This window comes from Trachypithecus francoisi, unplaced genomic scaffold (assembly GCF_009764315.1).
Source record: "Trachypithecus francoisi isolate TF-2019V2 unplaced genomic scaffold, Tfra_2.0 Lachesis_group10, whole genome shotgun sequence".
NCBI classification, from domain to species: Eukaryota; Metazoa; Chordata; class Mammalia; order Primates; family Cercopithecidae; genus Trachypithecus; species Trachypithecus francoisi.
This window is the reverse complement of record NW_022681455.1, coordinates 113,848,252-114,973,461: the sequence shown is the minus strand read 5'-3', so window position 1 is coordinate 114,973,461 and position 1,125,210 is coordinate 113,848,252. Positions and strand designations below refer to the sequence as shown.

Below are 1,125,210 nucleotides of genomic sequence, written 5' to 3'. Positions count from 1 at the left end.
GCGCGCTGCAGGACCAGAGCGACACTCGTCTTCCCTGAAGGGTGTTCAGTACAAGGCGTGTCAGTTTGTGGATCAGTTGATCCAAGTTACTCCTTGTCTAATCTGACTGACATATATTTGAATACTGTGGTTTTCTTTCTTTTTTTCTATTTTGCTGCCCTTCCTGGAGGCAGTGGGTTCCAGAAGCCAACTGATTGTCCCCCTGCCAAGTCACCAAGGGAAGCTGCTAAGCTGCTTAGTCCCTTCGGTCCTGCTCGTAGGGTCTTCCTGATTGTCCACAGCTGTCTGGGATGCTTCAGTCTCCTAAAACTGGAAACTCAGGGTGCGAGCAGCACACACTGCCTTCCGCCACTGCCAGCCAGACTGAGTGGCCCGAGAGTCTCTGCAGGTCCCCTGGGGGCTGGGGACCACTGAGGCTTAATATCAAGAACCAGGAATGTCATGTACATGCAGGTGCCTACGGACGTGTCTGGTGTGGTTTGCAGGTAGGATGGATGTTCACTATTTGACCGGGTGGGGTATCCTTCCTCTCTGCAGTTGCCTTCCCAGTATGCAGAAACACCCTTAAAGTTCTAATTGTCTTGATATTTCTGTTCTTTCTGAATTGAGAGAAAATCCCATTTGTTGTCTGCAGATTTGGAAGTTTGATGAGGAATTTTGTTCTTGAAACATCTGTCATCTTTTTTTTTTGAGGTGGAGTATTGCTCTGTTGCCCATGCTGCAGTGCAGTGGCGCGATCTCAGGTCACTGCAGTCTCCACCTCCTGGGTTCAAGCAATTCTCTGCCTCAGCCTCCTGAGTAGCTGGTTTTCCAGGCACTCGCCGCCATGCCTGGCTAATTTTTGTATTTTTAGTAGAGACAGGGTTTCACCATCTTGGCCAGGCTGGTCTTGAACTCCTGACCTCAGGTGATCTGCCTGCCTCGGCCTCCCAAAGTGCTGGGATTGCAGGTGTGAGCCACCATGCCCAGCCGAAACATTTGTCATCATTATAAATGGTCAGAATAGAAAAGATAGCTCTGCCAGTATCTTCAATTGCTTATTACAAGAATTTCTTTCATCATCCTACTTGGAGCATTTTCCTATGACTGGCTCTTGAGAGCCCCAGGCAGGATCCTGAGCAAGTTTTTCTAAGTTCTACGGCCAGCAAAGTCGGCACTGGCCGTACTCATTAAGTCCCTCATTTGACAAAACAAAACAGGGCCTGGGGCATCCCGGGTTCCGGGCCTCATAGGTCCATCAGCTGGCTGAGAAATGGTTAAGAAGAGTAACAGTGACCCTTCTGTGGATGCGAGCGGATGATGGACTCTGGCCTGTGTCTATTCTGATGTGTAGCCCACCAACAGTAATAGAAGTAGAGAGTAGGGGGTTTTGCCAAGGCTAAGGCTTCAGGTACTTGCTAACAGTTACAGCAACTGGATCACTGTCATCTGGACTTACCAGTTCATGCCAGTGTCTCTGTGACTTTTTTTTTTTTTTTTTTTTTTGAGGCGGAGTCTCGCTCTATTGCCCGGACTGGAGTGCAGTGGCCGGATCTCAGCTCACTGCAAGCTCCTCCTCCCGGGTTACGCCATTCTCCAGCCTCAGCCTCCCGAGTAGCTGGGACTACAGGCGCCCGCCATCTCGCCCGGCTAGTTTTTGTATTTTTAGTAGAGACGGGGTTTCACCGTGTTAGCCAGGATGGTCTCGATCTCCTGACCTCGCGATCCGCCCGTCTCGGCCTCCCAAAGTGCTGGGATTACAGGCTTGAGCCACCGCGCCCGGCCATCTCTGTGACTCTTACGCATAGTGTACCCCACAGCCCTCTAGAGGCACCTGGAGCCCAGGCTGCCAGGCTGGAGGCTCTGGGGTACTGAAGGTGAGCTGTCTGGGCAAACTATTAAGAACAAGACAAACTATTCCCAAAGGAGCTTCTCCCACAGACGGGAGCTCTGTGAGGCCTTCACCTGGGTACATGCTGGACTTCTGCTGCTGTTGCTGCTGTCCCTAGACAAGCCTGTTAGCAAGAAGTGCCGGCAGGGGAGCCATGCACTCCATAGGCTTGGGATCACCCCCGGGAAAGCGATCTTCCCCGGGCTCCCACCCCCAGCCCCAGTTCTGAGCCAGTGCATCCTTGGAAGCTAGGTGAATTCTAGGGTGGCCGGTGAGCTAGTACTGAGTGAGCAGGTATTGACTTGAACACACTGCAGGCCTTTGGCTGTCTCATGCTGTCCTTACTCTTCTTGGGAACAGTGAGTCACTCAGCTGGCTGGGGTGGGGATGCATCCTGGTGAAGAGACAGCTTTCCCTGAAGATGCTGCAGAAAGTTACTGTCAAATTTCATTTGTTTCTGTTACCTGAGATCAACTAACAGAAGAATCCAGTGGTGAGGGTGTCTACATTCATGTTTTATGTTTTATCAAGGCAGATTGGAAAGGGAATTATGTGGCTGACTTCCCTTGGCCTTCCCAAGAGAAGATTCTCTTCTTATGTCAGTGTGGCTTCTGGAAGTGTCTCCTATCCTTCCAACCTCCAGGCCTGTGGTGCGACTTCTGCCCCGAAGTTCCTACTACAGTGAGTCACCTGGGGAGAGGAGGTTGCTTCACTGAAAAGAGGCCTTCCCTTCCCATTTCCTCCCCTGCCACAGAACATACTCCAAGTCAGAACTTAGTCTAAGGAGAAGGAAGCTGGACCAGGAACCTTGGAAGTCAACCAGCCCGGCCTGGCACAGTCAGCCTAAATTTTGGCCATAATGGCTTTTTTTTTTTTTTTTTTTTTGAGACGGAGTCTCGCTCTGTCACCAGGCTGGAGTGCTGTGGCCGGATCTCAGCTCACTGCAGCCTCCTACTTCCTGGTTTAAGCAATTCTCCTGCCTCAGACTCCCCAGTAGCTGGGATTACAGGCATGCACCACCACACCCAGCTAATTTTTGTATTTTTAGTAGAGACGGAGTTTCACCATGTTGGCCAGGATGGTCATGATCTCCTGACCTCGTGATCCACTCACCTCGGCCTCCCAAAGTGCTGGGATTACAGGCGTGAGCCACCACACCCAGCCTGGCTTTTTTTTTTTTTGAGACAGTTTCACTCTTATTGCCCAGGCTGAAGTGCAGTGGCACAATCTCAGCTCACTGCAACTTCTGCCTCCTAGGTTCAGGTGATTCTCCTGCCTCAGCCTCCCAAGTAGCTGGGAGTACAGGCACGCACCCCCGTGCCTGGCTAATTTTTTTTCCTTTTTAGTGGAGACAGGGTTTCACCATGTTGGCCACGCTGGTTTCGAACTCCTGACCACATGTGGTCACCCACCTTGGCCTCAGTTATGTGCATTTTGGTATATTTACTTGTATTTCAACGTCTTGCGAGTTTGAAAAACCTGAAAAATCAGAATCCTTCCTTTTATTTCTCACCATTTGGGCAGCACCTAAGTGGTTTTGTAAAATGCAGCATCTGGTGCTGTGGGTCTCTCTCAGGCCTTGAGGGGTGCTTCCTTCCTCCACACTCACCTCCTCTCCACTAGGCTTCGTTTCCCAGAGGGCCTGGGGCCAGGTCTGAGGTTCTTCCCTCCCACTGGTCTTTGGTTGCTCATCTCTCTGTCTGCACCCCTTCTTGGCCCTTCCTCCGCAGACTTCAGATGATAGACAAGTCATTGGCAAACCAGACTGAATCTTCAGGGTGAAGAACTCCCCAAAGCCATCTGGTAAGATCATTGTGGGGACCCAGGGACTATTTGTCACCTGGATCACAAAGATGGGACTGTCTGCTCAGGCTGATGGTGACAGGATCCTGACCGGTGGTCCTCTCCCATTCCTTCTGCTGTACCATGACACATGTATAGGACGCTGTGCTGTGTGCAGTGGAGAAATCTCCCTGAGCCAGGAGAAAGTTCAGACAGTGCCTCTAGATTGTGTTTGGCTTCCCCATTGTAGAGTTGACATCTGGACCCCAGAGCCCAGCAGGGCTTTCTGTTAGACATGCTAGGGTGGTGGGAACGGGCCCTCCAGGTCCCCCTGCAGTGTGCTGGCTGGAGGCCCCCGAAAGCCAGCAGCAGGAGAGCTTCCTGGGCGGCTTCCCCCAGGACAGTGTTCCCAAGCCAGTCCAGCTGGAAAACAGACTGTACAGCAAATGCTGTGTAAGATCTTAGGCCTTTCACCTTTTTTGTTTTGTTTTGTTTTTGAAAGAAAGAAAGAAAAAAAGTATAATTAACAAGCCTCTTTTGTAAATGGGTTTCCTTTCTGTGTATAAAATCCTGGTGGTCCCTTGTTTTTACATGTTCATGCTGTGTAATTTTGAGATGTTACTGAGATATGTTCTGAACATAATGTGCATTTTTTTCTGTACAGATGAAATGGGAGAATTTAATAAAGAGTTTGCAGGTTTATACTTGTTAAATCTTCTCTGTGGTGACTGGGAGGAACCTCAACCACCTCTCTGCTAGTGAGAGCAGTGGCCTTGAACTTGCCAACCGAGGCTCACAAACCTTGCTGATCAGGTCTTTAGTTATTGACCAGTTAGGTCCAGCAGAGTAGGACTCAAGGAATTTTAGAGGACTGGGGACCTTGATGCCCTTGGTTTCTGTATGCTAGTGGCAGAGCTGGAAGTCACATCTGGGGTTTTCTGACTCTTGAGCCATTGTGTCCAGAATTATTCATTCTACTGATGTGTTTAAGCCCACATCACGAGGCTCTGTCCTGGGGAGAGCAGAACCTGGCAGCTCTGTGTACAGATCTGACACGTGGGTGGCTGGTCCTGAGAGGCGCCTGGTCTTCAGTAGCCACCCTTCCCCATCACCCCCTTGTCAGTCCTCTCCCTCACATTCCAGCAGCCCAGTCCCTGGGTGAATAGCCTTTACCAGACCTCCTCCCTGAGCCTTCTGCTGCTTCCGCTCTTGGCAAAGTGAATTTGCGTCTGCGTGTTAAAAATGAATGGCTTCAGGAATTTGCATGGTAGCAGGGGTTTCTTTAAGTAGTAATATCCATACTACGATTTGAGGAATGAGATGTGCTGTGAGAGGAGGCAGTTACTTGGGACCCAGGGTTTGTTCTGAGAACTCACGCCCATCGTAGGCAGCTGTCACCTAGGAGACTGTGGGCCCGGACATAGAGGAGAGGCTGGGAGAAGGTGAAGAGTAGAGGAGGAAGGAGGAAGGACTTGGGGTCCTTATGAGTCATCTCTGCAGATCTTGCTCTGTCTAGGGAGCCCAAGGCAGCCATCAGTCTCTGCATGTGGGGAGCCTGTCCGTGAGTGTCGTGAGAGGCTGCCTGCTTTGATCTAAGCTTAGGAAGGTGGGGTCCATGGTTCAGGCTCCTTGTCACCAGTGCACCCTACAAGGGAGATTTTGGTTCACCTACCCCGGCACCACTCTGCCCTGTAAGTGGACACCACAGCCCCAAAGGCCCTAAGGCCCTGGTGGTGATGGAGACAGCTGCCCAGCTGAAGCCTTAGTAGTCTGAATGTATCGCCCTCACCCTCACATTTTATGTGTGAAAATATTTCTGGTAAAATGTCCTTGGCCAGCGTAATCTTCAGAGGCATTTGGCATTTGTCGTCAAAAGGGTCTAGGAATTAGAGTTTTAGCCAAAATGCGGAGAACCTTAGACGTCCAACTCTCACTTGATGAAAAAGTGAGGTGCAGAGAGGGGAGGCCCTTCTCAGCTGGTCAGCAGTGCCCAGGAACGCCTACCCCACCGGCACTGTCCCTCTCACTGGCCAGATTAGCCTGGGGACCTGAATGGCCAAACTAAAACCTCAGCTTCCATCAGGTTGCAGGAGAAGATAGGAACGTCCCCAACACAAGATGCTGCTGACTCCTCAGACAGGCCTTCCCTGGGAGCTCTTGGCCTCGGCCCTAAATCCCCACCTCACTTGCCCACAGCAAGCCACAGCACAACAGTGTCTTGTCAAACACCCTGTGCTTGGGGAGACACCTGGCCAACGTGGAAGAGAAAAGCTGGGAGGAGAGGGGCAACAGAGGCAGCAGACTAGGAGGAACCTGGCTCAAACAAGGAGGTAGAGGCTGGAGCACAGGCAGCTCTTCTGAGGACTAGGCAGTTGCTAGGGCTTGGCTTTCATACTCCAGGCCCCTGGCAGGAGTATGCTTTCTCCTGCCCAGGTCTTGGAACCGGGGACTGCTCCCTGATCCATTTGGCTGGGAGACCCCTTAGGGTGGGCTGAATAGCAGCGATTTCTCCAGAGAGTGATCAGATCAGGCCACAGAACTGAGCGGTATCCAACAGCCCCAGGTAGCAGTAGGTGAGAGCAGTGAAGGTCTGTTCAGGTTTCACTGCAGGGCACACAGGCCCAGGTGAAAGGTTGGGCTGACCTCTGACATTGTGTTTCCATGAGCTTTTCCTGTCTGCCACTGCCACCTCCCAAAGAGCGAGCTCTCTGGCTCACTTATTCTCCAGGAGGTTCTAGTATCCCCATTTTATAGATGGAAAAGTTAGGCTTAAGTTCTGTAAGGACAGCAGTGGTTTTCTTTCTGTTCACTCTGTAGCCTCAGAACTGGGTGTAATAGGTAGGCGGGTGGCTCTGAGGCCCAGAGAAGGTAAAGGACTCACCCGAGGGGCCCCAGAGAGTTGGAGACAGAACCACAGACTGGGTCTAATACTTTCCCAGATTTTTTTGTTTGTTTTTTGAGACAGAGTCTCACTTTGTCGCCCAGGTTGGAATACGGTGGTGCAATCTCAGCTCATTGCAACCTCCACCTCCCAGGCTCAAGTGATTCTCCCGGCTCAGCCTCCCGAGCTGGGATTACAGGCATATGCCACCATGCCCTGCTAATTTTTATATTTTTGGTAGAGATGGGGTTTCTCCATGTTGGCCAGTTTGGTCTTGAACTCCTAACCTCAAGTGATCCACCTGCCTTGGCCTCCCAAAGTGCTGGAATTACTGGTTTCTTTCTCTTTCTCTTTCTTTTCTTTTCTTTTCTTTTCTTTTCTTTTTTTTCTTTTTTTTTTTTTTTGAGACAGGGTTTCACTCTGTCGCCCAGGCTGGAGTGCAATAATGTGATCTCAGCTCACTGCAACCTCCGCCTTCCGGGTTCTAGCAATTCTCGTGCCTGAGCCTCTCAAGTAGCTGGGATTACAGGCACCCACCACCATTCCTGGGTAATTTTTATATTTTTAGCAGAGATGGGGTTTTGCCATGTTGGCCAGGCTGGTCTTGAACTCCTGACCTCAGGTGATCTTCCTTCCTCAGCCTCCCAAAATGCTGAGATTACAGGTGTGAGCCACCTCACCCTGCCTGTGAATTTCTTAAGATGGAGATTTACAAAGGAAAATGGAAGCCAGAGGCGAGGTTTTTGTTTAAGTGAGTTGCAGATGCAACAGTAACTCAAGGGTCAGGATTGTAGACAGGAGTGCTGACAGCCTGCAGCCACTTGAATTTGCCAACTCTGGCCAGAGGCTGAGGATCCAGGTTTTTTATGTTTTTATAGTCTCACCAGCTGCAATGACAAAATTTGGAGGCTTGAATGGCCTCAAATAGATGGCTAGGTCTCAAGCCATCTGGTGAAATCTGAATGTACAAGATGCGAACCCAAAACACTAAGCCTAGACCTCTCTAAAGCAGAGCAGAATTTTGCAGAGTCACAGTGCTGAGTAGATAGTTTTCAAGATCTCTCAAAAGGAGGGAACCTGGGGAATACTACGGGATTTCAGTTGAAAGACTTGGAGAGCTAGGCCCTTGGAACAGAGGCAAGTGAAGTAGACAGAACCCTATCAACACTACATCCCATAGACCTCGAACTAATGAACACAGAAGGAATTACAGAATTAGAAAGTCACAATTTGATAACCACCATAGTAAAATTGTCTCAAGCAAGTCGCATCAGTGGATAATAAAACTAGTGAGGCTGGGCGTGGTGGCTTATGCCTGTAATCCCAGCACTTTGGGAGGCCAAGGCAGGCGGATCACTTTAGGTCAGGAGTTCAAGACCAGCCTGGCCAACATGGTGAAACCCCATCTCTACTAAAAATACAAAAATTAGCCAGGTGTCATGGTGCACGCCTATAATCCCAGCTACTCAGGAGACTGAGGCAGGAGAGTCACTTGAACGCAGGAGGCGGAGGTTGCAGTGAGCCAAAATCATGCCACTGCACTCCAGCCTGGGCGACAGAGTGAGACGCCGTTTCAATTAAAAAAATAAAAATAAAGATATCAGTTGATGTAGCTATACTATATCAGACAAAGTAGACTTTAAGACCACAAAACATTATTAGAAATAAAGATGTATACTTAATAATATAAAGGAGTCAGTCCATCAGAAAGACATAGACCAAACCATGTCAACAATTGTATTGTAAATGATCTAAACGCCTTTATATGGTTTGGCTCTGTATCTCCACCCAAATCTCAGGTCTAATTGTATTCCCCATTATTGGAGGAGGGGTCAGCGGGGAGGTGATTGGATCATGAGGGCGGACTTCCCCTTGCTGTCCTCGTGATGGTGACTTCTCACAAAATGTGGTTGTTTAAAAGCATCTCACTCTTCTCCCTTCTCTGTCTCCTGCTCTGGCGTGGAAGATTTCCCTGCTTCCCCTTCACCTTCCCCCCTGATTGTAAGTTTCCTGAGGCTTCTCCAGCCACGCTTCCTGTATAGCCTGCGGAACTGTGAGTCAATTGAACCTCTTTTCTTCATAAATTACCCAGTCTCAGGTAGTTCCTATAGCAATGCAAGGACAGACTAATACCTCAAATAAAAGATTGGATTTTTTAAAATAAAACACCAGCCTGGGCAACATAGCAAGACCCCCCCCCCCCATCTCTACCAAAAAAAAAATTTTTTTTTAATTGGGCGTGGTGGTTTGTGCCTGTAGTCCCAGCTACTCAGGAAGCTGAAGCAGAGGATCGCTGGAGCCCTGGAGGTTGAGGCTACAGTGTTCCTTGGTCACACTGACCTCCAGCCTGGGTGACAGTGAAAGCTTGTCTTAGTCAATCAATAATTAAGAAAAGAACTCCACAACCTGGGCAATATGGAGAAACCTCATCTCTATGAAAAATACAAAAATTAGCCAGGTGTGGTGGTGCATACCTATAGTCCAAGCTACTTGGAAGACAGAGGTGGGAGGATCACCTGAGCCTGGGGTGATCTGTGATCATGCTACTGCACTCCAGCCTGGGTAACAGAGTGAGACCCTGTCTAAAACAACAACAACAACCAAAATCACTTGAGAAAAGCTTTTTAAAAAAATTTCTTTTTTTGGCTGGCCATGGCGGCTCATTCCTGTAATCCTTGCACTTCGGGAGGCCTATGCAGTCAGATTGCTTGAGCCCAGGAGTTCAACATCAGCCTGGGCAACATGGTGAAACTCTGTGTGTACCAAAGGAGATACAAAAATTAGCCTGGTTTGGTAGCATACACCTGTAGTCCCAGCTACTCAGGAGGCTGAGGCGGGAGGATTGCTTGAGCCCAGGAGGTGGAGGTTGTGGTGAGCGGAGATCTGACACTGCACTCCAGCCTGGGCAACAAAATGAGACCTGTCTCAAAAAACAAAGCATAAGGATTGGAAAGGAAGAAATAAAACTTATTATTTCCAGACAACTTGACGGAATATACAGTAAATTTTTAAATGTATAAACCATTAGAATTAATAAATTAGTTTAGCAAGGTCACTGAGTATCAGGTGAACACAGAAAAATAAACTGTATTTATACCTAACAGCTACAAATAGAAAATGAAATTGCCAAAACAGTGTAATTTATGATAGCATCAAAAAGCATCAAATTCTAACAAAATGTAACTAAATGGAGGCATATACTGTGTATATGCATAAAGTTGTCGGTTCTTCCCAAACTGATGTGTGGTGTCAAAGTCATCTCAACCAAATCCCAGCATGGTTTTTGTGGGTGGAAAAATGGCAAGCTGTTTCTAAAATGTTACATGGAAATGTAAAGGACCTCCAAGGTGATCTTGAAGAACAACAGACCTCCGACATATACTACCAGGAACCAAGACCAAAAAGTTACTGTAATGTGAAGACAGTGGAGTACTGGTACAAGGATGGACAGATGGACTAGTGGAACAGAATCCAGAATACAGACAACAACAAAAACAAAAACACTGCCTTCTGGCCCTTATGAATGTCACTGTCGAGAAGATGGAGCAAGGCGCGGAGCATTAGATTCATGTCAAAAAATCAGGGAACCAAAGGTTATCCCATACAAAGTCCTCCAGGTCTCAACGTGTCCAGCAGCGTTCCTTCGATTTCACTCCACCTTGGAGAAGAAGGAAAACTGTGAAACAGTTAGTAGGCGGATCCCAACTTCGGTTTGAACTTCAGAGAGCTTCCATCAGTAACAGGTATGAAGGCTCCGCACAAAAATCCTGGGTACCTGCCAAACAAAAGATCCTGGATGCCCACAGAACAGGGTCGTTGCCTGCCACCATGGGGTCAGAAACCTGTAACTTTTTAAAAAAACAGCTTTATCGGCCGGGCGCGGTGGCTCAAGCCTGTAATCCCAGCACTTTGGGAGGCCGAGGCGGGCGGATCACGAGGTCAGGAGATCGAGACCATCCTGGCGAACACTGTGAAACCCCGTCTCTACTAAAAAATACAAAAAACTAGCCGGGCGAGGTGGCGGGCGTCTGTAGTCCCAGCTACTCGGGAGGCTGAGGCAGGAGAATGGCGTGAACCCGGGAGGCGGAGCTTGCAGTGAGCTGAGATCCGGCCACTGCACTCCAGCCCCGGCGACAGAGCAAGACTCCGTCTCAAAAAAAAAAAAAAAAGCTTTATCGAGATGTAACACATCTCATTCAATTCAGCCATTTAAAGTGTACCCCCGGCCGGGTGTGGTGGCTCACGCCTGTAATCCCAGCATTTTGGGAGGCCGAGGCAGGCTGATCACTTGAGGTTAGGAGTTTGAGATCACACTGGCCAATATAGCAAAACCCTGTCTCTAATAAAAATACAAAAACTAGCTGGGTGTGGTGGTGCACACCTATAATCGCAGCTCCTTAGGAGTCTGAGGCAGGAGAATCATTTGACCCAGGAGGTGAAAGTTGCAGTGAGCCAAGATAGCACCACTGCGCCCCAGGCTGGACAACAGAGTGAGACTCCAGCTGAAAAAATTAATTAAAGTGTACCCCCCATTCACCTCCACTCCTTTTGTACCCATGAACCTTTCTGTCCTTATGGATTTGTCTATTCTGGACACTTTGAATAAATGGAACCACACAATATGTCACCTTTTATGGCTGGATGCTTTCACAGAATGTTTTCAAGGTTCGTTCAGGTTGTAGCATGTATCAGAAATGTATTCCTTTTCATTGTAGAGTAATAGTCCATTGTGTGGATGTACTGTTTTTTTTATCCATTCATTATTTGATAGATGTTTGCACTGTTTCAGGCCAGATGCACTGGCTCACACCTGTAGTCCCAGCACTTTGGGAGGCTGAGGTGGGTGGATCACCTGAGGTCAGGAGTTCGAGACCAGCCTGGCCAACATGGTGAAACTTGTCTCTACTAAAAATACAAAAATTAGCTGGGCGTGGTGGCGGGCGCCTGTAGTCCCAGCTACTCGGGAGGCTGAGGCAGGAGAATCGTTTGAACCCGGGAGGCAGAGGTTGCAGTGAGCTGAGATCGCGTCACTGAACTCCAGCCTGGGCAACAGAGCAAGACCCTGTCTCAAAAAAAAAAAGATGTTTGCATTGTTTCCACCTTGGCTCTTAAGAGTAATGCTGCTGTGAACATTCTTGTACACGTTCTTGGCACCTAATTTTTAAAACACAGCATCCCAGTCCCCTAACAGGGGCCACTGATGTAATTGCTGTTCTTGTAAAGGAAAGTGGGAAGTCCTGGACAGCACTGAAGTGAAGCGCTTCCTTAGGAGGCCAACATGGTGCAGCACTCACTGGACACAGGTGTAGGGGTCACTCCTCCGAGTGGCAGAGAACACTGAGAGGGTTCCCCTGATAGCTAACAGTGGAGAGTTTTCTGTTGCTTTCACTCTGCCGCAGAGAAGAAGGAAAACTGTAAAATAATTTGTAGGTGGATCACAGCCTTTTTTTTTTCTTTTTCTTTTTTTTTTTGAGACAGAGTCACCCAGGATGGAGTGCAGTGATGCAATCTCAGCTCACTGCAACCTCCGCCTCCCAGATTCAAGCGATTCTCCTGCCTCAGCCTCCCAAGCAGCTAGAATTACAGTCATGTGCCACCACACCCGGCTAATTTTTGTGTTTTTAGTGGAGACAGAGTTTGACCATGTTGGCCAGGCTGGTCTCAAACTCCTAACCTCAAGTGAGCCACCATGCCCAGCCAAGTTGATCCCAACTTTTGTTGAACTTCAAAGAGCCTCCATCAGTAACTTTCCAGAAGTTGCTGGTTATAGGTTGCCAAGATGTCTGTCTATTTGGTCCTCTCTAATCAGCTGCTTCCTGGGGAGTCACTGCTTTCTGTTGTCACTGCTTTCATTTGGTTACAGTTTGTTTCACTCAGTTATAATTGCAACTCGCCAGGGAAAAAAAGAGGCTGAGGTGGGAGGATGACTTGAGGCCAGGAGTTTGAGACCAGCCTGGGCAACATAGTGAGATGCCATCTCTTAAAAAAATTTATCGGCCGGGCGCGGTGGCTCAAGCCTGTAATCCCAGCACTGTGGGAGGCCAAGACGGGCGAATCACGAGGTCAGGAGATCGAGACCATCCTGGCTAACACGGTGAAACCCCGTCTCTACTAAAAAATACAAAAAACTAGCCAGGCGAGGTGGCGGGCGCCTGTAGTCCCAGCTACTCGGGAGGCTGAGGCAGGAGAATGGCGGAGAAGCTCGGGAGGCGGAGCTTGCAGTGAGCTGAGATCCGGCCACTGCACTCCAGCCCGGGCGACAGAGCAAGACTCTGTCTCAAAAAAAAAAAAAAAAAAATTATCTAGATGTCATGGTGCACGCCTGTAGTCCCAGCTACTTAGGAGGCTGAGGTGGGAAGATCACTTGAGCCAGCAGGTCAAGACTGCTGTGACCGTGATTGCACCACTGCACTCAGCTTGGGTGACTGAGTGAGAGTGTCTCAAAAAAACAAACAAGCATACATAAGTCTCCTAACAGAAGAACAAGTCACTAAGCATAAATTGACCAGTGGGCAGACTGTTGTGAGAGTCAGTAGTGTGAAAGGTCAACTCGAGAATCTGCTATGCCTTAATGAGGGGTGGGGTAAAAGAGGGGAAAGCATTCGAGTCTTCCTGAGAAGGTTAAGTCTAGTCACTTGGCAATGCCTGGTAAGAAACGCAGGAAACAATTAAAAACACTCCCACAACCCTGAGGTCAGAGCTTCTCGATGTGGAGTATCAGATCGTCTGGTGAGCACAGGCAACTTCAAAATAAAGGCAAAGCAAAGTTTGCTCAGTTACATATCAGTGTAACTGTCAGTGTCCAAAAGTGTTCACAGGAGCAGCAGTAAAAGGATTTAATTACATGTTGATAGGAAAAGAAGATTCTGAGAAGTGACCACTGTCAAATGTGAAACAGGAAACCCACAGCCTATAGGGCTGTTAGAACTGATCGATCAGCAGATAAAGCCAGAGTGGTTTTACATCAACATTGTGATCACAGGCTATCATCAGAGAGCCTAAAACCAAACCCCAAGGGGAAGGAGAGAAAGAAAAGCAAGAATTTTCTTTATTTTTTTTTTGAGACGAAATCTAGCTCTGTCGCCCAGGCTGGAGTGCAGTGGCACAATTTTGGCTCACTGCAACCTCCACTTCCCGGGTTCAAGTGATTCTTCTGTCTCAGCCTCCTGAGTAGTTGGTACTACAGGCATGCGCCACCATGCCCGGCTAATTTTTGTATTTTTTTTTATTAGAGATGGGGGTTTCACTATGTTGACCAGGCTGGTCTTGAACTCCTGACCTCGTGATCCACCCCGGACCTCCCCGGCCTCCCAAAGTTCTGGGATTACAGGCATGAGCCACTGCGCGCAGCCAAGAATTTTCATTTTTTAATTAGGCAGACTTTAAGAGAAGTATTGCTTTATGGAAAAAAACACACATGCATCACTATATTCCCAAAAAATCACATAAAAAGAGAAATGGTTCACTTGTGCTTTTCATTATAAGTAAATTTTAGCAAAAAACAAAGCTATCCACAAGATTGATCTCTAGGCCGGGTGTAGTGGCTCATGCCTGTAATCCCAGCACTTTGGGAGGCCAAGGCCAGAGGATCACTTGCAGCCAAGAGTTTGAGACCAGCCTGGCCAACATGGTGAAACCCCATCTCTACTAAAAATACAAAAATTAGCTGGACTTGGTGATGCGTACCTGTAATCCCAGCTACTTGGGAGGCTGAGGCAGGAGAATCACTTGAACCCAGGAGGCAGAGGTTGAGGTGAGCCTAGACCGCACAACTGCACTCCAGCCTGTCAATAGAGTGAGACTCCATCTCAAAACAAAAAAAAAAAATAGTGAAACTCACCATGTTTCTGGAAACAAGGGAAGTTGCATCAGTAATCTGGGCTGAGAGTGAGCCAGGAGAGAGCCAAAGAGTGGGGAACTCCCAATTCCATGTGTAAACTCACGCAAGCCTCTGGAAAATATGTGTATGTGGGACAAACTAGAAACAGTTTAGAAACAAGTCAGAAACATTAACTACTATTTTATTTTATTTTAATTTTATTTTTTTTTTTTGAGAAAGAGTCTCGTTCTATTGTCGCCCAGGCTGGAGTGCAGTGGCGCAGTGTTGCGATCTCCGCCTCCCCAGTTCAAGCAGTTCTCCTGCCTCAGCCTCACCATGCCTGGCTAATTTTTGCATTTTTAGTAGAGATGGGGTTTCACCATATTGGCCAGGATAGTCTGAACTCCTGACTTCATGATCCGCCCGCCTCTGCCTCCCAAAGTGCTGGGATTACAGGTGTGAGCTGTCGCACCAGGCCAACAGTAACTACTATTTAAAGAACCGAATTGTGATCAGGCATGGCAGCTCATGCCTGTAATCTTAGCACTTTGGGAGGCCGAGGCGGGCGGATCACTTGAGGTCATGAATTCGAGACCAGACTGGCCAATATGGTGAACTCCTGTCTCTACGAAAAATACAAAAATTAGCCGGGCATGGTGGTGGGCACCTGTAGTCCCAGCTACTCTGTAGGCTGAGGCAAGAGAATCGCTTAAACCCAGAAGTCAGAAGTTACAGTGAGCTGAGATTGCGCCACTACACTCCAGCCTGGACGACAGAGCCAGACTCTGTCCTCAAAAAAAAAAAAGGCGGGGGGGAAAGAACCGAATTGTAATCAGTCACTGCAGATGCAAGCGTGATTACATTCTGCAACTTGAATGTAACAGAGTTCATTGCCAACTGAAACCAAAACATCAACATTCTTCAGAGCGGTATTACAGAATTTAGAATTTACACATATAGCATTCACAATGTCCAGGATACAATCTGTAATGCTTCAACAGATGAACAGCCAGGACAATATTACCCACTCTCAAGGGAGAAGCCAGTAGCAGATGCTACCCCTAAGATGACCAAATACTGGAATTATCAAAGACTTTAGAGTAGCTCTTCTATGTTTCGTGATATAAAGGGAAATATGCTTTTAATGAATAAAAAAGGCTAGGAAATTTCAGCAGAGAAGTAGAAAGGAAGACTAACAAGATAATATCTGGGCCCGGTGTGGTGGCTTACGCCTTTAATCCCAGCACTTTGGGAGGCCAAGGCGGGTGGATCATCTTAGGTCAGGAGTTCAAGACCAGCCTGACCAACACGATGAAACCCCATCTCAACTAAAAATATTTAAAAAATTAGCTGGGTGCCTGTACTCCCAGCTACTTCAGGAGGCTGAGCCAGGAGAATCACTTGAACCTGGGAGGCAGAGGTTGCAGTGAGCTGAGATAGCACCATTGCACTCCAGCCTGGGCAACAAGAGAGAAACTCTGTCTTCACAAAAAAAAAAAAAAAAAAAAAAAAAAACAGGCTGGGCACAGTAGCTTATGCCTGTAATCCTAGCATTCTGGGAGGACAAGGCAGGTGGATCACGAGGTCAAGAGATCAAGACCATCCTGGCCAACATGCTGAAACCCCATCTCTAGTAAAAACAATTAGCCAGGTGTGGTGGCACGCACCTGTAGTACCAGCTACTTGGGAGGCTGAGGCAGGAGAATCACTTGAACCCAAGAGGAGGAGGTTGCAGTGAGCCAAGATCATGCCACTGCACCCTAGCCTGGGCAACAAGAGTGAGACTCTGTCTCAAAATAAGAGTAATCACTAGATGAGTGTCTTATTCTCTTTGAGCTGCTATAACAAAATAACTGAAATTGGGTAATGCATAAATAATAGAAATTTATTTCTCACACTTCTGAAGACTGGGAAGTCTAAGATCAAGGCAGATTTGGTGTCTGCTAGGGGCTGCTCTCTGTTTCTGAGACGGTGTCTTTTTGCTGTATCCTCCAGAAGGAATGAATGCTATGTCCTCACATGGTGGAAGAGTAGAAGAGAATGAGCCCACTCCTGCAAGATCTTTTCTTTTTTTTTTTTTTTTGAGACAGAGTCTCGCTCTGTTGTCCAGGCTGGAGTGCAGTGGCACAATCTTGGCTCACTGCAAGCTCCACCTCCCGAGTTCACGCCATTCTCCTGCCTCAGCCTCCTGAGTAGCTGGGACTACAGGCGCCCGCCACTATGCCTGGCTAATTTTTTGTATTTTTAGTAGAGATGGGGTTTCACCATGTTAACCAGGATGGTCTCGATCTCCTGACCTTGTGATCCACCACCTCAGCCTCCCAAAGTTCTGGGATTACAGGCGTGAGCCACGGTGCCCAGCCCCTGAAAGATCTTTTATTAAGGACCCTAACCCCATCCATGAGGGCTCCAACCTTATGACTTAATTGCCTACTAAAGGCCCCAATTCTTAACACCATCACATTGGCCATTAGGTATCAATGCACGAATTTTGGGGGACACATTAAAACCAGAGCAGTGAGCTTACTAGCAAAATAGAATTGAAAAGGAGTCAGTGAAAAAAGAAAAAAAAATAGAAAAAAAAAAATTTTAAAAAACCGACGAAAGAATCAGTGAAGAAAGGCCGGGCGCGGTGGCTCAAGCCTGTAATCCCAGCACTTTGGGAGGCCGAGACGGGCGGATCACGAGGTCAGGAGATCGAGACCATCCTGGCTAACACGGTGAAACCCCGTCTCTACTAAAAAATACAAAAAACTAGCCGGGCGAGGTGGCGGGCACCTGTAGTCCCAGCTACTCGGGAGGCTGAGGCAGGAGAATGGCGTAAACTCGGGAGGCGGAGCTTGCAGTGAGCTGAGATCCGGCCACTGCACTCCAGCCCGGGCGACAGAGCGAGACTCCGTCTCAATAAAAAAAAAAAAAAAAAAAGAATCAGTGAAGATGAAGTTGGATAACAGAAACAATCAAATCTGAAGGAGAGAAAAAAATTGATAGGGAAACATGGAAGAAAAATATTTAAAGAAATAATAACTGAAAACATCCCAACTTTAGTAAATAAGTTTACAGATTAAAGCTCAGTAAGGTCAGGGGCAGTGACTCATGCCTGTAATCCTAGCACTTTGAGAGGCCGAGGCAGGCAGGTCACTTGAAGTCAGAAGTTCAAGACCAGCCTGGTCAACATGGTGAAACCCCATCTCTACTAAGAATACAAAAATTAGCCACAAAAAAATGGTGGTGCACGCCTGTAGTCCCAGCTACTCTGGAGTCCAAGGCATGAGAATCTCTTGAACCCAGGAGGTGGAGGTTGCAGTGAGCCAAGATCACACCACTGCACTCCAGCCTGAGGGATAGAGTGAGACTCCATCTCATAAATAAATAAATACACTCAATACGCCCCAAACAAAATAAATTTGAAGAGAACTATGCCTAAGCACCTCATGAGCAAACTATTGAAAATGCAAAATAGTCTAGGCGCAGTGGCTCACGCCTGTAACCCCAGCACTTTGGGAGACTGAGGTGGGTGGATCACCTGAGGTCAGGAGTTCAAGACCATCCTGGCCAAGATGGTGATACCCCCGTCTCTACTAAAAATAAAAAAATTAGCCAGGTGTGTGTCAGGTGCCTGTAATCCTAGCTACTAGGAAGGCTGAGGCCAGAGAATTGCTTGAACCTGGGAGGCAGAGGTTACAGTGAGCCAAGACCATGCCACTGCAATGCAGCCTGGGTGGCAGAGTGGAACTCTATCTCAAAAGGAAAAAAAAAAAATGAGAAAATCTTGAAAACAGAGAAGACAAATTTCAGACAAACAAAGATTTGAATGACTTAGACTTATCATCAGAAATCATAGAAACCAGAAGAACTTCATTAGGGGTTGAAAGAAAATAACTGTCAACCCAAAATTCTATATCCACCAAATACATCATTCAAGAATGAAGGTGAAATTAAGACATTTTCAGTTAAAGGAAAACTAACAGAAATGTAATTATAGTATGTGGTATGCCTCATAGTGATATTTGCATAATTGAAACAGTGTAAACAATGAATATTGATTTAACCCCAGAAGGGTTTAGAGTCAAATTTAAAGGATGAGTGGCAAGAGGGGCGATGAGTGTATGTGTGGTCTGAAAGCAAAATCATCTTCCTAGTCATTAGAGAATATCTGAAACCTGAAAACCAGTAAAATAACAGTATGAGCATGAATTAATAGTTAATTACCATAAGAGCTCTAAGAGTTGAGAGTTATTACTCCTGGGGATTGAGAATTGCAAGGGTGTGGTGAGTCAGGGAGCTGCTGTTCATCATTATAAGCTTTATAGTATTACTTCAAACTAGTGTCTATATATGTGATAAAAATTAAATTCTAGTGACCGGGCGCAGTGGCTCAGGCCTGTAATCCCAGCACTTTGGGAGGCTGAGGCGGGTGGGTCCCGAGGTCAGGAGATTGAGACCATTCTGGCTAACACAGTGAAACCCCATCTCTACTAAAACTACAAAAAATTAGCCAGGCGTGGTGGCATGCACCTGTAGTCCCAGCTACTCAGGAAACTGAGGCACAAGAATTGCTTGAACCCGGAAGGCGGAGGTTGTGAGCCGAGATTACGCCACTGCACTCCAGCCTGGGTGACAGAGACTCTGTCGCAAAAAAAATAATAAAAATAAATTCTAAAAATTAGTCACGGAAAGGTAGTGCCTTTAAGAAAAATACTAAGCTGGTCCTATATGAGTCAGCAGCCTTGTTGGGTTGGATGGTCAGATGGGAGAACTGAGTTGCCCAAGGCTGGGCTGCTTCTCTGGAGAACCCGTGTCATGGTTTCTCTCTGTGTCCGCATCCAAATCTCATCTCTAATTGTAATCCCCAGGTGTCGAGGGAGGGACCTGTAAGGAAGGGAAAGGAAATCATTGGATCATTTCCCCCATGCTTTTCTTGTGATGTGAGTTCTCACAAGATCTGATGGTTTCATAAAGCACTTTTCCCTGCTCTTGCTCTTGCCGTCTTTTGCCTGCCACCATGTAAGACATGCCTGCTTCCCCTTCCATCATGATTGTAAGTTTCCTGAGGCCTCCCCAGCCATGCGGAACGGTGAGTCAACTAAACCTCTTTCATTTATAAACTGGTGCTAAGGGATTCTGGGGCTGGAGGTTGCAGAAGGCTGCAGGCGGCACCCTGTCTGCCTCTCGTGTTCTCTTGGCTCCTGACTGGATGAGTAGTTGCAGCTGGAGATCTGGAAGCCTGCCTGGAGGAGGAAAGCATGGCCTGGCTAGGCAAACAGGATTTCACATCTGGGATGAGGTTGTTGTACCAGGTCATATGAAGAGAGTCTGTGCCTTATTTTATGCCCTGAAGAATACCGTTAACCCTTACTCCAAAGAGGATGGGGATCAGGCATTTATAAAGCATTTTGAGAAGAAAAAGTGGAGCCTGGAACAAGCAGTGTGTTGTGAGGCCCAGAGCTCTGGCACTAAGTGGACCTGGAGAGGAGAGCCAGGTCTGTTTTTCCTCGCTTGCTGACACTAGAATTTCTCCCTCCCATGATTCCACTAAGCTTTGGCTTAAAAGCTGCCAGGTAGTGGCTGGGTGCAGTGGCTCATGCCTATAATCCTAGCACTTTGGGAGGATGGCTTGAAGCCAGGAGCTCAAGACCAGCCTGAGCGACATAGTGAGACCTTGTCTCTACAAAAAATGAAAAGGGGCCAGGCACGGTGGCTCATGCCTGTAATTCCAGCACTTTGGGAGGCCGAGGCCAGTGGATCACCTGAGGTCAGGAGTTCGAGACCAGCCTGGCCAGTATGGTGAAACCCTGTCTCTACTAAAAATACAAAAATTAGCCAGGTGTGGCGGTGCATGACTGTAATCCCAGCTACTCGGAGGGGTTAAGGCAGGAGAAACACATGAACCTGGGAGGCAGAGGTTGCAATGAGTCGAGATTGCGCCAGTGCACTCCAGCCTGGGCGAAAGAATGAGACGTCTAAAAAAAAGAAAAGAAATCAGTTCGGGCGCGGTGGCTCAAGCCTGTAATCCCAGCACTTTGGGAGGCTGAGACGGGCGGATCACGAGGTCAGGAGATCGAGACCATCCTGGCTAACACGGTGAAACCCCGTCTCTACTAAAAACAAAAAACTAGCCGGGCGAGGTGGCGGGCGCCTGTAGTCCCAGCTACTCGGGAGGCTGAGGCAGGAGAATGGCGTAAACCCAGGAGGCGGAGCTTGCAGTGAGCTGAGATCCGGCCACTGTACTCCAGCCTGGGCGACAGAGCGAGACTCCGTCTCAAAAAAAAAAAAAAAAAAAAAAATCATGAAAGACTCCCAGAAAGGGAGCCTCCCTAGCACCAGTCTTTGCTGTCTCATCTTTACGAATGCTCTCTCTCAGGGCACTGTCTATTCTGTACTTAACTTTTTTTTTTTTTTTTTTTTGAGATGGAGTCTGGCTTTGTTGGCCAGGCTGGAGTGCAGTGGTGCGATCTCAGCTCACTGCAACCTCCGCCTCCTGGGTTCAAGCGATACTCCCGCCTCAGCCTCCCAAGTAGCTGGGACTACAGGCACTCGCCACCACGCCCGGCTAATTTTTACATTTTTAGTAGAGATGGGGTTTCACCATATTGGCCAGGCGAGTCTCCCACTCCTGACCTTGTGATCCGCCCGCCTCGGCCTCCCAAAGTGCTGGGATTACAGGCATGAGCCACCGTGCCTGGCCTATACTTTTCAAAATAGTATTTTTTCTTTACAATAAATGACTCTGCTGCACTTCCTTTGCTGTGTGTCTCTTGTTTAAATTCTTTTTTTTTTTTTTTTTTTTTTTTGAGACGGAGTCTCGCTCTGTCGTCCGGGCTGGAGTGCAGTGGCCGGATCTCAGCTCACTGCAAGCTCCGCCTCCCAGGTTTACGCCATTCTCCTGCCTCAGCCTCCGCAGTAGCTGGGACTACAGGCGCCCGCCACCTCGCCCGGCTAGATTTTTGTATTTTTTTAGTAGAGACGGGGTTTCACAGTGTTAGCCAGGATGGTCTCGATCTCCTGACCTCATGATCCGCCCGTCTCTGCCTCCCAAAGTGCTGGGATTACAGGCTTGAGCCACCGCGCCCGGCCCATTTAAATTCTTTTAAACCAAGAAGACGAGAACCAAATCTTCACAATAGCTGTCAACAGGAGGGTCGCTCTAGCCCAGGAGTCGAGGCTACAGTGAGCTGTGATTGTGTCACCGCACTCCAGCCTGGGAGATAGAGTGAGACCCTGTTTAAAAAAAAAAAAAAAAAAGCTGCCAGGTAAAGGAGAATGTGGAATGCGCCACAAGTATGGGCTCTCCTCTCTGTTTGGATGAGACTCTAAGCAGCCTTCCCCATGTCTGCACCCTTTTCTGTGGCCAACCATCCTGACCACCTTTGCTCTGCAAGGCTGGCAGCAGTTGGTCCCCGTGCAGGTGGGCTGGGGAAGACTGGGCACAAAGCTTTCCTGCGAGGCTGCTGAAAGGTTCTAAGCCAGAGGATAGGTGCAGAGGTTGGGTGTTCAAACTGGTCAGCCATTGGAGACGTTCTGGAGCACAGCAGCAGAGTGGGCCAGCCGGTCTGAGGAGGAAATGAAACACAAACTTCCAGCTACATGCAGAGCCCAGAAGATGCTGGAAAGCATAGGGCCCATGCTAGCCAAGATCTCCAGGGGCCAGGAGGAGAGCTACTCACATAAGATATGCACACAGGGACATGTCCTGGGCATGCAAAGATAGCTCCCTGCAATCAGACCATTGCACCAACTCCCAGGCTGCATCCTAGAGGAAGTCTACACTAAGCCCACATAGTTAGTAAACAGACAAAAGGAGCTTGGTTAGAAGACGTCGGTGCGAGTGGCACTTGTGGACTCCAGCACAGCTTTCTTCACAAGCAGCTGACCAACACACCTGAACCTGGGTTATCTGCTTCTCGAGCTGAATGTCTCTGGGCCTTCTAGGGTCATTTCATTTTGCTCATCTCCAGTCATCTGCCACAACCTAGAAACCCAAGGCGCTAGGCCATGCAGTTCGTCTTGCGAGAGTAATAAGAAAAATAGGCTGGGCGCAGTGGCTCACACCTGTAATCCCAGCACTTTGGGAGACCAATATGGGTGGATCACCTGAGGTTGGAAGTTCGAGATCAGCCTGGCCAACATAGTGAAACTCCGTCTCTACTAAAAATAAAAAAAAATCAGCCGAGTGTGGTGGCAGGCACCCATAATCCCAGCTACTCGGGAGGCTGAGGCAGGAGTACCACTTGAACCCGGGAGGCATAGGTTGCAGTAAACCGAGACTGCACCATTGCACTCCAGCCTGGGTGACAAGAGGGAGACTTCATCTCAAAAAAACAAAAAAACAAAAAAACAGCTGTCATGTATGGGAAGATTTTTACAACTGGCCACGTATTTTATGTGCATAGTTGAGTCTCCAAAAAAGGTGTGTTGGCCGGGCACGGTGGCTCACGCCTGTAATCCCAGTACTTTGGAAGGCCAAGGTGGGCAGATCATGAGGTCAGGAGATCGAGACCATCCTGGCTAACACGGTGAAACCCCGTCTCTACTGAAAATACAAAAAATTAGCCGGGTGTGGTGGCGGGTGCCTCTAGCCCCAGCTACTCAGGAGGCTGAGGCAGGAGAATGGCGTGAACCCGGGAGGTGGAGCTTGCAGTGAGCCAAGATCACACCACTACACTCCAGCCTGGGCGACAGAGTGAGACTCCATTTCAAAAAAAAAGGTTTTCATCACTGCCCATTTTACAAGCAAGTAAGTGGATGCTGTGCTGGCTAATTTTATGTGTCAACTTCGGTAGGCTTTGGTGCTGAGATGTTTGGCAAACATCAGCCTAGATATTGTTGTGAAGATACTTTTTGGATGTGATTAACATTTAAGTCAGTAGACTTTGAGTAAAGCAGTAAAGCCCTCCATAATATGGGTGGGCCTCACCCAATCAGTTGAACACCTTAAGAGAAAAGACTTAAGTTTCTCCAGGAAGAAGGATTTTGGCTTCCAGACTGCCGTCAACTCAAGACGGACAGCAACATCAATTCTTCCCGGAGTTTCCAGCCTGCCCTGCAAATTTCAGACTTGCCGGTCTCCACAATCATGTGAGTCAATTCCTTAAGATTAGTCTCTCTCGGCCGGGCGCGGTGGCTCAAGCCTGTAATCCCAGCACTTTGGGAGGCCGAGACGGGCGGATCACGAGGTCAGGAGATCGAGACCATCCTGGCTAACATGGTGAAACCCCGCCTCTACTAAAAAAAAATACAAAAAACTAGCCGGGCGACATGGCGGGCACCTGTAGTCCCAGCTGCTTGGGAGGCTGAGGCAGGAGAATGGCGTAAACCCAGGAGGCGGAGCTTGCAGTGAGCTGAGACCCGGCCACTGCACTCCAGCCTGGGCAGCAGAGCAAGACTCCGTCTCAAAAAAAAAAAAAAAAAAAAAAAGATTAGTCTCTCTCTATAGAGAGAGACTAATTACATCTACTAATTATATCCACATATTACATCTCCTATTGGTTCTGTTTCTCAGGAGGATCTAATAGGCCTAGGAAAGGTAACCTCCCAAGGTCATACACCAAGAGGAGAGAATGGAGGAAAAGGGCACGTTGCTGTTCTTGAGGCTGCACCAAAGGAGCCTCAGTCTCAGTCCCCCTGTGCCACTGAGGCCACGCTAGGTGATCAGCCTTGGGAGGGAAACTTGCGTAGCCTTACTTGGTTGCTAATGCGTCTCCGCAGGAGAGCCTGTGTGAACCCAGGACGCTCAAATCATGCGCTACAGCGTCACCTACTGGCCCGGGAATGTGGACCAAGGCAGTAAACGAATCGTATCTGATAGGTGAGCAACTACATCGTCCCATTGTAAAGTTGGCAAACAATCAATTAAATTTTTTATTTTTTGGGGGGGGGGATTGAGTCTCACTCTGTTGCCCAGGCTGGAGTGCAGTAGCACGATCTTGGCTCACTGCAACCTCCGCCTCCCAGGTTCAAACGATTCTCCTGCCTCAGTCTCCTGAGCAGCTGAGATTACAGGCGCAGGCTACCATGCCTGACTGATTTTTGTATTTTTAGTAGAGACGGGGTTTCACCATATTGGCCAGGCTGGTCTCGAACTTCTGATCTCAGATGATCTACCCGCCTTGGCATCCCAATGTGCTGGGCTTACAGGTGTGAGCCACCACACCTGGCCTAAACATTTCAAAACATTAAAAATTCTTCCATCTTTTTTTTTTTTTTTTTTGAGACGGAATCTAACTCTGTCGCCCAGGCTGGAGTGCAGTGGCGCGATCTTGGCTCACTGCAACCTCTGCCTCCTGGGCTTAAGCGATTCTCCTGCCTTAACCTCCCCAGTAGCTGGGCCTGCAGGCATGTACCACCATACCTGGCATTTTTAGTAGAGACGGGGTTTTGTCATGCAGGCCAGGCTGGTCTCGAACTCCTGACCTCAGGTGATCCACCGGCCTCGATCTCCCAAAGGGTTGGGATTACAGGTGTGAGCCACAGTGCCTGGCCCAAAATCTTTAAATTTTAAAGCACATTTTAAAGATTTTGCTCTCCACTTTTCCACATTCATTTAATCATCTGTTAAACACCAGGCATGATGTGAGGTGTTGGAGTTTCGAGTCCTCAGCGGGATTTATAGACCCAGCAGGGCAGAGGACCAAATAAAGACATATCAGAAACAGGCATGTGGGGACCCCAGAAGGGGCCATTCTCTTGGAAAGAAAGGCTCCACTGTGGTATGTTGGTGGTCTTGGGCTGGGCTTTTGAAAGACAGGAGGGCTCTGTCAGGACCACTTGGGGGAGTGGGGGTTCATGTGATCCTCAATCCTTGTGACTTTCCACAAGCCCAGGGGACGGCTGCCAGGAGGCATTTTAGTAAGCAAAAGATGGGAGTGGGAAACCTCTCAGTGTGACTGGAGAACAGGATGTGAGGTGAGATCCAGCTGTGGACAGGGAGCACGCACCGAGCTGCAGGCCCCGCATCACACGCAGCGTGGCCCAGCACACCCTGGAGACCCAGGCTGGCCAGGCTAAGGACTTGGAGCTTTGACTCTTGAGTCAAAGGGGAGTCCCTCAAGGGTTTCAAGGCAGTGAGTAAAGTAACCTCCCATATTTTACAAAGACAGCTCTGCAGAGGGAGGACAGGAGGACATGAGAAGCAGGAAAATCAGTGAGAGATTGTTCTCAGGCCGGGTGCGGTGGGTCACGCCTGTAATCCCAACACTTTGGGAAGCCGAGGAGAGCCGATCACAAGGTTAGGAGTTCGAGACCAGCCTGACCAATATGGTGAAACTCAGTCTCTACTAAACATACAAAAATTAGCCAGGCGTGGTGGTGCATCCCAGCTACTCAGGAGGCTGAGGCAGGAGAATCACTTGAACCCAGGAGGTGGAGGTTGCAGTGAGCCAAGATCGCACCACTGCACTCCAGCCTGGGCGACAGACTGAGACTCTGTCTCACACAAAAAAAGATTGTTCTCGAAGTTGGGGCTGACAGCTCTCTCAGCCACAGCAGCGGTGGTGGGGACACAGAGGTCCGAACAGAGAGGCACTGAGGAGACAGACCCTTTGAGGCTGGGTGATAAGCAGGAGGCAGAGGGAGAGGCGAGTGGGGAGACCAGGTGAGTCCCAGGTTTCTGGTGTGGATGACCATTCCTGAACTGGAGTAGAAGGGGCTGATTTAGAAGACAGGATGAAGAGATTGTTGTAGATGTGAGTCTACAGGATTCCCAAATGTAGCTGCTCCAGAATTAGTTGGATACGCAGAATAAGACCACTGACTTGCAAGACGGCAGTGAGTGAATTTCTTAAGAAGGCAGAGGCCCTGATTTCACCATTCTTATATAATTGCATTATCAGAGAGCCTTTATTTGAGCTGCAAAAAAGGCTACCTAGTAAACCAGCCCAAAATTCAGTGCCTTACAACAAAGCATTCAGTGCCATGCTCATGAGACTGCAGGTGACTATGGTCTGGCTGGACAGCTGTGTTTCAAACTGAGGGCAGCGGGCTTGGACAGCTGTGTGTCAGGCTGAGGGGCAGCGGGCTTGGACAGCTGTGTGTCAGGCTGAGGGGCAGCGGGCTTGGACAGCTGTGTGTCAGGCTGAGGGGCAGCGGGCTTGGACAGCTGTGTGTCAGGCTGAGGGGCAGCGGGCTTGGACAGCTGTGTGTCAGGCTGAGGGGCAGCGGCTTGGACAGCTGTGTGTCAGGCTGAGGGGCAGCGGGCTTGGACAGCTGTGTGTCAGGCTGAGGGGCAGCGGGCTTGGACAGCTGTGTGTCAGGCTGAGGGGCAGCGGGCTTGGACAGCTGTGTGTCAGGCTGAGGGGCAGCGGGCTTGGACAGCTGTGTGTCAGGCTGAGGGGCAGCGGGCTTGGACAGCTGTGTGTCAGGCTGAGGGCAGCAGGGCTTGGCTTCAGGTTGAGTTCAGGTCTGTTTCAAGTGTCTTTCACCTTCCATGATCCAACAGCTACTCAGGTCATAAGCTTGTGACAAGGGCTGATGACATGCTCAACACCTCTTAAGGCCAGTCTCCAGATCTGCACACTATGGCTTCTACCACCTTAAAAAATAAGTTTGGTTGGCCGGGCGCGGTGGCTCACGCCTGTAAACCCAGCACGTTGGGAGGCTGAGGCAGGCAGAACACGAGGTCAAGAGATCGAGACCATACTGGCCAACATAGTGAAACCCCGACCCAACTAAAAAAAAATATATATATACACACACACACACACACACACACACACACACACACACATACATTAGCTGGGTGTGGTGCCATGCTCCTGTAGTACCAGCTACATGGGAGGCTGAAGCAGAAGAATTGCTTGAACCCAGGAGGCATAGGTTGCAGTGAGCCGAGATCGTGCCACTGCGCTCTAGCCTAGTGACAGAGCAAGACTCTGTCTCAAAGTAATAATAATAATAATAATAATAATAATAATGTTTGAAGCCAACCAACATCAGTGGGACAGGAATCCTACTCCCCGTTTCATGCACTGCAAGGTCATATGGCAATAGGGAATGAGAAATTGAAAACAACATCCAATCTACCATAGCTAGTTGCATTCCTTCCTGTTACACTGCCTGCTCTTTTCTGTCTGTGTGTCCAGCCGTTATATCACCCAGTCTCAGATGCCCTCCTGGCCACCTGTCCTATGGCATAGTGCAAAGATCATTGGATTCAGATATTCAACATGGGAAGAGCTACATTTCTGGTCCTTCCTCCTAGGTGTGTGATCTTGTAAAAGTCATGTTACATGTGTGTCTATTCCATCTGCTAAAATTTACCTCATGAGATTGCCAGAAAGATTACGTGAGCTGATATAGAAGGAAAAATTTTGTCCTCTGTATTTTCTTTTTTTCTTTTTTTTTTTTTTTTTTTGAGACGGAGTCTCGCTCTGCCGCCCGGGCTGGAGTGCAGTGGCCGGATCTCAGCTCACTGCAAGCTCCGCCTCCCGGGTTCATGCCATTCTCCTGCCTCAGCTTCCCGAGTAGCTGGGACTACAGGCGCCCGCCACCTCGCCCAGCTAGTTTTTTGTATTTTTTAGTAGAGACGGGGTTTCACAGTGTTAGCCAGGATGGTCTCGATCTCCTGACCTCATGATCCGCCCGTCTCGGCCTCCCAAAGTGCTGGGATTACAGGCTTGAGCCACCACGCCCGGCCCCTGTATTTTCATTAAGACCCAGTGCAAGCCTTCCCTCTGAAAAAAAGCTTTAAATAAATACCGTTTCTCCCCAGGACTCTTAGTTGACATCCAGTGGCTTCTAGATATAAGAGAAGTTCCTGGGTGCGGCGGCTCACACCTACAAACCCAGCACTTTGGGAGGCCGATGTGGAAAGATCATGAGGTCAGGAGTTCGAGACCATCCTGGCCAACATGGTGAAACCCCTTCTCTACTAAAAATACAAAAATTAGCTGGGCGTGGTGGCATGCGCCTGTAGTCCCAGCTACTCAGGAGGCTGAGGCAAGAGAATCGCTTGAACCCGGGAGGCGGAGGTTGCAGAGAGCCAATATCACACCACTGCACTCTGGCTTGGGCAACAGAGTGAGACTTCCTCTCAAAAAAAAAAAAAAGAGAGAGAGAGAGAGAGAAATTCCTGGAGAATTCTTTTTTGAAAACTTAAATTTGGCCGGGTGCGGTGGCTCAAGCCTGTAATCCCAGCACTTTGGGAGGCCGAGACGGGCGGATCACGAGGTCAGGAGATCGAGACCATCCTGGCTAACATGGTGAAACCCCGTCTCTACTAAAAAAATACAAAAAACTAGCCGGGTGAGGTGGCGGGCACCTGTAGTCCCAGCTACTTGGGAGGCTGAGGCAGGAGAATGGCGTGAACCCGGGAGGCGGAGCTTGCAGTGAGCTGAGATCCAGCCACTGCGCTCCAGCCTGGGTGACGGAGCGAGACTCCGTCTCAAAAAAAAAACAAACTTAAATTTGGCCAGGTACAGTGGCTCACACCTGCAATCCCAGTACTTTGGGAGGCTGAAGTAGGTGGATCACATGAGGCCAGGAGTTTGAAACCAGCCTTACCAACATGGTGAAAACCCATCTCTACTAAAATACAAAAATTACCTGGGCTAGGTGGTGCACACCTGTACTCCTCACTATTTGGGAGGCTAAGATATGAGAATTGCTTGAGCCTGGGAGGTGGAAGTTGCAGTGGGCAAAGATTGTGCCACTGCACTCCAGACTGGGTGACAGAGCAAGACTCTGTCTCAAAAAAAAAAAAAAAAAAAAAGAAACTTTTATTTTTAGAGACAGGGTCTTGCTCTGTTACCCAGGCTGGAGCACAGTGGTGTAATCATAGCTTACTGTAACTTCTAATTCCCAGGTTCAAGTAATCCTCCTGCCTCAGCCTCCTGAGTAGCACCTGCACCACTATACCGACTTATTCTTTTTTTTTTTTTTTGACATGGAGTCTCACTCTGTCGCCTGGGCTGGAGTGCAGTGGCGCAATCTTGGCTCACTGCAAGCTCCACCTCCCGGGTTCACGCCATTCTCCTGCCTCAGCCTCCCAAGTAGCTGGGAATACAGGCGCCCGCCACCGCACCTGGCTAATTTTTTGTATTTTTAGTAGAGAAGGAGTTTCACTGTGTTAGCCAGGATGGTCTCGATCTCCTGACATGATCCTCCCACCTCGGCCTCCCAAAGTGTTGGGATTACAGGCATGAGCCACCACGCCCAGCCCTATTCTTTTTTTATTTTGTAGACATGGGGTCTCACTTTGTTGCCCAGTCTGGTCTCAAACTCTTGGCTTCCAGTTATCCTCCGACGTCATCCTCCCAAAGTGCTGGGAATACAGGTATGAGTCACCACACCCGGCCCTGGGGAAAATTCTTTAGAAATACTGAGTCTATCCTCCAGCCCTGCTGCTCTCAATTTACTCAGTGGGTATTGCTTCAGATTTCCCCCATGATCCTGATGTACCGGTCTCTATATTACTTTGCTCTTACTTGAATAGGTCACTGTTTCATGCATTAAAGACTTGGATGGGAGTCCTAATTTTTATTTTCTGCAACTTGAGAATGTACTTTTCTAAGCCTCACTTTCCTCATTGGTGAAGCAGCAATTTTCTCATGTCCACAGTTTCAGGGACGTTTCAATGAGATAACACAGTTAGGGCATTTGTCACAGTGCCTGGCAAGGCAGCTGGTTTTACTATTACTCTGTCTTACATGGACTCTGTGAAATAGCTCCAGCACAGGACTGAGTCCATCACAGCTGATTTACTGCAGAAATGCACTTTGACTTGTGGATGGAAGATGGTGTACTGATTGTGCTGGGCGCGGTGGCTCACTCCTGTAATCTCAGCACTTTGGGAGGCCGAGGCGGGCGGATCACGAAGTCAGGAGATTGAGACCATCCTGGCTAACACAGTGAAACCCCATCTGTATTAAAAATACAAAAAATTAGCCAGGCGTGGTGGCGGGCGCCTGTAGTCCCAGCTACTCCGGAGGCTGAGGCAGGAGAATGGTGTGAACCCGGGAGGCGGAGCTTGCAGTGAGCCGAGCTCGCGCCACTACAGCCTGGGCAACAAAGCGAGACTCTGTCTCAAAAAAAAAAAAAAAAAAAAAAGTACTGATTGCTACTCACAACATTCTTCTCTTCCCATGGCATGAATGAGAACATATGCACATCCCTGCTTTCCACACAAACACAGGCTCTCAAGCACACGAGAAGCACGCCAGGTGTCAGGACCTTTCTATGAAGTCGGTTGTAGGCAGATGTCCAGTCTAGTGACGGCAACAAGAACTTCAGAGGGAGGAGGGAGGCCTTCCCCACAGCCATGCGGGTGCTGCAGGGAGGTAAGATAAATGCCTGCATCTTAATGACCTCAGATCCAAATTCATTCTTACACTGTGGTAACACAGGTATGTCAAATGTTTGTCTGTACACTGTTTATCCTGTGTGGCAGCAAATACATTTACCAAGTCACTGCAGATGAAGATTTCACAAGAGGAGTTGACAAGCATAGTTTAAAACGTCTGTTTAGGGCAGGACATGGTGGCTCATGCCTCTAATCCCAGCACATTGGGAGGCCAAGGCAGGTGGATCTCTTGAGCTCAGGAGTTCAATGTCAGCCTGAGAAACATAGCGAAATCCCATCTCTACCAAAAAATACAAAAGTTAGTTGGGGGTGGTGGCACACACCTGAGGTCTCAGCTACTCAGGAGGCTGAGGTGAGAGAATCGCTAGAGCCCAGGAAGTTGAGGCTGTAGTGAGCTGTGACTGCACCACTGCACTCCAGCCTGGATGAGAGTGAGACCCAATCTCAAAAAATAAAAATAGTCTGGACGCGGTGGCTCATGCCTGTAATCCCAGCACTTTGGGAGGCCGAGGCAGGCGGATCACAAGGTCAGGAGTTTGAGACCAGCCTGGCCAACGTAGTGAAACTCTGTCTCTACTAAAAATACAAAAATTAGCCGGGCGTGGTGGCACGTGCCTGTAGTCCCAGCTACTCAGGAGGTTGAGGTAGGAGAATTGCTTGAACCTGGGAGGCGGAGGCTGCAGTGAACCGAGACCGTACCATCGCACTCCAGCCTGGGTGACAGAGTGAGACTCCATCTAAAAAAATAATGATAAAATAAAAATACTCAACCCCCTTGCATCAGTCGTTGTAAGAACCTACTAAGGATAAGACCCATCACTGACAATGAAAGGGGACTTAGGACTTATTTACTTTTTTTTTTTGAGACAGTCGCGCGCTGTCACCCAGGCTAGAGTGCAGTGGCACAATCTTGGCTAACTGCAACCTTCGCCTCCTGGGTTCAAGCAATTCTCCTGTCTCAGCCTCCCAAGTAGCTGGGATTATAGGCATGTGCCACCACGCCCAGCTAATTTTTGTATTTTTAGTAGAGATGGGGTTTCACCATATTGATCAGTCTGGTCTCAAACTTCTGACCTCAGGTGATCCACCTGCCTTGGCTTCCCAAAGTGCTGGGATTACAGGCGTGAGCCACGGCACCCAGCCAGACTTAGCATTTTGAAGTGGAGGCCGATCATGGTGATGGAGAAGGAAATCAAGGACAGATCTATACCATTTGTTTGCTACTTACTGCATGTAAACAGAATTAAATCAACACATTAAGTATTTAACTTCATTTCATCCACCATCTCCTGCAGACAACCAGGTTTCTCCCAAATTCATGTGCCTGGAAATGGCTTGAACCAAATGGTTCATGAGGAAAACCTATGATATTTTTCATGAAATTGTCACATCTGGGCATCAGGAAAGGCTTCCCAGAGAATGTCTCAAATCGGTCAGGATTTTCTCCTTTTTTAGACAGGTAGGTGTCCCCAAGCATTCAATCCTAGCTAAAATATGGACGTATTTATCTAGCACAGGAGCCTATGGCATAGTTTCAGTCTGCTGTCTGGCAGACCTCATCTGGGGTGTCTTTGTATGAGTTGAGTGGCCAGTAAATGGGGTTTAAACTATGTAGGCTGTGGCCTGGCCTTGTGACAGAGGGGTCCCTGGAACTCGACTGCCACTCCCTAAGAGCAGAAACCCCGTCTTTCTTGTACACTGCTGGATCCTATCATCCTGCACAGTGCCGAGCTATACTGGTGGCCAGCAATAAAACACAAGATTGGGGCAGGCACAGTGGCTCATGCCTGTAATCCCAGGACTTTGGGAGGCTGAGATGGAAGGATCACTTGAGGCCAGGAGTTCAGGACCAGCCTGGGCAACATAGTGAGTCTATCTCTACAAAAAAAAAAAAAAAGATTTAGAAAATTAATAAAACACAAGATGATTGGTTTGTGTGGTGAGACAGTATTGAATCCAACAAACGGAAACCGGATAGTGTGGTCCAAGATGCAATGGTAACTGCACCATGAACCCCTTATCCATATCATATTTAGTGGATGAGGTGCCAGGCACTGTTCTGGATGCTGAGAATAAAGCTGTGCATAAGACTAAGGTTCTGTCGACAGAGACCCTGTTACACCAATGGAAAAGACAGTCATCAAACTATGTCCTTGAGACAGTGATGAGTTCTAGAAGGAAAGAAAAGACTGATGTGACGGTGAGGAAGGGGTGAGTGGAGACTTCTCTGAGGCTTGAGTGATTCCTCTTCCTCTGAGCTGAGACAGCTGAGAAGCTGCGAGGAGTAAGATAGGGCCGGGAACTCAGGTCCGTTAGTCCGTCCTCCGAGGTGGGGCGGGACAGCAGAATGGATTTCCGATCTGCTCAGGGAGAGCCTCGCCCAAGAAAGCCCGGAGCCACTTCCAAGAGCCGCGCTCCCACGGGGGTGAGAAGCGTTTTCCCCCGAGACTGCTTGTGGCTTAGGACTGGGGACCCACTGGATTTGGAGTAAGCCCTGGCACAGGCCTCGAGGGAAGAAAGAACTCCCGCGCTCCCCACCCTCCACAGGGCCTGCGATCATCTCAGACTTTCCGGTTCCACGTGCAGAAACCCCGCCGGTCCAAGGCCCGGGTTCCAAAACGGCCCTAAGAGTCAAAGTTTCCACAGCTCGCCTCTGAGGCTGGCAAAGAGGCCCTGGAGGCGGTGCCTCCCGAGACCCAAACAAGCTCACGTGGCAGGGGCGGGGCTCCGCGAGGGCGTCACGGCGCGCTCGTGCGCGGCTGAGGTCACGCGCCAGCCGTACCCTTGCCCAGGGGCCGTAAAGCGCGGAAGGTCGCGGTCTCGGTTTCCCCGGAACTTTTTGCTCGGTTCGCCCCGCCCCCTTTCCATCCCTGAACCCCGCTTTCCGGCCCGCGGCGATCCCCGGCAACCGTTGTGGCTGCCGCATTGCTCCCGTCGGGCTGTAGCTGAGCGCGGAGCCCGTGGGGGCCCGTGAGGTAAGGAGATAGCTGCGGAGCCACTCTGGCCTCCCCGTCCGCGTGGGCCTGAGCGCCCCAGGACTCCTGGGTTCCCCTCTTTCTCCTTTGGTTTCGCCCGGGGGTGGTCCCCGCAAGCCCCCGCTTCCAGTCGGTTCCGCCTGGCCTCGCGAAGGCGCGTCCAGGCGCCAGTACTCGGTCCCCGGAAGGTTGTCTGCTCGTGCCCTGGCTTGTGTCCTCGGCTACCTCTGGGCCTGCGCACCGCTCCTCCAGGCGCCTGCACCTCAGCCCCGATGCCAGGGCGGGCGGGGTGACCTCGGGCTCCCCACTCTCGGGCTTGCACACTCCTGCGGCTCAGAGGCAACTCCAGCTCGCCTAGCCCGGTCGCATCCCTGCAGGTGGAACTGTTTTCCCGCGTTGAGACGTGCGGTCCGCTTGTGCTTTATAAGTAGTAAGACTGCTGCAGAGTCCGGAGGAAGAAGTCACCTAGAAAAGCCTGGGCCAGGGCAGTGAGCTTCCTTCTTAATGTTTGACCTTTGGGGGCCGATGTATGATACCTCGGATTTGAAACAAGAGTCTCCAAGCCCGTTTCTCGCATGCATATAAACATGATGTACGGGGTTGGGGACTGGTGGTGGAGGAGGAGCCAGCCCGACGGGTATGCTTTTCCAGTGGCAGGGACTTGTGTTCATTTCTTTTTTCTTTTTTTGTGAGACGGAGTCTCTGTCGCCCAGGCTGGAGTGCAGTGGCGCGATCTCGGCTCACTGCAACCTCCGCCTCCTGGGTTCAAGCAATTCTCCTGCCTCAGCCTCCCAAGTAGCTGGAATTACAAGTGCACGCCACTTCATCCGGCTAATGTTTGTATTTTTAGTACAGACGGGGTTTCACTATGTTGGCCAGGCTGGTCTCGAACTCCTGACCTCGTGATTCACCCGCCTCGGCCTCCCAAAGTGCTGGGATTACAAGCATGAGCCACCGCACCCGGCCAACTTGTGTTCATTTCTTAAACTCGCGTGATCACCTGGTGTACTTGTTGAAAAATACAGCTCCCTGGAGTGGCAGGATCAGAATCTGCAGAGGTGGACACTGGGAATCTGTCGTTTTTAAACAAGTGTCCCAGGTGGTTCTTTTGCTGAGGCAAGTGTGGAAAATGTTGTGTGAACCCACCCATGCTCATCCAGTCTTCCTTGTGACCGGCGGTCCACTGTGCAACTGTGTGCAACACTGAAGCCATACAGAGGGACAACTTGAAGTTAGAACTAGCACCTTGGTCTTGTTGGAATAAGCAGATCTCAGTAGAGCCAGCCGCAGTCTTACGGTTGTTGAGCAGAAGTTATTCTTCTTAGCAGAGAATATTATACGGTCATTTTCCAGAACCTTAAAAAATATATGATTTGTTTTAAACCAGATGATGTGCTTCATTTCTGTCTTTGACGTCTTCAGTTTCTTCTCCCCTGGCTTTACCTCCTTTGCTATCAAGCTTTGCTTTGGTTTTGCTGCCAACCCTATAGGCTTAGGTTTGGCAGCAAAGGCGCTAGACTTTGGTGCCTTCCCTTCCTTCGTTGTCTTAAACCCTTCTTTTCCTCTGCCCTCATGCCCTCACCACTTCACTCTTTTGAAGGTCATAATGAACACAAGGTCAGAAATCCCTTTTTTGGCGCCAAACACCCTGGGCTTTTATTGAGAAGGAGTCTCACTGTGTTGCCCAGGCTGGAGTGCAGGGGCGCGACTGTGCCCACTGCAGCCTCCGCATCCCTGGTTGAAGCAATTCTCCTGTCTCAGCCTCCTGAGTAGCTGGGACTACAGGTGCAAGCCACGACACCCGGCTAATTTTTGTGTTTTTAGTAGAGATGGGGTTTCACCATGCTGATCAGGCTGGTCTCGAACTCCTAACCTCAAGTGATCCACCTGCCTTGGCCTCCCAAAGTGGTGGGATTACAGGCATGAGCCACTGCGCCTGGCCTTTTTTTGTTTTAAGACAGAGTCTCACTCTGTCACCCAGGCAGGAGTGCAGTAGCATAATCTCGGCTCACTGCAACCTCTGTCTCCCAGGCTCAGGCGATCCTCCTACCTCAGGAGTTCAGGACCAGCCTGGGCAACATTGTGAACCTATCTCCACAAAACAAAAATATTTTAAAAATTAATAAAACACAGGATTGGCTTATGTGGTGAGACAGTATTGAATCCAACAAACGGGAGCTGGATAGTCTGGCCCAAGATGCAGTGGTAGCCGCACCATGAGTACCTGGGACCACAGGCACCCACCACCACACTCAGCTATTTTTTTGTATTTTTGGTAGAGACGGCGTTTCACCATGTTTGCCAGGCTGGTCTCCAACTTCCGACCTCAAATGATCCACCCGCCTCGGCCTCCCAAAGTGCTGGGATTACAGGTGTGAGACACCATGCCCAGCCTGAAGTTTTTTTAAATTCCACCTTAAAACTCATCTGTTGGCCGGGCGCGGTGGCTCAAGCCTGTAATCCCGGCACTTTGGGAGGCCGAGACAGGCGGATCACAAGGTCAGGAGATCGAGACCATCCTGGCTAACCCGGCGAAACCCCGTCTCTACTAAAAAATACAAAAAGCTAGCCGGGCGAGGTGGCGGGCGCCTGTAGTCCCAGCTACTCGGGAGGCTGAGGCAGGAGAATGGCGTGAACCTGAAAGGCGGAGCTTGCAGTGAGCTGAGATCCGGCCACTGCAGTCCTTGGGCAACAGAGCGAGACTCCGTCTCAAAAAAAAAAAAAAAAACTCATCTGTTAACTGTGTTTGTTCTGCCACCTTTGCAGTTCCCTTTTTCCTTTTACGGAAATGTGCCTAATAGTTCAATCCTCACAGCTGTCCTTTCATTTGAAAGGTAGGGTGGAGTCGTGATTAAATAGCAGGCCACTAGTGCCAAATTGACAGGGTTCTGCTGCTCAACAAATTGGTAGGACCTTGGGTGAGCCACTTTTACTTACCTGTACCCGTTTCCTCAAGTGTAGAGTAGAAATGCTAATATCTACCTCATAAGGTTGTCAGGATTAAATTAGTTATATACATAGGCAGTATCTGGTGCATTGTAACTACTTATAAAAATATTAGCTTTAAAAATAATTCTTGGCCAGTCACAGTGGCTCACAGCTGTAATCCCAGCACTTTGGGTGGCCAAGGTGGGTGGATTACCTGAGGTCAGGAGTTCAAGACCAGCCTGGCCGACATGGTGAAACTCCATCTCTACTAAAAATACAAAAAATTAGTTGGGCACAGTGGTGTGCACCTGTAATCCCAGTTACTCGGGAGGCTGAGGCAGGAGAAACACTTGAACCTGGGAGGCAGAGGTTGCAGTGAGCCAAGATCATACCACTGTACTTCAGCCTGGGTGACAGAGTTGAGACTCTGTCTCACAATAAATAAAAATAAAAATAAATTTCTTAGGTATTTAGATATCTCCTCAACTCTGGGGACCTATCCTTGATTTTTCCCCCATCTTCTTTGTTCTCTGTTCTCATTCATGCATCAACATGTATTTCCTAGATGCCTATGCTGAATGCTAAGAAAATTGAGCAATTTATAAGATTTCTGCTCTTAGTTCCATTATAATAGGGAAATAATAGGCCAGGTTTGGTGGCTCAGCCTGTAATTCCAACCTGTAAATCCCGCTTTGGGAGACCAAGGCGGGCAGATCACTTGAGGTCGGGAGCTCAAGACCATCCTGTGCAACATAGTGAGACCTCTCCTCTACAAATATTCATAATTTTAAAATTAGCTGAGCGTGATGGTGCACACCTGTGGTCCCAGCTATTCTGGAGGCTGAGGTGGGAGGATGGCTTGAGTCTGGGTGGTTGAGACTGCAGTGAGCCATGATCATGCCGCTGTACTCCAGCATGGGTGACAGACCTCGTCTCAAAAAATAATAAAAAATAACCACTACTTACTGAATGCTTCTTAGGTGCTTGTACTATGTTCTTGCTGCCTTGTCTGATTTAGTCTTTGCAGTGACCACGTGAGGTAGGTGTTACTAGCCCGTATTACAGATGAGGAGCTCAAAGCATAGAGATCTGGTAACTTGCTGAAAGTCATACAGCTAGTGAGAGGTGGGGATATTTTCAAACCGAGAGCTGTCCATCCCCAAAGCCTGGATTCCCTGCTGTGCTGGCGTGTTGCTTCTCTGATTGGCAAACAGACCATTGTGCGGCGTGGTAAGTTCTGTGCTGGGAGAAGTGCAGTGTGCTATGGGAGAACATAGAAGAGCCACCTAACCAAGTTTTGGAGAAGGAGGGGGAGAGTGTCAGATAAGATGTCAAAGAGGGGGCTGGGCGCGGTGGCTGATGCCTGTAATCCCAGCACTTTGGGAGGCCGAGGCGGGCAGATCACAAGGTCAGGAGAGCAAAACCATCCTGGCTAACACGGTGAAACCCCACCTCTACTAAAAAATAGAAAAAAATAGCCGGGCGTGGTGGTGGGCACCTATAGTCCCAGCTACTTGGGAAGCTGAGGCAGGAGAATTACTTGAACCCAGGAGGCGGAGCTTGCGGTGAGCTGAGATCACACCTCTGCACTCCAGCCTGGGTGAGAGAGCGAGACTCCATCTCAAGAAAAAAAAAAAAAAGATGTCAAAGAGGCTGTGACTTGAGGAGATTACCTGTATTTGTGGAAGAGGTGGCAGGAACCGTGCCAGGAGGGAACAGCATGCACAGAACCTGAAGCTGAATAGAACATTCACGCCTCACCTGATAGGTTTGAGGAATTACAGGTTGTTCAGTCTGACTTGGTCAGAGTGTGGGGAGAGAAGTGAGACCACAGATAAGAACCAGACTGTGAAGGATCTTGCACTTGATATGAAAAGAGTTTTGCCTTTTTCCTGAGAGCATCAGAAAGTCATTAAGGCTAGGTGTGGTGGCTCACGCTTGTAATCCCAGCACTTTGGGAGGTGGAGGTGGGTGGATCATCTGAGGTCATGAGTTCGAGACCAGCCTGATCAACATGGTGAAACCCCGTCTCTACTAAAAATACAAAAATTAGCTGGGCGTGGTGGCGTGCACCTGTAGTCCCAGCTGCTCAGGAGGCTGAGGCAGGAGAATTGCTTGAACCTGGAACATGGAGGTTGCAGTGAGCCAAGATCACACCACTGCACTCCCAACTGGGCGACAGAGGGAGAGTGTCTCAAAAAAAAAAAAATGCTGAGGAAAAGGAGCAAAAAGGGAGGGAAACATTGCAGGTAGATGAAAGAGACAGAGCAGTTGATGGAGCTAGGGTCAGGAGAAGAGAGGAGGAAGTGGGATCCAGGGCACTTGGGGGAGATTAACTTTCCAGTGGATAAAAGAAGGAAGGAAGAGATTGTTGCAGATGCAAGTGGGTCTATAGGAAGGGTTTCAGGGAATGAGATGAGACAGGTTATCTCCTTAGAATGAGGGAAGAAAGGAGGTGAAGTTGAAGGTTGAGAGAGGAGCAGCTGGGCTCTGAACCTGAATAGACAGAGGTCTGCCTGTGGCTTAACATGTGCTAGCCTAAGCCACCAAGGAGCAGGACAGTTTTCAAGTCTTACCAAGTGGTCACGGGTCAGAAGCCAGGAGGTTGACATTGAGGTCAGTGGGACGGGGCTGGCCATTAGGCAGTGGCAGTTCCCCAGGAGAGCTATGTTGCCACTGGGACAGGGTAGAGAGAATGTCAGCAAAGGGGTGGGTGCTTGCCACTCTAGACGGTGCAGTAGAGTGGCCAGAAGGGGAGGAAAGCGAAGAGAGCTTGGGTCATGGGAAATACAGTGGTCACATGGAGATGAGATTATGGAAAGACTAGCTGGGTAGAGAAGCTTCTGTCTTGAGATGGGGCTTAATAGGGACCAGAGATGAGAGGCATGGTGGCATTGACAAGCTGGCCAAGACAATTTGTCTCCAGTTGGATGGGATGTCCGGCCTGGACACAGTCTGTGCTTGCATTGGTTGCAATTGTGAGAGTCCTCTGTGATGGATGGACATAGATACCTTGGGCTTGGACAATTTGGGCTGACTGTGGCGTGTCTGTGGGTCCTGTGGCTGGCAGTGGAGGCGGTAAGGAGGTGACTAGCAGTGAGCTGCCCTGAGGCCCCCGTGGCTACTGCCTCTCATCTCAAAGTCCTCATCTCCTGTACACAGGACTGCATAGACAGCCAGTAGGTCTTGCTTTCTTCAGTTTCTTGAAACTTGAACAGTCATCTGTTTTGCTGATAGATTAAGTTTATTAAAACCCTGCCTTGGCCAAGGGCGGTGGTTCACACCTGTAATCTCAACACTTTGGGAGACCAAGGTGGGAGGATCACTTGAGCCCAGGAAGTGGACTCTGTTCTTCTTAATTCTACCATGTGCTCTCCACAATGGAGCCAGACCTACCTTTGAAAAACAGCCCTCCGCCCCCGTGCCAAAAAAAGCAAAGCAAAGAAAAACATCCCAGATCATTTCCTTCCCCTGCTAGGGATTTCCCTGCGTTAGTGATTTTCCTTTGTACTTTGAATAAAATTCCAACTCCTGCTGATGGCACCCAAGGCTGTGTGTCACTGGCTTCCGCCTGCCTCTGCAGCATTGTCATAGATCTTCTCCCCACACTCCCTGTATTGTGTGCGTAGGGGCCTCCATTTTGTTCTTGGTCTGTCTTACCTCAGGGCTTTTGCATGTGCTCATCTCAGTGTCTGTCAAATGTGTAGCTCGTTCCTTATCCTTCAGGTCTGTTTCCAGGTGTCACTTCCTTGGAGGCTATTTCTGACCATACTATTTTAAATATGCCCCTAGTTACTCTATCACATTAGCTTTGTCTACTTGTTTTATTTATATATTTATTTGTATATTGATTGGCGCTCTCCTCATTCACACACACAAACTCTCAAATGTAAATTTCATAAAGATGGACTTCCCTGTTCTTGTTCACTGCTAGCAGAATGTCTGAAACTCACTATGCCCTCAAAATTTTTTTTTTTTTTTTTTTGAGATGGAGTCTTGCTCTGTGGCCCAGGCTAGAGTGCGGTAGAACAGTCTCGGCTCACTGCAAGCTGCACCTCCCGGGTTCACACCATTCTCCTGCCTCAGCCTCCCAACTAGCTGGAACTACAGGCGCCTGCCACCACACCCAGCTAATTTTGTATTTTTAGTAGAGACGGGGCTTCACTGTGTTAGCCAGGATGGTCTCCATCTCCTGACCTCGTGATCCGCCCACCTTGGCCTCCCAGAGTGCTGGGATTATAGGCGTGAGCTACCACGCCTGGCTGCCCTCAAATATTTGCTGAATGAATATTGTTCTTTGTCAAATCCCTTTCTCATTAATCCCATGCACTGAGTTGAATGGCATGAAATATGTTTGGTTTCTCTGTCTAGTTTAAATTCCTGAGATCTAGTTGGTGAGAGACGTGATGTTCTACCGGTTGCTGTCAATTGTTGGAAGACAAAGAGCCAGCCCAGGATGGCAGAACTGGTCCTCTGCAAGAAACAGCGCGTCAGCTGCGGAGGCACATTCCATGGCCCTGCCCACCCAGGCACAGGTGGTCATCTGTGGAGGTGGAATCATGGGCACGTCTGTGGCCTATCACCTCTCCAAAATGGGGTGGAAGGATATTGTCCTTTTGGAGCAGGGCAGGTAAGGATCAGACTGCATTTGGCTCATGGCTGTGCTGCTCTAATCTAAGATTCCCTCTCCTTTCAGAGATACTGCCCCACCAGTATCTAAATGTTGCTAAGTAGCATGAGAAGAAGCAAGGTGGAATCTCCTGAGTTTTGTTGATGATGACTAGTAATGCTCATGTTCTCTGATTTTTAGAGAGTTGGCAAATTTCCTTTTCCGTTCTTTCTTTTTTTTTGTTTTTGTTTTGGTAGACAGGATCTCACTTTCTTACCCAGGCTGAGCTTGAATTGCTGGCCTCAAGCAGTCCTCCCACCTTGGCCTCCCAAAGTGCTGGGACTACAGGTGTGACCCACTGTCCCCAGCCACATTTTATACTTTGACAGAAGTTTGTGTTTGTAAATAATGTGGATTGCATTTAAGCAAAGTAGACAACTGCTTGTGTTCGCTTAATTGCTAGGCTCTTAACACTGTTTTTATTCCCCAAAAGAAATATGCTCTGTAGGCTTAGTTTCTCTGTGCTTGCCTTCTTTTAGGTCAAGTATTTTCTGCTCTATTGGCTTGTAAGCTAAATCCCTTTATATTAATTTGTAATAGTTACAGAGATTACAGAATGGATTTTTATAATCCATCATTACTATTATACCACTACACAAGTAATGTTAGATTCATACAACAGTATTGGCCGGGTGTGGTGGCTCATGCCTATAATCCCAGCACTCTGGGAGGCTGAGGTGGGCAGATCACCTGAGGTCAGGAGTTTGAGACCAGCCTGACCAACATGGTGAAACCCTGTCTCTACTAAAAATACAAAAATTAGCTGGGCATGGTGGTGTACAATTATAATCCCAGCTACTCGGCAGGCTGAGGCAGGAGAATCGCTTGAATCCGTGAGGTGGAGGTGGCAGTGAGTGGAGATCATGCCACTACACTCCAGCCTGGGTGACAGAGCGAGAGTATGTCTCAAAAAAAATAAAAATAAAAAAAAGACCTTTCACTCTGATAATTCTCAACCTGTGTTTAGCTAATGTTTTCTTTTTTCTTCCTTTTTTTTTTTTTTTTTAAGAAGGGGTCTTGCTGTATCACCCAAGCTGGAGTGCAGTCACACTGTCATGGCTGACTGTAGCCTTGACCTCGTGGATTCAAGCAATTCTTCTGTCATAGCTTCCCAAGTAGCTGGGACTGCTGACATGCACCACCATGTCTGGTTGATTTTTGTATTTTTCGATAGAGATGGGATCTCCCTGTGTTGCCTAGGCTGTTTTCTTTTTCTTTTTCTTTCTTTTTTTTTTTTTTTTTGAGCCAGAGTCTTACTATGTCACCCAGGCTAGGGTGCAGTGGTGCAATTTCCACTCACTGCAACTTCTGTCTCCTGGGTTCAAGCGATTCTCCTGCCTCAGCCTCCCGAGTAGCTGGGATTATAGGGGCCCACCACCACACCTGGCTAATTTCTATTTTTTTAGTAGAAACAGGATTTCACTGTGTTAGCCTGGCTGGTCTTGAACTCCTAACCTCAGGTGATCCACCCATCTTGGCCTCTCAGAGTGCTGGGATTACAGGTGTGAGCCACCACACCTAGCCTAGGCTGTTGTCTTATGATCAGACTCAGATTAGAGACTTTTGTAAACATGCCGTATTGAGATACAATTTGCATACCATGCCACTCATCCTTGTTAAGTGCCGAATTCTGTTCACAGAGTTGTGCATCCATCCTCACAACCAGGTCATATATTTTTGGCAGTAAGACCACAGAAATTAGGCTGGACTCTCAGCAGTGCACCACATCAGAAGATGTATAGCTGTCCTGTCTCACTTCTGGTAGTGATAACCCTGGTCACCCAGTTATATTTGTGTCCTCCAAGCATCTCCAGCACAGAGACCCTGTTTTCTCCCTTTATAACGGGCCAGTGCCCTATGAGGAGAGATGGATTCTGAGATTATGCCAATATCCTGTTCATATCAGTTCGTATCAGACCTCCACCTACCGGGCTTAGCATCCGTTGACAACTGTTGCCTGAGTCAGCCACCACCATGATGATTGACAAATGGTGATTTTTTGATCATCCTTCTACATTTATTATAGTTGGCATATTGCTGTCAGGAAGAGATTTCCTTCTCCCCCATTTATTTACTCAGTTCTATGTCTGTATACACACACACAGACACACACACAGTCACACACATTAGTTTAGACTCATGGATTTCTATTTTATGCAGTGGATACTTTTTTTTTTTTTTTTTTTTGAGACAGAGTCTTGCTCTATCACCCAGGCTGGAGTACAAGTGACATGATCTCGGCTCACTGCAACCTCTACCTCCCGGATTCCAGCGATTCTCCTGCCCCAGGCTCCCAAGTAGCTGGGACTATAGGTGCGTGCCACCACACCTGGCTAATTTTTGTATTTTCAGTAGGGATGGGGTTTCACCATGTTGGCCAGGCAGGTCTTCAACTCCTGACCTCAGCTGATCCACCTGCCTTGGCGTCCCAAATGCTGGGATTACAGGCATGAGCCACTGCACCTGTCCTGCAGTGGATACTTTTAAGAGCAAAAGTGAGTTTTGTTTTTGTTAATGTTTTTGAGACAGGATCTCACGCTGTCACTCAGGCTGGAGTGCTGTGGTTCAATCTTGACTCACTACAACCTCTGCCTCCTGGGCTCAAGTGATCCTCCCACCGTAGCCTTGTGAGTAGCTGGGACCACAGGTATGCGCTACCACACCCGGCTAATTTTTTGTATTTTTGGTAGAGATGTGATTTCACCATGTTGTTTAGGCTGGCTTCAAACTCCTGGGCTCAAGTGATCCATCCACCTCAACCTCCCAAAGTACTGGGGTTACAGGTGTGGGCCACCACACGTGGCCTCATAATGCTTCCTTGATGTCAAAGTCTGTCTCCTATTTTTTGAAATCCTTTTAAATTTAATTATCAGGTATTTCCACAAAAAATGATAAACTAATTTCAGTGTAAATGTTTGTAAGTGGAAGACCCTAGGGAGGTTCATTTTTGGGAGGCCAACGCGAGTGGATCACCTGAGGTCAGGAGTTCAATACCAGCTTGGCCAACACGGTGAAATGCTGTCTCTACTAAAAATACAGAAATTAATTGGGAGTGGTTGTGTGCATCTGTAATCCCAGCTCCTCGGGAGGCTGAGGCAGGAGAATTGCTTGAACCCAGGAGATGGAGAATGCAGTGGGCCAAGATCACGCCATTGCACCCCAGCCTGGGCAACAGAGCAAGACTCGGTCTCAAAAAAAAAAAAAAAATTATGCCTCAGCTGAGTGCAGTGGCTCATGCCTATTATCCCAGGACTTTGGGAGGCCAAGGTGGGTGGATCACCTGAGGTCAGGAGTTCAAGACCAGCCTGCCCAACATGACAAAACCCTGTCTCTACTAAAAGTGCAAAGATTAGCTGGGCATGGTGGCATGCGCCTGTAATCCCAGCTACTCAGGAGTCTGAGGCAGGAGAATTGCTTGAACCTGGAAAGCAGAGATTGCAGTGAGCCGAGTTTGTGCCACTGCCCTCCAGCCTGGGCAACAGAGTGAGACTATCTCAAAAAATTATTATTATTATTATGCCTTATCAGTGACTTGTGAAATGGTTTTATACTCCCCTTTATCTATAATTGTTCCTCTTCTCCATCTTCACTGTTGTTCTCATAGAGCAATGACTCTTAAATCTGTCTGCACAGTAGAATCAGCTGGGGAGCTTTTAACAATTACCAATGCCCAGACCTCTCCCCAGAACAAACCAGAATCTCTAAGGGTGAGCCAGGCATCAGTATTTTTAAAAGCTTCCTGGGGAACTCTAATGTACCCCCAAGGGCAAGAGCCACTGTCAGAGCTGCTTGAGGAGTGCTATCCCAACAGAGACGTCACCAGAGCTGTAGGTGCTGACCACCAGCCAGATAATGGAACTCCCACCTGGGGTGGAGCTCCACACAGTTACAAAGGTGATAGAAAAATCTCTTCAGGGAGCTGAGAATCTTACGTGGAAAATATAATTATTAGAGTAAATACAGTAAACTCAAGTGACAGGCGTGCTGATATAGATGGTAGTTTATTTACTGAGTAATAAATAATTTGGGGAAAATGACCTTCTTAGAACCCCCACCTGTTTTCTTGACATATGGGTCCCTTGCAAAACTGGGTCTTTGGGCCCTAGCATTACTGGAGCTCTTTATATTCTGTTGCTACCACAAATTAGATAACTTTTTTTTTTTTTTTTTTTTTTTTTTTTTTTTTTTGAGGCGGAGTCTCGCTCTGTCGCCCAGGCTGGAGTGCAGTGGCCAGATCTCAGCTCACTGCAAGCTCCGCCTCCCGGGTTTACGCCATTCTCCTGCCTCAGCCTCCCGAGTAGCTGGGACTACAGGCGCCCGCCACCTCGCCCGGCTAGTTTTGTATTTTTAGTAGAGACGGGGTTTCACTGTATTAGCCAGGAGGGTCTCGATCTCCTGACCTCATGATCCGCCCGTCTCGGCCTCCCAAGTGCTGGGATTACAGGCTTGAGCCACCGCGCCCGGCCACTTTTTTTTCAATGTAAAGTTTATGTACTTTTGAGTGGGCAATGTATTTATATGATTCAAAATTGAAAATATGTAAAAGAGGCTGGGTGTGGTGGCTCATGCCTATAATCCCAGCACTTTGGGAGGCTGAGGCACGTGGATCATCTGAGGTCAGGAATTCAAAACCAGCCTGGCCAACATGGCAAAATCCCATCTCTACTAAAAATACACATTTAGCCAGGCATGGTGGTGCATGCCTGTAATCCTAGCTAGTTGGGGGACTGAGGCAGGAGAATTGCTTGAACCTGGAAGGTGGGGTTGTGGTGAGCCAAGATCATGCCATTGCACTCCAACCTGGGCGACAAAAGCGAAACTCCGTCTCTTAAAAAAAAAAAAAAAAATTAGCTGGGCATGATGGCGGGTACCTGTAATCCCAGCTACTCGGGAGGCTGAGGCAGGAGAATAGCTTGAACCCAGGAGGCAGAGGTTGCAGTAAGCCAAGATTGTGCCACTGCACTCCAGCCTGGGTGACAATAGCGAAACTCAAAAGCGTCTCAAAAAATAAAAAGAAAGAAAGAAAGAAAATATGTGAAAGAGTGTACAGGAAAAAGACTCCTTTTCAATCTTCTTTTTTTTTTTTGAGATGGAATCTTGCTCTGTCACCCAGGCTGTAGTGCAGTGGTGCAGCCTCAGCTCACTAAAACCTCCGCCTCCTGTGTTCAGGCGATCCTACTGCACCCTCCGCCTTCTGGGTTCAGGCGATCCTCCTGCCTCAGCCTTCTGAATAGCTGGGATTAGAGGTGCCCGCCACCATGCCCGGCTAATTTTTGTATTTTTAGTAGAGATGGGGTTTCGCCATGTTGACCAGGCTGGTCTCGAACTCCTGACCTCAAGTGATCTGCCCACCTCGGCCTCCCAAAGTGCTGGGATTACAGGCGTGAGCCATTGCACCCAGCTCTCAATCTTCACTTTTAACAAAAAGCTTTCCTCTCTGGAGTGAAGTTAAGTTCTAGTTACATTCTCTACTTCTATAAGCAATTATATGTTGGTAGGTTTGTGTATGTGTGTATGGATATTCATTTATTATATTTTTTCCCTTTTTTATATGAGTGGGAGCATACCTTACACACTTGTTCTTCACCTTGCTTTTTCATTATGATTGTTCATGTTGGTACATAAAGACCTTTTCATTCTTTTTTTTATGGCTGCATAGTATTCCATTGTATAGATGAATTCCAAAATTTTATTTTATTTTAGAGATGGAGTCTTGCTCTATTGCTTAGTCTGAAGTGCAGTGGCACAATCTTAGCTCACTGCAGGCGCAAACTTTTGGGATCAAAGGATCTTCCTGCCACAGCCTCCCAGGTAGCCTGGCTAACTTTTATTTATTTTTTTTTTTTGAGATGGAATCTTGCTCTGTCACCCAGGCTGTAGTGCAGTGGTGCAGCCTCAGCTCACTAAAACCTCCGCCTCCTGTGTTCAGGCGATCCTACTGCACCCTCCGCCTTCTGGGTTCAGGCGATCCTCCTGCCTCAGCCTTCTGAATAGCTGGGATTAGAGGTGCCCGCCACCATGCCCGGCTAATTTTTGTATTTTTAGTAGAGATGGGGTTTCGCCATGTTGACCAGGCTGGTCTCGAACTCCTGACCTCAAGTGATCTGCCACCTCGGCCTCCCAAAGTGCTGGGATTACAGGCGTGAGCCATTGCACCCAGCTCTCAATCTTCACTTTTAACAAAAAGCTTTCCTCTCTGGAGTGAAGTTAAGTTCTAGTTACATTCTCTACTTCTATAAGCATTATATGTTGGTAGGTTTGTGTATGTGTGTATGGATATTCATTTATTATATTTTTTCCCTTTTTTATATGAGTGGGAGCATACCTTACACACTTGTTCTTCACCTTGCTTTTTCATTATGATTGTTCCATGTTGGTACATAAAGACCTTTTCATTCTTTTTTTTATGGCTGCATAGTATTCCATTGTATAGATGAATTCCAAAATTTTATTTTATTTTAGAGATGGAGTCTTGCTCTATTGCTTAGTCTGAAGTGCAGTGGCACAATCTTAGCTCACTGCAGGCGCAAACTTTTGGGATCAAAGGATCTTCCTGCCACAGCCTCCCAGGTAGCCTGGCTAACTTTTATTTATTTTTTTTTTTTGAGGCAAAGTCTCGCTCTGTCGCCCAGGCTGGAGTGCAGTGGCGCAGTCTTGACTCACTGCAAGCCCCGCCTCCCGGGTTCACGCCATTCTTCTGCCTCAGCCTCCCTAGTAGCTGGGACTACAGGCGCCCGCCACCATGCCCAGCTAGTTTTTTGTATTTTTCGTAGAGACGGTTTTACCGTGTTAGCCAAGATGATCTCAATCTCCTGACCTTGTGATCCACCCACCTCGGCCTCCCAAAGTGCTAGAATTACAGGCTTGAGCCACCGCACCTGGCCTTTATTTTTATTTATTTATTTTTTATTTTTTTGGTAGAGACACGGTCTGGTTATGTTGCCCAGGCCAGTCTTCAACTCCTGGCCTCAAGTGATCCTCCTACCTCAGCCCCTCAAAGTGCTGGGATTACAGGCATGAGCCACTGTGCCTGGCCTAAACTATCCAAAATTTTAAATCTGTCTCATATCAGTGAACATTTTTCTCACCTTGTTGTCCACGCTGGAGTGCAGTGGTGCGATCATAGCTCACTGCAGCCTCTACCTTCGGAACTCAAGGGCTCCTCTGGCCTTAGCCTTCCAAGTAGCTGGGACTGCAGGCATGTGCTACCATGCCTGGCTAATTTTGTTGTTGTTGTTGGTAGAGAGGGGGTCTCCCTGTGTTGACCAGGCTGGTCTTAAACCCTTGTCCTCAAGCAGTCCTCAGTCCTCGTACTTTGGCCTCCCAAAGTGCTGGGATTGTAAGTGTGAGCCACTGTGCCCAGCTTGTTTCCATCTTTTGGTATTAGAAACAGTGCTATAATAAGAAACCTTGACATTGTATTCACAGATACGTCAATCTACCTAATAGCATTTTGCATCCATCCTGCAGGCTGGCTGCTGGCTCTACCAGGTTCTGTGCTGGCATCCTGAGCACTGCCAGGCACTTGACCATTGAGCAGAAGATGGCAGACTACTCAAACAAACTCTACCATCAGTTAGAGCAAGAAACAGGGATCCAAACAGGTAAACAAGTGTCTTCCGTTTGCTGTTTTGCCTGTCTCTGAGACTGTTATATTCAGTTCTGTATCTGGTCCTCTGCCAGGTTTGCCTGCTGCTTTGGTAATTAAGACTTGGGTTGGCCAGGCACGGTGGCTCACGCCTGTGATCCCAACACTTTGGGAGGCCGAGGCAGGCGGATCACGAGGTCAGGAGATCGAGACCATCCTGGCTCACATGGTGAAACCCCATCTCTACTAATAAATTAAGAAAATATGTAAATTATCCTGACAGTACTTCTTTTGAAAATAAGATACCAAATTGCTTCAACTTTTTCTTCATAAGAATTAAGAGTCATTGCATTTTAGGAGGATTGTCATTGGCCCAAGTGTAATTATGGTTCTATATCAGGTGTGTTGATTACAAACAACAGGAATTGACTCTGGCCAACTTAGAGCTTGTTGGGAGGAGCTTGGGGCCTGTAGAGTTGGTAGGAGGCTGCCAGCTGGAGGCAACCTGGAAGCCAGGATGTGGGGACTGCACCGCAGGCAGTCCCTCAGCCAGAACAGGAGCAGCCTGGTCTGGATGATGCTGCCCTTGAGATGGTGACCTCCAGCCATTCACCTGTGTGCTGAAGACGGACTATTTTAGGAGGGTCTGATTGGATAAGCTTAGGTCATGTGCCCACTGTTTGGCTATACTGGGGAAGGAGAAGGGAGAATCTGACCCTTGGTAGCTGATGTAATTGTGAGTGGCCTTTGCCAAGGATTACACTCCCCCAAGACTAGGAGGAGAAAGGGTGAAATTGCCTAAAAGGGGGGAAGAATAGGGATGGGTTCAAGGTTGAATTCCTGCCCAAAAGCATCTTTTTTTTTTTCTTTTTTTTTTTCAAGACAGAGTCTTGCTGTGTCGCCCAGGCTAGAATGCAGTGGTGCAATTCTGACCCACTGCATCCTCCACCTCTTGGGTTCAAACAGTTCTCCTGCCTCAGCCTCCCAAGTAGCTGGGATTACAGGCATGCACCACCACACCCAGCTAATTTTTATATTTTTAGTAGAGACAGGGTTTCAACATGCTGGCCAGGCTGGTCTCAAACTACTGACCTCAGGTGATCTGCCCCCCCCCAACATCCCAAAGTGCTGGCATTACAAGCGTGAGCCACTGCGCCTGGCCTAGAATCTCATTTGATTCTCACAACTTCACAAAACTGTTAGCTGAGAATGTTTGGTTAGGGCGTGGCGCCTTAGCACGTCTGAAGTTCTTAAAATTTTGCGAAGAAGCTCAGAGAAGCTGATTTACCTGCCCAAGGATATTGAGCGGCAGTCCCAGGATTCATCACAGGTCTTCTAAGCTATAATCTAGTGCTTTTCTACTCTTCCATCCTACATTTGCTGTGATCTGTCTCATTTGGGCTCATTTTTCTTACAGGTTACACAAGGACAGGCTCAATCTTTCTGGCCCAAACTCAGGACCGACTGATCTCCCTGAAGCGCATCAACGCAAGGCTGAAGTACGTAAGAGTCTAGAAGCGTGGCCTGACTTTACCACATTGGCCTCTGCCAAAGAGCCTGTGAATGTCATTGTCCCTTGTGTTCTGTGGCAGTGTCATAGGTATCCCTTCTGAGATCATCTCCCCCAAGAAAGTGGCCGAACTTCACCATCTCCTCAACGTGCACGACCTGGTGGGGGCCATGCATGTTCCTGAGGATGCAGTGGTGTCCTCTGCTGACGTGGCTCTTGCCCTGGCAAGTGCTGCCTCCCAAAATGGTGAGCAGGTTTTTGCATTTTCTTAAGATGGGCTAGCAGGGAAGACGTTACCTAAGGAAGTGTCTCACAGTAGGCGGTTACACCAACTCAAGTTTGGAAAGGTTATCCTCTTTGGGGTACTCAGCTTCCATTTTTTGAACACTGTGTCTTTTAATTTTGCTTATCTGTTAATAAATGTTTTCCCTCAGGGCCACATGTTTTAAGTTCCAAAGAACTGCTTTTAGTGCTAATTAGTGCCCCTTTTTTGGAGACAGAGCTTCACTCTTTTCTCCCAGGCTGGAGTGCAATGGCACAATCTTGGCTCACTGCAACCTCCACCTCCTGGGTTCATGTGATCCTCCTGCTTCAGCCTCCCGAGTAGGTGGGACTACAGGTGTGCACCACTACACCCGGCTAATTTTTGTGTGTATTTTTAGTAGAGACGGGGTTTCGCCATGTTGGCCAGGCTAGTCTTGAACTCCTGACCTCAGATGATCCACCCACCTCGGCCTCCCTAAGTGCTGGGATTACAGGCATGAGCCACTGTATCTGGGTGATTAATGCCTTTTGGACTTAAGGTAATATTTTTCCCCTACAGGACTTGACAAGTTCAAGGTGAAAACACACCTTGGAAGTTTAATCCACACCTGAAATCAGGAGCCCGTGTCGCACTGAATGAGGGAAAAACTTACTAGTGTCCAGGGTATCATATCCATGGTATGAGCAGGTTACCACTTAAGGCGCCTTTTTTACATCCTCTCCTCTCTTTTCCATAGTCTGTGATTCCTGGAATTTAATTATTGCATTTCAAAGTCTGTTTTAAACTGACTTGCTATTTTCGATCTTAAGCAAGGCCCATTTACATAGTCTCAGGATGTGATTCTAGGGTTGCTTTTTTTAATTAAAGCATTGAGCCGGGTATGGTGTCTCATGCCTGTAATCCCAGCACTTTGGGAGGCCAAGGCAGGCGGATCACCTGAGGCCAGGAGTTAAAGACCAGCCTGACCAACATGGTAAAACCCTATCTCTATTAAACATAGAAAAATTAGCCGGGCATGGTGGTGCACGCCTGTATTCCCAGCTACTTGAAAGGCTGAGGCAGGAGAATCACTTGAACCCCGGAGGCAGAGAGCAAGCCAAGATTGCACCACTACATTCCACCCGTGGCGACAGAGCAAGATTCTGTCTCAACAATAAAATAAAGTAATAAATTAAAGCATTGACTTGACTCTGTCAGTGTTTCTTTTGGGTGGAGAACCTGCTGCAGATGTCTACATTCTGCTACATCAGATGAAGCACCAACTCTTTCTTTACCTTGGAACAGGTGTTCAGATCTATGACCGGACATCTGTCCTTCATGTAATGGTCAAAAAAGGTCAAGTTACTGGAGTGGAAACAGATAAAGGACAGATTGAATGCCAGTATTTTGTCAACTGTGCCGGCCAGGTAGGTCAGCACCAACACTGGGCTCTAATTTTCTTATTTAACGTTTGTCTCCAAGATTTTTTTGGTGTAGAGAAGTAAGATTAGTATTGTGATTGATTATACAGATATCAGTAACTACACTGTTTCTTGTAGGGTATTCTAAATCAGAAACCTATACTTAGTCCAAAATAGAAGCATGTGTGACCTTGTCCTTCCTCCATACTGGGCTGACAGGTGCTATCCTGGTCAGGGAGGCCAGCAAATGGTCAGGCATTGACGTGAATCCTTGGTGCTGGGTCTTGGTGTTACATTTCATTCTACAACCTAGCAAATAACTTATTAGGCTATTTTATTGTGTCAGGAATGTGGACACTAATTTCCAGGACACTGCTTCTTTCAGAGCAGGTTGGCTCTTGCCTTCCATGCTATGATCCTGAAGTGAACTAAGAAATACTTTCGCCGTGGGAAGTTCATTTAGTGATTGCTCTTTGGGGTTTGTAGTTGAACCCAGGCATTTTATCGAAAGGACCTCCTTTGGTTCCCATAAGCTCCTTTGACTAGCTGGTAAATATCTCTTCCTTTGATCTCAGAGTAATTTCTACGGCTGAAAAAATGTAGTATTGCTCCCCATCCAAATAATTGAACTAAAGCAGGCTGACTTCCCACACTTGACACTGTAGCAAGAGCACACATAAGCCACTTGGAATTAGTCTCAAGAGGCTGAACTTGCTCATTTGTATTTCTGTTCCTCTTCCCACCTACAAATCAACCTGTCCATTTGTAGTGGGCATACGAGCTGGGTCTGTCCAACGAGGAGCCGGTTAGTATCCCGCTACATGCCTGCGAACACTTCTACCTCCTGACTCGCCCCTTGGAGACCCCTCTGCAGAGCAGCACACCAAGTGAGGACTTACACTTTTTAAAAAATCTTGTTTCTTTGCCAGTATCCTGTCCTTTGAAAAGGAAAACTTTCTGCTAAGGACAGACTGTGTCTGAAAGAGTCTTTCATTTCTAGAGCATGTTACAGGGAGGTGGACCCAATTCTGACTTTTCTTTATTAACTCTTTATGAAAGGATGGCCAAAATTTCCATTAATAAATTTTTTTTGTTTTTTTATTTTCATTTTGCAAGCTAATTTTAGTCCTAAACAGAGGTCATTGAGAGTATTTGGACTGTTATGTTGGCTTTTTGACTTGAATGCTATAGATTGTAGAAATGTCATAGGTAAACAATAGAGTTAGGTGAGTTAGTGGTTCCAAGCACTGTAGGAGAGGATTCTCACATCCTTTTGGTGGTCTTCATGCCTAGAATGGGCTCTGCAATCCCCCTTTCTGTTAAACTTTCGCATGGCACAGTGGGAGTTATGTGGTTTGCTTGTGGGGTCTAGTCAAAGCTTCTAGGAAAGGGATAATCAGAGAAACAGTCTCCACTGAAAGTCTAAATGGGAGGATCTTCCCCCGTGACCTCAAAAGGTATTTTAAAGCTAATGAATGCTTGTGTTCATTGAATGTTCTTTCATTAATAAAGCCATTAATGGGATGGGTGTTTTTGTTTGGTTTTTCTGTCCATTTAGAAAGCTAACTTGCCTCTAAACCCTTGTTTTTTCTTCCACTCCCCACTCCATGTCATTTCTCCTCCTCAGCTATTGTGGATGCTGATGGAAGAATTTATATTCGGAACTGGCAGGGTGGCATCTTGTCTGGGGGCTTTGAGAAGAACCCGAAACCAATTTTCACTGAGGGCAAGAACCAGCTGGAGATTCAGAATCTACAGGAAGACTGGGATCACTTTGGTATGTGAGCTGTGTTATAACAATACTGCCTTATATTTGTCTAAGATGTAATTTTTATCAAAGTATTTTCAAGAATAGTTGCTTGTTTAATTATTATAACAACACCATGGGGTACAACAGTGGTTATAGACAGTGAGTTTGCCTGGTCTAAGGATGAAGTTACTAGGTAGCAGATTCAGGGGGCTAAAATCTTGTTTACTGGACATTTGGCTTATTCTTTTTAAATTTTATTTGATTCTTAGTTTTACTTTTTTTTTTTTTTTTTTTTCTTGAGACAGAGCCTTGCTCTGTGGCTGAGACTGGAGTGCAGGAGTGCAGTTGCACAATTATAGCTCACTGTAGCCCCAAACTCCTGGTCTCAGCTTATATTTTTTTCTTTTTGGTAGAGACATGGTCTTGCCATGTTGCCCAGGTTGATCTCGAACTCCAAGGCTCAAGTAATCCTTTCACTTTGGCCTCCCAAAGTGCTAAGATTACAGACATGAGCCACTGTGCCTAGCCCTTTGTGTGTGTGTAGTCATCTCTACCATTTTGTGTGTGTGTGAGATGGGGTCTTGCCCTGTCACCTAGGCTGGAGTGCCATGTCATGATCATAGCTCACTGTAGCCTCAAATTTGTGAACTCAAGCGATGCTGCCATATCAGCCTCCCAAGTAGCTGGGACTACAGGTGCTTGCCACCACGCCCAGCTAATTTTTAAATTTTTTGTTGAGATGGGGTCTTGCTGTGTTACCCAGGCTGGTCTTGAACTCTTGGGCTCAGTCAATCCTCCTGCCTCACCTTCCCAAAGTGCTGGGATTACGGGCATGAGCCATCATATCCAGCTGCTTTTTTTTTTTTTTTTTTTTTTTTGAGATGGAGTCTTGCTCTGTTGCCCAGGTTGGAGTGCAGTGACGCAATCTTGGCCTACTGCAACCTCTGCCTTCCCGGTTCAAGTGATTCTCCTGCCTCAGTCTTCAGAGTAGGTGGGACTACAAGCACCTGCCACCATGCCCAACTAATTTTTGTATTTTTCGTGGAGACGGGTTTTGCCATGTCGATCAGGCTGGTCTTGAACTCCTGACCTCAGGTGATCCGCCTGCCTCAGCCTCACAAAGTGCTGGATTACAGGCTTGACCCACTGCCCCGGCCTTTTTTTTTTTTTTTTTTTTTGAGATAAGAGTCTTGCTCTGTCGCCCAGCCTGGAGTGCAGTGGCACAATCTTGACTCCAACCTCCGCCTCCTAGGTTCAAGTGATTCTCATGCCTCAGCTTCCTTGGTAGCTGGGATTACAGGCGTGCACCAACATGTCCAGCTAATTTATGTATTTTTAGTAAAGACAGGGTTTTACCGTGTTGGCCAGGCTGGTCTTGAAATCCTGGCCTCAAGTGATCTGCCTGCCTTGGTTTCCCACAGTGCTGGGATTACAGGCATGAGCCACTGTGCCCAGCTCTTCTTTTTTATTTTATTTTTTTGAGACGGAGTTTCACTCTTGTTGCCCAGGCTGGAGTGCAATGGTGTGATCTCGGCTCACCACAACCTCTGCCTCCCGGGTTCAAGTGATACTCCTGCCTCAGCCTCCTGATTAGCTGGGATTATAGGCATGCACCACCATGCCTGACTAATTTTGTATTTTTTTTTTTTTTTTGAGATGGAGTCTTGCTCTGCCGCCCAGGCTGGAGTGCAGTGGCCGGCTCTCAGCTCACTGCAAGCTCCGCCTCCCGGGTTCAGGCCATTCTCCTGTCTCAGCCTCCCAAGTAGCTGGGACTACAGGCGCCCGCCTCGTCGCCTGGCTAGTTTTTTGTATTTTTTAGTAGAGACGGGGTTTCACCGTATTAGCCAGGATGGTCTCGATCTCCTGACCTCGTGATCCGCCCGTCTCGGCCTCCCAAAGTGCTGGGATTACAGGCTTGAGCCACCGCGCCCGACTAATTTTGTATTTTTAATAGAGATGGGGTTTCTCCATGTTGGTCAGGCTGGTCTCGAACTCCTGACCTCAGGAGATCTGCCCACCTCGGCCTCCTAAAGTGCTGAGATTACAGGCGTGAGCCACCGTGCCCGACCCCTGCTTATTCTTTTTTTTTTTTTTTTTTTTTGAGATGGAGTCTGGCGCTCTGTCGCCCAGGCTGGAGTGCAGTGGCCGGATCTCAGCTCACTGCAAGCTCCGCCTCCTGGGTTTACGCCATTCTCCTGCCTCAGCCTCCTGAGTAGCTGGGACTACAGGCGCCCACCACCTCGCCCGGCTAGTGTTTTTGTATTTTTTAGTAGATACAGGGTTTCACCATGTTAGCCAGGATGGTCTCGATCTCCTGACCTCGTGATCCACCCATCTCGGCCTCCCAAAGTGCTGAGATTACAGGCTTGAGCCACTGCGCCCGGCCCCTGCTTATTCTTTATTCATCTAAAATCATTGCTGAGATTTTAGGTTTTAGGAGGAGACTGCTTTCAGTAGGACTTCATATAAAATTGAAGTGCTCTTTAGAAAACAGAAATGTTGGCCGGGTGCGGTGGCTCACGCCTGTAATCCCAGCACTTTGGGAGGCTGAGACGGGCGGATCACAAGGTCAGGAGATCGAGACCATCCTGGCTAACATGGTGAAACCCCGTCTCTACTAAAAATACAAAAAATTAGCTGGGCGTGGTGGCGGGCGCCTGTAGCCCCAGCTACTCGGGAGGCTGAGGCAGGAGAATAGCGTGAACCCAGGAGGTAGAGCTTGCAGTGAGCCTAGGTCGCGCCACTGCACTCCAGCCTGGGCGAAGACTCCTTCTCAAAAAGAAAAACAAACAAACAAACGAAAACCAGAATTATTTTTGGTTTGTTTTGTTTTTCAGAATTGTTTTGTTAGTGTAGTGTTTTATTGAATTTTAAAATAATTTTATTTATTTATTTATTATTCATTCATTCATTCTGAGAAGGAGTCTCGCTCTGTTGCCCTGGCTGTAGTACAGTGGTGCAATCACAGCTCACTGCATCCTCCGCCTCCTGGGTTCAAGCAATTCTCCTGCCTCAGCCTCCTGGATAGCTGGAATTACAGGCTCACACCATAATGTAGAGCCAATTTTTGTGTTTTTAGTAGAGATGGGATTTCACTATTTGGCCAGGGTAGTCTTGAACTCCTGACCTCAAGTGATCCGCCTGTCTCAGCCTCTCAAAGTGCTGGGATTACAGGCATGAGCCACTGCACCTGGCCTTTAAGGCCTATAATCCCAGCACTTTGGGAGGCTGAGGCGAGTAAATCGCCTGAGGTCAGGAGTTTGAGACCAGCCTGGCCAACATGGCGAAACCCCATCTCTACTAAAAATATAAAAATTAGCTGGGCATGATGGTGTGCACCTGTAACCCCAGCTACCTGGGAGGCTGAAGCAGGAGAATCACTGGAACCCAGGAGGCAAAGGCTGCAGTGAGCTGAGGTCACACCACGGCACTCCAGCCTGGGTGACAGAGCAAGGCTCCGTCTGAAAAAAAAAAAATTGGCCGGGCACGGTGGCTCACGCCTGTAATCCCAGCACTTTGGGAGGCCAAGGTGGGTGGATCACGAGGTCAGGAGATCGAGACCATCCTGGTTAACACAGTGAAACCCTGTCTCTACTAAAAAATAGAAAAAGTTAGCTGGGCGTGGTGGTGGGCACCTGTAGTCCCAGCTACTTGGGAGGCTGAGGCAGGAGAATGACATGAACCTGGGAGGCGGAGCTTGCAGTGAACCAAGATTATGCCACTGCACTCCAGCCTGAGCGACAGAGCGAGACTGTCTCAAAAAAAAAAAAGAAAAAGAATAATAATACAGTTACCTGGTTCCAAATTAAAAAGGTATGAAAGAGTCTCTAATGAAGAATTTCCCTCTGACCCTTGATGGGCTTTCTTTTTTTAATAAATTCTTATGGGAAATTTCAAACTTTTAAAAGTGGGTAGAAGTTGGGCACAGTGGCTTACACCTGTAATTCCATCACTTTGGGAGGCCGAGATGAGAGGATCACTGGAGCCCAGTAAGTCAAGACCAGCCTGGGCACCGTGGTGAGACTAGAGACTGTGTCTCTACTAAATAAACCTGGAGAGAGTAGTGTTATGAGCCCCCATGTACCCATTATCCAGTTCTGGTCTTGTTTCATCTTTTTCCTGCTATCCCACTGGATTTGCCCTAATGGTAGATTTCCTTTAAAGCAGGGTGAAAGTCTGTCTTTTGCAGCTATTCCAATGCAGAACATTGCCTTTTTTTTTTTTCTTTTTGAGATGGAGTTTCACTCTGTTGCCCAGGCTGGAGTGCAGTGTCACGATCTCGGCTCACTTCAACCTCCGCCTCTCATATTCAAGCGATTCTCCTGCCTCAGCCTCCCGAGTAGCTGGGATCACAGGCTTCCACCATCACATCTGGCTAATTTTTGTATTTTTAGTAGAAACGGGGCTTCGCCATTTTGGCCAGACTGCTCTTGAACTCCTGACCTCAAGTGATCCGCCCACCTTGGCCCCAAAGTACTGCGGTTACAGATGTGAGCCACTGTGCCCAGCTCAGAACATTACCTTTTATTAAAATCTCTGTGGCTGCCATTTAAGAGCGTTTCCACTCACACTGATCCCTTCGAGATTATTATCTGTAGCTACATTTTATTTGCTATTCTATGCTACTTTTCTTTCTAACCAGTATCTTTTTTCCTCAGTCTTTATACCAAGTATTTTGCAGCTGTATCCTGTAATTCTACCAAGGTTTCTTCTGTGTGATAAATGGCCAGTTGGTTCATCTTTAAAAAAATCTCTTTCAGCTGGGCACAGTGGCTCACACCTATAATCCCAGCACTTTGGGAGGCTGAGGCGGGCAGATCACTTGAGGTCGGGAGTTCGAAACCAGCTTGGCCATCATGGTGAAACCCCATCTCTACCAAAAATACCAAAAATTAGTTAGTCACGGTGGTGCATGCCCGTAATCCGAGCTACTTGGCAGGCTGAGGCAGGAGAATTGCTTGAACCTGGGAGGCAGAGGTTGCAGTGAGCTGAGATCGTGCCACCGCACTCCAACCTGGGCGACAGAGTGAGACTCCATCTCAAAAAAAAAAAAAATTTTTTTTTCAAGAGATTTTCTGAAAGGAGAGGGAGTGAAAAAGCAGAGGGGTTGAAAGTGGTTTAATTCCTTAAAGGTGAGAACTCTATTTGGGTTTGTTGTTATTGCTCAGAGCCTCTGTTGAGTTCCCTTCTGAGGAGGATGCCAGAATTAGAGACTCTGGAGATCATGAAGTTGGTGAATTGCCCAGAGACCTTCACACCAGACATGAGATGCATCATGGGCGAGTCTCCTACAGTGCAGGGCTACTTTGTCCTGGCAGGAATGAACTCTGCTGGCCTTTCATTTGGTGGAGGAGCCGGAAAGTAAGTCTTTCTCCCTCAGAGTCAGCTGTGAACATAAGTCAGCTTGCTGGGTCTCTTCCCTTCTAGAATTACTTGTTGTTAATATGGTGTGTAGCATATTTAAACTAGCATGTTAAGACTAATAAGATACTGAGGCCGGGCGCGGTGGCTCAAGCCTGTAATCCCAGCACTTTGGGAGGCCGAGACGGGCGGATCACGAGGTCAGGAGATCGAGACCATCCTGGCTAACACGGTGAAACCCCGTCTCTACTAAAAAAAATACAACAAATTAGCCGGGCGAGATGGCGGGCGCCTGTAGTCCCAGCTACTCGGGAGGCTGAGGCGAGAGAATGGCGTAAACCCGGGAGGCGGAGCTTGCAGTGAGCTGAGATCCGGCCACTGCACTCCAGCCTGGGCGACAGAGCGAGACTCCGTCTCAAAAAAAAAAAAAAAAAAAAGACTAATAAGATACATGTAATTTTGGAGTTGTCCCCTTCTGAGTATGGGAGACTCCCCATGTTCCAGAAATGTCATCTGGCAAAATGTTTTTGCAACTCATCTTTTGGAGTTAGCCACAGATCCTGTGGGACATTCTTTTATACTTTCTCAGTTGTAGCAAATATTGGTCATTTGAGTGTGTATTTGAGTTTGGTAGCCAAGTTTGTTGATTGAGGTAGGTATCTGAACTAGATAATACACGGTTTGTTTTTTAGACAGAGTCTTCCTGTGTCGCCCAGGCTGGAATGCAGTGACATGATCTTGGCTCACTGCAACCTCCACTTCCTGGGTTCAGGCTATTCTCCTGCCTTAGCCTTCCGAGTAGCTGGGATTACAGGTGTGTGCCAGCACACCTGGCTAATTTTTGTATTTTTAGTAGAGACAGAGTTTCACCATATTAGCCAGGCTGGTCTCGAACTCCTGACCTCAAGTGATCCACCTGCCTTGGGCTCCCAAAGTGCTGGGATTACAGGCGTGAGCCACCGTGCCTGGCCACAAATTTTTATTTAAAAATTAGACACTAGGCCGGGCGTGGTGGCTCACGCCTGTAATCCCAGCACTTTGGGAGGCCAAGGCGGAGGAATCACAAGGTGAGGAGATCGAGACCATCCTAGCTAGCACAGTGAAACCCCGACTTTACTAAAAATACAAAAACAAAATTAGCTGGGCATGGTGGCAGGCACCTGTAGTCCCAGCAACTCGGGAGGCTGAGGCAGGAGAATGGCATGAACCCGGGAGGCAGAGCTTGCAGTCAGCCGAGATCATGCCACTGCACTCCAGCGTGGGCAACAGAGTGAGACACCATCTCAAAAAAATAATAAAATAAGACACTAATGAACATTAAATAAGCCAGTCACAAAAGGACAAATACTGTATAGTTCCATTTATATGAAGTTCCTAGAGTTGTCAGATTATAGAGACAGAAAGTACAATGGTGGTTACCAGAGGCAGGGGGAGGGGAGCTATTCTTTAATGAGTGCAGAGTTCCAGAAATGCAAGAGGAAAAGAGTTCTGGGATGGGTGGTGGTGAGGCGTGAATGTACTCAATGCCACTGAACTGAACACTTACAAATGGGTAAGATGGTAGCCATGATGAAAAGTTTATTTTAAATTTACGAGACCAATTATCTTGAGTGATTTGTAGAATGGCTCTGAAAACAATTACAGAAGAGGGTTACAAAAACATTTGGAGCAAAGGAGATGTGGTCACGCAACTGTATAATCTCCTTGAGGTGACAGAAAAAAACCCTTTGGATATTTAGATTATATTTGTTTGTGTTTTAGTCTTATTTCTTCACAGATGAGGCTTATAACTTTTTTGGAAACAAGATCTTACTCTCACCCAGGCTGGAGTGCAGTGGCACCTTCATAGCACACTGCAGCCTCCAATTCTTGGGCTCAAGGGGTCATCCTGCGTCAGACTCCAGAACAGCTAGAACTACAGGCATGTGCCTCCATACCCAGCTCTTTTTTTTTTTTTTTTGAGATGGAGTTTCACTCTTGTTGCCCAGGCTGGAGTGCAGTGGCACAATCTCAGCTCACTGCAACGCCTCCCGGGTTCAAGCGATTCTCCTGCCTCAGCCTCCTGAGTAGCTGGGGTTACAGGCATGCGCCACCACGCCCGACTAATTTTGGTTTTTTGGTTTTTTTGAGATGGAGTTTTGCTCTTGTTGCCCAGGCTGAAGTGCAATGGCGCGATCTTGGCTTACCACAACCTCCGCCTCCCAGGTTCAAGCGATTCTCCTGCCTCAGCCTCCCTAGTAGCTGGGATTACAGGCATACGCCACCACGCCAGCTAATTTTGTATTTTTAGTAGAGACAGGGTTTCTCCACGTTGGTCAGGCTGGTCTCGAACTCCTGACCTCAGGTGATCCATCTGCCTTGGCCTCCCAGAGTGCTGGGATTACAGGCATGAGCCACTCGACTCACTTTGAAACTTTTTTTTTTTTTTTTTTGTAGAGACGGGGTCTTACTATGTTGCCCAGGTTGGTCTCAAACTCCTGACTTCAAGCAATCCCCTGCTTTAGCCTCCCAAAGATGTGGGATTACAGGCATCAGCCAATGTGTCTGGCCAGCTTATATGTTAAATACCTCCTAGGGAATCTTACCATCTGGGGTAAAATCCTCATAGTAGTCTTTTCAGAGCAGTACACAGACCCGTGTTCGTTTCTTCCAGAAAAGTTAAGGAAATTGCCCAAAACCATTCAGCTGGTCTGTGGCAATTTAGGATCTTTTGATTCTATTAGTTCTCAATTTGTAGAAATTAGTTTTATCTTCTCAAATCTCACACCTGAGCCCCAACAAGTGCCCTCTGTCTATATAGGTACCTTGCCGAATGGATGGTACATGGCTATCCCTCAGAAAACGTTTGGGAATTGGACCTGAAACGTTTTGGAGCCCTCCAGAGCAGCCGCACCTTTCTGCGCCACCGGGTCATGGAAGTCATGCGTAAGTGAAGCATTATTGCAGTTGCTCCTAGTTGCAGGTATCTTCCCGGTGGTCCGTGTTGTCATTCAGAAGGAACAAAGTTTTCCTCAGTTCTTTAACAAGTGCTTTGAGTTGGGCGTCTGATTTGACTGTTCCAGGCCTTGAGTAAGGGGCATTAAGCTCCTCATGATATATACATAACATATTCTTTAGTGCATCGGACCTTGTTTCCTTCTGGGAACAAGAAAGTAAAATAGGATTTACAGATGGTACATAGCAGCTTCCTAAATATTTTAAGCAATGCCTTCTTCCCAGTTTGCCTTGAGAGACCCTATGTCGAAGTGAATGCTTTCTCACTCCCACTTTTTTTTTTTTGAGAAAGTGCTTTCTTGTTCCCCACTTAGTTTTTTCTTTCCAAGTCAGGGAATTTTTCCAGGTTATTCTCGGAGCTTCACGCTTCCGTGAGTGACTTTCATCGTTAATCCACCCTACAGCAGCAAGATTGGGAACCACTTCTCAGATAAATACAAAACATACATTCCTGCTGTCACTCCCTTGTTCTCACCCTGCTGCAACTTTGAAGGATTGGCCACTTCATCTTAATTTGTTATTCTACCTTGATCTCTGATTTGTTTTCTAGGAAATCCTTAGAAAGCTTTTGTATCAGGAATTGAACCAAACCATGTAGGTTCAAGTTGTAATTTCATTTTCCTGTACTGAGGAGCTGTTCTCAGACTTTGCCAAATGATATCTAAATATTTTGGGTATACTTATGCTCAGCACTAAATTTCTGTGTTGGTTATGACCACCATTCTTGGTTACAAGTAAACTGTTAGTTTGGTAGTTGAACAACATTGATGGTGAGGACTCTGGATGGCCTTTAATGCCTAAGTGCTCACTTTTGGCCTGGGAAGAGGATGTATATCCATGGAGATGAAGGACCTAACAGCGATATGTTTAACTGCTAAGGTTCTTTAATTTTAGCAAATAGTTTGGTTAAAATGTTGAACTTGGCTGGGCATGGTGGCTCATGCCTGTAATCCCAGCACTGTGGGTTGCTGAGGGAGGCAGATTACTTGAGGTCAGGAGTTTGAGACCAGCCAAGACAATGTAGCAAAACTCTGTCTGGACTAAAACCAAAACCAAAAAATTAGTCATGTGTAGTGGCACACACCTAAAATCCCAGTACTTGGGAGGCTGAGGTAGGTGAACCACCTGGGGAAGTTGAGGCTGCAGTGAGCCATGACGGTGCCACTATGTACCCCAGCCTGGGCAGTGGTACTGAGAGCCTGTCTCAAAAACATAAAAAATAAATGTTTTGTTTTGTTTTTTTAAGAGGTGAACTATTATAAGCCTAGATTTCCCCACCCATCGTTACTTTGGAACCTGTGCAAATCGTAATTGAGCTTGAGCTTCTCCTTGGTGATATGACACTTTTGGTAACCTTCTCCAATTCTCATGAAATAGAAATGGCAGGCACATAGAAAATGGGGAAGGTGCCGGGCGCAGTGGCTTATGCCTGTAATCCCAGTACTTTGGGAGGCCGAGTTGGGCGGATCACTTGAGGTCAGGAGGTCTGGCCTGAGCAACATGGCGAAACCCTGTCTCTACTAAAAATATAAAAATGTAGCCAGTTGTGGTGGTACGTGCCTGTGATGCCAGCTACTTGGCAGGCTGAGGCAGGACAATCACTTGAACCTGGGAGGTGGAGGTTGCAGTGAGCCAATATCGCACCACTGCACTCTAGCCTGGGTGCTAGAGTGAGACTCCGTGTCAACAAAAAAAAAAAAAAAAGAAAAGAAAATGGGGAAGGTAGAACCTAAAGTACCAGGATATGGACAGATTGTCACCATGCAGAGAAACCTACCTGGCTTCCTTCTGTCTCCCAACCTCCCCCAGCCTTGATGTACCTTTTGTTTGGAATGATGTGAGATCAGGTCTTCTCTTTGCAAGGGACCACAGATCACACTTTTCTGGCTTTTTTTACTTATTGTTGTTGAAAATTGGACATTAAGGAAAATGAATTTTTTCCCCACCCCGAGACAGTCTTACTGTATTGCCCAGGCTGGAGTGCAGTGGCACAATTTCAGCTCACTGCAACCTCTGCCTCCTGGGTTCAAGCAAGTCTCCTGCTTCAGCCTCCCGAGTGGCTGGTATTACGGGTGCCTGCCACCATGGTTGGCTAATTTTTGTATTTTTAGTAGAGACAGGGTTTCACCATGTTGGCCAGGCTGATCTCAAACTCCTGACCTCATGATCTGCCCTCCTTGAGCTCCCAAAGTGCTGGGTTTACAGACATGAGCCATCGCACCCGGCCTAAGAGAAACGAATACTGACCCTAGCTTTGTTGTGTGAATAATGTCATTGGTACAATAGAATGTAACTTCTCAGATTTCAGAGCCACCTAATCAAGCTACAATACATAACCTTTCACTTCAGAAGTGAGTTATCAGGGAGGAAATGTCAGTAATAGGTCTGAGATCCTAACACAGGCACAATGAAGAATTGAGTGCCGTTTTTTCGTACTTTGTTACCACCTATGTCCCACTTAGTAACCTTCATCTCTACTATGAAGCTTAGCAAGGTTTAGGACCCTGACCTTTCTCCCATCATTTCTCCCTACTAACGTGGAATGCTGAATGTGAATACAGGCCGAGTCATGCCGTGACACGTAGCTCTACCTCCAGGGAGGGATGACAGCAGCTTGGCAGGATTGTCTTTCCTTCTGGAGCATGCCTGATACACTTGGTAATTTTGAAAATTAGACTACATTAGCCTGGAAATTGGGTTGGGCACAGTGGCTCACACCTGTAATCCCAGCACTCGGGAGGCCGGGGCAGGCGTATCACCTGAGGTCAGGAGTTTGAGACCAGCCTGACCAACATGGAGAAACCCCGTCTCCACTAGAAATACAAAAAATTAGCCTGACACGGTGTCGCGTGCCTGTAATCCCATCTACTTGGAAGGCTGAGGTGGGAGAATCGCTTAAACCCAGGAGGCGGAGGTTGCGGTGAGCCAAGATTGTGCCACTGCACTCCAGCCTGGGCAACAAGAGCAAAACTCTATCTCAAAAAAAAAAAAAAAAAAAAGACTTCATTAGCCTGGAAAGCTCTTTTGAATAGAAACAACTCCAGAGTCTAGTGGATATTGGCTACTCAGGTCAAGAATCTGTGTCTTGGGCTTTCATAGACTACTCTTGTCTGTCTAGCTTTGATGTATGATCTGAAGGTTCCCCGCTGGGACTTCCAGACTGGTAGGCAGTTACGCACCTCTCCTCTCTACGACCGGCTGGATGCACAGGGAGCCAGGTGGATGGAGAAACATGGATTTGAGAGGCCAAAGTACTTTGTTCCCCCTGACAAGGGTAAGAAGTCACATTCTCATTTTTGCTTCTTTTTTTTTTTTTTTTTGTCCTGGGAATTAATAAAATACATTTTCAAGTGCATAAGCTAGAATGTGTTACAGAAGAATAAGAACCACCTGGACTACACTAAACTCTACAGGGAGACTCCCCAGTGTAAGTTCCCTCATTTTCTTTCCACTTTATGATTTTTCCATTCCATAGACCTCCTGGCATTGGAGCAGAGCAAGACTTTCTATAAGCCAGATTGGTTTGACATTGTGGAGTCTGAAGTCAAGTGCTGTAAGGAAGCTGTGTGTGTCATTGACATGTCCTCTTTCACAAAGTTTGAGATAACAGTAAGTATTTGGGAACCAAAATAATGGGTTAGGAAACTGCATATTTATTGAATGCTTTTTGTTTTTCTTCTTCAAAACTGCACTGACTGGGTGCAGTGGCTCATGCTTGTATTCCCAGCACTTTGGGAGGCCAAGTGCTGGGCATGGATCATCTGAGGTCAGGAGTTCGAGACCAGCCTGGCCAAGATGGTGAAAGCCCGTTTCTACTAAAAATACAAAAATTAAGGCCAGGAGTGGTGGCTCACACCTGTAATCCCAGCAGTTTGGGAGGCCGAGACGGGCAGGTCACCTGAGATCAGGAGTTCAAGACCAGCCTGGCCAACGTGGTGAAACCATCTCTACCAAAAATACAAAAAATTAGCCAGGCGTGGTGGCGGGCACTTGTAATCCCAGCTACTTGGGAGGCTGAGGCAGGAGAATTGCTTGAACCCAGGAGATGGAGGCTGCAGTGAGCTGAGATTGCACCATGGCACTCCAGCCTGGGTGACAAGAACGAATATCTCAAAAAACAAAAAAAAAAAAGAAAAAGAAAAAGCCGGGCGTGGTGGCGGGCGCTTGTAGTCCCAGCTAGTAGGGAGGCTGAGGCAGGGGAATCACATGAACTCAGGAGGTGGTGGTTGCAGTGAGCTGAGATTGTGCCACTGCACTCAGCCTGGGCAACAGAGTGAGACTCCATCTAAAAAGTAACACAAAAACAAAAAACTGATTTCTTAAGAATTCTGGTATATTTTTGTGTTTCATCTGTATTGTAACATTTTTCTGAAATTTTAGCTCCTTGTTTCGGGTTTTTGATTTGCTAGAGAGGCCTGTTTATCATAAGAATCAATAGCTAGCATTGCCTGGAGCTTCTTGCAGTGGAGTATGTCTGCAAATGTTGTCACGTGGGAATTGGCTGATTGAATTTTCTCAGTGAGGTTCATTGCTGGTGGGGCCATGTGGCCCAGCCAGGTACTCTCACGCTCACTCTTATTCTTGTTTCATTCCCTAACCCTGCAGTCCACTGGGGATCAGGCATTAGAAGTTCTACAGTACCTCTTTTCCAATGACCTGGATGTGCCTGTGGGCCACATTGTACATACCGGTATGCTCAACGAGGGTGGAGGGTATGAAAATGACTGCAGCATAGCACGACTGAACAAGCGCAGGTGAGATGAGCTGCCGTCCTCTCTGCTCCCTCCAACACGTTGATTCCTTAGGGGTACTGTAGCAGAAGCTTAGGCGCTTCTCCAGGAACCGTAAATCCCAGGGACTAAGAATCATTACATGAAATCAAAACCAGTTTATTAGCAGTCCTAAACAAAAAGAAATCACCAGGAGGAGAATTTTAAAAAGCCCACTAGATTATGTACCCTAGTGGGAGAAGATGCCTTGTCTTTTTTTTTTTTTTTTTTGGAGACAGGGTCTCACTTTGTCACCCAGGCTGGAGTGCAGTGATGCGATCATGGATCCCTGCAGCCTCCACCTCCTGGGCTCAAGTGATCCTCCCACCTCAGCTTTACAAGTAGCTGGGACCGCAGGTACCGCCACCGCACCCAGCCAATTTTTGTGTATTTCGTAGAGATAGGATTTTGCCACATTGCCCAGGCTAGTCTTGAACACCTGAGCTCAAGCAATCCACCCACCTTGGCCTCCCAAAGTGCTGGGATCACAGGCCTGAGCCACTGTGCCTAGTCGATGTCTTACATTAGTAAATCTGTATAATTTCTTGGCACTAACAGGAGGTCAGAATTTTGTTTTGTTGTTAGGTGGTACATCCTAGAATGGTGCTACTGGCCTTCTGTGAAAGCTAAGAAATCTTTCCCTAGTGTTTGCCTCATTGCTTTGAAACTAAATAAGATTTGATTGTTTCCTGATCCTTTTTCTGCTACCTGGTTTTGATTCTTTTGGGGTCTCACTTTTCAGTTTCTTCATGATCTCTCCAACCGACCAGCAGGTCCACTGTTGGGCTTGGCTTAAGAAATACATGCCGGAAGACAGCAACCTGCTCCTGGAGGACGTCACCTGGAAGTACACAGGTACGGGGGCCTCAGGCTCTGCCATGTGGAAAAGGCCAGCAGATGCAGATGTGTCTTCCACGTTTGCCTTCTTTACATTTGACCCTCAAAAATGAACATTAGAGTTAGCATAGAAGAGGCTCTCTGGTCATAGGAAATTGATCTCTAGCGGGTGCAGTGGCTCACACCTGTAATCCCAGCACTTTTGGAGGCCGAGGTGGGCAGATCACTAGGTCAGGAGTTCAAGACCAGCCTGGCCTGTATGGTGAAACCCCATCTCTACTAAAAATACAAAAATTAGCTGGGCATGGTGGCATATGCCTGTTGTCCCAGCTACTTGGGAGGCTGAAGCAGAAGAATCACTTGAACCTGGGAGGCAGAGGTTGCAGTGAGCCCAGATCGCACCACTGCACTCCATCCTAGGCAAGTGAGACTCCGTCTCAAAAAAAAAAAAAAAAGAAAAGAAAATTGAAGTCTGGACACAGTGGCTTACACCTGTAATCCCAGCACTTTGGGAGGCCAAGGTGGGCAGATCATGAGATTGGGAGTTCAAGACCAGCCTGGCCAACATGGTGAAATCCCATCTCTACTAAAAATACAAAAATTAGCTGGACATGGTGCACGCCTATAGTCCCAGCTACTTGGGAGGCTGAGGCAGGAGAATCGCTTGAGTCTGGAAGGCGGCGGTTACAGTGAGCCGAGATCATGCCATTGTACTGTAGCCCAGGCAACAGAGCGAGACTTCGTCTCAAAAAAAAAAAAAAAAAAAAGTAGATTTCTAAGACTTTTTTTTTTTGAGACAGGATATTGCTCTGTTGCCCAAGCTGGAGTGCAGTTGCACCATCGTAACTCACTGCAGCCTCAACCTCCTGGGCTCAAGCAGTCCTCCCACCTCAGCCTCCAGAGTAGCTGGAACCACAGGCACATGCCACTGCACCCAACTAATTTTTAATTTATTTATTTATGTATTTGTTTGTTTATTTTGAGATGGAGTCTTACTCTGGTGCCCAGGCTAGAATGCAGTGGTGCGATCTCCCCTCACTGCAACCTCTACCTCCTGGGTTCAAGCGATTCTCCTACCTCAGCCTCCTGAGTAGCTGAGATTACAGGCACACGTCACTATGCCAATTTTTTTTTTTTTTTTTTGTGACGGAGTGTTGCTCTGTCACCCACCCTGGAGTGCAGTGGTGTGATCTCTGCTCACTGAAAGCTCCGCCTTCCGGTTTCACGCCATTCTCCTGCCTCAGCCTCCCAAGTAGCTGGGACTACAGGCACCCGCCACCACGCCCAGCTAATTTTTTGTATTTTTAGTAGAGACAGGATTTCACCATGTTAGCCAGGATGGTCTCGATCTCCTGACCTTGTGATCTGCCCACCTCGGCCTCCCAAAGTGCTGGGATTACAGGCGTGAGTAATTTTTTATATTTTTGATAGAGATGGGGTTTCACCATGTTGGTCAGTCTGGTCTCAAACTTCTGACCTCAGATGATGCACCTGCCTTGGTCTCCCAAAGTGCTCAGATTACGGGCATGAGCCACCATGCCCAGCCCCTTCCTCTTTTTGTAGATGAAGTGTGAAATGAGTTAGTGTTTTGGTTTCTATTTGTTTTGTTCACTGCTATATCCCCTACAGCTTGCATGTAGGAGGTCATTTTTTTTTTTTTTTTTTTTTTTTTTTTTTTGAGACGGAGTCTTGCTCTGCCGCCCAGGCTGGAGTGCAGTGGCCGGCTCTCAGCTCACTGCAAGCTCCGCCTCCCGGGTTCACGCCATTCTCCTGTCTCAGCCTCCCGAGTAGCCGTCGCCCGGCTAGTTTTTTGTATTTTTTTAGTAGAAACGGGGTTTCACCGTATTAGCCAGGATGGTCTCGATCTCCTGACCTCGTGATCCGCCCGTCTCGGCCTCCCAAAGTGCTGGGATTACAGGCTTGAGCCACCGCGCCCGGCCGAGGTCATTTATTTTTTGAATGAATGAGTAAATTTTAAAGTTTTTTTTTTTTTTTTAATGAGTACCTAATTTTTTTTTTTTTTTTTTTTTTTGAGACAGAGTCTTGCTCTGTCGCCCAGGCTGGAGTGCAGTGGTGCAGTCTCGGCTCACTGCAAGCTCCACCTCCCAGGTTCATGCCATTCTCCTGCCTCAGCCTCCCAAGTAGCTGGGACTACAGGCGCCCACCACCTCGCCCGGCTAGTTTTTTTTTTTTTTTTTTTTTGTATTTTTAGTAGAGACGGGGTTTCACCGTGTTAGCCAGGATGGTGTCAATCTCCTGACCTCGTGATCCGCCCCGTCTTGGCCTCCCAAAGTGCTGGGATTACAGGCATGAGCCACCGCGCCCAGCCATGAGTACCTAATTTTTAAGGATGACTTGGTTCCCTGATTTTCTCACCCTCAGCCGTCTCAACTTAACCCCTCCTGCCCTCCCACCTAACTGATCTTACCCCTTGGCCCCAGCAGCGTTTCCTCTCCCAGGCCCTCATTCTCAATTCCTTGTAGTAGCGAATATGATTTACGTCCTGCTCCTGGATTGGCAAACTACAGAATGTTACTGAACAAAAGTCATGTCTTAGGATGGATGACGTGTAATTAGCACAAGCTGATGTCCCAAACACCGGTGTCCGGAATAATGCTTTCCTTATGTAGTAAGCATTAGGATATCTTTGAAGTGGATTTAGCTTCTCCGAATTTAAAGTCCGTATACTTTTTGGCTGGGCAGATCTACTCCGGGTACTGATTTGGGGTTGGGGCTTCTTCCATCACTTAGCCATGCTGGGAAAAGGAGGAGAATGGAAGTTGTGTGGGCAGTTATGGCCAGCCCTGCTGTGTTCACAGGCCCTGTTGGCAGAGGTGTATTCACCAGAATCGGGGTGCTTAGCATCCATCCTTGGAGTGCCTAAGCAAAGGGACATATTCCTGGTCTCAGCACCCAGGCCTGGCTATAGCTGAGCAAGTCTACAGTAGACCTTTCCGATTGGCTCACCTGTTCAGCAGGAGAGCTGGACATCTCTTGTTCTTTTCCATTTAGCCCTCAATCTGATTGGCCCTCGAGCTGTGGATGTGCTGTCCGAGTTGTCCTATGCCCCTATGACTCCAGACCACTTCCCAAGCCTCTTTTGCAAGGTGAGTGCTGATAAAGTTCTGTTTTTAAATGGGTAGAGAATGTGTCTTTCATAGCGGTGGCAGTTCCATGTTCTTACTATGGTGTTAACACCCACAAACAGTGTCTTGGCTGGGTGAGGTGGCTTATGTCCCAGCACTTTAGGTGGCCAAGGCAGGTGGATCACCCAAGGTCAGGAGTTTGAGACCAGCCTGGCCAACATGGTGAGACCCTGTCTCTGTTAAAAATACAAAAATTAGCCAGGTGTGGTCGCACACGCCTATAATCCCGGCTACTTGTGAGGCTGAGGCACGGGAATCACTTGAACCCAGGAGGCAGAGGTTGCAGTGAGCCGAGAACACGCCACTGCACTCCACCTGGGTGACAGAGTGAGACTGTCTCAAAGAGTGCGCTGGCCAGGCGCAGTGGCTCACGCCTGTAATCCCAGCACTTTAGGAGGCCGAGCTGGGCAGATCATGAAGTCAAGAGTTCAAGACCAGCCTGGCCAACATGGCGAAACCCCATCTCTACTAAAAATACAAAAATTAGTCAGATGTGGCGGTACATGCCTGTAATCCTAGCTACTCGGGATGCTAAGGCAGGAGAATCACTTGAACCTGGGAGGCGGAGGTTGTAGTGAGCCGAGATCGTGCCATTGCACTCCAGCCGGGGCAATATATTGAGTGAGATTCTACCTCAAAAATAAATAAATAAATAAATACAAAAATACAAAAATTAGCGAGGCATGGTGGTGCATGCCTGTGGTCCCAGCTACTCGGGAGGCTGAGGCAGGAGAATGGCTTGAACCTGGGAGGCAGATGTTACAGCCATTGCACTCCAGGTTATTGCACGAGATTGCACCATTGCGCTCTAGGTTAAGTGACAGAGCAAGACTCTGTCTCAAAAAAAAAAATGCGCTGCCCTTTTTTAGCGAAGAAGTGACTGAGTATATTTATTTGTTGTTGTTGTGTTTTTTTTGTTTTTTTGTTTTTTTTTTTTGAGACGGAGTCTTGCTCTATGGCCCAGGCTGGAGTGCAGTGGCCGGATCTCAGCTCACTGCAAGCCCCGCCTCCTGGGTTTACACCATTCTCCTGCCTCAGCCTCCCGAGTAGCTGGGACTACAGGCGCCCGCCACCTCGCCCGGCTAGTTTTTATTTTGAGGCAGAGTTTCACTCTTGTTGTGCAGGCTGGCATGCAATGGTGCGATCTTGGCTCACTGCAACTTCCACTTCCTGGGTTCAGGCGATTCTCCTATTTCAGCCTCCCGAGTAGCTGGGATTATAAGCGCCCATCACCATGCCCTGCTAATTTTTTTTATTTTTAGTAGAGACAAGGTTTCACCATGTTGGCCAGCCTGGTCTCGAACTCCTGACCTCAGGTGATCCACCCACCAAGGCCTCCCAAAGTGCTGGGATTACAGGTGTTAGCCACTGTGCCTGGTCTTATTTGTTTATTTTTTACACTCCAAGCTTTCCTTATTTGATAAGCATTAGGATATCTTTGAAGTGGATTTAGGTTCTCTAAATGTAAAGTCTGTATGCTTTTTGGTTTCTGTAGCACTGGATTAAAATTTGAAGTTCCAGGATTATGACTCACACAAAAATGCCTGTCTAAGTTAGGTCCCTTCTCTCCATGCAGTGTGGTCTCTTTTCTGTACACAGAGTAACTTCTGTGTCTGTGGCATCTTCAGAGAAGAAATGGCATAGGTGAATCTCTGAACTTCTTACATAATTTTCTTTCCTGTAAGTGGCTACCACAGCTGAGTGAAACAAACTGTAATCGAATGAAAGCAATGACAACGGAATCCTCCCCAGGAAGCAGCTGATTAGAGACATCCAAACGGACAGACATCTTGGCAACCTGTAACCAACAACTTCCAGGCAGTTACTGATGGAGACTCTTGGAAGTTCACCCAAAGTTGGTAACACCTACAAATTGTTTCACAGTTTTCCTTCTCCAAGGCAAAGTGAAGCAACAGAAAACTCTCCACTGTTAGCCGTCAGTGGACCCCTCCCAGTGTTCGCTCTCCTGCTTGGAGGAGTGACCCGTATGCTCAACACCCGGCGAGTGCCGCATCCTGTCAGCCTCCTATGGAAGCGCTTCACTTCAGTGCTGTCCGGGACTTTCCACTTTCCTTTATAGGAACAGTGATTGCATCAGTGGCCGTTGTTAGGGAATTGAGCATTTATGTAACATGTCCTGAGAATCAGAAGCCCGTCTTTGACCCCAGGATAGCAGATGAATCATGTCTGTGGGCAACGGGCATCATCTTTTGTATGGCAGGTGGCCAGGGTTTGTCTGTTGAGTCCCCCAGAGAAGACACTCGCCTTGTCCTCATTGTGCCTGCAACCCCTGACTAACACAAGGACCTGGCAAAGAGGAATATTTTGTGCTTGTCAAAGACTTCGCTCCACTCTCCACCATCATCTTGGCTAAAACTCCTGAGATGGTAACAGTAACAGGTAGAGGTGTCACAGAGGCAGTGCTCCATTCTCAGTGCCTCAGGACCTGGAAATTCACCGCTTTCAGGATGAAATTCTTACCTTGGCATCTGTTTCACTCAACAGTAAGCAGAGGGTGCAGCACTAATGAAAGGTTTCCCCAGGCGTCCCGCCTTAACAAGCAATGTGAGTGCCCAGGCTGACTGCTATCTTTGTCCCTGCAGGAGATGAGCGTGGGCTATGCAAATGGGATCCGCGTGATGAGCATGACGCACACAGGAGAGCCGGGATTCATGCTCTACATCCCCATAGAGGTGAGAGGGCACCCTTCCCTTCTTCCTACAACCACTGTGGCGTGCCGGTTCTCCCGGCATTCACCAGCACTGGCAGGTTTGGAGAGCTGTATCTGATTGGGCCTTGGGAACTGAGGTAGGCTGCATTGAAGAGATTTGACCATTTTTAACTAAGTTATATAAGTTTTTTTGAATAGGTAATACATTTAAGAAGTATTTGGCGCCGTCTGATCAGTTCTCACCAACTGTCACCAATAATGTTAGTATTTTATATGGCACTTGAGATTTGTATGCATATTGCAAGCAAATTTATAATTAATTTTTTTTTTTTTTGAGACATAGTCTCACTCTGTTGCCCAGGTTGGAGTGCAATGGCATGACCGTGGCTCACTGCAGCCTCGACCTCCTAGGCTCAAGCCACCCTCCCACCTCAGCCTCCCGAGTAGCTGGGACTGTAGGCATGTGTCACCATACCTGGCTAATTTTTGTAATTTTTTGTAGAGACGAATTTTGCCATGTCACTTAGGCTGGTCTCAAACTCCTGACCTCAGGTGATACACCCACTTTGTCCTCCCAAAGTGCTGGGATTATAGGTGTGAGCCACCATACCCAGCCAAGCCCCCTTTTTAAAAACAGAAATGGAAGCATACTGCTATTCTTCATCCTGTTTTTTTTTTTCACTTCACAATTTTTTTTTTTAATTGAGACAAAGTCTCACTCTGTTACCTAGGCTAGAGTGTAGTGGCATAATTTCAGTTCACTGCAACCTTTGCCTCCCAGGTTCAAGTAATTCTCCCACCTCAGCCTCCCAAGTAGTTGAGATTACAGGTACACACCACCATGCCTGGCTGAATTTTGTATTTTTAGTAGAGACGGGGCTTCACGATGTTGCCCAGGCTTATCTCCAACTCCTGACCGCAAGTGGTCCGCACGCCTCAGCCTTCCAAAGTGCTGGGATTACAGGCGTGAGCCACTGCACCGGGCGTCACTTCACAATTTCTCTTAGAGCTCTTTCTTTGTTGGTACCTAAAGAAAAAGAGCTTCCTTGTTCTTTTTTTCTTTATTTTTTAACAGTGGCATAGCATTGCATTCATCCATTCATTCATTCATTCCATTCATTCTAATTCATTCCGATACTAATAGACATTTATGATATTTCTAGTCTTTTGCTGTTATAAAAAGGTCTGCAGGCTGAGTTCAGTCTAATCATACGCAAATAGTAATAGTTTCTTCTTTTTCCACAATCTTTTCTTTCTTTTTTTTTTTTTTTTTTTTGAGACGAAGTCTCACTCTTATGCCCCAGGCTGGAGTGCCATGGCGCAATCTAGCCTCACCGCAACCTCTGCCTCCCGGGTTCAAGCGATTCTCCTGCCTCAGCCTCCCGAGTAGCTGGGATTACAGGGCGTGCCACCACACCCAGCTAATTTTTGTATTTTTAGTAGAGATGGGGTTTCACCATGTTGGCCAGGCTGGTCTTGAACTCCTAACCTTAGGTGATCTGCCCACCTCGGTCTCCCAAAGTGCTGGGATTACAGGCGTGAGCTGCCACGCCCGGCCCACAGTCTTTCTTCCTATAATTTCCTTCCTTTGTCCTATTGTGACAGGTAGCAATGATTGTAGGCATGCTTGTTTTCTTCTTGATGTTAGTCATATTACTTTTAGTGATAGGTTTTCTCTTAAATTTTTTTTTTTTTTTTTGGTGAGATAGGGCATTGCTCTGTCACCCAGACTGGCTTACTACAGCTTGACCTCCCAGGCTGAAGTGATCCTCCTGCCTCAGCCTCCTGAATAGCTGGGACTACAGGCATGTACCAACATCCCCAGCTAATTGTTTGATTTTATTTTTAGAGGTAGAGTAGTTTAAGTTTATTTTTAGAGGTAATTGTATTTTAGAGGTAGAGGTAGGGTCTTGCTATGTTGCCTAGGCTGGTCTCAGATTCCTGGACTCTAGTGATCCTCTCGCCTCAGCCTCCCAAAGTGTTGGGATTACACGTGTAAGCCACTGCCCCGACCTTATTTACTACTATTTTTTAGTGCAGTGGCATGATCATAGCTCACTGGAGCCTTGAACCTCTGGGCTCAAGCAGTCCTCCCACCTCAGCTTCCTGAGTAGGTAGGACCATAGGTGCCCAGCTATTTTTTTTTTTTAATTTATTGTTTAGACAGAGTCTCCCATTGTCGCCCAAGCTGGAGTGCAGTGGCACTATCTCGGCTCACTGCAAGCTCTGCCTCCCAGGTTCAAATGATTCTCCTGCCTCAGCCTCCTGAGTAGCTGGGACTACAGGCGCATGCCACCACACCCGGCTAATTTTTTATATTTTTAGTAGAGACAGGGTTTCACCGTGCTGGCCAGGATGGTCTCGCTCTCCTGACCTCGTGATCTGCCTGCCTTGGCCTCCCAAAGTGCTAGGATTACAGGCATGAGCCACCGTGCCCAGCCTATTTTTTATTTTTTTATAGCAATGAGAGTCTGCATATGTTGCCCACGCTGGACTCTAACTCTAGCCTCAAATGATCCTCTCGTCTCAGCCTCCCAAAGTGTTGGGATTACCGGCATGAGCCACTGTGTCCAGCCCTCTTTTAACTATTTGAGCCACTGTGCCCAACCTTTTTTAAATTATTAAAGCACAGATATATCAGCGCATGAAATTTCATCTGCTTTTCCACACTCAGAAGCATTATAACAATATGAAGATGAAGGCTGGGCGCCGTGGCTCAAGCCTGTAATGCCAGCACTTTGGGAGGCCGAGACGGGCGGATCACGAGGTCAGGAGATCGAGACCATCCTGGCAAAGACAGTGAAACCCCATCTCTACTAAAAAATACAAAAAACTAGCCGGGCGAGGTGGCGGGCGCCTGTAGTCCCAGCTACTCGGGAGGCTGAGGCGGGAGAATGGCGTAAACCGGGAGGCGGAGCTTGCGTGAGCTGAGATCCGGCCACTGCACTCCAGCCTGGGCGACAGAGCAAGACTCCGTCTCAAAAAAAAAAAAAAAAAAAAAAACAATATGAAGATGAAGAGATTGTTCAAGACTTGGGAAGAGTTTAAACAGATGCAGCTGCCATGGTTGGCCTGTGCAGACATGTTGATTCTGAAGTGCCACCCAGTGGTTCAGCTATTGTCACCTAGATGCTTGTGGTCAAACCTCATCAGGAAGAGGAGGCTCTGTGGCTCTGGCAGCTTTATCCTTGCTTGGAGGCCTTGGTTTCAGCTTTCTGATTTCCCTGAGCTGTTCCCTTTCTTATGATTTTTCATGAGTCAAAGAGATTATTTGTGCCACGCTTGAGCTCTCTATAAGCTGGCTTTTGTCCAGGAAGCTTATGTTTGTCTCTTTGAGAAGAAGTCTTCCAAAACGTGGGGGCACATGGCAGATTCTCGTTTTGTTCACACTAAATCTCTGGTATTTTGTGAGAAAAATGAGGAAATGGTGGAGACCCACTCTTCTCTTTGATTTTGCCAACATTAGTCATGTAGTTGGATCTGGGCAACACTTGTCACCTGGTTACCTCTTTCTTCCTTGGTCGTCCTCTTAGCTAAAGAACCGGGGATTGAGCTTGAGGTGGGAGAGTACCACGCTCCCTGGAGACGCCAGCTCTGTCTTCTCCTCATCCTGCCGTGTTCTGTGGGTCTCCTGCACCCACCTTGGCTGATTCGGGTGTTTCCCTTATACACATACCACAGGCGAGTGTTGCATGCAATAGCTTGGATTCCTTTTTTCCACATTTAAAGTTGTCTTCCCGGCACAGTGGTTCATGCCTGTAATCCCAGCACTTTGGGAAGCAAAGGTGGGCGAATCACCTGAGGTCAGGAGTGCTAGAGCAGCCTGGTCAACATAGCGAAACCTCGTCTCTACTAAAAATACAAAAATTAGCCAGGTGTGGTGGCGGGCGCCTATAATCTCAGCTACTCGGAGGCTGAGGCAGGAAAATCTCTTGAACCCAGGAGGTGGAAGTTGCATTGAGCCAAGATAGCACCACTTCACTCCAGCCTGGGCGGAAGAGCAAAACTCTGTCTCAAAAATAAAATTAAAAAAAAAAAAATGAAATGAAGTGAAATAGAATGAAATAAAGTAATTGATCTTAGTGGTCTGTTTGGTAGATGCCTGTTCAGCTACAGTGGTGCAGTTTATAGAAACATACTGCGCGAGGATAAAGAACTGCAGTATTACTGAGGCTGGTTCTTTGCTGTGTCTTGCTTTCGATTTCATTTTATAGTTTTTAAAGCAGTGTAGTCTCATTTTTGTTGGACTTTAAACTTAACGGTGTATGTTCAGACAAGGATTGAATATTTGCCTTCAGTTTGGAAAACCTTCTGTTCACTGATCTGATAATGTACATGTTTCTGAAACCAAGAAAAGAGCAGCTTGAGAGCCTGAATGCTATAGGACGTGAGCAGGCGAGCCCTGCCTTACTGGCTCCCCTACCATCATCCAGTGTGTGCACACATCTCGAGTTACGTGTGAGAGCTGGGCCTCACAGCTTGGGCCAGCACATGAGGGCATGACAGTGGTTGGGAAACTGGAGCAAAAGAACAAAGCCAGAATCAGATGAAGACCGTGGAGCGTTAGTGGGCTGTTTTAAAATGATGATGAGACTGGCCATTTACCAAATGGTGAGAGTGCTTCTACAAATTATTATTTAAAAATTGCTCTGGGCTAGAATTACCACACAAGATATTTTAGAGAGGTAAAAAGACATGGATACTGCTGTCATGGAGCTTAAGTCCAGGCTGGGCTGACCCCAGCTCATCACCCTTGGGCTATGCCCTAAGTGTGTCAAGGATGAGACATCCTGGGAGTTTTATACGCCTCCTCTTTTGTCCATGTTAATAGTGTGAGCCATCAGCTCTTCCAGACATGCTTCATGCTTAATTCTGAAGGTCTACTGCTTACTAATTTTCCATCTCCTCCTATAGTACGCCCTGCATGTGTACAATGAAGTGATGAGTGTTGGCCAGAAATACGGAATCCGGAATGCTGGGTATTACGCTCTTCGCAGTCTCCGAATTGAGAAGTTTTTTGCCTTCTGGGGGCAGGATATAAATAACCTCACCACGCCCCTGGAATGTGGACGAGAGTCTCGGGTGAAATTAGAAAAGGTACTGTGTTTATCCAGACTCCACTTTCACTCAGCTTCCTGAGTAGTGAATCTGCACTAGACTAGGAAGAAGAACTGATATGACAGGAAAAAGGAAAAAGATTGAGGCCTTGATGTTAGCATCAGGTAAATGAGAACGAAAACTTTATAGGGTAAAATATCTTCAAATGAAAACATAATAATGGTGGCTCATGCCTGAATCCCAGAACTTTGGGAGGCTGAGGCAGGTGGATCACCTGAGGTCAGGAGTTCGAGACCAGCCTGGCCAACATGGTGAAACCCGTCTCTACTAAAAATACAAAAAGTAGGCTGGGTGCAGTGGCTCATGCCTGTAATCCCAACACTTTGGGAAGCTGAGGCAGGAGGGCAGATCATAAGGTCAGGAGATTGAGATCATCCTGGCTAACATGATGAAACCCTGTCTCTACTAAAAATACAAAAAATTAGCTGGGCGTGGTGGTGCGTGCCTGTAGTCCCAAGTTACTGGGGAGGCTGAGGCAGGAGAATGGTGTGAACCTGGGAGGCAAAAAAAAAAAAAAAGACAAAAAAAACGAAAAGTAGCTGGCGTGGTGGTTGGCCCCTGTAGTTCCAGCTACTCTGGAGGCTGAGGCTGGAGAATCACCTGAACCTAGCAGGTGGAGGTTGCAGTGAGCCAAGATTGCACCACTGCACTCCAGCCTGGGTGATAGAGCAAGACTCCATCTCAAAAAAAAAGAAAACATAATAAATAGACAACACTTGGTCAGGTGCAGTGGCTCACAACTGTAATCCTAGCTCTTGGGGGAGGCCAAGGCATGAGGATCACTTGAGCTCAGCCTGGGCAATACAGCAAGACCTCGTCTCTGTATTAAAATTAAGAAACAACAAACAGAAAAACCCACTTATTTCTAGTCCTTTCTGGAAGGCTATTCCAAGTTAATTATGGTGATGCATTAATATGCCACGAATATTTGTACAAACTAGTCATCTTTTGGTCAGCTGCCTAATTTTTGTGGGCTTTTTCTTTTGTTTTTGATTTTGAGGTGGGGTCTCTTTCTGTCACCCAGGTTGGAGTGCAGGGGCGCAATGTTGGCTCACTGCAATGCCCTCTCATGTTCAGGTGATTCTCCCACTTCAGCCTCCCAAGTAGCTGGGACCACAGACGTGTCACCACACCCAGCTAATTTTTTGTATTTTGGTAAAGACAGAGTTTTGCCACATTGGCCAAGGTGGTCTCGAACTCCTGAGCTCAGGTGATCTGCCCTCCTTGGCCTCCCAAAGTGCTGGGATTACAGATGTGGGACACCACACCTGGCCTAATTTTTTTGGTTTTTTTGTTTTGGGCAGATGACCTGAGGTCACGAGTTCGAGACCAGCCTGGCCAACATGGTGAAACCCCATATCTAGTAAAAATATAAAAATTAGCTGGGCGTGGTGGTAGGCACCTGTAATCCCAGCTACTCGGGAGGCTGAGACGTGAGAATTGCCTGAACCTGGGAGGAAGGGGGTCCAGTGAGCTGAGATCATGCCACTACTCTCCTACCTGAGTGACAGAGCAAGGCTCCATCTCCCACAAAAAAAAAAAAAAAAAAAAAAAAAGGTAATAACTCATTTTGGGAGATATAAAAAAGGAAACTAAAATCACCCACGTTTTGTCTATTTAAAGATAATCACTATTTTTTTTTCTTCTTTTTTTGAGATGGAGCTTCGTTCTTGTTGCCCAGGCTGGAGTGCAATGGCACAATCTTGGCTCACTGCAACCTCTGCCTCCTGGCTTCAAGTGATTCTCCTGCCTCAGCCTCCCACGTAGCTGGGATTTCAGGCATGTGCCACCACGCCCAGCTAATTTTGTATTTTTTTTTTTTTTCAATAGAGATGGGGTTTCTCCAAGTTGGTCTGGCTGGTCTTGAACTCCCGACCTCAGGAGATCCGCCCGCCTCGGCCTCCCAAAGTGCTGGCATTACAGGCGTGAGCCACCGCGACTGACCAATATAAAAAACATTCTTCTAGCCGGGCATAGTGGCTCAGGCCTGTAATCCCAGCACTTTGGGAGGCCGAGACGGGCGGATCACGAGGTCACGAGATCGAGACCATCCTGGCTAACACGATGAAACCCCGTCTCTACTAAAAAATACAAAAAACTAGCCAGGCGAGGTGGCGGCACCTGTAGTCCCAGCTACCCGGGAGGCTGAGGCAGGAGAATGGTGTGAACCCAGGAGGCGGAGCTTGCAGTGAGCTGTGATCCGGCCACTGCACTCCAGCCTGGGTGACAGAGCGAGACTCCATCTCAAAAAAAAAAAAAAAATTCTTCTAAAGTACTATACTGATAGGGTATTTTATTAAGTGAGTGAGTCTTTTTCCTAAATGTTTTTGTTCTATATGGTTTTGTGACTATGTTTATAAAATAGGCAACAAAATGTGTACCTCTGTTGTTACAGAAATTACCAAGGGGTCTTTTATATTTCACATGCAGTTTTTCACATGGTGGAAATCACACCATTTCCCAAAAGCTGGCAGGGTTGTGGTTGGAGGCGGCTGTGCCCCTCTCTGTGTCATTGCGGTGACACCAGGGGACCCTTCCCACGGTGCTGCTTTCTCTGCCGAGGGTCTGAGTGTCACTGGATGACTTGGCAGTTCCTTTCTTTCTTAGGGCATGGATTTCATTGGTCGTGATGCCCTCCTGCTGCAGAAGCAGAATGGAGTGTATAAACGCCTCACCATGTTCATCCTGGACGACCATGACACAGACCTAGACCTTTGGCCTTGGTGGGGAGAGCCCATTTACCGGAATGGGCAGTATGTTGGCAAGACCACCAGCAGTGCCTATAGCTACAGCCTGGAGCGCCACGTTTGCCTGGGCTTTGTGCACAGTTTTTCCGAGGACACAGGGGAAGAGCAGGTGGTGACAGCGGATTTCATCAACCGGGGAGAGTATGAGATTGACATCGCGGGACACCGCTTCCAGGCCAGGGCCAAGCTCTACCCCGTCGCCTCCCTCTTCACCCAGAAGCGCCGAAAGGATGACATGGAGCTGAGTGACTTACATGGGAAGTGATGCCAGGGCAGCCTCACCTTCTCCCCATCATCTTGTCCTGGAGCGAGCGTCACCTTGGAGCTTTTCTTCCTTCTGCCTCCGTTCCTCTTATGGAGCTTTTGCCTCCCGTCTCTCATCTCCTTGATCTAATTTTGAACTTGACCTACTTTAAAGATTTTTGCTCTGCAACCTTCCTTGTCCTTCCATCTCCTCCTCCTAATATTCACTCGGGACTCTTTTTCCCTTCCCACCCCCACTCAGCTTTCATGGTGGCAGGAGGTGTGTCTGACAGGCAGGACAGAAACAAGCTCCACTGTGGACATGAGTGACAGTGACAGCTGCTTTCAAATTCTGCATCTCAAAGCAGAGCAAGCTGGGGTGGTGCAGGCCTCGGGGCACGAGTCCCTCTCCCTTGGGTTCCATTTTCTTGGAGCAGCCTATTAATTCTGCTGGGGTTGCCGTGTGTCGGATGCAGCTCGTTCTCCTGTTCCGCTGTGCTGTGAGCTGGCACTCGATACCTCTGGCAAGAGGATGATCATCTACCTCACTGATGAGAGGCATCGCACGGACGTTCTCTGGTCTGCAGTGGAGATAAGCAGTTAACCGGGCACCACCCTCATCCTCCCTGCAGAAACCGTTAGCAGAGCTTTGGGCCAGGGCAGCCTCCCTATAATTTTCTTCATCTCTTGCTGATCTCTATAATAAGGTTGCTTTTTCTTTCTTAGTTGAGTAAGCAAGTACGCCACAGTGGTTGAAAGGGAAAAACCATGTTGCCTTGTGTGTTGCTTTTCCTAGTCAAAAGGGTCTGACCTCAGAATGTCCCCGCCGCAGTGACGTTGAGTGGTCTGCTGTGGAAATGATGCTGCTTTTCTCTCAGCTGTCCAAAGTTCAGCCGTCCCTCCCTCCTCTTCTCCCAGTGTGCCTGACTTTGTCAGGTCAGCCTCACCTGTCCGCTTCACAGATGGCCCATAAAGTCATGTTTCTCTCCTTTTAGAACAGGGAGAGAAAGGGATCAGGTGTGTTGTCCTGAGCCCTTCAACCTTGCGGGCCGTGCTGAGTTCCAGAGAGCTGCCAGAATTCTGGGTTTGACTCTCCAGCACAGAGCAGAGCTCCGCAGAGGTGACCCACATTAGTCCACTGAGAGTTCTGAGTCCGAGGGGTGTGCGTTGCATAAGGATAGAGACTGCTTTTCCTCCTTTCACCGCAGGCTCTTTGTTTCCCTCCACCCACCCTTCCATATCCTCTGGAAGACGACGTGCGTGCCCAAGAGTGCCCTGCACTTTCAGGCAGTGTCTCTGTTTTCCCAAGGTGAAACTTAGATACCAGCAGTCCAGCCTCAACACTTCATTTTCCTCTTGCATATCAACCGCCCTAATCTGACTTTTTTTATTTTTTTATTTTTTTATTTTATTTTTTTTTTATTTTTTTGAGACGGAGTCTCGCTCTGTCGCCCAGGCTGGAGTGCAGTGGCCGGATCTCAGCTCACTGCAAGCTCCGCCTCCCGGTTCCCGCCATTCTCCTGCCTCAGCCTCCAAGTAGCTGGGACTACAGGCGCCCGCCACCTCGCCCGGCTAGTTTTTTTGTATTTTTTTAGTAGAGACAGGGTTTCACCGTGTTAGCCAGAATGGTCTCGATCTCCTGACCTCGTGATCCGCCCGTCTCGGCCTCCCAAAGTGCTGGGATTACAGGCTTGAGCCACCGCGCCCGGCCGACTTTTTTTAAGTGCAAACAAACTGCTATAAAACATTTTGGTTAGCTAAACTCTAACCTTTGGTGTATTGGTATTTTGGAAGCATTAGCTCTGTTAGGTCTATAAGTGTATTAAGGGAGATCCTTCCATTTCATTAGAGCAGCTTAAAATGCTCAGGTGTCTGCCTTCTCTGGTGTTTCTGTGGGATCTCTGTTGACCCACTTAGGCTGGCTCCTTCTAGACATTTCTTGCCATTTCCCCAACTAGAGCACTCCTAGTGATTACTGACTTTAGTGTCCACCTTTTTGGATGGTTCTAGTTGGCGTATTAAAGGAGCATATGATGAGAATTCTGTTTGGGGGTCTAGTTGTCTCAGGGCAAGTGTGTACTTACCTAGCCCAGAGATGCTGCCTCTAGACAGCGAAGAGGAGAGGAGGAAAGGTGTTGCCGGCTGGAGGGTCGACCAGTGAACAGCAGCTGTGAATGCCTTGGGAGAGGAGGAACAGGCCCTTGGGCAGATGCAGGCGTTACCAGCAGGGAGCAGACTTACCTCCGAAGATGGAGAGAGGTGACTGGGAGCTGCAGGCCTCCCCTGCTCTTCCAGACACGTAGCATTTGCACCCCTCCAAAGCCATCTTTGTAAAGGAAAATGTATTTGTAATTGAATCCAGAATTTAGTTACACATAGACATAACTCTTTAACCTTAACTTTGGCAATACATTTGTGCTTTAAGTGTTACATAGCAGTATCACCACTTACCAGGATCCAAATCGAAAGAATAAAAGCTGTCTCCATAGTTTAAAATTGAACAGTGCCATCATCACAGTATATTAGTCAAATAGAAGCTTCATCAGAAGTGTATCCCACATAGAGTTTTAAGACTTGGATTCTCGGCCGGGCACGGTGGCTCACGCTTGTAATCCCAGCACTTTGGGAGGCCAAGGCGGGTGGATCATGAGGTCAGGAGATCAAGACCACGGTGAAACCCCGTCTCTTACTAAAAATGCAAAAAATTAGCCGGGCAAGGTGGCGGGTGCCTGTAGTCCCAGCTACTCAAGAGGCTGAGGCAGGAGAATGATGTGAACCCAGGAGGCGGAGCTTGCAGTGAGCCGAGATCGCGCCACTGCACTCCAGCCTGGGCTAAGAGCAAGACTCTCTCAAAAAAAAAAAAAAAAAAAGACTTGGATTCTCTTCTGCCCTTGTTAATCTGCAACTAATTACTAAAGATTGACATGTTTTTAATTAGCTGTCCTTTCTAAGAAGTCAGGAAATTTGATGCTGTGTCCAAAACTATGCACTGTTTGTTGAACTAGAACCAGAAGTCCTGGCCTTCTGTTAAGTGACGTCCGTTTCCCTCTCCGAGCAACAGAGTGCTTGTCTTGCCAGGAGGGGAGGATGGAGGGGTGAGCACTCAGGCTGTCAGTTGAAACACCTTGTCCGTGAATAGGGTCATACTCCTAAGACTGACGGGGTGTTGATCTTCTAGGACATTACTTGTTTATTGAGTGCCCCAAACATACAGATTTGTAGCGCTTTAGAGTTCATCCTTGAAGTCTCTCCTGGTTCATTCAAATATAGGCTGTGTGAGTCTGGTGGTTTTCTGTAATTGGTCTAATGTGAGCTCTTTGAACAGACAGATCTGACAGTGAATGACTCTCCCCTGCTTCTGGCATAATTGCTTTGCCTCTGTCTAGTGTCCAAGCCTCTTAGCTGGTCAAGAGGAGAGGGCAGCATAACTTCCTGACCATCGGTGTTGGACGTCGGAGCATTCTGGACTCCTGAGAGGCAGTGGCCTCTTGAGTGAACGGGGGAGCCAGTAGACGCCCCGATCCAGAGCTGTGGCTGCAAATCCAGCAGGAATAAGGAGGGACAACCACAGCGTCGTCATCTGTGTGTCATTCCCAAGGGTTTGCCTTGTGTCTCAGCTCATTCTGGGGAGCCTGTTTGTCTTCTCTCCCTAGAGATTTTCAGGATTCTGGACTCTTGTGAATGGGTGACTGGACTTGGCTTTATGGAGTTGGGTGCTTCTTTCTCTCTGCAATTACCTGTCATAGCATTTTGTGCTCACCATGGAGGACGGTCTCTGCCTTCTCTTGTCGGTGTATGCCATCTGAACCTAGGAACACAACGTGTATTGGCATAAACAGATGGAGACCCAGGGTTGAGGGTTGCCAGTTTTCCGTGGGCCTTCCCCTCCGCTGAAATGCCCTTAGTTACCTCCCCTTCATTGTCACACCACGTGTGACTTCTTTTCTTAGCACTGCCAGGGTCATTGACTTCCATCTAAGCTTGCATCAGGAAGATATTCCTCCTGTGATCGTTGGTACTGAAGCCAGAAAATCTCTCATTCAGGAACTCTGAGGAGCAAAAAGGGACAAACACTAACTGCTGAGCGGGGCCATGTGATCTCCCTTCACCTTGCATTGCTGTCACAGCACCTCGTATGAGGGCAGGACAGGCTCCAGCAGAGAGAACTGCACGATGACCACTGTATTTTTCACGCTCTTCCAGGGATCCCTGTCCCCCCACATTCGAGAGATCTCATTCAGGCTAGAGACACAGAGACCACATTGCCCGGTGATTAAACCCCGGTTTTACTCTGGCCCCAGGAGTAGAGGCTGGCCACTCCTGTTTGGTTCTCACTGGGAGGCACGCTGGCCCTGGATCGTCTCCTCATGCACAGCCGGAGTTTTACCTGTTTGCTTGCTTTCCTGGACTGCTGTTTCCAAGAAAGTAACTAAAGCGTATGAAAAGGAAACCTCCAGCTTCCACAGTATATTACCTGCCTTTGCATGTATTTGAAAGTTAGCCTCCTCCCTCGCCACCGTCTTGGTGGCAGTAGCGGTGCAAGAATGATGGGAGATTTCCAAGAGCGTTGAGTGCTTCGCTGAAGACAGGAAGCACTCAACCTGTAGCCTTCATTTCTGGCTCTGCTCCTGTGGTGTAGGGACACATTTCCTGGCATTTGGCTTGAGTCTGCACCACTTTTTGAGAACCTGAAATAGAAGGGAATCTTCTGTGACCCACAGTCTCCATTTTGGCCCTAGAATACTGGCCTGGTGGAGGAATTTGCGTTGGCTTGCTTTCAGGGGTTAGTTACAAGGGTCAGTTTTATGTCTCTTTTGCTTCACCAGTGTGGTCAATCAGGGTCTTCTTTAACATCTAAGATAGGGGTTTGGTTGGCCGGGCGTGTTCGCTCACTCCTGTAATCCCAGCACTTTGGGAGGCCCAGCAAGGTGGGAGAATCGCTTGAACCCAGGAGGCAGAGATTGCAGTGAGCCAAGATTACACCACTGCACTCCAGCCTGGGTAACAGAGTGAGACTCTGTCTCAAAAAAAAAAAAAAAAAAAAAAAATTCTAAGATAGAGGTTTGGTCAACAGTGGTTAATAATAAATAAGAACCTCCTGCCATTCTAATTTTCCTGCTGCACCCCATCCCCCAAACACCCATGACAAACATTGATATAAGCAGTATTAGCACAGTATAAAGAATGTTCACCTTGCACATGTCATTTCAGGCACATGGATTCAGGAGAAGCACAGTTGAGTGGAAGAAATGGTAGATGTGTGAGGCTTGCCCCAGGCCCTGTGTACACACAGTAAGTGGTGCCCATGGGTCTCTCCGTCAGCACCTCCTCCCCGCCACCACTTCAGGCCAACACTTCAAGGTGCTGAGTTGTAAGGCTCCCCCATTGTCAATACCGGGCTAGCCTTTGTAGCCCCGATCACTACCAGTACACTCTTTTCCAAGATAACTGAGTATTTTTGTATGCCTTTGCCTGCCTTTGTCCATAAAACATCAAGAGTTGTTTGTGATTCTTGACTTCTCCGAGCAGAGTGTCTGCATCTTTTGGAGAGTTACACATTTCTTCATGGGCCATTTTTCTCATTCTTAGATGCACCTGTTTTTATCCTTTGCAAAACATCTTCTGCCTTCTTGTTTTCCTGTCAAAGACAGAAATTACAGGAGATAGGGAGGATTTTTTAGCATCTCTATCAAAAGATCTATGTCAGAATTTCCTTTGCACACCAAGAACTGGAGCTTAGAGCCCCGCTATTCTCTAAGCCAGGTTCTAGTGCCTTACACTCCAGAATGTCAGATGGTGGGTGCAGATTGGAAGAAAGAGAAAAGTTCATCTCAGCGTGTGGGTTCCCATCCGCCCCACATAGCCTCTCCTTCCTCAGAACAATGGGCGTGGGCTAGAAAGCTCTTTCAGTGAAGGGTTTTCGAGCAGCTCAGTTAACACTTTACTCTCTGGTCAACACTTGGGATGTATAAAAATGCCATTGTAATTACTGTAGAGTCCTGTGACTCATCGTTTGTGTTTGTCATTGTGCAGTTCAGCTTAGCTCTTCTCTGTTCCTGTGTAGTTACAAGGTGGCCCTGAAGACATCCGAGGCACTTCAGTAAGTGGGATCTTTTCTAGAGATCCTTGGTGACTTTGGGTGCACAGGGTGACCGAGCATTTCTGCCTCTGTGAATGTGGCACTAACACTGTGCACTGTCTCCGCCAAGCAAGGTTTCCACTGAGTTTCTTCTGAAGTTACTAGGTTTGTAAATGAATAAACAGACATTTTAACTACTCTTGCACGGCTGCTTGTGAAATGTTCTTCATCTGTAGCGACTTAAATGTGTTTGCTACCAGAAAGCATAAACAATGTGCAGAGGAGTGTGTGTGCCTCCCTGTGTTACCACAGTGTAAGGAAAGATTTGTGAATGGGGGTAGGGAAGATGCAGGTGTTTATCTTACCCTCCCTGCAGCGCTGGAGTGACTGGGGAGAAAAGCTTCCCGCCGCCTCCTGAAGTTCCGACCGGCCATCTGCCTACAACTGACCTCATAGGAGGAACTTGCCACCTGACGTTCCAGGCGGGCATGTGTGTGCTCAGGTTTGTGTGGAAAGCAAGGGGGGTCGTGTTCTCACACTGTGGAAACAACACTGAGAGAAATAGCCAGTGCTCTCTTTCTACACCAGCTTCCATCCACACGTTAGTCGCTGGACTTGACCTGTTCAACTAATTTTTTTTTTTTTTTTTTTGAAACGGAGTCTTGCTTTGTTGCCCAGGCTGGAGTGCAGTGGTGCAATCTCGGCTCACTGCAACCCTCACTCCCAGGTTCAAGTGATTCTCCTGCCTCAGCCTCCAGAGTAGCTGGGATTACAGGCACGCGCCACCATGCCCAGCTAATTTTTATATTTTTGTAGAGACGGGGTGTCGCCATATTGGCCAGGCTGGTCTCGAACTCCTGCCTCAAGTGATCCACCTGCCTTGGCCTCCCAAAGTGCTGGGATTACAGGCGTGAGCCACTGTGCCTGGCCCCAACTAATTTTTGAGTAGTGTGTTTTTTTTTTTTTTTTTAAGTATTTGTACTTTGAGAATCTCATAGGTTCACATGTTTACAACAATCTCTTCATCTTGTCTTCTAAATCAGCCCCTTCTATTCCAGTTCAGGAATGGTCAACCACACCAGAAACCTGGGACTCACCTGGTCTCCCCACTTGCCTCTCCCTCTGCCTCCTGCTTATCACCCAGCCTTACAGGGTCTGTCTCCTGAGTGCCTCTCCTCTGTTCGGACCTCTCTGTCCCACCACTGCTGCTGTGGCAGAGAGGGTTGTCAGCCCTGACTTCAGGAAAAATCTCTTACTGATTTTCCTGCTTCTCATGTCATCCCCCTCCCACTGCAGGGTTGTCTTTATAAAACACGGCAGGTCACTTTACTCACTGCCTTGAAACCGTTGAGGGACTCCCCTTTGTCATGAGACAAAGCTCTCAGTCCTTAGCCTGACCAACCAGGGTCTCCAGGGTGTGCCGGGCCACGCTGCCCCAGGGCTCCAGCCCATGCTGCGTGTAATGTGGGGCCTGCAGCTGGGTGCGTGCTCCCTGTCCACAGCTGGATCTCACCTCGAATCCTGCTCTCCAGTCACACTGAGAGGTTTCCCACTCCCATATTTGCTCACTAAAATGCATCCTGGCAGCCGTCCCCTGTGCTTGTGGAAAGTCCCGAATTGAGGGTCACATGAACCCCCACTCTCCCAAGTTGTCCTCACAGAGCCCTCCTGTCTTTCACTTGATTGATTGATTGGTTGAGATGGAGTTTCGTTCTTGTTGCCCAGGCTGCTGGAATGCAGTGGCGGGATGTCAGCTCACCACAACCTCCGCCTCCCAGGTTCCAACAATTCTGCCTCAGCCTCCGGAGTAGCTGGGATTACAGGCATGTGCCACCACGCCTGGCTAATTTTGTATTTTTAGTAGAGATGAGGTTTCACCATATTGGTCATTGGTCAGGCTGGTCTCGAACTCCTGACCTCAGGTGATCCACCTGCCTCAGCCTCCCAAAGTGCTGGGATTACAGGTGTGAGCCACTGCGCCTGGCCCCTCCTGTCTTTCAAAAGCTCAGCCCAAGACCACCATCATCCCACAGTGGAGCCTTTGCTTCCCCAAGAGAATGGCCCCCTTTGGGGTCCTCACACACCTGTTTCTGATGTCTTTATTTGGTTCTCTGCCCTGCTGGTTCTGTAAGTCTCAAATTCTCTGAGAAGAACTCAAATTATCCCAAACTCCAACACCTCACGTTGTGTTTGGTGTTTAACAGATAATTAAATGAATGGGCAAAAAGTGGAGGGCAAAATCATTAAAATGTCTTTTAAGATTTAAGGATTTTAGGCCGAGCGCAGTGGCTCACGCCTGTAATCCCAGCACTTTGGGAGGCTGAGGCAGGTGGATCACCTGAGATTGGGAATTCAAGACCATCCTGGCCAACATGGTGAAACCCCGTCTCTACTAAAAATGCAAAATTAGCCGGGCATGGTGGTGCATACCTGTAATCCCAGCTGTGCGAGAGGCTGAGGCAGGAGAATCGCTTGAACCAGGGAGTCACAACTTGCAGTGAGCCGAGATCACACCATTGCACTCCAGCCTGGGCAACAAGAGTAAAGCTCTGTCTCAAAAAAAAGGCGGGGGGGGGGGGGGATGTAAGGATTTTAAATGTTTGATTTTTTTTTTTCTTTTTGAGACAGAATCTTGCTGTGTCACCAGGCTGGAGTGCAATGGCACGATCTTGGCTCACTGCAACCTCTGACTCCCTGGTTCAAGGGATTCTCCCGCCTCAGCCTCCCAAGTAGCTGGGATTACAGGTACATGCCACCACGCCCAGCTAATTTTTTGTATTTTTAGTAGACATGGGGTTTCACCATGTTGGCCAGGATAGTCTCGATCTCCTGACCTCATGATCTGCCCACCTCAGCCTCCCAAAGTGCTGGGATTACAGGCTTGACCCACCGCGCCTGGCTTTAGAAATTTTTTTTTTTTTTTTTTTTTTTTTTTGAGACAGAGTCTTGCTGTGTTGCCCGGGCTGGAGTGCAGTGGCCGGATCTCAGCTCACTGCAAGCTCCGTCTCCCGGATTCACGCCATTCTCCTGCCTCAGCCTCCCGAGTAGCTGGGACTACAGGCGCCCACTACCTCGCCCGGCTAGTTTTTTGTATTTTTTAGTAGAGACGGGGTTTCACCGTGTTAGCCAGGATGGTCTCGATCTCCTGACCTTGTGATCCGCCCGTCTCGGCCTCCCAAAGTGCTGGGATTACAGGCTTGAGCCACCGCGCCCGGCCAGAAATTTTTTAAATGATTGTTTGCCAACTTTACAACAGGACGATGTTGTTGTTCGCTGGCCAGTAGGTGGCGCTGTGGCACGTGATTTGAGCCTCCTGGATTCACACAGCTGTTTACGTGGAGAGCCCAGTGCCGGGACCATTAGCACCCCAGTCAGGCCATGCATCCCCCTCCCAAGGGTGCTCACCCAGTGTGGCCTCCATGGTACAGGGGGACTGAGATGAGGCTCCTTTAGTTCACCCTCCCTTGAGAAGAGCAATGTGTGCTTACCCTCCAGTGGCTTGTTCTCATGAAATGCTCTGCAGTTAGGGACCTTCAGATGCTTAGATCTGAGGTGTCACCTGATTCAAGCCCCTCAGAATCCCAGACTGTTGTGGTGGGTCAAGGGCATGGGGTTTTGGGTTTACTGGCCTGGGCCTGAATGCCAGCATTGCCTCTTCCTTGGTGTGTGACCTTGGGTGGTTGCCTTTCCTAGGCCTCTGTTTACTTGTTTTAAAATGGACAGTGATGCCTACTTCATAGGGTTGTTATGAAACTCAACTAATGAATATAAAATACTTGACCCAGACTGTTATGGTGGTTCACGCCTGTAATCCCAACACTTTGGGAGGCCGAGGCAGAGGAATTGCTTGAGTGCAGGAGTTCAAGACCAGCCTGGGCAACTTAGGGGGACCCCATCTTTACCAAAAATCAAAAAATTAGCCAGGTAGAGTGGTGTGTGCCTGTACCCCAATTACCCAGGAGGCTGAGGGGAAGCGATTGCTTCAGCCCAGAAGTGCAAGACTGCAATGAGCCGTGATCATGCCACTGCACTCCAGCCTGGATGACAGATCAAGGCCGTGTCTCAAAAAATATAATACTTGACCCATTGCAAGATCTTTCCATGCACGACAGCTGTTCTTCTATTACTCTTCCAGGATGAATTGCACGGCCTGCTCCCTTGGGTTTCCAGGTTGCAGGAGATGAGCAAAACTGAATGACCTCAGTAGGCCAAGAGCAAAGGACATGGGTCCAGACCTGGTGGCCAGTTGCTTGTGATAGGAGCTGGGCTGGAGTCCCCAAGTGCCACTAGTACTGACATCTTTTAACTATGTTCATTGTGACTTGTTTATTTATAAAAGTAACCACTGCGCCTTGGTGTGGACTGAACTCTGAACTCCAGATGCATGCGGTGAGTTAACCATGGTCTGGGAAGCTCTGTTTCCGTGCCCAGGACATGCATCTGTGAGCATCATATGTGAGCAGATAGAGCCATGCCTCTGGTGATTTGAACGCCTGCGCTTTCCAGCTGCTTCAGGGCCCTGAACATCAATGGATGTTTTTTTTTTTTTTTTTTTTTTTTTTGAGACGGAGTCTCGCTGTGTCGCCCAGGCTGGAGTGCAGTGGCACGATCTCGGCTCACTGCAAGCTCCGCCTCCCAAGTTCCCACCATTCTCCCGCCTCAGCCTCCGAGTAGCTGGGACTACAGGCACCCGCCACCGCGCCCGGCTAGTTTTTTGTATTTTTAGTAGAGACGGGGTTTCACCGTGTTAGCCAGGAGGGTCTCGATCTCCTGACCTCGTGATCCGCCCACCTCGGCCTCCCAAAGTGCTGGGATTACAGGCTTGAGCCACCGCGCCCGGCGATCATCAATGGATGTTTGTACTTCATTCCCTCCTCAGCCCAGCTGGTCCCACTCCGCGACTGTGCTCTAGGCATTTCATCTCAATTGGGTGACATACTTGAATACAGCAGTTATGAGAACAGCAACCTCAGAAGAACATCTGGCATCCAGACCTCCCCAGCCTATTTACACAAGGTACCAACTTCTGTAAGCCTTGAAAAGCTAAGTCATCCGGGCTGGGCACAGTGGCACACTCCTGTAATCCCAGCATTTTTTGGAAGGCCGAGGCAGGCAGATCACTTGAGGTCAGGAGTTCAAGACCAGTCTGGCCAACATGGGGAAACCCCATCTGTACTAAAAATACAAAAATTAGCCGGGTATGGTAGTGCATGTCTATAATCCCAGCTACTTGAGAGGCTAAAGCAGGAGAATCGCTTGAACCCGGGAGGCGGAGGTTGCAGTGAGCCAAGACCGCACCACTGCACTCCAGCCTGGGCAACAGATCCCTTGGTATAGATACAGGGAGCTTGGGTGGTCTCATCACAGCAGAACCTCAGCTCTTGGCATGTTCTTTTTTTTTTTTTTTTTTTTTTTTTGAGACGGAGTCTTGCTGTGTTGCCCAGGCTGGAGTGCAGTGGCCGGATCTCAGCTCACTGCAAGCTCTGCCTCCCGGGTTCACGCCATTCTCCTGCCTCAGCCTCCAGAGTAGCTGGGACTACAGGTGCCCGCCACCTCGCCCGGCTAGTTTTTTTTTGTATTTTTAGTAGAGACGGGGTTTCACCGTGTTAGCCAGGATGGTCTCGATCTCCTGACCTCGTGATCCACCCGTCTCGGCCTCCCAAAGTGCTGGGATTACAGGCTTGAGCCACCGCGCCCGGCCTGCTTGAGCCACCACGCCCGGCCAATGTTCTTTCCTTTGTTACCAGCTTTTGAAACTGAAGTGTAGTAGAGTCATGAACCAGACTCTGAAACAGGAACCAGACAGAGAAACATTTTAAGAAGTAGCGGCTGACCAGGAGTTGGAGGTTGCAGTGAACTATGGTTGCACCTGTGAATAGCCACTGCACTCCAGCCTGGGCAACATAGTGAGACCCCTATCTTAAAAAAAAAAAAGGGGGGCCAGGCACGGTGGCTCAAGCCTGTAATACCAGCACTTTGGGAGGCCAAGGCAGGTGGATCACAAGGTCAGGAGATCAAGACCATCCTGGCTAACACAGGGAAACCCCATCTCTACCAAAAATACAAAAAATTAGCCGGGCATGCTATTGCATGCCCATAGTCCCAACTACCTGGGAGGCTGAGGTGGGAGGATTACCTGAACCCCAGCTGGGTGACAGAGTGAGACCCTGTCTGGAAAAAAAAAAAAAAAGCAGCTGGGTATGGTGGCACGTGCCTGTAGTCCTACCTGCTCAGGAGGCTGAGGCGTGAGGATGGCTTGAGCCCAGGAGTTCGAGGTTACTCTGAGCAATGAGGGTGCCCTGCACTCCAGCCTGGGTGACAAAGCAAGACCCTCAAATAAAACAAAATAAATTGGCCATAGGCTGGGCGCGGTGGCTCAAGCCTGTAATCCCAGCACTTTGGGAGGCCGAGACGGGCGGATCACGAGGTCAGGAGATCGAGACCATCCTGGCTAACACGGTGAAACCCCGTCTCTACTAAAAAAAAATACAAAAAACTAGCTGGGCGAGGTGGCGGCGCCTGTAGTCCCAGCTACTCGGGAGGCTGAGGCAGGAGAATGGCGTAAACCCGGGAGGCGGAGCTTGCAGTGAGCTGAGATCCGGCCACAGCACTCCAGCCTGGGTGACAGAGCGAGACTCCGTCTCAAAAAAAAAAAAAAAAAAAAAAAAAAAAAAATAAATAAATTGGCCATAAATATAAGAGTTTTTTTGTGTATTGTTCTTTCTGTTCCCTTGATCTGTATCTATCCTTTTTCCATATCTTATAGATGTGATTACTAGAAGTTTCATAGCAAGTTTTGAAATCAGGTAGTATACATTCTCCAGTTTTATTCTTTTTCAGATGTGCTTTGGTTATTCTAATTCCTTTGCGTTTCCATGCAAATTTTAAGATCCAATTTTAAGATCCAATTTGAGATGGATCTTGCTATATTGTCCAGGCTGGTCTGAAACTCCTGGGCTCAAGGGATCCTCCTGCCTCAGCCTCCCAAATAGCTGGGATTACAGGCACATGCCACCACACCTGGCCTCTCAATTGCTTTAAAATAAACACAACAACAAAAATCTTTTGGAAGTTTGATGGGCATTGCATTGAATTAATAGACAAATTTGGGGAGAATTACCATTCATCTATACGGTGAAATCTAACTCTACTAAAAACACAAAAATTGGCCAGGTGTGGTGACTCATGCCTATAATTTCAGCACTTTGGGAGGTCAAGGTGTGCGGCTCACTTGAGGTCAGGAGTTCAAGACCTGCCTGGCCAACATGGTGAAACCCTGCCTCTACTAAAAATATAAAAATTAGCCGGGTGTGGTGGCAGGCGCCTGTGATCCAAGCTAGTTGGGAGGCTGAGGCAGGATAATCACTTAAACCCGGGAGACGGAGGTTGCAGTAGGAAGAGATCACGCTACTGCGCTCCAGCCTGGATGACAGAGCAAGACTCAGTCTCAAAAAACAAACAACGAAACATATTGAGTCTTCTATTCCATGAATGTGAAATGTCTGTGCATTTTTTTAGATCTTTAGTTTCTCTCAGCAATGTTGTTCTAAAGTTTTATATATATGGATTTTTTTTTTTTTTTTTTGAGATTGAGTCTCACTCTGTTGCCTAGTCTGCAGTGCAGTGGCGCATTCTTGGCTCACTGTAACCTCCACCTCCCAGGTTCAAGCAATTCTCCTGCCTCAGCCTCCTGAGTAGAGTAGCTGGGATTACAGTTACCCACCACCACGCCTGGCTAATTTTTTGTATTTTTAGTAGAGATGAGGTTTCACCATGTTGACCAGGCTGGTCTTGAACTCCTGACCTCAAGCAATCCATCCACCTCGGTCTCCCAAAGTGCTGGGATTACAGATGTCACCCTTTATTCTAGTAGGGTTTTTTTTTTTTTAAACATTCCTTCAGATTTTCCACAGTAGAATTATGTCATCTACAAATGAAGATAGTTTTATTTCTTTTCAGTATGGTTGCCTTTAATGTCTTTTTGTTAACTTAATGCACACATTGCACATTCAATAGTACAATGTTTAGTGGGACCGGTGAGGAAAGACATCCTTGCCTTGTTTTGATCTTAGGGAGGAAAGTCTTTGGTCTCACTGTTAAATGTGATATTAGCTGTACGGTTTTCATAAGGGCTGTATTTATTTGCTAGGGCTGCCATACAAGGTACCACAGACTGGGTGGCTTAAAAAACAGAATGTATTTTCTCAGGAGGCATAAAGGCCAAGATCAAGGTGCCAGTGGGTTGGTTTCCTCTGAGGATCTCTCTCCTTGGCTTGTCTACAGCTGCCTTCTCCCTGTGTCTTCACGGGACCTTCCCTCTGTGTGTCTCTTCTTATAACGGGACCGGTCAGGTTCGATCAGGACCCACCCCAGTGACCTCATTTAACTTTAATTACGTCTTTAAAGACCCTATCTCTAAATACAGTGACAAGGAGGTAATGGAGTTAGAACTTCAACATACTAATTTGGGGCTGGGTGTGGTGGCTCACGCCTGTAATCCCAGCAGATGGCTTGAACTTTGAGAGCAGCCTGGGCAAGATGGTGAAGCCCCATCTCTACTGAAAATACAAAAATTACCTGGGTATGGTGGCGCACACCCACAGTCCAGCTACTCAGGAGGCTGAGGTAGGAAGATGGCTTGAGCCTGGGATGTGGAGGTCAAAGCCCCAGAAGCAGAGGTCACAGTGAACCGAAATTGTGCCACTGCACTCCCTCTTCTTCTTTTCTTGGGCAACAGAACCAGACTTCATCTCGAGAAAAATTAAAAAATTAAATAGACATGATTTTTTTTTTTTTTTTTTTTTTAGAATCTCATTCTGTTGCCCAGGCTGGGATGCAGTGGTGTGATCTCAGCTCACTGCAACCTCTGTCTCCTGGGCTCAAGGGATTCTCATACCTGAGCCTCCCAAGTAGCTGGGATTACAGGTGTGTGCCACTATACCCAGCTAAATTTTGTATTTTTAGTAGAGACAGGATTTCGCCATGTTGGCCAGGCTGGCCTCAAACTCCTGACCTCAGGTGATCCGCCCACCTCGGCCTTCCAAAGTGCTGGGACTACAGTCATGAGCCACTGCACCTGGCCTAATTTTTTTTTTTTTTTTGAGACAGAATCTTGGTCTGTTACCCAGGCTGGTGTGTAGTGTCATGATCACAGTTCACTGCAGCCTTGACCTCCCCGGCTCAGGCTATCCTCCCACCTCAGCCTCCCAGGTAGGTGGGACTATGGACACATGCTACCACGCCCAGCTAATTTTTTGTATTTTTTTTAGAGACAGGATTTCACCATGCTGCCCAGGCTGGTCTCAAACTCCTGAGCTCAAGCAGTCCACCCACCTTGGCCTCCCAAAGTGCTGGGATTATAGGTGTGAGCTACTATGCCTGGCCTGGACATGTAATTTTTAGAAGAAAATGTGGCCACAACTCTCCTAGAGTTGAATGGGTTTTTTTGTTGTTGTTTTTTGTTGTTGTTTTGTTTTGTTTTGTTTTTGGAGACCATCAACAAGATTTCAACGCTTTAAAGAAAGGAGCTGCTTCAGGAAGAGACAAAATGACTTGACCACTATAAGCTTCAAGTGCAGACTGGGCAAAGAGGTATCAGCTATGCATGAGCTGGAGAGGGGTGCGATAGATAGAGACACAGGTGATAAAGAAAATATAGCAAAATGTGAATCCTATAGTCTGGGTGGTGGATATAAACCCTGTAATAGCCTCACCTAGGAAAAGTTACCTTGCAAGAACGAGGCTGCCCATTCTCCAAACCCACCCCAGCCACCAAGCAGGCTGCAGTAAAAAGTCTGGGCCCGGGAGGAAGTAGCATGGAAACCAAGTTGCGATGCCCTGGTTAGGGGCCCAGCAGAGGGGTCGTCCTAGCTCTACACCATTGGATACTGAGTTTCAGGAGTGGGAGTGCCATCCTCAGGGTCACACAGCGTGTCGGGTCCAGCCTAGGCCTTCCAGTGTCTCATTAATCTTTTATCCACTCAGCTTCTCTTCTGGCTCATGAACCTTGCTCTCCTGGGACTTTTTTTTTTAGGGGTTGGGGGTGGGACAGAGTCTCGCTCTGTCGCCCAGGATGGAGTACAGTGGTGCCATCTTGGTTCACTGCAACCTCCGCCTCCCAGATTCAAGCAATTCTCCTGCCTCAGTCCCGAGTAGCTGGGACTACAGCTACACCACCCCGTCTGGCTAATTTTTGTATTTTTAGTAGAGACAGGGTTTCACCGTGTTGGCCAGGCTGGTCTCAAGCTCCTGACCTCAAGTGATCTGCTTGCCTTGGCCTCCCAAAGTTCTGGGATTACAGGCGTGAGCCACCGCGCCCGGCCTGGGACTCTTCTTGCAGTGAGCCAGGGTCATGGGGTCCTTAAAAAGTTGCTCCCCCAATCCCCAAAATATATTTTTCTCCCACCTGTCCCAAGTGCCTGGCATCATACCATATGGGTCAACTGGCCATGTTTGCCGTGGAAGCCCAAGAGGAGGAAGTGGGTCTTTTACTACCCGGCACAGCAGAGCTGTGGAAAGTGCACTGAGAAAGGTCAGGATGTGAACTAAAGCATTGGGAATGGGAAGGCAGAGACCTTGGATTAGCTGGGATGCTCCATGCCCTGGCTGAGTGACCTTGGACAAGCCCCTTAGACACACTGAGCCCATTTCCTTATCTCCACGACGGGCATCCCACCTGCTACTGCACCGGGTTGTTGTGGCAATAATTGAACTCACACATGCAAACAGGCTTTAGTTCAATAATTGAACTCACACATGCAAACAGGCTTTGTGAGCTCGATAAACACAGGTGGCTTGGCCAGGTGTGGTGGCTCATGCCTGTAACCCCAGCACTTTGGGAGGCCAAGGTGGGAAGATCGCTTGAGCCCAGGAGGTCAAGGCTGCAGTGAGCTGAGATTATAACACTCCAACCTGAGTGACAGAGTGAGACCGTCTAAAAAATAAAAATACACCAAAAAACAGGTAACTATTAAGCATTGCTAGGACCTGCATGCAGTGACCCTGAGGTGCTGGGTTTCTGTTTGAGGGAGAAGAAACTCCTGAGCCCTTAGGTATTGTGGGGGACACGCAGTTCCAGACTGCCTGCACGTCCTGTATCCCTGGCCTCGTCCGCTTCCCTGGCACCCATGACGATAGCCGCATTCCACTGGTGTTTCCCCAGGAAAGCCAACCCTACCTGCATCTCAGCGGAGCTTCCACGGAGTTGGAACCCCGCTCCGAGAGGGTGCGGGCTCGGGCCAGGGATCACACAAACTCCAGGAGGATGTAGTTGGTTTGCAAGGCTGTGACCTGGTTGAATAACCTTTGATCTGCCCCAAGAGGAATGTGGGCATTAGGCTGCGGCCCGCAGGACAGCCCTGTATTTTCTGAGAAACGTGGCCCACGGTGCAGATCTGCTCCAGCTCACTCTGGTGGGATCATGCCAACCACGGCCGGGCCACGGAACATCGTGGCAAGGTGCTGCCCTCCTGCTACGCCGCCTGTCTAGAAGCAGACTTGATCCGAGCAGGACTGGAGTCAGCCAAGGACATCACATGCTCTGGTCCCCGCCTGCCTTGACTCCTCCTGCCTCACTCCCCCGTGGCCCATAGTCAACGTGGGTGAAGGTCGTGGGCACCGGGGCTGGGCCCAGCCCCCAACACTGCCCAGACAGACTTTCCTAAGGCACCCTTTTCCTAGCGCAGGTGCGGCCTCAGCCCACCCCTCTTCAGGCCCACAGATTGCACCTCTCTGGTGTGCGGTTACCTCTTGCCTATGTTTAATTCATGGCTAGGGGGTTGGGACGAGCTTCCTAAGAAAGGAAAGAACTCCCCTGGGGTCTTGCCCAGTTCCTGCTCACCAGAAGGACCATAGCTGAGGTTACAGCCTCCTCCCAGGGCCCAGGTCTGGGGAGTGGAAGCCATCAGTGGGCTCGGAGGACACTGTCCCAGCCAGGACACAGCCGTTGGTCCCTAATCCGCAGCCCTGGAATGTCCGTGGGCCAATCAGCGGGGTCTCTGGGGGCTCCCCAAGGGCGCTAATAATCCTACAATGATTAGCAGGGGCCGCGGGGTCAGTGCACACCACTCTGCCTGCTGTCGGGGGCGGGCTGGCCAGGCTGAGGCCAGAGCAGGCAGGCATCCCCCGGAGTCGTCTCTTTTCATGCCAGCGCCAACAGGAGACTGTTTGGACACACTGATTACTCACTCACCAGCCTCCCTCTTTTGTCCAGCAGCCCAGCCTGACTCCTGGAGATTGTGAATAGCTCCATCCAGCCTGAGAAATAAGCCGGGTGGCTGAGCCAGGCTGTGCTCGGAGCGCCTGACAGGCCCAACAGACCCATGCTGCATTCAGAGACCTCCCCTGCCCGGGGGTACTTCCTGGCTGTGCTCCTGGCCCTCCTTGGCACCACCTGGGCAGAGGTGTGGCCACCCCAGCTACAGGAGCAGGCTCCGATGGCCGGAGGTAAGGGACACCTGGTGAGGAGGTAGGTGGAGGCACCATTACGAGCTCTGTGGAGTGGGTGCTAGGAGACTTCTGGAAGTCTGAGCCCCAGGCCAGTCCTGCAGGTGGTTTAATGAGGAAGTCCTGGGACAGCCTGGGGGCAGTGAGGGGTGGATGCTGGACTGGGGAGGAAGGAGGAGGAAGGGGGGCCAGGGCTGGGGTCAAGAAGGAATGCCGGAGGGAGTCTGTGGGTGGGGCCTGGAGAAACTCAGTGGCCCAGAGGAGCCCCAGACAGGGGCCTACTGGGAGCCAGGGCTGGGCCCCCTACACCCAGCCCCCACCCCTGTTCCCTCCCGCCACCCCTACCCCAGCACTCAGCCCACGCCTGCTGTACCTGGTCTCCCAGCCTGGCTGCATCGCTGTGCCCCCCGTCCCCTGCACCCACCACACTCCTCTCCTATCTTGTTTTCTGAGGGTGGGGGCACGTGCTTATTTTGCTCTGTTGGGTCCAGGTGCCCCCATCCTCGGGCTGCCTAAGAACGGAAAGAACTCCCTTCTCTCCCCACCCCAGCCCTGAACAGGAAGGAGAGTTTCTTGCTCCTTTCCCTGCACAACCGCCTGCGCAGCTGGGTCCAGCCCCCTGCGGCTGACATGCGGAGGCTGGTGAGTACCAGACCCAGCTGGGCTCTGCCAGGGGGGTGGCTGGAGGCACAGACCCCAGAGGGCAGCTCAGGAGGCCATCCCTGTCCAGGCACTCTTCCACTTGACCAGGGTGGGCAGGCACAGCCAGGCACCTTGGCCCTGAGGGACCAAGGCCCTGGTTGCTGGGGGTCTCTGCAACTTCTTAACCCCCCCACCCTCAGTTCAGGAGGTCGGGCCCCTTGGCTTCCACTTGCCTGAAGGGCAGGACCTTGGGCCTTCCCTGGCATCTTGTTGCCACGGAGACCAGGAGCCGCTGGAGGAGCTGGATCTCCTCCTCCAGGGAAGGAGCCCTGCAGGATGGGCGGGCGGGCCAGGGAGGGAGAGGGTCCTGCTGGGCTGGGGAGGGGCTTCTGTGCAAGGACCCAGCGCCTCCTCCTGAGCTTATCTGAGCCACTAGGACGGGCCTTGCCCATGTTCTCTGCTCACTCAGTCGTCCGCATTTTCAGCAGGGGCCGGGGATCGGGGGTATAGTGTTCTCCACCAGCCCGGCTGGGGCTGCTGGGTTGGGGCTGTCATCTGGGGGCTCAGAAACGCTGCCCCCCATTGTCTGGGACCCCAGCAGCCCCAGCCCATGTTAGCAGGCAAGGGAGCCAGGGCAGGGTGGTGGGGGCGGGAGGGTTCCCCATGGCTGCTTCCCATGAACTCCTCCGAGGCAGGCAGCCCTGGTGGCGTCCTTGAGCACTCTAGGGTCAGTTTCCCAGGAGGTGGGGGTGGGGTGGCTAAATGGGGGAGGTCGCTTCGCTCCCTTTCCCCGCCCTGAGTGGCTCTGCCCCTCCTCAGGCTCAGACCCGGGTGCCGCCAGGGCTGCTCCCAGCTGTGACCTCCGTGGTGGGTACTCCTGCCTGGGACCCCAGGAGGGCCTGCGGCGGTCGATGACTGGCAGTTGGCACCCTTCCCAGGGCCCTTTTGTCAAAGTCCTAGAAAACTTCATTTCCATAAAGGTGCAAATGGAGCTCCATGTCTCAGCCTCCCTCATGGCCCGGCCCCGAGCACCCTCCGGGCCTCTAGGGCTCTGGGGCACCCCTTCTTTGGACACAGTGGAGACGGAAGGTCTTGTGGAGGTGTGGGGTTGCTGAGGGACCCTGGGGAGCCCCCAACTCCTGGCCCCAGCCTTCATCAGAGGTAAAACCCTGATGGACATTAGTGCAGGGTAAAGTTGGCTTGGGGTGCAGCCCTGAGGGCCCCTCACCCTGCACCCACTCAGTGCTTGTGAGTTCTAGCCTACAGGCACCTCCCTGTTCCAATTACAGATGAGCTCAGAGAGTCTCGGGAGATCAGGCGGCTGCAGCAGGTCACCCAGGGGTAGCGATTGCCAGGCCCCTTGTTTAAGAAGAGGGAGGGGGCTGGGCGCGGTGGCTCAGGCCTGTAATCCCAGCACTTTGGGGGACTGACGCAAGCAGATCACCTAAGGTTAGCAGTTTGAGACCAGCATGGCCAACGTGGTGAAACCCCGTCTCTACTAAAAATACAAAAATTAGCCAGATGTGGTGTCACATGGCTCTAATCCCAGTTAATTGGGAGGCTGAGGCAGGAGAATCGCTTGAACCTGGGAGGCGGAGGTTGCAGTAAGCCGAGACTGCTCCACTGCACTCCAGACTGGGCAACAGGGTGAGACTCTGTCTTAAAAAAAAAAGAAGAAGAGGGAGGGGGCGGGGTCAGCTATGCGTGGTAGGGAGCCGATGAGGCGGTACCGGGGGCAGGAGACTAGGGCAGAGAGGCATGGCTGTAGGGCGTTTTGCATCACAGGAGGGCAGCATGGCCGGGTGGGAGTAGGGGAGCCTTTCTGACAATGGCCAGGGCCCAAACACAGAACCAGTCTGTAAGGCGTGAGCACTGCTCACATGACCAGAAGGGAGAAAGACAGCAGGAGCCCATCCCACTGCCTGGGCAGGGCTGAAGGATGCCCACAACAGGATTCAGAGATGGAGGCTCAGACCTGAGAGGCCGGGCTCCTCCTGGACGAGCATCAGACAACACCAGTGCTTCCTCCAGCAGGACTCCTCATCCAGTGCTCTCTTTGCCTCCTGACCTGGCACCTGGTGGATGCTCAGAGATAGTAGGGGAGGCCTGGACCAGCAGTCAAAGGCCTCCCACAGATGTCTCTGTTTGTGCTCCCCGCAGGACTGGAGTGAAAGCCTGGCCCAACTGGCTCAAGCCAGGGCAGCCCTCTGTGGAACCCCAACCCCGAGCCTGGTATCTGCCCCGTGGCGCACCTTTCAAGTAGGCTGGAACGTGCAGCTGCTGCCCGCGGGCTCAGCGTCCTTTGTCGAAGTGGTCAGCCTGTGGTTTGCAGAGGGGCAGCGGTACAGCCACGTGGCAGGGGAGTGTGCCCGCAATGCCACCTGCACCCACTACACGCAGGTGAGTGTGTTACAGTGAGGCCGGCGTGCCAGCTCCCAGATACAGGCTCCTGCTGGGCCATCTCAGAAGAGGCTAGTTTGTCCTAAATGTTGGGATTCCTTTTCCTCCAATTTGTTTAGTTTTACTTTTTTTTTTTTTTCTTTTGAGACAGAGTCTTGCTCTGTTGCCCAGGCTACAGTGCAGTGGCGCAATCTCGGCTCACTGCAACTTCCGCCTCCTGGGTTCAAGTGATTCTTGTGCTTCAGCCTCCTGAGTAGCTGGGACTACAGGCATGTGCCACCAGGCCTGGCTAATGGTTTTGTACTTTTAGTAGAGATGGAGTTTCACCATGTTGGCCAGGTTGGTCTTGAACTCCTGGCCTCAAGTGATCTGCCCGCCTCAGCCTCCCAAAGTGCTGGGATTACAGGCGTGAGTCACTGTGCCCGGCCATATTTTTGCTTTTTTGGAGACACGGTCTCACTCTGTCACCCCAGGCTGGAGTGCAGTGGCATGATCTCAGCTCACTGCAACCTCTGCCTCCTAGATTCAAGCGATTCTTGTGCCTCAGCCTCCCGAGTAGCTGGAATTACAGGTACACACCACTACACCCAGCTCATTTTTTTTGTATTTTTAGTAGAGATGGGGTTTCACCATGTTGGCCAGGCTGGTCTTGAACTCCTGAACTCAAATGATCTGCCCGCCTCAGCCTCCCAAAGTGCTGGAATTATAGGCGTGAGCCACTACGCCTGGCCTAAGCCACTTTTTTTCAATCTGAAATATGAATAATTTCAAACATAAACTTATTTATTTATTTATTTATTTATTTATTTGAGACGAAGTCTTGTTCTGTCACCCAGAATGGAGTGGAATGGTGTGATCGCAGCTCACTAGAACCTACACCTCCCAGATTCAAGTGATTCTTCTGCCTCAGCCTCCCAAGTAGCTGGGACTACAGGCATGAGCCACCACACCCGGCTAATTTTTGTATTTTTAATAGAGATGGGGTTTCACCATGTTGGCCAGGCTGGGTCTCAAACCCCTGACCTCAAGTGATCCACCTGCCTGGGCCTCCCAAAGTGCTGGCATTACACATGTGAGCCACCGTGCCTGGCCTCAAACATAAATTTAAAATGGCCCCACTCTTACCCACTACCTAGGTTTAGAAGATGCTACTAAACTAAAGCCCCGCTCCTCCCCTTTCCCTGCTGTCCCTCCCTGGAGGGAATCTTCTTGAAGTTCAGGAGCATCACTGCCAAGCAAGTTTCCATTTTTTCTCTTCATTCAACAGATATTTGTCGAGGGTCTTCTATACACATCAGGCACTGTTCAGGTGCTAAGGTATGGCACTGAAAAACACAAGCGAAATCCCAGGAAATACTGAATACCTCCATGCAAGTGTGTTGTGCATGGTTAAGTATTACACAAGGCTGGGCGTGGTGGCTCACGCCTGTAATCCCAGCACTTTGGGAGGCCAAGGTGGGAGGATTGCCTGAGCCCAGGAGTTTGAGACCAGCCTGGGCCACATGGCAAAAACCTGCCTCTACAAAAAATACAAAAATTACCCGGGTGTGATGGTGTGTGCCTGTAGTTCCAGTTACTTGGGAGGCTGAGGTAGGAGAATTGCTTGAGCCTGGGAGGTGAAGATTGCACTGAGCTGAGATTGCACCATTGCACTCCAGCCTGGCCAGCAGGAGTAAAACCCTGTCTCAGAAAAAAAAGAACATGTGCCTACAACTAGGTGTTGCCAAAGTGATTACACCAACTGGGCAGACCAGCAAACCAGTTCCCACTTCCCAAAGATCTTGTGGCTCTTTAATTTTTTTTTTTTTTTTTTTTTTTTTTTTGAGACGGAGTCTTGCTCTGTCACCCAGACTGGAGTGCAGTGGCACGATCTCGGCTCACTGCAAGCTCCACCTCCCGTGTTCACACCATTCTCCTGCCTCAGCCTCCCAAGTAACTGGGACTACAGGCACCCACCACCACACCCGGCTAATTTTTAGTATTTTTTAGTAGAGACGTGGTTTCACCATGTTAGCCAGGATGATCTCAATCTCTTGACCTCATGATCTGCCTGCCTCGGCCTCCCAGAGTGTTGGGATTACAGGTGTGAGCCACTGTGCCCAGCCCTGGCTCCTTAAGTTTTGTCAGACTCAAAGGTGTGAAAAACCTACCCCTGTTTTCTTGTTGTTGGTTTTTGTTTGTTTTGTTTTTGTTGGGTTTTTTTGAGTCAGAGTCTCGCTCTGTCACCCAGGCTGGAGTGCAGTGGTGCGATCTCGGCTCACTACAACCTCCTCCTCCCGGGTTCAAGAGATTCTCCCGTGTCAGCCTCCTGAGTAGCTGGGATTACAGATGCCCACCACCACACCCGGCTAATTTTTGTATTTTTAGTAGAGACAGGGTTTTGCCATGTTGGCCAGGCTGGTCTCGAACTCCTGACCTCAGGTAATCCACCCACCTCGGCCTCCCAAACTGTTGGGATTACAGGCATGAGCCACCGTACCTGGCCTCTACTATTGTTTCTAATTTTCTTGATATGAATGTTTAGATCATTAATTTAAAATCTTTTTTTGTTTCTACTATATACATTTAAAGCTATAAATTTCCCTTTAAACGATTTCAGCTACATCCAATAAGTTTTGATATTTAATGTTTTCATTGTTATTTAGGGATGTTTTTTCTATTTCCAATCATGATGTTGTCTTTGTTTGTTTTGAGACAGAGTCTGGCTCTGTCGCCCAGGCTGGAGTGCAGTGGTGCAATCTCAGCTCACTGCAGCCTCAACTTCCTGGGCTCAGGTGATCTTCCCACCTCAGGTCCAAAGTAGATGGGACTACAGGTGTATGCCACCATGCCTGGCTAATTTCTTGAATTTGCATTAGAGAAGGGGTTTTGCCATGTTGACCAGGCTGATCTTGAACTTCTGAACTCGCATGATCCACCCCACTCAGCCTCCCAAAGTGCTGGGATTACAGATGTGAACCATCACACCTAGCCGTGATGTTGTTTTAGCTTTTGAAGTGTATCTTTAAGTTTCTGAACTATGTTATCTTCTTAATTTACTTGTAAATTACTCACTTTAAATTTCATTGCACTGAATTCATAGAATGTGGCCTGTAGGATGTGCTGATTCTTTGGTATTTGTTGAAACTTGCATAGTGGTCTAATGTGTGGTCTTGCTTTGTGGTTTGCAGAAGTTCCATGCATTCTGAAAAACAATACATGTTCTCTAAGTGTTGGATACATGTCTATGATCACATGTTCACACCTGCCTGCTGTAAGCCAGTCTTGTACATGTAATTTTTAGTCTCTACTAGAGACTTTGTTTCACTTTTCTTACATATTGGCCATTTGTGCTATTTCCAAGTTGTCGCTCTTTCTAAAGGTCAGCCACTTGGGTTGGGCTCAGCAGGGAGGTTTTTTTTTTTTTTGAGATGGAGTCTTGCTCTGTCGCCCAGGCTGGAGTGCAGTGGCTGGATCTCAGCTCACTGCAAGCTCCGCCTCCCAGGTTTACGCCATTCTCCTGCCTCAGCCTCCCGAGTAGCTGGGACTACAGGCGCCCGCCACCTCGCCTGGCTTGTTTTTTGTATTTTTTAGTAGAGACGGGGTTTCACCATGTTAGCCAGGATGGTGTCGATCTCGTGACCTCATGATCCACCCGTCTCGGCCTCCCAAAGTGCTGGGATTACAGGCTTGAGCCACCACGTCCAGCCAACAGGGAGGTTTTCTGGTCTTGGTTGGGCTCACTCATATGCCTGCAATCAACTAGGGGGCTGGCTGGGAACTGGCTGTGCAAAAAGGCCTCTAGTGGTTCATCTGTGTTCCATGAGGCCTTCCAACCTCCACCAGGCTTTACTGAGCTTCTTCATGTGGTGGGTGAGCATGGTTCTGTGAGAATGAGTAGAAATGGCAAGGTCTCTAAAGGCCAAGTTCAAAATCGGCTCAGTATCACTTCTACTGCATTCTGGGGGCCAACACCAGTTACAGGGCCAGCCAGATTCAAGGAGCAAGGAAAGAGACACCTCTGCTTGCTGCAAAAAGCTGCAGAGTCACATTTAAAAGAGTGGGCTAGTGCAAGAAGTGAAGGGTTGTGGTCATAATGCAGTCACAAGGCCCTTGATGTCCCAGTCTTTTTTTTGGCTAGTCCCCTCCACCCATCAACGATCTCCCCTCCCTTCAGGTATCTGCTAGCCCTCCCCTCTCCATTCCCCTCTCAACTAAGAAAGCCTTCCTAGTCCGGGCATGGTGGCTCACACCTATAATCCCAGCATTTTGGGAGGCTGAGGCAGGCGGATCACCTGAGGTTGGGAGTTCGAGACCAGTCCAACATGGAGAAACCCCATCTCTACTAAAAATACAAAAAAAATTAGCCAGGCGTGGTGGCAGTCACCTGTAATCCCAGCTACTCGGGAGATTGAGACAAGAGAATCGCATGAACCCAGGAGGTGGAGGTTGTGGTGAGCAGAGATCGTGCCATTGCACTGCAGCCTGGGCAACAAGAGCGAAACTCCATCTCAAAAATAAAAAAATAAAAAATAAATAAATAAGCCTTCCTGGACTATTCCCACCCATGCTTCTACCCCTGCCCAGGACAGCTGCTGCTCCTGACCCCCCAAGGAGATGAGGGAACCTCTGTCTGCCTGGATGATAGTGAAAGCTGTGTTCCCCTCGCCAAGAGTTCACAATAGGGTTTCTGATCCCCTGTGTCTCCTGTAGCTCGTGTGGGCCACCTCAAGCCAGCTGGGCTGTGGGCGGCACCTGTGCTCTGCAGGCCAGGCAGCGATAGAAGCCTTTGTCTGTGCCTACTCCCCCGGGTAAGCCCTGCTACACCCTCTGCTGGGATGTCTGGGAGGCAGGGAGGGGCGCTTTCACTGAGGGTGAGATGCCGCCCCATCCACCTGAAAGTAAAGTCCCTGACACCTTCCTCTGCACCCTTGGTGGGAGAGGGGAGGAGAGGAAAGGCAGAGGGTGCTGAAGATTGTGGCCATGCAGAAGGTTCTGCTCTGTGGATGCCCCTTCCTGGGTACTGGTCCTGGTATCAGGGAGTTTGTCCAGGATTCGTTTGCAGGTCATCTCTTCTCTCCCAGGGAATCTCTCTCTCTCACCCAGCTCCCTGACTCTCTGGCCAGGCCGCAGGAACTGTAGGGGCCAGGGGGCAGGCAGCAGGGACCCACCACTGCCTTGCCCAAGGCCAGGCCCTCCCACACCCTGTGGTGCCTGTTTGTCCTCACAGAGGCAACTGGGAGGTCAACGGGAAGACAATCGTCCCCTATAAGAAGGGCGCCTGGTGTTCGCTCTGCACAGCCAGCGTCTCGGGCTGCTTCAAAGCCTGGGACCACGCAGGGGGGCTCTGTGGTGAGTGCATGAGGGCTCGGTCTGGTGACCCTGGGGTAGGGATGGCAGCATCCTACTGGGCTGTCCCGGAAGCCCTGACCCTCAGCACCCAGGGAGGCTCCTGCCCGGCCTGCTGGGAGGAGACCCTTCTCTCGGAGTCCCCTCCTCCTCTGACCAGAGGTCCCCAGGAACCCTTGTCGCATGAGCTGCCAGAACCATGGACGTCTCAACATCAGCACCTGCCACTGCCACTGTCCCCCTGGCTACACGGGCAGGTACTGCCAAGGTGAGGGCACCGGAGCCTGGGTGTGCCCAGCTCTGCTCTCGCGGCAGGTCCTGGGGCTGCTATACTTCCTGAGTCTCAAGGGTGTTAGGGTGCTGACCGTGTACTCCCTGAGTCTGCCCACTGCATAGCACTAGCTGTTTGCCAGACCCTGAGCTGTGCAGGAGATTCACGGTGAAATCAGGTTCAGCCCCTTAGGCTTTGGGAGGAGGACAGAATTAGGATCCAGAAGTGGATTCCTGCCCCACTGCCCCTCAACCCTAACCCACTCTGTGACCATGGGCAGGTCACCTCCAAACTCCAATATGTCTCTTTCTACAATGGGAACCAATCCAAAGACACCAGGCATGCCAGCAATCAGAAGCCTTTGTGGTTCTGTCTGGGAGGGGTATTTTTGCTGTGGTTGGCATTCTCTGGATGTTCGAGGCCTTTGGGGGGCAGCCTGGGGTCCAGAAGGCTGGGGGCTGAGCCTCTGCCCCACTGCCCTGCCCTGGCAGTGCGGTGCAGCCTGCAGTGTGTGCATGGCCGGTTTCGGGAGGAGGAGTGCTCGTGCGTCTGTGACGTCGGCTACGGGGGAGCCCAGTGTGCCAGTGAGTCCTGTCCCAGGGCCCCCAAAGAGCCAGCCCCTCCCAAGACCCCCTTCAATGGGGCATCAGCTCCCAGGAGCCCACTGTGTACCTCCCTTTCCAACTAATTAAGTGACAAGTTGAGAGCTTGAAACTGGCCACAGCATGGATATTTACACCAAAGAAATTGGCAAATGCTACAAACCATGGATTTTTTTTTTCTTTTGAGAGAGAGCAAGCTCAATGTTCCACACTTACCAGCACACTCCTGACCCTCACCACCCACTCTTTTGGAGCAGGTGGCCAGAGGAAGGGGCACCCTGAGCTTAGCTCCCTGGCAGGGCAGGAAAGGGCAGCGATTCTGAAGTCCACACACAAACTCAGGCTCCCCTACCGCAGCCAAGGTGCATTTTCCCTTCCACGCCTGTGACCTGAGGATCGACGGAGACTGCTTCATGGTGTCTTCAGAGGCAGACACGTATTACAGAGCCAGGATGAAATGCCAGGTGACGGTCACCCCTACCTTCCCAGGGACCCCCCCGGGCCTCAAGTGAGGGTCTTAATGGAGGAACCCTGCAGTGAGAGATGGTTTCTTCAGTGTCTCTGACCTCACCCTGTTCATCAGCATAAAGCAGAGGTCATGGACTCCGAGGCTTATAGAAGCCAGGAGGTCACTTATTGACCTGAGGGGCCAAGGTCAAGGCCAACCTCCATCTAAGGGAGTTCCAGCCACTGGTTGCCTTGCAGGAGGGAATGCAAGATCAGAGTGGCCAGAGCTCGGGGCTGCTCAATAAAACCAGCAGCTCAGACTTCCACTGGCAGCTCTCGAAACCACCGTTAATTTCTGGGGTTGGCAGTCAACTCAGATATATTGAAGACACTGTGCAGGTGAAACTAGAACATCCTCAGGGGCCAGACCTTGCCCGGGCCTGTGGGCTGCCAGTCAGGCCCCTGTGCACAGGGAGAAGAGAACTCGCACATGTGAACAGAAGGGACTCCTGCTCTTGGAAGGGAGACTGTGCGGGCTGGGGGTGATGACACCCTGGCCAGCACACACACGTGACATCCTCGGCCATGGCCAGGGGTGGCAGGAAGGGGCAGCCTTCCTCGAAGCCCTGCCTATGTGACCTGGGGTGGGGTTACAGAGGAAAGGTGGGGTGCTGGCCCAGATCAAGAGCCAGAAAGTGCAGGATATCCTCGCCTTCTACCTGGGCCGCCTGGAAACCACCAACGAGGTGACTGACAGTGACTTCGAGACCAGGAACTTCTGGATCGGTGAGTGCCCGGCTGATTGGGGGTGTGGCGAGTAAGGGATTGTGATGCCCTACCCTGCTGCAGGAACCCTGGGCTGTGGCAGCTGCCAGCAGATGGCGAGGGTGTGGTAAGGGCCTGGAGCCCAGAGCGGGGCCAGCTGCTCACCCCCTTTCCCGGGGAGGGCCCAGGTAGGGAGCACATGGGGGCTGCCAGCACTGGCAGGAGGGGCCAGCAAAGCAGCTGGCAGCAGACTCCAGGGTCTGAGTGGGCCGGGGGACCTCTGGCCGTGGGCCAGCCTCAACTATCCCGGCCCAGGGCTCACCTATAAGACTGCCAAGGACTCCTTCCGCTGGGCCACAGGGGAGCACCAGGCCTTCACCAGTTTTGCCTTTGGGCAGCCTGACAACCAGGGGTGAGTGTGGGGTGCCTCCCTCCCCTGGGCCTCCTTCTCACTCGGGCCTGCCTGGCAGGGCCCCCAGGCTACACTGAAGAGCCCCTCTGCCCCATCCTGCTGCCTGACTGGGTCCTTTGAAGATCTGAGCCTTCCCTGGTGCCTGCTCAGATGCCAGAGAGTTGTGGGCACAGCTGGTGTGGGCCAGTGCTGTGGTGAGGGAGATGTAAGCTGGAAGGCATGTCACGTGGGAGAGAGGGGCCCAGGAAGCCTCCATCCATCTGTCCATCCCCAGTGTCCCCTGGCTGTGACTCCATCCCTCCAACTCTCATCCACTCACCCCTCCCTCTGCGTGCCCTCTGACTGCATCAGTTACACTGACGCCAGCATTCCTTAGCTGTCACGCCCCCTGCAGTCATTCACAATACAACCCCACACCTGCGGACCCACCAGCCATCCTGTACCAAGAACCCTCTGGTCATGTGGCCCCACCCTGCTCTTCAAAGCCCAGGAATGCCCAGGGCCGGGGTGGAGGTGGTCCTGCTGCCAGGCTACCAAGGGCTCCAGTGATTTTACCCAGCCCTCCTTGCCGGCAGCCGGCCTGTGCCCCTGTCCTATTGCCTGGAGGTAGTCGGCCTTGTTGGGTTCCCAGGTATACCTCTCAAGTGGGGCTGTCTATTCCAGTCCACACCGTCCCCACAGGCTGGCGTGGCTGCCATGGGGTAGGCAGAGCTGCCATCCCAGGAAGGGGCTTCCCTGAGAAGTGGTCTGGGAAGCAGGGATGGGGGCTCGGGGATGGGCCTGGTTCCCAGCAGCCCCATCTGCAGGTGGGGGCCCTGGAGCCCCTGAGATGCAGGGTCCTGATGGCTGGAGAGTTTAGGCCTCTCCCAGACCCCTGACTCCACTCTTCCCTCCTGAGCACCACACCCTGGCCTGCAGGTTTGGCAACTGCGTGGAGCTGCAGGCATCAGCTGCCTTCAACTGGAACGACCAGCGCTGCAAAACCCGAAACCGTTACATCTGCCAGTTTGGTGAGGGCCTTCCTGAGGCTCCCCTTCTCTGATCCCTGTCCCTGGGGGTGCTGCTGACCCGGTCCAGCCTGCAAGGGTATCTAGGTGGCAGGTTCAGGGTGGGTCTGGGCACACAGGGCCATGGAGGATGCCCTGCTCAGGGCCTTGTACCTGTGGGCTCCTGAGCCCAGAGGGGCAGCGACAGGCCCAGCATCACACAGCAAGGCCACACAGGCAGGACTAGAGCTGCAGCTCTGCAGGGAATTTCTCCAAGGACCCTCTCCTCCTGTCATGAAAGCTACTGCCTGGGAACCTGTTGGGTTCCTCGGTGTTCCTGGGAGCCCCATGAACTATGGTGGAGGCAGAGGTGAAAGCTGGCATGGCACCAGCTCCCAGCAGCCCCTGCTAGGAAGGTCGGGAGCATCACAGGAACCACGGCCATGGGCAATTCCAGGCTGAGCGCAGCAGGGCCCCCATTTTGGGACTGCCTGGGCTGCCATCGGGCCCTGCTCTCTTCTGCTTCCTTCCAGCCCGGGAGCACATCTCCCGGTGGGGTCCAGGGTCCTGAGGCCTGGCCACACGGCTCCCTCGCCTGCCCTGGGTGCACCGGCTCTGCTTACCTGTCTGCCCACCTGTCTGGAACAAGGGCCAGGTTAAGACCACATGCCTCACGTCCAAAGAGGTCTTAGACCTTGCACAATGCTGGAAGTTGGGCAGAGAGAGGCATGGAGGCCAGTGGGGGCCAGGGAGTGAGTATTAGATGCTGAAGGAGAAGACTCCGCCAGTGGTCCAAAGAGGCTGCTCTCTTCTAACTGGCCCAGGCCCTGTGGGGCAGCGGAGCTTCCCTGTGGCATGAACCCCACTCGGTATTAAACTAAGTTGTGAATCAGCTGAACCTGTGCGTGCTCATTTCAAAGGGAAATTCAGATGATCCAGGACCACCCTGGAGAGACCAGAGGGGGCCTGAGGCTTCACTGCAGAGGCCTCCACCCACCTATTCCCTTTCCTGGTCGCCTTCATGGTCCAGGACACTCTCTGGAAGTTCTGGGGCTCCCCAAGAAGAGGAAGACCAGACTCTGCCTCAGCGAGGGGCAGTTCTCATGGCTGGGCCCAGGCAGGCAGGGTATTAATGGAAGCTGCCCTGGATGTCTGGGAGACCACGCGTGTGTCTTGCCCCCACTGGCGGAGTGTCATCACACCTGGACCGATGGTGGTCAGAATCTGTGCAGTCCCGCTCCCTCACTCAGCTCCTCAAACGTCACCGCACAAGAAGTTATCACTATCCCAGTTTACAGCTGAAGAACTGAAGGCACAGAAAGATTGACTTGCACAAGATCACACAGCTGGGAGTCAAATCCAGTGAGTCTGGCTGTCGTTTATTTATTTATTTTTCTTTTTGAGACAGAGTCTCGCTCTGTCGCCCAGGCTGGAGTGCAGGGATGCAATCAGGGTTCACTGCAGCCTCGAACTCCCAGGCTCAAGCGATCCTCTTGCCTCAGCCTCCCAAGTAGCTGGGACCACAGGTCCACACTGCCGCGCCACACTAATTTTTGTGTTTTTTGTAGAGACGGGGTGGCACCATGTTGCTCAGGCTGGTCCCGAACTCCTGGGCTCAAGCGATCCGCCATCGTGGGCCTCCCAAAGCGCTGGGGTTCCAGGCGCACGGCCCCGCGCCGGCCCAGTCTTTCCCTCTCCCACTGCTTCCCAGGGCTTCGCCTGACTAAGCGGGCGCGGGCAGCTGTGCTGCGTCCCGACTCAGCGCGGACCTAAGCGGGGCGATCACACAGATGCCTCCAGCTCTCTCTACCGCCCCCGAAGGCGCTCAGCCCTCCCAGGCCGCGGCCGCAGCGTCCGGAGAGGCTGCCCTACGCATGCCCGCGGGAGGCGGGTGGCCCGGGCGCGCGCTGCCCGAGGCCTGGGGGCGGTGGGGGCAGCACGGGCTGGGCGGCCGAACCGCGACCTTCGCACCCCGCCCTACGCCTGGTTGGGGACCGGACGCGCCGTCGTGAGTGGGGCGGGTGCAGGTGTCCCTGGGGACCGGGGGCAGACACCGGTGCGGGACGACCTGCTCCCGAGGGGGTCCGCAGGCCACACCCAGAGAAACGGGGGTGCCTACAGTCACCGCCGCGGTGCGCCCCATTCCGAAGCTTTGACCCCCTGAATCAGCGTCGGGGCAGGGATCCGCGTGGGGTGCGAGAGGCTGGGAAACTGGGGAGTCCCGGGCCTCTTCTGGAGCCGCCCGCCCTTGGCTGGCTGGTCCTCCTCTTCCGCGGCTCCCGCCGGGCTGGGCCCTGGGCCGCCCTCGCTCCCTCCCCGCTGCAGCCTCCCTTGCGTGTGTCGCTCACTCTGCTAGGCTCTGCTTCTGCCTCCGCATGCCCAAGGATCCGGAGGAAAACACGGACCATGACATCAAAAGGCCTTGGCAAAGGAATCATGATTATTGTGATACAGGAAGATGCTGCACCCCAAAGGGGCCCCCTGTAGTGAGTTTTGGAAAACGTACAAAGCCTGACTTACAATACGTTTGTATCTGTGGTGTTTCATCTGGGAACTTACTTCTCCTTGATAGGGTAAGCTCTTCTCACCCAGAGTATGTCCCTCAGGCTGTACAATTCCGTGGTGCCCTACATCTGTTAGGGGAGTGAGGAAGGGCAGTCGGCATTGGATCTGCTTCTTAGAAAGCCCCTACCTGTGTTCAGCTTCTGTCAGAGGCCTTGGCACCAGAGCAACTCCATCTTGAGTAGGCGCTGAGTAAAATGAGACTGAGACCTACTGGGCTGCGTTCCCAGACGGTTGAGGCATTTCTAAGTCACGGGATGAGATGGGAGGTTGGAAGTAAAGCAGTAAAGAAGCCGGCCAAAACCAACCAAAACCAAGATGCCGATGAGAATGACCTCTGGACATCCTCACTGCTGCACTCCCACCAGCGCCATGACCGCTTACAATGCCGTGGCGACGCCAGAATGTTACCCTACATGGTCAAAAAGAGGAGGCATGCATAATCCACCCCTTGTTTAGCATATCATCAAGAAATAACCATAAAAATGAGCAACCAGCAGCCCTGGAGGCTGCATTATGGAGTAGCCATTGTTTTATTTCTTAGGCTGGAGTGCAGGGGCCGGATCTCAGCTCACTGCAAGCTCCGCCTCGCCGGTTCACCCCATTCTCCTGCCTCAGCCTCCCCAGTAGCTGGGACTACAGGCGCCCGCCACCGCGCCCGGCTAATTTTTTGTATTTTTAGTGGAGATGGGGTTTCACTGTGTTAGCCAGGACAGTCTCTATCTCCTGACCTTGTGATCCGCCCGCCTCGGCCTCCCAAAGTGCTGGGATTATAGGCATGAGTCACCCCACCCAGCCCTATTCCTTTACTTTTTTTTTTTTTTTTTGAGGTGGAGTCTCACACCTGGCCTCCAATATGTTTATTTGTATTGCTGAGGCAGGGGATTGCTTGAGCCCAAGAGTTTGAGGTTGCAGTGAACCATGATCATAAGCTGTATTTCAGCCTGAGAGAGAGATTGAGACCTTGTCTCACAAAATAAAAGTTAAAAAATCTTTATCTGGAGGTGAAAAAGATGAGTACAAAGATCTTCTAAGTTGGTTCCTAGTCCAGCAGTGTCAGCATCACCAGAGAGCTTGTTAGGCAAATTCTAGGCTGCCCCAACCTACTGAATTGTAGACCCTGAAGAGGGGGCTATCTGAATTTTAACACGGCCTCCAGGTTTGCATGCTCAAGATTGAGAACCACTGGCAAAAGCAAACAATTTTGAGTCTGAAGTCAGCCCACCTGGATTTGAATACAGGCCCTGCTGCTTAATAACTGATTTAGAGCAAGTTAGTTACTTAACAGCTAGGTTGACCAGTTGTCCGAGTTTGCCTGGCACTGTCGTGATTTCAGCATTGAAAGTACTACATTAGACCGGGCGCGGTGGCTCACACCTGTAATCCCAACACTTTGGGAGGCCGAGGCAGATGGATCACGAAGTCAGGAGATCGAGACTATCCCAGCTAACACGGTGAAACCCCGTCTCTACTAAAAAAATACAAAAAAATTAGCCAGGCATGGTGGTGGGCGCCTGTAGTCCCAGCTGCTGGGGAGGCTGAGGCAGGAGAATGGCGTGAATCCGGGAGGCAGAGCTTGCAGTGAGCCAAGATTGTGCCAGTGCACTCCAGCCTGGGAGACACAGTGAGACTCCGTCTCAAAAAAAAAAAAAAAAAAAAAAAAAGAAAGAAAGTACTACATTAATGCAGTGGCTCACGCCTGTAATCCCAGCTTCTCAAGCTGTCCCTGTGGAATCCTCAGTATCAGTACATTCATCCCTATCTAACATCCCCTTCCTCCTCGCCCGTCCTGCACCCTCAGAATTCATTCTCAGATCAGCTTCCCAGATTTTTGCCAATATCAAGTAAAAAAAAATTTTAGCCAACCATATACTGTAAGCCAATATCAATTAGCAAAATCTTTTGTTTCTTTTGGTGATTCAGTATCTTCTCCCTGGAGTTTTTTGATGATTCAGTACCCTCCTAGATTTGCAAGGATCTGACTTGTTATTTAATTCTGGAGAAAATGAGGGGTGGGGCTTATAAGGAGACTCCTTTGCTCTTTTGCGGCAGGGTCATTATAGGGAAATTCTAGCTGCCGGCTAGCTCTTGGTCATGAAAGTCTCTTCCTCCCTCAAGTGAAATGGAGAAGGGGGAACCCAGGCCGACTGAGGTCCTGACATCTTTAGCACCTGGCTTCTCAGGTCACCCAGGGCATCCAGGTGACCAGCTTGGGAAGCAGGAGATGTAGGCTGGAGGAAGAGGATACAGCCCATCCTGGAAATAACTGCCATCCCTCCCACCAATATGGTTAGGCTTTGTGTCCCCAACCAGATCTCATCTCAAATTATAATCCCCACGTGTCGAGGGATGGACCAGGTGGAGGTACTTGCATCATGGGGCAGTTTCCCTCATGCTGTTCTCGTGACAGTGAGTGAGTTCTCACGAGATCTGTTGGTTTTAAAGCATGGCAGTTACACATTCTCAAGCTCACGCCCTTCTGACTGTCCAGTGGAGGAGGTTTCTGCTTCCCCTTCATCTATGGTTGTACGTTTCCTGAAGCTCTCCCCAGCCGTGCGGAACTGTGAGTCAATTAAACCTCTTTATTTTATAAATTGCCTAGTCTCGGGTTTGTTTTTTTGTTTTTTTTGAGATGGAGATTTGCTCTTGTTGCCCAGGTTGGAGTGCAGTGGCGGAATCTCAGCTCATTGCAACCTCCGCCTCCCGGGTTCAAGCGGTTCTCCTGCCTCAGCCTCCCGAGTAGCTGGGATTGCAGGCGTGCACCACCACACCCAGCTAATCTTGTATTTTCAGTAGAGAGGAGGGGTTTCACTATGTTGGTCAGGCTGGTCTTGAACTCCTGACCTCAGGTGATCCGCCCACCTCGGCCTCCCAAAGTGCTGGGATTACAAGCAGAAGCCACCATGCCCAACCTTGGATGTTTCTTTATAGCTGTGTGGAAACAGACCCACTCATCGCTGCAGGCCACACCTCAGCCACATAGAACACCTAACTTCCCACCAGGGAGTTTCTGCCACTAGGATCTTCAGAGTGACAAAGAGGGAGGATGCTTTGGCTGGCAAGGGTGGCTGAGGAGGGGACAGGGAGTGCTAGGTACCTACGGCTCCCCTATCTTTCCATACAGCCTAATTTTAATGGCCTCTGGTCTCCACACTTCACTGTTTACCAGATAAAGACCTTTCAAGGTGTAGGTCTCCTTGGTCATTCTGTAACCATTGGATCAAGTTTTCAGTTCATTTTTTCTGCTCTCTCAGCCTCTTTTGCTTTCTCAGCTGCAAAATATTGGCACAATCAAGTTTTCTTTCTTTTTTTTTTTTTTTTTTTTTTTGTGGAGACAAATTCTCCCTCTGTCGCCCAGGCCGGAGTGCAGTGGTGCGATCTCGGCTCACTGCAACCTCCGCCTCCCGGGGTACGAGCCTGAGTATCCTCCTGAGTACCTGGGATTACAGGCACCCGCCACCACACCAAGCTAATTTTTGTATTTGTAGTGGAGACAGGGGTTCGCCATTTTGGCCAGGCACACTCCGGTTTTCTAACCATGCCTTGAGCCAAGAATTTGATTCTGAGCTTGTCTGTCTTTTCATTTAAGCTGTGTGGCGCTGTTAACATGACCGCCCTGCCCAGGAGATAGTGACTTCAGTGTAGTCTTTATCCTCTTGTATAGCAGGAGGCATTAGGTCCCCACAGCCGTGCCTTTGATGGGTACTTTGTTCCAGGGGACAGTGGGATTAGCTGTCCTGCCAGGGTGCGCCATGGGGCTGCTGGTGTCCTGTGCCTTAATACCGGCTGGATTTTCACTGTTCTCTGGCCACTTTCCAGCCTTCAATTTCTCCTGTTTCCTTCGGGGCTTCTGGCTTTGCCCAGTCCTGGTCCTATTTTTCTGAGAATATAGGTTCTTAGTTTTAAGCAACAGAAAATTCTGGCAACTCTAAGCAGAAAAGGAGTTTGTCAGAGGCACTGGCTAGTTCCCAGGAGCTCTGAAAGGGTCAGAAAATCAAATCTGGAAGAGGCCATTGGCCAAAGCTGGCCGGATGAAGACCCCTGTGCTGGCACAGAAGCTACAATTGGCACCCCCGAAGGGGGACAGAAGCTGCCACCTGTGAAAGCTGGATGTAGTCGCTGCCGCTGTCACCATCAATTGTTGAGATGATGCTTCTTCCTGTCTGCCACTTTAATTCAAAGTGAAGGCCAGGTGCGGTGGCTCATGCCTATAATCCCAGCACTTTGGGAGGCCAAGGCAAGAGGATCACTTGAGAACAGGAGTTTGAGACCAGCCTGGGCAACAGGGTGAGACCCCATCTAGCCAAAAAATAAGAAGAAAAAAAAATAATAGCTGGGCATGGTGGCGTGTGCCTGTGGTCCTAGCGTGTTGAGAGGCTGAAGTGGGAGAATCACTTGAACCCAGGAGTTCAAGCCTAAAGTGAGCTATGATCACACCACTACACTCCAGCCTGGGTGACAGAGTAAGACCTCTGTCTCTTAAAAACAAAACAGGCTGGACATGGTGGCTCATGCCTGTAATCCTAGCACTTTGGGAGGCTGAGGCAGTAGGATCACTTGAGCCTAGCCTGGCAACATAGTGAAGCGCCATCTATACAAAAAATACAAAAATTAGTGGGCATGGTGGCACGCCTGTAGTCCCAGCTACTCAGGAGCCTGAGGTGGGATATTGTGCCACTATACTCCAGCCTGGGTGACAGAGTGAGATCTTGTCTCAAAAAACAAAAAAAACAAAGTTGGGTGTATGTGTCTGATTGGAAGAGCTAAGTCAGTACCCAGGCCTAAGCCGCAAGGGAGGCCAGGGAAGGGAGGCAGAAAAAAGGTCATTTTCAGCTTCTTTCAGGTAAGGCAAGCTCTGTCTCAAAGTCTGGGGACACCTGTAACACGGGAAGGGCGTTCAGATGTGGGGTACTAGAATAATGGCTCACACCCACTGCAATAAGCCACCTTGGGCTGGGCGTGGTGGCTCACGCTTGTAATCCCAGCACTTTGGGAGGCCGAGGTGGGCAAATCACCTGAGGTCAGGAGTTCAAGACCAGCCTGCACTCCAAGACCACCATTGCACTCCTGCTTGGATGACAGAGTGAGACTCCTCAAAAAACAAAAACAAAAAACAACGGCCGGGTGCGGTGAATCACGCCTGTAAATCCCAGCACTTTGGGAGGCCGAGGTGGGCGGATCACCTGAGGTCAGGAGGTGGAAACCAGCCTGACCAATGTGATGAAACCCCATCTCTACTAAAAATACAAAAACTAGCCAGGTGTGGTGGCAGGCGCCTGTAATCCCAGCTACTCAGGAAGGCTGAGACAGGAGAATTCCTTGAACAAGGAGGCAGAGGTTGCAGTGAGCTGAGAGGGCACCATTGCACTCCAGCCTGGATAAGACTGAAACTCCGTCTCAGGGAAGAAAAAAAAAAAAGCCACCTGATCTGGGACTCAGCCTACAGTGCTGGCTTTGTCAGCCCCATGTTGTGACCAGGGCCTCACCATTGCATTCCGTGCAGGGTGAAGTGAGTAGAGAGCGGCCTGGTATGAAGGCAGCAAGGCCTGGAGCTGGCAGGACTAGGCCCTGCCTGCATCTGGGTGCCCTGAGTATCTGTGATGTCATCTAACTTCTTGGAACAGGGTATTGGTCACGGGGCAGGGGAGTGAGATCTCATTGCTTTCTCAAGTTCTCCATGCAGCCCTGGACACATCTGTTAACTGTTCTGTAAGACGCGGGTATTAATAGCACCTGCTTTGTGAGATGATTGTGAGGATTAAATGAGAAGATGAGGTTGGGCACCGTGGCTCATGCCTGTAATCCCAATGCTTTGGGAGGCCGAGGTGGGTGGATCACCTGAGGTCAGGAGTTCAAGATCAGCCTGGCCAATATGATGAAAGCCAGTCTTGACTAAAAATAACTTCTGGCCAGGCGCGGTGGCTCAAGCCTGTAATCCCAGCACTTTGGGAGGCCGAGACGGGCGGATCACTAGGTCAGGAGATCGAGACCATCCTGGCTAACACGGTGAAACCCCGTCTCTACTAAAAAATACAAAAAACTAGCCGGGCGAGGTGGCAGCGCCTGTAGTCCCAGCTACTCGGGAGGCTGAGGCAGGAGAATGGCGTGAACCCGGGAGGCGGAGCTTGCAGTGAGCTGAGATCTGGCCACTGCACTCCAGCCTGGGTGACAGAGCGAGACTCCGTCTCAAAAAAAAAAAAAAACAAAACAAAAAAACTTCTTTGCCCAATTACCTTCTCTTTTTGGGGGATGGGGGTGGGGAGACAGCTCTTCACTCTGTCACCCAGGCTGGAGTTTAATGGCGTGATCACTGCACCCTCAGACTCCTGGGCTCAAGCATCCTCCTACCTCATTCTTCCAAAGAGCTGGGATTACAGGCACGAGCCACTGTGCCTGGCCTAATTTCTTTATTCTTTCTTTTTCTTTTTTTGTTTTTCTTTCTTTCTTTCTTTTTTTTTTTTTTGAGACGGAGTCTTGCTCTGCCACCCAGGCTGGAGTGCAGTGGCCAGATCTCAGCTCACTGCAAGCTCCGCCTCCCGGGTTCACGCCATTCTCCTGCCTCAGCCTCCCGAGTAGCTGGGACTACAGGCGCCCGCCTCGTCGCCCGGCTAGTTTTTTGTATTTTTAGTAGAGACGGGGTTTCACCGTATTAGCTAGGATGGTCTCGATCTCCTGACCTCGTGATCCGCCCGTCTCGGCCTCCCAAAGTGCTGGGATTACAGACTTGAGCCACCGCGCCCGGCCCTTTCTTTCTTTCTTTTTTTTTTTTTTTTTTTTTTTTTTTGAGAGAGTTTCACTCTTACCCAGGCTAGAGTGCAATGGCGTGATTTCAGCTCACCACAACCTCCGCCTCCCAGGTTCAAGTGATTCTCCTGCCTCAGCCTCCCGAGTAGCTGGGATTACAGGCATATGCCACCACGCCCAGCTAATTTTTGTATTTTTAGTAGAGACAGGGTTTCTCCATGTTGGTCAGGTTGGTCTCGAACTCCTGACCTCAGGTGATCCACCTACCTCAGCCTCCCAAAGTGCTGGGATTACAGATGTGAGCCACTGCGCCTGGACTCAATTTCTTTATTGTCCTTCCATCGATGTGGCCCCTTTTTTTTTTTTTTTTTGAGACTAGTCTTGCTCTGTTGCCCAGGCGGGAGTGCAGTGGTGCGATCTCGGCTCACTGCAACCTCCACCTCCCGGGTCCAAGCGATTCTACTACCTTAGCCTCCTGAGTAGCTGGGATTACAGGTGTGTGCCACCACGCCCGACTAATTTTGTGTATTTTTAATAGAGATGGGGTTTCACCGTGTTGGCTAGACTAATCTCAAACTTCTGACCTCAGGTGATCCACCTGCTTCTGCCTCCTAAAGTGCTGGGATTACAGGCTTGAGCCACTGCACCCGGCCGACCGCTGTTTCATTCTGCTTTCTTCCCATCTGGCTACTGACCTCCCCTGTCCTGGTGTCATCTGTCATTCATGATGACCCTGCTCATTAGCTGCCCTACCCGTGCTCCACGCACTCAGCTGTGGCAATGCAGGAGGAACTCCACCTGGGGAGCTGTCTGAGCCAGGAGTCCCGAGCAAGCATCTCCAGCCCGCTTCCAGGTGCTTGGCCTTGTGATGGTTCATTCATTTATTCCCCAGACCCCTATTGAGCACCTGCCTCATGCCCAGCCTTGAGCAGACAGCAGTGAGCAGGTTCCCACCCTCACTCTCTGGTGTAGAGCTGTCTTCTCCGGTGGAGAAGGCTGAGAGAGGGGCCCAAAACCAATGGTACCTCCACAAGGTGATCTGGCTGCGGGAAGCACAGGGGTGGCCCACCTGACTTCCCAGCACGCCTTGAATCAGTTTCAGTTGACTCTTGTCTTCAAACCCATGCAGCATTTTTTCTTTTTCTTTTTCTTTTCTTTTTCTTTTTCTTTTCTTTTTTTTTTTCTTTTTTTTTTTCTTTTTTTTTTTCTTTTTTTCTTTTTCTTTTTCTTTTTCTTTTCTCTTTTTTCTTTTTCTTTTCTTTTTTCTTTCTCTTTTTTCTTTTTCTTTCTTTTTCTTTTCTACTTCTGACTTCCTCTCTCTCCCCCCCTTCTCCCCCCCTTCTCCCCCCCTTCTCCCCCCCTTTCCCCCCTTCTCCCCCCCCTCTCCCCCCCTTCTCCCCCCCTTCTCCCCCCCCTCTCCCCCCCCTTCTCCCCCCCCTTCTCCCCCCCTTCTCCCCCCCTTCTCCCCCCCTTCTCCCCCCCCCTTCCCCCCCCCTTCTCCTCCCCCTTCTCCCCCTGAGGTTCTCTCACTCAGGCCAGAGTGCAGTGAAGTGACCTCAGCTCACTTCAGCCTCAACCACTGGAGCTCAAGTGATTCTCCTGCTTCAGCCTCATGAGTAGCTGGGACTACAGAGGCACATCACCACACCCGGCTATTTTTTATATTTTTAGTAGGGATGGGATTTTGCCATATTGCTCAGGTTGTTCTCAAACTCCTGGGCTCAAGCATTCTGCCTGTCTCAGCCTCCCACTGTGCTGGGATTACAGGCATGAGCCACTGTGCCCGGCCCTATACATCTTTGATGTAGGTGAAAAAAGTGCAGGAAATAAAAATTGCCTGGTAAGTGGGAACAGCCCAAGGCTGCCCCTGAAGCAGGCTGTTGTGGTCCTGGCTGGGCCTCTCCACACACCATTCATCCTTTCTTCTTTTTTGAGACAGAGTCTCATTCTGTTTAGGCTGGAGTACAGTGGCGTGATCTTGGCTTGCTGCAACCTCTGCCTCCTGGGTTCAAGCGATTCTCCTGCCTCAGCCTCCCAACTATCTGGGATTACAGGCACGTGCCACCACACCTAGCTAATTTTTTTTACTTTAGTAGAGATGGGGTTTTACCACGTTGGCCAGGCTGGTCTCGAACTCCTGACCTCAAATGATCCGCCTACTTTGGCCTCCCAAAGTGCTGGGATTACAGGTGTGAGCCACCATTCCTGGCTCACACACCATTGCTATATGCTTTGAACCTGAACACAGTGCCTGCTGTGTGGCTTCTGTTTCCAGCACAGTTGCAGATGTTTGTTTCAGGCTACACGAAGGTTTGGGTTTCGCTGCTGGCTAGACATTGACAGACTTAAAGAAACAGTGCTGGGGGAGAGTGTGGGTGAGCACTAGGGTATTGGAAAGATTCCATGCCTAGGAATCAAGCGTGGATTGATTACATCCCCACTTCTGGCCTTGTGCAAGGTAACTGTGTCTCCCTGGGCCTCTGTTTACTCATCTGAGAAATGGGGTGAAGATATTCGCTCTTCTTAGGTCACAGGGTTCCTCTACAAAATGTGAAAGGACTTTGGAAAGTATCCTCCAGTGTGCAGATTTCTCCGAGAAGTGCTGCTGTTGTTTATCCTGAGACTGGAGAAGGGGGGAGATGTGACTTTCAGGGTGGGCCAGGTGTTGTAGGAGACGGAAAGGACAAGCTCGGGCCGGGTGCGGTGGCTCATGCCTGTAATCCCAGCACTTTGGGAGGCTGAGGTGGGTGGATCACTTGAGGTCAGGAGTTTGAGACCAACCTGGATAACATAGTTAAACTATGTTAAACCCCGTCTACTAAAAATACAAAAATTAGCCAGGTGTGGTGGTGGGTGCCTGTACTCCCAGCTACTCAGGAGGCTGAGGCAGGAGAATCCTTGAACCCGGGAGGTGGAGGCTGCCGTGAGCTAAGATTGCGCCACTGCACCCTAGCCTCAGCAACAGAGTGAAACTCTGTCTCAAAAAAACAGGCCGGGTGCGGTGGCTCATGCCTGTAATCCCAGCAATTTGGGAGGCTGAGGTGGGCGGATCACGAGGTCAGGAGATTGAGACCATCCTGGCTAACACGGTGAAACCCCGTCTCTACTAAAAAATAGAAAAAATTAGCTGGGCGTGGTGGCGGGTGCCTGTAGTGCTGGGGTCGATGTCCCTGAGAAGCAGAGCAGCTGAGAGGCGGAGCTTCCTCCAGGAAGTACTCACTTGCTCCTTGTTAATTTCATGGGGTTCCAGGTTTCAGGAGGAAAGTAAAGATGAAAAGCCCTCGTTCTGGCATCTTAGAGGACTTCTGGGTGAGAGCTAGGAGGGGGAGGGCATTTGGACTCATTGCCCTCCCAGTCCTGGAGTCCGATGTTCCTGTTCTGTCTGGTTTTGAAGGTGCAGGCTGCCGAGCCGAAGCGGTGCTGCTCCTGCCAGCTCCTCCCTTGCCCTCTGCTTCCCTGGCCTTGCACAGGGACAGGGAGATCCAAAGAGCAGCTCTGTCCATTCCATCTCAGCTTGGGAGGGAAGACGGAGATGGCCTGGTGGCACAGATGGTTCCGTAAACAGTTCAGTATGTGCCAAAGGAGGGTCTGGGAGGCCCCAGGTCAGGAGAGGGGGCCTGCCCTTCCAGTGAAGGCCGGGACTGAGCTGCTTCCTGCCAGCGTCCAGTTTGCTCACCTTTGGGGAGTCACCTTTTCCTTTGCACAGTGGGAACACCAGGAACAGTGGACACGTTCAGCGAAGAGCTCTCCAGCCCGCCCCGAGGTTTCCTTCCTCCTGACTTGGTCACCTCACTGGGAGAATATACCCCTTTGTCTGAAACAAGCTTGCTGGAGGGGAGCCCAACCTACCAGGTGGAAGGGAAAGACAGAGCCTGTGAGGTTCCTCTGGACCTGTCCCCAGCCTCTTCCACCTGGCTGCCCTTTGTTCAGAGTGAAGACTGCAGTTCCCAAGACATAAGCACCGCAGGCTTCAGAGCCTGAAGGATCCTTCCAGGTCAGTCACTTTGGGCAACTGGTGAGCAAGGCGGTTGTGCAGGGCCAGCTACATCATTTGCGGGGCCTGGTACAGAATGAAAATGTGAGGCCCTTATTCAAATATTCAAAAGTTACTAAGAATTTTTTTTTTTTTTTTTTTTTTTTGAGGCGGAATCTCTGTCACCCAGGCTGGAGTGCAGTGGCATGATCTCTGCTCACTGCAACCTCTGCCTCCCAGGTTCAAGTGATTCTCCTGCCTCAGCCTCCCATGTAGCTGGGATTCCAGGTGCCTGCCACCACATCTGGCTAATTTTTGTATTTTTAGTAGAGACAGGGTTTCTCCAGCAGGCTGATCTCGAACTCCTGACCTTAGGTGATCCACCTGCCTCGGCCTTCCAAAGTGGTAGGATTACAGGCGTGTGCTTACAATTTCAAGATGAGGACAGCAGAGCGTAAATGAAGTGCAGGGTCCTTCCAAGTGGGCCCGTCTGAGTGTGACTGCATGTGGGAATAAGGGGATGGGGTCCTGCCTGTTCCCGCAGTCACAGCATACCTCGGGTCCTGGGGCAGAGGAGCCTGGATTCCGGCCCTTGGTGCCCAGCGGTCCTGGCTCACGGACACCCCTGGTTCAGCAGCCAGGGGGTTCCTCACTCTGCCGCAGATGTGATTCTAAACATTGCCGCAGAGACTCCTTCCCCAAATCGTTCAAGGGACTCTGCCAGCTCCAATGGCCAGCCATCTGCCTTCAGGTCACAGAAGAATCCGGGGCTGGTCTGAGACCAGGTGTACCCCCAGACTCCATCTCTGTCTAGATCATGAGAGGGAGTCCAGAGTCCCCTGCCTCCCCCAGTTTGGCTTCACTGCACAGCTGGAACTCAGCCAGGCCTGTTCCCGGAAGCAGGGCTGTGAGTGTGAGCTGTCCAGGTCCTCGGCATTTTGAACAAAGAATTGAGCAAAACCCACAAAGTAACATAGGAAAGAAACACGGGAAGGAGGCAGTGAAAGCAGAAATGCGTGAGACACATAAAGCGCTCTGCAGGGTGCGAGTAGGCCTGAGCAAGCGGCTCCAGAGCCTGGTTACAAAGTTTCCTGAGTTTTATTTTATTTTATTTATTTTATTTTATTATTTTTTATTTATTTTATTTATTTATTTATTTTTTCGAGACGGAGTCTCACTCTGTTGCCCAGGCTGGAGTGCAGTGGCGAGATCTCAGCTCACTGCAAGCTCCGCCTCCCGGGTTACGCCATTCTCCTGCCTCAGCCTCCCGAGTAGCTGGGACTACAGGCGCCCGCCACCTCGCCCGGCTAGTTTTTTGTATTTTTTAGTAGAGGTGGGATTTCACCGTGTTAGCCAGGATAGTCCCGATCTCCTGACCTCATGATCCGCCCGTCTCGCCCTCCCAAAGTGCTGGGATTACAGGCTTGAGCCATCGTGTCCAGCCTTGTTTTATTTTATTTTTTTAATTTATGTATTTTATTATTTTATTTTTTATTTTTATTTTATTTTTTAATTTTTATTTATTTTATTTTATTTTTATTTTATTTTTTTGAGAAGTCTCTCTGTCCCCAGGCTGGAGGGCAGTGGCATGATCTTGGCTCACTGCAACCTCCTCCTCTTGAGTTCAAGTGATTCTCCTGCCTCAGCCCAAGTAGCTGGATTACACAAACCACCACCACGCCCAGCTAATTTGTATTTTTTTTTTTTTTTTTTTTTTTTTTTTTTTTTTTTTTGAGACGGAGTCTCGCGCTTCACCCAGGCTGGAGTGCTGTGGCCGGATCTCAGCTCACTGCAAGCTCCGCCTCCCGGGTTCACGCCATTCTCCTGCCTCGCCTCCCGAGTAGCTGGGACTACAGGCGCCGCCACCTCGCCCGGCTAGTTTTTTGTTGTTTTAGTAGAGACGGGGTTTCACCGTGTTAGTCAGGATGGTCTCGATCTCCTGACCTCGTGATCCGCCGTCTCGGCCTCCCAAAGTGCTAGGATTACAGGCTTGAGCCACCGCGCCCGGCCTGTATTTTTTTGTAGAGATGTGGTTTCACCATGTTGGACAGGCTGGTCTTGAACTCCTGACCTTGTTATCAGCCCACCTCAGCCTCCCAAAGTGCTGGGATTACAGGTGTGAGCCATGGCACCCGGCCACCTGGGTTTGAAGTACTCCTTTTGAGGTTCTATTGGCTACCCCTTATCTGGATGAAGGATTTGGTCTGGGGCTCACAGAAAGGCCTTGTGAACTGGCGCCCTCTGCAGATGAAGGGATGGCGCATGCTTGGCCTGCAGCTAATCCAGGACGCTCTGCCTTCCCATCTGAGATGCAGTGGAGGTAGGAGGGTGATAGGGAGGGAAGCCTTTGATTCTTTGCTACTTGGGCATGCGGAGATGGGGTTTTCCCTTTTGATTTAGCTTTTGAAAGTTGGTGTTAATTGGCCTCAGGTTCCCTGCCCCCAGGCCCAGGAGTTTTCCCTTTGATTGAACTTCAGGAAATGGATTGGATTTAAATTCCCTGCCCCCAGACCTTGCTGTTTTCCCTTGATTCAGCTTTAGGAAGTCAGCATGGATTGGCCTTAAATTCCCTGCCTCCAGACCCTATTCTCCTGCTTCGGCCCCGCACATGTGACTGGAAGCCTCCATCTGCCCTTCTAGATGCAGATGGCGCCTTTCAGGCAGTGACGGAGGATTTTTTTTGGTCACTTGTCAGCCGGAGACCTCCGACCAGTGACGCCCTTGCCCCAGGCCTTGTGTGGGCCTGGGGATGTTGTAGGAGATATCCTGTCCATTTGGCCCACTGGGCCATGCCTGGTCTGCTGTCTGGAGAGGATCTCCTGGCCACCGTAACTGTCCAGTCCCTGGTGGGAGGGGGTGTGTGAGTGAGCGAGTGCGGGGTCCAGTTGGGCATTCCAAGTGCTGGCACAGAAGCGGGCTTTGTGTGGTGCTTGTGGCTGGAGCCACAGGAGTGTCACAAGCCACTTCCACAGTGGACTCTGGCATCCAGACGAGGGGAACGTGATGGTGTCCAGGCAGGGGTGTCCATGACCCCATAGCCCCAGAGGGTGTTACAACTAATTAGCATTTTTTTTTTTTTTTTTGAGAGTTTCACTCTTGTTGGCCAGGCTGGGGTGCAATGGCCTGCGATCTTGGCTCACTGTAGCCTCCGCCTCCCAGGTTTAAGTGATTCTTGTGCCTCAGCCTCCCAAGTAGCTGGGATTACAGGTGCCTGCTACTATGCCCAGCTAATTTTTGTATTTTTAGTAGAGACAGGTTTCACCACGTTGGCCAGGCTGATCTCAAACTCCTGACCTCAGGTGATCTGCCCTCCTCGGCCTCCCAAAGTGCTGGGATTACAGGCATGAGCCACTGGGGCTGGCCAGCTAATTAGCTCCTTTAGTCCCACTGTCCACAGCCTGACAGACAGCAGCATGTTAACAGCTCTGCCAGCCCCTTGTCCTGCTCTGGCCCATGACTCTGGAGCTGGTTCTGCCCTGCTGCTGCTTCTGTCATGTGGGTGGCTGCCCTCAGCTGGTGGAGGACAGGGCCATGATGTTACAGCCTTCCCTCTACCCACATTTGGTGGGTGCTGATTTCTTGTGCCATGTCCAAGAAGAACAAGGTCACACTGACAAAGAGTGAGGAAGGCAGAGAAGAATATTACTGAGCAACAAAACAGCTCTCAGCAGAGAGGTGATGCGAGGGTGGTCAACCACCTGAAGTCTGGTGGTTACTATCATTGTGGCTAGGTCTGGAGTTTTTATGGGCACAGAATGAGGGGGGCAGGCCATAGGTAGCATTGGAAAAGGTAACCTTTGATTAGTTAAAAAGCATTATTCAGAAAGAACCAATCAGGAAAGAGGGGACAAACAGGAATAGAAGTTCTCACTCTGGATGCTGGGTTTCAGGCTTCTTGTGGCTTCATGGTGAGGTTTCATGGGGGACTCACCCCTATCTGCCTCGGATCTGTCTGCCTCAGATCTGTCTATCTCCTGTCACTATCAGCAGCAGCACATAGAGCCAGTGTCATCAAAACAGCAACTGTGTGAAGATGGCCCTTGAGCCCTGCTTTGTGTTTCCTGTGGCCCAACGCCACAGGATGGATGCAGGGTGTAGGACTCCTTTGTTTTTATTATTTATTTATTTATTTTATTTTTATTTTTTTGAGACGGAGTCTCAGTCTGTCGCCCAGGCTGGGGTACAGTGGCCAGATCTCAGCTCACTGCAAGCTGCACCTCCTGGGTTCACACCATTCTCCTGCCTCAGCCTCCCGAGTAGCTGGGACTACAGACGCCCGCCACCTCGCCTGGCTAGTTTTTTTGTATTTTTTAATAGAGACGGGGTTTCACCATGTTAGCCAGGATGGTCTCGATCTCCTGACTTCGTGATCCACCTGTCTCGGCCTCCCAAAGTGCTGGGATTACAGGCTTGAGCCACAGCACCCGGCCTAGTTTTTATTTTTATTTTATCTACCCATGTACACACTGATAGGACTCCTTTGTATTCTTTAAAATGCCTCCTGGCCAGACGCGGTTGTTCATGCCTGTAATCCAAGCACTTTGGGAGGTCGAGGCGGGCAGATCACAAGGTCAGGAAATTGAGACCATCCTGGCTAACACGGTGAAACCCCATCTCTACTAAAAATGCAGAAAATTAGCTGGGCGTGGTGGCGGGCACCTGTAGTCCCAGCTACTTGGGAGGCTGAGGCAGGAGAATGGCATGAACCCGGGAGGTGGAGCTTGCAGTGAGCCAAGATCGCGCCACTGCACTCCAGCCTGGGCAACAGAGCTAGACTGCATCTCAAAAAAATAAAATAAAATAAAATGCCTCCTGCTGGCCAGGCGCGGTGGCTCACGCCTGTAATCCCAGCACTTTGGGAGGCCGAGGCAGGCGGATCACAAGGTCAGGAAATCGAGACCACCCTGGTTAACACCGTGAAACCCCGTCTGTACTAAAAAATACAAAAAATGGGCCGGGCGCGGTGGCTCAAGCCTGTGTAATCCCAGCACTTTGGGAGGCCGAGACGGGCGGATCACGAGGTCAGGAGATCGAGACCATCCTGGCTAACACGGTGAAACCCCGTCTCTACTAAAAATACAAAAACTAGCCGGGCGAGGTGGCGGGCGCCTGTAGTCCCAGCTACTCGGGAGGCTGAGGCAGGAGAATGGCGTAAACCCGGGAGGCGGAGCTTGCAGTGAGCTGAGATCTGGCCACTGCACTCCAGTCCGGCGACAGAGCGAGACTCCGCCTCAAAAAAAAAAAAAAAAACAAAAATGAGCTGGGTGTGGTGGCGGGCGCCTGTAGTCCCAGCTACTCGGGAGGCTGAGGCAGGAGAATGGCGTAAACCCGGAGGCAGAGCTTGCAGTGAGCTGAGATCTGGCCACTGCACTCCAGTCCGGGCGACAGAGCGAGACTCTGCCTCAAAAAAAAAAAAAAAAAAAAAAAATGAGCTGGGTGTGGTGGCGGGTGCCTGTAGTCCCAGATACTCGGGAGGCTGAGGCAGGAGAATGGCATAAACCCGGGAAGTAGAGCTTGCAGTGAGCCGAGATTGTGCCACTGTACTCCAGCCTGGGCAACACAGCAAGACTCCGTCTCAAAAAAAAAAAAATTTCCTGCTAACACTTAGCTGGCATGTTTTGTTGGCAACTATAATATTCCACCATAATTTTTTTTTTTTTTGAGGCAGAGTCTCGCTCTGTCGCCTGGACTGGAGTGCAGTGGCCAGATCTCAGCTCACTGCAAGCTCCGCCTCCCGGGTTTACGCCATTCTCCTGCCTCAGCCTCCCGAGTAGCTGGGACTACAGGCGCCCGCCACCTCGCCCGGCTAGTTTTTGTATTTTTAGTAGAGACGGGGTTTCACCGTGTTAGCCAGGATGGTCTTGATCTCCTGACCTCATGATCCGCCCGTCTCGGCCTCTTAAAGTGCTGGGATTACAGGCTTGAGCCACCGCGCCTGGCCTTTTTTTTTTTTTTTTTTAAGATGAAATTTTGCTCTTGTTTGCCCAGGCTAGAGTGCAATGGTGCAATCTTGGTTTGCTGCAGCCTCTGCCTCCCAGGTTCAAGTGGTTCTCCTGCCCCAGCCTCCTGAGCAGCTGGGATTACATGCCCAGCTAATTTTGTATTTTTAGTAGAGACAGGATTTCTCCATGTTAGGCTGGTCTCAAACTCCCGACCTCAAATGACCCACCTGCCTCGGCATCCCAAAGTGCTGGGATTACAGATGTGAGCCACCACGCCTGGCCCATATACCACTATAAATTTTTAAAGTGAATCTGGGTGTGCTGCCTAATGCCTATAATGCCAGCACTTTGAGAAGCCGAGGCAGGAAGACTGCTTGAAGCCAGGAGTTCAAGACTAGTCTGGACAATATAGTGAGATCCCATCTCTACAGAGAAAAAAATAGCTGGGCATGATGGTGCGCGCTTGTAGTCCCAGTTACAGGTGTGAAGCAGAGGCTGATGTTAGAGAATTATGTGAGCCTGGAAGGTCAAGGTTGCAAGAAGCCATGATTGTGCCACTGCCGTCCAGCCTTGGTAACAGAGGGAGATTCTATCTTCAAAAAAAAAAAAAAAAAAGTGGGTGAGTTTTTTTTTTTTTTTTCTTTGAGACAGAGTAGAGTGCGGACTACTAGACTAGACTAGAGTGCAGTGGCATGATCTCAGCTCATTGGAATTTCTGCTTCTTGGTTTCAAGCAATTCTCCTGCCTCAGTCACCCAAGTAACTGGGACTACAGGCACACATCATTGTGCCTGGCTAATTTTTGTGTTTTTGTAGAGACAGGGTTTCACCATGTTGGCCAGCCTGGTCTCAAGCTCCTGACCTCAAGTTATTCACCTGCCTTGGGTTCCCAAAGTGCTGGGCTTACAGGTGGGAGCCACCGCGCCTGGCCGCAGGGTCATTTAATTTGTATTCCAAACCTGCCAAATTTACTTTAATAGGATTTCATAGCCAGGCGTGGTGGCTCAAGCCTGTAATCCCAGCACTTTGGGAGGCCGAGATGGGCGGATCACAAGGTCAGGAGATCGAGACCATCCTGGCTAACACGGCGAAACCCCGTCTCTACTAAAAAATACAAAAAACTAGCCGGGCGAGGTGGCAGCGCCTGTGGCCCCAGCTACTCGGGAGGCTGAGGCAGGAGAATGGCAGGAACCCGGGAGGCGGAGCTTGCAGTGAGCTGAGATCCGGCCACTGCACTCCAGCCTGGGCGGCAGAGCGAGACTCCGTCTCAAAAAAAAAAAAAAAAAAAAAAAAAAAGGATTTCATAAAGCGTTACTGACCTTTTTTTAAGCTGGGGTCTCACTGTTGCACAGACTGGAGTGCGGTGGTACAATTGCTGCTCATTGCAGCCTTGAGCTCCTGGGCTCACGTGGTCCTCCCACACCAGCCTCTCAGATACCTACATGCATGATACCTACCACGCCTGGCTAATTTTTGTCTTTTTTTTTTTTTTTTTAGTAGAAATGGGCATCTATGTTGCCCAGACTTGTCTTGAACTTCTGGGCTTAAGTGATCCTCATGCTTCGGCCTCCCAAAGTGCTGGGATTACAGGCATGAGCCACCATGACTGGCCTTACTGGCCTCTCAAACTGCCAACATTCGGGGCCGCCTCTGCCAGGGGCATTTTCATCTGAGTTCAGTCAAGAAGGAATGCCCAGTGTGGCTGCTGCATCTTGTTGTGGGCACCTTGACTTTCTGTGATGCTTCCCTTTTGACTTCAAGGTAAATAATCTGGGTCTTGGGTCTGGGAGGTTACCTGTCTGAGGGCAATAATTTGATGAACTTTAAATTCTTTTTAAAAAATTTTATGGGTGGGCGCAGTGGCTCATGCCTGTAATCCCAGCACTTTGGGAGGCCTAGGCAGGTGGATCACCTGAGGTCAGGAGTTTGAGGCCAACATGGTGAAACTCCATCTCTACTAAAAGTACAAAAATTAGCCAGGTGTGGTGGCACACCTACTAGCTACTTGGGAGGCTGAGGCAGGAGAATCACTTGAACTTAGGAGGTCGAGGTTGCAGTGAGCCAAGATCAGGCCATTGTGCTCCAGCCTAGACAACAAGAGTGAAACTTCATCTCGGGGAGAAAAAAAAAAAAAAACCTATATCTATATATATATATAGATATAGGTTTTTTTTTTTTTGAGACAGAGTCTTGCTCTGTCACCCAGGCTGGAGTGCAGTGGCGCGATTTCGGCTCACTGCAAGCTCTGCCTTCCAGGTTCACGCCATTCTCCTGCCTCAGCCTCCTGAGTAGCTGGGACTACAGGTGCCCACCACCGCACCTGGCTAATTTTTTGTATTTTTAGTAGAGACGGGGTTTCACCGTGGTCTTGATCTCCTGACCTTGTGATCCGCCCGCCTCGGCCTCCCAAAGTGCTGAGATTACAGGCATGAGCCACCGCACCTGGCAATTTTTTTTTCTTTTTGTACAGAGATGGGGATCTCACTGTGTTGGCCAGGTTGGTCTTGAACTCCTGGCCTGAAGCAGTCCTCTCACCTTGGCCTCCCAAAGTGCTGGGATTACAGGCATGACCCACTGCACCCAGCTTAACATTCAACTATTTTGTGAAAAGTAGGCTGTGCGCAGTGGCTCATGCCTGTACTCCCAACACTTTGGGAGACTGAAGCAGAAGGACCACTTGAGGCCAGGAATGCTAGACTAGCTTTGGCAATATAATGAGACGTCTCCTCCATCTCTATTTAAATAATATAAAAAAGAAAAATGAAGAAGTGCTGCTTTGCTTCTTCCTTGGAGCCTCGCTGGCCATGGTGGCAGGAGCCAGAGCCGGAGCTTAGCTTGGGCAGGTGTGGGACGGGGGCTGGCAGCGGGCTAGCAGTGGGCGGGCTGCAGGGCAGCGGCTTTCTGCCCTGGGCGGGCAGCAGAGGACATTTGAGAATTAGCCCGGACGAGGGCTGGGTATCTCCTCAGAGGACCCGAGGATCCCAGGCTTCCCCCTCCTGCCTTTGGACGGTAGCGCCCTAAATTCCAGGGCCTGGGTGTGGGGTTGAGCAGACAGTTAGTTCAGGTCTGAAGGAAACAGTAAGGCACCCTTCCCTATCCTTGGGGTGGTTTTGTGTTGAAGCCATTTGTCTCTTTGTCTTGGGGAACCTCTAGGATGACCCCTAAGGTCTGACCCCAGCTCTGGGCGGGGGGCCTGGGGCTGTGAGAGGCCAGGCTGCCTGTGGCCCTTGTGGGGAGGTGGCAGGGGGCGTATGCTTTGCTGCTTTGGAGGGAAGACCCAGGCAGAAGCAAGAGGGGAGCCCTGTGTGCTTTTGTAGCCCAGTCCCCCTGCACCCCGACCCCCATGCCCCTTCCCTTGCCTCTCACACCTGCCCCGCTCTCTTGCTGTCAGATCTAGACATGGCTCAAGATCCCAAGGCCGGCCCTGCCCTGCCAGGCCAGAAGATGCAGCAGGGCACAGGCGTTTTCTGGTGAGTCTGTCAGGATGGGCTCCTGGGGAGCGGGCTGATGGCTGTCGAGCTTGTATGGGGCTCTGGGTTCCCCTGGGACAGAACAAGGACCCCAGAAGCCCCCCAAGTGTGCTACACACCCAGCGGCTCAGGGTGCTCAGGGCTTCCTCCCTGGGCCTTAGGTTTTCTCTGTCAACTGAGGAAGTTGACCCAGTGCATTGCAAAGCCCCTTCTAGCTGGTGCCACCAACTCCCCCATCCTGACCGAGGCAGGGCCCCTCCTTCTGCCTGGAGGAGCCTGGATCCCCCCAGGTGAGGGTCCTTAGGAGGTAGTGTCTGGGGGGGATTTCTGTGTCTAGACCTTTGGGAAGTAGCAAATGGGAACCTTTCTGGTTGATATTGTTCCCCTAACTTGGGAAACTTAAAGCAATTTTAAGGAAATCTTTTTTTTTTTTTTTTTTTTTTTTTTGAGACAGGTTCTCGCTCTGTCACCCAGGCTGGGGTATGGTGGTGCAGTCTCAGCTCACTGCAACCACCTGCTGGGCTCAAGCAATCTTCCCACCCTAGCCTCCCAAGTAACTGGGATCACAGGCGCGTGCCACCATGCCCGGCTAATTTTTGTTTTGTTTTGAGATGGAGTCTTGCTCCATTGCCACTCAGCTCCAGGTGCACTCTCGACTCATTGCAACCTCCGCCTCCCCAGTTCAAGTGATTCTCCTGTCTCAGCCTCCCGAGTAGCTGGGATTACAGAGGCACACCACCACAACCGGCGGATTTTTGTATTTTAGTAGAGACGGGGTTTCACCATATTGGCCGGGCTGGTCTCAAACTCTTGGCCTCAAGGGAGCCTCTCACCTTGGCCCCCCAAAGTGCTGAGATTAGGCTGGGTGTGGTGGCTCACACCTGTAATCCTAGCACTTTGGGAGGCCCAGGTGGGCGGATCTCTTGAGGTCAGGAGTTTGAGACCAGCCTGGTCAACATGGTAAAACCCCATTTCTACTAAAAATACAAAAATTAGCCGGGCGTGGTGGTGGGTGCCTATGATCCCAGCTACTTAGGAGACTGAGACAGGAGAATCGCTTGAACCCAGAGGCAAAGGTTGCAGTGAACCTTGATTGTGCCACTGCACTCCAGCCTTGGCAACCGAGTGAGACTCCATCTTAATAATAATAATAATGAAGTGCTGGGAATTAGAAGTGTGAGCCACCACATTCAGCCAGATAATGTGTGAACATGTTTGGAAAGGAGGTCACCAACTTTTGTGAGCAAACAAGTCCTCTTCAGAGGCGTGGGTGTGGGCCGTGTTGGCCTGTGTCCGCTCAGTTGGGCGTGTGTAATGGCCGCATTAGCTGATGTGTAACGGTTCGTGTGCATCCAGGTGGTGGCGGGGAGGGGCTGCTGTTAGGGGCAATGCTGGTGTCAATGCCCTGGCACCCACAGCTCCAGTTCCTTTTGGTTTTCCCCTCATCTCCTCTCCCCGGAAGTGGGATGGCAGAGCTTGGGTGTGGGCTGCTCCGAGATGTCTCTGTGCCTCCACACTGACCTCCGGAGAGATTAGGCCAAGCTGCTCCCTGCCAGCAGCAGCCGAGGTTGGTGCCACCCCGCAGTGTGCCAGTGTGGGCAGCTTCTGCCCCGCTTTGGTTTTGGACTGTTGAGCAGATGTGTGCTCATGGGTAACGTGTCATGTTGTTTGTTTGGTTTTAGAGACAGGACCTCAGTGTCACCCAGGCTGGAGTGCAGTGGTGCCATCATCGCTCACTGCAGCCCTGAACTAATGGGCTCAAGTGACCCTCTGACCTCAGCCTCCCAGGTAACTGGGACTACAGGCACATGCCACCATGCCTGGCTAATTTTTTTTTTTTTTTTTTTTTTTTTTTTTTTTTTTGTTGAGACGGAGTCTCGCTCTGTCGCCCAGGCTGGAGTGCAGTGGCCGGATCTCAGCTCACTGCAAGCTCCGCCTCCCGGGTTTACGCCATTCTCTCGCCTCAGCCTCCCCAGTAGCTGGGATTACAGGCGCCCGCCATCTCGCCCGGCTAATTTTTTGTATTTTTTTAGTAGAGACGGGGTTCACCGTGTTAGCCAGGATGGTCTCGATCTCCTGACCTCGTGATCCGCCCGTCTCGGCCTCCAAAGTGCTGGGATTACAGGGTTGAGCCACCGCGCCCGGCCTAATTTTTTTTTTTTTTTTAAAGAGATTGGGGAGAGGGGGTCTCACTGTGTTGCCCAGGCTGGTCTCGAACTCCTGGGCTCAAGTGATCCTCTTGCCTTGGCCTCCCAAAGGGCTGGAAGCCATTTCACCCGACCCACATGCTTTTTTTAACGTGGCTGTTTTTGAGGCTGTTCAATCCTTCATTGGATTTCGTATTTTCCATCCACCTCCTTACCCAGCAGGCTTGGATCCAGTCATCCAGCCCCCGCTGGGGAGCTCAGGGGAGGGTTGATGTAGGGCAACCCAGAGGCAATGTGAAGTGATGCCGCCTGCCCCACAGGGACTGAGAGAACATTCAGAGGGGCCTGGCATTGGAGACCTGGGGCAGAGTTGGGCATAGATGGCCTCCTTGAGACCTGACTGTCCCTAGGAGGCTCCAGAGAGGAGGGCCAAATGTTTCCCCAGCAGTGCGGGCAGCAGTGGGTAGGGGGCTATGGTGGTGGTTCTTGCTCCCTTGGGATGGTCCCCAGAGGAGGAACCACTCACGGCTGGGGCCGTGGTGGGCAGTGAGCTGCTGAATGATCTCTCCCTGAGGGCTGCTCAAGTCCAGCCATGTGATTTGGGTCTCAAAATGGAATGTGTGGACCACCAAGGTGGCTCATGACTGTTGTCCCAGCACTCCGGGAGGCTGAGGCGGCGGATTGCTTGAGCCCAGGGTTTAAGGAAATCCTGGGCAAGATAGTGACACTGCCGTCTCTACAAGACATAAAATAAAAATTTGCCAGGCGCGGTGGCTCACGCCTGTAATCCCAGCACTTTGGGGGCTCAGGCGGGTGGATCATCTGAGGTTAGGAGTTCAAGACCAGCATGGCCAACATAGTGAAACCCCATCTCTACTAAAAATACAAGAATTAGCCGGGTGTGGTGGCGGGTGCCTGTAATTCCAGCTGAGGGAGGCTGAGGCATAATAATCGGTTGAACCCGGGAGGCAGAGGTTGCAGTGAGCCGAGATTGTGCCACTGTACTCCAGCTTGGACGACAGAGCAAGACTCCCTCAAAAAAGAAAGAAAAGAAAAAGCAAAAGAAAAGATTAGCTGGGTGTGGTGATGCATGCCTGTAGTCCCAGCTACTCAAGAGGCCGACGTGGGAGGATCACTTAAATCCAGGAGGTCAAGGTTGCAGTGAGCCAAGATCGTGCCACTGCCTGGGTGACAGAGCGAGACTCTGATACACACACACACACACAAGGAATTTGGCAACATGGAGGGGAAGGCATAGTGGAAGGACTGCCCACCCAGGTCCCCGCCTCTTGCCTCACAGCCAAGCCCTGAGGACACCTGAGGAGGTGGCTTGGCCTCTGCGCACAGAGCCATTCCGAAGGTGTGTTTAGTTTGTTGCTGTGGGAATTTCCCAGATTGCAGGCTGTAGCCATTACGGGGAGCAGTTGCAGCCACTGCCCTGGTGCAACCAGGCCCTTCCCCTTGGGGAGAGAAGCGCAAGGCTGCCCACCCACCTGGACACAGGCCCTGGCCTCAGTACTGGCAAAGGCAGGCCAGGGCAAGGGAGGACCCGTGAGGAAGGACCCCCTACCTGCAACAGGTGGCTGCAGATGGGCAGGTACCCAAACGCAGTCTCTCCCTGTTTATATCAGCTTGGGCGGCAGTCAGCAGAATCCCCTTCCAGTGCATGGTTCATCTCTGGCTACTCACAAAAATACAGTTAGGCCGGGCACAGTGGTGCATGCCTGTAATCCCAGCACTTTGGGAGGCTGAGGCTTGGAGGATCATGTGAGCCCAGGTTTGAGACCAGCCTGGATAAGATAGAGACCCTGTCTCTACAAAAAATAATTAGCTAGGCACTAATTATTTTATTTTTGGCCTGTGGTCCCAGCTACTCGGGAGGGTGAGGCAGGAGGATCTCTTGAGCCTTGGGAGGTCGAGGCTGCGGTGAGGTAGGATCATACCACGATACTCCAGCCTGGGCAACAGTGCAAGATCCTGCCTTATATTTTTTTAAGACAGAGTATCACTCTTGTTGCCCAGGCTGGAGTGCAGTGACGTGATCTCCGCTCACTGTAACTTCTACCTCCCAGGTTCAAGTGATTCTCCTGCTTTAGCCTCCTGAGTAGCTGGGATTATGAGCATCCGCCACCAAGCCCGGCTAATTTTTTGCATTTTTAGTAGAGATAGGGTTTCACCATTTTGGCCAGGCTGGTCCTGAACTCCTGACCTCAGGTGATTCACCCTCCTTGGCCTCCCAAAGTGCTGGAGTACAGATGCGAGCCACGGCACCCGGCCAAGATCCCTTTTTTTTTTTTTTTTTTTTTTTAAAGAGTCTTACTCTGTTGCCCAGTGGTTGGAATGTAATGGCATGATCTTGGCTCACTGCAGCCTCCAGCTCCTAGGTTCAGGCAGTTCTCCTGCCTCAGCCTCCCAAGTAGCTGGGATTATAGGCGTGAGCCACTACACTTGGCTAATTTTTGTATTTTTAGTAGAGACAGGGTTTCATCATGTTGGCCAGGCTGGTCTCAAACTCCTGACCTCAGGTGATCCACCCGCCTAGGCCTCCCAAAGTGCTGGGATTACAGGCGTGAGCCACCATGCGCAGAAATCCTGTCATATTTTATTTATTTTTTATTTTTTGTATTTTTGAGACGGAGTTTTGCTCTTGCTGCCCAGGGTGGAATACAGTTGCCCGATCTCAGCCCACTGCAACCTCAGCCTTTTGGTTTTAAGAGATTCTCTGCCTCAGCCTCCCAAGTAGCTGGGACAACAAGCTAACAAGCGCCTGCCACCATGTCTGGCTAATTTTTGTATTTTCAGTAGAGACAGGGTTTCACCATGTTGGCCAGGCTGGTCTCAAACTCCTGATATCGTGATCTGCCCACCTAAGCCTTCCAAAGTGTTGGTATTACAGGCGAGAGCCACCGCACCTGGTCCCAAGATCCTGTCTTTAAAAAGCAACAACAGGCTGGGCGCGGTGGCTCACGCCTGTAATCCCAGCACTTTGGGAGGCCAAGGTGGGCGGATCACGAGGTCAGGAGATCGAGACCATCCTGGCTAACACGGTGAAACCCTGTCTCTACTAAAAATACAAAAAATCAGCCGGGTGTGGTGGCGGACGCCTCTAGTCCCAGCTACTCGGGAGGCTGAGACAGGAGAATGGCGTGAACCCGGGAGGCGGAGCTTGCAGTGAGCCGAGATCGTGCCACTGCACTCCAGTCTGGGCGATGAGTAAGACTCCATCTCAAAAAAAAAAAAAAAAAGCCGGGCGCGGTGGCTCAAGCTTGTAATCCCAGCACTTTGGGAGGCCAAGACGGGCGGATCACGAGGTCAGGAGATCGAGACCATCCTGGCTAACACAGTGAAACCCCGTCTCTACTAAAAAATACAAAAAAAAAAAAAAAAAAAAGCCGGACAAGGTGGCGGGCCCCATAGTCCTAGCTACTTGGGAGGCTGAGGCAGGAGAATGGCGTGAACCTGGGAAGCAGAGTTTGCAGTGAGCTGAGATCCAGCCACTGCATTCCAGCCTGGGTGACAGAGCGAGACTCCGTCTCAAAAAAAAAAAAAAAAAAAAAAAAAGAGTTCCCCCATGCATTGACCGGCAATTGAACCCGGGCCTCCCGCGTGGCAGGCGAGAATTCTACCACTGAACCACCAATGCCTCAATAAACATGAACTTGTCACCACGGCCCAGGTGGTCACAGGCCTGGCCCTGCCTGCCCAGTCTGGTCTGTTTAGCCGTGGGGAGGGGGCTGCCAGGCTTGGTCAAGGACACTTTCCAGGGTGGTCCTGCTCCTCGGAGGCCTTCACCTCCAATGCCGTCTTGGCCCCAGCTCTCGCCGCTCGGTCCTTCCTGGCCCTCAGGGGTCCTTGTCCATCTACCCTGCGGCCAGACCTGCCTATCCTCCCTCTCCTCTCTCTCCTCCTACCGGAATTGGAAGCTTCCCAGGCCGCCTACCCAGACCTCCTGAGCCAGAAAGCAGGGGTGGGAGTAGGGGGTGGCCGGAGATGGAGGGGATGGGACAGGTGCCCAGGATGTCCTCCATTCCGCCCCTTGTGTGCTGGCCCTGAGCTTGGGGGCAAGGGCGACAGGACTGGAAAGTTGTTTGAGAACTTTTTACCACCCCCACGCATCACCACGCGTCCCTTCCCTTTCCCCCAGCTCAGAGCCCTCCCCAGGCACAGGAAGGACCTGAAGCTCCTTCTGCAGGGTCCCCAGAGCTTCCTGCCCAGGCTGGGACCCAGCTGTCTCTTTGCATGCTCCCTGACCCCCTCCTGGCACAGGTTTCCTGGGGTGCTTGGTGTGTGATAGGTGGGGAGCCCCAGTTTTGTGAGCGAGCCTGGGCCGTTGGGACCCATCCTGTCTCCCAGGGCCTGGAGCAAAGGCCCAGGTGACCTGGCCACTGCCCTGCCCCTAGCCCTGCCTGCTGGTCCCTGGTGATTCTCAGGCAAGGATTGAAAGCTCTCCCATGCCCTGCCAGGGCTTTGGCTCTGACACACCTCTTCCCTCTCATCTTTTGCCAAAGTCTCGGGCATCCACAGATCAACAGTGCCGAGTTTCACAGAGCAGCCTTGGGGAGGCGGGGGGAGGCTCTGGCTGCCAGAAGCCTGTGGGTGATTGTGTCCCCACTGCCACCTGGAGGCACCCCTTATCAGAGCAGCTGGTTTGCTGTGGTCTCCCAAAGTGACCCTGGGCAAGTCTCTAGGGGCTCTTCCACGGAGGAAGGCTGGCATTCCTAGCAAGAGCTGTGACCTTCAGTTTTCCAAGTTCAACCGGGCACTAGGCAGAGCCCCTGGTCGTGTACCGTGACCCCTTCCATTTGTGTCCTTCACAGCAGCAGTAGTAGCTGCAAACTGTAGAGACCATGTTTCCTACAGGTGGGCAGGTGGGGCTGGCTGGCCTGACTCCCTCTCTGTCCTGTCCCCCTCTCTGTCCTGTCCCCAGGGTCTATGAATACCAGAGGATCCGGATGCCCCCACTTATCAACCACAGGCCTGTCAAGATCCGGAGGGCCCACATGGGCATGGGGGTCAGAAGCAGCTTCAGTCCCCAACGGGTCTCTGGGAACAGCCACCTGCCCTCTGGGCAGAAAAAGTGTGAGTAGGGGCCACAGTCACACCTGCAGTGCTAGGGAGCAGTTGGGTGGCCGCACCAGCTGTCACGGCAGGCCCCGGAGCCCAGCCTGAGCACCAATCCTGCCCCTCTCCCCGCAGTCCGCACCGAGGAACTGCATGACATCCAGGGGGAGCTGTGGCAGATCAAAGACCAGGTGGACAGTCTGCTGCAGACCCTGGAACGCATGGACCGCCAGCAGGTCCCACCCGCAGGTCTGATCCCCACACTCTGGGGGAGCCCAGCTTTCCGCACTCCTGAAGATGCCCGGTGCCTGGGGCCCTGCCTATGCCTTTGCCTGTTTTCAGGTCTCCCTCCCTGGAGTACACTCCCCATTCCTGGGCTGTTCTTGAGGCTCAAGTACTCCTGTGGCTTCTGGGTCACCCCCACCCACTCAGCAACCACCTGGAGACAGAGCCACACGTCCCTGCCCATCTGTTTCTTGCTCTCTTGAGTCTTAGAGGCCCTAGGTCATTGCTGGGCATTAAGTGGCCTCTCTGGGGTCAGCTGGGGCCTCCAAACCCAGCCATTGACTGATGACTTTCTCTGCACAGCCCCAAAGGACAGTGGAAAAAACGGGAGTCCTGGTAGCAAGGGCTCCTCATGCAGCTCTGAGCCCCCGCAGAAGCCCCGGAGCAAGGGGGCTGGTCCAGAAGCAGATGGCTACGAGGGTGGCACAGACACGGAGTGGACAGTGAGTGACCTGGCCCTGCTTCCCCATCTCACCCTACTTGTGTTGGGTTCCTTGTGGCATCCCTGGTCAGTACAGGAGGCCGAGGTGGTACGGAAGGGGAGGTGTATTCCCCGTCACAGAGTCATGCCCAGTAGGCTGGGCCCTGTCCTGTTTTCTGCCTCCCAACCCTGGGATTGGAGGGCTCAGCTGTGCCAGGGTAGGTTCTGGGCTGAAGCACTGTAAAGGGAATGTCACAGGTGTGCCCCATGGCCCCAGACCCCTGTCTGGCAAGCTTGTCTCAGGTTTCGGCCGGGTGCAGTGGCTCATGCCTGTAATCCCAGCACTTTGGGAGGCCAAGGCAGGTGGATCACCTGAGCCTGGGAATTTGAGACTACCCTGACCAACATGGAGAAACCGTCTCTACTTAACATACAAAAAATTGGCTGGGCGCGGTGGCTCACGCCTTTAATCCCAGCACTTTGGGAGGCTGAGGTGGGTGGATCTCGAGGTCAGGAGTTTGAGACCAGCCTGGCCAAGATGGTGAAACCCCATCTCTACTAAAAACACAAAAATTAGCTGGGCACAGTGGTGGGCGCCTGTAATCCCAGCCACTTGGGAGGCTGAGGCAGGAGAATCACTTGAACCCATGAGGCAGAGGCTGCAGTGAGCCGAGATCATGCCACTGCGCTCTAGCCTGGGTGACAAAGTGAGACTTCATCTCAAAAAATAATAAACTAGCCTGGTGTGGTGGCACATGCCTGTGATCCCAGCTACGCTGGAGGCTGAGACAGAATTGCTTGAACCCGGGAGTTGCTGAGCTGAGATGGCGCCACTGCACGCCAGCCTGGGCAACAAGAGCAAAACTCCCTCAGAAAAAAAAAAAAAAACCCAGGTTCCTGCGCTCTTCCTGCTGCTGCAGGTCTCTGGCTGCCGCGTGGACCATGCCCCCCGGGGAAGCTGTGGCACACTAACCTTCCTGGAACTGGTAACAGCCCTGTGTGGCATAAGAGACCTGAATATTCCCTGCCCTACCACCACCACCACCTCTTGCTGGTCTGAGGCAGGCCATGCCCAGCCCACAATGGGGCTGGAGCCCTCCCCCATCTACTCACCCAGCTCTGTGTTCGGTCTGCTGGGCTCAGGAGGGCTTTCACTGCTGCCCAGGGCCTGAGTCACACCTGTAATATCTGGGAAAAGCTTTCTTTAACCTGGTGGTTCTGGGTTTCTAGGTCTTAGGTAGAATATAGAGAAGCCCTGAGCCGTCAAAGCTCTGGGGAGGAAATGGAAAGCGGGTGTGGGGGAGACTAGATGTTGAGTAGGCGGCCCCCCTTTCCTAGCCTCCCATGCCTCCGGCCCCTCTGCCACTGCCCTGCTTCTATTTTCCCTACAGGTGAAGAACCACGCTGAAGACCAGGCCAGCCAGGAGGCAGCAGGAACCCCTCCAGGCCCTCCAGGCCCTCCAGGCTCATCAGCTCCTGGCATTCTGGGATAGATAGCTCCTTGCCTTGCGTAGGTTTTGAAAGCCACCTTAGTGACCTGAGATGCCTGATCTGGAGCTGGGGCAATGGAAGTGGACACAGGGCTTGGCCAGACAAGCAGAAGACCAACCTGCAGCGGTGGGTTTAGCTCCTTTAGAGGTTGCATTTCGAGATGATGGTCCTGGGACTGACAGGGTTAGGAGGGAGGTGGCCTGGGACTGCACCAGGTCACCATCCTCATGAAGCTGAGGCTCTCTTGCAAGGGGCAGATGACAGCCCATCCCCACCCCACCCCACCCCACCCCAGCGCTCAGAGGGCACCCTCAGCCTTGTGTGAATGCAGACACGGCTGATCTTCACTCCCCTCCTGATGCACCGCCAGTCAACAGATAGCCAACAGATCTCCCTGAGTTCCCAATCTCCCTGAAACGGCTAGAATGTTCTGTGTACCCCACATAGCCCTCTTTGGGCTCCAGACTCCACATCTACTCTAGGAAGTCACCCTTCAGAATTACACCATGTCCTATCCCCGCTGGCGTGATACTATTTCAGACCTGCTCTAGAAAGGCGTATGTCAGAAGGGAAAAAATAAAATGTGTATTTTTCCTGGTCAGGGGTTCTCGGTGTGGCCCCAGAAACTCATTCTGGTCCTTGGGCTGACCCAGGCCAGCCCTTCCTAGAGAAGCTGAGTCCACCCTTGAAAACACCAAGCCAAGTGCAGAGGGGACCAGGCTGCCTTTCAAATAAATGGCAGTCACCTGGCTTCCTCCCACGCAGTCTTGAGCCCAAACCAGCAGGGCTGGTAGCTACACAGGAAAGACCCCACCCTCGTGGTGACTCAGTCAGGTTGTACCTGGCTTTCCTAGCAGTGCAGCTGCCCTCTGCGGTGCTGCTCAGGGTCTTCCTTGTAGAACCAGGGCGCCACTTCTCACCCATAGTGGAGGCTTGGGTTGTGCCGTTCTGCACATGGCCAAGGACAGATCCGGCTTCTACCCAGAGCAAAACCCTTTTCAGCTACCCAGCACCAAGCCAGGTTGGGGCATGAGGTGCACTCAGTGCACTTCTGGGGCCATACTTTTTTTTTTTTTCCTGAGACGGAGTCTTGCTCTTGTTGCCCAGGCTGGAGTGCAATGGTGCGATCTCCGCTCACTGCAACCTCCACCTCCCGGGTTCAAGCGATTCTCCTGCCTCAGCCTCCCGAGTAGCTAAGATGACAGGCATACGCCACCATTAGTGCTGGCTAATATTGTATTTTTAGTAGAGACGGGGTTTCTCCATGTTGGTCAGGCTGGTCTCGAACTTCCGACCTCAGGTGATCTCCCCGCCTTGGCCTCCCAAAGTGCTGGGATTACAGGCGTGAGCCGCCGCGCCCGGCCAACTCTCCCTACTCTTGTCGCATCTCAGCAGTTCCCCTGACTCTGGTTCGTGTGGGGGCAGCTGCTTCTCCAGATCACAGCGCTCCCATCAGCTCTGCAGTTCTTTTCAGCCCGTCTCTCCTGTTCACGTTGGCCTAAGGAACAGAACCCGTTTAAGGCAATGCCGTCGCGACCCTTGACACCTAGGAAGCAAGAACAAAGGAGCCTTGCTCTTTTAAATCCTGGACCGAGAAGAACCACACCAGAAGACGTTTTTCAAATATAAAAGGGTCTTTCTTTTGGCTGAGACACAGAAGGCAGAGTCTTCTTGTCCATCCTCTGAAAAGTCGCCCAGTTATATCGGAGGGAGTCACTGGCTGGCCTGAATGACAGCAGCTCCGAGGTACCAGCTTCCAGGTAAGTTCAGCTAAAGTTTCCAACTTGGGAGTCAGGATGCGCTCACAGGTTTCCTCAACTGGGTCGCAGCTGAGAGTCGGCTCAAGTAAAGTTCCTTTAACGAGGTTTGTAAAAAGCCTTTCCAACACCACAGCTGTCCGGCGCCTTGGCTCTGCTAGGGCCTACCCAGGTGCTCTCCAGGGCTCCGGCTGCTTATCTCGACGCAGGCTGGAGGCCGAGGCGAGGGTCTTTTCAGAGACGGCGGCAGCACTGTCCTTGGCTTGCGTCCGTCGTTGCTCAGGCTTCTAGTTCAGGGCTGGGCGGCGGCGCCCCTGCGGCGGGCGGCCCGTACCAGGCTCTGCTGCAGCACGGGGTAGAGGCGCTGACAGCCCTCGAGGCCCAGGCGTACGGCCTCCGCCCAGCTCTCGATCAGGCCGCCCTCGCCGCTGCCCAGCAGCCCGGCCACCTGATTCAACACAGGCATGAGCGCCACGGTGAGGCCGGCGGCGGCGCGCTCTTCCTCTAGCCGCGTGGGGTCCAGCAGCCAGGTGGGCGCGGGCTCCGGCGCGAGGCTCAGGCCACAGCCCACCACCAGATCGTACATCTCCACGCCCGCGTCGGCCAGGGCGAGCGCGGCGGCGGTGAGCGCGGCGGCCAGGGCCGAGCCGCCGTCCTCCAGCAGCAACGCCGACACCTCGAGTTGAGCGCGCGGGTAGCGGCCCAGGCGCACGGCCGGCTCCAGAGCCTCCTGCAGCGCCAGCGCCAGCTCACGCTCCTCGCCGCCGCCCGGGGGAGCGCGGCGCCGGCGGCCCGCGAAGGGCGCGCGGCGGAAGTCGCAGACCAGGCGACCGCGCAGCGCGGCCGGGGCCTCGCCGCCAGATCCGGCCGGGCCGCCGCCGCGCTCGCCGCCCTCGGCCTGTCGCGGGCCCGACACTGCACACAGCACCTTGGTGCCTCCCGCCTCCAGGTAGGCCGAGCCTTTGGCCTGGCTCAGCAGCCCCGCGCGCGCGTACACGGGCCGCAGTCGCGTTGGGTCGCGGGCGGCGAGCGCCGCCGCCTCCTCCTCCGCCGCGTACAGCTGCGGCGGCTGCGACTCTTCAGGGCCGCGGATGCGGCGGTGGTCCCCGGGCATGGCGGCTCCTGGCGTGCGAGCCGCTTCCTTCCAACTTACTGCCGCACCTACTGGTTCTTCCGTTGCTTAAAGACGGGCGCCTGCGTGAGGGCTGTCGGGAGAGTGACGGGCGGCGCTACAGCGCCCGCTGGAGGCTCGGAGGGAGAACGGCCGGCGTCCGCGGAGCCCTGCTCCCACTCATGCAGGGCTGCCTGATCCATCCATCCCGCTGGAAGGGAGCGGGAGAGTAGCTTCAAGGCTTCTCTGCTTCCACTAACCCCCCCCCCAATCTACTGAATTATGAACGCTTTGCTCTATGTCACCCTACCTATTTGGCCTCCACCTCCACAAACGTTTGAGGCAACCCCAGGGGCTTTTTCCAAAATTTAGGGTTCTGGGGCTGGACTAGGTGAACACTACAGCAGCCAGTAGAAGCCACAGCATTTATTCTACAGACGCCAGGGGCCAAGGGCTGTCAAAACAGCGAGCCCCACCTGGGAAGAGGGATAGAGATCATGCGGCATTAAGTATTGCACGTGGTCCTTTTATTCTCTGCAGCAAAAAACGATTCGTCCTTGCTGACGCGGAAAGCTCAGGCTGGAGAGCCGTTATTTACAGATGCGAGCATGACGATCAACAGCAATGCGGGGGTAGTGGTTCTCGACAGATGGTACTGATGTGGAGGGCTCAGGGCAGAAGCGTAAGGGGCGCTGAGTCACAGGACTGCTCGTGAGGGTGTTCCAGGTACTTCCAGGGTAGGAGGGGCTCTCAAAAGGTCCCAGGATTCAAATGTTCTTGTAGCAGATGAAGAGCTCCCGGCTGGACGGATGGAGCCAGTGGGAGCCACCTCCTCCCCCGCTCAGTTCTTTACATCCCCGAGGCGCAGCTGGGCGAAAGAAGTGGCCAGCTGCAGCGCCTCCTGCAGGCAGCCAATGTTTTTGCCTGTGGCCTGTGCAGACACATCCTTGCCACCACCTTTACCGTCCATCAGGCCTGACACCTGCTGCACCCACTCGCTGGCTTTTAAGCCCCGATTGGCTGCATTCTAGAAGAAAGGAAGGGAAGGGGCAAGTCATGACAGAAAATGGGATTGAGGGAGGAACGAAGGAAAAAAGGATGGAGGAGCCATCACCCACTCCTTGCCCTGGGTGATACTGCTGGAGACCAAGACAGACTTTATGGCTAGTACAGGGGCCAGTCATGGCCACTGCCAGGACAGGACAGAGTGGCAAAACCAAGTATCAACCAGACAGATGCAACCAATGAGGAGGCCTGGGTAAGGGGTACTGGCAAAGGTGACAGGCATGCAGGAGATGGGCTGTTTTAAATGCAGGTTGTACACACACAGGCCTCAGCAAACAAGCTTAAGACCCAACATTTCCCCCTGGTGCGAGGTGGTTCTGACCTGAGGGACCTGACACAGGCACGTGATCTTGCCAGCCTCGTTGTCCACCGTGAAGAGCATGGCAGACGTCTGAGGGGAGTGCGTCTTGAAGAGCTTCAAGGCTTCATTCAGGGCCTGTGGGGAGGACTTGGCTCAGGCCATGGTGCTGGAGCAGGGACCCTCACTAGTGTGAGCATTTGCAGCCCTCAGAAGGACTGCCACCCACCCCCACCCCTTCCCAGAGCAGGTGCCTTCCTCAGGGCCTGGGTGGAGGACCCCCAGGGCCGGGCCCTGCCCATGACCTGGCCCAGATGTGCCTCCCACATGCCTGGAGCTGCTGCTCCTCCCAACCTTAATCCCAGACAGTGGGCCCTTAGGCAACCACTTGGCTCAGAACCACAGAGGTCACATATCAGCCACCAGAGGGCTGATGAGCCCCAGGGGAGGGGGCCCCTGCCCCTGGGTTGCCTTGGCTGAGGCACCGCTCTCCATCTCCAGGATGACGAGGGGCTGGTTGGGGTTGCTGTCGATGAGCTGCTTTGTCTTTTCTAACACCTGCAAGAAAAAAGTCCAGAAGAGCAGCTCAGACCAAAAGCCCAGGCCCCAAACCCCTGGCTGGATCCTGCCGGCCTTTGCCTAGGAAACACACTGGCCACCGGTGCTGCCAGGACTCACTCGTTTCTGGACATCGGCTTTGCTGGCTCGGTCTAGGTCATCCATGACCTTCTTTAGGGATTTGAGAGTCTCCCGAAATTCGTCCTTCTGCCACTGGGGGATGACTGCAGTGGCCAGGGCCTGGAACCAGAAGCAGAAGACCATCTGAATCTGGGCCACAACTTGCTAGGATGTCAGGATCCAGCCCACCCCACCTGAACCCAAGTCCTCCCTGACTAGTGTCCTGGCAAAGGAAAGCAAAAACACAAAGCTGTCTTCTGGCTTTGAGACCAGTCCCTTCTGGAGCAGCTGCGGCAGGTGAAACAAGCAGGGCTAGAGAGAAAGGAAAGGCAGAAACCAGGGTCCAAGTCAGGCCCAGTCCTTACCAGGCTGGGAATAGCCTGTGATGAGCTTCCTGGCAGCTTGAAATGCAAATAAATGACAGGCAGCCTTGGAAGCAGGGGGCAGCCTTTTCCCCTTGTCCCCTCCACCCCAGTGCCCACACATGCTTGGGAAGAGCTCTCCTGCTAGCAGCAAGGGGGGCAGCAGGGAACCTCCAGGGTCCAAGGCCAGGATCCATGGGGTCCCTGCTACAAGGCTGCAGGACAACAGAAGTCAGCCCAAAGGCCCATTTTACCAAGAACCAGGGCCTGACGGACTACAGTAGATTTACTGAAGACAGGGCATGTCTCATGCGTCAGGCCCTGAGGAGGGAGGGAAGCCACCCCTACCTCTCCAAGGTCAGCGATCTCCCTCTGCACGTCCTTGTTTGGAGCAGTCTGGGCCTTCACTTTGGCTTCCATGACAGAGAGAGATTTCTTCAAGCTCTCTGCTTTCCTGAGGGCCTGGGAGGGGACACCGGGTCAACCCCAGGCAGGAGGCCTGAGTCAGCCTCACTATCCTGGGTCTGAGCCGCTGCAGCAACCCCAGTGGCAGGCCCTGCAGCAACATAACCCAAAAGTGTCTGGGGAGCAGGTACTGGCAGCACCAGGCCCCAGCAAGGAGCACAGTGCTCACAGGCCCACTGGCAAAGGTTGTACCCAACTCAGACTTGGGGATGATCAAGCTCAAGAATCAGGAACCCCATCACCTAGGAAGTGGCTAACCCTGGGGCTTTAGCACAAGTCAGACACACCAGTTCCGATGACAGAGCACCCACCCATCCTCTACTGCACGGCCTCAGACTAAGCACGCCCCTAGGGGTACATGGATCAGTGCCGGGGGCCATGAAGCCACAGCGAATCTATGTCTTACACCCTCTTCCACATGGAGATAAGAGGGGATAGATAGCCAGATTTACATATATTTTAAGACTAAACACAGGAAAGCTAGGAAATCTTGTATGGTGGCAGGTTTCTTCTGCGAAGCAGGGGTAGGTTACTGGGGCAGGAGAAGTGGCCCAGTCTCTACTTTCACTCTGACTGCAGCAGCCACGCGGAGCACTGTTTGCTCTATGGATTCGCAGACTGGGCTCCTCTTGCCCTCTTCAGATAAGCCACAAACCAGCCTGACCTGCTCACCTTCTGGGCTTCAGCACCCGTGACAGCCACAATCCTCCGGATACCTTTGGCGATGGCTTCTTCCGTCACAATCACAAAAGCTCCTGCGTGACTTGAGTTCCGCAGGTGCCTGAATAGCAGAAAACAAAGGCCATGGTGAAAGAGGTCCTGATAGCTTTGGCTGGGGGTCCCACTAGCGGATAAGAGAAGCAGGAATGGGTTCAGAGTCAGGGATAGCCTGGGCTTGAGAGTGTTCTGACACCGAGCGACACACCAGCTCACCAAACCTGAGTGTTCTCAGCTCTCAGATGGGGATGATGCTCCCCACGTAGCTGCTATGCAAATTAAATGAGGCAAACAGGAAAGTGCTTTGTGGTCCTTAATATCCAATACAGTCTTACCATTAGGCTCTATGTGACAGTTTTGGTCCTGTGGTGGAACTTAATGCTCTATTTTTGTATTCTGCTCGTTAGGGGACAATGTGAGGATTGCTGTTAAAATCTTACCACAACCCCTTGAACAAATAGGCTTTATTTCTCAGTTGTTCAGAGAACCTCAAATGCTCATTAATTCATCCTCATTCTTTGAGAGTGGTATAAAGGTTTTTTTTTTTTTTTTGGAGATAGAATCCTGTTCTGTTGCCCAGGCCAGAGTGCAGTGGTGCGGTCTTGGCTCACCACAACCTCTACCTCCCAGGTTCAAGTGATTCTCCTGCCTCAGCCTCCCAAGTAGCTGGGAGACAGGCACCTAACACCCCTCCTAGTTAATTTTTGTATTTTTAATAGAGACAGGTTTTCACCATGTTGCACAGGCTGGTCTTGAACTCCTGACCTTAAGTGATCCGCCTGCCTCAGCCTCCCTAAGTGCTGGGCATGAGGCACCGCACCCAGCTCTTGTACAAAGTTTTTGAAAGCTGTTTCCTGCCCAATTCAGCTGGGCAGAAAAGCCTGTAACTCAATCCCCCAGACCCCTACCCTATTCTGCACATCCCACTTGCTCCCTGCCTGCCAGAGGCCTGCAGGGGACCCTGGACGGTCTCAACCATGACATTAAGAATGTTCTTTTTGGCCAGGCGTGGTGGCTCACACCTGTAATCTCAGCACTCTGGGAGGCTGAGATGGGTGGGTCACCTGAGATCAAGAGTTCATGACCAGCCTCAACTCGTGGAGAAACCCTGTCTCTACTAAAAATTCAAAATTAGGCCAGGCACGGTGGCTCACACCTGTAATCCCATCACTTTTGGAGGCCGAGGTGTGTGGATCACGAGGTCAGGAGATCGAGACCACCCTGGCTAACATGGTGAAACCCTATCTCTACTAAAAATACAAAAAATTAGCCGAACATGGTGGCACACACCTGTAGTCCCAGCTACTCGGGAGGCTAAAGCAGAAGAATGCCGTGAACCGGGGAGGCAGAGTTTGCAGTGAATTGTGATCAAGCCATGTGCACTCCAGCCTGGCAACAGAGCAAGGCTCCGTCTTAAACAAAATTTGCTGGGCGTAGTGGTGGGTGCCTATAATCCCAGCTACTCGGGAGGCTGAGGCAGAAGACTCGCCTGAACCCTGGAGGCGGAGGTTGCAGTGAGCCAAGATGGCACCATTGCACTCCAGCCTGGGCAACAAGAGCGAAACTCTGTCTCAAAAAAGAATGTTCTCTTCCTGGCTGGGCATGGGGGCGCATGCCTGTAGTCCCAGCTACTTGGGAGGCTGAGGCATGAAAATCGTTTGGCAGGGAGCCGAGACTGTGCCACTGCACTCTACCCTGTGGGACATAGCAAGACTCCACCCCCCCCCAAAAAAATTCTTTAGATAAGGCTTCATTTGGAAGCAGGAACTTTCCAGGCCCCCATGACCTTCCCAGAAAGGCCCAGAGAGCTACAGAGAAATCCAAATTGGCAGAAGTGGCTATCCCATGCCACACTGAGCTGGGTCAAGCACGTAGCCTGCTCAGGGGCTCTGAGACAATGGAGCTACATTCCCTAGATGCCGCCCAAGCTGTCAAAGGAAATTAAGTGACATACCAGGAATGGAAAGCGCTAGGACTACGTCAGGAGCTCAGTGAGCACTCCAGGCCTTGCTGAATCCCAGATTCACACTAGCCTTCTTGTTAGTTTCAGCCCAGCAAACAGCAGCAAGCAACTGCATGGTAAGTGTGAATACCATGTTTTCCACCTTATCCTCCTGGGAATGTTTCATCAGGAAATGTTAACATCAGATACGGGAGGTCTAATGGGAACACTATTTAGCAACTGTATTTCTGAGGACTTCACTGCAACCTTAGAAAGACGAGAGTTGTTCTAGCCTAAGACCTACATCCTCAGAAGGTGATGGCAGATGATCCGTCTACTCTGCCCCTCCATGGTACTCACGTTCCCCCACAGAACTCAACAGAAGTCAGGGAGCCGGCAGGCCCAGAGGGGTCACCCAGCAGCTCAGACACCGGGACTCCAATGGAGACGACTCGCACAGGGTCAGGATAGGTCTCATCAAACACAGCCCGTAGGCCCTGGATGGCTTTTGCTGCTGCCAGGGGGCAATCCTGAGTGTAGACGGGCTGCCAGACAAAAAAGACAGAAAAGAGCTGGAAGAGATCCCTGGAGGTACGGTACGACAAGGCAGGAGAGCATGGTCCTGCAGGCAGGACTTGCATTCCGACCTGACTCTGCCTGGCATGTGCCATGAGCTTCCTGAATCACACACCACATGCAAAGTCAAGGGCATCAATATGGGAATTCCAACAACTATTTTGTTAAACTGTGGACCAAATCTTTTATGTGAACAGACTTAACTAGAACAGCTCTGGTTCTCCTAAGGTGGGGGTCAGACAAAGGCCTCTCCCTCTCCCCTTCAGCAACCACCACTGCCCCCTACAAAAGCACAGGTGAAGAATCACTGCTTTAAGCAAATCTACATGCAGGACGAATCTGGTAAAAACGGAGTGAGAGCACCGCACTGCTGAGACTGTGGACAGACAGTGATGGTGCGGGGAGGGGAGGCATTCAGCCGTCGCCCATCCTACCTTGGCTGCCTCAATCATCTCATTAGCAATCTCTTCAGCCTTCTTGATCTGTTGGGTGGACATGGCTCCCTTGGCAGTGAAGTCAAATCTAAGACGGTCAGGAGCAACCAGTGAGCCTTTCTGGTCAGCTTCCCCAAGCACTGAGCGCAGGGCGAAGTTCAGAATATGCGTAGCTGTGTGGTTGCTCATGATGGGTCTTCGTCGGGGCTGGAAAGGGCAGAAGGGCTCATGGAGAGGTCTGTAATAGACTGCTAGTTATCTCCCGGTACCTGCACCCCGAAGTGCTACAATTTTTATTGGAAATATGACTGTGCAGAATAAAGGTTACACTTCCCAGCTTCCCTGCGGCTAAGTGTGGCCATGTGACTAAGTTCTTGTCAACAGGTTTTGAGCAGAAGTGCTGCCTACCATTAAAAGGATGGGACAGGTCCTCCCATTTCTTTTCCACCACCTAGAACAGGAATTGCCAAACGATGGCCTATGGCTAAATCTAGCCTGTCATCTGTCTTTTCATTTTTAGAGACAGTCTTGCTCTGTTACCCAGGATGGAGTGCAGTGGTGCAATCATGGCTCAGTGCCACCTCAAACTCCTGGGCTCAAGCGATCCTCTTGCCTCAGCCTCCCAAGTAGCTGGGACTACAGGTATACACCACCACCCCCAACTAATATTTTGTATTTTTTGTAGAGATGGGGTCTCATGTTGTTGCCTAAGCTGGTCTCAAACTCTTGGCCTCAAGCAATCCTCCCACCTCAGCTTCCCCAAATGTGTGTTTATAAATTTTTATAAAGTTTTTTTTTTTTCTAATATGGAGTTTTGCTTTTGTTGCCCAGTCTGGAGTGCTATGGCGCAATCTCGGCTCACTACAACCTCCACCTGCTGGGTTCAAGCGATTCTCCTGCCTCAGCCTCCCGAGTAGGTGGGATTACAGGCATGCACCACCACACCCGGCTACTTTTGTATTTTTTTTTTTTTTTTTGAGACGGAGTCTCGCTCTATCACCCAGGCTGGAGTGCTATGGCCGGATCTCAGCTCACTGCAAGCTCCGCCTCCCGGGTTTACGCCATTCTCCTGCCTCAGCCTCCCGAGTAGCTGGGACTACAAGCGCCGGCCACTTCGCCCGGCTAGTTTTTTATATATTTTTTAGTAGAGACGGGGTTTCACCGGGTTAGCCAGGATGGTCTCGATCTCCTGACCTTGTGATCCGCCCATCTCAGCCTCCCAAAGTGCTGGGATTACAGGCTTGAGCCACCACGCCCGGCCTACTTTTGTATTTTTAGTAGAGACAGAGTTTCTCCATGTTGGTCAGGCTGGTCTCAAACTCCAGACCTCAGGTGATCCGCTCACCTTGGCCTCCCAAAATGCTGGGATTACAGGCATGAGCCACTGCATCGTTTACGTATGGTCAATGGCTGCTTGTACACTCCAACCACAGAGCTGAGTAGTCATAACCAAGAGCATGTGGTCCACAAAGCCAAAAATATTTAGTATCCAGTTATTTACACAAAGTTTGCCAACCCCTGGCTTAGACGATGGATCTGATAGCTATCCTCTGAACCAGGAAATCAAAGGCAACGCCCCAGGAAAGAAGTTGGAGTGACAGGTGAGGAGAAGCCAGGCCCTCTGACTCTGTGGGGCCGAGCCTCCATATCAGCTTGAGCTTTTCAGAACATACACTGCTATTCTGTTTTAAGCTACTCTTACTCTAGAGCTCTGTCACATGCCACAGAGCCTACCTCTTCATGCTTCAGCATCCTTGGCTCCTGAAGAAGTAGGTAAGGTTAGAAAAGCAATCCATGAAAGCAAGTCCACAGGATCTTAACTGAAATCACTGACTTGGGAACATACAGATTAACTCTTAGTTGCATCCCTCACAATCCACCAAATGCACTGAAATTAACCCCTGCGGCCTACTTACAATGTCACTAGGGAGTGATAACAGTGACAGGACAATTTAAAGCCAGAGGAGAAGGTGATTACTAACCAAATCCAATGGGGGCCACAGTAACCCAACTCACCTCATCAATAAACAACCGGACCTGATCCCCCACTTTCAGGTCACCGTAGATCGTTCCGATGTGTAGCACATACCCTCCTCGGACCTGAGCATTCTTCACCGTAAACTCTGTTTTCTAAGAGGGGTCAAGGAGGAGACCAATAAATAAATCCTTAAAAATATATAAATTTTCTTCTATTTTCAATATAAATTCATGTATATAAAAAATTCTCTTTACATATGTAAATTGTACACACACATATATTCCATTAATATTATTAAATATAATTAAATAGGCCGGTTGCAGTGGCTTATGCCTCTAATCCCAGCACTTTGGGAGGCTAAGACAAGTAGATCACCTGAGGCCAGGAGTTCGAGACCAGCCTGGCCAACATGGTAAAATGCCATTTCTACTAAAAAAATACAAAAATGAGCCAGGTGTGATGGCAAGTGCCTGTAATTCCAGCTACTTAGGAGGCTGAGGCAGGAGAATCGCTTGAACCCAGGAGGCAGAGGTTGCAGTGAGCCAAGATCATGACACTGCACTCCAGCCTGGGCTACAGAGCAAGACTCCATCCAAAAAAAAAAAAAAAAATTTATTTGTGCACACACACAGACACACACAACATTAAGAAGCATCTTAGATTTTTTTTTTTTTTTTTTGAGACAGTCTCGCTCCGTCGCCCAGGCTGGAGTGCAGTGGCGCAATCTCAGCTCACTGCAACCACCGTCTCCTGGGTTCAAGCGATACTCCCCTATCAGCCTCCCGAGCAGCTGGGATTACAGGCATCCACCATTATGCCCAGCTAATTTTTGTATTTTAGTAGAGACAGGGTTTCACCATGTTGGCCACGGTGGTCTCACACTCCTGACCTCAGGTGATCCACCCACCTCGGTCTCCCCAAGTGCTAGGATTATAGGCGTGAGCCACCGCGCCCAGCCGCATCTTAGAATATTTAAAAGCTTCCGTAAGGAACCTGAAGCCTAGGGAGACAAAGTAACTCATTCAGCAGCAGCAGAGCTCTAGGCTGAGTTTTCTACAGGGACACCTCCCCTTCAGAGAGCTGCCTCTCCTTTTTAATATGCAAAGCTTGTAGGAAACTTGCACCCTGGCTGCAAAAATATTTCTATGAGGGTACCCAATGGCCAGGAAAGCAACAGGTACAAGCAGCAGCTCCCTCAGCTTCAGAAATACTGACCATGGAACCCAACCCAAAGGGGTGTCAGGACTGCTCCCAAGGCCTGGAGCACAGTGGGGCAAGAGCAACTCCCCAGCTCCATGCCTGGCCCTCCTCGGCTAACAAGGAAGAAGAACTGTTGGCTCACATCCTCGCTGCTGTCATCCACCTTCACCAGGTAGCCTTCGTCATAGATCTGCCCTCCTTGCTCAGCATAGAAACAGGTCTTGTCCAGCACCACTCCACACTCCTGGCCTGTGGACACCTCTTCCACGAACATCTTCTCCCTGCGCAGAGCCATCACTGTAGCCACTGTGTTCTCAAATACTGCTCGAGGGAATGCACAGAAAGGGGACAGTGGGTCAATGACCTTTTCATGCCTTCTTAGCAGACTTTTGCTGGATTCTCTTTCTCAAACTCTTCTTAGCTCCAAATTGTCCAACTGTATTTTGGAAGCAAACCCATTAGACTATGAAAGGGCTTCGTGGCCGGGCGCGGTGGCTCAAGCCTGTAATCCCAGCACTTTGGGAGGCTAAGACGTGCGGATCACGAGGTCAGGAGAGCGAGACCATCCTGGCTAACACGGTGAAACCCCGTCTCTACTAAAAAATACAAAAAATACTAGCCGGGCGAGGTGGCGGGCGCCTGTAGTCCCAGCTACTCGGGAGGCTGAGGCAGGAGAATGGTGTAAACCCGGGAGGCAGAGCTTGCAGTGAGCTAAGATCCGGCCACTGCACTCCAGCCTGGGCCACAGAGTGAGACTCCGTCTCAAAAAAAAAAAAAAAATAAATAAATAAATAAATAAAAATAAATGAAAGGGCTTCGTGGCCGGCGCAGTGGCTTGCCCTGTAATCCCAGCACTTTGGGAGGCTCAGGCGGGCGGATCACAAGGTCAGGAGATCGAGACCATCCTGGCTAACACAGTGAAACCTCGTCTCTACTAAAAATACAAAACATTAGCCTGCCATGGTGGTGGGTGCCTGTAGTCCCAGCTACTTGGGAGGCTGAGGCAGGAGAATGACGTAAACCCGGAAGGCGAAGCTTGCAGTCAGCCTAGATCGCGCCACTGCACTCCAACCTGGGCGATAAAGCAGCAAGACTCCATCTCAAAAAACAAAACAAACAACAACAAAAAAAAGGGCTTCCCATCAAAGAATACAACACTCTGTCAGGTGACCAACTGTCCCAATTTTTAGGGCTGAGGGGTTTCCTGGGATGCAGACTTTCAGTGTTAAAACTGGGACAATGGGTTACCCTAACTCTGAGCTACTGAGCAGAAACTTGGTGCATGAGATTATTAGATCTTTTTTTTTTTTTTTCTTTTGAGACAGAGTCTCGCTCTGTCGCCCAGGCTGGAGTGCAGTGGCCTGATCTCAGTTCACTGCAAGCTCCGCCTCCCGGGTTTATGCCATTCTCCTGCCTCAGCCTCCTGAGTAGCTGGGACTACAGGCGCCCGCCACCTCGCCTGGCTAGTTTTTTGTATTTTTTAGTAGAGATGGGGTTTCACCGTGTTCGCCAGGGTAGTCTCGATCTCCTGACCTTGTGATCCGCCCGTCTCGATCTCCCAAAGTGCTGGGATTACAGGCTTGAGCCACCATGCCCGGCCAGATTAGTAGGTCTTTAAGAGTAGTAACAGGCCAGGCGCAGTGGCTCAGGCCTGTAATCCCAGCACTTTGGGAGGCCAAGGCAGGTGGATCACAAGGTCAGGAGATGGAGACCATCCTGGCGAACATGGTGAAACCCCGTCTCTACTAAAAATACAAAAAATTAGCTGGCCGTGGTGGCACAGGCCTGTAGTCCCAGCTACTCGGGAGGCTGAAGCAAGAGAATCGCTTGAACCCGGGAGGCAGAGGTTGCAGTGAGCCGAGATCACGCCACTGCACGCCAGCCTGGGTGACAGAGTGAGACTCCATCTCAAAAAAAAAAGAGTGGCAATAAATTCCCCTAGTCCAAGGTCAACTCATAAAGAATATACTCATTTTGTAGGCTTGCCTGAATAGATTCAGGTATAATATTGTTCTCGGCTGGGCACGGTGGCTCACACCTGTCATCCTGGCACTTTGGGAGGCCAAGACGGGTGGATAACCTGAGCTCAGGATTTCGAGACCAGCCAGGCCAACATGGTGAAACCCCGTGTCTACTAACATACAAAAATTAGACAGGCATGGTGGCACATGCCTGTAATCCCAGCTACTTGGGAAGCTCAGGCAGGAGAATTGCTTGAAGCTGGGAGGCAGAAGTTGCAGTGAGCCAAGATTGCGCTACTGCACTCCAGCCAGGGTGACAGAGCGAGACTCCATCTCAATAAAAAAAACAGATTGTTCTCTACCAGGGCAAAAAAGCAGCAGAAACATGTATTGCCAATTTATTTTTTTGAGGCAGGGTCTTACTCTGTAGCCCAGGCTGGAGTGCAGTGGCACAAATATGGCTGACTGCGCCTCAATCTCCCAGGCTCAAGTGATCCTCCTGCCTCAGGCCCACAAGTAGCTGGAACTACAGGCATGTGTCACCACACCCAGCTAATTTTTGTATTTTTGGTAGAGACATGGTTTTGCCATGTTGCCCAGACTGGTCTCACATTCCGGAGCTCAAGTGAGCCACCCCCGCTCACATCCCAAAGTGCTGGGATTGCAGGCATGAGCCACTGCACCAGCTTTGTTTCTTAACGTTAGAATACTATTATCCAGCCGGGTGAGGTGGCTCCCCCCCTGTAATCCCAGCACTTTGGGAGGCCAAGGCAGGCAGATCAAGAGGTCAGGAGTTCAAGACCAGCCTGGCAAACATGGTGAAAATTAGCTGGGCATGGTGGCATGTGCCTGTAATCCCAGCTACTCAGGAGGCTGACGCAGGAGAATCGCTTGAATCCAGGAGGCGGAGGTTGCAGTGAGCCAAGATCATGCCATTGTACTCCAGCCTGGGCAACAGAGCTAGATTCCATCTCAGGGAAAAAAAAAAAAAAAATGCTATTCGGATAATAGCATTCTAGTAGCATTAGGATAATAGAATCCTAATAGCATTCTTTTTTTTTTTTTCTGAGATGGAGTTTCACTCTTGTTGTCTGGGCTGGAGTGCAATGGCATGATCTCGCCTCACTGCAACCTATGCCTCCCAGGTTCAGGTGATTCTCCTGCCTCAGCCTCCCGCGTAGCTGGGATGACAGGCACGCACCACCACACCCAGCTAATTTCCGTATTTTCAGTAGAGACAGGGTTTCACCATGTTGGTCAGGATGGTTTCAAACTCCTGCCTTAGGTGATCCACTTGCCCTGGCCTCAAAAAATGTTGGGATCACAGGTGTGAGCCACAGCACCAGGCCCCTAATAGCATTCTAATAGTTACTGTGCATTGTATCAATGTCAATTGCCCAGTTTCCTGCATGATGTTACAATTAGAGGAAATTGGACAAAGGGTGTGAGACCCTTCCTACAATTTTTTTTTTTTTTTACAACTTCCTGTGATAATTTTTCAAAACAGAGCTAAGAAAACTTCCAGCCAAGGGTGCCCTATGTGTACAGAAGTGCATAGCGTGACTGTATGGCACTCCAGGAGAGGCTGTCAGCAGTTTGCTGGATAGCTAATCTTGATAAACAATCTTTCAAATACCCTCCAGATACGGGGCAGAAAGCCCAGAAGTGGGAGGAGCAGAGCACCGTACCGTAGCTACCACTGGAGTCCAAATGGTAATTGTACTTTGGGGAATCATCTGTAACCTCCAGACCCCGTGCCCGGAGCTCTTCAATAGCGTAAATGTCCAGCATAATGAGGTCTTCCCCACCGGCTCCCTTGCCCTGTGATTTCAGCTGTCAGCAAGAGAAACAAGCATAAGTTACACTACAGTAGGAGAAAAGGGATTCCAAAGGACTGGAACTTGCTAAACTATGCCCAGCGTAAACTGCCAGAACAGAGTTTTTCAATCCTGGCATTAATGACATTTGGGGCCAGATCATTCTCTGTTGTGGAGGATCCTTTTGCAGTGTGGGATGCTGAGCGGCACCCTGGCCTCTACCAAGTACATGACAGCAGGATCTGCCCCTGGTTGTGAAAACCAAAAATGTCTTCAGACATTATTTCCAATTGTCCCCTGGAAGGCAGACTCACCCCCACTTATGAACCACTGGTCTAGGGGAAAAAGCACTTCAAACACTTTAATGGAAGGAAACTCATGTTTGGTCTGTAGCCAAGTGGTGTTGAGTTGGAAGGTGTTGGGTTCCTGCTCACTCTCCAAGTTCTTTACCTGGGCCAGTTTCCTCTCCTCTTCAAAGCCATCCATGTCTACCACCAGGCCCTTCTCTTCAGCAATCAGTCCAGTCAGATCCACTGGAAACCCATAGGTGTCATAGAGGAGCCAAGCAGTGTCTCCTACACAGCACAAAGGAGGTGTGTCAAAAAATACAGACGGCCCCTTTTCCATGCCAAGTCCTCCAAGAGGATGCTGGGATTGGCAGAAGGAATTAAAGAGATAAGGCCAGTCAGTATCGGCCCTGTGTGCCCATCAGAAAATCCAACACATGTTTTCCAGTTAACCTGGGGGAAACACAATGGATGTCCTGATACAATTCCGGATTTTGGTTTTTTTTTTAACGTTTTTTTCTTTTTAAACCTCACCTGGGCCAGGCACAGTGGCTCACGCCTGTAATCCCAGCACTTTGAGAGGCTGAGGCGGGTGGATCACAAGGTCAGGAGATCGAGACCATCCTGACTAACACGGTGAAACCCCGTCTCTACTACAAATACAAAAAATTTGCTGGGCTTGGTGGCGGGCGCCTGTAGTCCTAGCTACTTGGGAGGCTGAGGCAGGAGAATGGCGTGAACCCAGGAGGCAGAGTTTGCAGCGAGCCAAGATCGCACCACCGCACTCCCACCTGGGCAACAGAGCGAGATTCCATCTCAAAAATAAATAAATAAATAAATAAATAAAAATAATAATAAAAACCTCACCTGGACAATTTTCTATTTCTTTTTTCTTGTTGCCCAGGCTGGAGTGCAATGGCATGATTTTGGCTCACTGCAACCCACCTCCCGGGTTCAAGCGACTCTCCTCTCTCAGCCTCCTGAGTAGCTGGGATTACAGGTGCATGCCACCACACCCAGCTAATTTTTTGTATTTTTAGTAGAGACAGGGTTTTGTCCTGTTGGGCAGGCTGGTCTTGAACTCATGAACTCGTGATCCGCCTGCCTCGGCCTCCCAAAGTGCTAGGATTACAGGTGTGAGCCACCACTCCCAGCCAACAAATCTCTCTCTTGATCTGAACGTGTGTTCAATTTGTGAAAATTCATCAAGCTTTTCCCTTGTTATACTTCAATAAAAAGGGGAAAAAAATCTTTGGAATTTATTTTCCCCAAATTGCAAAACAGTATATACCAAATATTCCCACAAATACCTACATGTATTTATTTGCATGCAAACAGAGAAGAATCCTGAAGAGTTATACACCAAACCGTTAAGAGTTGTTCCCTCTGAGAAAAAAATCTACCCCCACCCTGCCCCTGGAAAAAGGATTTTCTTTTTCTGAGCACTTTTGTATTCTGTATCGTTTGAATACTTTGCCACAATGATGCATTACTTTTACCATTTTACTATAAATTCCAGTTTGCACCAAAAGCAGTTCAATCAAGCTATGTTCAGCCTCAGAGACAAGGGAGCCCACGGTCAGTCTGTGAGAAAGGGCTTGTCTTTCCCAGAAAGATCAAACGGCCAGGATGGAGAAGGGCAAAAACTGGTCCCTACCGGGAATGGTCTTGCTGTCTCCCAGGCTCTGAATTTTCCTGTCCAGGATGCGACGCCCTCTGCTGAGAGTCTTGAGAAACTGCACCTCTTCTTCATTAATGATGTCCTTCACCATGTCTGGGTCCTTCTTCAGCTCAGGAAATGCATCTCCCTGACAAAGGGGAAGCAAGATGAGGGGCTGGATGAAACCAAAGACTACTCCCTGCCCCCTCTTAAAAAACCTCTTTAGCAGGGTGCAGTGGCTCACGCCTGTAATCCTACCACTTTGGGAAGCCGAGGCTGAGCTCAGGAGTTCAAGACCAGCCTGGGCAACACGGTGAAACCCCGTCTCTACTAAAACAGAAAAAATCAGCTGGGCGTGGCGGTGTGTGCCTGTAATCCCAGTTACACAGGAGGCTGAGACAGGAGAATTGCTTGAACCCAGGAGGCGAAGGTTGCAGTGAGCCGAGATCACGCCATTGCACTCCAGCCTGGGCGACACAGCAAGACTCTGTCTCAAAAAACAACAACAAAAAGCTCCTTAACAGTATGCCCTCTCCCACCCCATCCCTCTTAAAGGATTGCTTTAGCACAGAAGGGTAAGCAGAGAAATGAACCTACCAGGGACTGTACAACAACATCCACTAACGTAGCAAAGAAGCCCCTGCTGGCATTGAGCTTTTCATGGGCGTACCGGACAGCTCGGCGGAGAATCCGTCTCAACACATACCTGTAAGAGGCAGAAACTAGTCCCTAACATTCCCAGCTGAGGGTTTTGTCGTGAATCTGTTGGAATCCTACCCAAAGCAACACCACTTTCAGGAACTTTCTTTTATCCTAAGCATGCACTTTTGCATTCCCCAAGGTCATTAATTTTAGCGTAAGACTCAGTAACATACCCACAAATACCCATCAAGGCTTGCCTAAGGTAAACACTGGTTTGTTTTCCTTTTACATTCAGTTACCCATATAGGAAGGCAAGACAGACAAGATGTGTACTTGATGCCGGTGATCCCAGGTCCTGCCTGTCAGTAACAGAGCTTCCCAGGGCTGGTCAATACCCTGGCCCTGCCAATCTCCTATCAGGCAACTTTAAATACAATCCTTATCATCTGTACTCAGCAGCAAAGATTTAGTATAGTGGCAACTATGTGACAGTAGCTGAAACTCCCTTCATCCCTTAAAAAAGCGGTGGAGGGATTCTTCCAACTGCCCAAAAGACAAGGAAACAATAACGAAGGATGGCTTTAAGTTTCATAAAAAGGCCGGGCGTGGTGGCTGACACCTGTAATCCCAGCACTTTGGGAGGCTAAGACAAATAGATCACCTGAGGCCAGGAGTTCGAGACCAGCCTGGCCAACATGGCAAAACCCCATCTCTGGCTGGGCACAGTGGCGCACACCTGTAATCCCAGCACTTTGGAAGGCCAAGGCGGGCGGATCACCTGAGGTTGGGAGTTTGAGACCATCCTGACCAACATGGAGAAACCCCATCTTTCCTAAAAATACAAAGTTAGGCATGGTTGCGCATGCCTGTAATCCCATATACTCGGGAGGCTGAGGCAGATGAATTGCTTGAACCCGAGAAGTGGAGGTTGCAGTGAGCCAAGATCGCGAAATTGCACTCAGCCCGGGCAACAAAAGTGAAACTCTGTCTCAAAAACAACAACAAAAAAAAGGCCAGGCGCAGTGGCTCATGCCTGTAATCCCAGCACTTTGGGAGGTCGAGGTGGGTGGATCACGAGGTCAGGAGATCGAGACCATCCTGGCTAACACGGTGAAACCCTGTCTCTACTAAAAATACAAAAAATTAGTCTGGCGCAGTGGTGGGCACCTGCAGTCCCAGCTACTCGGGAGGCTGAGGCAGGAGAATGGCGTGAACCTGGGAGGCGGAGCTTGCAGTGAGCCGAGATTGCGCCACTGCACTCCAGCCTGGGCGACAGAGTGACACTCTGTCTCAAAAAAAAAAAAAAAAAAAAAAATCTCTACTAAAAATAGAAAAATAAGCCAGGCATGGTGGTGTGCACCTGGAATCCCAGCTCCTTGGGAGGCTGAGGCAGAATCACTTGAACCCAGGAGGCAGAAGTTGCAGTGAGGCGAGATCACGCCATTGTACTCCAGCCTGGGCGACAGAGCAACACTCCATCTCACAAAAAAAAAGTTTCATAAAGAGTCATACATAGCACATGTGGTGCCAGTCCAAACACCACCCAGTGTGCAGCATACTTACCCGCGCCCTGTGTTGTCAGGCCGGCCACCATCAGCCAGTGCCACAGTGATGGTCCGAGCGTGGTCAGCCAGCACCCGGTAGGCCATGTCAATCCCATCAGCATCCTCAGCACCAACCTTCCCAGTGTACGGTCGGGCACCTGTGCCCTACAGGTAAGAATCAGGAGGCAGCCCTTTAGGAAGCAGCCATTCTGGCGCTACCTCACCCAAGGAGGTTCCTAGAGGATTGAGGAGCATTAGGAGAAAGGATGCCCGTCTTGCTAGATCCTATAACCCCAAGAATGTGACACTGGGGAAGTGGAGAGACTCCAGCCAGTTCCTACACTCAAAAATTACACTGTCTCAGGTCTAGAGCCTCACATTATTAACAATGAAGTAGGCAGATGGAAATGGGTATCCTTAGCTGGCAAAGCATGTGGTCATTTTTTGACAGCACTGTTAAGAACCCAGCCTGGAAAACTCCACAGAAGTTTGCAGGGTTTGCAATAGGACCAGTACCTTCTGAATGGCTTCAAAGTAAGGGACAAAAAGGTCAGTGTCATAGTTGGACATCTTATTCTGCAGCACAGATACCAGTCGCTCCAGGCCCATCCCTGTGTCAATGCTTTTCTTGGGAAGAGGTTTCAGAATGCCATCAGCTTCCCTGTATGATCCAGAAGAAGAGGGGGTTGAAGCAGAGACTCAAGCTGCCATCTCTCCAGTCCCTGCTGGTTAAAATTCATTTACAGAGCAGTTTGCAGGCTGTGACCATCTGCCATTTGCCCGGTTTGGTGGGAAGAGGGAAGTGGAGGGATAAAGGAAGGAGAATTACTCTGGGGTTCGTTTAAGAGTGAGGCAAGGCCAGGTGCAGTGGCTCAAGTCTGTAATCCCAGCACTTTGGAGGCTGAGGTGGGGTGGACCACCTGAGGTCAGAAGCTCGAGACCAGCCTGACCGACATGGAGAAACTCCGTCTCTACTAAAAATACAAAATTAGCCAGGCGTGGTGGCACATGCCTGTAATCTCAGTTACTCAGGAGGCTGAGGCAGGAGAGTCACTTGAACCCGGGAGGTGGAGGTTGTGGTGAGCTGAGATCACGCCATTGCACTCCAGCCTGGGCAACAAGAGTGAAACTCCATCTCAAAAAAAAAAAAAAAAAAAAAAAGGCTGGGCATGGTGGCTCACGCCTGTAATACCAGGATTTTGGGAGGCCGAGGCGGGCGGATCACTTGAGGTCAGGAGTTCGAGACCAGCCGGGCCAACATGATGAAACGCCACCCCTGCCAAAAATATTTTAAAAATTAGCTTGGCATGGTGGCACATACCTGTAATCCCAGCTACTCAGGAGGCTGAGGCAGAAGAATTGCTTGAACCCAGCAGGCAGAGACTGCAGTGGGCTGAGATCGTGCCACTGCACTTCAGCCTGGGTGACAGAGCAAGACTCCGTCTCAAAAAAAAAAAAAAAAAAACACAAAACCCCAAAACTGAGGCATGCTTCAAGGAAATGCGCTTTAAAACAGCAGTCCAGCTGCCGGGCATGGTAATTCACACCTGTAATCCCAGCACTTTGGGAGGCTGAGGCGGGCAGATCACGAGGTTGGGAATTCAAGACCAGCCTGACCAACATGGAAACCCCATCTCTACTAAAAATACAAAATTAGCTGGGCGTGGTGGCACATGCCTGTAATCCCAGCTACTCGGGAGGCTGAGGCAGGAGAATTGCCTGAACCCGGGACACAGAGGTTGCAGTGAGCCGAGATCGCACCATTGCACTCCAGCCTAGGCAGTAAGAGCAAAACTCCATCAAAAAAACAAAAAAACAAAAACAGCAGCCCAAAGTACAGCAGGTATGACATTATGGGAATAGCTCTCAAGAAGCTATTAGGTGCGACAAGGCTTAGTTCTTGAAAGAACAGGCCCATCCTTGTTCCAGAGATCAGAGGGGTAATCTGAGAAATAAAGAAATGAGCATTTAGCTGAGAAGACAGCCACACAGCTCCGAGTTCCTCTTCCCCTGCTCAGCTCAAGGAAAGGAATGGAGTAGGATCCCAAGGCTACCTGTTATACTGGATGAACACAAGGTTCCAGATCTCCAACACATTAGGGTCGTCCTGGTTGACAAGGTGTGCGGCATCCCGACCACCAATCCGGTCGTAGTGTATCTCACTGCAAGGACCGCAGGGGCCTGTGTCACCCATCTCCCAGAAGTTATCCTTCATGTTGCCTGGGAGGATTTTGGTGTCATCCAGCCTGACAAAGGAGTAAAGATAAGCCCAGTTACAGCCCCGACAAAGAGCTCTGTCCAGACTTACAACCACCACAAAAGAAATTCTTAGGATTGGCCGCACACAGTGGCTCATGTCACTGCACTCCAACCTAGGCGACAGAGAGACTCTGTCTCAAAAAAGAAAAAAAAAAAAAGAAATTCTTAGAATCTTTAATAAAGAAGTTCCAACCTTCAGAATTACTAATGCTAAGCCTGCACATAAAACCTGCTAAAGAAACAGAACATGACTCTTCTCAAGAGTGCCTACAATAGAAGAGAATACAAAATATACACATGCTATGACCGAAACTCAATGAAAATACACAAGGACATGAGTAAGGCCTAGAAAGGAACACATAATAATGAAAACGGCCATGTGCATTGCTTGAGCTCAGGAGTTTGAGACCAGCCTGGGCAACATGGAGAAACCCAGTCTCTCCAAAAAATTATTTAAAAAATTAGCTGGGTGGGGTGATGCACACCTGTAGTCCCAGCTACTTGGGAGAGGATCACTTGAGCCCAGGAAGTTGAGGCTGCAGTGAGCTGTGATCATGCCACTGCACTCCAGCCTGGGTGACAGAGTAAGAGCTGTCTCACACACGCACACACACAAGATTGTGCTTGCTTAATAAAGTGTAGATACACAGTACATGAAGTCAAGTAAAAGAGGATTTTAAAAACCAGGGTCAAGATTAATATTTAATTTTTACACGTTACTACCCAAAATTCCAACTACACTTAGACTACAGAGTCAACCAAGTAGGAGTTTTAGATCAAGTAAAAGGGAAGTTGGGTTGGAATAATATATCTAGAGTAAAAGTAATTAAAAAAACAGAGAAGCAGCCCTGTTTCCAAGTACAGTAAAAAGCTATGCACTAAAGGACAAAATAAGTAAAAAGAACAAGAAAATGAGGCAAACACATCATGGGCAGCCCAGCTATCTACAGAGGGCACACACCCCATGTTCAGATTCTCCTCGATGCAGCACTTGACAAATTTTACTAAATTCACAGCACAGAACACATATAGCTCACCTGCTGTCTTAGCTTGTATAGTATTGATTATACTTTAGAATTATGTTATGTTTAAAAAAACTGGTTAGCCACAGTGGCTGATGTCTGTAATTCCAGCAATTTGAAAGGCCAAGGCAGGCAGATCACTTGAGCTCAGGAGTTCAAGATCAGCCTGGGCAACATGGCAAAACCCTGTCCCTACAAAAAATACAAAAACTAGCCAGGCAGGTGGTGCATGCTTCTAGTCCTAGTTACTTGGGAGGCTTGAGATGGGAAGATCACCTGAGCTCAGGCAGTAAACTATGATTATACCACTGCACTCCAGCCTGGGTGAGAGTGAGACCCTGTCTCAAAAAACAAAACAAAAAAATTCCTTTTTCCAGCCGGGTGCAGTGGTTCACGCTTGTAATCCCAGCACTTTGGGAGGCCGAGGTGGGCGAATCACCTGAGGTCAGGAGTTCGAGACTAGCCTGACCAACATAGTGAGACCCTTATCTTAAAAAAAAAAAAAAAAAAGGAAGGGATAGGTGCGGTGGCTCATGCTTGTAATCCCAGCACTTTGGGAGGCCAAGGTGGGCAGATCACAAGGTCAGGAGATCAAGACCATCCTGGCTAACACAGTGAAATCCCGTCTATACTAAAAATATGAAAAAATTAGCTGCGCGTGGTGGCGGAAGCCTGTAGTACCAGCTACTTGGGAGGCTGAGGCAGGAGAATGGCGTGAACCTGGGAGGCAGAGCTTGCAGTGAGCCGAGACTGCACCACTGCACTCCACCCTAGCTGACAGAGCAAGACTCTGTCTCAAAAAATAAATAAATAAAATAAAAATTAAAAAAAGATATGAATGCATCTAAAAATACTCGGTCACCCAGGCTGGAGTGTAGTAGAGCGATCTCAGGTCCCTGCAACCTCCACCTCCTGGGTTCAAGTGATTCTCTTGCCTCACTCCTCCCATGGGCATCTCAAAATGAACCCAGAGATGGGCAATGACCACGTATTCCAGGTCATAAAACCCCACTCTGGCACTGAGTGTCTTTTCACTCCTCCATACTCTCAAGAAGTGATCTGCATTCTTACCCCAAATTTTGCCAGATCTGTTTGCATTCCAGATCTGGTTCTAAGCCAGCTGCTTCATCCCCGCCAAAGTAAGTAACATAAAGTCTTTCAATGGGAATGCCAAACTCTTGGGTGAGGAGTTCCAGAGCCATCTTACATGCCAATTCCTACAAAAAGAACAGAGAGAAAGATATGGAACATCACCAAACCAAAATCTATTTAGTATGAGCCCAGATCCTAGGAATAAAGACACAAAATCACAACACGTTCACTCTAAACTCAATCAAATTCAAGATCAGTTTATAGAAGAAATCCAAATATATACTGAAATCATCAAATTACAGGTACTACTTCCAGGAAATCTTAGAATTAATAAATCCCATTCATTCCTGAATCAGCTAGATGATATTTCACATTTTAAAACATGCAAAATTAGCACTCAGTTCCCACTGTGGAAAAGACCATTGTCCTCAAAACCCTAGTGGTTCTCCTGCTCTGAACTTACCTTAAAGTAATCTCCAAAAGACCAAGAGCCCAACATCTCGAAGAAGGTGTGATGATAGACATCCTTGCCCACATCGTCCAGGTCATTGTGTTTGCCCCCAGCCCGGATGCATTTCTGGGTATTGGCGGCTCTGCTCAGCTTTGCCATGGGGTGAGATGGGTCAATTGTGTTCAGGAAGATGGGTTTAAACTAAAAAAGGAGAGCAGTTCAACTTTTAAAGGGTGCAGGTGATGTCAGGTGCCCACACATTGGCAGGAAGAGACCACCACACTCTAACTGTGCAGTTCATGATTAACATGCCTGGAATATAGACATCTGTCAGAACAGGTGGCCTGGTGGAGCCAAAGCAGAGGGTAGCCTCTCGTGGAGCAGTCTGTCCTTGAACCTAGCTCCCTAACAGCCCCTAACACCACCAGTGACACCACCTGCAGAGGGGAAAGGCTTGCCAGATCTAACAGCCAAAGGCTGATGTGCTGAAACCTGGGCTTCTTCACAAGTCTCTGATGTTCAGGGCTTATAACATCTTTCTGGAAGAACTTATTCTGAAAATTGATATGTTCACTTGGCAGTAAACGTAAGGAAGAAGAAAAAAGACCTGACACATATTAAGGGAATAAAATCGGCACGTTGATGAATGATTGGATGTATCAGTCATCTAGCTGGGACGGACTTGCTCTGAGGATGTACCAGTCATGCTTTGATGTCTTATTGTTATTTGTTAACTTTGCTTTATATTTCCCACTAGACCTGTTCAATTCACTGCTATTCAATTTGGTAACTACTCGACAGGTTTTTTTTTTTTTTTTTTTTTTTGAGACGGAGTCTCGCTCTGTCTCCCAGGCTGGAGTGCAGTGGCCAGATCTCAGCTCACTGCAAGCTCTGCCTCCCGGGTTTACGCCATTCTCCTGCCTCAGCCTCCCAAGTAGCTGGGACTACAGGTGCCCGCCACCTCGCCCAGCTCTAGTTTTTTTCTTTTCTGTATTTTTTAGTAGAGATGGGATTTCGCCGTGTTAGCCAGGATGGTCTCGATCTCCTGACCTCATGATCCGCCCGTCTCGGCCTCCCAAAGTGCTGGGATTACAGGCTTGAGCCACTGCGCCCGGCCAGGTTTTCTTTTTTTTTTTGAGATGCAGTCTGTGTCGCCCAGGCTGGAGTGCAGTGGCGCAATCTCAGGTCACTGAGATTCTTTTGCCTCAGCCCCCCAAGTAGCTGAGATTACAGGCACGCACAGGTACACCTGGCTAATTTTTTTTTTTTTTTTTTTTTTTTAGTAGAGACGGGGTTTCGTCATGTTGACCACGCTGGTCTCAACCACCTTACCCCAAGTGATCCGAAGTGATCCACCCGCCTCAGCCTCCTAAAGTGCTGGGATTACAGGCGTGAATCACTGCGCCCAGTCTTACCATTAGACACTTGTGACTGTGTAAAACTGAATTAAAATTAGGCTAGGCAAGGTGGCTCATGCCGGTAATCCCAGCACTTTGGGAGGCCAAGAAGGGAGGATTCCTTCGAGCCCAGGAGTTCAAGACCAGCCTGGGAAACATAGGGAGACCCTGTCTCTACTTTTATAAAAATCAAAAAGTAAAATTAATTAGTAATTAATATTTTTAAAAATTAGAAATTCTCAGCCAGGCACAGTGGCTCATGCCTGTAATCCCCAGCACTTCAAGAGGCTGAGGTGGGCGGATCACCTGAGGTTGGGAGTTCGAGACCAGCCTGACCAACATGGAGAAACACTATTTCTACTAGCAATGCAAAATTAGCCAGGCGTGGTGGTGCATGCCTATAATCCCAGCTACTCAGGAGGCTGAGGCAGGAGAATCACTTGAACCCAGGAGGCAGAGGTTGCAGTGAGCCGAGATCGTGCCACTCCACTCCAGCCTGGGCTATACAGTGAGACTCCATCTCAAAAAAAAATTACAGTCTTGTGCTACATCACGAACTCCTTGAAAGCACACACTCTCTAACTCATCTCTGTATTTCCGGCACCTAGCTGGGTGCCTAATATCATTTCGAATTGGGGGTAAAAAAAGGTATTTGTTGATCAAGAGGCAATATGGCACAAAGGTTAAGGAAATGACTGTCTGGGTTCAAGTCCACACTGGCACTTACCAACTATGTGAGCATGAGCAACTGACTTGAGCTCTCAGTGCCTCGGTAGGGATGGCAACAGAGTTGGGCGTAAATGAGTTTAATGTGGCCGGGCGCGGTGGCTCAAGCCTGTAATCCCAGCACTTTGGAGGCCGAGACGGGCGGATCACGAGGTCAGGAGATCGAGACCATCCTGGCTAACACGGTGAAACCCCGTCTCTACTAAAAATACAAAAACTAGCGGGCGAGGTGGCGGGCACCTGTAGTCCCAGCTACTCGGGAGGCTGAGGCAGGAGAATGGCGTAAACCCGGGAGGCGGAGCTTGCAGTGAGCTGAGATCTGGCCACTGCACTCCAGTCCGGGCGACAGAGCGAGACTCCTCCTCAAAAAAAAAAAAAAAAAAAGAGTTTAATGTATGCGAAAGACAAAGAGCAGCGCCTGGCACACAGTAAGTGCTGCATGCAGGCTGACAGCTATTGTCAATAAGAAAATGTTTACAAGGTCAGGCACAGTGGCTCACGTCTGTAATTCCAGCAATTTGGGAGGCTGAAGCAGGCGGATCACGAGGTCAGGAGTTCGAGACCAGCCTGGCCAAGATGGTGAAACTCTATCTCTACTAAAAATATAAAAATTAGCCAGGCGTGGTGGTGGGTGCCTGTAGTCTCAGCTACTTGGGAGGCTGAGGGAGGAGAACTGCTTGAACCTGGGAGGCGGAGGTTGCAGTGAGCTGAGATTGCATCATTGAATTTCAGCTTGAGCGACAAGGCCAGGTGCGGTGGCTCATGCCTATAATCCCAGCACTTTGGGAGGCCAAGACGTGCAGATCACCTGAGGCCAGGAGTTCGAGACCAGCCTGGCCAACATGGCGAAACCCCGTCTCTACTAAAAATATAAAAATTAGGCTGCGTGCAGTGGCTGACGCCTGTAATCCCAGCACTTTGGGAGGCTGAGGCAGGCAGATCACGAGGTCAGATCAAGACCATCCTGGCCAACATGGTGAAACCCCGTCTCTACTAAAAAAAAAAAATACAAAAAATTATGGGTGTGGTGGCGGGCGCCTGTAGTCCCAGCTACTCGGGAGGCTGAGGCAGGAGAATGGCATGAACCCGGGAGGCAGAGCTTGCAGTGAGCCGAGGTTGCGCCACTGCACTCTAGCCTGAGCAACAGAGCAAGACTCTGTCTCAAAAAAAAAAAAAAACAATTAGCCAAGTGTGGCGACAACACCCATAATCCCGGCCACTGAAGCAGAAGAATCACTTGAGCCCGGGAGATAGAGGCTGCAGTGAGCTGAGATTTTACCATTGCACTCCAGCCTGGGCAACAAGAGCAAAATTCTGTCTCAAAAAAAAAAAAAAAAAAGTTTACAAACATTGGACTCCCTGATTCTTGTTGAGGTGGTTCATGTGGGAGGTGACAAAGCTTGCACCCAGGTATGCCTGAATAGAAACAGAAGCTTTCCAGTGTTCCAAAAGCCTATCTCATTGAGTAAGACCACCTAAAACTAGTGCCTCCAATTCTAGGCATATGCATAGGACTCACACATAACTGAAAATATTTTTCTTTTTTTTCCATTTTGAGACAGGGTCTTGCTCTGTCACCCCGGCTGGAGTCCAGTGGCACGATCACGGCTCACCTCAACCTCCTGGTCTCAAGCAATCCTCCCACCTCAGCCTCCCAAGAGACTGGAACTACAGGTGTGAGCCACCACCAGCTAATTTTTCCATTTTTCTTTAATTTTTTTCTTTTCCTTTCAGACAGGGTCTTCCTATGTTGCCCAGGCTCCTCTCCAACTCCTGGGCTCAAGCAATCCTCTTACTTTGGCCTCCCAAAATGCTGGAACTACAGGCATGAACCACTGTGCCTGGCCCATTAATTTTTTTTTTTTTTTTTTGAGACGGAGACGAAGTCTCACTCTGTCACCCGAGCTGGAGTGCAGTGACGTGATCTCGGCTCACTGCAACCTCTGCCTCCCAGGTTCCAGCGATTCTCCCGCCTCAGTCTCCCAAGTAGCATAATTTTTTTTGTGAGACCAGTCTCACTGTGTTGCCCAAGCTGGTTTGGAATTCCCAGGCTCAAGTGATCCTCCCATCTCAGCCTCCTCAGTAGATGTAATTACAGGGGCACTGTGCCCCATTTTTCATAATTTTATAGTTATTATTATAAGAGGCAGAATATGTTCCCACTGTTTCTAACTTTCCATGCCAGAAAAGACACCTAAGAGAAAAGAAAATGTCAACTCATCCCAGAGTGAGGAGCATCCTAAGGGCTGCAGATGCACTGGGTAAGCAGGGCTCCAAGAGAACCATCACAGGAAAGCCCTGAGAGCACCATCTAACCTGACCAGCCACGACCAGCCTGGGAAGTATTTAGTGTCACAGACAGGCTGACAAACTCCTCTTAAACTCCTTTATAAACTTCTCATGCTTTCATCATTTCAAGAGTTAACCCTTTTCTCTCACAATAAACCTTTCAAATGTCTTTTTCTTTTCTTTCCTTTTTTTTTTTTTTTTTTTTTTTTGAGACGGAGTCTCGCTCTGTCGCCCAGGCTGGAGTGCAGTGGCCGGATCTCAGCTCACTGCAAGCTCCGCCTCCCGGGTTTACGCCATTCTCTCGCCTCAGCCTCCCGAGGAGCTGGGACTACAGGCGCCCGCCATCTCACCCGGCTAATTTTTTGTATTTTTTTTTTTTAGTAGAGACGGGGTTTCACCGTGTTAGCCAGGATGGTCTCGATCTCCTGACCTCGTGATCCGCCCGTCTCGGCCTCCCAAAGTGCTGGGATTACAGGCTTGAGCCACCGCGCCCGGCCTCTTTTCTTTCCTTTTTTGAGACAGGGTCTCACTATGTTGCACAGGCTGAAGTGCAGTGGTATGATCAGGGCTCACTGTAGTTTTGAACTCCCAGGCTCAAGTGATCATCCTGTCTCAGCCTCCCCAGAAGCTGGGACTACAGGCACACACCAGTACACCTGGCTAATTTTTGTATTTTTAGTAGGGACAGGGTTTCACCATGTTGCCCTAGGCTGGTCTCAAACTTCTGGATTCAAGTGATCTGTCTACCTTGGCCTCCCAAAGTGTTGGGATTACAGGCATCAGCCGCTGCATCCAGGCTCACGTATATTTTTCATTCAACCTCCCCAAACAAACTGTACTAATAAATTTTCTTCAGCAATGGATCCAGAGTGGCACTGGTGGCAACAGTTTCAAGAAAGGGGTTAGGTGGGCGGGGTGTGGTACCTTAGCCTAGCCCTGTAATCACAGCATTTAGGGCAGCTAAGGCAGGAGGATTACTTGAAGCCATGGGTTCGAGACTAGCCTGAACGCCTTGGTGAGACCCCATCTCTGCATATAAATAAATAAAATAATTTAGGCCAGGCAAGGTGGCTCACATCTATAATCCCAGCACTTTGGGAGGCTGAGGCGGGTGGATGACCTGAGGTCAGGAGTTCGAGAACAGTCTGGTCAACACAGTGAAACCCCGTCTCTACTAAAAATACAATAATTAGCCAGGCGTGGTGGCGCACACCTGTAGTTCCAGCGACCTGGGAGGCTGAGGCAGGAGAATCGCTTGAACTCGGGAGGCGGAGATTGCAGTGAGCCAAGATCGCACCACTGCACTCCAGTCTGGGCAACAGAGCGAGACTGTCTCAAAACAACAAATAAATTTAAAAATAAATAAATAAAATAATTTTAAAAGCTGACATGCTAGAGCATGCTTGTAGTTCTGGCTACCTGGGAGGCTTACGTAAGAGGATCACTTAAGCCCAGGACTCTGAGGCTACAGCATGCTAGGATCATGCCACTGCACTTCAGCCAGGATGACAGAGTGAGACCCTCTCTCTGAAGAATAATAGCTGGCCGGGCACGGTGGCTCAAGCCTGTAATCCCAGCACTTTGGGAGGCCGAGGCGGGTGGATCACAAGGTCAGGAGATCGAGACCATCCTGGCTACCACAGTGAAACCCCGTCTCTACTAAAAATACAAAAAACTAGCCAGGCGTGGTTGTGGGCGCCTGTAGTCCCAGCTACTTGGGAGGCTGGGGCAGGAGAATGGCAAGAACCTGGGAGGCAGAGCTTGCAGTGGGCGGACACGGTGCCACTGCACTCCAGCCTGAGCCACAGAGCAAGCCTCTGTCTCAAAAAAAGAGACCAGGCGCGATATCGGGCTGATGCCTGTAATCTCAACACTTTGGGAGGCCAAGGTGGGTGGATCACAAGGTCAGGAGATAGAGACCATCCTGGGTAACATGGTGAAACCCCGTCTCTACTAAAAATACAAAAAATTAGCCAGGCGTGGTGGCAGGCGCCTACAGTCCCAGCTACTGGGGAGGCTGAGGCAGGAGAATGGCATGAACCTGGGAGGCGGAGCTTGCAGTGAGCTGAGATGGCGCCACTGCACTACAGCCTGGGCAACAGAGCAAGACTCCGTCTCCAAAAAAAAAAAACAAAACAAAAACAAAAACAAACAAACAAAAAAAAAACCACTAATGTTTGAGTACCTACTATGTGCGAAATACTGTGATACTGTGCTAAACATTTTGTATGCCTTACCTTATTTGCTTCTCACTAAAACCTACAGGCAGGCAATATTATTCCTCATTTTGCAAAGAAACTGAGTTCCACCACATAAAGTTCCACAAGATCACACAGGGAGTGACAGAATCGGAATTGGTTTGACCCCAGGGCTGTGCTGTTTTCTCGGCTCTGCTGCCTCTTTTTTTTTTTTTTTTTTTTAGACGGAGTCTCGCTCTGTCGCCCAGGCTGGAGTGAAGTGGCGCGATCTTGGCTCACTACAAGCTCCGCCTCCCGGGTTTACGCCATTCTCCTGTCTCAGCCTCCCGGAGTAGCTGGGACTACAGGCGCCCGCCACCTCGCCCGGCTAGTTTTTTTGTATTTTTTTAGTAGAGACGGGGTTTCACCGTGTTAGCCAGGATGGTCTTGATCTCCTGACCTCGTGATCCGCCCGTCTCGGCCTCCCAAAGTGCTGGGATTACAGGCTTGAGCCACCGCTCCCAGCCTCTGCTGCCTCTTATGTGAACAAACAGCCAAGAAAAAAGGAAAAACCCTTACCTGGTTCATGCCCGCATTGGCAAACAGCAAAGTGGGGTCATCCAATGGGATGGTGGCAGACGAGTGAATGTAGGTATGCTCGTTCCTCTTGAAGAAATCTATAAATCGCTGCCGGATTTCACTTGCTGTTAGAGTAGAGTCCATCTTAAAAGTCACCCCAAAGAACTAATCAAAGAAAAAACAATGAAGGAAAATTAGGGGAATTGAAAGTCAAAGTAGGGATTACACAAGACTTCTGGCTTCTCAAGCCAAGTCAAAGCAGGACTCAGGTGAGCTGTTTGATCCTAAAACCTCTATGTTGTAATGCCCAAGGCTAAAATCATCATCAAAGCAACACCACAGCACCAACAGACAGCAGCCCCATCTGTTCTTCCTTCCCATGCCAATCTCGAGAGGTTCAACCCCCAGCACAACAAGCACAGCACTGCTGAATGTTTGTTCATTAAACAAATATGTATTGAGCATCTGCTCTGTGCCAGGCCCCAGACCAGGAATTAGAAACAAGAGGGACAGCCAGGCGCAGTGGCTCATGCCTGTAATCCCAGCACTTTAGAAGGCCGAGGCGGGCGGATCACAAGGTCAGGAGTTCAAGACCAGCCTGGCCAACATGGTGAAACCCCATCTCTACTAAAAATACAAAATTAGCTGGGCATGGTGGCACGTGTCTGTAATCCCAGCTACTTGGGAGGCTGAGGCAGGAGAATCGCTTGAACCCAGGGGGCAGAGGTTGCAGTGAGCCAAGACCGCGCCACTGCATCCCAGCCTGGCGACAGAGTAAGACTCCATTTCAAAAAAAAAAAAAAAGAAAGAAAAAAAGAAAAAAGGGGAGACAAAGACCCTCAGTTTAGTCCAACTGGGGAAGAGGGAGAGTGGTTCAGGAGACCAGGGTTTGAGTTCTAGCTCCAAGTACTGAGGGAGTCACTTCAATAAAAGAAGGGGTCCATATGAGATTATCTCTAAAGATCCCTTCAGCTCTGTGTTGATACACAAGCCTAGAACTGCAAAGTTCCATTATCCCCAAAGCCAGGGTCTCTAGGTTTGGCCTGATGTCTTGGTGAGCAGCAATAGTCCTGGGGATGGGCCTATCTGTACAAGGGACCACCTGTATGTAGCAGGAATGTACCTACCTCTATGTAGCCTACATGCCCCAAGAACCCTAACATCAAACGGCTGCCTTCCAGCCATTAGATTACTAGGGAGTGGGGATGTTATAGCCCCACTTTGGAGGCACAGCTTACTGAAAGTGAAACAACAAGGGAATTGGTGGAGATGGAAACAACTTTATGACTTCAAAGTCCTTTCACGAGTTGGGCGCGGTGGCTCACACCTGTAATCCCAGCACTTTGGGAGGCTGAGGTGAGAGGATTGCCTGAGCCCAGGAGTTAGAGACCACCCTGGGCAACATAGCAAGACCTCGTCAGTACAAATAGTAAAAAAATTAGCCGGGCATGGTGGTGCGTACCTGTGGTCCCAGATACTTGGGAGGCTGAGGTGGGAAGATTGAGCCCAGAAGAGTGAGGCTGTAGTGAGCTGTGATTATGCCACTACACTCCAGCCCAGGCGACAGAGCGAGACCTTGTGTCAAAAAACAAAAACAAAAACAGGCCGGGCATGGTGGCTCAAGCCTGTAATCCCAGCACTTTGGGAGGCTGAGACGGGCGGATCACGAGGTCAGGAGATCGAGACCATCCTAGCTAACCCGGTGAAACCCCATCTCTACTGAAAAATACAAAAAAACTAGCCGGGCGAGGTGGCGGGCGCCTGTAGTCCCAGCTACTCAGGAGGCTGAGGCAGGAAAATGGCGTAAACCCAGGAGGCAGAGCTTGCAGTGAGCCGAGATCTGGCCACTGCACTCCAGCCTGGGCGACAGAGCGAGACTTTGTCTCCAAAAACAAAAACAAAAACAAAAACAGCTCTTTCACAGATACTACAATTTCCCTGAGAGGCAGGCTGGGGAGAAGTGACAGGCTTTGGTGAGAGTGCTGAACACTGGTATGGTGTTGTAGTGCCACACAGTGCTGTGTCTAGAAAAATGAGAACCATCTCATTCACAGTATTAACATTATTATCAAAGTGTCTCTGGAATTCCAGACCCAAATGTAACCTTAATTCACTTTTGCCTGAGTTTAGTTCCTTTTCTGTACAAAGCAGTATCTACCCTGCCTATTCAACTGAGGTGTCCTGAGGATCAAAAGCTATACTGTATTTGGAAGCAATCTGTAAAACGGAAAACCTTACGCAGGGTGCGGTGGCTCACGCCTATAATCCCAGCACTTTGGGAGGCCCAGGCGGGTGGATTACCTGGGATCAGGAGCTGAAGACCAGCCTGGCCAACATGGTGAAAACCCGTCTCTACCAAAATACAAAAATTAGTCAGGCATGATGGCGAGTGCCTGTAATCCCAGCTACTCAGGAGGTTGAGATGGGAGGACTGCTTGAACCCGGGAGAGGGTGGTTGCAGTGAGCCGAGATTGCGCCACTGCACTCAAGCCTGGGTGGCTAAGGGAGACTCCATCTTAAAAAAAAAAAAAAGGAGGCTGGGCACAGTGGCTCAAGCCTATAATCCCAGCACTTTGGGAGGCTGAGACGGGCGGATCATGAGGTCAGGAGATCGAGACCATCCTGGCTAACACGGTGAAACCCCGTCTCTACTAAAAATACAAAAACTAGCCGGGCGAGGTGGCAGGCGCCTGTAGTCCCAGCTACTCGGGAGGCTGAGGCAGGAGAATGGCGTAAACCCGGGAGGCGGAGCTTGCAGTGAGCTGAGATCCGGCCACTGCACTCCAGTCCGGGCGACAGAGCGAGACTCCGCCTCAAAAAAAAAAAAAAAAAAAAAAAAGGAAAACCTTGACAGAACAGAGTGGATATTACTTTTAAGTTGTTTAGCTGAAAGTTTTCTTTTTTTCTGGTTCTGTCCAGACTGGAGTGCAGTGGGACAATCACTTAAGCAGCCTTAAACTCCTACGCTCAAGTGATTCTCCTGCCTCAGCCTCCCAAGTAACTGGGACTACAGTTGAAAACCACCATGCCCAGTTAATTTTTTTTTTTTTTTTTTTTTGAGACAGAGTCTCACTCTGTCACCCAGGCTGGAGTGCTGTGGCACAATCTCAGCTCACTGCAGCCTCCACCTCCCAAGTTGCTGCAATCCTCCTGCCTCAGCCTCCCAGGTAACTTGGATTACAGGCACGTGCCACCACACCCAGCTAATGTTTGTATTTTTAACAGAGTCAGGGTTTCACCACGTTGCTCAGGCTGGTCTCGAACTCCTGACCTCAGGTTATCTGCCAGCCTCAGCCTCCCAAAGTGCTAGGATTACAGGCATAAGCCACCACACCCAGCTAATTTCTGTTTTTGTTATAGATGGTGCACTGCTATGCTGCCCATGCTCGTCTCGAACTCCTGGCCTCAACCTCCCAGTTGGGATGGCATGAGCCACCATGCCCAGCCAAAGTTTTCTTCTTATGAGGAAGATACAATACAGATGTACAAAGTGAACAGGAGATCCTGACGCCAGCTACTTTTCAAAAGACACATGAGTTTCCCATTTTTGCTTACTCATTCACCATAATGAATGCATACTATGCGCCAAGAATCAAACTGAATGAGAGCCTATGTCCTTCCTGGGGAGACGATCATATACAGAATTAACTGCAGTATTGTGTAAAAGGACTGAATATATTAACTATGAGCCTACGAAGGCTGGAACTATTAAAAGCTGTATCTCCACATTCATTTATTTACCCCATTTATTCAATATAAATTCAATATATTTATTCAACATAAACTCATTCATTTATTCACTGGAAGGCTGTATGGGATACAGAGGTAGCACAAAGGCAGAATCTCAGGTTTCACTTAATAACAGGAGCTGTAAACGGCTTGGGTGCCTTAAATCACACTGTGGCTCCAGCCACTCCACAGGAATTTTTTTTGAGGCAGGGTCTCCCTCTCTGTCACCCAGGCTGGAGCGCAGGCAGTGGTGCAATCATTTGGCCTTCCAGGCTCAGGTATTTCTCCCACCTCAGCCTCCAGAGCAGCTGGGACTACAGGCATGTGCGACCACACCCGGCTAATTTTTTGTATTTAAAAAAAATTTTTGAGGCCGGGTACGGTGGCTCACGCCTATAATCCCAGTACTTTGGGAGGTCGAAGGCAGGTGGATCACAAGGTCAGGAAATCGAGACCATCCTGGCTAACATGGTGAAACCCTGTCTCTACTAAAAATACAAAAAAAAAAAAAATTAGCGGGGCGTGGTGGCACATACCTGTAATCCCAGCTACTTGGGAAGCTGAGGCAGGAGAATTACTCAAACTTGGGAGGCAGAGGATACAGTGAGCCGAGATGATGCCACTGCACTCCAGCCTGAGCGATAGAAGATTTTCGCCCAGGTGCAGTGCCTCGTGCCTGTAATCCCAGCACTTTGGGAGGCCAAGGCAGGTAGATCACCTGAGGTCAGGAGTTCGAGAATAGCCTGGCCAACATGGTGAAACATGGTGAAACCAAAAATACAAAAAAATTAGCCGGGCATGGTGGTGGGCGCTTATAATCCCAGCTATTTGGGAGGCTGAGGAAAGAGAATTGCTTGAACCTGGGAGGCGGAGGCTGCAGCGAGTTGAGACCTGTCTCAACTTTTTTTTTTTTTTTTGAGACAGGTCTCTGTCACCCAGGCTGGAGGGCAGTGGCACAACCACCACTCACTGCCACCTCCGCCTCCTGGGCTCAGGTGATCCTCCTACCTCCGACCGTCAAGGAGCTGGGACGACAGGTGCTCACCATCACAACTGGCTAATTTTTTTGTAGAGACAGGCTACTCTCAAATTCATGAGCTCAACCGATGGGCCCACCTCAGCCTCCCAAAGTGCTGGCACTACAGGCATGAACCACTGCACTGGGGTGCCACAGGACCTTTTAACATGCTCTTCATGTGCCAGGTAAGCTGTCTGCCCCACTCCTTTCCCTAGTAAACTTCTCATTTTTGATGTATCAATTCCAAAGAAACTTATTTCCCCGGACACAGTGGCTCATGCCTATAATCCCAGCAGGGGCATTTGGGAGGCTGAGGCAGGAGGATTGCTTGAGGCCAGGAATTCAAGACCAGCCTGGGCAACATGGGAACACCTGAACCTGGGAGGTCAAAAAAATTTTTTGTTTTTTTAATTAGCCAGGTGTGGTGATGTGCACCTGCAGACCCAGCTACTTGGGAGGCTGAGTGCAAAGAGTCGCTTGAGCACTTGAGCACAGAAGTTTGAAGCTGCAGTGAGCTATGGTCACACCAAAACACTCCAGCCTAGGTAACAGGTTGAGACTCTGCCTCAAACAACAACAAATGTAAAGACTTTTTTTTTTTTTTTTTTTGAGACGGAGTTTCACTCTTGTTGCCCAGGCTGGAGTGCAATAGCGCTGGCAATCTCGGCTCACTGCAAGCTCCGCCTCCCGGCTTCAAGCGATTTGCCTCAGCCTCCGGAGTAGCTGGGAATACAGGCATGTGCCACCACACCTGGCTAATTCTGTATTTTTAGTAGAGACGGGGTGTCTCCACGTTGGTCAGGCTGGTCTCGAACTTCTGACCTCAGGTGATCTGCCTGCCTTGGCTTCCCAAAGTGCTGGGATTACAGGGGTAAGCCACCGCGCCCGGCCAAGACACTTATTTAAGAAAGCTTTCCCCTTCTTGCTAAAGCTCCCCCTTTTACTGTCTCACAGCCTCAAGTGTTTCCCTTCATAACTTCCACATGCGCTTAATGACTTGTTTAATGTGTGCCTCCCCCATCGGGCTGTCAGTTCCATCCCAGCAGCTACGACTGTTTTGGGCTACTTTTTGAAACGGAGTCTCCTTCTGTCACCCAGGCTGGGGTGCAATGATGTGATATCAGCTCACTGCAACTTCCGCCTGTCAGGTTCAAGCGATTCTCATGCCTCAGCCTCCCGAGTGGCTGAGATTACAGGCATGCGCCGACACGCTCGGCTAATTTTTGTATTTTTAGTAGAGACGGGGTTTCACCATGTTGGCCAGGCTAGTCTCGAACTCCTGACCTCAGGTGATCCACCCGCCTCGATCACCCAAAGCGCTCGGATTAAAGGCGTGAGCCTCCGCGCCCGGCCCTGGGCTCACTATTACAGCACATCCTCAGCATCTAGTACAGCGGCTGCTAAATACCTATTTCGTGATCAGGTATACTAATCCTTTAACAGCAAGTTCGGAATTAACTCACATGCTTCAACGCACACCGAGAAATACAAACTGTTTTACAGAACAGCTGAAGATGACGGTCTAGGTGGGCCTGGACCGGCATCAGCTGTTTCATTTTAAGAAATCAGGGAATGGCTGGCTCACAGCAGGACTCCCCCCAGCTGGCCCATCCTTCCTCCTGTGCCCCCACCCGCCCCAGGGGATTAAAACCAAGGGAGATGAAACCTCAGGTAGGCAACCGTGAGGTCTTGGTGCTCAGCAAATCCACCCGAGGCCGCGACACTCGCAGCGCTCCCGGGGGCGAACGCAAGGCCACACTGTCCAGCTCCCGCTCCCGCCCAGACTGGGCTTCTCCAGGCCACGCGGGGCTTGACCCTGGGGCCCACTGCGGCTGCCGAGCTTTCCCCCCAGGCTGCGGGCCCAGCCGCTCTCCTAGCACCGCAGAGCTCTCCGAGGGCCGCCTACCTCTCCTAGGGTCGCAGTCCACAGCTCCTCCCTCCGAGTCCCTGGCCACGGGCTCGCTGTACCTATTACCGCAGGCGCGCAGCTGTTCTGGCCCCAGGACACCGCCGGCCACAACCCGCCGCGCCCCGTCCAATCAGAGCGCGCTGTCGGAAAGCACCCCGCCGCGCCTTACCTCATGAGATTTTATTGGTCAATCAACATGCTAGTCAAACTGAGGACGAATCCGCTCATTAGCGGATTCCTGGGAAGGCGGCTCTAAATTGGCTGATGCAACTGCGAGAAAAGATGGGATGGGGTGCGTCACGTGATCGAGTTAGACGCCGACTCCCGGAGGTCGACATTTTGGTTTCCATAGGCAAATTCCTAATACCACAATTGACATAGTTAATAAGGGGAGACGGTAACGTGTCTCGGTAGACACGTTAGAGGTCACAGGTCTTGGTATAATTCTGTTTATTTTAGTTGCTGAGTGATATGCAGCCCTCAAAGATTCTGACATTGTGCCCATGGTTACACTTGTCCTGGGGAGACCTTGAATTTGGTGTGGAAGAAATTGGATCGGCATCTGGTCCTCGATTTGCCTTTGAAAAAAAAAAAAAGTTAGTATTTATACGCCTGGGGGAGGAGGGTATACACACACACACACACACACGCACGCACATATGTATATGCCAGGCGCGGTGGCTCACGCCTATAATTGCAACACTTTGGGAGACCAAAGTGGGAAGATCACCTGAACCCAGGAGTTGGAGACCAGCCTGGTCAACATAACTAGATCCTGTCTCTACAAAAAAAATTTTTAAAGGCCGGGCGCGATGGCCCGCACCTGTAATCCCAGCAGTTTGGGAGGCTGAGGCCGGCGGATGACGAGGTCAGGAGATCCAGAGCATCCTGGCCAACATGGTGAAACTTCGACTCTACTAAAAATACAAAATTAGCCGAGCTCGCGCCGGTAGTCCCAGCCACTCGGGAGGCTGAGGCAGGGGAATCGCTTGAACTCGGGAGGTGGAGTTTGCAGTGAGCCTAGGTAGCGTCACTGCACTCCAGCCTGGCGACAGAGCAAGACTCCATCTCAAAAAAAAAAAAAAAAAAAAAAATTAGCCAGGCATGGTGGCGCATGCTTGTAGTCCAGCTGCTTGAGAGGTTGAAATAGGAGGATCACTTGAGCCTAGGAAGTTGAAGCTGCAGTGAACCCTGATCGTGACACTGCATTCCTTGGGCGACAGAGCGAGACCCTGTCTCAAAAAATATATGTATTTATATGTGAGGCATTGTATCAAACATTTCACATGTTTGTTTCATTTGATTTTTAAAACGTGTATGAGGTCAGCTGGAGTCCCCTTTTTACAAATGAGGAAATTACCTTGCACAAGTTCACACCCAATAGTATGTTGCAGAGACAGGATCCAAACCTGTGTCTATTTAACACCAAAGCCCATGCTCTTAACCACTGCACTATTACCTACATCATCTGATATATCCAAATACACGGGTAATAAATTGTGCTGCTGGCCGGGCACGGTGGCTCAAGCCTGTAATCCCAGTACTTTGGGAGGCTGAGACGGGCGGATCACGAGGTCAGGAGATTGCGGCCATCCTGGCTAATATGGTGAAACCCCGTCTCTACTAAAAAAATACAAAAAACTAGCCGGGCGAGGTGGCGGGTGCCTGTAGTCCCAGCTACTCGGGAGGCTGAGGCAGGAGAATGGCGTAAACCCGGGAGGCGGAGCTTGCAGTGAGCTGAGATCCAGCCACTACACTCCAGCCTGGGCCACAGAGTGAGACTCTGTCTCAAAAAAAATAAAAATAAAAATAAATAAATAAATTGTGCTGCTGATCATAACGCAATTACAGACATTACAGAAAAATACTACTTTTTATGTAAAAGAGCATCCTACACAAAAAGGTCAAGCCCAAAAGCCAGTAAAAAACATAAATCATTTGATTTACCTTCCCAGTTCATAGCAGCTCACGAATAGTAATCATCAAACCTAACATTCGTTGAGCATTTAGTATACAGCAGGCACCAATCTAAGCTTTTAATCCTCACAACCCTATAATGAGTAACTATTACTATCTACTTTTATTAGAGTAAAATAAGGCAGAGAGAGAGGTTAAGTAACACAGAGAAGGGCAAAATCAGGAGACACAGGTGTTTATTCTGATCCACAGTGCCCTAAATAGCATATATTTAGCCTAAACAATCTGGGAAATGAATCAGACTTCTGTGCCACCACACTTAGAAAGCTAAAAGGTATGTGTGAATCATACTTTCAAAATAAAATAATACAGGTTGTAATGTCAATAATTTAGTTCTGCTGCCAGAGTTGTTACTAGGATAGTACCTTCACTAATAAAATAATTATAAACAGATTAAAATAATTTTTTGGCGGAGAGTGGTGGCTCACACCTGTAATCCCAGCACTTTTGAGAGGCCGAGGCAGGTGGATCACAAGGTCAGGAGATCGAGACCATTCTGGCTAACACGATGAAACCCCACCTCTATTAAAAAATACAAAAAAATTAGCTGGGCATGGTGGCAGGCACCTGTAGTCCCAGCTACTCGGGAGGCTGAGGCAGGAGCATGGCGTGAACCCGGGAGGCAGAGCTAGCAGTGAGCTGAGATCAGGTCACTGCACTCCAGCCTGGGCCACAGAGTGATACTCTGTCTCAGAAAATAAATAAATAAATAAATAAGAACTTTTTATTCATCCATTAAGAGAGATTGTAGGCCAGCACAGAGGCTCACCCCTGTAATCCCAACACTTTGGGAGGCCAAGGCAGGATGATCAATGGAGCCCAAGAGTTTGAAACCAGCCTAGGCAACAGAGTGAGACTCTGTACAAAAAAAAAAAAAAAAAAAATTATTTTTAATTAGCTAGGTGTGGTGGCATTCACCTGTAGTCCCAGCTACTGAAGAGGCTGAGGCACGAGGATCATTTGGAGCCCAGAAACTGAAGGCTGCAGTGAGCTAAGATCTCACGACTGCACTCCAGCCTAGGCAACAAAGCAAGACCCTTGTCTCTCTCTCTCTCTTTTTTTTTTTTTGAGACGGAGTTTCACTCTCGTTGCCCAGGTTGGAGTGCAATGGCATGATCTTGGCTCATGGCAACATCTGCCTCCTGCCTCAGCCTCCCAAGTAGCTGAGATTATAGGCGCCCACCACCACGTCCAGCTATTTTTTTTTTTTCTATTTCTGGTAGAGATGGGGGTTTCACCATGTTGGCCAGGCGGGTCTTGAACTCCTGACTTTGTGATTCACCTGCCTCGGCCTACCAAAGTGTTGGGATTACAGGCATGAGCCATCGTGCCTGGCCGCCTTGTCTCTTAAAACAAAAAAAAAAGAGAAATTGTAATTAAGGCCCAATAGTCTCATTCCTGTATAACTAATGATATTTTTCTCTTGTAGATAATGTCAACTACATGCCAGAAAGAAAGCTGTCTTAATGCAATGCGCAAATTATATATTTTAGGAAACTACTGGCAAGTTCTTGATTTATTCTAGACTAAGCAAATAGGCCTGTAGGTATGAGTGAGCGCTATGCACATGTCTTGCTCTCCAGTAGAACATTTGTTGAACTTCATCTTGGGGCATGAGAAAGATAACCAAAGGCCTCAAGATAGTACAACAGCTGTGATTGAGCCACTACACTCTAGCCTGTGCGGCAGAGTGAAACCCCGTCTTAAAAACAACAGGCCGGGCGCGGTGGCTCATGCCTGTAATCCCAACACTTTGTGAGGCCGAGGTAGGCAGATCACCTGAAGTTGGGAGTTCAAGATCAGCCTGGCCAACCTGGTGAAACCCCATCTCTACTAAAAATACAAACATTAGCTGGGTGTGGTGGCGAGCACTTGTAATCCCAGCTACTCGGAAGGCTGAGGCAGGAGAATCGCTTGAACCCGGGAGGCAGAGGTTACAGTGAGCCGAGATTGTGCCACTGCACTCCAGCCTGGGTGACAAGAGCGAAACTCTGTCTCAATAAATAAAGTTTAAAAAATTATAAAAACAACAGCAAACAGAAACAAGCTAGCATGATGGCAAATGCCTTTAATCACCACACTTTGGAATTCTCAGGTGGGTGGATGGCTTGAGCTCAGGAGTTTGAGACTAGCCTGAGCAACATGGCAAAACTCAATCTCTACAAAAAAATACAAAAATTAGCTGGGCGTGGTGGCATGCATCTGTAGTCCCAGCTATTCAGGAGGCTGAGGTGGGAGGATCGCTTGAGCCAGGGAAGCAGAGAATGCAGTAAGCCATGATCGTGTCACTGCACTCCAGCCTGGTTGACAAAATGAGATGGTGTCTCAATTTTAAAAAAGAAACAAATGGGCCGGGCGCGGTGGCTCAAGCCTGTAATCCCAGCACTTTGGGAGGCTGAGACGGGCGGATCACGAGGTCAGGAGATCAAGACCATCCTGGCTAACACGGTGAAATCCCGTCTCTACTAAAAAATACAAAAAACTAGCCGGGCGTGGTGGCGGGCACCTGTAGTCCCAGCTACTCGGGAGGCTGAGGCAGGAGAATGGCGTAAACCCAGGAGGCGGAGCTTGCAGTGAGCTGAGATCTGGCCACTGTACTCCAGCCTGGGCGACAGAGCAAGACTCCGTCTCAAAAAAAAAAAAGAAAGAAAGAAATGGAAATAAGTGGAAAAAAAAAAAACTAACATAGCTTTGGAAGGATGTAGCTCTAGACTCTTAACTCTCCCAAGGCATCTTAGCTACTTTTAGCATCTATAAAATGAGTTTACAATGCTCACTAACTCGGTACTAAGTCAAATGGGGATGGCTGAATTTTTAAGAGCCTCTAAAGGAATATTTCAATTGAGCATATTATCATTTTTTTTGCCTCGTGTATTTTTCAGACCATAAAACGCTAAAGGAATCACCTAGGATCTCAAAATGCTGCTAAATTGAATAGGCCTGGGATAGGGCCTGAGCGCCTGCATTTTTAACAGGCTTCAGGTGATATTTATGCTGCTAAGAGATTATACTTGGAATACCAAGGGTCTAGTTTAGAGGATGTGCGTCTGCACCTATTTGTTCAGATGCAAAATTTTGAAAAGTTTGACCCACGGGGGAGATGCTAATGGCTCGTCATTCACCAAATGAGTGACCACTACGTGTTAGTCACTGAGGATCAAGATTAAAGACGGCAGACACTGCCCTGCCCTCATGGAGTTCCCAGCCTCACCAGGAAGCCAGGCATTTAGCAGGAAACAAAGCCCTCAGCGGGAGGCTTGCGCTGGTCTTTGGCCCCCCGAGTTCCTGGGCACATCCCGTGGCGCTGTATCGTCCCCTCAGCTGATTGGCTGACAGGATTTCCAGGTCTCAGCCAATGAGGCTCCGGCTTGGCCAGTGCCAAAAGCGGCGGTTGTTGGAGTGCAACTGCCATGATCAGCTGCGATGGCCGGGGCTGCCGGCCGGGTCCGAGGTCACGCCCTGCGGCGGTTTCCCATCACCCTGCCTGTGGGCGACGTGAGTATCTGCGAGGGTATAAGCCAGACCCTTTTCCCCACATTTAGATGCCTTCCTTGTCCCTACTCCTGGGGAGAGGAATAACAGTATTTCTCGAGGCTTCGGCCCAAGGTCTTAGCCTTGTGATCTAGAATCCTCCAGCTGTGAAGTGGGTACTTCCTGTGATTTCAGGGTAAACTGAGACTGGCTAGGCTCACGTGGGAGTAAATGCAGGAGACTGAATTCCAATCCAGATGCTCTTATTCCCCGAATCCTCTTCTCTCCACGCCCACTTTGGAAACCAGGTTCCTTCTTAGTTGGAGTCTCACAATGCGCAGGTGTGTTGGGGGTGAACTTAGGAGAGTCTGGAACCCCGATGCTATTTTTAAGTTTTTTGTTTTGTTTTGAGACAGGCTGGAGTGCAGTGGCACGATCACAACTCACTGCAGCCTTGAACTCCTGGGCTCAAGTGATCCTCCCACCTCAGTCTCAGGAGTAGCTGGGACTACAGGCTCGCGCCACCACACCCAGCCACTTAAATTTTATTTATTTATTTATTTTTTTTTTGTAGAAACGGGGTCTCTCTATGTTGCCTAGGCTTGCATATTTATTTAGTAGAAGAAAAAACACATGCAAAAATCGTGTACGGGAAGGATAAACGCCAAATTTAGGATAGCTGCTGTCTTCCTGGGATGCGTATACGGAGATTATCAGCTGGACCTTAGTAATTTTATGTCTTAAATTTTGAGGTGGGAATCTAAGTATTTGTTACATTATACTCTTTCTTGTTTGTCTGAAATACATTTTTAAAAGGAAAACATGGAGCCAAGCACAGCTGCACACACCTATAGTCCCAGCTACTTGGGAAGCAGAGGCAGGAGGATGTCTTGAGCTCAGGAGTTCAAGGATATAGTGTATGCTGTAATTGTGCCTGTGAATAGCCACTGCACTCCAGCCTGGGCAACATAGCAAGATCCTGTCTCTAATTAAAAAAAAAAAAAGAAAGAAACATGCATATGGAAAATAATATCAGAGGATAAAGCATACTCAGTCCACCTCCACCCTTCTAGAGACCCTCACCAGGAGCAGCCACTGTTATCAGTTTTGTGTGTATCTTAAGCTTTTTTTTTTTTTTTTTTTTTTTTTGAGACAGAGTCTCGCTCTGTTGCCCAGGCTGGAGTGTAGTGGCATGATCTCAGCTCACTGCAAACTCTGCCTCCCGGGTTCAAGCAGTTCTCTGCCTCAGACTCCCGAGTAGCTGGGATTACAAGCACCCACCACCACGCTCAGCTGATTTTTGTATTTTTAGTAGAGATGGGGTTTCACCATCTTGACCAGGCTGGCCTTGAACTCCTGACCTCGTGATCCACTGCCTTGGCCTCCCAAAGTGCTGGGATTACAGGCGTGAGCCACCGCACCTGGCCACATTTCTTTTTTTTTTTTTTTTTTTTAAAGAGGAGATGGTATCACTATATTGCCCAGGCTGGCTTCGAACTTCTGAGCTCAGGTGATCCTCCTACCTCAGCTTCGGGGGTAGCTGGGACTGCAGACACAGGCCACTGCTCTTGTCTTAGGCATTTTCTATAGTGTATACAAGCATATATGGGAGCTTGGGGACTTTTGGGGTGGGGGGGGGGTTCCTGTTCATTTTGCACAGGTGAACCTACTATATATGATCCTGCACCTTGGGCGATGTAATTTTTAACCTCATTAAACTGTTTTGCAAACTTCATTAACCTCTGGCCCTGTGAAACAATAAAATTTATCTGGGAAAATATCCCCAGGGTTGCTTCTGAATTGGTGAGATGTAGGTCATGGCTACCTAGGCAGTGTTTGCCTTTTTCTTTTTAGCACACCCTCATGTGTAAGTCAAAAACAAAAAACAAAAACGTCTTCTCCAGTTAACCCTGTGAGCATGCAGGAAAAAAGAATCATAGCAAGTAGAGTGTTCGCTGGAAATGCTTCACCCTTTCTCAAAACGTTTTTACTCCTACAGTACAGGTTAAATTCCACAGAGAACCCACCATGGCTTGATTTTTGTTTTTGTTGTTGTTGTTATTTATTTCTTTATTTGAGATGGAGTCTTGCTCTGTCGCCCAGGCTGGAGTGCAGTGGCATGATCTTGGCTCACTGCAACCTCCGCCTCCTGGGTTCAAGCGATTCTCCTGCCTCAGCCTCCTGAGTATCTAGGACTACAGGTGCCTGCCACCATGCCTGGCTAATTTTTTTTTTTGTATTTTTAGTAGAGACGGGGTTTCACCATGTTAGCCAGGATGTTCTCGATTTCCTGACCTTGTGATCCGTCCACCTCAGCTTCCCAAAGTGTTGGGTTTACAGGCGTGAACCACCGCGCCCTGCCTTTTTATTAATTAATTAATTTATTTATTTATTTTTGAAATGGAGTTTCACTCTGTCACCAGGCTGGAGTGCAGTGGCACGATCTCGGCTCACTGCAACCTTCACCTCCCAGGTTCAAGCGATTCTCTTGCCTCAGCCTCCCAAGTAGCTGGGACTACAGGTGCATACCACCACACCCAGCTAATTTTTGTATTTTCAGTAGAGACAGGGTTTTACCATGTTGGCCAGGATGGTCTCAATCTCCTGACCTCTCATGATCCACCAGCCTCAGCCTCTCAAAGTGCTGGGATTACAGACGTGAGCCACCATGCCCAGTCTATTTTTTTATTTTTCTGAGACTCTTGTCGCCCAGCCTGTAGTGTGATACATCATCTCAGCTCACTGCAACCTTTGCCTCCTGGATTCAAGCGATTCTCCTGCCTCAGCCTTCCAAGTAGCTGGGCTTACAGGTGTGCACCACCATGCTTGGCTAATTTTTGTATTTTTAGTAGAGATGGGGTTTCACCATGTTGGCCAAGCTGGTCTTGAACTCCCGACCTCAGGTGACCCACCCACCTCGGCCTCCCAAAGTGCTGGGATTATAGGTGTGAGCCATCGTGCCCAGCTTTATGGCTTGAAATTAACTTATTGTTGTATAATATTGGCAAAATGAAAGAGGTTGGGATTCATTTTTTCAGATTGTAGGAAAATGCCTAGTTTCTTTCTAGGGAAGTAACAAGGAAAGAGAAGCTTCTTTGATTCTAGTTAGGAGAAACCAGTTCTTTCATTTAATCCTTATTTTACAACTACTAAAAGCCCAAGATATTTCTTCCTATTTATTTATTTGTTTATGAGGTAGAGTCTTACTCTGTTGCTCAGACTAGAGTGCAGTGACACAAACACTGCTAACTGCAGCCTCAACCTCCTGGACTCAAATGATCCTCCCACCTCAGCGTCCCAAGTAGCTGGAAATACAGGAATGCATGTGCGACAACATCTGGCTAATTTTTAAATTTTTCTTGTGTAGGGATGTTGACCAGGTTGTTTTCAGACTCCTGACCTCAAGGAGTCCTCCCACCTCCACCTCCCAAAATGCTGGGATTACACATCTGAGCTACTGTGCCTGGCCAATCCTGGCATTTTGGGAGGTGGAGGTGGGAGGATCACTTGAGCCCAGGAGTTCGAGACCAGCCTCGACAACACAGCAAGACCTGTTTCTATCTTTTTTTTTTTTTTTGAGATAGAGTCTCGCTCTGTCGCCCAGGCTGGAGTGCAGTGGCCGGATCTCAGCTCACTGCAAGCTCCGCCTCCCGGATTTACGTCATTCTCCTGCCTCAGCCTCCCGAGTAGCTGGGACTACAGGCGCCCGCCACCTCGCCTGGCTAGTTTTTTTTTTTTTTTTTTGAGACGGAGTCTCGCTCTGTCGCCCAGGCTGGAGTGCAGTGGCCGGATCTCGGCTCACTGCAAGCTCCGCCTCCCAGGTTCACGCCATTCTCCTGCCTCAGCCTCCCGAGCAGCTGGGACTACAGGCGCCCGCCACCTCGCCTGGCTAGTTTTTTTTTTTTTTTTTTTGAGACGGAGTCTCGCTCTGTCGCCCAGGCTGGAGTGCAGTGGCCGGATCTCGGCTCACTGCAAGCTCCGCCTCCCAGGTTCACGCCATTCTCCTGCCTCAGCCTCCCGAGCAGCTGGGACTACAGGCGCCCACCACCACGCCCGGCTAGTTTTTTGTATTTTTTAGTAGAGACGGGGTTTCACTGTGTTAGCCAGGATGGTCTCGATCTCCTGCCCTCATGATCCGCCCGTCTCGGCCTCCCAAAGTGCTGGGATTACAGGCTTGAGTCACCGCGCCCCGCCTCTATCTTAAAAAAAAAAAAAAAACAAAAAAAAAAAACAAGGCCGGGTGCAGTGGCCCACACCTGTAATCCAAGCACTTTGGGAGGCCAAGGCAGGTGGATCACGAGGTCAGGAGATCGAGACCATCCTGGCTAACACGGTGAAACCCTGTCTCTACTAAAAATACAAAAATTAGCAGGGCATGGTGGCATGTGCTTGTAATCCCAGCTACTTGGGAGGCTGAGGCAAGAGAATTTCTTGAACCCAGGAGGCGGAAGTTGCAGTGAGCCGAGATTGCGCCACTGCACTCCAGCATGGGCGACAGAGTGAGACTCCATCTCAAAAAACTAAACTAAAGCCCAAGTACTGAGATTACAGGCATGAGCCACCACACCTAGCTCTATTTAATTATTTTACTATTTTAATTTTATTTAATATTTTTTTCTAGACAGGGTTTTGCTCTGTCACCCAGGCTGGAGTGCAGTGGCACTATCATGACTCACTGCAGCCTAGACCTCCTGGGCCCAAGTGATCCTTCCACCTCGGCCTCCAGAACTGCTGGGATTACATGCATGAGCCACCACACCTGTCTGTTTTCTTCCTTTTTAACATTGTCCTGGGTATATAACCCTTACATAGGAGAGATGCAATTCCTCTTCTTGGGGTACAAATTTATGAGTGCAGGTGCCCTTTTGTTACATGCATAAGATTGCATAGTGGTCAAGTGGACTTTTAACCAAATGGGTTGTTTGACAGGGCTGATTGCCAACACCTGGACATTTTAAATTACCAACCTGAAAAGGGAAACAGCTCTCTGCTTGTTTTGCATTTTGGTGACTATTGTTAATGGTTTTCTGTTTTGATATATTCAATCTGTTCAATCTGTATTAGTGCCTTCTCTGCCACTGTGTTGGGCGGAAATCTGATTTTGTTCTTTGGTTGGAGAGCCAAGTTGACCAAAGCTTAGGCATTTTAAGATAACTACCTCAGCTTGATGGGAAAGCCTGCTCTGCCCGGGGTTGAGGGGTACGGGCCTGAGGGTGACAGAATCGACAGCCCCAAGTGAGTAAAGGGTGGCTAAACAGGAGCGGCCTCCGACGTCACTGTGGCGCGCCGCTTCCGGTCTGCAGCCTTGTAGTGGGGCTGGAGCAGAGCCTGCTGCGAACCCCTGGAGCCCACGGTTAGTGTACCGTGCCATCCCTCGAATCCGAATCCGCCAGCACGAGCCTCCCACCCGCGCCTGGGACCATGGCCACAGACTCATGGGCCCTGGCGGTGGACGAGCAGGAAGCGGCAGCCGAGTCGGTGAGTTGGCTTAAGCCCTAAAAGGGTTAGGGGACTAGTTCTGGCCGGAGACTTGGTCCCTGGGAAAGGATGGTTCCTAGGTTGATTAGAGACTGGATAGGGTGGCGGGGAGGATGGGGATGGAGCCTGGCCCCTGAGCTGGCTTTGTTTACGCAGCCGCCCCCGCATTACGTAAGCGCAGGTGAGTGCTCCTGTCGGTAAAGCGCTCAGCCGCCTGTCCGTCTTCCTGGAACCAGTAATGATCATAGATTGCACTCATCACCCTAGATTGTGTTTTGTCTGTTTTTAATTGAAATAGAGACATGGTCTTGTTAGGTTGCCTAGGCTGGTCTGGAACTCTTGGCCTCCAGCAGTCCTCCTGCCTCCGCCTTTCAAAGCACCAGGATTACAGGCTGAGCCATGGCTCCTGGCCGCCCCGGTTTGTAATAGCTATTTTAGGTGTCATTCTCCACCTCTACATTCAGAGCTTCTTTGGCTCAGGGACCATGTCTCTGCTCATATTTGTGTGCTTGCTCAGTGATAAATGATGGACCCAGTAGGTTTGGCAGTCAGCAAATCCTTTCCTCATCGGCTTCACTTTGTTCTTTTTTTTCTGGGCCTGACACATGGTAAGTAACATATGTGTTAAACACTACTGCGTAGAATTAATTTCTCCCACCGAAACACTTTAAATTCTAGTAGGCTTTAAACCTACTTCTGTTAGTACTTATTTCTATGACTTCCTCAAGAATAAGAACCTTGTCTTTTGTATTTTATAGCTGATAAAAAATAAGTTGTATATACACATTGTTTAGAGGCAAGTGAGGCCGGGCGCGGTGGCTCAAGCCTGTAATCCCAGCACTTTGGGAGGCCGAGACGGGCGGATCACAAGGTCAGGAGATCGAGACCATCCTGGCGAACACAGTGAAACCCCGTCTCTACTAAAAATACAAAAAACTAGCTGGGCGAGGTGGCGGGCGCCTGTAGTCCCAGGTACTTGGGAGGCTGAGGCAGGAGAATGGCGGGAACCTGGGAGGCGGAGCTTGCAGTGAGCTGAGATCCGGCCACTGCACTCCAGCCTGGGCGACAGAGCAAGACTCTGCCTCAAAATAAATAAATAAATAAATAAATAGGCAAGTGATTTTAAAAATAATGGTTCCTGCCAATTTTTTTTCCTCCCCAGAGGCAACTCCTTTTTTTTTTTTTTTTGGAGACAGGGTCACACTCTGTTGCCCAGGCTGGGGTATAGTGGAGTGATCTTGGCTCACTGCAGTCTCTGCCTCCTGGGCTCAAGCCATGCTCCCATCTCAGCCTCCTGAGTAACTGGGACTACAGGCATGTGCCACTATGCCCAACTAATTTTTGTATTTTTTTTGTAGAGATGGGGACTTGCCATGTTGTCCAGGCTGGTCTTGAACTCCTGGGTGCAAGTGATCCACCTGCCTCAGCCTCCCAAAGTGCTGGGATTACAGGTGTGAGCCACCGCATCCAGCCTCTTTTTTCTCTTTCTTTCTTTACATATATTTTTTGAGAGAGGGTTTTGCCCTGTCACCCAGGCTGGAGTGCATTGACACCATCTCTTGCTAACTACAACCTCTGCCTCCCAGACTCAAGTGATCCTCCCACCTCAGCCTCTTGAGTAGCTGGGACTACAAGCATGAGCCAGCCTGTGCAGCTAACTTTTTAATTTTCTGTGAAGACGAGGTCTCACTATATTATCTGAGTTGATCTCCACCTCCTGGGCTTAAGCCATCCTCCCACCTTGGCCTCCCAAAGTGTTGGGATTATAGGCCTGAGCCACTTCGCCTGGCCCTTTTCTTTAAAATTTATCTTACTTGTAATTCTTAATTGCCTTATGTTTTTGCTTCATTTTTTTCTTAATTATCAATTCAACCCCAAACTCTCTTCCAGTTGTCTAAGTTTATCTCAGAATGCTTAGACTCATCAAATATTCTATCAATTCCATTTCTCCCAGCCTTTTAAGTCTGCTTCAAATTGGACTAGTTACTCCTGTCTTTAGAGCACAGTTCATATTGGGGGATAAAGGGAACAGGGCAAATTCTGCAGCCTAATTCTGCAAATTCCTTCCTCCTTTCTTTTTATCTTTTGGATCTCTTGGATCCCTTCCTTTCTGTCCTTCCACTCTTCTGTCTTTCTTGATTTATTCCTTATTTTTGTGCAGCCATCTGTCAGCTTTCTAGAGGTGTACGGGAAGTAAATTACTTTAAGAATATTCGGCCGGGCGCGGTGGCTCAAGCCTGTAATCCCAGCACTTTGGGAGGCCGAGACGGGCGGATCACGAGGTCAGAGATCGAGACCATCCTGGCTAACACGGTGAAACCCCGTCTCTACTAAAATATACAAAAAATTAGCCGGGCGAGATGGGGGCGCCTGTAGTCCCAGCTACTCGGGAGGCTGAGGCGAGAGAATGGCGTAAACCCGGGAGGCGGAGCTTGCAGTGAGCTGAGATCCGGCCACTGCACTCCAGCCTGGGCGACAGAGCGAGACTCCGTCTCAAAAAAAAAAAAAAAAAAAAAAAAATTTTCCATGTTGGGGTGGGGGGAGGAGGGGGAGGGGGATAGCATTAGGAGGTATACCTAATGTAAATGATGAGTTAATGGGTGCAGCACACCAACATGGCACATGTATACATATGTAACAAACCTGCATGTTGTGCACATGTGCCCTAGAACTTAAAGTATAATAAAAAAGAAAAAAAAAAAGAATATTCCATGTCTTAAAAAATCTAATTTTGCCCTGTAATTTGGATACAAGTTTGGCTGGGTATAGAATTATAGGTTGAAAATTACTTTCCTGCCAAATTTTAAAGTTATTGTTCCATTGCCTTCTAGATTTCTGTATTTGTTGTTGAAATGTTTGAGACCATCCTGATTCTTGATGTGACTTGTTTTCCCCTTTCTAGGCTTGGAGAATCTTCTGTTCTCAATATTCAGAAGATGTATGGTAATAGGTCTTGTATGGGTGTATTTCCATCCATGTTACTGGCCCTTGGGTGTGGGTACTTTCCATCGGAAAAACTCTTGTTCTTCAGTTATGAGAACTTTTCTTGAATAATTTCATTGTTGATTTCTTCTCCTTTGTTTTTTCTTAATTCCCTCTTTTCTGGAACTCACTCACTTTCTTTCTCTCTCTCTCTCTCTTTTTTTTCTTTTTAAGACAGGGTCTGTCTATGTTGCCTAGTCTGGAGTGCAGTAGCTATTCACAGGCAGAATCATAGTGCACTACAGCCTTGAACTCCTGGGCTCAAGGGATCCTCCTGCCTCAGCCTCCCTCGTAGCTGGGACTACAGGTGCGCACCACTACACAGCTTTTCCCAGAACTCTTATTAGATGAATGTTGTATCTGTTGGACTGGCCCTTTAGTGTGTTTTTTTTGTTTTTTTGAGATGAAATTTCACTCTTGTCCCCCAGGCTGGAGTGCAATAGCGTGATCTTGGCTCACTGCAGCCTCTGCTTCTTGAGTTTAAGTGATTCTCCTGCCTCAGCCTCCTGAGTAGCTGGGATTACAGGCATGTGCCACCACGCCTGGCTACTTTTTGTATTTTTAGGAGAGGTGGGGTTTCACCATGTTGGCCAGGCTGGTCTTGAACTCCCGACCTCAAGTGACCCACACGCCTCAGCCTCCCAAAGTCCTAGGATTACAGGCGTGAGCCACCGCACCTGGCCAGCCCTTTAAGTTTTTAAAGTCAGGTTTATGGAGGTATAATTTACATAGAGTAAAATTAAACTTTGTTAGTGTACAGTTCTATGAATTTTGACAAAAGCATACAGTTCTGTAACTACCACCACAGTCGACATATAAACCATCTCTACAGAGAACTACAACTTCTTGTAGTTCACTCCCTCTCCTCACCCTTCTCTGGCAACTGCTGATATGTTTTCTGTCATTATAGTTTTGCCTTTTCCAAGATGTTATAAAATGGAATCATGTAATATGTAACCTTTTGAAAAGTCTGGCTTCTTCCACTTAGTATTATGCATTTGGAATTCAACCAAGTTGCATGTATCAGTAGTTCGTTCCTTTTTATTGTTGAGTAGAATTCCATTGTGGATATATACAGTTTGCTTATTCTTCTATTGATGGACACTTGTGTAATTTTCAGTCTGAGACAATATGAAGAAAGCTACTCTATACATTAAGGTACAGATTTTTGTATGGATATATGTTTGCATTTCTCTTGGGTAAAGTCAGTACTAAAGAGTAGGATTTACTGTGTTATGTGGTATGTGTTTAACTTTATAAGTTATATGCCAAACTGTTTTCCAAAGTGTATCATTGTGCTTTCCCAACAGCAATGGATGAGAGCTTCAACTGCCCCACATCCTTCCCTGCACAGTATTGTCGGTTTCCTTCATTCTGATAGGTACATGGTGGTGGTGTCTCATTGTGGTTTTAACTTATATATCTCCCTAATGACTAATGATGTTGAAAATCTTTTCATGTGCTTATTTGCCATCTATGTAACTTCTTTGAAGTGGCTTTTCAAACCTTTTGCCCATTTTTAAAGTAGGATTGTTTTTGTTTTTAGTTGGGAAGTTTATTTATATATTCTGGATAGAAGTTCTGTTTTTTTGTTTGTCTGTTTGTTTGTTTGTTTTAAACAGGGTCTCGCTCTGTCACCCAGCTAGAGTGCAGTGGCGCTATCTTGGCTCACTGAAACTTTCACCTCCTGGGCTCAAGGGATCCTCCCACCCGGCCTCCAGAGTAGCTGGGACCACAGGCATGCGCCACCACATCTGGCTGATGTTTGTATTTTTTGTAGAGACAGGGTTTTGCCATGTTGCCCAGGCTGGTCTTGGAACTCCTGGGTTCAAGGAATCCACCCACCTGGGCCTCCCAGAGTGCTGGGATGGATAACAGGCGTGATAAGTCCTTTATCAGATATGTTTTGCATATATTCTCCCAAACTACAATTTGTCTTTTTTCAACAGTACTTTTCAAATAATAGACATTTTCAACTTTGATTAACCTAATTTATCAATTTTTAAGTGATTAGTTCTTTTTATGTTCCAAGATATACACCTTATCCAAGGCCACAAGGATTTTCTACTGTGTTCTCTAGAAGTCTTAACAGTTTTAAATTTTACATTTATGTCTGTGATCCATTTTACATTTTGAGTTAAATTTTTTCTAATAGGAGGTATGGATTGAGGTTCATCTTTTTTTTTTTTTTTTTTTTTGAGGGGGAGTCTTGCTCTGTCTCCAGGCTGGAGTGCAGTGGCGCGATCTCGGCTCACTGCAACCTCCGCCTCCTAGGTTCAAGCAATTCTCCTGCCTCAGCCTCCTGAGAAGCTGGGATTACAGGTGTCCACCACCACACCCAGCTAATTTTTGTATTTTTAGTAGAGACAGGGTTTCACCATATTGGCCAGGCTGGTCTCAAACTCCTGACCTCGTGATCTGCCTGCCTCAGCCTCCCAAAGTGCTGGGATTACAGGCGTGAGCCGCTGCGCCCGCTGAGGTTCATGTGTTCATCTTTTTCACATAGAGATGTCTTTTTTTTTTGAGACGAAGTCTCACTCTTGTACCCAGGCTGGAGTGCAGTGGCACGATCTTGACTCACTGCAACCTCCGCCTCCCGGGTTCAAGCGATTCTCCTGTCTCAGTCTCCCGAGTAGCTGGGATTACAGGTGCCTGCCACCAAGCCCGGCTAGTTTTGGTATTTTTAGTAGAGACAGGGTTTCACCATGTTGGCCAGGCTGGTCTCGAACCCCTGACCTCACCCGCCTTGGCCTCTCAAAGTGCTGGGATTACAGGCGTGAGCCACCGCGCCTGGCCAGAGATGTCTTAATTGTTCTAGCACCATTTGTTGAAAAGTCCTTTGGTTTTATTTTTTCTTCTGTTTTTCATCTTTGTCTCTTTTTTTTTTTCCCCTTTTTTTCTATATTTTGTGGGAGATTTTCTCAAGTACTGTCTAGTGTATTTCATTTTCACTTCTACTTTCATGTTTTTAATTTAAGGAACTTTTTTCTTCTTCCTTTACTGTTCCTTTTTTACAGACAATACCCTGTACTGCTTTCATGGTCATAATATCTGCATAATTTGAAGGATATTTTTCTTCATCTCTCTGCTCAGTCTCTGTTTTGTGTGAGGCGTGTTTTATCTATACATTTCAGTATCTACTTTTTCATGATGACTATTTCTCAGATGTCTGTAATCCTTGCTTGGCCACTCATATTTAAGAGTGAGTGACTAAAAAGTTGAGTGGAAGCTGTAAACACATGAGTGGGGCTTGTCTATTCTGACCTTAACTATATATCTTTAGTGGTCTGTGTCAGTATCCTAAGAACTTTCCTCCCGGTCTGGCCAGATTTTGCAGAGAGGGATCCTTTAATTTCCTGCCTAGATGGTAGAGGTCTGATTCAGTGTTCTGGAATCTAGGTGGAGGAAAGGGTGAGGGAGGTCTCAGCACTCAGAATACCTGCTTCCACTTAATGCTCCTATTTTCATTATGGCATCCCCTCCCTTAACTGTGGCCCTTATCCATTTGAGCATTTCTCATGCCTAACCTGGCAGGCATTGTTAATTGAGTAAATGAACTGTGTAGTTTGTTATTCTGTTACATGGCTCTGTTGCAAAGAAACTTTTGAGCATTCACTCTCAATATGTACATATCTATTTAGAAATTGCATACTTTACTGTTTTACTAAATATATTATGTACATTATAAAGCAAATACAAAATTAATAAAGGCTGAGATAAAAATGAAATAATGCTTTCCTGTGCTTCTCTGTGCTGGCTTCATATTTTTATTAGCCAATATCTCAAGGCACAATATACACTTAGAAAAAAACCACATCATTAATCAATGTAGAGATAAATATGTATTTCAAGTAGTTCTGAGAGGTTTTTAATTTTTTTAAATTTTCATTATTATTTTTAATTTTTATTTATTTATTTTTTGAGACAGAGTCTCACTCTGTCGCCCAGGCTGTAGTGCAGGGGCGCGATCTCAGCTCACTGCAAGCTCTGCCTCCCAAGTTCACAACATTCTCCTGCCTCAGCCTCCCGAGTAGCTGGGACTACAGGCGCCCACCACCATGCCTGGCTAATTTTTTTGTATTTTTTTAGTAGAGACGGGGTTTCACTGTGTTAGCCGGGATGGTCTCAATCTCCCGACCTCGTGATCCACCCGCCTCGGCCTCTCAAAGTGCTGAGATTACAGGCGTGAGCTACTGTGCCTGGCCTGTTTTTTTTTTTATTTTTTAGTTCTGAGAGTTTTGACTATTTTAACTAACTTCTTGTTAGGTCAGTTTTGTTGTTGTTGTTGTCATTTTTGTTTTTTGTTTTTTGTTTTTTGTTTTTTGTTTTTTAAAATAGGATCTCACTTTGTCACCCAGGCTGGAGTGCAGTGGTGTATACATGGCTCACTGCACCCTTGACCTCCCAGGCTCATGCAGTCCTCCCACCTCAGCCCTGCAAGTAGCTGGGACTGCAGGTGTGCACCGCCACACCTGGCAAATTTTTGTATTTTTTGTAGACATATGGTTTCACCATGTTGCTCAGGGCAGTCTCAAGTTCCTGAGCTCAAGCAATCACCTGCCTTGGCCTCCCAAAGTGCTGGGATTACAGGCATGAGCCACTGTACCCAGCCATTCAGGTCAGGTTAAATTGTCATTGTTTTAACCTATTAATGTGCCTAAGAGGGTTTGTTAGGAGTAGGTAGCTTTGACATTTTCTATTTGGCTTGAGTTTGTGTTATAGAATTATCTTTCAGATAGAACAGAAACTCATAATAATGAACCCAGTAATAATAAAAACTCAGGTATAAAACGATTAACTCTTGCTGTTTTTAGCAGGCCCAAACTAGCCATTTTATTAACCTTACAACAACAAATTCCTGCATTTTATGAAACAGAATCTTGAGACCCTATTATTACAACATTACGGTAAGATTAAAGTGTACAGTTCACTGATGGTTGGTGTATTCAGAAGTGTGTAGCTTATATCAGTCAGTTTTAGAACATTTTCATCACCCCAAAAGGTAACTCTGTACACATTAGCAGTCACTCCCTGTTTCCCCACAAACTCCCCAGCTCTAGGCAACCACTAATCTACTTTCTGTCTCTTTAGATTTGCCTCTTTTAAACATTTCATATAGATGGAAACATACGGTATGTGATCCTTTGTGACTGGCTTCTTTTTCTTAGTATAATGAACTAAGGTTCATTAGTTGTAGCATGTATCAGTACTGTATTCCTTATTGTTGCCAAATAATATTCCATTGTGTGGATATACCACATTTTATTTATCTATTCATCAATTTCTGGACATTTGGATTATTTCTACTTTTTAGCTACTATGAATAATATTGCTTTTGATTGATTAATGTACAAGTTTTTGTGTGGACATATAGTTTCAATACTCGGGTATATATCTAGAAATGGAACTGCTGGATTATATAGTAATTCTCTGTTTAACTTTTGAGGAAGTGCCAAGATGTTTTCCAAAGCAGCTGCATCATTAATCTTTAAGATTAGTATTGTCTATGAATGGCACTATTTTTTTTTTTTTGAGACAAGAGTCATGCACTGTCGCCGAGGCTGGAGTGCCATGGCAGCATCTCAGCTCACTGCAACCTCTGCCTCCCGGGTTCAAGCGATTCTCATGCCTCAGCTTCCTAAGTAGGTGAGACTACAAGCACGTGCCACCGTGCCCAGCTAATTTTTCGTATTTCAGCGGAGATAGGGTTTCATCGTCTTGCCCACACTGGTCTCAAACTCCTGAGCTCAAGCAATCCACCCATATCAGCCTCCCAAAGTACTAGGATTACAGGTGGGAGCCACCACATCTGGCCATATGTGTGTGTGTGTGTGTGTATTTTTTTTTTTTGAGACGGAGTCTCGCTCTGTCGCCCAGGCTGGAGTGCAGTGGTGTGATCTCAACTCACTGCAAGCTCCACCTCCTGGGTTCACACCATTCTCCTGCCTCAGCCTCCTGAGTATCTTGGCCTGCCGCCACACTCGGCTAATTTTTTGTATTTTTTAGTAGAGACGGGGTTTCACCGTGTTAGCCAGGATGGTCTTGATCTCCTGACCTCGTGATCTGCCCGCCTTGGCCTCCCAAACTGCTGGGATTACGGGCGTGAGCCACCGCACCCTGCCATGTGTGTATTTTTTTTAAATAGAGATGGGGTCTCACTCTGTCACCCAGGCTGGAATGCAGTGGCAAGATCATAGCACATTGTAACCTGGAACTCCTGGGCTCAAGCTGTCCTCCCACCTCAGCCTCCCTGGTAGCTGCCCAGCTAATGTTTTTATTTATTTTATTTTAAAATTCATTTAAATTTATTATTTATTTTATTTATTTTTATGTATTTATTTTTTTGAGATGGAGTCTCACTGTGTCACCAAGGCTGGAGTGCAGTGGCACCATGTTGGCTCACTGCAACCTCTGTCTCCTGGGTTCAAGCGATTCTCCTGCCTCAGCCTCCCGAGTAGCTGGGATTACAGGCACCCACCACCCTGCCCAGCTAGTTTTTATATTTTTAGTAGAGATGGGGTTTCACCATGTTGGCCAGTCTGGTCTCAAACTCCTGACCTTCAGGTGATCCACTCACCTTGGCCTCCCAAAGTGCTGGGAATTACAGGTGTGAGCCACTGCACCGGGCCTATTTATTTTTTTAAGACAGAGTCTCACTCTGTTGGCCAGGCTGGAGTGCAATGGCGGGATCTCGGCTCACTGTAACCTCCGCCTCCTGGGTTCAAGTGATTCTCCCACCTCAGCCTCCTGAGTAGCTGGGATTACAGGCATGTGCCACCATACCTGGCTAATTTTTTTTTGTATTTTTTTAGTAGAGACGGGGTTTTACCATGTTGGTCAGGCTGGTCTCGAACTCCTGACCTCAGGTGATCAGCCTGCCTCGGCCTCCCAAAGAACTGGGATTACAGGAATGAGCCACCATGCCCAGCCTATTTATTTATTTATTTTTTAGGAGATGGGGTCTTGCTATGTTGCCCAGGCTTGTCTCAAACTTCCTGAGTTCAAGGGATCCTCCCTCCTTAGCCTCCAAAAGTGCTGGGATTGAAGGCACAAGCCACCATGCCCTGCCAATATTTTTATTTTTTTATTTTTATTTTTATTTTTATTTATTTATTTATTTTTTTTTTTTGAGGCGGAGTCTCGCTCTGTCACCCGGACTGGAGTGCAGTGGCCAGATCTCAGCTCACTGCAAGCTCCGCCTCCCGGGTTTACGCCATTCTCCTGCCTCAGCCTCCCGAGTAGCTGGGACTACAGGCGCCCGCCACCTTGCCCGGCTAGTTTTTGTATTTTTAGTAGAGACGGGGTTTCACCGTGTTAGCCAGGATGGTCTTGATCTCCTGACCTCGTGATCCGCCCGTCTCGGCCTCCCAAAGTGCTGGGATTACAGGCTTGAGCCACCGCGCCCGGCCAATATTTTTATTTTTAAACTTTGTAGAGGTGAAGTCTCACTATGTTGCCCAGGCTTGTCTCAGACTCCTGGCCTCAAGGGATCCTCCCACTTCAGCCTCCCAAAGTGTTGGCATTATAGGCATGAGCCACTGCCCCGGCTCTCTTTTTCAATTTAGAGGGCAAAGGGATTGAAAAACTGATGAGAGGCTGGGCGCGGTGGCTCACGCCTGTGGCTCACTCCCAGCCTGGGCAACAGAGTGAGACTCCATCTCAAAACCTCACAATTTTGCCAGAGACAGTTCCTATTCAGGATAGTTCATTACCATTAAATCTTCCTTCTTATGTTTCAAGAATCCTTTCTCAAGTAGCTTTGGAATAAAATGAAGTATAACTGAATTATTCTCAATTATTTTGACATCTTAAAAGCTATTAAAACACTGAAAATTCTGGATATTATAAAAGTAGAGCTTTGGGCAATTTGGAAATGGGAGTTTTTAAAAGTTTGTCTTGCCTTTTCATTAGTTTTCTAGATTTCAAAATAGTTTCCAATCAAGTTGCAAGAAAAATCGGTTTTTCCTTTTGATTCAAATAAATAGAGCACAGGTATCTGAACTAACTGCTTTCAACATAAGTTTTAGCATTCAGTTCACTGATACTAAGGTGGGTAATGTAAACTTTAATGCTGCTTTTGTGTTGTAGGCTTTGAGATCCTTACAGCAAAGTAAAGGCTGTGTCTTCTAGATTCTACAGGAACCTCTTCAGAATTCAGATATGCTGTAATCAAAACAACATATATTGGCCCGGCGCAGTGGCTCACGCCTGTAATCCCAGCACTTTAGGAGTAATCCCAGCACTTTGAGAGTAATCCCAGCACTTTGGGAGGCCAAGGTGGGCGGATTGCGAGGTCAGGAGATGGAGACCATCCTGGCTAACATGGTGAAACCCCGTCTCTACTAAAAATACAAAAAAAAAAAATTAGCTGGACGTTGTGGCCGGCGCCGGTAGTCCCAGCTACTCAGGAGGCTGAGGCAAGAGAATGGCATGAACACGGGAAGCGGAGCTTGCAGTGAGCCGAGATCGCGCCACTGCAGGCCAGCCTGGGCGACACAGGGAGACTCTGTCTCAAAAAAAAAAAAAAAAAATCTATTACTTTTATTTACAATGTTGCTACCACCTTTTCCTACACATTTCATTTTACCCTGTTAACTTTTCAGTTGAACAATGTATCAACAAAAGAATGTTAGCCCAGCCTGGTGGCAGGCACCTGTAGTCCCATCTGCTTGGGAGGGTGAGACAGGAGGATCCTTGATTCTGGTAAGCTGAGGTTGCATGAGCCATGATCATACCAATGCACTCCAGCCTGGGCGACAGAGTGAGACTCGTTCTCAAATAAATGAATAAATAAAAATATAAAAACAAAAGAATGATCCCTATTGTCGTGTGTCCTTTTATCGTTGAATATTAAAAAAACTTTTTGGGCCGGGTGTGGTAGCTCATACCTATAATCTTTGGGAGGCTGAGGTGGGCAGATCACCTGAAATCAGGAGTTCAAGACCAGCCTGACCAACATGGTGAAACCCCATCTCTACTAAAAATACAAAATTGGCCGGGTGTGGTAGCTCACGCCTGTAATCCTACCACTTTGGGAGGCTGAGGTGGGTGAATCATTTGAGGTCAGGGGTTCAAGACCAGCCTGGCCAACACGGTGAAACCACATCTCTACTAAAAAGTCAAAAAAAGCGGGGTGTGGTGGTGGGCACCTGTAAACCCTGTAAGCCTGGATGACTGAGCGAGACTCCGTCTCAAAAAAATAAAGTAAAATAAATTAGCCAGGTGTGATGGCACATGCCTGTAATCCCAGCTACTTGGGAGGCAGAATTGCTTAAACTTGGGAGGCGGAGGTTGCAGTGAGGTGAGATCACGCCATTGCACTCCAGCCTGAGCAACAAGAGCAAAACTCCATTTCAGAACAAACAAACAAAAAACTTTATGGCAATGGCTATTTCTAGTTCATTCATACCTCATTAACTCATTTAAACTTAAGGTCTGTCATTTATTTTAGGTAGTAATTATCACCATAGGAATAAGTACTGTTAACTTTACTACTGTAAACTTGCTATTTATTTATTTATTTTGAGATGGAGTCTCGCTCTGTCGCCTAGGCTGGAGTGCAGTGGTGTGATCTCGGCTCACTGCAAGCTCTGCCTCCCAGGTTCATGCCATTCTCCTGCCTCAGCCTCCCCAGTAGCTGGTACTACAGGCGCCCACCACCATGCCCAGCTAATTTTTTATATTTTTAGTAGAGACGGGGTTTCACCGTGTTAGCCAGGATGGTCTCGATCTCCTGACCTAGTGATCTGCCTGCCTGCGCCTCCCAAAGTGCTGGGATTACAGGCGTGAGCTGCCGCACCTGACCAAACTTGCTATTTAAAAAAAAAAAAAAAATTATTGAATGCAGTGGCATCTTCATGGCTCACTTCAGCCTTGACTTCCTGGGCTCCAGCAATTCTCCCACCTAAGCCGCCTTAGTAGCTGGGACCACAGACATGTGCCATCACGCCCAGCTAATTTTTGTATTTTTGTAGAGATGGGGTTTCGCCATGTTGCCCAGGCTGGTCTCAAACTCCTGAGCTCAAGCAGTCCATCCACCTCAGCTCGCAGAGTGCTGAGATTACACACATGAACCACAGCACCCAGCCTCTCTTTCTCATTTTAACAGCCCTGAGTACTAGACCAGGTTAATTGGCAGGATGTGGGGAGTGCTTTTATTTATTTATTTAGAGATGGAATTTCACTCTTGTTGCCCAGGCTGGAGTGCAATGGCACAATCTCAGCTCACTGCAACCTCCTCCTCCCAGGTTCAAGCGATTCTCCTGCCTTAGCCTCCTGAGAAGCTGGGATTACAGGCGCATGCCACCACACCTGGCTAATTTTTGTATTTTTAGTAGATATGGTGTTCACCGTATCAGCCAGGCTGGTCTTGAACTTCTGGCCTCAAGTGATCTGCCCACCTCAGCCTCCCAAAGTGCTAGAATTACAGGCGTCAGCCACTGTGCCCAGCTGTTTTGTTTTGTTTTGTTTAAGTTCTGGAGTACATGTGCAGGATGTGCAGTTTTGTTACATAGGTCAACATGTGCCATGGTGGTTTGCTGCACCTATCACCCGATCACCTAGGTATTAAGCCGCACATGCATTAGCTCTTTTTCCTAATGCTCTCCCCCACTGCCCTCCTCAATTAGTGTGTTCTTTATCCTTCAGAATTAGTGAAGGATTTTTACTGCTTTATAATGATTTCTTTTTTTGTTGTTTTTCAGTTGGCTTTCTCCAGTTGAATGGTTTCCTTTTTGTTAATTTCCTTTTTTCTAATCTCTTTAATGTGTTCCCTTTCTGCTTCTTCTTTCCCAATACCAAAGCAGAAAGACACCAGAAACTTCCTGTCCATTTCCATGAATAGAAATGGGGCTCCTCCATTCTCAACAAACCACTCATTAAAACATTTTTTTGTTCTCTCCTCCCTACCCTCCTTCCCCTTTCTCCTGTTCTTGGACTTAGACGGACAACAGAAATGCGGCCTAATGCAGTGGTTCATGCTTATAATCCCAGCACTTTGGGAGGCTGAGGCGGGAGGATCGCTTGAGCCCAGGAGCTCAAGACCAGCCTGAGCAACACAGTAAGATCCCAACTCACAATAAAAGATTATCCGGGCAGGCCGGGGGCAGTGGCTCATGCCTGTAATCCCTGCACTTTGGGAGGCCAAGGTGGGCAGATCATGAGGTTAAGAGATCAAGACCATCCTGGCCAATGTGATGAAACCCAATCTCTACTAAAAATACAAAAATTAGCTGGGCATGGTGGTGTGCGCCTGTAGTCCCAACTACTTGGGAAGCTGAAGCAGGAGAATCACTTGAAACGGGGAGGCGGAGGTTGCAGTGAGCCGAGATAGCACCACTGCACTCCAGCCTGGCAACAGAGCGAGACTCTGTCTCAAAAAAAAAAAAAAAAAAAAAAAAAAATTAGCCGGACATGGTGGTGAGCACCTGTCGTCTCAGCTACTTGGGAGGCTGAGGCAGGAAGACTGCCTGAGCCTTAGGAGGTTGAGGCTTCAGTGAGCTATGATCATGCCACTGCACCACTCTAGCCTGGGCAACAGAGTAAGACCCTGTCTGCAGAAAAAAAAGAAAGAACCATTAGGTTGTGATTTTCATTTTGTTTTTACTAGATGATGTATTAGGCCCTGCTTGATATTTTATGATTAGGGTTGGCTTTAGCTTGAAACGTTACTTACTCACTTCAGACTTTCCATCTATCTAATCCCTGTGCTGGGGTCCAAGACTTACGGATGCTTTCTGACCTTTAAAAAAGTCTTTTTTTGGCCAGGTGCAGTGGCTCATGCCTGTAATCCCAGCACTTTGGGAGGGCGAGGCAGGCAGATCATGAGGTTAGGAGATCAAGACCATCCTGGCTAACACGGTGAAACCCTGTCTCTACTAAAAATACAAAACAATGAGCTGGGGGTGGTAGCGGGTGCCTGTAGTCCCAGCTACTCAGGAGGCTGAGGCAGCAGAATGGCGTGAACTTGGGAGGCAGAGTTTGCAGTGAGCCGAGATCGTGCCACTGCACTCCAGCCTGGGCAACAAAGCGAGACTCCGTCTCAAAAAAAAAAGTCTTTTTTGTTTTGTTTTTTTTTTTTTACGAAAAATTTACGACTAGAGCACTTACTTTACTCTGTGCTACATCCAAAGACCAAAAATAGAAATATCGGCTACTCTGGGCACATTTCCTATGGGGTAGCCCTGCTACTCAAGGAGCAGTAGAAAACGAAATAGGCCCTGTCAGGAAGGTGTTTGCATTCTAATAGAGAAGATAAAACCTGCTAGGATATCCCTAATATATAGTATTTGATCAAAGTCATAGTAATTCATTCTTTGAAATGTCTCTTTGCTCTGTCTCTTCCTTTCTATTTCCACTTCAGCCCAGTGGGTATTTTAATTACACAGTATGCCACAATGCGCCAGGCTGTTCCCAACTACAGTATCAGACACCAGCAAAAGGTGACTTGAATGTGAGGCTGCACATAAGCATACTGTGGTCTTACGACTCTAATGCATCCTGCAGCATGACTAATTCCTACCCACAGATGCTTTTCTTATTTATTTATTTATTTTTGAGACAGAGTCTTGCTCTGTCGCCCAGGCTGGAGTGCAGTGGTGCGATCTCGGCTCACTGCGAGCTCTGTCTCCCAGGTTCACGCCATTCTCCTGCCTCAGTCTCCCGAGTAGCTGGGACTACAGGAGCCCGCCACCACGCCTGGCTAATTTTTGTATTTTTAGTAGAGACAGGGTTTCATCATGTCGGCCAGGATGATCTGGATCTCTTGAACTCGTGATCTGCCTGCCTCAGCCTCCCAAAGTGCTGGGATTACAGGTGCAAGCCACCACACCCAGCTTTACCGATGCTTTTCATGGCAGTCCTCCCTTCTCAGTGTTCTCCGAAGTATGACTGCATTTTTTCAACATCTCTTTAAATTTGCTCGTTTGAAATATGATTTGAAATGGAGCAATTCCCACACACACAAAAGAAATATGAGAGAATGACAAGTCTAATGATATTCTACAAAGAGAGAGAGTTTATAATCAGGGCATTAAGCAAACTCACAAATTACAATTCTCTCACAGAATTGTAAGTAGAAGGTACCGATGTGGAGCATTTTTTTCCACTGATGTATTTATGGGAAATTTTGTTTATTCTCATCAGACATTTAGTAAACAGAACAACTCAGTGAATTGGTCCTAATGAATATACCTTGAGAATGGCTGTTTTATCCCCAGCTTCGTTAGGGAGGCTCTGTTGATTCCAAATCTTTTTAAGTGGTTTTCCTGACACTTTCCCCCTCCCCCATATTCTCCATTTAGTTGAGCAACTTGCATCTTAAGGAAGAGAAAATCAAACCAGATGCCAATGGTAAGTAACTAATAGCTAGTTTGAAAACAAATGTGATTTCCTTCAGTATTTTTGTTTTGGTGTAACAACTGTCTGGAAAAAAAAAATTATATTTGTACCAGGCAGGGCGTTGGCCAATACTGGTATCATTTGATTTGTAAATCAACAAACTGGTTTGTATGACCAAAGTGTTTTTATTTATTTATTTTTATTTGTTTACTTTCTAAGAGACAGGTTCTTGCTCTGTTGCCCAGGCTGGAGTGCAGTGGTTCAATCATGCTTCACTGGAGCCTCAACCTCCCAGACTCAAGTGATCCTCCGCCTCAGCCTCCTGAGTAACTGGGACTACAGGCACAACGCACTACGCCCAGCTAATTTTTTATTTTTATTTTTTATAGAGATGAGGTCTCCGGCCGGGCGCGGTGGCTCAAGCCTGTAATCCCAGCACTTTGGGAGGCCGAGATGGGCGGATCACAAGGTCAGGAGATCGAGACCATCCTGGCTAACACGGTGAAACCCCGTATCTACTAAAAAAAAAAAAAAATACAAAAAACTAGCTGGGCGAGGTGGCGGGTGCCTGTAGTCCCAGCTACTCGGGAGACTGAGGCAGGAGAATGGCGTAAACCCGGGAGGCGGAGCTTGCAGTGAGCTGAGATCTGGCTACTGCACTCCAGCCTGGGCGACAGAGCAAGACTCCGTCTCAAAAAAAAAAAAAAAAGAGATGAGGTCTCCATGTGTTGCCCAGGTTGGTTTCTAACTCCTGGGCTCAAGCAGTCCTCCCGTCTCAGCCTCCCAAAGTGCTGGGATTACAGGAGTGAGATACCGCACCTGGCTTCAAAGTGTTTTTAATACAAGAATGAGGATTGCACACTGATAGCAAGGGTGTGGGAGTGAAAAACGAATTAGGCTACTTAAGTGGGACTAATTACTAACCATGGGACTATATTGACAAAGACTATTTTTTTTTTTTTTTTTTTTGAGATGAAGTCTCGCTCTGTCGCCCAGGCTGGAGTGCAGTGGCCGGATCTCAGCTCACTGCAAGCTCCGCCCCCCGGGTTTATGCCATTCTCCGGCCTCAGCCTCCCGAGTAGCTGGGACTACAGGTGCCCGCCACCTCGCCCGGCTCGTTTTTTGTATTTTTTAGTAGAGACGGGGTTTCACCGTGTTAGCCAGGATGGTCTCAATCTCCTGACCTCGTGATCCGCCCGTCTCGGCCTCCCAAAGTGCTGGGATTACAGGCTTCAGCCACGGCACCCGGCCGACAAAGACTAATTTTTTAATGTTCTCAATTTGGGATGAGATAGACAAAGTGCAAGCAATCTGACAGTTTACCTATCCTAATTATTCTGAAATCATATTTATCCAAATTTAAGATTTCCATTATTGTTGATGTACTTAATATTACAGGAAGGAAATGTAACATTTGCCTTTCTCAAAATTCACTTACAATCTTTTTTGTATGATTTTATATAACCACAGTATCATTTGACTATAAATTTATATTAATCAACAATTTATAGGCCGGGTGTGGTGGCTCACACCTGTAGTCCCAGCACTTTGGGAAGCTGAGGTGGGCAGATAACCTGAGGTCAGGAGTTCAAAACCAGCCTGACCAACATGGTGAAACCCCATCTCTACTAAAACTACAAAAATTTACCAGGTGTGGTGGTGCACACCTATAATCCCAGCTACTCAGGATGCTGAGACAACGGAATCTCTAGAACCTGGGAGGCAGAGGTTGCAGTGAGCCGAGATCACACCACTGCACTCCAGCCTGGGCAAGAGTGAGACTCCGTCTCAAAAAAAGAAAAAAAAAATTTATTTGCATGAATTTTTTTTGTTGGTCTTACTGCTCATTTGTTATATACATGAATTTTAATGGCATTATTGTGTTCACATATTAATAAAATTCGAGTTGCATAGATATTCTTCTGTTGAGCATCAAGGTGATTTCTGATCACTAATCGCTCTAATCTTTCTATAATATTTCAGAAGTATTGATTCAATGAGGGAAATAATAGTTTTTGAGGTACGAGGAGGAGACCTAGAATAGGAAAGAATATGAGCAACAGAGGTCGGGCGCGGTGGCTCACGCCTGTAATCCCAGCACTTTGGGAGGCCGAGGCAGGTGGATCACGAGGTCAGGAGATCAAGACCATCCTGTCTAACATGGTGAAATCCCGTCTCTACTAAAAAATACAAAAAAAATTAGCCGGGCATGGTGGCGGGTGCCTGTAATCCCAGCTATTCGGGAGGCTGAGGCCAGAGAATGGTGTGAACCCAGGAGGCAGAGCTTGCAGTGAACTGAGATTGCACCACTGCACTCCAGCCTGGGCAAAATAAATAAATAAATAAAATATCTATCTCTCTATATATATATGAGCAACAGTGTTTTACATCTTTATTTAGGGACAATAAAATGTTTTTATCAGCGGCTCAGTTTCCTCATTTATTTTTTGCACCCTAGGCCTTTACAAAAACTTCTAGTGTCATAGAATTTGAATTGTCCCAGCTATTGGGTATGGGATGTGATTTTGAATGATGGCCACTTTGTGTCTGATAAAGGTGCTGTTGTCAAGACCAATACCAATGCAGAGAAGACAGATGAAGAAGAGAAAGGTAACACAGCCGTGGAGCTTTATATAATGATAAGCTTCTACATTCTAAGAAAGTGGATTGTTATGAGGCTTCATTTTTATACCCAGTTTGGCTCGACTTTAATAGGCGATACAGTGCTAGCATTAAAGTTATATATAGTTGCCGGGCGCAGTGGTTCACGCCTGTAATCCCAGCACTTTGGGAGGCCAAGGCGGGTGGATCATGAGCTCCGGAGATCAAGACCAACCTGGCTAACACGGTGAAACCCCATCTCCACTAAAAATACAAAAACAAAATTATCCAGGCATAGTGGCAGGCATCTGTAGTCCCAGCTACTTGGGAGGCTGAGGCAGGAGAATGGCGTGAACCCAGCAGGCAGAGCTTGCAGTGAGCCAAGATTGAACCACTGCACTCCAGACTGGGCGACAGAGCGAGACTCTGTCTCAAATAAAAAAAAAAAAGTTCAGTATAAATAGTCAATAGGTGAAGGAGTTCTAATGGTTTACATTTAGAGAAAGTTTACACTGAACAACTGAACAGTTGCAGGCCATTATTAAAAAATTTTAAGTTTATTGGACAATCTATTGTCCAATAAAATTAAGCTTAATGTTATTTTGACACATTTGACATGCATGACAAGATGAGACCAACTTGTCCAATATTAAGATACAGACTTTGTTAATTCCTGTTTTTTTCCCCATTGTTGTGATTGTTAATTACTTTAGGTTTATATATAGTGCAAATGGGGGAGTAAATATGTGTGTCTGGATAAGAGGAATAGATAACTGCAGGAAAAGAGGGCTGTTAGATAGAGTCTGGAGAAGAGTATGAGGCCTAAATGGGTGATATATCATAACTTTTTTCTTTAATAAAACTATTTTAATGTATAAGTCAAAACTATGAGGTACCTTGAAGTTGAATGTTCAGTACATTATTATTCAAAATATAAATGGCAGTTGAATTAGAGTAAATGCTTGGTAGGTTTCAAGGACTTTTAAAAATTCTTTGCTTTCTTTTTCCTGACAGAGGACAGAGCTGCCCAGTCCTTACTCAACAAGCTGATCAGAAGCAACCTTGTTGATAACACAAACCAAGTAGAAGTCCTGCAGCGGGATCCAAACTCCCCTCTGTACTCAGTGAAGTCTTTTGAAGAGCTTCGGCTGTGAGTATTTATTCACTTTCTGACTCTCCCCTTTGCACTGAAATAGAGATCCTAGGTCTGTAATAGATATCTTTTTATTACAACAGAACAATTGTAGCTAACCAAGGTTTTTTTTTTTTTTTTTTGAGACGGTGTCTCACTCTTTCGCCCAGGCTAGAGTGTAGTGGTGCGATCTCGGCTCACTGCAACCTCTGCCTCCCAGGTTCAATTGATTCTTCTGCCCCAGCCTCCCAAGTAGCTGGGATTACAGGTGTGCACCACCACACCCGGCTACTTTTTGTATTTTTAGTAGAGACAGGTTTCACTGTGTTGGCCAGGCTGATCTTGATCTCCTGACCTCGTGATCCACTTGCCTCAGCCTCCTAAAGTGCTGTGATTACAGGCATGAGCCAAAGCGCCCAGCCACTAACCAAGTTGTATAAAAGAATTTAGCTGCGTGCAGTGGTGCACACCTGCAATCACAGCACTTTTGGAGGCCAAGGTGAGAGGATCACTTGAGGCCAGGAGTTGCAGACCAGCCTCGGCAACAGAACAAGACCAGACTCCATATAAAAAATACAAACAAATACTTCAGATGTTTGGGGATATTTAGTAAAATTTCCAGATAATGGGTGAAAGCTTTAGCTGTACTAACATGTATTCAGTTCAGCACAGCTCAATTATTGTTGATTACAAACTATGTGTAGGCCAGGCATAGTGGCTCACGCCTGTAATCCCAGCACTTTGAGAGGCTGAGGCAGGCAGACCACTTGAGGTCAGGAGTTGCGTGGCCAACATGGTGAAACCCTGTCTCTACTGAAAACAAAAAAATTAGGCCAGGCGCAGTGGCTCACGCCTATAATCTCAGGACTTTGGGAGGCCAAGGCAGGTGGATCACGAGATCCGGAGATCGAGACTATCCTGGCCAACATGGTGAAACCCCATCTCTACTAAAAATACAAAAAAATTGGCCGGGCGTGGTGGCAGGTGCCTGTAGTGCCAGCCACTCGGGAGGCTGAGGCAGGAGAATAGCGTGAACCCGGTAGGTGGAGCTTGCAGTGAGCCAAGATCGCACTACTGCACTCCAGCCGGGGCGACAAAGCAAGACTCTGTCTCAAAAAAAAAAAAAAAAAATTAGTGGGGCATGGTGCCATGCACCTGTAATCCCAGCTATTCGGGAGGCTGAGGCACGAGAACTGCTTGAACCTGGAAAGTGGATGTTGCAGTGAGCCGAGACTGCACCACTGCACTGCAGCCTGGGCAACAGATTGAGACTCTGTCTCACAAACAAATAAACAAAAAAATATGTGTTAACAGTAAAAGAGAAAAATGAAAAATCCTCCAGGTATTTTGCTGCTTTCCTCAACCAAAGAGACTATGACTTTCATCTTTAACTGTTTTTCTAGGAAACCACAGCTTCTCCAAGGAGTCTATGCCATGGGTTTCAATCGTCCATCCAAGATACAAGAGAACGCATTGCCACTGATGCTTGCTGAGCCGTATGTGTCCTATTACAACTCTGTTTCATTGTAGATTTTCCATTTTTGAAAACTTTTATTATTTTCACAGGCCAGCAATGTGGCTTGTGCCTGTAATCCGAGCAACTTGACAGGCAAGGCAGGAGGATCGTTTGAGGCCAGGAGCTCAAGACTAGCCTGGGCAATGTAGCAAGACCCTGTCTCAACAAACAACAACAACAACAACAAAAACGTTATAAACTTGGCCAGGCGTGGTGGCATGCAGTTATAGTCCCAGCTACTCGGGAGGCTGAGGCAGGAGGATCACTTGAGCCCAGGAGTTTGAGGCTGCAGTGAACCGTGATCACACCATTGTACTCCATTCTGGGCAACAAAGCAACCCTGTCTCAAAAGAGAAAAAGAGGAGGCTGAGGCACAAGATTTGTTTGAACCCGGGAGGCAGAGGTTGCAGTGAGCCGAGATCATGTCACTGCACTCCAGCCTGGACAACACAGCGAGAGTTTGTCTCAAAAAAACAAACAAACAAACAAAAAGGGGGCGTGGGGGGCGGGTGCAGTGGCTCACGCCTGTAATCCCAACACTGTGGGAGGCCAAGGCAGGAGGATCTCTTGAAGTCAAGAGTTCGAGACCAGCCTGGCCAACATGATGAAACCCAACTCTACTAAAAAAATACAAAAATTAGCCAGGGGTTGTGGTGTGCTCCTGTAGTCCCAGCTACTCAGGAAGCTAAGCCATGAGAATGGCTCGAACCCAGGAGGCGGAGGTTGCAGTGAGCCGAGATCACACCAGTTTACTCCAGCCTGGGCAACAGAGTGAGACTCCATCTCAAAAAAACAAAAAACAAAAAAATCATTTGTAATATCCCTCTCCCCACATTATTAACATTTTGGAGTGAAGACTTCTAGACTTTTCTCTATGTAAATATATACGTATAACTTTTTTTTTTTTGAAACGGAGTCTCACTCTGTCGCCCAGGCTGGAGTGCAGTGGCAAGATTTCGGCTCACTGCAAGCTCTGCCTCCTGGGTTCACACCATTCTCCTGCCTTAGCCTCCCGAGTAGCTGGGACTACAGGTGCCTGCTAACTAATTTTTTGTATTTTTTTTAGTAGAGATGTGGTTTCACTGTGTTAGCCAGGATAGTCTCTATCTCCTGACCTCAAGAGATCCGCCTGCCTCGGCCTCCCAAAGTGCTGGGATTACAGGTGTGAGCCACCGTGCCCGGCCATATATATAACTTTATGGCCGGGAGCAGTGGCTTATGTCTGTAATCCCAGCACTTTGGGAGGCCAAGACCGGTGGGTCACGAGCTCCAGAGATCGAGACCATCCTGGCTAACACAGTGAAACCCCGTCTCTACTGCGAATACAAAAAATTAGCCGGGCGTGGTGGCGGGCGCCTGTAGTCCCAGCTACTTGGGAGGCTGAGGCAGGAGAATGGTGTGAACCTGGGAGGCAGAGCTTGCAGTGAGTCAAGATTGTGCCACTGCACTCTACCCTGGGCGACAGAGCGAGACTCCATCTCAAAAAAAAAAAAAAAAAGTTGACATATAAATAATGTTTTATATGCTGTGTTTTTTTTTTTTTTTTTTTTTTTTTTTGAGACGGAGTCTCGCTCTGTCGCCGGGCTGAAGTGCAGTGGCCGGATCTCAGCTTACTGCAAGCTCCACCTCCCGGGTTCACGCCATTCTCCTGCCTCAGCCTCCCGAGTAGCTGGGATTACAGGCGCCCGCCACCTCGCCCGGCTAGTTTTTTTTTTGTATTTTTTAGTAGAGACGGGGTTTCACCATGTTAGCCAGGATGGTCTTGATCTCCTGACCTCGTGATCCAATATGCTGTGTTTTTAAATTATATGATCATCTTCCTATGTTGGTAAATACACATTTATATCGTATATGCACCATGATTTCATTGTACTGATATATAAAAGTCATTGTGTCAAATATAATAGAAGCCAAACAGCTCTAGGAGACCTGAATAATACAGTAACTAAGGTGGTTTCCTGGTGCAGGGCATCTCCCACTTTCACAGGCATACAAATCTCATAGACATTTATTAAAATGCAGGGTCTGAATTTAGTAGGTCTAAGTGGGGACTGAGGGTCAACATTTCTAATAAGCTTGCAGGTGATGCTGATGCTGATGTTTCAGATCACATTCTGAGTAACAAGATTCTAGAGCATAATGGAAATTTAATACAGATTGATCCTATATTTTATATGATTATATACAATTCTGCATATAATCCTAAATTCTGAATCTTTTTTTTTGTCTAAAAATAGATATTTTAGGCCAAGTGTGGTGGTTCATGCCTGTAATCCCAATACTTTGAGAGGCCGAGGTAGGTGGATCGCTTGAGCCCAGGAGTTCGAGAGCAGCCTGGGCAACATGGTGAGACCCTGTCTCTACTAAAAATACAAAAACTTAGCCAAATATGGTGGCATGTGCCTGTAGTCCCAGCTACCCGGGAGGCTGAAGTAGGAGGTAACCTGAGCCCAGGAGATTGAGGCTACAGTGAGCAAAGATTGTGCCACTGCACTCTAGCCTGAGCAACAGAGTGAGACCCTGTCTCAAAAAATCATAAATAAATAAAAATAAAAATAGATATTTTGGGTCTGTATTTTCTCAAGTTTTCTTTGTTCTGTGTCATAACAGTGACATTTTCTCCAGATGGATAGGGTCTTTTTTTTTAGCTTGGGACTTTGAGCATGCTTAGGGTGAATAAATGGAGTATTTATTACATGGTTTCATATTGATCATTTATATTTGTGGATCTAATATTTTTGTAGATGCTAACTTTTTTTTTTTTTCTGTGAGATAAGGTCTCACTCTGTCACCTAGGCAGGAGTACAGCAGTGCAGTCATAGCTTACTGCACCCTGAGCACCTGGGCTTAAGCAATCCTCCTGCCTCAGCCTCCCAGGTAGCTAGGACTACAGGCCCGTGCTGCCATGCCTAGCTAATTTTCTTTATTTAATAGAGATGGGGGTCTTGCTATGTTGCCCAGACTGGTCTTGATCTTGTGGCCTCAAGCAATCCTCCCACCTTGGCCTCCCCTAATTTTTTTTTTTTTTTTTTTGAGACAGTTTCTCACTCTGTTATCCAGGCTAGGTGCACTGGCACCATCTTGGCTCACTGCAGTTTCTGCCTCCTTGGCGCAAGCAATCCTCCCACCTCGGCCTCCCAAGTAGCTGGGGCCACAGGTGCAAGCCACCATGCCTGGCTAATTTTTATACAATTTTTTTTTTTTTTTGAGACTCGGCTCACTGTAACCACCGCTTCCCAGGTCCCAGTTCAAGTAATTCTCCTGCCTCAGCCTCCCAAGTAGCTGGGATTACAGGCACACTCCACCATGCCCAGCTAGTTTTTTTGTATTTTTAGTAGAGATGGGGTTTCACCATGTTGGCCAGGCTGATCTCCAACGCCTGACCTCAGGTCATCCGCCCGCCTCGGCCTCCCGAAGTGCTGATATTACAGGTGTGAGCCACCACACCCGGCCTAATTTTTATATCTCTATCAGAGACAGAGTTGTGCTATGTTGCCCAGGTTGGTCTCAAACCCCCAAAGTGTTGGGATTACAGGTATGAGGCATCACACCAGGCTTTTTTTGTTTTGTTTTTCGGGGGGGCTTTGGTGGAGATAGGGTCTTACTTTGTTGCCCAGACTTGTCTTGAACTCCTAGGCTCAAGCACACTTCCCACCTTGCCTTCCCAAAGTGCTAGGGTTACAGGCATGAGCCATTGGGCCTGGCCAAGAAGCTCATTTTTAGATTGACAATATTAGAAGAGACCAGCATTATTACTAGAATTATCTAGTGGCTTTCATCATTAACAAATATTTATTGAGTGCCTGTTATATAACAGATACTATGCTAGGCACTTGGATACATTAGTTAACAATGCAGAACAAAATTCCTGCCCACAAGGAGCTTACATTCTAGTTTGAAATATAGCTAATTCATTTTTATTAAAATATAACAGGTGGGCCGGGCGCGGTGGCTCAAGCCTGTAATCCCAGCACTTTGGGAGGCCGAGACGGGCGGATCACGAGGTCAGGAGATCGAGACCATCCTGGCTAACATGGTGAAACCCCATCTCTACTAAAAAATACCAAAAACTAGCCGGGTGAGGTGGCGGGCGCCTGTAGTCCCAGCTACTCGGGAGGCGGAGGCAGGAGAATGGCGTGAACCCGGGAGGCGGAGCTTGTAGTGAGCTGAGATCCGGCCACTGCACTCCAACCTGGGCGACAAAGTGAGACTCCGTCTCAAAAAAAAATATATATATATATATATATATATATATATATAAACAGGTGATAAATTACAAATGTTAATGCCGCTGAACAGCACACTTAAAAGTGGGTAAAAGGGCAAATCTTATGACATTTATTTTTTACTTCAAATAAAAATAATAAATTTTGGCCAGGTGCAGTGGCTCATGCCTGTAATCCAAGCATTTTGGGAGGCTGAGGCAGGCAGATCATTTGAGGTCAGGAGTTCGAGACCAGCCTGGCCAACATGGTGAAACCCCGTCTCTACTAAAAATACAAAAAATTAGCTGGACGTGGTGGCACGTGCCTGTAGTCCCAGCTACTCGGGAGGCTGAGGCAAGAGAATCGCTTGAACCCAGGAGGTGGAGCTTGCAGTGAGCTGAGATCCAGCCACTGTACTCCAGCCTGGGCGACAGAGTGAGACACTGTCTCAAAAAAAAAAAAAAAAAAATTTAATAAATTTTGGCCAGGCACAGTGGCTCATGCCCATTATCCCAGCAATTTGGGAGGTCAAGGCAGGCAGACGGCTTGAGCCCAGGAGTTTGAGACCAGCCTGGGCAGCACAGTAAGACCTCATCAGTATTAAAAGGTAAAAATAAAAAAGAAATTAAATGTACAACACTTTATTCTAAGTACAAGGGGTAACATGTTTTGACAGGGAATCTAGATGTTTAAATAGAAATAGAATAAAGAGTTACCACTGTGGTGGCCGGGTGCAGTGGCTCACACCTATAATCCCAGGACTCTGGGAGGCTGAAGTGGGCAGATCACTTGAGGTCAGGAGTTCGAGACCAGCCTGGCCAACATGGCGAAACCCATCTCTACAAAAAAAATACAAAAATAGCCAGGCATGGTGGTTCATACCATCCCCAGCTACTCAGGAGGCTGAGGCACCAGAATTGCTTGGAACCCGGCTACAGTGAACTGAGATTGTGCCACTGCACTCCAGCTTGGGTGACAAAGTGAGACCTTGTTTCAAAAAAAAATAATAAGACCAGGTGTGGTGGCTCACATCTGCATTCTCAACACTTTGGAAGGCCCGAGGCGAGTGTATCACCTGAGGTCAGCAGTTCGAGACCAGCCTGGCCAACATGGTGAAACCCCATCTCTACTAAAAATACAAAAATTAGCTGGGCGTGGTGGCAGGCACCTGTAATCCTAGCTACTCGGGAGGCTGGGGCAGAAGAATTGCTTGAACCCAGGCGGTGGAGGTTGCAGTGAGCTGAGATCCCGCCTTTGCACTCCAGCTGGGTGACAAGAGCGAAACTCCGTCTCAACAACAACAAAAAAGAAGTCCCCACAAGGAACAGCTTACTTTTGCCAGATTTTAAAATTCCACCTGTGGCCGGGGGCCCTCCCCACGGCCTCACTTTTAGTTCATGTTTCTTCTGTTCTTTTTTTTTTTTCCTGCTGGAAGACCTCATTTTCCTTGTCCATCTCTTTGGCCTGCCACGGCTGCTCCATTTTTTTGTTTTTTGTTTTTTGTTTTTTGAGACAGGGTCTTGCTCTGTCACCAGGGCTGGAGTACAGTGGCGCAGTCTCAGCTCACTGCAGCCTGCAACCTCTACCCTCCACCTCCTGGGCTCAAGAGATCCTCATACCTCAGCCTCCCGAGTAGCTGTGACTACGGGTATGTACCACCATGTCCAGCTAATGTTTGTATCGTTTGTAGAGAAAGGGTTTCGGTATTTTGCCCAGGCTGGTCTCGAACTCCTAGGCTCAAGAAATCATCCACCTCAACCTCCCAAAGTGCTGAGATTGCAGGCATGAGCCACCGCACCTGATCTTGACTGCTTTTTTTTTTGAGACTGAGTCTCACTCTGTCACCCAGGCTGGAGTACAGTGACACGATCTTGGTTCACTGCAACCTCTGCCTTGTGGGTTCAAGTGATTCTCCTGCTTCAGCCTCCCAAGTAGCTGGGACTACAGGCACTCACCACCATGCCTGGTTAATTTTTGTAATTTTAGTAGAGGCAGGGTTTTACCGTGTTGGCCAAACTGGTCTCAAATTCCTGACCTCGAATGATCCACCCACCTCGGCCTCCCAAAGTTCTGGGATTGCAGGCGTGAGCTACTGCGCCTGGCCTTGCCTGCTTCTTGAGCTGCTTCAGAGGCTGCTTCTTGCCACCTTCAAGGCAAGACTTGGTTCTTGCCACTCTTACCCCTACCCTGCTACAAAACCTACATCTTGTATTTTTTAGGCATTTCAAAGTAGATTACACTTTTAAATCAAGTGGTTAAGGTAGGATCTCCTGAAGTAGGTGATATCTGGGCAAAGACTTGAAGGAGAAGGGAGTTAGCATGTTATCTGGGGACAGTAGTCCCAAGCACAGCACAGCCAATGCAGAAGCCCTAAGACAAGAGCATGACTGGCATGTTCTCGGAGCAGCACTGGGGCCCTGTGGGGGAGCGAAGTAAGGGAGAGAGAGAGAGTAGTAGGAAATGAGAGCTGAGGTGTAATGGGGAGCAGATCATGCAGGACCCTGTATGCCATTATGAGGGTTTCAACTTGTATTTTGAATGAAACGAGGAATTATTGGAAGGTTTTTGGGCAGAGAAGTAACGTGAGCTGACTCACATTTGAAAAGAATCAGTAGGCCCATTGCAGTGACTCACACCTATAATCCCAGCGCTTTGGGAGGCTGAGGCAGGAGGATCACTTGAGCCCAGGAGGCTGAGGCTGCAGTGAGCGAAGATTGTGCCACTGTACTCCAGCGTGGTCAACAGAGACTTAATCTCAAAAAAAAAAAAAAATGGAGTGCTTGTAAAGCTAACATGTAACTCTGCTACACAATCCAAGGTCTCCTATAAATGAATTTTTAATACTCATTTTTTAAAACTTTGTTAACTAGAAAGGTTACTTGAGATTTAAGCTCCTAACCAGTTTGTTTCTGTGCAGCCCACAGAACTTAATTGCCCAATCTCAGTCTGGTACTGGTAAAACAGCTGCCTTCGTGCTGGCCATGCTTAGCCAAGTAGAACCTGCAAACAAATACCCCCAGGTAAGGATTTATGAATTTAGGTTTCTACTAATGCATAGATAGAGGGGATTTCCATTTGATGGATTAAAAGCCAAGCTGTGGGCCGAGTGCGGTGGCTCAGGCCTGTAATCCCAGCACTTTGGGAGGCTGAGGTGGGCAGATCACCTGAGGTCAGTAGTTCTAGACCTGCCTGGCCAACATGGTGAAACGCTGTCTACACTAAAAATAAAAAATTAGCCAGGCCTGGTGGTGTGTGCCTGTAATCCCAGCTACTTGGAGGCTGAGGCAAGAGAATCATTTGAACCTAGGAGGCGGAGGTTGCAGTGAGCTGAGATCGCACCGCTGCACTCCAGCCTGGACAAAAAGAATGAAACTCTGTCTCAAAAAAATAAAACAAAAGCCAAGCTATACATTTATGCATTACTTTTTACACAAACTAAAACTCCTTAAATTGAGCACAAATAATATGGAATATCCTCCAATAGCAATAAAAATCCTGTTTCCTTTTTTATGGTGTGCCAGTTCTGGGATGCTTCTTATACGCCTGGCTCCTTTACTTGCAGGAAAACCTGTTTCATCAGCAACTGTCATCCATTAGAAAGTTCTGAGAGCTTTCTGAGTAAATGAAAAGAAAGCTAATGCCAACTGGAACTTTAGATCCATGCTCATGGGTAGGTTTTGTATTGCAATGGCCAGTGTCTGTTTCCAAGTGTCTTTACCTACCCAGAGTTCTGACACCTAAGAATTCTAGCTTATGACGCTGTAGCTTAAAGAATCAAATGGTGTACACTTTAATGTACATATTCTTTCCTTCACCTTCAGCTGGAGGAGTGGCTAAGTCCTAATGGTAATTCCCCTTTGCAAAAGAGCTATTGTCTTGAATTTGCACTCTGCACTCTTTCCCTAACAGTGTCTATGCCTCTCCCCAACATATGAGCTCGCCCTCCAAACAGGAAAAGTGATTGAACAAATGGGCAAATTTTACCCTGAACTGAAGCTAGCTTATGCTGTTCGAGGCAATAAATGTGAGTATGTGAATGTGGTCCTAAATCATCAACCTAATTCTTTTTATTTTGAAACATTTCAAAACATACCCAATAGTTGAAATACTACAATAAACACATGTATTTTTCCACCTAGATTCAAAAACTTAACATTTTGCCATATTTGCTTTACATAAATGTATACATTTTTGTCAAACCATTTGAAAGTAAACTGCAGACATGCACCTCATCAGGACATTCTTTGGCATCCCAGCACTTTGGGAGGCCGAGGTGGGCAGATCACCTGAGGACAGGAGATAGAGACCATCCTGGCCAACATGGTGAAACCCCATCTCTACTAAAAATAGAAAAATCAGCCAGGCATGGTGGTGTGTGCCTGTAGTCCCAGCTACTCAGGAGGCTGAGGCAGGAGAATCACTTGAATCCGGGAGGTGGAGGTTGCAGTGAGCCAAGATCATGCCACTACACTTCAGCCTGGGCGACAGAGCAAAACTCTGTCTCAAAAAAAAAAAAAAAATTTTTTTTTGTAAAGACTTCTTTTTTTTTTTTATTTTTTTATTTTTTTATTTTTTTTATTTATTTATTTATTTATTTTTTTTTTTTTGAGACGGAGTCTCGCTCTGCCACCCAGCTGGAGTGCAGTGGCCGGATCTCAGCTCACTGCAAGCTCCGCCTCCCGGGTTTACGCCATTCTCCTGCCTCAGCCTCCCGAGTAGCTGGGACTACAGGCGCCCGCCTCGTCGCCCGGCTAGTTTTTTGTATTTTTTTTAAGTAGAGATGGGGTTTCACCGTGTTAGCCAGGATGGTCTCGATCTCCTGACCTCGTGATCCGCCCGTCTCGGCCTCCCAAAGTGCTGGATTACAGGCTTGAGCCACCGCGCCCGGCCCTTCTTTTTTTTTTGTAAAGACAGTATCTTGCTATGTTGCCCAAGTTGGTCTAGAACTCCAAGTCTCAAGCAATCCTCCTGCCTCAGCCCCTCAAAGTGATGGGATTATAGGTGTGAGCCACTAGGCCAGGACTGAATTTGTTTAATTACCTAATTTACTTCTCTTCATCAGCAGAATAAAAACCCAGAATGTTTATGGCTATTGACTCTGGGGATTATTCTGTTAATTCTTTTTTGTTACTAATTTTTTCTATACCAGTTTGTTTTACAACTAATATTACTTAAGTAATCTTAGAAGTGTTGTTGGCCAGGCGTGGTGGCTCATGCCAGTAATCTCAGCACTTTGGGAGCCCGAGGTGGATGTATCATTTTAAGGTTAGGAGTTTGAGACCAGCCTGACCAACATGATGAAACCCTGTCTCTACTAAAAATACAAAAAAATTAGCCGGGCATGGTGGTGCGCACCTGTAATCCCAGCTACTCGGGAAGCTACGGCTGGAGAATTGCCTGAACCCAGGCAGGGGGGAGGTTGCAGTGAGCCGAGACAGCACCACTGTACTCCAGCCTGGGCGACAGAATGAGATTCTATCTCCAAAAAAAAAAAAAAAATGTTAGAGGTTTGGTTGAGTTTTATGGATCTCTGAAACAAATATGACTTTATGAAAATCAAGTCTGCATACAATGTCCGAATGCCAACCTGAGGCCAGTTCTGAAAAGTAAATAATATAATGAAACTTATTGGGAGATAATCACTTAAAATTTTGCAATTTGTATTCAAAATAGAAGGGTAGAAAATTCTGATTTTTTTTTTTGAGACAGAGTCTCACTCTGTCGCCCAGGCTGGAGTGCAGTGGCACGATCTCGGCTCACTGCAAGCTCCGCCTCACGGGTTCACGCCATTCTCTTGCCTCAGCCTCCTGAGTAGCTGGCACTACAGGCGCCCGTCACCACGCCTGGCCAATTTTTGTATTTTTAGTAGAGATGGGGTTTCACCATGTTGGCCAAGATGATCTCCAACTCTTGACCTCGTGATCTGCCCGCCTCAGCCTCCCAAAGTGCTGGGATTACAGGCATGAGCCACAGCACCTGGCCTTTTTTTTTTTTTGAGACAGAGTCTCCCTCTGTCACCCAGGCTGGAGTGCAGCGATGCAATCCTGGCCTACTGCAACCTCCACCTCCTGGGCTCAAGTGATTCTCGTGCCTCAGCTTCCTGAGGAGCTGGGATTACAGGCATGCGCCACCACGCCCAGCTAACATAAAAGCAACTGACATATTTGAAATAGATGCCAGGATACAGCTGAAGGGGCAGAGTGCATTAGAAAGATAAGAACTGTGAAAAAGTCTGCCTAAGAGGAAGTGTCCCAGTCTGTTGTTGACAGAAATGTTGACAGAAAAAAAATAAAGATCAGATACTTCAGAGAGAATTGGATGATTACAGAGATGAGAAGAATGCTACTGAAGAGGATTCATCTTCTAATTGTTTATATCCTTACTATGTCTTTTCAACATTTTTTAAAATTTTTGAATTTTTGTGGGTACATAGTAGGTGTATATGTTTATGGGGTACATGAGATGTTTTGATACAGGCATGCAATGCATAATAATCACATCAGGGTAACTGGGGTATCCATTGCCTCAAGCATGTATCCTTTCTTTGTATTATAAACAATTTTAGTTTGTGGGGTTTTTTTTTAGTTCTTGTTTTTGTTTTTTAAGACAGATTCTCACTCTATTGCCCAGCCTGGAGTGCAGTGGTGCAATCTCAGCTCACTGCAACCTCCGCCTCCCGGGTTCAAGAGCTTCTCCCGCCTCAGCCTCCTGAGTAGGTGGGACAACAGGTGCCCACCACACCTGGCTAATTTTTTTTATTTTTAGTAGAGATGGGGTTTCACCATGTTGGCCAGGCTGGTCTTGAACTCCTGACCTCAGGTGATCCACTTGCCTTGGCCTCCCAAAGTGCTGGGATTACAGGTGTGAGCCACTGCTCCCTGCCTGTTTTTTTTTTTTTTCAGACAGAGTTTTGCTCTTGTTGCCCAGGCTGGAGTGCAATGGCACAATCTTGGCTCACTGCAACCTCTGCCTCCTGGGTTCAAGCGATTCTCCTGCCCCAGCCTCCCAAGTAGCTGAGATTATATGAGCCCACCATCACACCCAGCTAATTTTTGTATTTTTAGTAGAGATGGGGTTTCGCCATGTTGACCAAGCTGCTCTCGAACTCCTAACCTCAGGTGATCTGCCTCCCAAAATGCTGGGATTAGAGTCATGAGCCAGCGCGCCCAGCCCTTTTAGTTATTTTTTTTTTTTAATTTTTTTTAATTTTTAATTATTTATTTATTTATTATTATTTTTTTTTTGAGACGGAGTCTCGCTCTGTCACCCGGGCTGGAGTGCAGTGGCCGGATCTCAGCTCACTGCAAGCTCCGCCTCTCGGGTTTACGCCATTCTCCTGCCTCAGCCTCCCGAGCAGCTGGGACTACAGCCGCCAGCCACCTCGCCCGGCTAGCTTTTTGTATTTTTTAGTAGAGACGGGGTTTCACTATATTAGCCAGGATGGTCTCGATCTCCTGACCTCGTGATCCGCCCATCTCGGCCTCCCAAAGTGCTGGGATTACAGGCTTGAGCCACCGCGCCCGGCCCCTTTTAGTTATTTTTAAATGTACATTAAATTGTTGACTGTAGTCACTCAGTTGTGCTATCAAATACTAGATCTTACTTATTTTAATTGTATTTTTATACCCATTACCTTTTCAGCATTTTGTCTGGTTTTATGTCGATTAAATACTATAGTGCTATCCTAACGTTTCCTTAATATATTAATGCAAACAGCAAAACATTTGCATTAAAATATATAATAGGTTTAGAATTTCTCAGAAAGAAGAGCTGGCTTTGCCTTTGAAATACCCATGGAGGCCGGGCACGGTGGCTCACTCCTGTAATCCCAGCACTTTGGGAAGCCGAGGCAGGTGGATCACCAAGTCGGGAGTTCAAGACCAGCCTGGCCAAGATGGTGAAACCCATCTCTACTAAAAATACAAAAAAAATTAGCCAGGTGTAGTGGCAGGTGCCTGTAATCCCAGCTATTTTGGAGGGTGAAGCAGGAGAATTGCTTAAACCCGGGCGGCAGAGGTTGCAGTGAGCCAAGATCTTGTCACTGCACTCCAGCTTGGGCAACAGAGTGAGACTCCGTCTCAAAAACAAAACAAAACAAAACAAAAAAACAAAAAGAAAAAACGCAAACAAACAAAAAAACAAAAGAAATACCCATGCATGGAAAACATCTTGGGTCTCCACAGTGGAAAGAGGCCAGAAGATCAGCGAGCAGATTGTCATTGGCACCCCTGGGACCGTGCTGGACTGGTGCTCCAAGCTCAAGTTCATTGATCCCAAGAAAATCAAGGTGTTTGTTCTGGATGAAGCTGACGTCATGATAGCCACTCAGGGCCACCAGGATCAGAGCATCCGCATCCAGAGGTAGGGATCTCGAGGGCAGAGGACTCTTCAGCCTCCCCATCTGCAGTGTCTTCTCCCTTCACTTCAGACGCCTCCTCTGGCCTCTGCCAGGGTCTTGGCTCTCGTACTCTCAGCAGCATTTGTTTGACAGGCCATTTCCATGTCAGCACTGACCACAGTCCCTCCCAGCCTGGGCTGAGAAAGGAGACCTAGGGACTCTCCCCCAACCCCTGTCCCCCACCCAGGCCTGCTGCTCCTCCTCCCCCTTCAGCCTTCCTGGGCATCTAGACCCTCCCAGCTGGGGAGGCTGTGCTTCCGCTGCTTCCCGGGGCCACCTGGGGCCACATGCCAGGGCCTTCCCTTGCAGGATGCTGCCCAGGAACTGCCAGATGCTGCTTTTCTCTGCCACCTTTGAGGACTCTGTGTGGAAGTTTGCCCAGAAAGTGGTCCCAGACCCAAACATTATCAAACTGAAGCGGGAGGAAGAGACCTTGGACACCATCAAGCAGTACTATGTCCTGTGCAGCAGCAGAGACGAGAAGTTCCAGGCCTTGTGTAACCTCTATGGGGCCATCACCATTGCTCAAGCCATGATCTTCTGCCATGTGAGTAGTAGCAGCAGTGGCAGGCCTGGCCCTTCCCTCTCAGCCAGCTCCCCACAGGGCTCAGGAGGACTGGATGCCCCTGGGCGCCACAGGAAGAAAGGAAGTGGTTTGTTCTCCTAAGGTTTTAATGAGTTGTAAGAGGGAGACTTTGATTCCACTTCTTACTGATTACTGGGGAAAAAAACCCCAAGTAACAGCCAATGAAATAATCTTTAGATTTTTAAGAATATAAGCTGGGCAGCCAGCACGGTGGCTCATGCCTGTAATCCCAGCAATTTTGGAGGCCAAGGCGGGTGGATCACCTGAGGTCAGGAGATCAAGACCAGCCTGGCCAACATGGTGAAACCCTGTCTCTATTAAAAATACAAAAAATTAGCCCTGTGTGGTGGTATGCACCTATAACCCCAGCTACTCAGGAGGCTGAAGCAGGAGAATCGCTTGAACCCAGGAGGTGGAAGTTGCAGTGAGCCAAGATTGCGCCATTGTACTCCAGCCTGGGTAACAAAAGCGAAACTCCGTCTCAATACAAAAACAAACAAACAAACAAAAAAACCAACAACAAAAAAAGAATATAAGCTAGGCAAGTACATGTAGTCCCAGCTACTCAAGAGGCTGAGGTGGGAGGATCACTTAAGCCCAGGAGTTCAGGCCAGCATGGGCAACATAGTGAGACCTCATCATTAAAAAAATATATATGGCTGGGCACGGTGGCTGACGCCTGTAATCCCAGCCCTTTGGGAGGCTGAGGTGGGGGGATCTTCTTGAGCCCAGGAGTTCAAGACCAGCTTGCACAACATAGCAAGATCCCATCTCTACAAAAATTTTAAAAATTAGCCAGGCGTGGTGGTGCGTGCCTATGGTCCTAGCTGCTTGGGAGGCTCAGATGGGAGGATTGATTGAGCCCAGGAGGTTGAGACTGCAGTGAGCTGTGATTGTGCCACTGCACTCCAGAGTGGGCAACAAAATGAGATCCTGTCTCAAAAAATATATACAATTTTAATATATATATATTTTTTGTTTGTTTGTTTGTTTGTTTTTGAGATAGGGTCTTGCTCTATCATTCAGGCCAGAATACAGTGGCATAATCATAGCTCACTGCAGCCTTGGCTCTTGCTACTAGGGCTACAGGTGTGTGCCCCATGCATGTCAGGCTAATTATTTTTATTTTTGTAGAGATGGGGTCTTGCTCTGTTGTCCAGGCTGCTCTCAAACTCCTGGCCTCGAGCGATCTACCAGCCTCAGCCTCCCAAAGTGCTGAGATTACAGGCACGAGCCACCATATCTGGCAAGAACATAGACTATTTAGGAATGAAGATCTTTAGCTAAAACCACACTCTTCCTAGATAAAAAACTAACAGCAGTTACGTATCTAAAAAAAAAGAAATCATATGACGAAAATCCTATTTGAAAAAAAATTTTTTTTGAGATGGGTTCTTGCCATGTTGCCCAAGCCAGCCTTGAACTCCTGGGCTCAAGTGTGTAGCTTGGACTGTAGGTATGTACCACCATACTTCATTGAGAAATTTTAAGCCTAACCTCCTAACTGGATTTAGCAGCGCCTTCATGTATTTTAATTGTGGCAAGCCATTTTTTTGCAGTTGTCTTCCTTTTGTTTTTAACAGGTCTCTTCATATAAAACAATTCTTTTCACTACAGACTCGCAAAACAGCTAGTTGGCTGGCAGCAGAGCTCTCAAAAGAAGGCCACCAGGTGGCTCTGCTGAGTGGGGAGATGATGGTGGAGCAGAGGGCTGCAGTGATTGAGCGCTTCCGAGAGGGCAAAGAGAAGGTTCTGGTGACCACCAACGTGTGTGCCCGCGGTGAGCAGAGGACGTGTCCCACCTGGTCTGCCAGGCTCGGGGTCCCAGGCCCAGTTAGAGCCAGAAATCCTGGTACACAGGGAAGTCAGGTGGTCTCAGGGAGATCGGTAGGGTTGGTGACAATATTCCTTTCTAGGAGAGACTGTTTGCATTTCCCTCAGGTGAAAAACTCCCACAGAAACCAGGAGTCCTGACGTGGTGGAAGGAAATGTACAGGCATCTGACTGGTAGAGAGTAGAGCCTGCTCTTCCAAGGGCGCCCATCTCCAGAACATTGTGTCTCCCGGAGGCTTACTGACTGATTTCATAATTTTGTTGGCACCTGCCAGTTTTGTTATTTTTCTCCAGGTTCTGCTGTATGCCTGTATGTGCCCTCTCTTGTACCCAATTCCCAGAGTTGGCCTGTCCCCCCATTGTGTTTTTTTTTTTTTTTTTTTTTTTTAGACAGTCTCGCTCAGTGGCCCAGGCTCGAGTGCAGTGGCACAATCTCAGCTCACTGTAACCTCCGCCTCCTGGGTTTAAGTGATTTTCCTGCCTCACCCTCCTGAGTAGATGGGATTACAGGCGCCCACCACCAAGCCCAGCTAATTTATGTTTTGTTTTTTTTTTTTTTTTGAGACGGAGTCTCGCTCTGCCGCCGAGGCTGGAGTGCAGTGGCCGGATTTCAGCTCACTGCAAGCTCCGCCTCCCAGGTTTACACCATTCTCCTGCCTCAGCCTCCCGAGTAGCTGGGACTACAAGCGCCTGCCACCTCGCCTGGCTGATTTTTTGTATTTTTTTTTTAGTAGAGACGAGGTTTCACTGTGTTCGCCAGGATGGTCTCGATCTCCTGACCTCGTGATCCACCCGTCTCGGCCTCCCAAAGTGCTGGGATTACAGGCTTGAGCCACCGCACCCGGCCTAATTTTTGTATTTTTAGTACAGATGGGGTTTTGCAGTATTGGCCAGGCTGGTCTTGAACTCTTGACCTCAGGTGATCTGCTTGCCTCAGCCTCCCAAAGTGCTGGGATTACAGGTATGAGCCACCATGCTCGGCCCCCCAAATTCTTTCCCTCAACCCAAAGTTGGTATGCATTGACTTACCTTTGGACAACAGTGATTTTTGTCTCCTGTCCCTACTTCTGTCTCCAGCTCTCAGGGACTCATTCATCACCTCTCCCTGCACCCCACCCCGTGGCCCCTGCTAGTTTGGTTTCTGTGCCTGTAGTTTTGCTTTTGGGCATCATCTAAATCTCGTGCTGCATGGCCTTTCAGATCTGGCTTCCTACACTTGACGTCATACACATCTCTTAGTGCCACGTTCCCTTAATGCTGAGTCATGCTCCATTGTATGGATGGACCACATGACTGATTTGTCTCCTGTCCTTGGTCTTCTCAGCTTCCATCTCTCCTTCCCGCAGGCATCGATGTTGAACAAGTGTCTGTCGTCATCAACTTTGATCTTCCCGTGGACAAGGACGGGAACCCTGACAACGAGACCTACCTGCACCGGATCGGGCGCACAGGCCGCTTTGGCAAGAGGGGCCTGGCAGTGAACATGGTGGACAGCAAGCACAGCATGAACATCCTGAACAGAATCCAGGAGCATTTTAGTGAGTCCCGGGGAGGGTCCTGTGCCTGGCGCCCTTTACTAAGGGGGGCGGGGTGGGGAAAGGGGTCGGATCTTCTGTAGCCCTGAGAGAGGCTCTGTCCCTGGCACACTCCCCTCCTTTCTGACCATATGGCAGTTCTCAGGGCCACACCTGGAGACTTCAGGACCCAGGGACTCCAAGGACAGCTCCCCCATGACCGGGCTTCGGGGCGTGGGGCTCTGACTGTTGCTGTCAGTGACTAGGGGCCCTGCTGCCCCCTGCTCAGGCACCCGGAGCCTTTGGGGATAAATGAATGATTGCTGTGGCCCGGGGTGGGGCACATTCCTGGGCACGGTAGAGACCTGTGTATTTTTCCCCCAGATAAGAAGATAGAAAGATTGGACACGGATGATTTGGATGAGATTGAGAAAATAGCCAACTGAGAAGCTCCACCAGCCACTGGTGCCAGCCCTGGCACTGTCCCTGCATGGGAGACAAGTGCATTCAGGGCACAGCCCCCGACATCACCCCAAGGACAATGGCACGAGTAGAGAGAAACTACCTACCTCACTTCAAATTATGTTTGGATTTGACAAAAATGTGTGCAAATGATGGGGGATGGTAGGAAAAAATTATTTACACAACCTTGGAAGATTAGGCATGAATACACAGAGATTTACCTTTTGGAAGTTTCATCTTTTAATTTGGCCAGCGTTTCCTTCATGTTAATCTAGATGCCGTGGCTGATTGCTAGCCTAGGATCTCCTGTGGCAGCCTCTGCTTGTTCTCTGGCTTAGAGTGGGTGGGCCAGCCTCCAGCTCCTGTGGAAGTAATGGAATAGCAGTGAAAAGGGAACACAGAGAGGGAGGCCTCCAGTAAGATAGGTGTGTAAGCCCAGCCATCATGTTTGGAATGGCATGAAGCAGCAGAGGAGGCCTGAGAGCTGCTGCTTTGGACTTGGGGGTGGGACAGCTCACCTGATTATTGCCAGCCCCCTGTCCTAATGCCCACAGCAGAAGGGGATTTGTAAATAAGCACGGACCAAAATGCCAGCCTCTCGGACCTGTGTATATGGGTTTGTGTCACAGGACTGTGACCTGTTCTCGGTGGGTGCAGTCTGTGTAGAGTGCACATCTGATTACTGGTGGGTCCTGTGCCTGTGCTTAAGCAAGTCCTGTAGAGAAGTCATCATGGAGAATTAGTGGTGGCCCTAGCTTGCCACAAAACCTGGTCTCATGAGCATCTGCAACATCCTTTTTACATCCTTTATATCACCTTACCCCATAGTAGCCTCAAGCAAATGTGATCTGAGGTTTAGATCCTCAGTGAAAATTGTGGTTTCAAGTCTCTCATGGCCAGCCTCAAGGCAGTTCTAGACGTGGTCAGCAGTAATCACAAACTCTTGTTTTGTTTCCATACCCAGAAGGCAAGTTTTGTCAGAGCTGGGGAATAATTTCAGATATTTGACATACTGATTATAAAGGGCTTCTGAATGTCTGTGTTTACTGCCTTTGGAATACAAACAGGTGCAACTGAGGGACTAGCTGCACTACTGCCATTTGTCTGTCCAAGGCAAGAGTATCACCAAGGCCTTTGCTCCAGCCTTACTTGGCATCTTTGTGCAAGATAGAGCAAACAACAGTAATGGACACTTCTCATACCTGGCCAAGGCTGTTGTACCTCGGCCAGGTACAACATGTTGTGTGTTGGCACCCACAAAATGACGGCAAAGATGAGAGGAACCTGAATTGCCAGAGCAATATGAAACCCGAGCCAAGAGGAGTACTCTGCAGTTCTTTGGCTTTGGTACAGAGTGGCCACTTTCTCTAGGACCTGGAAGAAGAGTTTTATGTGCTAAGAACGATTGTGATTCTAGGTCTTCCTTGTAGGCATCTCTGTATTTAGGCCATATCTGTCTCCTGGGAAGGGAAGGAGCCAATGTCAGCCTCCAGGTGATTTATTTAGTCTGACATTACAAAGAGACCAATAGACTGCCAATTCTACCACATTCTCCTGGCGGGTACCTGCCTATGTAGTCTTCTCTATGCTTCTGGTCACCTCTGACACATCTTGGAATTCTTGTAAGAAAAGAAATTTTTATACTTTTTTCTCCTTCCCTGAGTCCTGTGGACCAACCCTGAAATACTAAAAACAAGGGCAGGCCGGGCGCGGTGGCTCAAGCCTGTAATCCCAGCACTTTGGGAGGCCGAGATGGGCGGATCACGAGGTCAGGAGATCGAGACCATCCTGGCTAACACGGTGAAACCCCGTCTCTACTAAAAAATACAAAAAACTAGCCGGGCGAGGTGGCGGGCGCCTGTAGTCCCAGCTACACGGGAGGCTGAGGCAGGAGAATGGCGTAAACCCGGGAGGCGGAGCTTGCAGTGAGCTGAGATCCGGCCACTGCACTCCAGCCTGGGCGATAGAGCGAGACTCCGTCTCAAAAAAAAAAAAAAAAACAAGGGCAATTATTAAAGAAGTATAGACTCTTTAGTAGGCCACAGGCAGAGCAGACCCCCATGTTCTCACAGCACATACAGCCTCTCTACTAGTGTAGCCCCAAGTCCGAGAAGGAAAGTGGGAAGCAGGGTGCTGCAGACTGTTTGAAAGCAGGAGGAATGGGAATCTGGTAGAAGTATAGGTCAACAGTTCTTGTTTTTTTGGAGACGGAATCTCACTCTGTCACCCAGGCTGGAGTGCCATGGCACGACCTCGGCTCACTACAACCTCCACCTCCCAGGTTCAAGCGATTCTCCTGCTTCAGCCTCCTGAGTAGCTAGGACTACAGGTGCATGCCACCAAGCCTGGCTAATTTTTGTATTTTTGGTAGAGACGGAGTTTCATCATGTTGGCCAGGCTGGTCTTGAACTACTGATCTCAAGTGATCCACCCACCTTGGCCCCCCAAAGTGCTAGGATTACAGGCGTGAGCCACCGTGGCCAGCCAACAGTTCTTAATCAGGGGCCTTGGACCTCTAAGAATTCACTGGATGGGTTTCACGGAGTCTATGAAAAATATATGTATCGGGGGAAATTCACCTCCAATATTCAACATGGGTTCTTTTCTATTTCCGTAAGTGTCAGCTGGTCTGAGAAATAAAGGGAAAGAGTACAAAAGAGAGAAATTTTAAACCTGGGTGTCCAGAGGAGACATCACATGTTGGCAGGTTCTGTGATGCCCCCTGAGCCATAAAACCAGCAAGTTTTTATTAGCGATTTTCAAAAGGGGAGGAAATGTATGAATAGGGTGTGGGTCACAGAGTTCACATGCTTCACAAGGTAATAAAATATCACAAAGCAAATGGAGGCAGGGCGAAATCAGGACCACAGGATGGGGCGAAATTAAAATTGCTAATGAAGTTTCGGGCACGCATTGTAATTGATAACATCTTATCTCCTCACAGGGTTTGAGAGCAGACATCCCTTCTGACCAAAATTTATTAGGTGGGAATTTCCTTGTCCTAATAAGCCTGAGAGCGATATGGGAGACTGGGGCTTATTTCATCCCTTTGTCTACAACCATAAAAGACAGCCATCCCCAAAGCGGCCATTTTAGAGGCCTCCCCTCAGGGACGCATTCTCTTTCTCAGGGATGTTCCTTGCTGAGAAAAATAATTCAGTGATATTTCTCCTATTTGCTTTCGAAAGAAGAGAAATATGGCTCTGTTCTGCCCGGCTCACAGCAAGTCAGAGTTTAAAGTTATCTCCCTTGTTCCCCGAACATTGCTGTCATCCTGTTCTTTTTTCAAGGTGCCCAGATTTCATATTGTTCAAACACACATGCTTTACAAACAATTTGTGCAATTAACGCAATCATCACAGGGTCCTGAGGCAACATACATCCTCCTCAGCTTACGAAGATGATGGGATTAAGTAAAGACAGGCATAGGAAATCACAAGGGTATTGATTGGGGAAGTGATTAAGTGTCCATGAAGTCTTCACAATTTATGTTCAGAGACTGCAGTAAAGACAGGCATAAGAAATTATAAAAGTACTAATTTGGGGAACTAATAAATGTCCATGAAATCTTCACAATTTATGTTTTTTTGCCATGGCTTCAGCCGGACCCTCCGTTCGGGATCCCTGACTTCCTGCAACATATGTGCAGTAGTTTGAGTTTAAATGTATTTTCCTGGCTGGGCACAGTGGCTCACGCCTGTAATCCCAGCACTTTGGGATGCCAAGGTGGCGGATCACCTGAGGTCGGAAGTTTGAGACCAGCCTGACCCACATGGCAAAACCCCATCTCTACTAAAAATACAAACTTGGCCGGGCACGGTGGCTCAAGCCTGTAATCCCAGCACTTTGGGAGGCCGAGACGGGCGGATCACGAGGTCAGGAGATCGAGACCATCCTGGCTAACACGGTGAAACCCCGCCTCTACTAAAAAATACAAAAAAATTAGCCAGGCGAGGTGGCGGGCGCCTGTAGTCCCAGCTACTCGGGAGGCTGAGGCAGGAGAATGGTGTGAACCCGGGAGGCAGAGCTTGCAGTGAGCTGAGATCCGGCCACAGCACTCCAGCCTGGGCGGTAGAGCGAAACTCCGTCTCAAAAAAAAAAAAAAATACAAACTTATCCAGGGTTTCTGGCACATACCTATAATCCAAGCTACTTGGTAAGGCTGAGGCAGGAGAATCGCTTGAACCTAGGAGGCAGAGGTTGCAGTGAGCTGAGATCGCGCCGTTGCACTCCAGCCTGGGAAACAAGCAAACTCCATCTCAAAAACAAAAACAACAACAACAAAAATAATAATTGTATTTTCCTGGGAGACTCCCAAAATAGTACATGTCTTTTAAAAAGGTAAGTCCCACTGTTGCGGATGGTTCTGGAATGTCACCCCAGCATTACTATAGGTCGTATTTCTTCCTTATTCCTTCCATATTCATTCCTGACAGTGCCTAGCTCCCAGGGCCATAGCTGCCTCTGTGACCTTGTGTAGCCTAGAGCCAAAAGTGATGTAAATCTGCATTGAGCTTGGTGAGCTTTGGTCCCCAGGGATTCTTTTACTGATTTTAGTAAGTACCTATATATGAAATGATAGCTGGGTGGGTTGACTCATGCCTGTAATCCCAGCACTTTGGGAGGCTGAGGCAGGAGTACTGCTTGAGCCCTAGAGTTCAAGACCAGCCTGGGTAACAAAGTGAGACCCTGTCTCCACAAAGTACTTTTAAAAATTAGCCAGACATGGTAGTTCATGCCTGGAGTCCCAGCTACTGGGGAGGCTGAGGCAGGCAGATTGCCTGAGCTCAGGAATTCAAGGCTTGAGTAAGTTATGATTGTGCCGTTGCACTCCAGCCTGGATGGCAGAGCAAGATTCTGACTCAAGAGAAAAAAACACCAGGAGCAGTGGCTCACGCCTGTAATCCCAGCACTTTGGGATGCCAAGGCAGGCAAATCACCTGAGGTCAGGAGTTTGAGACCAGCCTGGCCAACATGGTGAAACTCCACCTCTACTAAAAATACCAAAATTAGCTGGGTTTGGTGGTACATGCCTGTAATACCCAGCTACTTGGGAGGCTGAAGCAGGAGAATCACTTGAACCCAGAGGCGCAGGTTGCAGTGAGCTGAGATCTCAACACTGTACTCCAGCCTGGGCAACAGAGTGAGACTCCGTCTCAAAAAAAAAAGAAAAGAAAAAAGAAATGATAAACTGTTCTAGAACAGAGAAACTTCGGAAAAGGAATTTTTGGCCCAATGGAAAATTCTGGATATATTCATTATAAATAATTCATGTTATTATTTTTCTTGAGTGTCATTCATTGGCTGTATGCCTAAGAACTAATTGTTGATGTATTCTTGTTAATTGATGATTAACCTGAATTGAGGATTAACATGAAGATTAATAATAATTCATGTTAATTGAACTTAATTATGAAGTTTTCATATTACCAAGAAATCATTAATGAGTATGAGAAGGAAACAGCCGGGTGCAGAGTGTCACACCTATAATCCGAGCTACTTGGGAGGCTGAGGCAGGAGGATCACTGGAAGCCAGGAGTTCGAGACCATTCTGGGCAAAGAGCAAGATCTTGTTTCTTAAAAAGTTTAAAAAAGAAAATTAAGACAGGCACAGTGGCTCACTCCTGTAATCCCAGCACTCTGAGAGGCCAAGGCAGATGGACTGCTTGAGGCCAAGGGTTTGAGACCAGCCTGGACAACATAGTGAGACCCCATCTATAAAAAATAAAAAATTACAAAAGATTTAGCCAAGTGTGGTGGCGCATGCCTTTAGTCCCAGCTATCCAGGAGGCTGAGGTGGGAGGATCACCTGAGCCAGGGGAGTTGAGGCTGCAGTGAGACATGATCCATGCCACTGCACTCCAGCCTGGGCAACAGAGCAAGACCCTATCTGCTGAAAAAGTAGGAGAAACAGCAGTATGTTTTTGGTTGCTGGTATTTGGGTATTTTTGTTTTAACAAGGCTAATGTCGTAAAGTTTAGCATTCCGTGCACTGGGATTGCCCATGGCTGAGCTCTATAGTCATTCTGAACTGGCGTGGTGGAGGTGCTCATGGTCACATTGGTTAAAGTTTTCTGAAATCTGTAATGTGTAAACATATTTGAGTCTGTAAGTTATCTTTGAGCTTAGACGAAATTCACTGTGAATGCTCTGTAAAGCAAAGCAAGTTTTCCATTGATATGTAGATCACTGTCCCAGTGTTGGACTGAAATGCTTAGTTCAGCAGTTTTCACAGTAATGCTGTAAATCACAGCTTTCCAGTGAATATTGTAAATGCAAGGAATTCACCATGAAGTGGGTTTTGTGCAATTTTTCACACATAGAACTTATCAGTATTAATGCTATAATATCACAGTCACCAGTGAGTCACTCCATCCTTGTTCAGGTCAGAAGAAATACAAGCAGGAGAAGCTGAAGCCACAGTAACAGCTGGTGGTAGATTGGAAGCATCAGGAGCCCAAGCAAGATGTATCTTCCCAATAAGCAGGACATCCTACATGGATCTAGAATGCATACATTAGGGATCCATTTGCAATATGTCAAATTTGGTGTCAAGCACTTTGTATTTTTGTTGTTGTTGAGATGGAGTCTTGCTATGTTGCCCAGGCTGTAGTGCAGTGGCGCCATCTCAGCTCTCTGCAACCTCTGCCTCCAGGGCTCAAGCAATTCTTGTGCCTCAGCCTCCTGAATTACTGGGACCACAGGTGCCACCATGTCTGGGTAACTGTATTTTTAGTAGAGACGGATTTCACCCTGTTGGCCAAGCTGTTGATCTTCTGACCTCAAGGGGTACACCTGCCTCAGCCTCCCAAAGCAATGGGATTATAGGCGTGAGCCACCATACACGGCTAATTTTTGTATTTTTAGTAGAGACAGGGTTTCACCATGTTAGCCAGGCTGGTCTCAAACTCCTGGCCTCAAGCGAGCAACTCACCTCAGCCTCCCAAAGTGCTGGGATTACAGGTGTGAGCCACCATGCCCGGCCAGGTTCGTTAATTTCTTTTTTTTTTTGAGACGGAGTCTCGCTCTGTCACCAGGCTGGAGTGCAGTGGCCGGATCTCCGCTCACTGCAAGCTCCGCCTCCCGGGTTCCCCCCATTCTCCTGCCTCAGCCTCCCGATAGCTGGGACTACAGGCGCCCGCTACCTCGCCTGGCTAGTTTTTTGTATTTTTTAGTAGAGACGGGGTTTCACCGTGTTAGCCAGGATAGTCTCGATCTCCTGACCTCATGATCCGCCCGTCTCGGCCTCCCAAAGTGCTGGGATTACAGGCTTGAGCCACCGCGCCCGGCCGGTTCGTTAATTTCTATAGCAAGTAGGATTATGCCAGAAGAACAAATTAAATATTTTACTTCATCTGACTTTTTTTTTTTTTAACTTTCCCTGCCTTTGAAAAACTCTGACTTTGTATTTAACATCAATGGAAGGGATAACTTCAGAAAAAGCTGTAGTACTTCTAGTCTCATGGACCGTTCTTCACTGTCTCATAGACCCACACTTCACTGACCATTTCAAGACTTTCACTCACCTCATAATTCCAACCCTATCATTCCTCTCAGGTGTCAGCAAATAAGCTCCTTACTCTAAGAAAATGGCTAACATACAGAAACTCCCTCAACTTTCCACCACCAGAACTTCCTCCATGAGCACCGGTCCTTCCCTCTCCCTCCTGTTCCAATGAGAGATATATCCCTGTTATCTAAATTTCTCAGCTGGGTGAGATTACTCACACCTAATCTCAGCAACTTCGGGAGGCCAAGGCAGGAAGATCCCTTGAGCCCAGGAGTTTGACACCAGCCTGGGTGACAAAAGGAGACCTCATCTCTACAAAAAATAATTAAAAATTAGCCAGGCGTGGGTGGCTCATGCCTGTAGTCTCAGCTACTTGGGAGGCTGAGGCAGGAGAATCACTTGACCCCAGGAGTCTGAGGCTGCAGTAAGCCGTGACTGCACCATTGCACTCCAGCTTGGGTAACAAAATGAGACCCTGCCTTTAAAAAAAAAAAAAAAAAAATATATATATATATATATATATATATATATATGTACATTTTTCTGCCAATCCACCACATTCCCTCTCCTGGCTTTTAAGAACTTGCTCTGTCAACTCTCCCCTCATATTTGCTACCTCTCTCACCCCAACAGCTCTTTCTCATTGATATTTTAACATGGTCATACTTGACAGCTCTTTACAATTCAACCCTCTATTCCTCATCTTTCAGCCTAACATGTCTCCTAATGGCACAAAGTATTGTAAGGTTGTACGCGGAGTCCCATTCCTCATCCCTCTGCAATCTTGACTTCTGCTCCACCACTCCCCTGAAATAGCCTTCATGAAAGACACTGATGACCTACACGTCCCAAATCCGAAAACCACTTTTTTTTGAGATGGGAGTCTCACTTTGTTGCCCAGGCTGGAGTGCAGTGGCATAGTCACAGCTTACTGCAGCCTTGAACTCCAAGCTCAAGTGATCCTCCTGCCTCAGCCTCCCTAGTGGCTGTGGCTACAGATGCATGCAACCACACTCAGCTTAAAAGCTACATTTTAATCCCTGTTGTATTTACCTTCTCAGCAGCATTTAACTCTATCAACTGTCTCTTCCTCTGGCCACTCTTCTGGGGAGGAAAGTGACACACACTTTGTTTCCTGGTCTTCTCTCTACCACTTCAGTCTCCTTGGCAGACCCCTCCTTTATTCACCTCCTAAATGGGCCTGTTCCTCATGGCTCTATTCTGGGTTAGTTCTCTTTACATGCCAGAGGCAACGCTGTTTATTCCTATGGCTTTGTCTGCTGGTGACACCCAAATCTATACCAAGACCTGATCCTTGAGCTCCAGGGTCATGGAAACAAAAGCACACATGGCACTTGAACTTGGGGTGTCTTCTATGAGTCCTGTCCTCGTGTCCAACATTGAACATATGCCACTACCAAGCACCGCCACTCAAAAAACCCAAATTCTGCTCTCAGCTCTTCCTCTAATTTCCCCTCACAAAATGGTACTGCAATTGCCTGTTACTCAAGCCAGAAGCCTGGGGTTCATCATGAATCTTCCTGCCCTGCCCTGCTGTCCTTTTATATCAGTTATCCATTGCTGTGTTGCAAATTGCCCCAAAACAATGGCTTAAGACAACAGCCTTTCTCACAATTCTGAGTTGTCTGGAAAGCTCTGCTGGTCTTTCCCAGCCTGGCTGAAGCAGCTGTCTTATCCCAGCTAGTGTATGGACTCAGTTAGGGCTGCTAGGCCTCTCCATGTGGCCTTTCATCTTCACAGTATGGTGGATGGTCTCTGGGCTCCTCCTTTTTTTTTTTTTTCTAGACAGAGTCTCACTCTGTTGCCTAGGCTGCAGTGTAGTGGTGTGATCTTGGCTCACTGCAACTTCTGCTTCCCCATTTCAAGTGTTTCTCCTGCCTCAGTCTGCCCAGTAGCTGGGATTACAAATGCCCAACACCACGCCCAGCTTTTTTTTTTTTTTTTGTATTTTTACTAGAGACAGGGTTTCATCATGTTGGTCAGGCTGGTTTCGAACTCCTGACCTTGTGATCTGGTTTCTGGGCTCCTTCTAAGAGGAAAGAGCAGAAGCTGCAAGATCTGTTGAGGCCAGGGCTCAGAACTCTCCCAGTGCCACTTCTGTCACATTTTTTGGTGAAAGCTAACTACAGGGCCAGCCCAGATCCCACAGGTGGGGAAATAAACCTCATATCCTGGTGGGGGAAGCTATGAAGTATCTGTGGCCATCCTTCATAACTATAATTCTACCATCTATTTGGTAAAACCAAATGAAATTGCTACTCTTTGGCCATTTTTGGCCTAAGCAGCAGCACTTTTATATGGCTCAATCTAATACTTTTGGCTGGGCATGATGGCTCACGCCTGTAATCCCAGCACTTTGGAAGGCCAAGGTGGGTGGATCACCTGAAGTCCGGTTCAAGACCAGCCTGGACAACATGGTGAAACCCCGTCTCTACTAAAAATACAAAAATTAGCTGGGCATGATGGTGCATGCCTGTAATCCCAGCTACTCGGGGGGCTGAGGCACAAACATTGCTTGAACCCGGGAGGTGGAGGTTGCAGTGAGCCGAGATCGCACCACTGCACTCCAGCCTGGGTGACAGAGCAAGACTCTGTCTGAAAAAAAAAATTTTTAATAGTTTGGAGTTTGTTTTTTATAGAGACAGGGGTCTCACTATGTTGCCCAGGGTGGTCTCAAACTCCTGGCCTCAAGTGATCTTTCTGCCTTGGCCTCCCAAAGTGCTGGGATTACACGTCACCCTCCCTGTGTAGCCTCAATCTAATACTTCCTGAATTCACCCTGGTCTGGATCACTGTGGTCATCTGGTCTACTACATTAGCTTCCTAGCAGTTGCCTATGCCTCCACTGAGGTTTTCCTGCAGTTCCTTTGTCTCACAGCAGCCAGTAAGATATTTGCCACCTTTGAGTGTGATTTCCCCACGCCTGCTGAAGACTCCCAACTCATTTACATTTTTCCTAAGTGGCATGTGAGGCCCTCCAGATCAGGCACCTACTTAACTCACCCATTCCATTTGCTTCCCAGCTCATACCCTCTGCTCCCCAGCTCATACCCTCTGCTCCACCTCCACTATTGCTGGACTTTCCTCAAGTTCCCTCGTACCCCTTTCCAGTCAATCCTACTCATCCTATCTCATCCTTAGGCAGCCACTGTACTGATTTCTATCTCTATAGATTAGATATACCTGTTTTGGGCTTATACGAATGGAATCATGCAATATGTACTCTTTTTGTACCTGGGTTCTTTCACGCAATATAATGTCTATGAGATGTTAAATCTCTCCACTTGATCTTGGCCAAGAGGGCGAGAAGCGATAAGATGTCAAATCTCTCATCCATGTTACTGCAGGTATTTCATTCCTTTTTATTATTATTATTATTTTTTGAGACAGAGTCCTGCTCTGTCACCCAGGCTGGAGTGCAGTGGCGCAATCTTGGCTCCCACAACCTCCGCCTACCGGGTTTAAGTGATTCTCCTGCCTCAGCCATTCCTGAGTAGCTGGGATTACAGGTGCACCCCACCACGCCCGGCTAATTTTCTTTTTTTTTTGAGACAGTGTCGCCTAGGCTGGAGTGCAGTGGCGCGATCTCAGCTCACTGCAAACTCTGCCTCCTGGGTTCACGCCATTCTCCTGCTTCAGCCTCCCGAGTAGCTGGGACCACAGGCAACTGCCACCACACCCGGCTAATTTTGTTTTTGTATTTTTAGTAGAGACAGGGTTTCACCTTGTTAGCCAGGCTGGTCTCAATCTCCTGACCTCAGGTGATCCACCCGCCTTGGCCTCCCAAAGTGCTGGGATTATAGGCATGAGCCACTGCGCCCGGCCCTAATTTTTGTATTTTTAGTAGAGACAAGGTTTCACCATGTTGGCCAGGCTGGTCTCGAACTCCTGACCTCAGGTGATTCACCCGCCTTGGCCTCCCAAAGTGCTGGGGTTATAGGCGTGAGCCACTGCCCCCTTGCCCATTTTTTGATTTTTAATCAACATTATTGAGAGGTATAATTTATATACAATATTTTAAATACACAAGTTCTCATACAAAAATTAGCCAGGGGTGGTGGCGTACTGCTATAGTCCCAAGCTACCGGGGAGGTGAGGTGGGAGGATCACTTGAGTCTGGGAGATCAAGGCTGCAGTGAGCTGTGAACGTGCCACTGCATTCCAGCCTAGGTGACACAGTGAGACCCTGTCTCAAAAAACAAAAACAGTTATTCTTCCTTGGGAACTGCTTATAAAAAAGAAAAAGCAGGCCAGGCACTGCGGCTCACACCTATAATCCCAGCACTTTGGGAGGCCCAGGCAGGCAAGGCCTCCTGGCCTTGAGCTCAGGAGTTCAAGGCCAGCCTAGTCAATGTGGTGAAACCCCATCTCTACTAAAAATACAAACATTATCCGGGTGTGGTGGTGTGTGCCTGTAATCACAGCTACTTGGGAGGCTGAGGCAGGAGAATCGCTTGAACCCAGGAGGCAGAAGTTGTAGTCAGCCAAGATCCCGCCCAGCCTGGGTAACATCTATAAATAATAGTTCCATGAGTTTAGAAATACAAAGTACCATGACTTAACAAACTTACACATTTGCGTAACCAGGCACCAATCAAGATATAGAATAATTCTATCACTGAGGAAGTCCCTTGTGTCTGGCCCAAACAAACATCCTTCTCCACAAGTAAGCTCTGTTTTTATCACCATAGATTTCATTTGTCCTATTCTTGATTCTCATACAGATTATACAGTATGTATTTGGTGGTCCTTCAACATAATGGCCAGGTGTGGTGGCTCATGCCTGTAATCCCAACATTTTGAGAGGCCAAGGAAGAAGGATCTCTGGAATTCAGGAGTTCGAGAGCAGCCTGAGCAATATAATGAAGACCCCCGTCTCTGCAAAAAGTTTAAAAGTTAACTGGGCGTGGTGGTGCGGGCCTGTAGGCCCAGCTACCTGGGAGGCTGAGGTGGGAGGTCAAGGCTGCAGTGAGTGGAGATCACACCACTGCATTCCAGCCTGGGTGACACAATGAGACCCTGTCTCAAAAAAATTTTAAAAAAAAAGAAAGAAAAGAGAAAACGCATTGTGTGTTGTATTTATTGGATAATGGAATTATGGGGTTTATGGGCCTTCTGTTGCATTTTCATTTTTGTTTTCTTACCTGTTATCGCGTTCTTAACAGTAGGCATCAGAGTATTCTCATGGAATTTTCCCTTGTTTAAAGCCCTACAGTTCGGAGGCTTACACATTTGTACAGTTCAGAGACTTACACATTTAAGGTGAGATGTGGACAGGCTTAAAAATAAACTTTGGGGGCCGGGCGTGGTGGCTACCGCCTTTAATCCCAGCACTTTGGGAGGCTGAGGCGGGAGGATCACGAGGTCAGCAGTTCAGGACCAGCCTGGTCATCATGGTAAAACCCCATCTCTACAAAAAATACAAAAATTAGCCGGGCGTGGTGGTGGGCGCCTGTAATCCCAGCCAGTCGGGAGGGAGACTGAGGTAGGAAAATAGCTTGAACTTGGGCGGCGGAGGTTGCAGTCAGCCGAGATCGCGCCACTGCACTCCAGCCTGGGATAGAGCGAGACTCCGTCTCAAAAAAATAAATAAATAAAAAATAAAATAAAATAAACGTTGGGTTATCTCAGTGTGAAGTAAGGCAACAAACGGAGGGCTAGCAGTTCCACTTCGTAGAGCTCAGGAGTTTTGAAAAGCGGGGAGGCCGCGTCCTGGAACGGTGAGCAAAAAGCGCGAGGTTTGCGCACAAAGTGAGAGGCCAGTCCATAGGAGAGATCCAGCGCCGCGCAGAATGATGATGTCGCACGCCGGGTGGGAACTGACGTCACCTGTGCTCACCGCCGCTTCCGGTCCGCGTGAGGTGCATTCTCGCGCCGGTGGCGGGCTTAGGGCCTGTGTTGCGACGTGGTGCGGCGCATATTTTCACAAGTGGGTCGCCCTTGGTCGGAACTATGGCCACCGACTCTTGGGCCCTGGCGGTGGACGAGCAGGAAGCGGCTGTCAAGTCGGTCAGTGGCTTCATCTCCAGGCGGGGAGGACGTAGCAGGGGCCCAGGCGAAACCTGCCTAAAGCATAGGGAGCTCCCCGAGTTGGGGAGGCTCCTGGGCAACGCGCTGTTCGAGTTTGCTGGGGCAGTCACTTGCCCTTGATTTGCTCTTAGAGCTGAAGAGACCAGTGTCGAGCTTTTTATCTCCATGTGGGCTGGTTAAGGACTTCATCCTTTGGTATATCCGCCCCACTATGCATGCTGTCATTCCTCTGTTGACCTCCTCGGTGACGATTATAAGGAAAGCCAAGTTTAGATGCTGATTCTCATTTTCATTACGCGACTGTTCTTCGCATGTTTCTGTGCTACTCTGTATTTAACATTTCTTAGATCCATGCTTAACGTGGTTGGCAGTTTGTAGCTCTTTGCAGAATAACAGATTCACTTTTAGATTTAATACCTCAATCTACTGCAGATGTTGGAAGGAGGCACTACAAATTGTTTCATTGATGTTTAAAGTGACACTTAGTTTCATATACTTGTTCTTTAAGTAATGAATATTCATTCAACTGGAATGTAATTACAGCATACACCGTGGCTTTCTGTTCTTTTTTTTTTTTTTTTTTTTGAGGCGGAGTCTCGCTTTGTCGCCCGGACTGGAGTGCGGTGGCCGGATCTCAGCTCACTGCAAGCTCCGCCTCCCGGGTTTACGCCATTCTCCTGCCTCAGCCTCCCAAGTAGCTGGGACTACAGGCGCCTGCCACCTCGCCCGGCTAGTTTTTGTATTTTTAGTAGAGACGGGGTTTCACCGTGTTAGCCAGGATGACTTTCTGTTCTTATATCTAAGACCTAAGCTTTAGGTTTGTTTAGTGATAATGGACTGTTTTTTGTTGTTGTTGTTGTTGTTTTTGTTTTGAGGCTGAGTTTTGCTCTTGTTGCCCAGGCTGGAGTGCAGTGGCGTCATCTCGGCTCACCACAACCTCCACCTCCCGGGTTCAAGCGATTCTCCTGCCCCAGCCTCCTGAGTAGCTGGGATTACAGGCATGCGCCACCACGACTGGCAAATTTTGTATTTTTAGTAGAGACGGGGTTTCTCCATATTGGTCAGGCTGGTCTTGAACTCCTTACCTCTGGTGATCCGCCCACCTCGGCCTCCCAAAGTGCTGGGATTACAGCTGTGAGCCACAACGCCTAGGCCGTAAGGGGATTTTTGAGAGGGCTATTGACAGAATTAGACAAGGCTGGCAAGGATTTACTGAACTACAGAGAACAGAATATGTTACAAGTGATGGCTAATAGAAATATCGGTGTAAAAGTTATTCTGGGCTGGGCGCGGTGGCTCACGCCTGTAATCCCAGCACTTTGGGAGGCCGAGACGGGCAGATCACGAGGTCAGGAGATCAAGACCATCCTGGCTAATGCGGTGAAACCCCGTCTCTACTAAAAAATACAAAAAACCAGCTGGGCGAGGTGGCGGGCGCCTGTAGTCCCAGCTACTTGGGAGGCTGAGGCAGAATAGCGTGAACTTGGGGGGCGGAGCTTGCAGTGAGCTGAGATCCGGCCACTGCACTCCAGCCTGGGCGACACAGCGAGACTCCGAGTCAAAAAAATAAAATAAAATAAAATAAGGAGACATCTTGGTAAGTACCTGTTGTGGGAGTCCCCAGGAGATGCCAGGTTTGACGATTTGTGAGGAGAGCTCACAGGCTCAGTATGTAGTTGTACTCACAGCTATGATTTATTATAGTGAAAAGATATAAAGCAAAATTAGTGGAAGAAAAAGGCTCATGGGCTAAGTCCAGAGGAAACCAGGCAAACTTCCAAGTTATCTCCCAATGGAGTCCACAGAGTGTGCTTAATTCTTCCAGTAGCAAATTGTAACAGCTACTGTTACTGTATGAAGTGGTGTCAGGGAAGCTTGTTAGAGACTACTTGAGGCTTTTATTGGGGGCCTGTCATATAGTCACCCTGTGCCTAGCGTGTACCAGAATTCCAGACTTCCAGAAGGAATACAGGTGGTTAGCATAAATTACATGTTTTTACAAACAATTGAGGCAGACTGACCCCCTCATATCAGTTCTAGGGATGATGAGAACCTTCCCAAAGTCCAAGTTCTCAGGAGCCAGCCAACGGCCAGCCTTGCAAATAGGCTTTCCTAAGGAGAGTGGTCAGGCCTGCTATGTTCTTTTCTGCACAGTAGCCATCAGGCATTTGGAAATACAGCACTGGAGTTCAGGGGAAGGAGCAGGTCAGAGGTATAAAACCAGCAGTTTCCACAAAGAAATTACAAAGCATTATCAAGGGCGTGGGCCTTGTACTCTGGAGTTTAAAATCTAGCGTTTAGCATCAGATCTACTCTGAAAGACAGTTACTGATAATTGGTTTCAAACCTTGTGAAATCTGTGACCGTAACCTAGCTGTGATATGAATATCACAAATACAGGCCTAAACATACTTGGTGTCTGCTTCTAAACATTCAGCTTATCAGAAGGCTGGTGTAAATAAATGCTTCCTAATAGTTGGAGAATACCTGTTTTTTCACCACTTAGACTTGTGTACCTTCACTTAATAAATGATTCATGGTCTTAGGTTATCATGTGGCTCTGCTCTCTAGAGTAGAGAAAACCAATGAAAGTGACAGAAGAAGGCTGGGTGCAGTGACTCACACTTCTGATCCCAGTGCTTTGGAGGCCAAGATGGGAGGATTGCTTGAGCCCAGGAGTTCAAGTTTGAGTTCGAGTAGGCTTGGTGGTCTACACCTGTGGTCTCAGCTACTAGGGAGGCTGAGGTGGGAGGATCGCTAGAACCCAGGAGGTTGAGGCCACAGTGAGCCATGATTGTGCTGCTGCACTCGAGCCTAGGTTACAGAGTGAGACCTTGTTTCAGAAAATAAATAAATAGAAAGAACTTGAGATGGGAGATAAGCAGAATTTGAGGTTTTCTGAAACTTTCCCCCCAACCATTATATTTAGCCCACCCCTTGCCTTGTTTGAAGGCTGTTGAAGATGTTTGAAATGATGGTTTCACACAGACTTTCAGCAGTTCTACTTTGAGGGAACAAACCAATTCCCTGAATACTGGTGCTGAAAATTTCAGACTAGACTTTTACTAGAAAGTTTCTCTTTTCTTAGGGACCTTCCTTTTATTGGATCCTTTGCTTAACCCTGTTTTCTTTTATTCCTATTCAGATGACCAATTTGCAGATCAAGGAAGAGAAAGTCAAAGCAGATACCAATGGTGAGTGACTAGTAACTACAAGCTAGAAAAGAGTTCCATGTGGGCCGCTGCTTTGCACTCATAGCTGCATTGTACAAAGAGCTGTTATTTAGTGTAAACGTTAGCTGTTTACAAGCCAGTAAATTAGATTTTGTTACTGAAGGGATATGTCAATTTTCCAAAGTTTATCCTTTGACTTCTTAAAATTAAGAGTCTCTCTATTGGACTGTACTGCTACTGTTCATTTGATAATATCTTGGCAAATTATTTATTTATTTATTTATTTATTTTGTTTGAGACGAAGTCTTGCTTTGTTGCCCAGGCTGGAGTGCAGTGGCGCGATCTCGGCTCACTGCAAGCTCTGCCTCCCGGGTTCATGCCATTCTTTTCCCTCAGCCTCCCGAGTAGCTGGGACTACAGGCGCCTGCCACCATGCCCGGCTAGGTTTTTTGTTTTTGTATTTTTAGTAGAGATAGGGTTTCATCATGTTAGCCAAGATGGTCTTGATCTCCTGTACTTGTGATCTGCCCGTCTCGGCCTCCCAAAGTGCTGGGATTACAGTCGTGAGCCACTGCGCCTGGCCTAAATTTTTTATTTTTTATATTAGCTTTTTAAAACTTTATTTGAGACAGGGTCTCACTCTGTCATGCAGGCTAGAGTGGAGTGGCATGGCGTGATCTTGGCTCACTGCAACCTCTGCCACCCAGGCTCAAGAGATCCTTCCACCTCACCTCCCAGGTAGTTGAGACTACTGGCGTCCACCACCACACCTGGCTAATTTTTTATATTTTTAGTAGAGGCGGGGTTTTGTCATGTTGCCCAGGCTGGTCTTGACCTCCTGAGCTCAAGAGATCTGCCTGCCTCGGCCTCCCACAGTACTGGGATTATAGGCATGAGTCACTGCACTTGGCCTAATTTTATTTATTTATTTATTTATTTATTTATTTATTTATTTATTTATTTATTTATTGAGATGAAGTCTCGCTCTGCCACCCAGGCTGGAGTGCAGTGGCGCGATCTTGGCTTACTGCAAGCTCTGCCTCCCGGGTTCACGCCATTCTTCTGCCTCAACCTCCCGAGTAGCTGGGACTACAGGTGCCCGCCACCACGCCTGGCTAATTTTATTTTGTATTTTTAGTAGAGATGGGGTTTCACCGTGTTAGCCAGGATGGTCTCTATCTCCTGACCTCATGATCCGCGCGCCTCGGCCTCCCAAAGTGTTGGGATTACAGGCGTGAGCCACCACACCTGACCCATTTTATTTTATTTTATTTTATTTATTTATTTTTTTGTGAGACAGAGTCTCGCTCTGTCACCCAGGCTGCAGTGCAGTGGCGTGATTCGGCTCACTGCAAGCTCCGCCTCCCGGGTTCACGCCATTCTCCTGCCTCAGCCTCCCGAGTAGGTGGGACTACAGGCACCTGCCACCTCGCCCGGCTAATTTTTTGTATTTTTAGTAGAGACGGGGTTTCACCGTGTTAGCCAGGATGATCTCGATCTCCTGACCTCGTGATCCGCCCGCCTCGGCCTCCCAAAGTGCTGGGATTACAGGTGTGAGCCACCGTGCCTGACTATTTTTTTTAAATAACATCCAGATCTTGCATGAGGTAAATTTTTTAACTTTTTGAAAAGTGAATCTGGGTTCAAAACTCAGAAAGTATGATAAAGTACAAGGATTAGGGCCCACCCTAGTGACCTCATCTTAACTACAGCTGTAGCAACCTTATTTCAAAATCAGGTCACATTCTGAGGTACTGGTTAGGACTTGAATATATGAGTTTGGGGTCAGGGGGCCACACACAATTCAGCTCATAACACCATCCTATTCCATAAGTAGCCACTGTTGATGGATTTTTAATACTCTTCCAAAGACTTTATGTAAAGCAAATGTAAGTATAGATTATCATATTCTCTCAACCAAAATGCAGCGTGATATATACAGTACACTTACTTTTTCACTCAACAGTATCCCTTGGCAAACTTTCTGTATCAATACATGCAGTTTCATCCCTGCCTTTTTTTTTTTTTTTTGAGGCAGAGTCTTGCTCTGTCACCCAGGCTGGAGTGCAGTGGTGCAGTCTTGGCTCACTCCAACCTCTGCTTCCTGGGTTCAAGCAGTTCTCCTGCCTTGGCTTCCCGAATAGCTGGGATTATAGGTATCTGCCATGATGCCTGGCTACTTTTGTATTTTTAGTGGAGACAGGGTTTCACCATGTTGGCCAGGTTGGTCGTCAACTCCTGACTTCAGGTGATCTGCCCGCCTCGGCCCCCAAAGTGTTGGAATTATAGGCGTGAGCCACTGTGCCTGACCCCTCCTTGTGTTTTATAATTATGTGATACTGCATTGTGTCAATATACTTTTTTTTTTTTTTTTTGAGATGAAGTTTCTCTCGTTGCCCAGGCTGGAGTGCAATGGTGTGATCTCGGCTCACCACAACCTCCAACTTCCAGGTTCAAGCGATTATCCTGCCTCAGCCTCCTAAGTAGCTGGAATTACAGGCATGTGCCATGACACCTGGCTAATTTTGTGTTTTTTAAGTAGAGACAGGGTTTCTCCATCTTGGTCAGACTGGTCTCGAACTCCCGACCTCAGGTGATCTGCCCGCCTCAGCCTCCCAAAGTGCTGGGATTACAGGCTTGAGCCACCGCGCCTGGCCTTTTTTTTTTTTTTTTTTAAAGACAGGATCTTGTAGGCTGGACATGGTGGCTCATGCCTGTAATCCCAGCACTTTGGGAGGCCAAGGCGGGCAGATCATGAGGTCAGGAGTTTGAGACCAGCCTGGCCAATATGGTGAAACCCCGTCTCTACTAAAAATACAAAAATTGCCCAGGCATGGTGGTGCGCGCCAGTAGTCCCAGCTACTTGGGAGGCTGAGGCAGAAGGATCACTTGAACCTGGGAGGCAGAGGTTGCAGTGAGCCGAGATCGTGCCACTATACTCCATCCTGGGTAACAGAGTGAGACTCTTTCTCAAAAAAATAAAGACAGGCTCTCGCTCTGTCACCCAGGCTGCAGTGCAGTGGCTCAAACTCCTGGGCTCAAGCTGTTCTCCTGCCCCAGCCTCCTGAATAGCTGGGATTACAGGCTAATTTTTTAAATTGTTAGTAGAGACTAGGTCTTGCTATGTTGCCCAGGCTGACATTTGCAATTTTTCTCAGTATTTTCAGTCCTTTCCTTAGGTGTTATACCAATTAATATTTCTGGGGTTTTTTTTTTTGAGACAAGAGTTTTGCTGTTGTTGCCCAGGCTGGAGTGCTGTGGAATGATCTCGGCTCACCACAACCTCCGCCTCCTGGGTTCAAGCGATTTTCCTGCTTCAGCCTTCCCGAGTAGCTGGGATTACAGGCATATGCCACCACACCCAGCTAATTTTGTATTTTTTAATAGAGACAGGGTTTCTCCATGTTGGTCAGACTGGTCTGAAACTCCTGACCTCAGGTGATCCACCCGCCTCAGCCTCCCAAAGTTCTGGGATTACAGGATGAGCCACTGTGCCTGGCCACCAGTTAATATTTCCATCAGCAAGAATGAGAGTGTTTCTCTACAATCTCATCACAGAATTAATAGTCAAACTTTCAGAATTTGCCAATCTGAAAGGTAAAAAATGGTAGACTATGTTTGCTAATAAGGCTGTATTTTAAAGTAGGACTATTAAGAGGTAACATATTCTGATCTGTCTGAAATTAGTCAAAATTTCTAGAAATTTAAAATTTTTCACCAGGTACAGTAGTTCATGCCAGTAATCCTAGTGCTTTGGAAGACCAAGGCAGGAGGATTACTTGAGGCCAGGAATTTGAGAACAAGCTGGGCAACACGGCAAGACTCCATCTCTACAAAAATGTTTTTGTTTTAAATTAGCTGAGAATAGTGGCACATGCCTGTAGTGCTAGCTACTCAGGAGGCTAAGGCAGGAGGATGTGGTAGTATGCACCTGTAGTCCCAGCTAAGTAGGAGCCTGGGGTGGGAGGATCACTTCGGCTCAGGAGATTGAGGTTGTAGTGAGCTATGATTGTACCACTGCACTTTAGCCTGGGCAACAGAGGGAGACCCTGTCTCAAAAAAAAAAAAAAAAAAAAAAATTCTAGAAATAAAAATTCACTAAACATAAAGAAATGCCAACTATTTATATTTTGATTACTTAAAATAAATTTCAGACTGGGCACTGTGACTCATGCTTGTAATCCCAGCACTTTGGGAGGCCAAGGTGGGCAGATCACTTGATTGAGGTCTGGAGTTTAAGACCATCCTGGCCAACATGGCAAAACCCCGTCTCTACTAAAAATACCTAAATTAGCCAGGTGTGGTGGCACACGCCTAATCCCAGCTACTCAGGAGGCTGAGGCAGGAGAACCGCTTGAACCCAGGAGGCGGAGGTTGCAGTGAGCCAAGGTTGTGCCATTGCACTCCAACTTTGGGCTACAAGAGGAAAACTCCGTCTAAAAAATAAATAAAATAAATTTCAGTGTATTTATTTATATTGTCCCACATTTTTGGTGGTTCTCATGTTTGCCTTTCTAATTATGACAACTGTTTTCTTGTGTAGGTATTATCAAAACCAGTACCACTGCTGAGAAAACAGATGAAGAGGAGAAAGGTAACTACTCTTGGATGCCCTTGGCAAGAGACAGTATGACCCAGGGCTTGCCTTCCTGGAGCCAGAGGCACTCCAAGCTACAAGATCCAGGAGATGAGAGGAATCAGAGAAGGAATAGTCAGTGAGAGGAGGAGAACCAAACAAGTCCTGAAGCAGTGGCTCATGCCTGTAATTTCAGCACTTTGGGAGGCCGAGGTGGGAGGATTGCTTTGGGCCAGGAGTTCAAGCCCAGCCTGGGCAACATAGGGAGAGCCCCCCCCATCTCTACAAAAGATTTCAAAATGAGCTGGGTGTGGTAGCACACACCTGGACTCCCAGCTACTTGGGAGGCTGAGGTGGGAGGATCACCTGAGCCCAGGAATTCTAGGCTACAGTGAGCTGTGATTGTGCCACTGCACTCCAACCTGGGTGACAGCAAGACCCCATCTCTAAAATAAATAAATAGAGACCTATCAGTGTGATGGTTTTTCTCCAGCCATGCGTGACTGCCCAGCTGCTAGTGTGGAGAGGGAGAAAGAGTGGCTTCATAAGCGTGGGGTTTGCCAGATGAGTATGAAGATCTACTGGTTTCTTCCTGACAGAGGACAGAGCTGCCCAGTCCTTACTCAACAAGCTGATCAGAAGCAACCTTGTCGATAACACAAACCAAGTAGAAGTCCTGCAGCGGGATCCAAACTCCCCTCTGTATTCAGTGAAGTCGTTTGAAGAGCTTCGGCTGTGAGTATTCGCTCCTTTCAACAGCTCTTCCTTGCCAGTCTCTCCCCACATAAAACTTAGCATCTCAGAGATTCTTGTGAGAATTTTTACTTTTAAAAAGTTAGCGTATTTTTTTCTTTTTTTTTTTTGAGACAGAGTTTCACTCCTGTTGTCCAGGCTGGAGTGCAATGGTGCGACCTTGGTTCACTGCAACCTCCGCCTCCCGGGTTCAAGCGATTGTCCTGCCTCAGCCTCCCGGGTAGCTGGGATTACAGGTGTGCGGCACCACACCCGGCTAATTTTTTGTATTTTTATTAGAGACGAGGTGTCACCATTTTGACCAGGCTGGTCCTGAACTCTTGACCTCAGGTGATCCGCCCGCCTCGGCCTCTCAAAGTGCTGAGATTACAGGCATGAGCCATCGTGCCTGGCTATTGTTTTCTTTGCAAAGATGTCACATGAAAATACACATGATTCAAAAGTCAAAAAGTATGAAAAAATTTGCAGTATTAATTTCCCCCCCTTGTGTCTTGGCTACCCTATTCTCTCGGTAGGAATTTTTTAATGCTTCAAATTTATTAATCATAGCTAAAAGTCTTATTTCTCTTATACTCTTAGAACTTTCAATAAAATATTGGCTGACAGGTGATTTCTGGATGTCAGGAACATTTCTGATTAGGTAAGCCCTTAAGTGAGAACATGTGCTATTTGTTTTTTTTTTTTTTTAAAGAAAAGGCCAGGCACATTACAGTGGCTCCCGCCTGTAATCCCAGCACTTTGGGAGGCCGAGGTGGGCAGATCACAAGGTCAGGAGTTTGAGACCAGCCTGACCAACATGGTGAAACCCTGTCTCCACTAAAAATACAAAACTTAGCCGAGCGTGATGGCGCAGGCCTGTAGTCCCAGCTACTCAAGAGGCTGGGGCAGGAGAATCACTTGAACCTGTGAGGCGGACGTTGCAGTGAGCCAAGTTCGTGCCACTGCACTCCATCCTGGACAACAGAGTGAGACTCTGTCTCAAAAAAATATACATATATGTATATTTATAGGGTTTACAGTCTTACAGTTTATCTGCTTTTTAAAAAAATCTGTCAAATCTGTTTTTGGTTTTCTTTTTTTCTTTTTTTTTTGAGATGGAGTCTTTTTTTTTTTCTTTTTTGACGGAGTCTGGCTCTGTCGCCCAGGCTGGAGTGCGGTGGCCGGATCTCAGCTCACTGCAAGCTCCGCCTCCCAGGTTTACGCCATTCTCCTGCCTCCGCTTCCCAAGTAGCTGGGACTACAGGCGCCCGCCTCGTCGCCCGGCTAGTTTTTTGTATTCTTTAGTAGAGATGGGGTTTCACCGTATTAGCCAGGATGGTCTCGATCTCCTGACCTTGTGATCGGCCCGTCTCGGCCTCCCAAAGTGCTGGGATTACAGGCTTGAGCCACCGCACCCGGCCTAGATGGAGTCTTATTCGGTTGCCCAGGCTGGAGTGCAGTGGCGTGATTTCAGCTCACCACAACCTCCACCTCCCAGGTTCAAGTGATTCTCCTGCCTCAGCCTCCTGAGTTAGCTGGGACTACAGGTGCACACCACCATGCCCGGCTTATTTTTGTATTTTTAGAAGAGACAGGGTTTCACTATGTTGGCCAGGCTGGTCTCAAATTCTTGATCTCGTGATCCGCCTGCCTCGGCCTCGCAAAGTGCTGGGATTACAGGCATTAGCCACGGTGCCTGGGCTTATGTTTTAGGTTTACTTCAGTAAATTAATAGAGGATTAAGTGTGGATTATTGTGTTATATACATGCCACTGTGCTGGGTGTTACAAGGAACACAAGACCTACTTACTATTCTTGCTGCCTGCCAGGATCACAATCATAGAAAGTAGCTGATGAATAAGAATGTGGTGGAATCAATGGATTATTTGCTTAATTCAGCAAAATCTATAGTATGGCCACTGTGGACAAATTGAAGCCACATTCCTTTCAGCTATTACCACTGAGTAAGAGACACGTAAAACAAAGCTAACAAATTGTTAAGTAATCTTGAAGAACAATTTTTTATTTTTATTTCTTTTTATTTATTTATTTTTTTGAGACAGTCTCGCTCTGTTGCCTGGGCTGGAGTGCAGTGGCCGGATCTCAGCTCACTGCAAGCTCCGCCTCCCGGGTTTACGCCATTGTCCTGTCTCAGCCTCCCGAGTAGCTGGGACTACAGGCGCCCGCCACTTCGCCTGGCTAGTTTTTTGTATTTTTTTTAGTGGAGATGGGGGTTTCACCGTGTTAGCCAGGATGGTCTCGATCTCCTGACCTCGTGATCCGCCCGTCTCGGCCTCCCAAAGTGCTGGGATGACAGGCTTGAGCCACCGCGCCCGGCCTTTTATTTTTATTTCTATTCATTTATTTATTTACTTTTGAGACTGAGTCTCATTCTGTTGCCCAGGCTGGAGCGCAGTGGCACAATCTTGACTCACTGCAACCTCTACTTCTTGGGTTCAAGCGATTCTCGTGCCTCAGCCTCTCACATAGCTAGGATTACAGGCCTGAGCCACCACACCTGGCTAATTTGGGTATTTTTAGTAGAGACAGGGTTTCATCATGTTGGCCAGGCTGGTCTCAAACTCCTGGCCTCAAGCGATCTGCCCACCTCAGCCTCCCAGGCTGCTGGATTACAGGCATGAGCCACTGCGCCCAGCCTTATTTTTTTATTTTTAAAAATAGAGGCATGGTGTTGCTGTGTTGGCCAGGTTGCTCCTGAACTCCTGTCCTCAAAGATTCCTCCTGCCTCACCCTCCAAAATTGCTAGGATTACATACAGGTGTGAGCCACTGCACCTGGCCCAAGAACTTTTTTTTTTTTTTTTAATGGCGATGAGGTTTCACCATGTTGCCCAGGCTGGACGAAAAATGTAATTTTAAACAGTTACACTTTTGTTTGGGCACAGTGGCTCACGCCTGTAATCCCAGCACTTTGGGAGGCCGATGCAGGTGGATCGCCTGAGGTCAGGAGTTTGAGACCAGACTGGTCAAAATGATGAAACCCCATCTCTACCAAAAATACAAAAAAATTAGCCAGCCATAATGGCACATGGCCTGTAGTCCCAGCGACTCAGGAGGCTGAGGCAGGAGAATTGCTTGAACCCTGGAGACGGAGGTTGCAGTGAGCCGAGATCATGCCATTGCACTCCAGCCTGGGAGATAAAAGCAAAACCCCTTCTCAAAAAAAAAAAAAAAGTTTTCAGGAAATTATGCTTTTATATGTGTTTTCTCTATCAGGAGTTTATTCGCCAAATCTGTTATCTCCACTTCTATTTTTAAGCTGTATCAGGACACCTAGACATGTGGTATTATTTCCTTAGAGTGACAGTTTGCTCCTCCAAGTATCAACTGGCTTTTTAATTTCTTCCATTTAGAAGACGTGAGCTCTCAGTTTAACCACTGATGAATTGTCCTCTGTAAAAGGCAGGTTCTCTCTGATTTAGTTGTTGGTAGGAAAAGGAAACAGAGTGAAACCAAGGTCACCTTTTGAGTCTCAATTAAGTAGTGACTTTGTTTCCTTGGCAACCAAGTTAGAAGCTGCCGAGTGTCACAGCGTTTTCTCTCAAATGGAAGATACTAAAGATTAAGTTTTTAAAGTTCTTTGTGTCTGAGAACCAATATACGCCAGAGAATTTGCCTTTTAGAGAGCCTGCTAAACTCCAAGGAAGGCTTAGGGAACAGTTGGGTGGCCTTTTCTTTAGAAACAATCTGGTATGATTTTTCTTAAACATCTTGTCAATTTAGAGGTAGCAGAGAGCTTATTGTAAATGCAGTGTAAGAGCAACTGAAGTGATAATTCTTGTATAGCTGCTTACATAAGAAGTTGGTGTCCAGGTGCGGTGGCTCACGCCTGTAATCCCAGCACTTCGGGAGGCCAAGGCAAGTGGATCTCTTGAGCTCAGAAGTTCAAGACTTGCCTGGGCAACATGGTGAAACCCCATCTCTACAAAAAATTTAAAAAATAATTAGCTGGGTGTGGTGCCACGTGCCTGCAGCCCCAGCTACTCAAGGGGCCGAGGTGGGAGGATCTCTTGAGGCCCGGGACGTGTCGGTTGCAGTGACCCCACTTCACGCAACTGCACTCCAGCCTGGGCGACAGAGTGAGAATGTCTCTCAAAAAGAAGTTAGTGTGTGTCTCTTTACTTTGATTAGACCTAAGTGAATCTGAGCATTTGTAAAGTTTAGTAGGTTAATCGAACAACCTTTAACTATTTACTGTATATCAGCTACTAGAAACTGGCTTCATCAGTTTTCTTTTTTTCTCGCTGGGTGCAGTGGCTCACGCCTGTAATCCTAGCACTTTGGGAGGCCGAGGCAGGTGGATCACCTGAGATTAGGAGTTCGAGACCAGCCTGGCCAACATGGCGAAATCCCGCCTCTCCCAAAAATACAAAAATTAGCCAGGTGTGGCAGTATGTGCCTGTAATCCTAGCTACTCAGGAGGCTGAGGTAGGAGACTCGCTTGAACCCAGGAGGCAGAGACTGCAGTGATCCAAAATCACGCCATTGCACTCTAGCCTGAGTGACAGAGCAAGATTCCATCTCAAAAAAAAAAAAAATTCTTTTTTTTTTTTTTTTTTTTTTTAAGAGATGACCTGGCCCTGTTGGCCCGCCCAGAGTGCAGTGGGGCAATCATAGCTCACTATAGTGTCGAACTCTTAGCCTCAGGCAATCCTCCTGCCTCAGTCTCCCAAGTAGCTAGGACTACAGGTGCATGCCACCATGTCTAGCTCATTTTTGTTTTTTTTTTTGTTTTTTTTTTTAGAGACAGGGTCTCACTGTGTTGCCAAGGCCAGTCTTGAACGCCTGGACTCCTCAAGCAATCATCCCACCTAGGCCTCCCAAACTGCTGGGATTACAGGTGTGAGCTACCATGCCCAGCCCATCAATTTCCTTACCTGTTGACAGTCTTAAGTATTTGCACAGCTGGCTTTGGAAGGAACATGGAAAAAAAGGACTTCTAAATCTTAGCAGTATAGTAAATAGTGTTTATTTTCATTTATTATTTACTTATTTAGAGTCCCACTCTGTCACCCTGGCTGGAGTGCAGTGGCTCAATCACAGATCACTGCAGCCTTGACCTGCGAAGCGCAAGTGAGCCTCCCACCTCAGCCTTTTGAGTAGCTGGGACTACAGGTGTACCCAGCTAATTTTTGTATTTTTTTTTTTTTGTAGAGACGAGGTATCACCGTTTTGCCCAGGCTGGTCTCAAATTCCTGGCCTCAAAACAGTTGGCCTGCCTTGACCTCCCAAAGTGCTGAGATTACAGGCATGAGTCACTGCACCTGGCCTATTTTTGGATATATATTTTGTAATTTATTTAATGCTATGAATTAATAACCACCACCCTTGCTGTGTCCAGGGAACACTTGTCCTCCAAGGCCAGCCAGATTTGTGGGTCTGCTGAAAGCATTAATTTCTCTAAGAAAATAAAGCAGTCTGTATTTTATGAATTATAGAAATAGTTGCAGATTAAGATTCCTTAGGGAGAGGCAGTAGCTTGGTTTGCTTTGCTTTGGTTATTGACAGTGTTTTTTTAAGGCATAGGAAAATGCGTCTGACAGAGGTAGGAAGCATCATTCCTAACTGTAGAAAAAGATAAGATTCTAGACCTCTAAACAATTCCAACTTCTAGGTATCCATCCTCTGTCTTCCTGGCTTCCTAGGAAACCACAGCTTCTCCAGGGAGTCTATGCCATGGGCTTCAATCGACCCTCCAAGATACAAGAGAACGCATTACCTATGATGCTTGCTGAACCGTGAGTATGCAGACCAAGTGCATCTCTCCCAGTGTGATTAAATCAGTCTTCCACAAACTGCCTTTTTGTGCCTGAGAACAGAAGGGGCTGTTTGGGGCCACGTGTTTCCTCAGGAAAACAGCTTAGGCAAGTGCAGAGAGAACTGGATGGAGTTAGATCCAGTTTCTGCCTTTTCCACTTAACAATAGAAACTTATAGAGAAAAATAGTGCTTTATTCTATGCTATCTTAAAAATTGGGCTTAAGGCCGGGCACGGTGGCTCACTCCTGTAATCCTAGCACTTTGGGAGGCCAAGGCGGGTGGATCACCTGAGGTCACGAGTTTGAGTCCAGCCAGGCCAACATGGCAAAACCCTGTCTCTACTAAAAGTACAAAAATTAGCTGGGCACAGTGGCCTACACCTGTTATCCTAGCACTTTGGGAGGCCAAGGTGGGTGGATTGTCTGAGCTCAGGAATTCGAGAGCAGCCTGGGCAACATGGAGAAACCCCGTCTTACTAAAATAAAAAAATTTAAAAAATGAATTATCTGGGCCTGGTGGCATGTGCCTGTAGTCCCAGCTACTCGGGAGGCTGAGGCAGGAGAATTGCTTGAACCTGGGAGGCAGAGGTTGGAGTGAGCTGAGATGGTGCCACTGCACTCTAGCCTGGGCAACAGAGCAAGACCCTGTCTCCATTAAAAAAAAAAAAACGAATTAAAAATACAAAAATTAGCCTGTCGTGGTGGCACGTGCCTGTGGTCTCAGCTACATGGGAGGCTGAGGCAGGAGAATTGCTTGAACCCCAGGGGCAGAGGTTGCAGTGAGCCGAGATCGTGCCACTACACTCTAGCCTGGGAAACAGAGTGAGACTCCGTTTCAAGAAAAAAAAAATTGGGTTTGAAAAATATTATTTTGATGTGAATGGTGTTGCAATGAATTAAAAAACAAACAAAATATTATTTGGAAATTTTTGAGACCTACACAGAGGTGTAAAAGTACAATACCAAGAATAGCTCTGTAGCCCTATCCTGCCAAGAAAGGAAGCAGGTCCAGTTGATAGTTGAAGCCCCTGAATTCCCCTCCTTCCACATCCTTCTCCCACCCTGACCAGAGTGAGCTCCTTTTGAGACAAGGTCTCACCGTTTCCCTGGCTAGAGTGCAGTGGTACAATTACAGCCCACTGCAGCCTCGACCTCCTGACTTTAAACAAATTTTTTTGTAGTTTGAGAAGCTGAGGCACGTGGATCACCTGAGGTCAGGAGTTTGAGACCAGCCTGGCCAACATGGTGAAACCCTGTGTCTACAAAAAATAAAAAAAATTAGCCGGGTGTGGCAGTGCACACCTGTAATCCCAGCTGCTAGGGAGGCTGAGGTAGGAGGATCGCTTGAACCCAGGAAGCAGAGGTTGCAATGAGCCAAGATTACACCACTGCACTCCAGCCTGGGCGACAGAGTAAGACTCTGTCTCAAAAAAAACAAAAAAAAAATTTTGTAGAGACAGGATATCACCATGTTGCCAGGGCTGGTCTCAAACACCTGGCCTCAAGTGAGTCTCCAGCCTCAGCCTCCCAAAGTGTTGGGATTACAGGCATGTGTTACTGCACCTGGCATATTTATCTTTTTTTCTTTTTTGAAATGGAGTCTCCTCTGTCGCACAGGCTGGAGTGCAGTGGTGCGATTTCGGCTCACTGCAGCCTCTGCCTTCCGGGTTCAAGTGATTCTCCTGCCTCAGCCTCCTGAGTAGCTGGGATTACAGGTGCCTGCCACCACACCCAGCTACTTTTTGTATTTTTTGTTTGTTTGTTTGTTTGTTTTTGAGATGAAGTCTCGCTCTGTTGCCCAGGCTAGAGTGCAGTGGTGCAGTCTCGGCTCACTGCAACCTCCTCCTCCCGGGTTCAAGCGATTCTCCTGGCCCAGCTTCCCGAGTAGCTGGGATTACAGGTGCCCGCCACCATGCCTGGCTAATTTTTGTATTTTTAGTAGAGATGGGATTTCACCATGTTGGCCAGGCTGGTCTTGAACTGCTGACCTCGTGATCTGCGCGCCTCGGCCTCCCAAAGTGCTGGGATTACAGGCGTGAGCCATATTTATCTTTTTTAAAAATGACGAACATGCCACCTATTCCCATGATGCTGGATCCCATAAAGTGGAATGTAAAAGTTCCCTCTAAAACATCCACCTGACTTAGCATCTTGTCCATAAAGCTGGGGAAAGGCACACACAGAAGGAGCCAAATTTTGGAATGCATCACGCCTCAGCCAAAAATATTGATGGGAACTTGTCTGGGTACAGATCTTACTCTGCACACTTCATTTCCCTGTGACCCTTGGGGTACAAAGCTGGAGTCCTCTAGCTGTGCTAGAGGCTAGAATGAGAATTTCTTGGTGTAAGCCCGTTTAAAATAATCATTTATTTTACAATTTAAGCAGCTTTTCAACAGCGTATTAAAAAATGTATGAAAGTAATTTGTGCCCAGTGGAGAAAACCTGGGTAATACAGAGAAGCATCGGGGGAAATATGCCTTTCATTCAGAAAGAACGTTGACATGTTACTGAGTTTCTCCAATATGTTTCATTTCTGTTCTTCCTTGATCTAGCCCACAGAACCTGATTGCACAGTCTCAGTCTGGCACTGGTAAAACAGCTGCCTTCGTCCTAGCCATGCTCAGTCGAGTGGAGCCAGCAGAGAGATATCCCCAGGTGAGGGCTTGGGGGGCTGGGTATCCTGGGTTGCCTGCCCTGGGGAGCGCAGTGCCATCTGGTGGGGATTAATGAGAGATCTGAAGCTTCTGACGCCTTAGGCTGTGGCTCAGGCAGAGCAAGTTCCTACACCAGGCCCTGACCTGGGAGGATGTGCTTGGAAGCAGCAGCCTTAGACCATGGCTTCCAAAGCCCTCTGCCAAGCCAGGGCTACCTGCTGCAGGCTTCAATCTATAGCTGAAAGGTGGGCCTGGATGGAACGACATGCTTCCCTGTGCTATTCAAGTGCTAATAACATCAGCATACTGGGTGCCTTCAGGTCTGTTACCAAATGGTTCTCCTAAACTCATCCTTTATGATTTTTCTGTCAGTGTCTATGCCTCTCCCCAACATATGAGCTGGCGCTTCAAACAGGAAAAGTGATTGAGCAGATGGGCAAATTTTACCCAGAACTGAAGCTTGCCTATGCTGTTCGAGGCAATAAATGTGAGTACAGCAGGTGACACCTGAACAGTGAGCAGAGTAGGGAGTTGGGTGTTTGAATTTTGAAGATGCGATGACCATATTCAACTTTCTAATTCAGTCTGACCCTGGAGCCTGACTGTGTTGCTCTCTTTGAATCTATTTGAATACCTGCTAATTTGTTAACAGTCTTTTTCAGTCTTAAAATAAGATTTTTGGTTGATAAAAAAAAATCCATGCGTGGCTCACAGAGTTCTTAATATTTAGAGTTCTTCGCTAAGAAGGTAGAGTTTTGAATTTAGCATCCAGAGTTCTGGGATCTGCTTACCAAAGAGGGATTAACAGGACTGAGGATGGAAGGTTGGGGTCAGCTCCCTTTCTTTAAAAGTAAGCAAAACCAGGGGCAGTGGCTCACACCTGCTATCCCAGCCCTTTGGGAGGCCAGGGTGGGAGGATTGCTTCAGCACATGGTTCGAGACCAGCCTAGGCAACACAGACCGGAAAAAAAAAAAAAAGTAGCCAAGCGGCCGGGCGTGGTGGCTCACACCTGTAATCCCAGCATGCTGGGAGGCCGAGGCGGGCAGATCATGAGGTCAGGAGATCGAGACCATCCTGGTTAACATGGTGAAACCCCGTCTCTACTAAAAAATACAAAAAATTAGCCGGTTGTGGTGGCAGGCATCTGTAGTCCCAGCTACTCGAGAGGCTAAGGCAGGAGACTGGCGTGAACCCGGGAGGCAGAGCTTCTAGTGAGCCGAGATCACGCCACTGTACTTCAGCCTGGACAACAGAGCAAGACTCCATCTCAAAAAAAAAAAAAAATTAACCAGCGTGGAAGTACCAGCTTGTAGTCCCAGCCTCTTGGGAGGCTGAGGCAGGAGGATCACTTGACCCTGTGTGGTCAGTGCTGCAGTGAGCCATGACTGTGTCACTGCACTCTAGTCTGGGCAACAGAATGAGACCCTGTCTCAAAATAAATAAATAAATAAATAAACAAACATAAAAAGAGTTGGATGATGTTGGATTATAGGAGGAAGAAGAAAGGAACTGATGCTTATTGAAGGATTGCTGTGTGGGATTTGATCCTGACCACAGGCACTGAGATAGGTATCATTCTGCCCACTTCACAGCAGAAGAAACCAAGACTGAGGGGAACACTCATGTGTATTTTGAAATCTGGAAATAACTTGTTCTCCTAGTCCTAGAAGGATGGGCAGGGCTTTGATTTCCAGAGCTGGCTTTGCCTTTGAAATACCCATGAAAATCACCTGGGTCTCCACAGTGGAAAGAGGCCAGAAGATCAGCGAGCAGATTGTCATTGGCACCCCTGGGACCGTGCTGGACTGGTGCTCCAAGCTCAAGTTCATTGATCCCAAGAAAATCAAGGTGTTTGTTCTGGATGAAGCTGACGTCATGATAGCCACTCAGGGCCACCAGGATCAGAGCATCCGCATCCAGAGGTAGGGATCTCGAGGGCAGAGGACTCCTCAGCCTCCCCATCTGCAGTGTCTTCTCCCTTCACTTCAGACGCCTCCTCTGGCCTCTGCCAGGGTCTTGGCTCTCGTACTCTCAGCAGCATTTGTTTGACAGGCCATTTCCATGTCAGCACTGACCACAGTCCCTCCCAGCCTGGGCTGAGAAAGGAGACCTAGGGACTCTCCCCCAACCCCTGTCCCCCACCCAGGCCTGCTGCTCCTCCTCCCCCTTCAGCCTTCCTGGGCATCTAGACCCTCCCAGCTGGGGAGGCTGTGCTTCCGCTGCTTCCCGGGGCCACCTGGGGCCACATGCCAGGCCTTCCCTTGCAGGATGCTGCCCAGGAACTGTCAGATGCTGCTTTTCTCTGCCACCTTTGAGGACTCTGTGTGGAAGTTTGCCCAGAAAGTGGTCCCAGACCCAAACATTATCAAACTGAAGCGGGAGGAAGAGACCCTGGACACCATCAAGCAGTACTATGTCCTGTGCAGCAGCAGAGACGAGAAGTTCCAGGCCTTGTGTAACCTCTATGGGGCCATCACCATTGCTCAAGCCATGATCTTCTGCCATGTGAGTAGTAGCAGCAGTGGCAGGCCTGGCCCTTCCCTCTCAGCCAGCTCCCCACAGGGCTTAGGAGGACTGGATGCCCCTGGGCGCCAGGGGAAGAAAGGAAGTGCTTTCTGAAGATATAAGAGACAGGCTCTCCTTTAGTGGGGGTAATGGTAGTATCCCAAGGGATACATAGCCTAAACATAGAGCCCCTGTACTTTATGTCTTATTTGTGGATGATGTTTTATTGCGTAACTCAAGAGAATCAACTCATATTTGTAAGAAAAATTAAAAATTCAACAAGTTGGCCAGGCATGGTGGCTCAAACCTGTAATCCCAGCACTTTGGGAGGCTGAGGCGGGCGGATCACGAGGTCAGGAGACTGAGACCATCCTGGCTAACATGGTGAAATCCCATTTCTACTAAAAGTACAAAAAATTAGGTGGGCATGGTGGCAGGCGCCTGTAATCCCAGCCACTCGGGAGGCTGAGGCAGGAGAATGGTGTGAACCTGGGAGGCAGAGCTTGCAGTGACCTGAGATCACACCACTGCACTCCAGCCTGGCAACAGAGTGAGACTCTGTCTCAAAAAAAAAAAAAGTTCAGCAAGATGGTTAGTCATAACATTCACACGCATAGTTTTCCAGTCTGAAACAGCAAATACTTAGAAAATAGGATAGTTCTCATTGATAATAGAAAAAATAAATATTTAAGATTTCTGAAGAAAATGTCAAAATGATTTTAGAATAAAAGAGACAGCTAAGCGTGGTGGCTCATGCCTGTAATCCCAGCACTTTGGGAGGCCGAGGCAGGCGGATCACGTGAGGTCAGGAGTTGGAGATCAGCCTGACCAACATGGAGAAACCCTGTCTCTACTAAAAATACAAAATTAACCAGGCGTGGTGGCGCATGCCTGTAATCCCAGCTACTCGGGAGGCTGAGGCAGCGGAATCACTTGAACCCGGGAGGCGGAGGTTGCGGTGAGCTGATATTGCGCCACTGCACTCCAGCCTGGGTGACAGAGCAAGACTCCATCTCAAAAAAAAAAAAAAAAAAAAGGCCAGGCTCAGTGGCTCATGCCTGTAATCCCAACACTTTTGGAGGCCAAGTCAGATCGCTTCAGCCCAGGAGTTTGAGACCAGCATGGGCAACATCGGGAGACCCCATCTCTAAAACTCTTAAAAAAACAATTAGCTGGATGTGGTGGCACACACCTGTGGTCTCAGCTACTCGGAAGACAGGTGGGAGGATCCTTTGAGCCCAGGAGTTAGAGGCTGCAGTCAGCTATGATCATGCCACTGCACTTAGCATAGCTCACAAAGCAACACTCTGTCTCGAAACAAAGAAACATACAAGGGCCGGGCGCAGTGGCTCAAGCCTGTAATCCCAGCACTTTGGGAGGCTGAGACCATCCTGGCTAACACGGTGAAACCCCGTCTCTACTAAAAAAAAAATACAAAAAACTAGCCGGGCAAGGTGGCGGGCACCTGTAGTCCCAGCTACTCAGGAGGCTGAGGCAGGAGAATGGCGTAAACCCAGGAGGTGGAGCTTGCAGTGAGCTGAGATCCGGCCACTGCACTCCAGCCTGGGCAACAGAGTGAGACTCCATCTCAAAAAAAAAAAAAAAAAGAAACATACAAGGTAATGATACAGTGATAACAGTAAAATCTCAAATATAATCTACATTCTCCTTCCTCCACTTATGCCAAAAGTATTCTTTTTTCTTTTTCTGAGACAGAGTCTAGCTCTGTCACCCAGGCTGGAGTGCAATGGCTTCATCTCGGCTCACTGCAACTTCTGTCTCCCGGGTTTAAGTGATTCTGCTGCCTCAGCCTCCAAAGTGGCTCGGATTACAGGCACCTGCCATCATGCCCAGCTAATTTTTATATTTTTGGTAGAGAGGTTTTCACCATGTTGCCCGGTCTTGAACTGCTGACCACAGGTGATCCACCTGACGTGGCCTCCCAAAGTACTGGGATTACAGGCGTGAGCCACTGTGCCTGGAGCAAAAAAATATTCCTTTTTTTTTTCTTTTGAGATGGTCTCACTACCTTGCCCAAGCTGGACTCAAACTCCTGGGCTCAAGTGATTCTCCCACCTCAAGCTCCCAGGTAGCTGGGACTCCGGGCATATGGCACTGTGCCCAGCTCATCTTTATTGCTTTTTGTTTTGAAAAACAAAAGCCAAGAGCGAGTCAAGGTTTGCTTGTTGCATTTAATTGTCATGTCTCTTAAGACTCCTAAATCTAGAAGAATTTCCTCACCTGCATTGTATTGCCTCCCATTACAATGACATCTTGAAGCATCCAGGGTAGTCTTGTTTTTTTTTGAGACGGAGTTTCGCTTTTGTTGCCAAGGCTGGAGTGCAGTGGCGCAATCTCTGTTCACCACAACCTCTGCTTCCTGGGTTCAAGCGATTCTCCTGCCTCAGCCTCCTGAGTAGCAGGGATTATATGCACGTGCCACCACGCCTGGCTAACTTTTGTATTTTTAGTAGAGACAGGGTTTCACTATGTTGGTCAGGCTTTTGTTGAACTCCTGATCTCGTGATCCGCCCGCCTTGGCCTCCCAAAGTGCTGGGATTACAGGCGTGAGCCACTGTGCCTGGCCCCCAGGGTAGTCTTTTACCCCTCGGCTCAAGTGATCCTTCACCTTGGTCTCCCAAAGTGCTGTGATTATAGGCGTGAGCTACTATATCTTGCCCCAGGTTAAATATTTTTGTGGTATAAATTTTCTTTTTTTTTTTTTTTTGGAGACAGGGTCTTGCTCTGTCGCCCAGGCTAGAGTGCAATGGTGCAGTCTTGGCTCACCAGCCTCAGCCTCCCAGGTTCAAGCGATTCTCCTGCCTCAGCTCCTGCAAGTAGCTGGGACTTACAGGCCCACGCCACCATGCCTAGCTAAATTTTTTTGTAGAAACAGGGTTTGGCCATGTTGCTCAGGCTGCTCTCAAACGCCTGAGTTCAAGCGATCCACGTGCCTCTGCCTCCCAAAGTGCTAGGATTACAGGTGTGAGCCACCATGTCAAGCCAGGTACAAATATTTTTATAAGATTACAACCCAGGTGACATTGTTACTTCCTGTTGCACTATATCAGGTTTATAATTGTAAGAAATTTAGCCTTTAGCTGCTACGTTTCAGGAACAGTCTTCCAAATCAAAAATATCTTCAGCTGAGTGCGATGCCTCACACCTTTACTCCCAGCACTTTGGGAAGCCAAGGCAGGATAATGGCTTGAGCCTAGGACTTTTGAGATCACCCTGAGTGACAGCAAGACCCTGTCTCGAAAAGAAAAAATATATACTCAAATACTTTTCATTTCTCAATTGTTTTTTTTTCTTCCAGACTCGTAAAACAGCTAGTTGGCTGGCAGCAGAGCTCTCAAAAGAAGGCCACCAGGTGGCTCTGCTGAGTGGGGAGATGATGGTGGAGCAGAGGGCTGCAGTGATTGAGCGCTTCCGAGAGGGCAAAGAGAAGGTTCTGGTGACCACCAACGTGTGTGCCCGTGGTGAGCAGAGGACGTGTCCCACCTGGTCTGCCAGGCTCGGGGTCCCAGGCCCAGTTAGAGCCAGAAATCCTGGTATACAGGAAAGTTGGATGGTCTCAGGGAGATCGGTGTGGCTGGTGACAATATTCCTTTCTAGGAGAGACTGTTTGGATTTCCCTCATGATAAGAACTCACACATGCCGGGCATGGTGGCTCACACCTGCAATCTCAAGGCAGGAGAATTACTTGAACCCTGGAGATGGAAGTTGCAGTGAGCTGAGATTGCGCCATTGCACTCCATCCTGGGTGACAGAGTGAGAATCTGTCTCCAAAAAAAAAAAAGAAGAGGCCAGGCGCAGTGGCTCACGCCTATAATCCCAGCACTTTGGGAGGCCGTGGTGGGCAAATCACCTGAGGTCAGGAATTCGAGACCAGCCTGACCAATATGGTGAAACTCCATCTCTACTAAAAATACAAAAATTAGCCAGACGTGGTGGCATGCGCCTGTAATCCCAGGTACTCGGGAGGCTGAGACAGGAGAATTGCTTGAACCTGGGAGATGGAGGTTGCGGTGAGCAAGATCACGCCATTGCACTCCAGCCTGGGCAACAAGAGCGAAACTCCATCTCAAAAATTAAAAAAGAAAGAAAAAGAACTCTCACAGAAGTCAGGAGTCCTGACTTGGTGGAAGGAAATGTACAGGCATGTGAGTGGTAGAGAATGGAGGCTGCTCTTCCAGGGGCGCCCATCTCCAGCATATTGTGTCTCCCAGAGACACAATCTCCCTGATTGATTTCATGATTTTGTTGGCACCTGCCAAAGCTCTCTTCTTTTCCTCCGGGTTCTGCTGCCTGCCTGTATGTGCCCTCTCTTGTACCCAATTCCCAGAGTTGGCCTGTCCCAAATTCCTTCCCTCTATCCAAAGTTGGTATGCATTGACCTACCTGTGGACAACAGTCATTTCTGTCTCCTGTCCTTAGTCCTCTCAGCCTCCAACTCTCCTTCCCGCAGGCATCGATGTTGAACAAGTGTCTGTCGTCATCAACTTTGATCTTCCCGTGGACAAGGACGGGAACCCTGACAACGAGACCTACCTGCACCGGATCGGGCGCACAGGCCGCTTTGGCAAGAGGGGCCTGGCAGTGAACATGGTGGACAGCAAGCACAGCATGAACATCCTGAACAGAATCCAGGAGCATTTTAGTGAGTCCCGGGGAGGGTCCTGTGCCTGGCGCCCTTTACTAAGGGGGGCGGGGTGGGGAAAGGGGTCGGATCTTCTGTAGCCCTGAGAGAGGCTCTGTCCCTGGCACACTCCCCTCCTTTCTGACCATATGGCAGTTCTCAGGGCCACACCTGGAGACTTCAGGACCCAGGGACTCCAAGGACAGCTCCCCCATGACCGGGCTTCGGGGCGTGGGGCTCTGACTGTTGCTGTCAGTGACTAGGGGCCCTGCTGCCCCCTGCTCAGGCACCCGGAGCCTTTGGGGATAAATGAATGATTGCTGTGGCCCGGGGTGGGGCACATTCCTGGGCACGGTAGAGACCTGTGTATTTTTCCCCCAGATAAGAAGATAGAAAGATTGGACACGGATGATTTGGATGAGATTGAGAAAATAGCCAACTGAGAAGCTCCACCAGCCACTGGTGCCAGCCCTGGCACTGTCCCTGCATGGGAGACAAGTGCATTCAGGGCACAGCCCCCGACATCACCCCAAGGACAACGGCACGAGTAGAGAGAAACTACCTACCTCACTTCAAATTATGTTTGGATTTGACAAAAATGTGTGCAAATGATGGGGGCAGTAGAAGGAAAAATTTGCATTTTGGAAAATTGGGTCCTTTCCCCACTTTTTTAAAAGCCACATTTCCTCCATCTTTATAATAATCTGGTCACATTGGCAGTCACTGGCCCCAAGACCCCCTTCAGATTTTGGCTAGGCATCGTGGAACCAGCTCCAGCCCCTGAAGAAATGGTAGACATGCAGGTTGTGCGGAGGAGGCTGAGTGGAAAATGGTGTGAGCCTCACCGCCATGGATTGAACGAGGGAAGCGGCAGCAGAGGAGGCCAGAGCTGCCCCTCCCTGTCTCTTCACTGGACCCTTCACGTGTGTTTCTCTTGCCCTTGGCCCGTCTTCCTTCTCCTGAAATCCAGAGACTTTCTTGCTCATCCCTTCTCCCTTTCACTTCTGTTCTTTGCTGCAGAAAGTAGCCTTGCACATCCCTGATAAGCAGCTCAGCTACTTTGTAAACTTCAGATTTGGAGAGAAACATGGAAGTCAGTGAATCCTGACGTCTTGAGAGAGAGTGACCTGGCAAGGGCCGATGAAGGGGCTGGGCCTGGGCTTGGCTTCTCTTCCCTCTCTCAGTGGCTCCCTCTGCTTAGGCCCCTGGTACTCAGTTGCGGCAGCCAGGAGACCCCAGGTGAGTTTGTGAGCACACACGTAGGTGGTTCTTACCCCCGGGTGTCACACTGGGCCGGGAGCTGAGCAAGAGTTTATGGAATGGAAGTTATGACCAAGGGAATACTCTTGAGTATGCTGTTCATTTATAATAGTGGACATTATGGAGAGCTCTGATTCCTACATAATATGAATAAGGATGAATAGGCCGGGCGTGGTGGCTCATGCCTGTAATCCCAGCACTTTGGGAGGCTGAGGCGGGTGGATTGGTTGAGCTCAGGAGTTCGGGACCAGCCTGGCCAACATGATGAAACCCCGTCTCTACCAAAGATAGAAAAAATGTAGCCGGGCGTGGTGGCAAACGCCTGTAGTCCCAGCTACTCGGGAGGCTGAGGTAGGAGGATCGCTGAAGCCTGGGTAGAGGCTGCTGTGAGCTGAAATGGCGCCACTGCATTCCAGCCTGGGTAACAGAGTGAGACCCTGACTCAGTAAATAAATAAGAATGGATAAATTATAGCTGTATTCATCATTCATTATGCTAAGACATTTTAAAGTAATTATGAGAAATGCTCTACTAATCATGATTTGTTTGTATTTTTCTGCTTATTAGACAAATATATACTCATTTTAAAAAGGCGTGTGTGTATATAAAGTGAGAGTGCTCTCTATCCCTACTCCACTGGGATCCTGATTCCTGGCAGCTTGGTGAATATTCTACCATATTGCCTTTTATTTGCATAAACCCATTTTTCTTTTACAAAAATGGGAACATTCTATTCACACTATTATGCAACCTGCTTTCACTGATCAGCATGTGTTAGACATGTTGAAGGTCCAGTACACACACTTCCTTGCCCTGGAAACACCATCCACCATCCTTTCAGCATGTAGCTGTCCCAGCATTTATCTCCTGGTTCCTCTAGTGACAGGCATGGGGGATTTCCAGTACATGGCTGTTACCCACATTACTACAATGAACTATTTTTTTTTTTTTTGAGACAGAGTGTCACTCTGGCCTGGAGTATAGTTGTGTGATCTTGGCCCACTGCAACCTCTGCTCCCAGCTTCAAGCAATTCTCTTGCCTCAGCCTCCCAAGTAGCTGGGATTACAGGCGCATGCCACCATGCCCAGCTAATTTTTATATTTTCGGTAGAGACGGGGTTTTGCTATGTTGGCCAGGCTGGTCTCGAACTGACCTCAAATGATCTGCCTGCCTCTCTTGGCCTCCCAAAGTGCTAGGATTATAGGTGTGTGCCATCACGCCTGGCTGAACATCTTTTTTTTGTTTTTTTTTTTTGAGACGGAGTCTCACTCTAGACTAGCCCAGGCTGGAATGCCGTGGTGTGATCTTGGCTCACTACAACCTCCACCTCCCAGGTTCAAGCGATTCTCCTGCGTTAGCCTCCTGAGTAGCTGGGATTGCAGGTGCACGCCACCACGCCCGGGTAATTTTTGTATTTTTAGTAGGGACGGGGTTTCACCATGTTGGTCAGACTGGTCTCAAACTCCTGACCTCGTGATCTGCCCACCTCAGTCTCCAAAAGTGCTGGGATTACAGGTGTGAGCTACTGTGCCTGGGCTGAACATGTTTTTTATTTTTTTTTTTTTATTTTTTTTTTTTGAGACGGAGTCTCACTGTGTCGCCCAGGCTGGAGTGCAGTGGTGCGATCTCGGCTCACTGCAAGCTCCGCCTCCCGGGTTCCAGCCATTCTCCCGCCTCAGCCTCCGAGTAGCTGGGACTACAGGCGCCCACCACCGCGCCCGGCTAGTTTTTTGTATTTTTAGTAGAGACGGGGTTTCACCGTGTTAGCCAGGAGGGTCTCGATCTCCTGACCTCGTGATCCGCCCGCCTCGGCCTCCCAAAGTGCTGGGATTACAGGCTTGAGCCACCGCGCCCGGCCTGAACATGTTTTTTAAAAAGATTTATTTTTGTAGAGATGGAGCCTCACTATGTTGCCCAGTCCGGTCTCAAACTACTGGGCTCAAGCGATCCTCCTACCTCAACCTCCCAAGTAGTTGGGATTGTAGGCATGAGCCCTTAACCCAGCCTGAACATCTTTGTTCTTTTTTTTTTTTTTTTTTTTTGAGACCAGCTCTCAGTTTTGTCACCCAGGCTGGAACACAGTTACATGATCTCAGTTCACTGCAACCTCGACCCAGTCTCAAGTGACCCTCCTGCCTCACCCCTCCAAGTAGATGGGACTTTAGGCCTGCACCACCACACCCGGCTAATTTTCGTAGAGATGGGGTCTCACCATGCTGTCCAGGCTGGTTTTGAATTCCTGAGCTTAAGCAGTCCGCCCACATGGGCCTCCCAAAGTGCTAGGATTACAGGCGTGAGCCACCGTGCCCAACCTCTTATTTTTGAGCGTTGGTGAAAATCACTTCAGGCCATTATTCCTGGAAGTAGAATTGCTGGGTCAAAGAGTAGGGACATTTAAAATTTTAATTCATTGCCATTTACACTTGCCAAAAGGTTTTTAGCAATTTATGTTACTGTGATACAAAAATACATATTATCTTACATGCTTGCCAACACTATAATCAATGTTTAAAGCTTTGCCAACAGATTATGTCATTGTTTTTTCGATTTTGACTTAGTGAGGCTTGGCAGACATTCAGTTTCTTGGAAAATCTTTTCTGTTGGGGAGCTGCCCATTCTTGTCTCACTACTTTATTATTACTATTATTATTATGAGATGGAGTTTCGCTCTCGTTGCCCGGGCTGGAGTGCAGTGGTGCGATTTTGGCTCACTACAACCTCTGTCTCTCAGGCTCAAGCGATTCTCCTGCCTCAGTCTCCCAAGTAACTGGGATTACAGGCATTTGCCACCACGCTGGGCTAATTTTGTATTTTTAGTAGAGATGGAGTTTCACCATGTTGACCAGGCTGGTCTCAAACTGCTGACCTCATAACCCACCCACCTCAGCCTCCCAGAGTGCTGGGGTTACAGGCGTGAGCCACCGTGTCCGGCCTAAGTGTACTGAAGCCTTAGTTAAGGTTTATTTATTTCTATTTATAGCAAAGATAGCCGAGATGTCAAACTCTTCCCTTTCATGGTCTCCAGTGCGGTGCCTGTGGTAACAGCGTTTCACAGGAAGCACTGCGGAGACGCAGCCCAGGGGACTGCCGTGGCCCCACGAGGGGGCAGCGTCTCTTCCCTCTGTGGTCCCCTTTACCCATTCCATGACAAATGGTGGGCACAAAAAAGATATTGCAGGAAGGTCCTCCGTGATTCACTTCATATGTTTATGTATTGGTTAAATTATTTTTGTAATTTTAAAAAAGGAAAGGCAAAGTCATTTGATAGGGAGGCCGGATGGAACTGGGCGCCCGGAGTGCAGATGCCATATGTTTCTTCTGCTTCACAGGCTTCCCCCTGCAGAGAACCAGGCTGCCAGAGAGTCTGTGCTGTTCTCAGCAGCACAAACAGTTGCTAGAGGAAAGACGTTAATTCCACACTCCGAGGGCCAGGCTGGCCCAGATACATACTGCTCCGCAAGCCTCACAGAGGCGGGAGAGGGGGACCTCCTCTTGGATTTTGTGGGTTTGTTGTTACCCAGGCATAGACTTGCTGCAGGAGCTGTAATTTTTTTCACAAGAGTAGTGAGAAGGCGCATTGATTCTTAATTCACACTCAAAAAGGAATACTTTTATTTTTAAAAGTATAGTTTCAGTATTTTACCTTCCCTTTGCCTAGCAAGGAATGATGCATCTGACCTTGCCAGTCACAGAAGGTACTTCCTTGTCTGCTGCCTGTGAATAGGTAAAATACTTTTTTTTTTTTTTTTTTTTTTTTTTTTTTGAGATGGAGTCTTACTCTTGCTCAGGCTGGAGTACAGTGACTCGATCTCGGCTCACTACAACCTATGCCTCCCAGGTTCAAACAATTCTCTGCTTCAGTCTCCTGAGTAGCTGGGATCACAGCCGCCCACCACCACGCCCCGCTAATTTTTTTTGTATTTTCAGTAGAGATGGGGTTTCACCATCTTGGCCAGGCTGATCTTGAACTCCTGACCTCGTGATCCACCCACCTCAGCCTCCCAAAATGCTGGGATTACAGGCATAAGCCACCATGCCTGGCCATAAAATATTTTTAAAAATTTTTTTTAGCCAGGCTCCAGCTGCTCTGGAGGCTGAGGTGGGAGGATCACTTGAATCCAGGAGTTTTTGAAGCTGCAGTGAGCTCTGTACCAGTCTGGGTGACAGGAGACCCTGTCTCTTTGGAAAAAAAAAAAAAAACGGCCCGGGCGCAGTGGCTCACGCCTGTAATCCCAACACTTTGGGAGGCTGACACGGGCAGATGACGAGGTCAGAAGATCAAGACCATCCTGGCGAACATGGTCTCTACTAAAAATACAAAAAATTAGCCGGGGGTCATGGCGGGCACCTGTAGTCCCAGCTACTTGGGAGGCTGAGGCAGGAGAATGGTGTGAACCCGGGAGGCGGAGCTTACAATCAGCGAGATTCCCGCCACTGCACTTCAGCCTGGGCGACAGTGAGAATCAGTCTCAAAAAAAAAAAAAAGTGGCCAGGCACAGTGGCTCACGCCTGTAATCCCAGCACTTTGGGAGGCCGAGGCGGGCAGATCACCAGAGGTCTGGAGTTCAAGACCAGCCTCACCAACATGGAGAAAATCCATGTATAAAATTGTATAAAAATATACAATTAGCTGGGCATGGTGGTGCATGCCTGTAATCCCAGCTACTCGGGAGGCTGAAGCAGGAGAATCGCTTGAACCCGGGAGGTGGAGGTTGGGATGAACTGAGATCAGGCCATTGCACTCCAGCTTGGGCGACTAGAGTGAAACCCCGTCTCAAATTTAAAAAAAGAAAAAAAAATTACAAACATACATGCATTCATGAGAGGGCACTGGCATCTCTGAAAAGCTCAGTGGTGGTTATCCTCAGAGAGAGGTGACAGTGGGGTACGCTGCACTAGAACCACTTCCTTGGTATCCTTGTTGGGTCAAAACGACACAGTGCTTGGCCAACAGGAAATTTTAAAAAGATGAGATTATGTGGGACTCTGTATTCTGGAGGTCTGGCACTTGGTGTGCTCGCCAACCAATTGCAGCATAAGGCAGTCCGTTTTGAGGGATATGCAGGACAAGAAACAGATCTTGGCAGGTTCACAGACAGGCCGTGGTACACACTGTCTTCCACTGGGCCTTAAGACTCAGCTGGGGCCAGGCACAGTGGCTCATACCTGTAATCCCAGCACTTTAGGAGGCTGAGGCGAGTGGATCACCTGAGGTCAGGAGTCTGAGACTAGCTTGGCCAGCATGGTGAAACCCTGTCTCTACTACACTTGATCTTAGCCAAAAGGCCGAGAAGTGATCCCTGTCTCTACTAAAAAGTATAAAAATTAGCCAGGCGTGTTGGCAGGCGCCTGTAATCCCAGCTACTCAGGAGGCTGAGGAGAATCACTTGAACCTGGGAGATGGAAGTTGCAGTGAGCCGAGATAGCACCACTGGACTCCAGCCTGGGCAACAGAGCAAGACTCTGTCTCAATAAATAAATAAATAAATAAAAATGCAGGTTGCCTGTGGCATGGTGGAAATTGGGCTGTGGAGGCAGGGCTGTGCCAGAGGGGCAAACCTGACTTAGATGCACTTCCCTGAGAGGTGGGGACAGCCCAGCCTGTGGCCACCCAAATGCATCGGGGCCTGATGGAGACCTGGAGACATCATGTTGATAGAGGCCAAAGTGGTTACAGGACAGCCACTGCAAGGAGATGCTACCCAGAATTCTTTCCAATGAGTTCCTCTCTTGGAGGGAACTCAAGAGGCGACAATGAGCTGATTTTTAACCAAAATGCTTGTACCCGCTCAGACTTCAGTGTCTTGGAGAGCAGAGTCCAGGAATGAGGTGCCTGTTGTATGAGGGGGCGGGGAGGGTGTCTGGAAGTCATCTTACTCCTCCCATATGCCCCAGCGTTCTCAGCCATTACCAGTCACAGCTACCCTATGAGAGCTGCCTTCTTCCCACCATCATGCCCATTTCAGAACAATGAAGGACTAGACAGTTTTTTGCTCCTTTTAATTCAGAATGAGAAAGGGAAGGAAATGTGAAACAAGTTTGTTTAAATTACTATTGCAGAAAAGATCTGGCTGGATGCTGGGACCTACCTCTTCCAGGATGGGGATTCATGATTTATTTAATTTTATTTGAGACAGGGTCTCGCTCTGTCACCCAGGCTGGAGTGCAGTGGCACAATCTCGGCTCACTGCAACCTTTGCCTCCCGGGTTCAAGGGATTCTCCTGCCTCAGCCTTCCAAGTAGCTGGGATTACAGGAGCGCACCACCGTGCCCGGCTAGTGTGTGTGTGTGTGTGTGTACTTTTTTTTTTTTTTTTTTGGTAGAGACGGGGTTTCACCATGTTGGCCAGGCTGGTCTAGAACTCCTGACCTTAGTATTAAGTACTCCGCCCGCCTCGGCATCCCAAAGTGCTGGCATGACAGGTGTGAGCCACCATGCCTGGCGGGATTCATGATTTAAAGCAAAAGAAAAAGAAAAAAGAAATAAATTATTCTGCTCAATACTGTTTGGCATAATTGCATTTTCATCTTTTCAACACTCAAAACAGCCTCTTCAGGAAGCATTGAGATGGGAGTGACAGGACTGGCTGGCGCCTAGCTCTCTAAAACGGTAGGGGAGGGGGCGCCCTGAGAGAGGCATTCTAGCCTCACCCCAATCACCCCTATTTTTACTCTTCCTACTTTCGGAATTGGAAAGAACGACACTCGAGCTAGGTTCGAATATATTAACTTTCAGGGCCCACTGCCCATCCCAACCCTCCCCTAACAAAGTCCCCTGCCGGTCCCTGTTCCCCCAGCCAGCTGCAGGAACCTACCAACAACCAGGAGGCTGCCTGGTGGTGTCAACTAAAAAGAGGGAGCATCTGAGCCGTCACTGTTGGGGAGGGGGCTCTATTCGTGGTTTGAGAGCTTCACAGAAGCCTTCCCCCTCCTAAACCTCCCCAGCCTCCAAGGGGGAGAATTCCACCAGCACCCCCGCTAGGGACCTAAGCTGGGTTCAGCCATGCAAGCAGCTTCCAGGTGGAACCCCGGCCGCGAGCTTCCCAGCCCTTCTAAGTAGGAGATGGAGGCGCCCTGCAGCATGTAAGTCTCCTCTTCGCCGGCTCCGGGCTGCGGGCTCTGCCAGCTCAGAATTTGCAAAGAATCTGCGAGTCGGCCACCCTCGGCAGCTTCAGCTTAACCAAAGTATCAGCCCCAGGCTAACTCTCCTCAGGCAAGAGGCTATGGGTGGAGGAGGAGGTGCATGCAACAGGCAGCTGGGCCCATCGCCAGCCTCCTTCCGCCGTGCAGCCCCCTCCCCAGAGCCCGCGGAAAACGGGAGGAGGGGGGTGTAGGGATGGAATCGGGGACAGTGGACTTTTTTTCCAGAGCAACAGGCTGGTGAGGCGGCCCCAGGCCCAGGGAGAGGCGCTGAGAAGGCTGCGGGTGAACGGGAGGGCAGAGGGTACACGTGAGAGCACCTTGCACTGGAGGGGACAGGGCTTCCTCGAGCCCTGCCCTGTCCCCTCCACCTGTCCGGAGTTCGGCCTGGGAGCACCCCACCCCGCAGGGGACGCCACTCCCGGCTTCCTGGAGACGCAGGTGGCCCTGGGGGCGCGGCCGTCCCACAGCGCGGCCGAGGTGGGACTGGGGGTCCCGAGCCCCGGGCCCCGCAGCGACCGCTTTTCTTTGGTGGGTCTGCACGCACCCATCCGGGCAGGCGGGGAAAGGGGCCGGGCAGCCACCTCTCCTGAGGCCCGCAGCGACCGCCCGTTCTCCTCCGGGTCTGGCCAGCGACGGAGACGCTCCTCCGGCCGAGCGTCAGGGAAGTGCTTCGCCGAGGCCTGCGCCATGCTCTCCTCCTCAGAAAGCGTGAAAGAAAACCCTAACCCAAAGCATGAGGGAGTGGGGATTGAGCGGCCGCCGGCCCGCCCCCGAAGGCCATTGATTGGAGGAGACTGGACACAGCGCCAGAAGTTCTCCTTGAGTCGCATGATTGGCTGGGAGAAACAGAAGCTCCGCCCGACCGCGGCGCAGATTAGTGCCAGGCCCGGCCGGTCCCGACTCTCGTGATTGGCGGGGCGCGGCGCACGCCCCCTGGGCTGCAGCATGATTGGTCCTGGGTTGCGGGTCCCAGATCCCGGATCCCGGGTCCCGGGTCCGAGCGCCGGCGCCTAACAGATGGGCCGGGAGGGTCGCGGTGAGGCCCCGCTCAGTTGCCCCGGTAGACTTCGATTTTGCTGGCCTTGGCCAGCATATCGATGATATGGGCCTCGAAGTCCGCGTCGTGCACGCCAGTCTTCCGGAACTCGCCCGCGTACCGGTTGTTCTCCCAGTAGTGGTGCCAGTTGCCCCGGCTGTCGGCCCCGAACCCGTACACGTTCACCTGCGGGGAAGCGCAGCGCAGCGTCACCCCAGGCGGTGACCCAGAGGACGGCGCGGGGCGGGCTCGGGATGACAGGGAGGAGATGGGAGCGGTAAGCTCCAGGGAGATGCAGGAGCCCCCAGGCCTGGCCTAAGGACATGGACTCACATGGGGACACCACCTTCCCTTTGCAGTTGTCCTTCCTCTGCAGCCCTTGCTAATTCCTTTTTTTTTTTTTTTTTTTTTTCCTTTTTAAATGAAGTACTTTGATCAGCACCACTCAATGAAGCACTTGCCGGCAACGTGGACGTGCTGGGCCTCAGCTCTTGCTCTTCATGGCAGGGCAGCCCTGGTCACTGGTGGAACGGGTTCTCTGAACGACTAAGCTCCATTTTTACACGAAGTAGGCCTGGGGCTCAGAGCTGGTGGGGGCAGCCGTCCAAATGGAATTCAACTACATACACTCTCCATTCTATTTATGTTTTGTTGTTGTTGTTTTCTTTTTCAAGACGGCGTCTCATTCTGTCACCCAGGCTAGAGTAAAATGCTGCTATCTCGGCTCACTGCAACCTACACCTCCTGGGTTCAAGTGATTCTCCTGCCTCAGCCTCCCGAGAAGCTGAGATTACAGGCGTGCCCCACCACGCCTGGCTAATTTTTTGTATTTTTACTAGAGATGGGGCTTCACCATGTTGGCCAGTTTGGTCTCGAACTCTTGACCTCAAGTAATCCACCCACCTCAGCCTCCCAAAGTGCTGGGATTATAGGCGTCAGCCACCGTAGGGTCAATAACTTAACTCTTTAATGAAGAGATTTTGGATTTAGTAGAATCATGAAAGCAGAAACATTTGGGAAAGGCATAGCTATACTTTATAGCCTAGAGATGGAGAAAACCAAGGCCACATGAATTCTGCCTACAGAAGCACATTCCTCAGCCTACTAAGACCCGAGAAGGCCTGCACTCCTCTGTTCCATGGGTTCCCACCACCCACACCACGGGCCTACCCACCTCATCACACACATGCAGGGCAAAGAAGAGCACCAGCATCCCCGTGGAAGGGTACCGCCCATGATGCTCTGTCCACCGGTCATGGATATACTTGAAGAAGGCTGGGTTGTAGATCTGGACCTGGGAGAAGAGATGACAGGTATATGAGGGGTTTAGGGGCAGAGATTCAGGCTAGACTGAGCGGCTTCTACTTGTCTATGCCTGTCAGCAGACCTGTGCGTTGTGTCTCCTGAATCGTGTGGCACCTGCTGGGGTCCGGCATCTGGGCAGATGGGGACCCTGAGGTTCTGGAGGGGAAATGGAACGCTTGAGCTACAGGACCAGGCGCACAGGCTGGACCAGCACTGTTTCCACTGAGGTGGGGAGGAAGTGGGGAGCTTACCTTTTCTTTATCCACTCGAAGGAAGGACTTCACTGGGGCATAGGTGCTGTAAGCAAATAATAGAAAGAAATGTAACATATCAGGCCGGGCGTGGTGGCTCATGCCTTATAATCCCAGCACTTTGGGAGGCTGAGGCAGGTGGATCACCTGAGGCCAGGAGTTCGAGGCCAGCCTGACAAACATGGTGAAACTCCATCTCTACTAAAAAAAAAAAAAAAAAATTAGCTGGGCTTGGTGGAGCATGGCTGTTATCCCAGCTACTTGGGAGGCTGAGGTTTCAGTGAGCCGAGATCACACCACTGCACTCCAGCCTGGGTGACAGAGTGAGACTCTGTCCAAAAAAAAAAAGGGGAGAAAGGAGAAAGGAAAGGAGAAGGGAAAGGAAGAAAAGATAACATTTCAGGTGGCCCCATGGGTCCTAGGGATGCCCCCCATGCCAGGCCTGAGCAATGTCAGCCCCACAACTTCCAGACTGCTCTGCTTCTGGACTGCTCTCCCATGGCTTGTTCACTGCCATGCCTTGCTCCAAAGCCTTCAGTGCTCCCCATGGCATCCAAGATAAAATGGGGATGTTTTAGGCAAGCAATGGGGCCATCCCTAGTCCAGCCCCAACCTTCTTCCCCTAGCTCTGTGCTCCATTAGAGCTGGCAATCATCTCAAATCCACCATGTCTCTGCTCTCACCCCTGCTCTTGATCCACTCCCCTCAGGCTTCCCAGACCACAGCTCCCTGTAGCCAGCCATGGCCCCCGTAACCTACATGCCCTTCTCTGAGTGTCTATGGTACTTCAACCCTCCTGCACCCATTTTAGCCCTCAGGTCTCCCAGACATGAGATAATGAACATCCTAAAGTCAGGAAACTGTAACTCATTACTTCTGTTTATAAAATACATGGTGACGATACCCAAAAGGTAGAACACAAATCAAGTGTCCTCGAAGGATAAACAGATAAACAAAATGGGTATAGCCCTACATTGGCATAGTATTCAGCCTTCAAAAAACAGGAAATTCTGACACATGCTACAACATGGATGAACTATGAGGACATTATGCTAAGTAAAGTAAGTCGGACAAAAGGACAAATACTGTTATGATCCCACTTACATGAGGCATAAAGAACAGTCAAATCAGGCCGGGTGTGGTGGCTGACGCCTGTAATCCCAGCACTTTGGGAGGCCAAGTTGGGTGGATCACCTGAGGTCAGGAGTTCGAGACCAGCCTGGACAATGTGGTGAAACCCCATCTCTAGTAAAAACACAAAAATTGGCCGGGCGCAGTGGCTCACGCCTGTAATCCCAGCACTTTGAGAGGCTGAGGTGGGCGGATCATGAGGTCAGGAGATCGAGACCATCCTGGTTAACACGGTGAAACCCCGTCTCTACTAAAAATACAAAAAATTAGCCGGGCGTGGTGGCAGGCGCCTGTAGTCCCAGCTACTCAGGAGGCTGAGGAGGGAGAATGGCGGGAACCCGGGAGGCGGAGCTTGCAGTGAGCCGAGATCGCGCTACTGTACTCCAGCTTGGGCGACAGAGCGAGACGCCATCTCAAAAAAAAAAAACAAAAATTAGCTGGGCGTGGTGGCCCATGCCTGTAGTCCCAGCTACTGGTGAGGCTGAGGCATGACAATTGCTTGAATCTGGGAGGCAGAGGTTGCAGTGAGCCGAGATCATGCCATTGCACTATAGCCTGGGCAACAGAGCAAGGCTCAGGCTCAAAAACAAACAAACAGGCCGGGCGCGGTGGCTCATGCCTGTAATCCCAACACTTTGGGAGGCTGAGGTGGGCGGATCACGAGGTCAGGAGATACAGACCATCCTAGCTAACATGGTGAAACCCTGTCTCTACTAAAAATACAAAAAATCAGCTGGGCGTGGTGGCGCTTGCCTGTACTCTCAGCTACTTGGGAGGCTGAGACAGGAGAATCGCTTGAACCCAGGAAGCGGAGGTTGCAGTGAGCCGAGATGGCACCACTGCACTCCAGACTGCGCGACAGAGTGAGACTCCATCTCCAAAAACAAACAAACAAAGAAACAAACAAGAATAATTAAATCATAGAGACACAAAGTAGAAGAAGGTTACCTGGGGTTGAGAGGAAAATGGAGAGTTAGTGTTTAGTGTGTACAGTTTCCATTTGGGATAATGAAAACGTTCTAGAAATGGAGAGTGGTGATGGCTATACAATAATGTGAATATACTTAACGTTACTGAGCTTTACACTTAAAAATAGTTAAAATGGTAAATGTTATATTGTGTATATTTTACCACAAAACAAAAATATATGGTGAGACAGAGTGGATTAATGGTTGCCTAGGGCTGGGGTGGGAGGAGTGGGGAGTGATGGCTTAGGGACCCAGGGGTATCTTCAGATTTTTATCTTTAGATTAAAGACCCTTAGAACATGAAAACTTTTTTGTTTTTTGTTTTTTTTTTCAGGCAGAGCCTCGCTTTGTTGCCCAGGCTGGAGTACAGTGGCACAATCTGAGCACACTGCAACCTCTGCCTCCCAGGTTCAAGCGATCCGATCCTCCCACCTCATTCTCAAGTGGCTAGGACTACACGAGCGTGCCACCATGTCTGGCTAATTTTTGTATTTTGTAGAGACAGTTTCACCATGTTGCCCAAGGTGGTCTCAAACTCGGGCTCAAACAATCCCCCATCCTTGGCCTCCTAGAGTGCTGGGATTACAGGCGTGAGCCACTGCATCCAGCAGAACATGAAAATGTTTTTGTCTGGTTTTTTTTTTTTTTTTTTTTTTTTTTTTGATAGGGAGTCTCTGTTGTCAGGCTGGAGTGCAGTGGCACAATCTCATCTCACTGTAACCTCTGCCTCCCAGGTTCAAGCGATTCTCCTGCCTCAGCCTCCTGAGTAGCTGGGACTACAGGCGCCCGCCACCACTCCCAGCTATTTTTTATATTTTTAGTAGAGACGGGGTTTCACCATGTTGGCCAGGATGGTCTCAATCTCTTGACCTCGTGATCTGCCTGCATCAGCCTCCCAAAGTGCTGGGATTACAGGTGTGAGCCACTGCACCCGGCCAAAACATTTATTTTATTTTTTTTGAGACAGAGTTTTGCTCTTGTTGCCCAGGCTGGAGTGCAGTGGCGTGATCTCGGCTCACTGCAACCTCCACCTCCCGAGCTCAAGCGATTCTCCTTTCTCAGCCTCCTGAGTAGCTGGGATTACAAGTGCATGCCATCACGCCTAGCTAATTTTTGAATTTTTAGTAGAGACGAGGTTTCATCATGTGGGCCAGGCTGGTCTCGAACTCCTGACCTCCTAATCCACCTGCCTCAGTATTTTTAGTAGAGACGGGGTTTCACCATGTTGGCCAGGATGGTCTCGATCTCTTGACCTCGTGATCTGCCTGCATCAGTCTCCCAAGGTGCTGGGATTACAGGTGTGAGCCACAGTGCCCAGCCATGAAAATGTTTTAAAATTAATTGCGGGGCTGGGTGTGGTGGCTCATGCCCTGTAATCCCAGCACTTCGGGAGGCTGAGGTGAGCAGATCATCTGAGATCAGGAGTTCGAGACCAGCCTGGCCAACATGACGAAACCCCATCTCTACTAAAAATACAAAAATTAACCAGGTCCGTGGTGACATATGCCTATAATCCCAGCGACTCGGGAGGCCGAAGCAGGAGAATCGCTTGAACCTGGGAGACGGATGTTACAGTGAGCTGAGATTGTGCCACTGCACTCCAGTCTGGGCAACAGAGTGAGACTCTGTTTAAAAAAAAAAAAAAAAAAAGTAATTGTGGGCCAGATGTGGTGGCTCATGCCTGTAATCTCAACACATTGGGAGCCTGAGATAGGTGGATCACTTGATGTCAGGAGTTTGAGACCAACCTGGCCAACATGGCAAAACACCATATCTACTAAAAATACAAAAATTAGCCAGGCATGCTGGCATGTAATTCCAGCTACTCAGGAAGCTGAGGCACAAGAATGCCTTAAACCCAGGAGGTAGAGGTTGCAGTGAGCCAAGATTGAGCCACTGCACTCCAGCCTGGGTGATAGAGTGAGACTCCATCTCAAAAAAATAATTAAAATTCAAAAAAATTAAAATTAACTGTAGTTGTGGTTATACAACTCTGAATATATAAGAAGTTACCGGATTGTACACATTAAATAGGTGAGATGTATGGGATGTGAATCTTATCTTGATAAAGCTGCTAAAAAATATACTTTGTGAACTAGATTTCCCATGGTTCCCAGCTATGATGGGATGACTGCCCCCAAAGAAAGTCCTCAGAAGGCAGAGCTTCCTCAGTCAGGAGCTATCACCCAGAAAGGAGACCAAAATCAGACGGTCTGGTCAGGCGTGGTGGCTTACTCCTCTAATCCCAGTACTGTGGGAGCCCGAGGTAGGAAGACCACCTGAGGTCAGGAGTTGGAGACCAGCCTGACCAACATGAAGAAACCTGTCTCTACCAAAAATACAAAATTAGCCGGGCATGGTGGTGCATCCCTGTAATCCCAGCTACTCAGGAGGCTGAGGCAGGAGAATTGCTTGAACCCGGGAGGCGGATATTGCAGTGAGCCAAGATGGCGCCATTGCACTCCGGCCTGGGCAACAAGAGTGAAATTCTGTCTCAAAAAAAAAAAACAAAAAAACAAAAAACAGATGGTCCTTCCTCATCTTTCCACCATCAGTATGCTGCTACATGTCACCGTGCAGAAGGTGACACAGAGCAAGCTGTGCCTTCAGCTCACCCACCATCTTAGGCCCTCCCTTCTCATCAGCTCTTCTTGGCCAAAATATTCAATGAAAGGAATTCTACAATCTGACCCCTAGGAAGACTCTGCCCAAGGTGGTCCTGTCACCCATATTCTACCCAGGCCAGCAAGAGGCTCACAATCGGATCTGCCCCGTGGACAGGGCGCTGGCGATCCACAGAAGGTCCAGGGCCTTGAAGGGCACCAGCACGAAGCTGACGTTGGCGGGCAGGTTCTTGGCACTCTCAGGGTACATGAAATGGTGAGTGGTTCGGCTGCCAACATCCTGCTCAAAGCCCACAGTTGGTGCCTGATTCATCCTGCAGGGACAAGAGGGTGACATGACAATCAACTGCCGTGGAAACTGGTACAAGATTCTTAAAGGACAGTTCAAAGCCATCCATCAAAAATGCAAACGGGTGTATACTCCAACCAAGCAATTCCATTGCTAGAAATCTAACCTACAAAAATGGTTATGGCCAGGCATGGTGGCTCACGCCTGTAATCCCAGCAGTTTGGGAGGCCAAGGTGGGCGGATCACAAGGTCAGGAGATCGAGACCATCCTGGCTAACACGGTGAAACCTCGTCTCTACTAAAAATACAAAAAATTAGCCGGGCGTGCTGGCAGACGCCTGTAGTCCCAGCTACTCGGGAGGCTGAAGCTACGCGGGAGGCTGAAGCAGAAGAATGGTGCGAACCCAGGAGGCGGAGCTTGCAGTGAGCCGAGATTGGGCCACTGCACTCCAGCCTGGGTGACAGAGCGAGACTCCATCTCAAAAAAAAATGGTTACATAAGTGTGCAAAGATGTGTATGAGAATATTCACTGCAGAATTATTTACAATAGTAACACTAGAATCAATCAAACAGGCTGAGTGTCATGGTTCACACCTGTAATCCCAGCACTTTGGGAGGCCAAGGTAGATGGACTGCTTTGAGGCCTGGAATTCGAGACCAGCCTTAGCCAACATGGTGAAACCCCATCTTTACTAGGAAAAAAAAATACAAAATTAGCCTGGCATGGTGGCATGTACCTTTAATCCCAGCAATCTGGGAAGCTGAGGTAGGAGATGTGCTTGAACCCTGAGGCAGAGACTGCAGTGAGCCGAGATCGCACCACCGCACTCCAGCCTGGGTGAAAGAACTAAGACTCTGTCTCCAAAAAAAAGGTTACTCTCAGAGTAACTTTGGGGGCTTAACTCATTTTTTTTACTGTATACATTTTTATGTATTTACTTTAATTATTATTTTTGAGACAGGGTCTCACTCTGTTGCCCAGGCTGGAGTGCAGTGGTGCTATCTTGGCTCACTGCAACCTCCGCCTCTGTCTCCCAGGTTCAAGCAATTCTGCTTCCTCAGCGTCCTGAGTAGATGGGACTACAAGCATGTGCCAGCGCTCCCAGCTAATTTTTTGGTTTTTTTTTTTTGAGACGGAGTCTCGCCCCGTCACCCAGGCTGGAGTCCAATGGTGTGATCTCAGCTTACTGCAACCTCCACCTCCCAGGTTCAAGGGATTCTCCTGCCTCAGCCTCCCAAGACCTCAAGTGATCTGCCTGCCTCAGCCTCCCAGACTGCTGGGATTACAAACGTGACCCACCACACCCAGCCACTTTTGTATTTTTAGTAGAAAAGTGGTTTTGCCATGTTGGCCAGGCTGGTCTCAAACTCGTGGCCTCAGGCAATCTGCCTGCCTCGGCTTCCCAAAGTGCTGGGATTATAGCCCTGAGACACCACGCCCAGCCCTGTTTGTTTTTTAAGTCTCACTCTGTCACTCAGGCTGGAGTGCAGTGCCATCATCATGGCTCACTGCAGTCTCGACCCCCTGGGTTCGATCAATCCTCCAGCTTCAGCCTCCCGAGCAGCTGGGACCACAGGCGTGCATCACCATGCCCGTTTTGTTTTCTGTTTTGTACAGATAGGGGTCTCACTATGTTGCCCAGGCTGGTCTCAATCTCCTGAACTCAAGCAACCCTCCTGCCTCAGCCTCCTCAGTAGCCAGGACGACAGGCAGATGACACCAGGCCTGGCCTTTTATAATTTTTAAAAGAAAGAACTTTTAAAGAACAGCCTTCCACAGCTTCCACCTTACTTGGCTGTTCTGCCCTCTTTCCTGTAAGATGGTGAAAGAAAGATAGGAAGTTCAAGCCTTCCCTCAGGCCCTCGGCCCCTGTCCTGCCACCTACTACCACCCTATTCCTGTCTGCCGCCTTAAGACCTCGCCTGCCCTTCCACTCCAAGGCCAAGAGAAATGTTCCAAGTTCTCACGGTCTGCCCTTGCTATGTCTCTGGTGATGTGCAATGTCCCCTCTCTTCTGCTGCTGTCTGGACAGAGGGGACATTGCTGTGGCTCCTGTCTAGAAACCCTCTCTGTGGGTATAATAAGCCAAAAAGGAGTCTCGCTCTGTCACCCCAGCTGGAGTGCAGTGGTGCGATCTCGGCTCACTGCAAGCTCCACCTCCTGGATTCACGCCATTCTCCTGCCTCAGCCTCCCAAGTAGCTGGGACTACAGGTGCCCGCCACCGCGCCTGGCTAATTTTTTATATCTTTAGTAGAGACAGGGTTTCACCATGGTCTCGATCTCGTGATCTGCCTGCCTCAGCCATCCAAAGTGCTGGGATTACAGGCGTGAGCCACTGCGCCCGGCCCCACTTCCTTTCAATTTGTGCAAAATACAAGACAAGTAAAAACCAAAGCTCCCCTTTTTAGTATGCATCTTACGTAACAGGTGAACCAGGTTTAAACACAAACCTGTTGGTCTTTTTTTTCTGTTATGACTGTTTACCTTGTGGAATCATGACTACCAAGGCAGGGTGACCGTAACCTGGCCCTCCACTAGGAGCACAGGGACCCAGGGAGGGAGGGAGCGCAGTCTCTAGGTGGCTCTCCTGGCTTTTTATGCCAGTTCTGTAAAATCAGCACAAACATTCCCTGTCCTTACAGTGGCTGGCAGCAGCTAGCTGGGCTGGGTGAGGACTTGCTGTGTTGCATGGGCTGCCACGCTATCTTCATCAAGGACGGGACTGGGGAGGACCATGGGCTGTGCTGTCCCCTTGCCCTGCCAGTCACATCGCTGTGCCCCCTACCTCTCATTTTCCCTTGAGGGTCTGGAGGGTGCTTTGGGGTTGGAGGTCTCAAAACCTAGAGAACATCTGTGTTCCTAACCACTTCATTCTAGCTGGCTTCAAGCAGATACCTAGAATTTCCTCCAGAGAAACTAACATGCTCTGTCTCCAGAACAGGGATCTAGTTCCCGCCTCTCCCCCAAATTCATGTCTTTCAGTGAACTGCCCCTTTGAGCCCAGTCTTTAGGGTTTAGAGATCCTGTCTCCTAGAAGAGCCGAGAAGTATCTTTCCCACCCATGAATAACTCTTAACAGCTTGTGGGCTGCTGAACTCCCCACACAGGCATTGGGGTCCTACGGTCACACTGACGCAGTCTGGATCTGCCTCCTGCCAAGCACCCTGGGGCCTGTGAGGAACAGAGCAGCTGGAGAGGAAGCCTTAACAGGGTATGTCAGAGCCAGAAGTGTGTCTCAGCTGCCCAGGGTATGGCAGGGGTAAGCAGGAGGTGGAGGAATTGGGCTGGTGACACAGGCTGGCCGGGGCCTGGGTGGGGCAGGAGCTAGGATCAAGGTATGCTCTTTTTCTTCTCCCTTTTTTTTTAAAATAGAGATGGGGTTTCGCCATGTTGCCCAAGCTGGCTTCGAACTCCTGGGCTCAATCATTCCTCTCACCTCAGCCTCCCAAAGTAGTGGGATTACAGGCGTGAGCCACTGCGCCCAGCCAAGGTGTACACTTGAGAGGACCTAAGAAACAAACTTCATCTCACCAGAGATGGTGAGGCCAAGAGACCCTGCAGAGCACAGGGCTGCGTCCCACCCAGGCTGGCTTCTGAAGACCCACCTTCTACAGCGACCTGGCAGCCCGAGCTGTCATTAAGTCCCCATGGGACCTGTCAGCCAGGGTCACCCTGCCTCCAGTGCCTGTGGCTGGCTGTGCTACAGAGCCTGGCCCTCCCTCATTTCCCCCGTGGCTGGCCAGTCACCAGCTTCCAAATATCTGGGAATGAAGGGAGCAAGAGGTCCCAAAAGATGTTTCCCAGCCTCCACAGGAAAGGGAAGGCACATGGCACTCTAACAGGGACGAGGTTTTGTTTCAAGGCTCTGATTCATCCTGGAGAAGCCACGCCCTGGAAAGGGGCCAGAGCAGGACGAGGAGAATGAGCTGCATCTCTGGGACTCGGGAACACGGCATTCTAGAAATCTATCTATCCCTGGCTGCCTCCAGCAGCTAAAGAAGTATTCAGACAGGCCGGGCGCGGTGGCTGAAGCCTGTAATCCCAGCACTTTGGGAGGCCGAGACGGGCAGATCACGAGGTCAGGAGATCGAGACCATCCTGGCTAACACAGTGAAACCCCATCTCTACTAAAAAATACAAAAAACTAGCTGGGCGAGGTGGCGGGCGCCTGTAGTCCCAGCTACTCGGGAGGCTGAGGCAGGAGAATGGCGTGAACCTGGGAGGCGGAGCTTGCAGTGAGCTGAGATCCGGCCACTGCACTCCAGCCTAGACGACAGAGCGAGACCCCGTCTCAAAAAAAAAAAAAAGAAGTATTCAGACCAGGGCGCAAGTGGGGTGTGTACTCCCTGGTTAGGACCTGGTGTTAGCTGCCTAGTTCCCTTCACTCCTGCATGTATCTGTGGCACGCCTCCTGTCTAGAGGGCACTGTTCTCAGAGTTCTGGATGGATATGCAGGCCAACTGAGGCAAGACCAGCTTAACTGGACTTGAAGCGGTCCACAGGGCTCAGAGGACAAAGAGGAGGAGGGAATGGCAGCGAGGTGGCCGGGGCACAGGTGGATCAGGCCATCATCTTGGTGTAACCCAGCTCAGCCCTCCAGTGGGTCTTGCTTCCAGGACCATTGGTTCCAAACCTGGATATGCCTACAATTGGAGTCACCCCCACTGCCATCTGTTGTTTTTGTTTTTGAGATAGGGTCTTGCTCTGTTGCCCAGGCTAGAGTACAGTGGTGTCATCACAGCTCACCACAGCCTCAAACTCTTGGGCTCAAATGATCCTCCTGCCTTAGCCTCCCGAGTAGCTAGGACTACAGGCTCACACCAGCAAGCCCAGCTTATTCACTGCCGGCCAGTTCCTTAGACCAGCAGATGGCCAATTACTACCGAGGTCACCCCTTCCAGAAAGTGATTCTGGGGTCCACTCTATACCACCCCACTTCCTTACCTGGCCCCAGGGAGGAAGCATCTATAAATCTTTTTTTTTTTTTTTTTTCTTTTGAGACAGAGTTTCTCTCTTGTTGCCCAGGCTGGAGCGCAATGGCGTGATCTTGGCTCACTACAACCTCCGCCTCCTGGGTTCAGACGATTCTCCTGCCTCAGCCTCCTGAGTAGCTGGGATTATAGTTATGCACCACCATGCCCAGCTAATTTTTGTATTTTTAGTAGAGACGGGATTTCACCATGTTGGCCAGGCTGGTCTTGAACTCCTGACCTCAGGTAATCTGTCTGCCTCGGCCTCCCAAAGTGCTGGAATTACAGGCGTGAGCCACTGCACCCAGCCTTATACATTTCTTTCTGCAGCCCTGCCTGACAGTACCGGCCAGGAAACTTAGAGCCAGTCCTTTTGGGCCTGCAGGGCTTCCACCCAGGAGCTTCCTGACCATCACGTAGGTGCCTGCCCAGTGAAAGCTCCAACTTGATGCAGGTGCTTCAGGCAGCTGAGAGCACTGTCCTGGGCTTTCCGAGTGCCCAGAGCTGCATGGAAGTGACAGATGCCTCAATTCCCAACCTGGCCATGGTGTCTGGGGAGAGGAGAGAGCCCCCTAAGACCAGTTCCCATCCCATCTCTCTCCCACTGGGGTATCAGCAGTTGGAGGATATGGATACCCTCAGGTGGTTCCAGGGTCCTGGACAGGGTCCAGTCCATCCTGTTCACCCTCCCACTTGCACCATTTCCCAACATGAGGAAGGTCTTACATGGAATGCTGAATGCCTCCGAGACATATTGCTGCCTTTGTGTTGCTATGGAGACAGTAACAGTTTCTAAGGCAAAGCCCTTCCTTCTGCCTCCTGGGAAACCTGGTTTTTCTGCAATGCTCATCCTAAGAGGTGAGTGAAAGCTGGGCATTGGCAGGATCTCGGTTCTTCAGGCTCTTCCTCTATCAAGGAGTTGGGTAGAAGGATCCCCACTGTGGCATTTCTGTCCCCAGCCAAGTCAAGGGAGGACGTCAGAAAACACAGGCTCTGCAGCAGAGCAAGCAGCCCATGTTCAGGTCGTGAGCTGCCCCCGTTCCCTGTTCATGCCCAGGCCTTCACTGCAGAGTCTCGGTCAGGACTGAACGCCCTCCCAACTCTTCTCCCCTCCTCACGGCGCGGAATAGACATCTTGGGAATGAATGAGCCCCAGAGTAAATACCAAACAGCTCCTTTTAGCACCCACAACATCTGCCTTCCGTGCGTCTGCCAGAGAAAATCACCTGCTGCTGAGAAGCAGGATGCTAGCTGGGCTTGGGGCCCTCACTCCTTGCTCAGCTGCTGAGGGGATGAGGAGGACAGGGCCGGCTTCTGATGGGAATTTTTGTTTTTGAGACAGTGTCTCAGTCTATTGCCCAGGCTGGAGTGAACTGGTACAATCATAGCTCACTGTAGCCTCGAATTCCTGGGTTCAAGCAATCCTCCTGCCTCAGCCACCCTAGTAGATGGGAATACAGACACACGCCACAATGCCCAGCTAATCTTTAAAAATTTTTTGCAGACACAGGGTTTCGCCCTGTTACCTAGGCTGGTCTCTAACTCCTGGGGCTCAAGTGATCTTCCCACCTCAGCCTCTCAAAGCACTGGAATTATAGGCAAGAGCCACCGTGCCTGGCCTCTGGTAGGATTTTTCACCAAATGTCAGCCAGGAATCTAATGTCAGCTGTTTCCAGAGGAATTCAGAGCATTGGAAACAGAGTGCAGGCCTCAAGCAAAGCTTAGATTTGGGATTCTGGCTCTCCATCCACCCCAAACAGGCAAAGGAGAGAGCTCCAAGCCTGCTATGAAAGACGCTGGGAGGCAGGGCCCTACAGCACACTGGTAACTGGCAGCATGCACTCTGCCAGACAAGGCAGAGGACAGCAGTCACCCTCCTGGAGGCCCATCCTGGGCCCACCCTTGGGCTCTGCAGGGGCTCACCTCATGATGAAGTTGTGTCCGTCCACCTCCCGCCCATAGCCAGAGCCCCGCAGGTTGCCGGAGTTCCCCACCACAGCACAGCGCCGGCACTGGCGGGGGTCCCGGAAGCGGTAGGGGTTCTCGCCGGGAACGATTTGGAACAGCTTCTCCAGCACCTCGTTGGTGTTGTGTGATTTGAACTGGGGCTGCAGCATCTATGGAAGGGAGGGGAAGACGGGAAATGAGGAAGGGGAGAGGTGTGTGAAGGAGGGGTCCCATCCTCCCCTCCTCTGCTCTCACTCTCCAGTGCCTGGGCACAGGCCTCTTTCTCCAGGGCTCTGCCAGGGAACAGGGGTTCTTTCCTCTGGGCAGTGAGGGTGTCTCCCTCTCTCAACGACAGCGAAGTCCCCAGTTGTGAGTGAGTCTCAACGTCCGGAGATTGGGTGCCCTGCTAGTCACGGGTGGCTCTGATGCACTAGAAGGGGCTCTGGATCAAGGTGCTTTTCACACATTCTCTGGGAACCTGCAGGCCTGGGCCACGGAACAGAGCAGCCTCCTTCAGGGGCTCCTTCCTGGTCAGCCTACAGGGGGCGCCCTCAGCACTGAGGCTGAGGACTGGGGTTGCCGAAGCCGCGTCTAGGGCCAAGTCCAGCCACTCCCTGAGACCCCACCCAGGGAAGGGCAGAGAGGCTGATAATTCTTTCAGAGCCAGAATGGCTGGAATAGAACTGGTGTCCTGGTGTCCCCTCCTACCAGCGAGACCTGTACCACCAGCTGGTGGTCAAAGACCATGAAACGAGGCAGCACCAATCAGATGCTTACGGGCCCAGCAGGTACCACACAGGAGTAACATGGTAGGTAAGGTCCACACCCAACAGATCTGAGCCCTGGCAAAGAAGGGCAACTTCAGCCAATTGTTGCCACGTGGGATCATGAGCCCAGAAGGGCCAAAGTTTCCCATTTTTCAAGAGACAATGAAAGTAAAGATTTCATATGAAATAAGAAAAATGAAATCCTCATTTTTCTTTTTTTTTTTTTTTGAGATAGAGTTTCACTCTTGTTGCCCAGGCTGGAGTGCAATGGCACGATCTTGGCTCACTGCAACCTCCGCATCCCAGATTCAAGAGATTCTCCTGCCTCAGCCTCCCGAGTAGCTGGAATTTACAGGCATGCGCCACCACACCCAGCTAATTTTGTATTTTTAGTAGACACGGGGTTTCTTCATGTTGGTCAGGCTGGGCTCGAACTCCCGAACTCAGGTGATCCACCTGCCTTGGCCTCCCAAGGTGTGGGATTACTTTTACTCAAAAGTGTTGGAATTATTTTTACTCAAAAAAAAAAAAACCCCACATAAAAATAAAATAAAACATTCTGTGGATGGAGCCATAACTCAATGGGTTTGTGGGTGAGCAGGGCCTGTTCACGAGGGATGGGAGATTGATCTGTAGGGAGAGATTGACTCTGAGATGAGAATTCCTATATAAAAATTAGCCAGGTGTGGTGGTGTGTGCCTGTAGTCCCAGCTACTCTGAAGCTGAGGTAGGAGGATCGCTTGAGCCTGGTGGGGGTGAAGGATGCAGTGAACCAAGACTATGCCACTGCAAAGACAGTGATAACCTGTATCAAAAAAAAGCTGTCACAGTAAGAGTCCACGGGGCTCCTAGTGGCCCCAGCTCTGCAGACCCCGGTCCTCGGGCACTCTGATAGTCTGGGCTGGAAGGCATGTTCTGTGGCATCGTTCTGATAAGCCTGATCACATGAGCTCATCCCTCACAGCTTGGGAGCCTGCAGGGGCTCAGTGCTGACATGGTTCCACCCATGACATGTGTGGCAACCAGATGGCCTGCAGAGCCTGGGGAGTGACACTCCAGAGCCTTGGGGCAAGGCAGAAGGAATTACAAGTAGCAGAAAAGTGATGACTGGAAAGACAGGGAGAACCCCCCAGCCCCACCCCTTCAACTCCCATAGCCCCTGACGGTTCTTTACATTGCTTGTTTTTCTTTAACTCTAGAATCAGGCAATACTTTATTTCATAAAATAGATTAAGTCTTCCCTACACGGCTTTCTTTTCTTTTTTTTGAGACAGAGTCTCACGTTGTTGCCCAGGCTGGAGTGTAGTGGCGTGATCTTGGCTCACTGCAACCTCTGCCTCCCAGGTTCAAGCGATTCTCCTGCCTCAGCCTCCTGAGTCGCTGGGATTACAGGCGCCTGCCACCATGTCTGGCTATTTTTTTTTTTTAATTTTTAGTAGACGGGGTTTCAACATGTTGGTCAGGCTGGTCTCAAACTCCTGACCTCGTAATCCGCCCAGCTTGGGCTCCCAAAGTGCTGGGATTACAGGCACGAGCCACCGCGCCCAGCCTTCCCTACAAGGCTTTCTTATCCCAGCCCAGTAAAAAGTCTTCCAGAAATTGTAAAGAACCAAGCAAGAAGCTCTGTTATAATGGTACTTACAATTATTTCGGCTAGGCATAGTGGCTCACACCTGTAATCCCAGCACTTTGGGAGGCTGAGGCGGGAGGATCATCTGAGGTCAGGAGTTTGAGACCAGCCTGGCCAACATGGTGAAACCCCGTCTCTACTAAAAATACAAAAAAATTAGCTGAGGGTGGTGGCGCATGCCTGTAATTCCAGCTACTAGGGAGGCTGAGGCAGGAGAATCACTTGAACCTGCAGGCAGAAGTTACAGTGAGCCGTCATGGCGCCACTGCACTCCAGCCTGGGCAACAGAATGAGACTCCATCTCAAAAAACAAACAAACAAATAAAAAACAATTATTGTGAGTCAATGTTCATAAATTAGGATACTTAGTTTTAAAATCTGGATTTCTGGGTTTGCTTTAAAAAAAAACCCAGATCCAGCCTTGTGCAGCAACGACTGCTGGGGCCGAGGGGTGGCTGCCTTCTTCCTCTGGGGCAGGCCCCCCATGGCTGTACTCCTCACTCCCACCTGCTCCCTGTGTCCGTGCTGCCTGCCTGGTCCAGGAGGCATTTCTGGCCTATGCTCGGGTGCTACAGGCACTGGAAAATACTAGTCCACTCCATCAGGTCAATGCTCGCTCTGCCCTTCAGTCATCTGTGATCCTATCAATGGCTTGGTCAAACGGGCATTACACTTTGTCAAGGCTCTGGGGGCCAGAAATCCAAGAGGGGGCCCTGAGTGGCTTTAAAACCGAGGGACAGATCCCTGGAAGGGGGCAGCAGCTCTTACCATCCACCACCTCTGGACATCCGGTGGAAGATCCATGTTCTCTCGGGTCCAGACGGGGGAAATGTTGCCATCAAAGTGGCTGTCAAACCAGTCGGAGGCGCCGGTGTCACCCATGCAGCGGCGACAGGCGCAGCTCTTGCCCGAGAGCCCCTCCTTGCTGAGGCGCTGCAGGCCGGCATAGCCGGGCACCAGCTTCACCCGGTGCGTCCCACCCAGGGCCCCCGAGTCCAGGTAGGGCAGTGTGGCCATGCTGTGGTGCGAGTAGGTGAAGAGCAGGGACATGATGAACACCAGCAAGAAGGCCACGGAGAGGAACCACACCCGCAGGGAGCACTTCATGGTGCCGGCAGGCGGGTGGTGGTCACCGTGGCCACTCCTTTCCCAGCCCACTGAGGGGCCAGCCACAGCGTAGCCTGTCTATTCTGGCACCACATGCAAAGGGCATAGGGGCACGTGCTGCAGCAGGGGACAGTGGCAGGGGTCCCTTGCCACGCCCTCCCTCAATGTGGGGAGAACGCACATTGGCAGGAGTGGCTGTCCTGTCCCTGAGTCAGGTGGGGCCCTTGCTTAGGGCTTCATCGGGTCTGTCACTAGCTGGGCCACAGAGGCTCTGCCTCTCCCGCCACCCTGGTGAGGGGGAGGTCAGTCCATCGCAGTCCTCTAGTCCCTTGGGATTGCTGGCTGCCAGCTCTAGGGGTCCCCCTCTTTGGCGGCTTGAAATAATCCAGTCTGGAGCAGTCGGGGTCCTTGTGGTTCATGAGCAGACAATGAGGCAGCCCCTCGTCCCCGGCAGTGGGGAAGCCCTAGAACTCCAATCACAACAGAGAGCACATGGGCTTCAGGAGACCTGGGTTCCATGCAAGTGTCCCACCTCGGCTGGTCCTCCTGGCCCAAAACCTCTGCCAGAGGAGGGAAGCCAGACCCCAGCCCTGAGAGGAGAAAAACAGGAAGGCTGTGAATGTTGGAAAACTTCGCTGCAGAGATTGAGATCCTTTTCGTGGTAGGTCCTGCCCTACTGCTTCCCATAGGAGGTGCTGGTCCCTTCTCCTCGTGGCCCCAGCCCCAGGTGCAGTTGCATAGGGGTCGCAAAGCTCCTACTGTGGCTGTGGGGTCCTCTGGCGTTGGGAACAGCTGCCGTTCAGCGGTGCACTGTGTCCAATACCATCTGGCTCAGGCGAGCGTGTGCTGAGCTCCCCACCAGGGCCCAGGTCTCCTTCCTGGTACTGCTGGCCCAGGTTCAGCAGCTGCTCTGCCCATCCCCGCTCCCTGGGGCCAGCTTGTCCTGCTGTTAGCTCGCAGTAATCCTGACAGGTTCCCTTTCACATGTTGGGTGACAGGCTACCGCAGCGCGACCCTAGAATGGCAGAGAGGAGAAATAATGTGCAGATGAATCGCACGGGCACCAGGCTTTGTCCCAAGCCCAACCCAAGTCCCAGAGAGGACAAAGCTAGCAGCAGAGGAGATGCCCACTTAATCAGAGGGTGGACATGACCAAGGGCTCTGCCCTCTAGTTGTACAGATAGCATCACTCTGTGGGACTCCAGGGCCTGGAGGACTAGATTATCCCAGAGTTTTCACTTCTTAGCCAGAAGGTAAACAAGGAGTCAAGTGATTTTCCCTAAGCCACACGCGGGAAGTATCAGATTTAGAAGGTTCCTAGCCCAGCTATGTACAGTTAGTTTCAGGTGACATGTCAGAGAAAACAGCCCAGAGAAGATCCCAGGGGACTATGGATGCTGACTGCCCCCACAGGAGCCTGTTAGTGCCTGCAGAGGCCTCTCCCAGTCAGAAGGGAGGGCTGGCTGGTCTCTGACCGCCCCTCTTCTCTTGACTGTGGATTATCGATGACGCATTGCTGGGTCCACTCAGTGAACCATGAACAGTCCTGTCAGCTCCGACCTTGGGGGAGAACCTGGCTGTGTCAGGAGGTGTGGTTGCTGGGCTTGGTCCTGCCCCCAGACAGCCCTGAGGGCAGTTGCTTACATCCATATGTACATTATGGACAAAGTGAATGCCAGGGTCCCGGGTAGCGCTGACAGCCTAAGGCCCCATGCTGCCCTGGCAGGCAAGAACAGGGAGAAGAGGCCACTTGTAGGCAGTTTGGGTCTCAGCCATAAGGAAAGAAGCTCGGATCCATGCCAGGTACAAGGGAATCACAGCAGGTGAGAGGAACGCTGAGAAGGGAACCCCTGAGCACTGGCTCTGTGCTGTGGGAATCCTGCAAAGCTGGCTGCCTCGCCTCTCCCCAACTCCCCTGCAAATCCGCCTAGCGGCTCTGCTGACCTAGCCCCTGGGTCTCTCAGCGCAGCCCTGTTCCCAGTCCTTGTTGAAGTCTCCAGCCCACTTTTGGGGTTTCCTGGCTGATTCCAGCAGTTGCAGACAAGGCCTCTCAGGCTCTGTGTTCAAGAAACCTAGCTGCCCCTCCATTTGTGGCCACAAAGCCAGCAGGGAATGGAACAAGCATATTGCAATAAGGACATTATTCTGGGTGGGAAAATGATGTTCACAAAAGTAGAGGAATCTACCTAAGGTCACAACCTTATGAGTGCAGGTGACTTTGGGATAGGTCAGGGCACAGAAAGGCTGTGGCCTCCCCAAACCACCCAGGGCTCAAGGGTGAGAGGGAAGGAGATGTGGAGTTGGCTTCTCAGGGTCACAAGTGAAGCCCCGCCCACAGGCCTCACCAGGGCTCCTGGCTCTAATCCACTGAGACCCCAGCAGCACTGGCTCAAAGGTGCTTCTTCCAATGTTCTGCTGTACCCATTTAGCAGATCCCACTCTAGTCATGGCCTTGACTGAACAGACTGTAGACAGGAAGCCAGGTCCTTGTCTCCTCTCAGTCTCCCTCTGCCTGCTGCATGCCCAGCATCTAAGGAAAGAACTCGAGTTCTTTCAGGGTTCCGCTCCCAGCTTCCTGTGACCTGAGGAGAGCCAGTCATGAGGCAGGTGGCCCTGGAAGGCAGTGACTTTGCAGTTGATGGGAGCAAGAGGTCCTGCCTGGGGAGACCTGGTTTCTGGCTAGGCAGTCCTGCAGTGGCCACTGAAAGCGGGGGCTGGGCAAAGCTGGCACAAGAGACTTCCAAAGGAAGCAACTCAATCAGGGGTCATTAACTCCTTGGGAGGCTAGATCAACGCAGGGGGCACCTGACGGAATTGCACTGCCTGTTGGGGAGAGGAAAATCCCTGGTTTTGACAATGTCTGGAAAGAGCAGAGAAGTAGAGCATCTGGCAAAGGCCCTTGCTTTGGGAACCCCAGGTCCAAGTGTTACTGCAAACTTAGGCTGCTCAGCTTGCTGTGGTGAGGGCAAATGGAGCCATTGGGAGGAACTAAAAAAAAAAATTCAGAGGCCCCCTGACACGCACTAAAAATCCCAAAAGTGACCTGGCACTGACTCTCTCACAGTTCATTTCTACCGGTGCCTCTCAGCTGCCCACTGCGTCATGGGCTCGCTCCCCTTCACAGCTACTCAGATCATTCATGATAAGCCCATGCATACCTCGATATAAAGAGCTCGGAGAAGGCACGCCCGGTGGCTCATGCCTGTAATCCCACCACTTTGGGAGACTGAGGCAGGTGAATCACCTGAGGTCAGGAGTTCAAGACCAGCCTAGCTAACATGGTGAAACCCCATCTCTACTAAAAATACAAAAACTCAGCCTGGCATTGTGGTGGCCAACTATAATCTCAGCTACGCGGGAGGCTGAGGCAGGAGAACCACTTAAACCCAGGAGGCGGAGGTTGCAGTGAGTCGAGATCACACTATTGTACTCCAGCCTGGGTGACAAGAGCAAAACCCTGTCTCAAAAAAAAAAAGGCCAGGCGTAGTGGCTTACGCCTGTAATTCTAGCACTTTTGGAGGCCGAGGCGGGTGGATCACCTGAGGTCGGGAGTTTGAGACCAGCCTGACCAACACGAAGAAATTCCATATCTACTAAAAATACAAAATTAGCTGGGCATGATGGCACATGCCTGTAATCCCAGCTACTCGGGAGGCTGAGGCAGGAGAATCGCTTGAACCCCAGAGGCAGAGATCGCGCCAATGCACTCCAGCCTGGGCAACAAGAGCGAAACTCTGTCTCAAAAAAAAGAAGGCATAAATTGTGGTGCATTTTGTGCCATATAGTAAAACGAATGAACTCCAGTTTCAGACATTAACAGGGATGAATATGGCCAAAAAACTATTATATCGAGCAAAAAGAGTAGTCATGAATAAATGACCACAGCATGAATCCATGAAAAGCTAAAAAATATGCAAAGTTAAGCAAGACATTGTCTACGCCTCTCTATAAAGATAATAATAGAGAAAATCAAGGAAACACCACAAAATTCAGGGAATTCCTCTGGAGCGGGAAGAGAGGTAGATGAAATAAGGAGGGCTGAAGAGGCTTCAGGAGTACTGCACACCTCGTAATGCAGGTGGTGCGTACAGAAGTTACTTCTTTTTCTTTTGAGACGGAGTCTTGCTCTGTCACCAGGCTGGAGTGCAGTGGCATGATCTTGGCTCACTGCAGCCTCCACTTCCTGGGTTCAAACAATTCTCCTATCTCAGCCTCCTGAGTAGCTGGGATTACAGGCGTGGGCCACCACACCCAGCTAATTTTTTGTATTTTTAGTAGAGACGGGGTTTCACTATGTTGGCTAGGCTGGTCTCCAACTCCTGACCTCAGGTGATCCACTCGCCTTGGCCTCCCAAAGTGCTGGGATTACAGGCATGAGCCACTGCACCTGGCCATGGAGTATTTCTTATGTTTATTCTTTAAAGAGCACAAACACGATATATACTACTCTGAGTCTATGATGCATTTCATAGTAAAAATCTAAAATGCGGCCGGGCGCGGTGGCTCAAGCCTGTAATCCCAGCACTTTGGGAGGCCGAGACGGGCGGATCACAAGGTCAGGAGATCGAGACCACCCTGGCTAATACGGTGAAACCCCGTCTCTACTAAAGAATACAAAAAACTAGCCGGGCGATGAGGCGGGCGCCTGTAGTCCCAGCTACTTGGGAGGCGGAGGCAGGAGAATGGCGTAAACTCGGGAGGTGGAGCTTGCAGTGAGCTGAGATCCGGCCACCGCACTCCAGCCTGGGCGACAGAGCGAGACTCCGCCTCAAAAAAAAAAAAACAAAAAAACAAATAAAATGTCTTTTAGGCCGGATGTGGTGGCTCATGTCTGTAATCCCAACATTTTGAGAAGCCAAGGCAGGAAGATCACTTGAGGTCAGGAGTTTGAGACCAGCCTGGGCAATACAGCAAGACTCCATCTCTACAAAAAAGTAAAAACACTGGGCATGGTGGCTCACACCTGTAATCACAGCACTTTGGGAGGCCGAGGCGGCTGGATCACGAGGTCTGGAGATTGAGACTTTCCTGGTCAGCATGGCAAAACCCTGTCTCTACTAAAAATACAAAAAATTGGCTGGGCGTGGTGGCGGGTGCCTGTAATCCCAGCTACTCGGGAGGCCGAGGCGGGAGAATTGCTTGAACCAGGGAGTCAGAGATTGTATGAGCTGAGATCACACCACTGCACTACGGCCTGGCAACAGAGTGACACTGCGTCTCAAACAAACAAGTAAAAACATTAGCTGGGCATGGTAGCACATGCCTGTAGTCCTAGCTACTCAGGAGGCTGAAGTGTAAGGATCACTTGAGCTCAGGAGTTCAAGGTTGCAATGAGCCGTGATTATGCCATGGCACTTCAGGATGGGTGACAGAGTGATACCCCAACTCGAAAAAAAAAAAAAAAAGTTTTTTAGATATTCACATGCAGATGGAACAGGCAGTTGGACACACCTGTCTGAAGCTCATGGGTGAGGTCAGAGTTAGAGAGATATATTGAGAGTCATCAGAGTACATACAGTTAATTCTTAAAACTATAGGACCAGAAGAAATCATCTAGGGAGGGTCTGCCACAAACAAGAGTAAGCGGCTGAGGACAGAGCCTGGGGCACTCTCCTGGCTAAAAGAGAAGCCAGGAAAGAAAAAGCCAGTGAGGTAGGAGGAGAAAACAGCCCTGCCTCTGGGAAGCCAAGAGAAGAAAGTTTCGAGAATGAAGGAGGAATTAACAGTGTCAAGTGTTTGAAAAAGTAAGGTGAGGACTGAGAATGGACCACTGGATGGAGGGCAGTGGTGACCTTCACAATGACTGATCCAGGGGTATTGCAAGACTCAAGCACAGGAAAAGATGCTCAACGTCGGCCAGGCGCAGTGGCTCAAGCCTGTAATCCCAGCACTTTGGGAGGCCGAGACGGGCGGATCACGAGGTCAGGAGATTGAGACCATCCTGGCTAACACGGTGAAACCCCATCTCTACTAAAAATAAAAAATAAAAAAAAACTAGCCGGGCAAGGTGGCGGGCGCCTGTAGTCCCATCTACTCGGGAGGCTGAGGCAGAAGAATAGCTTAAACCAGGGAGGCGGAGCTTGCAGTGAGCTGAGATCTGGCCACTGCACTCCAGCCTAGGAGACAGAGTGAGACTCTGTCTCAAAAAAAAAAAAAAAAAAGATGCTCAACATGATTAATCATTAGGGAAATGCAAATCAAAACCATAATCAGATACCACTTCCTGCCCATCAGGGTGGCTATAATTAACAAGACAGATAATAACCAGTGTTAGTGAGGACGCAGAGACATTGGAACCCTCCGACTTTGCTGGTGGGAATGTGAAATGGTGCAGTCAGTTTGGGAAACAGTCTGGCAGTTCCTCAAAAGATTAAATGTCCAGTCACCATAACATATGACTCAGCAATTCCACTTCTAGGTATAAACTCAAGAGAAATAAAAACTTAGGTTCACATAAAAACTTGTACACATGGCTGGGCACAGTGGCTCACGCCTGTAATCCTAGCACTGTGGGAGGCCAAGGTGGCTGGGTCACTAGTTCAAGAGAATCAAGACCATCTGGCCAACTTGGTGAAACCCCATCTCCATTAAAAATACAAAAATTAGGCCGGGCACGGTGGCTCACGCCTGTAATCTCAGCACTTTGGGAGGCCGAGGCAAGTGGATCACAAGGTCAGGAGATCAAGACCATCCTGGCTAACATGGTGAAACCCTGTCTCTACTAAAAATAGAAAAAATAAACCGGGCGTGGTGGCGGGCGCCTGTAGTCCCAGCTACTTGGGAGGCTGGGGCAGGAGAATAGTGTGAACCCAGGAGGCGGAGCTTGCAGTGAGCCGAGATTGCGCCACTGCACTCCAGCCTGGGCGACAGAGCGAGACTCCGTCTCAAAAAAAAAAAAAAAAAAAATACAAAAAACTAGCCAGGCGAGGTGGTGGGCACCTGTAGTCCCAGCTACTCTGGAGGCTGAGGCAGGAGAATGGCGTAAAACCTGGGAGGCGGAGCTTGCAGTGAGCTGAGATCCGGCCACTGCACTCCAGCCCGGGCGAAAGAGCAAGACTCCGTCTCAAAATCAAACAAACAAACAAACAAAAAGAAATTAACTGGGCGTGGTGGCAGTGCCTGTAGTCCCAGCTACTCAGGAGGCTGAGGCCGGAGAATCGCTTGAACTTCGGAGGCAGAGGTTGCAGTGAGCCGAGATCGCGCCACTGCACTCTAGCCTGGCGACAGAGCGAGACTCCATCTCAAAACAAACAAACAAACTTGTACGCAGCATTATTCATAAGAGTGCCAACATGGAAACAACTCAAAGTTCCATCAACCAATACATAAATAAACAAAATGTGGTATATACATACAAGGGAGTATTATTCAGATATAAAAAGGAATCAAATTCTAGTACCTGTTACAGCATGGATGAACCTGAAAACCCCCTGCTAAGTCAAAGAAGCCAGGCACAGCCAGGTGCGGTGGCTCAAGCCTGTAATCTCAGCACTTTGGGAGGCCAAGGCAGGTGGATCACGAGGTCAGGAGATTGAGACCATCCTGGTTAACACGGTGAAACCCCGTCTATACTAAAAACACAAAAAATTAGCCAGGCGTGGTGGCAGGTGCCTGTAGTCCCAGCTACTCAGGAGGCTGAGGCAGGAGAATGGCTAGAACCCAGGAAGGCGGAGCTTGCAGTGAGCCAAGATCGCGCCACTGCACTCCAGCCTGGGCGACAGAGCAAGACTACGTCTTAAAAGAAAAAAAAAAAAGAAGGAGCCAGGCACAAAAGGCCCCATGCTGGATGATTTATATAAAATGTACAGAATAGGCAAATCCATAGAGAAAGACAGTAGACTACCAGTTGCCAGGGGCTGGGGGACAGAGGAGAATGGGGAATGACTGCCAGTGGGCTGCAGTTTCCTTCTGGGGTGATGTTCTAAAATTGTTTGTGGTCAATAGGTTAAAAGCCACTGACAGCCAGGTGCGGTGGCTCACGCCTATAATCCTGCCACTTGGGAGGCTGAGGCAGGAGACTCGCATGAACCTGGGAGGTAGAGGTTGTGGTGAGCCAAGATCACGCCACTGCACTGCTGCCTGGGTGACAGAGTAAGACTTTGTCTCAAAAAAAAAAAAAAGGAATGGGATGTAAGAGTGTGGAATGAGGTTCAGCTGAGAGATGGTCCAGAATGTGTGTACACTGATGGGAATGAATTATTAGAGGAGAAATTTATGATGCAGGAAAAAGAGGCAAACAAAGGAAAAAAGGCCAGGAGCAGCAAGAGATGACAGCATCGAGTCTGTTCCTGGAGGGGCTTCATGTGGGACAGGTGGCAAAGCCGAGCAAGCGGCACAGACAGTAAGGGTCCCTTTATTGTTGGGGTTGGAGATTTACAGAGAGACCAGGTGTGAAATAGTCTTCTAAAAGAGAAAGGAAGTAACTAGGGAAATTTAGGAGGTGGCTAGGCAACACTATGGCCTATTTTTTTTTTTTTAACGGAGTCTCACTCGGTTGCCCAGGCTGGAGTACAGTGGCGCAATCTTGGCTCACTGCAACCTCTGCCTCCTGGGTTCAAGCAATTCTCCTACCCCTGCCTCCCAAGTAGCTGGGACTACAGGCCTACACCACCAAGCCCAGCTAATTTTTGTATTTTCAGCAGAGATGGGGTTTCGTTATGTTGACTAGGTTGGTCTCAAACTCCTGACCTCAAGTGATCCACTCGCCTTGGCCTCCCAAGGTGCTGGGATTACAGGCGTGAGCCACTGTGCCAATACTACAGTTTGTGGTCACAAATTTGGCAAATTTGGGGAGACCATTTATCAATAAATGTCCCCTGAATGGCTGGTCCATGTCCAGGTAGCTGAGGCTGTCCAGAGCAACTGGCAGCCAGGATCCAGTAGTCAGGGGCAGCAAGGGCTTTGAAGACCCCATCTTCCATCCCCAGGAGATGCAGCCTTGAGCTACTTCCACCTCCCAGTACAAGGAACCTCAAAGGAGACCCTCACCAGCTCGCAGGTAAATGGAAGGAAAAAAACAAAAGCACCGGAATGAGAAGCAAAGCCAAGAGTGCCCCAAAAGGAGAACAGCAGGGACTGTTTTGGAGGCTGTAGCAGCTTTAGAGCCAATTCTCGGTCAGATCCCAGGAGACAACCATCAACGAATTAACCTAATGAAGCACAGGAGAGCACCACCTCAGACCAGCACAGTTGAATACAACCTTCTTGGTATGCAGAGAAAAGAAACGTCAAAATAAGGCACTGAGGCTGGGGGGATGGGTGCTGCTTGCCTCTGGGATGGAGGGGAGAAGGACAAAAGATAAAGCCCCTCTCCACCCACTTACACACAGCCTGAGGACGTGTCCCAAAGCTCATTCTAAAGGCATTAAGCCACAGCCTACTGCTCCAAGGGCCCGATGCTTTATGAACCTCTGAGCATTTTCGGGGGATGGCCTCTCATTTAGTATGCACAGGAGTCCCAGGACCAGCTGAACAAGGTCAGCCAGGCGGAAGTGAAGATGCTTTAACACCATGCCAGGTCTGATGACTTCAAGCCCAGAGCTCCTTCCACAGCCCCCACTGCCTTCCCAAAGCATTTTTCCACTAACTGGGGTATAACCATCAAAAGATTCGCTGTGTCCCAGATCCCTGCCAGCCTAGCAATCCAGAACACTCCCTGCCTCCTGGGTGGGGGGCAGCACCCAAATCAGGCAGGAGTTGAGGGGGGGCAGGTGGTCAGTTACCAAAAGCCCCTCCCTCCCCGACAACTCAAAAGCAGCAAGGCCTATCCTTGACCTGGCTGAGAATGGGCCACTTCACCACCCTGCTTGGTTAACTGAAGTCACTCGCATTGCAACACCCTGGCATCAGCCTCTGGCACAGACCCCTCAGTGCTACCCTTGGGACTCAGGCCCTTTCCACTCACCACCACCAAACCCTCGGGCAGTCACTCCCTTCCTGCAGGACATCCAACCTTGACTTGATATCTAGCTGAAATCTCAGCTCTGGTACCTCCGATGCTGCCCAGAATTTGTAGTCAGAAACCCAGAAGGCAAGAGCTAACACCCTTCTTCAAACCAAGAACGTTAACTTTGGCTTTCAATGAAGTCCTAGAGAAATAAACTGTCAGTCTTCACTGGACGAGGATCGCCGCTGCACCCTAACAGCCTCTTCCTGTAGGAGATAGCTCAAAGAAACAAAAGAAAAGAAAGAAAAAATAGGCCGGGCGTGGTGGCTCAAGCCTGTAATCCCAGCACTTTGGGAGGCCAAGACGGGCGGATCACGAGGTCAGGAGATCGAGACCATCCTGGCTAACGCGGTGAAACCCCGTCTCTACTAAAAAATACCAATAAAACTAGCTGGGCGAGGTGGCGGGCGCCTGTAGTCCCAGCTACTTGGGAGGCTGAGGCAGGAGAATGGCGTAAACCCGGGAGGCGGAGCTTGTAGTGAGCTGAGATCCGGCCACTGCACTCCAGCCTGGGTGACAGAGCGAGACTCTGTCTCAAAAAAAAAAAAAAAGAAAGAAAGAAAGAAAAAATAAAGAAACAGCTTCTAAGAGGAAGAAGCTGGGCCCTGAGGCACGGGGAGGGGTGCGGCAGAGGAGTTGGGAGGAACAGTGCCTTCAGATCCACCACGTGCTGCCTCAGGAGGGAGCCCCACTGTATTTTGAGTCGGGGTGGGCAGGGGGAAATCCAGTATCTTGCTGTACCTATCTATACTAAGGCATAAGTAACGTGTAGAAAAACAGTTCTCGGCCAGGTGTGGTGGCTCACACCTATAATTCCAGCACTTTGGAGGACTGAGGCTGGAGGATCGCTTCAGTCCAGCGGTTGCAGCCTGGGCAATAGCGAGACCTCATCTCTATTTTATGAAAAAAGTTCAGGCCGGGCGCGGTGGCTCAAGCCTGTAATCCCAGCACTTTGGGAGGCCGAGACGGGCGGATCACGAGGTCAGGAGAGCGAGACCATCCTAGCTAACACAGTGAAACCCCGTCTCTACTAAAAAATACGAAAAACTAGCCGGGCGAGGTGGCGGGCGCCTGTAGTCCCAGCTACTCCGGAGGATGAGGCAGGAGAATGGCGTAAACCGGGAGGCGGAGCTTGTAGTGAGCTGAGATCCGGCCACTGCACTCCAGCCTGGGTGACAGAGCGAGACTCTGTCTCAAAAAAAAAAAAAAAAAGAAAGAAAGAAAGAAAAAATAAAGAAACAGCTTCTAAGAGGAAGAGCTGGCCCTGAGGCACGGGGAGGGGTGCGGCAGAGGAGTTGGGAGGAACAGTGCCTTCAGATCCACCACGTGCTGCCTCAGGAGGGAGCCCCACTGTATTTTGAGTCGGGGTGGGCAGGGGGAAATCCAGTATCTTGCTGTACCTATCTATACTAAGGCATAAAGTACGTGTAGAAAAACAGTTCTCGGCCAGGTGTGGTGGCTCACACCTATAATTCCAGCACTTTGGAGGACTGAGGCTGGAGGATCGCTTCAGTCCAGCGGTTGCAGCCTGGGCAATAGCGAGACCTCATCTCTATTTTATGAAAAAAGTTCAGGCCGGGCGCGGTGGCTCAAGCCTGTAATCCCAGCACTTTGGGAGGCCGAGACGGGCGGATCACGAGGTCAGGAGAGCGAGACCATCCTAGCTACACAGTGAAACCCCGTCTCTACTAAAAAATACGAAAAACTAGCCGGGCGAGGTGGCGGGCGCCTGTAGTCCCAGCTACTCCGGGGATGAGGCAGGAGAATGGCGTAAACCCGGGAGGCGGAGCTTGTAGTGAGCTGAGATCCGGCCACTGCACTCCAGCCTGGTGACAGAGCGAGACTCTGTCTCAAAAAAAAAAAAAAAAGAAAGAAAGAAAGAAAAAATAAAGAAACAGCTTCTAAGAGGAAGAAGCTGGGCCTGAGGCACGGGGAGGGGTGCGGCAGAGGAGTTGGGAGGAACAGTGCCTTCAGATCCACCACGTGCTGCCTCAGGAGGGAGCCCCACTGTATTTTGAGTCGGGGTGGGCAGGGGGAAATCCAGTATCTTGCTGTACCTATCTATACTAAGGCATAAAGTAACGTGTAGAAAAACAGTTCTCGGCCAGGTGTGGTGGCTCACACCTATAATTCCAGCACTTTGGAGGACTGAGGCTGGAGGATCGCTTCAGTCAGCGGTTGCAGCCTGGGCAATAGCGAGACCTCATCTCTATTTTATGAAAAAAGTTCAGGCCGGGCGCGGTGGCTCAAGCCTGTAATCCCAGCACTTTGGGAGGCCGAGAACGGGCGGATCACGAGGTCAGGAGAGCGAGACCATCCTAGCTAACACAGTGAAACCCCGTCTACTAAAAAATACGAAAAACTAGCCGGGCGAGGTGGCGGGCGCCTGTAGTCCCAGCTACTCCGGAGGCTGAGGCCGGAGAATGGCGTAAACCCGGAGGTCGGAGCTTGCAGTGAGCGGTGATGCGGCCACTGCACTCCAGCCTGGGCGACAGAGCAAGACTCCGTCTCAAAAAAAAAAAAAAAAAAAAGTTCAAACCACCTGTGTGGGGAAGACCGGGCTCTCCACATTCTAGACAGCTTTCCACCTCCAGCATCCTTTTTTTTTTGAGACGGAGTTTTGCTCTTATTGCCCAGACTGGAGTGCAATGGCACGATCTCAGCTCACTGCAACCTCCACTTCCCAGGTTCAAGCGAATCTCCTGCCTCAGCCTCCTGAGTAGCTGGGATTAGAGGCATGTGCCACCACACCTGGCTACTTTTGTATTTTTAGTCGAGATGGCGTTTAACTGTGTTGGCCAGGCTGGTCTGGAACTCCCAACCTCAGGTGATCCATCCACCTGGGCCTCCCAAGGTGCTGGGATTACAGGTGTGAGCCACCACGCTCAGGCTTTTTCCCCTGTTTTGAGACAGGATCTCACTCTGCTACCCAGACTGGAATGTCGGTGACGCAATCACAGCTGACTGTAGCCTCGACCTCCTGGGCTCAAATGATCCTCCTACCTCAGGTCCCGAGTAGCTAGGACCGTAGGCACACACCATCAGACCTGGCTAATTTTTTTTTTTTTTTTTTGAGACGGAGGCTCACTCTGCCGCCCAGGCTGGAGTGCAGTGGCCAGATCTCAGCTCACTGCAAGCTCCGCCTCCCAGGTTGATGCCATTCTCCTGCCTCAGCCTCCCGAGTAGCTGGGGCTACAGGCGCCCGCCACCTCGCCCGGCTAGTTTTTTGTATTTTTTAGTAGAGACGGGGTTTCACCGCGTTAGCCAGGATGGTCTCGATCTCCTGACCTCGTGATCCGCCCGTCTCGGCCTCCCAAAGTGCTGGGATTACAGGCTTGAGCCACCGCGCCTGGCCTTTTTTTTTTTTTTTTTTTTTGTAAAGACAGTCTTGCTATGTTCCCCAGACTGGACTTGAACTCTCAGATTCCTGCCTCAGCCTCCTGCCTCAGCCTCCTATGTAGCTGGACTATAGGTGTGCGCTACTGTGCCCAGCCCAGGCTACTTTTGTTGGTTTGTTTTTTTGTTGTTGTAGAGATGATGTCTTGCTATGTTGCCCAGGCTGATCTCAAACTCCTGTTCTCAAATGATCCTCCCAACCTGGCCTCCCAAAGAGCTGAGATTACAAGTATGAGCCACCTTGCTCAGCCCTCAGACTTCTTTGCTTTTTATTTCACCTGATACTCTTGTTGTTTTCAAATAGATGAGTTTAATCCATTTCACTTTGGACTTATGTTACTATCTTATTTAGTGTTTTGTCTACTATTTTTTCTTTAGTTTTTTCTTTTCCTGACTTGGGTTGACATATTATCTCCACCCTCACCACCCTTTTTTTTTTTTTTTGAGACAGAGTCTCACTCTGTCGCCCAGGCTGGAGTGCACTGGCTTGATTTTGGCTCACTGCAAGCTCCGCCTCCCGGGTTCATGTCATTCTCCTGCCTCAGCCTCCCAAGTAGCTGGGACTACAGGTGCCCACCACCATGCCCCACTAATTTTTTTTTTTTTTTTGTATTTTTAGTAGAGACGGGTTTCACCATGTTAGACAGGATGGTCTCAATCTCCTGACCTCGTGATTCCCCTGCCTCAGCCTCCCAAAGTGCTGGGATTACAGGTGTGAGCCACCACACCCACCAAACCCTCACCACTCTTTCCCCCCTCCTGGTTTGGAAATTATACTCCTTTAGTTTTCTTAGAGATTAATCTTATATGTACATTTTCTTGATGAAGTCTTCAGTTTTTCAGTAATGCCATTCTCTTAATAAGGCAGAAATTTGGTGTGGCTTAACAATAAAATTCTCTATTCTTATTCTTCCTTGGTAATGTGGTCAACAATTCTAGTTTTCCCTTAAAAAAAAAAAAATTTGGCCAAGTGCAGTGGCTCAAGCCTGTAATCCCAGCACTTTGGGAGGCTGAGACGGGCGGATCACAAGGTCAGGAGATCGAGACCATCCTGGCTAACACGGTGAAACCCCGTGTCTACTAAAAAATACAAAAAACTAGCCAGGAGTGGTGGTGGACGTCTGTAGTCCCAGCTACTTGGGAGGCTGAGGCAGGAGAATGGCGTAAACCTGGGAGGTGGAGCTTGCAGTGAGCTGAGATCCGGCCACTGCACTCCAGCCTGGGTGACAGAGCGAGACTCTGTCTCAAAAAAAAAAAAAAAAAATTAAAAGCCCATTTAGATTTTTTTTTTTTTTTTTATCTCTATGTTTTGCCGTCTGTAGCAGACACTGTTGGCTGCCTACCAGTGGCCACTCTCTTTTTCACTTGCCAACAGAATCCTGATTTGTTTGGGCAGCTAAGGACCCAGTGCTGGCAGATGATGCAAGACTGGCTAAAGCCAACCAGAGCCAACCACAGCAAGCCTGTCCCTTTTTCACCAGGAATTGGTTTGAGGATGGACTGGCTCAGGTCAATGAGACCCAAGGGAGTATCTGCTAGGGCCATCTTGGAAAGATTTTCCTTTCCAAATAAACAGCCAGGCACAGTGGCTCACGACTGTAATCCCAGCGCTTTGGGAGGCTGAGGCAGGCATATCACCTGAGGTCAGGAGTTTGAGACCAGCCTGGGCAACGTGGTGAAACCTCATCTCTACTAAAAATACAAAAATTAGCTGGGCTTGGGGGCAAGTGCTTGCAATCCCAGCTACTCAGGAGGCTAAGGCACAAGAGTCACTTTACCCGGGAGGTGGAAGTTGAAGTGGGCGGAGCGGAGATCACACCTTCCAGCCTGGATGACAGTGACTGCAACAACAACAACAACAACAAAGCAGCAGCAGCACATGAAAAGAAAGCTTCCTTTCTCCTAGGATCTCTGTGCCTTCCTGCGTGGGATGTCGCAGGTTGATGATATAATGACTGGACCTATGGCAGCCATCTCACGATCATGAGAGACACCTTGCTCACACCTGTAATCCCGGCACTTTGGGAGGCTGAGGCAGGCGGATCACCTGAGGTTGGGAGTTCGAGACCAGCCTGACCAACATGGAGAAACCCTATCACTAATAAAAATGCAAAATTAGCCAGGCGTGGTGGCACACGCCTGTAATCCCAGCTGCTCGGGAGGGTGAGGTGGGAGAATCGCTTGAACCTGAGAGGCACAGGTTGCGGGAAGCTGAGATCGCACCATTGCACTCCAGCCTGGGCAACAAGAGCAAAACTCCATCTCAAAAAATAAAAAAAAAGTTAATTCAATTGACCAACATGTATCCATTTCTGTGCTTACTGTTGGCACCAACAACCTGATCTTTCTTCAGGGGTTTACTTTTCTTTTTACTGAAGTACATCTGTAACCATTCTTTCAGCAAAGGTCTGTAGGTGATAAAACTGTCTTAGCCTGTCCAAAAATACCTTTATTTTACCTCATTCTTGAATGATAGCTGGCTATGAAATTCTAGGTTAACAAGGAGCTTTTCTAAGACATTCTGCTATTGTTTTCTGGCACCCAATGTTGATAAGATGTTATTTGTGATCTAACTGTCAATTCTTGGAATTCTTTCTTAACTCCAGTAGTTTTTAACTCTCTTAGTCTCGTGGGGTATGGCAGCTCATGCCTGTAATCCCAGCACTTTGGGAGACCACGGTGGGCGGATTGCCTGAGACCAAGAGTTTGAGATCAACCTGGGCAACACAACACCCTGTCTCTACAAAAAATACAAAAATTAGCCGGGCATGGTGGCATGTTTCTGTAGGCCCAGCTACTCAGGAGGCTGGGGTGGGAGGATTACCTGAGCCTCGCAGGTCAAGGCCACAGTGAGCCGTGATTGCGCCACTGCCCTCCAACGTGGCCTCAGAAAGCAAAATAAAATCCTACTATTGTCTGTAGTTTCACTGTATTATATCTAGTGACATATTATTTATCCTGTTTGATGTTCATGCTGTTTTTTCAAATCAGAAATTTCAAGTCATTATTTCAAGCCATTATCTCTTTAAATATTATTTCTAGGCTGGGCACAGTGGCTCATACCTGTAATCCCAGCATTTTCGGAGGCCTAGGCAGGCAGATCACTTGAGCTCAGGAGTTCAAAACCAGCTTAGACAACATGGCAAAACCCCATCTCTATAATAAAAAATAAAAAAAGTAGGTCGGGCGCGGTGGCTCAAGCCTGTAATCCCAGCACTTTGGGAGGCCGAGGCGGGCGGATCACAAGGTCAGGAGATCGAGACCATCCTGGCTAACACTGTGAAACCCCGTCTCTACTAAAAAATACAAAAAACTAGCCGGGCGAGGTGGCGGGCACCTGTAGTCCCAGCTACTCGGGAGGCTGAGGCAGGAGAATGGCGGTAAACCTGGGAGGCGGAGCTTGCAGTAAGCTGAGATCCGGCCACTGCACTCCAGCCCGGGGGACAGAGCGAGACTCCGTCTCAAAAAATAAATAAATAAATAAAAATAAAAATAAAAATAAAAAAATTAGGTGTGGTAGCGCACGCCTGTGGTCCCACAAAGTCAAGAGGCAAAGGTGAAAGGATGGCTTGAGGCTGGGCATGGTGGCTCACACCTGTAATCCCAGTACTTTGGGAAGCCAAGGCAGGTGGATCACCTGAGATCAGGAGTTCACAACCAGCCTGGCCAACATGATGAAACCCTATCTCTATTAATCACACAAAAAATAAGCCGGGCATGGTGGCAGATGCCTCTATTCCTAGCTACTCAGGAGGCTGAAGCAGAAGACTCACTTGAACCCGGGAGGAGGAGGTTGCAGTGAGCTAGGATCGAGCCACTACACTCCAGCCTGGGCAACAAGAGTGAAACTCTGTCTCAAAAAAAGGTTAGCTGGGCGTGGTGGTAAGTGCCCACAGCCCTAGTTACTCGGGAAGCTGAGGTGGCAAGATCGTTTGAACCAGGGAAGTCAAGGCTGAACTGAGCCATGATCTTGCCACTGCACGCCACCCTGGGCAACAGAGTGAGAATCTGTCTCTATAAAAAATAAAAAGCTGACCAGGTGTGGTGACTCACGCCTATAATCCCAGCACTTTGGGAGGCCGAACTGGGCAGTTCACCTGAGATCAGGAGTTCAAGACCAGCCTGACCAACATGGAGAAATCCTGTCTCAACTAAAAATACACACACACACAAAAATTAGCCGGGTGTGGTGGCACATGCCTGTGATCCCAGCTACTCCAGAGGCTAAGGCAGGAGAATCGCTTGAGCCCAGGAGGCGGAGGTTGAGGTGAGCCAAGATCATGCCATTGCACTCCAGCCTGGGCAACAAGAGCGAAACTCCATCTCAGAAAATAACAACATAACATAACATAACATAACATAACATAACATAAGCTATAGCCCCAGGAAATGGTCAGTAGCAACTTTTCTCAGGCTACTGTCCAGCCTGTGCATTCAAGCAACTTCCTAGCTCTAATTCCATGCTCCAAGTGTAACACTTTATAGCTCTGTTATCCCAAATTTCTGCTTCCAGATTCAGAGACCAGCAGGTCCGCTCTGAGCCCAGCTTTCTTCCTTGAGTTCCTGTCTATTTCTCATCCACAGGGATATTTATCATGCTGAGTGCGGTGGGGGGTAGAAAAGCGGGGGCGTGCATGAATATGTTTTTAGAATTTTATCTTTTTATGTATTACTGCTATGTGTTTAGAGTATAAATTTACAGTGCCATCTTGACTGGATGAATTGGATTTAACTATTCGTACCAGGAAACTGGGCATCCCTGCCAATACTAATCTCTTGGGAACAGGTATCAAACCATCTCTAACAAGATTCATAGAACTCTAGCCAACACAGTGAGGGAAGGAGACTGAGATACCCTGGGGTCAACTGATTGAAAGGCCCAGTTGAAACTGCTCTCCCATTCCCACTGCTACCTTCATTACAGTCCACAGAGGGATGGGGTAAGTCGTGCAGACACGCAAACGGGATCTTTCAGATGCGGTCTGGGCAGGCCTTCCCTGACCCAGGTAACACGGGACTTCAGTCTCTTCCACGCCATTTGCTCATTTCAGTCTTTCACCTGACTAGTGAAAACTGCACACTGGCCATATAAACACCCCAGTGAAAGGCCCATCTGACTCTTTAAGTCCCCAGTTTGCCAAAACAGGCCCAGCCTGAAGTTCCACTGAAAATCAGAACAATTAATTCAGGAGCCAAATTCCAGTCTAAACTGTTACCAAGAAGCCAAGCAGGTTATTTTTAATTTCCAGGTCAAGTTTCTGTTTGTTTATTTTTGAGATGGAGTCTCACTCTGTCATCCAGGCAGTAGTGTGATCTCGGCTCACTGCAAGCTCCGCCTCCCGGGTTCACGCCATTCTCCTGCCTCAGCCTCCCAAGTAGCTGGGACTGCAGGTGCCGGCTACCATGCCTGGCTAATTTTTTTGTATTTTTTAGAAGAGACAGGGTTTCACTGTGTTAGCCAGGAAAGTCTCGATCTCCTGACCTCATGATCCGCCTACCTTTGCCTCCCAAAGTGCTGGGATTACAGGCGTGAGCCATCGCGCCCGGCCAATTTTTCTATTTTTAGCAGAGATGGGATTTCGCCATGTTGGCCAGGCTGGTTTCAAACTCCTGACTGTTAGGGACAAGCTGCCCCAAGCCCCCTCTGCCACAATGCAGTTGACAGTTATCCTGAATACTCTGCAGCTGCATTCCTGAACCCTTATCTAGGCGCCACAGCAAGGTCACCAAACTTACTAGATTACAGCCCTCCAGGCGGCACGGGGGAAGTCAGGAGAAACGTGGATAAACCTAAGTTATGCCCTCTTGTAAATTCCTGTTTTCACAATATATTGTAAGCCAGTCACGAGATAATATATGGTAAAGTTAACTGACAAACAACCCGAGGGTCTCTCTCCCCCATATAAACCCCTCATTTTGTAAGCTCAGGGCTGTCTCCTCTGACTGTGGTGGAGCAGCAGCCCGGCAGGTTAAGGGTCGGTCTCTCTCTCTCTCTCTCTCTCTGTCACACGTCCTCTCTCTCGACACCCTGCTTTCTCGTCCTGTCTCTCGGCTAACCTTACACTGACCTCAGGTGATCCACCTGCCTAGGCCTCCCAAAGTGCTGAGATTACAGGCATGAGCCACCTTGCCTGGCCAAGAAGAAAGGCTATTTTGTTTCTTTTAATTAGAGACAGGGTCTCCCTCTCTCCCCCAGACTGAAGTGCAGTGATGTGATGACGGCTCACTGCAACCTCAAACTCCATGGCTCGAGTGATCCTCCTGCTGCAGCCCCCCAAGTAGCTGGGAGGCACATGTCACCACACCTAGCTGATTATTTTATATTTGTAGAGATGGGGTCTTGCTTTATTGCCCAGGCTCCAAGGTTCTTTCTTTCTCTTTCTCCTCCTCTCCTCTCCCCTTCCCTCTTTCTTTCTTTCTTTTTTTTTTTTTTTGAGATGGAGTCTCGCTCTGTCACCCAGGCTGGAGTGCTGTGGCCGGATCTCAGCTCACTGCAAGCTCCGCCTCCCGGGTTCACGCCATTCTCCTGTCTCAGCCTCCCGGGTAGCTGGGACTACAGGCGCCGCCACGTCGCCCGGCTAGTTTTTTGTATTTTTTAGTAGAGACGGGGTTTCACCGTGTTAGCCAGGATGGTCTCGATCTCCTGACCTCGTGATCCGCCCGTCTCGGCCTCCCAAAGTGCTGGGATTACAGGCTTGAGCCACCGCGCCCGGCTTCTTTCTCTCTTTCTTTCTCTCCTTTCTTTCTCTCCTTCCTTCCTTCCTTCCTTCCTTCCTTCCTTCCTTCCTTCCCTCCCTCCCTCCCTCCTTTTTTCTCCCCTCCCCTCCCCTCCCTTTCCTTCCCTTCCTTTCTTTCTTTCGGGCTCTCGCTGTATCGAGACTGGACTGCAGTGGTGTGACCTCAACCCACTGTAACCTCTGTCTCCCAGGTTCAAACGATTCTCCTGCCTCAGCCTCCTGAGTACCTGGGACTACAGGCGCGCACCACCACGCCCGGCTAATTTTTGTATTTTTAGTAGAGATGGGGTTTCACCATGTTGCCTCGGCTGGTGTCAAATTCCTGACCTCAAGTGATCCACCCACCTCGGCCTGCCAAAGTGCTGTGATTACAGGAGTGAGCCAACGTGCCCAGCTTCCAAGATTCTTTAACGATCAAAAGGAAGCAATCCTACCTCCACTCTTCCTCCTCGGTGATCTCGGCGTTGGTTACTGCTGACCACCACTGTGATTTCCAGTTTTACCGATTTCTTTCAGCTGCGAATGTATTTCAAAAGCATGAGATGGGGTGCCCTTATTCATGCAGCCGAGGTCAAGATCCTTAACATAAATAGCATTCAGAGATGCCCAAACCTGGTTCTCCCCCAGCCTCATCTCTTATCAGACCCTACTCTCTAAGGCTTACAAACTAATTTGGATCCCAAGCCAAATCTGGCCCACATTTATTAAGATTCTACACTGAAACTAAAAAGACATGTATGTGTCTCTCACTTATAAACCCTAAGAACTCTCAGGGTACAGAGACAATGCTATTTAATTCCTCACCTCCGTACCACTGCAGCGCCTGGCACTGTCCTGCATATAGGAGGCATCGATAAATGCTTGCCCAACTGAGTGTATCATCTCTCTACATAAGCCCTGGACTATAAAAATCAAAAGAAATGATGGTTATAAAAAATGCTTTGAAACTATTATTATGAATTACATAAGTATGCATATTAAAGTGATAATTATATTCTGCCCCCACTTTTCCATTTCTGACATTCTACAAGTGAGAGCTTTCCCTCACTTCTCTTGGACCACCCAGAAACATGAGGCCTCAGGTACAAACCAGATTGAGCAAATCCAAGCTTGTGGGAAAGGGGTGTGCGTGTAAAGCTGAAGCAGCTGCCTGACCACAGCAGGGACAGTGGAAGCGTGCTGCTCTTAAGGGCCCGGCAACAGACATTCGCCACAGCTGCTGACCTGGAACTCCTGCCGCTCACTCCCCTAAGCACCGCAGGCTGCAGTTCTCCCAGCTGGGGCTTTCCAGATCGCTCACCCGTTCACCTCGGCTCAAAGCATCTCGAGATGAAGAAAGTGCCTAGCAGAACTTGGATTCACATTGTGGGTTTGCCACTTGTCAGCTATTGACCATGTAACTTCTCTCATCGTCCTGATCTATGCAATGGGAATAGCGCCCATCTAGAAGGGGTTCCATGAGGATTACATAAAGGCACACATAAAGCTCTACCTCCATGGCTATGGTCCTGGGTTGGGCAGACTGAGGGCCATAGCTCTGCAGGAGCCCCATGGCATCACAAGGCACAAACCCCTCCCACACAGCCCTCACTCTGGCTCCACAGCACCCTAGCCCTGCTCCACCTTCTCAGCCCCCGCTTCCCACAGGAACTCGCCTCCCTGGGGCCCCACTCCCAGCAGGCACCAGCCTCCAGGAAGGTTGCGGTTTCAGGGCCAGCTCTACCTTGGTTGATCCTCGCCCCTAGACCCAGCAGAGGAGGGTGTGTGTCCATCCTATGGAACATGGCCGTGACCCCTTCCCCAGCGCCCACTTTAGCACACCCTGCAGAGCAGAGGCCTGACCTGAGCTGGTTCTAAACAGCTCCCTGAGTCTTGAGGCCAGAGAGCCACAAGGCAGGAACAAGATTCTAGAATATAAAGTTATTATAATAAGGAGTTTCTCTGCAGAGCCAAAAGCCTCAGACATTAACAGAGACAGAAGAAGAGTGGAAGACCCTGAAGGTAGGAGACAGGGGGAGGAACCCAAGTCTCCAGGGGAGACTTCTGGAGGAAGTAGGAAGTGGGATGAATAAACGGTAGCCCAGGGGAAGCCAGAGAGGGTCTGGAGAATGTGGGGTGGCATGGCATGGCTGGGGGGCGGGGCGAGTGTTAGAAGTTCATCTCCCAACCCTGCCCTCTGATGGCCTCCAAGGGGCCATTAAACTGGACCACATATCTCCCAGGGTGAAGGGACTAAGGTGCTGACAGTCTGCTCTGATTTCCTTTGAAGACAGGATTCAGAACGCCAGGTAGCTTGGCTGCTCATCACTGCTTATGATTCTGATCTTGGTCACACCGCGGATGTATAATAAGGAGCCACTGAGGAGCTGTCAGGGTCCTCTGTTTCCTTCTGCGCTCATCTGCATGTCTGGAGTATGCTTTGAATCACAAGAGAAAAACACAAGATTTGCGTGTTCTGCCAACAGTTATTGATCGACATCAGGCAGTGGCAGCCAGACTGGGAACAATCCTCATTGACCCCTTAGCCAAGCCCTTTTTCCTACGGTCTGGTGGGTCCTCTCAGGAAACAATCAGGCCAGCTTCCTCCTCTGTCAAGGAGCACAGCAGTGGAGCTCCTGTTTTGAGGACTTCCTGCAAGCCCTCCAGCCTACCACAAAGTCAGGGCTCCTTGGCTGTGACAGCTATCCTTCCTCCAGGAGGGCTGCCAAGGTATCAGGGGCAGCTGACCTCAGAGACTGGCATCCCAGGGTCCCAACTGGAGACTTTCCCCTCTCTAAGGAGGCAGAGCTAGTGATAGGAATACTAAGCGCCAGCAGGGCACTACTGCTGAGGGCAGAGCTGGGGCTTCAAGGAGGAAAAGGCAGACGCAGTCCTCTACTTAAAGCCCCCCTCGGCGAGCAGGACCATGCTCCCTGCCAAACTCGCCCTCATCAAAGTGGGCCTTCCTTGACCTTCACAAAACATGGATCAGTCCACTCCTTCCCAAGCCCTGGCTTCCCCAGATACACAGACACGCTCTAGCCTGGTTGTGGAGGACCAGGTGAGAGGGTTAGAAGAGAATGTCTGTGCACTCTGCTGTCCTCTCCAGGAGAGGGGTGAAAGGGAAGCAAAGTGAGCGATTTCTCCAGGTAACCTTCAACCCTCTCCTTCCCCTACCCACGCACCTGGGGCAGGAAATCAGCTGGTGGCAACACAGCCCCCCACACCAGAGGCTTCCTGGAACAACCCCGAGCAAGGACACACAGCAGGAAGAGGAGACTCCAGGGCAGGGACACAAATGCTCTCCTAAGGAGCCCAGCCAGGGCGACTCACACAAAGTGGCAGGGAGGGCAGGGCATTCCCTCCCCCTCTCCCAACTCTTGGATGTCAACGTCAAGGCTGGACCACCATGGCAAGGGACTCTGGTCTGGTTCCTACCCTCCCTCCACTGTAAGCTCCGGCAGGCTGGCCACCCTGGAAAAGGCTCAGGCCTGCCAGACCCCCAGCAGGGGCTGATGGCAAGGGGCTAAGCTAGGGTACCTCCAAGTGCCGCCCATGCATACCAAGGAAAAGACGAGATATGCTCTGGAACCTCCAGGCCACAGTCTTTGTGGCCCAGAGTTGAAGGACTGGACTTAAAAATCCACCATTGGCCGGGAGCGGTGACTCAAGCCTGTAATCCCAGCACTTTGGGAAGCCAAGACGGGCGGATCACAAGGTCAGGAGATCGAGACCATCCTGGCTAACACGGTGAAACCCCGTCTCTACTAAAAAATACAAAAAACTAGCCGGGCGAGGTGGCAGGCGCTTGTAGTCCCAGCTACTTGGGAGGCTGAGGCAGGAGAATGGCGTAAACCCGGGAGGCAGAGCTTGCAGTGAGCTGAGATCCGGCCACTGCACTCCAGCCTGGGCGACACAGCGAGACTCCATCTCAAAAAAAAAAAAAAAAAAAAAAAAAAAATCCACCATCTATCCCCAGATCCTGTGAGGGATGTGAGAATAGGGGAGAAAATACCAGGAGAGAGGTCACAATCCAACCACCAGCACTACAAACCCGCAAGACAGGCACCCAGGCAGCAGAGGAAGTGACTGCTTCAGTGGAAAGGAAAGCTGCAAGACGGGGTCTGTGGAGTCACTGCATAGGCACAGAGGCCCTCTGCAAACCAGAGGGCAGTGGCACAGTGACCCGGCTGGCATACTGAAACAGGCTCAGCCCAAAGCTCCAACACACAGGACAAGCTAAGCCCCTGAGAATGCTGAGAGACTGTGGGACATGAGGCCCTGGGGATGCAGCAGCCTCGGGTCTCAGAGGCTTTCCTGTCCCAGCCTGGCGGCCAGAGGTCGGAGCAGCTCGCTCGCCTGGCTAGTGCTGGCATCACACTCAAAGGTACAGGTGAACACAAAGTTCTTTCTCATCATCAGCCCCAGTCACAGACCTCGCCTCCTCCACTGGGCTGGTATGGCCTCTGCCTATAACCTTTCATCCTCCTGCCTAGCCAAGCTACCAAGGTGGGGTGTCTGCCAGAGCCACTGGGGCCAGGCAATATGGTGACAGCAACAGTCCAGGCTGCAGGTATGGAGGCCTACTTTGTACCAGGCAAATCCCTCCAAAGGGCTCCTAAGTTATCAGTGGGGTAGAGACACCACAACTGACAATTTGACCCCCCCTTCCTGTTTTTTTTTTTAGACCAAGTTTTGCTCTTTCACCCAAGCTAGAGTGAAATGGCATGATCTTGGCAACCTCCGCCCCCGGGTTCAAGTGATTCTCCTGCCCCAGCCTCCTAAGTAGCTAGGATTATAGTCGCCCACCACTATGCCTGGCTAATTTTTGTATTTTAGTAGAGACAGGGTTTCGCCATGCTGGCCAGGCTGGTCTCAAACTCTTGAACTATGGTCATCTGCCGGCCTCAGCCTCCCAAAGTGCTAGGATTATAGCCGTGAGTCACCACTCCTGGCCTTGACCCCCTTCTTAATCTACCCTGCCCCCACATTTCCCTGTGAGGCAGTGGTTCTTTTGATTTCTTGGGACTGCAAGTGAACACCTGGAATGAAATGGGCATACTGCACACGCCCAGCAAGCAGCAGCCTGGAGTCACATCTGGCTCCTGGGCCCCGCCCAGATGCTAAGCAGGACGCAGAGCTGACACCATAGGCTAGAAACTGAACTTTTTGGCCAGGATCTTATCTACTTCCTTCATTGACATGTGGTGGGGCTTTTTTTGTGCCCCGCTCTAAACCTAGAACAATCTTTTCCCCAGCCTACCCAAAAAACTTCCATCAACCAGGCCAACTTCTTATCAGTTTCTATTCTTGTGGCCCAGTGGGAGGAAGGAACCAGGTGGGGAGACTTGTATAGTTTCTGCCAAGATCAGATGTTGGAGAAAGCCTTTTGCATGGCAGCTCGTGGGCTAAACTGGCCTGAGCAGTATGGCAAGAGGTAGGTCATATTCCAAGGCCTACTTGGAACAATACTACACTCCTAAAAGGTCCAGTCACATAGGTTCCAATCACCTGGGAGACCTAGGGAAACAGGCATCCCTCCCTCCACCACCACAACCAGCAGCCCTGGGTAGAGAAGAGGGCAGAACAGAGATCTGACCACAGGGTGGTCAAGTAGTCTGGAGAGGATTCCTGGTGGCACGGGTCCTAGAACACAACCTAGACAGTGGACAAGCCAGCACTCGGAGGCCAAAGAGCCTGGCAAAAGGATGTGCAGAGGTCTGCTGGCCTTGGAGGTGGTTATCTCCTGGAAGGGGAATTAACAGGGCCGGGTCCGAAAGCCCTGGAAACAAACCAGTAACTTGTTCTTTGTGAGCCAGGCTGTTTTTATTCTTCACACACCCTATCTTTAGCTTTCTTTTGCTCTCCTTTTATATTTAGTAATGTCTTTTGGAAAGGTCAGCCTGTGGCAGCTATGCTCATGGAAACTCAAGGAAGGTGTTTACATCCATGCTTGGACCACAAGACTAAAAGGAAGTCATGTCCCCCCGCCTAGCCCTCCAGAGTGAAGGTACAGAAACACAAAGGAAAAGACGGAGGGAACCAGAGGTGGGCCCCTTGCTCAGCTGCTGTGTCCCCTGGACACTTCCTGTCCAACAGGGACCCTGGAAGTTCCAGCTAGGAGGAGAGGTCACTGCGAGCCCATGGCCAGCTTAGTGCCATCGGATAACTTCCAGCACCAACCCTGCAGGTGGCTTTGGGAAGCATCACTGCCCCACACCCTGCTTTTCCCTGTCACTAAGGTTCAGCCCTGGGAGATGGGCTGGGGAGGACAGTGCCCTGAGAGCCCAGCACACACCTGCCTTCATGTGTCCCGAGCTCCAGCTGAGCAGTCTTCCTCTTTCCTGAGGAGCTGACTACTGCTGTGACCTACTCAGGCAGGGCCCCTGGTTGCTAGGGAATCAGTTCACCACCTCTGGAAAGTGGCACTATCGCTGCTGTGAGTAGGCCCAAAGTGGGCCTTTCCCTGGCACCGCCTCTGAGCCTCATTCCTGGTGAGAAAAATCAGGGCGGGGGAGGCCAGGGGCCCTCCTCGGTCCCTGCTGCCCTTCCTCAAGGACTGACCTGTCCTCCTGGATCTGGCCTAAGCTGAGTTATAAGCTCCCTGCCAAGACAACATCCATTGTGCCATGCACTGCTGTTGTCAAGTTTGGGGGGATGTGGAAAGGAGGGATACACAGACCTTGGTCCATTACAGTGGCCCCCAGGGAGCTGTCTTCGTTGTCTGGCTTTATTACATAGCTTGGGGTTACACAGGCATCGCCCACATGATGGTGCTATCAGGGACTGGGGCTGTGAGGAGGTGGGGCCCAGGGCCCGCTTTCAAATCCCACCAGTCTTTGAGACAAGGTCTTACTCCAGCCCAGGCTGGAGTGCAGTGGTGGGTTCACGGCTCATTGCAGTCTTGACCTCCTGCCTGAGCCTCAGCCTCCTGAGCAGCTGGGACGACAGGTGCACACAACACCATGCCTGACTCTGCTTTCAAGCCCCTTGTCTCCCCATTGTGAGGCTAGGGCATCCCCACCCCACATGTGGTTAACTCATGCCTATGAGTTACCATTTTGTTTGTTGTTATTGCTTGTTTTTGTAAAGCCAGGGTCTCGCTATGTTGCCCAGGCTGGTCTTTTTTTTTTTTTTTTTTTGAGACGGAGTCTCACTCTGTCGCTGGGGCTGGAGTGCAGTGGCCGGATCTCAGCTCACTGCAAGCTCCGCCTCCCGGGTTCACGCCATTCTCCTGCCTCAGCCTCCCGAGTAGCTGGAACTACAGGCGCCCGCCACCTCGCCCGGCTAGTTTTTTGTATTTTTTAGTAGAGACGGGGTTTCACCGTGTTAGCCAGGATGGTCTCGATCTCCTGACCTCGTGATCCGCCCGTCTCGGCCTCCCAAAGTGCTGGGATTACAGGCTTGAGCCACCGCGCCCGGCCAGCCCAGGCTGGTCTTGAACTCCTGACCCCAACCCTCCTGTCTCAGCCTCTGAAAGTGCTGGATGGGCCTGAGCCACCATGCCCAGCCTGCACTAACATTTCACAGTGAATGATGGACCAATGCCAGAAGACTTTGATTCCAGGACTGGCTGTGCTCAACAGCAAAGCAGCTGTGTGTTTTTGGGCAAAGCATATCTTTCTGGGCCTCAGGTCCTCCATTTGTAAAATGAGCATGCTAATGCCTACCTACTAACCTCACACACTCCCTGCAAAGATTAAATAAGCAATGACTGTAGGCTGTGGAGTGCTATATCCCCAAGTAACATTGAGTTTCAGCCTCACAGAGAGGAAGGAAACAGGGACGAGAGGCGACACTACGGTTAAGCCAAAGGGAACAGGTGTGTGAGAGACAGGACTAAGGGACCAGTTAGAACCGGCCTCAGGCATAAACAGGCAGGGTGCTCCGAGCACCGAGCAGGAGAGGCAGACAGGTCAGTCTGGGCTGGCAGACAGTTTGGGAGAGAACTGGCTGTCAGCAAACATCTGAAGGGCAAAAGGAAAGACACAGGAGGGAGAGGCTCAGAATGAAAGAGGCATCCAGTCCCAAACTTCACTCCCGAGAACTCAGGAGCTGGTGAGCACTGCCCCAAAGTTCCCAGGCGCACCGGCATTTTGTTAATATACACATAATGCCATGCCCTCAAAGAGCCCAAAGCCCTCATAGGGGCAGCCTTGACCTCTGGCACAGAGACTGCAGCAAAGTAACTCACCTGAGGTAAGAAGCCTGTGTAAGACCGAACTGAGGTCTCCTCTTAAGTCAGAGACTCAGAGCCCAGAGCACACTGCTGAGCTCTTACTACAACACCCCACTCCTGGCTTTGTCAAGCTGAGTCAAATACCTGTCCCCTCACAAATTGGAGGTGACAGAGAACTGAGTCCAAAAGAGCACTATTTTTGTTTTTCTGTACCTGAAACTGGCACCACTGTCCTGGGTATTCTCTTCCAAAGAAGGAGACAGAGAGGTAGCACGACTTGCCCCAAATCTCTCAACAGAATCCAGAAAGCACAGCCACACCAGAGCCACGTCCTCATCCCAGTGCCAGCAAGAAACAGCACAGGAGGGTGGGCATTCAGGAAGCTGATGTCACTGAATGTCTCCATCTCAGACAGGACCTAGCCACACATAGATCTCCCCTGGGCCATTAGGAGGAAGGGACCATTTGCCATAAAAATCAACACTTTAGGCTGGGTGCGGTGGCTCATGCCTGTAATCCCAGCACTTTGGGAGGCTGTGTCGGGCAGATCACCTGAGGTCAGGAGTTTGAATCCAGCTTGGCCAATGTGGTGAAATCCCATTTCTACTAAAAATACAAAAAACTAGCCGGGAATGGTGGCACACACCTGTTGTCCCTGCTACTGGGGAGGCTGAGGCAGGAGAATCGCTTGAACCTGGGAGGCGGAGGCTGCAATGAGCCAAGACTGAGCTACTGCACTCCAACCTGGGTGACAGAGAAAGACTCCATCTAAAAACAAACAAAAAAGTCAGTACTCCATACTGGAAAGAGCCTCTTGCCTGCACTTCAGACAACCTGGGTTCTTGCCTCAGTTCTTCTACCTCCTGGTTTGGGGACCTTGGGCAAATTTCTCAACTTCCACTTCCTGATCTGCAAATGGAATGACTCAATGATTTTTTTTTTTTTTTTTTTTTGAGATGAAGTTTCGCTCTTGTTGCCCAAGCTGGAGTGTAATGGCGCAATCTCGGCTCACCACAACCTCCACCTCCTGGGTTCGAGCGATTCTCCTGCCTCAGCCTTCTGAGTAGCTGAGATCACAGGCATGTGCCATGATGCCCAGCTAATTTTTTTTTGTATTTTTAGTAGAAACAGAGTTTCTCCATGTTGGTCAGGCTGGTCTCGAACTCCCAATCTCAGATGATCTGCTTGCCTCAGCCTTCCAAAGTGCTGGGATTACAGGCGTGAACCACCATGCCCGGCTATGACTTAACGATTTTAAGTTCCATTTTACATTCTAACATTCAATTTTTAACAAGGTAAATTAATAAATGGCAATAGAACTACAGCAAAGCATGGTCTCCACGGGTGAAAATGGTACCTACCACTACCACTACCAGAGACAAGGTTTCACCATGGTGACCAGGCTGATCTTGAACTCCTGACCTCAGGTGATCCGTCCACCTCGGCCTCCTAAAGTGCTGGAATTACAGACGTGAGCTGCTGCGCCTGGCCTATCACATCTTTTTTTATGTTGACCAGGCTGTATTTGAACTTTGGGCTCAAGCAATTCTTCCACCTCAGCTTCCCAAGCAGTGGGGACTACAGGCATGCATCACCATGCCCAGCTCAATACAAGACATCTTTATCATGAACAACAGGTCTTTGGGGAACCATCTCTCCCCAGCTGCCATCTCTGTGCCCTGTAACCCAGGCTTGGCCAATCAGGGCACCAATGCACCCAGCCACAGTGCCTGGTTCAGGTTTGGACACAGGCTCCATATCAGAGTGAACTCAGGACTCCAGAAGGCACCTTGAGAAGAGATGCCGAGAGGAAAGAGGCCTGTGCTACGAGCAGGCACCTTCCATCACGTGGGAACCAAGAGCGGCATTATTTTCCCTGCGTGTGGCCAGTCATACCCACAGGCACCTGAGTCAAAGGTTTCCCTTACATCAAAGGGCACTTCAAATTGGATTTTTGGCCAGTGTAATTAAAGAAGTCCAAATGATACAATCTTACACCATGTGCAACCATTTTCCATTTCATTTGCAAGAACTTTATTTTATTTTCTATCTTTTTTCTTATTTGCTTATTTTTGAGACAGAGTTTTGCTCTTGTTGCCCAGGCTGGAATGTAGTGGCGCAATCTCGGCTCACTGCAACCTCCACCTCCCGGGTTCAAGCAATTCTCTTGCCTCAGCTTCCTGAGCAGCTGGGATTACAGGCATGCACCACCATGACTGGTTAATTTTGTATTTTTAGTAGAGACGGGGTTTCTCCATGTTGGTCAGGCTGGTCTCGAACTCCTGACCTCAGGTGATCTGCCTGCCTCAGCCTCCCAGAGTGCTGGGATTACAGGTGTGAGCCACCATGCCTGGCCAAGAACTTTATAAAGCTACTTACTTGGCAGGGCACGGTGGCTCACACCTGTAATCCCAGCACTTTGGGAGGCGGAGGCGGGTGGATCACCTGAGGTCGGGAGTTTGAAACCAGCCTAACTAACATGGAGAAACCCAGTCCTCTATTAAAAATACAATACTAGCCAGGCATGGTGGTGCATGCCTGTAATCCAGCTACTCAGGAAGCTGAGACAGGAGACTCACTTGAACCCTCGATATGGAGGTTGCAGTGAGCTGAGACCGCACCATTCACTCAAGCCTGGGTAACAAGCGCGAAACTCCGTCTCAAAAACAAAAACAAGGCCGGGCGCGGTGGCTCAAGCCTGTAATCCCAGCACTTTGGGAGGCCGAGACGGGCGGATCACGAGGTCAGGAGATCGAGACCATCCTGGCTAACACGTGAAACCCCGTCTCTACTAAAAATACAAAAACTAGCCGGGCGAGGTGGCGGGCGCCTGTAGTCCCAGCTACTCGGGAGGCTGAGGCAGGAGAATGGCGTAAACCCGGGAGGCGGAGCTTGCAGTGAGCTGAGATCCGGCCACTGCACTCCAGTCCGGGCGACAGAGCGAGACTCCGCCTCAAAAAAAAAAAAAAAAAAAAAAAAAAAAAAACAAAAACAAAACACTACTTACTTGACATCTAATGCAGAAGGGCTGCCCTGAACCTGCCTCTAAAATCCCTACCCTTGATAAATCGACCTAGCTCAGAGGCCCACAAGGGCAGAAGTGATCTGGGTACTGATGTTCAGGGATTCCTGGCAGTGGCTCAGTTCTGGCCAGGACTGAAGTCCTTCTCCAGCCAGAGAACTGCCCAGACATGCGGATGGTGAGGGAGACCGTGACTGCATGGCCTTCCGGGGTGGTCTGGAGTAAAAACTGCCCACCATCAGAGTTCGCCAACCACAGGGAAGCCTCAGCAGGGGAGGGTGCCATGCCTTTTGCTGTCTAGGAGTACCTTGAACCAGCTGAAGTCATCAGGAAAAAGGAACATGACCGTGAATACAGAACGTAACAGGAAGTTAGGATCCCACATTTCATTTCTCATCTTGTAATGCACTATGGGGGTCAAAGCCTTTTTTTTTTTTTTTGAGACTGAATCTCACTCTGTCACCCAGGCTGGAGTGCAATGGCACAATCTCTGCTCACTGCAACCTCCGCCTCCTGGGTTCAAGCGATTCTCCTGCCTCAGCCTTCCAAGTAGCTGGGACTACAGGTGTGTGCCATCACACCTGGCTAATTCTTTATATTTTTAGTAGACATGGGGTTTCACCAGGTTGGCCAGGCTGGTCTTGAATTCTTGACCTCAGTCAATCCACCTGCCTCAGCCTCCAAAGTGAGGGGATTACAGGTGTGAGCCACCACACCCAGCCCTCAAACGTGTTTTTTCTTTCTTTTTTTTGAGACGGAGTTTCACTCTTGTTGCCTAGACTGGAGTGCAATGGTGCAATCTTGGCTCACCACAACCTCTGCCTCCTGGGTTCAAGCGATTCTCCTGCCTGAGCCTCCTGAGTAGCTGGGATTACAGGCATGCACCACCACTCCAACTAATTTTGTGTTTTTAGTAGAGACGGGGTTTCTCCATGTTGGTCAGGCTGGTCTTGAACTCCTGACCTCAGGTGATCCACCCACTTCAGCCTCCCAAAGTGCTGGGATTACAGGCATGAGTCACCACGCCTGGCCCAAAAGTGTTTTTCAACCTTTAAGAATTATCTCTGGATTTTCTTTTTCTGTTTTGTTTTATTATATTTTACTTATTTATTTTATTTTATTTTATTATTATTTATTTTGCGAAAAGGTCTCGCTCTGCTGCCCAGGCTGGAGTGCAGTGGCGCAAAAATGTTTCACTGCAGGATTGACCGCCCAAGCTCCAGTAATCCTCCCACCTCAGCCTCCTGAGTAGGGGGACCACAGGTATGTACACCATTCCCAGCTACTTTATAAAATATTTTGTACTGACATGGTCTCCCTATGTTTCCCAGGCTGGTCTCGAACGCCTGGGCTTAGGCAATCCTCTTACCTCAGCATCCCAAAGTGCTGAGATTACAGATGCAAGCCACCATACCTGACCATCTCTGGCTTTTCAAATGGTGCCAGTCACGCCCCTAAACACCAGACCCATCTGTCCCACTAATTTCTGGACGCTATCCTTTAGACGATATACCTTAGAGGTATCCCAAAAGTATCTCAAACTCAACCTGCTCCAAACGAAACTCATGCATAATACAAGCCCCTCAAACCCAGTCTTTTTTTTTTTTTTTTTTTTTGAGACGGAATCTCGCTCTGTCGCCCAGGCTGGAGTGCAGTGGCGTGATCTTGGCTCACTGCAAGCTCCACCTCCCAGGTTCAAGCAATTCTCCTGCCTCAGCCTCCTGAGTAGCTGGGACTACAGGCACCCGCCACCACGCCCGGCTAATTTTTGTATTTTTAGTAGAGACAGGGTTTCACCATGTTAGCCAGGCTGGTCTCAATCTCCTGACCTCGTGATCCGTCCACCTCGGGCTTCCAAAGTGCTGGGATTACATGTGTGAGCCACCGCGCCCAGCCAAACCCAGTCTTCTTTCTGTATTGCCAATTTCTGGGAAAGGAACCCCCTTCCATCTAACTCTGAATCATAGGAGTCATATGTGAGCCCTCCTTCCTCAATCTCTCACAGCCAATCTATTACAAATCTCAACTAATTTTTACCACTGAAATGTCTCTCAGATCTTTCAATTTCTTGCTCTGTCTACAATCATCACTCCATCCAAGGAAATGTCATTCTTCAACTCTAGCAGCCTCCTAACCACTTAAGCCCCAGATCTACTAAACAGACCCCCTTCAACTCCTTCTTCATAGGGAAGCCAAAGTGGTCTTCACATAAGCAAATCTCATCAGATCCCCATCTCTAATTCCTCTCAGCACAAAAGCCAGACCTCCCAATGTTCTGGGGTAAAGGCGGAACTCCCCAAAGGCCCCAGGTCTGGCTGGCTGGGCTGCAGGATAACCCTGAGACCAAAATGGAAAGGGTCTGGAAGTCACTGCTCCATCCACAGCCCTGGCACCACTCCTGGGGAGGCTTCAAACTCCTGAGTCAGGCTCAGAATGAGCTCAGTCTTGCCAGGTTTGTCCCCTCCCCCAGTGCACAGCTGACCGCAGATGGGAAAGGGAGCTGGTGGCCAGGCAGGGGAAACCCAGCTGGGCCAAAGCCAGGGGCTGTGTATTTCAGCAGGAGGTGACAGAGCGGCAGCAGCACCAAAATCAACTCAGTATCTGTGGGGCCAGCTAAGAGAAGGCAGCTATCTGGCATTACAAAACTCAAGGAGTCTATCTCTTGCCTCTTATCAGACTGACCTTTGGCAGCTTTGCAGCCTGTGAACAAACTGCCATTAACAACCCCTCCCACACTTCCTGTAAGCACAATTCTTTGTGACCAGCCCAGGACAGCCAGAGGCTGCCGGAAAGCCTGCCCCTTCCTCCCTGCTAGGGTGGGGCTTGGGGCCCATCTCTCCCCAGACCCCTCTATCCTACCCCTCCCTCTTGGACACTATCCAGGAAACCTTATGCTCTGCTCAAACTGGCCTCCTCAAGGTCCCCAAATGTCCCCTGCCTTCTCAGTTCAGGCCTTTGTATCTTGGTATGTGTGGCCTTTTCCTCACTACCTTCCTCCTCTTCTCTATAATGAGATCCAACCCCGCCCCTTCCAAGCGGGTTCTCAACTCCTCACAGATCTGCCACGTGGCTATGAGGCTGACCCAGCGCCTCCCAGGATGTCTGTGATTCCACCTCCCACCCTGGCTTTGGGAAAAACCTGGCTAGAGCAGAGCACAGGACATAAAAGGGTGGGGGAGAACTTGGCAAATAAAAAACTGGGAATCCTATTAACAGTCACCCCAGGACCTAAATGGTGGCCAGAGTAAGAAGGGAGGAAAGGCTGGGCGCGGTGGCTCAAGCCTGTAATCCCAGCACTTTGGGAGGCCGAGACGGGCGGATCACGAGGTCAGGAGATTGAGACCATCCTGGCTAACATGGTGAAACCCCGTCTCTACTAAAAAATACAAAAATCTAGCCAGGCGAGGTGGCGGGCGCCTGTAGTCCCAGCTACTCGGAAGGCTGAGGCGGGAGAATGGCGTAAACCCGGGAGGCAGAGCTTGCAGTGAGCTGAGATCCGGCCACTGCACTCCAGCCTGGGCGACAGAGCGAGACTCCGTCTCAAAAAAAAAAAAAAAAAAGAAAGAAAGGAGGAAAGAGACCAGATGGAGTTTTCTGCCTGAATCCAGGACAGAGCAGGAGTTGGAAGTGGGGGTGAGGAACTACTGGACGCAGGGGAACCAAGCACAGTTCCCTCAGCTGCAGGAGCCTGAGTTCTCCAGGCAGATGCCAGAGCAGGCTGGTTGCTGTTTAACGCATCCAAACAGGTTAGCAGAAAGTTCAAGCCAATTCCCACAGACATCTGGCGCTCACGATGACCTCCTGGGTCCCCAGTACTACCTCCCCACTCAGGCTGTGGCGGGCTTCTGTCAGGTTGACCAGATGGCTTAAGAGTGAATCCCTGAGCAGGGCTTTACTTTTTTTTTTTTCTTTTCTTTTTGAGGCAGAGTTTCGCTCTTGTTGCCCAGGCTCGAGTGACATGGTGTGATCTCACTGCAACCTCCACCTCCCAGGTTCAAGTGATTCTCCGGCCTCAGCCTCCCCAGTAGCTGGGATTACAGGAGCCCTCCACCACACCCGGCTAATTTTTTGTCTTGTTAGCAGAGATTGGATTTTGCCATATTGGCCAGGCTAGGCTTGAACTCCTGCCCTCAGGTGATTCGCCCGCCTCGGCCTCCCAGGCTTAGAGAAGGGCAATGACTTGCCCTGGGTCACACAGCACCAAAACCCTGTGGGTGGCTAAGGCAGCAAGAATCCTGTATACTTCCAACCAGACCAAGCCCTGGACTGTGAAAATCAGCTGCTCCCTCATGCCCCCTGAGAATAACAAGCTGCTTTCCCTTGAGGACAGCCAAACAGACCTGCCCTGAGGCTCTTGGGCCCTCGGCCAGCCCAGGCCTCCACCTGGGCCTCTGCGCTGCCAACAGAGGGCCAGCAGGCCTCACTCTGTCCGCACAGCATGAGCAGGAGGGTGTGGCCAGGGATGCAGGTTGGGCAGGAACTGCCAGGACTGGCAGCATGGGTGGAAGACCATGCCCTCCAAAATACCTGAGCCAGGTCTGAAGGGACTGAGGAATGCAGACAGCGGGGCACTGCCACTTGAGATTAAAACTCACACTCATTCTAAAAGTCTGCCCACTGCTGCTTTAAGGACAAGAGTAAATCGCTTTTCGCACTGAGGAAAATCCTTCATCAAACAGCCACCACTGTGATCTTGGGCTGCACCTCCTTGACACAAACCACTGACCTGCTTCCCATGCCACAGCCTCTTCCAGTGTAAGCAAGTGCCAATGTTGGTCCCCTTCACGAGGGGAGCATGAACAGGGTGCCCATTCCTCTCCTCACCATCTCCTCCTACCCATGGACCTGGGATCTCCTCTGAGCCATGCTGGAGGCCCCAGGAAACAGCCAAACACTAAACAGGCCTGAATCCAGGGAAATACTAAGCCCTCTGAGACAGGAAGGAACAGAGAGAGGGCCAGGCCCCAGAAACTCCCTTGTGGTCTGGCAACCCGAACCCGGGACTCACATTGCTCCCTAGAGCACCCAAGAGAGATGGGAACCGAGAAGGCCAGGGTTCTCTCCTCCCCCTTTACTTTCCCACACAGCCTCATTCCCTTTGGTTGCTGCCATCTTTTCTTGTGTAGCATACAGACTCCACACAGGCCCACAGAAACTTTCACTTCCCCCTGAAATTCAGGTACCAATTCACTGCCTGCATCAAATCGCTGGTGCTTTGTGTTTAACTGAACTTGGGTAGGAACAAAGATTGGGGAAACCCGACTTACAGGGCAGGGGAGATTCCACATTCTACTAATGTCCCTTGCAAACTCAAAGGAAGCCTGTGAAGACGACAGGAAGGAGGTGGCTTGAAGGAGGCAGCAGGGGGTGGAGAGAAGGGGGTGACGGGGCGGGGCAATCCCCAACCTGTGCCTCTCCTAACCTTCCCCTCTTCACTGTCAGTCCTAGTCCCTCTAAGTTCCCTTTAGCCACGCAAATAAATAACTTGTTGATTTTTCCACACCAAAGTAGTTCCCTGTAGACCAATTAGCTATTAACATTTATTGCCAATTTTCTCCCTCCAAAGGCTGCTGACCTGCTGAGGCTGGGGGTTGCTGCCTGCCCGCAGGGCTAGGACTGCTCAGTCAAGAGAGAAAGCAGAGCAGGTACTTGGGTCATGCCTTAACACCTCAGGGTCCCCTCTCTGCCCCTGAGCCCCACAATGCCACCTCCCAGGAGGATGGGCCCATTCACCTGGAAACTAATAGCATCCGAAAGAAAAAGCTGGGTTGTTTTCAAAATCTGATACCAGAACTATGTGTGTTGTGTTAATTATCACCATCATGCAAATACAATTTAGCCAGGTGGGAAGATGACTTGAAGCCAGGAGTTCAAGACCAGCCTGGGAAACACAGCAAAACTTCCATCTCTTAAAAAAAAAAAAAAAAAAAAAACTGGCCAGGCGCGGTGGTTCACACCTGTAATCCCAGCACTTTGGGAGGTTGAGGCGGGCAGATCACGAGGTCAGGAGATCAAAACCATCCTGGCTAATATAGCAAAACCCCGTCTCTACTAAAAATACAAGAAAATTAGCTGGGCGTAGTGGCGGGCGCCTGTAGTCCCAGCTACTCAGGAGGCTGAGGCAGGAGAATGGTGTGAACCCGGGAGGTGGAGCTTGCAGTGAGCCGAGATGGTGCCACTGCACTCCAGCCTGGGCAACACAGCAAGACTCTGTCTTAAAGAAAAAAAATGAAAAAAACTTAGCTGGGCACAAAATAGTGTACACTTGCAGTTGCAGCTACTCAGAAAGCTGAGGTGGAAGGACCACTTGAGCCCCAAGAATTCAAGGCTGCAGTGAGCTATGACAGCACTACTACATTCCAGCCCGGGTGACAGAGCCCCATTTAGCATGATTGGCAAAATTTTAAAAGATTACATTTTTTCCTCTAGATTTACCTTGGCCCTTATTCACCCTATTGTACACGGTAGTATCTGCTGCATTAATAGATGGTAAAACAGCACATATATTTGAATTGAAGGAAAGTCCTCTTCACTCCAGGAAGATGACCTGCTCTAAGAATTCACAGGGATAAGGCACCCTTCAGCATAGCTCCTCCTGCCTCCACCCAAGACAACTCTGTTCCCTCCCTCCCACCCATTTCTGCAGCAGGAAACCGCCAGGGCTCAGCTGGAAAGCTAGGATTGCCCAAAGCCCAGCCTGTGCCCTGGAACCCCACAAGGTCCGCAATGGCAACATGCAAGCTTGACAATGTGTTGTAACTACAACAATAATGTATAAATAGCAACAAGAAGTACTCTAAAATGGCTAGTTAGGGACATAGGCAGGTGTCCCTGATGAGCATGGCATCACTGGAAGAAAAAGCCTGATTTCCCCCAGATAGCAGGTAAAGTTCAGATCCCCTCCTTGCGACATGTCACTTGGAGATGTCTACCCTAATAGCTGATGAGGACTTACCATTAACAAGCATTCTGAGCAGAGGAAGAAAAACGCGGTTTCAGAAAGCAGGGCCTGGCCCTTTAGTTGGTAAGGGCTCAGGTGTGTGGGAGGGAAGCTGGGACGTGGGAACGGAAAGGACAGAAGGGGAAGGAGGAGAAGCCCATCCCGGGCTGCATGTGGAAACACAACAGATGCAAAAGCACCCAGCTGGCAGACAGCCCCAGCTGCCTCCAGCACCTAGAGAGTCTCTGGGGCTCAGTGGCCCCACGGCCTCAGGGCAAGGCCCCCAACCTCAGGCAGCTCACCAGGATTCCAGTTGTGTGGTCAGCATAAGCACACAGCTCCTCCAAAGCAAGTCCACATCACCTTCTCCTAAACTCTTCCTCCTCCTGACTGCCCCATTTCAGTAAAGGAACCAGCTCTCATCATCAGGCACTGAAACTACAAGCCCCAGCCCATCAAGTGTCTGCTCCGAAAACAGCTACTTTTGCAAGCTCTCTACACTCTGTTCCCTCTTTTCCACTTCTATCGCCAAGTGCCAGCCTGCATGATATCTCACCTGGACTCTATCTACTTCTCCATCTCCTCCCTCCCTCCTCTCCCTGTCCCCTTATGACCCAGCCATATTGTGCTGTCAGTTTGCCCTCAGTCTGCTCAGAAACTAGTCAGACTAAAGCCCCCTGTGTCACCACCCATCAGTTCAAGTCCTTATCCAGCACCTGTCTGGACTGATTTTTTGCAGTGTCTATTTTCTCTCCTTCTGGAGACTTTTGCTTTTGGATGCAGGGTTGCGAGGGAACTGCCCAACATGCCACCGGCCCTTCACTGGCCAAGGAAGGGAACAAGGGAACACGGCCCAGGTTGGGCCAACCACACATTTCCTCCCTCAGATATGAATCCCAAGTGGTGACAAAATGACTGAGCACAGCTGGAGCAGATGCATCCTGGCAACAGTGGTTCCCTGGAGAGACTAGTCTTTGGTCCCTGCTGTACCCACTCCAAGACCCTGGAGGGGACCTGGGTCCTGAGTCATCACTCTGATTTTATAGTTCCCACAGCTTTCCAAGGAAGTGCTTTCCTCCCAAAGACAGCCAAGTTTCTGCTTGCCACCAAACAGGATTCCTTAATACTTTCTAAATAAATCCCCTATGTCCCCAGACAAAAGGGACAACTCCCTAAACGTGCCTTGTGATAGCCTGTCTTTGTACCTGTTGGCCTGCACACCCCTCCAGCCCACAGGCCCTGCCTGGAAACCTACCCTTAGAGACCCATCCCAAATGCCTTTTCTGAGCCCCCTGTGGGGATGACTCAGACCTCCTTTAACTGTCCGCTTCCCTGTAGATCTACTGGTGGACTTGTCTTATCCCCTTCCCAGGGGACAGCAACTTGGACATTACTGTCTCCTCCACAACACTCAGCAAAGTTCTCGGCTCAAAAAAACTCAGACTTGGCCAGGCATAGTGGCTCACACCTGTAATCCCAGCAGTTTGGGAGGCTGAGGTGGGCAGATCACGAGGTCAGGAGTTCGAGACCAGCCTGGCCAACATGGCAAAACCCTGTCTCTAGTAACAATACAAAAATTAGCTGGGCGTGGTGGAGTGTGCCTGTAATCCCAGTTACTTGGGAGTTTGAGGCACGAGAGTCGCTTGAACCCAGGAGTCGGAAGTTGCAGTGAGCCGAGATCACACCACTGCATTCCAGCCTAACGACAGAATGAGACTTTGTCTCAAAAACAAACAAACAAACAAAATTCAGACTTTTGGGGGCAGACGACCCCAAAGGACAATTAAGGTTTGTTGAGCACAACAAGGAGCAGGAACTAAGAGCAGGGGCTGTGCGGCAGAAAGACATGAGTTTCAATCCCAGATCCTCCTGCTGTCTGTTTGGGCATGACTGATAAGTTCTGTGAGTCTCAGTTCATCATCTACAAAGCAGCGGCAACAACACCAGCCTTGCAGTGTTGCTGTGAGGATTCACTAACACCAGAGAGCACCTAGCACTGTGCCTTGTTGGCAGCAAGCACTCAATGAACAGCAGCCATGATTCAAGCTATTAGCAGCAACTGGTTCAGCAGTCACTCCGTTGGCGTTGGAATCCGGAGTCCCAGGGCCGCTGTGTGACCCACAGTGTATCTCTCTGTTCCTCAGTAACCCTACCTAAGTCTGTATCTGCCTTATAAGTGTTCCACTGACCTATAAAACAACAGCTGGAAAATGCTCTGCAAAGCACAATGTAAGTGATGCCTCCTGCTTTTCTAAATTTCAAAGACTCCCAGGCATCCTGTCTAGTGTGCAGCCATGGTAGGACTTTACTTGGCAGGCACCCCAACCCATTTGGTTGGGGAAACAGGCACAGGCCAGACGAGGGCCCAGTTCAGCAATTTGCTTCACTATGTCCACACAGTCACCCTCTTCCAAAGCCACAGCTCCTAAATTTCCTCCTTGGTTGTGGGGCCTTCCTTCAAATAACCGTGGGGCAGTGTCCTTCCAATCATTACCAATCCTGGGCAGCATCAGAATGAAAGAAAAGCCAAACCAGTACAGCTGCCAGAATAGCCTGGTGGGGAAGTAAGGTGGAAGAAAGTCCCTCTTAAGACTTTACATCTAGCTGGCCAGGCACTGTGGCTCATGCCTGTAATCTCAGCAGTTTGGAGGCCACAGCAGGCAGATCACCTGAGGTCAGGAGTTTGGGACCAGCCTGACCAACATGGAGAAACTCCATCTCTACTAAAAATACAAAAAAATTAGATGGGCATGGTGGTACATGCCAGTAATCCCAGCTACTTGGGAGGCTGAGGCAGGAGAATCACTTGAAGCCGGGAGGTGGAGGTTGCGGTGACCTGACATCATGCCATTGCATTCCAGCCTGGGCAACAAGAACAAAATTCTATCTCAAAAAATTTAAAAAATTTCTTTAAATACAAAAATTAGCCGGGCATGGTGGCGGGTGCCTGTAGCCCCAGCTACTCCAGAGGCTGAGACAGGAGAATAGCTTCAACCTGGGAGCCAGAGATTGCAGTGAGCTGAGATCATGCCATTGCACTCCAGCCTGGGCAACAAGAGGGAAACTCCGTTTCAAAAAAAAAAAAAAAAGGACTGTAGGCCGGGCGCGGTGGCTCAAGCCTGTAATCCCAGCACTTTGGGAGGCCGAGACGGGTGGATCACGAGGTCAGGAGATCGAGACCATCCTGGCTAACACGGTGAAACCCCGTCTCTACTAAAAAATACAAAAAACTAGCCGGGCGCGGTGGCGGGCGCCTGTAGTCCCAGCTACTCCGGAGGCTGAGGCAGGAGAATGGCGTGAACCCGGGAGGCGGAGCTTGCAGTGAGCTGAGATCCGGCCACTGCACTCCAGCCTGGGCGACAGAGCGAGACTCCGTCTCCAAAAAAAAAAAAAAAAAAAAAAAAAGGACTGTATCTAGCTGGGTGCAGCAGCTCACACCTCTAATCCCAACACTTTGGGAAGCTGAGGCGGGTGGGGCACCTGAGGTCAGGAGTTCGAGACCAGCCTGGCCAACATGGAGAAACAGGAGAATCGCTTGAACCTGGGAGGCAGAGGTTGCAGTGAGAGACTCTGTCTCAAAAAAAAAAAAAAAAAAAAAAAAAAAAACAGACTTTACCTCTGGCCAGGAGCAGTGGCTCACGCCTGTAATCCCAGCACTTTGGGAGGCCAAGGCGGGGGAATCACCTATCACCTGAGGTCAAGAGTTCAAAACCAGCCTAGCAAACATGGTGAAACCCTGTCTCTACTAAAAATACAAAAAGTAGGTGGGTGTCCTGGCATATGCCTGTAATCCTAGGTTCCTGTCACCCCAGGAAGGGGTGGCCAACCAGCCTGAGACAAGAGAATCTCTTGAACCCTGGAGGCAGAAGGTGCAGTGGGCCGAGATCGTGTCATTGCACTCCAGCCTGGGCAACAGAGTGAGACTCCATCTCAAAACAAAGAACGACTTTACATCTGCTTGGATTAATCTCTCAAGCAATTGTGATGGCCCCAAACCAGTGGTTCTCAAAGTGTTAGCCCTAGGGAGCTGGAGAGAGATGCAAAATATAGGCTTCACCCAGATTAAACCATAAAACTCTGGAGTCCCCCCCCCACACACAATCTGTGCCTTAACCAGCTCTCCAGGGGACTCTGACTCTCAGTCAAGGGTGAAGAATCTTTCCCTAAACCTGTAACCATGAGACCTTCTGCTGTAATTCACTTACTGAACACCCACTATGGGCTGAGGACCAAGCCAGGTGGTGGTATTTCAGAAAATGAGGACACATTTGAAGAGCATCCACAGTCTAATGAGAGCCAAAATGAAGTACACAAAAACCGCCAAAATAAGGCAGGATGTGGTATAGAACAACGCAAAAGAATCCATTTCCCATCCCTCTCCCTAGACCCTACCCCTCAGGTCTTCTTTTGCCAAGAATAGACATGGAAAAATCAAGCCTCCCCAAATCCCCAGTCCTGGTATTGCAGACTCCTTAATCTCAGGTGCCTTCTCAGGAAGAGTGGTCCTTACCCTGAGGCTTGGCTGCAGTAGAAATGCTCCCCTGAGACCATAGCCAATTGCTCTTAGAAGCTTGGCTTTATCTGGGATTTGCACTCCCAAAGTTCCCAGGAGCCATCAGCGTGCCACAGCACATCACAACAATGCACTCCCAGGCATGGTCACTCCCACAGTCCCCTGCCAGGCTTGCAAGCAAGGGTGCAGAGGCAGACATAAACACCCACACAGACAGTTGGCCCCCTGGCCTCCCTTCCTCCATTCTCAAGTTACAAGGTTAAAAGCATCCAAATTCACAGCCAAGGGGGAGGGCTGGGAAGGGGGTTGCTGAAGCAGTGAACCATCTGGTTCAGATCAAAATTGCTCCTTCAGGACCCCACAGAACTCCTGGAGCCTCCGGTCCCTCCCTTCCTCCACCCATCCCACTGGGAAAATGGGGACTGGGGTAGAATGGATGACCATCCTCCTCCGCCCCCCCCACCCCCGCCAAAAAAAAAAAAAAAAATCTGAAGAAGACAAAACAAAAAACTGAATAATACAGGCAAATCTGTGCCACCCTTCTGAGCCCTTGTTCCCTCTAAATCCTGAGCACCACGACAAAACTTGAGATCACCGCCCACATACTCTGTGCCTTCCTCCACAGAGAGATCAGGGCAGCCAGCAGGCATCCCTCCCTGAAAGGGCAACCCCTCCAAAGTTAGCAGCAGAAGCAAGATGAAGCTTAGGGGTGTGGTCTCCCAGACTCCTCTTATGCCACCATCTCTCTAAAACCCAGGGATACCTTCCACCTCAGAGAGGCTTCAGAGCCCACCGGGCAAGGAAGGGGTGGCCAACCAGCTTCCAAACATCCGTCCCAAAGACGAGGCAGGAGTGTGAGTTACTGGCCAGAGGCCCCAGAGTGCGTGTACCCCCTTGGAGGCTTTGACTGAAAAGAGGCCCCAGGTCCCTGCCTGCCCCAGCACCTCTCTAGCCCCTTTCTCCAACACCACTTTTAACTCAGTCCTCCGCTCCTTTACGCAGCTGTAAAGCAAGAGGCAAGATGGGAGACGTGAGGTGGATGCAGTTGGCAAAAGATAACTCGAAAGGCTAACTTGAGCAAGCAAGCAATGGGTGGTGAGCTCAGCCCAGAGCTGTAGCGGGGGGTGAAGTTTGGTCCAGTCACAGGGTAATGACTGGGGGGAAGAAATGACTTCCATTCCAAGGCAGAGAAGGAACAGGGGAGAGGAGAGACGGGGTTCAGGCCAGCCTCCACGGGACTGGAGCACTGGCCAAGTTTCTGGCTTACGCGGTGCTTCAGTTTCCCTAAAGTAGGAAGGTCGAGCCGTGAGAACTGGGCCACTGAGGGTGGTTAGGGGGCAGTGCCAGGTAGGGGAAAGATCACAGGGGAGAGAGGAGAGAGGTGCTGATGGGGCAGACAGGCTCCGGCCAAGAGTGGGGCCGGGATCTCCCAGGTGGAGCAGAGGCCGGGAGAGCCAGGGTTTAGGGGTACGAACTAGAGAGTGGAATGGAAGTCGGGACCAGGGCAGGGAGCTCTTCCGAGGGCTGGGGCTGGGGCTGGAGGCTACCGGCAAAGGAGCGGAGCGGGAGCCTTGGGAGGCTGGGAGCGGCTGGACGTGCAGAGCAGAAGGCGGGGATCCGGAATGAGGCCAACGAGCGCGGACCCCCGCCTACACTAGGGAGCCCGGCGCCCCGGCCCGGGGGAAGTTGCCGGGCTGGACCGGGCCGGTCTGGGCCGCTGGGCCGCGCCAGCTGCCCGCGCCTGGGAGGTCTGGGCAGCCGGGGGCCCGGGGCGCTACGCATTCCGCCCGCGCTCATCCCGCCCGCGCACCTCAGTCAGCGCCCGGCGCTGCGCGGGCCATACTCGCCGCTCCTGCCGCCGCCTCCGCCCGCGCAGAAAGCCGTCGCCGCTGCTGCTGCCGCCGGCGTCCGGACCCGTTAGCTCGCGGCTCTCTTGTCCGCCCGCCGTGGGCTAGTCCCGCCCTTGCCTGGCCCAGCCCTACCCGAGCGCCGCCGCCGCCGCCGCCGCCTCAGCCCGGCCCCTCCCCCCACCCCTGCCCGGCTTGAAGGGAAGGGTGGGGGACGGGGGCGACTGCCCCCACCCCATTCACATCCTCTCCGTTTCTCCCTCCCTCCGCCCCCCGCACGCGCGCCGGCATGCTGGGATATGGAGTCCAGGCGGCGCTGGGCTGCTGGGGGCGCCCCGCGTCCAGGACTACATCTCCCAGAAGACAGCGCGCGCACCCCAGGGATTGTGGGCTTTGTAGTTTCGCTGGGGCTCGGGGGTCCGCCCCGCAGGAGGGGAGAAGGAGGGGGATGGGAAGTCTTCATTCTCAGAAGGCCAGGCTCGGGCGGCTGGAGCAGACGGCCCCGAGCCGGGTCGGATACATGGGTTTCCAGGGAGGTGCACACTAGCCGAGGACGCCTCTCAGATGCTGCTGTGGCCAGCTGAGGACGAGCCCGGCCGGAGGGCACTGTTCCCACTCGCGCTTTCAAAGAGCCGCGACCTGAGGCCAGCTTGGCTTCACGCCCGGGCTCTGAAAGCCCGAGCTGCGGTGGGGACGCTGCGCCCTGGCCCCAGGGGAGAGAGACCCCATCAGCGGTGCAGGTGGGGGTTTGGCCTCGCTGGACTTTGTATTCCCCACCCGGGACAAGAGGAAAAGGGGGCAGAGTGTCTGTTGTTTCCTCATCCACGGGGGCATCTCCCATCGCAGGCTCTCTCAGATGCCCGTAGCTTCCTACTGTTGAGGGCAAAGTGAATGCATTTTAAATATTTGGCATGTCTTTTCTTAGCTCATCCTTTCCCTAACTTCCGCACCTAGTTCAAAACCTTTATGAAACTCCAGGTGGACCGCAGTTTCGCCCTCCAACAGGCTGACGTGAGGCTAAAGTGGTTCTAAATTTTTGGTGTGTATGGGATCCTCTTGGTGAGCTTGTTTAAACGCAGATTTCTGCCCTCACTCTCAGCTTCTGGTTCTTTTAGCTCTAGGGGAGGCCCCAGAATTGGCATTGCTACCCCGTTTCCAGGTGTTACTCATGCTGCCGGTTACTACTTTGATAACCTGATAACCTCTGCTGTTGGTGTTTGCTGCTAGCACACCGGTATCCTCTTTCAAGGATGGCCCTTCTGTGGGATAATTAATAATGGCCCTGAAGAGCCAAACCCGGGAAGGCAGGGTCCCAGTCTAGTCCAGTTTAGCACAGGAATGCTCTTTGTTTTTGCTCAAGGTCTCACTGTCGCCCAGGCTGGAGTGCAATGACTTGATCACGGCTCACTGCAGCCTCCACCTCCCAGACTCAACAGATCCTCCCACCTCAGCCTCCTGAGTAGCTGGGACTACAGGCATGTGCCACCATACCCGGTTAAATTTTGTGTTTTTTGTAGAGATAGGGTTTTCCCATGTTGCCCAGGCTGGGCTCAAGCGAACCTCCTGCCTCAGCCTCCCAAAGTGCTGGGATTACGCATGTGAGCCACTGTGCTCTGCCAGGAATGCTGTCTTTAATAGCAGTAAATCAGTACACTCCCTAAAGGAAGATACTACTTGGGCCATCTGCCTGCAGGTGTTCCAGGCCTTACCCCTTGAAATTCCCCCTAAAGCTGGGAAGGTTTTTCTCGTGCAAGGTGGGCAGCAGGGGCATGCCTGGTGCTACCTTCCAAGCCATGGATACAAGCCAGGATTTGTAATATCAAACCCCTAGGACAAGGTCAGTTTAGTAGTGTCTGCTACCTCTGGGTGGGCTATGGCCTAAGGCAGGCTGGGGAAGTGGGAGGTGGGGCAGTAGATTCCTGGCTTGTCAGGTACTGAGAAAGGTTCTCATTCTTTTTGTTTATTTGTTTTGAGACAGAGTCCTGCTACATCGCCCAGGCTGGAATGTAGTGGCATGATCTCGGCTCACTGCAATCTGTGCCTCCAGGGTTCAGGTGATTCTTGTGCGTCAGCCTCCAGAGCAGCGGGGATTACAGGCATGCACCACCACACCTGGCTAATTTTTGTATTTTTAATAGAGACAGGGTTTCACTATGTTGGCCAGGCTGGTCTGGAATTCCTAACCTCAAGTGATACGCCCACCTTGGCCACCCAAAGTGCCAGCACCACACCCAGCCAAGAATGGTTCTCATTTTGACCCAGGTGGGCCCTTCTTACTACCTATTATTCTGCTGTTCTTGCAGCTACAAACTGCTGAAAAGAAAGCTTAGCAAGCATCACCCTCAAGCAGGAGGAACCCAGACTCTTCCACCTGTCAGCTGACCAAACTCCTTGACCAAACTCTAGACAAGCTTCGCCAAGCCCCCTTCTCAACTAGGCCTCAATCTTGGCCCATAAAAACTACAGACTCTTGGCTGGGCTCAGTGGCTCAAGCTTATAATCCCAGTATCAGAGGCATTTGAACCAGAGCAACTCCATCTTGAATAGGGAGTAGGTAAAATAAGGCCAAGACCTCCTGGGCTGTGTTCCCTAAAGGTTAAGGCATTCTAAGTCGCAGGATGAGATAGGAGGTCTGCACAAGATACAGGTCACAAAGATCTTGCTGATAAAACAGGTGGCAGTAAAGAAGCTGGCCAAATCCCACCAAAACCAAGATGGTGACGAAAGTGACCTCTGGTCATCCTCGCTGCTCATTATATGCTAATTAGAATGCATTAACATGCTAAGAGACACTCCCACCAGTGCCATGACAGTTCACAAATGCCATGGCAACACCTGGCAGTTAACCTATATGGTCTAAAAAGTGGAGGAACCCTTACTTTGGGGAATTGCCCACCCCTTTCCCAGCAAACTCATGAATAATCCACCCCTTGTTTAGCGTATACTAAAAAAATAGGCTGGGCACTGTGGCTTATGCCTGTAATCCCAGCACTTTGGGAGGCTGAGGCAGGTGGATCACGTGAGGCCAGGAGTTCAAGACCAGCCTGACCAACATGATGAAACCCTGTCTCTACCAAAAATGCAAAACTTTGCTGGGTGTGGTAGTACCTGCCTGTAATCCCAGTTACTTGGGAGGCTGAGGCATGAGAACTGCTTGAACCTGGGAGGTGGAGGTTACAGTGAGCTGAGATCCTGTCACTGCACTCCAGCCTGGGCAACAGAGTGAGACTCTGTCTTAAACAAAAAAGGGCCAGGCATGGTGGCTTACGCCTGTAATCCCAGCACTTTGGGAGGCTAAGGCAGATGGATCATGAGGTCAGGAGTTCAAGACCAGTATGGCCAAGATGGTGAAACCCTGTTTCTACTAAAAGTACAAAAATTAGCCGGGCCTGGTGGCAGGCGCCTGTAATCCCAGCTACTCAGGAGGCTGAAGCAGGAGAACAGCTTGAACCTGGAGGGGAGCGGAGGTTGCAGTGAGTCGACATCGTGCCACTGCACACCAGCCTGACCGGCAGAGCGAGACTCCGTCTCAAAAACAAAACAAAACAAAAACCAACCAAACAAAAAAACACGTACAGACTCTCAACTCAAGTGATTTTACCCACCCTTCTCCCTCCACATTAAAAGACTTCTACAAAGGCCGGTCATGGTGGTTCACGCCTGTAATCCCAGCACTTTAGGAGGCCTAGGCACATAGATTGTCTGAGCTTAGGAGTTTGAGACCAGCCTAGGCAACATGGAAAAACCCTATCTCTATTTATAAAAAAGAAAAGAAAGCTGGGTGCAGTGGCTCACGCCTGTAATCCCAGCATTTTGGGAGGCCAAGGTGGGTGGATCACGAGGTCAGGAGTTCAGGGGTGGCCTGAACTCTTCCAGCCTGGCCAAGATGGTGAAACTCTGTCTCTACTGAAAATACAAAAAATTAGTGGGGCATGGTGGCGGGCACCCGTAATCCCAGCTACTGGGGAGGCTGAGGCAGAGAATTGCCTGAACCCAGGAGGTGTAGGTTGCAGTGAGCAGAGACTGCACCACAGCACTCCAGCCTGGGCAACAGAGTGAGACTCCGTCTCAGGAAAAAAAAAAAAAAAAAAAGACTTAAACACTAATATAGTTTCTAACAGTTCAAGGTCACATCTTAGCATGACCCAATCCCACCTAAAAGTGCCTGCCTGAGAAAGCCCGCCACTGCCGAAAGAATTGACTGTTCCAGGCAACACCCAACCATAGGCTCCGGCTACACTTTCTCAGAGCATTTACTAAAAAGGGCTCACAATTGTGAATTCCTTCTCTGATCCTTTGAGATGTATAAGTATCTTCTACAACTCAAGAGTGTCTTTCTCAAGGACCTGAAAGCCATTCCTTGAATGTCATCATCCTGAAGGATGATGTGGGAGGATAGAATCCTAACTTCAATAATTGCCAGCTAGTGGACAGAGCTGTACATTGCCCGATCCTTTGCAATTTTTCATGTCCTTGACTCTACCGAACCCCTGCTTGCCACCTTCCCTACTCCTTCATCCACTCTGAAAGACAAGTTTTAAAGTGTTTCGGCTGACAGCAGTGGCTCACACCTGTAATCCCAGCACTTTGGAAGGCTGAGGTAGGCGGAGCACTTAAGGTCAGGAGTTCGAGACCAGCCTGGCCAACATGGCGAAAGCCCATCTCTACTAAAAATATATAAATTAACCAGGCATGGTGGTGGGTGCCTGTAGTTCCAGCTGCTTGGGAGGCTGACGCAGGAGAATCACTTGAACCTGGGAGGCAGAGGCTGCAACAAGCTGAGATCGTACCACTGCACTCCAGCCTGGGCAACAGAGCAAGACTCTGTCATAAAACAAACAAAAAACACAAGTTATCTTGCCAGACTCACTGACTTGTGCCTATAATCCCAGCTACTCTGGGGGCCGAAGTGGCAGGATCACTTGAGGACAGGAGTGTGAGACCAGCCTGGGCAACATAGCAAGACCCTATCTCTAAAAAATAAATTTAAATTCCCAGTCACTTCTGTACAAATCAAAGTTGGGCCAAGTTCACACTGGACCCTCTTCCCTATTGCAATAGTGTATTACAAATTAAAATCTGTTCTTACCAACTTTTTTTTTCATTTTAGAGACGAGGTTTTGCTGTCTCACCCAGGCTGAAGTGCAGTGGTGTGATCATGGCTCACTGTATCCTCGAACTCCTGGGCTCGAGGGATCCTTCCATCTCAGCCTCCTGAACTGGAAGTACAGGCACGCACCACCATGCCCAGCTAATTTTCTTTTGTTTTTAAAATAGAGACAGGTCGGCCCGGCGCCGTGGCTCAAGCCTGTAATCCCAGCACTTTGGGTGGCCAAGACGGGCGGATCACCAGGTCAGGAGATCGAGACCATCCTGGCTAACCCAGTGAAACTCGGGTGGATCACGAGGTCAGGAGTTTGAGACCAGCCAGGCCAACATAGTGAAACTGCATCTCTACTGGAAAAAAACACAAAAATTAGCCGCGCATGGTGGCGGGTGCCTGTAGCCCTAGCTACTTGGGAGGCTGAGGGAGAATCGCTTGAACCCAGGAGGCAGAGGTTGCAGTGAGCTGAGATTGTGCCACTGCACTCCCGCCTGGGTGACAGAACAAGACTCTATCTCAAAAAAAAAAAAAAAGACATAAAAAGAGTCAAGAGGGGCTGGGCATGGTGGCTCATGCCTGTAATCCCAGCACTTTGGGAGGCTCAAGTGGGCAGATCATCTGAGGTCAGCAGTTCGAGGCCGTCCTGGCCAACATGGCGAAACCCTGTCTTTTTTTCTTTGAGACAGAATCTTGCTCTGTCACCCAGGCTGGAGTGCAGTGGCATGATCTCAGCTCACTGCAGGCTCCGCCTCCCGGGTTCACGCCATTCTCCTGCCTCAGCCTCCCCAGCAGCTGGGACTACAGGCACACACTGCCACACCCAGCTAATTTTTTTTTTGTATTTTTAGTAGAGATGGGGTTTCACCGTGTTAACCAGGATGGTCTTGTCCTCCTGACCTTGTGATCCGCCCACCTCGGCCTCCCAAAGTGCTGGGATTACAGGCGTGAGCCACCGCACCCGGCGCGAAACCCTACCTTTACTAAAAATACAAAAATTACACAAGTGTGGTGACACATGCCTGTAATCCCAGCTACTGGAGAGGCTGAGGCAGGAGAATCACTTGAACTGGGTGGTGGAGGTTGCAGTGAGCTGACATCACGCCAGTGCACTGTAGCCTAGGCAACAGAGCGAGACTGTAATAAAAAAAAGAAAAAGAAAAATTGAAGAGTCGAAAGGGTGAGTTAACCCTAGGTCCTTGGACAAGTTGCCAAATCGCTGCCAGAGGCAATGGACTCTGACTAACATGGACTCAGAGGTACTTTTCTGTTTCCTTTTTTCTTTGAGACAGAGTTTTGCTTTTGTCACCCATGCTGGAGTGCAGTGGCACGATCTTGGCTCACTGCAACCTCTGCCTTCCAGGTTCAAGTGATTGTCCCGCCTCAGCCTCCCAAGCAGCTGGGACTACAGACGCGCACCACCATGCCTTGCTAATTTTTGTATTTTTAGTAGAGACAAGGTTTCAATGTATTGGCCAGGCTGCTCTTGAACTCCTGACCTCCGGTGATCCACCCACCTCAGCCTCCCAAAGTGCTAGGATTATATGCGTGAGGCACCACGCCCGGCCAAGTCTCCCTCTTTTGCCCAGGCTGGAGTGAAGTGGTGTAAGCTCACTGCAACCTCTGCCCCCCAGTTGGAGCAATTCTTCTGCCTTAGCCTTCCAAGTAGCTGGGATTACAGGCATCTGCCACCATTTCCAGCTAATTTTCTTTTTTTTTTTTGTATTTTTAGTAGAAACAGGGTTTTGCCGCATTGGCCAGGGCTGGGCATCTATAGATGTGTCTATAGACGTATACCAACATGCTGGACTAATTTTTGTATTTTTAGTAGAGATGGGTTTTCACCATGTTGGCGAGGCTGGTCTCAAACTCCTGACCTCAGGTGATCCACCTGCTTCAGCCTACTAAAGTGCTAGGATTACAGGCATGAGCCACCGTGTCTGGCCTTCCTTTTTTTTTTTTTTTAATTTTTATTTTTTTGATGCAGGGTCTTGCTTTGTCATATATGCTGGAAAGCAGTGATACAATCATGGCTCACCAGCCTTGACTTCCCAGACTCAAGCAATCCTCCCACCTCAGCCACCTACTGAGTAGCTGGGAATACAGGCATGTGCCACCACCACACCTAGCTAGTTTTTGTGTTTTTTTGTAGAGACAGGGTCTCACCATGTTGCCCAGGCTGGTCTGGAACTCCTAGGCTCGACTGATCCACCCACCTCGACCTTCCAAAATGCTGTGGTTATAGATGTGAGCCATCGCACCTGGCCTCGAGTTTCCTTTTCATTTGTTCCCATCACAGCCCATAGGGGACTCAGTAATCCATATGCAGTCCCGAGTCTGCCCATTCAATCACCCGACATGCCCTGCTTACAAGGACTTTGCCTCTGTGCCCAAGTCACATGCAGTGACAACATTCCCTCACAGGCAGAAGTTAAATGAGCCTTTCTGAGTTTACATCCATCTCTCAAATATCTTTTAGCAGATTATTCAGGAAGAATTAAAAGGTCTTTGCCTGGGTGGGACCTCAGTTCCAACAGGACCCACCAGCATATCACCTGCACTACCTCCCAATTACCTGTCCAATTGGGCCACCCATTTACCCTGTGCTTTCCTGTCCTATCCATTCATCTAAATTCTGCCTGACTGTCCAAAGTCCACTTTGAGTTTTCTTTCCTCTAGAAAGTTCTCAGGCCGGGCGCGGTGGCTCAAGCCTGTAATCCCAGCACTTTGGGAGGCCGAGACAGGCGGATCACGAGGTCAGGAGATCGAGACCATCCTGGCTAACACGGTGAAACCCCGTCTCTACTAAAAATACAAAAAAACTAGCCGGGCGAGGTGGCGGGCGCCTGCAGTCCCAGCTACTCGGAGGCTGAGGCAGGAGAATGGCGTAAACCCGGGAGGCGGAGCTTGCAGTGAGCTGAGATCCGGCCACTGCACTCCAGCCTGGGCGACAGAGCGAGACTCCGTCTCAAAAAAAAAAAAGAAAAAAAAAAAAAAGAAAGTTCTCCCCAGATGCCTCAGCCCCATGTCAACATCACCCTCACCCCCACTCTTTTTTTTTTTTAAAGACAAAGTCTCACTCTGTTGCCCAGGTTGGAGTGCAGTGGTGCAATCTCGGCTCACCACAACTTCCGCCTCCCAGGTTCAAGAAATTCTCCTGCCTCAGCCCCCCATTTGGTTGGGATTACAGGCGCCCACCACCATGCCTGGCTAATTTTTTGTATTTTTAGTAGAGACAGGGTTTCACCATGTTAGCCAGCCTGGTCTCAAACTCGTGACCTCAGGTGATCCCCCAACCTGGGCCTCCCAAAGTACTGGGATTACAGGCATGAGATGAGCCACCGCGCCCGGCCCTTTTTTTTTTTTGAGACGCAATCTTGCTCTGTCGCCAGGCTGGAGCACAGTGGCACAATCTCAGCTCACTGCAACTTCTGCCTCCTGGGTTCAAGTGATTCTCCTACCATAGCCTCCCCAGTAGCTGAGACTGCAGGCATGTGCCACCACGACCAGCTAATTTTTGTATTTTTAGTAGAGACAGGGTTTCACCACTTTGACCAGGATGGTCTTTATCTCTTGACCTTATGATCCACCAGCCTCGACCTCCCAAAGTGCTGGGATTACAGACGTGAGCCACGCTCCCGGCCTTTTTTTTTTTTTTTTTAATGTCTTTTTTGGCTGGGCAAGGAGGCTCATGCCTGTAATCCCAGCACTTTGGAAGGCTGAGGTGGGCAGATCACTTAAGGATCATTAGCCAGACGTGGTGGCAGGTGTCTGTAATCTCAGCTACTCGGGAGGCTGAGGCAGGAGAATAGCTTGAACCCTGGGGGCAGAGGTTGCCATGAGCCAAGGTCGCGCCACTGCACCCCAGCTTGTGTGACAGCCTGCCTCAGCCTCCCGAGTAGCTGGATCTATAGACATATACCAACATGCTGGACTAAGTTTTGTATTTTTAGTAGAGATGGGTTTTCACCATGTTGGCGAGGCTGGTCTCAAACTCCTGGCCTGAAGCAATCCACCCACCTTGGCCTCCCAAAGTGCTGGGATTACAGGCTTGACCCAACGTGCCCAGCCATAATACAAAATAATTCTGCAAATCTGTAATAAAGTGACCAAATAGACAACTTGGTAGGGTGACATGTGAGGATCCCTTGAGCATAGGAGGTGCCAGTCCAGGCTGCAGTGAACCAAGATTGTGCCACTGCACTCCAGCCTGCGTGACAGAGCAAGACCTTGTCTCTCAAAAAAAAAAAAAAAAGTAAAAGAAAATGACCAAGTAGCTAATAGGAAATGTGCAATCACACAGTACTTGTCCTCTTGTGACCAGCATATTCTACTTAGCATAATGTCCACAAGGTTCATCCATGTTGTAGCATATGTCAGAATTTCCTTCCTTTGTAAAGCTGAATAATACTCTATTATATGTACATGCCACGTTTTCTTTATTCATTCATCTGTCAATGATGGGTTGTTTGCAGCTCTTGGCTATTTTAAATACTACTGCTATGAACATGAGTGTACAAACATCTCTTTGAGCTCCTGCTTTCAATTGTGTTATTTGTCTTATTTTCTTTTTTTCTTCCTTTTTTTTTTTTTGAGACAGGGTCTTTTTCTCAATTTTTGCTTCAAAATAATCCAGGGTTGAGGTATAGGGATAGATACAATAAGGTTGGTTAAATTGGTAATTATAGAAGAGATGAGGCCAGGCACGGTGGCTCACACTCATAATCCCAGCACTTTGGGAGGCTGAGGCGGGCAGATCATTGAGGTCAGGAGTTTGAGACCAGCCTGGCCAACATGGTGAAACCTCATCTCTACTAAAAATACAAAATCTAGCCAGGCATAGTGGCAAATGCCTGTAATCCCAGCTACTTGGGAGGCTGAGGCAGGAGAATGGCTTGAACCCAGGAGGCAGAGGTTGCAGTGAGCAGAGATGGTACCACTGTACTCCAGCCTGGGCAACAAAACGAGACTCTATATCAAAAAAAAAAAAAAAAAAAAAAAGGGGATGAGTGGTTACTCTGGGTTAATTAATTATAACATTTTTTCCACCTTTGGATAGATTTGAAGTTTCCATAATAAAATGATTTTTTGACTGGGCAAAAACTAACCAGGCATGGTGATGCACGCCTGTAGTCCCAGCTATTTGTGAGGCTGAAGCAGGAGGATCAATTGAGCCTGGGAGGTCCAGGCTGCAGTGAACCATGACTGGGCCACTGCATGCCAGCCTGGGTGACAGAGCAAGTGAAATTGCTGGATCATATAGTAATTTTTTTTTTTTTGCCCATAATCAAAACTTTTTTGGAAAACGGACACCAAAATAGATCACTGTTGTATACTTTGTAAAATCAAACGTAATTATGAATACATTATCTTGGTAGATGAATTAGAATTGCTAGACTTATGATAAGGCTTTCTGTGAGAGAACACGGATTCAGGAAGTGGTGTGGATCACTCCATTCGTGATGCTTTCCTCTCAGTGAACACGCTCTGTGAGTCTGGCCTTTCCTTCTGTCGGCTGATACTGTTGAACAACCCACACAAAGAACCACTGTCTGAGCATGGCTGAAAACTATGGTAATCTTGGGACAATCTCAACATTTTACATCCATAAAATAAGAATCTGGACTTTGAACTAGCCGTTTGTTTTATGATTTTTCTTTTCTTCTTCCAAAGACGGATGTAATAAATCTGTAGACAAAGACTTGTTGATCCTTTTGCAAACCCTGCCTGTCCCATCCAGACCTAGTAATTCTAGTGTTAATTTTATGAGAAGCGCCATACTGTTTCCCATAACTGCTGCTCCATTCTCCACTCTCATCAGCAGTGGACAGGCTTCCAATTTCTCCACATCTTCACTAACTTTTGCTATTTATTTATTTATTTATTTATTGAGACACAGTTTCGCTCTTGTTGCCCAGGCTGGAGTGCAATGGCACGATCTCAGCTTATCACAACCTCCACCTCCTGGGTTCAAGCGATTATCCTGCCTCAGTAGCTGGGATTACAGGCATGCGCCACCATGCCCTGCTAATTTTTGTGTTTTTAGTAGAGATGTGGTTTCTCCATGTTGGTCAAGCTTGTCTTGAACTCCTACCCTCAGGTGATCCCCCCACCTCGGCCTCCCAAAGTGCTGGGATTACAGGCGTGAGCTACCGCGCCCGGCCCCACATCACTCTCAAAAGAAATGCAGGCCGGGTGCAGTGGCTCACGCCTGTAATCCCAGCACTTTGGGAGGCCGAGGTGGGCAGATCACGAGGTCAGGAGTTCGAGACCAGCATGGCCAAGATGGTGAAACCCTGTCTCTACTGAAAATACAAAAATTAGCCTGGCATGGTGGCACACATCTGTAGTCCCAGCTACTTGGTAGGCTGAGGTAGGAGAATTTCTTGAACGTGGGAGGCGGAGGTTGCAGTGAGCCGAGATCATGCCATTGCACTCCAGCCTGGACGACAAGAGAAAAACTCCATCTTAAAAAAAAAAGAAGGCCGGGCGCGGTGGCTCAAGCCTGTAATCCCAGCACTTTGGGAGGCCGAGACGGGCGGATCACAAGGTCAGGAGATCGAGACCATCCTGGCTAACACGGTGAAACCCCGTCTCTACTAAAAAAAAAAAATACAAAAAACTAGCCGGGCGAGGTGGCGGGCGCCTGTAGTCCCAGCTACTCGGGAGGCTGAGGCAGGAGAATGGCGTGAACCCGGGAGGCGGAGCTTGCAGTGAGCTGAGATCTGGCCACTGCACTCCAGCTTGGGTGACAGAGCGAGACTCCGTCTCAAAAAAAAAAAAAAAAAAAAAAAAAAAAAAAAAGAAATGCAGATGAAAATCACCATACTGAGATATCATTTTTCACATACCAGATTGGCAACGATCAAAAAGCTTGATAACTATCTTGGCAAGAGTGTGGGGCATCCATATCCACTGCTAGTGTAACTGGAAATCTGTGCCACCTGTATGATGGTAATATCTTAACAATTACAAATGCACAAACCATTTGACCTAGCAATTTCTTTTTTTTAATTTTTATTATTATTATTATCATTTTTTTTTTTTTGAGGCGGAGTCTCGCTCTGTCGCTTGGACTGGAGTGCAGTGGCCGGATCTCAGCTCACTGCAAGCTCTGCCTCCTGGGTTACGCCATTCTCCTGCCTCAGCCTCCCGAGTAGCTGGGACTACAGGCGCCCGCCACCTCGCCCGGCTAGTTTTTGTATTTTTAGTAGATACGGGGTTTCACCGTGTTAGCCAGGATGGTCTCGAACTCCTGACCTCGTGATCCGCCCGTCTCGGCCTCCCAAAGTGCTGGGATTACAGGCTTGAGCCACCGCGTCCGGCCTTTTATTTTTATCATTATTATTATTTTGAGATAGAGTCTTACTCTGTCACCCAGGCTGGAGTCCAGTGGCGCAATCATGGTTCACTGCAAGCTCCGCCTCCTGCTTATAAGCAATTCTGTGTTTCAGTCTCCCGAGTACCTGAGATTACAGGCAGGCACCACCACGCCCAGCTAATTGTTTTGTGTTTTTAGTGGAGACGGGGTTTCACCATCTTGGTCAGGCTGGTCTTGAACTCCTGATCTGGTGATCCACCCACCTGGGGCTCCCAAAGTACTGGGATTACAGGTGTGAGCCACTGTGCCCCACTAGCAATTTACTTTCTAACAAAGTATCCTATTTGTATATGTTCAAAGTTACATATAGAGAAGGATATTTGTTGCAGCATGGTAAGAGCAAGAGCACAGTGGCTCACTCCTATAATCCCAGCACTTTGAGAGGCTGAGGTAGGAGGCTCACTTGAGCCCAGGAGCTGGAGAACTGCCTGGGCAATATAGGGAAACTTTGTTTTCACAAAGCGTTTAAAATTTGGCCTGGTGCGGTGGCTCACGCCTGTAATTCCAGCACTTTGGGAGGCTGAGGTGGGTTGATCATGACGTCAAGAGTTTGAGAGCAGCCTGCCCAACATGGTGAAACCCCGTCTCTACTGAAAATTTAAAAATTAGCTGGGCATGGTGGTTCACGCCTGTAATCCCAGCTACTCGGGAAGCTGGGGCAGGAGAATCACTTGAACCCGGGAGGCGGAGGTTGCAGTGAGCCGAGATTGCACCACTGCCCTCCAGCCTGGGCAACAGAGCAAGACGCCATCTCAAAAAAGAAAAAAAAAAAAGATAATTAGAGAAGAGATGAGGCCAGGTATGGTGGCTCACACCCATAATCCCAGGACTTTGGGAGGCCGAGGCGGGCATATCACTTGAGGTCAGGAGTTTGAGACCAGCCTGGCCAACATGGTAAAACTCTGTCTCTACTAAAAATACAAAAATTAGCCAGGCACGGTGGCACATGCCTGTAGTCCCAGCTATTTGTGAGGCTGAAGCAGGAGGATCAATTGAGCCCAGGAGGTCCGGGCTGCAGTGAACCATGACTGAGCCACTGCACGCCAGCCTGGGTGACAGAGCAAGTGAAATTGCTGGATCATATAGTAATTTTTATTTTGCCCATAATCAGGACTTTATTGGAAAATGGACACCGAAATAGATCACTGTTGTATACTCTGCAAAATCAAACATAATTATGAATACATTATCTTGGTAGATGAATTAGAATTGCTAGACTTAATGATAAGGCTTTCTGTGAGAGAACACAGATTCAGGAAGTGGTGTGGATCACTCCATTCGTGATGCTTTCCTCTCAGTGAACACGCTCTGTGAGTCTGGCCTTTCCTTCTGTCGGCTGATACTGTTGAACAACCCACACAAAGAACCACTGTCTGAGCATGGCTGAAAACTATGGTAATCTTGGGACAATCTCAACATTTTACATCCATAAAATAAGAATCTGGACTTTGAACTAGCCGTTTGTCTTATGATTTTTCTTTTCTTCTTCCAAAGACGGATGTAATAAATCTGTAGACAAAGACTTGTTGATCCTTTTGCAAACTCTGCCTGTCCCATCCAGACCTAGTAATTCTAGTGTTAATTTTATGAGAAGCGCCATACTGTTTCCCATAACTGCTGCTCCATTCTCCACTCTCATCAGCAGTGGACAGGCTTCCAATTTCTCCACATCTTCACTAATACTTGTTATTTATTTATTTTTATTTATTTATTTGTTTGTTTGTTTGAGCCGGAGTCTCTCACTGTTGCCCAGGCTGGAGTGCAGTGGCACGATCTCGGTTCACTGCAAGCTCCACCTCCTGGGTTCACACCATTCTCCTGCCTCAGCCTCCCGAGTAGCTGGGACTACAGGTGCCCGCCACCACACCCAGCTAATTTTTGTATTTTTAGTAGAGACGGGATTTCACTGTGTTAGCCAGGATAGTGTCGATCTCCTGACCTCGTGATCCACCTGCCTCGGCCTCCCAAAGTGCTGGGATTACATGCGTGAGCCACTGCGCCCAGCCTATATATTTATTTTTTTGAGACAGAGTTTCACTCTTGTTGCCCAGGCTGGAGTGCAATGGCACAATCTCGGCTTACCACAACCTCCGCCTCCTGAGTTCAAGCAACTATCTTGCCTTAGCCTCCCGAGTAGCTGGGATTACAGGCATGTGCCACCATGTCCCACTAATTTTTGTATTTTTAGTAGAGATGGGATTTCTCCATATTGGTCAGGCTGGTCTTGAACTCCTGACCTCAGGTGATTCCCCTGCCTCAGCCTCCCAAAGTGCTGGGATTACAGGCATGAGCCACTGCGCCTGGCCTAACACTCGGTGTTTTCTCAGAGCATCACTCTTCTTTTTTTTCCCTGTGTACCTCAATGGGCTGCAAAGGGAGCATCACTTTTCCCCTTCCCCTATGCCTTCCCTTTCCGATCCTTCTCTTTCTCCTTCCGCCTTCTTTTTTTTTTGACATAATCTTGCTCTGTTGCCCAGGCTGGAGTGCAGTGGTGTGATCTCAGCTCACTGCAATCTCCACCTCCCAGGTTCAAGCAATTCTCCTGCCTCAGCCTCCCTAGTAGCTGGGATCACAGGCTCCTGCCACTACACCTGGCTAATTTTTGTAGTTTTAGTAGAGACGGGGTTTCACCATGTTGACCAGGTTGGTCTCAAACTCCTGACCACGTGATCTACCTGCCTTGGCTTCCCAAAGTGTTTGGATTACAGGTGTGAGCCACTGCGCCTAGCTGCATCACTCTTTTTTTTTTTTGAGAGGGAATCTCTCTCTGTCACTTGGGCTGGCATACAGTGGCGCTATCTCAGCTCACTGCAAACTCTGCCACCTGGGTTCATGCCATTCTCCTGCCTCAGCCTCCCGAGTAGCTGGGACTACAGGTGCCCGCCACCATGACCAAGCCTGGCTAATTTTTTTTTTTTTTTTTAAGTAGAGACGGTGTTTCACCGTGTTAGCCAGGATGGTCTCGATATCCTGACCTCGTGATCTGCCCACCTCGGCCTCTCAGAGTGCTGGGATTATAGGCGTGAGCCACTGCGCCCGGCCCCGCATCACTCTTTTTTTTTTTTTTTTTTTTTTTTGACAGAATCTTGATCTGTCACCAAGCTGGAGGGCAGTGGCGAGATCTCAGCTCACTGTAACCTCTGCCTCCCAGGTTCAAGCAATTCCCCTGCCTCAGCCTCCCAAGTAGCTGGGATTATAGGCACGGGCCACCATGCCCAGGTAACTTTTTGTATTTTTAGTATAGGTGGGGTTTCACCATGTTGGCCAAAATGGTCTCAATCTCGTGACCTCGTGATCCGCCGCCTCAGCCTCCCAAAGTCCTGGGATTACAGGCATGAGCTACCACGCCTAGCCTTCTTTTTTTTTTTTTTTTTTTTTTGAGACGGAGTCTCGCTCTGTCACCCAGGCTGGAGTACAGTGGTGCGATCTCAGCTCACTGCAAGCTCCGCCTCCCGGGTTCACGCCATTCTCCTGCCTCAGCCTCCCGAGTAGCTGGCACTACAGGCGCCCGCCACGTCGCCCGGCTAGTTTTTTGTATTTTTTAGTAGAGACGGGGTTTCACCGTGTTAGTCAGGATGGTCTCGATCTCCTGACCTAGTGATCCCTCCGTCTCGGCCTCCCAAAGTGCTGGGATTACAGGCTTGAGCCACCACGCCCGGCCTTTTTTTTTTTTTTTTTTTTGAGACAGAGTTTCGCTCTATCCCCCAGGGTGGAAGATAGTGGCACAATCTTTACTCATTGCAACCTCCGCCTCCCAGGTTCAAGTAATTCTCCTGCCTTAGCCTCACAAGTAGCTGGGATTACAGGTGACCACTACCACACCCGGCTAATTTTTGTATTTTTAGTAGAGATGGGGTTTCTCCATGTTGGTCAGCTGGTCTCGAACTTCTGACCTCAGGTGATCTGCCCTCCTTGACCTCCAAAATGCTAGGATTGCAGGCATGAGCCACTGTGCCGGGCCTTTTTTTTTTTTTTTTTTTTTTTACTTTTTTAGTTTTCTTCCTCCAGTGCCAAGGAACTGGCTTTTATTTGAGGGTGAGGGGATACAGAGTCTGGCTCTGTCATCCAGGTTGGAGTGCAGTGGCGCTGTCTCAGCTCACTGCAGCCTACGCCACCTGGTTTCAAGCTATTCTTTTGCCTCAGCCTCCTGCGTGGCTGGGATTACAGGCACATGTCACCATGCTGGGTTACTTTTTGTATTTTTAGTAGAGACAGGGTTTCTCCATATTGGCCAGACTGATCTGGAACTCCTGCACTCAGGTGACCCGCCCGCCTCAGCCTCCCAAAGTGCTGGGTTTACAGATGTGAGCCATCGCACCCGGCCTGGATTGCATTTTATACTCCAGAGCTCTCTGTTCAATCAGATTGAGGCAAAACTTAGGTGAACTCACATCTTTACTTGGCTTCTTTCCCTGCCCTATTCTGTTTTCCCCACTCCCCTAGGAAATCGCTTACACAAGAATTCGTGTCTCAGGCTCTGCATCTAGGGACCCAAACTAAGATATCCCTATGGGCAGTCCTGGCACCCAGAGGGAATTTCTGCTACCAGTAACAGCCACACATCTCATTAGGGGCCTGAAGATTTCACCTTCTCCAAGAAGTCCTCCCTCCCAGACCTGGACCCTCACATTCTGGCAGTAGATTGTTTGTTTAACAATAAGGAGTTTGGATGCCTACACTGTACTAGGCACTGCACTAAACCCTTTATGTGCATTAGCTCATTAAACCCTCCCAACAACCTGATTTGGTAAATTCTATTTTAATCTCACAGATAAGGAAGCTGGGCTCAAAGAGGTTGAGTGGCTTGCCCACAGGGTTAGAAAGTGATGAGAGGCCAGGTGTGGTGGCTCACACCAGTAATCCCAGCACTTTTGGATCCCGAGGTGGGAGGATCGCTTGAGCCAAGGAGTTCAAGACCAGGCTGGAGGCCAAGAGTGGTGGCTCATGTCTGTAATCCTAGAAGTTTGGGAGGCTGAAGTAGGCAAATCACCTGAGGTCAGGAGTTCGAGCAGCCTGGCTAGCATGGTGAAACCCCATCTCTACTAAAAATACAAAAATTAGCCAGGCATGGTGGTGCGTGCCTGTAATCCTCTGGAGGCTGAGGCAGGAGAATCACTTGAACTCGGGAGGCAGAGGTTGCAGTCAGCCGAGATTCTGCCACTGCACTGCAGCCTGGGAGACACAGCGAGACTCCATCTCAAAAAAGAAAAAAAGGACCAGCCTGAGCAACGTAGTGAGACCCAGTCTCTATGGTATAAGAAAAAAAAATTGTTTTTAAAGGGCTAAGTGTGGTGGCTCATGCCTGTAATCTCAGCACTTTGGGAGGCCAAGGCAGGAGGATTGCTTGAACCCAGCTGTTCGAGACCAGCTTCAGCAACATAGCAAGACCCTGTGTGGTGGCACACATCTATAGTCCCAGCTACTTGGGAGGCTGAGGCGGGAGGATCACTTGAGCCCAGGCGCTGGAGGCTGCTGTGAGCTGTGATTGCACCACTGCACTCCAAACTGGGCAACAGAGTGAGACCCTCAAAAGAGAGAAGAAAGAAAAAGAAAAAAAAAAGAAAGTGGTGGGAGCTGGGCGGGTTTGTCTAAGTTTAATCCTTGGATTTATTCACTAAATTCTGCTCTATTTTATTTTTATTTTATTTATTTTTGGAAATGGAATCTCTCCGTGTCACCCAGGCAGGAGTATAGTGGCATGATCTTGGCTCACTGTATTTTCTGCCTCCTGGGTTCAAGCGATTCTCCTGCCTCAGCCTCCTGAGGGGCTGGAATTACAGGCATGCGCCAGCACGCCCAGGTAATTTTTATATTTTTAGTAGAGACAGAGTTTCACCATGTTGGCCAGGCTGGTCTCGAACTCCTGACCTCAAATGATATGCCCGCCTAGGCCTCCTAAAGTGCTGGGATTATAGGCATGAGCCACCATGCCCAACCAACTCTGCTCTATTTTGTTTATTGTATTATTATTATTTTTTTGAGACGGAGTTTCACTCTTGTTGCTCAGGCTGGAGTGCAATGGCATGATCTCTGCTCACTGCAACCTCTGCCTCCTGGTTTCAAGCGATTCTTCTGCCTTAGCCTCCTGAGTAGCTGGGATTACAGGCGCCTGCCACCATCCCCACTCATTTTTTGCATTTTTAGTAGAGACAGGTTTCACTGTGTCGGCCAGGCTGGTCTCGAACTCCTGACCTCATGATCCTCCCGCCTCAGCCTCCCATAGTGCTGGGTTTACAGGCGTGAACCACCATGCCCGGCTGACTGTGCTGTATTTTGTAACAGAGAGTGTGTGAGCATGTGTGTGTGTGTATGTCTAATGGCTCTGCGTACCCCAGATGGTGAAACCATGTACAGATTTTTGTGTCTGCTGCTGCACTGAGGGTTTCATTTTACTAAAAACGTTCCTGGAGTTTCTTTGCTTCTCAGGCAAGGAGGTGCCAGAGCAGCCTGGAAAAAGCTACCTCTCCTCTGCCAACCATACTGCCCTAGAAGGCAGGGTGGAGCCCTTTGCCTCTGAGCTCCTTGGGGGCACATTCTGTTTTCTTGAGCCCCCGCCAAAGCTGCAGTTGCAGGCATCCCTGCCTCCCGCTTCACTGCGGAGCCTGGGACCTGCATTGCTGAGAACAGCAGCAGTGGGAGGCAGCTCATCACCTCCCTGGAGGCCTCCTGGGTTCACAGAAGAAACAGCAGGCACTGAAGTGGGAGAAGGAGGATGAGACCTGGGGCAAGTGTAGACAGGGGATGACTCTAGTGGGAGAAGACTGAGGGAAGCAGAGAGTGTGAATAGGAGGCGGGTGGTGGGAGCTGAGCAGGAGGTTGCTCTTCATTGATTCAACCAGTTGTTTTTTTTTTGAGACGAAGTCTTGCTCTGTTGCCAGGCTGGAGTGCAGTGGTGCGATCCCAGCTCACTGCAACCTCTGCCTCCCAGGTTCAAGAGATTCTCCTGCTTCAGCCTCCTGAGTAGCTGGGATTACAGGTGCCCACCACCATGCCAGGCTAATTTTTGTATTTTTAGTAGAGAAGGGATTTCACCATGTTGGCCAGGCTGGTCTCAAACTCCTGACCTCAGGTGATCTTCCTGCCTCCGCCTCCCAAAGTGCTGGGATTACAGGTGTGAGCCACTGCACCCGGCCAATCAGTTGTTTTTAACCACCTACTATGTCCTCAGCACTGTTCTAGGGCCTGAGGATACAATGGTGAACAAACCAAACATCCTACTTTAATGGAGCAAGATGGGAATAATGACAGTAATTATAACGGTTAGTACTTTTTGAGCATTTACTATAGAGTCAAGCATTTATCCTACTCTCACGACAATTTCAGACATTTGATACTATTATTCACCTACTTTATAGACGGTTACACAGAGTTAGAGCCGGGTCCATCTCCATTATGACTGACCTCAGGGCCTCTCAGCTTCCTTATTTCGTAAATTTATATACATTTTATTTTATTTTTTGAGACAGAATCTCACTCTGTCACCCAGGCTGGAGTGCAGTGGCACAATCTCAGCTCACTGCAATCTCTGCCTCCTGGCTTCGAAGGACTCTCCTGACTCAGCTTGCTGAATAACTGGATTACAGGCACCCGTCACCACACCTGACTAATTTTCATGTTTAAAAATTGGCCACTGGCTGGGCACAATGGCTCACGCTTGTAATCCCAGCACTTTGGGAGGCTGAGGCGGGTGGATCACCTGAGGTCAGGAGTTCAAGACCAGCCTGAACATGGCGAAACCCTGTCTCTACTAAAAATACAAAAATTAGCTAGGCATGGTGGCACACACCTGTAATCCCAGTTACTCAGGAGGCTGAGGCAAGAGAATCACTTGAACCTGGGAGGCGGAGGTTGCAGTGAGCTGAGATTGCACCACTGTGCTCCAGCCTGGACAACAGAGTGAGACTCTGTGTCAAAACAACAATAACAAAAAAATTGGCCAGGCTGATCTTGAACTCCTGACCCAGAGTTTTCTGCCTGCCTTGGCCTCCCAAAGTGCGGGGATTACAGGCATGAGACACCTTACTCAGCTCTAACTTATGTATATTTTAGAGATGGGGTCTTGCTATGTTTCCCAGGCTGGTCTTGAACTCCCAAGCTCAAGCCATGCTCCGACCTTGGCCTCCCAAAGTGTCGGGATTACAGGTGTGAGCCCCTGTGCCTAGCCTTAGGCTCCTTATTAACAACAGATTTGGAAAGTACATTCTTGTAAGAAAAATTCAAACAATACAGATAAAGCTCAAATTCTCCCTACTTGTTCCCACCCTTAGCAGTCTCTCCCTAACATGCATTCCTTTCCAGTCCTGTTCCTGTGTATCCACACACTGTCTATCCATAAACACTATTTTTGATTCGAGGGGCTTCCCATACATGTTACTGTACAACTTGCTGCTTTTCCCTTAACATGAGGTCCTGAACATCACTCCCTACTGAACATATAGATCTGTCTTGCATGGATATGCCTAGTTTTCCAGCTGTAAACCGAAAGGCACCTGAGACTGGTCTCAATCAATTTACAAGTTTATTTTGCCAAAGAATGTGTGTACCTGGGAGACAGGTCTGTACCTTTCTCCAAAGATGATTTTGAGGCCTTCAATATGAGAAAGGTCAGATATTGGGGAAAGAGGAAATTTTTTTTTTTGAGATGGAGCCTTGCTGTGTTGCTCAGGCTGGAGTGCAGTGGCTTGATCTCAGCTCACTGCCACCTCTGTCTCCCGGGTTCAAGCGATTCTCCTGCCTCAGCCTCCCAAGCAGCTGGGACTACAGGCACGCAACACCACGCTCAGCTAATTTTTGTATTTTTAGTAGGCAGGGTTTCACCATATTGGCCAGGCTGGTCTCGAACTCCTGACCTTGTGATCTACCCACCTTGGCCTCCCAAAGGTCTGGGACTACAGGCGTGAGCCACCGCGCCTGGCCTGAAAGAGGAAATTTTTTAAAGGCATGGGTAGGTAAGAGGCAAATGCATTCTTCTGAGCCTTTGATCAGCCTTTCACATGTGAGAGGGGGATAGAGGACTAGTCACTTATGCTTTCATCTAGCTTAGTGATTTTGCATCTTTACGTAAGAAAAATAAACATAGGGCAGAGGAAGCAATGAGATATGCATTTATCTCACGTGAGCAGATAAATGAGTTTGAGTTCTGTCAAAGTCCAGCACCTGTGAAGGTAAGTGATCCATTCACATTGTCAGAGTGAAATTTCACAGAACTGTTTGAGGGTACAGATTTTGGGGCACACAAGGAATTTCCTAGTGGGCAAATTGTGAGAGCCAGGCCATATCTAGCTTTTTTATCTTTGTAGTTATCTTGTTTAGGAATAAAATGGGAGGTAGGTTTGCCTGATGCAGTTCCCGGCTTGACTTTTCCCTTTGGCTTAGTGACTTTGGGGTCCTGACATTTATTTTCCTTTCACATAGTAACCTAGAGAGAGACACTCAGGAGTATTTCCAGTTTTCATCTATGACAATCAGTACTACCATTCACAACTTGCCCGAAAGCTCCGCAGATCCTCTCCCCACTACAGAGTTGGAAAGTTTCTTCGCAAAGGACCCACGTGACGAAACCAGCGCAAACCCTTCTAACTGCAAATCCAATGGCAGCTGCTTCCGCTTGGGCAAATTGTGATTTTTTTTTTCCCTTCATCAGTGGATTTCTCTCCCGAGGAAAGCGACAGCTCTTGGTGCCGTCCAGAAGGGGTTAAAAAAACAAATAAACAAACCCAGACCAGAAAACAAACAAACAAAAAAGCAACACATTAACCTGGATCCGCGAGTCCCAGAAAAAGGGCCTGTGTCTTTAAGGCGTATCGGTCCTCTGGGAGTTGTAGTTTCGTGGGTCCTGGAGCGGCCCTCTTCCCACCTCCCTTCTGGATCGCAGCCCCGCTGCACTTCAGGAAAGCGCTGCCCCGGCCACCCACGCTGGCCCGTGCGGTGGCTCCGAGAGTGTCTTATGCCAGGCGGGGGCCTGGCCAGGCAGGGCGCGGAGGTGAAACTACATTTCCCAGCGTGCGCCGCGAGGGCCGCGCAGCCCCGCGTTAAAGAACCCGCTCCGCCGAGCGCCGGGCGGCTGCAGGTACGTCAGTCCGCGAGGGTCCCCGCAGGGCTTCTGAGCCCCAGCAGCTTCCCTGTGCACCCTCACTGAGTGGCAGCACCGAGTCGTGCCGCGGGCCGCCCGAGTCCTGACAGGGAAGAGTCCCCGGGAGCTTTGCGGTGTCCCCGGGAGCCCACAAGGGTTTCTGCGCTCCCGCGTCCCCTTGGCCTGGGTCTTCCAAGAGGAGCCCCGGGACCCGGCTGGTGCGGCGGGACCTGCGGGCGGCTGGGACCAGGAGGGATGCGGACCTCAGAGGATCCTCACCCTGAGGCAGGTGGGACCCTGGATGCCGGCGCTGCTCTGATTTTACTTTGAGGCCGCTTCTTCTGCCTTAGTTTACCCGGCCAGGGCTCAGTATTATGCACGAATCTCAATGATAACGCTGTTGGGTAATTTACAACACGATTTTACTCCCAATTAACTTCTTTCGGTCTGTTATTTCAGAAGGCAGCAAATCAGAGTCCTCCGTGAGCTTTTTTTTCCTCTTTAAAGTTATAAAATGTGCAGTCCCTGACCCACCTGTCTTCAAAAGGTTCATTTGAAGAGTTCTTAGTACTTTATTCTCTCTCTGGCTCCTCAACCCTATCCCAGTCTTGGACAGCGTGGAGGTGAGGACACTAAAAATATTTCAACTTGATCTCAGCAGATGAGGCTCTATTGAAAGTGGGTAGAGGCCGGGCGCCAAGGCTCATGCCTGTAATCCCAGCTACTTGGGAGGCTGAGGCAGGAGAATCTCTTGACCTCAGTAGGTGGAGGTTGCAGTGAGCCGAGATCACGCCATTGCACTCCAACCTGGGCGACAAGCGAGACTATGACTCAGACAAACAAACAGACAAAAAACGAACCTTAGAGCCTTAGGGCACACTTTCTCAGTACCTCTTGAGATTGTGTAACTCCAGCAAACTATTAATTAAAAAAAAAAAAAACCGGGTGAGGTGGCTCACGCCTGTAATCCCAGCACTTTGGGAGGCCGAAGCTGGTGGATCACCTGTGGTCAGGAGTTTGAGACCATCCTGGCCAACATGGTAAAACCCCATCTCTACTAATAATACAAAAATTACCTGGGCGTGTTGGTGCACGTCTGTAATCCCAGCTACTTGGGAGGCTGAGGCAGGAGAATCGCTTGAACCTAGGAGGTGGAGATTGCAGTGAGCTGAGATCACGCCATTGCACTCCAGCCTGGCGACAGAGTGAGAGTCTCTCAAAAAAAAAAAAGCAAAAAATGAAAAACAAAAAAGCCAGGCATGGTGGCTCACACCTATAATCCCAACACTTTGGAAGGTCAAGGCGGGAGGATTACTTGAGTCTGGGAGTTGTAGGTCAGCCTGGGCAACAAAGCGAGACCTTATCTCAACAAAAAATAAAAACTAGCAGGGCTCATGCATAGTCCCAGCTACTTGGGAGGCTGGGATTGGAGGATCGTTGGAACCTAGGAGTTTGAGGCTGCAGTGAGCTGTGATCACACCACTGCATTCCACCCTCTGGTGACAGAGCTGGACCCTGTTTCTCCAAAACAAAACAAAACAAAACAAAAACGTAGCCTGCCTGTACTATTAAAGGAATGGCAAAAGGCAAAATTACTTTTGCGCCAACCTAATGACTATGTTTCTGCTTTTTTTTTTTTTTTTTTTTGAGACGAGTCTCACTCAGTCGCCCAGGCTGGAGTGCAGGGGCACGATCTCGGCTCACTGCAAGCTCTGCCTCCGGGGTTCACGCCATTCTCCTGCCTCAGCCTCCCAAGTAGCTGGGACTACAGGTGCCCGCCACCATGCCTGGCTAATTTTTTTTACAATTTTAGTAGAGAAGGAGTTTCACCGTGTTAGCCAGGATGGTCTCGATCTCCTGACCTCGTGATCCACCCACCTTGACCTCCCAAAGTGCTGGGATTACAGATGTGAGCCACGGCGCCCGGTGTTTCTGCTTTTTAAACTACAGTTTTCTTGTCTAGAGCTTCAGTGAGATAAGAGCCAATTCTTAGGACTGATGGGTAGGTCGTATGAAGTGACACTGATGTGCCTTTGCCATAGTGCCTGAAAAAAGCACTCCATATGTATTAGCTACCTGTATCATTTTACCTTTTGTGTTAATCTCTCAGGGGATGCCCCTTAGCCTTGCTTGATTCCCCAGCCTTCCCTGATTTTTTTCTTCTTCAGGCAATCTTTTTTTTTTTTGAGACGGAGTCTTTTTTTTTTTTTTTTTTTTTTGAGACGGAGTCTCGCTGTGTCGCCCAGGCTGGAGTGCAGTGGCGCGATCTCGGCTCACTGCAAGCTCTGCCTCCCGGGTTCCCGCCATTTTCCCGCCTCAGCCTCCGAGTAGCTGGACTACAGGCGCCCGCCACCCGCGCGCCCGGCTAGTTTTTTTTTTTTTTGTATTTTTAGTAGAGACGGGGTTTCACCGTGTTAGCCAGGAGGGTCTCGATCTCCTGACCTCGTGATCCGCCCGCCTCGGCCTCCCAAAGTGCTGGGATTACGGCTTGAGCCACCGCGCCCGGCCTGAGACGGAGTCTTGCTCTTTCGCCCGGCTGGAGTGCAGTGCCGGATCTCACTCACTGCAGCTCCGCCTCCGGGTTTTACGCCATTCTCCTGCCTCAGCCTCCGGAGTAGCTGGACTACAGGCGCCCGCCACCTCGCCCGGCTAGTTTTTTGTATTTTTAGTAGAGACGGGGTTTCACCGTGTTAGCCAGGATGGTCTCGATCTTCTGACCTCGTGATCCGCCCGTCTCGGCCTCCCAAAGTGCTGGGATTACAGGCTTGAGCCACCGCGCCCGGCCCAGGGCAATCTTTAACTCAGAGAATGTTTGAGAGCTTCCAGTCCTTCCTCCTTCAGGGACAGGTTAAACTCTCCTGCTTCCTTGCCTGGCTGGAAAGATCTATCATTCATTGAGTCACTGGTGTGTGCCACATACTTTACATTGTAGTTCATGTTGAAAACAGTCCTGGGAAGTTGATGTCTTTGGCCTTAAATTTCAGATTAGGAAACTAAGGCTTAGAGAGGTTAAGTAACTGCTGGGTGCAGTGGCTCATGCCTGTAATCCTAGCACTTTGGGAGGCCGAGGCGGGCGGATCCCAAGGTCAGGAGTTCGAGACCAGCCTGGCCAGCATGGTGAAACCCCGTCTCTACTAAAAATACAAAAAATTCTCCAGGCGTGGTGGTGGGCGCCTGTAGTTCCAGTTACTCGGGAGGCTGAGGCAGGAGAATCGCTTGAACCTGGGAGGTGGAGGTTGCAGTGAGCCAAGATTGCGCCACTGCACTCTAGCCTGGGTGACAGAGCGAGATCCCATCTAAAAAAAAAAAAGAGGGCCGGGCGCGGTGGCTCAAGCCTGTAATCCCAGCACTTTGGAAGGCCGAGACGGGTGGATCACGAGGTCAGGAGATCGAGACCATCCTGGCTAACCCGGTGAAACCCCGTCTCTACTAAAAAATACAAAAAACTAGCTGGGCGGGGTGGCGGGCGCCTGTAGTCCCAGCTACTCGGGAGGCTGAGGCAGGAGAATGGCGTAAACCCGGGAGGCAGAGCTTGCAGTGAGCTGAGATCCGGCCACTGCACTCCAGCCTGGGGGACAGAGCGAGACTCCGTCTCAAAAGATAAAAAATAAAAAATAAAAAAATTAATAAAAAAAAGAAAAAAAGGTTAAGTAACTTGACTAGGATCCTACAGGAAGAGGTAGAGATGGGGCAGAGACTTTTGGGCTGATACTCAACCCAGGACTGTTTCTCTGCCCCTGTCATTAGTAAGGGATAGCCTCCCCACTCTGGCCATGACCTGTCACCTGCCCATGTCTCTCCAGTACTATGCTGAGATGAAGACTAGGCTCAGACCTTCTGGGCCATTGGACTCTCTTTGGGGCATTTCTTTCTTTTTTTTTCTTGAGACAGAGTCACTGTGTTGCCCAGGCTAGAGTGCAGTGGCACGATCTTGGCTAACTGCAGCCTCCGCCTCCTGGGTTCAAGTGATTCTCCTGCCTCAGCCTCCTGGGTAGCTGGGACTACAAGCGCACATCACTACACCCAGCTAATTTTTGTACTTTTAACAGAGATGGGGTTTTGCCATGTTGGCCAGGCTGGCCTTGAACCCCTGACCTCAGGTGATCTGTCTACTTTGGCCTCCTAAAGTGCTGGGATTCCGGACGTGAACCACCACATCCTGCCATTTCAAGGATTTCTTTCTTGCTGTCTTTTTTTTTTTTTTTTTTTCCAGACAGGGTCTGGCTTTGTTACCCAGGGTGGAATGCAGTGGTGCCAGCTTACTGCAATCTCTGCCCCCAGGGCTGAAGCAACGCTCCCACCTCAGCCTCCTGAGTAGCTGGGACTATAGGCACAGTCATTGTGCCTGGCTAATTTGTGTGTGTGTGTGTGTGTGTTGTGTGTGTTTGGTAGGGATGGGGTTTTGCCATGTTGCTCAGGCTGGTCTCAAACTCCTGGGCTCAAGCGATCCAGCTGCCTTCGCCTTCCAAAGTGCTGGAATTACAGGTGTGAGCCACCGTGCCTGGCCTCTTGCTGTCTTTCAGTGCCTTTGCTTGGAACCAGATAACATTATCACCATCAGCTGAATAAGAATCTAAAAGACCCAGGTATGTTGCAACTTTGACTATTCCTGGCCTCTGTGAAGTGGAGATAATAGGAGATAATATTTATCTTGCAGGCTCTAAGGGGGTTGTCAGGATACAAAAAATCACAGCACGTTAACTGTGGTCCAGAGTGCTCAGTCCTAGTGGCTTTTCCTTCCTTCCTCCCTCCCTCCCTCCCTCCCTCCCTCCCTCCCTTCCTTCCTCCCTTCCCTCCCTTCCCTCCCTCCTTCCTCCCTCCCTTCCTTCCTTCCCCCTCCCTCCCTTCCTTCCTTCCTCCCTTCCCTCCCTTCCCTCCGTCCCTTCCTTCCTTCCTCCTCCCTCCCTCCCTTCCCTCCCTCCCTCCCCCTTCCCTCCCCCCTCCCTCCCTTCCTTCCTTCCTTCCCTCCCTCCCTTCCCTTCCCTCCCTCCCTCCCTCCCTTCCTCCCTCCCTCCCTCCTTCCCTCCCTCCCTTCCTCCCTCCTCCCTTCCTTCCTCCCTTCCCTCCCTCCTCCTCCCTCCCTTCCTCCCTCCCCCCTCCCTCCCTTCCCTCCCTCCCTTCCCTCCCTCCCTTCCTTCCTCCTCCCTTCCCTCCCTCCCTCCCTCCCTCCCTTCCTTCCTCCCTTCCCTCCCTCCTCCCTCCCTCCCTCCCTCCTTCCTTCCTTCCTTCCTCCCTCCCTCCCTTCCCTCCCTCCCCCCTCCCTCCCTCCCTTCCTTCCTTCCTCCCTTCCTCCCTCCTTTCCTTCCTTCCCTCTTCCTTTCCTTTTCCTTTCCTTTTCCTTTCCTTTCCTTTCCTTTCTGAGGCAAAGTCTCACTCTGTCACCCAGGCTGGAGTGCAGTGGAACGATCTCAGCTCACTGCAACCACTGCTTCCCAGGTTCAAGCAGTTCTCTTGCCTCAGCCTCCTGAGTAGCTGGGATTACAGGTGCCCGCCACCGTGCCCGGCTAACTTTTGAATTTTTGGTAGAGATGGGGTTTCACCATGTTGGCCAGGCTGGTCTCAAACTCCTGACCTCAGGCGATCCACCTGCCTCGGCCTCCCAAAGTGCTGGGATTACAGGCATGAGCCACCGTGCCCGGCCTATTAATTTTAATTGAATTTTTTTTTTAGACAGAATCTTGCTCTGTCACCCAGGCTGGAGTGCAGTGGCATGATCTTGGCTCACTGCAACCTCCACCTCCCAGGTGCAAAGGATGCTCCTGCCTCAGCCTCCTGAGTAACTGGGATTACAGGTACCTGCCACCATGCCTGGCCAATTTTTGTATTTTTAGTAGAGATGGGGTTTACCATGTTGGCCAGGCTGCTCTTGAACTTCTGACTTCAAGTGATCCACGTGCCTTGGCCTCTCAAAGTGCTGAGATTACAAGCGTAAGCCACTGTGCCTGACCTCCTAGTGGCTATTATTACTAAAATCATCCCTCCCTTGTATTTGTTTAGGTTTTGTCATAATTATAATAGATAATACATACTGAGCTCTTTACATATATTTACTCCTTTTGTACTTCAGCTCTACAAAGCACGTTTATTGTAGTGGTTGAGCAAGTGGACCCTGTAGTAGCCTGGGAAGCATGAATTTAAAAATTTATTAATTAAAATAAAAAGGCTGAGGCAGGAGGATTGCTTGAGTCCAGGAGTTTGAGACCAGCTTGGGCAACATGGCAAGACCCGATCTCTTAAAAAGAAAACAAAGAATGAAAACATTAGCTAGGCATGGTGGCGTCTGCCTATGGTCCCAGCTATACAGGAGGCTGAGGTAGCAGGATTGCTTGGGCCTGGGAGGTTGAGGCTGCAGTGAGCTATGATTGCACCACTACACTCTAGTCTGGGTGACAGATTGAGACCCTGTCTTTTTAAAAAAGTGGCCGGGCGCGGTGGCTCAAGCCTGTAATCCCAGCACTTTGGGAGGCCGAGACGGGCGGATCACGAGGTCAGGAGATCGAGACCATCCTGGCTAACATGGTGAAACCCCATCTCTACTAAAAAATACAAAAAAACTAGCTGGGCGAGGTGGCGGGCGCCTGTAGTCCCAGCTACTCTGGAGGCTGAGGCAGGAGAATAGCGTGAACCCAGGAGGCGGAGGTTGCAGTGAGCTGAGATCCGGCCACTGCACTCCAGCCTGGGCGACAGAGCAAGACTCCGTCTCAAAAAAAAAAAAAAAAGTAAAAAAAGGCAATATAAAAAGAGGCTGGGCATGGTGGCTCATGCCTGTAATCCCAGCACTTTGGAAAGCCAAGGCAGGTGGATCACCTGAGGTCAAAAGTTTGAGACCAGCCTGGCCAACATGATGAAACCCCATCTTTACTAAAAATACAAAAATTAGTCAGGCGTGTTGGCACGTGCCTGTAATCCCAGCTACTCGGGAGGCTGAGGCAGGAGAATTGCTTGAACCCAGGAGGTGGAGATTATAGCGAGCTGAAATTGTACCACTGCACTCCAGCCTGGGGGATACAGTAAGATCCAGCTCAAAAAGAAAAAAAGGGAATAAAATGGATACTCTGGAAAAAAGGCTTAGTATCAAACTTGGCTCTGCCACTTGCTAGCTTTGGCAAGTTATTTCATCTCTCTGTGCTTCATTTCTGCATGTGTTTTCTTTTTTTTTTTTTTTTGTAGAGTCAAGGTCTCCATATGTTGCCCAGGCTGATTTCTAACTCTTGGGCTCAAGTGATCCTCCTGACTTGGCCTCTTCGTCTCCCAAAATGCTGAAATTATAGGCATGAGCCACCACACCCAGCAATTTCTTCATCTTTTTTTTTTTTCGAGATAGATTTTTGCTCTTCTTGCTCAGGCTGCAGTGCAATGGTATGGTCTCGGCTCACTGCAACCTCTGTCTCCCAGGTTGAAGTGATTCTCCTGTCTCAGCCTCCCAAGTAGCTGGAATTACAGGCGCCCGCCACCACACCTCGCTAATTTTTGTATTTTTAGTGGAGATGAAGTTTTGCCATGTTGGCCAGGCTGGTCTCAAACTCCTGACCTCAGGCAATCCGCCCGCCTCAGTCTCCCAAAGTGCTGGAATTACAGATGTGAGCCACCGCATCCGGCCTCTTTTTTTTTTTTTTTTGGAGATGGAATCTCGCTCTGTCACCCAGGCTGGAGTGCAGTGGTGCAGTCTCAGCTTACTGCAACCTCTGCCTCCTGGGTTCAAGTGATTATCCTGACTCAGCCTCCTGAGTAGCTGGGACTACAGGCAAGTGCCACCACACCTGGCTAATTTTTGTATTTTTGGTAGAGATGGGGTTTCATCATATCGGCCAGGGAACTCCTGACCTCGTGATCTGTGCACTTTGGCCTCCCAAAGTGCTGGGATTACAGGTGTGAGCCACCACGCCCGGGTAGCAGTGCAGTTCTAAGCTGCCTGCCAGAGAGGTCTGGAATCTCACAGGAATAGGTCTATTTCAGTGTGCCAGCTGTGCTCAGTCATTGGTTTTGAGAAGGTTGGTTGGAAGCGTGGCCTCCATGTAAACAAGGTGGGAGATTCAGATCATAGCAGCTGGGGGCATCTGTTAGTTAAACTCCCTACTGCAGCTGACCTGAGGGTTAGAGGTGCCTACAGCCATATGGTGAATTGGTGGCAAAGTTGGAGGGAGAGCTTGGTGGGTGTCCTGGGAGAAGCCTTCACCCTCAAGTGCCTGGCTGGGATTTCTAGCTGGAATTTCCCCTCTGGTTTTCTCTTCTGGGCTGAGTAGGGAATGGAGCAATTTCTGTTACTGACAGAGGCTTTTCCTGAAGGTGTGGGTGTTGCTGAGTGGTAGTGTCCTGTCAGCCTTTTCTCTTCTGGTGGCAGCAGAGCCTGGCACAAGAAGAGCCTGTGGCTGAGCTTCAGGTTTCCTGTCACTTGGGCTGGGATGTGGGCTGACCACCAGATGTGTGCTCAGGGCGCAGCTCAGCCAGCGGTGAGCAGCTTACTTGCGTGGTCTTTTCCCATGCTGAGCTTTGAGAGCTGGAGGGAGGAAGTGGGGGTGCTGCTTTGTGGGACAGCAGTGGGAGCCCTGCCAGAGGTGAATGTGCAGGTACTCCTGGGGACTCATTGGTCTCGGGGAGGCCAGGGGCTCAGGAGTCAGATTGGTTTTCCATCTGGCAGGAGTGCTGGCAGGTTGGGGGAGACAGGGGTAGGGGTGAAGCCAAATCTTTGGCCTTGCTTTCCCCCTACTTGCTGAGAGTGCCCTGGAGGAAGATGGCGGGGGTTAGGGCTGCAGCCCCTGTTGGGCTGGATGAGACCCCTGGGAAGGGAGGTCCCCGAGTGCCCACTTCTGCAGCTCTGTGTGCATATGTGCTCCCCACAGCTGCCCCCCTCTCCAGGGAACCCCCATCAGCTTGAGGAGCCTGAGGGGTGGGGTTAGGCATTTGCTCTCAACCTCCTTTCCCCCTTGCTCTAGGTGGCCCCAACTCTTACCCTATCCTGCTGCCCTCCCTTCCTCCTTCCTGGGCACACTCCCTGGGGAAAGGGCACCCATCCACATTTTGTAATGTCAGCAGGCACGCTGACCGTGTGACCCAGTCATCCGCCTGGGTGTCCACCTAGAGAAATGAAATCTTCTGTTCACACAAACCTGTCTCCAGAGGTTCATAGCAGGACTATTCATATCTGCCAAAAACCGGAGACAGCCCAGATGCTCTTCAGTGGGTAAATGGAGAAACAGATGTGGCCCGTCCGTGCGAGGGAACACCGCTCCTCCGATAAAAGGCTTGGGCCACGGATATGCGCAATGACTTGGATACGTCTCAGAGGCATCATGTTGGATGAAAGACGATAATCTCAAAAGATTATATTCCATTTTATTTGACTTTTTTTTTGAGGTCTTGCTCTGTCAACCAGGCTGGAGTGCAGTGGAGTGATCATGGCTCACTGCAGCCTTAACCTCCTGGGCTCAAGCAATCCTCCCACCTTGGTCTTCCAAAGTGCTGGGATTATAGACGTGAGCCACTGCACCTGTCCTGGCCTTTATTTTATTTTAGTTGATTAATTAGAGATAGGGTCTTGTTCTGTGACTCAGGCTGGAGTGCAGTGGTACAATCATAGCCCACTGCAGCCATAATCTTCCAGGCTCAAGCAGTCCTCCCACCTTAGCTTCCTGAGTAGCTGGGAGTACAGGCACACGCCACCACACCTGGCTAATTTTTTTTTTTTTGAGACGGAGTCTCGCTCTGTCACCCAGGCTGGAGTGCAGTGGCCAGATCTCAGCTCACTGCAAGCTCCACCTCCCGGGTTCATGCCATTCTCCTGCCTCAGCCTCCCGAGTAGCTGGGACTACAAGCACTTGCCACCATGCCCGGCTAATTTTTTGTACTTTTAGTAGTGACGGGGTTTCACCGTGTTAGCCAGGATGGTCTCGATCTCCTCTCCTCGTGATCCACCTGCCTTGGCCTCCCAAAGTGCTGGGATTACAGGCGTGAGCCACCGCGCCCAGCCCCGGCCGACATTTTTTAAGTCGATGAAACTGTAGCTTTAGAGAGCAGATCAGTGGTTGTCAGGGGTTAGGCGGGGAGGAGAGGTTGCATGAGGAAGGTTTTTTTTTTTTTTTTTTGAGGCGGAGTCTCGCTCTGTCGCCCAGGCTGGAGTGCAGTGGCCGGATCTCAGCTCACTACAAGCTCCGTCTCCCGGGTTACGCCATTCTCCTGCCTCATCCTCCGGAGTAGCTGGGACTACAGGCGCCCGCCACCTCGCCCGGCTAGTTTTTTTGTATTTTTTAGTAGAGATGGGGTTTCACGTGTTAGCCAGGATGGTCTCGATCTCGACCTCGTGATCTGCCGTCTCGGCCTCCCAAAGTGCTGGGATTACAGGCTTGAGCCACCGCGCCCGGCCAGAGGAAGTTTGTTTGAGTGTAGATAGTGGTGATATCAACACGAATCTATACACATGTTAAAATCGTAGATTATATACAAAAATAATTTATTTTAGTTATGACAGTTTAAAAAATAGTCATATCTACCCATACTGCCGTCTCAGGAAGCCCCTCTGCTTGGCCAGAATGGAGCAGCCAAAGGGAGTTGACTGGACAGTCGTCATCCTGACCTGCCAGTACAAGGACAGTGTCCAGGTCTTTCAGAGAGGTAGGGGACTCCCCCCGCTTCCCACCTTGCCCCTAATGGAGAACCTCCCTCCCCTTCCTGGCTATGTCCCTCCAACACCAGGTGCCAGGCCGACCTGGCTTCAAACCCAGATCGCACTTCTCCCTAGCCATGTGACAGCATACATGGCATGTCATTCCTTGTGCCTCAGTTTTCTCATCTGTAAGATGGGAGTAATAGGACTTCTCTCACTGAGTTGGGTGAAGATCTAATGGCCTCCTACATGGAAAGCTAAGTCAAGGAAGATCAAACACTGATGATCTTCTCAGGCTGATGGCTTGCTCAGGTGCTTTGGGCCAGGGCAGAGAGGTAGGGGTCAGGTCCCAGTGTCTCCTCTGACCCTAGAACTGGAAGTGCGGCAGAAGCGGGAGCAGATCCCTGCTGGGACGCTGTTACTGGCCGTGGAGGACCCAGAGAAGCGTGTGGGCAGCGGAGGAGCCACCCTCAACGCCCTGCTGGTGGCTGCTGAACACCTGAGTGCCCGGGCAGGCTTCACTGTGAGTGCTTACCAGGGCCACCTCCCTGGTCCGTGTCCCTGCTAGAACCAGGTCATTTCTGAGATCTGCAGCTCCTCTGGCTCCATCGCCCTGGCTAATTCAGCATTGGCTTCAGCATTGGCCTCAGTTTTTGTTTCTGTAAATTGGGTGGACTCATCTTTGTCTTGTTGTCCAAGTGAGGGCAGAAGGCAGGGCCAGCTTTTGCAGTGTTTTTAGAGAGTTGGAGCCAATATCTCAAAGTGAGGCTTTCTGGCTTCTCTTGAAACATTCAAAGGTCTTGCTAGTCTGGGCTATCATCCCCACATGGCAACTAACTGTTCACTGGAACTGAGAGGTGACTGCCTGCTTTGGGCAGAGCATGTGACTCAGCCTCCCACTGGTCCCGTGTTTCCTGTGCAACCAGCCACTTCACCTGGTCACCTCATCTGCATAGCACCTTTGCGTGCAGAGTGAGGGTAGGCACAGGCTTGGACATGCTGTGCAGAGGGAGATGGCACCAGCAGGGGAGGGGACCACTGTGGTTGCTATGGAGCTGACTCCCCAGAGTCACCCAGCCAGGCCCCAGTTGTTGTTGCCGATAACTTCCCCTTCAAAACAGACAGCAGAGGCCGGGCGCGGTGGCTCACGCCTGTAATCCCAGCACTTTGGGAGGCCGAGGTGGGTGGATCACCTGAGGTCAGGAGTTGAAGACCAGCCTGACCAATGTGGTGAAACCCCCTCTCTACTAAAAATACAAAAATTAGCTGGGCCTGGTTGCTCACGCCTGTAATCCCAGCTTCTCGGGAGGCCGAGGCAGGAGAATCGCTTGAACCCGGGAGGCAGAGGTTGCAGACAGCCGAGATCATGCCACTGCATTCCAGCCCGGGCGACAGAGCAAGACTGCATCTCAAAAAAAAAAGAAAAAAAATGAAGAGGTAGCCAGGTGTGGCAGTACACACCTATAGTCCCAGCTAGTTGAGGCTGAGGTGGGAGGCTCACTTTAGCCTAAGGGGACCGAGGCTACAGTGAGCTGGGATCATACCACTGCACTCCAGACTGGGTGACAGAGTGAGACCCTGTCGCAAAACAGCAACAACAGCAGCAACAAACCAGGCAGCAAGAAGGTGGCCCAGGTGGAGGGCCCTGGGCTGCCTTATCCAGGGGGGACCAGGGCTGCCCCTTGCCTGCCTGTGGCCATTGGTTTGACCTTGCCTTTTGTCCCTGGGGTACCTGAGTGAATTTGTGTTGGGGTCTCTCTCTGGATTCGAGGGTGCCATCCTCCAGGGCCTCTGCCTGAGGCCTCTGTTCACAGGGCTTTCCCACTCCTGCAGGTGGTCACATCTGATGTCCTGCGCTCAGCCTGGATCCTCATTCTGCACATGGTAAATGAACTTTGGGGCAGGGGCCAAGCGGAAGGCCAGAATCCCAGTTCGTGGAGTTGAGCAGGACTTCAGGCATGTTCTGCCACAGTGTGTGTGCAAGGTGAAATCTGGAAGATTCTAAATGTCTAAAAATTGTGAATTGGCTAAATATATACCACATATTTTCCCAGCAGAATATCAGATTAAAAGGTCCATCTAGGGCCGGGCATGGTGGCTCACGCCTGTAAGTCTCAGCACTTCGGGAGCCCAAGGCGGGAGGATTGCTTGAGCCCAGGAGATTCAGACCAGCCTGGGCAACATGGTGAAACCCCATCTCTATAAGAAATACAAAAATTAGCCGCCATGGTAGTGCACGCCTGTAGTCCCAGCTACTCAGGAGGCTGAGGTGGGAGGATCACTTGAGCCTGGGAGGTTGAGGCTGTAGTGAGTTATGGTTATACCACTGCACTCCAGCCCGGGTGACCGTCTCAAAAAATAAAAATATAGGCTGGGCGCAGTGGCTCACACATGTAATCCCAGCACTTTGGGAGGCTGAGGTGGGCAGATCACAAGGTCAGGAGTTCGAGACTAGCCTGGGCAGCATGGGGAAACCCTGTCTCTACTAAAAATAAAAAAAATTAGCCAGGCATGGTGGTGCATGCCTATAGTCCCAGCTACTTGGGAGGTTCGGGCAGAAGAATCGCTTGAACCCAGGAGGCAGAGGTTGCAGTGAGCCGAGATCACACCATTGCACTCCAGTCTGGGTGACAGAGCGAGACTCCATCTCAAAAAAAAAAAAAAAAAGAAGTATATATATATGTGTATATCCGTCTAACTCTATGCATTCACTAGGATCCAGGCTTAACAGCTCTGTGACTGTGGGGAAGTCACTTAACCCTTTCTAGGCCTCAGTTTCCTCCTGACGTGGATACGAACATTCTGAGACACTACATGTAAATGCTTAAAACAGGGCCTGGTGGCCGGGCACGGTGGCTCATGCCTGTAATCCCAGCAATTTGGGAGGCCAAGGTGGGCAGATAACTTGAGGTCAGGAGTTTGAGACCAGCCTAACCAACATGGTGAAACCCCATCTCTACTAAAAATACAAAAAATTATCCAGATGTGGTAGTACACGCCTGTAGTCCCAGCTACTTGGGAGGCTGAGGTGGGAGAATTGCTTGAACCCGGGAAGTGGCGCTTACAGTAAGCCGAGATCGTGCCACTGCACTCCAGCCTGGGCAACAGAGCAAGGCTTCGTCTAAAAAATTGCAGTGCAATGCAATGCAATGCCTAATATAAAAATATATGGTAGGACGAAATATCAAGAGAACATTTTTTTATCAGCCCTCCACTGGATGGCTTTCTGCCTGCAAAGCTGATGAGGTGGCCTTGGGCTGTCTGCACCGGGGCTTCCTCACCAGTCCCCCCACTCCCAGGGTCGAGATTTCCCCTTTGATGACTGTGGCAGGGCCTTCACCTGCCTCCCCGTGGAGAACCCCGAGGCCCCCGTGGAAGCCTTGGTGTGCAACCTGGACTGCCTGCTGGACATCATGACCTATCGGGTGAGGCTGGGTGGTGACCCGTGGTGCCTTGTCTCAGGTAGAGCCACTTCCCTCCCACTGTTCCCCAGCTATGATCTTTGCTGGCTCAGCTGGGGGGCCCCAGGAGGAATGGTTTTGAGGGTGCCTAGTGTTAGAGCTTCAAGAAGTTAGTTGTGTCTGGGGGCGGTGGTTCATGCCTGTAATTTCAGCACTTTCAGAGGCCAGGGTGGGAGGATCACTTGAGGCCAAGAGTTCATGACCAGCCTGGGCAACGCAGCAAGACCCCCTCTCTACAAAAAATTGTTTTAATAATTATGGGCATGGTGGCATGCACTTGTAGTCCCAGCTACTCAAGAGGCTGAGGCAGGAAGATCGCTTGAGCCCAGGAGTTTGAGGCTGCAGTGAGCTACGGTCTCACTACTGCATTCCAGCCTGGGTGACAGAGTAAGACCCCGTCACAGTAACAACAGAAAAGTTAGTCACATGGGAGAAGCTGTAAACCCAGGTCAGCCAGAGGGCAGGGCAGACCAGGTCTTGGAGGCCCCTGTTACTTCAACAGCACAGTATCCTTGAGGGCAGGTGAAGGGCTGGGTCAGGCACCAGCTGTGTTCTGTCTCCTTCCCCCGCTGCAGCTGGGCCCGGGCTCCCCGCCAGGCGTGTGGGTCTGCAGTACCGACATGCTGCTGTCTGTTCCTGTAAATCCTGGTGAGCCTGAGACTACCTGGGACCACCTTCCCTCGTCACAGCCGCAGCAAGAAGCCAGCTCTGCCTTTCTTTGCCCATCTTGCCTCTGGGCCTGCCCCACTGCCCTGTTAGACGGGAAACTGGAGGGTGTGGAGAATGAAGCCCAGTGGAGGCAGGGCTTCTCCTGCTGTGCCTCAGTCTGTCTGTCTATAGGATGGACAGAAGCAGCCCTGCCCCTTCTGCCCCACAGGATTCTGCGGAAGAACTTTGGGAGAGGAGGGTTGTCATTTTCCCAGGGGAATGTCCATTTGGCTTGGAAGCCGAATTTCCCTTTTAGAGGCACCTGGGTGCCCCAGCCCTGGGCTCCTGCTTCCTCCTGGCGGGGGACTCCCTGCCTTGGGTCGAGGCCCCTGGGAGCCTCCTGACTGCCCCACCCCACAGGGATCAGCTGGGACAGCTTCCGGGGAGCCAGAGTGATCGCCCTCCCAGGGAGCTTGGCCTACGCTCGGAATCACGGCGTCTGCCTCACTGACCCCCAGGTAGTTCCCCTGGGGGCAGTGGAGCCGACTGGGGCAGCCTTCCCCCTGCCACTGGGCAACCGCTCATCCTGGATTTCTTGGCATGCTCCTGAATCCAAGGAGTTTCCTCCATGGCAACGGCGCCAGTGCTCCCTCACTCTCGCCAAAAATACATTTCACACTGACCGCCTGCCCGGTCTCTGTGCCCGGGCTTGGGGCTGCGAAGGTATTTAAAGCCTGTCCTCCGCCATCATGGAGTAGAAATCTCAGGCCTCCTGAGAACGCCAGCAACTGCCAGCCTTGCATCTTCAGCTTTGCTTTGGAGAACGCCCTTGCTGCTACCTGTGGCTGTGGCCTCCTTCCAGATCCCTTCCTGCTCCCTCCCCTGATTCTGTTTCTCCCTGCATATAGGGCCTCGTTTTGGACATTTACTACCAGGGCACTGAGGCAGAGATTCAGCGGTGTGTCAGGCCTGATGGGCGGGTGCCACTGGTATGGCTGCTGGGCCCAGGTTGCGGGGCTTTGGAGACCTTATGGGATGGAGAGGGAGGGTTTGTCTTCCTTTGATTCCTTCTGGAAGCCTCCAGGACAAGCTAGTGCTAGAATCTGAGGACAGGGTAGTCTTGGAATTCAGAGTCTTGTACTGAACCAGAAAGCCTAGAACCAGGTGGGCCCGGTGGCTCACGCCTGTAATCCAAGCACTTAAGGAGGCTGAGGCGGGTGGATCAGTTGAGGTCAGGAGTTCGAGACCAGCCTGGGCAACATGGTGAAACCTTGTCTCTACTAAAAATACACCAGTTAGCTGAACATGGTGGTGTGTGCCTGTAATCTCAACTACTTGGGAGGTGGAGGCTCGAGAATCGCTTGAACCCAGGAGGCAGAGGTTGCAGTGAGCGGAGATCATGCCACTGCATTCCAGCCAGGGTGACAGAACAAGACTCTGAATAAACCCCCTGCCTGCTGCAAAACAAAACAAAACAAACCTCAAAAGCTCAAACACAAAAAGGAAGCCTAGAACCAGAATGTGAGCAAGTTAAGGAGTGTGACGGGAGGAGGCCTACAGCCAGACTCCGGGAATGCTTCCAGCATGAGGGGCAAGGATTGAAGAGGCGGGGAAATCTGGGAGTGGGCCACTGTGAGGGTAGAGAGCTAGGTTCGGGAGGAGGCCTGACAGTTGAGGGGGTCCCAGAAGGTGCCTTGGTGGGAGCTGCCCCTAAGAAGCCTGGAGTCTGGGTGCTGGAGTGGTCAGAAGGCAACACTCCCTGCCTGGTGTGGCACTCAGCTTCACGTGGCCCGTCTGCATGTGCCCTCCCTGACTTGTACCAGGGCCTGTTCCAGGGCTTTCCATCTCTGATCCTTTTGGGGTCCCTTCCAGGTCTCTGGGGTTGTCTTCTTCTCTGTGGAGACTGCCGAGCGCCTCCTCGCCACCCACGTGAGCCCGCCCCTGGATGCCTGCACCTACCTGGGCTTGGACTCTGGAGCCCGGCCTGTTCAGGTGACTGGGGGAGGGCAGCTAGGGGGGGCCTGGCCTGGGGACGAGGCACTGTGTGGCCTCAGGCCAGCCACTTCCCCTCTCCAGGTTAGCCTCAGAACTTGGAGGCTAACCTCCTGCCACGCCAATAGCTGTGCTTCTTCCCCTTCCCCCAGCTGTCTCTGTTTTTTGACATTCTGTACTGCATGGCTGAGAACGTGACCAGGGAGGACTTCCTGGTGGGGAGGCCCCCAGAGTTGGGGCAAGGCGATGCGGATGTAGCAGGTTATGTGCAGAGTGCCCGGGCCCAGCTGTGGAGGGAGCTTCGCGATCAGCCTCTTACCATGGGTGGGTACTGCCTCTCAGCTCCCTGGGGTGGGGAGACCATGGGAGTGAGGACCCCAAGAAGGGAGCTGCTCACTGCATACGGGGCCAGGCAGCCTAGCACAGGGACTGGGCAGTTCTCCTGTCCTGTGCCAGAGCCCCCCACTGAGCTACCTCCTTCCCCTTCCTGTCTTCCTTTTGTCTCATTCCTAGGCTCTCCCAGCCTGTCCACTTTGTTTGTTTTGTTTTTTGAAACGGAGTCTCTCTCTGTCACCCCGGCTAGAGTGAGGTGGTGCGATCTCAGCTCACTGCAACCTCCGCCTCCTGGGTTCAAGCGATTCTCCTGCCTTAGCCTCCTGAGTACCTGGGATAATAGCCGTGCATCACCACACCTGGCTAATTTTTGTATTTTTAGTAGAGATGGGGTTTCACCATGTGGGTCAGGCTGGTCTTGAACTCCTGGCCTCAGGTGACCCGCCTGCCTCGGCCTCCCAAAATGCTGGGTTTACAGGCATGAGCCACCATGCCCAGCCCTAAGCTGTCTACTTTCTTTGTTTCTTTTTTTTTTGAGACACAGTATGGCTCTATTGCCCAGGCTGGAGTGCAGTGGCACAATCTTGGCTCACTGCAACCTCTGCCTCCCGAGTTCAAGCGATTCTCCTGCCTCAGCTTCCTGAGTAGTTGGGATTACAGGTGCATGGCACCATGCCTGGCTAATTTTTTTTTTTGTTTGAGATGGAGTCTCGCTCTGTTGTTCAGGCTGGAGTGCAGTGGCACGATCTCGGCTCACTGCAAGCTCTGCCTTCCAGGTTCATGCCATTCTCCTGCCTCAGCCTCTCGAGTAACTGGGACTACAGGCGCCTGCCACCACACCTGGCTAATTTTTTTTTTTTGTATTTTTGGTAGAGATGGGGTTTCACCATGTTAGCCAGGATGGTCTCTATCTCCTGACCTTGTGATCCGCTCGCCTCGGCCTCCCAAAGTGCTGGGATTACAGGCATGAGCCACCGTGCCCGGCCATGCCTGGCTAAGTTTTGTATTTTTAGTAGAGACGAGATTTCACCATGTTGGTCAGGCTGGTCTCGAACTCCTGACCTCATGATCTGCCTGCCTCGGCCTCCCAAAGTGCTGGGATTACAGGTGTGAGCCACCGTGCCCAGCCAACCTGTCTGCTTTCTAGCTGTGTGGCTTTGGGCAGGTTCCTGACTCAGTTTCCGCTAACAGGCTCATTGCCACACCTGCCCCCATGTGTCTCTGCTGCTGGGAGGCCAGCCTGAGTGGCAGCAGGCATGGGGTTGGGGTCAGTACTTATGTCTTTACAGCCTATGTCTCCAATGGCAGCTACAGCTACATGACCTCCTCAGCCACTGAGTTCCTGCACAGCCTCGCACGCCCTGGGGCTCCTGGGGCCCAGATTGTGCACTCCCAGGTGGAGGTGAGACCTCCCTGCCCCTCTGGTGCCTGCTGGGTGCCTGGGGTCAGGTGGGATGTGGATTCCCAGGAAGACAATAGCCGGCCTTGGAACAGATGGCCTGAGTGCAGGTGTTACCCCCGGCTTACGCATGAAGTGCTGGAGGCTCAGAGAGGCTAAGTAACTTGCCTAAGGCCACACAGCCAGTAAGTGACCAAGTCAGGATTCTGCATGGAGCTTACCTGATTGAGAAGCTAAAGAAGACCTTTCTAGGCCGGGCGCAGTGGCTCAAGCCTGTAATCCCAGCACTTTGGGAGGCCGAGACGGGCGGATCACGATGTCAGGAGATCGAGACCATCCTGGCTAACACGGTGAAACCCCGTCTCTACTAAAAAAAAAAAAGAAGACCTTTCTTTGGGGTCTGCCTGGGGCGACAGTGGTGGGCCTAGGTCAGTGCTGTGCTGCTGAGAAAGGGGACAGGTAGGGTTCAGAGGTGGCCCCCAGGGTGGCGGGGTTAGGCGTAGCTGGACAGGTGGGATGGAAACAGGCCTCAGGCTGGGGCCAAGGCAGGTCCAGAGAGGAGTCTAGGGGGCTGCAGGGCAGGGGAGCAGTAGGCCAGGACGCTTTACCCCTAGATGCTTGGCTTGGGAGGAGAGTTGAGGCAGCCCTGGCCCTCGACCCTCATGCTCTTCCTACCCGGCTGCACAGGAGCAGCAGCTCCTGGCGGCTGGGAGCTCTGTGGTCAGTTGCCTGCTGGAGGGCCCTGTCCGGCTGGGTCCCGGGAGTGTCCTGCAGCACTGCCACCTGCGGGTGAGGCCTGAGCGCGTGGGCATATTGGGGCAAGGGTGCTGGCATCCCGTGTGTGTTGGGGGGTGCTGGGTGCCTGCCCACCCAGGATGTCTGCCCTGTCCCCCGCCAGGGCCCTATTCACATAGGCGCTGGCTGCATGGTGAGTGGCCTGGACATAGCCCACTCCGAGGCCCTGCATGGCCGGGAGCTGCATGACCTTGTCCTGCAGGGACACCATATGCGGCTACATGGCTCCCTGGGCCACGCCTTCACCCTTGTTGGCCGACTGGACAGTTGGGAGGTAGGCAGTTGCCCTGCATTCCCTCACCCCCATCTTCAGGCTTTGGGGAGCCCCAAGGAGTCCTGGCCCCCACCCCATGGCAGGGTTCTCTGAGCACTGGTCCGTGGGACAGGCTGTGAGGAGGGTAGGGTGGAGGAGGAGAGGAGGAGGGAGGAGGTAGGATGAGGTTAGGCTGTGAGACCAGCAGAGTCTCCACAGGCTTTCTCCCTCCTTGCATCTGCTCAGCCAGCTGGGCTGGGTGGGGATTTTGGTTTTTTTTTTTTTGAGATGGAGTCTTGCTCTATCACCTAGGCTGGAGTGCAGCGGCCCAATCTCAGCTCACTGCAACCTCTGCCTCCTAGGTTCAAGTGATTCTCCTGCCTCAGTCTCCCAAATAGCTGGGACTACCAGCGTGCACCACCACGCCCAGCTTAGTACAGATGGGGTTTCGTCATGTTGGCCAGGCTGGTTGGGTGGATTTTTTTTTTTTTTTTTTTGAGACAGAGTCTCCCTCTGTTGCCCAGGCTGGAGTGCAGTGGCACGATCTCGGCTCACTGCAAGCTCCGCCTCCCAGGTTCACGCCATTTTTCTGCCTCAGCCTCCTGTATAGCTGGGACTACAGGCGCCCGCTACCATGCCCAGCTAATTTTTAAATATTTTTTAGTAGAGACGGGGTTTCACCATGTTAGCCAGGATGGTCTCAATCTCCTGACCTTGTGATCTGCCCGCCTCGGCCTCCCAAAGTGCTGGGATTATAGGTGTGAGCCACCGCGCCCGGCTGGGTGGAGATTTTTATCCCCATTTGGCAGGCTAGAGACTGAGGTTCAGAGAGGGAGGTAACCCGCCTTGGGCTGCAGCCAGTTGTGGTGGGCTGGGCCTGGAACCCAGGGTGCTGCTCCAGATTTCAGGCACCTCGGCAGGAGTGTTGGAGCTGCAAGGCTGAAAGCAATTTCAGAAATTGCTCCATGGCTGGGTGTAGTGGCTCACGCCTGTAATCCCAACACTCTGGGAGGCCGAGGTGGGAGGATCTCTTGAGGCCAGGAGTGAGCTGCAGTGAGCTGATTGCACCACTGCACTCCAGCCTGGGTGGGTCAAGTATGTGCTTTGTCTGTCTTTCTGCCCTCACATGAGCACTTGAGCAGCTCCTGGCCCCCTGGCCTAGTGTCTCTAACCCTTTCCTGTGGCTCCTGCAGCCCTGACTGCTTCCTCCTCTCCCCCAGAGACAGGGGGCAGGCACATATCTCAACATGCCCTGGAGTGAATTCTTCAAGAGGACAGGTGTTCGGTAAGGTGGACACCCCCAGGGTCTCTGTGACCTGGGCAGCTGGGGTGACTGCTGCTTTTCGAGGTGTGTCACTCCCCTGCCCCAGAGCAGCATGGGCCCTGCTACCATCCAGGGGCCTGAGTGGTTTTGAGATTCTTTCCAGTACTTGCCCCTGGGCAGCTCCCAGTCTCTGGCTGTGCTGACTTGGGCATTCTTGTTCAGCGGTCTGGGAAAGGATGCCAGGCAGCCTGGCCCCAGACCTGAATTGCCCATTTGTGCTACCTCGGAGGAATCTATCCTGTCCCCATGAACTGACAGGTGGCTCAGGGCTTGGGGAGGAGACTGGAGCTTTTGCTTCCCTCCTGGAAATGTGCGTTCTCCCCACATCAGAGCCTGGGACCTGTGGGACCCTGACATGCCGCCAGCAGAGTGCTGCCTTCCCAGCGCCCGCCTCTTTCCTGTGCTCCACCCTTCGAGGGACCTGGGACCCCAGGATCTGCTGTGGATGCTAGACCGCCAAGAGGATGGGGGCGAGGCCCTGCGAGCCTGGCGAGCCTCCTGGCGTCTGTCCTGGGAGCAGCTGCAGCCATGCCTGGATCGGGCTGCCACGCTGGCTTCTCGCCGGGACCTGTTCTTCCGCCAGGCCCTGCATAAAGCGCGGCATGTGCTGGAGGCCCGGCAGGACCTCAGCCTGCGCCCGCTGATCTGGGCTGCTGTCCGCGAGGGCTGCCCCGGGCCCCTGCTGGCCACACTGGACCAGGGTGAGTGTGCGGGCTGGTAGTGCTGCAGAGTCAGGCCAGGGGCACCTGCCCTTCCTGTCCTCTGGGCCATCCCCCGAGGGGACCAGGGAGCCATGAGGTGCTCAAGCAGTGAAGGGGCACGCTGGAGTTTACTTTTAGGATTCTGGAAGGCCTCATCCTTGTCAGTGGGGTTTGGTCAGAGGTAGAGGCCTGGCAGCTGAGCTCTAGGTCCTAGGCACATCGGCAAACCCTGCATGTTCTGTACCGAGTGCTGGGATGTGGGTGCAGAGTGTGGGGAGGGGACAGGGTCCCCAGGGGACATGGTCAGTTCTGTGTGAGGTCCCAGGCACACTGCTGGGGGCTCACAGCCTTAGCCTCCTAGGCCGTACCTCGTGGAAGGTCCCAGGGACCATGGACATGATTGGTATTGAAGCTACTCACCCAGAGCCACACGGCTAGCTGGTGGTGAGGCTGACCTGAGCCCAGGTGGTCTGAGCCCAGAGCCTGAGCTCTTCACCACTATGGGAGTCCTGGGTGGGGGTGAAGAGACACCTATGGGCTGGGACTCTGGGACTGGCAAGACGAGAGGATCTCTGCCAGGCAGAGAGGAGGGGTGCAGTTACAGTCAAAGATACATTGTGGGCAAAAGCCTGGAGGTGTGAGGGGTCTGGCGCATTTGGGGACTGTTGAGTAGCCTCTCAGGGTAGAGGATTTTGAAGACAGGACTCCTTCCCTGCCACCCCCAACTCCTGGTCCCTCAGTTGCAGCTGGGGCAGGTGATCCTGGTGTGGCGGCGCGGGCACTGGCTTGTGTGGCAGATGTCCTGGGCTGCATGGCAGAGGGCCGTGGGGGCTTGCGGAGCGGGCCAGCTGCCAACCCTGAGTGGATGCGGCCCTTTTCATACCTGGAATGTGGAGACCTGGCAGCGGGTGTGGAGGCGCTTGCCCAGGAGAGGGACAAGTGGCTAAGCAGGTGGGTACTAACGGAGGTCAGATCCCTTGGATATGCCCCTGGCTATCTGGGAAGTGGCCCCTGATGGAGGAAGCCCAGAGAGAAGTGGGGCACCCTTGGGTACCCCAGGACAGTCAGGTCCCCAAAGCCAGGCAATCTGCCTCCAGCTTGGGCTGCGTGCCGCCATCCCTCCCTCTTCTTTTGGCAGGCCAGCCTTGCTGGTGCGAGCGGCCCGCCACTACGAGGGGGCTGGGCAGATCCTGATCCGCCAGGCTGTGATGTCAGCCCAGCACTTTGTCTCCACGGCGCCAGTGGAGCTGCCGGGACCTGGGCAGTGGGTGGTCGCTGAGTGCCCAGCCCGTGTGGATTTCTCTGGTGAGCCCCTTGTGGCAGGTGGGGTTGAGGGTAGCTGCCCCAGAGCCAGGCTGGCAGCTTCTGTGACCAACTTGAGTCTTGCCATGCTGCCGTAGGGGGCTGGAGTGACACGCCGCCCCTTGCCTATGAGCTTGGCGGGGCTGTTCTGGGCCTGGCTGTGCGAGTGGATGGCCGCCGGCCCATTGGAGCCAGGGCACGCCGCATCCCGGAGCCTGAGCTGTGGCTGGCGGTGGGGCCTCGGCAGGATGAGATGACTGTGAAGATAGTGTGCCGGTGCCTGGCTGACCTGCGGGACTACTGCCAGCCCCATGCCCCAGGTCAGGCACCCTGAGACCTCTGCAGGTGGGGCTGGTACACATGGCCAGCTAGGGGCAGGGGGCAGAAGCTAGAGACTGCAGGCCACAGGGGTCTGGCCTGAGGAGCCAGCCAGTCTGGCTAAGGAGCCTGAAGGGAAGGAAGGGGCTGGGAGTCAACCTGCATAGGCACCTACAGACACAGGAAGTAGAGATGACATGTGTCCCTGTCTGGGAGTCCAGAGGCCCTTCTGTGGTTTGGGGATGGGGCCAGTACTGCTGCTGGGCTTTTGTCCCACCAGATGAGTCCTACACTGGGCTGGGAAGTCACGAGGGTGGGTGGGTGTCTGCATCTGCCCTTGGAGACCAAATTCCTTCCTCATGCCTGTCCCTCTGCAGGGGCCCTGCTGAAGGCGGCCTTCATCTGCGCGGGGATCGTGCATGTCCACTCGGAACTCCAGCTGAATGAGCAGCTGCTCCGCACCTTCGGGGGCGGCTTTGAGCTGCACACCTGGTCTGAGCTGCCCCACGGCTCTGGCCTGGGTAAGCGGGCCCTGCCTCCTGCTACCCACTGACTGTCACAGCCCTCTAACCTTGCCTGTCATCCCCTTCCCTGGCCTCTGCCCTTAGAGGGAGTCAGGCAGGCCTGGGCAGGGCAGAGGTGTTTCATGCCTGCTTTCTCCTTTCCGCCCTGCAGGCACCAGCAGCATCTTGGCAGGCACTGCCCTGGCTGCCTTACAGCGAGCCGCAGGCCGGGTGGTGGGCACGGAAGCCCTGATCCATGCAGTGCTGCACCTGGAGCAGGTGCTCACCACTGGTATGTGACTGCCCTGGAGTTGGGGGAGGTCACTGACACTTTCCCAAGGGCCTGCGGGGGGGAGTGGGACTCCCCTGGATTTGCCACATGACTGTGCTGCTGTTGAAAATACTTTCCTTCCAGTCACTTTGACCTTCTCTGGTCACTTTCAACTTGAAATGTTTTACCTCCCAACGAGCTGTTTCACGAGCATCTACTGAGTGCCAGATTCTGTGCTGTGCCTTTCTTTTCTTTCTTTGAGATGGGAGTCTTGCTCTGTTGCCCAGGCTGGAGTGCAGTGGTGTGATCTTGGCTCACTGCAAGCTCCACCTCCCAGGTTCACACCATTCTCCTGCTTCAGCCTCCCGAGTAGCTGGGACTACAGGCGCCCACCACCACACTTGGCTAAGTTTTTGTACTGTTAGTAGAGACGGGGTTTCACCGTTAGCTAGGATGGTCTTGATCTCCTGACCTAGTGATCCGCCCACCTCAGCCTCCCAAAATGCTGGGATTACAGGCGTGAGCCACCGCACTGGGCCTGTGCTGTGCCTTTTATGCTTGTTGAAACCAGGTGCTATGCTTCGTGACTGTGCCTATCCAGAGCTGTGCTCAGGTAGGGCTGGGCAGAGCTGGTTTGGACCTTCTGCCTGCCCTTCTAGCATCATGCCCTTACTTGAGATACGATCACCTGTGCCCCTGCCCCCACCCCCTGGCCATACAATAGGGCAGCAAGAGCCCAACAATGACTATGATCTAATGAATGTCACCAGTGCCAGGCTTCTCACTCCTCTTGGCCACCGAGCCCCCTGGAACCCATGGCCAGTGTAGAGCAGCCACAGGCTTGTCTAGTTTCAGGTCCACCTCAGGGTGTCAGGCCCCGTCTCCAGCACACCCCTGGAAGGAAACTGCTGCAAAGGCCTACTGAAGCCTGATTGTGGTGTTTTCTGTCACTCTGTAGCTCAAGCCTCTCATTTCACTGTAGTGACTCATATCCCATAATCGGTAGTCATTAGCAAAAGGTGCAGATGGGGAAGCCTTTCCAGCTTTCTTTTGAGGTGCGCCATTCAAGTTCTACACTGGCCAACGGATGACTATTTGTTGAGAACCACTCTGTGGGGCCCCGGGGATAAAATGAACAAAAATGGGGTCCCTGCCCTCAAAAGTCCTGTGGTCTCCTGGAGACAGACATTAGTCCATAACCACTCAGGTGCATGTGTATTACAAACTGTGCCAAGTGCTCTGAAGCAGAGGGGCACAGCTAAGTCTTGACATTTCAAGACTTAGCCACTTTGCAGCCACCAGGTTTTGGCTGCAAAGTTCCAGATGGCTCCTGTCTTTTTTTTTTTTTTTTTTTTTGAGACGGAGTCTCGCTCTGTCGCCCAGGCTGGAGTGCAGTGGCCGGATCTCAGCTCACTGCAAGCTCCGCCTCCCGGGTTTACGCCATTCTCCTGCCTCAGCCTTGCGAGTAGCTAGGATTACAGGCGCCCGCCACCTCGCCCGGCTAGTTTTTTGTTTTTTTGTTTTTTTTTTTGAGACGGAGTCTCGCTCTGTCACCCGGGCTGGAGTGCAGTGGCCAGATCTCAGCTCACTGCAAGCTCCGCCTCCCGGGTTCACGCCATTCTCCTGCCTCAGCCTCGCGAGTAGCTAGGATTACAGTAGGATTACAGGCGCCCGCCACCTCGCCTGGCTAGTTTTTTGTATTTTTTTTTTTTTTTTTTTTGAGGAAACGGGGTTTCACCGTGTTAGCCAGGATGGTCTCGATCTCCTGACCTCGTGATCCGCCAGTCTCGGCCTCCCAAAGTGCTGGGATTATAGGCTTGAGCCACCGCGCCCGGCCGGCTCCTGTCTTTTGCATTTCGTACTTTAAACCCTTGCAGGCCCTTCCCTAAATATCAAGGGTCTGTCCCAGAAGCAACTCAAGTTTTGTTATTTTTAATTTTTTTTTTTTTTTTTTGAGATGGAGTCTAGCTCTGTCACCCAGATTGGAGTGCAGTGGCATAATCTTGGCTCACTGCAACCTCTACCTCCCGGGTTCAAGCGATTCTCTTGCCTTAGCCTCCCGAGTAGCTGGTATTACAGATGCCAGCCACCATGCCCAGCTAATTTTTTGTATTTTTAGTAGAGATGGGGTTTCACTGTATTGGCCAGTCTGGTCTTGAACTCCTGACCTCGTGATCCGCCTACCTTGGCCTCCCAAAGTGCTGGGATTACAAGCGTGAGCCATCATGCCCGGACTAGTTTTGTTATTTTTATGCAGCTACAAGGAAAATGATACATACCTTTCATTACTGAAGCTGGAAAGATGTGTAAGTTAGATAAGATAAAAATAGATCCTGGGCCGGGCGCGGTGGCTCAAGCCTGTAATCCCAGCACTTTGGGAGGCCGAGACGGGCGGATCACGAGGTCAGGAGATCGAGACCATCCTGGCTAACACGGTGAAACCCCGTCTCTACTAAAAATACAAAAAAAAACTAGCTGGGCGAGGTGGCGGGCGCCTGTAGTCCCAGCTGCTCGGGAGGCTGAGGCAGGAGAATGGCGTGAACCCGGAGGCGGAGCTTGCAGTGAGCTGAGATCCGGCCACTGCACTCCAGTCCGGGCGACAGAGCGAGACACCGCCTCAAAAAAAAAAAAAAAAAAAAAATAGATCCTGATGAGCTTCCTTCCAACATAAACCACCTGTCAGAAGATGGTGCAGGGAGACTCAGGCTATAGGGAAGGTATCTGTCAGCCTCTCCTCTGACTAAAACTCCCCTGGAGGGGCAGAGGTTAGTGTAAAATATGTATTTTTTGAGCCAGAGTCTCACACTGTTACCCAGGCTGGAGTGCAGCGGTGAGATCTCAGCTCACTGCAACCTCTGCCTCAGCCTCCCCAGAAGCTGGGATTACAGGGCATGTACCATCATGCCTGGCTAATTTTTGTATTTTTGGTAGAGATGGGGTTTCACTATATTGGCCAGGCTGGTCTCAAACTCCTGACCTCAAGTGATCTGCCCGCCTTAGCCTCCCAAAGTGCTGTGATTACAGGTGTGCGTCACCATGCCCGGCCATAGTGTAAAATCTTTATCCTTCAATGTGGTTTATCCCAATTCCAATTACACATTAGGTCTAAAACAAAACTCAGGCCTCGGGAATTCCAAGCTTTGCCCTGGAGTGAAGCCCATTCCCTTGCTGGGATTGTCCTGGGGACAGAAGCTGCATAGCTCACTGTCCTGTGGAGTTGAGGGAAGCTATCTTTCCACACTGGTCCCAGCAAGGGGTGCAGGGCCGGGAGCCTAGACTGGGAGAATGAAGCTGGGCCAGACAGACTCCAACAGTGACAGGCCCTGGGCTCACAGGAGGTGGCTGGCAGGACCAAGTGGGTGGCCTAATGCCTGGCATCAAGGTGGGGCGCTCTCGGGCTCAGCTGCCACTGAAGGTGGAGGTAGAAGAGGTCACAGTGCCTGAGGGCTTTGTCCAGAAGCTCAATGACCACCTGCTCTTGGTGTACACTGGCAAGACCCGCCTGGCTCGGAATCTGCTGCAGGTGAGCTCTGGCCCCAGCATGAGGGAGGCAGGCAGGGGGCCTGCCGGCTGGGCCTGGGTCCTCACCACCCCTTCTCCTGCCCCGTCCACAGGATGTGCTGAGGAGCTGGTACGCCCGACTGCCTGCTGTGGTGCAGAATGCCCACAGCCTGGTGCAGCAAACTGAGGAGTGTGCTGAAGCCTTCCGCCAGGGTGAGGGGCTTCCTCCGGGGTGGGGGGGTCGGGGCACCGGGAGCGAGTATCCTGCCACTTGTGGGTTTGAGGCCAGGGTCATCTGCAGGCTTGGCACAAGCTCCAGATATTAGGCCTCTGGGAACAGACGCCTATTGTCTGTCCTCTCCAAGGTCTCACATTTAGGGGAAAGTCACATCTGAGGACAAAATTTTCATCATGGGAAAGGCCCTCCAGCCCCACCGAACAGGAAGCAGAAAGGGGAAGGGACTCACCCCATGGCTGAGTTCCAGGGAGGTCTGAGCTGGGCAGGGCCCCCAGTGTGTGGCTTCGCAGCTCCCTAGATGCCGACTGTGCTGGCTGTGGTGTTGGTTGCTTCCTGCACACTGGTCGTCAGGCAGTCCTGGGAAGTGGGCTTGTTACTTCCAGCTCCAGCCAGCACTGGAATCCGGCTTCTTTACCATGACACTGGCTCAGCAGCACGTCCTGGCACTTCATGCCATCTCCAGACGGGTGCTGAGTGTCTTGGCCCAGGCACATCACTCCCCTCTGCCCCACCTCAGGAAGCCTGCCTCTGCTGGGCCAGTGCCTGACCTCATACTGGGAGCAGAAGAAGCTCATGGCTCCAGGCTGTGAGCCCCTGGCTGTGCGGCGTATGATGGATGTCCTGGCCCCCCACGTGCATGGCCAGAGCCTGGCTGGGGCAGGCGGTGGAGGCTTTCTCTATCTGTTGACCAAGGAGCCACAGCAAAAGGAGGCCTTGGAGGCGGTGCTGGCCAAGACCGAGGTACTGATGGGGCTGGGGTTGGTCAAGAGACCTCTTGGGGCAAGAAACCTCACTGTGGCCCACCAGTTAACCAGGGGCTATATCTGCAAGTCCCCCTGGTCCTGCAGGCTCAGTCCAGCCTCCAGAAGGCCTGAGATTTGACCAAAGCCTTCTAAATACTTCCTGTCCTGTCCAGGGCCTTGGGAATTACAGCATCCACCTGGTTGAAGTGGACACTCAGGGCCTGAGCCTGAAGCTGCTGGGGACCGAGGCCTCAACCTGTTGCCCTTTCCCATGAAGCCTCTCTGCAACAGGAGAAAACCTGGAGCTACAGTGTCCCCCACCTTCCTTGCCCCATGGGAACCTCCACCTCCTACTCCTCACCCACCTCTGCGAATCTGCTCCCAAAGCTGACCAGAGCAAGACCTGGGCAAGCAGAGAGTGCCTAGGACAGGACTGACCTGGCGGACAGTGGCCTAGGTATAGCCTCTGTTCCTCCTGGACATAAGAAGGTCCCAAGCTTAGTATCCCGTGTGGCCTTTACAAATCGTATGGCTGGCCTTCTCACTCCACGAGGGCCCTGTAAAGGGTTGACAGTCAGCCTTGGCGTATGGCTGGGAGTCCCTTGGCAAGGCCAACCCTGAAGAGGCCCTTCGAGGCATTCCCTATGGCCTTCCTTAGAGTTGTAGACTTCACACTTCACCCTCATGGGAGCGTGGGAGTGGGGGTGGCGGTCCCTTGCCAAGTTGGTGGCAGTGACCCAGCGATTCACTGCCATCCCAGGCCTTAACCAGCAAAGCTACGGACCGTGCCAAGTGACCTGGTGCCTGTGGGAAGTGGGTTCTCAGGACTGGCATTCTTGGAATAAATTCACTCTGTCCTTACAGGTGGTTCTCATAAAGTCACTTTTGCTCCTCCTGGGAGCAGTTCCCACTTCCCCTACACCATGGGGAACTGGCCCTGGGGTGATCCAGCTTGTGGTGCTGAGGGCCCAATAGGGGCATGAGGGTCTGGGACTGGATGGGGGCTCCTGCCATCCTGTGGGTCCTGGACACAGCTGTGTGCTGCACTGCGTGTGGGAGGAAGCTGAGGTCTTGGGTTTTGCCTTCCTATTTCAGTGCAACTGGTAGACCTGCGCTGCCCCATAGCATCTGGCCGTCCCTGGAAACAGCACACTGGCATCTCTCCAAGGGGTAGCTTTATTCAGGGATCATAAACATCACAGCCTTTCCTCGAAGTCAAGCCTAACTGCTAGGTCCCCAGATGTACCCAAGTTGTCTAGGGCTGGCAGGGGTAGCTTGTTTGCTGTAGTGTTTGAGGGCAAGAGACTGACCATCCACGCAGAAAGCTGGCCTGGGCTGCCCGCTGCCTGCCGTGGCTTTCCCACCACATTAGGAGCCCGCTTTTCTTGGTGGGGAGACGCTGCCCCCAGAGCATCAACTGGCCAGGCCTGAGGGCAGAGCATGGAGTGGGTCCAGACCTTGTTTCTCTGCTGCCAGCTGTAGAAAGGTCTGGGCTGTCAGATCTCCCCCCCAAGTCAGACAGTCTCGCTCAGCTCCTTGGCTGGGGCCCCTTAGGGAACAGGCCTGGAAGTGTGATGAGCCAGGTGTGTTCATTCAGGCAGCTACAGGCGCAGCCTCTTGATATCTTCACTGCGGAAGTCTATGCGCAGGGCCAGCACCTGGCGCACTTCAGCAGGGGTGAGGCGCCACGTCAATGGGCCTGAGTTGTGTCCCCAGTAATCGAGGATCTCGGTCACCTGTGGGGAAAGACATAGAGACCAGTCAGCAAGGTGGGGCTATTCTGAAAGAGGGCTCTGGTCTCTACCAGGGGCAGAGCAGGGGCACCTGGGAAGGGGAAGGTGTCCTGTAGGGCTGGCTGCTGGCAGAGACGTAGTTTAGAGGGAAGTGGCGGGGATCCATCTTTGCCTCTTTCAGTCACCCCTCTGTGGCTGGGCCAAGGGCGAGCCACCTACCCGCTCCAGATTGAGGATGGTGGCCATCTGGGAGAGCCGGGCAAACTTGTCTCGGATGGTCCAGGTGGTCACCGTGGTAAGGTAGGCAATGAGTGACCTCAGCTCCTTGTCAAACTGCAGACCGCCCAGCTGCAGAAGAACCCAAGCCCAGTAACTACTTAGGCCTGGCCAAGCAGACCTGGCCTCCAACTGCCCCCAGAGCTGGGTGGCAAGGCTGGCCAGGCCTCAGGTGGTGCCCTGTGGCTCCAGTTTGCTCTACAGCTTCAGAAGTCAGGGCAGAACTGGACCCAGACATGCAGGGCCTGTGGGCAGCAGACAGAGGGGATGCAAGTCCTGGGGTGGTGGCATGACTTGTCTTCCTCAGAGGAGAAACGCGAGCTGCAGACCCATGACCCCTTTACCTTACCCGGTTAAAGGTGGATTTCAGCACCACTTTCTCTAACTCGACGGCAACAAGGCTGGTCATGAGGCCGGTGAGGCTGTCATAGATGACCGGGGACAGGCTGGCCTGCACACACAGGGTAGACATCAGAGCCCCACCTAACTCCTCCGCCTCAACGCTGGAGTCTTAGGTGGTGAGGATAGTTAGGTGAGGCCACGGGGGAGTGTTTCTACAGGTTAGGGTTGGAAGGGCTTCCAGGGTTCCCAGAAGGAATGTGATGAGACCCTGCAGGCTGCTGGTTTGGGCAGAGGTGGGTAATTCCCTAAGTGGATCCCTAGGGCCCCTACTCACCTTGAACTCCGCCATTTGCTGCTCCAGGTTAAGGATGAACTGTTGTACCCAAGGGTCATTGGCTTCATAGTCATTGAATTCTTCCTGTTGTCAGGAAGCAGGACTGGTGGTCACCATGGGCCTCTTTCTAAGAAGTACCATTCACTGCCACCCACCTCTATCCCTCTAAGAAAATAATGTAAAACGTTCTTTCTTTCCTGTGCCTTGACTCACCTAGTTTAAAACCAGCTCAGACACCCAGGCTGGCAGAAACTGACCAGCAAACAGCCCAGGGCTGTAGCAGAGGCCCACATAATACGGTAAAGTTCCTGGCATTTTATTCCTTCTTGGATCTCATGTTCTACAGGAATGAAATAACTAGGCCAGGAGGAAAAAAATGCTTCTAAGTCTATCATAGGTGGGGCAAAAAGAGCTCCAATACAAGGGAATAAGTTAGGTCAAGGCAAACTCCATGTCTTTCTGAGCCCTTCTGACTAGGGACAAACTGTTTCCTGGGAGGAACCTAGTCTCCAAGGGTGAGGGTGGGGGAAGTGGGCCTGGGAATCATGGAAGGTCTAGTCTGTTCAGATGGCTCCGCTCCCTCCAGCTGGGGCTAGGGGTGAGGGGTCATCAGGGCTTGATGGCTGCCTGTGGCCAGGCTAACCTCCTCGATGTTGTGGGAGACGGAGAAAAAGCTGTTGATCCAAGGCTGCACCTGTGGCTTGATGGCTGTGCTGTTGAGCTCCGTCAGCCCTTCCTGCACAAGACAAGGTGGAGACATGTAACACAGAAAGCACACCTCATCCCTTCCCTCTCTCTTCTCCCCATCCCTCCCTTCTCTTTCCCTCCCCATCCCTTCCGTCTCTCCTCTCCCCATCCCTTCCCTCTCTCTTCTCCCCATCCCTTCCCTCTCTTCTCCCCATCCCTTCCCTCTCTTCTCCCCATCCCTTCCCTCTCTTCTCCCCATCCCTTCCCTCTCTTCTCCCCATCCCTTCCCTCTCTTCTCCCCATCCCTTCCCTCTTTCTCCCCATCCCTTCCCTCTCTTCTCTCCCCATCCCTTCCCTCTCTTCTCCCCATCCCTTCCCTCTCTTCTCCCCATCCCTTCCTTCTCTTTCCTTCCCCATCCCTTCCCTCTCATCTTCCCACCCCTTCCCTCTCTCCTCTCCCCACCCCTTCCCTCTCTCCTCTCCCCACCTCTTCCCTCTCTCCTCTCCCCACCCCTTCCCTCTCTCCTCTCCCTACCCCTTCCTCTCTCCTCTCCTACCCCTTCCCTCTCTCCTCTCCCCACCCTCCCCCCCTTCCCTCTCTCCTCTCCCCATCTCTTGACTGCAGGGTGTTCTTCCAGCCATGAGGCTTTCTGCAGTCCCTGTTGGAGGTTATAACAGAGCTAGTGCTAATGAAAGGAGGAGCCAGGAACATGCCCCTTTCCAGATCTCAGCTGATTCAGGTCTAGGGTAACAATGAGGCCTTGAGACTATTCTGATAGACTCTCACGAGAGATTTCAGAATGCCGGGTGCTAGGCAGCACCTGTGGCTAGGGCCACAGGTCAGAACAACCATGTGGCTCCGCTTCCTCTGAGCATCTTCTGAGGGCTCTTGTCATTGTGGGGCCAAGTGGAAAGTCTAGAGGACCAGAGGTTGGCTTGTCAGTGTGACCACTTCACTGCTGAAAAACCAACAGGGCCTTTAGTCTCAAGGGACTTGCATAACTCCAGGCATCAGGGCTTGCTTGCTGCCTCCTCACCCGTCCTCCTGGCTTCCTTGCACACGATCAGCCAGCTAACAATCTTCTCAGAGCAACGCACAGGCACAGGATTCAGTCAGCAGTTGGACCTGGGGCTTACCTGCAAGAGGTCTCGGAATTTGTTGGACACGGCGGCCAAGTCAGAAAGGCAGCTGTCAAACTTGGCCTGGGCCTGCTCCCCTCCAATGCCCTGGTTGAAGAGCTTGGTGCAATCACTCTAGGGGAGAACACTGCTGTAAGACCACCAAGCATGTGTGGGCCATGGGAGTGTGAGGAGAGGCACCAGCCAGTTCTACTCCTCCAGCCTTCTCTGGGTGTAGCTATGGCCTGTCAAGAGTCCTGGATGGGTTTCAGAAAACCTGGAGTCTATCCTGGTGGCTATTCCACTTGGCTCCCACTTCCCCCTCTGTAATATGGGGGTACCAGTGTTGGGGAAGTGAATAAGAAACAGAAATACCACAAAGTTTTTCCTATCTTTAGAGTCAGACATTCCTAGGTTCAAGTCCTGGCTCAGTCATGTATTAGTTGAGTGACCTTGGGCAAATGATTTAAAAGTTTCTGAGCTTCAGTTTTCCTGTCTATAAAATGGGAACACTGGGCCGGGCGCGGTGGCTCAAGCCTGTAATCCCAGCACTTTGGGAGGCCGAGACGGGCGGATCATGAGGTCAGGAGATCAAGACCATCCTGGCTAACATGGTAAAACCCCGTCTCTACTAAAAAAATACAAAAATCTAGCTGGGCGTGGTGGTGGGCGCCTATAGTCCCAGCTACTCGGAAGGCTGAGGCGGGAGAATGGCGTAAACCCGGGAGGCGGAGCTTGCAGTGAGCTGAGATCTGGCCACTGCACTTCAGCCTGGGCAACAGAGCGAGACTCCGTCTCAAAAAACAAAAAAAACAAAACAAACAAACAAACAAAAACTACCGTAAGTTACTCTGACCTTCAGAAAAAAAGTATCGCCTTTATGAAGTAGGTAAAATTATCCCCATTGTACAGATGAGGAAACTGAGGCACAGAAGTTAATAATTTATTCAAAGTCATGGCAGTAAGTCATGAAAGGCTGAGCACGGTGGCTCACTATTGTAATCCTAGGACTTTGTGAGGCCAAGGTAGGAGGATCGCTGGAGCCCAGGAATTCAAGGCCAGCCTGGGCAACAAAGCAAGACCCTGTCTCTCTCTCTTTTTTTTTTTTTTTTGAGACAGAGTCTCACTTTGTTGCTCAGGCTGGAGTGCAGTGGTGTGATCTCGGCTTACTGCAACCTCTGCCTCCCGGGTTCAAGCAATTCTCATGCCTCAGCCTCCCGAGTAGCTGGGAGTGCCACCACACCCAACTAATTTTTGTATTTTTAGTAGAGATAGAGTTTTACTATGTTGGCCAGGCTGGTCTCGAACTCCTGACCTCAGGTGATCCACCTGCCTCGGCCTCCCAAAGTGCTAGATTTACAGGTGTGAGCCACTGCGCCCAGCAGAGACCCGTCATTTAACGTGGATAAATAAATCATGGAGCTGGGACTCTAGGCCAGGTATTCTGACTCCAAAAATCCTGTTTTTGTTTTGTCTTGTTTTGTTTTTTTGAGACAATCTCGCTCTGTCACCCAGGCTGGAGTGCAATGGCATGATCTTGGCTCACAGCAACCTCTGTCTCCCAGGTTCAAGTGATTCTCCCACCTCAGCTTCCAGAGTAGCTGGGATTACGGGCACCCACTATCATGCCCAGCTAATTACTGTATTTTTGTAGAGACGGGGTTTCACCACGTTGGCCAGCCCTCCTGAGCCTCCCAAAGTGCTGGGATTACAGGCGTGAACCACCGTGTCCAGCCCAGAATGCCTGTTTCTAATCACCACACTACAGCGTAGGTGTAGTACTCTCCAGGGGGAACTGCTTGAAACTTGTGTTTTAGGTTGCCAGGAGCTGCCACATTTCTTGTAGCCTCCTTAGAAAGTTCCTGCTGTTTTGGCTCCAGAGGGGAAGCAGAGTGGAAGAACTCAGAGGGACTCTTCTAGCAGACAGAGGCCCTTCACTCCCACAGTATTCCTGACACTTACTGTCTTCGAGTACTCTTGTAACCTCCCCTGTAAGCTGAACGTCATGCCACCTGATCTGCCTATCTCAAAGGGCTGCTGATGGGGCTAAGAAAGAACATCTGTGAAATGCAAATCTAGGCCGGGCGCGGTGGCTCAAGCCTGTAATCCCAGCACTTTGGGAGGCCGAGACGGGCGGATCACGAGGTCAGGAGATCGAGACCATCCTGGCTAACACGGTGATAACCCCGTCTCTACTAAAAATACAAAAACTAGCCGGGCGAGGTGGTGGGCGCCTGTAGTCTCAGCTACTCGGGAGGCTGAGGCAGGAGAATGGCGTGAACCCGGGAGGCGGAGCTTGCAGTGAGCTGAGATCTGGCCACTGCACTCCAGTCCCTGCGACAGAGCCAGACTCCGCCTCAAAAGAAAAAAAAAAAAAAAAAAAAAAAAAAACGAAATGCAAATCTAAGGGCGGCTGGGATTTATGGGAATAGGTTTTTCAGCTCTTTTACTTGGCTAATTCTATGAAAGTCATAAGCTCACATATGAATTTCTAATATTTCCCCAAATTTTACTTCCCAAACCCAACAGACTCATGTTAGGGATAAGGTCAGAAAGAGTCTAAAGTGCCATGACTTAAAAACAATGATGTCGGCTGGGCGTGGTGGCTCATGCCTGTAAACTCAGCACTTTGGGAGGCCAAGGCAGGCAGATCACGAGATCAAGATGATCTGAGACCATCCTGGCCAAAATGGTGTAAACCCTGTCTCTACTAAAAATGCAAAAATTAGCTGGGCATGGTGGTGTGCGCCAGTAGTCCCAGCTACTTGGAAGGCTGAAGCAGGAGAATCGCTTGAACCTGGGAGGTGGAGGTTGCAGTAAGCCAAGACTGCACCATTACACTCCAGCCTGGGCAACAAGAGCAAAACTTCATCTCAAAAAAAAAAAAAAAAAAAAAGGCCAGGCATGGTGGCTCATGCCTGTAATCCCTGCACTATGGGAGGCTGAGGCGGGCGCATTGCCTGAGGTTGGGAATTTGAGACCAGCCTGGACAGCATAGTGAAACATCATCTCTATTAAAAATACAAAAATCAGCCAGGCATGGTGGCAGGCGCCTGTAATCCCAGCAACTCAGGAAGCTGAGGCAGGAGAATCATGGAAGTTGCAGTGAGCCGAGATCATGCCACTGCACTACAGTCTGGGCAACACAGCGAGAACTGGTCTCAAAATAAATAAATAAATAAATAAAATAAAATAAAGACAAGGCCAGGAGAGGTGGTTTATGCCTGTAATCCCAGCACTTTGGGACGCCAAGGCGGGTGGATCACTTGAGGCCAGGAGTTCAAGACCAGCCTGGCCAACATGGCAAAACCCCCATCTGTACTAAAAATACAAAAATTAGCTGGTCATGGTGGCAGGTGCCTATAATCCCAGCTACTCCAGAGGCTGAGGCAGGAGAACTGCAGAAGTTGCAGTGGGCTGAGATTGTGCCATTGCACTCTAGCCTGGGCAACAGAGTGAGACTCCGTCTTAAAAAAAAAAAAAACCAACAACGGGCCGGGCGCGGTGGCTCACGCCTGTAATCTCAGCACTTTGGGAGGCCGAGGCGGGCGGATCACAAGGTCAGAAGATCAAGACCATCCTGGCGAACACGGTGAAACCCTGTCTCTACTAAAAATACAAAAAATTAGCCAGACGCTGTGGCGGGAGCCTGTAGTCCCAGCTACTCGGGAGGCTGAGGCAGGAGAATGGTGTGAACCCGGAAGGTGGAGCCTGCGGTGAGCCGAGATCCTGCCACTGCATTCCAGCCTGGGCTGCAGAGCAAGACTCCGTCTCAAAAAAGAAAAACCAACAATGATGACAGCCAACTTGTTGAACACATACAATGTGACAACAGATACTATGTTATCGGTACATTATGCCACCATATTTATTTATTTATTTATTTATTTATTTTTTTTTTGAGACGGAGTCTCGCAGTCGCCCAGGCTGGAGTGCAGTGGCCGGATCTCAGCTCACTGCAAGCTCCGCCTCCCGGGTTTACGCCATTCTCCTGCCTCAGCCTCCCGAGTAGCTGGGACTACAGGCGCCCGCCAACTCGCCCGGCTAGTTTTTTCTATTTTTTAGTAGAGACGGGGTTTCGCCGTGTTAGCCAGGATGGTCTCGATCTCTGACCTCGCGATCCACCCGTCTCGGCCTCCCAAAGTGCTGGGATTACAGGCTTGAGCCACCGCGCCCGGCCGCCACCATATTTATTTTTATTTTTGAGACAGAGTTTTGCTGTTGCCCAGGCTAGAGTGCAATGGCATGATCTCAGCTCACCACCACCTCTGCCTCCCGGGTTCAAGTGATTCTCCTGCCTCAGCCTCCTGAGTAGCTGGGATTACAGGCATGCGCCCCTACACCTGGCTAATTTTGTATTTTCAGTAGAGATGGGGTTTCTTCATGTTGGCCAGGCCAGTCTCGAACTCCTGACTCAGGTGATCTGCCCGCCTCGGCCTCCCAAAGTGTTGGGATTACAGATGTGAGCCACCGCCTCCGGCCTATGCCACCTTATTGTATTCCATCCCCCATTTTAAGGCTTTTTTGGGGGTAAATTCCTAACGTAATCCAGTTTACAGTACTATAAACACCCGGCTGACTCTTCTCTCTGAGCCACCCCTCTCTCCTCTGTGTGCTGGCTCCAGCTTCCTCCTCAGTGTGCCAGCGTAAGGCCCACACTTCACACCAGGTTGTGCACCAAGCCCTTTGTCTCTGCTGCAAAGCATCCTCCTTTGTACAAGTGTTCACTGTGGAGGCAGGGCCCTGGCCTCACTTCTTTCCCAGAGGCCGAGTTTGGGAGCGGGGAAGAACTGGGCCCCTCATTTTCCAGTAGTTCACGAAGTGATCTCTCCATGCTGTTATTTTTATTTTGTTAAATTTAAATTGATTTTTACCATTTAACTTTTTTTTTTTTTTTCTTTTTTTTTTTTTTTTTTTTTTGAGACGAGTCTCGCTCTGTCGCCCAGGCTGGAGTGCAGTGGCCGGATCTCAGCTCACTGCAAGCTCCGCCTCCCGGGTTTACGCCTCTCCTGCCTCAGCCTCCCGAGTAGCTGGGACTACAGGCGCCTGCCACCTCGCCCAGCTATTTTTTTTTTGTACTTTTTAGTAGAGACGGGGTTTCACCGTGTAGCCAGGATGGTCTCGTCTCCTGACCTCGTGATCCGCCGTTCGCCTCCCAAAGTGCTGGGATTACAGGCTTGAGCCACCGCGCCGGCCTTTTTTTTTTTTTTGAGACGGAGTCTTACTCTGTTGTCTAGGCTGGAGTGCAGTGGCATGATCTCGGCTCGCTGCAACCTCTGCCTGCCAGGTTCAAGCGATTCTCCTGCCTTAGCTTCCTGAGTAGCCAGGATTACAGGTGTGTACCACCACACCTAGCTAATTTTGTATTTTAAGCAGAGACGGGGTTTCACTGTTTGCCAGGCTGGTCTCGAACTCCTGATCTCAGGTGATCCACCCGCCTTGGCCTCCCAAAGTGCTGGGATTACAGGTGTTAGCCACCACACCTGGCCACTGTTTTTACCTTTTTCTTTTGAGATGGAGTCTTACTCTGTTGCCCAGGCTAGAGTGAAGTGGCATGATCTCTGCTCACTGCAACCTCCACCTCCTGGGTTCAAGCAGGAGCAATTCTCCTGCCTCAGCCTTCTGAGTAGCTGGGATTACAGGCATTCGCCACCGTGCCCAGCTAAATTTTATATTTTGTATTTTTAGTAGAGACAGGACTTTACCATCTTGGCCAGGCTTGAATGCCTAACCTTGTGATCCACCTGCCTTGGCCTCCCAAAGTGCTGGGATTATAGGCATAAGCCACTGCACCCAGCCTATTTTTCCTTTTTAAGTGATGGGGGGGTCTCATTATGTTGCCCAGGCTGGCCTCGAACTCCTGGCCTCAAGCAATCCTTCTGACTCAGGGTCCCAAGTAGCTGGGACTACAGGCACAAGCCACCCAGCTATTGTTATTTTGAGATGGAGTTTCGCTCGTCGCCCAGGCTAGAGTGCAGTGACGCAATCTCAGCTCACTGCAACCTCCACTTCCAGGGTTCAAGAGATTCTCCTGTGTCAGCCTCCCGAGTAGCTGGGATTATGGGCGCATGCCACCACGCCCAGCTGATTTTTTTGTATTTTTAGTAGAGACAGGGTTTCATCATGTTGGCCAGACTGGTACTGACTTCCTGACCTCAAGTGATCCACCCGCCTCGGCCACCCAAAGTGCTGGGATTACAGGCATGAGTCACCACGCCCGGCCCAGCTACTATTATTTTTAACTGTTAATACAACTAATAAGTACCACTGCATGCCTCTCATGTACTAAGTGGTTCATGTTATCACATTCATCTTGTAAGAGTCCTGTGGCACAGAGGTCATTATCTTCTTTTATGAATGAGGAGACTGAGGTTACAGAACTTTTGCCTAAGGCCACACAGCTGGGCAGTGGTCAAATGAAGATTTGAACTTGGGGTGTTTGGCTTAAAAGCCCAAGCAATTTCCACTGTACTCTGCTGCCTTCCTCTAAAAAATAACAGCTACCAGCTTTGTATAGGATTAAGCAAACCTTATCTTAATCTCCTACATTTATACAGGGATTTGTCATTTTTATAAGGTGCTTTTGATCCTGATTTTTTTTTTTTTTTTTAAAAAGACAGAATCGCCCTCTATCGCCCAGGCTGGAGTGCAGTGGTGCAATCTTGCACTGTAACCTCTGCCTCCCGGGTTCAAGCAATTCTCTGCCTCAGCTTCCCAAGTAGCTGGGATTACAGGCAGCCGCCACCATGGCTGGCTCAGTTTTTGTATTTTTAATAGAGATGGGGTTTCATCTTGGCCAGACTGGTCTTGAACTCCTGACCTCATGATCCACCCGCCTCAGCCTCCCAAAGTGTTAGGATTACAGGCATGAGCCACCTCACCCGGCCCTGATCCTGATTTAAAAAAAAAAAGGTTTTTTTTTTTTTTTGTTTGTTTTGTAGAGATGAGGTCTCACTACATTGCCCAGGCTGGTCTCAAACTCCTGGCCTCAAGTAATCCTCCTGCCTTGGCCTCCCAAAATGTTGAGCTTATAGGTATGAGCCACTTGGCCTCAATCCTGTTTTTTCATTGGGCTATCAAAGAAACCCAAATTAGGGCAGGATGGAGCTATGTATCTTATTTCGTAGATGAGAGAACTGAGGCTCAGAGGGCTAAGAGACTTGGCCAAGGTCACACGCCAGCTGTGTGCTGGAAGATCTAATTTGTGTGTGTGTTATTTTTGGACAGATTCTGTTCTGTCCCCCAGGCTGGAGTGTAGTGGCACGATCTCAGCTCACTGCAACCTCCGTCTCCTGGGTTTAAGTGATTCTCTTGCCTCAGCTTCCCAAGTAGCTGGGATTACAGGTGTCTGCCACCATGCCCAGCTAATTTTTGTATTTTTAGTAGAGATGGGGTTTCGCAATGTTGGCTAGGCGGGTCTCCAACTCCTGACCTCAAGTGATCCACCTGCTTTGGCCTCCGAAAGTGTGGGATTACAGGCATGAGCCACTGTGCCTTGCCTGGAAGATCTAATTTGAATTATCATCTTCCAACTCCTGAGCTTTTCCCCCGGTCCAAGGATGCCTTGCTATCATGTCAGTAACCAAGAAATCCCCTCGAGTGTGGCTCAATGTCACGAGGATAAGCGTCTTCACCATGATGTGTATATAGGGTTCTCTCTCAACATGGGAAAAGGTGGCTGCTGACCACCGATAGGCAATTTCCCTTGTACCTCCAGTGTCTTCTTCAGAGTGGAGATGTTTTCACTGCAGACTTCCACGTTGTTCAGAGTCACCTGGGAGATGAGGAAGGAAGAACGTGACTTCCTGCCGACTGTGCCTGCCACCCACTCCAATGCCAGACTAGCTGACAGCTGCGCTCCATGAAGCTCAGAGAAGGGCTGGCTGGAGTTCAGACTCGGGCTAGTGAAAGCCCACACCGCTACATTTGAGCAGGATGCTCAGATCTTGGATTGGGCAAAATGGGGAAGCACGCTGGCCCTTTCTTCTGTGCCTCATACCAGGGAGCCTAAAGCTATCAGGACCTCAGAGGTAGTGAGCTCAGGTTTCAGGTCTTCTTGTACTGTGTTACCTACAGAGCAGAAATGACTCAGGCATACAGGTCTGGGATAAGTTCTGAGGCTCCAAATAGTCAAGCCCCAGGTCAGTGACACAAAGCCTGACATTCATTAAAGAAAAGCTTCCAGAGAGCCCGCCACCTGTGAGGTATTGTCTCATTCTTTAACTCATGTAGTCTGCCAAATACCCCCAGAGAACACATATTATCAAGCCCAGTACATGGGAGGAAATGAGACTCCTCAGAAGGTAAAATGATTTGGCCAGGCACGGTGGCTCACGCCTGTAATCCCACACTTTGGGAGGCCAAGGCAGGTGGATCAAGAGGTCAGGAGTTCAAGACTAGCCTGTCCAACATGGCGAAACTCTGTCTCTACTAAAACTACAAAAAAATTAGCCGGGCGTGGTGGCGGGCGCCTATAATCCCAGCTACTTGAGAGACTGAGGCAAGAGAATTGCTTGAACTTAGGAGATGTAGGTTGCAGTGAGCTGAGATTGCGCCACTGCACTCCAGCCTGCGTGACAAGAACAAAACTCCGTCTCAAAAAAAAAAAAAAAAGTAAAATGATTCACCAAGGTCAGACAGCAAGTGATTCAGCAAATATTTACTGAGTACCTGGATGTGTCAGGCACGGTTCTGGGCACTGAGAGAAAGCAATTAACAACAGACATGGTCCACCCCTCACAGAACTGACATTCTAGAAGGGAAGCCAGATAGTAAACAATGCATTATATAATGCCAGGAAGAATAATAAAGCAGGGTAAGGGACAGACACTCAGAGTGACAAGGCCACAAAGCTGGAGCCAGGCTTAGAATTTGGGTCTCTGAGCTTCCAGATAGATAAACAGGTGGAGGTTCCTGGAGAGTGGCCACCTGGGGAAGTCATGGAAGCTCCATACCCCTTCCCCCATAATTTGCCCTCTTCGTCTCTTCATCTGTATCCTATATAATATCCTTTATAGGCCGGGCACGGTGGCTCAAGCCTGTAATCCCAGCACTTTGGGAGGCCGAGACGGGCGGATCACGAGGTCAGGAGATCGAGACCATCCTGGCTAACACGGTGAAACCCCGTCTCTACTAAAAATACAAAAAAAAAAAAAAAATAATAATAATAATAATATCCTTTATAATAAACAAATAAACTAAAAAAATGAATTCAGGTCTCCCTACTCTGGTCCAAAGATGACTTTTTTCATAACACGACTGCCTTACAGACTAGGTGCAGAAATACCAATGATAAAAGTAGCATGGGCACGGTAGCTCACGCCTGTAATCCCACACTTTGGGAGGCCAAGATGGGTGGATCACCTGAGGTCAGGAGTTCGAGACCAGACTGGCCAACATGGCAAAATCCCGTCTCTACTAAAAATACAAAAATTAGTCGGGCGTGGTGGCAGGTGCCTGTAATCCCAGCTACTGGGGGGGCTGAGGCAGGAGAATCACCTGAACCTGAGAGGTGGAGGTTGCAGTGAGCCAAGATCGCGCTATTGCACCCCAGCTGGGGCAACAAGAACGAAACCCCATCTCCAAAAAAAAAAAAAAAGTAGCATGGGGCAAAAGTATTAAGGCACTAATTGCTCTGGCCATTCAGAGGAAAGAACAAACTGTTTTGGTGTGAGGCATTCAAGGAAGGTTCCATGGCAGAGTTGGTAGCTGAGCTGAACATAAAAGGGTAGAACACAATTCTGACAGGAGATGAAGGTGAGAACATTTCTCCACCCCCATCAGCCTCTCTCTAGCTCACTGTCCTATTTGATATTTTCTTAACAGTCCTTAGGATTTCCTGACATTGTCTGGTTTATCTATTTCTTGTCTGCATGGATCTAGCCTGTTTTCGTCACCACTGCATGTCTATACAGCACTGTCTACCTTTCTGGTTGATGGACATATTCTTCTTTTTTTTTTTTTTTTTTTTTTTTGAGACGGAGTCTTGCTCTGTCGCCCGGTCTGGAGTGCAGTGGCCGGATCTCAGCTCACTGCAAGCTCCGCCTCCCGGGTTTGCGCCATTCTCCTGCCTCAGCCTCCCGAGTAGCTGGGACCACAGGCGCCCGCCACCTCGCCCGGCTAGTTTTTTGTATTTTTAGTAGAGACGGGGTTTCACTGTGTTAGCCAGGATGGTCTCGATCTCCTGACCTCGTGATCCGCCCGTCTCGGCCTCCCAAAGTGCTGGGATTACAGGCTTGAGCCACCGCGCCCGGCTGATGGACATATTCTAACTGCACTGTCTGGTACGGTAGCCCCCAGCCATATGTGGCTAGTGAGCACCTGAAGCTTAGCTAGTACAACTCAGGAAGTGGATTTTTAATTTAAATGTACATTTCAATAGCTACCTGTGGCTGGTGGCTACTATGTTGGGCAGTGTAGCTCTAGAACCCAGAACAGTGCCTGAAATTTAGAAGTTTCTCAATAAATATTTGTGGAATGAGTAAGACAGTGAATGAACATATTCTGGAAAGGGGATAATATAAGCAAGTGCAGAATGGCAGAAAACCCAAAAAGGTATTTGGGAAATAGCAGACTCAGTTCACAGACACGTGAAGGAAAGTGGCAGGACGTAGAGCTGCGAGGGGCAGAGACTGACGGGGACTTGGGTGCTCTGCTCCAAAGTTAGCCCTGTGACCTGTGGACAGTGGGCTGGTACTGAGGATTTTTAAAGCAGGTGAGTGCCACATGAGCACAGTTGTGGTTCGAGAATACTCATCTAGAGGCCATGTGTGGGAGGAAATAGAGGGCCTGGGGATCCCACTGCTTGTGAACTGGTGTGCTAGTGGCATGATCAGGAAGGCAGGGGTGAGGTAAGGGGGAGTCAGACTTCGAGACATGAGTCAGGAGCTTCAGGATTTCAGTGTAAAAGGAAGATCTCAGAACCCCAGGGGCTGTGATTAGAAGCTTCCCCAGAGTGCTTCCCTTGTCAGTGTCCTGCAGCCAATGCTGAAAGTCATGATGCTGACAGTGCTGCTTAGGCCACTGTGATGTGGACAGATAAGCCTAAAGGTCTTTCTTTAATATGCCATAACATGAGGCCTCTAATGTCACAAGTTTCCAAATAACTGTCTTGTCATGACAGCTGAAGGATGAAGGCCATAAGTGTTTCCAAGGCATTTAAGAGCACCAAGAATAATTGTCATGAGAACTTATGGATTTGAGTTCAAATGGTATTGATTTCAAAGTTTCCCCTGTACTGACAGCCCTAGTAAGCGTGGATTCACTGGGCTTATTCCCTGCCCACAGTGCATGATGTCAGTACAGTTGGAGAATTCATCTTGACAGCCAGATGAATCAAGGTGACATAAAAAATAGGCCCTGCAATGGGAGTGATGACATTTTAAATCCTTGGTGTCAGGAAAACCAGAAACCTGTCACCAAGCATTTAGCATTGCCTTTCTTTTTGGTCTTATCTGCTGGGGCCTCAAACAATGAAACTGTGTTAATAGGAGGTCCTCACAGAGCGAACATGCACTGGCCGGTTTTGGAGACGTGTAGTCAAGTGGTAGAAAACGGAAATGGAAAGGTGGGATGGGTTAGATTTCGGAGGGTTCAACGAAGACATCTAGCTTTGATGTGGTAGGCAGCAAGCAGCCAATGATTATTTCTGAGCACAGAAATGAAAGTAAGTTCTGTAAATAAAATCAAAGAATACAAACAAAATAAAAATTTAAGTTGGTTCATGATGTGATGCTGGTTGCTGGGCATTTTGGCAAAGTTCTCCAAAGGTAACAAATTTCACAGGCAACAGTTTTTTGGATCTGATCTGTTTTTGGCAGCAACCATGATTACCCTAGATTGACAGAAACCATGCCCAGGGCAAACATTTTCTATGACAGGAAGAGAGTGGGGCTGCCTAAACAGCTTTCATATTGGATCTGTCTCATAACCTGCTACTATGGGTTCCTCTGCACAGGGGTTGGTAGATATTAGCAAGTTTAGGCTTCTGTCTCTGAAAGTAACAGCTCTGAACTCTTTTGGGGGTCACAGATCCTTTTAAGAATATGATAGCCAGGCATGATGGCTCATGCCTGTAATCCCAACACTTTGGGAGGCCAAGCTGGGTGGATCACTTGAGGTCAGAAGTTCGAGACCAGCCTGGCCAACATGGCGAAACCCAGTCTCTACTAAAAAAATATTAGTCAGGTGTGGTGGTGCATGCCTGTAATCCTAGCTACTTAGGAGGCTAAAGCAGGAGAATCGCTTGAACCTGTGAGGCGGAGGTTGCAGTGAGCCAAGATAACGCCATTGCACTCCAGCCTGGGGAAAAAGAGCAAGATTCCATCTCAAAAAAAAAAAAAAAAGTGTCATAAAAGCTAAGGACCCTGTGTCCAGAAAAATGCACGTGAACATTTTTGCATCCAATCCCACCTGTGGACTACAGATGACAGCTCTGCTACTAGAGGTTTCTTTCAGGCTCTGAGCCTCAGGAGTCAAGACTCAGAGTGTGGCCAATGTGGGGGATGGAGCAGAATGGACCGTGGACTGTGCTACTCCCGTGCATGCTAAGACAGCATGTGCCAGAGGCCTGATCCTGAGCTTAGGACTCATTTGTATTCTCTCTGGCTCATCATAAACTGGTTTTTGCTTTGTACAAATCTTTTCATCCTGTGCTTCTCCTTTCCACACAACGGCAAGGCTTGCTGCTTTATCACATCTGTCATTCCAGGTAGCAAAGGGCTTTAATAAGGCCTCCTTTCCAAAGGAATTGAAAGCCTGAGACATGTGCTAGTAGAGCAGTGCTGGCAGGCCTGAAGGACTGGCGCCTGCCCATGCTGCGGGCCTCTCCTCAGAGAAGCAGTCTGGTGGCCTGGCACAGATGGTGCAGTTGGTTCTGTGGCAGATGCAAGCCAAGCTTGACACTCAGTGGGCTCCTGAGCAGCTGGGCAGCACTCTGGGGAATGAATGCTAGGTGACAGCTGGGCAGCCCAGCCGCTGTTGTGGCTCAGGCTGTTCAGAATACATCCCCGAGTAACAAATGGTTTCAGAACCTTCTAGGAGGAACTTCCCTTAAAGGAGGAATTTTTCTTCTATATAGATACTGGAGGAAAGGTCTCTAGCTAGAGGCCAACTATACTGTGGCTGAGGAGTCATACTGTAACCTCTCAAGATAAACCAACCCAGCTCGTGAGCTGTGGGGTACCTACCAGGAAGGACAGCTTCGCCTCGTCAGTACTCTCGATGCCTTTTGTGTCAAATTTGCCTTGCTGGAGGCTGCTGTGCATGATGTTCACGGCACTTGTCACCCCGCGCTGGATGTCCTGGAAGGTAGTGGCCGGGAAGCCCATCCGCAGCTTGTTACACAGAACATCCCTGGGGGACAGGATGGTATAGAGGGAGTGATAGTGCTCAACCTGGCCACCAGGACAGAAAGACCCGTGTCCACCACCCTGACGCAGCAGCACAGGGTGCCCTTTTAGGGGGTATAACCAGTCCTTAAGACCACTGTAGGAGACCTGAGGAGCCAGGGTGTGAAAGTAAACAGCACCCCATCAAGGACACTGATGTGACAAGAACATACAGAGGAGACTGGCCAATCTCCATCGCTTATGAGGCTTTTAGCCATTACCACTGCACTCCAACAAAGCTGTGCGGCTGGCCGGGCGCGGTGGCTCAAGCCTGTAATCCCAGCACTTTGGGAGGCCAAGATGGGCGGATCACAAGGTCAAGAGATCGAGACCATCCTGGCTAACACGGTGAAACCCCGTCTCTACTAAAAAATACAAAAAACTAGCCGGGCAAGGTAGCGGGCGCCTGTAGTCCCAGCTACTTGGGAGGCTGAGGCAGGAGAATGACGTAAACCCGGGAGGTGGAGCTTGCAGTGAGCCGAGATCGCTCCACTGCACTCCAGCCTGGGCGACAGAGCGAGACTCTGTCTCAAAAAAAAAAAAAAAAAAGCTGTGCGGCTTAGTGAATGCAGTACCATGTAGGAGTTGAGAACAGGTTTTGAGTCACTCAGTTCTGCATTCCACCTCTTACTCCTAAGTGGTGGATCTTTGACGAGGATGCAATCTCCCTAAAGCCTAGTTTCCTCATCTATAAAACAGAGCTAATAGTTCCTACCTATAGGGTTGTTATTAGGACCTCAAAAGAGCAGGAGGTTAGCATAGTGCTGGGCCTGTAACAATGGTACCTAGTGGTGGTATTATTCATCTGAACTGCCTGTTCTCTTTCCTCCGTCTAAGGGCCCATAGCTCCTTCAGTCTAGTCCAGGGAACAGAAATTTGGCCCATGAGACATATGGCTGATCAATAGCTTCCTGGAGCCAAGGATACCATCTTTTTTCTTTTTTTTTTTTGAGGCGGAGTCTCGCTCTGTCGCCCAGGCTGGAGGGCAGTGGCGCAATCTCGGCTCACTGCAAGCTCCGCCTCCCGGGTTCACGCCATTCTCCTGCCTCAGCCTCCCAAGTAGCTGGGACTACAGGCGCCCGCCACCTCGCCCGGCTAGTTTTTTGTATTTTTAGTAGAGACGGGGTTTCACCATGTTAACCAGGATGGTCTCGATCTCCTGACCTCGTGATCCACCCGTCTCGGCCTCCCAAAGTGCTGGGATTACAGGCTTGAGCCACCGCGCCTGGCCAAGGATACCATCTTAGGGATAGGAGCTTATGTCCTGTATAGAACTTAACTAGAATCATGAGGACAAAGGGCAGAAACAAATGGGCCTCAGGAATCAACAGGAAGGGCCTTTCTGCCTAGAAAGGAGAAAGGGAGTCAACTGTACCTGAAGTCAGACTCCAGCTCTGTGGTGGCGAGGTTGATCATGGCACAGAGACAGTCAATGCTGGAGCTGGACAGAGCTCGTCCAATGCACTTCTTAACAATGTAGAAGACATCATCCACCATGCTGGATGTCAATTGGCCCTTCTCATAGGTGTCCAGAGCCACAGCCTACCCAAAAGGCAAAGTCAACACTGAGGGTCCCAGTTGTGCATGTCATCTTCTAGATGATTCTGGATGGCCCTAGCTCTGCTCCCTTTTCTGTACCTTCTCCATGTTTCTCCCAACATGGTGTGTTCTGGTCATGGACTCATGTGCATCCTCCTTGTCAAAATAGCTCACTTCCCTATTGGTCACTAGGTGAACAAATTAAATATTTTGGGCCTTAGCCCTGCAGAGATCCATTACCTGGGGGGGGTGTAAGACATCTGCAGAGGCCCTACTTCCCTGAGGCTCCTTACCCACAAACCTTCAGGGAGGCAGAGAACAAGTGGGTTCCCTGGAGAGCTGAGCTGTTCTTTTGTAATTCTTGGGAAGGAGGTCCTAGCTGGGTATACAAAGAGCACAACTCCAAAGATGCTCTCTAACCATACAAAGTGGTACCACTCAATCTGCATGCAAGAGTATTCTTGAAGTGGGACCAAAAAACATGACATGCCTCAGGCATTTCCTTCAGCCTGGCTTCTTGGACCGGAAGTCCCATTTCCAAGAGATGCATCCTATGTCCTACCTTATTGACAGTCTCCCTCATGAAGTACTCCTCCATGGTAACATATAAGCCAATTAGCTCCTGCATGGTACAGCTCAAAAGGCAGTTATTGAGGAGTTTGTCCAGATACTTCTGGTGCTCTAGGGGACAGCCAAGAAAGGAATACTCATTTTTTTTTTCCCCAAGGGAAACAGAGCAACTTTTTTCATTTTTTCAGGTTTCTTTCTAGTCTTTCTTTCAAATATGTACATATTTTACATGGTTATAATCATGATACAGATAGCAATTTTGAATACTGCTTTAAAAAAGTATATCATAAATATTTTCCATGTTTTCACCTACCTTATTTTCATGACTATGTGGCATTTCATCAGGTGCATAATCGACATTTTAAAAACTACTCTTTTTTTATTTTTTTTTATTTTTTTTTATTTTTATTTTTTTTTATTTTATTTTTTTTTTTTTTGAGACGGAGTCTCGCTCTGTTGCCCAGGCTGGAGTGCAGTGGCCGGATCTCAGCTCACTGCAAGCTCCGCCTCCTGGGTTCACGCCATTCTCCTGCCTCAGCTCCCGAGTAGCTGGGACTACAGGCGCCCGCCACCTCGCCGGCTAGTTTTTTGTATTTTTTTAGTAGAGACGGGGTTTCACCGTGTTAGCCAGGATGGTCTCGATCTCCTGACCTCGTGATCCGCCCGTCTCGGCCTCCAAAGTGCTGGGATTACAGGCTTGAGCCACCGCGCCCGGCCTCTTTTTTATTTTTAACTTTTTTTTTTTTTTTTTTGAGACGGAGTTCGCTCTCATTGCCTAGGCTGGAGTGCAATGGCATGATCTCAGCTCACTGCAACCTCCGCTTCCCAGGCCCAAACAGTTCTCCTGCCTCAGCCTACCGAGTAGCTGGGATTATAGGCATGCACCACCACGCCTGGCTAATTTTGTATTTTAGTACAGATAGGGTTTCTCCATGTTGAGGCTGGTCTCAAACTCCTGACCTCAGGTGATCTGCCCGCCTCGGCCTCCCAAAGTGCTGGGATTATAGGCATGAGCCACCGTGCCCGGCCTTATTTTTAACTTTTATGTTGTTTCATGTGAAACTGAGAAAAAGAACCACTCTATTTTTAGACACCTGGTTATTTCCAAATGTTTTGACATTACTGGAGATAACAGAATATCACAATAATTGGAGATTATAGTGAATACTTTTGTACGAAAAACTTTTTACTCCTTTTCCATTATTCCCTTAGGATTAATTAACAGGAGTCAAAAGATATTAAGTTTCCATGGCAAAGACAAAAATACATTGGATATAGAATATTTCATTCTCTACACCAGTATTGTCCAACAGAATTTCTGTGATAATGAAAATATTTTGGTCAGGTGTGGTGGCTCACGTCTGTAATCCCAGCACTTTGGGAGGCCAAGGTGGGAGGATCACTTGGGTCCAGGAGTTTTGAGACCAGCCTGGGTAATACAGCAATACTCTGTCTCTACAAAAAATAAACAAACAAGAAAAGAGAAAATATTCCGTATCTGTTATCTTATATAGTAGCCATCGGTCATGTTAGCGATTGAGCACTTCAAATGTGATGAACATAACTTAGGAACTGAATCTTTTTATTTATTAAAATTCTTTTTTTCCCCAGAATCGAGGTGAGAAAGATGGATTTAAAATTTTATTTAATTGTAATTAAATTGGAATTTGAATTTCAATTCATGAATGGCTATGTATTGGGCAGCATAGCTCTGAACAGTGATAGTCATCATTATTGCTTCTCGGTCTTTTGGCTAAGATCAAATGATAGTCATCATTGACATCAACAAGCGAACTCCAAATGAGCAAACAATTTCCTTTATACACTGATTCTGTAATGCCCCTGCCACGTATTATTGGCACAAGCCATGCGGAATGCCACAGATGCTGGGTGGGTCTCAAGTCCCCAGTCCAAAGAACCCTGCATATATTTGCCCAGCAGGATTTTTTTTTCCCTTTAACTCTTACTTTAGTAGCCAGCAGGAATTAAATGGTTATCTTAAAAACCTAGTGAGTCAATCTGTAAATGAAATTGGACTCCAGCATACCTTTACAAAATTTTAAAAAAGTGTTTATCTTTTATTATTTAATTGAATTGAATTTTTTAGGGATGGGGTTTCACTATGTCGACCAGGCTTGGTCTCAAACTCCTGGACTCAAGTGATCCTTCTTCCTCGGCCTCCCAAAGTGTTGGGATTAGGCGTGAGCCACCATACCCAGACAAAATTTTTCTTTTAATATAGTGACAAGGTCTTGTCATGTTGCCCAGGCTGGTCTTGAACTGCTCAAGCAGGCCGGGCGCGGTGGCTCAAGCCTGTAATCCCAGCACTTTGGGAGGCCGAGATGGGTGGATCATGAAGTCAGGAGATCGAGACCATCCTGGCTAACACAGTGAAACCCGTCTCTACTAAAAAATACAAAAAAAACTAGCCGGGCGTGGTGGCGGGCGCCTGTAGTCCCAGCTACTCGGGAGGCTGAGGCAGGAGAATGGCGGGAACCCGGGAGGCGGAGCTTGCAGTGAGCTGAGATCCGGCCACTGCACTCCAGCCTGGGCGACAGAGCAAGACTCCGTCTCAAAAAAAAAAAAAAAAAAAAAAAAAAAGAACTGCTTAAGCAATTCTCCTGCCTCAGCCTCCCAAAGTGTTGGGATTACAAGTGTGAGCCACTGCACCCAGCCCCCTTTCTTATCAATGTCAATTATTCCTTGAAAAATTGTGACTAGGGGAACTGGGAGACTGAAAGGGATAGGAGGATTCCTGTACATTATATACCCTTTTTTTTTTTTCTGAGACAGAGTCTGGCTCTGTTGCCCAGGCTGGAGTGCAGTGGCGTGATCTCGGCTCTATGAAACCTCTGACCCCCAGAGTTCAAGCAATTCTCCTGTCTCAACCTCCTGAGTAGCTGGAACTACAGGTGCATGGCACCACGCTTAGCTAATTTTTGTATTTTTAGTAGAGATGGGGTTTCACCATATTGGTCAGGATGGTCTCAAACTCTGACATCCACCCGCCTTGGCCTCCCAAAGTGCTGGGATTACAGATGTGAGCTACCGCACCTGACCTAAGTACTTTGTTTTTTTTTAAAACAACAACAACAAAACAACAAAACACTTTACTGAAGTATAATTTATATCTATACAATTTAAAACAGGGCATCAGTGTCTTCATCTGTAAAGTGATTAGATGGCCTCAAAGATCTAGTCCAATTCTAAAATCCAGTACACTTAGATTTCCTCCTGGGAGTCAATTTGTCTACAGACCACCAGGGGCTAAAAAGTCCCAATTGTTTCCTTAATAAGAGATCTGTGGCTTAACTATTAAGAAACACTGCCGATTATATCTCAACCCTCCCCAGAAATACGGGAAATATTTTTACCTTGCTTAACTTCTTCTGAGGCCATGGAGTCCCCCACCTCAAAATCAGAGCTAATCCTCTTCCTGAGGAAGCGTAAGTATAGCTCACTGCGGGCATTCATCAGGGTGACCTCAGTCAGGATGGGGTCCAGTTCTCTGAGACACATGGAGCAGAAGGAACAGGAGGACAGTGGATTCCCTTAGACACAAGAGCTACAGGGAAAACAGAGTCCTGAATTCCCCCTCCCCACTGGGCCCATAAGGAACAGCTCTGCCAGATGGCCCTCCTAGCTCAGCTGGTCCAATTAGATTCAGAGATAGGTGTCAACCACATTTTCCATTTACCTGTTTCACCTAAATCATTCACTCCCTAAAATTCTGCCAGACCTAAATAAAAGGTTGGGAGGTGTGTCTTCTTTTCTTTCCTTTTCTTCCTTTCTTTCTTTTTTTTTGAGATGGAGTCTCGCACTGTCGCCCAGGCTGGAGTGCAGTCGCGCAATCTCGGCTAACTGCAAGCTTCACCTCCTGGGTTCACGCCATTTCTCCTGCGTCAGTCTCCTGGATAATTTTTTGCATTTTTACTAGAGATGGGGGTTTCACCGCATAAGGAAGGATGGTCTCGATCTCCTGACCTTGTGATCCACCTGCCTCAGCCTCCCAAAGTGCTGGAATTACAGGCATGAGCCACCGCGCCTGGCCTATTTTCTTTTCTTTTTTCTTCAGACAGAGTCTCACTGTCACCCAGGCTGGAGTGCAGTGGCACAACCTCGGCTCACTGCAAGCTCCGCCTTCCAGGTTCTTGCCATTCTCCTGCCTCAGCCTCCTGAGTAGCTGGCACTACAGGTGCCCGCCACCACGCCTGGCTAATTTTTTGTATTTTCAGCAGAGATGGGGTTTCACCGTGTTAGCTAGGATGGTATCCATCTCCTGACCTCATGATCCACCTGCCTCAGCCTCCCAAGTGCTGGAATTACAGGCGTGAGCCACCACGCCTGGACTATTTTCTTTTCTTTCTTTTTTTTTGAGACAGAGTCTTGCTCTGTCGCCCAGGCTGGAGTACAGTGGCGCGATCTCAGCTCCCTGCAAGCTCCACCTCCCAGGTTCACGCCATTCTCCTGCCTCAGCCTTCCGAGTAGCTGGGACTACAGGCGCCTGCCACCATGCCCGGCTAATTTTTTGTATTTTCAGCAGAGATGGGGTTTCACCGTGTTAGCTAGGATGGTATCCATCTCCTGACCTCATGATCCACCTGCCTCAGCCTCCCAAAGTGCTGGAATTACAGGCGTGAGCCACCACGCCTGGACTATTTTCTTTTCTTTCTTTTTTTTTGAGACAGAGTCTTGCTCTGTCGCCCAGGCTGGAGTACAGTGGCGCGATCTCAGCTCCCTGCAAGCTCCACCTCCCAGGTTCACGCCATTCTCCTGCCTCAGCCTTCCGAGTAGCTGGGACTACAGGCGCCTGCCACCATGCCCGGCTAATTTTTTGTATTTTTAGTACAGACGGGGTTTCACCGTGTTAGCTAGGATGGTCTCAATCTCCTGACCTTGTGATCCACCTGCCTCAGCCTCCCAAAGTGCTGGGATTACAGCCATGAGCCACCGCGCCCAGCCGAGATGAGGTTTTGCCATGTTGGCCAGGCTGGTCTCAAACTCCCGACCTTAGGTGTTCCACCCACCTCGGCCTCCCAAAGTGCTGGGATTACAGGCATGAGCCACTGTGCCCAGCCATTCGTCTTGCTCTGTTGCCCAGGCTGGAGTGCAGTGGTGCAATCTTGGCTCACTGCAACCTCCGCCTCTAGGTTCAAGTGAGTCTCATGCCTTAGACACATTAGTAGCTGGGATTACAGGTATGTGCCACCCCACCTGACTGATTTTTGTATCTTTAGTAGAGATGGGATTTCGTCATGTTGGCTAGGCTGGTCTCAAACCCCTGGCCTCAAGTGATCCTCCTGCCTTGGCCTCTTAAAGTGCTGGGATTATAGGCATGAGCCACAACGCCTGGCCTCTTTTGTGGTTTGAATAAAGATTATCTATGACCAGGTGTGGTGGCTCACGCCTGTAATCCCAGCACTTTGGGAGGCCGAGGTGGGCAGATCACGAGGTCAGGAGATCAAGACCATCCTGGCTAAAATGGTGAAACCCCGTCTCTACTAAAAATACAAAAAATTAGCCAGGCGTGGTGGTGGGCACCTGTAGTCCCAGCTACTCAGGAGGCTGAGGCAGGAGAATGGCGTGAACCTGGGAGGTGGAGCTTGCAGTGAGCAGAGATCGTGCCACTGCACTCCAGTCTGGGCGACAGAGCAAGACTCTGTCTCAAAAAAAAAAAAAGAAAGTAAAAGTTTGGATGGATTACAGTGGCTCATGCCTGTAAGTGCTTTGGGAGGCCAAGGCAGGGGGATCACTTGAGATCTGGATTAAGTTTAAGACCAGCCTGGGCAACATAGCAAGCCCTCATCTCTACCAAAAATTAAAAAATTGGCTGGGCATGGTGGCTCATGCCTGTAATCCCAGCACTTTGGGAGGCCAAGGTGGGTGGATCACCCGAGGTCGGGAGTTTGAGACCAGCCTGGCCAACATGGCAAAACCTCATCTCGGCCGGGCGCAGTGGCTCATGCCTGTAATCCCAGCACTTTGGGAGGCTGAGGCGGGCGGATCGCAAGGTCAGGAAATCGAGAGCATCCTGGCTAACGGGAAACACGTCTCTACTAAAAATTAGCCAGGCAAGGTGGTGGGTGCCTGTAGTCCCAGCTACATGGGAGGCTGAGGCAGGAGAATGGCGTGGACCCGGGAGGTGGAGCTTGCAGGGAGCCGAGATTATGCCACTGCACTCTGCACTCTAGCCTGGGCAACAGAGCGAGACTCTTGTCTAAGACAAACAAACAAACAAACAAACAAACAAAAAACTCATCTCCACTAAAAATACAAAAAAATTAACCGGGCGTGGTGACACATGCCTATAGTCCCAGCTACTTGAGGCTGAGGCAGAAGAATTGCTTGAACCTGGGAGGCGGAGGTTGTGGTGAGCCGAGACCACACCACGCCACTGCACTCCAGCCTGGGCAACAGAGCAAGACTGCCTCAAAAAAAAAAAAAAAAAAAAAAAAAAAAAAATTAGCTAGGAGTGGTGACTGTAATCCTAGCTAGTCAGGAGCTACTTGGGAGGCTGAGGCTGGAGGATCACCTGAGTCCACAAGTTGGTGGTCACAGTGAGCTGGGATTCCGTCACTGTACCACTTTACTCCAGCCTAGGAAACAGAGACCTTATTTCTAATAAAAAAAAAAAGTAAAAGTTTAAAATTTTAGGATAGTAGTCACCTTTGTGGGAAGGGAAGAGAGTCACTCTGGGGGCTTCAAAAGTGTAGTCATGCTACATAAGAACATTTTGGTCAAAAATGAATTGCTGGGCTGGGCATGGTGGCTCACACCTGTAATCCCATCACTTTGGGAAGCCTCTGGGAGGTGAGAGAATCACTTGAGCCCAGGAGTTCGAGACTAGCCTAGGCAACATGGCAAAACCTCGTCTCTACGAAAAATACAAAAATTAGCCCAGCGTGGTGGTGTACACATATGGTCCCAGCTACTCGGAAGGCCAGGGTGGGAGGATTGCGTGAGCCTAGGAGGTTGAGGCTGCAGTGAGCCATGATCATACCACTGTACTGCACTCTGGCCTGGGCAACAAAGCAAGACCCTATCTCAAAAAAACAAAAAAGAAAACAACAAAAAAACCCCCAAAACAACAAGAAAAAAAACTGTATCGGTATACGCAAGAGTGTTCCCATAATATTATAATACTGTATTTTTACTGTACCTTTTCTTTTTTTTTTTTTTTGAGACGGAGTCTCGCTCTGTCGCCCAGGCTGGAGTGCAGTGGCCGGATCTCAGCTCACTGCAAGCTCCGCCTCCTGGGTTCATGCCATTCTCCTGCCTCAGCCTCCCACGTAGCTGGGACTACAGGCGCCCGCCACCTCGCCCGGCTAGTTTTTTGTATTTTTTAGTAGAGACGGCGTTTCACCGTGTTAGCCAGGATGGTCTCGATCTCCTGACCTCGTGATCCACCCGTCTCGGCCTCCCAAAGTGCTGGGATTACAGGCTTGAGCCACCGCGCCCGGCCTTACTGTACCTTTTCTATGTTTAGATATGTTTAAATACACAAGTACTTACCATTGTGTTCTAATTGCCTATGGTATTCAGTACAGTAATACGCCACACAGGTTTACAGCCTAGCACCAATAGGCTGCATCATATAGCCTAGGTGTGTAGTAGGCTAAGTACACCCTACGATGTTGACACAATGGAAATCTCCCAGCGATGTATTTCTCAGAATGTACTCCAGTTGTTGGCAGGGTATGGTGGCTCATGCCTATAATCTCAGCACTTTGGGAGGCCGAGGTGGGCAGATCACTTGAGGTCAGGAGTTCGAGACTAACCTGGCCATCATGGTGAAACCCTGTCTCTACTAAAATTATAAAAAATTAGCCAGGAGTGGTGGTGCACACCTGTAGTTCTAGCTACTTGGGAGGCTGAGGGAGGAGAATCACGTGAACCTGGGAGGCAGGGGCTGCAGTGAGCCAAGATCATGCTACTGCACTTCAGTGTGGGTGATAGAGTGAGACTGTGTCTCAAAAAAAAAAAAAAAAAATTCCAGTAATTAAATGACACGTGATTGTACTGATTTTTATTTTATTTTATTTTAATTTTTATTTTTTGAGATGGAGTCTCACTCTGTAACCCAGACTGGAGTGCAGTGGTGAGATCTCGGCTCACTGCAACCTCCGCCTCCCGGGTTCAAGCAATTCTCCTGCCTCAGCATCCCGAGTAGCTGGGACTACAGGCGCGCATCACCATGCCCAGCTAATATTTGTATTTTTAGTAGAGACGGGGTTTCACCATATTGGCCAGGCTGGTCTCAAACTCCTGACCTTGTGATCTGCCTGCCTCGGCCTCCCAAAGTGCTGGGATTACAGGCATGAGCCACTGCACCTGGCTAATTATGATTTATTACACATTTTATTTACACATACTTTTGTTCATGATACATTCCACTGAAAAATAAGAGTAATTGATAAAATATTTCAAAAACACAGACCACATTGTAACAGAGTCGTCTGAATTATATATACATGGTTACCAATTCAAACTGTTGTGGGCTGAAGAAAAGAGAAGGATTATTACCTTGGTTCGATTTTTTCTGTTGTAGAATTTCTCATCAAGTTGTTCTGAACATGCCGGAACTGCAACATACCACAGGAATGAGAATATTCTTCCCCACCCCCACATCTATTGGCCTCTTGCTGGTCACTCCAAACTTTTGGCATACAAGAATGTTTAGGTTTAGTTTGCTTACCAGGTTTACCTTCCCTTCAACCAGCAGTGGGCTTTCAAGATGACAGGACAAAGATTTGTTTTTGGGTTGGATGCTAATAATACTCACTTCTATTACTGTGCTTAAAAGTCATGCTAATGGTGTTCCAATAGACTATTGTTTATAGTCTCCTAGTCTGGAGTTCTAGAAATACAATTGTAGGAGGCCACTCCTATTTCTATGTTGTACTTTTAATTTCTCTGCTCAAAAGAAGGAAAATATAATAAAGTTCTGAAAAAGCAAACGTTATCTTTAACATCTAAGGAATGAAGGGGGAAATTGGAGACAATTACTTGGACACTTAATAGGACCTCAATAAATAGAATGTCATTATATCACCAGAGGGCACTGTTGCACATTTCATGATAGAGAACTGGTCTACTACTTCTGCTGTGTTCTTTTCAGGAAGCCCTTTCTATTTCCGTTTTGGTCTTGAACTGAGGCCATCATCATCTTGACAACACCTCAAGTCCAAGGTAAGCTGGCAATGGGCAAGATGCAGGCCAGTTTGTGCTGAGCATTAATTTTTCTCCTGTCTGCACCTTTCTTCACTGTTTCCCCTCCAAGTTATTCTACTCAGTGTTCCTGGCTAAAGCTGCTACCAAACCCCACCTGGAGCTTCCCCTGCTCACCTGCTGGTGGTAGTCCCTTTGCTTGATGAACTTGTCTACCACCTTCTCCACCTGTCTGTCACATTCCACCTGCAGATATTTGATCAGGGTATAGAGTCTCCCTGGCCCATAATAGGTCTCTACTATTGGTTGGTGTGTCTCCACAATGCGGGCAATCCCTAGAAGGGAGGAAGCAAGAGGGTTGTAGCATTCTTCCTACAAAATAAACTTGCTCCATCTGGGACTAACCAAGGGTCTAGCTCAATCCTTTTGGCTGCTTCACTTTCTGAAATGAACACAAAATAGGCCTTGTCAATGCTAGGGGTTGCTAAGCAAATATGTTAAATATGCACAGTGCTTGGTACATCAACAGGCATTTGGTAAGTTACATTGATACTGTTTCCTACAGCAGCATCTTTGGAATCAGCATCACTCGCTTTCCAGTAATTTATTTTAGGGTTAAATTTATTCTTATGGAGTTTGTGGTTTGAGGGTTAGGCAGGATCAAAACACTGGAGAGACTCTAATCTTTGCTTATCAGGCACTGAATCTGGAAGTTATTTAATTCTCCAATCAATTAATACACAGTAAACTACATGATTAAAGTCATCAAACTAGAAGGGTGAGAAGAAAGGCTAGGATGCAGGTGTCATATAGAAATGTCTCCAGTCTCTCTAGAGTGGAGAAAGAGGCTCACCTTCAAACAGAAGAGTAAGTGTATCTGCAAAGATGACTGCAGCTCTCCGATCACTCATGTCTGTCCCCAGCACCATGAGCAGATTCTCCTCAGCTTTACTGGCCACCTAAAAAAGAAGAAGACCCACATACATTCCTCAGAAAGGCCAGCCTTACACCAGGTATGTCTCAATTTTCCAAAAAGGCCTCCCATTGGCTTTCTTTTTTTTCACATTTCCCTTGATGTTTGGAAGCCCAGGCAGCACAGAGGAAACTCCCTTGAGGGACAGTCTGAGCCTCAGGCAGGACAAGGAATGTGAGCATGGTGTAGCTCCTCTTCCATTGTTTTCTTCTCTTGGAAAATATGGACTGCCATTAGCCAAGGGAGAGGGTCCTCAGTTCCAACAATCTCAAAGTGTAATTTTCTATCATTTTTTAAAATAAGAGACAGGGTCTCACTCTGTTGCCTAGGCTGGAGTACAAGGGAGCCAGTCATAGTTCACTGTGGCCTTGAACTCCTGGACTCAAGAGATCCTCTCACCTCAGCCTCCTGAGTAGCTGGAACTATAGGCAAGAGCCACCATACCCGGCTAATTTTTTAAAAATTTCTGTAGAGATGGGGTCCTGCTATGTTGCCCATACTGGTCTCGAACTCCTGGCCTCAAGCAGTCCTCTTGCCTCAGCATCCCAAAGTGTTGGAATTATGTGAGCCATTATGCCTGGCATGTTATCATTAATAGTGCTTTCTCAAGCAGGACAAAACCTGGGTACTGCAGAAGGGACTTCTACTGGATTAAAGGTAGAAGCCAATTCTAGGTCCCAGGTGGCAAAGTATACTGATAAAAAAGTACCATAGAGCAGGGTTTTTTTGTTTTTTTTGTTTTGTTTTTTTTTTAGATGTAATTTCGCTGGTCACCCAGGCTGGAGTGCAATGGCACAATCTCAGCTCACTGCAGCCTCTGCCTCCCGGATTCAAGCGATTCTCCTGTCTCAGCTTCCCGAGTAGCTGGGATTACAGGCACCTGCCACTACGTCTGGCTAATTTTTGTATTTTTTAGTAGACACGGGGTTTCACCATGTTGGCCAGGCTGGTCCTGAACTCCTGATCTCAGGTAATCCACCCGCCTCAGCCTCCCAAAGTGCTGGGATTACAGGCGTGAGTCACCGCGCCTGGCCTGTATTTTGTTTTTCATTAATTTTTTAGAATGAGTAAAACGCATATTTAAACATTCCAAAGGAACAAAGGAATATTCAGTGAAAAGTGGTTCTTCTAACCTGTGTCTCTTAATTTCCCAATTTTCTTCAGAGGTGACCATTGTCAACTCTTCCAAAAGAAATCCTATGCTTATACAAATATATCTTGATTGCTGACTCCCTCATTTTAAACAGGAATGACAACATATTGTTTTGTACCCTGTTTAACAAACCATGTTAGAGAATAAAATATGTCAGCGCTTAGCGAACGGCATCATTTTTCTTAACGGCACAATAATGGTCTGACAGAGAATTATTTGTGGGAGGGGAGTGACACACATAGACCTATAGCTAAAAAACAGCTGGGTGGGGTGGTAGTCCCAGGACTTTGGGAGGCTGAGGTGGGAGGACTGCTTGAGGCCACGAGTTTGAGACTAGCCTGGGTAACAGTGAGACGGTTTCTACAAAAAAAAAAATTAGCAACGCACGGTGGCATGTGCCTATAGTCTCCACTGCTCGGGAGGCTGAGGCAGGATTGCTTGAGCTTTAAAAGAGTGATTCAGGCCGGGTGTGGTGGCTCATGCCTATAATCCCAGCACTTTAGAAGGCTGAGGCGGGCGGATCACCTGAGGTTGGGAGTTCGAGACCAGCCTGACCAACATGGAGAAACCCAGTCTGTACTAAAAATACAAAATAAGCTGGGCGTGCTGGCGTATGTCTGTAATCCCAGCTACTTGGGAGACTGAGGCAGGAGAATTGCTTGAACCCGGGGGGTGGAGGTTGCAGTGAGCTGAGATCGGGCCATTGCACTCTAGCCTGAACAAGAGTGAAACTCCATCTCAAAAAAAAAAAAAAAGAATGATTCAACTTGTCAGATAACTTACATTTTAATTTCATATGCTTTCACCTGGTCTGTTGGAAATGAATGTGCATTGGCAGATGTCTTGGCCACGCCTGGTACACAGTAGGCTGGCAACAGGTGTGTTGAATAAACACACGCATCCAGTCCTGCCCGGCTACACAGCAACGGCAGTAAGGGGAGTCATATCCAGAAGAGAGAAAGTATCCATAGAAAGTGGATCCATCCAGTGCCCCAATCTGCAGGCCACACAATTATCCTGCCAAGCAATCAGGGTCCATACCTGCTTGCAAAGGTATTCTGAGAACTTTCTTAATCCCTCCTCATGCAAACCCAGCAGTGGGAAGATCTTGAAGAAGCGCTCCACCTGGGGCAGATCACCTTCCTTGGTGGCAATGGCAAACTTTTCTGCCACAATGGCTTTGAGACGTTGCTCAGCTTCCTGCAGCAATTTCAGGTTGGCATCAATCATGCTCCCTGCTCAACAGGGAGAAAATGAAAATTCAAGTAAACAATGGTACTGTGTCAGGTCCATGCCACTTTGTGTAATACTATTCATCCAGCAAATACGTATTAAGTACTTACTATGTGCAAGGTGCTGTGCTAGTAATATCTATGATTACAAGATGAATCAGCCCTGATCCTACCATCACAGAAGTTAGGATCAAGTAGAAGAGATAAAGTTTGTGCACAAATAATGATGACGAAATACAGTACATGATGTGTCATGAGAAAGGTGCCAAAGGACGGGCACTGTGGCTCACGCCTGTAATCCCAGCACTTTGGGAGGCCGAGATGGGTGAATCACAAGGTCAAGAGATTGAGACCATCCTGGCCAACATGGTGAAACCCCGTCTCTACCAAAAATACAAAAATTAGCCAGGCGTGGTGGCATGCGCCTGTAGTCCCAGTCACTCAGGAGGCTGAAGCAGAAGAATCCCTTGAACCTGGGAGGCAGAGGTTGCAGTGAGCCAAGATCACGCCAGTCTGGCAACAGAGCGAGACTCCGTCTCAAAACAAAGAAAGGTGTCAGAAAGTCACATTTCTGGTTAAAGTAATGAGAAAGGCTTCCTAGAGAAGGTGACATCCCACCTCTTGAAGATGGGCAGGATTCTGATACCTACACAGGAGGAACAAACATTCCAGGCAAAGGGAATGAAATACATGAAGTGATAGAAGCAGAAAGATGAAAAGAATATTTGCAGAGTATTCCAAGTAGCATATTCTTTGGCATATGGAGGAGCTTGAGAAATACTTGCACAATGAATGGATGCGTAAGTGAATACCATTAAACAAGGCTCGAAAGACAGGGTGTGTAAAGATCATGGAAGATCTAAAACATCAGACTAAGAATTTCATTTTATGAGTAGGCAATATGGTCAAGTGCAAAGAACCCGCTGGTCAGAGAATCAGTAGATCTGGATTCAGCTTCCTTTTCCATAAAATGGGAATACAGTAGTCCCTTCTTATCTGTAGGGGATCCATTCCAAGACCATTATGGATGCCCGAAACCATCGACAGTACTGAACCTTAAATATACTATGTTTTTTCCTATACATGCATACTTACGATAAAGTTTAATTTGTAAATTAGACATATTAAGAGATTAACAATATATAATAAAATATAACAATATACCATAACAAAAGTTATGCAAACGTAGCCTCTTTTTTTTTTTTAAAACATCTTATTGTACTGTACTCACCCTTCTTGTGATGAAGGGACAGACAGGATGGCACAAGATTTTATCACACTACTCAGAACAGCAAGCAATTTAAAACTAGTAAGTTGTTTATTTCTGGAATTTTTCCTTAATATTTTTGGACTAAGCTTGACCATGAGTAACTGAAGCTGCAGGTAACTGAAATGGCAGAAAGCGAAACCACACATAGCGGGGACTACTTTAACAAAGCCTGCCCCAGGATGGTACAGGACCTACGTATGGCCTACTACTAGATAAGAAAACTTCCTGGCTGGGCAGGGTAGCTTAAGCCTGTAATCCCAGCACTTTGGGAGACCAAGGTGGGCAGATCACCAGAGATCAGGAGTTCGAGACCAGTCTGTCCAACATGGTGAAACCCAATCTCTACTAAAGATACAAAAAACATCAGCGAGGTGTGGTGGTGTGCGCCTATAATCCCAGCTACTCAAGAGGCTGAGGCAGGAGAATCGCTTGAACCCAGAAGGCAGAGGTTGCAGTGAGCCGAGATCGCACCATCGCACTCTATCCTGACAAGAGTGAGACTCCGTCTCAAAAAAAAGAAGAAAAAGAAAAAAGAAAACTTCCTAAAAACTGATGTGTTTTTATTGGTCGAGTCTGCTTACTTCAGATCACAGATGATTTTTTTTTTTTTTGAGACGGAGTCTCACTCTGTCGCCCAGGCTGGAGCGCAGTGGCCGGATCCCAGCTCACTGCAAGCTCTGCCTCCCAGGTTTACGCCATTCTCCTGCCTCAGCCTCCCGAGTAGCTGGGACTACAGGAGCCCGCCACCTCACCCGGCTAGTTTTTTGTATGTTTTTTAGTAGAGACGGGGTTTCACTGTGTTAGCCAGGATGGTCTTGATCTCCTGACCTTGTGATCCGCCCGTCTCAGCCTCCCAAAGTGCTGGGATTACAGACTTGAGCCACCGTGCCTGGCCTATCACAGATGATTTTAACTAAAAACCAACAGTTTGGGATGCTGACCCTCTTTGCCCTGTCGGCTGAGCTCAATGACTGACTTGTCCAGGCACAAGTAGCGATGAATGTGGGCTGCAGCCTGCTCATAATCTTCATTCCTCAAAGCAGTCTGAACTCCATCCATGCAGAACTTCAGGTCCAAGATGTCATCAGCTCTCTGAATGGCCTGATAGAGGCGGTTCTGCAAAAAGATTTGGTACTTAGAAACAACGTCCTCTTCTTTCAAAAACACCCCTCAGGAAGGTAGGGAGATTCAGGAGCTGAAACTGGTCAATCATATGTCCTTTTAAGCTGTCGATAGGAATTTCACAAACACCACCACTACTGTTAACGCAACTGTTATTGATGATGATCAAGACCATTGACAGGTATCAAACAATTTTAATAACGTGAACAAATCACTCTCTTTTTTTTTAGACACAGTCTCACTCTGTGACCCAGGCTGGAGTGCAGTGGTACAATCATGGCTCACTGCAACCTCTGCCTCCTGGGCCTAAGCTATCCTCCTACCTCAGCCTCCCAAGTAGCTGGGATTACAGGCGTGTGCCACCATGCCTGGCTAGTTTTTGTATTTTTTTGTAGACGCAGGGTTTCACCATGTTTCCAAGGCTGGTCTCAAACTCCTGAGCTCAAGCTATCTGCCGGCCTTGACTTCCCAAAGTGCTGGGATTACAGGTCTGAGCCACACAGCCCAACTTTTTTTTTTTTTTTTGAGACAAAGTCTCACTCTGTCGCCCAGGCTGGAGTGCAGTGGTGCAATCTTGGTTCACTGCAACCTCTGCCTCCTGGGTTCAGGCAATCCTCCCACCTCAGCCTCCCAAATACCTGGGATTACAGGCACACACGCCCACAACATGCTAATTTTTGTAGAGACAAGGTTTTGTCATGTTGCCCAAAACCCAGGCTGGTCCTGAACTCCTGAGCTCAAGCAATTCACTCTCCTTGGACTCCCAAAGTGCTAAGATTATAGGAGTAAGCCACCATGCCTGGCCTACTTCATTTTCTTACCTAATAGCCCTGGATAGAACCATACAGCCACCAACTCACATATTAAAGATTTTTTTTTAAAACATGTTTGCTTGTTCTAGAGACATAGTAAGAGAAGACACCCTTGTCTTGCTCCTCATCTTAGGAGGAAAGAATAACATCTTTCATCAGTAAGTATGATGTTAGCTGAGGGTTGTTTTTTTAAAAAAAATTTTGTAGAGATAGGGTCTCACTATGTTCCAAAGTTTGGTCTCAAACTTCCGGCCTCAAGAGATCCTACTGCTTTGGTCTGCCAAAGTGTTAGGATTACAGGCATGAGCCACCATACCTGGCCAGCTGTGGTTTTTCACAGATGCCCTTAATCAGGCTGAGAAGTTCCCCTCTATTCCAAATTTGTTGAGTGTTTCTACCATGAAAGGGCACAGAATTTTGTCAAATGTTTTTTTCTGAGTCTATAAGGTGATCATGTGTTTTTTGTCCGTTTTTCTATTAATATGGTGTATTATGAGGTTGGTGCAAAAGTAATTGTGGTCTTGGCCATTACATTTAATTGATTTTCAGATGTTAAATCAACCTTGTCTTCCTAGGATAAATTCCACTTGGCCATAGTATATAATCCTCTTTATGTATTGCTAGACTTGCTTTGCTAGGGTTTTGTTGAATATCTCTTTTTTTTTTTTTTTTGAGACAGAGTCTTGCTCTGTCGCCAAGGCTGGAGTGCAGTGGCGTGATCTCAGCTCACTGCGAGCTCCGCCTCCCAGGTTCATGCTATTCTCCTGCCTCAGCCTCCCGAGTAGCTGGGACTACAGGTGCCTGCCACCACGCCTGGCTAATTTTTTGTATTTTTAATAGAGACAGGGTTTCACTGTGTTAGCCAGGATGGGCTCGATCTCCTGACCTCATGATCCACGTGCCTCAGCCTCTCAAAGTGCTGGGATTACAGGTGTGAGCCTCCGTGCCCAGCTTGTTGAGTGCCTTTATGTCTATTATAAGAGCCACTCGTCTGAAGTTTTCTGTGATATTTTTGTCCGGCTTTGTTATCTCACATTAGATTTCTATTGGAAGGTGCTCTTCTAATATCTAATGTGGTAGCTTTTTGTTTTGTCTTTTTTTAAAAAAATAGAAGCTGGCATTTATTAACTGACTTATTTATTTTTAATTTGCAGCTCCACTCTGCAACTCAGGCTGGAGTACAGTGGCATGACCTTGGCTCACTGCAATCTCTGCCTCTTGGGGTTAAGCGATCCTCCTGCCTTGGCCTCCCAAGTAGCTGGGACTATAGGTGTGCGTCACCACACCTGGCTAATTTTTGTATTTGTTAGTAGAGACAAGGCTTCGCCATGTTGCCTAGGCTGTTCTCAAACTCCTGGACTCAAGAGATCAGCCTGCCTCAATCTCCTAAAGTGCTGGGACACAAGTGTGCACCACCATGCCCAGCTAATTTTTGTTATTTTTTGTAGAGACAGGGTTCTCCCACGTTGCCCAGGCAGGTTTTGAACTCCTGGGCTCAAGCAATCCTCCTGTTTTGGCCTCCTAAAGTGATGGGATTATAGGTGTGAGTCACCACACACAGTCCCATTGACATTTTGATGTTTGAGTTAGTAGAGGGCAGTAAAGAAGCTACTGGCCAGGCAAGGTGGCTCACACCTGCAATCCCAGCATGCTGGGAGGCCGAGGAGAGCAGATCACCTGAGGTCAGGAGTTTGAGGCCAGCCTGGCCAACATGGCGAAAGGCAGAAGGATAACTTGAGCCCAGGGGTTCAGTATCAGCCTGGGCAACATGGCAAAACCCCATCTCTACAAAAAAAATACAAAAACTAGCTGGGCGTGGTGGTGGATGTCTGTAGTCCTAGTTCCTCAGGAGGCTGAGGTGGGAGAAGTGCTTGAGCCCAGGAAGTCGGGGCTGTAGTGAGCTGTGATTGCACTACTGCACTCCAGCCTGGGCGACAGAGCAAGACCCTGTCTCAAAAAAGAAAAGCTCGATGTATTACCTTTGCCAGGTCAAGCTGACGAACTTTGCTGGACACATTCTCAGCCAGGTTGCAGGTAAAGGTGATCATTCCAGCCAGCTGCTTTGCATCTCCCTCAATCAGCTGCAGGTTAGGACTAGAGAAACACATAGTCAGCATACACATAACCACAGGGCAGAGGGTAAGAGATAGAAACTTTTCTTTGCATATGGACACTGTGTCTTCTACTTCTTTCATACCTACCTATAACTCTTAGCTCAGTTTGCTCTGCACTCAGCTTTCTCTCAAGAATGTTTAACTGTAAACTCAGACCTACGCTTGATAAAAAATTAACTCTTTTTTTTTTTTTTGAGACAGAGTCTTGCTCTGTTGCCAGGCTGGAGTGCAGTGGCGCGATCTCGGCTCACTGCAACCTCTGCCGTCCAGGTTCAAGCGATTCTCCTGTCTCAGCCCCCTGAATAGCTGGGACTACAGGCGTGTGCCACCAACCCCAGCTAATTTTTGTATTTTTAGTAGAGACGTGCTTTCACCAAGTTGGCCAGGAGATGTTCTTGATCTCTTGACCTTGTGATCCACCTGCCTCAGCCTCCCAAAGTGCTGGGATTATAGGTGTGAGCCACCGTGTCTGGCCAAAATTAATTTCTAAAACCAATAAAGACACCCGTAAATAGGTACAACCAAAGAATTAGAGAACAAATTCTCTCAATTGCTAAGTGAGCATAAGATGCACTAACCAGTACTCTGTGAGAGGATGGTGAGATCAAAGAACAACTTGTTTTTTTTTCGAGACAGGTTCTCACTCTGCCACCCAGGCTAGAGTGTAGTGGCACGATCATAGCTCACTGCAGTTTCCAACTTCTGGGCTCAAATGATCCTCCTGTCTCAGTCTCCCGAGTAGCTGAGACTACAGGCGCACACCACCATGCCCAACTAATTTATTTATTTATTTATTTATTTCTATTTTCTGTTTTTAAGACAGGGTCAAAAGTGATCCTCTAGATGTGGCCTCCCAAAGTGCTGGGATTACAAGCGTGAGCCACTACCCCCGGCCAAAGAACAATTTTTATGACTAACAAATATACCCAGTCTATAAAAATGCTGGTTCTCAGGTTGGCACAGTGGCTTATGCCTGTAATCCTAGTACTTTGGGAGGCCAGGCAGGTGGATCACTTGAGGTCAGGAGTTTGAGACCAGCCCGGCCAACATGGTGAAACCCTGTCCCTACTAAAAATACAAAAATTAGCTGGGCATGGTAGCACATGCCTGGAATCCCAGCTACTCGAGAGGCTGAGGCAAGAGAATTGCTTGAACCCGGGAGGCAGAGGTTGCAGTGAGCCGAGATTGTACCACTGCACTCCAGCCTGGGGGACAAGAATGAAGCTCCATTTCAGAAAAAAAAAAAAAAAAAAAAAAAAAAAAAGGTGGTTCTCACACTTGGGCTGTGCATTAGAATCACTTGGTAGGCTTGTTAAAATACATCTTCCTGGACGCCAGCCCTAGAGTTTCTGATTTGGTAAGTTTGGCATGGGGCCCTAGGATTTGCAAGAATTCTAACAAGGTGTGATGCTGGTACTGCTGGTCCAAGGACCCTTTGAAAACCATCGAACTAAGACCCTTAGTTGTTCACTTTACCTTGAGATAATACCCTTTATATTTCAAGCTCAACTGGTATTTATAACAGAAAGCTTAAAAAATGGTCACTTGTCCAATTGACCCTGTTGGAATTTACATTAGCTCTTTCTGAGATGCACAGACTCACCCCATTCGGTGGAGAGTGACCATCTTACTTTCAATGCTGTTTTGCTGTTCCAAAAGAGCATCCAGCTCTCTCTCCACCACTTTCTGAAACACAGAGAAACATCCTGTCAGCAGAATCATCAGAAGGAACCTTAAGAGTTATCTAACCTAATCACTTAGCTGAAGGGTGAATCGCATTTCCAAATCCTTTTTTCCTTCCACTATGCTCTCCTTAGACTTTCGTAATGCTTCATTTTGCACTTATGTTGCATGATTGATATCTTACATGTATCTTATTCCATCTGGCAGATGAGCACCATAATGGGCAGAAATAAACTTTTAGTCAGTATCATTAGCATAGTGCCTAATACAGGAAGGCATTTAAAATACAATGCCTGGCCAGCACTGGATCCCAAAGTAATCCCAGCACTTTGGGAGGCCCAGGTGGGCGGATCACCTGAGGTCAGGAGTTCATGACCAGCCTGGCCAACATGCTGAAACCCTGTCTCTACTAAAAATACAAAATTAGCTGGGTGTGGTGGGGGGGCCTGTAATCCCAGCTACACGGGAGGCTGAGGTAAGAAATCACTTGAACCTGGGAGGTGGAGGTTGCCGTGAGCTGAGATTGTGCTATTTCACTCCAACCCGGGCAACAAGAGTGAAATGCCGTCTCAAAAAAAAAAAAAAAAGCCTAAACAAATGAAATTTCCAGTGACAGTTACCAAAAATTTTCTTCTTGGTGCACAGTCAGTAGCCAGAGGTTATAAATCTAATTCTCTCTCATTCAAGCCATTTACTGTGCAACCTCAATTAATGTAACATTTTTTGCTTCGGTTTTTTCATCTGTAAAACAGGGATAGCAAAACATATCTCATTAGGCTGTTGAATTAGTCAAACAGGAAACCACACAAAGTGCTTAACATGGTATGTGGCATATAGTTCAACAACAGCCATTAAAATTAACCATACTTTTTTTTTTTGGAGGGGGAGCTCAAGTGCTCTTCCTACCTCAGCCTCTCAAATAGCTGTGACTATTGGCATGCACAACCCTGGTTCACTGTTTAATTTTTTGTCGTGACGAGGTCTGACTATATTACCCAGGATGGTCTCCATCTCATGGGCTCAAGCTATCTGCCCATCTCAGCCTCCCAAATAACTGGGATTAGAGGCGTGAGCCACTTGTGCCTAGCTGGCTATCCTTTTTTTTTTTTGAGACAAGTTCTCTTTTGTCCAGGCTGGAGTAAAGTGGCGTGATCTTGGCTCACTGCCACTTCTGCCCCCTGGGGTTCAAGCAATTCTCATGCGTCAGCCTCCCGAGTAGCTGGGATTATAGGCGCCCACCACCACACCCAGCTAACTTTTGCATTTTTAGTAGAGACTAACATGGTTTCGCCATGTTGGCCAGGTTGGTCTCGAACTCCTGACCTCAGGTGATCCACCCGCCTCAGCCTCCCAAAGTGCTGGGGTTACCGTTGTGAGCCACCACGCCCAGCCATATGCATTTGTTGTTGTTGTTGTTCGAGACGGAGTCTGCTCTGTCGCCCAGGAGGAGTGCAGTGGCACGATCTCAGCTCACTGCAACCTCTGCCTCCCGGGTTCACGCCATTCTCCTGCCTCAGCCTCCTGAATACCTGGGACTACAGGTGCCCGCCACCACGCCTGGCTAATTTTTTCTATTTTTAGTAGAGACGGGATTTCACCATGTTAGCCAGGTTGGTCTCCATCTCCTGACCTCGTGATCTGCCCGCCTCTGCCTCCCAAAGTGCTGGGATTACAGGCGTGAGCTACTGCACCCAGCCAGACATATACATTTTTATTAAAATCATTCAGTAGGTTCCAGAGGGAGACCTCCTCTTGACAATTATCAAATACAAATACAGAACTTAATATCTGTCTGTAGGATTTCCATAATTTTCCACCCAACATATTGAATGACTGAATGAATGCAAGCTTAGGAATGTTAAGTCGAGATACTAAATATATATATATAGATACTAAAAATATGTATGTATATATACATTTTGAGACAGAATTTCACTCTTGTTGCCCAGGCTGGAGTGTAATGGCACTATCTTGGTTCACTGCAACCTCCACCTCCCAGGTTCAAGCGATTCTCCTGTCTCAGCCTCCCGAGTAGCTGGGATTACAGGCATGCGTCACCATGCCCAGGTAATTTTGTATTTTTAGTAGAGACTGGTTTTCACCACGTTGGTCATGCTAGTCTCAAACTCCTGACCTCAGGTGATCCTCCCATCCTGGCCTCCCAAAGCGCTGGGATTGCAGGTGTGAGCCACCGAGCCCGGTAAGATACTAAATTTTAAAACACATCTTGCTGAGGCCAGACAAAAAAAAAAAAAACCCACACACTAAACTAGCCGGGCATGGTGGTGTGCATCTATAGTTTCATCCACTCTTTTTTTTTTTTTTTTTTTTTTGAGACGGAGTCTCGCTCTGTCGCCCAGGCTGGAGTGCAGTGGCCGGATCTCAGCTCACTGCAACCTCCGCCTCCCGGGTTCACGCCATTCTCCTGCCTCAGCCTCCTGAGTAGCTGGGACTACAGGCGCCCGCCACCACGCCCGGCTAGTTTTTTTTTGTATTTTTTAGTAGAGACGGGGTTTCACCATGTTAGCCAGGATGGTCTCGATCTCCTGACCTCGTGATCCGCCCGTCTCGGCCTCCCAAAGTGCTGGGATTACAGGCTTGAGCCACCGCGCCCGGCCGTTTCATCCACTCTGATTGCAGCACCACGGCACTCCATCCTGTGCAACAGAGAGCGGCCCTGTTTCTAAAAATAACAAAACAAAAAACACCACACACATCTTGCTGAAAATGTATCAGAAACTGCTAGAGTTAGTGCAAGTTTACACTTGAAAATACTCTAAAGATATCAACGATCCCCTCTCCCTCAGGGTGAAACCGCCTTTCGTGCTCAACTTTGCTAAAAGTTTGGTCTTAAAGCTTGGATCTCTTTTGACTGGCAAGGAACCCAACTGACATTTGAAAGTGAATTGACAGCATCGAGTTGCCACTGAAAATTAAAAGGAGACGGGAGATAGAACGTTATGAACTGAAAGGAACTGGAGAATCTAGTCCACACCCCTCGTTTGATAAAATGCCAAGGATACAAGAGATGAAGTGACCTGTCCAAGATTAGAAAACTGTGCCTGAGTGTTAAAAGCTCAAACCTCTACAAAGATGTGCATTTGACCGAAACGCTAAAATCACACCCCCAAATCACTCCCCACAAGGGGAAGTCTTAAAACGGTTCAAGAAGTTTACTTGCAAAGACTTCCCTCTTTAACAGGATGAAAGCGTTTCATAATTTTTAAATTAAACCAATGCAAAAGGGCGCTTATTACTTTGAGATCCAAGCACTTTGGCAAATACTCTCGGACTAACTTTACTCCCGTGGAGAAACTGGTGATCATGGATCAGGAAAATCAATGGGGGTCTAGGCAGGAGAGGCTGCAGATCGCCCAGATATCAGGGAAAACAAGCTCGGCGCGTCCGAAAGCGTGAAAAGAGTTGACAGGTCTACTCATACACCCGACTACGCTTCCGCTTCTTGTTTTCCCGCTTTTTTGTATCCCCCAGCAAGGAGAGCTTCCCACAGCCCGGATTCCCCGACTGAAGGCTCCCACTCCCTAGATCCTCCATGAAAAAGAGGAGGCTCGGCCCCGCACCTCCTCGCCGCAGAGCCGATCGTATACAGCCTCCAGCTCCTGCAGCTCTGTCAAGGAGCGAATGAGCTCAGCGGAGATTTCGGAGCAGCCGCCACCTCCCACCCCCTCAGACGGCGGCTGCACCCCTGACAACTTCAGAGGCGAATCAAGGTCCGCCATCTTGGTCCGCATCCGGCACTTCCGGTCCCTCGAGGCCCCCTCTTCGTTGGCGCCTCTTTGGGGCAGCCCACAGAAGTGCCCAATGAACGCGTGTTTTTTTTTTTTTTTTTTAAGTCTACTTCTAAAAACCTAATAATTTTCTGTTCTCCTGGAAAAAGCAAAGCAATAAAGCATGTTTAAATAATTTTTAATGCGGTGTGGAAGCAAGACGGAAGCATTTTTTAAAAATTATATATATTCTTCAGGCGCGGGTTGGGTGCCTTTTTCCGCCGCGCGCCAACGGAATGCCCCGCCTTGCGGTCTAATGGCGGACGCCAGTATGTTGGAGTTGGTGGTGGCTTAAGTTTTGAAGGGAGGTAGCATCCGTCGGATATCCACACCATCCTTCTCGCTGCAGGGTAAAAAAAACAGCCTGGAGACATCCCCGGGCCCAGGGAGGCGGAGAGCGGCCGTATGGAAGGGGGGCCCAAGTCTTTGGCGGGGGTCACGGGCAGTCTAGGCCCGAGAGGTCCGAGGCTGGGGACCAGGAGGAGGTGCAGAGGGATTGTTGGGGCGCGAAAACGGCTTCCTGCAATCATCTGTCGCTTCCATCCACAGGGTGGAAACATGTCCTAGCTCAAAATAGGGCTAGTGGAGATTGCTTTTAACTTCTGGGGTCTCTGATACGGGGGAGATATGACAAGCAGCGGGAGGCATGGTGGATGTTTCCCTCTGGGTAGAGTAAATGGTACACCGATGGGAAGATGGAATGATGGAGCGTGTTAAAAGCATAAATAACGGAAACAGTCTTCAGAGCCAAGACTCCAGTTTGAATTTGTATTTTGGTAGTTGGGCAACTTGTCTCCTCCCCTGAGCCTCTATTTTTTCATTTGCGAAATGGCGGATAGAGTTTAAATGCGATGATGTTTCTTTGGAGGATGGAGAAGATGCAATGAGCAGTCATACAAGCTTTGTGTAATAATGGTAAAGAGACGTGGGGAAGTTTTTTGTTTTGTTTTGTTTTTGAGACGGAGTCTTGCTCTGTCGCCCGGACTGGAGTGCAGTGGCGCAATCTCGGCTCACTGCATCTCTGCCTCCCGGGTTCCAGCGATTTTCCTGCCTCAGCCTCCCGAGTAGACTACCTGGGATTACAGGCGCGTGCCACCACGCCCGGCTGATTTTTGTATTTTTAGTAGAGACGGGGTTTCACCGTGTTGGCCAGGCTAGTCTCGAACTCCTGACCTCAGGCGATCCAGTCATCTCGGCCTCCCAAAGTGCTGGGATTACAGGCGTGAGCCACCGCCCCCATCCAAGACGTGAAGTTTTAAAGCTCACCAAATTTATCTGGTATACGTTTTTTGTTTGTTTGCTTTGTTTTTGAGACGAAGTTTCGCTGTCGCCCAGGCTGGAGTGCAGCGGGGTGATCTCGGCTTATTGCAGCCTCCGCCTCCCGAGTTCTAGCTGTTCTGGCGCCTCTCAGCCTCCCCAGTAGCAGGGATTAAAGTCGTGTGCCACCACGCCCGGCTAGTTTTTTCATTTTTAGTAGTGGGGTTTTCACTGTGTTGGCCAGGTTGGTCTCGAACTCCTGACCTCAAGTGACCCATCTGCCTCGGCCTCCCAAAGTGCTGGGATTACAGGCGTGAGCCACCGTGCCCAGCCTGGTATATAGTTTTTCTAGTACTGGACTCATCCTCCGAAATGCACCTTCCTCCAAGACCCAAGATTAAGGTGTCACTGGAGAACCTGAATCTAGCTAGGTTTGGGAAAAATGAATTCCAAAAGTTTGTAATGGATTGAATCAGTTATAAGGAAAGGGGAAAGTAGACTGTTCTCGTCAGCTACAAAATATGAAAAGTAACGAGGGGGAGCTGTTCAAGAATTCAGAAGCAGCTCCTGGCTTCCTCTCTTGCTTTTTTTGTTGATTGTTCTCTCCACTCCCTGGTCTTTCAACCTCGGTCCTTTTCGTTTGTCTTTTCCTGTGGTCCTAGAACATTAAAGATGCACCTTGGTCTCAAGAGAAAATTTTATATCCCTTAGGACCCATTTCTAGCCTGGAGGATTGATCTTGCCACCCTGCTTTTGCCCAGCCCAGAAATAGTAGTTATTTATGAGGATATTTCCTCCTAATTCTCTCCTCGTTTAACAATAAAATCAAATCTGTATGTTAATTCTATACCAATGACGTTGGATTTCTCTTTTTTTTGTGAGAGGAGGTCTCACTCTGTTGCCCAGGCCGGAGTGCAGTGACGCCATCTTGGCTCACTGCAACCTCCACCTCCCAGGCTCAAGTGATCCTCCCACCTCAGCCTTCCAAGTAACTGAGACCGCAGATGCGCACCACCACACCTGGCTAATTTTTTGCATTTTTGGTAGAGATGGGGTTTCTCCGTGTTGCCCAGGCTAGTCTGGAACTCTGAGCTCCTGCGCTCAGGCAGTCCACCCATCTGGGCCTCCCAAGGTCAAGTGAGCCACCATGGCTGGTCTCCTATGCTTTTGTTTATAAATAATTGCACCGGGGAAAAATAGTTTATTTTGTAGTGGTATCTATAGGTACAGTTTTGGGTAATTATGGCAGAGTGGCAGAGGTACAGTTTGTGCTGTCTTCAGTCCTATTTGCTGAGAAAGAATCCTTTTCTGTGACTTTATACTTCTTTAGGAAGGCCGCCTCCTGATGTAGCAGAAATGATTTTGTTGTAGTTTTTGGTGATGAGTAAGTTGAAATTTTAAATTCTAATCAATCCTTGAATATACAGTTACATAAGAGATGCAAATGAAAAGTACACTTAATAAAGCAATTTTCTTCTTTTAGATTAGCAAAGGTCAAGTCTTAACCATTTTGGCTGGTTGTGCGGACATGGGGACTCATACATTGCTGGACATGTCATTGGAAGTCTCTTTGAAAGGCAATTCAGCAGTACCTAACAACTTTTCAAATGTATGAATCCCTCAATCCAGCAGTTCCACTTACAGGAATTAATTTTAGAGACATAGGAGCATATGAACACCTACATACAAGGGACTTTCTTTGTAGCAGTGTTCGTAATAGCAAGAGATTGGAAACACCTGAATGTTAGGTAGGCTATTAGCTGAATGAATTATAATATGCCCATTCATTGGAATACTCTGAAACTGCAAAGTAAAAATGAGATAGCCCTTTGTTTATTGTGCAGATAAAGTGATACAAAATAAGGTGCAATATAGTGTGAGTGTATAAAATACAGTACCCAACCCTTGGTTAAAGGTTAAAAAGGGTTAATAAAGTGCAGTATAAGCCAGGTGCTGTAGCCCCAGCTCCTTGGAAGGCTGAGGTGGGAGATCACTTGAGCACAGGAATTTGAAGCCAACCTGCCCAGCATAGTGAAACCCTGTCTCTACAGTATAAATATATGTTTATTTGTATATATATAAAAATATCTGAACGGATATGTTATAACTTGGTAAAATAGATTCCCCCAGGGAGAACTGGATGGCTAGGGAATGGGTTGGAGGGAGCTTTTTGCTGTGCTTTTGCGTGCTGAATTATGTTAATGTATAGCTTATTGGAATACAAGTAAACAGAGGTACTTAGTTTTTGTGACAAGTTGCCTAATACTGCATTAATGTTACAGATTCCAGCTTGCAACATTTTCACCATTTGTTAAGTGACCTTGGGCAGGTGATTTAATCTCTGCACTTGAGTTTTCTTATCTATAAAATAGGTATAATACTGCAATTTAATAGGATTCTTGTGAGGTTAAAGGCAAAATATGTGGCATCTTGACTTGTCATTTAGAGGGCGCTCTTAATTAAAAGTATGTTGTTTGTTTGTTTATTTTTTTGAGACAAAGTCTCATTCTGTAGCCCAGGCTGGAGTGCAGTGGCACCATTTTAGCTCACTGCAACCTCCGCCTCATGGGTACGGGTTCAAGCAATTTTCCTGCCTCCGCCTCCTGAGTAGCTGAGATTACAGGCACTCGCCACCATGCCCAGCTAATTTTTGTATTTTTAGTAGAGACAGGGTTTCACCGTGTTGGCCAGGCTGGTCTTGAACTCCTGACCTCATGACCTACCTGCCTCGGCCTCCCAAAGTGCTGGGATTACAGGTGTGAACCACTGCGCCTGACTGTATGTTGTTTCATTTTTTGAAACGGACTCTCACTCTATTGCCCAGGCTGGAGTGCAGCGGCATGATCTCGGCTCACCACAACCTCCGCCTCCCAGGTTCAAGTGATTCTCCTGCTGCAGCCTCATGAGTAGCTGGGGCTACAGGCACACAGCGTCATGCCCAGCTAATTTTTGTATTTTTAGTAGAGACGGGGGTTTCACTATGTTGGCCAGGCTGGTCTCGAACTCCTGACCTCATGAGCCACCGTGCCCGGCCACATATGTTGTTTCTTAATAGGGCTTGCTCTACTGGGTCTGCTGTCTTCATCCAGAATTTCCCATACAGAAATGTCTGTTGAAGTAATAGTCTCCCAGCTATTTTTCTGTTTTCTGTTTCCTTAGCTTTCTTGGACTCGGTACTGTTGGTGTAACCAAGGCCTGGAGGTCTGGGTGACTCAGGTTTCCTGCAACCATGTTTCTGTACAACTTAACCTTGCAGAGAGCCACTGGCATCAGCTTTGCCATTCATGGCAACTTTTCTGGTAAGTTCTCTCGTGACCATCTTTTGAAATTTTAAGTGAATTAATACATATCTTGTTTAGTCTCTTGGGCAGGAAATGTTTTCCATTTATGACAAAGCAGTTGGTAAATGTAAACAATTCAGATTATGAGATGAGGTGTTAAGTTCTGGTGCATTATCTGTTACCTATTTCAGATGCATTTCCTAGCTCATGTTATGCAATGATTCTTTTTTTTTTTTTTTGAGACAGAGTTTCGCTCTGTCGCCCAGGCTGGAGTGCAGTGGCCGGATCTCTGCTCACTGCAAGCTCCGCCTCCCGGGTTTACGCCATTCTCCTGCCTCAGCCTCCCGAGTAGCTGGGACTACAGGCGCCCGCCACCTTGCCCGGCTAGTTTTTTGTATTTTTTAGTAGAGATGGGGTTTCACTGTGTTAGCCAGGATGGTCTCCATCTCCTGACCTCGTGATCCGCCCGCCTCGGCCTCCCAAAGTGCTGGGATTACAGGCTTGAGCCATTGCGCCTGGCCACATTGTGCAATGATTCTTGTCAGGGCACACAATTCTTGGCTGCTTATTGCTGTGAGACATACTGAGGTGTGTAAGACCTGGTCCTTTATTTTGAATTTGACATCAGGTTGGGTAAAAAGAATGTCTGAAGGTGTTTGTCAGGTTATCAGAGAGTAATTTAAGTAAAGGGAAATTTGGACCTTGGTTTGGTGCTTGAAGAGATAGATCTTTTGTATGAGAGAAAAGGGAAAGTGCAATTTAGGTAGGGAGTGCTGCCTGTATGGAAATAGATCATTTGCTTATGTTCACCATGTGGGGGATATTTTTGTAAAGATGGATTAAGGCCAGGTTTGAATTGTGTGAAATTTCAAATATTGGATTAGGAAATATAAATACGAAGTTACTGAAAGCAAGATACTAATCTTTATAAAATAAAAACTTTTTCTTGCCATTTACAGATTTAACATTTGTGAGTCAATCCAACTAATGCAGGAGGTTCATGATTGTGTAGAGTATGACATCATTTTGTTGAGGTTTAAATCTGAATACTTAATGTGTGATACTGAGCAGCAGCCCAGCTGACCACACAGCATTCATATTTCATGTTATTTTCTCTGATCCTCATTATGGCTCTTTCTGTGGGTTTGAGGCATCATTTGGGTAATTTAGTTATTCTTTGCTGCATTTGATTAAAGAAATATGTATATGGGAATTTGGAGATTTGTGACTGACTTCACTATGCAATGCAATGAATCTCAGCTGGAGTTTGGATAGAATTTTTGAAAGCACTTTTTTAATACTAATTTTATCTTTCAGATTCCTTTTCCAATTCAGTCTTCCTTTTCATCTAAAATGATAGAGAAGTTTTCTTTTCTTTTTTTCTTTTGTTTTGAGACATAGTCTTGCTCTGTCGCCGAGGCTGGGGTACAGTAGTGTGACCTCAGCTCACTGCAACCTCCATCTCCCAGGTTCAAGCGATTCTCCTGAGTCAGCTTCTCAAGTAGCTGGGATTATAGGCACGTACCACCACACCTGGCTGATTTTTGTATTTTTAGTAGAGATGGGGTCCCACCATGTTGGCCGGGCTGGTTTCAAACTCCTGACCTCAAGTGATCTGCCTGCCTCAGCCTTTCAAAGTGCTGGGGCTGGGATTACAGGTGTGAGCCACTGTGCCTGGCCTTTTTTTTTTTTTTTTTTAAGGGAAGAGGTCTTGCTGTGTTTCCCAGAATGGAGTGCAATGGCAGGATTATAGCCCACTACATTCTCTGAACTCCTGGGTTCAAACTATCCACCCACCAAAGCTTCCCAAGTAGCTGGGACTAGAGGCACATGCCACCTCACCTGACTAATTTTTTTTTGAGATGGAGTTTTGCTCTGTTGCTTAGGCCGGAGTGCAGTGGCGCAATGTTGGCTCACTGCAACCTCCACCACCCGTGTTCAAGCGAGTCTCCTGCCTTAGCCTCCCTAGTAGCTGGGATTATAGGCATGCACCACCACACCTGGCTAATGTTTGTATTTTTAGTAGAGACAGGATTTCACCATGGTGGGCAGGCTGGGTTCTGGTTGTTTATGATCTCTATGTTTTGGTGATCTAGGAACCAAACAACAAGAAATTGTTGTTTCCCGTGGAAAGATCTTGGAGCTGCTTCGCCCAGACCCCAACACTGGCAAAGTACATACCCTACTCACTGTGGAAGTATTCGGTGTTATCCGGTCACTCATGGCCTTTAGGCTGACAGGCGGCACCAAAGACTACATTGTAGTTGGCAGTGACTCTGGTCGAATTGTTATTTTGGAATACCAGCCATCTAAGAATATGTTTGAGAAGATTCACCAAGAAACCTTTGGCAAGAGTGGATGCCGTCGCATCGTTCCTGGCCAGTTCTTAGCTGTGGATCCCAAAGGGCGAGCCGTTATGATTAGTAAGTGATTTACTCTACTTGCTGTGTGTGCTTAGTTTAGGATAACAATGCTGTGATCTTGGTGGTGTGCCAGTTCCAGTTAATCACTTACGTGGGTTTGGCATCATGTTTGGATTTACTCTAGGTTTAAAGTTGCATTTCCTTTTTAAAAGAGTTGCATTTTCTTTTAAAACAATGGGAAAAATCTTAACATACCTTTGTACTTCCCATCTAGTTGGAAATGAGTGTTTTTCCGTTTCTTTGTGTTTGGCAAAAAGACTAAAATGAAATGATGTTATGTTATTAGAGAATGAATTTAGTTGCCTTCTTCAGCCTGAAGTGATGATTCACATTCATGTCTCTTCTCTGATAAATTTTTGAAGAAAATTTTGTGTGTCTGATCAGGCCTCTAGAGGGCAGTCCTCTCGGAGTAGTCATCAAATTGTTAGAACTAATTCAGAGAATAAAACTAATGAGGCCGGGCGCGGTGGCTCAAGCCTATAATCCCAGCACTTTGGGAGGCCGAGACGGGCGGATCACGAGGTCAGGAGATCGAGACCATCCTGGCTAATAACGGTGAAACCCCATCTCTACTAAAAAATACAAAAAACTAGCCGGGCGAGGTGGCGGGCGCCTGTAGTCCCAGCTACTCGGGAGTCTGAGGCAGGAGAATGGTGTAAACCCGGGAGGCAGAGCTTGCAGTGAGCAGAGATCCGGCCACTACACTCCAGCCTGGGCGACAGAGCGAGACTCCGTCTCAAAAAAAAAAAACACTAATGACAATTTTATGAATTACTGTTTTTCAGTATCCTTAAATCTAGGACTCATTAAAAAATTTTGACGAGTTAGTGGGATATTTAAGATCCGTATTAGGAAGGAGGAGGCCACAACGATGCCATTGTCTTTAAAAAAAAAAAATTATTTGTTTTTAAGAGATGGGTGTCTCAGCCGGGCACAGTGGCTATTTAAAAGAGTTGGGGGTCTCACCCAGGTGCTGTGACTCATGTCTGTAATTTCAGCACTTTGGGAAGCTGAGGTGGGAGAATCACATGAGGTCAGGAGTTTGAGACCAGCCTGGCCAACATGGTGAAACCCTGCCTCTACTAAAAATACGGAAGTTATCTGGGTGTGGTGGCGCGTTCCTGTAATCCCAGCTACTTGGGAGGCTGAATCAGGAGAATCACTTGAACCTGGGAGGCAAAGGTTGCAGTGAGCCGAGATAGCGGCACTGCACTCCAGCCTGGACAACAGAGTGAGACTGCATCTAAAAAAAAAAAAAAAAGAGATAGGGAACTCACTATGCTGCCCAGGCTGGTCTTGAATTCCTGAGCTCAAGCAATCCTTCTGCCTTGGCCTCCCAAAGTGCTGGAATTACAGGCTTGAGCCACTGTGCCCAACTCCATTATTGTCTATTCTTTTTTTTTTTTGAGAGGGAGTCTCGCTCTGTGGCCCGGGCTGGAGTGCAGTGGCCGGATCTCAGCTCACTGCAAGCTCCGCCTCCCGGGTTTACGCCATTCTCCTGCCTCGGCCTCCCGAGTAGCTGGGACTACAGGCGCCCGCCACCTCGCCCGGCTAGTTTTTTGTATTTTTTAGTAGAGACGGGGTTTCACCGTGTTAGCCAGGATGGTCTCGATCTCCTGACCTCGTGATCCGCCCGCTTCGGCCTCCCAAAGTGCTGGGATTACAGGCTTGAGCCACCGCGCCCGGCTTTTTTTTTTTAATGAGACAAGAGTTTTGCTCTTGTTGCCCAGGCTGGAGTGCAGTGGTGCGATCTCAGCTCACTGCAACATCTGCTTCTCGGGTTCAAGCGACTCTCCTGCCCCAGCCTCCCAGGTAGCTAGGATTAGAGGCATGCGCCACCACACCTAGCTAATTTTTTGTATTTAGTAGAGACGAGATTTTGCCATGTTAGTCGGGCTAGTCTTGAACTCGTGACCTCAGGTGATCCACCCGCCTCCGCCTCCCAAAGTGCTATTCTGATAATAGAGAACAGAGTCGTGAGTTGTTATACTTGTAGAGTTACTGCTGTTAATAATGATTAAAAGAAAAGCATGATGTGACTCTAGTTCTGTAAGTCTCTCTTCTCATCTGGGAATCTTGTATGTTTTATCTCCTTCAACTACAGGTGCCATTGAGAAACAGAAATTGGTGTATATTTTGAACAGAGATGCTGCAGCCCGACTTACCATTTCATCTCCCCTGGAAGCCCACAAAGCAAACACTTTAGTGTATCATGTAGTTGGAGTAGATGTTGGATTTGAAAATCCAATGTTTGCTTGTCTGGAAATGGATTATGAGGTAATGGGGACCCTGTCTCTTTGCATTTCTTTCAGTCACCTCATTGTTTTTTTTTTTTTTAAGATTGTTTTCTTCCTTGTGCATATGTGTTTTTTTGTTTGTTTTTTGTTTTTGTTTTTTGAGACAGAGCCTTGCTCTGTTGCCCAGGCTGGAGTCCAGTGGCACAGTCTCAGCTCACTGCAACCTCTGCCTCCCGGATTCAAGTAATTCTCCTGCCTCAGCCTCCTGAGTAGCTGGTACTACAGGCACGGCCACCACGCCCAGCTAATTTTTGTGTTTTTAGTAGAGATGGGGTTTCACCATGTTGGCCAGGCTGTTCTCCTGACTCCAGGTGATTGGCCCACCTCACCCTCCCGGACTGCGGGGGTTATAGGCCTGAGCCACCTCGCCCAGCCCCTTGTTCATGTCTTAATTCTGTCCTGCTAGCACATCTTCTGCGCATTCCAAATGCCTTACTGAAATTCTTTGGGATGCTTCAGAGGTTAACCAAGTATTTAATAGTCTTTCTCTGATTTAAGTAATCTCTATGGAAACGAGATATTTTTTGGGAAAAGCTTCATGAAAAAGGTGAAGCTATGTAAGGCATTTTTTCACAGAGCATACTATACTTTGCCTTGAATGGAAGGCAGTGTTCCCTAGTAGAGAGATCCCTGGATCCAGAATTTGGAGATTGCAGTTCTCATTGTAGCCCTGCCATTATCTTGTAGCATAAACTTTGTCAAACTATTTGGCATCAGCCAGGTGTGGTGGCGTGTGCCTGTAGTCCTAGCCGCTTGGGAGCCTGAGGCCCAGGAATTCTAGGCTGCAGTGAGATAAGATTTTACCACTGCAGTCAGGTGCAGTGGCTCATGCCTGTAATCCAGGCACTTTGGAAGGCTGAAGCGGGCGGATCACCTGAGGTCAGGAGTTTGAGACTAGCCTGACCAACCTGGAGAAACCCCGTCTCTACTAAAAATACAAAATTAGCCAGGCGTGGTGGCGCATACCTGTAATCCCAGCAACTCAGGCAGCTGAGGCAGGAGAATCGCTTGAACCCTGGAGGTGGAGGTTGCGGTGAACTGGGATCGTGCCATTGCACTCCAGCTTGGGCAACAAGAGCGAAACTCCATCTCAAAATAAAAGAAAAGATTATACCACTGCGCACTGCAGCCTGGGGCACAGAGTGAGAACCTATCTCTCAAAAAAAAAAAAAATTGACGTTTGTGGACTTCTGTTTTCTCATTTGTAAATTGGAGTCCTGATGTCCTTTCTAGATCTTCGATTTTATGCTGCTGATTAGTTTTTATGCCACTGATCTCTCTAGGAAGCAGACAATGATCCGACAGGGGAAGCAGCAGCTAATACCCAGCAGACACTTACTTTCTATGAGCTAGACCTTGGTTTAAATCATGTGGTCCGAAAATACAGTGAACCTTTGGAGGAACACGGGAACTTCCTTATTACAGGTACTTTTCTTCCAGAGCTGCTTTGTACCCTTTTACTTGGTTCATTTTATGCCCAAACCTAATAGGTTTTACTTAAAGGATTTGGGAATTAATACATTTGTCGTGAACCTGAATACCTTGTCTATGTTTTGGACAGGTTAGAAGTTCATGTGGTGGAGTGATTTTTAAAAGTGTTGGGAATAAAGAGTGTTTAGCTCCTTAATAACTCATTTCCTACTGAGGGCAGGGAAGAGAAGTTCAAGGGAGCAGTCAGCTTGGAATATTGATTACTATTAGTTGTTGTGAAAGTTTGACTGTAGTCAGTTTTTCCCCCTCTTTCAAACCTAGCTCTTTGAAAAGCCAAATGAAATGGACAAACCCAACAAGATAAAACTTGTGAATTTGAAAACTTAAACAAAATAGAAATATTTTTGAAGACGATTACCAGATTGATCCAAAAATAAATTAAGAACCTCAATAGACCAGCGTTAGAGAAATTGAAGCAGTAGTCCAAAGTCACTCCCAGAAGATTGAGGTCCAGGATTTTCAGGAAAGCTTTTATTTTCTTGTTGAGGGACGTATATGTATTCTGTTTTAAAATAAGTTTCTTAGCTGGGCGCAGTGGCTCATCACCTATAACCCTAGTACTTTAGGAGGCTGAGGCAGGAGGATCACTTGATCTCAGGAGTTTGAGACCATCCTGGGAAACAAGGTGAGACCTTGTCTCAATGAAAAAATAAATATTAAAAAAAAAAAGTAAAACAGTTTTCTCCAGAAAAAGAGTAAATGCTACTGTGCCACTCTGTGAGTCTAGTATGACTACAATATCAAAACTGGATGGACAGTGACAAAAAAATTTGCAGGCTGATTCATATGGTTGTAGATAGGAAAAGCTAACATTCCAGCAAATCAGATTCAGTGTTTTAAATGCACATAGCTAAGTAACGTTTTTGGAGGAGCTAAAAGATGGAAAATACTTTCACGGTTGGAAATCAGTTCATAGTTGGAAATCAGTTCACCATTGGAAAATCCACATTACTAATTCATTATATTAAAAGATTAAAGGAGTGCAGCTACATTTGTGGTCGTCTGCATTTCAACAGGCTTGGGGAAAATTGATCTGTTCTATTTTGAATCATTTGCACTTGAATTGATGTCTAAAATAAGATGTTGTTTGGGGAAGATACTGGAGAATAAAAATAAAGGACAGCACTTACTTTGAGTATTAATCTTAGAGATTATTAATACGTTAAGCAGATGACTTATGGAAAGTGGATTACACATCTCATTACTTGTAACATATTACCATACCTTTCATTCACAAGGGCTTTTTCATTCTTTCAACACATTTTTATTGAGCCTTTGCAATCAGTATGTGCTAAGTCCATCTGCTGGATCTTGGGACTTCAGTGGTAAAAAATTAGATATGGTGCCCCCTTTATGCAAGATTGAGTCTAGTGGTGAATACAGATAAATAACCAATTACCAGAAACTGTGCCAAATGCCATGATAGCACAGAGAAGTTCCCTAAACAGGGAAAGGAAAGGAATGTGTTACAGAAAGCTTGCTGGAGTCTCTAAGCTGAGACCCGAGGGCTAGTTAGGAGTTAGCTCGTGCAGCTGGAGTGGGAGAGGCAGTTTCAGTTGTAAGCAAAGGGAACAGCATTTACCAAAGCCTAAATACAAGAAATAACATGGTTCATTCAAATAATTAAAAGCTTATTATGATTTAATTAAGGGACTGGGATAGGAGTAGGGGTGGGGTGAAAGCTACTGAAGGATTCTAAGTAGGGAAATAATCTGATAGATTGACAACCTTAGATTAATTGCTTATACTTTGGCTAATGAAATGGAGGATATTGAGACTGAAGGCAGGAGACTGATCAGGACATTAAACTAAGAGGTACTGGTAGCTGCTAAGGAGGTACAATCAATAGGGCTATGGGAGGAGAGAGAATTGAAGGATTATACTCAGGTGTCTGGTTTGGTCTGTTAGTTGATGGTAGTATTCTCGGAGGTGGAGAATCTAGGAGGTGCAGCAGGGTTGGGAAGGAACTTGAGTTTGTTTATGTACACACTGTTATTTTATTTTTATTTTTTTTGAGACGGAATCTCGCACTGTCACCCAGGCTAGAGCACAGTGGCATGATCTCGGCTCACTGCAACCTCAGCCTCCTGGGTTTAAGCAATTCTTCTGCCTCAGCCTCCCGAGTAGCTGGGATTACAGGTGCCCACCATGATGCCTGGCTAATTTTTGTATTTTTAGTGGAGATGAGATTTCACCGTGTTGGCCAGGCTGGTCTCAAACTCCTGACCTCAGGTCATCTTCCTGCCTCGGCCTCCAAGAGTGCTGGGATTACAAGTGTGAGCCACCACGCCTGGCCTATTATTTTATTTTGCTTATTTTATTTTATTTTATTTATTTTTTTGAGATGAAGTTGTACTCTGTCGTCCAGGCCGGAATGCAGTGGTACCATCTCAGCTCACTACAATCTCTGCCTCCTGCATTCAAGTGATTCTCCTGCCTCAGCTTCCTGAGTAGCTGGGATTGCAGGCATGCGCTCCCACGCCTGACTAATTCTTGTATTTTTAGTAGAGATGGGGTTTCACCATGTTGGCCAGGCTGGTCTCGAACTCCTGACCTAAGGTGATCCTCCTTGGTCTCCCAAAGTGCTGGAATTACAGGCATGAGCCACCATGCTTGGCTTGAACACGCTGTATTTTAAAAATACCGGTGGAAGGTCCATGTCCAGTAGGTGATTTGATGTATTATATGTCTGAAGATGAGAACTGCATTTGGGTTTGGAGGTAAACATTTGGATACATTATCCAGGCTGATCAAACCTTCCATGTAAACACAAACTATGCTTCATCCTTATCTACCATGGGCATAAGGGAGGAGAAACACTTGAAATGTTTCTTAATATCAGGCACATTACCATCATCAAGTTGTGCTGAAAGAGAGGAGGAATTGAAAGCTGAAGAAATTCGTGTCTGTGTCAAAGTCCCTGCTGAGTTTTATTTTGTCTTACAGTTCCAGGAGGGTCAGATGGCCCAAGTGGAGTACTGATCTGCTCTGAAAACTATATTACTTACAAGAACTTTGGTGACCAGCCAGATATCCGCTGTCCAATTCCCAGGAGGCGGGTAAGATCTTTGATAAGAGAGATATTTGTGTTTTAATTTTTGTGATTACAGTGTAGTCTCTTAGTTTGTTACCAAGTTAGTTTTTTTGTAAAGTAAAAAAAAAATTTCAGTGACCCTGGGGCAGGGACATAAATGTTGTTTTTAATAAAGCTGCTAAAATATTTTAGTAAAAGCCAAACAAATTCATTTAGAAAGGGAATTAAAACTAATCTAATATCTATTTCAGAGGAACCTATGGACAGTTATTAATTTGAAATTCCTGAACGTTTCTAGTTTGGAGAAACCAGGCATATTTGTTAGAGATAGGTTGCATTTTATTCTGTTTTGCTTGTTTTTTCCCCAACATTTTTATTTTGAAAATTCCAACATACAGAAAGTTTAAAAACAATAGAACAATGGACCGGGCGCGGTGGCTCAAGCCTGTAATCCCAGCACTTTGGGAGGCCGAGGCGGGCGGATCACGAGGTCAGGAGATCGAGACCATCCTGGCTAACCCGGTGAAACCCCGTCTCTACTAAAAAATACAAAAAACTAGCCGGGCGAGGTGGCGGGCACCTGTAGTCCCAGCTACTCGGGAGGCTGAGGCAGGAGAATGACGTAAACCCAGGAGACAGAGACTGCAGTGAGCTGAGATCCGGCTATTGCACTCCAGCCTGGGCGACAGAGCGAGACTCTGTCTCAAAAAAAAAAAAAACAAAAAACAATAGAACAGTGAATTCCCACATGCCTGTCATTTAGATTAATCAGTTATTAATATTTTGCTACATTTGTTTTTTCTTTTTCATGATATATCCATATACTTTTCTAGGCTAAGCAATTTGAAAAGAAGTTACAGGCATTATGATGCCTCACTCCAGTAATCTTCTGAGATGACTCCCTAGAACAAGGACATTTTCCTATATAACCAGATTGCCAACATCATACCCAAGAAATTGTAACATTTTGTGTAGTACAGTTACCTTATGTTTAGTTCATATTCATATTTCTGTCATCCCAAAAAGTTCCTTTGTAATTGGCCTTTAGTCTCTCTTAGTTTGGGATATTTCCTTTTCGCCTTTTTTTTTTTTTTGAGACGGAGTCTCGCTCTGTCGCCCGGGCTGGAGTGCAGTGGCCGGATCTCAGCTCACTGCAAGCTCCGCCTCCCGGGTTTACGCCATTCTCCTGCCTCAGCCTCCGGAGTAGCTGGGACTACAGGCGCCCGCCACCTCGCCCGGCTAGTTTTTTGTATTTTTTAGTAGAGACGGGGTTTCACCGTGTTAGCCAGGATGGTCTTGATCTCCTGACCTCGTGATCCGCCCGTCTCGGCCTCCCAAAGTGCTGGGATTACAGGCTTGAGCCACCGCGCCCAGCCTTTTTTTTTTTTTTGAGATGGAGTCTTGCTCTGTTTCCCTGTTTCCCATACTGGAGTGCAGTGTTGTGATCTTGGCTTACTGCAACCTCAAGTAGTTTTCCCACCTCAGCCTCCCAAGTAGCCAGGATTACAGGCGTGCACTGCCACATCTTGCTAATTTTTTTGGTATTTTTATTTTTTGTATTTGTATTTTTAAATTTTTATTTCTTTATTTTATTATTATTTTTTATCTCTGCTTATTGCAGGCTCCGCCTCCCGGGTTCACGCCATTCTCCTGCCTCACCCTCCCGAGTAGCTGGGACTACAGGTGCCCGCCACCACGCCTGGCTAATTTTTTTTTTGGTATTTTTAGTAGAGATGGCGTTTCACCATGTTAGCCAGGATGATCTGGATCTCCTGACCTTGTGATCCGCCCACCTCGGCCTCCCAAAGTGCTGGGATTACAGGCGTGAGCCACCACGCCCGGCCTTACTTATTTATTTATTTTTGAGACTGAGTCTCGCTCTGTCACCTAGGCTGGAGAATAGCGGCTCAATCTCGGCTCACGGCAAGCTCTGCCTCCCGGTTCACTCCATTCTCCTGCCTCAGCCCCCCGAGTAGTTGGGACTACAGGCGCCTGCCACGCGCTCGGCTACTTTTTGTATTTTTAGTAAAGACGGGGTTTCACCGTGGTCTTGATCTCCTGACCTCGTGATCCATCCGCCTTGGCCTCCCAAAGTGTTGGGATTACAGGTGTGAGCTACCGCGCCTGGCCCCCTTTTTGTATTTTTAATAGAGACGGAGTTTGTCAGGTCGGCCAGTCTGGTCCCAAACTCCTGACCTCAAGTATTCTGCATGCCTTGGCCTCCCAAAATGCTGGGATTACAGGCATGAGGCGCCCTGCCAGTCTGGGCTAATTTTCTTTTTTGTTTTTCTCTTTCTTTTTTTTTTTGAGATGGAGTCTTGCTCTGTTGCCCAGGCTCGAGTTCAGTGGTGCGATCTTGACTCACTGCATCCTCAACCTCCCAGGCTCAAGTGATCCTTCCATCTCAGCCTCCCAAGTAGCTGGGACTACAGGCATCTGCTACCATGCCCAGCAAATTTTTGTATTTTTAGTAGAGATGGGGTTTCACCATATTGGCCAGGTTGGTCTGGAACTCGTGACCTTTTGATCTGCCTGTCTCAGCCTCCCAAGTGTTGGTATTACAGGCCTGAGCCCCCGTGTCTGGCCAGCGAATTCTCTTATAGTCTGTCCCATAGTCTGTTTCCTCATGATTATATTTAGTTTAATATTTTTGATATAATAAGTGCAGAGGAGGTGATGTATAGGTGATATATATTCTCCACTATGTCACACATTGTGTGTCCATAATGTTGGTTTATCTGATTGAGACATTAAATTGGTCACTTTGTTAAGGTGGTGCCTGCCCATTGTCTTCATTGTAGTGGTGTCTTTTCTTTTTTGGTGACTGATAATGGAATTTGATGGTGATTTTTGAGACTAGTGAATATCCCTCTTCCTGAGACTAGTAAATATCCTTCTTCCTGAGATTAGTGAATATCCCTGTTCCCCAGCGTCTTTTCACCCAGTGGTTTTGGTGTGGATCCTTTGAATCAGTTATTGCCATCTCTCCCCTCACCCCTGGATTATTTATTTGCTGTTAAATATTTATCTGTCCTGGGGTTGAACTTTAGGATTTAATTTAATCTAATACGTAGTATGTAAGATTCCATCAATTTTAGAAAACCTTAGAAGAAATTTGGCAAGTTAAATTCTTCTTGTTAAGGGACGGGAAGTCACTAAGTTGATTAGACGTTGAGACCTAACTGTGCCAGGCATTGTACTTGTCTTTGCAATAACAAAGTCTAAAACTCTTGCCGAGCTTACTTGGTGAGAGAAATAGAAACTGTTGGAAATGTTAAAAAACGCAAGCCAGGCCTAGTGGTGTTCCTCTGATCCCCAGCTACTTGAGAGGCTGAGGCGGGAGGATCCCTTGAGCCCAGGAGTTAGAGACCAGTCTGGGCAACATAGTGAGACCTTGTCTTGAAAAGAAAAAAATTCAAAATCATATCTAAGAAGGTGCCTTTTAGGAATCAGGCATTTGATGTAGAACACGGTAGTTTGGATGGAGCAGTGCTTCATTCACAGCCTGAAATGATGACTCTTTAAATTTCATGTCTCTTCTCTGACATTTTTCTCTGGAGATAGTTTTTGCCTTATGGATCTGATCGGGCTATAGTGAAATTGGGACTCTTTTTTGGTTACCCAGAGTTTATTAGATATTTGTAGCAGGAGAATTTTGAGCTGTGGAGTTCCGGTGCTCTGGAAGGCAGGATACTCTGGATCAAAGCTTGTGCCTTTAGGCCTTTAATGTCATGTGTAATCCCTATTGGTAAAGTGCTGAATTCCAGAACTAAGAAGTACCCATTTCTAAGACGTCGATTGTGTTTTTGACTTTGCTAGAATGACCTGGATGACCCTGAAAGAGGAATGATTTTTGTTTGCTCTGCAACCCATAAGACCAAATCGATGTTCTTCTTTTTGGCTCAAACTGAGCAGGGAGATATCTTTAAGATCACTTTGGAGACAGATGAAGATATGGTAAGTAGATCATGGAAGGATCAGTACAGCTACTCTATGAGATGAGATAGGGAAGACATGTAATAGTTTACAAGTTAAAATAATGGGAATTAGAAAGTAGTTGCCTTTGGAACCGGTATATGAGTATAGATTTTCTTTCTGGTTATTAGAATTTTTTGTCTGGTAATCTTACATACAATATAAGAGTGGTAAAGCAACTTGTAGTGATTATTTTTAGGTGGTAATAATTGGTGTGAAGAAGATAAAGGTCTCCGTTTCTACTGAAAACTGGTAATAAACGTGATCTGTTACTAGTTTTATCCTATGGACGAGCTCTGTGAATAGTTGGGCAATTTCTTAGATAGCTGTTTGGATCAGGAATTGGCAAACTTTTTTTGTAAAGGCCACATAGTAAATATTTGCAGCTTTTGTGACCTATGTAGTCTCCGTCTCAACTACTCAACTCTGCCGTTACGGTACAAAGACAGCCATAGCCAGTAATAATTGACATGACCAGCCCGTGAGCTGGAGTTTGCTGTCCCCTGGTCAGATATGAAATACAGTATTTTATTTGCTACTCAGCCTGTGCTGTCTTATAATATGGGGCTCACTTCACTTGTTTGTACACCAGAATGTTTCTTTTCTCGCCAGGTTACTGAGATCCGGCTCAAGTATTTTGATACTGTACCAGTTGCTGCTGCCATGTGTGTGCTTAAAACAGGATTCCTTTTTGTAGCATCAGAATTTGGAAACCAGTGAGTAATCCTTCTGTTACCCTAGTTCACCCTGGTTGTGATAAAAGTTGGCAACAGAGGCTGGGTGCAGTGACTCACGCCCATAATCCTAGCACTTTGGGAGGCCGAGGCGGGTGAATCACCTGAGGTCAGGAGTTCCAGAGCAGCCTAGTCAACATGGTGAAACTCCATTTCCACCTAAAATACAAAAATTAGCTGGGCGTGGTGGCTGGCACCTGTAATCCCAGCTACTGGGGAGGCTGAGGCAGTAGAATCACTTGAATCCGGGAGGTGGAGGTTTCAGTGAGCTGAGATCACGCCCCTGTACTCCACCCTGGGTAACAAGAGTGAAACTGTAACTCAAAAAAAAAAAAAAAAAAAAGTTGACAGTAGGAAGGTGTGACTTTGAGGCTTAGGGAGCTTTTCACAAGAATGTGTTAGTTCTTTTTTTTTTTTTTTTTTTTTTTTTTTTTTTTTTTTTTTTTTTTGAGACAGAGTCTCGCTCTGTCGCCCAGGCTGAAGTGCAGTGGCCGGATCTCAGCTCACTGCAAGCTCCGCCTCCCGGGTTTATGCCATTCTCTCGCCTCAGCCTCCCGAGTAGCTGGGACTACAGGCGCCCGCCATCTCGCCCGGCTAATTTTTTTGTATATTTTAGTAGAGATGGGGTTTCACCGTGTTAGCCAGGAGGGTCTCGATCTCCTGACCTCGTGATCCGCCCGTCTCGGCCTCCCAAAGTGCTGGGATTACAGGCTTGAGCCACCGCGCCCGGCCGTGTTAGTTCTTTTAAAAGAAAAGTTTGTTCTCTCCCTTTAGAGTCTATCTTTGTCTTACATTGCTTTATTTTAGTGGCTTCAGTCAGTACCTCTGTGGGTATCTCCAGAACTGTCTTTATATTTGATATCTCTTCTGAGTTTTTGGCTGAACATTTCATCAAATAAATTTTTTTTTTTGAAATGGAGTTTCGCCCTTGTTGCCTTGGCTGGAGTGCACCGGCGTGATCTTGGCTCACGGCAACCTCCGCCTCCCAGGTTCAAGCGCTTCTCCTGCCTCAGCCTCCTGAGTTGCTGGGATTACAGGCATGCACCACCACGCCCAGGTCATTTTGTATTTTTAGTGGAGACAGGGTTTCTCCATGTTGGTCAGGCTGGTCTCGAACTCCCGACCTCAGGTGATCCGCCCGCCTCGACCTCCCAAAGTGTGTGGATTATAGGCGTGAGCCACCACGCCTGGCCATTTCATCAAATAAATACTTATTGAAATACTTAAGTACTGCTGGGCTTAGTGGCTCACGACTGTAATCCCAGCACTTTGGGAATCCAAGGTGGGCAGATCACCTGAGGTTGGAGTTCGAGACCAGCTGGACAACATGGTGAAACCCCGTCTCTACTAAAAATACAAAAATTAGCTGGGCATGGTGGCGGGCGCCTATAATGCCAGCTAATTGAGAGGCCGAGGCAGGAGATTCGCTTGAACTTGGGAGTTGGAGGTTGCAGTGAGCCGAGATCGCGTCATTGCACTCCATCCTGGGCGTTGAGCAAGACTCCGTCTCAAAAAAGAAAAATTAAACAAAAGAAATGAAAGAGATGTTCCATAAGCACTTGACAGGTACCTATCTGGAGTTGAAGCTTATCAGCACTTAGCTGCCTACCCATATCAGCAGCCCTCCCATCCTCACTATTTCTGTTAGTGTCTAATAGACTAGTTATAGCAACTAAAGTGTGAAATCTCAAATTTTTTTTATTGTCCACCACTTTCAGTCATGTGCTAAATTCTGTTTTTATCTCTGTACCCCTTTTCGTGATGCTAATCTGAACTAGTTCACTAGTTTTTTTATTTCATTGCCTTTCCTGTAAAACTCAGCCTTTTGTAGCATCGTCTCATCCAGCAGACAAGACAACCTTGAATAAATAATTTCCCTTATCCCTGTATCATAATCATAAGTGGCTTTTCATTGCCAAATGGAAGAAATCTGAATTCTAGCCTCAAGTTTAAGTCCACTGTCTAAGACTACAAGTTACTTACACAAGATAAGGTGACATGGTCTTGCCAGTATCTGCTAAAGTGTAGCCATACCACTTTACTAATCTAGTGCTCAGTTTCTTCATAATTAAAATACTGTCTAGGATTTTGTGCCATTTCTGCCTTGTTCCTGGCTATTCTTTCAATCTTAAAATGCCTTTTACTCCTCAGTGACTTTTTTCTTTCATTTTTAAATCAAGATAGGGTGTCACTATGTCTTCCAGGCTGGTCTCGAACTCTTGGACCCAAGTGATCCTCTCCCCTTGGCCTCTCAAACTGCTGGGATTGTAAACTTGAACCACCACACCTACCTTTCAGGTTTTTGGGCTTTGTTTTTTTTTTTTTTCCCCTGATCGACTCACTCTATCACTCAGGCTGGAGTGCAGCAATCTCAGCTCACTGCAACCTCCACCTCCTGGCTTCAAACAATTCTCCTCTCTCAGCCTCCTGAGTAGCTTGGACTCAGGTGTGTGCCACCATGCCCAGCTAATGTTTTTTATATTTTTGGGAGAGAACAGGGTTTTGCCATGTTGGCCAAGCTGGTCTCAAACTCCTGACCTCAAGTGATCCATCCACTTTGGCCTTCCGAAGTGCTGGGACTCCAGGCGTGTGCTACCGTGCCCAGCCGAGCCTTCTTAGCTTTTTGGGTATTTTTTGTTGTTGTTTGTTTGAGACAGAGTTTTACTCTGTTTTCCGGGATGCTGGAGTGCAGGGGCACAGTCTCGGCTCGCTGCATCCTCGACCTCCCAAGCTCAAGGTGATCCTTCCATCTCAGCCTCCCAAGTAGCTGGGACTATTAATTAGCAAGGCACATGCCTGGCTAATATTTGTATTTCTTGTAGAGTCTCAAACTTCTGGAGTTAAGCAATCCACCTGCCTCAGTCTCCCAGTGTGCTGGGATTACAGACTTAAGCCACAGTGCCTGGCTGATATTTGTACCTTTGTATCTAGCTCGTTTTACTTGGCATAATATTTAAAAGATTCATGTTTTGGTAGCCTGTGTCAGAATTTCATTCCTTTTTATGGCAGAATTACTCATTGTTTGTACATACTGTGTTTTGTTTATCCATTCTACTGCTGATGTACACTTGGATTGTGTCCACCTTTCACTATTGGGAATAATGCTGTGGTAGATGTTGCTGTGCTAATACCTATTTGAGTCCCCATTTTTAGTTTTTTTGGGTATATATGTAGAAGTGGAATTACTGGATCATGGTAATTCTGTTGAACTTTTTGAGAAACCACCAAACTTTCTCATAGCAGCTACATCCGTTTTACATTCCCAGCAGCAGTATATGAGGGCTCCAGTTTCTCCACATCCTTGCCAACTTGTTTTCCACATTTGTGATTACAGCCATCCTGCTAGGTATGCAGTGGTGGTATGAAGTGGTAGCTTTGTCTTTCCCCGGTGATGAGTGATGTTGAGCATCTTTTTGTGTTTATTGGCCATTTGAGTATCTTTGTTGGAGAAATGTCTGTTCAAATCCCGTTGCCCATTTTTTAAGAGTTGTCTTCTTATATTTGAGTTCTCTATGTGTTCTGGGTACTAGACCCTTGTCAGAAATATGATTTGCAAATATTTTCTCTCATTTTGTGGGTTGTCATCTTACTTTCTTCCTTTGATGCACAAAAGTTTTAAATTTTGATGAAGTCCAGTTTATCTGTATTTTCTTTGTTGCTTGTGCTATAAGTAAAACACCTCACTGCACTTCCCACATCTTCTCCCTGAATTGTTTTGAAACAAATCCTAGGCCGGGTGCGGTGGCTCAAGCCTGTAATCCCAGCACTTTGGGAGGCCGAGACGGGCAGATCATGAGGTCAGGAGATCGAGACCATCCTGGCTAACACGGTGAAACCCCCATCTCTACTAAAAAATACAAAAAACTAGCCGGGCGTGGTGGCGGGCGCCTGTAGTCCCAGCTACTCAGGAGGCTGAGGCGGGAGAATGGCGTGAACCCGGGAGGCGGAGCTTGCAGTGAGCTGAGATCCGGCCACTGCACTCCAGTCTGGGCGACAGAGTGAGACTCCGTCTCAAAAAAAAAAAAAAAAGAAACAAATCCTAGCTATCTTACTTAATGTTAACACCTAAAAATAATAACAGTAATATCTTAATATAATCAAATAGCTTGTGCTTTATATTGATGTCAGACATTATTGTCAGGCAGAGAACTCGTTACCGAAAGTTTCTCTTCTCTGCTTCTTCCCAGTTACTTATATCAAATTGCACATCTTGGAGATGATGATGAAGAACCTGAGTTTTCATCAGCCATGCCTCTGGAAGAAGGAGACACATTCTTTTTTCAGCCAAGACCACTTAAAAACCTTGTGCTGGTTGATGAGTTGGACAGCCTCTCTCCCATTCTGTTTTGCCAGGTTGGTGGGTCTTTCCAGTCCCTTCCACAATAAATCTAAAGTTAAACTGAGATCTAGTCTAAGAAATAGCTTTATTAGTATTTCCATGATCTCGCCAGTGTGTAAAGCAGTTAGAGGTAGAAGTGTGAGCACAAAAAACCATTAGTAAGTCCTTGGGGTTTTTTTCCCATAATGATGAAACTCACGTTTAATGTAAAAATTCAGATCATATTCCTGTATAGCTTGCGGGGGAGGAAAAAAAATCAGACTATATAAAAGGTGAAAAGTAAAAGTCCTCCCCATAATCTTCTCACCCGTCTGCTCTATTGAACCATATTGCTTATATTAACAACTTCTTGTGACTGCTTCCAGGTGTTTTATCTGCATTTAGAATCATGTATATGTTTATGTGTTCTGTCTTTTTCTTTTTAAAATAAGTGGAGTCATATACTCCACAGTATTCTGTGGTTGACCTCTTGTCATATAATAGTCTACATATAGCTCTATTTACTTCATTTTACCACAGTTCCTCTTTAAAATAGTTCTGAGACATTGGAATCAGTTGGTAATGGGAAGTTTTGAATCACCTTCTCAAGGAGGAACCTGAAGTGGCACAGAATGGAGATTGTGTCTCTCATTGCTGGTGCTTAGTTGTGACAGCCAGGAATTTGATAATGCTGTTGCATCCTCAATTGCCAGTGTTTGAGTGACCATTAGGGACCACCTGTGTAGTTAATCACACTTCTCATGGGAGAGGAGCTTGTTCACTGGGTACTGGGGAAATAAATCAGCATTCAGACAGGTTTAATTACACCCATCTGAAATTAATTGCTTTGTTCTTCCTTTCTGAGAAATGATTAGTCTTGAGGGCAACAGAAAATAAGTGTGACTAACTTCTTTTCTTTTTTTTTTTTTTGAGACGGAGTCTCGATCTGTCGCCAGTCCACCTCCCAGGTTCATGCCATTCTCCTGCTTCAGCCTCCCTAGTAGCTGGAACTGCAAGCGCCTGCCACCACGCCCAGCTAATTTTTTGTATTTTCAGTAGAGGCGGGGTTTTACTGTGATCTTCTGACCTTACAATCTGCCTGCCTTGGCCTCCCAGAGTGCTGGGATTATAGGCGTGAGCCACCACGCCTGGCCAAGTGTGACTAATTTCTAATTTGATTATTAGAGATTTTTCCACCTTCATTGCAATTGGAATAAATAATGTGTGTAAATAGTTTATTCATCAAGAATAAAATTAGCCAGGCATGATGGCTCATGCTTGTAATCTCAGCACTTTAGGAGGCCGAGGTGGGCAGGTCACCTGAGGTTTGGAGTTTGAGACCAGCCTGACCAACATGGAGAAACCTGCCTCTACTAAAAAAATTAAAAATTAAAAAAAAAAAAAAATTAGCCAGGCGTGGTGGCGCATGCCTGTAATTCCAGCTACTTGGGAGGCTGAGGCAAGAGAATCACTTGAACTCAGGAGACGGAGGTTGCGGTGAGCCGAGATCACGCCATTGTACTCCAGCCTGGGCAACAAGAGCACAACTCCGTCTCAAAGAAAAAAAAAAAAGGCCAGGCATGGTGGCTCACGCCTGTAATCCCAGCACTTTGGGAGGCCGAGGCGGGCGGATCACAAGGTCAGGAGATGGAGACCATCCTGGCTAACATGGTGAAACCCTGTCTACTAAAAAGACAAAAAAATTAGCCGGGCGTGGTGGCGGGCGCCTGTAGTCCCAGCTATTTGGGAGGCTGAGGCAGGAGAATGGCATGAACCCAAGAGGTGGAGCGTGCAGTGAGCCGAGATTGCGCCACTGCACTCCAGCCTGGGCGACAGAGCCACCGTCTCCAAAAAAAAATAAAAATAAAAAATAAAGCGGGGGGTGGGGGGGCGGGTGCGGTGGTTCACACCTGTAATCCCAGCACTTTGGGAGGCTGCGGCGGGTAGATGACCTGAGGTCAGGAGTTTGAGACCAGCCTGGCCAACATGGTGAAACCCCATCTCTACTAAAAATATAAAAACTAGCCAGGCGTGGTGGTGGGTGCTTGTAATCCCAGCTTCTTAGGAGGCTGAGGCAGGAGAATCGCTTGAACCCAGGAGATGGAGATTGCAGTGAGTTGACACAGTACCACTGCACGCCAGCCTCAGTGACCGATGAGAGTCTGTCTTAAATAAAATAAAAAATAAAAATAAAATTAATGGGAAATTAAAGTGTCTGTAGCAGGGCTTCTTCACATTTATTTCTGCCCTGGATCTTTTTGCTAGCCTGAAGCATCTGGATCCGATCTGAATGTTTTACTGTTTTTTTTTTTTTTTTTTTGAGATGGAGTCTTGCTCTGTCACCCAGGCTGGAGTGCAGTGGCCGGATCTCAGCTCACTGCAAGCTCCGCCTCCCGGGTTTACACCATTCTCCTGCCTCAGCCTCCTGAGTAGCTGGGACTACAGGTGCCTGCCCCTCGCCCAGCTAATTTTTTGTATTTTTTAGTAGAGACGGGGTTTCACTGTGTTACCTAGGATGGTCTCGATCTCCTGACCTCATGATCTGCCCGTCTCAGCCTCCCAAAGTGCTGGGATTACAGGCTTGAGCCACCGCGCCCAGCCGCAAAATATTTTTTAAAGTTGTGGAAAACAGATGTGCTTTATTGAGGCTTTATAAATAATAAGATGATACACTTAAAATGGGTGAGTTAATTTCTTTTAGGAGATTGGAGTAAAGGTTGTATACCCTCAGTACTCACATGCACATCTATGTTACGGTAGGCTCCATTGCTTTGCAGAGAGAGTAAAGAATTTTCATTTCAACTGTCCAGTTTGTCAAACTACAATACAGATGATTCACCTCTTTTCACATGTTGATCAACAGATAATTGTATTGGAAAGCAACTGGATGTCTAGGATACTGGAGAATCAGAATTGTGTTTGAAAACAGTACTGTAGACATTTCTTCCTCTAACTCTCTCTGTGCAGATAGCTGATCTGGCCAATGAAGATACTCCACAGCTGTATGTGGCTTGTGGTAGGGGACCCCGATCATCTCTGAGAGTACTGAGACATGGGCTTGAGGTAAGGTTGCAATTTCTAGATAATCTGCAGGGTTTGGAGGGAAGCATTGACAAAGTAGTTGATGGGTTTACTCTAATGTTATCAAAGACATAGTTAAGGTGTCTGTGAAAAAGTATGTTCTTTCTCCCTGACTTCCCCAAAGTTTATACTTGAGATTTTCTTTCCTTTTGTCCCTGAAACGGTCTCACTGTGTTGCCCAGGCTGGTGTGCAATGACCCAATCTTGGCTCACTGCAGCCTTGACCTCCTGAGCTCAAGTGATTGTCCTGCCTCAGCCTCCCAAAGTGTTGATTACAGGTGTAAGCCACTGTGCCCAGCCTGTGCTATTTTCTATTCCTTAACTTGTTAGCATGATAGCCCACGTGGTCACTAGTCATGACATGGAGGCTAGAAAATCTTTATGGAACATTTCACTGTCTCTATACATCTAGTCTTAGTTAAATTAACTATGTCAATGCTGTATATAGTTTTGTATCTTATTAAATTTATTCCTCATTACTATATACTCTTAAATAGCATACTTTTTATTTATTCATTTATTTTTGTGATGGGGGTCCCACTCTGTCTCCCACGATGGAATTCAGTGGTGCCATGATGGCTCACTGCAGCCTTGACCTTCCTGGGATCAGGCGATCTTCCCACCTCAGCCTCCTGAATAACTGGGGACTACAGGCATGTGCCACAACATCCAGCTAATTTTTGTATATTTTGTAGAGACCAGTTTCTGGCTGGTCTTGAAGTCAGGCATTCTGCCTGCTTTGGCTTCCCAAAGTACTAGGATCACAGCCTTGAGCCACCACACCTGGCCAAGTGGCATAATTTTTAGTGTTTCTGCAATATTTCACCAAAGTGGGTAGATCATAATTTTTATTTTATTTTATTTATTTTTATTTTTTATTTTTTTTGAGACGGAGTCTCGCTCTATCGCCCGGGCTGGAGTGCAGTGGCCGATCTCAGCTCACTGCAAGCTCCGCCTCCCGGGTTTACGCCATTCTCCTGCCTCAGCCTCCGGAGTAGCTGGGACTACAGGCGCCCGCCACCTCGCCCGGCTAATTTTTTGTATTTTTTAGTAGAGACAGGGTTTCACCATGTTAGCCAGGATGGTCTTGATCTGCTGACCTCGGGATCCTCCCATCTTGGCCTCCCAAAGTGCTGGGATTACAGGCTTGAGCCACCGCGCCCGTCGATCATAATTTATTTAGTGAATCTTTTATTGCTGGACTTTTTAGGTAATGTGGACACTAAAAGTTACCTTCTTGAATCCCATATTCTCTGTGTATCGTAGTCCTAATGTTAATGCCTTCTAGTGAGGGCCCTGAACTGGAACTTGTTAGGAATAAAATAATAAGCTTCCTATAACAGTTTGTTTTGAGAGCTTGGGAGTGGCAGACTGAGCTCTCAAGAGGCCTGCTACCTGTTTCTGTAAATTTTTATTGCAACACGCCCAAGATAATCTGGGTTTTGAATTCTGACTCTACCGCTTAATAGGTGTTGCTAAGTTTCTGTTTCTTCTGTAAAATGGACTTAATACTGGTACCTGCCATAAATAATTGTGTGAATTAAATGAGATGATACATATAAAGCCCTTAGCTTAAGATATGGCATGAAGTGTTCAATAAATGTTAGCTGTTAACATTGCTGTTTCAGGGAATTTGAAAATATTTTGTCTCTGCCAAAATATATCGTCAGTTCACCAAAATTTCTTTTTTTTTTTTTTTTTTTGAGACGGAGTCTCGCTCTGTCGCCAGAGCTGGAGTGCAGTGGCCAGATCTCAGCTCACTGCAAGCTCCGCCTCCCGGGTTTACACCATTCTCCTGCCTCGGCCTCCCGAGTAGCTGGGACTACAGGCGCCCGCCACCTCGCCCGGCTAGTTTTTTGTATTTTTTAGTAGAGACGGGATTTCACCATGTTAGCCAGGATGGTCTTGATCTCCTGACCTCGTGATCCGCCCGTCTCGGCCTCCCAAAGTGCTGGGATTACAGGTTTGAACCACTGCGCCCGGCCTTCACCAAAATTTCAATGACTCAGACCCAATTTAGAGCCATAGGTTTGTTGTGTGTGTGTGTGTGTGTTTTTGTTTGTTTGTTTTTTTGTTTGTTTGTTTGTTTTTGAGTGCAGTGGTGAGACCTTGCTTCACTGTAACCTCCAGCGCCCAGTCTCAAGCAAGCAGTTCTCCCACCTTAGCTTCCCAAGTAGCTGGGACTACAGGTGTGCGCCATCACGCTTAGCTAATTTATTTATTTATTTTGGGTAGAGGCAGGGTCTTGCTATGTTGCCAGGGCTGGTCTTGAACTCCTGGGCTCAAGTGATCCTCCCACTTCAGCCTCCCAACGTGTTAGGATTACAGGCGTGAGCCACCGCGCCTGGCCAAGAGCCATTGCTCTTGATTCGTTTAGTTACTTATTTCTCATTGGATCCTAGTGAGCATATGATGAAAGCTAGCGCTTTACACAAAAAACGCGTATGTGCGGCTGGGCACAGTGGCTCACGCTTGTAATTCCAGCACTTTAGGAGGCTGAAGCGGGCGGATCACCCGAGGTCAGGAGTTTGAGACCAGCCTGGCCAACATGGTGAAACCCCTTCTCTACTAAAACTACAAAAATGAGCTGGGAGTGGTGGTGGGTTCCTATAATCCCAGCTGCTCAGGAGACTGAGGCAGGAGAATCGCTTGAACTGGGAGGTAGAGGTTGCAGTGAGCTGAGATCATGCCATTGCACTCCAGCCTGGGCAACAGAGCGAGACTGTCTCCAAAAAAAAGTGCATATGTGCATTAACAGAAAATTTTTGTACATTGTAAGAGATAAAGGGCTCAAGAATCATCATTTTTTAGTTTCCTGCTATTTCTCTCCCCACTTCGAATCTATAGACACACCTTTGTTATATATAAAAGTATTTTCCGAGGCGGGCGGATCATGAGGTCAGGAGATCGAGACCATCTTGGCTAACAGGGAAACCCTGTCTCTACTAAAAATACAAAAAAATTAGCCGGGTGTGGTGGCGGGCGCCTGTAGTCCCAGCTACTCGAGAGGCTGAGACAGGAGAACGGCATGAACCTGGGAGGCAGAGCTGCCAGAGATCGTGCCACTGCACTCCAGCCTGGGCGACAGAGTGAAACTCCGTCTCAAAAAAGAAAAATTTGTTTTTAAATTGTTGAACGTTGCTTTATTCCTATATGTCTATTTGTTACACCTTGATATCTAACTAAATTGTGGTCTCAATTGAGCTAGGGTGACTGACAGTTTTACATTTGGTATAGAGTGTAGCATAATTGACAGTTGAATTTTATTGATGAAGTTCTTAGGTCTTCCTTCTAATTAAATTATACCAGTAAACTAGGAAAAGCGCTAGTCCTTCTGTAAATATACATGAGTTCTTCCTATAAGATGTGGGTTACACACTATATATAAGTGGCTAGTTTGTTGTCTCTAGATCATTTACAAATACTTAATAATTTTAATTTTATAATGATTTTACGTTTATAAAAAAATTGCAAAGATAGTACAGCGAGTTCCTGTATAACCCACACTCAGTTTTCCCTTCTAGATCATTTTGAATTTGGCTTAGATGTTTTGTTTACTCTTATGTTTGAGAACCTATAGGACATGTAGAGAATCATTCACTCTGAATTTAAGGGGCATAGAAAGACAAAACAGTTAGTGCCCTAAGAGGTGGTGACTGTGTTCTTTCTTTTTTTTGGAGACGGGATCTTGCTCAGTCACCCAGGCTGGAGTGCAGTGGTCCAATCTCAGCTCACGGCAACTCCGCCTCCCAGGTTCAAGCGATTCTTCCGCCTCAGCCTCCCGAATAGCTGAGATTACAGGCACCTGCCATCATGCCCGGCTAATTTTTATATTTTTGCAGAGACGGGTTTCACCGTGTTGGCCAGCTGGTCTTGAACTCCTGATCTCAGGCGATCCACCCGCCTTGGCCTCCCAAAGTGCTGGGATTGCAGGTGTGAGCCATTGGGCCCAGCCGGTAGACTGATTTCTATGAGTGCTTATAGAAGAGAGAGGTGACTGACTGCCAGCCAAGGAGATAAGGGAATAATTTTGCTACAGGATCTGGCATTTGAATTGATCCACATGGGATTTGGCCTTACAGGAGCTAGGGAAAGAAACAGGATGCTAATTTAGATGGCCTGATTCATTCCCAGTGGTTACTGCTGTTCTGAGGATGATCAAGGCATGTTGTACTTGAGGGAAAGGGGTATGGTTTTGGCTGCAGCAACTGTACCCTCTCAGACATCCTGTGACTTTTGCTTAAGACTGTCATGGGGATTGCCACTGTCTCCAGCCTGTTTCGTTCTTAGATTCTTCTTTCACTAGGTGGTTTCATCTTTTAAATCCAGCATACATTGTGAACCCTGCCTTTGAGACCTTATTTTTTGATGTGATTGTAAGCAGGTAGCTGAGTTGCATGCTCACTGGATCTGTGGCTTCCCTCCTCTCCTGTCAGGTGTCAGAAATGGCTGTTTCTGAGCTACCCGGTAACCCCAATGCTGTCTGGACAGTGCGTCGGCACATTGAAGGTAAGCAGCTCTTTCCCAACAGTCAAAATGAGGGTCTGGGTGCCATTGACACAGAAGGCTTAAAAGGCTGCGTTCATAATACTTCTGTATCATTTCATTTAGCACCATATACCAGAAACTTTCTGGCCCAACACCGTTTTTGAGGCTCTTCCTTTCAGGATGCCTTCACTTACCGTTTCTTTTTGTGCAGGTGGGAAAGGGGACATAGGTTGGCTGTTATATTTTAGTACATAAAGGTTTCAGTATCATAGAGCTGTCAAATGTGATGTTGACTTTATATTCATAAAGGTACTGGTTTCATCTGTAAGAGGCATGATGTGAGGGAAAGTTGTGCTTTTTCATTCTTCTTCAACTATTTTCTTTTAAATTGTTTTGAAACCACAGTGAAATTCAGGGTGGTGTTCTAGGAATTAAGAGATTTGGGAAAGCTTGTTAGTCAGTCTTGCTAGTGCTTAGGGAAAGCAGAGTGGAATTGAGTGGAATTAGAATTTTAGTGTGAGTGGAAAAGCGGGGATGGGAAAGGAGAAGGGAGTTTGAGCTCCTGGATGTAAATGGTCACCTGATCCTAAAACTTTGAAAGTAATAGGAGAATGCCTAGTAGTTAGTGCAGGAACAGGGAAGTCTTGTGACAACTGAATTGCAGCCTCATAGAAAGAAAGCTCAGTCTCGTTTTTCCCTTGATTCACATTGGAGGTATGTTTTTCTCTTGTTCTCTCAGGAATATGGGATGGGTGAGTAAGATCATCCTTGCCAGCAGACAGCTTTTTCAAGAAAGCAGCTGTAATTCTGCCTGATAGATATTCTGCCTGTATGAAACAGATTTAAGGAGTTGGGAAACATGTAGGAGGAAAACAACTTACTATTAGTAGAATACTCATTTTTGTGGATTTAATTTTCATTGTAGGCATTTGAATCATATCCAAGTTGAGTAGAAAGGGAAAAATGTGAATAGGAAATGGGTGGGCTTAGAAGCTGAAAAGATAATTATTAAGCACTTGGTTTTGTGTGTAATATCTACATAGAAATTGGTCCGTGTTGGTGTTTTACTTTGGTTTGGTGGCTTGTTGACATTATGGCCCTTGAAAGCATTGCCTAGACTGTTTGAATTAGAAATGTGTTTTAAGATAACCTATTGTGCTTCTTCTTTTTTCCTTTTAACTTTTTAAATAAACTTATTTTAAAACAGATTTAGGGCTGGGCGCAGTGGCTCATGCCTGTAATCCCAACACATTGGGAGGCCGAGGTGGGCAGATCACCTGAGGTCAGAGTTTGAGACCAGTCTGGCCAACATGGTGAAACCCCATCTCTACTGAAAATACAAAAGTTAGCTGGGTCTGGTGGTGCACGCCTGTAATCCCAGCTACTTAAGGGGCTGAGGCAGGAGAATCGCTTGAACCTGGGAGGCGGAGGTTGCAGTGAGCCGAGATCGCACCACTGCACTCCAGCCTGGGTGAGAGAGCGAGACTCCATCTCAAAAAAAAAAGAAAAAGAAAATAGAGTTAGGTTTATAGAAAAGTTAACTCGTACTTTTATGAAGAAGACAGGAAGTTACAGGGATTGAGTGTCTCAAGATACAGTCTAAGTAATGGGGATAGAAAATCCTGGCTCCTGAATCTCAGTCGAATGCCCATTTTGATTAACTGCAGTGAGATTCTGTGGGTCTTAGTGGTTCCTTTCAGGGTAAATTTAGTTGTTTGAGTGCCCACCATGTACTTAGATAGACTCTTTGCCTCAGAGCACTTGCCATCTAAAAAAACAAGACAAGTATACAGAACTGTTGTGTGTTGTGAATGTGGTGAAAGGCGCAGGTACATTGCTGGGAGGGGTTAAAGGACAGGGCATGTGTTTGAAGGTCAGGACAGGCTCTTTAGAGGGACAGCATTTGCTAACTCGGTGATAGGCAGTTTGTTGCATTATGTAGTTGAACATTTTTCTCCTTTATTAAATCTCAGAAGTCTTGGAAAGGACTATATCCTGCTAAATTTTACTCTTTAGGTACTGTAATTTGGGAGTCACCTGTAAATACAGATCGGGTTCTCTTGGTTCACTCACTTTCCAGATACCCCCACTTACTATTGAGTGAACATTCCTTCTGCCCGCACATGCTGCAGTCTTCCAGGCAAATACTAACCTTGGCTGGTACTTGGTGATGCACACTACCAATACCAAGCCTTTTTTTCTCTTCCACAGGTGGCTGGTGAAGGTGCTGATCACCACAGGTGTGTACCTACTGCTAGGGTCGATTGTGGGGTCTTATAGTTTATCCAAGGAGAGGGACCTGCACAAAATTTTGAGGCTGCCCTGATGGTGTCTTTCAGAGGGTAACTGCAGTTGGATGTCACTGGGCATAATAGTGCTGCACACCGTCTGCCTGTGCATCAGATGGTCTGAGGCAGGAGTCTGCCTGTCTACCTCCTCCCACAGAATTTGTCATATATGGTTAATTTGCCTTTTACTAAGCTAACAGAGTCTCTAGCTAGAGAACTTTAGCTTCATACTCTCTTGGAGTTGTACATTCCAGGTGTACTGACTGAAAGATCAGGACCTGGAGAAAGCTTTTGAGTATATTCAGGACTTGCTGAAGCAAGATAAGTATCAGATACTCTTGTCTATGAAGTGAGAGTGAGTTACTGGAGCTTCAGGTATCTGGATGGTCGCTCACTTTACCTTTTGGAGTGAGCTGCTGATTGAGCCTCAAATCCTAACGCAAGGCAAGTAAAAGAGAAAAGCATTCCCTCCTCTGGGGTCCTCAGCAGTGTTCAGACAGATGGGAGCCCTGTTGAATTGAGACCTAAAGATACATTCTCATACCCTGATAGATTCTTCATTGAGGTATGAACTATTGTTTTTTACGTGAGACTTACATTCCTTAGAAAAGGGCAGTGTGGATGGTACACTTCCTAGTCATTTTCCTTGACTAAAGCTTGGCTTTGTTCTGAACTCCAGCGTTTTTTTAAAAATAATTTTTTGTGGACTGGGCGTGGTGGCTCACGCCTGTAATCCCAGCACTTTGGGAGGCCGAGGTGGGCGGATCACCTGAGGTTGGGAATTTGAGACCAGCCTGACCAATATGGAGAAACCCTGTCTCTACTGAAAATACAAAATTAGCTGGGCGTAGTGGCACATGCCTGTAATCCCAGCTACTAGAGAGGCTGAGGCAGGAGAATTGCTTGAACCTGGGAGGCAGAGGTTGTGGTGAGCCAAGATCGCGCCATTGTATTCCAACCTGGGCAACCAGAGCGAAACTCTCTCCAAAATAATAATAATAATAATAAATTTTTATAAAGTTGGGATCTTGTAATGTTACCTAGGCTGGTTTTGAACTCCTGAACTCAAATGATCCTCCCTCCTCAACCTCCCAAAGTGCTTGAACCACCGTGCCCAGCTTGAACTCCAACTTTAATCTGCAGTCACTCTAGTACATAAGAGTTCATCTACTGCAAGTCTTCTTCGCTGTAGAAGGAAAGGGTAGAAGTTATAGTGTGCTTGATATTCACAGGGCCGTGTTTATTTTGAGGAAATCTGTGATGTAAAGTAGCTTTGAGACATCATTGACTCTCCCACTTGTTGAATTGTCTAGCAAAAGTATGACCCTATTTAAGTTCACTGAGCATTTATTCTCTTTTATGTTTGAGTAGTCTGAAGTCTTGGTCAAAGGAAAGGCACCCCTCCTCCCTTCCTTGCCCCCTTCTCTCCCATGAAAGTCAAAAGTTGTATGGTCTGTCTTTTGGAAGGTCCCTGTTTCTTTTGGTGAAGATCCGAGACCAGAAATCCTGGCCAGTTACAATAATGTTAAAATTAAACAACTTCTGTTACTTTTACACAACAAAAATTTCTAGTACAAAAACTGAGAACTGGAGTAAAGGTTCCAAACTTGGTGTTACGTAGAGATGGATTTTGGTTTTGTTGTAAGCTATTGAGCCATCCATTTCAGAGATAACCATGTCCTTACTTGTTTTATGATAGTGAGTGGTGCTTAGTCTTAGAAAGCCACCGTATAAGACGTTCCCAAAGCATTTGATGTATGTTGACAGTTCTAGCAAAATAACCAAAAACCAAGTATCTTCTTGTCCAGTATTATTCCTTATGATTTGGAAATTGAACCTTTACTCTGTGGATTCCTGGTCTAACCATTAGAGCAGACCCATTGGGAAAGATCTTTAATCCTTGTTTTTCAGCCACTACAGTACGTACATATAGTGTAATATTAACTGAAACAAAAATTTGACGAAACAGTAGTTATCCTACTATATGTGAAGCAACTTCATAAATTACATTTATTTCTGTTAAGAAGTGCCTATTGTGCAACATGTTAAATTGATTTTATGTCCTGCTAATAGCGCAGAACACTACTGTTGGCCATGCCAATGATACATCTTCTTTTTTGTTTGTTTTGAGACAGTCTCATTCTGTCGCCCAGGCTGGAGTGCAGTGGGGCGATCTTGGCTCACTGCGGCCTCCGCCTCCCGGGTTCAGGCAATTCTCCTGCTCAACCTCCCGAGTAGTTGGAATTACAGACGCCCACCACCACACCCGGCTAATTTTTGTATTTTATTTGATTTATTTTTTAGTAGAGACGGATTTCACCCTGTCGGTCAGGCTGGTTTCAAACTCCTGACCTCAGGTGATCCGCCCACCTTGGCCTCCCACCCTTGCTGGGATTACAAGCATGAGCCATCATGCCTGGTCGAATGATAATATGTTCACTTGACTCCTGCTTCTGTAAAGAATGCTGATTCTGCAGAACTGATCTAGTAACCTTAGTTCAGCTGAATCTCATGTGAAGTCATTAGAACCAAAAGTATGCCCTTCATGTGGTTGGGTGGACCGGCCCTGTGGCATTGAGCTCTTGACAAGTGCTTAGGCAGACAGGGTCCTATAGCTGCTACTACTGGGAGTGAGGCAGCCACTACATTGTGTGGTGCCTTGTCTTGTTCTGTCCCTTTTTAACCTAATTTCTGGGTAAGGGGGTATTGATACAAAAATTCAAATGTAAAGGAGGAAAATCTCAACTCTTAAAAAAAATTAGCATGCCTTTAGTCAACATTTATCAAGCTTTATGCCAAACATGGTACTGGATGGGGACACTTGCAGAAGCTGTTGTATGTTTTAGGGTGAGATACATGGAAAATACATGGCCTTTATGGGATCTGCAGAAGAAACTGAGGGTTTCTGGTATACCTCAAGTCGTCTGACTTCCTTGAGAAACGCATTAGTGTTTATTCAACCACATTTAATTAGAAGAAGCAAATTCTAGTAGGATTGCTCACGACCACACGATTGTTCTGTTTCGAAATAGTGAAAAACCAGAGAGGTCAAGGAATAACAATATAAACAATCCCCATCCCCCATTTCCTGGTTATCTAGTTTTCTTACATCATTCTCACTGGGACTGGGATTCTCAGCTTCCAACCCTAGAATGAGTTAAGTCTCACAGAGGCTTAAGTAATCTCTGTTTTGTTCATTAGAGCTTATGTTCATTTCTACATAAGCTTCTTTTGGAAGAAGTTAGGGGTCTTTCCTAGTTAGAAGGAGTATCTCTTCTTAGGACGGGGTTGTGTGATTGACGACTGGCACAAATAAATGAAACTCTAGCTCAGTATGTTCGTGTATCAATATTGTAGTATTTAAAATGTCCTCATGCCTCCGATTGCCTTGCTTTGTCCCTCTCACTTCTTTAGCAGATGTCTCAAGAAAATATTGAGGAAGCAGGGTTTATCTGTAGGCTCTTATGACCCCTAGTTTTCTTCTGGATCATCTTGCTCTGTGTGCATGTGTATGTGTGTATGTGTGTAATAACTACGCATAGAAGAAGTGCCTTGGAAGGTTTCTGAAGAGAACTCTTAGTGTTTCATTTGGCTTTGTAATTCTAATGAGTGCTTATCTAACCAGCTCCCTTCTTTTCTTTTTCAGATGAGTTTGATGCCTATATCATTGTTTCTTTCGTGAATGCCACCCTGGTGTTGTCCATTGGAGAGACTGTAGAAGAAGTGACTGACTCTGGGTTCCTGGGGACCACCCCGACCTTGTCCTGCTCATTGTTAGGAGATGATGCCTTGGTGCAGGTGAGGGTTCTCAGAGCTTACCTACTCGGCCTGCTTTGTTCTTTCTTGGCCTTCATTGTGATGTGGCTGCTGTGTTCATGTCTCTTCACCCTCACCTTCCAGTAAGCGTTAGGGACGGAACTTATGATTTTGGCACATAACATCCTCCTCTGTATTTGCCATTTTTCTGTTACAGAGCCACATCACTGCAGCTTTCATCTCTAGTAAAGATCTTTATAAGCGTTTTGTTAATAAGCTTTGAACTTCTTTGAGGTGGACACCGCAAAACATTAACTGTTGAAAAGTTGGCCTTGCCTGGGGCCTACTGACTCTTTTGTCATTCATTCAACTGGTGCCTCAAATGCAGTGGCCCCAGATCTGATTGTAGTGACAGATCTGATAGATGTGAGGGTCATTCTGAGTGATGAATCAAATTGTTAAAGTCAGGTTTCTTTCTGTTACTGACTCTAGGTCTATCCAGATGGCATTCGGCACATACGAGCAGACAAGAGAGTCAATGAGTGGAAGACCCCTGGAAAGAAAACAATTGTGAAGTGTGCAGTGAACCAGCGACAAGTGGTGATTGCCCTGACGGGAGGAGAGTTGGTCTATTTCGAGATGGATCCCGTATGTTATTTTATCGTTCACTGTGGGACTTAGTATAGGGTCCAGAGAGGAAGATGGGCAATGTAATCTAGTCATTTAGATGACAGTGTGGTGAAACCCCGTCTCTACGAAAAATACAAAAATTAATGGACGTAGTGACACACACTTGTAGTCCTAGCTACTCAGGAGGCTAAGGCAGGAGAATTCCTTGAACCTGGGAGGCAGAGGTTGCAGTGAGCTGAGATCACGCCACTGCACTCCAGCCTGGCGACAGAGCGAGACTCCATCTCAAAAAAAAAGAAAAAAAAGCGAGTTGGAGTGACAGTGTTTCCAAACCTATTTGGCCCTTTACAGAGATGGGGAAAAAGGGTAAGTTGATATCTAATTCTGGGTAGAGTTATGAATTCCCCTATTAGCAATGAAACACTTGCTCCTCCTGCAATTTCACTCTCTACTTTTCCAACAAATATTTGGCATAGAATTAATTTCTGCAGTCTGAATCCGTTTCAGAAAACTTCTATATGGAAGAATGTTCAGTACATATAATTATCTTGCTCTCAGGAGGGCTCTAGTATGGCCAGATTTGTAGCCTTACTGTACCTTTGGTTGAGATTTCTTTGTCTTCAACTATATTTGAATTCCCTTCACCCAAAGTATTCTTGTAAACACATAAACAGTTTTATGTATCTCCATTTCCTGAGAGCAAAGTTGGCTAAGAAATTTGTGGCACATTGACCTTGTTCATTCTCTTATTGATGGAAGATACTCATTTTGCTTGCTGTGAGCCTGTTAAATTCAGTCTTGAGAACTCAGGTAGAGAAATTCTTGTCATTGATTATAGTAAGAGGAGTGAGAGTATGCAGAACCAAATACAACAGCCGTCCTGCATTATCTGGATCCAGGGTTTTGGGGTGAATTGGAGCATCTAGACCCACCCCTTTGTAGTTTTGACCTCGCTCTGCCTTTCCTCCTGTAGTCAGGACAGCTGAATGAGTACACAGAACGGAAGGAGATGTCAGCGGATGTGGTGTGCATGAGTCTGGCCAATGTACCCCCGGGAGAGCAGCGGTCTCGCTTCCTGGCTGTGGGGCTTGTGGACAACACTGTCAGAATCATCTCCCTGGACCCCTCAGTGAGTGACACTCTGAGCTTCAAGGATCATCTGGTTGGAACCTGAGCATCTGGCCCACTCCTGATATCCATCTCTGAGATCAACTGGGTTAGACCCCAGAATCCATACCTGCTGCTTCTCTTGTCATTGCAGTGTGTTCCAGGAGTTTCCTGCTGTGGTTTAAGGATATGATCTGAGACTACAGAAATGTTTCTTTGGCTTAAACCTCAACTCCCTTTTTTTAGTTAAAAACCAAGACTGCATAAATTTGACTTGCTGCAGGACCCTAGATGACTTTTCGGGAGGTGTGCTTTGCTTAATTACCTTTACCATTATCTTCTTTGACACAAGGAGGAAAGCATGATCTTCCTGAAGCTTATTCTGAGATTGGGTATAACTAATAACCCAATACTCTCTTAGAACTCACTCCCGGGGTTTTTTCTGTGCATAAGGAAGTACTTTTTCAATCCAAGAATTCGATTTCTCTGGGTATGTTTTTTTCCTAAAATTGTCGTTTTCTGTGTTTTTATGATTTTTCTCTCCCTCTCAGGACTGTTTGCAACCTCTAAGCATGCAGGCTCTCCCAGCCCAGCCTGAGTCCTTGTGTATCGTGGAAATGGGTGGGACGGAGAAGCAGGATGAGCTGGGTGAGAGGGGCTCGATTGGCTTCCTATACCTGAATATTGGGCTACAGGTAAGAGATCCAGAGGCCCACATTGTGGACATCAGGCCTTCTGTAGGTTTCACACACTCCTTTGTTTGGTAACAGGCGTTTCCTCTGCCCGTGGTTTCAGATCCTCACCTATGAAAAGTAAACAGTGTCACTCTGGGTTCCACTTTTCTCAGCTCTTTAATTTGAACAAATCAGGCTGGGAAAGAAATATTTTGATCAAATGCTTTTTGATAGCTACTCTAAGTCAGAACTGGCTGGGTTCCTCAAGGATCAACTGTAGTTCCCACTATTCATTAGTTTCAGAAGCAGAAACAAATACCTCTGAGTTCATCATTGTCTTCATTAGCAATAAAGGACCCCTAAATGTTCTCTGTTGTCAAAGTTGCTGAGCTCTTTGTGCCGTGAAAAAAAGGTGTGCTTTGATCCTAAGAGTGTCAGGATTTTTGATTATATGCTTTTCATTTTCCTTAATGATTATTGACTCAGACATCTAAGTAATCTAGCCCAGGTACTTTTTGCTTTTTAATTTTACTTCCTAATTTAGAAATCTCAAACATAGCCAGAAGTTAGAGAGACTAATACAGTGAACTTCCATGTACCCCTTTTTTCGGGGGGAGGGTTGTTATTATTTTTCTTTTTTTTTCTTTTGTTGGATTTTTATGGGCTGCCCCATGGGTTTTCTATCTTTTCTTTTTCAGTTTTAACAGCTATCAACAACATTCTGCTGTTGTTGTTTTGTCTTTTCCCTGGACTATTTTAAAGCAAATCCAAGATCTATCATTTCATCTACAAATACTTGATAATGTAGCTCCAACAGATGTCTGTTTTTGTAAGATATTAGTATTATGCTCAGCAAAATATAACAATAGTTCCTTATTATCATGTTTCAGTTTTCCCTGTTCTTCTTTCCCCCAATGTGTCTTTATAGTTGGTTGTTCTCAGGATCTCAGCGTAGCAGTCTATGCTTTTTCCATTTGCTTCATCTGTCTTTTTACGTCTCTTAAACTGTCCTACCCCATTTTGAAGCATAACAAGATAAGATTATTTGTCTCGTAGCATTTCCCACCTTCTGGACTTTAAAGTCATTCCTTGTGTGTTCACTGTTTCTGTATCCTCTGTATCAAGCTGGTGGGTAGAGTATTAGAACATGCTGTCCCTTAGAAATGTAAGGTGAGGCCGGCGCGGTGGCTCAAGCCTGTAATCCCAGCACTTTGGGAGCCGAGACGGGTGGATCACGAGGTCAGGAGATCGAGACCATCCTGGTCTACACGGTGAAACCCCGTCTCTACTAAAAAATACAAAAAACTAGCCGGGCGAGGTGGCGGGCGCCTGTAGTCCCAGCTACTTGGGAGGCTGAGGCAGGAGAATGGCGTAAACCGGGAGGCGGAGCTTGCAGTGAGCCGAGATCGCGCCACTGCACTCCAGCCTGGGCGACAGAGCGAGACTCCGTCTCAAAAAAAAAAAAAAAAAAAAATGTAAGGTGAGCTACAGGTGTAATTTAAATTTTCTAGTAGCCACAAACAGGAAAAAGGTAATTTTAATGTTTTTTTTTTTTTTTCCTTTAAAAAAAAAAGCAGAGACAGGGTCTCGCTGTGTTGCTCAGGCTGGTCTTCTCTTGAACTCCTGGCCTCAACCAGTCCTCCTACATTGGCCTCCAAAAGTGCTGGTGGGAATGCAGGCATGAACCACCGTGCCTGGCCAGTTTTGATGTTTTATTAACTCTGTATATCTAAAATCATTCCAACATGTAGTTACTATAAAAATTGCTGAGTTATTTTACCTTTTTTTCTCTCTCTTTTTTTTAAACTAAGGCTGAAATCTGGTATTTGGCACTTTACATTTAACGTCTTAGTTCTCTTTAAAATTTATTTTTATTAAAAAAATAATTTCAGGCCGGGCGCAGTGGCTCAAGCCTGTAATCCCAGCACTTTGGGAGGCCGAGATGGGCGGATCACGAGGTCAGGAGTTCGAGATCATCCTGGCTAACACGGTGAAACCCCGTCTCTACTAAAAAATACAAAAAGCTAGCCGGGCGAGGTGGCGGGCGCCTGTAGTCCCAGCTACTTGGGAGGCTGAGGCAGGAGAATGGCGTAAACCCGGAGGCGGAGCTTGCAGTGAGCCGAGATCGCGCCACTGCACTCCAGCCTGGGCGACAGAGCGAGACTCCGTCTCAAAAAAAAAAAAAAAAAAAGAAATGTAAGGTGAGCTACAGGTGTAATTTAAATTTTCTAGTAGCCACAAACAGGAAAAAGGTAATTTTAATGTTTTTTTTTTTTTTTTTTTCCTTTAAAAAAAAAAGCAGAGACAGGGTCTCGCTGTGTTGCTCAGGCTGGTCTTCTCTTGAACTCCTGGCCTCAACCAGTCCTCCTACATTGGCCTCCAAAAGTGCTGGTGGGAATGCAGGCATGAACCACCGTGCCTGGCCAGTTTTGATGTTTTATTAACTCTGTATATCTAAAATCATTCCAACATGTAGTTACTATAAAAATTGCTGAGTTATTTTACCTTTTTTTCTCTCTCTTTTTTTTAAACTAAGGCTGAAATCTGGTATTTGGCACTTTACATTTAACGTCTTAGTTCTCTTTAAAATTTATTTTTATTAAAAAAATAATTTCAGGCCGGGCGCAGTGGCTCAAGCCTGTAATCCCAGCACTTTGGGAGGCCGAGATGGGCGGATCACGAGGTCAGGAGTTCGAGATCATCCTGGCTAACACGGTGAAACCCCGTCTCTACTAAAAAATACAAAAAGCTAGCCGGGCGAGGTGGCTGGCGCCTGTAGTCCCAGCTACTCGGGAGGCTGAGGCAGGAGAATGGCGTAAACCCGGGAGCGGAGCTTGCAGTGAGCTGAGATCCGGCCACAGCACTCCAGCCTGGGTGACAGAGCGAGACTCCGCCTCAAAAAAAAAATAAAATAAATAAATAAATAAATAAATACAAACAAATAAAATAAAAAAATAATTTCTTCCTTGAGACAGAGTCTTACTCCATTGCCCAGGCTGGAGTGCAGTGGTGTGATCTCAGCTCACTGCAGCCTCTGTCTTCTGGGTTCAAGCGATTCTCATGCCTGAGCCTCTTGAGTAGCCGGCATTATGGTGTGCACCACTACTTCCGGCTAATTTTTCTTGTTTCTAGTAGAGATGGGGTTTTGCCATGTTGCTCAGGCTAATCTTGACCCCCTGAGCTCAAGTGATCCACCCGCCTTGGCCTCCCAAAGGGCTGGGATTACAGGTGTGAGAAACCACACCTGGTCCTGTCTCAGTTCTGACTAGCCACATGTGGCTTGGGGTAGCTATAGTATCGGATATTGCAGAAGAAGAAAGTTGGTTAGATTCAGATTTCATTATTAGGGGAGGGGGACAGGAATATAGGTGGTGCTGTTCACTCTATTGCATCATGTCAGGAGGTGTGTAATGTCTGGTTGTCCCACTCACAGTGATGTTGGGATGTTTATCTATCTGTGTTAAAGTTCCCATCAACCTTTTACTTACAGCTGTTACACACATTGCCTAGGTTCATTCTTTCATTAGTAGTTGGAAAATGATTTATTTCTTTTGAGATTTAATTAGTTGGAGTTCTAAAGACAAAATTTGCATCATTCCTTTGCTTACGCTAAGTACAGTTCATACAGGAAAAGGATAAGTACTTTTTTCTCATTGTTCACCTGTTTTCAGAATAAGGAGTGAGGGCCACAGCACTCCCTTCAGTGGGGACCCGTAAAGTGGGTTTTTTGCTGTTTTTTAGAGTAACACTGGTCAGGTGCTGTAATCCCAGCACTTTGAGAGGCTGAGGTGGGTGGATCGCTTGAGCTTAGCTCCTTGGGAAGCTGAGGTGGGAGGATTGCTTGAGCCTGGGAGGTGGAGGCTGCAGTGAGCCAAGACTGTGGCACTGTACTCCAGCCTGGGTGACAGTGAGACCCTGTCTCAAGAAATAAATAAAAATTTTAAAAAATAGAGTAACATCATAAACTTGTGGATTTTTATGTGTTTGTGCTTAAAACTCCTTTTTTTTTTTATTTTAAACAGAGACAGAGTCTCACTATGTTGGCCAGGTTGTTCTTGAGCTCTTGGCCTCAAGCAGTCATCCTTCCTTGGCCTTCCACAGTGTTGTGATTATAGATGTGAGCCACCTCACCTGGCTTTTTTTTGAGGGGGCTGGGGGGTGGTAAATTGCCTCATTCTAGAATAGTGGGAATTTCTATTTGAAGTTAGTTCCTTTGTCCTTTTAACCTGACCCCACAATTTGTAGGGGTTTCCTTGCCTTGTTGCACAAGAAAGCGTCCCCACATGCGTCTGGAACATTCTTGCCCCAGCCCCAAACTAGTCATTCCTTTTAGGAACCTTGTTCCTTTAAAAAGAAGTGCTGTTTAGGAACCATGGTCTTTGTGGTTATTTAATTATTTATTTGAAATATACAATAGTGAAGAAGGATTTAACATACATGGTAAAAAAATATTAAGAAGATATAGTGAAAAATGTGTGTTTTTACTTAGTAGATGCTCCATAACTTTGAATGATTAAGTCATTTAGTGAGAGAATGAATGAATGGCCATCTCATTATTAGGATCTTTTTTAAACAACCAAGTCATTTCTTTCAATCTGCTCTAATTTCTTATATGAAGTAGCCAAGGGAGAGGTTTTCCTGTCATAGCTGATAAGCTTCCATCAGGCTTCACCTGCTCCTCTCCTTTTGATTAGAACGGTGTGCTGCTGAGGACTGTCCTGGACCCTGTCACTGGGGATTTGTCTGACACTCGCACTCGGTACCTGGGGTCCCGTCCTGTGAAGCTGTTCCGAGTCCGAATGCAAGGCCAGGAGGCAGTAAGTAATGAAGGTTGGGGACAAGCAACATGTTTGGGATTTTAGTGGCACCATCTGAAAACAATCTTTGTTGTAAGCTTTACTTTCACTAATTTGCCACTCCATCTTGATTGGTTTCCTTCATGTGGGAAGTCCTGAGTTTCCTAACCTAGAGCTTCCTCATTGGGGCTCCATGGCACCGTGTCATGATTTGGTTATAGTTGAGTTGAGGTGTCGATCCCTTTAGCCCTCTGGCTGGTCAAATAGGGCTGGAAACCTCCCCTCTAGGACACCACTAGCCATGAGAATTCTCGGGTTTTATCCCAGTCTTAGATCAGTGTCAAGTTTACTACTTAATGTGAAAGAGATTAGGAAACATTGTATCCTTTATAGTTAAGAATGTTAGTGTTTCTGGGCACTGTGCTAACTGATTCCATTTAATTCTTTTTTTTTTTTTTTTTTTTGAGATGGAGTCTCACTCTATTGCCCAGGCTGGAATGCAGTGGTGCAAGCTTGGCTCACTGCAACCTCCGCCTCCTGGGTTCAAGTGATTCTCTTGCCTCAGCCTCCCGAGTAGCTGGGATTACAGGTGCATGCCACCAGGCCCAGCTAATTTTTGTATTTTTAGTAAGGATGGGGTTTCACTATGTTGGCCAAGTTGGTCTTGAACTCCTGACTTCAGGTGATCTGCCCGCCTTGGCCTCCCAAAGTGCTGGGATTATAGGCATGAGCCACCACACCTGGCCTTCATTCCATTTAATTCTTGCAGCTGCCCAGCCTTGTGGTACTATTTTCATTTTACACACGTGGAAGCAGGCTTTGAGAGATGAAGTGATTAGTCTAGATCATATGGCTCGTAGCCCATGCTTTTCACATATGCTAAGCCATGGTGCCTCTCTCTAGCCCTCTTTTTCTTAAGATAGCCTGTTAGATTTCTAGAATATCTTAGGATACTCTGCAGACTGAAATTTGGGGATAGGGCTTTTGTTCACCTTACCATGTTTGTATTTTTTCCCAAACCTTATTGGAGCTGTTTTTTTTTTCCCCTCAGGTATTGGCCATGTCAAGCCGCTCATGGTTGAGCTATTCTTACCAATCTCGCTTCCATCTCACCCCCCTGTCTTATGAGACACTGGAATTTGCATCGGGTTTTGCCTCGGAACAGTGTCCCGAGGGCATTGTGGCCATCTCCACCAACACCCTGCGGTGAGTGAGTGAGTGAAGCTCAGCAGGAAGCCTTTCTGCCACGGGCTCAGACTGGTTCTGCCAGAGTGTTGGAGGAGGCTGTGAAGAGGTGGCAGAGAGCCGACTTTACCATGAAGCTTATGTGTTGCAATTGAAACCTTCATCTGGCTTAGCATTTTAGTACCTGAGAGCCAAGTTTCGGTGTTTTAGCTTCTGTTAAGACTTTCAACGCAAAGCTTTAATACAGTCCAATCTTCCTGAGATTTCAGATTTTTGTTTTCTAGCAAAAGGGCATTGCCATTGGATTCGTTTTAGAGCAAGTATTGGATCACTGCTTTGATAACCTTTCTTACTCTGTCTTGCCATTTGTGGTATTAAATCTTAAATTTTAACCTACATGAAAAAAGTTGACAGAACTGTTCCTCCTGATAATATTGATGTGAAGTTTGAGCACTATATGTAATATTGCTTGCAAGATGGAAAAGAACCTAAAATAACCCAGTCAGTTTGGCTTCCTCAAATTTTGGGGGCCTTTTAAAATTAAGCCACCAAAGTTGTTCACATCCTGGTTATAATTATTGGCTGTTCATAATGAAACTATGGCCTCTTGATAGATTAATCACTATTGCTTATCAAATGAGCTCTCAAAATTTCTTTGCAGCAACTTTCAGGGTCTTTTCATGGTCATTGTCCTTTTTCTTTCTGTCATCTTTGTATTTATCTTCTGCTCTAGCAGAATTGATCTCCCTGCACTCCTCTACATCACTAATATTTTTAAAATCTCTGCCTGTGCTGGAATGCTTCACCCACATGCATACCTGCCTGTCAGTGTTCCCCTTGGCTTTTAAGCCAGCCTTGTATCCTCATCTCTGGTCCCTACCTCCTGAATTCCTATAGATTTAGACAATCCCTACAGATTTTTAGGCTTTCCTAGGAGCAGAACTTATTTCCCCCAAAACTAAATCAGGGAAGATGACTGTGAGACATAAAAGCATAGTGCTTGGGGGCAGTTCATTTTTTAAATTATTTTTATTTTTAAATTTATTTTTTTTGAGACAAGGTCTTGCTCTGTTGTACAGGTTGGAGTGCAGTGGTGTGATCATGGCTCACTGCAGCCCCAACTTCCTGGACTCAAGCTATTTCTGCCTTAACCTCTCAAGTACCTGGTGGGACTATAAGCGCATACCATCATGCCCGTCTAATTTTTGTGGTTTTTTAAATAGAGACAGGATTTCACCTTGGTGCCTAGGCTGGTTCTCCCACCTCAGCCTCCCAAGTAGCTGGGACTACAGGTGCATGCCACCATACTCAGCTTTTCTTTGGTATTTTCAATAGAGTTGGTGTTTCACCATTTTGCCCAGGCTGGTCTTGAACTCCTAGCCTTAGGTGATCTGTCCGCTTCGGCCTCCCAAAGTGCTGAGATTACAGTCGTGAGCCGCTGTGCCCAGCCCGTGTCTTTTTTAATGTAGAGAATAAACTACAAATAAAACTTCATCATTAGAGATCAGATAACTATATTTTTTAGGGTACGTGGGTTCTGCCCGTTTTGCACATAGTTTGGTTTATGTGTGCATCTCTGTCCAATTTGACAGAAATTTGTAGGTCCCCTATTTGCTGTCATAGTTTGCATTGTCATAGCTTGCATTGTCATAGTTTTCCAAAACTGAGGTGATTTTTGTTCACAAAGGCATCCACTTTATTTTATGAAGCACAGTCACTACAGATACCATATATGTTCAGGTAATTGCAGTGTTCACAACAAATTTGGGATTGGGCGCTTTATTATCATTAGAGTGATTAAAAAAAAATCTTTTGACAATCGTTTGTGTTTCGTTGGTGAAAACTAGAATTGCCATGAATTGTGGTAGGGTGTTGCCAATGGGAAGGCCCTTCCCGGGTCTCTGTGTCTGCAGTGCAGTTTTCTAGATTAGGAGGCTGTTGTTTAATGTTGCCTAATGCTAGCGTTAGAGCTTCAGGGATTCATGTGTTTACTGACTGCTCAAAGCCTATTTCAACACCAATTTCTAGGTCCTGAGTGAGTATTAAATAACTGCCTTGCTTTTGTGTCATAGGATTTTGGCATTAGAGAAGCTCGGTGCTGTCTTCAATCAAGTAGCCTTCCCACTGCAGTACACACCCAGGAAATTTGTCATCCACCCTGAGAGTAACAACCTTATTATCATTGAAACGGACCACAACGCCTACACTGAGGCCACAAAAGCTCAGAGAAAGCAGCAGATGGCAGAGGTAATGAGACTGACGTTCAGGGGTTCTGTTAAAAGATGTGTGAAATTATGTTGAAAAGTTTAAACTGCTCAGCACTTTGGGAGGCTGAGATGGGAGGATTGCTAGTTCGAGACCAGCCTGGGCAACATAGCAAAACCGCACCTCTAGTAAAAATTTTGGAAGATAGCCTGGTGTGTTGGTGCACCCCTGGTGTGTTGGCACACTCCACTGCATACCGGTGGCACTCTGGCCATGAGACTGTCAAAAGTTTAAACTCCGGTAATTGTTGTTATATTTTTTGTTTTTAAAGATCTAGGCTCTTTTCAGCTTCTTTAAGCAGAGGCCTTTGCCCCAAAGTACTTCATGTTAGAGCCTTTCTTGTAACCCAGGACTATACTCTGACCTCCATTTATTCACAATTAAGTTCCCTCTCTGAAACAGAATTCTCCCGTCTTTGAGCTTCCAAAATAGACTGTATTTCCTGGATTTGGGCCCAAAGGAGACAGCTTTCATGTTCTCCACAATACCAGCTCTTTATAGAACTCATTGCCTAGCAAAAACCAAATAGCTACAACCACGTAGAACTGTATCCAGCCTTAAAGAGTGGAGACAGAGTAGTCTTAGTAAGAGAAATCAGATGGGTTGGATAGAAAAAATGGAGTTTCCATTGTCATTTTCTCAAGCCACTAGTCACAGCTATTGTTCTCTTTGGTGTTTTCTACTAATATGTAACTAGCAGTGTCTGGATTTCCCTTTTGTGATCTGTCTTCCCTAGTCTGTACACCTCTCCTTTTAATATTCATGTTGGGAAATCCTGGTTGGGACAGCTGACTTTGTTGCTTTATGTATTAAGAACCCCTTGGGGCCGGGCGCGGTGGCTCATGCCCGTAATCCCAGCACTTTGGGAGGCCGAGACGGGCGGATCACGAGGTCAGGAGATTGAGACCATCCTGGCTAACACGGTGAAACCCCGTCTCTACTAAAAATACAAAAAAAAAAAAAAATTAGCCAGGCGTGGTGGCGGGCGCCTGTAGTCCCAGCTACACGGGAGGCTGAGGCAGGAGAATGGTGTGAACCCGGGAGGCGGAGCTTGCAGTGAGCCAAGACTGTGCCACTGCACTCCAGCCTGGGCGACAGAGCGAGACTCCTCAAAAAAAAAAAAAAAGAAAGAACCCCTTGGAGTGTTCTTGCTACCTATCCTCTTCTCAGCCAGCCCCTACCTCTGAACACGCCAACTCAGTTGTTTGGTTTTTTGGGTTTAGGAAATGGTGGAAGCAGCAGGGGAGGATGAGCGGGAGCTGGCCGCAGAGATGGCAGCAGCATTCCTCAATGAAAACCTCCCTGAATCCATCTTTGGAGCTCCCAAGGCTGGCAATGGGCAGTGGGCCTCTGTGATCCGAGTGATGAATCCCATTCAGGGGAACACACTGGACCTTGTCCAGCTGGAACAGAATGAGGCAGCTTTTAGGTAAGGAGCCCAGGACAGTTCAGGGTTTGGTAGACTGGAACAGGAGCTCTCTGGGTTTTGACAAAGGCCTTACTCTTGCTTCTTACTCTGTGTGTAGTGTGGCTGTGTGCAGGTTCTCCAACACTGGTGAAGACTGGTATGTGCTGGTGGGTGTGGCCAAGGACCTGATACTGAACCCCCGATCTGTGGCAGGGGGCTTCGTCTATACTTACAAGCTTGTGAACAATGGGGAAAAACTGGAGTTTTTGCACAAGGTAGGAATCAGCCAGTGAGTGGTTCTCCTCAATCTTAAGTCCTATTGAATTCTCTCACTTTTGCTTATGTTATGGGTCAGGTCTTTTGGAGACCAGCTCCTTGATTCCATTCCATCTCTTACCAGCACATGGAAAATGCTGGGGCCTTCTAGCTGCGGTGATGCTCTTGTGCCTGTGCATTCCACAGGAAGGCTTTGTGCTAACCACCCATAATGGGGAGATGGATGCACATTGAATCGGTCCCTTTCTTACCGTTTTAATAAGCGGGCAACAATTTGTGACCAAAATTCAGCAGTTTAAATAATTAATATTCTGGCTGGGTGCAGTGGCTCACACCTGTAATCCCAGCACTTTGGTACCAGCCCGACCAACATGGTGAAAGCCCGTCTCTACTAAAAATACAAAAATTAGCCAGGCATGGTGGCACGCACCTGTTATCCCAGCTACTTGGGAGGCTGAGGCAAGAGACTCACTTGAACCCGGGAGGCGGAGGTTGCAGTGAGCTGAGATTGTGTCATTGCACTCTAGCCTGGGTGGCAGTGAGACTGTCAAAAAAAAAGAAAAGGTTTAGTATTCTTTTCCATCTGCATTCTCTGGGAAGTTACTGTTTAATGGGTACAGAGTTTCATTTTGGGAAGATGAAAAAAAAGCTGGAGATGATAGTTACACAACAGTAAATGTGCTTAATGCCACTGAAGTGTATACTTAAAAATGACTGGGCATGGTAGCTCATGCCTGTAATCCCAGCACTTTGGAAGGCCGAGGTGGGCGGATCACCTGAGATCAGGGGTTCAAGACCAGTCTGGTCAACGTGGTGAAATCCCATCTCTATTAAAAATAAAAAATCAGCCAGGCATGGTGGTGGGCGCCTGTAACCCCAGCTACTCCAGAGGTTAAGGCAGGAGAATTGCTTGAACCTGGGAGGCAGAGGTTGTAGTGTGCCGAGATTGCGCCACTGCATTCCAGCCTGGGCGACAGAGTGAGACTCTGTCTCAAAAAAAAAAAAAAAAAGGATTGAGATGGTAAACTTTGTTATGTCTATTTTACCATAATTATTAAAATAAAAATAATTTTCTCTTCCACACTGACAGCATGTGGATTCCTTCAACCCTACCGTAAGGGGAGTATCCTCTAAGAAATACTTCATAGACCCTTTTGCGTATAAAATTTGTCTCTCCTTTACAACTGAGATGTCACTAGGCTGGGTGCAGTGGCTCACGCTTGTAATCCCAGCATTTTGGGAGTCTGAGTCGAGCAGAACACTTGAGCCCAAGAGTTTGAGACCAGCCTGGACAATGTGGTGAAACTTAGTGTTTACAAAAAATACAGATAATTAGTTGGGCGTGATGGCACATGCCTGTAGTCCCAGCTACTTGGGAGGCTGAGGTGGGAGGATCACCTGAGCCCAGGAAGTCCAGGCTATAGTGAGCCATGATTACGCCTGCCACAGCCCTCCAGCCTGAGCGACAGTGAGACCCTGTCTCAAAAAAAAAAAAAAAAAAGATGTCATTTTTCACTAGCATTTCTTTCCTGTCCCTCCACAAATTACAGTTACTTCTTAGCTACTAAAGCTTCACTATTATTTCATGAGACCAGTTAAACCAAGCACAGGCTCTGAGCAGCTGTCATCAGGTACCAGAACTTCTTGTCACTTGTAGCATTGATCCCTCTGCTGGGTGAATGCAGCATGTGGGACCTGTTCACCCCAACACGCTGATTCATTAGCAAAATAAGATCACTGGTGTGTTTCTTAATGATAGGCTCCTGTGAAAGAAGGCATTTCTAGGCGGAGAGGTGGGGCCTGTGTCTGGCTGGCATTTGTAATAGCTGTATTACGTGCTTTTCCTCTATAGACTCCGGTGGAAGAGGTCCCTGCTGCCATTGCCCCATTCCAAGGGAGGGTGTTGATTGGTGTAGGGAAGCTGTTGCGTGTCTATGACCTGGGAAAGAAGAAGTTACTCCGAAAATGCGAGAATAAGGTAAGTGTGCTGGCATTGGTGCTGAGATCTAGCTCACATGTCAAGGGCGGGAGCATTGGTGGGGTGGTGGACATCGAGTTTTAAAATCTTATCTTTATTAGGACTTGTTGCGTTACCCCAATTCCAGCTTCAGAATTATGCCCTTTTTTTTTTTTTTTTTCCCGAGATGGAGTCTTGCCCTGTTGCCCAGGCTGGAGTGCAGTGGTGCAATCTTGGCTCACTGCAACCTCCGCCTAGCTGGGATTACAGATGCACGCTGCCACGCCTGGCTGATTTTTTGTATCTTTAGTAGAGACAGGGTTTTACCATGTTGGCCAGGCTGGTCTCTTAACTCCTGACCTCATAATCCGCTTGCCTTGGCCTCCCAAAGTCCTGGGTTTACAGGCATGAGCCACCGCACCAGCCCTTGAATTTTGAGAGGAGCAGGAGTAGAGGATTCTCATTTCTTAACTTACCAAACAAGAACCAGCTTTCTATTTTACTAGCTTCTGTAAGGAATGTAACTCTGAGAGTTAGGCATATATTTGCACTGTATTAAAAGCTATTTGGCTCTTTTTCCCACCTAGAATTCATTGCTAACTGCTGTTTTTTGGTATTTGCTGTTCTGCTGACCCTATATATGTCATACGGAAAGCTGGACTTTCTTTGGGTTCTGAACCCCAAGATTACACCCACTATTGTCCTTGTTTTTCCCCAGCATATTGCCAATTATATCTCTGGGATCCAGACTATTGGACATAGGGTAATTGTATCTGACGTCCAAGAAAGTTTCATCTGGGTTCGCTACAAGCGTAATGAAAACCAGCTTATCATCTTTGCTGATGATACCTACCCTCGATGGGTCACTACAGCCAGCCTCCTGGACTATGACACTGTGGCTGGGGCAGACAAGTTTGGCAACATATGTGTGGTGAGTTGGTGTTGTTCACTTGGGTTACAGTGATGTGTAGGAAAGCTGGCTCAGTTTGTTGTGGGTAAAGCCAAAGATGAATCAAATCTGAGGAGTAAAAATGGATATAAAATTCCATCCTACTAAAGCTGACTCTACAAGCAATCTGTTCTTTAAGCCTTCTTACTAGTCTTTTGGATTTTTCTCTGGTTTATCTCCTTCCTCTCTATTGAACATGATTTAATGATAGGTTTAGTTTGAACTAATGGCTAATATTTCTTTTTACGTTTTATAAGAACTTTGGAACGTCTGTTGTCTGTGTTGTGTGGTTTTGATGTTACCCTTAGCTGTGTTAAACTCCTGCTCATGGGTCGATTCTTTTGAGTTCCTTGCTCCTCAGACACAGCTCCTGCCCACCAGAGCAGGTGCAGGACACATGGGCTCAGGCCTCTGTCGAGGCAGTGCCCCTATGGCTGACTTGCAAGGACCTGGGCCAGATCTGTTGCTTGGCGACCCAGGTGAGCAGGTCTGGGCCGCAGCACTGTGACTTGTGTCACTTCCTTGTAGGTGAGGCTCCCACCTAACACCAACGATGAAGTAGATGAGGACCCTACAGGAAACAAAGCCCTGTGGGACCGTGGCTTGCTCAATGGGGCCTCCCAGAAGGTAAGATTGCAGAATGGGTCCCAGGGAGGGCGCTGCTTAGCACTTCTCCTGTTGCCGTCACTGAAGAAATTGCCTTTGGTGAATTATTCACAGTGCACACGACTGTGCTGAGTGCTGTCCTTCCACAGTCCTTTCTTACCAACTGCAAAAATCTCCTTGGAGAGTAGCGAGTTCCTTCGAGAGAGTCCATTGCCAGTCCTCTGCTCTGAGGTGTGTCCAGGGCTTTACTTTCTCCTGTAGGCATATGCTGCTTTAATAGAGGATCTCTGGACTTTCTATTTTAGAAGACAAGCCTAGTGATTGCTCTTTTCTATAATTTTCTTTGTGTTTTCCTTTTTTTTTTATGGCAAGCTTGATAAATTTAACAAAATGGTTCTTATCGTTTAAGAGATGATAAACAGTAACTTTAGCATGTTTTATGAGGCATTAAGCCTTAAGTAAATGTGAGAATTTTAAAGTATTTTTAGGTTTTAATAATTTTTGGATTTATTGTTTGTTTTTGAGACAAGGTGTCACTTGGTCACCTGGGCTGTAGTGTGGTGGTACGATCACAGATCACCGCAGCTTCCACCTCCTGGGCTCAAGTGGTCCTTCCCCCTCAGCCTCCTGAGTAGCTGGGACTACAGTGCATGCCACCAAACCTGGCAAATTTTGTGGGTATGGGTATATGAGGCCTCACTGTGTTGCCCAGGCTGGTCTTGAAATCCTGGGCTCAAGCAATCCTCCCACGGTTGGCCTCTATAATAGTTTTTGGATGTTAATAGATGGTGAAATGTGCCTTAGGGAGCACTGCATGCTCTCGGTAGTCCAGGGAGACTCATGAAGGTACACACAGTCACTAGTCTGTTTCTGACTCACAGGCAGAGGTGATCATGAACTACCATGTTGGAGAGACGGTGCTGTCCTTACAGAAGACTACGCTGATCCCTGGAGGCTCAGAATCACTTGTCTATACCACCTTGTCTGGAGGAATTGGCATCCTTGTGCCATTCACGTCCCATGAGGTGAGAGCACCCACATTACTCTGGCTTTGACTTTTAAGGTTGTTTCTTGGTGTTGAATCTACCTAAGAGGTCAAATTCATTTGTCCGCACATATAATTAATAATGTTCTGGGAATTATATAGTGACAGAAGTACTTGGAGAGATAGGAATCTTGATTCCCCCGCACCCAGGGAAGGCCCATTTGTTGTTGTTTTTTTTTTTTTTGGAATGGAGTCTCCTGTCACCCAGGCTGGAGTGCAGTGGCACAATCTCGGCTTACTGCAAACTCCCGCCTCCCGGGTTCACGCCATTCTCCTGCCTCAGCCTCCCAAGTAACTGGGACTACAGGCCACCGCCACCACATCTGGCTAATTTTTTGTATTTTTAGTAGAGATGGGGTTTCACCATGTTAGCCAGGATGGTCTCGATCTCCTGACCTCGTGATCCGTCCGCCTTGGCCTCCCACGGTACTGGGATTACAGGCGTGAGCCACTGCGCCCAGGCAGGCCATTTGTTTTTATACTGTACTAGGGTTTGCTTCTGTCTGATGCGAGTTTACAAGGTTAGCCTGAGCCCAAAGCTCTCGAACCGGACTCCACAGACTAGGATTGCCAGGATTGATGGGATGATCCCTGCTGGGGCACACATTGCCATGTGGAGTCCACTCTAGGTTTGCCAGAGTTCGGCATGTTTTATTCCAGCAAAGGAAACTGGGATCAGGAATCTGACCTCACAACCATTCTTTATGTGTGGCATTCTCTTTTGCACTGCAGACAACACGAGGTCTCCTTTTGGATTTTAACTATCGTGTTGTAGCAGATAAACCTATGATTGTCAGAAAGTGATTAGATATTTCCCTTGTGTTTGTATGGTAAAAACGAATGGCTTGTCTGTTCGTTGTGCTTGTGGAAACTCTAGAGTAGTTGAAATCACTTCTCAGTGACAGATTTTTTGTTTCTTCTGCCAGGACCATGACTTCTTCCAGCATGTGGAAATGCACCTGCGGTCTGAACATCCCCCTCTCTGTGGGCGGGACCACCTCAGCTTTCGTTCCTACTACTTCCCCGTGAAGGTAGGCTGGGGGAATCTGAGCTGGAAAGGGAGATCCTGAGTAGAGGAGCAGCACAGGGAGCAGAATGATGGGAATAGTACCAGGGAGGGTGCTCCCCTCGGGGCAGACCACAGCCAGAGCAAAGGCTTCGCTGCTTCTGCCAATCTGAACTCTGAGTACCAAGAGTCAACTTAGATAGTGTTCCTGGATCTACAAGCGGGGTTCAAGTATCAAGTGGAGAATAAAAGACTTTCCCTGTCTGGGCGTGGTGGCACACGTTTGTGGTCCCAGTCAATTGGGAGGCTGACCCCAGAGTTTTGAGAGTGCGGTGAGCCATGATTATCCCACTGCACTGCAATCTGGATGATAGGGTTGAGACCCTGTCTCAAAAACTAAAAAATAAAAACAGCTTTCCCTACAACTGCTGCTTTAGCATGTGCCATTTTCTTTGGGCATCTCACCATTTTTTTTCCTTGTGCTTTCTTCATATCTTAGAATGTGATTGATGGAGACCTCTGTGAGCAGTTCAATTCCATGGAACCCAACAAACAAAAGAATGTCTCTGAAGAACTGGACCGAACCCCACCCGAGGTGTCCAAGAAACTCGAGGATATCCGGACCCGCTATGCCTTCTGAGCCCTCCTTTCCCTCTTTCCCTATGGGGCTTGCCAGAGACTGTGTATTTTGTTTCCCCCACCACCATCGCCGCCACCTGGCTTCTGCCATGTGGCAGGAGGGTGACTGGATAATTAAGACTGCATTATGAAAGCCAACAGCCCTCTCCCCTCACCTCTTCTGATGACTGGCTTCCCCTCAAATTGGCGCTGAGATTGGCTGCACTTCTCCCCACCTGGTACATGATACATGACCCCAGGTTCCAGTGTGGAACCCAATTCCCCTATTCCCCAAAGCCGTCCCTACATTGATATGTCTGACTCTCCTGTCTACTTTTACACACACACTTAATTTTTAACTGGTTTTCCTGTAAATACAGTTTTGTACAATGTTATCTCTGTGGGAGGAAGGAAGGAAGGCTGTGGTGGGACTGGATAGGATATAGTATCACTCCTGAGTTCTGCTGCTGTAGAATCTAACCAGAAAGAAACAGAAACCTAGTTTTTAAGGTGACTGGCATCCATGTGTCTTGTTCTGGAGATGAGGATGTAGGTGGGAGGTTTGAGCCCAAGTTAGAGCAGGACTCTTAAGTTAGAGTAGACTCCTTCCTTCCAGATGCCTACTTGGACTTGGGACACTCTGTGGCTCCCTACCCCCAGGTCTGTGGTGGTTTCTTTGTCTTTTCCTAGTTCTTTTTGCTGTGCTGATGAAACATGGGCTCAATAACCATGTGGATACCCACCCCTTTGCCACTGGATATTGAGGAAGGGTGGCTGATTCTTCCTCTTCTACTCTGAGGATATTAGTGTGGGGATTTTAGCATGAATTCCAGCTGGGGAGTCTTAACAGATGTCGTCCCTTTTGCTGATACAGCACCGAAAGAGATCTTTGGCTCCATAGGACCATAGGAAGGGTCAGTACAGAAGAACCTGGATACTGCCCTGCCCCTGAGAACTGTGTATATGTGGGGCCTGTCTGCAGCACCCATCTCAGGTGGGTTCCACAGGGCCTTTAGGGTATAATGAGAGCCTGTCAGCTGGAAGAGGCCCAGTTCCAGAAATGTTCCAGCCCACCCCTGAGAATTCCCCGTTTAGCTGTGTGGGAAGCCCTCGTCTTCCAGGCTGTCCTTGTGCCTTGAACCTGGAGAAATGAGCTCACTGTTCTCAATACTTCACAAAGTAAAACGTTCTTTCATCTGCGTGTGGTCAGCCACCTAAATTGAGCAAATGATCTGGTGAGCACTGGGTTAGAATCAGGATTGGTGGTGAGGAGATACAATCTGAACCTCCCAGAGCCCAGTGCAGAGGGTTCCTGACACTGTCTCCTGGAACAAAGTATCTTGAATTATGACTTGGTTTTAGATCAGTCAAGAGAGACCCAGGTTTTGCCAGGAGTCGAATCCCTAAATAACATGTTTTTTTCTCACTTAGCTCATGAATTTGCATAGTAGACAGTAGTTCTGAATTAGATTTTGAAAACCTAATTTCAGGGCTCATTTTTTCCTGTGGCCCTAAATCCATTCTATCAAATTGTATGATACTGACATGCAGTCATCTGAGGAACTCAGCGTAGATATTTGAGCAGCTCCTTGCCTCTTTTCTAACTCAAGTTTGACTGAAATACATATACTCCATACAGAAGGTAGGGGGTTATGAAAGAAAGGAAAATCTGTGGAATCAGGAGTTGTCACCACTGAGCTTCCTCTGGAAGTCTGCCCATCAGCTTCCTTGTTCTCTGTAAGAGGAAGGGTTAGGACAAGGAATTGGACTTGAATATGTGGAAAGGAATTTTCATAGCTGTTGCTACAGAACCTACAAAAGTTTATAATTTATTGATTGGATGTGGCTCAATGACAGGTCCCATCTGTGTAATTGTTAAGGGGACCTGATTGACTCCTGTGGTTTGACCAAGTAACCAAGTAAATAGAGACCTCTCTCCAGCCTTGCAAAACCCACCAGAGGCTGCTGCAGAACTCGGACAGAGGGATCTGCCCTTGGGTTTGCTTCCATCCTGTTCCATTGCTAAGCCCTTGTGACTTGGATCCTAGGACTGAAAAGTTTTTAGCTGCCTCAGCTTTCCCCTGACCTTACGGGCAGAGGTTCTGCAGATGTTTCCTTTGGAAGATCTCTTGCCAAGAATAGCATTCCTTTGGAGGAGGGGGGTTCTAGTTGGAATGTTGCTTTTCTTGGTTAGTGTAAATGTATTGCTAGTGAGACAGCTGCCAGCGCTGGAAAAGGTTCGTCTCACAGGGAGAGCGCTGGTCCCCAGAATGTGTGCTATTCCCACGCTGCTGCCTTTCTTGAACTTGTTAGAGGAAAGCCAGAAGTGTTAAGGCATTCAGATGGGATCAACCTGGCTTTCAAAATTTTTTAAATTCCTAAGTTCTGTTTTATTTTTTAATTTTTAAAAATTTTTTTATTAGAGGCAGTCTCACTCCTTTGCCTAGCCTGGAGTTCAGTGGAGTCATTATAGCTCACTGAGGCATGAACTCCTGGGCTCAAGCGATCCACCTCAGCCTCCAGAGTAGGGGAGACTACAGATGTGTGCCACCATATTCAGTTACTTTTTAAACTTCTGTAGAGACAGGGTCTCCCTGTGTTGCCCAGGCTGGTCTCAAACTCCTGACCTCAAACAATCCTCCTGCCTTGGCCTCCCAAAGCACTGGGATTATAGGTGTGAGCCATTGCGCCTGGTCCTAAGTTCTTGTTTTTTGTTTGCTTATCAGAGACAGAATCTCTCTTGCCCAGGCTGGAGGGCTGTGGTGTGATCTCAGCCCACTGCAGCCTCCGTCTCCTGAGCTCAAGCAATCCTCCTACCTCAGCTTCCCTAGTAGCTGGAACCTCAGGCGTGTGCCATCATGTCCAACTAATTTTTGCATTTTTAGTAGAAGAGGTTTTACCGTGTTGGACAGGTTGGTCTCGAACTCCTGGCTTCAAGTGGTCCGCCTGGCTCAACCTCCCAAAGTGCTGTGACTACAGGTGTGAGCCACCACGCGCAGCCTCTAAATTCTGTTTTCTATTCAAAATAGAAGTGATATGTGTTTGAGTCATCCAGTTGCTCATTTGCATATGGAATATTGTATGTGAGTTTTTTGTTACACCCTTAAAATTAATTTTCAAGGGCTATATGTAGAGCTCAGAAGAAACATCTTTGCTGCTGAAATCAAACTTGGTCCAGAAAACGTAGCAATGGAGGAGAGGAACAGATGGCTTTCGGGGACAAGGCAGAGACTCTTGAAACACCTGCTTGGCCATGGTTGGTTGACATTTGAGTGATCTGATAGCCCAACACGCCCTGTGAAGTTCAGGTGAACTGAAATGGGCAGGTGTAGGCTACACACCAGTCTAAACCAACACAACCAAGAGCTGTTTCTCTTTTTTTCTTTTTTGAGATGAAGTCTTAACTGTGTTGCCCAGGTTAGAGTACAGCAGCACAATCTCGGCTCACCGCAACCTCTGCCTCCCAGGTTCAAGCGATTCTCCTGCCTCATATCAGCCTCCTGAGTAGCTGGGATTACAGGCATGCACCACCACGCCTGGCTAATTTTTGTGTTTTTAGTAGAGATGGGGTTTCACCTTGTTGGCCAGGCTGGTTTCAAACTCCTGACCTCAGGTGATCCATCCACCTTGGGCTCCCAAAGTGCTGGGTTTACAGGCGTGAGCCACTGCGCTTGGCCTGGAGCTGTTTAAGCCATCAGGAGACATGCTGACCCACTAGAAGAGGCTGCTATGTTCATTTCTTACACAAATGTTTACAGGGCATCTACCATGAACCACCTCCTCCCAGCTCTTTTCTGCACCCAGAGATTGGAGGAGAGTTTATAACCTGGCAGTCTGTTGCTGTGAGGTTGGTGGTGAGGTGAGTCTGCCGGAGGGCCTGCCACCAGTTTCAGAAGAGCCTACAGCCTGGGTGTGATTTCCTCAGCCACAGCCTTGGGACTTCAGGAAAAATCAGAAGGTCCCAAGTCTGAAAAATGAAGAGGTGGGGAGTGGGCCACAGAGGTTTTAGGTCAGGAAATGGTAGGAAACCTGTAGTTGTGGCTCATAATCCCAGCGGGATGTTAGAACCGTCTTCATTTGTCAGAATAGATTCCTGGTGTCTGCTCCCAATTACACGGTGGCTCATGCCTGGTAATCCCAGCGCTTTGGGCGGCCAGACAGGCAGATCGCTTGAGCCCAGAAGGTTAAGACCAGCCCAGGAAACAGACCCCATCTCTACAAAAAATTTAAAAAGCCGGGTGTGAAGCCCTGTTTCAAAAAAAAGTGCTGGTGATGTCTGGGCATGTTTCTGCTTCACAGTCTAGTGTTATGATCAGTAGCTGTGATGGACAATGAGTGAACATTGCTGCTTATTCAAAGTGAAGAAAAAAAAATGTTATCAAAGAAAACCAGGTTTGGAAGTTTCAGATTTGGAAAAGGAGCTGGGCCAGCCCATCTGGAATGGCTGAGGGGCCCTGTTAGCCCCACCCTACCCCACCCCACCCCCATATCCAGCATCTCTGGCAGTGCCCAGAGGCAAGCCCCCCTCATTTTCCCACGTCCCACTCTGCCTTCAAGAGCCTGGTCCAGCACTTTGGGAGGCCGAGACAGGCGGATCACGAGGTCAGGAGATCGAGACCATCCTGGCTAACACGGTGAAACCCCGTCTCTACTAAAAATACAAAAAACTAGCCGGGCGAGGTGGCGGGCGCCTGTGGTCCCAGCTACTCGGGAGGCTGAGGCAGGAGAATGGCGTAAACCCGGGAGGCGGAGCTTGCAGTGAGCTGAGATCCGGCCACTGCACTCCAGACCGGGCGACAGAGCAAGACTCCGTCTCAAAAAAAAAAAAAAAAAAAAAAGCCTGGTCCTCAAGTTTTAAATTCCCAGGTCAACTCAACAGAACTTGCTCCCTTCTCTGACTGCAGTCTCAGAATGAAAGGAGAGGTGCTTTTGTTGGGTCGGTTGGTAGCGTTTAGGCTTAGAAGTTGCTAATTTGGAGCCGTTAGTATATGTGTATAAGCTAATGACACGTGATGGTCAAGGGACGTACTACCATTTCCTGTGGGTTATTAGGGCCTCCAGCTGTTACGAGGACACGCTGGGGGATCTCGGCTTCAGGGAGTCGATGCTGTGACTGGAGAAAGGCAATGCTGCCTCATAAAGCAATCAGAAACGAGATTCCACTTGCCAAATGCCAAGAGGTGGCGAAGTCCGTGAAGAGAGCACTGTATACAGAGTCAGATGACCTGGGCTCACTAGCCTCTAAGCATGGTCTTGGTTTCCTGCCTGTAAATTGGTAGAATAAGACTGATCTACTGGGCCCTGGCATGGTGGCTCATACCTGTGATCCCAGCACTTTGAGAGGCCAAGGCAGGAGGATCCCTTGAGCCCAGGAGTTTGAGACCAGCCTGGGCAACATGACAAAACCCCGTCTTCTCCAAAAATACAAAGATTAGCCAGGCATGGTGGTACATACTTGTCGTCCCAGCAATTAGGGGGGCTGAGACAGGAGGATCACTTAAGCCTATGAGTTTGAGGCTGCAGTGAGCTGTGATTGTGCCACTACACTCCAGCCTGGATGACAGAACAAAACCTGTCTCAAAAACACCAAAAAACAAAAACTGGTCTCCTGGGGTCATGGTAGCACAAACGCACATGACTGAGTGCGCAGGAGTTCTGAGGCTTGTCCACTGACCTGGGGCTCTGGCCCTGGGAGATCTGGGGGACCTGCTGTGATGCTTTGAAAGAAAGGGGCATCATTCCAAGCCAAGAGACCCCAGAAAGGGCACCAGGGGGTGTTCAGGCTTCTGTGAGGCCCCAGTGAGATCTGTGGCTGTGCCCCCATCACCTCCACCCCGTCTGCCCTCCCACGAGCTGCCCAACGGATGAATCAACGCCTTGGCAGAGTTTCCCAGCAGGGCCTTGCAGACAGTGTGTGTGGCCTGTGTGGCCACTGCCTTGGGGTGGGTGGGGAGTTAGCAGGGAACATTCCAGCGTGGGCATTATTGTCCTGTTGCAAGTTCAGGGCCAAACCAGGAATCCAGTTTTGTCGATCCAATTGAGAAAACATTTCATGAACAACTACTTGTGGCATGCATTGGCACTCAGAGTAAAACGCACTATTATCACTAGGTTGGCATTTCTTCTTTTATTCTTTTTCTTTTTCTTTTTCTTTTTTTTATTATTTTTATTTTTGAGACCGAGTCTCACTCTGTCGCTTAGGGTGGAGTGCAGTGATCTCAGTTCACTGCAACCTCTGCCTGCCGGGTTCAAGCGATTCTCCTGCCTCAGCCTCCTGAGTAGCTGGGATTGTGCCTGCCACCACGCTTGGATAATTTTTGTATTTTTAGTAGAGACGGGGTTTCACCATGTTGGCCAGGGTGGTCTCGAACTCCTGACCCCAGGTGATCCGCCCGCCTCGGTCTTTGAAAGTGCTGGGATTACAGGCATGAGCCACCGCATCCGGCCAGGTCAGCACTCCAGACTAGCTCAGCTGTGAAAGACTAGATGTTAATAAGAGGTTCCTGGATCACGGATTTTGTGCTCACATTCAGTGAAACACTACCGACTCCCCTCTTGGATAGTTGGAGGCTCTGAACACAGCCCTTCTTCTATCCTCCCTCCCCCACTGGCTCACCCCTAATGAATCCAAATGCCATCTAGTAAAATCAGGAAGCCTGCTATGAAAACTCAGCAGAGATCCTGAAGATACCCCTGCAGGTGCCCGCTCTGACCCAGGTGAAGGGAGAATAGCTGTACCTTTGGTGATGGTGCTGAGGGAAAGGACCTCAACTCCCATAAGTGCTGGGTCTGAGGCCACGTGTCACACCAGGACAGGTCCTGTGTCCCTCAGGAAAGCATGGCTTTGGGGTCAGACCTCAGTAACCAATCGGGAAATCTTAGGTAAGATTCTTTTGCTCTCTCCTTTTTTTTTTTTTAAGAAAAGCGACAGGACATTGCTCTGTCATCCAGGCTGGAGTGCAGTGACTCAGTCATAGTTTAGTGCAGCCTCGACCTCCAGGGCTCAAGTGATCCTCCTGCCTAAGCCTCCCAAGTAGTTATGACTACAGGCATGAGCCACCATGATGCCTGGCTACGTTTTTATTTTTGCACAGATGGGGGTCTTTCTACGTTGCTCAAGCTGGTTTCTAACTCCTGGGCTCAAGCACCAGAAAAGGATTGAAGAATCTTACCCGAGGCCAGGCACAGTGGCTCAAGCCTGAAATCCCAGCACTTTGGGAGGCTAAGGCAGGAGGATTCCTTGAGGCCAGCAGTTCGAGACGAGCCTGGGCAACATAGGAGACATCTGTATCTACAGAAAATAAAAAAAATAAAAATTAGCTGAGTGTAGTGGTCCCAGCTACTTGGGAGGCTGAGGTGGGAGGATCAATTGAGCCCAGGAGATCAAGACCTCAGCGGGTTGTGATTATGCCACTGCACTCTAGCCTGGGCAATAGAGTGAGACCTTGTCTAAAGAAAAGGCCAGGCGTGACGGGTCACGTGTATAATCCCAGCACTTGGGAGGCTGACACGGGCGGATCACCGGAGGTCAGGAGTTCAAGACCAGCCTGGCCAACATGGTGAAACCCCATCTCTACTAAAAATACAAAATTAGCTGGGCATGGTGGAGCGTGCCTGTAATTCCTGCTGTGAAACTCCGCCACAAAAAAAAAAAAAAAAAAAAAAAAAAAAAAAAAGATTATTCACCTTTTGGAGCTCATGTCTTTATCTGTAGACTGGGTAACTCATTGGTGCTCAACAGGGATGATGTATCAGAGAAAGACCTTTTCTTCCACCTAATGGACCCCCAGTCCCATACACACACACACTCCAGTCACCACCACATCACTCAGTTTTTTGTTTTGTTTTTTAGAGGCAGGATCTTGCTATATTGCCCAGGCTGGAGCACACTGGTTACTCACAGGTGCAATTGCAGCTCACTGCAACCTCGAACTCTTGGCCTCAAGAGAGTCTCCTGCCTCAGCCTCCTGAGTAGCTGGGACTACAGGCTTGTGTCACTACACCCAACTCCCCATCACCTGGCTTTTAGTTTTATGAGAAGAGGCTTTTGTCTGGGTCCGAGTGTTCTAGAGAGGAGCTGGGGTAGTCCCTTAAAACAGTCCAAGCTGCCTGGGAGCCAGGGCCTGGGTTCTGGGGACTTCTCGTAGTCAACTGGCCGGCACCCTCAGTCAGAGCAGTCCCCTGGCTGGTCCTCTGGGTTGAAGGCTCCCTCCTACTCCACACTCCAAGGCAGGCGGGGGCCACGTGGCCCTGCCCCGCCCCTGCTGGCTTCGGTTCCTGAGCAGAGCTGCAGAGGCCTGCTTTCCCCGCCCTTCTCATCAGACGGGAAGCCTGGACTGTGGGCTGGGGGCAGCCTCAGCCTCTCCCACCTGGCACCCACTGCCCGTGGCCCTTAGGCACCTGCTTGGGGCCCTGGAGCCCCTTAAGGCCACCAGCAAACCCTAGGAGACCGAGGCTTGGCACGTGAACAGGTAAGAAGGCAGCAGGCTTTCTCTCCCATGCCTGGCTTTCCTCTGCCTCTGACGGCCTGGCTTCCCCACCCCGATTCTGCTGCTGCTTCACTGATCCCAGGAAGGGGGACTTGAGCTAGACTTGACAAAGGCGGTCCCAGCCAAGACTCTCTGAAGTATGCCTCAGAGAAGTATGCCTCGGCAGAACTGTCTGCCCTGGGTTTCAATTTTTCACCTTTGCCTTCATCAGCCTTGCTGGAAAAAACAGATCCACATAACCATAAAGCAAGTCATTTCTCCGTGTGTGCCCTTCGGAGTTTAGTCAGTTGACAAACCTACATTCTCATATGGTTGGCATGGGTCATGGGGTGCTGCTCCACTGTATATTGCCGTAGGTCTTTGGACCTTAATGTACTGTGTGTGTGAACTATCACTTGCATGTATTACTTTATCAAAAATTAATTGATTTGGCCAGGCACAGTGGCTCACGCCTGTAATCCCAGCACTTTGGGAGGCTGAGGTGAGTGGATCACTTAAGGTCAGGAGTTTGAGACCAGCCTGGCCAACATGGTGAAACCCCATCCCACTAAAAATATAAAAATTAGCTGGGTGTGGTGGCGCACACCCAGGTGTGCCTGTAATCCCAGCTACTTGGGAGGCTGAGGCAGGAGACAGACTTGAACCGGGAGGTGGAGGTTGCAGTGAGCCAAGATCACACCACTGCACTCCAGCCTGGGCAACAGAGTGAGACTATGTCTCAAAAAAAAACAAAAAAAAAAACAAAAAAAACCTTGATTTCAAGTTCTTTAAAGGAAAGAGGCAAAAAAGTCAACAGCATAGGTAAACCTTTCTCATGCAGATGGATTTCTGAAATTAAAATAAAGTGTTCTGCTTTTACGCTTTTCTTTTCTTTTTTTTGAGATGTTGTCTTGCTGTGTCACCCAGGCTGGAGTGTAGCCACGTGATCTTTGTTTACTGCAACCTCTGCCTCCTGGGTTCAAGTGATTCTCCTGCCTCAGCCTCCCGAGTAGCTGGGATTACAGGCACCCGCCACCACGCCCAGCTAATTTTTATAGTTTTAGTAGAGACGGACTTTCATCATGTTGGCCAGGCTGGTCTTGAACTCCTGACCTCAAGTGATCCACCCACCTCGGCCTCCCAAAGTGCTGGGATTACAGGCGTGAGCCACCATGCCTGGCCAACTTTACACTTGTTTTTAAATGCACATAAACCAACTAACTAGATGTTGTTTTAAGGTCCACATGGTCTTCACCAAGTTAACAGACCCATCCCTGGGCGGGCAGCCTCTGTCCACTGATGGTGAAGTTGAGTTGCTTCTAGGTATTTTGCAATGAATAATTCGACTTTTATGGACAACTCTGTGGAAATAACTTTTTTTTTTATTTTGGTATTTGAAGTTGTTGGTTTTCCCCCCTTCTCCTTGGAGTTTATTCTGCATCCAGAATGAATACTCCGGGCCAAGGACAAGAACATTTTTGCAGCTCAGCTCATGTTATGTGTGGGGTCAGCTCACTCATGAGAATTACGGGACTAATTTACTGATTTCCAGGGCCATGGTGGCACAATGGGCTGGGCGGGGGACTTGAGATCTCTGGGATTTCTCAGGAAGGGGACAGAGACCGTCTAGCGTAGTGGTTAGGAGCTTGGCTTTTAGAAGGCTGACTAGCCCGGGTTTGTATGCAGTAGCTGCCTGACCACGAACTTCCACCACATAACTTCATTGTGCCTCGGTTAGTTCACATGTAAAATCGAGGTTATAAAACTTGTTAGGGGCCAGGCATGGTGGCTCATGTTTGTAAGCCCAGCACTTTGGAGGCTGAGGTGAGTGGATCACTTAAGGTCAGGAGTTTGAGACCAGCCTGGCCAACATGGTGAAACCCCATCCCACTAAAAATATAAAAATTAGCTGGGTGTGGTGGCGCACACCCAGGTGTGCCTGTAATCCCAGCTACTTGGGAGGCTGAGGCAGGAGACAGACTTGAACCCGGGAGGTGGAGGTTGCAGTGAGCCAAGATCACACCACTGCACTCCAGCCTGGGCAACAGAGTGAGACTATGTCTCAAAAAAAAACAAAAAAAAAAAAAAAACCAAAAAAAAAACCTTGATTTCAAGTTCTTTAAAGGAAAGAGGCAAAAAAGTCAACAGCATAGGTAAACCTTTCTCATGCAGATGGGATTTCTGAAATTAAAATAAAGTGTTCTGCTTTTACGCTTTTCTTTTCTTTTTTTTGAGATGTTGTCTTGCTGTGTCACCCAGGCTGGAGTGTAGCCACGTGATCTTGTTTACTGCAACCTCTGCCTCCTGGGTTCAAGTGATTCTCCTGCCTCAGCCTCCCGAGTAGCTGGGATTACAGGCACCCGCCACCACGCCCAGCTAATTTTTATAGTTTTAGTAGAGACGGACTTTCATCATGTTGGCCAGGCTGGTCTTGAACTCCTGACCTCAAGTGATCCACCCACCTCGGCCTCCCAAAGTGCTGGGATTACAGGCGTGAGCCACCATGCCTGGCCAACTTTACACTTGTTTTTAAATGCACATAAACCAACTAACTAGATGTTGTTTTAAGGTCCACATGGTCTTCACCAAGTTAACAGACCCATCCCTGGGCGGGCAGCCTCTGTCCACTGATGGTGAAGTTGAGTTGCTTCTAGGTATTTTGCAATGAATAATTCAACTTTTATGGACAACTCTGTGGAAATAACTTTTTTTTTTATTTTGGTATTTGAAGTTGTTGGTTTTCCCCCCTTCTCCTTGGAGTTTATTCTGCATCCAGAATGAATACTCCGGGCCAAGGACAAGAACATTTTTGCAGCTCAGCTCATGTTATGTGTGGGGTCAGCTCACTCATGAGAATTACGGGACTAATTTACTGATTTCCAGGGCCATGGTGGCACAATGGGCTGGGCGGGGGACTTGAGATCTCTGGGATTTCTCAGGAAGGGGACAGAGACCGTCTAGCGTAGTGGTTAGGAGCTTGGCTTTTAGAAGGCTGACTAGCCCGGGTTTGTATGCAGTAGCTGCCTGACCACGAACTTCCACCACATAACTTCATTGTGCCTCGGTTAGTTCACATGTAAAATCGAGGTTATAAAACTTGTTAGGGGCCAGGCATGGTGGCTCATGTTTGTAAGCCCAGCACTTTGGGAGGCTGAGGTGGGTGGATTGCTTGAGCCTAGGATTTCTTTTTTTTTTTTTTTTTTTTTTTTTGAGACGGAGTCTCGCCCTGTTGCCCAGGCTGGAGTACAGTGGCTCGATCTCGGCTCACTGCAAGCTCCGCCTCCCGGGTTTACGCCATTCTGCTGCCTCAGCCTCCCGGGTAGCTGGGACTACAGGCGCCTGCCACATTGCTCGGCTAGTTTTTTTGTATTTTTTTTAGTAGAGACGGAGTTTCACCATGTTAGCCAGGATGGTCTCGATCTCCTGACCTCATGATCCGCCCGTCTCGGCCTCCCAAAGTGCTGGGATTACAGGCTTGAGCCACCGCGCCCGGCCGAGCCTAGGATTTCGAGACCAGCCTGGGAAACATGGTGAAACCCTGTGTCTACAAAAACAAAAACAAACAAAAACAAAAACTTGTTAGGAATGTTGGAAGTCAGGGATCCTGTTTGTGAAGCATCTAGCATAAGATCTGGCGCTTAACAAGCACCCCTGGAGGCCCCCTCTTCCCCAAGCCTGGGGCTTTAACAAGCCAGGCAAAATTGAGAAGGTCAAAGACATCTTCTCGGCCTAGATCCTATTCTTACCCAGCTTCACGGTAACTAGAGTGAAAGGCTTCATTGCCTGTTCGAGGATATTTTGACTAGGCCTCTGTCTGTCCCAAAGCTGACAGGTGGAGCATCAAGCTCAGGTCTCCCTTTAGGGGACCCCCAAGCTTTCATCCACCTCTGTTGTCACATCTGGATGCCGCCATTCTTGTCTCTCAGCCACCCTCCTCAACATGCAGGTTTAAGGGATCCCTGGACATATTGGAGAGTTCCCGGAACGTCTGCAGGTGCACCTGCCCAGCCCCAGCCTGCTGTCACTGGGGTAGGTTACGCACATGGTTCAGCAGAAGGAGCATAGGCTCTGGAGCTGGTTGGACTGGATTCCGGTCCCGGCCGCACCACTTCCCACCTGTGGGCAGTCACTGGACCTCTCTGACCCCCAGTTTCCTCATTTGCAGAATGGACGTGTTAATATCTTTGGCCTAGAATTACGTGATATCGCACAGATAAAGCAGTAGCCCCAAGGAGCCCTTACTGTGAAAGTCAAGGCTGCACTCCAGAGCCTTTGGGAAGGTACTGGAATTAGCCATAAAGGACAGGCAGAAAATCCATGTGTTCATTTTCTTGGACAACAAACATGGATTGGGGGTTGGCCGGCCCTGGTGCTGGGAACTAAGGAGAGACGTGCACAAGATGCCTGTCTGCTATTGACATAGGCTGTAGGGAGAGGGGGAGTGGAAGATGAGTTGAGGGGAGGCGGTGGGGATAAGATTTTGAAGAGCTTTGAAGATCAAGTGAGAATTTGGAATTGATCTCAATGATAAGGAGTTTTGTTTGTTTTTTTGTTTGTTTTGTTTTTGACAGAGTCTTGCTCTGTCACCCAGGCTGAAGTGCAGTATCCCAATCTCAGCTCACTGCAATCTCTGCCTCCTGGGTTCAAGTGATTCTCCTGCCTCAGCCTCCTGAGTAGCTGGGATTACAGGCACACACCACCACGCCTGACAAATTTTTGTATTTTTAGTAGAGATGGGGATTTCCATGTTACCCAGGCTGGTCTTGAACTCCTGACCTCAACTGATTCACCTGCCTCAGCCTCCCAACGTGCTGGGATCACAGGCATGAGCCACCGCGCCTCGCAATGATGAGGGGATTTAAGCAGGTTTTGAGACGCCTGTTCTGGCAGCTTCGAGGGACGAAGCTAGTGTTGGCAGCTGATGTCGTTGGTGGCCTGGTGTGCCTCCAGCCTTTCCGTGCATCTCAGGGGCCCTAATTGTACTCAAAATAAACAACTGCAAAGAGAGGGGTTCTCATGACAGGCCTGGGTCAGGTAAGCCTGGCCTGGGAGTTGGGGCCCTGGTGCTGGGTTCTGGTCCCAGCCCTACCACCAGAGAATGTAGATCTTTCCTCCTTGCCTCAGAGGAGGACTCTGTTTCCCAGGTTGCAGTGCAGTGGTGTGATCTCGACTCACTGCAGTGCAGTGGTGTGATCTCGGATCTCTGCCTCCTGGGTTCAACGATTCTCATGCCTCAGCCTCCTTGAGTAGCTGGAATTACAGGTGTGTGCCACCATGCCTGGCTAATTTTTGTATCTTTAGTAGAGATGGGGTTTCACCATGTTGGCCAGGCTGATCTCGAACACCTGACCTCAAGTGAACCACCCACCTCAACCTCCCAAAGTGCTGGGATTACTGGCCCCTGGTCCAGGGCAATTAGGCTTCTTTTTTTTTTTTTTTTTTTAATTCTTCAGCTAAAAGAGGAAGAGGTGATTTATTATATGTTTGTTACACTCGGCCACAAATAAACACAGAAATAGTCCAGAATGTCACAAGTCCAGGGCAGAGGACCAACATGGGCCGTTTTGTTTATGAGCTAGGTGGGTCTCAGAGGTGATGGGCGATCAGAGGGCGATGAAGTTCTAGATCCATTGAGACAAGCTCTAGACAGTAGCATGCAGTCCCACAGCTTGTACCAGCAACCCCAGTGCCTGGCATTCCATGTCTCTGCTCCTGTGGTCTCCACGGTGCAACAAGCTAGCGGTTTACTTGGACCTCTGCCTCATCTTTCCTCTTTTGTGCTTCAGCCTACGCATTCACTTCTTCCTCCACTTGGCTCTCATGGTACAGAGGTTTCCAAGAAAATGGCGCTAAGGCCGAGAGTGCAATTAGGCTTCTTACAGCTCTTTCCTTCTGGGGATTCTGTACAATGTTTCTGGAAGCCACAACTCCCCTTCCCCTGCCCCCAAGGCAATACTGTCCTGTGGCCTTCCCTGACCCAGCCGTAGGAGGGAGAGACATCTTGTCCCAGATGGGCAGTGTGGCGCTTTGACCTTGAGAGAGACTCCATGGAAGTCTGAGAACTGTGGCTTCCAGATGTGGGACAATCCTGGGGTGGTTCTGGGCCCCAGCTGTCATGCATGCTTGCGTATGAGGGCCACGTCTCATAAGTAAGGGGCAGTATCCCCTGGGACCTGGGTTGCATCTGGCCTGGGAACCTGCTTCCTGAGCTTCCCAGGGGCTGCCTGGAGAGCTCCGTCCGTGCAGCCCAGCACTCCTGGAACACAGCCAGGCTTTCCCCTTGGGGTCCTCTCCACGTAGGGGGATGTGGATGGGTTGAGACTTGCCTATAGCTAGAAAGGTTCAGGTCAAAATGACGAATTGGAAAGGCCAAAGAGATGTGGACTTCCCAGCAGCCACTGGGAAAAGTCAGTGCTCTGCTGCAGTGCTCATGCCTCTCCCAGCATGAGAAAGTCCACACTCTGGCCAGGACTCCACCACCAAGTCCCAACTGCCCTTCGGTTTTGTCACCCAGGCATCTTCTCAATTTTTCCTTTCTCTCTTTCCCAAGAACCAGCACTTTGCTGTTTCCTTGTCTTCCTGCTCTCTCTCTCTCTCTCTTTTTTTTTTTTGAGACAGAGCCTTGCTCTGTCACTGAGGCTAGAGTGCAATGGCACAATCTTGGCTCATTGCAACCTCTGCCTCCTTGGTGTAAGCGATTCTCCTGCCTCAGTCTCCGGAGTAGCTGGGATCACAGGCTCCCGCCACCACACCCGGCTAATTTTTGTATTTTTAGTAGAGACAGGGTTTCACCATGTTGGCCAGGTTGGTCTCGAACTCCTGACCTCAGGCAATCTGCCCACTTTAGCATCTCAAAGTGCTGCATATACAGGTGTGAGCCACCGTGCCCAACCATCTTAATTATTTTTAAGGGTACAGTTCACTAGCGTTAAGAAAGTCCATGTTGTTGTACCACAGATCTCCAGAACTTCTTTCATCTTGCCAAACAGAAACTCTCTCTCTATTAAATGACTCCCCAAACTCCCTGTTTCCCTCCCCACAACCTCTGGGCACCACCTTTCAGATATCTGTCTTTGTGAGTTTCACCGCTGTAAGTGCCTCTTGTAAGTGGAATCATAATCATACAATATTTGTCTTTTTGTGACTGGCTCATTTCCCTTAGCATAATGTCCTCAAGGAGTTTTACTCTGTCATCCAGGTTGGAGAGCAGTGGTACAAACATGGCTCACTGCAGGCTCAAACGATCCTCCCACCTCAGCCTCCCAGGTTGCTAAGACCACAGCCTCGTGCTACCATACCTGGCCAATTAAAAAATACTTTTTTTGAGGCTGGGCGTGGTAGCTCATGCCTGTAATCCCAGCACTTTGGGAGGCCGAGGCAGATGGATCATGAGGTCAGGAGATTGAGACCATCCTGGCCAACATGATGAAACCTTGTCTCTACTAAAAATACAAAAATTAGCCAGGCCTGGTGGTTCGCATCTCTAGTCCCAGCTACTCAGGAGGCTGAGGCAGGAGAATTGCTTGAATCCGGGAGGTGGAGGTTGCAGTGAACCGATATTGTGCCACTGCACTCTAGCCTGGGTGACAGAGGGAGACTCTGTTTTTTTTAGAGACAAGGTCTCCCTATGTTTCACAGGCTGGTCTTGAACTCCTGGGCTCAGGCAGTCCTCCCACTTCAGCCTCCGAAAGTGCTGGGATTACAGGCATGAGCCACTGCATCTGGCCTCCTTGCTTTTTGTTTTGTTTTGTTTTGTTTTGTTTTGGCTGGAGAGCAGTGGCGCGATCTCGGCTCACTGCACTTCAAGCTCCGTCTCCCGGGTTCACGCCTTTCTCCTGCCTCAGCCTACCAAGTAGCTGGTACTACAGGCGCCCACCACCACACCTGGCTAATTTTTGTATTTTTAGTAGAGACAGGGTTTCACTGTGTTAGCCAGGATAGTCTCAATCTCCCGACCTCGTGATCCACCAGCCTCGGCCTCCGAAAGTGCTAGGATTACAGGTGTGAGCCGCCACGCCCGGCCCCGGCCTCCTTGTTTTTAAGGCTGAATGTGTATGTATATACACCGTATTTTGTTTATCTGTTTACCTGTCGACAGATACTTGGGTTGCTTCCATCTCTTGGCTATTGTGAATAATGCTTCTGCAAACATGGGTGTACAAAAATCCCTTCAAGGCCAGGCCTGGTGGCTCACATCTGTAATCCAGCACTTTGGGAAGCAGAGACGGATCACTTGAGTCCAGGAGTTGGAGATCAGCCTGGGCAACATGGAAAGACTTTGTCTCTACGAAAAATAACTGGTGGTGTGTGTGCCTGTAGTCCCAGCTGCCTGGGAGGCTTGAGTCCTGGAGGTTGAGGCTGCAGTGAGCTGTGTTTGTGCCACTGCACTCCAGCCTGGGTGACAGAGCAAGATCCAGCCTCAAACCAAACCAAACAAAAACAAATGTGTTACAACTCAGAGGAGCCTTAATCCTAAGGCTCTGCCACCCCCTCCCATGGTGAAGGGCAGAGTGACGTGGGGTCGATGTGGGGTACGGAGGAATGGCAGGCACCGTCCTGGGCCTGCCCTCCAGCCTGGCATGTGTGTCTGCTGCTCACTGAATGCTCAGAGCTCCTTGCAAGGTACAAGTGAGTCTCCCCTGTTTTACAAATGAAGAAATCGAGGCATAGGGAAGTCTCCCAGCTTGCCCATGGTCACACAGGCGGGAGGTGGCAGTGATAAGAAGTGACCCCAGATGGGCTGTGCCCTGGTCCACCTGTGGCGGCCACCTGGTTTGGTCACCTTGCTGGCAGGCCCCCTGCTCTCCTGCAAGATAATCCAAGGTGTTGCCAGCTCCTTTGGCAGCTGCTGAGCTAGCCCTGGGGCCCTGCTCCTGCCTGCGTGAGATGGAGGGCCCTCCCAGAATGCTAGCTAGTGTCAGGGTCACCTAGGTCAGGGGGATCCAGGGGCTGGGGTCAGTCTTGCAACTCTCAGGGGTGGTCTCCTTTGGGGTCACTGCCTTCTCCCTGGCCAGGCCCTGGGTGGAGATCAATGCTGGAGGCCCTAGGGCAGCCACGGAGCAGTGACACAGCAAGGATTTGTGGGGATGGGGGCTGCTGAGAGCACCACACAGCCGCAGACTGTGGCTGAGTTTTTTGTTTTGTTTTGTTTGTTTGTTTGTTTGTTTTGAGACAGATTCTCGCTGTCACCCAGGCTGGAGTGCAGGGGCGCCATCTCAGCTCACTGCAAGCTCCGCCTCCCGGGTTCACGCCATTCTCCTGCCTCAGCCTCCCGAGTAGCTGGGACTACAGACGCCCGCCACCACGCCCGGCTAATTTTTCGTATTTTTAGTAGAGATGGGGTTTTACCGTGTTAGCCAGATGGTCTCGATCTCCTGACCTCGTGATCCGCCCGCCTCGGCCTCCCAGAGTCCTGGGATTACAGGCATGAGCCACTGCGCCCGGCCAACAGTGCTGAGTTTGAATCCCAGCTCTGCCACCTGCCGCCTATGGGACCTTGGCAGAGTCACCACGCCTCTCCAGTCCTACTTTCCTAAGCTTAAAATGGGGAAAAATAGAGAATCTCCCTACAGTACACTACCCCACACCCTTCAGGATGGCTGCTATCGAAAAAAAACAAAACAAAACAAAAAACAGAAAATGGCCGGGCGCCGTGGCTCATGCCTGTAATCTCAGCACTTTGGGAGGCCGAGGTGAGCGGATCACTTAAGGCCAGGAGTTAGAGACCAGCCTGGCCAACATGGCGAGATCCTGGCTCCACTAAAAATACAAAAATTAGCGGGGCGTAGTGGTGCACGCCTGTAGTCCCAGTCACTCAGGAGGCTGGGGAATAAGAATCACTTGAACCCAGGAGGCGGAGGTTCAGTGAGCAGAGGTGATGCCACTGCTCTCCAGCCTGGGTGACAGAGTGAGACTCTGTCTCAAAAACAAACAGAAAACAATATGTGTTGGTGGGATGTGGAGGAACTGGCACCTTGAGCACAGTTGGTGGGGATGTTAATTGGTGCAGCTGCTGTGGAAACTAGTTTAGTGGTTCCTGAAAAAAATTAACAAATGGAGCCAGGTGCGGTGGCTCATGCCTGTAATCCCAGCACTTTGGGAGGCTGAGGTGGGTGGATCACCTGAGGGTCAGGAGTTCAAGACCCAAGACCAGTTTGGCCAGCATGGCGAAACCCCATATCTACTAAAAATACAAATATTAGCCAGGCACATGCCTGTAATCTCAGTTACTCAGGAGGCTGAGGCAGGAGAATCACTTGAACCCGGGAGGTGGAGGCTGCAGTGAGCTGAGATTGCACCATTTGACTCCAAGCCTAGGCAACAAGAGTGAAATTTCATTAAAAAAAAAAAAAATTAAAGATAGAATCACCATACAATTCAGCAATCCTACTTCTGGATATATACCAAAAAGAATTAAAAGCAGAGTCTCAAAGAGATGTTTGCACACCCATGTTCATAGCAACACCCATCACAGTAGCTAAAAAGGTAGAAGCAATTCAAGTGTTCATCAACAGATGAATGGAAAAAAAATGTGCCATAAATATACACAATGTGGTATGATTCAACCTTACAAAGGAAGGGAATTCTGACACATGCTACAACATGAATGAACTGTGGGGAAATCATGTTCAGTGAAATTAGCCAAGCACAAAAGATAAATACTGTATGATTCTACTTATGTAAGGGGCTAGAGTAGCCAGACTCATAGAAACAGAAAGTAGAATGTTTCCGTGGTGGTTGCCAGGGGCTAGGGGTGGGGAAGGAGGAATGGATATAAAGTTTTGGTTTTATAAGATGAAAAGTTCTGGAAATGGATGGTGGTGATGGTAACACAATAATATAAATGTATTTAATGCCACTGGAAAAAAAATGCTAGCTGAGAGTGGTGGCGGGCGCCTGTAATCCCAGCTACTTGGGAAGCTGAGGCAGGAGAATCGCTTGAACACGGGAGGTGGAGGTTGCAGTGAGCCGACATCACACCACTGCACTCCAGCCTGGGCAACAGGAAACAGAGTGAGACTCTGTTTCACGAAAGAAAAAAAAAAAAAAAGGTTGAGTTGGTCAAATGTTTTTTAACTTTTATTTTAGGTTCAGGGGTACACATGCAGGTTTGTTACACAGGCCAACTCATGTCATCAGGGTTTGTTGCACAGATTATTTCATCACCCATGAATTAAGCCCACTATCCAATAGTCATCTTTTCTGCCCCTTTCCCTCCTCCTACCCTCCCTCCTCAGACCCCAGCGTCTGTTGTCCCCTTTGTATGTCTGTGAGTTCTCATTATTTAGCTCCCACTTTTGCAGTATTTGATTTTCTGCTCTGTGCTACTTTGCTGAGGATAATGGCCTCCAGCTCCATCCATGTTCCTGCAAAAGACGTGATCTCATTCTTTTTATAGCTGTGGTACATTTTACCTTTTGTGGGTTTTTTTCCTTTTTTTTTTTTTTTGAGACAGAATTTCGCTCTTGTTGCCCAGGGTGGAGTGCTGTGGCGCGACCTTGGTTCACTGCAACCTCCGCCTACTGGGATCAAGTGATTCTCTTGCCTCAGCCTCCTGAGTAGTTGGGACTACAGGCGCCCACCACCACACCCAGCTAATTTTTGTATTTTTAGTAGAGACGGGGTTTCACCATGTTGGCCAGGCTGGTCTTGAACTTCTGACCTCAAATGACCCTCCTGCCTTGGCCTCCCAAAGTGTTGGGATTACAGGCATGAGCCACCGCACCCGGCCTTACCATGATTTTTAAAAACAAGGGGAAAAAATAGTAGGTCCTTTACAGGGTTGGTGAGGACTGGATGAGGCAACGCATGTGAGTTGTGTTATTAGCATCAGGTCTGCGGGAATCCAAGGCTTTCTGCCTTCAGGGAGGTGTTGCCAGAGAGCTGGACGGACCCACGCAGGGGAGGGGCATCTGTGTTCCTGTGGAAGTCATTACTCCATTCCGCAGAAGCTGCTCACGGAGGGAGAGGGCTGGGGTTCGGGGAACCCTTCCTGGAGCCTTGATGGGGCCCTGCTTGGGAGATTCCTAGCATGTGTGGGATGGGCAGATTCCAGACATTGGAAAGTCCCTGGCAGAAAAATCACTTCCACTAAGGGGCAGTTGTAGGGAGGAGGTTTGGGCTCACCCTAGAGAACTCATGATCAGAGATGTCTGCATGAGGAACAGAGGCTGCTTTGTGAAGTGGGGAGCTCCCCATTAGTGGAGGCAGGTAAGGGGGTGCCTGTGCGAGGTGGGGGTGGAGCCAAGGCTGTGTACCTCCAAGGCTGTGCACCTCTCTGATGTGACCCAGTCCAGACAAAAATTGTATATAACAAGCCAGTGTAAAGGCAGTGCTCGGGTCAGAGGGAGGGGCAGCCAGGTGGGAGGCTTGTGCTAGGTCTAGCCCAATAGCACAGAAGTAGCTGGTGCTGTTTCCACTGGGCCAGGTGCTGTGTTAAGCTAAACAGGCTTGATCTCAGATCCTCACCACAGCCCTGTGCAGTAGGGGCTATCAACACCTGGGAACCAAGGCTCAGAGGTTAAGTCACCTGCCCAAGGTTAGCCAGCAGTTGGCGTTGCTGGGATTCGAACCCAGGCAGTCCAGCTTGAGCCCTCCATCCTGAGTGGTAGTCTCCCAAACCCATCCCCTCACAAGCTGGCCTCTCCCTGCCCACTGTGCCAGCCCCTGGCAGCCAGTTCCTGGGGTCAGGGGTGCACTGCCACCCCCACAGTACAGATGTAGCTGCTGTACCCTCCCCGCCGCTGGTGCGCTGCCCCTCCCTCTGGCTGCCTTCACACTGTCAGCTGGCTGCTCTGTGGATCCAGAGCCGGCCCCAGCCTGCTCGGGTCTCCGGGGTCTCAGGACAGCACTGTGGGGACCATGCCGATCGAGACTGGGAAAGCCAGGCTCCGTGTCACTCAACACCTTCCATCTCCTGCCATTCAATGAGACACTCCTAATAACTCTCTTCCAGGCCTCAAAGTCTGTTCCATAGCCGTTGAGCTGATTTTGCCTTTTGTACAATTGTGTTTTCCAGCTCAGCTCTCTGGGTGCCAAGACCTTGTCCACATGATTCAGTTTGTCCAACTCCAGCCTGGCCCCTGATAGGCCATAAACACCATTCCTGATGGCAGTGATCCAGGGCCCTCCTTTGTCCCCAGAGCTGAGGCAGGATGACCACCACACTTATAGCTAAGACAGAGGGTGACTCTGGCAGGGACAGCAGTTTATCCAGAATGACCCAGTTAGCCAGGTGTGGTGTCATGTACCTATAGTCCCAGCTACTCAGGAGGCTGAGGTGGGAGGATCACTTGAGCCCAGGAGGTCGAGGCTTCAGTGAGCCATGATCACACCATTGCACTCCAGCCTGAGTAGTGGAGTGAGATCCTGTCTCTTAAAAAAAAAAAAAAAAAAAAATGGCCCTCACTGTCCTCCCAACCCACCCCTGTTAGCTTGGGTGGCAGTCACCTTGTATAAAGGCACCGGGAGCTGTCCTTTACCTCTGTGCCAGGCAGGGTGCTGAGCCCTATATAGGCACCATCTCCCCGGATTCTTACAGGGCCCAGCCTGTGACGTGCAGCTGATATTCCCATACTGCAGATGAGGAAACTGAGGATCGGAGAGTTTAAGTCATGCCTAGGAGCCCGGCTTCTCCCCTCCCCCTGCTGTGGCCGGGAGGCTCTGTGCTGGGGCTGGGCTGGGTCCCACGGCAGTGATGTTTGTGCTCCTTGCGGCTTGGAGGAGCAAAGTGCATTTGATCTTTCTGTTCTCACCACCGTCCTGGGTGGGGGCCCTGGTAGTACTAGGTAGTGATGAAGAAGCTGCGTAGGGCCTCCTCCAAGTTTCCACATGGGAAGGGCACAGGGGCAGTGGGGAGGTGGTGGTCCTTCTACTCCCCCACCACCTGCTCCAGGCTCATTCTTGTCTCTGCTACACTGGATCACTCCATAGCCCTCCCTCTGGCTTCCCAGACCCCAGTGCAGTCATGCAATGCACCAAAGGCCAGCAGACCCACTGGCCTGGCTGAGGCTGGGCTGGGGCCAGGCGCTTTCCAATGTCTCCTCACAGGCAGGAAACCTTTGTTGGATGATGTCACTGGAGCGGGTGCCTCCTGTTCTACTCGCCCTCGCTCCTCTCCCTAGTGCACCCACCCTGACCGCCTCCTGAGGTGTAATAGAAGGCCTCTCCTCTCTCTGCCTGTGAGAATCAGGTGGCAACATAACTTGACTCTCATGCTGCTGTGACAGAGTTCTGGGACCCTTAACCCGACCCTGGAAGGTGTGGCTGTAAACCCCAGAGGAGGAAGCGTGGCAGGCTCAGGGCTCTGAGACCTGAATCCTGGGCTGTCTGCCTGCAAAGCCTACTCCAGTTGCTGAATAATTATTTTAAAAATAGCTTTTAAACTTCCTTAAAAAAATCAGTAGACTTTTACAAAGCAGTTTTATTTATTTATTGGTTTATTTTTTCTTTTTCTTTTTCTTTCTTTCTTTTTTTTTTTTTTTGAGATGGAGTCTCACTCTGTTGCTCAGGCTGAAGTGCAGTGGCACGATCTTGGCTCACTGCAGCCTCTGCCTCCTGGATGCAAGCGATTCTCCTGCCTCAGCCTCCTGAGTAGCTGGGATTACAGGCACATGCCACCACGCCCGGCTAATTTTTGTATTTTTAGTAGAGACGGGGTTTCACCATGTTGGTCAGGCTGGTCTTGAACTCCTGACTTAATGATCTGCCCACCTCGGCCTCCCAAAGTACTGTGATTACAGGCGTGAGCCACTGCGCCCGGCCGTATTTTTAAATTTTTCTTAAACACAAGTTTTATTCTTTTTTTTTTTTAATACATAGAGACAGGGTTTTACCATATTGGCCAGGCTGGTCTTGAACTCCTGGCCTCAAGCGATCCTCCTGTGTCAGCCTCCCAAAGTGTTTGGATTACAGGCATGAGCTACTGCGCCCGGCCCTATTGTCCATTTTTTGACTGGGTTGTTTGTTTTCTTATTGTTGAGTTTTAAGAGTTTTTTTTTTGTATATTTTAGATACAAGATCTTTATCAATATGTCTTTTGCAAATATTTTATCATTTTTCCTAGCAATAGTGTCTTTTGCAGAACAGAAGCTTTTAATTTTAATAAAGTCTAATGTCAATTTTTTATTTCAAGGATCATGCTTCTCCATCTTGGCATGGCTCAAACCATCCGTCCCCCAGAACCTCCTGCCAGGCCCTTCCAGGCACACCATCCTCCATCAGCGACCCCTTAGAGGTCACCTTCCTATATCACAGGACTTGAGGGAATGGTTGGCATCCTGGCCTCTAGCTTTTGCCTCCAGTTCACCTTGCAAATTAGTATTTCGTAAACTAATGTTTTCCTCAGGCCACACCCCTGCTCAAGAACCTGCACTGCTCCTGGTGCTTCTGTCAACTAAAGAAAAAAAAATCAATCTTTTGGCTGGGCGCGGTGGCTCACACCTGTAATCCCAGCACTTTGGGAGGCCAAGGCTGGTGGATCACCTGAGGTCAAGAGTTTGAGACCAGCCTGGCCAACATGGCAAAACCCCGACTCTATTAAAAATACAAAAATTAGCCAGGTATGGTGGTGCACACCTATAATCCCCGCTACACGGGAAGCTGAGGTAGGAGCACTGCTTGAATCCGGGACACGGAAGCTTCAGTGAGCCAAGATTGCGCCACTGCACTCCAGCCTGGGCGACAGAGTGAAACTCCGTCTCATAAACTAAAAAATAAAAATCAATCTTTTAAAGAATTAAAATTAGTTTTATTCAGAAGTCTTACTGAGGGCAATAGACGGATGCCTGCAGTCCAGGAGCAGTTCTGTCAGACTGCTCTAAGGCAGGGTTTCAGCTCATCGCTCATACACAGGCAGTAGGGGTTCAGAAGGTGCAAAATCACATCAGGCCTGCTCAGAAGTTACATAAAGTAGAACCACATCAAGGTTGAGTGTAAGAGTCCATCTGGTTATAGATTAGAGGCATTATCACTAACCTTGTAAGATGTTATCTTATGTTCAGCAAAAGGCAAGGCTAGGGTCACGCATGTTTTAAGGAATATACTGACTCAGGCAAGAGATGGCGGGGGGTCAAGTGCTCTATCCTGTTTTGTCTTCAAGCATCTTTCTGGAGAGCTGCATGTTGTCAGAGAGCCAAGGGGCTTTGTGAAATTCTGCTGGCAAGCAGAAATGAGCAAACAGGACTTCTTAGGTTTATTACTTTGTCTTACACCTGTTATGTCAAGAACTGCCTGCCTTTCCTTCCTTCCTTCCTTCCTTCCTTCCTTCTTTCCTTCCTCCCTCCCTCCCTCCCTCCCTCCCTCCCTCCCTCCCTCCCTCCTTTCTTTCTTTCTTCTTTCTTTCTTTCTTTCTTTCTTTCTTTCTTTCTTTCTTTCTTTCTTTCTTTCTTCTCTCTTTCTCTCTCTCTCTCTTTAACAAAGTCTCATGGTGAGATCTAGGCTCACTGTAACCTCTGCCTCCCGGGTTCAAGCGATTCTGCTACCTCCTCTCCCAAGTAGCTGGGATTACAGGTGTGCGCCAACACGCCCAGTTAATTTTTGTATTTTTTTTTTTTTTTTAGTAGAGATGGGGTTTCGCCATGTTGCCCAGGCTGGTCTCAAACTCCTGACCTCAAGTGATCTGCCTATCTTGGCCTCCCTAAGTGCTGGGATTACAGGCGTGAGCCACTGTCATCTGGTCCCAATCCCTTTTTAATCAGAAGCCAGCCTTCTGCTGGGTTTCCCAGCAGCCCCAGGTGGGGTGGGGACAGAGGGAATGAAAGGCTGTCTTCCCTTACCTGGAAGGGGCCTTCTCATGGCCCTGGCAGAGCCAAGGATGCCCTTGTCCAATTGGCTGCCTGGCCAGAGACAATGAAACTGAGCTGCCAGCCCCGGCCTGAGCCCAGACAGAGAGGGCCTCATGGAGACCAAAGGGCGAGGGCCACACACGTTCCAGCTTTTGAGGAAGTAAAGATGGCAAACCCATCTGTGGTGAAGTGAAATCACTCCTTTCCAGGCCCAGCAGCTCTGGGCTACAGCTGGAGTGGACTGCCCTGACAAATTCAAGGTAGGGCATGCAGCCCCTGTGTTGAGACCCCGAAGTTGCCGGACTCAGGTCTCCCCACTCCAGTGCCAGATCCTCATGGGTGCAGTGAGCCGTGGAGGCCAGGCTCCTTTGGCCTCACAATCAGGTTTTTGAGCTGCACAGAACTGCTGGGCTGGAGGAATGTGGTCTCTTCCTTTGCTTTCAGACCCTTGCTGGGAATGTAGAGTTACAGCAAGAGCAATCTAGATTTCATACTTGCTCCCCAGCTTGCCAGCTGCATGGCTTTAGGCAAGTTGCCAAACTCTCTGAGCTTTGGTTTCCTTATCTTTAAAATGAGGTTGAACCGGGAGCAGTGGCTCACACCTGTGGTCCCAGCTACTCAGGAGGCTGAGGTGGAAAGATCACTTGGGCCCTGCAGTGAGCCGTGATCATGCCACTGCATTCTGGCCTGGGCAACAGAGCCAGACCATCTCAAAAATAATTAAAATGAGAGTGAGAATTCCTAGCTTTGGAATTGATGAGTGTGTGTGTGTGTGCGTGTGTGTATGTGTCAGGGGAGGGGTGGTAGCCGTAGTAGGGAGGGAGGATTAAATGACATAAAGTGACTAACATTAACTATTAATTAACTAACTAATTAATTTTTAGAGATGAGATCTCCTTATGTTGCCCAGGCTGATCTTGAACTCCTGAGCTCAAGGGATCCTCCTGCTTCAGTCCCCCAAGTGACTGGGACACTAGGTGTGCACCGTGCCCAGCAGATTTTATTATTGTTGTTGTTGTTACTATTCTTATCCTTTTTCCCTGTAGTTATTTTATTCCAGCAGAGGTAGCCTCAGCTTTGTCCTGGGGGGCATTGCCAGCGTGAATCCATGTTTCATGGCCCCCAAACATCGCTGAAATGAGGTAGCACTATCTCTGTGGCCCTCCAACCCAGCCCTGAGTGGGAGTCCCGGCTGTTTTTCTCTCATTCTACTAGTGTTTCCATGAGCATCTCCTGTGTGGCCACCAGGGAGCTGGGCCCTGTGACTGACATCCGCGCTGTAGTTCCACTGGAGAAAAAAAAGACTAAAAAAATCAATGCAAAAACAAGGAAATGTAAGAGACAGTTCACAGCCAGATGCAAGATTTGCTAGTTTGAAGAGAAACACTATAAAACACGTTCAAATTTAGATACAACATAATAAATATACCATTTATTTATTTTGTATTTATTATTATTTTTTTGAGATGGAGTTTCGCTCTTGTTGCCCAGGCTGGAGTGCAGTGGCGCGATCTCTGCTCACCGCAACCTCCACCTCTTGGGTTCAAGCGATTCTCCTGCCTCAGCCTCCCGAGTAGCTGGGACTACAGCCATGCGCCACCACACCCGGCTAATTTTGTATTTTTAGTAGAGACGGGGTTTCTCCATGTTGGTCAGGCTGGTCTCCAACTCCCGACGTCAGGTGATCTGCCTGCCTCAGCCTCGCAGAGGGCTGGGGTTACAGGTGTGAGTCAACGCACCCGGCCTATGTATTTTTTAGTGGCAGGGTCTCACACTGTCACCCAGACTGGAGTACAGTGGCATGATCTTGGCTCACTGTAGCCTCAACCTCCTGGGCTCAGATGATCCTCCCACCTCATCCTCCTGAATAACTAGGACTACACACAGGTGTGCACCACCATGCCCAGATAATTTTAAATTTTTTTCTGTAGAGACAGGTTCTCATCATGTTGCCCAGGCTGGTCTTGAACTCCTGGGCTCAAGTGATCCTCCTGCTTCAGCCTCCCAAAGGGCTGTGATTGCAGGTGTGCGCCATTGTGCCTGCCTGATTCTTTCTATTGCTGAATAGATTCCATCGTATGGACATACCACAATTTTTTCCCTTGTTGATACATGTTAGCAGAAAAGACATGCCAGCCCTTGACTGTGGCCTGCCTGCATTAATTGCTTTAATTAGCACAATGAAGCTCTGAGGTGCCTGGAATTCAGTGGGGCTGATGTTCCAGTGGAGGAGAAATACGTGAAACTATGAGTGAATGATTATTTAATTACAGTTGCCCATCGCTTTGGAAGATGTAACAGCAAATCTGACCATGAACCAGAATAGCAGAGCCTGTAAGCCAGGCCCTCGGAGGGGCAGGGATGTCCCCCACCAGCATCCTTTCAAGAGCAAGACTTGAACCCAAAATAAAAAAAATGTGAGGCCAAACCTGGGAACACACCTTTGCAGACAAACAGCCCTTGTGTGCCTAAGACTGTGCTCACAAGTGGGGACTTCTGCAAACACCCATTTCCCCTATACCACTGGCCCCACCGAATTTGAGGAGGACTTTCTCAAGTTCCATTTTTCAGATGGGTAAAGTGAGGCCTGGAGAAAGAAAATGATTTGCTCTCTAGGTCCCAAGTCAGGAGGGGGAAACCAAAACCAGGCGTCCAGCAGCCTGTGGGTGTCTGCCTAAGTCCTCATAGTCCATCCTCTGTCTGCTGACACATTTGAAACAAAGATGCTCTGTTCACCAAGAATTCCATTTTCCCCATTGTTCTCCACTAGGGACATTTCTGAGTTAGTCAAAAAGGGACTGGTTCAGCCCAATCCCTGGCAGTGGATCAGCCGTGCCAGGTCTAGATTGGACTCAAAAAGTCAGGAGACAGAAAGGAGTTAGGGAAAGTCCTATAAGGAGCTCCCGTCCTGGTGCCCAGGAACAAAGTGATGTGCAGGATACATCCAGTAGGCTAAAGGAAGAGCGGGGACCGAGGGCCTGGGGACACAAAAAGCCAGCCCCTTGGAGAGGCTGGCAGCCTCCTGTGGCTCAAGGGCTGAAGTCAAAGAGCCTGGGGGTTTGTGTGCATGCGTGCATGTGTGTGTGTGCATGTCTTTGTGTGTTGGGGGTGTTCTGCTGCTGGTGACGGAGGGGGCAAGGCCTCTCAGAGCCAGGATTAGGCTGGTGGGGGAAGGGAGAAGGGTGTTTTGCTTATTGGAAATAGCAGGTGCAAAGGGGCTAGGGCCAGTCAGTCATCAGGGAGAGGAGTGGGGACTGCAGAGGTGATCTGACCCCCTGGAGATCCTGGATCTGTGGAGCAAAGGATCCCAAGGGCCTTGCCCTGGCAGAGGGGAAGCTGTCTGTCCTATGGGAAGAAAGGCTGTTCTGAGTCTCTGAGGACAAGAGGGCCCTTGCGAGGTTGAGAAGAGTCCAGGACCCTCCTCCTTCTCATCAAATGCAAGTGTCCACTTCTATGTAATTCAAATTTTTTAATAACTTTTTATTGTGGTAAATACATACATGAAACATAAAACTATTTTAGCCATTTTTAAGTGTACAATTCAGTCACATCGAATTGCATCGAATGCACATCAGTGCATTCGCTGTGTTGTGTAATCATCATCACTATCCAGTTCCAGAACATTTTCATCATCCCAAGCGAAACTCTACCCATTAAACAACTCCTCTTCCCTTCTCCCCAGCCCTGGTAACCTCTATGCTGCTTTCTGCCTTTATAAATTAGCCTTTTCTAGATAACTCAGTTTATAAGCAATTTAAGAAAACAGCTCATTGAGGTTCTTTTTGTTTTTTACACTGAGCCCTGCCCTGCCCTCCCCTCCCCTCCCCTCCCCTCCCCTCCCCTCCCCTCCTCTCCTGTTTCATGGAGTTTCACTCTTGTTGCCCAGGCTGGAATGCAGTGGTGCAATCTCGGCTCACCGCCACCTCTGCCTCCTGGGTTCAAGTGATTTTCCTGCCTCAGTCTCCTGCGTAGCTGGGATTACAGGTGCCTGTCACCACACCCAGCTAATTTTTTGTGTTTTTAGTAGAGGTGGGGCTTCATCACGTTGGCCAGGCTGGTCTCAAACTTCTGACCTCAGGTGATCCACCTGTCTCGGCATCCCAAAGTGCTGGGATTACAGGCGTGAGCCACTGCACCTGGACTTTTTTTTTTTTTTTTTTTTACAGTGCTGAATAGAAGGAGTGGCAGCAGACATCACTATCTTTTCCCAGTTTTAGAGGAAGGAATTGACATGCAATAAACTGCACAAAAGTGTATACTTGATAACTTTTAAATATGCATATTTGCCAGGCATGGTGGCTCACGCTTGTAATCCTAGCACTTTGGAAGGCCAAGACAGACAGATTGCCTGAGCTCGGGCGAAACCCCCTCTCTACTAAAAATACAAAAAATTAGCCAGGCGTGGTGGTGGGTGCCTATAGTCCCAGATACTTGGGAGGCTGAGGCACGAGAATCACTTGAATCTGGGAGGTGAAGTTTGCAGTGAGCTGAGATTGTGCCACTGCACTCCAGCCTGGGCGACAGAGCAAGACTCTGTCTCAAAAAATAAAAATAAAAATAAATAAATATGTATATCAAAAATCAAGATAGTGAACCTATTAATCACTGCCCATATTCCCTCATGCCTTCATGTAGTTCCTCCCTCCCCACTCTCCACCCCCAACCACCACCCTCCACCCTGAAACAACCACTGATCTGTTTTCTGTCATTGTACATTTGTTTGGGTTTTCCAGACTTTTTTTTTTTTGAGACAAGATCCCATTCTGTTGTCCAGGCTGGATTGCAGTGGCTCAGTCATGGCTCACTGCAGCCTCAACCTCCTGGGCTTAAATGATCCTTCCACTTCAGCCTCCTGAGTAGCTGCAACCACAAGTATGTGCCACCATGCCCGGCTAATTTTTGTGTTTTTTGTAGAGATAAGGTTTCACTATGTTGCCCAGGCTGGTTTTGAATTCCTGGGCTCAAATGATCCTCCTACCCTGGCCTCCTAAAGTGCCGGGGTTACAGGTATAAGCCATCATGCCCAGCCACTTCTTTTTATTGCTGAGTAGTATTCTGTTGTATGGACATACCATAATTTTTTTACCCATTCATCTGCTGATGGACATTTAGGCTGTTTCCAGCTTTTGGTGCTAATCTGTAGAAACACAACTGATTTTTGTTATGTTGATCTGGTGTCCTGCAACCTTGCTGAATTCATTTATTAGCTTTACAGTTTTATGGATTCCTTAGGATTTTCTGTATAAATGATCCTGTCATCTGGGAATAAAGATAGTTTTACTTCTTCCTTTGCAATATGCATCCCTCCCCCTTTTTCTGGCCTGATTGCACTGGCTGGAATCTCCAGCACAAAGCTGAATAGAAGGAAGGAGAGTGGACATCACTATCTTGTCTCGATCTTAATCTTGGAGAGCAAGCCTAAGTCTTTCACCGTGTAGCCATAATTTTTCGAAGAGGCCCCTTTTCAGGTTAAGGAAGTTCCCTTCTCTACATAATTGGCTGAGAGTTTTTATTGGGAATAAATGTTGGATTTTGTCACAGGCTTTCTGCATCACTGAGATGACCGTGTGGTTTTTCTTTTTTTTTTAATTTTAAGTTTTAATTTTTTGAGACAGAGTCTCGCTTGGTTGCCTAGGCTGGAGTGCAGTGGCGTGATCTTGGCTCACTGTAACCTCTGCCTCCCAGGTTCAAGCAATTCTCCTGCCTCAGCCTCCCTAGTAGTTGGGATTACAGGTGACGGTCACCATGCCTGGCTAATTTTTGTATTTTTAGTAGAGACAGGGTTTTGCCGTGTTGGCCAGGCTAGTCCCGAACTCCTGACCTCAGGCGATCCGCCCACCTTGGCCTCCCAAAGAGCTGAGATTACAGGTGTGAGCCACCTTGCCTGGCCGGTTTTTCTTTTTCTAGTTTGTTAACATGGTGAATTACAATGATTGATTTTCTTTTCTTTTCTTTTTTTTTTTTTTTTGAGATGGAGTCTTGCTCTGTTGCCCAGGCTGGCATGCAGTGGTGTGATCTCGGCTCACTGCAACCTCTGACTCCCAGGTTCAAGCTATTCTCCTGCCTTAGCCTCATTTGTAGCTGGGATTATGGGCACACACCACCATGCCCGGCTAATTTTTGTATTTGTAGTAGGGTCAGCGTTTCACCATGTTGGCAAGGCTGGTCTTGAACTCCTGACCTCACCTGATCCACCCGCCTCAGCCTCCCAAAGTGCTGGGATTATGGCTTGAGCCACCACGACCGGCCTTGAGTTTCAAATATTAAACTAATTCTTCGTTCCTGAAATTGCATACGGGATTAGTAGATTAGGATACAGCGATCTAGGTGTCCCCAGCACATGGTGGATCTGGTTGCCCAGTAAAACCCAGCTTTGGGCCTGGTCATCCGGTAGAGGGAGGGAGGATGCACAGATCAAGGATGGGGAGAGGGCTGGCTTCCAGACACTGCAGCCTCTGCCGCCAACTCTGAGCAGTGCAGGTGAGTCAGCCCAGGTGAGACTTAGGCCAAGGCCGTGTAGGCAACTGCTTCCCACAGCAGGTGCAGGTGGGGCAGGCTCTTCTGCCTCGTTCTCTTGCCTGGGGAGGAACCTGGGGCTCATCATGGGTTCAGTGCACAGACTTGCACCTCAGCCTCATGCCTCAGTCTCTGCACCTGGGAAGCTGGGAAGCAGAGCTAGTGCCAGGGAGAGCTCAGGCAGCGAGGAAGGCAGGGTGTGGGGGCGGGTTGTGCTTCCCTTCTCTGTGAAATGGAGGTAATCATGCCTTCCTTCCATGTGACATGAGCCGATGGTGACAAGCCACTTAAATGAGATGAAAGCGGGGTTCTTTTATTTTAACTATTTTTAAAAAATTATTTTTATTTATTATTATTATTATTTTTTGAGATAGATTCTTTCTCCATTGCCCAGGGTGAAGTGCAGTGGTGCGATCTCAGTTCACTGCAACCTCCACCTCCCGGGTTCAAGCAGTTCTCCCTGCCTCAGCCTTCCACGTAGCTGGGATTTCAGGTGTGCACCACTACGCCCACCTAATTTTTGTATATTTAGTAGAGACGGGGTTTTGCCACGTTGGCCAGGATGGTCTTGAACTCCTGACCTCAGGTGATCTGCCCGCTTCTGCTTACCGAAGTGCTGGGATTACAGGTGTGAGCCACTGCGCTTGGCCTGAAAGTGGGGTTCTTGAATCTTATGCCACAGCTCGCAAGCTGTAAGTCCTGGGACCAGTGCCTTCATTTCCCAGCCTTAGTCTTCTGTTTGTTAAATGGAGATAATGACACCTGGAGGTGTGGGGCTCCCAGGATAAATTGATGTCACTGTGCAGATCAAGCAACAAGCAAGTGCGTGCCAAGCACATGGCGTAGCACCTGGCCCCTGGGAAATGCTGGAGGATATTAGGGGATCTCACAGGTACCCAGAGACAGGTGCATTGAGGCAGAGACCATCTGGGACTGCAGCCTGGAGGTGTACAGCTGCTCTGAGGAGTAGGGATTTATCCTGCCTTGGTTTCAATTTGCAGAGGCCTGTGCCTGAGTGAGTGATATTACCCATGAGGCCAGTGCTTTCAGCAACCCCATGAGGCTGGCATGGTCACTGTGCCTCTTGCAGGTGCCCGTGAGGAGACAGAGGCTCAGATCTGTAGCTAGAATTGGAATTGGAACCCATACGCCTCTGGATGTTTTGAGAGGCTTGCACCATTTAAAATGTGAATGTCAGGCCGGACGTGGTGGCTCATGCCTGTAATCCCAGCACTTTGGGAGGCCGAGGCAGGTGGATCACCTGAGGTCAGAAGTTTGAGCGCAACCTGGCCAACATGGCGAAACATTGTCTCTACGAACAAACATAAAAATTAGCCGGGTGTGGTGGTGGGCGCCTGTAATCCCAGCTACTCTGGAGGCTAAGGCAGGAGAATCACTTGCACCCAGGAGCTGGAGGTTGCAGTGAGCCGAGATTGTGCCACTACACTCCAGCCTGGGCAAAAGAGTGAGACTCTATCTCAACAACAACAAAAAAATAAATAAATAAAAATAAAAAAGTGAACGTCTTTTCAAGGTAGGAGCTGAGAGGGATCTGGGAGAGGAGGGAGGAATCAAAGGGCCAAGAAAACTCTGGGTGGATTATCTCCTTCATCCCCATCCTAGTCTTGTGCCTGTTTTCCTCCAGCGTCTGGGAGTGCCAAGTGTTCAGTTGACCCAGTTCTCCTTCTCTGCTGGAATTTTGGCATCTGGCCCACGTGTCCAGTTCATTCACTCAGATATGATTTGCCAGATGTTATAGAGTTTCCTATGTGCCAAGCAGGTGCCAGGCTCTGAGAATACAGTGATGACACCAGAACCAGGCTCTGTCCCCAGAGCCCGTGGTCATTCCTGTGGGGAGACAGACACATAACACACAACTGAACACAGTTAGGATAATGTCGAGTGGCCAGTGCTGTGAGGAAAGTGCCACAGAGGGTATGACAGGGGTGGCCTGGCGGCCAGAGAAGGCATCTCTATGGAGGTGATGTTTGAGTTGACAAGAAGAAACCAGCTGGGGAGAAATCTCTTGTGGAATATTCCAGGAAGAGAGAAGGCAAAGTCCTCAGGGAGCAGCTATTGGTGCGGGACAGCGGGTGGAGCTGGGGTGAGGAGGAAGGAGGGGCTTCCCCAAGCCTGCCGGGAAGCCACGGGGAGCAGTTAGGGTTGATTCTGAGGGCAGATTCCAAGAATCTTCTGTAAATGAAAAAAAAGCCTGCATTCTTTCCTCCCCTTCCATCCTCTGTGATTTGGGGGGCTTCTTTTTTCTTTCTTCTTCTTGTTGTTGTTGTTGTTTGAGATAGGGTCTTGCTCTGTGGCCCAGGCTAGAGTATAGTGGCCTGGCACAATCTCAGCTCACTGCAACCTCCATGTCCCAGGTTTAGGCAGTCCTCCCGCCTCAGCCTCCTGAGTAGCTGAGACTACAGGTGTGTACCACCACGCCTGGCTAATTTTTCTGTTTTTAGTAGAGATGGGTGTCTCCATGTTGCCCAGGCTGGTCTCGAACTCCTGGGCTTGGGGACTTCGTATTTTGAAACATATGTGAGAGCCTCTTGAAACTGGAAGGAAGGGTTGGTGCCCCCAGATTGCCTGAACTCACTCTTGTACTCACTTCCTAGTTGCTGTGAAGGGGGAAGGGCTGCCAGGTATGGCAGATTCGTGTCCTTCTCCTGGCCACCTTGCTGGAGATACCTGGGATTTTATACCACTCTACACCTGCAGGGGGCCACTGGCTGAATTAGGGGTGCAAAAGCCTGACCTCTTTGCCTCAAATGGAACAACACTGTGGTGCTATTTAAAAATAGCCTTCAGGCTGGGTGTAGTGGCTCACACCTGTAATCCTAGCTCTTTGGGAGGCTGAGGCAGGTGGATCGCTTAAGCTCACAGGTTTGAGACCAGCGTAGGGCAACATGGTGAGACCCCATATCTACACAAAATTTTAAAAAGTTACCAGCCTGGCCAACATGGTGAAATCCTGTTTCTACTAAAAATACAAAAATTAGCTGGGCATGGTGGCAGGTGTCTGTAATCCCAGCTACTCCAGAGGCTGAGACAGGAGAATCACTTGAATCCAGGAGGCAGAGCTTGCAGTGAGCCGAGATCACACCACTGCACTCCAGCCTGGGTGACAGAGCAAGACTCTGTCTTAAATAAATAAATAAATAAATAAACAGCTGGATGTAGTGACTCACACCTGTGGTCCCAGCACTTCGGGAGGAGCAGGAGGATTGCTTGAGATTGGAGGATTGCTTGAGCCCAGGAGGTCAGGGATGCAATGAGCCATGATTGCACCACTGCACTCCAGCCTGGGCAATATAGGGAGACCCTGTTTAAAAATAAAAGATAGCCTTCTGTCTTGAGCTTCCCTCCCTTCATTAATCATATGAAGCTGAAAGCCTGTCTCAGGCTCTGCTTCTGGGAGAGCCAGCCTTGGACAGGCCGACAGGGGCTATGTGTTCTGTAGTCTAGAAATTGGGTTCTGGGATCATGGAACCAGGTGACCCCTGGGGGTATTTCCTTCTAGCTTTAAGAGTCACTAAAACTGTGTGATTTCCTCAAGTCACATAGCAAGTTAATGGCAGAGCCAGGCCCACCAACTACTCACAGCCTGAAGGCACTGGGGCTGGGGCCTAGGGGGATCTGCCCGTGAATGGTGAATACGGTGCAGAGGCCGAGACCTCGGCTGTGATTCATCCAAGGCTGTGCTCCCAGGTGAAGCTCTGGATCTCAGGTAAGGCCCACTCTGCCATAATTACTCCAAAGACTTTAGTTTCCTGAATTCCACTCCCTTTCCCTCTGTAGTAGAATGATTCACACTAAAGTGTGAAAGATTGTCAACTCAGAACCCTCCCAGAAGCAATGCATCCTGAAAAGAAAGTGCTTGTTAATCCACATCAATCTCTAATTGAATGGACTTTTTGACGGGTATAAAGTGAGTTGGAAAAATGCACACTGTGTAAATCTGGGGCCTTTCGGGCTCAGGAGAGTTCCTCACCTTCCCCAAGATCAGCTTCCCCACCCCTATTTCTGCTTCTCCCCGCAATTAGAACACATATTTTTTGTTTGTTTTGAGACAGAGTCTCGCTCTGTTGCCCAGGGTGGAGTCCAGTGGTGCGATCTCAACTCACTGCAACCTCTGCCTCCTGGGTTCAGGCAATTCTCCTGCCTCAGCCTCCCAAGTAGCTGGGATTACCACACCAAGCTAATTTTTGTATTTTTAGTAGAGGCGGGGGTTTCACTACGTTGGCCAGGCTGGTCTTGAACTCCTGACCTCAAATGATCTGCCTGCCTTGGCCTACCAAAGTGCTAGGATTACAGGCCTGAGCCACCGCGCCCAGCCTCAGACCACATCTGTTGAGAAATGCATGTCGTCTTCTTCAGATTCCCACAGCACGGCCGGTCAAAAGTGTGTCACTGGAAGTGAAGGTGATGCAATTGAAAAAATAATGTTATCAAAAGTGTATTTTTGCAGAGGCTGGTGGTTTGAAGTAATCTCCCTGGTAAGCAGTTTATTTCTCCGGAGAGTGAACGACTGTGCATGATTTAGTAAATTTCCATGCCCTGTTCTGAAGGGCTGGTATCCCTTCTTGGCTCAGGCAGGCTTGTAGCATAGACCTGAGGACATGGGGTCAGGAGTGGGGTGGTATTCCCGCAGCATGGCGGCCACACTGGATGGGGCCTCACCCTGTCTCTGCCCTTACTGTGCAAGTGCCCTTGGGCAAGTCACTTACCTTTTCCAAGGCACAGTTTCCTCATCTCTGAAACAACTGGAGTTGGCTATTCTGGAACCTTGGGACTCAAAGCGTGGTCTGCAGACCAGTGGTATCTGTGGCACCTGGGAGCTTGTTAGAAATGCAGAGTCCAGCCAAGCGTGGTGGCTCACACCTGTAATCCCTACACTTTGGGAGGCCGAGGTGGGTAGATCACCAGAGGTAAGTAATTTGAAACCAGCCTGGCCAACACAGTGAAACTCTATCTCTACTAAAAATACAAAAATTAGCCAGGCATGGTGGCGTGCACCTGTAGTCCCAGCTACTCGGGAGGCTGAGGCAGGAGAATTGCTTGAACCGGGGAGGTGGAGATTGCAATGAGCCGAGGTCACGCCACTGTACTCTAGCCTGGGCGGCAGAGTGAGACTCTGAGGAAGGAAGGAAAGGAAGGAAGGAAAGGAAGGCAGGCAGGCAGGCAGGCAGGCAGGCAGGCAGGCAGGCAGGCAGGCAGGCAGGCAGGCAGGAAGGGAGGGGGAAGGGTCCAGCCGGGCACGGTGGCTCACCCCTGTAATCCCAGTGCTCTGGGAGGCTGAGGCAGGAGGATTGCTTGAGGCCAGGAGTTTGAAACCAGCCTGGGCAATACACCAAGACTTTGTCTCCTAAAAATAAAAACAAAAATAATTTTCCGGGTGCGGTGGCTCACGCCTGTAATCCCAGCACTTTGGGAGGCCAAGGTGGGTGGATTACGAGGTCAGGAGATCGAGACCATCCTGGCTAACATGGTGAAACCCTGTCTCTACTAAAAATATATATATATATAAAAAAATTAGCCAGGAGTGGTGGCGGGCGCCTGTAGTCCCAGCTACTTGGGAGGCTGAGACAGGAGAATGGCGTGAACCTGGGAGGCAGAACTTGCAGTGAGCCAAGATCGTGCCACTGCACTCCAGCCTGGGCAACTGAGCAAGATGCCGTCTTAAAAAAAAAAAATTATCCAGGTGTGGTGGTGCACACCTGTAGTCCCAGCTACTTGGGAGATTGAGGTGGGAGGATTGCTTGGACCCAGGAGTCTGAGGCTGTTGTGAGCTGTGATCATGCCCCTGCACTCCAGCCTGGGCAATGGAGTAAAACCCTGTCTTAAAAGAAAAAAAAAGAAGAAGAAGAAGAAGTGCAGAATCCCAGGCCCTACCCCAGACCTTCTGAGTGAGTCTATATTTTAACAAGATTCCAGGTAAGTGTCTGCATGGCACAGTTTGAGGAACGCTTCTCTGGAGCAGACTTCTCCAATGTGCTCCTTGCACCAGCCCCGTCAGTGTCATCTGAGAGACAAAGCATGCTGGAAATGCAAGTTCATGGGCCCCCTGACCTACTGAATTGTATCTCTGAGGGAGGGGCCTGGAGCATGTGTTTTTAACAGCCTCTCCAGGTGGTTCTTAAGCCCATGGAGGTTTGAGAGGCATGGCAGCTCAGACTCAACAGTGACGGTAGCCGAGGTGTAGCTGTGGTGCAGCTACTGAACTCGGAACCTGTTTTGTTTTTGTGCTGCTTTCAGAAATGTGCACACACTTGCATTTCACAGCAACTTCGTGATGTTGTCTGTCCTTATCTTTGCTCTGCCTAAGAGATAAGTGGGTTTTAAGGGAGGTTATGTGAATTGCCTACACTCTTTCTGTCTCACAATGTCTTGCAATAGCAGTATTCACATAAAACATTTCTGGCAAGTGTCAGTGAGCTATTACAGGTGATAAAACTTCTTGTAAATATTTGTTCCTTGATTATAAATGACAGGCTCTGTTGGAACAAGAGCTGGTGTAGATCTTGTAGGTCTTGCCCGAGGCTCAGGAGCTGATGAACTGCAACTCCTCTGTTTTACTGCTTAGTATTTTGATTAGAGAATAAATTCATATGGTTTCAACATCATGTGAAATAGAACTATAGCAGAGTTTTCTTCCCACTCCTGTCCCATAACCAGCCTCACCGGGTAATTGTTTTTATTTTATTGGGTCTAATCTAATTAGAGCTGATCCTCAGGAAAACTGAGAAATCTCCTGATCTATGGCTCCCCTGTGACCGCCCCAAATCTCTGGACTTACAGTGTATGCATTTTTGCAACTTATTTTACTACCCTGACAGAAAGTCCATTGAATTCTAGACTTATTTGGGTTAACAAACATCTTTTAAAGATACACACACTGAGCGCGGTGGCTCACACCTGTAACCCCAGCACTTTGGGAGGCTGAGGTGGGTGGATCACGAGGTCAAGAGATGGAGACCATCTGGCTAACATGGTGAAACCCTGTCTCTATTAAAAGTACAAAAATTACCTGGGCATAGTGGCACTCACCTGTAGTCCCAGCTACTCGGGAGGCTGAGGCAGGAGAATTGCTTGAACCCAGGAGGCGGAGGTTGCAGTGAGCCAAGATCCTGCCACTGCACTCCAGCCTGGTGACAGAGGGAGACTCCATCTCAATAAATAAATAAATAAAACAAAATAAAATAAAATAATTAAATAAAATAAAGATACACTGTCTCTGAAAGGTATCTGTGTTGCCAATATTTCACGCTTTAGTGTGAATTATTCTAATATGTTCACTTTATGCAAATGCAAGCATATACAAATATATAGATAGAGATACAGATAGATGAAAGGGCTGGGCGTAGTGGCTCATGCCTGTAATCCCAGCACTTTGGGAGTCTGAGGTGGGCAAATCGCTTGAGCTTAGGAGTTCCAGACCAGCCTGGGCAATGCAGTGAAACCCCATCTCTACCAAAAATACAAAAAAATAGCTGAGTGTGGTGGTGCACACCCGTGGTCTCAGTTACTCGGAAGACTGAGGTGGGAGGATCGCTTGAGCCCAGGAAGTGGAGGTTGTGGCAAGCTGAGATGGCACCACTGCACTCCAGCATGGGTGACAGATTGAGATCCCGTCTCAATAAAAAACATCCCCCCCACCAAACCCCTTCCACAGATATTTATAGATAAAAGCTTTGCCACCTCTGCTGAACAGAGCTTCCAGCACAGAATACACACCGTTCAGTGTCTTGCTTATTCTACTGAATCTATCATGCTATACTACTGTGTGGTGAACATTGCAGGTTGTACCATTTGCTATCACAGACACTGAGGAGATGACGAATCTCATACATGTGGCCTGTTGCAGGTGCATACTATAGACGCAGGATAAATTCCCAGAAACAGTATTGCTAAGTATCTGCATTTGTAATTTGAGAGATTTAGCCAATTTCCACTCCATAAGGTTAATACCAATTTATACTTCCATCAGCTTTGGATGAAAAATTAGTTTCCCCACATCATTGCCAACACATTAAATTGGATTTATATCTTTGGATTTTTACCAATCTGATAGGTGAAAAACAGTGACTCAATGTTGTCTTAATTTAAATTTGTTATAAAAAGTCTTAAATGTATAATATGTTTAAGGCCTATTTCTTTTTCCTTGACTGTCTTACTCATGTTGTTTGCTTCTTTTTAAAATTAAATTGTTGGCTTTTTCTTTTGATTTCTACGAGCTGTTTACATATTAGTGAGATTAGTCTTTTGTGCCTTTGATATAAATTGCATTCAGTTTAGTGTTTCCCTTCTATTTTGTTGATTTTTTTGGTTTAGTATATACAAGGTTTTATTTCTATGGAGTCAAATTTATCAGTCTTTTCTTTTATGGTTTCTGAATGTTTAATCATAGGTACCAAAACCTTCCCACTTTAAGAAAACACGATGTGTGTGTGTGTTCTTTTTTTTGAGACGGAGCTTTGCTCTTGTCATCCAGGCTGGAATACAGTGACGTGATCTCAGCTTACTGCAACCTCTGCCTCCCAGGTTCAAGTGATTCTCCTGCCTCAGCCTCCCAAGTAGCTGGGATTACAGGCATGCGCCACCATGCCTGGCTAGTTTTGTATTTTTAGTAGAGATGGGGTTTCACCATGTTGATCAGGCTGGTTTTGAACTCCTGACCTCAGGTGATCTGCCTGCCTCAGCCTCCCAAATGGCTGGGATTCCAGGTGGGAGCCACCGCACCCAGCCAAAAACACGATGTGTCCTATGTTTTCTTCTATTATTTTATATTCAGTTTTTGATCCTTTGGAATTTATCCCGATGTGTGCTCTGATAGATCCAATCTTATTTTTTCCTCCAGTTGACTTTTTTCAGCAAATTGAGAAGCTATTTTATCATAAGCTGTTTATCGTGAGCTCTTTTCTCTATATGTATTTGAATCTATTTCAGAACTTGCTACTCTTTTCCATTAGTTTCTCTTTCTATTCATGTTCATTCAAGTTCCCACTGTTTTGTTTATTGAGGTTGATAATATTTTAAAATATATATATTTCTTATAGAGACAGGGTCTCCCTATGTTGCCCAGGCTGGTCTTGAACTCTTGGACTCAAGGGATCCTTCCACCTCAACCTCTCAAAGTGCTGGGATTACAGGCCTGAGCCACTAAGCCTGGCCCTAAAAAATATATTTTAATATATGAAAGGGACGTTCCCCTTATATTTTGAGCTCTTTCAGGCTATTCTTGCTCATTTTTTTCCATTCGAACTTTAAATCTAATATCTAATTCCACAAACACACAGGAAAGCTGAAGTATAACGCACATACAGAAAAGTAAATAAATTGGAAGTATACAGCTTGATGAGCTATCACAAAGTGAACACACCCTTGCAACTATTACCAGCGTGTAGAAACCCCCCACTCAGATCCCTAAACAGTCACTATCCCACCCTCCCTCCAAAGGTGCATCCCTTCCCTCCCCTTCCCCTCCTCTCCCCTCCTCCTCCCCTCCCCTCTTCTTTTTCTTTGTCTTTCTTTGAGACAGGGTTTCTCTCTGTTGCCCAGGCTAGAGCATAGTGGTACTATCTAGGCTCACTGCAGCCTCTGCCTCCTGGACTCAAGCAATCCTCCCAAGTAGCTGGGACTACAGGCACAAGCCACTATGCCTGGCTAATGTTTTACTTTTTTGTAGAGATGGGGTCTCACTATGTTGTCCAAACTGGTCTTGAACTCCTGGGCTCAAGCAGTCTGCCGACTTCAGATCCCAAAGTGCTGGGATAGCAGGTGTGAGCCACTGTGTCCGGCCCTTACTTCTTGTCATAGATTGGTTTTGCTGTGTTTTTAAAAAAACTTCAAATACATGTATTCTTTTGTGTCTGGTTTCTTTTGCTCAACATTTTATTTGTGAGGTTTATTTATCCACATGCCATGAACATTGTAACACATGACTTTTGGTGCCCATGTATACACATTTCTGTTGGATACTAACTTTTTTATTTATTTATTTATTTATTTATTTATTTATTTATTTTTTGAGACGGAGTCTCGCTCTGTCGCCCAGGCTGGAGTGCAGTGGCCGGATCTCCGCTCACTGCAAGCTCCGCCTCCCGGGTTTACGCCATTCTCCTGTCTCAGCCTCCCGAGTAGCTGGGACTACAGGCGCCCGCCACCTCGCCCGGCTAGTTTTTTTGTATTTTTTTTTTTAGTAGAGACGAGGTTTCACCGTGTTAGCCAGGATGGTCTCGATCTCCTGACCTCGTGATCCACCCGTCTCGGCCTCCCAAAGTGCTGGGATTACAGGCTTGAGCTACCGTGCCCGGCCTGGATACTAACTTACGAAAGAAATTGCTAAGCTGTGGGATACACACATGTTGAATTTCAGAAAATACTGCCAAACTGTTTTCCAAGTAGATGTGTGACAATTTACCCTCCTTCCGGAAACGTCTGAGAATTCCAGTTATTCCACATCCTTGCAACACTTGGATTTTTTGGTCTTTTTAATTTTATTCACTCTGGTGTGTGTGTAGTGATAATTAATTTTGTTTGAGCATCTTATTATATGTTTATTGGCCATTTAAATATACTGTCTTGTGAAATGCATTGGGGTTGCTTTAAATTTGTACATTAACTTCAGAGAATTGGACCTACTTATGGTGTTAAATCTTCACATCCAAGAACACAGTATATCTTCTTCCATTTAACTCTTCTGTGTCCTTTAGCATTGTTTACAGTTTTTTAGTATATATCTTGCACATTTCTTGATAAGTTTATTTCTAGGTATTTTACAGTTTTGTTGTTATGTAAGTGGTCTCTTTTCTAACTGGCTAGTGTGTGGGTTTGTTTGTTTGTTTTGTTTGTATTTATTTATTTATTTTTTGAGATGGAGTCTCGCAGTGTCGGTCAGGCTGGAGTGCAATGGTATGATCTCGGCTCACTGCAACCTCCGGCTCCATGATTCAAGCGATTCTCCTACCTCAGCCTCCCAAGTAGCTGGGATTACAGGCACCTGCCACCATGCCTGTCTAACTTTTGTATTTTTAGTAGAGATGGGGTCTCACTATGTTGACCAAGCTGGCCTTGAACTCCTGACCTTAATTGATCCACCCGCCTTGGCCTCCCAAAGTCCTGGGATTACAGGCATGAGCCATCACACCCGGCCTTTTTGTTTGTTTGTTTTTGAGACAGGGTCTCATTGTGTTGCCCAGGCTAAAGTGCAGTGGCTCAATCACAGCTCACTGTAGCTCCGAACTCCTGGGCTCAAATGATCCTCCCACCTCAGCCTCCCAAGGAGCTGGGACAGCAAGCATGTAACATTGTGTCTAACTAACTTTTGTGTTTTTTATGTATAGACAGGGTCTTGCTATGTTGCCCAGGCTGGTCTCAAACTCCTGGCCTCAAGTGATCCTCCCAAAGCACTGAGATTATAGGCATGAGCCACCGTACATGGCCCCTGGCTATTGTTTATAGTAGTTTCTTAGTTGATTCTCTTGTATGTTCTAGATTTATAATCATCTTATCTATAAGTGGAAATAACTTCACCTCCTCCTATTTAACTCTTGTATCTCGGCCGGGCGCGGTGGCTCACATCTATAATCCCAGCACTTTGGGAGGCCAAGGTGGATGGATCACGAGGTCAGGAGATCGAGACCATCCTGGCTCACATGGTGAAACCCCGTCTCTACTAAAAAAAAATACAAAAAATTAGCTGGGCGTGGTGGCGGGCACCTGTTGTCCCAGCTACTCGGGAGGCTGAGGCAGGAGAATGGCGTGAACCCGGGAGGCGGAGCTTGCAGTAAGCCGAGATTGTGCCACTGCACTCCAGCCTGGGCGACAGAGTGAGACTCCATCTCAAAAAAAAAGGCCGGGCGCGGTGGCTCAAGCCTGTAATCCCAGCACTTTGGGAGGCCGAGACAGGTGGATCACGAGGTCAGGAGATCGAGACCATCCTGGCTAACACGGTGAAACCTCGTCTCTACTAAAAAATACAAAAAAAACTAGCCAGGCGAGGTGGCGGGCGCCTGTAGTCCCAGCTACTTGGGAGGCTGAGGCAGGAGAATGGCATGAACCCGGGAGGCGGAGCTTGCAGTGAGCTGAGATCCGGCCACTGCACTCCAGCCTGGGCCACAGAGCGAGACTCCATCTCAAAAAAAAAAAAAAAAAAACTATTGTATCTCTAATTTCGTTTGCTGATGTAATTGTATTGGCTATTACCTCCTGTGTAATGGTAGTGAGCATAATTGTGTTGCTTCTTTCTTTAGTGGGAATGCTTCTAGTGATTCTAAGTTATGCAAAATGCTGGCCTTTATCTGAGCTTGAGGTATTTTATCATGTTAGGTCATTATCCGTCAATTCCTACTTTTCCTGATTTTTATCAGGAAAGGGTGTTGGAATTTTGTTAAATGCTTATCTAGCATTTACAGATCTCCCAGAACCTACTACAGTTGTCCTTTTGTATACTTGCAGAACTGGTTCCAGAACCCCCAAAGATACCAAAATCCATGGATGCTCAGGTCCCTTATATAAAATAGCATAGTATTTGCATATAACCTACTCACACCCTCCTGTGTAATTTAAATCATCTCTAAATTACTTATAATAACTAATACAATGTAAATAGTATATAAATAGTTGTTATAATATATTGTTTGGGGAGTAATGACAAGAAAAATGTCTGTACATGTTCAGTACAGAAACAATCACTGCAGACCTCACTACATCTTTTTCTTTTTTTTTTTAATTTGAAATGTTTGTGGGTACATAGTAGGTATATTTATGGGGTACATGAGATATTTTGATACAGGCATTCAATGCTCAAGAATCACATCAGTGTACATGGGGTCTCCATTTTCTCAAGCATTTATCTTCTGTGTTATGATTCAATTACACTGTTTTAGTAATTAAAAAATGTACAATTACATGATTGACTTTAGTCACCCTGTTCTGCTATCAAATACTAGATCTTACTCATTCTGTCTATGTTTTTGTGCCCACCAACCATAATTTCCACTTCCTCCCATCCACCAACCACCCTTCCCAGCCTCTGGTAACTGTCCTACTCTCCATCTCCATGAGTTTAATTCTTTTAATTTTTAGCACCCACATACAAGTGAGAACATGTAATATTTATCTTTCTGTGCCTGCTTATTTCACTTAACATAATGATGAACTCATGTGGTTACAAATGACAGGATCTCATTCTTTTAATGGCTGAATAGTACTCCATTTTGTATACATACTACATTTTCTTTCCTTCTTTCTTTCTTTTTAATTTTTTTTTGGAGATGGAGTCTCTCTGTCACACAGGCTGGAATACAGTGACGTGATCTCAGCTTACTGCAACATCCGCCTCCCAGGTTCAAGCATTTCTCCTGCCTCAACCTCCTGAGTAGCTGGGATTACAGGTGTGCACCACCATGCCTGTCTAATTTTTGTATTTTTAGTAGAGACGAGGTTTCACCACGTTGGGCAGGCTGGTCTCGAATTCCTGACCTCAGGTGATCTGCCAGCCTCAGCCTCCCAAAGTGCTGGGATTACAGGCATGAACTATGAGCCTGGCCCCTCCCTTCCCCCCACCCTCTCCCCTCTCCTCTTCTTTTTTTTTTTTTTTTTTTCTGAGATAGGGTCTCACTCTGTCACCCAGGCATGATCAGTGCAATCATGGCTCACTGCAGCCTCAATCTCCCAGGCTCAATTGATCCTCCTACCTCAGCTTCCCAAGTAGCTGGGACTACAGGCACACCACCACACCTGGCTAATTTTTGTATTTTTTTGTAGAGATGGGGTTTTGCCATGTTGCCCAGGCTGGCCTCAAACTCCTGGGTTCAACTGATCCTCTGGTCTCAGTTTCCCAAAATGTTGAGATTACAGGAGTGAGCCACCAAGCTCGGGTCACATTTTCTTTATATATTCATCTGCTAATGGGCACTCAGGTTGCTTCCAAATCTTGGCTATTGTGAATAGTGCTGCAATAAACATGGGAGTACAGATAGGTCTTCAATATACTGATTTCCTTTCTTTTGGGTATATACCTGGCAGTGGGGTTGCTGGATCATGTGGTAGCCTAAACTACATTTTCAATTTGTGGTTGTTTGAAACTGAAGATGCAAAATCCATGGACACAAAAGACTGACTGTGTTATGTTATATTAAGAAGCTTCCTAATATCGAACCATCCTTGCACTCTTGGAATAAAGTCTCTTTGATTTTTCAGTGTCTTGTGCCCCCAACTGGAGAAGCTCCTTTGACTGAGCCAATAGCTACTGTGGACCCTTGTGGACATGGTCTGTGGACATCGACAGGGCCAGTACCCATAGGCCTAAGTCTCCTTTCCTGCAGTAAGAAATTATTGGTTTGATTCTCTTCCAAGAAGCCCAGCTCAAAGTCCTTTCTGGTGTCAGGGAGAATAGAAACTGGGTTTTCCCACGGAGTTAGAAAAAAACTACAGTCTTTTCCAATTTATTCTTGTTTTTATTAACTTTTAAAACAAAGCAAAACATATTAAAACCCTAAAAACAAAACCAAAGAATCTTTATCCTGTTATACTCAGCTTTGTTTATATAATGTTTTGGAGGATGTCCCAGTGACCTTTTAGAGTCTCTGGGCTGTTATAAAACAAAACTTGGGACTCACTTCCCTGGTGTTTCTCAAGAAGAGTGGAAAAATTAAAAAGTTAAAATAGTCTGGGCCAGTAACAAAGAAAAACTTTTACGTTCTTGGTCACTGGAGAATGTGGTACTTAATCCCTAGAAGCAGGTATACGCTGGGCGGGGCAGCCCAGTGGTTAAGATAGTCCCTGTTTTGCAGCTTACTGTATGATCTCAGACAAGTTACTCATCCTTCTGGTCCTCCATTTCCTCATCAGTATGAGAAGATAATAATATTGAGCCCAGGAGTTCGAGACCAGCCTGGGCCATGGCAAAACCTCATCTCTACAAAAAAAAAAAAAAAAATATATATATATATATATATATAAAATACAAAAAACCAGCTGGGTGTGCTGTTGCATGCCTGTAATTCCAGCTACTCGGGAGGCTGAGGTGGGAGGATTGCCTGAGCCTGGGGAGGTCAAGCCTGCAGTGAGTGGAAATTACACCACTGCACTTCAGTCTGGGTGACAGAGTGAGACCTGTCTCAAAAAAAAAAAAAAAAAAAAGAGAGAGAGAGAGAAGATAATAGTTCCCAACTCCAGCCTTGTTGGGAGGCAATTAGTTAGTGCTTGGAAAATTCCTTGGGACATGGTAAGCACCCAGTGAATGTGGAGGAGCCTGTGGGGATGAGATCATGCAGTAGGGATTGGGCTAGGTGGTCTCTGCATTCAGTGGCCATTTCTGACCTTCACTGACCCTATTCCTCATGCAGATATCTGCAGGGTGTGCTTAGACAAAAGATGGGCCTGTTCTCAAGGTCTAGGCTTCTACCATGAAGCAAAATAATGAAGTTAAAAACAAAATCTCCTTTTGTAAGTGTTTAGGCTATAGGAACCAAAGGAATGGAGCTGAAGATTCCTTCAGGTGGGCATTTTGGGGAACACATCTGTGAATGAATGGGAAGAGGAGCTGGGCCAATGCTCTCGGCTCCTGACCAGGGGGTCCTGAGGGCTTAAACTCCAAGGAAGGGAGCGCTCTTATAAGTGGGGCAGTGGCTTTCCAATGGAGCATCTGCAAAGTGGGTCTCTGGGGTAGTGCTGCACAGAGACCACATGGTGTTTTTGTTTGAGAGAATGAAGGGGGCATTTTTGCTGTGGGCAGAAGGGACAGTTTTTCGTGATAGATGAGCAAGAAGGGAGAGCTATGGGAGGGATCTGGCTGCTCAGTGGCCAAGTACTGCCTCTCAAGGTGAATTCAGAGTAGCATTGGGCTGGCTTTCTTTTGGGGGGTTCTGTCTCATTTGATGAAGCATGAGCCAGGTTGGAGCCTTCATCACCAGCTTGCTGTTTCCAATGAGCAATTTTCTATTGTTAAAATTGGAGTATAACTTATTTAAAATAAAATTCGTACTTCAAATGTGTCTTATCAGGACACATTTTTTTTTTTTTTGAAACAGGGTCTCTGTCACCCATGCTGGGGTGCAGTGGCACAACCATGGCTCACTACAACCTCGACCTCCTGGGCTCAAGTGATCCTCCCACCTTAGCCTCCTCAGTAGCTGGGACCACACGTGCATGCCACCATGCCTGGCTAATTTTTGTATTTTTAGTAGAGACGGGGTTTCGCCATGTTGCCTGGAATGTCTCAAACTCCTGAGCTCAAGTGATCTGCCCTCCTCAGCTTCCCAAAGTGCTGAGATTACAGGCGCCCAGACTGATATATATATATATATATATATATATATTTATTTATTTATTTTTTTGAGACAGGGTCTCACTCTGTTGCTCAGGCTGGAGTGCAGTGACATGATCATGGCTCACTGCAGCTTTGACCTCCAGGCTAAAGTGATCCACCTACATCAGCCTCCTGAGTAGTTGGGACCACAGGCGAGCACCACCATGCCTGGCTAATTAAAAAAACATTTTTTTTTCTCTAGAGACGTGGTCTCCCTATGTTGCCCAGGCTGGTTTCAAACTTCAGGCCTCAAACGATCCTCCAACCTCGGCCTCCCAAAGTGCTGGGATTCCAGGTGTGAACCACTGTGCCTGGCCGAAATATACAATCTTAAATGTTCAGTTCGGTGGTATAGTAGTTTCCCAGAGCTTCCGTAAGAAAGTACCACATTTGGTGGCTTAAAGCAACAGAAATGTATTCTCTCATAGATCTGGAGGCTAGAAATTCAAGATCAAGGTGCTGGCAAGGCCGTGATCTCTCTGAAGGCTCTAGGGGAGGATCTTTTCCTGCCTGCTTCTTCCCAGCTTCTGGTGTCTGCGTACAATTCCCGGTGCTGCGTGGCCTGTGGACCTCACTGCAGTTTCTCAATCATCATGTGGTCTTCTCCCTGTCTCTCTCTCTCTCTCTCTCTTTTTGAGACAGAGTCTTGCACTGTCGCCCAGGCTGGAGTGCAGTGGCATGATCTTGGCTCACTGCAACCTCCGCCTCTTGGGTTCAAGCAATTCTCCTGCCTCAGCCTCCTGAGTAGCTGGGATTACAGCTGTGCATCACCATGATTGGCTAATTTTTGTATTTTTAGTAGAGATGGGGTGTCACCATGTTGGCCAAGCTAGTCTCAAACTCCTGATTTCAAGAGATCTGTCTGCCTCGGCCTCCCAAAGTGGTGGGATTATAGGCATGAGCCACTGTGCCCAGCCATCTCTCTCTTCTTATCAGGACACCAGTCATTGGATTGGGCCTACTAATCTGGTATGACCTCACTCTCATTTGACTAATGATGTCTGCAAATACTCTGTTTCCAAACAAGGTCATATTCTGAGATTCCAGGTAAGATATGAATTGGGGGCAGGTGACACTGTTCAACCCAGTACAGATATGTTTTATTGACAATTATGTATACCTATGTGACCACCACTCTAACAAAGAAGAGAACATTTCCAGGCTGGGCACAGTGGCTCACTCCTGTAATTCCAGCACTTTGGAAGGCCGAGACGGGTGGATCACCTGAGATCAGGAGTTTGAGACCAGCCTGGCCAACATGGTGAAACCCTGTCTCTACCAAAAATACAAAAATTAGCTGGGTGTGGCAGCACGTGCCTATAAACCCGGCTACTCAGGAGGCTGAGGCAGGAGAATCCCTTGAACCCAGGAGGCAGAGGTTGCAGTGAGTCAAGATCCTAATGCCCCTTTCCAGTCAGATCCTACCACCACCACCCACCCCAGATAAACCACAGTTCTGATTCCTATCACCATAGATTAGTTTATTGACCTGTTCTTGCATTCAAATAGCTGGAATTATGTAGTGTGCACGCTTTTGTGTCTGGCTGCTTTTGCTCAAAATAATGTTTTTGAGATTCATCCATGTTGCTGCACAGATCAGCAGTTTGTTCCTTTTAATTTCAGAGTAATAATCCACTGTCTGATTATGGCATAGTTTATACATCCAGTCTTCTGTTGGTGGATATTGGATGATTTTCAGTTTTAGAAGTGCCTAAGATTCACAGTATGAATACAGCAGCAATACGCATTCTTGGTCATTCATCTTGTGGCCATAGAGTCTGATTTTTCTAGGTTAAATTCTAGGAGTGGGATTGCTGGGTCAGAGGCTAGGTATGTGTTTAACTTTGTTAGAATCTCCAGTCTTCCAAAATGACAATCCCAGCTTATACTCTCAAGGGTAATGTGGAGGGCCCCAGTTACCACGCATCCTGCGAACTCAAACAGTGATTTTCTTGGCGACAGATATTTTCTTTGATCCATAGAGGGGATAACCCCTCTGCAGAGGTTTCCATCACAGAGCTCTCAAGCTAAACACCCTCCAGCTGCTGCAGCCTACCCCGCTCCTTTTTGTTTTGTTTTCTTTTCTTTTGTCTCCTGCTGCTCTCAGGAAGCACAAAAGCCTGTTGGAGGCCCTTTGTCTACTGTCCCAGCACCAGTGTGGGTGCTCCACAGTCTGTTCTTTTACTCTTAAGTCCCCTTGCTAGTCACAGGTCAGAGGTTGGAGGACAAGGGTCAGAGGTCGGAGGTCAAGGGTCAGAGGTCAGAAGCTGGAGTCCTTCAGCAGAATATCAGCAGCTTCCTTGAGCAGGAGCGGTTTCCAGTGTTCAAGGGTTTCATTGACTGGTCCCACGCTGGGCTTCTTTCTTGCCTTCTTTCACAATCAAGTAAGTATTTTGCTCACAGATCTCTATTGATAGTGCAAAAACAATAGCAAAAGGGGAAATGATTCAAAAATAAAAGAAAAAGCCTGTGTTTTTCCAAAACCCATTTTTTTACTATTAGTAATACGAGTGAGTTATGATAACAATAGCAAATACCAAGATAGCGTGTACTGTGTGCCAGCTCATGTTCTAAGTTTTCTGTATATAGAAATGCAGTAAATCCTTACATAGCCCGTTGAGGTCAGAATCTCGTAGCAAGCTCATTTTACAGATGAAAAGGATGAGGCAAAAGAGGATCCTCACCTTGCCCAAGGCAAGGTGGAGCCAGAGTTTGAACCCAAAAGGTCTAGCTTCAGGGTCTGTATCTTTTTTTTGTTTTGTTTTAATTTTTATTTTTGAGACAGAGGCTCGCTCTGTTGCCCAGGTGGGAGTGCAGTGGCGTGATCTCAACTCACTGCAGCTTTCACCTCCCAGGTTCAAGCAATTCTCTTGCCTCAGCCTCCTGAGTAGCTGAGATTACAGGCGTGAGCCACCTTGCCCAGCTAATTTTGGTATTTGTAGTAGAGACAGAGTTTCTCCATACTAACCAGGCTGGTTTCAAACTCCTGGCCTCAAGTGATTCCCCTGCCTCAGCCTCCCAAAGTGCTGGGATTACAGGTGTGAGTCACTGCGCCGGGCCCAGGGTCTGTATTTCATACCTGCATGTTTTCCCTTGGTTCATTTACAGTCTAGAAACTTAACCACATTTATTTAAAAAGGAAACTTTGTATCACTAGCATAAATAGAAGATTCGCATTGCTTGATATAGATAATAACTGTAAAAAATGAATACTCTGACCTAGTGTGGTGGCTTATGCCTATAATCCCAGCACTTGGGTAGGCGGAGACCAGGAGTTTGAGACCCGCCTGGGCATGATTGAGTGCACCTGTAGTCCTAGCAATGTGGGAGGATGCCTTGAGCCCAGGAGTTCGAGGCTGCAGTGAGCCTCATTGTGCCACTGCACTCCAGCCTTGGCAACAGAGAGCAACTCTGTCTCAAAAAAAAAAAAAAAAAGAAAGAAGAAGAAGAAGAGGAAGAATACTCTAATATAACAACATAACATGATTCTAAAGAGTACCTATTGCCCCTTCCCCAATTTTTTTTTTCTTTCTTTTTTTTTTTTTTTAAGACAGGATCTCACTCTGTCTCCCAGGCTGGAGTGTGGTGGCACAATAATTTCGGCTCACTGCAAGCTCTGCCTCCCAGGTTCATGCCATTCTCCTGCCTCAGCCTCCTGAGTAGCTAGGACTACAGGCTAATTTTTTGTATTTTTAATAGAGACGGGGTTTCACTGTGTTAGCCAGATGGTCTCGATCTCCTGAGCTTGTGATCCGCCCGCCTCGGCCTCCCAAAGTGCTGGGATTACAGGCGTGAGCCACTGCACCCGGCCACCTCGTTTCCCATTTTTTTTTTTTTTTTTTTTTTTTTTGAGACAGAGTCTCGCTCTGTCGCCCAGGCTGGAGTACAGTGGCCGGATCTCAGCTCACTGCAAGCTCCGCCTCCCGGGTTCATGCCATTCTCCTACCTCAGCTTCCCGAATAACTGGGACTACAGGCGCCCTCCACCTCGCCCGGCTAGTTTTTTGTATTTCTTTAGTAGAGACGGGGTTTCACCGTGTTAGCCAGGATGGTCTCGATCTCCCGACCTTGTGATCCGCCCGTCTCAGCCTCCAAAAGTGCTGGGATTATAGGCTTGAGTCACCGCGCCCAGCCCCGTTCCCCATTTTTAATTTTTTAAATTTATTTTTTCTTTTTACCTGTAGCTTTGCATGGGTGATCTTTCCCCATTTTTAAAGTGGTTTGTGCTTTTGGTGTCGTTTATAAGAATCAAATAAAAGTTACCAAGATTTTCTCCTAGAAGTTTTAGGTTTTACAATTTAGTCTATGATCCATGTCAAGTTAATTTCTTTTTATTTATTTATTTTTTGAGATGATTTTCTTGTTGCCGAGGCTGGAATGGTGTGATCTCAGCTCATTGCAACCTCCGCCTCTCAGGTTCAAGTAATTCTCCTGCCTCAGCCTCCCCAGCTGGGATTACAGGCATGCACCATCACGCCCGGCTAATTTTGTATTTTTAGTAGAGACGGGGTTTTACCGTGTTGTCCAGGCAGGTCTCAAACACCTGACCTCAGGTGATCTGCCCCCCTCGACCTCCCAAAGTGCTGGGATTACAGGCGTGAGCCACGGTGCCTGGCCAAGTTAATTCCTATACATGGTATGAGATAAGGGTTGAGTTTAATTTTGTATATACATATATAAGGATGTCAAATAGTTTCCACAGTGTTGATTGAAGAGAATTCTTTCCTCTGTCTTCTTTGAATCTGACTTTTTTCAGAGACTGGGAGGTTTGATTCTCACAGTTGCTGCAATGATAAAAAGGTATAATTATTTTGCTATGCTCTATTTAAAGCGATCGGCACATGGTCAGCACTCAGTATATACCAGTTCTCAAATTTTGCTAACTGCTTTTCTGTGGTTTGACATTTAGGTGGTTTACAGGTTTTTTTGTATTGTTTTGTTTTGTTTTGTTTTTTGCTTCAAGTGTAAACAGCAATGCAGTGGATATCCCAGGCATTCAGCTTTGTTTTCGTCTTTAAAATTATTTTAGAGTATATTTCTGGGTCTTTCTCCATGCTACAACTCAGTGTAAAAAGTGGACCCGTGCACTCTGCTAGAAGCCACGGGCTGCTTTTGAATTAGCCCTGCTTCCAACCAGAGGGAGCTCTCTGGGATGTTTGAAAACCGGAATCAGGGCCGTGCGCCGTGGCTCAGGTCTGTAATCCCAGCACTTTGGGAGGCCGAGGCGGGTGGATCACAAGGTCAGGAGATCGAGACCATCCTGGCTAACATGATGAAACCCTGTCTCTACTAAAAATACAAAAAAAAAAAAAAAAAAGCCGGGCGTGGTGGTGGGCGCCAGCAGTCCCAGCTACTCAGGAGGCTGAGGCCAGAGAATGGCGTGAACCTGGGAGGTGGAGCTTGCAGTGAGCCGAGATCACACCACTGCACTCCAGCCTGGGTGACAGAGCTAGACTCTGTCTCAAAAAAAAAAAAAACAAAAAAACCCCCTGAAATCAGGCTGGGCACGATGGCACATGCCTGTAACCCCAGCACTTTGGGAGGCCAAGGTAGGAGGACCACTTGAGCTCAGGAGTTCAAGACCAGCCTGGGCAATTTAGCAAGACCTTGTCTCTAAAAAAGAATTGTAAAACTTAGCTAGGCATGATGGCGCGCACCTATAGTCCCAGATACTTGGGAGATCAAGGCAGAAGGATCACTTGAGTCCAGAAGTTTGAGGAAACAGAGTGAATACCCTATCTAAAAAAAATAAAAAGGCCGGGCGCGGTGGCTCAAGCCTGTAATCCCAGCACTTTGGGAGGCCGAGACGGGCGGATCACAAGGTCGGGAGATCGAGACCATCCTGGCTAACACGGTGACACCCCGTCTCTACTAAAAAATAAAAAAAGCCAGCCAGGCGAGGTGGCTGGTGCCTGTAGTCCCAGCTACTCGGGAGGCTGAGGCAGGAGAATGGCGTGAACCCGGGAGGCGGAGCTTGCAGTGAGCTGAGATCCGGCCACTGCACTCCAGCCTGGGCGACAGAGCGAGACTCTGTCTCAAAAAAATAAATAAATAAAAATAAAAAAAGAAAAAAAAAGAAAAAAACTGGAGTCATCCCCTTCCCTGGGGAAACTTTCCTGCCTTCTGACCCCCACACTCTCTCCCTGGTCCCCTGATTGGTGGTTTCTTATCCTCCCAATAGCTGCATAGGCTTTCCCATGATATTTTATACTTGTTTATTATTTTTTTGAGACAAGGCCTTTCTCTGTCACCCGGACTGGTCTCTCTGTCACCCACGGCTCACTGCAGCTTGGGCCTCCTGGGATCAAGCTTCTTGAGTACCTGGACTATGGGTATGCCACCACATCTAGCTACTTACAAAAAATTATTTGTAGAGATCAGGTCTCACTATGTTGCCCAGGCTCGTCTCAAACTCCTGGGCTCAAGCAATCCTCTTGCCTCAGCCTCCGAAAATGCTGGGATTACAGATATAATCCCACTACACCAGCCCAGTTTGTTTGTTTGTTTTTAAACAAATAAACTGGTTTAAGTAAAAAAAGTGAATGAATGCAGGGAAATCTATGTCCGTGTAGGTAGATCTGGCCCAAGGGTGTTGTAGACACCTGGCTCTAAGTCAGGAAATGCTGACTAAGGCATTGTCCTGTTTTGGTGATTCTGTCGCTTGTAAAGCTGGCATGGATTTTCATGTTTTGTTTCACCTGAGAACACTCCAGCTTGGGAGATGCTCTTGGGATATGGTGTGGCACTGAGCTTTCCGGATATGCTGACATTGATCAGAGATAGGTGGCACCCACCAGAAGGGTACAGCCTGGATCCAGGAGTGTATTTGATCAAATTCATTCAGATGTCTTTGGGTTGTATGGGAAAATGCATGTCCAGAACCCAGCCAATCTTGTTTGAGAAGCAGGCATTTGAAAACAAATTCCACAGGCCTGGAGACTATCTGATTTCAGGCAGAGGCCAGAAATAGGAGGAAAGCGCAATATTCCGTTTATATCAGACATCTTGGCAGAGCTGTTGATCTGCTGCTGCCTCTGCTTGCCTCGTGGGGAAAGGCTTGATCAGAAAGCGAGATGAATTAGAATATCACATTTAGCAGCCCTCAGTGAATTAATGGATCTAGGCATTAAGCGGCATTGGCTGCTAACATCAGCGAAGAGTGGAGCGCAGTTGTCATGTGCCTTCTGTTGAAAGAACACAGCACTACTTGTATCCTGACAAAGGGCTTCAGCCTGAGCTTGAGCCTGTTCCCACTGCAAACATGCAGAAAGAGAAGACAGAGGAGGCCAGGTGGGGTCATTCACGCCTCTAATCCCAGCATTTAGGGAGGCCAGGGTCAAGGATTGCTTGAGCCCAGGAGTTTGAGACTAGCTTGAGCAACATAGTGAGACCCTGTTTATTTCTACAAAAAATAAAAATTAAAATTAGCCAAGTGTGGTGGTGCACACCTGTAGTCCCAGCTACTCGGGTGGCTAAGGTGAGAGGATCACTTGAGCCCAAGAGGTAGAGGCTTCAGTGACCTGTGATTACGCCACTGCACTCCAGCCTGGGTAACAGAGGGAGACCCTGTCTCAAAAAAAAAAAAAGCACACACAGAGGAACATGTTGAAGTGGACCATGAATCTGCAATCAGGAAACTCTAGGCTATAGACCATGGACACTTATTAAAAGAAAAACTTTAGAAAGAATAAATTTAATACTTTATTATCATGATCAAGTATTAGGTACTGTACATAACTGTGTGTGCTAGACTTTTTGTTTTGTTGTTTTGCTTTGAGACAGGGTCTCACTCTATCACCCAGGCTGGAGTACAGTGGCGCCATTGTGGCTCACTGCAGCCTTGGCCCCTTGGGCTCAAGCAATTTTCCTGCCTCAGCCTCCTGAGTACTTGGGACTACAGGTGCACACCACCATGCCCGGCTAATTTTGTATTTTTTATTTTTGTACAGACAGCGTCCTGCCATGTTACCTTGTGTCAACTGTAATCACAGCACTTTGGGAGGCTGACGTGGGTGGATCACATGAGGCCAGGAGATCGAGAGCAGCCTGGCCAACAAGATGAAATCCTGTCTCTACTAAAAATACAAAAGTTAGCCAGGTGTGGTGGCAGGCACCTGTAATCCCAGCTACTTGGGATGCAGAGGCAGGAGAATCGCTTGAACCTGGGAGGTGGAGGGTGTAGTGAGCTATCTTGCTACTGCACTCCAGCCTGGGCGACTGAGCAAGACTCCATCTCAAAAAACAAAACAAAACAAAAAAGTTAATTTTTAAATGTATATATTTCAATTAATTAAAGTTATTTTTAAGTCAGGCCTCTTGAAGTATAGTTAATGTGAAGTATAGCTCATCCTCTTCAAGCATACAGTTTGGTAAATTTCAACAAATAATATACCGACACTTTATTCAGGATTTAGAACATTTCTTTCACCTCCCAAAATTCCCTTGTGCCCCTTCTCAGTCAATCCCCTTCCCCACTCCCCATTTTGGGATGTCACTGATCTAATTTCTATTCCTGGAGTTTTGCTTTTTCCAGAAAAGTTTGAATGTACATTCAGGGTATATAGGTATATACTCCCAGGTATATACTCAAGATAATTGAAAACGTTGGCCAGGTGTGGTGGCTTACACCTGTAATCCCAGCACGTTGGGAGGCCGAGGCAGGCAGATCACTTGAGGTCAGGAGTTCAAGACCAGCCTGGCCAACATGGTGAAACCCTGTCTCTACTAAACATAAAAAAAATCCGCTGGAAGTGGTGGTGCACTCCTGTAATCACAGCTACTTGGGAGGCTGAGGCAGGGAAATCACTTGAACCTGGGAGGCGGAGGTTGCAGTGAGCTGAGATCACACCACTGCCCTCCAGCTTGGGCAACAGAGTGAGACTCAGTCTCAAACAACAACAACAACAACCACAACAACAAGAAAATGTTACGTCTACACAAAAACTTGCACATGGACTTTCATAGCCACATTATTCACAATGGCCAAAGGGTGGAAACAGCCCAAAAGTCCACCAGCCAAGGGCACTGTATACTTAAAGAGGGTGAGCTTCACTGTCCATCAGTTACACCTCAATAAGCCTGACTTTGAAGTAACTTCAATGGATTGAAATATATAAATTAAAAAAAAAATTCTTTCCCTCCATTCCTCCCTCCCTCTCTCCCTCCCTCCCTTCCTTCCTTCCCTCCTTCCTTTCTTTCTTTCTTTCTTTCTTTCTTTCTTTCTTTCTTTCTTTCTTTCTTTCTTTTTTTTTCCCTTTTTGAGAGGGGATCTCACTCTGTTGCCCAGGCTGGAGTACAGTGGCATGATCATGGCCTGTTGCTGCCTCCATCTCCCCGGATTCAAGTGATCTTCCCACCTCAGCCTCCTGAGTAGCTGGGACTACAGGTGCATGCCTCCATGTCCGGCTAATTTTTGTATTTTTTGTAGAGACAGGGTTTTGCCATGTCACCCAGGCTGGTCTTGAACTCCTGGGCTCAAGCAATCCACCCCTGCAACCTCCCAATGTGTTGGAATTACAGGTGTGAGCCACTGCGCCTGGACAAAATTAATAATTTCAAAATGACACTAAAAATCGTCATTAGTTACCTTTGGAGGAAGCCAGAAAACAACACAATCTGAAATGGACAAAGAAAATATAGGATATTCATGCAAGGGAGTATTATTTGACAATAAAAGGAGTGAAGTATGGATACATGCTGTGTCTTAGTTTACCTGGCTAAACTATGGTATTTAGTCTATGGCTAAATACCATAGACTGGGTGGCTTAAACAACAGAAATTTGTTTTTTCACTGTTCTCTGGGCTGGAGGTTTGAGATCAGGGCACCAGCACGATTGATTTCTGGTGAGGGCTCTTCTCTTGGTTGCAGATGGCTACCTTCTTACTATGTGCTCACATGACCTGTTCTTTGTGTGAGTATGGGAAGAGACAGAGAGACAGAGAGAGAGTGAGTGCACTCTGATGTCTTCTCTTTTTTTTTTTTTTTTTTTTTTTTTGAGACTGAGTCTTACTCTACTGCCCAGGCTGGAGTGCCGTGGTGCGATCTCGGCTCACTGCAACCTTCGCCCTCCGAGTTCAAGAGATTCTCCTGCCTCAGCCTCCTGAGTAGCTGGGATTATAGGCACCTGCCACTGCACCTGACTAATTTTTGTATTTTTAGTAGAGACGGGATTTCACCATGCTGGTCAAGCTGGTCTTGAACTACTTACCTTGTGATTTGCCCGCCTCAGCCTCCCAAAGTGCTGGGATTACAGGCGTGAGCCACTGCACTTGGCCCAATGTCTTTTCTTATAAAGGCATTATCTCACCATGAGGACCCCGTCCTTGTGACCTCATCCAAGCCTAATTACCTCCCAAGGCCTCATCTTCAGAAACCACCACATTAGGGGTTACAAGTTCAACAAATGTATTTTGGAGAGACACAAACTTCAGTTCATAACATGCTACAAAATGAATGAACCCTGAAAACACGCTAAGTGAAAACACGCTAAGCAAAAACACGCTAAGCCAAAGAAGCCAGACATGAAAGGTCATGTATTGTGTAATAAATCCCATTTGTATGAAATGTCCAGAATAGGCAAATCCATAGAGACAGAAAAGAATATTAGTGGTTGACAGGGACTGGGAGGAAGAGGGAATAGGGGGTGACTACTAATGGGTTCAGAGTTTATTTTGGGGATGATAAAAATGTTCTGTAATTAAATAATGGTGACTGTTGCACAGCTTCGTGAGTACAGTAAAAAAAAAAAAACAACCCACAAAGTTGTACACTTTATTATTTATTTTTATTTTTATTTATTTATTTTATTTTGGGATGGAGTCTCGCTCTGTCACCCAGGCTGGAGTGCAGTGGGACTACCTCGGCTCACTGCAACCTCTGCCTCCTGGGTTCAAGTGATTCTCCTGCCTCACTCTCCCAAATAGTTGGGATTACAGGTGCACACCACCACGCCTTGCTAATCTTTTGTTTGTTTAGTAGAGATAGGGTTTCGCCATATTGGCCAGGCTGGTCTCGAATTCCTGACCTCAGGTGATCCATCCACCTTGGCCTCCTAAAGTGCAGGGATGACAGGCATGAGCCACCGCACCGGCTGTTGCGCACTTTATTTATTTTGAGACTGGGTCTTGCTCTGTCGCCCATGCTGGAGCCCAGTGGCATGATTATGGTCACTGCAGCCTTGACCTCCCTGGCTCAAGTGATCCTCCCACCTCAGCCTCCCAAGTAGCTGGGACCACAGGTGCATGCCACTACACCTGACTAATTAAAAAAAATTTTTTTGGTAGGTACAGGTTCTCACCATGTTGTCCAGGCTGGTCTCAAAGCCCTGGGCTCAAGCAGTCCCCTGGCTTTGGCCTCCCAAAGTGCTGGGATTACAAGTGTGAGCCACCACACGCAGCCTGTACACTTTAAAATGGTAAATTTTATGGCATGCAAATTATATATTGATTTTTAGAAAGAAAGAAAAATACTTAAGAGGCACATCAGAGATTTAAAAAATAACCAGAGAAAATTGAACATGGATTCTCTATGAAATCATATTACAGAGTTATTAATTTGAGGGTTGTGTGATAATGATATTGTGATTATATATTTCAAAAATCCCTACAAACTGGTGAAATGGCATGTTTGAGATTTGCTTTAAAATATTCCTGGAAAAAAAAAACTGGAGGATGAGTGAAACTGGAATGACAGAAGATTGATCATTTTTTTCTTTCGTTTTGAGACAGAATCTCGCTCTGTTGCCCAGACTGGAGTGCAGTGGCGCAATCCTGGCTCACTGCAACCTCCGCTTCCTGGGTTCCAGTGATTCTTGTGCCTCAGCCTCCTGAGCAGTTGGGACTACAGGCATGCACCACCATGCCCGGCTAATTTTTGTATTTTTAGTAGAGACAGGGTTTCACCACGTTGGCCAGGCTGGTCTCAAACTCCTAATCTTTTATGGACAACTCTGTGGAAATAACTTTTTTGTTTTTCTTTTGGTATTTTAAGTTGTTTTTTTCCCCTTCTCCTTGTCGTTTATTCTGCTTCAAGTGATTCACCTGCCTCAGCCTCCCAAAGGGTTGGGATTACAGGTGTGAGACACTGCACCAGGCCACACTGACAATTTTTGAAGTGGAGTAACAGCTTTATGGGGGTCTGTTATACTATTCTACCTTGTTTCAGTTTGTTTAGACAACTTCCATTATAAAAAATTGCAAAAAATAGGCCGGGCATGGTGGCTCAAACCTGTAATCCCAGCACTTTGGGAAGCTGAGGCGGGCAGATCACGAGGTCAGGAGATCAAGACCATCCTGGCTAACACAGTGAAACCCCATCTCTGCTAAAAAGTACAAAAAATTAGCCGTGTGTAGTGGTGGGCCCCTGTAGTCCCAGCTACTCAGGAGGCTGAGGCAGGAGAATGGCATGAACCCAGGAGGCAGAGCCGAGATCACACCACTGCACTCCAGCCTGGGCAATAGGGTGAGACTCCGTCTCAAAAAAAAAAAAAAGAAAAATGGTTGCAAAAAATAAATAAAATATGACAGAGTAAAAAAAAAAAAAAAAGGCTAGTCCTGAATTCTAGAAATTTCCTCTTCCAAATGAAGATTTTGAGCTGGGTCCTATGGCAAGGACAGCATACTTTTGTCCTCAAAGGCCTCCTGACCCGGGACTGAGCTTCAGCCTGAGAGAAGCTATCTGAACCACTCCTAGAAGTTTTGATTTGGGGCTGAACCAGTGTACGGAGCATTTTGGGGATGGTGGACCTTTGTGGTATATCAGTTAGCTCCTACTGTGTAACAAACCACTCTAACACTTAACGGCTTAAAATAAATAAATATTTATTATAGCTCATGATTCTATGGGTGGACTAGGATGCTGGGATGACTTGGCTGGGGCCAGCTCACCTAGGATAGCCTCCATCAAATGTCTGGGGCTTGAGCAATGCCTCCTCTAGCAGGCTACCAGGATTACTTACATAATATGAAGGCCCCCTGGCAGCAATAGAGGGAAAGTCCCAATGTCCAAGTATGTCCCATTGGTCACAGCAACTCACATGGCCAAGCCCACCTCAGCCTTGATCTCCTGGGCTCAAGCAATCCTCCTACCTCAGCCTCCCAAGTAGCTAGGACTATCAGCCAAGCCCATGCTAGATCAGTCAAGTACAGCCTAGATTAGTCAAGCCCAGCCTAGATTACCTAAGCCCAACCTGGATCAGCAGAGCCAAGACTAGATCTGCCAAGTCCAACCTAGATCAGCCAAATTCAGCCCAGATCAGCCAAGGACAGCCCAGACCAGCCCAGCCCAGCCCAGCCCACCCTGGCTCAGCTGAGCCAAGCCCAGATCAGCCAAGTCCAGCCTAGATCAGCTAAGTCGCAGCCAACCTGTAGTTCATGAAAAATAACACATGATTGTTTTCAGTCACTGTATTTTGGGGTGATTTGTTATACAGCAAATTGAGTGGATGCTTGGGGTTTCTCACAGGCTGTGTGTGTCCTGAACATGAAATTGCACCACCTCTTAAGGGCTGGGGCACAGGCTCTAAACTGCCAGGATTCTAATTCAAGTTCCATGTTCCCTCCCTGGGGAGGTGGTCTCGGTTTTTGGACAGGGGACAGAGGAACCAAAAACAAAGCATGTGTCTTAGGAAAGGAGCGGGGAGTGAAGCCCACAGGATGAGCAGGGCCTTACTGCCCCAACTGGTGGGCATCGCAGTGCAGGTCTAGCAAGGTAATTTATTTTTTATTTTTGTTTTTTGAGACAGCGTCTCACTCTATTGCCCAGGCTGGAGTGCAGTGGTGCGATCCTAGCTCACTGTAGCCTTGAGCTCCTGGGCTCAAGCAATCCTCCTACCTCAGTCTCCAGAGTAGCTAAAATTACAGGCATGAGCCACCATACCTTGCTAGGGATTTTTTTTTTTTTTTGTGATGGAGTCTCACTCTGTCACCCAGGCTGGAGTGCAGTGGCGTGATCTCAGCTCACTGCAACCTCTGCCTCCTGGGTTCAAGCGATTCTCCTGCCTCAGCCTCCCGAGTAGCTGGGATTGCAGATGTGCACCACCATGTCTGGCTATTTTTGGTAGTTTTAGTAGAGAAGGGGTTTTGCCGTGTTGGCCAGGATGGTCTCGAACCCCTGACCTCAGGTGATCTGCCAGCCTTGGCCTCCCAAAGTGCTGGGATTACAGGCGTGAGCCACTGTGCCCTGCTGAAATCTGTTTTTTATTTATGTTATTTTTGACTTATGATGGGTTTATCAGGACTTAACCCCATCAAGCATCTGTATTAACTCCTGCAACAATATGGCTGGTTCCCAAATGCAGTGTCCCAAGTGAAAGAAGCCAAAACAAAAGGCCACACACTACAATTGTATTTATCTGACATTCTGAGAAAGGCAAGTGTGCTGGACAGAAAACAAATGAGTTGTTGCCTAGGGCTGGGGCTAGGGGAGGAGCTGACTGAGAAGCCGCAGTAGGGAATTTTTTGGGTAGATGGAAATGTTTTGTATCTTGATTATTACAGTAATTACACAGTTCTATGAATTTGCTAAAAACTTTTAGAATTGTATACTGAAAAGGGTAAAATGTAGTATATGTAAATTAGCCCTCAATAATGCTGAAAAAATCCCCAAACGAATGTAACAGTAGGGGAATTGCCAGGGTGGGATGGAGGAGGAGGAGGGGGAGGGAGAGGAGGAGAAGGAGAAGGGAGGAGGAGGAGAATGAAGAAGAAGAGGAGGAGGAGGGGGGAGAAGGAAGGAGGAGGAGAGAAGGAGAAGGGAGGAGGAGGAGGAAGAAGAAGGGGAGGAGGAGAAAGGAGAAGGAGGAAGGAGAAAGGAGGAGGAGGAGAAAGGAGGAGGAGGAGAAAGGAGGAGGAAGAAGGGGAGGAAGGAGGAGGAGTAGGAAGGAGGAAGAGGATGAGGAGGAAGGAGGAAGAGGAGGAGGAAGAAGGAGAAGGAGGAAGGAGGAAGAGAAGGAGGAAGAGGAAGAAGAGGAAGAGGAGGAGGAAGGAAGAGGAGAAGGAAGGAGGAGGAGGAAGGAGGAAGAGGAGAAGGAAGGAGGAGGAGGAAGGAGGAAGAGGAGAAGGAAGGAGGAGGAAGGAGGAGAAAGGAGGAAGGGGAGGAAGAGGAAGGAGAAAGAGGAGAAGGGGAAAGAGGAGGAAGAGGAAGAGGAGGAAGGAGGAAGAGGAGGAGGGGGAAGGAGGAGGAAGAGAAGGAGGAAGAGGAAGGAGGGAGGAGGAAGAGGAGGGAGGAAGAGGAGGAGGAGGAAGGAGGAAGAGGAAGGAGGGAGGAGGAAGGAGGAGGAAGGAGAAAGGAGGAGGAGGAAGGAGGAGGAGGAAGGAGGAGGGGGAAGGAGGAAGAGGAGGAAGAGGAAGTAGGAAGGAGGAGGGAGGACAAGGAAGAGGAGCGGCTGCAGGTAGTGACTGGGACTGAGATTCAGGGTGACTGCATAAGGGATTCACTTGAACAACCCACGTTCTCTCTCTAAGGCCCTACCTGCCTGCTGGGCACCTCCCAGGGTAAGGGCCAGCATCTTTGGTGACACTATGGATCACACAATGAAGAAGGTGCAAAAGTCATACCTGCTCTCCCCCAATGGTGTCACTCTGTAGCCATTTCCCCCCACTAGAGGGGAGGCAGGGAGGAGGCGAGGGGATGGAAGAGAACTAAATCAGAGACGGAATTCCAGCCTCATCTGCAGAACGGACACAATGGTCCAGACCTTGCCGAGTCCAGAGGGGCAGATGGGAGGACCATGCACACGTGCTGAGCCCTGTGTGGGTGTTGACTTTTGGGAGCAGCCACTAGCCCACAGGGTGTGAATTCCGGTCACACCTCTTACAAGCTGTATGACCTTGGACAAGTGTTTTAACCTTTCTGGGCCTCAGTTTCCTCATTGATAAACTGAGATTTTGTGCTTCCATGAGATTGCTGTGAGAGATTCAATAAATGTAAAGACCTTTGTCCTGGCCAGGCACGGTGGCTCATGCCTGTAATCCCAGCACTTTGGGAGGCCAAGGCAGCAGGTCACTTGAGTCCAGGAGTTTGAGACTGGCCTGGCCAACATGGTGAAACCCCATCTCTACTAAAAATACAAACATTAGCCAGGCATGGTGATGCGCATCTGTAATTCCGGCTACTTGGGAGGCTGAGGCAGGAGAATTGCTTGAACCCGGGAGGTGGAGGTTGCAGTGAACTGAGATCACACCACTGCACTTCAGCCTGGACGACAGAGTGAGACTTTGTCTCAAAAAAAATTATTTTTTCTTATTTATTTATTTATTTTTATTAATAGAAATGAGGTCTAGTAAGAACATAGGTATGGGAACATAGTAATGTTGCCCAGGCTGGTCTCGAACTCCTGGGCGCACACAGTCCTCCCACCTTGGTCTCCCAAAGTGCTGGGATTACAGGCCTGAGCCACCACGTCTGGCATTGTTTTCGGAGTGGGAGCTCATCTGCTTTTTTAACCTGTCCTGCAGCCTGAGTCATTCATGGACTCTACCACGGCCCTCAGTGTGTGAACTCAAACCACCTGTTCATTCGTTGGTCCTGCTTTTGTTCAGGCCCCAGGCTGCCAGCTGGTGTCATCGTAACTCACTCATGGGCCAGGGCTGCTGGGACATTCTGAAGTCATTTCTCATGTGAGCCGTGTCCAGCTGCCAGGGCCGGGTGGTCCTGTGCAGGCTGTGGGTGCGGTGTGCACTGTGGCTGATGGCTGAGTGGCAGTGCTGCTCTTACATAATCAGTTTCTCTCCTCCTTTCTCTTCCCAGAGCCAGATTTCACACTGAGCAGCTGCAGTCGGAGAAATCAGAGAAAGCGTCACCCAGCCCCAGATTCCGAGGGGCCTGCCAGGGACTCTCTCCTCGTGCTCCTTGGAAAGGAAGACCCCGAGAGACCCCCCAAGCCACCGGCTCAGATCTGCTTCTGGGCTGCCATGGGACTCGCAGCCACCGCCCCCAGGCTGTCCTCCACGCTGCTGGGCAGATAAGGGCAGCTGCTGCCCTTGGGGCACCTGCCCGATCCTGCAGCCTGGCCACTCCTCCAGGGCCAGCCCTTCCCTGACTCAGTGGCCACCTCTGCTGCCCCGAGGCCATGTAGGCCGTACTTAGGCCTCTGTGGACACACTGCTGGGGACAGCGCCTGAGCTCTCAGGGGGACGAGGAACACCACCATGCCCCGGGGCTTCGCCTGGCTGCGCTGTGAGTACTGGGGGGGTCCCTGGGGACCTGCCCTGGGAGGGCTTGGCCTAGCTCCAGGATCTGCTGTAACCATAGCAACCAGGGCATTCTTGCTGGTGAGAAGTTGCGATGCTTAACAGTCAGACTGCAGGCACCCTCTGGGATTCCCACGGCCACTCTCTGCCTTGTCTGCCGCTGACTTCGGGCTCTGACGGGCAAGCTGGGTGGGCGGTTCTGGCTTGGTGGGCATGGTCTTCAGGGTGGCCTTAGGTCGGGGCAGGCACTGGGGATAGGTGGCAGCATCTCACCTTTCCAGGCTAGTGGGCGCTGGGGAGCCCCGTGCGGGCAGCAGAGGCAGAGTCCTGGGTGTGGCCGGTGGGGGGTGGGGCAGGGGCTGGTGAAAGTGTCCAGGGATCCAAGACCCATGGCAGAAGAGCAGCCAGGTGCCTGGAGAAGGCAGCCTGTTCCCCTCCGACCCTCCCTCCTAACAGAACAGAATTAAAAAGCAGAGCAATAACACTGTTGGAAAAAGAAAAATAAGTTGAAATGAGGACAGAAAGGAAAAAAAGGATCTGGAAGCCTCTCATGCCTCCTGGGTGGGAGGCCAGACCAAGATCCCCTGTCTCCAAGATTCAATTTAATTGACTCAAATTCAACACATTTTTCTGGTGCCTCCCACGTGCCCACTGCAGAGTCACTGCCATGACAACAAGGACCTTGCTGTCTCGTGCCTCTGTCTCCAACGCCTGGCACAGGGTTGAGTGCTCAGGAATTGTTTGAGGTTCGGGGTATGAGCCTGCAAGGGATTCAGAGAAGAGCTGGGTCCACCCTGGCCCTTGTGAAAATATACAACAAAGGGTTGGGACATTAGGGACGGGTGGAAGGACTCAGCTGGACCCAATGTTCTGGAAGCCCCTAGGTCATGAGAAGCAGGGGTGCAATGTGGGGGAGGCGCTGCTGGAAATGGTCTAGAAGGTGGGGTGGTGCTCACACAGGGAGACCTGGGGTCGTAAGGCCCGTGTTCCAGGGAGAGGGGCCAGTGTGAGCAAAGGTTCAGCGGTGGGATGGTGAGGCCAGGCTGGGAGCTGGTTTGGACCCAGTTGGCGGAGGCCTTGAAAGCCAGGCAAAGCATGCATCCCTCCCCACAGCAGGCAGCCCTGGAGGATTTGAGAGCCGGGTGGGGGTGTCGTCGTGATTGGGAGTTCCTCTGCTCTTGAAGATCAGTCTGGCGGTGTTTGTAGGAGTTGCTTTTGTCACCATCTGCACAGGAGGGAATAAGGGTCATTCTGGAGGCGGAGGTGCGGATGAAAGGCAAGGGATGCTGGGCTGGTGGCTCACGCCTGTGATCCCAGCACTGTGGGAGGCCAAGGCAGGAGGATGGCTTGAGGTCAGGAGTTTGAAACCAGGCTGGGCAACATAGTGAGACCCCATCTCTAAAAAAAGGAAAATTAGCCCGGTGTGGTGGCATACATCTGTAATCTCAGCTACTCAGGAGGCTGAGGTGGGAGGATCACTTGAGCCCAGGAGGTTGAGGCTGCAGTAAGCAAGGATTACATCACTACACTGCAGCCAGGGCAACAGAGTGAGACCCTGTCTTTAAAAAAAAAAGAAAAGAAAAGAAAAAGAGAGAAAGAAAAGCAAGGGAGAGGGGTAAAAGCTCCAGGAGGCAGGTCTTAGGACCAGGCAAGGACTGGCTGGGGGATGAGGGAGAGGGAGAGCAGCAGATTTAGGTGGGGGCTGGTGCCCAGGGACTGGGGTGCTGAGGAAGGTGGGCTGCCATAACCAATTAGTATGCTTTGGGTGGCTTAGAGCAACAGCAACGTATGGTCTCACAGTTCTGGAGACCGGAAGTGTGAGATCAGGGTGCCCGCAGAGCTGTGTTCCCTCCAAAGGTGCTGGGAAGGAGCCTCCCTTGCCTCTTCCAGCCCCTGGTGGCTCCTGGCCTCCTTGGCCTGTGGCCTAGTCACTCAGATCTCCCTCTGTCTTTGTGTGGTCTTTCCCTCTGCGTGTCTGTGTGTCCGCTCCTCTTCTTCCTAGCACACTAGTCACTGGATTTAGGGACCTTCCTAAATCCAGGATGGCCTCATCTTGACATCCGTCATTTAATAACGCCTGTAAGTGGCACAGGACAGTTGAGCCCCCAAGGGGGCTTAGCCTGCAAGGGTTCTTGGCTTTGCCTAGGAGAGAATTCAAGGCAAGCTGGTGGGTAGGAGAAGACAGCTTTACTGAAGAGGTGTTACAGCTCCATGCCAGCTCCTGCAGAGCAGGGCTGTGCCAGAGGAAGCGTACTGAGGAGCAGCTTAGGGCCATTTGCAGTCATATTTATACCAACTTTTAATTGCATACAGATAAAGGGGCAGTTTATGCAGACATTTCTAGTAACTTTTTGGGCCATTGGGTCATTGCTATGGAAAGGGGCGGTAACTCCAGGCATTGCCATGGCAATGGTAAACTGACATAGCACACTGCTGGGCATGTCTTTTGGAATGCTGCTTCCGCCCCGTCCATCCCTGTTTTCAGTAGTCCTCAATTTGGTCCAGTGTCAGGACTCCACCTCTGGAGTTGGTCCTACCTCCTACTTCACAAAGACCCCATTTCCAAACAAGGTCACATTCTGGGGTTCGGGTGAGTGTGGATTTGGAGGAGATGCTATTTAACCCACTGCACAGGTTCAGATTTGGTCCCCGGGGCTGGCGGTGACAAGCCCCACTTGTCACTGCACATGGGGTCATCTCAGAGAGGGGGCAGGCCCCTCCTGCCCCCCACCCAGGGCCAGGGAACAAGGAAGGGAGTACTGTACTCACACGGATCTTTCTTCAGCCTCCTCTCTGTCTGGCAGTTTGTTTTATTTATTTTATTTTTATTTTTTATTTTTGAGATGGAGTCTCACTCTGTCGCCCAGGCTGGAGTGCAGTGGCGCAATCTCAGCTCGCTGCAACCTCTGCCTCTCGGATTCAAATGATTCTCATATCTCAGCCTCCCGAGTAGCTGGGACTACAGGCACCTGCCACTGCACCTGGCTAATTTTTGTATTTTTAGTGGCGATGGGGTTTCACCATGTTGGCCAGGCTGGTCTTGAACTTTTTTTTTTTTTTTTTTTTTTGAGACAGAGTCTCGCTCTGTTGCCCAGGCTGGAGTGCAGTGGCCGGATCTCAGCTCACTGCCAGCTCCACCTCCCTGGTTTACGCCATTCTCCTGCCTCAGCCTCCCGAGTAGCTGGGACTACAGGCGCCGCCACCTCGCCCGGCTAGTTTTTTGTATTTTTTTAGTAGAGACGGGGTTTCACCGTGTTCGCCAGGATGGTCTCGATCTCCTGACCTCGTGATCCGCCCGTCTCGGCCTCCCAAAGTGCTGGGATTACAGGCTTGAGCCACCGCGCCCAGCCTGGTCTTGAACTTCTGACCTCAGGTGATCCGCCTACCTCGGCCTCCCAAAGTGCTGGGATTACAGGCATGAGCCTCCGTGCCCAGCCTGTCTTGTGGGTTCTTACCTCTGGGCTAAGACAAAGGCAGGGTGGGTCTCTTGACTAAGGTCAGGGGTGGCACTGGCTGTGGGGTTCCTGGTGTACAGAGTATGTGGGGGACAGTGGCCTTGAGGTTGGGGCTGTGCTGTCCTTGCCTGGTCCCTGTCTGTTAACCTGTTTCTCTGGGTGGGTGGAGGCAGCAAAAAAGGAAACTTACACTTAGCAGTGATGTTTGGGCTGCAGTCTCAGAGGAAGGCTGCCCAGTTGGGGGAGAGGCAGATCATCTGCGGACAGCTTTTCCAGGGCAGTCTGTGTGCCCACCATGCCAGGCTGGGAGGCTCAGTGTCACTCCAAGGCACAGTTCTTGCCTTGAGGCCACAGCTGCCGGGTCCCCAAGGCCCCAGAACGGGACACAGAGAAGGGCAGTTGCTGTAGGGTTGAGGGGTGGAGTAGACGGCCAATGGTGATGACCACACAGGAAAAAAGACCCAGTGTGGACAGAGATAATGATTTTTTTAAAGAAAAGCTGAAAGTGTTAATTGTTATGTGAAATCCCTGTGGACCAGAGGTGGCCCTTGGGACACTAGCTTGCAACTGCTGCTGCTCTAGGTCTGTGGTTCCAGACCCCCAGCCACACAGCTTTACCTGGGACCTTGTTAGAAAGGTAGATTCTGGCCACATCCTCGACTGGTTGAGCAGAGACTCTGTGGCAGGCAGGACGACCTGTGCCTTAACCAGCTCTGCAACGGATGCCAATGTCTGCTCCCATTTCTACTGCTTGAGGCAAATCCCCAAATGCACATGTGAAGTGCTCAGCACGCTGGGTTGTGCAGTGTTTAACTGTGTTATGGATTCACATACCAAAGTCAAGGTCATGAGTGAATGGGGAAGGTGGTGCTGGAGACAGAGACCGATGGGGGCTGGTGCAGGCAGGGGAGACCCTGGCGGGGTGATTGGGAGAGAGAAGAGTCTCCGGGTGGTTTTGAAAGAGGTCTGTAGTGTGAGAGGGTACCCAGTGCAGGGCAAAGCATGAGCCTAGGAGGCAGGGATGATCTTGACCTGCAAGGGTGGGTGCCAAGGCAAGGGGTTCAGGACTTAGGACAGAAAGCAAGCAGATGTTAAAAGGGCCAAACACTGGTTCAGTTTGTGTTTATCTGTCCCTCTGGCCCAATACTGTATCAGGTAGAGGGGAAGAGAGAGAGAGGAAGTGCAAGATAGATTGCAAACTTGCAACTTAGCAAAAAATGTGTGGCTATGTGGGGTACAGGGCTTGAGGAGGCCTCAGGCTCTGAGCTGATCAAGGGCACTCCCGGTGGGAGGTCCCGCAGTGGCAAAGGCCAGGCAGGAGGCCTGAGCAGGGCAGGTTTGGAGAAGGCAGTGGGGAGGTAGCAAATAGGTGGTGTGGCTCAGACCAGAGGGGCTGTAAGAACAAAGTCTACCCAGATGCTGGGGAGTGGGGAAAATCCAATCAGTAATTCCTACTCATAGCTGGGGGTGGCTCGGGAGGTGACTCAGCCTGCCTGACTGCTTTTGTCAAAAAAAAAAAAAAAAAAAAAAGAGGATGGTTATTGCTTTTTGTCTGTAACAATAATAGATATGGATTAGAGAACATAAAAAATGTCCTGAAAGGCCAAGGCCAAGTGTGGTGACTCATGCCTGTAATCCTTGCACTTTGGGAGGCCAAGGTGGGAGCATCACTTGAGCATATGAGTTTGAGACCAGCCTGGGCAAAACAGCAAGACCTCGTCTCTACAAATTTTTTTTTTTTTTTAATTTAAATTAACTGGGTGTGGTGGTGGTGCCTGTAGTACCAGCTACTGGGAGGCTGAGGAGGGAGGATTGCTTTAACCCAGGAGTTCGAGGTTGCAGTGAACAATGATGGTGCCACTGCACTCCAGCCCGGGCAACAAAGCAAGCCTTATTTGAAAAGAAAAACGTGAGAAAATCTCCCATAGAGATTTGGTAGTCATGGTAGGAACACAGATAGTCTTGAGTCACGCTATTTTTAAGCTTCACTAAGCATATCTAATTTTTCTCATAGCACAGCCGTATCTTTGACAATGTGATTTTTATTGGCTACATGCATTATTATGGAACATCTAGGCCATTTCCATATTTTCACTGTTATGACATAAATGCTGCTCTGTACATCTTTGTTCATAATTTTTTGGTTATATCTTTTTTACTTTTCTTCCAATTTATTCCTAGAAGTGAATTTTGTTGGTGAAAAGGTATTGACATTTTTGAGGCCTAGTGGTTTGAAGAGTGCAGATACTATTAAATCCATTAATAGCATAAATTGCTAAATTGCTTTCCAGGACAGCACTATTTGACTAACATCAAGTATTAATTATTAAAATGAAATGAGCTGGGTGTATGGCTGGGCATGGTGACTCATGCCTGTAAATCCAGCACTTTGGGAGGCAGAGGCAGGGAGATCAACTTGAGGCCAGGAGTTTGAGAACAGTCTGGCCAACATGGTGAAACCCCATCTCTACTGAAAATACCAAATAGCCGGGTGTGGTAGCCCTTGCTTGTAATCCCAGCTACTTAGCAGGCTGAGGCATGAGGCATGAGAATTGCTTGAGCCTGGGAGGTGGAGGTTACAGTGAGCTGAGATTGTGCCAATGCACTCCAGCCTGGGCGACAGAGAAAGATTCTGTCTTAAAAAAAAAAAAAAAGAGGGCCGGGCGCGGTGGCTCTAGCCTGTAATTCCAGCACTTTGGGAGGCCGAGACGGGCGGATCACGAGGTCAGGAGGTTGAGACCATCCTGGCTAACACGGTGAAACCCCGTCTCTACTAAAAATACAAAAAACTAGCCGGGCGCGGTGGCGGGCACCTGTAGTCCCAGCTACTCGAGAGGCTGAGGCGGGAGAATGATGTGAACCCGGGAGGCGGAGCTTGCAGTGAGCCAAGATCGCACCACTGCACTTCAGCCTGGGTGGCAGAGCCAGACTCCGTCTCAAAAAAAAAAAAAGGCTGGGAAGCGGGGTGTAGTGGCACTTGCCTCTCATTCCAGCTACTCAGGAGGCCATGATGAAAGGACTGCTTGACACTAGGAGTTGGAGACAAGCCTGGGCAACATAGCAAAACCCTGTCTCAAAAAAAAAAAAAAAAGCCCCAACAACCCAAAACCACAAACACAAAAACTTTCATTTGAATATATGAAAAATGGGCCAGGCACAGTGGCTCACACCTATAATTCCAGCACTTTGGGAGGCTGAGGCAGGAGAATTGCTTGAGCTTAGGAGTTCGAGGCAAGTCCGGCCAATATGGCGATACCGTGTCTGTACAAAAAATGCAAAAATTAGCAGGTGTAGTAGCGTGTAACTGTAGTCCTAGCTACTCTGGAGGCTGAGGCGGAAGGATCGCTTGAGTCTGGGAGTTCTAGGATGCAGTGAACCATGATCCTACTACTGCACTCCAGCCAGGGTGACAAAAAAAAAAAAAAATTATATCTGACTGTTTTAATGTGAATTTATTTATCTAGTTAGTGAGTCTGATATTTTGGGTAGTTGCTGGCCTACTTCTGTTTTATTCTTTCTGCTCTAATGGACTTAACCTTTATTCATATTTGTTGCGAATTCTCTTCTATTTTTTCTGTTCAGTCACTTGGAAATAGTTTAGGCTATTTTTGAAGTCACAGTGACCTCCAGTGGCAAAGGGTGGTAATGTTTCAGCGGTTCGTTTGTTGCAGGGAGACGCAGCCAAGTGTGAGAGCTGCTTAACGTCCTAGAATGACCAGACTGGAAAATGCGACAGACCCGCTGGCATAGGCAGCTGGGAGGGACGCTAAGATCAGGTAGAGCAGGAAAGAAAGTGGGGTGGATGACTGAAGAGTCATTTGTCAAGTTGAAACCAGAATCCAGGATGATTCGATCACCTTGAATGCCTGGCTTGGAAAACCCAGCACCGAGCTTTGAAAACATGTCACCCGGACGCCAGGGGCTGAGGCTGTCCTGGGCGGGAGGTTGTGCCTGCCTCACGGAGCGAGAGAAGCGGGGAGACCAGACGTCGACCCTGGGACTCCAGGGGGGCTCCAGTGGCTGGCGTGGGGTGGATGTGGACCCTCTGGACTGCTGGTGCCTGGCTGACCTTGCTATTCTGGAGCCAGACCCCAGGGAAAGCATTCCAGATCCCATGCCCGCCACCACACCTTTCCCATCGGTGCTTGTCACCTATGCAAACGGATGACGGTCGTGCTCGGCTTTGCACGTTGTGGACGCCGTGGATGAGATGGAGAGTGCTCATGTGCTCTTGTCGGGTGTGGTCCACAGATATTGGGATCCTCCTTGGCATGGCCTGTGGGAACCAGGGTTTGGAGATATGGCCCTTGACGCAGAGTGAGGAGTGCACTGTCACGGGTTTTCTGCGGGACAAGCTGCAGTACAGGAACCGACTGCAGTACATGGTAACCACGTGGGCACCAGCTGTGTCCGTCCCTGTTTCCCGGGGCTCACCTGGCATAGGCCTCTGGACATTCAGAGCCCTTCCTAGGACCCGTGTCAGCCCTGAGCTGACCATGGCCTGTTTCTCTGTCTTTCTCCGAAACCTACCCATGCACCTGGTCTGCATTTACTGACCCCCCTCCTGCCATCTCCTGGAGCTTCCGCTCCTCTGATCTCACTTTAATCCCACCTCCACAGTGGCACTCACCGTTATGACTCAGGAGTGTACACCTGGAGCTCTTTGAGGAACTCCAAGCACTTATTAGCCGAGGAGATAAAGACCTAGAAATTGGAGTCTTTGGTTTTTTTTGCAGAGTGGAGATGTCTGTGTGGCTATATGCATCTTTTTTTTTTGAGACGGAGACTTGCTCTGTCGCCAGGCTGGAGGGCAGTAGCTCAATCTTGGCTCACTGCAACCTCCGCCTCCCGGGTTCAAGCAATTCTCCTGCCTCAGCCTCCTGAGTAGCTGGGACTACAGGCACGCACCACTATGCCCAGCTAATTTTTGTAATTTTAGTAGAGATGGGGTTTTACCATGTTAGCCAAGATGGTCTCCATCTCTTGACCTTGTGATCCACTCACCTCGGCCTCCCAAGTGCTGGAATTACAGGCGTGAGCCACCGTGCCCAGCCCTTTTTTTTTTTTTTTTTTACCTTTTCTAAAAAACTTTTTTTTTTTTTTTTTTGAGACAGGGTCTTGCTCTGTTGCCCAGGCTGGAGTTCAGTAGATAATCTCAGCTCAATACAACCCCATCTCCCAGGCTGAAATGATCCTCCCACCTCAGCCTCCCGAGTAGCTGGGACTACAGGCATGTGCCAACATGCCCAGCTAATTAAACTTTTTTTTTGAGTAGAGACAGGGTTTCACCATGTTGCCCAGGGTGGTCTTGAACTCCTGGCCTCAAGCAATATGCCCACCTTGGCCTCCCAAAATGCTGGGATTACAGGTGTGAGCCACCATGCTTGACCTATGGAACTTTTAAATTAATTAATTTAATTTTTAGAGACAGGGTGTCACTCTGTTGTCCAGGCTGAAGTGTAGTGGCAGGATCATAGCTCAGTATAACCTTAAACTCCTGGGCTCAAGTGAGTCTCTCTCCTCAGCCTCCCAAGGTGCTGGGATTACAGGCATGAGCCACTGCACTTGGCTTGTGTCTTTTTTATTTTAACAGCTTTACTGAGATAGAATTTACATATTTATCTATAAAAGACATAATTCACTCATTTAAAGTGCACAACTCAAAGGTTTTTTAGTTCACAGAGTTGTGCAACCATCACCATCGTAGGTTTTATAAGATTCTCACCCACCAAATAATATGTTTTTCTTGAAGTAGTGCATCCTCACTCTTGAGCGTGAAACTTCTGCCTTAATAGGAACTGCGCATTTTGTTTCACCCTCCCTGTGTCCCAGAGGAAAGTGAATTGTTTTTATCCCAGTTAGGCGCCAGGCAGACCTCTCTGCACAGGACCACCTCTGCCATCAAAGGGCTGGGCCCTGAGTTCTCTCCTTCTACATCAAAATTCATCTGGAGGCTGGGCATGGTGGCTCATGCCTATAACCCCGCACTTTGGGAGGCTGAGGCGGGAGGATCGCTTGAGCCCAGGAGTTCAAGACCAGCCTGGGCAACATGACGAATCCCCATCTCTACAAAAAATAAAAAAAAATTGTCTGGGTGTGGTGGCACACACCTGTAGTCCCACCTACTTGGGAGGCTGAGGTGGGAGGATTGCTTGAGCCTGGGAGGTTGAGGCTTTAGAGAGCCATGATCCTGCCTCTGCACTCCAGACTGGGTGACAGAGTGAGACTAACTCTTAAAAAAGGATCATTTGGGAGGTTGGGGAGCCTGCTGGTCATTTCTACTTCTGGTCTCATAGTTTGTTCTTGTGCCTTTCTAGAAACAGTACTTCCCCGTCAACTACAAGATCAGTGTGCCTTACGAGGGGGTGTTCAGAATCGCCAATGTCACCAGGCTGGTAAGAATCCCTTCCTGGGCTGGGGGGACCCTGCCTCCTGCGACATCTGGTGGGCCCCAGCCTCAGAGGCACGCTGGGATTGGCAGGTGGTGCTGCTGGCCTGGGGCCTCTCCTCAGCCCCGAAAGCAGGCTGGCCTTTGGCCCAGGCACACGTTTGTTCACTGTCCGCAGTGGACGGCCTGTGTCTGCTCCCTATGCAGGGGTAAGTTCCTGGTGAGGGGGTGGTCAGAGTGGTCAGAGCCCAGAGGCCTGTGTCTCTGGGGTTGCAGTGACTTCCCTGTCTCCGCAGCAGAGGGCCCGGGTGAGCGAACGGGAGCTGCGGTATCTGTGGGTCTTGGTGAGTCTCAGTGCCACTGAGTCGGTGCAGGACGTGCTGCTCGATGGCCACCCGTCCTGGAAGTACCTGCAGGAGGTGCAGACGCTGCTGCTGAATGTCCAGCAGGGCCTCACGGTGAGTCGTGAGGAAGGGTGGCAGGCGGGGCTCGTGTGTGTGCACACGTGTGTGCATGTGTGTGTGTGAGCATGCGCATGTATGAATCTATGAGGTGTGGCCAAGGGCTGGTGAGGGAAAGGGTGAACACACAGAAAGATGGGCACAAGCCGAGGGGCATGGGAGAAGTGGGGGAGGGGTGCGGGAAAAGAGGCCTGCGGAAGGAAGAGGCGGCTGTGGTGGCCATGAGAACTGGCCCCAGGCGATGCCTCTGAGACTCTATTCTAGGCTCTGCCTCTCTCCCTCTGGATCCTGGGCAAGTCATCGTATCCTCTTTGTTTCTGCAACATGAGGGTCCTGGAGGCGGGGTAGGGGGAGAGGGGAAGAATGGATGGAGCATGGGGAATGTTTAGGGCAGTAAAACGCTGCGGCCGTGGCGCAGTGGCTCATACCTGTAATCCCAGCACTTTGGGAGGCCGAGGTGGGTGGATCACCTGAGGTCAGGAGTTCAAGACCAGCCTGGCCAAATGGTGAAACCCCATCTCTACTAAAAATACAAAAATAAGCCAAACCTAGTGGTGGGTACCTGTAATCCCAGCTACTTGGGAGGCTGAGGCGGGAGAATCGCTTGAACCTGGGAGGCAGAGGTTGCAGTGAGCTGAGATCGCACCATTGCATTCCAGCCTGGGCAACAAGAGTGAAAAACTCCATCTCAAAAAAAAAAAAAAAACACAAAAAAAAGGATGCTGTATAATACGTTCACGGTGTATACGCGTGACATCATGCATTTGTCACAACCCACAGAACTGTACAACACAGAATGTGAACACTAATGTAAATTATGGACTTTAGTTAATTAAAGAAAAAAGAGGTCCCCATCCCCGCCCCACTCAGAGAAATTGATCTGAGGCCTCAGGGATATTATCCTCTAAAATGCCTGAGTCGTAGTAAAAAGGAAGGTGGCGAGATGACCCACGCGGGCCGTGTGTGCTGTGGGGCCTATCCCTGTCCCCACCAGCCCTCCTCAGGATTCTGATGCACACCTGTCCTGGGGACCCACCTGCTGCCCAGCCCAGCCAGCTGCTGACAAGGCCCAGCCTGTGGGCAGAACATCCCAGGCCAACTGTGAGCTTCCGATGGTGAAAGGGCTTAGGGACTAGGACCTGTTTTTGCAGCTGCCTGGAGCTTTCCTGGGACAAGACTGGTGGGGAGGCTGTCAATTCCTACAAAGTCAGGAGACTCCTTGATCTCCTTGGTGGCTCTTTTTTATTTCATTTTATTTTATTTATTTATTATTTTAGAGATGGGGTCTCGCTATGTTGCCAAGGCTGGTCTTGAGCCCCTGGTTTCAAGTGATCTTCCTGCCTCAGCCTCCCAAAGTCCTGGGATTACAGGCATGAGCCACCCTACCTGGCCTCTGTGATGGCTTTTTTTTTTTTTTCCTTCTGAGACGGAGTCTCACTCTGTTGCCCAGGCTGCAGTGCAGTGGTGCAATCTCGGCTCACTGCAACCTCTGTCTCCCAGGTTCAAGCAGTTCTCCTGCCTCAGCCTCCCAAGTAGCTGGGATTACAGATGCCCGTCACCACGCCTGTATTTTTAGTAGAGATGGGGTTTTGCCATGTTGGTTAGGCTGGTCTTGAACTCCTGGCCTCAAGTGATATGCCTCCCTCCACCTCCCAAAGTGCTGGGATTAGAGGTTGAACCACGGTGCCTGGCCGTCTTAGTCTTTTCATGGCTTTCTGCCCTGTGTTTCCATGTCTCTGAGACCTTTCTCTTACAAGGACATCAGGCATTGGATTTAGGGCCCACTCGAAATCCAGGATGATGTCCTTCTAAGATACTGAACTTAATTACCTCTGCAAAGAGCCTATTTCCAAATATGGTCACATTCACAGGTACCAAGGGGTAGGACAAAAACACAGCTTTTTGGGGGAGGAGAGGGACAATTTGGCCCAGGACATGCTGCCTGGATGGTCGCCCCCTTCCAGAAGATCACCCCCACGTTTCCCACAATGCTTTCTACAGTGGCCCTGACCTCCTGTTCAGGGACTTCCTTCCCTCAGTGCCACGGTACACCCCACATGATCCTGTTGTTGCATATCGTGGACAGAAACCACACCAGCTTGGAGCTGGACACCCTGCCCTGTGTATGTGACTTAAGCCTCAGTGTCCCTGTGAGGGCCTTCTCTTGTTCCTTGGAGTTGATGGAGGTGTTTGCTTCCTGAGGGACAGTTTTCCTCAGGTCAGGGGGTCCTCACGCAGTGGTGGGAGGCCGTGCCTGGGCGCGAGATTCCCCACTTTCCTCACTGTCTTGGCCTAAGCCCTTTACTCATTTTTCCAAGGATGGAAAAAAAGCAAAGCGTCTGAGTTGTGCATGGGTGAGAGGTGGCATCTGGGACCCTCCTCATGCCCACAGGAAGAAGATGGTGAGAAATAGCTATCCAGGCTCATAGTCACAGGATGTCTGGTCCTTCTTCTGGGGTTTGGGCAGCTCCAGGTGACTGGACAGCGCTCACGGCTCTCCTGGGGTGCGGCCCCATCTCGCCACCGCTCCTGACGGTTTCCTCCTTTCCAGGATGTGGAGGTCAGCCCCAAGGTGGAATCTGTGTTGTCCCTCCTGAATGCCCCAGGGCCGAACCTGAAGCCGGTGCGGCCCAAAGCCCTGCTGGACAACTGCTTCCGGGTCATGGAGCTGCTGTACTGCTCCTGCTGTAAGGAGCTCTCAGGGGATGGGGCCTGGAGGCGGGAGGTCGGGCATCTGGGCCCAGGCCAGCTGGCAGGGCCGACATCCTTCCCGGCATATCCTCTGCTCCCCATGGCTACAAGCCATTTCTGGAGGCCAGGATGGGCCCTGGGTAGGGTGAGGGACAAGCACACGTGGCTTGGTTTGGTGGGGAGGGTAGTCTTGAACACTGCTGCAGTCATTTTTTTTTTTTTTTCCTATTCCTTGCAGGTAAACAAAGCTCCGTCCTAAACTGGCAGGACTGTGAGGTGCCAAGTCCTCAGTCTTACTGCCCAGAGCCCTCATTGCAATATGCGGCCACCCAGCTGTACCCTCTGCCCCCGTGGTCCCCCAGCTCCCCGCCTCACTCCACAGGCTTGGCGAGGCCGGTCAGGGCACAGGGCGAGGGCCTCTTGCCCTGAGCACTCTGGATGGTGACTGCAGATAGGGGCAGCCAGACCAGCTCCCACAGGAGTTCAACTGGACCTGAGACTTCGAGGGGTGGTGGTGAGAGCCCCCCTTGGGAGAGGACCCCGGGGAAGGGTGTTTTTCCTTTGAGGGGGATTCTGTGCCACAGCAGGGCTCAGCTTCCTGCCTTCCATAGCTGTCATGGCCTCACCTGGCGCGGAGGGGACCTGGGGACCTGAAGGTGGAGGGGGATACAGCTCCTGGCCCCTCCTGGCGCTGCCCTCACTGTCCCCCCGCCTGAAGAGGGTGCTGAGCCTCCTGTGGCCCGCAGCAGTGAGGCCATAGCCATGAGTTGCAGGGAGACAGGCAGCACGACGTGGCCATTCTAGGACCCCCCAGCCTGGCAGACTGGGGAGCTGGCGGCAGAGGGCGGTGCCAAGTGCCACATCTAGCCATAGCGGATGCTCTTCCAGTTTCTTTTCTTTTTTTTTTTTTTTTGAGACGGAGACTCGCTCTGTCACCCGGGCTGGAGTGCAGTGGCCGGATCTCAGCTCACTGCAAGCTCTGCCTCCCGGGTTTACGCCATTCTCCTGCCTCAGCCTCCAGAGTAGCTGGGACTACAGGCGCCCGCCACCTCACCCGGCTAGTTTTTTGTATTTTTTAGTAGAGACGGGGTTTCACTGTGTTAGCCAGGATGGTCTCGATCTCCTGACGTCGTGATCCGCCCGTCTCGGCCTCCCAAAGTGCTGGGATTACAGGCTTGAGCCACCGCGCCCGGCCTCTTTTTTCTATTAAACACCCCGCTTCCTTTGCTTTGCTTTGCTTTGCATCTTCAGGGGTGAATCTGGAGGGGATGGGAGGTGGCCAAGCGCAGGAAGTCAGTGGGGGCGGGGCTGAGGTTGCGGATTTGGAGTAGATGGAGCCTGCCCAAGGGATGTGGAATGAGAGGGATGCCAGGGATGGAGTAAGCCTGGGTTGGGGGAGGCAGTGTTGGGCTGATCCCCTCGCCTTGACCCTTGCCATCCTCCCTCCCTCCCTCTATCTGGCTGCCCCCAGGGAGCCCCTAGCAGGGACACCTGTGGGGCATTTCAGAGATCCAGGTCTGGCCCTGGCCCCCACATGGAGATCTGAGATCCTCCGGGAGCCCCCAGCCTGGCCCTCTGCAGCTGGGATCTGGGGTGGGAAAGGTGAGGTGTGGGGATGGGGTGGGAAAGCAGCCAGGCAGAGGCAGGGGTGTTAATTACAGTACACCTTTATTAATACTGGAATCTTCACAGTGCATCTGTTACTTGTAGCAGTGACTATTTAAGTCAGGGGGAGGATGGTGTGGAGGGGGCGGGGAGGAGAGGAGAATTTTTCCAAAATCTGACAGAAAGAAAAGAAACAAAATGGTTCATATGGGATGGAGGGTGGGGAGGGGGAAGGGTGAGTAGGAACCAGGAGGGCTGCCTGGGGTGGGGGAATAAATTAAGAAAAGGAACGAGTTAACAACAGCACCAGGAAAGTTACTTCAGTCAAAAGACGCTTTTGAAAAGAATATTTCTCTGTACAAAATGAGAAATTAAACGTAAAGTCCCCCAAACCAAAGTTTGTGATGTGGGATGGTTGGCTCGGATCCCGAGGTGGGTGGGCCTATGGGGTGGTCTCAGGATGGACGAGGGGATGGGGTAGAGTATGTACAGCCCCTGGGGCTTGCAGGGGAGGGGGACGGTGGAGTTGGTGGGGGCTGTGCCACACGAACCCCCTCTCTGGGAAGCCCCTGCCTCCTTTCCCATCAGGACCTCTGAAGCTCAGGCCTGCCCACCCACTGCCCCTCACACTATTCCCACCACATCCTGAATCCTGCTCCACTGCCCTGCCTCAGCAGACCCCTGCAGCCCTGGGGAGAATGTGCGGCAGAAATTCCACCCAAGACTCCCCACACTGGTCACCTGCTCTCCTGGCCCCTAAAACCGGGGCTCTGGTGTTGGCCTGAGCTCCACGGGTTGAGTGCTCGGCCAGGCAGTTGTTGGACCTAGTGACTTACAGGGACCATTCTCCATCAGCTCCCTCTGATGAGACTGTGCACATCAGGGCCTGCTTGGCGCCCAGACTTACCCAGGAGCTGCCCTGCCGGGGTCCCAACTCACCGCACAAGAACTCCCAGGAGCTCAAGCCTGGGAGGCTCAGACCCAGCTCCACTCCATCAAGACCAAGGTGCTCCTGACCCCCAGGTAGGACCCTGCCCTGGGGCCATGATGCCCTCTGAGCCTGCTTTCCCTCCTGACCTGCGGGGCCACCAGGACTCCCTCCGCTCGCCTTAGGCTCACGTGCTTTTACCTGCAGAGACTCGGCATGACTTGGTGCACGGGGTGGGGGCAGCTTTGCCCCTCCCCCTGCCCCTGCTGCCAGCACAAACATGGGGGCCGTCCTGGGATGGCATCTCCTCTGGCAACAGAGAGTCAAAGCCAATCTTCCCAGACTCGCTCCCCTACCTGGGCTTGCAGCCGGCTCAGACCACAGCAGACAGGCCGGGAGCCTCCCAACCCTATTTTGGCTATGCTCAAGACGCCAGAGAACAGTAGCTTTCCCCGGGCCCTGGGGGAGCCAAGTCCCTCCCTTCTTCTCCTGCCATAGGACCACCAGGCCACTGGGCGGGGGGGGGCCCTGTCCCCCAGGCACTCCCAGACACCCACCCTGTATCGTCCCCTCACCCCCACACACAGTCCTCGTCCACAGTCAGCTCCATTTTATTATATTCATAAAATGACCCCACACCTCCTACTGCTCCAGTCCCCTCCTTCCAAAGGTGGCTGAAACTGTGACCCCAAAGTTAAAGGATTGATGTACCCAATGAGAAGTGAACATCTGAAAACGGTGCCTGTGTGGCTGGCCGGTGACCCCAGGGCCTCTGGCCTAACCCTGCTGCCCTAGTTTCCAAGGAGCTGCCCTGGCCCCTTCCAGCCAGCCTCATGGGGTGGGTGAGGCGAGGGGTGGGAGCCACCACAGGGCCCCCGGGACTCCCCAAGCAGCCCCTGGTTTCCTCCCTGAGACTCGGCGTGGGCCCTGGAACTCCCTTCCCACACAGGAGGGCCTGGCTGCCCAACTCCAACCTGCTGCCCTGGCCCCCAGCCCCCAGCCCACATCCAGCCCAGTGCACACCTGGCCCCTCCACAGCTGCTCTGCTTCCCGGAGAGAGAGGGGCCTGGGAGAGGCAGAGAGAAGGCAAGAGGGGAGGAGGGGGGCTCAGGCAGGGGAGAGGGGGCCAGCATTCCAGGAGGAGCTGAGGCAGGACCAGCCCTGGGAGAGGCCGGGATGGTGAGAGGGAGGCCAGCCCGGCCCCTCTGCTGTGGGCGGGGCCCTGGCCCTGGTGCTCACGGGTATGGAAGAGGCAGGGCCCGAGAGGAGGAAGAGGAGGGACAGAAGAGCATAAAACAGACCCCGAACCAGGCCCAGGCCTGCAGGCTCCGTCCCGGCCAGGCTTGCTAAGAAGTCACTTCCCGTTTAAATGCTGGAATCCAACTGAGGTGTCTCTTTCTGTAAAGTGGCATGGCCTCTGCCCTGGTTCTGTCCTCTCTCCTGGCTGGGCCTTTGCTTTGAGTGCCTGCGGCTCACAGACCAGGCCACCTGCTTGCACTGGGGCCTGAGAGGGTGGGGAGGGTGGTGCCATCATAAGATGCGGGGCGCCGACCTGTCGTTGGTGATGGTCCTGCGGAGCCGGACCCCACGCCGGATGGCCACCAGCATGTCTTCGGCTGGGGGGTCGCTGGTGGCGGCTGGGGGTGGGGTGGGTGTCTCCTCCGTGAGGGTAGCCGACAGAGCAGTGGGGAAGGGGAACTGGCCCTCGCCCAGTGCGTGGGCACCCGCCACCAGCTCCCCCAGCTTCTCCACCAGGCTGTGCCGGTTGGCCGCCAGCTGCTGCTGCTCGTCCTCGGCCCCTGCCCCGGCGTACCCGGCTACCTCTGGGGATGGGCTGCCCCAGGCTGTGTTGGGCAGGCTGAGCCTCTTTGGGGAGGCCTTGGCAAGGTCCGGTGCCAGGGGCGAGGCGGTCTCGTCGGTGTAGAAGACGCACTCCTCGCTGCCCGCCCGTGTGGGCCCCATGTAGCCGGGTGAGTCAGGCACCGTGGGCGTCTTCACCGGGACGATGGGCGGCCGGATGGGGATGGGGCCAGCGCTGGACAGGGCGCGGCGCACGGTGGGCTTGGTGGAGGGCGTGCGGCGGATGGTGGCCACGCCGGGGGGTGCGCCCGAGGGCAGGCCAGTGGCCGTGGGCAACCCCGCGGTGGGCAGCCCAGCAGTGGAGGCCGGGCGCTTGGTCTGGATCAGGCGGCGGTAGTTCTGGGCGATGTTGCTGTTGCGCGGGATGGTGGATGACTTGTCAAACTCGGGCGGGCCCTCACTGTCTGCATCCCCATTCACGGAGTAGCAGTCGTAGTCGGAGCCTGGGGGCACGGGAGGCAGTAAGGCCGAGGGCCCAGGTGGTTCCTTGCCCCCAGCCCACCAGTGTGAGCACAGAGGGGGAAGGACGGGGCCCTCCTGGATGGCAAAGTCCCAGCCATCCCTGGTCCCACCCCAGCCCCACAGTCCTGCCTTGGGAGGGGATGGTGTCCTCAGAGCAGGAGGGCGTGGTGGTCTGCGTGCTGTAGCCGCTGGAGTACTGCAGCGAGTCCCGGCTGCTCTTCTGGTGCTCCAGGCTCAGGCCGCGCGTCAGCACCATGGCCAGGTCACTGGCTGCGGGGGACACCTCCTCGCTGTGCTGAGGGTGGGAAAGTGCAAGCTGAAGCCTTGTGCCCCCAATCCCCTCTGCCCAAACTCCAGGCAGCCCTGCCAGGTGGTTGGAGCTGGCCCTGAGTCCACTGGCTGGGCCTCCTGGGACTGACCTGGGAGTGAAGGGGGGCCCTGGCCAGCCTACCTTGGCCGCGATGGTGGCAGGGGACATCCGGGGTCGCGGTACCTCTTCCCCGCTGGGGCCCAGCATGCCCCCACTGGCAGGGCCTGGCTCTGTGTCCCTCAGGAGCTCCACCCGGTCCTTCCTCCGTTGCAGAGTGGCGCCTGAGGGCTGCTCGTGGGAGCCGACCTTGGACCAGTCCTGCAGGGAGGGTATGGCAGGTCAGGGGGACCCTTGGTCCTACCATCTACAGCCCAGGGGCCCCTCATTGTGGCTGAGGCTCAGGGTGTCCCGGCCTATGAAGGGCCTCTGGTTCACAATCACAGCCAAGGGCAGAACATGGAGTGTGATCGTGGCCCCTCAGTCCCACCAGGCCCAGAGGTAAGATGTGGCTGTGTGGGCAGTGACTGTAGGAGGTGGCCAGGTGACTTGTCTCTTGGGGACAGGTGCTGTGTGCACCCACCCCTGGCTGAACCCAGGCCCTCTGTGTGGTAATGGCACCAGGTGGGGAGGGCACAGATGGGAGGGGCAGCTGGTGACTATCCTGGGGCCGGGCTGGGAGCACTGACCGAGGTGGGGGAGCTGCACTCGCTAACGGACTGGCAGGTTTCCGAGGCCTCAGAGGATGCAGAGCTGGAGGACTTCTGCCATGCAGAGGCCAGCAGGCAGTTGTAGACAGAGGGGCCGGCGGGCAGCGAGGAGGAGAGGAGAGAACAGTTTTGGTCACAGAGCTGGCATGCAGGGGGGTGGTTCAATTCAGCTCCTTGCCCAGCGTCCACCCCCCTACCCCAGGGCCACGGCCGCTGAGCATCTGCAGCAGGACACAGCAGCCCAGAGTGCACACGACGGGCGCTGAACCACCTGACAGCCCAGCCCTGCGCATTTCGAAGACTGACCACAGGACTCACTGCTGACGGCCTGGATGTGGCCAGTAAGGGGGAAAAGAGATACTAAGGGCGGCAGCTGGGTGTTTGGTCTGAGCAGTTGGGTTGATGGTGTCACAGTTTTCTCAGACAGGACACGGGGGAAGTGTGAAGCTGCAGGTGCCAGGCTGAGCACTGAACTGAGCTGCCTCTGAGGTCTCTGCATGGATGCAGTGAGGGCTGTCGTATTCACAAGCTGAGTGCAGGAGAAGTTGGGGTTGGAGCCATCAGTGCAGTGATCTTGGGGTGGGATGAAGCCACCAGGCAGCGAGTGCAGTTAGACAAGACTGAACGGCCAGGCCCACGGCTGCTGATGCGCAGCAGTTGGGAGGAAGAAGAGAGTCCCGTAAAGGAGAGCGACAGGGAGCGGCCAGAGAAGTAGGAGAAGAACCATGAGCAGGCAATGCCCCAGGAATCAGGAGAGCCTGCTCTGTGGAGAAGGGGGTGGCTGTGCTGATGCTGCTGGGTGGGGCTGTCCACTTGGGGCACAGGGTGTCCATGGAGACTCCGAGGAGAACTGCTTCCATAGAATGGGGTGGGGGAAGCCTGTTTTAAAGTGGACTGAAGTATGAAAGTGACACGCCTGCTCTAGGCAGTGGGGTGGACTGGGAGGCCCCCCATTCCTAAACAACTACAAAGAATAAAGAAAAAAGCAGCGTAGACACAGGCCCATGAACTCCTGAGCACGTGTGATGTGCAGGGTTCCCTGGGGCAGACGCCAGCTTCATCTGCAGCAGGACACAGCAGCCCAGAGTGCACACGATGGGTGCTGACCCACCCGATAGCCCAGCCCTGCGCATTTTGAAGACTGACCACAGGACTCACTGCTGACAGCCTGGATGTGGCCAGTAAGGGGGAAAAGAGATACTAAGGGTGGCAGCAGTGGGGACATGGAGCACGGTGAGGTGTTGGCCTGGGAATGAGCCAAGTTAAGCCAGGGCAGCCCCCTTCCTCCAGCTCTCTGAATCATTCTGGATTTAGATCCCCAGATTTCCTGCAGATTCGAATGAACCAAGATCACCAAAATGAAACCAGGCACCACCTGTGAGAATTCAGAGGCAATGACAAACGCAAACTTTTGGCAATATGATGGTTAAAGTAAAAAACTCAATGGAAAAAGTATTTGGAAAACTCAGATAAAAAGTTCAACACTCGCTCATGAAAAAACAAAACAAAGACACAAACTTCTAGAAAGGAAGCTGATCTGATAAAGAATATCTACAAATGCACTGATACTTTTCCCTCTGAGGTTGGGAGAAAGACAAGGATGCCCATTGTCATCACTCCTGTTCAGCACTGGAAATCTTGGCCAGTGCAATAAAGCAAGAAAAAGAAAGAAAAAAACAAATGGATTGGAAAGAAAAGAAAGAAGGCCAAGTGTGGTGGCTCATACCTGTAATCCCAGCACTTTGGGAGGCTGATACAGAAGGATCACTTGAACCCAGGAGTTCGAGACCAGCCTAACATAGTGAGACCCCTGTCTTTATGAAAAATAAAAAAGTTAGCCAGGTGTGCTGGCACATGCCTGTGGTCCCAGCTACACAGGAAGCTGAAGCAGGACGATATCTTGAGCCTAGGAATTCAAGACTGCAGTGAGCTGTGATCACACCACTGAACTCTAGCAGTCCAGTGGGGTGACAGAGCAAGACTCTGTCTCAAAAAAAAAAAAAAAAAAAAAAAAAGAAAAAAAAGATCACTATTACAAGTGACATAATATTAAAAAGAATCTACAAGTTATTAGAATCAATGTAGGATTAACCTTTTAACAAGGTTATTGGAACAAAGTCAGAAAAAGATCAATTGCATTTCTAAATACTAGCAGCTAACAGGAAAACAAAACAAAACAAAATCACCCTAAAACACCAATGTAATTTACAATAACGTCAATAAACACTGAATACATAGGGAAAAAATTCCAATGACAGATATGCTAGATCTTTACGCAAAAACTACAAAACAAGCTGGGCATGGTGGCTCACGCCTGTAATCCCAGCACTTTGGGAGGCCAGGACAGGAGGATCACATGAGGCCAGGAGTTTGAGACCAGCCTGGCCAACAAGGTGAAACCTCATCTCTACTAAAAATACAAAAATTAGTCTGGCATGGTGGTGCATGTATGTAATCCCAGCTACTCGGGAGGCTGGGGCACCCAGGAGGCTGAGGTTGCAATGAGCTGAGATTGCACCACTGCACTCCAGCCTGGGTGACAGAGTGAGACACTGTCTCAGAAAAAAACCTGAAAACCAAAAACTCCTACAAAACATTATTGAGAGGAGGTAAAGCCTAAACAAACGAAGAGATATAGCTGCAATTCCATTCAAATCCCAGGAGCTTTTTTTCTTTTCTTCTTTTGGTGGAAACTGACAAGCTGATCCTAAACGTTACATGGAAATGCAAAGGGCTGAAAATAGACAAAGTGGTACCAAAAAAATAACCAAGCTAGGGTACTTCCATGATCAGATATCAAGATTTTCTATAAAGTTTGGCTGGGCACAGTGGCTCACGCCTATAATCCCAGCACATTGGAAGGCTGAGGTGGGTGGATTGCTTGAGATTAGGAGTTTGAGACCAGCCTGGCTAACATGGTGAAACCCCAATACAAAAAATACAAAAAATTAGCTGGGTGTGGTGGTGCACATGTAATCCCAGCTACTCAGGAGGCTTAGGGATAAGAATTGCTTAAGCGTGGTAATAGAGGTTTCAGTGAGCCAAGATTGCACCTCTGCACTCTCCAGCCTGGGGGACAGAGTGAGACTGTCTCAAAAAAAAAAAAAAAAAAAAGACTTTTTATGAAGTTACAATAATTAAGATGGTGTGGCATTGGTATAAGGCAGAGAAATCAACAAGTAGGACAGAGTGCCAAGTCCAGAAATAGCCACACACCTACAGATACCTGACTGATGATGAAGGCAGCACTGCTGTGCACTGAGGAAAAGAAGATGCTATGCTCCAAATGTCTATGTCTCCCCCAAATTCCTCTGTTCAAATCTTAACCCCCAAGATGAGGTACTGAGAGGTGGTTAGATCATGAGAGTGGAGCCCTCATGAAAGGGATCTTATAAAAGAGGTCTGAGGGAGCTAGTTTGCCCCTTCCACCACTGAGGACACAGCAAGAAGGTAACATCTATGAACCAGCAAGCGGGTCCTCACCAGACACTGAATCTGCTAGTGTCTTGATCCTAGCCTTCCAGCCTCCAGAGCTGTGAGCACTACATTTCTGGAGTCTAAGCCACCCAGGTTATGGTATTTTGTTACGGGAGTCCAAATTGACTAAGACATATTTTTATTTTTTTTCAATACACTGTCCTGGGTCAACTGGATATCCCTATGAAAAAAAGGACCCCTACCTCACACCACGCACACACACACTTGCAGGCACACAGACACATACACACAATTCCAGATGAGCTGCAGAGCTAAAGGAAAAGGGCAAAACCAAAAGGCTTTTTAGAGGAAAACATCTTTGTGACCTTGCAGTAGGCAAAAATATCTCAAGCAGGACACAAATAGCACTAACAATTTAAAAATGGATAAACTGGACTATTTTAAAACTAAGAACTTCTGGTCATTAAAAGACCCCCATTAAGAGAATAAAAATGTACCCATAAAAGGAGAGAAGATATCCAATGAGGAACTTTATCTGCAATATCAAAAAGTTCTATAGATTGGTAAGAAGAAGACAGATAATGCAGTAGAAAAATGGGCAAATGATTTAAATAGGTCCTTCATGAAAGGAAATATTCTAATGGTCTTTAAGGGTATGAAAAGGTAGCTGGGTTCAATGGCACACATCTGTAGTCTCAGCTATTCAGGAGGCTGAGGTAGGAGGATTGCTTAAGCTCAAGAGTATGAGGCCAGCCTGGGCAACATAGCAAGACCCTATCTCTTAAAAAAAAGTATGAAGGCTGGGTGCGGTGGCTCACGCCTGTAATCCCAGCACTTTGGGAAGCCAAGGTGAGCAGATTACCTGAGGTCAGTAGTTCGAGACCAGCCTGGCCAACATGGTGAAACCCCGTCTCTACTAAAAATACAAAAAGTAGCCAGGTGTGGTGGCATACGCCTGTAATCCCATCTACTCAGAAGGCTGTGGCAGGAGAATTTCCTGAGCCTGGGAGGCGGAGGTTGCAGTGAGCCAAGATCGTGCCACTGCACTCCAATCTGGGCGACAGAGCGAGACTCTGTTTCATAAAACAAACCAACAACCAAAAAAAAGTATGAAAAGGTGTTCAATCTCAACAGCATTAGAGAAATGCAAATAAAATACACAGGGAACTACTATTACTATGCCCCCACCAGAATGGCTAAAATGAAATCAATATAAAATGCCAAGGGCTGGTGAGGATGTGGAACAGCAATGAACTGTCATAATCTTGGCCATGTATGGTGGCTCATGCCTGTAATCCCAGCACTTTGGAAGGCGGAGGTGGGTGGACTGCCTGAGGTCAGGTGTTTGAGACCTGCTTGCCAACATGGCAAAACCCCATCTCTACTAAAAATACAAAAATTAGCCAGGTGTGGTGGCATGCACCTGTAATCCCAGGTACTCGGGAGTCTGAGGCAGGAGAATCACTTGAACCCCAAGGGTGGAGGTTGCAGTGAGCTGAAATTGCACCACTATACTCCAGTCTGGGCAACAGAGTGAGACTGTCTCAAAAACAAAACAAAACAGAACAAAACACAAAACAAAACACTGTCCTAATCTTGCTAACAGGAGGGTAAATTTGTATGAGCACTTTGGTTCACTGTTTGGTAGTACCTATCAAATCTGAAGATGTGCATATTCCGTGACTATGCAATTCTGCTCCTAGGAATATGCTCCACAGAACTGCATACTAGAATGTTCACAGCAGCACTATTAGCAGCATCGTAGCCAAAAAACTGGAAACTATGCAAATGTCCATCAAAAGGGTTAATTATGTATTCACACAATAGAATGCCATATAGCAATTAGCAAGATCTATATCTTCACCTAAAACATGGATGAATCTCATGGGTGTGGTGGCGCATGCCTGTAATCCCAGCTACTTGGGAGACTGAGGCAGAAGAATCGCTTGAACCCATGAGGCAGAGGTTGCAGTGAGCCAAGATTGCACCACTGCACTCCAGCCTGGGTGACAAGGACAAAATTCCGTCTCAAAAGAAAGGAAAAGAAAAAAAACCCAGGAACATTATGTAGGGTCCTGAATCGGGTCATGGACCCCTGGACCAGCAGAAGCACAGGAGAGGGAAAACTGGCAAAAATATAAAGAAGCCTGTAGATTACTTAGCATTATACCAGTGTTAATTTCTTGGCTTTAAAAACATTTTTGGTGGTTACATAAAGTAAGATGTCAACATTGGGGAGACTCTGGAAAGAGTATATGGGAACTCTACACATTTTACAACTTTTCTACAAGTCTAAAATGATTTCAAAATAAAAAGTTAAAAAAACCCAAACAAAAAAGCCTCAGTGGGTAGGTTAAATAGCAAAAAAGAGAAAAAGTCGATTGTAAGATAAAACTGAAGAAATGATCCAGAATACATCTGGAGAAAAAGGAGACAGAAAATATGAGCTAAGAGATGCATAAGATAGAAAGAGAGGGCTGGACATGCATCCAACTGGAATCCCAGCAGGAGAGAATAGAAAGAATCAAAGTGGAAGTAAAGAGATAATGACTGGCTGGGCGCGGTTGCTCACGCCTGTAATGCCAGCACTTTGGGAGGCCGAGGCAGGCAGATCCCTTGAGCCCAGGAGTTCAAGACCAGCCTGGGCAACAAGGCAAAATGTAGTCTCTACTAAAAATACAAAAATTAGCTGGGCATGGTGGCGCATGCCTAATAGTTCCAGCTGCTGGGAGGGTGAGGTGGGAGGATCGCTTGAGCCTGGGAGGAGGAGGTTGCAGTGAGCCAAGGTCGTGCCACTGTCCTCCAGCCTGGGTGACAGAGTGAGACCCTGTCTCAAAACAAAACAAAATGAGATAATGACTGAAAATTCCCAGAACAAATGAAAGACATGAATACAAACCAAGAGAGGTTAAATAAAAATAAATCCACATTGTAGACACATTGTAGCAAAACTAAAGAGAAGGCCTAAAAGTGTCCAGAGAAAGACTCAGATTCCTCAAAAAGAAGCATCAGTGACTGACAGCTGACCTTCCAACCAATGGTGGAAGCCAGAACACAGCGGAAAACTATCGACCCTCACAGTGTGGATGGAAGACAACTGTCGCCCAGAATAGTGCTCCTGGCAAAACTAACTTTGAAGAAGGAGGACAAAATAAAACATGTTACAGATAAACAAAAACCGAGAGTTTACAACTACAGATCTATTCTAAAAGAACTTCTAAAAGATGTTCTTTACTTCAGAAAGAAAGAAAGTAAGCTTTGGAGGATTTGAGATGCAAGAAAAAAATGACAAGAAATGTGTATTAACATATGGGTAAATCTAAAGTACTGTATGTATAAAATAAAGAAATGAAGAAGAAAAGTGTCATTTGTGGGTACTATAAAAAAAGAGAAAATAATATAGCTTGTAAGTTTGAGAGAGAGTGGGTGACAAGTAAAAAATATATATATTAAGAGCCTTGAATTATTCAGGAGGTGGGGTTCTGACTTTGTTAAGTATGCATGTTAAGATTTCAAGGTAATCTATAAAAGAAAAGAGATAGTATGTAACTTACAACCCACTAGAGGGGAAATAAGAGAAAAGAAAAAACAAAGGCAAGGGTAGAGACAAGAATTCAGGACAAACAGAAAGAAGAAAGCCGAAAGTCTAAATATGTCGGTATTCATAATATATACAAAGGTGCTAAAAATGCCAATTAAAAGATAGAGGTTGTCAGATTGGATAAAAAAAGAAAATCTAGGCATTGTACTGCTTACAAGAGACTCATTAAAAATACAAAGATAGGTGAATTTAAAAGCAGAGATAGAAAATGATAATACAAATACTGAACAGAATAAAGGCCTTGGGGGCCTTCAGGCCAGTCTAAACAGCTATAGTAGCCCCCCATGCGGCTTGCCTGATGCTGGCATAAGGCTGCTGTATCCCACCCTGATTGATCCTCCTAACGCCCCCTCACCTGGCTGGTGATGTCTGAAGGCATAGGCGAGGGGGGCTTGGAGTAGGTGGCGTCCTGGGAGACGAAGCCAGAGTCATGGGAGGAAACGCTGGAGAGGCGAGTGGTGGTGGTGGCTGGCTGCGCCAGGCTGCGGTAGCGACAGGTGGAACTGGGTGAGTATGTTTGGGCACCCCCAGGCCATGGGGCTCCGCCACCCTTGGCACTGCTACTGCTGCCGGGGGCACTAGGGGAGTGAAGGAAGAGGGCACAGCAGCCAGACAGGGGGACAGAGGGGTGTGTATTTCGGGGAGGTTGACAGACGAGGGTGGGGAAAGAGGTGAGGGGCAAAGGAAGGAAAAGACAACGTCAGACTAGGAGGTCCTGAACCCCAGGTGCTACAGAGGAGCTATGTTCTGAGACGGTGTGGAAGGGGGAGTGCCAGAGCAGGGTACCCCCAGCCCCAGTGCTGAGGGGAGCCGTGGTCAGGGAATGCCCAGGGTCAGGCAACCTCTCTGCCTCCTATTCTGCCACTAAGAACAGCTGTCCAGGCCAGGCACAGTGGCTCATATCTATAATCCCAGAACTCTGGGAGACCAAGGCGGGTGGATCATTTGAGGACAGAAGTTCAACACCAGCCTGGAGAACACAATGAAACCCCATTGCTACTAAAAATGCAAAAGTTAGCCAGGCGTGGTGGCGTACGCCTGTGATCCCAGCTACTTGGGAGGTTGAGGCATAAGAATCACTTGAACCTGGGAGGTGGAGGTTGCAGTGAGCCAAGATTACGCCACTGTACTCCAGCCTGGGAGACAGCAAGGCTCTGTCTTGAAAAAAAAAAAAGAAACAAGAAACAGTTGTCTTGTCTGGGTGTGGTGGCTCACACCCGTCCCAGCACTTTGGGAGGCTGAGGTGGGTGGATTGCTTGAGTCCAGGAATTTGAGACCAGCCTGGGCAATATGGTGAGACCCCACCTCTACAAAAAATATGAAAATTAGCCAGGCATGGTAGTGCACACCTGTAGTCCCAGCTACTTGGGAAACTGAGGTAGGAGAATCACTTGAAACCCGGAGGTTGAGGCCACAGTGAGCCATGACTGTGCCACTGCACTCCAGCCTGGGTGACAGAGCGAGACCCTGTCTCACAACAACAAAACCCAAAAAACCCACCAAAAAACCTATTGGTTTCACCAAAGATCTTAATCTAGATTCTTACATCCTAAAGAATATATCTTTGTCACTGATGACCACCATTAAAAAAAGTTTTATGATGGGGAAACTGAGTCACTGGGCATCAAACAATTAGATCAGCACAAGTCTGATCACTTCTTTTTTTTTTTGAGACGGAGTCTCGCTCTGTCCCCCAGGCTGGAGTGCAGTGGCACAATCTCGGCTCACTCCAAGCTCTGCCTCCCGAGTTGACGCCATTCTCCTGCCTCAGCCTCCTGAGTCACTGGGACTACAGGCGCCTGCCACCACGCCTGGCTAATTATTTTGTATTTTTTAGTAGAGACGGGGTTTCACCATGTTAGCCAGGATGGTCTCGATTTCCTGACCTCATAATCCGCCTGCCTTGGCCTCCCGAAGTGCTGGGATTACAGGCGTGAGCGACTGCCCCCAGCGAGTCCGATCATTTCTAAACCACCTTCTGAAAATCTGGTATTTGCCATCCAGTCCTAACTGGATGTCTAGCATATGGTGATGGTGTGTCCGGGTACAGACGTCACCTTCCAGGTGGCTCCTGCGCCCACCATCACTCTTACCCTCTCCACTCCCTCAAGGAGTGTCCAGCCCTCTATGGCTCACACCCTCAGCACAGCAATTCAACCCTTGGGTGGTGTTCCTGGCAATGAAAGTTGCCTTCTCTCTAAGCATGACCCTGAAGCCTCCCAGCCTCTGCCCTGCTCATGGCTGTCCCCTGCAATCAGCCCCTTCACTGTGGGACGGCCACCCACGCAGGGTCTGAAGAGCTTCTCTCTGAGGTAGTAGCTGATAGCTGTGCCTGGCTTCTCACAAGCTCTGGATGTCCAGCCAGTGATTCTGGGGAGAGGGGTGCCTGGTAAAGGGGGACCCCCACCAGCACTTTACTCTGTGTTTACTGCCCTTCCCACCCAAGGAACCCTGAACCATCAATGTCTCCTCCAAACCCAGTCCCAGTGCCCGACCAAGGAAAGGCCCTGATCCTGAGCCTGGCTAGTGACTGCAAGATCCTTGGCCTCTCCCCAGCAATGTGAGGCTCCCGGGGCCAGCCTGGGCCAAGGCTCCAGATGTGGCAGCTGCCTCCATGGGAAGCAGCTCTTAGGAGCCAGCCAGGCTGCAGTGTCCTATACCTTGTGGCCCCAGTACATGTTTCTAGAAGCCTTCCTATCTCTCCCTGATCTTTGACTCTTACTATGACCCCACATAGTGCTGGGCCTGGCAGAGTCCAGTGGTTAAATGCTGGGACTTCATGCATCAGTTTTCCCTTCTGTGAAATGGAGATAACACCAAATCTGATACAGCAGTGTTACGATTCAATGAGAAAAAATGCATAAAGCAATTAGCACAGCACCTGGCACATAGTGGATACTCCATAAATGAAGCAGGTACTGCCCCTACTCTCTATCCTGCCAACAAACGCCTGTGCCAGCAGCAGTATTGGGATGACAGGGCACATTTTCCCTCTACATATGCAAATTCCTCAGATGATGTAAAGTTGTGAATTTTGAGGCCCTGAAGCAATTTCGGATGCAGCTTTGCTGGGAGCATCCCCATTTCCTCTCGGGATACCGCCCCCCCCACCCCTGGGAACCCCACCTCCACCGACCTGCACATGCTGGACTTCCGGGAGCTGGAGCTGCTGGGTGATGAGGGTGGGGTCTGGTAGGACCAGCTGTAGTCCGAGCCCTTTAGGTCTTTGATTACCTAGACAGGGACATGGACGGGGGTCACTGGAGGCAGCTCCTCAGAGCTAGTAGGGCCAGAGGCCCCCACTCTCTTCTCCTGGGGAGAAGACCCAGGAGTCTGAAGCCCCCTCCCCCAGGCTCCTCCTAATGTGGGGAGCAGGGAGACACAGCCTTCCTTCTCAGAGCCCCTTCAACTCACACACACTGAGCACAGATTCCGAGCCCAGCCTGGGCTGGCGAGAGTGACCCTGACACCCTGGGGTGCAGGTTGCTCCTGCGCCTCCCTGAGTTTGTTTTCTCCTATGATTCGGGGCCACCTGTTCCTGTCTTAGAGTGGAAGATACCCTGAGATAACTTGGCAGATGCTGGGCATGCAACAAGTGCCTCCGGAGCGTGCTGCCCGCAGGCTGTGGGGCAGGACTGGTCTGAGTGCAGTGGGAGCAGGGTTGGGGTGGGGTGGCCAGGTATGCCTGGGTCTAGGGGAGGGGATGGGGTTTCTGGGCATGAAGGGAAGTGGGGCGTCTCCAGGTTTGGCAGGTGGTCTGCCCAGGTAGAGCAGGGCAGGCAGACTCTGGGCCTGGCTCCATGGATCCAGGACTTCACCCATCTACTCTGAGTCTGAGAATGCTGCTGGCCAGGGCAGACCCTCCCCAACCCGGGCAGGTGATGCCTGCAGTGGGTGTTAGAAGGGGTCTGGTCTTATGGCCCTAGCTGCCTCCCCCAAATGCCATCCTATTTTCCCCTCTACTGCTCCCAACCTAGGGCAGCCCATCTCCTCCCTGCCCCTGGCCCTTGGCCCGAGGGCTCCCACACCTGCTCGCTGGCGGGAGGCAGTTTGTGGGGTTCCGCCGTCAGCACCACCAAGTCGTCGATGATGCCCTGCAGGTGGGTGATCTCTCCCAGCATGGTCAGCTCTCCATTCTGAGGAAGCAGCGAGTCAGACCTGCCGGCCCTGTCACCCACCTGCCCACCCGCCCTGGAGAAGCAGCAGGCCTTGTCGGGCCTCTCTTCTCTCACCCTTCCTCGCTAACCAGTGCTGCTTGGGGCTGGTGCAGGCAGGGCCCACACAGCCCAGATGGCTGGTATGATGGTCTGTCCAGACCAAATCAGTGCATGGTGAGCTATGAGACCTGCCTTTGGGCCAGGAGCATGTGGCCTTGATGCCCCCAGCCAGGGACTGTTGAGAAGTGACCCTTCTTGGAGGTCAGAAGGTCAACCCTGGGCCCAGCCCACCCCTCTGGGGTCTGAATCCCCAGGAGTCCCACCACCACAGGCTGCAGGAAGGTGATGAAGGTGCAGAAGCGGCCCCGCTCCTCAATCAGCGCCCTGCGCACGGCCTGCTTCTCCGTCTCCTCCAGCAGCAGGTACATGTCGTTGACGTCCTGCAGGGCACTGTCCAGCTGGGGCTGCAGGTCTCCTTTCCCTGGAGGGGTGGGGAGGAGAGGCCTTGCTGGGGATGCCAGCCTGGCTTGCCACACCCACGAATGGGCTCAGACCCTGGTGGTGGCATCTCTCGGCCACTGGCCTGGGTGCTGCCCTGGGGCCATGGGACTGGGGAGGGCAGTGAGGACTCTGGGGCTTGTGGAAGGGCTAGTCCCACCAAAGCAGGAAGAGAGGCCAGACACACGCACAAGAAAGAGGCCAAAGCTGCAAAGCCACTCTGGATCGGGGCATCTCTATGAAGGCTCTTGGTGCCCAGGAGCTCTGCCAACATGGAGCCTCACTGGCCTCCACCTGGGGTACCCTCACTGTCCAGGGATGGCGCCCCTCACCTCACAAGGTCCGGGGAGGTGGGGCAGAAGCGGGACAAGGGAGAGTGTGGGGCTCAGCTGCAGGTCAGACCACAGAGGGGCGGGGTCCAGGAGAGCTAGGGCTGGGCCTTAAGAGGCAGGGAAGGGGTCTGTGTGGGTTCCCACTCAGCTCAGGGAGCAGAGCACACAGACAGCAACAGCGACACAAGAAGCAGCAAGAAAGAGAGAGGCGAGAGGATGATGCAGAGATGATGAGATGGCAGGTGGGGAGGTGACAGGTAAGGACGCAGGCCAGCCTGGTGGGGGTGGGGCAGCCAGGGCCTGTGGCCCCCACCCCGCCCTGGCCAACCCCTCCTGGCCTGGCAGACTGACCCAGCAGTGGCCCTGGACTCATCCCTGGCCAGGGCCCCCAGGGGCCCCAGGGGGACTGTGCCCCAGGCCCCTCCCTCGTGGACCGACCGCCTTCCTCGCTTCTCCTTGGCCTGGAGAGGTTCCTTCCAATGGCCCTGAGCTGGGGGAGACAGACAAATGCAACAAGGACGGGAGGAGCAGCTGGAGGGACCGACATTTGACTTACCAAGTAGCTCTACAGGAAGGATGTGGGAGGAGAGGAGGAGAGACAGAGAAAGAAAGAATGTGTGAAAGACGCCGGATGGACAGAGCCACTCCTGGGGCGGGGGTGCCTGGGCCTCCTGCTGCCTCCCCTAGGGAGGTTCTGTACCAGGTTTGCGGGGCAGGGCGGCTCCCTCTGTCCCACCCAACAGGTTGGATGGTCCTATGTCGGGGACAGCGCCCCTCTGGCCGGGATGAAAGCTTTGGGGCGCTCCACGGGGCGGCGGGGCTGTGGAGCGGGGCCGTGGGGCTGTGGCTGGGGGGCCGTGCCGGGCACTACCTTTGCGCGCCTTCTTTTGTAGCTTGAGCGTGTCTGACGACTTCTTTTTGATCTCATGCCGTGCTCGTTTGTACTCTGCAGAGAGAGAGAGGGGAGCGCTCTAATGGGGTTCCTGTGGAGTGGGGGGGGGTGGGAAGCTGCGGGGTGGGGGGTGGGAAGCTGCGGGGTGGGGGGTGGGAAGCCCGGCCCCGCACCGCCTTCACCTTTCGCGTGGTCCTTGTCCAGCTGGTTGGCCGCCTTCTTCCAGTCCTCGATGCGCTCCTGCAGCGGGTTGATGAGGCTCTCCAGCAGTGCGCTGTGGAGGGTGGGAGGGAGCGCAGCTCAGGGTTGGGCTCCCCCGCGACGCCCCGTCGCCCCGCCCCCCTGCGGCGCCCACTCACTTGGTGAACTGCCGCAGCTTGGTCTCGATGCTGCGGTGGCGCATGCACATGCGCGTGAGCGCCGAGCCGATGTCCCTTGTGGCCCCTGGCGAGGCAAGCGCGGCGTGGGAAGGGGCCCGCCGGGGCTTGCGCAGTCCCGGCCTCGGGCCAGGAGGGGGCGCCCCGGCCGCGCAGGCTGAGCCCGCAGCCCGCGCCCCGCCCCCGCCGAGCCGCAGTCCTGCCGGCCCTGGGGGATTCGGGGCCTCCTCCATCTCCACCAGCTCTTCCTCCGCCATCCCGGTCGCGCCAGCCTCCTGCGGCGGCCTCCCCTCTCCCCCAGTTGGGAGAGGCCAGCGCCAAAGACTGTTCCAGGAGCCGGCCAAACGACCCTCCAGGTGTGCCCAGATGCAGGCACGGGAGTATGAGCACGCCCATGGCCCGAAGGAGCAGGAGCCCCAGGTCTCTGCCACTCGGACCCGAGGGCAGAGGAGGCGCCAAGCCCAATGGCGCGCTCACCTGACCCTGCGTGCTCTTAGAAGGACGCCGGGCATAGGTGAGAAGAAGCCCTAAGGAGAATCTCTGTGCTGGGGGTGGTGGGGTCACATGAACAGCTCACAGCAAGAAGGGAATCCCCAGGGAACACTCCTGTCACTACTCACCCACTCCTGCTTGCATGCCTCTTGTGACGAGGGGCTCACTCTCCACAACCAGCCCATCCATTAAGGAGCAGAACTCAAGGTTCTGGGCTTGGCATCCTTTCCCTGGCCCATCCCTTACTCTGCCTTTCCAGCCTCCAGGCCCACCCTGGGGTACCCCCAACCTCCAGCCACATGCTTCCCCACCTCGGGTGTTGGTAGCCATGTCAGCCACTTTCTGGAAGGCATCCAAGAAGGCCACAGCAGCCAGCACGGTGGTCCTGGGGAGAGGGACAACGACACAGATGGTCAGAAGGACAACAGCACGGATGGTTGGGGGTGGGGGGGTCTCTGCCTGCCTCTCCCCTGCTGGGATGCCCCGGGACAACTCACCTCAGCTGGGAATGCAGCTTTGTGGCCTTGGAGTTGAAGTCCTCCCAGATGGGGTAGGAGCTCTGCGGGGCAGATGGGAGAGAAAGTGAGCTGCTTGTGGGGTGGCTGCAGGGCTGGACCTGGGCCGGGCTCCCCACATGCTCCGTCCAGACTCAGGGCAGTTTCTGAGACAGCAGCCCTGCCCCATGGAGAGGGAGGCTCTGGGCCCTCTCGGAGGGCAGAGGACCAAAGACAGAGCCATCAGCATGAGGAAAGCCTGTCCCTAGGAACGGGTACCTTTGCTAAGCCCTCCCTCCCTGATATCAGGATATCCACCCCACAGGCTACAGGGGGCCCACATCTCCCTCAGGGGAAACAGAGCAGGAAGTGGCAGGTCCTGTCCCATCGGGGTTTCCCAGGCACCTGGCAGGGGATCTGGGCTGAGCCCAACGAGAGGCATCGTGTCTCCCGAACATGTGCCTAGGACAGTGGCACTGACCTGCCCACCAGGGGCAGAGGCACAGTGTGGAGGGTAGGAGGTGGCAAGGCTGAAGGCACGCAAGGTGTAGACTGGGGCCTCCGGGGCCCCTGCCTTGTGTCCTGCAAGCTGCCATCCCAGGCCAGCAGCCGTGGCTCCCAGGGCCGAGGAGACTGTGACTGCTGCAGGGCCCAGCTAGCCTGCCCGGGACAACCAGGCCCTGGGCTGAATGGGGCCTTGTGCGGCCAACAGAGCCACCTTTCTCCACCCCCTGCTCCCCTCCCCTCCTGGGGAAACAGTGTGGCCTTTATCCCAGCCTGGCCCAAGGCTCCAAGTTGGAAGGGGGTTTCCCAATAGGGAGGTCGGGCTCCTGGTGACCAGCTGTCCAATCTGATTATGGGGCTTTTCTGGTGAACGCATGCCCCGGGTTCCTGGAGAAACCTCAGCCCTGGCCCAAGGGCCCTGTGGCGGTCACGCTCCTTGACAGGCAGCCCTGGGCCAGCCAAGCCCCAGCCCACAGGGGCTTCTGACCCTCCCCTCCATGTAGGATGGGCATCGGAGGCTGCGGCTCTTCCTGAGGAAAGGGGAAAGAGGAGACCCTGGCCCTCAGGGCCTCAGAGGGAGGCTCTGCCCAGCTGCAACCCAGGAGCAGGCTAGGGCTTGCCCTGCCAGGCTAGGAGAGCTTGAAGGGGTGGGAAGGAGACAGGGCAGCTTAGGGGGCCTCAGAATCTCCCTCCCCTCCCAGCCCAACCAAACCAGTGTCCAGAGAAAGCAAATATTTGCCAAGTCCACAGAGGCTGAAGCAAGAGCGGGGAAACTGTGGGTGGGCTATTCCCAAACGGGCACAGCTCAGGGTGCAGCGGCCTGGGGAGCTGCTCCCAGCCATCCCGAGGAGTGGACTCATGCCACCCTTGCCTGGGGTACCATGAGGGGGTCTTCTAAAAGGGGGCACTCTGCCACCGCCTGGACCCCCACCCCCACCCAGCCTTGAAACCTTGCTAAGACCTCCCTTTAGGGAGCAGAGAAGTTGCTAGGGGTGGAGGGTGCTCCAGAGCCAGCTGTCCTGGCACCCAGGAACCTTCTTAGCCCCTGAGCAGCCCTTGGGCCATCGCAGAGATTAAAGGCTGTCCCCATGGGGAGGGGACAAGATGGGGCACAGGGGAGGCCAGGCCATATCCCCTTAGCAGATGGACCTAGGTGCCTCAGTCTCTAAGGACCTGGACCTGCCCCCCTCCCCACGGTAACCACATAAAGGACCCCAGAGACAAGGAACATACGTCTTATTTGTTTATATCTGCCTCTCCACGGACAGGTCAATTTCACTGATTAAAAATAAGAGACAGGGCTCCAGCAGCCAATGCCCCAGGGACAGCATCCTCAGCCTTCACCTGGGACAGGCCCAGGCAAACCTTCCCAACAGCCCCATGAGATGAATACTACGACTGCCCCCATTTCACCAATGAGGAAACAGAGGCCTGTAGAGGTTAACTTATTTGCCCACGGCCACCGGGTGGCAGGGTCAGGACCTGATCCCATGTCTACCTAGTCACTGCACACCAGGTGGAGGCACTCCCTTACAAAGCAGAGAGACAAGCACTGAGCGTCAAGGCTGCGGAGGCGGCGGCGACTGCTGGGGTGCGAGAGACACCCAGTTCTGCCCCAAGCACAGTGGCTGCTCTGGAGTGGGAAGGTGAAGGGCTCGTCACTAGAGGCGCCCAAGTGGACAGGGATGAGGACGCTCTGTCTCTGTCCCGGCAGCGGCTGTGGTTCAGATGTGGAGTGTGGGTGAGCAATCCAGCCTCCAATCCCAGGGACTGGGCTTTCCAGGTGCCCCTGGGCAAGGGCCCCCTGTCTGAGCCTTTCTTCACCTGTAAAATCAGGAGAGGAAGGGCACCTGCCCCACTGGGTCAGTGTGGAGACTGAAGCAGGCGCTGCCCAGCCAGCACTCCGTGCAGCGCCCAGCAGGCAGTAAGTGCTCAGTTCACACCGGCTAACACTGTGCAAGCCCTGCCCTCTGCAGGGGCCCCTAGCAGAGGCCTGGCCAGGCCTACGTGTCCAGGTGACGCTCCCCACTCTTAAGGGGTGGGCGAAGAGTATGACCCCATTTTCTGGCTGGGCCAGCACTGGGTGGAGGCCCCATTCACCTTGCTGAAGGTGCCATGCCCAGGCCTATGACCTTGGGCAAGTCCCTGCCCCTCTCTGGGTTTCAGTGGACAGCCTGACACCAGTGGGCATCTGACCTCGGCCCCCGCTCAGTTCAAGGTCAGGGTCTCCCAGAGGCCCAGGGGAGGGCTTCTGTGGGGTCTGTGGACTCACTGTGGGGTGGCCTCATGGGGCAAGCTCAGTCTGCTCAACCTGGCTGCTGATGGCCGCCCTTCCTCTACAGAGGCCCTGCTGCTCAGGCCACCCAGGGGAAAATCCAGAAGCTGCCCCCCAAACCCAGGTGGTCAGCCTCCAGGTGGCCTTGTCCCCTTCTCTGCCCCTGGTCATGGCCCCTGAACACATGCCTGTGTCATAGGTAGGGGCATATCTGTCCTTGGCATCATCCCAAGTGAAGCCTCTCCTGTTTTGCCTCCACATGTCAACAAATCATGCCCCATGTCTTACTTGAACCTCTTGCTATGATCTGGGCCCACTTCCTTCTGTCTCATCCCAAAGTTCCTTGCAAATTGGCTGGAGAGGGAGAGAGACAGTCCTGGTCCGCTTCTACGAGCAAAATCCGCTGCTCTCTGCAGTGGTTGCTATGAGGCTGCCAGTGCTGGTGGGTGGTGGGGTGCGGGAAGGCCCATCCTCAGCCAGCTCTGGGATCGGACAGGGGAGGGTGGTCTGTGTTGCCCAGTCCCAGAACAGGATCCTGGGGCCAGGGCTGTGATGTCCACAGGGCAGATGGGGACTGCTGGGGGCCAGCAGAGGGGCCTGGATGTACAGTTGCAAGAGATGGGGGTCTCAGGGGGAGTGCACCATAAGGGGCAGGGTATGGGGGGCATCTACAAGCTGCTAACTGGGTAGTCCCAGGCCAGGCTGGCTTCAGGCCTCTTCCAGGGGCAGAGATTTGGCAGCTGTCCCTGGGGCTGTTGTCTTGGCAGCACCAGGAGCCTAGACCTCCAACCTGCCAGCAACCCCCACGGCTTACGGGGCCTGTCCTAGCAGCACTGTGCTGGGTGGTGTCATCCCCACCCCTGGCCTAGTGGGATTCTGTGTTGTGCACTTGGAGAGTGTGTGCTGGGGTGTGGGGGTGGGGGCCTTTGGGAGATCCTGTGGGGTGCATCGTTCTTTCCTGTTCTCCTCCCAGCCTCCAAATCCTGCCCCTTCATCCTAGGCTAAAGAAAGGGGGCAGGGCAGGAGGGCAGGAATGCTGGTTCCTGGTCCCCATCCTATCACTGGAGCTGGGCCCTGGAGCTGGGCCCTCTCTGCCTAGTCAGCGTAGGGCAGCCCTGCCAAACTGTGGCCTCCTTTGGGGAGAGGAACCCACTAATTTTCCCAGGAGAAAAGATGGGGGCTGAGGTCAGGGGAAGGGTCCAACAGTCTCCTTAATGACCTTGAGCCATTCCCGGGCCTCAGTTTCCCCACCTGGTGGGGTGAGGAATGAATGGGTGGCCAGCTCCAGCCTGACCTTAGGCAATCCTGGGAGAGAGGGGGAGCTCGGAGCTGAGAGTCCAAGGTGGTAACGGAGTAGGAAAAGCGCTCCCTTGGGGTTGCTCCACCAACCCCAACCTTCATCCCGCCTCCTCCCAAGGTGATGATCAAGGCCTATCCTTGGGATGCAGGGACACTCAGCCCGGAGACCTTGGAGTCCTGGAGCTTCCTGGGGCTGTGGGGGTGGGGCGGGGCTGGGGGAGGCAGTCTCAGGGTCGGGCGCAGAGGCCCAGGTCGGCGGGGAAGGAGTTAACGGTTCTCCGCTTTATTATTTTTTCCTGCTTTGGCGGTGACAGCATTGTCTGGGCTCCGGGGCCTTTGGGGAACATGGTGGTGGAAGGGGGCGGAGGTCGGCAAGACCCCAGACCCGTTAAAGGGCCCTAGAGCCGGTCCTGGATCCAGACCCCATTCATGGTTTGGCGGTCTGGGGCGCAGGGAACCTGCGTGTGCACAAGCTCGGGTCAGGACCCCACGGGGCCACCACGGGCACCGCACGGACACCCCAACACATGAGCACCCACAACCCCAGACGGGCACCCGGAGACACGGGCGCCCAGCAGACCCAGGCAGGACGCGCTCAGACAAGGACACACAGACACCGCGGCGCGCGGCCACACGGGGCTCGGCAACCCGCCGCCACGCGTCCCCGGGGAGACCCGCACCCGCCGCCGCCCGCCCGGCCCCGCCGCGCCCCGGTTACCTTCATGTCGTTGACGATGGCCTGGAAGAGCCCGCCCAGGGCGCCGCACTCCTTCTCCGCCGTCTCCATGCTCGGGCCGGGCCGTGCCGCGGCGGCGGCGGGGCGCACGGAGCGCGGGGAGCCGCGCAGGGGAGGGAGCCGGGCCGCGCGGGCGCTCGCTCCGAGGCCGGGCCGGGCCTCCCGCCTCCGGGCCGCGCTCAGCGGCCGGCCGCGCCGCGCTCCGGGGTCGCGGGCCTCCGGCGGGCGGCGCGGGCCATGTCGCAGCGGGGCTGGCGGGCGGCGCGGGGGGCGCGGCGCGGGCAGCTAGCGGCGCAGCCTCGGCGCGGGGACTGACGGCGGCGGTAATCCGAGCCGCCGAGGCTCGGGCGTCACGTGGGCGCGGCGGAGGGGGGACCGCGGGGAGGGAGGGAAGGAGGGCGGGCCGCGCGGGAGGGGGCTGTGGGAACGGCCGCGCGGGCGCAGGCCCATTCACGGCCAGAAACCAGGGCTTTGAAATCCGAGCTCGGGCGCTGCCAGACTGGTCCGGCGAGCGGGGCCGACGGGCTCAGGCGCCACCGCGGGTCGGGGGGCGGTGCTGGGGCGGGGCCAGCCCTGCCCACTCGAGCGCGGGACGGGTGGCTGGGTCTCGGCTCCTGGGTAGGCGCTCCATGACACCTTCCGGCCTTTGGCCTGGGGCGGGGGGCTTCCCGCGCTTCCAAAGACGGGCAGTGGATACAGTGGCGGGATTTGGTCGGTGTATCCGCTGAATGGGATACACTGCACAGAACTGGGCGCGGGGTATCGTGGGACCGCCCGCCTTAGGACGTTTCATCGCATGCCCAGACTATCCTCCTTAAGTTCTGACCCTTCCAAGTTTCTTGACTCCTTTTCCAAGTGGTGCCGATGCCACCCAGATGGGGTGCCCGAGGCTGGGCTTTTGGGGGGCAGTGGTGGTCTCCTGGGCCCTGGACAACCTCCGTCCTCGCGGGTGGCGGCTCATGTCGGACCAGCAGAACAGAGCTGGGCTGTCCCTGGTCTCTGCTGCCTGGGTCCACAGTGGATGTGATGCACACACGTGCATGGGGTAGCAATGTCAAGTGCAGCCTGTCCTGGACACTCCAGGCAGGGAAGCCCATCCGGGGGGCAGCATGATGGTGGGGGGCGCACTCTGGGGGAAGAACAGGCATAAGCTCCTTTTCTCCTACTCCAAGGGCGGCAGGGAGCCAATTACAAGCTCATTTGGAGACCAAGCCCCAGGTGCTACCCCTGCGGGTGAGGAGGAGCGCTTTCAGCTGAAGCAGTGGTTGGGGCACCTGCCCCTCCCTGGACTGCTCTGAGCTTTTCCTCCCCTTGCGCAGTGATCTGCAAAGTGTTCTGCAGTGTGCACTGCCCATCCAGGAACTCCTGGGGCTCAGCTCCCATCTCCCCAGTGGGGAACTCCCATTGCCCCAGGGAGTCAGGAAGAGAAAAGCAGATGAGGGGCTTGGGGAAGGCAGGGTTCAGGATTCCAGGGCAGGCGGCGCGTGGTGCGCTCTAGGAGGGTGCAGGTTCCAGAGGTGGGGACCTAGGCTCTAGGCCCATGACTCCATTCAGGTGAGTGCAGGGACCAGGCCCTGGGTCAGCCAGTACTCCTTGGGGCCATAATGAGACCCCATCTCCAGGACAGAGGGTGAGGCCCCCGGGGCAACTGCAGATGTCAGCTGGGAAGGAGCAGGCCGGCTCGGGTTGAGGATTTTCTCTTATTTCTTTATTGGAGTGGGGGTGGGGGTGCATCATTCAGATCTTTGTGCTGGTGCCTACGTGCATACAAGTACACACACACACACAGGTATGTGTTCACGTATGTATACATATACACACAAGGCCAGAGCTCTGGTGTGCTGGAGGAGAGGCAAGCTCTTTTTCCAAGAGGGTATTAGAAAGAGGTTGATTCCAGAGGATGAGTGGTGTCTGAGGCTGTAGCCCCCCACAGGGTGGGCAGCCAGCTCTGTGTGAATGCTAGGGTGCAGCTGACAGTGCTGGAGGCCTGAGGGCTGGACTCTGAGAGGAGCTTGGGCAGACAGAGCAGCCTCCGGCCCCAACAGTGCCCTGGGCTGGCAGTCAGGCCCAGCCCCGGTCCTGAGAGGCAGGTCCTTGAGCTCCTCAGGAGGGCGTGACAACCCTGAGTGCTTCATGGGACCACTCAGTGGGCCCTCCTCTCTGCCAGGCCTGTCAGAGGACGACCCTCCGGTCCAGGTGGTCCGCACGCCCACTCCGCTGGTGCCGCACTTCCAGGTGCTTGTTCTGGACCTTCTCAAAGTGCTGCAGCAGCTCTGCGTAGTCGATGCTAGGGGAGTCGGCTTTCTGGGACTTGGGGGCTGCCTTTAGACTGTCTCTGGGAAGAGGGAGCAGAAATGCTCAGTGTCAGGGGATCGGCTCATGGAGGGGTTACTGCTGGAGGGCAGTGGGGTCAGGGGCAGAGCCACAGGCTGTGGGCTCAGCCTCTGGGCGTCTCAGGCCTGGCAACTCTTCCCTCACAGCCAGCCCCAGAGCTGGGAAGGCCCTGAACATCCCCGTCTTCTGCAGTTGGTGGGAACAGCCAACACTGCTGCTTGGCTATTGCCCTCGGCCTGTGGGCTGGCGATGGCGCCCAGAGCAGGCATCGCATTGGGAAGCATTTCCTGTTTACGAGTGGCTCCCTTTGGGGTGAAAGCCAGGGCTCGCAGCCAGCCAGGAAGCCAGCTGGGGCCTGGAACAGGGTCGGGGGCGAAGGGGGAGGTGGCAGCTTGGCCCTTTCTCTGAGGCAGGGCTAGGACTGGGGAGAACGGGAACTGCTGAAGAGCCTCTGCTGGGCCCTCCACTTGGCAGGATATTTGTTTTTGAGTGTTGGGGCCCTGAGGCCTGCAGTCACTCACTGTCCCTGGGAGAAGGAAAGCCGGTCTCACCACTGGACATGCCTTCAGCACCGCCATTCCTGTTGCTGCCCCCCTCTCCAGTTGCTCTGTACAGCAACACAGGTTGTGCACTGCATAGCTAGTGTGCATGATGCTCCCTATAATCGTGCAATTCGGTAGCCTTGCTGTCCTTGTCAAGCCCAGTACTTAGCTTGCCCCTGGGGATGAGATCCCCTTGGGCTCCTGTCCCATTCCTACTCACCCTCCAGCAGTGTCTCATGAGACGTTCTGCTCCCTCCCTTTGGCCTCACTGGTTTGGAGGAGATGTGTGTGGGCTAGGAAGCATCTGTTTCCAGGCCCTGAGGCCTGGCGACCCTGGAAAGGGGTCTCAGGAAGATTGTGGGCTGCTCAGCTAAGCAGAGAATCTTGGGGCCCTTCAAGTTCATGAAAAGATGCCAACTGGTGGGGTGGGGGGTGGGGGTGGCGTGCAGGCAGTGGCAGAGCACAGGAACTAGACAGACCTGGACCCAACCATAACTCCACCGCTTCCTAGCGGTGTGACTTGGGCATGTGACTGTTTCCTGGTCTGCAAAGCGAGGGCTACCTAAGGAGTGCCCTGGGGTGGCTGCCAAGATGCTTTGACACGATGTGTAAGAGCTTTGCCTGGTGTCCAGCCTCGGCTTAGGTACCTGGCAGGTGCCACTGTGGCTACAGTTCTGCCCCTTCAACGTGAGGCCAGCCGGGGCCCAGCAGCTTGAGGGTGGAAATAAAGGAGGCCATTTTGGGGGACACACAATGGAGCTCCCCCAAAATGAACTCTTGGCCATGAGTTCAGTCCAGCCTGACAGCCAGAGCCTGACAGTTGCCTCTGATGGCCCACCAGCCTGCTGGGCAGGACCGGGGCAGGGGGACTCTTCCCACAGTTGAGATGCCATCTGGGGCCTGGAGGCGGCCTCCTGCACCCCTGCTCAGCTTTGCCTGCCCACACCTGTTCCCTTCCCGCCTCCCTGCTGAAGATGCGCCACCAGAAAACATCTTGGACGTGTCTACGGCTGTGGCTGCTGCTTTTCTGGGCCTGGCGCTCCTGCCTCCCTAGCGGGGCTCAGCTGACGTTCGTTCAACAAAGATCAAAAGTAGCCGGGTAGGGCCCATTCTAGAGGGCCAGGCTGTGGGCAGTGTTCTAGGCTGTGGTTGCTCCTGGGAAGGGACCTCCCAGGCACAGTAACTCTGGCGCCCAGGTGCCACTGCTCCAAGAGAGCAGCCTGGACTTCTGAGGAGGCCAAGGGACACCCCGGAGCTTTTGCAACCCTAAGTCCAGGGTGTAGCCAGATGCTCCTCTAACCCACTTAGGCCAAGGCCACAGGTGTGACCCTAAAGTGTGTCTTCTGATGCTGGGCACCCATGGGTCTGCGCGTTGCTCCCCATGACACTCCTGGCAAGCCAAGGCCTTAGGTTAGGGACGCTCAGGGGCTCTAGAGAGATGCTTTCAGCACTGGATGGCAAACTTGGGGAGACGGGCATCGGTGTGGCGGGGCTGGTGGGGGTGGGAAGAGTGGGCCACATCTGCTCCCTGGGCCCTTAGGGTGGCAAGAAGTCCTGCTCCCTGTGATAGGCAGACCCTTCCTGGCCTGAGGTCTTGGGAGCAGGGTGGGCTGTGTCCCCAAGAGTGGGAGACACTGCCTGGGCTGCTGAGCACACAGGCCAGGCCCGTTCTCCCTGCCCCACCTAACGCGGATGGCCGTTCTCAGGCCCTGCACGTCCTCTGTAGGTTCATAAGCATCCCCGGGCACCGAGGCTGAGGCCAGCCAGCCTGCAGCACAGTGTGGCCAGTCTAGGACTCAGGGCTGGCTCTCACTCCTGCCATCCCACCCATGCACCTGTCACCAGCTTTTTCTTAGAGGTTCCCTCCTGCCTCACTGAGGAGACAGTCCCTGGGGAGTGGCCCAGAAGCCAGCGGGTGGGGGAGCTGTGGTCCCCAGGGCCCTGATGGCGCCTGGAGCACACAGAACCATGGATGGGCGAGGAGTGTACAAACTCCCCCAGCTGTTCCCGGCTCCAAGGCCTGCCCTGCAACTCGACCCTGTCTGCCAGCTGTCTGCCCCTCCCAGGGCTGGGACTGTCCGCAGCTCCCTTCCCAGGGTGTGAGCTGTCTTCCGGGCCCCACCCTGCAATCTGACCCCTTCCCCAGCTGTTCAGAAGGCCCTTGGTGTGCCCACTGCTCCTGTGCCCCTATCTACGGTATCTCTTCCTAGGTCCTTACAAAGAAAGGCTGGGGACCCAGGGCATTGAAGGCTAGGGGGTGCCTCACACACCCATTTAGTCCAAATATGCATTTACTGACCAAGTAACCAAGAGCCCAGAGAGGGCACTGGCCTTGCTGGAGGTCACACAGCAAATCCATGGCAGAGCTCACACCAGATCCTACTCTAGGCCTGCAAACCATGCACTGACCCTCAGAATCTTCTACCCAGACGCCTCAACCCCTTGGCTCAGGACTTCCCTGACTGACCGTGGGAGATTCTGAGGAAAGCCTAATTTTCCCAGCTTCCCTCTGCAAACTTGTTCTACCCTGGTTTGAGGAGTATGATTGCTCTGAGCCTCCACTCCCCTCCCAAGACGAGATCAGCATGCAGAGCCCTGGGAGAGGCGGGGCTGGCTCCCTGGCCAGGAGGCCTCCCAGGAAGGCAGGCCGGTTCCCACAGGGAGACTGGAGGTCACAGGGAAGCGGCCCTTCCTGCCCTTCTCCCTGCTTCCGGCTGCACCTTCCCCTCCCGGGCGCCTGCCAGGGTGACCCTAACACTATGGGGCGCTGGAAGGGACAAGGCAAAGGCTGGGCCAGCGAGGCCTGGTGTGGATTCTGGGCCTCTCTTGGAGTCTCTTGGGAGCTGACAGGACTCTGGCCCCGGGAACCCACATTCGCGCCCCCCTCCGTGGCTGACCCCGCTCCCCTGGGGACACTGCATTCGGTACTGTCTCCTGGGGACCACCTGGTGGCACCCCGAGCAGCTGGGGTGGCAGCCAGCTCAAGGCCTAGTCCTGCCAATGCAGGGCACTGCCTTCTGGGGAAACAGGGCAGGGAAGGCAGGAGCTGTCTTGGTGGGGGCCGCACTCTCTGGGGGTTCAGCCTCTCCAGCTGGTCTGGGGCAGACAGCCTATCAGGTGCACCACACTCAGTCACCGGAGGGCCAGTCTGGGTGGGAGGGACAGTGGGAGCCAAAGCCAGCAGTGTGGCGCGCACAGAGGCTCCGGGCAGGCCTGTCTCAAGGCTGCCTGTGTCCATCGCAAGGGCAAGCACCCGAGGCCCTTTGCTGGAGCAAGGCGCCAGGCCTGCTGAGTGGCTCTAACAGCCTGGGAGGGAATTCTAGACACACAGGGCATCTGATGCAAGCTGGGCGCGCTCCATTCAGCGTAAATCTTCTCAGTGGCTCTGCTGGTTTCCATGGCGACCTGACAAGTGAAATTTTCCATCTCGGATGCCAAATGCCTGTGGATGAGGCAAAGCCTCCAAGGGTTACCAAATACAGACACGGCCCTACAGACTCTGGGGTAGGGGCCAGCCATGGGTTCAGGGTGGGAGCCCGCAGCCCTCTGACCAAAGGCTGCCAAGTCGGGCATCTTCTCGGTGGAGGGGTGCCTAGGACCTGTTCCTTCCACGGGCAAGACCTGAGCAGGGGAGCCTTGAGTGCGCTCCTGCCTCCCACCCCACCCAGGAGGTGGCTGAGAAGGTCCTAGCAATGATGGGGTCTCCCAGTGACGCAGGGTTGAGCTTCTGCCACAGACAGGGTGGGGAGAGGGGCTATGTGAGGCCTGGGAGGTGCCCAGGACAGGCTCCTCCCTCGCTCGATGGCCACTGGGGCCCCCATCTCTAAGCTGGGGCAGGAACTCCTTCCCCTGCCTGGAGTTTCTCTTCAGGGTCCTTTATCTGGGTAACTCCAGATGCCCTCAGAGTTTTTAGATTTTTGCATAGCCTCACTGAGCTGGACCCTGATCGCCTGGAAGTGTTGCTACTCCCGGCCACCGTGCGAACGCTCCCAGAATCCCTCGCTCAGTGCTCTGATGTGGAACACAAAAGGCCAAGGGGCAAGTGGCTGCGGGGGCGGGGATGGTGGCCACAGTGAAAAAAGGGGTGGGATGCTGAAGTGAGGGAGGCCTCAGCAGCCCCCTCTACGGCCCTTCCTCACCAGGCTCCTCTGGACCTGTCCCTGCTCGGGGGCGGGGCGGGGGCAGCAGTCCCCAGCCAGCACTCACTCGGTCTGCAGCAGCTCGGGGTTGGGCACACACTGGAGCCGGTGTGAGAGCAGCTGGAAGGCGCTGCTTTGCGGCAGGAGCATGAGCAGGCCGTAGAGGGCCTTGATCAGGTAGGGGTTGTTCTTCACGTCCAGCAGCTGCAGGCGCAGATCTGGGGTGGGCAGAGGGCAGGGTTCAGGGACCTGGCACTGCTCTGGGACATGCCCAGCCCATACTCCCTGCCTCCAACTGGCCAGGACCACAGGGACCTGGTGCCATGACACCCACAGCCCAAGGACCCAGCTGTGTGGGCCCAGCCAGGTGGCCGTGGCTTCCAGCGAGTCAGGGGCTCCTTCACAGCCCGTCGCGCTGCTCCCGCCTCCCCCAGGAGTGTCCTAGCAGTTTCCATGATCTCATCTTCCTTTCTACCTGCCCACCTGCCTGTCTGATCTTTCCAACAGTCATCTCAGCCCGACAACCCCGAGATGCCCTGTGGGGCCTGCTCTGTTCCCCGCCCCCTGCTCAGCTGCCTCCCTGGTGATAGGAGGGCTCGGGGCCGTAGTGTAACAGATTCTCCAGTCGGCTCCGCACGTGCCAGCACGGGAGAGCTATAAATAGGGTGTGCTGGAGAGAAAGACGGTGGATTAGGACAGTTTTAAGAGAGGGCAGGATGGAAAAACACTTTTGTGTGTAGCGACACACACCAAAGCCCCGGAGTGTCTGGAAGGGGCTTCTGGGGCTCTGGCTCACATGCCAGCCCTGCCACCACCCTGCCAGGTGGAAAGAGACACACCCGGGGGCTGTCCAGCACTCGTTCCAGCCCAAGCTGCAGCACAGAGCCCGCTAATGGCTGGCTGTACCACAAGGCAGTCCCAGCTTCCCTAAGGTGCACAGGGGAGGCGGGATTGGAAATGGGCTCACTTCTCTCCTGCGAGCCTCTCCAGAAGAATCACTGGCTTCTACTTTCTTGTGTCCCTAGGCCCAGGCCAGGCATTGTTTGTGGAGGATGTGCCATGTGCTTTGCGAAAGGGGCTATGTCACCCTGGCAGCCGCCACACAGGGGGTCCCGCTGACACAGGGAGCCTGAGCAACCAGGCCTTAGGGCCAGGGTGTCGGTGAGCAGGGAGCAGAGGAATGGAGGCCTCCTGGCGCCCTCCAGAGGAGACCCCCACCACCACTGTCCCAGGCCTGGCTGCCCAGCAGAAGCACGAGCCTGTTTCCAGTCCTAAGCCTTTGGGCCTTGGGGAAGCGGGCACTGCCTGTGGCCAAACCAGCCACCTCTAGGATCCAGGTGACTCAGGGCTGGGACGATGTTGGGCGAGACCAGGGTGTATCTCTCCTCTTACCCTGCCCCAGCAAAGCCCTGGGCTTGAGGAGAAGGTGCTTGGAGTTCCTCCAGGGTCAGGGAGGGAGGGCAGTCATCCCAGGGATGCTTCTGGAATGCCAAGAATGTACAACTGGAGAGCTGAGTCAGGACAGACCAACAGCGGGAGCAGGGTCTTTTTAGGACCTGACCTCAGGTGGCCGCATAGGTGCCTGTGTCCCTGGGAGGCCCTCGAGGAAGTGAAATGTCAGGCTGGGCACACTTGGGACAGGCTTTAGTGCACTCTGCGGAGAGCAGGGTCTCCCTCCTGCCCTTCTGTCTCCAGGGCATCAGTTCCCATGGCACCCTGCTGCTTGACGAGGCTGCCCTTTGAAGGGGGCTCAGGAGGGGATGGGAACAGGTGTTCTTCAGCCCCTGCATTCAATTTGGGCTCCAGGGCTCAGCCTGATAGGCTTAGGCTGGGCGAGTCAGAGACGCTGCCAGAGAGTACGAGAGACCCAGGCGGTCAGCTTGGCAGGGAAGGTGGGCACCAGCAGGGTGGCCGCCTGGCTTCTCTGCACATTATAAATACACGAGCATCATTCAAAGTGTGTATGTCGAGGCACCGAGAGCTGTGCTCACCCCAGCCAGCTGCCACTTTTGCACATTCAGCCTGAGTGTTACTAAGCAGGCAGCTCCTGCCCACTGGCTCCCAGCAAATGCCAACTCTTCTTTCAGGGAGGTGCAGGCATGGCTCTTGGGCCAACAGGAGCACCTGCAGAGGGACCCGGGGGACCCACGACTTCAGAGAGCCAGGGCAGAGGCAGCAGGCTCGGAGGGGTGGCTGGGTAGCCCAGGGGCCTGGTATCAGCCTTCAACGGGGTTCTGCTGTCAGTGCTGGCTCATGTCCATGAGACTCGCCTTGAGGGATACAGGCAGTACCCAGGTTCTGATGCCACATGCCCCAGCCCTGCTCTGGCTGGCCTTGCAGGCCTACCATCCCGGTCTTTATTTTTTTATTTTTCTGAGACAGGGTCTCGCTCTGTCGCCCAGGCTGGAGTGCAGTGGTGCAGTCACAGATCACTGCAGTCTCCACGTCCTTGGCTCAAATGATCCTCCCACCTCAGCCTTCTGAGTAGCGGTGACTATAGGCATGCACTATCATGCCTGGCTAATTTTTAAAAAATTTTGTAGAGATGAGATCTCACTATGGTGCCCAGGCTGGTCTCAAACTCCTGCCCTTAAAAGATGCTCTAGCCTCAGCCTCCCAAAGTGCTGGGACTCAACAATCCAGAAGCTTCCCTGGGGTGACTGCTCTTCCTCCCTCCCCAGCCAAAAGAGACCAACTGGAGCTTGGCTCCACCCACCCCACTCCAGGCCAGCCTTGGGCTCACGGTGTGAGGCGTGGTGGGAGGTGGTTCTTACACGTGAAGATGGGACACTCGATCAGCTGCACCAGCTTGTCCACCTCTGCAAGGAAGTCCACGGTGACCTCCAGGTCCCCACTGAGTGTGCAGTCAAGGAAAGTCTGGCTGCTGGGCCAGCACAGCCGCAGCTCAGAGCACCATGCGCCCTCCCCACCTGCGCCTGGCTTCCTGTGCACAGAGCCTGGTTCTGGTGAAGCACCATTTGGCGCACAAAGGACACCAGTCTCTTCTCCTCTCCTCGCCTTTCTGTCCTAAATGGAAACCCCCTGTTCGGGAGTTCCAGGTTCTGCTCCAGCAGCTGTCTCCTCTGCACCCACCCTCTTATCACAGCCCTGTGGCCCACTAGGGGAGGGATGCGCAGGAAGGGTTCTCTCCTTTCCCGCCAGCACGGCTTCACCAGGGCTGCAGCAGGCTTGCGGCGCTGGGCAGTGGCCCGCCAGTCTCTGGGTCACAGAAGTGGCTGAGAGGAGCAAATCCAGGTTGTAGAAGGTAAGCAGGCACACCGTGGGGAGCCAGGCAGGGCCACACAGCCCTCCACTGAGGCACCTCCTGGCCCCTTCTTCCTGACTCACAACTCCTGGCTGGTCATGTTGCCTTCCAAACAGCACTCCAATCCTGGCTTACATGTCAGGCACCTACGGATGGGGCTAGTTTCCTTCTTGGTGTTTAAAAAAAAATCTGGCCAGGCATGGTAGCTCACACCTGTAATCCCAGCACTTTGGGAGGCCGAGGTGGGCAGATCATTTGAGGTCAGGAGTTTGAGACCAGCCTGGCCAATTTGGTGAGACTCTATCTCTACTAAAAATACAAAAATTAGCCGGGCATGGTGGTGAACGCCTGTAATCCCAGCTACTTGGGAGGCTGAGGCAGGAGAATCACTTAAACCTGGGAGGCGGAGGTTGCAGTGGGCCAAGATCACTCCACTGCACTCCAACTTGGGTGACAGAGCGAGACTCTGTCTCAAAAAACAAAACAAAACAAAACATCTAACCCTGGATGCCTTTTGAGGAGCGCGGTGCTGAGGTGAGCATTGGTGCCTCCTGTTTCCGAGGCCTCCGCCCAGCCTGCTTCTCCCCAGCGTGTCATCCTCAAGCCTGTCAGGCTCTAGCTCTGTGGCCCCCGAAGGCCCACGCCTAGGCTGAAGCCTGCAGGCTCACCCAGCCGTCCACCTATATTTCCAGCTCCAGGCCTTCTCCCCTACCCCCACACCAGACCCAGGAGGAACTGCAATGAGCAGAGGGCAGCCACCTTCTCCCAGGGGCAGGAGCTGGGGTTCTCTCTTACCCCAGCAAGATAGCCCAGCATCACCTGCTGGCACCCGCCGGGCCGGGCCTCCTCAGTCCCAATCCCAACCCACAGGGTTTCTCCCGGGCCAGCTCCCCTCCAGGAGCCCCTCTTTGCTGCCAACCTCGCTCTCCCAAATACATCCCTCCCCTCCCAGTGTCCTGGTGGCCCTGATGTCACAAGCCCTGAGGCTGAGTGGAGGGGTGGGGACAGGAGCATGGCACTTGGGCCCGCCTGTTGGGTGGAAAGGGGGCAGCCGGCCCCTCCCTGCCCCTCAGTGGCCCAACCCCAACCACAGCGAGAGGAAGGATACAACTTCTGGATGAGGTCATAGGCATGCCGGTAGTTCTGGGTGAGGAAGCAGAGGGACACCGTGGTGACTGGGTTGTGGCACCAGGAGCGGTACAGGCAGCAGAACAGGTTCTGGCTCTCCTGTAGGGGAAGAGGTGTGAGCCGTGAGGAGACCCCCACTCCTTGCCCCCTCCCGGTCCATGTGGGGACCTGAGGGAAGGGCCACAGGTCTAAGACCCAGGGGTCTTCGGTCGGGGGCAGCCGGAGCCAGCTTAGCACTCCGGCTGCTGGGCATCCCGGCTGGGAACGAGCCGTCACAAAGGAAACGCTGACAGCTCCTCCGCAGACCCTGTCATTACCTCCCAGTCCCAGAGCTGTGTGGTGGCTGCGAGGGCCTGGCTGGGAGTGGCTGTCCTTTGTGCTGGCATGTCTGCCCTCGGCAAAATCACAGTCATTGTCCCCTACTCCCTGCCCCCCTCCAGAACTCTGTGGTCCCAGAGCCCCATGGGGCTGGGAGGGCGACGGGGGAGTGGGCAGGGAAGGGAGGAAGCACACTAAAATGCCATCTCCTCCCCACCTCTGCAGGCCACCTCCAACACTTGGAAACCACCCAGGAACCCAGCCCACACTTGGGGGAGCCCCTGCCCCTGAGGAAAATTCTTAAGGCCTCTGCGAATGTCTGGAAGGAACCACAGGAGGGAGGCAGGGCTGTGGCCTGGATCGTGCAGAGCCACTTGGCCCCAGATGCCCCCGGACATGGGCCTGGATATCCCTGAGGCTCCTGGGGAGGGTGCAAGCAGGGTCTGAGCCGGCAGGGGGCCTGGGAAATGAAATCCCTGGAGTCCCTGCCTCCAGGACAGCGCCTGTCCCTGCACGGCCTCTGCAGCCACCACCCTCAGCCAGGACATGAGAGGCCTGGGACCCGCATCTCTCCTTGTTCATAGGGGAGTGAGACTGAGTGTCCTTTCTGCTCTCTCGGACCAGTCGTTGGCGCATCCTCATCCACAGCCTGGGACGGATGGGCAGCAAACTTGACACCCTGGCTTATGACAGGTGCCTCAGGAGCCAGGTGTGCCCAGCTGTGGGAGAGAGGGGCCAGGTCAAGGAGGGCGAGAAGAGCAGTTAACCCCTGATTCACCAGCAAGGTTATAACCTAGAGGCCTGGCCCTGAGAAGGTAGCACTGACGAGCGGGGTAGGCCCACAGCCAGCAGAGCCTCTGTTTTCAAGGGGGCAGTGCCTGGAGTGGGACTGGGGTGTCAACCAACGGAAAAGGCAGGGCTGTTGGGGGGTCAGGATGGACACATGGACCCTTCTGCGGGCAGAGACCTCAGTGCGGGTGACATGACACACCTGTGGTTAGTGCTGTGTGCAGCCACTCACCCAGGATCCCTATTTCCCAATGGACCAGGGGAGGTCTCGATTTCAACCCCATCTTCTCCCTGACAGCCTCCTGGGGCCAGCCGAGGGGCGGGCTGACACACGGTATGCCCCCGGCATGCAGGAGCACACCTGAGGACGGAGTCACGGACGCAGCCTACCAGGGTCTTCAGGTCCTTCAGCTGGTTCCTTAGCTGGAAGAGCTCCGTGGAGGTCAGCAGGATGGTGTTGAGGGCGTGGACCATGGTCGAGGCGAACTTGAGGTCCTCCTCCCGCAGCAGGATGTCTGCCATCGAGTGGAAGATGTTCTCCGCGTTCAACAGGAGGCACAGCTGCCTGGAGAGCAGGCAGAGTGGGGTCAAGGGCGCAGGACGAACTGCGTCTCAGCCTGGGAGGCCTCCTTGCGGTTTTGCAGCGTTCTGGGGAAATCTGCCCTTTCCCGAGGCCGGTGTGGAGCCATGACTCTGAGGCCTGTGGTTGCGGGGGGGCGGGGAAGGGTGGGGGGAATGCTGCACCTGCCTCCAGGCTTCGCAGCACTGCCTACCTGGGCCTAGCCATGCCAGGGTGCCCCACGCTATACTAATCCCTGGGCACAAAAAACAGCTGGGCCTCCAAAATAGTCCCTGGGACCCCGTCACCTTCCTGAACTCCCACATGCTTGGGCAATGCCTGCCACCCCAGGCCAAGACACGGCTGTCCTCCACTGGGCTTTCTTCTCTTGCTAGAGCTCATCTTCATCCGGCCAGTTCTCCACACATCAGTCACCTGTTTACTGCCCCACTCCTCCTCCTGGAAGCCCCCGAGGTCAGGGGTTTGTGCTGTTCGGGCTGTACCCCATGGCCTGGAGCACAGATCCATGTGGGAGGAGCCTTATGACCCTGAGTTTTTCTTCACTGTACGGCTGGCGAAACTCTGGTGAAGTGACTCGACCAAGATCGCGGAGTCACTTAGGGCCAGAGCCCAGCTCGCTGGTCCCTGGGCCATGACCCCTTTCCCATCTCTTGTCTAGTAAGTCATTCAGTGCTAAGGATTGGACTTTGTGAGAGGAGCCTCCCCATTATACAAAAGGAAAAAACCGAACCCAGAGGATGAAAGCAGATTCCCCAGGGTCCCTGGGCCAGATGACACCAGCAGTGAGAAGTGGGTGGTGAGGACAGGCTTGGAGGAATCCGCGCTGCTTCTCCACGTGCCCTTGGAGGCCTGGCCTGCAGGGGAAGGGCGCCTGGGCAATGCTTCCCAGCTGGAGTCCCAGGGATTTGGGAGCTTCCCAAAACAGCATGATGCAGGCAAGATGGGGCAGGAGTGGGGTGGCTGGTGAGAGGGTGGTGTGCAGCACTGTGCTTCCTGACTGCTGGGCTGGCGGCAGCATGGCACCCCTGTCCACACCACCTCCCATCTAGGGCTGAGCTCTGGAGCCTGACGCCGTATCCCGTCTCCAGGCAAGCCTCACCACAGGTCCCACGTGGCGCTGGAGGCCCCGAGGTCTCAGGTGCTCAGTGAGGTGAGCCACATTTCTTGGTGGGAGGCCTGAAACACCTCCATCTTCTCCCAGGTCGCTGGACTCAGCCTCCGCTCGGCATGACCTGGGCCCAGCTTCCCGAATGCCCCTGAACGCCAGCCACGGCTCTGGGGCCAGACTGGAGAAGATTCCTCCCCACCCCCAGCCCCAAAGGAACCCCAGATCATTTGGTAACAAAGAGGCCAGACCACAAAGTGCAAACAGTAGGCAGGCCGTTCCAGCCTACCCTGGCTGGAGCCTGCAGGCCTGGGCAAGAAACCACGAGAAACAGAAACAAGCGGCGCGGGGAGGGGGTGGCGGCTGCACGAGTGAGGGCCGCTTCATCTCCCTGCACATGCCACCAGGACCCTGCTGTGCTGGGGGCTCCCCCGGGGTTAGGTGGGAGGTGAAGGCCTCAGCCAGGTGTCCCCAACTACCAGGAGTGTGATCTTAATGTCTCTGCACAATTTCTCCACTTTAATTAGGGGCAATACCTATCTGTGAAACAGGGGGAGGTTCTCAGAGGGCAGCCTGAGGACGAGGAACGCAGACGAGGAACAAGCCATGTAAGGCCAGTGTGTGGGACACGGTACCACAGGGGCCACAGCTCCTCTGGGGAGCTGCTGGCCGCAGAGGGAAAGCCCAGCCAGGCAGCCTCAAGCCAAAGGCCAGGAGGGGGCGGCCCCGCTGTAGAGCCCAGACAGTGCTTCCCGGCCCCTCCCGGTCCCCCAACCCCTCCACGAGCCCTGTCTCCACGGCTGTGGGACAGAAATGTTCCAGAAGGGCAGGCACAGGAGGAAGGGGGGCGTTCTGACAAATGGTCACAAGTGCCCATCGCCGGCAGCTGGTGCCGTCTCCATGACAGAGGCCAACAGCTGAGCCGCTGCCAGGCAGCGCTCTCCAGGGATCCAGGCCGGCAGACAGGACCTGTGGCAGCGGAGGGCAGGGTGGCGCCCACGTGAGGGCAGGCTGAGGAGGGTGTGGAGGGAGGGATGGACGAGGGGCTGGTGGTGAGGAGAAGCTGCGCCTCCCGGTGGTCTGTGGTCCCCATTGGTAACTCCCACACGTGCCCTCCACCCTGAGCCCCCGCTGGGCTCTAGATGCAACAGCTGCTTGCCTGCTGGAAGGCCCTGCCTGGCCACCTAGCAGGCATTTCAAACCTCGCTGGGCTACAACCAACCCTTGGTGTCCCCATGGACTTGCCACCCCCCTCCTCATCTCAGTAAATGGTGGCATTGCCCACCCAGCTGCTCAGGCCCAAATCACGAGTCATCCTGACTCCCAGTCTCTCTGTGGGGTCCACTGGCAGGTATGGGGGCCTTACCCTGGGAGCACATCCTACACGGCCACCCTGCCCCACACCCGCCCCCATGTCTAGGGGGCTGTCAGTATCACCTGCCTGGTCCGTCTCCCCATGTCTCAGGATCTGCCTCCTGCTGCTTCTCCTGCCCCCACAGTCCACCCTCCACACACCAACTGGACAATCCTAAAGCATGCCCACCAGAGCACGCCCCTCCCTGCTGGGATTTGCTAGCGGCTTCCTCCTGGATCTGAAACAAACCCAGCCCCTCAGCTCTGCCTACAGGGTCTCACAGCTCTCACTGGTTCCTCTCCAGCCTCCCTCTTCTGTCCCTCCTCCACTGATGCTGTTCTAGCCTCTTGGGTTTTTCGGTTCCTGACCTCGCCAAGCCCACGTGGCCCTAGAGGCTCCACCTGTTCTGCCCTGGCCCGATGGCTCGGCCAGGAACGGCACGTAGCAGGGTCCTCCCAGACATCGAGGCCTCGGCTGCAACCTCAGGTCCTGGTGAAGCCTCAGTCTGAAACGCATGCCCCTCCTACCAGACCCTTCTAAGGGAAAGTTCTGGTTCTTCCAGGGCACTCATCCCCAAGAAGCAAGGGTCTCCTGGACAGAACGGGAGGTGCAATGACCCCCCATCCCCTCCCCCAGGCCAGCACATTCTCTCCGTTCATGCCCAGGTAGGCCTCTGTGCTGTGCAAACACCGGTGTGTGGAAAACGGCGGCCTGATGTTACATTTTTGCCCTTGTCACCCCTCAGGCCAAGCCCTGGCCTGGCTGCCTTGCCCTGCCCTGCCCTTCCCTGCCCAGATCTTGTCTCTCTCTTTTTTTTTTGTTTTGAGATGGAGTCTTGCTCTGCCACCCAGGCTGGAGTGCAGTGGCGCAATCTCAGCTCACTGCAAGCTCCACCTCCCAGGTTCAAGCCATTCTCCTGCCTCAGCCTCCCGAGTAGCTGGGACTACAGGCACCCGCCACCACGCCTGGCTAATTCTTTTGTATTTTTAGTAGAGGCGGGGTTTCACCGCGTTAGCCAGGATGGTCTTGATCTCCTGACCTCGTGATCCGCCCGCCTGGGCCTCCCAAAGTGCTGGGATTACAGGCGTGAGCCACCACGCTCGGCCTAGATCTTGTACTCTCTTGCTGGCCAAAGAGGCCTGGGAAGCCAGCTCATCCCAGGAGACTCCGGGGCACAAGCCTCCTCACGAGATGTCTCCCTCTGAGTATCGCTAATTAAAGCACCACAAGAGGGAAAGGGAGAGGAGAGGCTGGGCATAGGCACCACAGAGAGCAGTGCTGAGGCCCTGCCATGCTCCAGCCGCTCGCTCAGCCACCCTGGCCCCAGGAGGAGGAGCCTGGAGAGGCTGTTCTGGGGCTGGCAGCAGAGGGGCCTCCACTGAGGGCGACTCCCATCCTGCCGATGGGAAGGAGGTGGGGGCCGCATCCTGCCTCGACCCCAGGTCACCCTAGGTTTGGGGAGAAGGATCCCAGCTCACTGGGTTGCAAAGCCTCAAGAAGACAGTAATAATAGCGGAAGTGCTGGCCAGCTCACGGGGTCCTTACTAGAGGCCAGGCTCAGGGTGGAGGATGTGAGAAGTGGATCCTTGAGTCAGGAAGCTGGGGAGGGAGGAAAGAGGGCCCATTTTCCACTACAGTCCCCAGTCCACACCAGGATCTGTACAGACAGGTGGCCTCGGAGTTACCACGCACCTGGCACTGGGCTCTGAGCTAGCTCCACTTGCGGTGTCATGCTGAGTCCTCACATAACCTGGGCAGGGTTGCCACCCCCATTGCAAAGAAGAGGAATCTGAGGTTCAGAGAGGACCCACAGCTGACCAGAGGAGGAGGAACAGAGGATTCAGACCTAGAAGAATCGCCTTCCAGAACCTGAGTTCTTCCTCACCACTCTGCTTCCCCATGCCCGCTGTGAGTGGGCACCAGGGGCTGTCCCTGCCCGGCGGAGGCCTGGCAGATGGCTGCCTCGCGGGGCTGCTGCGTCATCACTTCTTTGCTGAGCCCCAGCCCAGCTTGAGTTGCCTGCCTGGCTCCCAAGCACAGCGTCAACAGTGGAGCACAGCTTGCAAGCATTAAACATGTGCCCATATTTTCCAACACCCGCATGAAAATGCTATTCGTTATGAGACAATGGCCTGGAATGTGCTTGGGAACAAGGCAGAGACCTGGGGTGGGAGGGAACCTGAACAGGGTCTGGGAGGGCATAGGGGACCTCTTGTACCACCCTGGAGGCCCACTGTGGGGCTGGAGGAGGGCAGGGGTCCACGGGGGAGTGTGTTGAGTCAGTAAGGGGGCCTCTGGTGTATCCCGGTGACTCAGGCACAGGCAGGGGGGATGTGGCCAGAAGGCAAGGACACACGCCATTTAGGGAAGGCTCTTCTTTCAGTGACAATGGAGCTTTTGGCCCAGCAGGGGCTGTGTCACTGGTTGTGCCCTTTACACACAGCCCAGAGGCCCTGTGGACTGGGCTCTGCCTCCCTGTCTTGGGCTGCCAGCTGCTGCCTGGACAGCTGCTACCTCTTCCAGGTCTGGTTTTGTGCTGGGGGTGGGACCAGCTTCTCTTTGGTTTCTCTGCCACATACCAGGAGCTCTCAGAGAAGCAACCTGCCCTCGGCCTGCTCTGAACTTCCCAGAGCCCAGTAGAGGGGGCGGTCACTTTTCCTTAAGAACTGAGACCACACAGCCTTGCCCATGAATAGTCCCTCTGGGGCAGCCTCCAAGGCCAAGGCTAAGGCTCATGCTGGGACCAGGGAAGGAGAGATGTGGCTCTGCATCCCCTTGCAACCTTCTCCACTGCTCTGGAGCAGCGTCTGCCTGGAGGTGACTGCACCACACCTGCCAGGCTGGTGTGAGCCTTTGTGTCACTGTCCCTCCCATCACTAACACTGGCAAGCATCAGCACACACCAGGCGCCAGCCCTGGACAGCCACAGGCCTCCATGGGAGATGCTCTCTCAAACCCCCACCTGGCATCCACACATAGCTCCTGCTCAGGTGAAACCTGGGCCAGGGTGGGCAGGAGGAGTAAGGTGTCAACTGGCTCTGCAGGTGCCGCAGGTGTCTGGGTGGCTCTAGACTGGCCAGTCACACCCTAAGGTCACGTGGTCCAGGCTGGCAGGAGCCCTGCCTCATGGTAGCAGAAGGGGTGGTGGGAGAAAGGCATGGACGGGGCAGACGGGAGCCTAGAGCCTGGCGCTGTCTTCTTTGTCCTGTCCTGGGTTGGGAGCAGGGGCCACATGCTGTATGTCCTCCAGGGATAAGACAGGTCACTGATTTGGGCAAAGTCAGGCCTTGGTTTGGAGGACAAGACTTCCTGGGGGCTTTACCCCCCAACACCCCTCCTGCCCGGGGCTGTGTGCAGAGCAGCAAGAGTTGCTGTGGAAACACTGCTGTCCGAGGGTGCAGCTGGCTGTGGCCAGTGGCCTCTCCCCACCTGGTTAGTTCCTGCGGGCCCGGAGCTGGGCACGAGGAGGGCCAGCTCACAGTGGGAGAGAGGGAGCAGGTCCTTTTAGGACAGACTCATCGTGGGAGCCCGGGGAGGGCAGAGCCTGGCACATTAGAGGCCAGGGACAGCCGAAGCCTGCTCGGGAGGGGCTGGGGAATGGCTCCTTCGTCAGGCATCTGTTGCTGCAGGTGAGGCCCAGGAGGGCAGAGGACAGAGCTTGGGTCTCCTTGTGGGGAGGTGACATTCTGGCTCCCTGCCATGCTCCGCCCTGGGGAAGCTGGACTCTGCCATGTGGCTTCAGGGAAGACATGAAACTTCCATGACCTCATGTCCTTGCACCCTCTGAAAACAGGACCAGCAAAGTGACCAAGGCCAGAAACACCTCCCCATCCTCACTGTCGGCTGATCCTTCCCAGGTCCCTCAGCTGTTTGCTCAGGATATTTGTGCTGGCTCCCTTTGGGGACCCTCCTCTGGCTCTGGTCACCAAGTAGGGGCATGCTGCTGCTGCCCCCCGCACCCCCACCTGCCCAGTGACTGTTAGGATGCTGAGCCATCTGCTGGGGACGGGAACCATGCACTCACTGGGTGCAGGCTCTGCCCTCCCCACCCCTCCTTCTTCGGGCCTGGCTTCTTTAAGAGGGTGACCAAGGCAGCAGCAGATGATGCTTCTGACCCGTGGTGGGGGTGTTTAGGGTGAGTGTTCAGCCTGGGAGGAGGAGAGGCCGAGGGCCCAGCAATGCCCTTCTGCCAGCTAGCCTGCCAGCACTGGCCTCCAGGGCCCTTGGTGGACGCAGCCTGCCCCTCTGCCCAGGGGGGCCAACCTGGGGCTCAAGGGCAGGAATGTGGACAGGGCACCAGAGGAACTCAAGAGAAGTTCACGGGGAACTGTAGACCAAAGCAACCACCCCCGCCCAGGGGCCTCTGACATTCTTCACTGTCCCAAACAATAAGCCACCAACAGCATGGGAAACAGCTGGCCCGGCGGGCAGAGACCCTGGACTCAAACCCTAGAAAGAGACGGCAAGGCTGAGAGATGAGAGTGGAGGCTGGGGGTACCTGCTCCCACCCGGCATGCCCTCAGCTGCTGTCCCTACTCCAGCCCTCACTGGCCCTGCAACGCTGCCCTCCCCATGATGAACAGAGGACTCAGAAGAAGCCTCAGCTGGCGAGTCCCAGGTGGGTGGGTGTACCCCTACTCCTCAGTTCTCTCCTATGCTCCGCCTTGTCCACTCTCGCATGCCATCCATGGGACGTCCTTCCCAGTGGAGCCTTGTTGGTGGCCCCATGAGTCAAGAGTGTGGGTGATTTTGCTCGGTGCCTCCCGTTAGACTAGGTCACACAAGTGGCCTCACTGGATACACATACAGGAAGGTCTCCTTCTACTGCCCATCCACCCCCCGCAACTACCCCACCGGGTTCTTCATGCCTCTGCTTCTCTAGTCTGGCACCAGGACCCCCCGGTGGCGCCCACCTCCCACCCCAGCGGGTTCAATTCTCTAGCCCCACTGGCCCAGTGGGGACCCTGCCTGCAAGCCCAGCTCTTTGGTCAGGGGGTGCCATGGGACATGGGGTCAGTGATTGCCGTGCTCCCTGGCAGGCTGTTGGCAGCTCTGGACGGCGATGGGGTTCTCACACGGGTGACTGGGCAGGTAGTCCTGCCTCAAGGTCCCTTAGAGGCTGGGTTGGATGCTGATTCTGAGAGTGTGGGCTGGGTGGACTCCACCGGTCTCTCTGTAAGCGGCCTTAGGGCTGGGCAAACCGGCAGGAGGGCAACAGGCTTCAGGTGCCTGCTGAGGGCAGGGCATCCTGGCTCAGAGGCCCCTCTCTTCTCCCTGCGGCCAGGCCGCCTTCCTTCATTTCCATCCCCAGCTGCCTGTGGCTGACCATGCACAGACAGGAGAGCCTTTGTTTCTTTTCTTTTTTGAGACGGAGTCTCGCTTTGTCACCCAGGCTGGAGTGCAGTGGCGTGACCTCAGCTCACTGCAACCTCCGCCTCCTGGGTTCAAGCGATTCTCTTGCCTTGGTGGCTGGGATTACAGGCATGTGCCACGATATCAGGCAAATTTAGTAGAGACATGTTGGCCAGGCTGGTCGTGAACTCCTGACCTCAAGTGATCCCCCTGCCTCGGCCTCCCAAAATGCTGGGATTACAGGCGTGAGCCACCGCGCGTGGACGGCCCTTGTTTCTTTTCTACATTGGATGCTGGATGGTGCCCACGTCCGTCCCCTTCAGTGGTCCAAGGCCAACGGACCCCAGTGCTTTCCGAGGAGACACCTGGAGTCTCACCGCCAATAAATCTGAGGTGCAACCTAATATCAAGGCTAGAAACTACAGAGGAGGCCTGGGCTGCTCCTACCGGAAACGGGCCTCCTCCCTGCCTTGTTCCCGCCCCACAGCTGGGATCCTTTAGGAATTTAAAGAGAAAGCAGCTTTTGGGTCAGTATAACCTTAGGATAGGGAGAGGAGGGAGTGGCCTCCCATGTCGGAGTCCAGAACGCTCCAGAATCTCACTGCATCCTGCCCCTCCCCCTCTGCTCTCTTCCCTTCCAACTCTCTCCTTCCAAGTATGAAAACTGTAAATCTGTTTTATTTATTTCAATCAATCCTCGGCAGTGTGCCCCTCAGGGCAAAGGCAGCCATGGTAACCCTGCCAACTCATGCCTTAAAAATTCATCGTGTTTAATGCAGTCGATGTGTCTGGTACACTTAAAAGTTTCTTGCAGGGAGTGGGGGTGGGAGGAGGAGGAGGATGCAGGACTTGTTTTTCTGGGTTTTGCTGGGAGCTGCTGGAAAGGGGATGGAGGGAGGAGGGGCACAGGAAGAGGCCTTCAGTCTTCTTAGCCATCTGTCCCTCTGTGCAAGAGGAGCCGCCATTGGGCTCTGGGAGGTCCCAGACACCCGTGCTGGGCTCATCTAGAGACCTCCGAGAAGGGCTCATCTGGGTGGGCGCTACCACAGAAAACCACAAAGGCAGCTGCGGCCTCAGCCTCCCAGGATTAGCAGGTCCCTCACCCTAGGTTTGGGGCTTGCTCTAGGGAACTGAGCTGACTCCTGCTTTCTGCGCTGCCTACAGTGCAGTCAGATGGCCCTTGCTGCCATGGGAGGGGCTCTGCCTTCTCCTCAGGATGGAAGTCATCATCTACCTTGGCTCATCGGACTGGCTTGGCCTTTTTTCTTTTTTTAGATGGAGTCTTGCTCTGTCGTCCAGTGCAGTGGCGCCATCTTGGCTCACTGCAACCTCTGCCCCCGGGGTTCTAGTGATTCTCCTGCCTCAGCCTTCTGAGTAGCTGGGACTATAGGCGCCTGTCACCATGCCTGGCTAATTTTTTTTATTTTTAGTAGAGACGGGGTTTCACCATGTTGGCCAGGCTGGTCTTGAACTCCTGACCTCAGGTGATCCACTGCTTCGGCCTCCCAAAGTGCTGCGATGACAGGCGTGAGCCACCGCACCCGCCTTGGCCTTATTTTCCATGTGTCTTTTCAGTCTGACCAGCCTGTCCCGTGTTCATTCGCAGGTACTCAAGGGCCCTGCTCTTTCCCAGGACAGCCCTCCGCTGTCTCCTGCCTCACCCGCTGTTAGTTCCCACCGATTTCCTTCCTAAAGTGGTACTTGGCCCCTCGGCCCTCCCTGAATCCTGGTTCCTTTTTGGCTTAGACCGCAAGGCCTAGGGCTGGGCCCCTCCGGGCAATCGGGGAGATGAATGCTTGTAGGACAGAAAATTAACCTCCAGGAAGGTACAAGGTGGCCTAGGTTACTTTGGCTGTGGGGCTGGGCATGCACACGGAACTGCAGGCCAAAGGGCTTCAGAGTCAGGTGGGTTTTGAACTGTGTTATCAGGGTTCTTGGGGGGTGTCTGGTTCTGGCGGAAGCATTTCACAATCTGCAAGGAGTCCCTGTGAGGGGACTCAGCAGGCGTATGACTCACAATGAGGTGTGTGTTTGTGTGTCAGAAAAGAGGCTGCGCCTTCTATCCCACAGACACACCCCAGAATACGGCTGGATGCCGGTCAGACGGCGGGGGCTGGGGACAGGCGCGTAACCCTGTGCTGGAGGCTCTGAAGCTGAGATTGCAGGGAGCACCGATGGGGACTCTGCTGAGATAGTGTCTTGGCGTTGGAGAAAAGGGCAGTGTGAGGAGGGCAAGGCCGGGGTGAGGAGACAGCTGGGTGCGGGGAGTAGGGGCAGGAGTGCGGCTGGTCTGGCCCCTGCCTGGAGAACATCGTCTTCAGGCCATGAAGCCTTGGCACCGCCGCAGGGACCTTCTTGCATGCTGAATCCTCAGTGCAAATGAAAACAAAGGGACTGGTCACTAAAGTAAATCCTGTTGTCTCCATGACAATCAACTCCATGAAGCACTGAGAAGTGCCCAAGCCCTTAGGTCCCTGCTGGGTTCCTGGCCTCTCCTGCCACAGGGATTTCCTCCAAGCCGGAATCACCATTTCCTTCCTAATCCTGGCCACAAATGACAGAACATTAGGAACATCGTGTACATTCAACTCCTCAGCATGGGCCACGTGTGATTTCAGCCCAGAGCCCTTTCTAGCAGAGAATGCCAAGCGCGGCACACATAAGAGGCCTTGCCAAAGTCCCCCTCCGTCAGCCTGACCCCAGCACCAAGTACTCACTGCTGCCCACCCACCCCCTTGTCCCCTAACAAGCTCTAGGGCCCAGACGGCACAGAGCCTTAGATACACTTTTCCGGGAAGACAGTTTGGACCTCCTGAGCTGCAGAGATTACCAGGGCCTTCTGGTGTGGACTGGAGCAAGTTTCTTCAGAAACTTCCTGTGGCTCTGGGGCGGCATATCTGTCGCCAGCTCCTTCTACTCCACTCTCCCCCTGGAACCACCTCTGTGGGCGGATGGCACTGACCACACCTGGCTGGGATGGTGTTGGCCTATGATCTGCACTTAGTTCTACCCTACTAGGGCAATGGTTTGTCTCCAAGGGTACGAGAGGGAAGCAGGACCTCGAAACTGCAGCCATAGTTCTGCAGCCTGGACCCAAACTCAGACCTGGGGGAGAAAGTCCATGGGGTTGACTCCGACAGCAGGTCCCCGGAAACGAGTTGGGAGCAGTAGATCCTGAGTGTAGGAGCCCGGCCAGCTGCTGCCTCAGGTCCAGGCTGGGGTGATTTTAATATAAAGATTCCTGGTGTCCAGGGAGACGTAGCCAAGGCTGGTGCTCTGAACTGGCTGATAGATTCCCTGGCCGATCCTGCCAGGGAAATGGCATCCCTGAACCCTACCTGCCCTGGGGCCTCCTGGGCTCTGCTGGAGAACTGCAGATGTAACCTTTCTCTCCCTTTGAAGCCCTCTGGGCTTGACCCCTCTAAGCAGGATTTCCTCCTGAGGATGTGCTCAGCTGCTCCCGTGGAGGCCAGCCCTGCCCATAAGGAGGCCGCCACTGCCTGGCACACTGCTTCCTGCCCCTGCCTGCCCTTGCATGCCCCTGTCACCCACATGGGATAGGAAGGAACTGAAGCGAAGGACTGGTCCCAGGCTACACAGCCAGGGCCACAGACGGGCCAGAACTTGGGTCTCTGACCGGTGCTCATGTTCCCATGAACATGCTCCCACCCTCTGTGGCATCTGCAAGGGACATAGACCTCCCTTCCCTGGCTGGCTCCCTTTCCCACCCATTCCCTGCAGCTTATATGCCCAGGGCAGAGACACCCCTTCACCCTGTGGCATGTGACCTCACACAGGGTCCTCTGAGATTGAGTCTGTCTTGGGACAGCATCCCTGCGTCTCTGCCATTTTCCCCTGCAAACCACGGGGGCCTTGTGAGGAATGAGGTGGGTGAGTGACAACAGTGCTGGGACCCAAGTGAGGTGGCCAGAGCTACTCCGGCCCCAACAATGTCTGGGGACGCCCCTTGCCCGTGTTCTCATCACCAAGCTGTTCGTTTTCCTTTCTTTCAGGCAATGATTCCCAAACTAGCCCCTTTGTTCCAGGCCAGGGAGCACTCCTGCTGCTGTGTATTCCCACAGTTTACAGACGGTGAGCCTCCCCTTCTGCCTTGTCAGTGCTGGACTAAGACACAGAGGCCTCGGCAGGGACCACACTCGGCCCCTCTGGCCTTAAAGCCACGTGGCCAACTTGGGTCCAGCAGCCCCAGTGTTCACGTGGCCATAGCCCTGTGTCAACATTTCCCTCCCCCAAATTATTTAACCAGATGGGCTGTCCTCCCCGGTCATGGGCCCTGGGTGATTACAGTGGTTCTCTAGTATCTCATGTTCCCGTGGCAACTTTCCTTCAAAGGACCTTCTGCGCTCTGAAGGAGTTCCGGCCAGGGGCTGCCATTCTGGTTTCTGGGGGCACCTCGAGTGCTCTGCCTTGGGTGCCATGCGCATGGCTTCAGTTCCACACCCCTCAGTGGGGAGCACCAGCCCCTGTTCCATCAGTGTCTTCATCCACCCAGAAGGTTGCGCATTTACCCTTCAGAACAAGCCAGGAATACCCTAACTGAGGGACCCCCGAGTCTGGCTATATGCCTGGACCACCTGCAGGCCTCACCACTAGGAGGTCCATAATCTGTACTCTCAACAAGCTTCCAGGGTGGCCAGAGACCTGCTGCCTGCAATTGCCTCACCAGGGCCGGTCGCTTCAGGCATGCTGATGCACTGCTGAGGGAAGGGGGAGATTCTGGCCGGAGTCTCAGAGGATGGGTGGCAGCAGAGCCTGGCTCGGCCTTGGAGCTCTGGGTGGAAGGCCTTGACACTTGCCTTCTTGAGGCCCCATCCCCACCTGTGCAGAGTCTGGGTCCTGGTTTAAGTTTCTGCTTGGCATTTCACTGTTTCCCTGCTGGTTTCTACCTGCATGGCCCTGAGCCTACTGTGCACAGCCCTGGCCTCCTCTGTTCAAACACAAAGACAAAGAGGTCAGCTCTTGGGCAAGACCCGTGCTTGGACTCTTGGCAGCCGTGTGGCCTCCTGGCAGCCATGTGGCCGGGCCCACCTGCACAGCCCTAGCACCCCGAGAGGAAGAACAGCTCACAGCTGCTGCCCTGGGCACAGGCCATTCCTGCCTTTCTGGCTGCGATTAGGAGCTAGAGCCATGAGTGCCTTTCTTGTCTTCACATCTTTAGTCCGGGGGTTTTGTGAAATTTGATGAACTGAGATGGCTTTTCTGTAGGCTTTATAAGTGCCCACTTAAAGAGCACTGAGATAAGTGTCAGAAAACAGGACGAGAAGTTAAACATGAATACCCACCACCAGTAACAAAGAGCAAATATCAGAGCAGCCTCACTGTGGCCTCTGAGAGGCTGGTAAAAAGATCAGAGTCTCAAAGGGCTGGGAGGATGGAGGCGCCACAGCCGCAGTGGTGGGCCAAAGCATGGTGGGGAGGGGGCTTCTTCAGTTATTCTCACCAAATGGAAGGGGAGGGGTTCTCCTATTTGTACCCTCCCCCACCCCCTCCTGGGAGGCTGAAAAAATTCCTTTTGTGATCAGCCATTTTCAGAGAATTTTAAGACGCATGAAATAGGCTTTTCATCCACATGTTCCCTGCCAGCCCAGGAAATCTTCCCTGGATTAAACGCGTGAGAAATAACAGGGCCCTAGACATGAGGCGTCCTTGGAAGTCATCCCAGGGGATGTGTCTTAGTCCCAGCTCTGGGTTACAGGCCAGGACCCCTATAGCAGAACTTGCGCTGGCGGGCAAGAGGCCAGGTCCCTCCACTCCCCGCCAGGATCACGCCACTGCCCCTCTGAGCAAAGACACCAGGTAACCACTGACAGAAAAAGGCGGGTGGACAGATTTAACACCGGGATGTGGCAGCCTCCGCGGGGAGGGACGGTGACCCTGAGCCACTGGGCTCAGGCTGGGAGCGTAGAGACAGTGTCTAGCTGGGCTCAGGATCCGGAGGGAGATGCGTTCTGCACAAAGACAGTGAAGGGGATGGACCTGGGCAAACTGCAGAGCTCTCCGAGTCCAGAGCCCACCGCTGCCAAACCAGCACCAGACCGAGCCTCATGCTGATAAATGCACAGAAAGGGCTGCAGAAGGAAACACACAAGCTGACCCCAGAGGCTACTCCTGAGGGAGGAGGTGGCAGGTGATCAGGGGTCTTCCCCATTTACCGCTACACCATTCTGCAGTATTCAGTTTTTATTTTTATGTGGTTTAATATTTCTAAACCGAAAATAAAATATTGAGAATCCTCTGTGTACTTCTCTTGGACTCCTTCTCGGAGAGGCTTGGCGGCGGAGCCCACGGGCAGGGCTGGGAAAGGAGCTACCTCCCCAGGTCATGGGTACTCCGGCCTGGCCAGGATAATGGAGCTTTCCTCTCTAGAGGGGCTGCTGCAGGTTTAACAATGGAAACATGCATTTTACAAATGAGAGGATCAACAGCCGGGAAATGGTATTTTTAGCTACGGTGGCTCTTTGCTTCAAAGGCGTATGTTTCATCTAAAACCAGGCAAACCTCCTACAAAGTCTGCCTGCTTGCAAGGAGTGATTAGCATAATACGAGCACGAAAAAAAAGGCCTGGCTCCACTTTGAGGCAGGAGTGCCTACTACAGGGGGAGGCTTTATCCTAAAATAGAATCGCCAGCAGATGAGGAAAGTCTTATCAATGGAGACGAAGCCCCCGTCTCCACTTAGAGCAAAAAAGCTACCGTGCACGAACGGCCTGGCTATGATGGGCGCAGTGCAGCCAGCAGCACAGAGCGGGCTCTGAGGATGGAAACATGACCACAGCTCTGCCCTGAAGACTGCCCTTCTGCGTGCTGTTTGAATCACTTTTGCCTCAGGCTCCCACCTTCTTCCAATTAAAAGTACACAGGGTTTCGGGCTGCTTTTCCAAACTTCCTTCCCCTGGGGGTAGGGAAGAGCCCAGTCAAGAATGGCCCAGGGAATGGACGGGAAGAGGGCAGGCTTGAGAAGACACAGATGATGAAATCTTAGGGAGGCACCCTCCCCAGAGGCCACACCACTATGAGTCAGATGTCTGCTCCTCTGAGCCCCTCTATCAACCCAGAGGACTTGCCTCCTGGGCTCCTCACTCTCTTGCCCAGGAGCAACTTGGTTTTTTTTTTGTAGAGATGGGGTCTTGCCATGTTGGCCAGGTTGGTCTTGAACTCCTGGGCTCAAGTGATCCACCCACCTCTGCCTACCAAAGTGCTGGGATTACAGTGTGAGCCACCATGTCCGGCCTGCGGGCACATACATGATTGCTATCTTTTCTCTCCTAGAAACCCATTAGCTGGCTGGGGGAAAACCAAACCTGGGCCTGCGTATACGTGGAGAGAAGCTTGAACTCTTCTCCAAACACCACAGACCCTCCATTAGTAACTGCAGATACAAATCTCTGCAGCTGCTGGAAACAGGGCACTCGGCAGCTGCTCCAGCGCCCCTCTCCTGTGGCCTGCTTCCTCACCAGGCCCAGGGCCCATCCTGGGGGCCTGTGACCTTGGGCTGCGGGGGTCGGGGAGGAGGCTGGGGCAGAGAGGCGGCATTTTTGCTGTCTATTTTAGGCACCACTGGCAGGAATGAGAGAAGAGACTGGAAGGATCAGTCATCTCTCCCTCATCTCTCCCCGGAGGCTCCCCACAGGGGTAAGATCATAGATGGGTCTTCCCGCAGGGTCAGGGACTGGGAAATACTCACAGACGGGGCACGCAGCTGAAGATCTGAGAAACCAATTACCATGCTACTGGGGGGCCCAGGAGAAGCAGAAGGAACTGGACCGGGACAGCCACTCAGGCTTCAAGGGCGGGAAGGGAGGTGACTCCAGGAACCTGTCAACTGTGGGGGCAGGGGGCTTCCCACAGAGGTAGGTGGGGGTCTTCTTCAGGAAAGGGGCTGGAAGGAGGGGCTCAGCTCATGGGAGAGGAGGGAAAAAGCTGACTCTTCTCAGGAAAAATGAGTGGACAGGGAAAGTTGGCCGAGTTCACAGGCACCTGGAATTAACTGACTGAAGCCAGCGTACCCTGAAGAACCAAACAAGTCCAGGGCAGGGATGTCTCGGGTGTCGAGAGGGTTTTAAACTTAGTCCAGATGATCTGTTTAAACTGCCTGTCCTAGCAGCACTGAACCTTCCAGAATGACAGAGCAGCATGAACCCCGGTCAAGCCAGCTTCCTGAGCCAGCTTCCTAACTAGCCTGTGGTGTTTCATGAGACTAATGGCAGAGGAGAGTGTGCAGGGTCACAGCTGTCATGGTGAACAAGCAAGGGTCTCACCACCTGTCCCCACTGGTGAGCCCTGGGCCCTACTTCCCTCCATCCCGCTGGAAGCTCTGTAAGCCAGCCACCTCAGGCACAGCCTGGCACACACCCGCTGCCCATCCAAAGGCTCCTCTCAGCGACTTGGGCACCCTCACACAGGTGGAGGGGGTTTTCTGAACCTGCTTCAGCCCTCCACTGGCTCACAGGGTACCTCAGGGCTGCTCGTGAGGCCACCGGGGCCTCCCAGCCACACTCCATGTTGCCCAGAGGGTGTGGGGACTGGCCTCTGGGCTTCTGAGCAGACTGCTTGCTGTGTCAGAAACACTTCCCCACCTCCTTCCCCAACCAGTTCCTACTCATCTTTCCTGGCTCAGCTTAGACGTCACGTTTCAGAAGCTTTCCCAGACCCCCCCAACAGGCTGGGCACCCCCTCCCCCACATCTGTTCCACTGAGCATCACCACGCTGCGATGCTATGCTTGCGATCGTGACTAACCCTGGCGGGCAGGGACTAGCTCTGCCCACTGCGGTGTCCCCACTGGTGGGCACTGTGCCAGGCACGGACGGACACCCAGGACAGGGCTGCTCAGTGACACACGGCGCTTCCGGGCTCCCTGGCCTGCCCAGCACAGCAGCAGAGCCCTGCTGCCCCCCGGGTGGAAACTCTGATCTACCCTTAAGGGGAGGGGGCCGAGCTCTTGCTCCGGGCGGTTCCATTCTCACAGAGGCGAGCGTTCTTGCCCGGCCTGACAGCTGTGGCCTAATTTCCAGGGCTATAACCGGGCTCCTTATTTTTACCCACTTGGTATTTTTCATTACTGATGCACGGGAGATGGCGAGGGATGGGGAATGGGGGAGGTGCGGGCTAATGGAAGACGCAGATACGGTGTAGTCAGGGCTGTCGGGCTGAGGTCAGGGCCTGCAGGTGGGATACAGATGGGGTGGGGATGGACCAGAGAGATATATGTATTTTTAAATTTTACAAAGGAAAACGAAAATCCCAAATCCCACTCCCTTGTTTTTCCTCAGTAAGCATTTTCAACAAGGTCACAAATGCCCTGGCTCTATAGATTTTTGGCTCCAAACCACATTTCAGGCAGCCTTTAAAAGCCAATTCTTGGCATAGCTTCAGCGGAGCCTGAGGAGAGGGGAAAACTAGGGCACTTTTATGCTTTCAGAAAACCTCGGATCCAGGTCACAGCTTCCTGGCTCTGCCGACGCTGTGGGGCACCCCCATTCTCACAGGCGCGACCTGAGGACTCCCCCACTTCCCCCAGTGTTTTCTTTGGAGCATGGATCACAAGACCAGGTCACTTGTTTCTTCGTTACTTGTCCCCGTGGGCCCCTCCCATGAGACTGTAGCCCCGGGGGAGGCGGGAGCCCAGCCAGAGCTGGCATGGGGCCTGGCACATCCCAGGCACTCAGGAATATTCATGGAATGCCCCTCTGTGTGGAGTGAGTGAACCTTTGACCCCTGTTCCCCAGCCAGGGAGCTCTCTCCTTATGAACTCCCCATTGCACTTGTCCACGCCCCCAGAAGATGTTCCCATCTCCCTGAAATACCTTCTCCCCAGGCTGTGGAGGCGGGGCCCATGTTGGCCTGGCCCAGGCTCTCCTCCATACAAAGGCAGCAGGCAGTAAATATTTACAGGAGAAATGTGAGCCTCAGTTTCTTCCTATATGAAAGAATTCAGTTGGCCCATAAGGTCCCTCCTGGCCTCTCCCTGACTGAGACTTTCTGGGACTCTGATCAGTTTTGGCCCTGCAGCTACCCATGCCTGGGTCACATATGTGGAGACAGGGCCCCAGGCGGGCCCTGGATGAGGTGCCCTGCGTCCACCCCCAACTCCACACACGACAAAGCGTAGAAGACCCATCCGCTCTGTCTGCACGGATGCTTCCAGACATAGTGCTGTCGGCGGGAGGAGGCCACAGAGGAGGGATCAGCTGGAGGCCACACCCGGCCACCTCCTCCTCACTGCCTGCTCCCACTGTGGACCCGGAGGGTCACTGGGTCACATGTACAGCTTCACCCTCCCACTTTCCTGCAGGGAGGAAGGAGTTGGCTGCTTGGAGGTGAAAAAATCACTCCTTCAGCCACCCCCATGGTGGCCCTCGGTAGGGCCTGCCTCATACTCTGGGAGCATTTAAACCCAGACCACCAGGTCCACACCCCTGCTGGCTCTGCCTCCTGATGTCCATGGCCTTAGATTCTGGTTCCAGAACCATGACGGCCCACGGACACCTGCTCCTGTGTCTGAGGGTGAGCACCCGAACCTGTTCAGGGCAATCGGCACCAGCACGCTCTGGCCACACTGGTGGGTCCAATGAGACATCAGGCCAGGACAGGTACTGAAGGTTGGGGTGCTGAGAGGGCTGGAGCGAGCCATCTGGCCACAGAGCAGGTGGCCTGTCCACAAATGGCGCAGATGGAGGAGGAAGAGCCAGCTGTGGCGGGGGAGAAGGGGACCTGAGGACAGGAGGTGGCCTGAGCCTTGAAGTTCTAGTTTTAAAGGAGCCCATCCTTGCCACTGCCTGCACACTACCTTTATTTTTCTTTTTTCAAAAAAGTATAGAATGTATTTTCTGGATATAGATTAGCACACTGAATAGTATTGATGCCTTTGTTTTTCTTCCTGTAAGGGTGAGAATTGGTTTTCTGTCATGTGCTGTCCACAGTCCTGACTGTACAGCACTGACTGGACAAGGGCTGGTTGCTGGGTGGGTTGGGGGACAGAAGAGGGGAGAGTGCTGGGGTTTGAGTATTCATTTTTTCTTTTTTCTTTTTCTTTTCTTTTTTTTTTTTTTGAGACAGGGTCTCACTCTGTCACCCAGGCTGGAGTGCATTGGCGCGGTCTCACCTCACTGCAACCTCTGCTTAAGCCTCCCTCTCACCTCAGCCTTCTGAGTAGCTGAGACCACAGGCGCATGCCACCATGCTCGGTTAATTAAATTTCTTTTTTTTTTTTGTAGGGCGGCAAGGGTTTCACCATGTTGCTCAGGCTGGCCTTGAACTCCTGGGCTCAAGTGATCTGCCTGCCTTGGCCTCCCAAAGTGCTGGGATTACTGGCGTGAGCCGCCGCGCCCAGCCGTGAGTATTCATCTGAATGACTCTATAACTTTCTCTCTTATCCTTCTCCAAAACAGGAGGAAGGGAGTCAACCCCAGAACACCTGCGTTCCAGGAGCTGAGCCCGAGGGAGCAGTCGGGCCAGGCCTGGCTCTGTGACCAGCCACTGCCCACCTCAGGGCCTCCTCGGCTCCTCAGTTATCTACTAGTTGCTGCCGGTACCGAGTGCACAGTTACTAGGTGCCAGGCTGTCTCCTAAGCACTTTCCATAGGCTTCATCACTCACTCCTCAGAGGGATTAGGAGAAGATAGTGATGATCCCTGTCTGCATTTCTCTTTTAAGAAAACCGTGCTTGGGGCCGCGCACGGTGGCTCACGCCTATAATCCCAGTGCTTTGGGAGGCCAAGGAGGGTGGAACATGAGATCAGCAGATCGAGACCATCCTGGTTAACATGGTGAAACCCTGTCTCTACTAAAAATACAAAAAAAATTAGCCGGGTGTGGTGGCGGGTGCCTGTAGTCCCAGCTACTCAGGAGGCTGAGGCAGGAGAATGGCGTGAACCCGGGAGGCAGAGCTTGCAGTGAGCCGAGATTGCACCACTGCACTCCAGCCTGGGTGACAGAGCGAGACTCCTTCTCAAAAAAACCCCAAACAACAAAAAAACAAAACAAAGAAAACTGTGCTTGGGAAGGCAGCCACATGGCCAGCCTCTGTGGTTCTCCTGGCTTAGCATCTCGTGGGAAGAGCGGCCCCTTTCCTTAGGTGTGCTGTTGCTCCCCTACTCCACGTGGGGCTCTGTTAGGGCTGCCACTCACAGCACCCCTCAGCCCCACAGTTTCCCTCTGGATCACGACTGGCTGGGATGCAATGCCCAGGCGATGTGGTGGCCATGTCTCTGACACTTGGAAGAGACCAAAACAGCATGGCTGACCTCAAAGATTGGAGAGATCTTGCTGACCCTGGTCTTGGTCTGGATACAGAGGCCACTCAAATCCCTTTGCTCATTTTGGTGCCTTTGACTTGGGTTCCCACCACATGCCACCCAAAGAGTGCTGCCCAATACAATAAGATTAGTGGTTCCCAGCTCCAGGCTGCAGACCACTGCTGGCCTTGCTGCTGCAGAAGCCCCTTGGAGTCTGGCAGGTCAGGAGGACTGGCGGGATTGCTAGGAATCTTTGCTTTTACAAAGCATAAACAGGCTGGACTAGCTGGTTTCCAAGACCCTGTCAAGAATTAAGAAAAAACACCTCTAGAGGTGGATCATGCTCAGCATCCACTTACTGGGAATGCTGAACAAACATCACTCAGAAACAGGCGGCTTCATGGGTATGTTTCCATGAGCTCCTAATTCCCCGAAAAAGCATCACAAAACAAAACCAAAAAAATGCTAACTGTAAAGAAAAATTGATTACCTGGACTACATTAAAAATAAAGACCGTCTGTTCATCAAAGGACATCATTAAGGGAATGATAAGGCATGCTACACCGTAGGAGAAGATAATGACGGTATAGACAGCTGAGAAAGACTCAGACTGAGAATACACAAAGGACTTCTGCAAATCAATTAGAAAAACACTAAAAACTCAATTGGAAAATGAGACTTGAACAGACTCATCACAAAAGAGGATATCCAAAAGGCCACTAAGCAATGAAAAGTTGTTCAACTTCACTAGTGTTTAGGGAAATGCATATTAAAATCACAAGATGATACTACTGTACCCCTAATGAGAATGGCTAAAATCAAAGACTGATGATATCAAGTGTTGGTGAGGACGTGGAGCAACTGGAACTGTCCCACAATGCTGATGGGAGTGGAAGCTGGCACAAGCACTTTGGACAGTATCTCCCTGAGCCCATGGTATGTCTGCTTGCCAATCCAGCAATTCCTAGGTATATATCTAATACAAATGTGTCTATATGTTTACCAAAAGGCATGTAAGAAAGCATTATTCATAATAGTGTCAAACTGAAAATAACCCCCATGCCCATCAATACTAGAAGAGATAGATAAATCACGGTATCGTCATACAGAATATTCCATGGAAATGTGAACTACTGTGACATCCAACACAGACGAATCTCACAAACCCAGTGTGGATCCAAAGAAGCCAGGCTTTGTGAGAAGAGCACCAGCTGTACTGTTCCATTTATATGAAGCTCAAAACCAGGCAAGATGAACCTCTTGTGTTGGAGTCAGTACATGTGTACTTGAGGGAGGCGGGGAGGGGCTGTCACTTGCAGGAGACGTGAAAGGGACCTCTCTGGTGCTGGAAATGTTCTAGTTCTTGATCAGAGGACTCATTCTCTGGTGTCACAGTTAGTGAAAATTTACATGAGCACACTCACGATTTGTGTACTTTCAAATAGTACGTTCTTTAAATTTACAGTCACCAAAGACATCCTGGGCATCGAGCCTGAAGGGAGGTGAGGCTGCCACACCACCCTGATCAGGACGAGGCAAGAAGACACATCTGGGGCTCTGAAGCATGTGTTATGTGGTAAGAAAGGGAGAATGCTTCCCGGGGAGACGGCAAGACCAAGCTGAAAACAAGATGGAGTGTCTTGGGCTTCCAGCGGAGCTTCCAAGGCACCTTCCTCTCTGAAGCAGTGGGAAGGGCTGGGAGTTAAGTTTGGATGACTGTTCTTCCTTCAGAGGGAAAGGAGTGGATATGCAAATTGCAAGCCTGGGGGCAGAAGGGCCCATCTGAGGACACGGGTTTACTGATGACGAGGTGGATGGTGAACTGAGACATAAGTGCCACAATCAGGTAGAAGATGATGCTCTCCTGGGGTACTGAGGAGGCCCCGATGGCCCCATGTGGGGGCTATCCACCCATGTGGTCTGGAGCTGGAGCTCAAGACTGGGGCCAGGGCAGGTCGCACCCCTTCTGAGGGAACAAAGAGATGCAAAACTTAGCACTTAAGGAAGCGGCTTGCAAAAGGAAAGTGAGAGACGGGGCTCAAAACAGACTGGTGGAGGACTAGAAAAAATAAGCACTGACTTGAGTGCACTTGAATCATCTCAGCTTGGCTTAAAAAAGAGGCCAACGTGGATGACGCGAGCCACTGCGATAAGCCAGGGGAAAAACACACCCCTGGGAAGAGGGGATGACACATGTCCTCCTGAGCAAGAGTCAAAAGGGAGATTTAGACCTGGAGAGATGTTCACCGTCAAAGTGCCAGGGAGCTCCTGGGAGGGTATGCCGGCTAGAGACCAGAAGTGCGCCAGGGTAAGGGACAGGCCAGCGTGCTGGGGCTGGGGCCTAGAAAGAAGCCAGGAAGGATGTGCAGATTGACTTGGCACTTCACCTCTGCCTGAGTGGGTGGAGCCAGTGGGAGCCATCCGGGCAGGGATGAGAGCCCTGGGAACAGGGACGGGAGGAAGGGAAGAGAAGAAAGAGGAAGCCAAGGAAGAGGAGGAGAAAGAAGAGGAAGAGGAGGAGTGGGGGAAGGAAAAAGAAGGATGAAGACAAGAAAGAGGAGGGGGAGGAAGGAAGAGGAAGCAGAGGAGAAAGAAGAGAAGGAAGAGGAGGACAAGGACGGCGTCACATCAGGAGAGGTCTCTGCGGGGATTTTTCTAAGGCTAAATAACCCTGGGTAGGATGGCGACCCCATGAGACGGCCTGGCTTCTCTCTAATGAGGCTGAGCCCCGGCTGCCAGGTCTGAGGTCCTGCCCTGGTGTATGGAGATCAGATGAGGCTCTCGTCTCAGCTCTGTCCCCATCTGCTGCATGGGACAGCCATTGTGCCTCTCCGGGCTGCACAACACCAACTCTCCAGGCCGCTCCAGCTGTGGATTGTGGGCTGGCGGATCTGGCACTGCTCTGCAGACAGGGATAGGTGAATCCCACGGTGCCAGTCCTGGATAGCACGTGCCCTCTGGGCCTGTGTGATGGTGCTCACAGCAGGCGTGTCCCCCAACATCGGTCTCACCATCAGGCCATCACTCTCTCTTTCCCCACAGCATAGGACCCCAGGCCCAGTGGAGGGCACCTCAGCTCTGGGGTCTTTGGAAGGCTATGCAGAACCCTGCAGATCACCTCCCAATGCCACAGTTGAGAACCTAGGACTGGGGCGAGGGCAGATGCTCAGGTGCCACAGGTACATTTAAAAGACGGAACAGTGACGACGACAAGGGAAAATGACCGAAGCCCCCACTCTCCTGGGGCCTCACAGCATCTGAGCCCTGAACGACAGAAAACTCCCTCATCCACTCAGATCCCAGGAGCCTCTTTGGTGGGCCATCCCTGCCTGGGCTATGAAGAGGATTTGGCCCACCCAGGACTCTTCCCCGGGGACTGCATGCTCCCTTGCAGGGTGGTGAGTGCCATCTGAGGCGGAATTGTGTGCCATGGATCCCCCAGGCCAGGCTCTTCCGAGGGTCACATCACCCCTGATCTGAGATAGGAGCTCTCTCCTTCCCTGTGGAAGAGGTCTGGGCAGCCTTTCACAAACTGCATGCAGCAGAAACCATTCTGGGGGTGTTTCTGTGACAGGGGCCAGGGTATGGGGGTTCTGTGATCTTTGTGACGCTGCTAAATCACATGAGGAGAGAGAAGGGAGAAGCGCACAGGGGTCTCCAAGGGCAACCCAGGGAAACACGCTGAAAGGACATGGGGACAAGAGAAAGAGCTTCCTGAGAAATGCATTCTACCATGATGGACAAGACACGCTCGGTGTTTAAATGCACTGAAGACAAAGGGCACCCACATTTGTCTGTCCTGGCTCAGATGCAGGCTGGCCCCAAGGAGGCAGAGGATGGAAAATGGCTTCTAGGGGCCAGTTCCAAACCTATACATTTTTTAATGATACCGACTGCCTGTGGTAGTTCCTGCCTGTAATCCTAGCACTTTGAGAGGCCAAGGCAGGAGGATGATTTGAGCCCAGGAGTTCAAGACCAGCATGGGCAACACAGTGAGACTCCATCTCTACAACAAAATAAAAAAGATGGCAGGGTGAGGTGGCTCATGCCTGTAATCTCAGCACTTTGGGAGGCTGGGGCGGGTGGATCACCTGAGGTCAGGAGTTTGAGACCAACCTGGCCAACATGGTGAAACTCCATCTCTACTAAAAATACAAAAATTAGCCAGGCATGGTGGTGCACGCCTGTAATTCCAGCTACTCAGAAAGCTGAGGCACAAGAACTGCTTGAACCCGGGAGGTGGAGGTCGCAGTGAGCTAAGATTGCGCCACAGCACTCGATTCTGGGTGACTGAGTGAGATCCTGTCTCAAAAAAAAAAAAAAAAAAAAAGATTTACTAAGTGCAAGAAAAATGCATAGCTGACTTCCTCTTCCTCCAAAATAAAAAATAATAGGCATGGTGGTGTGTGCCTGTAGTCCCAGCTACTTGAGAGGCTGAGGCAGGAGGTCGCGGCAAGGCTGCAGTGGGCCGTGATTGTGCCACTGCATTCCAGCCTGGGTGACTGAGTGAGACTGTCTCAAAAAATAAATAAATGATACCACATTGTGGTACACATTAGCTACTTGTTAATTAATGAAGCCGCTGGAGTGACCAATGTCAAATCTTTCCAAGTTTCCTGGCATCCTTAGGTGAAGTCTAAATAGTGAGATCCAGAGAATACTGCAGGTCCCATCTGGAAACAACTTCTCAAGCTTCAGAAAGAAATTCATTATCGAGTTCTCAGCCCCTGAAAACAGTTCCCGACCATCACCCTGCCAGCTCTGCTGGCTGCCTGAGCTACGGGCTGGGGGAGGTGATGCTTCTCAGGTGTGTAGACGACAAAGAACATTCTTTTAGTGAAAGACTGGCAAGGGGCCAGCAGGTGCCAGGGTGAACCTGATGAGGAGTCTGACCATGTGTGCTGTGTGGTGGCCACCGAGGAGGGGAGCTTTCCCACCAAACTACTGCCAGGTCCTCCCCTCCCCTACAGGGGCTCCCGGAAGGGGGGTGCGACAGCGGATTCAGCGGGAGCATGGCTGCTTGGGCTGTGGGGACAGGGGTCACCCTGAAGGACACATGGCCACTTCTTGCCAAGTTCACCTGTGACCTCTAGTATCCTCCCACCAGCCCTGCTCAAAGTCAAGTGGACCCCCCTGCCCCAAACACCAGGATGCCACCGCTTTGAGGCTCTCGGGTCCCCTGAGCACACTGAGCAGGGCTCCCTCTGGCCAGCATTTCCTGTACTCCCCTCATGCCCCAGGTTAGACCTAATTCATCCTAGCCTAGTCTAGCAAGGCCCGTCACATGTGGTATCCATTTTGCAGGAGAAAAGCCATCCCTTCTTACAGGGAGTGCCAGTGTGTATGACAGTGTGGGGACTGCTTGGAGGAGGCAGAGCAAGGCCAGGACCACCTCCCTCCCCAATCCCAGTCACTTCCGGGTCAACAGGGAACAATCTCCGGTGGTTCTGTGAGGTGCAGGGACGCTGATCATTTTGCCATGGACTAGGGAACAATGGAATGCAGGCTGGGCCAGGCTCTCTGGACTCCCTGAACTTTGCACCTCACAAGTTCATCTTTTCACCTGGGACAGCAGCACTCTTTTTCTCCCAACAATCTTTCCCGTGTGTCAGACTGGGCATCTCGGGCCTCCTGGGTGGCCCCGCCATTCCCATTCCCAAGGGGTCTCCAATTAGGAGATGAGAAGCCGAGAGCTGGTTGTGTAAAGTGGCTCCTTATGCACACACTCCTCTGTGTCCCTTGCATGGCCACTAAAACACCTCAGCCCTGGCCCCTGGGTGGGGAACGGCTGTGGAAAGCTCCAGAAGATTCACACAAGGAGCTGGACAGACAACTCAAGCCAGCAAGAAGAGAAGCTTCTGCTGAGAGGGAAGCAGGAAGTTCTGCGGAAGAATTCCTCCTGCCTGTTCAATGTCCTGTCTTCCTCCCCTCAGCTGGGGGCCCAATCAATACGGCCATGGACTCATGAAAGATCAAAACCCAACTGCATTCTGGGTAGGTGGATCGGGGCCTCTTCTAGCAAACAGACTTAGGTTGGCGCACATTTGCCACAGCAATTTATGTTTAACCCGAATGAAGGAACAGAATCCATTAAAGGTGCGAGAGGAAGAGTGGGGCCACCTAGGAGCTCTCGCTTGTGAGCTAGGGCCAGAGGCAAAAACAGGGATCTGGTCTGGCCACTTCACTCTAATTTGCCATCCATTAGCACCAGCACAAGGGGCTTCTGCGGGCCCCGCCAATGCCCCCGGCAGGTGAGGGGGCACACACAAAGACTCACAGACTGAGGAGAGGGTCCCGATGCCAAATGGACTGGAGACTGGGCAGCTGCGGGGGATGACAGGGCCCGAGGTGGGAGCCGGGCTTGGGAGGGGCCAGTGGTGCATACAGCGGGTGGCCTTGGACACCTTGGTGATTTGGCCCCAGCCAAGGGCCCTGTCCACAGGGCAGAATGCAGAGAGGCCAGCAAAGTGGAATTGCCCAATTACCGCGTGAAAGAGAGTTTTTTCTCAGGCCCTTCCCCCAGGCCCCACAATTAAAAACAAGTCCAGTTTCTAGCGGCTGCCTGGCCCCCCACCCCCTCAGTGACCAATCAGCTCCCCATTCCACCTATTCCCCCTCTTCCCAACACAAGGGCTCTTATGCAAACCCAGGACACTGGGGAGGGCAGTAGCAGGGGCACATATTAGGGACTCTGAGCATTTGCTCAGCTGGACAGGCTGCCATGCCTGTCTGTAGCAGAGGTGAGAGGAAGCCCAGAATGAACTGGAAGCCTTCCTGCTGGGCTTCTCTGGGTCACGATCTCATGAAAGAAGTGCCATGACTGCTTCCTCCGTTCCCTTGTAGGCCCCATCCTCTCCAAATGTCCGCCTCATCTGAGGAGTGCCCTGTTCCCCCGGGAGGTGGCTCAGATCTCATCTGCCATTAACTGGGCTGGTTTGGGTCTGGCCCTGGCATTCACCGCACACAGTGGCTCATTACAGATGCAAGCATTCTCCAGCCGGTCCTCTCTGCAACGCGGCAGGGAGGAAGAGGAGGGGAAAAATGCACAGTCGCTGAAGCCAAAGCGCGGCTGGCCGGAGAGCCGTGTTGGCAGGCAGAGCGACTGTCTTCAGACTTGCTCGCTTCCCAGCACAGAAGCAGGCCTTGTAAAGATCACAGCTGTCGGGTCACGCTGGAGTTCATATCACAGTTTATCAAAGAGGTTGGGTTTTCTCCCTCCTCTCCTTTCTACTGATTATAAGTGGATGGTTCACGGGGAGACAAGGCCTGGGCTTGTTCTGCCTGCATTAGCATGGAGGGTAGGAAGAGGCCGGGGGAGGGCAACGCACACCAACACCTACTCTGGGCAGAGTTGTTTTAGCGGAGCCAGGCCGGGCTGCTGGTGGGTGCCCTGGGTGCTGGGGCAACAGGGCCAGTGCACCAGAGTCAGCTCTCGACACAGAAGGTGCCATGATTTCACCCCCTCAAGTGGGTCTGGTTCCCCCTCCACAGACCACCCTGGGAGGCAGAAGCCCTGTGGGGAGGCTGAACAACAGCCCCGCTTTATCAGGCACAGCCACCAGCACTGGGGCTGACACATGCGCCATTTACATAACCCTACTACACTGTGGCACGGCAGGCACTATCATTGCTGTGTCACAAAGTGGAAAGGGCTTGGAAACAGGTCACACGGTTAAAAATGGGAGGAATTGGGGTTTGAGCCCCAAACGAGTGCCTCAGGAGGCTCATCTGCCTTAGTCCTGCAGAGTCCTGTGGAGGGAGTGGGGTACAGCACCCCATCACACATGTCCCCATCTTCCCTCAATCTATGAGCTTGGCATCAGTTAAGGGAAGGGCCTGGGGCCAGAGTAGCCAGCTGAAAGATGAAGGTTTTAAAGCCACTGACTTCACCTCAACATGCATCTAAACTGTTATGTCCACCAGAAAAGGAGGCTGTGTGGACACCGAGAGGAAGTCCAACCCTCTCAAGCCTGGCTGGAGCTTGGGTACCCTTTTCTCACCGCCCCCCGACTCGGACATGGAGGTGCGGCCTGGGAAAGCTGCCTGGGGAAGAGGAAACGCTCCCAGGGTCTTTGGGGAAATCATGCATCTTCCTCAATGCCAAGAACTGCCAGCAGATGTGTGTCTTCAAGAACTCCCGATGCCTCTCTCTTTCTATAGCAGCCGCTCCAGGGCCCAGAGCTAAACACACTCCTGCCGAAAGAACGGCTTTTCACTTGCTGGCCAGAAGAATCTCTTTCCTTTCTTTCTCAGTGTGCAATCTTGGAGGCTGAGAAGAAGGACTTAGAGTTTGCCTAACAGCTAAAGAGGGGGTTAAGAAATCATTGTGCGCCTCATCAGGCCTGTGGCTTCATGCCAGCATCTGCGGAACTATCGCGATGCCTCTCTTTATTTTTAAATTTTTATTTATTTTTTTTTGAGACACAGTCTTGCTCTGTCACCCAGGCTGCAGTGCAGTGGTATGATCTCGGCTCACTGCAACCTCTGCCTCCTTGGTTCAAGCGATCCTTCTGCCTCAGCCTCCTGAGTAGCTGGGATTACAGGCATGTGCCACCATGCCCAGTAATTTTTGTATTTTTAGTAGTGACAGGGTTTCACTATGTTGGCCAGGCTGGTCTCGAACCCCTGACCTCGAGATCCGCACACCTTGGCCTCCCAAAGTGCTGGGATTACAGGCATGAGCCACTGCACCCAGCCAATGATGTCCCTTTTTAAAGCCATCACAGGAGAAAAGGAAGTGCGACGGAGAAGCAGGAGGGCAGGTGGATACCCCCTACCTCAACAAAGCTCTTTGGAAGCGCCTCAGCCCCCCACAGGAGCATGGGGAGGATGGAGGAAACCACATGTTTGCAGGGCCTTCTCCATGTCAGGTGGCTGGGCCTGCGACCCAGGGGCTGGTCGACAATGGCCTGGTGTGCTGGCAGAGTGGGCAGCAGGCTCCCGAGCCAGCTGGGCCAGGTGGCTGTCTACCAGGATGCACATTGTCTACCAGGATGCACATTGACAGGTGTGGGTGCTACTTCTGGGGGAGAGTAGTCTGGAGAAACCAGGTGAAGGACTAGGAGAGACCCAGTCCTCTATGAGGGGACCAGTCACAAGGTTCCTTCTGTCCCATCCCACTGGGCTTCTAGTGTGGATACCAATGGCTAAGAGACCTTCTGTGGCTGTGCGGGTGGGAGTGAGGCCTGGAGGCCAGCCTCAATTTCCACAGAGAACCCAGTGTGGCCCACGACAGGTTTGAGCCCCAGAAGAGCAAGCGATCGCCATACTGAGCCCCTGGAGGATGGGAAGGGAGGACCCACTGGCCCAGCTCCTGAGCACTCTGAGGAGCTGGGCCTCAGGTGGTCTTAGCATGCAGGATGTTCAGGGCCTCTCACGGCACCAGGCTCTGCACTCCCACACAGAAGGGACGAAGTGGAGGCTGCTGAATTAGCAGAGTGCAGGAGTTTGCAGCCCAGCTCCTGCCCAGCCCAGGGGGCACATTACTTCCTCTCACTATCCCTTCTGCAAAATGATGATTCCTGTAACCCCAGGAAGCCCAGGAGACGCACTGCAAAGCAAGCAAAGCCTCCCTGGCCTGGAGTCTGTACCTGGGAACATGGCGGTGGGCTGGCCTCCAGTTTCACACCGCCTCGAGTCCTGAGTAGGCGGGGAGAGCATGCAAGCGTGCTCATGGTGCCTGCACTTCTGCTCCGTGCAGCCTGGAGATGCTGGTTACTACCCCAAACTCCTTCTCCCCTTGCCTCTGACTGGGCATGTGGGGCTGAGACAGGGTGGAAAACCCATTTCAGCCCAGTTCTCCAGAGGGACGCTAGCTACAAATTCCTCCTCCAAAGGCCTCTCCTTCCACTGACTCTGAAAGTTGTCCGGGCAAGGAGAGCTCATCATGAGTACTGACGCCTCTGCAATTGGAAAACCACATGATATTTTTTTTTTTTTTTTTGAGACGGAGTCTCGCTCTGTCGCTCAGGCTGGAGTGCAGTGGCCGGATCTCAGCTCACTGCAAGCTCCGCCTCCCGGGTTTACGCCACTCTCCTGCCTCAGCCTCCTGAGTAGCTGGGACTACAGGCGCCCGCCACCTCGCCTGGCTAGTTTTTTGTATTTTTTTTAGTAGAGATGGGGTTTCACCGTGTTATCCAGGATGGTCTCGATCTCCTGACCTAGTGATCCGCCCGTCTTGGCCTCCCAAAGTGCTGGGATTACAGGCTTGAGCCACCGCGCCCGGACTGAAAACCACATGACGTTAACTGTCACTCTTGTGGGAACATTCCACTGCTTTCCTGGTGGGGGGGCCTCTTGCACCACAGCTAACCTCCACCTCAATCCCCTGAAACTGGCCAACGTGATGGGAAGAAACACCATGGAAATCTTCCTCTTTCGGCCAATGAAGGTTAAGAATCCGTTTCTGTCTCTCTGACACAGTGGTTCTCAACTGGGGTGATTCTCCTCCCTAGGGGACCTTTGGCAACGTTTAGAGATGTTTCAGATGGTTCCAACTGGGTGAATGCAAGTGCTACCGGCATCCAGGGGGCAGAGGCCTGGGATGCTGCTGACATCCTACAGGGCACAGGACAGCCACCATCCCGAAGAGTTATCTGGCTCCAATGCCAGCGGCGCTGAGTTTGAGAAGCCCTGCTCTAGAGGAGGCCAGAGAAGCAAGAGGGTGGTGACAGCCTCCCCACTACCACAGGGGCATCCTTTTGGTGGCCAGACCATCAGAAGCCCCTGCCCCCGCACTGTGATCCTGCTCTTTGTCTTTCTGGTCAGGCAGGCCTGTCCTCTCCCAGGACTCAATCCTGCGGCCCCATCCCCAGGGTGCCCTCAACTCCACCTTAGCTCCTGAGCTGGCCGGTCACCTCCTGTACACTCCACTCCCTCAGCTCCCCCAGCAGCATTCAGGCTCCTGCAGCGGCTCCCAGCACACCATCCCTGGGTCACGCCTCCCTCACTGCCTTCTGCCATCTCCCTGCTTGGCCGCTTCCTTTACCTCTCTGGCCCTTCGTCATAGCCTCCTTTTCTGGCTTCTGCTTCTTTCCCCAACCATTACAGTCTGGAACACTTAGGGTTCAGCCTCAGACCCCTTCCCTCTCATTCCACCTCTTCTAACTCCCTAAGAATAAAAGCTCCGCAAGTGCAGAACCATCTAGAAAGGTACCTTGCACAGAGTTAGTGTTCAGTAAACATCTGTTGAATGAATGAATGAATGACTATACCATCAATTTCGAGATTGTATCTTGGGCCTCGGTATCCCCTTGGAGAGCCTGGTACAGCAAACTACTTCTTCAACACCTTCCTTTTGGTGTCCCCAAAGTAATTTAAACTCAAACATGCACCCCCTTCTCACTCCCTGCCACTCTTCTGGGGCTCCCACCTCAGGGACTGGCATCACCATCCACTCAGCTGCCCCAAATCAGAGGCCTGGACACCCTGGCACTCCCAGCTCCCTCTCCCCTCACTTTTTCCACATCAGTCACCAGACAAATCTACTTCCTACTCAGTCTCGAATCCTCATTCTCCAATCTGGCTGCAAATTCCCATCCCCCTCACAAGCTGCCACAGTCTCTGCTTGGACAACAGCCTTCCAGCTGGCTCCACCTCAGTCCCTCCAATCCATTCGCCCCAGCAACAGTTGTCTTTCAAGCCAGAAATCCGGTCACATTGATCCCCTGCTCAAGCCCTTTCAGTGGCTCCGTGCTGACCCCTAAGTAAGGTCTCCCATCCTCTCTATGGCCCACAGGCTGAACCTGCTTTTTAGTTTACAGCAAGATGAGCTCCCCAGGCTCTTTCCTGCCTTGAAGCCCCATACAACCTGGGCCCCTGCCAGGACTCCTTCAACTCCTGACCCCCAGACCATAGTAGTCGGTAGCCTACTCAGTCCCCAAGCACCCCAGACCACTTTAATAACTCCATCACCCTAGGGGTTCCGATTTTACTCATCAGAGGGAGGCCCAGGCTTTTTTTTTTTTTTTTTTTTTTTTAAGACAAGAGTCTTGCTCTTTCACCCAGGCTGGAGTGCAGTGGTGTGATCTCAGCTCACTGCAACACCCACCTCCCGGGTTCAGGTGATTCGTGTGTCTCAGCCTCCCAAGTAGCTAGGATTACAGGCGTGCACCACCACACCAGGCTAATTTTTGTATAAGGCATCTTTTTTAAAAAGCCTCTCCAGTGATCTTACATGCAGGGCTGAGAACCACAGCTGGACAGCACCTAGGGCCATTTGGACTACTCTAGAAATCTCCTCCACTTGGCTTTGGTGTAGAAGCTGGAGGAATTTGTGCCCTGCTCTAGCCTTCACCAGGCTGAGGGTGACACTGGGCCACTCTTCTGGTGACCCTACTTCTTGGAGCTGAGTTGGAGGCAAAAGACCAGCCCCAGCCATGCTGCTGGTGATGACAGTTCTAGACGCCTCCAGCCACTGGGGCTGCTGCCCTGGCACCATCCTGGGCTGGGTTCACATGACTCAGGAGCCTGGCTCCACCAAGCCTGGCTAAATCCCGCACTGGGGGCTGGGCCTGGAGCACAGCCTCATGTCTCACGCCATCTGGCTCACCTCCTTTCCTCTCCAAAAGCCTGACAATGGCATTGAATAAGAGGCCATTCCACCTCAGGGGAAGATAGTAACTCAGGAAGGAAAAAATGAACTCAGTTTTGTGGAAAAACATCAACACTGACCTGTCTGTTTCATGTCAGAAGCATCAGCAACCAGTATGAAGGGGCAACCTTCTTCATTTCTTTTAAGAACAGATCCAAAGGTCAGGAAAAGGAGGAGAGAGAAGGGAAAGAGCAGCGTGAAAGTGAAAAGCCGGGGCCGTGGGAGGAAGAGGAGAAAGCGCGCCACCAAGGCTGACCTGATGATGAAAGGGCCTCTGACCTCCAGGAGCTTCCGTTCGCTGCTGAATCTCTTGAGAAGGTTGATCATGAACTTATAAAAGTAGGAATTCATGGTGGGAGTGGAAGGAGAACATTCTAAGCCTTTGGTACCTGTAGAGAAAGGGACAGAGCCACCATTTATTCTGATCATGTGTCCACAGGGTGATGAGATCCACACAGAATATAAACAACTATAAATGCCAAACAAGTGTGTGTGTGGGGTGTTATAACAAGATGCAGGAAAATCTCTAATCAAGAGCCATGGAACAACAGAGAAAAAGGCAAGTCTGCACAAGCAAATACAACTTGGCTTATTGCAAAAACGCCCATTAGTTAAAAGTCCTACTCGTAACTTGAAGAAAAAAAAAAAAATCCTATTACTGTCCACCCCTTAACCCAAGCCCAAACCACTTAGTGAACATCTCATGCGTGTAAGACCCTGCTAGGTGCTATGAATTTTTTTAAAAAACAAACTCTACTCATTACCTCAATAAACGAAATATACTTGGGATCTATTTGGGCCGTTAAGGACAAACAAGAAGTCAAAGAGAAGAAACAGGTAAGGTGCTTGTGTCAGTGAGTCAAGTCATTGCGGCTCAAAGGTCAACAAAACTGGTGGACCCACAAGAGCAAAAGCCAAGCTCCTTCCCTAATATTACCTGAGAAAAAGAAATGATGTACACACCCACTCGATTACAGACAGCAAACACTGACAAACGTTACAAAGTGTTTTAAGTTTTACTTTTGAAATCAAAAGCTCTTTCTTCCTCATCCTCAGGCAAAGATGCTCTTTTAGGATAGAACTCTGAAAACTTTCAAAGCCTGAGGTGGCTTTCTAACCAGGAGCACAAATGTCTCTGATGTGTGTCCCTGCAGCAAACACACCGAGGTACAGAGGGAGGTATCTTCCAGCCCTCCCTTGCACACGTCCCCCTTGATAAAGTACCCAGCACCAAGGGGACAAGGGAAGGGCTGATGGAATACTTGGATGGTCTGGGATAGCGTATCTGTATGCCCCTTGGGGTCTTCCCTGGACATCCCTTCTAATATATGTCAACCTCCACAGTTCTGTGAAAGAGTTACCAAGGGGTGGAAAGAATCCTCACTCACTCTGCTTCAGGCAGGACTTTTTTTTTTTTTTGAGACTGAGTCTTGCTTTGTTGCCCAGGCTGGAGTGCAGTGGTGTGATCTTGGCTCACTGCAACCTCCACCTCCTGGGTTCAAGCTATCTTCCTGACCCAGCCTCTTGAGTGCTAAGATTATAGGCATGTGCCACCACGCCCAGTTAATTTTTGTAATTTTTTTTTTTTTTTTAGTAGAGGCGGGGTTTCATCATGTTGGCCAGGCTGGTCTTGAACTCCTGACCTCAGGTGAACAACCCGACTCGGCCTCCCAAAGTGCTGGGATTACAGGTTGTGAGTCATCATGCCCAGCCCGAGGCAGGCCATCTCTAAAAAGAAAACAGCTTTATTGAGATATGATCCATATACTGTAAGGTTCACCCTTCTAAAGCGTGCAATTCAGTTTTCAGGACATTCACAAAGTTGTGCGGCAATCATCACCAATTTCAGAACATTTTTATCAACCCCTAAAAGAAACCCCATACTGATTAGCACTCACCATTCTCACCTTCATCGGCCCCTGGCAATCACTCATCTACCTTCTGTCTCTATGGATTTGCCTATTCTGGACGTTTCCTATAAATAGAACTAAGCAGGATGTGGCTTCTTTCACTCAGCACGTTTTCAAGGTTCATCTATGTTGTAGTATGTATCAGTTCTGTATTCATTTTTAGGGCTGAATAATATTCCACCTTATGGCTATTCCATATTTTGTTTGTCCATTCATCAGCTGGTATTTTCTCCCATTCTATTGATTTTTTTTTTTTTTTTGAGACAGGGTGACACTATAATTTGAATATTTGTCCCCACCTAAATCTCATGTTGAAATTTGATTCCCAGCGTTGGAAGTGGGGCCTGGTGGGAGGTTACTGGATGATGGGGGTGGATTTCTCATGAATGGGTTAGCACCATCCCCTTGGTGTTATCTCTGAGACAGCAAGTGCTCGTGAGATCTGCCTGTTTAAAAGTGTAGGGCACCTCCCTCCCACTCTCTGGCTCCTGCTCTGGCCTCCTCTGCCTGCTGGGCCCCTATGCCTTCCACTATGATTGTAAGCTTCCTGAGGCCTCCTCAGAAACCAAGCAGATGCCAGCACCATGCTTTCCATAAAGCCTGCAGAACTGTGAGCCAACTAAATCTCTTTATAAATTACCTACTCTCAGGTTTTGTTTTTTTTTTGAGATTGAGTCTCGCTCGGTCTCCCAGGCTGGAGTGCAATGGCATCGTCTTGACTCACTGCAACCTCTGCTTCCTGGGTTCAAGCAATTCTCCTGCCTCAGCCTCCTGAGTAGCTGGGACTACAGGTGTGTGCTACCACACCTGGCTTATTTTTTGTATTTTTAGTAGAGGTGGGGTTTTACCATGTTAGCCAGGATGGTCTCAATCTCCTGACCTGGTGATCTGCCTTCCTCGGCCTCCCAAAGTGCTGAGATTACAAGCGTGAGTCACTGTACCCAGCCATGTATTTTTTTTATTGTAATGCAAGAACAGCCTAATAAACAGTGTCTTGCTCTATTGCCCAGCATGTAGTGCACTGAAGTGATTACAGTTCACTGCAGCCTCAAACTCCTGGGCTCAAGCAATCCTCCTGCCTCGGCCTCCCAAGTAGCTAGGACTACAGGTGTGTGCCATCACACCCAACTAAATTTTTTCTTCAAGATGGGGTCTCCCTATGTTGCCCAGGCTAGTCTCAAACTCCTGGGCCCAAGTGATCCTCCTGCCTTGGCCTCCCAAAGTGTTGGGGTTATAGGTAGGAGCCACCATGCCCAGCCTCTTTTTATTAAAAAAATTTTTTTGAAGTACAAAATTTTTAACTTTGATTAAGCCCAATGTGTCTATTTTTTCCTTGGTTGCATGCACCTTTGGTGTCATAGCTATGAAATTATTACCTAATCTAAGGTCATAAAGAGTTACTGATATATTTTAGGTCTCTGGTCTATTTTGAGTTACTTTTTGTATACAGTGTGAGGAAGGGGTCTAAATCCTTTTGCATATGGATATCCAATTGTTCCAGTATAACATGATATCTTAACAGCCAATTCATAGCTACCATTTGTTGAGCACCTACTATGTGCTTGGCCTGCCTAAACCCTTCACACATAGTATCTAACATCCTAAAAAAAAAAAAAACTTGAAAAATATGCACCATTACTATTCCCATTATATACACAGAGGAGCTGTGAATTTGGGTGAGGATTATCCAAAGTCACAGAGCTGGTGAGTGGTAGAGTTGCTGACCCAGGCAGCTGGTCTTCAAAACTCATGTTCTTTGCAGCTCTGCCAGGCTGCCTGTCTCTTGGGTACTAATGTTCAGATATGTTTGGGGCTCACAGATTAGGAGGTAGTGCCTTGCAGGAAGGCAGAAGATGGCATAAAGACGGAAATCCAGGTCCTGCCAAGCTGACACTGAAGATGCGGGAAATGACGCTGCGAAGAGCTGTGGAAACAGCACCTGGCCGCAGCTCGCTGGAAACCCAGGGAGGACACTGGGGGATGCAGAGTGGCCAACAGAGGCATCTGGGGCCATTATTTTCCAGGCTGGCCCCTTTCTGGTCCAGAAGTTGCGTGGGAGCCTTCACTTTCTCCCTGGACCAGGGAGGAAATGGTCAGGCACAAGCACAAGATAGGCAGGATGTGGAGGCTCTGGAAACCAAACTTGGCCAGAAGCATCAGAGGTTCCCAGAAGCATCAGCCCAAAGCACAAAACAAGAATGTGCAGAACCATCCAGAGTATTCCAAGTGGATCTCACGGAGGCGCCTGCACAGACTGACTGTATTTGATGCCAGCGGGCTGGAAGCAGCAGGAAGACTCTCCTCCCAGGAGCTCCGTCTTTTTTGCTGAGCTCAGACTTCCCTTACGTCCTCTCATGGTCCTTCCTGGGAGATGGTTGGGTCTAGAAAAGGTGTTTTTCTGTTCTTTTTCCCAGCTGTGAATCACTCTACAAGGGATTCCTCACCAGGAGCCAAACCTCCAAACTGTAGCATCCTCAATCCCAAGAACCTCCTAGACAGCTTGCGTGAGCAGCGTGAAGGAGCCCTGAGTGAGAAGGCCAGTTCAAGGGCAGGCCTCACTCCACTTCTTGTTTGGACTGCATTGTCCTGGGTCCCTGCCTGAATCAGCCTGGCTCGGGAGGTCCTGAGTGATTCTGGAATGGCAAACAGTCTCCGCTCCCTGGCCCAAAGGGGATGTTTGCAGAATCAAGTGTCACATTCTTATAGATCGAGTTACCCCAGGCCCAGCTGGGGCTGATCTCTAAAGAGGTGGCTGCAGAGACAGCTGCTGAGACAGCCCTGCCTCACTGTTTCCACCCTCAGGAGATGAATTTGGTGGGCTGTGGTGGCCTGGCTGGAGGGCACTGGCTTCATGCTGCCCACACTGGAGGCGCCCAGTTCACTGCAAGCTTCTCCCTGCTGCCTTCCTATTTCTCTATGTGCACCCCCAGCCTACCCCATTTCCACTTAGGCTCCAAAGCATTCCCAAGAACGAAGGGACCCATGAAGGAAGTCACCACAAAGAAATTCTCCCAACTGGGGCCATCTGGGCAGCCACTAGGGAGAGGTACGGGGCTGTTCCAGCCTCACAGGAGCAGTGGGAAGCACTGAGCATGGTGTTTAAGCCTCAGTTTCTTCACCTGTAAAGTGAGTGCAGTAAGAGTCCCTATTAAATGAGGTAAAAACATGTAATATGCTGGGTCTGGAGGCTGCCGCACAGTCTGCACTCAATAAATGGGGGCCCCTTTTTATTAGCAAGTGTCCCATAGCGCAGAGCACTGCACAGGGCAAACTGTTCTCATTCTGAGTCTCAGAATGGATGTCTGGGGGCTGGTCTGAGATGTCTGAGTGCGGAGATTCCATTTCTGGCACAAATTCACAGTGCTCTGTCAGGATGCTTTGAGGAAGAAGGGGGGCCACCTGTGACCCCCACACACCAGGGTAGGGAGATCAGGCCATCTCTCCACTGACAGTCTGGACAAAGATGGCAGAAGAGAAGGCCTGGGCTACTCTGGATACAACTCTGGTCTCCCTAGCCACAGCTCCCAGTGTGGACCCAAAATGGACTCTCAATGTCCAGGCTGCCCCTTGGACCCTGGAGCTGAGACCCTTAGTGGAAGGGAGGAAAAGGGCGGTGTCACAGCTGCAAGAAACCATGGCAAGCGATTCACATCCTCAGCTGAGTGCAGCTCAGCCCTCACAGTGCTCCCACGGCTTAAAGACTTTCTGCTCTCCCCAAGACAGGGCTGGGGGCCTTGGGAGGGGCTGCATTGAGACCACAGGTTTGAGCAGGGCAGTCTTTTCCCAGCAGGGGAGGTGGGGGAAGGGGCCACAATTGAGGGGGCAGGGAGGGCGGGCTGGATGGGAAAGGCCTCAGTGCTCAGCAGGACAGGGTGGGGGCTGCTTGCTCTCTCCCAGCCTTAGTGGCCCCCATTGTTCCCAGCCACGCTGCTGATGTGAGCTGCCCTTTGGTTTGAGATGCTCTCTGAGGCAGGGTTGCAGGCTCAGGAGGAGGAGATGGGTGGAGAAGCTCGCCCCAGGAGGGTGACTACAGGAGCAATGGGCCCCTCAAGTACGCTGATTTCTGCCTCACTGCTGCCTGCTCTTCTGTCCACCTCCGGCTCTGGCTCATCTGCTCTTGTAAGCAGGGTCCTGGGCTGGGTGCTGCAGGCGCATGAGGAAAGTGGGAGCCAGGACAGGGCAGCCAGGAAGGCACGCCTTCCAACACTGCACTCCAAGGACCTCAGTGGTTTTACTCAGGGGTGCCACTGAGGCACAGCCCCCCTGGAAATGGTGGGCAGCTGCTGCAGCCGGGGGTGAGGGAGAGGGGGGCCCACAACCCGGCTGTGTGTCTTGGGAGAGAGGCTCCCTGTGAGGGGCCCAAGAGAGTGGGATTTCCATTCCCCAATCCTGCAGAGGGCGGGAGCGTGAGGGAGAGCCCTATCCCTCAGCTGAAGGCCACTGTGCCTTGCATTTCTGGTTTGGGGAAGGGAGGAGCCTGCCAGGCCCTGGCAGGAAGTGCATGTGACCGGCAGCTGGCCAGGGGCACAGAGATGCACTCCACACAGAAAGCAGGCTGGCGGGGTGGGCGGCCGGGGAGCCAGCCCTGCAGATGTTACTAAGTGAAACCTGATGTGGCGACATGAGAATCCACAGAACGTCTCACAAACAACCTGCCCCGGGATGTTTTGGATTGAGTTTTGTGGTTATGACGTGAAGGAACCTCACATGTTAGGATAAAAATAGCCCTGGCTTCAGTACATAATGCGAGTTACAGTTCAACAGAACCAGATGTGAAAACGTCAGCCACCCAGTTCAGGCCCAGCAGGGTCCCTGCTCTACTCCGGCCTCCCTCCCTGCTGGGGTCGGGGTCCATGTGCCCGGACAGCCCATTGTGGGCTCAAGATCTGCTGCCTGGAGGATATGAGGGAAGGGCCAGAGGCTGCTCAGGGCACCCAGAGTCCAAGGGACCACATCGGATCCAGGCCCTGTCGCTGACTAGCAGGGGAGGGGAGGCAGTGCCGCCTTCTCCAAGGCCAGCTCCTCTCCAGTGAACCAGGCAGGGCTAAAGAGCATCAAGTCGTGCTTGGCACAGGAAGTAGTCCACGGAAGGGGTGGGTGATGGAGAGGCTCGTATGGAACCAAGAGGACAGGGTGGGAAAGGGGGCAGCTTCCCCCAAGAATCAAGTGGCTGGGAGAAAGCGAGGCTTAGCAGGGTCTTGGGGGTGTAGAGTCTGCAGAACTGGAGGGGGTGCAGAGTTATGTGGACAAAAGCTGCCGCAATGGCATCATCTTGGGAACCCACCCAACGGGTGATCACTTTCTCATCTGTGGGCCGGCCTGGATGTGGGCAGGACAGCAGCACTGGAGGCATCAACCATAGCCAGGAGACTTCGCAGCTGCTCAGGTCAGAGCGAGAGAGAAGCTGATGGGACACAGCAAGGCTCAGAGGGGACTTCCAGCTGACATGGCAGTGGAGAGGTCACATAGCAGTCTGCCACCGGGAAAGAGCTGTTGCTGCAGGGTGAGGGCTGGGGCCAAGGACAGTGAGGAGAGGGTGCAGAGGAAGGCTCCCAGGGGCAGGAGGGCTGGACTGCCGGGGCTTCCAACTGGACAAGGGAGGGCCTGGCAGCACGGGCATGAGAGGATGCCGCTCTGGGCAGCAGTGCGGGTGATTGGTGCCCCTGCTTTCCATTATTTTATTGAACTTTCAAAAATGGGCACTGACCCTTACTGGGCACCTGGTGCCAGGGATTCTGGGATGCGTAAACTCGGCCTTTGTGGCCTGCCATGCTGCTATTCAAACTGAGCTGATCACACAAATCACCCAGCACTGGGCGACGCTGAGGAGCCTCCATCTGCACTTTCAGCAGAGGTTCTAAGAGGTCACAGCCAGGAGGGAGCAGATGTGAACTCCGCCACCCACCCAGGCAGCCTGAGACAAGCAAGTGGGTTGGAACAGAGGGGCAGGAGAAGCTGGGCTCTCCAGGGAAGCCTCCCAGAGGGGCCCTCTGCACTGGCCTGTAGTAACCAGGATATAAGCAAAGGCCCCCTTCATGTTCAGGGAGCATTTAGCTTAGCCCTTGCCATGTGGGAGCTCACAGAGCCCCCAGGCGCCCCAGCACATGGTTTATAGAGAGGGAAGAGGTGGCAGTGAGGACCCTTGTCCAAAGTCATAGGATGGATGGGCAGAGCAGGGCTGTGAACTTAGATCCCTCTGATCCCAGTGCCTGTGATCCCTAATGCTGCTTCCTGAGGCTGGGAGGGGTGATTGGGAGGAAAGGGCTTCAAGAGAAACAGGCAGTGCTTTCCTGGGGCTGGTGTGGCTGCAGGAAGTGGTGGCAGGCAGCCAAAGACAAGAGATGAGGCACTGCCATGACCTGAGGCCAGGAAGGGGTCTCTGAAGTCACTGTGAAGAGAGGAGACATGCCCCCATCACTGCCAGGCTGTGACCAGGCCCCTCTCCTCCTCCCCTCCGGCCGTGGAAGCTTCCAGTGCCTGGTGCAGGTGGGATTCCTGAGAGTAGGATGAGGAGTGTGGGCTCTCGGGCCAGACTCCTGGCCCAAACAAGTGGGGAATGACACAGGGCTGGCCTCTTAGAGCTGCTGCGAGGAGCCCAGGGGCTCACCCAAAAAGTCAGCACATGTGAGTGCTCAGAGCAGGGCAGGGCCTCATGTGACCTCAGCCAGCGCTGGCAGCCATGATGATTGCTGCCGTGATTACTGGGCAAAATGGCTTTCTGCTAGAACTTGTTTCTGTCTGGTGACATGAAGATGCTGCTGACATTTGGCTACAATAGACTGTCCTGGGCTACAAAGAATGAAACCAAATAAGAATATGTCATTATTACCCATTTTTAGAGTCAGGGGTTAAAACACCTTGGGCCACTGAGTCCCGCAAGGTATACTGACACGAACAGTTATTTTGTTTTATTTTTTTTTGAGATGTAGTTGCCCAGGCTTGAATGCAGCGGTGTGATCTCGGCTCACTGCAACCTCCACCTGCTGGGTTCAAGTGATTCTCCTGCCTCAGCCTCTCGAGTAGCTGGGATCACAGGCACGCACCACCATGCTTGGCTACATTTCGTATTTTCAGTAGAGGTGGGGTTTCACCATGTTGGCTAGGGTGGTCTCAAACTCCTGACCTCAGGTGATCCATCTGCCTTAGCCTCCCAAAGTGCTGGGATTATAGGAGTGAGCCAACGTGGCTGGCGACACGAACGGTTTTTATCCCAGCAGCAATGGGCCCCGTGGCAGGCAAAGTCAGGGTTTTAGGGGTGAACATCAGTCCTAGGGTGACCTTTGGCCTCAGACTGACACACTGCTGTGCACGGCCAAGGATTCTAAAGGCTGACTGGGTCTCCCCAGGCCTGGCTGCACCCTCTCTGGCAGCAGAGATGTCCAGGCCCCAGGAGTCCAGGCATGTCTCTAACAAAGGGCTGATCCCAGAGGCCTGCTCTGTCCTTTGAAGCTTTCTGCACAGGCTCAGGGTATGGCAGGCCCACAGGCCTGTTTGACATCCCTGTCCCCAGAGCCAGCAGGACCTCCGCAGACTCCCCTGAGTGGAGACAGGAAATACAAACGGAGGAGACACAGGAGACCCCAAGGGTGGGAGACAGGAAAGCATGGTGTCCCTCAGCCAGCTTCCTCCAGAGCTGCCCACCCAGGCCGTTCCCCATCCTGTTTGCCCCCAGGCCATTCTCTCCCCCATCCTGGGGCTCTGCACGGGTCAGGAATGAGGGAGGCAGGGCGGCAGAAGCCTCTGCCTTCACCGCTCTGCGAGGGAGGGGGAGATGTTTATGCTAGGACAGGCGAGAGGAAAATCCCATGTGGGCGACTCTGCCTCGGGGGGCCTTGGGAACCACGGCTGTGGTGCATTTAGGCCAACACAGCAGCTACCCAGGCGTGTGACCGGCTTGCTTCTCCACTGCGGTGTGTGATCCGCGCCATTTGGTTCCCTACAGATGCCACCAACTTCATCTTTGCTAGGCTCCCTGCCTCTGAGGCTTTCCAGACAGTCCCTTTGTGCCTTTGGGGCAATCTCCCCTACAGGGACACAGCACTGCTGCCTCCAAGTTCTCCAAGTTCTCAGGGCTGCGCCCTGGAGAGCCAGAGGCAGGCAGAATCCAAACAGGAAGAGGGTATGGCTTCACAATCTTGTCCATGTGCATGGCCAGATGGAAACAGACAGAACGAGCCCCTTGCATGCCTGAGAAGCAGTCTGGGAAGGAGCAGCTCGCGGAGGGATTTGAGTGTGCACTTCCTGCTTGCCTTCTGACCTCAGCACCACCCCACACACCCTCAGTGCCTGGCGCATGCCCTCCAGGGCAGTGGAGGTGGGAGGGGGGGCAGGGCATGCTCTGGCTCCCTCGGCTGTTCTCTTACTGGTTTGAGCTGACCTTTTAAAATCATGGCCCCATCTGTAAAATCTGATGCCAGCTGTGGACATAAGCATGTGCACACACGTGGATCTACTTGGAGCCTTGAGGCCCACACGTGAGACTCAGGTTAAGAGCTCCTGGCCCACAGAGTTGTGGATTCTCCTCCCGCAGCCCCCACTGCTCCTTGGCTGTGGATTCTTGAAGCAAGAAGTGTGACTGGCTGCAGGCACTTCCTTGGTGTTCTTTCCAGGACGGAGTTTCTTCCCATCTGGCATGCTTTGCTGTTTTTCTATGAATTCCGAGTGAGTCCCTGGCTGATGTGAGCTAATCTGACAGCCTCGGTGAGCTGGGGCAAGAGTCTCTACTGCTGTAGCCTCGTTCACGGCCCGCCCATCTTGGCATGGCCAGGAGCTGGGGTTCAGAGTGCCCTGCCATATAGTGCCCCTGGCCCTGGTGCCCGAGCAGCGCAAAGGGCTTGATGCTGCAGGGCCCGCCAGGGACCCCCTGGGCCAGGCTCTGCTCCCCCAGGGCACATACCCTACTCCCTCTAGCCCAGGCTGCCCTCAGCAGTTTCCTGGTCCTCCTTCCATGAGCAGGAGTCCAAATCACAGCCATCAACTTCTCTGTGCCCGGGAGGAAGAGATAAAACACACAGAAGACAGGTCACAGAGGGCCTGGGAGGCCTGGGTGTCCTGGCCCTGTCACAAGGCTGTGCTGCCTTCAAGTTCTCTGCTGCAGCCAATTTGAGAAAGAGAGAAGAGGCTGTGGCGCCTGCTTCCTGGGGAGGGAGAGCTGAGGGCGCGCCCCCAGGGCTCCTCTGCCCGGGCCTCCTCCCTGCAGGATGTCTCCTCTTGGCTACTGCCCATCTTCTGGTCAGTTCTTGCTGCTCCTCCCCACCAGACCCTCCCTTCCTAAGGAAGAGCTCTCCTTTTTTCTCTTCCTTGTCCACCCCCTTTGCTGGGCCCCCATACTCCACCTCTGGCATTCCTGCCATCTGTCCCAAGGACTTAAGGTTGTTCCCCATGTGCTGATTTGGGGACACAGGATGGAGAATGGACTTGCTCGCCGAGGGATAGATGGGGGGAGTCCCAGCAGGGGTCCTAGGGTCAGGATGTGGGAACCACTTCCCTTGGTGTTCTTTCCCTTGGTGTCAGTTCACGGCCACTGACTGCCTAGAGCTGGGCTCCTGGGCAAGGCCCCACATGGGCCTTCTATGACTTGACCTGGCATGTCCTGGGGCACAGACAGGCCTGCGGGGCTCTGGCCGCCCCTTGAACTTCTCAGGCACTGGGCCTGGTCTCAGCATCAAACAGGGCTGGGGCGTCTCCCACTGAGGCCAAGGAGGTACTCTCAGGCTGAGACCAGCACGGCTAGGCTGTGGGGGGAGGCTGAGGCTACAAGGTCCATAAACCTCTATGACGCATGAGGCTGCATCAAAGTGAGAGGTGAAGCCAGCTGGACTTCCTGGGTCGAGAGGGGACTTGGAGAACTTTTGGGTCTAGGTAGAGGATTGTAAACGCACCAATCAGTGCTCTGTGTATAGCTAAAGGATTGTAAATGCACCAATCAACACTCTGTAAAAACGCACCAATCAGCACTGTGTGTCTAGCTAAAGGACTGTAAACGCACCAATCAGCACTCTGTGTCTAGCTAAAGGATTGTAGGCCGGGCGCGGTGGCTCAAGCCTGTAATCCCAGCACTGTGGGAGGCCGAGACGGGCGAATCACGAGGTCAGGAGATCGAGACCATCCTGGCGAACACGGTGAAACCCCGTCTCTACTAAAAAATACAAAAAACTAGCCGGGCGAGGTGGCGGGCGCCTGTAGTCCCAGCTACTCGGGAGGCTGAGGCAGGAGAATGGCGGAGAAGCTCGGGAGGCGGAGCTTGCAGTGAGCTGAGATCCGGCCACTGCACTCCAGCCCGGGCGACAGAGCAAGACTCCGTCTCAAAAAAAAAAAAAAAAAAAGGATTGTAAATGCACCAATCAGCACTCTGTAAAAACGCACCAATCAGCACTGTGTCTAGCTAAAGGATTGTAAACGCACCAATCAGCACTCTGTAAAAATGCACCAATCAGCCCTCTGTGTCTAGCTAAAGCATTGTAAATGCACCAATCAGCACTTGGTAAAATGGACCAATCAGTGCTCTGTAAAATGGACCAATCAGCAGGACATGGGCAGGGCCAAATAAGGGAATAAAAGCTGGCCGAGCCAGCAGCAGCAACCCTCTTGGGTCCACTTCCATGCTGTGGCAGCTTTGTTCTTTCATTCTTCATAATAAATCTTGCTGCTGCTCACTCTTTGGGTCCACACCACCTTTAAGAGCTGTAACACTCACTGCGAAGGTCCGTAGCTTCATTCTTAAAGTCAGCGAGACCACGAACCCACCGGAAGGAGTAAATTCCAGATACAAAGAACAGAGACCCCCATGGAGACACCTGAGATTCACTGGGAACTTTCCTACCAACTGTGTCCCCAGGCATTTTCCAAGACTGCATCGCCAGAGGGAAGTGGCATCTGCCAGGGCCCAGGGAGAAGAGTCCCTGCCATCTGGAAGGGACTGAGGGACGAGTGCTAGGGATGCTATAGCCACCTTTACTTCCAAGGACTGCCCAGAAACAGCCTGTGAGAATAATGCCGTCTCCTGCCTGTGCTGCCTGCCACTATTTTTAGCTTCTCAGAGAGAAAGGGAATGGCCACCTAGTATTCCACCTGTGAGACCCCAAGACCGAAGACCCTGGATTCCAGACTGGAGAGGTGCTGCCCAGGCAGAGAGACCAGCAGGCGACCCAGATGGTTTTATGTTTAGTCAGTGGCTCAAAGGCATCAAAGGTGCAGGGAGATGCGGAGAAAGTCCTGTGAGGGTCTCTGGAGGCTGCTAGAGGACGAGAGCTGCCTGCCTCTGGGGGTTCTTGAGGTGGGAGATTGCCAGTAGCAACCCACAGACCCCTCACATCCTGGTCGAGCTCCAGAGCTCCTGAGCAACAACCCAAAGGACCGCCGTGGTCCAGCCCAAGACCTGGCACTGGCACTAAGGCCCCTGAGGCTGGAACCTTCAGGAGAAGACTTACCGGAGGTGTTCAGTAGGCCACCTCTGCCGGGGGTAGGCACCTGGAGCTCTGAGTGGCTGGCCTGGAGGTCAGGGCCATCGAGGGGGCCTGGGTCATCCGTCTGGCCTGCAGGGGAGGAAGCGATTTCTGCCAGCACCTCCAGGTCCTTCAGGATCACCTGGGGGGAGAAGCGGGGCGGCAGGGATGAGCTCTCCGCTGCGAGCTGTGCTGACCTGGGCAGAGGTGCGGTGGGTGGCACAGAGCCACCTGCAGCGGGGAGGGGTCTGTAGATGACAGCAGGCTGGGAAGAGCCACTAAGGCCACAGGTGTGGCATGCTCAGAAAAGTGAAACAAAGGATCCAGATAGAACGGAACACAGACTGCAGTGAATGGGGCCTCTGGGGGAAGGAAACTGGAGTCCGAGGTTCAGTGAGTCAGCTTCCTCATGATCCCTCTCCTCTTGGGTCCCTTGAACAGGGTTCTGAGGGTCCCTGGGAGTCACAGGACTCAGGAAACAGGGTGTTGTCTGCACAATGTGCATTTAAAGGCCCCCAGGCTGCGCAAGACTCCCAAAGTGCCCTCCAGGCCATGTTCCACTGTGTCCACTGTGTGGAGCAGCCACGGCCCCACCCACCATCAGGCCACAGAACAGCTTCTTCTGCAGAGGTGACACCAGGCCACTGTAGACCCTAAAGGGCCCTCCACATTTGGCATGGTACTCTGGTCTCCAAGGTAAAGGACTTCCTAATGTCCGGACACGTCAGGTGGTCCTCGGTGGCTCTAAAGTGTCCCTGCACAGATCTGGGTGGGGCAAGACCCCAGCCTGACCACCTGCCTGCTGAGTTCTTCTGAAACAGAGGCAGAGTAGGGCGTGGGGCCAGCGCTGAGTGTGAGTCCAGGTCAGCGCTGTATCACAACGTCCCCAGGGTTGCTCTACAGCTCCTGTATCCTTAGAAGCTGCCTCTCCTCGCACAGCACCCATCTTTGCCTGGCACCAAGAGCTGGCAGGGTGGCAAAGTCCAGCCCACCACTCTGCTGCAATGGGCAGTAGGGAAAGGGGCCGGGGCCCTGCCCTGTGGCAGGGGCTTCACTGTGCGTGTGTGTGTGTGTGTGTGTGTGCGCGCATGTGTGTGCGCGTGCGTGCGTGCATGCGTGTGCGTGCGCGTGTGTGCGTGCGTGTGTGCGCGCGTGTGCGTGCATGTGTGTGTGCGTGCGTGTGTGTGTGTGTGCGTGCGTGCACGTGTGTGTGCGTGCGTGTGTGTGGGCACCTGCCCCAGGGGCTGCTGAGGCTTCCTGGCCACCTTCTGCTGGCTGTGCTTGTCCTGCAGGGAACTCCTCACACTGCAGGTGGTCGTCTGCTCTTTCTGCCCCTCACTCCTCTCTTGCTCTGGGCTAGGGACCGTGCCTGTCCCCTCAAAAGGTGTATCTCTGGACTGCCCTGTGCCCAGCAGATGCCCAACAAACATCAGTTGAATGGGTGGTTGCCTGCGTCTCTTCCTGGGCTATTCTGAGCCCAGGCCAAGAATAACCACAGCAACCGGGGGCTTCAGCCCTGGACCAGGGGAAGTGGGACAGAGCCTGATGGGCAGGGCCACATGGGCCAAGACTGGCCAGGTGGCTGGAATATGGAAATACAAGATAAGGTTAGCACTGTAGGGCTCCTATTGAGGGATTAAAATGTTCTGGAATTAGACTGGGGTGATGGTTGCAAAAAGCTTGTGAATATACGAAAAGCCAGTGAATTCTATGCTTCAAAAGGGCAAATTTTACCTCGAAAACAAACAAGGTAAGGCCTACCCCCTCCTTGAAAGCCGTTCCTGTCAATGCAAACACAGTGCCAGTGCCTCCCCCACACTGCCCGACTGTCACTTCTCCTCTGGGGTCCTCTAGGCCAGCCCTGGCACACCTGGCCGGGAACCCCTTTGCTTGCTCACCCATTCCCGCCCCTCAGTCTTCAAACAGCGTCCCGTGTTGGCATGCAGTCTCCCAGCCTCATCCAGGCAGGAGCCGGTGCTCACTCTCACAGACCCGCCTCCTACTGTCCAATTCTGTACTTCCCTTTGTCCCTCTCCCACTCATGGAGACTGGGATGTCTGTGGGCCCCTCAGCCCCTGCTCTGTGCCAGTGGCTGCGCTGGATTCTGGGGCTGTACAGGTGAGTCACAGCCACTCCTGCCCATGGCCTGGCACACAGAGTGGAGAGCTGATGAATCCACGTGGCTGAGATACATGGCTGCCACACAGCCCAGTCATATGGCAGAAGCAAGGGGTGCCCCTGCACCCAGGCCAGGAGTTGGGGATCCCTGCGCGGGTCTCAGCCTGGTAGCAGGGAGGGCCGAGGCCTCTGCTCCCACTGAGGACAGAGCCTCCAGGGATTCTTTACTACAGCCACAGAAGAAAGACACAGGGCAGAAGCCAGGATGGGCAAGTGGCACAGCAATATATGACGCTGCGGTCCTGCCCGATTCAGCCCCTGCACACCTGCCACGGCAGGATGTACAGAGGCCACGCACCCCAATGCTTGCTTGACTGTCCAAGCATGGCCAGGGAGGCGACTTGAGATCAGGAAATGGAGTTGGGGGGAGAGTGGGGGAATGACTCACCCAAAATGAAACAGTGAGCAAGAGTCAAGCCAACAGCTCCTCAAACAGTTACCCAGAGAGCTGCCATAGGTATACTCCCACTCCTAGGCAGTTACCAAGAGCACCGCAAATGTCTGTGCACATCAAACTTAAATATAAACGCTCACAGCGGCATTTTTCCCAATAGCTAGAAGATGGAAGCAACTCAAAGACCCTGCAGTGGAGACACGAAGAAACGGAACGTGGCACATCCGCACCAGGGAATATTATTTGGTAATAAAAAGAAATGAAGTACCTGCTACATGTGGATGAACCTTGAAAAAACCTGCCGAGAAGTCAGTCACGAAGTCCACACCCTGTATGATGACTCCATTAACAGGCAAATCCACATAGACAGAGGGTGGATTTGCGGTTGCCAGGGGCTGTGGGGAGGGAGGCATGGGAAGTGACTCCTAACGGGTGCAGGGTATGTATAGGGCTTCCTTCTGGGGTCATGAAAATGTTCTGGAATGAGTAGTGATGGTTGTATAATCTTGTCAAAATACTAACAGTTACTCTATGGTATACTTTAGAAGTATATACTTTAAAAGTATACCATAGAGTCGTTTTTATGAATTTTATGGTATGTGAATTGTACAAAAAAAAGGGGCACGGGCCAAGCGCGGTGGCTCACGCCTGTAATCCCAGCACTTTGGGAGGCCAAGGCAGGTGGATCACGAAGTCAGGAGATCAAGACCATCCTGGCTAACACGGTGAAACCCCGTCTCTACTAAAAATACAAAAAATTAGCCAGGTGTGGCGGTGGGCGCCTATAGTCCTAGCTACTCGGGAGGCTGAGGTAGGCGTGAACCTGGGAAGCAGAGCTTGCAGTGAGCCGAGATCGTGCCACTGCACTCCAGCCTGGGCGACAGAGCAAGACTCCATCTCATAAACAAACAAAAAAAGGGGTGGGGGGACAAAACCCCAAATCAGCAACCTAATTCCTAACCCATCTGCTCTTGCTCTGCCCACAGCTCGAGGTGGTAGGGTCTCACCCACTCCCTGGGGTCCCTCGCCTGATCCAGGGGAGAGGAGGAGCATGGGGAGGCGACCTGTGTCTCTTTACATCACTTCGCCCCCCGACCCCATGCTGCCATCCCACCCAGGTCTGTCTGTGCAAGGGGACAGAGGCACATGCCTCTGGGCAGCCAACACTGGTGGCCACGTGCAGCAAGGGAGGAAGTGAGGAGAAAAGTGTGAGCCAGCGGGGCGGCTGGGGCCAGGCCAGCCCTCGGCAAGATCCCTGTGCCATGCGGACAAACTGATTCATGCTGGGTATCCGGCAGGTACCTATTTCCCTGTCGGAAAAGAGGCCTGGAAAAAGCCAGCAAGAGGCCTGGCCTGGGCAAGGTTGTTTCCACCCCTTGAGTGGCTCCAGGGCCAGTGGAGCAGGCTGTCCTCGCTCCCGGCCACAATGAATGCCTTTACTTGTCACCAGTCTCACCTCACATGATACACACAAGGGATCTGAGACTTGGACAGTCACTTGCTCAAGGTAACAGTGAGTCCACCTCAAACCCAGCTCTGGTCCCCAAACCTGAGCCTGCTGATAACACTACCCAGGGTGCTGTGGTCAGACAGTCCTGACATCCAATCCTGATCCTGGACCAGTTCACTTCAACCACACAACGCTCCCTTTCCGGACGGCTACTGAGCAGCTGCTGTGAGCTGGTCCTGTGCTGGCTATAAAAGACACAAGGCCAGACAGGCCAGGCTCTGCCTTCAGTGAGGTCACGGACTCCCGGAGGAGTCAGGCAGTGAGCATTTACTGATAATACAGGGCGGGTGCCAGGGTCCCGGTGGTGATGCCTGAGGGGAGCCAGGAAGCTCTGGAAGTAGTTGAGCATGAGTTGGCCAAGGGAGTGAGAAGGGAGAGAAAGGCATTCGAGAATGGCATTCAAAGCATTCTCTTACCTAGCATAAGCCATTCATGGATGCAGAACCACGTGGCACATTCCAGGAAACTAGGCTTTGGGGCCAGCTCCAGAGTGGGGAATGGGGCCAGAGGTGAGGGTATGGCCAGAAATCAGGCCAAAGTGGTAGGCAGGGCCAGACCTTCAAGAGCTCATGACACAAGGCCAGGTGCAGTGGCTCACACCTGTAATCCCAGCACCTTGGGAGGCTGAGGCGGGCCGATCACTTGACGTCAGGAGTTCAAGACCAGCCTGGCTAACATGGCAAAACACTCTCTCTACTGAAAATACAAAAATTAGTTGGGTGTGGTGGTGCGAATCTGTAATCCTAGCAACTCAGGAGGCTGAGGCAGGAGAATTGCTTGAGCAGAGGCTGCAGTGAGCTGAGATCGCACTACTTCACTCCAGTCTGGGCGACAGAGTGAGACTGTCTCAAAAACAAAAACAAAAAACCATAAACCAAAAAAGAGCTCATGACACAGACAATGAAGTCTGAACTTCATTTTGCATAGGATGGGAGCCTCGGTTTCCCCATATGCGCAATGGAGATTGGACCTTGCCAGGCTGTTGTGAAGGTTACAAGAGATACTTGATGTGCAAAGCACGAAAAGCAGGCACACAAGAAAGGCTGGCTCACCACTTCCATTCCAAGATTTCAGGTCTCACAGCTGAGCTGTTCCCCGGCCCAGGCTTAGTGACTGAGCATGGACAGCAGTGCCCACACCAAGGGCTTCCGATCCCGCTTTCTCCCCTGCAGAGAATGTGCTTAGCCCACCTCAGTACTACTGCCTCCCACCCCACTGTAGAGCACAGCCAGCAAAGCTGCATATTTTACATTTTCAATTCTCTTATTTTAGAAAGTTTAACACCAAATGGCAAATGAATGCAAATTACACTTCAATTGCACAATTAAAGCCGGAAATGTTGTCTACAGGTTCCTTCAGTAATCCCAGCCACTCCTCTTGTGCTTACATACCATAGGATTTGTCTCTGGTCCCCAGAGGCTGGCAAAAAGCCCACAGCCCTGCCTGGGATGACACTGTGTGCGCTTGTGCGCACACACAGCACCCCTCCAGTCCCTTAAATAAAGCAGGACCCCGAAACAGCATCCCCATCTTCCCTCAGCCTCCTAGAGGTGAGGAGAAAGGACCACCCAGATGGAGGGCAAGGAATGGCTTGAGGTGGAGCCTGGGGTGTAGGGAGCCGGCTGATTCCTGGCTTCTGTGTCCCTCCAGTCTGGCTGCTGCTTCGCTCCCAGTTGCTAGCAGACCTGACTCAGTCCAGGGTGTGACCTTGAGGCTCTGGAGCACCCATCTTGATGCACACCTTGGCCAGGACTCTGCCTCTGCCTGGGGTGGAAGAGAGGCCCTGGTGAAAGGAAGGCCCTGGGAGGCAACCTCAACAGGGGGTCTGCGACCCAGCAACAGAGACCGTGGGGAGCTGCTCTTTCAGCTGCACCTGGCTTTGAGCCTCTGTGCTGGGCCAGAGTTTTGGTGCTCTAGCCACCTGGAGACCCTACAATCCTTGGTGTATAGGTAGAAAGCTCTGGGAGGAGAAGGCGATCTCAGTGGCCTGGCTTACTGTGCGCCCCTCTCAAGGCCTGGAGGAAAGGCCCCAGAGCTAAAGACACGCTGCTAGGTCACTCCTGCTTCAGCCTCCAGGAAAACAGACCTAGTCGTCCTTCCAGTGAGCAGGCTGGCTGGGCCTGTAGTCCTGGCTCTGACGATGAGAAAAGGCTCAAAGAAAGCGGGAGGAAGCCACACCAATTAGTATGCGCTACACAGCTTTTTTGCAAAATGAATATAAAACACTTGTGCTTTCTTTTTGTGTGAGAGAAAGAAGGGAGGAAAGAGAGGGAAGGAGGGAGGTTACAAGAAAGCAATATTCTGCAGGAGCAGGAGCGCCTGCCGTTACCATGGTGACAGGCGGGGGTGGGGAAGGCCCATCAGCAGGCCCCTGGTTTCGGAGTGGAGTGAGCTGGCCATCGATGGAGTGACAGGGTCAGGGTTGGTGGCACCTGGGTGTGGGCAGCATCTCACAAAGCAGCTCTGGGCGGGGGCTCAGGGTGAGGGGAGAGGGCTTTCTGCCTTCCACGGTGGTGACTTTATACCAGCAAAGGGCATATTTCAATGTGGGAGGAGGGTGAGTGTCTGGGTGGGGCCACCCCAGGCTGTTGCCCCACTGCATTCTAGCAGGTGAAGCCTAGTCTCTCTGGGATGGTGGCTGCTCCCCCTCTTCTCTGGTTGGTCCATCCAGGCACTCATTGTCCCACCACCTGGTCCCAGAGCAGCCCTGAGAGACTTCGGGATGGAAGGCTCCCAGCGCTCACTCTCCCCAGGGTGCTGAGGCAGCTCCTTTTGCCATCCTGGGAACAGCTGGGAACTGGACACCAGCTTTGCAAAGTCAAGTGTCAAGGCTGGGAGGCCCGTTCTCACCTCCTACCAAGATTCCTGAACATAAAGTCCCAGGGCAAGGCACTCAGTCTCAAATGAATAAATACTTGCTGACCTCCAGCATTGGACAGGAAATGGAAGATGGATGGCTCTGAGCAGCTCCTGCCAAGGAGCATGGAAGGAGAGGCCGCCTACTTCACTCTACCCACTGATCCTTAAGAAACTTGGTCAAAGGTTCACACAGGCCACTGGTCGGCTGATGAGGCCCTAGGAGTCAAATGACTCAGCGTTCTAGCTCCTGAAGAGGGAAACCTTCTTGTGTTGACAGGAAATCCCCAAGCTGGGCCCTCTCCAGGCCTGGCCAGGAAGAAGCTGCAAGAATGTTTCCGATGGACACACTTGGTACTGGTGGGGAGAGGTGAATTCAGGCTAAAGGCCTTGGAAGCTGAGGTCTGGCCAGTGCAGGCCACTGCCAAGGGTTATCTGATGCTTCTGCCTGGAGCGGTCAGGTCGCAGGGCCTTGCCTGAGATCTGGGTCAGGTCCAGCTGCTACTTCTTGTGAAGTGGAGCTGATGTGAAGTACACAGGCCCTGAGGTCAGGCATTCCTGGAAAACCTTGGGGTCTTCTGCTTCACTCCAAGCAGGAGCCTGGCTCCATCCTTTGTGAGCGGTGCAGCCTGGCTGGCCAAGCCTCCTCCGTCCCTGACCACATAAGGAATGGCTCTTGCTGCCCTGGTTTAGGGGCATCGGCCAGAGAGCTCACCCTAGGAAGCCGGGCTGCTGTCCAGGAAGGGTCCCCTGGGGGAGCCACGGGAAGGACAGTAGGGCTCCCACTGCTGAGAGCATGGAAGAAGGCACTGGCACAAGCTCGCACCGGGGCCAGAGGCCCCACCCTGGACACAGAGTAAACATGAGCTGCAGAAGGCAGCAATCAGGCCCTGGCCCCGGCCTGGGAAAGGGGTGGCATTCTGAGAAACGCCCTAGTCCGCACAGGGTCACAGCAGCCCTGCCTTCTGCAACAAGGAAGGAAAGTGTTGCCTACAAGAACGCTTAGATTTGATGGTGGGAAAGGAACACTACTTAGGCCTAGACCTATTTTATTTCCCATTGAGAAAACTATCCTGATAGAAAATGTTTTGTCTTGGTAAAGCAAAAGCAACCTAAACAAACAAACAAAAAATCATAAATCTCAGTTTGTGTTGCGTGACTTTGAACACAAGCCCTTGGGGATGAGGGCGGCGTTCTGTTTAAACATTCTGCCACCTTCCCTTCAGTGCCCAGCACTGTGCCACATATGCCAGAGGCCAGTGCCTAACGCTGACTGTTAGGTTCCACTGATTAATAGTGACAGCACAGTGTGGGTCTGGCAGCTGAGAATACTCTAGTGGCCATCCCTCTCAGGGTAAAGGAGAAAAGAAAGGCCAGCCTCGGGTAAGACACCTTTGAGACCAGACCCCTGACCTCCATCTTCTCTCCCACCCATTCCAAGGTCTCCCCTCCTTCCAGCTGATTCCAGCCATTGCTCACTTGCATCATCCTGGGCCCTGACCCAGAGAGTGCATTCTCAGGGTTATACATTTTTCCCATGAGCTGGGCAGGGAACGGGGTGGTGCCTGCTGCACTGAGGGCAGCATGAGAGTGGTGCCCACTCATACCCGCTATGGCTCTGTTACCAGGAGACGAGCCCAGGGGCCACAGCAGCCAGGAGAAGGCTCCTGCCTCCCTCCAGAGACCCGCTTCTTTCTAGTTTACTTGCAAGCTACGCACAGCCCCCAAGCTAAGGATGCAGGCTCTACCCTATAGGCCTCGCTTCCAATCTGCTGTGGGAGGGCCCAATGCAGCAGGGCAGGCCCCACATGTGGTGCACGTCCAAGGAGATGAGCTCCTCATCCAGCCAACCTCCTATTTGTTCACATTCTCAGAGGATGTTTCTGAGCACCTACTGTGGGCTGAACAGACTGTCCTCACAGAGCTCCCAGCCAGCGGGCCATGATGGAGAGAGATTAGGGCTCGGAGAGGGTCTCAGTGGACGGGGGGACACAAAGACACAGAGGGAACCTGGCCCAGCCTTGATATGCAGGAGGAGGGTGTGTATGTGTGTGTATGTGCACATTGTGTGTGTGTGTGTGTGTGTGTGTGAGAGAGAGCGAGAGACAGATGGACAGATAGACGAGGCTTCACGGAGCATATAAGTGAGATCTGGCCCAAGTTACTTAACTTCTCCAGTTTCCTCTTGGGGGAAATGGGGAAAACAAACCACAGGGTTGTCTGATCATGAAGATGAACTAAGATCACTCACAGGGGGCCAAGCACAGGGTGTGGAACAGGGCAAGCCAGTGTGAAAAGGGTGGATCTCATTAGCAGTGGGGGGACGGTCCCAGTCCTCTACATCTCTGGGCTCACCTGGGCTCACCCAAGCTCCCACCCAGTCTGTGGTCCTTGTGACTTGCCAACAGGGAGGTGCCTGGGAAATCCAGCCGATTCAGCCTTGGAAGAAATTTTGGCTTCTGAGGATGCAGGAACACTAAGTGGGGTGAAAACCGGGGGCCCTGGCTTGGCTGCCTCGCCTAGGGCCACATAGAGAGGGCGCCAGGGCTGAGAGCTGGGGGCATACGGCCTGCAGTCTCTAAGCAAGATCTCATGCTGTTCTGTATCTGTGCTCCCAGCCAGAGATGTGCACCAAACCCACCAGGGAGCATGTGAAAAATACCAGCCCCTGGGAACCCAGGCTCTGCTTGAGGGACAACTGAGGAAGGCCAGAGTGAGGTCCAAGCAGCTGGAATTTAAAAGCTCCAGGGAATTCTGGTGACAGTCCTGGCTTAGATGGTTCTGCTGTGTGTTTGAGCTGGGGCTGGACAGTGTACTCAGCCCTGCAGGCAAGTCGCCCTGCAGCCTGGCTCTAGGAGGTGTGAGCGAGAGCACCCATTCCTGCCTCAGGGAAAGGCTGGCTGGGCTGGCTCCCCTTTGTGGGGTTCCTCCTACCCCAGAGGCCCTGCTGCCGGGAGAGCAGCCTCCCTTTCCACCACGCTTCTCAGCCCAACCTCTGCCTTCACCAGGAGCTAGGCAGCACCCTCCTGGCCCCCAATCCACTCACACCAGTTACTGTGCCCAACTCTGAGTCCTCACTGGTCCATCTGTCCAGGGCAAGGAACGTGGAGAGGTAAATACTCAAACCCTCCTAGCACACAGCCCGTCTTCCCTGGAAGGAGGCAGCGAGGCTGGTTGCAGCTACTGTGGGTCCTCCTGTACTCTTGGGTGGCTGCTGTGGGCACTGAAACCACAAGGTGGGAAATCTGGAAGAATGAAGGGTTGGCAGAGGCCCTCTCGGTGGGTATAGATCTGGGACTGTTACCTTGCCGTTCCCCTCTCTTCCCTAGCAATGACTTGCTGCCAAGCCTCATTTTAGAAGACCACAGTATGCCCTGAACTCCCAACGGTGGCTGCCAGTACCTCTGCCGGGCCTGGGGCCCGGGTGTCCCTGAGGAAGAAGACCCAGGGCCATGACTACAGTCTAGCTGTTTTTGCTGGCTGGTAGTGGCTCTTCTCCCTGGCCCATGACTCCCTCTTGCTTGCTCTCAGAAGCCCCCAAAAGAAGCTGCAGGGACAGCCGTGGGGAGAGGTGACAGAGGGCAGTGTTCCCTGCCCTCGACAGGGCCGGGGGAGGGTGCCTCAGGAAGAGGGTCCCTGGGCCATCAGTGCCCACCCAGCTCCTCTTTCCCAGCAGGCTGGGCTCTTGCAAGCGTAGTCAAGTGCTTTGGGCACCGACACGGTACCCCTCCGTTCTCTGGGCTGAGTTTGTATCTTACTGTGTGATCTGATTTTAAAGATATCTGTGGAATTGAGGTGGGGGTAGAGCGGTGTTTTTGTTTGTTTTGGAGAGTGGATGGAATGAAAATTGGAGGGAAGTGAACACTGAGGCAAGAATTTGAGGAGGAAAAACAAGTCCTGTTCTTACGGAAGACTGTCCGCTTCTAAGCAGGCAGCATTAGTATTCCAGGCAGCGGAGTCAGGACCACACAGATTCAGGGCTGGAAGGGATCTCAAACCATCCAGTCCAACCCCAGCACTCTGGGAAGAAAACTGAGGTGAGGCAGTGTCGTGTGACCTGCCTGGTCCCGTGAAGAGCTGGGCAGCGTGGGGGCAGAGGCCGGCCCACCTGATCCACACCCAGGCGGCTTCCACACCACCCTGCAGCAGGCCTGGCCACTAGCCTCAGCTCTTCTGGGAGACGAGCAGCCACGTGGAAGATGGCGAGGGCTTCTGGACTGAGCCCTGGAGGGGAGCTGGGGGCCCCCAGGTCAGTGAGCAGACAGGGACAGCCCATGGGGCCTGGGAAGGTACAGGAGAATGAGGTCAAAGTTAAATGCACAGAGGGAGAAGGTGCATCTAGAACTGAAGGTCAGCCAAGGACAAAACCCCATTGGGTCAGTGGAGGGCCTGGGCCTGGATAAGGCAGTGCCTCTACCCTGGGCTGGGTCCCTGCTCTGCAGTGAGGTAACACCTTGTGTGGGGTTTTAGATACTCTGGAATCAGACAGACTTGACTGTCAATTCTGGCTGCTGACAACGTGCCCTTGGGCAAGTGATCCTCCTCACACCTCGGGATAACTGAGATCACTCCTGGACCGCCATGTGGATTAATTAAGACACAGATGCAACGCGCTCAGAGCGGGGCACAAACCCCCCAGACTTCAGCTGGTGCCCTCTCTTCCTCCCAGTTTCCTTCTACTGACACGAGGGGTTGACACATGACCCACCATGGCTCCTCAAGAAAGCCACAGTGGGGGTGGTGGAGGGGCCGTCACTGGCTCTCTAAGCTGCCTTCAAATGAAGGGGCCTCTGCTTCAGTGGAAGCCCCATTTTGGGGTAGACATTGAGGACGGCAGTAGCAGGCCCTCCCTCTGGCGGACGGGAGAGAGCAGACCCAGCCACCTGGGAACCTAGCGGCACTCTGCTTCCTCCCACCATTCCTCACAGCACTGCTCTGGGGTTTGGTCCTTCCCCCAGGTGGGACCCCAGGCCGAAGTCCCTGTCAGCAAGAATTAAATCCCTTTAAAGCAGGCAGATGAGCCCTGGGACCCAGCTGGCCGACCCACCAGACCACAGTGACAAGGACTGCTTGGGAAGGATAAGGTAAGGGAGTAGGTCTGTGGACCGGGTGGCATGAGGCTGGAGAAGGAAAGGGGCGCACTAGGGTGACACACAGGGCTGCTTCTGCCCTGAGGCAGGAAGCCAGGCAGCTTCACCCCAGCTCTGCCCTGCTCTGGGCTCGGCTGAGGCTGCAGGCAGGTGTGGCAGCTGCAGTGGCGCTGCCAGCCCAAGCTGGGCCACTCCACTGGGCTCCTAGGCGAGCCCCGATCTATTTCTCTTTCTGGTGACTCGGCCTGGCCTCAGTGAGCGCTCTCCTTTCAGATCTGAGAACCTCCTGAGTTTTTCCGATCCATTTCTCCTGGGACCTGCACCATGGAAACAAATGAACTTTCCCCTTCCTCCCCTAACAAAGCAAATCACATCTTAAAATACAGTCTAGGGCATGGCAGGAGGCACTTCCTAGCACCTACCCCGCTGGTGAGGGGCTGAGAGGCCCGAGACCAAGGAGGGCTGGATAGGGCATCTGCCACCAGAGTGAGGAGCCCCTCAAGGTGCCCCAGTCCTCTCCCCTCAGAACTCAGTAGAGGCTGGGACATCGCTGTACCCATGGTGTACCTTAAGGAACTTACAACAAAAGCCCCTTTCAGATGCCCTTACATCACTCCCTAGACCTTACCCCTACCATCCTTTCCTCCGGAGTCACGGCCCTGCCACAGTGGGTGTGACAGGTGGCCCATGTTCTTCATGCAGTGAGTGGGTTCCCGAACTAGAAACGCTACCACTGCCATGAATACCGTCCTCGGAATCCTACTTTCCAAATTTTCCAGAAAGGTGGTTCTCGTTTCTTTTCTCTGCATCTACACCAGCCACAAAAGCCACAGACTCCCATCAGCAATTTTTCTGTTACTCTGAAGCTACGGGAGGGGAAGAGAGGAGTTCCTCCTGGGTTAAGACTCTTCTCCAAAGTGTTAAGGACACCCTGGCTGAGATGCTGGGAAGACTCTGGGGAGACTGTCTCTCTAGGCCCAACTGCAAAGAAAATAGTTCATGCTGGTGACTGAACCCTGCAGGGCATGCCTTCTGGATCTCAAAGGTTTTGCTTTTGTGGCTGTGGAGGCTCCGATGCAGGTCCTCTGCTGACGACGCCATTTCTCCTCCTCTCCCTGGACCCAGGGCGGCCAGCTGGAGCCCTTCTGCCGGCGAGTCAGGGAAGCGGCACTGTGAACTTGCTGCCAATGGGGCTCTGATGAGCGCGGCTCGTGCCGAATGCAGCCTCGCTCCTGCTCTGGGCAGCCTCAGCCCAGGAGTGCTGGGGAGGCTGGAGAAGGGAGGACGGGAGGGGACAGAAATGTACAGGAGGCCAGTCCTGCGGCCCACTGTGTCCTCGTCTGCCTTTCTATGACCTCAAAATGGAACTCAAGTCCCTCAAACACCTCTGAGGTTCTCTGCCCTCTAGAGACGGGCAGGAAAACAGAGAGCAGCCTCTGTTCTGACTTTTGCTGCTGAATGGAGGCAGGGAGGACCTGCAGCGGATGCGGAGCCCACTGCCCTGATCCCAATGTGCATCTCCAGGCCCTTTAGAGAAACGACCTCCTGCATCGGAGGAGCTATTGCTTATCGCAGGTTTATGTGTGCTGGGTCCTGAGCTGAACATTTAACATTCATGACCTCATTTCATCCTTATAACAAACCTGGGAGCGAACTTCCATTATTATTTTCTGTTTACAAATAAGGAACCTGAAGCTGAGAGGCTAGGTTACCAACCATCAAGTGGCAGAGCCCAGGGTGGACTCCTAGACTTCCTGAACCCAAAGCCTGTGCTCTTAACCACCCGGCCTCAGTGTTACCTGGGCAGGGAAGGAAGAACCAGAGAGGGAAGTCATTCAGAATCACATCAAAATTACAAAACACTGAGAGTATTCATCACAAGTGAATAAAACCTACAAAAATAAGACTCTAAAGCGTTACTGAAGACATTGAGATGGCTCACAGGACTGAGAAAGGGCCTGGCTCCTGGGTGGGGAAGTTCACTACAGCAAGCTCCCCCAAACATACTTGTAACGACAGACAGGTCGTTACAACGGGCCGGGATCCGGGTGGAGGGGGTTACACTTTCTCTTTAAACACACCTATGAGGCAGGTGTAGACATCATTAGCCCCTTTTCACAGGCCCAGGGAGGGTAAACGCCTTGGCCAGGGTCCCTGGCAAGGAAGGTTTAGAGCTAGGATTCAAGCCGGGGTCATGGCCACCTGTCTGGGATGTTCACATTCACTCAGAGGTGAATAGACATCCTTCCAGGTTTTTCTGGAGACTGTGATCACCCTGAGAGTTCTAAATGCAGGCAGGGAGGCAGCTGGGCCTAGGAGTTGTGGACTACCTGAGGTGCCACCATCGGGACCACGGAGAGGACCCCCTTCCCGTGGATACTCACAGGTGGGGGTATGGCCATCTGACAGGCAGAACTCACTCAGGAAGTATGGCAGCCAACCACTAGCATCTTCTGGGCAGGGGAAGCAGCAGTCCCACCTCCCAAAGAGGGACCCGGCAGGATGCAGTGAGCATGTACCCTGCATTCTGCACTGTGGAAATCAGGGTCACATTTTCACTTAAAAAACAACTGGATCTCTAGCTATGGGAGGATTTCTACTCCAGTGCCAGGAATATTAATTAGACACCTGCAAATTCTTTTTGACAAAAGGGATTTTCAGATAACGTCTGCAAGGAGCAGGCGGTGCTGAGGAAACAGCCACTTATCTTGTATAATGGGAAGGCAGAAACAACTGAGGATGCCAGAGGGCGGAGACTCATGGGTGTCAGTCAGTGGAACTGAGGAACAAGAGCAGACAAGACACCCCAGCAAGGCCACGCGCCTGTGGGACTGAGAGAGACGGTGGTGGCGGCAGAGCTGGGTCTCAGGCTCTGCCGGGCCAGCTCTTGCATCACGAACACCTGAGCACACTGTCCCCTGAGAGCAGTGGCTCTCAGCGAGAGGGAGGAGCATGTGGGTTTATCACAACCGTCCTGGGAAAGCAAGACATTTGCAACACAGATGACAAAGTGAATGTCCCAAATATACAAAGACTTGCTGCAGATCAATAAGAAAAGTGGACGAAGGATCTGGGGGCTGAAGGGGGCAGATTTTCAAAGTACACATACCGGCTGGGCATGGTGGCTCAGGCCTGTAATCCCAGCACTCTGGGAAGCCGAGGCAGGCAGATCACTTGAGGTCATGAGTTTGAGACCAGCCTGGCCAACATGGTGAAAGCCTGTCTCTACTAAAAATGCAAAAAGTTAGCCAGGTGTGGTGGTACATGCCTGTAATCCCAGCTACTTGGGAGGCTGAGGCAGGAGGATTGCTTGAACCCGGGAGGTGGAGGTTGCAGTGAGCCGACATCACAACACTGCACTCCAGCCTGGGTGACAGAGTGAGATTCCATCTCAAAAAACCCCAAAAAAACCAAAAACCATAAAAACAACAAAAAACACATACACCTCGCCACACTCTCCACACTCAAGAACTTCTGGAACAGGAGAAGAAGACCACAAAACCTTCCCCTGGTGAAATCATGAGGAAATGAGGAAGACGATACAACCACACCCAAGCTCGCCTCCTGCTGCTGACAAGGGCTGGGAGCATGCTGGACGAGACTCGGGCTTGGTGAGGAAGCTGTTAAGGGCCCAGGCTTTGGTGTCAAACAGATCTGGCCCTGGGTTTCAGCTCCATCACCTCCTATCTGTGTGCAGCGCAGGTCACGTGACCTCCTCAGGCCTTAGTTTTTTTGAACTGCAAAAGGGAAGTAAGAGGACGCCCCCCCCCCCCCCCCCCCCACAGAGAACCATCGTGAGAGTTCTACAGACACAGGTAAAGGGTCTAGCGTGGTTCCTCCCATGGTAATGACTTCCTACAATTAAGAATCTTCCACGACAGCCTGGGCTGCGGGGCTGCCTAGCTGGACGTGAGAGCCTTCGCAGGGAGCATTGAGGTTAACATCCACGAGTGAGGACTTCAGTAGGAGGGGACCAGCCTGTCTGGCTGTGTTCCTGCTTGACCAAACTGGCTTTCATAGTCTTGAATCCCAGGGAGCTCCAATTCGAGATCAGGGCTGTTTGGAAATGTTTGAAAAATCCCGAGAGGGTACTTTCTAGATATCCTAGAAAGGAAGTTTCAGAAGATGGGCTTTGTCTTGTTCATGGCTGTATTCCCATTGCCAAGTACACAGCACACCCTCAGGCTCACCAAAGATTAAACAGGGGACACTTAGGAATGTGATTCTGGAAAGGAACCAGGATGGGGTAGAATCAGGACTCACCACTGATGATTAAGGTCCCCAAATCCCTCCTCTAGAGAGAAGGGGAAGCAAAGGCTCTTCACCGCTGTTATGATACCCCTCAACTGTCCCCCAGAGCGGCTTCCATGCCCTCCCCAGTGCAGGTCCACAAGACGTGCCCCAAAGCCCTGACAACATTTGGCACTGCAGCAAATCGAGTTTCCACAGCCGCAGCCTGAAGAGCACTGTTTAATGGACTGCATCTCCGCCCGCTCCCTTTAAATGCACACGCACACAAAAACCAATTTCAAGCACAGAAAGCTGGATGGGATTAAACAACTCAATTTAAAGGACTGAAAACTCAGCTGCTTCCAGTGAAGTCCTGGGGAAGGAACCAATGAGCAAAGTTCTGCTCTTCCTTTTTGTATTGAAATGAGGGCTGTGACTGTGCAGTGAGTCACTCCCAACTCGCAGGCAGAACGGGGCCACGTCCACCTGGGCCTCGCACTGCAGGGGGTGGTGCAGGAAGAGAGGGTGTGTGTGCATGGGGGCGGGGGGTAGGCAAGAGAGGCCAAAGGCATACTCACAGACCATCTGTTTTGGATTTTTCTGATAATACAGAAAACCTCAGAGGACCTAGAGGCTGATACCTGCCTGTCCATTTCTCTCTTCAGCCCAGGTTCAGGAAAGGAAATTCAGGCTGCAAGACAGCTGCCCAGGGCCCCCACAAGCCTGGCACCAGCCTAGGGAAGACTGAGGAGCCTCACTCCATGGAGAATGGTGAGCAATAGCCCCCTTCCCAGTCCCCCCACCTAGCCTTGTCCACTCTCTGCAGCGTGGGCAGGTCTGTTGATTCATGAGCTGGCTGCCTCATGGAGATACAGCTCTGCCCACAGCTCACAGTGCCTTGGAGCTTAGAAGAGGAAAGTGGGCTGAGGCTCAGCTTGGACCGTCAGCATCTGAGATGCAGCCTGTAGGGCTGGTATGGATGGAGGGATTTGATGCTGCTGTGCAATGGGCACTCGCGACTGCAAATCCTGCCGCTTGGCTGGGAGGCAGGGGAACCCCGTAAAGGAACACCACGCAATGGGCATGGCTGAGAATGGTGTGCGGAAAGGTGTGTGTGGCTGGGGCAGACTCTCGCCCAGATGACAGGAAGACCCAGGTGCCCCCTCCACCTCCCAGGCCAGCCTCTGTACTACTCTAGCTCTCTCAGAGGGCTCACTCCTGCTGCCTGGGATCTGGGTCAGCCTCTCCCTCTGCACCAGCAGCTCTTGGTGGCCCCAAAAAGGCAAAGCTTAAGGGTCTAATTTCAAACTAGAGGTCATAATGGAGTCCAGCTGAAATGAGTAACACAACCAACACTGAGTGTGCAGCAGGAGCCTGGCCCAGTGCTTAGCATTTTACATGGATCATTTTCCTCTCACATCCCCCTGTGGTTACTGCCCTCATTGAACAGAGGAAAACTGACATGCTGAGATGCGGAGATACTAAGTGTCTTGCCTTTGGGCAGCCTGACCCCAAGCCAAGCTCCCTGCCTGCCCCCTGCTGCCTCCCTCACTGACGCCCTGCCCATGTGATCCAGAAGGGTCTACAGATGAGTCCTCACTCCTAAAGTGAGTTTTTTTTTTTTTTTTTTGACAGGGTCTCACTCTGTCACCAGGCGGAGTGTAGTGGTACAATCTTGGCTCACTGCAACCTCTGCCTCCTGAGTTCAAGCAATTCTTCCACCTCAAACTCCCGAGCCCCTGGGAGTACAGGTGCGCACCACCACGCCCGGTTACTTTTTGTATTTTGAGTAGAGACGGGGTTTCACCATGTTGGCCAGGCTGATCTCGAACTCCTGGCCTCAAGTGATTCACCCGCCTTGGCCTCCCAGAGTGCTGGGATTACAGGTGTGAGCCACTGCGCCTGGCCCCAAAGTGTGTATTAAACACAGCTTTACCTCTAGGAAGGATGCACTGCACCAAAATAAGCATATCTCAGCTCTAAGAGCCCAGCAGTCACTAACAAGGGGAGGCAGGGCAGCCGATGTTTCATAAGGACGGGTGGCGTTGGTGACCTACCTCATCCGATTCATCCGATAACGTCTGCAGTAGAATGGGAAAGAGGCTGTCCGTGTGCCGGAACATCTGGAGAGCAGAGAAGCAGGGGTGCCCGTGAGCGCTCCCTTCACCCCAGGACTGTGCTCGGTGCAGTGTCCCGCTGGTCTGCACGGACCCGCTGGTCTGCACAGACCACTTCCCTCCCCGACACGATGAGGGCTCCTCGCAGCACCTGTCACTTCTCTGCCAGCCAGGGTTTCCCTAGAAGTGCAATGACCAAAATGCTACCAACCACGGGCAGGCCCTGGAAAACCAAGGTGGACCCGGAAGAGGCCCCTGGCTTGGAGGGGCCCGGGGCTCACCTTCCGAGGAGTTTTGATGTAGAGGTGGTACAGCCACTTGAGAACTGCAATCCTGGTCATCATCCCAATGGCCGTGTCACTGAGGTGGCAGTTCAGGACCTGCACGATCCCGTCGAGGTGAAGGGTCACTGGGGCTCTTTCAGTGCTGTGGGTAAGACCGGGAGGGAGAGCAGAGGTGAAGCCCACCATAGCCCTCTTCCACGGAGTCATGGCACCACCCTGCACCTGCATATCCTGAACCACACGCTGCTAACCACTGTCCGGGGGGCACGGGGGTCAGGGATGACCCGATCCCACACATCCTTGCTGGTCTCCCACCAGCCCAGCTCAGCCCACCCTGGGCGTTTGAAGGGGGCTTCTCTCTCTCCCTTTCCAAAGGAGTTTGGAGGTTGCTGCTGGGTTGGAACCATGATAACCATGTTTAGGGGATGAGGACCGGTCTGCTGGGCTCCCACTCACTTTTCCTTTTCTTTCTCCAGCACCAGCCTGGCTTGTACAGGAGGAGAAACTCTCTCCAAGTCACTGAGCTGACCTGACCAGGCTCAGGGCATTAAGTTCAGACTCTTTCTTGAAAAAAACAAAACCACCAGGTCCAGACTGTATGAGGGAAGGTCCCGATAACAACTGTTGACCTCTGCCAGGCCCTTCACCGGCCACCTGAAGGATGTTTCTCGAGTGAGGTCAGGGATCAAGGCTTGTCATTGTGCCTTGTCACTGTACCCTGCCCCAGGGCACTCAGCACATTTGGCCTAAGAGAGATGCCTTGAGAGTTGAGACCAAAATGTGCTCCTTTGTGTTGGGGAAGGGGTGACAGAGCCTCTGCCTATGAGAAACTGATACTGTTCAGGATGTACTTGTGTTCTGGTGGGCACAGGAAGCCCCTAGCTTCTGTGGACGGAAGCCCTGCGGGTCCCCAAAGTCCGCTAAGCAGCCTGCGGGATGGCGGGTGCTGCTGGGAGGCTATGAGTTGGTTTTCTGCTCAAAGCACTGCTCCCTGGCACAGGCTGGGTTTTCATGGTGGGGGCAGCATGGGTAGAAAAACCTCAGGATGTCGGGGAGGGGCTCCCTTCCTACCAAGGCACTGTACTGTACTTCCCAAACGGTGCCGACAGGTGCAGGCCAGGGGCTGCATTTCCTGAGGACCTGGGCCAGCAGATCAGTCCCCTGCTGGTACAAAATGGTCTCTTCTGTGGCATTTCTAGGCTGCTCAATTATTCATTTGCATCAGGAACTGATGGCTGTGCTTTCCTCACTCGCCTGCAGCCTCTCTGAAGCTCATTTGATGTGAATCCCTAAAGGGCACGATTCTGCGCTCTGTAATTGCTAAGAGGAATTGCTATTTAATATGGTTTGATGATCCCCATGGTGCATGTTTCAGGGGTGAGAGTGGGCACATCTATCCTCTGGTGGCTGGAAGTTCCTGGCATCTTCTGAGGATACCGAAACATTTAAATCTTTGCTAGCCTGAGACAGACGGGGACAGTACTGCGCAGGTAGAGGAGTCTAGGGTGGTAAACACTGGCTCCGTCAATCTCTTAATCAGTCTTAATCTCAAGACCACTGTCCCGCAGAAATACAACGCCAGTCACAGATATAATTTTTACATCTTCCAGTTTGCAATTAAAAAGGAGAAAGAAACAGGTGAAATGAATTTCAATGCTATGTTTTAACTGACCCAATGTATCTAAAATATTAGCATCTTAACATGTAATCAATATAACGGTCAATATAAAATATTCCCAACAAAACATATTCTCTTTTGTGCCCTAAGCCTTTGGGACCTGGTGTGCATTTCACGGTTACGGTGCACCTCGGTTCAGAGTAGCCACCAGGCACTCAGTAGCCACGTGGCTGTCGCAGAGGCCCACATAGCAGTCCACGCCAGGACTTTCTGAGTGTTTTCTTGTCATCTCCGGCAGTTTCCTAGCTATTCCCTTAGCTGATGGCCAGCATTTACTGTTTTATCTCCCAGTCCCTCTTTTTCCCATCCTGGCTGGCCTCCTGCAGGGCTCCTTCCCTTGCATTCTGTTCCATATACTTCTTGGGCCGGCAGAATCCCCTGGCTAGAGAAGCTCGTGTCCTGGTGGTGGAAGATTAGCACACGCTTTTCAGTGTATTTTCGTGTCAGAAGGGTAGACAGTGGCTCACACCTGAAATATCAGCACTTTGGGAGGCTGAGGCAGGAGGATGATTTGAGGTCATGAGTTTGAGACCAGCCTGGGCAACACAGCAAGACCCTGTCTCTATGAAAAATTTAAAAAATTATCTGGGTGTGGTGGCACACTCCTGTGGTCCCAGCCACTCGGGAGGCTGAGGTGGGAGGATTACAAGATCCCAGCTGCTGCCAGCTCCCAGCTGTCAGCTCACCTATGGTGAGCTATGACTGTGTCACTGTACTCCAGCCTGGATGACAGAGCAAGACCCTGTCCCAAAAAGAAAGAAAAAAAAAAAAAAAGGACAAAGAAGGGGAGACAGAGGGAAGCCTGGTACTCCCCACCTGTGCAGGGCACACTCAGAATCCAAAAGGCCCAAGATGCCAGCCTGGATGGCCCCTCCGCAAGTCGAGCTCCGCGGCTCACAGTGGCCTGGAGATGCTGCTGGCCAGCCCATGGGGCCTCTCCTGCAAGTGGTGCTGTGTCAGGGCCAAAGAATGGCAGCATGTCACGGAACTGGTATGTGAACTGGCAGCATTTCGTGTATTAACATTCTCCGACTTTCTCCACAGCAAACACCTGAACACAGTGAATCTGAAGGTATGGGGCATCTTCAGGCTGCTGCTGAGGCAGTCCCGCCACACCCAACCCAGAACCTCATCACTGAAAGGGACCTCATGGTTCAGGTAACACAATCCTTCAAGGCACAGATGAGCAAGCCCAGGTCCAGAGGCAGTACGGGACCCATCTGAGACGATGAGGCCATGCACCAAGCACTCATTCCCTGGGCTGGAGACACTATCCCTGCGCTTTTCTTCCCTTGCCTGGCTGGAGGTGGAGGTCATGGGAAGCAGGCGGACCCTAGAGGACCAGGCAGACTGATCTGAGTGCCTGGGAAAGGCAGGGTCAAGATCCCAGCTGCTGTCAGCTCCCAGCTGCTCTGCTGGGCAGGGTTGGCTGCTGCTGCTGAGCTCTGCGCGTGCTCAGCAGGGCAACTGGGGCTCTGGGACCCTGTACTCTTCCTAGAGGGGGACACTGCATGATGTGCTCAGTTCCCCAGCTCATGGGCTGGAGCCTGAGAGGTAGCACCCTGCTGTCCTGGCTTACCTTACCCATCAAGAGCAGAGGGAGCTCACTCAGTTTAAAATACATTTCTGCATCAGTTCCAAAAAGTCTAGACGAGTCACTCATGGGGGCTTCTGAGTTATTTCAAAGTGTCTGCAAAATTCCATTTTCATGGAGCATTTTCTCATAAAACATCTTATAATGAATGTCTTACACATACACGTACTACAATTTCCAAATGCATGGCGCTGCTGTGGCTATTAAAATATAGATTTACTGAATAAAGCTTCTGATACTACCAATAAATAATAAGAAGTTCCAGTTGTTCTCTCTGGGAGACAGCACTTCATTTCTGTAATGTCTAACTTTTTACGGTGTTCGGGTTACAGCTCTAATCAAATCAGAAGAAAGGTAAATCTAAAAATAGAAGAAAGGTAAATCTAAATATAGAATTGCTTCTGAAATTGAACTTGCTCTTTAAAATACAGATAATTATAAATTTTTTTTTCAATCCACCGAGGCTAAAAGCTGGGAAATACTGATTTCTAGAACTTTCTGCCTGCTTATTTACATGGCAGCTAGCTACACCAGGAGAACTGTTGTCACTGAAGACATCATGACCCTTGGCAACAGCCTGAGCATCATAGTGGAGGTTGTTCATACAACACTTGTTTGAGAACTCCTAAATCAAATAAGTTAGGGAGGCCGAATGCAAAACTTCTGGAACTCTCCAACTGCAACTAATAAAGTTAAATGCATGGGCTCTGGAGCCAGACAGATCTAGCTTGAATTCCAACTTGGCTACTAATTAGTTGAGTGACTTTGGGCAAGAAGTTAACCTCTCTGGGTCTGTTTCCTCATTTGTAAGATGGGGATAGTAACAAGGTTCCTGTAATAACAATTGTAGCTAAAATGTGTCAAGTGCTTTCTGCGGCCCAGGCACCATGCTATGTTCTTTACACACTTAAAAAGCTTTTAAAAATTATGATTATTGAGACAGGGTCTCACTCTGTCACCTAGGCAGGAGTGCAGTGGTACAATCGTGACTCACTGCAGCCTCGAGCTCCGGGGCTCAAATGATCCTTCCACCTCAGCCTCCTGAGTAGCTGGAACTACAGGAATGTGCCACCACACCAGCTCATTTTTCTATGTTTTGTAGAAACGGGTTTTCACCATGTTGCCCTGGGCTGGTCTCTAACTCCTAGGTTCAAGCAACCAGCCTGCCTTGGCCTCTCAAAGTGTTGGGATTACAGGTGTGAGCCGCCATGCCTGGCTGTTCTTTACATACTTTAACTCGTTGAAGTCCCATATCCCTTTGAGGTCAGTGCTGTCATTACACTGAGTTTAAAGATGAGGAAACTGAGGTGGGGGAAATCATGCTGGAGTTAGGGTGTGGCCCAAAGCCACAGCCAGGCATGCTGGAGTTACGGTGTGAATCCGGACAGTTGGCTCTACCAGGCACAGCAGTCACGAGAGAGAACACACCCAGTGGAGACATTTCTCTCTTAACCCTTTCCTGAGCTGGCAAGCATCCTTCCTCCATCCTGCTTCCTTCATTTCCACCTCTTCCTGGGGAGTCCAATCTTCTACCTCCCAGTATTTCCCATGCTCTGGAGGGTGGAGGAACCCAGACCTACAGCCATCTCGTCACCCACTGCTTTTCCAGGTGACATTCTTCCGTGGCTAAGCCTGGGGCCACCAGGGGCTTCTCCAGTATCGCAGGGAGACGGGAGATGAGGGAGGGGGAAGAGGAAGCCTTCTGCTCTCAGGTTTAGCCAGTTAATTCTCCCTGTTTCGGTCCAAGTGAGAAATCTTTTATAAAACATCTGAGATGCAAGGATTGCTTCCATGGTGATCCTTGAACCCATGAAAGTGAATTCTGAATTTCATGTGGATGTCATTTATTTTGGTGTGTGACAGAGTCTCGCTCTGTCACCCAGGGTAGAGTGCAGTGGCGTGATCTCGGCTCACTGAAACCTCCACCTCCCAGGTTCAAGCAATTCTCCCGCTTCAGCCTCCCAAGTAGCTGGGATTACAGATAAGTGCTGCCACGCCTGGCTAATTTTTTTTTTTTAATTTTTATTTTTAGTAGAGACGGGGTTTCACCATGTTGGCCAGGCTGATCTTAAACTCCTGACCTCAGGTGATCCATCTGCCTTGGCCTCACAAAGTGCTGGGATTATAAGCGCGAGCCACAGTGCCCGGCCGTGGATGTGCATTTTTTTTGGAAGAGGGTCCACAGCTTTCATCGGAATCTCCAAGGGTCAATGGCCACTCAGAGACACAGGACTGCCACCACCATGGCAGCTTCCTGCCAGGCAGAAATGCCTTTCTGCCGTCGGAGGAGTCTCCAGTCTGGCCACCACCCTGGGCAGACCTGAACGGCGTGAAACTGGTGGCCTCACGTGGTGCCCTGGGCAAGCGGCGCAGCTGAAGAACCACAGGGTGAGTCTGGCTATCTGGCGACCCTGCACCATCCCACCCGTGTCCAAGCTCAGTCTCACTGTGTCAACACCAGCTGTGGGAAGAAGGTGGTGGGCTGGGGCCCGGGCATCTTGGCTCTGGTTTTGTAACTCTGAAGGCGCCTACCTCTTCAGCACAGCTGGTGATGCTGACTGTGCAGCTGCCACGTAGGGACCTCTGTCACCAGGAGTCAGGAAGCACTAGATCATTTGTTCTTGTTCGGTTTTTTTAGGTAGGATGGTTTGGAGTTTAGGTAGGATTTGGCATCAGCTCTGAATGAGAGGTATAAACTAAAACCTTGGTTCCAGTCTAGCGGTCCCCAGCCTTGGCACAAGAACTGAGGGCTCCTGTAGGCTCATCCCAGCCAACAGTAGCACAGTCTCCCCAGCGAGGCAGTGGACAGCGGTGCCCCTCTGCAGCCCATGGCTTAAGCTTACCTCTGCCTTCTCCTAGACCTCCCCTGACCTCCCTCTCAATCCCCATAGGCCAGATTACAGAGACAAGTCTACAACAGGCTTTTGGCTGCCAGAGGGAGGCTTTTAAATCCCAGATTGGATCCTGCCATTCCCACTTGTGATACTGTCTCCACAGCCTCCAGCGCAAAAGCTAAGCCCTCTGCAGGATACACCAGTCCCCGCATGTCCGTCCAGACCACTCCCTGAGTTCCATAACCCAGTAACTGAGTCTGCCTCCCTCCTTCTCCTGGGATGCTCAGAGTCACCTGGAACAGAGCTCTTGACCACCCCACCCACACCTGCTCTTCCTTCCAGCCCTGGTGTGCAAATGACATCAGGACAGCCGGGGTCTGGCTCACACGAAATTTCTAGAAGGCAGTCATTCCCTCACCTCTCTCCTGCCTACCCCATCCCACCCAGCAGTGAATTCTGCCGTTCCACCTTCAACATGGAGCCCAAACCCACCCAACTTTCTCCACATGCTGCTCCTCCCCAGCCTGAGCCCCCATCCCCTCTGATGGGGACAATGGTGACAGCTCCCTAGCAGGTCTGCATCCACCAGGCCCCTCCTAGATCCACTGTCCACAGAGCAGCCCCCTGTGCTTCCCTCCCTTCTCGTCCCTACCATGAAACTACTGACCCCACGGGACTCAGACAAAGCTAAAGGATCCAACACGAAGGTTTAGCACTGCACTGGGGCCCTGGAAGCCTGGCTGCGTTGACTGGCATTAGCTGTTATTCCCAGCCAGTCTTCTCAGTGCCTGAGCTCAGGCACCATGGCCCTCCCTTTCCGGTAACTTCACCCCTCACATCAGTCGCTCCCCTTTCCAGTAACTTCCTGGCTACTTCTCTGCCTCACCACTAGAGTAAATGAATGAAGGTCAGGGACACACTTGGGGCCAGCTCTTCTCTTGGAGCCTGCAGGGGTGAGCACAGGCAGGTGCACTGGAACGCGTGACCACGTGAACACGAGAGAACGGTGACATTCACTGATCTGCTCCATCCATGCAGGGGGCTTGTAGGGGCACATTTCTTCATCACCTGCACCTGCGTACTTGGAAAACATGCTCAGGGTGCCGAGGGAGGAGGATAAATTCACACATGATATCGACGAGGGAAGAACCCTGGCTAGGGGTCTGCAGGGAGAAGCTCTTGGGGAGAGTGCACCTTTTCTCTTCATGAGTCACTGGCTCTCCCAGGGCCCAGGTTCACTGTCAAGTTCAGGCGGAAGAAACCCCTGTATAAGACCCACCATCCACTCTAGCCCGAGATGCCAATGTCACCCAAAGAAAAAGTGACATGGGGCAAGTCCAGGGGACTCAGACCAGGGCGGAACTGTGACAGTGCCCTCCCCGGGGAGTCCCTTCACCTTGCAGGGAGTATGGAGGGAGCCGCAAGGAAATTATTTTGCTGCCTGGCCTGCACTGCCCCCATGTGGAAGACTGCACCATTACAGCTGACCTGGACGCACAGGAGACAACAGCTCCTGGGGCGGGTGATGTATCCTTAATCTTGGATGTGATTAATGACCGCCCATGCTCCAGGCTGTCCTTGAACAACTTCCCCTTGTCAGTCCTGTTGGCCCCACACCATCCTGGACAAACAGACGGCGCTGAGTCAAATCAACTGTAAGTGTCTCACTGCAGTCACCGGTATTACAACTTGCGTTTATTGACCTCCAATAGCTTACATTTTTTTTTAATATTTAAAAATAAGTAAGAACGATTCATTTTCTTTCATTCTTTTTTTTTTTTTTTCAGACATGGTCTCACTCTGTTATCCAGGCTAGAGTGCAGCGGCGTGATCTCAGCTCACTTCAACCTCTGCCCCGCTCTGGCTCAAGTGATCCTCCCACCTCAGCCTCCCCAAGTAGCTGGGACCACAGGCACACGCCACCGTGCCCAGCTAATTTTTTGTATTTTCAGTAAAAACAGGGTGTCACCATGTTGCCCAGACTGGTCTTGAACTCCCGAGCTCAAGCGATCTGCCTGCCTCGGCCTCCTGAAGTGCTGGGATTAGAGGCGTAGGCCATCATGCCTGGCCCCCAATGGCTTCTAATCCACCTTATCTATCCATCAAGCCTGGGTGGGATGGGCTTGTTCAGTGTCCTTCAGATTCCCTCATCAATTAACTCTTTTGTGTACAAGGGTGTCCCAAAAGCAACAGCCATGAGTACGGTTTGCCTTGGGTCATTGCTGTAGTCTCCCGCATCCAGGAAAGATCTAGGTCACTTGCTTTCCACAAACCCTCTGGCTGAAATAAGCCACTTACCTGGCTGCAGTGAAGACACTGATGCCGCTACTGAAGCTGGAGTCACAGGAACCATCTGGACCTCCTGGGAGAAGAAGAGCAACAAGGGGTCATGAAAGGCTGTTGGGTCTCTTGAATAAACAAGACCCCTGTGACAAGCACACACAGAACTCTCCAGAGCTCAATACCTTGATTCAGGCTCTTCAAAAGGACCATGGCTCTGGAGCCCTGAGAAACCAATGCCCAGTCATTCTCGATAGTCCCCGAGCTTGTAAGTTTGTAGTCACAGTGATCTCACAAGGAGGGGACACCAGTGCTGAACACACCTGGCAAATCTCAGAAGGGATCACCGGCCTGAGGAGAATGGATGTTTAAAATGACAGACATCCAGTGTCCTTAGCTATCAGGAAAATGCAAATCAAAACCACAAGATACTACTGTACACCCATCAGGATGGCTAAAAGACACATAACAGCAAGTGTTGATGAGGATGTGGAGAAACTGGAACCCTCATACATCGCTGGTGGGAATGTAAAATGGTGCAAGCTGCTTTGGAGAACAGTCTGGCCATTCCTCCAAAGGCTAAACATAGAGTCACCACGACTCAGCAGCTCCACTCCTAGGTATGTACCAAAGAGAAATGAAAACTTATGGCCACACAAAACCTTGTACATCAATCATGTTCACATCAGCATTATCTACAAGAGCCAAAAAGCAGAAGCAACCCAAATGTCTATCAACAGATGAATGGATAAATGTGTGGTATAGCCATACAATGGACTATTATTTGGCAATAAAAAGGGATGAAGTACTGATGCATGCCATAACATGAATGAACTTTAAAAACATTGTGTTAAGTGAAAGAAGCCAATCATAAAAGACTACATATTGCATGATTCCCTTTCTCGAAAGTGTTTAGAACAGGCAAACCTATGGATACAGAAAGTGGACTGGAGGTTGCCTAGCACTGGAGGAGATGGGGGAATAGGGTGTAATAGCTAAGCGATTCTTTCAAGGGCACGGAAAATATTCTAAAATTGATTGTGGTGATGGTTACATAACCTTGTGAATCTACAAAAGTCACTGAATTGTATACTTGATGTTGGGTGAATTGTGTGGTACACGAATTCTCTCTCAATAAAGCGCTTAAAAAATGACTTTGGGGAAAGGACTGTGACTGTACTCTTTCTGTGCCTGAGTCTTCCTCCAAGTGGTCAACTCAATACCTGTCATTAGTATTTAACTTACCGTCACATAACCCAGGGTAGAAAAGCATCTACCTGGCATTGACTACTTATATTTCTAAGTTAAGGAATAACCTTTAAATGCCAACCTTTTTCTTGTGGCATCTAATCAAGTTTCCTAAAGAGCCAAGATGTTCTAGATCTGGAAGGCTGCTGGTAGGATCCTGTTCCGCCCTCAGCCCCCATCTAGGCACTGGCCACAGCTCTCACTGCACTGAGGAGGGAAGAGGGGGCTGGTAGTCCTGCAGTTTCAGACTCCTGACACTATTTTGTAGTTGTGAAGTAATTTTCGATGCACAAAAAAGTTGCAAAAAGAGTAAAGAATTCTTTTATACCTTTCAGCTAGCTTCCCCTAATGCTAATATTGTACATACTCATAGTTCAATTATCTTTTTTTTTTTTTTTTTTTTTGAGATAGAGTCTTGGCTCTGTTGCCCAGGCTGTAGTGTAGTGGCACGACGTTGGCTTGCTGCAATCTTTGCCTCCTGTGCTCAAGAGATTGAGCCTACCTCAGCTTCCAGGGTAGCTGGGACTGTAGGCACGCAGCATCAAGCCCGGATAATTTTTTTTGTATTTTCAGTAGAGATGGGGTTTCGCCATGTTACCCAGGCTGGTTTCAAACTCCTGGGCTCAAGTGATCCACCCACCTCAGCCCCCCGAAGTGCTGGGATTACAAGCGTGAGCCACTGCGCCTGGCCCCACAGTTCAATGATCAAAACCAGAAGATGAACATCGATACAGTACCATTAACTAAACGATTACCCTAATTTGAACATCACGAGTTTTTCCATTCCTGGCCTTTTGTTCCAGGATCTTACACTGCATTTAGCTAAACTGTCTTCTTTGTCTCCTCCAATCTGCGACAGTCCCTCAATCTGTGTGTCTTTCATAAATTTGACACCTTTGAAGCACTGGTCACCCTGCAAAATGTCTCTCCGTTTGGGTTGGTCTCACGTTTTCTCATGAGTAGGGAGTTACGCATCTTTGGAGGGACGTCACGGAAGTGCCGCGCCTCAGTGCACCCTATCGGGGACACGTGTTGTCTGTTAGCCTCGTTACTGGTGATGTTAACCTCATCCCCTGACGCAGACAGCATCTGCTGCGTTTCTCCCCTGTAAGGTTACTGTTTTTCTGTTTGTAATTAATAAACATCTTGGGGGAGAATACTTGAGATTAGACAAATATTCTGTTTTCCCTCAAATATGTCCCCAGTGACTGACCGCAGCACTCAGGGCTGGAGCTTGCCTACTACAAATATGACTGCGGAATTTGCCTGATGGTGATTTCTGTCACCCCTTTTCCTACATTATTGACTGGAATTTTATTTTTCTCTTTCTCCCCCTCTCCCCTCCCTCCCTTTTTTTTTTTTTTTTTGACACAGTTTGACTCTTGTCACCCAGGATGAAGCGCAATGGCATGATCTTGGCTCACTGCAACCTCTGCCTCCTGGGTTCAAATGATTCTTATGCCTCAGCCTCCCAAGTAGCTGAGATTACAGTCGTGTGCCACCATGCCTGGCTAATTTTTTTTTTGTATTATTAGTAGAGACGGGGTTTCACCATGTTGGCCAGGCTGGTGTCAAACTCCCGACCTGAAGTGATCCACCCACCTCGGCCTCTGAAAGTGCTGGGATTACAGGCGTGAGCCACCGCGCCCAGCGTATTGACTGACGTTTTCTGTAAGGAAGAGCTGTCCCTTCTCCACCATTAATTAATTCAATTATTTATGTCATTATGGACTCCCGGATATTGATGTTATTCCATGGGTTATAAATCAGAACGATCATTGTTTATACTGTTGTTCTAACAACACCAGGCTTGGCCTCTTAAAAGTTTTAAATTATACAAGTAAAATATATCCTCATTCTAAAATTTTCAAACACAAAGCAAAACCTCTTTCTGTCCTTAATCTTCAATCTTACTTTTCTCTACCTACAGGTCACTGCTCCCGAGGTAGACAAGTCTCCTGCGCTGGCTTGTGCTGTCCTACTTCTTATTTTGTAAACATAAATGGGATTACAGTGTATTTTCTGCAACTTGCATTTTTCAGTCTGTCCTATGGCTTAGAGCAGTGCTATTCTAGGTGCGGGCCACAGACCTTTTCTCCTAGTAAAGGGGGCCTTTATTTCCATGTCCATACTGCCGTCTGTCCCCTGTAGACCCAGGATGCAGTTCAGAGGGGACAAGGGCAGCTGTGGCAGGGGGCTGGGCCCGCTGAGATGCTCGTCCTCCTAGCGCCAAGGCCCAGGCAGCCTGGGGTCTGTCTGCTAGACCAGGGCCTGGGGAAAGGTGAGGAAAAGCTAGGGAAAGCTGGGCAGGATAGACTGGAACAGTAGCCAGGACTCCACGCCCCTGGAGGGCATCTTTTAGAAATACCCACATTTATAGATGAAATAATGTGGCATCAGAAATTGGCCTCAAATTAATTTAGATTGTCTCTTGATTTTCACTCTTACATCTCTCCTGTGCTTCCATGCAGGGTGGGACTCCTGAGGGGAAGGATTGGGCACTTCTTATTTTAATAGGTATTGTCCTTTAGGAAGGGTCTACCAATTTATATGTATTTGCAAATCAGAAGAGCAGTCACTCCTTCTAAAGCCTTCTAAAGCCTCACACAGGAATATCAGTATCTTTTTCTTTTTCTTTTTTTTTGAGACGGAGTCTCGCTCTGTCGCCAGGCTAGAGTGCAGTGGCACAATCTCAGCTCATGGCAACCTCTGCCTCTCGGGTTCAAGTGATTCTCCTGCCTCAGCCTCCCGAGTAGCTGGGACTACATGCACCTGCCACCGCGCCTGGCTAATTTTTTGTATTTTTAGTAGAGACGGAGTTTCACCATATTGGCCAGGATGGTCCCCATCTCCTGACCTCGTGACCCACCTACCTCAGCCTCCCAAAGTGATTAGTAATCTTTTACGTTTGCTAACTGGATGAGTAAAAAAGATACCTTTCTTTTCTTTTCTTTCTTTTTTTTTTTTTTGAGACGGAGTCTCACTCTGTTGCCCAGACTGGAGTGCAATGGTGCGATCTTGGCTCACTGCAACCTTTGCCCTCCAAGTTCAAGCGATTCTCCTGCCTCAGCCTCCCGAGTATCTGGCATCATAGGTGGCTGCCACCGTGCCCCGCTAATTTTTTGTATTTTTTAGTAGAGACAGGGTTTCACCATCTTGGCCAGGCTGGTCTTGAACTCCTGACCTTGTGATCTACCTACCTCGGCCTCCCAAAGTGCTGGGATTATAGTGTGAGCCACTGCCCCTGGCTGATACTTGCTTTTCTTTGCAATTCTCTAATTCCCAGTCAAATGGAGCATCTTTTGTTCTCTTGTGTATCTTGTGTATGAATTCCCTCCTCAGAGAACTGTAGCCTAACACGGTGCTTGTGGGCAGAGACTCTGCAGCCTTTTGGCCTGAGTTTGGGCCCTGACTCCCCCTACCTTCTCGCTGTGTGACCTTGGGCAAGTCACTTGACTTTGCTTCCCTTTCTTCATCTATACAATGGGGTAATGACAGTACCTATACCCTAAGCTTGCTATGACAATGAAAGAGCTAACATTTGTTAGGTGTTTAAAATAACACCCGCCATATCGTAAGAGCCATAGTGGCATTTTTATTTTGTTTTTTAGAAATGGGGTCTCATTCTCTCCCCCCAGGCTGCAGTGGCGTGATCATGGCTCACTGCAGCCTCAAGCTCTTGGGCTCAGGAGATCCTCCTGCCTCAGCCTCCCAAGTAGTTGGGACTAAAGGTATGTGCCACCTCGCCCAGCTAATTTTTTAAAATTACTATTTTTGTAGGGCAGGGTCTCTCACTTTGTTGCCCAGGCTGGTCTCGAACTCCTGGCTTTAAGCAATCCTCCTGCCTCAACCTCCCAAAGTATTGGGATTACAGGCATGAGCCACAGCATCTGGCCCATTTGCTACATAAAAGATTAATGGCCCTGTCATGGACTTTCACGTTTTTCTTCCATTTTTTTCTTCTGACTTAAAGGAGCTCTTTCTTGTGTCTGGATACTAACTCTTTAATGACAAAATACATTGCAAATATCTTCTCCCAGTCTGGGTCTTGCCTTGTAACTTTTAACCTTTTTTCAGCTACACCAATTTTGTTTTGTTTTGAGATGGGGTCTCGCTATATTGCCCAGGCTGGACTCAAATTCCTGGGCTCAAGGTATCCTTCTGCCTCAGCAACCTGAGTAGCTGGGATTAAAGATACGTACCACCACACCAGCTTCAGCTTTTAATTTAAATATGGTGTGTTTCAACCCTTTTTTTTTTTTTTTTTGAGATGGAGTTTTGCTCTGTCGCCCAGGCTGGAGTGCAGTGGCACGATCTCAGCTCACTGCAAGCTCCGCCTCCCAGGTTCACGCCATTCTCCTGCCTCAGCCTCCCGAGCAGCTAGGACTACAGGCGCCCACCACCTCGCCCAGCTAATGTTTTGGTATTTTTAGTAGAGACGAGGTTTCACCATGTTAGCCAGGATAGTCTCGATCTCCTGACCTAGTGATCCACCCGCCTTGGCCTCCCAAAGTGCTGGGATTACAGGTGTGAGCCAGCGCGCCCAGCTTTTTTTTCTTTTTTAAATAATTTTTGCTTGTGGTCCTTGTTTAAAAAATTCTACCTGGGTTTTTTTTTTTTTGAGATGGAATTTTGCTCTGTTGCCCAGGCTGCAATGGTGTGATCTCGGCTCACTGCAACCTCTGTCTTCCAGATTCAAGCAATTCTCCTGCCTCAGCCTCCCAAGTAGCTGGGACTATAGGCATGCACCACCATGCCTGGCTAATTTTTTGTTTTAGTAGAGATGGGGTTTCACCACGCTGGCCAGGCTGGTCTCGAACTCCTGACCTCAAAGGATCTGCCTGCCTCGGCCTTCCAAAGTTCTGGGATTACAGGCATGAGTCACCGTGCCCAGCCATAAACATGTATTAAAACAATCACTGAAGCACCCGTTAGTGTTTGTCATGTGCTAAGTGATTTACATGCAAAAATTGTGTCTGAAACACACAACCATAGTAGAGGTTAGGTATTACCATTGTTACCCTACTTAACAAATAGGAAATCTAAGGTTTAGAAAGGGCAGGCAGCTGTCTGACGGGAACAGATATAAAGTCAGCAGGACTCATAGGCTGGTTGTTCAGACCCCAGAATCTCTGCTGCCATTCCTGAGACAATCAGGACACGTCCTGGAGAGGACCAGGCTGGACACGCTAAGTGCCCTAAGAACTCAGAACCAGGGAAAGGGCACTGTGCTGTGGATGGCCCCAAGTGACAGGCCAAGGCGGAGTCGGAGTAAGTGAAGAGGCACAATGAGGGGCTGCCTGACTGGAGGCCCTGTGGTTAGAGGAGGAGGGAGGAGATCCAGAGGGTGGGGCAGGGGTGCAAATGTGCACACACACAAAGGTTCTTGCCTGGAGGTGTGCCATGAGGAATGTGGTGCTGTCCTGGATCAGCATAAGTAAACAAGGAAGGCCAGGCAGGAGGTCCTGTCTCCAGCCAGGTGGAACAGGGTGGGAACAGAGGGAATAGAGACAGAAGAATGAGCAGGAGAGGCTGTGATGAACCTGTCCCTGACCAGCAAAGCCATCTCTGTCTTGCGGCTAGCGGGGACTTTCTCCTGGGCATCTTGGTAAAAGACTAGTGATTAGTTAGTTACAAGCTAAGCTGGGCTGACAGTGGATGTAAAGGCCCCAAATTAGCTGTTAGCATCTCTGGGAACTAGTACAAAGTGAGCTTTTCATCTGCTGAAATGCTGTTTATGAGGCCGTAAAATCCAGAGCAAAGAGGCATGAATGTATCCTGGTTAGGGTAATACTCTCCTGGGCAAGCAGCTGTGTGAAAAAATGCTCAGGAAAACCATTTAAAAAGGTAGACAGGATGCATTGGCCGGGAATCGAACCCGGGCCTCCCGCGTGGCAGGCGAGAATTATACCACTGAACCACCAATGCTCCAGCTGGCAGAGATGTTTTTAGTTGAGGCCACGACCCACAGGATGGAGTGGTTCCTTTCCAGCGGGCTCGACTTCTTGCCACATAAGCAGAAAGGTGGCAGGGGCTGTTGGGTTCTAATTTAAAGGAATAGGCACTGACTTTTTTTTTTTTTAATTGAGATATAACTCATATAAGATTTCACATAACAAAAAATTCACCATTTTCAAGTGTTCAACTAGGTATAGCACATTTACGAAGTTGTGCACCCATCACCTCTATTTAATTCTAGAACATCTCCATCACCCCAAAAAGAAACCAGGCATCTGTGAGTAGCCAGTCCCAATTCTCCTTTTCTTCAAACCCAGGCAATTGTTACTCTATCTTCTGACTATGGATTAAGAGGCACTGTGAACTTCAAACAAACAGAGCAGAAGGTGAAGCTGTGTAAGTTCTATGATCTTAACTATGTAAATATATTAAAAACTGGAAAAAATACGTCAACATTTGAATACTCATTGCCTGTTGGGGACAGTCTTGTTTCTTTGCATTTTTCTCTCCTTTCCAAATTTTCTAAAATGAGAATTAGAAAACAAAAATCAAACACTCCTATTTCAGTGAGAGGTCACAAAATATGTATCCCCGAGTCTTCCACTTTCTCCCAGTAAAAAAGCTCCTCCCTTTGAAGGCCCGCACTAGCTTATCTCTCCAAATTAACTTATTTCTCCAAGTTTTCTTTTTCCAGGAGCTACCAAAAGGCTTGCAGCTGCTGCATTGGCCGGGAATCGAACCCGGGCCTCCCGCGTGGCAGGCGAGAATTCTACCACTGAACCACCAATGCTCCAGCTGAGTGCTATTCTGCCTCCAGCTGTTTTGTTGCTCTGGCTCACAGTTGTGCTGGCACAGCTGTAACCTGACACCCGAGATGGGTCCAGCATGGACAGCTGCTGGATTTTACCAGCCAAACCCATGGGAGGAGGTGGGGCATGCATGCCTGACATTCTGCTCAGCTGTACAAAAGTACATGAATGGCAATGGGAGAATTCTCAGCAATCCTTTTGGCTCCTGTGGGCAGGTTCCAGACCTTACTCTGTTATCCTTAAAGATCTGAGTAGGTTATACCTCAGTTTATTCTCTGGCTGCTTTGGCAAAGGAGGACATTACCCCAAAGCTGATCAGTGACCTCTTGGTGAGGACAGAGACCCAAGAAATATGAAAGCATCAGGGTTCTAGATAATATTTGGAGTCAAATTCCAGATGCCAGTCGTCATAAATGTGTTTTTGTTCTGTTTTGTTTTGAGACAGGGTGTTTCTCTGTTGCCTGGGTTGGAATACAGTGGTGTGATCATAGCTCACTGCAACCTCTGCCTCCTGGGCTCCTGGGCTCAAGTGATCCTCCCACTTCAGCCTCCTGAGGGGCAGGGACTATAGGCACGCACCACCACACCCGGCTAATTTTTTTTTTTTTTTTTGAGACGGAGTCTTGCTCTGTCGCTCAGGCTGGAGTGCAGTGGCCGGATCTCAGCTCACTGCAAGCTCTGCCTCCCGGGTTTACGCCATTCTCCTGCCTCAGCCTCCCGAGTAGCTGGGACTACAGGCACCCACCACCACGCCCGGCTAGTTTTTTGTATTTTTTAGTAGAGACGGGGTTTCACTGTGTTAGCCAGGATCCGGCTAATTTTTGTAATTCTTTTTTTTAGAGATGGGGTTTTGCCATGTTGCCCAGGCTGGTCTCAAACTCCTGAGTTCATGCAGATTGCCTCAGACTCCCAAAGTACTGGGATTACCCAGCCTAGTCATAAATGCGGTTTCTTATAATGTGGTTTTCTTTACCTTACAGGTAAACAAGAAAATTATGTTAGAGGAGTCTGAAAGGAGAGCAGAGCAATTTCACTTTTTAAAGGCACTTATTTGGGCAATAGAATTTTCAAGTACAGAATCAATCGAAGCTAGAGCTTTCTTAACCCTCCCACCCTGAGAATGACCCGCATGGTAAAGGCAGCCAGGCTTCTGGGTGGCTGGATGTCTACGGCCAAGAATCAACTGCTGAGTCCTGGTACTCCTCCCATACTTCAAACCTTCCTGCCCTGAAAACAACTATTTCCTGTAGCCGAACCCAGGAAAAAGATGAAGGAAAGACTTCATGGTCTTTGAGGCAGTAAGGGTTAAGATCATGGCTGCTGGAGGCAGCCTGCCTGGGTTCCAATCCGGTTCCAGCCTTCACTAGCTGCGAGTGTGTGGCCATTCTGCTCAGCTTCCCTGTGTCCTGTCTGCAGAATGGGGGAGAACCACTGCTGCCACTGCGCTGGGTTGCTGCTACAATTATGTGAGTGACATATTATATATGTCTTGGTTGCTTAAGTGAGGCTCCAAGGCAAGTCCTATGACTTCTGGCTCCCCGGGCCGCCAACAGGAGGTGAGGGGTAGGGGTGGAGTCCACTCACCACTGGCTGTGCCCTCCTGCTTTGGCAGGGCATCGTCAGGGGCGGGGTCTGCCTGCCTCTGCCCGGGTCTTGGCTCATCCGGCTCGTCGTCCTCAGGGGTGACCAGCTTCATCAGGCTCTGGTTGCACACGTTGGCCACCTCTTTGATGCCTGAGTCCACTGATGTAAGGAGCGTCATCTGGTTTGGATGCCTATCCCTCCAAATCTCTTGCTGAAATGCAATTCCCAGTGTTGGAGGTTGGGCCTGGTGGGAGTAGTATGGGTCATGGGGGTGGATCCCTCATGAATGGCTTGGTGCCCTCCCCATGGTACTGAGTGAGCTGAGTGAGTTCTCCCTCTACTATTATTCGTGTGGGGGCTGGTTCTTTCAGAGAGCCTCCCACCCCTCTTGCTCCCTCTCTTGCCATGTGACCTGCTGGCTTCCCCTTTGCCTCTGCCATGACTAAAAGCTTCCTGAGGCCTCACCAGAAGCCAAGCAGATGCTGGCACCATGCCTCCTGTACAGTCTGCAGAACCAGGAGCTGAAGAAATCCCTTTTCTTTATAAATTACCTGGACTCAGGTATTCCTTTATAGCAACACAAAATGGGTTAATATAGAGTGGTCCCAGGCAGAGGCGGCTCCTCTGAACCTGGTATTCCTAGTCTGGAGCTCAGTCGTCTCAGGGCTACGTTAGGCAGACAGGCTGTCGGAACTGAGTCCCTGCTCTCCTTGCCATACTGGTGCTCCTGTGCAATGCGCATATTTCTTCTCTTAGGACCCCTTCCTAAACCCTCCCACCAATGGGATTTCCCCAGCCCAAGGTCGGGCAGTGTGAGCTCAGAGGGTTGGAACTTTGGGGCCTGGGAAAGCTGCTCCAGATCTGCAAGTAACCAGGCAAGGTGTGGGGACAGCCAGCATCAACCCCAGGTCCGCGGCTTTCTCAGTCCACGTTTGGCTCCACCTCTTTTTCCCAAGCTGCTAGGGACTATGGACGTGTGACGGATCCTAAGAGAGCCCCCCGCCCCCAGTGCAGGGTCCCTCAACTTCATAATCCCTTTGGGGCTTCTCTCAATTCTTCTCTCCCAGAGAAAAGGATACTTTTCTTGCGGTCATCGTAGGCCAGGCAGGGCAAGACAGCAGTCAGGATCCCAGAGGAGTAGGGCAGCATGACGCGGCCCGCCAGCTGGATGAACTCCCGCATCCAGCACATGGCTGTCAGCTGGATGAGGTCATCTGGAAGGGGAATCAGGGGGTTCAGCGCAACCCAAGTGCTCCCTCCCACTGACCATACACATGGGATGGGGCTGGCGGCCTGTGGAACCCAAGCGCTTGACGGCTTCCAGCCTCACCAACGCTCTACTACCTGTGTGCTTTGCCTTCCAAAGGTGGAGACACAGACTGGGACAGAGCTACAATCCTGTGCTAGACTGTAAGGGCAGCTGCATCCCTGACGCTCTGCACTGGGACTCTGCTCCTCCTCTCATCAAGAAGTGGAATTAACTTCTCCACCCCTTGAATCTGGGCTGGCCTTGCTTCTTGGGCCAATGGGACATGGTGGAAGTCACGATGTGGCTCGTTCAAGCCTAGGCCTCATCAGGCCTTGCTCACTTCTACTGTCGGTCTTGGAATCCCACTGATGCCAAATGAGCATGCCTAGGCTAGCCTGCTGGACGATGAGACACGTGCTGCCCCCACGGTCCCAGCATAACATGAGCCAGACAACTGCCAGAATGAGCGAGGCCACTGTGGCCCATTCACTCCAGCAACCCTACAGTTAATAGCAGGTACTTGACTGAGCCCAGCCAAGCCTGGCCCAGGTGAGTGGAACCACCCAGGTGACCCACAGACTCATGGTAAGTGACTGCTTTTTAGGGAATGACGTTTTGTGGTGGTTTGATACTCAGCAGAAGTGAACAGATACATAATCCCAAGCTCCAAGCATTTCAAGTCTCAGGGCTAAGGCCAAGTTCGCCAGCAAGGAAACCTCCAGATCTTACTTCACAGAGGCCACACACACCGGGTGAAAGGACCTCTGTGCCTCTGTAGTGACAGAACCCAGACCTCCCTCTGAGAGACCCGGCACTCCACCTCTCCCAGGGCCTGGTGTCACACTGGCTAACACTCTTTCCAGGAATCTCTCCTACCCCTCACTGAAGCTGAGATGGTGAAAGGTGTTTCTGCGGAGGTGGCAGTGGCAATGGCAGTGGCAGCCGTGGCTGTGGGCCCTCCCCCTACACTCACCCGTGGTCTGGCAGTGGATCACCAGGATGTTGGCCATCTCAGCAAACTTCACACTGGAGGGGTTCTTCTTAATTTCTTTTAAGAATTCTCCAAGAACAACCTCACACCTATAAGCAAGAACAGGAAAGTGGAAACAGCGAGAGTCAGCCAGGGTGGAGAAGCCTCAAGCAGCCCCATTTCCGTGCTGGGTCGGCCACCCAGAGGGTGGCTTGGCTTCTGGACTTGTCACGTGATCATTTTCAGATGCTGGGGGTTCATGGGCTCTTGGCTCCCCAAAGCGGGAAGCACAAAAGCCAGGAAAAAGAGCTAACTTCCTGCCCTCCTGCTGCTGCCTGTCTGTGGGCATGAAGTGCACCGGCACAGCCAGGGGTGGCAGCAGGTGGCAGCTTCCTGCCCCTCACTCCACTCACATTTTGCGAATCTCTTTGCCATTGTCGCCCAGGATCTGGAAAAGTCCATCCAGGATCTCCGGCAGGTAATCCAGCAGGTTAATGTCTGGCACCGACTCCAGAACCAGGATCTGACCAGGGGAAGGAAACAGGAGGGGAAGTCACACTAGCTCCAGAACCCTGTCTCCCGCTTACCAAGCCTCTGGGACTGGGCCGTGGGAAGGGGACCCTGCGGAGACAGCACTGTCCTGCAGTGCAGGCATCCCACGGGGGAGGAGGGTGCTGGCAGAGACAGCCAGCATTTTTTGTTAAATGTGCAGGGGAATGGCAATTTGACTAAGGAAATTCGGATGCCCAGGGGAGAAGGGGATGGATGGGGAAGGATAGACAAGGCTAGAAAAAGTGAGATTGCTGAAAGTAGCACTGCTGGCTTTAAAGAGAAACCCGGGTGTTTTCTGGGACAAGGAAAGAACTGAATCCCCTTCAGGGACAACAAGAACTGGACCCCTTTAGGGCCAACATGGTGGGTTTCGGGGGCAAAGCTGAATAAGGCGTTTTTGAATGATCAGGTGTTAATGGCTATTCAAGGGAGAACATGCAGGGTTCCTATAGCCAAAGGACCTGACAAGAGTGTGCTAGAGAGCAGATTTTCCAAACTGGAGGCTGGAGAAACGGTGTCCGGTCAGGCCTTACCCAGGAGATGATGAACTGCCGGGCATACTGGTTGTTGGAGTAAATCCTCTCTCGCAACAAGGGGATGAAGCTCACCAGGTCAAACTTGTTGCTCTCAGTCACAATGTCCTGTGGATCGGAGGAAAGTGAGCTGCCAAGAGCCTGAGACCAGGGCTGCCTGACCTCGCTGAATCACTGGCCCAGGGCTGTCTCCAGCGCTCAGGCGGCCACCGAGGAAAACGGCAGATTCCGAACTAGGCATAAGAGGTCTCTGGAGTATTCATCCTGTCCCAGTCCACGGGACATGCAAAATGGGTAGATCGGAAGCAAGAATCAAAGTAGAGAGAACCGACTGAATGGCAAGACCCTACTCTCTGTGGTCTGTCTGGAATGCCCAGGCCCTGCTGTCCGAGCCAGGGTGGTGTGGAAAGTGACAGGCAAGCTTCTTTGCTTTAGGTGGTGGCAACAAAAGGGGACATTTCAGGTGACGGCACAGTTCTGGATTTGATAGTGGTGATCAAGCTCTATATTCTTGTCACAGAACTGCACACCAGGGAGTACACGTAAATTTAAAATATATTTTAAATTCAAGAAGAACATTCCCAATGACAAAATTTCTAAGCTGTACAGACAGATGGGAGAAATAGATTATAGAAATAAAAGTGGGGACGAAGTACAAATACCTTTAAAAGGCGGTCTAGGAGCTCAGATCCACTTTTCACATTGGGGTCTGGGTCGGCTGCCAGCTGCAAGAAGGCACAGAGAGGGGAGGGACAGAGAGGCGAGGGTCACGGTCGGATGCAAGAGCAGGTATTTCTTGCAAACCCGCAGCCGGGGCCTTGGTGCAGCCCGGAACATCCAGCAGGCCCCCCTTTCAGCAAACACATTTGAGAAGGGCTGGGAAAGTGGGAGTGGGGACAGTGGAGTCGGCTGATGAGCAGATTCAGGAAATACCCCTCTGTTCAGGGACTTCTCCTATGACCCGCTGGGGTTCCTGTTCCCTGTCGTGACTGGGTCACGAGGTCGCTTCCCGTCAGCCTTCCCCAGGGGTTTCCAATCTTAAAGCGCTGGGTCCTCGTTCCACTCCTGGAGGAGGGGACAGGGCAGCTGCGAGGCTGATACTCTAGAAACTTCCATGGCATTCTGCAGGGGCAGCAGCATTGCAGGGCTGCACCGCACCTGGGAGGAGAACTCCACTAGGCTGCAAGAGGCACGGAGGAGAGCATGAGCTTTTTCTGGGGCATTTATGAGCTAGACTAAGCGTGGCCCTCCCTACAGGGGAAGTATGGTCTGGGTGATGGCTTCAGCATCATCTCCTTCTACCAGGGAGGCGAGTGTTTCACAGACTATCAGTTTCTCCCCTCTACTGTGTGATAGACTGATACTTACATCAAATGCCATCAAAATGAATTAAAAGAGAAATGAAAAAAGGTATAAACGCAAATCCATTAAAATTGATTAGATTCAACAGACAAGGCCGGGCGCGGTGGCTCAAGCCTGTAATCCCAGCACTTTGGGAGGCCGAGACGGGCGGATCACGAGGTCAGGTGATCGAGACCATCCTGGCTAATACGGTGAAACCCCGTCTCTACTAAAAAATACAAAAAACTAGGCCGGGCGCGGTGGCTCAAGCCTGTAATCCCAGCACTTTGGGAGGCCGAGACGGGCGGATCACGAGGTCAGGAGATCGAGACCATCCTGGCTAACACGGTGAAACCCCGTCTCTACTAAAATATACAAAAAATTAGCCGGGCGAGACGGCGGGCGCCTGTAGTCCCAGCTACTCGGGAGGCTGAGGCGAGAGAATGGCGTAAACCCGGGAGGCGGAGCTTGCAGTGAGCTGAGATCCGGCCACTGCACTCCAGCCTGGGCGACAGAGCGAGACTCCGTCTCAAAAAAAAAAAAAAAAAAAAAAAAAAAAATACAAAAAACTAGCGGGCGACGAGGCGGGCGCCTGTAGTCCCAGCTACTCGGGAGGCTGAGACAGGAGAATGGCGTGAACCCGGGAGGCGGAGCTTGCAGTGAGCTGAGAGCCGGCCACTGCACTCCAGCCTGGGCAGCAGAGCAAGACTCCGTCTCAAAAAAAAAAAAAAAAAAAAAAAAAAAAGATTCAACAGACAATAAGTGTCCCTTGCAGCCACACGCTTATTTCCTCTGCTTGCATCTGGGAAAAGGGGTCCAAGGTTCCAGAAGGTCAAGTGAAGTGGGTGAACCAAGCGCAGCCCAGCGAGGAGGAGGAGGAGAGCGGTTACCTTGCTCAGCCCGTCAAAGAGAACGCTGAAGTGAGGCAGCACAGCGCCCCGGGCCACCTTGACGATGTTGTAGAGGGCCTCGCAGGCATAGTAGCGCAGTCTGCTGTCTGCATCATTGAAGCAGGTCAGCACTGGCTCGATCAGCTCCTTCAGGTAGAGTCCTGAGTCCTGCAAGGGGGCAGGAGGAGCAGAAGACAGATCAGAATGGGTCGGAGCCCAGGCCCTGCAGCCTGCAGTGCCAGCTGACATCCCAGCTCCCTTGGAGGTGCTCGGCCTTTGTGCCAGAGCTGGGCTCAAAGACCCTTCCCAAGTCTGCTTCCCAGGAGAGGGTCCACGCCTAGGGGACCAGGCTGCCAGGCCGCAAAGCCAGACTTGCTGGTCTCAGGTGTGGACAGAGTGGTAATAAAACGCAGGTCTGCAATGCCCTGCTGGGCCTTGAGAGGGAGGGCATCTGGACGGCTTGGTCAGTGCCAAGGCCGGGACTGGTATGGCTGTTCCTTGAGTGAAAGGCCCACCTTGCCCAGGGCGATGGAGCAGGCGGCCAGGCCGATGAGGCCCCCTTTCCGGCTGTGGGGGTGCTGAGACAGGGCAAACTCCTGGGACAGGGTCTGGATCACATGCTTGATTTGCACGGTATTGTTCTGGGCCACGAACTCCCGGACCAGCCTGGAGAGAGAGGAGAGAGGGGCTGTGGAAATCAGGCTACCTCTGCTGTGGCCTCCAGGGCCTGGGGCTGCAATGAGGAAGGGAGATGACCTGTTTGGAAAGAGGAATTGGGAGATGGGCATCTCAGGGCAGGTCTCAGTTCTGTTGCTGGCTGAGCCATGGTTGTTTCCCTATTCTGGGTCTCAGTTTCCCTCTGTGTACGATGGAATAAGGAACAGTGGTGCTAGCTCACTTCTGGGAATCTCAGAGAATGCAAATGAATGTGTCATTGGGACCAAAAAAGTACAATGCATCATCTGTTGATCAACTGTCTTTATTCAACACTTACTCAGCTTTCCATCCGTGCATCTCAGAAACCCTCTGCGTCTGAGCAACTATTTCTAGGGACGTTGCTGGGACACAGGCCCCAGTGTAATGGGTAAGATCCACATGCAAACAAATAGTTGTGGCAAAGTGGCGCCAGTGATCTCACAGAAGCAAGAAAATGCAATGGGCTCCGTCTCCTCGGGCCGTCCAGGAGGGCTACAGGGAGGTGCCAGTTGAGTCAGATTTTAAAAACAGTAACAGGCACTTTCCAGGTAAAGAAAGGAAGGCAGGGCACCTCGGGCATAGGGAAGAACCAGGCCAAGGCCACGCAAGCTGACATGGCATATCTGGGACAGGACGAGGGTTCCAGCGTGTGGAAGGAGTGGCCAGAGACAGGTAAGGAAACGATGAGCTGGTGGAAGTTTTCCAGCAAGGGATGACACGCTCAGCCCCATGTTCCAACTGGACATCTCCGGTGGTGGCTTGGAGAAGCAGGGCTGGGGCAGGCATGGGTTTGACGGGAGACTGATGCCGGGGACGTTCAGGAGAACACTGTAGCTATGGGGTAAGGAGGTCCTGAAATGTGACTGAGGCAGTCGGGAAGAGCAGCGGGGAATGTTTCTAGAATTAAATGGAAAAGCATTAATAGCTGATATAACAGGGGAGAGGAGGGTAGGGTAGACGGTGTCCCCAAGGTGTCTCCCTGGGCAGTGACGCTGGTGGGGAGAGCAGCAGGTCGGAGGGAGGCTGCCTTTGTGGGAGGGAGCGGCTGCTGGTCACCCACGGAGGATGACTCCCCAGGCAGGCCGGGCCCCTAGTGGTGGAGCTGAGGGAGGCCTGACTCCACGATAGACTAGTCTGTTTTCAGAGCCCCATGGATACGAAGGCCAGGCCTCTGCCCTCCCAAGGCTCACAGCATCTCTGGGGCGACAGGTCTCACATGGCATGTGGTGGCAGGATGTCCCAGATCACTGATGTAGAAGAGGCAGCTGGGGTGGTCAGGGAAGTCTGCCTGGAAGTGGGATGGAGCTGGATCTTGAAGGAGGCAGAAGGGAAAGAAACGGGCATTCCTGGCAAAAGGAGCCCTGCTGGCAGAGGTGAGGATGCGGAAGTAGGCACCCTTGTCCAGGGCCCCAGAGAACAGAACAGCAGCGGGATGGGCTGCTGGTGGTAACCTGGGAATCCCCAGTTAGAAGAATAGATTTCATGTACCAGGGAGCGGCACATATGAAAGGCTGTCTTAAAGAGCCTGGAGATGCTTGCAAGATGAGGACAGGAGGCGTGAGGGATGACACTGGTGGAGCCACTGAAGGTGGAAAAACGGCAGTCTAGAGACCTCAGCCTTAAAAAGTAACTGCAGGCACTCTCTCTCCTTGCTTTGCATCCAATCATGGCAGTTATCTTGCTCACCTGTTCCACAAATGGGGTCTCAAGTTGACTTGAAGAATTTTAAGAATAATCATGTCCAAAAGGTGTCCATTAGTCTGTGTGGTTCCAGCTCAGGTGCTTTCTACTAATCAGAGCTAGGACTTTCTAGTAATTAAAACCAAATGTGCTGTCCTGTGAGACAGTGAGCACTCCTGCAAAAAGGCTGTTCAAAGAGGGACCGGGCAGTGGTTTGGTAAAGATTTAATACAGCCAATCACATGGAGCACCTATCATGCGCCAGGCACTGTTCACGCAAGAGGTGACAAAATAGGTCTCGCTCTGGGCTGGTGGACGTTGTAGGGGAGATGGGTGCTTCAGGAAGCAGCTGTACAAGTGGCCTGTGAGTTGCCCCTTGCTTTGATCTTTATGGGGATGGGACTGTGGATGAACCCAGGGCCTCTGGACAGAAGGTGAACTCCAGTTCATAGGCCCCAACTCTCAAAGCAGTGTACTAAGGCGGGGCAAGGATGGTTCTACATCAACTTGTCTGGTCTCCCAAACTGGACAAACCAGCCAGGTGAGACCCAATCATCTGTCAGTGCCTAAGTATTGACAGAGACAGGCCCTTGCCAAATGCCCCGCAGATGCTCTAGCAAACAGCTGGAGCATTGGTGGTTCAGTGGTAGAATTCTCGCCTGCCACGCGGGAGGCCCGGGTTCGATTCCCGGCCAATGCAATGCAGTGTTGCTTTTTCTGCCTTTTCCTGGCCAGTTTTCCTCACAGAGAGCTCCTGCTAGAGGAGCCAGTCTCCCCAACTACACGAGACCTGCAGCAGCCAAGGGTGCCCACAAATCTGGAACCACACTTCCCTGCTACATGCGCACTTGCGAGCTGCTGGGTTCTCCAGAGAAGCACTCTCTATGGCTGTGGAGCCATGAACTTGATGCCTGCACCTTAAGGGGACTCCTGTTGTGCTGTCCTCAGCCTTGGCCAGTCTTCCACAGGAAGCTGGCATGAAACCTGAGAACAGTAACACAGATTAACACAAGACTACAGGCAGAATGTGGTGGGAGGACTCAAACATCAGAGGGGAAAAAAAGTCCCCCAAAGTTTTAATATACTTTTGCTACCAAGAAAGACTCAAGCTTTAGTTTCTGTTGCAAGGTCTGAAGGCAAATCAACTGGACACGCACACGCATACCCTCCTGCTTCTTGCCTTCTCCCTCCTTTTCTGCAGCCTGAGTGCTCCATTCCTGCAACTGTGCTGATGTGGCAGCATCAGAGACTGGCTTCATATTCTACGAATCAACTTACACGCAAGGAGGCACAGGAATGGGGTTAAAGGGAGGTGAGCACACAGCTGCTAACATCTGGGTATTGGTGCTTCAGTGGTAGAATTCTCGCCTGCCACGCGGGAGGCCCGGGTTCGTTTCCCGGCCAATGCAGCAGCAGACCTTTTATTAATCCTAAGAGACTGAATTTGGGCTTTCACACTGCCTAAAGAATTTATAAATCCACTCTGAGAACTGAGAATGACTTGTTTCTAGTTGGATTTCAAATGCCTTTGATGAAAACACTTATTTTCCTAAATTGTGCAAAGATCTAGAACCTGGTCTCCTTGTTCTTGAAGAGTCCAGGATGTGGGATGCACCGAGGCCTGCTAGAGCAGCTGTGCCTCCCCACGCCTGCCCAGACAGCCTGCCCAGGAAGCCAGGACATGTTTCCGCTTGCTACAAGTTACAGCGGCACTAGGAGTGGGAGTGGGGACATTCTCGGAGCTTCAGCAAGGGGTCCAAAGGAAAGCCAACCTGCACGGCAGTGCAGGCCACCCTGAAGCCACCTCCTCTCCTGTCTCCTTGTCTCAGGTCACAAACATTCCCCGAGCAATTGGAAAGGGGACTCCTCCTGTGCGGCAGCCAGTGGATGAGAGCTATTCCCTGCCCCCAAGGAGCTCTCTGCCAGGGTGGAAAGAGGGGCAAAGAAGAGAGGGCTTAAGGAATACTGCGCAAACAAAAAACACTTGGTCAGAAGAGTATGAGGTGAGCCGGGGCAGGCTGGAAAGAGAACGATCGGTGTCTGCCAGGCAGGGATGTACTAGGGCTCTATAAGGGTCAGCACTGTAGACGGGTTTTGAAGGATGAGTAGGTGTCCATTCTGGAGCTGGTGAGGCTGAGGCTGAACAAAGGCTCAGAGCAAAGAGGAGCAGGCATTTGATTTGGCAGAAACAAAAGCCACAGGTGACAGGGTTGGAAAAGTTGCTCCCAGTCATGCAGTGAGGGACCCTGGACACTTGGCAAAGGGACTGGCATTTAGCACCGGTGGATGTGAGGAGCTAGAGAAGGCCATGAGCTCGCGATTGGTGTGAACTTTAGGAAGGGCAGTCTGCACCAGCAGGTGGTATGGGTCTGAATGGCGCGTAGGAAGCTTTGAAGCCTACGAGGAAAGTGGCTCTGATGTCGGAGTGACAGCCTGCAAGAGTAACAGGGCCTCCTGAGGGAGGAGACGGGAAAGGTGGATTTCTGTGCTGAGCATTCCCTCCCCACCCCTCATCTTCACAAAGAGCAAATGTCTCCCTGCTTGGCACCAGCCGGAAGGCCTCCCCGACCAGAGTCCCACTAGGACTCAATTCAGAGCACCCCGGGCCACTACAAAAATCACAGCCCATTCAGGCCCTGTGGCCCCAGGAACTCCAAGTTTCTACTGTCTCCACCACTGCACTTAAGGGTAGAATATTCTTCATCTCCAGGAAAACAGGCGTCAGGCAGACAAACAATGGCTGGAAGGCAAACCATGGAACCTGTCCTCACCAGTATGCCAGCCTGGAGAGCACCGGATCTGGGGTCAACCCCTGGGCCACTGGCAGGAAGAATCTGTTCCATGAATCAAGCCCACTCTCCTTGTCTGACACTTGGGGCAAGCAAAACAGGGACAGGCCGACCTCTGCAGCCTTCCTGCCAGGCTCCCAGCACAGGCTTCTACTCCCGCCAGGCCTGCCTTCTTACTGCGCCCTGCCTGGCCCACTGCTGCACCTCCCATCTACCCACTCTCTAGAAAAGCTCCTGGTCCCTTCCACATTCTACCCAGCCCTCAAAGTTCAGCTCAAATCCAACCCCCCGCCTTTCCTGATGATCCCACAAAGTGAGTGCAGAAGGACTCAGGACCCCTCATTCTGTGCCCAGCAACGTGCTGTGGAATGTCAGCAGGTAAATTCCTTCTCATGCGTGATTCCTACCTTCACAACTTTTTTTTTTTCCTTTGAGACAGAGTCTCGCTCTGTGGCCCAGGCTGGAGGGCAGTGGCATGATCTCCGCTCACTGCAGCCTCTGCCTCTTGGGTTCAAGCGATCCTCCTGCCTCAGCCTCCTGAGTAGCTGGAATCACAGGCGCCTGCCATCATGCCTGGCTAATTTTTTCTATTTTTAGTAGAGATGGGGTTTCACCATGTTGGCCAGGCTAGTCTCGAGCTCCTGGCCTCTAGTGATCCACTCACCTTGGCCTCCGGAAGTGCTGGGATTATAGGCGTGAGCCACCATGCCTGCACCTCCACAACTTCTTGAAAAAGTACTTGAGGACTGGCACTATGCATCTGCATCTCTAGCACTAGGCCTCTCTCTGAGTCCAGAACTTTGCGTGCAGTAGGTGGGTAAACACTTGTCAAGACTGGCAGGGGTGACAGGCAGTCTGAGCTGCAGGGAAAACCTGGGGCAAAACCCCACACTGCCATATTGGTGACATGGGAGTGCTCTGCAAACCCAAACCTAACCTGCAGGTTAATCAATATCGCATTTGGACGGTCCTTGCCCTTCACTCTTATAGTCCAGGTTAGGAGGACCAAAGGGCACTATTACTAGGACCCAAAAATGCACACCAAGAAGGGCTCAGGTCACCAGAGCTGTGGCTGGTGGTCGGGGAAAGGTGCACAGGCTTGGATGACGCCCGAAGGGCAGCTAAAGGCGTGCTCTAACCCCTCACTAGGTGCTCCAGAACTGCCCCAGTCAGCCAGCCTGTGGTGGAGTCTCTACTTCACAAGGCAAGTGCAGAGACAAAAAAAGCAACTACAAGGGGAAGCAGAGTAAGTGAAGTTGAAAACCTGGGCACTCCCAGTTCCAGGTTTAGTGTCTCTTCAAAAGACCACACTATCCCTTCTTTCATCTACAGGTTGCGAGCCAGAGGTGGGGGATCTGAGGCTGAACTAGCTTTGAAGTTAGTATCTGGCCCAGAAACTCTCACGATCACAAATCCCTGGAGACCTTCACTAATGTGAAGGTCATGGACATTGCTGTCTTATACACCAGAGGACAGAATCCACTTCTGCCTGGTTTCCTCCAAAAAGTTCTGAAGAACCCTGGCTGCAGAGGTATCCTCTAGACACTGCTCAGAGCCTGGGTTCTCAGCTGGCCAGTGGCATTGCAGGATGGCAGGAAAAACCATGCCCCAGAAGATACAAGCCCCAAGGGGGGCCAGCGTCAAGCTTTTGACGCCACCCTCCATGTCTCAAAGACTGCCACACCGACTACCCACTCCCTGATAGGGGAAGCAGCCACGGACAGTGCAAGACACATCTGGACTTTCATTAGCCAAGGGAGAGCCTGGGGCCATCCAACACAGCCACAGGACCCCTTAGCTTAACTCTGTACCACAGAACGGTGACAGTCGCAGGAGACTGTCACAGGTCACACGAGGACTACTGAGTTGACCACTATCTAAGCACTCACACTCTGCTGAGTATTCCAAGGGCCAATGATTCCTTAGGACACCTCCTTCTGTAGCTATTAGTATTTTACTCCCATCTTCCGGATCTGAAACAGTCATAGAGAAATCAAGCCCCTTTCCTAGGGCCACGGAAGGTCTGAACCCTTGACATCTACCAAGTCCATATCCTTTCAACTATGTCACAGTCCCTCCTTCCCATCTCCCTAAGCCACTTCAGCTGCAAACCAATTGTACTGACTTACAGATGGCAATTCCCTTGTACAGAACTAAGGCCAACAGAAACGTAGCTTTCTCCATACACTTCCCCACAGTGCTCGGTCATCGTCAAGGCATTCCTCCCACACACAGGGAGTACAGATGAGGCGCCTACTTGAGATGTTTTGAAATGAGGCTCTAGCGCCGGTCTTCTGTGAACGCAGGAAGAGAGTAAGTAACCATCAGCTGAGCACTTACTACTTGCCAGGCAATGTGCTGCATGCTTTACACACAGGGTCTAATTGAAACCTTAAAAGTACCATTATACCCATTTTACAGTTTGCAAAAACTGAGGCTCAGAGAAGTAAGAAACATACACAAAGTCATGCAAGCTGTAGATGATGGATTTTAAAATCAAATCTAGGCTTTTCTAACCCCAAGATCTAAAATGTCATCCATTATGTTACACTAGCCCCTCCCCAAACAGCACAGCTACCACCAGTTGGGTGCCCACTGTGTGCCAGGCACATTGCATGTGTGATTTCGTTTAACTGCAATCCCATGCCATTTGGTGACGGCCCCATGTCCCAACCTCTGTCCTAGGTGGCAGAGGTTTTAGCCACTGAACTCAGGTTCCCATGTGTTCAGAGGGCATAGCCTCAGCTGTAGGTGGGTTGATCATGACAATGACTTCAGAGGGCTTTTAGAGAATTGGATAATCACATTCTGTGCTCTGTACTGCACATGCTCAAGTAACAGTATCAGTGCAAAGTCAGAATCAGAGACAAGCTGCGATCTTATACACACCACACGAGGTTGTGTGCATTCCATACATGTGGGCTGGGCACCCACTACGCTCCTGGCTCCAAGACGGATGTAAAGATAAACCCACAGGTGACATTTATTCCTGTGATGTGAAACTTTCCGCATGGACTTGGGGCTGCTGCCTTTTTTTCCCCCTGGCAAGTCTAACCATCCATCCCAGTTCTCGCTGCAACACACCACACTCAGATGGCATATCCAGGCAGCAGCGTCCTAAAGAGGATCTGGGTAAACATCTCGGCCAGCTGCTTTGCCGAGTGTTTAAGTAATTTGGTTTCCACGTGTTAACCAGTCTCCAAAACTGAATGGGGAAGCGGAACATGTGTCCCTGAGGAAGGGCTCACGACCTTCTGAAGAGGCCTAGGACTGCACTGTTAAGAAACGAGCAGATGCGAAGTCGGAATGAGCACGTACTGAGCATACAGTGGGTCCAACCAGTGGGAAAAACTACAAAGGAGAAGCAAGAGTCGGTGACAGCAGGAGGCTTGTTGTGGTCTCAGGTGACACTAGTTCTGACCGCTGACAACTGCTTCCCTCAGACTGTAACAAAACAGCACTAATTTAAAAATTGGGACACAATTCACATACCCTAAATTCACTCTTTTAGACTGCAGGTGTCAGCAGCCTTTTGTATATTCACAAAGTTGTGCGACCATCACCACCATCAATTGTAGAACATTTTTTTTACCCTCCCCAAAAGAAACCCCGCACCCACCGGCAGTCACTCCCCATTCCCCCGGATCTCTCCCCCCGAGCCCTAGGCAACCCCGAGTCTACTTTCTGTTTCTACAGATTTGCCTATTCTGGCCATTTGATAGAAATAGAATCATACAATATGTGGCCTTTTACGGTTGGCTTCTTTCACTTAGCATAATGTTTTCAAGGGGCTTTTTTTTTTAGATAAGAAAACTGAGGCACAGAGAGGTTAAACCAGAGATCACAAACTCAAATGCTCACAGAGGCCAGGCAGGAGACACAAGGGAAAGCCCAGGAGGTAAAACAGGCTTGGGTTAATCTGCCAACAGGTGGCAAAGCTCCCGCCAATTTGCTCTGCAGGAATGCGGGCCACATCTCCCAAGTCTATAAGATAATCCAGAAACCTGAATTTCACTGTGAAAGTTCTCAATTTAAAATACTTTGTGATTCAGGCCAAATCAAACAGGTCTGCGTGTAGGTCACAGCCCCTAGGGGCCAGCCTGTGACCCCGGGATTAAACAATTTAAACAGGGTCCTACTGCTGATAAACGGCCAAGCTAGGTGGAATTCTGACCTGCACTCCAAAAATTACCTTGAGTCACTGGGTACTAAAAACAGTTATGTGCCACATAAGGACATTCCGGTCAACCACAGACTGCATATTCCACAGTGGTCCCGTAAGATGATAATATTGTATTTTTACTACACTATTTCTATGTTCAGATATACTGGGGTACACACATACCACTGTGTTACAACTGCCTAAGTACTCAGCAGGCACATGCTGTGCAGGTTTGTAGACTAGGGACAATATGCTCGACCATACGGCCTAGTGTGTGGCAGGCTGCACCATCTAGGTTTGTGCGAGTAACTCTATGTTGTTCACACAATGATGAAACTGCCCAACAACACACTTCTTAGAATGTATCCCCCTGAAGCCACACAGGACTCTGGCACCTTCCCCACAGAGGTGGCAGGCTCCAAAGAACCAGGTCAACCTTTACCTGTTCAACTTTCACCTGTTCACAGAGCTCCAGGGACTCGCCTCCCCCACAGCCAGCAGGCAGGGAGGCATGATTCAGGAGCTCTGCTCCACGCAGCCCTCCCTGGGGCTTTGGGCTCTCAGGGGGCATGGCCTGGGCCACCTAGCAGGGCATTTACATATGCTGGCTTTTGTACTCCAAGTTCAAAGACAAGATCAGGTGCATTCAGGGAGGTAGGACCACAGACGGAACTCAAAGCTCAGGACTACTAGAGACTTGACCATGAGTGGCGCTGTCTCTCCCAGCCAGCAGTGAGACAGTGGGGGCCCTGCCTCCACGACGCCTTGCAAAGCGAGCACCCACCACACTGATCTGACTGCCTGCTAGCATTTCTCCCTAACGTTAGACTCTTCTGGGAAGACAGCCTAGCATCTTCCCACCCTTTTCATTACGACTGATCAATGACTATATTAAAATTGAAAACCCACAAAACCTGCAACAGCCATGATAAAAATCCTAACCTGACTGCCGTATCTTACAGGAAATTGTGTGGTCCTGTGGGAATAAGGCTGTAGGGGCAAAAGTTCTCCAGGACTTTGCACAACTGTCTCCCAACATTTAGCCAGTTAGTGTGGTCACTTAACACCACACTGGTGGTCTCAAGATTCTGGATCCAGGGATCCTTCAGTTGAGGCAAGCATCCATCTCCCTGCATTTTTAGTGCCTGAGAGGCCTGTCATCATGATACAACCCCCTCTTATTAGTGGTTTTAACCCCTCACTGGAACCCATAGGCAGGACTGGCTCTGTCACCCGAGCTCTGGAGAACTCAAAGTGGCAGCTAAAACCACTGTGGAGAATTTCAAGTATGAAATTCCTTTTATTCTAAGTATGTCCCCTTTTTGGTAGGGAAAACCAGTCATGCAGTGGGAACGTCTTCTGAGACACATGAACCTGAGTTTTCTAGCTAGGTTCTAGCTGTGAAACCATGGGAAGATTACTTAACCTCAGCGAGCCTGTTTCCTCACCTGTGAAACGGGGTGATACCACCACGTTCACAGGGCAGCCCTGCAAAGTAAACGAGATGAGGGGTACACGATGGCCAAAGAAAAGGAAGCTTTTCTATATCCTCCCAACCATCCAAAATGGGGCAGACAGCACGTTATATAAATGAGATGAGGGGTATACGATAAACGAGATGAGGGGTATACGATAAATGAGATGAGGGGTATACGATAAATGAGATGAGGGGTATATGATGGCCAAACAAAAGGAAGCTTTTCTGCATCCTCCCAACCATCCAAAATGGGGCAGACAGCACTTTATATACGTGCACTCTCAGGCTTCACTATGATCACTGTGATAGACTGAACAGTCCCCCAACCCCCAGATTCATATATTGAAATTCTGATGCACAGTGTGATTGGATTTGGAGAGAGGGCCTATAAGGAAGTAATTAAGGTTAAAAGAGGTTGTAAGGGTGGGGCCCTTGATTCCATAGGATCAGCGTCCTTATAAGAGGAGACACCAGGCTGGGGCAGTGGCTCATGCCTGTAATCTCAGCGATTGCTTGAGGCCAGGAGTTCAAGACTAGCCGGGTATGGGGGTGTGCGCCTGTAGTCCCAGCTACTTGGGAAGCTGAGGTAGGAGAACAGCTTGAGCCCAGTTCAAGGCTGCGGTGGGCTATGACTGCACCACTGCACTCCAGCCTAGGTGACGGGGTGAGACCCTGTCTCCAAAAGAAAAAAAAAAGAAAAAGAGAGAGACACTAGAGCTACCACCTCACCCTCCCTATCCAAAAGAAGAGGTCAAGTGAACACACATCACACATGTGAGATGGCAGCTGCCTAGAAGCTAAAAGAAGCCTCAGGATGAAACCTACCTTACAGGCATCCTGCTCTTGGGTTTCCCAGCCCCCAGAACTGTAAGAAATACATTTCTGTTGTTTAAACCATCTAGTCTGTGGTATTTTGCTATTGCAGCTCCAGCAGACAAATACAACGTATGCTATCCTCTGGAGCTTTAATCAAACCTTACCATGATGGCTGCCCTCAGGCCAACAAAGAAGCTGTGGGTTGACTATTTGATCTGGGAAAGCCAGGGGCAAACCTGATGAGCGGTTAGTGCTTCAGTCTTCTACTAACACCTGCCAAGTGCTGGCAAGCACTGAGCTTACAAAGATGATATGAAGGCATGGATCCTGCTTTCAGGAAGCTCACAGTCTGGCCAGGGTGGTAGATTTAGAACAATGGCAGTAGAGTTGTACTTGTTTTCTATTTGCTACAGTAATAATTACCACAAACTTAGTGGCTTAGAATAATATAAATTGGTCAGGCACCCTGGCTCATGCCTGTAATCCCAGCACTTTGGGAGACTGAGTGGGAGGCTTGTTTCAGCCTAGAAGTTCAAGACCAGCCTGGGCAACATAGCGAGAACCCATCTCTATAAAAGAAATTAAAAAATTAAAAAAAATCACAAACAACGCATGTATTACTATGGGTCTTACTGACCTAAAATCAAGATGTTGGCAGCTATGTTATTTTCTGGAGCTCTAAGGGAAAATCCATTTTCTTGCCAGCTTCTAGAGGCTGCCAGCATTCCTTGGCTGGTGGTTCCCTTCCATCTTCAAAGCCAGTGATGACAGGGTAAGTTTTCTCACATCACATCACTCTGACACTGACTCTCCTGGTTAGGGTTACATCAGGCCCACCTCGATAATCCAGGATAATCTCTCTATTTTAAGGTTAGTGAGTAGCAATCTTAATTCCCCCTTGCCATGTAACATAACATATTCACAGCCTCCAGGGATTAGCATGGGGCAAATATGGGAGGCTATCATTCCCCCTACCAAAAAGTGGTAACAGCAGTACTGACAGATGACAACTATGTGATATACATATGTTAGAAATAATTAGGGCAATTATATAATAATTCTCTCTCTATACATATAGTTTATAACAACTGCAGTGTGCCCAGTACTACACTAAGTACTTATATGGTTGGATCTGTGTCCCCACCAAATCTCTTGTTGAACTGGTGTTTCCAGTGTTGGAGATAGGGCCTGCTGGGAGGTGGCTGGATCATGGGGGTGGATTTCTCCCGTGATGACGAATGGCCTAGCACCATCTTCTTGGTGCTGTTCTTGTGATAGTGAGTGCGTTCTCAAGAGAGCTGGTTGTTTAAAAGTGTGCAGCACCGGCCGGGCGCGGTGGCTCAAGCCTGTAATCCCAGCACTTTGGGAGGCCGAGACGGGCGGATCACGAGGTCAGGAGATCGAGACCATCCTGGCTAACACGGTGGAACCCCGTCTCTACTAAAAAATACAAAAAACTAGCCAGGCAAGGTGGCGGGTGCCTGTAGTCCCAGCTACTCGGGAGGCTGAGGCAGGAGAATGGCGTAAACCCGGGAGGCGGAGCTTGCAGTGAGCTGAGATCCGGCCACTGCACTCCAGCCTGGGCGACAGAGCGAGACTCCGTCTCAAAAAAAAAAATACAAAAACAAAAACAAAAGTGTGCAGCACCTCCCTGCTCGGTCTCTTTTGCTCCTGCTTCCGCTCCCGCCATGTGAGACGCCTTGCTCCCTCTTTGCCCTCCATCATGATTAGAACCGTCCCGAGGCCCCGCCAGAAGCAGAAGCTGCTATGCTTCCTATACAGCTTGCAGAACCGTGAGCCAAATAAATCTCTTTTTTCATAAATTACCCAGTCTCAGGTATTTGTTTATAGCAGTGCAAGAAAAGACTAATAGAGCACTTTACAACATTAGCTCAAACAACTCTATGTATATTATTATTATTATTCTCATTTTACAGATGAAGAAATGGAGGCACAGAGGTTAATCAGCTTGCTCAGAGTCACCTAGCCAGTAAATGGGAGCCTGGACCCCAGTTCCAGAGCCTGCTCTTAAACACCATGCCACGCAGCCTCTCAGGAAATAGGGTATCTTAAAGGGGCCACTTATCTAAGAACAAGACTAGGCACTTTTATTTAGGAAGCACATGAACTGACTCATTTACACTACACAGATAACTGTCAATATTCGGACTCTTCTTTTATTGGGCATCTGCAGTCTGATTAATGAGGGATTAATTAATAGTCTGTGTTTGTTGCGGGTCACTTTGACCAGGCCAAATGAAGAATATATTAAAACATACAATATCCTATGTGTACGTGACACAGAGAAAGTGCTCAGACACGCAAAATGCTGGTGAAGCACAGATAAATAAGTCAGTATCTGTCTCCAAGCAATTTGTGAAACACACGTTCTGAGGAAGGCATCAAACTAACCAGCCATTCTTCATTCTAAGCATGACTGGAGAAGGCTGGAAACAGATGAGAGGGTCTTTGAGGCCAGTGCTTCTCAAACTTTAATGTGCACACAAATCACCCAGGGATCTTGTTAAAATGCAGATTATGATTCCATAGGTCTGGAGAACCTCTAACAAGCTCCCAGGTGATCCTGATGCTGCTGTCTGTAGGCCATGCTTTTGAGCAGCAAGGTCCTGAGCCTGCAATGTTATTTTCCCAGGGAAAATGTATGGTCCTTCATTTGTTTGGACACCAACTGTCAAGTGCTGCCAGGCTAAGTGCTAAGGATAAATAAAACAGATACATAAACAGAACTCACTGCTCTTAAGAAGTTCACAGTCCAGTTAAGGCACTGGCGAGTTTCTCTAAATTCCATAAATCAAGGGCGATGTCCAATACAAAATGAACTCTATCAAAGACAAAAACCCTTACAGAACTGTCTGCAGAGTGAGAACAGATACACAGGCTGTGCTGGAAGCAACAATAATATTAAGATGAACACCTCTGTCTTCAAGGACTCAACAGATGACTCAAGCTATAATAAAACCAGATATTCCTGAGAAGCAGAGTGGGTGAGGGACAAAACTAGGTGTCAAGGCAACTTCAAAGCCAACAAAACCCCATGGACACGGAACCATGTCTCTACATCATCTCTGCATCCCTCTATTCAGTATGGCAATGTGCAGTAAGACTTGCTAGCATTTGTGACAGTCAGTTATAAACAAAAAGCTATATAAAAAGAGCAGTCAAGAAAGTGGTGTCTGACGAGAGACGCAGCTAGATGGCTGTGGACATATTGAGCATGAGAGCTGAATGGAGGCGGGGTGGGGGGTTTCTTATCAAGGTCCAAACCCTTTAGTCGAGGAGGAAACTAAAATCCAAAGCAACACTTAGATTACAAGCAGCAGTTCTCAACTGGGGCAATTTTGCTCCTTCGGAGGACATCTGGCAATGTCTGAAGACATTTTTGATTGTTACAACAGATGAAGCGCTACTGGCATCCAGTGAGAAGAGGCCAGAGACACTGCTAAAAATCCTGCAAGACACAGGACAGCCCACTACAACCAAAAATCATCTGTTCCAAAATGTGAATGGTGCAGAGGCTGAGAAACCCTGAGTTAAGGAATTTGCCCCAGGTTAAAGAATGAATGTCACACCATAGAACAGATTAGAGCAGTCCCACAGAGCATTCTGCAATGATGGAAACAGTCTATAATCTGTGCTGCCCAATATAGTAGCCAATAGCTACACGTGGCTATTGAACACTTGAAATATGGGTAGTGTGACTGAGAAACTAAAGTTTAATCTTTAATAATTTAGATTTATAATAGCTACACATGGCCAACGGCTACTCTACTGGACAGAACTACAATCTACCTTTTCTGACTCCCAGACTGGTATTCTTCCAGTTTCACAGCCTGCTTCTTTTCACTTTTCTGAAATCACTCACTCACTGGACTTTAACACTAAGATTTGACTGGGAAAAAACCCACAAAAGTAAAATAATACTGCAGTTAAAAACCAAAACCAAAACCAAAACCAAAAAACTTAATAAAACATCCCCAGTTAAACTTTCGTTGTTTTGTACATTGGAAAATAAAGAAAAGATCGCTGTTACACATACATGTAACAAGACTGCAGATGCAAGAAAGGTCAAATTATTTCTACTTCCATTTGCAGGGAAGGGTGTTATAACACAGATAAAACAAACAACTCTCTGAGCCTTGAGATCACGAGATTTCCGACCTGATTTCTCTACTTGGTCACTAACAGTCCCCTTCACTTCTCAGAAGCTGGATAAGAAACCAGGCTGGTCAGCATCACCTGCAAATTCTCCGGCTTCTGACTTCTCTCCCACCACAGAGACAACTCTCTGATTTGCTGGTATGGGTGGCACCGCACCGAAGACTCACCTTGTGCCATGCACTGTGCAAAGCACTACCCATACATGATGTCACTTCATTCTCACTGCAGCCCTTTGTGGCACCGGGAGGTTAAAAAGCTGGGACCGAATTACACAGCCAGTCAGGATTAAAGGGGGGACTCCCAGATATGGCTCCCAATCTGCTCTTAATCACTGCGCTAAGGTAAGGGCCTAAAACCTGGGAAAATAACCCTGGCTGGGAAGGCGTGAGGAGTCCCCCTGGGGAGCAGAGCAGTCAGGGGCTGCATAGCCAGGGAGGGGTCCTTGCGGGTCTTACTTCTCGATCTCCAGCGCTGCCACCTTCCGCTTTTCGTACAGCTTGTCATTGAGGGCGCGCACGATGTTAGGCGTGAGTGGCGCGAAATCCTTCTCGGGGTTCATGGTGGCAGCTCGGGGAGCCTCGCGACTCCTTAGCCCGCGGCTGCCCGGGCCGCGCCGGGGCCAGGGGAGTCTGCGGCTCCGCTCTGTCCCCGGCGCCGGCGCATGGACCACGCCGCTCCGGGCTTGCCTGCCACGCTCCGCCGCCTTGCCCTGGAACCCGGGCCCGGACCTCGCTTCAGCAAACCTGACTCTGGCCGCCTAACAACTCTCGCCGGGCACCAGCGATACTCACGGGACAGCGGCCATGTTACTCGGGTCACATGACTCTACAACACTTCCGCTTTCCGTTGCGAGGACCCGCCCCTCGCCAGCCACGCCCCCACAGCAGCCCTCAGGTGGATTAGCCACGCCCTCGCAAGGCTCCACCTACACCGCGCACGTGGTGGGCTTCTGTAGACGTTCGTAAGACCGAATGGGTTCTTGGAGTCTGATTCACTTAACATAATTTATTCAATACTCACCGAATTCACTAGTTCATTCAGTACTTGGTCACTTACCAATTTCCTAGATGCAGATGTTTCCCTAACTGCAGTAACACTGTCATCACTTTCACCATATTCTAGCCACTTGTATTATCTATTTAATATTTTCCTCAAATCAACTCACTTATATACCTTAAATCTCTTTCCGTTTTGCTTGTGCCCTAAAATCATGAGTTTGAATAGGTATGTTTTTTCTAAGACACATCAAAGTAAATTCTCAATTAAAAATGGCACTACCCGTCTACCACCTAAGATCTCAGGTACCAACAGTGTCTGTCACCCACCATTTGGGACTTGGGGTGTATTTACCATGCTCTGATGCCTAGGAGGGCTGGTTACAGACAGACAGGCCCCAGATCTGCTGAGTACAGGTCTCTAGATGGGTTTCCTGGAAAGCAGCCCCTTCAGATGCTTTGGGAATCACATTACATGGTGGAACAGAAATCCCAACTATGTGGCAAAATATTTAAAAGCAATTTATGGCCAGAGTGTGGTAAATATGCAGTAATAGGGAGGTGCGTCAGGCTTTCTTATCATAAGCTTTCAGAGTGAACAGGGACTTAGGACAAGGGCTAGATTACAGTGGAGCTCAAAGAATATCAAATACAAACAGTTTCAGAATGCACGGTGATACTTTTCTTTAATGAATGAAAAATGCATACGTTGGCCTTATAACAATCTTGAGAATGGAGTATTATCCTCAACTTATAGATCAGAAAGCAGGGACACAATGAATGAAGGGTAAAGGTAGGCAGACTTATAGGATGACCTCCAATATTCCCACCCCTTTGTGTACATGCCCTGTATTATCCCCTCTTTCAGTGTGAACAAGACTTGTAAATATGATGGGCTATGCATCACTCACATGATTATATTATGTAATATCACAGAAGAAATTTTGCAGATGTGATTAAGGTCCCTAATCAGCTGACATTTAATTAATAAAAAGAGAGATTAACTTGGGTGGCCTGACTGAATCAACTGAGTACTTAAAAGAGATTAGAAGAAGTTTGAAGTGGAAGAGAGACTCTCCTGTAAGGACTTCAGTCATATGGCCACAAGGAAATGAATTTTGCCAACACACTGAGGGTCCTTGGAAGCAGATCTTTCCCTAGTTGAGCCTCCTGATGAGGATGCAGCTGGCCAGCCCCTTGATTTCAGCCTTGTGGAACCCTGAGCTGAGAATCCAGTTCACACTGGTCTCTCAACCCATGGAAACTGTGAGATAATAAATTTGTATTGTTTTGCTCTCCTAGTTTTGTGGTAATTTGTTATGCAACCATAGAAAATGAAATCAAAGGCTAATCCAAAACTCTGCAAGTCATGGAGATATCATGTCTAGAAAAATCCATAAAAAATGTATTTTCCTATACTGGTGGGGTTTTCACAGCTGTTAAAACCTTTGCTGACACAATACTATGAATGAAGGTAGGTGTGCTAACAAGTAGTAGTAGTACTGCCAAAGACATCTCCAAATGTCTTGCAAAGTTTGGTTTTAGGATTTTGATGATGGTTGATGCAAAACACTGAAAAAACATAAATCAATGGGAATGATTTGGTTCTATTTCTCCAATGTGTGTGCATTTCCACAGGACTCATATCTAATATAATATTTCATGTTTCTTTTGCTTTTTGGTTTGGTTTTTTCTTAGAGGTGAACTGAATTTCCCAAGGGTCATGATACAGTTTTTAATAATTCAAACAGTAAGGATTTTTTTTTTTTTTAAACCAGAAGTATTCTTTTCTCCTGAAATTACGTTCTGGCTCAGGTTGCTAAGTAACCAGTTTTTTATTCAAGGCCCAGACCAATGCCTACCTTTATGTAAGAAGTTCCTAGAAGGAAGTGGCTATTTTCTCTAATATCGTGAAAAACGCCAACTAGGTAAGATTGTTTATGCATAATTGAACTAATAGTGGTGCTAAAAATAAAGCGCAAGGGCCACCTTTGCCTTCTGCCCTTGTTCTTTTTCTCTGACCTGTGACCATTCCTGTTGAAGCTCTTCTAGACTAGGGGGATAACTGATGTGCCTGACTGCATACTGGTTATCATTTCACAGTTATAATTCATCTGCATCTGTGTGATGCTTGGTTGTTATGTTAGAACTTGTAATAGTTCTGTAACAACTATGCATAATAGCTATTACAAGGTATATAAAAGTTATGACATAACTTGCACCAAGAGGCTGCTGGTGACATTGTATGAAATTGTACCTAAATCTTAAACTGTACAAAGCAGTTTCTCCAACAGCAATGTAATTGTAGCTGGAGTTTCAGGGCAACAGGGTTTAAGGTATTAGGTAGAGGCTCTTGAGATGTGGCAGGCCCTCACCAATGTCATAATATTGTCACCTCTGACTTGAGGCTCCTAAAGAAGTGGTTAGACTTAGCATGCTACACTCACTGGGGGCTCTGTGTGGAACAAGGCCAGGGAGCCCCATTCCCATGGTATTCTGTGCACAGTGCTCCCTGGAGTTCTGTCACACAGCTACCCTGACATTTTCTGAACATCCCCCAGTTAGAAGTCTCCTGGTCTGCTTTGCTGAGAATGGAGTCTCCAATGTAACTTCCACAAGCATGTGTTGGAAGGGTTATTTTTATCAAGCCCCCTGTGAAGCTACTTTGCCATTCCAAATTTGCTGATATAAGACTATTTTGTTATTTTTGAGTCCAAGGAAACATGAGAAAAACCTAAAGGAAAGAAATGCACCCAATCTCAAACCAGTCTGTAAGAGGGTTCACATTGGGGCAGGATCTGAGCTTGGCTCTTGGTCCCAGGGAGAAGGAACTTCTTCCTCTCTCAGGGGCTAGGAGGATTTGGACCCTAGATTCAGTGGTGTTACAGGACCAACAGGTTTGTGTGCCCACTGCGCAGTAACAGACCAATGCACAGAGACAGTGGGGATGCAGCAGAGAAAGAGTTCCATGATCAGAGGCACTGAGTGATGAGATGGGAGGAAACCCTCAAATCCATCTCCTGGAGGAGTTCTGTGCTGGAGTTTTAAAGGGGATCCTGGAGGGTGAAGGGCTGAAAAACTGGGTCACTGGTTGGGTAAGATGGAATAAATCATCAGGATGTGTAAACTGCATTCTTTGGTGAGTCAGCTTCTCGTGGGGTCCTTCAGATCAGCTGATGTCAGTTGTTTCACTGGTACACAGGACTTGAAAGAATAAATATCTCAAATGGAAAACATAACGTTTCCTAATGTCCAAATTGTTACCTCCATAGCATTGAGGGGAACAATGATCTTTAGCAGGGTCTACTCTACGTGATTCTGAAGCAGCAGGCACCAAACAGCTATGAGGAAGCAGGTCTGAGTGCAGGCTGATCTAGTGATTAATGCTGAGTATGTTGCAGCCTGGGTTCATTTTGTTTCTCCCCTCTCCCTTCTCCCTGATTAATTTTATAAAATGTATAAGGACAGCTTCAGTGGCTTGGGGAAGCATTGGAACAGATCTGAAGTGGGGGGAGTTGCCCCAAGCCACCCCAAGGCTGGTTAAAAGCCATGCTCTGACTGGTGGCATGTTAGCCAAGATTGCATATAGCTTCTTCCATCTTTTTTTCAGCCTTAGGAACCATTTGGTGTATCATGTTCGCCACTATTGAAAAGGAATAACCCTTCTGAAGAGTAGGGTGATGGACCAATTACTCCCCTCCTCCCCCATTGCCATGACCCCTCAGCTATACCTCTGGTGAATAGGTGGAAGGAGGTACATTTTGGGGAGGGCTAATCTCATCAACTAGATCCTATGCACATTTGGTAAGACTCCTCTCAGGGCTGTAATGAAGAGAGTTATGGCTGTGGGTTTGGCAAAGGTCAAGTTTTGCCAAGGACCTTAAGGTAGCACCCTCAGCTTCAATGTGTATGCAAATCGCCTGCAGGTCCATGAAAATGCAAATTCTGATTCAACAGGTCTGGGGTGGGGCCTGAGGGCCTGCCTTTCTAACAGATTCCCAGGTGATGCTGATGCTGCAGGTCCATAGGCCACTCGGAATAACCAGGAGGCTGGAGGCTTTAGAGTTGTGGTTCTCACAGTCTGATTGGTATCACCAACGAGCATCACTGGGAAGTGGTTAGAAATGCAAGTTCTCAAGCCGCACCCAAATCTCCTAGATCGGACTTCCTGAGGGTGGGGCTCAGCAATCTGTTTTAGTAAGCCCTCCAGGGGATGCTGATGTACACTAATATTTGAGAAGCACTGACTTTATACAGACGCCGTATATTTGCAAGTCATCATACTTGCTCATTGATCTTAGCATTCTCTCAGATGATTGGTCAGAGCGATCTTTGCTCACTTAACCATTAGGAAAATCTGTCATCTAGTTGTCTTCATACCTATCAGTGGTGTTTTTAGAGGTTATAAAAATAAATTGTCTATTAAGTACGGCAGTCCTCCTCCTCTATGGTTTTAGTTACCTGCGGTCAACTGTGGAATGAAAATATTAAATGAAAAATTCCAGAAATAAACAATTCATCCATTTTAAGTGGCACGCTGTTCTGAATAACTTGAGGAAATCTCTTGCCATCCCACTCCATCCCGCTCAGGATGTGAATCACCCCCTGGTCCAGCGTACGCATGCTGTTGACACAACCCACTTGACAGTCACTGAGTAGACGACTTGGGGTTAGCAGGTCAACTGTCATGGGATCGCAATGCTTGTGTTCAAGGAGACCTTATTTAGTTTAATAATGGCCCCGAAGCACATGAGTAGTGATGCTGGCATATTATTAATATTGTTCCATTTTATTATTAGTTTTTTTTTTTTTTTTTTTTTGAGACGGAGTCTCGCTCTGTCGCCCGGGCTGGAGTGTAGTGGCCGGATCTCAGCTCACTGCAAGCTCCGCCTCCCGGGTTTACGCCATTCTCCTGCCTCAGCCTCCCAAGTAGCTGGGACTACAGGCGCCCGCCACCTCGCCCGGCTAGTTTTTTTGTATTTTTTAGTAGAGATGGGGTTTCACCGTGTTAGCCAGGATGGTCTCGATCTCCTGACCTCGTGATCCGCCCGTCTCGGCCTCCCAAAGTGCTGGGATTACAGGCTTGAGCCACCGCGCCCGGCCTATTATTAGTTTTTGTTGTTAATCTCTTACTGTGTCTAATTTATAAATTAGACTTTATCATAGGTATGTATGTAAAGGAAAATACCACAGCATATGGAGTGTTCAGTACTATCTGTGGTTTCAGGCAGCTACTGGGCACCTTGGAATATATCCCCTGAGGACGAGGGAGGACTACTGTCAAGGTCTGGGTTTATGGACATTCTAGAAAAAGCCTCTTTGGTCCTAGAGTATACTGGGCTAGGGTTGTGGGGGGGTGCAGAAGTAGAAGAATCTCCCTCCATGAAAGCCACCTCTGACGTATAAGGGCTTGCTAAAAGATTGCCGGGCCACACCTACAGACTTTTTGATTTGGCAGATCTAACATGGGGACTGAGAGTTTGGATTTTTAATAAATTCCCAGGTGATAGTACTGCTGCCGGCCCAGGGACCATTTTTGAGACCCATTTCTTTACAGCATTCATTCCCAAGAGGCCATCTTCTTCCAGCCTCCTGCCCCTCTTGCAGGAAGACTGGTGTGGGGAAGAGGTAGAGGCAGGGGGACCCTCCGTCAGAGGTGTATGTCTGCAGAAGCAAACTCATTCCAGGGCCAGACTTTAACCATCTTTACTTCAACAGGTGATGCTGATAGGTAAGTGGTCCTATTAATACACACCACAAGACCCAGGGGAAGCCAAGTCTCTGGGCTGACGAATGTGCCCCACTGCTCCTTGGAGGTGAAGCTTCCGGAGTGATGTTTGAGAAAGGCACTGACTTGGATCACCACGCTTTAGGTGCACACAAAATAGTGGCAGTTGCAACGTATCAAACTGAGGTGTGGTCCTTCCCCTGGCAGGGATTTCCCGACTCAGTTGCAGCACAGGGCAGGTGATTGATCTGTAGCACTGGTTCTCAACTCTGCTGCACAAATATATATATATAATAAAGATGCCCATGCCCCTCTCCAGACCGATGACATCAGATGGGGATGGAGCAGGTTCTGAGTGAGAGTTAGGTGGTTCTGATGTGCAGATGGGTTGAGTCCCTGCTCTCCTGCTGAGTGCTATCCAAGGCTGGGTGTGTGTGTGTGGCGGGGAGATCTGTGAGCCTTTCTCCAGGGCCTAGACTTCAGTGAGAACTTTCTGTGTAGGAGAGATGTGGGATTCGAACACTGATGGTATTAAAAGTCAAGAGAAAAAGTGATGGGAGTGTCCCTGGATTGCCCTAATGTTATCTGTTCATCCCTTTGAAAATACTTATTTGGCTTTTATGTGAAAGCAGAATAAAATGCCACATCAAAATAGTCATATCTAGGGGCTTTTTAAACCATTTTGGATGTTAAAAAGAAACTGCAGTACCCAGCGTCACACACTGCTAAGTGTTGTACGGTGGAAGGTCATTAGTGTGATACCTGTGCCTTCTTGATAAAAATGGGAATTGTTACAAAGTACTTGAGCTTTGGGGCTATGTTAAGAAATTAAATTTAGGGGCTCACAAGGATTCAGTTGTCTAAAATATAGACCTGCTGTGTGTACTTATAATGTTTAATATGAAACAGATATTTCATATCTATATTTGGAAAACACATAATATGGAAATAACTGTCTCTACAATTGTATGAGAAGAATAAAAACAGTTCCTTTAGAATTCTTATTGTTTTCTTTATTCTTTTTCAGGCTAAGACAATGCATAGCTTTTGGCTGATATAGGTAACCCTGGTTACCACTAAAGGGTGATCCCCTTCAGATAATAAACCCATTTAATTCCAGTTTCACTCCCTTCGCCAGGAGGGCAGCTCACAGTCAGCTTGGTGGTGATGGGGATTTTGCTGCCAGACGGGTTTCCTTCAAAGGAGACTGTGATGTTGTTGATCTTCTTGGGCCGCACAGACTCTACAGCGCGAACGGTGAAGGCTGGGTTATCCACGATGATGGAGAAGGTCACATGTGATAGAAAACATTCTTGAAGGGGATGATTATGCTGTACCCGGCTCGGATTGGGAAGGGACCTTGAGGCTTGGGAGGCAGAGCCATTCCAAAGAGGGGGATGATATACTCTCCACCTGCGAGCGATGATAGAATCAGGATGCCCTTGGTCTCACCCAGGTGGCTGGGCTCGAAGAAGACTTCCACGCTGGCTTCAGTGCCTCCCTGGCCTCCTGCGGCTGCATTAACGAGTTTTTCTGCGTGGAAGTCTGTACAGTCGGTCTGAAAGGGCAACAAACAAACTCAGCTCACATGAGATCCTGAAGAGCACACCAGCCCCTCCACTCCTGAACATCAAGCAAGATGTCTGTGTGAGACTGGGAATGTTAGAAAGTTGTGTCCTTATAACTCCCTTGCAGGGTAGGTATTACTAATTATTATTTCTCTTTAGCTGCAAAGAAACAAAGGCAAAGAGATGTTAATAATGTGTACCGAGACACACAGCCAGATTATGTCAACAGAGCAGTCATGGAGGCTGGTCCCTTATATCCGGTTCTTTTCTTCCATGAACGTGGAAGACCAAACGTTCTGGCTCCTAGAGGATGGATGGCGCTAGTTCCAGACAACTAGCTGTGAGCAGAAGTGAAAGGTGGCACTTCCATGCTAGAGCCTTTCATTGCCAATTTAACTCCTGTCAGGGTCTTTTCACCCCTCTGGTACTGTACTGCAAATATTTGAGATGGTGCTTGAATCCCAAGGGACTGAGATGAGCAGGGTCCCCTGCTGGCCTCTCTGGAAAATTGCTCGAATGAGAAACAAGCCTTCATCTTAAGCCCCTGTGGTTGTTACTGCACATAACCTAGCGTCTCTTGGCTGAAACAACTGATCAAGAGCCTCTGCCTCTTGTCTACAGCCACAAGATCTCTGATTTCACCCTGGGCATGTGACTGCCCAGTACAAAAACTACCTTTCCTCTGCTGATAGGTGTGGTCCTGCGAAGTTTTGTTCCATGGAATATTGGTGGAGGTGATATATACAACTGTCCCCTTTCCCTTGTAGCTGGTTGGAATGTGGATGTCCTGATAAACCATCTTGGCCCATGTGGACCAAAGCAGCTCCCTGCAGAGGGCAGAGCATTGGGACAGAAGGTGTCTGGGTGCCTGGTGTCAGCGAGCTGCCATTCCAGCTCAAACTGCTTATGCCCAGACTGTTATTTGTGAACGAAACCAACACCTAATTTGCTGTTATTTGTGGTTTCTGTTTTTTAGAATTTTATTTTATTTTTTTTTTACACAGAGATGAGGTCTTGCTATGTTGCCCAGGCTGGTCTTCAACTCCTGGCTATAGCGATGTTCCCACCTGAGCCTCCCAAAGGGCTAGGATTGCAGGCGTGGTCCACTGTGCCTAGCTTTGGGTTTCTGTTTTAGTAGTTGAACCTATATTCCAACGGATGTAACAGCTAATGTGTATGGAGCACTTACTATAGGCTAGGCTCTAAGAAAATGGCTTTAGAGGCCGGGCGCGGTGGCTCAAGCCTGTAATCCCAGCACTTTGGGAGGCCGAGACGGGCGGATCACGAGGTCAGGAGATCGAGACCATACTGGCTAACATGGTGAAACCCCGTCTCTACTAAAAATACAAAAAACTAGCCGGGCGACGTGGTGGGCGCCTGTAGTCCCAGCTACTCAGGAGGCTGAGGCAGGAGAATGGCGTGAACCCGGGAGGCGGAGCTTGCAGTGAGCTGAGATCCGGCCACTGCACTCCAGCCTGGGCGGCAGAGCGAGACTCCGTCTCAAAAAAAAAAAAAAAAAAAAAGAAAATGGCTTTAGATACATATTTAAAATCCTTACAGCAATCCTGCAAGGTTGGGGGGTATTATCCCCATTTATAAATAAGCTTAGAGAGCTTAAGCAAATTAGTCATCCAAAGAGTAAGTGGTGAAGCCAGGACTCAAACCCGTGTCTGTTTGATTCCACAGCCGATATCATGGCAGCGATACTGTCTCTCCCTATGGATCCCTGAGCGCGCTGTGCGAAACAAAACTCCCCTACACGCCATCACAGCTTGTTAAGACAGAAAGTCTATAATGGCAGAACCCAGGCCTGGTGCTGTTTGCTTCTAGCTAGGAGTTTCCAGGCTAGATTCAGGCCTCTGAGGCAGGTGTCACCATGGCAACGAAGCACCTGCGTCTCTCTGAGTCTCACATTCATGCTCCCTCTGTGTCTCCTCCCATTGTTTTTGAATCTAGCATTCATATGAGGGAAGGGCAGAAGGTAGAGCAGGGGCGACTCACCCTGCAGTAGTATTCTGTCCTCTGCCGTGTGTAATTGATGAACTTCACAAGGATGATTTGGCTGCTGCCAAGGACAGTCTGGAAGTGAACGGGCTTTTCCGGAAGTGCTGGCGTGGCTTTCAGATTGAGCTCATACTGGTAGTAACCCAAGTCAGTGTTGTGCAAAGTTAGTCTTCCAAAGGTTTCTCCAGCTTTCAGGGGCTGGAATTCAAATGAGAACGTGCCCTGGAAGAGAAAACAGAGGATCCTGTCATGCTGAAAGGCTAACTCATCACCTGCCACCTGGAGACCTGCCCAAGGTTCCATTGCAGGTTGAGGGCAGAAATAGTGCACATGATCATGCTGCTCTTGCTCCTAGGGGAACCTCTGTCCAAACCAGCCCACCCTCCCTCCCCTGTACCTCTCCTAGCTTTCTCCAGTTCAGGTGATTCTATATCTGGAATTTCTATGAATCTAAGTGCAGGTGCTGGACCCTCTCCTGAGAAGCACACATAGGGAGATGTGGAGATGGGCGAGTGCTGCCAGTAGGAGGGCTGAAGCTTAGGCAGCTCCTTCTTTGCTCATGGTCAATCTCAAAACCCCAGTGTCCTGGGGTCTGCCATCCTCCATTGTTACCCACAGCAAAACAAAGCAGAACGAAAAAGCATTTCTTATATAGCGAAACAAGGGAAACAACTCGAATGTACTATTAGTAGATTAAACAAATTACGGTTTTCTCACTTCAGTGGAATGTTGTGTAGCCACTAGAAAGGATGAGGTAGAGTGGGGCTGGGCGCGGTGGCTCACACCTGTAATCCCAACACTTTGGGAGGCTGAGGCGGGTGGATCACGAGGTCAGGAGTTTGAGACCAGCCTGACCAACATGGTGAAACCCCATCTCTAAAAAAAATACAAAAATCAGCTGGGCACAGTGGTGCATGCCTGGAGTCCCAGTTACTTGGGAGTCTGAGGCAGGAGAATCGCTTGAACCCGGGAAGCAGAGGCTGCAGTGAGCCAAGATTGTGTCACTCCACTCCATAGCCTGAGGAACAGAGTGAGACTCCGTCTCAAAAAAAAAAAAAAAAAAAAGAAGTAGAGCAATACACATTGAAATGAAAGGTGTTGATGTTGATGATATTTTAAGTGGAAGAAGGAGGTTCCAGAAATGCATATATAGTATGAGCTCTTTTTTGTGAAGAGTATGTCTATGCATGTATAGAAAGAGACTGTTAGAATATATACCACACTGTTACCAGTAGTTATATTAGGTGGGAAAACGGGATTCTGGAGACTTTTCAATTTCATATACTTTTATATAGGTAAAATTTGGTTTTACTATGAGTAGGTATTTTAAAAAATAACTAGTTCTTATTGAAAAATATCAGAGGCTGGGTGCAGTGGCTCACACCTGTGCTTTGGGTGGGTGAGGCAGGAAGATCACTTGAGCCCAGGAGTTTGAGATCAGCCTGGGAACCATAACGAGAGCCTGTTTCTACAAAAAAATTAAAAAAATTAGCTGAGTGTATGTAGCGGCACACGCCTGTAGTCCTAGCTACCCAGGAGGCTGAGGCAGGAGTCCTTGGTAGGAGTTTAAGGCTGCAGGGAGCTATGATCATACCACTGCACTCTAGCCCGGAAGACACAGTGAGATCCCATCTCTAAAAAAGTTTTTTGAAAAAGAAAAAGATCAGAATAAAAAGAGGATATCGCTGAAGTTACAGATGTTTAACAAAAAAGAATATAGTATAAGAATTTAGATAATTTTACCACAATTTAAAAACTAGATAAAATAGACATGTCTATAAACAAATATAACCTATAAAAACAGACTCCACTTTGGGAGCCCGAGGCGGGCGGATCACCTCAGATTGGGAGTTCAAGACCAGCCTGACCAACATGGAGAAACCCCGTCCCTACTAAAAATACAAAATCAGCCGGGTGTGGTGGCGCATGCCTGTGATCCCAGCTACTCGGGAGGCTAAGGCAGGAGAACTGCTTGAATCCAGGAGGCGGAGGCGGAGGCTGTGGTGAGCCGAGATCGCGCCATTGCACTCCAGCCTGGGCAACAAGAGCAAAACCCTGTCTTGGAAAAAAAAAAAAAAATCACACCCAAGAACATCTAGAAAACCACTTAGTTCTATTAATATAACCATTAGAGAAATGTAGTCAATAGTAAAAAAAAAATCCTTAAAGAAATTCCAGGTTCATAAATCTTTACTTGTAAGTTATACCAGACAATCAAGGATGAAAGAATTCTAGTATTCTACAAATTCTTTCAGAGAAAAGACCAAGAGGGAACCTGCTCCAACCAGCATAAAGTTGATACCAAAATCCAACAATAAGAGGAGAAAGAAAAATTGGATGCCAGTCTTTCTCCTGAACATACTGAATTTTAGAAGATGGTTGGGTACAAAGCCATTATACAAAATAAATGAATTGTAGCCAGGCATGGTGGCTCCCAAATCCCAGCACTTTGGGAGGCTGAGGCAGGAGGACCACTTGAGGCCAGGAGTTTGAGACCACCCTGGCCAAAATGGTGAAACTCTATCTCTACTAAAAATATAAAAATAGCCACGCGTGGTGGCACACATCTGTAATCCCAGCTACTCAGGAGGTTGAGGCAGGAGAATCGCTTGAACCTGGGAGGTGGAGGTTGTGGTGAGCCTGATCATGCCACTGCACTTCAGCCTGGGTGACAAAGTGAGATTCTGTCACAAACAAACAAACGAACCCAAAATAAGTGAATTGTAAAAGATGATGGGGTATAAAATCAATATACAAAAATCAATTATATTTCTATATGCTTACAACAAATAATGAAATTTTAAGAAGATACTATTTGTAATAGCATCAAAGTATATAAAACCTAGAAATAAGCCTAACAAGAGATGAAGTCTCTACATAAAAAACCAAAAAAAATGCTATTGAGAGAAATTAAAAAAGACTTAAACAAGTAGAGATTTGCTCGTGGATTGGAAATCTCAATATTGTAAAGATATGAATTCTCCTTCTAATACACAGGCCCAAGATGGTCCTCAATAATCCCCACCTCTGGGGATTCCCAGCCTCGTGCAGTCTTCTCCCACATGATACCAGGGGCTGACCTGTGTGACCATCGGCATATGGCAGAAAAGATGGCATGTCACTTCTGAGATTAAATGATGAAAGACTGTGGCTTCTATTTTTTTTTTTTTTGAGACAGCCTTGCTCTGTCACCCAGGCTGGAGTGCAGTGTTGCCATCTCTGCTCACTGCAATCTCTGCTTCCCAGGTTCAAGCAATTCACTTGCCTCACCCTCCTGAGTAGCTGGGACTACAGGCATACGCCACAATGCCCGGCTAATTTTTGTATTTTTAGTAGAGATGGGGTTTCACTATGTTGGCCAGGCTGGTCTCGAACTCTTGGCCTTGTGATCAGCCTCCCTCGGCCTCCCACAGTGCTGGGAATACAGGTGTGAGCCACCACGCCCAGCCTGTGGCTTCTATTCTTGCGCACTCTTTCTCTTAGATCTCTCATCCTAGGGGAAGTGAGCGAGCTGCCATATTGAAAGCAGCTCTAGGTAGAGACCTACATGGTGAGGAACTGAAGCCTCCAGCCAACAGCTGGCAGGGAGGTAAGGCCTTTCCAGCAACCACATGAGCGAGTTTGGAGACAGAAAATCCAGCCCCAGTCATGCCTCGAGATGACTAGCGTCCTGGCTGACAACCTGATTCCAGCCTCCTGAGAAACCCTGAGCCCAAACCACCTGGCCAAGGTGCTGCTCTTGAATCTTGATCCTCAGAAACTGTGCAGACAGTAAATGTTTGTTGTTTTAAGTTGCTAAGTTTTGGTTAATTTGTTACAGATCAACAAATAACTAATATATTCTCAAAATAATCTATAGATTCAATGTAATCCCAATCAAAATCCCAACAGGTTATTTTTCTTTTCTTTTTATTTTTTATTGAGGAAATTGACAAGCTGATTTCAAAATTGACACGGAAATGTAAAGGGCTAAGATACTCTGGCAAACAACAATATAAGAGGTTACTAAGTGTCAACATAAAGCTGGAATAATTGCTTGCTTTACCAGACATCAAAGCTTACTCTAAGTGGGTAGTAATTAGGATGCGCTGATATTGGCACAAATTCAGTAATTAGATCATGATGGTATCACAGAAAAGCTAGAACAGACCCGTGCATAGATGAACTTGATTTATTTCATAAATGGCCCTGCAGAGCCGTGGGGGAAAAGATGGCCTTTTAAGTAAAAACAGTATGAGACAATTTATATCCATTTGGAAAAAAAGAAAACCTGACTTCTGTTCACATGTGAAAAGCAATTTCAGGCTTTAGGCAAGATGATTGCAGCAGCATAGTTGGGTATCTCCCCAAATCTCCCCATAAAACGCACAGATCTACTAGGTTAACAGCAGCAAGAACACATGGCCACGATTTATAACAAAACTCGGTGAAAAGGTAACCCCTCAAATCCCAAAACACGAGTGGGTAGGACCAAATTACCAACAGCTAGCAGATGGATGCAGTATCAGCCACTACAGGGGAAAAGCAGAAGGAAGGTAAAAGAGCATCAGTCCTGAGAGCCCAAGAACCCAGAGTCGCCTCTGAATTGGGGGCTCTCATGCCACCAGGAAAACTTTTTTTCCCTTGACATTGTATGAACAGGCAAAACCTGGAAAACCCGATAGGACAATTTGACAATAGCAGCCTAAGCTAGAGGAATAATTTCGGGCTCCAGTTTATGGTTAATCACAAAAACTGTTGCGATAAGATTGGACAATATGGGGCAGTATAGGCCATTTGAATACACAAAATCAAGTGACTGAAGCTCCTTCCTAAGATAAAACTCCTGCACTGAGAGAAATCTATGAAAGTAGAATCTATTCGACCATAACAGAGACACTAGGGGTAAAGGAAAGATAGAGCTCAGAAAAAAGTGGGGATGAGAGCAGAGAAAATAAATCTTAAAAGCGTAAGGCTGTATTTGAAAAAAAAAAAAAATCAACATTTTGCAGTTACAACAGAGGAGAAAGCCTTAGATACACAGGTTACCCTCTCCTTCTAAGAGTGTGGAAAAACCTAACATGAGCAATGGAAAAGGAGGATGGTAGAATTATCCACAAAGTTATCTAAAAAAGTGAATGTGAGCAGAGAAACAATGAAGACAAGACGGGAAGAGATATCTACCAAACAAAAGACAAAAAGAGAACAGAACAGCCCAGATAATGAGAAAGCACATGGGGGAATATAAACTTGACTATGTCAGCATATTAAATACAAATAATATAAATAACTCCAGTGAAAAGTAAAGATTGCTGGGATGGATTGAAAAAACAAATCTGACTGGACGTGGTGGCTCACGCCTGTAATTCTTGGGCTCAAGCAATCCACCCGCCTCAGCACTTTGGGAGGCTGAGGCGGGTGCATTGCTTGAGCCCGGGAGTTTGAGATGAGCCTACAAAAAAATATAAAAATTAGCCAGGCATGGTGACACGCACCTATAGTCCTAGCTACTTGGGAGGCTTAGGTGGGAGGATCACCTGTGCCTGGGGAGGTTGAAGCTACAGTGAGCTGTGATCACACTACTGCACTCCAGCCTGGGTGTCAGAGTGAGACCCTATCTCAACTCCCTCTCCACCCCTCACCTCTCATCTATATACTGTTTATAAAAGACACGTTTAAATTATAAGGGCACAGAAAGGTTGAAAGTATAATTAGAACATACACTATGCAAATACTAACCAGAAGAAAGTTGTATTAATAGCAGACAAAATGATCTTCAAGGCAAAATCATTAGTAGAGACAAAGAGGATCACTTTGCAATGAAGAGTTTCAAGTTACCAGAAAAATACTATCATTTTTACTTAACCAAAACATAGCTTCAAAGTATATGAAGCAAAACATGACAAACTACAAGAAGAAACAAACAGATCCACAATCATAGTGATATACTTTAATGTACTCTCTTAACTGATTAAAAAAAAAAAGCAGACAAAAATATCAGTAAGAATATTGGCAACTGAACCCGACTGGGCGTGGTGGTTCACGCCTGTAATTCTGGTAGCACTTTGGGAGGCTGAGGAGGGCAGATCATGTGAGGTAAGGAGTTTCTGACAAGCCTGGCCAACATGGCAAAACCCCATCTGTATTAAAAATATAAAAATTAGCAGGCTGTAGTGGTGTGCGCCTGTAATCCCAGCTACGCGGGAGGCTGAGGCAGGAGCATTGCTTGAACCTGGGAGGCAGAGGCGGTGGTGAGCTGATACCGCGCCACTGCACTCCAGCTGACTGAGTGAGACTCTGTCTCAAAAAATAAACCTCAAAATGGCAAATGCATTCTTTTAAAAAAATACCTGTAATCCCAGCACTTTGGGAGGCCGAGACGGGCGGATCATGAGGTCAGGAGATCGAGACCATCCTGGCTAACACGGTGAAACCCCATCTCTACTTAAAAATACAAAAAACTAGCCGGGCGACGAGGCGGGCGCCTGTAGTCCCAGCTACTCGGGAGGCTGAGGCAGGAGAATGGCGTAAAAACCCGGGAGGCGGAGCTTGCAGTGAGCTGAGATCCGGCCACTGCACTCCAGCCTGGGTGGCAGAGCGAGACTCCGTCTCAAAAAAAAAAAAAAAAAAAAAATAGACGGAGGATCAAAAAACATAAACAAAAACAACCACCTCACAAAACCACACACTGGGCCATAAAAACAAGTCTAAACACATTTTAGAGAACTGAAATAATATAGAATATGTTCTCAGATCACAAAGTAATTTAAAAAATAACTAGAAAAATTCACGTTTTGAAATTAAGAAACTCTTCTAATAACCATTAGTTAAAAAAGTATTAATCACAAAAATTAGAATCTTTTTGAACTGAATAAAAAAACTACAATCACAATTTGTATAACTGCTAAAGCAGTACTTAGATATTTATAATCTTAAATGTATAGATTGGAAAATCAGGAAGACTAGAAGTCAAAGCACTAAGCATTCATCTTAGAAATTAGATGAGCCCCCAGTATCCCAAAGGAAGCAGAAGGAAGGAAATAATAAAGACAAAAGCAGAAATCAAGTAACCAGAAAGCAACCATATGATAGAGTCACAATGGAGCCAAAAGATGCATTTTGGAAAGAAACCTCTGGTAAGACTAATCAAGAAACAGAGAGAGAAGGCACAATAACCAACATTAGAAATGAAAAAGCGACGTCACATTAAAAAGGTAATATGATATTAAGAATTTTACACCAACATTTTAATATATGGATGAAATGAACATGGTCTTATTACTGACTCAAGTAGAAACAGAAAATCTAAGTAGTCCAATAACCCATTAAAGGAATTGAATAGTAGTAAGACAAATAAGTAGTAGACAATCTCCCCCACCTCCACGCATACAAAAACCAGCCAGGCCTACGTGGTTTCATCTGTGAGTTCAAGAAAGACATAATTTCAATCTTTTATAAACTCACAGAATCCAGAAAGTGAGAAAATGCCTGACTCTATATAGCTTGCAAAACTTTGATACGCAAACTGGAAAGAGACAGTACGAGAGAGGAAAACGGTGGTCTAAGCTCTCTCACGAACACAGATGCATATCTCCTATACATAAGATTACCCAACTGAAATCAATCTGTTTGTAAAAAGGGAAATTAAGTCCTTGAGGAGTTAGCAGTTTACCAGATGAGTAAATCTTAAAAAAAACCTGACAATACCAAGGGTTGGTGAAGATGTTGAACATCAGGAACTCTCATCACTGATTGGCAATTACCTACTAAAGTGATAGCTATGCACACTCTATGAGCAGTGGTTCTACTCCTAGGTATACACTGTGGAACAAAGTATGCCTATGCGCATTGGGAGGATACATGTACCAGGACATCCATGGCCATATTTTTCAGGATAACTAGACATTGAAACCAACACAAATGACCAGCCACTGAAGAATGAATATCTAAGTTGTGGTCTAGTCACACAATGGGATATTCCACAGCAGCAAAGACATATGAACCTCGGCTGCGTGCAACAACATGGATGGCTGTCACAATCACAATATTGAGCAAAAGAAAGAAGGCATTACAGAAAGCATATGCTGTGATTTCTCTCACAGAAAGTTCAAAAACAGGCAAATCTAAACTGTATTGCTCAAAAACAACAACAACAAAAGATCACAAAATAAGAACACTGGTAACTCTGAGGGGTGAGAGAGGGAGGGTGTTGTGACTGCAGAGGGGCACATGGCTGAAGGAGGTTTCTGGGGCAATTTTATAATTCTTGGCCTGGGTATGAAACAGATATTTATTTCACAGTTATTTGTTTGAAACACACGTTTTAATACATTACAGGTATATATATGTTTTATAGACTTTTTGGTATAGATTTTATAGTTCACAACGAAAAAGATCAAAATAAAATGAAGGGCATGGAGACTTGCTCTGAAGAACAAAATGGATTGTAGATTCTGCAGAGGAAGCGAGTCGGCTGGGGCTGGAGTGAGGGGAACTCGTCAGGTGGGTTGAAGGTGGAGAAACAGAAGAGATTTGATAGAATCCGGACAGTGAGAGTTTGCAGTGATAACCAGATAAAAAGACTCCAAAGAAAGTTAATCTCCCCACTAGTTCACAATTCTATTAACCATTGTCAGTTTTCTTGTGCTCCTTCCTGAAGTAGTACGTGTGTGTGCGCACATGCTATTACGTACCTTGTTTTCCTTTTCACACCTATTCTGTACTACTTTTATTTTATTTTATTTTGAGATAGAGTCTTGCTCCGTTGCCCAGGCTATAGTGCAGTGGCGCGTCTCACCTCACTGCAACCTCCGCCTCCTGGGTTCAAGCAATTCTTCTGCCTCAGCCTCCCGAGTAGCTGGGATTACAGGCGTCCACCACCATGCCGGGCTAATTTTTGTATTTTTAGTAGAGATGAGGTTTCACCATGTTCGCCAGGCTAGTCTCAAACTCCTGACCTCAAGTGATCTGCCCTCCCTGGCCTCCCAAAGTGGTGGGATAATAGGCGTGAGTCACCGCGCCTGGACTCTTTACTACTTTTATAATTATCAAAAAACAAGAAAAATAGTTTTAGCTGGAACAAAGCAAACAAACAAATCATAGAGACAAGGTTCATAGGAGAGAATTCCGAACTATATGCCCAAGCTCCTATGAGGACTTCAGCAACAAGGAAAGGAACATGAGGGTGATTGTCCCATCCCCTGCCTTCCTGACCACTGCCAGGGCCAGCCCACCCTCTGGGGATGCAGAGTGTGAATCCAGAGGTCTCGTGGGTGGAAGCCACTGTCACAGCTCTCAGGGAGCCCCTGACAGCCAAGGGGCCGTACCTCGGAGTTGGGAGGCACCACAAACTGGGACGGCAGGACGATGTCGGGCATCCGGCATTCCGTGGAGAAGGTCACCGAGTAGGGCAGAGGGTTCTCCAACTTGATGGAGGCTGATGCGACTTGCCGGACTGGGGTCACCATCTCGATGGTGTTCATGATGCCTGAAGGGATGACCCTGAAACTCACATTGTAGTACAAGAACTCCTTTGTCACCTCGTTTCGGAAGGTCACCTGTATTCACGGGGAGAGAGGGAGGAAACAGGGAAGAGCAGGGGTGAGCCAGGGTCCTCTGCACATTTTCAGGGGCTTCTTCTCTTTGTTAGCATTGTTTGGCATGTGAAGCACGGGTACCAGGCTCACAGGACCCTCGCAGCCTACCCGGATCCCTGCCAGTCAGACTTTCTAGTTAGGGATTCCAGTCCGGCTCCTCCCAGAGGAGAGATTACTAAATAGCCTGGGCTTGCGTTACAAGAGGCTAGAGTAGGATTGTCCAATGCCAGCACTTTCCTGGTGGGGACAGCTGGCCGGCTCTGGAAAACAAGTGAGACCTCTGAGGTAAGTTTCAACGGGCTTTCTTTCTTTTTTTTTTTTTTTGAGAGGGAGTCTCACTCTGTTGCCCAGGCTGGAGTGCAATGGCATGACTCAGCTCACTGCAACCCCCACCTTCCGGGTTCAAGTGATTCTCCTGCATCAGCCTCCCAAGTAGCTGGGATTACAGGCGCCTGCCTGGCTAATTTTTGCAGTTTTAGTAGAGACGGGGTTTCATCATGTTGGTCGGGCTGGTCCTGAACTCTTGACCTCGAGTGATCTGTCCATGTTGACCTCCCAAAGTGCTGGGATTATAGGTGTGAGCCACTGTGCCTGACCACAATGGGCTTTCTTCCTATTCCTGTTGCTGCTGGGATAGTTTAAAAACAACAATAGCATCTAACACTTAATTAATGATTACTGTGTGCCAGGCAATAAATAGAAATGCTTACTTAGTTAATTCACACAATTCGTAGGCACTGTTATTATGCCACTTCACCTTTATTTTATTTTATTTTTTTATTTTTTAAAGATGAGGGAACTGAGGCTTAGCAAGTATCTTGCCCAAGGTCACACGTAAAGAAAAGTGAGGACCAAGATTTGAACCCAGGTTAGACTGACTCTAAAGCTCACACTTGTAACAACACTATACTGTTCCTTCACCCTGCAACCGACTTCTTGTGCTGCTCACCTTTTTAAGTTCTTTTCCCTGGTGACTGATAATGTTCAGCATCTTCTCTGTTTTTATTGGTCATTCACATAGCTACTTTTATGCAATAGGGTCTATTCAAGTGGTTTGTCCTTTCTAACACATTGGGTTGTTTATCTTATTATCATTAGGTGTTAATAGTTCTTTATATAGTCTGGCTTTTTACTTTCAACTTCTTTGTGTCTTGAAGAGCTTCTAACACTCCCTGTCTTTTAATTGGAGTGTTTATAGTGTTTTACATTTAAACTGATTTTTTTTTTTTTTTTTTTTGAGATGGAGTCTCACTCTGTCACCCAGACTGGAGTGCAGTGGCGTGATCTCAGCTCACTGCAAGCTCCGCCTCCCAGGTTCACGTCATTCTCCTGCCTCAGCCTCCTGAGTAGCTGGGTCTACAGGCACCCACCACCGCGCCTGGCTAATTTTTCGATGTTTTTAGTAGAGACTGGGTTTCACCGTGGTCTCGATCTCCTGACCTCGTGATCTGCTCGCCTCAGCCTCCCAAAGTACTGGGATTACAGGCATGAGCCACTACGCCTGGCCTAAAGTGATTGTTTATATGTTTGACCCGAAGTCTGCTTCCTTGCTAGTTATTTTCCACATATCCCTTTTATTTTTCATTTTTCTGTTGTTACTTTCCTGCTTTCTTTTGGATTGATATATAATCTTTTGGAATATATTTTATTTTCTATACTGGCTTCTTAGTCATATTTTAAAACTTTTTTTTTTTATTGAGATGGAGTCTCACTCTGTCACCTAGGTTGGAGTGCAGTGGTGCGATCTCAGCTCACTGTAACCTCCACCTCCTGGGTTCAAGTGACTTTCCAGCCTCAGCCTCCCAAGTAGCTGGGATTACAGGCATGTGCCACCACGCCCGACTAATTTTTGTATTTTTAGTAGAGATGGGGTTTCACCATGTTGGCCAGGTGGGTCTTGAACTCCTGACCTCAGGTGATCTGCCCACTTCAGCCTCCCAAAGTACTGGGATTACAGGTGTGAGCCACTGCGCCTGGCCTTTAAAACAATGTTTAATGGTTGTTCCAGAGCTAAAAATGAATCCTTATCAACATTTATTAAATGTTAATATTTTATCACTTCCCACTTGACAACGGACGCTTTCTGGTCCCTACCTCACACTCAATAATAACCTTGCTTTAGCATCAGTTCATTTGCCTGTCCACTCCATCTTTTGTGCTTTTGTAGTCATATCTTTTATTGCTACATACATAAGAACATCTACCTTAGGATGTTATTATATGTGTTATAAACTGTCAGTTGTCTTTTAAGAAATCGAAGAAAAAACCCTCCAAATATATATTTTGTATTTCCCTAGGTATTGACCATTTCTAGAGCTCCTCATTTCTTCTTGCAGACTGAAGTTCCCATCTGGTATCCGTTCCCTTCAGACTGAAGAAGATCTATTAACATGTTGTGCAGTAATGTAAATCTGCTGATAATGAATGCTCTCAGGTTCTTTTATATGAAAATGTCTATTTCACTCTCAGTTTTAAAGGACATTTTCAGTGGATAAAGAATTTTAGATGAACTGTTTCCTTTTCTTTCAGCACTTTACAGATAGCTTCCATTATTTCCTAGGTGAAGCCAGAACTCTAGGACAGCCATTGTTATCGCTGTCCCTCTCTCTGTAATATGTATTTTTTCCCCCTGACTGCTTTAAGCTTTTCTCTTTATCGTTGTTTTTTGGCAGTTTGAAAATGAAACGATGCCTGATGTGTATAGGCATAGTTTTCTTTTTATTTTTCCTGCTTGAAGTTTTCCAAGTTTCTTGGATCTATAGTTTTTTTTTTTTTTAATCCAATTAGGAAAATGTCAGTAATTATTTTTTCAAATACAGCCACACCTCCATTGATTGCACTTCACTTTATTGTACATTGCAGATACTGCCTTTTTAAAAATAAATTGAAGGTTTGTGACGTTGAACAAGTCTATTAGCAGCATTTTTCCAACAACATGTGCTCACTTTGTATCTCTGTGTCATATTTTGGTAATTCATATTTGAACATTTTCCATTATTTTTATTTTTCATAAAGATGGAGTCTGGCTGTGTTTCCCAGGCTGGTCTTGAACTCCTGACTTCAAGTAATTCTCCTGTCTTGGTCTCTCAAAGTGTTGGGATTATGGGCATGAACCACCTTGCCTGGTTGTTTCATTATTTTGATATCTGTTATGATGATCTGTGATCAGTGATTTTGGATGTTGATATAGCTTGGCTTTGTGTCCCCACCCAAATCTCATCTTCAATTGTAAACCCCACATGTCAAGGGGGAGACCTGGTGGGAGGTGATTGGATCATGGGGGTGATTTCCCCCATGCTGTTCTCATGATAGTGAGTGAGTTCTCAGGAGATCTGATGGTTTTATAAGGGCTCTTCCCATTTGCTCACCACTGTCTCTCTCCTGCCACCATGTGAGATGTGCCTCTCTTCCCCTTTTGTCATGATTGTAAGTCTCCTGAGGCCTCCCCAGCCCTGTGGAACTGTGAGTTAATTAAACCTCTTTTCTTTAGAAATTACCCAGTCTTGGGTATGCTTTATAGCAGTGTGAAAATGGACTAATACAGATGTTACTATTGTAATTGTTTTGGGGTGCTATGAACTGTGCCATACAAGATGGTGAATTTAATCAGTAAATGTTGTGTGTGTTTTGATTGCTCCACTGCCTGCCTATTCCCTCATCTCTATCCCTCTCCTCGGGCCTCCCTATTCCTTGAGACACAACATCATTGAAATTAGGCAAATTAATAACCCTATAATGGCATGTAAGTTAAAATGAAAGGAAGCATCACATGGCTCTCACTTTAAGTCAAAATCTAGAAACGATTAAGCTTAGTGAGGAAGACATGTCAAAACCTGAGATAGGCAGAAAGCTAGGCCTCTTGCACCAAACATTTAGCCAAATTAAGAATGCAAAGGAAAAGTTCTTAAAAGAAATTAAAAGAGCTACTCCAGTGAACTCACACATAATAATAATTATATAATAAGAATTATTGCTGATATGGATAAAGCTTTAGTGGTCTGGATAGAAAATCAAATGAGCTATAGCATTCCCTTAAGCCAAAGCCTAGTCCAGAACAAGGATCTAACTCTCTTGAATTCTATGAATGCTGAAGAAGTAAGGAAACTGCAGAAGAAAAGTTTGAAGCCAGCAGATGTTGGTTCATAACGTTTAAGTAAAGAAGCTGTCTCCATAACATAAAAATATAAGGTGAAGCATCAGGTGCTGAGTAGATGCTGCAGTAAGTTATCCAAAAGATCTAGCTAAGATAATTGTTAAAGGTAGCTACACAAACAACAGATTTTCAATGCAGATAAACCAGCTTTCTATTGGAAGAAGATGTCATTTAGGACTTTCACAGCTAGAGAAGAGAAACCAATGCCTGGCTTCAAAGTTTCAAAGGACAGGCTGGCTCCTGTTCAGGGATAGTGCGCCTGGTGACTTTCAGTTGGTGCCAATGCTAAATCTACTCTGCCTATGCTCTAGAAATGGAACAACAAATCCTGGATGACAGCACATCTGATTTCTGATTACAGTGTGGCTTACTGAATATTTTAAGCCCACTGTTGAGACCTACTGCTCAGAAAATAGATTCCTTGCCAGGCGCGGTGGCTCAAGCCTGTAATCCCAGCACTTTGGGAGGCTGAGACGGGCAGATCACGAGGTCAGGAGATCGAGACCATCCTGGTTAACACGGAGAAACCCTGATTCTACTAAAAAATACAAAAAACTAGTCGGGTGAGGTGGCAGGCACCTGTAGTCCCAGCTACTCGGGAGGCTGAGGCAGGAGAATGGCGTGAACCCAGGAGGCGGAGCTTGCAGTGAGCTGAGATCCGGCCACCGCGCTCCAGCCTGGGTGACACAGCGAGATTCTGTCTCAAAACAAACAAACAAAAAAAGAAAATAGATTCCTTTCAAAATATTACTTCTCTTTGATAATGCACCTGGACACCCAGGAGCTCTGACGGAATTGTACAGGAGATGAATGTTGTTTTCATGCCTGCTAACACAACATCTATTTTGCAGCCCATAGATGAAGGAGTCATTTTGACTTTCAAGTCTTGTTATTTAAGAAATACATTTCATAGGGTAATAGTTGCCACAGATAATGATTCTTCTGATGGGTCTGGGCAAGGTAAACTGAAAACCTTCTGGAAAGGATTTGCCATTCTAGATCCCATTAAGAACATCTGTGATTCACTGGGGAAGGTCAAACCCTCACCTATGCCTAGGAGTTCAAGACTTCAGTAACTTGAAAAGTAGAGGAAGTAACTGTAGATGTAGTAGAAATAGCAAGAGAACTAGAATTAGAGGTGGAGCTTGAAGATATGACTGAATTGCTACAATCTCATTATAAAACTTGAATGAATGTTGAGTTGCTTCTTATGGATGAGCAAAGGAAGTGATTTCTCAAGATGGGATTTACTCACGGCAAAGATGCCATGAACATTGTTGAAATGACAACAAAGGATTTAGAATATTCATAAACTCAATTGATAAAGCAGCAGTAGGATTTGAGAGGACTGACTCCAATTTTGAAAGAAGTTATATTGTGGGTAAAATGCTTTCAAACAGCATCACATGTTACAGAGTAATTTTTCATGAAAGGAAGAGTTAATTTATATGGCAAATTTCATTGTTGTCTAATTTTAGGAAATTGCCACAGTCACCCCCACCTTCAGTAATCACCACCCTGATCAGTCAGCAGTCATCAACATCGAAATTAGGCAAGACCCTCCATCAGCATAAAGATTATGACTCACTGAAGGCTCAGATGATCACAAGGATTTATTTAGCAAAGAAGTAATTTATAATTCAGGTATATACATTACTTTTAAAGACCTAATGTTATTGTACACTTAATAGACTACAGTATAGTGTAAACATAACTTTTATAAGTACCAGGAAACAAAAAAAAATTGTGACTCACTTTACTGTAATATTAGCTTTGTCATGGTGGCCTGGAACTGAACCCATAGTATTTCTGAGTTATGTCTGTAATTTAATTTTCTGCCTCATTCACATTCTCTATCATTTTCGTCTTCCCAGAGAATGTTACGTTATGTTTAGAACAGTTGCTGTGAAGTCTTTGCCTGCTAAATCCAACATCTGACCCATCTTGGAGTCAGTTTCCATTGACTGCCTTTTATTCTTGACTATGGATCTCATTTTTCTCCTTCTCCACAGGTCTAGTAATTTTTGTTTGTGTACTGGACAATGCTGATGATCATTGTAGAGATCCTGGATTCCATTGTCTTCCTTTTAACAGTGTTGATTTTGTTCTAAGAGGTAGCTGAATCACTGACTTAAATTTGTGTGGGTTTGGTTTTATGCTTTGTTAGAGCACATCTGTGTAAAGCTCAAGGTATTTATCAGGACCTTCTGACTTGCTGGGATACAATCTCCAGGTTTTGTCCTCCCTGTAGAACTTGTATGTGCTCAGTTTTAAGCTTTTTTAAAGGGCTAACAAAGAGAAGGCCTTATGAATGGCCCTTTCTCCTAAGCCTTTCTTCTGGCTTTTCTAGTATTTTAGCGGGGTTTTCAGGATTTTAATGAGGTATTAATGCAATCTGTTTCCTCTGGCTGGGCCAGACTTCCAATGTTCCCAGCACTGATTAACACATAGTATTGCTATTCCTTTATCAACCAAATAGCAGCTGTTCCCTAGTAAATCTCATGTTGTCTCACACTGCACATGTGCAGTCCAACTCCTAGCCAAGGATAGTGAGGGTTCGAACCCCCATGCTGTCTTCTGACCTGTCCTCTTTACTCATGCACTGGTCCTTTCTCTCTGGTGTCGTACCCTGTAGAGACCAGCCTTTTTGACTGCCCCAAACTCTTGATTTCTGCCTCCTCAGCTCTTTGGGGGCTGCTGTGCTTTGCGTGGACTCTAGCTCACTGAACTGTAGTCAGGAAATTGTCCTTAGGCTGAGAACCAGGATAATCGTGGGGATTCATGTTATGAGTTTTCCTTCCCTTTGGAGGACTGCAGTATTGTGCTGCCTGTTGTTCAATGCCTGAGAAAAGTTGCCTCAGAGATTTGGTTGAGTTTTATGTGTTTTTTTTTTATAGTGGGAGGAGTATAAAATGGATTATTATAATCATTATAACCAGAAGCAGAAATGCTTTCTATTCTTTAAAAAATGTTATCATTTTTAATCTCAATATGTATTACTGTAAGGAGACTGGTGATCTGGGTTCACTCTGTCATTTTTACTCCAAAGTCTTTTCACTTCTATTTTGATACATATCTTTACTTATTTTTTGTTTACATCTACAGTTTATGAATATCTCTATTCTCTTCCTACTCTTCTCTCTGAATGAGAAAACTTCTCTTATTTCCCCCATTCAATTCCTCCAGAATGAGGAAATGTTTCTCATTGCCTTATTTTATTCTTCCCCTTGCTATTTCCTATGTTCAGGTCATATGAAATATTTATGTTAGATTGTCTTTCAACAATTATTTAAAATTACCTATCAATTTAATTTTGATTCTTTGCTTATTATATCCTTGTACTTTCCTCTTTAAGTCACTTTTTTTTTTTTTTTTTTTTGAGACAAGGTCTCACTGTTGCCCAGAATGGAGTGCAGTGATGTGATCTTGGCTCACTGCAACCTCTGCCTCCCGGGTTCAAGCAATTCTCCTGCCTCAGCCTCTTGAGTAGCTGGGACTACAGGCATGTATCACCATGCTGAGCCAATTTTTGTATTTTTAGTAGAGATGGGGTTTCACTGTGTTGGCTAGGCTGGTCTTGAACTCCTAACCTCAAGTGATCCATCCACCTCAGCCTCCCAAAGTGTTGGAATTACAGGCGTGAGCCACTGCACATGGTTCACTTACTTATTTTTTAAGCTTTGTTAATTCAAAAACTTTTAATTTTGTATTTATTTACAGATGGAGTTTGTACATATGGGTGGTTTACTTTTTTTTTTTTTTTTTTTTTGAGACATAGTTTTGTTCTGTTGCCCAGGTGGAGTGTAGTGGTGTCATCTCGGCTCACTGCAACCTCAATCTCCTGGGCTCAATCAGTCCTCCTACCTCAGCCTCCTGAGTAGCTGGGACTATAGGCACGTGCCAGCCCACCTTGGCCTCCCAAAGTGTTGGGATTACAGGTGTGAGCCACTGTGCCTGGCCCTAGGTCAGTTACTTTGAGTCCTTGTATGTCCAAGTTTTGGGGTCATAAGAGTTTTGTCTGGAAAAAGAGTTCTAGATTGACAATCATTCTCACTCAGACATTTGGATAGCTTGTTCCATTATCTTCTTGTATTTAAGTGTTGCCACAAGAAGTCTCATGTTACCATGATTATTAGTTCCTTTTATTTCCTCTAGAATCATCTAGGACTTTCTCTTTCATCCCGGTTTTCTGAAACTTTGCTCTAATGTATTTAGATGTGAGTATTTTTACATTCATCCTGTTTGGCAACTTGATGGACCCGTTCGATTAGAAGACTCGATCTTCTTAAAAAGCCCTGGAAATATTTCTTCAGTTATTTTGTTGAAAATTTTCTTCCCTCTAGTATCTTGTTTCTCTTTCAGGTGCTCCTATTACATATATTAGAACTTCTTGATTTATACATTGTCTCATACTTCCTTTAATTCTTTTTTTGAAACAGCTTTATTGAGATATAACCCACATACCATACAAACCCTCATTTAAAGTGTTCTATTTAGTGGTTTGTAATATATTCACAAGGCAGCATAGCCATCACCACAATAAACTTTAGAACATTTTCATAATCCCTAAAACCCTATAACCATTAAGTCACTCCCCTTTACCCCAACCCATCCCCTCCAGCCCTCAGTACCACGAATCGACTTTCTATTTCTGTAGATTTGCTTATTCTTCAAATTTCATCTACCTGGAGTCACACAATATGTGAATGGCTTCTTTCACCTACATTTCAAAGCATACATTCACTTACATATCAAATCACACATTCACTTACATATCAAATCATACATTCACTTACATTTCAAATCATACATTCACTTATATTTCAAATCATATATTCACTTATATTTCAAATCATACATTCACTTACATTTCAAATCATACATTCACTTACATTTCAAATCATATATTTGCTACTGGCTTCTTTCACTTAGCATAACGTTTTATAGCAGTTATCAATATTTTATTTCCATTTCTTTTTATTGCCAAATTCCACTCTATTTATACACTTACCAGTTCATGAAAATTTGGGTTGTCTCTCCTTTTTGGCTCTTATAAATAATGCTGCTATGAATATTTGTGTATAGATTTTTGTGTGCACATATGTTTTCATTTCTCTAGGGTATTACCTAGGAGTTAAATTGGTGAATCATATGGTAACTCTGTGTGTAACCATTTGAGGAAGCACCAGGCTCTTTTCCAGGGCAGCTGCACCATGTTATACTTCCACCAGCAGTTTATGAGGGTCCCAGTTTCTCCACATCCTTGCTGGTGCTTGTTATTACTTCATTTTGTTCCATTTCTTTGTCCTCAAGGGCTAGTAATATCTGGTGATATTACTCAGTTCCATCTTCTAAGTTATTAGTAATCCCCATTATAAAGTCCATCCCTCCTGTATGGTTTTCTAAATATTCTATTTTTCGTTTCTAGAGCCTCTAATTGATTCTTTGTCACAATAGCTTATCCTTATTTCATGGGTATGATTTTCTCCCTTTGGGGATATAAATAATATCCACTTAAAGTTTTCTGTTTGCTTTAATAACTCATTCTTTTCAGAGGTTCTGATTTATTGAGTAGGTGTTTCTATTTTATGGTAACTTTTTTTTAGATGTTTCATGATTTCTTGATTTTGAGGTTCTCTTAAAATCTTGTCTGTCTGTGAATGCTGATCTGATTAGATGTGATTGGAGCAGCCTACTCAGTTATTGTAGAAAAGGAGATCTCACACTGCTGGATGCATCTTGCCAGTATCTCTCTCTCTCTGTGTGTGTGTGTGTGTGTGTTCCTACTTTCTTTTTTTTGTTTTTGTTTTTTAACTTTAAAATGTTTCCCTTGGTGATTCCATCCCACACCATAGCTCCAAATACTACCTACAAATGAAAAATTCCCAAATGTTATCTTCAATCCTGGCCTCTCCCATGAGCTACAGACCCTTTTCTTCAAAACACTTACCTCATTTTGTAATTATACACCCATAGTGCAATTATTTGAGTAATGTCCATCTCTCTCCACTAGACTCTGTGTTCTGTGAGAACAGAGATTGTGCCTATTCAGGTCACTGACGTGTTACCAGCAATCAGTATAGTACATGGCATATGTGCTCCATAGATACTCGTTAAACCACTGAATGGATGAGGTGAACCAACTCATGAATGAGAGACCCTGTGATGTCTTGGAGCAGTGAGCATGGGTGGCCATCTTTACTTGCTAACACCAGGATCAAACTCAGGGTCAAACCTCCTGAGTTCCAGGGTGGTGCCTTTGCCATGTAGATACCTTTGCAGTGTACGTTCCCTCCTTGTGGGAAAAGAAGTTCAGCTTGTAGTCTTTCTTAGAGCCAGATAGTACATCAATGTAATCAAGGCCCTTCATAGTGATGCTTAGGTCCGGTTTCTCTGGTTTCAGTATTTCCACGATGACCCGGAATCTGGGGCAGCATAGGAGAAGACAAGACGGGAGATGAAATGAGATCATTAACCCAAAGGCAAGAAGGAAAAGTGCCAGCTGTACTCTTGATTTTATGGGTAGTGCATGGGTCCAGGGTTCTAGTCTTTACCCTGTCACTAACAATAATGGGAACTGCCATTTACTGGCCACCTATTATGTGCCAGGGACTAAGTGGCCTGTGTGTTACAGGCATTAATCCTTGCAGTATCCATAGGAGGTATTAATTCATATCACTATCATCTCCGTGTCACTAAATAGAGGCCAAGAGAAGGAAGATAAGAGAAAGAAGATAAGATGCTCCAAGAGAAGGAAGATAAGATTACTGGTTACTGGCAGAACCAGGATTGAAATTTAGGTCAGGCCTTTAGCCACTATGCTAAGCAGGAAGCCTTCAGTACACTGTGCCTCGTCTCCCAGTTCCTTCTCTGTCAAAGAAGGGGACCATGCTTGTTGGCCTTGAGCTCTCCTGGTGCCTGATTTCCACTCTGCTCCTCCTGCAAGGACAAGATCCAAGGACTTGCTTCTCTGGCCAGTGGCTTAGGTGATAAGACAGAACACTCAGTAAAAACAGTGATGATTATCATTATGATAAAAACAGCTAACATTTATCGAATGCTTATTTTCTGCCAGGCATTGTTCTAGGAGACTTACAAGTAACTAACAGCACAGAAAAAGAATCTCGCTAGAGGCTTAGTGTTCAGGAAATGGCTGGTCACATCAGGGAACTCTGTCTCTGACTCCTTGAGCCCCTCAACATCCTCTAGAGGCCCTAAGTAGGGGAAGGACCAGGCTAGATGGTGAAAGTCCTCCTTCCGTCTCCCCACCCAGACCCCTAACCCCATCCCCTTACCTCTGGGGCTTGTTCAGCCAGTTGGTGATCGGCAGAAGTTCAGTGTAGGGGGTCTTACATGGCACTTCACGGTAGATACTGGCTACAGCTTTGGGGAGCTCGGAAGTCCCATGCAGAGCATACAGCCAGCCAGTCCCATCCGGGAGGGGGAAGAAGAGGGTGCCCTAAGGAGAAGAAGGATGTGATCAGAATGACACACAGCGTTCTTTATTAGGTACCTCTCAGGCATGTAGAGACCCAGGATTAATGGAGGATAATGGAGGCCCTGGAAAGAAACATAATACTTTGGAAGGCATCTTGGTGATATATTTCAGGAGACAGAAAAATGTTCATATGTATCTGAGCCAGGAATCCCATCCCAGAGAGCTTATTGAAGAAAAATCCCTCCAAAGAAAAAAGTTATGTGTATATATAAGAACCAGTTATAATGTTGATGAAAATTTGTAGATAAACATTCAACAAATGGAAACGTAAAACAAATTGTGGAACTTTCATTCAGTGAAATATTTGGCAGTTATTAAAAATAATTATCACAAAGACCACATAGTTAAATAGAAAAATGCTAGTGCTATACTGTAAAGTGAAAACAAACTGAATGTACAATTTGGTATGTGATGATGACAGATATGGCTGTATCTGAATAAGGATTGGTAGTGAAGATAGAAGAAAAAAGTTCATTTTTTAATAGGGTGGAAGATTATGGCCACTTTTCTTTTTTTCATTTTGTTACAGTCACCATTGTGTTATTTATGCAATTAAGTGAAACATTAATTACTTGATGCTTTGTCTGGACTCCATTTCAGAACCAAGCCCCTGACTCTACGAGAATCCCCTCTACATAAAAAAAAAAAAAAAAGAAAGAAAAAAGGAAGCCAAAGCTTGATAATCTGCACAATTCCTCACTATTCCAACATAATCTAGATGCTCCCCATCTAACATCCTCTGAGCTCTCAGCTTCCAAAATGTCTTTTTTTTTTGAGACAGAGTCTCACTCTGTTGCCTAGGCTAGAGTGCAGTGGTGCGATCTTGACTCACTGCAACCTCTGCCTCCCGGGTTCAAGCAATTCTCCTGCCTCAGCCTTCCAAGTAGCTGGGATTACAGTTGTATGCCACCATGCCTGGCTAATTTTTGTATTTTTAGTAGAGACGGGGTTTCCCCATGTTGGCCAGGCTGGTCTTGAACTCCTGACCTCAGGCGATCCACCCTCCTCAGCCTCCCAAAGTGCTGGGATTACAGGCATGAGACACCGTGCCTGGCCCCAAAGTGTCTTTTAACCTCATTCACACAGTACCACCTTCAACTATGCCAGGAAACCAATGGGGGTCAGGGGACCTCAGCCTACCTGGTGCTTGCGGTTTTCCAAGTTCATGGTGCGGGGCCTGTAGGTAATCTCGTAGGGCTTGTTTTGCTGGTGGGCCTCCAGGGTGATGAACTCAGGCCCCTCCCAGTGCTCACCCTCAAAGATGGGGTGCAGATTCCAGGTCTGGTTGGTGCGGTTTGACAGCAGAATGGTCTGCGTGTGCTTGGAGCGCACCTGGCATGTGAAATTCACCACCTGGAAGAAAGCAGGCACCTCATCTTCCATGGCACTTCCCCCTGGTCTGTCTCCAGGGCCAGAGGTACAGAATGTGCGCTGGGGAAGACTGACTTTAATAGTGCTTCCCATCATGAGTTTCAATGGGTCCGTTTATTTTTCTTTCATTCACTCAACACCTACTTACGAGTACCTTCTATGTGCTAGGCACTGTTCTTGGTGGTGGAGATGTAGCAATGAACGAAATAACAAAAATCTCTGCCCTTGAGCTGAGATTCCAGTGCGGGGAGACAGACACACAAGTGGAATGCAGAGCATGCAGGACAGAAATAAGTGCCAAGGGAAAGACAAAGCAGAGGGGGTGCCAGATTGGGAGTGGGTTGGAGTTTTTACACAGTGTGATCAGGAAGGGCCTAACTGAGCATATATATTTGATTAAAGACCAAGAAGGATGAAGCAGGGGAGACCTGGGGAAGGGCCTGAGTCAGCCTGAGTGTAACTGGCAAAGGAAATACCAGTTACAAAGCTCCTGGTTTTGATAAAAGGCAAGGAGGCCAGTGTGGCAAATGTGAAGTGAGTGAGGGGGAGATAAAGTGACAGGGGACAGCACACAGGGCCTTGGAGTTGTGGTAGAGACTTTTTTTTTTAATTGAAAAAAGAGGACTTATGAGTGTTTTGAGTAGAGTGACCTGATCTGATCTATGCTCTAACAGAATGGCTCTAGATGCTTAGAAGTGACAGAGGAAGACAGATTAACTAGAAGACACTTGCAATAGGCCAGGTGGGGATCGACAGTGGCTTGGGTGGCACTGGTAGCACTGGGGATGGTAGAAAGTGGGTATATTCCGGTTGTACTTGGAAGAGCCAATAACATATACTGTTGTATGGTATCTTGGGTGCAAGTGGAAGAAGGTTCAAGAATGACACCCAAGTTTTTAGTCTGAGCAATGAGCAGAATGGAGATGCTCTTTACTGATGTGGGGTTGACTGTGGAAGGAGCAGGTTTCAGGGAGAGATCAGGAGCTCAGGTTTCATACATGTTAAATTTGACATGCCTATTAGTCAAGCAGGAAGTAGAATTTACAAATCTGGGGTTCAAGGGAAGAGCCCAGGCTGGAGATAAAGATTTGGGAGTTATCAGTATAGCAATTTCATTGTTGTCGTTACTGTTGTTGTTTTGTAGAGGTGGGGTCTCACTATGTTGCCCAGGTTGGTCGTGAACTCCTGGGCTCAAGCGATCCTCCTGCCTCGGCCTCCCAAAGTGCTGGGATTACAGGCACGAGCTACTGTGTCCAGCCTAACAGTGTTTTTTTTAAGGCCAAGAAACTGGCTGAAATCAACAAGAAATGATTGTATGTAGAAGAAAGAAGGAATCTAAGGACTAGTTCTTGACTGACAAACTCCAATGTTAAAAGAATCAGAAGGCCAGGCTTGGTGGCTCATGCCTGTAATCCCAGCACTTTGGGAGGCCAAGGTGAGTGGATCGCCTGAGGTCAGGAGTTTGAGACCAACCTGGCCAACATGGCGAAACCCTGTCTCTACTAAGAATACCAAAATTAGCTAGGTGTGGTGGTGGGGGCCCATAATTCCAGCTACTTAGGAGCTGAGGCAGGAGAATTGCTTGAGCCTGGGAGGCAGAGGTTGTAGTGAGCCGAGATCATGCCACTGCACTCCAGCACAGGCGACAGAGTGAGACTCTGTCTCAGAAAAACAAAAAACAAAAAACAAACAGAAGATGAGAAGGAGAAGCCAGTGAGTAGGAAGAAACCCAGGAGAGAGTGGTGTGCTGGAGCCAAGTGAAGGAAGTGTTTGCAGGAGGAGGAACGGGCTTATGGTGTCAAATGCTCCCCATAGTTCAAGAAAGAACTGGCCATTGAATTTAACAATGTGAACAGTGTGGTATTGGCATAAAGATGGTCAAATAGATCAATGGATGAGAACAGAACCCACATATACATGATCAATTGATTGTCATTTACAATCAATGACAAAGGTGCCAAGGCAATTCAGTAGAGAAAAGAGTCTTTCAACAAGTGGTACTGGAACAATTGGATATCCATGTACAAAATTTCTTTTGATCCATATCTCGCACTATATACAGAAATTAACTCTGAATAGACTGAAGACCTAAACACAAAACTTACGTTCGGAGTATACAAAGAGCTCTCGAAACTTTAATAAGAAGACCAATGACCTAATTAAAAATAAACAGAAGATTTGAACAGACACTTCAAGTAAGATAATACAGGGCTGGCAAATAAGTGCTAGAAAAGTTGCTTAACATCATTAGTCATTAGGAAAATAAAGCCTCCACGAGAGACCCTACATACCAATTAGAATAGCTGAAATTTAAAAAACTGACTATCAACTATGGACAAGGATGTGAAGTAAGTGGAGATGTCAGACATTGCTGGTGGCATTGCAAAAGGACACAACTACTTTGGAAAACAGTTTGGCAGTTTCTTACCAAGGTAAACATATGCCTACCACATGACCCAGCCATTCCACAACCGGGTCTTTATCCAAGAGAAATGAAAGCATATGTTCCTGCTGAGACTTATAAATACAAGTTCATAGCATACTGTATGATTCCACTCATATAACATTATTTAACAAAATTACAGACAGGGAGATTGGGTGTCATTTCTCCCATAAGCAGTGTTGCCAGGTAACACAGCTGACGGTTCAGTTAGGTTTCCAGTAACAAGGCTAGCAGAGGGGTATACCAAGGCCTTTTTTTTAAAAAAACCACAGAAAAGGAGAAAGGTGTTAATGCTTTACTCATAGAGCTTGGAATTTGACCTAGCCAGTGATGTGAAAGCAGGCTTCCTTGAGAATGTAATGCTTCAGATGAGAGCTGAAGAATGGAAAGGAATAAACCAAATGAAGAGGGGAGAATGAATATTCCAGCAATGGAAATGATGTATTCGCAGGCCTCGTGGAGGGAGGGGGCAGGCCTGCATGTTTGAAGGAGGCCCGGCTGAGTTCACTTGCTGGGGTCACTCCTGCCACGGGGCCACCCCGGACAGCACCTACTAACCTCTTTTATTGCAGGTGGTCCCACGCAGACTCCAGACAGGGTTAGGCTCAGAGGACTGCCTCCCTGGATGAAGCAGAGAATGTTTTTACAAAGGCTCTCCTTTCCCACCTCGGTGGGATGGTAGGTCACTTCGAAAGAAACCTCCATGCCTGAGGTAATATAGCCTTCTTCTGGGCTAATGGAGAAATGAGGCTCAAATTTTTTGACGTCCCATTTAAACCTTTTCCAAGACAAAAGAAGACAAGAAAGAGAGTTTATGGATGTTGTAAGGGTGTCCTCAATGCTACTGAGAACAAGAAACTCTGCCTGGCCTGTGAGGTTCACCTCCCTTGAGTCTATCCTAGGACCTAGGAGGAGAAATATCCGCCGGACAGAGCAGAAGCACTGGGGAAGGTGGGCCAAGGTCACTCCCTGGGTAGGTAGACTTCACTCCCTTGCAGAGCTGAGCCAAGGGCAGGAAGTGGCTGCATCTTACTATCCACGAGTGACACATCGGGGAACGTAGGTATCAACACGCATACACATGTGTCGTGTACGTAAGGTCACACAGCTAGGAAGTGGCTGGGCTAGAACAGAAACCCTTCTGGGACTGTGGCCTTAACTGTCCCCTGCACTGCCTCTTGGTTCAGATCCTGGATGGTGGCGACAATCCCTTCCTGTGAGAGTTGCCTCTGTTCTGGGTGGCACGGGTATCCCATGGCCCTGTGTGGTCCTCCCTCTGTGGTTGGGCACTCGCTTATCTGTGAAATGCGTTGGTAGCAGTCTTGGTCTCATAGAACCGTAGTTGGATTACGATGTGTGTCATGTCAAGGCATGAAACAGGCATTGAGAAAATATCTCCTGTTATCTCCATTGTAGTAATCATAGTAGCAGCAATCACCCCAGTGAGGCCCCTGCTGTCACATCTTGAGGGAAGCAGGGGGATGTAGAAGGGAGAGGACAGAAGTAAAAAGCGACTGCTCTTGCAGAACAAGTCCAGGGCAGGTATAGGGACAGGGGCCTCTGCTGCAGCCTTAGGGTGGGAGGCACCGCTCCCCTACCTTGCACCCATGTCGCCTGTGTTCAACATGAGGATGCGACGTGTGGCTTGTGTCTGATACACCACAGGTCCGAAGGGAATATGTTCCTGGTCCAGCGAGATCTCCAGGGCCTGGCAGCAGCCGCTAAGGAGGAAGAGGGGGCGCAGGAGCCCCATGCATTCCATGAACACTTCCTCAGAGAAGGGAGGGACACGCTTCTTCGGGGCAAAGCTGACTTCCAGTTTGCAGACTTCTCTGGGCTTCAGTGTGATGTTGTGGAAGGGCACCAAGGTGAGGACCTGAATAAAACAGCACCCAGAGTCAGCAGCTGAGGGTGGGAGGCCCCTAAGGCCTTGGTTCCCAGAGGTCTTGCTGCTGGGATTGAAACAGGGGTCAGATCTCACTCCTGCTCTCCCATCAGCTGTATATGCTTTGGTAAATTACTTAAACTTTCTCTGACTTACTCTATGTTGAAGATTAGTATCATTTCCTTTTCCTGACCCTTTCCTATTTTGTGCATTTTCTTCTTTCTTCCTCCTCCCTGATAAAGGAAATAGTAATGGGAAATAAGAAACACTTAGAGCTCTGGCATTTCTCAAGGAGTGTTCCCTGCCTCAGTTTCCCTGTGTGGTTGTTAAAATGCAGATTCTGACTGGGTGCCGTGGCTCACGCCTCTAATCCCAGCACTTTGGGAGGCCGAGGTGGGTGGATCACTTAGGTCAGGAGTTCAACAACAGCCTGGCCAACATGGCGAAAACCTGTCTCTTCTAAAAATACAAAAATCAGCCAGGCTTTGTGGTGCATGCCTGTAATCCCAGCTACTCAGGAGGCTGAGGCAGGAGAATCGCTTGAACCCAGGAGGCAGAGATTGCAGTGAGCTGAGATCACACCACTGCACTCCAGCCTGGGCGACAAAGTGAAACTCCAACTCAAACGAACAAACAAACAAACAAACACACAAACAAAAAGCAAAAAAAAAAACTGGCAAAAAAAAAAAAAAAAAAGCAGATTCCTGGATCCTGCCCCAGACCAACTGAATCAGAGTCTCTGGTCAGGGCAGGGGTGGGGGGGCCTGGAATCTGCATATTCTAAAGTTCCCCAGGTGACTCATGTATTCTAAAATCAAGGACCACTGTACAAATTTGTTCAGCTTTCTCTTCCCTCTCGTTCTGGTAAAAATCAAATCCAAGTCAGCTTTAAGGAAGTCAATTCCCTTCTCATCCGGAAGCTCTCTTTGGTACAGAGGACTGAGCAGTCACCAGTGAGTGGACAGGGGCAGCAGGGAGTGAGATTATGGGCTGCGGAGCTGTGACAGGAAAGTCACCTTAGAGACTTCTCCAACACGATGTGGGAAGCTAGCCTCAGGGTGTTGGTGCCAGCATGGGGCGCTCTGGCAGCTTTAATCTGACCTGCTGAAGAGGCAGACTTGGTATGGCCAAACTATTAGGGACCCTGACATGCTGGAACCAAGGACTTTAATTTGGATTACTAAGGAAAGAGAAGCAACAAGTCTTCCCTACCTTGCCCGGATGGCAAAGTAGGGAACACGGGGTACTGGAATGAGACGCCCACAGGGTCTCTTACCTTGGCTGGCCTCTCACAGCCAGTTTCTCTGTACCCTGCAATCCCCAGATGGTCCACAGTGCTCTTTCCATATGGAGTTCTATCTAGTTTTCAAGTGTATATACCTTTGCCCACGAGGAACACCCCTTCCTAACCTGTTGAGGGACACCTCTTCACACTGTAAAGTTCAGTACAGGCCCCTCTCCGCGGGAAGCCTTCTGTAATCCCCCAAATCCTCCTCTGAGCAGCCCTGATCCTGATTCACACTCTGCCTCTGTAGATTCTGTGCTGCCCTGGGGCTATTTATATGTCTGTGACCCTCAAGGACTGAGATCTCCACCAGACCAAGGTCTATGTCATATTCACCTTTTATTCCTAGCACCTAGCATGTATTACTGAGTAAGTGTAAGAATGAACTGCATGAAGGAATGGATGCAGTCTGGTCTTGGAATCAAACATATTTGGTGCATTTCCAAGGGTCATTCAAAGACTAATGACTGTAAGATGAGTAGCTAGCAGCCAGGACTGGTAGCTTCCATGTTCAGGGAACTTGAGGAAGTAGACTTGACAATAAACATGCTTTTCTCTCACTGCTGGTGGCTGTGCAAAGTGAGATAATCTTTCAGGGAGCAGATTGGCCATGCACCTTGAAACACACTTTCCCTTTTGACACAGTGAGTCCACTTCCAGGAAGGTGTGTGTGTATGTGTGTGTGTGTGTGTGTGGGGGGCGTGTGTGTGTGTGTGTGTGTGTGTGTATATATATATATATATATTTTTTTTTTTTTTTCTTTTTGAGATGGAGTCTTGCTCTGTTGCCCAGGCTGGAGTGCCATGGCGCGATCTCAGCTCACTGCAACTTCCGCCTCCTGGGTTCAAGCAGTTCTCTGTCTCAGCCTCCCGAATAGCTGGAATTACAGGCACCCATCACCATGCCTGGCTAATTTTTTGTATTTTTAGTAGAGATAGGGTTTCACTATCTTGGCCAGGCTAGTCTTGGACTCCTGACCTTCTGATCTACCTGCCTTGGCCTTCCAAAGTGTTGGGATTACAGGTGTGAGCCACTGAGCCTAGTCTAGGAATGTATCTTAAGCATAGAGTCATGGATGCACACAAAGGCTTAAGGAGAAACACCTGAAATGAACAAAAATAGAGAACTGGCCTGTCTACACAATGGAGATGTAAATAAACAAATGACAATGAATGACATGGAAAATGAAATGAAAATGCAAAATGAAAATAATGTTAATTTTCACAAAAACGGTATGGGACTAGTGCACCGTGTAAAGCCCTATACTGTTTTTGTGAAAATGAACAGACAGAGCACAGGGAAGGCTCTTAGAATGGTCTGGCACATTACAGATACATAAGAAATGTGAGCTGCTTGTGTTGCCAGCATGGCCACCCTCATCATCAGGGAGCATGAAGGGGCCCCTAGGAGCCCCTCTGAGCACCAACCTTGGGTTCCTGGAGTTCTGGAATTGAGAACAGAATGGACTGGTTAAATGTGAGCTGGGCCAGGCTGTTGTTCATGATAGAAACTGTTCTTTTCACAACCTGCCCTGGTAGGACAGCTCCCAACTTCACAATCTTGTTGGGTGGATCTAGGACTAAAATCTGTGGGACAAGAAAGAGTAGGAAGAAGAGTTCATTAGTTAAAGAGAAAAATAAACACTACATGTCTTCTCTGGTGAGGCAAGGGTGGTTCCTTTTTCTGTGCCCTTACTTCTTCATATTGGGTGGGCATTTCCCTGCTCAATAAGCATTTAAGTGCCTAAAGTGTCCACTGAACTACTCGTCACACAATTATACAAGTACAACTGGCTTAAAATATACTTAGGAAAATCTCAGGGCACCTTGAGAACATATTACAGGGGGCTGAAACTAGGCTAGGGGGCTCAGGGGGCCTTTCTGAAGATGGCATATATACATTGAGAGCTAAAGAAAGGTATGAGCTAGTCGGTTTCAGCCAGAGTGAGTGTGGAATTGGGGAACAACCTAAGGCAGGGAGATAACCTGTGGCCAGGCCCTGAGCCAGAGGGAGTGGCCCAGTCAAGGCCTGAGGCTGGGAGCTAGGACCTGAGAAGACAACTTGAGAGAGGTGGTCAGGTCTTGCACTTGCAGGTGCAGGTAGGCCACTGCTGAGTGAGAAGTGGGAGACTGGGCTTCATTCTGGGAGCAATGGGAAATCAGTGAAGTATGGAGTGTTTGTGAGAGAGCTCTGGCTCCTTTATGGAGAATGGGCTTGAAGAGGGCAAGAAAGAAAGCAGGAGGGAGAGATGATGGTGGTTGGATTAGAACAGTGGCAACAGAAGCAGAGAAAAGCAGTTATGCTTCCAAGTCCTCAGGTAAGACACTGATTAAAATAGTGCCTGGGTCAGGCCAAGGCCAGGCTGAGCCTGCCCTGCAGAATGGCCCTGACCCACAATGGGCAGCACCCCCTGGTCACTGTCATGTGGTCAGTCACTAAACTGTACCCCTCCACCCAACTATCTTTAAACCCAGCCACATGTTTCCATTTTGTCTAAAAAGGCAAGAGCGTCTCTCCCACCAGTCATGAGCTCTTGGATGTCTGAGAACATGTGAAAGTCACTTCTGCATCTTCCCAAAGTATCCAATACACAATGGGTGCTAAATAAACAAGCGAAAGACCAATAGGAAAAAGAATGAATCAATGGCATCAGAAGAGACCTTGTCTCTAGCTTGGGTCTAGACCCATGAGTTGGCAATATCCTGTTGCTCCTATGGCTTGATGGGAAGGCTGCCAGGAATACACCCCTCGCCTGGTTGCCGAAATATGCTATGCATTCTTGAAAGTCTTGGAAGGATTTCAATCTTGCAAAACCTTCTATTACAATACAGATAATCCCACCAGACAAGCACCTTATGCGTTTAGTAGACACGAGAAGGAAATGAATGAGCAGCAGAACATGACCATCTCCTTTCTATCCAGAGTGGCTGGGTAAAAGGAATGCCTTGAACCAAATAGCATCCAGGGATCTGTGGCTGGCTGGGGAATGCTAACTAATGGGGTGTTAAGGAAAGATGTGCCATCACTGAAACACGTGTCTGTGTACATTGCTTAAAAATGTTATCTATTAAACCTGAAAACAAACATGCACTGATGCAGGAGGAAAAGGATATACTTGGGGTATATCTGAAATTTGAGTCTGAAAGTCTCAAATTTCTCCAAGAAAAAGAATATTTCTCTAGTGTCTGTGATTACCTGTATCCTTTGATACAGTAATGTATGGTATTGAATAAGATCTATGATTCAGTGAGTCTGATCTGGTGATTTGCCCCTTTGTGTTATTAGGAACATTATCTCAGTGGGACTGGCTGACCTCCAACAGAGCAGCCTGGGGCAGAGAAGCAGAGGGGCTGGAAGGGTGAAGGGGTTCTGGGGGGCAAAGAAGGTTGAGAAGGGTAGAAAGGAGGGTGCCACACCTGAAGGCCTCCCGACTGTCTGTTACCTTCATTTCAGTACCCTTCCCTTTGATTTCGACCGTTTGTTGTGAAAGCCCATTGATTTCAAAGGGGATGAGTTCTTGATAGTTGATACTTTCTCGAGGATAAAAAGTTATTGGAATCTCCAGTGTGTTTCCTGGCTTTACCACATCAACACGGCAGTTCACCTCGAGATGAGTGGTATTGGTGTACAGACAATCTATGCTGCAGAAAATCAAGAGGAAGAGGCGTAAGCTCCAAGAAGTCTGACCCAGGGGGCAGATGCCGTCTCCTTGTCTCTTTGGGCTGGATACTGATGGGTTTCCTGCCCTGCTGTCCTAGAGTCACATAAGTCATTTCAGAGCTGGAAGGGAGGTCAGCAATGACCCAGCCCACGCTCTCTTAGGCACAACCAAGTTGCTCCAAGTCACATCCTGAGACCCTGGCTGAACTGGGTTTCAAACTCAAGGCTCATCACCCTTTGCCCAATATTCTTCACTCTAACGATTCTCTATTTCTTTCTTTCTTTCTTTTTTTTTTTTTTGGAGACAGAGTCTCACTCTGTCACCCAGGCTGGAGTGCAGTGGCATGATCTCAACTCACTGCAACCTCTGCGTCCCAGGTTCAAACGATTCTCCTGCCTCAGCCTCCTGAGTAGCTGGGATTATAGGTGTGTGCCACTGTGCCCAACTAATTTTTGTATTTTTAGTAGAGACGGGGTTTCACCATGTTGGCCAGGCTGGTCTTGAACTTCTGACCTCAGATGATTCGCCCGCCTCGACCTCCCAAAGTGCTGGGATTACAGGTGTGAGCCACTGTGCCCAGCCTGATTCTTGGTTTCTTGATAATGCATCTCATGGTTTTATACAAGAGGGTTTTGGACCCTCTCATAAGAAGGAAGTGCTTCCAGAAGTAATTGGGTGACAAAGCACAGTAGGGAGGAGTATATGCTCTAGAGTCAGGCAGAGAGGAGTCTGGATCCAGGCTCTATCACTAATTACCCAAACGATCTCAGAAGAGTTATGTAGCCCACATGGGGTCTCTATTTTCTTATCTGTAAAATGGGAGTAGTGATAACTGTTTCTTAGGGCTATTGTGAGGATTAAATTAGATAAAGTGACTGAAACAGTCATTAAATAGGGTGCAGAGGAAATATTCCATAAAGTGAGCTATTCTTATTATGACTCATTGTTCAATTAGAAGGGGTCTTAAAAGATCATGTCCACCCTGCTCCACACGTGAGTAGGAAGGCACTGGGCCTCTCCATTACAACCTCTCCTTGTTTGCCTTACAGTCTGTAGAGAAGGAGTCTAGCTAGGCCAACATATACAGCTCATACCTTAAGCAAAGTAAGACTGAGATTACATTAAACATGCAAGAAGGAGTATAGATAGATAAGATTTAAAGTTAGTATTTCAAATTACATGACACACTTATGATTTAATATTCAGGGTACTAATAATAACAACAGCAACAGCAGCGACTAACAATAATTGGGCATTTCTTATGTTCCAGGCAGTGTTCTAAGCACTGTTCCTAGGTGAACTAATTTAATCATCCTAATAGTCTTATACAGATGGTATTATTATTATTATTATTTTGAGACTCTGTCGCCCAGGCTGGAGTGCAGTGGCATGATCTCGGCTCACTGCAAGCTCTGCCTCCCGGGTTCACGCCATTCTCCTGCCTCAGCCTCCTGAGTAGCTGGGACTACAGGCACCCGCCACCATGCCCAGCTAATTTTTTGTATTTTTAGTAGAGATGGGGTTTCACTGTGTTAGCCAGGATGGTCTCGGTCTCCTGACCTCGTGATCCATCCGCCTTGGCCTCCCAAAGTGCTGGGATTACAGGCGTGAGCCACCGCGCCTGGTCATAGACAGTCTTATTGTGACTACCACTTCAGGCAAGGAGACAGAGGCACAGAGCGTTTTAAAAATTTGCCCAAGGTCACACAACTAGGGAAGAGTTAAAATTTGAACTTAGATCTGTGCTATCCAATATGGTGGCCACTAGACACTTGCAGTTATTAAAATTAACATTAATTAAAATAAAATAAAAAATCAGTTCTTTAGTTCTACTAGCCACATTTTAAGTGCTCTGAAGCCACATTCAGCTATAGGCCACCATATTCGACAATGCAATAATACAACATTTTCATCATTATGGAAAATTCTCTAAAGTACTGATAGACAGATTTGAGTAAACACAGGTCTTTGGGCCAGCCCTTGGAGATTCTATCTCATTAGGTCTTCAATGGGGCCCGGAACCTTGGACTAGAACATCCTACACAGGGATGGTGCCGAGAGGCTGGATTTGAATCAGAAAGCTTCGGCTCAGTACAGGTCTGCTATTTATTGCAAAGCCACTGGCCAGAGAAATTGACCTTTTAACCCTTCAAACCTCAGTTTCCAAGTCTATTACATGAGAAAATAAATGGAAGTCACAGAAGCTCTCATTAGGTCATTTGTAATTGCTCTACGTACTTCACAAAGAGGATTTTTAGCAGGGTAGCTCATGGCTATCCAAGTATTAGTGTTACTCGTGGGGACAGGGGCCCAGGATTCATATCCACTTATGTTTGACTCTTTCCCATAATCATTTTTTTTTTTTTTTTGTCTTGGCAGGGCTTCACCTGTGTGGAGTCTGTAGGGCCCACAAGCAGCTGCAGAATCATCCGGAGGCTCTGGGAAGCCTGCTTACCTCATAGGTGTTTCTTCCTTGTTGGTAATTACCAGGGTTTGTTTGTATGGGGGCATCCCAGCTTGATAGATAAAGCAGGTCCCAAAGTTGTAGCTGGTGAAGGAGAAATGGATAGCCGGGCTCACAGCACAGCCTGAGATGCTGCACATAAATGTTGGACCATGGCTGATCTGTGGGGAGGAAATGGCAGGGGGACCATAATTACAAGAAGTAGGAGGAGAGGGCTCTTAAGTCCTCAGGTTAACCTGGAAAACAGTTGGTGCTTTAACAAATACAGGTCTCAGGGTGCCATTTCCAGAGATTCTGATTTAGTAGGTTAGAAGTTTGTGTATTGAAGAAAAGTTCCTCTGTAATCAGGCCCTACATTGCCTCCCACTTTGCTCTTGCAGCAGTGATTCAGCTTGAAGGTCCAGGGGCATACCGGGCACTGCTAGTTACTACCCAACATCCACTCCCCATGGCTTCTTTCCTAGCAGGACTCTGACTGGATGCCAATGTGCCTAGGTGCAAATGCTTCATTGTACACCTTCCTTTAAAGCTCAGGATGGCCATCAGACATAGTTCTAGTCATTGCGATGTAAACAGAAGAGGACAAGAGGGTGTTTTATCTTGAATAAAGAGGCTAAGCCTTGCTGGGGAAGTTCTTTGCCTTCATGCTCTTCCCTTTCTTTTCACTCTGGAACGCAGACATAGGATGTCAGGTAAAATGGTCATCTTGTGACCAGGAGATGACAAGAAGGAGAACAAGGCTAATATGCAAAGAGTGGAAAGATGGAAAGAGCACAGGTCATCATCTGGACTCTCAATCACAAGGTAATATGTGACTCATTGGTACATGAACTTAATTTGCTCTTCACAAACTCCTCATAATGTGAATTTTCACAAATTGATTTCAAATAAATTATCTATTATTCATTCTAAGCATCATTAGAATATACATTATTAGAATAAACATTCATTTTAAACATTATTAGAATAAGTCAGCGGTCATTGGTACAAGCTATCATAAACAACTTTATAAATTTAAAAACATTTTCTTATTCAAAGCTTTTCTTTTCTTTTTCTTTTCTTTCAGCTTTTAAGTTCAGGGGTACATGTGCAGGATATGCAAGTTTGTTACATAGGTAAATGTCCAAGGCTTTTAAAGTGTTTACATTTTGTGGCTGATTCAATGAAAAGGATGTAAATTTATCACCTTCAACTCTTCTGCCAACCAGAGTAGAAAGATCTTGTAACATGTTATATTTCTGTTTGCTCAAAGAAATGTAAGTTCTGAAAAAGTTCTCAAAAGGAATAGGTCTCTTCTGAAGCCACAAACTGGGCTTTTCTCAGAGAAGATGGCTGCGACTTTGCTGCTGAGTTCCAGTGGAGCTTCCTGAACTCTCAATGGCCAGTGACACACCTTGGATTTTTTCACGGCTTAAACGTTTGTCTCCTCCAAAATTCATGCTGAAATTTAGTTGCCATTGTGATGGTATTGGGAAGTGAGACCTTTAAGAAGTAATTGGTCATGAGGGCTCGCCCTCATGAATGGACTTCTGCCATCATCGTAGGAGTGGGTTTGCTATGGCAGGAATAAGTTCACTCCTTCTTGCTCTCTCTCTCTCTTCCTCTCTCTCTCTTCCTCCTGCCCCACTCCCGACCTTTCTTCCCCCAACCGTTGCCCTTTCATCATGTGATGCCATCTGCCATGTTGTGATGCAGCCATAAGGCCCTCACCAGATGCTGGCAACTTGATATTGGACTTCCCAGGGTCCAGAACCATGAGCCTAAACATTTCTATTCATCATAAATTACCCAGTCTCAGGTGTTCTGTTATAGAAGCACAAAACAGATGAAGACAGGTTCTAGTGGTTTTACCCCCATCATTCTATCAATCACCTTCTTCCTGAGGATTTGATAAGGATGATGTGTTAGGCTGGGCATCCCAAATTTCTTTCCATTGTGGTTGAAGAACATACTTTGCATGATTTCAATCCTTTTAATTTATTGAAGTATGTTTTATGGCCTAATATCTGGCCAATCCTGGACAATGTTCCAAGTTCATTTGAAAAGAATGTCTATTCTCTTGTTGTTAGATGAAATATTCTGTATATGTCTGTTAGGCCTAGAGCTTTCATAGTGCTGTTCAAGTCTTCTTATTTCCTTGCTGACCTTCTGTCTAGTTATATCCACTGTTTAAAACTAGGTATTGAAATCTCCAACTATGATTGTTGAATTGTTTATTTCTTCCTTCAATTCTGTCTGCTTTGTTTCATGTATTTTGGGACTCTGTTGTTACATGCATGTTTATAATTGCTATGATTTCTTGATGGAGTGATCCTTTTATCATTATAAAATTATTTATCTCTAGGAATAATTTTTGATCATTATAAAATGTCTTTATTTATCTCTAGGAATAGTTTTTGCCTGTAAATCTATTTTGTTTAACATTAGCATAGGTACTCTAGCTCTTATTGGTTACTATTTAAATAAAGGATATTTATTTTTCTATCCTTTTACTTTAAATCTATTTGTGTCTTTGAATCCAAAGTGAGTCTTTTGTAGACAGCACATAGTTGGATCATGATTTTTCCCATTATTCTGCCAATTTTTATCTTTTTATTGAAGAGTTTAACTCATTTAAATTTAATGTAATTACTGATAAGGTAAAATTTATGTCTTTTTTCTATTTGCTTTCTATATATATTATGTCTTTTTAAAAAAATTACTAGTCAATTATGTCTTTTTTATTCATCTATTCCTCCATTACTGCCTTCTTTTGTGTTAAATAGATATTTTCTAGTGTACCATTTAAGTTCCCTTGTCATTTGTTTTACTATATTCTTTTGAGTTGTTGTATTAGTGGTTGCAAGGAAGATTACAATTAACATGTACATTTATAATAATCTAGTTTGAGTTAATAACAACTTAATTTCAATAACAGGCAAAACTTTGCTATTATATAGCCCTGTTACTTCCTCTTTCTTTGTGCTATTATGACACAAATTGCATCTTTATATTAGGCCCACTAATACAGATTTATAGTTGTTGCTGTATACAATTGTCTTTTAAATCAGATGGAAAAAGTTATAAATAAAAAAATACATTTATACTGATTTTATATAATCTATGCAGTTACCTTTACTGGTGCTCTATATTTCTTCATGTGGATTTGAGTTATCCTTTAGTATCCTTTCATTTCAGTCTGAAGGATTCCCTTTATTATTTTTTATCGGCCAGTCTGCTAGTGATGAATTCTTTCAGATTTTATTTATCTGAGAGTGTCCTGGTTTAGTTCCCCCAAATTGGCAGAATAATGGGAACTATTTAGAAATAGTTTTACTAGATATAAAATTCTTTGTTGATAATTTCTTTTTCTTTCAGCACATGGAATATGTCATCACACTGTCTTCAGGCCTCCAAAGTTCCTAAAGAGAAACCAGCTGTTAATCCTTCTGCTTCCAGATTATCTGTCTTTGTCTTTCAACAGTTTGGTAATGACGTATCTAGGTGTGGATTTTTTTGAGTTTATCCTACTCGGAATTCATTGAACTTTCGGGATATTTAATTGTTTTCATTAAATTTGGGAAGTTTTAGGGTGTTATTTCTTGAAATATTCTTTCTCTTATTTTCTCTCTTCTCTCCTTCTGAGATTCCCATTACATATATATTGCTATGCTTGATAATCTCTTATGGGACTCTGAATTTCTGTTCATTTTTCTTCATTCTTTTTTCCTTTTGTTCTTCATATTGGATAATCTCAATTGCTCAATCTTCATGTTTGCTGACTTTTTCTTTTTCTTTTCAACAATTTTATCCCATCTGCCACAGCTGATTCTTTCTTTTGCCATAAGAAATCTGCTACTGAACCCCTGTTGTGAATTTTTCATTTCAGCTATTATGTTTTCCAACTCCAAAATGTATATTTTTATAATTTCTATATCTTTATTGATATTCTCTATTTGGTGAGACATTGTTCTTGTACTTTGCTTTAGTTATCTAGACATGGTGTCCTATAGTTCTTTGAACATATTTTAAATAGATGATTTCAAGTATTTGTCTATTAAGTCCAACATCTGGGCTCCCTCAGAGAAATTTTTTTTGCTTTTTTGCTTTTTTCCCTGTATATGAGTTATATTTTCTTGTTTCTTTTCATGGCTCATATTTTTTTAGTTGGAAACTGGAGATCTAAAAAAGTAAATGTGGCAACTCTGAAAATCAGATCATCCCTCCAACAGGGTTGGTTACTGTTGTAACTCTTAGTTTGTTTAGCAACTTTTTCAGTAAAGTCTATATTCTTATTTATGCATGGCCAATAAAGTTTCTGCTCAGTTAGTTTAGTGGTCAGCTTATGACTGAACAGAGATTTCCTTAAATGCCTGGAACCAATAAGTCTCCCAGCTTTTGCTGAGGGGGCTGTGTGTGTGTGGCGGGACATGACTTTGACACTCAGGCAGGCAGTTGCCAACTCTGCTTTGTCTTTCCCAGGACCTAAAGGTTAGTCAGGGATAAGAGCTTAGGGCCTTCTCAGGTCTTTCCTGAGCAGTAACACAGCCTGGAGGTACACACATCTTATACATGCATGACTGTCTAGACTCCAGGGAATATGCTGAAGCTTTTCAGAGCCCCCCATGAATATCTTCTTCCCAGCCTCTCCCTTAAAATTTTTCAATGAACTTCTTGTTTGCCCCTAAGGTCAATGCTCCCTCAGTCGGCTGCAGTGTTAAACAATCACAACGGATTGTTTTTGAGCAAGCCTGGAGTCAGGTCAAATAAAAGCTATCCCTGTGAGGGGGGGTTTCCACTGAACTTCTCCACAGGTCAAATCGTGACAATTCTCTTAGAATGGGGGCTTTCGGGGAGTTCCAATCTGTTCTGCCTCCTCCAGGATCTGATTGACTGCTGACTTTCACTTTGATTGCCGAATTGTTGGTTTTCAAGGTTACTGCAGAGCTAGGATGAGGGAGGAGGGAGAGAATAGGGTAAATCAAAATACCACAAAACTCACTGTCCTTATGGGTATTCAGCCATTTTTCTTGAATAAGTACTCCTAGAATTGTTGAAAGCCTATCATTAATTTTCAGAGTTCTGAAAAAGTTGACTTCGAAAATTTTTTCCAGTAGTCTCATTGCTGTTGAAGAGCAGCATTTTGGATGTCCTTCTCTGCCATTCCTGATGACATCACCATTCTTTGTTTTTTTTTTTTTCTCTTCATTCAATAATTCATCTTAGAAAATATTGTACATATTCTTTCCCTGCCCCGTCTATCACTCTTATTTATTTTAATGGGTGAATGTATTGCAATATAACTGCTTTTGAATCCACACTTACTCCCCAGCCACCTAACCATTGATGAAGCCTTTGTACTAGACATTGTGAGGCTGTGTCCAACATAGGTACCCTCTAGGAGCTTCTGAACACGTGAAGAAGACAAAGAACACACAGGAGAATGAACCTGCCAAGGCAGCATGCTGAGAGTACTTTTGGAGTTTGGACAATGTTAAATGGACTCACCTTGATTCTGAGTTCCAGGTCTGTCAAGACACACTTCTTTAATGGTTGAAAAGACAGGGTGGCATGTACACTCTGCCCTACATCCACAGTGCTGTCGATGGGTGAAAATTCCAAGTACTGCAGCAAGGCTTTGGAGCCACACAGCTCTGCCTGGAAGCTGAAGGTGAACTTTCCAGCGTTGATAAAGTTGAATTCACACTGGACACATTCATTTAACTCCACCTAGGAGACAGAGAACAGAGCAGTGAATGCAAACCATAGTTCCTTTGTCTGGGGTCAGCATTTGTAACATGTTGATGAAAAATATCCTTTGGGAAATAAGGATGGCAGATGACTATCTTTAGCTTAATGGAGTCAGATATTCCAGCAAGAGCTACTAAGTGTTGGGGTTCTCTCAATATCTCATAGAGCAAAGTGGCAATTTAGTTCTTAGACCTTTGTTGGTAGTCAAATACAGGTAGTTCCTGTATATTTAACACAAGCACTATTTCCCCTCCCCACCATCTCTCCATCCCCCTGAAAACAAAATAAGAAAAGCATTTGCATCATATCTACATACATTCTGGGGATAGAGCTGCTCTTGGAGTGTTCCTGTTTTCCTGGTCTCTCTGGCATTTGAAGCAGAAAGACTCAGCTCACGTTCATTTTTACTACTTTCCCCAGTCAAAATGGAAGCTGAGATAGATAGCAAGGTCTTCTTACACCTTTACCTCATAGAAGTTGACAATGTTAGTCTGGTTGGGAGTCAACAGAGTGATGGAGCCTGTCCTGTCCTTGCACTTAATCTCTGCATTCATAGTGTAGCCCTCAGCCTTGACATTTAATGTCAGAGGGTGGACTTTCTTTTTCACATTGCAGATCAAATTGAAGTTCACATCTCCTTCCTGCTTTGGTGTGAAGAAAATATCAATTGGGAACCTGGTTGGGAAACAAAACAGCAGATTACCTGACTAGGCCAATTTGTTAAAACCTTAAAAAATATGAGTCTACTGAATTAGCAGACTCATTATGAGGAAAAGGAAACATAACTTCAAATTATGATGAGATTTTAAGATTTGTGGCTATAGTAACCAAAACAGCATGGTACTAGCATAAAAACAGACACACAGACCAATGGAAAAAGATAGAGATCCCAGAAATAAAGCTACACACCTACAATCATCTGATCTTTGAAAAAGTCACAAAAATGAGCAACGAGGAAAGGATTCTCTGTTCAATAAATGATGCTGGGATAGCTGGCTAGCCATAAGCCAGAAGAATAAAATAGGACCCTTATTTTTCACCATATACAAATATTAACTCAAGACGGATCATAGGTTTAGAAGTAAGACCTCAAACTGTAAGAATACTAGAAGAAAACCTAGGAAACACCATTGCAGACATCAGCCTTGGGAAAGAATTTATGACTGAGTCCTCAAAAGCACTTGCAATAAAAACAAAAATTGACAAGCGGGACCCAATTAATCCTGCAAAAAAAAAAAAAAAAAAAAAAAAGAAAGGAAAAAAGTTTCTGCATAGAAAAAGAAACTATAAACAGAGAAAAAATGCAACCTACAGAATGGGAGGAACTATTCGGAAACTATGCATCTGACACAGGTCTAATATCCACAGTCTCTAAAGAACTTAAACATTGAACGAGCAAAAAACAAGTAACCCCATTAAAAAATGGGCAAAAGACACGAATAGACACTTCTTTTTTTTTTTTTTTTTTTTGAGACGGAGTCTCGCTCTGTCGCCCAGGCTGGAGTGCAGTGGCCAGATCTCAGCTCACTGCAAGCTCCGCCTCCCGGGTTTATGCCATTCTCCTGCCTCAGCCTCCCAAGTAGCTGGGACTACAGGCACCCGCCACCTCGCCGGCTAGTTTTTTTTTTTTATTTTTTAGTAGAGACGGGGTTTCACCGTGTTAGCCAGGACGGTCTCGATCTCCTGACCTCGTGATCCGCCCGTCTCGGCCTCCCAAAGTGCTGGGATTACAGGCTTGAGCCACCGCGCCCGGCCAAATAGACACTTCTTAAAAGGAAACAGAAAAGTGGCCAACAAACATATAAAGAAATGCTTCACATTACTAATCATCAGAGAAATGCAAGTCAAAACCACAATGAGATAACATCTCACACCAGTCAGAATGGCTATGATTAAGAAGTAAAAAACAACAGATCCTGGCGAGGCTGCAGAAAAGGGAATACTTATACACTATTGGTGGGAATGTAAACTCTTTCTGCCACTGTGGAAAGCAGTTTGGAGATTTCTCTAAGAACTTAAAACAGAACCATCATTCAACACAGCAATTTCCTTACAAAAAACAAAGCAAAACCAAAAAACCAAAAAACCCAAAGTCATTCTACCAAAAAGACACATGCACTCTCATGTTCATTGCAGCACTATTCACAATAGCAAAGACATGGACTCAATCTAGGTGCCCATCAACTGTAGAGTGGGTAAAGAAAATGTGGTACATATACACCGTAGAATACTACACAGCCACAAAAAGAATGAGGTCATTCTTTGCTGCAACATGGATGCAGCTGGAGGCCATTATCCTAAGCAAATTAACACAGGAACAGAAAACCAAATACCTCATGTTCTTATTTATAAGTTGGAGCTAAACATCAGGTATGCATGGATATAAAGATGGCAACAACAGAAGCTGGGGATTACTAGGGGGAGGAGAGGAAGGGAGGCAAGAGTTGAAAAACTAATGATTGGGTACTAAGCTCAGTACCTGGGTAATGGGAACCATGTATACCCTAAACCTATACAGTAAATCCAGTAGAAAACCTGTAAGCATATCCCTTGAATCTAAAATAAAAGTTGAAGAAAACCCACAAAACTTTGACTGAAGTCTCATACCTTACAAGTTAATAAAATAGGGGCTACAACCTGAAATTTAAAACCATGCAACTTATGGAAAAAATAATGGAAGGACATTTTCTGAATCTAGGGCTATTCAGAGATACAGAACAAACACGAAAAGGACAGTCCATAAAAGGACAAATAGATAATTTGGACTTCATCAAGAATAAAAGGTTTTGCTCTGTGAATGACCTTGTTAAGAAGAGGAAAAGGCTGGGCGCGGTGGCTCAAGCCTGTAATCCCAGCACTTTGGGAGGCCGAGACGGGCAGATCACGAGGTCAGGAGATCGAGACCATCCTGGCTAACACGGTGAAACCCCGTCTCTACTAAAAAAACACAAAAAACTAGCCGGGCGACGTGGCGGGCGCCTGTAGTCCCAGCTACTCGGGAGGCTGAGGCAGGAGAATGGCGTAAACCCGGGAGGCGGAGCTTGCAGTGAGCGGAGATCCGGCCACTGCACTCCAGCCTGGGCGACAGAGCGAGACTCTGTCTCAAAAAAAAAAAAAAAAAAAAAAAAAAAAAAAAAAAGAAGAGGAAAAGACAAACTACAGATTGGGAGAAAATATTTGCAGACCATGTATCCACCAAGGGAGCACTACCTAAACACGTAAAGAACTCTCAAAACTCAACAATAAAAACCAATAGGCGGAGCAGGAAACTGGCGAGAGACATGAGGAGACATTTCACTCAGGATCCATAGAAGGAAAATAAGCACATACGTGTTGTATGAAAGGAGAGAAGGTTAGCACTCCCCTTAACAATGATGGACAAGGCCCTCAGGCCTGACAACAGGCACACGGAAAATAAGCACATGTAAAGATGCCCAACATTGTTAGTCATTAGGAAATGCTCATTAAAACTACAATGAGATATCACTACACACCTATTAGGAAAGCTAAAATAAAAAATTGTTGCCAGGTGTGGTGGCTCATTCCTGTAATCCCAGCACTTTGGGAAGCCAAGGCGGGTGGATCACTTGAGGTCAGGAGCTTGAGTCCAGCCTGGCTAACATGGTGAAACCCTGTCTCTACTAAAAATACAAAAAAAAATATTAGCTGGGCATGGTGGTGCGTGCCTATAGTCCTAGCTACTCGGGAGGCTGAGGCAAGATAATTGCTTGAACCTGGGAGGCGGGGGTTGCAGTGAGCCAAGATCACACCACTGCACTCCAGCCTGGGCAACAGAGCGAGACACTGTCTAAAAATAGTAACAAAAAAATTGTGACACCACCAAATTTTGGTGATGTTGTGGAGACTCTGGAACATTCAGAGATAGCTGGTGGAATGTAAAATGGTTCAGACAGTCTGGAAAGCATTTTGGCAGTTTTTTCTTTTCTTTTCTTTTTTTTCTGGAAACATGCCATTATCATATGTCCATTAATTGCACTCTTGCTCATCTTCCCCAGTGACATGAAGACACACAAAAATCTGTACATGAAAGTTTATAGAAGCTTTGTTCACAACAGCCCAAACTGGGAACAATCCAAATGTCCTCCAGTGGTTGAATAGCATCCCTACTATGGAATGGTAGCCAGTCACAAAAAGGAAGAAACTCTCAAAACTACCTGGATGTATGTCCAGAGAATTATGAGTGAAAAAAGCCAATCACAAAAGAAATATATGCGTCTGTGAATACAACATTCCTGAAATGAAAAAATGATAGACATAGAGGAAAGTATTGGATTCCAGAGGGTGAGGAGGTGTTGCTTGGGGGAAGGGAAAAGGGTGTGGTAACAAAAGGGTCACATGAGGAATCCTCGTGGTGAGGGATCTGTTCTGTGTCTTGACTCTGTCAATGTCAATACCAGGTTGTGACATTTTACTGAAGCTTTGCAAGATGTCACCCTTGGAAGAAATTTGGTAAACAGTACAGAGATATCTTTGCATTATTTGTTCTTTTTTTCTTTCTTTCTTTCTTTTTTTTTTGAGACAAAGTCTTGCTCTGGAGTGCAGTGAAGTAATCTTGGCTCACTGCAACCTCCGCCTCCCAGGTTCAAGCGATTCTCCTGCCTCAGCCTCTAGAGTAGCTTGGATTACAGGCATGTGCCACCATGCCCAGCTAATGTTTGTATTTTTAGTAGAGATGGGGTTTCACCATGTTGGCCAGGCTGGTCTCGAACTCCAGACCTCACCTTGTCCTCCCAAAGTGCTGGGATTACAGGTGTAAGCCACTGCGCCTGGCAGTCTTTGTATTATTTCTTACAACTACGTGTGAATTTACAATTATTTCAAATTTTTAAATTTTATTATTATTTTTTGAGACAGAGTCTCACTCCATTGCCCAGGCTAGAGTGCAGTGGTACAATCTCAGCTCACTGCAACCTGTATCTCCCGGGTTCAAGTGATTCTCATGCCTCAGCTTCCCAAGTAGCTGGGATTACAGGTGTGTGCCACCACACCTGGCTAATTATTGTATTTGTTTATTATCTTTTGAGAGGGAGTTTCGCTCTTGTCACCCTGGCCAGAGTGCAGTGGCACAATCTTAGCTCATTGCAACCTATGCCTCCCGAGTTCAAGCGATTCTCCTGCCTCAGTCTCTAGAGTAGCTGGCATTACAGGCGTCCGCCAACACGCCTGGCTAATTTTGGTATTTTTAGTAGAGACGGGGTTTCACCATGTTGGCCAGGCTGGTCTGGAACTCCTGACCTCAAATGATCCACCTGCCTCAGCCTTAATTATTGTATTTTTAATAGAAATTGGGTTTTGCCATGTTGGCCAGGCTGGTCTCAAACTCCTAACCTCAAGTGATTCGTCTGCCTCAGCCTCCCAAAGTGCTGGGATTATAGGCATAAGCCACCATGCCTGGCCTGAAAATTAAAAGTTTAATTGAAAAAGAGATTTGCCAGGGAAGCCTGAATATTGTACTGTGGATTCACATATACAGTGAATATAGCAAGGAAAAGAATACAAAGAGAAAATATTGAGATAAAGGGCTTAGAATTCTCAATGCTCCATATTCATCAGGAAAACAGATATCAGGGAGTAAGTAGGATGGAGATGGAATTGTTATGATCTAATCTTAGCGTTGAAAGCAATTATATAAACGGGGCACTGTGAGCACTGGCAGGCTTGGGGACCTGGACATGTCGGGAGGATGCAAACAAAATGAGACCTTCATTTTTGTTTACCTGGACAGTGGTGGGATCCAGCCTTCCATGGGACATACAATCAGGCTGTTGCTGAAACCTTCAGAATAGCGGGAGTTGTCCTGGAAGGAAAAATCGAACCCCTGCTCCTCCTTGTTGATGATCTGCACAGTCTCCCTGGCTTCTCTGCCTGAGGAGGAAACACCAGCCCTCAGTGGGGGTCTCCTGACTGCCTGCTGGAGTCTCTCAGCAGACACCGCTCCACAGGCAAGACAATTAGAAGACATTCCCCAACCTCTTGCGCCTCTGTCTACCTCACTTCTTTCCTTTTCCTCTACAAGTCACCTTCCTCCTTTTGGGGATTCCATGTCTTTCTTCATCAGTTACCTGCTTCTGCTGAGTGGCTCCTCTGCCCTGGTCACAGCTCTCCTGGGATTCTGGTGACACAGTTTTCTTCCCTTGCTCCTTTAGACCCAATAATTGTCATGCCTTCCTGAATTTGTTAATGGGGACTTCACTCTCCTTGGCTGATCCCCTTAATTGCCCATGTATCTGTAAATAATCCTTGCATCCAATTCTTTGAAAATAGACCTTGGGTATTGGCATGAGTTTCCTGCCCAGGGCTCTGACTAATACATATTCTCTCACTATCACCTTTTGCTTTCCTCTTGGCTATTACTAGCACATTTATTTTCCCATATAAACTTTAGAATCATTTTATCCAGTTCTGCCTCCTTCCAATTCTTTTGGGATTTGGTTGACAGATTTAGCAAATAATTTTTTAGTATAAATATGTCCCCTGCAATATTTGGACATACTCAAAATTATTGTTATTTGAAATTAAAATTTAACTATGCATCCTGTATTTTATCTGGCAACCCTAGTTGGGATTCCAGTTGGAACTTGATTAAATTTACATTTAATTTTAGGAGAACTAACAAATGATCAGATCTCGTTTGGGGCGGATTTTAATCAGATATGATAGTTTCCTTCATGTAGGTCTTTTCTTGTGTGTGTCTTGTTACATTTATCCTTAGCTATTTTATAGGCTTTGCCAGTACTAAGTGGATGTTTTCTTTGGTTTTCTTTTTTTTTTTTTTTTTTTTTGAGACGGAGTCTCGCTGTGTTGCCTGGACTGGAGTGCAGTGGCCGGATCTCAGCTCACTGCAAGCTCCGCTGCCTCCCGGGTTCACACCATTCTCTCGCCTCAGCCTCCCAAGTAGCTGGGACTACAGGCGCCCACCACCTCGCCCGGCTAGTTTTTTGTATTTTTTAGTAGAGACGGAGTTTCACCATGTTAGCCAGGATGATCTCGATCTCCTGACCTCGTGATCCGCCCGTCTCGGCCTCCCAAAGTGCTAGGATTACAGGCTTGAGCCACCGCGCCCGGCCTGGTTTTCTGTTTCTAGGTGCTAGTACTAAAAAAGAAGACACTATTTTTGCATATTTGTCTTGCATCCACACACCTTACCAAATTATTCTGTTGAGTCTAGTAGTTTGTTTTGCTTTTTCTCTAGAGTCTCTTGTGGTTTTATGTGTATAAAATCATCAGTAAAAGCAAAACAAGATGATTTTTCCCCCTTTTTCCCAATGTTTATGCAAATTATTTTCTTGTTTTGTCATATTTGCTAAAGTCTCTAAGCAAGTGTTCAATAATAATGGTGATAATGAACACCCTCACCTAATTCCTCAATTTAATTGAAGCAGTTTTAGTCGTTTATTACAGGATCACATCTGCCTCTTGATTTTGGTTAATCTTTTTTTCCATCAATGTCCATTTTGCTATTAGAGTTTTTGTTGGGAATGTCTGTTAAATTTCGGCAATGCCTTTTCAGTGTATATTAGTATGATAACATGGTTGTTCGTCTTTAATCTATTGATGTAATGATTATACTGAAACATACCACTGTTGAATTCCTGGATTAAACTCTGTCTTACAGTTGTTATATCTATGCTACATTGCTTATTTGTTCAAAATCTTAATAAATGTCATAATTCCCCCTCCCACCTACTTATGTGTATCAGTAAAATACACATTCAGCTGTTAACACTGCTTTCCTTTGGGGTTGAAAGAGAAAGATGAGATAGGATGAACATGGAGAGATTAAACTTTTTCTTATGCAACACCACATTAGTGTATTTACTATAAAGAATATTATTTTATAAATAAAAATCTAACATATTATTATTATTTTTATTTTTTTAGTTTTTGAGATGGAGTCTCGCTCTGTTACCTAGGCTGGGGTGCAGTGGCTGGATCTCAGCTCACTACAAGCTCCGCCTCCTGGGTTTACGCCATTCTCCTGCCTCAGCCTCCCAAGTAGCTGGGACTACAGGCGCCCGCCACCTCGCCCGGCTAGTTTTTTTTTTTGTATTTTTTAGTAGAGACGGGGTTTCACCGTGTTAGCCAGGACGGTCTCGATCTCCTGACCTTGTGATCCGCCCGTCTCGGCCTCCCAAAGTGCTGGGATTACAGGCTTGAGCCACCGCACCTGGCCAAATCTAACATATTATTAAAAAATACTCTGGCTTTAGTTATATTTTATACACAGAGTGAAGATGTCACAAGTATGGGAAAGACACATGGGGTTATAAGGGACATGACAATTACTTCCTTTGTTTCTTTCAGGCCTCTGCTTAAATGCCACCTTCCCACTGCCTCCTGGCCTTCCTTATTCTCCCTACCCTGTTGTCCTCTTCTCTAAAGTATTATCATCTGGCATGGTGTATAGTTTACTTATGTTTCTTTTGGTAGCCTGTTTCTTATTTTTAGAATGTAAACATCAGGAGGGTAGGGACTTTGGGCTTTATCCATTAGTGTAATCCCAGCCCACAGAAAAGTACTGAGGCCATTCTACAGACTCAGTGATATTTGTTGAACCAAATAAATGCATAAAAGGATGAGAGAGAAATCTGACCACTGCAGCACAGACCAAGAAGCAGACAGATACCCCCCATAATCTGGCGGCAAATGCAAGAAGGATGGGCCAACTTGAGGCTCTAGAAATAAACAGTCAGCCCATTGCTTAAAGGAATCTGCCAAGTAGGATCTTTAACAAAGCTCCTAAATTTCCTTAAGCTATTAATTGTAGGTTTAAAAGATACTTGGTGGAAATTAGATTGAGAGATAAATATTTCGTGGCTTTTAAAAAACTGATTGAGTCCCTCTGATATGCTTCTGGAAGGGACCAGGAGAGGTTTCTTATGCAAGGCTGTTCCGGGAGCTCTCGATGAGCTTACCTAGATCATGCCAACTCTAAATACATACCAGCAAGGCAGCCTTACCGATGAGGAGAGAGCTGAAGTTGAGGTGTGACTTGTTCAGAGAGATGAGAGGGTCAGTGGTTTTGCCTACCAGCAGGAAAGGGACTGTGATGTTGTGCTCAGGGATTAGGAAGGTCCATGATGATTCAGTGATGCCCAGATGGAAAGGTGTGAACTGGAACACGATCTAAGAAGACAATTTGGAACAGAGTGGTGAGAGACACTTCTGTATGCTTACTCCACGTGTCCCTGGAGACCTGTCAGTATAAGGGTCATGAGAGTTGATATTACCAGGTTATTGCTATCTTTCTATAGTCCATGTAAGGGCATGTAGGTGTGGCTGTACCAGAAATGTCAATGTCTATATGCCCTGCCCACATGTCCTTCTCAGGGAGTCTCCCCCATCCACAGCCTCTGCTGGCTAAGCTGTCGTGTTTTGTGCCATGTCTTTGGATGGCATGGCTGTGCCATAGCTGACTGGACCAAAGACCTGGTAAGCATCCCAAGGAAAGACAATCCCCATACTTGTCAAGAGCTTGGCACATAGCCAAAGACAATATGATTGGCTGGGCCAGCCAGATTTCTCTCTCGGAAGTTTGGAATTAGAAAATGAGTAGCCAGGCCAGCTGGCAGTGGAGCTGATGGTAAAAGGTACCATGCAGGTGAGCTGGGCCATGGCATGCCATAACCAACTTGCTAAGTGATATTACAAAGCAACTGAAGAATCAATCAATCAATCAACAGTGAAGAAACTGGTCAGTGGAGAGAATGGGGTAGATGGGAAGAGAGAAGCAGGCAGCCCCAGGAGGAAAGTCCAACCTCAAAAGCTGCTCCTGGTTCTGTCTGTTTTTTGAGCTAACCTGAGTGAGTATCTTTGCAATCAATCAGGACTGAATGAAAGAATAATGGCATTTGGCCAAAAAAGAACCACACAGGTTAACATGCATGGTCCACACCACTGCCAGGACAATTCAGGCAGGTGCTCTGGAGATGTGTCACCTCAGTGATACGACTGTCACTCAAAGACCAGCATGACCTTAGATGATCGATTTTGGAACTTGCCTCTTGGAACTGAGCTCACATTTGAAACATTTCTGGGCTGAAGTGAGGGCCATGATCCAGGTAGGATTGTGTCTGTGGTGGGCCCAGCTCCTGGACCTTATCACATTTAACTAGATGGCCTGGGTACTGACATTATGCAGAGGTCAAAACCAGGTGGAGAGTCTACAAATACGTTTTGTTTGGTTTGGGAATTGTTTAAAAAAAAAAAAATTGAACTAGCTACCAGCATATAAAATAGGGAGCTTCACATAGAAATTTGGAATTTTGGCCAGGCGTGGTGGCTCATGCTGTAATCCCAGCACTTTGGGAGGCCGAGACAGGCGGATCACGAGGTCAGGAGATTGAGACCATCCTGACTAACACGGTGAAACCCCGTCTGTACTAAAAATACAAAAGAATTAGCCGGGCGTGGTAGTGGGCACCTGTAGTCCCAGCTACTCGGGAGGCTGAGGCAGGAGAATGGCCTGAACCCAGGAGGCGGAGCTTGCAGTGAGCCAAGATTGCGCCATTGCACTCCAGCGTGGGGGACAGTGACACTCCGTCTCAAAAAAAAAAAAAAAAAAAAGGAAATTTGGAATTTTGTCTTTTCTACAGTTTGGGTGAGTTGGCCCCCTTGGCCCCCCTTGTCTGCAAAGTAGCATCTGCCAGAGAAGCCCTGTGGCCAGTGGCCCTGGTACCCCGTATTACCCACAAATGTCTCCTTGGCCTGCTTTATTCATTTGTGTGATCCTCCTGAGGGCACTGGGATTCATAATTTTTGTTTCATGGATTTATTTCTGTCTTCAAGATTCTCTGCAACTGGCCGGACATGGGGCTCACAGATCTGTTTTGGCCAGCAAGTCTGTATTTCTTTGATTCTGCCCCATATCATTTGTGTAAACATTTAGGACGAAGTCACGGGACATGGCTCCACTCTACTTTGCCCTTTGGCCTAACCAAGTAAAAACACATCAGTTTCCTTTCACCATTTTTGGTCCTTTTGACAAAGATAACTTTTTATGCTACTGTATGAGTCCTAGGGTCCCCAGGCATTGGTGTCCAGTGACCTTTTGCTGCTTAAATATTCTGTTTTAAAAAATTGCAAATATTAGAGCTCTCTGCTTCTCCATGGCTAGCCCAAGAGAGCTCAGGTCTGTCTTGTCATCAGGATTCCCCAACGCATATGGCGGCCATTCACTAAATACTTGTTGATTGACACACCCTCAGGCAGTTCTTCCTAATTCCACTTACTGTCTACGGCAGACTTTCTACGCAGCAATGGCTACAGTGATCTAAGCCTTGGGTTGAGTGGTTCTCATTTGCACATACCTCAGCTTTCTTTTCAGGGTGGATGAAGCCCTTCTCTGTAAGGCATGTGAATGCTGCAGGGTTCTGGAGACTTTCAATTTCTTCAGAGATCCAGGAGAAGGAGTAGGTGCTATTGGTTGGGTTTAGGATTGTAAAGGTCCTGGCCAGGGTGGGGAGAATTGACAGAAGAGAGTGGGACAGAGGATTGAGGATTAAGAGATGTTCCTTAGAACCTGGGCCTAACCCAGTCCCCCATCTGGAAAGCAGAACTGTTCAGAGCACTTCGTTACTGTGGAAATGAAAACTCCATCTCCTCTAGTGATCCACAGTCAGGGTAGGGTTCTGGACTTTGGAATAACAATGCTGCCAAGGACACAACTGTGCCAGTGATCCTCTGTGGTTAAGGAGGTGGTCAGGGATTATACTTTTGTGTCTTCCATATTTTCCTCAGTGGCAAAACTAAGGAGACAGAATTTAGCTTTCTTAATGTAATGGTACTCTAAAGTCAAACCTTTAAAACTCAGGTCAAACCCCAGGATATCAAGCCTGCTTATAGGAATAGGTCTAGGTCATCTATCTGAATTCTTCTAGAGTTCTTTAGGACTGACGTGAATTCAATCAATGCAAACCTAAGCAACTCACCGGAGATTCTTTCCTCCTATGCCCACAGTAGTGAACTCAATCACCCGGGTGTTTGGATCTAGAGCTCCCCCACTGGACCCTCGGAGCTCTGGGCTGCGCTGATGGCCACTGATGTAGTCTGAGTCTTTCAGATCAAAATGGCAGATGGGCAAGGTGCTCCACCCTTTTGCTACCAGGACCGGACCTTGCTCTCCAGGTGGCAGGTTGGGAATCCTGAGAGGATAAGGTTATTTTTATTTGTTTTATTTTGTCATCAGTTGTTGCTTTCTTAGTTGGAAATGCATATTATATCCGCTAGATTGTGAGCTCTAAGGGAGCAGAGGCTGGGTGTGTCTTGGTCAATAGCATCACTGAGTGCCTTGAACGCATGAGTGGGCTGAGCATAAGCAGCCTGAATTTGGCTCCTTCTGTGTACCTAAGTATGGCTGCAGGTTACTTTCCCCATCAATGTTGAGAAAATATTCCTGCTGCAAAATGAGCACAGTCTTACCCTCTGATCTCTCTCACAGGCATTTAGTGGGATATGGAAAGTGACCTGGAAATCCTAAAAAAGTATCCTGAGCTCCTTAGAGAAGGTGAACTGGATATGAGCAGATGCTCAGCTCCAGGACCAAGCTGAGGTGGCCTAGGTGTGGGAGGAGTCTCAGTGGTATGACTGCAGGGGGTCAAGGAGGCTCCAGCAGCTCCCTTAGGTTTCTGCCACCCTAGGCCACAGCCCACAGGATTTTTCTATAAGGTGATTGTACTCCTTCAAGCTTTCCTGGGAGCAAGTACCACATCAGGGACTTTCATTGTCAGATGTCATTGGATTAGCTTTTCTCTCACTGCTATGTACCAGGCCCACCAATCCTATGACCACCACCACCACCAGCATCACCACCACCTAATGGCTGTTGTGCTTGCTGTGTGCCAGGCACTGCTGTGAGCTCTTAATCTGAATCAACTCATTTAACTTTCCCCACAATCCCACCAGGAGGGTATTACATTTACATTTTCTGTAGGAGGAAACTGAGTCTCAGAGAAGGTACAAGAAAGCTTTCCCAAGTTCATGCTTGCACAAGGACCGAAACCCACCTAGCTGTCACCAGTCTGTTGCTCAGTGGAATCCTCCATGCAACTGGGATGGGGAAAGTAAGCAGGGGAAGCATCTGGAGAGGTTGATGAGCAGGACAAAGACCAAATTCTCTTTGTTCTCTAAAGGGTGGACCCTTTAGATCCTTCCAAAGGGAAAAGGGATAATTTGGGGCTGTGCAGGGATCAAGGGTCAGAAAGGATGGTGGCAGCAGTTGGACAGAAGAGGGGATAAGAGCCACAGAGATTTGTGCCTGCCAAGAAGGGTGTTGTGGCGAGCACATTTTCTTACTGGCAGAAAAGGTTGCTCTCGAAGTCTCCAATGTCCAACGGGGAGAATTTCACTTTGAACTTCTGAGTCTTCCCCACAGGCACGATTCCCGAGGAGGGCTCCACAGAGAAGGGCTGTGGGGAACCCTCGGTCCAGTGGTCCGTGGCGCTGTCCAGGGTGCTGCCTGTGTGCATCGTGCCCTGACTAAGCTGATCTTTTTGAGCTGAACCTGGGGACAGACAGGGAGTGGGTGATATTCTGCACTTGCAGTGAGAGGCAGGTGGAAGGCAGCCCATTCACAGGTCCTTAGGGGCCCTCTGTGGGTATGGTGGACTAACCTTTTGTTGCAGCTGTACTTAACCTTGGGCACTAGAGGTACGGAATTGCTCATACAGCTTACAGGAGACTCATGAAAAATGGTTCTATTTATTCCACAGGGTTTTCAAATTCATTTCCTTTTGGTTCAAGGGGGTGGGTAAAGAAGATGTTTGTGCCCCAGAATAATGGGCTGTGAACATATTTTTTGGAGAATCATTGTTCTGAAGTAGGGCTTTACAATCTGGGGACCCATGGATAAGGGCCCATTCGAAAGATCTGTGTATCTCCAAAGTTGAAATAATAATAATAACAACAACAACAACACAACAACAACAACAACAACAACTTGCCTACCAAGTGTTGGGCCCTTTTCTAGTGCTTCATATGTACCAACTGAGACCTTGGGTATGTTTGTGTATCTTCCTGGGAAAATGATTAATAACTTTCAACAGTTTCTCCAAGTGATCTATAATCTCCCACAAAGTTAAGACCTAAGAGACAAGATTCCTAGTTATCTTGAGATGGGGCATCGGCCTTGTGTGGGGACAGAGTCCAGACTCCAGGAGAGTGGAAGTAAGTTTTGGAGCCCCTCAGGCCCATTTGGCTCTGCAGACACCACAAGGTCTCTGCTTTGCTTTTCTTTAGCTACTTAGGAGACCCTCTGAGCAGTGCTGGCCTCTCCATGAACAAGGCTCTTCTAATTGGTGACTCAGGCCAGGCCCTGGGTTTTACCGGTCATTAAATTTACCTTGGTGATCTGGTTTTGCAAAGCTGACTACCTTTGAGGTATCTTCTGAGACCCAGCTGAATTCCAGCTGCACATGTCCTGAATTAATCACGTCAAACCTGCAAATCAATCAGGGAGCAGATGTGAGAAATGTGCTGCAGGTGGTTTTGGTCCTGGCTGCACATCATCTATACTGTACTAACCTTTTGAAGTCATGTCACTTTGTTTCTTAAATCTTTTTTAAAAGGCACATTTTAAGTAATTTTATCAGAAATCATGCATATGATATACCCGAACAATAAAATATATACATAGTAATTAAAAGTACAAATATAAAAAATATTTAGCACTTAAAAGCATTTTGCACTCTTCCAACACCCTGTGCAATGAGCTCTCAGCATGCATCGCAGTAATCCTAAACCCCCATGAGAGAGGAAACAAAATCTATTTCACATGACAGCACCTCCCCCAGGAACAAATTCTACAGGCCCTCCCTTTCTGAATCACCTCCCATCAGAAACAATGTCCCTGGCCAGGCGGGGTGGTTCACACCTGTAATCCCAGCGCTTTCAGAGGCCAAGGCAGGCAGCTCACTGGAGGCGAAGAATTTGAGACCAGCCTGGCCAACGCGGCGAAACCCCATCTCTACTAAAAATATAAAAATTAGCCAGATGTGGTGGCACACACCTGCAGTCCCAACTACTCAGCTACTCAGGAGGCTGAGGCATGAGAATCATTTGAACCCAGGAAATGAAGGTTGTAGTGAGCCGAGATCATGTCACTGGGCCACAGAGCAAGACTCTGTCTCAAAAAAAAAAAAAAAAAAAAAAAAAAAAAAAAAAGGAGAGAGAGAGAGAAAGAAAGAAAGAAAGAAAGAATGTCCCTGTGATCAGAAGCCATTTGACCCCTGCCTGTGACTCCTTTCCTGACTGAGGCACAGATTTGAATTTCAGTTACTTCAGACTCAAATTCTGAATCAGCGGAGGCTTTTCCTGCCTCAAATTTTCCTGCTTTAAGACAAGAACAGGGCCAGGCGCGGTGGCTCATGCCTGAAATCCCAGCACTTTGGGAGGCCAAGGCGGGTGGATCACCTGAGGTCAGGAGTTTGAGACCAGCCTGGCCAACATAGTGAAACCCTGACTCTACTAAAAATACAAAAATTAGCTCGGCTATAGTCCCAACTACTTGGGAGGCTGGGCAAGAGAACTGCTTGAACCTGGGAGGCGGAGGTTGCAGTGAGCTGAGATCGCACCACTGTACTCCAGCCTGAGTGACAGGGTGAGACTCCAGCTAAAAAGAAAAAAAATAAAAGACAAGAACAGGGAGGCAGAGTTTTTTCTGGAATCACTATTAAACTTGATCACAGTTAACAGCAGAAAGATGAAGCCTTGGTACAAGAAAATGATGATGAAATAAATCCACATGCCCTTCTTGTTTTTAGGGGAGTAATAAGAGTTAGGAGTTTGGGTGAGGATTAGGTCTACAGTGGGATGTAGAGATTAGATTCCCACTCTCTGGTCCAGGTAGACAGACCATCCAGTTATGCCTGAAATCAAATGCTTTGACCACAGTGGCTTGTGTTTATTTTGTAAATTTATGAGCACTTGTATTTATTCTAAAGATAATTTTTATAATGTGCAGAAATCTCAGTGGCACAGAGTACTTTTTATAAAAAGAGTTCTTAGTTTAGGGGTTGGCAAATTTTGTAAGGGGCCAGATAGTAAGTTTTTTGGCTTTGTGTCCCATATGGTCTTTGCAATGACTCAGCTCTGCCTTTGTAGTGGGAATGCAGCCACAGACAGGTCATAAATGAATGGGCACAGCCACATGCCAGCAAAACTATCTACAGAAACAGGCTACAGGCCACAGTTTGCGGACCCCTGCTTTAGGTGAAATGACCATCAGCAGAAGATCACACTTCCTGACATTTATCTTTTGGTTCTATCATAATTTGCAAAGATATTTAAAATTCAAGAAATGCACGAAGAGTTGAATGAGCTAATTACTCATTTCTATGCAGTACAAATGTCAGTGGCTTATGTTTTTCTCCTTGTATATGTTGCACATATTGCTCTCTCTGCCTAGAGAGAGCCCTTCATTCTCACTTCTTCACTTGGCTACCTCCTATCTGTCCTCTAAAGTTCAGCTGGGGAACTACCTTGTCCAGGAAGCCTTCCTTGACTCTCTTCATCTGCCTTAAATACCTCTTTGCTCCATGCACATGACACCATGCTGTAACAAACAATTCTCCTGTTTCTATCCATCCCCTGGCTGCCACCCTCAGATTATGAGCTCTTTGAAGGCAGGGCCCATGGCATCCTTGAGTCCCTGCATCTGAGTGTGGGTGAAGGGTTAACATAACCTTTTCTTCTTCTCAAAGGTGAATTTGACTCTGAAATAGCTTTCGAGGTCTGTTCCCCTGAAAACTTGATAAGGGAGGAAAGTCAGTTGTATTAGTAGGTGACATTGTTTATACTAAAAATGGCTCCGATGAGTAAATAATGTGTGCACTGGGAGGAACTATGACCACCTAGAGGGAAGCCATAGCTGTGGGGTTCTCTGAGTGTAGTGACTCTTGTAACTGGGCATATTCTCTGCAGGGACCCCAGAAGATATATCTACAGAGTGGTTAGGAGAAATGGTAGTCTTTTGGGCACGGGCTTCTAAGCTTAGATGGACCCTATATCCTGCAGTGTGGATATTGTCTGAGTTATCACTTGGTGCATGGGCAACAAGAACAGATCCTGGGTGGCTGTGTAGACTGCTGCAAGGACCGCTCCCACTAAAGTGGATTGCCTGATGCCACCCTCCAGGTATACTACGTTTCCTGGCCTATATCTTGATTTCAAGTGTGAATTTCAATAGCTCTGTGGGCCTGAATGTTTCACTGGACCTAAGACAACACTCTGGTGCATGCTACACAGATACGATGCCTAGTAGATGCTGTTGTAGATAATAGATGTTTGATGAGTGAGTGAGTGAATGATGGAATGAAAGAGCTTTTCCATCTAGTGTCATGAGACTTTTGATGACTCACTCAAACACTCGGGTCTGGTAAACCAAGGTTTCCTTAAAGCGCACATCTCTTGCTTGGCAGTGGTATGAAGCAAAATCCACATTGGCACTGATTTGAAGCTGCAGTTCTTGGTAGTTTTCTTCCAGTACTGAGTGAGCAGGCTCTGGATCCGTCTCTATCACCTGTAACAAAGGCAGCTGTGTCCTCAGAGATGCAGAGCACAGGGACAGAAAAACTGACAATGGAATAGAATAGAAAGACCAGAAACATTCTAGGCATATATAAAATTTAGGTACACTATGTAACAATAAAGTCCTGGCAGATCACTAGGGAACAGAGAGGCTAAATGAAAAAGAGATCTAGTAAGATTAGTCATGTAGATGAAAAATATGAAATTGGATCTTAGCTTCACAACATACATAAAATCCAGGTGGGCTAAGGGCTGAACTATCAAAAAAATAAAACTCTTAAAAATATATAAGTGAACATCTTTCTGGGAGGAAAGAGTTTTAAAAATAAGACACAAAAAGTAATAAATATAAAAGAAGGGATTAATAAACTTGATGATATTAAAATTAATAACAGAAGAGATAAACTAGGCCAGGCATGGTGGCTCACACCCGTAATCCCAACACTTTGGGAGGCCAAGGTGGGTGGATCACTTAAGGCTAGGAGTTTGAGACCAGCCTGGCCAACATGGCGAAATCCTGTCTCTGCTAAAAATATAAAAATTAGCTAGGTGTGGTGGTGCATGCTTGTAATCCCAGCTACTTGGGAGGCTGATGTATGAGACTCTCTTGAATGTAGGAGGTGGAGGTTGCAGTGAGCCGAGATTGTGCCACTGTATTCCAGCCTGGGTGAGAGAGCAAGACTCTGTCTCAAAAAAAAAAAAAAAAAAAAAAAGATAAACTATCAATTTGGTAAGGATATTTGCAGACAATATGAACAGAAGAGTTTATAAAAGATAAAATAACACACAAAGTATAAGTATCATAATTGAAAAATGGGCAAAAGGCATGAAAAGGCATTCATGTAAGGGATAACTTGTATGACTAGTAACCATATGAAGAAATACTCAGCTTTATTTGTGATCAGGGATCAGGACAATACAAAATAGGCTCATAATGAGACCATTTCCCATTCATTCAAATGATAAAAATCAGGAAGTCTGACAATGACAAGTGTCGGAGAGGACATGGATCAACAAGTTCTCTGCTGTAGGAGTACAAATTGGTACAGCTATTCTGGAAAATAGTTGGGCATTATCTTGGCAAGTTGAACATTCATATATCCAATGAGTCAGCAATTCCACTTCTAGGAATATAAACTCTTACAAATGAACACCATGTGAACAATGTCTGTAATAGCAAAACCCCAAATAATTTTCAAAAGGAGAAAGGGTAAATAATAATGGAATCCTTTTTTTTTTTTTTTTTTGAGACGGAGTCTTGCTCTGTCACCCGGGCTGGAGTGCAGTGGCCGGATCTCAGCTCACTGCAAGCTCCGCCTCCTGGGTTCACGCCATTCTCCTGCCTCAGCCTCCCAAGTAGCTGGGACTACAGGCGCCCGCCACCTCGCCCGGCTAGTTTTTTGTATTTTTAGTAGAGACGGGGTTTCACCGGGTTAGCCAGGATGGTCTCGATCTCCTGACCTCGTGATCCATCCGTCTCGGCCTCCCAAAGTGCTGGGATTACAGGCTTGAGCCACCACGCCCGGCAATAATGGAATCTTATGTAGAAGTGAAATGGATACACTACAGCTACATGCAGCAATATGGATGATCACATACAGTAACATTTTTTAAAGTTAAAACTACAACTAAACAATATATGTTTTAGTTTTATTTTTGAGAAAGAGTCTCACACTCTGTCTTCCAGGTTGGAGTACAGTGGTGCGATCATGGCCCACCGCAGCCTTGACCTCCCACAGCCCAGATGATCCTCTCACCTCAGCCTCCGAGTAGCTGGGACTACAGGTGTGCACCATCACGCCCAGCTACTTTTGTATTTTTGGTAGAGATAAGGTTTTACCATGTGCCCTGGTTGGTCTTAAACTCCTGGGCTCAAGCAATCTGCCTGCCTCAGCCTCCCAAAGTTTTGGGATTATAGGCGTGAGCCACTGTGCCTGGCCTGATATACCTTTTAGTATGCATAGGTTAAAAAAAGAACAAAAAATGAAACCAAGGGAGTAAACAAGTCAAGTGAAGATAGTGATTTCTCTTAGGATGGAGGCAGAGGGATGGAATGGCTGAGAATCACACAGGTAGTCAATGTTCTACTTCCCGTATTGGGTGTGGGTTTGTCTCTGTGTATTATATTATTAAAAAAACTAACCAAGGAATGAATAAAAGAGGGGCACACATGGACGATCCTGTCATGAACCAAAGATTACGACAAATGTGATTCTGGATACCTGAGGGAAAAGGGAAACAACTAAAATATTAGCATTGACATTTTGGAAGAAGAAAAAGGTGGGAGGACTTGCTCAACTACTTATCAAGACTTAAGCTAAAGGTCTACCAATGAAGATGTGTGGTACATGTAGCATGGATGGCAGGCAGCATGTGTAGAAGTTTAGTTTGTCACTTTTGGAATCAAGGTCAAGTAGAATGGGAACCTTTTCTTTTTTCTGTGAAAAAAGGAAACGACGAGAGACTTGAGACCAGTAGGAATCCAAGCATGGAGGCCTGGTCAGATTGGTGCTTGATGTCCCCACTTACTTTTCGTTTTGTAGTGAAAGTCCCAGGCATGTTTCTGGGCACATCCACCCACTTGACTGTGTGCATGCAGTCATCCCAGTCGGGGACCTGGTCTGCAGGGAGCTGAAACATAATCCTGGAGAGCTTGCACTTGATCTGCATATTCTTCAGGTTGATGGGTACATCTGACTTCATGGTCACCACTACGTTCTTGGCACACCCAGGGTGGAGGTGGCCCATCTAGGGAAGAGCCTGGTATTAGTATTTTTGAGAATCTAATCTTGACGACTCTTGATACCTGCTGGTGATATTCTAGAGAAGGGAAGGAGCCAAAGGTCTTGGCAAAAAATGCATCAGTCAAGCCTGTGTATGTACACAGAATTAAATATGTACAAGAGGTTCTCAGGTAGAAATATGATAATAATAATAAGAAGAACAACTAATAGTTATCAAACTTACTTGCTTCAGGCACTATTCTAAACCTTTACACAATTCTATGAATCCCTACAACAACCCTATGAGGGGTACAGCTATTATTCCCATTTTACAGACAACGAAACTTGTAACTTGGTTGAGGTCATTAATTTTTGAAGAGTTGGATTCAGACCCAGGCAGTTTGGCTCTAAATGCCACGCTCTTAATCAACACGATCTATACAAATTATGGACAGAAGAATACAGCACACTAGCAGTTCTCCAAAGGTGTTCTAGTGACCTTGGGATCCCTAAGACCTTTTCAGGGGATAAATGAGGTCAAGACTATTTTAATAGTAATACGAAGATATTATTTGACTTTTTCACTCTCATTTTTCTTGTAAGTGTACAATGGAGTTTTCTAGAGGTTATGTGATATATGGTGATATGGTCTGGCTCTGTCTCCACCCAAATCTCATCTTGAATTGTATAATCCCCACATGTTGTGGGAGGGACCTGGTGGGATATAATTGAATCATGGGGGCAGTTTTTCCCATGCTGTTCTTGTGGTAGTGAGTAAGTCTCACGAAATCTGATGGTTTTATAAGGGGTTTCCCCTTCTGCTTGGCTCTCATTTTTCTCTCTTGTCTGCTACCATGTAAAAAGTGCCCTTTGCCTGCCATGATTGTGAGGCATCCCAAGCTATGTGGAACTGTGAGTCCATTAGTCTCTTTTTCTTTATAAATTACCCAGTCTCAGGTATGTCTTTATCAGCAGTGTGAAAATGAACACATATAGTAAATTGGTGCTGGTAGAGTGAGTGGGGCACTGCTGTAAAGATACTCGAAAATGTGGAAGTGACTTTGGAACTGGGTAACAGGCAGAGGTTGGAACAATTTGGAGGGCTCACGAGAAGACAGGAAAATGTGGAAAAGTTTGGAACTTCCTAGAGACTTGTTGAATGGCTTTGACCAAAATGCTGATGATATGGTCAATGAAATCCAGGCTGAGATGGTCTCAGATGGAGATGAGAAACTTGTTGGGAACTGGAGTAAAGGTGACTCTTGCTATGTTTTAGCAAAGAGACTGATGGCATTTTGCCCCTGCCCTAGAGATTTGTGGAACTTTGAACTAGAGGGAGATGATTTAGGGTATCTGGCATAAATAATTTCTAAGCAGCAAGGCATTCAAGTAGTTACTTGGGTGCCCTTAAAAGCATTCAGTTTTAAAAGGGAAATAGAGCAAAAAAGTTCAGAAAACTTTCAGCCTGATGATAGAAAAGAAAAAACCATTTTCTGAGGAGAAATTCAAGCTGGCTTCAGAAATTTGCATAAGTGAGGAGAAGCCAAATGTTAACGGCCAAAACAATGGGGAAAATGTCTCTAGGGCATGTCAGAGACCTTTGTGGCAGCCCCTCCCATCACAGACCCAGAGGCCTGGGAGGAAAAAATGTTTTGTGGGTGGCCCAGGGCCCCCTGTGCTGTGTGCAGTCTAAAGACGTAGTGCTCTGCATCCCAGCCACTCTGGTCATGGCTAAAAGAGGCCAAGGTACGGCTCAGGCCATGGCTTCAGAGGGTGTAAGACCCGAGACTTGGCAGCTTCCATGTGGTATTGAGCCTATGGGTACACAGAAGTCAAGAATTGAGGTTTGGGAACCTCCACTGGGCGCAGCCTCTCTGCCTTCTTTGATTAAGGCTTTGGTAATAAAAATAATGCACAAAAGCAGATTACCCTATTATATCATCCTGTGTTTGTTTCTTCACAGGTAAAATGCCGATAATAGTAGTATCTATGGCTGGGCACAGTGGCTCATGCCTATAATCCCAGCACTTTGGGAGGCTGAGGCAGGTAGATTGCTTGAGCTCAGGAGTTTGAGACCAGACTGGGCAACATGGCGAAACCTGTCTCTGCCAAAAATACAAAAAAATTAGCCATGTGTGATGGTGTGCATCTGTTGTCCCAGTTACTTGGGAGGCTGAGATGGGAGAATCGCTTGATCTTGGGAGGTAAAGGTCGCAATGAGCCAAGATCGTGACACTGCACTCCAGCCTGGGTGACAGAGTGAGACTATCTCAACAAACAAACAACAAAATGTAGTATCTGCCTTATAGGGTTGTTGAGAGGATTAACTAAGGTCTTAGAACTATTTTTGGCATATAGTAAGCGCTCAATTTACAAATAAAATGGTATACTAGATCTATTCAGGGTTGGATTTGGACTATGATGAAATGGAGTGGTCAGATTCCTAATGAACTTTATATCACTCCAAAAAGCAAAATTTATCCCTAATAGCACTCAAAGATTTAAAGATGACAAAGTCCCCAACCCCTTTGCTCCACCCCCATCAAGTACTGTGCTTGAGCAGACTCAGTGGCTGTATGTCAACAGAGCAGGAGGCAGTGAAGACACTGGGGTGTGCCAGTGTTCTGGGAATTCAGAAGTGAACTATCTACAAAAAGCAACCACTGGCCAGAGGCAACAATCTGCTAGAATGTTATCCTAGGCCTTGTTCAATGTCAAGCTTTAGTCGGCATTTCCAAAAAATGTGTGCTGTGGAGACGCTAAAAGAAGAGGTTAGAAAATTCCAGGTAAAACTTTTACCTGGTAAAAAGTAAAAAAATTAACTAAGTTTTAACATGCCAAAGAGAACCAGGAATCTTTAAGAGAAGGATGGAGCTTGGAACATTTTCTAAATCTCAGTTATCCACAGAACTCATCACCCCCATTCTAGCTTTTGGTGAAGTATTTTGAAGGACTGATACTCTAAAGGACACATATCTAGGAGGACATAGCTCTACAATCTGGGATAGGAAGACTAGGGCCTGTATTCATCTATACAGGCATCCACAGGACTCCTTGACAACGGCCTAGCAACAGTCTTGGCCAACTTCATTCTGTGTCTTCCCCTCTTAACCAGGGGAGACATGAACAGTGTTCTTTGCTACCAGATATGAGTGAGGGATGATTCCTGGGCTATCTCTCAGCTTGAGATGTATTAATTCCATTCCATGCATCCATGGGAAAGGGCTGACAATCAGTATGGGGTTGGCTTAGGCCTAAGGGATTCCAGAAAAATGATGAACGACTTTTATTTACCTGTGGGGAGAAAGCAATTGTAGCTAAAACAGGCCATTCAAACCGTATCAAGTTCACTTGGCTGTGATTTGTGACTGTGAAGCTCACATTATAGCTGTGTCCAATGTGGCAGTCTCCAAACTGGATGTGGTCCACCAGAGCAGCTAGGGATTAGAAGCAGAAGGCTGTGAGTCCTCCCTGGCCTCCCTTGAGGCCCTTCTTCCTTAAGGAGCCATAATGCTTCTCCCACATGCTATCCTTCCATCCTTGGATGGTTACATTTGAAAAACCTAGAATCTCTGAGTAACAAGATTCTATCCTCAAGGATTCTATTCATCCATCCATCCATCCATCCATCCATCCATCCATCCATCATCCACCCTCCCCCATCCTGCCATCATCCATCCACCCACCCATCCAGCCATATCCACCCATCCATCATCTCCCCACCCACCCACCCATCCACATATCCATCCATTATCCACCCATCCATTCATCCATCCATCATCCACCCACCCATCCATCCATTCATTCATCCATCATCCACCTACTCACTCACCTATCTATCCATCATCATTCACCTATCCATCTATCATCTACCCACCCATCCATCCATCCATCATCCACCCATCCATGAATGCATGCATGTATCCATCCATCCATCCATCCATCCATCCATCCATCCATCTACCCATCCATCCCTCTATCACTTCATCCATCCATCATCTATCTATCTACTCACCCATCATCTACCCATCTATCCATCCCTCTATCTCTTCTATCCCTCTGCTCATCCATCCATCCTTCTATCCATCCATCCGTCATCCATTCACCCACCTTAGCCCTCACATCCATTTGTGCAAGAGAAAACATAGGTCCCCAACTCCATTTGTTCGGTGAGAAAATATTATAAAGGATTGCGATTGCCAGATAAAATATAGGAGTCCCAGTTAATTTGAATTACAGATAAGTAATGAATAATTTTTAGGATAGGTATGTCCCATGCCATGGTTGGGATATACATATACTAAAAATTATTCAGTTTAACCGAAATTCCAATTTATTGGGGAGTCTCGTATTCTGATTTGCTAACTCTGGCAAACCTATAATGGGCATGAAATCTGAGTTCTGAACTTAGATTCACTGCTGGCTCCTGCTTGATCCTTCATAAGAGAGATGTCACCATGTAGCCTCAAACAGAGCTGAAACACCAGGTATATGAGGAGTGTTGATTTCAACCCATGTTGTGTAGACCACCTAGTGGTACATTCCAGGACTTTAATTAAGCTTCTAGAAAAACTATGGGACTCTGTTTATAACTCACTTTTTAGCAACCAACCATGTAATTAGGGTGCTTAACCAATGCTTTCTGATGATAACAATTTGATGATAAATTTTTCCAACCCCCAAAAATGTCAATTAAATGAAGCTTTAGTGCTTGATAGATTGCAGCACAACATGTCTTAAGCTTTAGTATAAAAACACATCACCTGGGATCTTGTTAAAATGTGGATGCTGATTCAGCAGGGCACGGTGGGTCTGAAACCCCCATTTCTAACAAGCTCCCAGGTGATGCTGATGCCATAGGATCTCAAACTGCTCATTGAATAGTGGGGCTGTGCAGAGTGATGTTCTAGAAGTGCCCAAACCTATACTCTCTCTAATTAAACAAGACAGACAATGCCAACACAAGCCAGCTAATAAATGCAGACAGGAAAAACTGCAAGACATTTATTTGCTTATTAGTTGAACTGGAATTTGAATATCAAACTATAAGCTCCCTAAGAGTAGAGACTTCCTTGTTAATTTTGAAACTCCAGGGATCAGCATGCCCGGAACATGTACTTGGTGCTCAATACATGTTCATCGAGTGAACACATGAATAAATGGGAGGATGGATGCCATGCTGAGCCAGGTACACCAGCACATAGAGTAGTGAAGAGGTCAGTCAGTCCTAAATTCTCAGGGAGTTAACCAATCCGTTATTTAAATTTAACTCTCATTTAAAACAAATGACCCAATAGCCAACACTTGTCAACACCTCACTACTGTTTCTCCCACCTGCCACCAAGTCTTCCATATCATTGTCCTCGACTGTCTCTGTGAACTCAGAGATACTTATGTCTTCCTGGCTGGTGGGGGCCACCAGCCCGTGGATGTTGTCCAAGGTGATGTCATCCTCATAGCCCTCTCCCACCATGTGGATGGTGGTCTCCTCATATTGGTTGTTGATCACTGACAAGTGGATGATACCTCTCATCCTCCCAACCTTCTGGGAGTGGAAAAAGACATCAAATTCAGCTGTATCTCCAGGAGATACAACCAAGGAGGCTGTATGAGCTTTCTTTGCTGCAAAGAGAAGAGAGAAGGAATGATTTAGAACCAGTTTCAAGAAATGTATATCTATAAAGACCTCGGTGGAAGGGAAAGTAACCCTAGAATGGGAACGAGCCTTAGCTAGACGCCAGTGGTGACGAGACTGGGCATTCCCCTCTGGTTGGGCCTTGAGCGGTACCCTAATGAAGCAGCACTGAGATCCATTGCCTTCTGGAAGCACCCTCCCCACACTTACCTTTTTCATGTGGTTTGTTTTCCTCTGTGATGTAGATGTATGAGGTGGTGGGCCTCCCTTTCAGGGAGAAGACTCCTAGCTCATCCTGCAGGTCAACATGTAGCTGGCAGAAGGAAAGCAGGGATGAGTGCTAGGCTTACAGGCTGCTCATGGGCTTTGAGTCTGGGGTGAGATACTGTACTGTGTTTGGGGCAGGACCCCAAAAAGTTATTGTGCCCAGTATTCACTTTTTTGAATTTCTTATTGAGAGAGAAATAATAAATATTAGACCTGGAGAGGACAAAAGAACATTCAGTCAAATCAGCCCTTGTTATCTGAGTGAGGAACTGGAGGTCCAAAGAGTATGCAGAACTTTCCAGATCACGTAGGTACATAGTGTTAAAATGTGGTTGCCAACACCTCTGTCATTAACAGAGGCAGTTATAGAATACACGCTAGGGTAATAAAATGGAAATGAATACTTATAATTCTATGAGGGCCTGCATTGATGTGAATTCCTAAAAAAACAGTATCTCCTAGGTGCTATGCATTAGTTTAGTTGCCTGATAGTGTCATGTTGAGCATCCTACCATGGTAAGAGAAAAAACAAGGTGGGCATTTGACCTACTTGGAGAAAGTGGTGGTTTCTGGCCCATTGTAAGGAAGCTAAGACTAAAGCTATGCATCTGATTTCAGATATGAGACATCAGCAGGCATTGTTAGAAGGTAGTAATGCTGGCACCATCGTGAAAAAGATTGAATATAAAATATGAGGCATGGAGAAGGCAGAAATAGTGGTATCACATGGGAAGCTTCTGAGATAAAAAATTACGTATTTAGAAACAACTTTAATAAGAAACTATATGGAAGAATTATATGTAAGAATATTGACATAAAAGATCTAAATAAATGAGTGGAAATCCTAAATGTTCCTGGTGGAGCATCTAAATACTCTGCAAGTAGAAATCCTCCTGGATTGAGAGGCTTCCCGATGGGATTTTTAAAGGAGCATTATAAAATAATTATAAAGCTCATTTGAGAGATTAATGGGTGAAAATTGTTAAGAAAAACGACAAAAACAGGGAGTGGGTAGATAGGAATTCACTGAACTAGATGCTAAAACATAAAGCCACAATAATGGAAACAATGCTAGGTAACCTGAGCTCAAGGCAACAATAATTGCTAGACTAAACATGTAAAAAAAAATTTTTTTTAAAGTATCACAGAGCTATGAAGAGAATGAGGAGTAAATAGACCAGGATCGGTGAGAGTATAGAAATCCAGCAAGGTCAGTCTCACTTTCTGGGCAGTTTTTGTCCAGAGCATTTGCCAGTCAGGAAAAGTTAAGACAGGAGGCTTGTCTGCACCTTTTTTTTTTTGATATGGAATCTCACTCTGTCACCCAGGTCAGAGCGCAGTGGCAAAATCTTGGCTCACTGCAAACTCTGTCTCCTGGGTTCTGACGATTTTCCTGCCTCAGCCTTCAGAGTAGCTAGGATTACAGGCACGAGTCACCATGCCCAGCTAATTTTTGTATGTTTTTAGTAAAGACGGGGTTTTACCATGTTGGCCAGGCTGGTTTCAAACTCCTGATCTGCCCACCTCAGCCTCCCAAAGTGCTGGGATTACAGGCATTGTCTGCACTTTTGATGGTCTTTTGGTGCTAAGAGGGCAAAAATTCAAGGCCTGTGGAAGGTGAGAATGCTTTCTTCTGGTGTGGGACCTCATTAAGATGAAACGTGAGCTGGATATAAACCAGCTTTCCCAAGGATGGCAATCCTGCTCTAAGTCTTCTGGGTAATCCAGAAAATCTCAAACCCTAACACTGGCTTAAGGTGATCCTGAATTTCTAGTGCCCCCAAGTGTTGGGCAGAAGCAAATGAAAATTGCCTCTGAAGAAAAATATGATCCTTAGTTTAATGATTTCTAAATAACTTTTACAATGTAATACCCAACACATAAATAGAAGATAACTAGGCACGTGAGTAGGCAGGGTAACATGGGCAAAGATGAGTAGAAAGAGTAGAAAAAGATGAGTAGAAATATCAGAAAGAGACACAGTGACTTTGGATTTTGGAATTATTGGGTACAGACTGCAAAATGGCTATGATTACTGTGTTCAAGAAATAAAAGTCATGTCTGACAATTTCAGCTAGAAACTGTAAACATGAATTATTCAGATTTTTAAAACAGCCTAATAGAAATTCTAAGATTGAAAAATGTAATAACTTAAGGGCTTAATGGAAACTTTAACAGTAGATTCAATACAGCTAAAGGGAGAGTTGATAAACTGAAGACAGGTCAAAAGAAATTATGCAGAATGAAGCCCAGAGGAAAAGTGAGTGGAAAATATAGTGAGACTGAGAGACACAGAAGATATAGTGAGAAGGTCTTCTATATATTTAATTATCATCCCAGAAGGAGAGATTAGAGAGAATGAAATAGAAACAATATTTAAAGACATGTCTAGAAAATTTCCAAAATTGACTTAACTTTAATCCACAGAATCAAGAAGTCTAGTGAATTCTAACAAGGATAAATTAAAAGAAGTCCACTTCTGGACATATCATAGTAAAACTGTAGAAAACAAAGTGAAAATGTAAAAGGCAGTCAGAAAAAAAGAATGCCTTAAAGTAGCAGTCCCCAACTTTTTTGGCACCAGGAACTGGTTTCGTGGAAGACAATTTTTCCATGGACCAGGCACTGGGGAATGGTTTTGGGTTGCAACTGTTCCACTTCAGATAATCAGGCATTAGATTCTTATAAGGAACATGCAATCTAGATCCCTCACATGTGCAGTTCACAACAGCTGTTTGCACTCCTATGAGAATCTAATGCTGCTGCTGATCTGACAGGAGGCGAGCTCAGGTGGTAATGTGAGTGATGGAGAGTGGCTGTAAATACAGATGACCTTTTGCTTATTGGTCTGTGGCCTGGGGGTTGGGGACTCCATCTTAAATAACATTTTAGACTTACAGCTGACAACTCAGCAGTAACAATGAAAACCGGAATACATTAGAATAATATCTCCCATTTGCTGAAAGAAAACAACTGCCAAACCGGAATTCTATAGCCAGTAAAAATGATGTTAAAAATGAAGGAGAAATAGAGACTTCACCACCAGCAGACTCACATTAAGGAAATACTAAAGAGTATTCTTCATTTGGTAGGAAAAGTGTCTAAGATGGTGATATGGTTTGGCTGTGTCCCCACTCAAATCTCATCTTGAATTTTAGCTCCCATAACTTCCACTTGTCGTGGGAGGGACCTGGTGGGAGGTAAAGGAATCATGGGGGCCGGTCTTTCCCAGGCTGTTCTTGTGATAGTGAATAAGTCTCACAAGAGCTGATGGTTTTATAAATGGGAGTTCCCCTGCACAAGTGCTCTTGGCTGCCACCATGTAAGACATGTCTTTCTCCTCCTTTGCCTTCTACTGTGATAGTGAGGCCTCCCCAGCCATGTGGAACTGTGAGTCCTCTTTTTTCTTTATAAATTACCCAGTCTCAGGTATGTCTTTATTGGTAGCATGACAACTGACAAATACAGATAGAAAATTGGAGACCCAGGAATAAAGAGCAATAAAAATGATTAATAAATGAATAAACCTAAATGAGCCATAAAAGGATAAACAGTAAGAACAGCAGCAATAACAACAGTAGCAATGTCTTGTAGGGTTTAAAATATTTAGAGAATCCCAAGCCTTCCACAAGTTGCTCCATTACTGTATCCTTTCATTTTTATCTTCCTTGCTCTTCTACCTCTACCTATGCTCTCATGAAGCTGGGTGCTTACCAGCTCCTGCAGTAGCGTGCATGTTTTTTTTTTTTTTGGCTTCTGCACCTTTGAAGCTTTCTCTCTCTTTCTGGTTTGCATGGACTGCCAAATGCCCACTGCAGGCATTGCTGAAACCCAGCTCCTTCAATGAACCCTGTTCAAATGTCATTTACAGTGAATTTTCCCTTTATTGTCTAGATGGGAATAGATCTTTTTCAAAAGTCCTACTGTCCCTTGCAGAGCGCAATACATCACATTTTTGTAAAATAAAACCACAATTTAATCATTGAATCAAAATACATTTGGATGTTGTATTTCTTACCCCTACTGAAGTTTCTTTTATCGTCTTATTCTTATTGCAAATGCAACGTTCATTACAGAAAACAATAAAAAACTAAAGAAGATATTAAGAATATCCATAATCCTGCTCACTCAGCTTGGTGCACGTCACTGCACGCTACCTTGGACAGTAGTTAATGATATATTGTGGAATCTGGTTTCCTACTTTCCTTGAGGACAAACACCATGCCAGATTCCCCTCTGCAAGTCCGTGACACACAGGTTAATGTATGCGGATCAACAGAGAAGTCCTCATACATTAGGCATGGCAGAGGCCCCAATGGCAGAAGTGTGACTTCTGGATTCTTCTCCCTTTCAGCCTCATGCTTCATCCTCGAGTATTACCTGGGCAGGGAGGACGCCATTGTTCTTGAGGATGAGAGGCAGCTTCTCTGAATGACCAAGCAGAAGCCTCTTAAAGAGGAGTAAGGGGTTTCCACGTTGGTTATGAAGAATTGGCCGCACAACCGTCACTCGTGGGAGGTTCCCCTCACCAGCGATGTCAAACACCAGGCCTCGGCTCTTGGCCAGGGTGCTGTAGGAACAGGAAGATTGTAGCCTGTCAGTCTGGCGTGGTGGGAATGACACTCCCTAGGGAGTGTGGCCCGCAGCCCTGCTGCAGGAGAGGGAGCTGGGAGCTGGTACCTGGGCAAGCCATCCAAGGTAGCCTCAAAGATGCACTGGTAGTTCTGCATGATCTGCGGGGTGAAGGACACCGTGGCAAAGGCATGGGAATGACTGGCAATGCACATCTTGTTGGGTTCCACTTCAAAAATGTCGGTGATGCGCGCAAAGGGCTGGTAATGGGGGCAGAGACCAGACTATGTCAGCGCCTTTGGATTCTCACCAGGCTTACTCCTTATTTCCAAGAGCCCCCCCCGCCTCTCGTCTAAGTGCCATGGTGGACATGCTCCACTGCCTGCAGGGTCAGGGGCCCTGGAGGGAACAGCCTGGGACCCACCCCTGAAGGATGCCTGGCCAGATTTGGCTAGACCTATGATTTTTGACTCAAATTGATGAACTAAGCCAGGAATCCAGATATTGTCCCTGCTACCCCACCCCTGTCAACTAAACTGGGATGCCCAAAGATTGGTGTTGGTTGGCTTTTAAATTCTTTTTTGACAGGATCTTGTTCTGTCACTTATGTTGGAGTGCAGTGGCATGATCATGGCTCACTGCATCCTCGACCTCCTGGACCCAGGCAATTCTCCCACCTCAGCCTCCCGAGTAGCTGGGACTACAGGTGTGTGCCACTATGCCCAGCTAATTATTATTATTTTTTTTGTACATATGGGGTTTCGTCATGTTTCCCAGGCTGGTCTCAAACTCCTGGGCTCAAGTGATCTGCCTGCCTCGGCCTCCCATAGTGCCAGGATTACAGGTGTGAGCCACCGTGCCGGGCCAGTGCTGGTTGTTAAAATGTGGAGCTGAGCTGGGAGCTGGCTGAATCACATGCAAGATGAGAAAGCTAGATGAGAGAATGGAGCAATGGAAACCCTGTGAGAGAGACATGTGGCCGCTGACAGACGGACAGAGCATCCGCTGGTCTTCTAAAGGGTGGACTTCAGGTGATGGTGCCAGTCCCAAGGAGTCCTGGCCACGTGATGTGTTCTGACCTGTGTCTGAGGTGTCCGATTTGCTGCAGTAAGCCTTGCTTTGTTTGGGCTAATCTGAGAGGGTTTCTGCTCCTTGTAACTCCAAGAGCCTTGGCTAGAGCAACCTCCCACAGCACTTTATCTGTTCCCATCTTGTGGCAGCATTTTGGGACTGTATGGAGCCCTGGCATGGCCTTAAAAGGATTTTTCATTCTCATGGGAAGTAGGTGGGATTCAAGACTGACTGTTCCCTCTTGATCTTAAACTGAGGGTACTCAGGTTTCTCTTTGCTTTTTCCAAGGGATAGCCTTCAAGTCTGTGAACAAGGGTGGAGGAGAACATGTGATTTCTGCAAATCCTCTTATAAAGTCTCTCTTTAGAAATCAGGCTTGCGGCTGGGTGTGGTGGCTCACTCCTGTAATCCTAACACTTTGGGAGGCGGAGGTGGGAGGATCGCTTGAGCCCAGGAGTTCGAGACCAGCCTGGCCAACATGGGAAACCCCGTCTCTACAAAAAATACAAAAACTAGCCAAGCATGGTGGTGTGTGCCTGTAGTCCCAGCTGCTCAGGAGGCTGAGGTGGGAGGATCACTTGAGCCCAGGAAGTCGAGGCTGCAGTGAGCCATGATGGCGCCACTGCACTCCAGCCTGGGCAACGAGAGTGAGACTGTCTTAAAAAAAGAAAAAAAAAATCAGTCTTGCTCTTTTTTTGTTGTTTTTTTGAGACGGAGTCTCGTTCTGTTGCCCAGGCTGGAGTGCAGTGGCGCCATCATGGCTCACTGCAAGCTCCGCCTCCCGGGTTTACGCCATTCTCCTGCCTCAGCCTCCCGAGCAGCTGGGACTACAGGCACCCGCCACCTCGCCCGGTTAGTTTTTTTATATGTTTTAGTAGAGACGGGGTTTCACCGTGTTAGCCAGGATGGTCTCGATCTCCTAATCTCGTGATCCGTCCGTCTCAGCCTCCCAAAGTGCTGGGATTACAGGCCTTGCTCACTTTTTATGTTTTTAGTACAGAATAGGGAGAAAGCTGCTCCTTAGTATCCCAAATAAGATCAGAGAATAGGGCCGGGCGCGGTGGCTCAAGCCTGTAATCCCAGCACTTAGGGAGGCCGAGACGGGCGGATCACAAGGTCAGGAGATCGAGACCATCCTGGCTAACACGGTGAAACCCCGTCTCTACTAAAAAATACTAGTCCCAGCTACTCAGGAGGCTGAGGCAGGAGAATGGCGTAAACCCGGGAGGCGGAGCTTGCAGTGAGCCGAGATCCAGCCACTGCACTCCAGCCCGGGCGACAGAGCGAGACTCCGTCCCAAAAAAAAAAAAAAAAAAGAGAATAGGCCAGGCGCGGTGGCTCATGCCTGTAATCCTGGTACTTTGGGAGGCCGAGTTGGGTGGATCACGAGGTCAGGAGATCGAGACCATCCCGGCTAACACGGTGAAACTCCGTGTCCACTAAAAATACAAAAAATTAGCTGGGTGGTGGGCGCCCGTAGTCCCAGCTACTCAGGAGGCTGAGGCAGGAGAATGGTGTGAACCTGGGAGGCAGAGCTTGCAGTGAGCTGAGATCGTGCCACTGCACTCCAGCCTGGGCAACAGAGCAAGATTCTGTCTCCAAAAAAAAAAAAAAAAAAAAAAAAAAAATCAGAGAATGACTGGGTGTCACCAGAGTCTGAAGGAAGTCATAAAAGGGATTATGTAGTCTCCCCAACCATACCTCTCTGCATTGGCATTCCCCCAGGAATGCACACTCCATATGTAGCTCTAGGCTGACACCAACACCCTTGGTGACTTCCCCACCACCCTCAGCTGTGAACAATGCCAGCTCCAGGTCCTGAGGACCTCCTGGGCCCAGATTCGACCTTCGAGCAGAGAACTGAAGCAGCTGCCATAAAACTAGAGTATTTGCTACACACTGGATTGGAAATTAAGGGTAACGGAAACCCATTGATTAAGACCTCTCTTGGTATCCTGAATTTTCTGTTCTGCTGTGAAAAAAAGTATGAGGTGAATGACTCAGAGAGAAAAGGCAATTTCGAGCCTGGCAGACCCCTGAATTGGGCAATTATTTCATCTTGTATGTGGATGAAGCTTGGCTTTAAGCCCAGCCCTATATTCTCAGGCTCTGGGACCTAGGGGAAGGATTTAGCTTTTTAAGCCTCCGTTTCCCTAACTGTAGAATTGGGATAATAATACAAAGTCGGAAGAGTTGTTGTGAGGGCAAAAGGAGGCAATAAATATAAATTACTTAGCACAGTGCTTGTCACATGGGAAGGGCTAAAAAATGCTCACCATTTCACCTTATCCTCAGAATCTGATGCCCCCAAATCTCCCTTACCAGGAGAATATGCAGCTGGAGGCAGGCCTGTCTGGAGTTGGTGCTCACTTTAGCCTCTCCCCACCATGTTTTGTCTATTTTAGGCACACAGTGAGCGTTTAATGGAGGAATGCAGTTTGCTCGTTCATGCGTACCCATTTATCACAAAGGTACCCGGAGGAGACACCCACTGGGACAAATGTATCACCACTGGCCTAGGGGAAACCCCCAGTTACTTCACATAACTTCCAGCAGGGCCTGATAATTTCCACTCACGCATACAGGCTCCAGAGCCGAGGATGCTGAGAGCCCTTCTTCCAAGTTTACGCCAATCACGGTGGGCCAGGGGCCATTGGGAGCGTCTTACCTTATTGGAGATAGGCCTGACTACAATGTTGACATCACAGGCGATCTTTCCCACGTTGCTGATCTTGAAACGAGCCTTGGCTCGGCGGCCCACGAGGACATTGCAGAAGATGAACTTGTTCTCGTCCTCGACGAACAGTCCCCCGCTCTCTATGGTCTGCAGGATGTGGTGCAGGTTGGCACTGGTACATATCTGGTGCTCTTCAAATATCAAGGCGTTGTTTTCAGTCACAAAGGCTGCGGAGTGAAGGGGAGACTATGAGATGTAGCCTGATTGCTGGATTTCCTCTCTGTAATTCCTAATTTGGAGCTCTGGATTCTCACAAAGGAGAATCGTGGAGGACACATAGGGGAAGTCATGCAAGGGGGTGTGAGGGATGGGAAACATTCTGTTTTGTCTTCCTCTTTTGTACTGCCCTTGCTGGTTGCCACACTCCAGTGAGCCTTTCTCTCCCAGTGGTAAGATCCAGGATCTGGGGTTGGCTGTGGAGGGAAGGAGGCAACTGGCCCACTATGCTTCAAGGCTCCAGTGATCCTATCATCAAAGCATGAGGCATTCTCTTTGCACCTCATGTGCCCTCCTGCTGGGTTATAGATTTTGTATGCTCAGTACCTGAACATTGTTCTCTGTGGACATGTTGCCCACCGGGAGTGGCCTGGCCATGAGCGGGACTCAGTGCTCCTAGGTGGGATGGGCTGTGCCACAGCCCATCCCACCATGATTCTCAGATAACACTATTCATCTGGGAATCCAGGACCAGCATCCTGGGAGTGTGAAGCTGCACCTCCTCCCTTAGGTATATGCCCTGGAAAAATACAACTGAAGACACTAGAGGAAGTCCCAGGACGCCAAAGGAAGCAGCCCAGCCATGTCTGCCAGACGTCTTTGGAAAAACTTGCAAGAAAGAGGTAGAAGTGTTACAGATGAAGGTCTCTTATTTATATATTTAGTTGTTGAGACGGACTCTTGCTCTGTTGTGGAGTACAGTGGCGTGATCTTGGCTCACTGCAAACTCCACCTCCTGGGTTTGAGTGCCTTCTGAGTAGCTGGGATTACAGGCATGTGTCACCACACCCGGCTCATTTTTTGTATTTTTAGTAGAGACGGGGTTTTGTCATGTTGGCCACGCTGGTCTCCAACTCCTGATCTTAGGTGATCCACCCGCCTCGGCCTCCCACAGTGCTGGGATCACAAGCATGAGCCACTGCACCTGGTCTCAGACGAACATCTTTTAAGTGGTGTTGTCCAATGTGAGTGGTAAGTACCTGGTAGACAGGCTTCAGCCAGCAAAGTGTAAGGAATGCCAGCAGGCTGAACTGTAGGGTCTCGGCCGGAGATATCGATGGCTAGTAACTCCTCACACTTTCCCACGGGCTCAGCCACACAGTCAACATTGATGACCTGCTGTCCTCCGGAAGGGATGGAGCCAAACCCAGGGTACACGGTGAACATGCCATGGGCGAAGCGGGCCTGCAGGACAAGGGTGGGAGGGATAGGAGACTTGGAGGCAGAGTGAGTGACAGCCAGACTATGGGGGCTGTGAGATGGTGTGGAGAGGGCGAGAGACACGTGGGGCTTCTTCTCACAGGCACTCTCTGGGCCCTCACTCCTCTCCTCCTGGAGGGACAGAGGGCCTGGGATGGGCAGGGGGTCTTCAATGATAGGCTGCTCTCTCAGTGCTTCCTTCTATGCAAATTCCTTCAGAGCAATCGTGTTTGAACTAAGGGTTTAAAGGAACAGACAGACTCCACATCATATAGCACTTATTCAGCTGGGCATCTTGAATCAGATGGGTGCAGAATGGAGTAGTGGGTAAGGTTATGGGCTTTTGAGTGAGACACACCTGGGTTTGAATCTCAGCCCTGATAAATATTGACTGTTTGACCTTAAACAAATGACTTCTCTTAGTCTCAGTTTATTTATCTATAAAATGGGGCTAAAGCCCCAACCCCAGAGATTGCTGGAGGTTTAAATGAAATAACAGGTGTGAAGCATGTAGCATAGCATCTGGTATAGAATTAGTGCTAAAAAACAAACAAACAAACAAACAAAAACCCCAAAAAACCAGGATGTTGGTGCAATCCTTAGATGTCCCTGCTCTTCTCTCTCCTGCTTGTAGTTTTCTGGATGACTGTAGAATGTGCTGACAATGCAGTGGCCTGAGATAAGGGAAGGGTCTGGAACAGCCCAGGCTCTGTTCTCATCCTCCCTAGAACAGAATGTCCTTCAGCTCAGAGATCCACATTTCCTCTGCAGCACAAACTCCAGGACAGAATGCTTTTGGTGTCCTTCAGCTGCAGTGTGAAGTGAGGCATGCATAGGCAGGACTGCATTTGTTCAAGACAGCTTTCTTGAGCCTTGGGGGACCAGCTGTCCATGAATACGAAGTTTCTATTAGTTCTTGCTACCTATCTGTGAGTGATAACTTGCTTTGCATGACTTGCGTGAGTGTTCTGCCACACTGGACTCATACCCTGGCAACTGGATTTGTGCAAAACCTCTGGCAGCTGGGGTTTGTGAAGGACCTCCTGCCAGATCTAGGAACCACAGCAGAAATTAGTGCTGAGTCTAGTGGCACTCTTCACATAGGCATCTGTGTGGATGCAGCCCCTAGCATTGTGCAGTGTGACTGCAGAGACATATGTGGAAGCTGCTATTAACTAATTTGGTCACTATTTACTAAATACCTACTATATGCTAGGAGATGCCCTGGGCACCAGTGATTCCCAGATAAACCATCCTGACAGAGGAGAAGGTTGGAGAATAGTAGAAAATGGCATGATGTTGTCTCAAAGGAGCAAAGCCATAGTGGGGGCAAAGAACAGCTGAAATGAGTGGAACTGAGGTAGCAGAAAGCTAGGAGAAAGGGAAGCAGTCAGAGAAAGAGGTCTTGGAAATCAAGGATTCAGAAGCACCTCAGTTTCTTGTGATGCAAGATCAAGGCTGTGACCATTAAAATAAGTTGCCAATGTAGAGGAGAGGATAAGTTCATTGCAACTGAAAGGCAGAGTGCTGGAGAGGCTGTCTCACTGAAGGCTGAGAAGATATGGTAGTCAAAGAAGGAAAAAAAATCTGTAGAAGAGATGAGAGTTACAGAAACATAAGTAGAAAATTACGTATGTTAATGAAACAGAAGCCTTTGCTTGACAAGAGGAAACCACCTGAAAAGACATAAAAACCAACATGTAGAAAACCCAGTTCACTTCAATCAATAATTATTGCTGTTCACAGAGTGCAGAAAACCTGCTTCTCTCATTGCCTTCAACGCAGAGGTGGTGGCTGGAGCTGCAGCAGCCACCTTGGAACCATGAGGGAAAGACCAAGAGAATCACAAGCAACAATCAACTGTGAAACCAACACCAGCAATTGTCTACTCCATTTAAATATGCCATATTTGTTTAAACCACTAACGTTGGATTTTCTGCTATCTGCAATCAAACATGATTCTGATACACAAATCAAGCACCTCCTTCTCCGTGAAGCCTTCAATAACTGTTCACAGCTACCCAGAACAGCAAGACTTCATTCTTCCATTTTTCTAGAGTCTATCCATGTACAAGCACCTCAATTATAGTATTTACCATCTTGCTTAACAACTGCTCATTCACCTGCTTTTTATAAAGAATTCCTCTTGTCTGTCTTCAAGTTCACTGATTCTTTCCTCCACCCTGCTCTAAAATATTTCCTCTACATCCATTTAAAACCATATCAGACAGTATTATAGTTTTGCTTCCATTGACAAACATAATTTAGAAAACCCAGGAAGAGAAGTAAGGTCTACTGAATTTACATACATTATTGCTTACTATGTTTTTTTCTTCCTTGTTGATGTTCCATGATTACATCTTCTGTTATTTACTTTCTGTTTTGAGAACTTCCTTTAGCCATTCTTTTAGGGTAAGTCTACTAGTGACAAATTCTTTTAGCCTTGTTTCATTTGAGAAAGTCGATTTTCCATTTATCCCTGAGAAGTATTTTTGCTGGATATAAGATTCTGGGTTCACAGTTATTGATTCTCTACACTGGAAAATATTGTGCCACTTTCTTTTGGGTCTCTGGTTTTTGTAAGAAATCTGCTGTCATTCAAGGTTCATTTCTTTCTTGATGTGCTCAAGATTTTTTTTTCTTTTCTTTAATTTTCAGAAGTTTGACTATGATGTGTGTTGGTAAGGATTTCTTTTGGTTTCTCCTATTTGGGTTTGCTCAAATTCTTGAGTCTGTAGGTTTACATCTTTTTCCAAACTTGAAAAGTTTTCTGTCATTATTCCTTTGAGTACCTTTTCAGTTCCACCCTCTTTTGTAACTCTTTCTGGAACTCCAATGAAAACAGCATTAGATCTTTTGTTATGGTTCCACAGATCCTTAAGCATCTCTTCATTTTTTATCATTAGACTTAAATAGACTTTCAAGAGACTCAAAACAGAATCTACTTTCTCTCTTTTGTTTAGACTGGGCAGAATAATGGCCTCTCAAAGATGTCCACATCCTAATCCCTAGAACCAGCGAATACGTTATCTTACACAGCAAAAGGACTTGGTTGACATGATTACATTAAGAAGCTTGTGATGAGGAGATTATTCTGGATTATAATGGGCCCAGTGTAATCACAGGGGTCCTTAGAAATGGAAGAGAGTTAGAAGGAGATATGACTGTAGAGGAGGTTAGAGTAACGTGATGTGAGAAGGCTTTGATCCACTGTTGCTGGCTTTGAAGATGATAGAAGGGGACTACAAGCCAAGGAATGTGGGCTGCCTCTAGAAGCTAAAAAAACAATGAAAAGGATTCTTTCCTGGTGTCTCCAGAAAAGAATACAGCCCTTCCAACACCTTGATTTTAGCACTTCTGACCTACAGAACAATAAGATAAAAAATGTGTAATACTTTAAGCTTCTAAATTTGAGGTAATTTGTTGTGAGAACAATAAGAAACGAACACAGGAATCCCTATTGTCTGTCTTCAAGTTCACCGATTCTTTTCCTCTGTTCCCTCTGTGTTGTTGAGCCCATCCATTGAGTTCCAAATTTGTTTATTTATCTTCAATTCCAGAATTTCCATTTGCTTCTTCTCTACATCTTCTTTCTTTGCTGAGACATACTATTTTAAAATTTTTCCAGGCATGCTTATAATTGCTCATTGAAACATTTTCAGATAATTCTAACACCGCTGTCATCTCCGTGTTGTCATCTAGCATTTATCCATTCTCCTTCAGTTTGAATTCTTCCTGGTTCTTGGTATGATGAGTGATTTTCACTTGAAACCTGGACATTTTGGGTGTTACGCTATGAGACTTGCGATCTGATTTAAATCTGGTTGAGCTGGCTTTCTTTTGACACTACCCTGGCTGGGGAAGGTAGTGCACTGCCTTGCTACTGCCAGGTGGGGGCAGTAGTCCAGATTCCCCACTCAGACTCATCATTCCTGCTGGGCAGGGGTGGGTGTCCCAGCTCTCCACTAGTCCTCAACTGATACCTTCCTGGTGGGGACGGGTGAGTGCCTGTTACTGTTCTGCTGATGCTATGGGAGATGGAGGGGTCCTCTGACACCATTCCAGCAGGGGACGGGGGAATGTCTCATTTTCACTAGGTTGAGATGGACATCACGGTTCCCCATGTAGTATCTCCACAAACAGCACTGGAGGTGGTGGGGGATGCTTGTTACCACCCATGGGAATGAAAGTCTTGGCTTCCTATTTGACCTTTTCTGATGCCACCCTGGCAAGGCGGTGGGGCACCTCATGACAGCTTGGGGAGGGTGGAGTCTAGTATCTCTATTTGGCCTTTGCTAGCAGAGGTGGCGTGGGACCAGATATTTTTCTTTGGTGTTTGGCTGGAGTAGAACAGTTATTATCTAGAAGTTTTCTGTCTTACTAGGGGCAACCTAGAAAGGCAGAAAGAAAGTAGGAGTAGGCTTCTGTTGGGGCTTGCTTTTTGTCTGCGTCTGTTGATGTTTTAGGGTTGTTGGCTGCTTCAGCACCCAGTCTTGGAGATATGAGGCAAAAAGAAAACTTGAGAACTCACCACCTTGATCTTCCTTGGGTCCCAAAGACCCTGGGGTTGGTCTGGTTTCTTCTCTCTACCTTTCAGAGTCTGAAGTCTGTCTCTTTTATACACAATGCCCAGGGTTTTTAGTTGTACTTAGTTGGGAAGAATAGGGAAAAGTACATCTAGTTGATCTTACCAGAAACAGCAAACCTCAAATCTCCTTTTGTTTAAGCCTGTTTGAATGGGCTTCTCTTTCTTATAAACAAATTATTCTTCATTAAAATACATTTCATGAAGAGTAGAAACAATTTTAAGGCAATGGCAAGCCAATGAAGTTTTTAAAGCAAAAGTGGATATGCAAATTAATGGCTATAACATCTTAGCTTAAAATGCAAGTGACATTTCAGTATAATTATTTCATATTCCTGCCATGATGGATTCAAATCCTATTATCCTAGGGAGGTATTTGGTGTCAAGAGCGAATTGGGAGTTGGCTTTACTGGGTATCTGTATGAACAGGGAAAAAGACACGCACCTGGCCTGTGGTGGTTATTTCTCTCTGAATCGTGTCAGAGAACTTGGCTGCTCTGGAAGGGCCAGTTTTGTAGAAGCTCTCACTTTCTCGGGATCTTGGATGTCTGATGTGGCTGGCTCTGATTAAAGAAGCAAGAATATACCCTTAGGTTGTGAGGTGGGGGGTAACATTAGATACCACCTGTCTGTTTTCCTGCAAGGTCCCTTCTCCTAGGAATGGGGGAAGGGGCCCGTCTTTGCCCAAGAGGACATTGGAGTGGCATAGCTAGCTAATCACTGACCAAACTCATTTAACAATTGTAAGGAAACTAGGCGGTAATTATACTTATTAAATATGATTTATAGGGACACTGAAAATTACTGCAAGAAGATAGTAATTTTTAAATGCCTACTTGAGTTCACCGGAAAGCAGTGTGTAGAAAATTACTTGTGGATGTCAAATGTTTTACTTAATCTCATTTTAAAAAGTGAAATGGCAAATAAATTAAGCTCTTCTGTATCTTCACATTTATAGTTGTGATGTTTTTAAGGTTTAGTATAAGCAGTAGTTCAAATATAGGTCTTGGGAATTGTTCACTTGCCTTAAAACTAGTTTATCCAATAATTAGTTTGCCTAGAGACCAGTTCACCTAAAATATTCAAACGTATCTGAAATGCATCTTAAACTTTTGAGAATTTTATATATTTAAGCATTCACTTGCTTAATGACCAGAACACCTGAAGTTCAACCCCCTTTCGTGTGTTTTGCATGAACTTGTGCATGCTAAAATAAAAAATAAATAAAAAACAATGCAAAGCAAAACAGAATTAAGTTAAAATCATTATAGACATTAAATTATTATAAAACAAATTGTAAAAAAAATCAGTTGAAATTAAATGAGGAAGACAGAGACTTTACACAATTTAACTCTGCACTTTAAAAAATGTTCAAACTTTGTCAAAACAGAAAAGAATAGCTACAGAAATATAAAACAACTACAACACAATGTAAAGCCATATATCCTATTTAAAAGAATTAACTAGAAAGTCAAAATTAAATCAGAAGTGCCTCAGGAATCAGTAAAAACCCTCTTAATTTGCCCAAAAAGAGTATGTTAGCCCAATGGAAGCCAAAAGCACTCAAGAGACCAATTGTTTTGGGTGAATTGATTGACAGCCTCCTTTTGAAGAACATGGAGTTTTGCTGTTGGAACAACTATGAAGGTAGCTTTGTGATGGTGTCTTCATGGGCAGAAGGCAATAATAGTAACAGGCAATAACAATAACAGCCCCTGGTAGGCTGAAGGCATCACCGCACTTGCTCTCTTCCGCGCTTCCAAAGCAGCCCCACCATGAAGCACTGCTATGATTTCTTTTGATTGAGCTTGCTGTGATAATAATTTCTTGGTGTTGTACAGAATGACACATAGGACAATGATCCAATAAGTCCTTTATCACACCAGAAGCACCAGGACAACAGACAAAATTCCAGGCAGAAGACTGTTTGTTCAACTAAAATTTATGATATATTCTATAGGAAATCTATGAAACCTGGAGTCAAAAGATGTGGGCTCACACCAAGATCTACTGGTAATTTCATGTATAATATCTTTTAAAAGTTTTTTATTTTTTATTTTTTTGAGACAGGGTCTTGCTCTGTCGCCCAGGCTGGAATGCAGTGGTGTGATCTCGGCTCACTGTAACCTCTGCTTCCCGGGTTCAAGCAATTCTCCTGCCTCAGCCTCCAGAGTAGCTAGGATTACAGGCATGTGCCACCACACCTGGCTAATTTTTGTATTGCTAGTAGAGATGGGGTTTCACCATGTTGGCCAGGCTGGTCTCGAACTCCTGACCTCAGATGATCTGCCTGCCTTGGCCTCCCAAAGTGCTGGGATTACAGGTGTGAGCCACCGCACCCAGCTTTTGTGCATAATCTAAATGAACCATTTCTAAATTTTACAGGCCTCACTCACAAAAGGGGATTGGGTGAATTTAAGTAAGATATATGAAAGCTCTTTATAAAATATAAAGCACATATTAAAGAGGGAATGCAGTGAGTTAAGTAAATATTTGTCTTACGCTTTCTTTTGATGAATGGGGCTCTCCCCTGTCAGCTTATAAAGGGCAAACTTGAAGTCAGTAACACCTTGATTTTCTATGGTGAAGGTGGTGCTTTTACGAGCGCCACAGATCAAAGCTCCAAAGTTGATGACAGAGGAGGGGGTGATGTTGTATTTGGAATATACTGCATTCACGGAAAACTTAATTGGGATGCTGGCAATGATCTCACCTCCTTCTGAAATATTGGGCTCAATAATCTAGAAAGGGAAGAAGAATGAGCAAGTCAGCCACTGCTGTAGCTACAGAAGTCTTACTATTATCTACCCCGTTCCCTATTTTCATCATTGACATGAAGCCATGTTACTTCACTGTCTTTGTATTATTGCATCAACAATGATATTAGCAAACACTAAAATGGAGCTTACTGTGTACCAGCCAAGGGTCAACATAGCCAACTTTTCCTCCTGTTTTCAGCTCCCTGCTCATCCTTTGCACTTGATGATGGAACTCAGCTTCCCTGCCTTTGATGCTCTCTGAAGACTTGGGGGCACATTTCCTCTCTGACTCTAATTCTGATGACTTTGCCTGCTAGTTAGAACAGAACCCCGGTGTATCCTATCCGGTTGCCACCCAGGCCAGCCCTCCCCTTTTCTTCCTGGAGCATGGATTAGGTCATGTATCCTTCTTTGCAATGGGAGTCCCATGATCCTGCCATTGAAGCAGCCCCTCCCTTTGGAGCTCTCTTACCTGACAGCGCAGAACAGGCTGGTGCTCGATCTTCACTTCCTTTTTTGCACGGAAGAAAACTTGGACATTTGTGGGTTTTTCTGTTGGGGTCAGTGAACCCTTTTTGGGTTGGACTGAGATCATGGAATTTATATTAGGTGTTGAAATCCCTATAGAGTCCACGGAAAAGCTGAAAGACAAGAATAAAAAGTCAGCCTAAGTCATTATGCCGGGAACTCCAGATCCGAGAGAGGAGACTCTACATGGTTGAGTGCCTGCTGTGTCTCCAACCCTGTTTAACCACTACGTCCAGCAGAGTCCACTGTGCTTTGTACGCTGTGATCGCCTCTCCTTAGCCAGGATTGACAAGGCCAGGAATTAATGCTTAAGGCAAAGACAGCCATACTGTATCCCATGGTCAAGAGAGGCCATTGCAGGAGATCTCTGTCCAACAGGGACACTGGATACTGAAAAAGGACCAACTAAATTAATTCTCTCTTTCTCTGTCTGTGTGTCTGGCTTTCAGTACGCGCAGAGCAAACAATGACACAGAAACCAGGGAACCTGGGGAGAGAGAGCAGGGAGTGGGCAGGGGCCCTGCAACAGAAGTACTAGGGAAGGAAGCCCATGGCCTACTGGAGGTGAGGCAAGAACCACAGGAAGAAGCTGGCTCATGAGACTGACAGAGGGACTGGCGTGGGCTCAAGGTGGAGCCCACCTAGGCAGAGGTGGGATACCCGGAGTTACTGTGGGGCTCTGAATATCACCCCCATGCTCCAGGAGACCCTGGTTGCCCAATTACTTGCACCCCTGTGTTTCCTGACTTCCCTGCACATTCTTTTTTTTTTTTTTTTGAGACGGAGTCTTGCTTGCCGGGGCTGGAGTGCAGTGGCCGGATCTCAGCTCACTGCAAGCTCCGCCTCCCGGGTTTACGCCATTCTCCTGCCTCAGCCTCCCAAGTAGCTGGGACTACAGGGGCCCACCACCTAGCCCGGCTAGTTTTTTTTTGTATTTTTAGTAGAGACGGGGTTTCACCGTGTTAGCCAGGATGGTCTTGATCTCCTGACCTCGTGATCCGCCCGTCTCGGCCTCCCAAAGTGCTGGGATTACAGGCTTGAGCCACCGCGCCCGGCCCTCCCTGCACATTCTTTAAACAAACCCTCTATCACCTGTTCCAACCTGAGAGTGACTCCATTCCATGTAACCTCAAAGAGCACAGCTAATGCCCCTGTCTTAACCTAAAAGAAAACTCACCAACAGGCAAGATTCCACTTAGCACTAATTCCAAAGTGACAGGGGAAAAGTCTATTTGTCAATTGTGAATTCTTGGGGAAGGAGAACCTTCCAAGGAATGAAAAGTGTGGGCACTGCCATGAAGGGCTGTGTGGCCCTGTCTGAGGGGTGTTTCCCTCCTCCTCCCCTGTGCCACCCTTTCCTTGCTGAGGAACTTCCCTGATTTTGTGTTTCTTCTTTTTTTCTTTTTCTTTTCTTTCCTTTTTTTTTTTTTTTTTCTTTTTTTGAGACAGGGTCTTACTCTGTTGCTGAGGCTGGAGTGCAATGGCATGATCATGGCTCACTGCAGACTTGACCTTTCTGGGCTCAAGTGATCCTCCCATCCCAGTCCCCCAAGTAGCTGGGACTACAAGTGATACGACCACCACGCCCAGCTAACTTTTTTTGTATTTTGTAGAGGCAGGGGGTTCTCGCCATTTTGCTCAGGCTGGTCTCGAACTCCTGGGCCCAAGCAATCTGCCCGCCTTGGCCTCCCACAGTGCTGGGATTACAGGCCTGAGCCATCACACCCAGCCTCTTTGTTTCCTTTTTAATCTCAGGGGATGAGCACAAGCTGGAGCTCTATTCCACCAAGTCACTATTTGGATTGTATAACATCATGGTTCTCAGCATGTAATGAAAAAGGAAAGCCCTTTCTTTACATGAAATCTGCTGATTTTCTTTATCTCCTTGTAAAGCAGATAAGAGCTGGCAGAAGGCAGGACAGCTTGAGGCCAGGTCACCCATCTCCAGTCTCTCCCTCCACCCCGGGACCTCTTCTCACCCCTAGAATCTCCCCCTCCCAGCCTCTTCCCCAAGTCTCTTCCTCCACTCCCAGACACCTACAGTTCCAACTGGCCAGGTACATCTGGGCCACTTAAAGGCCCCTGTTAAGCTGCAGAGTTGAGAGCAATGTGAAAATCTCTGCTCCCTTAGCAGGTGGAATTCCATTCATTTGAAGCCAAGGGAGGCAAAAAAGCAGAGACGGTTCTTATTATTTCCTTGACTGACTGATAAGAAAAGTTTCCCAGACCACATTCTTCCCAACGGTGGACTTGATGGCCACAAACCCCATGGGATTCAGGTTACCTGAATGTGATCTCGTATTTCCCTACATTCCTCCCCACGGTGGACTTGATGGCCTTATACCCGATGGGATTCCAGTTACCTGAATGCGATCTCGTATTTCCCACGGTTCTTCAATTGCAGGGGCTGCTTCACCTCCTCTGTGACCCTGACAATCCCAAAATCCAGTCCCCCTTCAGCTCCTGCAGAGATCAGGGGCCAGGGCAGACAGAGGTGAGTGGGCATGAGAGTGGGAAGCAGGGGAAGTGCCTGTTGAAGTTCACGTGGAAAATGCATGGTGACAGTTTAAGAGAATTTGTTTTCTGAAAGTACTATGATTAGAAAAGCCTCTTATAATTGAGTCTGGGCAAACAAACAACAGATGCTGCTCTTGATGCACTCTACAGGGCTGGTCCCTCTGGATTCCATCCATCCTAGGATTATTGTCTTTCGCGTCTACCATCAGCTAAAACTTCCAGTATTTAAAAAAGTCTTGCATAAAGTTGGCATATTACACATACATTTATGTTGTTTTACTTAGCATTAACATCATAAGCATTTCCCCCAAATAATTAAAAACTCCCCATAGGTGTGATCTTAGTGGCTGCATAATATCCCATGATATGGCAGTTCCGTAATTCATGATATTATTCCTATAATACTATTATTTCATTATCGATGGGCATTTAGGTTATTTCCAACTCTTCATTGTTATAAAAGTGCTGCAATAAAAGATCTTTGTACATGAGACTCATGACATCTAAGCTAATACGTGGCTCTAACATTCTGTGAGTTTTGATGAAGAGACCTCTTGGGGAAAGGAGGGAAATGGAGAGCTGTAGGCTAAAGGGAGAGCTGAAACTTGGGTGTTAAGGCAGTGTGGGGACAGATAACAGCCTCACCCCCATCCCCCAATCCCTGGAATCTGTGAACATGCTGTCTTACATGGCATAGGGGAATTAAAGAAGCAGGTGGAATTAATTCACTGACCTACAAATACAGAGATTAATTTGGAATATCTTGGTCAGCTCAATATAATCACAAGGGGGCTTAAGAATAAAAGAAGAAGGCAGGGCGGGAGAACCAGAGAAAAGGCAACGTGAGAAGGAGTTGGCCCAACCTTGCTGTCTCTGAAGGTGGAGGAAGGGGACCACGTGGGTGGCTTCTAGGAGTTAGAAATGGTATGGAAATGGATTCTCCCCTAGAGCTTCCAGAAGGGAAGGCAGCCCTGCTGACACCTTGATTTTAGCCCAGTGAGACCCATTTTGCACTTGTGACTTCCAGAACTGTAGGGTAGTACGTTTGTGTTGTTTTAAGCCAGAAAGCTTATGGTGACATTTTATGGCAGTGATAGAAAACTAATACAGGAAAGAGGAGAGGTGTTTACTGTCAAATGACTGCTCTGAAAAGAGCTCTGCAAATTTTACATCTATGACCACCCGCTTTCTATCTCTGGTTGGAGAAATTACGATTTGTAGTCATGTTGCTAATATCACTCTGGGGCTCACATTATTATTTATTAAAATTGCCCCATTCCCAATCCCTGCAATACTGACAACACACTAGCCTTTCTCTACACAGAAATACACTATACAAAAGACCCAATTTCCAAACACCCTTTCCTTGAAGGGCCCAACAGACCTTTGGGGAAGGTGATGTCCAAGGCGATGTCATATGCCTCTGCAAAGACCATGATATTTTCAATCTGAACAACACCGAGAAGATTTTCTGCATCTAAAACCTGGCAGAGTAAGAGAAATTCTTCAGTAAAAGCAAGACCTGTAGGTGCTTGGAGTCTGAAACATGTAACATCCTAAAGGGGATATGGCAGGGAACGTTTTTGAAATGTATTCCCCTGTAGGTATTTTATCTTTACCAAGCATTTGGTAGGATTTGGGGAATGCTGGTATAAAGAATGCAAGAATGGGGAAAAGGGACTGACTTTTCTTTATTGTTGCTACATTACTGAAGTTTGGGCTTGGAGTAGACATTACAGGAAAGTGGTTTTCTTTTTTGAGACAGGCTCTCACTCTGTCACCCAGGCTGGAGTAGAGTTGCGCAATCTTGGCTCACGGCAGCCTTGACCTCCCCGGCTCAAGCCATCCTCCCATCTTAGCCTTCCAAGTAGCTGGGACTACAGGAGTGCACCATTATGCTCGGCAAATTTTTGTATCTTTTTGTAGAGATGGGATTTCACCATGTTGCCCAGGCTGGTCTTGAACTCCTGGACTCAAACAATCCTCCTGTCTCAGCCTCCAAAAGTGTTGGGATTTGTAAGCCATCATGCCCGACTGTTTTTTTTTTAATTTTTATTTTTTTTTAACTTCTAAATCAAATGAACCTGGTGAGCACTGACCTGACAGTTGAAACGGAAAACCTTTATGCTCCAAGTCATCCTTGGTCTACTCATTTTATAAATTTGAATCATTCTGTTCTTTGTTTGTGGCTCAACCTGTGGGGAAAGTGCTAGACTTTTCGTAGAAAGCAAGTGTTTAATGTTTGGAAATACCAAATGTTTTATTTCTGTGAATATCGTGGGGATTGGGACCCCTCTGGTGTCATGCTTGTGGGGGGTCCCTCCCTCATTATTCTCTGGCACCTCTGAACTGCTGCAGCTGTCAGCCTGACCTGATTGTTGACTCTTTTTTCCTCTTCTTTATATATACACATATTTTATTTCAATAGCTTTTGGGGGTACAAATGGTTAGACTGACAACCCGCAGAATGGTAGAAAATATTTACAAACTATGCATCTGACAAAGGACTAATATCCAGAATATACAAGGAACTCAATCAAATCAGCAAAAAATCCCCAAATAATCCTATCAAAAAGTGGGTAAATGACAGGAACCAACTGTTGCCTCTTGAGGCTAACTAGGAGGTGGTAAAGGGTCCATCTGTCCAGGAAAAGAGCTGGTGGGCAGTGGGGAAAGCTCTCCCGGGTCTGCTCTGGGGAGCCCACGTCCATCTCTGCTCCAGTTTAAAGCCCAAGCCACCCACTCCCAATTGCATGTGCTTTGGGTACCAGGAGAAAATTTGCAGCTGTCACCAAACTCAAGTTTTAATTCAGAATTTCTATCTTCTCTTTCATTAGATGCTTGCCAATGTTTCACGGAGCAAACTGGACCGACTTGACTTTCGCCTTCTTTCTCTGACTGCTTGCCCTCTGACAGATGACAAGATGGGCTGACAGGATTTATGCAGCACCTCTCTCCTGAGGGATGCCAAGTACCTGGAGCCTTCTATTTCTTGACTTCCCCAGGGTGGGTCGGAGGCAGTGGGGAGATTGAATTTTGAATGGAGGAAAATAGGAAGGACAATTGAAGGTTATACAGATGAAATAAAACAAATTCACCAAGTGCTTTCCAAAGGGACTGGAGATGAAGGCATTTCCTTCTGTGGATGTGGAAGTGAATATAAGTTCACTTTGGGGGGCTCAACGGAGGTCCTTACTGCTTTGTTCAGAGCCCTAATCAGGCTGCCGTTTGGCTGGGACACATGGAGATGGTCACAACCGTTGTGAAAATACAAAAACGTGGCCGGGTGCAGTGGCTCACGCCTGTAATCCCAGCACTTTGGGAGGACAAGGTGGGCAGATCGCTTGAGCTCAGGAGTTTGGTAACTGCCTGGGCAACATGGCAAGACCTCATCTCTACAAAAATTACAAAAATTAGCTGGGTGTGGTGGTGCATGTCTGTGGTTCCAGCTACTCAGGAGGCTGAGGTGGGAGGATTGCTTGAGTCCAGGAGGTGGAAGTTGCAGTGAGCTGAGATTGCACCACTGCACTCCAGCCTGAGAAGCAGAGTGAGACCCTGTGTCAAGAAAAATAAAATAAAATAATAATAAAAACAAAAACCTTTCTGTACCAGTTGGTAAGCAGCTGTCGTGATGACCTCTCCAATATTCCCTTGCTGCGTGCCTCCTGTGCATCCCCACCACAGGAACCCCTGGACTCCCCATGATCCAGCAACTAAAGGACGAAGCTGGCACAGCTGGGGGACTTCAGGCCCTACACCAGCCAGGGGTCTGCGTACCTGGTTCAGAGGCCTGTGCCTGTGCAGAGACTGGTGCTAAAAGCGTTGACCAGAACCTCTGGGCTTCTACACATTCATGGAGTGAATGCATCTATCAATATCTGTTTTCAGCCCTTTCAGTGAAGGGCTGCCATTGATAAGGGAAAAGAGAGTTTAGATCCACTGAGTGGCCCCAAAAGGTACAAACATGATTCACGCATGTAATTGACAGGGAGAATTCTGAGCTCAACCCAAAGAAGAATTGACAGACCTGTTTAAAGGCAGAACAGGCTGCTTGAAGTGGTAGTCGTAAATTTTCTATTCCTGGAAGCATTCAAAGAGAAGCTGGGATGATCCCTTGAATGTCGAAGAATCAGTTTAAGTACTTTTTTTTTTTTTTTTTTTTTGAGACAGAGTCTTGCTCTCTTGCCCAGGCTGGAGTGCAGTGGTGCAATCTTGGCTCACTGCAACCTCTGCCTCCAAGGTTCAAGTGATTCTCCTGCCTCAGCCTCCCGAGTAGCTGGGTTTACAGGTGTGTGCCACCACATCCAGCTAATTTTTGTATTTTTAGTAGAGATGCAGTTTCACCATGTTGGCCAGGCTGGTCTCACACTCCTGACCTCAAGTGATCCGCCCACCTCGGCCTCCCAAAATGATGGGATTACAGGCCTGAGCCACCATGCCCGGCCTAGTTCAAGTATTAAAACTCAATGGCATTCATTCATTCATTCATTCATTCATTGATTTGTTCATTCATCAGGTTCTACTGAGTGCCTACTTCATCCAATCCCATGCTAGACACTGGGAATACGATGGTATGGGGGCTTGAATAGTGGTCCCCCAAAAAGTATGTCTACTTCTTAACTCCTGGGAGCCTATGAATATGACCTTATTTGGAAGAAAGGGTATTTGTGGATTTAATTAAGTCAAAGATCTAGAGATGAGATCGTCTTAGATTATTTGAGTGTGCCATTGATAAATATTCTTATAAGAGATGGAAGAGAAGACACAGACAGAAGAGGTGTTGTGATAACGGAGGCAGAGACTGGAGTGATGCAGCCAGAAGCTGAGAACACTCGCAGGAGACCCCAGAAGCTGAAGGGGAGAGAGAGGAAGCGTTCTTCCCTGGAGCCTTCAGAGAGAGCATGGCCCTGCCGGCACCTTGATTTTGGACATCTCACCTCCAGAACGGTGAGAGGGGAATATCTGTTTTTTCACATCACCCAGTGTATGGTAATTTGTTATAGTAGCCCTGGGGAACTAAGACAGATGTTAAGTCAGGTGAGATCCTGCCCTGATGCAGTTCATAAAAGAAAGTAAAGAAAGAAGCAGGATAATGTTAGGAAGAGGTAGTGCTCTGAAGGATGGAAGACAGGGTGGGTTATTGCACACAAGGGGGATTCTCTCAAAGGGATGGTGAGAGAAGCCCAGCTGAAACAGCAGTGTTGGGGGGCCCTAAAACAAGAGCCTAAGGGCAGATTCCCAGCAGGGTTGCAGCAAGGTCAGGGGCTTGAGCCAAGAAAGAGCCAAGACAGTGCATGGGAGCCAATGAGTGAGGGTGAGGGTGGAGCAAGTTGTGATGTAGAGGCAGGCATTGCCTCAGAGGCAGGTGAGGACCCTGGGCTTTATTCCTACTGCAGTGGGAAGCCAGTAGAGTGCATTAGGAGGGGGCATAACCTGTCTGAATGACATTGTAAAGATCCCTCTGGACACTGTGGGGAATGTCACCACGGAAGTCAGTTAGGACACCTCTGTAGAAGTCCAGGTGAGAGAAGCTGCAGGCGGCCTGGACAAGGTGGTGGCAACAGCAAGGAGAAAGAAGTGGATGGGAAAGATACATTGGGAGGCACCACACCTGTAATCCCAGCACTTTGGGAGGCTGAGGCGCGAGGATCACTGGAGGTCAGGAATTCGAGGCCAGCCTGGCCAACATGGTGAAACCTCGTCTCTACTAAAAATACAAAAAGTTAGCTGGGTGTAGTGGCGCGTGCCTGTAGTCCCAGCCATGCGGGAGGCTGAAGCAGGAGAATTGCTTGAACCCTGGACGTGGAGGTTGCAGTGAGCCGAGATCACGCCACTGCACTCCAGCCAGGATGACAGAGCAGGACTCCAACTCAAAAAAAAAAAAAAAAAGATACATTGGGAGGTAAAATTAGCAACCTTTGTTGGAGGCCTGCATTGGAAGGGAGGCCATTAAGAAAAGGGGGAATTAAGGCTGATCCCCAGGTGTCTGCTGGGGGCAACAGGGTGGAGCGTGACATTTACCCAGATAGGAATCTGATAGGTGACTGGGTTTAGGTGTGTGAAATCAGGACTCTGATGCTTACCCAAGTACAGAAACTCCATTTGTTCATTCATTCTTTCATTCATTTATTTGTTCCTTCCTTCCACATTGATTGCTGCGTTCCTGGCCATAAGCAATATTGCCTCTATGGAGCTTGTAGTTGTGTGCACAGCAAGATATTGTGGACTGGGGATATCGAAAGGGGATCAGATGGGAGCATGTAACAGGGAGACCTCTGTGTGTGTGTGTGTGTGTGTCTGTGTACGTGCTTTGATAACCAAGTCTGTGGATGTGTGAAGCCTCACCTCCAACCGAATAGCCTTCTTGATGTTGACAGGCTTGGTGGGTTGAAAGTACAGGTGCAGGCCATACTCAGCCTCGGGGGGGATGGTCCCCTGCATCATGGATGCGGTGAAATCATCACCCAAGTGCTCCAGGCTGGTGATCCGCCAGGCCACAGGCAGGAGCGTGACATTGCGGAGAAGAACTACCCTGGATTCCAGTCTGCAGAGACAAAAGGAAGTTGAAATTTCATTTCAAATTTTGTAGTTGCACATGTTTTTTCTTTTTTTTTTTTTTTTGAGACGGAGTCTCGCTCTGTCGCCCAGGCTGGAGTGCAGTGGCCGGATCTCAGCTCACTGCAAGCTCCGCCTCCCGGGTTTACGCCATTCTCTCGCCTCAGCCTCCCGAGTAGCTGGGACTACAGGCGCCCGCCATCTCGCCCGGCTAATTTTTTGTATATTTTAGTAGAGACGGGGTTTCACCGTGTTAGCCAGGATGGTCTCGATCTCCTGACCTCGTGATCCGCCCGTCTCGGCCTCCCAAAGTGCTGGGATTACAGGCTTGAGCCACCGCGCCCGGCCTATGTTTTTTCTTTTTAACTTTTATTTTAGGTTCAGGGGTTCATGTGCAAGTTTGTTGTATAGGTAAACTTGTGTCACGGGGGTTTGCTGTACAGATTAGTTCATCATCCAGGTACTAAGCCTAGTACCCGACAGTTATTTTTTCTCCTCTTCTCCCTCCTCCCACCCTCCACCCTCCACCCTCAAGTGTCTGTTGTTCCCCTCTTTGTGCCCACTGGTTCTCATCACTTAGCTCCCACTTGTAAGTGAGAACATGCGGTATTTGGTTTTCGGTTCCTGCATTAGTTTGCTAAGGATTTAGGCCATATCCTTAGCGTATAATTTTTTTTTCTTTTTCTTTTCTTTTCTTTTTTCTTTTGGAGACAGAGTCTTGCTCTGTTGCCCAGGCTGGAGTACAGTGGTGCAATCTCGGCTCACTGCAACCTCTGCCTCCCGGGCTCAAGCAATTCTCCTGCCTCCGCCTCCTGAGGAGCTGGGATTACAGGCGCCTGCCACCATGCCCAGTAATTTTTGTATTTTTAGTAGAGAAGGGGTTTCACCATGTTAGCCAGGCTGGTCTTGAACTCCTGACCTTGTGATCTGCCTGTCTTGGCCTCCCAAAGTGCTGGGATTACTGGCGTAAGCCACTGCACCCAGCCAAGCATATGATTTTTAAAAATTGTAGTTTCTCTTTCGTGTGGGTGGATGTTGAACAACATTTCTTAACCCTTTTTTGAATTGTTTTATTTAGGTCTACTATATTTTCAATTTGCGCTTCATTGAAAAAAAAATTCACATATAAGCAGACCCACCCAGTTCAAACCTGCATTGTTCAAAGGTCAACTGTATTTTTCTTTAGCACATTAAAAATGCCATTCTCTTGTCTTCCAGCTTCCTTTGTTACTGATGAGGAGTCAGTCATATTGTATTTCATTTTCTCCTGGCTGTTTCCAAGATTTTCTCTTAATTTCTGCTTTTAAGTAGTTGGACTAAACTTTGACTTAATGTGGGTTTCTTTCTTGGTTATTAATCTATTAAACAAAATAGGTGGAGTTGATATTATTAACCCCAGATCACCTTGAAAAACCTGAACCGTCCAGGCACGGTGGCTCAGCCTGTAATCCCAGCCCTTTGGGAGGTTGGGGCAGGTGAATTGCTTGAGCTCAGGAGTTAAGACCAGCCTGGGCAACATGGCGAAACCCTGTCTCTACTAAAAATAAAATAACACAAAAAATTAGCTGGGTGTGGTGGTGCACGCCCACCCATAATCCCAGCTACTTAGGAGGCTGAGGCAGGAGAATCACTTGAATCCAGGAGGCAGAGGTTGCACTAAGCCGAGATCGCACCACTGTACTCCAGCCTGAGTGACAGATGGAGACTGTCTTGAAACGAAACAAAACAAAAAAACCCCTGAGGCTTATAGAGGTTAATTGATGGCCCCAAAGTCACAAATTCAGTGGCAAGACTTGGGCTATAACTATATTTATCCAGCTTAAAGTTTGCTAAGCTTCTTGGAATGGTAAGTTTTTGCTTTTTCACCAAATTTGGGAAAGTTCCATCTACTCTTCAAATATAGACTTTTTGTCCCATTCTCTCTCTTTTCCTTCTGGGACTCCAATCACAAATACGTTAGACTGCTTGATGCTGTCCCACTATTTACTGGGGTTCTGCTCATTTTCACCAATATTTTTCTATGCTTTTTTTTTTCAAGACAAGGTTTCGCTCTGTCACCCCAGTTAGAGTGTAGTGGCATGATCATGACTCACTGGAGGAGAGAAAAAGCACTTTTGGTTACTTCAATTATTACTTAGTTCTTTAACCGGTATTTATCAGGAAATGGGGCTGGTGGTGGTGATTAAAGAATGCAGTACACATATCATAACAATCATAACAATATTCTCTCCCAGAAGCCCCAGAAATAAACATTTTTCTTTTTAGAATAATAATACCAATTCCAATAATAATTCCAATTAATGAATATGTAAGTTCCAGTTGTGGTCTAATGTTCTGCTTTTACTCTCACTTCTAGAGCAAAGATTCTTAACCTCTTGGGCAATAGACTGCTTTGAGAATCTGAAGAAAGCTCGTCCTTCTTCTGAAGAAACACAGACATATGCATATTTTGGCAGTTCATCTTAGGGGGATCCTTGGCCCTGCTGAAGTTCATCTGCTGAACCCAAGTTAACAATCTGTTAATTAAATAGGTTTACTAACCATCCCGGTTTGCATAGACCAAGGAGTTTCCCAGGGTGCAGAACTTTCACTGCTAAAACCAAGAGAGTCTGGAATAAATCAGGATGAGTTTGTTACCCCAGAACTAAACACTCTTTAAATTCCATTCCAGTCCTGACATGATCTAGAACTCTGACCTGTGCAGCAAGAGCCGGTCAAAATGTAATTGCCTGGGTTCCAGCTCTAGCTCCGGGCGGATCCCCTGGCAGCTTAATTGGAAGATGGCTGGCTCTGGGTTATCATTGATGCAGCAGACAATGCTGTCTTCAAAGACACCAACGGAAGTAGGGTAGGCCCATACGGTTAATATCTGATGGAAGGAAAAGTCAAAAGAAAGTACATTTACACCAAGGATGCCAAGGCCTCAAATTTCCCAAGAAAGCCTTGCCCTGGTGACTTGTGTCCATATGACCGTACCTGCTTCTCTTTGGGTTTCAGGACCATGGTGTTGGGTTCCAGGAAGTATGTGTTTGCTTTGACATCATTCTGAAAATAGAAGGATGCCTCCACCACCATTAAGGAAGTATTCAGGATTGTTAGCGTCTCCATGTTGCCTGGGAATAAGGATGACTTGTACCTGGGGATGAACAAGAATGGGGCTAAGGGTATGAAGACTGAATGAGAATGCAGGTGGAAAAGAAGGCTGTGACATGAAAGGCAATTCAGAGGGACAGTGTGGCTGCCTGGAGGCAGTGGCATAGTGGCTAAGAACATGAGGTTCGTAGTTGTGCAGACTTGCCTTGGAGAATAAATGCTACACTGTGACTTGACTCCCTCAAGCCTTGGTCTCCTTATCTCTAAAACGGGGTGATAACACCACTTAGAATTGCTGAATAGGAAGTGAGATCACACATCTAAAGCTCTCAGGACAGCTGTGGATAGCAAATGCCCAGTGAATGTTAGCTATGATTATTGCAAAGAATTCTAACTGAGAAATATGTAGATCTATCCTTCCACCTGCTTATGTCCCTGAGAGAGATGATCACTTAAGTAACTTTTTTTTTTTTTGAGAGGGAGTTTCATTCTTGTTGCCCAAGATGGAATGCAGTGGCACCATCTCAGCTCACTGCAACCTCCGCCTCCTGGGTTCAAGCAATTCTCCTGCTTCAGCCTCCCGAGTAGCTGGGATTACAGGTGCCTGCCACCATGTCCAGCTAATTTTCTGTATTTTTAGTAGAAATGGGGTTTGACCATGTTAGCCAGGCTGGTCTCGAACTCCTGACCTCAGATCATCCGCCTGCTTGGGCCTCCCAAAGTGCTGGGATTACAGTTATGAGCCACCGTGGCTGGCCTCACTTGAGTAATTTTTTATTTCACATCTGTTTTAGATATGAACTCATTCACCTCCTTCTCTCAAACCCTCAGAGAATGTTACTGTACTGACATGAATTCATTTGGCCTTGTTCACTGTTAGGAGGCAGTTTCTGTTCCTTTGTACCTTAAGGAGAGATCTTCAGAGTTGAGCACTGTGGGCATTGAGGGAGACTCAGTTAATAGTAACCGAGCGAAACAAACCAGAAGGCCCAAGGGAAAAATAGGCACATCGTCAGCGGTCACAGCACAGGCTAGGAAAGCAGAAACACCTGAAGGTTTTAGACAGGCCACAATGGAGGATGAAAGGAGAGAGAATGACAGAGACCAAATGAGAGTCAGAGAAACAGAGAACTCTCCGTGTGAATATTTGCCAAAGGGGTGCGGCCTTCTCAACCACTAATCACTTCCATCCGGCACTGTGCTAAGGGCTCCATGTGTGTCACCCAGTTCAGTCCTCATGAATCTGTTGCTTTCCCATTTTGCAGATGAGGACACTGACGCTCAGCACGATTTATAAGAATAAGTGAACAGGCTTGGCACAGTGGCTCACGCCTGTAATCTCAGCACTTTGAGAGGCTGAGGTGGGCAGATTGCTTGAGCTCAGGAGTTCGAGACCAGCCTGGGCAACATGGCGAAACCCCATCTCTACAAAAATTAGCCAGGTGCGGTAGCACACACCTGTAGTCCCAGCTACTGGGGAGGCAGAGATGGGAGGATTGCTTGAGCCTGGGAGCTCAAGGCTGCAGTGAGCCGAGATTGCACCACTGCATTCCAGCCTGGGTAACAGAGTAAGATGCTATCTCAAAAAAAAAAGAAAAGAAAAAGAATAAGTGAATAATACCCAGTTGTACTAGAACTTGTTTTGGCTCACCATAGTAACTGTCCTCCCAGATCAGTGTCATCTGGCCCCATATCCTGGTTAATTCCAGTGCTGCCCCAAACATGTACCTCTTTGAATAACCATCGTTTCCCTGACTCCCACTCCCAGACTGTTCTGTACCTCATATCCATCAACCTGACCATACTTTTCCCTCCTAAGCCCTCCTGTTGGGCTTTGAAGATCCTCTCCAGCATCAGCAAATTACCTTTACCTTCACTTTTTAATACAGCGTCTCAGGGAATAAAGTGGAGGTAATTAGGGAATGGAGGACAAAGACGGCCCATGAGCTGCACCGAGAAAGCCCAGAAATTAACACCCTCTACTTAGCACACGAAATGTTGTGTTGAGTAAAGTCACGGTGGAGACCTTGGTTCCAGTTTTGGTTTCATTCCCTGCCTATATGATAAGAAATTTGTATATAACTGAAAAAACGAGTATTGCTGAGAATGTCTGATCATCAGTCTCACCTGTGGGTCCCCAATTCTGCCTACAAATCTTAGTCTGTTTCTCTAACACGCTCCCTCTCCTACTTTCCACAAAAGCTATTTTTCATACCCCCCCATTTCCTCAAGATTTTAAACTTCCGGGGCCGGGCGCGGTGGCTCAAGCCTGTAATCCCAGCACTTTGGGAGGCCGAGACGGGCGGATCACGAGGTCAGGAGATCGAGACCATCCTGGCTAACACGGTGAAACCCCATCTCTACTAAAAATACAAAAAAACTAGCCAGGCGAGGTGGCGGGCGCCTGTAGTCCCAGCTACTCGGGAGGCTGAGGCAGGAGAATGGCGTAAACCCGGGAGGCGGAGCTTGCAGTGAGCTGAGATCCGGCCACTGCACTCCAGCCCGGGCGACAGAGCAAGACTCCGTCTCAAAAAATAAAAAATAAAAAATAAACTTCCTCCGCTCCCCTCACTTGCAAGGGATGACCACACAACATTTGTCAAGGAGAAAAAGACATGATTGCATAGGAGCCTCCTCACCCTTCCAATCAAATTGTAAACTTACCTTCTGCGATGCCATCTCGCCTTTCTCCCCGCTGGCATGCAGTGACAGTCCCTCTTCCGGGCACAAGCCAGCCTCCCCACATCCCACTGTGCTGTCTCAGGAAACTATGCCATTGATGGCCCTTCCTGTCTTCTGAAATTCCAACCATTTCCTTCCATTTCCTCTCGGCATGCAAGCATCATAAGAACAACATCGCACAAACAGCCTGTCCTGTGCTCCAGGCTTTCCTCCCATCTCCCTTCACAGCCAAGTTTCTCCAAAGTTATCTTTCATCTGACTTCTCACTTCACTTTGCTTGGGTACAGGACTCTTGCTAAGGCCCCTAGTGACCTCCATGTTGTTGAACCCTGTGGACATCTATGCCCTCATCTTTCTGTCCTCTGTGCAGCATTCACTGTAGCAACCATGTCCTCTTCTCATGGCTCCATGACACTGGTCTTTTGGGTTTCCCCAATAGCGCTGGCCCTCTTTCTCATCTCCTGGCTCCTCAACAATAACTGTAGTTATTTAGGACTCCTTTTCTTCTTACCTGTACAGTTCTCTCTCAGGCAATCTCATCTATGTCTGTGGCTTTTGTTGCCTTGAAGAGTGACCTCTCCTTTGAGAACCAAAGCTGTATAACCTATTCTCTGCTTCATGTGACTACAGAAATATCTTCCTAGCCTCTTAAACCAAACATAAGCCAAAGTGAACTCTTGATCCTACTCTGATCAAGCCTGAAGTCTCTCCTAGGCTTTCCCATCTGGGAAAACGGCACCCTCATTCCTCTGGGTGTACGGCAGGGAGTTGGAACACAAGAACCCAGTTCTCCTGATTTGTGGTTGGGGCTAAGAGAGGCAGCATTAGTCAAAGTTACAACTATGTACATAGGAATCCTACTTATACTGTTCATGAGCCCAACCCAGGAGTATGAAATCTGCTTTAAAATAGTGGAACACTTACTTATCTCTTGATTTTCCACAAAGCAGTGGCCCAAAGTAGTATGTCTCTGTGCTCATAACATACTTCTTAAAGATGACCTCATTTGTCTTCATGTCCATCTTCCACTGAGGAAATACCACTCTGAACATAGGAGAGGAAGAGGTGAGGAGAGGCTGCCTGAACAGAAGTTCGGTGCTGCCACGTGAGGTTTACATAAACTCAATATTCCCTGCTCAACACAGGGTCCAGGCGTCTGGAGACAGAGTGACTCTTCTTTGTCCCAGCTCCTTCCCACCACCAGAGAAGACAGTATGACAGTATGATGTGAACTTGAAAAAAAGACTCCCCAGTGGTGTCTTCCATAATGAGGAGTGGTGACAGAGCTGAGTCAGATATTCCGTCCCAGTGCACCCAGCTGAAAACTTCCCTGAAAATCCCTATGGAAAACTAGTTCTGGGAGATATGAATTAGCTTCTGAGTCCCTTGGTCTAATGTGGCCAGTTGCTCAGCCAGGTGCTTTTCTGTGTAGGAGTTGCACAGTGGTGTTCAGTAGCTTGGAAAAAGTCCACCCATGCAGAGTCACACATGGTTTCTATACTACAGGATAGAACTGCTTTAAATTTGCTTAATAGTTAAATAAGCAAACTAATTTGCCAAAGGAAGGCTTTTTTCCTTCCCCTTTGCACCTATGATCATTCTCTTTATTGCAGTCTGGGAATCCTGGTAGTAGAATGTCCTCCCTGTGGCTCTTAGTCAATATTCAAGACATGGAAGCTGATATGACTAGAGGGGCTGGGGTAAGAACCTCCTTGTTCACAGTGCCACGGAGGAAAACAAAAACGCATCTGTCAACCTTTTCTTTTAAAATGAAGCACACTTACTTCGGGTCTTGGCAAATGTATGGGTAAGTGCAGACGCCTCGGCAGTAGAGCTGGTACTGGCAGCAAGTTCCTAGGATCTCAAAGTTAAAGGTTTGGTCAAAGTTCCCGAACTCATCAGAAGAGAAGTGCACCTGCAACGTTACCTCGCCATTGGCTGGCACGATCCACCGGAAGTGATTCAGTCTGCAAATGACCACACAGGTTTGTAAAGTGAGAGGCTCCCCTCTGGCCAAGAGAAGACAGGAGAGCTGCCTGGAAGTCCTGTCCTGTTGGGGTAGGCATGGTGGCCCCTGGAGCCCCACAGGCAGGACAGCTCTGTTCCCCTCCAGTGCTGTGACAGCCACACCCTCAATGTGGGCTCTGGCCCACATTCCCCTCCTTGGGTTGCTGGGAGGCCCACCTGGTGAATTTCTCCTGGGAGTGCTGCCCGTCGAAGTTGTTCAGGTCTGTATCTGACAGCTGGGAAATGGCTCCTGCTGGTTCCCCAGAAAGGACTTTCCTGTTTAAGGTCACGCGACGCTTGTCTTTCTGAGTCTCGACAACTTGGTCTATCTTTTCTTTCACTTTCTGTTTGCCCCCCTTAGATGAGCTGGTCTGCTCCTCTTGAGCCTTAATTAAAAATGAGCACGAGGTCTTAAATATTCACTCTTTGAACATACAAACAGAAGGCAGAGATGGCTACATGTCTGTCATCTCGGGAGATGGTGCTGCAGGGTCAGGAAGCCTAGAGCAGGGCAGGGTCTAGTCTTGGGTAGTGACAAGACCAGTGCATTCCTTGGCTCCCTAGTCCCTCAGATGGAGGATGAATATGAAACCCTAGAGAAAGCTTGAAGCTGGAGGGTGTGTGTGGAACTCAAGTCTTAGCTCCTGGCAGTACCTACCATGGCCAGCGGGGCTTGTAGCCTTCTTGGCACCACTAAGCCAGTTATCCCCATCTGCTTGCTGTCTAATTCCTAATACTTTGTGGGCCTATACCCCTCACTACCAGCTCTCTCTCCTTCTCTTTATTCTTAGAATTATACGTGAATAGAAAATCTGACTGTTTTGGGAGAGGCAGAGATAAACATGTGTTTAATCTGCTGTGTTTAATAAGTTCCCATTTTTCTAGTGGTATTTTCATGTTTCCTGATCAAAAAAAATTTTTGCCTTTAATTTATTTATCATTTCCACCGTTTTTAAAAAAAGAAACCTTTAAGAGTTGAAGGCCTGGTACAGTAATAACTAGTTTTAACAGTTGCCACTTTTTCTCCTGAGCCATTTGCAGACATGATGACTCTGCCTCTAAATACAACTCCTCAAGAAAGGACCTTCTCCTGCAATCCTGCACACTACCATCATCACACCTAAGAAAAGGAACAATAATTCCACACCATCGTTTTGGCACACAGTCTGCATTAAAATTCTCCAATTTGTCTCAGGTATGTCTTTTTTTTTTTGAGATGGTGTCTCGCTCTGTCGCCCAGGCTGGAGTGCAGTGGTGCTATCTCGGCTCACTGCAAGCTCCGCCTCCCGGGTTCACGCCATTCTCCTGCCTCAGCCTCCCGAGGATCTGGGACTACAGGTGCCTGCCACCATGCCAGACTAATTTTCGGTATTTTTAGTAGAGACGGGGTTTCACCATGTTAGCCAGGATGGTCTCGATCTCCTGACCTTGTCATCTGCCTGCCTCGGCCTCCTAAAGTGTTGGGATTACAGGCGTGAGCCACCACGCCTGGTCTCAGGCATGTCTTTTATAGACTTTTCCCAAATAAGCATCTAATCAAAGTTCCTATATTGTGTTTTGGTGTTATGTTTCTTTTTTTTTAATTATTTTTCTATCTTTCTATAGGTTATTGAGGGTACAGGTGGTGTTTGGTTACATAAGTTTTCTGGTGGCAATTCATGAGATTTTGGTGCACCCATCACCCGAGCAGTATACACTGCACCCTATTTGTAGTGTTTTATCCCTCGCCCCCTTCCCATTCTTTCCCCCAAGTCCCCAAAGTCCATTGTATCATTCTTATGCCTTTGCGTTCCCATAGCTTAGTTCCCACATATCAGTGAGAACATATGATGTTTGCCATTCCTGAATTACTTCACTTAGAATAATAGTCTCCAATCTCATCTAGATAGCTGTGAATGCCATTAATTCATTCCTTTTTATGGCTGAGTAGTATTCCATTGTATATATATATATACCACAGTTTCTTTATCCACTCATTGATTGATGGGCATTTGGGATGGTTCCACGATTTGGCAATTGTGAATTGTGCTGCTATAAACATGCATGTGGAAGTATTTTTTTTGTATAATATCTTCTTTTCCTCTGGGTAGATATGCAGTAGTCAGATTGCTGGATCAAATGGTAGTTCTACTTTTAGTTCTTTAAGGAATCTCCACACTGTTTTCCATAGTGGTTGCACTAGTTTACATTCCCATCAGCAGTGTAGAAGGTGGTTTCTTGATGCACTGGATCCACGCCAACTACTACTGTTTTTTTATTTTTTCATTATGGTCATTCTTGCAGGAGTAAGGTGGTATCACACTGTGGTTTTGATTTTGCATTTCCCTGATCATTAGTGACATTGAGCACTTCTTCATATGTTTGTCGGCCATTTGCATACCTTCTTTTACGAGTTCTCTACTCATGTCCTTAGCCCACTTTTTGATGGGATTGTTTGTTTTTTTCTTGCTGATTTGTTTCAGTTCATTGTAGATTCTGGATATTAGTCCTTTGTCAGATGTATAGATTGTGAAGATTTTCTCCCACTCTGTAGATTGTCTGTTTACTCTGCTGACTGTTCCCTTTGCTGTGCAAAAGCTCTTTAGTTTAATTAAGTTCCAGCTAATTATCTTTGTTTTTATTGCATTTGCTTTTGGGTTCTTGGTCATGAAATCTTCACCTAAGCCAATGTCTAGAAGGGTTTTTCCAATGTTATCTTCTAGAATTTTTATAGTTTCAGGTCTTAGATTTAAGAGATTTAAGTCCTTAATCCATCTTGAGTTGATTTTTGTATAAGGTGAGAGATGAGGATCCATGTGGCTAGCCAATCATCCCAGCAGTATTTGTTGAAAAGGATGTCCTTTCTCCACTGTTTTTCTTTTTTTTTTTCTTTGTCGAAGACCAGTTCGCTGTAAGTATTTGGGTTTATTTCTGGGTTCTCTATTCTGTTCCATTGGTCTATGTGCCTATTTTTATATCAGTAACATGCTGTTTTGGTAACTATGGCCTTATACTATAGTTTGAAATCAGGTAGTGTGATGCCTCCAGATTTGTTCTCTTTGCTTTGGCTATGTGGGCTCTTTTTTGGTTCCATATGAATTTTATAATTTTTTCCTAATTCTGTGAAGAATGATGGTGGTATTCTGATGAAAATTGCGTATGGTCATTTTCACAATATTGACTCTACCCATCCATGAGCATGAGATGTGTTTCCATTTGTGTCATCTATGATTTCTTTTAGCAGTGTTTTGTAGCTTTCCTTGTAGAGGTCTTTCACCTCCTTGGTTAGGTATATTCCTACGTATTTTATTTGTTTTTTTGCAGCTATTGTAAAAGACGCTGAGTTTTTGATTTGGTTCTCTGCTTGTTCATTGTTGGTGTATAGAAGAGCTACTGATTCGTGTACCTTAATTTTGTATCCAGAAACTTTACTGAATTCTTTTGTCAGTTCTAGGAGCTTTCTAGAGGAGTCTTTAGGGTTTTCAAAGTAAATCATCATGTCATCAGCAAACAGTGACAGTTGGACTTTCTCTTTGCCCATTTGGATACCCTTTATTTCTCTCTCTTGTCTGATTGTTCTGGCAAGGACTTCCAGTACAATGTTGAAGAGGAGTGATGAGAGTGGGCATCTTTGTCTTGTTCCAGTTCTTGGAGGGAACATTTTCAACTTTTTCCCATTCAGTATTATGTTGGCTGTGGGTTTGTCATAGATGGCTTTTTTTACATTGAGGTGTATTCCTTGTGTGCCGATTTTGCTGAGAATTTTAATTATAAAGCGATGCTGGATTTTGTTGAAAGCTTTTTCTGCATCTATTGAGATGATTGTATGATTTTTGTTTTTAATTCTGTTAATGTGGTATATCACATTTATTGACTTGCACATGTTAAACCATCCCTGAATCCCTGGTGTGAAAGCCACTTGATCATTGTGGATTAACTTTTTGATATGTTGTTGGATCTGATTAGCTAAATGTTAAGGATTTTGGTTAGCTAAACGTTAAGGATCTTAGCATCTATGTTCATCAGGGATATCGGCCTGCAGTTTTCTTTTTTTGGTTGTGTCCTTTCCTGGTTTCGGTATTAGGGTGATGCTGGCTTCGTAGAATGAATTCGGGAGAGTTCCCTTTTCTCTATCTTGTGCAATAGTGTCAATAGGATGGGTATCAATTCTTCTTTGACTGTCCGGTAGAATTCTGCTGTGAATCTGTCTGGTCCTGGACTTTTATTTGTTAGTATATTTTAAATTACCATTTCAATCTCACTGCTTGTTACTGGTCTGTTCAGGGTATCTAGTTCTTCCTGATTTAAGCTAGGAGGGTTGTATTTTTCTAGGAGTTTATCCATCTTTTCTAGGTTTTCTAGTTTTTGAGTGTAAAGGTGTTCATAGTAGCCTTGAATGATCTTTTCTATTTCTGTGGTGTCAGTTGTCACATCTCCTGTTTCGTATCTTATTGAGGTTAGTTGGATTTTTCTCTCTTCTTTTCTTAGTTAATCTAGCTAATGGTCTATCAATTTTATTTATCTTTTCAAAGAACCAGCTTTTTGTTTCACTTATCTTTAGTATTGCTTTTTTTGTTGTTTGTTTCAATTTCATTTAGTTCTGCTCTGATCTTGGTTATTTCCTTTCTTCTGCTGGGTTTGGGTTTGATTTGTTCTTGTTTCTCTAGTTCCTTGAGGTGTGACATTTGACTGTCAGTTTGTGCTCTTTCAGTCTTTTTGATGTAGGTATTTAGGGCTATGAACTTTGCTGTATCCCGGAGATTTTGATAGGTTGTGTCACTATTGTCATTCAGTTCTATGAATGTTTAAATTTCCATCTTAATTTTGTTTTTGATCCAGTGATCATTTGGGAGCAGGTTATTTAATTTTCATGTATGTGCACGGTTTTGAAGGTTCCTTTTGCAGTTGATTTCCAATTTCATTCCACTGTGGTCGGCAAGGGTGCTGGATATAATTTCAATTTTCTTAAATTTATTGAGGCTCATTTTGTGGCCTATCATATGGCCTATCTTGGAAAAAGTTCTACGAACTGTTGAGTAGCATGTGTATTCTGTGATTGGTGGATGGAATGTTCTGTATATATCTGTTAAGTCCATTTGTTCCAAAGTATAGTTTAAATTCATTGTTTCTTTGTTGACTTTCTGTCTTGATGACCTGTCTCGTGCTGTCAGTGGAGTACTGAATTCCCCCACTATTATTGTGTTGCTGTCTATCTCATTTGTTAGGTCTATTAGTAATTGTTTTATAAATTTGGGGGCTCCAGTGTTAGGTGCACATATGTTTAGGATTGTGGTATTTTTCTGGTTGGACAGGGCCTTTTACCATTATGCGATGCCCCCTTTGTCTTTTTAAACTGCTGTTGCTTTAAAGTTTGTTTTGTCTGATATAAAAATAGCTGTTCCTGCTCTCTTCTGGTGTTCATTTGCATGAAACGCCTTTTTTCCACCCTTTTACTTTAAGTTTATGTGAGTCCTTATATGTTAGGTGAGTCTCTTGAAGGCAGCAAATAGTTGGTTGGTGAATTCTTATCCATTCTGCAGTTCTGTATCTTTTAAGCAAAGCATTTAGGCATTTACATCCAATGTTAGTATTGAGATGTGAGGTCCCATTAATTGTGCTATTTGTTGCCTGTGTACCTTGGTTTTTGCTTTTTTGTTTTGTTTTTTAATTGTATTTTTGTTTTATAGGTCCTATGAGATTTATGCTTTAAAGAGGTTCTGTTTTGATGTGTTTCCAGGATTTGTTTCAAGATTTAGAGCTCCTTTTAGCAGTCCTTATAGTACTGGCTTGGTAGTGGCGAATTCTCTCAGCATTTGTCTGAAAAAGACTGTCTCTTTCCTTCATATACGATGTTTCATTTTGCTAGATACAAAATTCTTGGCTGATAGTTGTTCTGTATGTTCTCTGCTGATAGTCTGAAGATAGGGCACCAATCCCTTCTAGCTTGGAGGGTTTCTGCTGAGAAATCTGCTGTTAATCTGATAGGTTTTCCTTTATTGATTACCTGTTGCTTTTGTCTCACAGCTCTTAAGATCCTTTCCTTCATCTTGACTTTAAATAACCTGATGACAATGTGTCTAGGTGATGATCTTTCTGTGATGAATTTTCCAGGTGTTCTTTGTGCTTCTTGTATTTGGATGTCTAGGTCTCCAGCAAGGCTGGGGAAGTTTTCCTCGATTATTCCCCCAAATATGTTTTCCAAACTTTTAGATTTCTCTTCTTCCTCAGGGGCACTGATTATTCTTAGGTTTGGTCATTTAACATAATCCCAGACTTCTTGGAGGCTTTGTTCTTATTTTCTTATTCTTTTTTCTTTGTCTTTGTTGGATTGGGTTAATTTGAAGACCTTGTCTTTGAGCTCTGAGTTTCTTTCTTCTACTTGTTCAATTCTATTGTTAAGACTTTCCAGAGCATTTTGCATTTCTCTAAGTATGTCCAATATTTCCTGAAGTTTTGGTTGTTTTTTATTTATGCTATACATTTCATTGAACATTTCTCCCTTCACTTCTTGTGTCATTTTTTGGATTTCCTTGAACTGGGCTTCACCTTTCTCTGGTGCCTCTCTGATTGGCTTAATAACTAACCTCCTGAATTCTTTCTCAGGTAACTCAGGGATTTCTTCTTGGTTTGAAACCATTGCTAGTGAGCTACTGTGATTGGGGGGGGGGGGCTATTAAAGGGCCTTGTTTTGTCTTTATTATCAGAGCTCGTTTTCTGGTTCCTTCTCATTTGGGTGGGCTCTGTCAGAGGGAAATATGGCTGAAGGCTGTTGTTCAGATTCTTTTGACCCACAGGGTGCTCCCTTGATGTAGTATGTTCCCCCTTTTCCTATGGATGTGGCTTCCTGAGAGCCGAGCTGTACTGATGGTTCTCTCTCTTCTGGGTCTAGCCACCCAGCAAGTCTACCAGGCTCTGGGCTGGTGCCTGCACAGAGTTGTCTGCACAGAGTCCTGTGATGTGAACCATCTATGGGTCTCTCAGCCATGAACACCAGCACCTGTTCTGGCAGAGGTGGCATGGGAGTGCAATGGGCTCTGTGAGGAATCTTAGCTTTGGTGGTTTAATGCTCTATTTCTGTGCTGGTTGGCCTCCTGACGGGAGGTGGCACTTTCCAGAGAACATCAGCTGTGGTAATATGGAGAGGAACCAGTGGTGGGTGGGGCCCTAGAACTCCCAAGAATATATGCCCTTTGTGTTCAGGTACCTGGTGGGTAGGGAAGGACCATCAGTTGGGGACAGGGCTAGGCATGTCTGAGCTCAGACTCTCCTTGGGCTGGTCTTGCTGCAGCTGCTGTGGGAGATGGGGGTGAGGTTCCTAGATCAATGGAGTTATGTACCTAGGAGGATTATGGCTCCCACTGCTGAGTCATGCAAGTTGTCAGGGAAGTGGGCAAAAGCCAGCAGTTACAGGCCTCACCCAGCTCTCATGCAATCCAAAGGGCTGGCCTTACTCCCACCGTGCCCCCAACAATAATAGCATTGAGTCTGTTTCCAGGCAGTGGGTGAGCAGGGCTGAGAACTTGCCCCAGGCTACCCACCTCCCAGCTGTGAAAGCAAGTATGGCTTTAGTTCTTCCCCTGCCTGTGGAGTCTGCATCCTGGATTTGTGCCCTCCCCAGAGTCCTGCCCAGAAGGCTTCTTAACCAGTTCAAATTGTTACAAAGTTCACCTGGAGACTTCCTTTTCTCTGTGGCATTTTCCCTGGGCCTATGGCCGTCCTCCTGAGGGATCCCTGTGATGCCAGACAGGAATGGCCTGCTTGGGGACCTAGGGAGCTGCCAGGGCCTTTCCTGCTGCTTCCTCTACCCCTGTATTCCACTCAGTTCTCTAAATTGACTCAGCTCCAGGTACGGTTGGAATCTTCTCCTGTAAACTAGACCTTCAGTTTCCCTGGTGGGAAACCAGGGGTGGAGGATCTTCCTTTCCCACTTCTGCAGTTTGGGCACTCACAGTATTTGAGTTGTCTCCTGGGTCCTGCAGGAGCAGTCTGCTTGCTTCAGAGGGTCTGTGGGTCCCTTCAGGTTTCTTGATTTATTCCTGCAGTTGTTCTGGAGCTAAAATTCACAATGCGAGACACGCTGCTCTGTCCATCCGAGTTGGAGTTGTAATCTAGTCCTGCCTCCCGTCCGCCATGATCTGTTATGTTTCTTTAGTATCTTATAATCTAGACCCTCCTGCCCCCTCTCTCAATCACATTGCCGTTTCAGAGAGACCAGATTTGCGTTCTTACAAAATACCCCAGAGTCGGAATTATTCTGAGCATTCTTACAGTGCCATTTCTTTTTCTTTTCTTTTCTCTTTTCTTTTCCTTTCTTTTCTCTCTTCTCTTGTCTTCTCTTCTCCTTCTTCTCTCTCTCCATCCCTCTTTTTTCTTTCTTTTCTTTCCTTTCTCCTTCTTTTCTCTTTTCTTTTCTTTCCTCTCTCTCTCTTCCCTTCCTTCAATCTTTCTTTTCTTTTTCTTTTGAGACAGGATCTCACTTTATTGTCCAGGCTGGAGTGCAGTGGTGCCATCTCGGCTCACTACAACTCTTCCTCTAGGGCTCAAGCGATCCTCCCACCTCGGCCTCCTGAGTAGCTGTGACTACAGGTGCGTGCCACCATGCCTGGCTAATTTTTGTATTTTTTGTAGAGATGGGGTTTCACCATATTCCCAGGGTGGTCTCAAACATCTGGGCTCAAGCAATCTGCCCACCTCAGCCTCCCAAAGTGTGGGGATTACAGGCATGAACCAAAGTGCCCAGCTGGCTGATTTTCAAAACAAGGGGAAGACAGCAATTTTTTCTTCTTTATCTTTTTAATTTGAAATTTCACCAGGGACTCTCTGCTCGGGTGAGGCATGCCCACCGATGCAACTGATCTCAGATGTTGATTTCCTACTTGTAAACTGAGGTTTGGGGTAGTCTCTGTCCCCAGTTTACGGGTAAGCAGGACTTATAGGTGAAGTTACGAGCTCTCTTTGCTGATGTGCATGGTTTGTAGAAGGCTGTGTGCAGAGATTCAAATTGTGGGCCACGCTTCTCCTCTGGGAATAAAAAACCTTCTATAATTTTAAATATACACACTTTCTGCATAGTATTGGTCAAATTTATTTTTCTTGTGATTTAGTCTATTAATTGCATATATTTTCTTCTATTTCTGCACAATTTTATTTTGATTATTTAATTTTAATCCAGCTGGAATGTATTTTACTGTATTGTGTCAGGCGAGGACATAAACAGTGACTTTTACCCCAAACATCCAACCTTCCCATCCTAATTTCTTTAATAATGTATCCTTTCTGTAGTGGCATGTGTCCCTTTAACTTGTGTGTGTTGATTCTTATATTCTTACACACTGTGCAAATCACCTTAGCTTCAAAACATATTTTTACATTTTAAAAAAGATTAGATATCTTTTTAAGAATGCTAGTTTTGCTTATTTTTTTATTGTGCATGTGCTGCAGAGTAACTTGACAAGTTCCCTAAACCCTCCCACGGGACTGCAAAGGTTGTTAGGTGAGAATCAATCACTGTCAGTTTCCTCTTAGGAGGTAGGACAAGTCAGAGCCAGGAAAGGTGCAGTTCAGGGACGCTCACATGAGGTTTTCAGGGAGGATTCCCAACAAGTCGAGGGAAAATAACCCAGTGAGCAGAACACCTCATGCCAGGCTCCATTTTTGGTCTGGTGTGGGGTGACCTTCTCTCCCTGCCCGCTGAAGTCCTGCCAAGGTTAGGAGAATAAACTGCTCATGCATTACCTTTGTAGTGTTTGTGGCAGCCAAAAGGTCTGATTCTATTTCCATTTCTTTTTTTTCATCCAGAGATATCTCTTCGGATGGTGGGATCACAAACACAAAATGCTCCAGGTCGTCTGTCATGGTCAAAGGTGGCCGCTTCACAGGGTAGGAGACGATTGAGAATAAGGCAGGAGGCGGAATGGGTGGTCCGGAGGAACCCAGACCCAAGATGTCTAGGATCTAAAGGACAGGCCGATTGTGAATTTCCTGTGCAAAACCCTATGCCTCTCTTCCTCTCTTACCACAGCCTTTGTTACACTTTATGGCAATTGTTTAATTGTCTGCCTTTGCAACAGGACTGTAAACTCCATTAGGATGGTTAGCAGGTGGATATGGCACACAGCCAAGCACATAGCAGGCAATCAATAAATCTCTGTTTAATATGAAGAGGCCAGCTCTTAACGTTCTAATGTCTAAAGTATCGAGTTGTTCCACCTATTTTCAGATTCCATGTTAATTTTTCTTTTTGCGTTAAATGTTCCTTCCTTCCAAGGGTGAAAGAAAGTTGGAATGGGAGCAAGTCAAATGCAGCAAAGAAAATAATAAAGCAAAGGTTCTGGGACTAGGGTAGAGAATGGGAATGAAGAGAGAAGTGAAAAATAACCTGAGAGGGAAAACATTTATTCCTCCAGCATTTTCCCATTCTGCTCCCATATCTAATGAATGAGCAATTTCCAGAGCAAATGGTTTGGAAATTTAACAGCCACTTCCTGCCTCAGAACAAGCATGTTACCTCTAGACTAATAGCCATTATCACAACAGTAAAGGTTACAGCCCACCTGAGGGCCCAGCCTGTGGACCACTGGGCCTGTTAGGCCCAGCAAGTAACTAAATGTCTCCATGCAATCCTGTGCTTCTCCTCCTGTGTGTCAAGGAGCTAAAGGCATTTCCTGACTAACATGCAGCCGAGTTAACTCCCAGGATTTAGAACCTCTACGGGGAAAGGCATGAATGATTTGTAGCAATTGTTGAATTACCAGAGCCAGGGAGCTCTTCAAACAGCAGTCTAACCTATGATTTGGAAGGTGGAAAGTATAAAACAAGGCAAGAAGATGTTCTTGTTATAGTCCTTTTTTTTTTTTTTAAAAAAAAACATTCCTGGAGGAAAAAAATCACAATTCCTTAGCTAAGGCTGTCCTGAGGTGAAACTGGTAAGGGCGTAGAGCTGGTGTTGCATGTCCCCCAGCAGTCCGTCCCGCCTTTGGTGCCACCCGGGACCACTGTGGCAAGGCTTCTACTGTGGGTCACAGCACATGGAAGTCACATGGATTGCAGGGATGACTCTGATCCTCCTGTCATCCCTGACCTGCCACATATTCCTCCTAGGCTCTAGTCTCTACTTTTAAAAGTTGACTCACGCCTGTAATCCCAGCACTTTGGGAGGCTGAGGCTGATCATTTGAGGTCAGGAGTTTAAGACCAGCCTGACCAACATGGTGAAACCCTGTCTCTACTAAAGATACAAAAAAGTTAGCTGGGCGTGCTGGTGCATGCCTATCATCCCAGCTACTTAGGAGGCTGAGGCAGGAGAATCGCTTGAACACGGGAAGCGGAGGTTGCAGTGAGCTGAGATTGCGCCACTGCACTCCAGCCTGGGCAACAGAGCGAGACTCCATCTAAAAAAAAAAAAAAAAAGCTGCATCTAGTTTGTCATGAACGAAACCAGAACGCAGCAAACTATGGTGCCCTGGCTGAATCTGGCCTGCTACTTTTTCTAAATAAACTTGAATTGGAACATGGCTATGCCCATTCAGTTACATGTTGCTGGTGGTCACTTTTACCCACCGAAGGCTGAGTGGAGCAGTTGTGATAGAAGCAGTATCACCTGTAGCCTAAAATACTTACTTTCTGGTCCTTTACAGAAAAAACCTGCCCCTGGAGAAAAGGCTATAATAAGCCTCTCCTCAAAACTGCTAGCAAGGGTGGCTTTTGGATACACAATACTATTGTTTATAGGAACGAAGAGCTGTCTTATAGGATAATTTCTGTCACTGTGGGAGGCCTGTGGGAAGACTTTGGAGTGGATGGGTCTCCTGCTTCACCCCAAAGCCTCACCTGCCTTGTCACTCTGTAGCACCCATATTATCAATATTAAAAATCAACCGTTACAGGTGGCTTTCCATAAGCTTGGATGGACTAATTTAGATGTGTGACATTTCCTACAAATTTTCTCTTGCCAAGTAGGAAAGGTCCTTTAGTCATTATTGTCTTAATTCCGAGGGGGCATCAGAAATGAATGCAGTTGAGGGGATATGGGTTTCGGGTAGGGAGAAGCACCCCTGATGATCTTAGCACAGCGCCTGCTGCCTGACTTGTGACTTCCCCATCCTGGAGGAGAGTCCTTACCTGCTCTCCTTTGGGAAGCTTGTCACTCTCTAGGGCCTGCTTCCAGTTCAAGCCTTCAAAGTCTGGTGTCTGGATGTTAAGGAAGGGCACACCCAGGTCCTTCTCCTTTTTCCCTTCGTGGTCCTCCTCTCCTTCCCCCTCCCAGTCACTCCGCTCCTCCAGGGCTCGCAGCTTCTCCAGGCGCTCCCACTCCGCCTTCTCCCTCTCCAGGCGCTCCTTCTCCGTGCGCTCCTTCTCCAGGCGCTCCCTCTCCCGGTCCTTGCGGCCCCTGCGCCCACCCGAGGGGACCTGGCGCTGGTCGTCGGGCTCACGGGCCGCTTCCTCCATCCCTGGGGGAGGCACCTGGACTCCTTGCTTCCGGTCCCAGTACATGAGGAGGTTCTGGACATCCTTCAGTGTCAACTCATAGGCCTTAAACTTCTGGGCCAGTTGCTTGTCGGGGTCCTTTGAGACGTCCCCTTCACTGTCCTCTTGGTCCTGGACAAGAGGAAGCCCAAGCATGCTGACATCACCCATGTTCCTTTTCTTCTTATTTAGCTCTTCCTTCTCAGACATTGTTGGTTCCCTAACAGATATTTTTCTTTCGATTGTCTCCGTCTTGACATCCACTTTGGTGAGTGGAGGAACCTAAAAGGCACGACACAGAAAAGATGCGTCGAACAGTTTTTTATGGGGTAGTAAATTGCACGAGGAGGAGCAAAAAGACATTTTGTTTCTTGAGAAGACCTCTGAGGACCCGGGCACCTCCTCTGCATGCTAAGGTTGTGCCTGGGAATCGTCTTGGGGGTTTTTATCTAAATATCCATTCCATGGTCCTTCTCTGTTCGAGATCTGGCTGGGTCCTGGCATTGTGCATTTTGGAAAAGGTGCAGAGTGACTTTGATGTGTACTCCTGGTTGAGAGCTGCTGTTCTGCAGGATCAAGGGGAAAAGACTAACAGATGCAAGCCATCTGCACCTCCCTCAGGTGCCCTGGGATAGGCCATAGCGTGTAGTGGTCCAATCCCAGCTGCACTGCTTGGTAGCTGTGACCCTGGGAGAGGACTTGGCCTCTCTCTGCCTCACCTGTATAATGGAGATAGCAATATTAATACCTACTTCAGAGGACTCCTGAAGATAAAATGTGTGAATGCATGTAAAAAGCTTGTAACAGTGCCTTTGCAGTTATTAAAACCACACATGTATTGTATACAATGGATATTGTTGGGAACAAATGGGGGTTTAGAATCTGGTTGCACCTCATGCTTTTAAAATATGTATTTATTTAATGCACTGGGCATAGAGAAATCAACTTTATTCTTTTTCTTGATGCACTTTTAAACTTGCTTTGTGGGCTCCGATTTTCTCCTCCCCTGGATGAAATCCTCGGGTAGGCTCCATCGTTTTCTGGGTCACTCTTTGATGATATTATGCAAAGTCCATTCCAGTCTAGTGACCGCTATCTGCAGTGCAGCCCACTGTCTCCCTTCCCAGGTCTAGCTCTTCTCTCTAAGTTCAGGCCAGCATGACTCATGGGGCTGGGGTTCAAAAATTAGACTCTAGGCCTGCCAAGGAAAGGAGGTCCTGGTACATACCCTGGCCTTTGGGTTAGGTCTCTGAAAGGTTCCATACTAGGAATAAGGGTCAACCTGTCCTTTGCAGAGAGAGACATGGATGGAGCTGGAAGGCCATTATCCTCAGCAAACTAACGCAGGAACAGAAAACCAAATAATAAGTGTTCTCCCTTATAAGTGGGAGATGAATGATGAGGACACATGGACATATGGGTTGGGGGACAATACACACTGGGGTCTGTCAGCGATTGGGGGGCAGGAGGAGGGAGAGCATCAGGAAGAATAGTTAATGAATGCTGGGCTTAACATCTAGGTGATGGGATGATCTGTGCAGCAAACCATGGTGGCACATGTTTACCTATGTAACAAACCTGCACATCCTGCACATGTACCCCTGTACTTCAAATAACAGTGGGAAAAAGAAAAGGAAAAAGAAAAAAAAAAAGGTCAACCTGAAATAGCGCCGCCCTCCTAGGGACTGAAGTTCAGTTTAAAATGATCTCAATCCTGATTGAATCAAGATTTCTAGTGCTCCTAGCCTAGCTGACTGCCAGCAGCAAAGAGTGATTCTCTCTGGAGGGAGACAACATTTTCCAGATTCTCTCTGGAGGGAGACAACATTTTCCAGAGCCTCAGAACGTTTTTTCCGTTCAGTATCTGGCCCATGATAAAAACCTGGGTTGGGCATGGTGGCTCATGCCTGTAATCCCAGCACTTTGGGAGGCTGAGATGGGAGGATTGCTTGAGGCCAGCAGTTCTAGACCAGCTTGGGCAAGCAAGACCCCCATCTTTAAAAAAATACTTGGCACCTAAAGAGATAAGATCATGTGACTATAAAGCAAGAGCAAAAGACAGACAGGAGACCAGACTGCTGAGGATCGATGCATGGCTCTATAAGACAAGGACTTTACAACATACTTAATCCGCTGAGGGAATTAAAACACTATTGAGAAGTGAGAATTTTGAAGAGAACTAGAAACAGTAAGAAAAGAATTAATGGCTTTTTAATGCAAAAACGAAATGAAAAACTGAAAGGAAGTTTGAATAGCAGGTTAGACCTCACTGAAAAAAAGACAGCACAAAAGTACGTGCTGTATAAAGAGAGCACAAAAGTATGTAGAACATAGAAAAAGCACAACAGACATGTATTACTGTGAAAGGTTTGCAAAAAGGCCTAGTATATTTATGATTGGAATCCCAGACGGAGAGGAGAGAAAGAATGGAGGAGAAGAAATCTGGAAGAGTTAGTAGCTAATGGTTCCCAACCCACATATTCAAGAATCACTATAAACCCCAAGTAGGATAAAATACAAAGAAAACAACACCTAGGCAAATCACAGTAAATTACTGAATAAAGACCTGACATCTTAAAGGTGTTGAGACCTTAAAGACAGAGAAATATCTTAAAGGCAGTTAGAGTCAGAAAGAGGTAGGAGGCTGGGCTCAGACGCTGGACCAGATTGAGGACTTGCTAAAACAGGGTGGGGGTGGAAACAGCTTTCCAATCAGACACGCCCACCAGTGTGCCATGTCAATATATCATTGCCATGGCAACACTCAGGAGTTACCACCCCTTTCATGGCTATGACTCAATGACCCAAAAGACCTCTTCCCTACAAATTTCTGCATATTCTGCCCCTTCATCTGCATGCAAATAAAAGTGGGTATAAATATGACTGTAAACTGTCCTGAGCTGCTACTCTTTGCCTACAGGGTAGCTCTGCTGGGCAGGAGCAGTCACAGAACTGTCACATTGCCTCTTCAATAAAGCTGTTTTCTTCCACCTCCAGCGTGCCCTTGAATACTTTCCTGGGCAAAGCCAAGAACCCTCTGGGCTAAGCTGTGGGGCTCACCTGCCCTGCATCATGGCTAACACGGAAGGAGCACAATCATGCTGATAGACAACATCTCAACAGCCACATGGAAGACAAAGATAGAAAAATAATATCAAAGTGCTGAAGAAAAATGGCTGGCAACCTAGAGGCCTGCCTAGAAAAAAATACCCTTTAAAAATCAAGGTGAAGTAAAGACATTTTGGACAAGCAAAACTTGAGTAATTTGTTGCCAAAGAACCTGTACCTAAAAAAACAAAACACAACACCCAGGAATGTTCTTTAGGTAAAAGAAAACAGATACAAGAAATGTAGAAAGGAGTTAAAGATTGTTTAGGAGGGTGCTGAGAAATGCATATTGATAAATATTGATAAATGGGCATTTAGGTAAAAATAAATGCAAATTGATTGTTTTAATCAATAACAATAATGTTTCTGCATTAAAAATATATAGTGAGAATTTGCCGGGCGCGGTGGCTCATGCCTGTAATCCCAGCACTTTGGGAGGCCGAGGCGGGCAGATCATGAGGTCAGGAGATCGAGACCATCCTGGCTAACATGGTGAAACCCTGTCTCTACTAAAAATGCAAAAAATTAGCCGGGCGTGGTGGCGGGCACCTATAGTCCCAGCTACTTGGGAGGCTGAGGCAGGAGAATGGTGGGAACCCGGGAGGCGGAGCTTGCAGTGAGCCAAGATCGCGCCACTGCACTCCAGACTGGGCGACTGAGCAAGACACTGTCCCCAAAAAAAAAAAAAAAAATATATATATATATATATAGTGAGAATTCAAATACATAACAACATTAGCATATAATTTAGAAGAGGGTAGCACTTTGGGAGGCCGAGGCGGGTGGATTGCTTGAGCCCAGGAGTCTGAGAACAGCTTGGGCAACATGGCAAAATCACATTTTTACAAAAAAATTAGCCAGACATGGTGGTGCACCCCTGCAGTCCCAGCTACTCAGGAGGCTGAGGTGGGAGGATCACCTGAGCCTGGGAGAGATCAAGGCTGCAGTGAGTGGTGTCCACGCCAAGCACTCCAGCCTGGGTTACGTAGTGAGACCCTGCCTCAAAAAAAAAAAAAAGAGGGTAAATGTGGTTAAATGAGGTTAAATTATTCTAAGACTCTTGTGTCTTCAACAGAAATACTTGAAGATGGTGGTTGAAGAAAATAAGACTCTTCCTAGTCTATTAACACACTATTTAGTCAAGTGATTACATGGATCAAATTTCCACTAGGCTTTGTTCAATTGTACTTTAGTAAATAAAGAAGGAAGCAAAGGAAAGTTCAGAGGAGAAACAAGGACGATGGCCAAATGCAAGGCTTTCTTCTTCTACAGTGAGAAATCATCATTAATTTGTTTAAAACAGGATTATTTTGGTTGGGCGCGGTGGCTCATGCCTGTAATCCCAGCACTTTGGGAGGCCAAGGCAGGTGGATCACCTGAGGTCAGGAGTTTGAGACGAGGCTGACCAACATGGTGAAACCTTGTCTCTACTAAAAATACAAAAATTAGCTGGGTGTGGTGGCACACGCCTGTAATCCCAGCTACTTGGGAGGCTGAGGCAGGAGAATCGCTTGAACCTGGGAGGTAGAGGTTGCAGTGAGCAGAGACTGTGCCACTGCACTCCAGCCTGGGTGACAAGAGCGAAACTCCAACTGAAAAAACAAAACAAAACAACAAAACAACAACAACAACAAGCAGAATCAGATTTAGTTGAAGTGCACTTTTTTGGTTAGATTTTTGAAACAAAAATTTTAAGAGATAACAGGCTTTTCAAGAGGACAGAGAAGACTGGAGTAGGAAGGGAACTTAGAGATCATCAAGGGATGAGATAAGGAAACTTTGGCCCAGGGGGTATATGACAAATGCATAGCTTCACAGATTAATCTTTGAGTTTCCAGACTGACAGGTGTATTTCTTACTTCCTATCCTAACGTTAGTGTTGGCTGCTAGGCAACTGCTTAGAGCAGTCTCCCATTATAGCTGGTTCTGTGATTTTTTTTTTTCTTGTCCAGCATCCCTTTATTTTCCCATCCTTGATTCTTGCTCTGTGCAATACCTCTTCTTCCAGGAGTAAGCAGATGATTCAGAACTGACCAGTCACAGAATGGCATCCCCCTGGCCAAGGGGACTGGTTCAGAACAGGCACATGGCGCTCTCCAGTGAGAGTGAAAGCCAGCACTGTGGCCAACATGGTGTTTAACGAAGTACTCCTTTCCAGCTGGGTTTGGATCTGGGCGAGTCCAAGCCAGAACTTTCGGGGTCTCTCACGTGGAGGGCATCAGTCAGAGACCAGAACCAGCACAAGTGAGCCAAGAGATGCAGGCAAAGAACTCTGCATGGGTGTTTATAGTTTTCCTGCATGGGAATGAACAACCAGCAAACTGATTGTCCCATACTTAACAGCTACAGACTGAATAAAATAGAAACATAACTCCCTGAGAGCTCTAGAGACTAAAAACAAATTAGGCAGTTTTTAAAGGGGCTGTTGAAACTTGGAGTAAGAGAGTTGTATAAAGTGAGTCCTCTTCCTCTTTTTTTGTGGCTTTACATTGAAGATAGTCATGGCAGTGGTAGTGGCTGGTGGCCACACCACAATGGAAAAACCCACCAACCGGGCCGGCACGCCTGTCATCCCAGCACTTTCAGAGGCTGAAGTGGGAGGGTCACCTGAGGTCAGGAGTTCAACACCATCCTGGCCAACATAGCGAAACCCCGTCTCTCCTAAAAATACAAAAATTAGCCGGGCATGGTGGTACACATCAGTAGTCTCAGCTACTCGGGAGGCTGAGGCAGGAGAATGGTTTGAACCTGGGAGGCGGAGGTTGCAGTGAGCCAAGATGGCGCCATTGCATTCCAGTCTAGGTGACTGAGTGAAACTCTGTCTCAAAAAAAAAAAAAAAAGAAAGAAAGAAAGAAAAAAGAAAAGCCCACCAATCTTCATTCTAGAGGAGCCACAGAAAGAAGTCCTGGAACATTCAGAGCCTCCAGAGAGTGAAGGGGAAACCCCAGAAAGGAGAGAGAGCCAGAGAAGAGGAACCCCAAATGTTCTGTATCAGCAGCCTAAATCTCTGGCTGGCTGAATCTTGAACTATGTGTGTGGGGGGCAAACTGAAAACAATTTGTAATTAAGGTTTAAAGAATGGAACTGACATCTTAGTCACTGACCCGCTGCAGATGCAAAAGACCAAAACTTGATTCAACCAAGCTAATTGTCTGTTAAACCTAAAGTATCAACATTCTTCGGAGAATTATAATACAATACAGAGTCTGCAACATAACATCCAAAAATTGCAGGATGTGATACAAAATTACTTGTCATATGAAGAGTCAGGAAACTGACAAATTCTCAAAGGAAAAGACAGTCAACTATGCCAACCCCGAGGTGACTCAGATGGAGGAACTGTCAGACAAGAACTATATGCAGCGGTTATAACTATGATCAGTACGGCAGAAGGAAATCCAAGCAGATAAATTGAAAAATTTAAAAAGAACCAAGCGGAAATTTTAGAAGTGAAAAATACAGTATCTGAAATAAGAATTCAGGAAGGAACAAGCCATGAATTTTCATATATGTGAGCAAATAATTTTTTAAAAAATATTTTTGGAATTGGGTTTTCTGTCTTTCTTTCCTCCTTAAAAAAAAAAAAAAAAGACAGGATCTTGCTGTGTTGTCCAGGCTGGATTCGAACTCCTGAGCTCATGCAATCCTCCTGTCTCAGCCTCCTGAGTAGCTGGGACTATAGGTGCACACCACCACAGATGGCCTGAATTGAGTCTTCTATTTCTTGCGGTTTAAAGATCCCTGACAATACATCCACTTGAGACTGTGTTTTTGCTAACGTTAGTGTTGGCTGCTAGGCAACTGCTTAGAGCCTTGCTACTCAGAGTGTGACCTAAGAGCCAGCAGCATGAATGTGACCTGGGACTTGTTAGAAATAGTCTCATGCCCCAGCCCAGACCTACTGAATTGGAACCTCTCTGCATATTAACAGGATCCCTGGGTGATTTGCGTGCATATTCAGATTTGAAAAGCTGATATAGAGAAAATCAGAATCACCAGCAGATTTCATTTTATAGGATAAACAGTTAAAGAGCAGTAGGCTACTAGATGGAAGGAAATCTTCTGATTAGAAAGGTAAAAACAGGCTGGGTGCGGTGGTTCATGCCTGTAATCCCAGCACTTTGGGAGGCCAAGGTGGATGGATCACATGAGGTCAGGAGTTCAAGACCAATCTGGCCAACATGGTGAAATCCTGTCTCTACTAAAAATACAAAAATTAGCCAGGCATGGTGGTGGGTGCCTGTAATCCTAGCTACTCAGGAAGCTGAGACAGGAGAAGCGCTTGAACCCAGGAGATGGAGGTTGCAGTGAGGTGAGATTGCGCCACTGCACTTCAGCCTGGGTGACAGAGTGAGACTTGTATCAAAAAAAAAAAAAAAAAAAAAAAAAGATTAAAACAATCCACAAAAGAAATAAAAATGATTGGCCAGGCACAGTGGCTCACACCTGTAATTCCAGCACTTTGGGAGGCTGAGGTGGGTGGATCACCTGAGGTCAGGAGTTTGAGACCAGCCTGGCCAACATGGTGAAACCCTGTCTCTATTAAAAATATAAAAATTAGCCGGGAGTGGTGGTATGCGCTTATAATCCCAGTTACTCGGGAGGCTGAGGCAGGAGAATCGCTTGAACCCAGGAAGCGGAGGTTGCAGTGAGCCAAGATCAAGCCACTGCATTCCAGTTTGGATGACAGAGCAAGATTCTGTCTCAAAAAATAAAGAAATAAAAAAAAATAAAAACATATCCACACACAAAACAAGTATTTTTGAGCACCTTTCCGCCAGGTGGGAGACTCATTAAGTGATCAAAACAGACAAAAGCCTCAGCCTTCATGAGGCTTATATTTTGCTGGGGCAGGTAGGCAGACAAAACCACATACAAATCTATGGTATGTGAGATGGTGATGAGTGCTAAGAGACGGGGAAGGGTCTAAGAAGTGGGCTTTTTTTTTTTGTTGGTGTTTGTTTGTTTTGTTTTTGCTTTTGTCTTATTCAATTTTAAATAGAGTGGCCAGAGAAGGCCTTGTTGGGATGTTTAAATAAAATCCTGAAGAGGAGTTCAGTGACCAACCAGCATGTTTTTTTTTAAAGGTTGACCTCACTAACAATTCAAGAAATGCAAATCCAAGCAGTAAAAATATTCACTTGTTCACCCATCGAATCTAATCAGCAAGGATTACAAGGAAGGCTAAAACCTATAGCCTGTGAGGTTGGGGGTAAAATACACACCTTTCAACCCCGGAATGACATGTTTAGAAATGTATCCTAAGGAAATAAGCATGGATGTGTGCAAAGATTCACCTCTAAGTGAGACACTTTTGGTCTCTCCACTGTGATTTCCTTCCATGGATATTAAACTAATTTGGCAACAAGCAAGAAAAACAGAAAAATACACTCTATGTTTCTGCAAACTGTGTCCTCTTCTTCATCCTGTTTCCAGAACCAGAAGACCAGGGGGTGTGATGATGGAATTACCATGTAGTTACACAGTACCACAGCAAAGATGAGTGAGACAGCTGGGGACAGGGGAAGAAAGGAGAGCCCTAGTTTGGGAACGATTTAGGAGGGGGACTCCCTCACAGGGCTCCTGGTTGGTCATGGGATTGAAGGTGCAGAAGTGGCAGAGTCAGGGTGACTCTGGGAATTGGGCCTGGGAGCTAAAAGAAGGGTTGGGGAGGAATACAGGGCCAGGAAGAGGTCTGGGAGGAAGGCAGCATAGATTATGAGCTTGGTGTGGGCTGTGTTGAGTTACCAGTGTCCGAGGGACAACCTGAAGAAGTGTCAGGAGCCGTGGATGGACTAAGGGCTTGGGAGGCAGTGCAAGAACTAGGGAAAAGAGTGCCTGCTTTGGAGTTGGACAAATTGGGCCTGCCCCAACTGCCTTCTGGCTATGTGACCTTGGGTGCACTGCTGAACTGTGCTGCATTCCAGCTTCCTCATCTCCAAAATGATGGTGATGATCATGTCTCCCTCAGTGGGTGTTGTCGACACTGGAGGTAGAAGGTGATGGGATCTATTCAGAGTTCCCAGAAGGGAGTGTCACATAGCAGGAATTGAGTACACCGTAGCTGTTAGTTGTTAAACATTGGTTTAGCTCTTTTTCATGTGGCTCCTGCCTTTCTCTCCTCCCTCTTTTGGGCCGTCCCTCTGCCTGGAATGCCCTTCACTTTGCTTTGGAATTTGCAAGCTTTTCCTACTCCCCTCCTCTTCCTCCAACCCATTATGTACGATCAGGTAGCAATGAAGTAACGCATGGGATGGGGATCAGCCTTAGACCAAGCAGGAAGAGACAAAGGTTGAGGCTGGAAACATGCAGAGTGACTAAGGATGGGTGGAGGTGGGTCCAGAAAGAAGTCAGGGAGAAGGAGGAAAGCCAGAAAGGGTGGACCAGGATGCTAGGAAAGAAGAGCGATCCAAGGAGGGTATGATTCACAGTGTGAAGCTCATGTAGGAGGACATCAAGCAAGTCAAGGCCTGACCCATGCCCATTAGATCTGGAAATGGAGAGGCTGGAGCTTTGGATTCCAGGGAGTGGTGGAGACAGGAATCAGGGTACGAAAGGGGGAGGCAGGAATGAGGGGTGAGGAGGCAAAGCCAGCAAGTGGGGATAAGTATGAAGGGAAGGAGAGAAAAGGGGTGCTCGTCAGGGGCACCAGGGTTGAAGAAAGTTTTTTTTTTTTTTTTCATTTTAAAGGTGGGTGATTCTTAAGAACATCTTTAAAGGCTGTGAGAAGAGCTGAAGCCAGCGCAGGGAGGTGTGCTGATGGTTTAAGACACAGAGCAATCCTTTTGATGAGGAAGTAGGAAGGTCTTTAGTCCTTCCCTTTCACCTTGGCACTCGCCCTGGAATTTTCTTTCACTTCCTGAGAACACATCTAGTCTCAGCAGTTTTTCTTGAGCTTGAGTGTTTTCAGACCAGACAACCACATTAGTCCAAGAGTCTCAAGAAGTCCCCCCAGGGAACATGATTGATTATGTTTTGTGCTAAGCTCAAATGATACACAAGCCTGTTTCCAAATGGATGACCATGATAAGGTCCTTATCACCTCCATCCAAGGTCAACAAAGCACACGCAAAAGTACCTGCCCTGAATCCAGTAGTGGGGTCTGGGGTCAGGGGCTGGGGGTGGGTGCTCAGGTGACAGCAACTTGAACTGAGAGTAAAATAGGAAGATCCACATGCTCCTACTTAAAAGTTTCAACAGATTCCAGATGGAGACACCAGTGATGGAGTCAGTGGGTATAATTTGAGGTTAATTGTGCTGCAGATAGTCTTTCTTTTAATGGTAAATGAAATGTTGTCTTTTAAAAGCAAACTTGGGAAGATAACTTCTGCAGAGATTATCCTGAACTTATGCCATATAAGAAATTGACTTTGTTTAATGGCAAAAATAATGGCTGAAACACACAGGTACTCAAATTCTCCCTCCTGGCTTCACGTACAAACTCACCTAGGAGAGGCAGGGATCAGGCTTGGTAACTTTTTCTTAGGGACCCCCTTTTGTTCTCAGCCTGAGATGTCATAGATTTCCTTCAGGTCAGTATCAGGCATCCCAAATCTGTGCCTAGTTCTGTGTGCTTAGATCCTGCTCCTTCCTGAGCTCTCCCTAGTTGAGACCCATGCACACCAATTTCTCTGCCCTTATGTCTGCCCAGCCACTGTCACTGTCTTTCACTCACCAACTTGGGCCAGTCTGTACCCTGTCTGGAGACGGGTTATAGCTTCACCCTCAGGACTCGTGGCTGCCACACCAGCTGGTCACAGCCCTCAGCCAGGATCACCATTGTGGGGGCTCCTCTAGCCACTCTGCCTTTCCAGTGCCACAGGGGGCAGGGAGGCGACTGCTATGCTTGGCAGGCCGACAAGCTGCTGGCACTTGCCTGCGAGGATAAGCTCATGCTGAAGCATCTCCCTTGACGGTTGCCAAGGGTATGCTCCTGACTGGACACATGGGCTCATTGGCTTTGGGGCTTCCTGGGAATACATCTTGAATATTAGCCTGGGTCCTGCAGGGGGTGGTGGAAGGAGCAAGGGCTGTGGCCAGACCCAACTGGGTGAGGTACTGGATCTGCGTCTTCCCATCTCTGAACCTCACAGGGCGACACGATTATGTATGACGCAGGCACAGCACTTCACATACAATCAGCATTCAACAAGCACTGGTCCCTTTCCTCCTGCCTTCTGTCCCACCACATGATCCCAACATGATCAGGTTAATTTCCTGGAAGGGGAATGCACCAGCCTGCCCTCCGCTTTGGTCTCCTGGTGAGGAGCAAGTGAGGGTTGTTACCTGCTTGTTTGCTGCTTGAGATTTCTTCAGGGGGGGCTCCTCCTTAATGGGTCCCTGCTTTCCTTTTTTGACCTTCCGTTTCAGCTCATCCTCTTCCTTTTGTCGCTCCAGCTCCTGCTGTAGCTTCTTTTCTTGCATTTCCTTTGCCAGCCTCTCCTGCTCCCTTTATCAAACCAGGCAGAGAAAAAATAGTTCAGGGGCCCCCATGCCTCACCCCTCCGCTGCCTGGTACTTCCAGGTGGAGGGACATTGGGCAGAGCTTTCTTGAGCATAAAAAGAAAGAACAAAGTAAGCTGGATAAGTGCAAGGAAAGGAGACAGGAAGAGAAGGAAAGAAAGAAAAAATGATTCCCATCTATGTTTGAATGGTCATTCAGCAAGACTCTGATTCACTGAAAATCAACTAGGAGGAGTTCTCCATTAATCTGTATTTCGAGTCCAATCTCCTCTCATAGGACAGTGAGAAAAAGGCTGAAAATAAGCACGATATTAGCACTTAAAAAAAGCAACTTTCAAAGATTGTTCTGGTATTAGTGCAGATGAGGCCTGCCTCCCATAGCTGAACATGTTTGCTGTTCAGACAATAAGAATTTTTTTTTTTTTTTTTTGACAGAGTCTTGCTCTGTCACCCAGGCTGGAGTGCAGTGGTGCAATCAGCTCACTGCAACCTCTGCCTCCCAGGTTCAAGTGATTCTCCTGCCTAAGCCTCCTGAGTAGCTGGGATTACAGGTGTGTGCCAACATGCCCAGGTAACTTCTGTATTTTAATAGAGACGGGGTTTCACCATGTTGGCCAGGCTGGTCTCAAACTCCTGACCTCAGGTGATCCTTCTACCTTGGCCTCCCAAAGTGCTGAGATTACAGGCATGAGCCACTGCGCCCAGTCCGAAACAGTATTTTGAAAGCAGTCTCTATGGTGGCAGCTTACAGCCATGGTGCATAGTCTGAAAGCCGTGTTCCCCTCCTCCACCCTCTTTCTCTTTCTGCTGTCATTCAGCTGCTCCTGCCCCTGTTGCTGACAGCAGAGAGTGAACCAAAGCCAAGCACCAAGCACAAACAAGTGAGGGAATGGCACTTCTGAAAATAGTTAACCCAGCTATTTTCTTCCAGGAATTCCTAATTGTTTCCGGTTGCCATGGCTGTCTGCCCACTGAAGCAAACTCATTTACTTCATGTGGGGTGCGTGTGTGTGTGTGTGTGTGTGGTGTGACACAAACAAGTTGTTGCTGTACTTTGAGAATCAAATTTGCATTTTCCAGGTCCACCATGAGATGAATGCCTGAAAGCAACAGCCCTGGTGGAAAACAGGAGTTTTCTCTAAAACCTCAAAGCAAGGCTTTCTGTAACTCTGGAGGACTGGGCATTTCTATAGTGGACCATGCTGCAGAAAGATTAGGGCACACCCGGCTGGGTGCTGTGGCTCACGCCTGTAATATCAGCACATTGGGAGGCTGAAACAGGCGGATCACTTGAGCCCAGGAGTTTGAGACCAGCCTGGCCAACATGACGAAAACCTGTCTACAAAAAATACAAAAAAATTAGCCGGGCATGGTGGTGTGAGGCAGGATAATTGCTTGAACCCAGGAGGTGGAGGTTGCAGTGAACTGAGATTGCGCCACTTGAGGTGTGATGGAGGCACTCCAGCCTGGATGACAGAGCGAGAGTCCATCTAAAAAAAAAAAAAAATTAGGACATACTGTAGGGGCAGGGAGGGCAAAAGCTGCTTCAGGTCAGTGGGAGAAGTGTGGAGCTGGAGGAGAGGAGAGAAGTGGGTAAATAGTAGGTGAGTATCTAGGCTCTGTACCTCCAGTGCCTGAAATCCCAGGGAGGTGGTAGGCACTAGAACCACTACCCCCCCACCCCATCCCTGCCATCTTTGAAGATCTGAGGGCAGAAAGGACACATGATCCACTGTCCCCGTCCCTCTGAGATAGTCCTAAGTATCCTGGGCACTAGGCGGCATGCGGGGATCGAGTGGTTTCTGTGTGGTTCCCAGTGAGGGGTACAGAAAGTGGCTGAGCGTGTTGGCTTGTGAGCCTGCCCACGGTCGCAGGATCGAGGATCTGCCCAGGCCGAGGATCCCATGGCAGTTAGACCTCGGGGAATGGGCAGCACCACCCAAGGCCAAGAAGGGGACCCAGGCAGGGGGAGGAAGGGCTGAGATTTGGGGAGCAGTCACTATGCCCAGGTCAAGAGAGTGGACCCTGGATCACCAGCTGTGGACACTGAAGCACCGAGGCAGAGAGCACAGAGGCTGATAATCCACACCTGGGGGCGCTGGTCAGGAGGGTCAGCAGGGGCCCCAGGGCAGCGCAAAGGCCAGTGGTCCCTCTCCCAGGGCCGCCCATGACATTACAGCCTGGTCTCAAATGCCCTCCAGTGGGAAGTAAGGAAAGTGGAAGAAACTCTGAATGGTACAGCAGCCAGCACCCTGGATGGGTGGGATGTGTCTTTCTGCTCCTTGCAGGTCACCTTCCAGGGCCTTCTGCAGCTACTGCTTCCCCCCTGGAAGATGGCTTGGGCTCACACCCCAGTCCTGGTCACTCTGCGGGGACGGTCCCGGGGGAATGGCTTCTGCTCTGGCCAGCCCTTGGCCCTGACCTCTTCTTCCGCTCCCGGAGTGCCTGCTGAATCCCCCGATTGAATGTGAGTTTCTCCTCCTCGGTCAGGGCATCATATTCTTCCTCATCCATGTTTTGGAGACGCTCCTTCTCTTTCTCAAGAGCTTCCTTGTGCTTGCATTCTGTGAGGGCCACAGAGACAGGAAGGTGAGGAAAAGTCCTTCCCACTCTCACTAGCAACCTAAGCAGGCGGAGGAGGGTCTTAGTGTGGGGCAGCTGGTGTGGCTCCTGGTCTGTCTCCTCCCTGGTTGTGGGGGTGTGGGGTCCCTTCTTGAAAGCACTTCCACATTTGGGTTCTGTCTGCAGGTGGCTGAACAGTGGCCCCCAAAGATGCCCATATCAGATTACTCAGAACCTGTGACTGTATTGTCTTCCATAGCAGAGGGACTCTGCAGATGTGATTAAATTAAGGATCTTGAGGTGGGCCGATTATCTTGGGGGGCCCAGTCTAATTATAAGGGTCCTTTTGAGGGAGGCAGGAGAGTCAGTCAGAGATGGTGATGATGTGATAGTAGGAGCAGGGGTCAGAGGGCTGCAAGGAAGGGGCCAGGAGCCAAGGAGTGCAGGAGGCCTCTAGAAGCCAGAAAAGACAAGAAAAAGGGGCTACCCGACAGCCAAAAAAGGAATGTGGCCCTGCTGAGAAAAATCCAGAGCAATGACCAGGCATCCCTCAGCAGTCATCCATCCCTCAGCAGTCATCCAGCCTCCAGTTGCCTAGTTTTCCAGAAAGTTCATTTCTCCATAATGATCCACTTAAAAATAATTATCACTTCTCATTTCCCCATTATCTTTGGAATGAAATTTCTCCTGGTTAAATTGTGGGCTCCTCTCCCCTAAATCATCTGCATTTGAAATGTTCTAAGATAGCATACAGTCATAGTACCATTACATTAAAATCTCATGTTTGTTGAACATGTATGAACATGCTGGGCACTGGGGAAGGCACTTTACATGATCGCTTATTTAATCTCCACAACAGCCCTATAAGGGAGGAGTTATCATTCTTATCTGTGATTATCCCTTCGTAAGTGGCAGGGAAAGATGTTAGGACTTCTGACCCCGGAAGTGTAAGACAGTAAATTTCTGTGTTGTGTTAAGTAACCAAGTTTGTGGTTGCTATGGTGTAAATGTTTGTGTCCCCTTGAAATTCCGATGTTGAAACTGAATTCCCCAAGGAGACGGTATTAAGAAGGGCCTTAAGGACATGACTAGGTCACAAGGATAGCGTCCTCATGGCTGGGATTAGTGTCCCTGTAAGAGGCCTGAGGGAGCTTGTTTCAGGACTTAGTGAGATGCTTTCTGTGACCAGAAGGTGACCTCGCCAGACACTGTTTCTGTTGGTGCCTTGATCTTGGACTTGCCAGCCTCCAGAACTGTGAGAAATAGATGTCTGTTGTTGATAAGGGACCCAATCTATGAAATTTTGTTATGGCAGTCTGAACAGACTCAGACAGCGATCATTTGTCACAGCAATGACAGAAGACTCATATACCACCCACTGACTTGACTCATTATGAGCATATGCCACTAACGGGCTCATGGTGACAGGGCCATTTGCACACCAAGGGGAATCCCCTTTGCCGCCCTACAGATTCCAGGTCCAGGCATGTGATTGGCACTTAGGACAAAGGCACCAGCTTCTTCCTCACACCTCCCTAGCACAGCATTCTCACCATCCTCCTTGCAAGTTTGAGCTATGGACTCAGACACCTGCATTTGAGTTCCTTCCCTGCCACTTATCAAGGGATAATCACAGATAAGAATAGTAACATAGGGCCGTTATAGAGATGAAATAAGCAATCATGTAAAGTGCTTTCCCCAGTGCCTGGTGTGTTCATAGATGTTCAACAAGCATGAGATTTTAATGTATTAATAGTGTGACCGTATGCCATCTTAGGACATTTCAATTCAGATGATTTAGGGGAGAGGAGCCCACAATTTAACTGGGAGAAATTTCATTCTGAAGATAAGTGGGAAAAGGAAAAGTGGTAATTATTTTCAAGTGGATCAGTATGGAGAAACGAGCTTTCTGGAAAACTATGCAGCTGGAGGCTGGATGACTGCTGAGGGATGCCTGGTCACTGCTCCAGGTTTTTCTCAGGATGAGACTATAAGGAAGCTGACTTTGAGTTCTGTTCAGGGACTGAGACAGCCCAGTGTTTGCAAGTATTTCCTTAATTGGAAAAGCATTATGAATTGAGTAGATTGTGCTAGAAGGGAGCAGCAAGCCCGAGTAAGGAAGGGCAGAGCTGAGGCTCCCAGGAGGTGGGGCTCTGACTCCCGTGGACAGTGCCACCCACCTCTGTCCCTCAACCCCTGCCCCGGGGGACCAAGATTTGCTGGAGCTGCTTCTGACTACATTGGGAACTTAAGCTAACATTACTTGTATGCGTATGTACCTATCTTTCAAGCAAATCTTTTGGTTATTAAATTTTTTCCCAGGCCATTGGTATAATGATAGGAAAAGCAACAGGTTTAGAATTAAAAGGACCCGGTTCTCCTACTAATTGGCAATGTGATTTGACACAAGACTTTTGCTATCTCTGAGCTATATTCTCCTTTTCTATAAAATGGGGACAAGATTCACAGGGTAATTGTGAGGACTAAATGCCCCAAAGTATACAAAATGTCTGCTACAGTGCCTGGTGTGCAGCAGACTAAGGTGTAAATGTTTTGGAAAGGGTATTAGCATCGTGAGTTTTATAAGAAATGCATAGTTGGCTTAAACAAAACCAACAAGGAAATCAGTTGCTTCAGTCAGGATCTGTAATGGCTGTAATTGCAGAAACCATGGAGGGGTACAGTGTGATGGGAGGGAAGCAGGAATGCACCTGCTGTCAGCAGAGTGTTCATCATAGAACCTCTCAACCAGCCACATGAGTCCCAGTTCCCTCCCAGCAAAGCAGAAATACAAACTCCTGGACACCTTACAGGGCAGAGGTGAGGTGCCAATGGAATAGCAAATGTCAAAGTTTCATTTAAGCCCAAGGGCAAGGTGGGAGGCCTTGCCTTCTTGCTCCTTTTTGGCTTTCTCCTGGGCCTTCATGGCTGCATAATCCTGGGCCATATTGAGAATGTATATATGCTCCCGGTTGCCAATGGCCTTCAGCAGGCAGAGGAGGGCAGCCGCGGCATTCCGAGCAAAGAGAGTGTCGAGGCCATCAAACACCACTCCTCGGTAGCAGTCACTCAGCTGAAACCAGAGACAGCAAAGACAGTTACTATGGCCACAACCTCATTTGTTCTGTTTATGCTTTTACTGGGGCTGCAAAGGGTTCTGCAGACCTACTGGGCCCTAACGCAAGCACCATGCCTTTCTGCTTGCTAAATCCAAGGTGCTATCATAAAATAAAAGAGAAGAATAAAAGTGTTTAATCATTCAGTCTTTTTTTTTTTTTTTTTTTTTTGAGACAGAGTCTCCCTCGGTCACTCCAGCACCCAGGCTGGAGCGCAGTGGCACAATCTTGGCTCACTGCTACCTCTGCCTCCTGGGTTCAGATGATTCTCCTGCCTCAGCCTCCCAAGTAGCTGGGATTACAGGTGCTCACCACCATGCCTGGATAATTTTTGTATTTTTAGTAGAGATGGGGTTTCACCATGTTGGTCAGGCTGGTCTCGAACTCCTGACCTCAGGTGATCCACCTGCCTCGGCCTCCCAAAGTGCTGGAATTACAGGCATGAGCCACTGCGCTCAGCCAGATGGTTTTTATTGTACCTATTTGTAGAGTAAAGGCTTTATTCTGTCTGTAGAAATAAATGAACAAACAACAATGTTAAAGGGCCGGTCTGGGAAGATCCATGAGGTATACAAAAATGAGATGAAAAGGGAAAGATGTTCCCAAGCACAGAGTCACAGGCAGCAGGGGCAGCAGCGGATGGGCCTTTTGTATTTTTCTTTTTTTTTTTTTTTTTTTTTTTTTTTGAGACGGAGTCTCGCTCTGTCGCCCGGCCTGGAGTGCAGTGGCCGGATCTCAGCTCACTGCAAGCTCCGCCTCCCGGGTTTACGCCATTCTCCTGCCTCAGCCTCCCGAGTAGCTGGGACTACAGGCGCCAGCCACCTCGCCGGCTAGCTTTTTGTATTTTTAGTAGAGACGGGGTTTCACCGTGTTAGCCAGGATGGTCTCGAACTCCTGACCTCGTGATTCGCCCGTCTCGGCCTCCCAAAGTGCTGGGATTACAGGCTTGAGCCACGCGCCCGGCCATTTTCTTAGTGGTCTTACTGCCTTGGAGTGTAATGATTTTGGTAACAGTAACCACTGAAGAACAGCCTCCGCCTTACTCAGTGTTACTCAGAGTGGTGTAGCCCGTAGACCAGCCACCAATGAATGTGCATTAGGTTTTTGATGAGACAAGAAGCTTGTGTCCGAATGTAAATGACCTATATTGCTAAACACACTATTTGGTTCAGCTGGCAGCTGAACAGGTACCATGGCCACATCATTCCTTCTCTGCGGCTAAACTTTGTAGCAAGACTTTGTGGATGAAAGAAGCCCTCTAAGCTCCATGTGTCATCAGAGACCAGCACTTTGAGTAGCACAGCTCCACTGGCTGGCTTTGGGGCCTTACTAGCGTTTCTCAGCCTTTACTCTGGCTGTCTAAAACATTGGCACGCTTATGGGAACACCTTGTTCAAATCAGTTGAGAGTGATGTGCCTTTAATGTAGCAGCAGTGCAAATCTTCACATAAAAACTTTCTTGTGATGATATTCCTCCTCTTCTGGGAACCTCAAGTTAATTTTGTTGTATTTAAATGTGCAGTTAAGATTGTGGCCCTAGTTGAAAACACAAAGCAAACACCCAGCTCCAGGACCTGGTAAGCAATGTAGCTGTGTCTGCAAACCATGAGCAGAAACAGGCTTCAGTGATACCCTCCTCAATCCTGCTGATCTTATTTTCTTGTCTTTAACTGTAGAATTCTTACGGAAAAAATTTAAAAATTGGAAAAGAGTGTTACTGTTTCTCTGACTTTAAAAGCAATATGTTATTGTAAAATAATTTGGAAATGTATAAAGAAGACTAAAATTCTATAATCCTGCTACCCAAAGATAACCACAGTTAACATGTATTTTAAAAGTTTTTACTATGTGTGTAGTATACATTTATAAATATTTACATAGAATGTTACTATGTTTTAACCACTGTTTCCTAGTTACTTCTTTTTCACTTAATAACATTGAAAATGTGTTTTTGAAGCAATTAACATAGCTCCAAATTTGCACTTTTAGAATGGCTCCACATTGTAAGTTTTAACACATCGCTCTGCTTCTGGTCATTAAAAAGTGTTTGTGTAGTCTTCTCCTCTCTGGTCCTTTAAGAAGGTGAATGGCCTCAGGCTGCAGACTGGGCCAGGGCCAGGGACTGACAAGAGCTGTTAGAGAGCTGCCATGGTGGCTGATGGCCCAGAACCTCTGTCTGGGGCACGGGGATGATGTGTGAGTGCCAAGCCCTGCAGCTCTGTGCAGGTGGCATGGACCCACCTGTATCCGCTCTGCCAAGATCTGCACAAGAAGTTCATCCGGCAGCACACAGCTCATCAGCCCGGTCTCGCCTCCGACACTGGGACTGACACTGAGCCGGCGGTGGGTGGGCCCCGGCAGGAGAGGGCTAGAGGAAATCTGTTGAGTGGGAGAAGGATCAGGAGTCAGAATCCGGCCTTGGATCGCAACAACGCCTACACTTACCAGCCACAGGACCTTGGGAAGATCACATAATCTCTCATTTCCTCTTCTGTACAATGGGAATTGCATTATAAAATGGAAGGATCCTGTCTACCTTAAAGAACTGCTGTAAGTTTCAAGTGGCAACAGTGTGGAAGGTATGGTGTTTGTGTACTGAACTGCATGCAGCTTTTCATTCATTTGACAATTACTCACTGAGTACCTATCTTGCACCAGGCACGCTTAGGTACTAGGGATATAACAACAAACAATGGTGCTGGCCCTGGGGCCCTTTCATTCCAATGGAAGAGACAGAAAAGGCCACTTTCCTCCACAAATCAATACAATTTCAGAGAGTGATGAGTGCTAGGAAGGAAATAACCAGGTAATAAGGAACCATAATAGGGTTGGGGAATGACTATGTAGAGAGGATGCTCATGTTACCTGGGTTATGTGAAAGAATGAGACAAGATCTTGGGAGCAGAGCCTTTCTGGGAGGGGACAACAAGCTCTTTCAACGCAAGTGTGCTTGGGGAATCTGCGGGGCACACGGAGCCCAGTGGGGTTGGAACTGAGTGAGCAATGGGGAAGATAGTCAGGCTTAAGGTTAAAGATACCACACAGGCCGGGCACGGTGGCTCATGCCTGTAATCCCAGCACTTTGGGAGGCAGATCACGAGGTCAGGAGATCGAGACCATCCTGGCTAACACGGTGAAACCCCGTCTCTACTAAAAATACAAAAAAATTAGCCGGGCGTGGTGGCGGGCGCCTATAGTCCCAGCTACTCAGGAGGCTGAGGCAGGAGAATGGCGTGAACCCAGGAGGCGGAGCTTGCAGTGAGCCAAGACTGTGCCACTGCACTCCAGCCTGGGCAACAGAGTGAGACTCCGCCTCAAAAAAAAAAAAAAAAAAAAGACACCGCACCGCTAGGACCAGAATATGCAGGGCCTTGTAGACCATGGTATTTTATTCCAAGTATTATGGGAAGTTGGTGTGTTTCAGCAGACAAATAATCTGATTTATATTTATGTTTATTTTATTTTATTTTTGAGATGGAGTCTCTGTCACCCAGGCTGGAGTGCAATGGTGCCATCTCAGCTCACAGCAACCTCCACCTCTCGGGTTTAAGTGATTCTCCTGCCTCAGCCTCCCAAGTAGCTGAAATTACAGGCGTGCACCACCACGCCTGGCTAATTTTTGTATTTTTAGTAGAGACGGGGTTTCGCCATGTTGGCTAGGCTGGTCTCGAACTCCTGACCTCAGGTGATCTGCCTCCCTCGGCCTCCCAAAGTGCTGGGATTACAGGCGTGAGCCACTGCACACAGCCTGATTTTTATTTTTAAAAGACCACCTTACCCATCACATGAGGTGACATGAGTCACAGGAAGATGTCACTGTGGTCAGGACAGGAGATGATGGCAACAGGGATGAGGATGGTGGTGGAGACGAGACAAAAATGGTGGTGGCAAGAAGTGGCTCATACAGGATACGTTTTGGAAGTAAGGCCAGTAGGACTTCAGATGGAACATAAAGAGGCATCAAAAAATGATTCCTTGAGTTTTGACCTTAGCAAGCTGGAAAATGGTGAAATTATTTATTGAGAAAGGAAAGACTGGGAGAAGAACAATTTTTGGGGAGCAGTGGAAGCAAGAATCACTTTTTGGATATAAACATTTTGAGATGCCTCTAAGCCCTTTGAGAGAGATTGAAAATGAATGTGGATACATGAACCTGCACTTGGGAAGAAATTTGAGCTGGCAATGGAATTTCGAGAGTCACAAACATGTTAAAGGTATTTAAATATTTAAGTAATGCAATTGACTGAGATCGCCTGCAAAGACAATGCAGGTAACAAAAAGTAGTAGTAGAAGACTTGGTCCTAGGCTACTCCGATGACCAGGAATTTGGAGATTGAGAAGCTGGGAAAGTAGAGGAAGGAGTTGCTAATGAAGTAGAAAGGAAGGTGGAGGAGGGAAAGCCACATGAAGAAAGTGTTTCCAAGATGGGGGGCGATCAGCTGCCAAGAAGTCATGTGAGATGAAGACAGAAAACTGATCTCTGGATTTGTCCAGGTGAAGACTGCCAAGGACCTTGAGAAGAGCAGCTATGGAACAGTGGGGACAAAGGACCCAACGGAAGCAGTGAAAGAGAGGATGGGGGAGGCTGTGAGGATGGGGAGGCAGGCAATGCAGCAGTTCTTTGGAGGAACAGCAGAGGAGGGGAGCTAAGAGAGGAGGTAATAGGTGGAGGGGGATGTGGGGTCATGGGAAAGCATTTTTAATGATGGGAATAATAATACAGCATGCACAGATGCTGACGGGAGTAGAGTAGGGAGAAAATGGGAGACAGGGGACAACTGCAGGAATTTAGCCCTTGGATAAGAGAAGGGGTGGGGCTGGGTGCCCATGTGCAGGGATCAGCCCTGGGTGAAGGCAGGGCAGACACTCAGCGGTCGGGAAGACACAGCCTCATGTGTGGATGGAGGCTGCTGGAAGACTTGGTGGCCAGAAGATGAGGTCATTGTCTTCTGATTGCTGCAGCTTTCTTGGTGAAATCAGAAGAGAGATCATTGGCTGAGAATGAGGAAGAGGAAAATATTTTGGAGGCTAGGAGAGTGATGAGAGCAATAAAGCAGTCATCTTGAATAGATGGAGGGCTGAGCCAGACCAAAGGGTCCACCAGAGACCTGTGGTGTTAAATTTAAATTAAGATCCTGCAGGAGAGGTGAGAACCTTCCCCAGCTATGCTCAGCTGGTCTGCATGGAGTAGGTGGGGGATTAGGTTTGCCAGGGCTGAAGCTTTGCTTGAGAGTGTGGTGAAGGGCAAGTTGCAAGGGGGTGCTATGGTGGCAGATCATGGCATCCAGACTGGGTAAAGAGGGCATGAGGTGGGTGCTAGGTAGTGAGGATAAGGACTGGAGGTTTCGATGGGGCCAGGTGCTTACCAGAGTTAGTCATCTGGAAAGCGAGAAGATGGCTGTGGGAAAACAGGACTGTGACAGAGAGATCTCGGAGTTTATGGGTAGTGATGAACAATGTCTAGGATGTGGTCAGGGAGGTGAGTAGCTGCGGAGGCCATGAAATTGAGAAGCAAGAGCGTTGGATTAAATATCATTCAAAAGATCAGGATTTCTTACTGGTGCTTTCCTGGATAGAGATGATTTATAAATAAATGAGCTTATGGGCCACATCTTCATTATATAATATATTTACACATTTCTTCCCATTTGCAACATGACTGAAATATCAGTCATTGGAAAGTTCATGCTTTATGAGAGCTTTAAGAAGACCAATCGCCATCTCCCTGGGTAAGTGCTTTCACGGGGGGACTCTGTTGTCCAGATCATTTGAGTCCTGTCACACTGGGCAGTGCAGGCAGCCACATGTGGGGTCTGTGAGCTGATTTCTACTGTGATCTTTAAGTTTCCTTATTGAAAGGAGTTTGGAGTCAGAATTGGGATGTTCTACTGCCTTTGAAGAATTCTAAAAAGCTTTACTTCCCTGTCCAGATGGACAGAACAAAACCAAAAGAAATGACTCTTGATAACACCCTATATGGTAACAGAGAAATGAGTTTTAGTTCATCCATAAACGTCTGGGTAAAGAACACTCTACTGGATCCTGGAAAAGAGGGTGAAAAGGATAGTGCTCCAGAAGAAAATGAATCAATGGCTTCTGTTTTCATGGTGTGAGAAAAACATAAGACTGAAGTGACAATCAGGTATCACCTGGCACAAGTTCAGCCCTGTGGGCTGTTCCACCCAACCTGCAGGTCTCCTCTCCCTTAAAGGCCTTTGCCTCTGCTCCATCCTCTTACCTGATCTAGTATGTGGGCCTCCTCTCCTACAAGAATCTACATCTTTAATTTTATTTTTTATGTACTTATTTTTTGAGACAGAGTCTTATTCTGTTGCCTAGGCTGGAGTGCAATGGCGCCATCTTGGCTCAGAGCAACCTCCGCCTTCTGGGCTCAAGTGATTCTCGTGCTTCAGCCTCTCGAGAAGCTAGGATTACAGATGTGCACCACTATGCCCAGCTAAGTTATTATTATTATTATTTTGTATTTTTAGTAGAGACGGGGTTTCATCATGTTGGCCAGGCTGGCCTTGAACTCCTGGCCTCAAGTGATCCACCCACCTCAGCCTCCCAAAGTGCTGGGATTACATGTGTGAGCCACTTCACCCGGCCTAAGGACCTACATCTTTATTACACCCACCTGCTCTATCCAATTCACAGGTTTCATTTCCCATGAAGACCTACAACTCTTCCCCATCCATCTGCTCTTCCCAGTGGATGGGCCTTCTACCAGGACTTTCACTTCTGCTCCATCCACCTCCCTGACTGTCCCTATAGCACTCTCAGGCTGTAATGAGATCCACTCCAACCCTTCCTGTTCCTCCCATTCTATGTTCCTTCTTAATTCCTTCTCTACTGAGGCTGGGCTTCCTTATACTGATGGCACCCTCAGCTCTCTTGCCCCTAGTTCTAAGAGCACACCCCCTCTCCTCAAGGGTGACATTCTTCTCTCTCCACTCTTGAATGGGAGCTGCCAGGTCCACTTAGAGAAATCTTGCCAGGTGTGGCAGTTCATGCCTGTAATCCTAGTGCTTTGGGAGGCAGAGCCAGGAGGACTGCGGGGGTGGAAGGATTGCTTGAGCTCAGGAGTTGAAGGCCACAGTGAACCAAGATTGTGCCACTGTACTTCAGCCTGGGTGACAGAGTGAGACCCTGACTCTAGAGAAAAGAGAGAGAGAGAGAGAGAGAGAAAAGCTTCGCAATTGTGACGTTATAGTTTCCAGTCTTGGTTGGGCCATTATCATTCCCAACTATTTATTCCTTATCCATCACCAATTTCTGCTTCTATTCACCATAGTGGAAGCAGTGCTCTGCCACTCCCCTTGAGCATGCTCTGCAGCCCTAGCCTCCTCGCTGCTTCCCTCAAAAGACCATGCCTCCTACATGCATCACAGTGCCATTCAACAAGGCCTTTTCCAACCTCCATTCTCCACTCGGCTTCTCCCACCCTTAGCTGTGTCTGTTTTTCACCCTTTACTGACCCCAAAGGAAGCCGGCTCTCTTCTCCCTTAATTGTGCTGAATTCTGCCCTTCCTACTGCCTCCCAGGATCTCATTCTGTCTTGAGTGGATTGCTACATGACACTTCTCCAGGGGCTCCATTCTTTACAGACCTGCTTCTACTTCTTTTCTGAGAATAGACTCTCCTGACCCTGGCTTTGCCCCTCTACCACTCTTTCGTTTTTTCCCCTTCACTTTCAAACATCATAAAAGCCTACACTCAACTTGATTTCACTTCTCCACCTACAACTCATTACTCACTGCGCCCACTGTCTTTGGCTTCAGTAGCACCGGCCAGTTGGCTGAGACTGCTAAGTTTCTTGGCACATTGCTCAAATGCTGTGACTTCTTTCTGACTTTCCAGGACTCCCCCTGCAGCACTCCCACAACTTAGATTAATGGTTTCATCCTTAACTTCCTTTAGAATTAGGTTGAGCCATAGGAAATTGCTGTTATAGAGTTATAAAAGGATTGAATTTTGGCAATTTTCTGTGGCTCAGCCTAATTCCCTTTTCACACTTCTTTTGTAACTAATTTCACTTTATTGCAAATGTTTGCACATGTGGTTATCTCCTTCATTAGACTCTTAGTGCAGGGATTCTGCTTTCTTTATTTGCACTTTGCCAGTGCCTACAGCATAAAAGATGTTTGCTGAGCACCAGCTGGGTGAATGCCCCTTTCAGAAGGAGGGGCACAGGGACAGCGCTCAGGCTGGCCTGGTGGGAACACTGCAGGGATGAAGAGCACTGAGCTGGCTGCAGGATGCTGGGGAGGAGGAAGATCCCAGCCCTCCTGCAGTAGAGCCCTGATTTGTACCTGTGGTGTTTCAGACTGGTGTGAGTGATGATGCTTCTGCGACCCGGAGCCATGGCTGTCCGCCTTGCTTTTGGTCATGACTACGCTGCCACGAACACTCTTTCCAGGTTTAATTTCCGGGGCCACCAGAGTCATCTCTGAGGTTAACTTGCCCAAGGTCTCAGTGCTCAGTCGTCCTTGCCCTATGACGTTTTGACCCACAGCAGCCTCCTGGGCTATAAGGAGAGTGTGAACTTTTATTAAAATCACGTTAGAATCACAAAAAATGACAGTGGGGATGGCACCCTGAAGTCCGTTCTGCCCAATAGACGCATAATGTGACACATACGTATGTAATTAAACATTTCTAGTAGCCACATTAAAAAGGTAAAAATTAATTTTAGGGACATATTTTAACCCAATATACGCAACATGTAATGTATAAAAATTGCTCCTGTGTTATTTCCAAGTCTTTTCTTTATATCATATCTTCAGGGTTCCTGTGGGAGCTGTACATTCACCACACACCTCTGTTTGGACCAACCCGGTTTACGTGCTCAGCAGCCCCCAGGGCCAGTGGCTACTGTATGGCACAGGCAGGTTCACTGCCACCACTTCATTCCGGCCTACCGACTCCACAGTGGCAGCAGATGCAGGGGAGATGTGAGGGCCTAACCCTCTATTGCAAGGGCTCTATCCAAAGACCCCAGGGACCTCCTGACTGGGAAATTCAGCCGCCCTCTACTTCGGCCTATTCTATTTGGGCTTCCAGCAGTCTCTAATTCTGTTCATTTATTGATTCAATGAATCCTTTATGAATCTTTATTATGTGTCAACTATGCCAGGCATTCTTCCAGATGCTGGGACTACAGTGGGGAAAACTAACACAAGCCCCTGCCTCCAGAGCATACATGGGGTCGGGGCGGACAGTGAAGGAGGTAGATCAATATTAGGTTAGCTAGACAAGTGCGCTGTGAGACCAGGCCAGCAGGAAGGCTGCCCGTCCCGCAGGGCTCTGAAGCATGTGAAACTTCTCCTCGCTCCTCCCTTTCCTAAGGCTCTGGGGCCCTTTCCTTGACTTCCCGGACGGTCCCTGTGACCCTGGCTCTGCTGTCTCTGCCTTCCCAGCTTCCCCACGACCTCTCCTGAAATGTAGGTGTTCTCCATGGTCCTAACCCGCCTTATCCATTCCTCCTGGCTCATTCTGGGCTTTTCTGGCTGCTTCATCTACCCCAGTGGTTTCACGGAGAAAGACTCTCCCAGCTCTGTCTCTAGCTTGATGTTACTTTCTCAGACCAGGAGCTCAAACTTACCCTTAGGCACAGGACATAAACATGGCTCCACAGATCACTATGAAATGTAGATTATTTCACAGAAAAGGAAATACAAAATGTAAGAGAATCAGCATTAGGGCATAGCCAGAGGTTCTCACTAAAGAGCTATTTCTCTTCCATTTCCCTAAGTGTCCCATGTAGAGGTATTGAGGGGAAGGGACAATCCTGAAAGTCCCAGCCAGTTTTATCAACTAGCAGGCTGGAAGTTTTTCTGGGATGACATCATGCCACGGGTACTGACATACGAATGCTTCCGCTCTTAGCAGGCACTCTGCTTGGAGTTTAGTATATTTTCCCATCGAGCAGCTGCTCGCCTGCTCCGAAGGTCCTCAGATAACCTGATGGAGCCAGAATTCTCAACTTTTTGTAGGAAGGCCACATGAGGCCTCCCCGCTATGGGATTCCAAAACTCAATTCAGGCCAGGCACAGTGGCTGAATCCTGTAACCCCAGCACTTTGGGAGGACTGCTTGAGGCCAGGAGTTTGAGATCAGCCTGGACAACATAGTGAGACCCTAAAAATTAGCCAGGCATAGTAGTGCATGCCTGTAATCCCAGTTACTCTGGAGGCTAATGTGGGAGGATCGCTTGAGCCCAGGAGGTTGCAGTGAGCTATGATGGCACCACTGTACTCCAGCTTGGGTGACAGAGAGATACCCTATCTCAAAAAAAAAAAAAAAAAAAAGATAGAAAGGAAGAAAACAACCCCCCTCCCCCAAACCCAACCCAATTTATTTTCTTCTCCAGCAAACTTTCTCTTCCTCCTGTGTTCCCTATCTAGGTAAATGACATCACTCTCTTCTGGTTTCTGTGACTAGGAATCTGGGTGTGGCCATCTTAAATCCTTCTTACTCCTTCAATTCTCTACCATGCAGGTGGCTGTCAGGTTGGCCGGCCCAGGCCCATTTGTCTGCAGCTTCACTATCGTTTCCTTTACATGATAGTCAAGGGCTACCTTCCTATAGTGATTTTCTGACCATTTCTCCATAGTCTGAAAACTGTCCCAATGACTCTTTTCCTTGAACATAAAACTTGAATTCCTAATCTAAGTTGGCATTCAAGGTCAACAATGATTGGCCTCAACCTGCTTTCCCACCCCTAATTTATGATCAGCTTCCCTGCTTTTTCGGTCTGGGATGTCCTTGTCCCCATCTTTGCCTACTAACATTCTCTTGCTTCTTCAAACCCGTTTCCTTGAAAACTTCCCAAATCACCCTTGTTGGAACCCATTCATCCCAAACTCGCACTTTCACAGAAGCTGATATTTCTGTTGCAAAATTATTTTCCTTTGCTCTGAGTGACCCCAAGTCTGCTTCTCCCCCCCCACCCTAGGTGTTAGACTTCCAAAGGTGTGGGCTGTGTCTTATTTATTGTCCTGGTCCCTACAGCGGCAAGAGCACGCTGGCAGTGGGCAGGGCAGGAGACCCGGGCATGCTTCGTGAAGAGAATTCTCTGGGCTATGAAGTCGGCAGCATGCTGTAGGGCAGACTTCAACCAGGCTGTGGGAGGAGAGCTCAGTGGGGCACAGAGAAGATGGGTGTTGCCAGTGAGGGTGCTGGTGACTTGGCCACAAAAAGCCGGGAGAATGGGTTCTTACCAGCCTCCTCTCCTTCCTTCATGGACTGCTCTATGGCAGCCCTGATGCAGAGCTCACGGGCCCGGATCCCTGGGACATTGTTGCTGTCAGATACAGCTTCCAGCACAATGGAGTCGATGCTCAGGCAGGCCGCGTTGTAGTACTTGGCCATGCTGATGGCGGTGGCTGACTTTCCTATCAAAAAGACCAGGGGGTTGAATTTAATGGTGCTCATTTGCTCAGTGTCCCACACAGAAAAGGTCTCAAGAACAGAGGTCCCTGCAAAGTGATCTCTCTGAGTGCTCTGCCTCCTTCCCATGTGGCTGGAGGTGTCAGCAGCAAAGAGAAGGAAGACCTCAGCCTGGAGTCAGGGCCGTGGGTCTGATTCTAACCCTGCCACCGATGTGTGCGTGCTGTGGCAATCTGCAACCTTACTGGGTTTTTCCTCAGTTTAAAAAACAGATTCTTTTTTTCTTTTTTTTGAGATGGAGTCTCACTCTGTCACCCAGGCTGGAGTGCAATGGGGAGATCTATGCTCACTGCAACCTCCACCTCCCGGGTTCATACGATTCTCCTTCTTCAGCCTCTCGAGTAGCTGGGATTACAGGTGCCCACCACCATATCTGGCTAATGTTTTGTATTTTTAGTAGAGATGGGGTTTCACCATGTTGGCCAGGCTGGTCTTGAACTCCTAACCTCAAGTGATCCACACGCCTTGGCCTCCCAAAGTGCTAGGATTACAGGTGTGAGCCACTGCACCCGGTCTGTTTAAGAACCAGGTTCTATCAGATGATCTTTAAAATACTTTGTAGTTCTTCCTGTCTCTGATTCTAACAGGAAGCCTTTTTTATTTTAAAGAATAACTTGTGTTGATTTCTTTTCTCATTTCAAGGTACTTTCATTCAAAAAAAAAAAAAAAGAGCTGACAATTCAGATATAACAGACAAGAGAAAAGAAAACAAAAATCCATCATCCACTCATTCAGGGATAGTACAGTTTGCCTATGGTGGCTAAGTACACACGTAACTGTATTTCTTATAAAAAAAGAAATAGGTTATGTGGTAGGCTGAATAAGGGCTCCCCCAAAGATTTCCACATCCTAATTCCTGGAACCTGCAAATATGCTACCTTCTAGGGTAAAAGAGACTTTGCAGATGTGATTAATCTACAGATCTTGACATGGGGGATTAGCCTGGATTATCCGACTGGGCACAATGTAATCACATGCATCCCCATGAGAGGAGAACAAGAGGGTTGGAGTCAGAGCAGGTCAATCGACCATGGAAGCAGCAGGAGAGACTGGGAGATGCTATGCTGATGGCTGGGAAGGAGGAGGAAGGGGCCAGGAACCAAGGGATGCAGGCAACATTTCTAGAAGCTAGAATAGACAAGGGAACGGATTGTACCCCAGATCCTCCAAGAAGGAACATAGCCCTGCTCACCCATTTTAGACTTCTGTCCTCCGGACCTATGAGAGTATAAATTTGCATTATGTGAAGCCATGAAGTTTGTGGTCACTTGCTATATTAGCAATGGGACACTAATACAAACTACACACCACGAGTATGGCACCCTTTCTTATGTAAAATGATATACCATGAACAACTTCCTATTCATTCAATACACCTGTATGACACTGTTTTTACTGTGGTAAAATATACATAACAGCTATCACTTAAATCATTTCTAAGTATATGGTTTAGTGGTTCTAAGTACATTCACATTGCTGTGCCCCCATCATCTCCATCCACCTCCAGAACGCTGTCATCTTCCTGAACTGAAACTCTGTACCCATTAAACTGTAACTCCCCAATACGCACCACTCTCCCAGGCCCTTGGAAACCATCATTCTGTTTTTCTTTCTGTCTCTATGAATTTGACCAACCTGGGTACCTCATCTAAGCGGAGTCATACAGTGTTTATCCTTTTGTGACTGTCCTATTTCACCTTGCATAAGGTCCTCAAGGTTCTTCCGTGTCGTAGCACATGTCAGAATTTCCTTCCTTTTTTTTTTTTTTGAGATGGAGTCTTGCCCTGTAGCCCAGGCTGGAGTGCAATGGCATGATCTCGGCTCACTGCAACCTCCGCCTCCTGGATTCAAACGATTCTCCTGCCTCAGTCTCCTGAGTAGCTGGGATTACAGGCACCTGCCACCACACCCGGCTAATTTTTGTATTTTTAGTAGAGACGGGGTTTCACCATGGGGGCCAGGCTGGTCTCGAACTCCTGACTTCATGATCCACCCACCTGGACCTCCTAAAGTGCTGGGATTACAGGCGCAAGCCACCACGTCCTGTCCATTTCCTTCCTTTTTAAGGCTGAATAGCATCACATTGTACCATATTATGTTTTTTCCATTCAGCCACTGATGGTCATTTGGATTGTTTCCACCTTTTGGCTATTGTGACTAATGCTGCTATGATATGGGTGTACAAGACGCTGTTTTTAATGGCAATAAAATTCACTATATAGATGTACTGTGGCCTGATTAACCAGTCCCCATACTGAATGTTACAGTTGCTCCCGAGTTTCTATTACAGCATACAGTGCTGCAGTGAACATTCAAGCAGTTCATCTTGTCCACATCATTAATTATTTTTCCTAAGAAATTTTTAGAAGGAACATTGCCAGGTCAGAGTCTGCACATATATTTCTTTCTCTTTTTAAATAATTTAATGTCTTGGATTTTTTTCTCTAATATTTTAATATTTTTAAATTATGGAAAGAATACAATTCAAACAATTCAGAGATGTATACAATTCCAAATGAGGTGTCTTCCCTCTCCTTCTTAATCCCCTCTCTGAGGTCAGCAATTTAACAGTTTGGGGATAATCCTTAAGTATATGGATTATAAACAAAAGAGTCTCTTATTGCCTTCAAAAGTTATATGTGCTAACTTCACCATAAACAAAAGGGGCAAAATAACTTATACTGATCAGTCTGATTTTGACATAGACTGTTAAGCTGTTCTTCATGAAGATTCTGTGAAAGCTGTAAGGTTCCATAAAAATGCCAGGCTTGTTATTACTGTAGTTCACACTCTAACAGGCTTTTCACCTGCAGATGGAAAGTGACTGAGCCTCCACTAGACAGGGCTGGTGGCTCTTTCCAGGTCAGTGCATTTTTAGTGTTAACTCTCCAGTTGTCTGCAGTTTCTGCGGTTCCATCAACCATCCTTCTGTCATTCCTTTTAGTGCAACCGAAAATGGCCTGAGCCTCTGCAGGTGTGTGTGTGTGTATGCGGAGTCTTCAAAACATTTCCAGTTATGTTCTTACTTGACTTGTTTGATTTCTGCCTGTTGCCCACAGATCTGGCCTTCTACTTTTTAGGTCCTGGTTTACAACTTCTCAAGGAAAGGTTCTTCAAAGGAAGGGGTAATGAATTGTGACATTTTAAGATTCCTGGGCCTCTCAGTGATTAGAACATCAAAAATGCTCCATAAATGTTGTCTGTATGAGTGATAGTAATTGGGTCAGAACAAGATTTCACGGCCCTTCGTCAAGTAAGCTGAAGCTGATAGAGGTGGCAGCGCATCCTCCCAACATCCCTCCGCTCTGCCGCTTTCTAACTGGGTGACCTTGGGCAGACGTCCTTGAATTTCTCTGAACCTTAGCTGCCTATAAGGTAGGGGAAGTCAAATTCTCGAGTGGTTCTGAAGTTTGAATAGACAAATGGATGGGAAGGAGCTCTGTAAACTGCAAATTACTATACAAATAAGATTTTTTTTTCCATTGTAGGTGATTTTGCTCCTTTGGGTTGATGGTGAAGTTAGCATATGTAATTTTGGAGATAATAAAGGATTCTTTAACAAGAATCCTTTGTTTATCAAGGGCTCACCCCTTGACTGGTTTATGGTTAGGAAAATATTTATTGAGAATATTTACCATGTGATGGAAGCTTCTTTTCAATGAGGATTCACACTGCAGATATTGTTATAATTGTGAATGCTAATAGTCATCATAGTAATAAAAATGATAACATCAGCAGCTTTTTGTTTGAGTATTTACTATGTGCCAAGTATTGAGATAAGCATTTTATATAAATGTTCTCATCACATTCTCATGACTACCCTATAAAATAGATAGTGTTAATACCACTTTACGGACAGGGAAACTGAGCACAGACAACTTAATTTTCCCAGAGGCACACAGATATAAATGTGTAATCGCTACCCTATGCTGCTCCTCAAATAAAGTCATTAGTATTTCCCATGACCACACAGCTGATGTTGCCACTCTGGAAGCCGCAGAGTTTACAGAGAAGACATGACTGCTGGTCTTAACCTCCCCTCAGAATTGGTGCATACCTGACAAGGGTGTCCCATGAATGATAATGGCGATGCCTTTCCGGTTCTTGGCCAGGCGGCCTTCTGCAGAAATGTCAATGCCCAGGTGGCGAGCGATTGCTTTGCTCACTGGGTTGTTTTCTACCTCTCCAACTTCCTCCATGGAGTGGCTGTCAATGCTCTGAAGCTTGTCAGCTGCAAATTTAAAATATATGCTGTGTGCACACATGGCATGGATGCTACACAGCCAGAATTTACATGGGTACTGATGGAAATGGGAATGGATATTTCTTTTTAAGTACTGTTTTTTTTTTTTTTTTTAAATGGCAAACATTGCAGCAGTCCCCACTTGTAGTATATGAGAAGGCCCTTTTGGGCTAATAATTTGTTTATAGCTACTAACATTTATAGCTAATAATTTGTTTAGAGCTTCTAAAATAAAAAAAAAACAGATTTTTTGACTCTACTTTTATTTTGGGGAATCTCTCTTGCTGAAAAGTAGAAAGGACATTTGTGTGGAGAGCAGGATGGCTTACAGTGGCAAAATATTAGAAATGAGTGAAATCTGCAGCATTAAGGGAAATGGCTGAATAAATGATAGCAAATTCCTATTATAGAACCAATACACAGCAGCTATTAAAATGATGACTACGGTATCAGAGACTAGTCAACTATAGCCCACAGGCCAAATCTGTCCTGCTGCTTGTTTTCGTAAATAAAGTCGTATAGGAAAACAGCCACATCCTTTGATTACATCTTGTCTTTGTCATCATCGCCACCCTCCAAAGGCAGGGTTGAGTAGTTTCAGCAGAGACTGTATGGCCTTCAAAGCCCAAAATATTTACTATCTGGGCTTTTATGGGAAAAGTTTACCAAACCTTGATTTATCAAATGCATTGGCCTAGAGGAACGTCTAGAAAAAAGCAAGTTGCAGGATCCTATGTGTATGAATAGTTTGTAGAGTAGTGTGCAGCCAGATACATAGTCATCACACATATATTCAGTGTTTTAATAACAAAACTAGGATGACACTCTGAATTTTGTTCTGTAACTTGCTTTTCATATAATACATCTTGGACATCTTTCCATTTACTTGAATACAGGTCTAGCTCATTCTTTTTTTTTTTTGAGATGGCATCTCGCTCTGTTGCCAGGCTGGAGTACAATGGCACAATCTCAGCTCACTGCAATCTCCGCCTCCCGGGTTCAAGTGATTCTCCTGCCTCAGCCTCCCAAGTTGGTGGGACTACAGGAGTATGCCACCACGCCTAGCTAATTTTTTGTATTTTTAGTAGAGACGGGGTTTCATTGTATTAGCCAGGATGATCTTGAACTCCTGACCTTGTGATCCGCCTGACTCAGCCTCCCAAAGTGCTGGGATTACAGGCGTGAGTCCCCTCGCCCGGCATAGCTCACTCTTTTTAAACAGCTGCTAAATAACTCCCACTGTATGGCTTTGTCACAATTTCACTAGTTCCCTACTGATGGGCATTTAGATGGTTTTCATGTTTTTTCATCCTAAGCATTGTGGTATGCTTTCTTCTCTGTGGGATGTCCAGGGTCAGCCCTGGAAGAGCCCAGGCATGGGGAGCAGAGTCAGGGTGTATGAGGTGGGGAAGGCTGCTGAGAGAGACCAGGAGCCACTTGGGGGCCCATCATTATAGCCAGGGTGGATTAATTATGAGGCATGGAGCCAGGAATTTCTGTCTTTAATCTCAGTTTTGCCATTACATGCTCCTGATTTAATTTACTCACCTGGTTGATGAGGGCTATGAATGACGACTTAACTCCCTAAAGATCTCCTGAGCCTCGCCCATAATTCCTGTTCTGGGGGTGGGCACAGGACAAGGTTGCTTATGCCTTGTCATGGTTTACAATGACCAGCAAACGGCCCCCATGAACCTAGTTTCACTGAATCTAATTTTCTAAATATGGTTCCAACATCTTGTAAAACTTGGGGAAAATAAATGCCAGAAAATGGGCCCATAATGCCGGGAGGTCAAGAGAAGAGCTCTCTAATGGTCCAACTGGGGGGACACTGGGGAGAATGTCCCCCATCCCCATTATGTTTCTCTAAACACCTCCCAGTCTGCCGGAATCTTAGCATGAAAGATTCAGGCCTTCATTTAGTCTACTTGAAACACAAATTACTGTGACAAGAATGTATTGTATGCTAAGCTCATCAGCCAACTCTCAAGCTTGTATCCTAGTGTGAGCAGCAGATCAGAGCTTCTCCAGAGGGCAGCTGTGGTGGGCAGGGCAAGATGGGCTAGGAGCCATACTAGGAGGCTTGGAGGAAGTGAAAAGGTACTGAATATTGTCTTCCTACTTCTGCTTGGAGAGAACTAGTATCAAAACATTAAAATGCTCGGTTACTTTGGAACATGATTTTTTCCAGGCTTTCCTCATTCTCCTCTTCCTCTAGATAGGTTTTGGACTCAACCAACAGGGCGTGCCACTCTTCCAGGTTGGATGTGACAGAGATCCCTCGGCTCAGCGATGTCCTCTTCGTGCTATTAGAGGTTCCTTGATCTGATGAGGTCATATCTTCCTCTTCTGCCAAGGAGCAAAGGATGAAAACACCAGGGGAAGAGTTAGGAGGGGGACAAGGGAGATGGGGGCAGAAAAGGAAAAAAAAGATGAAGAGGAGATTCACCATACGGGTTCCCATCACCCTGGACCATTCAACCCAAATAAACAAGAACTGCAGTCAGTTGGCTATTCCTCAGTCTCTCTGTGTACAGTGTTTCTACATTTTGACATTTGTTTAGGAACTAAAATCATACATTTGCTTAGAAAATGTGGAAAACTCAGAGGAGTCAAAAATGATGGAATTCAGCTACAAAAAGAGGTGGAGATAGACAAAGAAATGGTGACAGAGAAATTGTACTAAATTTTATCATACCAGCACAGGAGAGTTGCAACCTCTCAGACTTTTAATTTTTAATTGTTTGAAACTAAGCTTGAGGTTATATTGTACATACTGATGTGTAGCCTGCTTTCCCCTTTAATTTATCGTGACCATTTCCTGTGTCATCATTAGGGACAGCTATCCTTTCATTGGCCCAACACCTTCCTCATTGATTGCCCCTTGTTCTATAGCATTTCAGGGGTGCAATGGGCTGTGATTGTATGAGGTGAACCCCCTACTACAGGGCAAGACATTCTCTTTGTCACACAAGGTAGAAATTGAGCCTGAGGGGTTGCAGCTCTCTCGTGAATGGTGGCCGTGTGACTTGGGGCTGCGGGCCTTCCCTGGAAGGAAGGGAGGCAGAGAAGGACAATCTATAGCGTGAGAGCAGAGCGAGTAGAGACAGGCACTGGTGAGCAGGGCGTGCGCCTTTCTGGGTTCCCTCTGCACCCACTGATCCTGGCTTAGACTGCCTTCCATTGGGCCAAATAGATAAGTGAGCCCACAATCATGGTGTCTGAGGAGAAGGGGAGCACCAAGGCCTTCTCTGCCTTTGGGAGGTCCTTTGTACATTGCAGCCCTTGCCGCCCCTGCCTTGGGCTGCTGGGCAGTCTCTCTGATGATGTGTCTCTCCTAGCACTCTCTTCATGACTGTGAGTTCTCAAAGGCAGGGATTCATTGCATTTTTTATTTTTTTTTTCCCAGCACTTTTTTCACTTTTTTTTTTTTCCCACCACTTCAGTCCAGTGCTTGCAACACAGTGGGTCCTTGTGATGGGCTTAATCGTGTCCCTTCCCAATTCAGATGTGGAAGTCCTAACCCCCGAGTATCTCAGAATGTGACTGATTTGGAGATAGGGCCTTTAAAAAGGTAATTAAGGTAGGATGTGGTCACATGGGTGGGCCCTAATCCAGTAGGACTGGTGTCCTTATGGGGAGAGGAGATTAGGACACAGACACACACAGAAGTAAGACCAGGCGAAGACACAGGGAGAAGACAGCCAACTGCAAGAAGGGATTCAGAAGAAAGCAACCCTGCTGACACTCAGCCTTGGACTTCTAGCCTTCAGATGTGGGAGAAAAGAAAATTCTGTTGGTTCGGCCACCCAGTCTGTGGCATTTGCAACGGCAGCCCTAGCAAACTCAAGGAACATGACTAGGAGATAGGGTGGGTGGCAGCTGCCTTCTCTCATCTTCTCCTTTTAAGCCAAACTAGTGGTCTCTGACTAGCTTCTATTTCCTGGACAATGAGACAGGTCTAATGGCACGAAAAATTACTCCATTCAATCCATTAATGCATTCATTCACACAGCACCCATTTCTTGGGCACTATTGGGTCAACTGCTGTTCCATGCACTGGTTTTACACGTGGGGAATATTTGATCAATGCCTTTACAGGGACTTCTTGGCTAATGGTGGAGGGAGCATGAAGAAAATAATTACATGTATGACTGTTACACAGATGAAAGCAAGTAAGAACAAGGTAGGTACCTTTGCAGGATGAGGTTACAGAGAAGCAGGAAAGAGAAGACGCATCCTCATAAGTCACACAGTCCCACAAGTCAGTGAGGAACCTTTATGGGCAAGCACACAAGAGCGCCTGGGCAGATGACGGGATAACTCAGGGCTGGTGGGCCAGAAAGGGCACCATTCTGAGAGCACAGGACAGCTCTGTGATTGGAGTTTGGCCTGAGGACTATGGAGGGGTTGGTCTTTTGCTTGAGGGAATGCCCACCCCCTGCTTTTAGGGCACCAATTTCTACCTTTCTACATTACTTTGCCTCACCTAGGTCTACCCAAAGGAGGCAGTGGTTACCATCATGGACTCTGGAGTCAGAGAGCCCTGGGCTGGAATCCTGATTCTGCCACTTAAAACTGTGGACCTGGCCTCTCTGTGCTTCAGTTTCTCATCGGTACGTGCAAAGCCCTCAATGTGGCATCCAGCAAGTGTTATTCCATCTGTATTAGCAGTTTTTAGGTTGTACTACCCAAATTGGGCCCTAGTGACAGCAGAATGTGTTCCAGCCTATGCATCCATAAAATGGGGATAACACAACCCATTTTGTAAGGGTTAGAAATAAAATACACAAGGCAGACAGCACCTGCCCGGCACCTGGCAGGTACTCAGAAATGGGTTGGTCCCATGGCAGGGGTAGTTCAGGGGTGCGAAGGCAATGGTTAGTGCCAGGGGTTCTCCATGTTGAGTTCTCACCATTCTCCTGTGCCAGATTCTCCAGATATTTCATCCTCATCTGCTCCTCTTTTGACTTCTTCATCTCCTTAAAGTACTCGTACAGTTCTGGGGGCAGCTTCTCTCCAGGGTTGCGGGGAGGCAGCAGCAGGGTGTTGTAGGAATCATAGCCCTTCAGCTTCCGCAAGATCTGCTCGAGGGGAGAACGGGAACCCTGTTGGTCTCACTAGGAATCTCCCTGCAGGTCACTGATTTTGTAAAACTTCTGCTCCTGCCTGAGGCTGAGACTTATACAAATACTTTCTGGATTTCAAAGAGTGGGGCCCTTTGGAGAGGTCTCAGAAGTAGGGCTGAGCTCTGAGCCTGTGGGGATACACGGATCTTTATTTTGCTCCATTTCAGCCTAGGCATTTCACATGTGGAAATAACTTTTCTTCTTGTTTTAAGAATAATATATACTCTTTTCCTTTTTTTTCCCATGACAAAAGTTCAGAACTCCATTATCTACCTTGAGTGACACATTAATTCTTAAACAATATTGTGGTTAGCAATTTTACACTAAGTAAGGGTATGGTCTCATAAATAGAGGATCCAGGGAAAAAAAGAGGTAAAATAGTAGTAAGTATGTGCACGTGTGCACATGTGTGTGAATGTGTACTAGGGCTGCCAGATGAAATACAAGATGCCTAGTTAAATTTGAGTTTCAGATAAACAATGAACAACTTTTATTTATTTGTTTATTTATTTATTTATTTATTTATTTATTTATTTTTGGAGACAGAGTCTTGCTCTGTCGCCCAGGCTGGAGTGCAGCGGCCCGATCTCGGCTCACTGCAAGCTCTGCCTCCCGGGTTCACACCATTCTCCTGCCTCAGCCTCCTGAGTAGCTGGGACTATAGGTGCCCGCCACCTCGCCCGGCTAATTTCTTTTTGTATTTTTAGTAGAGACAGGAGAATAACTTTTTAGTATAAATATGTCCTGTGTAATATTTGAGACATACTAAAAAAATTTGTTATTTATCTGAAATTCAAATTTAACTAGACAGCCTGTATTTTTTTCTCCTAAATCTGGCAATACTAGTGTGTATGTGTATTTATAAGACACAGTAAAATTAAGTTTTAAAAAGCATTTACTTCTTCTATAACCTGATTTATTGGTATCAAAAATCTGTTTTGTTAGATAATCCTTCTTCAGGATCCCCATTTTTAGTTATTTGAACACCACTGCCAATAAGTTCCATGTAAATATTTGAACACCACTGCTAATAAGCTCCATGTAAAATAAGATCCATGTAAATTTTAGAATTTTAGAAGGGCAAAATTAAAGTATTAATGAAAAGGAATAAAAGATGGGTATTGCCCTACCAGATGACAAGCCTTATCAGGAAGCTGTAGTAATAGACAGAGTGGCAATGATGCTGGGACAGACACACTGACCAATGAAATAGAAGAGAAAGCTCAGAATTGACCCATTTATTTATGGAACTGTGATAAAGGATACAGGTAGCATAGAGAATCAGTGGGCAAAGGAGGCAATATGCCAAAGACTGGCTGATGCAGGGCACAAAGGCCTGGCAAACAAGCAGCAACTGGGGCAACTCCAAAGGGCCAACCCAGCTCCGGAGCTTCCTGTGCAATTAGCTGAAGTCTCTGTTGCCATTTCATCACAGTTCATCTCGCTCCGCCCAACTCTGCTGTCCTATTCCTCACAGGTGTTCCTGAGAATGCCCCCAGGAAACCTCCCACATGCAAATCTCAAGTCTTAGATTGTGCTTTCCACGCAGAAGGTGCTGTGCCAGCAGAAGCCACTAAGGATCTCATAAGAATCTGCCCCATAGGGACAGGTTCCCATTCTGAGAAAAACTTCTGGGAGCAGACTGCAAACTAAGCAGGCTATCAACATTGGAAGCAAAGAAGACAGAAGATTCAAAGGCTGAGTGGGGGAGGGTCCAGAGGAAGCAGAATCCCCCCTCACCTAAGCCACCTTCAAATTCCTGACCCACAGAAAGCACAAGATGACAAACGTTTACTGTTTTAAGTCGGTAAGTTTGGGGCTAATTTATTATGCAGCAAATGATAACAAATACAGCGTTGGGCTTCATGGACAGCAATACCTTATGAGGAAACAATGGAGCAACACATTTAAAATAGTCAAGTCAAGAAAATGTAAGCCAAGAATATTGTATCTGACCTTCAAAAGTCACAGATAAATTGTTATGAATGTTTGAATATTCAGAGAATATCATTCCCATGATCCCTACCTGAGAAATCCACCAGAGAATGAACTGTAGATAATCCAGAAGTGATTGGAGAAGCTTCATTGTAAGGACTGGTGTTGGGCATTCAATATGCCTTAGTGTAAAACTAAGACTCCACGATGGAAATTAAGTCCTGACACCTTAATACTATAAGCTGTGACAATATAGATAAAATACAAGTAGCAAATATGGGGGAAGGGTACATGAGATGACTACTCAGATGGTATTAACTGGAAATAAAGTCATTTTAAATTAGAGGATGGAAAGGGGAGAGGGAAAAAGAGATTACTAGCTAATTTTAATATTGCTCATAGGAGGGAATTAAGAGGCTGTTTCAAAGAGTAGGACACTAAGGTTATTAGACAAAGGTGTAGCTCAAGGTAGGGCAGCAGGGTGGGGAGCATGAGATGCGGATTGGGGGAACTGCTGGAACACAGCACAGAGGCCTCACCATGCTTATGGATAATAGGACTCGGTAGTCTTACTATTAGTAGGAATATTGATATTACTATTTTGAAGCTATTTATTATTTTATTTTATTTTATTTTGAGACAGGGTCTCACTCTGTCACCCAGGCTAGAGTACAGTGGTATGATCTTGGTTTACTGCAGCCTCGACCTCCCAGGCTCAACTGGAACTCCCACCTCTGCCTCTCGAGTAGTTGGAATTATAGGCATGTGCCAGCATGTCCAGCTAAATTATTTTGTACTTTTTTTTTTTTTCGGAGACAGAGTCTTACTCTGTCACCCAGGCTGGAGTGCAGTGGCACGATCTCAGCTCACTGTAACCTCCGCCTCCCAGGTTCACGCCATTCTCCTGCCTCAGCCTCCCAAGTAGCTGGGACTAAAGGCACCTGCCACCACGCCTGGCTAATATTTTTTATTTTTTATTTTTTAGTAGAGACGGGGTTTCACCGTGTTAGCCAGGATGGTCTCGATCTCCTGACCTCGTGATTCACCCGCCTCGGCCTCCCAAAGTATTTTGTATTTTTTTTGTAGAGATAGGGTTTGCTATGTTGCCCAGGCTGGGCTCAAACTCCTGAGCTCAAGCAGTCCTTCTGCCTTGGCCTTCCAAAATGCTAGGATTATGTGTGTACAACTGTGCCTGGTTAAATGTATATTTTATAAGATACATTGATATCTTATATATATTTTATAAGATAAATTGATAAGTAAGTTTATATCCATGATTTTCAAGAGAAAGCAGAAACAAATATATCATCAAAGAATTTAGATAAAATCCTATAATCTTAAATTGGGATCTGAAACACCATATGTGTTATGATTTTTTTCCCCTCTTAAAAATCACATTTCCTAGTTCTATTTACTAAAAAGACCTAGAAAGTCACAATCCAGTGGTCCAGACTGTGATCTCTAAATGCCATTTCATACTAAAAGGAACAAGGGCTCCTTGGAAAAATGATTGGCTCCAGATCTGGGCAGGAAATGAACCTGTCAAGTCTGGGACATCTTAGGAGTGTCCTCCCTGCCAGTGGGTAACAAGACCTCCCCTCCCCTCTAAAACTGTTAGTAAAGCCCATGTAGGGAGCCTGGATTTCCACGTCCATTTGATGGTAAAGAAATGCCCCTCTTCCCCTCTGCTGGGATGGTGTCAGATGAGGTCTAGTGGAGAGTCAGAACTTTTGTCATTATCCAGTGGTCCTGGATAATATGGCTACCCCTCTACCTTTCCATGCAGAGTCTGTGGAGGCTGTGTGGAGAGTAGCAACAAGGCACTCCTGCCTCTCCCAGCCAGGAAGGTATCAATGGAGGCCTTGCAGACAGCCAGAAATACCACTCCTGCCCAGCAGTAATGAAGAGCTCCTCCTACTGTTTGTCAAAGAAGGCCAAGGAGGGAACCTAGACTATTACCTGCATCTGACAGTAAGAAGGCAGTGCTCCCTTCTCCTTGCCCAAGTTGTTTGAGAAAAGGCCAATTAAAACAAAATTTAAATAAGGTCCAGAGTCTCATAACATAATACCAAAAATGCCCAGGTTTTAACTAAAAATCCTTCATCATAGTAACAAACAGGAACATTTTAGCTTGAATGATAAAAGAAAATGAATAGATATCAACTTCAAGGTAATAGTGATACTAGTTATCTTTCAGAGATTCTAAAGTAGCCATCATTGTAATGCTTTAGTGAACAATTATGAACATACTTGAAGCAAGTTAAAAAAAAGAAAGTCTTAGCAAAGAAACACAAGATATAAAAAAGAACTAAATGAAAGTTTTAGAACTTAAAAATACAGTTACCAAAATAAAAGATCACTATGTGGGCAGAATGAAATGGATGGAGAAGAGAATCAGTGAACTTGGAGATAAAATAATAGAAATTAACTTACTCTGGATAACAGATAAAATAGTCTTAAAAAAAAAAAAGAAAAGAGCCTTAAAGAACTATAAAACGGTAACAAAATATCTGAGTGTTATTTGAGCCCTGGAAGGAGAGCAGAAAGAGCATGAAGCTGAAAAAGGTACTCAAATGAATAATGCCTGAAAAATTTCCAAATGGAAAGAAGATAAAGATCAACAGATTCAAGAAACTCAGCAAATCCCACACTGAATAAACCAAAAGAAATTTATGCCAAGACACATTATAGTCAAACTTCTGTAAACTAAGACACAGAAAAATTCCTCAAAGAACTGAGAGAGAAATGAACTCTTCCTTACAGAGGAAAAAAAATAATTCAAATAACATTGAATTTCTCATCAGACCATGTAGGCCAGAAGAAAGTGGCATATATTCCAAGGGATGAAAGAACCGTCAGCTCAGAATTTTATATCCAGTGAACAAATCCTTCAATGATGAGGGGGGAGGTCAAGGCATTCTTGAAAGAAAACTAAGAAATTTCTATCCGCAGGCATACCCTAACAGCAGAGCTAAAAGTAGCTCTCTAAACAGGAAGTTAATAATAAAAGAAGAAATCTTGGCATATCAGAAAGGAAGAAAGAACAGAAAGAGTAAAAAGAGAGACAAATATAATACATTTTCCCTTTCCTCTGGGGTCTTCAAATGTATGTTCAGCAGTTGAAACAATAATTATAGTGCTAGCTAATATAAGAAAAATATTTAAGACAGTTATATTAAAAATCGGAAGGCTGAAGGGAGTTAAATGGAGGAAAGTTTTCTAAATTACACTAGAACTGGTAAAACGTCAATACCAGTTGATTATAATGTTATGTGCAGATAACGTAATACCTATAGCAATAACTAAATGAGCTATACAAAGAGATACACCCAAAAAACACTCTGAGTAAATAAAAATGGAATTTTAAATTACGTTGAAGTAACTGACGGGAAAGTAGGAAAAAGTAAACAGACCAAAAACAATACAACATGCGATGGTAGACTTAAGTCCTGACATAGCAATAATTACACTAAATGTAAACTGTCTAAATATATCAACTAAAGTCAGAGATTGGCAAAAGATATTTTTAAAAATGATCCAATTACATGCTGTCTACAAGTAACTCAATTTCAAATACAATGATATTGGCAAGTTGCTACGTATGGTTCTTTACTGTTTGAATTTTGACCATGAACATGCATTAGCTTTTCAATTAGCTGCTTAAAATGTCTAGGATTCTACTCAGGTCAAGGGAAGTAGCTCAGAAAAGGCTCTAGAGAAGTGATCACTAAATTGACAAGGAAGAATTCAAAGGGAAAAAGATAGGCAAGGCCAGGAGGATGTTATTGCATGCAGAGAAAAGAGCATGAGTACATAGCGGGGTCCAACACGTGTAGAAAAACAGAGTTTGGCTTTGGCCTCTGCTCACCTTTTCTTCTATGAGATATTGCTGATCAAATTCTAAGGAATAAAACTCAATGGGGAAGTTGCAGGGATTCTTCACTATCACCTCGGCCTCGTCTCCAGGTGCACAAAGTAGCAGTGGCCCCAGATCCAGGACTGAAGGACTAAATTCCAGGCGTGGCTCTAGACCTTGCCCACGTGCCAGCAGGGTAAGCTTTTGAGCACTCTGGGCAATCTGAAACACCAGGGTTTGGCTGTAGAATTTCTGGAAAACATAAAAACAAAACAAGCATCTGAATTTATTTCCACTACATGTCATGTAGAACAAAACACCGCTGAGGGGAAAAAACTTATCTATTTAGATTAAGAGAGAAAACTTATAATAAAATTGCATAGGAGTAATTTACATTACTGAATTAATATAAGTACTGGGTATTTAGCATGGCAGGCATTGTACCAAGTGCTAGATATCAAATCCATTCTGGGCATCTAGCATTCCAGCACTTGTATCAAGTGCTTCATCATGTGTAGCAAGCCTTCTGAGTGTCACTGTCACATCCCTCGGATCTTCCAGTGTGCTCAGACTTCCAACCGCCACTGTCTGCGCCTCTGGGCCTACAGGTTCTCATTTCATGGATCCTGCTGCTCATGGGCAGGGGAGGGCAGGGCAGAAATGCCAGGGAAATGATACCATCTGGAATTAGTTATCAAGCAATGACTCTGGGGATTTCGGTAAAAAGACCCCAGCTCCCTTGCTCCCGAGGAGTGATGATTCTGAAGCGTGTACTTTGCATATTTTCCCAGAGTTTGGCAGAATGCCAGAGCTGGGGCATTCAGTTCATCAGATACAATTACAACCAGATACTGGTCAATAGTGATATCATAACTACTCACATGTTTTCTCAAAATGGTACCCAAATCTACTTTCCATCCCATAGTTCCTAGTCTGATTTCACTGGGGAACCTATTAAACATGCAGATCCTCAGATTCCATCCCTAGAAACCCTGACTCTGTAGGGGCAGAGTAAGGCTGGGATTCAGTATTTTTAACCAGATGCCTAGGTTATTCTGGTATAGCTGGACTTGTGGCTTGGCTTGAGTGGAAATTAGGAAAATCACAATTTGAAGACCTCCTATCTTAGCTTGAAGGGGAAAAAGCAAATGGATGGAATATATACAGACATACACACAGAAATATCTATTGCTGGACACAATAAGATAAATTATTGGCTAAGAGGGGTTTCTATATAGTTATGGGCTTAGTACCTTATGATTCAAACTTCTATATTTTAATTGCTGCTTATGGAAATCTTTCTAAAACATTTCATTCATTTTCTTGAGCATGTTATAATGCCTAAGAATTGTTGGTCTGGATGTCATTGATTTCTTGGCACTGCTGATGTTGATGATGATGCAGATATATGGATTGCATGGCCTGCAGGGAAACCAATTCCTTGTATACAGCTAATAAATTTCTCTCTTAATTGGTGGAAACATTTTATTAACTTTGACCAATTCCAATTCAACATTCATGAAACTGCTTGAACAAATCTAGTTTTTTTTTTTTTTTTTACTATATTTCCCTCATTAAGTAATGGAAAAAATCCACAATCTTGAGTAAACTCTTTTAAAATGTTAAGACTCTTTAAGAATGACAAACATATTGCTAATTTTCTTTTAAACGGACTGGGAAGATTTTGATAATGATAAAAACATGGGTTTTATTTTAGAATGAGATAGGAAGTTGTTTGTTTTTTCTCTTTCTCACTGAAGGTGCTTAAGCACTTCCTCAAAGCAATTACAAGGAAAATGGGAGTTAACCATAGCTCTTCTATAAAACACAGATCAATTTTTCTTTTAAAATAACAGAATAGAGAAAAATATATTTCCCAAGTGCCTTAGGTTTTGAATAAAAGTCTTTCCAGTGCAACCTCTTGAGATTCTCTCTGGTTCTAGGATTTTATTAATTTTACTACGTTCCTGATCAGAAGTAGCTTTGAGTTGATGATGTTCACAAAAGAAACATTTATGGGGCTCCAGGAGGCCATCTATCAGGACGTACTTTTCACGACTACTGATGATGATAGTTATTGAGAGACTTACTTACACAGAGCAGCATGCTGTGTACTTTATTCAATACTGTGCATTTAATCTTCACAATGACCTCAGGAGGTAGTCATTACAGGTTGACAATAAGTTATCTGAAACCCAGGGGCCAGATACTTTCAAATTCAGATTTTTTAAAATAGTAAGCACAGTGTATATACCCTATGTTACCTAATACCCTCAGCAGGGTCTAGGACAGGTCCCCTGTAATCAAACACATTAATGGTTGGTGGCAATGCTTGACTCTGAAAACTAAGTGGTACAAATAAAGGTTAAATGGTGTCATGCAAATTCAGATGAGATTTTTCTGCCAAATGAGTTTTGGTCCGAAGCTTATGAAATCTCAAAACCCCCACCCCCAGTTTTGGATCTTATTGGGTTTCAGAATTTCAATAAGAGACTTTTGATATACAATATTACTATTTTTTATTTTATTTATGAGTGAACTGAGACTGAATGAGGCTAAGTAATTTCCTCAAAGACACACAGCATGTAAGTGTGCAGAGGCAGAAGGCTACTAAACCTGGCCTTCTGATAAAAATTGATATTTTAGTCTGATGATTCCAGACCACCAGGCCACACAGCTCCTATGTAAACCAGAAGTGCTTGAGATGCCATATTCAGAAATGCCAGGCACAGGTCACTCAAAGCTTCCCTTGAGACCCAAACAAGCATGGACTTTGAGTAAAGCTCAAAGAGGTCCAGAGAATCGAAATGAAGCCACGTTTCTTTAAAGCTCACCTCTTCTTTTGGCATGAATTTCACCTGCACGTTGGACTTCTCACCAGGATCCAGGACTCCAGAAATGGGCTGGATTTCGAAGATCCGTGTCTTTGGCTTTAATTCAGCACGTAGTTTCTGTCTTAAGTACTTCGGCATGTGTTTCTCCAGCTGGTTTATACATATTAGACAATTAGATCACCTTCTATGGAAAATGAGCTCATTTACCTTCCACTCACACAACCCACATTTCCTGAGTACCTCTCAGGTGTCAGGGAATGTGTAGATACCAGAGGTACAAAGATGAATAAGACATTCCACCTGACAGTATGGCCTGATAGGACCTCAAGCGCTGGGCTAAGGGCTCAGGTTTTATTCAGGAGGCAACTGTTGCCACTGAGTCTTTGAGCAGGAGGTTGAAATGATGAGCGCCAAGGCCTAGAGTTATAAATCTGGCTGAAATGCAGATGGAGAAAGGAGGACCAATGGGCCACAGCTCGTTTACCTTGTCAACAGGCTTTTGGCTCTGGACAAACCATTCACAAGGCACTTGGAGATGATTGGAAAGCTGAATAGTTTCCACCAGGCACTGTCCACACTGAATTGTGGCAAAGTCCACTTTTCCATGAGAGAGAGTCATGGTTGGAATGGTCATCTTGGCTTGGACACGGATGTGAACTGTTGGCCCTCCAACCACCTGGAGAGGGTATAAACTGCAGTTATCATGTGGCATGGGGTTGGGGAAAACAAGAATCACAGGTCTGACATAATAACTGGATTATCTTAGGGCGATCACAAGCAGAGCTGGAAACCTGCAGGGCCGGGTGGGCCCAGTGGTGCCTTGTACCTTGATGGGCAGAATGACTTCTTTGCTTCCAACAGGAAGATTGGCCCCCTGTGAGTCAAATCTCACTTCAAATATTTCCGTTTCACAATGAGGCAGATTCTTTACACGATCTAGCTTGGTACTGAATCCTGGACCAAAACAAAAAAAATTTCTTAGTGGGAAAGAGAAACAGCGAACAAGAGCTGCTCTAGAGAAAGCCCCCACTGGGTCAGAATGACTGCTCAAAAGATCACTGAATAGCCCAAGAATCCTTTTAGCTGATTCCAGAGGCACAAATGCTATTCCAGGAGGACAGTACTGATGGGTTCCTTATGAGAAATGACCAAGTGCAATAGGAAAGGGTCTCCCCAGCCTAGGTACCTGTCTCATGAAGGACACGCTTGTCTGCATGGAACGACACTGGAAAGTGACTGGTGTTGGTGATCTTGATGATGTGGGTTCGGACGTCGCCAAGGATGATGTAGCCAAAGTCCAGGATGTACTCTGGCAGCTGGACTCTGAAACGGTTAATAGATTTACTAGTCACTTTCAAACCTGGAAGGCTACTTTTCCAAAAGTGAAAGAGTCTGATTTTTTTTTTTTTTTCTACCTCTTGTGCACAATTTTATTCTCCAGAGTGGAGAACAACGAATGGCTACCCAAACGAGGACTAGAAACAATGCTAACTCTCCCAGAGATTCACATCGCTGTTTTGGCCATTATCTCAGAACACGTTCAGTGTGGGCCCTTATGGACCTGAAGCAGAGCCTGTCCATTCGACATAGCTGTATTGTTCTCACTTGAAGAGGCAGAAACCTGCCCAGCTGGCTTGATGCTAGGGGATGGCAGATAACTGAGATGAATGGATTTCATTCCGCAATGATTAGCCAGTGTTTCAGGGAGCATGCCGCATGAGGCAGCACTGCTTGCTCTGCTACACTCTGAAACAAGCACAGCACAGAAGGGCGGTCACTGGAAACCACTCACTTGGCCAGTTTGCAGCGACTCCGATGGCTGAAGCAGGTGTCATCCAAAGGATCAGGGGTGGTTGTTTTCTGATGTTCTAGGACATAGCTTTGGACTATAAGTCTTTCTACCTCCATCTGGAGATGAGCACTTACCTGAAGCAAGAAAGAGGAGCAAGTCAGCAAATTCTTTAGGAACATGCATTCTCAACAGGGACAATATCACCCCCAAAGAGGCAAAAATTAGCTCTTGGAGGGTGGTGGAAAATATCTTAAATATGACAATGATTTGTGACCCCCAAAGGGCTACAGAACAGAAACAGATACACAGTATGTTTAAGGCATTAAATTTTTCCTGGGAAGGGTGTGGGAGGGTAAGCAAATCAGTATATCCATACCATGGAATACTCAGCAGTAAAAGGGAATGAATTATTATTATTATTATTATTATTATTTTATTTATTTATTTTTTTTTGAGATGGAGTCTCGCTCTGTCGCCCAGGCTGGAGTGCAGTGGCCGGATCTCAGCTCACTGCAAGCTCCACCTCTCCGGTTCACGCCATTCTCCTGCCTCAGCCTCCCAAGTAGCTGGGACTACAGGTGCCCCCCACTGCGCCCGGCTAATTTTTGTATTTTTAGTAGAGACGGGGTTTCACTGTGTTAGCCAGGATGGTCTCGATCTCCTGACCTCGTGATCTGCCCGTCTCGGCCTCCCAAAGTGCTGGGATTACAGGCGTGAGCCACCGCGCCCAGCTGGGAGTGAATTATTGAGGTGTACAACTTGAATGGATTATAAGGGCATTATGTGGAATGAAAAAACTGAATCTCAAAAGGTGATGTGCTGTATGATTCCATTTATATAACATTCTTGAAATAATAAAAGGCTCAAGATGGAGAACAGATGAGTGGCTGCCAGAGGTAAGGGACAGGGAGAGAGGGGTGGGTGTGGTTATAATCTAGTCACATGTAAGGCCAAAAACAAATGGAAAATGAGGCTTAGTTCTCCTTGTTGAAAATAAGGGAAGAGACTTCTCCTCCTCCCCTTTGCTTAGAGTATTTAGTTTAGAACATCTGTAATTTTAAGTTCTTTGAAATGTTATCTCTTTGAAATGTAGATAAATCTTTTAAAAAGTGAAATAAGCCTCTTGCCAGCTTTAGGACCCAGAAGTGTCCTTCTCAAGGACCTGGGAACCATCTCTTTGACATGTAATCAACAAGGAAGATGAAGTCCCTAGTCCCAGTTTCTGGGAGAGGATGGGAGCCTAGCTTCCATGGGGCCCTGCTAGAAAGATAAGTTTGTTTTTCCTTTGTCTGGGAGAGGATGGGAGCCTAGCTTCCATGGGGCCCTGCTAGAAAGATAAGTTTGTTTTTCCTTTGGATAAAGCCAATTAGTTAACACAGTTGGTCACCTCAATTACCATGTCGATTTAGGATAAACTATGTGTGACAAATGATGGTGTCAAGTCCTCTTACTTGAGACTAGCCATTATTTACTCTGAGAACATGAAATGGCTTGGATCTGGTTGGCTCTATAGGAGGGGCAGACTTCATTCTGTCTTTGCAATCTCTCAGCAGATTGCCTGTGATGTGCATTACATTCTGGTTTAATGCTTATTCAATAATAAAATTGTTTTCTTTCTCTTCTACCTTTGTGGATAGATTTTCTGGGTTGGAAGGAGATTTTGTTTTTGATTTTATTTCCCCAGGAAGCATGAGGAATCCTTGTGGTAATGGAATAGTTCTGCATCTTAATTGCAGTGGTGGGTTCACAAATCTATATGTGGTAACATTGCACAGAACTGCACCACACACATACACACATGCATAGAAAAGTGGTGAAATCTGAATAAGCTCTGTGGCCTGTACAAACGTCAATTTCATGGATTTGATGTTGTACTATAGTTATACGAGATGTTATTGTTGGGAAAACCCTTTTTTAAAAATGCCCTGTAAATCTACAATTATTTCAAAATAAAAAGGTAAAAAGTACATATCAAACTATTCAAGGAGATTACATTTTATATATAACAAATAAAAATATTTCATGGAGAGTATTAGGAAAAAAGGTCTAAAATGGATTTTTAGGGAGTGATAATGGAAAAGGTTGACAAATACTGTTTGCAAAGGGCTAATCCTTAGGTCTAGGGCCCAGCAGGGAAGGTTAATGTGTGCCATGGCCCAGTGAGGCACAGGAGGTGAGAGTGGAAGTGTGACAAATTGGGAGAGGAGCAGGGTCCACTGACAGCCCTCCCAGTTGTCCGGATTCTAGAGCAACAATGCCAACTCTGTACTTGGCTCCTGAGCCACGAGTGGTCCACCCTGCCCTACTCAAGGGGACCAGCTTGGCTCTGCACGTACCATCATATTCACAGAAACCCCACCCCACTGCTCTCCTAGGCTTTGATAAGGTGCAGCCTGGGAAACCAGTAAGCAGGTGGAGACACACCATTGCTTCCAGTGGGCAGCCCGGGGCTGGCAGGAGAAGGCAGAGGCTAAGAGATCATCTTAGCAGCTGGGCAGGCCTGGGTTCAAATCCTAGCTCTGTGCTTGCCTTGGGACATGCACTTCACTTCTGTAGAACTAAAATTTAGATGACAGCGGCATCATTCTCCCCCTACCCTCATTGTGGGAGGATTTCACAAGACAACAGTGCAGGTTAACCATGTGGCACAGGCTTAGTATGAGTCCAATAAGTGGTAACTGATGTTATTAATTATGATCATCCTTGGTGCTAAGGTTCACTTTTAGCATCTTGTACTTGAACCAGGCTTCTGCAAAACAAATAATCGCCAGCGGGTTTTGGTGCTCCCAGTCTCTCCCATGACACCGTTCTCCCCCACATTAGATCCGCCTCTTAACCAACCTAAGGGCTCTCTAGCCACATATATGATTCTTCCTTAGAACATATGCTGATGCACATTTGCATTTGGAAAGAAGAGCACAGGGGGATGGCAGCTGTCATGGTCAGGAATAGACTGTTAAAAAAGGACTTTCAGGGGTGATGAGGGAGGACATATTGGGATTTTGCCTTCCTATCCCATCCTTTATTTATAAGCTGAGAAGCTCTCTCCTCCAGAGACCCTCACTTGGCTCCCGCCCCTGTGGCACCACATGCTTCTGACTTTTCCAGAACCTTTTGGCCACCCCTCTCCCCCACTCAGATGCTGGGGTACTTTGGGGCTCCATTCTGAATCTGCCTTTTTTCCTGCTCACTAGACACACTTCCTAGGGAATCTCCCCATTTCCTGTGATTGCAATGATCATCTGATGACTCTCAAGTCACTTTCTCCAACCTCTCTCTCTCTCCGAGGTGCCCAGCAGTGGTTCCGGTTCCCTATTGGCTGCTCTTCGCAGATGATACACAGAAATCTTACATTCGGTAGCCACGGGAAGCAGCTGAACTCCTTTCTCTTCCCTCCCCTCCCACCAAGACCTCGTTTCTCCTCCTGAGTTTCCTGTCTCAGTCCCCTCTCCTTACCTTGTCATCCAAGCAAGACTTAGAGGTCCCCTCAACCCCAAGCCCATATCCAGTCAATGCCTAAGTCTTGACCATTCTATTTCCGGAATATTCCTTGAACCAGTTCGCCCTGTCCCCACTGTCATCACCATTGCTTACAGCACTACCATCTCTCACCTAGAATTACTCCATCAGCTTAAAAAAAATTGTAGAGATGGAGTTTCACCATGTTGCCCAGACCGGTCTCAAATTCCTGGCCTCAGGCCATCCTTGGCTTCCCAAAGTAATTCGATTATAGGAATGAGCCACTGCACCTGGCCCTCCAACAGCTTCTAAAAAAACTGATCTCTCGAATCTACTCTCATCATCCCCAAGTTCCTGTCCCCTCAGAGCTCCGCAAGGCAGCCAGAGGGATCTCTTATAGATGCGAAGTCGATTAGGCCACACCTCTGGTTGCCCTCAGGATGAAGTCCAAAAACCTTAATAGGTCAGTCACCTGATAGCTCACCTCCTGGGCTCATCTTGCCTCTCCTAGCTTCCTGCTTCTTTGCCTTTTCTCTGTCTTTCTCCTTTCTGTACCTCAGAAACCATGTTCTTGCCCCTGGGCTTCTGCACACAGCACCCTTCTGCACATGCACCCCACATACTCTGCACACAGCGCCTTTCTGCACACACCTCCTGTGCACTCTGCACACACCGCCCTTCTGCACAGGCATCCTGCGCAGGCTGGAGCTGCCTTACCTCAGCAGGCTCATCCTCTGGCACTTCCTCAGTTATTATGTCAAAGTGATCGAGCGTTTCACATTTGTTATAGTCTTTGTCTGTATTTTTCCTGGCTTGATTCAAGAATGTTTCATACTTTTCATTCGCTGTGCCGGGGTAGGGAGTGGGGGTTGGAAGGAGAGCAGAATCAGGAAGGTCAGAAAAATATGAATGATGTCCCAAACACAGACTCCCAGCCCCTGGTAAGGTGGGAAGGGAAGTGGACTTTTGGATACTTCGTCTGCCCTGCTTTCCCTGCTTCAGAGGGTGAGGTGATTTGAGAGTTGCATTTGTATCAGAGATCTCACTGAGTTCAACGAGATTAGGCTTTACTGAATGACTGGCTGGTTCTCCAGAACTTGAAGGCAGTAACATTCGAAGCCACTCGTAGGGTGACCCACTTGATCCTGGCTTGCTTGGGGCTTTCTTGGTTCTAGCACTTAAACCCCTACACCCTGGAGCTCTCCCAGTGCTGGACAAACCCAGACAGCCGGTCACCCTTTAAGTCACTTTTTACGTTTATTAAATCTCAATTAACAAAAAATATGTTTGGGTCAATTTGCTTTAATTAACACTAAATATGCCACGTCATCCTGAATCAGGGAGGGTAGGTAATCAGTGGAGAGATTCCCACCTGAATTTACCACTACGCCATTGCAAATTCAAATACTTTGAAAGGCAAGGTAGGAAAGTTATTTAAAATGCCTACTACAGGCCAGGTGTGGTGGCTCACGCCTATAATCCTAGCACTTTGTGAGGCTGAGGCGGGTGAACTGCCTGAGCTCAGGAGTTCAAGACAAGCCTGGGCAACATGGCAAACCCCAGTTCTACAAAAAATACAAAAAATTAGCTGGGCATGGTGGTGCGTGGCTGTAATCCCAGCTACTGGGGAGTCTGAGGCATGAGAATCGCTTGAGCCCTGGAGGTGGAGGTTGCAGTGAGCTGAGATCCTGCCACTGAACTCCAGCCTGGGTGACAGAGCAAGAATCTGTATAAATACATACATACATACCTACATACATAAAGCATAAATAAAAAAAAATTTTTAAAGCCTATTATAAAACAATAGGAAATGCTGTGAATATAGTGAGCTGGAGAACAGAAGACCCAACTAATGGTGTTCAAGTTTAAATTATTTTAAAGCCCTTACTGGCCAAACCATGTCTACTGCCCTGATGAGGCCAGCTGGGTGCCCAGTTTTCAACCGTACGGCAAAGGTTTTCCTTCCTGAAAATTATATGTGGAGCTGGAGTAACCCTCATCTGGCTAGAACTCTATATATGAGAGTGTAACATGGTTTTAGTGTTAGTGACATTTATTGCCAGGCACTGTGGCTCAACACCTGTAATCCTAGTGCTTTGGCAGGCTGAGATAGGAGGATCACCTGAGACCAGGAATTCAAGACTAGCCTGAGTAACAAAGTGAGATCCCTTCTTAAAAAAATAACATAGGCCGGGCGCGGTGGCTCAAGCCTGTAATCCCAGCACTTTGGGAGGCCGAGACGGGCGGATCACGAGGTCAGGAGATCGAGACCATCCTGGCTAACACGGTGAAACCCCGTCTCTACTAAAAAATACAAAAAAAACTAGCCGGGCGACAGGCGGGCGCCTGTAGTCCCAGCTGCTCGGGAGGCTGAGGCAGGAGAATGGCGTAAACCCGGGAGGCGGAGCTTGCAGTGACTGAGACCCGGCCACTGCACTCCAGCCTGGGCGGCAGAGCGAGACTCCGTCTCAAAAAAAAAAAAAAAAAAAAAAAAAAAAAAAAAAAAAAATAACATAAAATAAATTAGCCAGGCATGGCATGCACACTTGTAGTCCCAGCTACTCAGGAGGCTGAGGCAGGAGGATCCCTTGAGCCTAAGAGTTAAGATTAGGGTGAGCTATGATTGCACCACTGTATTTCAGCCTGGGTAACAGAGAGAGACCTTTTTTAAATAGAGACACACACACATATATATATTTTTTTCAAGTTTTCAGGGAACAGACAACTAGAATTCAGTGGATGATTATGAACAGGAGAGTTAGTGACTGCATGGAATGGGGTAAGAGGAAAGGCTGGGTGGGAGGACTTAGTCTGAAGCTTTTTAGGGAAAGTAGATTTCAAGGAGCTTGAAGAGAGATTCATAAAGAGTGAGAGGTTTCCCTGACCCATCGTCCTATAACTGACGTCAGGAACAAAGAGCCAGAGACAGTCTGTAGCTAAAAGGGCTGCTCAGCTGAGGTTTGGAATCCGCCAAGACAGAAATATTCTGGTACAAAAGGCTAGTCCTGGGGTCCAGATACAACTGGAAAATGTAAGTGGGAAGACAATTACTAAAGTCTAATTTAGACTTCACCCTGTGTAATGCCAACATAAGGGCTCAGAATCTGTGTCTGCCTTTCTGTGCAGTTTATGCTTTGAGAATTCTACGCCTGGAAGCTCATTGGCTCTCACCTTCCCAGTCTAGGTCACCTTCCTAGACCCAGTGGTGTCTAGGAGAATGTCACAGGGAAAGGAGACTGGGGCCAGAAGGAAAGTGCATGGGAGGAGGAAAAGCCTTTGGAGGTAAATTTCCTGATCCCTCTGTCAGTAATTCAATAATGGCCAAATTGGCCACGGTTCTTCATTTGGGGCTGCCATAGACCATTTCTTATCTCGGCAAACTCAGGTCACCAATTTGGCAATTGAGGAATGACATGGAAGAGAACCACTGGGGATTTCCAAGCAAATAAAGTAAGTAGCCAGCAACCTTCCAATAAGCAAAGTTAAAATGTTTGTTCTGTCCCCCAGTGGGGAACTACTCCAGTGTGAAGTAGTACCTGTGAGGTTCCTGGGGAGATCGAGGCAGATTTGGGGAAAGATTCCCTCTCCACTCAGAGTGATATTTTCTGGGTCCAGGTGGGCGATCTGTATCTGGAAACTCCTTTTAAAGACCTCAGGAACTCCAGGAAGGTAGTAAACTTTCAATGCCTGCTCTTGATGTGAACTGATAAAGCCCTACGCAGTAGAAAGACCAGGAAACGGAAAACGAATGTGCTACAGGCTCAACTCATTAAATTACTTAAAACAACTATAATGACAGAGTAAACCTAAAAAAAGAAGGAAAGGAGTAAGAGATTTAATGAAATAGAGTGCAAAGAAACAGAAGAGGTTCATACATCCAAAAACTGGTTTTTTGAAAAAAGACGAATAAAATACACAAAACTGGCAAGACTGATTAAGAAGGAGAAAAGTCACCAAAAATGTAAAAAGAAAAATGGTTCATAAATATATAGTAAAACAGTACATAAATCATATATGATTATGAGAAAACTTTATGTCAGTATATTAAAACATTTTTGTGAAATTAACAATTTCCTAGAAAAAAAAGAATAACGAAACTCAAAAACCCTGGAGTGATCTGTATCCTACATAGAAGCTGAAAAATGAAGATAATTACCCTGACAAAGGAATATACGGCATTAGAAGCAAGTTCTGCCACTCCTTCAAAAAACATATAATCAATTTAGTTTACGAGCCATTCAGGAAATAGAAAAGACAGAAACGCCTATTTTTTTATTCTGATATCCAAACTGATCAAATGCAGCATGAAAAAGGAAATTTATGAACCAACGATCACTTAACAAAGGTGCAAAAATTGTAAGTAAAATGTTAGCTAAGTGAACCCAGCAATATATATATATTTAAATGCAGATGGTAGCATATAGAGTTTTTTTGTCTTCCTTTTCCTTTCATTTTACCTAATAATATATTTTACAATTAATTCAATATTAGTACATCTAGAGCTGCTCCATCCTTTTTAGTTGCTATGTATTATTCCATTACATAGTTTTAATATATTTTTAAAAACTAGTTTCCTACTGACATACATTTAGTTTGTTTCTGATCTTTTGCTATTGCCATTACAGATTATATAGGAAATAATCTTATAAACACATCGTTTTGCAAACGTGGGAAAATGTATGTAGAATAAATTCTTAGAAATGAAATTTCTGGGCCGGGCGCGGTGGCTCAAGCCTGTAATCCCAGCACTTTGGGAGGCCGAGACGGGCGGATCACGAGGTCAGGAGATCGAGACCATCCTGGCTAATACGGTGAAACCCCGTCTCTACTAAAAATACAAAAACTAGCCGGGCGAGGTGGCGGGCGCCTGTAGTCCCAGCTACTTGGGAGGCTGAGGCAGGAGAATGGCGGAAACCCAGGAGGCGGAGCTTGCAGTGAGCTGAGATCTGGCCACTGCACTCCAGTCCGGGCGACAGAGCGAGACTCCGCCTCAAAAAAAAAAAAAAAAAAAAAAGAAATGAAATTTCTGGGTCAAAGTGTAATTTTGATAGATAAGGCCAAATTATTCTCTACACAGTTGTTATCAATTTACAATAACTGCAGCAATGTAAATTCAAATGCTTTAAAAAACTTTAGAAACGGGCAAGGAAAATATAGCAGTTATGACAAAAAGATGGAATAGAAACAAAACTCTAAGGACATTTTAAAAATAGACAAATGAAATACGACGAAAGAAATAATAGCAAGCATTTCAGTTTTGCTAATCATAAGAATGTGTTAAATATTCCTACTGAAACTTAAGGACTCTCAGAGAAGATTAAAAAACAAAATCCCAATACATATGTTTTATGAATGATAAGCCTAAAACAAAATGACATAGACTATGGGCAAATTATGTAAGGCAAAAAGAAAGCAGCAATCACAATATTAAGACCAAACAAAGCGGATTTCAAAGCAGAGCATTCAAAGGGAACAAGAAGGCAACTGAAGGCAGACAGAACACACAGTCCATCATGAACACTTAATAGTCATGAGATCTTCTGTGTCAACACAGAAACAAAAGGGTATAAAACAAAAAGGTGCATATATTTGTAGAAAACAATAGAGAAATGGACAAAAGTTTTATATACCACTCTTGGGTCTTAGAAAAATTAAACAGAAAAAGATACAGAAGATTTTAACATTACAATTATTCAGGTTAATTTAGTAGAGATTCCAGTTATGATAATCTGGATTCTATAGCCCAGGTAACATTATTTTCAAACATTTATTAGTATTAAAAATCACTTTAGGTCATTAAAATATATTAATAAATTCACTAAGTAGGAATTTAGAGGACCATATTATCTGATCATGATTCAAAAAAACCTCAATATTAGTAACAATTTCAATAACAAAAGCAAAAATCTTAATCATTTGGAAAATAAAAAAAGAAAAATGTATTTTAAATTACACTTGTAAGTAAAACTATAATTTAAGACAACTATAATTTAGATAATGAAAATTATAATAGTTAAATATTAACATGTATAAAACACATAAAATTGACATCTACTTTTTTATCTGTAATTTTCTTAAAATATAAGGGATAAGGCCAAAGGTGTCCTTAGGCAAATGGATAGTCTTACATTTTTTCATTATTAACTAAGAAAAAAAATAAAAGTAGGCATTCAAGTCAGGAAGTTAGAGAAACAAAACACAAGAGTGAATTTGGGCTGGGTGAGATGGGGCTCATGCCTGTAATCCCAGCACTCTGGGATGCGTTCAGGAGTTCAAGACCAGCCTGGGCAACATGGCAAGACCCTGTCTCTAAAATAAATAAATAAATAAATAAATAAATAAATAAATAAATAAAATAATAAACACAAAAATTAGCTGGGTGTGGTGGTGCATGCCTGTGGTCCCAGCTACTTGGGTGGCTAAGGTGGGAGGATTGCTTGAGCCCAGGAGGCAGCGGTTGCAGGGAGTTGAGATCTGCGCTCCAGTCTAGGCGACAGAGCCAGACCTGGTCTCAAAAAGAAAAACAAAAAAAACAAAAAAACAACAAAAGTGAATTCAAAAGATTAGCTAAGACAAATTGGGAAAAAACCAAAAGGGGAGTTGACCTAACAGATATTAAGATGTATTTTTAAAGTCATAGCAACTAAAATAGTATAGCATTAATGTAGGGACAGACAGAGCAATGAAGAATAAAGAGACCAGCAGTAAACCCAAATATGTGAGATAATTTAGGGGAAGAACAGACTTTATCATCAAAGATGATGGTGCTCATCATCTTTGGATTTATAAGATTATGAATATATACACTTTAAAAATATTTTCCATTTTTTTCTATAACAATTATGTGCTATTTTCATAATGAGAAAAATTCAGCAAATGTTCCTTAAAACTGGTCGATCAATATAATATGAACAAGGAACCACTTTCTCTGTTTGCTTCTGAAACCAGTTTGGCTCAGCGCAGTCTGCTGGTGTTTCACATCTGCTGAAGTCAGTGGAGAGGAAGCCCTAGGGAATTACAAGGGCAGTGTGAAGACATCGGTGGAGATAAACTAGTCTCGTTATCATGGAAAATAAATCCATGGGTTGCATTTGTCTTGTTGATTGCTATATCCCTGGTGCCTGGAAAGTGGCTACTGAGGGACTAAATATTTGTTTAATAAATGAGTGAAGTGGCTTGGATTTATTTATTTATTTTTTCTGCTTCTGAGAGTTCTTCAGTTTTAATAAAAAGAAAACAGTCACACTTGTAACCCTGGCCATGAATACTCACCTGCATCGGGGTGGGGCTCGTAGGTTTGAATTCGGGCCCCTCCCACTGTTTACTTACGGAGAGAGGCAGGATTAGTGGCACTCCAGGGAGAAGGTTGTCTGGAGAAGACTGGGGGTCAGTCAGAACCTTGAACTCAAAGCCGACTTTCCCCGTGTTCGTCAGCATGATTTCCCTCTCTGTGACGTGGTCAAACAGCTTGAAAGAGAAGGAGATGAGTGACTCCTTTGCCACCCACTCTTGGGACGTGGCTTTGATCGTGACAAAGGTGCAGAAACAGGCCTCATGGATAAAGGTGTGACAGATCCTGATATAAAGACTGGTCAATCTACATCTCAGCATCACAACAAATGCCTACTGGGGCACTAGACTCTGGAAACCTGGCTGTTAGTTCTTCTAAGAACCGATTTAGTTTAGGTATGGCTGTGGGGCTGAGCGTTTTATCTTCCTGGGTCTCAGTTTTTTCACTACAGGAATTTGTAATAGAGAATCTTAAAGTAAGATTTCTACATTAAAAACATTTGTCTTCTGGATTCTGTACTGTAAGAAAAACAAAAGATTTGAGTTTAGAAGGTTCTAGAATGAATTTTTCCATTCAGATGGAGAACCATGGGTGTAACAGGCCAGTCATGTTCTTTTTCTTGGAATTTTGCTAACATAATTCACCAGCTGGGTTAGCAGGCCCAGTAACCACAAACAGGCCACTTTGGGGGTCCTTAGGAAAAGCTAGGGTGAGGACTGACTGCTTCAAAGACTATACTCAGAGATGAGCCAAAACCAAGTGCCCAAAGGACCCTGGAGACGAGGAAGGAAAGAGAATTCTATTTGGTCAGCATCATGGAGATGGTCTCAGTAGGTGCTAGGTGAATCCGATTTTAGGCACAATCTTTGATCTATAAACACACATGCATGCACACGATTCAGTAATTATACATGAAGGAGCTATGTAATGGAGATTCAATCCTCATTGAAATTTGGTAGGAGATATGGTCTCCAAGTGCATAACACAAAATCTGATTGGGAAGAGAATGTATACTGATGGAACTGACAATTATTCCAAAACAAAAATGGGAAAGTATATTATATTATGGCAAAGATTATCATTAAGTGCCAAGGGAATGTAAAGTAAAAGATAACTGTGGAAGGAGCTGAGCTGGGTCTTATGGGATATAGAGGTTTGGGCTTGGCAGAGTGGAGGATGGGAAAGATAAGGTAAGAGAAAGCGTAACCTCATGAAAGGATGGGGTGCACTGGGGCCAGTGGATAGACCAGCTTGGCCACAATGAAATGTATGGACTATAATAGGGAATTATGGGAAGTAAAACTTACAGTGTAAAGATCACCAGTTAATAGAGAGGCTTAGGATAGCCTCACCCAGGTGGAGGAATGGGCTCTGACCCAAAGGAACTCATGACAATGGACAGCCAACTCTGACCCAGCACGGCACTGACCAGACGCTTTAAGTAATGACAAATCCTGGTGGGATAGGCCTGCTACTCCATTCCCACCTTATAGATGAGGGACACTGAGGCTTGGAGAGGTGATGTGCCCAAGGTCATGCAGTCAGGAGGAAGTAAAACTGGAATCCGAAGAGGAAGTAAAACCAGAATACGAAGAGGAAGTGAAACCGGAATACGAAGAGGAAGTGAAACCGGAATACGAAACCATGCTCTTTGGTCAATATCACCTTGCTTTGCCAAATGCTGCTGGGCTTAATTGGTCAGGGACTGATGGGATGACAACACCATTTTGGAAAATGTCGCTGGACTTACTGAATCAGAATCTGCACTTGAACAAGACTCCCAGGTGATTCATAGGCACATTACAGTGTGGGAGGAACTGCTGTAATAATTTAGGCATGGCTTGATGAGACCCTGCAATGTGGTATCAGTGGCAATGGGAAGAGAAAACTGACTCAGAGAGGGACGCTGGTGATGAGTCAGCAAATCCTGGATGCTTAGAAGGATGTGGAGAGGTGAAGGAGAGAGTGCAGAGGAAAAGCCTTGGAGATTGTGAACCCAAGTGTGGAGAAAATGGCAGTGCTATTGAAAGAAACGCAGAAGTTGGAACAGGCTCCTGGGTTGAAAGTGAAGAAGTGACCTTGAGCATCTAACATGCTCAGTTTCAGGAGATGATAAGAAAAGCAAATGCAAGTATCTGGCAAACAGTTGGCAGCAGAAGGATGGTCAGGGTTAGGGAGGCAGATGGGAGATCAAGGACAGAGGTGATGGCAAGACTACGATGACTGGGGTTCAGGAGAGATTTGTTTAAGATGCTTAAGGCAAAACCAGAAAATCTCCACCCAATGGTGTGCGATACCTGTAATCCATAGTGAATATCTTTGGTGTCAAAGGAATAGTTGACCAGGGACGCCTCTCCCTTTAGTGTTATTTCGTAGGTGGGTCCTTCTTCTACTTCACACAGAGCTTTAGCTTGCGCAATGATGTTAGTGTGTCCATAGAAGGTGAATGACATTTGGTGGCTACTGTGTGGCTGCAACACTCCAAACAGGGGCAAAATATCAAACACCTGCAGAGAAAGTCATTCTATAAGAGAGCAGCTGATGGGATGAACGCCTGTCAAGGGTAAGTGAAAGTTATGTCAATTTACACATTAATTCCAATCTTTAACTCATTTGATAGAAGGTAGCCCGGCACCCTGAAAACACACAATGGTAACGATGGTAACAGTGCTCTGGTGAGATTTAAGTTTCTAATGTGGGGCAGGTGCTCAGTTAGAAAGAAAAGTTAGTGTCTGCTAAGGTCAGGATTCACACTGTGTCACTTACTTCTTCTATCCCGATGGAAAGCATCTCATTCTGTTCACAGGTCTGTAGGGATTCCTGATCCTCCACCTGGCTCTGGCTTGAGTATATTCTTTCTGTTTCAGCAGAGCTAATTTTTATTTCCTAGAAATTAAAGATGTGAGGAAAAGCTGGCAAGCATTCAAAATGGATCATCAATTGACAGAAAAATAAAGTATGTTGTATACGATTATAAAAATAGTACATTTTTTTCCCAGGGAGATAATTGAGCAAGTGACTATAATGGACATACAAGGATGTTTATGGCAGCATTATTTATAACAGCAAAACTTTGGAAGACAACTCGGTGCCCATCAATAGGCGGTCACTTTAAATGAAGTGTGTGTGGTACGTCTATCTATGAAGGATAATGCATGTATATTTATGGATGGGAATGATGTGCACAATATATTACTGAGTGAAAACAGTTCCATTCATGTGAAATTACATATGCCTCATGTGTCTGAAGGTGTGGGTGTGTAAATTCCTTCAGAGATTTGCATAGGCAAATAGAAATATCTGGGAAGTTGTTTGCTAAGAATTTCATTAGAATTTTTCTCAGTGGGGTAGAAAGAAGATAGGAATTTTGAGGATGTTTGCTTTAATTTTTCTGTATTCTTGAGTTTATATGTATACATACGTACATATATTTCTACACATATATTTTAGTTTTGAGACAAGATGTCTGTCACTGTCACCCAGGCTGGAGTGCAGTGGCACAATCAGAGCTCACTGCAGCCTCGAATGCCTGGGCTCAAGTGATGGTCCCACCTCAGCCTCCCTAAAGTAGCTAGGACTGCAGGCGTGTACCACCACACCCTGGGGACTCGTTATATTGCCCAGGCTGGTCTTGAACTCCTGGCCTCAAGCCATCCTCCTGCCTTGGGTCCCAAAGTACTGGGGTTACAGGCGTGAACCACTGTTTCTGGCCTATTCTTGAGTTTTCTATGACAAGCATCTTTGAAAATAGAAAAAGAAGAATTAACATTTAAAAGACAAATGTTTTACATACTCATACCTACTCATTCTAAAAAAATTGTAAAATACAGAAAGCTCCAAGGAAAGAAAGAAAAATCCATCTCAGGTTATACTGTAGATAAATATTATTATATATTATATATGTATATAAAATATATATTATATAGGTATATGTATATATAAAATATATTATAAATATATATGTATATATACACTGTGTATTATGTGTGCATATATATTTGTATTCTGATTTTTCAGTTGACCTAATATGAGTGCTATCTTTCCATATGACTGATCATTCTTCACAAACATCACTTAAAGTATTTTAGAAAGTTGATTGTACACGATACAAATTTAAAATATTCAAAAGAATATATGGTAAAACATTAAAAAAAAGACTCCTATCCCTACAGTTCTCCGGTTCCCCCCTCCTAAGGTACCCACTGTCCAGTTTCCTATATGTTCAATTAGTTATTCCTCTTCATTTAGCTGATATTTACTGGGGACTTACTTAGAACCAGTTCTATATCCTGAGGATATGACAGTGAACAAACAGAAAAAAATTCCTGGCCTCATGAAGATTAAATTCCAGAGATATTCCAAGCACAAGCAAAGACACCAATGTAACTGTTTGAGAGGTAACACAGTAGCTAAGAGTAAGCCAGATGGTCAAGTCTTCCAGCTCCATGGCTTGATGGACATGTCCCTGCATTGGTAAAATGGGGAAAGATGGTGGTACCCACCTCAAAGGGGTGCTGGGAGAAGTAAAAGAGTTAATGTAAAAAACTGCTTTGCTGGGGCTGTGGCTCACGGCTATAATCCCAGGACTTTGGGAGGCTGAGGCAGGTGGATTGCCTGAGCTCAGATGTTCAAGACCACCCCAGGCAACATGGTGAAACCCTGTCTCTACTGAAATACAAAAATTAGCCGGGCATGGTGGCAGGTGCCTGTAATCCCAGCTATTCGGGAGGCTGAAGCACGAGAATCGCTTGAACCCAGGAGGCAGAGGTTGCAGTGAGCCAAGATGGTGCCACTTCACTCTGGCCTGGGCAACAGAGTGAGACTCTGTCTCAAAAAAACCACAAAAAACAAACAACAACAACAACAAAAAAAAAAAAAACAAAAAAACCAAAGCTTATATCAGTGCTCAATAAGTGTTGGTTGCTTTAACAGACATTTTTCTTCATACAAATGGTAGCACACAATGTACTTTGTTTTGTTTTGCACTGAGTATTTTTTCTTAATATATCAGAGATTGTGCCAAATTAGTATGTAGAGACCTTTCTCATTTTTTAAAAAGAATTTCATAGTATTGCCTTGTGCAGATGTAATTTAGTTTATTCAGATGGTCTCCTATTGGTGAAATTAAGTTGTTTCCAATATTTCTTGCTTTTACAAACAAAGCTGCAGCGTACAACAATGGTTACATGCTTTATGCAAATGCGGACGTGTATCTGGAGGATAATTTCTAGAAGGGGGACAATGCATTTTAAATTTTGATATACTTGCCAAGTTGTATGTTATAGAGGTTATGCCAATTCATACTCCTACCCACACCGTAGAAAAATCCCGCTCAACACTATTTTAAAAGATTGCATCACATCATGGACATAAAGCAATTTATCTTTCATTTTTTTTTTCATCTTTTTCTATTTCTAAATGTTGTAACAAGCATCTTTGTATGCACATCTTTGTATCTCCAATAGTTCGCTTAGGTCATCATTCTAGAAGGAGAATTTAAGGGTATTAATTTTTAAGCTCCCTCTGTTTTTGCTACAGAATTATTAAGAAAATATTTTCCCTTTAGCATCCTCTATCTAGGGTGTAGGAACATCACAGGATCACCAAGGTTTAGGGATAACTGGCTTTTCCATTGTAGAGAAGATATATGTGCTGAGGTGTCCTGGGCTCTCACTGAGTATTGGCTCTGGGGTGTTTGGCTGGGAAGAAATGTGGGTAAAGCTATACGGCTTTGTCTCAACTAAATGCAAGCATCGCACTGGCCACTCCGCTCCTGGTTCTGCCTTTGTTTTATGGGAAGGACCCTTGACCTGCCTACCCTCCCCAGGGAAAGGACACCGTACATCTGAGATCACACTGGACGCTTTCGTTTTTCTTGGTTCTTTTTCTTCAGGCCTGGCATCTTCATCCACAAGGACAGTCCTGAGAAGTTTAATGAGATGCAGAGATTCACTCATTGGGCCGTCATCAGTACAGTCTCAGGTGCATAACTGCCCTGTATTCCTCTTCTCCCTCTACCACACCCCCAAACGTAAGGGGGCTTCTCAATCAAGGGACACCTTTCTCAAGAGGTCAGCTGTCAGGGCTCTGCTGCCCTATGCCCCCAAACATGTGGTCTAGGCCACTGAACTTGTCAATTTTTCACAGGGCTCAACCCTTCTTTACTGGCCCATCAAGCCCATGTCCAACTTACAAAAAGTCCTACGAAGCTCTAGCAATTCTTCAGACAACGTGGGTGCCCTATGTGCTTAATGTTGTTTCCCTATTTATTGGAGCATTTTATTGTGAGGATATAATGTTTGGTGAATTGTTATGTCCTTTCCTGCTTGCTACTCTGGACCCAATCCTGGCTGTAGATCTTGGACATATGTAGACCTTGGACAATATGATAGAAAGGGCTCAGTCCCCCAGGACTCATGATGGTACCCTCTCCCTATCCTGTATGTTTAGTCTGGGCCTACACATAGAAAACACTTATTAAACTGTTGACTGGGGACTGGATGAATGAACCAATGAGGGATGAATATTGAGAATGTAAGACCATGTAAAGAAAAGAAAAGCTACTACAAAAAATCCATGTTGGCTTTGCATTTGCACTTACTTAACAAAATCATTTAAATCCATCTCGGGGCATCTGCACTTACTTAAAATCATTTAAATCCATCTCGGGGATTGCTGGTGAGCTGGCAGTCTCTGAGGTTGCTGGGATGGACTCCATCTGGGCCAGTGGGGCACTGTACGGCTTCTTTGGCAACGTCACAAACCTACCAAGGCATGGGACAGGAAATGGGGGGAGACAGGAGACATCAGTTTTTGCAAATCAGTGCTCAGTGGGCTCTCAGTTTCTAAGGCCAAACTCCAAATCCCAGACCAGGCAGGTCTAGCAGGGACCACCTTACACCCTCCCTTGAACTTGCCTTCTTCAAATCTCAGCTAAGGTTTCACTTGCTCTTAAAAAGTTTTCTGACTACCAGTCTTGGGCCAATTTCTTTCCTCTGAGTATCCACAGCCCCCTAGGCTTCCCCTTTCACACTTATTTTTACCATCCCTGCTAGATGTGGACTCGCTGAGGACTGGTATCCAATATGGTGTCTAATCCAGAGCCTGGCCTGGAGTAAGTAGTCAGCATGGTCGTGAATGAATGAACCACAAGGGATCCTGCTCCCAGATCACCAGAAAGCAGGGCTAAGACTCAGCTGAGGCCTGGGAAGCACTCTCCGTTAGGGGCCTGGAAGTGCAGGCTCGGGTTTCCTACATGACCTTGCCTCCTAAACGTGACCTCAGTGCCTTGCTCGCCACACCCTAGTCCTGGTCCCACCACTAAGCTGTGCTGCCACACGAGTTCTCTGAGCAGAGGAACCCAGGGGAAAAGAAGCAACTGTACCAGCTGGTGCTGAAGCCCATATGTCCAGGTTCCAGTGATTAAAAAGGTCTTTGGATGTCACAAAGGCCAAGGTGGTGGGGTCACGCCCATTCTTCCTGTTTCTCCTTGGTACGTGGCTTTTTCTGGACCCATCTCTGCCCCTCCCCAACCTATCTCAAGCCCTTGATGTTAATTTCAATCCATTTCACTTATATATTCACTCTGGCCCCATCTGTACTCAGAGGCTCAGCACAAATGTCATCTACTATGTGAAGCTTTCACCACTGGCCCATCTCCCTCCTTTGGAAGCTTCACAGCATTTCAGCTGCACTTCTTTTAGGACCCTGTCCACTCTAACCACATCCTAGAGTATCATTTCTTAAATTTCAGGCATCCCACTACCATACTCGTGATTTGTAAGCACACAGTTTGATGAGTTTTATACACATCTGTGGAACTATCACCACATTAATACACAGAATGTTTCCATCATCCTAAAAAGTTGCCTTGTGCAAACACTCATCTGCTTAATATCACTAGAGATTAATTTGCCTACACTTTCATAGAAATGGAATTGGAAATATGTACAAATTTGTGTCTGACTTCCTCTGTTTGGCGTGATGTTTTTGAGATTCGTCCATGTTGCTGCATGTAGCAGTGAGCTGTTCTTTTTTTTTTGGAGCAGTATTCCACAGTGTGGATGTTTTCCCACCTTCTTGTTGATGGACACCTCGACTATTTCTAGCTTGTAGATGCTATGAATCAAGTTGCTATGAATATCTGTGTAAAAGTCTTTTTGTAGACATATGTTTTCATTCTTCTTGGGTAAACTCCTTGGAAGCGAATTGCTGGGTTGTATGGTATATGTATGTTTAACATTACAGGAAACTGCAAACCAGTTTTCCAAAGTTGTTGTACCACTTTACACTACCACCTGCATTGTATGAGAGTTCCAGTTGGTCTGCATTCTCATCCACACTTGGTATTTAGTCTTTTACATTTTACCCATTCAAATGAGCATATGGTAATATCACATTGTGGGGTTCATTAATAGGCTATATCACTACTATAAATAAAAACACAGTATTATCTCTCATATTTAGAAAAATCAACACAACAGAAAAAATCAATGTAATTATTTTCTTGCCTGGTGAAGGCTCTGAGCTGAGCTCTGGTTGCTCTTTTTAGGAAGGGAAAACACTGGCCCAGCATGATCTTGGCTGGGCTTATTACTGTATGGAAGAAGGATCCACGGTGTCCCCTCTTTATAGACCCTATTGCACAGGGTCTCATACATAGGGCCCAAACTCAACAGATGTTTGATTGATTGAATGGATGGATGGATGGATGGATATGTGGACTGTTGAATGAGAACAGTTGAATAGCATGGAGCATTCACTATGCAGAATAGTCAGCATCTGACTATCCTGCACCCTCTCTGCCAACCTGAGATAAAGAGTGGGGATGGGAAAGCATGGAGAAGTCACAGAGTATGGAAAAACTCTTTTCATTTTTGGCCTGAGCTTCCATTTGACTTGTTCCAGGCCAGATGTCTCTAGCTGACTTTACCTCTGGCTGAAACCACTCCATTAGGGGCAGAGAACACATGTTGGGCTGGGTGCTAAAAAATCTCCTGGGAAGGTCGTTAAAATAAAGATTCCTGAACCTCGTCCTCCGACAGATTACAATTCAGCAGGTCTCAGGAGTCAGATTTTTAGCAGTCTTCCCAGGCAATTCTAATGGGCAGGCAGATTTAGGAGCTGCCGTGCGTAGGAATGGCAACATGACAGCTGAGGATGGAGCTGATAATTAATATGGGGCTACCACTGCAGCCTTAACAGCTAGGGACAGTGAAAATCAGCCAAGGACAATTCTGAACACTTATTAAATCACCCCAGGTCAGAAGAGACGCCTGGGGAAGCTTTGCCGGCTCGCTGCCCCACATAATAGCACTCTCCCATCCAGCCTTTGCACCCCTGTGAGATGTGCTGCATAAAGAGAAAGCACATGGGAATTTCTGTAAAGGAAAAATACGAAGCTGTAGAGGGTTTTCATACCTGAGGAAAAACAACACCTCAGTGGACAATGCTGCCTGGACAACTGGGAAGTGAGAGGTCTCTGTGGAAATCAACAGAGGAAGGCAGAGCAGCCCTCCCTGCTCGCCACCTGAGCCACAGGAGACAGTGAAACATTTACCGTAACGAGGGCTTTAAGTTATTAAAACTGGAAAACCTGCTCCAAAATATTGAAATAGAATGTTGGTAGAGGTTTTTGGATCAGATTTCCTTTTACCCTCAGGAACAGACGATTACTTTCCTGGTATGCTGACCCTAACGGGAGTAGATTCAGTTATTTTTAAAAGAGAGTGCATAGCAAACAGGAACAATCGATACTGCTCCAATTCCAGAGCTCCTCGTATCGGAATCACGGGAGAAGCCAGGAGAGAAATGCCCCCTGTAGCTGCCGGAGAATCACATGCACGTCAGACACCCGCTGATCAGCAGCACTGGCTTTAGGGGCAGTGGCTTCCCTCCTCATGGTTTATTTTCAACTCTGGGGGAAAGATCACCACAATCTTTTGTGCTGCAAAGTTAAAAAAAAAAAACAAAACCCACCATACTTTTTTCCTGTTCTTTCTTCACTGGAAGCAGTGTGGTGCTAAAATAAAACCCTAATGAACAAGCTTGTATTTCAGTTGATGTTCTGTGTTGCAGCTTCCATGATCTTTGCAGATGGGATGGTGGATGCTGGACACCCATTGAGGTCTGTGCAGTGCAGTCTTGTGGGAAAAGGTAGTGGGGGTGGGCAGCCCTGCAGGAGACCCAATGACTTCTAATTCATTGATTCATTAGACTTGGCTTCTGGGAGTGTCCACTACAGAGGATGAAATTAGCCACTGGCTAGACAAGAAGGGCCTGCATATGCCGTTTAATACTTTTTAAAAACTGATGACTGCAGCAGGTGCTGCCGGTGCACTTTATTAGGGTGATGCACCCAGGTGCTGTGTGTGTGGCTGTACCTTCCTCTGGAGCATTGCCCTGGCCTGTTGGGAGATGCCTCACCCACTCTGAGCTGCCTTCCCTCTCATTAGGGTATGACTTATAGGAAGGAGTGACTGCTAGGGGTGGCGAGTATGAGAGCCCAGCCTCCTTGTCTCTGAGTGGGACAAACTGTGATGTAATTTACACTCCACAGCTCCCCATGGGATCAGGCAGAGGTTAGACTTCTGAAATCACATCTTCCTCTAGTTTTCCTCCAGCCCTATCTTGCTTCCCTTAATTTCTTATAGTTTCTCCTGAGAGCCCTCCCTCAATAAATCACCTCAAGAACTACATTCTCGGGCTCTCCTTCTAGGGAATCCACTATAGTGTTGTAGGATTCCAAAGATGAGAAACCCAATCCTTGCTTCAAGGAGCTAAGAGGCCAGTGGATCAGAGTCAGAGCCACAGGAATGGCTGTGCTTTAGGGTACAAGTGCTCCAGCAGGGAGCCAGGCAGTGCACAAGGGTTCCAAGCAAGGCTGTGGGGTCAGAGGGCTTGGGTTTGAATTCCAGCTTCCCCACTGGTGTACTATGGGCCTGGGGGCTGTGTTAGTAAGAGAACCCTCTGCATCTGATTGCGGTGAGCCCTAGTTCATGTAAGGAGCCCCGTGGAAGCTGGGTCATAGCAAATGTCCAATAAGTGTGAGCCACTCTTGTGTGGGGCTGGTGAGGATTATCATCATTTTTGGAATTCAAACAAGGGAGATGCTAACTTGTCTTGGAGGCATACGGAAGTCTTCATGGAGGAGGATATGGTCCAACTATGCCTGAAAGAAAGAATGGTTCTTTTCAAGTGAAGAGTGGAAGGAACATTTAGGCTGAGGGAAAGGTGCCTGCAAAGCAGCGGTCCCTAACTTTTTGGCACCAGGGATTGGTTTCACGGAAGACAATTTTTTCCATGGATGGGTGGGGGTGGTCGGGGGGATGGCTTCAGGATGATTCAAGCACATTATATTTATTGTGCACTTTACCTCTATTATTATTACATCATAATATATGATGAAACAATTATATAACTCACCATCATGTAGAATCAGTGGGAGCCCTGAGCTTATTTTCCTACAACTAGACAGTCCCATCAGGGGGTGATGGGAGACAGTGACAGATCATCAGGAATTAGATCCTCATAAGGAGCATGCAACTAGGATCCCTTACATGTGCAGTTCACAATAGGGTCTGTGCTCCTGTGAGAATCGAATGCCGCTGCATATCGGACAGGAGGCGGAGTTCAGGTGGTAATGTGAGTGGTGGGGAGTGGCTGTAAATACAGATGAAGCTTCACTTGCTCACCTGCCGCTCACCTTCTGCCGTGTGGCCCAGTTCTTAACAGGCCACAAACTGGTGCTGTCATGTGGGGGGTTGAGAACCCCTGCTGCAAAGGAAATAGGATGGAGAGAATGTGGATTCCCCAGGGACAGGGAAGAAGTCTGTTGTGGGCGCAGCGTATGTGTAGGTGCCAAATGGAAGCAGGTGATGATGATGACAATGATGATGAAGAATACAGAAGCAATGAGGTGGGGTCAGTGATGGTCGGCACTGGGGTCAGGCATGACAAGAAGGGAGATAGTAGCCATGGGGAGGGGGAGGGGCTGATGCCCCAACTGCCACTGCAGGCTGGCACTGACCCCAGCAGTCACTTTGATTGCTCTTATGCACCTCTTCCTCCTGGCATTGAGCAGTTAACATCTACCTAACCTTTCAGCATTAGCTTAGATGTTACTTTCACTGGAACATCTTCCCTGACCCCCAAGTCCAGGTTCAGGGGTCATCTCCATGCTTCTACACCCCACATTGTAACTGACTCATCAGCAGGGGCAGGAGCCACGTCTGCCTCTCTCCCCACTGTCTCCAGCACTGGGCAGCACACCAAGCTTAGAGTCCAGCCTGACATTTGTTGAATGGACTTCTAGTCAGGAGTACTGCAGTTAACTCCCTGTAGTAAAAAGGGTTATACAGATCTTGTTTTGTTCAAATGTTGTATCAGATGGTCTACTATTTGTGAAAAAGTAATCCCTCCAATTCCTGTAAGCACAACTGTTTGTAATACAACTTTGCTTCTCCTCCCATCAACAGATGGAGTCTATTTTCTTCAGGCCTTGCATCTGGGCTTGGCTTGACTTCCTTGGCCAATGAGGCATTCAAAAATGTGATGCAAACGGCAACTTGAAAACCACCTAGCCAATTCACAGATTCATGAGAACTAATACACATTTTCTGTTTAGACAATTATGTTTCGAGTATCTTGCTGTGTGACGAAAGCTAACATATACAGATTGGTTTTATTCTCCCTAGCACAGTGCCCTGCACAATTACCCTCAATAAACAATTACAGAATGAACAAGTGGAATGAAAACATTTCAAGTATGGAAAGAAAATGTCAATATTCTTAGCCACGCAAGCTGGTCATCATCCTTATATATCACTGGTATCAAAATGAGAAAGTGATCCACAGTAGCCACTGGTGCCTTGCACGGTCAGAGGTCCAGTTTTGAGAGTATCCAGCACTCTGAAGGTCTGAATGTGAGCTAGTGGCCTCTGTGAATTAATTTCATTGCTGAGATTATTTTCTCCTGCAGTTCCAATCTCATATTTCCATTGTTCCTAATTTATAATCTGGTGCAAACCACGCATCTTTACTTATCGGATCTTATCAGGTGGCTTCCCAAATTCCTATTCTTGCTCTCAGCTATCTGACTTTGCTTCTCTCATTTTGTAAACCCCCGATCCCTTTCCTTCCTTCCTTCCTTCCTTCCTTCCTTCCTTCCTTCCTTCCTTCCTTCCTTCCTTCTTTCCCTCCCTCCCTCCTCCCTCCCTTCCTTCTTCTGTCTCTACACATTGCAAATCTGCTCCAGATTAGGCAAGCCCCTGACTGCTGTTTCTAAAGGGAGCAGATTATAATATTGCTTTAAATTATATTAAAAGTGAGCATATTTCTAAGCCCCTCTTGGTGCAAACACAAAGTCCCTGCCATGTTTCCATATTTATTGTCTGGATTTGTGGTCCTACACTTGCTGATCCTCCTACATTGGGAAGCAAATGACAGATGGAAACAGATGGGCTGGCCCAGTGCCTTCCCTACCAGCACGGTCTAGCTCTGCCACGTGAGAAAGGGAAGCCAACTAAAGACATGTCTCTATTATGGAAAGCAGCCCCCCGCCCCCCGGCCCTCTGATGTTATTATACCACAGAATACTTCCAACTGGCCACGTGTGCTAAGGTGGAAACTGACGAGAGATTGCTGAGAGGCTGAAACTCAAGTTACTCAGAGCTTAGGAGATGAAAATCATCTTTTTAAAAGGTTCTCAAAAGGAGTTGCAATCGGAGCCTCTAGAACGGTGGTTCTCAGTGTTGGCTGGCCATTGGGATCCTTCATGGACCCTTAAGAAAGACTGAAGCCTGCATCCCAACCAAAGAGATTCTGATTTACTTGGCTTCAATCTATTTGAAACTTCCCAAGGTGATTCCAATGTGCATTCATGGCTGAGAACCACTGACCTAGACGATGGTAGTGAGAAGGTCATGAAGAAAATAGTGAGTGGTAAAGCAACTGTATCAAGTAAGAGCCCCAATTAAGTAACTGCAGCTGACCTTATTCATCACTATTCCCTACCAGGAACTATGAAGCACTTGATATGCACTGCCTAATTTAATCTTCACAACAGCTTGAGGAGGAAACCACTATGATTATCCTGTCTTCAGATGACAAAACCGAGGCTCAGAGGACAGGTCAGTGGCTGCATCAGACCCACACCAAAGCTCATGCTCTTAGTGACTTTGCTGGAGAGTCCAGCCAATCCACAGGTGAGGGCTTCTCCTGGGTCCCATCATGTCAGCCATACCCAGGGCAGTGACTCCCAAAGCAGGTCTTTTCATTCCAAAAGTAATTGGAACCCATAACACAAGGAATATACAATGTGTCGTCTAGAATCTTTGAAAGCAGAGGAACCCATCCTGATTGTAATCTGAATGAGAAAGAGCAAGACACCATTGACCTTGCCCTTGAAGTAACTTTGCAGAAACAGTTTTGCTGTTAGGTGAGTAGTGGAGGAATGTGCCCAGAATCCACCTTGAAGCACTCTAGTCTAGAGAGATTTCTGTGTAAAAATGCCACTTCTATAAAGCTCCAGAAGGTGTCCCCACTGCTACATGATCTTAGAAAGGCTGCCAAACAGGTAGGCTGTGAAATCTCCCTTATAATCAGCTTCAAAGCTCTTCAGGAATACTTTCAAAACAGGATGGTTTTTAAAGTCAATTTCTTTTAATGTCTGGCTTTCAGTAGATGTAGCTAGCTTTGGGAGGATTTTAATTAATATGAAGATGTAGACCAACCAAATGAGTCTTTTTTACGAACATCACTCCATGAACCAAGCGGACACAACCCTGACTTAGGTTCAGATATGCACTGATAGCTTCCGCTGATTTCATTAGAAGCTGGCTTAGCTCACACTGAATCTCTGGAGGGCTGATGCCTTCCGCTGATACTGGAAACATTGGGAAAATGTCTTAAAAAGAATGAAGCTATAACAAGGTGACTGGAGTTCTACAATAACACAAAAGCAGGACAAGAAGTTTTATAACACTCACAATTGAAATGAAAAACAGTCCAATTCAGTTATCTATGGGGTAATGGATATGGTAACTCAGGAAATGAGACTAAGCTGAATTGCAAATAGAAGCAGACTGTATGGGCCCTAACATGGAGATAGCTTTTAAGTTAAATATAAAGAGAGCTAAAGGCCTACCCTGCTCCTTAAGTTTCCCTGTGCTTGGCCCTGGGTCACTTGCAGGTTGACTACAAAGGCAGGAAACTTGTCTCTGGAAGCTCAGATTTCAGAGATGGCATACAGCCTTCTCAGTAGCCTCAGTGGGTAATCTGACCGCCTCCCACCGGTCAGATAAATTAGCTGACCCATCGCAGCAGAAGAGGAGATTCTAGATGGACAGGCTATAGGAGGCCTGGATGATGAAGGCCCTGGGAAGGTTCTGGGAACACCAGAGATGGAGTGTAAAGTGGTCTACTGCTCTCAGGGGACTTCAAATTTACTAACAGTATCCTACTTGTAATGGGGATCATGAGGCACGGACATTGATTTATGCTTCTCAAACTATGTATCTATGTTACAAACACTTTTGCACATACAATATAGTTTCATAATAATAAAATCATTGCTGACTTTCTGCAGGGGCAGTTTCAGTCAAGTGAGGAGGCCAAAAGTCAGTTTAAATTGGGTTGGGGAATGAATGGAGGCAACCAGGGTACTCTGTTTTCTTCCATTCCCTGGTAGAGAGTTGGTGATTAATGCAAGAGGATTAAGAGACGGGTTTTCTAAGATGTGAAGCACTTGTACTGTAGGCAAAGGAATAGGAAGCTTGAAGATACTGAGAGTGTGAGGAGATTATTGCTAGAGAGGAGAACACACAGAAAGCTTGGCCTGGAAAGGCAACAGATGCTTTTTTTCTGTACAGTCACTCTCTGCATCCGTGGGTCCCGCATCCAATGATTTAACCAACCAGGAATCAAAAACTTCTGAGAAAAGAAAAACGATAAAACCCAACAACATAACAATAATAATAATAAAAAAAACCCAGCACATAAAAAACCAATACAATACTGTAACTATTTACATAGATTTACATGAGCTGTTATGGGTAGAGAGGATTTAGAGTATACAGGAGGGTGTTGGAAGGCTATAGACAAATAGAACACCATTTTATACAAGGGACTTGAGCATCTGTGGATTTTGGTATTCTCAAGGGCTCCAACCTTCAGTGGATACCTGAGAGACAACTGTAGATTTAAAAACATTCATGTATTTCTAAAAAGCGAAGGGCTCATCTTCCTCTTGGGTCAGAGGGAAGGAAATGGGGTGGTGAAAGCAACATCCTTAAGAAAAGTAATCACAGGTTGGTTTACAGCCAGGGGAGACCAGAGGGAAGCAAGCCACCAGCAGAGTGAGTTAGGTAGCCTGGAGGGAGAATTCCTGGGAAAGACGATGAAAGGCAGGGCAGATCCAGGAGACACTGTGGAGGAAAAGCTGGTGGAAACACTTGGCATGATCATATTTAATTTTGTCCAATCTGGTGGGTATGTAATAGTGTCTAGTTGTAAATGTTTTAATTTCCATTTACAAGATTACTAATGAGGTGGAACAGCTTTTTATTCTTTATTGGCCATTCATATCTCTTCTTCTGTGAAATAACTGCTCATTCTTCTCTCCTGGGTTTTAGTTGAATTCTGTGTTTTCCTTCAAGGGCATTCTTTATGCAGTATGTAGACTGATCATCTGAAGGCAGTCTGTATGCCAAAACTGCTCTCTGATGGTGCCTTGTCTTTGTACTCGTTTAATGGTATCTCTTGATGAAGAAAGTTCTCAACTTCAACATAGAGATTATGGATAGTTTCATTATGATTTTGTGCTTTTTGTCTCTTAGTTTAAGAAATTCTGAGGCTAGGTGAGGTGGCTCACACCTGTAATCCCAGTAATTTGGGAGCTCAAGATAGGAGGATTGTGTGAGGCTGGGAGTTTGAGACCAGCCTGGGCAACATAGTGATACCCCCATCTCTACAAAAAATTTAAAAAGAGCATCAGCCAAGTGTGGTGGTATGTGTTTGTAGTCCCAGCCACTTGGGGGCTGAGGCAGGAGAATCACTTGAGCCTAGGAGTTTGAGGTTGCAGTGGGCCATGATCATGCCACCACATTCTAGCCTGGGCAGCAAAGTGAGACCCTGTCTGTTTTAAAAAAATCTTCCTTATTCAGAATCAGAGATAATCAAAGCATTACCCTACATTGTCTTCAAATAAAAAAATTGACTTATACTTTTCATGTTTATATCTTTAACCCATTTGAAATTAATTTCTTTTTTTCTTTTGAGAGACAGTCTCACTCTATTGCCTAGGCTGGAGTGCAGTGACACAATCTCGGCTCACTGTAACCTCCGCCTCCTGGGTTCAAGCAATTCTTCTGCCTCAGCCTCCAGAGTAGCGGGGAGTACAGGCACATGCCACCATGCCCGGCTAATTTTTGTATTTTTAATAGAGATGGAGTTTCACCATGTTGGCCAGGCTGGTCTCAAACTTCTGACCTTGTGTGACCTGCCTTGGCCTCCCAAAGTGCTGGGATTACAGGCGTGATTTTCTATAGTGTGAGTTTAGGGATCCGTTTATGCTTTTTTTCTATATAGATGACATATTGTTTCTGGATCATTTACTGAATAGGCCATCCCTTCTCCTTTATTCAAATATTTCAGTTTTGTCACGTTTCCACACATGTAAGGACCTGTTTCTGGGGTCTTTATTCTGTTCCTTTATTCTATTTGCCTATCTGTGCACAAATACCACACTTTAAACTATTGTATTTTTACAATAAGGCTTGATATCTAGGAGCTTGGGTAGTCTCATCTCTCTTCTATATAAAGTTTAGGATCAACCTGTCAGGATTTTGATTGGAAGTACATTTAAACTATAGATCATTCTGGGGAAAAATGACATCTTTACTGAACTGAGTCTTTTAAATCAATGAAACAAGTATGTCTCACCATTTACTTAGGTCTTCTTTAATGACTTTAAATAAAATTATCATTTATCCATAAATATTGTATTTTTATGTTAGATTTATTTCTAAGTACTTTTTTTTTTTTAACTGCATTCTATTTTCTATTTGTTGCTGCTATACAGAAATGCAATTGAGGCTGGGTGCGTTGGCTCACGCCTGTAAGTAATCCCAGCACTTTGGGAGGCCAAGGCAGGTGGATCACCTGAGGTCAGGAGTTCGAGACCAGCCTGACCAACATGGTAAAACCCTGTCTCTATTAAAAATACAAAATTAGCTGGGCGTGGAGGCAGGCACCTGTAATCCTAGCTACTCGAGAGGTTGAGACAGGAGAATTGCTAGAACCCAGGAGGCAGAGGCTGTAGTGAGCCAAGATTGCGCCATTGCACTCCAGCCCAGGGGACAGGGCGAGACTCCATGTCAAAAAAAAAAAAAAAAGTGATGCAATTGAATTTTATAACTTTGTATCAATCCATCCTCCTCACTCAATTCTTTTATTAATTCTAGTAATTTGTCTGTTCATTATTTTGTGTTTTCCATGTAATTATTATATGACTTTTGTTTCTTCCTTTCCAAATCTAGTCTCTTTTATTTACTTTCCTATCTTCCTACACTGGCTAGGATCTTTAGTAAATTGTTGAATAGAAATGGAACTCTTGGCTAGGTGCGGTGGCTCACGCCTGTAATCCCAGCACTTTGGGAGGCCGAGGTAGGCAGATCACCTGAGGTCAGGAGTTCGGGACCAGCCTGGCCAACATGGAGAAATCCTGTCTGTACTAAAAATACAAAATTAGCCGAGCGTGGTGGCGCATGCCTGTAATCTCAGCTATTTGGGAGACTGAGGCAGGAGAATCACTTGAACCTGGGAGGCAGAGGTTGTGGTGAGCCGAGATCACGCCATTGCACTCCAGCCTGGGCAACAAGAGTGAAACTCTGTCTCAAAAGAAAAAAGAAAAAAAAAAAAGAAATGGAACTCATCTTATTTTTGATTTTTAAAGGAGATGACTTTAACATGTCTTCCTATTTTATTTTATTTTTTATTTTATTTTATCTTTTTTTTGAGACGGAGTCTCGCTCTGTCTCCCAGGCTGGAGTGCTGTGGTCAGATCTCAGCTCACTGCAAGCTCCGCCTCCCGGGTTCCCACCATTCTCCTGCCTCAGCCTCCCGAGTAGCTGGGACTACAGGCGCCTGCCACCTCGCCTGGCTAATTTTTTTTTGTATTTTCTAGTAGAGACGGGGTTTCACCGTGTTAGCCAGGATGGTCTCGATCTCCTGACCTCGTGATCCGCCCGTCTCGGCCTCCCAAAGTGCTGGGATTACAGGCTTGAGCCACCGCGCCCGGCCATGTCTTCCTATTTTAAAAAGTTATCCTTGATCAGGTTAAGGAATTTTCACATGAATAGTTGTTTGGCTCTACTGATTTTTTTCCTTGATTTATTGAGATGATCATATGTTTTTTTCTTCTTTAATGGGGTAGTATAGGAAATTGAATTATTGGATTTGTAATGTTAAACCAACCTTGCATTCCTGGAATAAACTCAACCTCATTATATCTTATCTTTTTATGCTTTGCTGGATTCAGTTTGCTAATATTTTGGTGAATGTTTTACATTTATATTTTTGAATTAATGAGTGTGAATGGCCTGAAATCTTTATGTCCCTGACCGGGTTTAATGGATTTTGGTATAAAAATTAAGTTAGTTTTATAAAATAAGTTGGGTAATACTGTCTTTTATATTTTTCTCTGAAAAGAGTTTAAGTTTGAAATAATTTATTTCTTAAATCATTGGATGAACTTTTCTGTATCTATCAGGGCTTAGTGGGTTTTTAAAAACGAGGATATTTGAAACTATTTCTTTAATGGTTATAAGACCATTTGGATTTCTTGTTTTAAAAAAGTTAGTTTTGGCAAGTTGTATTGTTCTAAGAATTTATCCATTTTATCTAAGGTTATTCAGAAGTATGTTTTAAAATGTCTAAGCCTGTGTTTTTATTTACTTGTTTGTTTCTTGTCATCTATTTGCTATTGATTTCTGACAGAACAGATTTTTTGTTGAGATTTGCTTTAAGCCCTAGTATACAGTAATTTTTCTTAACTGTTCCATGGAGCCAGAAGATTTTTTTTAGTGTTCTACATATGTCAATTATATTAAGCCTATTCATGCATTCAAATTGTCTATAAGTGTTGTTCACTAGGACTTTAAGCAATGATAGAAATATTCTCTATCTGTTATGTCCATTACATAGCCACTAGCCACATGTGGTCATCAAGGACTTGAGAAGTAATTTGGTTTAGATTCCAGCCTCATAGAATTGGTGCCCTTATAAGAAGGGACACCAGAGTGTTCTCTCTCTCCCTTTGCTATGTGATCACAAGGTGGCTGTCTACAAGTCAGGAGGACAGCCTTCACCAAAACTGACTACGCTGGCACTGTGATCTCAGACTACCAGCCTCCAGAACTGAGAAATAAATATCTCTTGTTTAAGTCACGCACTCTATGGTGTTTTGTTATGGCAGCCTGAGCTCAGTAACATAGTGTAATGCATTATACTTAAGTGTAGAAAATTCAACATTGCTTTGTGACTTAACGTAATTCTTAAATAGTAATTAGGCATCAGCCAACTCAGCCATAGCTACAGATGTCAGGGTTCCTCGGAGGAGGCCCAGGAACTGATGAGGCTGGGAAGAAGGAGAAAGAAGGACTCCTTTACCCTTTCTTTCACTTAGCATCTCTGTTCTGAAGTGATTGACATAAAAAGTGTTCTGCTGTAAAAAGCCAGAACACCACTGTGTTAAATAATACATATATATATGTGTGTGTGTCTATTTAAGAATTTGCTTTATCGCCAACCTGATTAATTTATATATCACATGTAATACATCTATTATATTCAATTATAATTATACATATATTTCCAGTTTATCTAAATAAGTGATATTCTTTCTCAAGGAGCAGAGTAAATCTACAGATCTTAGCTATTCGATATTGCCCTTCCTTCAGTGGCAGTGAACCAAGCTGTAGGAATGATGTCTAGAAGAAAAAACAATTCCACTCCTATGACACGGGGCTGAACTTGAATTTCCAAACCTGTTAATAGAAGGACAGAGTAAGAGGTTTCAAGCCCTTCTGAACAGATGCAGGATGGCTTCTCCTAGAGCTACCTACTTCCTCCCCTAAAGGATGATCAGTTAGAAGCTGGTGATGAACCTGTGGGCAGAACCTCATGGCAAGACAACAGCCCCATAGGAACAGTCTGCCCAGTCTGTGGCAACAAGTAGGGAATACTGCCCTCCTGTGATGGTGCTGTGGCCTCAAGAAAGAGGTCAATGGGAAAGAGTAACAGGAAGCAGGCTTTGCTGCCAACATGCTCTCTGGTGGGGCCTCACCCAGTTAAGGCAAAAACTAAGAGGATCCCTGAGGTTCCTGATGACTCTGGTATGGAGCCAGCCAGGCCAAGGAAATCCTCAGTTCCTGCCTGAATCAGGAACCACTGGCTATCACAGGCAGTTGGGGTGTGATTATCATTAAAAACACCCTGTAGGGCACAGTCTCAGGATGAGATCCCCCACCTCTAGCAGCTCTCACAATCAGGGACTCAGAATAAGGCTGGAAGCCACCACCCAGAGGCTCCTTCCCTCCACCCTGCACTCAGCCCTCTAGGGGCAGCAGGCGTCTCTTCATCATGCTGGGACTGATCATCTAGCCCGCCCAGCAGACCCCCATCAGTGTTCCCACCAGATTTCTTCACTGGGTAATATTTGCAAGGCTGAAAAGTAGAGGGCAAAGTGCTGAACTGTGGAACAAACAGTAGCTGTGGATTTTTATGAGCCTCTTGTTTTCTCATTCAGCTTATAAACTCTTGATGGGAAAAGACAGTGCTTCCTACTTGTCCCCACTTCACCCCTTTCTTTCCCTCTCTCCCTTTCTCTTGCCTCTCTCCCTCCCTCTCTCCCTCTCTTCTCTGTCTCCCTTTCCCTCCCTCCTTCCCTCCCTCCCTCTCTCCCTCCCTCCCTCCCTCCCTCTCTTCCTTCCTTCCTTCCTTCCTTCCTTCCTTTCTTCCTTCCCATTTTTATCTAGTGCTTATTCTTGGTGCTTCCCTTCCCTTATTTGGAAATTAACAGTAATAATAGTGTTTCCTAAATAGCTGCCATGTAAATAAGGTTACTGAGAATATGAAGTGAAGCCATCTTTGGAAATGTCTGGCACAGTCACTGCTTATCCACCCACCTTGTTCCCCATGAGCAGTTTCCATGTTTGTCTTTGGGGGCTCATCAATTTCATGCACAACAATAAGTCTTATTTATCTTTGTAGTCCCCATCGCACATAGCACAGTGTTCACGTAGAGTATTCAGAGAAGGTTGATTTAAAAATAGATATATAGTAATAAGATATACAGAAAAAATGGGCTTTGATATGTCAGTAGAAGGTAGTGGTTAAAACAGAGGCTTTATAGTCAGTCAGTGCAGAAATGGGGTCTTGGACTTCTCAAACGAAGATATAGAAGTGATCAAGAAACATGAAAAAATGTTCATTGTCACTAATCATCGAGAAATGCAAATCAAAACCACAATGAGATAATGTCTCATACCAGTCAGAATGGCGATTATTAAAAAAATAACATGCTGGTGAGGTGGAGGAAAAAAGGAATGCTTATACATTGTTGGTGGGAATGTAAATTAGTTCAGCCATTGTGAAAGCAGTTTGGAGACTTCTCAAAGAACTTAAAACAGGGCTACCATTTGACCCAGCAATCCCATTACTAGGTACAAACCCAAAGGAATATAAATTATTGTACCAAAAAGACACATGCATTTATATGTTCATTGCAGTGCTATTCACAATAGCAAAGACATGGACTCAATCCAGGTGCCCATCAACAATGGATTGGATAAAGAAAATGTGGTACATAAACACCATGAGTACTATGCATCCATAAATCATGCAGCAACATGGATGTAGCTGGAAGCCATAATCCTACGTGAACTAATGCAGGAACAGAAAACCAAATACTACATGTTCTCACTTATAAGTGGGAGCTAAACACTGAGCACACATGGACACAAACGGGGAACAATAGACACTATGAACTACTAGAGGGGGTAATAAGGGAGTGGGACATGGGTTAAAAAACTACCTGTTGGGTAGTATGCTCAGTACCTGGGTGACAGGATCCATACCCCAAACTTTAGCATCATGCAATATTGCCATGTAACAAATCTGCACATGTATACCCTGAATTTAAAATCAAAGTTGAAATTATTAACAAAACGAAATGGGGTCTGGGATCTGCTGTGTGGACTCAGGTGCCTGGATCCCTAAAAGCAGGTATTCATCCTCACTCTCTGGGGTTGCTGCATGACATGTAATGAGTTAGAATGACGCCTGACATGGTGGGTACTCAATCATTGTTATTGCTATTGGTCAAGATTATGGAAGCTTCCTCTCATTGCTCCCAATAGCTCCATGTTGAAGATTTGGCCATATACATCTGTCTACAGGAAATATTCCTACTTGGACATATTCTTTGTGCTCTGGAAAGCTGTTAAAAGAGATTTTCCCTAGGTAAAGATGTGAATTGTTCACACTGTACCGATGGTCTTACTCTAAGGCTTCAAAAATAGGCAGGTTGCTTTTCATACAGAAAACAGGAAGGTGCCTGCACAGCTGGTGCTTAGGGCTGCACGGTGACGGGGCTGTTCTGGGAACGAAGTCTGGTTGTGAGTTGCTTTTCCACAGTGCCTGAGGAGTAAAACAGCTTATCATGTTTCAGGGCATTGGTAAGGTGGTCTTGTTCCTCAAATACCCTTCCACACAGGTGGCACCTAATTTCATAATTAGATGTCCATCTCTTTGGCTTAGGACTAGCAAGGGAAATGCAATGGGCCTGATCAGTCATGAAGGTGGAATCTTGGTTCTTTGCTGCCCAGCATCCACTTGCCTTTCTCTGGTCGGGTACCTTCCATTTCCCTCTGGGAACTAGCCTATCTCTGACATTCAGCCTGGCTCAGGAGTAGCAGTAAGTTCCCCAGACCATAGTTGAGGGACATAGGATTCGACCAGAGCCAGTGAGTTACAGCAAAACCTTTCCCAGGACTGTACTTCCTCCCGCTAGACTGGAACCTGGCATACAAAGAGCTGGAGCTGCTGAGTCATCTTGCAACCATGTGCGTATAGGACCTGACTGAGAATGGAGAAAATATGGCAGAGGGCAGAACCGAGGGATGATGGAGGAGACACTAGGTGCAGGTGATGTTATTCAAGTCCTGGATCAAGCTGTGCCTGAGCTTGAACCTAGACTTTCCAGATGCATGAACCAACAAATTCTGTTTTCGTTTTTCTTTTTTTTTTTTTTGTAAGTTGGAGTCAGGATTACTATTGCTTACAATCAAAGGCTTCTAATGATATGGTCATTAATATAGGATCCATTTTTAAAAGGTTGCTTGGCGTGGAAGAGAGTAAAGGGAGCACAAGAACTCAATGCTGGTAATGTTGGAGGCTCTGAGTAGGTGGGATAAGGGACATCCTCAAGATGTCAATGTTTGAATCCCTGGAACCTGTGAATGTTACCTTATATGGCAAAAGGGACTTTGCATATGTGATTAAGTTGAGGATCTAGAGGAGGGGTGATCATTCTGGAATATATGAGTCAGTCCAATGATCTAACCACAGGTGCCCTTATATGAGGGAGGCAGAGGGCCATGCTCCTCCAGAGAGGGGAGAAGGGGATGCTAGGCAGTAGGCTTTGAAGGTGGAGGAAAGGCCAGAGACTAGGAATGCAAAGAATGAAAGGAACAAAGCTCTGGAAGTCAGCAAAGGCAGGGGATTTTCCCTGCAGCTTCCAGAGGGAGCAGAGAGAGAATGACCCTGTCCATACCTTGGTTTTGGCCCAGTGAAACTGATTTCAGACTTACGGCCTCCAGAACAGGAAGAGAAGAGATCTGTGTTGTTCCAATGGCCCCAGCTTGTGATCTGTTGCAGCAGCCACAGGAAGTTGCTGGGGGAGGGCCCCATTCCCACTGGGCTCACTCTTGGGGCTGTAAGTCTGTCATCCTGGCTCAGACACAGTAGGGAGAGAGTCAGGGAAGAAAGGAGGCTGAGGCGGCAGAAAATGGACTGTGGCCCCGATTCTGTTTCCCCTTCGTGACCCTTTTGCCCCCTCCTCAGGGCTGTCTTCCCTCTGGCCCCAAGGCTAAATGCTTACTTTTGGCTCCAATCCAAACTTTTCTCTGGGAGGTGAAAAAGAAAAACGCAAATACTCGAGCTCACAGCGTTCTGAGAGGTACAGAGCTGGTGAGGAAGACAGGGATGTTTATAGAAGGGACAAAAGCTTAGATCAGTGAGAGGCACCTGTGGCCCTTGGACCCTGTGAGGCTTCCCCACATCCTGAAATAGCCTCAGACTGATTGTGGGAGAAAAGATCTCAAAGTTGCCTCTGGGGTGCTCAAATATGGCCTGGTATCAACATCAGAGAGGCACTCATCTCCTCAATTTCTTCAATAACAAAGTGGCTGTTAGCATCCTCACCACATTCCTCTGTGGAAGGCACCATTATTATCCTCCTTCATTTCACACAAGAGCCGAGGTTCAGGAAGGCTCAGCCACCCAGCAGGGTCACATGGGGCAGGTGGCTGAGCTAAAGTCTGACTCGCACACCAGCACCCTGAACTACCTGGGGACAGCTGTGGTTTAAGAGTACTTAGTGCCTGCCCTTGTGGGATTCAATAAAACAATGCTTATTCTGAAAGAAAAAAATAATCACATTTTCCCTAAACATTTTTATTTTCTTATTGGGCCCTTGGGCAGAGCAAGGAACTGCCTCTAAGCCAAGGTCTGGCCTTATCTGGCTGCAGAGAGGAGTGATAGGTAGGGAGGGGAGGCCTACCTGGCCCTGGCCCCCTTGAGCCACACACAGGCCACGGTGAAGTTTGGCTAAAGCCTGGCTTTGGCCTTGATTAATGCAGCCTGGTATAAGGAAAGGATTTTCTACCGTTTGTTGGAAGTAAAAGGAATCTGGGTCCATCTGTGGTTGTCTAAGGACCCCAGAGCTCCTATAGGAGGACCTGTAGGAGGCCCTATAGGATTCTGGGGCTGCTTCACTTAGCAGCATTTGGTACAAAGGAAGGCACCCTTAGAGAACCTAAAAACAGCCACCAATTTGGGGGTGCTTGGCATGTCTCAGGGACATATGCATGTTATAGATACACTTCATTTAATCCTCATAGCAACTCTTTTAGACTACCATTTTACAGGTGAGTCAACCGCGGCACAAGGTCACATGGCTAGGAGCACAGCGCTTGGATTCTAACTAGCCACGTCTGACTCTGCAGCCCAGGACCCCAACTACCACTAACACACCACATCTTAGAAAAGTTCCACTTTTGGACCAGGAACAGTAGCTCACACTTGTAATCCCAGCACTTCGGGAGACTGAGGTAGGAGGATCACTTGAGCCTAGGAGTTTGAGACCAGCCTGGGAAACATAGCAAGACCCTGTCTCTACAAAACAAACAAACAAACAAAAAACCAGAAATCAGTCAGGTATAATTGTGCATGCCTGTAGTCCCAGCTACAGTAGTCCTTGGCTTGAGCCCAGGAGTTTAAGGCTGTGGTGAACCAAGATTGTGCCACTGCACTCCAGCCTGGGTGACAGAGTGAGACTTTGTTTAAAAAAAAAAAAATCCACTTTTGAAGAATAGAAATTGAGGAATGATGAAGACACAGATGGAAGCATCCAGAAAATGAGGCTCTTCCTCCAGCCTCCTTCCAGGGCTTCCACCCTCCTCTTCCAATCTCCATATTGGCTGGCTGGCGTTCATCATAGAAAAATCAATGTGAGAATAACATGTTCCTTTGCTGCAGGACTTGGCTCCCCTTAGGCCTTTGTATTCGATTTATTTACAATCTGATTTGGAAACGAAAAGCCAAAGCTGTCCGTGGAGACCACTTGGCCCACATGTTCTAGGTTCTAGCGCAGCCTCAGCTCCCCCGCTCTGAGACTGGGTAGAGACGCCAGCCAAGCCAGAGGCCGCTCGGCTCCCTGAGGTTTGGCTCTCTAGTCTGGCCTCTTAAAGGTAAAAGCTGGTTCAAGTGCACTGTTTCCTTGCACTTCTCTCTCACACAGGTGCCATGAAGCATGGTGTTCTTATCAAGCCGATCAGTTAGATCGAAGAGATGGACCTAATAAAAGGGTGGCTCCTGCAGCAACGGCTCTGTGGGCATGAGTGCCCAGCCCTGGCACTTCTTGCCAGCTTTCTCATTACATGCAGATGTGGGAGGGGGGAGACTGCCATCCACCATGGTTGACCCAGGTTCCTGTCACGGGCACAAACTCATAGGCTTCAAAGGCAAGGGCTGCCTTTTCCTCTTACCGAGGACTTATTTAGCATACATGTCCATTTTACTTCTTTCTTTGTTCTTAGATGTGACATGAGGGCCAACTTGGGGAAAAAATGTGTGCTCAAACAAGAGGGATGCTTTAAATAGATGAGTGAGAATTGCCTACAAAGTCACATGCACACACATGCATGCACACGCACCGCAGATGTATTGTATTGTGAAGGAACATGAGAGTGTCTAGGCAACCTCAGACCTGCCCAATAAAAGAAAAAGAAAACCCTCTCTTACACTTCTGTTTGTTTTGCTGACTGTAAGGCTTAGAAGAATCCTAACTGGGTAAGAAAGGTTAGTGTTGGTGTATATCTGATAAAAGTGACCTTTAGTCAGAGTGGTTTATGTTTTTCAGACGTCCTACACAGAGACAGTCTGTCTGGAAACCAGGTGGCTTTTTTTTTCTCTTTTTGTCTATTCTAGGTGACATTTATGCCTGGAACCTTTCTATTTGGCGGGTGCCAGGAAGCTGAGAGAGAGGAATCTCAAGCCAGGTATGAAATGATCTCCTTCTCTCTACAAATACCAAGGTGGGAGCAGCTGATTCACCAAGAAACACCCTTTGAGGACGTACTCTGTGCTGGGGACTGTGCTGGGCTCTGGGGCTCCAGAGGTGACAGGGCAGGTGTGCTTGCTGGCCTCACAGGGATTAAGAGATGCTGGGAAGATGGACAATGAGCCATAAGTAGAGGTGTGATGTGAGTCACCAAGGAGATGGGGGTACCAATGTCCATGATAGGGGCTCTGGCCTAAGGATGGGTCTTGGAGAAGGTTTTCCTGCAGAAGGATGGTGAAGCTGAAGTCTGAAGAAGGGGCAGGGACAGGTAGGTAGGGCTGGGGAGGAGCTTCCAGCAAAGAAGGGGGCAGTTGGACAGGAACAGCACTGGGCAGGACAGAGGCCGGTGTGTTGGGTAAACAGAAAGGTCGGTGCCGGAAGAAGAGAGCGAAACTGGAGTGGAACACAGGGACCAGCACATGCTGAGCCTTGTAGAACAGAGCACTCTGTACTTGATTCCAAGAAGCACGGGTAGTTATGAAAGGCTTAACGCCATGGCAGTGTCATGGCTACTGAGGGGAGTAGGAGCTCTGGTGCATGGCATGGAAGCAGAAAGCCCAGGTAGGGCTATGACCATGGTCCCAGCAACAGGCAATGGTGGCTTGAGCCAGGGTAACAGCAGTGGAAATGAGAATGAGGTTTTCAGAAGGCAGAATAGGTAGAAGTTGGTGGTGGATTTGATGGGGTGGGTGGGGTTAGAGAGAGGAAGAAATCCTAATGTCTCCCAGGAGAGCAGTGATGTTGTTTACTGGGACAGGGTGCTCTGGAGGAGAGTTGAGGGGTGGCAGGGAGGGAACAGAGCTTATGTGGAACACATTAGGCATAGATCACCTGGGAGGCATCCAAGGGATGTCCAGGAGGAGATGTCAAGAAGGCAACAGACTTGAAACTCAGCAGAGGGGGCTCGGTGAAGATAGGCACCGGGAAGCTTTGGCAAAAGAAGCTGACTGGAGCTATGGGGGCGCGTCAATTTCTAGGAAGAGGAGAAAGCCTAGGGTGGAGCCCTCCATCCTTCTACTCCAGTGGATTTGTTGCTGGCAGAGAACTGAGAAGTTGTTGAGGGGACAAGAGGAAAAGCAGGAGAATACGGTGTTCTGCAAGCCGAGAAAGGAATGTATTTCAGGAAAGTGGGGTTGGTCGCTGTGCTGAATGTTGCTAAGTGTTATCTTTCTGAAAAAACCTCTGTCACCTTCTTGATTACAAATCTCATCATTACCTCCAAGAAAGAGCGTTAATTCCTTCTGGAATACCAGGCCTCTCACACAGTTCTGCCAATATGCCTCTCCACATTCATCTCCCATAACTTCTCCCACCCAGTGAGGTCTGCCCACCAGCCACACTGACATATCCTCTGCCAACACCATGGTAGGAGCATGTCATTTGCTCTCCAGCATCGATTCTCCCTCTGTCAGTTTTTGTTTGGTGATCTACCCCATTCCCACCCCCTCCAGTCCATCTGGTTCTGAGATCATGATTCACAGCCTTTGGTGTGGGGCATGTGGGCAGGTCAACCATGATGAGTGCATCACCCTCCCCTGACAGTGACTGATGAGGAGTCGGGACAGAAATGTGACTCAGTTGGTCTGATCAGAGTGAATCTCCTGGAAGTTGTGGGAGAAAGACCTCATATTGTTTTCCAGTGGATCAGAGTATAAAAGGACATGGCCCCAGCAGTGCGGGCAGCCACTAGGTGATTAGGAGAGAAAAGCTAATCTGGGAATGAGGTTAACACATGAAACTGAGCAGAGCTGAGAGGCAGAGAACCTGGCTCCAATGATGACATTGTATGATCCTCGCTTTAAGCCAGGCCAGAAGCCAAAATGAATCTGGAATTTTGAGTTGTGAAAACCAAAGAATTTCCTTTCCTTTAATTTTTGCTTAGGGTCAGGTTTTCAATGACTTGCAACAGAGTGAACACATGAATTCTAATAGATAACATGCTTTTCCTGTTACTCAGAATGTCTTCCTGCCTCTCCATCTGGAACATTTAACTGTGGCTCCTCAGCGTAGCCTTTTCTGACTTCCCTGGGCACAGGCCTCCCACCCACAGAGCCCAGCATGGCCACAAGTCCACTTTGGTACACGTCTGCTTTCCCCACTGGCCTGAGGACAGGGGTCACGTCTTGTTCACTTTTATATTGCCGATTCCTCAATATGTGGCTCACAGTAATCACTTATCAAATGTTTTCTGACTGACTGTCTGATTGAATAAATGAAAGAACGAACAAGTTATAAGCAGAGGCTCAATATCAAGACATAGGAAGATACTGAAGAAAGAGAAAAATGGTTAAATAAATGCTTAAACCAATGAAAAATTAAGTGTATCATCTTCAGCTGTGGCCAAGTACATTTTCAAAATTTCATCCCTTTAATTATGAAAGTAGCCTCTCAAAAATAAAAAAATAAATGAAACATGTCCTTGCTCCCAGATGGAATAAACTCATTTAGCTATGTTACATCAGAATCACTTCACAAAATCTGGTATTTGAAGTGCATTAGGTGGGGTTGGCTGATTTTCCCATAATTATATTATCCCATCTACAGAATTTCATTCCAAACCCAAACAGTCCCTGGCACTTAATGAGCAGACTCCAATGCTCAGGCCCAGGACTGGCTGCCGGCTTCAGTGCTTCGCTAGGTCATCGTTAGATATCTACGGAAGACATTCAGAGCGAGCCATCGTTACCGTGGTAACAAGTGCAGGAGAGAAAAGGGTGACTGTCATACATAAGATGAGGATTATGGACAGGAAGCACTGACAAACCCCTAAGGAAACAACACAAGGTTTCCTCAGTTAAGAATGGCCGTTCAATATTCACATGCTAAAAACTGAGTGTCACAGCATCTAACAAGGAAATATATAAAGCCCATTAGTTCCGGTTGCCAACCAAGAAGAAAATGCAGCAATTGCTGCCTCCCACTATTTTATAATTATGTGTATGTCTATACATATACATAAATGAATCAGAACAGAAACCCACTGAAATATGTAAAACAGGCAACATGGAGCTCAGTGTTGCACATACTCAATGTAGGGTCCTACTCAGTCTGTGCTTTGAGTTTGAAATGCTTTTCAAGAAAATTCAACAGCAACAAAACCAAAAATAAACAAATGTGACCACATCAAACTAAGAAGCTTCTGCACAGCAAAGGAAAGAATAGAATGAAAATTCAACCTACGGAAAGGGAGAAAATATTTGCAAACCAGATATCTGAGAGGGTGTTAATCTCCAAAATATATAAGAACTCCTACAACTCAATAGCAAAAAACCACTAATAACCTAATTTAAAAATGGGCTAAGGACTTCAATAGACATTTCTCCAGAGAAGATCAACAAATGGCAACAGGTATAGAAAAATGTTCAATATCATTAAATATCGGGGAAATGCAAATACAAATCCCAGTGAGATATCACCTCACACCTGTTAGGATGGCTGTTACTAAAGAAACGACAGACAAGTGTTGGTGAGGATGCGGAGAAACTGAAACCCTGGCACACTGTTACTGGGAATGCAAAATGGTGCAGCCACTATGAAAAACAGCATGGAAGTTCCTTAAAAAATTAAAAATAAAACTACCATGTGATTCCGCAATCCCACTTCTGGGTATTTATCCAAGAATTGAAATCAGAATCTCAGAGTGACATTAGCACTCTCATGTTCATTGCAGCAATATTCACAATAGCCAAGATGTAGAAACAAGCTAAATGTCCATCAACAGGTAGATGGATAAAGAAAATTTGTTACATACATACAAGGGGCTAGAATTTTGTTCAACCTCAAAAAAGAATGAAATTCTGCAATATGCAATGACATGGATGAACCTTGAGGACGTTGTGCTCAATGAAATAAGCCAGTCATAGAAAGATACTGCATGATATGGTTCGGCTCTTTGTCCTCACCCAAATCTCATCTCGAAATGTAATCCCCACATGCTGAGGGAGGGACCTGATGAGAGGCGACTGGATCACGCAGGTGGCTTCCCCCATGCTGTTCTCATGATAGTGAGTGAGTTCTCATGAGATCCGATGGTTTAAAAGTGTTTGGCAGGGCTGGGTGCGGTGGCCCACACCTGTAATTCCAGCACCTTGGGAGGCTGAGATGGGCGGATTATCTGTGGTCAAGAGTTCAAGACCAGCCTGGCCAACATGGTGAAACCCCATTTCTACTAAAAATACCAAAAAAAAAAAAAAAAAAAAGAAAGAAAGAAAGAAAAAAAAAAAAGCCAGGCACCTGTAATCCCAGCTACGCGGGAGGCTGAGGCAAGAGAATCGCTTGAATCTGGGAGGCAGAGGTTGCAGTGAGCCTAGATAGCGCCATTGCACTCCAGCCTGGGTGACAAGAGCAAAACTCTGTCTCAAAAAAAAAAAGTGTTTGGCAGTTCCCCTCTCACTTGCTGTCTCTCCTGCCATCATGAAAGATATGCCTTGCTTCCCCTTCACCTTCTGCCATGACTGTAAATTTCCTGAGGCCTCCCCAGCAATGTAGAACTGTGAGTCAATTAAAACTTTTTTCTTCATAAATTACTCATTCTCAGGCAGATCTTTATAACAGTATGAAAACAGACTAATATACTGCATGATCCCACTTATATGAGATAGCTAAAATAGTTAATAAAATCAAATAATAGAATAGTGGTTGCAGGGGCTGGGGAGAAAGAAGAATGGGCAACAAGCATACAGTTTCAGTGCAGCAAGATAAGTTCTAGAAATCTGGTTCACTTATAGTCAATAATACTGTATTGTACACTTAAAATTTGTTAAGTTGTATACATATTATCACAATAAAATAATAATTTAAAAAATTCTACAAAGACTTTATTTTTTTAGTGATGAATTTCTAATGATCTTATCACTAGATTCAAAATTAAAGTGGGCTTATGGATATTGCTTTGTTAATTCAGTGGTGATTGGGACTTTCAAAGATGTTTTATCTATGCTTCCTGTTAGCAAATCTAGGATGGACTGTGATTTTAAGCTCCTTGTTAATTCTGTCAGTAATTAGTGGTCAAAATGGAAAATATTCATGAGTGGCCAGTACATGGAAAATAGAAAACCCCGTGAAAAGCCTGAAAGAGAAAACAAATGAAAAGCAGAGTTCTGAGAGAGTTCTGCACTAGGGGTACCTTATCTGATTTTCCTCATCATTCACCAAGAAGAACCAGCGAAACTTCACAACCAAGGGGCTGCAGTTGGTGATGGTAACGTAGCGAATGAGCTCAGTATCGTTCAGGATGCAGCCAAAATCCAGCTCCATCGTCTCAAAGCTGAGGTTGGGGTAATGTACTTCTCCGCGCAGGTCCAGGCTGTCTATCTGAGGGTGTTCCACATACTTAATTGCTAGAATTTCTTCTGCCACCCAGTTGTTCAGATCGTTTCTGTAGCAGGGGTCAAACTTGATCAGCAGGTTTTTTTCTTCATCAATTTCCAGTTTAATAGGCTACAAACAAGATAATGGGGAAATTACTAACTTTTGTACTATGCATTTCCACCCTGGTACATGAAACAGGCAGCCAGGTATTTACACATGCACACTACATGTATTTATGCACACACACAGATACACACGTATTTATGCACACACATACACACATATTAGTATGAAAACCATACATATACACATTCATATGTAAACAGCTACTGCATCTAAGTGTAGATACTTACGTATATGGATACACATTTTAATAGTTGAAAATGAAAGCAACGAAAATCTGGAATTATTTAAAGGAAGAGATTTTGATGAGTGTTATGTGGGGTTATAAGAATTGAGGAGTTGTAAACGAAAAGTCTACAATGAATAACTATTATAAAATATTCTTAACTAAAAATAAATCTGTTGTGAAACGCCCTTAGGCAAGTGGGAAAAATTCTTTGCTTAAGAAATTTTTAAAAGGGTTTTCTAAAGCACTGGGGGGTGGGGGTGGGGGGGCTCTGTAGAGAGTGACCCAGAAAGGGACAGATTAGGTAATTTAATTTCTTTTCCAATGTCAGCAATCCTAACTTTTAAGCACAGTGTCATCCACTTTCTGCTGTTTTCTATTCAACTTAAAATGACAGTCCAGAGCTGTACAGCATTTGTTCAGTACATTTTATTTGTTCTTTTCTGTCTTTGATTCCAATCCCTATGTGTTCCTTGATGCCAGTGTCTGCAGTAACACCTTCCCGTAGAAAGGCTGGCTATGAGTTGGCTTTTTTAGGCATTGCTCACTTCCCACATTTAATGGGCATGAAAGCCACCTCATGGTTTTGCAGCAAGTACCCTGAGGCAGTCGGGAAGAATGAACACAGGAATGAATCTGCTTTCCGTGCGCCTCATCTTTCCACTGGGCTTAAAGGATTCTGGTATTTAACTATACATTTAATGACATGATTAGATGGTTTTGGATGATAAAGCCACTCACTTCATTCAACAATCAGAGAGAGAGTAATGACTCTTCAGCATTGCCCTAATCCCAGCTGAAAGCCAGGCCAGCCACCTGGCCTTTGATCTTACCACTGGCACAAGGGGCTGGGCATAAGTTAGGACCCACCCCTGTAATCATGGCATCTGCAGCACTCGGTATCGCCACGCTTCATGTTTACATGTTTTGAAGATTGACTTAATTTTTTTTATTTTTTATTTTTTTTTTTTTGAGACGGAGTCTCGCTCTGCCGCCCAGGCTGGAGTGCTGTGGCCGGATCTCAGCTCACTGCAAGCTCCGCCTCCCGGGTTCCCGCCATTCTCCTGCCTCAGCCTCCCGAGTAGCTGGGACTACAGGCGCCCACCACCTCGCCCGGCTAATTTTTTTGTATTTTTTAGTAGAGACGGGGTTTCACCATGTTAGCCAGGATGGTCTCGATCTCCTGACCTCGTGATCCGCCCGTCTCGGCCTCCCAAAGTGCTGGGATTACAGGCTTGAGCCACCGCACCCGGCCGACTTAATTTTTTTTTCAGGGAAATGACATTATTTCTTTGTAGAAGTGATACAAAAATTTACATTATATATAAAAGTACAAAGAAATGAGAAATTTATCCCATATTTCACAATACATTATTTCTCAGAGTTATCATTTGGTAGATGTTAGTCCAGATGTGAGAGAGGAATAATAGGATTTTACAAAAATGGAATTAGACTACATTATTTTCTAAAAAACATCATGTTTGAATTTTTTCTCAAAAAAAAAACTTGAAGAAATGTTTCATATACAATGGATATTAATTCCTAAGATTAAAGGCTCTGGAGCTAGAGTAGTTAGGTCCAAATCCTGGTTCTGCCACTTATTAGCTGTGAAACCTTGGGCAAAATACCGGGCCTCAGTTTCTCCATCTGTAAAACAAGGGTAACAATAGTACCTGCCTCTTCTTATGAGGATATAATTAGTTAATGTGTATGTGAGGTGTTTCAGGGCAGTGCCCTGCACATAGTGCAAGGTATTTAAATGGTAGCTATTACTATTATCCCTTCACAATAAAGGAAAGAGATGGCTAAATGTTAAGCAGTTTCAATTTTAGACAACCTCTTATTGACACCTGGCTGTAAAAGGGAATGAAATCGGCCGGGCATGGTGGCTCACACCTGTAATCCCAGCACTTTGGGAGGCTGAGGTGGGTGGATCATGAGGTCAGGAGTTCAAGACCAGCCTGGCCAAGATGGTGAAACCCCATCTCTACTAAAAATACAAAGATTAGCCAGACGTGGTGGCAGGCACCTGTAACCCTACTTACTCAGGAGGCTGAGGCAGAGAATTGCTTGAACCTGGGAGGTGGAGGTTGCAGTGAGCTGAGATTGCGCCACTGCACTCCAGCCTGGGTGAGAGAGCGAGATTCTGTCTCAAAAAGTAAAAGGAATGAAATCAGTACACCCATGCTTCCCTCACCTCCCAGTTTTAATTGGCTATAGTGAATTTTAAAAGCTGAGGTTTAAAACATTCTGCTCTGAAATTCTGTCAAAGTTGTGTAGTCTCAGTTCCACAGTTAACTGGATTGAGTCCTCCTATCCGTCTTTTCCTCAGTTTTTTTCATTCCTGAGTACCTTATTTTGATTCTTTTAGATGACTGCATGTCATTGGCAAATTAGTTTTCCAACAGGGGTGCATGAGTGTGGAATTCAAAGATGCAAGGGAATGCTGAATACAGCACTCATGCACCCGTTGGAAAAACTAATTTGCCGAAGACACGCAATCATCTAGAAGAATCAAATAAAATGCTCAGGTATGAAAACATTTCCTTGCATCTTGAGCATCCCTGTCTGTTATCTTTACACTCAAAGTGTCTGTTACCTTTACACTTAAATAGTATCAAAGGATACTTTAGCTAGTTATAAACTTCTTGAGTCAACTTTCCTTCCCTCAAAACTCTGTAGTCATTGTTCTGTTGCCATGTGGCATTAAAGTGTAAGGCTGAGGTTAGTCCAAAATCTTCCCTTGATTGGTCTCTTATGCTTAGATGCCATAGAATTCCTTGGTTGTCAATAAGTCCTGTAACTTCACTAAAATATGTCTCACTCTTGAATATTCCATATCATTTTGTCCTAGGACAAGGCGAGGCCTTGTTTCTAAAAATATTTATATCATTTTGTCCCTGGACAAGGTGAAGCCTTATTTCTAAAAATCTTTAAAAAATATTTCATTGATATTTTGGATAGACAGAACAATGAAAAGCAAGTTGATTTTGTGCCCATCTCCCCATCTCTTACCTAAGCCAATAGTTTCCCTCCCCTGAGGAAACCAAGGTTAAAAGTATCTCATTTACCCTTGCAGAGATATTCTATGAACATAATATCATATTTATATATATTCTTTTATTTTTTTGCACATGATAGCATATCACGTACAATGTTCTATAGTTCAGTTTTCTCACTGGAAGATCACTCAATATCAGTGCATATGAAGCTGCTTCGTTCTTTTTAATAGCAGCATTTCATTCCATCATATTATTCTGCCACCGTTTATTTAACCAATGTGCTACTGATGGATATTAGTTCCCAATCTTTTGCTCTTATAATCAACATTGCAGTTTTATCCTTGTATATAAGTCATATTGTATATTGTGTTTATGTCTGCAGAATAAATACCCAGGAATGAAATTTCCAGGTCAAATGGTATGAGCATTTAAATTCTTGATAGCTACTACCATATTGCCTTCCAATGTACGACATACACTGTCCAGCGTGGCAAGAGACTGTTTCCACACGCCCTTCCAAAACACAGCACTAGCCAATTTTTGCTCTTTGCCAGTCTGATAGGTTAAAAAATGTATTTCATGGTCATTTTAGTTTGTATTTTCATTCATGTGAATAAAGTTGAGCATATTTTCACGTTTAAAAGCTATTTTATTTTCCCTTTTGTCAACCCCTGCTCTTTTCTTTTGCCTGTTTTTCTGTTTGGTTGTTAGTATTTTTCTTGTTGGTTTGAAGAAGCTCTTTTTAAATTATGTGTGTGGTTTTATTAAAATTATACATGCAAATGATATAAAGTGAAACTGTACTGTAAGAATTATTATAAAAAACAGTAGTTCCTGACCCACTGTGTCATTCCACCAACTCAGAGGCCACCGTTTCTCAATTCTCGTAGTAGGGTTTGTCTTGGAAATAATTTCCTTAGGCAGAGAGGTGGCCATCAAGCTGTGGACACACCCATATATCCGAATGTGGAGTGCGGAGGGCTTATTCTGGGGTGTCAATACTGGCAACATTAGAAGTGCTAGATTTCCCCAGACATTTTAACCAATTTCTTTGGAGAAGAGCACTATTTTTTTTTTTTCTTAAGATAAAAGCCAGCTGTCCATGCTTCCTGAATGGGGCCTGGTACACACAGAATCCCTATAATTGTTGCCCTCTTCTCATAATTATTGCCTGTGATCCCGGAGCTACTCCAGACCACTGGGCAAAACAACTCCTTCATCTTTTATGACTTCATTTGAACATTTTCTGAGATGCAGATTTTTTGTGTCTTCTTTTCAACCCACTCCCAACCTCATTCTATCTTCCAGAAGTTGGCTTCAATCTCTCATTATTTGGTGATGCCCATCCTCCTCCCCCTTTATATTACTGCTCTGGCTTCCTTCTCTTTTGAAAATTTCTACGTTTATCCTAGTAAGATCTCAGAAGGGGCTGGGCACAGTGGCTCACGCCTGTAATCCCTGCACTTTGGGAGGCCGAGGTGGGAGGATTACTTGAGCCCAGGAGTTCAACAAGACCAGCCTGGGCAACATAACAAGACTTCCTCTCTACAAATTAAAAAAGTAGCCGGGCACAGTGGTGGGCACCTATGGTCTCAGCTACTCAGGAGGCTGAGGTGGGAGGATCGCTTGAGCTAGGAAGTTGAAGCTGCAGCGAGCTGACATTGTGCCACTGTACTCCAGCCTAGGCAACAGAGTGAGACCCCATCTCAAAAAAAAAAAAAAAAAAAGATCTCAGGAGGGATACGAGTGGGTCTTGTCTACCACCCAGACTGAGAAAGGTGCGCATGTCTGAATCTTCCTTTTCCCACCCATTTGTTCTCCTGTGGTCTGTGAGTTCACTCTGCATCTCCTCTTTCAATACCTGCATCTTCTCCTTGGGCTCTTTCTAAGGACAGGCCATGTTGTCTGTAATTTGTGTGAGACTGTAGGGAACACATATTTGTGCTTCTGGTCTTCTTCCTTGGGTGCATCTCCTTGCAGTTTGTTTTCATCTGCCTCTTGCTTATAATCATTTCCTCTTTTTCTTTCTCCATTCAAAGATCTTGGCTGGTTTCGTCTCACCTCCTGCTTGAATGAGACCTATTCATTCAAAACATCTGTGGTGGAGAGGCGGGGCACAGCCCACAGCCTCCAGTTGGGTACTGTTGGGACACCCTGTCACCAAGTACGCTGTCCCTGCTCTCCCCAAAGATCCATCTCCTTGAGTGTGGCTCACAGTAAATCTCCTTAAGTAACAGGCTCCCTCTTCTGAGATCTCATGATTGCTGCCTGCCCCCGCCCCTTCATACCCCATCTTCATTAGCTGTTTACCTAGAGAGAGAGGATGAGCAAAATGGCATGTGGGGACTGGTTTCTCCTTCAGTCCTCCTCTCCTACAGTGTCACTGGCCCATGGACCTGACTTTCCCATTGGTGTCCTCACACCCGGCAAAGGATCACAGGGACAATCTTGAAGGGTTGTTTAGAGAACACTGAATCCCATTGCAGACTGGTGGCCGGGGTGAGTCCTCAGCCTCCTCCCTCAGCCCCACTCAGACTTCTCAGTATCCGGAGGTGGGCTCACTTGTCTGGGGACTGGACTTGGCTATTTTCTCATTTCCTTCAGCATGGAGATTTGGTTGGACTCGAGGGAGGAGAATGAAAAGATCTTTACTATCATCAGTAGGAAGTTACTGCTTTCTGTGGATTGGCTTCATTGGAATGGGCAGGAGAGAAGGGTGATTATAATGAGCTGAAGCTCTCACCATGAATGGCAGTGTTTCTACAGATTGATATTGGAATGGATTTACCACTCATTTTAAATTTTCTGTAGTCTTCCCTGTTTGCTTCCTGGATCCTTTCCATCTTTCTGAGCTGAAGTTGGGTGGCGTATCGTTACTCTTCTCTTCCTTTATCACACCCCGCCCCACCCCCAACAGCTTGCCAGAACAGCCCCCTATTAAGGTACCTCAGGAGTTGCCGGCAGCAGGGATTTATCAGTCTCACATATAAAGAAGGGTCCAGATGTTGATAGCAACAAATTCACGGGCAGGGTGGAAATGTTTTTTATGGCCAAGGGCTGGTAATCAGGTTTCAGGATACTGTTAGGTTTCTGCAAAAACAGAAAAAGATGAAACAAATCAACTTATGGTAAATACAGTAAGCTTTTAGCAACAAGTCTCAGGTTAATTGTTTAGAACAAATTTATTGATCTTTCTCTCTTTTTCTTTCTCTGTGTGTATATATATATATGCATATATATGTAGATGTATACATACATTTTTCTCCCTTGTAGAACTTTAGATTAATCATGTGGAAGCCGCGCACAGTGGCTTACGCCTATGATCCCAGTACTTTGGGAGGCCAAGGCCGGTGGATTACTTGAGGTCAGGAGTTCGAGACCAGCCTGGCCAATGTGGTGAAACCCTGTCTCTACTAAAAATACAAAAATGAGCCAGTCATCGTGGTGGGCATCTGTAATCCCAGCTACTCGGAGGCTGAGGCACGAGGATCACTTCAACCCAGGAGGTGGAGGTTGCACTGAGCCGAGATCACACCACTGCACTCCAGCCTGGGCAATAGAGTGGGACTCAGTCTCAAGGAAAAAAAAAAAAGATAAATCATGTGGAATGATGTACGGTGAACTACTGAAAAGTGGACCTACATAACCCAGACAACACAGATTAGATTTTTTTACCCCCTTGGTGCCTAATTGAGAAAAGCTACAGAAGCCAGGCTTCTGGATAGAACTATTATTATAGGGGCTTCCACTGTGTCATAAGACAAAGTCTAAAAAGTTAGTTATATCTTATGCATAAATCTAGCTATCATTATAATTAATAAAACATGTTTCCCTTGTATAATATTTTTCCAGGCTTAAAACACCCAATTTGCAAATATCTTGTTATATTGACAAAAGCTCAGACCTATTTCCTATAAACTTTTCCTGATAATACCAGGAGAGTTGATTTAGAAGCATCTTTTTACTCTGTTAGATATGTTAGATTAAATTTTTCTTTTTTTTTTTTTTTTTGAGATAGAGTCTTGCTCTGTCGCCCAGACTGGAGTGCAGTGGTGTGATCTCGGCTCACTGCAACCTCTGCCTCCTGAGTTCAAGCGATTCTCTTGCCTCAGCCTCCCGAGTAGCTGGGATTATAGACACGTGCCACCATGCCCAGCTAATTTTTGTATTTTTTTGTAGAGATGGTGTTTCACTATGTTGGCCAGGATGGTCTCGATCTCTTGACCTCATGATCCACCCGCCTCAGCCTCCCAAAGTGCAGGTGTGAGCCACCACGCCCAGCCCAGATTTAATTTTTCAACTCAAGAAGGCATCGAAAATGCATCTCGAGTTGAGAGTTTCTGGCTAGACTGGATTTTTCTCATTCTGATGTTGGGGCCCACATTATTTCTTGTATTTCCTAGAAAGGGGGTTCTTTAGTATCATCAGGGGGTGACCAGGAGCCTCAATCTCTGGCCTCCAAAAAGAACCTCCCTCCAATCATCCCCTGGGTCTTCTGACAACTCTAGCCTGTCTTTCCTAGGCCTTCTTGTTTTCATTTGCTTTTTCTCTTTGTGCCAATGTCAGTTAAACCCTTCTAATTTTCTACTTTGATATGACTCTGTCTTCCAGTTCTATGCCTATCACAGTCTCTTCCTGTTCCACTGTGGTTCCTGGGTGAGCTTGGGTGACCAGTGTCCCTTGGCTCGAGCCTCATGCCTTGGTTGTACTCCATGAGTCTCCCTGTGCACTCCCAGGTGACTTTAGGGGTTAGGTCTGGCATTTACCATGAGACACCAGCCTTTGTTTCCCTCCCTCTGATATGGGGTAGCACGGAACTGGACTCACCTTGCCTCTGTGGTTTGTATACTACAGTTTAGGGAGGGATGAAGCAGTACTCTGAGCCCTACAAAGGCTGCATGGAGAACTGTCCACCCCGTGACCTTCCCTGAAGGCTGCTGTGTCACCGCAGATGGCTTTGAAGTGCAGAAGCCACACTTGGTTGGTTTTGGCAAGAGGCCATTTAGAGGCTACTGATGAGAAGGAGTCAAGCACAGAGAGGCCATTCTATTTCAAAATGACCCCTTCTCTTTGAGTTGTTCGTCTCCCCAAATATCAGCAGACATAATGTGCTGCTGGAACTTCATGAAGAAAAGTGGCTGCTAGTTTCAGTTGACCTTTTTGATCCCACAGAGATGTGGTTTCATCTCCGTGGCTTATGAATGGTACGATAGTTATAAAGTAGACCAAATCTGAAGAAACAGCTATAGAAAAATTCTTCCCATAGACAGGGTTGGTATAATTATATTCTAATGTACCAAATCAGATGCACTGCCTTGAGCTGAAAACAGGGAGACAGAACAGATAATTGGATGTTATACAATTAAATCTGAATACTGAGACCTAACAAGTCTCTTGCACATGCTGGGTAATGAAGTTGCATTTCTTCATTGTCCCTGATGTGGATTAAATGTGAGCAGGAAATGAAAATGAAAAATACAGTAAGTAGTAGGACAGATTTCAAACTTCTCATCTTTGTGGGGAAAGAGAGAAGGGTGGAAAAAAGTAAGCAGGGAACTGTAGCTCAATTCACTTTTTAATTCAATAAGAAGTTACCACCATATTCAAAATATGTGCATATTTTAATCTAGTAATAAATTCAAACAATAGACATTTAAATAAAAACACGCCCACCCCCGCCCCCGCAAAAGGCATAAGTATATAAAGAGAAGAAAAAGAGCACTACCCACACATTTTTATGAGTGTTTATGGGCTTAGAGAAATCTAATAAGAAACTAGGCTGCATATTTAACATATATTACAACATCTTGCCCAGAATAGCAATTCAATAAATATTCACTGAGTTTTCTCCCAATAACAGCATTCAGGGAAAATATAAAGCCACCAACTTCAGTGCAGCTGTTGCCAATAAACATCTTTCCTGATTACTTAAAAATGAAGAATTTAAAATGGAGCAATAAAGCTTAATAACTGTAGCAGGAATTCTTGTCGTATTTTCCTTTTACATGTCTCATGGAGCTTGTTGGCTTCATGTTTAGCTTGGGTTTTAGTGACAGGAAGCTAAACTAGCAACGTCCACCTTCCCCACTCATTTGTTAAGCCATTTTATTTTATTTTACTTTACTTTACTTTTATTTTATTTTATTATATGGGTATACATGTGCCATGGTGGTTTGCTGCATCTATCAACCTGTCATCTAGGTTTTAAGCCCCACATACATTAGGTATTTGTCCCAATGCTCTCCCTCCCCTTGCCCCCGACCCCACGACAGGCCCCAGTGTGTGATGTTCCCCTCCCCATGTCCACGTATTCTCACTGTTCAACTCTCACTTATGAGTGAGAACACGTAGTGTTTGGTTTTCTGTTCCAGTCTAAGTTTCCTGAGAATGATAAGCCATGGTCTCTGCTGTGTCTTTTCTGCCTTATATATTGTAGGTGACTGATGCACCTGCTCAAAAGTTACTTGTTGATTTGAATTGAACTTTTACCTCACACCTCTCCTACTGGATCACAGGCTCCTTTTTTCGTCTCCTAGCAGAACACCTTTTCCATGGTGATAATCAATAGATACTAATTTGTTTTAATTAACAAAATATGATGGAATCCACTACCAAAATAAATGGTCTTGAACATTCTTCTGCAAACCTCCAGGTAGTGAAAGGAAGCCCAGTTGATTCCTCATGACTGGGTAGGCACTGCCACACCCAGAGCTTTTGTGTGACAACAAAGATCACACTGTGGGGCCGTGACTTAATGCTTGGTCTTCTCAGCAGGCTGTGACATTTATCAGGGAGGACTATTCTCACTGTTGTATCTCTAGCCCCCAACACTGTGCCTGGCACATGAGAGGCCTTAATAAACATTCCACTCAGCGGCCAGCATGATGGTTTCAGTGAATCAATCTGACCATGTCACTCCCTTCCTGGAAGTCCTCCAGTGGCTATCCGGAACAAAGCCCAAAGTTCAGATGATGCCTCCCAGGCAGGCTGCACATCGCCAGATGGACTTTTGCCATCCTTGGCACATTCTCTGTCCAAGGTGGCCTTTCCTAACTTGAGCCCTTTGCGTGAGCTATTCCCTCTGCCTGCAATTTTCTCCCCATCCCTTGTCACCAGACTAGCTTCTATTTTTACTTTGAGTCTCAACTTGAGGCACAAGAAATCCATCCATGACCACATGGACGAACAAGATCATGTCTCCCAGTACATGCCCTCCCAGCACCTTGCACCTCTTCCTCATAGCAATGTTTATAATGGTGACTTCAACAATTACATTTTAATAATTTGTTTAAAGTCAACCAGCTTAGCTTTGGTTATGTCTGTCTGGTTCACTAGATTTCTAGTACCAGCTCAATCCCCAACTCAGAACAGACATTCCTTACATGTCTTGAATGGTAATTAATTCTGGATGGAAGCATGTCTAGGGGCAGGTCAAGCCTATTGTGATATCTCCTCCACCCCACCTCTTCACTATCCTGACCCCCTGCCCTGAGCAGCAGCCACTACCTTCTCTCCCTTGTCCCCTGACTCTGGCATATACTGTCTGCCCTTATGTAGAGCCATTTAAGTTAAAGAATGTGAATCTAATACTTTAAGTTGATTATTCTCCAGCTTAACCTGTATCTCAGTTTCCTCGTGTGCATCATGGGAATGATAACAGAATCTGCTGCATACGGTTGCTGTGAGGGACTACTGGGTAAATGTATGTAACGAACATGGCTCCATGTCTAGCACATACTAATCAATCAGTGGTAGATATTCTTACTGATAATTATAATTATCGATAATTCTACTCCAATCCTTCCTCTGCCTCGAGTTTATTTTACCTGGTTAAAGTAAGATGATTGACTAAACTGCATATTCAGTGCACTGGAATACCACTTCCCTTAGGTCTTAGACATCAGGAATGATGGAAATAGAATTTCCACAGCAACTTACATGTCAAAGGATTGTAGGTTTAGATTCAAAAGTTTTAGTTGAATGTGTACTGGCCTCTGAAGCTTAAAAAACATGGGCTGAGCAATGCGTGGAAAAGGATGCCCGTTAATTTAGCTTTCGAAATGAAAATGTAAACATGCTGACCCCAGTCGGAGCACCCAGCCCTCGCCAGCACACGCCACTGACCTTCTCCAGTCGGTAGATGAGCTGCTTGGTGGAGAGCTGGATGAGAGGCGCAACGAACTCACAGGTGATGTTCACAGCCATCAACAAGCTCTTCCCTTTCTGTGTCCCGATGATGGCGTGGCACACCAGCTTCTCTTTAACTATCTGCCAATGAGATAAGCCAGCATTTGGGGAACAACTATAACTTCATACTTATTTACCCACTGAGAGAACATGGATTTCCCACTACCTGCCTGGGGACACAAGGCAGAGCACACTTTTAGGAATAGCACGCTTCAGGGGCTGCTCTTTGTCACATGATTATGTTTTGTTAGTTAAACATGGCTTTGATGGATTCTGTATTTATTTCTGACTGCCCTGAGGCAGTTGACTTACATTCAGTTCCATGTACATATGTATAGTTATATTATGATCTTCTGTGCATGAGGAGCTGTGTTGGGTGCCGGGAGTACAAAATACTGATGAACGAGACAGATAAAATCTTTCCTGGGGCTTATAGTTCAATGATAGTTATATGATTTCTTATTAAACTATTGAAAACTGTAGTTGGAAAATTTTTGCCTTTTTATTTTTATTTTTTTGTTGTTTTTAGATGGAGTTTTGCTCTTGTTGCCCTGGCTGGAGTGCAATGGTGCAATCTCAGCTCACTGCAACCTCTGCCCCCGGTTCAAGTGATTCTACTGCCTCAGCCTCCCAGGTAGCTGGGATTAAAGGCATGTGCCACCATGCCCGGCTAGTTTTGTATTTTTAGTAGACACAGGGTTTCTCCATGCTGGTCAGGCTGGTCTCGAACTCCCAACCTCAGGTGACCCACCCAGCTTGGCCTCCCAAAGTGCTGGGATTACAGGCGTGAGCCACCGTGCCCGGCCAAATTTTGGCCTTTTATACTTAAACATTTAAAAATCATGCATTAGGAATTAATATTTCTTTGGACTCAAAAAGCCTAGATTTTTATAAAGCAGAAAGATCAAAAGTGAATTTGTAGCATGAATAGGTTATGTTGAAGAGTGCCCAGGTTAGGGATGTTAATGCATTCCAGTCTCTTCTCATTTATGTAGCATGATTTAGAAGAACATTTAGGGAAGCTTTTAGTAAAGCTTAAGCTGAGTTTAGTCCCCCAGCAGCTCAGAATTAATGCCTTCAAAAATATGGACAACTCTTGATAACCACATTATAAATATGCTCTTCCAACAGCTGTCAGTGTCTTGAGATAACGGCCTGTGTTCTATTCATCTTTGCATCCTCAGTGCTTAGCACAGTATTTGTCACATGGTATACACACAATAAAAGTTGGCTGATCACCTGAATAACAGAGAGAAGGAACATATTACCTTTTTCACAATGAGAGATAACCCCCTTTTTTTTGGAATTGAGGATGCATTTTACCTGAAAATGCTCTATGAAGAAATAATCTAATGAAATAAAGTGGAATCTGTGACTTAGAGAAGCTAAGCAAGGGACTAGCTTTCCAGCTGTGTCTACTGGGAGACAAAGTTCTTTTTGCTTCCTATTTCATGTGGGGAAAAGTCAGTATTACCTCCAAATTTGGCGAAACAAGCAGGATCTTAGGCAAGCATCATTTCTCATCTACAAGGCCTGCATTTTGTGGGGAGGGAGAGACTCTTAAGTGACTTTGAAAGCCTTTCCTTTAGTTTTTTAACGATTTCCACACTCTGTGAGCGAATCGGGATAAACAGACACATGATGTGGATCTACCGAAATGTTTTACGTAGAATGTATGGAGATCATGTAAATGAAAGCAGGGAATCAGAGTTGCTGAAGATAAATGTGGTTCTTTTATTAATGCATAAAAAGAAGATGTTTTGAAATGTGAGTTGTAGTCAGTCTGGAAAGAAAGGAACAGGGATGTCCCAATACCTGAACAGGAGAGGCAGCCCAGAGTGTCGATACAAACACCCTTTTTGAATGAATATTAAATTAATCCTGCTAAGTGTTAATAGGAGAATCTGCTTTGGCTAAAAACTGGATGTTTTTCGACCAGAGACTTGCTGGCTTGTCACTGTGGACCCTGGGCATGAGAACCTCCCTTAAGACTGGGTTCACAGTAGCTATAGAAACAAATGGACGACTGAGCAGAGCTGGACCCCAAAAGCAACAGATGCTACCATGGTAACTCAGGACTGTACACAATCCTTGAGAAACCATATCCTTCCTCAGATAAATGCCAAGGGACTTTCCTAAGAAATAGATATAGTAGAGATTTAATTAGGAAAAAACAATAGTTCCCAAATGTGCTGTCCCCTTACCCTGGGAGTAGCAGAATAGCCTTCGAGTATCATATCGATTGTCTGGCCTGGGTACAGCTCCATGCTGGCGGGGTGAAGATGAAACACAGGGCTCTGTGGATCCCTGGGCTCCTGAGAGCCACTGGGCTGGGGCCGGATATGAGCATGTCCCTTCTTAACCCGGCCCTTCTTACTCAGCTTGGCCTGGGGTTGGAAGCTGTCATTCATCCAGAACAACTGTTGGACTCGACGTCCCTTGTTGATCAACTTAAAGTGGTAATAATGGGTATCTAGGCTGAAAAAGCAGAGGCAGGTGTTGAGGGGATTCCATTTAGGTATGTTCTGTTCAGCTCTACACCCTTGGGATTTACTCTTCCGGAAGGATTTCAAAAGTGAGCCACAATATAAGACTTTTTTTTTAATGTAGGAAGACTAAGTCACGATGCCACTAGGAACTAACAGTGATGGGACAAGGTAGTATCTACTCAGGGGACCAACAGGTGTGGAATCACAGACCTGGGTTTGGTCCCAGAGTCAGCATCACCATGTAGGGGCTGTGGAAAATCTCCACTCCCCGTCAATCTTCCCCTGTAGGCCCCACACACTGCAGGACACATTCAGTTCACGTGAAAAGCAATTCTATTTAGAGAAATAGCTCTGGGGAGTGAAAGGAAAGCAAAATACCTACTGGAGGAGAAGCAGGTTTCAAGCTGTGCTGAGAAAATTACTATTGACTGAGTGGAATGTCCCGTAATGATGGGCTCAATTTGAAGGAAGCTTTGAAGAAAAACCATGCATATCCTCTAAGCTTTAACAAAGGACAGGGGGACTGCAATGGGCCAGAACACCACCGCGATTGGTCACCTATCTCAGACTAATGTGCTTTAAAGATGTTGCAATTTCATGTATTCATTTGTTCATCATGCATTCATATATTCCACAAATATTTACTAAGAACGTTCTGACTGCCTGGCTATTTGCTAAAAAAAACTGGGATTTCTAAGATCTTGGATATGGTTCAAATGTGTTTTTGTTTGTTTGGGATTTTTTCCCCCCCACAGGCTTACTTTAAAATTTATTCTTAGGGAAAAACTCATCTCAGGACTGTTTTTTAATTTTTAAATTTTATTAGGCTTTGAGATTTCATCCCATCTATTCTTCCTTAGGAAATGACATCATGCCTGGTAAGTTGAACCATGAAATAAATAATCAGAAGGAATATTTGCTAGTTGTCAGGTATAACCATTTCTATCTAAATACATTGTGAATCTGTGTCCACGGGGCACGCTCAAGGGAGTTACTTTACTTGGTAGTTTATGGCTAACAGTAAGCTTTTGGGGGAAATAATAAACAACATATACTGTTTATAAAAAACACATACTGATTACTAGGCAGGATGTCTGTTACTTATTCACAGTATATCATTCAATCATTACAGCAATCCAGTCATGGTAAGTATATTTACTACCATTTTATAGATCAAGAAATGGAAGTTCTGAAAACCTAAGGGAGTTGTCCAAAAATATGCAATTAGAAGCGGCGGCATATGGCTATTTCTTTAGACCAGAGGTTGGCAAACTTTTTCTTTAAAGGACTAAATAACAAATATTTTAGGCTTTTGGGGCCACATAGTCTCTGTAACAGCTACTCAACTTTCCCTTGTAGTGTGAAAGCAGTCATAGACAATACGTTACAAAATGGGCATGGCTGTGTTCCAATAAAACTTTATTGACAAAAGCAGGCAGAGGGGTGTAGTTTACCCAGCCCTGCTTTTGGCAATTCTTCTGGAGATTGCGGGCATAGTGATTTTATGTAAAAAAGTTTAGGCAGAGGTCAAATTAGCAACTAAAAGCTACAGTTTGCTTTTATATTCATAGAAAACTGTTAGCTAACCCTCCAATTTCATGTGTCAGAATATCCTTCGAAGGCTACTTGACACTATTTGTAGATTTAAAAGAACATGTAATTAGGTCTGGTTTGCCATGTATTGTTTTCTACAATTATATCTGAGTGCACGAAAAGAAATTTGAAACTAGAAGCACTGGTATGCAATGACAAACTACCCTAGCTTACAGCCAACAGACAGGCAGAGAGGAGGATTCTTACATTTAGCTGACTCAAAAAATATAATTGGATACTTGTCTAAAAGCATGCAATTCAACCATGTGACTTGCTTTTTACTTAATTTTCTACTAGTTTACGGCATTTTCAATCAAGTCCATATTTTGTAGATGGAGCAGAGGGAAGGATTTTGGGGAAAGCACCTAACTGATTAATGTCAGTCACATCTCCAAGCACAGCATATATAACTTGATTTCAGGGCCTGTGAGCCCAGAAGGCAGGGGGAATACCCTTCTGAGATCTGTTCACAGTACTGCAACAGGTAAGTTCAAATTCAACTGGTCCCCAGGAGCCAACTAGTGATAGCTACATGACTTTCCTGAGGAATCAAGAATAAATCCCCACACATACCCTCTACACTTAACACTCAAACCTCATATATATATACATATTTAATTTCAGATAAGGTCTTGTTCTGTTGCCCATGCTGGAGTTGCAGTTGTGTGATCCTAGTTCACTGTAGCCTCAACCTCCCGGGTACAAGCAATCCTCTCACCTCAGCCTGTCAAGTAGGTAGGACAACAGGCATGTGCCATCATGCGAGGCTAATTTTTTTTATTTTGTAGAGATGTGGGGGTTCTCCCTATGTTGCCCAGGCTGGTCTCTAATTCCTGGGCTCAAGCCATCCTCCCACCTCAGCCTCCCAAAGTATAAAGTGCTGGGATCATAGGCATAAGCCACTGCTCCCAGCCCTATAAATATATATATCTCCTCATATATATCTATATATGTGTGTGTACACATATATATGTGTGTGTGTATATGTATACGTGTGTGTTTTTTCTTTCTTTTCTTTTCTTTTTTTTTTTTTAAGACAGGGTCTCACTCTGTCACCCAGGCTGGAGTGCAGTGGTGCCACCTTGGCTCACTGCAACCTCTGCCTCCTGGGCTCAAGTGATTCTCCCACCTTAACCTCCTGAGTAGCTGGGACTATGTGCACCCGCCACCATGTCCAGAATTTTTTGTATTTTTGTAGAGATGGGGTTTCCCCATGTTTTCCAGGCTAGTCTTGAATTCCTGAGCTCAAGTGATCCTCCCGCCTTGGCCTCCCAAAGTGCTAGGAGTATAGGCTTGGGCCACCGTGCCCGGCCCAAATCTGATTTTTATATCCACATTTAGATTGTTCTGCTCAGTGGTGTCTATACTGTACCACATCTTATTTAAATATTTAGACCCTCTAGCTTTTCCTGGGTAATCAGGCAAAGCCAATGGAAACCATCTCAGTTGTTGGTGCTATGGTGGGGAGTCAAGTAGAGGACATAAGCTTCGAAAAAGCTGCTGGCTCTGCAATACTTGATAAAATACACTTGCAGTAAATTTTTACCTTCCTAGGTATGTTCTGCTTAGGTTACCACTAAGCTGTATCTGTATTTTCTATATTTATGGAGAGGGATTAACAGTGTATTAGAATTAAAGAGGAGAAATTATGGTTGAGAGTCTAAATTAATCAGAGTAGCTAGTTTGAGAGAAGAATGCATTTCCTACAAACCATATTCTTCTCGCATGTAAAGGGACACAGATTAGAGAATGCAACCAAGTTATGGCTAGAAAATGTCTTCCTGTTGCTGACATACCCATCAGGAGGCAGAAGAGTGAGGATGGGAAAGGAGAGGGACTGAGGTGGCTAGTTTTAATTACTTAAAATAATTTTCTAAAGTAGAGGTGATGCTCAGCACATGCAACATATGTGACATCTACAAAAATTGGTCCATGGTATTTCCTTACCTAAAATGTGCGCCCAAATTGAGTTCTGGAGCAAAGGGCTTATCTGAAACAATAGTGGAACCAATTCCGGAAGCCTGAACAGGAATCCGATAGGTACTGCTATTTTCGATGTCCAAAATGACACAGTCTTTGAATGTCAGTATGTCATTCAGGTTGGCGGTCAGTGCCAGTTGAATATCAGCTTCTGGAGGAACCATGCCTTCATTGGGTTCAATCGTCCAAAGGGATTTTTTGTGTGCCTGCAACACAAGAGTACAAGTTCACAGGGAAGATATTCTTGGCTTTTCATTCTATAGATGTCAAAGCCCTCTACACTTCAAATGGGTGGCACTGTGGAATTCAACATCAGAGACAAATATTATTTTTTGAATTAAAGCAGCTGGATGTTTGTTGGTTTTTCTTTTTTCAAAAAGCAATCTGATTCTGAAGAGCAAACCTACGATTTTACTTTTGAATGCTCTGTGAAGATTTTTACATCTCTTTCTCAAGGTAACAGCCCAATTCTCCAACAAGCTTATAATTATTATCTGCTATAATCTCCAGATTCTGAGACACCAAAGAAGGCACAATATTCTTTATGGAGTTTGAAATTTTTATTTTTTATTCTTACTTATTTTTCCTTTGTTTTTGTTTTTTTTTTTGGAGTTTGAAATTTTTAAAAGAAACGTTTTTCAAATGCAAAATTTCTAGTGTTATAGTGAGGATGAACCAATTTCATTAATAAATACAATATAAGAAGTCATCTGGATTTCTACTAATTTATAATAATAATTAGCCTCATCAGAATCTCATTAGGTAAAATTGCAAACTTATTTTGAAATACAGTCATGTGTTGCTTAACGACAGAGACACATTCTGAGAAATGTGTCATTAGGTGATTTCGTTGCTGTGTGAACATTGTAGAGTGAGATAGTGGAGCCTACTACACACCTAGGCGACATGGTATAACCTGTTGCTCCTACACTGAAAACCTGTATAGCATGTTACTGTACTGAACACTGTAGGCAACTGTAACACTGTAGTATTTGTATATCTCAACCTATCTCTGTTTCTGAGCCTCATCTGCATTTTCTGTTTGTTGTTTTCTGTGATTCATTTTTGATGCTTTCTTTTGAGCTCTCTTCCAGTTCACTAGCTCTCTCTTCAGTGATGTGTAATATGCTATTAAACACATCTATTCTCTCCTTAATTTTGATTTCTGTATTCTTGAATTCAGGTGTTGGTATTTTCTATTTTTACAAGGTTTCCATCTTTTGAGAACTTTTATAATTCTGACTATGACACTCAACTTATTAGCTACTACTACTAATAATTAGGGACCCCTCCTCCTAGCCCCTCCAAGTCTTCTACAAATTTAACGAGCAAATTGTTTTTGGACTTCTCAAGTAAATATAACAAATACATATTCAATGGCTCTCAGGTCCAGGTGTTGCGGGAAATACATAACACCCTGAGGAGCTGACAGCAATGACACTAGTGAGACCAATATTTCAACAACAAAAATGGAATTCAGAAGGAGGCCAGAGTGAAAGTGCTTCAGGGGAATCTAAAGAACAAGAGCAAAGGATGTTGAAACCCTTTGAATGTCTGACAAATGTACCACACACATTTTCTTTTCCCTCCAAATGTGAAATTGGGCTTAATTATCAGGTGGTGTGATTCCTAATTACATGGCACTATATTATTAATATTACTAAAATTCTAATTTATTTAATTGCCTATATAAACAACTCTCTCAAAGTTAATAAAAGGCATCAAATAAAAAACAACCTTTTGAATGAGGTCATGTCCTTTGCAGGGACATGGATGGAGCTGGAAGCCATTATCCCCAGCAAACAAACACAGGAACATAAAACCAAACACTACGTGTTCTCACTCAGAAGTGGGAGGTGAACAATGAGAATACATGGACACAGGGAGGGGAACATCACACACCAGGGCCTGTCAGGGGTCGGGAGGCAGGGGGGTGGAGAGCATCAGGAAAAACAGCTAATGCATGCTGCGTTTAATATTTAGATGGTGGGTTGATAGGTGCAGCAAACTACCATGGCACACGTCTACCTATGTAACAAACCTGCACATCCTGAACATGTACCCCAGAACTTAAAATAAATCTTTCCCCATTTTGATGGCTTATCACTTAGATCAATTATGAAAGTCCTGTTTTATTTTGGGAAAGACATTACTCAGAAGTACTTATGTGGATTAATCTTTATAGAAAATATTTAGTTATTACCAATATGCACTGAGAAAAAGCTGCAAAAGAAGAGATGTGGAGAGTATTTAGATGCTTCCAGGATAATAACTGAGAGGAAAAGCCACACTCTCCAGTTCATCAGAAAAGAGTTTGATTATTCCTTCATGAATCTTCCTTGTGAATCTCCCAATAAGCTTCGTGAAGCTCCCTGAGTTTGGTACCACAGAAGAAGCCCTCCAAAGTAATGCATTCAGTAGAAAACAATGGATTTGAAAACAAATGCAAATTTTACTATTTGAGCGGGACTCTAGAGGACATTCCAGTCTAAGATTATCCTTCTTTCACTTAATTCTATGATATACCTCTTCTAGAAAAAGGAAAAAAAAGGAGAAATGTAAAAACACATGTAGCTCTGTGGGGGCTTAGGTACCATGGACTGGAAACCTCCTGACAAACTTAGGTCAGAGTTACACTGATGATCTCTGTAAGTGACATAAATGTACATTGCAGATTGCAGGCAAGAGTTAGAGATTTCATCCAGGCAGAATCTCACAGGGTGACAGTGCCTTGGAATGTCACCAAAATCCTGGTCTGGCGCCACTGCAGATTAAAAAAATAGATTCGGTCAGTGGGCCCGATGGTCACTCTTAGGAATAGGCTCACAGGTACTTAAATAAGGAAAATCTAATATTTAAAGCAAAATGTCAATTTCCCAATTTATAGTTGAGGACAAATGTAAGACAGAGCAGAAAGGCTAGTTACATCTCTTCCTGGTTTGAAAATCTACATGGGAAATAAGTAAATTGCATTTTAAAATTTAAATGAATTAAATAAAGGAAAGAAGAACATTTTTCAAGATTTTAAATTGTATATAAATGAGGATGTAGATGAATGATAATGAGGAAATTTTAATTTTGGCATTAATGGAAACTATAGATATAACTAAGTCAAGAGTCCTATTATTACTCATAAATCTTCAAATATGGAAAATCCCAAAGCGACGTAGAAACAGAAAAAAAAAAAAATTAAACATTAAATACCACACTAGATAAAGTACGACCTGGATGGAGATGTTTGTATGATCATTGTCTGTATTCAAAGGACGCGCATGAAAAAAATGATGAATCTTGAAAGACTCATCTATTTTTCAGAATTTTCTCGATAACTTTCCTACTTATAGTAACTTGGTTCTAGCAGAGTACGAAAACAATCAGAAAACAGTAAACAAAGTCTCTGTCTCTCCAGAGCATTAATCTGTATTTGTTTATAATTTTGTATTAAAATATTAGTAAAAGGTAATAATCCTTATACATTTAATTTTCAGGACTGTAGCTCAATTATTATTGCCAAGAGAAACTATAAGGATTGAACGTTACAGTGTTCTATCCATACTTAGGTTCAAAGAAATAATTTCTGATGCATCTTCCTAATTTATCAAAAGAAACATTTTAACAGCCTCAAAGTGACAACACTAAAATCCTCTAACACATTAATCACAGAAAATGACATAAAAATGTGTTCTAAAACAGCTGTAAGTGGAAATTCAATTTTCTGTAGACATTTTAAAATGGATCAAGGTAGTTTCATTTCATCTTGAATTTATATTACAGTAGATAGGAATCTTTGACTTTTATCATTTTCAGTGTGCATACACAATCAAAGCAATAGATGGAAATAGATTTCTCATGCTTGAGTAACCAGACCTTCTCCTTTCTTAGAACTGTTTTCCCTACCTGCTGTTCTGAAATTCTAGGCTATTACTATAGATAAGTTTGTGGTAGCTGTTGTAACAGAAAGACCCCTGATGCTCAACGGCTTTATACAACAGAAGCTTATTTCCGGCCCAAGTGAATTCCAATTGGTGACAGGTGTGAGGATGGGCTTCTGTTCCATTTAGTCTTTCAAGGATGTCTGCTAAACAGATTCCGACATATTTAACTCTTGGTTTCTAAGAGATCCATATTGACATCCATCTGGCCAGTAAGAGAAGAAAGAGAAAGGAGGGTTGTGTGCTAGGATTTTACGCACCATGCCTGGAAGTGGTGCACATCACTTCCGTTCAATTCCACTGGCCAGAACTGAGTCAATGCAACCTAACCCCAATGGAGGGTGGGAAATGTAGTCTAGCCCTGGGTCTAGAGTAAAGAGAGATGAGCGTGCTGAGCTGCTAGCTGCTGTCTGCCAGCGTTTCCTTGTTGGTTCACTTTACTGCCACATCCTCAGATCGTCCCCCAACTCTCCCAGATCTCATATTTTGAAAGGTGAAGAGCTTACTCCATCAGAACACAGATCCTATGGGAATTGCCTTTCAGATCCTATGGGAACTGCAGGGTTAGAGTTCACACCCATCTGCTTTTAGGACAAATGGAGGGGCAGCTAGAGAGAAACTAAGAAAGTTCTGGGCAAGAAGATCTCACTGTGTTGACCCTTCTTCCCAAATTGGTGGCCTGTTAGCATCCTACATAGCTGTGCTCATTTATGTGACTCAGCTTACAATGAAAACATAATGCCATTTATGTGAGATAATGCCATTTTTGTCTTTTCATCAAAAAGCAAAATGCCTTGCAGAGAGAGAGAGTATCATCAATGTCATCTTGCCTATTCCAATAATTTGTTTTCCTCCTCTAGCTGGTAGCACAGGCCAAACCTCTGCTCACGATAAAGTGAGAGTGTCATCAGCATAAGTGGTCTTTCAAGTCAGGGGACATTAGTTTTCAATGGATGTGTACCATTTCTCTTCTGTTTCCTGCTGACATAGGTTGGCTCTTCTGGAAAGACCTGAAGTTGTTCTTCAGGCCTGAATTGGTGAGTTTTCTGATGAAGCTATTAATCAATGCTTGGCATAAAACCAGACAGGAAAATATATTATAGAATCCAAGACCAAGACACATTAAAATGCCAGATGCTAAGGCACTGGACTGCTCTTACCTTACATGAGTCAGCCTCGAAACTACTCTATCATCCTTGTGTCTCTCTGGTGGTTGACTTTTAGGGCTATCCTTTGCTTTTAGGGAGGGCTTGGTCAGCGTGACATTTTCTGTTATTAAATGGAAAATTGACTAAAAAAGGAAAGGATGAATGATAATCATCACAGTTGTGGAGGGCATTTCATAACTCTTTCAGAACCACAATAGGGCAAAATAGTAGCTGATGGAAATAGGGTGGGAGGGAGGGCGCTGAAGCAAAGGGATGCAAATTTGAGTCCCTCCTCTGCTGCTTTCCAGATGTGGAACTTTGGGGATGTCTCCTAACCATGTATGCCTGGTCTCAGGTTTCTCATCTGTAGCTCAGGATATTGACTGTACCTTCTGTATAGAGCTGTGGGGATGGATGAGTGAGAGTGCAGGTAAAATCTCAGCACAGTGTTGGGCACAAAGCAAGTCCTCAAGAATGAAAACTATTGTCATCATTTTCCCCAAATCTGAAATGCCCCACGTGACATACAATCATGAGTTCAATAGTATTTACTAAAAAAAAATAAAAAAAAAAAAATAACAAAACAGAAAACAAAGATGGATGCTAAGGAAGCATTTAACATACAAGACTCTTGCCAGAAAAGGAGACGCTGTGGGGCTGTGATAGGCAGAATTCTAAGCTGGCCTCCAGGATCTCCACCTCTTGGAGCACGATTATCTTCCCTCAGTTACTTAGTCAAACAGAAATCCAGGTATTGCTGTGAAGGATTTAGCACATATAGGTAAGGTCCCAAATCAGCTGACCTTTTTTTTTTTTTTTCCTGAGATAGAGTCTCACTCTGTCGCCCAGGCTGGAGTGGAGTGGTGCGATCTTGGCTCACTGCAACCTCCGCCTCCTGGGTTCAAGCCATTCTCCTGCCTCAGCCTCCCAAGTAGCTGGGACTACAGGCGCCCACCACCACGCCGAGCTAATTTTTTGTATTTTTAGTAGAGACAGGGTTTCACCGTGTTAGCCAGGATGGTCTTCATCTCCTGACCTTATGATCCCCCTGTCTCGGCCTCCCAAAGTGCTGGGATTACAGGCATGAGCCACCACGCCTGGCATCAGTTGACTTTAAGATAGGGAGATTATCCTCAGCGGTCGTGACTTAACCAGACCATACTCTTCCTGGTGAAAAGATTCCAAGCACAGAGGGCCTAAGGGAGGGGCCACATGGCAAGGAACTCCAAAGTAGCTGAGAGCAGTCCCTGAGGGCCACCAAAAAAACTGAGGGACTCAGTCATTCAACTGCAAGGAAAAAAGTTCCGCCAATGACCTGGGGGGCCCAGTAGTGGGTCTTTTCCCCACCAAGACATCCAAAAGGAATGGAGCTTGGCTAACCTTGATCTCAGCCTCTTGAGATCCTAAGGAGAGAATCCAGCCTGACCATGGCTGGACCCCTTACCCACGGAAACTGAGATCGTAAGTTAGTATTGCCTTAAGCTGCTGTGTTTGTGGTAATTTGCTACCCAGCAAGAGAAACCTATACAGGGTTCCAACTATTTGTTCCAAGGATGATAAAAAAAAAAATTAGCCTTCCTAAGCTTTCCATGAAAATGTCAGCCATACCTGCCTTTGCTTTTTCTATAATGTGGGGCTAGAAAGCCAGAGTCGTTTGAGCAGCTCGTAAACAACACGTACAGGAGGTATGTGTGTGCCTGCAAGGAATATGACTGTGCGAAAGACGGAAAATTAATGATCTTTTGCAATTCAGAATTCTGTGACCACCAGTGATGAGTGTTAAGCCCTCCCCTCTGAGGTTTCACATATCTAAAGATAACATTTGCTTTTTATTTGACAACACGGCAGCAGCACACTTATGCAGTGCTCAGCTCCCAAGGTAAAGCAGCCAGGGCTTTTATAGGTTTCCTTATTGTGTGTTTAATATTTGCCACAAAAGGGAGAAGTGAATACCATTGTTTGCACATGTCACCTCAACAATCACCGGGGGTGTGGCTGTGCTCACACAGACTTGCTTTCTGTAGTGCTAATAACTAGGAAGCCTGAAGAAAATAGCACTGTGCGCTTTTCTTCCAAATAACTCATTTGCCAATTGAAATCTGCAAGAATCTCCTTCCTTGAAATAAAGAGACCAAATAACAATAGGAAGCAATGTGCAGAGTGAGGGATTTCTTTGGAGTTACACTATTATCTCAGCAGATGACCAATACTTTGTGGAACAAGAACAATGAAGGGTCACCAAGGCCTTTCTTTTTTTAAAAAAAAATTTCTTCTGAGATGAAGTCTCACTCACTCTGTCACCCAGGCTAGAGTGCAGTGGCGCGATCTTGGCTCACCACAACCTCTGAGCAGCTGGGATTACAGGCATGTGCCACCATGCCTGGCTTATTTTTATATATTTTTTTGTAGGGACGGGGTTTCATCATGTTGGCCAGGCTGGTCTCTAACTCCTGACCTCAAGCGAACTGCCCGTCTCAACCTCCCGAAGTGGTGGGATTACAGTCCCTTTCTCCTTTTTGTCTTCTAAATGGGGTCTCTTGTCATAACAGTTATTTTCCCTGAAGTGAGACATTTTGCTGCTTAAGACAGTTAACTGAAAATGAGGAGATGAGATGCAGAAGAAATGGTGTAAAGCTTTACACGGGAGGCAATTTAAGGTCACAATCAGAAGTGTGGGCTTGAGAGTCTCATGACCTGGTAGTCAACTACGGACTGTGCCATTCATAGCCAAGTGACCTTGCACTAATTTTAAAATCTAGATTTTGGTTTCCTTTTATGTTAAATGTTAACCTGAAGATAAAATAAAAGGGTGCTAAGCGGCTAGCACCTCGTCTATCATAGATTACATGCTCCGTCAGTGGTGATTGCTACTAACGTTATTTTCCAAACTTCCCATTCAGTTCTTCTTCCTGCTGGCACCCTCCCCAGTCTACATGACTGACAGTGATAGGGACTGAGGGCAGAGGAATCTAGGTAGAAAAGGGTGGGTCCCTGGTGAAATTCTACCTTTCAGCTGAAAAGCCTGAACCCATGGCCCAAAGTGAGAACTTATATCCCTGTTTTCCCAGTTGAATGTTGCCTTTCCCTTAACCACCCATCGCCCCACCCCATGCCCCAGCCTGTGCCTATAAAGACTCCAGACTCAGCTGGCAGAGAGGAGAAGCAGCTGCATGTTGGGGATTACAGAGAGGACAGCTTGATGGAATAACTCTGGAGAAGAATCCGGCTGCAGATGGCCGGACTTCAGGGGAAGATCACCTACCTGCCTCATCTCCTTTTCAGCTCCCTCTCCCCCTGAGAGCCACTTTCATCGGCAATTAAATCTCCACATTTACCATCCTTAAATTTGTTCATGTGGCCTCATTTTTCCTGGCTGCAGGACAAGAGCTTGGGATCCCTGAGTGCAGATACAAAAGGCTGTCATGCTGGCCCTTTGCCCTGGTTGGCACAGACACCTAATGTGTCCACAGCAGACAGCAGAACTAAAACAGCACTGTAACACACCCTCTGGGGCTTCAGGGATTTCAGGCACTGCCCCCCCGCCCCCCACCCGACCTCCCACCCCCAAGATGCTGCCACAGGGCTTGCATGTAGTTTGCTCCTGCTGACACCCAGGAGTGCTCACTCTGGCTCCTGCACCCATTCACCTGCGCACTCCCACCTGTGAGGGGTGGGGCGCAGCGGGTCCAAGTGAGTAGAGTTTGATCTTGCTGGTGCCGACACGGTTGGCTGGTTTCCCCACTCATGCACTCCAGTTCCCACCTCATTCGCACGCTCCCTCCCGCAAGGTGTTGAGAGCAGCCGGCTGAATAAAGGAGACACTCCCTTTGCGAGTCCCGTGAAGGGGTCAGGGAAATATCCTGCTTCAACAGGTTTATCTTTCAGTGATCTGATCCTGCTGCTCTCCTGCTGGGCATTCTGCACAGCTCTCCAATGTCTGGATGAGAGGCAATGAGTCTTTTTATCCTCTTTGAGAAAGCCATGGAACCCCGTCATCAAAAAATGCACATACACACACTCCCCCCGCCACAACTTTACATACAAGTTCCAGAATTCAGGGACCCCACTTTTTTCTGTTTGATCCATATGCGGACTCACTTTTTATATCTGGGGAATCCATCATTTTGTGTGAATCTTGGTAGGAGGCAGGCTGTCACTGCCGTTTGAGAAGTCACCCAGACTCTCTGCAAACACGGCGGCCCATAATCCAGACTGGAGTACCAGAGGAGCTTCTGGCCTGGAGGATCTACTCCCAAATCTTCGTCAGAGGGCCCCACTGCATTTTCTAGGCTTAGTTTCCAGGACACCAGGTCATTTACCTTTCCCAAGTGTTTGAAGTGTCATCTGCATTTAAATATGCTGCTCTCAGAAAGCGTATCCCCATCTCTCTGTTTTTCTTCTCCTCAGCCTTCAAGTCTTCACTCAAATGTTCCGACCCATGAAAAACTTCAATTTGACAGGAGAATGAATCACTTCCTCCTCTGTGCTTCACATTATAACCCAGCCATACTGTTTGTATATTTGTTTCTTTTATGAGATTATAAACTCTCTGAAGAAGGAAACCATTTTATTTACCCTCTATCTCTCCCCTTAGTACCAGGCATAGAAAAAGGGCTCAAAAGTAGTATTTATTTGTTGGTCAGTAAATATATGGAAGGTGTCCAGCCTCACCAGTAAGTCAAATAAACACAAACTTAAATAACAATAAAATATGTTTTCATCTGTCAGACTTGGCCAAAAAAATCCACAAAAATGTTAGCAAGAATCTAGGAGTGAAATTTTTAAACAGTGCTGGGGGTAGGATATAAATTGTACAAATTCTCTGGGAGAGAATTCACAATATGTATCAAGACTTAGTTACACACATGTCATTTGACCCAGCAACTGCATTTCTAGAAATTTAGTCAATGAAAACAGTTATAGATGTCAGCAAAATTGAGACACAAGCATTGCTTATAGTAGTAAAAAACTGGAAACAATCTATCAGTAGGGGATTAGTTAAATCAACTGTGGTAGAGCCAAATGATACAATAAAATTAGCCAGTAAAAATGATCTGTAGACGAATATTCCTTAATAATTCATATTAGGTGACTACAATATACTGTTGAGTGAAAATAGCTGGTAACAAAATAGTATTATCCCATGGGAGGGAGTAGGAATACAGACACACCACACATACCGTAAAAAATTCAGAAGATACACACCAAAATTTAATAGTGGTTATTTGCATGATGGGATGACGAGTGATTTTTTTTTGTTATCTTTAACTTCTATTTGTTCTATAATGTTACTTGTGTAATAAGGACATATAATAACTCATATTAAAAGGATATGGTCACTCTTTTTAGAGCTCATTTAATTTTAACTTTGCTCTCTTGCTGCAGTCTCATTCCCAGTTTGTTTCTTAGAAGCTTTTAAAAAAATAAATAATACATGTAGACAGTGTAATATTCAAATGGATTTAAAGGGTGAAGAGTCTCTCTTCTGCCGGTGCATGGTCACTAGTTACCATCCCCAGAGGCAGCCATTGTTAAGAGTTTTCTGAGGATCTTTCCAGATATACTTTATGATCAATATTTGCATACATGTTTTTCCTTACGTAAATGCTACAATACTCTACAGACTGTTCTGCACTGTGATTTAAATTTTTAAAATTTGCATCAAAGGTATACATATACACAATTTCAAAAGGTTCTGGAAAAGGCATATTGTGAAAAGCAGCAGTCCTTGGACTCCACTCTCCCATCTTCCCCATGGTGCAAATCCTTGACCATTAACACAGTCAAACACTGTCAATTCTTTTAGCCTTTGCTTTATGGATTTGCCTCTATATTGCTAAGAACCCTACTGCTACTTCTTAAGTTTTCAGTTTGCACAGTATTCATTTATTTCTCCCCATGGTAATATTAATAGCTTTTTTCTTGCCCTCTCTCCGTGTCTCTCTTTCTCTCTCTTTTACTTTCTTCTCTTCATCATCCCAATATAGTTAACATTTATTTTTGGTGAGATAGATACTTGCATTTGTACCATCATGAGTGTGCAAATACTAAACTCAGCTGAGCTATAAAAAAAATGGCCTATGATGATGTTTCCTTTCTTATACAACGTTCATGTTTCCAGGAATTGTTTTCATGTGGTTTCCATGTATCTATCATGGACATCACATTCATCACAAACTCATCCCCTCAACCAAAGAGGCAAATTGCCGCTCAGTACTTTCAGAAACATCTTCTACACAGGCTCCATCTTCTTGGAGACAAATCTCTCCTGGAGCTGCCTGTTCTCCAACTCCCATCTGGGCAGGCTGCCCTCTGGGCCTGCGATGTGGCTGGCATCCTAGGACCGGCAGGCAGCATCATCCTGTGCATCCCTCGGCATTCTCTCCTGTGTCTGAGCCCCTGTTTGCTGAATCCACGCCTTCCTAACTGTGGTGCAGCACTCTTCAGTGGCCTCCTGACAAAAAGTATGTGGAATGTAAATTTTTTGAGATTTTTTATATCTGAAATGTATTTCATCCCCAGATTTTCTTAGTCTTTTGGCTAGATGATGAATTTAAGATTAGGATTTATTTTCCTTCAGAAAGTAATTTTTTTTTCTCTAGTGTTTCTGTCAAGAAGTCTAATGCCACTCGGTTCATATATTTTTTGGTTTTGAGCATGATTTTTTTTTTTTTTTAATCTGGAAGTTCCTGCAGCCTTCTCTTTGTGTCCAGTGTTCTGGAACTTAGTTACGGTGTGCCTTGACATGGGCCTGTTTCCATCCACCAGGCAGCATATTTGATGAACCTTCTCCTTAAATTACTTTCCTCTGTTCTAAAAACACTCCTTCAATTATTTCTTGGGTAACTTTTTCATCTGCATTTAAGAACCTGCTCTTTTTTTGCAGCACATATTGGGTCTTAGAACTCCTGAACAAACTGTCTAATTTTCTCTTCCTTCTCTAATCTTTTTCTTCTTTTTCTACTTTCTGATTATTCCTCAATTTTATTTTCCAGATATTCTATCAGATTTTAAATATCTGGCTTATATTTTTAGTATCTATAAGCAAACTTTTGTTTTTGTTCTTTTAAAAATATCAGTCTGCTCTTGTTCATGGTTACAAAGTCATCTTTACTTTCCTGAGATTTTTAATTATCATTTTGTTTTATTTTAAACTTTCTTCTTCTTGCATTGTATTTGTTTTCTCCAAGTTCTCATTTTTATGTTTTTGGTTTCTTTCTTCTGCATTACAGGCTTTCCTGGTGGAGCCTGGTTAAGTACTTATGTTTAAGAGTAAAGCACTAAGGCTGGGTGCAGTGCTCATGCCTGTAATTCCAGCACTTTGGGAAGCCAAGGTGGGAGGATCACTTGAGCCCAGGAGCTCAAGACCAGCCTGGGCAACATAGTGAGATCTCATCTAGAAAGGAAAGAAAAAGAAAGAGAAAGAAAGAAAAAGAAAGAGAGAGAGAGAGAGAGAGAGAGAGAGAGAGAAGAAAGAAAGAAAGAAAGAAAGAAAGAAAGAAAAAGAAAGAAAGAGAAGAAAGAAAGAAAGAAAAAGAAAGAGAGAGAGAGAGGGAGGGAGGGAGGGAGGGAAGGAAGGACAGAGAGAGAGAAAAAGAGAGAAAGAAAGAAAGGGAGGAAGGGAGGAAGGGAAGAAGGGACGAAGGTAAGAAGGAAATAAAGAAAGAAAAGGAAGGAAGGAAGGAAAGAAGGAAGGAAGAAGGTAGGAAGGGGGCGGGGAGAGAGAGAGAGAGAGAGAGAGAGAGACTAAAGCCACTGTGTGCTTGGGTGCCAGTCCACCACAGGCCACTAGACATTTTAGATGCCCAACTAACAGTTTATTTCTGCCTTTCTGCCTTTCCTTGTGGCTGGTCAAATTGTCCACAGAAGAACCTTCCCTTTTTCTGGCCATATTCTGAGAATTGGGGGAGAAGGGGGGTAGAATTGTACCTTTCAGTGTGAAGACTTTTTTGTAGTTCATTTGTTTTCATAATGGTATCCTGCCCTCAGCAGTGTCTGTGAAATCAGCTCTCAGTTTGATATTATTCCTTTTAAGGTAAACACCTTTTTTCCCCTGATGCTTTAAGATTTACTCTTTGATCTTCAGCATCTTTACAAGAATGTGCCTAGATGTGGTTTTGTGGTTTTATCTTGCCTGGTTTTCATAATGCATTTTGATAGCTTGGTCTCAGCCTTTATCTATTCTTCCTCATCTCTCCTTTCTCTGGTACTCCAGTAACCACACCCCCCATGTTTGTTTGCTTTATCATCTATTCTGTATTTCTCATCCTTTTATCTCTGCATGTTTCATTTTTGGTAGTTTCTTCAGACCTATCTTTGACTTCAACAAGCCTCTATTCATCTGGATCTAATATACAGTTAAATTCATCTGTTGAGCCTTAATTTCGATTGTATTTTTCGGGTCTACAACTCTCATTTGTTCTTTTTTATAGTCTCCAGAACTCCATCAAATTTCTAAAATTTACTTTTATTTCATTGAACTTATTGAGCATATTTCAGTTTTCTACTAAGTTGTCTTGTCTCCTTATATGCCTGGTTATTTTAAGATTAACTATTGGATATTGTATACACAAATTGTAGAGGTATTTTGAGGCCTAGAATAGTTTTCTTCTTCCCGTGATGATATACGTTTGCTTCTGGGAAAGCTCTGGGGGGAACTAGAATTTCCATCTTTCAGGTGGAGATTGACATGATTTGAATTGAGGGTCTGTTCTAGTTTATCCTTGTTCCTAGTATGCATCCTTTCAGAGTCCCAACCAAAAGTCCAGACGTTTTACCAGAGCCCATCTTCTTCTAATTTTTATGTCCCTAGCCTGACCTGGCTCCAATTTTTATCTCCCTGGACAGGTAGGTCTTCAGAAAGCTACTTTTAACTTTTCAGTGTCTTCTGGAGGCATATAGGAAAAGTAATCCCAAATGCTGGGCATACATCTCTTGATTTTCTTTCCTTTTGTGTTGTCACTAGCTTTGTTGCTCCCTGGTTTCTCAGGCTCATGATTTTCTCATTTTGTCCAGCTTTTCTCCTTGTTCTTAGAGGGAAAGAGTTTGGAATGACAGATTGAATAGAAAGCCCTTGATCACTGATGTGCTGAAAGTCCCTTTTGGTCAAGCAATTGTTCTACTGCTTGATTTCTCTATTTGTTGAACAAATAGTCTGTAAGAATTATGAGGCTAACTGACTTTGATTATTAGGGAGGCAAGTATATCTAATTCACGTTGCTTTCAAGTAATATGTACCAATAATCTTTTAGGTTACTAGCTTAGCATCCTTGAACAAAGACCATCATCTTTTGAGAGTCATCATCTTCCCAAGACTCAATGAAAGGTGTCAGATCAAATGCAAGGCATGATGGTTAAAATGAAAGGAAAGATGGTTAAATAAAAGGAAACAGGAGAGCTCCTGAGCACGCAGGCACGATTACACAGTGCTAGGAAGCATCTTTACAAACAAGTAAGCTACAAGAAGATAGAAAATCAGAAAGTTAATGAGCCTAAAGTTTCTAAATAGTAAATGATTTCCTAATAAACCCATTTTCTTTGTTATGGAAGGACATATGTGCATTCATCAATACAGATGTTTTATATTTTATAAGATGGCTTCACTGTCAAAAATTAAGAGAAACAAGTCAAGAGTATGGAAAAGACAGCATTAGAACTCCCATTTCACAGAGATCTGTACTATGTGGATCAGTTTGTTCTAAACCTTAAGGCCTCTCTGAATGTCCCTTTTGTCCTTTTACTTATCTGAGAAAAATAAAAGATCTTCAAATGTAGTGTCACAAAAAGTGATGTCTTTTCACAAGCCATTTCACTTGGCTCTTTTTGTCTGTCAACATTAATAATCAAAGCTACCATTTGTTGAATGTTTATTTTTTTCAACAGGTACTTTTTACATACATTCACATATTTAATCTCCTAAATGCTATTATTAGTTCCATTTAAAGAGAAGGAACCAAAGGCTCAGAAAGGTTAAATAACTTGCCTAGAATTAGTACATGAAGAACCAGGATAATTTCAGCTATGTCTGAAAACAACATCCTCACCTTTGATGGTACAGTATACTCATACACTGAACAACTGTTTGTTGAATGACTACCATATGTAAGGCAACTGTACCTGGCACATGATCATATCTGCCCTGAGACAATGTTGCTCTTCCCTCTGACATGCATCCCAATTCAATGTCCTAACACCCCAGAGGGAGATTTTTTTTTCCTCCAAAGCATGAAACTTATTGTTGCATGCAATTTCACTGCAACTGACATTAAAAGAAGACACATTCCAGGTGCTATCCTACATAGAGTTCTATCATGTCGCATACACTTCTTCAGTCTCTGTACTTTTGTTTGTGACAGGGAAGAGAAAATGAAACAGAGGGAGAATATATCATTTTATCCCTGATAAACATCATATAACCTAGAAGGATTTGTGTTGGGGATTTAATATCATTAATAAACCTCTATACTAAGCTACTTAATGTACTACTTCTTGTTTTTGTTCATTATGTAAAAACACTTATTTGATTTTTTACTGAGTTAATGTTGAATATGATTATATACTATCAGTGTACAAAACAGGGAGAGTAAATGCTTTAGCTGATGATGACTCAATGACAGCCATCTCTTAAAAGTGACATAAATTGGGTTGATGATGATGCTGGTAATGAGGAAGAAACATAAATTTTATGGGGGAGAGAAGGTGGGATTTAAAGAAAAAACCCCCACATTAGATCCATAAAAGGAAGCTTTACCTTAATTTCCTTTGTAATGACAGGTGCTAGCTGTATAATTTAGTTAGAAAAAATAATTTTTAAAAACTAGTTAAGAGCTGAGACAGACGAAATGAAGATGGACAAGCTTACAAGGCATGCAGGAGACCAAGGTATTTTCCTTTTGTTGTTTTCTGGACAGCCCTTAGTGACAAGGAAACCAAACTCCCTCCTTTAATTTTGGCTTCATACTATTCTCATATGAATCATATGCAATCAGTAGAGCTTTCATTCTAAATTCAAGGAAGGTGCTGACCCACCATGTGAAGTAACACTCCATCAACAGCTTTCCTTCTCTCACTGTGGCTTCTAATCAATATATAAACTGCTGGAATCTATCTTTTGGGTTTTACATTTAGCTTTGGCAAAATGAAAAAGGTCTCAGGTGGGGTTGGGGGTGGGGGTGAGGGGCTTACAGCTCTCTGTTAAGCACAAACCTTTGCTTCTGGAAGTCTCAATACTATTATTACTGTTATCACTGTTACCCTCTTTGGCACTAAATGGGTTACTCCAGATGGCTCATGAAAAACCCAATCCATTTTGGAATGACCATGACTTTTATGTGGCAAAAGGATAGATGTCCACCAAGATAAACTAGAATTTTCTTCTCTTCTTATTCCCTTATTCCTGTCAGTTTCTCTTTTAAATGATGTATTTTCATTTTTATTTGACATGCAATAATTGTGCATATTATGGGGTACAGAGTGATACTTTGATACATGCATACAATGTGTAATGATCAAATCAGGGCAATTAGCATATCAAGCTCCTCAAACATTTATCATTCTTTGTGTGAGAACATTTATGTTCTAGTTATTTGAAAATATAAATGAAATATTGTTAACCAGTCACCCCACAGTGCTACAGAACACTAGAACTATTCCTCTTACCTAGCTGTAATTTTGTATCTGTTAACCAACCTCTCCTTTCCCCACCTCCCCTCTACCCTTCTTAGTCTCTGTGGCCACAATTTTACTCTCTACTTCTATGATCTTTTTTTTTTTTTTTTTTTTGAGACAGAGTCTTGCTCTGTTGCCCAGGCTGGAGTGCAGTGGCACGATCTCAGCTCACTGCAACCTCTGCCTCCCAGGTTCACGCCATTCTCCTGCCTCAGCCTCCCAAGTAGCTAGGACCACAGACATCCATCACCATGCTTGGCTAATTTTTTTGTATTTTTAGTAGAGACAGGGTTTCACCATGTTAGCTAGGATGGTCTCTATCTCCTGACCTCGTGATCTGCCCGCCTCGGCCTCCCAAAGTGCTGGGATTACAGGCGTGAGCCACCGCGCCCGGCTATGATCTCAATTTGATTTTTAGCTCCCACATATGAGTGAGAACATGTGGTATTTATCTTTGTGTGCCTGACTTATTTCACTTAATGTAATATCCTCCAAGCTCATCTATGCTGCTGGAAATAACAGGATCTCATTTTTTTAAATGCCTGAATAGTACTATACTGTGTCTATATATCACATTTTCTTTATCCATTCATCTGTTGATGGACACTTAGGTTGGTTCCACATCTTGGCTTTTGTAAGCAGTGCTGCGGTAAGCATGTGGGTGCAGCCATCTCTGCAACACTGATCTCCTTCCTTGTGGATAAGTATCCAGTAGTGGGGTTGCTGGATCATAGGAGAGTTCTATTTTTAGTTTTTTGAGCAGTCTCCATATTATTTTCAATAGTAGTTGTACTAATTTATATTCCTGCTAACAGTGGATAGAAGTTCACTTTTCTCAGCATTATTGCCAGTATTTGTTATTTTTGGTCCTTTTAATAATAGACATTATAACTAGGGTGAGATGATAGCTCACTGTTTTGATATGCATGTGAATTTCTTTTATAGATTTTTCACTATTAAGGCAAAGATAAAAAATGTAGGAACAGAAAACCAAATACCACATATAAATGGGAGCTAATCATTAAGTACACATGGACACAGAGAAGGGAACAAAAGATTCTGGAACCTACTTGAGGTGGAGAGTGGAAGGGGAGAGAAGATTTTAAAAAATACCTATTGGATATTACCTTATTACCTGGGTGACAAAATAATCTGTGCACCAAACCCCCCTGACACATAATTTTCCTATATAATAAACCTGCACATACACCCCTGAATCTAAAGTAAAAGTTAAAAGAACTCTGCTCTCTTATGCCAACTGAAAACACATTTTACTATCCTTTTGTAAGTGTTCATGTGATAATACATAAAACACTATAAAAAGTAGTTACAAGGGCTGACTATAAATCAACGAGTTGAAGCTTTAAAACACGTCCCTTACATAGAAAAAAAGGCACAATTTTGAAAAAATGAAGAACTAGGTATAGCTTTACTCCAAACTAAGATAAACACCACCTGAGCCACAAGTAGAACAGAAACCATAGACAGGCCTGAACCTACAGACTTACTGGGCTCTAGGTTCTGAAACCAGTAGAGGTAGCTTGAGAAAGAAAAACAGGAACCAAAATGATCCTGCAGGAAGCAAGGAATGAGGCCTAATGTTCCCTGCTAAGACAGCCTCTGGCATTTGAAAGAAGGCTGAACAAAGTTGTGATGTTCCTGAAGCTATACCTTATACACAGACTGTGCCAGTGGTGGTGGACGTGGTGGTGCTAAAGTAGAGACTGCTATGTAGACAAACCTGAGGCCAAGCCACTGGTCAATGCAGTGACTGAATCTGTGATTTCTCCAGCATCGCCATGGGAGGAGCTCAAATTTAATTCTGGATTAGTGGTCACTGTCTAGGCTGAAGGCAAATGTAAAAATGCTAGAAAAGAAGGTGTGAGCACTGAGAAGGAGAGAGAAACATCCCCTATATCAGATTGATTTATAATTTAAAATTCCAAATGCTCAGAAGAACAGCTGCAAACAATCAGGTAATGAATTCATTCTGGAACAATCAATAGTGCAAACTGAAATTGATTAGAAAATGCACCCAAGATTCTTAAAGAGATACAGAATAGGATAATATACATAAAAGAAAGATTATGAAACCATAACAGTGAGATAAGACTCAAGAATAAGCGGCCATAACCAATTATAAATCTTGGAATTGAAAAATGTAGTCATTAAAATTAAACTGCAAATGTAAATAGATGGAATAAACTTTAGACTTGCCAAAATCAGAATGTGTAAATTGAAACATACTGCAGAGGCAACAGAGAGAGATGAAGAGGTGAAAAATATATATAAGAAGTAAAATAAAAATAGACATGTAGGATAGTACAAGAATATATATATATAATATACACACACTGGTGTGTGTGTGTGTGCATGCGTATGTTTTCTTAATGAAGGTAACAGAAAGAATGTCAGAGAAGAAACATTTGAAGAGATAATGGCTGAGACATTCCAGAATTTAAGGCTCAAATCCTCTGATACATTAAAGAGAAAATTTAAGAAAATCAAGGATAAAAACACAATCTTAAGAGCAACTAATGAGAAAAGACAAGTTCCTTATAAAGAAACAATAATCAGACTAACAGCAAAATTTTTATCACCAACAATAATGCCAGAGGTCAATCTTCAAAGAGTGGAAAGAAAAGAGAAAAACCATCAAATAGAATCATATGCTCAGCTAAACCAAGCATCATAAACTACGGACCTCTAGCATTAGAAAGACATAATTTAGTAAAAAGAAACATAACCACAAAAAAAGCAGAGAAATACAAGAAATAAAAGAAGAAAAACATCAACCAACTATTTTGGTAACTAGTGAGTGATACAGAATAGACTCATAGGGCAGAAATTCTCCTGTGCTCTGCCTATTCATCCATCCCTCCCACTAATCTCTGGCAAGCACTAATCTTTTTACTGTCTCCATAGTTTTGCCTTTTCCAGAATGTCATATAATTGGAATCATACATATGTAGCCTTTTCAGGTTGGCTTCTTTCAGTTAGTAATATGCATTTAAGTTTCCTCCATGTTTTTTACCATTTTAAATCATAAGACAGTATTTGGAATAATTTTATACCAATACATTTGCAAACTTTGATAAAATTTTAAAAAGTCTAGAAAAATTTAAATCTGAATAGTCATTATGGAAAATCATTCATTAGTCACAATTTCCATACATTTCCATTAATCTCCTAATATCCATAGACACACCAGGATCCTGAGACTAAATGGTTTTATCATTAAGCAATGGATCCTACTTTATATAATGATTATATAAGATCTTTTCCAAAGATGAAAAAAAGAGGTAAGGATAACTCACATGATAAGAATGCAGTATTCTTGATATCAAAACCAGGGAAATGTAACATAAAAAATGTAAAACAACAAATGCAAAAATGTAATTAATATGATAGCAATTATATCAATAGCATACTTGAATAATAGTATGTTATGGTTGGTTGGATTCACCCCAGGAATGTAAAAGTGATTCACAACCAGAGAATCTGTTAATTGAATTGTTATATTAACAGGTAAGGAAAAAAAGCTATAAATCATCTGAATAGATATAGGAACTGCATTACATTTCAGCATGTGTTAATGATAACAAATAAGAAATGATTAGAACTTTCTTAATGTGACATAGGCATTTACCAAAAATCTATAAGAGATGTTATGCTTAAAATGAAACATTTGAGGCTTTTTGATTAATGTGGGGAATAAGACAGAGATGTCTTATATAACCTCTACTATTCAGCATTGCATTGAAAAGCCTATCTCATGCAATGAGTCAGGAAAAAGCAGCAAAGAATAAGGATTGGAAAGGAAACTTGCAGGTAAAAATCTACAAACAGAACCAATGAAGAGATGTGTGGCAAGATTGAAAGCTGATACAAGAAAATTCAATAGTGTTCCTATAAATTATTATCTAGTTAGAAAATGCAATGCCAAAAAGGTACCATTCACAAAAAGGAACTTAGGAGAGATGACAAAGGACGTTTAAGACCTTTATGAAGAAAATTATAAGCCTTAATTAAAGGACATAAAAGAAATCCTAGTAGATATTCATAGTAAAGTTCCAGTGTTTATTTTCTAGGTGTGCAAATTTGAGCTACTTATTTATCATCCCTGTGCCTCATTTTCCACATTGGTAAAACAGAGATAATAATATAATCTACCTAATTAAGTTGTTGAGGATCATGTAAAATAATACATACAAAAGGACTTAGAACAGTGCCTGATATATAACAAGTGTTATTATTGTTATTATTAAGCTGTAGCTTTTAAGACAGTAAGGATAGTGACACTGAGATAGATAAATGGAATATAACAGAAAGCTCAGAAACCTACCTAGGCACATATGAAGTCTGAAGCATAACAGAGGAAGCAATATGTTTTTTTATTTTTTTATTTTTTTATTTTTTTGAGACAGAGTCTGGCTCTGTCGCCCAGGCTGGAGTGCAGTGGCCGGATCTCAGCTCACTGCAAGCTCCGCCTCCCGGGTTTACGCCATTCTCCTGCCTCAGCCTCCCGAGTAGGTGGGACTACAGGCGCCTGCCACCTCGCCCGGCTAGTTTTTTGTATTTTTTAGTAGAGACGGGGTTTCACTATGTTAGCCAGGATGGTCTCGATCTCCTGACCTCGTGATCCGCCCGTCTCGGCCTCCCAAAGTGCTGGGATTACAGGCTTGAGCCACCGCGCCCGGCCAGAGGAAGCAATATGAATGCATGAAAAAAGGAAAGAGTAGCAAGAACTGGTGATAGGATGAATGGCTTTCTTCATGAAAAAAACAGACTTTACTTGCCTTAGATAAAAAAATAAACTTAGCTGGATTAAAGGCATGAAAAGTAAGAGTCGAAACCTATTCAAAAAGGAGGACAGGGATGAATTTCCTAAACCACACATAGAAAACAGACATGGCTGGCCGCAGTGGCTCACACTTGTAATCCCAGCACTGGCTGAGGTGGGTGGATTGCTTGAACCCAAGAGTTTGAGACCAGCCTGGGCAACATGATGAAACCCCATCTCTACAAAATTTACAAAACTTAGCAGGGCGTGGTGGCGTGTGCCTATAGTCCCAGCTACTTGGTGGCTGAGGTGGGAGGATGGTTTGAACCTGGGAGGTGGAAGTCTGCAGTGAGCTGTGATTGTGCCACTGCACTCCAGCCTGGGTGACAGGATAAGAACCTGAAAAAAAAACGAAAGTAAGAAAAGAAGGAAACAAAGAAAGGGAGAGAGAGAGAGAAAGACAGAAAGAAAGAGAAAGAAGAAAGAAAGAAAACAGATACAGTGAAGAAAAGGATTCATAACATTGACATTAAAACTAAAAATATCTTTAAAAAATCCAAAACTTCATTACAAAGAAAGGGCCAGTATCCACAATATATAACATCTATAAATAAATAATTGATAATAGATAACTGACAGAAGAGGACACCTGAATGAAACAGTAATAAGTAATATTAATAAGGGATATACAAATTAAAACTACAATAAGATATCATTTCATGTTCAGACTAACAAGAACTTGAGTCAGACCACACTAAGTTTTAGCCACTACATAAATAGATACCTCAAACACTCCTGGAAGGGCACATTGGTATAATCACTTTGGAGAGTAATTTGGCAAGATCTAATGAGGCTGAAAATGTACCTACCTGAAGAGGCAACAAATTCCACTCCTAGATATACTCCCTATTTGCATACACCCAAAAACTCTTGCCTATGTACACAAGGAGACAAGTATTCTATTCACTGCAGCACTGTTATAGTAACCCAATTGTCAACAAGTAGGCAAAGAAATAAACATAATAAATGGTAAATGGAGTATAGATGTATAGGCATTAACATGGATAGATGTTGGAAACAGAATTTTGAGCCTGAAAAATAAGCTGCAGAATGTCACATGCAGTGATATGATTTACATACATTTTAGAAGCAACAAAATGTCACAATATAGTATTTATGAATACATATAATATATGTTATGTAATAAAAATATAAAAACATGGCTTGGACACACATCAAATTCATGATACGGTTGCCTCTGGGCAGAGAGAAAGGACATAGGACTGGCAAGGAGAATCTATGGAACTCCATAGACATTAACATTAATATTTGATTTCTTTAAGTAAAGGATCTGAGGCAAATAAATGTGGGGAAAGATTAACATGTGTTAATTTTTATGTCAAGTATATATCTTGATTTTTTCTGTATTAAAATATGTTTCATATACATAGTGTCTGACCTCCAGAATTAAATAATTCTATGGTGGAACAGACAGAAAATAGACTAAAATGTAGAGAAGCTGAGTGATGACTGACTTTTATCATGCAACCTTGGCCAATTCTCTTAACCAAAAGAATCTCGGTTATCTGATCTGCTGAATGAGGACACTGCAGACCTTAAGGCGGGTGGGTATGTGTTGAGAACACAGCACGTGCTAGGCATGAATCACATTAACACAAGAGCTGGGCTGTGAGCTAAAAACTAAATAGTATACTGTAAATACATCTTAGGAAACAAAGCTACTATTTTGTAAAATCCATCAGAAACAAAAAGAATATAAGGAGGCTTAACAACTGTAGTTGGTCTCTGATTCATGTACGTTTCTTTCCTTTTTCCTTATGCCTTTTTCCTCATCATTTCTCTCCACAGATGTAACAATTTAGAGGGCAGAGCTAATCTACTCATTGAAGCCTGAGAAACAGCCCATTCTATCTCCTCTTCACACACAGTGTGGGGTGGAATAGCTTAATGATGTCATCTGTCAAAAGGCCCTGGAGTCTTATTGTTTGTCCATTAGAAATGTCTCTAGCATGGAATCTTCTAATACAGTCAATTCCCCAAGGAGAAGACAGAGTTTCAGATCTACAGTGAGCTCCATGCAGGGGTGATGCAGTGTACGAGGCATAGCTGCAGTTTTCTACAGACCAGTTGCTACAAGAAGTTTAAAATGAGCTCTCTGGTAATAGCCACAATTTTCACTCTCCGAAAATGGATCGAGTCCGGCACTGACAATCTCCCTTGATGTTAAATGCCTGCCAGCCAATTTCTTTCTGAGTTTCTCTATTTCTTTTGTTAAAGTAGGGGACATAACTTTGAATTTTAAACTTCTACTAGCTATACTAGTGAAGAATTTTTACACACATTTACATACATAACTAAATGCTCTATGTTATACTACAAAGGATAAAAAAGAAAGTGAAAAAGTAAATTATGTGTCTTTATTTCAGATATACAATTGAAGGAATTTTGGTTGGCTGAAAAATGGCATTGTGGAGATAATTTGTATATGTACATTTCAACACCTCTCTGCATAAAATGAAGTGTATCCAGTCCTTTTCTCTACTTCAGAAATACTCCGTAATTTCTTCTGCCCTTTTAACAAATCCTACTCCTCTAGGTGTGTCTACCTTAAAGGGTCATTTATGAACATGAAACCAGGCTCCTTTCACCATTTCCAAGTCCCTTTCCATAATCACTGCTGGGGTAAAGTTAGGCAGTTCATTAGCACAGAGGAAAAGAGAAGGAATCGGAAATCAGACCACTGGGGCCAGAACCAGGCCTGTCACTTACAAGTTGTGGCAATTAACTTAACCTATTTCTACCCGGTTAAAATAGGGATAATAACAGTATTTTCTCACAGAATTGTAGTAAATGAAATACTGTATATAAAGTGACAAATAGGTAGAATGAAATAGATGCTAGTCAGAATTAACTTAGTGTCACCATATTGTCATCATTATAATTGTTAAGCCAGCTGCTAAGTGCTGGAAAGTCAGTGCAGAGACTACTGTCATTTAAAGGAGGCAGACACATCAACATATACATATAGAAAGCGGGTCCCTACTTAAATGAGGAAATAACCCAGTGGCTGAGGGTCTGAAGAAGCTTTCAAAGCCCAATAATTCTCCCTTGCTGCCATATCACTGTGTATGGCTGTGGCAAGTGACAAAGAAAAATAAATGTTTTAAAAGAACCATGCTTGGATGAGGCATCTGAATTCCTATTTCCTGAATCCAGGAATTCTAAGTATCTCTTTACAATGACCTTTCCCTGCAGATCACAGAGGCAGAAGGCCGCTACAAAGATGTCTTGGTGCCATCTGAGTCCCAAGGTGGCACTGACATCTGGACCCAAGGTTTGAGCTAAAGGTAGCCAAGGCTGAATTAGAGCCAAGAGCAAAAAGAAAATGATTCCAGATGCTTCCAAACAAGTGTCGAGCAAGGCACTTCCTCTGCCTAGCAAGGGGCACCCATTAAAAGGAGGCATCTGTCCTCCAGCCCAGTGCTGAGGTCCCTAGGGCCCTGGGGCACTGCTGCATCCGCACCCTTATTTCCGCCGCTCACAGGGAGGGGAAAGTCTCTCTTCCTGGCAGAGCTCCCTGCATACAAGCAGAGTCCACATTCTCCTGCCAACAGGGCATTTCCATTCTCCATTCTCACATTCTGACTTTTTTTCTCTCTCCTCCAAACCAGAGGTGCCTTATTCGATTGTTCCAAATAAGTCAGCCTGCTGGGAACTGTTGGTGGAGGCTGATATTCCAGGCACAGGCATTCCAAAGCAAAGGACAGCCTACTGCTCCAGGTCACAAAATACTCTTCCTTGTACTAATCAACTGTTTTTTACACTCAAAATAAATTTTTAATGGAATATAAAAAATATAATCTTCACTGTTTCTTCCTTCCATACTATATGAAGAGGTCCCAGGTGTTTTTAAAAATCATTTTTTTCTATATAGTGTTTGTTTCTGAGAAATTACAAATTGCTCTAAGTGTCATTTATCTTCTAACATCACTGTGGAGGTAGGCTTCCAGCTTCCCATCTCCTGACCCCTCTGGCTGATAACAAACAGACGCTTCATGCGAAGGGTGAATCTAATCACTGTGGTGCTGTGCTGTGTGGCCACACATGAGGCTGAGTGTGACAGGTGGCTGACAGTGACTGCCACATCTGGGAAGGGCTGACATTCACCCATGGCCAAAAGAGGAGAGAGAGTGGCCCCTCCTGTCACAGCATCCAACAAGAAAAGAGAAGAACTTCCAGCACCTGAATTTGTAATAGGCTTGGGGAATAAACTATTAATTGAAGCTCTCTCCTAATGCTTAGTAATTCCTGCAAGAATGCGTTTGAAGGTTTGGTACTGTACATCAAGTTGAAATTTTTCAGTTTCCTTCCACTGTAGTTAATTTCAAATTAGCATAATTCAATTTTTATAACATTAATACATATCATATTTACTAGGACATCCAACAAAAATCTCAGCTGAAATAAGAGTTTAATTTTCCCCTATGAGAACTACTTGGAGTTGAAACCACTTTTCTTTTTTTCCATTTTTTTCTTTCTTTTTGTTTTTGAGACGGAGTCTCGCTCTGTCATCCAGGCTGGAGTGCAGTGGTGCCATCTCAGCTCACTGGACAGAGATTGACTCTTCCTCTCCCAGCATCAACTCAACACTGAACCAGGAAGCAACACTTCCTAAGCAGTACCCTGTGCTTTCTACCAAACACATCAATTAACTAATTGGATAAAGACTAGTAAAAATGTCTTTTCTACAGGATTTTTCTTTAAACATTATGAAACAATATTCTTTACATGAGATTCACACAGTGCTACAGCATGATTGGGGTTGTGTGAAAACCTCTATTAAAAAGACCAGTGACTGTATGTGAATGTGGCTGCCTTCATAATGAGTAAAGATAAATGATATTAAAAATAAATAATGATGATAAATGGCTGCTAATTGGGACCAATGTCTCTGGTAAGCTGTCACAAGTCAGCAGAAAATGACATTCCTTAAATTTTATGAAATTAATAATACTTGATTATTCAGAAAGACCTGACAAATGCTGAAACGAAATGTTAGTTCTCATTCAAATGCAATAATTTGATGATAGGCAGAAGGCTATACAATTAAACATTTTATATTTAAATTCTGAAAACTATTTCTAAAATCAAGAATACTTTCAATTATTGAATTAGAAATTCCTAAACTCTACAAAACCCCCATCATTTCATGTCTGTTCTTGCACAAAAAAAGTAAAAATTAGCTTATAGAAGACAAGCAGGTCTAAACGTCATTATGAAATACAGTTGACCCTTGAACAACAGGAGTTTGAACTGCATTGGTCCACTTACATGTGGATTTTCTTCCACCTCTGCCACCCATGGGACAGTAAGACCAACCCCTTTTCTCCCTCCTCCTCCTCAGTCTACTCAATGTGAAGATGATGAGGATGCAGATCTTTATGATGATCTACCTGCACTTAATGAATAAATATATTTTTGCTTCCTTACGATTTTCTTAATAACATTTCTTTTCTCTAGCTTACTTTATTGTAAGAATACAGTATGTGATACATATAACATACAAAATATGTGTTAATAGACTGCTATTGGAAAGGCTTCTGGTCAACAGTAGGCTGTTAGCAGTAAGTTTTTGAGAGGTCAAAAGTTATATGTTTCTTTTGCTGTGCTGAAGCTCTTTGATTAGGACCCACTTGTCAATTTTTGTTTTTGTTGTAATTGCTTTTAGAATCTTTGTCATAATATCTTTGCCAGGGGCCGTGTGCAGAATGGTATTTCCTAGGTTATCTTCCAGGATTTTTTTTTTTTTTTTTTGAGACGGAGTCTCGCTCTGTCACCCGGGCTAGAGTGCAGTGGCCGGATCTTGGCTCACTGCAAGCTCCGCCTCCTGGGTTAACGCCATTCTCCTGTCTCAGCCTCCCCAGTAGCTGGGACTACAGGCACCTGCCACCTCGCCCGGCTAGTTTTTTTTGTATTTTTTAGTAGAGACGGGGTTTCACCGTTTCAGCCAGGATGGTCTCGATCTCCTGACCTCGTGATCCACCCGTCTCGGCCTCCCAAAGTGCTGGGATTACAGGCTTGACCCACCGTGCCTGGCCTATCTTCCAGGATTTTTATAGTTTTAGGTTTTACGTGTAAGTCTTTCATCCATCTTGAGTTGATTTCTGCATATGGTGTGAGGAAGGGGTCTAGTTTCAATCTTCTGCATATGACTAGCCAATTATCCAAATGCCATTTATTGAATAGAGAATCTTTTCCCCATTGCTTTTGTCAACTTTGTTGAAGATAAAATGGTTGCAGGCTGTGTGGCATTATTTCTGGGCTCTCTATTCTGTTGCATTGGTCTATGTGTCTGGAATGAAATCATGTCCTTTGCAGCAATATGGATGGAGCTGCAGGCCATTATCTTAAGCAAATTAATGCAGGAACAGAAAACCAAATATCACACAAAGAAGGGAACAAGAGACACTGGGACCTATTTGAGGGTGAAAGGTGGGAGGAAGAGAAAATATAAAAACTACCTATTGGATACTATGCTTATTACCTGGGTGATAAAATAATCTGTACACCAAACCTGTAACATACAATTTACCTATGTAACAAACCTGCACATGTACCCCCTGAAACTAAAATAAAAGTTTTTTTAAAAAGTTATATGTGAATTTTCAACTGCGTGGGGGTTTGGTGTCCCTAATCCTCACATTGTTCAAGGGTCAACTGTACATAAAAATGAGACAAAACGATTTCTAAAACCATTTTACATCTATTTTGTATCTGTCTTTGCTGTTTACTTTAATTTCTGTTTTTGGTGAATACTCTCCTGTATTTCACACATCCTTACAAACTACCTTAAAATACTGCCAGAAGGAAAAGAGAACAAAAATAGAATAAACACACCAACACATTTGTAGCCAAAAGGACTCAAATTAAAGGAAGCACTTCTAATTAAAGAGACATCTAAAAAGTGTTTTTTTGAGGGCTGGAGCTGGGCTTAGGTACAGTCCAGGAGAGGAGCTTGTTGACCTCTGAAGCATCTTCCTGAACTGGGATTCTATTGATTGTACTTGCCTGTTTACCAAAACACATGCACACTGTGTTTCTTAATCAACAAAAGTATTATAATAGGTATCCCTTAAGCTAAGGCATCCCTTAATCAACAAAATTATTAATTGATGCATAAATTATTATGTTAATAATTCATTATAATAAACAAGAATTGGGGATGGGAATGACGTGGTTTAATGCAACAACGTAACCATGCAAATCTCTGCTTCTGGTGATCATTTTCAAAGACATGTTGCAAAAATAGGGCCATTGCCTATAAGCCAAAGCTGTGTTTTATCATGTCCCGTGACTTACCATGCATGCCCGGAAAAATGCAGGAATGAAGGACTGGTTGCATAGGTTGAGAATCCTGGAAGAGTCTTTTAGGACGTAGATACTGCCGAAGTCCACTTGATTGGGATGGACATAGATAACTGGGCCTTCTCCAGTGCTCTTTAAGTGACATACCTGAGTTCCGCCAGAGAGAAAGAACACTGGAACAGCTGGAAATGGCTAGCCACTTTTAGCCATTCCTTCAATAAAAAGCAAGGGCATAAGAGGATGCTTATGAGAACTGGCACCCCTTCCCACTGGTGTGCTGTGGTCTCAGGGACATAGAGAGGGCCATGCTGGTCAGACTTGTGAATCCAGCCTGGATTTAGCTCCCCAGAAAGGATGCGCAGCTTCCCAGGTCAGCCCAGAGCTATGCACTGAGGGGAAACCAGATTCTGGGTCCCCTCCATCCCACACAGCACTCCAGCCTCAACAACACTTAGTACAGGGTTAAGGGTCAGCACTGTGGCTGGGTTTGAGTTCCAGTTCTGTTGCTTTACAAGTGGTGTGGTAGGGCAGGGCCACTGCACATAGTTGTGAGGGTTGGATATTGAAATCCACTTTGCTCTGCTCTCTTCTCCCTGTCCCTTGAGCCAGGCACTGTGTCTGCCTGAGGAAGGTGGCCCTTTTCTTTCACAAAGTTCTGGCTGCTCAGCAAGCTACCCTCTCATGGGCTGCATCTGTGCAGGAGGGTAGGGGAGGGGCACAGTGAGCCTCGTGGGGGACTTGAACTGGTGGCATGTTTTGGGGTTGGCCTACCTTGGTGATGCTGCTTTATAAGTTAGGTGGCTTATCTACAGCATCTTATATGGAAGAGATAAAAGCAAAATCCTAGTGTTTTATGCTCTCTAAGCACTCAGAGTCACGTCAAATAAATGTAAGGTGACATCACTAGTTCCCAAGAAAACCACATGTCTAGGAATACAGAGCCTGTTGGGCAACCTCCTGTAGGACTCAATGTTTATCCTTCAACTCAGCCTAAGCAGTAGAGAGCTTTCCATGAATCCCTCTTCCTCTTGGAGAGACTATTTCTCTTAACAGCTTGAGTAGGCTAATATGAGCCATAAGTCAAGTCAATATACAAGAAAAACTCAGGCGAACAGTGAAAGAAACTGATCTCCCAGCCCATAGGTGAAAAACCAGTGATACCCAAACCCACCTTTGCACCAGGAACAACCAAGGAGCTTATTAAACATACAGATGTGCTGGCTCCTGTACAGATGTGCTGGCTTCCTCCCCTTGGAGATTCTGATTTAAAAGGATTAGAGAGGCTGGGCGCGGTGGCTCACACCTGTAATCCCAGCACTTTGGGAGGCCGAGGCAGGCGGATCACGAGGTCAGGAGATGGAGACCATCCTGGCTAACATGGTGAAACCCCGTCTCTACTAAAAATACAAAAAAATTAGCCGGGCGTGGTGGCGGCGCCTGTAGTCCCAGCTGCTCGGGAGGCTGAGGCAGGAGAATGGCAGGAACCCGGGAGACGGAGCTTGCAGTGAGCTGAGATCGCGCCACTGCACTCCAGCCTGGGTGACAGATCAAGACTCTGTCTCAAAAAAAAAATAAAAATAAAAATAAAAAGGATTAGAGAAGGGTCAGGCGGGTGGGAATGTGTGTGTGTGTGTGTGTGTGTGTGTGTGTGTGAGAGAGAGAGAGAGAGAGAGAGAGACAGAGAGAGACTCCTGGTATCCTGTTAGGTTTAAGGAATATTGCTATAAAACACTGCTTCTGTTAGATGTAGCCACAAACAGATTCCATAAAGTCACATTGCACTGGTATTTTACCATTGCCTAGTAAAAACATAAAACCCTACAACTCCAAGAAACTGGGACATATGTGAATACGGTGTGGGCCTTAAATGAGAAAGCTCAAAATGTTTGAGAAGCAGCACAGCAATTTCAACTGCAGTTCTGAAAATGGACTCTCACCAGAGGGGGGTCCTGGCTCCCAAAGATCGAGATGTAAACCGTGGATCTGTGTTCTCCAGTGACCTGGGTCTCCAGGGCCAGTGGTATGTGGATGGTGCTGCTAGGGGGGATGACCCCACTAGGGGTGGGGCTGGAAAGCAGCACAGCAGGCACCTCCTCACACACCTGGGGGAGAGAAAACCAGAGGGGTAAGGACAGCACAGCATGGAACAAATAGTGTATTCGCTTATTTTGAAGTAAGTGTTTTCCTGAGTCCATAGAGGTCTTTTAGAAATGCCTTATTATTCAAGCCAGTAAATGGGGATGAGCACCCCAATTGGGCCAAAAGGAAGTTTGGTTAAGTGGGGTGTGCATGAGGCCCAAAATTCAAAGTGCCCAACACAGCAAGATACAGAGTTATCCACAACACAAATAAGTTCAGGGCAACAGCTTTCCACTTTCCTTAGGAAAAGGAAAAGGTCCACTTTCCACTTTCCAAGTTCCTTAACCTGGCCCTCTGCACCCTCACACATCGTCCCGGCTCCCTCGCCCTTTGTGCTCAATAGAGGCCGCTAGTGTTTCCTGAATCCATGATGCTGCTTCTCACCTCCAATCCTTTGCACTTGTGGTGACTCCTCCTAGAATGTCCGTTCCCATCAACCCATCTGGCACACTCCTCTTGAATTCTCCCTCCATTCCTCAAGGGCTCTAGGGTGGGAACCTTTCCTCTGTCCCCAGGGAGCATCCTGTGCAGTCCTTTTCCACAGCATGCACTGGACAGCACCATGCCACCTGCATGTCCCGCTGACAACTTCTTAGCACACAGCAGGGGCCTCTCCTCTCTACATGCCCACTTTCTGACCCAAAGCATATGCTCAGTTTTTAAAGTGAGGAATGAATGAATGGATGAACGAATGAACAAGTGTCCAGTGTTGACCAGTGAATTTGTGTTTCTCAGAAACCTGTTCTGCAGCATATTACCAGCTTTTATGCAACAAGAACACAAATAAAAAATTTTAAATGCCACTGTATAATCTTGGGAACCATTTTTCAGAGCCTCTGCTGCTGGGGAGGAAGACAGAGCACACAGGTGTCACCTGCCTGGGGTACACCACAGTCTCTCTGCATCTGGTCTGGCCTAACATGGCCCAGTCTAACTCCTCCCTGTGGCGCAGTGCTCCACCGAGCCTTATGACAGCCTGAGGTCAGACTGATCTCTTTACCTAGATTTTGATATCTTGCTCATTATGGATTTTTTTGGAATTAATTTTGATTTCTTACAATATGGCATGGAAATACTAAGTATCTTGACTGAGTGCTTGGCCTTCCCTTAAATTCTGTGCCCAAGGCAAGTGCCTCATCCTATGCCCAGCCCTGCTGTGCAGAAGCAACTCCCCCTGACCCCAGATGCAGACTCCACTCTGAGTTCTTGAAATGATCATGCACTGAGAAGGGTTGACCTGCTGTGGCGCTTCTGAGTGAGTGTCAGACCCTGTCTCCCCTCACCCTCACCCTTGGCTTCTGGTTCTGTCTCAGAGAAACTCATAGAACCATTCTATTGATCTCTTACATAACAGCCCTGTGTCTCATGAAAGGTAGCTGTGTTATCCTAGCTAAGTCTATTTATTCTGTTTCAGATTAAACACACACATGACTGGATTTGCAGATGCCATGGATTGTCATTTTGGTTACTGTGAACATGATGCCTTTTTTCCCAAGTTTCCATTAGAAAAATACAATGACAACATCTGAAGACAAAATTCTGGCTGTGTTCTGACCAGCAGCTATCTCCTTCCTTTATCTGAATGTGGTAATTCTCTGCAGGAGCCTAAACCTGCCTTGGTTCTGTGGCCTTCATATTGCTGTTTTAACTCCCATTGATTTTGTAGCCAAATAAACCCCCACATGATATTTGTGCATACATTTTAGTTAGAATATTGTACTTATATAACTGAGTTTTATACCCAAATGTATTCTTGGTAAACTGCATCTCAGTAGTAACCTTCCATTACTGTAATCTGCACAGATTTTTAAAAAATTGTTTATCCATCTGTGTTTAACTGCTTAGTCTCCCACCTAGCTGGGTGTAGTGGCATATGGACAGATGCATTTCATAAAACATCAAGAGACAATTCCTCCTTTCTTATTCCTGTATTGTCTCTAGCTTTCTGGTCCAACAAATCTACTTATAAATATTGCATTACTTACTGATGCCATTCAAATCACAGCCATGGACATAATGAAAACTCCTAGCTCATTTCCCATGCATGGTTAGTTCACAGGCAATTATTTGCAGGTGCAATTCTGCATGTTGGCTTAATTGACACTTTCCCTTCTTTATCAAGGGTAATTTCCCTGGGAAATTAACAACAGTTTACACCTGCAGCTGTCCAGGCATGCAGCTAGCAATCCAACTACGACTTTATAACCCCATCCTTACGACTATCTAAGGGTTAAAAATCAGCATTACTTCAGGTCATGTGTTCAGGGATGTGGCACTTCAGAGGGATTTCTCTTTCTCATCAAGGGAACCCAATGGAAGAATTAATACTGAAGAAGGAGAAAGGAACTCACCTGAGGCTGGACCTCATAGAATCCTGGGAGGTCATCTTGATTGGCAAGCTGGAGTGTTTTCTCATACGGGTACTTCAGGAAGCAGTGCCCAAAGTCCACCTCTGTGTTGACCAGGTGGAGGGCAGGTACAACACACCTGCTCACAGAAGCCCATCACACAATTCAAAACAGAGAGCTTGTTTACATACAGAAAACATAGAGCCCCAAGTGAGATACATTTGTCAGTGTCACATGGTAGTTTTTCTCTAATAACTGCATTGGTCACTTTCAAAGCTTCTCTCCTCCTCTCTTCCCTGTCTCTTGGCCCCCAGTCACCATTTTTTAATCAAAAAAGGACTAGAGGCAGAACTCCTTGAAGAGCTGTCTGGTGGGTAATGACTCACATTTCCATTGTTTTATATATTTGGCCTTCTTTGGGCAAGGGGTGCCATGGCGCAAGATCCTTAGGGTAATGAATCTGTTTCCATGCCAAACAGGGTCAATGCCACCAGCATGTGGTCCTAAGTAGCTGTGACACTTTGGGCCAGTCAGAAAGCCCCCTAAGGACTAGCGACAGCTCACACCATCTAAATCACAGTAATAATGCTAATTCCTATGCAGAACAGCTGTCTTGGATGCAGAGGCTCAGGTGGCTGCTTGGTCCAGAACTGGCACTGTGACAGTGTTGTCAGTGTGCCAACATGGAGGGGGTGAGGTGGGGGGAGAGGGAGGGAGGGTTGTATGCAGGAAAGAGAGGAGTTGAAGCCCTGTGTTTGCCATTGCTCTATGATTAGGTGACTTGGATTTTATTTGCTGTCTGTGACTCTCAGTGTCTACTCTACCCTATGTCATTGTTTCAGTAGAGTGCAATGGTGAAGAGTAACAGCTTTTGAATTTGCAGAGCCAGCTTCAAAGACTGACCTTACTAAGTACAACCTGTGCAACCTTGGGCAAGCTGCTTTCTGTCTCAGAGTCCCATTTCTCTCATTGGTAAAACGAGGATAATTCTAGGGACTGATATTGGCATTATAAACTCTTCTTAGGGTGTTGGAAGAGCACAGCCCAGCACCAGGTAAGTGCCCAGTAAGAGGAAGTGAGCCTGTGGCAGAATCATGGCAGGCTGTCACTGCTGGCTCTCTGGAGAGAGTTACTTGAGGCTGCAGTTCTAAAAGCAATTCTTCTCTTAAGAGTCAGTGAGTAGTTCCTATAGATTACGCCAAAAATAAGGACATGAAAGAGCCTTTCTTTAACCCCAAAGTTTGTGATTTTGCATGAGTGTTCATTTTTAGTTGGAATGGAAGTTGTCTGTTGACCCAGTGACGTTCTTAAAGCTAATCCTTTACTGCTTGAAATACTGTGACTGAGAGGGGCTTATACTACTTGACTTGGGTCACAGAATAGAAGTAGAAAACTCACAGCCTCTTTCGACCTTTTTTTTTTTTTTTTAAATTTAGGATTTCCTATTGATAGTTGTAGGGAAAGGGGCTGGAAGTATCTGAATAAGCCTGCACAGAAAAGAAATGCAGGACTAGACTGAAAGGCAAACCTGGGCATAGAAAGGACCACATTAGGGTTTTTACTGTTTGTAAACAAAGGAAAAAATTAGGTCTTGAAGGAACACTAAGTAGGTCAAGGCAACACAGTGGGAACCCTAATTTAAGTTATTTCTGCACTGTTATTTATCTTCATCCAAGCCCAAGACACATGAAACGGTGTCGGTTATCTCCCCACCAACCAGCACATCTGCCCCATCTTTAAAGTGTATGTCTTCCTAAGATTTACAAGAGATCTGAATTTCAGAGATTGACATATTAGCATAATTATCAGTTTTACTCAGTCATTTTCTCTATTTCCTATATATAGCATTTTCATACATACACCTTAAAGTCCCAGATCTGGACACCGATTGCTTTGGGAAGAGTGCGGCCCCAGGATTTTACTTAGGATCACATCATTATTAGTCGATGACACCACTACCCTCATCAGCACTGCTGCAATGACTGTAGCCTGGTCAAAAAGACACAGTCAACAAATGGCTGAGCCAGGATTTTAACCCAGCTGCCTCTCTAAAAAAGAGAGAGGAGTTGGAGATGGTTCTGAGGAGGATGCATTGTTAAAGATGAGTCCCATCTTGGGGGCCCACTCCTATCCTGCAATTCAAGTCACAGCCACAGTGTCCCAGGGCAAGGACCTCTTGGCTCTACAATCTTCCATTGTAGGACTGACAGCAACACCTTCCTGTTGCATAACTCTGGAGCGCTATGTTGAAAGATGAAAACAAAAACGAGCAGCTCTTCACCTCTTCCTGCTAAAACCTTTCTGGTTACATACTTTGAAAGTCAGACCCATTAGAGAGGGTCTGACCCATTGCTTCACTATTCTCAGGATTCTTTGCCTAAGTTCTACAAGACACACACACCTCTTATCTCCACTAAAGGTGCGTTAGAAACATTTGCTACTTTGTCATTTGAATTCCCAGGAAGGCAGGACAAACCCAGTGTGCCTGGGTTGGCAGGCGAGCTGCCTTCTGGGAGGCAGCCCATGACTGGAGGCTCAGGGGAGACTTGGGAGAAGAGCAAGTTGGGGAGTGATACCTGGCTGTAATTAAGAGCGCCAGCACCTCTTCTCCAACGCCCTCCACGTCCACGACCAGTGCGAGCTCGTATTTCTGCACAGTGTTGGAACATAAGGTCACCTGGAAAGAAAAAGGTGGCAAGCTGCTCTTCTAGAAAGCACGTTCTCTCTACGGGGGGAGTTTCTAAAAAGCACGTTCTCTCTGCAGGGGGGAGAGGAGCCCCTGGAGGACTACGCTGATCGGTGTGGTTTCTAAGTGCTTTATGGATATATAGCATTTTACATTTTTAGTTGAACAAGTTACATTGTGGGGTCAGGACATGCTGGGTGTTTTCAAAGGCCAGGGTAGAAACCAAATGACTTTTAGTACAATGGCTTTGCTCATTTCTGAGGAGGTTTTGTCAAAGAAGCCACATACCTGCATAAGGGGAAAAATAAGCATGAACGATGAGCAATATCAAGCCAACTTTAATTACTGCAATTTAAATTGTTCCCCACTTCTGGGCTATATGAATTATGAAAATGTAATATACTAGTAAAACACTATAGCTCAAGTTCTCTTACAGTAAAATAAGTGGCAATAACCATGTCAGTTCCAGAAAATGGTGGAAGAAAGCAGTTAGTCTGCTTTACCAAAATCTTGCCCCCACCATCCCACATTCTTTATTACAGCAGAAAATAGAAAGTTCCAAAGAAAGGTCTATTTGAGGACAATAGAATGTGGTCAAAACATAAACAGATTTCAGAACTCATTGGTACTTAGATTCCAATTCTAGCAAGTTGGAGTTAAGTAGTAATGAATTGCACAGACAATTCATTTAAGAAGTTTAGCAGTTGCTAGGGGAGATTGAGGGTCAAGGGAGGCTGTTGGGGGGCTTAGAACATTTTACCCTGTGTTTTTATTTGCTGCTGTGAAGCTGTACATTTAGGCTTTCAGAAGCCTTGTTACGATTTTTAATTGCTTCAAAATTATATGTACTGGAAGAGATAGTTGCAAGTCTAGAAAACAGCTTCTGGCATGGGTTAAGGCTTTTCTATCTATAAATTATGTATCTGGTACTAATTAAAATGTTTTCAGTTGCAGAGGGGATCACTGGATGCTTTAAATTTGAATCCACAAAGACCTGGCTGAAATGCAGATCAGGAGGAAAACTGGAGCTTGGAGAAAGCTTTTCCAAATATAAAGGAAAAATAAATGAAGATGAAGTCATCGATTTGGAAAGAAACAGAGAATCCTAGTGTGACTGTAACCCCCTGTTTATGTATCTGGGCTGTGGCTAGAAGGAAGAACAAGTGGTTTTGGCAGAAGGCTGCTAGCAAGACGCTACATCTTTTAAAATCTTCCTGAGATACTTGGGAAGCAACAACAACAACAACAAACAACAACAGCAAAAGAAAAGAGGGAAGACAGTTAAGGATGAAATAATTCCACTGGTGGCACTGTGAGGCCATAACCAAGGCAAAGCACTATCCTGACTGCAGACAAAACATGGAAGGATGAGTATTCCTCAGTATAAGGAAGCTGAATTCTCATGGCTTTTCCTGTGGAACTCAAGATAAGGCACTGTTAGTGATACCACATCCACATCCACCATGAATGAAGTCCAGATTTGGATCACAAAGCTGAATAAACTGGATATCATCTTTGGCATAACAGTGGCCATATATTGGTATCTAAAGGATCTGAGTCTGAAGGAAAGATACACCTAAGTATCAATAAGTTCTGAAATCTGTTTATATTATTACCGATGGGTGTACTGTCTGGATAGCAGTGGCTTCACTAGAAATACCTAGAATCCACTCCCGTGGTGAAGGCAGTGCATCTAGATTAAGGTAAAGCCACTGGCGCAGTGCCCATTGCTTCGCCCAATGTATTTGTGTCTGGTTTATTTCCTTATAGGCTCACTTTTCCCTGTAAATTGACAGGTATCCCCTCCTGCTGACACTGGACAGCAGGAGGGGATGAGGGCCCAGTGGCTATTTTGAAGGCTCAGCTGCTTGGCTGTGTGTGCAGGAAGGCTATGCACTTTACCCTGATAGCAGCAAATCCCTGGGGGCGAATGGTGCCACAGTCAGGAGTGACGGTGAATTCTTTCGGTTTCATTGAGGATATTTCTTCCTTGGTCCAAGACGGTCTTTTGTGGTCTGCATTCTGCTCGCAATATGAAATGCTTTTACGGCCAAGGCCATCCCCAGGGACACGCAGTTTGAAAGCCATGGGGACCAAAGAGGTATTATTGAGAGAACATATCAAGGTATGAGGAAACCCTGGAAAATAAAATATGACGTGAGAAATAAAAGCCCCCCAACACCTCCCTTGACCCTCAATCTCCCCTAGCGACTGCTAAGCTTCTTGAATGAACTGTCTGTGCAATGCATTGCTACTTAACTCTAACTCATCCTAAATAATATTTTTATTATTTCATTCCATTAACACATTTTCATTCATTAACATATCTATTCTTTTATTTATGCATTCACTCAACGAATATTTGCTATGCATTTACTATGTGGGAGGTTAAACACCAGATACAAAACAAGCCCCTTGATTGCCATCCAGGCCCTTCTGGGGAGGCAGCCTCTGTTAGTAGTTTGCTGAGTAGTCTTGCAGAAGTATGTTTTGCATTTATTTCTTACATAAAAATATATAGTTTTGTATGGAATGATGCTTGCTCTTTTTATTTGCCAGTGTGTGAAAGAAAAAGCCTGCATGGTTTTGCCTGCTGGGTGACCCAGAGCTTGCCAAGACATGATGGAGTGTGTCCTGGACCTGACTGGGGATCACACTCGCAGGGCTGATGACACGGTAACAAAAAATAGCCTTTCCCAAGAGAGACTTTATGAACTGTTTTAGAGCCAGCCAGAGACTAACACCTGGCTTTTACTTCTCTTAGACAAAGCTGCTTTGTCATCATATTCAGCTTCGTTCCATGAGGCTCCTCTCTTGAGATGTGGATCTTCCTTGCTTGGCAAGCATACACTAAGCTCTGATTTTCTTTCTTTTCTTTTCTTTCTTTCTTTCTTTTTTTTTTGAGATAGAGTCTTGCTCTGTCACCCAGGCTGGAGTGTAGTGGTACAATCTTAACTCACTGCAACCTCCACCTCCAAGGTTCAAGTGATTCTCCTGCCTCAGCCCCCTGAGTAGCTGGGATTACAGGTATGTGACACCATGCACCACCACGTCCATCTAATTTTTGTATTTTTAGTAGAGACGGGGTTTCACCATGTTGGCCAGGTTGGTCTTGAACTCTTGACCTCAGGTGATCCACCTGCCTTAGCCTCCCAAACTGCTGGGATTACAGGCGTGAGCCACAGTGTCCAGCCACTAAGCTCTGATTTTTGATTCCCGAGGTAGCTATTGAATCTGACACCACTTTCAGAACAAGAAGAATAATCTATAGACACAGAAGAACAAAAATGCATATTTCTACTGGATGGAAATGCTACTCTTCTACCTTGAACTCTGCTGTAATAAAATGTACTTGGTCTCTTGGAGTAATAACTGTTGCTGTCAAGGGTATTTTGAGTTGATCTACTTCTGCCTCATGTCTCAGTTTTTGTCTACACATTAGGCCATTGGAGGAAACACATTCATGTGTCCTTTGTGATAACACTCCTGCCAACCTACTTGGAAGATAATCTTTCATGGAAAAAGAACTGTGAGATTGAATGCACTTGAAGGGTTATTCTTGGAAATTCCAGAGGAATTGCTTGAAAGTCAGTTTCACAATCATGCTACATGTGAGTTTCCTGAACTTACCAAATAACGACCCTTGAAATTGTAGATGGCTTACCCTTATTTGATCTGACCATTTGTGAGTTAGATGTTCTGTGAATGCGGAGCATATTATGGAAAGTGGGTTCTATAAAGATTCACGTGGGTCTTCCAAACCATTGCTCAGACTGCTTCCTTAAAGCCAGAACTTTTTCACAGAATAAAGCCAATTATGACCTTCTAATTACAACAATTTCTTGTACTAGTACCTGTAATATCCCATATTGCTTGTCAAGAAGCCTAAAGGAAGGGGATGCTGATTTGTTAAAGACTGAAGGTCATTAATAAGAACGTTATTCCTAGGTTTCTAGTTGCAACCAATCCTAATACTATTCTATCTACAGTTCCACCTGAATGCAAGTACTTTACAGTTGTAGACCTCTATGCTCCCCTTTTCAGTGTCTAGTAAATTAAAAAGTCAATATTTATCTGCCTTCTCCGCAAATAATTAACAACATAATTGCACAGAATGTCTCAAGGATTCACAGAGGCACCTGATCTTTCTCCCAATACTTGTATAATGATTTAAAACACAACATTCTCAAGAGGTTAAATTCTCCTTCAAGATGCTTACTTTCACCTGACCTAAAAAGCCCCGAAGAAGAGCAGCAGAAACTAGCAGTGGAAGATCACAAGGCTGTGAAGGAAAAATTACAGTTCTTTAAAAATATGGTCTATTATTTGGAACATGACCTTTCTACTAAAGAATGGACCCTATCTAATGAGAGTATTAAATTGAGTCATCAACATGCAGGACTAAACACTAAATTATAATTGAGAGACTTTGAGGGATTCATGGAATATTTTAGACAATGGATTTTTAATTTTTCTAGTAGAGTAAAAATCTCCACAAAGCAAAGGGAACTGTGTTGGCAGATCATTACGCAAATCAGGTGGCATTTTTGTCATTGTCCATAGACATAATTCAGAATATGGGAGATCAATAAGCACATATATCCAACTCATTTTGGACATATAAAATTTAGCCTCAGATTTAGAAAACAAACATTGCCTAACATTGGGAACCTCTGTTCATTCCAATGGTCTCTGGAATACCAACTATGTCCCCAAATCTAAGATGGTCTTTGACAAAAATGTTTTACCTATGGTAAAATAGAAGAGATGAAATAATCTCTGAATAAGAATCAATGGGGAAATTTCTCCTCTGTAGCTGGGGATGTGGCTGGCTCCTGCCTCACTTCCTGCTACTATATCCAGAAACATTGTACAAGTGGGTTGTGGGTCTCTGGAATATATGTGGACTGGGCCCAAATCACAAAGTTCAGAATATATGCTTGTAATTGTAAATTCTTTGGATGGGTTTGAGCCTTTCTGTACAGAAAGATCACTGCTATGACCGTGACTAATAAATTGTAGACTATAATTTTCCCACCTGGGGAATGCCACCTTACACGACAAGAGTTAAAAAGAATTTTATAGTGTGTTAGCCCTTTGATAAAAATTTCACAATCCACAATCTTTGGGAAATGTAAAGCATAAAAATAGTATTACTGATCTTAAGTTGGCCCAGTTCTTTGAGGTTCTCATCATTCCTTGATGAAGAATTTTATCTTTAGCTCTGATGGCCATCGGATCTGATTAGCTCCCTCTGTAACTCATACACTATTCACTTTATGAAATAATAACTAGAAGATCCATGTGATTACAAGTATTTCATCAATTTGAGTCAACCTTGCTTCATGCAGACATAACAAAATATTGTGAGACCCAGCTCATCTCTAAGTTTAAGAAGACTTAATCCTACAATCCCACCCTTAGAAGTCCTCCCCTCTTTCTACCTGAAGAATGAGTACCCTGAAAAATACAGCAATGAAGGTCTTCTTCAGAGCCTTCTAACTGACCTCGCGGTTAAATTATGAGGTGGATATCTGAGGAAAAAGATGCCCATGGAAGCTAAATTATTGGCTGAAGACATGTTGAAAAATACTCTCACTGGAGATCTCAAATAGAGGTTTTCTAAAAAACAGAAAAAACCTTCAGAAGCAGATGACCCTCAGAAATAGACTGCTATTTCAAGTCCCTTAGAACAAGCAGACTTTACCCACAGCAGATAGCTTCTGCTCAAGACTGATGGGATGAGATTTTGTTAGATGCCTGACGTTACTGATTCTCACACTCTCCCTTGTGTGCTTTTGTTTTTATCATTTTGCCTTTTTACTCCTTGTTTCCTATCTTAAGGTTATACAATTTTGATACACCCTGTGATGTCTTCCTTACTGTTATCGACAACTTGTTTTGGGCATGTTTTGCTCACACCTACTATGATCTCTTCTGCCAACCTTTCTAAGATCATTCTGTGATCATTACAATCTGGTCTTGCTCCCGACTTCCTACTTTACACCCTCCTAAGGTCAACTTAGATATTTCTCTTTGAGCTACATACTGCCAGTTTATATCAGTGCCACAGAAGAGACACCGGTAATGCATCTTTCAATGCTTTATCTGAACAACTCTGTCCCCAAATCCCAGATAGTTTATCATATTTTGTAATAACTTCTCTGTCCACATTATTCAATGGCCGAGTTCAATAAATACTTGGAGGTTTTCAAATTCCTTATTTTCATTCAACACATCCTTGTACCTCCTGAAAAACAGTGGGTTTGCAGATATTTATCTGGGCCTTTAGTGTATCAGCTAGCATGCCAGTTGTCATTTGGTCCATTTATTTTTGACCCATCCAAGGATTCATCTGTGCCTCAATGTTCCTTCAAGGACAATCACCACCCAATTCTATTATCTGACTCTCTCATGCTACTGCAGCTGTAGTCAACAGAACTAATTACTGGTTATGTCATCCAACATCCAATCCTACCATCAAAAATCTTTATGGCCATAGAAATTTCAGAAACCAACATATAGTACTATTTACCCACCACCCATCTATCACATCATCATCAATTCCAGCAGACCCTGATGCAAAATCTATATCTTCACCACCAAGCAAATGAATGCCACACCTCCAACCCTAATCTGTAACAGACTTCTTTTCAGGACTGGAACTTAATGCCAATACAGGGATAATACTGTCAACTTTAGTTAGCTTCAAGTATTCCCCAGCACTATATTAGCCTCTGCAAACCTTTTTTAACCCCACCCAATATGTCTGTCATTCTGAAACAACTAAAATATTCCTCCAATTCTTGGCTTACTTCTGGAACGATCAGTCTCATTTTTTCATCAGGAACTATATGCATCCCTATTCCTGAGCTAATAACAAGCTTATGCTCATCTGTCTCATTAACGCCTTCCTACTTGCACATGTGGGGTAATAATTAGAAAGCTTCAAATGTGGCCAGGCATGGTGGTTCACACCTGTAATCCCAGCACTTGGGAGGCAGAGGCAGGTGGATCACCTGAGGTCAGGAGCTCGAGACCAGCCTGGCCAACATAGTAAAACCTCCCGTCTCTACTAAGAATATAAAAAAAATTAGCCAGGTATGGTGGTAGGCACCTGTAATCCCAGGTACTTGGGAGGCTGAGGCAGGAGAATTGCTTGCTTGGGAGATGGAGATTGCAGTGAGCCAACATGGTGCCATTGCATTCCAGCCTGGGCAACAGAATGAGACTGTCTCAAAAAAAAACAAAAAAGAAAGAAAGAAAGAAGGAGAGAGAGAGAGAGAGACGGACGGAGGGAGGGAGGGAGGGAGGGAGGAAGGAAGGAAGGAAGGAAGAAAGTTTCAAAGTTTCAAAGTTTCAAATGCCTCTCCACATCCTCCAGTGCCACCATGCTTCTTTGTGTCTGATTGATGAGACCAATCCACCTGGGGAAATAATGGTACTTTGTTGGAGTCATGAGGCTTCAACTGTGGGGGTCATATAATTGGAAATTATCACAAAATTGTCCCTCACTTTGGTTGATGCAGTGCAGACTCCAGAAGCAAAGCAAAGTAGCCTAAATCCACTGACCCATGTGGTTTTGAAAACCAGATTGCCTTAGATTTCCTGTTGGCAAGCCCAAAAGGTATGTTATTGCTGACATTTCCTGCCACAATACAGAGAAGATTAAAGAATTTATAGCATTCATAGCTAAACTAAAAGAAAATATAACTTGGGTTTTGAAGGCACATTAAGTTGGTTTTTGAGATAAGTTTCCATGTCTGAGGTTTGGGAAATCTTGGGGGACATGGTTCTGCAGTGTCTTCTGGCCTCTTGTATAGCTGCTATATCATCAAATGGTTCAATAAGATATATACAACAAAAGAAAAGTAAACTGTTTCTAATTTTCAGCTAAGCTAATTACCAAAACTTTCAGCTGAACCAGCTATGAGGAACAGCTGTTGATTTTTATTTCTATAGCTCAAGGAAACTATGGATAAATTACCCAATGATAATCTTTCCTGTGTCCTAATAAAGGAGGCCCAAATAGAAGATGGTTAAGGGAAAAACCTATCTAACCTTGGAGCATGCGTACCTGGTTTTGTGTGACCCAGAGCTCCCTAACATCAAAAATCCCATTCTAGATCTGATGAAGAATAATGTTATCAGTGTCATTGTTTTGAAAATGAATAAGAGCCTTTCAATTGGCACACAGGTTATTCTTTAAATGGACACACAGGTTATTCTCTTATTTGGCATACAGCATACAGGAAAAGGAGGCGATGATATCAGAGTTCTGGCAAACAGGAAGAGGAAGTGGAAAGGCTACTCCTTTTGTCTCAGTGGAGTGTGGGAAGGGGAAGAATAACAGAGAAGCCAGATGTGTACATCATGGCATCTGCCTTACAGGCCAGAATCTCAGGGATAGGGTGGCTAAATAGGTTGAGGGGATGCTGGAAGCAAAGGGTCTTCTGCCTAGCTTTCTAGTTGGGAATCTCAGAGCAGACCACTTCACAGAACATCCTCATACCTGCCTGGGGCAGCTAACTCAGGATAAAAATGGTATGCTTAGGTCAAAAGGGAATCTTAGTACTCAAGTATCTCTCAGTTCCTGTGTGGCTGGAGAAGGACCCAGGCATTACACATGTATACATGGCACCCTTCCTCCCACGCATGGTTCTGGAAGGTAGTTGGATTGAGAACAGTGAACCTTGCCATGGGTCTACAACAGGGTTGCCATAGCAAGAGGCCAGACAACCATACCTCAATGGCTATGAAGGGAGAGGAGAGTTTAGGCCAACACTGTCCAATGGAAATACAATGCAAAACACAAATAGGTGACATTAATTTTAACAACATAGTATATTTAACCCAACATGTCAGAAATATCATTTCAACATGTAATCAACAGTATTTTACACTTACAGCACATCTCAGTGTGCTCAGTAGCTTCATGGGGGAAGCACAGGTCTAGCTCTAGGGAGGATGGAGTCAGTGGAAGCCAAGTCAGTGTTGGCTCTGATGGAGCCAAAAGGACAAGCCATCAGTGTTCCCACAATACCTCAGTGGAAATGAGCACCACGGGTAAGTGGTTAGCTAGATGAGGCACCCACAGGCCAGCGTCTCAGTGCTCCCCAACTCCTGCCATGCTTGCTTGGTAGAGTGGGAACACATGAGAAATACTAGTTGGATTATAAAAAATATTCATATTTTCTTCACAAAAAACATCTAAGATGATTGAGATTAAGCATCTTTTAATATGTCTTTCATAGACCTTCTATTCTGTTTATACACTTACCGATTCATACCTATTCATCTATTTTGCCAATTTTTCTATTGGATAATTTCACTTTTCCTCATGGATTAGCAGGAGTTAGTTTCACATATTCTGAAGGTTCATGTATTCTGATTTTAATACTTTGCCTATTATTTGTGTTGCAAGCATTGTCTTTTTACTGTATTCCTGAAATCTTTTGTTTGGAAATTTGCTTAATGCTAGGGAGCCACACTTACCAACCTTTTTCTTTATGGCTTTTGCATTGGGCATCTTGTTTAAGACCTTCACACTTGCTAGCATATAAACATAACTACCTATATTTTCTCCTGATATTTTAAAAAGTTTGTTTTTCACAGTTAGCTGTGTAATAGAGCTGAGATTTTTTTCTGTGAAAGATCTGAGGTAAAAGTCTCACTTTTCTATGATTTCCCATTGATAACCAGTTGTTTCTCCGCCTTTTAGGAAGCAGCTCACGCCTCCGCTGATCTGAAATTTCACAATGAGCATGTGTGAATTCCCCTGTAGTCATGGCTTTGTTTCTATTAGTCTATTTGCCTATGCTTTAAAGTACATTTTAATATCTGATAAAGTCCACAGTCATTGGTCTTTGTTTCAAAAATTTATTGGCTCTTTCCGTGAATTTTTCCCCAGGGAATTAGCCAATTATCTTCTTCCTGTAGTGTCTGCACATTTATTGTTAGGTTATTATATAGTTTTACATTCTTAAATGACATTTTTCTATTATATTTTCTAGTTAATCATTGCTGATGTATTTAAAAATCTACTTTTTAATAATATTTTGCTTGAATACCTTGCTAAACTCTTATTAGTTCTAATGCCCTGTCAGTTAATTACCACAGTTTTTCTAGGTAGAGAATACTACATTCTACAAACTATGATAGTTTTGTTTTTTTCTTTTCAACTACTTATCTTTTATTTCCTTTTATTTTCTTATCATAATGGCTTGGACCTCCAGGACAATGTTATATGATAGCTTGAGAATAGTTTTTTGGTTTTGCTTTTTTGCCTCTGAAAATGAATGAGAATGCTTTCAACATTTAATTGTAATATCCCAGTCCCCAGAATAGTGTCTAGAACATAGATAAATTAATATTACGAAATGTACGTTACTACGTGAACAAAGGTCCCCATTAAATACATTTTCCCACTATAGGTTTTTTCTATTTTTCATTCATCATATTAAGGAATTTCCCTCCTACTCCTAGTTTTCTAAGAATTTTTATTTCTAATTATGAATGAGTGTTGGATTCTGTGGAATATTTTTCTCAGCATGAACTGCGATGATATAAATTGTGGTAAATTACATGAATGGATTTCCTGTTATTAAACCATTTTGCATTTCTGGGATAAATTCTACTTGGTCATGATGTAATTTTAAAAATGCATCTCTATGCATGTGATTTGCTAATGCTTTAAAATCAATGTTCATAAGAGAGATGGGTCTATATTTTTCTTTTCTTGTGTTGTTTTACTGTGAATTTGTCTCCTAAAATGAGTTAATAGCTTTCTACATTTTTCTGTGATGTGAGATACATCCATTTCTTCACCATTTGGTAGAACACACTTGTAAAGCTGTTTGACCTAGTGTCTTTTCTTCAGGGGTGGATACTTGATTTCTTTTTCAGTATATTCTATGATTATTTTTCTCTTCAGGGTCTCCTCCTTGTGGTAATTTTAATAACATATATTTTCCCCCAACTCATCCATTTCTCCTATTTTTAAAGCATTCTCTTATCTGTTTTTACTGCCTTAAATATCTGCAATTGTTATTTCTTTCCTGGTTCCTAACGAGAGTTATGAGGGTTTTGTTGTTGTTGTTGTTTATTTGTTTTTTAGAGACAAGGTCTTGCTCTTTTGCCTAGGCTAGAGTGCAGTAGTGCAATCACAGCTCACTGCAGCCTCCAACTCCTGGGCTCAAGAGATCCTCCTGCTTCAGCCTCTTAGGTAGCTGGGACCACAGGTATGTACAACTACACTCAGCTGATTGCTTTTTTTTTTTTTTTTGTAGAGATGGGGTCTTGCTATGTTGCCTGGGCTGGTCTTGAACTCCTGGGCCTCCCAAAGTGCCAGGATTATAGATGTGAGCCACTACGCCTGGCTGATGTTGCCCAGATTTGCTGAGTTACAGCAAAATTGCTGGTTATCTCCCACTATCCTTTTCCTTCTTCAGGAAGTAACAAAATCCCTAAGCTCTGGTTGTGAATGTGGCCAACCAGAGTGAGGCTGTATTTCCTAGCCTTATGTGCAGCTTGGTTGTGGCCACACAAATAAGTACTCATCAATGGGATATAATGGGGCGTACCCTTTCTTTTAAGACCTTCCTGTCTCTTCCTCCTTTCTGCTGGCTGGAATGTGAGTATGATGGCTAAGGTTAGAGCAGAAATCTTGACCAAGACATAGAAGCTACATGCCACCTATGGTGGAGCCACAGAATCAAAGAAGCAACCAGCTGCACACCATAAGGACAAATGTTTTTCTTCAGTTTAGAAATTCTCAGCCGCCATCTCTTCAAATATTGCTCTTTGGCCATTTTCATTCTTTCTCCATCTAGAATTTCTATTAGATACAAGTTAGAACTTTTAAACTTAGAACTTGTATCTATTATATATAAGTTAGTTGGAACTTTTAAATCTTATTTTCCATGTCCCTTTATTTCCCTTTCATATAGTCTAACTCTTTTGCTTTCAGTGCTACATTCTGGATGAATTTCTCAACATTAGTTTCCTGTCAATATGTAAGTTTTATGTCTGTCAGTGTTTGGGGAGCTCAAGTGGAAGGGACAGGTAGGGCATGGAGGAGTCTCACAATTTAGGATGCTGACTTGTACTTAATTGCTTGATATCAATACAATACTCCTACTCTCAGCTACACCTGGTGTCCAGCAATCCATAAGTCCTTTGGCTCATCCACTTCATGTATAAATGTCTAGTCTTATGCCAGTGTGGGAGAGGCATAGTTGCCAAGCTGCGTAGAATGAGGGTAGGTAATGGATGGGGATTGAACAGCTGCATCTAGGATCTAAAACTCAGGCCGCATCTAAGGATCATGCAAAAGGAACATATCAACTGTTCAAAATAAATGTATTTATTTTTAAATTGCAGAGCTACCATAAAAACTCTTTAGTTAGTGAGGATAATTTCTTATAAACAAAATCTGTCCCATAGGTATATCTAAGAGAGTGACTACACTTTGTCAAATATATATTACTTTGAGTATCTTTACCAATTATTTTTTATCTTATCACAATGTGGCTTCCGCTGCCACCACTGTTAAAACTGTAACTTGAAATCACTAGTGACCTCTACTACTCAACGTAGAGCACATTAAATGAAGCAATTCATGTTAGAAGTAGCCCCATTTATAAAAATCAATACCTGCACTTTAAAAGCCCTGTGTTTGTGATGTATTTATGGCCATTGGCACTCACTAGAAACTGTAGATACCTCAAAGCAGAAGAGCATTTTGAGGAAATCAGTGGCATCTTGGGGATAGGCTTCTCCTTTGCCATATTCTACTGAAATGTACTATATTAGGGGCCTTGATGTTTTCTAAGGGTCTGACTTCTAGATAAAAGAGTTTCAGATATTCTTGGAGCTCAATAGTGGGCTTACCACTGATATATAGCATTTACATTAACATTTCAGAGCTGAACAATAGAGTAGATTCCAAACAATGAATCAGTATGAGATTTCTTGGCGGTAACTGACTTGGGATGGTTGTGTGGACTCTGTTTCCTTACGCAGGGCAATCAGATATACGGCATGTGTTCTGAATGTCCTTGTGCTGGACTTTGTATTCCAGGGATGTGGAAGGGGGGTCCTTTGTAAACCTTCCTCCTTCCATGTAGAGAAAAGGAATCCTATTCAATTTCTAATTTAAAATGGAAAATTACTCACCAAAGGAAACATCACCAAAGTGCAGAGCTGGAACATTAAAATGGAAGGTAGGTCCAATGACACAGCCTCTGGAAGGAGGAATACAAGGTGGGGGAGAAGGAGAGAACCCAGTGAATCAGAGTCACAATCAGGAAGTGGGGCAAGGATAAGTACAAAAACCATAGCTTGACATTATGTCAATTATAGTATCCAGGATTTAAAGAAATGATGACATGATGATGGTCTATCACAGTGGTTCTTAAAATTCTCTTTCATGATTCAAACCATGGGTTTTGACAAATAATGCTGTGGTTAACTTACTGTCTTATTTCTACCAATGAATAGGTGAGGGGCAGAGCAGATGGATCATCAAACAAGGGCACAAAATGTTGTTATTTTGAATGAGACACACATCATGTAAAGTTATCAATGTGTCGAGAAATAAAAATTATAGGTCTAATCATGCAATACACATCAAAGACTATCACTATATTAGTTATCCCTGTCCATGCTGTCATATAAACTGTTCCAATTCCGCTCCTACCACTGTGACATTCCTACCACTGTGACATTTACTCACTGTGATGTTGGCCAGCCACTTTATCTCTATCAGCTTCTGTTTCTCTTCCTCATGTATAAAAAAGAGGACTGGACTAGGTGACATTGAATGACTCTTTACTGTAAATGTTGGTCTATTTCTCTCTCAGTGCAAGGTTTCATGATCTTGGAGAGATGCTCTAGCTTAAAATAAATAATAGAGAGATTCTATGACTTCTAGCTTAGAAGGCATGGTAGATAGAATAATGGCTCCCAGAGATATCTATGTCCTAATTCCCAGAACCTATGAATATATTAGGTTACATGGCAAAGAGGAATTAAGGTAGCAGATGGAATTAGGGTTGCTAATTAACTGAATTTAAGATGGGGAGATTATCCTGTCTTATCCTGGTAGGCCCATTGTAATCACAAGGGTGATATTAAAAATAGAGGACAGAGACAGAAGAGGAGGTCAGAGTGCTGCAATCTGAGAACTCAACCTGGCTTTGAACACAGAAGAAGGAAACCATGCATCCAGGAATGTGAGCAGCCTCAGAAAGCCAAAAAAGGTTAGGAAATGGGTTCCCCTCTAGAGCCTTCAGAAGGAAACACAGCCCTGCCAACACTGATTTTAGCCCAGCTAGACCTGCATTAAGGCTATAAAACTGTAAAATATTAAATATGTGTTGTTTGAAGCTACTAAATTTATGATAATTTGTTACAACAGCAAAAGAAAACTAATCTATTAAGTTATCTTGTTTACCTTCAGAGAAACAATTATTTTTCTCCATGATCCATCTCTGTAGGCCAAAAGCAAGAACTGAAAAGTGTCCCATCTGTGTGGCAAAACTTTTAAATGTTATAGACACACAGATAGCATAAAACACATTAAGCAAGAATCTTTTAATTCACCAAGCTCCAGATGTTGTATGTGTCATACCATGCAGAATATGATGGTGTCTTAGTGGTACTTCCAGTTGCTCCAGCTCTGACCATAATGTGATGAGAGGTTGTTGTAAGCCTGGGAGGAATGGCCACAGCAAAGACTCACTGCAACAAGTTTCAAGTGTAACTTTCTCATGAGCATTTATTATATTTCACGCTGATGATCGAAAGTGATTTTAAAGGGAGTAGTTGGGACTCAGCCAGGAATTAGGATCCAGTTGAGAATGAAGTCAACAAACAGGCCGGCAGGCTATATGCTTCACTTGAAAAGAAGCTTTTGGGGACCAAAGTAACAAACAGACCAAAAGTGTCTGCCTGACATGCACGAGATGCTAAAGAAAGTAGGAAAGAAGTTTAAAAAATGTACACGAAGCAGACATTTAATCAATGCAGAAGTTTAAACAACCAGAGATACATGACACTTGTCCAAAGGCACATGTAACTGAGGGAACTGTGGCTGAACAATCCCTTCTGGACTTAGATATGGTCACATTAATTCTCACAGGGATTCAGAATGTTAGGACAGTCTATGCCAAGGTTGTGCCATAAATCAATGCAGGGGTCTGTTAAAACTATAATTTGAAAGAAAAGAGAGAGAATGATTCAATTATTACAATATGTAAGTGAGACAAGTTGAATACAAAATATATCTGTGCTATGGTTCAAACTTTATAAAATCACATATGTAAAAATAGGAGGGAAGAAAATTGCTTATGGGTAATTTTTAAAAATCACACTAATTTTACAGTGTTGTTTATCCAACCACTGAAAATACTGTGTCATGAATTGGAAGAGTAAATAGGAAGAGTAAAACTATATTTGTTATGATCTTTCAAGGCATACTAGCTAAAATACTAGCTTATGCGGTATTGAGAAATGAGTACCTGGCAATAAAAAAGAAACAAAATTCCAGAACCTACAATATTAACTTTATAGACATTTCCTGGGCTATGAGGCCCAAGAAAGTATTTCTGACAAAGTAAAATAACAAGTCAAGTCAGTGCTAACGTGTGGAGCTGAGAACAGATGATGTATTATTATACAGGCATTTTTACCCTTTATGAATAGACATTTATTAATGACACTAGATTTTTAGCAGGTTTTCAAAATTGTTGCTAGTGGTTTGAAATGCTAGAAACCACTAACAATGCAACATTATTGGACACAAGAAACACTAAGCTTTAAAGGAAGTGAACTGAGGAGGAAATTTAGGTAAGTCTATTTCTCTTAGCAATCGATCATGAGTTTGGTGATAAATCCCCATAAAGATTCTTTCCATAGTCAGGTTCTGTTGAAAGAAACTAGAAATGAACATCCAAAATCAAGAAGTGGTGTGTGAATTTTGGTAAATGGAAATGTCCAGAAGATAGAACGGGAGGCTTACCCTCCACAGTGCAGGTGGAGTACTAACTAGTCCAAGTTCACTTGTGAGCAGATTTCTGGGAGATCCCTAAATCCTATTATTCACAGTGGAGAACCCAAGTACACCTTAACTTATTTAGACATTGCAAGTGACATGCATGACTACTCTGGGATCTTTAGGAGAAGAGATCAGAGATTTAAAAAATTCAACCAGGAAATTACAGAAGTATTGCTCACTATTACAGGCTCCTGTGTTGTTTTTCTTTAAATGACAGCTTCATTGACATATAATTCACACATCATAAAATTCACACATTTAAAGTGTACAAATCAATGTTTTTTGTATATTCACAAATATATGCAACCATCACTACAGTCAATTTGAGAACATTTTCATCACCTCAAAAAGAAACCTCATGCCCTTTAGCTGTCACAATCTATCCTGCACCCACCAGCCCTAGGCAACCACTAATCCAACTCAGATCTACATAGATTTGCCTATTTTAATCATTTCATACAAATGGAATCATGTAATGTGTTGTCTTTTATGACTGGCTTTTTTCATAATGTTTTCAGGGTTCATAATGGATGAACCTTATTTTCAAGGTTTATAATGGTGTCACCATGGCTGAACCTTGAAAACATTATCACAAGGGAAAGAAGTAGTCACAAAAGACCGTGGTAGCAAGGTTCATCCATGCTACCGTGTCGTAGCATCTATCAGTGCTTCATTTTTTTTTTCATTCCTTTTTATGGTCAAATAGCATTCCATTGTACGGATATGCCACATTTCATTTATCTTTGGCTACTATGAATAATACTGTTATAAATATTCATGTACAAGTTTTTGTGTGGATATATGCTTTCATTCCTCCTGGGTATATACCTAGGAATGGAATTGCTGGTCACATGGTAACTCAGTGTTTACCTGTTTGAGGTGCTGATAAACCATTTTCTAAAGTGGCTGCCATGTCTTACATTTCTAATTATCAGTGCATGGGGGTTCTCATTCCCCCACCTTTTCGTCAACACTTATAGTAGTTCCTCATCTGTAGTTTTGACTTCCTGTTGTTTCAGTTACTTATGGTCAACACGGTCCAAAAATATTAAATAAAAAATTTCCAGAAATAGATCACTCATACATTGTTAAATGCCTGTCATTTTGAGTAGTGTGATGAAGTCTTGTGTCATCCACTGTCTGTCCAGCCTGGGTCATGAATCACCCTTTTGTCCAGTGTATCGATGCTGCATGACGCTGCCCTCTCTTTAGTCACTTAGTAGCTGTCTTGGTTATCAGATCAACTGCCACAGTATTGCAGTGCTTGTGTTTGAGTAACGCTAATTTTACTTTTGCACTTTGGGGCCTAAAAATGCAGAGAAAGGGGAATTACTGTATTTTCCATTTTAAGATTATAGACATCCAAGTGAGTGTGAAGTAGTGTCTCATTGTGGGGTTTTGATTTACATCTCCCTGAGGATTAATGATGTTGACAGTCTTTTCATGTGTTATTGGCCTTTTGTATATCTTCTTTGAGAACTGTCTGCTTAAACGCTTTGTCCATTTTTAAATTGAATTATTTATTGAGTTAGAATTGTCTAGTAATTTATTATTGTCCCTTATCAGATATATGAGTTGCAAATACTTTCTCCCATTGTGTAGGTTGTCTTTTCACTTTCTTAATAGTATCCCCTTTGCAGCACAAACTTTTTTACATTCTGATGAAGTCTAATTTATTTATTTTTCCTTTGGTTGCTTGTGCTTAGATGCTGATTATCTGAAAACTATTGCTTATTTGGTTTTTGGATATGGATATTTATCCCTATGTTTGTTTGTTTGTTTGTTTGTTTTTGAGATAGAGTCTCACTCTGTCACCCAGGCTGGAGTGCGGTGTCACAATCTCCACTCACTGCAATCTCCGCCTCCTGGGTTCAAGTGATTTTCCTGCCTCAGCCTCCCAAGTAGCTGGGAATGCAGGCACACACCACCATGCCCAGCTAATTTTTTTGTATTTTTAGTATAGACAGGGTTTCACCATGTTGGTCAGGCTGGTCTCAAACTCCTGACCTCAGGTAATCTGCCTGCCTCAGCCTCCCAAAGTGCTGAGATTACAGGCATGAGCCACTGCACCAGGCCTATCCCTATGTTTTCTTCTAACAGTTTTATAGTTTCAGCCCTTACATTTCAGTCTTTGACCCATGTAGAGGCAGTTCCCTTCTACTCCTAGTTTGTTACTTTTTTTTAATCATAAAAGGGTGCTGAATTTTGGCAAATGCTTTTTCTGTGTTTATTGAAATAATCATGTGGCTTTTGTCCTTTATTCTATTAATATGTTGTATTACATTGATTGATTTTCGTACGTTAAGCCAACCTTTCATTCCTAGGATGAATCCCACTTGGTGATGGGGTATAATCCTTTCCACATGTTGCTGGATTTGGTTTGCTAGTATTTTGTCAAAGACTTTTGGGTGGCCGGGCGCGGTGGCTCAAGCCTGTAATCCCAGCACTTTGGGAGGCCGAGGCGGGCGGATCACGAGGTCAGGAGATCAAGACCATCCTGGGTAACACGGTGAAACCCCGTCTCTACTAAAAAAATACAAAAACTAGCCGGGCGAGGTGGCGGGCGCCTGTAGTCCCAGCTACTCGGGAGGCTGAGGCAGGAGAATGGCGTAAACCCGGGAGGCGGAGCTTGCAGTGAGCTGAGATCCGGCCACTGCACTCCAGTCTGGGCGACAGAGCGAGACTCCGCCTCAAAAAAAAAAAAAAAAAAAAAAAAAGACTTTTGGGTGTAAATCCATAAAGGTTATGGGTTTTTAGCTTTCTTTTCTTGTAATGTTTTTGTTCGGTTTTGGTATCAGGGTAATATTGGCCTCATAAAATGAGTTGACAAGTGTTCCTACCTTCTCATTTTTTGGAAGAGTTTGTGAAAGATTTACGACAATTCTTCATTAAACATTCAGTAGAATTCACCAGTGAAGCCACTTGATCCTGTTTTTTGTTTGTTTGTTTTTGGTTGGAATATATTACAGGTCTATTCAGATTCTCTATCTCTTCTTGAGTCAGTTTTGGTAGTTCATGTCTTTCTAGGAATTTGTTCATGTCATCTACATTATCTAATTTTTGGCATACAATTGTTCATAGCATTATCACTAATCCTTTTAATTTCTGTAAGGTTGGCAGTAATGTCCTTTCTTTTATTCCTGTTGGGTAGAGTGTGCTGTAGATGTCTGTTAGGTCTAGGTGGTTTATAGTGTTCAACTCTTCTATTTCCTTTATGATCTTCTGCTTAGTTTTTTTTATTATTGAAAGTGGGGTATTGACATCCCCTGCTATTTTGCTGAATTGTCTATTTTTCCCTTCAATTCTGTCTGTCTGCACTTCACATATTTTGGTGCTCTGTTATTAGATGTGTGTTTGTAATTGCCATATCTTTTTGATGAATTCACTATCTTATCATTGTAAAATGCCCTTCTTTGTCTTGAGTAACAAATTTTGTTTCTATTTTGCCTGGTATAACATAGTCTCTCCAGCTTTCTTTTGATACTGTTTGCATGATATAGACATTTCTACCCTTTTGGTTTCAACTTATTCATATCTTTAAATCTAAAGTGTGGTATCTTGTAAAAAGCATATAGATAGATCATTTTGGGGGGTTTGTTTGCTTTGTTCTAATCCATTCTGCCATTCTCTAACTTTTAATTGAAGTATTTAATACATTGACATCTAATGTGATTGTTGATAGGGCAGGACTCATGCTACTTATTTTCTATATGTCTCATGTCTTTTCTGTTCCTTTATTCCTTCATGACTGCCTTTCTTTGTGTTAAATGGATATTTTCTACCCTTTTAAATTCCCTTGTTATTTCTTTTACTGTATTTTTAAGTTAGTTTAGGGAATAGTTTAGAGAACGGGCAATCCTGAATTTGGATAAATAATTCAGAGTCAAAAGTGAGGGCAGTAGTAGTCATGCATCAGGAATGTCTAACAAACCCAAATACATGACTTCTTGCACCTAATATACAACCTTGCTTGAAGGAGATACTCAATAAGAGTTTATCAAACCAATATCCAAAATACATAATTATTCCTAAAAAGGGTAGCTATGTATGTATATTGATGGTAAGACACAGTATTAATTATTAGGCCTGAACTTAAAATGGGGAATGGCCAGGTGAAATTGGGATGAGCTTTCTTATTAAACTTGAGGGACAGTTAGCCTTCCTTGGCTAGCACTTTTCCTTCTATTGTCTACCTGAAAAGTAAAACTGCTACTTTATTATCCTATACTTTCCTTCCTACAGACAGGGCCATTATTCCTTCTATCTTAAATATTTTTAGAGCAGAGCTTAAAGGTTTTATCTTTGCTGCTTATGTATGAAGGCTTGCTTATGATACTGGATGTTGTCAAGGGTACTTATGATTCAGAGCAATACTTCCTGATGCCCAGTAGTCTGAAAGCTTCCAATAGTTGATCTGCTGGATCTTATCAAAGACCCTTATGGGACCAGAGGATCCGTGAATTGGAGACACGGTTACATTCACAAGTTTGTTCTTCCTACTTCTTCAGATAACCACCCTTCACTGCTTGTCATGAGAGATGAGATGTTATGAAGATAGGAAGTGGGCTGAAGTTCATATAATATGAAAATGTATTCCCACCCTTCTCATATTGTATACATATGCAAAGGATGTCAGCTGGGATAAGTATGACACATATTCGTGAAGAGTCAATGTTATTCAAATATTTGGAAAACAACCCTCATTTTTCTCTTATAACAAACACATGTATTATGGTAGAGAATGTAAATGTCTTGTGAATGTTTCAGATAAGTCTTGAGACTTAAAAATAAAAAAAGATTATGATTATGACAGGCTGCTTTGGCCATGCCACAGAACCCTTGAGGCACACACATTCACACTCCTTAGTTGTTGGGGGTTGTATCACTTTGCTAAGGCTGCCATAACAAAGTACCCTAGATTGGGTGGCTTAAACGTTTAACAGAAGTTTATTTCTGTTGCTGTCAGAAGGGTTGGTGACTGCAAGGTTATTTTTTTCTGAGGGTCTCTCACTTCAGCTTCTCTTTATTTTTTTCACATGGCCCTTTTCTATGAGTATGTCTGTGTCCTAATGTCCTCTCCTTATAAGGACACCAATCATATTGGATTAAAGTCCACCCATCTGACCTCATTTTGCCTAAATTACCTCTTTAAAGGCCCTATGTCCAAGAAGAGTTACATTCCGAGGTACTGGGTGTTAGGACTTCAACATATAAATTCTGTGGGAAACAATTCCGTGCATAACAGGGACACTGAGGTGCAAGAGTTTGAGACTAAATAGTAATCACCTTTCAGCTAATCTTGAGATTCTGAATGTATAGTATATATCATGAGATCAGTACATTTTCCTTGGATCCTTCAGGTCATATGTCTCTATCTCTTTTCTATGTTATCCCCAGGGCTTGCCCCAAGGGAGACCTCAGCTTGTAGATGGAGGGAGGTCTTGCTAGCAGTTACCAGAATAAGAGAAACTGCCATGGTAATTAACAACCTGCTGCTGTGGGAATCCAAATAGAGTCAGAGCAATGTGTTTACAATGTTTGAAGACATGATAGTGAGATCATGTAAATAATTTCCTTAAAATAAGAACAAAAGACAAAAGTTTAGAGAAACTATGATAATGGCCAAAGCTTAGCCCAGATGATTTTATTCAGGTGTTACTGTAATAACTTATTTTCTCTAAACATCCTAAGACATAGAGAGTAACTAGAAGCTAGTTTAATGTCTAAATCCTTATTTTATAAGATTATAACTCACAGAAAAACTAGATCTCCAAACAGCATCTGTATCTATATTATAATAACTTATACATGTTCACTAGGGAAACACTGATGGAAATTTAACACACTCTATTATGCTGATGTGTTCATATCAACAAAGACAGTTATGAATATTCAGACAGGATCTATTTAAAAAGTTAAAAAGGCAACAGGTTAAAACTTCAGTTAGTTTCTACATTAGTTATAAATGCATCTTACCTAATGGTCAGTTTCACAGGCTTAGGTGACCCATTGACATTGACCAGGAACTCTTCTTCAAAGTTTCCCAGGATAGTAGAACTGAAGGAGATCTGGATAGCTTGGACTCCACTTGGTTCAATGATGCCTTCCTTGGGACAGAAAACAAAGCAGGCCCCCAAAGCTGAAGTTGGAGGGGTCACGTTGAAGAGAGCATCGATGCTGCCTTTGTTGTACAGTATTGCCTATATCAATAAAAGGCAAGAATGTGAAGGTCAATGGGCCTCTGACTTATTTTCATATAAGCATGTGTCTGTACTGTTTAACAGCAACAAAGGGAAAGTTGCAGGAATTAGAACCAAAGAACACTCAGGGACAAATGAACAGCCTGACGCCTTCAGTGTTCAAAGACAGAACTCCCAAGCCAGAAAGTAATTTTACATTTTTAGTCTCCTCTTTAAAATGAAATTGGTTATATACAGTATGCTTGTGCTATAAAGACTGATCTTAATCACATATACTCATGAAGAACCTTAAAATACCCCCTTTTTTTGCTACTCTCTATAAAGTAACCAAGGGAAAGTATTTCTCTTATATGCATGAGAAGGCTGAGGTTAAGCAGCACACTTAAAAATAAAAAGCAAGTTTGAATAACAGAGTGAGAATTACCTAAACCTATGTTTATAATGTAGCTTGAAGAATGTAAATGAGACATCATTGTGGATCCCAGATGACAAGGGTTCTCTTTGTTGTGCTATCAGATTTCATCCTATTGAGATACTTTCATCTCAAATTCTACTGGATGGATGATTGCTTTGAGATTCTTATGCAAGCAACTGTTTTACTATAGAAAAGTTGTATTCCTATATGCTAGTGTTCTGGAAGCGTATTATTACCCATATGTGGTTGCGCACTGGGTTTCGTGTGTGCATGTAAAGAGCTCATGCCTGAGCTCCTTCATGCACACTCATGACATTTGGCATCCTACATGGCAGGCCTCAGTCTACTGTCCCTACAATTCTTGGGCATGAACCTTGACTACAGCCATGCTGTTCTATCCTGGCTTCCAAAGACACCACCTCTGATCCTTGCCAATGCTGTCCTTACACCTAGAGGGTGAACAGCATGTTTTCCTGATTTATATAGGAACCACCCTCAACCTACACCTAAGGCTTTGGAGGACAAAGAGCATGAGAGATCTTGAAGAAACTTTCAGAAGGTTAGCAGGCAAATGTGAGGTGTGTCAGGAACCCAGAAGCTGAGGGAGGAGGATTCCCAGATGAAGTCAGATGCAGACAGAGGTCAGGAGAGTAAGTTCAGAGCAAAGGTTATAGATTTATTATTTTTATTTAGAGATTATTGTCATCCCTGACCTTGAGGAAGAGAGTAATCCCAGTGGGGCATGATTGCAGAATCCAGAGGACAAATGTTTAGGGGATTGAGTGGGTGCACAGGAAATAGTGGCTATTTTAGATTCATGTTTTGAGAAGATGAGTGGTGAAAGGTGAGAATGGGAGTGGCAAGGCTGTGGGAGGTACTGCAGAGGAGAAAGCATATTTATAATAAATGAGATAATGCATATTTAGTGCTCAGCCTAGAGGAAGCACTCACCAAAGTGCTGCCTGTTGTTGTTGTAAGAGAAGAGACCTTGGTAACTAAGGGAATGGGGTCTGAGTGGATGCAGAGGAGGATGAGTTCAGGGGCTCAGGTTGCAGGGAAGAGGGCATCCAGAACATATGGTGGAGAGAAAGAGTCGGCAGCAGAGGCAGAGCAGAGGAAGACAGCCTCTTCTGCCAAGAGAAGATGGACAATGCACCAAAATAGAAGCATAAATAATTGCTGCTTGCTATTTTATTCATCTTTTTTGTTTCTTCCCCATCTTCCTCATTCTAAGCTCCCTGGTAGTAGGAACCAGGCTTCACCCTTCATTCCATTTAAAGAGACCATGTAGAAAAGTGATTATGGCCAGCGACTCTGCAGCCAAACTGCCTGGGTTCAAATCTCAGCTTTGCCATTGACTTACTAGCTCGGTAACCTTGGACAATCTACTTAGTTTCACTGTGTTCCAGTTTCCCCATCTTTAAAATGTAAGTACTACTAACTTCTCATGTTGCTGTAAAATTAAATTTATTAATTTATGAAATTTTTAGAATAGTACTTGGCAAATAGTGCTTAAAAATGACAGAGACTGTTGATATGTTTTTGTTTGTTTGTTTTTTGTTTTTTAAGACATAAGGTCTGGCTCTGTTGTCCAGGCTGGAGTGCAGTGGTGCATCACAGCTCACTGTACCCTTGAACTCCTAGGCTCAAGTGATCGTCCCACTTCTGCCTTCTGAGTAGCTGGGGCTATAGGTATGTGCCATCAGCCCAATTAATTTTTGTGGGTTTTTTTTGTAGAGATGGGGTCTTACTGTATTGCCCATGCTGGTCTCGAACTCCTTAGCTCAAGGGATCCTTCAACCTCAGCCTCCCAAAGCACTGGGATTACAGATGTGAGACACCACACATAGTCAGTGACTGCTATTTATATCCTCAGTGCCAAACAGGATGGGTTTAAATTTTACCTGTGCTTAAGAAGTGACTAATACGTACTAGTGGTAACATGAAGGCAAATTGAAGGCATTAGTGGTAACTTGGAGGACCTTGTTCTTTTCTTTCAGAAGATGCATGGATTGCCTTTTAGTTTTTTTGGTTAGCAGAAACATTTTGCCCATATTTTCTGTATGGTGAGCATTCCTCCATTTTTAAGAATATGACATCATTCTTCTCCTCCTGACAAACAAGCACCCACTTACGAATACAGAAACCAGCAATAGTTTTGGGACACAATTCAGAGGCCTTTTGATTACTGATAATACTCTTTCCTTGAGGTCTAGCTCCTTGGAGAGAAGAAAATTTATAATCAAACTTTGCCTCTCATTTGTTTTCCTTCTTAATTACACTGGGGAATAGTGTATACTCTTGGGGTTATGGTTTATTCTTTATGTATCTGCTATGCTCAGCAATGACTAAGGGCAATAGCTAGTTATTCAAATTTGTCTCAAGTAGGTAATGCAATAAATTGAAAGAGAGATGCAATGAAGCATCAGCATTAAATACGCAGAGTGCAAAATATTCCCATAAGAAGCATCTTACCGTGTCCTTCTCTGCCACTGCACAGCTCTCCAAACTGTCCAATCTGATGCATCACCTCATTTAACACTTATTTAACTGGCTGTGGTTTGTTTTACTATTAAAATTAGGGAGGGTGGGAAGTGGTGGCCTCGAGCACACTTCCGCTAAATTTACATTCAGGGAAACCCTATCCACTTTGCATCAGAATTAAAGGTTCTTTTCTGATGTGGCACTCATAAGTTCAGTCTGTAAGATGTAAAGGAAATTCACACTGGATAAACTGCAGACAGAATATCAGTTTAATGAGAGCTACTGGACTTTTTTTCCTTCTCCCCTAAGTGACCTCGCAAGTGCAATCCAGGACAGTGTGGGATATAGCTGTGTCACTTGTCATTTCATGACAGCCATGTGACTGATTTCTTCATTTACACTGTGTTCCTATGCATAGTCCATCTCACTGTGACATTAACATCTCTGTTTACCTTCTGCATCATCCCATTTAGGCCACAGTTACCTTGTGAATGTGGGAGACACAGGGCACTGTCCCCACACCAGGTTAGGCTGGGCTAAGAGCCAAGTGGGTTGGAGGCTGGGTTTACCCAAGGTGAGAGGGTGGGATGCTGAGAACCTGAAGGGCTGAGAGGCCAGCAAAGGCCTTCTCTTCCCAGAACAGGAGAGACAGCCCTAGTCCCCCAGGACTCACTAACATTATATGCTGCAGGACCCTGCCAAGTTACTTAACTCCCCTGGCCTTCAGGTTGCCATTCCTTGAATGCATTTCCTCTTTTTCTGTGCATACAGCTAATGGAATATGAATGTAAGTGAAATGCGCTACCATCTATAAAAATATCATATACATTCTCCCATGCCCTTTCCCCTTCCGCATCTTGAAGACCACGTGGTAGGGGTGGCCAAGCATGAAATGTTCCAGCTTCTCTGCTGGAAGAGAGCACCTGCTCACTAGAAACCTTTGTTTTGGACTTTATGTAAGGTATAAAAGAAGCTTCTAGAATATTTGAGACATTATGTATTTTTGTATTTATTTGTTACAATATCTAGCACTACCTTAACTTCTCTAAGCCTCAGTTTACCCAGCTACAAAATGGAAATAGTTAATTGTACCTCACAAATAGTTCTCACAAATAGGGTTTTATTGTTTGGGGGTGGTTTTTGTTTTTTGTTCAACACAGAATCTCACTCTGTTGCCCAGGCTGGACTGCAGTGGCGCGATCTTGGCTCACTGCAACCTCCACCTCCTGAGTTCAGTGCTTCTCCTGCCTCAGTCTTCCAAGTAGTTGGGATTACAGGTGCCCGCCAACACACCCAGATCATTTTTGTATTTTTAGTAGCAATTGAGTTTCACCACATTGGCCAAGCTGGCCTTGAACTCCGACCTCAAGTGATCCACCACCTTGGTCTCCCAAAGTGCTAGGATACAAATCGGGTTTTTGTGAGAACTAAATGAACGAGTGAATGTGAAAGCACTAGCACTGTGCTCAACACACATTAAGGGAGATGTTGTGTATGATATTAACCACTACACGATCTACATCTCTCATATGCAAAATAGATGTAATAAAGCCTAACTTTCACAATTTGGTAAGGATTAGAAATCTCACACCACACACACACACACACACACACACACACAGACACATAGATATGCACACACAATAAAGTATGAACCTGACATCTATTTGTCACTCATTAAATAATTGCTGTGAATACCTCTATAAAAATACAAACATATACAATGAAGGAACCTTTCCAAAATGAAGTTTCAAGTGTTACAGTCTGACACAGTGTAAAAAATATGCCCTAGATACAAATTTAGTGATGGTGAAACACTGAAGTAAACACTGATCCTGAAGAACTCATGCAGACATCCTGTAAAATTTCATTTTCTAATTAATTGGAAAGATAAAGCAGGAAAGTCTCTTCCAGAAACTATTATTGGTTTTTAAAACATAGATTGGAGACCAGTGCATTAAGAGAAAATTCTGAAGTGTGAAAAGAGCTATGCTCATTAGGATGTTCTAGAAAATGTAAAAGGTTCTCCATCCTCTGATCTGTGGAATTTATGTTGTCAGAGAACAAGCACTAAACAGATGGGGAGATGTATTTATGGGTTTTCCCTTTGCAATCTACAAAATGATGAGGATAAAACCATTTAAACTATGGCTCTGTTGCTTTTTAGCTTTTACTAAAGTGAGGGAGGGCTAATGAAGATAAAAAGTTGTTTCCCTCACGATGGCCAGGCAAGAGGAGGAAGAATCTGAGCGCTCCGGGGTCTCAACAAGGATGAGTAATGGCGAATGAATGTGATTGCACACACTTTCTGTCAAATAAAAACACATAAGAGACAACAAACCCAAAAAGCCAAGTACTGTTTGAAGTCTCAGCGAACAACTCTAGTGCTTACCTCATAACAATGTACAGATCTGGTGAAAACTTTCCCAATATCCAGCAATTCAAAGTTGAAATGAATCTTAGGTCCCATGCCTTCCCCTTTGATTCGGAGGGGCAGACGGATTTCTCGGCCTAGAAAAACAATTCTGACTTTATCATCCAAATGGTGCTTCATTTACCCCAAATCATGTTCCCTCATGTACGTTACCAATATAAATAACCAAAATTATTAAATAGCTCCCTGCACTGCACCGAGGGAACTGCAATTTAATGCTGAAGATTCACCCTATCTGGGAGCCAATCATAATCCTGAATGCCAAAATCCTGACTGCTGAAATTGTGAAAGATATAATTCTGGAAAAACAAAAGACATTCTTTACAATACATTTATTTACATTTTAAAGAGGGATTTACTTGAGAAACATATAAAAACACAACAGAATACTTCAAAGGCCACTTTATGCAATAAAATAGGCAACAAAATACATATTTTTGCAAGCATAGACACAAGTAGACTAACAACAGTCATGTGGGTATAACAGTTATGAGCACATAAACCGTATTTACAAAGGAACAGGTGAAAAACGGCAATGTACAAATGCATGTCATTAGGATTGGTAACTGCAGGCACCCAGCTTTATAACTGTGATCACCTGATATACCATATAAACAACCTAAGTCTTTTGAAAAGATAGATCAAAAACCATGGTGAGTCACCCCTACTTAGGCAGTTTCCCAAAGAGCTGAGATCTCCAGAAATTTTCTCTCTCACAAATTCAGACGTACAAAAAGAATATCTCTTCATGTATTGAGGAAGTGTCTGCATTTTTACGCACACACACAATACTTATGCACAAAGACAAGTCATGATAATGCACTTTCATGGAGTCAAATTTCTAATGTCCAAGGCAGCAGAGGAAAAGTCTGTCCCAGCTATCAGAGACAAACCAATGTGCCTTCTGTATTTGTTCTCTCCCAAGTCCCTGGCTGGTTGGATGGGGCCTCTCAACACTGAGGGCAGATTTTTCCCATAAAGTCCACTCAGACTTACACACAAATCTCCTCTGGAAACACTCTCACAGATAAACTCAAAATTATGCTCTATCAGGTTTCCAACAATTTTTACTGGTCAAGTTGACATCTAAACTTAAGACCACAAGCCCACGCCTTGTCAACCTGGCACCCATGTGTTAAACCATACTAAATTTCCCAATACAGAAACAGAGTAACTGTTCCACCTAACATGGTACAATCAGCATAATGCAACTATCCCATGTGCAACTGAAAACACACTAACCCCTTCCCCAGAATTTGGTTTTCAGGATTTCAACATTTGGGATTTTAATCTTTCAGGACAGTGATTTTGGGGATTTTAGACACCAGGGATGTTAGACTTTAGGGATTTTGATCCTTAGGGGTTTTGATCTTTTGGGAACTCAAGATCGGAGATTATGGCATTTTGAATTGTGTTGTTTGGTATTGTGATCCAAACATTTTAAGAAAATAAGAATACTGCTAGTTTCTTATCTTTAGGGAGCAGACTGTATTGCAATTTAGGCTTACATTTTAGCAGGAAAAAAATTTAAAAATTTTAACCCAATTCTTAACATTATTTCAAAGTTTCTTACAAAGAAAAGTAATTCTAAATCAGAGAAGGGTGACCATTGATGCTTCTCATAAAATGAGAGCCAATGTGGGGCTCCAAGCGACATTATTCACCTGGATCTTCCTTAGATTTAGGAAGATCCAGAATATTAGGGATCTGAGTCTAGGGGTCTTACCTGATGCTTACTTTTGCTGAATTTCTTCCATGTAGAGGTAATGAAATGCACTTAACAATATCCGTTATAACACATCTACAGTGAACCCATGGTCAATACAGAGCACACAATCTTTGAAGTACTGACTGGTTTTGTTCCCCCTTTTAAAAATGAAACTATCTTTGTTCGATAATACATGATCATTACAAAATTTAAAGAGAATATGAATAAAATTATCTTATAATTGCACCATCCAAAGATAACTACTGTTAACATGTTGGTGCCTATCTTTTTATATTTAATTGTATCACAATACTGCTAATGCAAATGGGAATGCATACTATGTTATTTTGCAACCTGCTTTTTTTCATTTAATAATACCTTTGGAACATTTTAACATATCATTAACATATCATATCTAAAGATCTACCTTATTCTTTTTAATGGTTATGTGGTCCACTGGTGGGAGGCAAATACTTCTTTTTTTTTTTTTTGAGACGGAGTCTCGCTCTGCCGCCCAGGCTGGAGTGCAGTGGCCGGGTCTCAGCTCACTGCAAGCTCCGCCTCCTGGGTTTACGCCATTCTCCTGCCTCAGCCTCCCAAGCAGCTGGGACTACAGGCGCCCGCCATGTCGCCCGGCTAGTTTTTTGTATTTTTTAGTAGAGACGGGGTTTCACCATGTTAGCCAGGATGGTCTCGATCTCCTGACCTCGTGATCCGCCCGTCTCGGCCTCCCAAAGTGCTGGGATTACAGGCTTGAGCCACCGCGCCCGGCCGGCAAATACTTCTAAAACTCTTATTGGACATTTAAGTGGCTTCCAACCTTTCATTACAATTTGTAGTGTAACTACTACCATCAAACATGTATCTGTGAACAATTTTTCCATATTTTCTTCCAGCACTTTGAAGATATTATAGCATTCCACTGTTTCTGTTGAGAAGTCAGCTCATAGTCTTATTGCTCATTTGAAACAATCTATCTTGTCTTCTGATAGATTTAATTTTTATGCACACATATTGATTTATTTTTATCTTTAGCTTTCAGTGATTTTACTATAATGTTCCTAGGCATGGTTGCATTTATCCTTTTGGGGACTTGTAGCACTTATTGAATATGCAAATAAATGTCTTTCATCAATTCTGAAAAATTTTCAGTCATTATCTTTTCGAGTATTGTTTCTTCTCCACTTTTCACCTCTCTGTCTTTTCTGTGTATGTGTGTGTTCTTTTTCTATATTTTGTCTCTGCATGCTTCAGTATTTTCAGATATTTTATTTGATTTATCTAATTTCCAGTTTACAAAATCTATCTCTGGCTATACCTAACAAGCAGTTAAATTCATCCACTGAGTTTTTAATTTGTTATTATAACTTCTCAGTTCTAGACTTTTCATTAGAGCGTTTCTAGTTTTCAGATCTCTGCTTAATTTTGATATAAACATTTTTAAAATCTGTGTCTGAAAATTCTTTTATCTGGTTCTCCTGGGTTTGTTTCTATTGTTTACTCTGGTTTTCTATCAGATTGTCTTACCTCCTCATGTGCTTGGTCATTTTTTGATTGAGTGCTGATCAGTATATGTAAAAATTATAGACATAATTTAAAGCCATAAGAAGATATCTCCCTCCGGCTTCTAGCTGGTGACTGGGGGGCATTAGTAATCCTAGACAACCTAATTTAGCTGTTCTCAGCTAAGGTTTTGTGAGAGAATTAAGCCCTGCAGCAAATCATTTGAGTGATTATTTTCTCAACTCTCCCAAGAAGGGTAGGTATAACAGAGATAAATTAATTCCTCATAAACAATAGATATCTTAGAACATTAGGGATCAATTATCTTCTGGATCTCAAGTTGAAAACTGTTTGAAATTAAGCCAATAACTGAATAATTATTCAAAGCTGAACTTCAGTCTCTTTGCTGAACTTCAGTCTCTTTGAGGACTGGCCCATTTCTAATTCACTGGGTCCTACTCTAAAGCCTGGTGGATTAGATTACTAGGGCCTTTCCTCCTGGGACATACCATGGACTTTTGTTTTCTTCTTTAACCTTACTTAACTTGTTAGCCTCTCTGTAGTTTTTACCAAAAAGGGAGTGTCTTTAAGGATAAAGTGGCCCCCAAAGTCTGATGGTCTTGATTTCCTTCTTTTGGATCTTGGCCCATGTTCTGGTAGTTCTCTCTTGCCTTAAAAAACAGATTTAAAAAAAATTTTGCCTTGCTTTCCTAGGTGTTCTTAGAGAGAGAGTTAATTCAAATTACCCAGCTTATCATTTATGAAAGATTTCCAGAACAAAGGGATGCACATCTGACATTGTGATAGCTATAGCCATACTGCCCTCAAGGATAGTGCTAATTCCACACAAACATCTGTAGTATTTAAGGGTTCCTTCTCTCCACATTCTCTCCAGCAGTGGGGATATCACCACTTTGGAAATCTTTGATAGTTCTATGGTTTTCCTTAAATGTATATCATATAATTTCAAGTTCTCTAAGGAAAGAGGATATATTTGCTCTGTATGGACATTTTGAATGTTCAAAATACTTTTAATGCTTTGTTGATGTAGTTTTCAGTATTACAGAAAGTACACTTAGAACAGCCAAGTGATATTTCTAATTTATTATCATCATTTTAATGTCTTGTGACATTTTATGTTCCACCGTCTTCTGTTGCTGTTTAGCTTTTGTATCTTTAATGCTTTTTCCCCATGAATGTCCTTTAAAGACAGAATACTTGTCCTTTTGTTCCTTCTAGTGCTTGGCAACATAGTGGTCATTCGACAAGCATTGCTTTGATTACAAGAAGCAAAAGTCATACTTGGGATGACTGATTTATTCAAAGGGTTCCCCTGCTCCATCCGATCCCTGGAAAAGACGTTCCTCTAAAGATCAGGTGTTAATGGTGGCAATACTCTAGACTATAAATAAAACTTTCAAAGGGCCCAAATGGTGTTACTCTACTCTATTATTTTTGAGGTCTAGACTATTGGGAATAATGTACACTCTTTGGTCAAGAGAAAAGCATTTTGATTGAAATCCAACTTTCAGAATGGCAAAGAAAGAGAATTGCAAATATATCATGCAATAAACTGCAGGACTATTTATACTGTCATGCCTAAAACTTTCTCCATCTGTTACCTTGACTGCCTTTCTTTAAACACAAGGAGATGTGTTGTAATAAAGCAGTGAGCCAATGTTTATTTGGTAGTTATTAATTACTTCAAAGGAGTTTGTCTTATTTGTAGCTAGCCACTTCCTTCACCCATAATAGGAGTACAAGTAATGCTCAGCCTTGAGTTTCTAGGTGATAGTGTAAATTTTAGGGTCACATTACAAATGCTACTTTTCCACAAGATTTTCTAAGCAGATATTTTTCTTGTCTTGGCAAAAGGCAGCAAGAGATACAAGCATGGAGGAACTAGTAAACTTTAAGGGCAGACTCCTTATTAAAAGACCAAAATATTTTAAAACATAGAGCAGTTCTCATCTATGACTGTAGTGTTCTGATTTCACACATGAGAAATAGGGAGATGCACTACAGAACCCCTTTAATAATCCTGAAGCCCCAAATGCAACAGATCCCATTGCATTACGTACGAGAAAATGCAAACTGTGGGCTTTCAAAAACTATCCATCTGCTATGGTCTGAATGTTAGTGTCCACGGAACCCCAAATTCTTATGTTGAAATCTTAACTCCCAAGATGATGGTGTTAAGACATGAGGCCTTTAGGAGGTGATATGATCATGAGGGTGTAGCCCTCAAGAATGGGATTAGTGCCCTTACAAAAGCTACCCCAGCAAGTTGGTCTGCCCCTTCCACCATCTGCTGGTGCCTTAATCTTGGATGCTCCAGCCTCCAGAATTGTGTGGAATAAATTTCTGTTTTTCATAAACCACTGAGTCTATGGCATTTTATTATAGCAGCCTGAACGGACTAAAATACCATCTAAGATATCCTAGATGTTCCAGTATTATACTTGACTTCCATTCCTGTGCAGTAAGAAAAAACTCAGAGGAAAAAAAGTATAAATAGAAGAATAAACGGCCATTATTCACTCATAGTAAGACTGTCAACCTGGAAAAAAAGAATATATAAATAAATTTTAAAATTAATAAGAGAGGGACTGTGTATGATGGCTCATGCCTGTAATCCTAGTGCTTTGAGAGGACAAGGTAGGGGGATCAATTGAGGCCAGGAGTTCAAGATCAGCCTGGGCAACATAGCAAGACCTCGTCTCTACAACTTTTTAAAAAAAATTAGCCAGGCTACTCGGGAGACTGAGGCAGGAGAATGGTGTAAACCTGGGAGGCGGAGCTTGCAGTGAGCTGAGATCACGCCACTGCACTCCAGCCTGGGCGACAGAGCGAGACTCCGTCTCAAAAAAAAAAAAAAAATTAGCCAGGCATCATGGAGTGAGCCTGTAGTCCCAGCTACTTGGGAGGCTGAGGCAAGAGGATCACTTGAGCCCAGGAGTTCAAGGCTGCAGTGAGTTATGATCACATCACTTGCACTCCAGCCTGGGCAACAGAGCAAGAAGCTGTCTCAAAAAATAAATAAAACAAAATAAACAAGAGAGTAAGATTCAGGATTAGCAAACATTTACAAAGGTCAACTGTATTTCTATATCCAGCAACAGTCAGCAAAATTTAGTTTTCAAGATTCTATTTTTAATAGCAACAAAAATATCAAGTACGTAAAAACAAATCAACAAAATATACTTGAAACCTTCAAAGCAAAAGTTGTAAAACTTTATGGAAAGACATTAACAAGGATTTAAATAAATGAATGAATAAATAGAGAACTAGACTATATTCTTGGAAAGGAAGATTCAATGTCATCCAGAGTGTCCATTTTCTCCCAACAAATTTATATCTATAAATTCAATGTATTGCTAAACAAAACGCCAGCAGGTAAAATTTGGTGGAGTGTAGTGGGTTGATTTCAAAATTTAAATGGAAAATCAAAGGGCCAATAAATAGAAGACATGCTGAAAGAAGAATAAGTTGGGAGAACTTGCCCTTTCATAAACTCAGATCTAGTGGAAAGCTATTATAATTAAGATAGTGTGGTACTGGGGCAGAAAGTGCAAAATGACAAAGGAAACAGAAGAGAAAACACAGAATAGATGCACAAATACATGTGAATTTGATTTATATCAGAGCAGGTGTTGAGTATCAGTGAGGAAAGATGACTACATAGTGCACACACTGTAGGGAGCTACATCAGTTGATATCCACATGAGATCTGTGGTAGGCTGAATAATGGCCCCCAAAGATATTTACATTCTCACTCCTGAATCTAAATATTGCCCTATATGGCAAAAGGGTGAATGTTGTCTTATATGTCAAAAGAGGTAATTAAATTAATAATTTAGACAGGGGGAGATTATCCTGGATTATCTTGGTGGGACCTAATATAATCACAAATGTCCTTGAGAGGAAAGCAGAGGGAAACTCGACACAGAAGATGAAAAGACAACGCAATGATGCAAGCAGATTAGAGTGATGCAACCACAAGCCATGGAATGCTGGCAGCTTTAAGAGCTGGAAAAGGTAGGGAACAAATTTTTCCCAGGAATCTCCAAAAGGAACCAGCACTGTTGACACCTGATTTTAGCTCAGTGAAACTGATTTCAGACTTCTGAATTCCAGAACTGTAAGAGAATAAATGTATGTGGTTTAAAGTCACTAAGTTACTCATAACTTGTTTCAGCAGCAATAAGAAATTAACACAGAGTCCCACCCATCTGCTCTACACAAAAGTCAACTGAAGTTGGATCAATGTGACAGTAAACTACAAAACTTTTTAGAAAGCAATACAGAATGATCTCTTTACCAACTTGGTGTAGAGAAAGGGATTTTAGCAATACAAAGTGAGCAAATTATAAAATAAAAGATATCAAATGCAATTGCATTAAAACTCTTGTTCACTAAAATCACCTTAATGAGAGTGAACAGATAAGACACAAAAACTGGGAGAAGATATTTGCAGGACATTTCAAGCCAGTTACATCCCAAATACATCAAGAGCCCCTATGAATTAACAATATGAAGACAACACAATAGAAAAATGGGCAAAGGCCAAATAGGAATTTCACAGGAGATGAAACACAAATGGCCAGTCAATATAACATGCTATTTTCATCAATATAATGAAATTCATAATTGCAGAAACGTTAATCAAAGCCACAGTGAGATTCCATTTCGCACCTAGCGGAGGAGCAAAATTTTAAAAGTTGATCAATACTAAGAGTAGTCAAGGTTATGGAGTAAGGTTATAGGCACATCTCCTGCAGGTAGGAAAGTAGACTAGCACAACCCCTTTGGAGAAGTCTGATTACCTAGTAAACCTTAGTGTGTACATCCTGTATGTCCTGGAGTTGCCACTCCTGGGGATATATCCTAGAAAAATTTGGCACCATGTACCTGAAAACATGTTCAAGAATGTTCATAAGAGCATTATTCTCAATAGCATAACAGCATTAAGTTAGAAACAACATGAATGTCCAACTGGAGAGGAATTTTTATATATTCAAATAATAGAATATTAACTGTTAAACTATAGCCTCATGCATGACATGAGTGAATCTCAGAAAAACAAATATAGTATGATAATATTTATGTAAAGTTTAACACATGCAAAAACAAGTTATATATTGTTATGGGTTATACCCACACATGGCTAAAAAGCAGTAAGAAGAAAAGCAAGGAAATGATTGACCACACAAAATTTTAAATGGATAGTTACCTATATGCAGAAAAGAGAAGGACACAGATAGATCTTCTAAGATATGGTAAAGTCCCACTTCTTAACGTGGGTGACAGGTTCATGGTTGTTTATCTTATTATTATTCCTTATATCTTACCTATATAATACAAATATTATTTTGTATAATTTTAATATAAATTTTAAAAACACAAAACAAAACTTGCTGAAATGTTAACTAATACATTTTGTTGTATGTTTGTGTGCACAAAATTGTTTATTATACGGGTATTTCTTGGAACCCCAAAGCTCATTATCAGAATTTTCACATTCAATAATAATATGATTTAAGTTGTTTTACCTAAATTCATTATCTAAATGAAAATAATATTATAATTATGATACGAATGTATGCATGTGCCAGCAGAACTGTTTATGTTTGCTTGAGTTTCAGCAGTAAAATGTAGTGTGTGTTACAGCCTGACCTTCAGCTGTTCTGACAAGACAGATTTGTTTCGTACTTCCCTTATTTAAAATGTGTTGTGCATTATTAGCTCATCTTCCCACAGTTTCCCTGATGGTTTAGTCTTTTTTTTTTTTTTTTTTTTGAGACAGAGTCTCGCTCTGTCGCCCAGGATGGAGTGCAGTGGCGCGATCTCGGCTCACTGCAAGCTCCACCTCCCGGGTTTACGCCATTCTCCTGCCTCAGCCTCCCGAGTAGCTGGGACTACAGGCGCCTACCATCTCGCCCGGCTAGTTTTTTGTATTTTGTAGTAGAGACGGGGTTTCACCGTGTAGACCAGGATGGTCTCGATCTCCTGACCTCGTGATCCACCCGTCTCGGCCTCCCAAAGTGCTGGGATTACAGGCTTGAGCCACCGCGCCCGGCCTGGTTTAGTCTTTCATGGGTCCTGGAGTTTGTTTCTGCCAGGTACTGAGGGCAACCACCAACCAGGGAATGATTTAGATAAAATCTTTAGATCCTAGACTTTTAGAATCTTTAACACTTATTTTATTGTTTGTATTACAGTTCATGTTTACAGCAGTGTAGAAAGAAAATGTAATTGTCTAAAATTGTACAGTATCTTTACATGCTACAAACCAATACACCCATGTATATACTTACTTATTTAAGCATTATAGAGGTAATCTGAATGTTTTAAATGCCTTGTGTTATACAGGAATCTTTGATGAGTTGTTATATACATGTTTTAACATGTTTTAGAAAATCTGGACAGAGTTTCTGGATGGGCTGGGAACCTGACTGTTTCTGAGAGTTGTAAGAATGGAATATGGGTTGCACTATTTCAGAGAAACCATGTCTTTATGGGGTAGTGTGATACAGGACAGGGACCAGGACTGTCACAACATAGAATTCACATCTTGGATTAAGAAGCCCCACAGACAACTCACCTAAATTCTCTAAGCTTCAGCTTTCTCATCTGTAAAATAAATAATTCCAGCCTACCTTACTGAATTATTGAGACACAAATGAGATTAATATGCAAGTGTCTTCGTGTTTATATACAAATGTGTTCATAAACTATAATGTGAACACAAAATTATTACATAAATTTGATTTATGAGAGAGCTGATGTTGAATTTCAGTGAGAAAAGATGGATTATTTAGTGTAAAGAGCTAAAACAGCGGAAATCCACATGAGATCTATGGCAGGCTGAATAATGGCCCCCAAAGATATTCACATCCGCATTCCTGAATCTGTAAATATTACCTCATAAGTCAAAAGATGTGATTAAGAATTTTGAAATGGAGAGATTATTCTGGATTATCTTGATTATGGTAGCTTAAAAATCACCTTGAATTCTGGTAGTAGGAGTCCTCTCGTTTTACTCTTCCAAAGTTGTTTCAACTATTCTAGGTTGTTTGCATTTCCATATGAATTTTAGAATCAGCTTGTTAATTTCTATAAAAAAACCATCTTGGATTTTAATTTTGATTTCAATTAAATCTATAGATGAATTTGGGGAGAAATGGCATTAAGATGTCATTAACATGCTATTGAATAACCACACTGAATTTACCAATCTATGAACAAGCTATAGTTTTCTATTTGTTTAGGTCTTTCATTTCTCTCATTAATCTTTCATAGTTTTCGGTATATAGGTCTTGTACACTTTTTGTCAAATTTATCTCTAATTATTTTATATTTCTCAATGTTATTGTAAGTGGTACTGCCTTTTAAAATTTCAATCCTCTATATAGATCTCATATCCTGCAACTTTGTACCAGTTACTACACTTACTGTGTAGTCTTTGTTTAAAATGAATATTCTCCAGCATCATCTCCACAGATTTTGATTCAATAAAACATAGATAAAACTCAAGAATCACATTCTTAATGAGTAGCCAGGGGGATTCTGATACAGATTCTCTAAGGACATTACTTTGAGAAGTATATGAAAATTAATAACATTAACTTCTGATGGTATGTCCAAGTTAACTGATAGTCTATTCTTCCATCCAAAACACACACAAAAAAACATTGATTTAAAAATGGCAAATATATATTTGTATTGCTTTTCCAGGTTCAAAATAAAGAAAAGAAAATAACAGGTTCTAGAAATAAAAAGGGAACTCAGCTAGCATAGTAAATTAGTGAGATGACCCAAAGAAGGCCCAGAGATTTGTAGACCAGATACAGGCCTTATGGTTTAGTGCGTCCAGTCATATCCTCACAGAGAGAGGACACAGCCTTGTTCCTATCTGGGAATGGAGAATTAAACTAAGATTCTAGCATAAATCCAGGACCATAGAAAGACTACCTCTTTTCACAAAGGCAACTAGAATAATTCTATTCATTGGTCTAGGGAAGCAGTGATGAAGGCTGTCTTCTACTTAGAATTCTGAATAGGAGGAAGAGCCTCCTATGATAAATCAAAATCCCATGTACACATATGAGATCCAAACTTACACTATCTGATAGGTGCAAGAATCAGAAGCTGAGAAAATAAAAAATCACAGGACCCTTAGCAGAAGAAATAAAAATCTGCTCTGAGGGAATAGTTTCATAATTCGGTACCCCATGCTAAAATTGAGTTCATAATACAAACATTTCAAACCATCTGAAGAAACAATCTAGTAGGAGGAAAATCAGTGATTACTACAAACATGTGAACTGGTACCCTAAGAGTCTGAGGTAATAAAAAACTCTCATATAGCACTCTTAAAAATCTTTGAAGAGATAAATGAAGAAATAGAAACCATAATGAAGGAACAAAATACGAAAATATTCAAACTATATATAACTTATATATATATAAAAATAAAAAGCCAAGTCAATGAATTAAAAACTGAATAGATGAATACAGTGAAGAGTAGATATAGCTGAAGAAAGAATTAGTCAACTAGAAGAAAGATCTTAGGAAAATACCCAGAATGCATCATAGTGAGACCAGGTGATCAGAAATGTGCAAAGAGATATGGTAATTCCACGGGAAATAATATATCTAAAAAAATTCCAAAAGGAGAAATTTGAGATAAGAGGAAAACAACACTGGAGAGATGATGAGTAACATCATATGAGTAATATTCTACATATTCCAATATGTAGAATACTTACTTATTACTCTGAAAACTCAAAAATGTTTTCAATGATTGGAGGTGAGTTTCTTTTTAATAAATCTAATTCAATGTCTATTCTTTAATTCAATTAAGATAAAAATCAGAAGCCCCAAATTATCTTAAAAATTCAAAATTTTCCCTTTTATGATGCACAGAAAACAAATGGACAATGAGGTTTTATCTTAATTGGGTCTCTGAAGGAAGTGGGAGCATCTGGAATCATTTCTACCATGCTGCTTTTCTGCATTTGACTCTGAAGCACCCATTATCAATGTTACCTAGCAATACATTTCACAGTTTAAATTAGAGTGTGTTACTTCTTTTTGAAGTTCCCATATGCTGATCCAAACCAAATGATGTGTAGCTTCCCTTTGCATTTTTTTAAAAAGGTAATCTTCATGATTAAGTTAGGTATTTTCACATTCCATTAGAAAGCCAAAATAGATGAAAGATCAGTTTCGAGAGCCAGATCAAACCATCAGCAAGTCTTTATAAATATCTAGCATACAGATTTAACTACTTCTAAGAAAACACAATGACTTAAAATGCAGAAAAATTATTCAGTTTCAGATTAATGGAAAGGCTTTTCATGATGTTATATCTCCCATATTCAGACCTGAGCAAGTCACTTCCCTGCTTAGGGTGCTTCAGTGACTGCCAACTGCACTCAGTAGAAAGTCCAATGTCCTCAGGCTGGCATCCAAGGGCAGCCCTTTATGAATGGATCCTACCTACCACTCCAGCCTTCAGCTTCTTTTTCCTTTCCTCCCTCTCTCTCTCTCAATCTCCATGGCAGTCATATGCTAAGAACTTGCAATTCTTTGCCTCTTGATGTTCTTGCTACGTATTTTCACATAATGCTTCTTTATGTATTTTCACAAAATATTTCCCTGCCTTACATGCCCAGCCTTTGTTTGTTTTTGTTTTTACTTGCTTAACAAATACTTCAAGGCTCACTTTCTCTGGAAAGCCTTCCTTGACATCGCAAGCCTGAGCTGTGTACCCTGTATCCGCTTCTATAATATTATTCATTCACTCACTGTGTAGCAGTACACTGTAACTGTTGGACTATGTGTCCGTTTCCTCCACTGAATTCTATGCTCTCTGAGGGCAGGAACTATGCTTTTGTACCTCTTTCTACTCGTGGTTCCTAGATATCAAAAGCTTTCAAAAGAAAAGAGGATTGCAACTGGAGATGTGAGTTATATCTCACGCATCCTCAGAGGCCTCCCCTATGACCAGTAGCCTTCCCTGCTATTTCCTGTCTCTGAACATATATTTACATAATGAAACATTGTACAACAATTAAAATGAAATACAACTAGAGCAAAAGTAGCAACATAGATGAGACATGTAGGTTCATTTCAGGTATGTACATTTCAAAACGGGCATTACTAAATTGTATTGTTTAGAGATACATACATGGGGTAAAAACTATACATGAAAGCAATTGCAACAAAAGCAAAAATTGACAAATGGTATCTAATTAAGCTTAAGAGCTTCTGCATGGCAAAAGAAACTATGGACAGACTAAACAGGCAACCCAAAAAATGGGAAAAAATATTTGTAGACTATGCATCTGACAAAGATTTAACGTCCAGCATCTATAAAGAACTTAAACAAATTTATAAGAAAAAACCAAACAATCCTATTAAGTGGGCAAAAAAAACCATGAACAAATACTTTTCAAAAGAAGACATATAGGTGGCCAACAAGCATATGAAAAAAGCTCAATATCACTGATCATTAGAGAAATGCAAATCAAAACCACAATGAGGTATCATCTCATATAGTCAGAATGGCTATTACTGAAAAGTAAAAAAAAAAAAACAAAAAAACAAAAAAACCAGATGCTGGTGAGGTTGTAAAGAAAAGGGAACACTTATACACTGTTGGTGAGAGTGTAAATTAGTTCAACCATTATGGAAAGCAGTGTGGTGATTCTTCAAATAACTAAAAATAGAACTACCATTAGACCCAGCAATACCATTACTGGGTATATACCCAAAAGGATATAAATTGTTCTACCATGAACACATGCACTTATATGTTCATTGCAGCACTAGTCACAATAGCAAAGACATGGAATCAACTTAAATGCTCATCAACGGTAGACTGGATAAAGAAAATGTGATACATATACACGATGGAATACTACACAGTCATAAAAAAGAATGAGATCATGTCCTTTGCAGGAATGTGGATGAAGCTGGAGGCCATCATCCCTAGCAAACTAGTGCAGAAATAGAAAAACAAAATACTGCATATTCTCACTTATAAGTGGGAGCTAAATGATGAGAACATACAGACACAAAGAAGGGAACAACAGACACTGGGGCCTAATGGAGGGTGGAGGGTGAGAGGAAGAAGAGGATCAGGAAAAATAACTATTGGGTACTAGGCTTAGAACCGGTGTGACAAGACAAAAATCTATACAACATAAACAAACTTGCACATGTACCCTTGAATCTAAAATAAAAGTCAGAATTTTTTAAAAAATCATAAGCAAAAAAACAAAAACAAAAAACAAAAGCAAGGATCTGATGGTCATCAAGAACAGAATGGTAGTGATTTCAGGGGAGGTTGCAGTGAGAGGAGTGTGATTGGGAAGGAACACACTGAGGCTTCTAGGGGCTGAAAATATTCTATTATTGATCTTGGTGGCAATAACATAGTGTTTGCCTTACAATTATTTGTTATAATGTACTGGTATGTGTATAAGTTTCCAATTGTTGCTATAAGAAACTGTCACAAACTTAGTGGCTTACTGTACAAATGTATTATCTGAAAGTTCTGGACATCAAAAGTTCAAAGTGATCTGATTGCTGTACATTATGCATATTGAAACATCACTATGTACCCCATGAATACGTATGGTTATTATTTGTCAATTTAAAAAAATATTTTACAAGATGAAGACACAACTATAAACAAAGTCCACGGTGGGTCTCACTGGGCTAAAATCAATGTATTCGCAGGGCTACATTCCTTCCTGGAGACTCTGGGGTGGGAGGAATTCATTTTCTTACCTTTTCCAGGTTCTGGAGGCTCCCTGAATTCCTTACTTTGTCCATCTTTACTGCCTGGAAATGACTGGTTGAGACTTTCTCGTATCACAGCCCTCTGACACTGAGACCAATCCTTCTGCCTACTTCTTCGGCATTTATGGACCCTTGTGATTATACTGAGCCACTAACACGATGCAGGATAGTCTCCCTAACTTAAAGTCAGCTCATTGGTAACTTTAATTCCACCTGCTGCCTTGATTCCTCTTTGCCATTTAATGTAACATGTCCACAGATACTGGGGGTTCGGACTTGGACATCTTTGGGAGGTCACTTCTGTGCTTCCCACTAAATGTATTATGTAATTTCTGAATCTGTATTCTATTCAATAATGCCACAAAGTTAAACATTAAATTGTGGTATATAAATACAAAGGATTCCGATGCAATCATGAAAAGAATGAAATATTTTATTTAGTGTTATGTATAATCTGGGAAATATTTTAAAAGCAATGTTAAAACCATTATGCAAAGTATACTGTCGTTTACTCAAAACGACATGAGGAGGAAAGCTTTATTTATATGTATTTTCTTCCACATGCCACATATATCTTAAAGCAAAGCAAAACAAAACAAAACAAGGGAAGGAGCATTTTTATCTGTCTAACAAGTATTTCTTAGTGACCTAAGACCAACAGGTTTTACCAACTCGTTGAAGATAATAGTAAGGAGTCATCGTCAGCTCTTGAAAAGACAGAGAATTGCATAGAATTTACAGGGAAGATAATATGGAATTACTATGTAAGCAAAGCCCTTCCCTGGCAAGCGTATCTTTTAATAATCCACTAATAAAATAAAGGAGAATGTCATGCAGATGGAAAATTATACTTTTCAGCTTACCCAGGATGTGAATTGTGTGGGAGAATTCAGAATTACAAACGAAACAATAGGGAAATCTCACTTGTTGTGTAATGATTGGGAACCTCCTGGAGAGTAGCCAACCCCTTGGAATAAGGCCAAGCACGACGTCCACAGGGAGCTGCAGATGGGAGGGAGGTCCCACCACCTGTGCCATGGGGGTCACTGGAGCATTTCCAGCCCACGTCTGACACTGCTGTGCTAACATTTCCTCTAGACCCTATTAGGCTGTCCATTGCAGGTGATGCTGGTCTGCAGGATGCAGACAGACTCACATCAATCCAAAAACTCCTAGTCCATTCTGCATTCATTCTGGGGACTTCTGGAGAATTCTACACTCACATGCAAGGGAGAGGTCAAATCAAACCGGGATTCACTCACTCAGTCATTTTTTTCCCAGTTATTTGCTTATTTATTTAATCAACATTTATTGAGTAGCCTTATTTTCTTGGTGCTAGCAGCATAAGATATACAGGATGAGTCCTGTATATATGTGTATCAGTTTCAAAAATACATATCAATATATCAATTTCCAAAACAGGCAAAAATATACTATTTTGCTTATGGATGAATATGTAGGTGATAAAATTATACATGAAAGCAAGAAAACGACTATCATAAAAGTCGAGATGACGGTTCTATCGAGGGAAGGTGAGGGAAACATCATCGGGAGAAGACACACACCTGGGGGAGGTGCAGGGTAGTACAGGCTTGGGCCAGGGAGCCCATCCTTCTGCACATTCTTAGACTGCCTGAGCCTCTTTTACACAGAAAAAAAGTGACTGCATAGACATGGACTGAAAACAGCAGGGTGTGGCAGAACAGGGGAATTTTTGCACTTGAAGGATGCACATGATGTGCATTCTTGCTGACAGTGCACTCTTATACGCTTCACAAACACATCAGCCATACTTTCCTGGGAAACCTAGATATACAACAGCAGGGGTAAGCAGCACTAGCTACCATCAACATGAAAGCCATTTTCTCATTCTTATATACGAATGAATGATCATGGACCAGAAGGCATTGGAAGGAACCCCATGAATGCATGAAAGACAAACAGCTGACATTATGGGCAATTCGGAGAACATAAGATTTATTTTTTAAGAAATTAAAATTCAAATGATTACCCCATATTGAGAAGAAGTTGCATCCATAAAAGAACACTTGGTTATGAAACAGGAATACAGAACAAAAGAGGTCTTGAAAATTGAAAATACTATTGCAGAAATGAAAGATTGCTAGGAAGTATTCAGAAAAAACTGAGCTACGTATCCTGCAAAGCAATTGGCAAACACTAAATTTCAGTGCTTGACCTTGAGTGCAAAAAAGAAAACATTCCAAGTTTTTGATTAACACCCGCTTGTACCTCTGCAAGTGGTACCAAGAAAGTTCCAAAACAGAAAATGCCCTGAAACCACCATGGCAAAATGCTTTCTTGAACCTGTTCAAGACAGGCAAGGAAAGTCTCAACTGCAAAGGGAAACAATTTGAGTCACAGTAATTTGGGTTTGTTGTTTTCATCTGTATAAAAGGGAAAACTGCCATTTGAATAACTGAATAGCAGTAAGGTACCAAGCAGACTATTTAAGTTCAGGGCGGTGGCTCTGCACATCAGGAATGACGCCACAGGTGCTGGCCACAGGTCTGCTGGTGGCTGCAGAGAGCTGCAGCTACACAGCATGCACCTGCCATCTTTCTTGATTCATGACATCAGTATTTCTCTAGGCATAGCCTTGAATTATATTTAGTGTCATTTCTTAGTAGTGTTTGATGATTAAAATCTTGTTCTTTGACAACAAATGATCAATCTTCCAGGTCTAACATTGGATTCATAGGTTTTCCAGATGAATAAAATGAAAAAAAAATGGAGGAAAGAATATCAAAGACACAATAAAATTTCTTTTTTTTTTTTTTTGAGACGGAGTCTCGCTCTGTCACCCAGACTGGAGTGCAGTGGCCGGATCTCAGCTCACTGCAAGCTCCGCCTCCCGGGTTCACGCCATTCTCCTGCCTCAGCCTCCTGAGTAGCTGAGACTACAGGCGCCCACCACCACGCCCGGCTAGTTTTTTGTATTTTTTTAGTAGAGACGGGGTTTCACCATGTTAGCCAGGATGGTCTCGATCTCCTGACCTCGTGATCCACCCGTCTCGGCCTCCCAAAGTGCTGGGATTACAGGCTTGAGCCATCGCGCCCGGCCAACACAATAAAATTTCTTAGAGCTGAAGTGATGGGAGTCATCAGATTCAAATGGCCCGTAGAAGGCTGAGGAGGATGAATAAGAAAAACCCACTCCTGGACATGACTTCATCACATTTCAGACCCCAAATATGGAAAGAAGGCTCCCAAAACATCCAGAGATAAAGAAGAGGCTGTCTATAAAGGAATGGACATTAGATGACCTCAGGCTTTGGACTTTTTACAATCAAGTAGTCACAAGGTCTCCAGTGTTCTGAGGAGAAAGGATTTTGAACCTGGGATCCTATAGTCAGTTAAACTACCAAGTGAGTATGAAGGCAAAATAAGGTATTTTTGGGCATTCAAGGACCAAAGTTTCCAGCTCCATATATTTATATACACATTATATATATATATATCATTTCTAAGGAAGTTACTTGAGCAGACTGAGAATGAAAAGGTGTGACTGAACACATAGAAATAATATTTTAAATTCCTGGATAACAACTATTCGTTCAGGAGGTGACTGATCTGAGTTAAAACAAGAAGCTGATAGGCTCTGATCAGTGTCTTCAAAGAGAAGAAGAGAATGAATTATAAAATTAGATAGGAGTGAAGAAATAAGGAATTAGAAACCACGGGGGGCGGGGGGTGGCGGGAATCAAAAGCTGTACAAAAGAGTCAGTTAAGAAGTAAACTAAAATGAGACATAATTGTGAGTAACTGATAAATTGGTAAAGAAAAAATACTTGACATAGACCTTTGAGTGACTAGGAACCAGAGCAGTGAACAAACAGGATAAAATGTAATCCCAGAACCTATTTGGCTCTTCGATGTATAATATTTATGTAAGAAGACTTAACAATGGTTATCAATAATGATTATATAAAATGGAACAGCTCACAGAGGCTAGAGGGAGAAGGCTAGTGGACTGGTCAGGGCTAACCTAATTATAGGCACCAAAATCCTTACATATCAAGAGATAATGTAAAGTTGATGGAACAAAAAATACAAGTTTAAGTGTATTATTTAAGGCTATAAATAAAGCTCATAAAATAAAATGAAATAATCGGGTTGTCAGGGGCTGAGGTTGGGGGACAGGATTGTCTGCAAAGGAGCATAGAGAACTTTATGGGGTGATCTCAGATACACATTTCTACATCTTGATTTTGGTGGTTACATGACTATTTAGGTTTGTCAAAATTCACAGAACCATGCTGCAAACAACGATGAATTTCGCTGCATGTAAATCCTAACTCAATAAACTTAGGAAGGGGAAAAACCTAGGAACCGATAAGTGAACTAAACCCTCATCTTTCACACTGGGGAGTCAAAAGAAAATGTACAAAGTTAATAAATCCACCAATTGCAATATAAGCATAGAGCTGGCAAGGGAAACCACCATCACAAGAAACAGCCAAAAGAACTTCTTAGAAGTAGCACTGGTGGCACAGACTACTATTTAGCTTCATAATTTTACTATCTACATGTTTTACTTATTTATTGGCATTGGCATTTAAACACAATTCTGAAACATTTTTAAAATGCAGAAAGGTTTCCAGAGTAGTACAAGAACTTCTATTAAATATCTATCCCATGCCCAGTAATGTCCTTTATAGCAAAGGGCCCAATCCAGGATCACATATTGCACCCAATTACCACATCTCTCTAGTCTCCTTCAACCTGGAATAGTTCTTCAGGATTTCTTGACTTTCATGACCTTGATTTTTTTTCTCTTTTGAGACAAGGTCTCACTCTGTCATCCAGGCTGGCATGCCGTGGTGCAATCACAGCTCACTGCAGCCTCAGACTTCTGGGCTCAAGTGATCCTCCCACTTTAGTCTACCAAGTAGTTAGGACTACAGGCATGTGCCACCACACCTGACTACGTTTTTAATTTATTGTAGAGACAGGGTCTCACTATGTTTCCCAGGACCATCTTGAATTCCTGGACTCAAGAAGTTCTCCCACCTCAGCCTCCCAAAGTGCTGAGATTATAGTCGGGAGCCATTGTGCCCGGCCCTCATGACCTTGATATTTTTAAAGATTACAGGCTGGTCATTTTATTTTGTTCTTCAATTTGGGATTGCCTGATGCTTCTTCCTGATTAGATCCAATTTATGTATCTTGGCCTTGATGTCACAGATGAGACGCTGTGTTCTCACTGCATCCTGGCGTGTGGTCTGAGAGGTTGATTTGCTTACTGGGATAAACTAAGATGGCATCTCCCAGGCTTCTTCACTGCAAAGTTAGTTTTCCCCCCTTTATAAAAGCATTTTGAGGAAAGATGTTTTGAAACTATTCCATGCTCCACTTTCACCCATTTTCTTAATATCCATTGATGCTTTTTACCTGAATTGGTTATTGTAATGATGACTGCCAAATGGTACATTAAATGGATTCAAAGATTTCTATTTCTTCAATGGATTATAATAATCTATTAGTATTATTATTTTGATTTTTGACTCATTCCAAATATGGTCAGTGGGAGTTTCTTTGCTGGCTTCTGTGTCATTTCGACATGTGCCTATCATTCTTTGAGCACTTCCTTACTGTCTAGCAAAGGAGATAATCCAGGCTCATCTTGTTCTTTCCCTACCTTGGTCCTGGAGTTAACCAGTTCCTTTTACTGATGAGTGGCATTTAGAAACCAAGCTTTAGGTGATTGGTGTGCTCACTGCTATAGAGTCTCAAAGCTTCCAGGACTTCTCAATGGACCTAGTTAGGATATACACATAGGCATGTACACATGCATATACACACATTTATATGTATATTTATTTTTATATCTATCCATACATGTCAGTATGAACTCAACAACTCTGAGTTCACATTAACAACTCTAATTCCATTCCAATTTCAAAGGGTTTGGCTTCACCCTCTTTTCCATGTTCGTATCTGCTTCCTCCAAGAGTGAGAAATACTGGCTCCCATCATCCTCAATGTATTGACTTTTCTGCTTATTTCCTTGTATGTATCAAGTCTCCAGGTTGCCATCTCACCTGTGCACCCTTCTGGTTGCTCTGGCCTCTGCCAGGCTGCCTTCCCATGCCACTTGGAATTATTTTGGTAAAACTTAAAAAGAAAAAAATTAGTAACCCAATACTATAAAAGGAATAAAAAAGGAGATTGTGGGAATTTGTCACAAGCAATATTTTTACCGCTCTAACAGTCATGGTCCCTGATATGGTTAGGCTTTGTGTCCCCACCCAAATCTCATCTTGAATTATAATCCCCATAATTCCCACATGTCAAGGGAAAGCCCATGTGGAGGTAACAGAATCATGGGGGCGGTTTCCCCAATGTTGTTTTTGTGATAGGGACTTCTCATGAGATCTGATGGTTTTATAAGGGGCTCTTTCCTCCTTTGCTCAGCACTTCTCCCTCCTGCTGCCTTGTGAAGAAGTTGCCTTGCTTCCTCTTTGCCTTCCACCATGATTGTAAGTTTCCTGAGGTCTCCCCAGGCGTGCTGAACTGTGAGTCAGTTAAACCTCTTTCTTTTATCAATTACCCAGTCTCGGGCAGTTATTATCAGCAGTATGAAAATGGACTAATATAGTTTCCATTTTCTCTACACACCACCACAACTGTGAAGTACTTCAAAGTTTGATCTGTTCTAGAAAGAAGTGAGAGGGGCAGAGCTTGGCTCCATAATTCCCCTAATCAATATCGTGCTCTGCCATGCACATGTGCACGCGCGCGCGCACACACACACACACACACACACACACACAGGCACCACACTTTATGCTCTGGGTGCCTGGTTACCTGAGTTTACCACTTGGAGGAGGTCACTACCTGAAATGTCGCAGTAAATGGTCTGTTGATAGAGCCTGGCTTCTAGTGGGTTAAAGTACATGGTGATTTCAGTTGATGAGTTGGGCCAGACATCACCTTCCTGAAAAACATGAAAGAATCATTGAAAAATAATATGACAAAACAAAGACACTGCTTGTGCAGAGGGAAATTTATAGCACTAAATGCCCACAAGAGAAAGCTGGAAAGATCTAAAATTGACACTCTAACATCACAATTAAAAGAACTGGAGAAGCAAGAGCAAACACATTCAAAAGCTAGCAGAAGGCAAGAAATAACTAAGATCAGAGCAGAACTGAAGGAGATAGAGACACAAAAAACCCTCCAAAAATCAATGAATCCAGGAGTTGGTTTTTTGAAAAAATCAACAAAATTGACAGACCGCTAGCAAGACTAATAAAAAAGAAAAGACAGAAGAATCAAATAGACGCAATAAAAAATGATAAAGGGGATATCACCACGGACCCCACAGAAATACAAACTACCATCAGAGAATACTATAAACACCTCTATGTAAATCAACTAGAAAATCTAGAAGAAATGGATAATTTCCTGGACACTTACACTCTCCCAAGACTAAACCAGGAAGAAGTTGAATCCCTGAATAGACCAATAGCAGGCTCTGAAATTGAGGCAATAATTAATAGCCTACCCACCAAAAAAAGTCCAGGACCAGATGGATTCACAGCTGAATTCTACCAGAAGTACAAGGAGGAGCTGGTACCATTCCTTCTGAAACTATTCCAATCAATTGAAAAAGAGGGAATCCTCCCTAACTCATTTTATGAGGCCAACATCATCCTGATACCAAAGCCTGGCAGAGACACAACAAAAAAAGAGAATTTTAGACCAATATCCCTGATGAACATCGATGCAAAAATCCTCAATAAAATACTGGCAAAACGGATTCAGCAGCACATCAAAAAGCTTACCCACCATGATCAAGTGGGCTTCATCCCTGGGATGTAAGACTGGTTCAACATTCGCAAATCCATAAACGTAATCCAGCATATAAACAGAACCAAAGACAAGAACCACATGATTATCTCAATAGATGCAGAAAAGGCTTTTGACAAAATTCAACAGCCCTTCATGCTAAAAACGCTCAATAAATTCGGTATTGATGGAACGTACCTCAAAATAATAAGAGCTATTTATGACAAACCCACAGCTAATATCATACTGAATGGGCAAAAACTGGAAAAATTCCCTTTGAAAACTGGCACAAGACAGGGATGCCCTCTCTCACCACTCCTATTCAACATCGTGTTGGAAGTTCTGGCTAGGGCAATCAGGCAAGAGAAAGAAATCAAGGGTATCCAGTTAGGAAAAGAAGAAGTCAAATTGTCCCTGTTTGCAGATGACATGATTGTATATTTAGAAAACCCCATTGTCTCAGCCCAAAATCTCCTTAAGCTGATAAGCAACTTCAGCAAAGTCTCAGGATACAAAATCAATGTGCAAAAATCACAAGCATTCTTCTACACCAGTAACAGACAAACAGAGAGCCAAATCATGAATGAACTTCCATTCACAATTGCTTCAAAGAGAATAAAATACCTAGGAATCCAACTTACAAGGGATGTCAAGGACCTCTTCAAGGACAACTACAAACCACTGCTCAGTGAAATCAAAGAGGACACTAACAAATGGAAGAACATACCATGCTCATGGATAGGAAGAATCAATATTGTGAAAATGGCCATACTGCCCAAGGTTATTTATAGATTCAATGCCATCCCCATCAAGCTACCAATGAGTTTCTTCACAGAATTGGAAAAAACGGCTTTAAAGTTCATATGGAACCAAAAAAGAGCCCGCATTGCCAAGACAATTCTAAGTCAAAAGAACAAAGCTGGAGGCATCACGCTACCTGACTTCAAACTATACTACAAGGCTACAGTAACCAAAACAGCATGGTACTGGTACCAAAACAGAGATATAGACCAATGGAACAGAACAGAGTCCTCAAAAATAATACCACACATCTACAGCCATCTGATCTTTGACAAACCTGAGAGAAACAAGAAATGGGGAAAGGATTCTCTATTTAATAAATGGTGCTGGGAAAATTGGCTAGCAATAAGTAGAAAGCTGAAACTGGATCCTTTCCTTACTCCTTATACGAAAATTAATTCAAGATGGATTAGAGACTTAAATGTTAGACCTAATACCATAAAAACCCTAGAAGAAAACCTAGGTAGTACCATTCAGGACATAGGCATGGGCAAGGACTTCATGTCTAAAACACCAAAAGCAACGGCAGCAAAAGCCAAAATTGACAAATGGGATCTCATTAAACTAAAGAGCTTCTGCACAGCAAAAGAAACTACCATCAGAGTGAACAGGCAACCTACAGAATGGGAGAAAATTTTTGCAATCTACTCATCTGACAAAGGGCTAATATCCAGAATCTACAAAGAACTCAAACAAATTTACAAGAAAAAAACAAACAACCCCATCAAAAAGTGGGCAAAGGATATGAACAGACATTTCTCAAAAGAAGACACATGAAAAAATGCTCACCATCACTGGCCATCAGAGAGATGCAAATCAAAACCACAATGAGATACCATCTCACACCAGTTAGAATGGCAATCATTAAAAAGTCAGGAAACAACAGGTGCTGGAGAGGATGTGGAGAAATAGGAACACTTTTACACTGTTGGTGGGATTGTAAACTAGTTCAACCATTATGGAAAACAGTATGGCGATTCCTCAAGGATCTAGAACTAGATGTACCATATGACCCAGCCATCCCACTACTGGGTATATACCCAAAGGATTATAAATCATGCTGCTATAAAGACACATGCACACGTATGTTTATTGCGGCACTATTCACAATAGCAAAGACTTGGAATCAACCCAAATGTCCATCTGTGACAGACTGGATTAAGAAAATGTGGCACCTATACACCATGGAATATTATGCAGCCATAAAAAAGGATGAGTTTGCGTCCTTTGTAGGGACATGGATGCAGCTGGAAACCATCATTCTTAGCAAACTATCACAAGAACAGAAAACCAAACACCGCATGTTCTCACTCATAGGTGGGAACTGAACAATGAGATCACTTGGACTGGGGAAGGGGAACATCACACACCGGGGCCTATCATGGGGAGGGGGGAGGGGGGAGGGATTGCATTGGGAGTTATACCTGATATAAATGATGAATTGAGGGGTGCTGACGAGTTGATGGGTGCAGCACACCAACATGGCACAAGTATACATATGTAACAAACCTGCACGTTATGCACATGTACCCTAGAACTTAACGTATAATAATAAAAAAAAAAGGAAGACACTGCTTTTAAATGTTATTATAACTCCATGAAATTTTTTTTCATCAAATTATATATGTTTAAGGTATACAACATGTTTTGATATATATTTGCATAGTGAAATGATTACTGCAGTCAAGGAAATGAACACATCTATCTCCTCACATAGTTAACTTAATGTGTGTGTGGTGAGAGCACCTGGTCTGTCTACTCTCTTAGAAAATGCCCAGCATATCATACATTATTATTAACTATAATCACCATGCACTACATTAGGTCTCCAGAACTTATAACTACAAGTTTGTACCCTTTCATCAACATCTCCCCATTTCCCCCCCAACCCCACCCTCTGATGCCTGGTAACCACCAATCTCTTACCAAACTCTATGAGTTTGACCTTTTTTTAAAGATTTCACACACAAATAAGTGAGATCATGTGGTATTTGTCTTTCTGTGTCTGGCTTATTTCACTTAGCACAATGTCCTCCAGTTTCATCCATGTAGTCACAAGTGGTGGGAACGCCTTCTTAGTAAGAGTGAATAATATTCCATTGTATGTATACACTTCTTTTTTCATTCATCTGTTGCTGGACACTTAGGTTGCTGCCATAGCTTGGCTGTTGTGAATAATGCTGCAATGAACATGGAGGTACAGAGATCTCTTCGAGATCCTGATTTCATTTCCTTTGGGGATATACCCAGATGAGGGATTGTGGGATCACATGACAGTTCTATTTTTGTTTTTTTGAGGAATCTCTATACTGTTTTCCATAATGTCTGTACCAATCTACATTCCCACCAACAGTGTACAAGGGTTCAATTCCAGGAAACTTAAAGGGAACGTTTTTCTAATAAATACAAGAAAGCATTCTTTCACCCAGCAGATAGTAAACATACTTCTTGAAAACTTATGAGGTGGTACAAATTGGAAACAAATTTCAAAGATAACTTCAGTGAATTTATGAACATATAATGAGTTAGTAAAGGAAACTAGGACATATAAGACATTTTAAAATGTATATTCAGTGACTATTCACTGTCTGCCCAATGTGTTCCCAGTACCAGGGCTTCAGAGAAGCAGAAAGGTGTGGGCCGTGACTGCAGGGAACTCATACCTTAGCGGGATGATAAACATGTACACAAACATTTTACAGTATATGTGGTAAGTGCTGTGGCTATATAAATACAGCCCAGAGGGGTCACAGAAGATGAAGTACTTGACTTCCTTGGTGGAGGCACCACGTTCTTAACTTTTGAGGTGATAGCATAAGGAAACATTGTTATTCTATAAAAACATAGCAATGGCCCGAGGTAGAAGAATAGCTCGGTCAAATCCTGCTTCTACTCCAGTGTGGCATTTCTCCCTTTAATTGGAACCACCAAAAAGTCAGAATCAGGAAACCAAGTTTTAAAATGGTAATGCAAAATGCAATGTATCAGAATCTCCTTGTTAGGTATACTTTAATTTTTTTAACTATGTAATCGGCGGCCTCTGCATTAGCTTCTCAAGGCTGTAAAAGGAGATCCTGATACCACTTGCCTCAAAGGGGTTCCTAAGGTCTGACAAAGTCATGCAGGTCAAACACTTTGCCTCATGCTCAGTCAGAACTCCATAAATAACTGACTACTATGATCGATGTTATTTTTGTACTACTTAGAAGGACTAAGATGAGTCTTGAAAAGGGGAAAAGATGTGTGTGTTTTTTGTATAATTTTTGTAAATAAGGCCAAATGAGCATAAATGATCAACACATCCAGAAATCTATAAACAGTCCCGCCAGCTAAATAGAAAACTAAGGAAAGACAACTTGATAAATAATTAGGCTCCAGCTCCAGACAGTCCCTGGTGCATTCTCTATTTGCAGTCTGGCTAGAAATGAACATACTTCTGGAATAAATAATTTCAAAAAGAATAAAATGGTTTAAAAATGCAGACATCAAACAAGAGGGGGAAAATAAAAATCTAGAGTCAATTTGGGTTTATTTATTAACACAATCAGTCTGATCAGTGTACTCTGCAGGCAGTGTCTCTCCTGACTTCAGAATGAGGGAGGCACAAGGGCTTAAGGGGTAGCAGAGAGGGCTGTAAAATCATGTAGGTATGATACCTCGGGCCACTGCTCTATTTTTATAGAATAAGAATGTTTCCTTATGCTATCACCTCAAAAGTTAAGAACATGGTGCCTCCACCAAGGAAGTCAAGTACTTCATCCTCTGTGACCCCTCTGGGCTGTATTTATATAGATACAGCACTTAACCACATATACTGTAAAATGTTTGTGTACATGTTTATCATCCCACTAAGGTATGAGTTCCCTGCAGTCACGGCCCACATCTTTCTGCTGCTCTGAAGCCCTGGTACTGGGAACACATTGGGTAGACAGTGAACAGTCACTCAATATACTTTTTAAAATGTCTTATACATCCTAGTTTCCTTTAGATCTCACATCCCCAGATCAGCCTGTGAGAATGAAGTCTCCCTGAGGGTAGTTGCCATTCTACCCCAACCCAGACCAGAGTTAGCCATCCCTGGTTTGGGTAGGGGCAGAACAGCAACTACCCTCAAGGAGACTTCATTCTTCATGGCTCTTATCAGGTGCTCAATAAATATTTGTTGAATCTGCCATATCTACTCAGTTTGCATGTTGTGTAGTCAGTAGCAGACACCTATTCATCTCTGCAACCTACTTCTACCATTTTCTCTTCATCCAGAACCTCAAAAGTCACACAACTGTAGAGCCAAAAGACACCTATGAGATCATACGGGGAAGAGAGAAGTCCTGAGCACTTTCATTTATTTCTGCATTTCACTGTGGCGCCTTTCCGAATCTTAAAATAAGTATCTGTTTTCTTCTGATAGATGATAAATACCTGGCCCCTTTTGACTGGTGGTGGGGGTTTTAGTGATATGGAGTGTTGGAAACACTCATGGCTAGATTTGACTAAGGGGGCCAGGAGATGAGGCAGCTCAGCCAATAACTGGTGTATCAGTAGGTATCTCATCTCAGGACTACTGAAATCCTGGGCTTCTTACTCACCCGTGACACAAACACATTCCTTTGGTGGGTTTATACTCTGCTCTGTTTGGGTAAACAGAATGGACACAGCTAACCTGCTCCTACACAAATGGATTGACCAAAGGGCCAGGGGCTATCTTAGATCCTGAGGGAACCCAGGCTAGGGAAGTCTCACCAGAATTGTAGGAAGCAGCCCCCACTGGAAATCACATAAGCTCAGTACAAATGGGCAAGTCAAGGGTCTTATGGTTTGAAGTGGACTGGGAATGCTTTCAAAAGTATGATCCCAGCAATCCAGAGTCCATGTGCAGAAGAAGGTAATACACTTCCGTTTCTCTCAGAAACACTCTTGGACTGCCATCATTAAAGAGGTCTGATTAGCAGAACTGGAGGGATGTGAGTGAGTGGTGATAGACACACTTCAGAGAGGGGACTGGAATCTCCCCAGGGGAGGGAGCGTTGACATTCAGAAGCCATCAGTCAGAGATCATCCATTATGGAGGCTCCTGGGAGATGGAGAAGCCCTTCTGCTTGGTGGGAAGACCAGCGCAAAGAAATCTGAATCCACAGGGTTCAAACTAAGCAAATGGAGCTGTGGGCTCAGTGCTTACTTATTGTGGGCTGCAGCTGTCTTATTCTGCCTGCGACATCCACTTGTTACTTGCAGCCTTCAATGAGCCCGAGAGATAAAGGAAGGACAAACCCTATGTATTATAAACTCCTCTCCTGGGCTTGGAGCAGGTACCGTGTATCAAGAGGGTTATGTGTATCTGAAAACAGCATGCTCATTCAGTTTCCTCTCACAGAGGGATGCTTCAATGTTATTTCATTTGAAGGAGTTAGGAATATGTAAGATATTTCTACTTTTCAGTTGGGATTTAAGTAAAAGAGAAAGAACTTCTATTTCCTTACAGCAAAAACTCAATATAGCATTTTCTATCAAATAGAAGAGCAAACCTCAGAAATAGGTAATAAGCCTCAACTTCAGACCCAACTTCCAGTTTCATATATTTGAAAGATTTCATATGACTTCTTTAACACTTCTGAAATTAAATTCCATGTCATTTATGTCTCTGAAAAAAAAAATCTTTCTTTCTTTATTACTCAGTTCTAACACTTCTGAAAATCAAAATATCCAGAAATTTCCTTTCTGGCTCTGACATCAATATCCCTTCTTCCCAGTTCTACAAAACCTGCCTCATCACACAGGTCTGCGTCCCCCATTCTGCCAGCCTTCTACATGTAACCCCTCTCCCATGACTGCCCATTTTCCTGCTCCAAATGAGAGGTTGAGTACATAGGATTGAATCTGTAAGTGACTATGACCTTGTTTGTTGAAAAGAATTATCAAAATGGCCTTCAGTTCTATTGTAATTATCTTCCTTCTTGGTCTTAATGTTTTCCTTCAGATCTGTAATGAGTAAAGTAATTGCATTTTACTTATTAATAAAGTGACCTGCTAGAAAAAAATCAACTTTAAATTTTCAAGCCTAAAGCTAATTCCCATACTGTGATTTCTACCCAAATTATTAAATATCTGTGGACATGGAACTTCATGCTTCCTTCTGGAACAAGAATAAACAACCAAGTGAATCAATGGCCACCGTTCTGAGACTTTCTGAAAACTGTCTATGAACAAACAGCCACTGGTTTGTGATAGATGATAAATATGATCACGAGAAAGGTGTCATTTAAAAGTGCTCACCTTTTAAAAATTATGTCAGCAATACTTAAAGGGGCTCTTTAAAAAAACTCCCTTGAAAATCCTTAAAAATCTTTTTGAAAAATTGCCTTCCTTCCCCTCTATTACACCTCTACCTCCTTTCCTTCGCTTCTCCCTTACTTCCTCCTTCCTTACTTCCTTTAAAGATTATTTCTTATAAATCTTGCCAAAAAAAAAAAAACCAAAGTTCAAGAACAGAAACTTATATACATATTTAATTTACCTGGCTTATCTAAAAAGTAGTTTACAATATGACTCAATTTTTACATTTATCAAATAAAATAGTTATGTTCTAGTTCCCAACTTACACTTAGAAGAATGATCCACGTGTTTGCCCACTCAAATGCTATGCTTTCCAATCATACTCTCTAATCTGACAAGAGACAAATGTATTTAACTACAAATCATAATATTCGTAACCACCCACTGAGAGCTCATGTTCCCCCCACTGTGTTAAGTGTTTATACACATTAACTAGCTCAATGATTACCACCTTGTGAAGTAGTATTATCACTTTCAAGATGAGAAAATCAAGGCAAAAAGAAGTATCTTACCCAAAGCCAGACCAATAGTAAGTAGCAGAGCTAAGATTCTGTAATATTTTTTTCCCTAACTTCCCTAAACCCACGGCAATTATAAAAAGAGTCAGGCCTCACCTTTTCCACAATATCATAAAAAAAGGCCAGAAGAAACTGAAAAATACTACAATTCAAGCAGGCTTCGTAAGACCTGGTGTTCCTGTCTGGTAAACATAGCACGGCACCCTGCATGCTTGTATCCTTCCAGTCACTTCTGGAAGGTGACACATGGGAGGTTCCTTTGGATGACAAAGTCAACATTAGCACATTGCAGCTCTTGAGAAATGCATGGTAGATCTGTATCAAGCTATCCTGGTGTGGTGAAGGTCAGGGTCCAGTCAGTTCACAGCAGCAGGGGTGAATAATGATGTCAAGAGTAACTATAATAGGTGATGAATTCTACCATGTTTCACCCAAATGGAAATGTTCTTGACCACATAAACAAATATTTTCAGCTGTCTAACAGTTTTCCTTAAAATATTAGAAAAAATATCAACATAAAAAATTTCTCTTGGGAAATGAAAACATGCTCCAAAAGCCACATTTCTATCAAAGAATAAGAAAAAAGAACCACAGATTACAGAAGCTATAATCTGTTTCATTACCCTCAATTGCTCATCTAGATCCTTCCAGATCAGTAAGAGAAATCATGGCTCTCTATAAATTCACCCAGGGCAAACAGCAGTTGTCTCAAAGAGAAACAGAAAAATAAACGGAAGCTAAAAAACTGAAGCCAAACTATCCTAGTTATCATTGAGAAAAGTACGAATTGACACATGATACGCAAAGAGATTTTTCTGCTTCATTATTTTCCTGGGACAAGAAACTATGAATCAAGTTAAGTTATGATTCTCAAAATAACGACCATAAAAGTTTCTCAGAGAGGGCTCTAAGATTTCACCTTCTGTCAGAGGAAGCTTCACAAAAGGAGTATTCTATCTTGATCTCACCTCCAAACCAAATACAGTGAAAAGTGCACTGAGGTTCCATAGAGCGGAGATAGTTGTGTGTGATGTTCATGCCTTTCTCTGGAGAGAACAGAACTGTGTCTTGTCTAGCAGGGAAGGTTGTTAACTTAATTAATGAGCCCTGAGGAACCATGCTGTTTCTAAGGCTTCCCAGGCCTCCTGCCACCTATACTGGTACTCCAATACAACAGCAAATGTACCAAACAAATGGAAAAAGTGTTGCTGAGCATAAGGATCTGAAAGGATGATCCTGATAAACAAAGGCTGACGAGTGGGAAAACCACACTGATGGAGAAGCTGTGACTTGTCAAGGACAGTTTGCTCTCAGCAGATTCCTGTCCTTCTTTCTCCTTTCTGGTTTCCATTTCCAAAGAGTCAGCTCCCACATGTTTGCAATGTGACTCAAGGCTATAATGGTAGGAGAAGTGGAAGGACTGTGTAGTGAAAAGCTGGGTCTTTCTTCTTTGCTAGCCATCTGGGCTTCCACCCAACCTGGTTCTGCTGAGCTCACATGCTATGCCCACTTGGGAAAAATAAAGTAAACTAAATTTGAGCTGTGCTCTCAAAGTATGAATTGCTGGAACAGCAGGTTTTCTGCAGGCTTAGATGACGACAAAGCATCGTTTACTATTACTTATATGGTAATAAAGAAATTATCAACTTTCTTTCTCTTTTTAAGGCTTAGTTAAATTAAGCTTAAGTTTCCCTCGGGATACTGGATGAAGTTTTCTTTGATCCAGGAGACACCTGCTAACAGAAGCAAATATGTTCCCCTGCTCGCTAATGTCCGCCAATCAGCTAGGAGCGAGCAGTTTAGGTAAATACCTTTAAATTCTCAGACCTTTCTTTTTGAGAAAATATCAAGGGTTCAGTATTCAGAAAATTGCTGCATCTTCAAAGCATGACCTGAGCCAGCAGCATCAGGGTTCAGATACAAGGTCAGTACATTTGTGCTGCCATTCCTCAGAGGACTCCTCGATGCCCATGGAAAGCAAAAGCTTAATTCTCTCTTTCTGCCCTATGATACTCTTGGCCTCTCAATTCTCAGGACTGTTTTTTGTCTTTGAATCTCTCTCTCTCAGGGTACCCAAGAGACCCAAGCAGAAAAAATAACAGAATGAGACTGTCAAAATTCTGTAAAGCCAGAGTCCATCCAATACAAATAGGATATTATATTTCTGAAAGTAGCCAATTCCACTTGATTTTCTGGAAGGCACAAAACATGCATAATAGAACTTCAGCTTTGCAGTTCTTTTCCAAAGGGGGAAAAAACCCATATGGAAGCAGGTGGCTTGAGAATGATCAGTATTCTACAGAACCCATTACCTTCCCTAGGCAAGGAATAAATGGAAAACTTCAGGCTAATGAAAAACTTGACATAAACAATGATAACACACCCCATGCTTTAATGACTAGAAAAACAATTCTTCGGATGCTTCAACAATATAAATAAACTATCAAGTAAAGATTTTAAAAAATTCCTCCCAGCCCTCTGTACTGGACTTTCTTCTGCCTGTGGTCACTCTGTGATATGGGTTGGCTGTGTCCCCACCCAAATCTCAACTTGAATTGTGCTCCCATAATTCCCACATGTTGTGGGAGGACCTGGGGGGAGATAATTGAATCACAGGGGCGGTTTCCCCCATACTGTTCTCATGGTAGTGAATAAGTCTCATGAGATCTGATGGTTTCATAAGAGGAAACCCCTTTCACTCGGTTTTCATTTTTTCTTGTCTGCCACCACATAAGACATGCCTTTCGCCTTCTGCCATGATTATGAGGCCTCCCCAGCCACGTGGAACTGTGAGTCCATTAAACCTCTTTCCTCTAGAAATTACCCAGTCTCAGATGTGTCTTTATTGCCAGCGTGAGAACAGATTAATATACTCTGGGTCATTACTCTCCCTTTCTCCACCAATGAACACCTCTGGGGTCTCTCAAAAGACAAACTCCCACCTCTGAGCCCTGGAGCAGCTACCAGCCTCTATCTGTTCAGATCACAAGGAAGAGAGGGAAGCAAGGAGGCCTGGTACTGTGCAGTGACATCAGTGCCCAGGATGCCCAAGACTAACTCCTCAAGGCTTGAGCAATGGACCCTACAGCCTTGTTAAATGATGAGCACGATGAGAAGGCGAGGGAAGGGACACAACCTGTGGCCACATGGTTGGCAGGTGGTAAGACAGAGGAAGGACTTGTAGTTCCAGAGGTTTGAGTCTGTCATTCTTATAACATTGAGTCAAACTGCTTCTCACATGATACTATTCACGAGATTTTATTTAAATTCAATCATCACCTCTTGGCAATTTAGGAACAGGGTCTAATCTCTTGATCTTGAATCTCCTTGCTTTAAATTGAAAGAGCCTCTGAAACAGGAACAATGCTTCCATAAAATAGTTGATATGCAGGGAACATAACCAGGACTAAACTAATCTTTTGTTTTCCCTGATGCATTTGAAGAAGTGTGATAGACAGATATAGGTCTGAGAAAGTAAGCCTATGTTTCTTATTTCTTTCCAGACCTTGAGGTACTAGTTTTAGTTTTTCTTTTTAAGTTTATCTCATTTGAACACAATGTCTTTCCTCAGTGGTCAGAAGCTGAAGAGTCCATGAGGAAGCAAGGCGGTCTCTAAGCCTCTTCATCACCCTTTTCTTTTCTTTTTATTTTTTGAGCAGAGTATCAATTAGAGATTGATTATTAGATTAGCAGGAAACACTGCTTGGTTCCAATCTCCTCTGCTTCTACTGTGAACTCAACTCATATCAACAAGCTAATTAAAAGAAATCACACCCTAAGAAACAACCAATCACTGACGCATAGCTCCACTGTCAGAAATTAAGTAGTAGTCACTTGGCACAACTGACCTGATAGTGAGCAAGATTCAGAAGAGACCTTCAGAAGCAAGTGGTGCTGAACCATGCACAGAAGGTGTAGACAAAGATACAAGCCATGACAGGCTCTCAGCTGGCCAGCGTGCCTACTGATGCCTTCTCTGTGAAGTCACAGCCTCTCCTCTCTGCAGAGACTCTAAATGTGAGTGCCTGGAGGCCCTCTTCAGCCCTCTGCAATTTCCTTTTTGCTCTGCTCTTAGAGTTTTCATCTGCTTTTCATGGCTTCAATGAAGATCTCCACAGCACACTCACAAATCTTGCTTCCAGTCCTGAATACCCTTCCACAAATTTTAGTCCTGCATTTGCCAAACTTTTTGGATATCTATAGTCATCTCAAATTCAACATGTTCAGAGCCAAACTCATCATCATTTGTTGATTTACATTTGTTCATTCATTCATTCGTTTATTAGCACTGGCCACAAATGAGGATAAGGACCTCCCGGATCTCAAGAAGCTCAGAGTCTGATTCTAAATTGGAAAGTCAGAACTTGTAGATCAAAAAGGATCAATTTGACTTAACTGCAATACCCTGTTTGTACCTTGGCAACTGAAGCCAAGGGAGATCAAATGGCTTGTTAAGCTTATATTGCTATTGGCAAAACTAGCAGGTAAACTCAGGACTCCTGACTTGCTCATTTCTATCAGACATCATAATTCTCCCAATATCTTCAGTACAGCTTTGGAGAAACACAAATGAAATTCCTCACAATGTCTCACCTCACCATCAACAGCCATTTGATCAAAAACCACTTTTGTGTCTTTCTTTTGAACATCTCGGATTTCTGCCATTTCCTTCCTTTCTGACCACCCCTGGGCTTTTCCAGGTCAGCAGCATCCTCATGCATCACCCAACTTTGCCTGCAGAGATGGTCAGTCTCCCTGACCCTTCCTGCACTGGGCATTTCCACTATCTGACCTGCACCACCCATCTCACCCTCTGTCGTGTCCATGTTCCACAGAACATGGACCCCAGTGGATGCCTGTGGAGGGGGGTCTGTGGTCATAGGGAAATGCTGCTTGCACTCCATTGCTTGGAGAGTCACCTTCTCTTGAACAAGTATTTCTTTAAGCTTATTTGACCACAGAACTCCCTCTTTGCAAGGAACGCACATGACCACCCCCTAGAGCATGGTGGGAGATGGCAGCCTGCAGTCTAAAGCACAGTGGGTTGGTCAGGTAGCTCCTTCCCTAATGGTTTGTTTTCCCAATTGGAAACATTCTCCAACATTGCTTGAAGTCAAGGGTTCATGAAGGGAAAGAAGGCTGGAGATGTTTGTCGAGGCTGAAACTTCCATCATGTCAGAGGGCTATCCAGGGCTCAGGTGAGCAAAGGGATCTCCACATACAATGGGTTAGATGAAAATGAGGACCAAAAATGTAAAGGTCAAGCCCAGAGACATGGAAAGGTCAGGAAGGAATCACTGGTGCATGCCGCCACGTGGCTGAGCTGGGCTGAGGCAGGGAAGAGGAGTCAGTCGTGGTAATCTTAGACGTACTGGGCCGAGACTCTTCTAGCTGCACTGGGGATCCAGGCTGATGACTGCTCCTCCTGAGGATGGGCTGCCCTGGGACCACAACATGGAAGTCAGGAGGAGGCTGGGGGTAGGCCCATTTCTATTTCAGAAGCAGGAAGAATAGAATTACCTCAGATACGTTTCTTTGTTTTTGTAATTTTCCCAATTGGAAATGTTCTCTGTCTCCTTTTCCACTTAATTAAATCTTACCCTTCCTCCAATATTCAGTTCAGATCTCATCTCTCCTAAAAATCCTTTCCCAACTCCCTCATCTGAGACTACTGTAGCATTTATTTACCTGAATCAGAAAACCAAAATTTCAACAGTAAAAAGCTCTCTTGGCTCACATTTGTGCCAAGAAGTCTGTGAAATGGTAGAATTTTCCCATTAAATACCTTTAGAAGTAATGTACAAGGTAAGATTATAGTACATTCACAAACAAGAAATGTATTTACATAAAACTTTCAGGAACTATAGTTTTTAAGTAAGGAGATTTAACATCAATAAAGAATTCATTATAACTGATATTGAGTTCTGCTGTTTTGACCAGAATAACTTTGGAAAAACTAGGAAAGTTTCATGCCTTCATTTTCACTTTGCAAAAATTGTCAACCAGCTAATGAATATTATTATGAGAAGAAAGACTAAATAGTACAGGAAGAAAACAAAATCATGATAGATTCCATAAAGACCATTTATATTGGAAGCAAGTATTTTTGCTTATTTCTGGTATCCCCCATCCCCCATAATACAAGTAAAATTAGTCTCATTATTTTGGTACCATTTCTGTGTATTACTACAACGTTTTTCTTCCTAAGGATGAAAAGATGTCTCATGATAAGAATGCTCAATTCAGTTCCCACTTGGAATTCAAAAACTATCATATTAGATGCCATATTTTCACACACATACATCTCCTTCATTGAACCATGGGTTATGGAAGGAAGCATGAGGAGAAGCTCATCGGAGGTAATTCCAGTGTTCCTACTTCTGAAATAGAAATGGGCAGGACTTACCTATGGCTTATCCCTGGCCTCCTCCTGACCACCATGTTGTGGTCCCAGGGCTGCCCAGGAGAAGCAGTCATCAGCCTGGATGTCCAGTGCAGCTGGGAACAGTCTTGGACAACATGGACCTTATCAGTATGTTTAAGATTACCACAACTGATGGCTCTTCCCTGCCTCAGCCCAGCTCAGCCACCTGCTTGCATGCACCAATCAATAATTCCTTCTTGACCTTTTCCATATCTCAGGGCTTGACCTATTTTCACTTTTGGTCCCCATCTTGATCTAACCCATTATATTTGGAGATCCCTTTGCTCACCTGAGCCCTGGATAGTCCTCTGACATGACAGAAGTCTCAGCCTTGACACACATCTCCAACCTTCTTTCCCTATGTGAACCCTTGACTTCAAGAAACTAGTCTACTCGTGGAGCCTTGGGTGAACCATGCCATGGTTCACAATTTCATTCTCCAAAAGGCCTGTCCTGGGAGACTCAGGCCCAGGTTCTTCTCTCAAGAAGCATTCTCCAACTTCTTTGCCTATGAAAATCACCTCAGCCTCTGAACTAGAATAGCTTACTGTCTTCTCCAGTGACTCACATAGCTGGCCCCAAAAAACAGTGTCCCAGAGGGTATCTCCAAGAGAAAAGCTCCCTCTTGGAGATTAACAACACACATTAGAATACTAAAGGCTTTCCAAAGTTTTATAACCAAGAAACCTTTCAAACAATATTGAGCCTCGTATTTCTCAAACTTACTTAGCCATGGAACTCCTTTTCCATGTTATATGCTTTAAAAACAATTTGGAAGTACAGACAGAAGGAAAATGAGCCTGCATAAGTCAGTAGCATTTCTCACAAGTGTACTTGTATTCTAAAGTGTTCTCATGTCCATGTCTCTTCTCCATCTGATTTAAATGGCAACAACTCGGCAGCTCTAACCAGCTGCGGGCTTCCTCACCTCCTATCACTGTTTTGATCCTCACATCACTCTCTGCCTGGTGGGAGTGGGCTAATGCACAGGAAGCCTGTAGCACAGCACCAGCATACAGTAAATAGCAAAGCTGCTAGCTTCTTTGATTTGGGGGCAGTAGGGAGAAAGAGTGCTTAAGAGTTTAGTCTGTGGAATCAGACAGATCCCATTTTAATTCTGGCACAGCTCTCACTAGATAGACTATGAGGTCAAGGATCACGTCTGTTTTGTCCATCAATGTCTGGTATACACAACAGTGCCTGATATGGACCATGCAGTCAATGAGTATTCAATGAATGAATGAAGGACAAAGCAGGTCTCAACCCGGGTGATTCTGCCCAACAGAGCATATTTGGCAGTGTACAGAAACGGTTTTGGCTGTCACATTAGCATCTAGTGGGTAAAAGTAAGGATGCTTTACATGAAACATCCTACAATGTGTAGGACAAAGAATGATCCAGCCCCAAATGTCAACAGTGCCAGGGTTGAGAAGTCCTGCTGTACAGTCAGGCCAATCAGGGATGAATTTCTAACCACTGACCCCAGCTGTTAGGCCTTGAACAAGTCACAACATTTCTGTCTTAATTTCCTCATCTGTTGAATGGGATTCTAATGGGATCTTGTATCGTACACTTGTAAGCTAATACATATTCAAATTAGATGAACTGCATAATCCCTAGGAAGCGGTTAACACAGCCACTGGTGTGTGGAAATCGTGACCTATATACGAGTCCCATGACATTCTTACCAGTACCGTCTATATAACGTCTCACAGTGATGGTGAAGTTCTTCAGGTGGACTCTTCACTCTCTTGCAACTCACTGTCTCAATCCCCAAGTGAGCGCTCTTTTCAAAGCAAGCCCTGTGCTCCCACTTATGTTTCCTGTATGGTCAGCTTTTATTTATATGCTCACCAGGGGCTCCACAGTGAAAATGTTATTGAAGAAGAGCACGCTGTCTCCCTGCACCAGCCTCCTCTGATTCGCAAAGGTTTGGGAGAGAACAGAAAGACGTTCTCGGAGTAAAGGATCAGTAATGCACTCTTCAAAAAACTCATCAGTCTCATCCTTCTCCTCTTTGATCAGGTCATCACAGGCCCTAAAGAAAACAGGCAATGTGAGATTCATGTGGGTACTCCCATGAAGAACTCTGGCTTCCCTCCAGTCCTTCCTCCTGGAACTGTCCTCACCCCTCACGCTGGGGTGGTCCCTCCTTGCCCTGAGCCTGTAACCTGCTGCCCTTGCACTCGGTCCTCAGACCTCTCAGAGCCTCCGTTTGCTCATCTTCAGCCACCTTCTTTAAGAGATCCTCCCTGGATTCCTCTCCTATTCAATACTCATTGCTTTACTCCTGAGCCCCTATGTGTATCTGGACAAATATTTTCTTTCAGGTAATTGTGTTTTCCAGGCTGCTTTTTAAATATTTAACATCTATTCTGCCCCTCACATGGCAAGGACAATTTTGTTCCTTTTAAATTTGCTGAGCTTTAATTCTTTCTTAGCTGTTAGTTACCTGGAGAATAGAACCTGGAGCCAGCAGGGACTAGGTTTGCATATCGATTCTATGATCTGTTTACTAGCTCTGTGACTTTGGGAGTTCCCCGATTCCTCTAAGCCTCAGTGCCTTCTCCTTCTAGAGACCATAGAAGCTGCTCCATCAGAAAGATGTGTTGAGGGTTAAATGTAATCAAGGCTCTAGTGCAGTTCCTGGGACAAAGCTGGCAACTCCATACATACCGGTTTTCTCCCTCTGTCAACCATAGGCAATCACCAAGCTGTCAAGCTTACAAAATGCTCAAGCTATGCCTTAAGGCACCTCCTTTTCTCTCTCTTTCCTGCTCTTAATATCCGTCCTGATAAGTGAGAACAGCAGCTTTCCCCAATCCTCCACTCATTGCCCCCACCAGAGCTGTGTTCACATTTCTCCTGAACTTTGCAGCTGAATTTTATCTCCTCCCAGGACATACCACCACATTCCCATCAATGTACTGGTATTACCAGGGGTGAGAGACAAATTATTTAGCAACGTAAGTGCTGAGTGGGAGTCCAGGATCACTGAATTCCTGTCCCAGTTCCAACTCTTGTCAGTATTGACAAATAACTCTTTTTAAATAACATATGTGTTCAGGGTGCTTTGGTCACACTGCAAAAAGAAGTCAAAGAAATGGGCTCAGTGTGTTCTGGTTCCAAGGAAGAAAGCATCTTGTGCTTGATTTTTTAATGCCAAGTAGGAGGCAGTGTCCAAGGTGACTGGCAGTATTCCTTCCACACTGCTGGGCACAGCAGTGCAAATTAAAGACAGTTCAGTTTGCAGAAAGAAAGGAGTCCATTTCTTTTTTATTTGATATTTTGTTATCTGATACTGATCTGGAAAACTTACAGATTATATTAGAAACCAAAAAATTCCACTTGCAGGAACAGATCCTTAAAAATAATCATGGATATAAACAAAGACACATCTACAAAGATGTCCATTGAAGTGCTGGAATGCTACCAGATCAAGTGGGTAAATTTGATGTAAGATAATGAAGCACTGGTTGAACAAAAATGGGAATCATAAACATTACATTTATTGGGCACTTGTCAAACTTTTCACATGCATCATATGATTTAATACTCATAACTACCAGAAGGGCCATTAGCATTATGATCATCATTCCCACTATATAGATGATGAAACTGAGGCTTAGAAAGGTTACGTAACTCGTCCCGGATCATGTAGCTGAAAGATAGCCTGAACTTCAGGGTCTTTGGAGGCTTGAATCCCCTGGTGCTAACCAATATGCACACTGCCTCCCAGGAATCCAGGGAATATTAGGCAATAATAAGCAGCTAGTAAAGTGGTATTAAATAGAATATTTAACATCATTTTCAAATGTCTGAAATATTTTAAGGTGAAAAACAAAGTGGCAAAATGTAACATATACAATAATCTCACTTTTGTAATAAAAAAGCAAAAGAAAAATATATACTTATTAGGGGAAAAAAACAGATTTAGACATACCAAAATATTGACTGTGGTTTCCCTAGTTGGAAGGATTAGAATGGACTTTTGCCCTCATCTTTGTGCTTGTCTTAATATTTTCTAAATTGTATTAGTGCACAATGTATTTCTTTTTAAACCAGAAAACAAGTCATTTAAGAAATTAAATGTTAATTAATTCTCAGGCTGAGGCACTAAGATTTTGACCTGTTTGCCTAATATGCCTGCATTGGCATGAGCCTGTGGATGCCACCTCTGGAAGAACGCACAGGTGAAATGTGAGGGTGGCACAATGTTCACACAGGAACATGAATGGATCTTAAGCACACAGCCTTGTGAGAAAAAGGAGAAAATGGAATACAAAATATGACTTCTCTCTGTCTCTCCCCCAAGACAATATACATTTTGAAAGAACAGATTCACACAAAAAGATAGATACATTAACAAGTTAGAATGGTATCTTTGGGGGAATTAACAGGAGTGGGGTGTGGGGATGTAAGAGAATAAATAAAATTCTTTGTGTGGACCAAAGATGAGGATGATAATGCTCCATGAACTGAGGAGTATGAGAAATGCAATCCCTGCACCAGAAAGCAAAGAGAACAAAACAAATTCCAAAATGCTGCTCTTCTCCCATGCTGTTGAAACTCCAAATTGATAAGAGCCAGTAGAAGGCAAAGGGAGGAAAGCAGGTACTGGGTTCTTCCTCTTTGCCCTCTGATGGAGAATTGGAGCCAGGACTGAGAGTCAAGGAGGAGATGTATAGCCACACCTTCAGGTAGCCTGGCTCCAACAAGGGCTTCCATAGATCTCAGTCCTAGTGTTCTGCCATTTTGTCCTGCTGATCGTCATGGTTTCTTGCACTCAGAGCTTGTTCTTTTATAGATGAGGAGACCTTTCATCAGACAGCATAACAGCAGGCCAGCCCTCTCTTCAGTAAAACCATGGATTTAACCCATTTTACAAATGGTCTAGTAGCTATCAGCACCTTTAATAGTCAATGGGGAAGACGGGTGTCTCCGGTGAAGAACCTGCTCCCTTCACCACCCACAAGAGATGCCAACTGAAGGCTGAGGGGATTAAAAACCAAGAGCCATGGTCTTGAGAGCTGGAAGAAATACTCCCATGTCCACACTTGACCTGGAACAAATGGAGCCATCCACCTTCAAACGGAAAACGAACCATGTGACTCTGAACAGTTAGCAACTCTGTAATGGATGTTACAAATGAAGAACTAGAGATCCTCTCCCTGTTTGGCAGTACCATGTAAATCAGATTTTTGTATAAACCATAGGGAAAGAAAGGGGCCTCTAACCATAACTGAGATTCAGTTTATTATGATTCAGGTGGTAGGCTCAAAGCCCAATTAAAACTGATTTATCTAAGGAAACATGTCATTTCCTACATCTGCATATTATAGAATAAACCCATGCTGACCACCCTGGGGGGCTGCATTCAGAATTGTAGGAGCTCTTGTACAGAGCAAATCTAGAATTAGAGCCAGCTGCTATTGAGAAAATGGCTGTGACCTTGCTGGGGAAACGGGGAGCAAAAATCCTTAAAGCCCATGCCAGGTCTCCGAATACAGCGAACGTGATAAGAATGAGTATGAAAGAATCTTGCAGAATGTTTTAAAATCCCTCAGGACAAGGTTGAGGAAGCAAGGAGGGATGAATGCAGCCTCCATTTCTGAAGAGATTAATTTCTCTGCAAGTCCCAGGAAAACATTAAGAGGAAGAACTAAAAGGTGATCTTTTAGAGGTCCCTATACATCTCATTCTCAAGTTAAAAAAAAAAAAAAAGAAAAAAAGAAAACATTTTTAAAGCACAGAACTTCTTTTTTTTTTTTTTTTTTTTTTGAGACGGAGTCTTGCTCTGTCGCCCGGGCTGGAGTGCAGTGGCCGGATCTCAGCTCACTGCAAGCTCCGCCTCTCGAGTTTAGGCCATTCTCCTGCCTCAGCCTCCCGAGTAGCTGGGACTACAGGCGCCCGCCACCTCGCCCGGCTAGTTTTTGTATTTTTAGTAGAGACGGGGTTTCACTGTGTTAGCCAGGATGGTCTCGATCTCCGGACCTCGTGATCTGCCCGTCTCGGCCTCCCAAAGTGCTGGGATTACAGAACTTCTTCCTAGGGGGAGGAACATCAATGCCCAAGAGTGTAGCATGGAAACAACCTTCTACCCCCAAACCTGGACAAACGTCCTAAAGTTTTTAGCGATACTTTGAGGTAGGTGTGGAGGAAGGCCAAACAGTAAACTGCCGGAAACAAATAGGGATTCCTGGGGCTGAAATTCCTCCACTGGAAGAAGAGATATCCAAGTCTTTGCCACAAGAGGACAAGAAACCTTGATGGCTAGAATGGGACTTGAGTGTATCTGTTAGAGCTATCAGCATTGTTGAAGCCACCTTTGAGCAACGTTCAGCCCCTGGAGATGAATGCCACAGGACACGCTTTAAGCCATGTTAAAATGCCAGGAAAACAGTGGGCAGGCTCTTGAATCTGACCTGAAAGTTTACACAGAAGTTAAACCTTTTAACCATAGAGGTTGTTGAAGGAGGGGGAACAAAGGAAGAAGGTGCACCCCATCATGAGCAAGAGAGTCAGACATCAAGAGGATAACGTCTGATTCAGCTCTGTAGGCCTTGCTGGGGTGCTCAAGAGAGGATTCACCCCATTCGCTAAAGATCTCGCTGCTGCTTTTCAGGGATGGGCGGACCTCTGCCCATAAGCAAGTTACCAAAGAACATTCTGCTTTATTGACCCCTGATGCGTGGCCTGGGACACAATCTGAGAATTTGTGACATGGAGGAGGAGGGGCCTACACTCACAGCAAGAGCACCACTGCCCTGTCCAGAAGGCAGGAGTTAAATGTTTAGTAAAGGGCAAACTTGTCTATACTTGCCTTCCTTTCCAAGAGGTTGGGCATTTTATGACAGTTACTTCAAGGACAAGAATTCATGGCTTATAATACGAAAGTTGCTTGCTTTCTTATTATTATGCTTGGGGCTGTATCGAGGAACAATGGAGAGAAGAGCAAGAAGTGCCACCCTGGTGTGACAAGAGATCAGCATGACTGGTATCCTTTTTCCCTCTTGGCTGAGCTCCTGGCACTCAGGAGAGAGGTGGGAGGAAGCGAAGGGGCAGCACATCGTAGACTCTTTACAGAGATAAAGCAATACAGTTTGGAGAAACAGGTGTTCTGGGCCTGTATGTCACCCAGAGTGAAAGTGGTAATATTCTTATTTATGTGAAGCTGCTTTTCAAGTCTATTGGTTAAAAGAGGGTCATGATTCTAGATGATAAAGGCTTCCAATCATGGTTATAGAAATGCTATCCTATATTTTTCCCCTTGTTACAAAGAAGTTACCAGGAGAAATAATAGAAAGAGCAAGGGAGACAGTAAAAGAAAATGATGCAAGAGAAAGGGAAGAATAAAAGACAATATTAAAGAGAGAGGGATGTGTCAGGTGAAGTGGGAAAAAAACGAAAATCAATGTCCATCCACTGGGACTGAATTATATTCCCTATAGTTAAGCATCTCTGATAACCATTGGTTTTAATTTTTCTAGAGTTTAAGGGCTGAAATTAACCTCCTTACATACTTTTTAGTATTGGCATGGCATCAATCACACACTATCCATATAGCCAAACACACAGACATGGCTGAAATTAAAGCTGGCTTTCCTTCTTACAATGTGTACTCACTCTCCACAAAGGTTTATGTCCATAGGACAAGAATGATACTGAAACACTACTTTGCTGTTTGACTTTCTTTACTTGGATCTCCTTTCCCACTTTCCCTTCAAGCATGTTGGGCCATTTTGATCGCTGGTGAGCATATGTGAGCCAGGGAACCAGGCAGGGCAAAGGAAGCAGTAGCAGATCCTTTTTCTTGTGCCTTTTAAAACCACAGATATTTCTGTGCCATAAGGCCAGAGGAAGATTTTAGGCATAAGTTGTTTTTCTTTCCTCATTTTTAAAAAAATGGCACAGTGGTGATTCAGTGATTAAAGCTCATTGTCTGAATGACAAAGCTTCTGGTCCACTGTGTCCTGTCATTGTCGCGGCTTCTGATTCAATTAGGCACTGTACACTGGGAGGGCTTCTTCCTTGGTTTCCACGGACCTAAGACTTATTTTTATCACATATGAACTTGGTTTTAAACAAAGCTTTGAAGCTTCCCAGGGCTAATCTTTAATGAAAATGGAAAGACAAATAAAAAAGGCTGAAATAAATTCCAATGAAAGCAGCAAAAGTGTTAATTCAGGGAGGCTGGAAGGAGATAAAAATGAAAATGGAGCTTAAAAGAGGCAAGCACGGATTCAGTAAAAAGAAATCTTCAAAATTTAACAGTGATGAGATTAGCTACAACAGTTTGATTTTACATTTTATTAATTTTCTCCACTGCCTGACGTGTCATTTTAAAAAGCATAATAATATTAAAGATACCAATAAGAAATCATTATTAAATTATATAGTTTGCAGGGACTGAGCAATGCTACTAAAACCAAGAATATAAAAGCCATTATATCTAAGCCCTTCTTTTCTCTCAATCTTCATATTTTCTAGAAGTATCTTTTCACTGAAAAAAATTCCGCATTGATGCCAATCCAAAATAGAGTATTTTTACGAACTCTTTATGAAAGCTGATCAACGTGGCCGGGCGTGGTGGCTCACGCTTGTAATCTCAACACTTTGGGAGGCCAAGGCAGGCGATCATGAGGTCAAGGACCTTGAGATCAGCCTGGCCAACACATTGAAACCCTGTGTCCCTACTAAAAATACAAAAAATTAGCCAGGCGTGGTGGTGGGAGCCTGTAATCCTAGCTACTCAGGAGGCTAAGGCAGGAGAATTGCTTGAACCTAGGAGGCGGAGGTTGTAGTGAGCTGAGATCACACCACTGCACACCAGCCTGGGTGACAGTGCGAGACTCCGTCTCAAAAAAAAAGAAAAAGAAAAAGCTGATCAACCTGGTTAGGGTTATGAAAAGTAATAGAGACAGGGAGACTTGTTTTGAAAGAATAGTTAAGAATGATAGGTTTGGTCTTCAAAATCTAGGCATTCCATTACTTCTAAACTATAACCAGGTTACATTAACTCAGGATGGACATTCTGTTCCACATAGCTCAGCTTAGATTGTTCAGATGAGCAGCTTCAAAAGAGGATCTTACACCAGAACCAAGTTAGAAAAATGTAACATTGGTTGAGTTGGCTAAAAATTAGCACAAAATTCACTGATTTTACATAATAGTTTTACATCCCCCTCCCCCCCCGCTTCAAATTACTGCATATAGGTGATTTTTGTTACAGACCTATACTTTTCTCTGTCCTCTTCTTGCTGGGTAGCAAATACCTTCCACAGGAAATGGGCAATGATATTACTGCGGTTGTGAATGGTTACAGTTCGCTTATTGGCCAGAGATATGTAGGTTTTCTCGATGGTCAAGGAATTCTTATCCAGCCTTATATTCATGTCTATGGCAGCTCCATAGAGAGACACAAACACTTTTTCACCTAGGAATTAACAAAGTACAAACACACTTCAAGATTTATTCTAAAATGACAGGCCTAGGCTATCTTTTTTTCAAGATGAAGTTAGGCAAAATAGTATAAGCATCAGGATTTCATTCTTTCCACTGTACCCCCATCAGTCCAGAGATGAGATACGATCAGAAAACAAATACTATGCTTGGTGCAGTTAGAGAAAAATCAAGGTATCTTGCCTGGTCATTGCAATAAATATATAAAATATGCATTGTTGTTGTGGGCACTCCAAAACTTTTTCTTCTTTGTAAATAGCTTTCAATCCTACAGCCTGACCAGGAGGGCAATCGAGTTATAGAATTTTACTCTATGCCTCATCTTTAGCTCATGCATGAGCTTGATTTGTCATTCTTAAAATGCTTGTACCAAGTATACTTAAGAAGAGCTGCTCAACATGAGAGAATTTAAGTCCATTTGAGAACACCAATCAGAAGGGAAAATTCAGTAACTTCAAAAATAGAAAACTGACTATTTAAAAGAAACCACATCCCTAAACAGCAATTAAAACAAAACAAAACAAAAGACACACACACACACACACACACACACGCACACACACCCCTGACATGTCTGGATAGTGACTACATAAAAAGAAAACAAAAATAGACAAAAATTGTATTTAGAATTAAATATTTTTAAATATTAGGAATATCTTTATTCAGTATAGCAATGTAAGCCCCTGACTTTATTCAGGATGCACCAATTACCTTGATTCTAAGTACATAAGTGAGCTTTCGAGAAGACGCAAACCTGTAAACTATATTTGATTTGATCTCTGCAATGTGACAGCAGGTACATTACTCTGACATCATATAGAAAAAATAAATATTGTAATACCATAAATGTTTTGTTGACTTATGTTGCTAAAGTTTTAAAGCATCATTACTTGCATCTTATTTTTTAGCAAACATTTCTGCTGCATTCACTATTGTATGAACCAGTCATTCAGGAAATCAACAACCCTTGATACATTTTAAATGTTCTTTAGGCTCAATAAATTTGGATGCAGAAAAAACTTTCCCCAAAGAAAGAAAAAGTAAGCATCTAGGCATTTGACTTTAAAATTTTTATTTAAAAAACATATAGAGAGTTGAAATTTCAAGTACTATAAAAGCAAATACAACAAAACTAAAAAATATATTTCTCGCCTTCACCTAACTCCAGGTCTGATTTTTAGAGGTAAGAACTGTCAATATTTTTGTGTACATCCTTTCCAAAAAAAGATATGCACTCTTGTCAACTTTTAAACTTTCTTTGAGTGAAATGTAACAATCTGACAAGTGAAAACTCATTGTTACTTTAATTGGAATATTCTTAATTATGGATGGTGGTGAACACCCTTTAATAAATTAATTGGCTTAAATCAAAGGGAAAACCCCTCCTCCAAATAAGCTAATACTCAAAGAACTATGCCTTCTGCTGGCTGTGGTGGCTCATGCATGTAATCCCAGCACTTTGGGAGGCCGAGGCAGGCAGATCACCTGAGGTCAGGAGTTCAAGACCGGACTGATCCACATGGAGAAACCCTATCTCTACTAAAAAATACAAAATTAGCTTGGCGTGGTGGCGCATGCCTGTAGTCCCAGCTACTCAGGAGGCTGAGGCAGGAGAATCACTTGAACCCGGGAAGCAGAGGTTGTGGTGAGCCAAGATTGTGCCATTGCGCTCCAGCCTGGGCAACAAGAGCAAAACTCTGTCTCAAAAAAAAAGAAAAAAAAAGGAACTATGCCTTCAAGATGAGGATGAACTGGAAGTAGATTAGCCTTAGTTCAGAGTTGAATATCATGCTGGAATTGCCTATGTCTTGCAAATAACTTCAAACCTTGAATTTGACAATTATTGACCGGTTATGCCCTGAGACACTTGGTGAAAGAAACTCATTTTTTGGGGTGGGGAAAGGTACTTGCATCCAAAGTTTCAAAATTTTCAACATTGTTTAAAAAGCACATAACCAAAACATAATGATGCAATGCAAGGAAATAAAACTCCATGTGTTGGAACCAGCAGATAAAAGAAAAATGGAAATAGGCCCCCAAAATATCAGATAGTAGGAATCATCAGGTAGAAACTATGAACCTATACATAGTATGTTTAAAGAAACAAATGGATTAGTTTGAAGCCATATGTAGAAAACAGAAAATCAATAAGATCTTTTAAAAATTTGAAAAAAGTCACACTCTAGAGGACTTATAGAAATAAAATAGTCTAAACTATAAAAAACTCAAAATATACATTTAATAAAATAATTTTATTATCTATATGACAAATTAGTGAAATGGGAGGTAGTTCAGAAAATACAAAAGGCAATATAAAGAAATAAAAAAAGAAAAAATACAGTGGATAAGATACAAGGAAGATAAAGTGAGAAGGTCTAAAAGTATTGAATTGGAAACACTCAGAAGGAGAGGAAAGAGATAATGAAGCAAAGACCGTATTTCAAAAGATGATGGCTAATAATTTTGTTTGGAATTAAAGACATCAGTTCACAGTTCAAAAGGCCAGTGAAAGTCAGATGGGATAATTTTTTAAAAAATCAGACTTAAATATATTGCACTGAAACTGAAGAAAACCAAAGACAAAGAAAAAATCCTGAAAGCAGCCAGAGGGGGGGAAAAAAAAAACATTATTATTAAAGGATCCACACTTGGAATTACACCTAACTTTTGAACTGAAACAATGGAAACCAAAAAATAATGGAATGATACAAAAGTGAAAACAATGCCATTCAAGAGTTCTACACAAATTTTCCAGCTTTTTTTTTTTTTTTTGTCTGCAAATATCTTTCTTTTGTCTTCACTTTTTAAGGACACTTTCAGTGGCATAAATTAGCATTGTTTTCGTTCAGCACTTCAACAATGCCATCTGACTGTCTTCCAGCTTCCATAACTTCAGCAGAAAATTCTGCCATCAGTATTCTCAGTGTTCCTGTTAAGGTAACATGTCTTTTTTCTCTGGGTACTTTTATAATGCTCTCTTTGCTTTAAATTTCAGCCATTTAACCATAATATGCCTACGTTTGGTTTTCTTTGTACTTGTACCACCACAGGCTTGCTAAGTGTTTGTAAACCTCTGGATTAAAGTCATGCATCACTTCTGGAAAATTCTCAGCCATTATTGCTTAAAATATTTTTGACCCCATTCTTCCTCGACTACTTTTGAGACTCCAGTTACATGTATTTTGACCTTTTGACTGTGTCTCACTTGGCTTTTTCTTTCTGTTCTATTTTTTCTCCATTCTTTCCTATTTCTCTCTGTACTTCCATTTGGGTATTTTCTATTGATCTGTCTTCCGGTTCACTAATCCTATCTTTTGCAGTATCTATTTTGCTGCTAAAGTCATACAATTAGTTCTTAATTTCCAACACTGTATTTTTCCATATAACACTGTTATTAAAATCTGATAAAGATATAACAATGATATAGGCCAATCTATAGGCCAACTGCACTTCTGAATAACAATGTAAAATTTCTGAATAAAAATGGCTAATCATAATATGTCAGCACATTAAAGGAATGATACTTCATAACCAAGTGGAATTTATTCCAGAAACACAATAATGTCCCACTACTAGAAATCTGTTTATGTCGCAGTAGATCTAAGGAACAAAATGATATGATCTTCACTGATGCTGAAAATGAATTTGACAAAATTCAAAATGCATTTTAAAAACATCTATAAAACAGGGATTGATAGAATTAAAATATAGTAAAGTCTCAGTAATTAAAATATTAATAGCATGGTAGCAGTGCATGAAGAAAGAGAGATCAATGGAATAGAATGAAGCCAAAACAGACCCAAATGTACACTGAAATTTAGTATATTATAAAGATAGTATCTCAAATCATTGGTATAAAGACAGACTTCGTAAAAAAAAAAAAAATTTGTTAGGACAACTTCATAGCCATATGAAAAAACATACCTCATATCTTATATCAGAATAAATGTCAAGTGAGTCAAATATTTAAATGTTCAATATAAAGCCATATATATAAAATGATATAAATGAGAATTTCTTCATAACTTCAGAGAGGGGAAAGTTTTCTAACTATGACTCAAAATCCAGATCCCTCTAAAAAACTAAGAAATTTGATTATCTAAAAATAAAAAACAAATTCATTCAAAAGAAATAAATACATGACCCATCCAAAAACTTGAATATAAAAAGGATATAGGACCTCCAAGAAACATGTACAGCTGCAAGATAGCACTAGTAATAAAAGAAATATAAAATAAAATATCATCTCATGACCATCAAATTAACAAAAACCAAACAGTTTTATGATATCCTTTTAGCAATATATTGACAATATGGAAAAAGAATTTTTGTATACTTCTGATGAAAGTATAAATTGCCACAACAACTTGACAAGCCAATCTAGTATCCCGTAAAGCTCAGGATAATTTTGCCCTATACCCCAGCAATTGCACCTGTAGGTATTTATCCTAAAGGAAAATCTCACACAGCTGCCCAAGAAGACACTGTACAAAGCTGCTCAATGCAGCACTGTTTGTAATAGCAAAGAAGTTACATCTTCAATGTTCACATACTGGAATGTGGTACATTCATTAAAATGAATCAGAGCAATGTGTATCTACATGTTAAAATATTTAAAACAACATTGAATGAAAAAAGCAAGTTGGAGAATCGTATGTACAGTATGATACCATTTATGTGAACTTTAAAACTGCTCGAGACAATACTATATATTGTTTATGGATAAGTAAATATGTAGGAATAGTATTAAAACGCATCCAATAAAGCTCCTCTGAGGAGCAAGACAGGGGAATTAGATCAGAAAAAGGTAACAAAGTGGCTTCAGGTCTGTAATCAGTTTGATTATCCAAAAATAAATAAATAAAACCTCTAGAAAGAAATGTGTATGGCAAAAGGTTGAGATGTGTTAAATATAACAGGTGTTGATTATATTATTCTCTGTGCTTTTGTGGTTATCTGAAATATGTAATTGTTTAAAAAATTAATCAAAGGGAATAAAAGATCCAAGGGCTTATTTCACGCAACCTAGGGGTCAGAGAGACTAATGTCATTAATTTGAGCTGCTCACTGCAAAAATCTTCCTTCCTAGAAATATAGCAAAAGTTATTATTTTTTTCAAGAACCATCTAATATTGATTTTTTTCACCACTATCTTCCAAAACTCATCAGCTCCACAAAGCGAAGGAAGCAATAACTCTTCTCTTATCTCCAAAGCTGTTGAAGTACTTGGTTTTTATACTACTTACTTTTATAGAGACAACCTTAAAAAGGCTCCCCAACTCTTAGCTACTTTGAAGACTGACAGGATGGAAGTGGTGTCATGTCTCCAGGAATGGATGGGGAAGTTGTTCCTCAACATTAGCATTTTTTGTGTCCTTGGAGGACCTGTTCCCGCACTGGTACCTTTTTGGTTTCTGTTGCGTGCTGCAGTCATCGTAGATGGGCTTAGGAACAATCTTTTATTACATCACAGTACAGATATATTTTGTGGAAGGTCTCATTTATCTCTTGCCAGTTTTGCTACCATCAATCAAGTGAAAATAAATATGAACAAAACTAATTTTACAAAAATGAATGTGAAGCTAACTATATACACAATACACTTCATACTGTGGTTTCAGTACTCTCAGACAACTGAGGACACTAAATTAAATATATGAGTGGAACCACAGATTTTCTAGGGAACTAACAAGTTGATGGAAAGTTTTTTCATCACTTGGTCACAACAGGGTCAAATTCACTATGGTAGGGCATTGCTGAACCAAACTTCTTTGGAAGTGCTCTTTGTTCGGGAAACTTAAGCAACACTTACGTAACAATAAATGGTATCATACTGTACATATAATTCTCCAACTTGCTTTTTTCATTCAGTGTTGTTTTGAAGATTTAAACACGTAGATACACATTGCTGACTGTCAGTGGTAATGCCAAAACCGGTATTCTGAATCTGCACAGAAGGCAGTGTGAGATGCAGAAAGTGTACTGGTCTCAGGGGGTCCCGAAGACCTGGGTTCAAATTCCAGCTTTAGCGAGCTGTAAAGTCATTTAACGTCTCTGGGCTTCAGTTTACTTATCACTAAAATGAAGGGAATTAAAGAAATGTCCCTTTAAATACTAACACCTGGTAATTTGCAAATCTTCACTTGCTATGAACTTATGGAAACCTTATCTCACTTCCCTAAACATTTAAATCCCTGACAATCTGAGTGTCTTAACTTCTGCTACTCCCTATCCTAAGCTATGGAATAAGAAACAAAACAAGGTCAAGTAATGTTTCCATTGCTTCTAAAGCCATGTTAAAACATTTGCTTCTTTTACAATACCTATGTTTGGCTAGATTTTCTAGTTATAACAGCACACATTTATAATTAACAATAATCCCACCATTGAAACAAAGTTGATGTGGGTAAGTTTACATAGATATTAATAGATTCAGATAGACATTATTTAGCCATTTTAACTGCAAAGTAGCAACATCACACTCAATTACTGACTATATTATATTTTGGTATGCCTCTATTGGCCTTTATGAGGAAAAAAAGAAAAATTCTTTATAGTTTTAGAAAGCTTACTAGAGTAAAATATGTAAATTACTATAAAGCTGCCGTGTGAAGCACTAATATTATGACTGTGTGTATATTTAATAGTAACACATCATCACACCTTTGGGGAAAAAGGTTACTTGCCAACTTCTGACTCCTAAAGTATCTCCTCTTTAGTAAGAGACATAATACTTTTAAAAATGCTGAATACGTGCATCATCTCTATTTCCTGAGTATGCCAATGGTTAATGTCACTTCTAAAGTGAGAAGAGCAACCTCACCAGGCACTGAAGAAGAAACCCCCTACACTACTATTTGTGGTACTCATTCTAGTAACCAAAGTGTCAATACAAATGTCTTTTTTCTTTTTCTTTTTTTAAATTTTGTTCAAATGTCTTTTTTGAAATGCTGTTCTGAATAGTAGTATCTCCTTGAACCCTGTGATTATATTGAGTTTCTCAAGACTCAGTTGAAAAGTGCAAAACTTAAACAATTAACCATTTGTTTGTCTCTTCAGAGTCAAATGATACTTCCACTTATTTGTTCGGTTTTGGATTAGTTTTGGCTTGGTTTTGTTATCAATGTAACCTTGTGTAATTGTATTTTTAATCTCTTCTGGAGGGATGAGTTTATAAAAGGTATCACCTTACATCAGTTCTTTCTCAATTCTATAATAAAAAAGATAACTAAATCATTTCTCAGGTAAAATCAACTGCCTAAACAAACTTGATTTTACTATACGCAGGCACACACAGGGAGAAAGAGGAAAAGAGAAAGGAGGGGAGAATTCTGGTTCAGGAAAACATTAATGGGTAAAATATTAGATACTGCTAAAACTTTATACTCAATCTCCTTAATTGCTCAAGCACTGGTTCAAACTCTGGTTGTCAGAAAAAGCAAAGAAATCTCCTAGCTTCATTTAATCAAGAATATATCCAGCGGAGGGCCAGAAATGGAAGAAACAAATGCCATTGTTAGGAATGTGATTGAGTACTTCCTGCTGAGGAGTGTCAATGCTGCTTCTTCTAGAACATTGTTTTAGGAATTATAAAGAAAAGACTCATCAACAGCCCCTGTTAAATTTCCTTCCCCAAATAAATTCATATTTCAAACAGCTGCAGAAAGTTCAATCAGATGCTTATTTGATGAAATGAAAAGCCAATGATCATGGCTGCTTGGAAAAGCTTCATGATTAATTGTGTTTAGGCAGTTATTAGCATTTTTCAGTAATGGAAGGTTATGGATTCTGGTCATTAATAATCCACAATAAAGATTGAAAGCATATTCTTAGTAGCAGTGCATTTCATGTAAGGAAAAATTCTGTAAGACAGTTTACCTCTGCAATCTTCAGAATATGACTTTATTCATTCACCAAAGGCGACATCAGAACCTCAGGGGGTAGAAACCAACTATTCTATGAATGGTTAATTTTTTTTTTTTTTGAGATGGAGTCTAGCTCTGTCGCCAGGCTGGAGTGTAGTGGCACGATCTTGCCTCACTGCAACCTCCGACTCCCTGGTTCAAGCTATTGTCCTGCCTCAGCCTCCCAAGTAGCTGGGATTACAGGCACGTGCCATCACACCCAGCTAATTTTTGTATTTTTAGTAGAGACTAAAAATACAAGGGTTTCACACCATGTTGGCCAAGATGGTCTTAATCTTCTGACCTTGTGATCTGCCTGCCTCGGCCTCCCGATTACAGGCATGAGCCACCATGCCCAGCTGAATGATTAAATTTTAATACACAAATATTTATTGTGTTTCATCCTATCTTTCCTTTAGCACAGCAGTATATATGTAAGCATAGGTGTCATTCCAAATACTTATATAAAAGTAACATTGAGATCCAGGGAGGCTGGGAAAATGCAGCTGCATTTCAAAGGCAGCAGATCAAGAGAGCAAAAATGCACATATAGTCATACGGAAGAAAGAACACCGCCTAGGAGTTAAGAGCTGAGTCCGGCTTCTAACTGGGCTTCCATTTGGCCTTCTGATTAGTTCTGTGACTTTGGGTGAGCCACTTAATTTCTTAGGGCTTCAGTTTATCTGTAAAATCTAAGGGTTGGATGAGGTTATCACTGAAGTCGTCACTCAAGTTTTGATTCTATTGATCTATAAGCACTCTAAATCAGCTGAACTCAAAACCCAACCAAATAGCACTTTTTGAAATTACACCCCAACATACGTAGAGTTGTTTATTTATAAATTATACCCATATGCTAGATTGCTCGATTGCTCATGTCAAATATATTTAAAATACCCTCAAATGTTTGAAGGAATGAGATAAAGATGAAAAAAACAATTATTTTAAAGATAATGTATTCACTATGTTTATCAACAATTAATTATTTTAATAAGAGTAAAAGGGTTGACTATGCTTCATTCTTTTCCAAACTCCTGATTTAAAATCTTGTGATACAGTGACCCAAATATAATTCTAAGGCCACATTTATTCTGATACTTAGTTTCAGCAACTAACATAAGCAAAATCAACAAGGATATAAGATATAAGATGTATGCAAAATCAACAAAGATATGGAGATCCAGATAGAAAAAAAAATGTATCACTGACCATATTTATTAGCAGGCATATGTTTCTTCAGTTTCATCCACTATCAGTACCAATAACACAATGGTTTTGGCTGAAATTCAGCTAATAATTTTACCATAATGGGAATAATTACTTAATAGTCAAACAGGAGGTTCAAATATATCTGTAATTGCATTTAACATAAAATGACTGAATAGTGCAATTAAAAGACAAATATTTTCAGACCAGATTTAATAATTAGCCTCATTGGTGATGCTTCCAAATGTCATACTTTAAATGTGAGGAAAGTTGAAAGTGAAAGGATGAACAGATTGTGCTATGTCCACACTAATCAAAAAAAACTTCTATGTTGTATAAATATCAGATCGAGTAGACTTTAGTGTTATAAATCTCACTAAAGATTGAGACATTTTACAATGACAAAATGGTTAACTCAACAGGAAGTTACAATAATCCTACCTGTGTATACATCAAGTATCATGACCTCAAAATATATAAAATGAAAATTGTTAGCACCAAAAAACAGGAACACCTAAATTGTAGTTGTGGATTTTAATGACATCTTCCAATAACTGATAAAACAAGGAGACAAAAGATTAGTAAAGATACAGACTGAACGGCATCATTATTAACAAATTTTACCGAATTGACATTTATGGAAGGTGAACCCTCTTCAAGTGTACAGGGAATATTTACCAATATGGAACATATTTTGGGTCGTAATGTAAGTCTCAACTGATTTCAAGGCCTGAAATCGTATAGAACTTGCTTTCTGTCACTGGTAGGATTAAACAAGAAATCAATAACAAAAAGAGACCTAGAAAATTCCCTAATGTTTGAATATCAGTCAACGCATTGCTAAATAGCCCATGGATCAAAAAAGAAATAAAAATGTAAATTCTAAAATATTTTCAATCAAGTGTTAAAAACAAAATATGTAAAATCATATGGGCTGAAGATTGAGTCAATTTTAGAGGAAAATGTATTGTCTTAAATGCATGTATTATAAAAGAAGAAAGGTTGAACATCAATACTCTGAGCATCCCTTTTAAGATCTAGAAAAATCATAACAAATCAAACCTAAAGAAAGTAGGACTAAAAAAATGAAGAGGAGGAATCAATGAAATTGAGAAGTGAACAATAAAGATAATCAACTAAGAGTTGGTTCTTTGAATAAACTAAAAAAACTGATAAAGCCCTAACAATATAGATTAAGAAAAAAAAAGAGGAGGATACAAATTACCAATAAGAAAAGAGGAGATATCACCAAGGATCCTATAGCAAACAATGATTAGGAAGGGTTCTGAACAACTTTATGCCAAAATTTTAAGATTTTAGATCAAATGGAAAAGTTTATTGAAAAGGTTTAACAGAACCAATCATTAAAGAGCTGCTCCTATTTTAAAAAGTGAGGTTAAACAAATGGCTTGAAGAATAAAATTTTCAATTATTTAAGGAAGAAATAACATGAATCTTTAAAATAATTTCTCTAGAGAATCAAAGAGAGAACAATTCCCAACTTGTTTTACAAGACCAATTTGTTTTGTTCTGACAAGGGCATTACACGAACAGAAAATAATAGGCCAATCTTTCTCATGAATTTGGATACCAAATTCTTGAACAAAATATTAGCAAATATAATCCAATGATTTATTAAAATGACAATATACAAAACTTGAGTTTATCCCAGAATACAGCAGGAATTTAGCATTTCAAAATCAATCATCGCATTAGAAGGATAAAGGTGAAATAATGTACAATCTTGTCAACAAATGCAGAATATTTGATAAAATTAAACATCCATTTAAGATTAAAAGTCTTACAAACCTAGAGATAGAAGGAAATTTTTTTAACCTGATAGAGTACCCACTAAAAACCTATAGCAAACATCATATTAAATGATGAAATACTGAGCACTTCTCTTCTGAGACTGAGAACAAGAGAAAGATATTTGCTATCATTACTTCCAATGCACAGCATACTAAATGTCTAGCCTGTGGAAGAAAGAATAAGAAATGAAGAGTATAAGGATTGAAGAAAATAAAAACTGTTATTATTTGCAGATGACCTGCTTGTGTATATACAAAACCCAAAATGATCTACAGACAAGTCAGAAGTAAATTTAGCAAAGTCTGCAGATAAAAGCTCAATATACAAAACTCAACTGTAGTTCAATAAAGCCACATAAATTTAGAAAATAAACTTAGGAAAAAATAACACACTAGCTATAAAATTAAAATGGATAAACTGTACTTCATCAAAATTAAATTGTTCTGCTAATAAAAAGACATTAAGAAAATTAATTTCTCACTGTGAGAAAACATTCACAATAATTATTTCTGAAAGACTTAATATAAAGAATATATATATTTCTTTTTTTTTTTTTTTGAGATGAAGTCTCACTCTGTTACCCAGGCTGGAGTGCAATGGCTTGGTCTCGGCTCACTACAACCTCTGCCTCCCTGGTTCAAGCGATTCTCCCACCTCAGCTTCCTGAGTAGCTGGGACTACAGGTGCATGCCACAACACCCAGCTAATTTTTGTAGTTTTAGTAAAGATGGGGTTTCACTATGTTGGCCACGCTGGTCTTGAACTCCTGAGCTCGTGATCCACTCGCCTCAGCCTCCCAAAGTGCTGGGATTACAGGCGTGAGCCACCACGCCCGGCCAAGAATATATTTTTTAAAACTGCTAGTCAACAACAAAATGATAAACTCCCCATAAAGAATGGGCAAAAGACTTAAACATGTACTTCAGAAAAAAAGACATCAAAATGGGGAAAAGCACATGAAAAGAGACTCAACATCATTCATTATTAGAAAAATGCAAATTAAAACCAAAATAAGGTACCACTTTATACTGAGTAGAATGGCTAAAATTAAAAGACTGACATGACCAAGAGTTGATGAGAATGTGGAGTTTCATACATTCATTGCAGATGGGAATATAAATAAAATGGTTCAACCACTTTAGAAAACCATTTGGAAGTTTCTTACAAAGTTAAGCATATGATGACTCTATGACTCAGCAATTCTACTTTTAAATATTTACTCAAGAGAAATAAAAACATATGTATATCTGCACACACACACACATACACGCACACACACATGATGTGTACAAGAATGGTTATTTTATTTTTTATTTTTGGAGACAGAGTCTTGCTCTGTTGCCCAGGCTGGAGTGCAGTGGTGCAATCTCTGCTCACTGCAACCTCCGCTTCCCAGGTTCAAGCAATTCTCCTGCCTCAGCCTCCTAAGTAGCTGGGACTACAGGCACATGCTGCCATGCCTGCCTAATATTTTTGCATTTTAGTAGAGACGTGGTTTCACCATGTTGCCCAGGCTGGTCTCAAGCTCCTGAGCCCAGGTAATTCGCCCATCTCGGCCTCCCAAAGAATGGTTATAAAACTTTATTCATAGTAGCCCAAAAATTCAAAAATCCAAATTTGCATTAATAGGAAAATGAATAAATTATATGTAACCATGCGTTATGTTACATATAATACATACCATAAGTATGCTAAGAATACTTCTTAGCAATAAAAAGGGAGTTACTACCATACACAACGACATGGATAAATCTCAAAAACATTATGCTGAGGGAGAGAAATAAGACACAAAAGAGTATATACTGTATGAGCGCATTTATTGGAAGTCCAGGAAGAAGGAAAACTAATATAGGGGGATAGAAATCAGAGCCTCTGGGTGGGGGATGGAGAGATTGCCTGGGAATCAGCATGAGGCAGTGGCTGTTCAGTCTCTTGAACTGGGCAGTGGGGTACATAGGTAGTTATGCTTGTCAAAACTTACCAAACTGTATACACTCTGTGCATTTTATGTTTAAATTATATTTATATAAATTATATTTAAATTAAATCAGTAAAAATATAATTAAAAACCACTTATACTAACATCAAAAACCACTGAATGCTTACAAATTAATAATTAAAGAACAAGTGAAGAAAGGACTTGAATAGGAGTAGAGCTAATGAAAATATTCAAGGCTTCTACACAGAAAACTACTGCTGAGAAAAAGTAAAGAAAACCAAATACATGGAAGGATAAACTATGTTTATAACATGATGGAGAGACAGGATTATAAAGTAATAGGAAAGAAGGAACGAGTCTATAAATAATAATGAACAATGTGAAAAAGGCATACACTGGAGTCACTTCCAGGCAGTCAATGGAACTAGAGACTTCATCAAAATACTTGAGAAAATATTTTTATTTGTTTTATTTATTTATTTATTTACTTGTTTATTTTTAGAGACAGACTCTCACTCTGGTGCTCAGGCTGGAGTGCAGTGGCAGGATCACCGCAGCCTCGACTCCCAGGCTCAAACAATCCTCCCACCTCAGCTTCCCAAATAGCTGGGACTACAGGTATGCACCACCAAACCCAGATAATTTTTGTTTATTTTTGTAAAGACGAACTCTGGCTGTGTTGCCCAGGCTGGTCTCAAACTCCTGGGCTCAAGCAATCCTCCTGCTGTAGCCTCTTAAAATGTTGGAATTACAGGTGTGAGCCACTGCAGCCGGCTGAGAAAGTATTTTTACAACTACTTTTAAATTGATCACTAACCTGATAGGACAATAAGGACATCAATGTGAAGACAAGCATACCAAGAAATAGTCTAGTGCCAAGGCTGGCCTTTGCCCTAATGGCTTTCGTGAACCTTTGGACTTCTGCTTTAAAGATTGCGTTATGTGCCGAGCATAAGAGATAAAGTCCAGGGCCTGCCCAGAGTTGGAAAAAAATTACAAAACACAAAAAGACATAAGACACTCTGGCTGAAAATCAGCAGAAACAATAAACAGCAAACTAAATAAGTAGACTTAATTTCTTTGAATTATCAGATACAGAATATAAATAATCACATTTAATATATTTAAGAAATCAAAGGGAAACTTGAAAAATAAAAGAGGGGAGAGCAGACAGATTTGATAAGAACCACATAAAACTTCCAGAAATAAAAGCAATAATAATAATTAAAAAGTTAAAACTCAGCAAGTGAGAGACTTCACTGAAGAGGGGATTATTGAACGGAATAATGATTAAGAAGAAAGTACCCAGATCAGTCTACAGAGGAAAAGAAATGGAAAATATAGAGGTAAAAATGAATGAATAACAGTGCAACAATAGATTAAGTAATGGAATAACAGAGTATTCCGTGTTCCAGAACAAGATGGAAAACAGCAAAGAATGCATATGGGGAAACAATGACACACAGCCTCTACATCACACATACACAAAAATTAAATAAAAGATGAGGCATTAACCTAAACACAGAAGCTAAAACTATAACCCTTCCAGAAGTAAACATGGGAGAATACATTCACGATCTTGCAGAAGGCAAGGATTTCCTAGCACGGAGGCAAAAAGTGTTAATCTTAAAAGAAAAGAAAACTGATAACATGGATTTCATCAAAATTCAAAATTGCAGCTTATTAAGAAGTATTATCAAGGAAATGAAAAGGAAAGCTACAGACTTGGAGAAAATATGAATAATACATATATCTGACAAAGAACTAGTATTTAGAATACTGAGTAATAAAAGGTACTTACACATTAATAACAAAAGAATAAACAAAGAAAGGTCTTGAACAGATACTTAAAAAGATACATGAATGACCGGTAAGCACCTGAGAAGGCACTCAACATCATTAATCATTAGGGACATGAAAATTAAAACCACTGATAAACATCACTTTATCCCACTAGTATGTCTGAAATTGACAAAACAGCACTACATGTTGGTGAGGACATGAAGCAACTAGAACTCTCATGCTTTGCTGGTGGGAATGTAAAATGACACAACTATCTTGGAAAAAACTGATGCCCCAATATGTTATGAGCTGTGCTTTTAGCCTTCTATCCCTTGGTTACATGGGTCAAACGTCCCCCCTTTTGCTTAAGCTAGCTTCTCTTGCTAGCAGCCAGTGAGTGTGGCTAAAATAAATAGATAAAACAGACAGACCACGCCACTGGCTGGTCTGTGGCGTTGTTCTGCTGGGCAATGTGGAGCTAGTGCCACTTAACCATGGGTCCTAAGGCAAGGGCTTGCGTCGTCCTGCTCAGATACAGGTCCACAAAGCCAGCAATTCTGACCTGTACCCTAGATGTCTTGTGCTGCCCCTTCTCTAGGTGTACCTTCAAGTTTCTATCTACACACAGATCACCCCAATCTACCAGTGTGACTTCTGGGGATGGGCTGTTTCCTGAGCCCTGCATTCCTCAAGCTTTCAAACATTAGGGACACAAATTAGGTGGGATTTCTATCTGACTCAACATGATTTCTATGGGTTCTTTATCTTGTGGATCTTAGCTTACTTCTTCCCTAGCTGTGTACTTCTGTTTTCTCCCTACTATGCCCTTTTGCAGATAATCTGGGTCCATCAACATGAATGGGTAAAACAGAAGTGAGAAGGAAATGAGAAAAAGCATAAAATAATAAATGGCAATGTAAAATATTAATTTGGAAGCCAACTTTGGAGACTGCATAACGTATATGCCATCTACATGACCATAAATTAAAAATTTGCAACAATGTGTAATTTTCGTGATTATGGAGGGTGTGACCTTTAAGAAAATGCTAGTGGCAACAGACACAGTCCTATATTCCTGTAAGATGTTATGTAAGATATTTGCATGTTCTAAGGATGAAAGTAACAGATCTTACATAGACTAGTGGGCACATTCAAGAACATTCTGAATTGGGGTTTACATTTTTAAAATGTTAGACAAATATCACAATAAATCAAATGGAAAACCCATGGGGCATTAAATTACCTGTAAATTTTAATATACGGACAACCTCAATCTACCAGTGTGGCTTCTGGGGATGGGGATGGGCTCCTTCTTGTGTCCTGTATTCCTCAGGCTTTCAAGCACTGGGGACACCTGTTAGGGGATTTCTATCTGACTCCACATCATTTCTACTGGAGGCATTCACTGTTTTTGTTTGTTGTTGTTGTTTTTTTTTTATCTTGTGGATCTTAGCTTACTCAAATGCAGCCAAAATAACCATTTCCTATTCAGCTTTATCATACTTCCCATGTGACCTTTCTTTTTTTAATTTTTTAAAATTGATTTTATTATTATTTATTTATAATTTCAGTGTTTTTTGGGGGGAATAGGTGGTGTTTGGTTACATGAATAAGTTCGTTAGTGGTGATTTCTGAGATTATGGTGCACCCGTCTCCTGAGCAGTGTACACAGTACCCAGTGTGTAGTCTTTTATCCCTCACCCTCCTCCCGCCCTCTCCCCCAAGTCCGCAAAATCCATTGCGTCATTCTTAAGACTTGGCATCCTCGTAGCTTGGCTCCACTTATGAGTGAGAACATGCCCATCTGACCTTTCTTAACATGTAGAACTTTTAACGAAGAATACTGCATACCTGTGTCATAACACACGATAAGTCTTCCACTGTGATCGCCCACACTCTGTGGCTCAAACTCCACTTCCAGTTGCATGGACTCTCCCACATTAAGAGTTCCAACAGCTGGTTCTACAGAGAAAGGCCTGCAACACACAGAGAGGCACATCATCAGAGCACATTTCTGACTAGTGTGAGAGGGGGAGGAGAGGAGACAGGAGTTCTAGTTCTGCAGACAGCTCAGACCCAGCACTGCAATTTCATGATCCAGAAGTGAAGTAGACTTTTGTTACCTAATGTGAAAGAACTTTAGTCTTAATGTTAAAATGACAGTATTAGATTAGCAAGTGTAAGGGCCACTTAAATGATGCAACAGCATTCTTGTTTGTGTCCTTGCCATTCAGCCCTGCTTTTAACATTCATTGAGTATCCCTGCTGGGCTCAGGCACTCGAGTTAGGGTGACTGCAAATGAATCAAATCCAGCCTTTGTCCTCAAACACTGAGATTGCTGTAAGGAACAGACTTAAAATATGTATGCAAATATTGTCATTTTCAAAAGAACAGTGCCTTCAAAGGGATAAAAATCGAGTTTTGTGAGAGTTCACAGGAGAGAGGGCATCATAGTGGAAAAACACATCAGAGCCCCAAAAGGAAAGGGATGGCACCCTCACTCTCCTTAGGATAATTAAGGACAGATGAACAGAGGGTCTATTTTAAAAGGGTGGGAGGGGTGTAGAGGAACTACAGGAGATGATGCAATAGCCCAGGTGGTAAATAACAGTAGTGCTGCCACCAAAGAGCCATGGAGAAGGCATGGTTTTGAAATCCACAAGGAGAGGCCTAAGAGAAGGTTGCCTTATGGGGAGCAAGGAGATGGAGCCAAGGGAGACTGCAGCCCAGGTGGTCTCCCAGGGAAGACAATGGGGAAAAAATATCCTGACCTCATATCCCCTCCTATCTCATTGTCTACCAGACCCTCACTGGGTGAACACAACCAGAGCCAGAAATGGGAGTCGAGGGCTGTTGACCCAGGCTGTAGAAGCCAGCGTCCGGGGCTAGAGCCAACTGAAGAAGGGTGGAGAGTGCATTTGAAAAGGCAAACTGGGCCGGGCGCGGTGGCTCAAGCCTGTAATCCCAGCACTTTGGGAGGCCGAGACGGGTGGATCACGAGGTCAGGAGATCGAGACCATCCTGGCTAACACAGTGAAACCCCGTCTCTACTAAAAATACAAAAAAAACTAGCCGGGCGAGGTGGCGGGCGCCTGTAGTCCCAGCTACTCGGGAGGCTGAGGCAGGAGAATGGCGTAAACCCGGGAGGCGGAGCTTGCAGTGAGCTGAGATCCGGCCACTGCACTCCAGTCCGGGCGACAGAGCGAGACTCTGCTTCAAAAAAAAAAAAAAAAAAAAAAAAGAAAAGGCAAACTGAGGACAAATTATGTGTCTTGAAAATATAATTTGGGATACAGACATTGTGGGGAGTGAGGGTTGATTTGCAAACAGGAAATAGTTTAATTGTTTTGGAAGGGAATAGTTAAGAGAGAAACTGGATCTGATGGTGAAATACCTTAAATAACTTAGAGAGTTCTTCCTAAATAGGAAACTCAGCCTATTTAATTATTTTCATGGTCCACTTCACTTCTTTAAATTGCTAGTTTTTCAAAGTAATGTGTTGTGTAATGCATCTGGCAGACCGAGCTGTTTCTGATTATTTACTTCGATCACAACAGTTCTTAGAGTTGTCATTCCTTAAATCTTACCTTAGATGATGAACTCAATTTCAGAAAATCTAAGTTTTCTGCTATAAGGACACAGAGTTTATGTCAAGGGTAGCACTGGGTTGCATCTGAGAGTATTACCACAGGACCTCAGGTGCTCCCTACTATGAGCAATTGGTTATTTTCTCTGGTGCTTTCTACTTGATCTCCTCTCCTCTCTTTTCTTTTTTTTTTTTTAAATTTAAAAAAAAATTTAGTTTTTTATGGGTACATAGTAGGTACCTATATTTATGGGGTACATGAGATGTTTTGATGCAGGTGTGCATTGTGAAATAATCCCATCATGGAGAATGGGGTATCCACCCCCTCAAGCATTTATCCTTTGTGTTACAAACAATCCAATTACATTCTTTTAGTTATTTTAAAATGTACAATTAAGTTATTGACTACAGTCACCTTGTTGTGCTATCAAATAGTAGGTCTTACTCATTTTTTCTAACTATTTTTTTAATGCCCATTAACCTTCCCCAAGTCTCCCGCCCCCAACTCCCACTACCCTTCCCAGGCTCCAGTAACCATTCTTCTACTCTCTATGCCCATGGGTTCAATTGTTTTGATTTTTAGATCCCACAAATAAGTGGATCTCCTCTCCTTTCACTTCTTGATTTTCCTGCTTCCTTTCCTCTGCCCTGTCCCCACGCCTGTGGTACCGATCCACCAGTGAACCCCAAGCATTGCTGCAGAGGCATTCTGGGTCAGTGGTTACTAGCCTGACCTCTGGAGCCAACCGAACAAGTTCAAAACTCCGCTCTGCCACGACCTTGGGCAAGTCACTTAACCTTCAGTTTCCTTATCTCTAAAAGGACGGTAATGATAGCACCTACTTCATATGGTTATAGTGAGGACTAAAGGGGTTGATATAGGTCAAGTGCTTAGAATAATGCCTGGCACACAGGAAATACTATACAAGTGTTTATTATTCTTTTTGTTATGGCTATTTTTATCTCCCTCACTGGCAGCCTCTAGATGCTTCGTGATGAATCTATGGATGTGTTTGGGTGTTTCGATGAGTTCAAGTTTTCATCATTCTCCCCTCACTCCTTCACACTGCACTAGAGAGAGTGTAAAACACACACACAGGTCATAACACATCAATCTCTTGCTCAAACACCTTCAGTGGTCCTCATCATCTGTGCAATCAAGTTCAAACCCCTAGGCATTTCAGGTCCCACACAATCTGTCCCCAACAGGTTTTTGCATTTTCATTACACACATACATCTGTCCAAATATCCTACACACCTGTCATGTTCCAAGTCAGCGCTGGGGTGGGATGGGAGGCAGGCTTTAGTCTCTTCACCTACAACCTCCCCCAGCACTGCACCTGCTCTCTCTTCCCACCAGATTGTGGCCCCCACGTAGACAATCGGAACTGCTAGGATCACATCAGATGATGTGTATGAAATGTGCCATTTCCCACATGCCATACTCCTTCTGAAGCCACCTCTCACAGCCCAGACTCAAAGTCACTTCTTAAATAGAATCTTTCCTGATTCTCCCTTTTGTAAATAGCATCTCTTTCCTCTCAGAGACTATAACTTCCCTTTTAGTTTTTACAGTGGTTTACTTTGTACTTGAGTTGGTTTTCATGCCTACCTCTCCCAATAGCTAGAAACTCTTGAGAAGAGGGGGAAGGGAAAACACAATCACGAGCACATATTCTATGCTGGGTCCTATGCTGGGCGCTTTACATATAGCAATTCTCCTAATCCTCAAACAAACCCCTAGAAAGTCCATATTGCTATTTGCATTTCAGACATGGGAAAACAGATGCTCACAAGGGCAGCAACTTGCCCAAAGTTGCCCAACTCAGTGGTGGTGCCAGGAGGGAAGTCCCTGTTCTTTCTGCCCACCCCAAACCACCCCGAACATGGAAGTCATGTGGTTAAATTTATTTTTGTGTTACTCATCACCCCATACATGGTACTTTACTCAGGAGCCTCTCAGAGGAGGTGGCTTAATTGAATTACAATAAACTCTTAAAGGTAAAACAAAAATATTTGTAATGAACCATCAGTATCTATGACATCGTGGTGGAAAAAAAAGGAGCAAACCTTCAGTAGAAACCGTGCCTTGTGGGAAGTGACAGTGAGTCTCCCAGTCTCAAAGTTCTTTCCTTCCTTATGGCCTCAGTAATAATCAGAAGAAGTGAGAACTGGGCCCAGTTTCCTGGCTTTGGGAACACCACCACAATATTTACTTCTATCCTTTGCCTCCCTGCTTCCTAATATTTTCCTTCATTTTATTTTCAAATATTTATTGGTAGCAAAAGAATAGCTTTAAAATGAATTGGGTATTATTATATTACAGTACCTAAACTATTAATAATAATTTTTATGGAGAAAATGGCACTAGTATCCCATCCATACGACCTCCAGGAATCCAAGTTCCGTGGAGTGGTAACGGTTACTTTGCCTTTGTGCTAATCGTTGGGTTTAGGTTACACAAACTTCTTCAGTAGTTATAATCACCTGGGATTGCCACTGTTAACTTAGAGCTGCCTAATAGATGTTAACTGGGTAGAGTGTGTTAAGTTCTGGTGGTTATACATTGTCTATAATTTGATTTTGTATTTCACTTTACTAAAATGCAGACAGGCTGAACGGGCTAGAAAATACCAAGTATCAGAAAATGCTCTTACAAAGAAGTAGAAAGTGTTGTTCTTCAAGGGTATAAGGATGGTTCAGTCTATCAAAATATTTGGTTTTGATATCATATCTTGATTAATACCAAATAATTATGGAGGGAGTTTGGTTTTGTGAAAAATCATGAGCCATGAGAAAGATTTGAGTTTTCAATCAATTATGAGCTCTTCTCAAGAACTAAAACTATCCAAATGATTCAATACTTTAGCAGAAGACTAAATATTGATCCTACAATATTAAATATTGAATATAACATTAGTATTTATTCTTCAGATGATCTTTCTTGTTTAATTCCTTGAGATTTTAGATTTTGAAATTGCTTCTTAATCCTATTTCACCTTCCAATGTTAATCCTACTTTAATCATCAAAAGTTATTCTGATACCTACTAGAGTTTTAGGTCAGATTTAACAATAATTGCTTATGTTCTTTGTACATTTTATAGTGCACTGCAGCCTCTTTTATTAGTGTAAAACATTATGCTTATTTTATAGTACTTGGAGAACATGTTTTATTTTATTGTAGAGGTTTATAGTTGTAGTTTTGCCTTTGTGATATATCGTTGGTTAGGCATCTTATAAACATTTATTGGGTGCTTATTTATTCTAGGCAGATGCTGGGGACGTACAAATGAAAAGAGTTAGATACAATCCTTCCATTTGAGAAGCTCACATTCGAATAACAGACATGCAAAGAAAGTTCTAGTTTTTGTGTTTTATAAGAACCTAAGCATTTTATAAACTTAACCACTAATAAAATCATTATTTCAACGAGAAAAGGATGATCTGTTTTTCTAAACAATTTCCTTTGGGACATTATTTCTAGCTGTATATTGACACTAAAAGTGGCAGGATCATGGGCTTTTGACTCTAAATTCTCAGACTATATTCACTGCTCTGCCACGTCTATTCACAACTACATTAACTGAAGAACACTGTCTAGGAACAGAATCATCTGTGTGGTTTTTAGTATGGATCCTTGTCAGGGGATCTCCCTAGAGATTCTAATTCAATAGGATGTGACCACAAATTCAACCACATTCTTTCTCATTGAAGCCATCAGTGTTCTCAGTTGCAAACAACAGAAGCCAGCTGTGGCTAATTTAAACAGAAAAGGGACTGACTGGAAGGACTTGAGGCAACTCACAGAAGCAATGATGGTTGAAAAACATGCATTTTGTGGAGAAAACATAAAGCTATTATTTCATGAAGAGTCTAAACAGGAAAACAAAAATACTTGCAAACAGGGAATTTGAGAGACTTGGTTACACAGAAGATGGGAGAGGCGAGAAACTCAACTGAAAAAGGTGAGACAGCTCTGAGATTCGTAATGGTGGTAAGCTTTTTCCACCCCTGGACTCGAAGCAAAAGGAGAAGAGGAAGTGTTATCAGATCCTGGGGACCAGGGTCAACTGGCAGAAGTTAGAACCGTGGCAGGCCAGCCTGACAGTGGCTAGAACCATGGAGGAGATGCAGTGGAGGCTGGGGACTCTGCTGAAGACAAAGAGGGAGGAGGCTTCTTTGTTCTTCCTACTCTCCAGTCTCCTGCTAGTGTCCCTGACTGGTCAAACCTAGCTGGAATCCAGCTGAGCCAGGAGGCTAGGAAGACTCATGAAGCCCCACAGTGACACTGAGCAGTGCAGGGGAATGGTGAGACATGGACCTGAGGGCAAACAAGCCCAGAGCTGGCCCATGTTTGCATGAATCCAGGTTTTAATGTTAACTTACTGGGGGAGTTTGGGTAAGTAATTTCACTCCTCGGGCTTTACTCCCTTAACTGTAAAATGGGAATGCTGGGCCATCATGTCTACTGTTGACAATTCTTGGCCAGTCCCTGAGTTGCCTCCCATTTTACCTTAGAATTGTTTCTATATTAGGAAAACATGATAATTCATATTCAAAGGTAGATAGATAGAAAGGTTTTAGATTTTTTTTGCAACTTCACACTATTAAATCTGTGAAGTGATTTTTGCTTCACATTTACATGAATCTAAAATACACAAAATTGCCATTTTGGGGTGGTTTTTTCAGATTCAGCCAAACAGCCCAGGAAGATATGTTCCTGCAGTTGCATTTCCACCTTAGGTAGATTCTTTCTTTTCAGAGAAAAAAATACCAATGTAACAGTTTTTCATGGGTATTGTGAATGGTGGTTGTGGGAGACCATTTTTCAACGGAAAAAGATGGGGTTTTTTTTGTTTTTTTTTTTTTCTCTTTTTTGAGACAGGGTCTCTCTCTGTCATCCAGGCTGGAGTACAGTGGCATGATCATGGCTCACTGCAACCTCGACCTCCTGAGCTCAACCTTGGCCTCCCAAGTAGCTGGAACTGCAGGTATGGACCATTATACCCAGCTTATTTTTTTGTTTTTTGTATTTTTTGTAAAGACAGGGTTTTACCATGTTGTCCAAGCTGGTCTCAAACTCCTGGACTCAAGTCCTCCACTCACCTTGGCCTCCCGAAGTGCTGAAATTACAGGCATAAGCCACCATGCCAGGCCGAGATGGGTTATCTCTAATTCATGGGAAGCCAGATGAACAACCTGCTTCCTTCTCCCTCCATCAAAATATGTGAAGCTTGCCATGAGATGACAAACAAGGCCTGTAGAGCATTTATGAACAATGTCAGGAGACACTGGTTTCCAAAAGAACTTTTCCTTTGCCCCTAATGGTTGATTTATGTAAAGTGGTTGAGAATCTTGCTCCTACCTAGGATGCAGAAAGCTAGAAAGAATGTTTCTTTTACCCTAACCACGAGAGAAAGTGAGATAATAACAAAATCACAACTTTTCTTGTGCCTGTCAGAGAGCTGAGGTAGCACATCAGATAGCCTGAAATCTAAAGATAGACAACCTGTTTCCCCCAAGGCAGATGGGACATGTACATACAATTCAGACTGTGGCTTTTACCTATGGCAGGCAGAACTTTCCTGCAAGCAGAAGAAAAAGTGAAAGGGGATGGAACAACAACAAAAAAAATTTGGAGAGATAATGGCTGAGATTTTCCAAAAATAATGAAAGATTCAGGAAGCTCAGAGAACCTCAAGCAAAATTAAAACCCAAACCAAGCAAAAGCAAAACAAAATCCTTAAAACAAAAAGCAAAACATAAACAAACTTACACCTAGACATATCATTTCCAAACTGCAAAAACCAAATAAATCATGCAAGTAGCCCAAGAAAAAGAGATAATTACACATAGAGGAACAAAAATAAGAATCACAGAGGACTTCTCTTTAGAAAAATGTAAGTCAAAGGACAATTGAGAGACATATTTAAAGTACTGGGGAAATAACCTATATACGATTGTTGGCCCAGAATTCTATATGGTGAAAAACATATCTTCCAAAATGATGGAAAAATAAAGACTTTTTTTCCAGATAAACAAAAACAGAGAATTTACAGTAGACTTGTGCTACAAGAAATATTAAAGGTAGTTTTAGGCCAGGAAAAATAGGATATCAGACAGAAACATGGATCTACATGAAATAGTTCAGAGAGAGTGATTCACCTAGAATACTTAGAGAAATAAACACAAATTCCCTCCCAAAGGATGTGCCCTCAACTGGCAATACAGCAGTGCTGCTCCCTACAGTATGGCAAACTGGGTCACTTGAAAACTCTCCCACCAGAAAATACCTAGAAAGACTGGATAAAAGATAATGTAAATAAATGCATAACTGAGCATGCACAAAATAAGAAAAACTCATATCATTCCAAAACAAAGAGGAACCTAAGAACCACACCAGGAAGTCACTGAGCTAATGATAGGTCTGCCCTGAGTTCCCAGTAGCCCAGAAGACTGGGTTTTTAATAGCCCCGCTGGAGCAGGAGACAAGGCCTCACAATGGTCAAGTTAGGGGATGGGGACCAGATCCCTGTATAAACCTGAGAAATATGAAGAACGTCCCCAACACACTCCCATCAGCAAAAGAAAAAGTGTCTGAGTTTTTATTTAAAGGAACAATGTTTCTCTAGGATGTTCATAACTTGAACTTGTATCTTATGAAGGTGTGGAATTTGCATATGAGCTATCAGTCCAGGAACTCCTAAGGCAGGAAATTACCAAAAGAGTACTCCATGGTAGCCTAACTTTTGGGAACCAGGTAGAAGCAAATTCTAATCCCTTTTGGACAAATGAGTCATTAAGTCAGCAAAGGATGCCACAGATAAGGCCCTTCTGAAAGAGAACTTAAATCCAGTATATACACACTACTTTTTAAAAAGAGAACTTAAATCCAGTATATACATACTACTTTTTTTTTTTTTTTTTTGAGAGGGAGTCTCACTCTGTCGCCCAGGCTGGGGTGCAGTGGCCGGATCTCAGCTCACTGCAACCTCCGCCTCCCGGGTTCACGCCATTCTCCTGCCTCAGCCTCCTGAGTAGCTGGGACTACAGGCGCCCGCCACCTCGCCCGGCTAGTTTTTTGTATTTTTTAGTAGAGACGGGGTTTCACCGTGTTAGCCAGGATGGTCTCGATCTCCTGACCTCGTGATCCGCCCGTCTCGGCCTCCCAAAGTGCTGGGATTACAGGCTTGAGCCACCGCGCCCGACCTCATACTACTTTTTATGGAAAAGAACTTGAACCCCTGCTTCCTGTCTTCCCAAGATGGTTGTTCTTTTTAATACCCCACTGGTCAGTCACTTGCTCTCATGCCCCAGAACAAATCCTTCTTTCCCATCTGATAAGAGAGGTCCTTGAGAGATGGGATTGTCTCATCATTCTTATACCAGCAGTCCCCAGCCTTTTTGGCACCCAGGACTAGTTTCATGGAAGTCAGTTTTTCCACAGATTCGGAGTGGGTGGATGTTTTCAGGATGATTCAAGCACATTACATTTATTGCACACATTATTTCTATCTTATTATATTGTAATATATAGTGAAATAATTATACAACTCACCATAATGTACATCAGTGGGAGCTCTGAGCTTGTTTTCCTGCAACTAGACAGTCCCATCTGGGGGTGATGGGAGACAGTGACAGATCATTGGGCATTAGGAGCATGCAACCTAGATCTCTTACATGCACAGTTCACAACAGGGTGTGTGCTCCTATGAGAATCTAATGCCGCGGCTAATCTGACAGGAGGTGGAGCGCAGGCGGTAATGCAAGCAATGGGGAGCAGCTGTAAATACAGATGAAGCTTTGCTCCCTTGTCCACCGCTCACCTCCTGCTGTGCAGCCTGATTCCAAATAGTACATGGACTGGACCAGTACCAGTCCATGGCCCAGAGGTTGGGGACCCCTGCTTTATACCGTCCCATGGTGTCTACACTGTGGTTAGTCCACAAATATTCACATTAAAATCCAGCTCTATCACTTACTAGCTCTGTGCTCTTAAGGAAATGATGTTACCTCTCTATCCCTCAGTTTTCTCATCTTCCAAAGCCAGCAACAGCAGGTTGAATCCCTCTCACGGCTCATCACTCTGAACTCTTCTGCTTCCCTCTTCTATTTTTAAAAGTCCTTGTTGGTTACATTGGGCTCATCCAGTGAATCCAGGATTATCTCCCGATTTTAACATTAGCTGATCAGCAACTTTAATTATATCTGCAGTATTAATTCCCTTTTGCCATACAACATGATACAGTCACAGGCTCTGGGGATTAGGATATGGACATATCTGGAGAGTCATCATTCTGTCTACCACACTGGCCATAGCTCATTTGAAGGCAAAAGAAAAGAGCAAACACCGATTATACAGCACTTGATATATACCAGCAGTTTCTGTTGATTATCCCAACAACCTTATGAATTGGCTGGTGTACTTTTCCCCATTTTTCAGAGGAGAAACCTGAAGGCCATGAGTCAAGGAATGTGGATGGTCCCTAGAAACTGGAAAAGGCAAAGAAATGTACTCTCCCCTGAAGCCTCCAGAAAGGAATGCAGCCCTGCTCTCACTTTGATTTTAGCACAGTGCAACTTCTGACCCACTGAAATGTAAGATAATAAATTTGTGTTGGCCGGGCGTGGTGGCTCAAGCCTGTAATCCCAGCCCTTTGGGAGGCCGAGATGGGCGGATCACGAGGTCAGGAGATCGAGACCATCCTGGCGAACACGGTGAAATCCCGTCTCTACTAAAAAAATACAAAAAACTAGCCGGGCAAGGTGGCGGGTGCCTGTAGTCCCAGCTACTCGGGAGGCTGAGGCAGGAGAATGGCATAAACCTGGGAGGCGGAGCTTGCAGTGAGCCGAGATCGTGCCACCGCACTCCAGCCTGGGCGACAGAGTGAGACTCTGTCTCAAAAAAATAAAAAATAAAAAATAAAAAAATAAATTTGTGTTGTTTTACACTACTGAGTTTGTGACAATTTGTTACAATGGCAACAGAAAACTAACCAAGCCAGTTATAAAAATTCTCAGTCAAGACAAATTTATTTCTATATTCTCATGGGCCATTCTCTGTACTAAAAGAAACACTTTTATCCAGCATTTTGAAAAACCAAACAGGTAAGAGGATTTAGTATAATATGGATATAAGATATGAAACCTTGAATTTTAATTTCCTCTGAGGATAAAGACGAAGTCTACCCTACATCAGTGAGGTCTCCCAGCTTTGCAACTGAAGATTGTAACAAGCAGTTCCACCCCCAATGTTATGGTAGCAGATTACTTGAGCTGACTAGATTTAGCTATAATCAATCAAAAACAAGAGCCAAAGGCATGCATACCTACAAGTTTTGATGTGAAATACAGCATTTTTGTTGCCAATGTTTCGTACCAGCAGAATCTTCTGGGTGCTGTATTTGACAGGACAAGTGGAAAAATTCAGCTTGTCAGGAAAATCGAGAATGGCTCGCGCCCCTCTGGCTTTGATGGGTACAATAAACTTTTCTCTTTCAGTAACACAGGTCAACGTATGGGAGTAATCCTACAAGGGAAGGGTACAATCATTATTTGTGGAAAAAACATGATCACGATAACCGTGCAAGAAAAAACATCGATGAGAGGCATTTTGCAAAACAACTTTTAGTATATTTCTATGAAAACTTAAGACAATTACAGAAGTATTTTCAATGAGATTGTCTTTTCTGAGAGAGAGAGAGAGAGAACAGATCTAGTGTTAAAACCTACAGCTGATAGAGAAACTATGCTTCATGTGTTTCCCAGGCAATAGGAGGTAGGATGAAGGTCAGTGGCAGGGTGGCAGGCCAGGCCCATTTCTCCTGTAGATCCAAGAAGATCCACAACAGTTCCCTCAGGTCCTCCTTCCAAACCCTAGTTCTCCTTCAAGCCCATGCATTAGAATGATGTTTCTAATTAATGGCCTCTTTCTGCCCATACTCTTTGCAATGTGACTTTGCAGCTCCTCCATCAAGAAAGAAGCCTCTACTCCACTTGCTTTCAGCAATAAAAGGTGGCAGAAGTTATGCTATGCCAGTTTCAAGCTAAGACCTCAAGAAGCTTTGGGCCTATCCAGTCTTGCTCTTGGAACCCTGCCAATGGCATGTGAACAAGCCTGGTCCAGCCTACTGCAGGATGTACCCCTGGATGCTCCAACCAAGACCATGCTAGACCAGCCTAGAGCCAGCTGATCCCCAGATATGTGAGCCCAGCTACAATGAACAGAGTTCCCTACCTGATGAGAGGGCCCAGGCAAGACCCTGAAAAACCACCCAGCTGAACCACAGTCTCATGAGCAATAATGAGTGCTTATTATTTTAAGTCACTAAATGTGGGATTGTTTGTAATTATACAGCAATACCTAACTGATGCATAAGTCAGCTGAAACCTCACTTCTTGCACAAAGCCATTTCTGACCACTCCAAATAAAAATGCTGAGGCCCTAGGCATCTCTCTTCCCCAGTAATGAGTTTAAATGCAACAGAAATGCTGAATAAAGTCACTCTTTATGCCATCTCATAAGACAGAAATAGAATACTTGCCTGCAATGTAGTAAAGAAAAAGTTAAGTCACCATAAAAGGTACCTGATATCTAAAAAAAGCTTTGTTTTCCTTCATTTTAAGCTTTCTCATCCTTTTATTGTGTGTTTTAGCTGCAAGGCAATCTTGATTAATGAAAAGTCATTTTGAACATAAATTTCCTTTTGGTAACCATGTGATAACTGGTAGTAAGTGGTGGAGGTTTTAACAAAAGCTCTTTTTGGGCTTTGGGCATAGAATAAGAATGGGACCATCTGGCATACAAATTGGCATACAGGGCTGGCCACATACTCAACTTCATGAAGCCACAGAACAAGCATAAAGCAGTGGCATCCCCAGTTTATTTATTCAACCATGTTCACTAAGTGCCCAGGTGCCACCACGGCACTGTGTTAGGTCTAGCAATACAACCAATTAGGAAATGCAGACATGGTCACGGTCCTTCTCCAGCTCACATCAGGATGGAGGAGACGATGAACAGATGAATAAAGGATATGTAATACACAGTGCAACTCACATACAAATAAATATAAAGCTTAAACTGCCAGGAATGCTCACAAATAGCCTTTACGCCTGTAGTTCTATTTGTCCCCTTGAGCTCCAAACTCATAACCAGCTGCCCAGTCAGCATCTCATTGGATATAAACTTATGTCCCAAACCAAAGCTCCTGATGAATGTCACTGCCGCTACCGTTCATAAAGATTTCTGCTGAGGGCCAGGAATGGAGGCAAAACAGCTTCAGCCCAGAGGGGGAACCTTTTCTAGTACCCACAAAGGCTCCACAAAGACAGCTAAGGTCTGACCCTCTCCCCACCTGCAGCCTCCTGGTCTCAGTACTGGCATTTGCATCCCTCCAGCGGTCTGGCTTTAGAACCCTGAAATGAGGCATCCCTTCATGCTCTATTTCTCAATTTCTTGATACAATCCATAGGATCTACCTTCAAAATATATCCGAACTGCAATCACTCCTCACCACCTCCACCCCTGCCACCCTAGTCCTAGCCACTCCGATCTTTCCCAGGCTAACAGGACTTTCTGTTTCAACCCTTGCTCTCCTAAAGTCTATTTTCCACCCAAGGGTCAGAGGGATCCAGCAAAAATGTAAGTCAGCTCAGGCTGCTTCTCTGCTGAAAAGCACCTAGGCTGAGGCTGGCGTACTATAGAGGGTCTGGTGGCCTGGTGCTCCCATCATTTCTCTGGCCATATCTCCTTCTCTCCCCTGGGTCCTCCTGCAGCCACAGGCTTCCCCTTCAGAGCCTTCACACATGATGTTCTCCTTCCCTCTACTTATTCACGGTGCTCACCCCCTCACCTCTTCAGTGCTTGGCACAGCAATCCACTCTCTCCCTGAGGCCTCCCCTGACTGCCCTATTTTCAGTGGAACTCTACCTCTCCTGCCCCATCACTCCCTTGCCTTCTGTCCAGCTTCAGTCTTGCCCAGAGCCATCTGGTATATCGTATATTCTACCTCTCCAGTGAGTGTACTGCATGTCTCCCCCATATTTCCATGTCAAGAGGGATCTGCCCATCTTCTTGCCTTCTGTATACCCAGTACCTAGAACAGAGCCTAGTACTCAGCAACTACTCAACAAATACTTCCCGAAGGAAGGAAAGTTAGTAACAGAACATTCGGTAGTGATGAGGGACGGGAAACAAATCATGATATGGAGACAGAGAGACTGGAGAGCTCTTTCACATGGGGCGGGGTGGGGGGGACAGTCAGGAAAAGCCTCTATGAGGAGGTGACACTTCAGCAGAGACATGAGTGACAAATGAAGCCATATGGATGGATGGCTGTCTGGGGGAAGTGTGATTTGGAACCTGTGGCCAGAGGGGAGCAAGGGAAGAAAAGTGGTTAGACACATGGCCAACAGGTTGTGGGGGCCAGATCCCACAGATCTTGTAAGCCATTGTTAGGACGTGAGAGGGCTGAAGGCATTCCTGAGGCTGAAAGCTGATCTTGATGTAACCTGAGTAACGTTTTAGAAAAAGCGCTGGCTGCTATGTGGGCCATGGACTGCAGTGGGAAGAGGGAGGCCAGTTAGGAAGACACTGTTGTAGTCCAGGCATGAGACGACACAGATGTGGACTTGTGTGGGCAAGTACTTGGCCTAGCATTTAGCAAGTAGTAAGTACTTGATAAGTGTTAGTTGTCCTTATCAAACTTTTGTATTAAGTACAATTTGTGTAAGGCATATAGGAAAAATTCAACATATGTTTACTCTTGTTGGTAGGGAGCCATCTAGCCATCCATATACTGATAAGGATAATAATAGAACAACATAATTTCAGAAAGTGATGAGGGCTTCAAAGAAAATAAAGCACAGGAAAGTGATAACATCAGATGGGGTTGATTCAGGTTAGAATAACTAAGGAGGTCTTCCTGAGGAGGTGACCTTTGGATGGGGACCTGAACAGTAAAAGGAGCCAGCTGGGTGAGATCTAGGAACAGAGTGTTCCTGCCAAGGGGAATTGCAAACATACAAGTCCTAAGGCAGGAATGAGTCATAAAAAGGAATAAATAAGATTCATGAAATTGATTAAAACTGGGTTGCCAGTATATTTTTAAATAACTTAAAGAATGTAACTGGATTGTGTGTAACTCAAAGGATAAATGCTTGAGGGGATGACTACCCCATTCTCCATGAGGTGCTTATTTCACACTGCATGCTAACATCAAAACATCTCATGTACCCCATAAATATATATACCTACTGTGTACCCACAAAAATTTCTTTTTATTTAAAATATTTTTTAAAAAATGGCTGGGCATGGTGGCTCAGGTCTATAATCCCAGCATTTTGGGAGGCTGAGGCAGGTGGATCACCTGAGGCCAGGAGTTCAAGACCAGCCTGGCCAACATGGCAAAACCCAGTCTCTACAAAAATTAGCTGGGCATGGTGGCCTGCACTTGTAGTCTCAGCTACTCAGTAAGCTGAGGCAGAGAATTGCTTGAACCCGGGAGATAGAGGCCGCAGTGAGCCAAGATCGTACCACTGCACTCCAGCCTCGGCGACAGAGTGAGACTCTGTCTCAAAAAAACAAATAAATAAATAAAATAAAAACAAAAATAAAAATAAAATTTAAAAAATTGAGTTGTTAGGCTCTTATCTCTGCAACTGATTCTGGTTTCCAGATGGTAATGCCAGACTCAAAACTTATGCTATCCAGACATGAGGAAGTACAAATTGCACTAAGCACACTTGATCTTAGAAAACCCCACAGAATTCAACAATGCAACAGCCTAGTCTGATTCCTACAGAGTCCTAAAGAGATAAGTACTATTTTCGCTTTTTCTTAGGAAATCAAATCCAGCCAGCACACGTTTTGTTGGGAATTATAAACTGAAAAGCCCCTGGCACATGTGAAGACTGAGCATTAACTGAGGCATTGAGAGCTAGAACAAAAGATGCTGCTGAATCCAGGATAAGAGGAGATCCTGAAGTGTTTGTCTCATTTTATTCTATACTCACATATCCGCTGCCTTGTTCTAGAAGGAATTAAAAGCAGCTGTAAATAGCTTAGGAACCTAATTGAAATACTGAGAAAGATGTTTTCAGACCTTTTCAAGTTCCCAAATGAGGAAGGTTTGAAGTTTGATTCGAATTATAAATTTTTTCATAATCAATTCACACACCCATAAAAGAATATAAGGTTCTTTAAAGTCCCTTACAATGTATTCCATCTCTGAAGTTATGCACTCAATATGACTATATTAGATTATACATCATTATATATTGCTCTGCTGGCTTACAACTAATTCAGATGTTATGACTTGGGAGGCTCTGACAGCCTGCAGGCTTAGGCAGTCACTTCAGTTGATGAACTGAACACCCAGCCTGACAAACCTGCTTTTCCTCCTCTGTTCCCTGTCTCTGTAAATGACACTACCGTTTGACCAGTTGTTAGCCAAAATCCTACAGTTCAAATTAGGTGCATTTCTTTCTCGTATCCTTCATCGATCCATCAGTAAATCCTGGCAGCTGTACAATAAAGGTATACATCCAGCTGGGCACAGTGGCTCATGCCTGTAATCTCAGCACTTTGGAAGTTTGAGGTGGGTGGATCCCCTGAGGTCAGGAGTTTGAGACCAGCCTGGCCAACATAGTGAAACCCCATCTCTACTAAAAACACAAAAAATTAGCTGGGTGTGGTGGCAGGTGCCTGTAATGCCAGCTACTCGGGAGGGTAAGGCAGGAGAATCACTTGAATCTGGGAGGCAGAGGTTGCAGTGAGCAGAGATCACGCCATTGCACTCCAGCCTGGGCAACAAGAGCAAAACTCTGCCTCAAAAAAAAAAAGAAAGAAAAAAGTATACGTCCTTACTCCTCCTACTTCTCATCACCTTTGCTATCACCACCCTCATCCAAACTTCCTTATCTTTTACCTGAACTACTATAGTAGCCTCTGCCCCTTGTATGCATCAGGGATCAGTCAGCTATGTTACAACAGGAAAAAGAGCAAAATCAGAGCAGTTTACACTAGGTAGAAGTTTATTTCTCTTATACAAAGAAGTCCAGAGGTAGGCAGGCTAGGTCGGTCGGGTGGCTCAACAGTGTCATCAGAGACTCAAATTCCTAAATTCCTGCTCTACCATTCTAGCATGCAGTTCTCATCCTCAATGTCACCCTGTGGGGCAGAGCAATTCCTGGGACCCAACTCTTTCACAGCCAAGCTGCAGGGCAGAAGGAGGAAGGTAGAAGGGACAGGGCACCTCCTGCTGTGTCAGCTCTCTTCAAGCAAGTGCCTTGGAGTCCTACTCACATCTCATTGGCCGACACTTACACGCAGCTGTGAAGGAGGCTGGGAAATGTAATCTCTTATTTCAGGCAGAAGTGTCCAATCAAAATTTGTGGTTCTCCCTGTACACTGATGATGGGAATGTAAATTAGTACAGCCATTATGGAAGACAGTATGGCAGTTCCTCAAAAAATTAAAAATAGAACTACCACATGATCCAGCAATTTTACTTCTGGGTATATATCCAAAGGAAATGAAATCAGTATGTGGAAGAGCTACCTGAACGCCCATGTTCACTGCAGCATTATTCACGATAACCGGCATGTTGAATCAACCCAAGTGTCCATCAGTGGATGAACATACAAAGAAAATGTTGGCCGGGCACAGTGGCTCATGCTTATAATCCCAGTACTTTGGGAGGCTAAGATGGGCAGATCACTTGAGCTCAGGAGTTCGAGACCAACCTGGACAACGTGGAGAAACCCTATCTCTACTAAAAATAAAACAAAATAAAAAATTAGCTGGGCATGGTGGTGAACGCCTATAATCCCAGCTACTAGGGAGGCTGAGGTGGGAGGATTGCTTGAGCCTGGGTGGTGGAGGCTGCAGCGAGCTGAGATGGTCCTACTGCATTCCAGCCTGGGCAACAGAGTGAGACTCAAGAAAGAAAGGAAAGGAGAGGAGAGGGGAGGGGAGGGGAGGGGAGGGGAGGGGAGGGGAGGGGAGAGGAGGGGAGGAAAGGAAAGAAGGAAGGAAGGAAGGAAGGAAGGAAGGAAGGAAGGAAGGAAAGAAAGAAAGAAAGAAAGAAAGAAAGAAAGAAAGAGAAAGAAAGAAAGAAAGAAGGAAAGAAAGGAAAGAAAGAAGGAAAGAAAGAAAAAGAAAGAAAGAAAGAAAGAAAGAAAGAGAAAGCAAGCAAGCAAGCAGAAAATATGGTATATACACACAATGGAATATTATGTAATCTTAAAAAAGAAGGAAATTCCATCATTTGTGACAACATGGATGAACCAGGAGGCAATTATGCTAAGTAAAATAAGCCAGGCATAGAGGTACAAACACTACATGATCTCACTGATATGTGGAATCTAACACAGTCAAATGCATAGAAGCAGAGAGTAGAACAGTGATTCCCAGGGGCTGAGGTTGGAAAACTGGGGGATGCTGGTCAGAGGGTACAAAATTTCGGTTAGACAAGAAGTTCAGGAGACCTAGTATACAACATGGTTAATAACCATGTACTGTAAAATTGAAAATTGCTAAGAAAGTAGATTTTAAATGTTCTCACTACAAAAAAATTGTAAGTATGTGAGGTTATATATATATTAATTTGATAATGTATATATTTATTAGCTTGATTTAGCCATTCCAATGTGTATATATATTAAAATCTCATGTTGAACACTACAAATGTATACAATTTTTGTCAATTACAATTTTTTAAAAAATTGTGGTTCTCTTACCAATGAGGAAAGAGAAAATCAATGTCAAGGGGAGGCCACTAGCTGTGATGCCTCACGTGCCCCCGCTTCAGTCTATTCTCTACTTGGCAGCCAGAGTGCTCCTAAAATGTAAGTCAGACTGTGTCATCCCTAATCACAACCCACCAGGCTGGATAAAAGGAGAGGATCAAGCATTTCTCCTATCTTTCCTGAATGGACTATACCTCAGGGGAGCTGAAAAGCTGGTGAGGGAAAGTTTTGGTTTTGCTGTTGTTATTGTTTTTAGAATAATTTCAACCAGTAAGTACAAAATAAATTATGGAATTAGAAACTTAACCCCAGTGATGTAGGGAATGATCTTTATTGGATCATTACAAAAACAAAACAAAAATAACAGACATTGTGTGCCTCTTGATGTAATGCACTAGGAAGTACCACATCACCTGTGAAGGATTCTTGACCAAAAAGAAAAAAGAAAAAATTAAATGAATCTAATCACGGTTATAGATCTAACTATCAGTTACAGGCAACAGGCGGCAAGGGGCCATTCTAAACGACGTGATGGGAATGCAATCAGCAAACCTTGTTTGGATCTTGATTTAAGAAAACCAACTTTAAAAAAAAAAACTTTTTCTTAATTGTGAACCATTGTTGCACTTAGTACGCAATGGTTTTTTTTTAAAAAACAACTTTTTAAAGTTGGTTTTCTTAAATCAAGATCCAAACTACTGACTGAATATGTGATGATATTAAGGAGTGACTGTGGTTTTTTAGGCACGATCATGGTACTGTGGTTATGCTAACTTTTAAAAAGGCCCTTATCTTTCAGAGAAAAATCATGAAATATTTACAGATGAAATTGCATGCTATATGGGACTTGCTTCAAAATCTACTGGGGGAAGGGGCAGAACAGATGAAGCCAGACTGGTCATGTGCTGAGATTTGAAAAGGTGGATGATGGCAGTTCATTCTGCTGTTCTTTCTACTTTTGCATATGAGGAAAAGAAAGCCTTCCATAATAAAAATATTTGAAGTACTTTATGGTGGCTTCCTATCCCACTTTGCATGGCTTCTAAGATTCTTCATGAGCTCACTTTCTGGAATCTCATTTCCTACCATGTTTCCAACAGCTCCCTCTGCTCCAGCCCCACTGGCCTTCGCATACTTTCCCGAGCTGACTGCCAAGCATGTTTCTGCCACAGGGCCTTTGCACTTGCTGTTCCCGCTCCTAGACAGCCCATCCCTCAGATATTTGCATGGCTTAAATTAGTTCTCTGCCCAAATGTCACCTCAATAGAAGAGTCTTCCCTTGACTTTCCTATCAGAGAAGGCTTCCTTGACTTTACTTTTGGAAGAAAGCAAAGCCCTTATTATTCCCTACCCTCTACTATGTCAATTCCTACATTAAATTGTATATATTTGTTTGTTGGTTTATTTATTCATTGTGAAATGTAAGCTCCATGAAGGCCAAAGCTTGTTCTATTCTCCATTGGATCTGGCTCAGAAAACTGGGTCTGGCACTGAGTAAATGGAAGAATATTATTTATTTTTAATATCTTTTCTGGGTACAACACTATCAAGAGTTTTTTTATAAGGAAATTTCCTAAAATCCTTGTTAGCCTTATTATCAAATTATATTTATGAGGTCCATAAAGCTAAAAAGTATGGATGTGACTATCTGGAAATATGAAACAAAATAAAGAGAAACTCTTCTTAGAGAAGACTTCTTAGACATCTTACTGTTAATTGAAATGACAAGGAAGAAAGTTAACATCTAATATATTCATGACACAAAAAGGTAATTGAGCCCTTTTTACATGCTCTTAACATCTGTAGGCCAACCTCAAGTCAAAGAAACTTCTTTATATTTTCTTAGACTAACTTTTACTTACTTATCTCACTCCACAAATATTTACTGCACCCTTTCTATGTGTCAGGCCCTGTGCCAGATACTGGGCCTATGAGAGTGATCCAGATAGAACTGGGGAGCGAGAATTTCAGGCAGAAGGAAAATAAAATCCTAATATTATTTTTGCCAACAAAAGGCATTGATTGTGGCCACTTGTATGATACCCACATTTAAATTCAAATTGCTGGCAATATAGTTTTATTATTATTGTATACCTAGATAACATAAAACATGTTCACATTTTTTATTCTTCTTGGGCTATGGTTTCTAAATTTCATGGTGACAAATTGGAAAAACCATTTTGACAACAAATTAGACATTTTCTTAAACCATAACTCAGCCACCCAGTTGCATCACTGCATGCTTTCTTCAAAGCTTGCTGCCTTTTCCATATGACAACACATTGCAAACAGATGCTTTCTTAAGTCCAAGGAAGTATTCTCTTTTGCTTTCCCACAAAAGCCTAATATTTTTCATTCTCATTTTAATGGTAAAGATACAAATTTAAGAGGTCAAGAAAAATGTCAGGCTCTAAAATTGTATAGTGTTATTTTATGATGATACTGGCTATTATATTTCTACAGTATATGATATGTACACTAGGATTATTATATTAATAACATGTCCAATCATTTTTTAAAAAGTCTGAGTGAGGAAAGATAAAGAAAGCCAAAGTAAATTTACCGCACTTGTTATCTGGGCATTTGGCATTCTTAACAAGTTCCATCCCCAGGCAGCCAGATTAATAGATGAATCCAATTGAAAGAGGGCTGGCTTATTAACTGTGGCATGCTGCAATTTACATATCTCACCCTCCAGATGTGAGGAGGGTAAATGAGAATGGAGTGTGCTGAGATCGGCAGGGGCTAAGAAGGAAAAAAGTATGTACTTTGGCTATCTATTTGGCCAAGTGAAGAAACACTGACACTTGGTGAAATGAATTACTTTTTTTTTTCCTAAAATAAATCTGGCTCTAGTCACTTGTTGGCTGCATTCTGGAGCAGCCCGAAAGACAGCATGCCCAACCCTAGCTGGTCATTCTGCGCACTGCCCTGTCGACTTTCCAACAGTGAAAGCGAATGTAGATAACTGACTATGCCACCATCGTGTTAGCTAGCCAGCAAAATGAGAAAAAAACTCTGTCTTTGGAAATAAACCATATAGAGTTTAGAGCCAAGTCCAACACAAGATCTTAGTGTCTCCAAAATTAGATAGCTGAATTTCTCATAAGTAACCATTATCCTCACTATGTCTCCTCAAACATGCATGTAGCTTTTGATAACTTTCAAATATTTAGAAGTAAAAGTATAACAACACTTAACTTAGTTAATTTTTTTAAATTAGGGGTTCCCCAATAGACATGCAATGCTGGATAAGTGGAATGGTAAGAAAGAATAAAAGAGCTGAGCATAAGATAAGCAGCTACAAAACACAGTGAAGCAATAATGCTCACCAGGAATGTTAGCATTTCATATTTATAAACTACATAGCAACATACTTTAAATACATTTCAACTATTTCTTTGCTGGATAAACAGTAATAAAATCTCTCTCTTCTTCTGGCTTTTGATTATGGAAAATTTAAAACATGCACAAAGAAGACAGATTAGCATGACAAACCCCCAGTGTACCCATTACTCAAATTCAACAACTCTTAACATTCCATTATTCTGGTTCCCTTGATACCTCTACCCACTCCCTCCCCCTTCTATTGTTATACAAGTTTTTTTTAGGTAAAACTTATGTATATATTGAAAAGCACAAATATTAAATGTTTTGACAAATGAATTCAGCCATGTAATCCTCATGCCAATATAGAACATTCCATCTCCAGAAAGTCTTGTGTACCCTTTTTTCAGTCAGACTAGGTGCAGATACAATGATACTTATCCAATAGAAGACATATTTTCTCCATCACAGAAAAAAACTGAGGAAAGCCACCTCCTCAAATCCAGCATGCTTTGTATTTCAAGCTGCACAAAGGATTATAATCAGCTTCCTACAGAAATGACGGTGTAGGAGTCTCACACCCACAGTAAATCCAGACCCTGTTCTCCCCACAGACAGTATTCAGATATAGAACCTCCAGAAAAAATGAGGACTTCAACAATATGCAACAAAAAGCCCTACATCTGGAGTTATTTATCTTTTTATTTATTTCAGTAGAACCTCAAACAAAATTGTAGTTTCCTAAACACAACCTAAGATATAAATAGTAATACTACAAAGTGGCAAAATTATAACAATGGTATTATTATAATGGTATTTTTAACCACTCACCACAAGGAGTACATACTTAACAAGCCACATTAAATTCTCTATCCTTGCTCTCCAGAAAAGTAGTAACAACAGCAATAGTAGAAGGAATACTGGTAATGATATCGACAGCAGCCGATAGGCACTAGCAGTGGGGAAGCAAGGACTCCAAGCTAGTTCTGTCTGACTCCACTGTGCTCTACTGATTCCAACCATAAGAATGCAACACAGATAAGCATGCCCGCTATTCATATGATATACAGCCTGCATTTTGTTCTGCATATTTAAGACTTGTTCTCTGTGCTCACTCCTTCAATCATGCTGGTAAAACTCTTTTTTCCTCCTCATAAGTCCCCATTTAGGCCCACAGAGAAGAAAACTTGACCAATGATTCTACTCCCTGGAGAAGGGGTAGGGAGGAAGCCTCCACCCTCAGGCCCCCATATCTGCTCCTTCCCTCCTAGGAGGAACTGGAATTTCTATGACTGAGGAGAGTGAGATTGGGCTCCATTCCCCTCCCCACCACTGCAGTGGTGCTGACTGAAAATGGCCTCCTTTTTGACTGTAGGTTCTTCCTAGACTGCCTGTGAGCTGACGGTGTGAGCAGGCCAGGCAGGCCTCTGCTCTCAGCTCTAGCTTTACCATTACTGAGGCCGATACTATGATATTATATTTGAGTCTTGGGTCTCTTTTGCAAACTAGTTAGAATGTGGGGAGGAAAGTCATAACCAACTAAGGCCCCAAACTTCCTAGAAGCCAAAATCTTTATCCTTTGTCTCAGCACTCCTCTCACGACTACCATCGCCTACACCACCATCAATGACAGCACCACCACCATCTATCCCACCATCACCATCACCCATCAATACTACCAATACCACCACCGTCTACACCACCACCACCATCCACCAACACTACAAATACTAACAACACTACTACCACCACCATCAGTGACAACAATGCCACCACCATCTACACCACCACACCACCACTATCAATGACAACAATATTACCACCAACTATACTACCATACTACTAATACCATCACCATCTACACACACCACCACCATCACCCACCACTACCCACCAACACTACTAATAGTAACAATACCAGTACCAACATCAATACCACCACCACTACCATCTACACCATCACCACCATCAATGGCAGCAATATCACCACCATCTATACTACCAACACCACCAACACTACCACCACTACCCACCACCACCACCACCCTCCAGCACTACCTACCACTAATACCACCAACACCAACACAAATATCAACACCAAGACCACCACCAATACCACCAGCACCACCACCACCACCACCTCTGTAAATATTCAGAATTGAATTTCAATCTGCCAGTACAAGTGTCCATTTTCTTGCCAGTCCTGGTATTACCTTGTTCTCCTCTGGAGTAAAGAGGATTCGGAATATGGAAGGCACTCCAGGAGCCACTTTGTGGCTAATATCTTTGGGGCTGATTACTTTAAAGTAAGGTGAACTTTCTTCCACAACTTTCACCAACCTTGGAATCTGCAGGGAAACATGATGATAAACACTGTGCATGTGAAAAAGCAGAGAGTTAAACATAGACTGAAATCTCCATCAACTAATTACTAGACATGTGACCTTGGTCAGGGTTGAACTTCAGTTTTCTCAACTATACAAGGAGATGACAGTACTTATCTTTATCCCATAGAAAGTAAGCACCCAATACCTTTTAGCTTTACTTTTTATTAACGTTATTATTCTTACTTATTTTTATTATTATTGCAAGTCTTTGTTCATTTTTAAATTAAATCATTTCAAATTGACCATCGGCTGGGCGTCGTGGCTCATGCCTGTAATCCCAGCACTTTGGGAGGCGGAGGCAGGCAGATCACAAGGTCAGGAGAGCGAGACCATCCTGGTTAATACGGTGAAACCCCATATCTACTAAATATACGAAAAATTAGCTGGGTGTGGTAGCATGCACCTGTAGTCCCATCTACTGGGGAGGCTGAGGCAGGAGAATCACTTGAACCCAGGAGGCAGAGGTTGCAGTAAGCTGAGATTGGGCCACTGTACTCCAGCCTGGGAGGACAGAGCAAGACTCTGTCTCAAAAATAAATAAATAAATAAATAAATAAATAAAAATAAAAGTGACTATCTTCAAGGGTTAACTCCTTAATCAGCTAAAACCTCACCCACATAACAGAGTTAAGCTGGATTTCCCAACATTTGAGCATTTGAGAACTGCTCTGAAAGAAGAAGTCACACTTCCTGCACCCCTTCAATGGCCCATCTACGGCACATGACATGCCACCTCATCCTCACCATAACCTTTGAGCTTCATTATGACTCCCATGCTACAGACACTTGCCCAAAGTGGTACAGCTTCACCAAGCAAAGGTGCTGCGAGTCAAGTCCCAGCCAAACTCCACCCCACCTCTCCATGGGATGGTCCTGAGTAAACACACCACAAAGCAAGAGCAAAGAGCATCAGGATATCCCCTAGCAAAGCCTCAGAGCAGCTCCCAACAGCTCCACTCTTTTAAAGTCTAATTCTTCTGCTGGAATCTGAACCCAGATTAGTCTGACTCTGGAGTATGGGTCCTTATCATTTTAACCCAATTAAAATAATAAGTGTTCTGGTTCATTCTTATCCTTGTATGTGAGAGATGGAGACACAAAAATAATAACCTGACAGGCTCTATCTGTTGTACCCCACGACAGGGAGGAAGCAAATAAAAGGTGAACGGCACAGAAAGCATTTCTTGGGGCCCCAAATCTCTCCCCATGGTTCTTTATGAGACTGTGAACTAAGGAAACAGAGGAGCAGGGTTACATCAGCCACCTGGTATGAGGGTCCTGGAGTCACCAGAGGACAAGGCTGCCTCCCCTGGAGAGAACTGTCTGCTTGTTAGTAGCTGGACGTTCCTAGGATGGGACCCTCTTTCCATGTGGCCAGCACTCTGGCTGCATCTTATCAAGAGATGTTGTGTCATCCATGAGAACTGAGCATCTGGCAGACAAAACTCACATATGCCCTTTACCCCGACTTGCTATTAAACAACCACTGATGACCATTTCTTGTTTAAGGTCAGAGAGGGGTGACCAAAGGATGCTTTGGACTGTACCACTTTAGTAGCCTAAAAATACCTCAGCAAGAGTCAAAAGTAATATAGAAATGGAAAAAGAGAGTCAGAAGTGAGAACTGAAGTGCATGAAAAGATAGAGCCCTACTGTCTGTGCAATGCACCTCTTCTAGAGGTCTAGGAACACAACCTTGTGCGCCTCCGGTTCTTTTCCTTCTCTTTCACTTCTGTCCCATGAGCTTCTCTTACTAACGCTACTGCAGAAAAAAATGAAACAGACTATTTTCTCCAGAGTCTGGCTTTGCTGTCACTAAGTCACCCCATTGATCTCTGCAAGGCATCGCTGATTCCCTTAATGAGCGGCTGTACCAAATATAACTGCAAGTCTTCCCATTTGCTTTGGATTCTTGCATAGTCTTCACTTATTTTCCATTTTGTCTTATAAGTAGAATTTTTTGTCGCCACATTCTTAGACCCCTGAAAGTATTCCTCCTTGTCTTTACGCCCAGATTTCCCATCTCTCCAATGCTTTCCTCCCCATCTGATTACTTTTCACACTCAAGTGTGCTTCATGCTGAACTTCCGCATTACTCTTTCTTTCATTATTGTTAAGTGCCAAGAAACTCTTCAGGCATTTAATATCTTTTCTTGAAAGAAACCCTAATTTATCTCTAAAGAAAAAGTCATAAGGCTGAAAAAGAAATCTTCCGTTACAATCACAAAGAGACAAGGCAGACAGAGAGAAGCCTTCCAAAACTGACTGTAGACAAACTCTGAAGGCTATCTTCTATAGAAAGGAGAAGACAGAAAAGAAAGAAAGGGACCTACATTTTTTAGAAGTGAAAAGAAGGAGTTTTAAAAGGTACAATTTGCAGAATATAAATGCATTGGAGAATATAAATATAAATGCTTGGCCAGGCACGGTGGCTCACGCCTATAATCCCAGCACTTTGGGAGACTGAGGTGGGTGGATCACCTGAGTTCGGGAGTTCGAGACCAGCCTGACCAACATGGAGAAACCCTGTCTCTACTAAAAATACAAAATTAGTTAGGTGTGGTGGTGCATGCCTGTATAGTCCCAGCTACTTGGGAGGCTGAGGCAGGAGAATCGCTTGAACCCAGGAGGTGGAGGTTGCAGTGAGCCGAGATCATGCCATTGCACTCCAGCCTGGGCAACAAGAGCAAAACTCTGTTTCCAAAAAAAAAAAAAAAAAAAAAAAAATATATATATATATATATATACACACACACACACACACACACACATACATACATATATACACATACATATATGCTCAACAATTGCAATTCTCAGGAGTAGAGTTTATATCTTGAATTGGGGAAATGGTGTCTCTAATGAAGACTACATAAGCATTAATAGTAATTTCCCTCTCTTAAATAAAAACCTAGCCCAATTTGTCATACATGAGAACCCTGTGACATTCATCTGGTCAATCCTTTAATCAACAAAAGTTAGTGCACATGTTGGGAGTTCACTACTTGTTAGGCACTGGTTAGGACTCAACATATAGCAACAAACAGATACAGCCTTGCCTTCATTAAGTTTACAATCAAAGAACATGTTTTCATACTATTTTCCTAAGTCTATCAAATTAAAGAACTTATCAAAGATCCCTCAAGATCCCACTTTACTATAACCCATTCTCATATATCCTGGAAGAGTTCACCCACCCCAGTGAACATACTCACTTTGTCATTGTTCCTCAAAATCAGTGGAACTTCATAGACTTCACAGGGAGTGTAGTTCTGAAATATAATTTCTGATGGAAAGGGCTGGAATAATGCCTGATCCAGGTCAATTCCTGAAAACTGCAATTGAAAAAATAAATTATTGTTATAGTCACACATTGACAAAAATGACTGGGGAAGATAATACTACATAGATCTATGGATATTAAAACTAAACATGGGAAATATTCAAAAAGAAATCCATACCCAGGTACATCATTGTAAAAGCACTGAAAACACAGGACAAAAGAATGTGTAAAAGAAACTAGAGGGAAAAAATAGAATATTTAACTTTCAAGGAGCAAAAGTGCATGCCTACTTTTCAATGTAACACAAGTCAGAAGGCAGAGGAATAAAATGTTTTAAATCCTGAAAAAAAAAACTCTGCAGGCATAGTATTTTTTACCTGGGGAAAGTCCCTTCAAAAACGAAGTTTGAATAAACACATTTTCAGAGAAATAAAAATTGAAAAATGTTGTCACCAACTTCTAAAGAAAATACCAAAGGGTATTCTTTACGGAGAAGAGAATTTCTCTTAGAAGTTCAGTGATGCAGGAAGGAAAGGAGAGTAATAAAGGGGTAAATATGTGGTTACTCTAAATGAATTCTCATCATACGAAATAATAATACAAATAACTAGCTTACTAATGGGATGTGTGCGCTGGTTGGGCACTGCACAACAGAACCAAATTGGTCTTGCACCCCTCATTTCCTGTTCTATTTTGATTTTCACAAAGTACTTGCTTTTTATTTGACCAACCACTGAGGAGCTAGGTTTGTAAAGCATGACATCATCAAAGTGTACAGTATCCTGTTTAGCATCCAATCGATTTTGGGTATTGCCAGGTTTCCCCTGAAAATTCAGACTATCTGATGATGCCCTGTGAGTTCACGGTTGCACCCTGGGGCACCTTGGCACACAGTTTGAAAACTGTAGCTGTAAGTATCCATCTTAACAAGTTAGAATAAATAGCAAAATAAATCCAAAGAAAGAAAAAAACTGACATGACAAAAACAAGAGAGGAAATTAATGAAATAAAAGTAACTATACTATAAAAACAACAAAGCAAAATTCAGGTCTTTAAAAAGATTAATAAAATTGACAAAATACCGAGTGAGTTTGATCAAGAAAATAAGACAGAAGGCACAAAGAACAAATACAAAGAATGGAAATGGGAATATTACAATAGAACCCGAACTCAGTAAAAAGATAATAAATAACTATTATGTCAATAAATGTGAAAATATAGGTAAAAATACAAACTCCTAGAAAAATGCAATAAAAAGTATCAAAACTGGCACAAGAAGAAACAACATCTGAATAGCTCTAAAACTATTACAGAAATTAGATCTGTAAATAAAAACCTTTTACAGAGAAAACTCCAAACCCAGACAGCTTTATAAGCAAATTCTACCAAACATAAAAGAAACAACTCAAGTACTATAGAAACTGTCCCAAAGAAAAGAAAAACAAAAAAATGAAATGTCTCCCAACTCATCTATAATGTTAACATAACCTCCTTTATATACCTGAGAAAGACACTAACGGAAAAGAAAACTATAGGCCAATCTCATTCATAAACCATAGATAGACAGACAGATAGAAGAAACAAAGAAAGAGAGAGAGGAAAAAAAATTTGCAAACTGAAACTGAAACCGGCACCAGCACTATATAAAAACGATAACACATCATGACCAAGCTGGGTTCATCTCAGAAATTCAAGGTTGTTTTAGTACTGGAACTCAAACAAGAAGAAACAAAACTGTCATTTTCCCCAGGCAAAGTAATTGTTTATTTCGAAAATTCAAAATAACCTACAAATAAATCATTCTAATAATTCTCTTATTAGAATTAGTAAGTGATTTATCAAGGTCACTGAGTACAAGGTCAACATACAAAAACAAATTCTATTTGTAGGTACTAGCAACGAACATTTAGGAAATGAAATTTATAAACAATATTACTTAAAATAGTATCCTAAAATGTAAAACACACAGAAATAAATCTAATGAAAGATGTGTAAGACCGTTGTCCAGAAACTAAAAACATTATTGAGAGAAATTAAGGAAGACTTAATTGAATGCAGGAATATACTATTTTCATGAATTAAAAGACTCAATATTTTCAGGATGTCAAATGTTCCCCAAATTTATCTAAAAATTCAATGCAATATATTAAAAAAAATCCCAACAGATTTTTTTTGAAATAAAAAAGCTGATTGAATTTATATGGAAATGCAAAGGACCAAGAATAGACAAGATACATTTGAAGAGCAAGATAGGAGGATTTGCTATACCATGTAGTACAACATGATAATTATATTATTACATATCATATACTGTTACTTACCACAGTAATAATAATGAGATGTTAGCACAAGATTTATCATAAAAATAAATGTACCAGATTAGAAAGCCTCCAAACCAATTATTAAATATATGGTCACTTGATTTATGACAAAGGTAACACAGGTAATCTACTTCTCACATCATAGGTTAGTTTTCTTGATTATATAAGTGGAATAATACAGTATATACTCTTTAATTTCTGGCTAATTAAATTTCTGCCATGAAGCAATCAGTCTTAACTACACCATTTCACCATAAGCTCAAAGAGCATAATGGAGAAAAAAAAATCAAAGAGCACAAAGCAAATATTTAAGAATGTAAAGAAGTGAGCAGTTAGGAGAGATTAAAAATTCATGTCCTCATTCAATAAATATTGAGTTTCCAACATGTGCCACGTTCTTTTTTGTATGCTGAACATAGTGAATAAAGCCAAAAAAAGCCCTAACCTCATGAAGTTGACATTCTTGAAGCTCAAGCGATCATACAAAAAATACAGAAATACAGAACAGAAAGTCAGGTAGTGAAAAGGCTGTGTAAAAAAGCTAAAGCAGGACAAGGAGGTAGGGGACTGGCAGGTAGCCGCTCTTTTAGATAGGCAGTCAAGAGAAGGCCTCTCTGAGATGACTTCTAAGTAGAGGTCTGAAGCGAGTCACGCTAAAATTTTAGAATAGCACTCCAGTTACAAGGGAAAGCAAGTGCAAAGTGCTTCAGGTGGAAATTGTCTTTGAGTGTCTGAAGAGCAGCATAGGGGAAATACAGTGAGAATGAGAGAGAGAATAGTAGAAGGCAAAGAGGCTCATGCCTGTAATCCCAGCACTTTGGGAGGCCGAGGCGGGTGGATCACGAGGTCAGGAGATCAAGACCATCCTGGCTAACATGGTGAAACCCCGTCTCTACTAAAAATACAGAAACAAAATTAGCTGGGTGTGGTGGCAGGCACCTGTAGTCCCAGCTACTCGGGAGGCCGAGGCAGGAGAATGGTGTGAACCCAAGAGGCGGAGCTTGCAGTGAGCTGAGATCGCACCACTGCACTCTAGCCTGGGTGACAGAGACTCCGTCTCAAAACAAAACAAAACAAAACAACAACAACAATAACAACAAAGAAGGCAAAGAGGTCCGTGAGGGAGGCAGGACTAGATGGTATAGGACCTTAGAGGTTATGGCACTGAGTTTAGATTTTATTATGCGAGTAATGGGACGTCACTGGATGGTTTCAAACATGGAAGTAACATGTTCTGATTTACATTTTAAAAAATCACTCTTACTGCTTTGTGATAATGGGGGCAGGGGGAGAACGAGATGGAAACAGGGAGGCAATTTTGATATTCTAGATAATGGTGGCTTAAACTGGAATGGTGGTGGAGAACATGGTGAGAAGTGGTATGATTAAAGATACATTTGTGAAGGCAGAATTTATAGCACTTACCACTGGATCACAAGATGTAAAAAGAAGAGAGGCATCAGGAATACAACTCCAAAGTGTTTGGTCTAGGAAAACAGATCAGTGGGGGTATAAAAAGCAGGAGGAAAGAGATAAAGAGGAAAGATCAGGCTTTTAGAGATGGAATGTAAAGTTACAATTAGATCTTAAATATATTAAGTTTGAGCTGCCAACCATACATTAAGCTGACTATATATGATCTAGATTTCAGGGGATAGACAGTGGCAGGAGATACAGATATAAAAGTAATCATCAAAAAGTAGAATTTAAAGCCTTTTTTCCTAGAAGAAGTCACCTAAGGTGTGAGTCTAGAAGAGAAAGAAGTTCAAGTACCAAGTACTGGGAGCTCTAATATTTAGTGATCAGAAATGAGTGAATAATTCAACAAATAAAATAAGCAAAAATCAACCAGAGAAAAGTAGGAAGAAAATCAAATGAGTATGCCAGGTCAGATATAAGTGAATAAAAGGGTACAAAAGAGATGCTCACTGTATCAAATGCTATGAGACAACATGGAAGCAATATGTTCTGATTTACATTTTGAAAATTACTTTTACTGCTTTGTGATAACGGAGCAGAGGGAGAATGAGATGGAAACAGGAAGGCTATGTCAGTATTCTAGATAATGGTGGCTTAAACTGGAATGGTGGTGGAGGAAGTGGTGAGAAGTGGGATGATTCAAGAGGTCTGTTGAACCAGGTCTGGTCTGGTCAAAAATGAAGCATAAAATAAATATATACATAACTCAAAGTAAGGGACACAGAGGATAGCCTAATGAATGTAATGACAATACAATGGAAATGAACAGAAAGTTAAAAATGAATGAGCGAGGAAATGCAAGCTTTAGAAGAAGGGCAGACAAAGAAGGTCCAACATATTCATAATTGAAAAATGATATAAAAAAACTTGATAATTCAAGAAAAGCTTTCTAAAAATAAAATAAACGCCCACAGTACCTCAGGAAAAATGTAGTGGTATCCTAATACTGAACTTTAAATAATAACAATCAATCTTTGGGCACATGAGCTAAAAGATTAACTTACAGGGGGAGAAATCAAGCTGGCTTCTGACTTCTACATACCATCATTTAAAGTCAGAAGGTAGTGGGGAAAATGCCTGCAAAACTGTTATGAAAATTTGTGGCCCAAGAATTTCATAAGTAACAAATCTGCAGTTCAGTATAAAGGCAAGACACAAATATTATAAAACACATAAAACAAAGAAATACAGTCTTCATAAGCTCTTGTTGAAGAAATTAGTAGATGACTGTCACCCATCTAAGAGATAAATGATTAAATTTCAGAATATAAATTAAAAATAACCAACTGAATTAAAGAGGAGAGGAGAGAAAGTGTAATGTAAAGTATCTGATTGCCTCATCATTTATAGCAGAGTCAAAACACATTAAAATACATACACTAGTAGCACATATGAAAAACTCCACATAGCCTGATATGTGTTATGCTTTCAAAAAAGAGGAAATGGCCCTTAATTAGAAGAAATGTCTTGGAAAAGACTATGTTCCCTCCCCTCAAATTTGGAGGGTGGTTGTGGGGAACAGACAAAGCAATAAAAAGTTAGCAATGCTCAGAACGGTGAAGTTTATGCAAAACCTAGACAAGGGAAGCAATGGTGTAGCAGTAAGAGCAGACAAGCCTCACTCATTCTTCATGAGGAACATAACATTGAAAAACTCTCAGGAATTTTCAGAGGAAAATTCTGGGGAACTCTTTGAGAAGAAGTTAATCTCCCCAGCAGCCCAACTATTGGAGGTTCATACCATAATTTGTGCATTAAAAGTAAAAGATTTAAAAAAGTAAAGACACATTAAAGTAAAAAAAAAAAGTAAAGATACATTTCTGCCTTCACAAATGTATCTTTAATCATACCACTTCTCACCATATTCTCCACCACCATTCCAGTTTAAGCCACCATTAAAATTGTTAAATTAATTAACAATTTAGTTAATTGTTAATTTAATTAACAATTTAATAAATTTGTTTTTAACGTAATAAATTAATTTAGAAATACGAAACCAGACCTTTTATAATCATATGCTCCTAAAGCCTGGAATGTATGGTTTACATTCAAATATAGAAACATGATAAAATCGCTATTCTTTGGAGACTAAAAGGATACATGTTATTGGAAATGAGCCAGAACAGACAACGAATGCCTACTTTAATTAAAAATTCCAACTCCCTTTCTAGTGGACAGCTCACATAAGGAGAGATTATTTGTTACACTAAGACAATAACTTAATTGGGCTTGACTAATATAATTCTTAGAATTACTCCTACCCTGTATAAACTATGGTGTCAAATAGTATTCAGAAATAGCTAAGAAAGAAGTATGACTAGTCAAAAGTTATTTTAAAAGAGGTTTGCACTTATTTATTGCAGTCTTCACCATACCAAATCAAAGATATGAAGATATTCAGAGGCAGAAAATGAGGACTGAAAACAAACCCAATAAAGGATTAGGTAGCCAGGAAACAAATATTACTTTGTTATTGTTCTGGAATTTTCGTGTTGTGCCAGGGCCCACTTTATATGCAAGTATGACAGAGAGCAGCTACCTTCTGATGTGTTGTTTCCCCCATATCTAAGAGTTCGATGATCTGTGGTCGGCACATCAAACGTGTTTTTGCCAGTCTCTGCTCGGTGGTGAGGGACATTTCCTTCAGGAACTCTGAGGGTGTAAGCTAGAATGTAAAACAATAAGAACCAAAGATTCATAAGTGGTTGTACTGAAAAAGTGTTTTCATAAGTACCAGTAATTAATAATTTGTGTTTGCAGCTTTCAGGATAATTCTGGAATGCCACTAAGTTCCCTTATAAAATATTTAAAATAAGTAAATTATATAAGAGAAGTACCCATACACTTCTGAGGTCTTTGCACAGTAACTGAAAATGACATGTGGTTGCTGTTTCCTTATGATTCTGAAGGAATCACACCAAAGAACCTGAGAGAAAAAAGTCAAGAAATTGCACAGGAACATGTCCAAAGAGCTTAACATTTATGCTCAGAAGAGGCATCTGTGCATAAAACTCTCAGTTTGTAAAGTCACTCAAGGGCTTCAAAAATCAGAAGTTTGAAATACCTCTGTTTCTCAACTAACATTACAATATGCAAACAAAGCTTCTGGGTGATTAACTACGATTTGATGTTAGAGAGAAATCTTATAAAATTGCAAAGATCTAGGAAGTGTGACTACATCACTTAGGAATGAGTTTGAACTTTAGAGACGTCACAAGAGCACATTTAGACCTCGCTTTGAAAGAGTTCTGAGCTAATCAGCAGATCCCACAGCAAGTCACATTCACACACCCCAGTAAGAAGACAAAATGCTTTTACCCTTTCCAATGTTGTGAGAAAGAAAAAGTAACCCAGCATTTAAATAAAACTAATCCAACAAGGGATTAGTTACCCAGAACCAATTATAGTTATTGTGGTTCTAGAATGTTCCTACTTTATGTGCAGGGAGATTATGATCATTGGCAGCTACATAATGCTTAAGTATATGCCAAGACTTTTTAATAACATTTGAGGGTATATAACTTAGCTGATTTATGTTGCCTTGGGTTAAACACAATGTACTTTACGAACGCTTATTTTTCTACAAATTTTATTTCTGTGATCGAATCCATTTAAATGAAGGTATATTTCTAATACAGCTTTCAACTTGGTTAAGTTCTTTTTGATTGGAACCCAGATAAGGATAATAAAATGTTAAGAGGTATCAGCTATATTGTGATTTAAATTAAAACAATTAGGTCTTACAAGCAAAATGCCAGGAGTTTCTTTAAATATGTACCAACCACCACCACAAAAGAGAATAATGATTGATTTTATTTCTCTAATTGGAATGCAACTTAAGATTAGTTTTTTAAATGTAGTGAACACTATCCCTGGCACTATACATTTTTACTAATATTTTCTATAGCATGTGGTTCATAATTAAATTATCACCAATCATAAATAATTAAAGCTATAAATATGTTTTATTTTAAAGAATAGGAAAAATATGTATTTTTCTTAAATACCACTTAGTCATTATTTTAATGCTCTGTGTTCTATAAATATACAAACAAAAATTACTCTTGACAATCAGTAGGTAGTAAATAATTAGGTTGAATCCTATGAAATTCTGATATTTGACGGTTTTTGAACTAAACAAATGACGGTTTGTCATGGTGCTACCTAATACTTAGAAAATCTTAAGAGTTCATTTGTGAAGTCTTACTTCAACTGATTGAGCAAACCAAGCCTCTACTTTGAAGTATGTATGCAATTTCAAAACTTCTCAGACTTTAAAAGGTACCTACCTTTATAGTCTTTGAAAGCTACCATTATAACTAAATGTTATAACTAAATTGATTATAGTTATAACATTAGAAAGCTACCATTATAACTAAATTGATATTAATCAGTCAGTAATTCTGTTTGGCATTCTGAGAATGCCAAGTGGCAATTGTCATTCTCCTAAGGAGATTGCATTAAGTATTTTACATATTAATTCCCTGATACATTACCATTCGGTTTACTTCTTCTTCTGTAACCACCTTTGGATTCAGGGGTGGCAAAACCTTGCTTTGAAATCCTTTGAACATATTGACCAATCCCATCTGAACAGCCCCCATGGACTCCTCAAGTCTTCTACTTGTCATTTTTAGTAATTTTTTTTCTCACCTAAGAGTGAAAAAAAAAAAAGTCTTAAAACAAATACAGTTAATTCCTGAATACAGGCCACAATTTTTTTTAAGCTTTTTCAAATATAGGAAGGTTTAGAAAATACTGATCTTCCAAAATCCAAATGCTTGGAACAAATATCTTAACAAAGGATTCTATTCCATGTGACTCGATTTATCCTCCTCCCAAGATCTAGAATCCATTTTAGATAAAATAAGGGATTCTAGACTAAGCTCAGGAAGACATGGAAACACGAGTTATTTCTACATTTTGCCCCTTTTATCTTCCCAATGAGAAAAACAAACGCTGCCCAATAAACATACTAAATAGTTTGATAATTTATCTACATATTTGAAAGCTCTCTCTTATGAGAATCAGCGCTTCAAAACAGAATAAACACAAGGTCACAGGCCTTCACAGCTGGACAGAGTTCAAAATAGCATGACATAAGATGGGGAAAGGAAATTTCTGGGAAAAGTTTTAAAGCTGCTAGTCATAAATAAGCCAGTGAATAGCCACCCAATATCTCTGAATCAAAGAAATATGGCATCTCCCTTTTGCATATTCTTGTTCAGGCTTCTGGCAGAACACTTGCAACTTCAGAAAACCATCTATGACTAGGTAGGGATTTCTATTTTTATTAATAGCAGGCTAGGTTATCCAATCATTGTGCTAAAAATTAGAACTAACTAAAAATTCTGGATAAAATATCAAATTAAAAACCCTAAAACCATTAAAAAAAAAACAACCTCACAAGACAGTAAGGAAGTACCAGACCAACACATAGGAGGAAGAGCTGTATAAAGGAAAGCAGATTTGAAGGAAAATATAATAAGGCACACTGAAATAAACCAGTAAAACACCAAAGGAAATTAATATGAAATTTTAAAAAACAAAAAAGAGGTCGTTACGGCAGAAAGCCTCTAAGATGGCAATTGGTGAAACAGAAGACAGTCAAGGAAGATCCAACATGCTATAACTGGAGCTCTTTAAGAAGAAAATAAAGTAATGGAATGAAACTAATATTCCCCTACCTTTGGACAAGCTGGTAAGAAAACTCAGGTGTTCCCTCCTCTGGTACCAGTGGAAAGTTCAAACAACACAAGGTCCAGACTGCATAAGAACTATTATTATAGCCCCACTCTTAACCACAATAAAAGCCAAACCAGTATCTTTTTCCTATTCTCAAGTTATTTATTTTTAAAAAATATTTCTTCCCAACAAGAGGATTTCTATTTTTTCCCCACACTCAGGTTTTTGCTATGTTGACCATGCTGGTCTTGAACACCTAAGCTCAAGCAATCCTCCAACCTAGGCCTCCCAAGCAGCTGGCACTACTGGATTCAAGCTATTTTTGAACCCGTTTAGGAGCCTGCCCTGCTCTCACAGAAAGCCTCCTTATGTGAACCATGATCTTTTCATATCTTCTAGGTGCATGAGTGGCATCACCAATCTTGACATCCAAGACAAATTTTGGTTGGGGAGCCCATTCTGTCAGAGCTGGGTGGTGACAACAACAGTAGCAATAAAAAAGCATAGATTGTGGTCTTGATTTTAAGATAGATTTTTAAAAAATCATTAACAAGACAAAGAAGAATATTTTAGAGTATGAAACACCATAATTCAAAATGATGATGCAACAATTATTATCTATGCACCAAAATAGCACAGAAACCATCCATATAAAGCAGAAGTTATGGGAGATGCAAGGAAAAACAAATGCACAAATATTAGGAGATTTTAATAAACTGCTCTCAGTAAGACCTGTTAGGTGGACAAAAACATAAGTAAGACCATAAAATATTTTAACGACATAACACGTTGAATAGGTTTAGGAATATATATCAAACACTACATCCTAATAATAGAAAATATGCTTCCTCAACAGCAAATAGAATGGTCACAAAAATTTGGTTATATATTAAAAATATAATATCAAAGAAAATACCAGTGGTTCTGAATGTAGAAATATTACAAACAACAGTCTGATCATAATACAACAAAACTAGAAACTTAAAAACAAAACAAAGAAACAGGAAGGTCCATTCTCCTGGAAATGTTAAAGCCTTCTATTAAAGGACAACATAAAGCAAAAATCCATGAAAGGAAGAAACTACCTTATCATTTTTGATTATATGATTACAGTTACAAAGAGCTAAAAATATGGTGTTATAAAATATCTAGCAAAGTTACATATGCACATACATCTGACTCAGCAACCCCTATTCTAGGAATCTATCCAAATGATACACTAGCTAAAATATGAAACAATACATAAACCAATAAGAGTGGTTACCTACAGGAGGAGTAAAGGAACAGGGTAGAGGAGACAGGAATGAAAGAGAGATTTCTCTGAATGCACCTCACTATATAGTGCTGATTTGGAACCATGTAAGTGTTTTACATATCAAAAATGAAAAAAGAAACGTGAAAGGAAAATCAATTCTTAAAAAAAAAAAAAAAAAACTGAAACAAATGAACCTTGCTGTATATCCAGCTGCTGCCATAACCACAGAGAGAAAACAATTATTCCAACCAACCTTAAAATACAATATTTTTGGTCGGGTGCGGTGGCTCACGCCTGTAATCTCAGCACTTTGGGAGGCCAAGGCAGGCAGATCATGAGGTCAGGAGATCAAGACTATCCTGGCTAACACAGTGAAACCCAGTCTCTACTAAAAATACAAAAAATTAGCCAGGCGTGGTGGTGGCAGGCACCTGTAGTCCCAGCTACTCAGAAGGCTGAGGCAGGAGAATCACTTGAACCTGAGAAGTGGAGGTTGCAGTGAGCCAAGATCGTGCCACTGCACTGCAGCCTGGGTGACACAGTAAGACTCCGCCTCAAAAAAATATATATATTTTGACTGTATTCTTAATGAGATATGCTGTCAAAACACAGAAAAATAGCAGAGAAATCTTATTTATCCAGTAGTCTTGCTGTTGGTCATGATATTAGTAATAACATTTTTAAAACAAGTAAGTAGCTACATCAATATAGTTAGGAACCAAGCATTTCAGTATCTTTAAAAGTACAAACCAAGAAAAGTTTTTATATTAAGAAACTCTATAATCTTAACATTTGAATTGAAAATAAATCAAGCTTGTGATGATTTTCTCTTTTTAAATAACCTGCCCACTGAAAAAGCCCATAAGCAATGAAAGTCTGGTGGCAATGACAGTGCCGAGACCTAGACTGTGGTCTCCAAGCACCATTTCCCACTGAAAGGAATCACAACTCCTTGGAGAAATGGGTAATTTGAGGACAAGGGTACAAAATGTATACAGTGAACTTGGCACATTGTCTCATACCATAAAACAAGATGTTATCAAGAGCTACCAGAGTTGCCAGGGATCCAGAGCAACTTGAAAGCATTCCCATTAACCAAAGATGAGACAATTTCAGCATCAAAAAAAAAAAAAAAGTCAGCAATGGATTCGTTTTTTAAATCTGAATTTAAATGATACTTTAAAAAAATAATTGGTCAACTTTGGAAGTTGCTAAAGCACCAAACTAATTACTTTGGAAATAATAAAAGGAAAGAATCAACCATTTATTCTGCACTATTTCTGTATAAATTGCATTGTAGGTTAACCAAATAGTTGATGAAAGAAAATTACTCTTTATAAAAGAATTCCAACTAATAAATGCAGAAAAATGACAGAAAAATAATCACCATTTTACAGCCCCTAATGAAATGAAGGATTATCAGTACTAAAATAATTAGGTAAGATGTTGATGAAGAACCTGATAATGGCTCAATCAGGCTGACAACACCTGAGTCCTCCAAATTAATCCTAACACTAAAAGAGTGAAACACAGGCATTATGAGCCTCCTGATGTGACGCAGTACACAGCATCACCTATGTAGTACTATGGACACAAATTGAAACCTAAATCTAACTAAGCCTCTGACCTACCAGCCCAACTGCAAGAGATAGAGGGAAAGGAAGAACATATATGCTCTGTAAGAATACAACTAATCTAAATCCAGAATGTGAAAAATGTTATAGGAAAATGACTCAGTTTATTCATAATAAACATAGCATGAAAGAGAGAGGAGGAGGAGGAGAGAGGGGTGAGAAGGAGAAAAGAAGGGAAGGAGAGAGAGAGGTTATGAATTAAAATACAAGAGTAGACCTTGTTTGGATTATGATTTTAAAAACTGAATAATGGATGATATAAAATAATTACTGTTCATCAGATTAAACATTTTTGTTTTTAATTCATTAACTAATACTCCTATCAAACTATAGCCATTCCAAAAACTTAAAGGTGCTATTGTTGTTGTTATTATTTGCTAAGTATGTTAATAAACATAAAATGGTTTTAAAAATCAGTTTTGTTGGGAAGGATAATAGTATTATGGGTCTGATTTTTTGTAAAAGTTATTATCTGATATTTAGTGAATTATTTACAGGTAAAAATAAATCTTGTCTGATATACTTTAAAATACTACAGGAAAAAATGTGTGTGTTTGCGTTCACCTCGGTAACAAACCTGTGTATCCTGGACATGTACCCCAGAACTTAAAAAAAAAACAGAAAAATAAAAAAAAACTACATGAAAACACATCAGTTTTAATACCTATATAATATTCTATCATATCAGTCAACCATAATCGATGTACGTGTTTTCCTAATATTCAATATTTAGATCACTTATATTTGTTACTCATTAAATATCTGTGATAACAATTAAATAAATGTGTGTGTCTGTATGCATGTATAGGACAGATTAAATAAGAATAGAGGTATGTTGGGAATTGTTGAAGCCAGATTTTACTATTATCTCTAATTTTTGCATGTTTTAAAATGTTCACAATGAAAAATATTAATATACTAAACCCATTTTTAAAACTGGCAAAGGACTTCCACTACTGACAAAATAGAGCAGACATATTTTTACTTATTCCTTCCATTAAAAATAGCTAAAAATTATAGGCATTTTATACATATAATAAGCAAAAGAAGACTGAAAGGTTCCAAAAAGAATGCAGACTAGCTAGGAACCTCAGATCCAAGGAAAAACAGACTGATGAGCTCCCTCAGTTTTCTTTTGCCTCATTTACCCCATACTTTGTATTGGATGAGCCAACAGTTTGGAAAGGCCAACAAATATGACAAAAGAAGTTCCCAAAAATTCATGCTCTCTCTAGAAAAAAAAAAAAAAGAGAGAGAAAAAGAACTGCCCAGCAAGACAGAAAACGATTACTTTACTCAATGAAGTAATACATAGAAAACTATGTATTACTCGACAATAAAAAGCAATGAACCATTGATACACACAACAACTTGGATGCATCTCAAGCAAAAACAGAGACAAAGCCAATCTCTAAAGGTCATTTATATAACATGTGATTTCATTTATATAACATTCCCAAAATGATACAATTATAGAGATGAAGAGCAAATTAGTGGTTGCTGGGGATTAGGGATGGTGAGGAGGTGATTATAAAGGGATAGCACCAAGGAGATGTTTATGGTGATGGAACAGACACACAAAGAAGAAATAAAATGACAGACAAAGTCTTGAGGCGTTGGGGTAAAAAAAAGAAAATTGGCTAGTAGGAAAATTTTCACTTCCTATAAGCTATGAGGTTCATTTCTATGATATTACTGAATCCAATAAAGAAATTTTCTGTATTTGATTGTGGTGTTGACTAAACAAATCTACACCTGTGATAAATTGACATAGACCTACACACACACATTGAACCAATGACAATTTTCTGCTTTTGGTACTGTACTAGTTATACAAGACATAATCATCGGAGGAAATAGGAAGTCAAGGGTATGAGAGACCTCTCTGTACTTTCCTTGCAACTTTTTGTGTACCTATAACTATTTCAATATTTTTAATTTTTCAAGAAAAAAGAAAGACTGGCGAAACTTTGTTGACAAGGATGTTTAAGGTGGATACTCTCGTATGCTATAGGTAAAATGTAAATCAGTAACCTCCTTTTGGCAATTTAAAAAACTATGCATATCCTTTGATGCATAGATATCATGACAAGAATTTATCCCAAATATGAAAAGTAGTATTCACAAGCTTTGTTGTAAATTTAAACTGGCCATTCTAATTGAACAGAATGTCCTCCTTTTATCAAACCAAAATATAGGTATCTTGTTAAAATCTGATGACCAAGGTATTTTTTTAATCAAAACTCACTTACTTCTTAAGTACTTTAAAGCATGGGGCCACTTTCCTTTTGTACCTGATCACTAACCATATGTTGCAATTTCAGCCTGTAGTAGTTAGATCATGCTTTTGCAGCTCTGTATCAAGGATTAAGGTATTTTCCCTAAAACTGTGCTCATGCTTGCTCCTTCCGACTACAATGTCCTTCCACATCTGTACAGATTCCTCTCTGATTCAAACATAATTTTCTTATTAAAGCAATTTCTGATTCTAAATTTCCTTATTAAAGTAATTTCTGATTCTATCAGCTGAGAGCGATTGTTCAGCCTCTTTGACCTTCTAGTTGCTTACTTTTTCTTCCCCTTTATAGCACCTACTTGGCAGTTATATATGTGCTTATTCTAATCTTAACAGACTTTATAACTCCTCGAGGTAAAGACCGTAATGCATAGTGACTTGTCTATAATGGATGTACGTGAATATCTACTGAATAATCTACCAGTAGGCTAGACAGAGTCAACATTCAGGAGTAGGGGTAAAAAATTATTTGAAAATGAGTCACCTAGTCCACTGCTCCAATATCTAACAAAGAACTGAATCGATGCAAGTGGGTCACATGCCTTCGTGTCTCTGGAATGCCTTGGGTCATGCATTAATCCATAGGTCAGCTGAACACCCTGCTTTTAAAGACCTTGCTCAGGTCAAGATATAGTAAAAGTGTCCATGAACCAAAGAATTTTTTAGCTAAAAAGGTCTGGATAACAAAGTACTTACTTTCAAAAATGTTTATTTTTCATTTTTGTGGGTACATAGTAGGTGTCTGTATTTCTGGGGTACTTGAGATATTTTGATATAGGCATGCAATATGCAATAATCCTATCAGGGTAAATGGGGTATCCACCACCTCAAGCATTTATCCTTTGTGTTACAAACAATCCAATTATACTCTTTTTGTTATTTTTAAAAATACAATCAAACGATTATTGTTGACTCTAGTCACCCTGTTGGCAAAGCACCTACTTTTCATAGGACATTTACTGTACCAGTGAGACATATCTCAAAAACTTCAGTTTCCATCTAGAATAAATTTTTTTTTAAAGTTAATTTCACAAACTCCTAGAATTATATTTTCATTAAATAGCCATTCTATTCCTCTGCACCCCTTCTCCCCTATGTAAGCACACACACACTCCTTGTTCTGCCTCTTCCTCTATTTCTCATAATCTCAATTTGTCATCTCTCAAGTCAGTAGTACAAGAATCTTCCTCAACCCTCCTGCTCCCTCACCCCCTCCCCATCAGTCATGAAGTGCTATCCAGTTGGATTCGTGAACATCCTTAAGCCCTCATATATTTTCCAAGACTAGTACAACAGTATCCCAACTGGACTGCAGACCTCTAGTCTTCATATTCTTACCCCTCAAAATCTTTAAAATATGTAAGTGTCCTATTCTACTCCCCTTTCACCCCATTTCCTATAGAATAAAGTCCATCCTTCTTAAATGACACAGAAGGTTCATTTCCTATCTGGTTCCTGTCTCGTTGGCAGGAGGAGACATACTATTCAACCATAGTGCTCCATGGCGGCTCCTGCCACTCAGCTTTACACCTGCTTCCCTGCCTTTACCTCTTCCATCTACTGACACCTTCACACTCACTCACTGATGATTCTGCCAGCTGGATCACACTGCTCTTTGCCTCTCAACTCCTGCTACAGTCCAGCGTGACTGCAGCAACTATGTAGCTAAAAACCCAATCAAGACACTTTCACCTCCATTACATTTCAATCTGCGTTCCCACAGATACCCTCTAGACCTCATCATTGCCAGATGCTGCTCTCTATCTAAATATAATCTTTAGTTCAAATAGCCCACTCTCAAAGATTTATGGGTAACAAGAAATTATTGCATGCAAGACATAAGAGGAGAAGAAAAGCAAGTTTCAGAACAGTATATATGGTATGATTCCATTTCTGAAACAATACTAAGAACTAATGGGTGGAAAAATACTGAAGAAGATATCCCAAACTATTAAAAATACATTTAAAGCAATATAATCATAACAAACTATAAGAATCATAAGGGACTTCTACTTCCTAAGTGGATTTGATATTTCTAAAGTGTTTGAAGTTTTTACAGAAAACACATGCTACTTTTTACATTTAAAAATAATAAACACTGTGATGAGAGGTGGAGAGGGCACCCCTCTCTATATACATGATACTGAGCTGCCACTTTCCATCGCTCTCTCTCTCTCTCTTCCACTACACATGGCTTCAGTCTCCTCATGCCCTTTCATCTCCTGGCCCCTCTTTGGCTCACTCAACCATCTCATGTCTACTCTCTTCCCTCTTCAGCCTAGATCTCATAGTCAGTTTTGTCACCATGTCCAAGCAATATTGTCAACGTCCTGATTCCAAGTCTTGCTGTCATCGCCAGCAAAACCCTTACACTGGTCAATCCAACTGTTCCAGTTCTCTACTACACCCAGGCTGTTAGGACTGCCAGAGAAAACCACACAGCAGCCTAGACTCACAACCTTGCAAATTCAGCGTCTGCAGCCGCTGCTGAGCCCCTCAGACCACCTCATCTGTTTCCTTTACCAGTCTTTTTCCCGGCAGCTATTTCTCTTCCTGACATTCTAGAGGGTTTATCCCACTTGAATTTCTTCTGAGTTCCAGCTCCATCGACCCAACTGTCTACAAGATGCTTCCACTTAGTGTGTCCACAGGCACCTCAGGCTCAGCATGTTCCCCCAGCTCTGCTTTCTCCTATATTCCCTCTGTGAATGAAGTATCATTCACACAATTGCCCATATCCCAAGTACAGGCATCACCTATGACTTCTCTTTCCTCAAAGTAACTGTAAAATAACGTATTTGTGGACCACTTAATACGTGCCTGACAATGTTCCAAGCATTATATGTTTTAGTTACTTTAATCCCTATAGCAACCTTAGATAAAGGTATTATTACCCTTCCCATATCACAGATAAGGAAACTGAGGCACAGAGGAGGTAAGTAACCTGCCCCAGTTCACACAGTAGCAAAGCATAGAGCCCAGAATAGAACCATTCATTGTGGTCCCAGAGTCCGCGCTTTTGATCATGACATGATTCTGCTCTTACCTTGCTTGTGAATCTATCTCCTTAGTATCTCACAAATTCACCACTCCTTTCCATCCCTGCTGCCCCTCCTTTGTTAATGTCACTATCACATCTTGCCTGGATGACTGCAACAGCTTAACTGACCTACCCAACTCCAGAATCATGCCCCCCCATACCCTAGCCATTCTCCACGCTGCAGCCACAGTGACCTTTCCAAAGGGAAAATTTGATCATGCCATTTCCCTGCCTAAAATCCTTTAGTCCAGAACACTCTCCACACTCCTTAGCATGCTGTTCATCCCTGGAACTCGCCCGTCTTGCACTTGATGCCCAGCCAGCAGTTCAGAATGTGTCCTGTGCTCACACACCAGAGACTCACACATAACACCAGGAATGCCTTTCTTGCTCTCCCACCCCACGTCAGCTAATTCCCATTTGTCTTTCCAGATTCAGCTGTCACCTCTTTCAGAAAGCTGCGAATGACTCCCAAGGCTGCCCGCTCCTTATGATCTTGCAGGTCCTCGTGCTCACTTCTATCATGGTTATTGATCCATCTCTCTGCCCCCTGGACTCTAAAGTTTTTTGAGGAAAGGAACTTTGTCTTTTTCATCACTGTATTCCCAGCATCTTGTACAGGGCCTCATACACATACTAATCTAATAAATATGGTTAATTAATTAATTAATCCATCCATCAAAATGACTTTTCCCAAATCCCCAAATGTGCCAGCCCATTTCACACCTCTAACAGCCTCATCCTTTCCTCTCACATCCTGATCCCCATCTGCCTAGCAAACTTCTGTTCATCCTACAAAACCCATCTCAAGAATCTGCAGAAGGAAGGCTTTCTCTAGGGTGCTCGAGGAGTGCTGTAACTCTGTCCTTTGCATATGCCCTTCTAATTAAATGCATCGAACACACTGCATTGTAATTATTTGCTTACAAGCCTGTTTCTACCTCCAGAATGTAAGCTTCTTGCCTGTAGGGATCATGTGTAATTGGCACATACAAGAAGCTCAGTAAATAATTGTTGAATGAATGTTAAATTGCATTTATTAAAAGAGAATTTTCACAGGGCAAAACATTTCTCAGAGGAACTATTTCGCTTATTTGGTTTGTTTTTCTTAATTTAAAATGTCAACCTTTGGCTCCTTCCAATGTTTCTACTTAGAGTCCAGGTTAAGTAAGAGTTCAGTATCTGTGATGTAATGTCTTCTTTCAGAGAATATTAAAAAGAAAAGTTAGAAAAATATATTCTCAGCTAACTCTTAAGAAGGAGAACCAGACAGAATAGGGTTTGCCATTAAAGCTCTGTCTTTATAGATTTGCACCACTGAATTCTAAAAAATTAAAAAAAGAAGAAATGTTTTGGAGTAGACATCCTTAAGCACAAAATTCCTTTTCTGTGGGGAATTGAGTTCTGTTCACTTCTAGGAACTCACAAGGAAGCTGAGTCTAAAAGAGTTTGAATTTAGAGTAGATTGCAGCCTGGTAAAGCAGAATTTCATAATGTGTATTATTAAATTAGTGAATGCCTCCAGATGCTGCAGGGATGTGTACATGTCACATTAATAACTATCATGATCACCATAATCATACCCTCACCCCCATCTCTATCATCTCTCTTTGCTTTTTCTTTATCCTAAATGTCTCAAAAAACTCATTTCCTATACATTTTTTTCCTGTCATCTTCTATTCCCAAGCCCCTCCCTTCTTTGCAGAAAAGCCAAGCAAAAACAATTTTTCTCCCAGTTAAATCTCTGAACAAGTTAAAATTCTTTCTACCCAGTACACAGCATATAAAATGTAAACAAATCTTAAAGAACTTTAACGTCAAACACTGCCTTTTCTATTTACACACGCATTACAGTAGCCCAGATCCTTTAACACATTTAAATAAATACAAACATTGCTTGATAAAAATGTTTTCCCCCAGTTCAAAAAAATAACAAACCTGCAAGTTGTGCACATGTACCCTAGAACTTAAAGTATAATTTAAAATAGTAATAATAATAATAATTTTGGGGCCAGGCACGGAGGCTCACGCCTGTAATCCCAACACTTTGGGAGGCCGAGGCGGAGGGATCATGAGGTCAGGAGATCGAGATCATCGTGGCCAACATGGTGAAATCCCATCTCTATTAAAAATACAAAAATTAGCTGGGCATGGTGGCGCATGCCTGTAATCCCAGCTACTCGGGAGGCTGAGGCAGGAGAATCGCTTGAACCAGGGAGGCGGAGGTTGCAGTGAGCCGAGATCATGCCACTGCACTCCAGCCTGGCAACAGAGTGAGACTCCGTCTCAAAAATAAAATAAAATAATTTTTGTTTTCCTCTCAGAAAGAGCTGTTAGCAGTAATAAACCAAAACTCTGAGAAACTATTTTATTTGCATTAAGACCAAAGGCTTGGCCGGGCGCGGTGGCTCAAGCCTGTAATCCCAGCACTTTGGGAGGCCGAGACGGGCGGATCACGAGGCCAGGAGATCGAGACCATCCTGGCTAAGACGGTGAAACTCCGTCTTTAATAAAAATACAAAAACCAGCCGGGCGAGGTGGCGGCGCCTGTAGTCCCAGCTACTCGGGAGGCTGAGGCAGGAGAATGGCGTAAATTCGGGAGGCAGAGCTTGCAGTGAGCTGAGATCCGGCCACTGCACCCCAGCCCGGCGACAGAGCGAGACTCCGCCTCAAAAAAAAAAAAAAAAAAAAAAAAGACCAAAGGCTTGGGGTCATCAGACCTAGGCTTAAATCTTTTTAAGCCTCAGTTTCCTCACCTAAATAATGGAGATAACAATAAAAAGAGTGAGCCTACTCTAACAATTACCTATTGCCATCTAACAAATTGCCCCAAAACTTAGTGGTTAAAAACAACAATAATAAACACTACTTATTTATCATAGTTTCCATGATTCAATAATTCAAAAGAAGTTTGGCTATGTGATTCTGGCTTGGAGTCTCTCATGAGATTGTAGTCAAAGATACAGCCAGGTCTAGAGTCATCTGAAGGATTGACTAAGGTTGGAGAATACACTTCCAAGATGGCTCATGACCAGCAAATTGGTTCTGGCTGTTGGTGGGAGGACTCAGTTTCTCCTCTCACAAGTCTCTTAACATGGCTGCTTGAGTGTCCTCAAAGCATGATGACTGGCTACCTCCAGGGTAAGCAAGCCAAGAGACCATGGGAGAAGCTACAGTGTTCTTTTTGACAGTGTGTGAAGTCACATCTACAAGAATGTAAATACCAGAAAGTGATAATAACTTGGAGCCATCTTGGAATCCATCTATCACATCCATCTCATGCATTTATTAGGAAGATTAAATGAAATAATGTTTGTAAAGTACTTCACTTTGCACAGTGCCTGGCATATAATTGTTAATTGGTGTTATTAGTAGCAGAAAGTTTGGTTTTAAAAAAAAGAAAAAGAAAAGGAAAAAAAAAAAACTAAAGCGAGGGCAAGGGTTACTATACTCTGAAATGTTGATAAGTATTATTTTTACCCCAAAACACCATTTTTACAAGAAAATATCAAATTAAAAATAAGGAAATACTCAAATACCGTATGACTTTGATTGTCAGTGGGGGGTTTTCTAGGCATTCACTGAGTATAAGAATTAATTTTCACATTTTAATCCTGCTTCATCTTCTAGCTTTCTACTGTCTCTAAAGCTGTTATGTGCTATGTTTTTCTATTTATTTGATCTTTTTAAAATTGGATTATTTCAGGTTTTATAGGTTTCACATTGGCCTCTGCTGTCTTCTCCTTGAAAAGCTTCTTGAAAACAATCTGTCTCTGCAGGATATGTGCCTTGTTATATCTTAGGTAGATAAAAGAAAGACAAATTCCATTAAGAATTCACTTACTTGACCCATGTTAAAGAAAAGGAAAATGCAGATGTATAATGAAAAGTAGTTTTTCCAAGGCCTTAAATTACAAAATGAACTGCTTCTCCAAAGGAAAGTATCAGGTATTGGAAACTTGTTCAAACTGCAGAAGTTTCCAGGTCAGACACAGGCAAAGAAAAAAATCAAATAGCCAACTAAGGACCATGTAGCAAGAAGGAAAAAACAGAAACAGAGAAAGGTATGGTTGCAAAAAGTGCTTATTATTTGTGAGCCCCAATTTACATCATTTTCATGACTCATACCTAGAATCTCCAACTATTATAGTTTCAAAACAGACTACTTTTGTCACAAGGAAATTCAATTATCTTATTTTACAATGTAATAAGTAGTAGATGTGATAGGCAATTTTATGTGTCAACTTGACTGGGTCACGAGATGCCCAGATATCCAGCTAAACATTATTTCTGGGTATGTCTATCTAGATGTGTTCTGGAAGAGATTAGCATTTGAATCAATGGGCTGTGTAAAGTTCATTACCGTCCCCAATATGAGTGAGCAGCATCCAATCAACTGAGTGCCTGAATAGAACAAAAAGTTGGAGGAAGGGAGGATTTGCCCTCCCTGCCTGACTGCCTGAGCTGAGATATCAATCTCTTGCCCTCAGAGCTCATGGTTCTCAGGTCTTCATATGCAAACTGGAATCTACACCATTGACTCCCCAGCTCTCAGGCCTTCAAACCACACCATCAGCTTTCCTGAATCTTCAGCTTGCAGATGGTATATTTGTTAGAGGAGTTTGAACCAGGGTAACTCCATGTTGAATAGGGCTAGGTAAAATGAGGCTGAGACCTACTGGGCTTCATTCCCAGCCAGTTAGGCATTCTAAGTAACAGGATGAGACAGAAGGTCAGCACAAGATACAGGTCGTAAAGGCCCTGCTGATAAAACAGGCTGCAGTAAATAAAGCTGGCTAAACCCTACCAAACCAAGATGGTGATGAGAGTGACCTCTGGTCATCCTCACTGCTACACTCCCACCAGTGCCATGAAAGTTTACAAATGCCACGTCAATGTCAGGAAGTTATGCTATATGGTCTAAAAAAGGGGCGCATGAATAATCCACCCCTTGTTTAGCATATAATCAAAAAGTAACCATAAAAATGGGTAACCAGCAGCCCTCGGGGATGCTCTGCCTATGGGGTAGCCGTTCTTTATCCCTTTACTTTCCTAATAAGCTTGTTTTAACTTTATTCTATGGACTTGACCTGAATTCTTTCTTGTGTGAAATCCAGCAACTCTCTCTTGGGATCTGGATTGGGACCCCTTTCCAAAAAATCATATTGTGGGACTTCTCAGCCTCCATAATCCCACAGATCAATACCTTATTGTAAATGTCTTCCTAGATATAGATATAGACATAGATATAAATACAGATATGGATATGCTATTTGTTCTGTTTCTCTAGAAAACCCTGACTTAGTACAGTATCTACTATACGCAAATAACTATGTTAATTAATTCTAAATAAAAACATACTGTTTTTGAGGAGTAAAGATGAAACTTAGTGATATGGTTACTAGCATATGGTAATAAGCACCTAGAAACCCAACGGAATTTTGACCTTGACTCTGCATATCTGCCTACATTCAGGCTTGGTTCACATCTCTAAGTGAAAAGCATTGTTACAGTTTGATTGACCAGGTGATCAATTTTAATTTTAGTTTCAATGAGGTAGATAAGAGATAAAGTGATATGACCATTTAAAAGATTTTATTGTGAAATATAATGTGCATACAGAAAAGTGCCTCACATAAAGAATTATTACAAAGTGAACACCTGTATAATAATCACGGAGGTTAAGAAACAGAGCACTGCCAACACCTCAGAAGGCCCCTCTCATTCTTAGACCCTCTCTCCCCATTAAAGTAACCACTATCCTCACTTTTTGTAGAAATCACTTCTTGATTCTCTTTGTTTGTTTGTTTGTTTGAGACAGAGTCTTACTCACCCCAGCTGGAGTGCAGTGGTGCAATCTCAGTTCACTGCAACCTCTGCCTCCCAGGTTCATGCAATTCTCGTGCCTCAGCCTCCCGAGTAGCTGGGATTACAGGCATCCGCCACTATAACTGGCTAATTTTTGTATTTTTAGTGGAGACGGGGTTTCACCACGTTGGCCAGCTGGTCTCAAACTCCTGACCTCAAGTGATCTGCCCACCTCGGTCTGCCAAATTGTTGGGATTACAGGCATGAGCCACCGAGCCTGGCCCCTTAATTCTCTTTTATGACTTAAGTATGCATCCCTAAACATTATAGTTTTGCCTGACTTTTAATATCTAGATGAATGGAATCACATATTATGTACTTTTTGTGTCTAGATTATTTTACTCTAATGTATCTATTTTATTACATACAGCTGTAGTCCATTTTATGTATAATAATCCACTGTTTGAATTTACTGCAATTTATTTATCCATTCTACCGCTGATTAACATTTGGGTTGTTTCCAACTTGAGGTTGTTTCCTATTATTCTGTGATGCTATGAACATTTTTGCAAATGTCTTTCCATGCACAAAGGCAATCAGAGTCTATATCTAGGAAAGAAACTGCTGGATCATAGAGTACGTGCAGGATAGGCTCTCTGTGTGGTCTTGGACTGACTCTGTCCTCCCCCATCTCTTGCTTGTAGTTCTGAAGAATAACTGTAGAATGTGCTAGGAATGCAACATCCTGAGATGGAAAGGGAACGGCTGGAACTGTCTGGGCTCTGTTCTACTACCCCCACCCCGAGAACAGGATGTCTTTCAATGCTTTAGCCCAGTGACTCATATTATCCCAGGGTATAAAAACCAGGGAGGGCTACTTTCCAGGGTCCCTCAGCTACGGGGCAAAGTGAGACTCCATCTGCCTTGGGCAGCTTTCCTGAGCCTTGGGGGACTCACCTGCAATGAATCCTGGGTTTCTGGGTTCCTGGGTTTCTATTATCCCTTATAATAAACTGACTTCATGTAATCTGTTGTATGTGAGTGTTCTGTCTGAACAAACTCAGACAAGTTGGTAATCGGTGCAGAGTGAATCTCCTTCATAGTATGCATATCTTCAGCTATAGTAGTTTGAGACTGAATAGTTTTCCCAAGTGGTTGTACCTATTTATACTCCCATCAGCAGTATATGAGAGATCTGGTTGCCATCCGAACTTGCAAGCACTTGCTATCGGCAATCTTAATTTTAGCTATCTGGTGGATGTGCATGATAGCTCATTGTGGTTTTAATTTGCATTTTCCTGATTGCTAATGAGATGGCGTATCTTTGCATACATTTGTTGGTCATTTGGATCTCCCTTTTTGTGAGATGCCTTGTGAAGTGTTCAAGTCTCTTGGCTTTTTTCTATTAGGTTGTCTTTTTCTTACTGATATGTAGAAGTCCTTTAAATATTTTAAATAGAAGCCCTTTGTCAGTTAAATGTTTTTACAAATATCTTTTCTCACTCTACAGCTTGTTTTTGCATTTTAAAAAGCTTCATGGGCCTACTTTCAGTTTATTCCTACTCCTTTGAGGCAGCCCTTTGAAATAGAAACCCAAATAGATGGGGGTTCACTAGGCTCTGGTCACCAATCCCTGTTGCATTAGCCCCAAAAGGCTGCCCATCCACATAGTCTCACAGCTCTTCCTTGAAATTTTCATGTGCTCTCAGGGAAAGAAGGGGCTCCAATTTTGGGGTTCACCTCCCTGGACCTCTACCCTCCCCTAGACTTGGCCTAGTAATCCTTCACCATCTTGTAAGCCTTCTAAAGCCTTGAAGCAAGCTTTTGTTTATAATCTGTCCAGTCTTTCTAGTTACCCTCAGGAGTGGGGTGGGCCTGAATTACCTAGCCTACCATTATCAGAAGCAGAAATCCCCCATTTATAACATGATACAGGGAGACATACTAATCCATGCCTAAATAACTTTCCAATTCAGAAAAGGAATTCTAAAAAAAATTGAAGAAAAAATGGCAAAAATGAATAATACAAGTTTCAGAGGCATGTGAACCAGAGCAACTCCATCCTGAGTAGGAGGTGGGTAAAATGACGCTGAGACCTACTGGGCTGCGTTCTCAGACAGTTAAGGCAGTCTAAGTCACGGGATGAGACAGGAGGTCAGCACAAGATACAGGTCATAAAGACCTTGCTGATAAAACAGTTTGCAGTAAAGAAGCTAGCTAAAACCCACCAAAACCAAGAGGGCCACGAGAGTGACCTCTGGTCGTCTTCACTGCTACACCCAACAGCGCCATGACAGTTTCCAAATGCCATGACAACATCAGGAAGTTACCCTATATGGTCTAAAAAGGGGAGGCATGAATAATCTGCCCCTTGTTTAGCATATTATCAAGAAATAACTATAAAAATGGGCAACCAGCAGCCTTTGGGGCTGCTCTGTCTATGAAGTAGCCATTCTTTTATTCCTTTACTTTCCTAATAAACTTGCTTTCAGTTTACTCTATGGACTTGCCCTGAATTCTTTCTTGCACAAGATCCAAGAACCCTCTCTTGGGGTCTGGATCGGGACCCCTTTCCAGTAACACAGGAAGTGGCCAGGACTAGTAAAAGTCTACTGAGCGCACGGCTCAGATTTCTGAAATGAACCTGGATCATCGATTCATGCCACCTAATCCAAGACTTGTACAGCTGAACTCTTGACATCTTGATTGCTTCATTTTAGGTATCAGGCTGAGATACAATTCCTGCTAGCTGAGATGGACATTTAGTGTATCAACACTGAATGGCTGGATTACACTGGCCAAAAGTGATTTTTTTATTTATCTACCAAACAAGAAAGGGCACATTTTCCAGACCCTTCTCACTTGAAGAACACAAAAGAACAATACATTTTTTGAAAAGACATTAAAATTGAGGTTCTCTGAACTTTATCAGATTCAAGCCTGGGCCACTGATCTTCTTTCAGAAAGAGTCTTGATCAATGCATGGATCTAGACTGGGAAACTCACTATCATGAACACCCTCAGACACCCTGGGGAAAGGCACAGTACTTATCTCTGAAACATCCAGCCTCTCCTTCCAAGTCCATTAACCCAATTTGTACACTCTCTCCCTCCTCTGTCTAGGTTCTCCCTGTTTCCTTTGATCAAACTGTTTAAGGGTAAAATGCCTAGAACTTTCTTCTTCCATCCTGCCCCCCTGTCCATGCTTAGACTCATCCCACAGATCTCAGCTGAAACAGCACTTAATCTAGAAATCCTTTCTCTAAAGGCTTTC

The 1,125,210-nt window shown here is 47.0% G+C and overlaps 15 protein-coding genes, 7 non-coding genes and 1 pseudogene across 59 annotated transcripts; 12 read left to right on the top strand and 11 right to left on the bottom strand.

Annotated features, from left to right (window-relative positions):
• Positions 1-31,856: 31,856 nt before the first annotated feature.
• Positions 31,857-35,292, bottom strand: LOC117088041. Its single transcript, XM_033219000.1, has one exon. It carries the CDS (start codon positions 33,573-33,575, stop codon positions 32,790-32,792), a length of 786 nt encoding a protein of 261 aa, XP_033074891.1. The 5' UTR covers positions 33,576-35,292; the 3' UTR covers positions 31,857-32,789.
• PDPR (pyruvate dehydrogenase phosphatase regulatory subunit) lies at positions 33,439-82,999 on the top strand. 6 transcript variants are annotated; one of them, XM_033218994.1, is made up of 18 exons: positions 33,439-33,624; positions 40,924-41,182; positions 48,692-48,825; positions 50,227-50,308; positions 50,402-50,565; positions 51,869-51,990; positions 52,754-52,871; positions 53,612-53,761; positions 58,903-59,095; positions 61,896-62,020; positions 65,208-65,363; positions 65,565-65,698; positions 66,695-66,843; positions 67,601-67,713; positions 70,708-70,802; positions 73,445-73,534; positions 78,427-78,609; positions 81,238-81,794. In XM_033218994.1, the coding sequence occupies exons 2-18, from the start codon at positions 40,959-40,961 to the stop codon at positions 81,640-81,642; spliced, it is 2,637 nt and encodes an 878-aa protein (XP_033074885.1). In that variant the 5' UTR covers positions 33,439-33,624; positions 40,924-40,958; the 3' UTR covers positions 81,643-81,794. The 6 variants fall into 6 exon arrangements, with proteins under 6 accessions (XP_033074885.1, XP_033074886.1, XP_033074887.1 ...); XM_033218995.1 differs by lacking the exon at positions 78,427-78,609 and having other exon boundaries at positions 81,238-82,999; XM_033218996.1 differs by lacking the exon at positions 40,924-41,182 and having other exon boundaries at positions 33,510-33,624.
• Positions 83,000-92,549: 9,550 nt separating this feature from the next.
• On the top strand, positions 92,550-112,894 carry LOC117088039 (C-type lectin domain family 18 member A). The gene is made up of 13 exons (XM_033218993.1): positions 92,550-92,715; positions 99,911-100,143; positions 100,694-100,785; positions 102,946-103,185; positions 107,878-107,975; positions 108,395-108,516; positions 108,674-108,781; positions 109,276-109,368; positions 109,744-109,850; positions 110,490-110,619; positions 110,914-111,010; positions 111,929-112,020; positions 112,530-112,894. The coding sequence occupies exons 2-13, from the start codon at positions 100,020-100,022 to the stop codon at positions 112,565-112,567; spliced, it is 1,341 nt and encodes a 446-aa protein (XP_033074884.1). The 5' UTR covers positions 92,550-92,715; positions 99,911-100,019; the 3' UTR covers positions 112,568-112,894.
• A 27,511-nt stretch (positions 112,895-140,405) lies between these two features.
• TRNAG-GCC lies at positions 140,406-140,476 on the bottom strand. Its single transcript has one exon. It is a non-coding gene; the product is annotated as a tRNA-Gly (tRNA).
• Positions 140,477-145,706: 5,230 nt separating this feature from the next.
• Positions 145,707-147,255, bottom strand: EXOSC6 (exosome component 6). Its single transcript, XM_033218992.1, has one exon. It carries the CDS (start codon positions 146,960-146,962, stop codon positions 146,141-146,143), a length of 822 nt encoding a protein of 273 aa, XP_033074883.1. The 5' UTR covers positions 146,963-147,255; the 3' UTR covers positions 145,707-146,140.
• A 112-nt stretch (positions 147,256-147,367) lies between these two features.
• On the bottom strand, positions 147,368-183,369 carry AARS1 (alanyl-tRNA synthetase 1). 2 transcript variants are annotated; one of them, XM_033218980.1, is made up of 21 exons: positions 183,293-183,369; positions 176,578-176,742; positions 169,422-169,610; positions 168,938-169,083; positions 166,640-166,831; positions 165,102-165,246; positions 164,605-164,750; positions 162,997-163,105; positions 162,397-162,547; positions 160,903-161,027; positions 160,324-160,468; positions 156,817-156,995; positions 155,513-155,626; positions 153,497-153,703; positions 152,847-153,031; positions 150,500-150,608; positions 149,711-149,824; positions 149,001-149,120; positions 148,794-148,880; positions 148,347-148,460; positions 147,368-147,986 (listed from the first exon to the last, which is right to left on the bottom strand). In XM_033218980.1, the coding sequence occupies exons 2-21, from the start codon at positions 176,719-176,721 to the stop codon at positions 147,801-147,803; spliced, it is 2,907 nt and encodes a 968-aa protein (XP_033074871.1). In that variant the 5' UTR covers positions 176,722-176,742; positions 183,293-183,369; the 3' UTR covers positions 147,368-147,800. The 2 variants fall into 2 exon arrangements, with proteins under 2 accessions (XP_033074871.1, XP_033074870.1); XM_033218979.1 differs by having other exon boundaries at positions 183,231-183,359.
• Positions 183,370-188,564: 5,195 nt separating this feature from the next.
• Positions 188,565-234,376, top strand: LOC117088036 (ATP-dependent RNA helicase DDX19B). 9 transcript variants are annotated; one of them, XM_033218981.1, is made up of 14 exons: positions 193,809-194,159; positions 202,233-202,273; positions 210,443-210,491; positions 213,036-213,089; positions 214,095-214,230; positions 215,616-215,708; positions 222,851-222,953; positions 223,843-223,957; positions 228,117-228,294; positions 228,641-228,878; positions 230,535-230,697; positions 230,859-230,924; positions 232,097-232,288; positions 232,649-234,376. In XM_033218981.1, the coding sequence occupies exons 1-14, from the start codon at positions 194,117-194,119 to the stop codon at positions 232,708-232,710; spliced, it is 1,533 nt and encodes a 510-aa protein (XP_033074872.1). In that variant the 5' UTR covers positions 193,809-194,116; the 3' UTR covers positions 232,711-234,376. The 9 variants fall into 9 exon arrangements, with proteins under 9 accessions (XP_033074873.1, XP_033074876.1, XP_033074874.1 ...); XM_033218982.1 differs by lacking the exons at positions 193,809-194,159; positions 202,233-202,273 and adding an exon at positions 188,565-188,705; XM_033218983.1 differs by lacking the exon at positions 202,233-202,273 and having other exon boundaries at positions 193,796-194,159.
• An 11,670-nt stretch (positions 234,377-246,046) lies between these two features.
• DDX19A (DEAD-box helicase 19A) lies at positions 246,047-272,205 on the top strand. The gene is made up of 12 exons (XM_033218991.1): positions 246,047-246,266; positions 249,433-249,481; positions 254,004-254,054; positions 254,636-254,771; positions 260,434-260,526; positions 263,102-263,204; positions 263,576-263,690; positions 264,949-265,126; positions 265,472-265,709; positions 269,029-269,191; positions 270,182-270,373; positions 270,734-272,205. Exons 1-12 carry the CDS (start codon positions 246,210-246,212, stop codon positions 270,793-270,795), a joined length of 1,437 nt encoding a protein of 478 aa, XP_033074882.1. The 5' UTR covers positions 246,047-246,209; the 3' UTR covers positions 270,796-272,205.
• Positions 272,206-277,598: 5,393 nt separating this feature from the next.
• Positions 277,599-341,570, bottom strand: ST3GAL2 (ST3 beta-galactoside alpha-2,3-sialyltransferase 2). 4 transcript variants are annotated; one of them, XM_033218977.1, is made up of 8 exons: positions 341,306-341,565; positions 296,445-297,798; positions 293,256-293,449; positions 286,205-286,384; positions 281,348-281,393; positions 280,966-281,085; positions 279,767-279,977; positions 277,599-279,733 (listed from the first exon to the last, which is right to left on the bottom strand). In XM_033218977.1, the coding sequence occupies exons 2-7, from the start codon at positions 296,781-296,783 to the stop codon at positions 279,804-279,806; spliced, it is 1,053 nt and encodes a 350-aa protein (XP_033074868.1). In that variant the 5' UTR covers positions 296,784-297,798; positions 341,306-341,565; the 3' UTR covers positions 277,599-279,733; positions 279,767-279,803. The 4 variants fall into 4 exon arrangements, with proteins under 4 accessions (XP_033074868.1, XP_033074866.1, XP_033074867.1 ...); XM_033218975.1 differs by having other exon boundaries at positions 277,599-279,977; positions 341,306-341,564; XM_033218976.1 differs by lacking the exon at positions 341,306-341,565 and adding an exon at positions 335,285-335,525 and having other exon boundaries at positions 277,599-279,977.
• Positions 340,328-393,141, top strand: FCSK (fucose kinase). Of its 11 annotated transcripts, none has more exons than XM_033218972.1 (25): positions 363,637-363,893; positions 368,420-368,482; positions 374,401-374,504; positions 374,868-375,019; positions 376,330-376,380; positions 377,796-377,921; positions 378,533-378,605; positions 379,026-379,123; positions 379,514-379,594; positions 380,478-380,597; positions 380,750-380,921; positions 382,220-382,332; positions 383,017-383,118; positions 383,228-383,398; positions 384,598-384,662; positions 385,032-385,402; positions 386,149-386,353; positions 386,541-386,707; positions 386,803-387,024; positions 387,400-387,543; positions 387,698-387,817; positions 391,132-391,319; positions 391,411-391,510; positions 392,053-392,276; positions 392,452-393,141. In XM_033218972.1, exons 3-25 carry the CDS (start codon positions 374,423-374,425, stop codon positions 392,551-392,553), a joined length of 3,249 nt encoding a protein of 1,082 aa, XP_033074863.1. In that variant the 5' UTR covers positions 363,637-363,893; positions 368,420-368,482; positions 374,401-374,422; the 3' UTR covers positions 392,554-393,141. The 11 variants fall into 11 exon arrangements, with proteins under 11 accessions (XP_033074861.1, XP_033074863.1, XP_033074855.1 ...); XM_033218964.1 differs by having other exon boundaries at positions 363,637-363,829; positions 368,416-368,482; positions 386,143-386,353; positions 392,452-393,138; XM_033218963.1 differs by having other exon boundaries at positions 386,143-386,353; positions 392,452-393,138.
• A 295-nt stretch (positions 393,142-393,436) lies between these two features.
• COG4 (component of oligomeric golgi complex 4) lies at positions 393,437-435,562 on the bottom strand. Its single transcript, XM_033218974.1, has 19 exons — positions 435,375-435,562; positions 431,714-431,796; positions 429,976-430,090; positions 427,004-427,178; positions 424,602-424,795; positions 422,288-422,393; positions 421,612-421,769; positions 420,790-420,848; positions 415,641-415,774; positions 412,259-412,377; positions 411,533-411,699; positions 409,957-410,122; positions 404,481-404,543; positions 396,788-396,904; positions 395,607-395,699; positions 394,964-395,047; positions 394,637-394,738; positions 394,231-394,359; positions 393,437-394,014 (listed from the first exon to the last, which is right to left on the bottom strand). The coding sequence occupies exons 1-19, from the start codon at positions 435,543-435,545 to the stop codon at positions 393,880-393,882; spliced, it is 2,370 nt and encodes a 789-aa protein (XP_033074865.1). The 5' UTR covers positions 435,546-435,562; the 3' UTR covers positions 393,437-393,879.
• Positions 435,563-435,783: 221 nt separating this feature from the next.
• Positions 435,784-491,040, top strand: SF3B3 (splicing factor 3b subunit 3). 2 transcript variants are annotated; one of them, XM_033218961.1, is made up of 26 exons: positions 435,784-435,931; positions 439,998-440,137; positions 442,216-442,542; positions 444,647-444,819; positions 446,123-446,264; positions 449,277-449,389; positions 453,184-453,321; positions 453,952-454,055; positions 458,261-458,426; positions 461,359-461,454; positions 465,909-465,981; positions 471,895-472,046; positions 472,497-472,652; positions 473,608-473,763; positions 474,293-474,436; positions 479,110-479,232; positions 480,263-480,417; positions 482,469-482,643; positions 483,885-484,090; positions 484,188-484,344; positions 486,198-486,323; positions 487,021-487,233; positions 487,780-487,878; positions 488,739-488,882; positions 489,829-489,933; positions 490,408-491,040. In XM_033218961.1, exons 2-26 carry the CDS (start codon positions 440,068-440,070, stop codon positions 490,546-490,548), a joined length of 3,654 nt encoding a protein of 1,217 aa, XP_033074852.1. In that variant the 5' UTR covers positions 435,784-435,931; positions 439,998-440,067; the 3' UTR covers positions 490,549-491,040. The 2 variants fall into 2 exon arrangements, with proteins under 2 accessions (XP_033074852.1, XP_033074853.1); XM_033218962.1 differs by lacking the exon at positions 435,784-435,931 and adding an exon at positions 438,494-438,586.
• LOC117088904 lies at positions 442,852-442,930 on the top strand. The gene has a single exon (XR_004439418.1). It is a non-coding gene; the product is annotated as a small nucleolar RNA SNORD111 (small nucleolar RNA).
• Positions 452,866-452,956, top strand: LOC117088903. Its single transcript, XR_004439417.1, has one exon. It is a non-coding gene; the product is annotated as a small nucleolar RNA SNORD111 (small nucleolar RNA).
• A 7,758-nt stretch (positions 491,041-498,798) lies between the features above and the next one.
• Positions 498,799-569,755, top strand: IL34 (interleukin 34). 3 transcript variants are annotated; one of them, XM_033218960.1, is made up of 7 exons: positions 498,799-498,997; positions 555,353-555,781; positions 563,502-563,635; positions 565,568-565,645; positions 565,938-566,096; positions 568,651-568,786; positions 569,029-569,755. In XM_033218960.1, exons 2-7 carry the CDS (start codon positions 555,754-555,756, stop codon positions 569,217-569,219), a joined length of 726 nt encoding a protein of 241 aa, XP_033074851.1. In that variant the 5' UTR covers positions 498,799-498,997; positions 555,353-555,753; the 3' UTR covers positions 569,220-569,755. The 3 variants fall into 3 exon arrangements, with proteins under 3 accessions (XP_033074851.1, XP_033074849.1, XP_033074850.1); XM_033218958.1 differs by having other exon boundaries at positions 565,935-566,096; positions 569,029-569,753; XM_033218959.1 differs by lacking the exon at positions 498,799-498,997 and adding an exon at positions 511,116-511,204 and having other exon boundaries at positions 565,935-566,096; positions 569,029-569,753.
• A 684-nt stretch (positions 569,756-570,439) lies between these two features.
• On the bottom strand, positions 570,440-594,070 carry MTSS2 (MTSS I-BAR domain containing 2). Of its 6 annotated transcripts, none has more exons than XM_033218952.1 (15): positions 593,740-594,070; positions 588,947-589,008; positions 588,761-588,834; positions 587,940-588,024; positions 587,763-587,854; positions 587,560-587,634; positions 587,245-587,253; positions 586,182-586,339; positions 585,730-585,837; positions 584,838-584,935; positions 582,057-582,279; positions 574,642-574,716; positions 574,097-574,273; positions 573,775-573,940; positions 570,440-573,626 (listed from the first exon to the last, which is right to left on the bottom strand). In XM_033218952.1, exons 1-15 carry the CDS (start codon positions 593,806-593,808, stop codon positions 572,854-572,856), a joined length of 2,244 nt encoding a protein of 747 aa, XP_033074843.1. In that variant the 5' UTR covers positions 593,809-594,070; the 3' UTR covers positions 570,440-572,853. The 6 variants fall into 6 exon arrangements, with proteins under 6 accessions (XP_033074843.1, XP_033074847.1, XP_033074845.1 ...); XM_033218956.1 differs by having other exon boundaries at positions 582,057-582,183; XM_033218954.1 differs by lacking the exon at positions 587,245-587,253 and adding an exon at positions 587,040-587,178 and having other exon boundaries at positions 593,740-593,819.
• A 1,373-nt stretch (positions 594,071-595,443) lies between these two features.
• Positions 595,444-711,672, bottom strand: VAC14 (VAC14 component of PIKFYVE complex). Of its 3 annotated transcripts, none has more exons than XR_004438979.1 (19): positions 711,298-711,672; positions 695,559-695,709; positions 695,044-695,211; positions 693,475-693,537; positions 692,813-692,920; positions 692,141-692,250; positions 691,731-691,837; positions 690,588-690,722; positions 689,509-689,658; positions 679,928-679,991; positions 671,521-671,665; positions 671,180-671,245; positions 652,850-653,006; positions 639,767-639,899; positions 606,634-606,837; positions 605,146-605,264; positions 603,547-603,626; positions 600,840-600,990; positions 595,444-596,092 (listed from the first exon to the last, which is right to left on the bottom strand). XR_004438979.1 is itself a non-coding variant. In XM_033218951.1 (19 exons), the coding sequence occupies exons 1-19, from the start codon at positions 711,399-711,401 to the stop codon at positions 595,930-595,932; spliced, it is 2,349 nt and encodes a 782-aa protein (XP_033074842.1). In that variant the 5' UTR covers positions 711,402-711,669; the 3' UTR covers positions 595,444-595,929. The 3 variants fall into 3 exon arrangements, 2 of the variants coding, with proteins under 2 accessions (XP_033074842.1, XP_033074841.1); XM_033218951.1 differs by having other exon boundaries at positions 606,663-606,837; positions 711,298-711,669; XM_033218950.1 differs by lacking the exon at positions 595,444-596,092 and adding an exon at positions 596,099-600,038 and having other exon boundaries at positions 606,663-606,837.
• On the bottom strand, positions 687,015-687,085 carry TRNAG-GCC. The gene has a single exon. It is a non-coding gene; the product is annotated as a tRNA-Gly (tRNA).
• On the bottom strand, positions 687,835-687,905 carry TRNAG-GCC. The gene has a single exon. It is a non-coding gene; the product is annotated as a tRNA-Gly (tRNA).
• Positions 698,049-698,119, top strand: TRNAG-GCC. The gene has a single exon. It is a non-coding gene; the product is annotated as a tRNA-Gly (tRNA).
• Positions 698,758-698,828, top strand: TRNAG-GCC. The gene has a single exon. It is a non-coding gene; the product is annotated as a tRNA-Gly (tRNA).
• A 6,908-nt stretch (positions 711,673-718,580) lies between the features above and the next one.
• Positions 718,581-1,106,874, bottom strand: HYDIN (HYDIN axonemal central pair apparatus protein). Its single transcript, XM_033218949.1, is given in 86 exon segments — positions 718,581-718,859; positions 718,862-719,123; positions 721,135-721,359; positions 730,443-730,673; positions 741,140-741,290; positions 742,161-742,324; positions 743,504-743,716; positions 746,736-746,955; positions 747,776-748,053; positions 750,775-750,933; positions 752,790-752,988; positions 755,464-755,633; positions 760,960-761,181; positions 761,670-761,877; positions 766,941-767,088; positions 770,184-770,349; positions 772,533-772,671; positions 773,154-773,366; positions 774,517-774,724; positions 775,562-775,659; positions 778,578-778,738; positions 781,276-781,494; positions 784,764-784,906; positions 786,804-787,091; positions 787,315-787,417; positions 791,752-791,941; positions 792,052-792,203; positions 795,683-795,918; positions 796,948-797,152; positions 802,198-802,315; positions 804,255-804,493; positions 804,984-805,152; positions 807,403-807,502; positions 808,941-809,040; positions 813,902-814,100; positions 816,808-816,980; positions 817,088-817,247; positions 820,811-820,930; positions 821,671-821,853; positions 822,071-822,279; positions 831,608-831,826; positions 833,992-834,618; positions 845,732-845,894; positions 848,331-848,472; positions 851,360-851,543; positions 853,828-853,965; positions 859,899-860,113; positions 862,808-862,981; positions 867,094-867,267; positions 869,449-869,628; positions 872,195-872,363; positions 878,212-878,451; positions 881,034-881,183; positions 881,518-881,709; positions 881,860-881,987; positions 882,220-882,356; positions 882,826-882,959; positions 887,002-887,129; positions 889,821-889,998; positions 893,614-893,751; positions 895,873-896,082; positions 896,342-896,461; positions 899,419-899,497; positions 900,220-900,339; positions 926,602-926,915; positions 933,084-933,227; positions 938,262-938,405; positions 940,529-940,802; positions 944,354-944,592; positions 973,297-973,449; positions 975,240-975,404; positions 977,793-977,928; positions 980,366-980,466; positions 982,378-982,613; positions 993,652-993,719; positions 1,002,509-1,002,732; positions 1,008,024-1,008,142; positions 1,029,949-1,030,048; positions 1,046,830-1,047,013; positions 1,054,210-1,054,411; positions 1,070,932-1,071,056; positions 1,081,999-1,082,198; positions 1,094,962-1,095,096; positions 1,098,351-1,098,470; positions 1,104,758-1,104,883; positions 1,106,715-1,106,874. Coding segments are annotated over 86 exon segments (15,342 nt in total). The 5' UTR covers positions 1,106,850-1,106,874; the 3' UTR covers positions 718,581-718,641.
• Positions 764,533-764,648, top strand: LOC117088907 (annotated as a pseudogene).
• Positions 1,106,875-1,125,210: the final 18,336 nt, after the last annotated feature.

Excerpts from the sequence above, each read along its gene's own strand:
- LOC117088041 (XM_033219000.1), bottom strand. The coding sequence starts at position 33,575 with ATGCGGCAGCCACAACGGTTGCCGGGGATCGCCGCGGGCCGGAAAGCG.
- PDPR (XM_033218994.1), top strand. The coding sequence starts at position 40,959 with ATGTTCTACCGGTTGCTGTCAATTGTTGGAAGACAAAGAGCCAGCCCA. Across the intron at positions 51,991-52,753 it reads TTGTCAACTGTGCCGGCCAG|TGGGCATACGAGCTGGGTCT; the intron begins GTAGGTCAGCAC and ends GTCCATTTGTAG. Across the intron at positions 78,610-81,237 it reads CTCGGGTGAAATTAGAAAAG|GGCATGGATTTCATTGGTCG; the intron begins GTACTGTGTTTA and ends TTTCTTTCTTAG.
- LOC117088039 (XM_033218993.1), top strand. The coding sequence starts at position 100,020 with ATGCTGCATTCAGAGACCTCCCCTGCCCGGGGGTACTTCCTGGCTGTG. Across the intron at positions 109,369-109,743 it reads CGGGGGAGCCCAGTGTGCCA|CCAAGGTGCATTTTCCCTTC; the intron begins GTGAGTCCTGTC and ends CCCCTACCGCAG. Across the intron at positions 112,021-112,529 it reads CCGTTACATCTGCCAGTTTG|CCCGGGAGCACATCTCCCGG; the intron begins GTGAGGGCCTTC and ends GCTTCCTTCCAG.
- EXOSC6 (XM_033218992.1), bottom strand. The coding sequence starts at position 146,962 with ATGCCCGGGGACCACCGCCGCATCCGCGGCCCTGAAGAGTCGCAGCCG.
- AARS1 (XM_033218980.1), bottom strand. The coding sequence starts at position 176,721 with ATGGACTCTACTCTAACAGCAAGTGAAATCCGGCAGCGATTTATAGAT. Across the intron at positions 169,084-169,421 it reads CTTTTGGAGATTACTTTAAG|GAATTGGCATGTAAGATGGC; the intron begins GTAAGTTCAGAG and ends TTCTTTTTGTAG. Across the intron at positions 160,469-160,902 it reads AGGAGAGGAAACTGGCCCAG|CTGAAATCACAGGGCAAGGG; the intron begins GTAAAGAACTTG and ends TCTTGCTGACAG.
- LOC117088036 (XM_033218981.1), top strand. The coding sequence starts at position 194,117 with ATGGGCCCTGGCGGTGGACGAGCAGGAAGCGGCAGCCGAGTCG. Across the intron at positions 222,954-223,842 it reads CTGCAAACAAATACCCCCAG|TGTCTATGCCTCTCCCCAAC; the intron begins GTAAGGATTTAT and ends TTTCCCTAACAG. Across the intron at positions 230,698-230,858 it reads CACCAACGTGTGTGCCCGCG|GTGAAAAACTCCCACAGAAA; the intron begins GTGAGCAGAGGA and ends CATTTCCCTCAG.
- DDX19A (XM_033218991.1), top strand. The coding sequence starts at position 246,210 with ATGGCCACCGACTCTTGGGCCCTGGCGGTGGACGAGCAGGAAGCGGCT. Across the intron at positions 249,482-254,003 it reads AGTCAAAGCAGATACCAATG|GTATTATCAAAACCAGTACC; the intron begins GTGAGTGACTAG and ends TTTCTTGTGTAG. Across the intron at positions 270,374-270,733 it reads CAGAATCCAGGAGCATTTTA|ATAAGAAGATAGAAAGATTG; the intron begins GTGAGTCCCGGG and ends TTTTTCCCCCAG.
- ST3GAL2 (XM_033218977.1), bottom strand. The coding sequence starts at position 296,783 with ATGAAGTGCTCCCTGCGGGTGTGGTTCCTCTCCGTGGCCTTCTTGCTG. Across the intron at positions 286,385-293,255 it reads GGACACAACTTCATCATGAG|GATGAATCAGGCACCAACTG; the intron begins GTGAGCCCCTGC and ends TTGTCCCTGCAG. Across the intron at positions 281,394-286,204 it reads TCCACGGGGCAGATCCGATT|CACCTATGCCCCAGTGAAGT; the intron begins GTGAGCCTCTTG and ends ATTTGCTTACAG.
- FCSK (XM_033218967.1), top strand. The coding sequence starts at position 374,423 with ATGGAGCAGCCAAAGGGAGTTGACTGGACAGTCGTCATCCTGACCTGC. Across the intron at positions 376,381-377,795 it reads GGATCCTCATTCTGCACATG|GGTCGAGATTTCCCCTTTGA; the intron begins GTAAATGAACTT and ends CCCCACTCCCAG. Across the intron at positions 379,595-380,477 it reads CTGATGGGCGGGTGCCACTG|GTCTCTGGGGTTGTCTTCTT; the intron begins GTATGGCTGCTG and ends GGTCCCTTCCAG.
- COG4 (XM_033218974.1), bottom strand. The coding sequence starts at position 435,545 with ATGCGGACCAAGATGGCGGACCTTGATTCGCCTCTGAAGTTGTCAGGG. Across the intron at positions 430,091-431,713 it reads GTCACTCTCCACCGAATGGG|TCCTAACCTGCAGCTGATTG; the intron begins GTGAGTCTGTGC and ends GTGTTTCTCTAG. Across the intron at positions 427,179-429,975 it reads GTCAGCTTGACCTGGCAAAG|AACCGCCTCTATCAGGCCAT; the intron begins GTAATACATCGA and ends ATCTTTTTGCAG.
- SF3B3 (XM_033218961.1), top strand. The coding sequence starts at position 440,068 with ATGTTTCTGTACAACTTAACCTTGCAGAGAGCCACTGGCATCAGCTTT. Across the intron at positions 465,982-471,894 it reads AGTGCGTCGGCACATTGAAG|ATGAGTTTGATGCCTATATC; the intron begins GTAAGCAGCTCT and ends TTTCTTTTTCAG. Across the intron at positions 487,234-487,779 it reads AGTTTGGCAACATATGTGTG|GTGAGGCTCCCACCTAACAC; the intron begins GTGAGTTGGTGT and ends ACTTCCTTGTAG.
- IL34 (XM_033218958.1), top strand. The coding sequence starts at position 555,754 with ATGCCCCGGGGCTTCGCCTGGCTGCGCT. Across the intron at positions 555,782-563,501 it reads GGGCTTCGCCTGGCTGCGCT|ATATTGGGATCCTCCTTGGC; the intron begins GTGAGTACTGGG and ends TGTGGTCCACAG. Across the intron at positions 565,646-565,934 it reads TCGCCAATGTCACCAGGCTG|CAGAGGGCCCGGGTGAGCGA; the intron begins GTAAGAATCCCT and ends CTGTCTCCGCAG.
- MTSS2 (XM_033218952.1), bottom strand. The coding sequence starts at position 593,808 with ATGGAGACGGCGGAGAAGGAGTGCGGCGCCCTGGGCGGGCTCTTCCAG. Across the intron at positions 588,025-588,760 it reads CATGGCTACCAACACCCGAG|GGGCCACAAGGGACATCGGC; the intron begins GTGGGGAAGCAT and ends TTGCCTCGCCAG. Across the intron at positions 587,855-587,939 it reads AAGCTGCGGCAGTTCACCAA|CGCACTGCTGGAGAGCCTCA; the intron begins GTGAGTGGGCGC and ends CACCCTCCACAG.
- VAC14 (XM_033218950.1), bottom strand. The coding sequence starts at position 711,401 with ATGAACCCCGAGAAGGATTTCGCGCCACTCACGCCTAACATCGTGCGC. Across the intron at positions 606,838-639,766 it reads AGAGGCCCTTTCATCATCAG|GCAGCTGTGCCTCCTGTTGA; the intron begins GTCAGCCTTGGT and ends CCTGCTCTCCAG. Across the intron at positions 605,265-606,662 it reads TGAAGGACCTGAAGACCCTG|GAGAGCCAGAACCTGTTCTG; the intron begins GTAGGCTGCGTC and ends CTTCCCCTACAG.